Source organism: Carcharhinus amblyrhynchos, chromosome 28, assembly GCF_965287045.1.
Source record: "Carcharhinus amblyrhynchos chromosome 28, sCarAmb.v2.hapA, whole genome shotgun sequence".
NCBI classification, from domain to species: Eukaryota; Metazoa; Chordata; class Chondrichthyes; order Carcharhiniformes; family Carcharhinidae; genus Carcharhinus; species Carcharhinus amblyrhynchos.
The window spans coordinates 15,233,499-16,172,312 of NC_137351.1; the positions used below are offsets into that span (position 1 = coordinate 15,233,499).

Below are 938,814 nucleotides of genomic sequence, written 5' to 3' on the forward strand. Positions count from 1 at the left end.
GCTGTAAACCTCTATGATTCTATCAGCCACACTTTCCTGAAGAATAGGAGAAGGTTGGGAATCTTCATGGTGCAAATGATGTAAATAAAGTTTGAACTGCAATGACAAATTATAAAAATGCTTCAACACTTAAACATTGAACAATAAAATGCTTCTCAAATATGGTGACCTGTATGGCCAACCTGGCTCAGACTGCACTAGCACAGGGTATACTCACACTCCTCCAAGAACCTTGGCAGAAGCAAAGCAATTGAGGTTGAAGTGTGAAATGAGGTTTGAAATGTCTCCCAGGAGTTCCACCTTCCTTCCAGGAAAGCCAGGTTTTTTTATACAGCCAGATTTCAGATGGAGAACATTCTTTATTGGATTCAAGGTATAAAAACTTACCTCTTTAATATATCAATGCTTGCAGTTTTTCTAATTCTTCAATTCCAATTTTTTTCTGAATTCCTGATTAATTAGATTTTTTTCCACTTGCTTTGTATAGTTTCCCAGTTTCATAGCAGCTCCTTGGATCGACCAAGGCCGCTTTTGATATCACTAACAGACTGAGTGACATTGTGTTGTAATATTTCCTAACTCTTGAGCATTCTTTCTGTTCATTCAGTTCCAAACAAAATTAAAGTTAAAATTAATTTGTCACAATTAAGACTTACTGCAATGAAGCTACTGTGAAATTCCCCTTGTCACTATGGTCCAGCACCTATTCGGGCCAGTGTACCTAACCAGCATGTCTTTCAGAATGTGAATAAGATCTCCCTCATCCTTCTGATTTCCAATGAGTATAGCCCATTCTACTCAGTCTCTCCTCATAAGCCAATCCTCTCAACTCTGGAATCAACCTAGTGACTCTCCTCTGTGCCCCTTCCAGTGCCAGTATATCCTTTCTCAAGTAAGGATATCAAAACTGTACACAGAATTCCAGGCGTGGCCTCACCAGCACTTTATACAGCTGCAACATAACCTCCCTGTTTTTAAATTCATCCCTCTAGCAATGAGGGACAACATTCCATTTGCCTTCTTAATTACTTGCTGCACCTCAAACCAACTTTTTGTGATTCATACACAAGTACACCCAGGTCCCTCTGCACAGCAGTATGCTGAAATTTTTTACAATTTAAATAATAGTTCATTTTGCTATTATTCATACCAAAGTGAATGACCTCACATTTACCAACATTGTACTCCATCTGCCAGACCTTTGACCACTCATTTAGACTATCTATATCCCTTTGCGCACTTCCAGCATCCTCTGCACAATTTGCTCCACCACGCATCTTAGTGACGTCTGCAAATTTTGACACACTACACTTGGTCCCCAACTCCAAATCATCTATGTATATTGTAAACAATTACGGTCCCAACACTGATTCCCTGACGGACACCACCAGTCACTGATCGCCAACCAGAAAAACACCCATTTACCCTGACTCTGCTTTCCATTAAGACTAGAAGACAATAAGACAAAGGAGCAGAATTAAGCCACTCGGCGCATCGAGACTGCTCCACCATTCAATCATGGCTGATATATTTCTCATCCCCACTCTCCTGCCTTTTCCCAGTAACCCCTGATGTCCCTATTAATCAAGAACCTATCTCTCTCTGACTTAAAGACACTCAGTGACCTGACTTCCACAGCTTTCTGCAGCAAAGAATTCCACAGATGAACCACTCTCTGGCTGAAGAAATTCCTCCTCGTTTCTGTTTTAAAGGATCATCCCTTTGGACTGATGTTGTGCCCTCTGGTTCTAGTTTTCCTGCTAATGGAAACATCCTCTCCATGCCCGCTCTATCCAGGCCTCACACTATTCTATAAGTTTCAATAACATATCCCTCATCCTTCTAAACTCCAACGAGTACAGACCCAGAGTCCTCAACCATTCCTCATATGACAAGCTCTTCATTCCAGGGATCACTTTTGTGAACCTTCTCTGGACCCTTTCCATGACCAACACATCCTTCCTTAGGTATGGGGCCCAAAACTGCTCACAATACTCCAAATGGGGTCTGACCAGAGCCTTAGCCTCAGAAATATATCCCTGCCCTTGGATTCTCACCCTCTTGACATGGATGCTAACATTGCATTTGCCTTCCTAATTGTTGAATGAACTTGCATGTTAACCATTTAAATAATAGTCAATTTTGCTGTTATTCCTACCAAAATAGATGACCTCACATTTACCAGCATTGTACTCCATCTGCCAGACCCTCGTCCACTCACTTAGAATACCTACATCCCTTTGCAGATATTCAGTGTCCTCTGCACACTTTGTCACCTGTGAACTTTGACACACTACACTTCGTTCCAAATTCTAAATCATCTATGTAAATTGTAAACAATTGCAGTCCCAACTCTGATCTCTGAGACACACCACTAGTCACAATCGCTAACCAGAAAAACACCCATTTACCCCCACTCTTTGCTTTATGTTAGTTAACCAATCCTCTATCCATGCTAATACATTACCAGTGCACCTTTATTTTATGCAGCAGCTGTTGTTGCAGCACCTTGTCAAACACTTTCTGGCAATCCAGATACATCACATCCACCAGTTCCCTGTTGTCCACCACATTCATAATGTCCTCAAAGAATTCCAATAAAGTAGTTAAACATGACCTACCTTTTGTGAATCCATGCTGCTTCTTACCAATGGGACAATTTTTTTTCTAGATTTCTCACTATTTCTTCTTTGATGATAGATTCAAGCATTTTCCCACTACATAGGTTAAGTTAACTGGCCTCTAGTTACCTGCCTTTAGTCTACTTTTTTTAAACAGTGACGTCACATTTGCTGTTTTCCAATCTGCAGGAATCACTCCAGAGTCCAGTGAATTTTGATAAATTACCACTAGTGCATTTGCTATTTCTCCCGCCATCTCTTTTAGTACTCTGGGATGCATTCCATCAGGGTCAGGAGACTTGTCTATCTTTAGCCCCATTAGCTGGCCCAACACTGCTTCTTTAGTGATAATGATTGTTTCTAGGTCCTCACCTCCCATAGCCTCCCTGTTATCAATCTTTGACATGTTATTTGTGTCTTCCACTGTTACTGAATTCAAATTCCACCATCTGCCATGGTGGGATTTGAACCCAGATTTTGCCATGGGTTTCTGGATTACTTATCCAGTGACAATACCACTACACCACTGCTTCCCCTAAATTCAAAACAACGCAAATAAAAAGCAGCAGTCATCAACAATCACCAATATAACAAAATCAGAAAATGCTGGAAAATCTCAGCAGGTATGACAGCACCTGTGGAGAGAGAATAGATCCAATGTTTTGAGTCAGGATGACCTTTCATCAAAGCTATATCATTTTTAAAAGATAAAATTGTACTTGCCTCTGCTAAAACCTCTGGCAGCTTGTTCCAGACACTCACCACCCTCTGTGTGAAAAAATTGCCCCTCTGGACACTTTTGTATCTCTCGCCTCTCACCTTAAACCTATGCCCTCTAGTTTTAGACTCCCCTACCTTTGGGAAAAGACATTGACTTTCTAGCTGATCTATGCCGCTCATTATTTTGTAGACCTCTATAAGGTTACCCCTCAGCCTCCTACACTCCAGAGGAAAAAGTCCTAGTCTATTCTGCCTCTCCTTATAACTCAATCCATCAAGTCCCAGTAGCATCCTAATAAATCTCTTCTGCACTTTTTCTAGTTTAATAATATCCTTTGTCATGAAAATATTGGTTCAAATGAAAAATCCACAGCAGACAATTAGCAGCAGTTATGACATTTTGAACTTTTGTATAAAATAAACCCCAGCAGATGGGCGCAAAGCATTAAAGCAGAGTCCCAGAATTATTACAGCGCAGAAGAAGGCCATTCAGCCCATTGTGTTTGCACCAGCTCTCAAAAAGAGAGCCCTCTTTCCCAGTATCCCTGCACATTGTTTCTATTCAAGTAATCATCTAACACCCTCTTTAATGCCTCAATTGAACCTGCCTCCACCACACTGCCAGGCAAAACATTCCAGACAGCAAACCACTCACTTGTGTGAAAAAGATTTTTCTCAATCCTGGATTATTAAGAACCCAGTGTCTGACAAGTATTTATCCCTCAGTCAACACATTCCCATGGACGAATATAAAGGTATGCGATTGGATATGTCTTTTCCAATCTCACACATCCCCACGGCCCAACATTAGTTTACAGGCCTCAAACCAAAAAAGAAAATGCCACAGAGTTTAACTCTGCTTTGTGTGACCAGTGGTGAACACGTCAAGAGAAAGACCTCAGATCAAACTCCTGTGTACAAGGAGCAGAACTGGTAGAGAATGGTGAGATTTGACTAGAACAAAATTGGTTCAAAAAATGTCCAGAGTCATAGACTCATAGAGGTTTACAGCATGGAAACAGGCCTTTTGGCCCAATTTACCCATGCTGCCCTTTTTTTAAAATCACTAAGCCAGTCCCAGTTGCCTGCATTTGGCCCTCTATACCCATCTTAACCAAGTAACTGTCCAAATGCTTTTAAAAATACAAAATTGTATCCGCCTCTGCTACTGCCTGACAGCTCGTTCCAGACATTCACCACCCTCTGTGTGAAAAAGCCTATCAACAGGCCGATCATTTCTGTGAGATTGTGAAGAATGGAATTAATTTACCCTCAGCCAATCTGAGTGCAAAACCAGAGGCTTTGTTTTACTCAGTGAGAAGTGGAACTGAACTTGTTCAAAGCTCCCATTCAATAGCAACATCCACTGCCTCACCGTCTACCAGGACAAAACCGCTTGTCCGAGGAGAAAGTGGCACCTTGATTTTCCAAATGGAAATGTGAACCTGCTGAAGGGGATCCATTTCCACATAGACACAATCCTACCTGATCTGTTCTGCTGCTTAAGTGAAGATATTGATTCTGGCCCTATGGTGCAGGCAAGGGACAGATTAAATACACAGCCACATCAATGGGCGGATACTATGGACTAGTGCAGATTGTTCTTGCAACTATCCCGAAGCTATTGAAAGGTTAAAACCCCTACAAATGCTAAAGACCATTTTCCCTCCATCTGTTTGGCGAGAGAAAGAGTAATAATATCTTAATTTTACGATAAGGCCTAACTTTGCTGCGAGAATAGCATTTTTCTATAAAGTGGAAACTGATTTTTCAGAAAAATCTGAAATGGTAATAATTAAATTTACAAATTGTTGAAATATATAAATCCTGTTTAAGCTTGCTGGTGTAGAGATGCCAGCGTTGGACTGGGGTGGACACAGTAAGGAGAGTCACAACACCAGGTTTAAGTCCAAACAGTTTATCCGGTTGGACTTAAACCTGGTGTTGTGAGACTTCTTACTGAGCTCGCTGGGGTCAGGTTTTTCTGTGATTGTCACTGTAGCAATTACCCACATTACTGGTGCATTTCTGCTATTCATTGCCCTCCTGCCTCACCAGGTATTTGTTTACACTTGGAACAATTCCAATCAAATACAAGAGAGCTCAGTCCCTTCTCATTGTAAGGTAATGTCATCAAAAAAAAAACAAATGAGTTGCTGGTTCAAATACAGCAAAAAAGTTTGCTTACCTCAGGAAACTCACTCTGTACAAAGAGATGTGTGTGGATAAGCTAAATTTGGTAATGCATCACTGAGTTCCAAAGGGACTATCTCTCTGTTCAGAGGTAATGAATGATGTGCTGGATTGTTCTTCAAAGTGTTGCTAGATTTGGGGCTGCAGGCTATTTTGGATTTGTTGGATTCATTCTGTGGACGCCCTGCATCGCCTGTAGCTCGTGTTCTCTCTCCAGGCTAGACAAATGAAGAAAGCTTAGCAGGTAAGATACATTCCAGAGCAGCTATAGGTCACTCAGGAGATAGATCCCATTTGCCAAACCTGTCTATTTTTGGTTGTGCTTGTGATTGTTTAATCTTGAAAATCCGGTATTTTATATTTCACCCAGAAACTGAGGAGACAAGATTAAAGAAATAAAAATAAAGTACTGCCCATGCTGGAAATCTATAAATAAAAACAGAAAATGCTGGATGAACTCAGCAGGTCTGGTAGTATCCGTGGAGAGAGAAACAGAGCTAATACTGAGTTTGTGAATTTTCTACAGCATTAAAGAGAGGGAGAATTTTTTTTATTTATTAATCACAAGTAGGATTAACACTGCAATGAAGTTACTCTGAACACCCCCTCATCGCCACACTCCGGCACCTGTTCGGGTGCACTGAGGGAGTATTTAGCATGGCCAATGCATCTAACTAGTGCGTCTTTTGGACTGTGGGAGGAAACTGGAGCACCCGGAGGAAACCCACACAGACACAGGGAGAACGTGCAGACTCCGCACAGGCAGTGACCCAGGGTGGGAATCAAACCCAGGTCCCTGGCTCTGTGAGGCAGCAGTGCTAACCACTGGGTTTTATACTGTTTAAGGACAATAGGGATGGATTTTAAAAAACTGTAATAAACAATATTTAATTGATAGCTGAGATGCAACCTGATAGCTGTTTGAAATGTAAGGGAACTCAAAACTTAAAAAGTGCAGTAGGGAATGCTGTGTGTTGTAAATTTCTATATTTAATATCTGGATACATCAATATTTCACAATTGTTTTTCCCAAAGTTTGTATGAAGTTGAAACAGACTATAATTTTAACCTGTTTTTTGTATATTGAGAAATATCAGAAAGTGCTACCTGTACTACACAAAATATCACCCAACGCTGTCATTTTGTGAACCTTTTAACTGTCCAGTGTAAATATTCTCCAACAATCACCTGGAAATTCGTTACACAAGAAAATTGGAGTAAAACGTCTGGAACAGCCAAGAGAAAGTTGAATGTTGTCATGGAGGAACTCTTCTGGTTTTCTGGGTGGGACAGAATAAGGCTGAGTCCTTGGCATTTATTTAATTGATCCGTCGTGTATTTACCTGGATGGGGAGTGACCGTTTTAAAGAGAACACAAAATAAAATGATTATTTATAGATAAAGATAGAAAAGTACATTTTCGATATCTGCTCTAATTGTTGACTGTTGTGATGGTTAATAACCAGTGCTGGCTCCTGTTTGAATTAAATTTACAAGACAGGAGCAGACTACCTGGGCCAACTGGTCCCTGCTATCCTTCACCAAAGACTCTTTCCCCTCAACCAACTCTCCCTGACATCTCCATCCATTCATCTAATTTCATAAACAAATCCTTCTATATCCCTTTACCCTGCTTCCCCTTTGATGCATCTAATTTATTCCCTCAGCCATTCCTTATGGTAGCAAGTTCCACATTCTCACCACTCTGGGTCAATAAGTCTTTCCTAAATTCCCTTTTGGATTTATTAGCAACTTTCCTATATTTACAGTGCTTGCTTTTGGTTTCCTACACAAGTGGAAATATCCTCTCTGCAATTACCCTATCAAACCCATTAATAATTTAAAGACCTCAATGAGGTTATCCTTCAGCCTTCTCCTTTCTAAAGGGAAGAGCCGCGGTTTGTTCAACCTGACTGTTCTTTTTCCTCTCCATTCCACGCAGTTTGTATGATCCTCCTGTGCTCTATCTGCCGACAGGTTGTTGTCTTGGTACAGGTGGGAGAGTGCTAGACAGACACTAAGTGGAGGATGATGCCTCCAGCTCTACACGTTGTGTCCCGGGCCTTTCTGCTGCTGCTACCTCTCAGTCTGTCTCAAGAATTCGAGTGGACAAAAGACCCTGGCGGATCCTTCTATTACGGGACGTTCCCTCCCGGTAAGCAAAACACCCAAGAAAATGTGGGATGTTTGTTGTGTCTTTCTTTACTGTTGTAGCAAGTGCTAAAAAAAAGCACCTTTGAGACGTTCAGCTGTGAGATGTCTTTTGTGTTTGTAACGTTTCCATCTTCCCAGAATGTCCAGATCCTGTCACTAATCCATCAATTTGTGATGCCTTCAAGAATAACTATTTCACACGCGAACACTATTCTTTCCACTTCAAATATTTTCAGAATAAACTGAACACTTTTGATACTTTCTGTGCATTGAAGGAATTCGGAACCTTTGCCAGTTTAACACTGATTCCCTGCATTGTGGGAGATGGATTTTGAACATTAGATTATTCTGTGATTTGCAGCTATTAAAAGCCTGGTGAACTCTGCAATATTGTTACAGAGTTACATTAACCCTAGAGTTAAAAACAAGACAAGCTCTCAAAATCTTGATCCTCTAAACTGACTTCATGACATGTTATAGATCATAAGGAGCTATTGGGAACAGCGGAATTTTAGACAAAAGACACTGGTCCATTTAATTCATCTTCCACTCTCCTGGCAGCCACACGACAACAATAATAGTTATTAGTTATTATCAATTACATTGATCAATGTCTATCAAATGAGTCTACAAAAGACTCATTTTGTAGGAAGCGGCCCCAGTGATGGAGATTCTTAGGAACAAAAGATCTCAAGTTGCCTGTCCCTGACAAGCACACTCCATTCACCACACATGGTGAAGGGAATTTTGATCCCATGTTCACCATCAGCATCAATGGCAATGTGGGCCAAAATCTGCGAGAATCGTGAACTGAGATTCTCACTGGTGAGATCCCCTTTCCCAATTTTCTCCGTCCCTTGCTGGAGAGATTAACATATATTATAATATATTTACTTCTCGTTAAAGGGCCTCACAGCCACATGATTCCCCCTCACTGTATATTCATAAACCAGCAAGGTTTACAGCAGTTTGATACAAACGGGCAGCATGGTAATGCAGTGGTTAATACTGCCGTCTCACAGTGCCAGGGACCCAGTTTGTTTTCCAGCTTGGGTCACTGTATGGAGTTTGCACATTCTCCCCATATCTGCGTGGGTTTCCTCCGGGTGCTCCGGTTTCCTCCCACAGTCCAAAGGTGTGCAGGTTAGGTTAATTGGCCATGCTAAATTGCCTTTAGTGTCAGGAGGATGGGCCCCTAGCTCAGGTAAGTGCATGGAGATAGGGCCCGAGTCAGATTGTTGTCAGTGCAGGCTCGATGGCCAAATGGCCTCCTTCTGCACTATAGACTCTATGATTCTATGAATCAGTCAAGAGGAACCTGCCAGGGCGCCAATGTATGCATAGCTGCTGGCAGGAGAGATACATGCCCTGGAACTGTCCCCTGGCACTGACCCAGCACAGATTGTCATTGCCCCCTGGTAGTGCCAGGATGGGCCCTCTGCAGAGCCCCATGTGGGATTTCCCTTATGTGTGACGGGGGAGGCCTTTTTCCTGTGAGCAGGGTTTGCTTAATCCTCATAGTTAGGAAGAAGCAAAGATATCCACAACATTTCAAAAGATTTTGTAGATAACCAACTCAGTAAGAAAGTATAAAAAACGACAAAGGATAAAGCATGGAATGGTTTATAGAGCAGAAAGAGAGGGGGCAGGATATGAAGCAGGAGGTATAGAGCGGGGGAGAGGGTATGGGGAAGGACTGGGGGTATGGAGTGGGAGAGGGATATGGAGTGGGAGGGGGTTATGGAGTGGGAGGGATTATTGAGGGAGGAGGGTATGGAGCAGGAGGGACGGGTATGAGCAGGAGGAGGGGGTATGGAGTGGGAGAGGGGCTACAGAGTTGGGGGGGTATGGAGTGGGAGGGGGATATGGATGGAGAGGGGATATGGAGCAGGAGGGAGGAGTGTGGAGCGAGAGGAGGCTATGGAGTGGATGTGGAGTGGGAGGGGAATACAGAGTGGGAGGGGCATATGGAGAGAGAGGGGGTATTGGAGTGGGAGGGAGGGGTATGAAGCAGGGGGATATGGAGTGGGAGGAGGGTATGGATAGGAGAGGGGATTGTGAGGGAATTAATAGTTAGAGGAGGTAAAGTGGGGAAAGGGAGTAAAACTGGTACAAATATTGACTGCACCTCATCTCTGCCAACAAGGCTTTTTTTCTAATTGATCTGCTTCCTTGATTAAAGCAGCTACAATTTATAAAAGTAATATTTGAACTTATTTATAAGTTGTATTTGGGGTGAAAGTTGTGCAGTACACACATTAACTTTCTGAAATTGAACTTTTCAGTTGCTGCCATCTACTTTTAGAATCATTTGGTCAGTATCTCAACAGTGTTATGAAACACTGAGTTTAACTGTTCCACTGGTTGCAGGTTTCTCCTGGGGTGTGGGGAGTTCTGCTTACCAGACAGAAGGGGCTTGGGATCAAGATGGGAAAGGACTCAGTATCTGGGATGTTTTCACCCGCATCAAAGGAAAAGTGCACCTGAATGAAACAGGGGATTCATCCTGTGAAAGTTATTATAAATTCAAGGTAAGAACACTTGGGCTCGTGCTTTTTGTGTCTGGGCTGGACATTTGCCCAACCTGCAAGTGCATAAAATCTCGTGCGGTGACATTGAGAGTGTTTCCTGACATTATCATGCACACACAGACATGCCAGTAAAGTGTATTGGCCATGCTAAATTCTCCCTCAGTGTACCCGAACAGGCACCGGAGTGTGACGACTAGGGGATTTTCACAGTAACTTCATTGCAGTGTTGATATCACCTACTTGTGATACTAATAAATTAACTTTAAAAAGTGGTATTTCGAGTTTGGTGGGCCATTTGTGAATTGGATGCACGTCCCCTCACAATTAAAGAGCCAGTTAAGGCCAGTAAATGTCCAATCAATGATGATTTTTCTGCCCGTGCCATTTGTAGCTTTTCACGCGAGCAAAACTGATTTATGTCCAATAAATTCTTCAGGTATCCGCCAAGGGCAGGATAAGAGGTTCCCAGAATAGCAGCAGTTTCTCAGTAATAACACTCAGAGCCGCATTAGTGTCGCTGTTAGCTTGAGTTTCCTAGTTATTCAGCATTTGAGGTGAGACTTCCAACATTTCAGGACTTCCCTGGAAGGTTTTCTTGAGGATAGGAGAACATTGTGTCATCACTTCCAAAACACTGGCCCTCTGCGTCTGATCCAGTGGGGATAGTGTTCCCTGCTGCTGAGATCTCCTCTGAAGAGGAACCGAAGGGCAGGAGGGAGAGGAGGTAGGGTCAGCACAGGTAGGTAAACAGGAATGGACTGTAAACACATTGGAGAAAGACTTGGGGGAGGTCTGGGAAAAAGATCTGGCATGGAAAGGATTAATGTGGGACTGGGTACAGTACCGCCCACGGTGTGATGTAAATAAACACTTGACTTGAATCTGAGGGCAGTCTTGTAATGGACAGAGACAATGTAGAGGGAAGCATGAAGACAGCTCCTAATTTAGACGTCACATTGTCTAAATGTATTGTTACTAATATTTAATAAACATTTACTGTTAAACTAAAAAAGGACTCAGAACCTCTTCTTGAGATCTACTGAACTACACAACATCTTACAACTATCACTAACACAAGGTGGGGGTACAAGAAACCAGCTTCCCCTGTTCTACACTAACAATTTGTGTAAACTTCAGTCACTGCCGTGCATTCCCCAGTTTGGAATTCCAAATTCCACAGCACCCATTCTTAACTCCATTTAGAGTCAAATCAAGCTTACCCTAAACAGATACAGAACATCAGATTATTTTCTTTACTTTTGTGGTGTGAGTTTCACCCATGAAGCTGTGCTTTTTACTATCCCTCACCCTGAGGATATTAAAAGTCAAAGCACCATAGAATTTCATAGCACAGGGAGGCCCTTCAGCCCATCATGTCTATGCCAACCATCAAGGACCTATCTATTCTAATCCCATTTTCCAGCACTTAGTCTGTAGCTTTGTGTGCTGTGGCTTTTCAAGTGCTCATCTAAATCCTTCTTAAATGTCCCACATCTACCACCCTCTCAGGCAGCGAGTTCCAGATTCCCACCACCCTCTGGGTGAAAAGGTTTTTTTTCACAGAATGCCTCCAGCATGGACTGGACGTAGGTCAGAATGGGTCAGATATATTTCTCTCTCTTATGGACATGAGTGAACCAGTTGGAATTTTGCAACAACCCGGGGCTATCATGGTTTGTCCCACAGATTACTTTACCAAACTTGTTGAATTCAATTTCCTAATGAACCATATTGGGACTTGCATTAACAACAGTCTTACTGAGAGGCCAGCACTATTTCAACTGAACCATTTTAACCTGTAAACACAGTTACCATATTTATAATGGTGATAACCAGGATACACCATAGATGATCGGGGATGCACTGCCTGGGAGGTTGGTAGAGGTGGGTTGCCTTACATCCTTTAAAAAGTATGGAGCCAGATGAGATGGGTGAGGTCCTTAACGAGTATTTTCCATCAGTATTCACAAAGGAGAAGAATGTGGTGGATACTGAGTGTAGGAAGGAGGATGTTAACATTCTAGGACATGTTGAGATAAAAAGGGAGGAGGTATTGGAGGTTTTGGAAAACATTAAGGTGGATAAGTCCCCTGGGCCAGATAGGGTCTATCCCAGAATACTGAGAGAGGCGAGGGAAAAAATCTCTTTAACCACGGGTGAGATATCAGAGGATTGGAGAGTAGCTAACATTGTTCCTCAGTTTAAAAATGGCAGAACAGACAATCAAGAAATTACAGGCCTGTGAGCTTTACATCAGTGGCAGGGAAATTATTGGAGAAGATTCTTAGGGACAGGATATACTCACATCTGGAAGAGAATAGGCTTATTAGCGATGGGCAGCATGCTTTTGTGAAGGGGAGGTTGTGTCTCACAAACTTGATGGAGTTCTTTGAGGAAGTGACAAAAAAAATTGACCAGGCAGGGCAGTGGATGTTGTATCCATGGACTTTAGTGAAGCCTTCGATAAGGTTCCTCATGGCAGGCTGATACAGAAAGTGAAGTCATATGTGAGGTGAGGTGGTAAGATGGATACAAAACTGGCTTGGGCGTAGAAAGCAGAGAGCAGCAGTGGAAGGACACTTTTCTAACTGGAGGTCTGTGACAAGCAATGTTCCACAAGGATCAGACTCTGTTGTTTGTAATATATATAAATGACTTGGAGGAAAATTTGCAGGTGATAATAAAAATTGGGGGAGTAGTGGATAGTGAGGAGGATTGTCAGAGGATACAGCAAGATTGAATTATCTGGAGACCTGGGCCGAAAGATGGAAGGTAGGATTTAACCCAGACAAATGTGAGGTGATGCAATTTAGAAGATCCACTGCAGAAGGAAAGTATACAGTAAACAATAGAGCCCTTATAAATATTTGCATACAGAAGGTTCTAGGCATGTAGATCCACAGTTCCCTGACAAGGTGGTCAGGAAGGCATATGACATGCTGGTCTTCATTGGTCGGGGTGTTGAGTATAGAAACTGGAAAATCATGTTGCAGCTGTACAAGACTTTGGTTAGGCCACAGGTGGAGTATTGTGTACAGATCACCATATTGCCAGAAGGGTGTTGATGCATTGAAAAGGGTGCAGAAGAGATTTACCAGGATGTTGCCCGGTTTGGAGGATATGGACTGTGAAGAAAGGATGAACAAACTTGGATTGTTTTCATTGGAGTCTCCGAGTTTGACGGGGACCTGATAGAGGTTTACAAGATTATGACAGGCTTGGACAGAGTGGATAGTTGGAGTCTTTTTCCCAGGATTGAAGGGTCAGTTACTTGGGAGCATAGGTTGAGAGTAAGAGGGGGAAAGCTTAAAAGAGATGTAAGGGGCAAGATTTTCACAGGTGATGAATGCGCTGCTAGAGGAGGTGATGGAAGGAGATTCCATATCAACATTCAAGAGACATCTGGATGGATACCTGAATAGGCAGGAAATAAAGGGATATGGACCATGTAGAGGCAAGAAAATATTAGCTTAGAGAGGCACGGTGGCACAATGGTTCGCGCTACTGCCTCACAGTGCAAGAGACCCGGGTTTGATTTCGGCTTGGGTCACTATCTCTGCAGACTCTGCACATTCTCCCTCCCCATGTCTGTGTGGGTTTCCGCCCACAGCCCAAAAGATGTGCTGATTAGGTGCAATGACCATGCCAAATTCTCCCTCAGTGTACCTGAACAGGCACCAGAGTGTAGCAACTAGGGGATTTTCATAATAACTTCATTGCAGTGTTAAGGTAAGCCTACTTGTGACCATAAATAAATAAACTAAAAGCTAGACAGGCATTTGTGTTGGCACAGACTTGGTGGGCTGAAGGGCCTGTTCCTGTGCTGTATTATTCTTTGTATCTGGATGAACAGTTGCCACATCGTAACTTTCACGGCTATGGGCCAAGCGCTAGAAGATGGGATGAAGAGGGAGTTCAGGTGTTTCTAATGTGTTGGACTTGATGGGCCAAACAGCCTCTTCTGCGCTGTATGGCTCAATAATTCTGTGATCAAGTATTTTTTGGCGGTGTTCAAATCTAAGGCCTAGAGATGAAGAAATTGTTTACATCACTTGCACCTTATCCTTGTCCCTGTTGGAAAGGGTTTTGTTCCTTTTGAGCTTTGAGGAGAGATTGTGTTTGAAACAGGAATCTTTCTTTTTCTCTCTGCTTGCTACCTGGTTTTGACCTGATGTTTTCTCTCCTATTTGAGTCAATGGTCCCTCATGTGTGCAAGGCATGGTTAACACTGGCTTGCCTTTCAGGAGGATATTGGCCTGTTGAAGGAATTGAAAGTCAATCATTACCGTTTCTCTATCTCCTGGCCTCGAATCATACCCACAGGAATCAAAGGTAACAGCTCTGGTGTTGTGATATTTTTAATAATCGCTGCCTCAGCCGGTGCTTTGATCAAATCTTCGCAAAATGCCAACTTCCTTCTATTAATTGAAGTTAAGGAATGGAGAAAGCAGCTTGCAACACTGCTGCCAGCAGGATATAGAACTAAGCCAAATTTAATCTAGGGTCCAACTGCAGGAGCCACAGATTGCAGCTGGGCTGGTAGAAGCAGGTGGCATGGAGGCACAGTGGTTAGCACTGCTGCCTCACAGCGCCAGGAACCCAGGTTTGATTCCCGGCAAGGATCACTGTCTGTGTGGAGTCTGCGTGCCTGCGTGGGTTTCCTCCAGGTGCTTCGGGTTCCTCCCACAGTCCAAAGACTTGCGGATTAGCTGGATTGACCATGCTAAATTGCTCCTTAGTGTCGGGAGGACCAGCTAGGGTAAATGGTTGTGGGGATGGGCCCTGGGTGGGATTGTGGTCGGTATAGACTCAATGGGCCAAATGGCCTCCTTCTGCACTGTAGGGATTCTTTGATTCTAAACTGGAGGGGACGTTGACTGGGGATTGGTGTCTGCTGAGCAAGAGTAGAGAAAGTACTTGGGCATAATGCATTTTTGTTTTCTAATAACAAGAAATAAAAAGGATCTTGTTGACATGTCTTTTTGGCACATTTGGGATTTGGAATCTTCCTTAACATTCTCCACACAGCCAGAGGTTAGCATCAGTCACTCTGTAAGTGAAAAACAAGGTAGGCACCTGCCCCCAACAGACCATCCTTCAGGTGTGACAGCGTGGCTTCCTCTTCCATAGGCTACTGTCTTTCTACTGAGAAGAGATGGCACGCTTACTGTAATGTGCAGGTTACTTGTGATGCTGCAGCCCTATCTGAATCTGCTTACTGCACCCTGAAACAGTCAATCACTGTGCCCCAGATGGTTTCAAGTCTTCCTGCTAGTGAGATTCTACCCTAGTGTGAAGGGAAAAATCCACAGCTGAGCACTGACTCCCAGTTTTGCCCTCTCACAGGAATATTGAGGCATCTCTGTATACGTGTGGGAGGAGATTGCCACCAGGTGAAACTGTATATACAGCACAGGAATCTTGGAGGAAGAATATAAAATGGGGAGGCTGGTGGAGAAAATCTTGATGTGGAGATGTCAGCATTGGACTGGGGTAAACACAGTAAGAAGTTGCACAATACCAGGTTAAAGTCCAACAGGTTTATTTGATAGCACAAACCACTAGCTTTCAGAGTGCTGCTCCTTCAAGGGGAAAATCTTTAACATTGTCAAATAACATTGTTTCCTTTTTAAGTCGTAGTCTGTCTGTTTCTCACCTCTCTTTATTACTCAGCTGAGCGCGTCAATGACAAAGGAATCATGCACTATAATGAGCTAATTAACACCCTCCTGGAGAGCAAGATCCAGCCCATTGTGACCCTGTACCATGGTGATCTGCCTCAGGTATGTGAAAATGTTTGAACACTGTTTGGAAGGTGCTAACATCTGTGGGAATGTCAAAAACTGCAGAAGTTCAAGGAGAAGGCACAATGTCACCCTCAGGGCAGCTAGACAGAGGCAATAAGTGTCAGAATTACACATCCCAAAATGAATAAAAAAGCCCAGAGCTACACCCAAACGCTAAACACTGATAATCCCTACAAATAATAAATATTTTTATGGTTTTTACTCGAGTCTTTTTCCTCTCTTGATCATTTGATTTGATTTGATTTATTATTGTCACATGTATGAACATACCGTGAAAAGTATTATTTGTTGCGCACTATACAAACATTGCATACCTTTCATAGAGAAGGAAAGGAGAGAATGCAGAATGTAGTGTTACAGTTATAGCGAGGGTGTAGAGAAAGATGCAAGGTAGGTCCATGACAGCAGCAGGGAAGAAGCTGTTCTTGAATCGGTTGGTATGTGATCTCAGGCTTTTGTGTCCTTTTCCCAATGGAAGGAGGTGAACAATGGAGAATTTGAGTTCTGTGAACACAGGACATGCCCCACCAATGTGACCATCTTCCATGGAGTTTTTTCAACTCTTCCAAAGGATCTGTCGTTTTATTGAGAAGAATCAGTGTTACTTTATTTGTGATCTGCTGTATTCCATGAAGTAGATCAGTCACTATGTTCCCAGCAAATTGTAAACCTTCTTGACATTGTGAAGTTACAAATCCACAGCTCAGTACTGACCCCAAGCTGTTCCTGATTCCACAATGGCTGATACAAGACCATAGAATATAGCAGCAGAATTAGGCCATTCGACCCATCGAGATTGCTCCCACCATTCAATCAAGTTTCTCAATCTCATTCAACTTTTTCCCTGTTACCTTTGATCCCCTTACCAATCAAGAACCTATCTATCTCTGTCTTAAATGCACTCAATGACCTGGCCTACACAGCCTTCTGTGGCAATGAATTCCATAGATTCACCACCCTGAAGAAATTCATCCTCATCTCAGTTCTAAAGAGTCCTTTACTCTGAGACTATGCCCTCAGATCCTAGCCTCTCCCATTCATGGAAACATCTTCCCTACGCCCAATCTATCCAGGGCTTTCAGTACTTTGTAAGTTTCAATGTGAACCCCCTCCATTGAGTATAGACCCAGAGTCCAGCGTTACCCTTACATGGGATCCCAGTAAAATTAATGGAGATTCCAATTCATCCCAATCATATCCTCACTGGAACCATTTCCAAGTCCAAACACTGAGGTCAATAGTGACACTCTGACCGCCTCCACTCATCCTCTCCCCCCACAGTCTGAGCTCACACTGCAGACTGAAGCTTTGACTTTCCCAGTTCCATGGCGCTGCCAAGATCTAAGTTTAGTTTTGGTGACCAGGAGGTTTATGTTGTTGGAAGTTTTATTTGTTGCTATGCAAGCCTGGAACAGGTTGTTAAACTCTACATAGTTTATTGGAAGGAACAAACATGATGAGTCAAATGGCCTTTTAGCATTGAATGCTCCTCCTGAAACTGACTACAATCTACCATCATTATTATTTTAGGTGTTGCAGGATCGATATGGAGGCTGGCAGAACAACAGTCTGGTCAACTTCTTTAATGATTATGCCAACCTGTGTTTTGAGAAGTTTGGTGATCGGGTGAAACATTGGATTACTTTCAATAATCCTTGGGTATGTTCCAGTAGGATTGGGTTTAATGGATATTAAATATTGCAGTTTTAAATATTTTAGTTAACTTACTGTAGGAATCATGGATTGAGATTTATATCTGTGTCCACGGTACTCTGGAGATGACCAATTTGGTATTACATATCCTATCTTAGGTACAGGAACTACTCAATTCTTGGGTTTGTAAAGATAACATGATTCCAGTTTATATAGCAAAGTAAAGATAGATATTTATATTAAGTCTATTTCTTGTAATGCCATCTTCTTCCAATTATAGTGCATTTTTTGAAACTAATCTCTGAACTGAAGCATGAACCAATCTAACATTACTCTGAAGAAGAGTCACAAGGACGCAAAATGTTAACTCTGTTTCTTTCTCCACAGACGCTGCCAGACCTGCTGAGTTTATCCAGCATTTTCTGTTTTTATTTCTAATGTTATTGTGTTCCGCCTTCCTGCTTTGGTTTCTGAATTTAAAAAGACAAATTTAAAATTAAATTCCTGGTGAGGAGCTCCTCCTTTACTTGGTCAAGATTAAAAACAGCCAAGGCCTTAGGGAGAAATCTAATTTTGTGCCTGATTTATCCTGCACACCCCCATTCAGATCACAAGAAGCATTTAATTCTGGCCTTTCCAAGGTGGGTGAGAATTGAAAGCAACATTTCACTGTCACAATTCTAGTGAGATGAAGTTTAACATAGAAACATAGAGTGTTTGCTTTATGGATTACAGTAGGCACAGTTACAGCTTTTTAAAAATATAATAAAATGTTTATTGAGACCTTGAAACTTTTATCATCGTTGGAACAGCTACTTTGTTACACCTGCCCTAAATAGGGTGGCACAGTGGTTAGCACTGCTGCCTCACAGCGCGGGGGACCCTGGTTCAATTCCCAGCTTGGGTCACTATCTGTGCAGAGTCTGCACTTTCTCACCGCATCTGCATGCGTTTCCTCCAATTGCTCTGGTTTCCTCCCAGACATGCTGGTATGGTGCATTGACCATGCTAAATTCTCCCTCAGTGTACTCAAACAGGTGCCGAAGTATGGTGACTAGAGAATTTTCACAGTAACTTCATTGCAGTGTTAATGTAAGCCTACTTGTGACTAATAAATAAACTTTAATGGTGGATTTCCCATAGTGCACTTTCCGTTGCATATAAACCTAGAGATAAGTTCGTTTGTCAATAAATTGATTCAGAGTTTCCCCTGTTAAAGAATGGCTCTTATTTGATTAACCTTTTCTTATCAGATTATTTATTCAGTCAGGTTTCAACCACCGGCCAAAGTCTCAGATGACTAAAACTTGGAACCAGAGTGAAGTTTGACAACACCATTGTCAACATGTCCAACAGTATTCCCATCTCAGATAGTGAAAGGGTTTTCTATTTATACTGTGCCTTGAATCACAGTATCATCTCAAAGTGCTTCAGAATGCATGAACTGAGGGGCAGTGACACTGTCATGTAGACAAACATGGCAGCCATTTTCCACACATCAACACTATGGGCCAAGTGCTGGTAAATGGGATTAGGTGGGAGGTCAGGTGTTTCTTGTGTGTCAGTGCAGACTGGAGGGGCCAAAGGGCCTCATCTGCGCTGTATGATTCTCTGAATGCCCCCACTAAAAATGAAAGGCTTTAATCTTTTCTCTTAAATATTACTTCCAAGTAAAATATTTAAAGAGTTTTGGAAATTGTTGCAAAATGAAGATTAATTGTCACTGCTTGAGGCCAAAACCTTTTTCTAACTTTCTTTTTAAATGGTTTCTTCAGTAAAAGCTGATCTGACACTGCAGTTTGTGGTTTGTCCATTGTGTGGTAATTAAGGGTATAGATAATAAGGAATTACATGAAAATACAATTGAAAAATCAAGAGTTTATTGATTCTTACGTGAACTGTTTGGTAATAGGTGAAGTTCTTGGCTCAGTAACAACGATTCATCTTCTATATTGGACAGTCACGATCACAGTCTTTGTCTTACAATGGTACAGACTGATTTTATCCTGTGTGAATCCTGTCCTCAAGCAGGTTTAGAAAGGCTTCTTCTTGGCACTGTTGCCGGTGGATAAATTCTAGGTCAAAGCACTGAAACCATTAAAGTTGGCAGATTGAGATATCTGCACATTAACAGGAACACAAGTACTATTTACTATTTTAATCTGAGGCGTGTGATGTGCATTTTAGTAGCCATGGAGACAAACATCTTGGACACTCTAATTATCTGTGATCTGTGATGTAACTTCTACTTTTGGCACATACACTCTGCATGGTGCTAGATGATGGTGGGAACTCAAGGATGTTTCTGCCTCATCATCAGAGAGGGTCTTGACTCCAAATGTTGCAGACAGATCTAATTTCTCGTTCTTCCATAGTTAAAACTGGACTGGAACAACCAGAATGTTTTTCATAGTTTAGGAGACAGCACAGCTAACCTCTCCTGAGTAGGTCAGGACACAAAGTTTAGACTTGTTCTGCTTCCAGCTAAGTGGGAATAATGCATAGAATCTTTAGATTACTTCTGTCAGTCTCCAGTTGAAGACAGGCAGATATCTTGCTTAGGATATTTCTGATTTGCTGATAAGAGATGTGCACCAGTTATCCTATTCCTATTTTAGGGAATTCCTATTTTACTTCCCCTTTCCACCAACAAACCCACTAAATGGAAGTTGGGAAGTCTGTGTTTGAGAAGAGTCCTGGTTCAAGCCTTTATCCTTCAAAGAGAGACACTGCATGGTGGTATTGTTGCTGGACTGGTAATCCCAGGGTAATGCTCTGGGGACACAGGTTTTAATCTCACCACGGCAAATGATGGAAGTTAAACCTTAATAAAACATCAAAAAATGAAAGTGTAATGATGACAAGTGATTGTTGTAAAAACTCATTTGGTTCCCTAATGTCCTTTAGGGTAGGCCGGACTGGCCTACATGTTACTCACAGCAATGTGATCGACTCTTAAATGTCCTCTGAAATGGCCCAGCAGCCGTACAGTTGTATTCAAACATTACAAAGAAAACATGAAGGAATGAAACTGGATGGACTACCTGGCATTGACCAGGCACTGGAAACAATTATAGCAAACCAAGTCCTGTCAACCCTGCAAAGTCCTTCTTACTAGCAGCTGGGTGCTAGTGCCAAAATTGGGAGAGCTGTCTCACAGACTAGTCAAGCAACAGCCTGAAATCATACTCACAGAATCATACCTTATAGACAACACCCTAAATATCACGTCCACCATCCCTGGGTATGTCTTTCCCCATCAGCAGGACACAGCCAGCAGAGTGGCAGCACAGTGTTATACAGTCAACTCTAGACTCCATATAGTCTCATGGCACCTGGTCAAACTCCTGCTGATTAATCACTTTGAACACCATTTGGAGGAGGCACCGAGGATGCAGAATTACTTTGACTGTGGGACTTCAATGTCCATCCTGCTGCATTCACTTCCTCCACCACTGAAGAACATTGGCAGCAGTGTGTGCCATCTACAAGATGCACTGCAGGAACTCACCAAGGATCCTTACACAGCACCTTCCAAATACATGACCACCACCATCTAGAAGGACAAGGGCAGCAGATACCTGGAAGCACCACCACCTGGAGATTCTGCTCCAAGTCACTCTCCATCCTGACATGGAAATATATCACCCTTCGTTCAATGTCGCTGGGTCAGAATCCTGGAGTTCCCTCCCTAGCAGTGCTATGGGTGTGCCTACATGTCAGGGACTATAGCGGTTCAGGCAGGCAGCTTACCATCACCTTCTGAAAGGCACTAGGGGTCGGTAATAAATGCCGGCCTAGTCAGTGACACCCACATCACATAAATTAATTTTAAAAAACAACACTCTGAATCTTTAACACAGAGCACAAGAAGGATTCATTCGAGTGAGCCTTGATGTGATTAAATGACAGAGAAGGCTTGAGGGGCTATGTGGCTTACTTCCGCTCCTAATATTTATGTTTGTTAGACCCCAACTCATAAGGAGGAGGTTTCATAGGTCATTATCAGTAATGAAGATCTGTGTGAACTGATTCCTTTGGATAATAAAGTATTGCATCTTTCATTGTAGTCCATAGCTGTGGAGGGATATGAATTGGGAGAGCATGCTCCGGGGTTACAGCTGAAAGGAATAGGAGCGTACAGGGCTGCACATAACATTATTAAGGTAAGTACCTGTCTTTTTTGCGGTATCAAAAAATGCATAACTCATTGAAATACAAAAGAACTTGTTTGTGTACAGAATCTTTCATGTTCCTGGGGCATCTTAAGGTGCTTCATAGCCAATGTGGTATGGTCATTCTTGTTATATAGGGCACAGATTCAAGACAAGAGGGCGAAAGTTTAGGGGAGATATGTGGGGTTAAGTTTTTGACAGAGGGAGCTGGGTGCCTGGAAAGCATTGCCAGTGGAGGTGGTATAAGCAGGCAACATTTAAGGCATATCTTGATAGACACATAGAATGGGAGGCAAACAGAGGAATAGAAACCATGTATGGGCAATAAATAGTGAATCAAAAAGGATTAGGAATCGCCACAAGCTTCATGGGCAGAAGAGCCTGTTCCTGTGCTGTATTCTGGTTTATAAATGCTCAGACAATTTGGCACAGGAAGGTATGGCAGACATGAGATCTTTTGCTTTTGGTTGTAGGATAAATATTGGCCAAGACATAAAGAGAACACCCTTGTTCTTGTCCATTGGATATTTTACACAATAAACAGGAGACCATAGCACCCCCTGCATACTGAACTGACATGTCAACTTAGATCATGTAGCTCAAGTTTGGGTAGCGTGGCTCAAACCTGCAAACCTAACTCAGAATTTCAAGTGTTACTACGGAGCCAAGCTTACCCATAAACTTTCAGAAGAAAACACCGGCCCTGAAAGCCCCCCTACATTGAAGATCTGCAGCAAAACTATAAAACAAATCTGTAAACTTTTGCGATGTAGATTACTTTTGGACAGAGCTCATTAAGGTGGGGGTGAGAACTGAGAAATTCAAAAAAAGACTGTGTGGGAGGAAAATACAAACAAACCGTAATCTCAATAACATGATCGGCGTTGACTTCTGCTTCACAGGCTCACGCCAAGGCTTGGCACACTTACGACAGACTCTGGCGCAGTCACCAAAAAGGTAACTGAGCTAACTGTTAAGACAGAACCAAATCAAAGTGCAAATATTTACCACCAGGACTCAGCTGGAGTAATGCATGTTGTACACCTCGACTAGTTTCTGCTGTAAAGATTGTAGTGTTCATCAGTCAAATGTTTCATCAACTTCACATAGTGTTTGAGATTTGAGTGATAGATAGACACAACAAATTCTATGGAATTGTCACTGTTTACAGGTAGATGCAAGTTGTGTGTAAATATAAATAAATATTGCATTCTATATATATAGGAAGTCATGGATTGGCAGTATCCATTATAACTATTCAGCCCCAGCATGTCTTGTCTTATTTCAGTTAGATCTGGGATGAGGAATTTTAGTTATATGTAGTGACAGCAGAAGATCATAAAATCTCTGCAGTGCAAAAGAAGGCCATTCAGTCCGCACCGACCACAATCCCACCCAGGCCCTATCCCCATTCCCCCATGCATTTACCCTAGCTAATGCCCCTGACACTAAGGGGCAATTTAGCATGACCCATCCACCTAACCTGCACATCTTTGGACTGTGGGAGGAAACCAATGCAAACACTGGGAGTATGTGCACACTCTACACAGACAGTGACCAAAATCAGGAATCGAACCCAGGTCCCTGACACTGTGAGGCAGCAGTGCTAACCACTGTGCCACCATGCCTCCCCAGTGGGGCTGTTCTCTTTACAATTGAGAAGGTTAGGAAGAGTTTTAAAGGCAGTGTTCAAAATAATGAAGATAGAGCAAACAGACAGAAACTGCTTTCACTAGCAAAGGGTCAGTAACCAAAGGACATGGATTTAAAGCAATCTGGCAAAAAAACTAGTAGGAATTTGAGTATATTTTTATGCAGTAAGTTAAAGGTAGAAGGCTGGTGGAAGGAGATTCAATGGTAACCTTCAAAAGGAAATTCAATGAATACTTGAAAAGGTAACAAGCAAGTCTAAGGGAAAAGAGCAGGGAAGTGGGGCTAATTGGAAAGCCCTTTCAAAGAGCCAGCACAGGCATAAGAGGCCAAATGGCCTCATTCTATAAATGAGGCCATTTAAACACATGCTGCATTGTAGAGATGTATAAGTCGCATATATTTAAAAATTGCAGCTGATTCATGCATATTCTAATTGAGATACTATCTGTATGATGTAAATAATTGATTCAATATTCTCTTAATATGAAAGGACTGATGGGTATTTCTATCACGAGTGAATGGGGAGAGCCAGTCGACATTACAAGCCAAAAGGATATTGAGGCTGCTGAGCGATACATCCAGTTTTATCTTGGCTGGTTTGCCAACCCAATTTTCAACGGGGACTACCCTCAAGTAATGAAGGACTGCATTGGTAAGTGTAAATTATGGGAGGGAATACTGAGCGTACACATATGCACACTGACTACAAGCTGGAATACTGAGACCCAAGAGCACAGATAAACAGATGCTGGGATCTATAACAAAAGCAAAATATCCCAAATGCCAGAAATTTAAAGTAAAAAGTGAAAATGTTGGAAATATTCAGCAGCTCAGGCAGCATCCATGGAGAGAGAAAGGGTTAATGTTTCAGATCGATGGACCTTCTAATAACCAATTCTCAGAAATGTTAATTCAGTTTTCTCTGGTGTGCTTTATACTAAATAATGATTTTAATCCACTGGCTGGGAATCTGAATTGAACTTTTAAAAATTTTAAAGGTGCTGAAATTAAAGTGATTTGAATTCACAGCCCAAGATAGCTAACCTCAATTTGCATTACTATATGTTCCACATTCAATTTATTGCAGTGGAGACCATCTGCCCATAAAACCTGTCAAAGCTGGCTTCAGGGGAGTATGAGAGTCCCGACCCGTCTCATTAGCAAATCATCAATGGCGATCTCCTGAGGTGTTCAACTGTTAGAAACAGCCCTTAGTACTATTCACTTGGGCAATGAGACCCTGGCTAAATTAGCTTCCTGACATGAGCTAATCAAGTCACTTTTGGAATTCATGGATAATGTGTTTTTCTAATTCCCCTGGCAGTTGGAGGTCACATGACAACCCAACCCTTTGCATATTTTAAATGCATGCTTTCTCTGCAGAACTGAGCTCAATCAGTTTTGGGAGGAGACCTAAGTGGGGTCCTTCCTACCTTCCTTCTTTCCCAACCCACCTGGTAAACTTTAAGCTCTGTTTGCAAACTATGATCACTCAGAAACCACCCCCCCCCGCTTCCTTTTGGGGCGCCGCCCCCTTTTTCTTTGTCCTAATGTAATTTGAGTTTGTTTACTTGGTTCGACCCGAAAGACACCGCCCCCCCCCAGCCCCCAGAACACCCCATTGCACTCAGAGATTTCTTAAAATAATCCAGAATATCACCATCATCTCCCAAGGAACAAACTCAGTCACCTACATTTTAAATTGGATGCATCAAGAAAACTGAATTCAGCAAGAAGTCAGCAGTAAGAAAATTACAAACAGTAATCCTCTTTTTTTGTTAACTTGAATTTGGCCAACTCATTCTTCCCCACTCTGTAATCTGTATTTGCTTGTGAAATTTGATTTTGCATTGGTGCATGCAAAAGTCAGTGCATATTTTAATGACTTAGATCAATTTAAGTATAATGAAACCTCTCCCCTATTTTTTTATGATCACAGTCCATAAGCTCACTGAATAGACAAGTATGTTCTTATCAAATTGAAGAAGTCCACTGCAGTCAAATGAGGAGAGGCCACGAGGGGACTATTTGACCCAGTCTGCTCAGGCCATAATACCAGCTTCATGGATGTGTTTTGAATTTTTTCCAGCATTATCTCTGGTTTTATTGCTGAGGTCTAGAGTTTTCGCTTGCTGATGGATTATTTAGGGGTCTAAAATATCATTAACAAGGTAGCAAATAGAAGTTAATATTTATTTACTAGTCCTAAGTAAGGCTTACATTAACACTGCAATGAAGTTACTGTGAAATTCCCCTAGTTGCCACAGTCGTGCACCTGTTTGGGTCAATGCACCTAACCAGCACATCTTTCAGAATGTGGGAGGGAACCACAGCAGCTGGAGGAAATCCATGCAGATACGGGGAGAATGTGCAAATTCCACAGGTAGTGACCCAAGCCGGGAATTGAACCCAGATCCCTGGCGCTGTGAAGCAGTAGTGCTAACGACTGTGCTGCCATGCCGCCAAAAGCAAAATATTGTGGATGCTGGAATTCTGAAATATAACAATAAATGCTGGATTAACTCAGCAGGTCTAGCAGCATCTGTGAAGAGACAGTTGATGTTTCAAGTCCATGTAACTTTTTCTGAACAATTCTGAAGAAGTCTTACAGGCGCAAAATGTTAACTATTTCTCTCTCAAATGTTGCCAGAGTTTTTCCAGCATTTACTGCTACGGAATCCATCTTGTTTTCTCATAGCGAGTATGGAGAAGGGTTATTTTGGAGTGTTCATTTTATCTCCCTTCACTTTCTGTGTGTCAAAGGCTAGACAGATAATGTAACCCCAGGAATCCCTGCTGTTGTGGGTGAGCCTACACAGACTCAGTTTCTGCAGAGTAATTTAGGCAGTGATATACGTGTACAGTGGTTAGCAACTTGAGGGTTTGTCTCTTCAAAGCTCTCCACAGTGGGTTTCTATACACATCAACGCAATGATTTTAAATAGTGCAAAAAAAATGCAAACATGCCTTACAGTTGGATTCCAAACATGTTGATTAGAAAGATAAAAGCGTTTTACAATCAAGTCCTACCATAGTATAAAATTGCATAAATAGAAAGGCCTTGTATTTATTTACTTTACATGCTTGTAGCCTTTATGACTTTTTTAGCAAGTCACAAGAATGTAAAATGTCTCTACAAACTTCCATTTCATTATCAAGTCGTTTCCTGAGGTTTCTATTTAAATATTTAAATAATGTTGGTGCAGATGTGGATCTTAATCAAATCTGAGGCTGACATGATTTAATGTTTATGAGGACATATGCATTTCACATCACAATCAGAGGCAATTCAGAACAATGTTTTGCATGTGAGCATTTGTCTTTGAACTGTTGAATCTTTGTATCTGAATTTGATCTACCTTGCTGTTTGCTATGTTAACAGGGAGGAAGAGCTCACAGGAAGGCCTGAGCAGCTCCAGGTTGCCTGCCTTTACTCCACAGGAGAAACACTTCATCAAAGGCACAGCAGACTTTTTTGGGCTGGGTCACTTCACAACTCGCTACATCACTCACAGGAACTACCATTACAGCAAGGGACCAAGTTATCACACAGACCGTGACTTGGCAGAACTTGTTGACCCGCGGTGGCCAGATCCAGGTTCTGAGTGGCTGTATTCTGTACCTTGGGGTTTCAGGCGGATTCTGAATTATATTAAGGTATTTACTGCCAATCAGAGATACATAGCTTAATATGTTGTTTGTGCCCTTTACAACCTCTAGCCGTCCCGAAGCTGTCTGCAAGAGCATCTTAGTCAGTTCTGTGCTTCCTGTGTGTCCTTGCATGTTTTCTCTTCAGGTGCTTATCCAATTGCCCTTTGAAAACTGCAGTATTAGAATTTGTAAGGGTTAATGTGTGGGATTGTGGGAATAGTGCCTCCCATAATGATGTAAGAGAACACGCAAAGAGGAATCACGAAAGAGAATGTTCATGGCTTCAGCAGTGAAACCTAATCATGAGTGGCTAAATATAGTTCAGTTGTATATAATAAACCAGTCATTAATTGAATACATCAACTTCTTAGTAATTAGTCAGTTCATCCACTGTCCAAGCTTTCTGACCTTGGAATAGTAAACCAGAATTACCTGAAGTAGTGCAATATTGAGGCCAGTGAGGTAAATGACAGGCTCCTCCTACAGTTCTTATATTTGCTTCCAAACCTTGGCCAAGCCACAAGGCAGTTCTGGGCAATGATTTTCAAAAGGAGTATTTTGTTCATGCATCAGTTTAGGTATTTTGTTTTCTCATCTCAGTAAACCAAGATTGCTACAAGGAAATGTAGGTCCATATACCTTCTGGGACACATCACTGGCGTACTAACATTGCCAATCACAGGTTGCCCTTGACAAGGTGGTGGTCAACTGGCTTCTTGAACTGCACTAATCTGTATAATGAAGGTAGGGAATTTCAAGATTCTGATCTAGTAATGAATGGCAAAATATGTCCAATTCAGGACAATATATTTCCATCCACCTATTGCCCATGTTCTGCTAAGTGATGGAAGTTATGGGATTGGGAGGTGATGTTAAAGAAGCTTTGGTGACTTGCTTTATTGCATACACAGTGGGTCAATAGAGAAGCTCAGGAGCGATACAGCTGTGCCTTTGTTGGATACTACAAACTACATCACATTCAAGTCACAAAGGAAGCATACAAAATATCTTTATTAGGAACAAAAATAATATACAACAATTTGTAAAACTGCAGCAAAGAGCAAGATGATAGAAAATGTAGAAAAATTGAGAAAAATGAGAACGTGAGGTGCAATCTTCTGGCTCTGTCGGCTGCCAGAATTGTCCAGTCCCACTGAAAATCCCTGGACTTTTGGCGAAACGGTTGAATTTCCCACAATAGGATCAGAAAATCCGAGTGTTAATGTCTTGGATACAAGGTGCTGAAGTGCATAGGCATATAGTCCTGCAACCTGGAAAATAATCAGGAAGGTCTAAATCACAAATTGCTTCATAAACATGGAAATTCTTGCATTTGTACATAGTGACTTCTCATCTTCTCACATCTCAGTGAATTACTTTGCAGTCATGGTTGATGTATGCAAATGCAGCAGCCAATTTCTCAGTTACCAGCAATTTACAAAAGGTAAACCACCAACTATCATTGATTATTGAGCATTGTATCATAGATCACCTTCAGCACAGGTGGGTTTAGGTTCCACAAATCACCAACCCCTCACACATTCTGTTGTACAACATGCATGCAGTCTGAAACTAGGTAACACTGATGAAGATATCATGTGTGGTTAACATGTCAGAGGAAAGGAGTGGGCTATTTAAAAAAAAATCTAATAGAATCATAGAACCCTACAGTGCAGAAAGAGGCCCTTTGACCCATCAAGTCTGCACCGAACACAATCCCACCCAGGCCCTACCCCCATATCCCTATATATTTTACCCACTAATCCCTCTAACCTAAGCATCTCAGGACACTAAAGGACAATTTTATGGCATGGCCAATCAACCTAACCTGCACATTTTTGGACTGTGGGAGGAAACTGGAGTATCCGGAGGAAACCCACGCAGACGCAAGAAGAATGTGCAAACTCCACACAGACAGTGACCTGAGCCGGGAATTGAACCCAGGTCCTGGAGCTGTGAAGCAGCAGTGCTAACCATTGAGCTACTGCGCCACCCTAATAATTTGAAGAGAATGGTTTATGATTTTACTTAACCACAGAAAATCTGTGTAGAAATGGCACAAACACTTATGGTCCTGCACCAGGTTTTCAATCTGTAAAATCTACAAATCTTAGTGTTTGAAATAATGAACACAGGACTAGATTACAGAATCACTTAATCCCAATTTGCAATTATATGACACCCTTACACAGGGAAAAAGAAATCTTGACATGCTTCATAGCAGCATAAACAAAGAAAAATGGACACTTGCATTTAGTGAGAATGGAGTCATGGAAATAGACCCATGGATGGAATTAATTTACTCAGACAGCATGTGGACAAAAGGGAGAAAAATTAGGGACAGTTCTGTTTCAGGAGTACAGTGAGAAATTTGTTGATGTGCAGTGGTAAGGAAAGAGAGAAGCAGCAAGATGGATGGTTTCAATCTTGATGGCAAAGAAACCCTTAAGCTCCTTGGACTTGTAAGAAGTGAGAAAGGTGGGGCAGGAGATGGGATAAAGTCTGTATTGAAGAAAAGAAACTGGATACTCTCGAGAGAGAGAGAGAGAGAGAGAGAGAGTTTGCAGCAGTGGGTAGTTTTGGTAAAGGAAAGTGAGAATGTTATGGTGCAGTCAGATCTGGTCAAGGAAGTTAACATTCAAGGCTGTGCCCCTTAAGGGATGGCATGCTTATATTGGGAAGATATGACTTGAGATCAAAGTAAAGATGGAAGTAAGGGAACAAACTGAGGCTACAATGGCATCCTGGAGAATGAGAACCAAAGGCTCAGCAGTTGGGAGTTTGGAAGTGTGTTGTAAGTTAATTGTGAATGTGGATTGTGAATATGGATGGTGAGGGATAGAACTAAAGTGGCTGCAGGTGACCTCAGTAGTAGTGAGGTCTGTAGAGATGGCAAGGCCTCAGTGTGCACACTGACTGTAAAGCAACAAAATTCCAGCAGAATTCTATTTCCTCACATCCATTGATTTGATAGTCAAAACGTTTGACTAAATGGGGACTGTTACTTGCTGCCAACTCACTCCGTTCCAATTGTAGAATTTAATGTTTTAAGTAATAATCCTAATAGCAATTATAATTCAAATTATTTCTAAGCAGATTCTAATTAGCTAATCCTGTCATTTGCAAGTTTTGTTCTTCCATTGCAACTCACTCCATATAAACACCATACATTGAGATTATTTCAGTTTATGCATGGCTGAAATTTGATCAGTTGCAATGCGTGGACAAGGTAGATAGTCAATATCTTTTCCCAAAGATAGGGGAGTCTAAAACTAGAGAGCTTAGGTTTAAGGTGAGAGGGGAAAGATACAAGTGTCCAGAGGAGCAATTTTTTCACGCAGAGATGGTGAGTGTCTGGAACAAGCTGCCATAGGTAGTAGCAGAAGCAGGTACAATTTTATCTTTTAAAAAGCATTTAAATAGTTACATGGGTACGATGGGTATAGAGGGATATGAGCCAAATGGGGGCAACTGGGATTAGCTTAAGGGTTTTAAAAAAAGGGCAGCATGGACAAGTTGGACTGAAGGGCCTGTTTCCATGCTGTAAACCTCTATGACTCTTATTCTATTTTGTTTCAGAGTCGCTATGGAAATCCTAGGATCTATGTGACAGAAAACGGAGTTTCTGAAAAACAGCAGTGTACCGAGCTCTGTGACAAGTGGCGAATGCAGTACATGAACAATTACGTTAACGAGATTCTTAAAGGTGGCTCACTTTTTATCAAAATATGACATATTCCTCAGTAAGGGTGGCATATGATAAAACTAGGTAGTTATCTCCTACATGGGAAGGGATGACAACAATAAAGCAGAAAAAAATTCTGATTCAAGTGTCTTATAAATGGAACGGGAGAGACTACTGAAGGAAGGATGAAAGGAAAAATTCCTTTTAATGGGGGAGAGAAGAATGCCTCCCGTCATCCTGCTCCCACCCCAACAAAGTTATTTTCAAAAATCAATTCCATTAGCAGATTAACACAGAAAAACTGGCATTTAGATATTATATCTCTTTTGTTTTGCAATTTTGGCTGTTGTAAGAAGGTTTTGTCACATAAAATTGCTAAAATAATACACAAATAGTAATTAACTACAGCTGCCAAACTAATAATCATAATGGTGGTGGGGGGTAATCCCTTAGCCACAAATCACTACCATACCAAGGAGATGGTAAGAAGCAACATGTTTGCTTTATTATTCAATAACTGGGCAATACTTAACCCTTCACCAAGGGGAGTTAACATAACATGGGTAGGGCATTAGGAGAAGGAGTAGCCACTCAGGAGTAGGGTGGGGAGTGCAGAAAAGACTGCAATCTTTTGTCTTTTCATTAAACCAACAGCAGTTCATTCAATAGGCTGTTTTATTTGTCATTCAGTTGAGATAGAGGCTGCAACGAGTAAGCAAGCAGACAGACTCCTGGCAGGACAATTCTGAAATAAAAACAGGAAATGCACAGAAAGCAGGTTAACACTGCACAGAGACTCTGTTCTGACAGTGCATGAATAAACATTTTCCTTTTATCAGCATTCATGAAACTGCTGTGAATTTCCAGCATTTTCTGTCATTTTACATCGGTAGTGTTTTTTACAACTAGTATGATTTTAAAACTTGTTGCAGCTGTTAAGGATGGTGTTAAAGTCAAAGGATACACGTCCTGGTCACTGCTGGATAAGTTTGAATGGGATGAAGGCTATTCAGAAAGGTTTGGGCTATACTACATCGACTTTAAAAGCAAGAATAAGAGGAGGTATCCCAAAGCTTCGGTTCAATACTACAGGAAGATGATCAGCTCAAATGGATTTCCTAACCAGAGAGAAGTAAGTACCGTTCTTATTAAAGAGAAACAATACATTATTGGCATCCTGGCAGGAGATGATAGCTTTCCCTCACGAAGCTCCAAATCACAAACACAGAAACAAACATAGAGAGAAGCTTGGATATAAATTTATGGAGAAGCTGATGAATATAGGAAAGAGATTGCTCAGGGAGGCAGTGCAAGTGAATAATATGGAAAACTGAAGGGAGACTTTAATGTTATGGACCAGGTTATGTACTGTACATTGTTTGTAAACTGACTCAGGCTTGTTCAATAACAATACTGGGGCAAATAAGAATAGCAACAGATTCAGCATTTGCTGTGCTAAGGCATTTCACTTTGAACAGCAGTGGGGGAAAGATAAAGTGAATATTTTGAATAAAAGGCAACTGCCAACTTAGAACACTATGTACATTTTACTTCAGAGAATCCTATAGAATTATTAAGTAATTGTTGCTTTATGCCTGTTGTGTCCTAGTTTCTCTGTAGAATAAAGAGCAGGCAAAAAAAAATACACTAATGTTGCACAAAGACACAATACTGTTCAACATAATGTTAAGCAGTTCCAGTAAACAGTTAACCTCTGGTCTGATGACCATAGAATTTTGACCCTTACTCAAGGCAACGTAAAAACAATCTTTCCGCTTTCCTCTTCTGCTAGATTGAGAGTTGGAAACGCAAGGCTGCAGAGATTTGTTCTACCACCAACGCATTGCTTGCTGCAGGTATGTGAATGCAGTCACTCGGCATTTCAGCCCATCTGTCCTCCATGAACAGAGCCTATAGATAATAATTCCATCACAAGCTCTTCCTTTGCCACCACTAGCTTCTGCATCCCATAAAGTAAAGGTCTTTCCATTGCATCCCATAAAGTAAATGTTCTTTCTGCCAGCTTCAGAGAGAAAACAAAGTCAAGCAATGTTTTTGACATTTTTTTAAACTCTCAATCATAACGCCCCCCGCCCCCCACCACGCCACAGAGAATGGAGCCATTTGGCACAATGAATCTGCACCAACTCGCTAAGAGAGCATTTTACCCAGGCCCATAACCCCAAGCAAGGGACAATTTTAGCACGGCCAATCCACCTAACCTGCACATCTTTGGCCAAGGGAGGAAACTGGAGCACCCGGAGGAAACCCATGCAGACACGGAAGAATGTGTAATCTCCACACAGACAGCACCCAAGACCGGAACTGAACCCTGGTGCTGAGGCAGCAGTGCTAACCATTGTGCCACCATGTTGCCCTAAGAGAAGGGATATGTTCCCTGTTTGACATATAGTTTGTTTCTGTTCTCATTTGAAAAGGGCAAATAAAGATTTTAAAATGGTATTTAGCACAGAATGGAGACCAAATTTGCCACTTCTATATGTGATGACACATTTTAGTGCAGTATTAAATTAAGTACACAAACTTGACATTTCTCCTATTCTGACTAAAATTCCAGCCCCTTTTCTTGGATAACGTGCAATTCTGCAGTTTTTAAGCTTATATCAGACAAAAGGCTAGAAGTTAAATATAGAGGAAAGCAAGGAAAGTATTGCTGTATAACCTGGTCTTTCTCAGGATTTGTTAAAGATAGGAACATGCAACTGCTCTATTCAGCACGCCAGAAGAAATTTAGTCTGTCCCATTTTCTCAATTTAAGATGGCTGGGGCAAGGGCGATATATGGTTTATTTACTGTCCAAATTCCAAAACACAATGCTCAAAAATACTGATGAAACAATGCTGTTAAATAGACAGAGATCAATATGCAGCAATACCACAGCTTTCTCCCTTAAATGGGCCAAAAATATATAAAATCCGATATTATCTGTTTAAATGTTAAGACAGTTTTAAAATACTTCCCCCAATAGAGTTCTTTGAAAATTCACCAACACCATTTCACTTGCAACATAGGAGAGGGACAGAAGGATGTGGTAGCAATCATAGGCTAATGGGTTCTTCTTTGTTTGCCCTTTCCAGCTAGAAGAACAGACCGAACAATTGAGAAGCAGGCAAACATGCCAACGGTTTGGCCAATGCACGATGAAGTTTAGGTATTAGGGGCTTTGTGTCACCTCAGTGCTGAGTTGCAGCCTTGAAAGCAACATCCTAATTGTCTGTTTAACTTTAGCTTTCCTGGTTATGGCTAATTAATTAAGTTGTAATACTTCACCCATGGTAACCAAAAATCACTCACACTTCTAGGGCTCATACTGAACAATCCTCAAAACCAAATGGTTTTTTCGAGACTTTACTGTTTGCAATAGTTTTTCAAACAGAATAACAGCACTGCATGTCTAGAAAAAGCAATTACTTGATTATGAAATGCAAATTACTTAGAATGTTTAAGTTCATCTGTACGCAGTGTTATTTGCCCCCGAAAAAGGAGGGGGGTGGTTGTATGATTTATGTCCCCAGACCACCAGCATGGGCTCCTGTCTACTTCACCGACCTTCAGCATTCATCCAAGTGCAACAGCAGTGGGCTATGACTGGCTTTCAACACTCTCTTTGACCAATACACACACAACTACTTAAGCTACAAAAATGCACATGTAGCACATCAAGTTATTTTACAGAGCAAAGCTATGGTCATAGAGACATAGAGGTTTACAGCATGGAAACAGGCTCTTCAGCCCAACTTGTCCATGCTGCCCATTTTTTTTTAAACCCCTAAGCTAATCCCAATGGCCCGCATTTGGCCCATATCCCTCTATGCCCATCGTACCCACCTATCTAAATGCTTTTTAAAAGATAAAATTGTACCTGCCTCTACTACTACCTCTGGCAGCTTGTTCCAGACACTCACCACACTCTGAAAAAAATTGCCCCTCTGGACATTTGTGTCTCTCCCCTCTCACCTTAAACCTATACCTTCTAATTTTAGATTCCCCTACCTTTGGGGAAAGATATCGACTATCTAGCTGATCTGTGCCCCTTGTTATTTTATAGAGCTCAATAAAGACACCCCTGAGCCTCCTACGCTCCAGAGAAAAATGTCCCAGTCTATCCAGCCCCTCCTCATAAGTCAATCCATCAACTCCCGGTAGCATCCTAATAAATCTTTTCTGCACTCTGGTCCTCTCTCTAATAGGGTGACCAGAACTGTACACAGTATTCCAAGTGTGGCCTTACCAATGTCTTGTACAACTTCAACAAGACATTCCAACTCCTGTATTTGATGTTCTGACTGATGAAACCAAGCATGCTGAATGCCTTTTTCACTACTCTGTCCATCTGTGACTCCATTTTCAAGGAGCTATGAACATGTACCCCTAGATCTTTGTTCTGTAACTCTCCCCAATGCCCTACCATTAACTAAGTCCTGTCCTGGTTCAATCTACCAAAATGCATTACCTCGCAGTTGTCTAAATTAAACTCCATCTGCCATTCGTCAGCCCATCGGCCCCATTGATCAAAATCCCATTGCAATTGGAGACAACTTTCTTCACTGTCCACTATGCCGCCAAACTTGGTGTCATCTGCAAACTTTCTAACCATGCCTCCTATATTCTCATCCAAATCATTAATATAAATGACAAATAATAGTGGACCCAGCACTGATCCTTGTGGCTCACTGCTGGTCACAGGCCTCCAGTTTGAACAACAATTCCTTACAACCACCCTCTGGCTTCTGTCAAGAGCCAATTGTGTCCATTTAGATACCTCACCCTAGATCCCGTGAGATTTAACCTTATGCAGCAACCTACCATATGGTAGCTTGTCAAAGGCCTTGCTAAAGTCCATGTAGACAACATCAACGGCACTGCCCTCATCTACCTTCTTGGTCACCCCTTCAAAAAACTCAATCAAGTTTGTGAGACGTGATTTTTTCCCCACTCACAAAGCCATGCTGACTGTCCCTGAGTACTTGTGTCTCTAAATGCCTGTAGACCCTGTCTCTCAAAATACCTTCCAACAATTTACCTGCCACAGATGTGAGGCGCACAGGTTTGTAGTTCCCAGGCTTTTCCCTGCAGCCCTTTTTCAACAAATGAACAACATTTGTCGTTCTCCAATCTTCAGGCACCTCACCCGTGACTATCGATGATTCAAATATCTCAGCTAGGAGACCCGCAACTTCCTCTCTAGCCTCCCACAAAAGGGATAACTTCATCAGATCCCAGGGATTTATCTACCTTGATGCGCTTTAAGACTTCCAGCACCGCCTTCTCTGTAATATGTATATTCTTCAAGACATCACTATTTATTTCCCCAAGTTCCTTGACATCCATGCTTTTCTCAACAGTAAATACTGATGAGAAATATTCATTTAGGATCTTACCCATCTCTTGTGAATCCGCACATAAATTACCTTGTTGATCCTTAAGAGGACCTACTCTCTCCCTTGTTACTCTTTTGCCCTTTATTTGTGTGTATGGTGGAAAGGTTGGGAGAGCTGACAAAACTTCATCTCAAAAGACACATCAAGGAGACTTTAAAGAAGAGATAGAGAGATGGAGGAGTTTATAGAAGAAATTCCTGACCAAATGGTTAGTCAGCTTGAAGTTTTACATTAATTCTGGGATGAGGGTGGGAGAAAAGATTGCATGGAAGGTTAGAATCAGAAAGCTGAAGAGGTCAAGGAAACTTAAAGTTGGGGGAGATTACAAAAGGCGGAATGGGCAGGTAAGATGTTGGATGGATTTCAAGATGAGGACAAAAAGTTGAATGTGTGTGTGTGTGTGTATGTATTTGGGGGGGCAAAGAATGTACAGTATAGCCAGACAGGAAGGCTTTGGTGAACAGTTCAGTAATGAGCTTTTTCCTCCAACATTAGAGGAATAATAGTATATTGCTGCTGCTAATATTCTCAGGCTAATTATGGTAAGCAAAGATGCAACTTCAAAAAAATTTAAACAAGGCACACAGTAAGGAAACATGTTAAATATACTTATTGATTTGGTTTGGTGCAAAATAAAGCATTTCTCTAAAATAACTGAATATAATTTTTGCAGTGTAATATTTTTCCTTTCCCCTTTACTTTTAGATCCTCTTGTCAATCATATGGAGATGGTTACTGAAATAGTTGTCCCAACCGTGTGCACCCTTTGTATACTGCTCAGCGCTATATTACTGATGTTCCTACTTCGGAGGCAGTGAAAAACCCAGATTGCTGTTGTGACAGTACATGGTAGATGTACAAGAACATAAACCGATGACTAGTTACTTCAAGTTTGTTAAATTATGAAAAGTCTTTGCACAACTGAATTGATACTTCGCTACCGTCACCATCAAAGATCTGATGGCTTTATTACGAATGAATGTGATCAGCCATTACCAGGATAGTAAAACTGCATTATAAATAAACTCAATCAACCAAATTCCAGGTTTCAATTCCACAGCCAAGGTAAAGGAGTTCACAACATGATAAAGTGATTTCACTTCCAATATGTCCTTCCCTAATGGGTGTGATACCAATCCAGGTCTATATGATCATGGTTTCACTATGGATTTAGGATAACAAATATTTACTTGTAATGGTGTCTCCTGATAACAGAACAGATTCCTGCAGCAGAGCTGTTTCCTCATTAAAAACGTACATCTTTCCAAAAACAATAAAGAAATGCACAGTGACAATAGGAAGAATAAAACTCATGGCTTGAGAAAAAATGGGAAGGTGTGAACTGAAGAAATAGCCAATCCATCTATGAGTTAGTCCACAATCTGTAAACTCTATTATTGGGCTAACGTTTAGACCAAACAACGACAGTTCAAATTTGTGTACTATTTGAATCACACACTTCATTAGGTATAAATATTACCTTCAGAACAAGTTTAATTAATTATTTTACTGCTATGTTGCTCATAGGCATTAGAGTTGTTGCAAGTCAGATTTCAGGGTAATTTAGTTTGGTCTGGTTTAAATACAATGGGCTGTGAAAACTCAGATCTTTAGACTATGAATTTAAATTCGTCCAATTCCAATTACCCAACACTACACAAAACAAACTCAAGACAAATAAAAGATCAAACAAAGCATATGTCAGTCAAAATATATTTAAATTTAATCCATGGCGTGCCATTTTTATGAGATGGAATTTAGATCCTAATTTTAGTAATTTAAGATTTTTTAAAAACAAAATAAATTTGCTGTTGATTTAAGAATATAAATGACTGAATTGTGTTAACTAATTTGATTCATAAATTGCTTTGCTAACTGAAATTAATGCAAGTGACGTTATTGTTTGGAGTTTGACGTATGGGGGGTGGTGGTATGTGTGGTGAGTTTGGGTGGGTGGAGAACAAATTGATGTGGTTTTTACCATACAGGTTAAGTGCGGAGTCAGGAGGATGCAGCATCATGCCAGTTCATTTCACTTCCACTGAGGCAACACAAGTATGTTGTGTGGAGTGTAAAAGCAACACTAATTGGTATTAAAGCAAAATACTGTAGTAGCTGGAGATTGGATATAAAAACAAAGTGCTGGAAAATCTCAGCAGGACTAACAGTATCTGTGGAGAGAAACAGTTAATATTTCAAGTCCAATATGACACTTCTTTGGGTTTCCATTTTCATAACTATAATACCCAGCCTGCGTTCAGGAAATGTGATAGATCATTTGAATTCCCACATCCAAAAATGCTGGGATGTCACCAGGCATATATGCTGAAAGAAAGTGGAGGAAAAGAGTGATCAATTTACACAATGTTTGTATTTACCTTTCCTCCCAAAGGTTTATACGAAATGTGCCTGACTGCAGCTGATCACTGTGTTGTAATAAAATGCATCCTCGTAATCACTAGTCAAAGTTGTATCAACAACTGGCAGATCTTGAAAACACAATGGGATAATAGTATTAGTGATAGACTCTTATTTGTCTTGCCAAGTTTCTTCGCATTCCACTTGAAGTGCACTAAACCTTGGATTTGGAAATAACTCCATCAACTGGTCAGCAGTCCATTGTTTATAAGGATTAAATGACCACACACATTTCCAAATAAGCACTTTTGTCAAATCAAACTACATATATTCTAGCACAGAAGTGAGAAGTGCTGTGACATTTTCTGAATATCAAGCACCATTTATATTTTATGGGGGGAGTAATATTTTGATTTAATCCAATTTGTGATAGTTACACTTTATGGTTCAGGTTAGAAATTTAAGTGTTTTATGAAAACTGCCTGAAGCATAAGATTTTTACATTGAATTTGGCTAGGATAAGCACAAGGTGTTCATTTCAGGTATAATTAAAGTGACCCACCAGGGAGCTTTTATCAAACAAAGTTTATCTAAGAATACAGTTAACATTTATAGTAAGAAAATAAGCAAACATTTTTATCCATTACAAACAAGAAACAGAACAATCACTATAATGTATAACACTTAATGAATATTTCTCATGTATTCCAATTAAAAGCGAAATCCAATAAACACAACCCTCAAAACAGATTTATCACTGCATAGGTTAAAGCTGACATGATACTAGAATCCAATTCCCTGGGTTGAATGCTGATTTCAAATGATCTTGAAAACTCAGAGCAGCTTATAGTTTTCAGCTTCCCAAATCAAAACATGGATTCTTTATTCCAGCCATCAATTCTTTACCGAAGGATGGCAAATAAGCTGTGCTTTCAGCTGGTAAAACTTTAAAAATAAAAACTGAGAGAGAGAGAGAGAGACTTTTTTCTAACACTGCAACCAAAATGAAACTGAAACAACCCTTGTCACTTAAGCTCCACAGCTTTTCTCTGCTCTCAATAATGACATCACCCAACACTGTGACCTGCCGAGATCATGATTTTAAAAAAATCTCTTAAAGGTACACTATCACATACACAGTCTACAGTAGTAGTTGTTGTCTTGGATTATGAGAGAGAAAGATAATATTCAAGTAAATATCTACCTTTCTTTAATGCCACAAGTATCTCAAATGCATTAAAAACATGATTAGAAAAGCTTACATTTAGATGGGCTTGGGACTTTCAGGAAATTACAGTAGATCCACTACTCTCCCTAACAACTGTTGGTTATAGTAAATTAGTCTTTATTAGCAGTGGAAGTATTTATACATGTATAGTAAAGGGTACAGGCTAGAAAATATCTCAATGCCTAGGACTTAGCTCATCTTTTCTCAACACCACTAACGGTTGGACTATGCCTTCTTACATCACTGTATGGGTAGCATTGTACTCAAGTACCACATAAACCCAGATCCTTATGCTACACTTTCTCCCAAGTCTTTATCCAATGTGTGTGGAGTTACACTAGTTTGCTACATGTCAGACATTATCTCATACAGTCTCATACATTTACAGTGTTTTTTTTTTATTCATTCATGGGACTTGGGTCCTGCTGGCTGGGCCAGCATTTATTGCCCATCCCTAGTTGCCCTCAAGAAGGAGCCTTCTTGATTCTCTGCAGTCCACGTTCTGTGGATTGACCCACAATGCCATTAGGGAGGGAATTCCAGGATTTTGACCCAGCGACTCTGAAGAAATGGCAACATATTTCCAAGACAGGATGTTGAATGGCTTGGAGGGGAACTTGCAGGTGGTGGTATTCCTGTGTATCTGCTGCCCTTGTGCTTCTAGATGGAAACGGTGGTGGGTTTGGAAGGTGCTGTCGAAGGATCTTTGGTGAATCACTGCAGTGCATCTTGTAGATAGTACACACTGCTGCTACTGAGCGTCGGCGGCGGAGGAATTGAATATTTGTAGATGTGGTGCCAATCAAGTGGGCTGTTTTGTCCTGGATGGTGTCAAGCTTCATGAGTGTTGTTGGAACTGCACCCATCCAGGCAAGGTGGGGGAGTATTCCATCATCACAATTTACATTGTTGCTCTCAATGCATTACCACCATTACAACATTCTCACTATTCCATTTTCCTCCTGCAAGTTCTTGAATTTACAGGTTCAAGCAATCAGGAAGCCTTATAACCCTTCCATAACTCATTTGTTGTTCTTTGGAGGAGTGGTAGGTTTTGTTAGTTCTAGTTCTTGCTGTTAGCTTGGAGATTGGGCTGGCATTTGGGTATGCTTTCATTCTTTTCGTCCGGTCCTTAGTGTTGAACTGCACTTGATCAATCCAGCTGTTGCACTGATCAGTGATTGCTACTACTACTCTAAATAACTTCTTGCATCATGCTCACCTCCATGTCACTTCTTTCTCTGGGTAGCCATCTTAGTGCTCTTTGTGGCCGAGAAAGGGCATTCCTGAGGCAAGAAGATAGTTTAGTGGTATGCTCATCTCTGCCTTTTGTTATTGATGATGGGAGACTACTACCAGGTTCCAGCATCACTCGTGTTCATGTCATGTGTTGACCAGCTGTATTGTTGCCATGGTTGGAAGTAACGACTTCTCGGACCACTGAGTGCTCTCTTTTTTCAACTTCCACTGGAAGTGTCATGGTCATCTTGTGGCTGGTCGGAGGGTTGACCACTGGGAATTTTCTGCGTCCTGCAATGAGAATGGTCAAACCTGCTCTGGAAAAAGAGAAGTCAGAGCCTGGAAATGCTTTAGTGTTTGAGTATTCCACACCGTGTAGTTCTGGTTAACTAATAACATTGGCTGTCTTAGCAACCTCTGCCGCCTGGTGGAGATTCACAGTTATGCATGTATCCCTGCTCAAGAGAGAGGCTGGTTACATATGACTTGTATCACTTCAAAGATCTGTTTTCTACCATACCACGGTGGCTCCAGGAAGTCAGATTCCTGCCCAACTTTAATATGGAGTGTCCATCATTAAAGGCCAGAGTTCTGGGCCTCCAGTTAATCCAAACTAAGTGTTGAATTGAAATCAATGTTAAAAATATGTGCAGCTTTAAGAGCCTACAGAATCTGACTCCAAGATAAAAGGGATTTCCCACGTTTCTCATTGTATCAGGCACCCAAGCTGCCACATTTCTTGAAGACTCTTAGTAATGGCTGCTGGGTTTGGCTGTGTACTGGCTTTTGTCATTCTTCAGCTTACTGTTTCCCAACTGAAAAACTAGGAGCAGGAGTAGGCTGTTCAGCCTCTCAAGCTTGCTCTCGCCATTTAATATAATTATGGCTAATCTCATCTCAACCTCAATTCCTGCCCCTTCAAACCCTTACTAATTAAGAATCTGTACATTTCTTCCTCACATTTGCTAAACTCCTGGCATTCACCACTCTTTGGGGTTGTGAATTTCATAGATTCACGGCCCTTTAAGAGAAGTAATTTCTCCTCATCTCTGTTTTAAATCTGCCACCCCTTATCCTAAAACTGGATGGGATTGTGGTCAGTGCAGAGTCGATGGGCTGAAGGGCCTCTTTCTGCACTGTAGGGGTTCTCCGAACTGTGAGCTCTTGTTCTAGATTGCCCCACAAAAGGAAACATCCTCTCCAATTTGTCAATCCCCCGATCATCTTGCATATCACAATTAAATCTCCTCTCATTCTTCCAAATTCCAGGGAGTATAGCCCTAAACTGCCCAATCTCTCTTCATAAGACAAACATCTCATCTCTCAAATCAATCTAGTGAACCTCCTCTAAACTGCCTCCAATGCGACTACATCCCTCCCAAGTAAGGGGAGCAAAACTGTACACTGTTTTAAGTGCAGTCTCACTAATGCTTTGCACAGTAGCAACACTTCACTATTTTTATATTCTATTCCTTTACCGATAAGTGACAAAATTCCATTTGTCTTCCTTGTTACCTGCTGCATCAACATACTAATCTATGATTCATGCCCGAGAACACCCAGGTTCCACTTATTCGAAGCACTTCAAAGTTTTTCTCCATTTAGATAATTTGCTTTTATACTTATCCTACCAAAATGGATAACTTCAGACTTATCCATATTAAGCTCCAAATGCCAAATTTTGTCCCATTCACTTAACCTATCCATATCCATTTGTAGATTTCTTATTTCATTATCGTAACTTACTTTCCCACCTACTTTAGTGTCATCTACAAATTTGGCTACCGCTGCATCCAAGTCATTAATGTAGATTGTAAATAGTTGGAGCCTGAGGACCAAACCTTGTGGCACCCTATTACTTCTTGCCAACCAGAGAAAGACCCATTTATCCCAACTCTTCGCTTTCTGTTGGTTAACCAATCCTCTATTCAAACTAAGAAATCACCCCCTAATCCTGTGTGAATTAACGTCAATTTATTAACCTTTTGTGTGGCACTTTATCAAATGTCTAGTGGAAGTCGAGGTATACTATATCTACAAGATCACCATTATCCACATTGCTTGTTACAGTTTCAAAGAACTCAAATTAGTCAAACATGATTTACCCTTCATAAAACTATGCTGGCTCTGATTGTTTGCATTTTGATTTTCTAAATGTCCTGTTATTACTTCCTTTATAATGGATTCTAACAATTTCCCTAAACTAATTGGCCTACAGTTTCCTACTTTTTGCCTCCTTCCCTTTTTGAATAAGGGCCTTATATTAGCATTTTCCCAAACCATCAGAACTATTCCCGCACAGGATAACATAAGAACATAAGTAGTAGGAGCAGGAGTAGGTCATCTAGCCCTTCGAGCCTGCCCCGCCATTCAATAAGATCATGGCTGATCTGAAGTGGCTCAGCTCCACTTTCCCGCCTTCTCCCCATAACCCTTAATTCCCTTGCCTTCCAAAAAACCTATCTACCCGTGACTTAAATATATTTAGTGAGGTAGCCTCCACCACTTCAACGGGCAAAGAATTCCAGAGATTCACCACCCTTTGAGTGAAGAAGTTCCTCCTCAACTCCGTTCTAAACTGCCCCCCAACCCCCCCATCTTGAGGCTGTGCCCTCTAGTCCTACTGTCCTTTCTGAGCGGGAAGAATCTCTCTACCTCTACCCTATCCATCCCCTTCATTATCTTATACGTCTCTATAAGATCCCCCCTCATCCTTCTAAACTCCAACGAGTACAGACCCAGTCTATTCAGTCTCTCTTCATAGTCCAACCCCCTCATCTCCAGTATCAGCCTAGTGAACCTCCTCTGCACTCCCTCCAAGGCCAAAATATCCTTGCGCAAGTGCGGCAACCAAAACTGCACACAGTACTCCAGCTGCAGCCTCACCAGTGCTCTGTACAGTCGCAGCAAGACCTCCCTGCTTTTATATTCTATCCCCCTCACTATAAAGGCCAGCATCCCATTCGCCTTCTTGGTCACCTGCTGCACCTGCAGACTGGGTTTTTGCAACTCATGCACAAGGACCCCTAGGTCCCTCTGCACTGTAGCATGCTGCAGCTTTTCGCCCTTTAAATAGTAATCCCTCCTACAATTATTCCTGTCAAAGTGGATAACCTCACACTTGCTAACATTATACTCCATCTGCCAGGTCCTCACCCACTCGCTCAGCCTATCTAGATCCCTCTGCAGACTTTCCACACCCTCTGCACAATTTGCTTTTCCACTCATCTTTGTGTCATCAGCAAATTTCGACACCCTACATTCAGCACCCTCCTCCAGATCATCTATATAAATGGTAAATAGTTGAGGCCCCAGCACCAATCCCTGCGGCACTCCACTTGTCACCAACCGCCAATCAGAATAGCACCCACTGATACCAACTCTCTGCCTCCTATTAGACAGCCAATCCTCTATCCCCACTAACACCTTACCCCCAACTCCATGCCCCCTAACCTTCTGAAGCAACCTTTTGTGCGGCACCTTATCAAACGCCTTCTGAAAAAAATTGAGAAACACCACATCCACCGGTTCCCCTCTGTCTACCGCAAAGGATGCTTTGGAATATAGCAACCAATGGCTCCACTATCTCCAACACCATTTCTTTTAAGGCTCTAGGATGTAGACCATCATCCCTGGGAACTTGCCCATTTTCAATCCCAAAAGTTTGCTCGGTTTTTTTTCCTACTGGTGGAATCTCTTGTCACCAAAAACTATCAATAATCCTTCTTTCTCAGTTTGTGAGTAACCTCTTTCAGCTTCTGAGTGGGTTCTCGAGACACACCCTGTTGGCCTTTCAGAACTATCGTCCATCTCATGGGACAACACCGCGCCAATGCCATATTAACACTAATTTCTTAAATGAATTGAAATGCAACAGTAAACTCGATGAAAGTAGCAAAGAACAAAGAATATTAGGAACAGGCCCTTTGGCCCTCCAAGCCTGTACCGATCATGTTGCCCTATTTAGACCAACTGCTTGTATCTCTAGTGACAATGATAGTTCTAAGCTCCCCTTTTTTATCTGCTCTGCGTTTTCTGTTACTATTGGGAGAATACTCATGTCCTCCACCATGAAAACTGAGGCAAAATAGGCATTTCTGCATTCATAAGAACATAAGAAATAGGAGCAGGAGTAGGCCATCTAGCCCCTCGAGCCTGCCCTGCCATTCAATAAGATCATGGCTGATCTGTCTTGGCTCAGCTCCACATTCCCGCCCTCTCCCCATAACCCTTAATCCCCTTGCCTATCAAAAACCTATCAACCCGCGTCTTAAAAATATTGAGCGAGGCAGCCTCCACCACTTCAACGGGCAGAGAATTCCAGAGATTCACCACCCTTTGAGCGAAGAAGTTCCTCAACTCCGTTCTAAACCGCCCCCCCTTTATCCTGAGGCTGTGCCCTCTAGTCCTACTGTCCTTTCTGAGCGGGAAGAGCCTCTCCACCTCTATCCTATCCATCCCATTCAACATCTTATACGTCTCAATGAGATCTCCCCTCATTCTTCTAAACTCTAACGAGTACAAGCCTAATTTATTCAGCCTCTCCTCATAGCTCAATCCCCTCAACTCCAGAATCAGCCTAGTAAACCCCACTATTAATCCCCAGCCTTATCGTCCAGCATTCACTCCAGCTACTCTCTTCCTCTTTAAATACTTATAGAAGCTTTTGCTGTCCAGTTTTGCACTTTATTTTAAAGATGGTTATTTCAAAAGATTTTCATTTTTCACTATGAGGCAAGATCGCCACCAAATGGCAATCTTGAACACTAAAGGCACATAGTTTTAAAAAATTGGCTAAAGGTACATCAGGAAAAATATTCCTGAGGAATTTGACTGTGTAAAAGAAAATACCTGGGGTAGTAAATGTCACGTGATCCACTGGTGGCCTGGTGTTGAGCTGCCAAATGGTCTTCAATTCTCTCTGCCCATGACAACTAATGATCTCCATTCGCCACATGATGGGGTGCTCACTAGAATGCAAGAAACCTGTCACATCAGGAAATCACTTCTAAATATTCAAATAGCTGCCAGAAGTATTTCTAATCACTCCAACACCCCATCACAGGATGCACAATCTTCTGGAGGAGAAGTCAGATACAGTTTCCACAATAATGGAATAAGTTGTTAAAACACTGGGTCAGGCAGAATCATATCTGACACCTTAAAGCACCCAAACATCACAATATTTGATTACGTTGGCAGCACAATGTGCACAGTTATCTACAGGCACAAGACATCTTTAGGAAACCCAAAAATTGAAGCTGACCGTACATTCAGGAGCAAACTGTAAATAAATCAAAGTTTCATGTATATAGACTCCTATATATTGATTGGTTGGTTTGCTTACTTCTTTCCTCTTTAACTAGCTCATGCTCTCTACACTTGAATTGGTTCAACCAATGTTATTTTCTCCACAATTGCTGTTTCACTGTTGTAAATCACTATCCAGCTTCTTGCTCTACCAGATGTGGTCCATCACCGTCCAGTTTCTTTCACCACTAGGTCTGGCCTGCTCCATATTTATGTTCCTATTCTTTAGAAGCCACTGACTCTCTTCACAGTGACACTTTCCTTCAAGAAAGTTATTACCTTTCTCCAAAATAATGTATTTGCCCCTTTAACATAACTTCAAGGCTATTTTTCATTTATCCCAGCTCATTGAGTATCTAATGCTTTTTATCCTTCATTCCAGTGAAATGTTTTGAAAAGTCTTCCTACTTTTGCTGTGTATCAACCCCTCTTTATTTCTTTGCAGGAAAGAATATTTCAGAATATAAAACTGCTTCTGTATAAACACTACAACATCTTAGTTATGATTCTTACTTCTCATAGAAAGCATTGATGGTAGTGGGTCTGACTGGCAACTGAAAAACATGCTGCTCATCCAGTGGATTGTCCTTGTAGTATCGAGTGCACAACCTATCACCAAAGAGACATAGTACATTTATAACCAATGAGCAGAAACTTGCAATGACTTCACAATCACTAAACCCTCAAGTGTGTAAAACATGGAACGTACAGTCAATTCCTACTCTCATAACAAAGTCAGCACCATTATTCTTAGTGTGTCAAGAAATAAAATATTTATTATAGATTGTGGCATTAAGTTGACTTTGAAGCTTCAAAAAAAAAAATCCTTCAAAAATGGGGGTTGACTTATCCATTGCTGTAATCTAAGGTACAGAAGGAGGCCATCATGACTTAATGGGATTGAGGGTTATAGATAGGCCTAGTAGGTAGGGATATGATCAGCGCAACTTGTGGGCTGAAGGGCCTGTTTGTGCTGTAGTTTTCTATATTTTATGTCCCAACTGTCTTGGTTAGCTCCTTGCTACAGCAATTTAAGATATTGCCAATGTCTTGCTTGATCTCACTTCATAGACTTTTACCTTCATCTGTTTTAAAGAGATTTCAAACCATAACTTTCTGAACTCCATTAAATTAAGCCACTCAGTTTGAAAGATCACTTTATTAAGATTACTGCATCACAATCACTCAGAATGTGTCCATTAATTTTTTATGCAAACTGCCCGAAATTCTGCTTCTCCCAAGTTAAAATGATCTTGAACATTCTTTCATCACAATCTTAGTGTTAAAATATGTTTTGATGTTTAGGAAAGCTTCCCTCCTTTTACTTTACCAGAAATATTTATTTAAATTTTCTCTTTTGTACATTCTTGTATTGAACTGCCAAAATTTGCAGAATTTAGTTTCTTCTAAAGTCAAACAATAAAATTAGATTCTATGAATTAATATAACAAAGTTCAGTTAAATAAATTGAAATTATGGTATTGAAGTATTACATGGAAAGCTGTGTCCAGCTCTGAAGAGTCATATAGGCTCCTAACATTAACTCTTTCATTCTTGCTGCCAGACCTGCTCAGTTTTTCCCCTAGCATTTTCTATTATTTCAGATTTACAGCGTCCACAGTATTTAGCTTTTATTGGAATGGAAAAAAGAAATGATGAGTCTTGGCCATAATGCAGGACAGCAGTAAGAAGCGAGAATGAGACAAATTACTTAATTACCACTACATTATTTGAATGAGGCAAATTATTTGTCTCATTCAAATAATGTAGTGGTAATTAAGTATATCCAGCTTTGCTTTTAAAAACCTTCAGATTGGAAAAAATAAAAAATAAAAAGTTGAACAGCCTGGAGATTATGGAAAAGACAAATGGAGTGTAAGGGACTACATTGCTATGAATATTTGTTTCAGCACACGGATAACTCAGCAGAGGGAACAGCACACAGCACAGTATGCCAATGGAGAGACATGGTGTTCATTATAAAAAAAAAAGTATCAAGGTGGAACAATGCAACAGTACAGGCAAAGAAAGTGTATTTATGTGTTGCTGAAACTCTTAAGTGTATTATTTGTACCATAACATCTGAAGTAAGGAAAGTACTTACTGTGTCAGTGTAAAGAGGTTTTCATGGCTCAAGTTGAGGAAGGCACTGCAACTCACTACCAACTCGAGTATATGGTGCAGTTTCTGGAGACGGAGTATCTGCTCATCTACAGTTACAGTGCAATTCACAAAATAATCCTGCAGAAGAAGCAGGAGAAAATCATGAAAAACTAATTTCTAAAATAAAGTAGAAACTAAATCTCAAGTATTTTGTAATTTCTAAAATCCATTCATTGTTCTTACCAAATAATTCAAAGTCGTGAGTTCTTGACCTAAAAGAAAATACTTCGTTCAATAATGACTTTCACTTTGTTGTATAGAATTTAACAGAGCAGCCTCTCTCTCATCCCAGACCTCACGACATTAGTTTACACACCCTTCCAATGACACCAATTCTCCTCTCTTCTCTTTGTCCAAGGCCCAAAACATTCTTTCCAAGCGAAACTTGTACCTCTTCCAATTTATTATACTATATTCACTGCTCACAATGTGGTCTATATATTAGAGAGATCAAATGTAGATTGGGTGACCACTTTGCGGAACACGTCCATCCTGCCAGCAAGTATGACCCTGAGTTTCCCATCGCTTGTCATTTCAATTATCCACCTTTGTTACACTCTGCTTTGTTGTCTTTAGCCTACTTCAGTGTTCCAGTGAAGTTCGACACAAGCTCGAGGAACAACACTTCATCGTTCACTGGGTAATTTAATGACTTCTGGGCCGGATGGGATTTATCCTAGAATTCTCTGGGAAGCTAAGGAGGAGATTGCAAAGCCTTTGGCTTTGATCTTAGGTTGTCATTGTCTACAGGAATAGTGCCTGAAGACTAGAGGATAGCAAATGTTGTCCCCTTGTTCAAGGAGGGGAATAGAGACAACCCTCGTAATTATAGACCAGTAAGCCTTACTTCTGTTGTGGGCAAAGTTTTGGAAAGGATTATAAGAGATAGGATTTGTAATCATCTAGAAAGGAATAATTCGTTTAGGGACAGTCAACACGGTTTTGTGAAGGGTAGGTCATGCCTCACAAATCTTATTGAGTTCTTTGAGAAGGTGACCAAAGAGGTGGATGAGGGTAAAGCAGTTGATGTGGTGTATATGGATTGCAGTAAAGCGTTTGATAATGTTCCCCATGGTAGGCTATTGCAGAAAATACGGAGGCATGGGATTGAGGGTGATTTAGCAGTTTGGATCAGAAACTGGCTAGGTGATTGGAAATGTTCATCCTGGAGTTCAGTTACTTGTGATGTAACGCAAGGATCTGTTCTGGGGCCACTGCTGTTTGCCATTTTTATAAATGACCTGGATGAAGGCGTAGAAGGATGGATTAGCAAATTTGCAGATGACGCTAAAATCGGTAGAGTTGTGGATAGTGCGGAAGGATGTTACAGGATACAGAGGGACATAGGTAAGCTGCAGAGCTGGGCTGAGAGGTGGCAAATGGAGTTTAATGCGGAAAAAAGTGTGAGGTGATTCACTTTGGAAGGAGTAATAGGAATAGAGTATTGGGCCACTGAGCAGAGAGAGCTCAGTGTCCACGTGCATAGATCCCTGAAAGTTGGCACCCAGGTTGATAGGGTTGCTAAGAAAGCGTACGGTGTGTTAGCTTTTATTGGTAGAGGGAGTGAGTTTCGGAGCCATGAGATCATGTTGCAGCCGTACAAAACTCTGGTGCAGCCGCACTTGGGGTATTGCGGACAGTTCTGGTTGCCGCATTATAGAAAGGATGTGGAAGCATTGGAAAGAGTACAGAGGTGATTTACCAGGATGTTGCCTGGTATGGTGGGAAGGTCTTATGAGGAAAGGCTGAGGGACTTGAGGTTGTTTTCATTAGAGAAAAGGTGGTTAAGAGGTGACTTAATAGAGGCATACAAGATGATCAGAAGATTAGATAGGGTGGACAGTGAGAGCCTTTTTCCTCGGATGGAGATGGCTAGCACGAGGGGACATAGCTTTAAATTGATAGATAGATGTCAGAGGTAGGTTCTTTACTCAGAGTAGTAAGGGTGTGGAATGCCCTGCCTGCAACAGTAGTGGACTTGCCAACATTAAGGCCATTTAAATGGTCATTGGATAAACAAATGGATGATATTGGAATAGTGTAGGTTAGATGGGCTTTAGACTGATTTTCACAGATCGGCACAACATCATGGGCCGAAGGGCCTGTACTGCGCTGTGATGTTCTATGTTCAACACGCAATTCAATCATTACCTTTGCTCCCATTTTGTTTCTTTTTTTTAAACTTTGATAGTTTTGATTTTTTTTCCCCTTTCTGGTTTCTCTCTCTTATTTCTTTTACAAAAGAAACTTTTAGGTGGCAGCCACTCGTGACCCTGGCATTCAAACCTCTTCTTTCTTTATTTGTTTCATTACCACCCATATTTGTACCATGAAAATGTTTGTCATTTAATCTCCCCTGCCTTTCATCCCTATCACAGACCTTTCGCCCCTCTCCATTTGGAGAGGATTGCAAGCTCTCTCCAGAATCAGGGTAAAATCTGGAAATCACAATCAAACTCTGACTCCATGCAACACTGTGTGCAAAGAAACTTACAATCAAATGAAGCATTTTAAAAAACAAATAAGACCCCACCAAACATTAGACATGAGTGAAAAAATGTCTACCTATAAAATAGTTTATGTAGTCCCTCCGCAATTTATCCAGTCCTATTTCCAATAGCATTCGGATAGCAGTAAGTCCATTAACAGAGACAGTGGGCATGGTGCCATGGTATGACTGCTGAATCAGCTTGCTGAGAGAACTGTTGCTTCCTCGGTGGATCTAAAATGTGAACAGAGGCTTTTCAATGTTCCAGTTACAGAAAAACTATTATAATTTCACAAAGCCTATAATCTCACAAACCCAGAACAGAAATAATTCAAATACAGAATTTAAGAATCATAAAAAAACTGAGTAGGCCATTCAGCCCAATCACCCTGTTCCACTATTCAATAAGATCGTGGCTGATCCGATTGTGACCTTAATTTTACTTTCCTGCCTGCCACAAGTAATTCTCAATATTTGTGCTTAATGGAAGTAGGAACACAAAGTAGGAGAACATTAGAGAAACTGAGGTCAATAGATGTGGATTAAATTCCCAGCAATAGTTAGTAAAGGAGTGAAATGGATGAGATTGCAAAAGGTGGAACTTAATTTAGAGAAATTAATTGAGTTTAAGATTAAGTAACATGTTCCCACACCATCAAACTTAGCCCCTAAGTCCACCACCCTCTCAGGCTGAGGCATGTTTACTTGCAATAAGCTAAAGGAAAGTTCAATTCATCTGAGAATTAATATTAGAGGCCAGTTAGGAAATTGAATAACAAAAGGAAATCAAGAGAGGAGGCATAAAGGTTAAATAAGTTAACAGTACCCATGCGAGATGTGATCTGTGTCCTAAATGAAAGCCTAACTGGATCTCCCAGGACACATCCTTTATAATGCTAGGTGTCATCTCTACAAGTAGCACGCAGGCTGCACCATTTAGTTAAACATCAAAATAATGAGTATGCTACATACCCATGGTTGAATGTCCTTGCATTTTAGATGCTGAATAACTAGCATCAAGCAATCTACCACATCTTGGTACGAAGAAATAGCTAAAATAAAAGAAAGAAATTAGTAGAAAAGAGTTTTTGTCAATCATAAGGAAATAAATTCCAGGTTACTGAGAGAACGAGGAAAGAAGCAAAGATGAATATCTAGTCCCATTTCTGCAGCTCTTTCTAATAAATCACTGGAATCTTACACCTGTGTTGTAGCTATTATCTACTTGCTGAGTACTTTCAGCATTCTGTTTTCATAATAAGAAGTTGTTTGCCCATCTAACTTATTTTCAATTAAATCTAGGTTCATAATCACAAAATCCTTTCAATACTTTTGCCTTTCACAAAGTCATGAGCCCCCTACTGAATCAGGAAACTGCCTCTTACCTTGTTAGAATTGCTTCTATAGTTTCCATAATTTATATTCATAGGTCTTGTTCTTGGTAAGAGCACTATAAGAGACAGAATCTGCATTTGTCCCATTCTGTGCCACTGGACATCGATGCTCAATATCTGTGCTTCTGTGCTGAGGTGATCTGACCCACAGACATACATACCTTTCCTCATTCTAGTCCAAAGCTGCTCTGCAAAATCAAGATCTCCACGTTCAGGGGCAAATGATGCATGAATGGTTGATTCAACAGCAGCTACATCACTTCTTAATTTCTGATATTAAAACAAATAAATTTAATAAAAACAAAGTCTTGGTCCAAAATCCATGATTAGCATCTCAAAAATCCTTAAATAGATTTACAATACACTAACCTACCATAAATAAATCTTGGGTGCTATCTTACTGCAAGGCAGAACACATAACATTACATTGAGTCATAGCACAGGAGGCCATTAAAAACATTGTGACCGTGCTTTAAAATTATGCAATTAATCCCACACTGCTGCAAGTTTCTATTTCTTAATGTTCAGATGTCAGTTTTGATGAAGCAAAGCTTCAAAACCTGCACAAAATAACTATGTGCAAATTGACAAGTCTAAAATTTATTTATTAGTGTCACAAGTAGGCTTACATTAACACTGCAATGAAGTTACTGTGAAATTTCCCTAGTCACCACACTGGCACCTGTTCAGGTACATTGAATTTATCATGGCCAATGCACCTAATCAGTATGTCTTTTGGACTGTGGGAGGAAACTGGAGCATCCAGAGGAAACTTATGCACACACAGGGAGAACATGCAGACTCCATACTGACAGTGACCCAAGCCAGAAATCGAACCCAGGTCCATGGCGCTGTGAGGCAGCAGCAATAACCCCAATGTCGCCCTGTATCCATAGTAGCAGCAGCAACGTGATACAATAACTATTGGGAAGTTAAATTTTTTTGTATACTCCGCACTCCCTCCAAACTCATTTTAAATTAGCTACTTAATTTTTTAAGGTCTTATGAAACCAAAATACATGAATTAAACAAATTATTTATTGGCTCATTTGCATGTACTACTATCTTTTAGCAGAATGCCACAAACAAAACCTAAGATAACATTCTCTCATCACACACTGCAAACATATCTGAATCTAGATTACTGGAGACCCAAACATACATTTGCTTAGCATTATTCCTTTGTAAACAAAATCCTCTTACATTAGTACAATTTCATTTGATGATGTAACTAAAACTCTGTAGACCAGCACTGACTAGAAATTATTGCAATTGCTTTGGAAAAATGAACTACAGCAGGTACACCCTAAGAGAACAGATTCTGTTGACATTACTAGAGGTTATCTGTGTCGTGGTGTTACTGGAATGAAAGAATGGCTGACATGTTGCAGATGTTATACAAACAAGTGTTTACCTAAAGAGAACCTGCCCTTGACAGAATAAAGGCAAAGTTACATTTCCCATATCTTTTCCCACCAACAGGTTTCCATTTGTCAGATCTTACCTCAGTATCCTTGCTCTTTGGTTGCTGTTGAGAGGCATTGAGCTGGTTCTTTAGCTCTGTATCAGACACAAAAACAAACAGTGAAATGTAAATGTCTATTCATAGTAGAAGCAACTCCCAAAGTCTATCCCCATATTATAATATAGATACATTTTCACAACTTTCGGTATAATTTAGCCAATTATTTTACTCTAATCATATTAACATATATGAGCTGGGAATTAAATGCGAAACAGGAGACCATTTGTAACATGAACAAATCTGTGGAATTTTCCATCCCATCTCCAAACTTCTGGGGATGAAAACGCAAACATTGTTGTTGGAAAAAATGGGAGAGTGTTTTATTCTCCTGCATCATCTTTGCTCACTTTGATGAGCACTCAAAAAAAGCTTTACTTCTGATTGAAAGTGTTTGAAAGGATTTAACATGCCACTTCAAGCACAACGCTTTGTGGAAAACAACCTTGCAGTCTTATACATTGTGGACATGATTACTGTCTGGTAAAGAGTAAACTGAGCTCACAGATAACTTGGCAATCCTACTGTTGACTATAGAGTATCCAGCTGAAAACAGTCTAAATTTTATAGCTGATATTGTTCAAATGTGAAAAGTGTGTACCTTCAATTAACTCCTGCACAACAGTGACTGCAGATTTTTCTTCTAACACTTCTGGCCACTCTGTTTCACCTGTTTTCAAACCTTGAGCTAAAACCTGTACAACAACACAGCAGAAACTAGGTCATTCAATCAAAACATGCATATATTTAACATCTCTAAGAACATTTAAGTTTTAAATTTGTTTATTTTTTAAATTTTATTCCCAATCCTTTCTCCCTAAAGTTTTACCCCTTTATATCAGCTATGGCCCAACCAGGGGAGATGGTGGCAGTGTTAATGTCAGTGATGCAGTAATATCTAATCATCCAGAGGAGCAGGCTCTGTCCTCAGAACATGGGTTCACATTCCAACATGGTACCTTGTAGAATTTAAATTCAATTAATTAATTGAAAGCTAGTTTCAGTAAAAGTGTCATAAAACTGTTATCTATAGTTGTAAAAAAAAAATCTGCTTCTCAACATTCTTTGGGAAAGGAAATCTGCCAACCATACCTTGTCTGACCTACGTGCGACTCCAGACCCAATAAAGATTAGTTTAAAACTGGCAGCACTCTCACTTTGAGTTTCAGGGTTCAAGTCTCACTCCAGGGTTTCGACATAAAATCTAGTGCAGCACTGAGGGAGTGCTGTACTGTCAGAAGCTCTGTCTTTTGGGTGAGTCATTAAACCAGGCCCAGGCAACCTTCTCAGATAAACACAAAAGATCCTACTGTACTCTTTTGAAGATCAGCAGGAAAATTATTAACGGTGTTTTGGGAAATATTTCTCTTTCAATCAGCATTAGGTATTGCAAATGGCCTACAGTGGATTTGTGATGATGGCACAAGATAGACAAACATGATAGGAGTAATTACGGGCAACAGCAGCAATCAAATTGGCTGTAAAGTGCTTTGAGATGCTATATAATTGCAATTCTTTCTTATTTCTTCTCATCGGCAGGAATTTTCTGGCTCCACCAGCCACAGGAATCTTCCAGTTCCATTAAATGTCAATGGATTTTTGACTGGAAAGCCACCTCCCCCACGATGGGCTTTGTCATGATAGTCATCCTTACCAGTGTACTTTTATTGGGCTATATCTACACAGATCAAGTGCTGTTCTCTGTGAGCTCCTAGAGAGGGTGGGCCAACCAATTAATTTTGAATTGAATGGGGTGAAGAACCTTGAACTGGATTATTTATTTCAGCATTCAGAGTAAAGACACTATTTAGGGATCATTAAGTCAAGCATACGGCTCTGTTAGGAGACACAGACCTTCTTCAATGGGCGAATGGGTCAGGAACTGGCAAATGGAATTTAATGTTGGCAAGTGTGAGGTGGTCCACTTTGGTAGGAATAATGGTAGGAAGGACTATTGCTTACGTGGAGAAAAACTGCAGCAGACGACGGTGCAGAGGGACCTCGGGGTCCTTGTGCATGAGTCGCAAAAACCCAGCCTGCAGGTGCAGCAGGTGGTCAGGAAGGCGAATGGGATGCTGGCCTTCATAGCGAGGGGGATTGAATATAAAAGTAGGGAGGTCTTGCTGCAGCTGTATAGGGCACTGGTGAGGCCGCAGCTGGAGTACTGTGTGCAGTTTTGGTCGCCGTACTTACGCAAGGATATTTTGGCCTTGGAGGGAGTGCAGAGGAGGTTTACTAGGCTGATACCGGAGTTGAGGGGGTTGAGCTATGAGGAGAGGCTGAATAAACTAGACTTGTACTCGTTAGAGTTTAGAAGAATGAGGGGAGATCTCATTGAGATGTATAAGATGATGAATGGGATGGATAGGATAGAGGTGGAGAGGCTCTTCCCGCTCAGAAAGGACAGTAGGACTAGGGGGCACAGTCTCAAGATAAAGGGGGGGTGGTTTAGAACGGAGTTGAGGAGGAACTTCTTCACTCAAAGGGTGGTGAATCTCTGGAATTCTCTGCCCGTTGAGGTGGTGGAGGCTGCCTCGCTAAATATTTTTAAGGAGCGGGTTGATGGGTTCTTGATAAGCGAGGGGATTAAGGGTTATGGGGAGAGGGCGGGAATGTGGAACTGAGACACGACAGATCAGCCATGATCTTATTGAATGGCGGGGCAGGCTCGAAGGGCTGGATGGCCTACTCCTGCTCCTATTTCTTATGTTCATATGTTCAATGAACTTGCCAATGAACTTGCACCCCTACACTTTAGAAGAGAGCTGGAGAGTTGTTTTGTTAAAGAACAAATACAACTAAACTACACACGTTTTTTAAAAAGAAAAAGAAATTGGTGATTGCTAAAGTTCCAATTTTTACTAGCAATACAAACTTAAAGCAATGTTTTTAAAATTATATATTAAATTAAACAAAAGGAAGTTCAAAATCTCAGACAAACTTAGAAAGAATTATATGACTAAAGGCACCCAGATCCCACATATACTATTACAGAGAGATACTTCCTTGGTGTGCAACGTAAAACAACCTTGCATGCCACATCGTAAAGGGAAGCTTTCAGATTTTGTGACCTAAGATCACACTACAGAAACTTTTATGAAATGTTTGCTTAAAACAAGAAACAGATTCAGGTTGCAATCCACAGAAATACATGTTTACAATTAAGAATTTAAAAATCAACTTGTGAAAAAACTTTATAAATGCCATATTTAATTAAAGTAAATACTTACAAGGAGAAATTCTAGCTCTTTATATATTTGAATAACAGGACTTCTCATGTCTCCAGGTTCCACTTTGATATTCTAAACGACCACAAAAACAAGGGGGATAAAACTGTAGCAAAAGCACATGAAAAACAGGCCAATTCAATCTAACCGACTACTGTGAATTTGGAAGGTAAGCCTAAACTTGTACATCAAGATATTTAATCCCATTCCTGGGCTGCAGTATACAGCTCAAACTTGGATTGAACAAATTATTGAAGTGAAATCACCGATTTATTAATTCAGAAAATCTCATTCTTGTGCAAAATATTAAAATTACATCAATCTGGAAAAAACATTAACATATATCAAAAACTACTAGCTGGTAAGCTAAGCATAGAACATTTAGAATAGCCTGCCAGAAGGTAACTCATTGAAGCAAAATTATCAGAGGTTTTCAGAACTCAATTGGATGCATTGTGATAAGCTTAATTAACTCTCCTTAAACCTTTTGGGGGCCAAACTCCAAACCTTGTCGGACCATAGGAGGCTTGTATGAATACTTGTACCTGCAATCCATGCACATGCCATCAACATTTCTGTAAATCAGCTTTCATTTCATTTTTACAAAGATATTAATTCCCTTTTTTTGCCCAATATTTGTGTGCAGCATTTAATTTATGGGGCTTAGTTGGCACAGAAAAATACAGCCAAACTTGAACATACAACCTTCAAATAGGAATCAAATTAACCCAACGCCAAAAATAAACAGAAATCTGGCAATACATTAGGTAAAATGGGAATAGGCACAAAGCGTCCTACATAGACTCCTTTATAAAAACATATTAAAAAAAAAATCAAGCAGGGAGCTGGTTTCCAAATACCTAACAATGCTATTGTGCAACTGATTCTCGAAGGATTCAAGAGACAAGGCCAGAAGTTACTTTCTCACCAGCACAGAAACACTTCCCTTTACCCATCACCTTATAACTCAGAACTGTGAGTATACCTATACCACATGGATAGCAACGGTTCAAGAAGATGGTTCACCACCACCCTCTCAAGGGCAATTAGGGATGGGCAGCAAATGCTGACCGTACCACATCCCATGAAAGGATTTTTAAAAACCCTTGTGACTCAGCCAAGAACAAGTTTAGGAACACAGTGCAGATCTCCCCACACTGAGATAGGCAGAGAAAAATTAGAGGTTATCACCATGGACAACAATCTTCCAATGGCTGAACAGAATTTGCAGCTCCATTGGTTGACATCTTGGATTGGTCAGCTGTCCGTCCCTGGACAAGCAATCACATGGTATCTGGAGACTTTTAAAAAGAAAGATGACAAAACTGCCTCAAACAATCAGAGAATATGCTATCAATGTGTGTATAGACATTTGTCCTCATTTGTATAATGATGTGTGCAGTAAAATAAGCAAGCATCAAAGTTTATTTTCCTTACCAGCGTAGCAATGGATCTAAGTGGTGGAATTTCTAGGATTTTCTCCACATTATTCCAAGCTAAATCCACCATAATGTTACTCTGGGACTCCATAATTGTATTCTCTAATACAGAGGCACCAAACAGGTCATACTGTGCATAGCCCTTGGTCATTACCTGAATCAAGGCAAAAAGCCATTACACTTTAAAAATAGATACAGTTGTATCCAAATATTTTTCCACCCAAATTACATACATTTCCCTGCACTCTTTTTTAAGACTTCTCACATCATATATACTTGCCAAGACAGCAGGGATGCCTCCATTATTGATTCTTGTCAGCCATAATGAGTTACATACACATTGACCCAGAATGGCCCAAGCTCTGTTTCTAGCCATTTGCTCTCTTCCTCCTTTGACCTACATCTGTGATCGGACACCATCAGTGTTTGTAATTGCAGATACAAATAGATAATTCAGATATTGGGAAGTTTCCAAGTACTTTTATAATCTCAGAATTCATTTGTTGCTTCAAAATACTGAGGTAATGATACGCACACTCCTACAATCCAAACTATTACTTCAGAAAAATTCAAAAGCAGTTACTGAAAATAACAACTTAGATGGTGTCTTTAATCCCAACAAAATACCTAAGTCACTTAAGGTGACATTAGGGCAGATGGTCTGAATCTTGATCAAAGAGGTAGATTTTAAAAAGTATGTCAAAAGAATGAGGGGGAAATTTAGGGGGGGGAATTCCAGAACCCATCCAGGCAGCTGAGGTAAAATTTTATGGCCTCTCCCACTGGCAGGATTTTCTGGTCCTACCAAAGTTAACAAACTTTTGAATGACTCACCACATTTTACTGTCCTGCCCCCAATGCGACAAAGCAGTAAAATTCCACCTCAAAAGTTGAAGCAATTAAAATCAACTCAAGGGGCCAGAATTAGATGAGCATAAATATCTCAGAGAGTTGTGGGGCTTGAGAAGATGATGAGACAGGGAGGTTTGAGGTCATGAATTAGAAAACCAGGAGGAGAAACCTAAAAGCAATTTAAAATGAAAGTAGAAAATGGTAGATATCAGCACCTGAAAGTGAAAATCCAGATGAACATTTCATTTACTAACTTTTGTAAGTGTGTTACAATGAAGGTGTAGTACCAATAGCCTTAACCATCTCTTTTCAGATATGGCAGAATACTGAAATTTCTAACATTTTCTGCTTTTGTGAGGCACTTTCAACCAGATATCCACATCTTCACTAAGGCCACCTATTTCCATCTGTGTAGCATTGCTCGACTTCGTCCCTGCCTTAGCTTATCTACTGACGATTTTTTTTATTCAAGCCATTATTACCTCTAGACTTGACTATTCCAATATATTCCTGGTTAGCCTTCCACATTCTACCCTCCACAAATTTGAGGTCACTCAAAGCTCTGTTGCCCATATCTTTATGTTAATTAAGTTTCAACCGATTGCAGCTCAACGACAATAGCTGCAGCTCAAGCAATGTTTTAATTTCTCATCCTGGTTTTCAAAACCCTCTCTGGCATGGCCCCTCCTTATATCTATAATCTCCTTCAGCTTGACAACACCCAGAGGGATCCATGTTCATCAAATTCTGTCCTCTTGGGCATCCTTGGTTTTAATCATTCCACTATTGACGGATGAGCCTTCAGCTGCCTTAAGCCCCAAAATTCTCTGCCTCTATTTCTTCCTTTAAGATGTTCCTCAAAACCTCTCTCTTTGACTAAGCTTCTGGCCATCAGTCCTAACATCGTTGAGGCATCTTATGTCATTTTATTATGTTAAAATCCTATATAAATATCATTTGTTTGATTTCAGAATTTTTCAGATTTAGCCAAGCTATTTATAACTGGTGGGGGTTAGGTGGGAGAAAAGAATTGGAATACCTACAGCAGAACAGGAATGTCTATTCTTATGGGCAGCCTTCAATCTTTCTCTACTTGCGAAAGAGCTCCTGTCGATAATCGGTCCTAAAATAATGAAAAATAACACTTTGAAAATAGTGTTCAAATGCAAAGCTGGTCTAGCTCTCTCCACAAGAGACCTAAATGTTCAAAACGTAGAAAGTCACTAGGCCTAATCCATTGCATACATTCAGATCCTATCTAATGTTGACAAAACAGAAAAAAAACAACCACATAAAGATGTTTCACAACTGTTAGCATATAGTACTATAGTTGTGTGTATATATAATATATATACACTATATACTACAGTTCAGAGTTATTCTTCCAGAGTTCAATTATTCAATATGTAAAATATGGTTTTATAAAAATATTTCACACAGGGAGCCAAATTCAAATGTGAGCTTTAGGTGAGGGTCTACAGGACCAGCCACTATAGCTTCATTTTAAAGTCGCGTCATATTCTGTCCTTATTTTTACACTTCCATTATATACTCCAATGTCCATATTTAAAATGAAAACTGTCAAGTATAATTCTTTCAGGGTGCAATTACACCATCCCAGTAGAAATGACTAAACTCATGGTTAACATAACACTTTTTAAAAGGTACTATTTTGGCATCTTACCAGTGCACGTGACTATATGGAAGACTATTGATGTAATCTCCTTCCCTGTTTTCACGGGTTCAGCTCCCAACCAAACAGTACCTTCAGGGTCAGAACCATCACATCGCACCCACAGCACAGGAAAGGCAGTAGGTGCAGTGCAGTTGACCACCTGGGACATATGTGGATTATGAGTCAATGTGTACCAGGAAACCAATTGTCTACAAATTGGAAAAAAATGGATAAGCATTTGAGATTTCAAAACATGTCAACATAATTGGCATTAAGACCATAAGATACAGCAGCAGAATTAGGCCACTCGGCCCATCGCATCTGCTCCACCATTCAATCATGGCTGATATTTTTCTCATCCCCATTCTCCCAACTTTTTCCCATTACCCCGATTCCTTATTAATCAAGAACCTATCTGTCTGTGTTAAAGACATTCAATGACTGGCCTCTACAGCCTTCTGTGGCAAAGAGTTCCACAGATTCACCACTCTCTGGCTGAAGAATTTCCTCCACATCTCTGTTTCAAAGGATCATCCCTTTAGCCTGAGGTTGTGCCATCTGGTTCTAGTTTTTCCTATTAGTGGAAACATCCTCTCCATGTCCACTCCATCCAGGCCTCACAGTATTCTGTAAGTTTCAATAAGATTCTCCCTCATCCTTTTAAACTCCAAGGGTATAGACCCAGAGTCCTCAGCCATTCCTCAAACGACAAGCTCTTCTTTCAGGGATCATTCATGTGAACCTCCTCTGGACCCTTTCCAAAGCCAGCACATCGTTCCTTAGATACAGGGCCCAAAACTGATCACAATACTCCAAATGAGGTCTGACCAGAGCCTCAGAAATACATCACTGCTCTTGTATTCTAGCCCTCTCAACATGAATTGCATTTGCCTTCCTAACTGCCAACTGAACCTGCACATTAGCCTGAAGAGAATCTTGAACAATGATTCCCAAGTCCCATTGTGTTTCTGATTTCCTAAGCATTTCCCCATTTAGAAAATAGCCAATGCCTCCATTCCTCCTTCCAAAGTGCATAACCTCACACTTTTCCACATTGTATTCCATCTGCCACTTTTTTGCCCACTCTCCTAACCTGCCAAGTCCTTCTGCAGCCCCTCTGCTTCCTCAACACTACCTGTTCCTCTACATATCTTTGTTTTATCTATAAACTTAGGAACAGTGCCTTCAGTTCCTTCTTCCAGTTCGTTAATGTGTATTGTGAAAAGTTGTGATCCCAGCAGTGACCCGAGGCATACCACTAGTCACCGACTGCGCCATCCTTAAAAAAAGATTCCTTTATCCCCACTCTCTGTCTTCTGCCTATCAACCAATCCTCTTACCTTAACAGCATGGACACTTAACTTATTTAACAGTTTCCTATGCGGCACCTTGTCAAACAACCAGATGAATTTTTGCACAAATCAAAAACAAAGGCTATCATTAAAAATGAAAAGCTGTTCCAGTTCTGGCAACTATTAGACATCTGGAGGCTTCCCAGATCAGGTGTAAAGATGCCCATTTTCTGCTCCAACATTATGCCTTATCACATTAAAAATTTACAGGTGAAATTATGGCTATTGTTCCAATGGAGATTGACTTGCACTCGAGAACTATGTTAAAACTGCTCTTTCACTTTCATCTCAGCACACAATGCTCATTAAAAATTGCAGTTATTTTACTTCCATTAATCCTTCAATGTGGTTATCACCAACAATCAGTGAGATGTAACGTAATCTGTCTTTGGCATGGCTCTTCTCATTTTATAGATGTAATTTAACTCCCACGTACCAAACAATCAAATCATTAACCAAATTGAAGAAATCAGATCTTCTTTAAGAAATCACAGTAGTTGCGTGATTTCTCCCTTAATATACAGTTCTCAGTTTAAGTTACGAAGAAAATATTCCTGAAAAAAAAATAATTTTTGAGCTGTATAGGGAGGGGATTAAAGAGGGAGAGCATACAGTTAATATTCTAATAAAATTCACAGAGCCTTCTCAAGGAACCAACATTGGTTTTTCTTAAATCTCAAAGTGCACTTTATTTGGGTAGAAAATCAGAGCAATAAACAGCACTTCTGCAAAACTGTTGGCCACTTTGCCTCACAAGAATCCAATTTTTCTAAATCTAAATAACTCCAGTATATAGATTACTAGCTTAGTCGTTACATAAGAACATAAGAAATAGGAGCAGGAGTAGGCCATCTAGCCCTTCGAGCCTGCCCCGCCATTCAATAAGATCATGGCTGATCTGTCGTGGCTCAGTTCCACTTTCCCGCCCTCTCCCCATAACCCTTAATCCCCTCTCTTATCAAGAACCCATCAACCCGCTTCTTAAAAATATTTAGCGAGGTAGCCTCCACCACTTCAACGGGCAGAGAATTCCAGAGATTCACCACCCTTTGAGTGAAGAAGTTCCTCCTCAACTCCGTTCTAAACCGCCTCCCCTTTATCTTGAGGCTGTGCCCCCTAGTCCTACTGTCTTTTTTGAGCGGGAAGAGTCTCTCCACCTCTATCCTATCCATCCCATTCATCATCTTATACGTCTCAATGAGATCTCCCCTCATTCTTCTAAACTCTAACGAGTACAAGCCTAGTTTATTCAGCCTCTCCTCATAGCTCAATCCCCTCAACTCCGGTATCAGCCTAGTAAACCTCCTCTGCACTCCCTCCAGGGCCAAAATATCCTTGCGCAGGTGCGGCGCCCAAAACTGCACACAGTACTCCAGCTGCGGCCTCACCAATGCCCTATACAGCTGCAGCAAGACCTCCCTACTTTTATATTCAATCCCCCTCGCTACGAAGGCCAGCATCCCATTCGCCTTCCTGACCACCTGCTGCACCTGCAAGCTGGGTTTTTGCGACTCATGCACAAGGACCCCGAGGTCCCTCTGCACCGTCGCCTGCTGCAGTTTTTCGCCTCGTAAGTAATAGTCCTTCCTACCATTTTTCCTACCAAAGTGGACCACCTCACACTTGCCAACATTAAATTCCATTTGCCATTTCCTGGCCCGTTCGCCCAGCCTATCTAGATCCTTCTGCAGACTCTCCACACCCTCCGCACAATTTGCCGTTCCCCCAATCTTGGTGTCATCAGCAAATTTCGACACCCTGCACTCGGTTCCCTCCTCCAGATCATCTATATAAATGGTAAATAGCTGAGGCCCCAGCACCGACCCCTGGGGCACCCCACTAATCACCAACCGCCAATCCGAATAGCACCCATTGACCCCCACTCTCTGCCTCCTATTTGACAACCAATCCTCTATCCACGCTAACACCCTACCCCCAACTCCATGTCCCCTGACCTTCTGCAATAACCTCTTGTGAGGTACCTTGTCAAACTTTTACTTTGCTGATTACCTTGCCTTCATGACAGAGAGGGGCAAAGGCCCCATATTCTCTTCTAACTTGCTAGATGATAGATCGTTGATTTCATTATTATAGGAGTCTTCCATGTGGTCCTCATCTACTTTAACTGGCTGCAAACAGAGAGAACTGCAGTTAGGCCAATCAATTGAAAATAATACAATGGCAGCATGGTTGCAAAGCTCATCAAGAGATGGTAGTTCTGTGTAAAGCCATGTCTCCCATAATGACTCAGAATTCCCAAACTCCTTCAAGTGTGACCTTAAACAGCGATCATCAATGGCTATTCAACTTGTAGGGGTACCAAAGCCAATACCAATCCTCTTCCGACTAGATGTTTACATGCAATTTAGCATCAGCAACAGGTAGGAATCAGTTGCGTGAAACTCAGGCCATTTCTAAAATAGCGATACTGAGGCTCGTTCAACATCGCTTTGCTAAAGATTCTGCCAACTCAAGTCATCAGATGGATTTCTGCAGGTGTATATTATACAATGGATCTGCTCAGTTCATTACATGAAAGTAAAAGATCGTCTCTTATGCTCAGTTCTTTCTTCTTGTATTTAATATACTCCTACCAGTCCTTTCAAAATTTTTATCTTATATTGTTTCTTCCGATCAGCAAACAGCAGCTGTGATAGGGCACTAACTCCAATGCTTAATTGCTCTCATTCATTGTTAGAAAAATAAATTCAAATTTAGCAAAGCAGCAACCCAAATTATAAGGATGAAACATTGAAATATAGAAAATAGGACCTGGAGTAGGCCATTTGGCCCTTCAGATTTGCTCCACTATTCATTATGATTATGGCTGATCATCCAACTTAATAACCTGATCCTGCCTTCTCCCACATATCCTTTGATTCCCTTCGCTCCAAATGCTGTACCTAACTCCTTATTGAAAACATACAGTGTTTTGATCAGAATTGCTTTCTGTAGTAACACGTTCCACAGGCTCACCACTCTGAGTAAAGAAATTTCTCCTTATTTCAGTCCTAAAAGGTTTACCCTATCCATATTCTTAGACTATGATCCCTGGTTCTGGACACCCCCACAATCAAGAACATCCTTTCTGCATCCAACCTGTCTCAGTTTAATAGATTTCTAGGAGATTCCCCCTTCATTCTTCCAAACTCCAGTGAATATAATCCTCAATCTCTCCTCATACATCAGTCTCACCATCCCAGAAATCAGTTTGTAAACCTTCACCACACTCCCTCTACAGCAAGAACATCCTTCCTCAAATAAGGGGACCAAAGCTCTGCACAATATTCCAGGTGTGGTCTCACCAAGGCCCAGTATAATTGCAACAACATATCCCTGCTCCTGTACTCTTTCATACCTTTGGCTATGAAGACCAACATACCATATACCTTTATCTCCTGCTGTGCCTGCATGCTTAAGATGCACAAGGACACATTCCCCTCTCTTAATAGCCATTTAGATAATAATCCGCTTCTTGTTTTTGCTATCAAAGTGGATAACTTTACATTTATCCACCTTACATTGCATCTGCCTTGCATTTGCCCACTCACTCAACTTGTCCAAATCACACTGAAGCATCTCTGCAAACACTTCACAGCTCACCTTCCTACCGAGCTTTGTGTCGTCTGCAAATTTGGAGATATTACATTTAGTTCCCTCGTCTAAATCATTAATATGCATTGTGAATAGCTAGGGTCCTAGCGTTGATCCCTGCAGTACCCCATGAATCACTGCCAGCTAGGCTGGAAATGAAAACATTACCCTAAATAGCCACAAAATCTCAACAATAAAGAACACAGAAACAAGCAATGGATCACTGAGAAATGGTTATTATGCACTTGCAGTTCTTTGCAGCAATTCCTTTTAACTTGCTGGAATAGTGAGAAGCTAAAGAGCACGGATATCAAGTCAAACCACCCCATTAAACACATTTTACTTCAATCTTGAATGATAATGGGTCTCAAAAGTATGTCACATAAAGCCCACCACTGACATGTGTGAACCTCCAGTAAACCTGTCTCAGTAAATCATGGAATTACTTTTTACTTAACTTTACATACTTACTGCTCTCTCCGCTATAAAGATGGGCACATTCTCCTTCCAGAAAGCTTGCAAGGGACTTTTTTTCACTTCACTTACAATATGCACCTGGACATCATCCTAAAAGATACCCCAGAAAAGAGTGAAAATCTCAAACTAAATTAAGTCTAACCTATCCACAAACAATAGAAAACACAGTACTGGTAGAGGGATAGGAAGTTAGCATAGTACATTGATGTTCTACTTTGATGGGTGAGAGCAGCAAAACAAAGATGGACACAGGTAATTTCCCTCCTAATGAATTCTAAATTTCAATCACATTGTACAAAGCACATTGTGACATAATGGGGAGGAGAAAGTAGGGTGGTCACAGCAGACAGAGTTCACATGTATTTTTTTTTTACTTGTTTATGGAATCTGGGTTTTGCTGGCTGGGCCTGGATTTATTGCCCATCCCTAATTGCTCTTGAACAGAGTCAACCACATTGCTGTGGGTCTGGAGTCTCACATAGGCCAGACCAGATAAGGATGATAGGTTTGCTTCCCTAAAGAACATTAGTGAACCAGTTGTTTGCTTTTCCCCACAATAATCAACAATTTTAATTGCAGATATTTTCAAATCAGCCATGGTGGGATTCAAACCCAGGTTCCTAAATCATTACCCAAGGTCCATAGATTGATAGTGCAGCGACAATATCACTGTGCCATTGCCTCCCAGAATCTGAATGGCAGTAAAGCCCATTGGTAACTCCCAGGGAAGGAGACTAAAAAAAACCTACTTTTTTAACCATGATTTAGCAGATTAAAGTTTCAGTTGTATAGGAGAACTGTGCAATGAGCATGTGCTGTTGCTGGGTCCAATAGGTGCACTGTACTGATCCACTACTGAAATGCGTTGATTAAGTTCAAGAACATAAAACCTAAAGTACTGGAGATGGGGGTCTGGTTGTGCATGAAGTGAGAGAGTAGGACACCGTAGACCCAGTACGATGGAGCTGGATCACAGAAGCGGTGCACGGGAGAAAACAAAATACTCAGATTGTTCCAAGTAGATTACCTCATATAGCATGGGCTCCTTTAACATCCCTTTGTTTTCTTGGTCACAGAGTCTAGAAGCAGAACAAATGTATTGACACAATCTCATTTTGTATTTCAACGTTTGAGACAGATGCTTCTTCCTTCTTGAAACTCTCTCAACATGTTTTCTCTGTATTCTAGAATGAAGGCCTTAGCTATGTACTTCTAGAATGCAGAGCTCAACATGGAATCAAGTATCTCTGACACTGTGGTACAAACAAAATAAAACATCTTGCGTTATTAAAGCACTAAGATATCTGTTAACATTTCAGGTGGCATGTTGGCACAGTGGTTAGCACTGCTGTCTCACAGTGTCAGCGATCGGGGTTCAATTCCTGGCTTGGGTCACTGTCTGTGTGAAGTTTGCATGGTTTCCCCTATGTCTGCATGGTTTTCCTCCAGGTGCTCCCGTTTCCTCCCACAGTTTGAAAGACATGTTGGTTAGATGCATTGACCCGAACAGGCGCCAAAGTGTGGCAACTAGGGGAATTTCACAGTAACCTTATCGCAGTGTTAATGTAAGCCTTACTTGTGACTAATAAATAAACTTTATTTACAAATAAAAATAAACTGGAAATCTAAGAGTGAAATAAAATGCTGTAAGTATATGGAAGGTCCATCAGCATTTGGAAAAAGAAATGTGTGGAGTTTGCACGTTCTCTTTGTGTCTGCTTGGCTTTCCTCTGGGTATGCCGCTTTCCTTCCACAGTCCAAAAGACATGCTAGTTAGGTGGACTGGCCATGCTAAATTGGGCCCCAATGTCCAATGATGCGCAGGTTAGGTGTATTAGTCATGGTAAACACACAGGCGTACGAGGATGGTGGGGGCGAGGAGGACTTGTGCGGACTTGCTGGGCTGAATGACTTCCTTCTGTTCTACAGAAATTCCTTGGTTCTATGGAAGTAAGGAACTAGAGTGGGAGTGCGAGAGTGGGAAATCAGGAGCTAAAATTAGGATAGAATGATGCTGCTTGAAGTAATGTTCTTCATCCCTCACTTCAAACAGCTCTGGGGGGGTGGGGGGGGCGGCGGGGTGGTGGTGGTTTAAATAATCAGGTACTCACCGGGTGAAGCCTTCCATTGTTTGCTGGAGCAGGCGAGTGAAGGAGCAGAGAGTCAGGTAAGAAATTACCTGTTTAAATAAGTTTAAAGCTTTTTCGCGGGCTTTTTAGTGTGTAATTCGAACTTACCTTGTAGAACTGTTTAAATTATTTAAAAGCATTTTCGCGGGCTTTTTGTATTTACCGCTTTAAGAATTCAAAGGGAGTGGAGAGCAGGGATTTGTGGGTAAGCAGGCTTTTAAACAGCGCCAGATTTAAAAGGAGGCCTGGTGTAGACAGTGGGTAGTGGAGTGAGAGGGAAGCAGAGTGAGAGACTAGGGCTTAGGAGAAAAGGGCCAGGTAAGTTTGCATTACATTTATTCAATATTACTACAGGGAATAATGGAGGGGCATGTGATGTGCTGTTTCTGTATGATGTGGGAGCTGGTGGACCCCAGGGTCCTTCCCAGTGACCATGTCTGCAGTAAGTGCTGGTTGCTGGAGGTGCTCCAGCTCAAAGTAGGTGAGCTGGCCTCTGAGCTACAGACACTGAGGCTCATCAGGGGAGGGAGGGTGCCATTGATAATGGGGTGCAAGAGGCATCCCCCCCCCCCCCCCCCCCCCCCCCAGACTGGCAAACTCTAAGGGTCAGGAACAGGAGGGGGCTGTGGAGAGGAAGGAGGGTGGGGACTGGAGGAAGGAGGGTGGGGGCCAAATGTGTCAGCCTCTCAATCTGCATAACAGGTTTGAGGGTCTTGCTTCCAGTGTGGACAAGGACGAGGGCGGTGAGCTTGGTGAGCAAACTGCACATGGTACAGTGATGCAGACACAGGTCTTAGGCAAAGAGAAGGTGAAAAGGAATGTAGTAGTAATTGGGGATAGTGTGGTTAAGGGTATTGACACTGTCCTTTGTCACGATGACAAAGTGCACAGAAGGGTGTGTTGTCTGCCTGGTGCTCGGGTCCAGGATGTCACATTTGGGCTGCAGAGGAACCTGGAGTGGGAGGGTGAGAATACGGTCGTTGTAGTACATGTGGGTGCCAACGATGTAGGCAAAATGCGAACTGAGGATCTGGGGAGGGAGTTTGAAAAGCTGGGAATGGAATTAAAAAGTAGAACTGACAAGGTGGTTATCTCTGGACTACTGCCTGAACTGAGTGCAGATGGGTGTAGGGTTGATAAGATTAAGGAAGTGAATGGGTGGCTCAGGGATTGGTGTGGGAGGAATGGGTTTGAATTTATGGGGCATTGGCATCAGTATTGGGGTAGGTGGGACCTGTTCAGGTGGGATGGGGTGGGCCTGAACCATGCTGGGACCAGAGTCCTGGCTAATCGTGTAAATAGGACTGTAGATAGGGCTTTAAACGTGTGTGTGTGTGTGTGTGTGTGTGTGTGTGTGTGTGTGTGTGGGGGGCGGTGCAGGTAAGGGGGGAGGCCAAGGATGTCCCAATAATGAAAGGAGTAGGGGGCGTGAGTATGGTTGGTGGCGTTCCTGCAAATAGGGTACAGGTGAAGGCTGGGATGAAGGCACTTTATCTGAATGCATGAAGCATTCGGAGTAAAGTGGATGAGCTGGTGGCGCAGATCAGCACAAATGGATATGATCTGGTGGCCATTACAGAGACGTGGCTGCAAGGTGACAGGGACTGGGAGCGGAATGTCCAGGGGTATCAAGTGTTGAGGGAGGGAGGGGGGGAGGGAGGGGGGGGGTGTAGCTCTACCGATTAAGGATAGCATCAGGGTGGTAGTAAGGGATGATATAGGAACCAAAGAGCAGAACGTGGAATCGTTGTGGGTGGAGATTAGGAACAGCAAAGGGAGGAAGATGCTGGTAGGTGTCGCTTATAGGCCCCCGAATAATGATCTGGAGGTGGGGTGGGCTATTAACGCGCAAATAAATGCAGTGTGCAGGAATGGAACGGCGGTAATTATGGGGGATTTCAATCTACATATTGATTGGTCGACCCATGTCGGACGTGGTGGGCTTGAGGAGGAGTTCCTGGAATGCTGCCGGGATAGTTTCCTGGAACAGTGTGTGTTGGAGCCGACGAGGGAGCGAGCTATCTTGGATCTGGTATTATGTAATGAGGTGGGTAGAATTAGGGACCTTGTGGTGAAGGATCCTCTTGGGAAGAGTGATCATTGTATGGTGGAGTTTCTGATGCAGATGGAGGAGGAGAAAGTGGGTTCCCGGACATGTGTCCTTTGTTTGAACAGAGGGGAGTATGGTAGGATGAGAGAGGAATTGGCGAATGTTGATTGGGGGAGTGTGTTGGAAGGTAGTTCTGCTGAGGAACAGTGGAGGATCTTTAAGGAGATCTTTCTTGGTGCTCAGCAGAAATTTATTCCGATGGTTAAAAAGGATTGGAGGAGGAGAGATAATCAGCCGTGGATAACGAAGGAGGTGAAGGAAAGTGTTAAATTAAAAGTGGAGGCGTTTAGAGTAGCTAAGAGTAGTGGGCGAAAAGAGGATTGGGAGAGGTTAAATGTCAACAAAGAACGACAAAGAAATTGACAAAGAAGGGGAGGATAAACTATGAAGCTGGGCTAGCGCTTAATATAAAAAAGATAGCAAGAGTTTTTATAAATACATAAAAAGGAAGAGGCTGGCTAGGGTTAATGTTGGACCCTTAGAGGATGAGAGGGGGGACTTAGTGGTAGGGGATGGGGAAATGGCTGATGGCCTGAATAACTTTTTTGTTTCGGTCTTCACGGAGGAGGACGTGAATAATTTGCCGGGTGTTAGCGATGGAAAGATGGTAGGAGTGGAGGGCCTGAATGACATTATTGTTACTAGTGAGACGGTGCTCGACAGACTGGAGGGGGCTGATTGTGGACAAGTCCCCAGGACCGGATGGAATACATCCAAGGGTTCTGAAGGAAATCGCGGAGGTGATAGTGGATGCCTTCATGATTATTTTCCAAACATCGCTGGATTCCGGGGAAGTGCCAGAAGATTGGAAAACGGCTAATGTTACGCCGTTGTTTAAGAAGGGTGGCAGGCAAAAGGCGGGGAATTATAGGCCGGTTAGTTTAACGTCTGTTGTAGGAAAAATGTTAGAATCCGTGATCAAGGAGAAAATAGCGAGGCATCTTGAGGAGAATCGTTTGGTAGAGCAGATGCAGCACGGTTTCGTTAAGGGGAAATCGTGTCTGACGAATTTATTGGAGTTCTATGAGGACGTGTCTAGGGCGGTGGATAGAGGAGAGCCGGTGGATGTGGTCTTTCTTGATTTTCAGAAGGTGTTTGACAAGGTGCCTCACAAGAGGTTATTGCAGAAGGTCAGGGGGCATGGAGTTGGGGGTAGGGTGTTAGTGTGGATAGAGGATTGGCTGTCAAATAGGAGGCAGAGTGGGGGTCAATGGGTGCTATTCAGATTGGCGGTTGGTGACTAGTGGAGTGCCCCAGGGGTCGGTGCTGGGGCCTCAGCTATTCACCATTTATATAGATGATCTGGAGGAGGGAACCGAGTGTATGGTGTTGAAATTTGCTGATGACACCAAGATTGGTGGAACGGCAAATTGTGCGGAGCGTGTGGAGAGTCTGCAGAAGGATCTAGATAGGCTGGGCGAATGGGCCAGGAACTGGCAAATGTGAGATTGTCCACTTTGGTAGGAATAATGGTAGGAAGGCCTATTACTTACATGGTGAAAAACTGCAGCATGCGACGGTGCAGAGGGACCTCAGGGTCCTTGTGCATGAGTCGCAAAAACCCAGCCTGCAGGTGCAGCAGGTGGTCAGGAAGGCGAATGGGATGCTGGCCTTCATAGCGACGGGGATTGAATATAAAAGTAGGGAGGTCTTGCTGCAGCTGTGTAGGGCACTGGTGAGGCTGCAGCTGGAGTACTGTGTGCAGTTTTGGTCGCTGCACTTGCGCAAGGATATTTTGGCCTTGGAGGGAGTGCAGAGGAGGTTTACTAGGCTGATACCGGAGTTGAGGGGGTTGAACTATGAGGAGAGGCTGAATAAACTAGGCTTGTACTCGTTAGAGTTTAGAAGAATGAGGGGAGATCTCATTGAGACGTATAAGATGTTGAATGGGATGGATAGGATAGAGGTGGAGAGGCTCTTCCCGCTCAGAAAGGACAGTAGGACTAGAGGGCACAGCCTCAGGATAAAGGGGGGGTGGTTTAGAACGGAGTTGAGGAGGAACTTCTTCACTCAAAGGGTGGTGAATCTCTGGAATTCTCTTCCCGTTGAAATGGTGGAGGCTGCCTCGCTCAATATTTTTAAGACGCGGGTTGATAGGTTTTTGATAGGCAAGGGGATTAAGGGTTATGGGGAGAGGGCGGGAATGTGGAACTGAGCCACGACAGATCAGCCATGATCTTATTGAATGGCGGGGCAGGCTCAAGGGGCTAGATGGCCTACTCCTGCTCCTATTTCTTATGTTCTTATCTCATAGAAACCTATAAAATTCTAAGAGGACTAGGCAGGGTCGACACAAGAAAAATGTCCCCCATGGTGGGGTATCGATAACTAGGGATCACAGTCTGATGATACAGGATAGATTGTTTAGGACAGAGATGAGGAGAAATTTCTTCACCCAGAGGGTGGTCAGCCTATGGAATTTGCTACCACAGAAAGCAGTTGAAGTCAAAACATTGAATGTTTCCAAGAGACAAAGGGGATCAGAGGCTATAGGGGAAAGGCGAGATTAGGCTAAAGTTGGATGATCAGCCATGATCAAAATTAAATGGCAGAGCAGATCCAAAAGGCCTCCTCCTGCTCCCATTTTCTGTTTCTATGCATGGCAAATTACTGTGGATGCTGGAATCTGATGATCATCCTCTGTTGACTCTGTGCTCTCTGTACAGATGCTGTCAGACCTGCTGAGATTTTCTGTTTTTGTTTCTGTAGATGTTTCTCTATAAAGCAACATCACTGACAGAGAGAGACAGACAAATAGAAGATTACCCACCCTATTCTTCAAGTCAATGATCATTGCTCCTCTGTTCCCATTCCCAGGAGCTAACAACTCAGCAGCACTCAATTCTTAATGGAGTTGACCCCACTCCAGGATTCTCTTCCAAATTCTTCCATTGGGAAAAAGATACAAAAAGCCGAGAGTCACATAAGAACCAATTCAAAAGCAGCTTCTTCCCTGCTGCCATCAGACTTTTGAATGGATCTACCTTATATTAAGTTGATCTTTCTCTACACCCTAGCAATAACTGTAATGAGACATTCTGCACCCTATCCTTTCTCCCCATACATTCTATAACTAGGATGCTTTGGCTGTATAGTGTGCAAGAAACAATACTTTTCACTGTATACCAATACCTGTAACAGTAATAAATCATATCATTATCCAGGGAAGGAGGTGAGGAGACAAGAACTCAGCTTCACTCAATTTTCAATGAAGGATTCAATTTGATTTGTTATTAGCATACAGTGAAAAGTATTGTTTCTTGCATGCTATATAGACAAAGTATATTGTGCATAGAGAAGGAAAGGGTGGGTACAAAATATAGCATTACAGCCATGGCTAGGGTGTAGAGAAAGATCAACTTAATATAAAGTAAGACCATTCTAAAGTCTGGATAAAAGCAAATTATTGCATATGCTAGAATCTGAAACCAAAAGAGAAAATGCTGGAAAATCTCAGCAAGTCTGGCAGCATCTGTAAGGAAAGAAAAGAGCTGACGTTTCGAGCCCAGATTGATACTGTCAAAGCTCTTCTGGTTCCATTCAAAAGTCTGACAGCAGCAGGGAAGAAGCTGTTCTTGAATCAGTTGATATGTGACCTCAGACTTTTGTATCCTTTTTCCAAAGGAAGTAAGTCAAAGAGAAACTGTCTGGGGAGCGAGGGGTCCTTAATTATACTGGCTGCTTTGCTGAGGCAGCAGAAGTGTAGACAGAGTCAATGGATGGGATGCTGGTTTACGTGATGGGCTGGGCTTTATTCATGACCCTATGTAGTTTCTTGCAGTCTTGGCCTCTTTTAGGTCAAAGCAAATAAACAAACTCAAGTTAAATCAGGACAAAGTAAAAAGGTAGCTCCCCAAAATGAGGGGGAACAGTCCAAAACTTGCAGTCTTAGGCAGAGCAGGAGCCATATCAAGCTGTGATACAACCAGAAAGAATGCTTTCTATGGTGCATCTGTAAAAGCTGGTGAGAGCTATAGCAGACATACCAAATTTCCTTAGTCTTCTGAGAGAGTACAAGCATTATTGGGGGCGGGGTGTTTTCTCAACAACTGAGAAGTCTTACCAAGCTAAAGTCTATTTATTAGTTTATTTAGTAGCACAAGTTTTCAGAGCACTATTCGGGCTCCAAAAGCTCATACTACCAAAATAAACCTGTTGGACTTTAACCTGGTGTTGCGAGACTTCTTGCTGTGTTTACCCCAGTCTTTCTCCACATCGTTTGTCAACAACAGCAGGAGTTTGGGTTGCATCAACAGCTCTCCTAGGCACTTACCCCAGAAGGAAGGTGTGGAAGCCTCGGATAGACTGGAGGGCGAGAGAGTCCATTCCAAACGGGGCTGTGAGGAGAAATGAATCTGAATTCGCCACAAAAGAAACCCAACTGTTAAAATAAAACCGACAGAAATTCAAACCGCCGCCCGGCGCGCGCCTTTCTCGGCCGTCACTTCCGCCGATAGTCGGTCCAAATATTTTAATTAATTTACTTATTTTAGACGAAGGATTTACGCTCAACAACTTTGCCATAGAATCACTATTGTCTGAAATGATTTTTTTAATCAAAAAGAAAAGCAAATTTTATTTCAGCGGCCGCATTACCGCGCTATAAAATAGTGCCGCCGCTAAAAGAAAATAGTGCCGGCGATATTTTAGTTTCTTTACCTGAAGGCAAAAGGGATGTTTTACTGGTTTTCAATGTGTGATTGGTGAGGGGGAAGCCGGTTTGTGAACGTACGTCTGGGTCCCGGTGGCCGGGCTGCCAGCTGTGTTACCCGGGGAGGGGGGAGGGGGGAAAAGGCGGGAGGGGACAAGGCGGGCGGGCGGCGGCGGCGGCCTCTATTTAAGGGCGCGGCGGTGATAGGTTCTTCCTTTTTCCGGCCGCCGCCATCCCGAGTGCGGGGAGCAGCAGCGGAGATGGTGAGAGAGGAAAGCCGGTGATTAAAGTTGTTAAAACTCGGCTTCAACCCCGCTCCAGCACCCCGCGGGACCCTCCCAGCACCTAGAAAACGTTCAGTTTTAAAATATATATATATATATATATATAAATTTAAACTTGATGTGAAAGAGAGTAATGCGGAGGCCGGGCCGCCATTTTATAGTCGGGTGGGGGAGGGAGAGACACGTTGTCTCCTGGAAGCCTCTTTAATAAAGAGCTGCGAATAGACGACACGGAGCAGAATCTGGTGATGAGAAAGTTCACTTCTAACAATTTTCCACTGTCAGTTTTCTTAATTTGGGATTAAGTGCTGGACTTTCAGATTTGCTTGATGTTTTGTAAATAAAGGGGGTTCATTTCCAAGCGAGGCCTTGCTGAATGAAGCGGCGCCATGTGGTTGGGTGTTTTTACTAAACGTGATTTTTCGTATATTTACTATTTTTCGTGTTTTTGCCAACTTTTTTGTATTAGAGAAATGGCTTTTAAGTGGTTTTGACATCGTAGCCCCGAACGTAATAGAATAATCGCAGTACTGTTGATACTTTCGTCTTTTTATGGATCATCACAAATCTTTAAAAATTGTAACCCACTAAAGGGAAAGTTATTCACGCTTTGCCTTTTGAGGCATTTTTGGCTGTTTATGTAGCAGGGTGGCTCTCGAGTCGTGAAATAATAGGGGTGTTTGTTTATTTGAGGTATTTCCTGAAAATAACCTAACTTCGTGTGATAACTATCGGAAGAATTTGAGTGATTTTTAAATGTGGTGCTGTATATTGACAGAGTTGAGTATGTGTGGTTTATTACATATTCAGGTGCCTTACTGAGCACCTTTCAGTTACGGCTTATGGTTGGCAGCTGTCTGGTTACAGGAAATGCCCATGGTAAAAAGTCTGACAACACCAGGTTTAAGTCCAACTGATTTATTTGATAGTAAACTCACTAGCTTTCGAGGTCACCCCCTTTGTCAGGTGAATGGAGAGTTCTGGCCTCAGAGCATATAAAACACAGACAGTTTACAGATTACTGATTAGAGTGCAAATCTTTACACCTAACCTGCTGTTCAAGTCTTAAAGTGGCTAACAATGTGAGTGGAAGGAGCACTGATCACAGGTTAAAGAGATGTGTATTGTCTCCAGACAGTACAGTAAGTGAGGTTTTGCAAACCCAGGCAAGTCACGGGGGTTACAGATAGTGCGACATGAACCCAAGATCCCTGTTGAGACCGTCCTCGTGTGCGGAACTTGGCTATCAGTCTCTGCTGATAGCCAAACCGAGCTGATAGACTGATTCAGTCCCTAAATCAGTTGGACTTAAACCTGGTGTTGTCAGACTTTTTGCTGTTTGCCCCAGTCTAATGCCGGCATATCCACATCAGAAGTGCCCATGGCCAGAGGATGGGTCTCAATATCACTGAGTGGCAAGAGACCTGGGTAATAAATTGTACTACTGAACTGGGGTTCAGACTTCTGCAACATTGTATCCTAATGGCTTTCTTTCTCATTTCAGGCATGTGCTCGACCGTTAATAACCGTATACAGTGACAAGGGTGAACTATCAGGCAAAAATGTTGTTATGCCTGCTGTTTTCAAGGCTCCTATTCGGCCAGATATTGTGACCTTTGTTCACACAAATCTACGCAAAAACAGCAGACAGCCATATGCTGTGAGTGCAGAGGCAGGTAAAGTATACTGATCTTTTCAACTAATTTAGGGAAGACTACTTCTGTGACTGTTGTTCTTCCATTTAGTCTGTGGTCTAATCGTGTAACAGATTGAAGTTACTGTTTTGATTGAACTTCTTACATTAGAAGAGTAACAGGAGTGGGTCATTCAACCCCTGAGCCTGTCAGTATTAAACTTTTGTACTCATCTAGATCTTAACTTTTTGGAGTGAAGGCTACTTGCAAGCACTATATGGAAACAAATTAAATGGATGCTGGAATTCAGAAATATAAAAGTAAACCCAGCATTTTTTTGTATCTAGTAAGTTGAATTTGGAAGTGGAATATGTTTAGTTATTCTAAAAGGGTTAACATTTGAAGATAAATTCATCCTATTGCATGAAGGGGCATGACTATTATGTTACTACCTGAGTAGCAGCTCACTTTTAAGTATTTTGTGCAGAAATGTTTTTGATTTTATAAATATAGATTTAAGTTGAAAGGAACTAAGATTGTGCCCAAAATGTTACTTTTTTGATAGTGTCACTAGCTGCCTGTTCTAAACCCACGTTCCAGCACATGAGCCATAACCTTGCAGGTTGCAACACTTAAAGTGTAGATCCTTAAATGATTTGAGGACTTCTGTTTCAACTGCCATTCTGGGTGTTGGATTTCAGACACTTTTCACCTTCTGGGTGAAATAATGTCCCATTTAATCCTTCTATCAATCCCTGGTAACTGATCTCTTTGCTAGGGGAAACAAATCTCTGTCCAGTCTGTCTCAGCCCCTCACGGAGAGTAGTTTGATATGGAACGCTACCATAGAAAATAGCTGATGAGAATAGAAAATGGATAAACTAACCAAGAAGTAGTAGGATGTGCAGATGAGATGAAGGGGTGGAAGGAAGTATGTATGGAGCATCAGCACTGGCATGGATGTGTGAATGGCTTTTTTCATTCTGTCTGTGATTGTATGCTTGATACTGTGTTAGTTATTTACAGCTTACTGAATGGTGATAGTTAACAAACTGGAATTCACTTGTCAGTGTAGGTTAGTCAATGACTTTGGAAATTTACTCCATTATTTGTATTAAAACAAATGTTTATTTTTTTCAGGTCACCAAACCAGTGCTGAATCATGGGGTACTGGGAGGGCTGTAGCTCGTATTCCCCGTGTACGAGGTGGTGGCACCCATCGCTCTGGCCAGGGTGCTTTTGGCAATGTATCCTATTTTGTGTTTAAACATTGTAGATGCACACTAACTGTTGCAATCATTGTGTTCAATGCTTTAACAAACAAATCTGTTTCATTTGTGCTATGTAATTTGTTGGCTTAATATTCCTCATTGCTATGATGGTGTAATTTGCGTCTTACACTGTGCACAGTGGCAGTTGCCTGCTGTCATTAAGCTGGTACAGAGGAGTGACGAATGTTGAAATCTGAGCAGAAATGGATGTCCAGTGGTGTTTATTTTGGCAAAGTTATACACCTTAACCCACATCAGATGTGTCGTGGTGGCCGTATGTTTGCTCCCACAAAGACTTGGCGCCGTTGGCATCGCAGGGTGAATATAACCCAGAAGCGATATGCCATCTGCTCTTCTCTGGCTGCATCTGCCCTCCCTGCTTTGGTCCTGTCAAAAGGTATAAATGTGCAGAGGTTAAAATGCTTGGTTCACGCTGAATAAAAGTTCAGTGCTTTGAAAATTGTTAATGGTCAAATGCTACAATGACTCTGAAAGCTCATGCTACCAGATAAACTTGTTGGATTTTAACCTGTTGTTAATGGTCAAAGCACATGTCATTCTGATACTTCATTTGGTAGTACAGTCCAAAGATGTGCCGGTTAAGTTGACTGGCCATGCTTAAATTGCCCCTTAGTGTCCTGAGATGTGTAAGTTGGAGGATTTAATGCATAAAATATATGGGGGTAGGGTCTGGGTGGGATTGTGGTTGGTGCAGACTCAATGATCTGAATGGCCTCTTTCTGTACTGTAGGGTTTCTATAATTTTCTGTCCAAGAAATCAGTGAGATTAGTGATCCCCCCCAAAGTGGCTTCACTCATGTTGGCTGCTGTAAATTGCTTTCTGTTGAGTGCAGTGACCTAGTAAGTAAATGACAACAATGCCTTTGAAAAGGCACACCTAGTGTTAAGAGTAGTTTGGTTTAGTGGATTTTTTTCTTTGGAGATTACAATGAGTATAATTGTAGAGTTTTCTTTGCTTGCATCAAGGTGAGATGTTCTGGAATTAAAAAGATGAGTGGGTTACTTGTGTCTGCTGAAATATGTTCCAATTTTGACCTCGCATTTATGAATTTAAGTAGCATTGAAGGCAGAAAATGTTTGAGTGCAAGGATTTTGAAATGTTGCTAGTGGGAATTAGTTTAATTTATTTTAACAAGTAAGTTTATATTAACACTGCAATGAAGTTACTGTCAAAATCCCCTAGTTGCCACATTCCAGCACTCGTTCAGATATTCTGAGGGAGAATTTAGTATGGGCAGTAGGGGGGAAACCAGAGTGCCCAAGGAAACCTGCACAGACATGGGGCAGACGTTCAAACTCTGCACAGGCAGTGACTCAAGGTGGGAATCCAACTCTGGTCCCTGGCACTGAGGCAGCAGTGTTAACCACTGTGCTGCCCAGTCCTATGTACTGAGGGTCCACATTTGTGTTTTACAGGCAGATCTTTGAGATCTGTTTTGAAATGGGCTTCAGTGCCATAGTTTGAGTGGTACTCTGAAACTTGGCAGGACTTGCTATGATGGTGTAATTTGCGTCTAATGCTGTGCACAGTGACAGTTGCCTTCTGTTATTATACTGGTGCAGACACATGACGACCATTTAGATCTGAGCAGCTCCTGGACATGTTGATGGAGATTTTCAAATTTGAGCGACTTGGAATTTAAGTTTTCCTCAAAGCCAGCCAAGAGCAGCTGTTTAATTTCATATGTGCTGTTGTGCATTGTTTTTTGGCTAATTGGCCCCATTTTTGACTGCTGGCTCTGGCAACATTTGGTTTGCCCATCAAAAATTTTCAAATAATTAAACCCCATTTCCCTTTTGTTAAAATGAATTCTGTTTATGTTGCTGTTCTTGGTAAGTAATTCAATATCCTAAGAATTAGCTGTAAGCAGTTCTAACCCAATTATTATGTTATTGACTCCAGTAGCAAGAGATGCATGGAGCAGAAGACATTTTCATTATTGCTCAGATGGGAAATCTTTGCTTTGACTAGTTCTGATTTAGGTCTTTGTAACTTTGTATTTGGAGTTGTCTGTGCAGCCAAATTGGGATTTGAATTTTTCAGAAACTAATTTTATAAGTATCTGCAGGTCATCGCATTGAGGAAATACCAGAGCTCCCACTTGTGGTTGAAGACAAGATTGAAAGCTACAAAAAGACAAAGGAAGCTGTTCTGATGCTAAAGAAACTGAAGGCCTGGAATGATATCAAAAAGGCAAGCAACTCTCTTCCTTAATCAGTGATATACAGAGAGAGGATGAGATTTCACTTCAGGTCCGTGTTTCTGATGACAGATGAGTTGGAAGATCTGATCTTGGCTGAATTTTAGAAAAACAATTGACCATTACTTGGAATTGATCAAAATGGGATTGATTTTATCCCTGCAGGTTTATGCTTCCCAGCGTATGCGTGCCGGCAAAGGTAAAATGAGGAACCGTCGTCGCATTCGGCGCAAGGGCCCATGCATTATCTACAATGAGGACAATGGTGTTGTAAGAGCTTTCAGAAACATCCCAGGTAATCTTGTTGGAGGGGGCAGTGTTGGCACTGTAACATGTGTTCTAATGTGCAGGAGTGCATTTACTGATGTCAATTTTTCATTAATACAACAATCATTTTGGGGACAACTGTTTTTCAACTTGAGAAGGATCAGTAATGTATTGTTAAAGACCTGGGGGGTGGGGGCAGCTAATTGTCTGCTCTGAGCTGGATAGAATGATGAGATTCTACTTCAAGGTCCGTGTTTCTGAACTTGTGATGAGTGGAAGTTCTGACTTGAGGAGTAGAGGTTTAACTCTGCTCTTTTCTGGCTCAGTTCATTCTGGGGGAAGGATGGTACTGGGCTGTGTATAATTGCTCCCAGGTGGCATGGGCAAATTCATTTTTACACTGTTGGCAATTGCTTTTTGTAAACAGCTTATTATGTTACTTGAGTTGAAGGTAGTTGTACTCAGCAGAGAATCTAATGCTGCTTTACATTTGTCACCTTCAGGCATAACTCTTCTCAACGTCAACAAATTAAATGTCCTGAGACTTGCTCCTGGTGGCCATGTAGGGCGGTTCTGCATCTGGACAGAGAGTGCCTTCCGTAAGCTGGATGACCTGTATGGAACTTGGCGCAAGCCTTCCAAATTGAAGGTTGGATACAAGTAAGCCTCTGAGGATAGGTGGGAAGCAATGAATCTCTTCATCTAAGTTGTTCTTTGTGCTTTCATCCTTCTCTACTTTCTCCCATTGTGTGAAGTTACTGTCTTTGTCAAAGTTTCACTTTTTAAGTGTATGAGCATCATGATTTGCACCCCATGGACCTTTCATCTCTAATCCAGGAAGTTGAAGGCCAGTGGCAGCACTCCTACTCTGCTGAACTCCATGTTTTCTTTAGTCCCCAATTTTGCCCAGTGGGATAGCTATAATCTTATGATGAGATTCCACTTCATGGTCCGTGTTTTTGAAAAATCGTGATAGTAGTGGAAGTTCTGATGTCTGAGAGAGCACAAATTGCTTGTTGCAGTGGGTGTAATGGCCTAATTCCCTGCTAAATACACCAGTGGTTTAAGTTTTCATATTGCTTGTACCCTTACTGCTTTTGTTTCTTATTTTTGAAATCCAGCCTTCCTATTCACAAGATGACAAACACAGATCTGAGTCGCATCATGAAGAGTCAAGAAATCCAGAAGGCTCTTCGTCCACCAAAGTAAGTTGGAGTGTTTCGCCTGATTTTTCTGAGCTGAACTTTGTTGCCCTGGGATTTTGGTTGAATTCCATGCATCTAATGGGAATTAAAGTGAATGCACAACTTGTGTATTGGAGTTAGCGTATTCTGGAGTTAGACAGAATGATAATGATCCACTTCATGGTTCATGTTTTTCATACCTTGTGATATGAATAGAAGTTTCATGTTTTGACTAACATGAAGCTAAAGTTGGGATAATTGCCTGGGAGTGGGGAACATGACAAGTGTTTAAAATGAATCTAAGGAAGCAACATTCATGCTAATGTCAACTAACTTGGCATTATCCACCTATTGCCAACCTAGAGGTAGACGTGCACCATTAGGTGTCACGGCCACCTGTATTAGTGCAATGTACTGATTGTGCTGCTTTTCCATCAAGGCACGACAGATCACAGACTTGAACTGCTGCCACACTAACTACTGAGCCAGAGAAACTGAAACTAAGGACCTGTTTGTTTTATTGTGCCCCTCTGCATTACAACCTTTGTTCATACTTTCCACAGTAAAAAGGTTCAGCGCCGGGTACTCAAGAAGAACCCACTGAAGAACCTGAGGATCATGATGAAACTGAATCCATATGCCAAGACTGCACGACGCCATGCAATCCTCCTGCAGGAAAGGAATGTAAGTGCAGCTATGTATTGGTTTGTGCTTGAGGTCTGATGGATGTCTGGCCATGTTTGATCCTTGATGGCCAGTTAAACTGTTTGGATTCTGTAGAGGGTCATAGTTGAGTTGGTGGGAATTGCACTAAAAATGTTGGAATGCTTTATTAACTTTTGATTGCTGGGTTCTGATCATAGCCTAAATGTTGTGTACATAATTAATCTCAATGCTCGTCAGAAAATATAGGCAAAAAAACTGGTTGGAAAACAGTTTTGTCACCAGAGGGCAAAGTGGCCTTTCCCAGAGTCTGAATGCTGGAATGTTTTTCAAAGAATTAATTTTCAAATTTGAGTCAGATTTGCTGCTGGTATCTAATCAAGTAATTCAGGATTTTTTTTGATTCTGGCCCAAATATTTTTTAAGTGTTGGTGCAGAGATGCAATTTAATCCAGTTTCTAAGAAATTAGGTTGGTGTGGATATTGAATACTGAACTGATTTTCTTTGTTTCAGTACAAAGCCAAACTAGAGAAGAGGCAAAAGAAAGCAGAGACAGCAGCAGCACCGGCTCCAGCAGCAGCAGCACCGGTGACACCACCAAAATAAAGCTCCCTTTTTGCAGACATGTGCTCATGTTGTCATCTGGATTCTTTACATTGCCATATAGGTTTTGTCTGAATAAAATCTATTTAAAATATATAATACAGCTTTTTCCATTGTCCAGATCAGTTGTTTTATTGATGATCATTGTCAATGATGAGTTAATTGAACAGGAAATTATCTTATTGTGGAATTCAAAGATTGGGCAACAGTTCTGGTTGATCATTTGTTTTGGTGGTGCTGCAACATCTACAGCTTGCCACTAGTAGAATTATACCAGCACAAAAGGAGACTATTGGTCTTTGTGCTAGCTCTTTGGTAGATTTGTCCAACAAGCACCACTTTCAGGAATGTGGCAGCATGGTTAGTACTGCTGCCTCAACACCAGAGACCCAGCTTCAATTCCTGACTTGGTTCACTGTCTGTACAGAAACTGTATGTTCTATGTTTGTGGATTTCTTCCCAGTCTGAAAGATGTGCTGGTTAGGTGCATTGGCTATGCTAAATTGTGTACCTGAGCAAGTGCTAGTATGTAGCAATGGGATTTTCAGTAACTTCATTGCAGTGTTAATGTAAGTCTACTTGTGACTAACTAATAAACTTAAACTTTTATCCAGTTCTGCTATTGTCCTTGGATGACTTGTAATTCAGTACAGACTGAAGATGGTTAACTTTGTAAAATTCTTGGTATTAAGCTTTGTTCTATTGACTACAGAATTTAAGTAAATCATCCTATCCTTTTAGTATTGTGAATCAGTTATAGAATGTACAGTTTCTGTATACATTCACAAATGGAACAGTGAGTGGGCTGTACAAGTGGCCCTCCCTCTCAGTTGAGCCATAAGATTGAAATCTGCCATGTTTATGACCCTTGAATAAGATTGGAATAATTCCATGCTGAATATCTCAATTAACAGCACTTCAAAGCAATGTTCATACTGGATTGGACACAAGAACCCCACAACTCACTTCATGCATTTTTCAGTTTTTCTCCTACCACTATGACTATGTAGAGGTGGAACATAGTCAAAATATTTTATGGACTGCAGTCAACCCAAATGGGCCACATGCAAATTGCTAATAACTAAGAGGCTGGGGCCTGCAGATAAATGCATTTGGGGTTTAGTGATCTGTAAAGATGTCAATCACAGTTGTTCCTCTAGTTTGATTTAAAGCAGCAAAATGGCAAGAGGAAAATAGTTCAAGATCACATTATAATCATTTATTGCAACATCCAGTAAATGGTAAACTTTTAGCAGGAATGCAGGTTAAAGGGGTTCAGAATTACACACTTTTACACTTACACTTCTAGCAGTCAACAATATTTTCTTACACAGGTTGTATTTGGTCTAAAGAAAGATTGTCTGATTTAGTGTACTGCACATCTCAGTCCCTGACTTTTCCAGTTTAGTTTCCACAATTTCAAAAAAATTCAGTACAAAAAGTTATCTTTCAAAATTGGACCTTTAACTAGCTAAGCAACGTGGATGGGAAGGATGCAGGATTAAGCTTGTGGGAGGCCTGCACCATAGGAAACCCAAGTGAAGGCCAAAAACCATGAAAGAGGGCAGTGGTTGTCAAACTGGGACCTGCAAAAACAGAGCAAAGGGGTTTGTTGCAAGCTGAGTGTGCAGTAAACATCACACAAGGGTACAAAGTGAGAAGTAACCTTATCCGTCTCACTAATTTTTGCAAGTACCCATTATTTACATGTAGCACTCCTAACGAAATAGACCACCCTGATCAAATTAACTAAACCATTTGAAGGGATCTTTCAACCAGAAGTTTGAGAACTGTAGAACTAAAGATATGGAGTGCAAATGAACCCATGCTTGTCTCCTTCCCAGAGGAGACTGAACAATAATTGATGCACTTCTACCTTGTACATGATACAGGGCCATCTCTGAAGGTGTGAGGGATAAGCCAAGTTGCTAGGGAAAAGGTTTTGCAACCCCTTGGCTTCTGGCATCCATTCTGGGTTACTGATTATAGGTCTATCTCAGCACTGCCCTTAATTTATCAAAATCCAGTGGTTTTGAACAAAAACCAATTTGTTTAACTAACCAGTAGAAATACCAATTGTGGAGCCTATCTCAATAGTTATTCTCAATAACAGCATCAGCAGGAGGATGTGGAAATGCCAGGTCAGACAGGGGTAAACATAGTAAGAAGTCTCACAACACCAGGTTAAAGTCCAACAGGTTTATTTGTAGCAAACACCACTAGCTTTCAGAACTGGCTGTTCCTTATCAGGTGAGTAGGAGTTTGATCACAAACAGCATGTAAAGACAATTCAAATCATTAATCAAGTCTTAAAGGTACAGAGCATGAGTGGAGAGAGCATTAAGCACAGGTTAAAAAGATACATATTGGCTGGTGATTGTCAAGCAGTATTCATTCATCCATTGTCATAGCATCTGCATAGTCTCCCTAGTATACCATGCCTCAGGACATCCACTTGACAAATCACCAGGCAAGCCTGTTGGGGAACACTTGAGCAGTCACTGGCATCTGGCCTCTTCTTCAGGTAAGCATTCTCCAAGACAGCCTTCACAACAGCACAGAATCACTGAGCAGAGACTGATAGCCAAGTTCTGCACATGAGGATGGCCTCAACCAGGATTTGGGTTCATGTCACACTAGCTGTAACTCCCATAACTTGCCTGGACTTGCAAAATCTCATTAACTTTTCCAGCTGGAAATAATACACATCTTTTTAACCTGTGCTTAATGCTTTCACCACTCACATTGCATGTACCTTTAAGACTGGATTAGCTATGAAAACTCACATTCCAATCATTATTCATGTAAATTGAGTGTGTCTTTATATGCCCTGTTTGTCATCATGAGGAGACAGCAAAGAGCTTACACCCATGCTAATCCTCTTGAGTTAAAGTACACTTACTTTATTGACTGATGTATACACCTTTCTGCTCCTGTTATTTAGATTTTAATACCTTTTTTGTGAACAGTGAATTAAACCCAATTCTCACTTATTCAGTGATGGTATAGACAGAAACCAGCTATTCACCTAGCATCTAGTGACTGATTACACAACCTAAGCAGAATATAGGTTATCTGCTCACTTGTAAATCACAATTTTTTCTTTAGAAGATTGAAACATAAGAAATAAGAGAAGGATTAGGCCATCTAGCCCCTCAAGCCTACTCCACCATTCAATAAGATCATGGCTGATCTGATAGTGGATTCAGTTCCACTTTTCCACCCACTCCCCATAACCCTTAATTCCCTTATTGGTTAAAAAGTCTGTGACTAAAACACATTTAACTCTACTGCTTCATTGGGTAGAGAATTCCAAAGATTCACTACCCTCTGGGAGAAGTTCCTCCTCAACTTTGTTCTAAATTGACTCCCACGTTGTTTTGAGGCTATGCCCTCTAGTTCATGTTTCCATTGCAAGTGGAAATAACCTCACTGCTTCTACCCTGTCTAGCCCCTTCATTATCTTATATATCTCTAAGATTTCCTCTCAACCTTCTAAACTCCAATGATTACAGACCCAGTCTACTCAATCTCTCCTCATAAGCTAACCTCCACACCTCCGGAATCAACATGGTGAACTTTCTCTGTACCCCCTCCAAAGCTACTATATCCTTTCTTAAATAAGGGGACCAAAATTGTACACAGTACTCCAAGTGCAGCCTCACCAGTACCTTGTACAGTTGCAGCACGACCTCCCCGCTTTTATACTCCATCCCTCTCACGAGAAAGGCCAACATTCCATTTGCCTTGATCACATGCTGCACCTGCAAACTGAGTTTTTATGATTCATGCACAAGGAACCCCAGGTCCCTCTGCACAGTAGCATGTTGTAATTTTTCACTGTTTAAATAATAGTCCATTTTACTATTATTTCTTCGAAAGTGGATAACCTCACACTTACCAACATAATACTCCATCTGCCAGATCCTTGCCCACCCACTTAGCCTATCCAAATCTCTCTGCAGACTGTGTCCTCCACGTAATTTGCTTTCCCACTCATCTTTGTGTCATCCGCAAACTTTGTTACCCCAGATTTGATCCCCTCCTCCAGATCGTCTATGTACATGGTAAATAGTTGAAGCCCCAGCACTGATCCCTGCAGCACGCCAGTAGTCACTGATTGCCAACCAGAAAAGCACTCATTTATTCCGACTCCCTGCTTTCTATTAGATAGCCAATCCTCAATCCACATTAACACTTTACCCCCAACTCCTTGTACCTTTATCTTATGCAGCAACTTTTTGTGAGGCACCTTATCGAATGCCTTTTGGAAGTCTAAATACACCACATCCACCAGTTCCCCTCTGTCAACCACACTCGTCATATCCTCATAAAATTCCAGTAAATTAGTCAAACATGACTTTCCCTTCATGAATCCATGCTGCTTCTGTTTGATTGAACCATTCTTTTCCAGGTGTCCTGCTATTTCTTCCTTAAATGATAGATTCCAGCATTTTCCCAACTACGGATGTTAAGCTAACCAGCCTGTAGTTACCTGTCTTTTATCTACCTCTTTTTAAACAGTGGTATTACATTAGCTGTTTTCCAATCAACTGGCACCTCCCCAGAGTCCAGCAAATTTTGATAAATTACAACTAATGCATTTGCTATTACTTCTGCTGTTTCTTTTAGTACCCTGGGATGCATTCCATCTGGACCCAGGGACTTGTCTACCTTTAGTCTCATTAACCTACCCAGCACTACCTCTTTAATAATAATGATCATTTTAAGGTCCTCACCCCCTACACTCCCATGACCTTTAATTATTGGTATGCTATTTGTGTCCTCCACCGTGAAGACCAATGCAAAAAACTTGTTTATGTTTTTCTCATTTCCCATTATTAAATCCCCTTTCTCATCTTCTAAGGGACCAACGTTTACTTTAGCCACTCTTTTCCGTTTTATATATTTGTAAAAACTTTTACTATCAATCAATTTTTATATTTTGTGCTAGTTTACTTTCATAATCTATCTTTCCTTTCTTTATTGCTTTTTTAGTAGTTCTTTGTTATTTTTTAAAGCTTTCCCAATCTTCTAATTCCCCAATAATTTTGGCCACTCTGTATGCATTGGTTTATAATTTGATACTCTCTTTTATTTCCTTGTTATCCATGGCTAGTAATCCCTTTTCTTACATTCCTCCTTTTTCACTGGCATATATTTTTGCTGAGCAGAGAAAAATCTCCTTAAAAATCCTCCAGTTCCTCAACTGTCCCACCAATTAGTCTGTGTTCCCAGTCTACATCAGCCAACTCTGTCCTCATCCTATTGTAATCCCCCTTGTTCAAGCAGAGGACCTCTGTATTAGAAATTCAACCATATTGTGATCACTCATTCCAAGAGGATCCCTCACAAGAAGATCATTAATTTTACCTGTCTCATTACACAGGACCAGATCCAAGATAGCTTGCTCCCTCGTAACTTATTTTTTTGAGGAAACTATCATCTCGACAGCATTCTAAGAACACTTCCTCAAGTCCACCGCATCCGACTTGACCAATCAACTCAAGTGCATAATACAGTATTGTTTAGCTTTTTTGTATAATTATTTTGAGAATGCTAATTGCAAATTGCTGGATGAAGTCACTAATGACTTCCTTCCATAAGCTTTTATTCTCTAGTCCCAGTGGGATGGGACAGAGGATATCTTCTCAATGTACCAACAGAAATCAAATGCAATTAACAGTCAAGAATGTTAACCTACAAATCTTGAGTACTAGAAACCTCCAGATGTTAATTTGTCCTGTTCTGTCACAGTGGTATTCCTTTGTTTTACAATCCACTCGAAAAGCTGCGATAAAGTGACACTCGAGTTTCTGTGCAAACTTGTTTGCAAAAGCCCAAATCTGCTGCAAGTGTGATCACTTTTTGGAACAAGCAATCGCAAGCATAGAGTGGCATCACCAGGAGATGAGCTTTTTCAATTGACTTGTACTGTTCTTGGTTTAAGTTGACAAATCTCTAGTCTGTAAGCATGTCCCTGAGCATCCGGTCACTTGTCATTTTAATTCTCAACCCCAATCCCACACTGACTTTTGCTTCATGTGAGGTTTAAGGAGCAACACCAATTTCCTGACTCATTTAATTCAACAACTTCCGATCATAACCAAGTCCTGGAACTATTTCTGTTGCCATTTTCAGCTCTTCGAAACCCATTTTATTTATTTTCTTGTCTTATTACTGCTACACTTTTGCCTTGCTCCATCATTCCCTTTTAACATTGTTCTCTTCAGCCTTTCACCCCATCACAAACCTTTCCTTTCATTCTTTCTGTCCTTCCCTGCCTCTATTTGCTTAACCTGAAAATTATTCTTCCATTGCGACATCGGGTTATAGATCAGAAATGTTAACCAATTCTCTACAGATTCTCCCTAAATTGCTGATTACTTGCAGTATATTTCATCTTTCTTCTACTTCCCTACTAATTTTGGCCACTGTATGCATTGGTTTTTAATTTGATACTCTCCTTTATTCCCTTAGTTATCCATGGCTGGTTATCCCTTTTCTTACATCCCTTCTTTTTCACTGGAATATATTTTTGCTGAGCACTGAAAAAATCTCAAAAATCCTCCACTGCTCCTCAACTGTCCCACCAATTAATCTGTGTTCCCAGTCTACATTAGCCAACTCTGCCCTCATCAGATTGTAATCCCCCTTGTTCAAGCAGAGGACATCTGTATTAAAAATTCAACCATATTGTGATCACTCATTCCATTGGTTTTTAATTTGATAGTCTCCTTTATTTCCTTAGTTAACCATGGCTGGTTATCCCTTTTCTTACATCCCTTCTTTTTCACTGGAATATATTTTTGCTGAGTGCTGAAAAAAAAAACCAAAATCCTCCACTGTTCCTCAACCATCCCACCAAGAGCTGCTCTAGGTTTGTACAAATCCTGTGATCAAGAGTCATTTAGAGCCACATGGGTTTGTCCTGTAGATGATGGTGTAGGATAAGGTCATTGGACTAGCAATCCTGAAGTCTAGGTTAATGTTCTGGGTTCAAATCACATCACAGCAGCTGATGGAATTGCAAACTAGACTCAGTGACTGTGAAACAGCAAATTGTAAATATCTCAGATTCACTCAAGTCTTTTAAAAGGAAGGAATTGTCATCCTTGGCCTTAAGAAAAAACATTAAGCAAAAATGGTAGGGGTGACAGCCTTGGTGGGACATGAATGAAAATAAAACAAAAAAATTAAAATATTATTCCCAGAGCTGATGATGCACCCCAACATCATGACATCCACCAGGCACAGAAGGCCTGAAGTTTGCCAGTGGACACTGCCTACTCCCTCAGGCCACCTGGCTGCAAAAGAGGGGCAAATGTCCACCCACTGCCTGGACCTGTTAACGGATATGAGGAGTTCCACCTCTCTCTGCAGCGGGTGGCCAAACACAGAGTGTGGGGCTAAAGTGAAAGCAAAAATTGAGGAACAGTCCCTTCAAATAGCAAAAAAAGGGACTGCAACCTTGGGCAATCTACATGAATGTGGAACACAGACACTCCTTGGCTGCAGAAAAAGGCACACAACCTAGGAGTCTATAAACGACGAACTACGGTTGCATGGCACTGATGAGTGCCAGGTTCCTGATGGAGAAAAGGGGGACGCCCTCAGAGAGCCCTCCACTGAGGTCCTCCCCCACTGCCAGACAGCAGAACAGGGCATCAGGGTGTATCTGACGGTGGAGGAAGGCAAGAAGGTGAACGGTGAGTAGCAGCAGGCCACAAAGCAAACTCCTTCGCGCCAAATGGAAAGACAAAGAATCCTTGGCCTATATGTGACTCTGACTCTTAACTGTTTTCAAGGGCAATTAGGGATGGGCAATAAATGCTGGTCTTGCCACATATTGGCTGATGCCCACACATTGAATTTGCAAGACTACAGTTGCCTGCACACTTAAATGGGCAAAACATTCTCAATTCGTGAACAAACAAACCATATAAATCAGAACTAAAATATTTGTAACTCACTTGCTTAAAATTATACAATCTTTGCTGCTTTTTCCATTTGATTCTCTTTGGATTTTGATATCTGGGTTTGTGGGGTAACTGCAATAACTGGACACAGGCTTCACCTTGATCTAAATTGATCTCATTCAACCAGTGTGCAACTTGTAAATTATATTTTAACATCTTGAAGATGGCATCCACATACATTAATCCTGCCTTGTTTTTATAACTCTAAATCAAGGTTCACTAATAATCTCTGGGATTATTTAATGAAGGTAAAAGGTCCAGACCCTTCCCCTAGGATGAACTATGTCCATAAATTCTTCCTCCTGCCCTGGCTGTTTCCCTGTTCCAGCCAGCAATCTGCAGCAAGTTCCCAATCTGTCTTATTGTTCAGGGCCAAATGCTTGGTAGAAAAAAAATGTAATGACCCAAACACCTCTTCTGGCTGCAGAGGGACAACAGCGAAGAGATAAATGATCTTCCCCAATAGCATGAGGGATGCTGTAGAAATAAAGTGGGGAAAAATGTAATTTTAATCTGTTATAGTTTCCCCATTTACAGTGCAAATTGAAGCAGTTGGTATTCTGAGTGTCAACTAAGGAGGGCGAGACGCCATTCTCCTTTAAAAGGATGGGTAATATCTCAGCAAAATGGGATGTCTCCACCAGTGGCCACTAAATTGGGCAGTAGAATGAGTTTCCTAATGGATAAATGAGATGCTCCATTGCCTTCAGCTCCTAAACTGAGCCCCATTCAAAACTCAATACTGACTCCCATTGATCTAATTTTTAAGAGGGAGTGATATCTTGGCAATTATTTTTAAACAGACATCCTTCCTTTAAAAATGAAAATACATTTCTTTTTAAATATATATCTTTAGAATTATTTATGGGACAGGGGGAAATTGATGAGGTAATGTTAGCAGAAACATCCATCAGAGGTTTAGCAGCACTGGGTGGTTACACAGCAGGAGTGTGCGTTGGTGTGCTTGGCTGCTTCAGGCCAATGGTCGTACACAGCCAACCTGCAAAATCCACCTTTTCCGCCTCCGATCGCTTGATGAAAGCATGTGCCTGTGACAGAGAGAGAGATTTGTGAAAACAAAGATCATTGGTTAAATGAGACAATCAGACTTGGACATCAATCACCATTCCTGCATCATCACTGGCTCAAAATCGTGGAATGTCTAAACAGCACTGTGGGAGTCTGGCATTAGGACAACTGCAATTGAGCCATAAATGCTGGCTTTGCCAACACTAACTACGTCCTCAGAATTCTTTTAACATTGCAAATCAAGTCACAATAAGTCACCTTCGACAAGGTATTGCATGGTAGGTTGTTGCATACGATTAGATCACACGGGATCCAGGGTGAGGTAGCTAAATGGGTACAAAATTGGCTTGTTGAGAAGTCAGAGGGTGGCTGTAGAGGGTTGTTTTCCAAATTTGGAGCTTATGACCAGCGGTGTGCCTCAGGGATCAGTGCAGAGCCCACTGTTATTTGTCATTTATATTAATGATTTGGATGAGAATATAGGGGATAAGAATGTAGGAACTTACTATTAGTAAGTTTGCAGATGACACCAAGATTGGTAGCATAGCGGACAGTGAAGAAAGTCATCTCCAATTGCAACAGGATCTTGATCAATTGGGCCAGTGGGGTGACGAATGGTAGAGTGAGTTTAATTTACATAAGTGCAAGGTGATGCACTTTGGAAGATCGAACCAGGGCAGGACTTACTCAGTTAATGGTAGGGCGTTGGGGAGCATTATAGAACAAAGAGATCTAGTGGTACAGGTTCATAGCTCCCTCAAAGTGGAATCACAAGTGGACAGAGTGGCAAAGGCGGCATTCAGCATGCTTAGTTTCATTGGACAGAACATTGAATATAGGAGCGGGACATCTTGCTGAAGTTGTACAAGACATTAGTAAGGCCACACTTGGAATACTGTGTAAGGTTCTGGTCACCCTATTACAGAAAGGTGATTATTAAACTAGAAAGAGTGCAGAAAAGATTTTCTAGGATGCTACCAGGACTTGATGGATCAAGTTATAAAGGAAAGGCTGGATAGACTGGGACTTTTTCCACTGGAGTGTAGGAGATTTAAGGGGTGATCTTACAGAGGTCTATAAAATAACAGAGGGGCATAGATCAGCTAGATAGTCAATATCTTTTCCCAAAGGTAGGGAGTCTAAAACTAGAGAGCATAGGTTTAAGGTGAGAGGGGAGAGATACAAAAAAGTGTCCAGAGGGGCAATTTTTTCTACACAGAAGGTGGTGTGTGTTTGGAACAAACTGCCAGAGTAGTAGTAGAAGCGGGTACAATTTTGTCTTTTTAAAAGCACTTAGACAGTTACATGGGTAAGATGGTAAAGAGGGAAATGGGCCAAATGCAGGCAATTGGGATTAACTTAGTTGAAAAAAAAAGGGCGGCACGGACAAGTTGAGCCAAAGGGCCTGTTTCCATGCTGTAAAGCTCCGTGACTCTGTTGCAATTGTAGAGCATAGAAAGAGGCCCAAGATGGTGCATTTCAGTAGAAAGAACAAGGAGAGACAATCTGAATAAGAGGTAAAATTCTTAAAGAGTTGCAGAAGCAGAGGGAGCTGGGTATATACGTGCATAAATCATTGAAGGTGGCAGGACAGGTGGAGAGAGCAGTTAATGAGGATATAGTATTCTGGACTTTATTAATGGGGGTACCGAGTACAAGAGCAAGGAGGTTATACTAAACTTGTACAAGACACTAGTTAGACCTCAGCTGGAATATTGTATACAGTTCTGGGCGCCACACTACAGGAAGGATGTGAACACGTTGGAGAGGGGGCAGAAGTTTACAAGAATCTATGGATGAGTAACTTCAGTTATGAGGATAGTGGAGAGATTGGGACTGTTCTCCCTGGAGCGAAGGCAGCTAAGAGGAGATTTGATAGAGATGTTCAAAATCATGAAGGAGCTGGACAGAGTGGATAGGGAGAAATCATTCCTGTTTGTAAAAGGATCAAGAACGAAAGGACGCAGATTTAAGTGATTTACAAAAGAAGCAAATGTGATGCGAGAGAAAACCTTTTCACCCAGTGAGTGGTTCGGGTCAGGAATGCACTGCCTGAAAGTGCAGTGGAGGCATTCAAGAGGGTATTGGGCAATTACTTGAATAGAAACAATGTGCAGGGATACAGGGAAAGGATGGGAGAATGGCCGTAGATGTAGTGTATCTAGAATTCCAGAAGGCATTTGATAAAGTGCTACATAAAAGGTTAATACACAAGGTGAGATCCCATGGGGTTGGCAGTAATACATTAGTTTCAATAAAGGATTGTCTAACCAACAGAAAGCAGGAAGTGGGGTAAGTTCTTTCTCGGGTTGGCAAGATGTAGTGTGGTTGCATAGGGTTCGGTCCTCAGGCCACATTGATTTACAATCTATATTAATGACCTGGATGCAGTGATAGCCAGATTTGTAGATGACACTAAAATAGGTGGGAATGCAATTTGCAATGAGGAAATAAGAAATTTACAAATTTATGGATACATTGGTGAGTGGACCAAAATTTAACCAGATAAATGTGAGGTTTTTCATTTTGGTCAGAGGAATAAAAAGGCAACTTATTATCTAAATGGAGGGGCCTTGAAAATGCTTTAGTACAGAGCGATCTGGGTGTCCTTGTGCACGAATTGCATAAAGTTAGTATGCAGGTGCAGCAAGTAACAAGGAAGGCAAATGTTGGCATTCATTACTAATGGAATAAAGTATAAAAGTAGGGAAGTGCTGTTGCAACTGTATAGAACACTGGTGAGACTGCATCCAGAGAACCGTGCACAGTTTTGGTCTCCTTATTCGAGGAAGGAAATAAATCAGCAGAGGTGGTTCACAGAAGGTTCCCTAAATTGATTCCAGGAATTAAGGACTTGTGAAGAAATTGAGCCATTTAGATCTATACTCGCTGGAGTTTAGAACGAGGGAAGATTTAATCGAGGTATACAAGATGCTAAAGGGAACTGACAATGATAGACGGAGAGCAGGTGTTTCTCTTTGTTGAACATAGTTTTAGGTTAAGCGGTGGCAGATTTGAAACAGAAATGAGCAGCCATTGCTACAGTTAAAGGGTGGTGAATCTGTGGAATTTTTCTACCCCAGAGTGCAGCGGACGCCGGAACACTAAACAAACTTCAGATTGATAGGTTTGTAATTAGTAGCAGGAGGAAGGGATTGGGCAGTGGACAGGATGGAGGAGATGAGGTTGCGATGAGATCAGCCATAAATCAGATTGAATGGAGAAGCAGGCTCAAGGGGCTGAATGGCCTACCCCTGCTCCTAGTTCTTATGTAACAATTCTGTGACTTGGCTCATTGTGACTGAGTTGACACTTTGAAATAACCAGTGTCCAATTAGTCCCATTGTCCAACAACCAATTTATTTTTCAAGTTGAAATCTAATTTTTTAGAAGTTACAGTTGTATCAGCTTTCACTAGCTTTTTGAGAAGATTTCCAGGGATGAAGAGCTTTGATTACAAGACAGACTGGCAAATTTGGAGAAAGGTGGGGGGAGGTTGAGGGAAGAGTCAATCGAGGTGTTCAAAATCATGAGTGATCTGCACAGATAGGAATAAACTGTTCTCGTTGGTGGAAGGATTGAGAATGAGAGGGGGCAGATTTAAAGTAATCATCAAAAACCTTTTCACTCTGAGGGTTAAGATCTGGAATGCACTGCCTGAGGGAGAGTGTGATGGAGGCAGATTCAACTGAGGCTTTCAAGAGGGAATTGGATTATTACAAAATCTGGAAAAAAAAGAATGTGCAGGATTATGGTGAGGATGACAATGGGTGAATTGTGCTCTTAGAGGGCCAGCACACAAACAATGGGTCAAATGGCCACCTGTGCTGTAACCAGTGATTCTACGCATCCCAGAGTGCCTGGTTCTTTAGCCAACGAGTTTAAAATCTTTCCCCCGGTTCCCAAACTCCTGTCCATGGTAGAATTCTCCCATCCTTATCAGACTGATCACAATCATACTTTTTCAATAATTGCCTTTTGTAAGTTTATAACCAACCAGCAGGATCTTTGACTGTGGGGCGTTACATACAAGCCCAATCCTGTCTTCACCTGATGGGTATTTTTTCCACAGAATTTCTGGATTAGGATTAAAAACACATTGTTATTTTTACCTCAAACCCCTCCCTCTCTATTTGCATATCCCCAGTCTACCATTTTCAAATCTACAGAGGGTGGGGGGTGGTGGCTGGGGATCCAATTATAGCACCGATACCGGTGAAATGCTTCAGGGCCAAATAACCTAGCATGAAACAAGGGACACATTACTCACAATCTTGAAGAAACTGCTTTGTACCTTCATTGTAAAAAGTAATGGAATCATTATGACAACTTGGTGCTGTGATATTATCTGCAACTTGATTCAAAAACTTAAAAGTCAACACTGACTCACTCACCATAAGTTGCTTTAAATCTGCTCTCTCTGCAGGATTCTTTATCAAGCTTAAAGAAAAGAAAAATACTGTTAAGCATTGGTGTGATTTTTTTTTTTAAAAAGCCCTTTAAAAATAGCCACTTGATCAGTGCCTCATTTACTGCTGTAAAACATCCACTCCCTCCACCACTGACACACAGCGGCAGCCATGTGTACCATCCACAAGATCCAGTGCAGTGACTTGCCAAGACTCCTTCATCGCACCTTCCAAAACTGCAACCTCTACCATCGAGAAGGACAAGGGCAGCAGATACCTGGGAACACCACCACCTGGAAGGTCCATTTCAAGTCACTCACCATTCTGGCTTGGAAACATATCACTGTTCCTTTACTGCCACTGGGTCAAAATCCTGGAACTCCCTTCCTAACAGACTGTGGGTGTACCTACACCACATGGACTGCATCACCGCCACCTTCTCAAGGGGCAATTAGGGATGGGCAACAAGCGCTGGCTCAGCCAGTGATGGTCACATCCATGGAAGGATATTTAAAAAGCAGCTTTGAGAGTTCTTTCCATGACATTCCCTGCATCCTGCAGGCTGCCAGGGAGAGAAGCCAAGTCAAGGACACAGACGTCTTGGAAATTCAATGGATTTTTAAAACGCAATAAGACTGCCACTGAGTGTGAGAACTCTCTCTCCCAACTTCAGATCGTGCCACAGAAAAGTTGAAAGAAATGGGAGAGATTGAAGAACGAACAGGGAATTATCTTTATAAATAGTGTTTTAGATCCATCCTACCAAGAGGAAAACATTGATTGGTTCAGAGCAGATCAGCCAAACCAATCACTGTACCCTTTGTGGCTGCTTCCTGGATTTTAACTCTAATTTTTTCAAAGTCAAAATAGTCAATTCCTTTAAATTAAATCAAGACACAGAGCTTAGTTGAAATGCTCTGAAGCACTATGTTGATGCAAGGAGGGAGAGGTTCTGAAGTATTGGTATCTTCTTACTTAAGCCATCCTCATGTAGAGCAGGACTCTATCTCAGTCTTACTAAAAAGGACATGGATTACATTTTCAGCTTCCTGGCACGGGCAGCAGCTGTGCTCACTCATTCACCTGGTGGGTAGTTGTCAGAGTCTGGAGGTCAGGAGTTTGAGCTCTGCTGCAGAGGTTTGAGCAAGAACTGCAGGCTCAGCCTCCAGCAGTGTCTTCAGAATGAGGTCCAAGCCAAAGCCCCAGCTGGCTGGAAATGGCACCATTCTGAACAGCAAGCCCTATCACTAAAAATAGGCTTTCCCCTCATTATTACATTGTTGTTTAGGGGAGTTTGTTATGTTCAGCTTGACTATCGCACTCCCACTAGAGGGGCAACCGCATACCCAGAAATATTAGCAACACAATGTTTGGCGATGGTGCCCTGAGGTTATGAAAGGTTTCATATCACAGCACCAGGGACCCAGATTCAATTCCAGCCTCAGGTCACTGTGTGGAGTTTGCACGTTCTCCCTGTGTCTTTGAGGGTTTCCTCTAGGTGCTCCGGTTTCCTCTCTCAGTCCAAAGATGTGCGGGTTAGGTTGCCCCTTAGTGTCAGGGAGACTCGCTGGGTAAATATATGAATATACAGGACCGGGGTGGGATTGTGGTCGGTGCAGACTCGATGGGCAAATGGCCTTCTGCACTGTAGGGATTCTGTGATTGTACAATAATCTCAATTTATTTTATGTAATTCTGTATCTAACCACTAGAAGGAGGTTTTTTTTTGAGTAGAGACTATTGTGCATTCAATCCCTTGGTCTGTGTTTAAAATCCAACTATAGGAAAGGAACGTGATGATTAATAGGAGTAGACAATTGATCTGTAAGTTGGGAGGATTTGCCTGTCGGTGTAGGTTCAGCAGTCATTTTACACTCAATTCCAGCAGAGACAGACCATTGGGCCTAACCAGCCGGTGCCTGTGTTTATACTCCATACAAGTGCCCCCTCCACCCCGCTCATCATCTCAATCAATCAACATAACCTCCTGTCCCTTCCACCCTCACCTCAGGATTCCTTTTAAAAGCATTCACATCACCCCGAATGGAATTTCATACCTGGGTAAGGATGTTTCTCCCCCCAAACTTCCTACTGGGTTTATCTGTAACATGTCCAAGTTGTCTGACACTATAACTTTATTGAATTTTAACTGAAAAGGGGTTTTTCTTTCCTCTAAGACCTCCTTATGTAGCAGCTTATTAGCATAATATTACAGAGCAGGCAGGCAATTCAATCCTGTAAATCAAAAGAGGAAACGCTGAAAAATCTCAGCAGGTCTGGAGAGAAAAGACGTTGAGTCCAGGTGATCCAAAGGGATTCAGATCCCAGCATCCGCAGTAATTTGCTTTTAATTCAATCCCAGGCCAGTGTGGCTCTTTAAACTGGATCCTGGGGGAGCAGGGCGAGATTCCCTTCCTCTCCTTTTCCAACAGGAGAGTGCTTGGCCTAGTATGGCCTAGCTGAAAGGTGAAGTCACTGCTTGGAAACCTGTCAGTGCCATTCATCGCTGTCTTGAAACTCCGGACAGTCGACCGCTCTTGCACTGCCTGTGGCCGTGCAAACCTGCTATATTATTGGTCTCCCACACTGCCCTCAGGTGTGCAGGCCAACACTTGGAGCCCTGATGATGCGAGCAATGTGGCCAAACTCAGTTAAAATCCACGGTCAGGCTGTACAATTGATTCTGTGACTGGAGCTGATTGGAGACTAGAACAAAAAGGTGGTTACATAAATGTAGGCTAAAGTAAACACAGCTGTCAAAGCTATTCACTGCATCCAAATCCTTGTGTTGTTCCTGCAATGTAATATGGTGCTATATAAATGTAGGTCTTTCCTTCACCATCACTTAATTAACTGGGACACAATACAGACTTTTTTTTGCTAGAAGGTTTATTTGAATAAATAAAAACATGAATCAGTTCAGTCGCTGTTTGTGTTGATGGGCTGGCCAGTGATCCACCTGCCCACAGCTCCCTACAAACTACACAGTTCCCAACAAACGGTTCTCTCTCTGAATCTCCAGTCCACTGGTGTCAGCCCAGAGAACATACCCGAGACTGGGCAGTGAACCCACGCTGACACCTCCACCACAGCCCCACCACAACCCCCCACTACTCCCAGCTGTGGGCTCCTCCAAACTCCTCCTACTCACCATTTATTCACAAAGTCCTGGAATTCTTCACTAAATACCCCAGTTGGCAGCTTAGGGGGTGGCTGGAAAGAGAATTGACAAATAAGTAATTTAAAAACACAGAGATACCATTATTGAGCAGAATAAAAGTAGCAGGGAAGCAAAACCAGATATTAGAGAGACAGCAAATAAATAATGTGTAGTATTCCTGACAACAGATAGTGTGTTACAGCCTTAAAACCCTGCAGTAATAATGGATATAATTTGTAATATCCAGATTAAAAGCTTGATTATGTAATTTCCTGTAAGTAGCATGTTACTTCCTGTCACATGTTAGTGCACCTGCCAACTCAATGAGCAATGCCATGAGGGATCTGCTGTTTGACCCAAAAGGGGAAACGTGTACAAAACATATTGTTCATTCTTCACCCACACAACTGCAACCAGAGCCAGTCAAGATAGGAACATGAGGAGGCCATTCAGCCTGATCTACTGGAACCGTGGATGATCTGTATTTTAGCTCCGTACCGAGATACAAAATTCCTTACCCAATCCAAACAAAAATCAATCACACTTTTCAAAATTTCAAAGGCTTTGGGGGAAAAGAGGGTTCCAGATTTTCACAGGGACCAGAAGAAAACTTGTCTCAGGTCCATCTTAGTGGAAGTCGCTGTGATCATAACCAAAGATGTTGACTGGTCAGGCTAAATTGCCCCTTACTGTTAGGGGGACTAGCTGGGTAAATCTGTGGGGTTATGGGGATAGGACAATGGTGGGATCGTCATCAGCGCAGGCTCAATGGGCCAACTGGTGTCTTCCTACACCGTGGGGATTCTACAAAAACGCAAGATTTTTCTTTAACTGACAGCGATTGCTCTGGTTAGGCAACAACTCTGTTATTATTGTGTCAGGAAAAGATCCAGAGTGGTAGAAGGCAAACTAGCCAGGATTTGATCTTTTCTCATTTGGCAATTCTAATGTATCCACAGTCTGTTAACAGTAAGTCAGTCACGGTTCTCGGATCAAATAATGACCTGGAACTGAATCGTCATCAACGCCTTCAGGAGATAAAAAGTGAAGCAAATGACAAGCAGAACCTCAATCTCCAGAAAATGCTTCAAATACTCAGTAAGCATCTGTGAGGAGAAACAGTTAACACTCCAGCCCAATAACCCTTTGTCAGAACTGCTCTGAAATCCAAAAATGTTAGTTTCATTTCTCCCTTCACAGATGCTTCCTGACCATCTGAGTATTTCCTGCAATTTCCACTTATTCCAGATTTCCAGCATCCGCGGTATTTTACGTTAGATTAAAAGGAAAGATTGTGAAATTTGATGCATGGGTCCTTCATCAGACTCGGTCTTCAATTCTAACTAAACCACCTTGCCCGGTATTTCCCTGGGATGTTTCTTCTTTTAATTCGAACCTTTTGTTGCCAGTGGGGGAAGTTATCAGAAACTTTCTGCTGATGTGTGAGAAATCAGCCAGCAACTAACCATCGACAGACGTGAAGATTGGCATTTAAAATTAAAATTTGATGCAGTGTCAGAGTTCGGGTTCACCAGCTGCACGATAGCATCCCCTTTAAATCCATTTGAAAGAGGCAGTGACCTATTTTATACTTTAGCAATCAATCCACTGTGGTAGCCAATCCTGTTATTTTGTCAGGACCACTGACACGGGCCCAGCCCAAATGGCCTCTTTCTGTGCTATAAATCATAAGCCTTCTGCAAAGATCCTGAGTGAGAATCACTATGAAAAATAAAGCCAAATTATTGAGCCTGTTACAGAACGCGGGTCAGACTGAAATAGAGGAAAGGTAGAGTGTGGAACTGACCTCATTCACAATGTAATCCAACAGTTCAAATATAGCCATGGGAGGCCGACAATCCACACCAAAAGCTGCAACAAAATAAACAAATCCATTTAAAACACCATGACAGGAGTGGTGGAAACTTGGACTGCCCAATCCCTCTATTCAACAACCTATTATCTATTCATTCAACGTGGGCAGCATGGTGGCACTGTGGCTAGCACTGCTGCCTCTCAGCGCCGGGATTCCGGGTTCGATCCCAGCCTCGGGTCACTGTCTGTGTGGAGTTTGCACATTCTCCCCATGTCTGCATGGGTTTCCTCCTGTTTCCACCCACGCTCTGAAGATGTGCAGATTAGGCGAGTTTGACCATACTAAATTTGCAGGGTTACAGGAATAGGCAGGAAGGAGAGGCAGGGTCTGGGTAAGGTGCTCTTTCGAAGACCTGGTGCAGACTTGTTAGGCCAGATGGCCTCCTTCTGCACTGTGGGGACTCTATGGTTCTATGGGTGTTGCTGGTTAGGATGTCGGTGCAGATGCCGGCATTGCACTGGGGTAAACACAGGAGGAATCTCACAACACCAGGTTAAAGTCCAACAGGTTTATTTGGTAGCAAACACCACTATTTTCCAGACTCACCTGATGAAGGAGCAGCACTCCAAAAGCTAGTGGCGTTTGCTACCAAATAAAGCTGTTGGACTTTAACCTGGTGTTGAGAGACTTCTTACTGTGCTGCTGGTTAGGCCAGCATATATTACTCATCCCTAACTGGCCTTGAGAAGGTGGTGCCGTCTTGAACCGCTGCAGTCCCTGAGGTGTAGGTACACCCACAGAGCTGTTAGGGAGGGAGTTCTAGGATTTTGACCCAGTGACAGTGAAGGATATATTTCCAAGTCAGGATGACAAGTGACCTGGAGGAGAACTTCCAGGTGGTAGTGTTCCCATACACCTATCAATCATCCTTCTACACGGTAGTGGTCATGCGTTTGGAAGATGTGGTTTATGGAGCCTTGTTGAGTTCTTGCAGTGCATCTTGTAAATGATACTGAGTGAACTGCTCCAGCAATACATGCCCACATTATCCCACTGATACAACCTCACTATCTCAGATTTCACCCTGTGAATGATGGGAAATGAGTAGACAGCCTTAACTCACAGCTCCCTGGGCGTCCTGGCGATTGAGGATTCGGCTCCGAAGATGTTGAGTCTTCTCCCATTTGGCAGCCAAAGATTTGTTCGAGTTCCTTAGCATCAGGTGGAGGAATTGGATACCTGCCGATTGCCATCTCTACCAGAGAGAGGCCCATACTCCAGATATCCGACTGCACAGAGTAATGTGTCCCCTGGAGTCTTTCAGGCTGAAAGAAAGTCAAAATATAGAGGCCATGAGGTTAGTTCGTCTCAGATGCTTTCTCAGCTACATGTTCAGCCCATCATACCAATGCTAGCTCTTTGAAAGAGCTCTCCAATTAGTCCCCCTCCTCCTGTTCATTCTATACAGTCTTGTAAAACATTCATTCATTATCAGAATTGCTGCCGAGTGCTTCCAGCATATAGAATCCTTGCTGTGCAGAAGGAGGCCATTCGGCTCATCAAATCGGCACCAACTCTCCGAAAGAGCATCACATCCTGGCCCTCCCTTCTGCCCTATCCTGTGCCTTTACCTTGGCTATTCTACCTAACCTGCAGACCTAATGGGGACTGAGAGGGGAAAACTGGAGCACCCAGAGGAAACTCACGCAGACATGGGGAGAGCATGCAGAATCCACGCAGACAGTCCCCCAATTCTGGGTCCCTGGCACAGTGAAGCATGGTGCCACCATTTTCCTTATCTTGCTTCAGATTCCAAGATACAATTTTCCTGGAGCAAGTTTCCGCAGTGTCAGTAAGATCAAACCCCCCCACAATAATAACTGAACAGAACTTACCGACATATAAGATCTTGTCCCAACGAATGAGTTAGCCATGGAGTCAATCAGCTGTCCACTGACCCCAAAGTCACAGAGTTTGATTTCACCACGAGAATTCACCAAGATGTTCGAAGGTTTAACATCTGGAAAAGAAACACACTTTGGAAATACAAAACAAAATGATAGATGTCTGGCTACTGCTTTGACAGGATCCTTGGGAAAGGCAGCGCAGTTGAATTCGAACATAAGAAATAACCTTCATAAATTTCAACAGGCGAGAAAATTAAGCAGCAAATGTCGTCACAGGAATGTACAGATTTCACAACAAGAGGCAGGAACTGTCAACATTAATCATCATTTGGATAGTTGATGAAGGAGAAGCAACTTAAGGGAGTATTATAGGTAAATCTGAATACATACTCGTAAAGGAAAAACTTGAATGAGGAAGGAGTGGGACAAATTGTCAGCTCTTTCACAACAGCCAAGTGTGGGTGGAATGGGTCAAACAACCTCCTCCTCTTCTGTATCATTCTATGATAGAATTTGAATGAATGAATGCTTGACGTCTTAATTTTGGAGCAAAGATCAGTCGGCTGACTCTCAGCTGGACGTCCGCACGCATGAACATTGTGTGAAGACTGATAGCCACACCGAGATGAACAGCCTTTCACCACCTTGCATGCTGATTATAACCTCAGTGAGGGGTAATGGGAGAAAAAGCAATAAAGATGGATACCCAGCATAAAAATAGCTGCCCAGCACTTGAAGGGTTAAAAGACATTAAGCAGACACTGACTTTCAACACAAACCCTGCTTGAAATTACTTGAAATTTAAACCACAGGATAGACAGTTACTTGAATTAAACATACAGGGAACAAATACTGCAGGAAGCCAGGCACCTTAAAAGATAAAAGGTAGTCCTGGGACAATGGGGTCTGATAGGGAGATTAGCCACAAGTAGGAACAGGAATGCATAAATGCAGGAAAACCAATTACGGTATGAATAGACTGAAACTAAGTCACTGATAAAGAGGAAATGTATCCATTCATGGGACAATGTGATACTGAAATGATCATGTCGTGTACTTGTCCACAATGATGCGTTAAATGATGTTCACCCATTTGATTACAACGATGTGTTAACAGTGTCCGGTCCACCTATTGTGTAAAGGATACAAAGATGGACCACTCCTATTGTATCACTGAGAGAAGGTAGCTGCCCAGTACTGCAGAGTGCCAGTGCCTTTTTCTCCATGAACCTTCATTAAAACTGTATTGTTGCACCTTCAGTCTGACTCCGAAGTGGTAATTTTCCCACAACAGAGGGTTGTCAGAGGGATCAAGAGTTTCAGGATATTTGGAAGAGGGAGGAAAGGTGCAAAATAATTGTAGAGTATTTTATTTTTGAAGTTCCATCTGCAGCTTTGTGTTTTTGAATCCATGTGACTCAAAGGAACTGAAGGGACGGGTTTAGAGGGATATCTTGTTATTCAGTATAAATGAATCAGTGTCTCTTGCTTTATTAATTACACAGACTGCACATTTTAATCCCATGCACTCTCCAGATTCATCTAATCTGCCAAAGTTCCATTTTTATTTATTGCAGGTAAAAGAGTAACAGCAAAGTCCCAGTGGAGTAAACAGAGAATCAAACTGCATCGTTTGGGCATTAATTAACCTATCAATCTGCTCACAGAGAGATACGGAAAAATACCAGGATGAAGCTAATAGTAAGATTAAAATGGATTTATTTTATCTAAAACCTGAGCCTAAGCAGGGTCATCTTGCATGGGGTGCCTGAGCACCAAAAGTGACACTCACTTCCAAAAAACCGTAAAGTAAAAGGCATTGCTTTGTGTGGCAACAACCAGGTGATGGTACCAATTGAATGTACTTCAAGCAATGCCTTCAACATACTAAAAAATGTCTCAAATCGGTTCACAAAAGAACAATCAAACAAAACAAATGACACTGAGCCATAGAAGGTAATATTAGGGCAGGTGATAAAATCTATTTTTTGACCAGATGTTTGAAGCAGTATCTGAACATATTTCTTGAATTCTACCCATTGGGGGTCACACTTTCAACTGCCTGAGCCCCAAGCTCCAGAATTCCCTCCCTTTTCTCCCCTCCCTTTCCTCCTTCTCCTTTAAGATGCTTCTGAAAACCAGCCTCTTTCACCAAGTATTTGATCACCTGTCCGAACATATCCTCACATGGCTCAGATTTTGATTAATAATTGCTCTCTGTGAAACATCTTGGGATTATTTACTACATTACAGTTCTGTATAAATGCTGAATCGCAACAGAGCCAGGAGGAGGCAGTTCATCCCATCGTGCCTATGCTGTCTCTCTGATGAGCTGCCATTCCCCCCAGTACCCTGCACCTTCTTCACTTCCAGGCAATTGACTAATTTCCTTTTGAATACCTCCATCGAACTGGCCTGCACCACACACTCAGGCAGTGCATTCTAGAGCTTAACCACTCATTGCATGTTGTTGTGTATTTATGCTCAGAAAATGGACTGTTGGTATGGCAACATGGTGTGAACATTATTTTGTGCATAACACAAGTGCCCTGAGCTAGCTCAGTGAGACAACATGAATCACCAGGGCTATCAACTGGGACTGAGTCACTCACACCGGCTAATGCTGGTGACAGTCAGACAAACACATGGCACAGTGTTGGATGCGGAATGGATTCTGGTCTGAACATGACCATTCAACTGTACATCCGGTGGATTTCAATGGGTGATACGCACATGAAAACAGCAAGTCATTACTATACCTCGATGCATGATCTTGTGTTTTTCTCGGAGGTACGCCAGCCCCTTGTTAACCTGCAAAGATTACATTTTGTTGTAAATGATGGTTTTCTTTAGAGGACACAGTAAGAGCAAGTTGATCTGTTTATATCGAAAATACATTAACAACTATCGGATTTCTCACTTTAAACAATGTACCAACTCACAATAAAGCACCAACACTGGCAGCAAAATGTAATTACAGAGTGACAGCTTTACAAAGGACATTTCCAGTTTCAAATGGAGAAAATAATTTATAATGGAAGTAGAAACATAACAATGTATAGCTTCTAAGCTGAAACCACACTATGCTTGCAGATCCTGGTCCAATTACCCACAACAATTAATCCCACTTTATCCAAAATCCACACCTGGTGCTGACTCCCCTTGCAATGAACTGACCATTACAGTAGCAGAGAGATTGCTGTAGCACATACCTCCCTGCCATGTATCAGACTGTGGAGGAGTAAACACACATTATAATAACATAATAAATCCACCAATTCAGCGAGACTAATATTTCTCATTCCGTGACATTATGGAAAAACAAATGTTTAATTAACACTATTCAAAAACTTCATAACACCCCAAACACTTGACAGCCAATCAACTACATTTGAAGTGCAGTCACTGTTTTAATGTTTCAGCATTGGAGTCAATTTGTGCACAGCAAGCTCCCACAAACAGCAATGTGACAACAACCAGATAATCTGTCCTCGTGATGCAGATTGAGGGATAGATATTGGCCCCGGTTATTAGCAGAGAGAATTCCCCTGCTCTTTAAAATAACACCATGAGATTTTAGTATTTATTCACGAGACACAAGGCCATTGGTGATGCCAGCATTTATTGTCTGTCTCTAATTGCCCTTGAGAAGGTGGTGCTGAGCTGCCTTCCTGAACCTCTGCAGTCCATGTGGGACAAGTACACCCACAGTGGCTCCACCATCCGAGAGTGAAGAAACCTCATCTGAAAGATAGCACCTCTGACAGTGCAGCACTCCCTCAGTTCTGCACTGTGTGCGCAAGCCACATTATGAACTTAAGTCTGTTGTGACTCAATGATTAATGATACAATTTAAAAAGTGTATTGGCTGTCAATATTATGTTGGAATCATACAATCCCTACAGTGCAGAAAGAGGCCATTTGCCCCATTGGGTCTGCACTGACTCTCCATCAGAGCACCATACCCAGGCTCTATCCCTGTAACCCCATGTATTTACCCCGCTAATCCCCCTAATCTACACATGATAGGGCAGCACAGTGGTTAGCACTGTTGCCTCACAGCACTAGGGATCTGGGTTCAATTCTAGTCTCGGGTGACTGTCTGTGGAGTTTGCTCACCCCACCCCGGGTCTGCATGGGTTTCTTCCGGGTGCTCCAGTTTCTTCCTGCAGTCTAAATATGTGTAGATTAAGTGAATTGGCCGCACTAAATTGCCTCAATGTCCAAGATGTGCAGATTAGAGGGATTAGCAGTGTAAATACGTGGGGTTACAGAAATACAGCCTGAATAAGGTGCTTTAAATTGTATCATTAACCACCTAACTGAGTCATAACAGACACTTCAGTCCAGGACTTAAGTTCATAATGTAGCTTGCATACACAGTGCAGAACTGAATATGACATCTTGGACATTAAAGGGGCAATTTACAATGACCAACTCACTTAACCTACACATATTTGGACTGCAGGAGGAAACCGGAGCACCCGGAAGAAACCCATGCAGACACAGGGGAAAGCAAACTCCACACAGTCACCCGAGGCCAGAATTGAACCCGGGTCCCTAGCGCTGCGAGGCAGCAGTGCTAACCACTGTGCTGCCATGCCACCCTATCATACAGGCATCACATTTAAAAGTGTCAAAAGCATACATATTGAAAAGACACGGAGTCATTTCAAACGGTTTTTTAAATCCAATGGTAGAAATTTACTAACGGCATTGTGGTAATGTCACAAGTAATCTAGCAATTTTGGGAACATGGGTTCAAATCCCACCGAGGCAGCTGCTGGAGTTTAAACTCAATAAATAAAATCTGGAATTGAAAGCTGGTCTCACCAATAATGGTGGCCATAATGCTTTAGGGAAAGAAATCTGCTATCCTTATCTGGTCTGGCCTACATGTGACTCCAGACTCACAGCAATTGTCTCAAGGGCAATTCGAGGTGGCCTTGCCAACAACACCTACATTTCACATACAATGAATTAAAACAAGGCACTTGTCAAATCAGTTACTTTCCTAATTGGCAGGAACTTGTGTATGATTGATCACAACAACTGCTCAGCAACACAGTTTGACTCAGTGCGAGGGATTCTCTGATCACCGATCACCCCCCGCCCCGTTAAATTGTACTTACAGCTATGCTGACTTTGCCCAAGACTTGTTCTGTAATTCTTCCAGCTTTTTTGAGTACCTGATCCAATGATCCACCATCCTAACAGAGTTAAAAGTCAGAATTATTCAGAGTGAACTAAACAGCACTGTATCCTGGTCATCTCAGTATCTCAGGGCAACCCTGCAAACATATTATAGATTATCTCTCAGAATGAAGCACGGTCAATGAAATGATGTGATTGAGAATCTTCCTATTGCCTGTCTTTAGTTTGTCTTCATTTTTTTGTCAAACCTAGTTTCAGGATATGCTGTAAAGATTTAAATATTTTTCCATTAGATTTTTGAAAATGCCAGTCCCCTTCCACCTCACAATCCACGTGTTTAACAGCTGCCCGTTGTAACATGTTGCAGAGAACCCCCAAGTGAAGGATTCCCAGAAGGAATCTGGAACAAAAACCCCAGAGAAAGCCTCCACACTTGGCGATGCCTCCTTGATATACACGGGGAGGTGAAGGCTGCAGCAGTCAAGCAAAGAATCAGTTACAAAGGATTGGCAGAACAACAAACCAGGCTAAACACATTACATTCAATCACTAGTAAAAATGCAACGCAGCAATTTAAACTGTGTAACCATTGCTGGTTTACAAAATTAATGGTTTTTACTTAAAATACAGTTTGGAGAAACGGTTACTTGTCGAAACAAAAAAATCCAAATTAAGCACCAGGAAACAAAGAACTTTCGAGGAAGAAAATGGCCTCGTGCTATTATCGCTTGACTATTGATCAGCCAATGTTTCGGGGACCCAGGTTCGAATCCCATCACGTCAGATGGTGGAATTTGAATTCAGTAAAATTAAGAATCTACTGATGACCATGATGACCATTGCCGATTGTCGGAAAAACCGATCTGGTTCACTAATGTTCTTTAGGGAAGGCAATCTGCTGTCCTTACCTGGTCTGGCCTACATATGATTCCACAGCCACAGCAACTCTCTGAACACGGACAACTGGAAATGGGCAATCGATGCTGGCCAACCAGCGATGCCCACGTCCCACAAATGAATAAAAAAAAGTTATGTGGAGAGTGTGGAGAAGCTGAGATTGTTCCCCTTGGAGCAGAGATGGCTCAGGGGAGGTTTAAGGGATTATTCATCATTAGAGGTGCTTTGAAATAGCTTCAACAGGCAAGGTGGGTCAGTAATCACAGGACACAGACTTTAGATAATTGGCAAAAGCACCAAAGCAAAAGAAGAAATGTTTTCATGCAGTGAGTTTCTGTGAACTGGGATGTGCTCTGTGAAAAATACTGGGGCAACAAATTCAATTCCATCCTTCATAGGCAAACAGGAGAAATACTGGTAAGGGGAAAATATTGCCAGGTTTTGGGGAAAAAGAAGGGTTAGAAACTAGTTTCAAAGCTTTGTGAAGGAGCCAGCACCGGCTGCTCTATCAGATCTTAGGAAAACATGAAGGACCTGCCGTGTCCGTCAAGTGGTGGTTCGTACTGCTGCCTCAGTGTCGGACCTGGATTCGATTCCCGGCTTGGGTCACTGTCTGTGTGGAGTTTGCACATTCTCCACATGTCTGTGTGGGTTTCTTCTGGGTGCTGCAGTTTCCTCCCACAGTCCAAAGATGCACGGATTGGCCATGCTAAATTGCCCCTTAGTATCAGGTGGATTAGCAGGGTAAATAAGTGGGGTTACGGAAATAGGGACTGGGATTGTGGCCTGTGCCGACTCGATGGGCCGAATGGCACTGTAGGGATTCTCTGAAAAATGTCGACGTAAACATGCAGAAGGTCAATGAGCAGAACCAGAAGAGAAGATTTAAGGATTGTAACCCCTGGAATGGATGCTTGAGAAAGCTGACGTTAAGAGGAACTGGTTGTTTGAGGCACTGACATTAAGGAAGTTTTGGGCATGTGATGCAAACGAGCGGAGTGTTTGTAATGCAAGGAAAACATGCACAAGGAACATCCGAGATGGCACGGGAGGATGTGGACTGGCTTCTGCGGGACTGGCCGAGGACTGCAGAGAAGCTGCAGCAAACTCTGGGAGCGAGGACGGGTGATTCAAGGAGTGGAGACAAGGCCATCTCGCTAAAGGAAGATGGAAATGATCTTGGCCACTCCTGCAACCGGACCCGATAAGCAGTCATTTCTCATTCCCGCCTCCCGATTTCCCGAGGCAGCAAACACTTTTAGCTTCCGTACCATGTGTTCCATGCAGATGCTAATCTCTCCATCACTGTAGAAAGCACCGTAGAATCCCACAATATACGGAGAGTTACACTCGTGTAGAACCTGCAGCTCTCGAATGATTTGATTCCGGATGGCTGGCTTTATCTCCAGGTGAATTAGCTACAAAAGGAAAATACAAATAAATTCAGCCCACTTTTCTGGTCTTTGCTCAGTATTCACAGCACAGAAACTGGTCAGTCAGCCCAGCTGGCCTGTTCTGATGTTTATGCCTCTTCAATTCACCCTGTTCGGGTCTTCTACTCTTCTCTATCTCAGGTACTTATTCAGTTTTCCCTTAGCTGCACCCATAATATTCATCGCAATCATTCCTCGAATTCTGCATTGTCTCTAGAGTAAACAGCTTTCTTCTAAATCCTCCATTGGATTCGTTAGTCTTATCCTAGCTTTAGATTTGCCCACAAGTGGAAACTTCCTGGTGCCTTTCCCTGTTAATTCCTTTTCTCTCTCCGCCCCCCCCACCCCCACCACCACCACCACCGCTGCTGCCACCAGTACCTCATCATTTTATGGACTTCTGTCAGGCCACCCCTCAGCCTTCTCCTTTCCAGTGGCTGGAATTTCCCCCAAAAAATTCTAAGTGTCGAATTCACGAGAAAACAGCAGTAATTCACACTCATTTTTCCCAGAGTTCACACTGATTGTCCCACCAGGCCATGCCTGATGGGCAGTGCCAAGGTGCCCCCTGGACATTGGAACTTAGCCTGTGTCCCTGGCACTGCCCAAAGGCAGTCACTGCCAAGGTGACAATGCCCCAGGGCACCCCCTGACCCTCTGGGGGGGGGTCCCAATTGCCCTCCCCTTTGCTCCAGCAGGGTCGGGCAACTAGTTCCCTGTTAGCGGGGAGCTGGAGTAATCCCAGCTGGAGTAAACCACTCTGAAGGGGGAGGGAGATGCCAGTGGACCTGGAGACTGCAGCCCCATGCCTGTTAATGATGATATTTAAAACATATGGAACTACCTATTTAAATGATCTTGGCACCTTCCTGACAATTTCCAGCATGGAGCTGATACTGCCGGAAATCTGCGTCGGGAGATGCTATTGGGACAGGAACGCATGCGCCAATCCCACGCGCCGACCATCGCGAGATTGGCACAGCGAGACGGGAGAGTCACCCCCTATATCTTTATGAACACTGGTTAGGCATCAGCTGGAGTTGTGTTCAACTCTGGGCAGCAGTTTAGGAAGGATTTAAAAAGGTGCTGGAGAGGATATCGAGGGCACAGCAGGCTAAGGCTAGGGATAAAGATCTTCATTTTTGTGGAGAGAATGGAGCAGTTCGGATCATTTCCCATAGAACAGGAAAGTGTTACAAAAGATTTAATAGAAAAATCCAAAATTATCAGAGGTTTGGATGGCAGGGACGAGGAGAGACAAGGCTTCCTCTGGGTTGGTAAACACAGTAAGAAGTCTCACAACACCAGGTTGAAGTCCAACAGGTTTATTCGGTAGCAAAAGCCACTAGCTTTCGGGCCTCTGACCCTTCGTCAGGTAAGTGGAGGGTCCAACGCCGGCATCTCCACATCACAAATGGGTAGGTAAGCAGAGCTCAGATTTAAAATAATTGGCTAAAGAACTAAATATATTTTCCACACAGGGTGATGTTCATATCTGGAAGCTTGGTGGAATCAGATTCCATAGGAACTTCCAAAGTGCAACGAGAAAGAATTACTGGTGGATTAATTCAAGGATTATGGGGAAAAGTTGGGAGTGTTGGAATAGATTCACAGATTACTACAGTGCAGAACAGGCCCTTCAGCCCATCCAGTCTACACCAATGCGTGAAATGCCCTGACAGGCCCCCTAATCCCACTTGCCAGCACGTGACCCATAGCCTTGAATGTTATGGTGTGCCAAGTACTCATCCAGGTACTTTATAAAGTATATGAAGCATTCCACCTCCACCACCCTCCGAGGCAGCACATTCCAGACCATCCCCATCTTCGGGGTAAACAAGTTTCTTTCTCAAGTTCCCCCTAAACCTCCCAACTCTCACTTTTAACTTGTGTCCCTTCGTAACTGACCCTTCAACTAAGGGGAACTGTTGCTCTCTATTCACCTTGTCCATCCCCCTCAATCTTCAGCACCTCAATCAGGTCACCCCTCAGTCTTCTCTGCTCCAGTGAAAACAACCCAAGCCTATCCAACCTCTCTTCATAACTTAATTGTTTCATCCCAGATAGCATCCCGGTGAATCTCCTCTTCACTCTCTCCAGAATCAATTGGAAAAACCTTTCAGAGGGCTGACACAGGAAAGACCGGCCGAATGGCCTCCTTCTGTACTGACAGATGCTGTGTTCACGTCAACATGATGTGAACACAGAGCATTTTATGATTTGTAAAACAAGGTGCTTTTTTTTTGTTACAGCCTTCCCAATCTGAAAGGAAGCTTTTAAAGATGATTCAAATGGAGTTAGCTCGCTGAGTGGATGTGCGGCTGAGCACAAAAAGAAGAGAGAGCACATGTGAATATCTGTGTACGTGTTTGTTAACTGTGAAGCCTGGCATCTGTACAATGGGAGAACAAAACCCCAGATAAGGTTTCAGGAGAGAAAGGGGTTAGAAAAAAAGAAAGAAAACTTGCTTACCTTGCGAGCCATAATGAGGCCGGACGGTTTGTGAGAAACTTTGAAAACGACGCCTCCATTCCCCGCGCCCAGTTCAGATATCTTCTCAAAGTCATCATCTTTCAACTCTCCAACCTTCTGTTTCTGGGTCAGAAACGCCTCCAGCCGTTTGCGCTGCTGTTCATCCAACTCAAGTTCCTCGAGCTTCTTCTGCAAAGCTTCTAGGTTTCTCCTAGAATGTTGCAAGAAACAGAAAACATTTTATGAGATAGCACAATACGAATCCTCACCCTGCTCTTGGGGGCATATCCTCATCCCTCAGGTTAATGTTTAAGGGGAGGCAGTGGAGTAATGTCTTGGGACTAGTAGCCCAGAACGCCAGACTAATGCGCTGGGGACACAGGTTCAAGTCCACGTGGTGGAACTGAAATTCAATTAGGGAATCTGAAATTGAAAACTAGTTTACTGTGACCATGAAATTATCATCAATTGTCCTAACAAGTCATGTTGTTCTCTTTAGGGAAAGAAGTCCAAAGATGTGCAAGATAGGTGGATTGGCCATGCTAAAATTGTGTCCTGAGATGTGTAGGTTAGAGGGATTAGTGGGTGAAATATGTAGAGATGTAGGAGTAGGGCCTGGGTGGGATTGTGGTTGGTGTAGACTCAATGGGCCAAATGGCCTCTTTCTGCACTGTGGGGTTTTTATGATTTCTATGAAATCTGCCATCCTTTCTCCCAGTTTGGTCTACGTGTGTCCAGACCCACAGTAATGTGGTTGGCTCTTAACTGCCCTCAAACTGCCTTGCAAGCCACTCAGTTCAAGGATAACTAGGGATGGGATATAAATGCTGCCCTTGCCAGCGATGTCCACACCCATAATGAAGCTCTGATGGAGTGCCAGGCACTGACAGAGGACTGATCAATGGGAAAGCTGCCACCCCAGCCAACTGCATCCAGGCACGGTTTCATGCTTAACTGGAAAGAGACAATTTATATAACCCTATCTGAGCACAAAAAGAAGAGAGAGCACGTGTGAATATCTGTGTACGTGTTTGTTAACCTTTTTTAATAAACATCTGTCTGTATAAACCATTTGTTGGAGGTGAGGACTGAGCAAAACAGATAAGACAGAGCGAATATGAGGGAGATGTGCACAGAAAGATATAAAAATCAATAGGGAAATGGAGAGATATATAGATAGCAAGGGTGGGTAAGTAGGTCAATAGACGACGGATCAATAACTCCTTAATTAGTTTATGTCAGGACATAAATTTCAGTCCAGTTCAGTGATGCATTCTTCATTGAAAATAGTCACACTTCCATTCTGCTCCATCAGTGCTAACTAACCTCCTTCCTCACCCTCCCCACCCCATCAGTGCTAGCTAACCCTCCCCCCACCCCATCAGTGCTAGCTCATCCTTCCTGCCCCATCAGTGCTAACTACCCACGCCCCCCCCCCACCCTGTATCTCAGCTGTTATTTACATATACACCCACACACAAACAGAGCTGCAATTCCTCAATAACATCAATGAAAATCAGATACTGCGAAACATGGATGCAAAAAGGCGGCTAACTCTCCAACTCCAACTCTGCATTTACCTTCAGCTAATTTCTCCACCTCTGCCCCTGTGCGATCAGCAGGCAGATTCTGATCAATAATGGTTATGTCAAGAGACTAAACTGATGAATCATCCAAAGCAGCGAGGTATAAATCAAACTGACACCTCCAATCTGATGCCAGTGCTGGCCAGGTCATACAGGATGACCGCAAACCTGAACTTTATTTGTTGCCTCTCCCTTGAGCGTCATGCCTTATCTTCTCACACACTGGATCATGGGAACTGGGAGCTCAAATCCAGGTCCCGGCACTGGGACAACCCCTCGGTGGGGGGGGGGGGGGGGGGGGTGTTAATTGGTTAAAGCCAGTCGCTGGGTCAAAGCACACAGCCTTACACCAAGCATGAAGTGAGGAAAATGATGATTGGCAGAAAGAATGGCATGGAGGGTGGGAGGAGGAAATTTATTTTTGTTCTTAAAAAACACAATATGTTATGATCTGGAACTGCCTGAACAAGTGTTAAAATTCAACAGGAACTTTCAACAGGAAACTGGAGAAATATTTAGAGTTGAAAAAATTGCAGGGGGATAGGAAAAGAGTAGGGGAGTGGGACTAAGTCTAATTAGGGCTATTACAGGTATGAGGGGCTGAATGGCCTCCTTCTATGCTACAAGACTCTGTAATAAAGGAAGAATTTGCATCTTAAGAGCACTTTTCACAACCTCAGATATTACCAAAGCATTTTACAGACTATTAGTTAGTTATTTCTGGTTGTCATAGTTGGCATGTTTGGAAAGTGGAAGAAGATTAAGAGGGAGGTGTTTCAGTTCGGGGAATCTGAGCAGGAGTGAGTCAGGGTAGGAGAGAATGCAAAGAGTCGCGATTCCAGCCCAGCGAGATTACAGGGAAGAGGAGGAGCATGTAGATGCAGAGTAACGGCAGGGTACGAGACCTATGGGCAAAAGTGAACATCGCACAGGGATCAGGAAGCTTGCAACAAGAGGGAGGATGGAAGGTTAGGGATGTTAGGAGTGCTTGAGTACATCACGTTGAGTTTTCCCCTGTGTCCTGTCCAGAAGAACACAGATCTAGTATATCTAGGGTGAGGGGGTGGGGAAAGGAGGGAGTTTTAACCCTTTGTTCACAAAGTCTGATGGGGTTAAGGGTTAAAATGTAACGGGAGACTCCAAAAGCTCTTGCTACCAAATAAACCTGTTGGACTTTAACCTGGTGTTGTGAGGCTACTTACTGTGTCTTTTAAATGTGCAGATTGATCCACTGTGAAGTTACCGGGACTGATTATTTTAAACATGGACTCGGGAGTGGCTGAAGTTACCCCACTGGAGGCTGTTCTCCAGGATTCAATTAGACTCCTGGGTCAGGGCTGCCAACTCCACTTGGATATATATCTTTGGAAGTTTCACCACGTGATTCTCTGCTGCCACACTCACCTCCTCCCTGGTCAATTAGTTAGTTGGTCAATCCATACATTTGCCCCACCCTCCTAATCAACTGGAAAAAATAGGAAGCTCTCCATCACTGAACTGGATGTTTCTGGTCTCTGGGGAGGTCTGTCAGCCTCTCTCCATCACCCCCAAATCCACTATTTTAATCAATAAAAACAAATCATGCAATGAAATTGAAGAAATATACAGCATCTATTTTTAATCACACCCTGTGATTTACTCGCTGACTTGTTTGCTAGCAGTAGCGCCCTGGAGATTCCAGGGTCATCGGGGAGGTTTGGTAACCCCCACTCCTGCTGCCACTTCAGATGATCCAGTCACTTTCTTCTCCACAAGTTTAATTTAACTTGTGCAGATGGACCATAGAAAGCATTCTTTCTGGTTGTATCACAGCTTGGTACAGCTCCTGCTCTGCCCAAGACCGCAAGGAACTGCAGAAGGTCGTGAATGTAGCCCAATCCATCACACAAACCAGCCTCCCATCCATTGACACTCTCCACACTTACCGCTGCCTCAGCAAAGCAGCCAGCATAATTAAGAACCCCAAGCATCCCAGCCATTCTCTCTTCCACCCGGAAAAAGATACAAAAGTCTGAGGCCACGTACCAACTGACTCAAGAACAGCTTCTTCTCTGCTATCAGACCTTTGAATGGACCTACCTTGCATTAAGCTGATCTTTCTCTACACCCTAACTATGACTGTAACACTACAATTCTGCACTCTCTCCTTTCCCTCTCTATGAACGGTATGCTCTGTCTGTAGAGTGCTCAAGAAACAATACTTTTCCCTGTATGTTAACACACATGACAATAATAAATCAAAGCAAAAAATTCAGAGCTGTTCTTAGAATGAGGAAACTGGTTTGTTTCTTGTTCGGAGAACGACAAAACCATCCCTTGAAAATTATTTCAAATTTCACAGCTGCGCTATTATGTTTTAAAAGTTAAAAACAGCGTTTTTCTGAATATTAATGTTGATCTAAAACAAAGCTTTCGTTGTTGCTGGTTATCATTTTGATCTAAGCCGTTCTTTTCTGGCGATCAGTTCCTGCATGTTTTGACACTATCGAGTTGCCTGCTGTCAGAGCTGAATATTTATGGAGAGTGTGCAGGTTTAACCAGAGTGAGAGAAACAGACTTCTCTTTTCACACTGACTCTCAGACTACTCCGACTGGTTGAGAATTTTTACTAACGACTGATTTCACTTCACATCACATCACAGGTGCGAAATGAAAGCTACTTGCTGTTGTTATTTGAGGAATGGTGTTGGGGGCAGAGAGGGTGTGTGTGTGTACACACATCATAGAAACCCGACAGTGCAGAAAGAGGCTCATCGAGTCTGCACTGGCCACAATCCCACCCAGGCCCTACCCCCATACCCCTACACATTTACCCGCTAATCCCACTAATCTACGCATCTCCAGACACTAAGGGGCAATTTTTTTAAGCATGGACAATCAACCTAACCTGCACATCTTTGGACTGTGGGAGGAAACCGGAGCACCCGGAGGAAACCCACGCAGACACAAGGAGAACGTGCAAACTTCACACAGACAGCGACCTGAGCCAGGAATTGTGGTCCCTGGAGCTGCGAAACAGCAGTGCTAACCATTGTGCTACCGTGCCATGTGTGCGCGAGATCCAGATGCGTCTGTCTAGGAGGGGAAACGCCTTCACCCAGAGAGCGGTCAGCCGGTGGAATTCACTACCACAGAAAGTTGGAAGCCAAAACATTGTACGTTTTCAAGGTGGAATTTGATACAGCTCTTGGGGGGTGGTGAAGGGGATCTGGTTGTAGAGTTGGATGATCAACCATAATTACAAGTAATGGTGAAGCAGGCTCAAAGGGCTGAATGGCCTCTTCCTCCTTCTAGTTTCTGTGTTTCCCCACACAAGTCTGATCTAACACCCATCTGTACTGATGTAGCTGGCTGCCCAGGGCCACTGGAGAGAGGGAGACATCAGCCAAAGGAAACGGAGACAAACAACAGGCACTCAGAGTTGGAAACAACAAACTAATATCTTTGCCCCTTTACAGCCATGAGATAATAATTTATAAATATTCTGGCGGCTGTGGGCAAGGAAATATTGTGCATTGCTGTGGATAAGGTTTCCCAACTACTCCCTTGATGGTGTCATGGGTAAACTGACAGCCTGACGTGGCACTGAACCAACAGAATGTCACAGGTTCCCTCCCCCGTGTGTGTGTGAGCTTCGTTAGCTGCTCAGGCTTCAGTGAATAGCACAACAACAACAACAACAACTTGCATTCATATTGCTACTTCCACACTAAATCTTTTTAGCTTTTCCTGGGTTCAATATTTATCCCTCATCCAGCATCACTAAAATAGATTACCTGATTATCACCACACTGCTGTGATTGGGATCTTGCTGTGCACAAGTTGGCTGCCCAAGTTTCCCACATTGCAACAGTGACCGCACTTCAAACACACTTCATTGGCTGTAACGCAATTTCTGGAAAGCCTCAGTGCTACAGAAATGCAAGAATTCACTTAATTAGGAAGAGTAACAGAAACAAAAACACAAAAATTCTGGAAAATCTCAGCAGCGTGGTGTGTTTTTGGTTCAGATTCCAGCATTTGCAATCATTTGCTTTGATCTGGGAGTGAGGGAGAGTTAGGTCAAAGAGCTAGAATTGAAGGTGGGTCTTAAAAAGGAGGAAGAAGAGACAGATTCAGAAAAGGAAAGGTTGAGGGAGACAATTCCAGACTTTAGTGCCCAGCCAGCTGAAGGCACAGCGACCAATAGTGGGATGAAGGACGTTGAATCTATTTAGTGGGCCAACAACATTTAGGACTGGTGGCTATGATCCGAATATCAGAAACAGCCTTTCTGCTCCTCCAACCTGCAACAGGATCACAACTGACCTTTGACCTCGTTTTCACCTTCCCAGCTATCCCCATTGCTCTTTGTCCTCTGATTTGAAAATCCTCCTTTTTTTTAAATTTGTGGGCATCACCAACAAGGCCAACATCCCTAATTAGCCTTGAACCAAGGGGCTCACTTGGCCACTTCAGGGGGCAGTTGAGACTCAACCACATTGCTGTGGAGTCACACGTAAGCCAGACCGGATAAGGACGGCAAACTTCCCTCTGTAAAGGGTGTTGGTTAACCAGTTAGGATGTTACAACAATAGTTATTATGACCATCACCGAGACTAGCTTTATATTCCAGACTTATATATTTAATTCAAATTCCACCGGCTGCCATGGTGGGATTTGAACTCATGTCTTTAGGACAGCGTGCGGCCCATCTGGCTTGAGTGGGGCCCACAAGACATTTTGTTGACTGTTGCCCACATGCAGGGTTGGCCACACTCAGTGGAATGATTTATATCTGTGTAGTTTCTTTCCCTACTGGTGTGACTGAAGTGATTTGCATGTAGAGCGAGGGCGAGCTGGGTGCTGATTGCTCACAGCATTGAGTGCGAGGGCCGCGCGCTCCCTCTATGCCCAAAGTGTCAATATTTCTTTCATTTTTACCACTTAAAGTTGATAATGAGTTATAGAAAATGCTTAGAACTGTTATGAAATATTTGGTGAGTATTAAGTCTGTTTAACCCTATTCCTGGGCTCATGGTTAGTAAACAAGCCTGATTTCAATCTTGTGGCTCACTCACCAGCCTAGGTTGCCCTAGGGTATTAGCTTGGCTCTCTGTCCAGTGACAATACCATAAACCAGCTATTTCCACACACTTGATATTTCTTGCTCTGCTCTTTTTACAGGTTTAACTCAACCTAATTTAACACCTTTGATACAATAATGGACAAAATCAGTGGCAAAACCAATTGGGAACAGCAGGTGGCAGTATTTTTGTTAGAATCAATTGTCATTGAAACACAAGATTTTCACTGCTTTCCTAATGAAGATTTACATTCTAGAAACCAAATCCATTTATTATTTTGTAAGTTGTATTGAGCAACCAGAGGACGGGAATGACTGACTCAGAAATTCTGGAATTCATTTCTGCAACCCTAAATAAATAACAGATTAGTGAGTTAGTCAAAGTGGTGTCTCAGAGGAAGTGACTCATTAATTTCCCTGTGGACCCCTGACTCAGGGAGATGTCTCTAGCTCTCGTTACCATACTTGCAACTGTTACTTTTTCTACTCTTCTCCCCAAAATTGACCCTCACTGGGGTATGGGTGCCGCACACAACATCCCCCCCACCGCCACCGCCACCCCCCCCACCCCCAACCAAACCCTCACTGGGATGGGGTGCCACAAGGATAACCACTTCGTTCTTCTTCAAAATACCACCTGAGAAACCTGATCGTACTTCAGCCCAAGATCTCGCCAAAACACAGCACCTCCAACTGTGCAGCAATCCCTCGGTACTGCGCTGCAGCTTCAGACTGGATTGTGTACACAAATCTCTGGACTGGGATTTGGGTTAGGGTTAGGGTTAGAATCCACAGCCTCCTGTCTCAGAGCGAGAGAGCAACCAACTAAGCCACAGTTGACACCGAGAAAGTGATTTTTCAGGTAGTGGAGTTGAGCCATGTTATTGGCAGACTTAAATGCTTTATTTCACGATATATTGGGCTCACCTACGTGTTTTAGATACTGGAGGTCCGAACTGGACAGTGCCAACATGTCACAGGTAACGAGTTTAAAGTAACTCTGGCATTTGCATGGTATAATGACTCAGATTGTGGAATGGCAATCACAGCCTATGGACAGCATCCAGAACAGAATCTCTGCACAGCAACATTCCCCGTACGTCAGAAATAGCACCTGCACTAAACACTCTCAGCTATTTCCAACTGGTGAGAATGGATTTGTGCATATCAAACCTCCCAAAGGAGGACAGATCAACTCTCACAGGAAATGTTTGTTCACTCACAAGGGGACAGGGCAGTTTGCAGGAAGCCCACACACTCTCCTGGAGTCACTCCACACACAATCCTTTAACCTTCTTCCCTTCACTGGTTCACAAAATCCCGATAGTACTGAAGGCGGCCGTTCAGCCCATCGAGTCTGTACCGACCACAATCCCACACAGGCCCTATTCCTGTAACCCCACGTATTTACCTTGCTAATCCCCCTGACACTAAGGAGCAATTTAGCACGGCCAATGCACCTAACCCGCACATTCTTGGACTGTGGGAGGGAACCAGAGCATCTGAAGGAAACCCACGCAGACATGGGGACAATGTGCAAACTCCGCGCAGTCACCCTGTGAGGCAATAATACTAACTGTGCCTCCATGCCATTGCATTCTCACCTAAGTGAGGTTCTCTCCCAAGCGCACACACCTTCCTCTGTTTGACCATACTCACCCAGAGCTGATCACTCTGTTCATCTCCAACACAAGGGAGAAATATCTCCCCGTATTTAATGGCTGATGGGTGAACCCTACAATGCTGACAGGGGTGCTGGCCATGGCTCTGCTGGTAACACTCGCTTTGCTGAGCCAGAAGCATGATGGTTCAAGCCTCATTCTAGAGACCTGAACCCAAAATCCAGGTTGGCACTCAGAGCAGCACGGAGGGAGTGTCACACTGCCTGGGGTGCTGCCTTTCAGATGTGGAGGTGGTGGTCCAGGATTGAGCCCAAGTGACAGAGAGTCAAACCTTCAGGACAGAGAAAAACAAACTACAAATCCCTGTGACTGAGTGTTTACCAGCACTGAAGACAGAGGTGGGGCATTTTCAGGATGGCAAACCTGTAACTAGTGCAATGCCACAGGATCAGTGCCAGGGCCACAGTTATTTACAATATATATTGACCTGGATGTGGGAAGTGAATGTACTATTGCCAAGTTTGTGGCTGACACAAAAACAGGTGGGAAGTCAAGTGGTGAGGATGATACAAAAGGGGGAATATAGACTGGTTAGGCAAGCGGGCAAAAGCTCAGCAGATGGAATATAATGTAGGAAAGTGTGAAATCAAGCACTTTGATAGAAAGAGTAAAAGGAGCTGAAAACTATTTAAAAAATGGAGAAAGCAGCAGCACAGAGGGATTTGGGGTCCTTATGCATAAATCACAAAGCTAGCAGCAAGTTCAGCAGGTAATAGGGAAGGCAAATGGAAGGTTGGCCTTTATTTCAAAGGAAATGGAATATAAAAATAGGGCAGTCTTGTTAAAACTAGGGAAAGATATAGGTTGATCCTTGGTATTGAGGGGTTTTCTGAGGAGAGGTTGAGTAGATTTGGCCTGTACTCATTTGCGTTAGTCGAATGAGAGGCTTATTGAGACACAGGGGTTATCCAATTAATGAGGAGGAAATTCTTCTGAGGGTAGTGAATCTATAGAAGCTGGGTCCTTAAGTACTTTCACAGCTGAGATAAGACTGATTCTTACTCAGTAAAGAGATCAAGAGTCATAGGGAGAAGGTGAAGTTGAGGATTATATCAGATCAATCGTGATTTCAATGAATGGTGGAGCAGACTCAATGGGCCAAATGGCCTACCTCTAGTTGTAGCATCATAGAATCCCTACAGTGCAGAAAGGAGACATTCGACCCATCAAGTCTACACTGACCACAATTCCATCCAGGCTCTACTCCTGTAACCCCACATATTTCCCTGCTAATCACCCTGACACTAGGGTCAATTTAGCATGGCCAATCAACCTAACCCACTTATCTTTGGATTGTGGGAGAAAACCGGAGCAACTGGAGGAAACCCATGCAGACTCCAGACAAACAGTGACCCAAGGCTGGAATTGAACCCATATCCTTGGTGCTCTGAGGCAGCTGTGCTAATCACTGTGCCACCGTGCCCTTCCTATATCATATTGAAACCACATCTGCATTTCAGAATTCAAGTTGTGAAATAACTGTAAAAGCCAATGCAGCAAACAGACAGGAGAAATCACAAGGCAAAATTCAAATAGTTCTTAAACCTTGACTGAACTTGAGACTAAATGATTACCCGAACATTTCATCAAGAGTCTGTTTTCCAGAAGGTTTCACCCGGGGTCTTCCCAATCCTCACATTACCCACCCTAAAGACTCCTATAGGCTTCTCTCCTTTAAGTTTAAAAGCTTCTTTAATATCCACTTCTTTGCCAGTGCTTCCCCAATCCTTCTTCCTACAGCTGCTCAAATCCAACTCCTCCCTCTCCTCATAGGGGCCCTTTCTCTGTGAATTGCCTCATTGATTGATCCTCTGTTATGATTTGTACAGCCTGGTCTACCCATCACTGCTGCAGTTACGTCAGTGGTTCAAATTTTATTTTAAATATTGGATATTATAAACTTCTTCCCATTGTCGGTGAATTCTGAGATGATCCTGCATTTATTTACAATGAGATTTATTCACTGTGCAGTTTAGAGGTTGGGTGTTTCACATTTTTTACATTCCTCAGACTGGATGTGGATTGCCTCCAGGGGCTGAGGTCTCTGACTGCACAGGAAGGATGCCTGTGGGAAGCTGAGTGGATGAAAGATTGTCAGCAAGAACAATAAAGAATCATACACTGACAGCCATTACAGACACACGAGGCCAAACTCTTCACTGCGGCCAAAGCCTCAGGGCAGTCTGCTTGACTGGGATCTCCATCATTGACCCACATAGTACGAGTGACACTACATGCTAAAAAAAAGTTAGCATCTAGTCAAGAAGTTACTCAATATTAAAAGGGCAAGGTAATCCAGTGAATACTAATATCAAGATATCTTTACTATACCCATATTTACCAAAAGCAGTTGTCTATAATTGATTAGATAACGTTAACCATTTCTTCAAGTCAATTACAATAACAAGTGTGCCAGATATTCCAGGCAGTTCAATAACTTTTCCCATCTTGCTAAAAAGTGCAGCTGCATTTACATAGCACCTTCCAATACCCTAGAACATCCCAAAATGCTCGATAGCCAATGAAGTACCTCTAAAGTGCAGAAACTGCTTTAATTGGCAGCCAATTTGTGCACAGCAAGCTCCCACAAACATCAATGTGATCATTTGGAGTTGTTAGGTGATAGTTCAGGAATAAATGTTTTCCAAGATACAGTGCTGCTCTTCACATACTACGTGGGATATTTTACATCCAACTAGGAGGGCAGATAGTTTGACATCTTGTCCAGAAGAGGAAATCTCCGACAACATTGCAGCACTACAATGAGGAATCAGCCGAGTGTTACTGCTTAAACCTATAATCATGACCTATTGCTTCAACAAGATGAACTATTTGGATTCTCGAGAGCTGCCACATCTGAGGAGATCTTCTGATCTTCCCTTCCTGACAATGGGAGTCAGAATAACAAGTGTTGGAGTTTGGAAAGTGCTTCCCTCAGACTGGGGAATGCTCCAAAAGCACAGAAACCAACACAGATAGGTGGAAAGAATACGGAAATAATTGAATAAATTTGCAATTTTATTTGTCTTTTGAATTCTCACTCAAATAGAACATAAAAGCCTTTTTCTGGTCATCCAAGGGTAAATGTTCAATTTCTATTGTGCAAAATCTTTCATAACTTGCTGGAGTTGGATTTCACTGACTGCTTCTGTCTATTAACATAACTAACAGGATGGCACACAAAAGAGAAATACATTAAATATTCCGTTGCATTGTCTGCCAAATGCAAAGCTGAATAATTTTCGCGCCGTACATCACGATCTGTTAACATGCTGCATCAAATTCATTTCCAGTGATGCAAAGTTGCAATGAATTGATTTGCCCATTCTGGCTAAAATGCCTTCAATTATTGAAATACCCTCTGCACTCAGACCAATCCAAGTGGACAAGGTGTTGGCCATAACCACCGTGTCTAAGGTGTAGGCAGCATCCTTCAGCAGTGTGTTTGCACTAACGGCAGTTGGGAGTTTAATGCAGTCAGGTGCAATTCCCACAAAACCAGCTACATTACAACAGGGACCACACGTATGGGACATCCAGAGGTTATGAAAGGTGCCACATAAACGAAAATATTTTGGTTCTATATTGCTACAATTTCACCATTTTAACAGGGTAGGCACGTTGATGCTTCAGTGGACATTACATGTGACAGATTAACACACAAATCTTGTTGAATCAGGGGTGTAAAATTTGAGTTTTGAGGTACAAAACCTTTTTTAATGAAAAACTTAAAAGGTCAGAATGTTTAATTTCTAACCCGAGGGTCCTCAGTGGACCAACAAGGTACGAATAACTAGTACCTATGAATCAAGTAGAATTTATTAAGCAAGATTTTACATTTACTGACTATAAAGCAGTGGAGGTGTTATAGAAGCCTTTCAATTCTCATAGTTCACCAACACAGGTGATGTCTTTTCCTTCTGTGGCTTTCAAGTGATGTTGAACTGTGTGCAGAAGAGCCATACTCCAGAAACCATGCTAACGGTGTGCCAACCAAGGTTACGATTTTCCACCTTTTATTGCCCCTCCTCATTATTACCCCTCCCTTATTTGGGAATAGTCCAAGTTCACCTCCTCCATTGCATAAGGATGCAAGTGGTCTTGTGTAACCCCACCTCGCTAACGTGAGCAAAGTAGGCCAAGAACAATCATTCTACACGTTTTCTTGGACCCCTCAATATTTGCATTCCATTGCAAACAAACAACACATTTCCTCTAGACAGGGGGGCAGATTTAGAACTTCTTCACCCAAAGCAAGGGTTGTGAATCTGTGGAATTCCCTACCTAGTGAAGCAGCTGAGGCTACCTTGTCGAGCGTATTCAAGACAAAGATAGATACACTTTTGAACAGTAAAAGAATTAGGGGTTATGGTGAGGTTGGGGGTGGTTATGAAGCTGAGTCCACAAAAAGATCAGCCACGATCTCACCGAATGGCAGAGCAGGCTCGAGGGGCCGAATGGCCTACTCCTACTCCGCAAGTTTCCTCTCATACAGATGTCCTGTCCTGTTAATCAATTAAATAAATACATGGCTTTTGTTTAAAGATAAAGTGCCATTCTAAGGACCAGCTACTATTAGCCATTTCTCCAATTAGATAAAACAAAACTAATTGTATTGTGGACAATTACGACAGCATACAGCTGCTCCAACTCAAGAATCTAGGAACTTACCAAGTCGTTAAAAACAATTAAATATCTGTTTCTCATAAACAACAGCCTTATTACAAAGAAACCCAACTAGCAGAAAATCAAGCTGAACTATTTAAAAGGTTAAGGAATAAAAAACATCAACGTTACAGACCAGCGTCCAAACCTAAGGGTTAGTAGAATTATCAAAACCTTACAGGGCATAATGTAAACAAGCGGCTGTGTTAGAGCTGTGGCTGCCAACTTTCATTGGGCATATTCCTGGGTGTTTTAACTCGTGGCCTCCCATCTCCAACCATACGTCCTGTCAAATAGATCCCCGCCCCCCCCAGCCCTGCCTCGAGACCTGCAACATCTGCCCCACCCACCCATTTCCAATACCGATAAATAATGTTCAAGAAAATGAATTAAAACAGATTTTTTTTTTATATAAAGGTCCCTATGATGTTTCTTAGTTTCACACTGGAATGTCCATCCAAACTTTTTGGAGATTCCAGAGCAATCTTGATTGTTGGCAACCCAGTTAAGGCGCAGCATATCATGGTATGATGTATTATTAATGCATCTTGTAACTGTTTTAGTGCCAATTTCCTCAGACATTTGAATTTTAATGGATTGAGGGAGAAGGTGAAAGTGAGGCAAGGTGCTGAGAGGCTCAAGGAAAACTTTTCATAGTCTTTTGTTCTGGGTACTGTGAGCTATCTGGTTCTGGGCACTGCATCTGTTACATTTGAAGTTTGTGGTAAGTTTGGAAGTTTTGAAAGTTTTTTATTTCATTATCAAAGTTACAGAACTTGTGCCTTTGCCAATCTGTTATCAGTGCCAGCCTGTCTGGAAAGTATTTCAGAGACTGTTGTTCCAACACACTGTGCCACAGCGTCATTGGGAGCAGGTCCCACTCTCCACTCTACAAGGCAAGCTAACATTGTCAAGCAAATCATTAGTGAGGTTCCAAGTTGAGGCCAAAGTCAAAAGGCTCAATATCTAATAGTCTGTAGAAACAACAACAATGGCTTGCCTTTATATAGGACCTTTAAGATTAGTAAAACTTTCCAAGGCAGGTTTACAACAACATTATCAGACAAAACTTTATATCCAGCCACACAGACTTTTGGATAGAGTATTAAAGCATTTGGTCAAAGAGAGATTTTAAGAAGTGTTTTGAAGGAGGATAGAGGTGGAGAAGCTGAGGGAGGGAATTCCAGAGTGCACGGCCCAAGTAGTTGAAGACACCAATGATATATACGCTGGAACTCTACTGCCTCGTCTGCCACTGATTCGGAGTGGGCAAGGGGCAGCCAACGGAAATGTCCATTGACCTCAGGCAGGAATTTCTAGTCTCGCTCAATGGAGGCTGTAAAATCCTGCCTATTGTATGTCCAATTTGTGATATTGACTTTGTTGCTGGTGTGATGTTAGTGTACCTTTAAAAGTTGTTTTTTAAAATTCATGCTCACAGCCTCAGGTGATGTCATTGTTGGGAGGAGAAACAAAACTGGGTAGTTCAGGTGACAGGGATGCATTTTCAGTTTGGAGCTGCAGGTTTGAGTTTCAGTTTCATAAGGGACAGCAAGCTAAAAAGAAGTGTTTTCCCTCTCTCCCTGTTCAGAAAATTCTGTTGGTTAACTGACAACAAGATTTTGTTTTTCTGAAGGGTGAAAATCTGCTGTTGTTGGGGGCTGGACCAGAATCTCTCTGGATTCACGCCAAACAGCTTGAAGACCAGGCAGCTTCCCAAAACACCAGAGAACTGCAAACTTCAACCAAAGGACTCAATTTCCAAATCACGTGAGCAGTAGACTTTGCTGTATTGAACCTGTTTAAAGGGTTATTTATGGAAGTTTGCTTGATTGGAACACATTAGCTATGTGTTAAGGGATATACATCATCATGATTGTGATAGATAAAAGTTCTTGCTAATTTTCAAACATGTTAACTATATTCTTAAATAAACTTTGTTCAATAAAAGCTTCCTAGTGGGTCTTTTGAATCACACCTGAAGTGGAATATCTTATGCTTATCCTAGCCAAAACTTACAATCCAGGACTTTGGAGTTTCTGATCTGAGCCAAAACACCCGGGGGGGGGGTGTCTTTCGGGTCTGAGCCAAAACACTGGTGACAACTCATTCTTCATGGCTCCTCATTACCAGATCAGATGGCTCTCTACTGTCACAAGAATATTAATCCTCCAACATCTGTATCCCTGATAGAGAATGCATTCTCTGCTTTTTTACCATTTCATTCATTTCACTGAGGTCCCTGTGGGATGTCTTCAGTACATGACATCCCGGCACTTACAACTTAAACAATGACATATAGCCGATAAACTCCAATTTTGGGAGACTAGGTGCATCAGCCAAGTCAATAATGGTGAAAATCCTTGATGCAACATCTGGTAAATGGATTTGAAACAGATAAAGGATGCAAACTTCCATGCCTAATCGCTAAAAACGAATTGCATCAGCTTGCATGAGTACATTCATCATCAGACACTGCGTGCACTAGGTGACAATCTATTCCCATCTGGTATCAATTCCTGTACACGTACAAGACACACAGGGGAAAGTGCCTGATACTGCGTAGCCTGCGGCAGTTTGCTTCATGTGCACACTGTCAGGCTAATGTCACTGCTTGTATGGCAGCTCAGTGAACACACAACCATCTGTTTTGTTTATGCAGAAGTCAAAGTTAGTCTCAGGGACATAGCCACATTTAAAACTGTGGTACAAACAAGGGCCTGTTTCTGCAGTTCCACACGAAAACGTCCGTGACTTCAATGACCGCTAGCGTTCTGACTCTGCAGGGATCACAGCCTCCGACTGTGCCTGCATCACTATCAGTCCCAATGACTGGATCCTGGACAAAGTAATCTCCTTGAACTAGTGACTAAATGATAGGCCTGGGTTTAAATTCAAAACCACATTGAATTTTAGTTCAGTTCCCTCCCTCCTCTGCTGAAAGCACTGCATTCCCCGGCTTTCTCCCTGTAGCCCCAGCACATTGTTTCTATTCAAATCACCATCTAATGCCATCACCTGAATGTCACAATTGAGCCTGCCTTCACCACACTTGCAGGCAGTGCATTCCTGACCCAAACCACTCAAAGAAAAGTATTGCACAGGAACAGGCTCTTTGGCCCTCCAAGCCTATGCTGATCATGATGCCCTAACTAAACTAAAAACCTTCTGCCCTTACTCAGTCCATATTCCTCTATTCCCTCCTTATTCATGTACCCATCCATATGCCTCCTGAATGTTGCTAATGTGTCTGCTTCCACTATCTCCTCTGGCAGCGCGTTCCAGGCACCCATCACTCTGCATGAAAAACTTCTTCCACATATCTCCCTTAAACTTTCCTTCTCTCACCTTGAACCTGTGTCCCCTCACAATGGACATTTCCACCTTGTGAAAAAGCTTCTGACTATCCATCCTGTACATAATTTAGAATACCTCTATGAGGTCTCCCCTCAGCTTCTGTCTTTCCAGTGAAAATAATTCTCGTTTATTTAAACTCACCTCATAGCCAATATCCTCAAGCTAGGGCAACATCCTGGTGACCCTGCTTTGCGCTCTCTCCAAAGTTTCCATGTTCTTTTGATAGTGTGGTGACCAGAACTGCACGCGATACTCCAAATACAGCCAAACCAAGGTTTCATATAGCTGCAACATGCTTTCTCAATTCTTGTACTCTGATGAAGGCAAGCGTGTTGTAAGCCTTCTTAATCACCTTGGCCATCTGTGTTGCCATTTTTAGGGAACTGTGGACCTGCATACTCAGATCCCTCTGTAAGTTAATATTGATGTGGAGCTGCCGGTGTTGGACTGGGGTAAGCACAGTAAGAAGTCTCACAACACCAGGTTAAAGTCCAACAGGTTTATTTGGTAGCACTAGCTTTCAGAGCTTTCGTGTGACATGAACCCAAGATCCTGGTTGAGGCCGTCCTCATATGTGTGGAACCTGGCTATCAGTCTCTGCTCAGCAATTCTGCATTGTTGTGTGTGTCGTGAAGGCTGCCTTGGAGACCGCTTACCCAAAGATCAGAGGGTGAATGCCTGTGACTGCATTCCCTGACAACACAGAATCACTGAGCGGAAACCGATAGCCAAGTTCCACATTTGAGGATGGCCTCAACTAGGATCTTGGGTTCATGTCACACTACTTGTAACCCCCACAACTTGCCTGGACTTTCAAAATCTCACTAACTGTCCTGGTTGGAGACAATACACACCTCTTTAACTTGTGCTTAATGCTCTCTCCACTCATTGTCTGTACCTGTAAGACTTGATTACCTGTAAAGACTCGCATTCCAACCATTATCTTGTAAATTGTGTGTGTGTGTGTCTATCTACGCCCTGAGTGAAAGCAGCTCCTCACTCACCTGAAGGAATGACACTCCAAAAGCTAGTGCTACCAAATAAACCTGTTGGGACTTTAACCTGGTGTTGTGAGACTTCTTACTATGTTGACATTCCAAAGGGTTCTGCCATTTATGGTATAATTCACACCTAAATTTGATCCTCCAAAATGAATCACCTCACATTTGTCCGGATTAAACTCCATCTGCCATTTCTGTGCACAAGTCTCCAATCTATCTATCTGTACCCTATTGAATCCTCTGACAATCAACAACTCCACCAATCTTTGTTTCATCCACAAACTTACTAATCAGACTACCCATATTTTCCTCCAGATCATTTACATATACACACTACAAACAGAGGTCTAGCACTGATCCCTGTGGAATATCACTAGCTACAGATCTCCAAGCTGAAAAACACCACTACTCTGTGTTCTCTAACCAGGCCAGTTCTGTATCCATCTAGCCAGCCCACTCCAAATCACGGGATGTTAGTTTTTGTACCAATCTGCCACATTACTAAAGTCCACATAAACCATCCAAAGATGTGCAGGTTAGGTTGATTGGCCTTGCTAAGAAATTGCCCCTTAGTGTCTAGGGATGCATAAGTTGGAGGAATTAGTGGGTATAATATGTGGGGGTAGGGCCTAGGTGGGATTGTGTTCGGTGCAGACTCATGGGCCGAAGGGCCTCTTTCTGCACTGTAGGGTTCTATGATTCTATGGTCCTATATCCACAGCTCTTCCCTCAATTATCTTTGTCACATTTCAAAAAAACTCAATCAAGTTGGTGAGACAGACCTTCCCCATACAAAGCCATGCTGCCAACTATTCCATTTTCATACATCCTGTGTAAAAGCTTTCTTCATCACATTTGCTTCTTTTGCAACTCATTCATTCTTGATCCTTTCACGAGTGGGAACAGATTCTTCCTATCTACTCCACCCTCCTCATGATTTTGAGCATCTCTATCAAAATTCCTCAGCCTTCTTCCAAGAATAGTCCCAACCTCTCCAATCTATCCTCATAACTGAAGTTTCTCATCCCTGGAACCAATTTTGTAAATTTCTTCTGCACTCTCTCCAACGTGTTCACATTCTTCCTATAGCGTGATGCCCAGAACTGTACACAATATTCCAGCTGAGGTCTAACTAGCGTCTTGTAGAAGTTCAGCATAACCTCCTTGCTGTTGTACTCTGTCCCAATTAATAAAGCCTTGAATACTACATGCTTTATTAACTGCTCTTTCTACCTGCCCTGTTACCTTTAATGATTTATGCATATACACGCCAGGTCCCCACAGTTTGTTGATTTAGTTTATTTGGTTAATGAAAGGAAGTCCTTCCTTTGCCTCTTATTTTCTTTCATCTGTTCATGTCCTTCCTCACACTTCTCCACACCAAACAGCTGCTACCTATCTTCCCACTCCACCAGCTCATCACAGTTTTTAAATGCTTCCAAATTTTGAATCATTTGCAAACTTTGAAATTGAACGCTGCACACTAAGATCCAGATCATTAATATATATCAGGAAAAGCAAGAGTTGCAATATTGACCCCTGGAGAACACCACTACAAAACTTCCTCCAGTCCAAAAAACATCCATTGACCATTTACTCACTGTTTCCACTTACTCGGCCAATTTTGTATCCACATTGCTACAGTCCCATTTACTCCAGGATGTGTAATTCATGCTTGAACATTTTAAGCCGCTGGATAGCGACAGGAACTTTGGCCAATTGTCTCCTCCCTAACCCAGTATCCTGAGGCCAACAACAGGCCCCAGCTAAACACAGGACTGGGGATCAAACCTAGGCCATTATCTGTCTGTCTACCTTTCCTCCTTAAGGTGCTCCCTAAAACCTATCTTTTTAATCAAGTTTTGGCCAGTTGTCTTGAAATCCCTGTGACTCAGTGTGAAATGTTGTTTAATGACACTCCCATGAGTTAGCTTGGAACATCAGACTATGTTAAAAAGGTGCAATATAAATGCAAGTTTTTAATGTTGCCTGAAATGCTAATACACAAACTCAGTCTTCACAGTAGTTCCTCAGGCCACATTAGCACCAATTTCAGAGACACACATGGGTCAACTATGCCATTCACTCCACAAACCCTAACATCTCAATGTTGGAACATATAGCGGAGAGAGAAAATAATTCCAAAATACTGAATGTACGATGTAGTAATAAGAGGATACTGGAGCTGGTTGTCATGACACTGTTAGCTATCATAGAATTGAGGTTACCATGGAGACTGTGAAGAGTTGCTTTTAACAAAAACTCTTGTAAATTATTCAAAACATTCCTCTCACCATTTTTTTTACATAGCTGATCAGGAGCGTTAGAAAAATATAAAATGGAAAATAATTTTCTGTGCTGAGTTTGAGGGACGCTGGGGCTGGAATTATCTAATATATGCATCCACTTCATGTTAGCAAGGATTCATAGAAATAGGAGGCCATTCAGCCCCCTCAATTCTGTTCTGTCTGCAATTAAACCTTTGTTTATCTGTACCTCAATTCCAATTACCCACCTTTTATCCAATGATTCTCCCAAAGCTAAGATTGGTTTTTATTAATCAAAAAGTCCATCAATCTCAGCTTTGAAACCTCCAGTATTCACAGCTTATTGCTGGAGAGGGAAGAGTGTTGATTACCCCTTGCATGATTAGTGCTTTCTGCTCCTACATGTTGATGTAGCTCTAATTTTCAGACTACGCCGTTTGTTCTGACACTCCCCAGAGGTAACTATTTCTCTATATTCATTCTGTCAACTCCTTTTCTTGACCTAAACTCCCGCGATCTGCTGGTGCACAGGGTAGCGTCCCTGCCTGCGAGCCAGCAGCTCCAGGTTCAAGCTCCTTTCCAGAACTTGGTGGCCAAGGGAGGTGCATTCATAACGCAGCCAAACAGGGTTCAAGTATCAATTTATAAATCCTTCCAACACATGTCAACGGTAAGAGGGGAAGAGATTCCTGGTCAGCCATCCGCAGAAGACAATGGCAAACTATTGCAGTACCTCACTAAGCAGAACCATGGGCCAACACAGAAATCCATTGTTGACCAACACCTCTTCAGGGCATGATACCTGAAGGGAGGGGGGTGCGAGAGAGAGAGAGAGAGAGAGAGAGAGAGAGAGAGTAAACCTAAAGGAATAAAAGCCAGGTTTACACAACCAGGTCCCAGACTTTAACCCTTTTAGCCAGCGTATCATTTTGATGCAGCCACTCCATAAAATCAGGTGAAGACATTAATTATCTTTATTTCAGTCCAACTGTATTCAGGTTCACTTCAAAGTGATCCACTGAAAAATTCAGAAATGTATTTCTTATCTGGTGGTCTGTTCTATGCTGGGGGTTCTACTCGAGGTAGTTTTGGAGTCAATCCAAAGGTACCACTAATGTGTTTGTACAGTTTTCAAAAATAAACTAAAGTGCTTTAACTCTACTCAGAGCAGCATTACTTCCATATCAGGATGGCATTAACATTTCCCACAGAAACATTGCTTCTGGCATTTCTGAAAGACAGTGGAATGTATTATTATCAGGTTTGCACTGTGAACCTGCAGTTACTGAGAAATGGGGTTAGGCTGTTTTTAACTACATTCTACTTCAGGTCTTTACAGCAAGAAAAGCAAATGACTCAACTCAACTTTTGGACTGGATTGGAACTGTGTACTCTAATCCCCTGTGTATTTATCCGGATACTGTGGACTATTCAAACATGTGCGGGTTAGGTGGATTAGCCATGCTAAATTGCTCCTTAGTGTCAGGAGAACTAGCTAGAGTAAATGTATGGGGTTAGGGCCTGGGTGGGATTGTGGTTGGTGCAGACTTGATGGGCCAAATGGCCTCCTTCTGCACTGTATGATTCTATGATTTATGTTCTGGTCTCTATATTATAGAGAAAGAATACAAAGGCACTGAAGATTTACCAGAATGATACCAAAGCTGAGAGGTTGTTCCCATGGGAAAAGATTTAGGGCTCTTTCCTCTGGAAAAGTGGAGATGGACATTGGGATTCTCTGGCACCCCATGGCGCATTTCTCAGAGGCAGGAGGTGGCTTGCCATTGGCTGGGTGGTAGGATCTTCTGGTCCCATCACTGCCAATGGGATTTCCCAACAACTTCACCCCATGCTGTGGGAAACACCAGCACGAAGAGCCGGAAGACTGCGCCGGGTGAGGTGACCTGATTGAGGTTTGATAGGGCAGATGTAGATGTAGACCCGAGTAGGTTCATACTGGTGTTGATGTACTGTTTCTGTGCTACAAATACTTCTAACTTTGAAATTACATGCCTTCATATCATTGTTTACATTGATCTTTACTTCAACTCTTAAATCTCCTGCTCTGAAGTTTGAATCTAAACAGTACGGCTGTGTTATTAACCAGTTGCAACAAGGAATGGCAGAGTTATTTCAGCTCTAAGTGTCCATTTGGGTGAATTCCTGATCCGAGGTTGACGCTACCTGAAGGAGGTCAAAAATCAGGTTTCAACAGCATAAATAGCGCAAGGTTATTTTCAGTGGCCGATGGATTAGTAACAAGACATTAACTGAGAATTGCTATTAAAGAAAAGCTTGAACTTTTTTTTTCTGCCTATAGGTTGGAATATATCACTATAACTATCTGCAGAAGCCAAGCCAATCTCAACATTTAAGAGGGAAAATTAGATAACACAAGAAAAAAAAATGTTAAATAGTGTGAAGAATCACCAAGCAACAACATTTTTTCCAGGTTCGAGTCACATCACCAGGGTTTGAGCAAAACATCGAGGCTGACACCCCCAGTGCAGTACTGAGGGTGTGCTGCAGTGTCAGAGATGCTGTCTTTCAGATGAGATGTTCATTTGCCTGCTCAGGTGGATGGGATCAAATATCCTATGGCACTATAAGAGGAGCGGGGAAATTATTCCTGGTGTCCTAACCAATATTTATCCCTCAATCAACGCTACAAAAAAAAACCAGAAATCTGGTCATTATCGCGTAGCTGTTTGTAGGAGCTTGCTGTGCAGAAACTACTGCCATGTTTCTATATTGCAACAGTGATTACACTTCACAAGTAACTCATTGGCTGTAAAGCTCTCTGAGACATCCAGCTGTGATAAAAAGAGCTTTATAAATGCAAGTGTTTCTTTCTGCTCCTCCTTTAGATAATTCTGGCCTGGAACTAGCTCGAGCTCAATGAGCCAAAGCCTTTATCTTTCTGTTTCACCCCAGGGCAAATAGGTGAAATGACTGGTATTCAGGGCTGTCCTTGATCTCAGATTGTCCTCTCTCTCTCTCACACACACTTGACAGATGAGTGACTGAGACCCATTATCACGAACAGTTTACAGTGCCCATTAGCAACAACAACTTTCATTCATACAGCACCTTTAACATAGCAAAATCTCTCTTCACAGGAAAACGATTAATTCAAATTTGACAGCAAAACAGGAGGAGATATTGGGACAGGCAGCCAAAACCTTGATCAGAGAAGTAGATTTTAAGGAGCATCTTAAAAAGAGCAGACTCAGAAAGAGCTTCGAGCCCAGGCAGCTGAAGGTATGGCCGCCAGTAATGGATAAATTAAAATTAATTTGTACAAGAAGTCAGAATTGGAGGAACACAAGAGGGTTGTGGGATTTGAGGTGGTTACAGAGTTAGGAAGGAGCCATGGGGGAATTTGATATAAAAAAGGACAAAATCTTTTAAAAATGAACTATTTAAAGAGGGAGAGACTCTAACAATGACAATCAAAATGAGAGTGGGGCAAATATTAGTGGAATACAAAACATCCACAAAACATCAACACTTAAGGAAAAGGGGGTGATGGAAAGAGGCGAGGTTTGACAATGAGTTGTAAATGTCGCCATTCTAGTCTGTTAAGAAAAAGGATAAACAAGTCACTTTTAAGGGTTCTGGCAGTCCCTCAGTGGAGAACCTGGTAACACGTTCACCTGCAGTTAGAGAGGAAATGAAATAAAGAGCCATTCGCCAGCTTTAATCCCTAGCTCACACGTAACCAGCAATAAGGTAAAACATTTGCATTGCTCAGAACATCAAAGACAATCACAACATATAACGACCACAGTATTCTAGGCAAATATGAGAGGCATTGATCCCCTAACAGTATCGCACAGAGTGATATTGTTCTCCAGTTCCATCAACACCCAACAATTTTACATTTAGTTTGTCTGTGCTAACACGATGAGATCAGAAGGTAATTCAAACCTTCAAGTCATGTTCCATTACTAAACAAGATCATGATTCATCCTAATCCCTGCATACAACCCCCCCAGCCTTTTGAGGAGAGATTTCCACTGCCTTGTGTGCGACTCCCCACCAGAAATAGCTTCTCTCTATCTAGCTAATCAAATCCTTTAGTCATCTTAAACACCTCAAAAAGATCACCCCCTAATCTAAAGTTTGTTTATTAGTCACAAGTAGATTTACATTAACAGTGCAATGAAGTTACTGTGGAAATCCCCTAGTTGCCACACTCCAGCACCTGTTCAGGTACACAAAGGGAGAATTTAGCATGGCCAATGCACCTAACCAGCATGTCTTTCAGACTGTGGGAGGAAATCCATGCAGTCACTGCGAGAAAGTGCAGACTCTGCACAGACAGTGACCCAAGCTGGGTCTCTGGCACTGTGAGGCAACAGTGCTAACCATTGTGCCACCATCGCACCTAGTCTTCTACACAAGATGGAATACAAGTCTAGTCCAGGCAACCTATCCTCAAACTTTAACCAAATTTTGCCTACACATCATTCTGGTGAATGTGTGTGGCACCCTCTCCAAGGTTGTCACTTCTTGGGATTAGTTAACCTACTTTGGAGCTTACACAATATAAAAACAGATTTCTAAGAATCACGCGGGATTGTTAATATCCACCTGAGAATTGCATCTAAAAGCAGCATTCGAGACAGTGCAGCACTCCCTCAGTACTACACTGGGAGTGTCCGCTTAGATTTCTGTGTTCAAAGCATTGGAGTGAGATTTTAATTCTTAATCTCCTGACTCAGAGGAGAATGCGTCACCCACAAAGCCATTGCTGACAATTAAACGGTCACCCGTACTAAAATTACTCCTGACTTTCAAAGATATTCAAGTTTAAAAACCACATTTGAAGTGTTTACTAAAAATATCCATTTTTATAACCACAGCAAACTTGGAACTGAAAGTTTTCCAATGTGATACAATATAAAATGTCTGTATTCTTATAAATTTTGTTTTTATATAAAGCTACCCCCTTCACACACATTCACTTAGTATCATTTGTGCTAGTGCTCACTTTCCAGAATGATTCAATAATCTTTTTTTCACATCACTGCCATTATTTATCATTTTATCTATTTTGTCTTTTATGCTGAGAATTTTCTTCTACTTAAAATTCTCAACATGTATTCCTGGTCCTTTGATGCAGTTGTCTCTTTGCCACATTATGTAGCAATAATCTGAAGGATATTTCATAGGTTACATAACAGTGGCCCCTATGTAAGCGATTTTCAATAAGCCAATATTTTTGTTGCAGTCACAATTCATCATGATTGGTGCAATGAAAATGGGGGTTAGCTGTATCAAATTCCAAAAAACAAAAACACTGAATTTTAAAATTCCAGGGGAAGAATTCTGATGTACAACAGTCAGACGGAGTAAATTGTACCCCGATTGATCCTACTTCCACAGTTGTAAATGCCAAATCAGTTCCTTCAATAGTGCACAATTCCCACTCTGAGCAATCTCAGCTGTAAACTGGGGCCTTGTTGGTTCAATTCCCTTTATCAAGTGCAGGTTTCTAAAACCCAACAGACTTGTTCCCCAGCAGAGACAGGGTAGAATCAAATTAGCTGCTTGGAGATGAGGCTTTGGAGGCGGAAGGAGAGGGGATGGGATAGACTTTAAAATATCTCGTGTTGGGGCAGCTATCCAACATTTGGTCTCAGTTGGAATCTTTTGTCCAATTCTGGATGCTACACTTTAGGAAGGATGTGAATATTTTAGAAGGTGCAGAAGAGATTCACAAGAATAGTCCCAGGGATGAGGAACTTCAGTTACGAGGATAGACCAGAGAAACTTGGGCTGGTTTCTTTGAGGAAGAGAAGATGAGAGGAGATTTGATAGAGGTATTCAAATCATGAGGGGTTTGGACGGAGTAGATAGGGAGGAATTCTTCCCATGAGCCAAAAATCAAAGACCATCAGTTTAAGATGAGTGGCAAAAAAGAAGTGACACGAGGATCTTCTATTTTTAATAAAGAAAACTCACATAGTGGTTAGGATTGTTGCCTGAGAGTGTGATGGAGGCAGATTTCAAAAGAGATGAGAAAAAAATATCGCAGTGTTGTGGGGAAAGGAGAGGCAACGTCAGCATGATAAGCCAAATGGCTTATTTCGGTGCTGCAACCTGTTCTATTTTTGCCATTGTTTTACCACTGGTATCTGACATTGAATTAGATAGGCATCAGCCACAAACTACAGCTAGCTGGCCTCGGCTTCTCCTGGTCACCATTTAATGTTGAATGTATCGTCATTAATCTCTACACACCCTCCAGTTACAATGCCTATTTCTTTCCAACACTGGCCAAATTCCCATCTTCTAGTTTCAGGTTCCTTGTTGTATTCCTTATTGCTTACTCTTGCCTTCTTAGCTAAGAGCAACCATGGAACCTTAAGCCTCACACTGAGTATATATGGCCCATTTTGAAAGCTGGATTTCATTGGCACCAGGACAAGAAGTTGTAGCTGGGGATTGAGCGCCTGAGGCAGCTCAGGACAGAGCATCATTTACAAAGACTTGTATTTACATAATGCCTTTCACAACCTCAGCATGTCCTGGAGTGGCTTAAAGCCAATGAGGTAGTTCTTGGAAGTGAAGTCACTGTTATAATATAAGAAGCACAGCAGCCAATTTGTGCAAAGAAAGATCCCACAGCCAGCAATGTGATGAGTATTAAGGGATGTACATTGGCTCCAGGGTACCATAAGACATTGGAGCAGAATTAGGCCACTTGGCCTACTGAGTCTGCTCTGCCATTCAATAATGGCTGATATTTTTCTCAACCTCATTCTCTGCCTTTTCCCCATAACCCTTGATCCCCTTATTAATCAAGAACCTAACCATCTTTGTCTTAAAGACACTCAATGACCTGGCCTCCACAGCCTTCCGCGGCAAAGAGTTCCACAGATTCACCACTCTCTGGCTGAAGAAATTCCTCCTTATCTGTTTTAAAGGATCATCCCTTTAGCCTGAAGTTGTGCCCTCTGGTTCTATAGCTTTTCCTTCTAGTGGAAACATTGTCGCTATGTCCACTCTATCCAGGCCTCGTGGTTTCCTACAAGTTGCAATAAGATCCTCCCCTCATCCTTCTAAGCTCCAAGTACAGACCCAGAGTCCTTAACCATTCCTCATACAATAAGCTCTTTAATCTAGGGATCATTCTCATGAACCTCCTCAGGATCCTTTCCAAGGCCAGCTCATCCTTCCTTAGATATGGGGCCCAAAACTGCTCACGAGACTACAAATAGGGTCTGACCAGAGCCTTATACAGCCTCAGAAGTACATCCTTGCTCTTGTATTCTAGCCCTCTCGACATGAATACTAATATGGTATTTGCCTTCCTAACTGCCAACTGAACCTGCAAGTTAACTTTTAGAGAATCTTGAACAATGACTCCCAAGTCCCTTTGTGTTTCTGATTTCCTAAACATTTTCCCATTTAGAAAGTAGTCTATGCCTCCATTCCTCCTTCCAAAGTGCATAACCTCACTTTTCCACATTGTATTCCATCTGCCACTTTGTCCACTCTTCTAACCTGTCCAAGTCCTTCTGCAGTGTCCCTGCTTCCTCAACACTACCTGTCCTTCTACATATCTTTTTACGTGTATCTTTCTACGCACCAGTCAGAACTCTCTTGGTCTTCTTTGGAACAGTAGCCATGGGATCTTTTACATCCACTCAAGTGGTAAGATTTGACATGAAAGGTGAGGCCCAATCTGAGCAAAAGCACCTCAAACACTGCAGCACTCCCTCAGCACTGCATTGCAAAGTATATTCCTGAATTAGGTGCACCGATGACAAGAGCAGAACTTAAACCCATAAGGCGACTTCTTGCAAGCTGTGCCCAGCATACGTTCTAATTCTTTTACTCTCATTCTATGCTTCTAAAACTTCATTCTAACTCTTAAACTCTCTAACAATGCTCTAATTCCATCAGACTTTTGAATGGACATGCCTTGTATTAAGTTGCTCTTTCTCTACACCCTAACTATGGCTATATGTAATACTATATTTTGCACTCTCTCATTCCCTTCTCTATGAATGGTATGCTTTGTCTGTATAGCACACAAGAAACAATACTTTTCACTGTACACTAACACGTGATAATAATAAAATCAAATCAAAAAGATTTCCTAACTTGAAAAATGGGAGAAATGTTGAGAAGAGAGAACAAGACACAAGGAGGAAATATTTCAACAGCACACGCCATTCCTGCGACCCTGGTGTCTGGCCTGTTTGAGTTTGTGGTGGTTCACACCTTCAGCATATCACTGAAGACCAAAACTCCTTCGCAACACAGCTGTTCATGACATCCTTCAACCCATGGAAATGATCTAATTCTGCATTTCGATATATATTTCTCCATATCACCAGACTTTTATTATAAATTAATATCAATACATACAATAATATCTACATTCACTTCCTGTCAACTTCAACCATTTTAAGTCCCAATGTGCACACTTCGAATGGGAATTAAATGTAAATTGATCAGGCTGTAATTACACTTCCCTGGAGTGGGTGCTGCCACCACTGGCAGGAAGGTGTAGCTGCAGCGTGATGTTTACACAGGTAGTTTCCATTGTAAACGTCCATTGAGAATGGGAAATTAAAAAGATATCTATGGAGGCTTGAAAATAGAGAGTGAATCGCATCCATGCCCAACTCCAATTATACCTAAACCCTTAAAGTTCCTCTTCTTAAACACACAAAAATCTGAGTTCACGTACGGACAGACTCAGAACAGCTTCTTTCCTGCTGCCATCAGACTTTTGAATGAACCTACTTCAGACTAAGTTGACCTTTCTCGACACCCTAGCAATGACTAACACTACATTCTGCACTCTCTCCTTTCCTTCTCTATGAACGGTATACTGTGTCTATAAGAAACAACATTTTTAATTGTATGTTAATACATGTGACAATAATAAATCAAAAAAAATTACCCTTGGCTCTGACCCCACCCTCTCCATCCCAGGATAACTAAACGGTCAGTCAAATAGCCAAACATATTTTGCAAAACTCCGTGGCGGATTCAGGCGCGTTGAGTACCAGGTACTGTAATTATAAGGTTTGCATAACACGTTTGCCATTGGGGAGTGGCAGAGGTTTAATGCACTAATGGACATTATTGGATGTGGCAGGCAAAAAACACGGCAAGCTCCTTCTGAAGGGCAGCGCCCTGTGTAATGTAACAGTGCAGGCCCGCAGCTCCCAGAGTAATGAAATTACCCTGAAATTAACCAATGTCATTGCCTGGGTATTGCCAGGAACACAATTCTCTATCACATCCAAAAGCATGTGAGGAATCAGCGCTGCCACTGACACACAGAGTATTGCAGGATTGTTAGAAGGGGCTGAATTCTCTTACTCTGCGGATGTGGTCCCGTTCAAAGCCGATCCATCGGGAGTCGGGTGCAGCTGTATTGGTCCCGGCTTCTTCTTGGGCATTGCCAGGGAGGGATGCGGGGCTGGATTGACACACGTGTGCGCTTTTCAGCCACTGTTCCGGGAGCGGCTCTTCCCTCGGTCGCCCCTTTTTCTAGTTTAGAAATTCAGTTCCGCCTTTTCTTTGCGAGGCACGGAGGGAGACAGAGAGAGGAAAAAAAAGCAGCACGTCAAACGCTGCGAGCTCCCGTTTCCTGAGGATCTTTTAAAAAGCCCGGCTCCCCTCCCTCAGAAAGCCCTCCCCAGCCCTGCGGGTGGCTGCAGTCTGAGTGTCGCTAGCACTCAGGGTCACAATGTAACAAGCCGCGGCCCCTCGATACTTTCTCCCAAACTCTGCTACTTTGCAGGCGGTCGCTGTGGCTTTGTCTCAACAGCCTGGCTACATGTTTCCCCCTCCTGAAATCGTCGATCCCAGAACGGATTTGCGGAAATGCGTCACCGATACATTCGCCAAAAAAAAATGGCAAGCTATTTAAATCTCAGCCGCCCTCTCTGAGCCCTTCCAATAGAGTCTGTATGCTGAGGGACAGTCCTGAAGCACCCCCTTCCTCTGCACCCAGCAACAAGAACAGCACAGAGTCAGGCAGTGCTGTGGAGAGAAAACACGGTCGGCTCTGTTCTCTCTCGATAGTAGTCATGATGTGGATCAAATAAATTGGTTGGACTTAAACCTGGTGTTGTCAGACTTCCTACTCTTCCTTCTTCACAGAGGCTGTCAGACCTGCTGAGATTTTCCAGCATTTTCTCTTTTTATTTCACATTCCAGCAGTATTTTGCTTTGACGAAAGAAGAACAAAGAACAGTACAGCCCAGGCCCTTTGACCCACTGTTGTGGGGAAATCTGAAAGTGGCCAATTCTAAACTCACAAGGTAAACATCTCTGTGCAACGACTTATCAAAATTTATTTTAATAGAACGAAAACATACAGCAGACTTCCAGAAGGTTAAACAGCTCTGGGAATAGAGCTACAGAACCACTCTGAAAAATTCAACATACACAGTTAAATGCCGATCAGTTATAGTTTTTTTTCTAATTAATAATTCTGCCTTTCATTAGCTTAAAATCAATTTTATTTAACAGACATGCATCAATGCAAATCTCTTATGAAGTACTTCAGCCAACCATATGCTACTTAATAGCATAGTGATATTTTATTTGTCCTTCAAGTCTGGATGTTGCCTCCCTTTTTGGCTCTAACTACATCCCTGTTATCTGGTAACGTGGACGCTACTGTAAGGTCAAAGTGAACATTTATCTATCCAAATGCCTCTTGAACATTGTTATAGAATCTGCTTCCACCACCTCCTCTGGCAACAAATTCCAGACATTCCCCGTCCTCTGTGTGAAAAACTTGCCCCTTACAACTCTTTTAAACTGAATAGGCAGGGTATAGAGGAATATGGACGAGAAAATATTGGATTAGAACGGCATCTGTGTCGATACAGATTTGGTGGGCTGAAGGGCCTGTTCCTGTGCTGTACTGTTCTTTTTCTTTGTATATCTTATGTACCTAGAATTGATAATTTTATAACTGATTTTGATGTGATCTCTACAAAACTGCTTTATTATTATCTCACATCTGAGTGAACTTTGTTTTTTTTATTTCAAATTTTGCATTCATATTTAGAATGGAAATGCTGTAATTACTCCCTGTGGAGGCACTGCAATACCTCAGCCAACAGGGGACGTGTTCTTGCAGTGTGACAGGTTTACATAGGCATTCCCCATTATAAATGTGGACATAATTTATAATGGTTTTATAAGCATTAGCACAGAGCAACTTTCACAACAGCAGGGTATCACAAGGCACTCTGCAGTCAGTTATCTATTTGGTAGCTGATAAATGTATGCATATTGTGTTCCTATCTCTAATCAGTCACACATAAACTAAATGGCAAGTTTCTTCCAGAAAGGACATTTTTAGACAGTTTCATGGTTAATTTTACAGGTATTAGTCTTTTTGGGCAGAATTTTCAGGCATTCCCAGCCAGCAGCGCCTTCTGGTCCTGCCAAAGCTGACCCCATCGTGGGGTTCCCCATTGCAAGATAGGCAAGCCACACAAATTGCCACTGAGTATAGTGGGACTGGAAGATCGCTGCTGCTGGAAAATTCTGGCTTTTGTTTCTACTTTTCATTTGTATTATTCATACTTTTTGTCTATATGCTCACCCTCAGCACATCATCCAGAAACACAATGTTACTTTTCATATAAACACAATGACACCCAGCACCATAGAATCCCTATAGTGTAGAAAGAGGGCGCCTGGCCCATCAAGTCTGCACTGACTCCCCTGAAAGAGCATCCCACCCAGGCCCTCCCTTCCATCCTATCCCCATAACGCTCATACATTTGTGACTCCAACTAACCTACGCATCTGTGCACTGTGGGAGGAAACCGGAGCACCCGGAGGAAACCTACACAGACACAGGTAGAACGAGCAAACTTCACACAGACAGTGACCCGAGGCTGGAATTGAATCCGGGTTCCTGGCATGTGAGGCAGCAATGCAAACCACTGTACCACCGAAATGCCCTACTCTACTTTTACCACTATCTCCCTCAACTGGGTGGCACAGTGGTTAGCACTGCTGCCTCACAATGCCAGGCTTAGGTCACTGTCTGTGCAGAGTCTGTATGTTGTCCCTGTGTCTGCGTGGGTTTCCTCCGGATGCTCCAGTTTCCTCCCATAGTCCAAAAATGTGCGGGTTATGTTGATTGGCCATGCTAGATTGCTCCTTACTGTTAGAGAAATGTTAGGGGCATTAGCAGGGTAAATATATGGGGTTACGGGGATAGGGCCTGGGTGGGATTGTTGTTGGTGCAAGCTTGATAGGTGGAATGGTGTTCTTCTGTCTGTAGGGATTCTGTGACTCTTCCATGTTGCTAAATTATCAGATAGTTTGTCCAACATCCAGTACTGGAAAGCAAAAATTTCTTCCAAATAAAAAACTGGGAAGACTGAAGTCATGATCTTCAATCCCCACCACTAACTTAGTTTTTAAAAAATTCAGCCGTGGGTATTTACTGCCCATTCCTAATTGGCCTTGAGAATGTGGTGGTGAGCTGCCTTCATAAACCGCTGCAGTCTGTATGGTGCAGGAACGCCCACAGTTCCTGTTGGAGAGGGAATTCCAATCATTTTTTTTATTCATTTGTGGGACATGGGCGTCACTGGCTGGTCAGCATTTATTGCCCATCCCTAGTTGCCCGAGGGCAGTTGAGAGACAACCACATTGCTGCGGCTCTGGAGTCACATGTAGGCCAGACCAGTAAGGATGGCAGATTTTCTTTTCTAAAGGACATTAGTGAACCAGTGCTCCAGTTCCCTAGCATACCAGTGAAGGAAGATAACAGTGCAAAGGAGTGGCGGTAGTGCCAACCCAGAACCCAATTTAGATAATTGAGAAGACACTTGATGCAACAAATCCCTTGTCCTACATAGAATGTGCAGGCATCAGGCATTAGTATTTTGAAGGTTTTCAATTTGTTTTTATTATAAGTGAAGAACTGGAGCTATAACACCTTGCTGCCACCTATTTCACTCACATCCCCACTTGCTGATTCCCATCTCAGTCTGATCCCATTCCCTGCTTCAACACCTGATGTGTTACGCCACCACATCCAATGGGAACTCCCACTCCTACTGAATTGAAAATGCCCAATTGGCAGTGTAACAGGGCTGCAACTCTGCTTGAATTAACCCCATAATTTAAAAAAACTATAGCAATATCAGAAACATGGGAATAATTACAAGACAGTAATTACAGGCCGGCTAAGTTAATTGTCCATTCCTAATTACTCTGAGAATGTGGTGGTGAGCTGCATTCTTGAACCGCAGCAGTCCGTGTGGTGTAAGAACAGCCATTGTGCTGATAGGGAGGAAGTGTGGGTGTAATCTAAAACCCCAATAGAAGATTAAATCACTCTCATATAACAAGTTATTCTGCCCTTGCATAAGTTATGCATTTTGGCAGATCTAATGCAGGGGGAGCTATACAATAAATGGTAGAACCATCAAGAGTATAGACACACAGAGGGATCTGGGTGTGCAAGTCCACAGATCCTTAAAGGTGGCAACACAAGTGGAAAAGGTGGTGAAGAATGCATATGGCATGCTTGCCTTTATTGGACAGGGCATAGAGTATAAAAGTTGGCATATGATGTTGTAGTTATATACGTTGTTGGTTAGGCCACATTTGGAATACTGCGTCCAATTCTGGTCGCCACACTACCAGAAGGACATGGAGGCTTTGGAGAAAGTGCAGAAAATGTTTACCAGGATGTTGCCTGATGTGGAGGGTCTTAGCTATGAGATGAAACTGAGTAAACTGGGGTTGTTCTCCCTGGAAAGACAGAGGTTGAGGGGTGACCTAATAGAAGTTTATAAAATTATAAAGGGCATAGATAGGGTAATCAGTTGGAAGCTTTTTTCCCAGGTCGCAAATGACAAACACAAGGGGTCACAAGTTCAAGGTAAGGGGGGCAAGGTTCAATACAGATGTGTGGGGGACATATTTTACACAGAGGGTGGTGGGGGCTTGGAATGCACTACCAAGCAAGGTGTTTGAGGCAGACACGCTAGGATCATTTAAAACTTATCTAGATAGCCACATGAACAGACTGGGAATAGAGGGATACAAACGGATGGTCTAGTTGGGGACACATGGTCAGTGCAGGCTCGGAGGGCCGAAGGGCCTGTTCCTGTGCTGTATTTTTTTTTGTTATTTTTATTGCTAATGAGGTTACATTTAGAATATTGGAGACACTGAGGATTGGAGAAGGCCCAAGAAACAGCGACAAAGGTAACTCTAGGGCTTGAAATCCGGTATTAATGGGAGAGACTCATAAAACTGGATGTGTTTCCACTGAATGAATGCAGATTGAGAAGGGGCCATATTCAAATCTTTAAATTATTTGAGGAATGGAGATGAGCAGATCATTTAATTTGTAAATTGGAGAAAACAACTTTTCATGAAAGTGAAGTTTTTTTGTATATACCAACAGAATTGTGAAAAAGTGGAACATGGCCAATCAAAAATGGGTTATCTCATTATTTGGTTGGATCAGAATTTCAGGTGATGAGAATAAATACAAACAGGAAAAATAAAATACACGACAGGGAATAATAATCCCCTGTGCTGCTGTGGCTTAGGGGAAGAGAAAATAAGAATATGAGCAAGATGAAGCTATTCAGCCCTTTGAGTCTGCTCTGTCATTCCATGAGATCATAGCTACATCTTCCCACACAATCCCCATATTCCTCCAATCCCTTAGAATCAATAGATCCATCAATCTCAATGAAATGGTGAGATGAATATTGGAATATAAAGATATTTTACTATTCCATGTGATTACATTTGGGATTCAGGACTTTTATCATAACTTTTCCCTCACCAGATTACAGACGTGATATGATTCTGGAGCAAAGAAGTGGCAAAGATTGACAATCACTTATAAATACTCGGCCCCTGCTCCTGAGGAGGAACCAGGTTCCTCCTGGTAGCATCATGCCAGTCAGTGATCATCTCTAACAAGAGAGGATCTCTCCTTGGCACAGCAGTCAGATCTGCTGCCTCACAGCGCCAGGAAGCCTCAGGTCATTATGGAGTTTTCATGTTCTCTCCATGTCTGCGTGGGTTTCCTCCAATTGCCCCAGTTTATTCCCACAGACCATGACAGGTTGATGGGCTATACGAAATTGCCCCCAGGGGAATTAACAGTGGGTTAAGGGAATAGGGCCTGGTGGGATTGTTGTCAGTGCAGACTCAATGGGCTGAATGGCCTCCTTCTACATTGTAGATATTCTATCACCATTTAACAGCATTATCTACCACTGAATCCCCCAGTATCAACATCCTGGGGGTTACCATTGACCAGAAACAAAACAAGACTAGTCATACAGATACTGCGTCCAGAAGACCAGGTCGGAGGCTGGGAATCCAGTGCGGAGTAACTCACCTCCTGACTCACCAAAGCCTGTCCATTATCTACAAAGCACAGGTCAGGAGTATGACGGAATACTCTGCACTTGTCTGGATGAGTGAGTGCAGCTCCAACAACACTCAAGAATATCGATACCATCCAGGACAAAGCATCCCCATATATAATCCAGCCAGTGCAGATAGAGGCCTGTTAGAAATGGGTTTACAGACCTTCCAATTAAGTTTTAATTTGATGTCAATTATTCAGTAGAAGTCACTGATACGTAAAGGGGTCACAGGTGGTACCATTTGTTGGTGGAGAATTGTGTTTGTGGAGTTGGATCAAAGAAATGAAGGTATTCTATGAAAAAGCAGAACTCATGTCTCCTTTGTTCAGCAACCGAGAAGCTCAAACAAGGCCATTCAGCCTATCGGGTCTGTACCAACTCTCTGAACTCCCCTCCACCTTATCCCTGTAACCTTATGCATTTACCATGGCTAATCCACCCAACCCACACATCTTGGATCACTAAGGGGCAACTTAGCATGGCCAATCCACCTAACCTGCACATCTTTAGACTGTGGGAGGAAACCGGAGCACCCAGAGGAAACCCACACAGACACAGGGAGAATTTACAAACTCCACACTGACAGTCATTCCAAGGCCAGAATTGAACTTGGGTCCCTGGCACTGTGAGGCAGCAGAGCTAACCATTATGTCAGAGCCTATATAACATATATATTTACATTGCCACTTTGAATGGTGACTTTAGAAGCTTAATGATATGGGGATGCTGGTGATGGACTGGGGTGGGCCCATTTACCTGATGAAGGTTCAGCGCTCCAGAAGCTTGTGTTTCCAAATAAATCTGTTGGACTTTAACCTGGTGTTGTGAGACTTCTTACTAGAAGCTTGATGATGGTGAGATATCCAAGGCTTTATACAGCTGAGAGCTTTGTGGAGTTTGTACTGAGCCAGAATCAGTTCCTCCCTCTCTTACCTCTCACTCTTTTGTTGCTCCGGCTCACTTGTCTCTCCTCCAGTATTCTCATGGTTTATACTTCAGCATTTCTGAAACTTCTCTCCTCCTCATTTAATTAGTATAAACGGTTAAATTTCCCACTCGTTTAGCTCCTTGTTCCGTTTGTGATTTCAGCATTAATCTGGCGTGAAAGGTCATGGTGTTCTGTATGATTACTTGTAAATCTCCGCTGAATCATTGCAGAGGGAAAATATAATAATTATGAAGCTCCCTAGAGATTTCCATGAAGCTGTCAAGATTTAAATGCTGCTTCCAATATTTCTGATGAGTATTAATAGCTACTTTCAACATTCTATTACTCAAGTTTCGTCATCATACATAATCAAGCCACTCTCGCTTGTTTCATTTATTTATTATCTCAAGAATTATGAGTTGTTTGAAAAATGTGCTTGATTCACACTAATGGCAAAATGCTCTTACAACATGATAGGTACTTTAGAAACAGCCAATCACTGTATATCTAGATTTACAGAAATCTTTGTCCAGGGAACTAAGGCTGTGACTGAAGCAGATACTGGCAACATTTAAGAATATCGTAAGAAGGTATTTAAAGAAAATAAGAAAACATGGATAGGGGAAACAGCTGGTACATGGGATTAGATATCCATGTAACTCACACCAAGTTCCATTCACCCATCACCCTATCCTCGCTGGCCTACATTGGTTCCCCATCCAGCTATTCTAAAATCCTCATCATTGGTTTCATTTCTCTCCCATAGCTTTGCTCCTTCATATCTCTATAATCTCCTCCAGTCCTACTACCCTCCAAACTATGTGTTCCTTCAATTTTGACTTGAACATCCCTGAATTTAATCACCCCACCATTAGTGAGTGTGCTTTCAATTAGTTGGCCCTAAGCTCTGGAATTCAACCCCTAACATCTCTGCCTGTTGCTTCTCCTTTAAGATACTGCTAAAACCTATCTTTTTTGACCAAGCTTTTGGTCACCTCTCCTAACATGGCTTGGTGTTAGACTTTGTTTAATAATGCTTATGTGAAGCATCTTGGGACATTTGACTATGTTAAAGGTGCGACGTAATGAAGTTATTGCACGTATGGATTATAAACATCAACACTGACTGATTGGGCTGAATGGCCTGGCTTTGTGTTATAACGTCCATTTAGTTAGAATCATAAAATTTTACAGCACAGAAGGAATCCATCAGCTCATCGTGTCTGCACCGACTTCCAAAAGAACTACCCAGCTAGTCCCATTCTCCAGCCTTATCGTATAACCCTCAGAACTCATCACTTTCAAATATGTATCCAGCTCTCAGTTGAAACCTCCTATGTAATTCGCCGCCACCTCTCTCCCAGGAAGTGCATTGCAAATCCCAAGTTAAGAAGTTTCTCCACGTCTCATTTCTAGCTCTCTTGCTCACCATCTTAAATAGTGACCCCTAGTCACTGACACACCAACTGATGGAAACAGAATATCCTCCTTTGCCCTGTCAAAATTGTTCATCATAGTATCATAGGGGTTTGCAGCCCTTCAGTCCAACTTGTCCATACTGTCCTTTTTTCTTAAACTCCTAAGCTAGTCCAAATTGCCCACGTTTGGCCCACATTCCTCTATACCCATCTTATCCATGTAACTGTCTAAATACTTTTTAAAAGACAAAATTGTACCCGCCTCTACTACTTACTCTTGCAGCTTGTTCCAGGCACCCACCACTCTATGTGTGAAAAATTGCCCCTCTGGATCCTTTTGTATCTCTCCCCTCTCACCTTAAACCTATGCCCTCTAGTTTTAGACTCCCCTACCTTTGGGAAAAGATATTGACTATCTAGCTGATCTATGCTCCCTCATTATTTTATAGACTTCTATAAGATCACCCCTCAGCACCCTACGCTTCAGAGAAAAAAGTCCCAGTTTATCTAGCCTCTCCTTATAACTCAAACCATCAAGCCCCAGTAACATCCTAGTACATTTTTCTGCATTCTTTCTAGTTTAATAATATCCTTTCTGTAATAGGGTGTTCAGAACTGCACACAGTATTCCAAGTGTGTCCTTACCAATGTCTTGTACAACTTCAACAAGACGTCCCAACTCCTGCATTCAATGGTTTGACCAATGAAACCAAGCATGCCGAATGCCTTCTTCACCATTCTGTCCACTGTGACTCCACTTTCAAGGAACTATGAACTTGTACCCCTAGATCTCTTTGTTCTGTAACTCTCCCCAGTAGCCTAATATTAACTGAGTAAGTCCTGCTCTGGTTCAATCTACCAAAATGCATCACCTCACATTTATCTAAATTAAACTCCATCTGTCACTCATCAGCCCATTGGCCCAATTGATCAAGATCCCATTGCAATCCGAGACAATCTTCTTCACTTTCCACTATGCCACCAATCTTGGTGTCATCTGCAAACTTACTAATCATGCCTCCTATATTCTCATCCAAATCATTAATATAAATGACAAATAACAGTGGACCCAGCACCCATCCCCAAGGCACACTGCTGGTCACAGGCCTCCAGTTTGAAAAATAATCCTCCACAACCACCCTCTGCTTTCTGTCATCAAGCTAATTTTGTATCCATTTAGCCACCTCACCCTGGATCCCGTGAGATCATTTTGGACACCATTTGAATTGAATTCTTTGACTATTTTATTGCTTTGTATCACTCCTGTATGTTATTGTAGAGATAAACCATTCTGTGTACAGTATAGAAAGCACTGAGTAAAAGAGTGTTAAATTTAATAAAATATGCAAGTTATATTTTTAATAATATCATTAACTCTGGAAGTTGTCCTAGTTCTATGTCTGGTTTAATTGATGTTTTTACTTGAAGATCCCAAGAAATTGATATGATCCTAGCTATTGCTTTGTTAGCTTCAGGCAGGGATTACAGACTGAGTATTTCTAATTTCACACCACAAATCAGCAGGATTTCTCACTGCCTTTTCTAAAATAATAATGGCCCAGAGGCTGGAGACTCAGCTAGGCTCAGGTGAGATGTACCCCAAATCAATAGGGCACAGAAATCACAGGCCCATCCACAACATACTTTAAAATTTTACATCTGTGCGCAATCCTTGTCAAAATTCCTGTGTCTACATTTACGACAGAAACCATGACAGCAACTTAAGTTTATTTATTAGTGTCACAAGTAGGCTTACATTAACACTGCAGTGAAGTTACTGTGAACATCCCCGAGTCACCACATTCTGGCACCTGTTTGGGCACACTGAGGAAGAATTTAGCATGGCCAGAGCACCTAGAGGAAACCCACGCAGACATGGAGAGAACATGCAGACTTTGCGCAGGGAAGGCAGGAATCAAATGTGGGTCCCTGGGGGTATGAGGCAGCAATGCTAACCACTGTGTGCCGCCCACTCTGTGCCACTTATTATATTGCAATTATATCCACCTACCGATGGAGACACTGCAGCACTACTGCTGGTGGGAGGATGATGCTACAACATGATGCGGCAACATGGGGATTTTCATCATAGACGTGGGCAGAATGGAATTATAAAAATAAGGGCTAAATATATTAAAGGAAAAAGCATGGCTTTTTAGACAAAACTATTTTTGAAGTGCATTAGTCATTTTATGTAGTGTGAAACTATAAAATATAAATTGCTATGTCTACATGTAAGATGAAAAAAAATGTAAACTTGTCATGCTGTAATTATATCTTCCTACCAGAGGAGACACTACAGCACTATTACTGGTGAGAAGATGTGATTCCAGTGTGACAAGGTGACATGAGTACTTGTAAATGTAAATATAGGAATTTATAATGAAAATGTAAAAATGTGAACCGAGTATGTGACCTTAAAATCTTACCTGTGTACCCTGGGTCAATTGTTCATTTCCCTTCCCTCTAATTCACTTCTTCACCCTGAAGAATAAACTTAATCTTGACTTCTTCTCTGTATCACCATGGGAGATTGACTAGTATATCCCAAAAAAAATCCTTTAACTTGTTTTAATCCTAAAACTCAAACTGTAACGATAGTAACAACATAGAACATAGAACATAGAACATTACAGCGCGGAACAGGCCCTTCGGCCCACAATGTTGCGCCGACCAGTCTTATTTTTAAAAAAAAACATTGACCCACTAATCTAAACCAATCCCTTTTCGTCCATAAACCTATCCACCAATCTCTTAAACGCCCCCAAACTAGGCGCATTTACAACTGCAGCAGGCAGGGCATTCCAGTCCCTCACCACCCTCTGGGTAAAGAACCTGCCCCTGACATCCGTCCTATAACTACCCCCCCTTAATTTAAAGCCATGCCCCCTCGTGCTAGCTTTCTCCATCCGAGGAAACAGGCTATCACCATCCACCCTATCTAAACCTCTAATCATCTTATATGTTTCTATAAGATCCCCTCTTAGCAGCCTTCTTTCCAGTGAAAACAACCCCAAATCCCTCAGTCTCTCCTCATAGGACCTCCCCTGCATACCAGGCAACATCCTGGTAAACCTCCTCTGCACCCTCTCCAAAGCCTCCACATCCTTCCTGTAATGTGGGGACCAGAACTGCACACAGTACTCCAAGTGCGGCCGCACCAGAGTTGTGTACAGTTGCAACATGACGCTGCGACTCCTAAATTCAATCCCCCTACCAATAAACGCCAAGACACCGTACGCCTTCTTAACAACCTTATCTACTTGATTCCCAACTTTCAGGGATCTATGTACACATACACCTAGATCCCTCTGCTCCTCCACTCTATTCAAAGTCCTCCCGTTAGCCCTATACTCAACACATCTGTTATTCCTACCGAAATGGATTACCTCACACTTCTCCGCATTAAACTCCATCCGCCACCTCGCGGCCCAGCTCTGCAACCTGTCCAAGTCACCCTGCAAACTTCGACACCCTTCCTCACAATCTACCACACCTCCGACTTTGGTGTCATCAGCAAACTTACTAATCCACCCAACTATACCCTCATCCAGATCATTAATAAAGATTACAAACAGATTACAAGATTACAACTTCATTAATAGAAGCAATTAATAGGAACAGAATGCTCAGATTAAATTTTCTCAAATGAATCGGTTACTGAGAAAATCTTCATGTTATACCCTCATCCTGGGTTATTGAGTTTAACCCATCCGAATGGTCAAGGTTCTCCTTCAGATCTTGGCCATGCACACACATCCACAAGAAAAAAGAGTGGGAACTAATCACAGCCTCTTCCCCATGCGCATATTCATCTTAGGGACCGCTGAGGAGATAAGCAAGAAAGCATCTGCCACTGTCTTCTAGAATGGCAAGTGGGAGTTTGTGTGGGGGTGGAGGAGAGTGGGAGGTGGAATAAATAAAAGCCAAGCCACAGAAAATACAATAATTTTGGAATCTGAATCCTGTCTTTGAATGTAATAGAATTCAGCAGCAGCTTTTCAAACTGCAAATTGTGCTGTTCATGAACATTTTTGGAAATATTAATAGTCAAAAGATGTCATTGCAATAATAGCAGCAAAAATTATATTAGTGAGTCGAATGAGGCATTCTAGTGCTGACAGTGAAATAAATGCACAAACAAGGTTATAATGCAAGGACTCAGAAATTCAAAAGAAGCTTCATATTTTACACATTCATATTTTAGACAAACATTACAAAACAATTGTTGAAATTGTGATGAAAATAATAAAACATGGACTTCCTGATTCTTCAGCAGGTGAATTTGTAATGTGGCACAGAAAGATCCCAGTCTGTGCTGAGCTGACAATCAGATTGGATGTCATGTGCTCCAACTCGCTGAGAGAGAGGAAAAATCTGACAGGGTTCCCACTCCTGATCACAATCCTTCCGGAAAATATTCCTGTGTGGATATCGGAATCATAGAACAGTCACAGTACAGAAGGAGATCATTAGATCTGTTGTGTCCACACCAGTTCTCTAGAATAGAAATTCAGCCAGTCCCACTCTCCCATCCTTCCTCCAGACTTGTACAATGGAGAGAGATGATAACTTGGGTGTTCATCTGTATGTCCCGTTAAAGAGTAGATTCCTAAATTGGAACTTTTGGACAGATTCCCAGAACAAGTCCAGCAGAAGCACTGGTCAAGCACTTGGAGTGAGGTCAGAACCTAGTAACAAGACCAGCCCAATCAGATGGGCTGGAGGTGAGTCCAGAGCTAAAGACTTTCAACGCTGGGAGTTCCTGCAGACTCAATGGCCTGTTCTGCACTGTTAGGATTCTATTCCATTCTGCTTCCCTGACATCAGGGACCCATTGTAATGAGGAAGGCAGTGGTATAGCAATATTGTCACTGGACTAGAGATCCACGGCAATGCCCTGAGGATACGGGTTCAAATCCCACCACGGCAGACGGTGAAATTTGAATTCAACAAAAACAATCTGGAATTAAAAGTCTAATGATGACCATGAAGACATTTTCACTTGCTGTAAAAATGTATCTGGTTGACTAATGCCCGTTAGGGAAGGAAATCTGCCATCCTTATCTGGCCTGGCCAACATGTGTCTCCAGATCCATAATAATGTGGGTAATTCTTAAATGCTTTCAGGGATGGGCAATAAATACTGGTCCACCCAATGATGCTCATATCCCATGAATAAATAAAAAATAGTGCCATAAGCCAAGACGTTTGGTGAAATAAAATGCCGGGTTTTAGAAGAAGGTAATGTTTCCAGCAATATTGCGGCACCCATAGTGACACAGATACCCCCAGTCCCACTCACTCTGCAATACCCACACTGGGAGAGCACAATCCTGGTCTAATTACTGAGATTGCAACCCAGAGATTATGGTCACCTTATCATCTGGGCTCTCACAATAAGATGGCCATCTGGGAAAAGTACCAAAGAGTTGTTGTTCATGAAAGTCTACCCCAGCATGAACCTTCAATAATAACTTGCATTTCTTTAACGTTATTTAGGGCCTGTACAGCTGAAGACAACATCACCAAAGGGACCAGTGAAGTCGGGGTGTGTGAAGCCAGAATTGGAGGAGCACAGAGGTCTCAGATGGTTGTGAGGTTGATGGTGATTACAGAGATATGAAGGGTTAGGCTATGGAGGGGTCTTAAAACAAAGATGAGAATTTTAAAAATTGTGGCACTGCCAAACCAAGAGCCAAGGTAGGTCAGTGTGCACCAGAGACAATGCGTAAATGGAACCTAATGGAGGTTAGGACACAGGCAGCAGAGGTTTGAATGACAGAAAGTGGAAAGTCAGTACAAAGTGCATTATCTTTAGTGCAGAAGAGGATAAAGTTTGTTTTTAAATTGCAGTATTGGTCCCAATTCCTATGAAATGAAAACAAGCACAAATGGGAATACATTATGATTTCACAAAACCGCAGCGACTGGGGTGGCACAGTGATTAGCACTGCTGTCTCACAGCTCCAGGGATCTAGGAATGATTCCAGCCTCAGGTCACTGTCTGTGTGGAGTTTGCACGTTCTGCCCGTGTCTGCGTGGGTTTCCTTCAGGTGCACCGGTTTCCTCCCACAGTCCAAAGATGTGTGGGTTAAGTAGATTGGCCATGCTAAATTGATCCTAGTGTTCGGAGTATAAATATGTGAGGTTGCAGGAATAGGGCTTGGGTGGGATAGTGGTCAGTGAAGACTTGATGCACTGAATGGCCCACTTTTGCACTATAGGGATTCTATGATTCTATGACTGACACAGGGAACAAGCAACATTAGAAATGTCTATACCAGCAGGAATCTCAATCAGGAAACTATGGCAACCAAAACCATTAATATTTAACAACACTTTTGTGCTGACACCACTCAGACCAATTGTCCTGATCTACTTTGTCTACATTATTAACAGTCTTAGAGTAGACTCCACTTAAAAACATTTTAATGAAATGCTCAGACTTTTACATAACTACAGGTGCTATCACTAGCCTTCAGATAGTCATCACCGTCGATTAGTTACATCCCATTTACCAGCTGAAGGAGCAACCAAACAACATTCATCCATGGCTATGATAATAGAAATATACAGTGGTGTTCAGCAGGGGTCCATATATCTTTTTGATATATATTAATAATCTGGTGTTGGGTATAAAAGACATAATTTCATCGTTTGCAGTTAACAAAATAGAAAATTTAGAAATATTGTAACCAGTGAGAAAAATAGTGACAGATTTCAGGAGGATATAGGCCAGTGAAGTAACAGAACTGATGAAATTTAACACTGAGAAGTGTGAAGTGATACATTTGGATAGAAGAATGGGGAGAGACAATGTTAAAGGAGCAGACATGTGGAGATGCGGCATTGGACTGGGATAAGCACAGTGAGAAGTCTCACAACACCAGGTTAAACTCCAAAGAAGCAGAGGCCCAGGGTTTACATATGAAACCTTTGACAGCAGCAGGACAAATTGAGAAGGCTTTTAGAAAGGTACAAGAAATGTTTAGCTTTTTAACATAGAGTATAAGAGCAAGTATTGTAAAACACTGTTGAGGCCTCTACTGGGGTATTGTGTTCAATTCTGGGCACTATATTTTAGGAAGGATTCCATGGCCTTAGATAAGGTATAGGGAGATTTGCTAGAATGGTACCTGGAGATGAAGTCGTGTCTGACAAATTTACTGGAGTTCTATGAGGATGTGTCTAGGGCAGTGGATAGAGGAGAGCCGGTGGATGTGGTCTTTCTAGATTTTCAGAAAGCGTTTGACAAAGTGCCTCACAAGAGGTTATTGCAGAAGGTCGAGGGACATGGAGTTGGGGGTAAGGTGTTAGCGTGGATAGAAGATTGGTTGTCAAATAGGAGACAGAGAGTGGGGGTCAACGGGTGCTATTCGGATTGGCGGATGGTGACTAGTGGAGTGCCCCAGGGGTCGGTGCTGGGGCCTCAGCTTTTTACCATTTATATAGATGATCTGGAGGAGGGAACCGAGTGTAGAGTGTCGAAATTTGCTGATGACACCAAGATTGGGGGAACGGCAAATTGTGCGGAGGGTGTGGAGAGTCTGCAGAAGGATCTAGATAGGCTGGGCGAATGGGCCAGGAAATGGCAAATGGAATTTAATGTTGGCAAGTGTGAGGTGGTCCACTTTGGTAGGAAAAATGGTAGGAAGGACTATTACTTACGAGGCGAAAAACTGCAGCAGGCGACGGTGCAGAGGGACCTCGGGGTCCTTGTGCATGAGTCGCAAAAACCCAGCTTGCAGGTGCAGCAGGTGGTCAGGAAGGCGAATGGGATGCTGGCCTTCATAGCGAAGGGGATTGAATATAAAAGTAGGGAGGTCTTGCTGCAGCTGTATAGGGCATTGGTGAGGCCGCAACTGGAGTACTGTGTGCATTTTTGGGCGCCACACCTGCGCAAAGATATTTTGGCCTTGGAGGGAGTGCAGAGGAGGTTTACTAGGCTGATACCGGAGTTGAGGGGGTTGAGCTATGAGAAGAGGCTGAATAAACTGGGCTTGTACTCGTTAGAGTTTAGAAGAATGAGAGCAGATCTCATTGAGACGTATAAGATGATGAATGGGATGGATAGGATAGAGGTGGAAAGACTCTTCCCGCTCAAAAAAGACAATAGGACTAGGGGGCACAGCCTCAAGATAAAAGGGGGGCGGTTTAGAACAGAGTTGAGGAGGAACTTCTTCACTCAAAGGGTGGTGAATCTCTGGAATTCTCTGCCCGTTGAAGTGGTGGAGGCTGCCTCGCTAAATATTTTTAAGACACGGGTTGATGGGTTTTTGATAGGAGAGGGGATTAAGGGTTATGGGGAGAGGGCGGGAAAGTGGAACTGAGCAGCGACAGATCAGCCATGATCTTATTGAATGGCGGGGCAGGCTCGAAGGGCTGGATGGCCTACTCCTGCTCCTATTTCTTATGTTCTTATGATGGACTTTTGTTATGTGGAGAGATTAGAGGAACAGTGGTCTTGTCCTTGGAGCACAGAAGATTCACAGGACATTTAATGGAAGTGTTCTAAATTGTGAATGGTTCAGACAGACTAAATAAAGAGAAACTTATTCTGGTGCCAGGAGGATCAGTAACCAGAGGGGCAGAGATCTTACGTGATTGGAAAATAAAATATGAGGACAACTTTGTCTACAGAGCAGTGAGTTGTGATCCAGAGCACACTACCTGACAGATGGTGGAAGCAGTTTCAATAGTAATTTTCAAAAAGAAATTGGATGAAAAACTTGAAAGAAGAATTGGTTACCTGTCCTACTATCTCTTTAAGAGGCTTATTGTCTGATTTTGTTTGGTAATTGCTCCATTGAAGAGGTTGGGACATTTTACTGTATTGAAGGCACTGTATGTTATTGTTTTTAGAGCCCTTTACAAGCCAAAGAAAACATTAGGGAGTGGTCTGTTAACACAGAGGACATCCCGGAATGTCATCCCTTTGGAAATACTTGTCTTGCCAATCCGTGCTTAGAACATGTGGGTTGATCCTTATCTGAGCCAAATTCTCTCCAAGTGAGACAGTGGCCAAAGACGGATGTAACCTGATCCATTAAGAGATGATTCATATGCTGAGGATGTCAAGACTGTCAGAGGCTGGAACACCAGCAAGCATTGACAGGTTTGTCTGAAGACTGAGCACATTTGTGCGATTTACAATCGGTGCATAGAAACAGATGTTGTGTGATAACAGATAGAGCCACTGTTTCCTGAGGGGGAAATTCAGATCAGCTGGTACCAGGGACCTGAAATTCCTGCGGTTACAGACAGAAAGGGTGGTCAGTTCAAACAACACTGTTCTTCTCTTACCACCTGTCCTTCAACAAAAGTGTCTTGGATCAGATTTTTTGAGAATAAGCAGTGACGTATTTTCCCAGCTCCTTGCTTTTTGTGTGTTTCAACTTTACTAATATTCCCACAGCAAGCTCGAGTTAGGATTAATGCAGCAGGTTTGTTTATTGTACATATTCAAAACCATGAAAACAACCTCCCATTCTCCATTCATACAGTAAAAGGAGGGATAGAGGGAATGAGGTTTTACAATAAAGGACACAGAAAAAAATTGGTTCACAGGAGTTCCAGAGTCCCAAAGTCAAAGTCCAATAAGAAAGTCTTTCACATAAGCACACAATGGTCAACTGACAAGAGACCATCTTAATTATTTGTGCTGAGCAGAAAAGTCCAGGTTCATAATAAGAAATAAAGAACAAAGAACAGCACAGCACAGGAAACAGGCCCTTCGGCCCCACAAGCCCGCACCTCCCATTTTAACACTCAGTGAGTGCCTTATTCAAGTCTTTCGTTGATCAACGACGCTTTTGTCTACCTCTAGTGGACTCCACAATAATGGGGTGCAAATTTAGGGAATTATATATTATTAAGGGTAAAGTTTATAAATATATACAGGGTTGGGTTTCCGCTCTGTGTTGGAGTTCATGAGATGTAGGAGCAGAATTAGGCCATTTAGCCCATCGAGTCCACTCTGCCATTCGGTCATGGCTGATATGCTCCTCATCCCCATTTTTCTGCCTTCTCCTCATAACCCTTCAACCCATTACTAATTAAAAATTTGTCTAACTCCACCTTAAACTTACTCACTGTCCCAGTATCCACCACACTTTGGGGTAGCGAATTCCACAGATTCACAACCATTTGGGAGAAGTAGTTTCTCCTCAATTCTGTTCTGGAGGATTCCGGACACTGGGCAGGCAGACGGCAGCATTAGAACACACCTGCCGTATAGATTAAAAAGCACGAAGGCCTGGGTTTCCAGAAAAGAATCATCACCTCTGCTTTTCAGTAAAGTAACTAAAAATTCACAAACTGGAAACCTTTTTCGGTTTATTTCTAAAGTCAAGAGACTAAACAATTATATCAAGGAAAGGGTGATTGATGCTAAGAATTTTGTTGTGGGACTGAGGGGAGGTTGCAGGCTAAAGGGCTAAATTTCCAAGGCATTTCTTTCTTTCATCATAAGTTAATGTAATCATTGACTGTTTTTTGAGAAGGAAATGGATTGCCCTCAGGGGTGAGAAATCTCATAACCCATATCAATTAAGATTTTTCCACCTGCAGTTTTATTCAGTATTAAATGGATCAGGGTCAGATGGCATGAATGAACCTACCCCTTCTTCTCTGATTTCCTGGCATCAATGCAGAGAAGCTCATCAAAGTTGTTTGTCAGGGATAATGTTCAAATAAATTGTTTTAATATCACAGTGAGTTAATGGTACAACCTACAAGAAGCTTTCAGCAGTCACTGACAGATGGCTTTATCTGACAACAAAGCATGCTGGAGGTGAAATCACTCTTAGGCAATGGTGTAAAATGGTTAATAGCAAACAGCCGCCTGTTTACACCAGCCTCAACTTTCTATTCTAATAAGCAGTGGGTAAAACAGGTGTCTGATTTGTTATTACCTGGTCTTTGTTACGAATGAAGCTGAATTTCAGCTCATAATGTCAAACTCCAAACCTGACAAATTACTACTTATGTTGCCTGGCACTTATTTCTTTCTATAAATTGTATAATCCATCTTTGTTTTGTTAAACGCTCATGAGAATACCTATTAACTTTCTGTGTTTCATCGCACATTGTAACACAAAACACAGTCACAGCCTGGAGTCACATCTATTGGCATCCCTATCGCAGAGAAAAGCCAGGCACCGTGCCTGAATGACTACCACCCAGTGGTTTTGACATTCATCATTATAAAGTGCTTCGAAAGGTTAGTCATGGCACACATCAATTCCAGTCTTCCAGATTGCCTGGATCCAATACTGTTCGCCTATCGCCACAAGTCCACAGCAGACGCCATCTCCCTGGCCCTACACTCAACCCTGGAATACCTGGATAACAAGGATATTTATGTCAGATTCCTTTTTATTAACATTCCCTTTCGCTCTGTTTCCTATTTCTGAGATATTCTCACCCGAAACGTTATTTAGTAAAAATAGAGAGATTTAATGTGGACCAGTTTTTATTAGATCCCTTCTCCCTCTCCTCATATTTAACCTTATAAAACATAAACCTTTGCCACTTTCATTTTCTCACATTCAATTTAATGCAGTTTTATATTTCCACTATTTTATAGGTGTTTTCTTCCTGTGTTTAAACTCTGCTGATTTTTCTTTCCCTTCACATTAATTTTGAATCGGTACATTTCATTTAAAGAATTAATGGCAAATGCCCTATGCTAACTTGGCCCCATTTTCTCTAAGTGTGTTTTATTTAATAATTAATCTGGAATCTATATTTCGTTAATGATTTCAGAGAAACGCTTTTTTTAAAGTGTCTCGCTTCAGTAGATTGGTTTTTAATAGACACCACTTCCTTGCAATGTTTCTTTCCCTATTTTTAAATGGTTCAACAACTCATTTCATTGTCATGTATTGTTAAGAAATCCACTCCAATTAGTTTAGATAAAAATAAAAGCAAAATGCTGCAGATGTTGAAATCTGAAATAAAAGCAGAAAATACTGGAAAATCTCAACCAGTCTGACAGCATCTGTGGAGAGGCCATAACTTTACTGCCCCTTCCACCATGGGAATCGGAGTGAAAGAGGGATGGACAATGGGAAGGCCTGTTGACCTTGGGCAGAATTTTACGGTTTCACGATAAACAAGGCTGTAAAATCCCACCCAATGTTTCTCTCGCATGAAGGGTCACCTTGAGTTGAAACATTGGCTCTAGTCTCTCTCCACAGTTGAGATAAAAACTTGAGTATTGCTGGAAAAAGACAAATGTTGTCAAAGCTTTTTGGCTTGCACTCATCAGGACCATAGTTCCTTTACAATTTGGTATTATCCTGATGCATACAAGATGAAAAGCTTCGGCAGTGTGTCTTTTTTCAGCAATGCTCAAGCACTATTCTGTTTGCAGCCTTTTGAATCATTTGTATTTATTGTTATGTCAGCAAATTTCCACACAGCAATGTCCCCCAAATTTTCAGTGGTAACGTTTAAGTGGTAGAAGTTCACCAGGACACCTTTATTAAATAGTTCCACAAGAACTTTTACGTTCACCTGAACATTGCCTAACATGTGAAAAATAGCAGTATCTCCATCACTGCCACACTCCTTCAGCACTGTTCTGAAATATTAGTCTTGATGTCATTCTCAACCTTGTCCCCACCTTCCCTTTCCCCACTCCATCCATTTCCCTGTCCCATACTTCCACATGTGCCACTCCAGTCCTCCCCCTCCCTCCACCCCTACCCCATCACTTCTCCTTCCCCTTTCCCCATCCATTCCTTCCCCATCCTCCTCTCTTTTCCCCACCTTCCCACCAACCCTCTTCCCCATACTCCTCATCTCCCCACCTCCTCTGTCACCCCCCCTCATCCCATTACGCCACTTTTTGATCCCCCAACATATTCATCTCCCCCCCATATATTCATCCACCACCATGGTTAGCACTGCTGCCTCACAGCGCCAGGGATTTGGGTTTGATTCCTGACTTGGGTCACATTCTGTGTGGAGTTTGCATGTTCTACCTGTATCTGCATGGGTTTCCTCCAGGTGCTCCAGTTTATTCCCACAGTCTGAAAGATGGTTATGTGCATTGACCCAAACACAGTAAAAAGCCTGAAAACACCAGGTTTAAATCCAACCGATTTATTTGATAGTAGACTCACTAGCTTTCGAGGTTACCCCCTTCGTCAGGTGAATGGAGAGTTCTGGCCTCAGAACGTGTGACTACCCCCTCAGGGGGTAACCTCGTCAGGTGAATGGAGAGTTCTGGCCTCAAAATGCGAGGTTACCCCTCAGGGGGTAACCTCCAAAGCTAGTGAGTTTACTATCAAATAAATCGATTGGACTTAAACCTGGTGTTGTCAGGCTTTTTACTGTGTTCACCCCAGTCCAACGCCGGCATATCCACATCTTGACCCGAACAAGCAGAGGAGTGTGGCAACTACGAGAATTTCATAGTAACTTTATTGCAATGTTAATGTAAGCCTTACTTGTGAACTAATGAATAAACTTTAATCCCTCCACATAATCATCCACACCCCCATATCTTCATCCCCTCCCATATCTTCATCCCCCCACTCCATATATTCATTTTCTCCGTATATTCATCTCACCCAATACTCATTCCCCATATACTCATTCCCCGGTATACTCATCTCCCATGTATTCAGCCTCCCGTCTCCCCGCCCCCGGTGGAGCCCTGTTCCCGCTTCCGCTCCTGCGCACTCGGGGCTGCGCGAGGAGGCGGGCGCCGGGGTCTCTGATTGGTTCAGACACGTTCCCAATTCCTCCCTTTGATTGGCTGATCAGTAAAGAGTAACCTGATTGGTTACGGCTGGGCCGCCCCCGGGAGTGTGAGGCTCTGATTGGCTGAACGGAGAGCGCGCGGTTTGTGGACTGAAGGCGAAGGCTAAAAGCGGGTGAGTTGTGAATTGTGGAAATAAAATTCACACACTGCCGGTCCCGAATGATTCAGAGTAATATTGCACCAATATCATCCTGCGCAGTTTTGTTTTGTGTTTGTTTAAAATCTCGGGTGAGTGAAAATGTGGAGCGGCGCCTTGAGGGGCATGAAAACATCCTGGTTAGGTTTAAAGAAGTTTAAAGTTTATTTATTGGTCACCCAGTAAAGCTTACATTAACACTGCAATGAAGTTACTGTGAAAATCCCCTAGTCGCCACACTCTGGCGCCAGTTCGGGTGCACCGAGGGGGAATTTATCTTGGCCAATGCACCTTAACCAGCACCGACTGTGGGAGGAAACCGGAGCACCTGGAGGAAACCCATACAGATACTGGAAGAACGTGCAGGCTCTTCATAGACAGTGACCCACATTTGGAATTGAACCCAGGTCCTGGCACCAAGGTGACAATGCTAACCACTGTGCTGTCCCTCTAAAGCCTTTACACTGTGACCATCCCAATTTATGTTGGGGAAGTTGAAATCCCCGGGTATAATTACCTATTGTTATTCATGTGTACCTCAGTGAATTTGTCTACATATCTGCTCCTCTATTGCTTGCTGACTATATGGGGGTCTACAGTACACTGTCAGTTTTTATTCCTAAATTCTAACCACAAAGCCTCATTTCAAGACCCTTCCAAGATATCAACCCTTCTTGCTGCAGTAATTGACTCCTTAATTAATAATGGGAGCGCGTTGGAAGGTAGGTCTGCTGAGGAGCAGTGGAGGATCTTTAAGGAGATCTTTCTTGGTGCTCAGCAGAAATTTATTCCGATGGTCAAAAAGGACTGTAGGAGGAGAGATAATAAGCTGTGGATAACGAAGGAGGTGAAGGAAAGTGTTAAATTAGAAGCGGAGGTGTTTAGAGTAGCTAAGAGTAGTGGGCGAGAAGAGGATTGGGAGAGGTTTAAATGTCAACAAAGATTGACAAAGAAGTTGATAAAGAAGGGTAGGAGAAACTATGAAGCTGGGCTAGCGCTTAATATAAAAAAGGATAGCAAGAGTTTTTATAAGTATATAAAAAGGAAGAGGCTGGCTAGGGTGAATGTTGGTCCCTTAGAGGATGAGAAGGGGGACTTAGTGGTAGGGGATGGGGATATGGCTGAGGTCTTGAATAACTCTTTTGTTTCGGTCTTCACGGAGGAGGACGTGAATAATTTGCCGGATGTTAGAGATGGAAAGGTGGTAGGACTGGAGGGTCTCGATGACATTACTGTTACTAGAGAGGTGGTGCTCGACAGACTGGAGGGGGCTGATTGTGGACAAGTCCCCAGGACCGGATGGAATGCATCCGAGGGTCCTGAAAGAAATGGCGGAGGTGATAGTGGATGCCTTGGTGGTTATTTTCCAGACGTCGCTGGATTCCGGGGAAGTGCCGGAAGATTGGAAAACGGCTAATGTTACGCCGTTGTTTAAGAAGGGTGCCAGGCAAAAGGTGGGGAATTATAGGCCGGTTAGTTTAACATCTGTTGTAGGTAAAATGTTAGAATCCGTCATCAAGGAGGAAATAGCGAGGCATCTTGAGGGGAACTGCTTGTTAGAGCAGACGCAGCATGGTTTCGTTAAGGGGAAGTCGTGTCTGACAAATTTACTGGAGATCTATGAGGATGTGTCTAGGGCGGTGGATAGAGGAGAGCCGGTGGATGTGGTCTTTCTTGATTTTCAGAAGGCGTTTGACAAGGTACCTCACAAGAGGTTATTGCAGAAGGTAAGGGGGCATGGAGTTGGGGGTAGGGTGTTAGCGTGGATAGAGGACTGGTTGTCAAATAGGAGGCAGAGAGTGGGGGTCAATGGGTGCTATTCGGATTGGCGGATGGTGACTAGTGGAGTGCCCCAGGGGTTGGTGCTGGGGCCTCAGCTATTTACCATTTATATAGATGATCTGGAGGAGGGAACCGAGTGTAGAGTGTCGAAATTTGCTGATGACACCAAAATTGGCGGAAAGGCAAATTGTGTGGAGGGTGGGGAGAGTCTACAGAAGGATCTAGATAGGCTGGGCGAATGGGCCAGGAAATAGCAAATGGAATTTAATGTTGGCAAGTGCGAGGTGGTCCACTTTGGTAGGAATAATGGTAGGAAGGATTATTACTTACGTGGAGAAAAACTGCAGCAGGCGACGGTGCAGAGGGACCTCGGGATCCTTGTGCATGAGTCGCAAAAACCCAGCTTGCAGGTGCAGCAGGTGGTCAGGAAGGCGAAGGGGATGCTGGCCTTCATCGCGAGGGGGATTGAATATAAAAGTAGGGAGGTCTTGCTGCGGCTGTATAGGGCATTGGTGAGGCCGCAGCTGGAGTACTGTGTGCAGTTTTGGGCGCCGTACTTACGCAAGGATATTTTGGCCTTGGAGGGAGTGCAGAGGAGGTTTACTAGGCTGATGCCGGAGTTGAGGGGGTTGAGCTATGAGGAGAGGCTGAATAAATTAGGCTTGTACTCGTTAGAGTTTAGAAGAATGAGGGGAGATCTCATTGAGACGTATAAGATGATGAATGGGATGGATAGGATAGAGGTGGAGGGACTCTTCCCGCTCAGAAAGGATAGTAGGACTAGGGGGCACAGCCTCAAGGTAAAGGGGTGGCGGTTTAGAACGGAGTTGAGGAGGAACTTCTTCACTCAAAGGGTGGTGAATCTCTGGAATTCTCTGCCCGTTGAAGTGGTGGAGGCTACCTCGCTAAATATTTTTAAGACGCGGGTTGATGGGTTTTTGATAAGAGAGGGGATTAAGGGTTATGGGGAGAGGGCGGGAATGTGGAGCTGAGCCAAGACAGATCAGCCATGATCTTATTGAATGGCGGGGCAGGCTCGAAGGGCTAGTTGGCCTACTCCTGCTCCTATTTCTTATGTTCTATGGGACACCAGCTCCTTTTTTACACACTCACTTGTCTTTCCCAAAGATCCTATAGTCTGGAATGTTGTGTTGCCAGTTTTTCCCCTCTCTGTGATGACAACAACAACACAATTCCTTGTCAATCCACACCCTCAACTCATCAGTCTTGCCTACAATACTCCTAGAATTAGAGGCCACCAGCCTCCCCTTACTCCTTTGGAATTTGACATGGCTAAACTCCCTCTGTCTTGGTTCCTTTACTGTAGTGTGCTGTGTCCCCATTGTACTAATGTTCCCCTGCTGAACTCATTAAATTCATCCCAACAGCATTAGCAAATTCATAAGGATTTTGGTCCCATTCTGGTTCAGGTGCAGACTGTCCCACCTGTACGTGTCCCACTTTCCCCAGAAACAACCCCAGTGATCCTGGAATCTAAAACCCTCCCTCCTGCACCAACTCTAGAGCCACGTATCCATCTGCCCTGTTTTCTTATTTCTTTACTCACTAGCAAGAGGCACGGGAGTAATCCTGAGATTATAACCTTTGAGGTCCTGCTTTTTAATTTGCTGCCCAGCTCCCTGAATTCTTGATGCAAAACCTCATCCTTCCTTCTAACTATTTTGTTGATATCAAACTGTACCATAACCTCTAACTTATTACCATCTTGACATGAGGAGACCCCCGTGGGGGTCTGGTGTGGGGAAACTCCAGTGGTGCCCATGCAGGGGTCTGTATGGGTCTTTAAAATAGTTACTCTGAAGTTCTAAGTGCATTTTTCCCCTTCTAACTCTTTCAGAGTAATGAGAACGCTTGCTTGACTCAGTCCTTTTCACCAATGTTGGATGACAATATAACACCATATTTAAGTGGAACATTTAAATCATGAAGAGAGGCTGGATAGGCTTGGGTTGTTTTTGTTGGAGCAGAAAAGACTGAGAGGCGACCTGATTGAGGTGCTCAAGGTTATGAGGGACATGGGCAGAGTGGATAGGAAGCAACTGTTCCCCTTAGTTGGAGGGTCAGTTATGAGGGGACATGAGTTAAAAGTGAGGGATGGGAGGTTTAGGGAGAATTTGAGGAAAAACCTTTTTACTCAGAAGGTGGTGATGATCTGGAATGCACTGCCTGGGAGGGTGGTAGAGGCAGGATGCCTCACATCCTTTAAAAAATACCTGATGAGCACTTGGTATGCCATAACGTTCAAGGCTATGGGCCAAGTGCTGGCAAGTGGGATTAGGTGGGCAGCTCAGAGCATTTCATGCATCAGTGCTGACTCAATGGGCCGAAGGGCCTCTCCTGCACTGTAGTATTCTGTGATTCATATAAACAAATGCTGGTATGAAACTAATTACTGCATATACTTTCAGATAATGATATCAATGATCCATTGACTTTACCAGCCTAATTTATTCTTGTAATGTTGCTAGGGCAAACTGCTGTGATGAGTGGCGCCTCGGAAAATGGCTTGTTCGATATCCCTGACTATGATCATTTAGAAGATGAAATCTTCCCACCTCTTCCTCCCCCTTTGTCACCTGGACAAGTACAAGATGGTGAAGCTTTCGGCGCTGATGGTAAGTCGGCAGGTTGAAATTTGAGATTCAGAACATAGTTTTATTCCAACTGGATAGGAAAATATAAAGTCTTTTTAAGAATAGACTTGGAATGCAGAAAATAAAACAACTTAATGAAGTGACAGCCAGAAACTAAGAACAATCTGTTCAGCTTGGTAAACCTGCATGTGCTATTTAGGTTGTCAGAGGCTAAGTGATATACTGTTGGAAATGGCTTACAACAAGTTAAACTTCAAAGAAATAACCATGTAATTTTTTTCCAACCTCAAAAACAAGCAAGTAAAAGTCTCGAATATATGTATCAAATGTTATAGTTTGTTTATCCCTCCTGTTTGATGATCCTAATCACTCTTCAATTATTGTATTCATTTAAATAAGGTGGTAGGACTGGAGGGTCTCAATGACATTATTGTTACTAGAGAGGCGGTGCTCGACAGACTGGAGGGACTGATTGTGGACAAGTCCCCAGGACCGGATGGAATGCATCCGAAGGTTCTGAAAGAAATGGCGGAGGTGATAGTGGATGCCTTGGTGGTTATTTTCCAGACGTTGCTGGATTCCGGGGAAGTGCCGGAAGATTGGAAAGCGGCTAATATTACGCTGTTGTTTAAGAAGGGTGCCAGGCAAAAGGCAGGGAATTATAGGCCGGTTAGTTTAACGTCTGTTGTAGGTAAAATGTTAGAATCCGTCATCAAGGAGGAAATAGCGAGGCATCTTGAGGGGAATTGCTTGATAGAGCAGACGCAGCATGGTTTCGTTAAGGGGAAGTCGTGTCTGACAAATTTATTGGAGTTCTATGAGGATGTGTCTAGGGCGGTGGATAAAGGAGAGCCGGTGGATGTGGTCTTTCTTGATTTTCAGAAGGCGTTTGACAAGGTACCTCACAAGAGGTTATTGGAAAAGGAAAGGGCGCATGGAGTTGGGGGTAGTGTGTTAGCGGGGATAGAGGATTGGTTGTCAAGTAGGAGGCAGAGAGTGGGGGCTAATGGGTGCTATTTGGATTGGCGGTTGGTGACTAGTGGAGTGCCCCAGGGGTCGGTGCTGGGGCCTCAGCTATTTACCATTTATATAGATGACCTGGAGGAGGGAACTGAGTGTATGGTGTCGAAATTTGCTGATGACACCAAGATTGGTGGAATGGCAAATTGCGTGGAGGGTGTGGAGAATCTGCAGAAGGGTCTAGATAGGCTGGGCGAATGGGCCAGGAACTGGCAAATGGAATTTAATGTTGGCAAGTGCGAGGTGGTCCACTTTGGTAGGAATAATGGTAGGAAGGACTATTACTTACGTGGCGAAAAACTGCAGCAGGCAACGGTGCAGAGGGACCTCGGGGTCCTTGTGCATGAGTCGCAAAAACCCAGCCTGCAGGTGCAGCAGGTGGTCAGGAAGGCTAATGGGATGCTGGCCTTCATAGCGAGGGGGATTGAATATAAAAGTAGGGAGGTCTTGCTGCGGCTGTATAGGGCATTGGTGAGGCCGCAGCTGGAGTACTGTGTGCAGTTTTGGTCGCCGTACTTACGCAAGGATATTTTGGCCTTAGTGGGAGTGCAGAGGAGGTTTACTAGGCTGATACTGGAGTTGAGGGGGTTGAGCTATGAGGAGAGGCTGAACAAACTAGGGTTGTACTCGTTAGAGTTTAGAAGAATGAGGGGAGATCTCATTGAGACGTATAAGACGATGAATGGGATGGATAGGATAGAGGTGGAGAGGCTCTTCCCGCTCAGAAAGGACAGTAGGACTACGGGGCACAGCCTCAAGATAAAGGGGGGGCGGTTTAGAACGGAGTTGAGGAGGAACTTCTTCACTCAAAGGGTGGTGAATCTCTGGAATTCTCTGCCCGTTGAGGTGGTGGAGGCTGCCTCGCTAAATATTTTTAAGACGCGGGTTGATGGGTTTTTGATAAGAGAGGGGATTGAGGGTTATGGGGAGAGGGCGGGAATGTGGAACTGAGACACGACAGATCAGCCATGATCTTATTGAATGGCGGGGCAGGCTCGAAGGGCTAGATGGCCTACTCCTGCTCCTATTTCTTATGTTCTTATAAATAGTCCAATGAATTAAACAGTACCGTGTTTTGGTTGAAAAGAGTACTTTTTGTCTTGCATACAGTGGAGTATTTGCAAGAATACCAAGTGCAAAGGAAACAATAATTTAGACTATATGAGAAGAAACTGCTGATTGATTGGTGGAGACGTTGCCATGGAGAATGTACCAGTAGATGGTGACAGTTAACTGCCAAGTTTTGCTTAAACTTTAAAGCCAGCAGCTTGACTCTAGTCAAGGCATTGCTCTGAGATATGAACCAGTAACTGGTTATCACTTATTTTGTTCAGCTGTTTATTAAAAATATTCCATCACAGGTGCCGAGCAGCACCATCTCCAGTAAGAGAGAATCTAACCTCTGATGTTCTATGGCATTACCATTGCTGAATCTCCCACTGTCAACATCCTGAGGGCTACCGTTGAACAGAAACTGAACTGGACCAGCCATATAAATACTGTGGCTATGAGCAGGTCAGAGGCTGGGAATCCTGCAGTGAGTAACTCGCATCCTGACTCCCCAAAGCCTGTCCATCATCTACAACACCAGGTTAAAGTCGAACAGGTTTATTTAGTAGCACAAGCCACTAATTTTTGGAGCGCTGCCCCTTCATCAGGTAGAAGGGGAAGTGCTCTGAAAGCTAGTGGCTTTTGCTACCAAATAAACCTGTTGGACTTTAATCTGGTGTTGTGAGACTTCTTACTGTGTTTACCCCAGTCCAACGCTGGCTTCTCCACGTCATCATCTACAAGGTACAAGCCAGGAGTGTGATGGAATACTCTGCACTTGCCTGGATGGGTGCAGTTCCAACAGCACTGAAAAAGCTTGACATCATCTGGGACAAAGCAGCCATTTTGATTAGCACCCTATCCATCACCTCTAAAATGCTTTCCCTCCATCATCGACACACAGCGGCAGCAGTGTGTACCATTAGCATTTAGTACAGCAGCAAGTCGCCAAGGATCCTTAGCAGCTTCCAAACCCACTACCATGTAGAAGGACAACAGCAGCAGACACATAGGAGCGCCACTACCTGGAAATTCCCCTCCAAGTTACTCACCATCCTGACTTGGAAATACAATGGCCATTCGTTCACTATTGCTGGGTCAAAATCCTGAAACTCCTTTCCCAGCCTCACGGTGGGTATACCTACACCACACAAGTTGCTGCAGTTTAAGAAGGGAGCTCACCATCACCTTCTTGAGCAATAGAGATGCTAGCCGAGCCAGCGAACCCACCTACCATGAAAGACTGGGAAAAAAAAATTGCCTAGTATTTGCTGTTCAATCTTACTACCGCACACAGTTTTAACAGAGGTTGAACTATCATTTTCATTTTGCATAAGGTAAAAAGAGAGAAACTCATCTGGTAAAGTCATAAACCCAAGTTGAAGAGTGAAAGACATTAAAGGCATGTGTTTCTGCCCTGAGTAATTAAAGAAATGGTGTCAAAGTTCAGTCGTTTGCAGTTGTAATGCCATTTAGAGCTATTCTTAAAATTCTTTATATTGGTTTTCAAAAAGAGACAAGGAGTCACAAAAACGTACAAGAATGAATCACCCCACCCCCAGTAAAAATCACAAAAAAGAACTATGCGGAAAAAAATTAAAAGTTGACAGTAATTAACTGTTTAAAGCAGTCACCCACGATAACACTTCTCAGTCGATCCTTTTGTAGTATTTTTAATTTTCTCCAAATAAAGAATCAAGCCTTCTAACCAGGATGAGGCAATTGGTGGGACCAGGTTAATAGAATCTTCCTATGGGCTATCAATGGAGTGAATGTAATGACATTTGCCTCATTCTTAGTGAGACTGGCCAATTCAAATGGGACTCCAAATATCAATGGAAAGGTCTGTGAGTCGATATCAAGAACTTTGGAGAGAGTGTCAATGAAGAGTGACCAAAATCCAGTCAGTTTCAAACACAACCAGAACATGGTTACAGTCTTTGCGGGGTGGGGTGCAAGTGAGCACCTATCTCGTTTATTATTTGTGTTTTGCTGATTCTGGCTTTGGTGAAGTGAATTCTGTGGAAAACTTTAAGCTGAATTTAGCTTAACTGAGCACAGGAGGTGTGGAGTTGACCCTAAGGCGTACCTCCTCCCACCAGTTGTCCACGCGATCAAGCCCAAGCTCTGCTTCTCAGTTGTTACTTATCTTACAGAAAGTAGAGAGTCCAAAGGACAACATGATATAATACAATCTGGAAATAAAGCCTCTGAGTTTGAGGCAGCGACAAAATCCCCCCCAATAATGTGTTTAGATGTAGGCGAGGAAAGGGTGAACAATGAAAGCGATCAAAACCACGGGCTTGAAAATAACAGTAAAGACTAGATTGGGGCAGGTTAAATCTGGCTGCAAATTTGATGAAAGATATACAGGTTATTGGATTGGCCAAGCTAAATTGCCCCTTAGTGTCAGGGAGACTTGCAAAGGTAAATACGTGGGATTATGGGGATAGGGCCTCGGTGGGATTGTGGTCGAAGCCGACTCAATGGGCTCGGGGTGGGGGGGGGGGAGGCGCAGGAGGGAGTGGGCGGGGGGGGTGCAGTGCGGGGGGGGGGGGCAGGGCAGTTTAGATCAGACTTGAGGAGGAACTTCTTCACTCAAAGGGTGGTGAATCTCTGGAATTCTCTGCCCGTTGAAGTGGTGGAGGCTACCTCACTAAATATATTTAAGCCACGGGTAGATAGGTTTTTGATAGACAAGGGAATTAAGGGTTATGGGGAGAAAGTGGGAAAATGGAACTGATCTACTTCAGATCAGCCATGATCTTATTGAATGGCGGGGCAGGCTTGAAGGGCTAGATGGCCTACTCCTGCTCCTATTTCTTATGTTCTTATGATTTGTTTGGCAGTAGCGATGGAACTGTATTACCGTGACTTGCGGGGATTGCCAGGGCAAGGTTTTGGCCGAAGGGCTCTGTCTAGCTCTAGGGGTGTTTGCTGAGTCTGCCAGCCCTTTCGGAAGCTAATCTGGTTAGTCCATAAATGTGCAGTCTTTTTCTTTTTGAGTATTTTGAAAGTTTTGGCCATAGTCGGCAAGATTCAAACTTGTACAAAATCTGCAGTAGATTTCTAACCCATAAGCACTTGGGCAAAGTACCCAGCAAACTATATTTCAGTTCTCAAAATGCCGTGGTGGGATTTGAGCTAATGTCCTCTGGATTTCTAGTCCCTGCACATTGTCCCTGCACTGTTGGACAGGGCATTATTTGATTTGCTTTTGTTTTTGTTCTCTCAGAAGAGGAAGGCAGACAAGAGGGAACTCAGTCCAAAGAGCCAGTAGTTGTCAGGAAAACTGTGAAAAGACCACGGCCTAAGCTGGATGCTGAGCGGTAATTAACATTTTCAACTTTATTCAAGCGGCAGTTTCGCTTCCTGAGACTAGCATCGTAGACAGAATCAGTTCCCTGTTGGTGCTTAGTACAGCGTAGAGACTCAATGTTATACTATCACATTTTATCACTCACCCAAGTCCCCTGTGGGTAAAAATTAGTAATGTACTTACAAACAGTGTCATTTGGAACATGGTATACCTCAAAAATTAGATTTAAAAACTGCCAGTGAAAATTCTATCCCGATGTTTTGGGGAGTGGGACCAGCTGTTTGCAGCCACTGCTCTGTCTTATCAGAAAATGATGTCGCAATGCCGGCGTTGGACTGAGGTAAACACGGTAAGAAGTCTCACAACACCAGGTTAAAGTCCAACAAGTTTATTTGATAGTAAACCCACAAGCTTTCAGAACGCTGTTCCTTCGTCAGGTGAGTGGAAACTTTCCACTCACCTGACGAAGGAAGTGCCCTGAAAGCTTGTGGGTTTGCTATCAAATAAACTTGTTGGACTTTAACCTGGTGTTGTGAGATTTCTTACTGTGTTTATCAGAGAATGGCCAAGAGTGGGCTTCTATCTCACATCTACTCTTTGCTGGAATGTTCTTCCTGAGGTGTTGATATCAGCCCTTGCCTATTGGTTGCTGCCGTGCTATTTCAGCAGCATTTCCTGGACCGAGAGTGTGGGGCCCCCTTCATTTACCCTCTTCCTTCCAATCCAGCAATGTGAGTTCTGTTTCACCCTTGTTGCTGCTTCAACAGGGTTGAAAATCTGACTATTGCTACAGTACTCGCTCTCATGCCTCTCAATTAAAAGGTCATGGGTTCAAGCTCCATCTGAAGGGTTAAGCACGTAAGCTGTCATCCCACTGCGTTATGGAGGGTGTGCTTCAATGTTGGAGATGGATCTCTCAGACAAGATGTTAAACCGAGGCCCTGCTTTCTTCCTCTGGAAATCATGAAACATCCGACTGTCGAGTTCTCCCAATATCCTGACTAATGTCACTAATAAAACATCGGTTTATCTCATTGCTGTTAGTGGGAGCGTGCTGTATATAAAAAAAATCCACGTTTTTTTTGTTATGAAAGTTGCTGAAGTTCAAAAGTACTTCCTTGACTGTAAGGTGCTTTGGGATGTGCTGAAATCATGGATGACGCTATATAAATGTAAGTTCTTTCCTATACTAGCTGTGAAGCACTTAGGAATCTCCTGAGAAAACAAAAGGGCAATATGTTTTATACCTAATTATTTATTTCTAACTATTTCCACCTCCCACATCCCTCCAATGAGTCCCTCTTGCCTACATGGGACCCAAACAATGTTTTATAGTGTTGCAATTGTCCTCACTCTTTATTTCGAGTGAATATCGCTGCTTTATAACCTTAGCTTTGGACTGTAGCCTCCGTTTAACAGGTCATTATGCTAGTGATATGCAGTCTTTTTGAATCTGAGTTTTATTAAATCTTTCTGTATTAAAAGATTGACTTCAGATCGAGGATTGCCAGCTCTACGGAATTTGTTCGATAAGGTTCGATTTAAAGGCAAAGGACATGAGGTAAGCTGGAAGAATAAAATATCCTCTCTGATCTATGTTGTCCCCGCAATCTGACAATGATTTTAAAATTCTTATCTGTGTTTTCAAATCTCACCATGGCTTTGTCACGCTCTCTTTTGCAAGATCCTCCACCCTCATTCACCTCCCAAATCTCTGGCTTCTTACTCGTCCTTGATTTTATCACTTACCCAAAGTGGCTTTGCCTTGCCTGGGCTCAATTACTGCCTTAAACTGCTTTACCTCTGCCTTTCTCTCCTTGTTTAAAACGTTTCTTAAAACCTACCTCTGACCAAGTTTCTAACATCTCCGTATGTGGCTGTGTTAAGCTTTATTTGATAAAGCTCCGGTGAAGTGCTTTTTGCTATGTGAAGGCTCAGTATAAATGCAACTCATTCTTTCTGCCCAGTGTTAATGGCTCTGAATTCAGCCTGTGGAAGGAACCTCTTCCTGTGTCACTGATATTTCTCATGGTCGCGGTATTGACCAAGATTGTCAATTTTAGATTTCTGTGCAACATGTGTACACTCTCCCTCTTGATTAAATACTGATCGGCAATGATTTTTTCTATTACAGCCAATGTAGTTTGAAATGTTTTATGTTTTGTCTTACTCCAGTTCTTCTTTCCTGAACATTGACTCCTTGTAATGGGACAGTTCTTCAGGCATCTGTCACCATTTAGCACCTTGTCTATTGTTTATTATTTGTGAGATGTGACGGGCTAGTTGGCTGCAGAGGGTAGCACTTTGGAAAATAATGGCAACTTCACACTGACATTGCTAGTGACAAAAAAGCAGTTATAGGGAGTACAAATTAAACATGTTTAAAGCAGTGGTCTGAACCATTTGCAAACACAGTTTTGTAAATTTTTTGAGCTCTTAGCTATTTCATGAATCTTTAACATTGATGGACACAGTGAATAATTGGAGCAGAGACAATTACATGAGTCATGCCTAACCTGACTTGAGTGCCAGGTTCCTTGCTGAATTCATAGAATCATACAGCGCAGAAGAGGCCCTTCAGCCCATCAAGTCTGCAATGACATGCGAGAAACACCTGACCTCCCACCTAATCTCATTTACCAGCACTTGGCCCATAACCTTGAATATTATGTTGTGCCAAGTGCTTAGTCGTGTACTTTTTAAAGGATGTGAGGCAACCCGCTTCCACCACCCTCTCAGGCAGACTGTCATCACTCTGGGTTAAAAAAGGTTTTCCTCACAAACCTCCTGCCCCTCACCTTGAACTTATGTCCCCTTGTGACTGATCCATGTCAGTGGATGTGCATTATAGTGAAGTAGCAGAATGGATTTTGTTGATTTAAAACTGTGTGCTGTGACTTTAGTTAAAGTTTCACTGAGGCTGTTTGTCTCTCACAACAGTTGGACGGTTTCCACTTGGAGCATTCACCTATTTGGCAAAGTGCTGGGAGTGGAGGGTCCCATACTGGATGGGAAACAAGTCAGGGTTTCCCCACTTGCTGTGGAATTTTAAATCCACGATGTGCGGCTTTTAGCCTGGACGGATGCTCTACCCGGCAGTCAGGCTGATTGGGAGCTTTGCTTCCGGTTGGGCAGAAGTGTCCCGGAGAGGGTGGCAGTACCAGGGAGGTCTGATCCCTGGGGAGAATAGAGATTCAATGGTGGTAAATGTTCTTGCTCCTCCTGGCTCACAGGGAGGTGTTGCTGAGGCACTTATCTTCCCACTGCTGCTGGGTTTCTTGGCACTCGGGAACCCAACATGGTCAAACTAGCCCAGGTTAAATCTGAGCTTCCTGTCTGTTGCATATTTAAAATGCCAAGCCACCACTGGGAGCGTGTTGCGTGCGCATCCCTCGTCCACCTCAGTAAAACCCTGAAGTTGGCAGTTGGAATTTGAAGTTGGCTTACCAATGTGCTTTGAATTCATTTTTAATAGCAATGGTATTTTATTCAAGAAAATGTTTGCAGCACAAAAGTTGAATTGCAGTGTGACACATCAAAAAAATCCATTTATAAACTAATCAAGTTTACAAACATAAAAATGTGAAAATTGCATAAGAATAAAAATAGGCAAACAAATTGAACAAGGAAGTGGTGCTGGATGGGAATATTGAATTAAAATTACAAATCAGTGCACTGTTACAGGCACTGAAGTTGATATAAAGTTTCATCACTAAGTGATTCAAGCGGGTGACCCAAAGTGGCTTTTATGCTAGTGGGATTCCCTGTTTGATTGTCACTGCTCTTCTGCTGCTCCGCTGCCAATGATGTTTAACTACTTGAATATGCACGTCAGGCGGTTAAGCCTGATTGTTCCCCTCACGTTAGGCTGTACATTCACACCGACGTGATTCATGACAGGTTTGCTATGGTGTGCACCTGGTGAGCAGAACCTGCTGGAGGCGCACAGATGAGCAGTGCGAGGGGGGTGTTCTATAATGGAGAGGCTTGGAGATTTTCATTGTGTGTGTGTGTGTGTGTGTGTGTGTGTGTGTGTGTGTTGGGGAGGGGGTGCCATGTTCCATTTAAAGTTTTTAAAACCAGCGTGCTTTTTTCCCATTCTTCTTAAAGCTTGAGTTGCTGGCAGAACGGACTCTGATAATGTCATTGTTTCCCCCAAAGTGTTGAAAAATATACAGGAAAATCTGTCAGCGTAGCTGCTAAGCTACACTCCACTTCTCCCATCCGAGCTAACACTTTTGGGGGAAAAGTTATTAAATTCTGTCCATTGTGTATTTCTGAGATGTGATTTTGACGTTTAATCCATTATTTTTGTTCCCCTTACTCCACTTGTGTTAAGAGTGAAGATTTGAAGACTCTCCTTTGGCACATGGAGCACTGGGCTCATAGGCTGTACCCTAAACTACAATTTGAGGACTTCATTGACAAAGTGGAGGCCTTGGGTGGTAAAAAAGAAGTTCAGGTACCTTATTTACTGAATGTAAAAGCTGATGCAGGAAAACAAAACCAGATCAACCGCAACCTTGTCGAATAAGAACAGCCCAGCATCTTAACAGAAATTAATTACCCCCGTACCTGCACAAATTTCACTTTCGAACCCTGTTTTTACATTCAGAGCTGTTCCCCTTTCCTCGCCCTCCTTTTAGATAACAGAGCTACCTGAGAATCACAGAATCCCTGTAGTGCAGAATGAGGCCATTGAGCACACCAAGTCTGAACCAACCACAATCTCACCCAGGCCCTGTTCCTGTAATCCCACATATTTACCCTGTTCATCCTCTGACACCAGGGTCAATTTAACTTGGCCAATCAACCTAAACCAAACATCCAAAGTTAGGTTGATTGGCCATGTTAAAAGCCTGTCCTCTAACAGCAGCACCATCAACATTTGCTGCGTGAAATGGTGCAGACTTCCATGTAGCTACAGACAACTTAATTCGCTCTCTTTATTTGTTTTGTCCATGAACATGGCGATTTCAGTCTTGCTTTTTCTCAGCATTCGCCATTGTAAACTGTGAGGTCAACATTTCCCGTTGACTTTTTGTTCCGTCGTCACTGTCGTTGGAAGCTCAAGCCACTAGGTGGCTTTGGGGTGAGTTTCTACAATTTCCCAGTTCCATTTTGCTTATTGTCTTTAAAAATTCATCAACCAAACCATGGGTAAGATCTCTCAAAATCTCCTAATGTATAGCCACATTTTCAGAGATTGATTTCTATAAGTTTTACTTACAAATCAACGATATTTATCAAAATATAAAGAGAATAAACTGAAAACATTCAGCAGATGAACGGTGGCGTCTGTAGAAAGCAAATTAACGCATTTTCTTTGTTTAATATTTGTTATTCATTCTAGGCCTGCTTAAAGAAGATTCGACTTGATATCCCCATTACGCATGAAGACTTTATTTCTAATGAAGGTACGTTCTCCTTTCAAATCTTTGTTCAACATTTCTTTAGAAATTTTGTGACAATTCAAATGGGACATAAGCATTCAATCCAGTTTTACAGTATATATACTTCTGATTCTAAACTACACTGATGCTGAGACTTTTTTCAGTATTTTAAAAAAATAATTCTATCCTTTGTTCACGACATTGCAGAATAAGATCAGATTTTTCTCTCTAACTCACCGCTGTTTTCTTGAGGTTGAGAAACTGGACACCAATGGAATCATTCTAGTTTTTTTTAGTAATTATAGAGTGTTAGTTTCAGGCTGCAAGGCTTGTATTGATTGGATAGTGTGTGTTTTTATTTTCTTTTTGATTTTAGTGGTGCGATGTAATTTGCTGCTGATGGCCTGAATGGTGTATTAGAACTCCACTCCATTCCGCACACTCTCGTGTGTGAAAGGTGTGATAGTTTAGTTGTGTGTCTAATCTAGCAATCAGACATTTAGTTGTGTGTCTAATCTGGTTGTTTTAATTAATGTTGTAATTCCTGGTGGGAATTAAAACATTAATTAAAATCTGTGGAAACATTGCATAGAAAACAAATCAAATACTTGACTAATATTTTTAAAAATCTCCCCACTTTCTGTTGCACCCTCCATTGTTGTTTGTTGCACCTTGCTGTGCACACATTGGCTGCCACAAGTATCCCACAAGTATTTGCACATTAAATATTGTCTTTAGTACTTGCTGACATTGTGAAAGGAGCTATGCAAATACAAAGTCAGTGTAGGAAGAAGAAAGGGGTATCAAGTCCACTTTTCATTTTAATTAGCTTTTGTCTAAATACTGAGCCCCTAACCATAGACTGAAAAGCGACACATTTCATTTTACATCAAACATTTAAAAAATTTTGAATTAAAATCATTCAGATCTGGTGATTTGTGTTTACTCTCCATAATAATATAAAAAAATTGCCATGCCAATTTTGAACCTTTTCCTGCTCCCTTTTTTGCGAGGGTGTGAACTACACACCTCCACTAATCAGATGCATTTTTGTGTATGATACAATTAGTGGTTTAACTGTAAGTGCAGCTAAAGCTCTCTGCATGCTGCCACTGAGTATTATAAATGATTAGTATGCACCTTGGCCAATTTTACATAACTTCAGTTGCATTAGGGGACCTTACATAAAGGGCTGCAGGGAAAAGCCTGGGAACTACAGGCCAGTTAGCCTCACATCTGTTGTGGGTAAATTGTTAGAAGGTATGTTGAGAGACAGAATCTACAGGCATTTAGAGATACAAGGACTGATTAGGGACAGTTAGCATATCTTTGTGAGTGGAAAATCATGTCTCACAAATTTAATCCAGTTTTTTGAAGGGGTAACCAAGAAGGGAGATGAGGGCAGCGAAGTTGATGTTGTCTACATGATCTTTAGCAAGGCCTTTGACAAGGTACCACATGGTAGGTTGTTGCATAAAGTTAAATCTCACAGGATCCAGGGTGAAGTATCTAAATGGATACAAAATTAGCTTCTTGACAGAAGCCAGAAGGTGGTTGTAGAGAGTTGTTTTTCAAACTGGGAGCCTGTGACCAGTGGTGTGCCTCAGGGATCAGTGCTGGGCGCACTGTTATTTGTCATTTATATTAATGATTTGGATGAGAGTATGGGGAGCATAGTTAGTAAGTTTGCAGATGACACCAAGATTGGTGGCATGGTGAAAAGTGAGGATGGTTATGTCCTATTATAGTGGGATCTTGATCAATTGAGCTAGTGGACTGACGAATGGCAGATGGAGCTTAATTTAGACAAATGTGAGATAATGCATTTTGGTAGATTGAACCGGAGTAGGACTTACTCAGTTAATGGTAGGGTGTTGGGAAGAATTACAGAACAGAGATCTAGGGGTACATGTTCATAGCTCCTTGAAAGTGGAGTCACAGGTGGACAGAGTGGTGAAGAAGGCGTTCAGCATGCTTGGTTTCATTGGACCACACTTGGCATGCTGTGTGCAATTCTGGTCACCCTATTACAGAAAGGATATTATTAAACTAGAAAGTGTGCAGAAAAGATTTACTAGGATAGTACCAAACTTGATGGATTGAGTTATAATAGACTGGGATTTTTTTCTCTGGACCATTGGAGGCTGAGGGCTGACCTTATAGAGGTCTGATTGTCAATATCTTTTCCCAAAGATAGGGGAGTCTAAAACTAGAGGGCATAGATTTAAAGTGAGGGGGGAGATTCAAAAGTGTCCAGCGGGGCAATTTTTTCAGAGTGTGAGAGCCTCTGGAACAAGCTACCAGAGTAGTAATAGAGGTGGGGACAATTTTATCTTCTAAGAAGCGTTTAGATAGTTACATGGGTATAGAGGAATATGGGCCAAATGTGGACAATTGGGACTAGCTTAGGGGTTTCAAAAAAAAGGGCCACATGGACAAGTTGGGCTGAAGAGCTTGTTTCCATGTTGTAAACCTCTATGACTCTAAAGGTATTCCTGGTGTGCGTTCTTTAACCTTTAGAATTTTGACTCCGTGCCGAAAGCACAGCTATTGCTGCATCCTGAAGCCTCCTGCTAACTTGCCTCAGGTTACTGTTTCATTGTTGACTTAAATCATAAACTGTGGATAGTACACACAAGATGCAATGTAAATACCACACATGACTAAAGCACTATACAGTAATTATCTTTCACCTAGGTGTGTCCCTATTACCTTTTATTTCCCTTTCCTATCTGATTCTTAAATGAAACATTGTCTGCCTCAGTCGCTAGCAGGGCATTCCAGTTCCCAGCTGTTATTTAAAAAATGTTTCTCTTGCTTTCTGTCTCTAGTCTCTCACATTTAATCTGTATGATCTTATCTAACATGAACACTTGCCAGCAGGAATCACTACCCAGCCCTGGGGAGCAGAGACCACTTATAGCTTCCACAATACAGCCTTGACAAATAACGACTCCAAAAAGACCACTATTTGAATGTTTTTTTTTCTATCTTTTACCCACCCGAACTTGTGGTTTTAAATGTGGAATCTGTTATTACAATTTGTTTCTCCACTCTGCTGAAGCCCTGCCCTTTAGGCACCTGATGTCCCTGGAAGGTTCTCAAGTGGCCATTACTGTGTGATTCTTGAGAATAAAATAGCTGTGGGTCTTCAATGTGACAGTATCATTGCTAAGCCACATGATGTCTTAAAGCATGGGTAATCATGTAATCTCTCTAGGGAAAAAGAGATGGCAACTAGGAGAAGGTCCTGTTTTTAAGTTGTCTCATCACGTATCGGGACAGAAAGGAACTTGGTCTCAGAATTCAGTTTTTTTTGTGGATAACACTGGGGCATAAAGAACAAAGAACAACACAGCACAGGAAACAGGCCCTTCGGCCCAAGGAGCCTGCGCCGCCATCTTAACAATGTGTTTTTTCCTCCTCCACCTTTGACCCATGTCTATGCTTATGGTACCCCCATTGGAAACTGGAAGCATAAGCAGGATTGTCAGTTTTTGAGAGCTATGATAAATTGACACAAAATCACAATTCTTCTTTAAAATAACGTTATTCCAGTTGTAGATAACGAAGATGGCATCCAAACTGATAACTTGGAAACATCATTCAGTTCACTGCCTGACCAGCCAGTTGCAGAATCGACTCCTAGCTCAATCGTACTCTCCGCGGAACAGCAATTTAGAATTGAAAGGAACAAACAGCTTGCACTTCAGAGACGAGCGAAACTCCAGTCAGCAAATCGGATGCCCTCCAGTGGTAAGTGTGTTTTAAATCAAATTTAATACAGGAAATTGTTTAATTTGCATACTTCTGAATAATCTGCCACTAATCTGTTTTAGAGAGTAGAAAGCTTGAGATTTTCTTTATCTTTTCTGCAAAATCTGCCTTCAGAAAGATTACAACCACTATCTTGTGAATTGTGGAGAAATTGGAATTCAAGAATCTACAAGTATGCTCAGTGTATCATTTATTCCATTAGTTAATGATTAATGTATGGCTGAAACAAAAGGCTCTGGTTAAATGTGGTTCCTGCCGATAGGGCTTATGAAGTTTGTTTTCTTATGATAGCTTATTGCAAAATGCACATTTTTGACCTAATTTTTAATCAAAGAACAAAAAAAATTACAGCACAGGAACGGGCCCTTTGGCCCTCCAAGCCTGCACTGACCATGCTGCCCGACTGAACTAAAACCCCCTACCCTTCCGGGGACCATTTCCCTCTATTCCCATCCTATTCGTGGATTGCCCGTTAAAACTCTCTAATTATTTTAAAATCTGTTACTGCTCTTGCCAACCCTGCATCTCCTAGCAGACCTACTTTCCTTAGTCAAGAGGGAAATTTGAATCAATGACTGCCCAAAGCGTACTATTAATTTAAACCATGTTCAATGCCATGCTCAAATCCTGTTAGATTTATAATTTGGATTTACAGTTTTATTCTTTGAAATTTAATTGAGCACGTTCTTGTAAGATAATAATTTGGGCTTCAACAGAATGTGTCTTTTGGTGGTAGTTTCGACAGTCTGATTAAACAAATAGATTTGGTTTTGTAAAACTGACTTTTATAGTTTGTTATACCATTGTAACTGGCATTTCATGGTGACAAGGCAGTGCCATACCTATACTGGGGTCAGTGCTGAGGAACTATAGTATTTAATATTGTGTTCATTGGTACAAGGCCCAGGCAGTTGCAGCATAAGAACATAAGAACATAAGAAATAGGAGCAGGAGTAGGCCATCTAGCCCCTCGAGCCTGCCCCGCCATTCAATAAGATCATGGCTGATCTGTTGTGGCTCAGTTCCACTTTCCCGCCCTCTCCCCATAACCCTTAATCCCCTCTCTTATCAAGAACCCATCAACCCGCTTCTTAAAAATATTTAGCGAGGCAGCCTCCACCACTTCAACGGGCAGAGAATTCCAGAGATTCACCACCCTTTGAGTGAAGAAGTTCCTCCTCAACTCCGTTCTAAACCGCCTCCCCTTTATCTTGAGGCTGTGCCCCCTAGTCCTACTGTCTTTTTTGAGCGGGAAGAGTCTCTCCACCTCTATCCTATCCATCCCATTCATCATCTTATACGTCTCAATGAGATCTCCCCTCATTCTTCTAAACTCTAACGAGTACAAGCCTAGTTTATTCAGCCTCTCCTCATAGCTCAATCCCCTCAACTCCGGTATCAGCCTAGTAAACCTCCTCTGCACTCCCTCCAGGGCCAAAATATCCTTGCGCAGGTGCGGCGCCCAAAACTGCACACAGTACTCCAGCTGCGGCCTCACCAATGCCCTATACAGCTGCAGCAAGACCTCCCTACTTTTATATTCAATCCCCCTCGCTATGAAGGCCAGCATCCCATTTGCCTTCCTGACCACCTGCTGCACCTGCAAGCTGGGTTTTTGCGACTCATGCACAAGGACCCCGAGGTCCCTCTGCACCGTCGCCTGCTGCAGTTTTTCGCCACGTAAGTAATAGTCCTTCCTACCATTCTTCCTACCAAAGTGGACCACCTCACACTTGCCAACATTAAATTCCATTTGCCATTTCCTGGCCCATTCGCCCAGCCTATCTAGATCCTTCTGCAGACTCTCCACACCCTCCGCACAATTTGCCTTAGCACTGGATGTTTTTAAGACCATTGCAGTTCAGACAAGTGTTAAAGTTTCCCCTACAGTATAACAGAATTACACTTCAAAAATACTTCATTTGCTGTAGAGTGCTTTGCAGTGTTTGGCAGCTGTGAAGAACACTACATAAATAGTCAATTGCAAATCAATCTGTTTTCTACAATGGATCAAAAACACATCTTGGTACTTGAAAAAATTCTGGATTTCTTCCCTCTTGAAAACTAAATGGTAGCTTCTCACCTCCCAAAAAAGTCTTGGTTTCAAGTCTAGAGACAAGAGCATAAAATCCAGGCTGACAGTCGATGCACTACTGAGGGAGTGAATGTTGCATTATTGGAGAATATGGTCATAAGATCCCATGTCATTCTTCAAAAAATAGGAACTCTCTAGTGTTTTGGCCATCACTCAATCAACACAACTAAACCAGATAAAGTGGCAAATATTCCTTTTTTTAGACCTTACTGTGTGCATGTTGGCACATTTCCTCAGTTACAATAGTCACTACAATTAATGTTTAACTGCAGAAAGACTTGTCCCAGTGTTTGAATTCAAGATTTGTTGCCGTTCACCTGGCCAGTTTAAGTATGCATTTTGTTAAATCTTCAATAAATTCTATTGTACTCTTATCCTGTATTACTATTAGCAGGGATTAGGGACAAACAAAATTCAACCTTTTTGCTGCCTCTTTGCCAAACTTCACTATCTTTAAAAAAAATCTTAAAAGTTTATTTATTAGTGTTTCATATAGGCTTACATTAACACTGCACTGAAATTCCTGTGAAAATCCCCTAGTTGCCGCACTCTGCCTGTTAGGGTACACCAAGGAAGAATTTAGCATGACCAATGCACCTAACCAGCACATATTTTGGACTGTGAAAGGGAGGAAACCCACAGAATGTGCAGACTCCACACACTGACCCAAGCCTGGTCCTTGGCGCTGTGAGGCAGCAGTGCTATTGTGCTACCCTGCATCTTCCAAATTTTTTATAGTGTAGAATTGATATTTCTTCCAAGAGCGTATTGTTAAGGTTGTTCTGTATGGCAAGCAGAACCAAACAGGTGAAAGCAAGTAAGCCATTCTGCCAGTACTTTGTGCTATGTTAGAAGTAAAATTTGGCATATTCCTGCATGAAGATGTCTTGCATTTACCTGTTGTTTCAGATCCAGCTGATTCTCTATCCCCGAGTCAATCTACAGAACCAAATCAAACCGCTGTGTTGAAAGATCCTAATGACATGTTTGAAGATCCAAATACAGAAAATATAGAAACTTTGGAAGAGGCAGCCACACCTGAGTCTCGTAAGCCTGCTCAGGAACGTGAAACTTCATCAGAAGCAGACCTCCCTCTGGAAACTCTAGAATATGTACCCAAGTTAATCAAAACAAATTACTCTGCTCAACCAACACAATCTGAAACTGAAAAGTGATTCTTCCAAACTCATTTCAGAAGCAATACCATCATAGAATCTGTCCATGGAAAAGATAACTGAAAAAAGAGATGTTTCTCAACTGGTACAAGAAATGGAAAACGCCACAGAAGTTGATTAAACGTGATCAAGATTTGCTCGTGGCTGCTTTGAGGTTTTGTATTATGCAAGCAAAACAGAATGGTGGCAAAGTTTGTTTTGGTTGTACAGTTTATTCCCCATGCACAGTGTGTTTGGGAACTCTTATCACAGTTTGCTATGAAGCTGAAAATATTTTACTCAAAGTATTGCATAAATCTGGCATGGATATCTACTTTTGATGCTACATTTTTAGCATCAGTGTATTAACTCAAAGTAACCTCAAATTTAGATTTGTATTACATTTGAGTTAAGTGTATTAATATGTAAAGGGAAAGAAAAATCACAAATGATCCATTAGTTTAAATCATGTTGTATAACTCCAAATACTCTCTCTGTAGAGAGACTAACCAAATTTAACATTGAGTTCCACTTCAGTAGAGTAATAATCAAATTCAACATACCTGCTGCAGCTTTCCAGCATTTTGTTCAAAAAAACTGAAATTTTTTTGCTCGGTTAAAAACATCTACTCAGGAGGTCTGTATAGGGTAACTTTGAACTCAACTTAAGCGATCAGTTCTGTATTTATGTGGAAGAAAGACATTGCTCCAAACTGGACATCCACATTAATGACCAAACTGTCATCCATTAGAAGCTTTTATTTTTTAATCTCCCTGGAAAGGGTGTGAAGATTAATTGTACTTTTTGTGCCAATCACAATTAAAAATTACAAATATTTACATCCAGTTCAAAAATCTTTGTACATCTCATTTGCATTGAAACATTTACAGAAGCTTGAGTGGCTTTTTAGGTAATAGCTGCTTTAAAGTTACTGGACCCTGCCATTTTCTTTACTTTTAACTGCCTGCAATTACAAGTTGCTGCCAAATTTGCTTTAAAAACCAGAACCATTGTCTGGGTATGTCTTCGTAAAAAAAAAACCTATTCCAATAGTGGTTTTGGTTAAGAAATTAAAACAGTAAAACAGATTTAATGTCCTGACTTAACCAGGGCAATCAACCAACTGTAACATCAAGTAGTGCCAATTCCTTGATTTCTTCTAACAATGAATAGAGACTGTTTCCCTGGGTTTGACAGTATTCTTTATCTTCAATTCTGATTGAGGTATTTTTTGCATGCTCTTGAGCAAGTTGTGCCTCTTCAGCAGATCTGATTACATCCTGTACCAAGTCCGTCTTTGAAGTGTGTGAAGCTTCATGTGTAGGTTCAGTGCTGGCTGTGTTACACGGCTGGTTGCTGATGATGTCCAGTTTGATACTGTCAGGATGTGACCGGGATGAGTGTTCAGATATTCTTACCTTTTTGATGAAGAGGAAAACAAAAGTTTAATCAAAAGTCTGTTATAAGATATGAATTTAAAATGCTCTAAAAATCAGGCAAGAGCTGTAATAAGGAATACTGGACACTGCCACAGGCTCTGGGGAGTTAAACAACAACAATGAATTCAGTCTGTCAGTGCAAGGGAAGAGTAAAAATGATCAAAAGATTCACATTATAATAGGGGGAAAAAGACTAAACCATATGGCAGTGACACTGTGAATTACAAAACTTTAATGTTACAAATGAATTTACTTTAATGAATCACATCCTCTTGCTATTTGTTTGTCCTGTCACTCAAAGCACACCAATTTTGCAGAATAACAAGGTTATCACATTGCCAGAAGTACAAGCAAAAGGAGAAACTCATCTGTCCCTTTTTTCGGTTGAATGTTGTACATTTCTATATTTGTCTACTTTTTGTTTTAGTTTTCCATTTGATGCTTTTTCTAAACCTCAAATTCTGTGCTATTTGTATATGTACTATAAAACTGTATACTTACAGTGATGTGATCAAACAGAGAGAAAGTAACCGATTCTCCATTCACAGTGGTGGAGATAATTTTGTCTCGAAGGCGTTTGAGAGAGCCAGGCTTCCAGACACACGATCCATCAAGCTGTGCTGAGATCACAAGACCCTCTTTATTCTTCAGGAAAGCTGGAGCCTTTATGCCATACCTGGTTTACACAGTACATCTCAATTTACTTTTGCCATTAAATTACGTACAGGAGGAGAAAAAAGGTATAAAAAAACTCATTGTAAAGTCTCAGTGAATACTATACCAGAGCAATTTAATCACAGCAAGCTTACAAAGAATAAAATAAACTCTGTTGGCATATGCCAGGAGTTGTGGAAGATCCCATGGTCTCATTGTAGGGCTCTGTACAGAAGGGAAATTATACTCATCCATTAGCTAAATTACTGGCATCAAATCATTCTTTCAATGAAGGTCATTGTACTCCTTCTGTGCCAGATATAAAATGCTATCAATTTCATGGAGTGTTATAGAAACACCAAAAATAGGAGGAGGAGGAGGCCATTCGAGCCTGCTCCACCATTCATTTGATCACGGCTGATCAAAAAATTCAATATCTTGACTCACATCCTGGCCCCCTCCAACCCCCATATCCCTTAAGCCCTAAGAGCTATATCTAATTCTTGAAATCAGACAACATTTTGGTCTTAACTGCATTTTGTGGTCGTGAATTCCACATATTCACCACCCCCGGGTGAAGAAATTTCTCCTCACTTAAGTCCTAAACCCCTTACCCTCACACTATGACCATAGTTCTGGACTCTCCCACCATTCAGGAACATTACAGAAACATAAGAGTTTAAGGGGGAAGAAAAAAAAATCTTGTACTCAATGAGCCAATGTTGTCACAGCTGTAATGTAGGAAATACAGCGGCCAATCTGCATAGCGAGCTCTGACAAATAGCAATGTGATAACGACTAATTGTTTTTGAGATGTTGGTGATCGTTTTTGAATAGGAGTTGCTCATCTCTGGGTGTAATGTCTCACCTGAAAGACGGCACCTCCAATTGTGCAGCAGTTCCTCCATTCTCTCGAGTGCTCACCTGAATTTTGTGCTTCGGTCTCTGGAGCAGGACTGCTGTCAACTAACAATCCTTTCCTTTTGTTTACTCCACTTACCACTGACTGACACAAGCTTTTGTTTTGTGCTGTGTGGTCAGTTTGTACAAGCTTATGGGCCCTTTAAGTATTTTGATTTAGTCACACACACGGAAATTTAAAGGACCAACTTACATGTGACCTGAGTGAGAACTTGTAAGTTTGCCTGAAGGAACATTTGTCCCACACCCTTTTAGGCTCATTCAGAATTTCAATCTCTTCGTAACTATTGACAGCCAATCTAAGCTTGCTTCTGAGACAAAGTTGTAGTTTCAAGCTCAATGGCAGGAATTGTATAATTTAGAATAGAATATAGTTGAGTGTTATGTTTCACTTCAGTATTTAAGTAGGGACAGTAGACTATTGCAGTACAGAGGGATCTGTGTGTCCTTGTACACAAAACACTCAAGGTTAACATGCAGATAGGAAATAAAGTATAAAATAGGGTAGTCTTGCTACAGCGGTCCCAGGCATTGGTAAGACCACACGTAGAGTACCGTGTGCAAGTTTGGTCTCCTTACTTGAGGGATATATTTACATTGAAGATTCTGATTCTTGGGATTAAGTGGTTGTCTTCGGTTGAATAGCTTTGGCCCATATTCATTGATTACACAGTACATCTCAATTTATTTTTGCCATTAAATTACGTACAGGAGGAGAAAAAAGGTATAAAAAGTTTAGATGGATGAGTGGTGATCTTATTAATACAAGATTCTGATAGACCTTGGCAGGGTAGATGCTGGAATGATGCTACCTCTTGTAGGGGATTTAAAACTAAGTGGCACAGTTTTTTAAAAGAGGTCCCCAATTTAGAGGCATTTCTAGAAGGCCATTAGTCTTTGGAATTCTCTTCCACAGAGAGCAGAAGTGATTGGGTTATTGAATGCATTCAAGGCAGAGTTAGAACATAAGAACATAAGAACATAAGAAATAGGAGCAGGAGTAGGCCATCTGGCCCTTCGAGCCTGCCCCGCCATTCAATAAGATCATGGCTGATCTGTGATGGAGTTTTGATTCACAAGGGTGCTATGGGTCATGGGATAGGTAAGAAAGTGGAGTTAAGGCCACAGTCAGATCAGCCATGATGTTATTGATGATGGGCCAAACGGCAAATCCCTCCAGTTACAATTAAGGGATTGTCAGAAACCAAGACTCTATTCACCTTTCCACTGAATGTACAGTTAAGGAAGTCTGGTATCCTGGCCATCACTGATCCCTTAATCAACAAACCAGAATATGGTTGATTTGTGGTACGCTGCTGTGCAAATTGTATGGTATATTTACCTCCAAAACAACAGTGACCACCATTTCAAAAACAATTCATTGACTTTGAAGCACTTTAGGTGAAGGATGCTTTATAAATACAAGACTTTGTTTTTTAATGTAGCCCTGAACAGCCATAAACATCACTCAAACAGAATATGAGTTGGCTTGTCCCATGTTTTGCAAGTATAGGCCACAACACAAAGAGATGTACAAACTTTTCTTTAGCATATGCATTCCAACCACTTTGGATTCATGATCAGTTAGCAAATTGCAATCAAGATTAGCTTTTAAATTCTAATGAACATTTTCAGCAACTTACCGCGGTACAAAGACCAACACGCCATTTGCCCGTATTGAGTAGATGATACCATCTGCTGTGCAACGCTCATCAGAAGGGTCTTTATCCTTAAAGTACATGCACTGAAATAATTCTATAGATTGCTTTTGCACATGCTGAGCTGCCTAAGAATGGAACAGGAATGGATTTAATTAGGCCACAGCATTTGACTGCAATTGTGATTTTAACTTGCCTGTGTGTGAATTTCTACCATATTCCTATGAACCTATGGTCCTAATATTTATAAACAACACATCGATCTGGCAGAGCCCAGCTTGATGGGACTAATGTGACTACAAAAGTATTAAGCTGACAAAAATTTTCTTCAGCATCCCTTGCAGGGAGGAGCAGAGAAATCAGGCAGGATGGAGATTATTTTATTACTCCTTCTGGGAAGTCTAAGAGCTCAAAGTTTGCTTGTGTTGTTTAGCCCATGTTGAACAGATTCTGTTTGCCAAACAATCAATGATGGGATCACATATGAAGAATGGTCTTCATATCAAGTACTGTCAGTGCCCAGAGTGCTTATCAGCTTCAGTCACTGAATTATCTATTTAAATTAAATGTAATAATTCCTTGATTTTTAAAAAAAATATTTTAAGCAGATGCATGTTTCTGAAGGAAGTTATTAATTGATTTCCCTGAATATTTACATTAGCAATCTTAAAAATATTCATGGTATCCAATTTAGTGAACATTAAATAATTTTTTCTATATTTTAAAGATATTTCTATTCCCTCTTTTTCTGTGGTCCAAGCCAGCTGTTGTCTAGTGCCTCGAGCAGAATACTGGGAGGTATATCCAGCACTTTTCCTCTCCTCGATGATCTAGTTGAGTTAAGAACTTGCTAAAGATGTGTTCAATTGTTATTTATCAAAGAGAATATGGTTTCTCAACTGCAAAGTACTCCTCAACAAGCTTGATATCTACGTTGTTTGTTGAAAATTTTTATATTCTATTGTTCAAAATGTAGAAGACATTTCACTTTGAACCTAACAACAGCAGCAAGCATTTCCGGGTCAGGTTTTGAATGGCGAGGTGCCATTTACACTTCACCTCAAGTATGCTTCAATTTCAACCACAGAGTTGCATTCAGAGCTGCACAGGGTGAGCAAGATATCTCATGGCCTGAGTGGTCTGTACGGTGGCATAGTGGTTAGCACTATTGCTTCACAGCGCCAGGTATCCGGGTTCAATTCTGGCCTCGGGTGACTGCATGGGTTTCCTCCAGGTGCTTCGGTTTCTTCCCACACTCCAAAGATGTGTGGGTTAAGTGGATTAGCCATGCCAAATTGACCCTTGTGTTGGGGGATTAACAGTGTAAGTATGTTACAGGGATAGGGCTGGGTGGGATTGTCATCAGTGCAGACTCGATGGGTCAACAGGCCTCCTTCTGCACTGTAGGGATTCTATGAATAATACCTGCAATTTTAAATATCCATTGACCATTAATCTATGCTGGATTCAAATGTAGGTCACAGGATTGTTCCAAAGTAATGTCTACTCTTCCAGCTCACTCTTTAAAGGACTATCAGGGAAATGTTCTTAACCTTTCCCCACATTTGTCAATGTGCAATGGTACTGATAAAATTGGCAAATCTTTTGTTTGCTCTCCCTCCCTAACGTGACTATGATGACACGTGTACAATTACTTTATCCTTTGAAAACAAAGAGAAAACGCTTACTGAAGTGTTTGCCTACTCACCCTATTCTTGTTGTTAATATGCTGACATAATTCCGCTAAATCTTTGTTGCTGAGTAAGGAATCTTCTGGTTCCAATTTCTTATCTTTCATTATTGCTGCCATCAGTAGTCTGTGCACCACTATATCTGCATATCTTCTGATTGGAGAAGTGAAGTGAGTATATTTCTCCAGAGCAAGACCTGTGACAAAACACAAAGTAGTTCTTACCATATAGATCTGTGCCAAATTGTGTAGATAACCTGGTTTCAGGACATTACCAAGGGAAGGGACAGGTTTCAATTTCCACCTCTCACTTTCCAAGTTCATCTCAAAACTGATATTTTACACAGTAAAATATCAGGATAGAGATTATTTTATTACTTCTTCTGGCGTAATAAGCTCCCAATGATGAAATAAATCATAACCTATATTAGACCCTAAACCTGGATTCGTCTCCAAATTATAAAATGAACTTGTTTCCTTGCATTATACTTGAACAACTAGTGCAGCTAATCTAATGCGCACCGATCTTCCTACACATTGCTTTTGGATTCCTAACAGGGGCTCGGTTGGGCTATCCTTTATACTTCCTCCAGCACTTTCTACCATTTGGTAATGATACCAAAGCAGCACAGATTTGAACAAAGAACAAGGTACCACAGTTGGCTGTAATAGTCCATCTTCTAGAGCTTGTTTCAGAATGATGAATGTACAGGTACACAGGTCACTGAAAGTGGCAGTGCAGGTGGAAAAGGTAGTCAAGAAGGCATACAGAATGTTTGCCTTCATCAGCCAGGGCAGAGAGTTTAAAAATTGGCAAGTCATATTGCAGTTTTATAGAATGTTAGTTAGGCCACACTTGGAATAGTGTTCGATTCTGGTCGCCGCACTACCGGAAGAACGTGGAGGCTTTGGAAAGGGTACAGTCAAGATTTACTAGAATGTTGCCTGATATGGAGGGCATCAGCTCTGAGGAGAGGTTGGAGAAATTTGGTTTGTTCTCATTGGAATGATGGAGTTTGAGGGGCAACCTGATAGAAGTCTACAAGGTTATGAGGGGCATGGACAGAGTGGATAGTCAGCTTTTTCCCAAGATGGAAGAGTCAATTATTAGGGGGCACAGGTTTAAGGTGCCAGGGGCAATGTTTAAAGGGGATACACAAGGTAAGTTTTTTACTCAGAAGGTGGTGGGTGCCTGGAACTTGCTGCCGGGGGAAGTAGAGGAAACAGATACAATAATGAGTTTCAAGGGGCATCTGGATAAATACATGAATAGGATGGGAATAGAGGGATTGTTGGGGGAAGAGTTGGGGATTTTTGTTCAGTCGGGCAGAGGGCTGAAGGGACTGTTCCTGTGCTGTAATTTTCTTTGTTCTTTGATAGACCTCTTCCCTGCTCAGACAGCTGAAAGTCTCAAAAGTTAAACAAATTTAGAACAGACTTGTGAGCCACTGGGTATTACCACTTATATCTGGGAGACAGGTAGAGGGTGACAACCCTGATCAGAGGCCCCAGCAAGGTACCAATTTTTAAACCCTCCTTACCTTAGATTTACTTTTCGAAAAAGCCTGACCAACCTATGACACAACTTGCTTCGAGGAGAGATTCCCTTATTTTGAAATGTTGACAAATAGACTTTGCAAACTTTCCTCTGGTCATGGCCTTCAACTGAAAAATGATGACAGCTTCAACAGGACAAGTACAAAGAACAAACCAAATTTCTCCAACCTCTCCTCAGAGCTAATGCCCTCCATATCAGGCAACATTCTAGTAAATCTTGTCTGTACCCTTTCCAAAGCCTCCACGTTCTTCCAGTAGTGCGGCGACCAGAATCGAACACTATTCCAAGTGTGGCCCAACTAACATTCTATAAAACTGCAATATGACTTGCCAATTTTTAAACTCTCTGCCCTGGCTGATGAAGGCAAACATTCTGTATGCCTTCTTGACTACCTTTTCCACCTGCACTGCCACTTTCAGTGACCTGTGTACCTGTACATTCATCATTCTGAAACAAGCTCTAGAAGATGGACTATTACAGCCAACTGTGGTACCTTGTTCTTTGTTCAAATCTGTGAGATTGCAGGTTGTTTAAATATGCAGAAATTGCAATGCATTTGTTTAACCAGATCCTCCTATTTAATTTTATAACAAGTATCTTTCCGCCAATTTGGCAAATTGTTTCCAGCATTGGAAATGGGCTCTGAAAACTTGAAACCTTCATTCCTATTTGATACATTGCAGGGAGAAATTTCTAATAGGAAATACTATCAGAATTATGTCCCCTTTATCATCCATCTACCTGTAGCAATCTGGACTGTAGAATGAAATTAACTGAGTGCTTTAAATTTATCAAGTTAATAGCCATCACCTCTGTGCACGTTGGCTGGGTGTGTGCTGGCCCCGCACACGTTCCCAGTTCAGCAATGCCTTGGATTTAAAATTCTCAAGTTTGTTTTCAAATCCTTTCATGGCCTCAATTTCGTATTTCTGTAATCTCCCCCAACCCACCAAAATTTCTGTAGTCCAATTCTTCCCTCTTGCACACTCTTGATCTCCACTGCACCCCTTTTGGCATCCCTGCCAAGGCCCAAAGTTCTTAAATTTCCTAATTAAATCCACATATCTTTCTCTCCTCCTTGCAAGATGTCCCTTAAAACCAAACTTAAAAACCCAACAGAATTTTTTAAAATATGGCTCAGTCAAATTTAATTCAAGAATGCTCCTGTAAAGTGCCTTGGGACATTTAACAATGGTAAAGGTGCTATCTATATAAATACAAGCTGTTGTTGTAAAAAAAACACCATTTTTATATAAATGTTCCATTTAGGTATGTTCCTATCAAACACACTCTATTTTGCAAAATGGCTTTTTAAATATTATGTTATTTTTATTTTCCACATATTTATGGCAAATACACGTAATCCATTTGGTACATTAATGTACTAAAATGCCATGTTTCCTGTCAGTTCAGCACAGGAATTCTGTAAGATACCTTAACAGACACCTGCAATGCAGCATTGAACAGGCACTGAATAATAGTCTGATTTCTGCATTACAGAGAAGCTTAATAGAATGAATGCAGCAATGACTGACCAGGATGTCTCGAAAAGGTAGTTATTTATTCAAGGTCAGAATATCCAAATACTTGTTGTGGTCCTTTCACTAATCATAAACACTGTCTCAGTCAAGAGATACCAAAGTGGACAGAAAATACATTTGAAAACATTTTTAAATTGTTTAAAGGATTTATTCTCTTAGTTTCTGCTGCAACTGAAGTTAATGTGGAAGTAATAGAGGGGCGGGAGAAAATAAATTGAAATGCTCAAAAAACATCCGAGATTGCATTCTCCAAATTAATCCCATATCATGTATATTTGTTTTTATCTGCATCAGAACATTACAACATAGAAATATAAAATTAACCTATATATAACTTCACATACCATAATGATAAAACTCATCCTCTGAGCAGGAGCCAGTCGAAAAATAAGCAGCATTGGACATTGCCTGTGTGGCCATGGATCGCAACAGTTTGTTCACCTGAGCATCATCTGGGTCTTCTGCCATGTCCAGTGAATCTGCCAGAGCCTTGTTAGAGCTACAATTGTCAATGTAAGTATCTGAAGTTAGAACATACACATACATGTACACACAGAGACACACACGGTCATCACAAAATCTTCTGCTCCAACTCACCTTCTGCCTTCTGCAAGACTGCAGAACTACTCATTCTCCAACCCCTCCAAACCCAAATACCCCCTAATAGAACCAATGAATTCAAGCTTGCCTTCAACTCATTCAACTTTATTCATTTATATCTTTTATCCTACTCTTTGTAAAACTAAAATAGAATAAAAATCCCTCATGAAAATTTACACACAGTTTTATCCACGTTACCAAAAGAGAAAGTGCTGGAAACTCTCAACAGGTCTGGCAGCATCTGTAAGGCAAGAAAACAGCTGACGTTTCAAGTCTTGACAAAGGGTCATCTGGACTCAAAACTTCAGCTCTTTTCTCTCCTACAGATGCTGCCAGACTTGCTGAGATTTTCCAGCGTTTTATCTTTCAATTTCCAGCATCCACAGTAATTTGCTTTTAGCTACACGTTACCGTGTATCTATTTTGAAACCCTTTGCCTTTGCACAATCAACCAGCTCAGCGAAGAACTCCTGTTGTGGTGGAGGATGACGACGCAGCAAGGCTTGGTGAGGTAAATTCTCAGTTATCTTCTTTGCCACCCAGTAGTTAGCCAGAATCATGCACTCTGCTACAGTCTCATGCACTTCCAGTGGCTGCTTTGGGACCAGGTCACTGATGTTCTTCTTCTCATCTAACTGCACTCGTAATTCAATGCCTTCCAGCTCCAGGGCACCGCCAAGGGCGCGTTTAGCTCGAATGTGGCGAGCTATTTCAGTCAGCTTCTCTATCGCCCAAATCAAGTCATTCAGTATTTTATGTTTATCTTTCTCGTCAAGCCCTTTGAGCTCAGTGATATCATCCATAACATTGAGATCTCCATCCAACAGGGCCTGAGCAGCTTCATAGAACATCTTGTATGCAGATTTTATAATTGTTCGTCCAAACCACACCTTAAGGACTTCATAGTTTGTTTTGTCCAGCTCCCACATCACAGACACTGCGTACCTGAAAAGCAAAATGGATGCAGAAGTTTAATCTTCGTTCTGAAAGGTGAACTGAAACCACAGCAGATTGTATACAAGTCGTTTGTCATTCACAGTAAGTACAGCATCAGTGTCTACATTTTGCTTCCTCAAATGTTTACTTTAGAAAAAAATTTGTGTACAGAGATATTGAGAAATTTCCTTGTTCTGGGACAAAAGCTCAAGTTTAAGACAGGTCAAGGATAAAGCTCTCCTTACAATGTGCCATAACCACAACCCCCAGTGCATTCATTACTACATTAGTGTAATAGTTTCCTTTCCCTGCCTCCGAGTCCCAATTTAAGTTAAAATTATACCATTATTAGATTTTATGCCCTTGAATCTTTCTTCACCAGAAGCTAGAGAAGAAAATATGAAGTGTATCACAAATAGTTTTGGTTTTTAAGGTGGCACAAAGCTCTGCAACAGCTGTCAGTTTCACTTGGAGAATTTCTCCAAGGTCGCAGGGGGGCATAAAACTGTACTACATAAATTACCTCTCCCACCCTGCCCTGTTCCGTTCAATCTTCCTGCAAACAGTTACACTGCTGCTTTATCATAGCTGGAACAGCTATCTGCTCTCTGCTAAGGCAAAGAACAAACAGACAATACAGGTACAAATCCAACAATTACAATAATGGGATTTTTCTCTTTAATAGCATTTTGTAAACCTGATACAGTTGACACTTACCTGTCAGCACCTCCAAGTAATGAACACAGATCTGCACTGAGGATGGTTGGTAACATGTCATATCGGCGATCTGCTAGGTAACACGTTGTTGCCCTGCAAGAAGGTGGCAGGTGTTTGCGCATGAATATTATGCATAAGAGATAAATTTACAACAACAATGCTCAGCAGTCTTGTCTGGAGGTCATAACATTTACACAACTTCACAACACGGGGAGCAGTGGCAGATGTGAACTACCACAAAAGTAAGAAGTCTCACAACATCAGGTTAAAGTTCAACAGGCTTATTTGGAATCAGGAGCTTTTGGAGCACTGCTCCTTCATCAAGTGAGTGAACCTGGTGTTATGGGACTTCTTACTGTGCATCTCTACATCATGGCTACCACAAAGGTGTATTAATGAGTAGATTTACTAATTCCCCATTCTGTGGTATGGCACCCATAGATCTCTCAGCTCTGGAGGGCATCTATATATGCGCTGTAGCTGCTCAGGTTTCCTTGTGGCCATTCCAGAATACACAGAGCTTGCTCCACACCACTGAAACCATCAGAACAGTGCTCACTGGGAAATCCCACACCAGAGAAAAAAACCCATTGGTTAATAAAAATATCAAATACATTTCTGATAAGAGAATTTTTTTTGAGACAGTATTTTGAACAGAATATATTCCCCGAATTTCTTTCCTCTTTAGAATCATAGAATCCCTACAGTGCAGAAGGAGGCCATTCAGCCCATCGAATCTACACCAACCATGTTCCCAAATTCCCACATATTTACCCTACTAATCCCCCGACACAAAGGTCAATTTAAATTTAGTATGGCCAATCAACTAATCTGCACATCTTTGGACTGTGGGAGGAAACCGGAACATCTGTAGGAAATGCAAACTCCATACAGTGACCTGAGGCCAGAATCGAACCCAGGTCTCTAGCAATATGACGCAGCGGTGTTAACCACTGTGCCACCCTTTATTTTACATCAAAAGCTGTCTTTTCCGTTATGATTTTTATTTTACAGTACCTTGATCTAGCCTCCAGGTCTGTATAAGAATTTAATTTCACAAAGTGAGTGACGTCTGCAATGTGAACTCCGAGTTCCAGATTTTCATTTGCTAACTTGCGAACGGACAGCGCATCATCCACATCCTCACAGCCCTTGGGGTCGATGCTGAACACCAGGTGAGTACTCCGTAAATCTACTCGCTGGCCTTGCTCCTCAGCATCAATCTTCCAGGGATTCTCAGGAGTGTTCACTGGCATCTCACGCACCTACGGAATGGGAACAAGCAAGCAAAAGATATTGGAAAAGTTTCAAATATACTTCAGTTTGCATTTCAATAAAAATAGTCAAACTCTTTCATTTTCAGTTTTTTTCCTTTTAATACATGGTATAAATTCAACATGAATCCTATTTCCCTTCTATAAACAACTTCCTCCATGCCTGTACACCACAGTCTGATGATCTGTGACATTGCCAGCCTTATGCAGGAAGTTAATAGGGTCAAAGGGAAATGGTACAGGTTCACCCTGTGGCCTCAGCCCAAACAGAGAATCCAGCAGAAATCTGGCCTCTAACTTTGTGCCTTTTTGTGAGTGAGACTGGTAAACTCACTACAGTGAATTGTGAAACAAAACAAATGCAGGGCAGTCACTTATAACATCGCTTTTAAAATACAACACACAAGTGTACAATTCTCCTCATGGACACAAATGTGATATAACTACACTCTGGGGCTCAATAGTTACCTCACAGCTCATTTTTTTGTTAAAAAAAGTTTCAAAGGATTACATACCACAATGAAATTTAAATCTCCTCTAGGAAGGGTAGGCTTGACATCAAAATCTTTATTTGTTTCTCTACATTAATTATTTACCTTTACCTCCCTGCCACTCTCCTGCTGTCAAGATACAACATATAGGCAGTAGCCCTAAAATCTTAATATTGGGAAGCTATCTAACTATGGGAAGCACCAAAAACAAAACTAACTCTGTCCTCAACTCCCATCCAAGCATGTGGGCAAAGTAATACAGGAGTGCCAGCTAAGGTAGTTTTACTTGTTTTCTGTGACTGTTATGCTGACAAACAATGGCTGATTTCCAGAAGTTGCAATGAGATAAATGGCCACTTGACTTGTTTCTGGCAGTGTTTGTTGAGGATCTGAAGCTGGGCAGGTGATCTGCAGAAACATTCAAATACTGCAACTGAACAGGCAGACAGAGATTAATTTAAGGTGGCATCTCTGACGGTCCAGCACTCCCTCAGATCTACGCTAAAGTGCCAGCGTAGGATTTATACTCAAATAAATTAGAGTAGGGTTTGTATCTGACTCTGAAAGATCAGCTGCTTCCACAAAGCCACACTGACACACAAAGCACATGAATATTTTCAGTACGAGAATGCTGATGCACTATTTGATCACATGGCCAAATTTAATCCTGTGGGTACTGGCAGTCCTCAAGTTACAGCAAACGATATTTACAACATGTATAAACTGACACTCTGTTTCAATGTCAGAATCGATTTTAAAGGCACCTCACCAGCGAACTGTAGGTCTTTCCCAATTATGTTCCTCAATGTTCCATCTTTTATAATCATCTGAAGGGCAAATTGCTTCTCAAATGTAGCACAGAAATGTTTTTTAATGTGTAGACACTATTTTATCATGCAAAACACTACATGGGACATGGGCATTGTTGGTTGGCCAGCATTTATTGCCCATCCCTAGCTGCCCAAAGGGCAGCTGAGAGTCAACCACATTGCTGACTCTCATTGCTGACTGTAAGACAGTTACACTGAAGCAGATTCTCAAAAAACTTCCATTATTCGTGAAGAGAGGATATTTTGTATTGGTTCTGAAATTAAGCCCTAATTATAACATTGTCCCTATGGAAAAATTAGTTCCAACTTACATTTCAACCTACAACTCAGTTTTTAGGAACCAACTGAGTTGTAATCCAAGGACTGCCCATACTATTACTGTACGTCCAATAATTTTGTTTGTAATTTATTTAAAATGTAAGTTCATTGGGTAGAATCACGGTAGCATAACGGTTAGCACTACTACCTCACAGCGGCAGGGACCTGGGTTCGATTCCCAGGTCAGGTCACCGTCTGTGTGGAGTTTCCACATTCTCTCCTTGTCTGCGTGGGTTTCCACCGGGTGCTCCGGTTTCCTCCCACAGTCCAAAGATCTGCAAGTTAGGTGGACTGGCCACGCTAAATTTTCGCTCAGTGTACCCTAACAGATGTCAGAAAGTGGCGACATGGGGATTTTCACATTAACTTCATTGCAGTATTAATGTAAGCCTAGTCGTGGCTAATGAATCAACTTCACTTTACTTTAAAATCACAGTACATAAAATTCTACTGCTAAGAACAACTACAATTAAAAAATCCCATTCATTTACAAGGTTCAGTAAGTATGTGGTAGGGGATGGGGAAATGGCTGAGGTCTTGAATAACTTTTTTGTTTCGGTCTTCACGGAGGAGGACGTGAATAATTTGCCGGGTGTTAGAGATGGAAAGGTGGTAGTACTGGAGGGTCTCAATGACATTACTGTCACTAGAGAGGCGGTGCTCGACAGACTGGAGGGGCTGATTGTGGACAAGTCCCCAGGACCGGATGGAATGCATCCGAGGGTTCTGAAAGAAATGGTGGAGGTGATAGTGGATGCCTTGGTGGTTATTTTCCAGACGTCGCTGGATTCCAGGGAAGTGCCGGAAGATTGGAAAGCGGCTAATGTTACGCCGTTGTTTAAGAAGGGTGCCAGACAAAAGGCGGGGAATTATAGGCCGGTTAGTTTGACGTCTGTTGTAGGTAAAATGTTAGAATCCGTCATCAAGGAGGAAATAGCGAGGCAACTTGAGGGGAATTGCTTGATAGAGCATACGCAGCACGGTTTCGTTAAGGGGAAGTCGTGTCTGACAAATTTACTGGAGTTCTATGAGGATGTGTCTAGGGCGGTGGATAGAGGAGAGCCGGTGGATGTGGTCTTTCTTGATTTTCAGAAGGCGTTTGACAAGGTACCTCACAAGAGGTTATTGCAGAAGGTCAGGGGACATGGAGTTGGGGGTAGGGTGTTAGCGTGGATAGAGGACTGGTTGTCAAATAGGAGGCAGAGAGTGGGGGTCAATGGGTGCTATTCGGATTGGCGGTTGGTGACTAGTGGAGTGCCCCAGGGGTCGGTGCTGGGGCCTCAGCTATTTACCATTTATATAGATGATCTGGAGGAGGGAACCGAGTGTATGGTGTCGAAATTTGCTGATGACACCAAGATTGGTGGAACGGCAAATTGCGCGGAGGGTGTGGAGAGTCTGCAGAAGGATCTAGATAGGCTGGGCGAATGGGCCAGGAACTGGCAAATGGAATTTAATGTTGGCAAGTGCGAGGTGGTCCACTTTGGTAGGAATAATGGTAGGAAGGATTATTACTTACGTGGAGAAAAACTGCAGCAGGCGACGGTGCAGAGGGACCTCGGGGTCCTTGTGCATGAGTCGCAAAAACCCAGCTTGCAGGTGCAGCAGGTGGTCAGGAAGGCAAATGGGATGCTGGCCTTCATAGCAAGGGGGATTGAATATAAAAGTAGGGAGGTCTTGCTGCGGCTATATAGGGCATTGGTGAGGCCGCAGCTGGAGTACTGTCTGCAGTTTTGGGCGCCATACTTACGCAAGGATATTTTGGCCTTGGAGGGAGTGCACAGAAGGTTTACTAGGCTGATGCCGGAGTTGAGGGGGTTGAGCTATGAGGAGAGGCTGAATAAACTGGGCTTGTACTCGTTAGAGTTTAGAAGAATGAGGGGAGATCTCATTGAGACGTATAAGATGATGAATGGGATGGGTAGGATAGAGGTGGAGAGACTCTTCCCGCTCAGAAAGGATAGTAGGACTAGGGGGCACAGCCTCAAGATAAAGGGGGGGCGGTTTAGAACGGAGTTGAGGAAGAACTTCTTCACTCAAAGGGTGGTGAATCTCTGGAATTCTCTGCCCGTTGAAGTGGTGGAGGCTACCTCGCTAAATATTTTTAAGACGCGGGTTGATGGGTTTTTGATAAGAGAGGGGATTAAGGGTTATGAGGGGAGGGCAGGAATGTGGAACTGAGCCACGACTGATCAGCCATGATCTTATTGAATGGCGGGGCAGGCTCGAAGGGCCAGATGGCCTACTCCTGCTCCTATTTCTTATGTTCTTATGTAAGTATAAAAGTTTAACCTGAGCTTCAGAGAAAGGGCTAACTGAAATGCTGTTTTCTACGAGAATAGCCGCAATTTCAGTCTCCAGATCGCCAGCTTTTCCAAGAACCTTCACAAAGTGTCCATTGGGATAAAGAGAAGTAGAATCCCAAGAATCAATGCGTACAATAATTCGGCAATCCTGCGTAATCGAGAAAAGAAAAAAAAAAATTCAACATCCTTTTTGAGTCCATGACAATACTCCAAAGTTGATGAATATATGTAGGTGTACTACCTGAAGAACAGAGTGTAGCAATTCTTTTTACCGCACTTCGCTCCAGGTGCATACTCGATTCAACCAACAGTATACAATGCAACATTTCCATAGCTACAGGGTTGGTAATTGGTCAGAGTCGGACACAAAGGGAAAAAAAAGTAAAGCAGAAAATCAATAAGAAATATGCATTACTAATCTTTCTGATGTAAAAATGGCTCCTCGAGCCTTCAGAATCTCAGAGTGCTTTGCACCATTTTCTAAAAATTAAATTTAAATGTTTTGGCTCATCAGAGGAAACCAACTCCAAATAATTAAGAAGCCAATGGGAATAAGATAGAGTAATCCACTCTAATACGATTTCTCTGGAACTTACAGGAGCATTGGTTATTAAGAGTAGAAAATTGAAGTCATTAGTGAAAACAGGACCTGATTCCTGCAGGCACAATCACATTACAAGTCCAGCATGATTTAAATCTTTTTATTTACCCATATCCTTTTATGTTTTTCTGTGACTGATTTTCCAAAGTTCAGTATGGCTGTCATTCTGTTTGACTTTGGTGAATCCTTTCAAGTTGCCGAAGTATATGATTAAAAAATATTTTATAAGACTACTTGGTGGATAAAAAAATTGCCTCATTTTCCCTCCTCCCTGATTATTAAATCTCCTTAGTTATATCTACGGAGAACGATTTATATTTAATATGCAAGCTGCCCAAGTGGGTACCACCTGTTGAATCTCAACATCTGAAATGCTAAACTGGGCAGTAAAGTCAGAATGAATTCAAGTATTCATGTCCAGCACACATACATGTGCAAAGCTGGACACGATCACAAGAAAGGAAATGAAATACTTGAACATCCACATCCAGATGAACATCGTATTCACATATACATATACACATGCAAAAGCACACACAAACCCACACCAAAACATGCTGCATGTACACAGCCTTGCAAAGACAAATAAATTGACGAAAAGTTTCCCACTTGGGCACAACCCGGAAGTCAGACCCGGAAATGTGCCAAATGCGAAACCAGTTGCAACTGGGGTGGCACGGAAGCACAGTGGTTAGCACTGCTGCCTCACAGCGTCAGGGACCTGGGTTTGATTCTCGGCTTGGGACACTGTGCAAACACCACACAGGCATTCTCCTTGTGGTTTCCTCCCACAGTCCAATGATGTGCAGATTAGGTGGACTGGCCATGATAAATTGTCCCTTAGTGTCAGGGGTCTAGCTAGGCTAAATGCATGGAATTATGGTGATAGGGCCTAGCTGGGAATGTGGTCAGTGCAGATTCGATGGGCCAAATGGCCTCCTTATGCATTGGAGGGATTCTATGGATTCTATGATGCACAACACCAAGGGAGGCGCTCCTTACAGTAAGCATTGTTTAGTTTTGTTTCCACAGATGATGTGAATTGGTTAAAGCACAGGCAATGAATCAAGCAGGATCTCACATTTAGACCCCGGTCTGCAATGAATGAGCTCATTTTAGCTAGTTCAGTAGAAAGAGTGCTATACTTGCCATAGTGTGCTTGGGTTAGGGGTGGCAAAAGTCACCAAGATTCCTGACCATGGTTTCTATCCACTCATCCATGCCAGGAAGCGCATGTATCTGGATCAGTACTGAACAATGAAAAAGAACAAGCCCTGCAAGGACTGGGAGCAAAGTAGAAACTGAACAAAAAAATGTGAAAACAGTGAAGAATGATTTGGATGAGAATATAGGAGACATGGTTAGTAAATTTGCAAATGACACCAAGATTGGTGGCATTGCGGACAGTGAAGAAAGTTATCTAGAATTTCAATGGGATCTTGATCAATTGGGCCAGTGGGCTGATGAATGGCAGATGAAGTTTAATTTAGATAAACGCGGGGTGATGCATTTTGGCCGAACAAACCAGGGCAGGATTTACTCACTTAATGGTTGGGTACTGGGGAGAATTATAGAACAAAGAGATCTAGGGGCACAGGTTCGTAGCTCCTTGAAAGTGGAGTCACAGGTGGACATGATAGTGAAGAAGGCATTTGGCATAATATTGAATACAGCAGTTAGGATGCCTTGTTGAAGTTGTACAAAAACATTGGTAAGGCCACACTTGGAACAGTCTGTACAGTTCTGGTCACTCAATTATAGAAAGATATTATCAAACTAGAAAAAGCACAGAAAAGATTTACTAGGATGTTACCAGGACTTGATGATTGACAGGATGGATAGACTGGGACATTTTTTTTCCCCTGGAACGCAGGAAGCTTAGGGGTTAATCCTATAAAGGCCTATAAAATAATGAGGGACATAGATAAAGTAGATAGTTAACATCTTTTCCCAAAAAAAAGTCTAAAACTAGACAGCGCACGTTTAAGGTGAAAGAGGAGAGATACAAAGCAGCCCAGTTTTCTCCACAGAGTGTGTGGTGAAGTTCTGAACCAAGCTGCCAGAGATAGTGGTAGAGGCAGGTACAATCTTGTCTTTTAAAAAGCATTTAGACAGTCACATGGTTAAGACGGGTATAGAGGGATATGGGCCAAATGTGGGCAACTGGGACTAGCTTAATGGTTAAAAACTGGGCAGCATGGACAAGTTGGGCCAAAGAGCCTGTTTGCTTGCTGTAAACCTCAATGACTGTATGAATGGCAGAGCAGACTTGTGGGACCTACTCCTACAACTGACGTCAATCGCAGCAGCTGGCACATCTGTGAGGTTGGCAGCTTTGTGGATAGCACACTGATAAATGTGGTCACCCCACAGTTTGTATGCAGGGAGATAGGGATTAGGTGACCACCAGACAGTCAAGTAGAAACAGACAGGCGATGCAAGCGTCTCCTACTCTACAACCAGTATTCAGTTCTTAATATTCAATTCTGATTACTGACGAGAGTGATGGTGCGTCTAGAGAATGCAGCCAGAACCAAGTCCATGATACCATGGGTAGCTCAACTGTACGATGGGTACAAAAAAGCCTGGCAGAGCAATAGTGACTGGTGATTTAATATTTCAGAAAATAGACAGACTTTTAAGTTATAGATGAAAGTCCAGGATGGCTGTGTTAGCTACATGGTACCAGGGTTAAGGGTGTCACTGCACAGCTGCAAAGCATCCTGAGGGGAAAGGGTGAACAGCCAGCAGTTGTAGTCCACATGGGTACAAATGACTCAGACAGAAAGACAGATGTGGCCCTTGCAGTCCAAATTTAGGGAGTTAGGCAGGAAATTGGCAGGCAGGACCTCAAAAATAGTAATTTCTAGATTACTCCCAGTCCCACATGTAACTGAATATAAAAACAGGATAAAGCAGATGAAGGTGTGGCTGGAAGGATGGTGCAAGAAAGAAGATATTATATTCTTGGGACATTGGGACCTGCTGACAGGGAGAAAGGACTGTATAAGATGATGAATGGGATGGATAGGATAGAGGTGGAGAGACTCTTCCCGCTCAAAAAAGACAGTAGGACTAGGGGGCACAGCCTCAAGATAAAGGGGAGGCGGTTTAGAACGGAGTTGAGGAGGAACTTCTTCACTCAAAGGGTGGTGAATCTCTGGAATTCTCTGCCCGTTGAAGTGGTGGAGGCTGCCTCGCTAAATATTTTTAAGAAGCGGGTTGATGGGTTCTTGATAAGAGAGGGGATTAAGGGTTATGGGGAGAGGGCGGGAATGTGGAACTGAGACACGACAGATCAGTCATGGTCTTATTGAATGGCGGGGCAGGCTCGAAGGGCTAGATGGCCTACTCCTGCTCCTATTTCTTATTGTACAGGCCAGATGGGGAGATAAATAGCTCTAAAATAAGGAACAGTAAGTTCTTAGGTGGGGTCAGAGTAAAAGTGAATGAAGAAAATCAGGGTTACTGTACACATGAACAAACGGATTATGGTAATTAAGACTGCTAAACCACAGACGCGGATTGTCATTTGGCAATACAATGTTATCACTATAACAGAGACCTGGCTCAATGAAAGGCAGGACTAGCTGTTAAATATTTCTGGATACAAAGTGTCCAGAAAAGTTAGAAAGAAGAGGTGGAGGAGTAGTATGAATAAGGAGGACATCGCAGTGCTGGAAAAAAGGATGTTCCAGAGGGATAAAGAAGTAAAAATATGCTTCTGACTGATGTCAGGTAAAAAATACAATTGAGAGCCAGACTGAATACAGAAGTTTCAGAGGAGAGGTGAAAATAAATAAAGCAAAGAGGGAGTATGAAAAGAGACTGATAGCCAACATAATAGGAAATTCCAAAACCGTCTAAACTGTAAAAAGGTGACAAAAGGGGGAAGAGGGTTATTTAGGGACCAAAAAGGATTTCTGAATCATACTCCAAATTATGCACTAGAGACTAGGTCTTTTTTTTGTTTATTCTGTTTGACTCAGCACTAAATTCTGATGTGGCCTCTATGACTGCAGCCAAAACAGAGAATTCTAAAATTTACATGTATCCTGGGGTTGATCTCCCCCACATCTACGATATTCATCAGAATCCTTTTCTGGGTTATTGACCCATTTTCTTCTGTCCCCTACTTTGCTCGGTGAGTTTCTGCTCTCTCTTCTGTGTACTCAATTCTGCCTTCCCAACTTGCAAGAGTTGTGCACCATAGCTGATTCACTTCACCTGTATGCATGCACTGTAACTTGAGTGCCTCTCTCTGCACTCTCAATCGCCTGCACTACTTCCATGGCTTTCTCTAAGGAAATCTTATCCTTCGCCAGCAGCCTTTTCTGTATATTTATATTATTTACACCACAAATTAGTCTGTCTCACAACATGTCACTCAGCAATGGTCCAAATTCGCACAGCTCTGCCAATTTTCTTAGTCTTGCCATGCATGTCTCAATTGTCCCTCCCGGGTCCCTTATAGCAGAATTAAACTTACAACACTGTATGATGATAGATGATCTGGGGTCATAATGATCCTTTACCAATGTTACAAGCTACTCAAAAGAGTTAGTATCCAGAGTTTATGGGGATGTTAAATTTCTAGTGAGATTATGTCTGGGTGCACACGTTATAAGCAGAATGACTTTTTGCTTATCCTCCCTTGTACTTTCATTAGCGACAAAGAAATAGTGGAATCTTTCAATACACTGAACCCAGTGTTCATTCTCTAGGTCAGAAGAATCAACTTTCCCTAAAAAGTGGCATTACTGTTGCTGCAGAGATTTATTTTTTAAAAAATCTTCAAAGGCAGACATTCCTCCCCCCCCACAACTCCCTCGATTCCAAGAGCAACCAAATTGTTTACTCAAACATAACTTTAAAAGGGAGGATCACAAAATCACCTAACTCCTCAAGATCCTGGGGGTAAACTGCCCCTCTGCACTCTCGAACTCACGCTCAATCGCCATGTTGTGTGTTCTACCATGCTACCACAGCTTTGCATCTGTCTTTATCATGGTGCAAAAGGAGGTAATTCAGACACCAGAAGGGTTTAAAATTAATAAGAAGGTTGTATTGGATGAGCTGTTTTCACTTAAAGTGGATATGGCACTACATCTGGAAAGGGTGTTTCCAAGGATACTGAGGGAAGTAAGAATGGCAACTGTGGAGACACTGGCTCTATTTTTTCAGTCTCCAATGTACATAAGGGTGATGCTAGAAGACTGTAGAATTCTAAACATTACACCTTTGCTCAAAAAGCTCAGCAAATGACTTCAGACCCTTCACTTTAACTTTGGTGATGGCCAAACTTCTAGAAACAGTAATAGCTATATGGACAAATGTAGGATAATAAGGTGAGCCATGGATTTCATGGGGAAAATCAAATTTAATCAACTTGCTGGAGGTTATTTGAAGAGGGAACAGAGCGAGTTGAACGCACTGTACATGAACTTCCAAAAGGCATCTGATACTGTGCCACACAACAAACTTTCATGTAAATCTATGCTCACGGAATAAAAGGACAATAACAACACAGATATGGAATTGGCCGACCGACAGGGAACAGAGTAGTGATTAATGGATGATTTGGGGTGAGGGGAAGGTTTGTAGTGATTGTCCTCAGGAGTCAGTGTTGGGACCTTGCTTTCCCAGATATATATTAATGACATAGGTGTTGGTGTATAGGGCACAATTTCAAAGTTTCCTGAAGATAAGAAATTTTGAAGCACTGTGAACTGTGTGGAGAATATTGTAGAACTTCAGGAGGACATAGACAAATTGGTGGAGTGGGCAGGCAGGTGGCAGATGAAGTTCAATACTGGGCATGGGGAACATTCAGAGACAATATGAACTAAAGAGTACAATGGGTATAAGAACAGAGGGACTTGGGTGCATAAATCATTGGCAGGTGGCAGGGCAGGTTCAGAGAGTGCTTAATAAAGGCTTATCCACAGGGGTATAGAGTATAAGAGCCAGGAGGTTACATTGAACTTGTACTAGGCACTAGTTTGGCCTGAACTGGAGTACTGCATTCAGTTCTGGGCAATGTGCTTTAGGAAGGATGCTAATGCTTTGGAGAGAATAAAGAAAAGATTCATGAGAATGGTTGCAGTGATGAGGAACTTTAGGTATGAAAATAGCTTGGAGAAATTAGGGCTGTTTCCCTTGGAGAAAATAAAGCTGAGAGATTTGATAGAGATATTCTAAATCATGAGGGGTCTAGACAGAGAAGGGAGAAACTGTTCACACTCTGAAAAGACGGAGAACAAGACTGCACATTTTTAAATGATTGGCAAAAGAAGCAAATGCAAGTGGGTAAGGTTTGGAATGCACTGCCCTGCCAAAGTGTGTGGAGGAGGCAGGTTCAATTAAAACATTCAAAGGTCTGTTATCTGAAAAGGAAGAAGATTCAGGGTTATGTGGAATGGCAGTAAGGGAATTATTCATTCGGAGAGCTGGTGCAGACACAGTGGGCCGAATGGCTGCTTCCTGCACTGTAACAATTCTGTGATTTATCTATAATTCCCACCTGTAGGGATTCAGCTTGCTGGGTGCTGATCCTTATTCTAGGAATTCTGTAATCCCAAGGTGTAACCAGGATCTTCCGAGTATTTTTACCCTGAGATTGTATGTCTTCTTTGGGTGGGAAGGACGCAACATAATCTCGCCAGTTCCTTTGGATAATTCCAACAACTCTACCTACAAATGAAAAGGCAACATCAACCTGAGCCCCTTTTACTGAAAACGTGGGAGATGTTTTCACCCTCATACAATTTATTGTTTTGTTTCATACAATATTTAAGTAAAAGATAATGGATGAAGTAATTAACTGTAAAACTTTTGTCAGGAAAATTATACATAATAAAAAAAATTTTCCATTTTAGTAGCGTCGCTTCTTACCAATCACTACCCATCGACCCCCCTCTCCCCCAACTCTGCTGTTTCAATGTACATTTCCTTGCCCTTTCTTGATGGGCTGTTGTGAGGCACCTGACAATGGCAATTTTAAGAGTGTTTGCCATTGGGTGCTGCCTTTTGAACATCTCCCTCACAAATTGGAAAAGGTTAAAAACTGAATCCCACTTTTAAATGGAGAAGAGAAAGCTTGACCAAGAGTCCCTTTAAATCCCTTAGATATGGGCGGCATGGTGGTTAGCATTGCTGCCTCACAGCACCAGGGACCCGGGTTCAATTCCCGACTTGGGTCACTGTCTGTATGGTGCCTGCTCATTCTTCCTGTGTCTGCGTGGGTTTCCTCCCACAGTCCAAAGACTTGCCGGTTAGGCGCACTGGCCATGCTAAATTCTCCCTCAATGTACCCGAACAGGCGCTGGAGTACGGTGACTAGGGGATTTTCACAGAAGCTTCATTGCAGTGTTAATGCAAGTCTACTTGTGACACTAATAAGTAAACTTTAAAAAAGGTAAGGCTTGTAGCTGGTTTGCCAAGCAGAGCAATAATACAATCTCTATACTGCAATTCTCTAACATTAAAAGGATAGTTTATATGGATTGTTGAACAGAGGAAAAGAAATGGGAGCAATCAAAAAAGTTGAAGGATTACAATTAAACATGTGGGTAGTTTTTTTGGTCAATAATGTCCTACCCGTAGGCATTGGTTCACTCTCAGTTTCTTCAGTAGCTTTTTCCTCAGACTCATTCTCACATAATACAGAAACTCTTCCTTTCCATTCATTTCTTGGCAGCAATTCCACAGCCACCACATCACCTTGAATGGCACGGTTTCGAGCCTTAGTGCCATAGATGAGAATGTCCATTTCCAGTTCTGACAGACAACAAACAGAAAAACTTTATACAAACAAATCACTTTATAAAACATTTTTTTTAAAAAAAGAGTGAAATTACCTGATTTTTTATTAGTCAATCCTTGCATACGAACAAAGGCTTCCAACTGAGATCTGTGTTTGTTGACATTTAAAACACCCTAAGAACATAAACCGTATCTATTAGTACACAAATTGTTTCAGAAATAAAATCAGAAGGTTTATGATGTAGTTAGACTTAGCATGATTTTCACCAATTTTCTGTCTGCTTTCAGTACCCTTTTGATGTTGCAGACAGATAAAACAGACGAAACAAGAACTGGGGAAGTTTCTGATTCCGATATACTGGGGGAACTAGGTTAACATCAGCAGAGACAATCACTATCCCAAGTGGGTAGGAATACAGGAACAGGAGTAGGCCATCTGTGCCATCAAACCTGCTCCACAATTCAATCAGACCATGGTTCATCATCTACCTCAACACCACATCCCCTGCACTAATACCACATCCCTTGATGTCATTATCTTCAGAAAGCTATCAATTTCTGTCTAGGGTATGCTCAATGATTGAGCTTCCGCAGCCTTTTGAGGAAGAGAATTCCAAAAATTTACCACACTGAGTAAAGAAATCTTCATCTCAATCTTAAAAGACCAGCCTTAAAACCCCTTATCCTGAGACTATATAGAGTCACAGAAGTTTACAGCATGGAAACAGGCCCTTCAGCCCAACGTGTCTATACCATCATCTTTTAGTCCCAATTGCCCATATCCCTCTATACCCAACTTACACATGGAACTGTCTAAACGCTTTTTAAAAGACAAAATTGTACCTGCCTCTACTACTATCTCTGGAAGCTTGATCCAGACACTCAACACCCTCTGTGTGAAAAAATTGCCCTTCTGAACCCTGTGTATCTCTCCCCACTCACCTTAAACCTACGCCCTCTAGTTTTAGACTCCCCTATCTTTGGGAAAAGATATTGACTATCTAGCTGATCTATGCCTCTCATTATTTTATAGACCTCAATAAAATCACCCCTCAGCCTCCAACACTCGAGAGAAAAAAATCCCAGTCCCAACAGATCATAGAACCCTACGGTGCAGAAAGAGGCCCTTTGGCCCATTGAATCTGCACCGACCACAATCCCACCCAGGCCCTACCCCCATATCCCTACAAATTTTACCTGTAATTCCTCTAATCTACGCATCTCAGGACACTAAGGGGCAATTTTTTAGCATGGCCAATCAACCTAACCCGCACACCTTTGGTCTGTGGGAGGAAACCGGAGCACCCAGAGGAAACCCACGCAGACACAAGGAGAACGTGCAAACTCCACACAGACAGTGACTCAAGCCGGGTCAATCTTATAACTCAAACCATCAAGTCCCGGTAGCATCCTAGTAAATCTTTGCTGCACTCTTTCTAGTTTAACAATAACCTGAGTTTTAAACTGGGCAGTTTGATTTAGAATGCCTACAATGCAGAAGGCGGCCATTCAGCCCATCGAGCCTGCACCAACAACAATCCCACCCAGGCCTTATCCCTGTAACCCCACACATTTACCCTGCTAATCCCCCTGACACTAAGGGGCAATTGAGTGTTACCAACCGTACCCACACATCTTTAGAGATGTGAACCAAATTTCTGGCCTGCTGGTTTCTCATTCCATAATTAAGAACAGCATTCTGTGATCATGCCTTAAATGGCTCATTTGTCCCAATTCACCAGCCGTCTTGTCCTGACATTCACTGAGTCTCTCCCAAACAGAAATGCCAGTTTTAAACCTTTAGATGTAGAATTAAGCTGCCTCTCCACCCGTAAAACAGCAACGTCAATTTGTTCCACTGACGTCAGCCCTTGCAATGGCCTCACTGTGGAAAATAGTGCGGAATGCTGTGAACTCATGGGAAGGGGACTGGAATTGCTCATAACTCATGTCACTCAATCTCCTGTAGGCTGGCAGGCCAGGACAAGTTCCACCTTGGAATGGGAAGATGTTTGTATTAGAAGGGGGAACTGAAATCCAAACCGTTTTTGTGCAGATACTTTCATTCTGCACAGTGGATTCAAATCCAAGTTCCACAATGGAATGTCATTATAGACTGGTTCTGGACTCACCAGCCAAGGGTGCATCTTAACTACATCCTTTACGTTGTAATGGCTTATAAGAATTTTCTAATTTTCAATGAGGTCACATCATCCCATTCTTCAAAACTCTAAAGACAGGCTCTCCTCAAAAGGCAATTCCGCCAACCCAAGGATTAATCTGGTGAACATCCCTTGCACTCCCTCTGTGACAAGTATATCCTTCCTTAGATAAGGGAACTAAAACAATACTCCAGGTGAGGTCTCACCAAAGTTCCAAATAGCTGCAGAAAGACACTATTTACTCCTTTACTCAATCCCCAGGTGACGAAGGCCTACATACCATTTGCCTTCCTAATTCCTTGCTGCACCTGCATGTTCACTTTTAGTCACTCATGCACAAGGACACTCAGGTCGCTTTAGGTACCCGCACTCCGCAATCTCTCATTGTTTAAGAAATATTCTGCCGTTCTGTTTTTTCTATCAAAGTGAATAATTTCACAATTATTTATATATTGAATCTGTCATATTCTCGTGCATTCACTTAGACTATTCAAGTTCACTTTAATAGATGGTAATAATAGTGGCAAAGATTAATGGGAACTTAGAAAACTGGGAAATCTTTAAAGGTCAGCAGAAAGCCACGAAAAAAGCTATAAAGGTAAGATAGGTTATGAGAGTAAACTAGCTCAGAATATAAAAACATAGCAAAAATTTCTACAAATATATAAAACGAAAAAGAGTGGCAAAAGTAAACATTGGTCCTTTTGAGGACAAGAAATGGGGATGTAATAACTGGAAATGAGAAAATGGCTGAGGCACTGAACAGATATTTTGTGTCGGTCTTCACAGTGGAAGTCACAAATCACATGGCAAAAATTGATGACAGGAAGGCTATGGCAGGTGAGAACCTAGAAACTATTATCATGTAAGTTAATGGGGAGTTAATGGCAAGTTAATGGGGCTAAAGGTAGACAAGTCTCCTGGTCCTGATGGAATGCATCCCAGGGTACTAAAAGAGATGGCGGGAAAAATAGCAAATGCACTAGTGGGAATTTATCAAAATTCACTGGACTCTGAGGTGGTTCCCACAAACTGGAAAACAGCAAATGTGATGCCACTGTTTAAAAAAAGGTAGACAAAAGGCAGATAACTATAGGCTGGTTAGCTTAACTTCTGCAGTAGGGAAAATGCTTGAATCTATCAAGGAAGGAATAGTGAGACATCTGGATATAAATTGTCCCATTGGTAAGATGCAGCATGGGTTCATGAAAGGCAGGTCATGTTTAACTAATTTGGTGGAATTCTTTGAGAACATTACATGCGCAGTAGACAATGGGAAACCTGTGGATGTGGTGTATCTGGATTTCCAGAAGACTGCTACATAAGATAAAGGTGCACCGTAATGTACTAGTATGGATAGAAGATTGGCTAACCAACAGAAAGCAAAGAGCGGGGATAAATGGGTGCTTTTCTGGTTGGCGATCGGTGACTAGTGGTGTGCCTCAGGGATCAGTGTTGGGACCGCAATTGTTTACGATTTACATAGATGATTTGGAGTTGGGGACCAAGCGCAGTCTGTCAAAATTCGCAGATGACACTAAGATGGGTGGAAGAGCAAAGTGTGCAGAGGACGCTGAAAGTCTGCAAAAGGATATAGATAATCTAAGTGAGTGGATGAGGGTCTGGCAGATGGAGTGTAATGTTGGTAAATGTGAGGTCATCCATTTTGGTAGGCATAACAGCAAAATGTAAAAAATTACAACAAGCTGCTGTGCCGAGGAGCCTGGGTGTCGTTCTGCAGGAATCTCAAGGAATTGGTTTACAGGTGCAGCAGGTAATTAAAAAGGCAAATGGAATTTTGTCCTTCATCACAAGAGGGATGGAGTTTAAAAACAGCGAGATTATGTTACAGCTCTATAAGGTGCTGGTGAGGCCACACTAGGAATACTGTGTACAGTTTTGGTCTCCTTACTTGAGAAAGGATATACAGGCATTGGAGGGGGTGCACAGGAGGTTCGCTAGGTTGATTCTGGAGTTGAGAGAGTTGGCTTATGAGGAGAGACTGAGTAGAGTGGGGCTTTACTCATTGGAATTCAGAAGAATGAGGGGAGATCTTATAGCAACATATAAGATTACGAAGGGAATAGATGAGATAGAAGCAGGGAAGTTGTTTCCACTGGATGGTGAAATTAGAACTAGGGGCCATAGCCTCAAAATAAGGGGGAGCAAATTTAGGATTGAGGTGAGGAGGAACGCCTTTACATAAAGGGAACTGGTGAGGCCGCAGCTGGAGTACTGTGTGCAGTTTTGGGCGCCGCACCTGCGCAAGGATATTTTGGCCTTGGAGGGAGTGCAGAGGAGGTTTACTAGGCTGATACCGGAGTTGAGGGGGTTGAGCTATGAGGAGAGGCTGAATAAACTAGGCTTGTACTCGTTAGAGTTTAGAAGAATGAGGGGAGATCTCATTGAGACGTATAAGATGATGAATGGGATGGATAGGATAGAGGTGGAAAGACTCTTCCCGCTCAAAAAAGACAGTAGGACTAGGGGGCACAGCCTCAAGATAAAGGGGGGGCGGTTCAGAACGGAGTTGAGGAGGAACTTCTTCACTCAAAGGGTGGTGAATCTCTGGAATTCTCTGCCCGTTGAAGTGGTGGAGGCTGCCTCGCTAAATATTTTTAAGAAGCGGGTTGATGGGTTTTTGATAAGAGAGGGGATTAAGGGTTATGGGGAGAGGGCGGGAAAGTGGAACTGAGCCACGACAGATCAGCCATGATCTTATTGAATGGCGGGGCAGGCTCGAAGGGCCAGATGGCCTACTCCTGCTCCTATTTCTTATGTTCTTATGTTCTTATGATCTATGGAATTCCCTGCCCAGTGAAGCAGTTGAGACTACCGCACTGAATGTTTTTAAGACAAGGATAGATAAATTTTTGAACAGTAAAGGAATTAAGGGTTATGGTGAACGGGCAGCTAAGTGGAGCTGACTCCATAAAAAGACCAGCCATTATCTTATTGAATGGTGGAGCAGGCTCGAGGGGCCAGATGGCCTCCTCCTGCTCCTAGTGCTTATTTAAAACTCCTTGGATCCTCCTCAAAACGTTGCGTTCCCACCCAGTTTGGTATCAAATCTAGAAATAATACAATTGGTCCTCACATCTAAATAATTTATATAGATTGTGAACAACTGTGGCTCCAACCCTGATCCATTGATACCTCATGTGTAACAGCCTGCCATCCTGAGAATGATCTACTTATTTCTACTCTCTGCTTTTGTGTCTGGTAAACAATTCTCAATACATATTACCACATTTCCTTCAATCCCATGAACTATAATTTTATTTACTAAATTCCTGCGCATGACTTTATCAAAGGCTCTCTGAAAATCCAAATATATCACCTCCACTGATTTTCTTTCAAGGCGACAAGTAATATCCTCAACAAGTTTGTCGAACATGATTTCCCTTTCATAAATACATTATGATTCTGCCTAATGTTATCATTCTTTTCTAAATGTCTAGTTATCGCCTCCTTTGTAATAAATTATCTTATTTTCCATACCACCGACTAAGAAATCTGCAGTTCTCCATTTTCTCTCTCTTCCTCCCGACTTAAATAATGGGGTTAAGTCTGCTATTTTCCAGTCAGCAGGAACCTTTCCAGAACCTGTAGAATTCTGAAACATAACCACCAATGCATGCACACTCTTTCTAGCTACCTCCTTCAACATTCTGGGATGAAGCTCTGTCAATCCAGTTAACTTTTCAACAATCACACTTCACTAATAAAAGATAATATTTTAGTTCTCAGTTTCACAAGTTCCTTGATTGCCTCATACGTTTGGGAGATTTTTCTATACTTTCTTCCATGAGGACAGAAGGAAAGTAACTGTTCAATTTCTCTGTCTTGTCCCTGTTCTCCACTACAAATTCTCCTGTCTCCACCTGTAATCGGCCCACATTTGTCCTTACTAATTCTTCCCTTTTCATATATCCAAAGAATCTTTTACAGTGCACCTTTACGCTCCTTGCTAGTTTGCATTCATTTTCTCTTTTCCCTTTCTTAATCAATTTCCTGGTCCTCCTTTGCTGGGTTCTAAATTGCTCCTGATCCTCGGCTTTTCCTTCATCTTTATAAGCTATGTCCTTGGATCTCATGCAATCTTTCACTTCTCTCATTAACCATGGTTGATTTAATTTTCCCTTTGGGTGTTTGTGCCTTAGATCATTTACTATTCCTTTAAATACTGGCTATTGTCCGTCTACCATCAGACCTTTTAGTGTATTTCCCCAATCTACCATAAGCAACTTGTCCCTATCTTCATAATTTCCTTTCTTCAGATTTAAAATTTATAGTTCATCCTGAAACTAACCACATTCAAACTTAATGCAAAATTCTATCATATTATGGTCACTATTTCCCAAAGTTCCATTACAGTACCATTATTAATTAGCTCCATCTCATTACATAACACAAAATCCAAAATAATCTGATCCCTAACTGGCTTCTCAATGCTCCAGAAACTCACCTCATACCTACTCCAGGAATTCCTCCATCAGAGCATTAGTGCTGATGTGATTAACTCAGTTTCTGCCTATTATTACTAATATTACCCACATTACTTGCATCGCTAGTTTCTGGATTCATATCATGTCCAACATTACCACTACAGTTTGATGGCCTATGAACAACTCCCACCAATGTTTGCTGCCCCTTGCTGTTTCTTAGCTCTGCCCAAATTGATTCTACACCTTGATTTTTTGATCGACAATCCTCTCTTACTGATTATGTACCTGATCAAGAATGCAAACTCACCTCCATTTCCTTTTTGCCTACCACTCCAGGGTTTCAGTAATCATGTCATTTTCAACTACCATGCTTGAACTTATTTCAACTACTTGATTTTCCTAAACAAATTATCAATACTCAGGATTTTTCTAAAGTTTTTTTTAAATAAAACATTCCTCCAGCAAACACGTGTCAATATTCAACAATAAATTTTGTTCATGAAAGTTTCAAAAAAGGCAATGACTTTTGCAAATATTAATGTAATGCTCAATTGTAACATAAACGTTTGCTGTTATTAGCAAGAAGCAGCCATCCACAACATAGACAGAAAAATATCTACATTCACGAACACATGGCATTAAAGGCAACGTACAATTGTTGAGCTGTGCAAAGTTCATTCCGAGTTTTGCTGTGGAGACAATGTTTTGCGAGATTGAAAAGGAATATTTTATAATCAGGATGTGATTCTATCAGTGATCTCACCTGTATATATCTCCCAGATTTGATGCCAGCCTCCAGTATTTCAACAGCAAGATGCTCCAAATATTCTTTCCCGTTCTTTTCCTGATTTTCACATTCTCGTTCTTTCCGAGACTGAACAATGGACTCGTACAGCTGATGCACAGCCTCCAAGTCAGGCCAAAAATTCTCCAGATAGCTCTGAAAAGAAAGACACTGATCAAACCACAGGTTTATGTTTATGGGTAGTTCATTGTGAAGAACTGCAGAATTTGAAACAAAGGTGATTACATGGATGCAGCTGGTATTCTAAGTATGCTAATATATATGGGGATGTGATGTAAATGGTATAGTGGATCAGCATAAAGTCCTCCTTTCTGTGGTGAAAGATTGAAATTGCCGAAATGGAAATATCCATTCATGGGTAGCTGCAGGATGCTCATAAATACTTTACTTCCGTGCATTCACTGGAGACCAAAAAATGTAACACTGATTTGAAGGTGGCTGAACATATTCATAGAATCATAGAAACCCTACAGTACAGAAAGAGGCCATTTGACCCATCAAGTCTGCACAGGCCACAATCCCACCCAGGCCCTATCCCCATATCCCAACATATTTACCCATTAATCCCTCTTACCTATGCATCTCAGGACACTAAGGGCAACTTTGACATGGCCAATCTACCTAACCCGCACATTTTTGGACTATGGGAGGAAACCGGAGCACCCAAAAAAAGCCCTCGAGGAGAATGTGCAAACTCCACACAGACAATAACCCAAGCCAGGAATCGAACCCCAGATCCCTGGAGCTATGAAGCAGCAGTGCTACTGTGCCGCCCAAATTGAGGGAGTAGTAAGCTAGGTATATGGGACTTTGGACTTCGTAAAAAGAGGCATTAAGTACAAAAGCAGGGAGATTATACTAAACCTTTATAAAACTCAAGTTAAGCCACAATTAGAGTACTGGGTCCAGATCTGGTCACTACACTTTAGGAAGGATGTGAAGATCCTTGCGGTTGCACAGGAGGTTTACCAGGATGGTTCCAGGAATGAGGGAGTTTTGCTGCAAGGTTAGGTTGGAGAAGTTGGGATTAACCACCTTATAGCAGAGGACGTTATGGGAAGAATTAATAGAGGTGTACAAGACTATCAAGATTATGATATTATGTGGAGATGTCGGCGTTGGACTGGGGTAGACAAAGTAAGAAGTCTCACAACACAAGGTTAAAGTCCAACAAGTTTATTTGGTGTCATGAGCTTTTGGAGCGCTGCTCCTCCACTCAGCCGATGAAGGAGCAGCACTCCGAAAGCTCGTGATACCAAATAAACCTATTGGACTTTAACCTGGTATTGCAAGATTATGACAGGTTTAGGTGAAGGTAGACAAAGTAAAATTGCTCCCATTAGCTAGTGTTACATGGATTAGGGAACATAGATTTTAGGGCAAGAAATGATGGAATGTGAGGGTGATGGACTTGGAGACAATCAATAATTTCTAAAGGAAATTGGATAAGATACTTCAGGAAAATAAACTTGCAAAATTTTGGGACAGAGTTGGGAAATGGGCCGGACTGACCTGAGCATAGATTCAATGGGCTGAATGGCCGCCTTTAGTGTGACAATACTCTATGACTCAACAGAACATGTTCCTGTGAAATTAAGTTTATTTATTAGTGTCACAAGTAAGTTTACATTAACACTGCAATGAAGTTAGTGAAAATCCCCTAGTCGCCATACTCCAGCGCCTGTTTGGGTCAATGCATTTAACCAGCACATCTTTTGGACTGTGGGAGAAAATCGAAGCATCCGGAGGAAACCCACACAGACATGGGGAGAATGTGCGGAGTCTGCACAGACAGTGGTCCAAACCGGGAATCAAACCCAGGTCCCTTGCGCTGTGAGGCAGCAGTGCTAACCACTGTGCTGCCCCAAAAGGTCATTGCTGGACACATCAGGAGATTTAAACTGCTTTTATCCCATTCCCGCCTTCTAGACCATTCCCAGAAGCGACATGCTTCTTTACAACTGACTTCTAAAAACACGTTGTTAATGTCTGAAAATCCAAAATCTGTAGATTTGCTTTCACACAATTTTGAAAACATAATTGAACCAAATAGTGTAAATTGTTTGAGCACCACAACTGCCATCTAGGGGCAACAGTAAAGAACTATCAAACATTTCTTTCTCACGAGTAGAAAGCCATCCTATTCATTTAACGGACTGTAATAATTGGAAAACATGGAGAAGAACAGAGAGATGTAGAAATAAAGGAAGAGGGCAGATACAGAAACAAGTTAAACACCAGTCAAATAATTCCCCCCCACCAGATTTACGGTAGCAGTGTTTTCGCATTAGGGGCTGTGTGCTTTTCGTGACAACTCCTGAACTAAATAGATTTTGATGCTATTTATTAAAGATTAGGTTTGAGGTACTCAAACAATAGGCTTAAACACATACAACTATTTTAATCCAGAGCTTCAAATATTTACCTGTGTCAGATGTTATCATTATTAAAACCTCTGGAAAATCCATAAAATACAATTTTATTATTCGCCAAATAGCTGAGTCCTCTGAAACATTAAACTTCACTGTAAACCTCCCCTTACTGTGAAGAGGGTATTAATTTTAGTATTCCTGGGGTTTGCGTTATTCTGTGAAGCTGGGTTGTGGTTGTGCATCTGTGTGCCTGTGTTTCCAGCCAATCCAGAAAACTGTCTGTTCTTTTATAGAGCAGGGTTTTGTTTTAAAGTTTTTTGAACGTCCACAACTGAGTGAGAGTATTAGAAACTGCATGATGTACCTTCCCCACAGCAACAGTGGATTTACCTTGTGGTATTACTGGAATTTTTATTCATAATGGATTATTGCCCAAAGAGATGGTTATTTGGGAGTCTAGCCATTCCCCCGTCAATATTCCCTAGTTTTAACTGTGTAAATGTAATCTTGTGTGTTTAAACTTTATTTTCTTAATAAAAGTCTTATTCTAATATTTAAAATCCCAAAAATGTTACTGGAACTTGTAGCTTCTGACTTAAAAACATAAGAACATAAGAACATAGGAGCAGGAGTAGGCCATCCAGCCCTTCGAGCCTGCCCCGCCATTCAATAAGATCATGGCTGATCTGTCGCTGCTCAGTTCCACTTTCCCGCCCTCTCCCCATAACCCTTAATCCCCTCTCCTATCAAATACCCATCAACCCGCGTCTTAAAAATATTTAGCGAGGCAGCCTCCACCACTTCAATGGGCAGAGAATTCCAGAGATTCACCACCCTTTGAGTGAAGAAGTTCCTCCTCAACTCCGTTCTAAACCGCCACCCCTTTACCTTGAGGCTGTGCCCCCTAGTCCTACTATCCTTTCTGAGCGGGAAGAGTCCCTCCACCTCTATCCTATCCATCCCATTCATCATCTTATACGTCTCAATGAGACCTCCCCTCATTCTTCTAAACTCTAACGAGTACAAGCCCAGTTTATTCAGCCTCTCCTCATAGCTCAACCCCCTCAACTCCGGTATCAGCCTAGTAAACCTCCTCTGCACTCCCTCCAAGGCCAAAATATCTTTGCGCAGGTGCGGCGCCCAAAAATGCACACAGTACTCCAGTTGCGGCCTCACCAATGCCCTATACAGCTGCAGCAAGACCTCCCTACTTTTATATTCAATCCCCTTCGCTATGAAGGCCAGCATCCCATTCGCCTTCCTGACCACCTGCTGCACCTGCAAGCTGGGTTTTTGCGACTCATGCACAAGGACCCCGAGGTCCCTCTGCACCGTCGCCTGCTGCAGTTTTTCGCCTCGTAAGTAATAGTCCTTCCTACCATTTTTCCTACCAAAGTGGACCACCTCACACTTGCCAACATTAAATTCCATTTGCCATTTCCTGGCCCATTCGCCCAGCCTATCTAGATCCTTCTGCAGACTCTCTACACCCTCCGCACAATTTGCCGTTCCCCAATCTTGGTGTCATCAGCAAATTTCGACACTCTACACTCGGTTCCCTCCTCCAGATCATCTATATAAATGGTAAAAAGCTGAGGCCCCAGCACCGACCCCTGGGGCACTCCACTAGTCACCATCCGCCAATCCGAATAGCACCCGTTGACCCCCACTCTCTGTCTCCTATTTGACAACCAATCCTCTATCCACGCTAACACCCTACCCCCAACTCCATGTCCCTCGACCTTCTGCAATAACCTCTTGTGAGGCACTTTGTCAAACGCTTTCTGAAAATCTAGAAAGACTTCAGTACACGTATCTTCTCATGATTGAAATACAAAAAGACAATCTATAAGCTTGTTAAGTTTCCCTTTGGGATTTGATTTGCTTGTCTCTTACCACCTGCAGGATCATAACACTGAACATCAATTCTCTTTATCGACTGGAAGTCTGGGCTTTGCAACGTACCCAAGTCTCACCCCTTACCTCTCACCCTCTTCCCGTCTTCCAGGACGCCACATCACACAATTCTACAGTAACATTCTAGCTTAGTGAGCTCAATGACATAGCAGAGAAATGGAAAATACCTTAAAAGAAACGACAAACACGCCATCCGTTTCACTCCCATACTTCTGAATGGCTTCTGCATCTTCGGTTACCATAACAACAGGCATCAGTCCTGCAAGGTGATTATAGTACCAGACTGTGGCATAGTAAATACACCTAGAATAAATAAATAGCGTTTTTATTCTTTCTTTTGCATGACTGAAATGTTGTTGTTTAGCATGCTGTTTCGGGGCACAAAGCATAACAGGGTTATCAGTACTAATCAACTTCCAACAGAGCTCAGAACTCCATTCTCCCCAATTTCAATTTTTCTTCCAATCATATTCCAGCAACAACCAAATGCCTTTACTCTAGATTCATAAAAATAACATTTACCACAAAAAATAATCCAGATTACTTCCGCATTCCCACAAAATATACTCCCAATACCTGGGTGGGATGCTCTTTTGGATAGTCGCTGCAAACTCGATGGACCGAATAGCCTCTTCTGCACCTCAGGGATTCTATGGTTTTACAATATAATTTCAAGATTTTTAAAATGCTGCAAACATCAAGTTAAATTTCAACAACAAACCTGGTCTGCCATTTTTCTACAGATTCTCCCTGTTCTCTTGGCACATACGAGTACAGCTGGAATTCGTTGAAGAACATAACACATTCGTGACGAGCATCCTTCAGCAGGTTCCGTAGTTTGTTGTACTGTCTACAATGAAATTAAAAATGTGAGAGATCAGGTCACTCCAATGGTTTTTCCATTCTTAATCACCTTTAAAAATGTATCATTCCTTCATCACACCTTTAGATTCTATGACCTTTGTCATTAGAGAACAGGGAAGGAAAAGGTCGAGCACTGACATTACCACTCTGCTGTCAGTCAGCAAATGGCACAGAAGTATGTGGGGTTGTCTCTTTTTGACCTGTCCATACTTTTGCAGTTCAAAAAGTAGAAAATTAAACAGTTTCCTATCACCAGCTTTCTTTCTTTATACAAACTCAGGAGATGAAATGTGAATGTTGGGGAGTTTATTTTCATGAAGTTATGAATCGTCCTTGTCTACGTTTGTTTGCCCACACATCTAGGGATCACATGAGTCAATCCGAAATGGTCAGTAGAACATGAAAAATAGAATTTCAATTTTCCCTCATGCGCTGAGTTCCCAGCCTTCATAGGGTGATTTTTCATGGTATCCTTACTGAGATAAGAGACATAGTGACATGGAAGATTTGCAAGGATAAACCTAATCCCAAGGTTTCACACGGTGGTGCTCCCGTATACAAATTAATGATGGGCTCCCATGTGGTAAAGTTTACATTAAGTACATTGTTAAGTGGAGCCCATCCATAATGCATTGCACCCTTAACAATGTGATGCTGTCACCCTCAATTAGATGCAGAGGCTCCAAAGGTGGTCTCAAACCCATATCCCACAACCCTCTGACACAGAGGCAAAAGTACTTTCATTTCAGGTTTCTAGCATCAATAATATTTTGCAATGAATCTTAGAAACCTACTGTGCAGAAAGAGGCCATCTGGTCCATCGAGTCTGCACTGACCACAATCCCACCCAGACCTTACCCCCATATCCCTTCACACTTATCTGCTAATCTGTCTAACCTACACATCTCAGGACACTAAGGGGCAATTTTAGTATGGCCAATCAACCTAACCTGCACATCTTTAGACTGTGGGAGGAAACCGGAGCACCCGGAGGAAACCCACACAGATACGAGGAGAATGTCAAACTCCACACAGACGGTAACCCAAGCCAGGAATCGAACCCAGGTTCCTGGAGCTGTGAAGCAACAGTGCTAAGCACTGTGCCACCCTGAAACGTGAAATGAGACTTGGTCCATCTTAAAACAACTTTTAGCACTATCCAACCAGCACTACAGGAAAGATGCACATTTAACATTTAATCGCAGATGGAAACATTGTAAAAAGGAGCAGGAATAGGCCATTTGGCAAATCGAGCCTCTCCACCATTCAGTATGATCATGGTTGATCTTCAACATCATACGCTGTGCTCTCCCCATACCCCTCGATGTCTTTAACAGTCTAGAAATTGATTTATTTCCTTCTTATATGAGAAAATAACATTACTGCATCCAGTCTGTCCAGCCTTGTCAGGGTTTTATACATTTCAATTAGATCCCTTCTCATTCTTCTAAATTCCAGTGAATACAGCTCAGTCAACCCAATCTTTCCTCATATGACAATCCTGCCATCACAGGAATCAGTCTGGTGAACTTTCGCAGCACTCCCCCTGTGGCAAATACATCCTTAGATAAAGAGACCAAACTGCACACTTGGTCTCACCAAGGCCCTGTACAGCTGCAGTAAGACATCCTTTCCCCTGTACTCGAGTCCTTTTGCATGAAGGGCAACATACCATTTGTCTTCCTAACTGCTTGCTGTATCTGCATGTTTGCTATCAGTGACTAGTGTATGAGAATACCCAGGTCCCTTTGTACGTCAACATTACCCAACCTATCACCATTGAAATAATACTCTGCCATTCTGTTTCTCCATTCAAGGTGGATAACTTCACATTAATCCATGTTACACTGCATCTGATATGTATTTGCCCACTTACTCAACTTGTCTAAACCACCTTGAAGCCTCAAAACATCCACCTTACCACTCACATTCCCACCAGTTTGTGTTGTCAGCGAACTTGGAAATATTAGATTTGGTCCCATCATCCAAATCATTGGTGTATATTGTGAATAGCTGGGATCCAAGCACTGATCCATGCGGGACCCCACTAGTCAATGCCTACCCCTTTGAAAAAGACCCATTTATTCCAAATCTCTGTTCACCTGTTTACCAATGTCAGAATGGTGGTGACATTTTCAGTTTGAGTGTCATCTATGCAAACATTAAAAAGGTGAGAGCAGTGTGCCATATCTTGGTGTTATTCTGTTCTGACTGAGTTCAAGTGGTCTAACATAAAACCCCAATTAATTTTAACTTTTAGCCATTGTTAGTTAGGTAAGGAAGTACAATTCTTAAATTGTAAAGAGCCAAATATTGCTGGGAAAAAGTAGCATTTTAACTTTCTACGTAAAGTTATGTAATGAACTAGTGTTCAAATGTAGGTACTTTTTAAAAATAATGAGGAGGTTAAAGGCAAGGTCTCATTTATGAGGAAAACAGCAAAGTGGCATAAGTCAATCAGCACATTCTAGAGATTCACAGCTGTGGTGTCTCCCTTTATCCTCTGAACTTGCTGGCTGATTTGCACATTAATAAATCCATGCAACATTAACATGGGGCATTATTTTTCCATGAAGATTTGAACCATTAACTTTAATGTTTCTGAAGAATGTTGAGGGGAACAAAGCTGGTGAAATATGGTACCAGATCAAAGACAGATTTCCAATTAGTTTCACTTGCTCATATGGCAATATGTAATGAGAATTTTTAACAACATGAAAAGGCTACAATGATCTTGTTAGCCCAAAGGAAAAGCAGCAACAACTTGTATTTATACAGCACCTAAAATGTAAAAACATGTAACAAGGCACTTCTCACAGGAGCATTATAGAGCAATATTTGACACACAATCACACATGGTAATATTGGGACATATGGCTTAAAGCTTTGTCAAAGAGCTAAGTTTTAAGAAGCGTCTTAAAGGAGAGGTAGCTGGGGGGCGGGTGGAGATTTAGGGGGTATTTCACAACTTAGGTTTTTGGTAGCTGAAGACATGGCCACTAATTGTGAGGCAAACAAAATAGGTAATTCTCAAGAATCTATGCTTGGAGAAGTACAGAGATCTCAGAGGGTTATGGGACTGGAGATTACACAGCTCGTTAGTACATAAGCCAATTTATTAACTGAAGAAATTAACATGGCATGAGTTTCAATTAAATGTTCTTATACATAGAGAGTTGTACATTAACTTTTGGTGTAATCATGTAAAGTGAAAATATGCTGAGGGGTCAGCTAATAGGGGTAAGATGAGCAGCCCAAGTGGAAAGTATACAGTTGATACTTGCATCCATGTATTGTAAAACTATCCATGACTCTGCAGTTTAAAGATTTAAAGCTAAACGTGTGAACAAGGCAAGGTCACTTCTATACAGCTTGACATTTTGAGATGGAAAGTTGCAGATTACAATGAGGACATCAATTGCGAAGACTTGATGGACATAAATACTGAGCTACAAACTGTAGGGCATCAAAGCATCTAAACATCACGTATGGTTGTAAACACAATGGTTTTAAATGTATAAGTAAGTACTATTGCATCTATTAATAAGCTAAACAAAAACAATAAACACGTCAAGTCCATATCTCAAGAATCTTACGAATTTTGAGGAATAAATAAAACATTTAATCATAAATAAAAACCATTCTCCAACTATCTGCTTACGAAAATTTAATCATCCTCAAGTTGGTTGCTTCAAACTAGTTACATCAAGCAATTTCCATTAAAAGGGAAATAGATTTTATACATAAGCCCCATAACAAATTGATTCACAGAAGGTTCTACTTTTGACCTCTTAACATTTGCTGATTTCGTAGAAATGGTTCCTATATCTTTACAGAACTATTTATAACAATGCGGAATCCCATACCAAGGAAAAGTTTTCCAATTCTGCTATTTCCAAGTACCTTTGGATGTTTCACTGCATAAAAGGCACTACATTTTGACAAAAGGTCAAATTTCTCAATTATAAAATAAATAATTTACAATGCTTAAAAACACCGCAGACGCTAACTGGTAACAGCAGGTACAGTTATCCATATTGTACACAGAGGGAATTAAACGAACAACTGGGACAAAATTAACTGCAATCTGTTAAGTTGACGATCTTTGATTAAAATAGCCCAAGGCTTTTAACAGACGTTCAATCCTCGAGGAAAACTTTTCCAAAATGTCAGTAGGAAGTTAATTTAACTGATTGCAGATTTAATCATTTGATGACTTTGGTACAATCTTATTTCTTCAAAATGAAAAATATAACCAACACTGGTTCATTTAAAAAACATCCAAAACCAAGACATTTTGTTTGAATATATATATTTTTTAAATTGTAGGTATTGTATTGTTTCAACCATATACTTCCAAGTCTGCTTGACCATACACTATATCCCAATGCAACAAACAGGAACAGTGTAAACTTTTAAAACATCAGCAGTTAATTCAGACACCATTTAATAAGATTGTCTGGTCATACACAAGCAAACTCAATGTCTACTTAAGCAACAACTAGAATTTATAACGCACCTTTAAAATGCAAAACTCTCCACTGTACTTTACAGAACAGTAGTGAGAGGACCAGAATGTCACGTTAGACAAGTTAGGATAATACACTAAAGACTGACTAGAAGGATTTTCAACAAGTTTTTTTTAACGTGAAAGAGTAGAGAAATTGGAAGTTTCACAGAGGAAGGCTGAACATCCTTGCAATGTGTTGGGGAAGAATGTACTATGGTGGGGTATAGCATGCTAAACTTATCTCTCTGCTAAGTTGTTTGAAAAATGTGACCTAGATTTCCCTGATCACATATGGCACCAAAACCTGGACACAGTGTTAAATTTAGAATTTGACAGAAGCTAAGCTTGGCTCTCATGGTTATTTAGCTAGGAGCAACTGGCAGGTGAAGAAATGAACGGGACAGTTTTATTCGTTTAAAAAAAAAATCTAAACAGGACAAATTTTGGGTTTCCACAAAATAAGAGTTACAATACAATGGTTTCTCAACTGGGGCCATCATTACCTTATTCAAGTAGCCAGCATGGATGCAAAAGGCAAATCCCTAACCAACCTCCCAAGGAAGTGACATCAATGTGAATGATGAAAAGCCCAAGAGATTTTTGACAAAAGTTCAACATGCAAATACAAAGTTTCAGGCGTTCAGGGTAAATGTTGGGAATTTACTGGAGTGAGGAACAACAATTACTTGTTAGAATGGGAGTTTTATCAGTTAATGGTGAATGGGACTGGGACTTTGAAAGGTTCCCCAAACTTAATGTTGCGACCATTATTATTTCTATTTGATGCTGAATGGAATTAAATTTGCAGGTAATCACACACTTAGCAGCACACTGAACTTGGAAGACAACCCAGAAAGTACAGACTGAGTTGAACAAAGTACACAAAAGGAGAACAGAACTCAACTAACCACATCCCGAAAGACATATTGTCAGACTGCGCCTGCGGCATGTGGTAGAAGAACCAAGAAGGAAAAATCCACTTGACTTTAACCTCACTCAACTATATGTCGTAGCTGCACATGTCTATGACAGTACTGGTAGGAGTGATTACCATGTAGGCCTTGTAGAGATCAGGTCCCATCTGCACAAAGGATACCCTCCATTATGTGGTGGACACCATTACAGTGTCGATTAGGATATAGTCAAACAGATCCAGCAGCTCAAAACTGGACATTCATGAGCTGCTTTGGGCCATCACCTGCAGCAGAATTGCACTCAACCATGATCTGCAATCTCACGACCCAGCAAAGCCCTCATTCTAAAACACAGAATGAACCCTGCTTCAATGAGCAGTGCAGGACAGCATGCCAGGAGCCTATCCAGGCATATCTGAAAATGAGATGTCAATCTGGTAAGCTACAACACATGCATGCCAGACACAAGAAGCAACAAACAAGAGTAAAATGGTCCCACAGCCTAGGGATAAGATCAAAGTTCCGCATTCCTACTACATCCAGCTGTCAATGGCAGTGGATAATTAAACAACTAAGCAGAGATGTGCACTCCACAATTAGCTTCACTTTCATGGTGGCACAGCCTAGTAAATCAATGTCTTGTCTGCAGGAGTTCCCTGAGTAGTGTTCTAGGCCTAATCATCTTCAGCTGCTTCATCATTAATCTTCTCATAAGGTCAGGAGTGGGGATATTCGATGATTGCGCAATGTTCAGCACCATTTGCAACTTTTCAGTTATTGAAGTAGCCAGTGTCTGCATGCAACAAAACCCAGGTAATATTCAGGCTTAAGCTGCTAAGTGCCAAGTAATATTGATACCATACGTGTACCTGGCAATGAACACCACAAACAAGAGAGAATTTAACCATCTCCTATGACATTCAATTGCATCACCACTGCTGAATCTGTACCAACAACATCCTGAGGAGTTACCACTGACTAAAAACATAACTGGACCAGCCACATACTGGTAAATGTCATGGCTTCAAGACTGGTGACCCCTAGTTACTGTGCTAAAATGGTGGTGGGATTTAATGAACAACTGCAGAGTTGCTGTAAATGGTGTCCACAATATCATTAGGCCAGGAATTTGAGGGTGTAGACTTGCAATGATGAAGTTACATCAATAGCATTCCAAATCAGAACGTAACATGGAGAGGGATTGGTGTTTCCTGACATTGCTGCTATTATCCTTGTCAGTAGTAAAGGTCACTAGGGACGAAATACTGTGGAAGTATCCTTGATGAATTTGTGCAGTGGATTTTGTAGATTGCTTTTACTGCAGCCACAATGCAACTGGGGGGATAGACACACAGTCTATTCCCCCCCAGCACACTGGAGTGGGAGGGGGGAGGATCCAGCTGTTGTGACCCACACTGGGACAAACAACAAGCAAGACTAGGAAAGAGAACCCATTTGGGGATTATCAGGCACAGGAACTAAATTAAAGAACAAGTCCTCAAGGATAATAATTTCTGGATTGCAACCTGAGCCATGTGTGAATTGGCAGAGGGATGAAAAGATTAGGGAAGTAAACAGGTGGCTGAAGGAGTGGTGTGGGAAACAGGGGTTCCTTTTCGTGGGACATTTGCATCAGTATTGGATCAGGAGGAATCTGTACCATTGGAACGGTCTTCCTCTGAACTGATCTGGGACCAATGTTCTAGAGCGAAAGGATAAATAGGGTGGTCACAAGGATTTTAAGCTAGCAAGTGGGGAGAAATGATATAGGTTCTATGGAGAATAAAGCAAGATAGATTACGAAAGCAAACTAGCTCAGAATATAAAAACAGATAGCAAAGGTTTCTATAAATACATAAAATGAAAAAGAATGGCTACGGTAAACATTGGTCATTCAGAGGATGAGAAGGGGGATTTAATAACGGAAATGAGGAAATGGCTGAGGTAATGAACAAATATTTTGTGTCGCTCTTCACAGTGGAAGACACAAATAACATGCCAAAATTTGATGACAGGGAGGCTATGGCAGGTAAGGACTTAGATACGATCTTTATCACTAAAGAAGCAGTGTTGGGCAAGCTAATGGGGCTAAAGGATGACAAGGCTCCTGACCTGATGGAATGCATCCCAGGGTACTAAAGGAGATGGACAGGGAAATAGCAAATGCACTGATGGTAACTTACCAAACTTTGCTGGACTCTGGGATGGTTCTTGCAGATAGGAACACAGCAAGTGTGATGCCATTGTTTTAAAAAAAGGAGATAGACAAAAGGTGAGTAACTATAGGCCAGTTAGCTTAACTTCTTAGTGGGCAAAATGCTTGAATCAAGGAAGAAATGGTGAGACATCTGGATAGAAATTGTCCCATTGGGCAGACACAGCATGGGTTCATGAAAGGCAGGTCATGCTTAATTAATTACTGGAATTCTTTAAGTACATTACAAGCACAGTGGACAATGGGGAAACTAGTGGATGTGGTATATCTGGATTTCCAAAAGGTATTCAATAAAGTTACAGTTTTGGTCTCCTTACTTGAAAAAGGATATACTGGCACTGGAGTGGGTGTAAAGGAGATTCACTAGGTTGATTCCAGAGATAAGAAATTGGCTTTGAGGAGACTAAGTAGACTGGGACTATACTCATTGGAATTCAGAAGAATGCAGGAGATTTTATAGAAATAGATTAGATAGAAGCAGGGAGATTGTTTCCACTGGTAGACAAAATTAGAACTAGGGAGCATAGCCTTAAACTAAGGTGCAGCACTTTTAGGATGAACTTCTTCAACCAAATCTGTGGAATTCCCTGCCCAGTGAAACAGTTGAGGCTACCTTGCTGAATGTTTCTAAGGCAAAGATAGATTTTTGAACAGGAAAAGCATGAAGAGTTACGGTGAGTGGGCAGGTAAGTGGAACTGAGTCCACGAAAAGATCAGCCATGATCTTACTGAATGGTGGAGCAGGCTTGAGGGGCCAGTTGGTCTATTCCTGCTTTGTGTTCTTATGTCCTTAAGCAGTTCAGTTTAAAGTTGTGAGTGGCCTTCCTCATTCCCGTGAACTAGAGGAAGTCCAGAAGTGGCACAGTTGAAGAGGTTTCCCCAAGTACCAACAAAGATAGCATGAATGGCAAATTCTATGGACATCCATACTGATTCTCCACCATTTATATCATTAGAGGACTCATAGAAGATGATGATGCTTGCAGGTGCAGCAGGTGGTCAGGAAGGCTAATGGGATGCTGGCCTTCATAGCGAGGGGGATTGAATATAAAAGTAGGGAGGTCTTGCTGCGGCTGTATAGGGTATTGGTGAGGCCACAGCTGGAGTACTGTGTGCAGTTTTGGGCGCCGTACTTACGCAAGGATATTTTGGCCTTGGAGGGAGTGCAGAGGAGGTTTACTAGGCTGATGCCGGAGTTGAGGGGGTTGAGCTATGAGGAGAGGCTGAATAAACTGGGCTTGTACTCGTTAAGAGTTTAGAAGAATGAGGGGAGATCTCATTGAGACGTATGATGAATGGGATGGATAGGATAGAGGTGGAGAGACTCTTCCCGCTCAGAAAGGACAGTAGGACTAGGGGGCACAGCCTCAAGATAAAGGGGGGGCGGTTTAGAACGGAGTTGAGGAAGAACTTCTTCACTCAAAGGGTGGTGAATTTCTGGAATTCTCTGCCCGTTGAAGTGGTGGAGGCTACCTCGCTAAATATTTTTAAGAAGCGGGTTGATGGGTTTTTGATAAGAGAGGGGATTAAGGGTTATGGGGAGAGGAACTGAGCCACGACAGATCAGCCATGATCTTATTGAATGGTGGGGCAAACTCGAAGGGCCAGATGGCCTACTCCTGCTCCTATTTCTTATGTTCTTATGAAACCACTTACGACTTAGACATACTTGAACAATGAGGAGTCTACCACTATTGTAAACTAAATAGTGAACAGTTAATTGCAGTTACAGGAGAGGCACAGGGTGCGGGGTGGAAACAGAGTGAAAGACAATGTCATTGTTAAAAACACATTATTAACCAATGTGGGAGGAAGAAAATAATAATAAATATTAGCACTCAGATGCACAGAACAAGGCAAAGCACAGAAAGAACATTTTACAACCCTCAATCATGTTGCACCTGAGATTTCAAAACCATAAAATTTTAGAAGGTCATGAGTATATAAATGAAAAATCAGTTCATACATCAGCAGGAACACTCTCCCAGCTGTCACTGTAACATTGTTCCCCTCTGGCTCAAAGGATGCTGTGTAATCTAATGGGGAAGTGTTCTTTTATGGGTTTAGAGTATAGTTCAATAAATCAAAAAAAAACAAAGTTTCCAAACCATTTTACACTTAATGATGTTATTGCAGGGGATAAAGAGTCTTGTATAATACTTTACTGAGAAGGTTGTGCACCTGAGCCCTGCAGCCTCTAATTTTGCAGTTTTTCCTGCTGTGCGTTGATTTATTAATCAAATCCATAGAATCCTACAGCGCAGGAGGCCATTCAGCCCATTGAGTCTGCACTGCCTCTCCAAAAGAGCATTACCCAGCCCAGGTGTGGTCACCTGAAGCATCAGACGTTGAAGTTTAATTGATGGATCTAACACCTGAATGATAGCCGATGAGAAGACACCATCAAGAGCCACATAAACAACTTGAAAACTGAAAAGTTTGCTTATAACCTTGAGGTTCCTGCACTATGTGAGGAACTGAGACTTGTTTTGGGAAAAACTGTACAGCAGGTCTCAAGAGACAGGCACAGAACCAAGAATCCAGCACAAAGATCATTGTTCCTTTGCGCAGTGCTGCAACCATGATGGAACAGTCATCCATGGATGATGGGAGGAAGGGGCAGAAACAGACTGATGACTGTAGTGCCCACCTGTTGTGTTACTCAGCGACTTGGTATAATGTATGTAATGAGAGCAGTGATAACCTGTGTTGTTTTGGGGTCTAAATCGGAGGTTATTGTTTGTGTTTAAACAAACATCTGTCTGTCTTCTTTTCTTCAATTACATACAGGTGTAATTGAAGGTGTTTTCTCCTTTCAACAAAGTTTACATATATTGTCTTCTTCCTTTACATATATTATCTTTCTTATATATATTTGTTCTATATATTATCAATTAAAATTGTCCTATTATAGACATTGATCAATAAAATTGTCGTTTTAATATAATTCACATCACAGTCACTCATTTCTGAATACTGAGTACAGCTTTGAACTTAGGAGAGACTGTTATAAAAAGGGACTCTCGCATCTCCTTACAAGGCAATGCCTCTTAAATCTAGCATAAGAAGAAACTCTGGTCTCTGAGAAATTTTGATTGTATTTAATCAGTTTTGTGTCGGGATCTATGAAATAAATTCCTAGCTTTCCTATTTTCAATTTGGGAAAAAAGTAAATTTTCTTAGCAAAATTTATAAATGATACATTCCTTAATTTTACACAGAGAATGAGAGATCTGGAATGCCCAGCCTTAAAATAATAGTGGAAATAGATATGACAACAACATTTTAAAAAATTTGTATAATTACTTGAGATAAAATTTACCTGGCTTTGGGGCAAGAGCAAGGGATTGAAAAAGGCAATTGGATTGCTCCTTCAGAGAACTGGCATGGGCATAATGAGCTGAATGGCCTCTTTCCGTGCTGGATCTTTCTATAATTCATTTTCAGCATAGACATTTACTAGGCAGAGGTTGGGGGAAGCCAATCAGAAACAATAATCAACATAAAATAATAGGGGAATGTAAAACATTCTCATGAACAAAATGCATCCTTCTGTAATCATAGCTGATCTTGCTAACTCCTGCTTTAATCAAACTAAGTTTTTAAATAAAAAGAACAAGGGCACTGCAGAACAGTACAGGCATGCATTCAGAATCCTTCACAGAATTATCAACAGAGGCATACAGGGAAGACATTCTCCCACAATTACACCTTCTATTACAGCATTCAGTGGGGGGCTGAGCCCAGGAGGCAAGAGGAGAAATAAATGGTACAAGGTGAAACATATATAGGAAGAGGGAAATAAAAATATACTTTAAAAGAGAATCTATTTTCAATTCAAAGTTGCATTTCACAAAAGTTGAAAGTCCTATTGTGCACATGGTGATTTGAATGCCAGGTTGACAGAGGAGCAGGTCCACACATTGCACCTTTTTCAATTAAATAAAAGCTTGGGAATAGACAATCCTCGTTCATTCCCCATGGCAATGCTTTGACCAGAATCAACCTGCCTGGATTGAATTTGGACAAAAGCTTGGCAGTTAACTGTTCCCTTCTGTATTCTCTCTTCTAACACCTCTACCAATCAGTCAACTTGGCAACCAATCAGCATTCTCTTCGCATTCAATATAAACTGTTGTTCCCTTCATTATAATCTTGCTATCTGTCATGATGAGTGCAAGACAAAAAAACTTAGAGTGTCTTTTTCAGCGATGCACTTATGTTCTGTAATTCCAAGCAACTATATTTAAGATAACAGAACAGAAGTTGATGATGGTTGTCCAGTTAAATTGTCCTATCTGATCACAGCCAGAGCATCTTCATCAATGGCTCTTCTGGCAACCCAGTCACCTCAGGAGTCCCCCATTATCCATCTCCCTTCCTAGTTTACAAACCAACTCAATGACACAATCCGAAAGCAAGGTTAGCAGTTTCCACATATACCACTGACATGCAGTTGTATCTCTCCAACATGTCCCATTGTCTCTATTAAGTTTTTAAAGTTTATTTATTAAGAACATAAGAACATAAGAAATAGGAGCAGGAGTAGGCCATCCAGCCCTTCGAGCCTGCCCCGCCATTCAATAAGATCATGGCTGATCTGTCGTGTCTCAGTTCCACATTCCCGCCCTCTCCCCATAACCGTTAATCCCCTCGCTTATCAAAAACCCATCAACCCGCGTCTTAAAAATATTTAGCGAGGCAGCCTCCACCACCTCAACAGGCAGAGAATTCCAGAGATTCACCACCCTTTGAGTGAAGAAGTTCTTCCTCAACTCTGTTCTAAACCGCCCCCCCTTTACCTTGAGGCTGTGCCCCCTAGTCCTACCGTCCTCTCTGAGCAGGAAGAGCCTCTCCATCTCTATCCTATCCATCCCATTCATCATCTTATACGTCTCAAGTGGCCTACATTAACACTACAATGAAGTTACTGTGAAAATCCCCTAGTCGCCACACTCCGGCGCCTACTCGGGTACACCAAGTGAGAATTTAGCATGGCCAATGCATCAAACCAGCATGTATTTCAGACTGTGGGAGGAAACTGGGGCTCCAGGAGGAAATCCACGCAGACATGGGGAGGTCTTGCAGACTTCACATGTACAGTGGCCCAAGCTGGGTATTGAACCTGAGTCCTTGGCGCTGTAAGGTAGCAGTGCTAACCACTGTGCCACCATGCCTGCTTCTATTCTTATATCTAGATGTTGATAATCCATACCTTTCTCTATGTCAAGCTTGGCTCAGTGGACAACTGGTTTAGGAAAGCGTGGACTTGAACCTTGTGCTCTTCTGGCTCGTCTCGAATGAACTAGTCTATTTACAACTTTGACATGCTGTTTTACTACATTTCTAGTGCATATGGCCTCCATTGTAACACTATTAGTCTCTGCCCTTACCCTCAGCCTACCAATTACTGAAATCCTCATCCTTGCTTTGGCATCTCCAGACTCCACTGCTCTTGTGGTTGGTCTCCCATTTTCCATGTTCCATAAACTCAGCTCATGAAAACCTCTGCAACGCAGACCCTATCCCACACCAAGTCACGCTCAGCCATAATATTCATTTCTGCTCATCTCTATTAATTTTGGCTCCTGAATCCCCTGCCTTGCCTCAAACTTATCACACTCACCTTGCTAATCAAATTGCTCCATCACATTAACCCTTCCTGCTTCTATAATCTCTCTGGCCCTCTAATCCCACCCCAATCCCCATTCAAACTCTTCCCTTTCCCACTTCCTTCTTCCTGCCATTGCCAGCGGTGTTTTCAGGCACCTGGGCCACATACTAAAACTTTCTTCGTAAATCCTTGTCTCTCTACCTCCCTCATCTTCTTTAAGACCTACTCCTTTGACCAGGCCTTTGTCCACCCTTCCTAATCTCTCCTTTTCACCAGTTTTAGTTCTGTGAAGTGCCTTTACAGATTTGTTTACGTTGGCAGTGCTACACATGGTATATTATTGCTGTTCCATGCAAATTCCGTGAAGTAAAAATTTGAGGATAACAAACTAAAGTTAAAAACTGAATTGGTTCATCGTGATTAGTTGCGAATCACAAAAGCATCTGGGGTAGGCCACTCAGCCCTTTGAGCCTGCTCTACTGTTCAATGATCTGATTGCAATGTCAACTTCAACAATTTGAGGGAATTGTTTACTACCAGGAATGGGGAGCTGAGGTTATAACGGTTGTTGCATCCAATAGCTGACCCATGATTTACACAATCTTTAGAACCATCAAATCTTGCACCAGTAGATAACCAACACTAACCTGCGTCCCTTCTGGTGCTGGACAGCCTGACAGGCCGTCTGCATGAAGACAATGCCTCTCAATTCTGGAAACTCAAGTATCTCCAGATAATCTTGTACCACTTTCCAGTCAGGTATCACATAATGAGTTGCACTTTCTGACAGCAATTTTCCTTCTGAAACAGTAAGTTAATACAGAATTAAGCAACTAGCAGAGAAAAATAAAGGCTACAGTTTAACGGTATGTTAGTTACAAAAAAAAAACCCCACTGAATTATCAGAGACATTAAACTAGCATCTCCATGTTTAGACACATGTAAATGAACCCATGGCATTATTGGAAAGTAAGAAGTCTCACAACACCAGGTTAAAGTCCAACCAGTTTACTTGATAGTAATCCCACAAGCCCCAGTCCAACACCAGCATTCTACATCATGACTATTAGAAAGACCAGAGAGCTCTCTCAATATTTTGGCCAACATCCCTCTCTCAACCAACATTATCAAAAGCACATTATCCAGTTACTCATTTGCATTGGAGAGAAATTTCTGGGTGAAAACTGGCTTCCAGATTTACTTTTGTAGCAACACCAACTGAACTTCAAAAGTAATTATCGATCATATCGCATTTTGGGATTTCCCAAGCAGAGGAAAGACATGTACAAATGGAAATTCTTTCAAGATTAGAAATTCTGTTCTATCCTAATCATGAATATTCTTTAAGTATCATTTTATTCAATTCTTACTGTGCCAGCTGTGGCTGAATAGGTAGCATTTTCTCACCTCTAAGTCAGGAGGTCATACATACAAATCCCATTCTGGAAATATGACCACTTAATTCAGGCTAACATTTCCAGTGCAGCACATGAGGAAGTGCTGCACTGACCAAGGTGCACAGATGAGACGTTAAACCAAACTGCCCTTTGTGTGGACATAAAAGATCCCACAACTACTATTTCAGATAAGAGTAAGGGAATGTTCTTTGTTATTACAGCCAATGTGTATCTCTCACTCAATTTGGGGAAGTGGTGATGTACTGGTATTGTCACTGGATTAATAATCCAAGACCCAGGGTAATATTCTGGGAGAACAAAAAATTCTGGAATATTCTCAGCAAGTCTGACAGCATCTATGAAGAGAGAAAAAAGCCAACGTTACAAGTCTGGATGACCCATTCAGATTTGAAACGTTGACTCTTTTCTCTCTCCACAGGTGCTGTCAGACCTGCTGGGGTTTTCCAGCATTTTTTGTTTGCTTCAGATTCCAGCATCTGCACTATTTCGCTTTTATATAATGGTCTGGTGGCCCTGATTTAAATCCCACTTGGTGAAATTTGAATTCAATAAAAATCTGGAATTAAAAGTCCGATGACGGCCATGAAACCATCATAAACTGTTGCAAAAACCCTCCGGGTTCATTAATACTCTTTAGGAAAGACAATGTGCTTACACATGACTCCAGACCCACAACAATGTGGTTGACTCGCAAATGCCTGGCAAGCCACTTAGAACATAAGAAATAGGAGCAGGAGTAGGCCATCTAGCCCTTCGAGCCTGCCCCACCAATAAGGCTGCCTTCAATAAGGTCATGGCTGATCTGAAGTGGCTCAGTTCCACTTTCCCGCTTTCTCCCCATAACTCTTAATCCCCTTGCCTACCAAAAACCTATCTACCCGCGTCTTAAATATATTTAGCGAGGTAGCCTCCACCATTTCAACGGGCAGAGAATTCCAGAGATTCACCACCCTTTGAGTGAAGAAGTTCCTCCTCAACTCCGTTCTAAACTGTCCTCCCCCCCTTATCTTGAGGCTGTGCCCTCTAGTCCTGCTGTCCTTTCTGAGTGGGAAGAATTTCTCCACCTCTACCCTATCCATCCCTTTCATCATCATATACGTCTCAATGAGATCCCCCCTCATCCTTCTAAACTCTAACGAGTACAAGCCCAGTCTATTCAGTCTCTCCTCATAGCTCAACCCCCTCAACTCCGGTATCAGCCTAGTGAACCTCCTCTGCACTCCCTCCAAGGCCAAAATATCCTTGCGCAAGTGTGGCGACCAAAATTGCACACAGTACTCCAGCTGTGGCCTCACCAGTGCCCTTTACAGTTTCAGCAAGACCTCCCTACTTTTATATTCAATCCCCCTCGCTATGAAGGCCAGCATCCCATCTGCCTTCCTGACCACCTGCTGCGACTCATGCACAAGGACCCCCAGGTCCCTCTGCACCGTAGCATGCTGCAGCTTTTCGCCCTGTAAGTAGTAGTCCTTCCTACTATTATTCCTACCAAAGTGGATAACCTCACACTTGCCAACATTGTATTCCATCTGCCAGGTCCTCACCCACTCGCTCAGCCTATCTAGATCCCTCTGCAGACTTTCCACACCCTCCGCACAATTTGCTGTTCCACTTATCTTTGTGTCATCGGCAAATTTCGACACCTTACACTCGGCTCCCTCCTCCAGATCATCTATATAAATGGTAAATAGCTGAGGCCCCAGCACTGATCCCTGGGGCACTCTACTAGTCACCAACCGACAATTCGAATAGCACCCACTGACACCCACTCTCTGCCTCCTATTTGACAGCCAATCCCCTATCCACGCTCACACCTTACCCCCAACTCCATGCTCCCTAACCTTCTGTGACAACCTTTTGTGAAACGCCTTCTGAAAATCAAGAAACACCACATCCACCGGTTCCCCTCTATCCACCGCACTAGACACATCCTCATAGAACTCCAATAAATTCGTCAGACACGACTTCCCCTTAACGAATCCGTGCTGCGTCTGCTCTATTAAACAATTCTTCTCAAGATGCCTTGCTATTTTCTCTTTGATTACGGATTCAAGCATTTTTCCTATAACAGACGTTAAACTAACCGGCCTATAATTCCCCGCCTTTTGCCTGCTACCCTTTTTAAACAGCGGCGTAACATTAGCCGTTTTCCAATCTTCCGGCACTTCCCCGGAATCCAGCGAGGTTTGGAAAATAATCACCAAGGCATCCACTATCACCTCTGCCATTTCCTTCAGAACCCTTGGATGCATTCCATCCGGTCCTGGGGACTTGTCCACCATCAGTCCCTCTAGTCTGTCGCGCACTGCCTCTCTAGTAACAATGATCTCATTCAGGCCCTCCGCTCCTACCATCTTTCCATCGTTAATACCCGGCAAACTATTCGCGTCCTCCTCCGCGAAGACCGAAGCAAAAAAGTTATTCAAGGCCTCAGCCATTTCCTCATCCCCCACCACTAAATCCCCCCTCTCATCCTCTAAGGGTCCAACATTCACCCTAGCCAGCCTCCTCCTCTTTATATATTTATAAAAACTCTTACTGTCCTTTTTTATATTTAGCGCTAGCCTAGATTCATAGTCTATCCTTCCTTTATCAACAACTTTGTCATTCTTTGTTGATATTTAAACCTCTCCCAATCCTCTTCTCGCCCACTACTCTTAGCCACTCTAAACGCATCAGCTTTTAATTAATACTCTCCTTTATCTCCTTCGTTATCCACGGCTGATTATCTCTTCTCCTACGATCCTTCTCTACCATCAGAATAAATTTCTGCTGAGCACCAAGAAAGATCTCCTTAAAGATCCCCCACTGTTCCTCAGCAGACCTACCGACCAATCTGTGCCCCCAATCTACATTCGCCAATTCCTCTCTCACCCTATCGTACTCCCCTCTGTTCAAACAAAGGACACAGGACCAGGCTCCTGCTTTCTCCTCCTCCATCTGCATCAGAAACTCCACCATACAATGATTACTCTTCCCAACAAGATCCTTCACAACAAAGTCCCTAATTCTACCTGCCTCATTACATAACACCAGATCTAAGATAGCTCGCTCCCTCGTCGGCTCCAACACACACTGTTCAAGGAAACTATCCCGACAGCATTCCAAGAACTCTTCCTCAAGCCCACCGCGTCCAACATGGGTCGACCAATCAATATGTAGATTGAAATCCCCCATAATTATTGCCGTTCCATTCCTGCACGCAGCATTTATTTGCGCGTTTATAGCCCGCCCCACCTCCAGGTCATTATTTGGGAGCCTATAGACGACACCCACCAGCGTCTTCCTGTTCCTAATCTCCACCCACAACGATTCCACGTTCTGCTCTTTGGCACCTATATCTTCCCTTACTACCACCCTGATACTATCCTTAATCAGCAGAGCTACCACCACCCCCCCCCCCACCTTTCCTCCCGTCTCTCCTTCCTAAACACTTGATACCCCTGGACATTCAGCTCCCAGTCCCTGTCGCCGTGCAACCACATCTCTGTAATGGCCACCAGATCAAATCCATTTGTGCTGATCTGCGCCACCAGCTCATTCACTTTGTTCCGAATGCTTCGTGCATTCAGATAAAGTGTCTTCATCCCAGCCTTCACCTGGACCCTATTTGAAGGAACACTACCAACCTTACTCATGCCCCTTACTCAAGGGCAATTAGGGATGGACAATAAATGCTGGCCCAACAGTGAAATCCACATGACAGACATGAATAAAATAAAACAGATTTTCCAGTCAGTGTCACATTGCTGTCTGTGGGATCTTGCTTTGTGGGACAGCACAGTACTTAGCACTGTTTCTCACAGTGTCAGGGATCTGGGATCGATTCCCGGCTTGGGTCGCTGTCTGTGTGGGGTCTGCACATTCTGCATGGGTTTCCTTTAGGTGCTCCAATTTCCTCCCAGAGTCTGAAAGACAGTAAAAAGTCTCACAATGGGAGATTAAAGTCCAACGGGTTTATTTGGTAGCACGAGGTTTTGGAGCCCTGGTCCTTCATCAGGTGAGTGATCGAAAAGACGCGCTGGTTAGGTGCTGAGCTAAATTCTCCCTCAGTGTATCCAAACAGACACCAGAGTGTGGCAGATTCTGACAGTAAGTTCATTGCAATGGTAAATGTAAGCCTACTTGTGACTAATAAATAAACTTTAAACTTAAACTGGCTGTTATATTTTCTCATTTACAGCTTCACTGGTTATAAAGCCCACTGGAGCATGCAGCGAGTGGGATTTCTCTGCAGGGTTGGGATGTTATTGGGGGTAGATACCCATACTTTACCGTTGTGGCACTCAGCCTGGCACAGGGAACTGTTACAGGGAACCGATTCCCTGAGGTAATGCTCCCTCACCACGCGAACCGATTTCCCCTTGCAGCTCCGCAGGTGCAGCACCTTCTCCGTTTTTATCATGCTGCCGCCGGGAACAGGCGAAGCGGCCGCAGCTTGGCGCCCCCTTCTCGCCTCCTCTTCACCGCCGATTCCCCGCCAAGTGGCGAACAGACTGCGCTCCGCCGGCGTAAACAAGTCGGACAGCCACCTCCCGCCTTCCTGCCGCCCATTCTCGGCCGCGACTCACCCGGAAGTCCATCGCAGGAGCGACCCGGAAGTCCAATGTGGAGCTGCGGGGCACTGCGGGCACTGCGGGGCAGGGAGCCGGCGCGCATGCGCGCAACTGAGACCCTCAGTCTCGTTCAGAATCCCTGCAGCGCAGGAGGAGGCTATTTGGCCCATCGTGCCTGCACCGACCACAATCCCAGCCAGGCCCTATCCCTGCAACCCCATTTACCCTAGCTAGCTCCCCCTGGCACTAAGGGTCAATTTGGCATGGCCAATCCACTTAACCTGCACATCTTTGGACTGGGGGATGAAACTGGAGCACCTGGAGGAATCCCACGCAGACACAGGGAGAATGTGCAAAGTCCACACAAACAGTGACCCAAACTGGGAATCCAACGTGGGTCCCTGGTGCTCTGAGGCTTAGGCGGATGTGCAGGTTAGGGGGATTGGCCATGCTAAATTGACCCTTAGTGGCAGGGGAACTAGCTAGGGTAAATGGGATTGCAGGGATAGGGCCTGGCTGGGGTTGCAGTGCTAGCCACTGTGCCACTCTTGATCAGGTTTTGTAAATTAATTCACGGGACATGGGCATCGTCGGCTAGGCCAGCATTTATTGCCCATCCCTAGTTGCCCTTGTTCAGACAGTTGCGAGTCAGTCACATTGCTGTGGTTCTGGAGTCACATGTAGGCCAGACTGGGTAAGGACAGCAGATTTCCTTCCCTAAAGGACATTATTGAACCAGACAGATTTTTCCAACAATCAATAATGGTTTCATGATCGTCAGTAGATTCTTAATTCCAAATAATTTTTAATGAATTCAAATTCCACCAGCTGCCATGGTGAGATTCAAACCCAGATCCCTAGAACATTAGCTGAGTTTATGGATTAATAATCTAGTAATAATACCACTAAACCATCTTCTATCCACATTCTGCTCCTGGCCAGAATGAACAAAGGCAACCTGTTCTTTAATAACCTTCACTTCTCAGAGCAAGCAAATCACTGCATTTTAACCAATTCCTGACCTGCCTCATTATTTTTTGCTGTATAAATTATCTTTTGGAAAACATTAAGATAAAGGCAAATTATTGCTAATGTTACAATCTGAAAAAAAATCCCAGAAAATGCTGGAAGATCTCAGCAGGTCTGATAGCAGCTAGGACTCTGATGAAGGGTCATCCAGACGCCAGATGTTGGCTCTATTCTCTCTCCGCGGATGCTGTCAGACCTGCTGAGCTTTTCCTACCTTAAATGTCCAAAAATGTGTGGGGTTACATTGATTCTAAATTTCCCCTTTACGTCGGGGCAGTTAACAGGGTAAATACTTGGGGTTGTGGGCTTAGGGCCTTAATGGGATTATTGTCAGTGCAGTTTTGCTGGGCTGAGTGTCCTTCTTTTGCAGTGTAGGAATTCTATGATCCTTAGCAAGGATCTAATTTAATATTGGAGGGGCTGATCACAAATGCATTTACAACATAGAAGATAGAAAATGCCATAGGTTTTTGCATGCTAGTCAATGTTAGCACGAGAAGACAAAAATTGGAGATTTTTAACTAAGAAATAGTCCAGAAATTACTATTAAGATAGCATTAGATTGAAAGAGGAGTAAAATGCACAAGAAAAAGAGGGAATGTCAGTTAGGCTATCCCCTTGTATTCCAGCGAGCAGTCTCAAGTCATTCTGAGAAAGAAGTTTCGTGTGCGAATGCTTGGATCATCAAAAATGCAGACTTACCCACCTCTGTGATGTCTATCTTTTGTTAGGGGTGGAGACAAAATAATTACTTGCCTTTCACGTGATATGTATTATCATTTACCTTTATAAGTCAGACTTCACAGTAAACTGAAGTTGGGCTGCAGTCAGGGACAACGATGGTGTGAAATGGCGACTCACTAACTGTCAGTATTCAGTTTTTGAACAAATTATGATGCCACTTTGAACTCATTGTACAGCTTAAACTTCTTCACAAATGTACAATTTATAGGTTGAATCTTAAGGACTCAATCTTACAATAAGATGCGGGAGAATGCTATAAATTGAAACATATAAAGTTATTAGCTTGAAGATAACGTGGCAATTGTTGGATTAAATGGATATTTGCTCAATATCCGGACCTTTCCGTGGTGCTTGATGTAAATATTGATGCCAAAGGGACTAATTTCCCAGCACTGACAGTCCTCATCCCTCATGTACTGAAAAATCTTCGTGTTGGCAAATTGCCATCACAGAACTTGCACCACATTAAAAACACGTTCATTTCTTCTGAACTCGAACACTCTCTCTTCCACCTTCTTCCGTCGGGAAAAGAGATACAGAAGTCTGAGGTCACAAAGCAACCGACTCAACAACTGCTTCTTCCCTGCTGTCATCAGATTTCTGACTGGACCTACCTTGCATTAAATTGATCTTTTTCTACACCGTAGCTATGACTGTAACACTACATTCTGCACTCATTCTGTGTGAATGGTATGCTTTGTCTGTATAGCGAACAAGAAACAATACTTTTCACTGTATGTTAATAAATGTGACAATAATAAATCAAATCAAAATCAAATCAGATCAAATCCCTCCTTCCAAAGAACAGTAACAATATTTTTAAGAATCATCTGCATTCTTCCCAACCAGTTGAGCCTCTCTTTCTCTCTGGGGCAGAACAGATGCGATAACAAAACAATGCATTCTATTGTTTAAGTTTATTTATTAGTATCATAAGTAGGCTTACTTTAACACCGCAATGAAGTTATTGTGAAAATCGCCTCGTCGCCACACTCAGGCGCCTGTTCGTGTACACTGAGGGAGAATTTAACATGGCCAACACAATAAACCAGCACGTCTTTCGGACTGTGGGAAGAAACTGGAGTGTCCAGAGGAAATCCATACAGACACGGGGAGAATGTGTCTGGAATTGAGGAGAGGTTCCAGGTGGAAGAAAACGCCTCAGCAGACAACTCACTCACATTACGAAACGTTGGGGATTGCGAGAACGTTGGCACATGAATGGTTAACTTTCTTTTAAATGAAACTTGCATCATTTTCATTTGTCAGATAGTCGGTGTTGAATCAAAGTCATGATGTGAATCAAAGTGCTAGCGCTCATTGTGGGAACGCAGCCGCAAGTCGATCAGAACCCGAGTCAATAAGAAAGGTTAATTTTTACAATGACCCTGATGATGGTTCTGACCCCACTGCTAACCTTTTTTTTCTGGACATTTTCGAGATTAAATGGTTTGCTTCAGTTCCACGTCGCAAACGACTGAGGGCGCTGGTCACTCAGAATCGCACACCTCTCATTGAGAATAAAGCGAGCCCATCAAAATATAACTTTATTTTCTTCGGAAAGTAACAATTGCACGGTACATTTAACATGACAAATCTCCTACAACTGAGGGTCAAACTTTAGCTAGGGCAGAAAGGAAATTAGAGGAAGTAGCTCAAGGTGCTGTGCAGAAATAGGTTCTAAGGAGGTTTTAAAGGTGCCTTCTTCTGTTCCGAAATGCCACGGAACACGGAGCCAATATCTAATCATCAGTGCAGTAAATATAAACCACGTCGCCTCTGTACTGTGCTGCTCCTTATCTCTTTCTCCAAAGCTTCAGTAAGCAAAGCACTTTCTGAAAGCATACAAGAGTGTAGATGATTTTCCTTTCATCCAACCAGAAGCGGAATAGATGGGCAAGTACCGAGCACCAATAGGGACTCAGTGTGGCCAGTTCAATGGTGAATTCCCCCAGGCGTTTGCAGTATGGTGTAAGGGATTACTTGCTGTATGTATAAATGCTTCAATGCAATGGCCGCGGTATAGTGTCCAGGGATTGACATACATCCCGGACAACTTATTGCCATGTTCTGTTAAGATCATGATTTCGCCTTCCGATTTCGCCCAAATAAGAACAGGTATGGACGTGAATTGAAATGTAAGTACCATAGTTCTAATGATTTGAGCTCTTTGCACTGTATCTGGGAAGTTAGAAATGCATATTGAATTTAAAAAGTCTTTTTTTTTAAGAATTAAACGTTTCTTAATATAAATGCCGCTCCTTCAGGTCATTTCCAGAATTCTCTCTTGTTCTGCATTGAAGCATCCAACCAGCAATGTTTCTAAGGCGGATGCTGTAATTGTGATTAACTTTCTTTCTAATTAGAATTTTAGGAAGATTTAGGGCTGCCGTTGCGGGTTTTTTTTGATCATTGGTTTCCGGACTAAGTGGTCCAGACTTTGCAGGGGGAACTGGCTTGAGCTACTGAGCTCGAGAGTGCCAAGCAGAGGATTTGATTTGCGGTTTAAAAGAACAATTGTCGAGAGAAAACAACCTCCGGATGATGCTATCTGCCAACTTCTTTTCGCTTCACTCATTGTTGGGTGAAACGCCAAACTAACAGAATGTTAAGAATGCGTTTCCTACATTACAACAGTGACTACATTTCAGACATCCTTCACTTGACCGAAAAGCGCTTTGGTTCATCCTGAGGTCGCGAGAGGCGCTATATAAACGCAAGACTTTTTTCTTCTTTCACGGTAATTTCCGCTGGTAAAGTGCCTTGGATGAGTATTTTGTCATGTTTGCACAGGGAGAACACAAGTGTTTTATCAGTGTTATTTTACATCGAGTGCAAAGGTTGAGATAAGAATATTGGTAACAGGCTGCAGAAGTCGCAGTCGTAGAGTCCAGCGTGTGATTGTGGCGGAGTGCACCAAACTGTATCAACAAGAACATGTTTGAACGCTAACAGTGCCACACTCTTTGTTTAATAGGAGCCCCGATGGTAATTCTCTGTCACAATGTCAGCTTGTTACATTTTATAAAAAGCTGCTTTCTAACAATTCATCCCCTCCCAAAGAACAATGTCAACATTTCACGCTATTTCATCCCTCCGTATTCCTTAATTATCATTTCTCAACGATCCCATGAAGAACTATAATAACAGGGGGAAGATGAGGATCACAAGTAGGACTTTAATTTTCAGAAAAATATATTCATTAAAGTTGTTGCAAAAAATACAATACATAACAATTCGATACTAGATAACGTAATCCAGTTCAATTACTTTCGATATATCACGTATGAGGTGATACTGTGTGTGTATATATATACATTTACAATGTTTATAATGTACTGTTCGCGTCAAACATTCATTCAGTGCCTGAGGGGGTTTGAATGGGTTCCAACTGCTCCGTGTACTATGACAGAAGTCGGTAGGATTATATATGAAACATAAATCTTGGGGCAGCACAGGCTGAATTCGGATGGAAGTTGCAAACTGTTACCTTCTGATACCGCTTTTAACTAGGCATGGACGTGGAGAAATATATCGAGGTGAGAGAAGCCGCAATTGCTGGACTAAACTCAGAGAGGTCGGCGATGGAGCTGACAGTGAAAGGTTACTGTAGTGCACTCTGTAACCAGGGCTTCTATTGGGGCAAGTTTGTACCACGACACAAACTTTTGCAGGGGATCCGGATTATTTTAGCTTCCAGATCCAGAGGATGTGGTAAAAGAGGCAACATCACTTTTTATACAGCGCCGATAGTTTAGAAATGTGTCCCAGGTAGGTTTCCAGAGGGACGGAGAACAGACAAATACGGACGGGATATAATTTTTATTCGTTCCCGGGATGCGAGAGTCGCCAGAAAGGCAGGCATTTATCGCCCATCTCCAATTATCCCTCAGAAGCAGATGGGACCAAAGATTTAGTCAAATAAATGGCGTTCAGTGAGGCAAGGACATTTCACATCCCTGGAGCCGGTCACTTCACTCTGGGATACACCTGATTTCACAACCATCACCTTCCTCAAGGTAATAATCTGCCAAATGCAGGGGTGGGGGATGGGGGACTACATTGGTGGGAAAAGGAATCAAAAGAGCCATTTAATTTAGTACAGCATCAAAACAAAGGGTGCACAGATTCCGCCCCCCCACCACCCCACGGCCCCCCTAACGCACACCTCTGTCCTGCTTCAATGTACAAGCCCCAGATTTTGGAAACAATCCCTGAATTGAAAACTCAGAAACAAAAATTGCTGGAAATACTCAGCAGACGAGGCAGCATCTGTGGAGAGAGAAACACGATTACGCTTTCAGGTCCATGGCCTTTGGACGGAACTGAATTAAAGATTGCTACCATTCCTTGTCTGGTATCCGTTATAGAAACACCCAGGGTCAGGCAGACTCAGTAAGAGCTTTCCCAGTAACTCCGCATTGTTGGCGGGAAATCCAAAACTTTTCGAACAATGAGAAAAGTGGAAGAGTATAAAACAACATCTGTGAGAAATGGAGTTTGGTTTGAAACACGTAGTCAATGTGTAAAATAATATTGAGTAATTCTTCAAAGAGAAATAAATAGGTAATGTGATTGCTTTGAAATGTAATTGGGCCAAACAATTTAACGTAAGGCCGATTTTTTTGAATGTACCGATTGCTTTATTTCGTATCTAACGCATTTATTTGACTAAATTCTAAATTAACAGTTCAAAATGAGTTAAAAAAAATCCACTCTCCTCTTAAAAACAGTTACAGTAAGATCCAGAGGAAAATAGAGACAAGTTATACTATCTGGAACCACAGAACTGTGCAACTCTTTCTGTCTCTGGTTGTTAAAACAGAAAATTCGAAAATTACTTTTCGTGAAAGAGAGAGTTAAAATTGCAACCTGCGGACGGAAAAGCAACATCACCCTCTCTGCTGCATAATACGTGCGCAAAAGAGTGATGGTCGGGAACAAGATGACATTTGCTGCTTTCCTTTACCCACATACAGAATAAAAGGTGAGTTGAGCTTGGACTAAGATTCTCCTTGTTGTGCAGCACATGGTCCAGGGGTAGGGAAGGGGCCAGAGCGGGGAATGGCCGCCACCCACTTCTGAGCTTCAGAGCGGTATATTACCACACCGTAAATCTCTGGGTCCGCCCCTCCTCAAAATTCATTTAGATGAGCATTTGAAACTCCACAGCATACCAGGCTATGGACCAAGTGATGGAAAGTGGGATCAGAATAAATAGGTATTTGATGGCTGGCACAGACACGATGGGCCAAAGGGCTTCTTTCTTTCTGTGCTGTAAAACTCTAGGACCCTCCCTCAAAGCTCTGTGATCCCCCTGCCCACCAAGCTCTGGGATCCCTCCCATCCCCTCAAGGCTGTGGGAACTGTCCCCTCCCTCAAGTATTACGCTCCTAGCTGATGTTACTACTAGACAGGGGCTCAGAATGGAACCCTGGCTCGATTGTATCTCAAGGGGAGGCAATGGCACAGTGGTATTGTCACTACACTAGTAATCCAGAGATGCAGAGTAATGGTCTGGAGACCGAATTTGAATCCCACCAATGTAAATTCAATAAAAAAAAGCATTGGAAATTAAAAGTCTAATGACCATGAAGCCACTGTTGATTGTTGTAAAAACCCACCTCACTCATTAATGTCCTTTAGGAAAGAGCCTGGTCTGTCCTTATCTGGTGTGATCCCAGACTCACAGTAATGTCCTCTGAAATGGCTGAGCAAACTATTCAGTTGTATTGAATCACTGCAAAGAAAACAATGAGGGAGTGAAACCGGATGGACCACCTGGCATTCACCAGGCTCCAGAAATGACAACGTTAAACCCAGCCCTGTCCAGACTGTCCTCCTTACTAACATCTGGAGGCTGGTGCCAAAATTGGAACAGCTATCTCAGCAGCTTGACATACTCAGAACCATACCTTACAGGTAATGTCCCAGACACCACCATCGCCAATCCCAGGTATGTCCTGTCCAACCAGCAGGACAGACCCAGCCGACGTGGTAGCACAGTGATATATAGTCATGAGTGAGTTCCTGGCAAGTCCTCAACATTGGCTCTGGACTACAAAAAGTCCATCATAAAGTCAGAAGTAGGGATATTCACTGATGATTGCACAATGTTCAGCACCATTTGTAACTCCTCAGATACTGAAGCAGTCCACGTTCCAAATGCAGCAATACATGGATAATACCCAGGCTTGGGCTGACAAGTGGCAGGTAATGTTTGTGCCACACAAGTGCCAGACAATGACCATCTCCAGCAAGAAAGGATCTAACCATCATCCCTTGATATTCAATGGCATTACCATCACTGAATTCCCTGCTATCAACATCCCAGGGGTTACCGTTGACCAGAAACTGAAGTGGACTAGCCATATAAATACTGTGGCTACAAGAGCAGGTCAGAGGCCAGGAATCATGTGATGAGCAACCCACCTTCTGACTCCCCAAAGCCTGCCCACTATCTATAAGGAGGAAGTCAGGAGTGTGGTAGAACATTTTCCTGGATGAGGGCAGCTCAACAACGCTGAAGAAGCTCAACAACATCCAGGTCAAAGCAGCCCATTTGATTGTTACCACTTCTATAAACATTTAATTCCTCCACAACCAATGAACAGTGACAGCATTGTGTACTATCTACAAGATGCATTGCAGGAACTCACCAAGATTCCTTAGACAGCACCTTCCAAACTCACAACCACTACCATCTAGAAGGGCAAGAGCAGCAGCTACCTGGGAACAGCACCACCTGAAAGTTCTCCTTCAAGTCAATCACCCTCTTGACTTGGAAATATATTGCCATTCCTTCATTGTTGCTGGATCAAAATCCTGGAACTCTCTCTCTAATAGCACTGTGAGTATACCTACACCTCAGGCACTGCAGTGGTTTAAGAAGGCAGCTCACTACCACATTCCCAAGGGCAACAAGGGATGGGCGTTAAATGTTGGCAGAGCTCATGTCCCCTAAATTAATCTTTAAAACTTTTTGAAGATATGGATGAATAGAGTCACAGAACTGGCAATTAACTTTCAATAATAAAACCTTTACTAAATAAGAAATGATTCACTACGATATACTAAACCTTCACTCCACCTATGTCTTTACAAATGTATACAGATTTGTAAAGATGCTATCAGTTACAACCATATGTCTTATATACCAATATTATTTTAAGTATACAGCCAATGTAAATCAATAGGTAAAATGTGGTCAGAAACACCACACTCTGAAACCAAGTGACAGATGCCACCCAAGACAACCTCTGTGGATTTCTCATCAAATCCCTCCTGATGCCTGTCACTCTGACTTCCACCTGAGTGTTTCCACACTCCACTCTCACCTTGGAATCTTCTCCCAAATAATGGTTTCTCTTGGATACCTTCACCAAAGATACGCTTCCAGGATTTCAATCTCTCTTTTCAGTATTCCTCTGCTTTGGATTGTCACCTGCATTCAAGCTTCCATGCAATCTCTCACGCACTCAACCATGCCAACAGAACACAATGCTTCACATGCTGTATTAATATGTGACCAAACATTTGATGTAGTTTGGATGTCTGGCTTCTCACCTAACTAGCTTTAAATCTGGTTCTTGTAGGTGCCTCTTTAACTCAGAGCACATTTTCAGATTTTTACTTTAACTTCACTGAACATGACCTTGTTCAACTTCTTGTTCTTTGTTCCTTTAACTCAAATTTGTTCCTGAGACATTCCGTTGTCCCAACTCACCTTGGCGGGGATCCAAAGGTGGTTCACAAGAATGATCCCAGGAATGAAGAGTTTGTCACATGAGGAGCAGTTGAGGAATCTGGCTCTGTACTCGATGGAGTTTAGAAGGATGAGATGGGATCTAATTGAAACTTACAGAATATTGAGAGACCTAGATAGAGTGGATGTGGAAAGGATGTTTCTACCAGTGGGAGAGACTAGAACATGAGCGCACAACCTCAGAATGGAGGGATGGTCCTTTAAAACAGATGAGGAGGAATTTCTTCAGCCAGAGCGTGATGAATTTGTGGAACTAATTGCCACAGAGGGCTGTGTAGGCCAGGTTGTTGAGTGTCTTTAAGATGGAGATAGATACGTTCTTGATCAACAAGAAGATCAAGGGTTATGGGGAGAAGGCAGGAGAATGGGGATGAGAATCATATCTACCATGATTGAATGGCGGAGCAGACTCAATGGGCCAAATGGCCTAATTCTACTTCTATATCTTTCTGGACTTTATTTTGCTATTTTTGGAAGTCTGCTCTCCAAGGATCCTGTGTCCTGTCCAGCTTTTCATAGGTCCAGCTAAAACTGATTGATAAGTTCTTTCTATCATAGGATGACGCTGATTGCTAAACAACAAGCTAGTTTTCCTTTAAGCCCCGTTTGCTTTCATGTCATAAACTCTTTCAATACAACGCAGGCACAGTTCAAAGTGAAACCAAAACCCACAAACATGTAGGACGTGTCGCTTTCGCTGAAGCTAAGTAAAATTTTAACCTTTTCTTATCCAAGAAAAACAAAATTTATTTCAAATTAATAAGCCGAGGTAATAAGCCGTGGATAACGAAGGAGGTGAAGGAAAGTGTTAAATTAAAAGCGGAGGCATTTAGAGTAGCTAAGAGTAGTGGGCAAGAAGAGGATTGGGAGAGGTTTAAATGTCAAGAAAGATTGACAAAGAAGTTGATAAAGAAGGGTAGGAGAAACTATGAAGCCGGGCTAGCGCTTAATATAAAAAAGGATAGCAAGAGTTTTTATAAATACATAAAAAGGAAGAGGCTGGCTAGGGTGAACATTGGTCCCTTAGAGGATAAGAAGGGGGACTTAATGGTAGGGGATGGGGATATGGCTGAGGTCTTGAATAACTTTTTTGTTTCTGTCTTCACGGAGGAGGACGTGAATAATTTGCCGGGTGTTAGAGATGGAAAGGTGGTAGGACTGGAGGGTCTTAATGACATTACTGTTACTAGAAAGGTGGTGCTCAACAGACTGGAGGGGCTGACTGTGGACAAGTCCCCAGGACCGGATGGAATGCATCCGAGGGTTCTGAAAGAAATGGTGGAGGTGATAGTGGATGCCTTGGTGGTTATTTTCCAGACGTCGCTGGATTCCGGGGAAGTGCCGGAAGATTGGAAAACGGCTAATGTTACGCCGTTGTTTAAGAAGGGTGCCAGGCAAAAGGCAGGGAATTATAGGCCGGTTAGTTTAACATCTGTTGTAGGTAAAATGTTAGAATCCGTCATCAAGGAGGAAATAGTGAGGCATCTTGAGGGGAATTGCTTGATAGAGCAGACGCAGCACGGTTTCGTTAAACGGAAGTCGTGTCTGACAAATTTACTGGAGTTCTATGAGGATGTGTCTAGGGCGGTGGATAGAGGAGAGCCGGTGGATGTGGGTCTTTCTTGATTTTCAGAAGGCGTTTTACAAGGTACCTCACAAGAGGTTATTGCAGAAGGTCAGGGGACATGGAGTTGGGGGTAGGGTGTTAGCATGAACAGAGGATTGGTTGTCAAATAGGAGGCAGAGAGTGGAGGTCAATGGGTGCTATCCGGATTGGCGGTTGGTGACTAGTGGAGTGCCCCAGGGGTCGGTGCTGGGGCCTCAGCTATTTACCATTTATATAGATGATCTGGAGGAGGGAACCGAGTGTATGGTGTCGAAATTTGCTGATGACACCAAGATTGGTGGAACGGCAAATTGTGTGGAGGGTGTGGAGAGTCTGCAGAAGGATCTAGATAGGTTGGGCGAATGGGCCAGGAACTGGCAAACAGAATTTAATGTTGGCAAGTGCGAGGTGGTCCACTTTGGTAGGAATAATGGAAGGAAGGATTATTACTTACATGGCGAAAAACTGCAGCAGGCGACGGTGCAGAGGGACCTCGGGGTCCTTGTGCATGAGTCGCAAAAACCCAGCTTGCAGGTGCAGCAGGTGGTCAGGAAGGCGAATGGGACGCTGGCCTTCATAGCGAGGGGGATTGAATATAAAGGTAGGGAGGTCTTGCTGCGGCTGTATAGGGCATTGGTGAGGCCGCAGCTGGAGTACTGTGTGCAGTTTTGGGCGCCATACTTATGCAAGGATATTTTGGCCTTGGAGGGAGTGCAGAGGAGGTTTACTAGGCTGATGCCGGAGTTGAGGGGGTTGAGCTATGAGGAGAGGCTGAATAAACTAGGCTTGTACTCGTTAGAGTTCAGAAGAATGAGGGGAGATCTCATTGAGATGTATAAGATGATGAATGGGATGGATAGGATAGAGGTGGAGAGACTCTTCCCGCTCAGAAAGGATAGTAGGACTAGGGGGCACAGCCTCAAGATAAAGGGGTGGCGGTTTAGAACGGAGTTGAGGAGGAACTTCTTCACTCAAAGGGTGGTGAATCTCTGGAATTCTCTGCCCGTTGAAGTGGTGGAGGCTACCTTGCTAAATATTTTTAAGACGCGGGTTGATGGGTTTTTGATAAGAGAGGGGATTAAGGGTTATGGGGAGAGGGCGGGAATGTGGAACTGAGTCACGACAGATCAGCCATGATCTTATTGAATGGCGGGGCAGGCTCGAAGGGCTAGATGGCCTACTCCTGCTCCTATTTCTTATGTTCTTATGTTCAAATTACTTAAAGCTTTCTAATATTTCTAATAACCACTGATACAAATATAGATTATTTAAAACCAACTCTGTTTCCTAACATAAAATTCTGGGATGCCAGCCCCAAGGCTCTGGAACACTTCAGGGCTCTGGGCCTATCAATGCTTTGCATGTCACCACCCGCCCCCCCCCCCCCCCAATGGCTCTGGGACCCCTCCCCCCTCTGGGCTCTGGGACCCCTCTCCCCTCAGGGCTCTGGGACCCCTCCCCTTAGAGCTTTGGGACCCCTTGCCCAAGGCTCTGGGACCCCCTCAGGGCTTTGGGACCACTCCCTAGCCCTCCCCTCTTTCCCCTATCCCCTTCCTCCTGGGCAGGTTAGAATTAAACCTTTAATAATCCGTTTAATTTTAATCTTTTTGAAATGTTTTGGTTGGGTGATTTATCACTTCCCCAACATTTAAATTCCCACGACACAAAGAGAGAAAAGTCCTCCGCTCCGAACAATCAACCAGACTGGAAACTATTGCCTGGATTCTCTCTCCACAGACACGGCCGGACCCGCTGAAACTTTACAGCATTTTCTGTTTCAGATTTCCAGCATCCGCAGTATTGAGTTTTAATCTTTATATTTCCAGTGCTGAGGGTGTGTTTTGTTTTATGAATGAGTCGGAATCACAGCCCCGGACATTGTCTGCTTCCTGGGCTGCTCACAAAGCGCTGGAGGAGGCCATTCGGCCCGTCCGTCCAATGCTAGCTCTCCGAAAGCACAAGTTGCGTTGTAAGAACTCATTCATAACACACGTTAATCAGTGTGTGTTTGTGAGTGTGAGTGCTGGACCTATTCTGCTGAATCATTTCGAATCTCCTGTGGCAATTTGACCTGAGGTAGAAAAAGTGCAATAAAAGTTAAGCCTTTTCTTTCTGAATCTTAAAGACGCTCCTAGTTTCCGCGAGGAAAACAGATTGAACAGGCTGGTCACACATGGGATATCTGTTTAAAATATCCTAGCCTCGCCTCCACGTAAATGCCGAGTTATCAAGATAGATACACTGTAACATTTGCTTACTAGACTAATCCTCTCATTAATAGCACAGCAAATTCCCGAAGGGCCACAACGCTGTCACACCAATTACATACATTTAATTTCTCTCCTCAAGCAGCTCGGAGACGTTTCTTCCTTTGTGAGTGAATGCGTGGGATATTCCTGAGTTTTCACTTTGGAATAAAAACGTTGGTTGGCTTGGAGGAACACAATGCAGAATTTCTCCCAGGGAAGCCGGGATGGAGCAATGAAGAAAAAGTCTCCACTTTCTCCTTTTGGGTAAAAACCCGGATTATTTCCTCTGCATGGTTCACTCCACAATTCAAAACCGGGGCTGATTCTATCAAACAAGCGGCTGCGTCCTGCAGCCAGCCTGTAACTTTCCCGATCGGTTGGTTACTGGGGCGGGGGAAATAATCCTCAGGGATTGTATAAGTGACAAGCTATTTTGCTAATTGACCGGTTTGGAAATGGGATGCTTTTTTTTTCAAAAATACCTTTTATTATTAAAATAGCCTCATGCTGCAATTTGGAACTCGGCTATTCTCCACCCTGAGTCTTCGCTGTAATCTCTATTTTAATTTATCAATCGAAGGCTATAAATTAACTTTGAAGAACGGACGGGAGTTGCGATGGCTTGCTGCCAACAGCCTCGGATGAGTCAAGACTTTATCTTGCAAACTGCCAGAAATGGAGCTGGTGGTGGCCAAAGGTCGGGTGGGGGAGAGTGCGTTATATCTACGTTAAAGATGTGTTTTTAACTCGCTCTTCGTAGTATCTGATCAATAAGTCCCTCTAAGTCTGCATTCACTTCTTGGGTTATTCCTAAATATCTTTTTTTCCCCCCAGTAGGGACAATGTAAACTGCTTTCTTCTTTAAGTCAAAATTGCAAGAGCTCCAATCAGAAAGCAGAGAAGGGGCTTTGAGGAGGAGAGTGAACATTCCCGTCAGTACCCCGACACCAGAGACCTCCAGTACACCTTCCTTTCAACTCTTGAATAGACTGTTCCAATCTGGCCTCTAATGCACAGTACAGATAGGCTAGGTTGTGTTGCTCCATCAGAAGGCAAATTTTTGCCTTTCATCAAGGCCTGTCCATCAAAGGGAACACTTCACACTTGATTGATTTGAGGCAGGGTGAGAGACATAGTTGAGATAGGGAACATTATTTGTTAGATATTGACTGGGAATTCATGGATCAAGCAAAATGGACTGGGATGATGTACACAAATTGTAACAAATGCATTAAAATTGGCCACTCAAATTCAAACCAGAGTCTGCACTTGGAGTCAAGGTAAGCAGAAATTAAACTTCTGAAAATGCTACCTTTAGCCTGACTGCAGTATTATGGGAATTAACTGCATCTTGTTTGGACATTTTCTTTCCCAACATATCACAGAAATATAGAAACTCGGAGCCGGAGTAAGCCATTCAGCCCTTTGAGCCAGGAACCTTTATCTCAATCCATATTCATAGAATCATAGAATTCTATGAAGTGCAGAAGGAGGCCATTCAACCCATTGAGCCAACTCTGCTATTCAGTATGATCATGACCGATTCTCTTCTCAACTCCATACTCCTGCACTCTCTCCATACCCTTTGACACCTCTAGAAATCTATCTATTTCCTTCTTAAGCATATTCAGTGATTTGGCCTCCACATCTTTCTGTGGTAGAGAATTCCACAGATTCACCACTCTCTAAGTGAAAATGCAGTAAAAAGTCTGACAACACCAGGTTTTAGTCCAACTGATTTATTTGATAATAGACTCACAAGCTTATTATCAAATAAATCGGTTGGACTAAAACCTGGTGTTGTCAGACTTTTTACTGTGTTTACGCCAGTCCAACGCCAGCATACCCACATCATAAGTGAAAATGGCCAGCCCCTTATCCCGAAACTGTGATCCCCTGTTCTAGACCTCCCCAGCCAGAGGAAACAACATTCTTGCATCCGGTCTGTCCAGCCCTGTCAGAATTTTAAATGTTTGAATGAAATTCCCCCACCCCCATTCTTATAAATTCCAGAATACAGGCCCAGCTGACCCAATCTCTTCTCATATGATAATGCTGCCATCCCAAGAATCAGTGTGATGAATCTTTGCTACATTCCCTCTATGACAAATATATCCTAGCTAAAGAGACCAAAATTGCATACAATACTCAGGTGTTGTCTAACCAAGGTCTTGAACAGCTACAATAAAACATCCTTGCTCCTGTGCTCAAGTCCTCTTGCAATGAAAGCCAATATACCATTTGCCTTCCTAACATATGCTTTAACTTAGCACACTAACCTCTTACGTGGGACTTTATCCAAAGTTTCTAAAAATGCAAATACATCACATCCACTGGTTCACCCTTATCTATTCTACTAGTTACATCCTCAATAAACTCCAGTGGGTTTGTCAAACATGATTTCCCTTTCATAAATCCACACTGACTCTGTCTATTCCTGTTGATAGTTTTCTAAGTGTCCTGTTATCACATCCTTTATAATGCACTTAGTATTTTCTGAACTATTGATGTTAGGCTAACCGGTCCCATAACTCCCTTTTCTCTCCATCCCTCCTTTTTTAAATAGCAGGGTTACATTTGCCACCCTCCAATCTGCTGGGACTGTTCCAGAATCTACAGAATGTTGGAACATGACCAGCAACACATCCATTATTTCTATGTGGATCCACTACTTCACCTTCTTTAGTACCCAGAGATCTAAATTATCAGGCCCTGGGGATTTAACAGCTTTCAGCCCCAGTAATTCCTCCAGCGCTATTTATTTAATAATACTAATTTCCTCTTCCTCATTATACCCTTGGTTCCTTAGCATTTCTGGGAAGTTATTTGTGTCTTTCTCCATGAAGACAGAGCTAAAGTAATTGTTTAATTCCTCTGTTATTCCCTTGTTCTCCATTTTAAATTCTGCTGTTTCAGACCTATATTTGCCTTCATTAATTCTGTTCTTTTTATACTCTTCTAGAAGCTTTTACAGACAATTTTTACATTACTTGCAAGTTTACTCTTACTGTCTATTTTTCCCCTTTTAATCAGTCCCTTGGTCCTCTGTTGCTAAATTTTGAACTGCTCCCAATCCTCAGGCTTTCTACTATCATTCCCCTCAACCACAATGCTTTGCATTTATATAGTGTCTTTAATGTATTATAGTATCCCAGTGTGCTTCTTGGTATTGTTATTAGGCAGAACTTGAAACTTAGTCACAAAGGGAATTATTAGGGCAGGTGGCATGGTAGCACAGTGATTAGCACTGTTGCTTCACAGCACTAGCAACCTGAGTTTGATTCCCAATATGGGTCACTGTCTGTGTAGAAATTGTACATTCTCCCAGTGTCTGCATGGGTTTTGTCGGGTTGCTCCGGTTTCCTCCCACAATCTGAAAGACATGCTGGTTAGGTGCATTAATCCAAACTGTAGCGACTGGGGGAATTTCACAGTAACTTCATTGCAGTGTTAATGTAAGCCTTACTTGTGATTAATAAATAAACTTTTTTTTAAAAAGTGGTTGACCCTTACACGCCCTCTGAAATGGCCGAGCAAACCACTCTGTTGTATTCAACGACTACAAAGAAAACAATGAGGAATAAAACCAGACAGACTACCTGGCATTGGGAATTTCACAGTAACTTTGTTGCATTGTTAATGTAAGCCTTAGTTGTGACTAATAAAGAAATAAACTTCAAGCAACCAAAAGCTCAGACGAGGAGAGAGGTTGTAGATGAGGTGAAGAAGCAGGTGGAGAGGTTTACAGAGGGTGTTCCAGAGCTTGGGATTTGGATAATAGAGGCAAGGCTGCCAGTGGTAGATTGAAAGAAATTGGGGATGCACAGGAGACCAAATTTGGAGTAATGCATAGTTTTCAAATGATTGGAGGTTTGGATGAAGTTAGATTGATTGGAGGGGTGCAGCTATGGAGGTATTTAAATACAAAGGTGAGAATTTAAAAACTGAGATATTGCAGGACTGGGAGTTAATGCAGGTTTGTGACAACATGTGAGGGTATATGTGCCTTGTTACGAAAAGCACCTATTTTTGGTATACATGGTGCAAATCCTTTCTAACCAAGAGAATGGGCTTTGTTGAAGAATCTGTTTCTTTGATACAGCCAATAATTATAATGTGCAATTCAATAATGGTTATGACCATTTTCAATAACAGAGAACCTAACTGTCTCCTCTTGACATTCAATGGCATTATCATCACGAACTACCAACCATTAACATCCCACAGGATACCATTGACCAGAAACTTAATTGAACTAGCTGTATAAACACTGTGGCTACCAGGGGAAGTCAGATGCTGAGAATTTTGTGGTGAGTAATCCACTTCATTATTTCCCAAAAGCCTGTTTATCATCTACAAAACACAAGTCAGGAGTGTGACAGAATACTCTCCACTTGCCTGGATGAGTGCAGCTCAAACAACACTAAAGAAACTCAACATTACCCAGTGCACAGAAAAACGTATTCAATTGACACCCATTTACCTCCTTGAACACTCACTCCATCACCAGCACATAGTGGCAACTATGTGTGCCTTATACAATGACGCACTGGAGAAACCTGCCACGGCTCCTAGAGCACCTGCCAAATCCATGACATCTGCTTCTCAGAAGCACAAGGGAAGCAGCTGCCTGGGAACACAATTACCTGTAGGTTTTCCTCCAAGTGACACACCACCCTGACTTGCAAATCTATTGCTGCTTCTTCATTGTTGTTGGATCAAAATCCTGCAACTCCCTCTCTAACAACACCTATTTTACCATTTTTATTCTAAGTGCTGGGTGGACTTGAAACTGGGAGTGTTTCAGATCTGACTTTTAGACTCGTTCCCAGGCACCCCCATACACCTGAAAAAATATCAGTGACTCTGAATTGTACTGTAAAAGCCTGTTGGTGGAGCTTAACATGCTCGAAACCCTGCAGCTCCGATTGGCGCCTCCAACTGCGCATGCGCAGAAAAAAACATGATAGAACGCTGCTTGCCTGCCACATCATTCCCGGGCTAGATAATGCCTCCCTTTGGCCCCCACAGACCTTGCCCTACCCCCACAACTTTACTGACCCCTCTATCCCCCCATCCCCCTCTGCCGCCCAGACAGATCACGGCTCCCTCTCCTCTCCCCCCACCAATCTCAGGCAGAGTAGCAGCAGACCCCTCCCCTTCTTCCCCGCTGATCTCAGGTGGAGTGGCAATGGACCCTCCTTTCCCTCCACTGATTTCAGGCAGAGTGGCAGTGGACCCCTCTTCCCCCTCCCCACTGATCTCAGGCAGAGAGCCATCAGATGCTAGGCGCCTATCTCCTCACTAACTGCAGCACCCGAATCGGACTTTTATAGAGCATGCCTGTTTCACACCAATTCTGGATGGGTGAACCTGGTGGTAAAGGGGGAAGTACTGGTAAAGTAATGCGGCACGCAGCCCATTAAGTCAATTTAAATGCATGAAAATGCATTTAAATGGCTGTTGCGTCCATTTCAGGCACAGTCCTGATTGCAGCCATTTTCCTGTCTTCGTAAAAGGGGAACTGGTGAGGAGGCAGGCGCGGATCGCGCTACTCACCTCATGCCCAACTTTACTAAGTTTTCGTACCCGAAAATGGGTGCCATGCGATGATAAAATCAGGCCCTGTGTGAGTGCCAACATTTCATGAACTGCAGCAGTTTAAGATGATGACTCACCACTACCTCCTCAATAGTAATTAGAGATGAACAATAAATACCGGCTCTCCAGCAAAACCTACATCCAACAAACAAATAAATAAAAACATATTTTTGCTTGTAGCCAAAAGAAAATTGCAAATCTTTGTGCACATAATTTCTTTAGGAATTTAACTACTTGATTTGTGAGCAGCTTGTAAGACAGGACCAAGAGTGGGAGAAGATAATCTGAACATTCAGAATAACATTTTTCAAATAAATAAATTGAGTTTCTTAGAAAGGTTCTGGGAATTATTGTTAAATGAAGAGTACTAGACAAGAGTTAGATAGTAAATGAACTGCGACTACACTGGGTGCCCACTATAAACATGGTCTGTAATAGCATGAAAGCAATGTAACATGATATGGTATAGCATGTAATCACTATGACATGATCTCCAATAGCTTGTAACCAATATAGTATGGTCTGGATCCCAAAATGTTTAAGTAAATTTATCATTTCAAAGTATTTCAAACATTGTTGGAATATAAATCTTCCATAAATGATTATGAACCAGCCACAACCTTGTGACTAGTTAAGTGCTATTTTTCTCTGTATAAATATTAGTCAAACTTGCAGTGATACCCATACAAAGATCAATGTGAAACAGGGTAGGATTTTTCTCCCACTCCATTGCGTGTTTGGTGGTGGCAGGAGGCAGCACACCTCTCCCTGGTAGCGGGATCTAATGGTCCTGCTGTTGTCAATAGGGTTTCCAGTTGAATGCAGCCCTCATCACCTGGAAAACCCGTGGTGGGGGTGCATTGTTGGCAGGGCTGTATGATCCCACTGGTGTGAACAGCAGCAAGATTTTGCTGATAGTGTATGCAAAATCATGAAGGGAAAAAGTCTTTGCTGAGGAGCTGAAAATCATCACCCAGATTAACGATGGTGCCAGGAAAGCATCTGTTTCATAATGAGTAAGGATCGCTGAATCAACACTTTGTGGTGCCTTAAAGATGAAGAGTAACTGAGGAAAGTTTCAATGGAGATTGATGAAGGAGGTCAAACAAAAAAGAAAGCCCAAACTTCTGACAGCATACCTCCTGCAAAACTCCCTCAACAGAGAGCCAAATGCACATTCTCCTACCCAGTCCTGTTACTCAAGCTCAGAATAAAAGGTCTTTCCAACAAAGGACTTAAAAATAGTACCACCCAATGATGAGCCAGTAAGGATGCTTAGCAAGATTTGAATACTGGTGCAGCATTTTACAAGTTACTATAAGGAAATGATGGTCTGTGGTTTAGCCAGGAATAACACCATTTCTCACTGAATGAAAGAAGAATTTATACAAAGGAGGATACATGGAAGAATGGCACTTTACTGCAAAATGTTACCAGAGAAGACATTCGCAATTAGAAACAGCACCAACTGAATGTCCAGCTTTATCAGATACAGACAAGGTTTGATAGTCCCTTTTGCTGAAACAGATCTGATCTATATAAGCTGACTCCAAACATCTTTAAGAAGTTTTTCAAACTATGCTGCTTCCATCATCTAAACTTCAAATCACCACCATGCCAATACTCAACTATTGCCAAAGTCTGGATCACTTCATCAGTTTTTGAAAACTGATTCCACTGTTAACTTATACCAAATGTCAGAAAACATCTCAGGCAGAACAAGCTACAAAAGAAGCCCATCTTGCTGCTTGATAACTGCCTTGCACACTCACCACCAAAGAATCTGGTAAAACAAGGTGAGAACTTTTAATGCGTTTAGCTACCAAAAAATATGATGTCAAAAATTCAACCCCTTGATCAAGGCCTCAAATAAACATTCGAGCAGAACTACAGAAGAGAATTGATCAAGAGAGTGGTGAAGAGTAAGGACCCATGACTGTGGCTGTGCCATGCAAGGAAGTGATAATCAGTTGTATGAAAAACTTCTGAAACATGCCCTGGATCCCTCATTGGAGAAGAAAACCAATATTGACTACAGAGTGGATTTCAAAGTGTTATAATCCAGATCAGAAACTCCAAAGTGTTTTAGGGAGCCCACCCTAAGTTTTGAACTTTGAATTTGGCTAGGATAAGCATGATATATTCCACTTCAGGTGCGAGTCAAAAGATCTACTAGGGAGCTTTTATTAAACAAAGTTTATTTAAGAATATAGTTAACATGTATGGAAAGAAAATTAGCAATATTTTTTATCAATTACAAAGACAAAACAAACATGATAATGTATTATCCTTAACAAGTATATCTGAAATGTTCCAATCACACAAAACTTTCCATAGGAAGAAAAACCCTTTCCAAAGGCTTAAAGACTACAGCAAAGATTAATGCTCACATGATACTTGGACTGAGTCCTTTGGATAAATGCGTCAGTTCTCTTGAGGCAAACACAGATAAGGTTGAGGCAGAACAGCTTCCCAGAACACCAAGGCAAGACCTTGGTTGAGCCACCAACAGCAGATTCTCTACTCCAGGAAGGCAAGAAGCCTTAATTTCAGCGAACCAGCAGAATTTCCAAAACCAGAGAGAGAGAAAAACACTTCTTTTCAGCTCGATTTCCCCCTTTAAACGTGCAACTGCAGTCAAATAGAAAATGAAACCTTAAATTCACTAGGAAGGAAATAAAACTGTGCAGAGCACATGACCTGCCAATCAACGCTGCTCCTAACAATGCAGGTCATAAAAGATCCCAAAGTAAACATAAACAAAACCCATTTAAGCCACCTAAGACATAATAAAAGGAATTCTCCCACCAACTCAGCAAAAGTGACATAAACTGAGGCTGTGAGAGCTGCAGAGAACATGATTTTAAAAAAAATCTCTTAAAGGTACACTAACATCACAAAAGGCTTCACTGAAGAAGAAATACTTGAAAAGAAAGGAGAGTTATGGACCATCATTAAGCAGGAAATTGCGAGGCATCTTGAAGGGAATTGCTTGATAGGGCGGACGCAACACGGTTTCATTAAAGGGAAGTCGTGTCTGACAAATTTACTGGAGTTCTATGAGGATGTGTCTAGGGCAGTGGATAGAGGAGAGCCGGTGGATGTGGTCTTTCTGGATTTTCAGAAGGCGTTTGACAAGGTACCTCACAAGAGGTTATTGCAAAAGGTCAGGGGACATGGAGTTGGGGGTAGGGTGTTAGCGTGGATAGAGGATTGGTTGTCAAATAGGAGGCAGAGAGTGGGGGTCAATGGGTGCTATTCGGATTGGCGGATGGTGACTAGTGGGGTGCCCCAGGGGTCGGTGCTGGGGCCTCAGCTATTTACCATTTATATAGATGATCTGGAGGAGGGAACCGAGTGCAGGGTGTCGAAATTTGCTGATGACACCAAGATTGGGGGAACGGCAAATTGTGCGGAGGGTGTGGAGAGTCTGCAGAAGGATCTAGATAGGCTGGGCGAATGGGCCAGGAAATGGCAAATGGAATTTAATGTTGGCAAGTGTGAGGTGGTCCACTTTGGTAGGAAGAATGGTAGGAAGGACTATTACTTACGTGGCGAAAAACTGCAGCAGGCGACGGTGCAGAGGGACCTCGGGGTCCTTGTGCATGAGTCGCAAAAACCCAGCTTGCAGGTGCAGCAGGTGGTCAGGAAGGCGAATGGGATGCTGGCCTTCATAGCGAGGGGGATTGAATATAAAAGTAGGGAGGTCTTGCTGCAGCTGTATAGGGCATTGGTGAGGCCGCAGCTGGAGTACTGTGTACAGTTTTGGGCGCCGCACCTGCGCAAGGATATTTTGGCCCTGGAGGGAGTGCAGAGGAGGTTTACTAGGCTGATACCGGAGTTGAGGGGATTGAGCTATGAGGAGAGGCTGAATAAACTAGGCTTGTACTCGTTAGAGTTTAGAAGAATGAGGGGAGATCTCATTGAGACGTATAAGATGATGAATGGGATGGATAGGATAGAGGTGGAGAGACTCTTCCCGCTCAAAAAAGACAGTAGGACTAGGGGGCACAGCCTCAAGATAAAGGGGAGGCGGTTTAGAACGGAGTTGAGGAGGAACTTCTTCACTCAAAGGGTGGTGAATCTCTGGAATTCTCTGCCCGTTGAAGTGGTGGAGGCTGCCTCGCTAAATATTTTTAAGAAGCGGGTTGATGGGTTTTTGATAAGAGAAGGGATTAAGGGTTATGGGGAGAGGGCGGGAAAGTGGAACTGAGCCACAACAGATCAGCCATGATCTTATTGAATGGCGGGGCAGGCTCGAAGGGCTAGATGGCCTACTCCTGCTCCTATTTCTTATGTTCTTATGTTCCTATTATAATAGATCCCGTGAACACAATGTAAACAGCACTGGATTATACTTGGAGCTGAATTAGAAACTGACATCCAATCATGAATGAATATCAATGCCCAAGATGTTACCAATGAGACATATGAAATATGGGCCAATGTAAATTCCCAAAACATTCAGCATGCTGAAGAAGATGATGACGATGATGCAGAGATCGAACCAAAGGCCATCAGCCAAACAGTCATCCAGTATCTGGAAGAATTGTTAAGGCGGTTGGAAGCCACCAAAAATCAGCTGCTGGAAGTTTGACACAACCCCAGAACATTCTACATTTAGCAAAGGCAGAGGCAAGAAGAAGAACAGATAAAACTTCACTGATTTCTTCAACACATATCCACCTGTGTTGCAGTATTCACATTAATGTTTCCGGAAGAAAGAAATGTAATTGATTTGAATTGATGGTGTCATTTTGTTTGTTTTATTATTCTGGCCATTGATTTGGACCTCATGGTCTTGTGAAATGGACCCTGTTACCCTATTGTAATGTACTCCATCAGTTTAAACAGGAGGTCTCAGCACCAGATGACTTTTAAAAGATCCTCAATCCTTCTACATTTTGCTCAAACAGTAAGCAATGTCGGCCTCATCAAAGGAGCCAGGCAGGTTGGTTTTCTGGACTCAATGGTATAAGGAAGTGAAATTAAATTCACACCATCATCAAACAGATATACTTCCAGAGGAGCTCCAACATGCTGTGCCACAGGATTATAGACTGCCTTTGTGTTGTATCCTATCACTTTTTGGTGCAGCATAATTACTGAAGCATTGTTCTTTAACCACATGGTTTAAGATTGATTTGTATTGTGTGCAGATTCAGCTCCTTTGCAGCCATTGGTTCAATGATTTCTCAAAGCAAGAACATCCAAGGACATTATTGGCACTCAGTGTTTGAATTGACTATTTTTAAAGTAATTTATTTTGTGAAGACTGTTTAACTTCTATTTCTCTCCTTCCTCTGTTTTGTATTTCTCTGCGCTGCTCATTTTTCTCAGTGAAGGGGAGAGTTGTGTACCTGTCCTTATGGCTGTAACAGTCTAGTTGATGCACAAGATCGGCCAAAGGCCAAAGTCTGTGGTTTCCTCTTGGTTTCCTTTTCCATCCTTTCATTGTGGAAAGCTTGGAAAGTGAGTGTAACTGGAAAAGCCAGCATTTACTGGCCATCCCTAATCGCGCTTGAGATGGTGGTTAGCCGTTGAGCTGTTTTTGCAAATTGTACTGCTTTAATATTTAAAAATTATGCTGCTTGGGGGTGAAGGAGGTCAGGAAAATAGCTGGCACTGTGATCAGAACACATCTTTTCATTTCTTTGGATTTGATTCAAATTGATTCTGATTAATGAGATCAAATTGACTTTCTGGTGATAAAGATCTTAAGTGAAATTAATTTTAAAATTGCCAGTCTCAGATATATATTGGCCATAAATATGATTGTGTGGAAAATAGAAAACTTCGACTGGTACAGTAAGGTGTGATCTTCTGGGATTTTCACTAAGGCAGATTTTAACATCTGGCTGTGTTTTCCCAGATGTGCTTAATGCTGTTCTTAAATGCAGCAAGTGAAAATATATTCCAGTTGCAGTACTGATATCTTTCACCTTTATAAACACAATGGTTTAAATTTAAATTGTGAAGACTAAACTAAGCGTCAGTTGAAATATTATTCTGCGCACAAATCCACTGATAACTTGGTACCAATTGCACTAAATTAAAATTGGCTCAAGAAGTGGAAAAGTGCTCCATTCTACAGCACTGATTCTTCTTAAATGAAAATAAATTATACCAACAGTGGGACTCACCTTTTTTTTAGGGACTCAAAGCTACGGGGCTTCCTCTATGGAGAGAGAATAGCATGGTGTTCAATGTCTGGCTAGGGTCACTGTCTGTTTGGAGACTGCATGTTCTCCCCATGTTTGCATGGGTTTCCTCTGGTTGTTCTGGCTTCCTCCCACAGTCTGAAGAGTGTACAGGTTAGGTGCATTGGCCATATTACAATTCTCCTTCAGTGTACCCGAACAGGCGCCAGAGTACGGCAACTAGGGAATTTTCACACCAGTTCATTGCAGTATTAATGAAGCCTACTTGTGACACTAATCGTGTCTGACAAATTTACTGGAGTTCTATGAGGATGTGTCTAGGGCGGTGGATAGAGGAGAGCCGGTGGATGTGGTCTTTCTTGATTTTCAGAAGGCGTTTGACAAGGTACCTCACAAGAGGTTATTACAGAAGGTCAGGGGGCATGGAGTTGGGGGTAGGGTGTTAGCGTGGATAGAGGACTGGTTGTCAAATAGGAGGCAGAGAGTGGGGGTCAATGGGTGCTATTCGGATTGGCGGATGGTGACTAGTGGAGTGCCCCAGGGGTCGGTGCTGGGGCCTCAGCTATTTACCATTTATATAGATGATCTGGAGGAGGGAACTGAGTGTAGGGTGTCGAAATTTGCTGATGACACCAAAATTGGTGGAAAGGCAAATTGTGTGGAGGGTGGGGACAGTCTGCAGAAGGATCTAGATAGGCTGGGCAAATGGGCCAGGAAATGGCAAATGGAATTTAATGTTGGCAAGTGTGAGGTGTCCACTTTGGTAGGAATAATGGTAGGAAGGATTATTACTTACGTGGCGAAAAACTGCAGCAGGCGACGGTGCAGAGGGACCTCGGGGTCCTTGTGCATGAGTCGCAAAAACCCAGCTTGCAGGTGCAGCAGGTGGTCAGGAAGGCGAATGGGATGCTGGCCTTCATCGCGAGGGGGATTGAATATAAAAGTAGGGAGGTCTTGCTGCGGCTGTATAGGGCATTGGTGAGGCCGCAGCTGGAGTACTGTGTGCAGTTTTGGGCGCCGTACTTACGCAAGGATATTTTAGCCTTGGAGGGAGTGCTGAGGAGGTTTACTAGGCTGATGCCGGAGTTGAGGGGGTTGAGCTATGAGGAGAGGCTGAATGGATTAGGCTTGTACTCGTTAGAGTTTAGAAGAATGAGGGGAGATCTCATTGAGACGTATAAGATGATGAATGGGATGGATAGGATAGAGTAGGAGAGACTCTTCCCGCTCAGAAAGGATAGTAGGACTAGGGGGCACAGCCTCAAGATAAAGGGGGGGCGGTTTAGAACGGAGTTGAGGAGGAACTTCTTCACTCAAAGGGTGGTGAATCTCTGGAATTCTCTGCCCGTTGAAGTGGTGGAGGCTGTCTCGCTAAATATTTTTAAGACGCGGGTTGATGGGTTTTTGATGAGAGAGGGGATTAAGGGTTATGGGGAGAGGGCGGGAATGTGGAACTGAGCCACGACAGATCAGCCATGATCTTATTGAATGGCAGGGCAGGCTCGAAGGGCTAGATGGCCTACTCCTGCTCCTATTTCTTATGTTCTTATGTTCTAATATGGTAAACTTAAGCATAAGCATAGAACCAATGCTTCAAGACTGGATGATCCTTTGTCAGACCTGCTGAGATTTTCCAGCATTTCCTGTTTTTGTTTCAAATTCCAGCATCTGCAGTATTTTGCTTTTATCGTCGGCTTAAGCAATATCTTAAGATCAAATTGCTGGTGCATCTTGCAAGCCAACAGGCAATACTTCACCAGCAGAAAAATGAATTTCAGGATTCCCAACAGCAGCCCTCAATTAATTTCAATTAAGTAACTGGAGAAGGTTTGGATCAGGCAATTGGGTGGAGGTGGTGGGGTGTAGAGGGGGTAGCGTATTCGGGGAAGCTCTTCTGTTCATCCTGGTTCCACAGAAAGATTAAGAAAAGACTTAATTTTAGTTGATAACCCACAGAATGCTGAGTGGAGCAGACTTGTGGCTTAAAGGCCCAAAAAGCATCCCACAAGAATTTTGCTATGGGATTAATGTCTGCACAAATTGGTAGCAGACCATCTCACTGCTATATTGGTAAGGAGGCTCAGTGAATCTCAATATCTACCCACTATATTACCTGAAATATCTTAACAAAGCAGGAATGAAGAACAGCAACTTTTTAACCAAGCTATGGTTCATTTGTAACATGTGAGACATGCCAACCCTGAAGGAATTAGGGATGGATGTTAATCTATTGTAAAGCAAATTCAAATACATTGTTAACTGTTTCTTTGGCATGTTTAACCAGTTTTCAACAGAAATAAAAAGCTTATTACTCCTTTTGCATTGTAAATGATGCCACAGTTACAAAATATGGAATATATCGGTCTATTATTTATGATAATATATATCCTATAAAGACAGTAGTCCAGGGAAGTGTGTTTGCTGGAACATCTGGCAATGTTTGTAGTACTTTGCCCAACATTTTTGAGCCACTGATTTGAGGTCAGTAAATATACGTTGCATTTGTCCTTAACGCATCTTCAGAATGAGACTGTGGAGTTTTAGACAGAATCCCCAAATCTAATTTGATCCCCACATTAACAAGTGCTGAAAAGTGGGAATATAATGTTTTATTTTTAATATTTTCCATTGTAACTTATGGAGAACAATTTCCCATTTCATCCAGCAAGGATGTCTTGTCACAGTTATCGAGGATAAAGGGTGACTGGGTTTTGCCTGAAGTCAAAACTGGAAGATTGGGCGATTCTGGACTGAAAACAAACATTCCCCCAGTGCCATCATTAGCCATATAGAATATATTTGACAGACTTGATATAAATATTTCAAGCATTGCATTAATGCAGCATTCATAAAATATTTAAAAACCTGCAACTGTAATAATTAAGATGGTTTGATAGAAATTGCCAAAAACCATGGTAGTGTAGATTAATTTTGATATAATTATTAAGAACAATACTTTAAAAAATGCAAGTCATCTGCATTTATTTCCCAGCCTGAATGCATCCGATTTCTGTTATTTTAGTTAGAAAATCAAAATTGACTATACTAATTCCTGGTAATAAGTTCTAGATTTTTATTCAATAAAGATACAAAATGCTATTCATAGCTATTAACTCTTCAGTAAGGATGCTGGTGCATCAACAATACGATATGCATTTATCCAAAGTGCAAGAGTCACTCTCAGTAAAATGAAAGTCATAAAACTAAATCATCCACCGAATATCTTGCCAATCAGCTCTGAACTTCAATCATAGTTTGTTCAGTTATGTAAACTCCTTGATACCATTGAATCACAACCAACTTTCTATAATTTATGATTTATAAGACTTAACTTTGCGTTATTAACATTCCTGCTTGAATTTACATTTTGTATGCTTCACAGTTGATGCAAATAATATGTTAAAATAACTATATATGAATTTTGAAACCAGTTCAGACGATACTATTATTTTGCAAGAGATTTATATTTTTGTGTATTTTGGAAAAGGAAGACATTGCTTGGTACATTTCTCTTCTATACATCCAGATGTGGATTGATACGAGTGAGGGAATAGCATGATTGTAATAAAGCCCCTTTATTGTGCTATAGGCTGCCTCCCTGGTGCCAGAGTTAGGGACATCACAGAGAAGGTCATGAACATTCTATATGGGAGAGGAAGATCCAGGAGTCAGAACCAGTGACTTTGGGAGGAGAATGGTAGTGACTTGCCTTGTGAGATTAAGGAAGTAAGGGGAAAATTAAAAAGCAGAATCTCAAAGATAGTAATCTCTAGGCTCAGTACTACGTGCTAGCAATGTAGAGGTAGTAGAATTTGACATTTTAATGAGTGGTTAGAGACATGGGGGGTTGAGAAGGAGTGCAGGGGAGGTTGAGATTCCTGAGTCATTAGGATTAGTTCTGTGGCAGGAGGTTGTCCCAGATGAATAGGTTACACATGAACAAAGCAGGGACTAATATCCTAGTGGCAAGGTTGACTAATGCTGTGGCGATGGGTTAAACTAGTGGTATTTATGTACCCCTTGGGCCACTGCGTCTTTCTGAGACTTGCTCATTGACCCTTCTTGCCGCTTCTCTCACTCACTGCCTCCTCACTCTCGTTGACTCTCCTTGACTCATCATTTCTTCCCTCGACCCTCCCACTAGCAGTATACTCCCTCGCTTCCTTCTCAATCTCGCTTACCTGCTTCTACGCTCTTGCTTACAGTCAGGGTTCAGGAGAGGGAAGCAGGAGGGTTGAGGAACAGAAAGGAGGTAGTGGTTAGGCAGGTTAGAGTGAAACACAGGAATTGGCAAGCAGGAAATAAGCTGAAAAAGTCAGCAAAAGGATTTTGGGGCCAGTTAGACTCAAGGCAGCCAATAGATTTTGAATATAAAAATTACAGGTTAGAAACATAACCCACCCTTATTACATGTATTATGGGAAGATGGTTTTTATTTACCACTCTGTTTTTTAGGAGTTCTAAATAAAGGGTAGCTGTTTAAGGTAACAAAGATATCTTCAATGTATATCGAAGTTTGGTTAGAACATACATGGCATATTTTGCAGTTACTAATACGTTTATCTTCATTGTTTTTGTATTTTATGCACCAACATACCTTTTTGGAGAAATAAATTGCTATTTATCTTTAAATAATAAAAAAAAATCTTGTGACACAATTAAAATGTTTCAATATCCCAAGTGCCCCCCACTATTGTTCTGATGAATACCAATGGTTTAATTAATTTGGCATTGGACACCAAAATGTAGTATGAAAAAGTAAAAATAATATGCACAGAGAACTGGGGGAATGGGGGTGCAGATGGGGGTCAGCACTGCTGCCTCACAGTGCCAGGTTCAATTCCTAGGGTTACTGTCTATGTGGAGTTTGCACGTTCTTCCCACGTCTGTGTGGGTTTCCTCTGAGTGCTCCAGTTTCCTCCCACAGTCCGAAAGATGTGCTGGTTAGGTACATTGACAATGCTAAATTCTCCCTCAGTGTATCCGAACAGGTGCTGGAGTGTGGTGGCTGGGGAATTTTCACAGTAACTTCATTGCAGTGTTAATGTAAGCCTACTTGTGACTAATAATTAAACTTTAAATAAACAAATAATGCAGATTTAGGCTGATCATAGCAAGACAAAACTCATGGATCTGGAAGTTGTTCTCAAAGGCAGAGTTCCAGCGTTAGCACTCATTAAATAAAGGCAGCTTCATTGGCTGGGGCACATCTGCAGGACCGAAGATTGTCATGTGCCCAAGTACTTTCTGATTGGTGAGGTAACCGGAGTGTGAACGCACAACGCTCTGCTTCCAGGTTGCTTGCGAGCATGATATGAAGACTGTGGATTTTGATTATTGCATCTGGGAATCACTAGCTGATGGCAGAGGAAAATGGTGTCATCGCCTTTGAGTTGGCTTGCAACACCACAATGACCAGTGGCTTGGCCATGGATGTCAGCATCACAATCAACAAGCCACAGCCTCATAGCTTCAGGTGCAGCATGTGTGACAGAACCTGATTCTTAAGGGTTGGCCTCTTCAGCCATCAGCAAAGATGCACCACGTGAAGAAACCCCATCTGAAATGGGCTTGTCCTCCTGAATGAAAAGACGTTGGTGATGTTGATCATAGAAAATGTGAGGAATCTAAGCTAGGTTTGGAATGGATGCATGTGAATGCACAAAGTGTGATGAATAAGGTGAGTTACAGGCACACATAACCATGTGGGAATACATTTTTTTTATATTCATTCCTGGGTTGTGGGTTATGGATGTTAGGGCCAGCATTTATTGCACATCCTGAATTGCCATTGAGAAGGTAGTGATGAGCCAGCTTCCTGAAATGCTGCCATTTGTAATTGGTATACAGGATTAATTAACATAGAATTATTGCTGGTTCATTTTGGTGCATGGTAGCACAATGGTTAGCACTGCTGCTTCACAGCTCCAGGGACTGGGTTCAATTCCCGGCTTGGGTCACTGTCTGTGTGGAGTTTGCACATTCTCCCCGTGTCTGTGTGGGTTTCCTCTGGGTGCTCCAGTTTCCTCCCACAGTCCAAAGATGTGCGGGTTAGGTTGATTGGCCATGCTAAAATTACCCCTTAGTGTCCTGAGATGTGTAGGTTAGAGGGATTAGTGGGTAAATATGTAGGGATATGGGGGTAGGGAATGGGTGGGATTGTGGTTGGTGCAGACTCAGTGGGCCAAATGGCCTCTTTCTGCACTGTAGGATTTCTATGATTTTTATAATAAACTTAAATTCAGACCGGAAGCTAAGATGAAAATGTTCTCGAAAGTTGTGAAGAAGTGGAAAGGCTTTGGACAAGCCTCATCCCTTTTCCTCATGGACACAAATCCACGTCGCAAAGTCAGAGCTGCCTAGAACGACATCACTTTGCTCATCAATTCCAGCCTGGTTTTCTGTAGAGCATCCCACTTAGTCCAAAAAACTTGCTCTATCTCTCTTACCTTGTCCTGTATTTCCCTTAAGTGGCCATCCAACATCTTTTGGAAATGTTTCCTCTCTGCCTCCCTCATAGACGATGCATTCCAGGTCATAAAACACTCCCTATATAAAGAAATTCTCCAAATATTCTCCTGAAATTTCTTGCCCAAAACATGTATTGAAATTATGTGTTGATCCAACAAAGTCATCTAGAAATAACAGCTGTTGTCTGTTAGAGATATCATATTGGTTTAGAATAAAGCCTTTTGTGAGATTTGAGTAGGTAAAGAGGAAGCTATACTCGCCATCTAACCTGAGCTATAACCTGAGCTATTCCTGATTTTAGCACCAGGTTAAAGTCCACCAGGTTTATTTGGAATCACGAGCTTTCCTACTGCTGCTCCTCCATCAGGTGAGTCACCTGATGAAGGAGCAGTCAACCTATTGGACTTTAACCTGGCGTTGTGAGACCTTTACTGTGCCCACCCCAGTCTAATGCCTGCATCACCATCTCATGACTCCTGATTTTTGCAGTGCTTAAACCTGGCCACTGTTGATTTAAAATAAAAGCAAATGACTGCAGATGCACGAATCTGAAACCAAAAAGGAAAATGTTGGAAAATCTGAGCGGGTGTGGCAGCATCTGTAAGGAGAGTTGACATTTCGAGTCCAGATGACCCTTTATCAAAGCTCCCTGGCCCCAGCTGTAAAATGCTTTAAAATGTTGTGAGAAGCTTTGACAAAGGGTCAATCTGGACTCGAAACGTCAGCTCTTTTCTCTCCTTACTGATGCTGCCAGAGCTGCTGAGATTTTCCAGCATTTTCTCTCTCAATTTAAAATAAATTTGAAAAAAAACTTTGTCAAGGACTGAATATCTCAATGGCTTAAAAAAAACATCAAAACATAGATGGTAAAGCACAGTGTCTGAACATCATGCCTTAACTAATATCAGAAGTTGTGAGTCATTATCCACCTTTCACATTAATAACCTTTATGTCAATCTGAGTGAATGTACTGTCAGTAACTAGATTGAAACTATTTTCAAACCAAAAGAGAAAACACTGGAAAATCTCAGCAGGTCGGGCAGCATCTGTAAGGAGAGAAAAGAGCTGACGTTTCGAGTCCAGGTGACCCTTTGTCAAAGCTGAAACTATTTTCAATTCTCTCAGTCTTACACACATAACAGGGAAAAGCTTTGTCGAATTCAGTCAGGTTTGAACTCCACTCTGCTTAAGGTCAGAATTCCCCGATCTCACCAGCAGCTGGGATTCTCCAGTCCCGCTGCAGTGAATGGAGATTTGTCCGAGCACCAAATTCTCCATTCTCGCTGGCGACAGCAGCGAGACCGGAGAATTGCGATGTTACTCTCGCCACAGAAACTGCCACGCCTGCTGAGCATTTCGGCAATTTCTGGATTTACAACTTCTGCAGTATTTGAGTTCAGCGTTTTTTATTTGGTGGATTGAATTCACCTCGTGATAACTTTTAAATATTTGCGCTTTGATTTTGATCATCTACAGAGTAAAATGTGATCAAAATGACAAACACCACTGGGATCAGAGCTTTATTCATAAATTTACATATATTTGGTCTGTTCATGTCATTCGTCAAGTTACTGTAAAACTACACAAAAGTATAATTGCGGTAACTTTCTTGCCGTGTGTTACAGATTTTTATTCATTGTATTTTATGTTTTGTTGCTTAATGTTTTTAGGAGCTTATATTTTTCACAAAGCACAACTTTAGCATTGGGCATTTTCTTTGTAACGCTGCATTGCAGCAGTTTAGCTGAAGCGTTGTTGTTTAAAACATCAAAGTCAGACGTATAATCTAACCAGTGATGTTCTAAACTCAAGAGGGCAAAGACTGGGAAGTTTTATAACTTCATCTGGACTCTTCAATTAGATTACTATCTTGAATCACTCCCATGGTGTCTGTCTTTGTCGTACAGACTGGCAATTTCATGCGGATGTTTCTAATTCCGTTTCTCTGAGTTTTTGTCCTTAGTTCCTGGTGCTGCTCTCAGTGAAAACGCCCGCTGGCAATAATGGGCCAGGTTGTTAGCATTTAGTGATGTTCCCATTGGAGGCCGAATAATTGACATAATTACTGGAAATGTATCAAGACATAATTTGCAGCTAATTACTAGAAAATGGCTGTTAGATTATTTTCTTTATATCATGCCTATGGATTTTTTCTGTTTGTGATCCCTCCGAGTATTGGTGAATGGGAGTGGACTCTATCCAGAATTTACTTGGGGTGCGGGGACGGCGGTGGCGGGGTGTGGTTGTGTGGTGGGAGGATAAGGAGCAAGCTAGTATTGGTTGTGAAACTGGAAGGCTGAGACTCTTGTTTGTAACATCGCTGTAATCGAGAGCAGAAAGCCACATCAGCTCAAGTCAGCCGAATATTGAGCTCTTTTCCAGATTCTTAGTCCTGAATGACCTTGCTGGGGATAGTTTTGAGAATTATTCTTTTTTCAGCATTCCTCTCACATCACTGGAGTAAATTGACATCAGTTCAAATCTAGGAGGTGCGGGAGACTGAAATCACAGAAGTGATTTGGAGACAGGGAAAGCGGAGAGGAGACTTGATAGAGATGCTGAGGGGTATGGACAGGGCAAATTGAGAAAATCTGTTCCCTCTCAAGAGAGCATCAAGAACTAGAGGGCGCAGATTCAAAATAATTGACAAAAGGTGTAAAAGTGATCTAAGGAAAAAAATTCACCTGGATTTGATTGGAGCCTGGAACAAACTTCCTGACAACGTTATGGAGGCAGGTTCAATCGAGGTATTCAGAAGGAAATAGGATTGCTATCTGAAAAGAGAGAGAGAATGTACAATGCTACGGGGATAAGGGGGAGTGGGAGTAGGTCGAATGCTTTTTTTCCAGGGAGCCAGTGCAGACTCAATGGGCCAAATGGCCTTCTTTTGTGCTGTAAAGATGCTGAGATTTCCTGAAGTTATTGGGGAACCTATCTCTGAGGTGTTATGATAGAGGGTCAGGGGCAAGCGGCTAGTTTGTGTTTCTGGTTTAGGATTTTAAGGGGCATCGTGACAAATACATTAATAGGATGGAAGTAGAGGGATATGGCCCTGGAAAGGGTAGGGGGTATTAGTTCAGTCCAGCAGCATGGTCGGTGCAGGCTTGGAGGACCAAAGGGCCTGTTCTGTAATTTTCTTTGTTCTTTGATATTGTGTTGTCCATTGTTGTCTTGCGAAATTTAACCCCCCCTCCTCTCTGCTCCCTTTCGCTCCCCTCTCCCCACTCCCCCTTCCCCCTCCCCTCCCCCCTCCCCTTCCCCCAACCTCTCCCCCACCCCCTTTCCCCCTCCCCCTTCTCCCACCCCCTTCCCCCTTCTCCCCCCTTTCCCTCCTACCCCCCCTTTCCCCTTCTCCCCTTCCCCCCCTGTCCCCACCCCCACTCCCGCCCCTGCCCCTGCCCAGGCAAAACAAAGACCATGACACATACTAAATCATCAACTGCTTTTTAGCTCCTCCAATTGGGAAAGATTTTCAGTTGCTCAGTGCTACTCTGGGATGAGGGGGGGCAGGGGTGCACACCTGACCATAATTTTTGGAATATATTTTCAAGTTCCTGCAACTAGGATTATTGGAAATGGCAAATTCAGGAAAATGGGACAAGTAGAAACAGAAGCTTTGAAGACAGCCTACTTGATTTTCCATCAGTTTAGATGAATACGCCCTGCTGTCTTTAATTTGGGGCGGCCAATTGTTTAACAACAAGGAAAGCCATGTTTAACTCACAGCTCTCACTGGGAAACTGAAACAACATGTGCAATGCTTTGAGAATGCTTTTAGTATTTCCCGCCAAAGGGAAAATATATCGTTCTATTGATGGTGAACCATTAAAAGCTTCTTTTTATGAGAAGAGGAAAGGACGATGGCGTAAGCACTGTCATAAGTTTTCCTACTCAGATATGAATGCCTCGAGTTTTATTTTCAGCCTCTTTAATGAGCAGTGATAAATCCATCATTAGTGCCCACAGGCACTTTGGATTTTAAGAGGTACAAAAATAAACATAAGAAAAGCAGAAGGATATTCCTCTCCTAGTTGATCTTAATGGAGTAAGGTTCTTAAAAGCACTGGGAATCAACAATGGCGCTTTGACTTGGCTCTGTAAAGCTCTTTAATGTGGAAGATTGAATAGGGCTCAAATTAAACTGATGAAAAGCTTTTCATCCTGGAGACCCTGAGGTTTGCTGGTTTTACAAAGAAAGAAAAAAAAAATCATAAAGGAAAGAACTCAAGATTGTGATCACTTGAAGAATACAAATTGCTGTTTCTGCAGGAATATTTCATACCCTCAAAATATGCCTGCAGGTGTAAACCATTTTGACTAGGTATTCATTATTAAGGATTAATCTGTCAAACAGTGTTAGCATTAGAGGTTAAAAAGCCTGCAGACAAGTAGAAACTGATTTGTATCTCGCCTTTTATGACTTTCCCCTGCTACCAACCAGGACTGGTGCTGACTAACAAGTATCTCACCAAAATTATGGAAGCTTTATCACAGTTATCTTTGTTCAATTAGTTTTTCCGCTCCTCTCCTGAGAGAAAGGCTATTTTGTTACTGGTTCATGAGGGAACCCCTCGAGATGCCACCTCCACTTCATGATGAAGGATAAGAATAAGAACTCAGTGGTGGAGAAATTTGACATCTCCCTCCTTTGAGTTGCCAATCTCTGTGTTACTCTGACTGTCATAGTTTGGAATAACTTGCTCAGTTATACAATGCAAAATAAATAATTTATCAGGACAGTATTCAGTTTCCTGTAATATAAAAAATAAAAAGCAAGTTTTGAATTTTGGCTGTGACACAAATGGCGCCAATGATAACAGCACTAACTATACAATATTGTGATGTGTCTACGATCTGGATCATTTATGTTTAGTTGATACAATGCATAGAATCATAGAATCCTACAGTGCAGAAAGAGGCCCTTCGGCCCATCGAGTCTGCACCAAACACAATCCCACCCAGGCCCTACCCCCGTATCCCTAAATATTATACCCACTAATCCCTCTAACTTACGTATCCCTGGACACTAAGGGGAAATTTCTGAGCATGGCCAATCAACCTAACCTGCACATCTTTGGACTGTGGGAGGAAACCGGAGTACCCGGAGGAAACCCACGCAGGCACAAGGAGAACATGCAAACTCCACACAGACAGTGACCCAAACCGGGAATTGTACCCAGGACCCAGGACCCTGGAGCTGTGAAGCAGCAGTGCTAACCACTGTGCTACTGTGCCACCCCAAATTGCACCTATTTTAGGAACAAGGATTTTCTGTTACGATTTTATTCTGAAGCACTGATGAAATTTTGGAATCAAATTTCTTTTTATACAAAAATGTTGACTTGTTTTGTATTATAGCTCAACATTCCTTAATTGGAGAATACATTTGTTTGTGTGAAAGTGGTAATGAAACATAAAAGGAAAGGCAAAGCAAGTGTATTTCAAAGTGATAGAAAGCAAAAAGCAAGTTTAGTGCCTAGAATTTTGAAGGGTGGCATTTTCCACTTACTACTCACTTTAATCAACACGATTTTTGGTGCCATGACAGGCAGCCTTAACATGGGTTTCTGCCTTCTTTGACTGTTCTGTGCAATGAAGGTCTCTGATTTGATTGTCAGTGTGTCTCATTACTCACTGTTCCTCTGGCTGGAGTTGGGGATGGTGCAGAGGATAGGGAAGGCTTGTTACATGTCAGTGGGAAACCCTGACAGATCCACCTAAGTGCAATCCTTTGCAGGAAATGTTGTATGCTAATTGATTTCAGAGACAGCATTTACTGTCACTTGTAGGGGAATATGATGGCAGGGAACTGTAACTAATATAAATATTCTCTGACTGCTGCTGTGCCAGTCTATGATACCACTGCTGGAAGCCATCTCATCATCATGCCCATAAATCTCTCTGAGCATTGGACAGTGGACAGTTACAATATGTAGGAGTCCATCTCTCTTGGTTGCTTGTAACCATTCTTCAAGGCTTTGATTAGAAATCACTATTTCAGCTGCGTAGCTGCAGAAATAATCCAAAGTGCTATGGAAACATTTTAAATTTTCAGTTAAGGAGGATGGCAAGGAGTCAGGAAAAGCTCTTCACTCCTGCTTCCTTCCAATTCTGACCATTAATACACAAAACAAGAACAGGTAAATTGACTAAGAAAATTGTCTGGAATCAAGATGCAGGCCAGAATTCTCTGACCTCACCCACAGCTGAGGTTCTCCAGACTTGCTGCTGCGAATGGAGATTTGGCTGTGTGCCAGATTCTCCATGCCAGCAGCAGCAGCAGCAAGGCATATGAGACTTTTTTATTATTTTTCGATGGCTGGCCTGCACTTATTGTCCATTCCCTAGTTGCCCTTGAGAAGGTGGTGGTGAACTGCCTTCTTGAATCACTGCAGTCCATGTGCTGTGGGTTGACCCACAATGCCATTAGGGAGGGAATTCCAGGATTTTGACCCAGTGGCTGTGAAGGACCAGCGATATACTTCCAAGTCAGGATGGTGAGTGGCTTGGAGATGGTGGCGTTCCCATGTATCTGCTCTCCATGTCCTTCTAGATGGAAGTGATCGTGGGTTTGGAAGGTGCTGTCTAAGGATCTTTGGTGAATTGGAGACTGGAGACTGGAGAATTTGGGCCTCAGTTTCACATTTTGTGTTTCTAACAGCCTCTGATAAAATAATCAACAGGAAGTTCATCCCAGAGTGATTTATCGGTGGCTAAGATTTAAAATGGCCTTGGTGTTGAGAAAAAGATGCTTTTACTGAAAGATAACGTTATCACTGTATTATAGAATGTCCATAAATATAAAACCATTTCCAGTATGTAATTTGATATGACAGAATAATAGGTGTCGTTCTCTGTGGTAAGACAATGTAAAGCAGCTTGTGTGAACAAATACATTTTTAATTAAATTTTGCCAAGCTGAAGTTGAGGGAATGTTAAACCAAAAGAGAAAATGCTGGAAAATCTCACCCTGTCTGGCAGTATCTGTAAGGAGAGAAAAGAGCTGACGTTTTGAGTCCAGATGACCCTTTGTCATTTGATTCTTTGGTTTCAGATTCCAACATCCACAGGATATTGCTTTCATTGAGAGAATGTTACTATGGTTTCTCCATGAGTTGGATGGGCTGTGGATCCAGTTTAAGATTTCCTATATTTTAATATGTATCATGAGACTCTGTTTGAAAATAATTCAGGTTAAGGTGTATACATAAGTAGAATTTTCACTTTTGGAGTGTTTGCAATGAATGTTATAAATGCTGTAAGTTGTAGAAGTACAAAAAAATTCCATTAAAATGTTATTTCTTAGTAGATTAATGGTGGAAAAAGGAGTTTCTTTTCTGTTTCCTTGAGGAGTGTTGGGTCATCTTTTGAACTGTATGGAAAGTGGTTCTCAAATCGTCTGATTGAACAGTGCCATCCTGTGATGTGATTGGAACTGGGAATGGTACATTTGGGAAATAATCTCAAATCTCAAAGCCAGCAAGATTTTGGATTCTATTAAGTGACTTTTATTTTACTGGTGTTTATTACGTTGGAAGACCAGGGGATTTTAAGAAAGAAAAGGAAGCTGTTTTTATTTTACCTTCTGCTTGTTGGAACCTACCAGCTCAAAATATTTCCTTCACAAAGAGAAGGGTGACACGTGGCACAGTAGTTAGCACTGCTGCCTCACAGCTTCCGGGACCCAGGTTTGATTCCTGACTTAGGTCAATGTTGGTGTGGAATTTGCACATTCTCCCCATGTCTGTGTGTGTTTTCTCTGGGTTCTCTGGTTTCCCCCCACAGTCCAAAGATGTGCAGATCAGGTTGATTGTGCATGCTAATTTCACCCTTAGTGTCCCAGGGTGTGATATCATGGGACTGTGTTTGAAAATTATTCAGGTTAAAGTGTATACATAAGTAGAATTTTCACTTTTGGAGTGTTTGCAATGAATGGATTAGCAGGATAACTAAATAGGGATAGGGCCTGGGCGGGATTGTTGTTGGTGCAGACTCAATGGGCCAAATGGCCTCCTTCTGTACTGTAGGGATTCTATGATTATTATTAGCTTGAGGGAGCCCTGGCAACTCTCAAAGCAACTCTTAGAATTGCTTTGATTGACAGCTTCTGATCAAACAGCTCCATAACCTAGTCCACTTCTCCACTATACCCAACATCTCTCCCATCACTCATGGCACCTTCCCATGTAATTGCAGAAGGTGCAACACTTGCCCCTTTACCTCTTCCATGCTTACTGTCCAAGATCCAAAACACTCATTCCAGGTTAAGCAGTGTTTCACGCACCCCTTTCAATTTGCTGTATTGCATTCGCTGTTTCCAATGTGGCCTCCTCTATATCGAAGAAACCAAGCGTAGACTGAATGATCGATTTGCTGAGTACCTTCGGTCTGTGCAAGTCTTTTTATGCCAGTTTCCTCATCATTTTCAGTATCTATGAGAGAGATAGTGGGCAGCTGGTCACTAAGAAATATGCAAGGGCTGGTATTGAGATAACTCATCCTCCCTGTGTGGGAAGCATTTGTCTTCCAGTGAGTTTGGAAGCTCAAGAGGTTCAATATGTGTTAATCTATATCTCACTGGTTTATTGTATACAATCTTAACCTAGAGAAATACAATCTAATGTACTGTGCCACCCTGGTACTCCCGTGGTAGGCACAATAACAGAACTGTACCTCATTCTATTATGGGTTTGTGTGTAAGATAAAACCCATTGAGATGCAGTTGTCTTGGGGAAAACTACAGGTTTGATTCAGTTACATCGCACATTTTAAATGGGCGTTGCATGGAATATCAATTTAATCTTGTAGTGAACTAAACTTTTGGGGAACAGTTCAGTTCCAAGTTCAATTATTTACTTCTGTGTTCTTGCTGCAGTAGAGACTGTCAGGGGAAAATCCACAGTTATAACTCCAGAAGATTAGTTTCATAAAAGATCAACGATGAAATGCTCCCTGCATTAATGTGAGACTTCAGAAGGAAAAGCAGGAAGTGTTCTTGATTGTCAACTAATTAGCTGATCATTGATTTGGGAGCCTCACACACCTGGCATGTTTGGCCTGGCTTGATTCACCTACGGGCAAAGTGGTTGAATCCCATCTCAGTAACATTGCCAGTGCCAACAGGAAACAGCAGCACTTAGCTTTCATTTGGGAGAATTGTGGTTCGTCTCAGGGTGACTCCAGTGCAAGAAACAGGGTTGGGAGGAACCACTTTGCAAACACCTGTTATCAAAAATTACACTCTAGACCCTTTGGCTGGAATTCTCTGGCCGTTCAGCCAGAGGGATTCTCCAGTCCTGCCAGCAGTGCACCCCCTCCCTTGGGTTTCATAGCGGTGGGGCGTGACATCAATGGGAAATCCCACTGACAGCGGCGGGACCAGAAGAATGCAAACAGCATACCACTTCCTTCAGTGGGAGCAGGGAGGCTGGAGAATCCCACCTTTCGTTCAAATTGCTCCAGGATGCTCCAAATCTCACATTACTGGAGCAATCTGTTTGGGAGAGAAATCATATCTGAGGGTCTCCATATTGGCAATAAAGAATTTCTGGTGCAACTGTTACTTTCTTCTTTGGAAAGGAAGGAGTAATACTTTGATCAGAATTCTCTCCAAAACTTTCCTGCTTTTTATTATCGTCCTGGCGTTGTGACTTTTCATTGCATTATTTTGGAACTGAATATATTAACCGATGTAAAGTTTGTTACCAAAAAGGGAAAAGAAAGATGAATATTCTTTAGCAGTCTGTTAGCTGTTGCTATGATACATCATTAATCTATCAAAAAAAGAATGTCCCTAAAAAGGCAACATATTAATTTTTTTGTGATAAAATTACTACCAAGTCTCATAACACTTGAATCAAATTTCTATATTGAAAGCCAATCTCTCAAATGTTTAATCATGTGAATGTGACTAAAATATTAATACAGATTTAGCATTGTCAAAATTAATCTAAGCTTTCATGTAATTGACTTATGTTCAATATATTTAAACAAGTCTGCGGTTTTAAATGGATTAATAAGTCAGAAAAGGCAAATTGAATAGATGTTCAGCTTTGACTGTTATTTATAATTAGGATGACACATGATTAATTTCAATTTATTAAAATTATTTTGGACATTACTTCCCAAAAATATAAATGTCCAAAGAGGAACTGATATTTTTAGTAGATATTGGGGAAAATTTTTAGGAGAGACAGGCTCAAATTTTCATTTTTCTTTAAGTCAATGATGGCAACAGAGGACAATTTTTTAAAAAATTATTTCATGGCAAAGCAGAATTTGTTGCTCATCCCTAACTGCCCTTGGATAAAGGCAAAATACTGCAGATGCTGGAATCTGAAACAAAAACAGAAAATGCTGGAAAATCTCGGCAGGTCTGACAGCATCTGTGGGGAGAGAATAGAGCCAACGTTCCTAGTCTGGATGACCATTTGTCAGAGCTCAATTTTTGTTCCTAATTGCCCTTGAACTAGTTGGTTGCTAGGCCATTCCAGAGGGCAAATAAGAGTTAACCACAGTGTTGTGGAGCTAGAGCCACATGTAGGCCAGACTGGGTAAGGACATTTATGAAACAATTGATGATAGTTTCTTGCGCCAAAATCGTGCTGGCGTTTACGCTGGTGGGATCTTGCGCTTTCGCTGATGGAGCACCCCCACCTTGGGTTTCCCAGTGAACCATAAGATCCCATCACCAATGAGTGCACGCCACCTCCATGAGCACAAAACCCACTGTGGAGTGGGAGGAAAATCCAGCCCATGATCACTATTACTGAAACAAGCTTTATATTCCAGATTCTGTTAAAAGCAAAATGCTGTGGATGTTGGAATTTGAAACAAAAACAGAAATGACCCTTTGCCTTCTCAAAGGTTATCCAGACTTGAAACGTTAGCTTTATTCCCTCTCCGCTGATGCTGTTAGAGCTGCTGAGATTTTCCAGCATTTTCTGTTCTTGGATCAGATTTTATTGTTTGACTTTAAATTCCACCAGTTGCTCTGGTCATTAGGATTACTGGCTCAGTAACAGCCCCGCTCTGCCACCATCTCCCCGTACTCCATTAGTGAATAATTTTAACACCCGCAGACATGTATATTTTTCAGAGCAATATCTGTCCTTTTTGTATCCTCATATCTGAAATGTGACTCAAATTGGTGCATGTTTCATTGGAGTGGATAACACTCCAATGCCTTGCTCAAGAGGAACATTTTCATTTGTGAGTCTAACAATTTTAAATCATAAGAACATAAGAACTAAGAGCAGCAGTGGGCTCTCGAGCCTGCTCTGCTACTTAATATGATCATAACTCATTTCATTTCGATAGAGTGAGCACAGAATGCAGGGCATGGCTCTTCCCATGTTTCATGGGTTTGCCACAATGCTGATTGATTGCACCATCATATCAACCATCATTCTTTGGTGCTTTTATAGCCAACGCCCTCTCTGTCACTAACACTCCCATTTTATCCAGTTGGGGATTGGCACTGATGTATGCTGGCTTGCCTGTACTGGTAGCTGGGTTGAGACATAGTGCATTAGATAATCTACTCAAAAAGCCAATAAGTATGTTTGAAATAGGAAATAGAAATGTCATGCAGGTGCAAAAGGATGGTTCTTATGGGATTGCAGCTGAGGTCCATGTTGATAGTCCTATACCGGAGCTGTGTTGACACATAGGTATCTACAGAATGGAAGGTTTAATGGTCTATATTCGGGACCTTGTATCTTGAACTTAAAACATGTCTTTCCTCCTCTCAGCAAGAAGATTGTGGTCAGATATGTAGGATCTATGGCTAGGCTAAAGTGATGTAGTTGCAATGATGTTTTCCTAAGAAAATACTTTTTAATGAAAAAACAAATCTCTCAAGTTACATTCATGCTTTCCTTATTCGCTGGACAAAAAAAAACTATGACGAATGCAAAAGTTATTTATTTTAATCTATTTTCTTTCCCTGGGGAAACATCACCAGTATACGTGTACGTGTACGTGTGTGCGTATCTGTACATGTACATGTATGTGTACATGTGCGTGCATGTGTACGTGTATGCGTATGTTTATTTGTACATGTATGTATACATGTGTGTGTGCACATGTATGTGTATGTGTACTTGTATGTATATGTGTACGTGCACTTGTATGTGCAATTTGCAATGTTGGAAAACTGGTGACACGATCAGGACAGAATGCATGCTGGGTCTTCCTCTTGTTTGTGTTGATTTCCCCCTACTTTATTTTAATGGTATTTTGTCTCCTGGGTGTTTTGTGTCTGTTAACAAATACTTTTGATTTGTTTTGAGTTAAATATGTTTTTGTGATTGCATGCATTTACATAACTACATTGCATACATATTAACATTCCTATCAAGGCAGTAGAGTAGTTCTCAAAGATTTTCCAAGTTGTGGGAAAGATCTAGATTTCCATTTACTACTTTCTAATGATATTAAGGTTAGGAATATTTAATGTGGGGAATTACTGGATGTCAAGCCATATCCTCATTCTCTGCAGTGCAATCAATTGGTAGTCTGATTTGCCACACACAAACAAATGTTGCAACCACTATGTTGCAACTGATGTAATCCAAACCGCTTACTTAATATAACCCAACTAATCTGCACCAGAGTATAGCACAGAGAAATTCAGAAATATATTTTAAATTCTCCTTTCAGCTTGTTGAAAACAGATTTAATTTGGATAATCTTTTGCTTTTTAAAAGAAAATCTGACTTTTCAGCTGTGAAGAGCTTGGTTGACAATTTAATAGCAGGAATGAAATTAGAAATCAGATCTATTCTTTGAACAGTATAGACAAATGGCTAGTAAACAGACCAAGGGAAATTGTCAACAAAGACAATTAATCATGTGTGGTACAGTGGCACAGTGGTTAGCACTGCTGCCTCACAGCGCCAAGGACCTGGATTTGAGTCCAGCCTCTGGTTATTGTCTGTGTGGAGTTTGCACGTTCTCCCTGAATCTGTGCGGTTTCCTCCGGGTGTTCCAGTTTCCTCCCACAGTCCAAAGATATGTGGATTAGGTTGATCGGTCATGCTAAATTGACCCTAGTGTCAGGGGACAAACAGGGTAAACATGTAGGGTTATGGGAATAGGGCTGGGGTGGGATTGTGGTCAGTGCAGACATGACGGACTGAATGGACTCCTTTTGCACTGTAGGGATTCTATATTGGTTTATGTTGCATGGTGTTCCAGAATAAAAAACCTCAAAGCATGGTTTTGGAACCTTCTTGCATATATCTTAAAGAAAATTAAATATATGATTAAATATATGTTAAATATATGATTTAATTATGTTCATTTAAGGAACATGATTATTTTATAATCTTTGTCGCATTTTTGTGATATGTTTATAACTTCCTATTATTTCCTTTTCCACATGGATTAGCTAAATAATTTATCAATATCAATAACAGTTGTTTAGTAGTATAGAACTTGAATATTGCTGAAGAAATTTTTTTGTCATAGCGAGGGGGATTGAATATAAAAGTAGGGAGGTCTTGCTGCGGCTGTATAGGGCATTGGTGAGGCCGCAGCTGGAGTACTGTGTGCAGTTTTGGGCGCTGCACCTGCGCAAAGATATTTTGGCCTTGGAGGGAGTGCAGAGGAGGTTTACTAGGCTGATACCGGAGTTGAGGGGGTTGAGCTATGAGGAGAGGCTGAATAAACTGGGCTTGTACTCGTTAGAGTTTAGAAGAAAGAGGGGAGATCTCATTGAGACGTATAAGATGATGAATGGGATGGATAGGATAGAGGTGGAGAGACTCTTCCCGCTCAAAAAAGACAGTAGGACTAGGGGGCACAGCCTCAAGATAAAAGGGGGGCGTTTTAGAACGGAGTTGAGGAGGAACTTCTTCACTCAAAGGGTGGTGAATCTCTGGAATTCTCTGCCCGTTGAAGTGGTGGAGGCTGCCTCGCTAAATATTTTTAAGACGCGGGTTGATGGGTTTTTGATAAGAGAGGGGATTAAGGGTTATGGGGAGAGGGCGGGAAAGTGGAACTGAGCAGCGACAGATCAGCCATGATCTTATTGAATGGCGGGGCAGGCTCGAAGGGCTAGATGGCCTACTCCTGCTCCTATTTCTTATGTTCTTATGTTCTTTTGCCAAAGCAGTTCTCAAGAATAATAATGTCAGAGAAAACATCAAATTTATATTGTGTGAGAAGAAACTGCTGATTGGTAATCAGATGGACTCTGATTGGTAGAGGCATTGTCAAGAAGAATGCACCAGTTCATGGTGAATGACAGTTAACTTCCAAGCATTGTTTGGAATTTAAAACAGGGAGCTTGACACTAATTGGTCAAAGTACCAACCTGAGGAATGAACCAATGAGTGGAAATCACTTATTTTGTTGAGCTGAAACAGACACAATGTGTCTACATGTTTTTCTTGACTGGGTGTATTAATATGTGTAGCTTCCAGTACACGCAAATATACCACACTATATGCCTAACTGACAACCTTAAATTGGTTTTCAGCATTATTCTTAGCATGCTGAGAGTTAGTTAGCAAATGTTGCCCAGTCATGAAGTCACATCGAACGTTTGACTCTGTCATTACAGTTTTGCGGTCTGTACCTTACCTGTAATGATCAGTAGATGGGCCATGCTATTTAGTATGATCCGCCAGTCTTTGGGATGTACAATCTAATACCTATCATCACAATGACGCTGAAATTCATATACCAAAGATTCCTTTGTGTGATAGGCTGAATGCCTTTTTGATACAAGGTGAGATATAGACCATTCCATACGAGGGTCGGATTTCAAACAATGATGAGACAGAGTACAGGAATGAGATAGAGAATCTGGTGAACTTGTGTGGCAACAATAATTTCTCCCTCAATGTCAACAAAACAAAAGAGATTGTCATCAACTTCAGGAAGCGCAAAGGAGAACATACCCCTGTCTACATCAATGGGGATGAGTTAGAAAGGGTTGAGAGCTTCAGTTTTTAGGTGTCTAGATCACCAACAACCTGTCATGGTCCCCCCATGCCCACACTATAGTTAAGAAAGCCCACCAAAGCCTCTACTTTCTCAGAAGACTAAGGAAATTTGGCATGTCAGCTGCGACTCTCACCAACTTTTACAGATGCACCATAGAAAGCATTCTTTCTGGTTGTATCACAGCTTGGTATGGCTCCTGCTCTGCCCAAAACTGCAAGGAAGTACAAAAGGTCATGAATGTAGCCCAATCCATCATGCAAACCAGCTTCCCATCCATTGATTCTGTCTACACTTCCCGCTGTCGGCAAAGCAGCCAGCATAATTAAGGACCCTGTGCACCTTAGACACTCAGTCTTCCAAGTTCTTTTCATCGGGAAAAAGATACAAAAGTCTGAGGTCACATACCAACCAACTCAAGAACAGCTTCTTCCCTGCTGCTGTCAGACTTTTGAATGGACTTACCTCGCATTAAGTTGATCTTTCTCTACACCTAGCTATGACTGTAACACTACATTCTGCACTCTCTCCTTTCCTTCGCTATGTCTCTGTCTGTGTAGAGCACAAGAAACAATACTTTTCACTGTATGTTAATACATATGACAATAATAAGTCAAATACTTGTAAAACTCAAAATACACTGTCCAATATTGGTTGCAATTTCATTCTTGGACAATATTTGTTAAATAATTCTCACTGTACTAAGAATTATGCTGAATTACAATGAATTTAAAATTGTCAGCTGGGCTTTCATCTTGGCACATTTTCATGTACTGGAAGCTAGGCATGTTAAATCAAAGAGCTCTATTCTTTGCAGACAGAAAGAACATATATACACATTGTACCTGTTTCAGTGAAACAAAGTGACAGCCATTCACTCGTTCCTTCCTCAGGGCAATGCCCTGACCAATCAAAATTAAGCTCCCTGGTTTAAATTTCAAACAATGCTTGGCAGTTAACTGTCAGTCAGCTTCAACTAGAGCATTATCTATGGCAACATGTCTACCAATCAGAGTCACAAATCAACCAAGCAGAGTCCACTTGCTAAGCAATCAGCAGACTCTTCTCATATAGTATAAATTTGTTGGTTCCCCAGACATTGATATTCTTGCGGATCGTCCTGATGGGTGTAAGACTAAAAGCTTCGACAGTAAACCTCCTTTTTTCAGCAATATCAATAATCTCATTTGATAAACCTGTAGCAATGTTACTGTGATTAATCATTCAACTTGAACACCATTATTACACATCAAAAATATGTCAATTCTGATAGGTGCTGGATTTACTGCGGGAGGGAGTAAGGAAAATGTTTTTGTCAGACTGTTGTCTGCTGTTTGATTGCCAGGAAAGTAAGTATAATTGTGATCCTTCTGGAGCGCTGTAGTGATTTGATTTGCATTGTTTGTTGTGCATAGACTGGAATGAACTAAAACTCAGACCAATCAATGGACTGATATATGGTAGATCCTGGAAAACGTAAGCTTAAAAAGTGCTTATTTTAAGGATGAGTTCATGAGTAATCATTTGGAATCATAGCCATAGCATCATAGAATTTCACAGCACAGAAAGAGCCCCTTTAGCCCACTGTGTTGGTATCATTGTGCCATCAAGCCCCTATCTATTCTAATCCCTTTTTCCAGCACTTGGTCCGTTTCCTTGTTAATTAAATGTTAATGTTTTGCAAAGCTACATTTCTGTTTTAAAAATTAGAGTTTTTCCAAGGTACGCAGTTTGATGTAAATACAGCCCTCAAAGCCTACATGAGGAGAATTTTTCTCATTGATGCCAGCACAGGATCAATAGGATTGAAATTGCTTGCAGTTCTGCCTAAAGTGGTGTAATGAATTGCTGGTTCCAGATGCTCACTTCAGTCTCCTCTTTGCAGAGGACATAGGCTCATTCAGAGCACAGAATATTTGGAAAACAGAAATCCAATTTGTAAACTACAGCCACTGAATATGCTTTTGCGATGCCTTCCAATTTGATGACCCTTAGATGTATGTTTTGTGTAATTGTGCAAATAGGGAGTAATAGTTTTCATTGTAGAAAGGTACATGAAGCAAAGACTGTTATTTCCTGCATCAAAATTAGTAGCAATAAGGAGAAATTATAGTAGGAAAGACAATTAAAGGGTATGTAGGCAGAAATTTCAACGAAATATCGGGAAAACCAAACCCAAAGCCTTTGGTCACTTTCAATTCCCTAGCTAGTGGCTCCAACCCTCTCTCTGGCAACTGTTTGAGGTTGAAATGTTTGGAACCTTTTATATTATATTTGACCCAGAGGTGAACTTTCAATCAGGTAATCACACTATCGCTGAATGTCTTTCCACCTTTGTAACATCTCCTGACTCCACTCTTGTTGCTGAAACTCTTATCCATACCTTTGTTACCTCTTTTCTAATACACTCTGAGGTGGCTACTTTCCAGCCAGCATTTGTTTAAAACTATTCAAAATCACTGCCTCTGTCCTAACTTGCACCAAGACCTGTTAATCTCCCACCCCTCTGCTCATTGATCTACACTGACTTGGTTAAATGACATCTTTGATTTGAAAATTCTAATCCTTGTTTTATATCCTTCCCAGTCCTTTCCCTTCCTTATCTCTGTGATCTTCATCCCTAATCCTTCTGAGACATCTCTGTTCCTCTATTCTCCAATTTTAATTACTACCATTGGTAGCTGCACCTTCAGCTGTTGGGATTCTAAGGTCTGGAATCTCTTCCCTAAACTTCTCCTCTTTCTCTCTTCCCTAGTTTAAGACACTCCTTAAAATCTACCTCATTGACTTCATCTATTCTATTCTAATATTTCCTTATGTGGCTTAATGTCATATTTGTTTGATAACATTCCTATCAAGTACCATGGACCATTTTACTGTGTTAAAGATGTTGTTTGATTGAAAGTTGTTGTTAAATCTCTCCCCTTTGCCCATCCCAACCTCACTTCCAGCAAGTGTGAGGAACTCATGGATTTCTTTGCTAGCAAGATTGAGACCACCTATCCAGCTGTCTCTGCTGTTACCCTCTTCCTGCCGATTAAAGACAAACCTCCCACCATGAGTATTCACTCATTCAAAATAAGCCAAAAGAAATTTGGATAACTTGCTATTGTAAAACATTTGACCAAATGTGATTTTGGTGTGTCAAAATGCATAAAGACATTCTCTTGTTTGGTGTTAAAGCCAGAATAATATCCAAAGGACAGTAAGTGCTCGAGCAAAAAAGATTTTCAATTTCCATTAAAATATAATTTCTGTCAATTTAGAGTGTATAACTATTGAAATATCATCTGTATGGACTTTGGTTCCTGGATAGATCTGCGGTTAATTTATTTACCCCATTATAATTAGCACATAGTTATCGCAGATGTTAGCAGCTTCTCTCATTCAGCTCAAGTGAATGATTTTGGAATCAATGAGTGAAAGGATTGTGAATTAAACAGCTCTTGACCAACAGTCTAGAATTTAACACTCTATAATTACTTATCCCATGGCGCCTTCTTGTAAATAACAGAACAGCTAATGACGAGGCGAATGTGTTCAGAACAACTAATCAAACGGTAAAGATAAAACTTAGGAAACTGTGCACGATATAAACCTGCAGTATGAGAGTTGTGGCAGATTATTTCAAAAAGAGCTAGGAATATTCAGATATTATGATTAAGTGTGAATACATTTTATTATGAAATGTTCAAGATTTCTCTTTGAAGCTTGTACAAAGTTAACACTAATTTCAACCAGATACAATTTTATAAACATAACAATTTAAATGTTAAGGTCATAGGGCTTGACAGCACAGAAAAAGGCCCTTTGGCCCATCCTGTCTGTGCTAGCCACCAACAGGATCTTTTTTTAAAATGGTATAAATTATAACCAAAGTATCCAATCAAGGACATTGCATCTTTGAACCATTTCTCACAGGACATATTAACAGGAGCTGAAAAGCCTAGAGTTCAGTTTATAAAAGCCTTTTCTGTTGATTATTGCACTGGGAGAAGTATAGATTAATTGTTAACAGCTTAATATTAAAAGTCTGGTTTCAAAAGAACAAATCCTGTTTACCCCAGGGGGAAAAACCAGCTGAGAAAAGTCTAAAATTGAAGTTGAGGAATCAGGAGGTGTTTTAGTTTGGGTTTGCTTGGTGTGGTTTGAAGATACTGTCCACAAGATGCCCTGCAGCCAGTGATAGCTTCCATGGGATTACTGCTGCTTGGGTTCTGCGCATGACTGTTGAGCAGGCACTTGGTCTCAAGCAAGAGTACGTAGAATCCTAAACTCCCCACAGTGCAGATGGAGACCATTCAGCCTATCAAGCCTGCATCAATAATAATCCTACCCAGGCCCCAACTCTGTAATTACCCTGCTAATCCCCCTAATACCAAGGGACAATTTAGCATGGTCGATTAACCTAACTCGCACATCTTTGGACTGTGAAAGGAAACCAGAGCACCTGCAGGAAACCCACACAGACATGGGGAGAATGTGCAAATTCCACACAGTCACCTGAGGCTGAAATTGAACCTCGGTCCCTAGCGCTGTGAGCCAGCAGTGTTAGCCTCTGTGCTGAATCCCTGTAGTGCAGAAGAAGGCCATTCAATCCATCAGGTCTGCACCAACTCTCCAACAAAGCATCCCATCCACACCCTATCCCTGTAACCCCAAGTATATATCCTGCTAATCCCCTATTGCACACAGTTTGGGACACTAAGGGGCAATATAGCTGAGCTCATTACCAAATTATTTTGGGGTACAACTGACAAAAGTCACTGGGTACAATATATGGCATCGGTAGCTCTGAAGAGATTGCTGATTGTTCTTACAGGGTGATAGTATTACTTATTTATGATGAATAAAAGTTGAAATAATATAGATACTAGAAGCACAATTTGAGAAAACAGCTTTGAAGTTTCTGATATTAAGGTTGGGCTTTATTCCAGAAGAGGAGAGCAGTGCAGCAAATGCACAGTTGAAAGGGTCACTGCTGTTTCAGCAAAGCACTGCCCCTGAGGGCAGGTGAGATAGAAATCTGCTAACTTCAGTCAGCTTGCTCACTGCATGCGTTTTGCTCCAGTTCATGAGGTTACTTTAGAAATGCTTGGTGCAAATCCCCGCATGGCAAAGCCTTCGCACCCACACAACTGACCACCTACTTTCCAAATGTACAGGCCTACCCAAGATACGCTAGTGAAAACAATGCATTGTTTATGCATATTAAATGCTGCTCATGTTAAAATCAAACACAACGTCAACATAACATACATGCAAGCCACACAGTCACAGATCCATAGAACATGTGTTTTTGTTGGGCACTTGGATGAACAACAACATTTTCCATTTATAAAGCAAATTTAATGTGTGAAATGTCCTCCCACGCCTGACGAGAATGACCCAAGTGAAAAATACACAGATCTGCAGGAGAGAGGGAGAATCTAGAAATGGCAAATGGTGAAATTTGACTTCAGTCAAAAATCTGGAAATAAACGTATAATAATGACCATGAAACCATTACCATTTGTCATAAAGACCCACCTGGTTCACTAATGTCCTTCAGGAAAGGAAATCTGCCATCCTTACCTGGTCTGGCCCACATGTGATTCCAGAGCCACAGCAATGTAGTTGACTCTCAACTGCCCTCTGAAATACATTCAGTTCAAGGGTAATTGGGGATGGGTGTCTCCAGTGTCACCCACAAATAATCATAGAATCCCTACAGTGCAGAAGGAGGCCATTCGGCCCATTGAGACTGCAATGACAACAATCCTACTCAGGCTTTGTCCCTGTAACACCCCTCGCTTATTCCCCTGACATTAAGGCGCAATTTAGCACAGCCAATCCACCTAACCCCCACATCTTTGGAGTGTGGGAGGAAACGGAGCACCCGGAGGGAACTCACACAGACATGGGGAGAGCACGGGAACTCCACACTGTCACCCGAGGCTGGAATTGAACCTGGGTTCCTGGCGCTAATGCTGTGCCACCCCCATACCATGAATGAATAGGGTATCAAGATAGATAGCTGAAAGCTTGGTTAAAGAGGTCGATTTCAAGGAGTATCTTAAAAGAGAAGTGATGAGTAGAGGGTAGAGAGCTTTGGGGAAAGAATTCCAGGGATTGTGATCAAGGAATTTAAAGTGGGGCCGCAGTGGAGGGGTGAAAGGCAAGAATGTCAAAAGGTGAGAATTGGAGGAGCACAGAGATTCCAAAGGCATGTAGAGCTGGAAGAGGCAGGGAAAAGGCCACGGAGGGATTTGGAAATAAGAATGAGGATTTTAGGCTTACAAGGGGGAGATGTTCCTGACAATAATTAAAGAGGTGGGATGGTAGAACTCGAAGGCCTATCTCTAGATGCTGGTATCATTCTGTCAGCAGGAAGGTGAAGAATTAAAACCACTCACTTAGGGCTGAATCTCAGAGGGGGCAGAGCTAGAAAATGTGGGGAGCCATTCGAAACTCGAACTGACTTCAGAGAGAGCAGACATTCCCACTGACAGAAAATTCCATCCTAAGGGCAGGATTTTCCTGTCCCGCCTACCAATGGAATCGTAGCAGGCTGGATACGGACCCTGCAAGGCTCTGTTGACCCCAGGCGGGACTTTCCAGTCTTGGGGCGAGCGCAGCCGGAAAATCCCACCCTTAGTCTCTATATGGGCACAAACCAGTGGCTGAGACCCTCAATAACTGAGGTTGGCATATGAGGTTTTGGAGTACCACCTCCATTTTGCTTCCTTAGGGAGCCTCCGGATTTAAGAACATAAGAAATAGGAGCAGCAATAGGCCGTCTAGCCCTTCGAGCCTGCCCCGCCATTCAATAAGATCATGGCTGATCTGAAGTGGATCAGTTCCACTTTCCCGCTTTCTCCCCATAACCCTTAATTCCCTTGTCTGTTAAAAACCTATCTACCCGTGACTTAAATATATTTTGCAAGGTAGCCTCCACCACTTCAACGGGCAGAGAATTCCAGAGATTCACCACCCTTTGAGTGAAGAAGTGCCTCCTCAACTCCGTTCTGAACTGCGCCCCCCTTATCTTGAGGCTGTGCCCTCTAGTCCTGCTATCCTTTCTGAGCGGGAAGAATCTCTCTACCTCTACCCTATCCATCCTTTTCATTGTCTTATACGTTTCTATAAGATCCCCCCTCATCCTTCTAAACTCCAACGAGTACAGACCCAGTCTATTTAGTCTCTCTTCATAGTCCAACCCCCTCATCTCCGGTATCAGCCTAGTGAACCTCCTCTGCACTCCCTCCAAGGCCAAAATATCCTTGCACAAGTGAGGCGACCAAAACTGCACACAGTTCTCCAGCTGCGGCCTCACCATTGCCCTGTACAGTTGCAGCAAGACCTCCCTGCTTTTATATTCTATCCCCCTCGCTATAAAGGCCAGCATTCCATTTGCCTTCTTGATCACCTGCTGCACCTGCAGACTGGGTTTTTGCGACTCCTGCACAAGGACCCCCAGGTCCCTCCGCATGTAGCATGCTGCAGCTTTTCACCCTTTAAATAGTAATCCCTCCTACTATTATTTCTGCCAAAGTGGATAACCTCACACTTGCTAACATTGTACTCCATCTCAGTCTGAGGTTCCTGGTTCATACTTTTGATTAGATATGCCAACACTGTCCAGCTCCCAACTCTACCTGCAAGGTCAACCAAACCTTGAGTTTGAGCCTTCCCAGTCTGTCAAGTCCAGCTCCACCACTGGCACACACTGCAACATTTCATTAAACATCGTTAGACTTTTAATTCAAATTTGAATCTGCCATACGGGATTTGAACCCCATTCCCCGGTGTATTATCCCTGGTCTCTGGATTACCTGTCCAGTGACAATATCATTATACCGCTGCCCCCTCCTGTAAGAAACCTTCACCATGATCTGCTGCTATTCAAGAAGACAATTCATCGCAATCTTCTCAATACTCAGGCACTATGCTCTGGCTTTGTCAGTGATACTCATGTCACATTATTTTTTGATAAGTTGAATAATTGAGGTTTACAACAGAGAAAAAGACTTCAAAATCCAAAACCCTGTTTCTTCAGAGCTCTATATCTTATTTACTTCTTTCTCTGTCTTAACTAATTTCTGTAGTAAATAAAGCATTCTGTAACCCAACAACCCATGGTTAAGATATTGGACTGGATTTTCCTCTGGTCACACACCTGTGACTTTTCCCTGCGGTGGCCATTAATGGCCTCAGGGTGGGCTCGCTGTGCAATTAAGGGTGATAGGCAGGGTCCCAAAGCCTGAGGGCAGGCCAGAGGGCCTGCAGCTTGAAAGGAACAGGAGACTGAAATGGAAAGTAAGGGATGGGAGGCTTCAAGGCCCAAGCACCCTCCAACTTTTAAGTCTTCAATTACAAGGGGGCACAAGTTCAAGGTGAGAGGGGGAAAGTGCAGGGGAAGTTTTTCACACAGAGGACGGTGGAATGCGCTGCCACAGGAGGTGGCTGAAGCAGGTGCATTAGCAACATTTAAGAGACATCTGGATGGGTACATGAATAGGAAGGGCATAGAGGGATATGGGCCAAGTAAGGACAGGTTTCTTTAGTTTAGTTATGGCAACTTGATTAGCACAGTCTGGAAGGGCCGAAGGAGCTGTTCCTGTGCTGTACTGAAATTCAGGAACGAGGCCACCATTCGGGCGGAGTGGGGGGGTTACAGAATGTTCTGTGGCTTCTTCTGCAGCCAGGCTGGCAGCAGGGTGAGCTCCCTAGGCCTCCCTCTCATGCTGGTAACCCTGGCTTTCCGTCAAGTGCTTCCACCAGGCACCAAAGCCGCTCCTTGCTGCTCAAGGGAACCGGGCGGCAGATTGTAAAATTAACTGTTTAATGGTCCTGGTCACTTACCGACCAGGTTAGTGGCCCAAAGCTGGGGTGGAGCTGGGGAACTGGTATGCCAGCTAGCAGGGCTGCCTTCAGCTCCCGGCATCCCCCGATCACCTGGACTGAACATCCAGACCAGGATCTTTCTCCTTGCTCTCTTTAATTACTTGTGACATGCCATAAAAATCAAGAAAATACAAAAAAGTGGTGGCACAGAGGCACAGTGATTAGCACTGCTGCTTCAAAGCTCCCTGGACCCAGATTCAATTTCAGACTTAGGTCACTGTCTGTGCAGAGTTTACATGTTTTCCCCGTGTCTGCATGGGTTTCCTCCAGGTGCTCTGGTTTCCTCCCACAGTCCAAGGATGTGTGGGTTAGGTTGATTGGCCATGCCACATTGTCCCCAGTATCAGGGGATTAGCAGGGTAAATACATGAGGTTATGGGAATAAGGTCTGGGTGGGATTGTTTTTAGTGCAGGCTCGAGGGGCCAAATGGCCTCATTCTGCACTGCAGGGATTCTATGATTTGACCCCAGAAAGAAAAAAACCCCATATATAATCACTTTTAAAACAGTCATAATTTAAAAAAATCTTAATTAAATCTTCTGTGGTGCAGCATAAAGACTTGCGGAGTCTCTTTTACTACACATTCTTAACACTGGCTGGGATTCTCCAGTCCTGTCTGCAGCTGGGATTTTCCAGTCCCACTGCTGTGAATGGAGTTTAGGTTGAGCACCTAATTCTCCGCTCTCCCCAGTACACAGAAGCACAATGGCCTATAAAAACAATTTGCCTTATAATAAATAGCATGAAACAGCACACAGAGGGAACTGGGTAGGCAAGAACCCACAAAAAGAGTGCAGAAACAGAAGGGAAAATGATAGTAATACATTACTTTCCAAGAGTTTTATTCAGGTGTGAATTGGAGATATTTATATCAGCAATTGTAAGGATAGCTTACTCTGGGTGATCCAGTTTCCTCCCACAGTCCAAACAGGTGCAGGTTAGGCAGATTCGCCATGTTCGATTGCCCTTTAGTATCCCAAGATGTGTAGGTTAGGGGGAATGTGTGGGATGGTGGGGAGAGAGCCTGGGTAAGATGCTCTGTCAGAGAGTTGATGCAAACTGAATGGGCTGAATGGCCTCTGTTAGGATGAATTGAAGTGATGGACAAAAATGGTTACCTGGCACACAAAATGGACTCTGGGAAGGGCCATTAAGAGGCACTGACTTTGAGCACAGACATTTACACAAAGAGTTAAACCTGTAGTGTTTAAATCACTGCAGGAAACTGGTGAGACCTTGAGGCACCTTAAAACTTGAGATAAGAGCAGACCCAGAACAATGAATTTGATAACGAGATCAGCCGTTGATGGGGATAAATGTATATAACAAAACCAGTCCTTGATAGAGGACAGAACTGCATAAATGTATCTACTCTATGTACAATGATGTGTTAACTATTGATGTCCGTACCTGTCTGCTTATAACGATATGTTAACTGTCAATGTCCATACTGTCTACTCAACTTGTAACAATGTGCTAATGGCTAATGTCTGTATTGTCTATTATCTAAAAAGTATAAAAGATGCTCAACTACCATTGTGTAGTTGAGAAGGTGGCTGCCAATACTGTGGAATACCAGCACTTCTCCCAAAACTTTGTCTGAATAAAACTGTTTTGTTGAACCTCCAAGTCTGATTCTGAAGTGGTGAATTTCCCACAACACCTCTTTCTGCATTTTAGGGATTCTATGATTCCATCCTTGCACTGTTCTGTGATCCTTCGCTATTACAAATATTCAACATTCATCATATCCTGAACTGCAGCTTGGGGGTGAAATTTGAGAATTAACTTTCAGTGGTCTGTTTGAGATTTGAATCTTGAAGTTATGCATTCATGTCACCCAGGCACAGAACAGCCCTGCTGGATACTTGGGTAGGAGATGGTGTCTCACAAAGGGAAATGCAAATGCTTCATGGCCAGGTGTAGAAAAATACACTGGATAGATCAGAAATCTGCCCTCTACTGTGCATTGATTGAAGATTTTGGAGTGAGTTCTTGCCAACTTTGTTGGACGCATCAATATAAACTCCTTGTTATTCATAATCTCTTTATTATAAATGTATTTTTCTTGCCTTGTCAGGTGCTGACAAGTTGCTACTGGAAGAGCAATGAACCATTGGAAATAAAATACTTTATGGACACTTTGATTTAACATTTTGTTCACGTGAGAAGACTTTTATGGTTGACTGTACAGGATTGTTTTTTAACTTTTCTTGTTCTTGTTTAACCTCTGAAATATAACTTGAATTGTTGACGTTCAAACTCAGTGCACAATATCATTGATAACGTAACAGGGCTGAGTGCTGTTCAGGGACCATGTAATACACAAGAAACATCATTTGCTTTCCCAGTGATACTCAGAATAGATATCACTATAGCAAACAAAATAACATGGACAAAATCCTTTTTGGAAGGGCAGTTACTGTATTAAAGAAAGATGGATTTTTCATTAGAACAATGAATTTACGTCAGAAGAAAAGGTCCACATTCCCACAGCAATCTTGCAAAATCAGTGCTGCCATGTTAGTTTATTGCATAATTACAAGCTATAAAAATGCCAATGCGCAAAATATCTTTTCTTAACTTAATATAAAAGCATTAATTCCTTATTGTGGGTGTTAATATCAGCAATTAGTGTTTTCTGTGATAAGAGCACAGGTCCCTACTTCTCACTCAATGTTTCTCCCAATGTCACAGGATATCAAATGGACAGCTGTGGTGTTCACAAAGGACCTTCACATTGATATTATTGATTTCTGTCAGAGAAAAGTAATATCAACGTGAACTGATCAATAACCTGCCCAAAGTGAACCTCATCGGCAACCCCTGAAGTCATTTTGGTTGTTTACAGATGACGAATTGGAATGTTCTGAGATGGCACCTCTCATTGCTCATTGTTCAAGCATAAGCTTAAAAAGGTATAATGGACAGAAACTAGTTTATGATGGCTTCTAGTTTACAAACCTGACCAGTGCTTTTCAAGACAGATGACGGTAATTTTTAAATAGATGAAATTTAACATTTAGAAGCAGGAAATAACAACAAACCAGAGCTGATGGAAACAGTTGTCTAACTACTTAAACCTCTTTCTCCATTTGTCTCTACGTCATACCACTTTTCAACTCAGTATTTTTCTCTTTAAGATCAGTGAAAAAATTGGATTGTAGATACTCAAAGATGACCTTTGGGTCATCCGGACTGGAAACATCAGCTCTTTTTTCTCCTTACAGATGCTGCCAGACCTGCTGAGATTTTCCAGCATTTTCTATTTTGGTTTCAGATTCCAGCATCCGCAGTAATTTGCTTTTATCCAGTGTAACTACTCAATGTTGTAATCTCCAATTCAAGTTAAATACTTGGCACAATTTGTAAATAATTTATTCACATGACCAAATATGTTTCTCACGTAGCAAAGGATTTCATAAACTCCATATTATAAACTGCGCAAAAATAAAATTAAGTTTGTAAAGAGAAACCTCTATGTTGTGAGTTGAAATCTGTGACCGGTACCTTTCCCAGAAGCCATCAGTATTTTCTGGAGCAGAGGGTCACAGAATAATTCTTACCAACACTGGCACAACATGATTATTTGAGTTGTTAAATTATGCAATTAATCCAATTGGTTGAACTGGCTAGGGGCTTGCTGGAAATGGCATCCTTCCCTGTTCTTCCAGCAACCTGGAAAGAGTCCAGAGGAGGTTCACAAGAATGATCCCTGGAATGAAGAGCTTGTTGGATGAGGGATTGTTGTGGACTATGGGTCTGTACTGTTGGAGTTTAGAAGGATGAGTGGGGATCTTATTGAAACTTACAGGAAATTGCGAGGCCTGGATAGAGTGGACATGGAGAGGATGTTTCCACTAGTAGGAAAAACTAGAACAAGCGGGCACAATCTCAAGTGAAAGGGATGATCCTGTAAAACAGAGATGAAGAGGAATTTCTTCAGCCAGAGGATGGTGAATCTGTGGAACTCTTTGCCACAGTAGGATGTGGAGGCCAGGTCATTGAGTGTCTTTAAGACAGAAGTAGATAGGTTCTTGATTAATAAGGGGATCAGGGTTATGGGGAAAAGGCAGGAAAATGGGGATGAGAAAAATATCAGCCATGATTGAATGGCAAAGCAGACTTGATGGGCCGAATGGCTAAATTCTGCTCCTATATCTTATGGTCTTATGGTACATAACAAATTACATCCTATCCTTTAATCACAGTGTTAAAGCCCGTTTTAATTTTATAACTTATTTCAACATTTCAAAAAATGTATTTATTTTCTGTTTACTGCCCTGTTAAATCTTGCAATGTCCTTTGACCCAAAGAGTGGGAACAGAACAAAAACAGAAATAATGCAGATGCTGGGAGCCTGACATCAAATCTGGCAATGTTGGAGACACTCAGCAGGTGAGGCAGGCAGCTGCGCTGAGCAGGAGGGTGCGTTAACATTTCTAGGTTCATGAGTTCGAACAGTAGGTTTAGTTTTTAAAAATGGAATTAATGAGCCCCTAATAGGAATGGAATGGGGTCATCGCTTAGATTACAGCATCTGACTGAATGAAAGAGCTCAATTACACTAAAGGTACAGTCTTGATTTTGTTTCAGTGATCTTGTCAATTTAGCTAAGTGCAAGAATTCATCTCCCTCGCAATGTCAAGCAGAGTAACCAAGTTGTGTCACTTCATTCACTATTTACACAAACAAGACAGCTTTCTTACAGGTGAAATATAATGACCAAGAACCTTAAAAATCCACACATCAAGATGGGATTATTGATCTATTTCGTTGCCGTACAACTTGGTCTGAGTCTAAAACGGTTACAAATGCAGAAATGGGCTGCTACTTACTAAGCAGTTGTTGGTGTGAACAATTATTTGACAGGCTAAAGAAGTGTTGATTCCTTAGGAATACATAGCAACAGGAGTAGGCTATTCAACCCCTTGCACCTGTTTCCTCATTCATGGGTAATCTATTGTTATAATTCCATTTGCCCAGCATTTTCCGTCCATATCCTTTGATATCCTTACCTTTCTCTACAAAGAGCCTCTATTTGTCCACAGTTAATCGCACAGTTCTCTTCACCACTAATGGCTAGTTCCTGAAATCTTCCTGCATTGCTAAATCCTTTTCTGCTTCCTTCCCCAAGTAGATGGGTTAATAGTTGGATCTGAGGCTTAGCTTGTGATGGCCTACAGCTGGCTGCTAGAAAGTGTGTGAGTAGAGCCTGTTGTCACTCTCTGATTTCTATTCTTGCTTCTACCTCATGTTTCCAGGAAGTAGTCATTGAGTTAATAATGGATTCTGGAAAATCCTGGCCATGAGCCTCACAGTACCAGAATCATGGAATCCCTACAGTGCAGAAAGAGGCCATTCGGCCAACAATGAGGTATTCTTGGACGAGAGGTCATAGTCTTTTGATAAGGCGTACCAAATTTAAGGAATGTTCCCTTTCTGCTGGGGAACACTTCAGCAGTCATGGGCATTCAGCCTCCAATCTTCGGGTAAGTGTTCTCCAAGGCGGCCTTCAGGACACACAACAATGCAGAATTACCAAGCAGAAACTGATAGCCAATTTCTGCATACGTGAGGATGGCCTCGACCAGGATCCTGGGTTTATGTCACACTATCTGTAACCCCCACCATTTTTCCTGGGCTTGCAAAATCCTAACTGTCCTGGCTTGGGACAATTCACACCTCTTTAGCTCGTGATTAACCCTCTCTCCACTTGCACTGTCTGCACCTGTAAAGACTTGCATTCAACCATTATCTTGCAATTGTGACTCTGTCTATATATGCTGTGTTTGTGAACCCAACTTTCCACTCACCTGATGAAGGGGCAGTGCTCTGAAAGCTCATGATACCAAATAAACCTGTTGGTCTTTAATCTGGTGTTGTGAGACTTCTTACTGTGCCCACCCCAGTCCAACGCCGGCATCCCCACATCATAGCAAATTTAAGACAGAGTTGAGGAGAAACCACTTCTCCCAAAGGGTTGTGAATCTGTGGAATTTGCTGCCCCAAACTGTGGTGGATGCTGGGACAGTGAGTAAATTTGAAGAAATAGATAGATCTTTAATTGGTAATGGGCTGAAAGGTTATGGGGAGAAGGCAGGAAAATGGAGATGGGGAGCATATCAGCCATGATCGAATTAGGCCGTTCAGCCGATCAATGGGGCATTCTAGTACGAGAGGTCATGGTCTTAGGATAAGGGGTAGCAAATTTAAAGAAGGTTCCCTTTCTGTTAGGGAACCTTCAGCAGTCAAGGGCATTCAACCTCCAATCTTCAGGTAAGTATTCTCTTTACTATGACATGTAAGGAGTGGACTTGATGGGCCGAATGGCCTAATTCTGTTCTGCATTTATCAAGATTGCATCGGCTCTCTGTCCGAGCATCCCACCCAGGCTCTATTCCTGTACCCACACATATTTACCTCACTAATCCCCCCTGACCTACACATCGTGGGACACTAAGGGACAATTTACCATGGCAATCCACCTAACCCACATATCTTTGGGCCATGGGAGGAAACCTCAGCACCCGGAGGAAACCCACGCAGACGTGGGAAGAAATGTGCAAACTCCATATAGACAGTGACCCATCAGGGAATTGAACCCAGATCCCTGCTGCTGTGAGGCATCAGTACTAACCACTGCGCTACCATGCTGTCCTTGAGGGCAGACTACTATGTGGGAGAACATGTTGACAGTGCAATGTGAGTCTTTTTTGTATGAGCAATGGTTTTAGCTAACTGACTTGACATCACTACCTATAAATCACTTTGCTTGCTTTTGAAAATTAATTCACATTTGGTTGATTTTGTCCAGGAGTTTTCATTAAATGAAGTAAAGTTCATTTTTTTGGTGAAAGTCTTTAAGATTCATTTTATATGCTGGGAGATTCAGCAGCTTGGCACATCAATTCTCAGTACATTCATCAGGAGAGATTTTTTACAATCCCTCTGTGCATGTACTGAGAGATGATGCTTGCCAATATTATTGACATGTACCTTGTATTTTATTAGACCATGCACGTATATAGACGTCAGCTGCTCTGCTGCAGACTATAGATATTTGACCAGGGGTTTAAGAAGCTTTACATAATGTACATACTGCTTGTGGATTTCAAAAGAATATTTTTACACCATTATCTTGTTCTTATTTAATATGTTACTTATTATCTCATTAACTTTCTCTCCTTTAATCTTATGATTCTATTAATTTAGTCAGCACAAATTTAACAGATGTTATAACCGTAATAATTATATTTGCTTTCATAAGTATCACTGACTAATTACCTCACATTCAGATATAAAAATACTGGGCCAGATTCACCAATCTCGTCCATCCCTGCCCCATTGCCATCAAGCATGGAGAATTTGGTGCTTAGCCAAAAGTCTTTCACAGCAGCGGGCCTGAAAAATCCCAGCCGTGTACGAGGTCGGAGGTTTTCAGCGCATATAATTGTAGAGAATTGAAATTAAGGACCAAAATACTCCGCTCTCACACACCCCAGTGCCACTGCCAACGAGAATGGAGAATTTGGTGCACAGCCAAAACGTTGTTCACAGCAGGAGGACTGGAAAATCCCAGCCGTGTACGTGGTTGGAGATTTTCAGCAAGGGTGTGTATAGAGAACTAGAAGTAATTAGGATTAATGGCCAGAATGTTCTGGTCTCACACACCCCAATACTACTGCCAGTGAGAATGGAGAATTTGGCACTTAGCCAAATCTGCATTTACTGCAGTGGGACTGGAGAATCCCAGTTGTGGGCGAGGTTGGAGAATTAGCTAATGTGTAATGGTGCCGGTTATTGATCAGAACAACATGGCTGGAATTTTCTGTCCGTTCATGTCCCACCGCCGCTGCAAGCGAGGATGGAGAGTTTGGCGCTCAGCCAAATCTCCGTTCGCTGCAGCGGAACCAGAAAATCCCACCAGTGTGAACGGCTGGAAGGTTTGCTCTCTGTCCCCTGCTCCAGTTCGAACCTTTCCAGTTTTTAAATTGCTTTCGGCTTGTGGGCGATGTCGCTAAAGTGTGATCAGTCCTGATTTTAACTCTGGGCTGGCATTTGGTGTTGATGCAGTGGGGCAGTTATCAAGCTTGCCTGGTTAGGCCAGAGTGAGACCCAGACCATTTTAATTCCTAGGCCAGATTTCCATCTCTTGATTGCTTCTCTAGCTTGATGTAGGCAGTAATCAGTGCTTGGCTGGCTAGCCGGAATGTCAGCAACAGAAATGATTTGATTTGATTTGATTTGATTTATTATTGTCACATGTATTTACAGTGAAAAGTATTGTTTTTTGCGCACTATACAGACAAAACATACCATTCATAGAGTAGGAAACTCAAAAACAAGGCTCAAAAAAAAGGAAATTCAAAAAAAATACAGAAGGAAAGGATAGAGTGCAGAATGTAATGTTACGGTCATAGCTAAGATGTAGAGAAAGATCAGCTTAATGCGAAGTAGGTCCATTCAAAAGTCTGACAGCAGTAGAGCAGAAGCTGTTCTTGAATCGATTGGTATGTCACCTCAGACTTTTGTATCTTTTTCCCAATGGAAGAAAATGGAAGAGAACGTCTGGGGTGCGTGGGGTCTTTAATTATGCTGGCTGCTTTGCCGGGCAGTGGGAAGTGTAGACAGAGTCAATGAATGGGAGGCTGGTTTGCCTGATGGATTGGGCTACATTCATAGCCTTTTGTAGTTTCTTGTGGTCTTGGGCAGAGCAGGAGCCATACCAAGCTGTGAAACAACCAGAAGGAATGCTTTCTATGATGTATCTGTAAAGTTGGTGTGAGTCGTAACTAAATTCCAAATTTTCTTAGTCTTCTGAGAAAATAGAGGCATTGGTGGGCTTTCTTTAACTATAGTGTCGGCATGGAGGGACCAGGACAGGTTGTTGGTGATCTGGACACCCAAAAACTTGAAGCTCTCAAACATTTCTACTTTGTCCCCATTGACGTAGACAGGGACATGTTCTCCTTTGCGCTTCCTGAAGTTGATGACAGTCGCCTTCGTTTTGTTGACATTAAGGGAGAGATTATTGTTGTCGCACCAGTTCGCCAGAGTCTCCATCTCATTCCTGTACTCTGTCTTGTCATTGTTTGAGATCCGACCCACTACGATGGTGTCGTCAGCAAACTTGAAAATTGAATTGGAGGGGAATTTGGCCGCACAGTCATAGGTGTATAAGGAGTATAGGAATAATGTCCCCCGCAGTCAGGGAGGGATGGGGAGAGGGTGTGGATGTGGGGGAGGGAAAGGGTTAAAGTCCCACGGTAGAGTTTCCTTGGTATGTCTGCTGCTCCCAATCCTCATGGAAATTTAAAAATATAAAAACTCTAATAACCTTCTGGCTCTCTTTTGGGGCCAGTCTTTGGAAATATTTTGTCTGCATTGTAAAAAGTCAGATAGTGCATTTGTTTGGTTCATTCCTGATGGAAGTTCAGTAACTAGCTGAAGCTGAACATCATGCTCTTACCCTGATGCCGTCGATTCCTCATGGTCTCAGAGCTCGTTTGATATTCATCAATAATATCCCACAGAAAGCTGCCAGCCATTTTATCCATTACAGATATTAAGTGAACTAGACTATAACTTCCAGCTTCTTGACACATTGTTTTTTTTCTCCCTTCTGAATGTCCTTGAAATGTCTTTTCCAGGTGAGACAATGAGATGACAACTTACTCTCATTCCTTTGTGACCAACTGTTAGAAGGTTGTGAAAAATAGTTTTGCAAATGAGATACTGAACAAACATTCCGAGTGATTAAAAAACAAGATTTGTCTGAAAATGACAGGATTCAAGTTCAATGAAAGACACAAATCCCATCTTCTCTATGTAAGAAGAGGAGAAAATCTGAGGAACGGCCTTGCCTGGTTGCTTGGGCACATCTTCACACTGTAGCCCATAGAGCAGTATTGAGGGAGAACCTGATAATATGCAGCTAGAACAGAGGGTATCATGGAGACATAGAAGAGAATCATAGAATCCTTACAGTGCAGAAGGAAGCCCATCAGCCCATCAAGTCTATACTGACCACAAGCCCACCCAGGGCCTATCCCTGTAACCCCATGCATTTACCCTGCTAATTCCCCTGATATGTGAATCAATTTAGCATGGCTAATCCACCTAACCCGCACATCTTCAGACAGTGGGAGAAAACCAGAGCATCCAGAGGGAATGCACGCAATCACAGGGAGAAAGTGCAAACTCCACACAGACAGTGACCCGAGGCTGGAATTGAACCTGGTTCCCTGGTGCTGTGAGGCAGCAGTGCTAGCCACTGTGCTAACATGCCAGCCAAGAGAGGACAATCTTAGGAAATGAATTGAATGATGGTATTGCAGATTGTTCCAAACACAGAACTGGGGAACAACAATCAAATACTTTGGCCGGAACTTTCTAGCCATTCCTGTCAGCAGGATTTTCCGGTTCTGCCAATGGTGAACCCACGCTGTGGGTTTTCTGGTGGCGGGGGCCGCGTACGATGGGAAATCCTATTGATGATAGTGGGGCTGGAAGAACCCGGCGCCAGCTAGTGGCAAGCCACTGTCTCCACTGCAGTGAAATACACCATGGAGTGTACGGAAAATCCTGTCCTTTGTATTTATAACATTCAAAGATCTCTCCTCCGTTCTTAGCAGCTCCCTGGGATTCCACTCCAGTCCGATGGGGTCTGAACTGGCTGTGGGCTCTGTCACATGTGGGACTGATGATACATGAAGGGTTGAGCAGACGAGTTGTTTGGAGGTTTTGTGCACTCTCTCTGTGCAGTAACCTAACTCTACATGATGTCGACAAAGAAGCAATATTTCTACCTCTCTGCGGTGTGTTTTGTGGCGGCAGGTAGCGGTGCACTGCTCACTGGCCTGGGATTCCATCATTGTCAGCAGGGTTTCCTATTTAACGCACCCTTTGCCATAGGGAAACCCATGGCAGGATGCGCCATAGGTGGAACCGTAAGTTCCCACCTGTGTGAATGACAATAAAATTTTGTCGAGAGTCTCTCAATGTGCTTGGGGCATTCCCAAAAGTACCTTCACTATTTTGGTCAGTCACAAATGAAACATAGGTCCCGGGGTCAACAGTGATATTTGACCTGTTCAGGGATGCTTTAAAGATATCCCTAAAGTGTTGCCAATACCATCTTGGGAGTCTGCTGTCACAACCAAGTTCTGGTTAAAGCAATTACCTCAGGAGTCTGGCGTCAGACATACAATCCTCACCAATGGAACCACAATGGATCTTATCTCAGTGAAGACTGCGGTCAAACATGGCTGTGTCATTACACCAACTCTCTTCTCCATCTTCCTTGCTAAACCTCAGCTCCAACAAATTACCCAAACACATGGAGATAGTTAACAGAATGGATGAAAAATGGGAAAAATCACTCATACTTCAGTCATTTTGTTCCAGTCTCCAGCTTGGAAAGAACCTCAAGAAATCGCTTTGATCATAAAGACAAATTGATACCAAAGCAACTGCTCTATCTGGACTGTTCAAATATAATTTTTATATCTTACACAAAAGCAGTTTGTTGGTCTAGAGGTTGGCTTTCATACTCCAGATCATTCCAAAATGAAAGAATGGCAGTTGAATTGAATAATAAATAATATAATGTTTGTATCCTTCCAACCTTCTGCATTTATAAGAATAGAAAGGGACTGGAGTTCCATAGAATCCCTACAGTACAGAGGGAGGCCATTCGGCCCATCGAGTCTGCACAATTGTGGGAACATGCAAACTCCACAAAGTCGCCCAAGGCCAGAATCAAACCTGAGTCCCTGGTGCTCAGAGGCAGCAGTACTATCCACTGTGCCATTCAAATAAAAGTTCCACCGAGATTTGAACTCAGATCACTGGATTCAGAGTTCAGAGTGTTAACCATTACATTATGGAACCCAGTTATTTGACTAGAAGTTCACATGATAAAAAGAACATTATTAAAATGTTGATGATTTTGGGAATGATATAGTCTGGATGCTCCATTCATGCCATCTGCTCTTTTGACAGCATCTGATCTCAGCAGCAGTTGATACCACTATCTAGTTGTGAATTCCATAATGATTTAGTTTTTTAAAGTTGTGTAGTGCTTTGGCACTCAGAGGTCACAGTGCAGCCGGAGAATCACATTAGAAGACACCAGGTTCCGTTGGAACCCTTGGTGACTGTAAATTACATTCTTAGAATTTGCATGTTTTGGCACTGCCTCATTCAGCTGTACCCTGGGGAAAGGGATTACTAAACTGTATAGAAATTCTCACACTATCAGCATAAACCATGAGAAAAACTGTGTGACAGTTCCAATAACCCTTGCATAGACAAAGTTAGCTATTTCAGTTTTTCGCTTCGTCTGACATTGAGTTGTACAGGACCAAGTAATCACAGTTCAATCTTGTCATTGTGATAAAATTTGATAAACTGTGTATATTTGAATCATAGAAATCCTACAGTGTAGGAAGCCATTTGACCCATTGAGCCTGCACTAACAACAATCCCACCCAAACCCCATCCCTGTAATTCCACATATTTACCCTGCTAATCCCCTTGACACTAAGGGTCAATTTAGCATGGCCATGGCATGACCTAACCCGCACATCTTTGGACTGTGGGAGAAAACCGGTGCACTCGGAGGAAACCCATGCAGACACAGAAAGAACGTGCGACTCCACACAGGCAGTCATCCGAAGCCAGAATTGAACCCAGGTCCCTGGCACTATGAGGCAGCAGTGTTAACCACTGTGCCACCATGCTGCCAACACTTGTAGCTGCAAGTTTAATATTAAATGGCTAATTGGACTCAGTTATTGATGTGCGGATTACTGTTTCAATTTAGGGATAATGTGCTTGTCACTCTATAATGACATGAAGAGCAGCGAGATTTGATTCCTGAAGCTCTCAGATACATGTTCTTCCTTTGAGAAAATAGCTGGTCTCCATGGGTAGACTACTAAACACAACTTAAAAGAATGTTTAATATTTCAAGATATGGGCTCAGTGTAACTGAAAATGTGTCCATGATGAATTAGCAGATAAGTTATGTCATGATGCAGCACAGTGGGTTAGCACTGCTGCCTCACAGCGCCAGGGACCCGGGTTTGATTCCGGCCTCAGATCACTGTCTGTGTGGAGTCTGCACGTTCTACCCATGTCTGCGTGCGTTTCCTGCGGGTGCTCGAAGGTAGTTGACCACCGATGCCACAAACCATTGCCTCATGAGGAAGAAGACTGCCAAAGGCCACAGTGCTTCACAGAATCCTTACAGTGCAGAAGGAGACCATTCAGCCCATTGAGTCCACACTGACCACAATCTCACTTAGGCCCTATTCCCATAACCCCTCAAATTTATCCTGCTGATCCCCCTGATACTAGGATCAATTTAGCATGGCCGATCCACCTAACCCGCACATTCTTGGAATGTGGGAGGAAACCGGAGCACCCGGAGGAAGCCCTCATAGACACAGGGAGAACATGCAAACTCCACACAGTCAGTGACCCAAGCCAGGAATCGAACCTGGGTCCCTGACACTGTGAGGCAGCAGTGCTAACCACTACCAGCATGCCACCCCAACTTCTTCCATGATGCAAGATATAATTTGCAATTAAATACTATTGACACAAATTATAAGGTAATGGTCTAAAAACAGACAAGTGTAAAGTTCCACAGCCTTTCATAGACCCGTTCCTGATGTTTTCTGAGTGGATTTTGTATGCAGTTTGGAGGAAGTTTGTATTCACCCCACGCTTTGAAATACTGACCACGCAGCCTGTCTTATTTCAAGCTGGTTTTTTGCTGGAGGTTAGGCTGGCCGTAGGCTTGACTCCACGTCAGAAGGGGAATGTTCCAAAAGTGGCTGAGGGCCAGGGAGCTTGCAGCTCAGTTAGTGGGAACTTGGGGTTTGGAATTGGGTCTGTATATTGGAAGATGGATGGTTAGTGATCCCTGGAGTGGGCAGTTATGATGGTAAGGGTGGGGGGCACGTGAATTCTCACTGACCCTGGGAGGGAGGTCAAATGCTGGGGGAGGGAAGCCAATCATTGTGCCCAGGTGGCCTGATGAACGTTGGGTCATGGGTGGGGGAGAAGCCAGATGGTGGCTGGAAAGAGGGCAAGGATGGTGTGCCAGGAGGAAACACTCTTGCCCTTTCTTGTGCTAAAGCTGCACTGTAAAAGCACTTCCTTGTTCCAGGATGGAACCCCCACCTCCGTTTTGCTGCCAGGATTGTTGAGCCCAAAGAAACCTAACTGACCAGGGTTAAGCCTGAAAGACAGGCTCAATATGAGGTATGTGCCAGATTATAATATTTAAATGGCTCACTTACCTGTTGGAAGTGGGTTCTTTTCCCCCACCTCAATTAAAACTGGAACTAAGCATCTTGGGATCTTCTGGATGTTATTAAAATTTCAACATCCCACCTGTTTTATGTGCTTAAATCTGACCCTGTGACCTCAATATTTACTCTGGGAAGAAAGTGAAGGATAGGACTTTATAAAAATTCATTTTCGGGATGTGGACATCGCTGGCTGGACCAGCATTTATCGTCCATCTCTAACCGCCCTCCATTTCAGAGGGCAGTTGAGAGTCAACCACATTGGCATGACTCCTGAGTCACACGTAGGCCAGACCTGGTAAGGACGGCAGATTTCCTTCTCTAAAGAACATTAGTGAACCAGGTGGGTTTTACGACAATTGACAATGGTTCCATGATCATTAGACTTTTAATTCCAGATTTTTTTTGAATTCAATAAGATTTGAATTTGGGTGCCCAAATCTTACCTGAGGTCTCTGGATTGCTAACTTGCTGTCCAGATATTTGTTTCCTATGGAGGTAGCGTACTTGTGCACCCTCTTATATTATGTTTCACTGATATGGGGAATGATGGTGCAAGGATTTCCTGAACATTGATTGCAAACCTCTGCCACGGGGGAGAATTTAACCATCCTGCCTACGCTGAGAATCAGAATGGGCGAGGGGAGGACCATGGGAAGGTCCATTGACCTCGGGCAGGATTTTCCAGTTTTGAGATGAACGAGGCTGGGAAATCCTGCCCACAATCTCAAAAACAAATTTGCAATTGTTTATACTATTATTATAAATAAAATCAGCTAAGCATGAGACAGTTGTCTATTTACCTGAATACTTCCTAAAGGAAGTTTCAGAGGCATCATTACTGAGAGAATGGAATATGTCTGTTATCAAACTGAGTAATGATGTCCCTATTTCTTTGAAAGTGTGGACTGTCCTTCTCAAATCTTAATTGTGCTTTGCAATAGCTGTTTCTTTGCACCTTTCGAAATAATGAAAGATTCGAGCTGTCCAGAGCTGGATAATTCTCATCTCCTGAATTCTTTGAAAGGATAAACTTTTCAAAATGTACAGATTCTGGTGAAATGAATGGAAATTGAAATTTCCACTCCTGTTTTAAGTACATTTGTGCACATTGTTGTTAAGTGAATAACAGTACAGTAACATGACCACACAATGGGCACCCAATTCCCAATCTATGGAGCGCCAAGGTCAACATGCCTAATGGACAATGGACCCAACTGGGCAATGCCTCTGGTGCACATTACCCATTAGGAAGATTGGAGTACTGATTCTTTGTTAACTTGGGAATTTTGATAATCCATTCATAAAGGACACCCTGGGCAGCAAGTCAGTGAAACTGATTGGATTTTTACTGCTTAAAGCTGCATAAGTTTCCTCTGCCTATTTCCCCAGGGAATGAACGTTGGATACTGCTTTGAGGAAAGATGTGCATTTCCTTGTACACGGACCCAGATGTATAGAGTCTTCCGTTAATTCTTGGGAAGTAGGTAGTGCTAACAAAGCCTGCATTTATTGTCCATCCTTAACAACTGAGTGTCATGTTTGTTCCAGAGAGAAGTTGAGAGCCAACCATTTTGTACAGTTCTGGAGTTGTAAATATTTCACACTGGGGTCATTTTTCTTTCCTTAAAGAAGATGAGTGAATCAGTTGGGTTTTTATGACAATCCAATAGCTTCATGTTACCATGAAGATCAGTAAGGTATCTTACTGATACCAGCCTTTTCACTCCCAGATTGTTTACTTGATTTGATTTATTATTGTCTCATGTATTAACATACAGTATTGTTTCTTGCGTGCTATATGGACAAAGCATGCTGTTCATAGGGAAGGAAAGGAGAGGGTGCAAAATGTAGTGTTATAGCTAGGGTGTAGAGAAAGATAACTTAATGTGATGTAAGTCCATTCAAAGGTCTGACAGCAGCAGGGAAGAAGTTGTTCTTGAGTCGGTTGGTGTGTGACCTCAGACTTTTGTATCTTTTTCCCGATGGAAGAAGGTGGAAGAGAGAATGTCTGGGGTGTGTGGGGTCCTTGATTATTGGCTGCTTTTCCTGAGGCACTGGGAAGTATAGACAGAGTCAATGGATGGGAGGCTGCTTTGCACGATGGACTGGGCTGCATTCATGACCTTTTGTACCTAAGTTCAACTTGTGAAACTATGTAGGATTTGAACACTCAATCTCCGGATTATTCGTCCAGATCTCTGGACTACTAGCCCAGCAAAATAACAGCTGGGCTACCGTACCGGTCTCAAAACCGGCATCTGCGAGACTGAGTCCTTGCCGGATTTCAGATCTTGCCAGTTTTTGGAGGTAAGACAATGGTTGGCTTCAGCCTCGTGCATATTGCAACATGACTGTTCCTCTGTGCCTCCCTCCCTCTATCCTGAGTCTCACTTGGCCTTGGAGTCTGGCTGTGCTGCTTTGCTGCGTTGCTTCCTATTGGTTTAACAGCCAAGGTGCTGCCATACAGAATTTTGGTTCAACGGCAGTCGGGCCAGGCTGGCTCAGGCTGGATTAGTTGTTGGTCTGACCACTTGGGGCGTGGGAAATGCACCTGGTTCATTTCGTTCTTCATTCTGCTACTGGCCAGAGGGAACACTTGGAATTTTGTCCTTTACTGTGTATTTGTGGTTAATAATTTAACTAAAACTAGTAAATAATACAATTTTTTTGGGAACTGAATGCTTAAATTACTAAACATTTAATTATGCACTTGCCTCCATGGAGTATTCCTGCCCACTTATAGATTGCCCAGTTTTAGGACATAGTCAGCTTCAGATGGCAGCAGTCGAGGTACTGTATCTCTATATGTTTACGAACATGTCAGATGGATCCGATTGTATGGAGATAATACTCCCCACAAAGTGGCCATCACTGACTTTTGCATACTCCTGCAGACAAGTTAACAACAACTTATTGAACGTAACACCAGACTCCTCATTCTAGGCAAGCAAGGCTGGGATAGCTCACTGGCAACACCTCCCAGTACCATGAGTTACCACCTTCACCTTTCAACCTTTTGTAATCCTTAAGGAGTTCACTTCACACAGAATGGATCTTGCTTTGTATGTAAGCTTTGACAGCTCATCAAGATCTGCTTCTGTTTTGGCCAAAGTAGACAGCACACAATAAAAAACAGATGTCTATCGCCAGAGGAAGTGCGACCACAGCCATTCAGGTCATCCGTTTAAGGAATGTGCTCTTTAGAAACAGGGAATGTGATTGGAGGAGGAGGCCACAGATGGGTAGGGTTGATATCACACTGCTCCAGTCTTGCTACACACACTTCAGTCACACAAATAATAATCTTATAGCTGTACTAGTGTCAGTTATTGTTAAGCTCAGATTTATGTTAACGTGTTTAAGGGAAGGGCATTTAACAGTTTCTCTTTTTAATGTCTCTACGGCTTTAGCAGAAGAAGCTATTTGTATATCTTCCCAAATCACACTCTGATATAAAAGCAACATATATGAGAATGTAACATGTCAGATCTTTCGGACAGACATTCGTATTCGACCTCTTTTGCATCACTACTGTCAAAAGCGCATTTGTTCTCCTGATTATCATTTTATCTCCACTGAATGTTTCAGGATCTACCTTTCTTGCCCAAGTGAGCACAACCCCTTTCCCTTCTCATTCTGCAGCAAGTATAAAATTCTACAACAGATTACTTGGTCATTGGATTGCAAGGCCCACAGGCAATGGCACATTGATTAGGTCGCTGCCATTAACTTATGCATATTTTCTGTTCTGTTGATATTGTTATTACATCAAGTTCCTTTCCCTGACACCTTCACTAATCTTTTGCCCTTTGTATTTTGACCTCTTGCTGTTCCTTGGGGATCTTCCTGAAGGAGATATCTCTGAAAGCCTGCCAGGCGTACGAACCCATTGAAATGCACTGACTGTCTAGCAAAACAACAGGAGCTCCGAAACAAATCCAAGTGTCTGAGGTAAGCCAGGATTTCAGCACAGTTTCAGTTCTGAAATGCAGACACAGGTGACGATGGATGAAACTAAATCTAAAATGTAGGGAACCAATCTTACAATTACAGTTTTGCTTGCATTAAACTATGAAAATTGAGAATATCTTTATATCTGCAACAACAGAAGATTTTCATGATATTGCTCTGGAACACATGTGAATAGGAAAAAAGTCATTTGATTTAATAAGCCTATAATATTGTTCAATAGTTTTGAAGGTCCCTGTCGTTTGTAGCCTTTATACATTAAAATGAGAATTTTGTTTTCAGATCATCCCAATCAATGTATTTCTGTTCTTTTCATCTTGTTCCATTGTCCAGTCCCAACTCCTCATTGTCTCTATATCTTCCCTCTCTTTTTACCCTCTCTCACAGCTTGTCAGAAAATTCCCAGTAGTCATTCCCTTGCACAGATCCCTGCTACAAGTTGCAACTCCCCACCTGACACCCATTATCTCTACTCAAACAGAGCAATCGTTTCAATGTTCACAAGTGTTCAGAATTGGTACCATGAAATTTTCTTTGTTACCCAATCAGTATTAAATCCTCTTGAGGCAGAGTGTGAATTGCTGTCAGACAGTGTTACTAAAGTAACTATTAATCAGCGTGTTGATTGATGAGGGTCACAAACATATGTAGTTAATACATGATTGAAAATAAAATCAATGTTCTTGCCAGCTGGTGTAGATATCAGCCCATCTTACAGCCACAGGTTAACGTGATGTAACTCAGCATATTATTCCCCCATGTGTATTCCTCCATGACAGAGTACAGCATAAAATAAAGTGATTTAAGGCTTGTGAATTCAGGCAGCACGGTACTACATCTGACAATCTTAATCAGTTTATGACTAGTACTAAAGAATAATGTTTGTAATGTTAAAGAGATAAATACGGTTCAGATGCCATTAAAGGCACAGTAAGTCTCAATAAGCTAATTTAGTAACTTCACGCATGTCTGAGTAGTTTATTTTCATTTGTTTACATCTGCAAATGACGTGTTGCAAATGCTAAGAGGTTTTTCTATCCTGTACACTGAGGAGCTTTGTCATTAAAATCAGCAATATGACAGTGTGGCCACAGCAAAAAGCTGAGATATACTTGTGATGTTAACTCAAATTGCTCAATGGACGTAGAATCAGCAAAGGAAAGGAATTTCTGTGAAAGTAATGCACTTTGTCTTGGAAATCAGTTTGAGTTATTTTAATCCAGTTATCTGGTACCAGGAATTCTTTCAGATCATCCCAATGAATATATTTCTGTTCTATTCACCTTGTTCCATTGTCCAGTCCCAACTCCTGATTGTTTCTATACCTTCTCTCAGTTTCTTATATTTCTCACTCACTGATATTCTCACCTTTCTGATGTTCAAATCCAACACTTGTTAGTCCCCAACACAATTTAATTTTCAAAACAGTCCGTCCATAAGAATCTAATTTATTTGTTGTTGTTAAATGTTCTCTGTACTTAACTTTGTTAAGTTTCTAGATGGTGGACACATCATTTTTATTCACACCTCTGTCAACTCTGCTCTACAATCAGGTTAGACAAGAGCAGTGTGGACTGGTGTACCATTTGCAAAAGAAAAACTCCTTTTACCCTTTCTCACAGCTTGTCAGAAAATTCACAGTAGCCATTCCCTTGCATAGATCCTTGCTACAAGCTGCAACTTCCCACCTGACACCCAGATTGCTCTTGATGCTGATTGGAAAGATTGAGGGAGAGGTACTTTATTCTCTGGAGCAGGACGCAGTTGTTTCAGAATAAGTTCTGGTATTTGGAAACATGTCCCTTTGCATCAGGAATGCTGTTGTATTCCTGGCACCCAGTCTGCCAAAGTCGAGATAGGGGTATGGGTGGGGATTGTGGGAGAGTGGGGTGCATTAAGCGGTGCTATTTATAAATCAGCTTAAGCTTTAAGTTTATTATTGATGTCACAAGTAGGCTTACATTAACACTGCAATGAAATTACTGAGAAAATCCCCTAGTCGCCACACTCTGGTGCCTGTCAAGGTTACACTAAGGGAGGATTTCCCGGCTTGGATCATTCTGTGCAATTTGCACGTTCTCCCCGTGTCTGCGTGGGTTTCCTCCAGGTGCTCCAGTTTCCTCTCACAATCCAAAGCTGTGCTGGTTAGGTGAATTGGCTGTGCTAAATTCTCCCTCAGTGTACCCAAACAGGTGCCGAAGTGTGGCAACTAGGGGATTTTCACAGTACATTACAATGTTAATGTAAGCCTACTTGTGACAAATAAATAAACTTTAATTTAGCATGGCCAATTCACCTAACCAGCATGTCTTTTGGACTGTGGGAGGAAACCCACCCAGGCGCGGGGGGAATGTGCAAACTCTGCACATTGACCCAAGTCAGGAGTCAAACCTGGGTCCCTGGCGCTGTGAGGCAGCAATGCTAACCACTGTGCCACTGTGCTGCCCATTAATATAAGCTAGTAAAAAAATGAGCTGAATAAGAAAACCATGGAAATGGTCAGCCCAGTAATTGAATCATTCCTCGCAGTCCCCACAGGTTCTTAATCAAAGGGATTTCACTTGCCAGCTTAAAACACTTTCCCCCAAACGCTGCAGTAATTTCCATTCCTGCTTCAGTGTGGCTGATTCCAGTATAAATCAATATTCATGAAAGTAAGAAAAGCCCCACCCCACAGTGTAACTGGTGAGATCTCCCAGGGTCAGCAAGCAAAGAAGAGTGATCCAGTATCTCAGCTTCCAAACACATATGCAATGTTGTTTTGCGTATTGGCATAATTGAGTCCGAAATGATCAGGAACTGAAGCAAATTGAATATATAGCTATCATTCTTGAATCACCTCATTTGTATATTCCTACCCTAGAAAATTATATTGCAAGTTCAATTTAAAGAGTTTTTGACACTCAAGAGGAATGTGCCTGATAGGATGACAGAAAGCACACTAGTTCTAGGTTCAAAAGGCAATTCAAGTTGATCTTAACTTTCCATGAGAAGGGAAGAGGGGAATGCAATGCGGAGTTAACAACCTTCAGGGTTAGTAAAAGGACATTGCAGTTGCTGACCCTCTGTTTGAAGGTTGGGGGTGAGGGGTTGCATGAGGCGGTTGTGTGAATGTTGGCTGGGTTTGCACCCCAAGGAACCACACCAATCGTGATATACTACAGATGCTGGAAATCTGATACAAATACAAAATTCTGGAAATGCTCAGCAGGCTTGACAGCAGCCGTGGAGAGAGGAACCAAATCAATTGGTTGGATTTTTTTTACTCCTCCCAGAATGAGAAATGGGAGGGAGCTTCTAAACAGTGGCATCCCCAACTCATCCTGAAACAATACTTTTCACTGTATACTAATACATGTGACAATAATAAATCAAATCAATCAAGAGAAGGAGTTTCTCATTCTGCCTCCATTTTCCACGGGAATGGGAGAGTAGTTTAGGTACCTGATGGTGGACACTCAACAGCAAGCTTGGGAAGAGGGGGAGTGTTGGGGGGGAGAGTTTACGTACCTGGTGGTGTACACTCAACAGCAAGCTTGGGGGAGAGGGGAGCAGAGGGAGGTAGAAGGGTAGGGGTGTGCAGTGTGCTAAGAGGGCCAGGAGGCCCTTCCTAGCTGCAGGGGCACCACAGACTGCTCTTTAGAGCAGTTCTGCCTCCAGCAGTGATAGCATGATTGACTAATTTTTGCTCCAAATTAACGATTTTTAACTGTTGGAGAAAGGGCATTTCAATCTCCCTCACGCACCATCCATTGCGGGTTTCTCCTCCTTTCAAACTCGATGATCTCTGATTCGCCCTCTAACTCTGTGAGCCCAAGGCTGACGAACCTGCCCCCAGTCAGAAGTGCCACTGACCTAACGAAGGGGAAAAGCCCCCAAAGCTAGTGGTGTTTGCTACCAAATAAACCTGTTGGACTTTATCCTGGTGTTGTGAGACTTCTTACTGTGTTTACCCCAGTCCAACACCGGCATCTCCACATCAGAACATGCCCCCAGACCAGTGAGAGAGTAGTATGACAGTATGACAGCTAGAAGTCATCATAGATGGATTCGTGAAGGGGAAGTCGTGTTTAACAAATTTATTGGATTTCTATGAGGATGTGACCAGTGCGGTAGACAGAGGGGAACCAGTGGATGTGGTGTTCTTAGATTTCCAGAAGGCATTTGATAAGGTGCCTCACAAAACGTTAGGGTGCACGGAGTTGGGGGTAAGGTGTTAGCGTGGATAGAGGATTGGTTGTATAATAAGAAGCAGAGAGTTGGAATCAATGAGTGCTATTCTGGTTGGCAGTTGGTGACTAGTGGAGTGCCGCAGGGATTGGTGCTGGGGCCTCAACTGTTTACCATTTACATAGACGATCTGGAGGAGGGGGCTGAGTGTAGGGTAACGAAATTTGCTGATGACACAAAGATGAGTGGAAAAGCAAATTGCATGGAAGGCGTGGGAAGTCTGCAGAGAGGATCTGGATAGGCTGAGTGAGTGGGCGAGGACCTGGCAGATGGAGTATAATGTTAGCAAATGTGAGGTTATCCACTTTGGTAGAAATAATAGTAAGAGGGATTATTATTTAAAGGGTGAAAAGCTGTAGCATGCTACGGTGCAGAGGGACCTGGGGGTCCTTGTGCACGAATAGCAAAAACCCAGTCTGCAGGTACAGCAGGTGATCAAGAAGGTGAATGGAATGTTGGCCTTTACAGGGGGATAGAATATAAAAGCAAGGAGGTCTTGCTGCAACTGTACAGGGCACTGGTGAGGCTGCAACTGGAGTACTGTGTGCAGTTTTGGTCGCTGCATTTGCGAAAGGATATATTGGCCTTGGAGGGGGTGCAGAGAAGGTTCACTAGGCTGATACCAGAGATGAGGGGGTTAGCCTAAGAAGAGAGATTGAATAGACTGGGTCTGTACTCGTTTAGAGTTTAGAAGGCTGAGGGGGGATCTTATAGAGACATATAAGATAATGAAGGGGTTAGATAGGGTAGAGGTAGAGAGATTCTTCCCGCTTAGAAAGGATAGCAGAACTAGAGGGCACAGCCTCAAAATAAAGATCGGAGTTGAGGAGGAACTTCTTCACTCAAAGGGTGGTGAGTCTCTGGAATTCTCTATCCATTGAAGTGGTGGAGGCTACCTTGCTGAATATATTTAAGTCATGGGCAGATAGGTTTCTGATAGACAAGGGAATTAAGGGTTATGGGGAGAAAGCGGGAAAGTGGAACTGATCCACTTCAGATCAGCCATGATCTTGTTGAATGGCGGGGCAGGCTTGAAGGGCTAGATGGCCTACTCCTGGTCCTATTTCTTATGTTATTAAGTCTCACAACACCAGGTTAAAGTCCAACAGATTTATTTGGTAGCAAACGGCACTAGCTTTCAGAGTGCTGCTCCTTCGTCAGGTGAGTGAGGAGTTCTGATCACAAACAGGGCATATAAAGACAGAAACTCAATAATGATTGGGATGTGGATCTTCACAGCTAATCAAGTCTTAAAGGTACAGACAATGTGAGTGGAGAGAGCATTAAGCACAGGTTAAACAGACGTGTATTGTCTCCAGACAGGACAGTAGTGAGTTTTGCAAGTCATTAAGACAGCTACACAGGCGTGTGCGTGTTTCCTCTGGGTTGTATGTGTGTGTGTGTGTGTGTGTGTGTGGGTACGGGGGATGGCAGGCTTGAGACCAGAAACACTCCTGACTGCTGTTTCCCATTCTTAGTGGAGATATCCAGCCCAATGTTCCAAGTCGATCATCCTTCATCAGAATTCCACTGAACCCATCAGTTAGCTTTGCCTGAAAACCCTCCTGTGGATAGAATACTGTGTATAAAATGGAAGAATTGCGTGGGTTAATTCTTGGACATTATTGATTATTATTATAGACCTTTCTCTAGTTTAGATTGGCAGTTCTGCTGATAGGGTAACCTCACTGTAGCAGTAAGTGATCTGAGTAATGTGTACTTACACCTCTATCCAACGTGCATTTGTGTTTTTTTTTGTCTTCTCTGTATTGATTTCTCACACTTTCTCAATTTCAGTGCTCCACGGGACCCCAATATGTAATCATCCCACTGAAGTGAGCGTGCTGGGATGATGTGTAGCAAACAGATTAAGTTGCAATATGAAAAGCTGAAGTTTCACTGACTGCTGGCTGTGCTGTGACCCTCCAGAGCACTTGCTGCCACATACAGGAAACGTACAGATTTTCATAACAAGTAATCAGTGGGTTTAGGAATGCAAGTCTGAAAATAGTTTCTGCACAGTGGGAATATTCTACATCTCCTTTCTCTGAATGAAAATTCTCCTACCCTTCCTGTTATCCCCCCACCCTTTTCTGAAGCTGCTGACTCAGAGGGAAGTCTGGATGGCCTCCAGTATCTCAGGCAACTGGCCATTCTTCACCTGTTAGTCTGGAATTTGGAAATCTATTCTCAATCATAACCAAGCTCAGTTTTTATCTCCCTGATAGCCACACACGCGCACTGTACCCTTGCACTGTATATAGTTCAGCTTTATCATGGAGAGCATACATAGTTACAGTTGAAAACACTGCAGTTTCATTACTGTTGGGTGAATTTGGGACAACTCAGAACATTGCTTTGAAACTTCAGTATGCTGTGCCATGGTAAGGCAGGATGTATGTTTGATCCCTCACTTCTTCACAAGCCAAGCTAAGATCTTACCCCATGGAAACCAGGTAGAGCACACACTTGTGTTTGTAATGGCTGTGCATCTTGAGGGGAATTGCTTGATAGAGCAGACGCAGCATGGTTTCGTTAAAGGGAAGTCGTGTCTGACAAATTTACTGGAGTTCTATGAGGATGTGTCTAGGGCGGTGGATAGAGGAGAGCCGGTGGATGTGGTCTTTCTTGATTTTCAGAAGGCGTTTGACAAGGTACCTCACAAGAGGTTATTGCAGAAGGTCAGGGGACATGGAGTTGGGGGTAGGGTGTTAGCGTGGATAGAGGATTGGTTGTCAAATAGGAGGCAGAGAGTGGGGGTCAATGGGTGCTATTCGGATTGGCAGTTGGTGACTAGTGGAGTGCCCCAGGGGTCGGTGCTGGGGCCTCAGCTATTTACCATTTATATAGATGATCTGGAGGAGGGAACCGAGTGTAAAGTGTCGAAATTTGCTGATGACACCAAGACTGGTGGAATGGCAAATTGTGCGGAGGGTGTGGAGAGTCTGCAGAAGGATCTAGATAGGCTGGGTGAATGGGCCAGGAACTGGCAAATGGAATTTAATGTTGGCAAGTGCGAGGTGGTCCACTTTGGTAGGAATAATGGTAGGAAGGATTATTACTTACGTGGAGAAAAACTGCAGCAGGCGACGGTGCAGAGGGACCTCGGGGTCCTTGTGCATGAGTCGCAAAAACCCAGCTTGCAGGTGCAGCAGGTGGTCAGGAAGGCAAATGGGATGCTGGCCTTCATAGTGAGGGGGATTGAATATAAAAGTAGGGAGGTCTTGCTGCGGCTGTATGGGGCATTGGTGAGGCCGCAGCTGGACTACTGTGTGCAGTTTTGGGCGCCGTACTTACGCAAGGATATTTTGGCCTTGGAGGGAGTGCAGAGGAGGTTTACTAGGCTGATGCTGGAGTTGAGGGGGTTAAGCTATGAGGAGAGGCTGAATAAACTAGGCTTGTACTCGTTAGAGTTTAGAAGAATGAGGGGAGATCTCATTGAGACGTATAAGATGATGAATGGGATAGATAGGGTAGAGGTGGAGAGACTCTTCCCGCTCAGAAAGGACAGTAGGACTAGGGGGCACAGCCTCAAGATAAAGGGGGGGCGGTTTAGAACGGAGTTGAGGAAGAACTTCTTCACTCAAAGGGTGGTGAATCTCTGGAATTCTCTACCCGTTGAAGTGGTGGAGGCTACCTCGCTAAATATTTTTAAGACGCGGTTTGATGGGTTTTTGATAAGAGAGGGGATTAAGGGTTATGGGGAGAGGGCGGGAATGTGGAACTGAGCCACGACAGATCAGCCATGATCTTATTGAATGGCGGGGCAGGCTCGAAGGGCCAGATGGCCTACTCCTGCTCCTATTTCTTATGTTCTTATGTTCTTATGGGATTTTTAATTTATTCCTTGTTTTCTTTAGATTTGAAAGAATGGTTTGCACTGCATTCAGTTGGTGCCAACATGTGATTCTGATCTGCTGTCTAGGAAGAGTGGTCTGGTGTCTGAACCCTGATGATCCCAATGTATGCAGTCACTGGGAAAGGTAAATCCAACTGTTCAGGCTTCCTTTTCACTCTTACATCTGATGAGATGCTTTATCTTTTGAACAGCCACAAGGAATTTGATTTGATTACATGCTCAAACTGTTTTGAAAGGGGAGGGCCTCAGCCTGTTCATTATCTTTAACATTTTTGAGTAAGTCAGGTCCCAAATAGAATGTGGAAATCCTTGAAATACAAATAGCAGACTCCTTATCCGGCATCCCAAAATCAAGAAAGACCCAAAACTTAGATCTGGCCATGGAAACTAGAATTCCCATCAAGCATTGCTGTCCATCAGATTTGAGTTATGATCCACTGATCCCCTGTTCTTTGGGTGCAAGATTGAGGCCAGAAGTCAGCCTCTTTCCGCCTCCCACCTTTTCCCATCCTGGATAGCTCCAGCTCAGTGGAGAAATCAGCCCAGCTTCAGTTATTCTATTGCCCTCATACCAGACCCAAAAATCCAGAAAATCCTCATATACAGGTAATTGTCCAGTCTCAAGATTCAGAACTGTGCACACATTACAGAAGAGCTTCTGAAAGAAGTTCTATGTGAAAGGTGGCAACACTTGGTGAAGCTGGAGATTTACCTCTAGCAGTGTGCAGTTTTGGTATCCTTATCTGAGGAAGGATGTCCTTGCTATAGAGGGAATACAGAGAAGATTAACCAGGCTAATTCCTGGAATGGCAGGTCTGTCATATGAGGAGAGACTAAGTCGGTTAGGATTATATTCTCTGGAGTTTAAAAGAGTGAGAGGGGATCGCATAGAAACTTATAGAATTCTAACAGGGTTAGACAGGGTAGATTAGAAAGAATGTTCCCAATGGTGGGAGAGTCCAGAACTAGGGTTCATAGTTTGAAGATAAGGGATAAACCTTTTAAAACTGAGGTGAGGAGATATTTCTTCACTCAGACGGTGGTGAATGTGTGGAATTCACTACTGAATGTAGTGGAGTCTAAAACATTGTCTGATTTCAAGAAGAAATTACATACAGCTCTTGGAGCTAAAGGGATCAAGGGATATTAGGGGAAGGGGGATCAGGATATTGAATTTGATAATCAGCACATGATCAAGGTGAATGGAGGAGTAGACTTGAAGGGCCAAATGCCTTCTCCTGCTTCTGATTTCAATGTTAACAGGATGTCAATATCTTTAAGAGAAAAAGAGCGAAGGGAAGAAAATTGCTGGAAAAAAAAAGAACAGATAAAACAACTCATTTTAAACTAAAATTATCTGACACAATGGAACGTTAAGATTCACACCTACAATAACCTGTGTTCAGTGTAGGCTACAAGACAAGTTTGTTTTTTAATTAAAGGTCATCTTAGTTTCTTTTCATAATTCTATGTACCAGGATATTTTTGATTACTAGTTTGTTGTAGCCAATTTAATTGAGTGATTAATGATCCAGTTCAGCCAAGATCCTTCTCTGCTTCATGCAGTTGGAAAACAGGCCTGTGTCCATATTTTTAATTTGTGTCCCTCAGCCTTCTTTGAGTTCTTGATTTTAATGGCTTATCTGGAAGATGCAGCAAGTTGCTTTAAGTACAAAGCATTTCTTCAGTTATCCAGATAGTAACCGAAAATCTAAGTATCGGCAACTTTACTTGCCAGAAAATACACGTGTGGAGCCCAAACCATCTTTCCTTGTGAAATATAGCGACAAATTGCAAGTAGTGAAGTCTGCTTAGAACCAAAGGCATTTCTAACGTGGGTTATTTTTGGTAGCTGCACTTGTGGTTGCAGTACTCAACCCCGAACAGATGGATTACTAGATGAATTAATCAAGTGAAGTTTATAGGATTTGTACATGCGTCTGTAATTAATTCATGGTTAAAAATACAATCGCATTGAAAAAACAAGCACTGAAGCTTGGTGTGGTGCAAAGAAAGACAACATTCAGTGAAATGGAGAGTGTACATTGTATAGAATTAACAATAAAAATGTAAAACTTGTATGCTGATACTTTTTATGCTAAACATTCTTTAAAAAAACAATAATATTAAAGTGTCTCACTTATACTTTATCCTGCAAAGTCAGATGGGGAGAAGTTGCTGAAAGGAAACAATCTACTTTTATATTTGTTCTATAAAGTATCCATGTGTCTGCATGGTCAGGTTCCCAAAGATGTGCAGGTTAGGTTGATTGGCCATGCTAAATTGACCCTTAGTGTCCCAGGATGTGTAGGTTAGAGGGATTGGTGGGGTAAATGTGTGGGGTTGTAGGGATAGGGTCTAGGGTGGGATTGTTATCGGTGCAGACTTGATGGGTCGAATGGCCTCCTTCTGCACTGTAGGGATTCTACGATCTATAAATAGAAACTGGAATGCACATTATTAACAAAGGTAGGCATTCATGTCTTGGTTTTTCTTTTATTAAATTCAGAACAAACAGAAAGTTAGCGTGTACCTAATCGAGTGTTTATCACAGATAGGATTATACTATTGTTAGGACACACTGTACCTTTCCTGTGTGGGAAAAGCTAGAAATTTGAGTCAAATTAAAAAACTCTTATTCAGCTTTTGTGACAATAAAAATTACTCTTCAAGGACAAAGAAAATTTAGTGATTTATATTCTTCTCAGAAACTGTAGCTAATAAAATGAATGCCAAGTACAAGATAGACTCCCTTATCAAATTAATTTTTGTAGTCTTAGGATAAGTTTGGTTAAGCAGAAGAAATTAATTATTGCAGCGAATCATGAAGTTAATCAAGAAACTAAGACTTCCTAATTTCTTTAAAAAAAGCATTTGCCAACCAAAAGCACAAACACAGACTATTGATTGAGTAAATTAGTATGAGCACAACATTGCAATCAAGAGAAAAGCCAGATTAAACTCTGCTATTGATTTGCTGTACATCACATGATGACTTTGTTATGGAGACATTAATAAATCACAATGCAACGCGAGCCTGCAGCAAGTGACCTTTCATGCCTTTCGGATTAAATGTTGATCATTAGGCAGTTATGACAATCTGTCTAATTTCCTCAAAGAAATATCTGATTCAGACACCAACACGTAATTATGTAATAGTACCTTCAATATAATGAAAAAGGAATTTCATCCATTGATATCAAATGAATCAGAAAAGTAGAGAATGCAACATACTGTAGCTGAAATATGCAGTGTTACAGGGTGGTAAATACAGCTTTGCATTCATAATTTCCAATCGCAACCACACCACTGCAGGAGCAGAATAGAGAATAAACATTTCCTTCACAAAGCAGTTTGAGAATTTGAATGACAATAATCCCAGGTAGATGCCTCAGATTAGGGGTCAGACTTTGATAGACATTTGCTAGGCAGGTCCATGGGATCGTACGGCAGAGAATGGGGCCATTTATCCCATTGTGTCTCTGCTGACAGTTGTCTAGTCCTAACCCGCATTTCCCTCCACCACCAATTCTGCAAATTAATTCTCTTTAAGAATATGTCCAATGGTCTTTTGGCAGTTCCAATGGAATCTGGTTTCACCACCCATTCAGGCAGCTCATTCCAGATATTAACAGGAAATTGTTGGCCAGAGTGCACATGAAGTAGAATGTCTGCTAGGGCCCTGGCGCCACCAGATTGACAGCCAATTCAGTAGCATACATTGGTTGTGCTATCGGGCGGCCGGGCCTTATACTGGGAAATGGAGTCCAAGTAGAATGCAGAAGACTCCCCTTGGATCTTTTCATAAGAACATAAGAACTAGGAGCAGGAGTAGGCCATCTGGCCCCTTGAGCCTGCTACACCATTCAATAAGATCATGGCTGATCTTTTCATGGCCTCAGCTCGACTTACCCGCCCGCTCACCATAACCCTTAGTTCCTTTACTGTTCAAGAATGTATCTATCCTTGCCTTAAAAACATTCAATGAGATAGCCTCAACTGCTTCACTGGGCAGGGAATTCCAGAGACACAACCCTTTGGGTGAAGAAGTTCCTCCTCAACTCAGTCCTAAATCTGCTTCTCCTTATTTTGAGGCCATGCCCCCTAGTTCTAGTTTCACCTGCCAGTGGAAACAACCTCCCTGCTTCTATCTTCTCTATTCCCTTCATAATCTTATATGTTTCTATAAGATCTCCCTTCCTTCTTCTTTGCATCCAAGAGGTGCAATGACCATCTGTGTTGAACACCCTTGCATTTGGTACCCTATATCTGCAGGTAGAGGAAAGTGAGGCAAGGGAGCTGAAGAATACCCTTACTCCCCTCATTTCCTGTGCCAGCTTAGAGAAACTCTGCAAATACCATCCAACTAAATTTGGGTTGAAGGTTGCCACCACAAGTATTTGTTGCTCTTTCTTATCAATAATCCCCTGGAGTGGCAATTCCTGAAAGGATATTTGGCTATTTTTGTAAATTTGGCACAAGTCTTGGACAGTCACAAACAGGGTCTAACATTCTGATTGCTAAATTGTTTGGGAATCCAAGAGAAGTCATTGCTTCTGTTCAGAATACCATGAAATGATAGAATAAAGCTTTGGGCTGGTGCTGGTCCTTGCTGGGAGCTTGTTGGAATTGCTAAGCAGAACTAGGCACTTTATATGGATAAGCAGCTGAAATATGAAAGAATGAGTAATCCATTTTACTGCGAAATGTATTAAAAAACAATATGCTTTTTGTTTTTTATAAGATGGCAGCAGATTTCTGACACGAGTGAATTCCCATAATCTTTGAACTAAAATAGAAACCACAGTGTCATTTTATCAACAATACTCAGGCTGTTATGTAAATTCATACTCACTGACAGGAAGTGATATGGTAAAACAAATTGTGTTACATTTAATAAAAACAAATTACTGCAGATTCTGGAATCTGAAACCAGAAGAGAAAATGCTGGAAAATCTCAGCAGGTCTGGAGGCATCTGTAAGGAGAGGAAAGAGCTGACGTTTCGAATCTGGATGACTCTTGGTCGAAATGTCAGCTCTTTTCTCTCCTTACAGATGCTGCCAGACCCGCTGAGATTTTCCAGCATTTTTCTTTTGTGTTATATTTAATTTTTTTTAGACAATCAATACCTGACCTTGTGGTTAATGATATTTTTTGATTTTCAATTCCTTTTGTCGGAATAGTCATTGATTTAAATTGGCTGTTTCGTTTCCTCAGTTATGCTGTCACTGTTCAAGAATCTTACGCCCATCCCTTCGACCAAGTCTACTACACGAGATGCACTGATATTCTCAATTGGTTTAAATGTACCAGACACAGGTAAGTTTCAAATAGAACAAACAAACTATATAGATCAATGGTTAATCCCTAAGTGAGAATTCAATTGTATGTAAATTAGACTGAACTTAAATCAACTCCCGTCACTCGGTGAATTTGGTTACCTGCGTGAATGGTCATCTACACCCAATCACAGCTTGTGACCCCAAAACGTCACTCATCCATGATTGAGACTCTCATGTTAAACTTTCCCACGTTTTTCCCCCACGTAGAAAGTACGGACTGTCCATGCACCCTCTCCAAGGCACGCACAAGTTCACAGTTCACGATTTCACCCTTCACGATTTCACCCTTCGTGAAAGGTGAAATCGTGAACTGTGAGATTGCTGAAGTCTTGGAGAACAGAATCCCCTCCAACAGGAGTTGCCTGTATCTGGCTGTTTACTGACAAAGTGGTAAAAAGAAATGAGAGAAACTGTAAAACCCACCACAGGATAGAAATAATGGATACATAGGGACTATTCCAGGTAATAATTTCATTGACTAATTCAGATAACTGTTATAAATCAGGAAAGTATTGCTGCAATGTCACCCCTAGTTCTTGATAAAATTACTCCTAAATAATATTTCCCATATACCTGTTGCGCTTTGCAAACTAGCTCAAAATCTGGACCAAACTGCAACCCAATAACTGCATGATATCAATCATTCTATAATAAACTATATGTATATTTCTATACATATATTTATATGTATATTTAAATTTATCCCTGAACAAACGATATTATTTAAATATTATCCAGTTATCAATTTGTTTCCTAGTAGCGCTCTGCTGAAAAAAATCAAAATATGGATGACATTGTAGATTAGAAATTGATACCAGTGCAAGTGCTTTCACTGTAAGGATATGTAGGGCTGGGATTCTCCAATGTGGTACACTCTGCCTTCTCTGACAGCAAGAACAGAGAATTTGGTGCTTAGCCAAAACTCCATTCACTGCAGTGGGACTGGAGAATCCTTGCTGTGAGCGAGGTCAGAGAATTTCAGCTGTAATTTCTGGATCAAAGTACAGTTCAGTTTTGCTTCCTTTAAGGTATTTACAGCCCTGTGAGAAGTCATCTTGAATTGTTGGAAATTTAAAGAGGCATGGAATGGTACAGTGGCACAGTGCTTAGCACTGCTGCCTCACAGCGCCAGAGACCGGAGTTCAATCCCGGCCTTGGGTCACTGTCTGTGTGGAGTCTGCATGTTCTCCCTAGGTCTGTGTGGATTTCCTCTGGGTGTGCAGTTTCCTCCCACAGTCCAAAAATGTGTGGGTTAAGTTGATTGGCCATACTAAATTGATCCTAGTGTCGGGGGATCAGCGCGGTATAAATGTGGTTTACGGGAGTAGTGATCTGGGTGGGATTTGGCCGGTGCAGACTCAATGGGCTGAATGATCTCTTGCCGCACTGCAGTGATTCTCTGATTCTATTCTAATACCAAGACATCAGCAATCTCACAAATAACTATTTTGTTTCAGAATCAGCTACAAAACAGCCTATCGCCGAGGTTTAAGAACGATGTACAGGAGGAGGTCACAATGTTGTCCTGGATATTACGAAAGTGAAGACTACTGTATCCGTAAGTGCTGACTTTGAATTAAGAGCACATTGCCAGACTATCATTTGCCTGACAACTTCTTTTCTTTATCTACTGACAGATTATTCACTTTGGTTTAAACTTGCAATCCTGCACAATACAGTCTGCACTGCTTCAGTACCGGTGCTTTGTTACAACAGTCTGTAATCCATCTATCAATATGGTTTTTACATTGTTGTCAGTCTGTGGTTGGTTTATTTCAGTCCTAGTTTGTCTTGATCCAATCAGATTGTCCCTCCCCCTCCAATGCATGTAGCTTTTCTTGGAAATCACAGAATTCATAGAATCCCTACAGTGCAGAAGAGGTCATTCAGCCCATCGAGTCTGCTCCGACTCTCTGAGAGAGAATCTTACCCAGGACCTCTACCTTGCCCTATCCCCATAACCGCATGATTTTACCATGGCTAATTCACCTCACTTACACATTCTTGGATGCCAAGGGGCAATTTAGCATGGCCAATCCACCTAACCTGCACGTCTTTGGAATGTGGGAGGAAACAGGAGCATCCGCAGGAAACCCACGTGGACACGGGGAGAACGTTGCCCAAGGCTGGAATTGAACCTGGGCACTGTGAGGCAGCAGTGCTAACCACTGTGCCACCCAAAGTGTGGTAACTAAGCTTGCATACAGTACTCCATGTGTGGCATAACTAAGGCTTATAAGTGTTTACATAATCTCCACGCAGCTATGCATCCTAATATTTTGTTTTCTTCTCTGCAGTTGAGTTGCCATTGTACTTGACAAACTGAAAGTTAGTTCCATGTCCTTGCTAATTTGCCAGTGATAATTATACTCACCACTTTATAAGGATATTAAAATCAACACAATTGTTTTTAAACCATTATCTTCAGAGAACAGAGAATGGACAGGAGCAATGTAGATTCTTCAAAACTGGGAAATGATATTGTCAGTGAAAATAAGGAAATGGAGAACATGCTGAATAATTGCAATAGAGGAGTGATCAGTATGCTGGGCTTCCTAAAACTATCACTGAGTCAGGAACAAGTCACAGCAAAATGTTTACAAAAGCAGAATAACAATAATGAGAATGATGTCAAAAAGTGTCAAATCCTCAGGATTAGCTGCCATTCCAATGCTAAAAGGTATGTGGGTGAGAACAGAGACCTTAACAATAATCTCCCAACATTCTCCTGTTTTAGAAACCATGATGGTGCAGTGGTTAGCACTGCTGCCTCACAGCGCCAAGGACCCGGGTTCAATTCCAGCCTCAAGTCACTGTCTGTTTGGAGTCTGTACATTTTCCCTGTGTCTGCGTGGATTTCCTCCGGGTGCTCCAGTTTCCTCCCACAATCTAAAGGTGTGCGGGTTAGGTTGATTGGCCAAACTAAATTGACCCTTAGTGTCCCAGGATGTGTAAATTAAAAGGGATTAGTAGGTTAAATATGTGGGATTATGGAGATAGGGCCTGGATGGTTGTTGGTGCAGACTTGATGGGCCAAATGGCCTCCTTCTGCATTGTAGGATTTCTGTGATTGCTTGAGATTGAAAATTTGTGCATATCACTCTGCTGAAACCCCAAAATTATAGACTAATTAGCTTCTCAGCTGATGTTGTATAATTATTGGTCGGGTAGAGCGACCGAACACCTTGCACATTTTCAGCTGATCAGAGAGAGCCAGTACATATTTGTAAAGAGTGGACCACGCCTGCCAAACTCAATTTAACTTTTTGAGGAGGTTACTAAAGTAGTGGAAAGGGGAATGTGTGTGAATGTTATTATCTGGACTTCCTGAAAGCATTTAAAAAAGTCTCTAAGAAACTATTCACTAAAGGTGAAGCTTACGCAACAAAAAATCTGAAGTAGGGTGAGAAAAGAGACTCCCTTTAAATCATTACATGCTGCAGGAGCGCAAAAATATTTGAAGGAGCTGCAAGCTTAAATTTATTAACCCTGTTCCATTTATTAATGGGATACAGCACAACACTTAGAGCTTGAATTATTGCTCATACTCAGGAAGTAAAGAACAGAATTCTTTTACTTATACAGTATATTGAAACCTAAATTAAAATATAAAACAAGAGAATATTCAGGCATCAGTTTATGATAACCTCATAATCGCTTCTGGTCGATAAAGTGAAGATTTGTATAAGGGGAAATCAGAAATTCCAGTTAGTAGAGAATTCCAGTGGATAGCATGTTGGATGGGGTGGAATCTGATTTGATTTATTATTGTCACATGGACTAACATATAGTGAAAAGTATTGTTTCTTGCGTGCACTACGGAAAGAGCATACCATTCATAGAGAAGGAAAGGAGAGTGTACAATGTAGTGTTACAGTTATAGCTAAGGTGTAGAAAAAGATAAACTGAGTAGGCTCATGGGTAATAAAAAGAAAGGGGCAGGTCCCACAACCTCACACGGGTGGAATGGGATCTGATTGTGTTCACCCCAATAGGTTGTCTCCACTTAAAATAAATGAAAGTAGAATCGCCCCTCCCCCACACCCCTCCCTCTTTCCCTCACGGACACGGAACAATCTCCCCCAACCCCCCCATCCTGGCAACCTGGAATGGGGTGGGGGGGGGTGCGGAGGGAGAGGAGGGCTGCACCTCTGATGGGTCCTGCTCACCATGTTCACATTGTAGGGACGGGCCTGTCATCTCCTAACATCGACACAAATGGATAATTTATGTGAGGGGCTTATCAGGCGTAACAGCCTTATAATTATAAAGATGTGGAGTTGCCAACGTTGGACCTGTTGGACTTTAACCTGGTGTTGTTGAGAGTACTTACTGAACTTATAATAATAGTTTAATATATTCAAATGAGGATCCCATATTTATCACTGGGATATTTGTTACATTGTTGACGGGGATGGGGAGAGTCGCAACAGGAAATCCCGCCAGCTGTAAAACCCATTTTTAGGCCCTCTGGGGGGATTGTCCCCATCGCTGATCCGATCCTCTAAAACAGGAGCACAAAATTCCCACCAAAGCTTTTCTTATTCATTTGTGGTACATGGTTTCATTGTCATCATCAGGTTCTTAATTACAGATAATTTTTTATTGGAATTCAAATTCCAGCATCTGATATGGCAGGATTTGAACCCAGATCTCCAGAACATTAGCTAAATTTCTGGATTAATAGTCTAGTGATAATAACACTACGCCATCACACCCCCCAAAGTTTACTGCACCTCCCTCCACTGCCATCTCATGAGGTCTGTGTTAATTCAAAGGATGCAAATAAACATTTAGGTTAGAATATTCAATGTCAGGGTTGAGGTAAGTACAGCTTTAGGGAGGCACTTATAAAAACAGAAGTGCTTTATGAGTTACTTTAGTAAGTGGAAAATACATTTATTTTCTATTTTGCAATGAATTGTGAAACAGGCACCAGAACCTTTCTTTCTACAGCCTGTGGCAAATGGTTTTATTTCCTGACAGATAGTCGCGTGTTTTTGACAATGAAATGACATCCACTGGGGAACTTTGCATTTTGTGCTAAGATTGGCAGTGCGAAAGTTACCCAAATCTTTATGTACTAAAATAAGTTGGAGTATTGTTGGTCTTATAGAATAAACTAACCAAACAGATCTGTGTTTTATATGAATGTGATAAATATGAAACAGAAAATGTTGCAAGCAAGCAACAGTTCTTTCAGTATTTAAACAACGGAGAGGTTGACGTGGGACAAATTTTATCAAAACTGCCAGGAACCATATTGATCTGCTGTGAATTCCCCCAATTTTAGTTCAAATCTGTGATGAGCTGCAATTTTCTCATTGTAGCTGGAACATATTATATAGTTTAAAAGCACCAGCAACATGGGAAAGGATCTTGGAAATGATGGCACATACAAGATGCATTTTCAGGTTTGTCATGTGGGATCAGTAGTGAGGTTAGTTTGAAATGTGAAGAACGATGTGTTCCTCAGGATAATACAGAGTCGGTAAGAGCATGAGTTCTGCAGGTCCAGGGATTGTACTGTACAGCCTCCCATCTAAAAATTGACACCCTCAAAACTCAGTGACCCATATTATCCTAAATTAAACCTCTTGGGACTAACACATGCACTTGCAGACCTCTGATTTGCTTTAATTTTTTGCAGCTTGATTCAATGTGAGAGTCCACAGTATACTATTAAATATTGATGTTCTAAAATAAAACTGGTGTCACCTTGCAGCAGTGTGGCTGTTTGGGATGGCAATAGCACTCTCAGTGTGATCTACTCTTGGTGTCAAGGGGTATAAATTCAACAACATTCCACCTGTTTTGCAGGCATGAAATGGCGCAATAATGATTAATTTAGCACAGCGCTGTATCGTCAGAAATGAGGTAGGTCTGGTGTCAAAATTGAAATCAGGATCCTGAATTCTTTCCAGCCTTCTCGTTTCTGATGCCTGGATCCAGCACGCTGGTTGTCTCAGAGTGAAAAGGGCAGGGATTAATTTAGCCGAAAGATCCTGCACCTGATTTGAGTGTGTGTGTATGGGCTTCTATTAAATTAGTCAGACCTTATTTTGGGAGTTCTTTCCCGAAATGAGCATTGGTCTCATTTCAGTTTGAAAATGTTGCCTATATGCCTATTGCAGCACCCTTTTTCGGAAAATGTTTAATGTAGTCAGAGCTTTCATTGTGACTTGACTGTACTATAGCCTAACCAACTCTTCTGTAAAGGAAATGCTAGTTTGCTAATTTCCCTTAATGTAGAATCAGGAGGAACAAAAGTGCTCCTCCTGCTTCCAGGTTAATATTCCAGGCCATTGATCCATGCTCGCCTGATCTTCCTGTTTTCCTACCCCTTTTCTTCTTGAACTTAGCTGAAGGGCCCAAGCTGATGAGCTGTTTCCTGTTACCCCAGAATTATTCCAATCACATACGGGGATGGATTTAAGACTGTCCTCATTTCTGATTTGCGACTCGAGTATGCCAACCATTTTTCACCTGTTCCCACTTGGGGTGGCATGGTGGCACAGTGGTGAGCACTGCTGCTTCACAGCAACAGGGACCTGGGTTCAATTCCAGTCTTGGGTCACTGTCATTGTGCAGTTTGCATGTTCTCCCTGTATCTGTGTGGGTTTCCTCCAGGTGCTCCAGCTTCCTTCCACAGTCCAAAGATGTGTGGGTTAGGTTGATTGGCTGTGCTAACTTGCCCCTTAGTGTCAGGGAGATTAGCAGGGTAAATATCTGGGGTTGCAGAGGTAGGGCCTGTGTGGGATTGTTCAGACCATTCAGTGGGCTGAATGGTCTCCTTTTGTACTGTAGGGATTCTATAAATGGACTTTTACCAACTTCAGGTCCACCAATGTTCCTGCTGTGACTGAGTTTCTCTTTTCTATAACTGACCCAACTTTGTACCAAACCTTGGAAAAAAAAATCCCTGTGACATTTTCTCACAGGTATAATCAGTCACGTTACACAGTTTTGTACTGTTGAATCAATATATGCCAGGAACAGGATTAAGATTATCAACAATCTTTGGTTAGGTGTTTTACAGCAATTATGTAGAGAATTCTACATACGTTCTATAATGAATTATAATAAAGCTGAAATTTGGTACAAATAAAATATACACAGGAAAATAAAAATTGATTTTTCAGCTTGGGTGCAGCTTCTGGGAATACTGAACCAAAAGCCTGAATCGAAAAATAATGCTTTGTCAGAGTTTGTGCATTATTCCCAGTCGGAGGATCTTAAAACAGCACCAAATAATCAGACTGGAAAATGAGAATAAACGGTGGGATAGTTTTTGAATTCTCTGTCTGTTTGCAAACCCAATATTGTGGATTATTCTTTGTCCATAAAAGAAACTGCACAATTTTGATTTCCATTGTTTGGACTTTTGCTAGAATGTAGCACAATGGGAAAATTTATAGCCGATTGGCTGAACACATGTGCGTGTCTGAATATGACTCTTCTTTAAATGCTGGAATTTTCTGAGGACAAATATTTTGCGCTCTTACCACCCCAACAAAGCAGATACAGTTAATCAGGGAGAGAAAGGAGTCGGAGAATCCGGAAATACTGAGTTTTCTAAAGTGATGTTTCCGCTCCATAAATGTCCATAATACATTCGACCCTAATTGAAACAGAAAAGTTAAAGATCATTCTCGGCGAGATTTATCAGCCACAGCTGTTACATATTTACTGAGCTTTCTTTGTTTGTCTGTGGTCAGAAGCAAAAATAGTAAAAGCAAGCGCTGATTAGACAGAGTGCCTTGAGACAAATTATAGGGGTCTCTTTGTTGTCATTTCATTCCCTGCGATGTGCGTTTGGCACAACCACTCTCAATAATGAATGACTTCCAGATACCACAGCTGTTTCAAAGCATTTTATTCAGCGCATCCATTTACTCAGGATGCTGCAACGAAAAGGAAAAAGACCAAGATATACTTTCCAGAAAGATTACCTGTGGAAAAGAACTTATAACACCGATGATTATAATAGGAGAGTAAATTAAAGCCGCAATGCTCTCCAAAGTATAGAGTTGCCTAAATAACGGTGCTTCAATTCTTTTTCTATTGTAAGTATTTAATTATCTTTCTTGCTCTTTCTTTGCGCTTCCTGTGCCACACAAGGCCAACAATGAAGGCAGCACACAGAACACTTGCATCTCTGCCCATGTTGCAGTGCAATTACTTGCTAGGCGGTGTATGAATGGCTGTTTCGTGGCACCTGCTATTTTCTACTCTTACAAAGGAAATTATCATCTCAACTGAACATCTTCTAGCTCCATATAATTCTGGGAACTGTCTCCCCTCAGCAAAACAAAGGAGATAGCCATCGATTTCACGAAGCATAATGGAGGACATGCCCCTGTCCACATCAACAGGGACAAAGTGGAAATGGTCAAGAGCTTCAGGTTTCTAGGTGCCCAGATCACCAACAGCCTGTCCTGCTTCCTCCAAACTGATGCTTTAGTTAAGAAAGCCTCTACACTCTCAGAAGACTAAGGAAATTTGGCATGTCCGCTATGACTCTCACCAACTTTTACAGATACATCATAGGAAACATTCTTTCTGGTTGTATCACAGCTTGGTATGGCTCCTGCCCTGCCCCAAACCACAAAAAAACTACAAATGATTATGAACAAAGCCCAATCCATCACGCAAACCAGCCTCCCACTGATTCTGTCTATACTTCCTGCTGTCACACAAAAGCAGCCAGCTCAATCAAGGACCCCACACATGCAGACACTCTCTCTTCCACCTTCTTCTGTTGGGAGAAAGATACAAAAGTCTGAGGACACATACCAACCGAATCAAGAAGTTTCTTTCCGGCTGCCATCAGAGTTTTGAATAGGCTTACCTTATATTAAGTTGATCTTTCTCTACGCCGTAGCTATGACTGTAACACTACATTCTGCATCCTCTCCTTTCCTTCTCTATGAATGGTATGCTTTATCTGTATAGCATGCAAGAAACAAAAGCTTTCACTGTATGCTAATACATGTGACAGTAATAAATCAAATCAAATGAACAATGATGCAGAAATGTATACCAAACCAGTGAGGGGGATATTCAGAGGGCCAACAAAAACTTGATCAAAGAGGAATCTTTTAAGAAACAATCGGGTACAGCAGTGGGGCAAAGTCAGAATTGTCCTGAAGGATTAATTGAAGATGGGCTGAATATCTGGGTGAACTTACCTTCCTCTGCACTGTATCCTGTGTTCCAGTTAATGAGACTAAAACTGTGTATCGTACTCCAGGTTTGGTTTCCCCAGTGCCCTGTACTATTATAGTTAGACATTTTTACTGCGAGTCTTTCTTACAAGTGACAGGAATATAATTAGCATTTACCTTCCAAGTTGCTTATTGTACCTGATTCAAGGATGCACTTCAGAAGATATCAAGAAGCTGATGAAAGTGCAGGACAAACCAAAGGCAGCAGATATTTGATAACATCTCAGCTATATCTCTTTCTTCGAGTTCAGCTGAAATTCAAAGGGCGCAGGCTGGTGAGCTGTTTCAGGGCTCCCCAGATTTATTCCAGTCAGGCCGAGGCTTGTGAGCTGTCTCGGGGCTCCCCTGATTATTCCAGTCAGACACGGGGATGAATGTAGGACTGTCCTCCTTTCTGGTTTGTGACTCGAGTTTGCCAACCTTTTTCACCAGTTTCCACCTGAGGTGGCACGGTGGCACAGTGGTTAGCATTGCTGCTTCACGGTCAAGAGATAAGTTGTTCCAGTACAGCTACAACACTGGCATCAACCCAGCAATGTGGAAAATTGTACAGGTATGTAAATGTCCAAAAGAGCAGGGCCAATCCAATTGGGCCAATTATCGTCCCATTCCTCTCTCCATAATCAGGAGATGGAAGATGTCATTAACCGAATGTCAAGTGTCACTTAAACATCAATAACCTGCTCACCGATATACTCTTAGGTTCCACCAGGTCATTTGGCTCCAGCCCTCATTATAGCTTGATCCAAACACGGACAAAAGAGCTGAATTCCAGAGATGAGGTGAGAGTGACAGCTCTCAACATCAAGGCAGCATTTGTCTTCATGTGACAACATGAGCTCTGGCAAAATTGAAATCAGTGGGAATCAGGAGGAAAACACTCTGCTAGTTGGAGTCATACCTGGCACAAAGGAAGATGGTTGTGGTTGGAGGTCAATTATCTCAGCACCAGGACATCATTGCAGGAGACCCTCAGGGTTAGCGTCCTAGACCCAACAATCCTCAGTTGCTTCATCAATGACCCTTCCTCCATCATAAGATCAGAAGTGGGGACGTTCGCTGATGATTGCACAATGTTCAGCACCATTCGCAACTCCTCAGATATTGATGCAGTTTCTGTCCAAATGCAGAAAGACCTCGACAACACTTAGGCTTCAACTGATAAGTGTCAAGTAACATTCACACACCACAAAGTGTGAGGCAATGACCATCTCTAATAAGAGAGGATCTAACCATCGCCCTATGATATTGCTATCGCTGAATTTCTTATCAACATCCTAGGGTTATCAGTGACGCGACATTGAACTGGACTGGCCATATAAATACTGTGGTCACAAGAGCAGGTCAGAAGCTGGGAATTTGGAGGCAAGTAACTCATCTCCCAACTCCCCAAAGCTTTTATATCATCTATAAGACACAAGTCAGAAGTGTGATTGAATCTTCTCCACCTGAGCTCCAACAACACTCAGGACGCATGATATCATGTAGGACAAAACAGCCAATGCACCCCATGCACCATCTTAAACCTCACTCCCTCCTCAATTGGCACACAGTAGCAACGTGTGTGCCATCTACAAGAGAAATTGCAACTTGCTAATCCTCAACAGTTACATGGGTAAGATGGGTATAGAGTGATATGGGCCAAATGAGAATAATTGGGACTAGTTTAGTGGTAACAAATGGGTGGCATGGACAAGTTGGGCCAAAGGGCCTGTTTCCATGCTATAAACCTTTATAACTCTCTATAACAGCATATTGCAATCCAGTGAAATTCACCACCTAGAAGGACAAGAGCAACAGTTGCATGGGGGCATCTGTGAGTTTCCCTGTAACCCACACACCATCCTGACTTTGGACCATATATCGCTGTTCCACTTCATTGTCACTGGTGAGAAACTTGAAACTCTCTTCCTAAAAGCATTGTGGGTGTACCTACATTACATGGACCACAGCGGTTCAAGAAGCAACTCACCACCACCTTCTCAGGGGCAATTAGGGATCAGCAACACATGGTGGCCTTGCCAGCAATGCCCACATCCCATGGATGAATTAATAAAGGGCATCCAGCTCCTTTTGAATACAGATATTTCTCAGACCCGATTAAAACCAAAAAAAACTGCTTTTCCATTTTTCCTATCACAGTGAATAAGTTCACGCACAACAAACCGGATATAAATACATTTCCAGAACAAAGGCAACTAAAATCTGGAATTCCTCATAACTGATCATTATTTGCTGGATTCAAAATTGTATTTGTCCACACAAACGTGATTATCAAATAAGTCTACACTTTGATTACAAGTGTTTGATGTGTCCGTGAAGCAACTGGAGATGCCTCTGAACAGGATGACATTAATTAATTCACACCGATACCTGTAGCATACCAAGTAAGAAGTCTCATAACATCAGGTTAAGGTCCAATAGGCTTATTTGGAATCTCGAATTTTCAGATCACTGCTGTGATTCAAGATAAAGGGGAGGCGGTTTAGAACGGAGTTGAGGAGGAACTTCTTCACTCAAAGGGTGGTGAATCTCTGGAATTCTCTGCCCGTTGAAGTGGTGGAGGCTGCCTCGCTAAATATTTTTAAGAAGCGGGTTGATGGGTTTTTGATAAGAGAGGGGATTAAAGGTTATGGGGAGAGGGCGGGAAAGTGGAACTGAGCCACAACAGACCAGCCATGATCTTATTGAATGGCGGGGCAGGCTCGAAGGGCTAGATGGCCTACTCCTGCTCCTATTTCTTATGTTCTTATTCAAAATAAACCTGTTGGACTTTAACCTGGTATTGTGAGACTTCTTACTGTGCCCACCCCAGTCTAACTCCAGCAGCTCTTTACAGCATACAAGACTGGGATATTCTTTTGTTTGTACAATCTACAGAAATATCTAGCTAGTAATGGCCAATTATAGCCACATAGATCATAGATCATAGAACCCTACAGTGCAGAAAGGGGCCCTTCGGCCCATCGAGTCTGCACTGAACACAATCCCACCCAGGCCCTACCCCCATATCCCTACATATTATACCCACTAATCCACACATCCCTGGGCACTAAGGGGCAATTTCTTAGCATGGCCAATCAACCTAACCCGCACATCTTTGGACATGTTGTAATCAGAAAGAAAGAATCAAATAACTAATCTTTCATAGGGAAAAAAAGCGTTTTGCTAAATTCTGCAAAGGGTGTAAAATGGGAAAGGAAAAGCGTGAATGGATTTTATGTGGAGAATAATATTCAGTACTCGCTTGGCCTTTAAAATGACCAATTTTAATCCTTGAATTTATCACTAAGCAACACAAGTATACTGACATTCTTGAATGTTTATATCAATGGCATAAGTGAAAAAGCCCATAGATTGGCATTTCTGAAGCTTGATCTTCTGTCCTAATGCAACAGTCATCAATACAAATCTAACCTTTCACAATAAAAAAAACTGCTAACTATCCACAACTATGTATATTAAGGACGTGGATGTTAGCCAGATAAACATGTGAGTAAACAGTAATGTGAACATTAATGGATACTGTCTGCCACTTTATTTAATCTGACCCCAAAATGTGCTTTGTGCGTCAGTCATCTTAAATGACTTTACTGCAAGAGAAGTCATTTTGTCCTTTAGTCAGAACCTATTGTTAAAAAACTAGATAGAAAGAGACAGAATGAACAAAGGGCTTTATCTAGCAAGCAGCTTTCTATTTAGCAAATTAAGAGATTCACTTCAACTGTCATCCTTGATAGGAACTTTCAAATAGCCAGTAGGGTGACCATTAAAGAATAATCCAATACTTTAGAGATGTCGCAATCTGCCTGGAGGCAGAAATAGAGCTCAAACCAAAAGATGATCATCTATGAAAGCAGTCCTATTCTTGTGGACCTATGTGCAGACAAACAAGGTTATTTCAAATGTGAAATGGACTCATTTTGTTTACATCTGATAAATAAAGCTGAAGCATTCGCAATAACCTTCATTCAGAAGCGCCAAGTGGATGGTCCTTCTCGGCGTCCTCTGGAGGTCCCCAGCATCACAGACATCAGTCTTCAGTTAATTTGATTCACTCCACATGATATCAAGAAACAGCTGTAGGCACTGAATATGGCAAAGGCTCTGGGTCCTAACAATATTCCGGCAATAGCACTGAACACTTGTGCTCCAGAACTTGCTGCACCACTAGCCAAATTTTTCCAGTGTAGCTACAGCACTGGCATCTTCCTGTCAGTGTGAAAGATTGCCCAGATATGGCCCGTACACAAGAAACAGGACAAATCCAACCTGGACAATTACCACCCAGTCAGTCTATTGTTGATCATCAGTAAAGTTATGGAAAAGTTATCAATAGTGCTATCAAGTAGCACCTGCTCAGCAATAACCTGCTTACTAGTGCTCAGTTTGGGTTCTGCCAGGGTCACTCAGCTCCTGACCACATTACAACCTTGGTTCAAACAATAGAGCTTAACTCCAGAGGTGAGGTGAGAGTGACTGCCCTTGACATCAATAGACAACATTTGACCGAGTGTGACATCAAGGAGTCCTAGCAAAACTGGAGTCAGTGGGAATCAGGAGCAAAACCTCTGCTGACTGGAGTCATACCCGGCACAAAGGAAGATGATTGTGGTGGTTGGATGTCAATCATCTCAGCTCCAGGACATCACTGCAGGAATCCCTCAGGGTAGTGTCCTAGACCCAAACATCTTCAGCTACTTCATCAATGACCTTCCCTCCATCATAAGATCAGAAGTGGGGATGTTCGCTGATGACTGCACAATGTTCAGCACCATTCGCGACTCCTCAGATACTGAAGCAGCTCATGTCCAAATGCAGCAGATCTGGACAATATCCAGGCTTAGGCTTATTAGTGGTAAGCAACATTTGCGTCACACGACTGTCAGGCAATGACCATCTCCAACAAAAGAGAATCTAACTATCATCCCTTGACATCCAATGGCATGACCATCACTGAATCAACATCCTGTTACCACTGACCAGAAACTGAACTGTAATAGCCTTATAAATCCTGTCAGAGCAGGTCAAAGGCGAGGAATTCTGCTGACTCTCCAAAGCCTGTTCTCCATCGACAAGGCACAAGTCAGAAGTGTGATGGAATATTCTGCATTTGCCTGGATGGGTGCTGTTCCAACAACACTCAAGAAGCTTGACACCATCCAGGACAAAGCAGCACACTTGATTGGCACCACATCCACAAATATTCACTCCCTCCACCACAGATGCACAGTGGCAGCAATGTGTACTATCTACAAGATGTACTGCAGGAACTCACCAAGACTCTTTAAGTTACACCATCCAAAGCTATGACCAGTACCATCTAGACGGACAAGGGAAGCAGACCTGTGGGGACACCACCACCTGCAAGTTACTCACCATCCTGACTTGGAAACATATCACTACTCCTTCACAGTCGCTGGGTCAAAATCCTGGAACTCACTCCCTAACAGCACAGTGGATGAACCTGCATACGTGGACTGAAGTGGTTCAAGAAGGCAGCTCACCACCACCTTTCAAAGGCAATTAGGGATGGAAAATGCTCGCTGACCCAGCCAGCGACACCCACGTCATGAATGAATTTTAAAAGCCTATAGTGTTGTTTGGGAGGGAGCTCTAGCTGAAGCTCCTAAAAACACGGACACTTACTGCATATAGGTTGGTCCTGGAACATTCTGGTATCCAGGAGCCTCCACATTCTATACTCTGCACACATCACCTACCCTGCCATTTTTATCATCTTCTTTAGTTATTCATGGGATGTGTGGGTGTCACTAACCGGACAAGCATTTTGTTTCCCACCTCTAATTGCCCTTGAACTGAGTGGTTGGCTGGGCTGTTGAGAATCAACCACATTGCTGTGGCTCTGGAGTCACATGTAGGTCAGACTGGGTAAGGACGGCAGATTTCCTTCCCTAAAGGATATCAGTGAACCAGATGGGTTTTTACAACAATCGGCAATGATTTCAGAACATGATTAGACTTTTGTTTCATTTGATTTTTAATTACTGTGTATTAATTAATTTGTTTTCTCAATTAATTTCGAATTAATAAACTAATCAACTTTATTACGACTAGTGAAGTTTATTAATACTAATAAAAGCTTACAATTACTTAAATATTGTAGGAGTTCTGATGATAAATTAGCAAAATACTCACCAACCAATCATTTTCCTCTTTCCTTGAGACATCACTGATTTTTTTCACAATACAGTTAATTCTTTATGAATTCTCCACCATCCTGGTGCTATTTTCTGAATTTTCCAGCACCATGGCACTATTTTCTGAACTCTCCAGCACCATGGCACTGTTTTTTGAATTCTCTACCACCTTTGCGCTGTTTGATGTTTGCAAGAATCTGCTGCCCATGTGTTTCTAGGTGGTAGAGGTTGCAGGTTTGGGAGGTGCCGTCAAAGAAAGCTTGTGAGTTTTTTTTTGTCAGGTATTGTTGAGAGAGGTGGGGAGATGAAGAGTTATACGTTGGCTTCTCCTGTGAGGTTATTGAACACACACTGAAGCAAGGCTCTGGGCCTGAGGTCCTCTCTGCATTCAGGTTTTGGCTATGTTTGCATTGATTTGATGAGCTGCTGAGGACTCACTGAGCTCTGTTAAATATGGCATTGATCTGGGAGTTGGAGATCCAGTGACTCCATAGCAGGACTGAACCTGAAATAAACTTTAAAGGGAAAGCCAGGGTGAGGCCCTCTGACAGACGCAGTGAAGTCCTGGACAGCCACAGCTTTTATTGAGCAATCAGGAACAGCACGTAGCTGAATGCCAATTTATTTGCAACAACTAGAGCAGTCTAGAGAAGGTTCACTGGGTTCATCCCCAGTAAGGAAGGATTGTCTTGTGATGAGAGGGTGATGAGGAGGTTGAGCCTGTACTCACTGGTGTTTAGGAGAATGAGAGGCAACCTTATTGAGACATATAGAGTTCTCAAGGGGCTTGACAGGGTCAATACTGAGAGGTTGTTTCCCCTTGTGGAAGAGATTAGGACCATAGGGGTTAACAGGGATTTAGAATTTAAGAGCCGTGGGGTTATGCTACAACTGTACAGGACCTTGGTGAGACCGCATTTGGAATATTGTGTGCAGTTCTGGTCACCTCACTATAAGAAGAATGTGGAAGCATTGGAGAGTGCAGAGGAGATTTACTAGGCTGCTGCCTGGTTTGGAGGATAGGTCTTATGAGGAAAGGTTGAGGGAGCTAGAACTTTTCTCTTTAGGGCAGAGGAGGATGAGAGGTGACTTAATAGACGTTTATAAGATGATGAGGGGGATAGATAGAGTGGACATTCAGAGACTATTTCCTTGGTGGATGTAGCTGTTACTATGGGGCATAACTATAAGGTTCACGGTGGGAGATATAGGAGGGATGTCCGAGGTAGGCTCTTTACTCGGAGAGTTGTTGGGGTGTGGAATGAACTGCCTGTTGTGATAGTGGATGGAGTTGGACACTTCAGGAACTTTCAAGCTGTTATTGGATAGGCACATGGAACACACCAGGATGATAGGGAGGGGGATAGCTTGATCTTGGTCTTGGACAAAGCTCAGCACAACATCGAGGGCTGAAGGGCCTGTGCTCTACTGTTCTATGTTCAGAGGGCATCAGCTCAGAGTAAGGCGGTCACCCATTTAAGATGGAGCTGAGGAGGAATTTCTTCTTTCCGAATGTAGTGATTCTGTGGAATTCTTTACCACAGAGGCTGAGTGGTTAAGTATGTTCAAGGCTGAGATATACAGATTTTTAATTAGTAAGCGAATCAAGGGGGTTATGAGGACAAGGCAGGAAAGTGGAGTTGAGATTATTTGATCTCATTAAATGGCTGAAGAGACTTGATGGGCTGAATGGCCTACTTATGCTCCAATGTCTTAAGATCTTTTGGTCTATAAAACAAAAGCAAATTACTGCGGATGCTGGAATCTGAAGTCAAAAGAAAAAATGCTGGAAAATCTCAGCAGGTCTGGCAGCATTTTTAAGGAGAGAAAAGAGCTGATGTTTCAAGTCCAGACGACCCTTTGTCAAAGCTTTAAATTGAAACATCAGCTCTTTTCTCTCCTTAGAGATGCTGCCAGACCTGCTGAGATCTTCCAGGGTTTTCTCTTTTGGTCTAATCCTGCTAAGAGCCACTAGTAGTCTGAATGAGTTCTAGTTCCAATGTGCAGAATATGATTGAAAATTGCAAACAGACCCCTATGGCTGGAGTCAAAACTTGATATGCAAAGTTGCAGTAGTAGGAATTTTGAGCTTCACCATGGTTGGGAATGGAGATGGATGGGATTTGGGAATATTGGTGTGTCGGCATATTTTTTTCCTAACAGTGTTCCTGGTGCTTGCAGTTTAGGGAAGATGAGTTCAGGGGCTGGCAGGGATGAAGGCAGGCGGCCAGTTTGCCTCATTCGGAGCCTCGTTAAGGCCACTGAGGAGCTTGGCCGGATTTTCCAGTTTCCTGATTTAACAGGAGTCAGAGCAGTGGTCCCATCCACATGCCTGGATGCAGGTGCAGCTAAAGGCCACCTGTAGAGGGATTCCATTCCCCCCTACCCTTTCCCCAAACACTGGTGGCCAGATGTCTTTTTCTGGTTTTAATTTTAATTTTCAAAAACGTTGGTGAGAGGACAGTTCCATGTTGAAGACCCCATTCAGTTCTGTACCCTTTACTCCAGCATGCTGCTCCCCTGAACCTGGAAGGTCTCTGGTCCTGCCCGTTAATTAAATTGGGAAGCTGTCTCTATGCCAATTAAGGAGACATGCCTGTGAAACATCTAGGGCAGTTACTGTTCCCCATGGCGGCAGGTTTATGGCCCAGATACAGTCCTGACTCTCAAATTGAGAATTCACCCCAAAGTGTCTGCTACTTGTTTTGCCTGTTTAGGGTGTTGCCATGGTGATTAAGCATTAACAGTCTTGCCTGTAAATTGCCTTGTTGGGGGGGAGGAGAGGAGGAGGGGTGGGGGCAAAGGGCAAAGTTTATTTAACTATTTAACTTCCAGCGACTCAATACAGAGCGGCAGTTAAAAATCACACCTCCAATTCCACAGCATTCATTATTTCACATCATGTTTTAACACAGAGGACGTGTGGGAGACAGTGAGGCAAATTTGGAGGCTAACTCATTCATGGCTAACATTTTCTAACTTCTGTGTTCAGAAGTCATTCCCCACTCCCAGTTACCTCGAGACATGCAGAATGTCAGAATCACATTTAAAAAACAGTTATAAATAAAAACACTAAAGCAACGGCAGAATTAGTAATTTGTAAATGAGCTAGGAATTGATTTGTGACCCATTGTAAATCAATGCTTCGTGTAACCGCTTAAAATCTGGCTGGTGATACAAGATGCACAAAAACAATATTTTCTTGTTCTGTTTGATGTTTTGTTTTCCTTTTGGTTCGAATGTAATTTCCTCTGATTGGACTGTTTTATTGAATCAATCCAAAAGTCAACTTCCATGTGTGCTTTTCAGATGGGAAGTGTGGTATCCACCCAGCCAGAGAGTGGCATTGCCAATTCTGGTGAGATATATTTCTGAGGGTTTCACCAGATGGTCTCCTGCCTCCAGTCAGTCAGCCTGTTACTAATTTCACACCTCCATTATTGTCATTACTGTTAAACAAAAACATTCCAAGAAAATGTGAAGATAAAGGGCAGGATTTTACCGGCTTGCCCCGCCTATCACTAGGCAGAGCGAGCCAGTAAAATCATACCCGAGCAAAGAAATCAGAATGACACCTGATTTCTCTGGTCTCGTGATTTTACAAGAACCAGAGCCGGAAATGACCGAGAGGCTGAGTAATTTATTCAACTTTATTTAAATGAAGATTTGCATGTGTTGAGTGAGGCCCGCGTTCAACTGATCAGGCTCGCTTGCCTTTATGGCGTCGCTGGGTGAGATTCTCTCCAGCAACCAAAACACCTGCTCCCATGAATGGGGAACAATTGTGTTTGCCTTGCCAGTAGAACTAGAAGCCATTGAGGTCCCCTGATTGGCCGCAGGATGCGGGGGTAGGGGGAGCTGTTTGAGGCTGCCTGCAGTAGCAGGGGCCTGACAGCTCTGTCTCTGTCTGTCAGACCCCTGCAGTTTATATTAAGCATGTGCAGAATCAGAAATTTGCACATGTGCAATAGCTCCCTCTATAGGCTGGCTGGCAAATTAAGCCCAGCCCGCTGCCTGCAGCAGCTGGAAATGGTCTACACCTTTTTTCAGTGACTAAGTGCATAAGATTGGGTGTGAAAACTCACCCAAAAAAAAATTAGGAACTCTCCCATTTTCATGTAAGCTGGACATTTAGAATCAATCTCGTAAAATTCCACCCAAACACTTCTTGTTTGATGATGTGATAATTTTTGTCCATGGTTTGTTGCAGCAGTGGCTGACATAGATAGACTTCTAATCAGTCAGGGAATCAACGGTTATGGGGATAAGGCGGGAAAGTGGAGTTGATGATTATTACGTCAGATCAGTCATGATCTCACTGAATGGTGGTGTAGATTTGATGGGCCGAATGGCCTACATGTGCTCTTACATTTTATGATCAGTGTCCAGGACATTAATCTTTAGTTTCTGGAGAAGCCAGGGGCAGGATTGACAGCCCTTCCCACTGGCAGGAATTTTGCCAAAGCCAGTGGCTGCATTGTAAAATTCCACCCCAGGACAATTCTGGATGGTTGGCAATTCTAATGGATCAAAATTGAATGAGTTTCACTAATTTACCCAGCCTCCTTCATGTACCTGGCAATACAGTGGCACAGTGGTTGGCACTGGTGCCTCACAGCACCAGGGACCCGGGTTCGATTCTAGCCTCGGGTCACTGTCTGTATGGAGTTTGCACAATTCTCTGCATGTCTGTGTGGGTTTCCTCCGGGTGCTCTGGTTTCCTCCCACAGTCCAAAGATATGTGGGTTAGGTGCATTGGCCATGCTAAATTGCCCCTTAGTGTCGGGGGACTAACTAGGGTAGATGCATGAGATTATGGTGATAGGGCTGGGTGGGATTGTGGTTGATGCAGACTCAATGGGCTGAATGGGCTCCTTCTGCGCTATAGGATTTTATGTAGAACCCCATCCCAACTTTGCTTTTTTTATTACTTGCACAGCCACTTTTGGGTGAATGCATTTTTGCTTCTAATGTGAAATTATTAATTATTAAATTCAGTCTTACATTGAGACCAACTTCTATTCTTTCTTAACTCCTGTTCATTATTCTAGTCAGTAATTCATGCTGGAATACAGGTCAGTGGCTGCCATAACTTCTGGTGTCTTAAGCAAGTAGCCATTCTAATGTCAGTTTAGGCAGTGTGAATGCACACAGTCAGGTTATTCATTCATAGTTTGAACTGTGGCAGTTCCTGGTGATGAGTAGCTTGCTGTGGTACCAAGGGATGATATTGGAGCCAAGGAGCAGAACGTGGAATCGTTGTGGGTGGAGATTAGGAACAGCAAAGGGAGGAAGACGCTGGTGGGTGTCGTCTATAGGCCCCCGAATAATGATCTGGAGGTGGGGCGGGCTGTTAACGCGCAAATAAGTGCGGCGTGCAGGAATGGGACGGCCGTAGTTATGGGGGATTTCAATCTGCGTATTGATTGGTCGACCCATGTTGGACACGGTGGGCTCGAGGAGGAGTTCTTGGAATGCTGCCGGGATAATTTCCTTGAACAGTGTGTGTTGGAGCCGACGAGGGAGCGAGCTATCTTGGATCTGGTGCTATGTAATGAGGCGGGTAGAATTAGGGACCTTGCGGTGAAAGATCCTCTTGGAGAGAGTGATCATTGTATGGTGGAGTTTCTGGTGCAGATGGAGGAGGAGAAAGTGGGTTCCCGGACACGCGTCCTTTGTTTGAATAGAGGGGAGTACGGTAGGATGAGAGAAGAATTGGCGAATGTGGACTGAGGGAGTGCATTGGAGGGAGGGTCTGCTGAGGAGCAGTGGAGGATCTTTAAGGAGATCTTTCTTGGTGCTCAGCAGAAATTTATTCCGATGGTCAAAAAGGACTGTAGGAGGAGAGGTAATAAGCCGTGGATAACGAAGGAGGTGAAGGAAAGTGTTAAATTAAAAGCGGAGGAATTTAGAGTAGCGAAGAGGATTGGGAGAGGTTTAAATGTCAACAAAGATTGACAAAGAAGTTGATAAAGGAGGGTAGGAGAAACTATGAAGCTGGGCTAGCGCTTAATATAAAAAAGGATAGCAAGAGTTTTTATAAATATATAAAAAGGAAGAGGCTGGCTAGGGTGAACGTTGGTCCTTTAGAGGATGAGAAAGGGGACCTAGTGGTAGGGGATGGGGATATGGCTAAGGTATTGAATAACTTTTTTGTTTCTGTCTTCACGGAGGAGGACGTGAATAATTTGCCGGGTGTTAGCGATGGAAAGGTGGTAGGACTGGAGGGTCTTAATGACATTACTGTTACTAGAGAGGCAGTGCTTGACAGACTGGAGGGGCTGATTGTGGACAAGTCCCCAGGACCGGATGGAATGCATCCGAGGGTTCTGAAAGAAATGGCGGAGGTTATAGTGGATGCATTGGTGGTTATTTTCCAGACGTCGCTGGATTCCGGGCAAGTGCCGGAAGATTGGAAAACGGCTAATGTTACGCCGTTGTTTAAGAAGGGTGCCAGGCAAAAGGCAGGGAATTATAGGCCGGTTAGTTTAATGTCTGTGGTAGGTAAAATGTTAGAATCCGTCGTTAAGGAGGAAATTGCGAGGCATCTTGAAGGCAATTGCTTGATAGAGCAGATGCAGCACGGTTTCATTAAAGGGAAGTCGTGTCTGACAAATTTACTGGAGTTCTATGAGGATGTGTCTAGGGCGGTCGATAGAGGAGAGCCGGTGGATGTGGTCTTTCTGGATTTTCAGAAGGCGTTTGACAAAGTACCTCATAAGAGGTTATTGCAGAAGGTCAGGGGACTTGGAGTTGGGGGTAGGGTGTTAGCGTGGATAGAGGATTGGTTGTCAAATAGGAGGCAGAGAGTGGGGGTCAACGGGTGCTATTCGGATTGGCGGATGGTGACTAGTGGAGTGCCCCAGGGGTCGGTGCTGGGGCCTCAGCTTTTTACCATTTATATAGATGATCTGGAGGAGGGAACCGAGTGTAGGGTGTCGAAATTTGCGGATGACACCAAGATTGGGGGAACGGCAAATTGTGCGGAGGGTGTGGAGAGTCTGCAGAAGGATCTAGATAGGCTGGGCGAATGGGCCAGGAAATGGCAAATGGAATTTAATGTTGGCAAGTGTGAGGTGGTCCACTTTGGTAGGAAGAATGGTAGGAAGGACTATTACTTACGGGGCGAAAAACTGCAGCAGGCGACGGTGCAGAGGGACCTCGGGGTCCTTGTGCATGAGTCGCAAAAACCCAGCTTGCAGGTGCAGCAGGTGGTCTGGAAGGCGAATGGGATGCTGGCCTTCATAGCGAAGGGGATTGAATATAAAAGTAGGGAGGTCTTGCTGCAGCTGTATAGGGCATTGGTGAGGCCGCAGCTGGAGTACTGTGTGCAGTTTTGGGCGCCGCACCTGCGCAAAGATATTTTGGCCTTGGAGGGAGTGCACAGGAGGTTTACTAGGCTGATACCGGAGTTGAGGGGGTTGAACTATGAGGAGAGGCTGAATAAACTAGGCTTGTACTCATTGGAGTTTAGAAGAATGAGGGGAGATCTCATTGAGACGTATAAGATGATGAATGGGATGGATAGGATAGAGGTGGAGAGACTCTTCCCACTGAAAAAAGACAGTAGGACTAGGGGGCACAGCCTCAAGATAAAGGGGGGGGGCGTTTTAAAACGGAGTTGAGGAGGAACTTCTTCACTCAAAGGGTGGTGAATCTCTGGAATTCTCTACCCATTGAAGTGGTGGAGGCTGCCTCGCTAAATATTTTCAAGAAGCAGGTTGATGGGTTTTTGATAAGAGAGGGGATTAAGGGTTATGGGGAGAGGGCCGGAAAGTGGAACTGAGCCACGACAGATCAGCCATGATCTTATTGAATGGCGGGGCAGGCTCGAAGGGCCAGGTGGCCTACTCCTGCTCCTATTTCTTATGTTCTTATGTTCTTATGTATATCTGAGGGTTGGGGAGGGTGAACTGACTGCTCAGAGCTGAAGTTACAGAGAGCTTCACTACAACTTCAGGTTGATTTTATCAACCGAGTCCTATCTTTTCCAACCAATGGCCACAATGGCCTCCATTGCAGTCAGTGAGTATAGTGTGTGGAGAACTTGCTGAGCTTCTGTTTTTTTTCTGCTTGCTATCTCAAGGACACAAAGGGGATTGTAGTCCCCACATCAACAGCCTGGCTGAGATCAGCAAATTCACAACGGCTTAGCGATTTAACCTGTGGCCTTCCTGTTCAGTACACTACATATTCCATTCACTGGTATGTTTAATCTGCTGGGCTGTTGGGAATGTTGGCTGTCTTGTCTCAATTTAAACTGAAGGAACTTTCAGCACAGAGGAGTTGGGGTAAAATCCAGCTCTTAATTGAAAAAAGGATTGCTGTTGAATTCAGCTGTTCATGAACCTGACAGTGTGACAGAAGTTGATTAAGATCAGCTGAGATGATTGTTAACCTATAACTGCTTCAGTGAGTGTTATTTCCATTTTGGACACACTATGTATACCAACTCAACCGGTGATGTCATCAGTTCTTATTGTTTGAAAGAGAAAAGCAATCCAAAAATATCTTAAATTTAATTTTATAGTTGAATTCATCAAATATATAAAGTCACTTAACTCATATAATGCACGGTATAGGTGGAGGACATATAGCCTACGTAGAAAGAAAGCTACATAGAAACTAGAAGCAGGAGTAGGCCATTCAGCCCTTCAAATCTGCTCCGCTATTCATTATGATCATGGCTGGCCATCAAATTCGTGGGGTGGCACAATACCAGGGACCAAGATTCGATTCCCAGTTTGGGTCACTGTCTGTGTGGAGTCTGTGCGTTCTCCCCATATCTGCATGGGTTTCCTCCAGGTGCTCCGGTTTCCTCCCACAGTCCGAAAGCCATGCTAAATTCTTCCTCAGTATGCCTGATCAGGCACCGGAGTGTGGCGACTAGGGGACTTTCACAGTAATTTCATTTTAGTGTTAATGTAAGGCAACTTGTGACACTAATAAATAAACTTTAAATCTTCAATATCCTTGATCCCTTTAGCCCCAAGAACTATATCTAATTCCTTCTTGAAATCACACAATGTTTTGGCCTCAACTACATTCTGTGGTAGTGAATTCCACACATTCACCACCCTCTGGATGAAGAAATTTCTCTTCACCTCCTTTCTAAAAGGTTTACCCCTATCATCAAACTATGACCCCGGTTCTGGACTCCCTCACCATCGGGAATATTCTTTCTGAATCTATTCTGTCTTATCCTGTTAGAATTTCATAAGTTTCTATGAGATCCCCTCTCACTCTTCTAAACTCCAATGAATATAATCCTAACTGACTTAGTCTCTCCTCATACGACAATCCTGCCATCCCAGCAATCAGCCTGATAAACCTTTGCTGTACTTCCTCTATAGCAAGGACATCCTTCCTCAGATAAGGACACCAAAACTGCACAAAATACTCCAGGCATGGCCTCACCGATACCCTAGACAATTGCAGTAAAACATTTGTTTCCTATGCTCAAAGCCTTTCACTATGAAGGCCAACATACCATTTGCCTTCTTTATTGTTTTGCTGTACCTGTACACTTACTTTCAGCAACTGATGCACGACGGCTCCAAGGTCTCTCAATTCATATCCATTCAAGTAATAATCTACCTTCCTTCTGAAGTGGATAACCTCTGGTGGATGTGGTGTTTCTCAATTTTCAGAAGGCGTTTGATAAGGTGCCGCACAAAAGGTTGCTTCAGAAGGTTAGGGGGCATGGAGTTGGGGGTAAGGTGTTAGCGTGGATAGAGGATTGGTTGTCTAATAGGAGGCAGAGAGTTGGTATCAATGGGTGCTATTCTGATTGGCGGTTGGTGAGTAGTGGAGTGCTGCAGGGATTGGTGCTGGGGCCTCAGCTATTTACCATTTATATAGACGATCTGCAGGAGGGTGCTGAGTGTAGGGTGTCGAAATTTGCTGTTGACACAAAGATAAGTGGAAAAGCAAATTGTGTGGAGGGTGTGGAAAGTCTGCAGAGGGATCTAGATAGGCTGAGCGAGTGGGCGAGGACCTGGCAGATGGAGTACAATGTTAGCAAGTGTGAGGTTATCCACTTTGGCAGGAATAATGGTAGGAGGGATTACTATTTAAAGGGCGAAAAGCTGCAGCATGTTACGGTGCCGAGGGACCTGGGGGTCCTTGTGTATGAGTCGCAAAAACCCAGTCTGCAGGTGCAGCAGGTGATCAAGAAGGCGAAGGGGATAGAATATAAAAGTAGGGAGGTCTTGCTGCAACTGTACAGGGCACTGGTGAGGCCACAGCTGGAGTACTGTGTGCAGTTTTGGTCGCCGCTCTTGCGCAAGGAGGGAGTGCAGAGGAGGTTCACTAGGCTGATACCGGAGATGAGGGGGTTGGACTATGAAGAGAGGCTGAATAGACTGCGTCTGTGCTCGCTGGAGTTTAGAAGGATGAAGGGGGATATTATAGAGACGTATAAGATAATGAAGGGGATGGATAGGGTAGAGGTAAAGAGATTCTTCTTGCTCAGAAAGGACAGCAGGACTACAGGGCACAGCCTCAAGATAAGGGGGGGGGGCAGTTTAGAACGGAGTTGAAGAAGCACTTCTTCACTCAAAGGGTGGTGAATCTCTGGAATTCTCTGCCTGTTGAAGTGGTGGAGGCTACCTCGCTAAATATATTTAAATCACAGGTAGACAGGTTTTTGGTAGGCAAGGGAATTAAGGGTTATGGGGAGAAAGCGGGAAAGTGGAACTGAGCCACTACAGATCAGCCATGATCTTATTGAATGGTGGGGCAGGCTCGAAGGGCTAGATGGCCTACTCCTGCTCCTATTTCTTATGTTCTTAACGTCATTTATCTACATTATATAGCATTTGCCCATTCACTCAAGCTTCCAAATCACTCTGAAGCATCTCTACATCCTCCTCACAGCTCACCCTCCCATCTAACTAAAAGCTAACCAGCTTTCTATCCATCTCAAGACGTTATCTGCAATAAATTGCTCTTTAACTTTATAGAATAATCTGCTATGTGCGACCTTGTCAAAAGCCAAATAAACCACATCTACTGGATCTTCCTGGTCAACTCTACTAGTTACACCTTCAAAAAATTCTAGCGTTGTCAAGCCTATTTTCCCTTGCCCAAATCTAGCACAGAACAGGCCCTTCGGCCCATCGTATCTGCACTGACACATTAGAAGCACCTGAATTCCCACCTAATCCCATCCGCCAGCACTTGGCTCATAGCTCTGAATATTATGATGTGCTAAGTGCTCATCCAGATACTTTTTAAAGGATGTGAGGCAACCCGCCTCTACCACCCTGCCAGGCAGCGCATTCCAGACTGTCACCACCCTCTGGGTAAAAAAGGTTTTCCTCACATTCCCCCTAAACCTCCTGCCCCTCACCTTGAATCTATGTCCCTTCACGATTAACTCTTCAACTAAGGGGAACAGTTGCTCCTTATCCACTCTGTCCATGCCCCTCATAACTTTGTACACCTCACTCAGGTCGCCTCTCAGTCTCTATACTCCAACGAAAATAACCCAAGCGTCCTCTCTTCATAACTTAAATGTTCCATCCCAGGCAGCATTCTGATGAATCTCCTCTGCACCCCTCCGGTGCAATCACATCTTTCTGATAATGTGGCGACCAGAACGGCACACAGTATTCCAGCTGTGGCCTCACCCAAGCTCTATACAACTCCAACATGACTTCCCTACTTTTGTAATCTATGCCTTGATTGATAAAAGCAAGTGTCCTATACCCCTTTTTCATCACCCTGCTGACATGCCCTTCCACCTTCAGAGATCTGTGGACAAACAGGCCAAAGTGCCTTTGTCCCACGGAACCTCCTAGTGTCCTATCATTGATTGGAGTATGCATTTACCGTAGCTAATCCACCTAAGCTACACATCTTTGGACACTGAGGGGCAATTCAACATGGCTAATCCATCTAACCTGCACACCTCTGAATTGTGGGAGGAAACCAGAGCACTCAGAGGAAACCCACACAGACACGGGGAGAACGTGAAAACTCTACATAAATAGTCATCCAAGGCTGAAATTGAATCGGAGTCCCTAGCGCTGTAAGCGCTGCTAACCACTGTGCCACTGTGCCGCCCACAACTGGTGCAAAATGCTGCAGTTTGCATCTTATTTTACAGCAAGTCCCACTTGCCCATTGCCACCATCCTCTCTGATCTACATTAGCTACCAAACCCTGCAAAATACCATGAGAGATTGTTTACATGGAAACGACTACATAAATTTAAGTTGCTCTTGGAAACGCAGTGAGGCTGAGGCACTAGAGGCAGTTTTATTGCTGGTTCTTCTGACAAGGAAATCTGATGGTGAGAAACTTGAGGTTATCAATAAAAATGGAGAGAAAATTATGAGGCAACTTCAAACTAAATTTGATGGGCTGAATGGCCTCCTTCTTATAGGCGTTCTAAGTACAGGATTTTGTGGCTTTGCTCAACCTGAGACCGGAAAAATCCAACCCGAGGTTACGGACATTTGCATTGCCCACCCCTCACCCGCTCTAATTCTGTGGCCAACGGGGTGGCAGAATTCCAGTGTAAGATTCAAAATTGCAAAAAATATAATTCTTAAGAGGATGAAGGAAAGGACACTAGTGAGATATTATTTTGTTTTAGTCTAAGTAATTTAGTTAGTCTTCACTGTGAAAAGATCTAAAATGTTATTCAGATCAATGTAATCTGGTGCCTCATTTAAACCGTTTAAATATGTACCTTGTGGTCACTAGTCCATGTACCAATGCGACAATGCATAATGGAAGTTAATTTTATTTCATATATACAAACCGACAACTCTCTGAAATTTTTTCATCCACACTGACAATATTTCAAACACAGTAATTCTATTTTCTCTTTTTGCAAGTCTCTGTAACTGAGTAAAGTTTATTTATTAGTCACAAGTAAGGCTTACATTAGCACTGCAATGAAGCTACTATGAAATTCCACCAGTTGCCAAAATCCAGCGCCTGTTCAGGTCACTGCATCTAATGAGCACGTCTTTCAGAATGTGGGAGGAAACCCATGCAGACACAGGGAGAATGTGCAAACTCCATACAGACAGTGACCCAAGCTGGGAATCAAACCCGGGTCCCTGGCACTGTGAGGCAGCAGTGCTAACCATTGAGCCACCGTGCCACCCTCGGGGGAGGGAGTAGAAACATATTAAAATGTCAAAGATTTTGCTAAAGAAATTGGAGTCATGCAGTTGAATCCTTTTATCTTGCACTCATCAGGACAGATAAAAGAATACCAAATTTCAAAGGATGTTACAATTCATGCTGCATGCAAAAATGGTACTGATTAGTTGGTAAGTGGAGTCTGATTGGTTGAGACATCGCCATGGAGAATGCACCAGAGAACAGGCAATGCCCAGGCTTTTGTTTAAATTCAGAAAAGGCCAGTCCATTCTGTCTGAGATGTTGCCATGGGAAATGCGCTTGGCAACAGTTGTCCAGTGTGCTTTTAATTGAAAATGGTGCAATGCTTGGACATGTCCTTTCAGTTAGCAGAGGATGGAGCCTGTGTATTCACATATGTAGTTTCTTGCAGGCTGAAGGGAGACTTATTATGATACTAATAATCTTAAATTGCTTAAAAGCAAAAAGCAGATGCTGGAATCTGAAACAAACACAGAATCTGAAACACTTACTGAACAATGCCAAGTGTGCTGTACATCATACTAACAACCAATTCAAGACAGAAAATGCTGGAAAACATCAGCAGATCTGACAGCATCTGTGGAGAGAGAATTAAGTCAACATATCAGAGCTGGTGAAGGGTTACCCAGACTTGAAATGTTGGCTCTATCCTCTCTCCATTGATGCTGTCAGGCTTGCTGAGATTTTCCAGCATTTTCTGTCTTGAGTTGGTTGTTAGTTTAATGCACAGCACACTTGGCATTGTTCAGTAAGTGTTGTCCAATCACAGAATCATATGTAATGTTGGACATTACGTCTTGTAAGCACATGCTGGTTCAGTACAATCGGCATTCTGTTCCAAACAGCACTAACAAGAATTTAAGATTATCAGTTGGGTTTGCCAATGTGGTTCACATATACTTATTAGAAGCCACATATTCATATATAGAGTCCTTCCTCTACTGGCAGAAAGAACAGGAATGAGCATTGCAGCTTTTTCAACCCAACAAAAGCTTAGGGGATAATTGTTCCGTGATGCATTCTGCAAGGCAACACTTCAACCAGTCACAGTCCACTCACCAACCAATCAGAACGCTTTACATGTGCAGCATAAATTGTTGCTCCCTTTGAAATTTGGTACATGTGTCTGTCCTGATTAGTGAAAGATAGAAAGCTTCAACGGTCTGTCTCACTCTTTCAGCAGTACTCGAGTTCTGTATGACCAAATGATTACATCAGAAGCTAAAAGCAGATGCTGATATCTGAAACAAAAACTGAGAATGCTAGGAAACCTTAGCCAATCTGATAGCATCTGTAAGGAGCATAAACGGAGTGAATGTTTTGAGTCCATGTGACTCTTCTTCAGCGAAATAGAGAGGGAAAAATGTGTTGGATTACAGACTGTATTACAAGGGGTGGAACAGCTAGAATAACTGGAACAGTGATAGTAAGGGGCTGGGAGAGATTGCAACAAAGATATTGCAAAATCTAAGAACAAGTGATGGATGATACGGTGAGGGAGGGGGAGGGAGGGTTTTACATTGGAACAACAAATATTTGGCATATTATAAAAAGGTTAAGTTGTTGGAGAAAGGTCACAGTCTAAAGCTGTTGGACTCAGTATCAAGTCTTGGGGGCTGTTAAATGCTTAATCAGAAGATGAGGTTCTGTTCCTCCAGTTTGCGTTGAGCTTCACTGAAGCTTTGCAACAAGCCATGCCTGATGTGTGGCCATGGCAGCATGGTGCTGAGTTGAAATGGTGAGAAGCAGGAGGGTTGGGATCATGTTGCTGACTGAGTGAAGGTCTTCCACAAAGTGCTCACCCAGTCTGCATTTAGTCTCCCCAGTGGACAGGAGAGCACATTGGGAGCAGACTACAGTGGACCAAATTGAAGAAGATGCAAGTGCTTCATCTGAAAGGACAGTTTGGGGCCTCAAACAGTGAGGGAGGAAGTGGTAAAGGGACAGGTGTTGCACTCTCTGCAATTGCAAGGGATGGTGCTGTAGGAAAGGGATGAAGGGTTGGGGGCAACGGTGGAGTGGGCCAGGATGTCACAGAGGGAGCGATCTCTGCGGAATAGTGACAGTGGGTGATGGGAGGATGTGTTTTGTGGTGGTGGCATTACGCTGGAGTTGGTGGATGCTTGTGGGGTGAAAAGTGAGGACAAGGGGGACCCTATAGTCATTCTTGGGGGGGGGGGGGGGGGGGGGGGGGGGCGGTGGGGTGAGGGCAGAGGTGCGGGAAATGGGTTGAACCACGTTGAGTGCCTTCTCAAACACTGTGGGAAGGAAACATCAGTTAATTTTTGAAGATGGCAACACCAGTGCAGGTACGATGAAGGTGGAGAAACTGGGAGAATGAGATAGATTCCTTACAGGAAGCAGGGTGTGAGGAGCTGTCGTTGAGGTAGCTTCGGGAATTGGTGGGTTTATAATAAATATTGGTTGTCAGTCAATCACTGGAAATGGATTTGGAGAGGGTCTGGGAAGGGAAGATTTCTCAGCATTCTCTGTTTCATGTCAAAAGTTGTTTCTTTTTAAAGAAATGTAGGTTAATCAGCCTGATATTCCATAATGATCAGAAATTGCCACGGGCTGAACCCTTTTGCCTTCACTGCATTTTTTCAATGAATTTGACTGTTTTAGTTTTAAAATAACCACAGAAATTGCTGAAATTGCTCCTGCTGGAAGTGCCCTTTGTACCTCTTGTCTACTCTACTCACACGGACCTGCTTTTATATTATTGAGTACCCGAGGATCAATATATCAGCAAATCTGCAGGCATTATTTAAATTGGTATTCCCAAACTAATTGCCTGATGTTGGAGATTATGTTTTGAGAGACTTGCCCTGTCCACATTGATAGACTGAAATGAATGTTTATTATTACATTATAACAAGTAAATGTGTCTTTAAAAATTAACGTTGTTTAAAAGGCTCTTGATGAGTTTCAAGGGGTTATTTGGTGAACTGGTTAAAACAGACACTGTGGGCAGATTATTCAAAACAAATGGCAAAGTGCCAGGTTTTGACTGAAAATTATCATGTTTCTCCCCAGAGAAACAGCCAGGTTTTCTCTCCAGATCATCTCACACTTTGTCAAAAAAAAAAGCAGGGGTGTGTCGTCACTTCTGACAGGCAGGAGCGAAACACACCGGCGACTTTGGCTGCACTGTGATCAGGGCACCAGTGTTAAAGGGCTCCCTGATCTCGTCTCAGGTTGAAGTTAAGACTGCCATCATTGCTGGTATCACAACATCAGAGCCCTTCTCCCCACCTCCAACAATCCAAGCACTCCCTTCCCACCTCACCATTACTACCCTTCCCCTTCCCACATAATGGGAAGCCCCCAGTGGGTGTCCTCTAGCAGCTCATCTCTCGCCCTGCCTTGGCACTCCCCCCGGCACTGTCCGGTTTGCACTGCAGGGGGGCAGTGCCTTGTCACCTCCCCACCTGGGGACTGTACTCACCTCTTAGTCCTCAGCACAGTCATCACCACTGATTCCTGCAACTTGACATTACACCGGGGGTTGGGGAAGGGAGAGGAGGAGGTGATCATATGGTGGACCCAGAAGGTATAATCAAATCTATTTAAACCCAGAGTAATTACATCCAGCAAGGAGGTTGTGTAGTTGATGATGCTGTCAGCGGGGGATTGGGAAGATCCCGTTCTGATGGCCCCATCACAAGAGTTTCCAGCCATAAGAGGATTTACGTCCACGGCAAATGGAGCTGGAAAATTGCCCCATGTGCATGTATGTGCTAATAAGAGAATCCAGTTTGATGATGTTGTTTTTGGCCCCAGTTTCGGGACTAATTGATGATTCCCAGGATTTATATTCACCTGGAGGCTCCTAAGCAAACCTTCAGGTTTAGACCATAAGACATAGGGGCAGAATTAGGCCAGTCAGCCCATCGAGTCTGCTCTGCCATTCAATCATGGCTGATATTTTTCTCATCCCCATTCTCCTGCCATTTCCCCATAAACCCCGATCTCCTTATTAATCAAGAACCTTCCTATCTGTGTCCTAAAAACACTCAATGACTTGACCTCTACAGTCTTCTGTGGCAAAGAGTTCCACAGATTCACCACTCTCTGGCTAAAGAAATTCCTCCTCATCTCCGTTTTAAAGGATCGTCGCTGTAGCCTGAGATCGTGCCCTCTGGGTCTAGTTTTCTACTTCTAGTTAATCCCTCAAGCATTGATTGGAAACTTTGTGGAGTGCGTACCCACACACACTCGCTTCCATCAAAGGTGTGGAGATGGACAAGACACAATGTAACATTTTCAAATGTTTCTGGGTTTGAGGGTGGAGATGCACAGGTTCCCGAATCCCTGGGTGCTGAAGAAGGAGAGGAGTGAGAGAGGAGCTCACCTCACCCTCCTGTCCCTCTGATGTCCAGTGAGGCAGAGTGGCTCAGCTACTCATTCGTGAATTTCTCAGAGATTTTCAGCAGTAAATATTGATTGAAGTATCAATATATTTTTGACAGTGTCTAGAAAACCTCACAATGTGTCTCACAAGTCCTCTTTAAACACCGGTTAACCAATGAAAGCTGAGCAGAGAGTAGTGAACAAAATCCTCAGCAATGATATGTTTACTCTTGTTCAGCTGCTCACTATTAGGGGAGCTCATTAATTCAAGCACTTGCCACCAATGTGCAATGAACCTCTTTGAACTGACTCCCCACACTCATTACTCAATCCCTTAACAAGCCAGCCATTCCCAGCATACACGTTGACTCCTTTATTCAAGGTGGCAGTGTCCTGTGCTGAAGGCATGCTAATTTGGATTTGCAGTTCAAGACTCTGTCTTGGCCAATCTGGAGACTCTTTAGCAACTGAGGTATCTTGGGGAGAAAAAATATCACCCCTTCAGTTCCAAGGCTGGGTCCACTCTAATGCTACTTCAATTTCTCCTGAAGGTGTTTTGATTTGCTAAAAATGAGCTTGGTGAGTTCAAAGGGGAACAATCAAATTGGAAAGTTCAATTATTAACAATACTTTTAGTTCCATCCTTACCTGCTTTGTAACTAAATCCTCATGATAAAAGGAACAGGATTGAATGTGTGATTTAGGTTCAGAGCTGATATAACTCCTGGTCTTGGTCTAAGCGTTGTTTCTGTGGATTTTGACACATTGGCTGATTGAGGCTGGAATCATTTGGTAGACTTGCTAGGTATCAAAGTTTGACACCAACAAACAGAGGTTTCTTATACTAGCCCTTAAATGCAGGAATTGTTGCTGGAAAAGCTTCTTGAGGAAATAGATGTTTAATCTTCGAAAGATATTTCTTCTGGGAGACTCAAGACTGCCTTGCTGCAAAATACTTTTCTCATAGTTTAAGAAATGGGATCAGTAGTAGGCTATTCAGCCCCTTGAGCCTGCTGCATCCATTTTCTCAGCCAATCCTCCTCTCTTTATTTCCTTTGACTTGAAGGTGTTCAATAATTGAGCATTCTGTGGGGTAGAGAATTCTGAAGCAGAGAGGTTTCTCCTCATCTCAGTCCAAAATGGCTGATCCCTTTTCTTGAGGCTATGACCTGTTTTGTAAACTCTCCATCCAGAGGAAACCACCTCAGTGCCAAGTCCTCTCATAACCCTACATTTTTCAGCAAGATGATCTCTTATTCTTCTAAACTCTAGAGAGTATAGGCCCATCCTATTTGATCACCTACCCAGTCCACACAAATCCAAGCCCCTGATACTTGGGCCTTATTAGTTCCAAAATCAACCCATCTCACATGAGTTTTCCGGCCTGAGGGAAATCACTGTTTGAAACGGTATGGTAGCATAATGGTGAGCACTGCTGCTTCACAGCTCCAGGGACCTGGGTTCAATTCCTGGCTTAGGTCACTGTGCAAACTCCTCACACATTCTCCATGTGTCTGCATGGGTTTCCTCCAGGTACTCTGGTTTCCTCCCACAGTCCAAAAATGTGCAGGTTAGGTTGATTGGCTGTGCTAAAAATTGCCCTTAGTGTCCTGAGATGTGTAGGCTAGAGAGATTAGTGGGTAAATATGTAAGGATATGGGGGTAGGCCTGGGTGGGATTGTGATTGGTGCAAACTTGATGGGCCGAATGGCCTCTTTCTATACTGTAGGGTTTCTATGAAAATCATTGGGCTGAAATATTCAAAGGAATTATCCTTCAATATTGGGATGAGAGACTGGACCAGGGAAAGGAAGTTGAGGACAACAATTTTATATGGCGCTAAATAAATTTCCACAGTGTGAACTGAGAAGCAGAATTCCTCTATTGTTGAAGTGTTCCTCAATGCTTCCACCACCTCACAGGGTGACATATTTACCCTTCTGTGGTATATAAAAATGGGCTGTAGACTAAAATAAATAATATCACAGAACAATGCGTATAGCTACAGCATTCATATACAGCATGGCACAGCTCTGAAGAGCCCTAGAGCATTGTTCACCAATAGTCTTGAGCGCTAAAATTCTCATCAGTGCTATTACAAGAAGATGTCAGGTACCACAGAGGGAGAATCCACAGAACTGCGAGGCTCCTGTGGTGCAGTAATGAAACCCTAACAGCAGGTTCTTGCTCTTGGGCCAGGATGATGCATGACACAGAGAAAACCAAAAACAGTAAGATGATGAAAATATCTTTTCAAGAAAAAGTTAATCACTTGGATTGTGTCTTGAGGAAATGAGAAAGGCTCAGATGCTTGACTTTAGTCATCTTGCTCCAGTTCAAATAGGATATAAATAATGAAAGAATCCTTAAAGTTTCGTGGACGTAATGGGAATTAAACAGCACACACCAAAGCTAGCTTGGGTCACGTCGTATTGCAGTTCTATATATCTATGATTTATTGTGTTGTTGCCTTTCGAAAGACTCCTCAGTATAGTTCTTAGAAACTGTCAACATCTCTGTTTCCTGCCAGAGTGCATTAGATAATGAAAAGCAACTAATGTGGGATTGCAAAAGAAATGTAGTAAAATCTCTGGCGCTGTACCTCAGGCGGCGTTCCTGCCCTCCCCCCAGTGTCGATTAACGGTCTGGAAAGGGGCAAAGAGGAAGATGCCACAATTACGGGAGACAATTCTCTGCTCGTGACTAAGTGCAGCGATGGGCATTTCCAGGGGCACTTTTCCCACTGGCCGGAATGGCGGGAATTGTGCACCAGATTGTGTACTTGGAATCTCATTAGTGGTGCCCAGACACCCTCTCCCTCGCCTCCGAGTTACCTGGCAACGGCTCCGTCCGCACGCTGTCAGTTGGCGGGTTCCCAGGTGCCGGCGCCATATTTAAACAGCAGCCCAACAGATTCGATCATTCTCTCCAGTTCCAGTTGTCCCCCTCCCCCGACCGTGCAGAATCTCAGCAACACTGAAACAAGAAAAGGCAACAACAGCTTTCACTGGTGGCCCTCAATTTGGGGGGGGGGGGGGAGGAGGAGGAGGTTGGGCTCCTCGGGAGTGAGGGGTGCAGGCTTCTCAGGAGGAGTGGGCGGGGAGTACGGGCTACCTGGCACGGGCTCCACTGCGGAGGAGTAGCGGAGTGTGGGCTTCCCGGTGGCGGTGGGGGGGCAGTATGGGCTACCCAGGGCAGGAAGGGAGGTGCAGTGCGAGCTACCATGACGGGAATGTGGGTTACCTAGGGAAAGTGTGGGTTCGGGGTGGGGGGGGGGTAGGGCTGGGGGTGGAGGGGGGGGGTGAGGGGTGGGGGGAGGGAGGGAAGTGCAGGTTCCTGGGGGGAGGGGAGTGTGGGTTTCCAGGAGGTGGGGAGAGGTGATAGTGAGGGGAGTGCGGGCTACCATGGGGGGTGGGGGGTGCGTTCCCCAAGGGGGGTGGGGAGGAGTGCGTTCCCCAAGGGGGGTGGGGAGGAGTGCGGGCTCCCCCGGGGGTGGAATGCGGGCTGCCTGGAGTGTGCTCTCCCCGAGCGATGGCTCAAAGAAGTGCAGCAAACTCACATCTCCACCTGGGGGGTGGGGGCATTGCCCAGGAAATTAGCGTGCTGTCACCCACCTGCAAAACACCGTTCCATGCAGGAAGCCTCTCTGCCAGGTCTTCTCTCAGTTCCTCCCACCATCAAACTCTCAACATGGCATCATGCACTCTAACAGCTAGCCTCTTCATGGATCTCAACCATTCAGTCATGGGGGACAAACATCAACTCTTTCTCCCTCAACAAGACTTTCACAACACTCGGACATGGTGTGCAGGGCCGAGTGAAAGTCCGACAGGATCTGGTATACCAAGGTCTTCGTGGTTGTTGCCAACTTTTCCAGAGTGACTTTGAGAACTCGCATGCCAGAGCCATGACATCAGACAACATGTGACCAGACTCCGCCATCTTGTGCTCCTGTCTGCTGAGAGACACTTGAAGCTTTGCCCAATGTTCCACAACCTGTCATTGCATCTCCACCAGTGGGCAGTCGCTTCCAGAGACTAATCACCTGACTGGGACTGAGTGGGTGGCTGGTCTCCAGCAGCTAAACTGCTCATTAATAAGGCCATGTGGCTCTGGATCCAGCAGTGAGTGAGAACTCTCTCGCACCTTTTTAAAATTTGTTCCTTTGTGGGATGTGGGCATCATTCGCCAAGCTGGCATTTATTACCCATCCATAATTGCCCCTTGAGAAGGTGTTGGTGAGCCACTTTCTGGAACAGTTACAGTCCATGTGGTGTAGGACGTCCACAGTGCTGTCAGGCAGGGAGTTCCAAGATTTTGACCAAGCAACAGTGAAGAAATGGCGATATATTTACAAGTCAGGATGGTGAGTGATTTGAAGGGGAATTTGTCGGTGAAGGTGATCCCATGCATCTTCTGTCGCTGTAGGTGGCAGAGGTCACTGGTTTAGGAGGAATTGTTGAAGGAGCTTTGGTGAGTTCTTGTAGTGCATCTTGCATCTGTTCATTGATGGTGGATGGGATGCCAATCAAATGGGGCTGCCTTGTCCTGGATGGTGTTGAGTTTCTTGAGTGTTTTGGAGCTGCGCCAATCCAGGCAAGTGGAGAGTATTCCATCACACTCCTGACTTGTGCATTGTAGATGGACAGGCTTTGGGGAATCAGAAGGTTAGTTACTCGCTGCATTTAAATCATGGCTGAACTGCTCAACTCTTACCCGCTTTAGCTCCATATCTTTTGATATCTAACATTTCTTAGCTCAGAGCTTAAAATGATCCAGAAATGCTTAATGTTTACAGTGGGTGAAAATGTTACATAATTTCTTATTATAAATATTCCTTACTTTGGGAAGTACAAAATTGACTCCTTCCCTAAGTATTGAAATTGTCATTGTTCAATGTATTGTTGGGATAATCACAATAAACCATCACAGTACAATATAACTTTGTATCAGTAGTACCTGAGAAGGTGAGAAGCTTTAAGTGAAATGCTTTTAAGCTCTTCGTGTTGACATTTCTCTCAGATAAGAAACAACTTAATTTAACTGTCTGGGTGACCTTGGAAAGGCTAGAATAATTCATGCTAAATGTGTTACTACTGAGCTGGCATGGTTACAGGGCGCAGTGTAGGTCACTTTTATTGCTAGCTTGAATGAAACGACAAACTGATTTTAACAGCATGCCAGGAATGCTAATATTTTCAGATCAATGATATCTGAGCACAACTGAGCTAGTCAAACAAAACCAGTGGTATTAGAAGAGAGTGGTACACAAAAGCTGGTGTTCTACAATGTCATTAATTTAAAACATAACCAGAACAAACACTTGTTTCATCAAACTGCATTGGTAACAGTTTCCCTTATACCAAATGTGTTGACTCTGGCAACACCTGTGATTTATAAATACTTGGGGCCAGATTCTCCGACCTTGATCGCAGCCGGGATTCCCCAATCCCACTGCAGTGAACGGAGATTTGGCCGAGTGCCAAATTCTCGATCCTCGCTGGCAGTGGTGCCAGGGGATAAACGGCCGGAGAATTCCTGCCTTGATTTCTCTTCTTAATTGATTCTTTCATGGAATGTGGGTGTTGCTGGCTGGACCAGCATTTATTGGCGATCCCTAGTTGCCCTCGATAAGGTGGTGGTGAGCTGCCGTCTTGAACCTCTGCATTTCGTTGGTGTAGGTACACCCATAGTGCTGTTAGGCAGGGAATTTCAGGATTATGACCTAGCGATAATGAAGGAACGGTGATGTATTTCCCAGTCAGATGGTAGCAGTCGTGGGTTTGCAAGAGTCTCTGTTGGGTTGTGCAGTGTACAATTATATTGTTGGCAGACATGTGGAAGTTGAACCCATTAGGTAGTGTCACCACGTACCTGCTGCTTAGTAGAGGGTCAAGGATAAATCTTTGAGAGATTTGGTTTGTGATGGAACAAAGGCAAAAGAGGAGTCAGAGCTGACGGTTCTGTGGCTATAATCAGATAGACAAAGACAAGTGAGTCCAATTGAATTAGACATGAAAGGTTGAAAGACCAGGTTAAAGGCTTCAGGGACGAGGAGGGTTAATGCACCATTGTCACAGTCACAAAGAAATTTATTTTTGACTTTGGCTCGGGCCGTTTTGGTGTTGTGGCAGAGGTGGAAATACGATTGAAGAGACCCAGTTGGAGTTATGGGAAGGATGGACATCGATTTGGGAGTCCACAACATAGTCAAAAGCTTTGGAAGGGAAAGGAAATTGGAGATGGAATGGTAATTCATAAACATAGAGTGGTTTAAGGTTAGTGTTTTGACATAAAGGTTATGGTGATATAGCGGTTATGTTACTAAGGTAGTAAACATGAAGCTTGTTCAATCAATTCTGGGAATGAGTACAAATCCCACTAAGGCAGTTTGAGAAATTCAATTCAGTTTAAGCAAAACTCTGAAAACGAGAGGCTGGTCCTGGTAAAGGTGACCATGATGCTGTTGCCCTTTAGGGAGGGTAACTGGCAGTTCTTTCCTATCTGATCGATATGTGACTTCAGTTCCACAACATTATGGTTGACTGAGTGCCCCAGCATACCACTCAGTTGTATCAAACTGTTACAAAGAATGTCACATGGACTGTGGAGTTCCAAGATTCTCCTATTAGGGGAGGGCAATAAATGCCAGCCTTTCTAAAGACAGTCATATCCCAAGGAAGCAGTGGCACTTTGGTTTGTCACTCAACTAGTAATCCAGAGACCCAGGCTAATGTTCCTGTTTCGAATCCCACTGTGGCAGATGTTGGAACGTGACTTCACGAAAAATCTGGAATTAAGAATCTACTGATGACCCTGAAAACTATTGTCAATTATCAGAAAAATCCATCTGGTTCACTAATGTCCTTTAGGGAAGGAAATCTGCCGTCCCTTATCCAGTCTGGCCTACACATGATCCTAGATCCATAGCCATGTGGTTGGCTCTTATTTGCCCTCTGAAATGGCCAAGACATTCAGTTCAAGAGTAATTAGGGATAGGCAACAGATGTTGGCCCAGCCTGCAACACTCATGTCCTGGGAAAAAAAAATATAGATGGCAATTTTGATAGGAAGGAAGAAAGTATCTGAGGAGAAGGAGTTATTATTTTTTCACTTGGCTTTCAGGCAAGGTAGAAAAGTTGGTTAGTCAGAAATCTGGTGATGAGTTGGGATCCATGAGCAAAATTGATAAGACGTGAGGACAGGATTGGGGAAAGACTGGAGGTCAGCAAAAGGAGAGGACTACAGGAGCCTTGTTTGGATTGGCTGAGGAAGGGAGTGAAGCAGAATCGCAGCTGCAAGGCTGCTCTCTGTACAATCAAGTCCACGAGTTCCTCGCATTAGTTACAGAGGTGAGGATGGAGGAATCAGCGGTTTAAGGAGACAGTGGGTAATGATGCAGCTCAGTGTGTGCTCTGAGGTGAAACAACTGTTAAATGAGACAGTGTTCATTAACTGCTTGAACTTTATCTCGATGATGCGTGTTTACATCCAAACTGCCTGAAGTATGTTAGATCTAAAGTAGAAATTTTAAAAGCCACTTAACAACACCCAGCCTGCGATTTCGGAGGTCAGAGCTTTTCAATCACAGCATAGAAAAAGAATACAAATTTCTCAATGTTAATCCAAAACCAATTGCTGTAGTTTGTGACTTTCCCCAAAGGTTTTGGGACCCCACTGTCAGGCTGGGAACTGTGTGGTTTTCCCCAGAACTGAGGATGGTGGGTAGTCTTTTGGATTGGGGGCTGGGAGAGGAGGGGGTGTCAATAGGGGGCCTTCCAGTTTGGAAACAGGAGCAGGTTACCATTTGAGAAAAGTGAGAGAGAGGGTACCTTGGAGTAGTATTTACCTATTTACCATTTACCTATTTACCATTTATATAGATGATCTGGAGGAGGGGGCTGAGTGTAGGGTGTTGAAATTTGCTGATGACACAAAGATAAGTGGAAAAGCAAATTGTGCGGAGGGTGTGGAAAGTCTGCAGAGGGATCTAGATAGGCTGAGCGAGTGGGCGAGGACCTGGCAGATGGAGTACAATGTTAGCAAGTGTGAGGTTATCCACTTTGGCAGGAATTATAGTAGGAGGGATTACTATTTAAAGGGCGAAAAGCTGCAGCATGCTACGGTGCAAAGGGACCTGGGGGTCCATGTGCATGAGTCGCAAAAACCCAGTCAGCAGGTGATCAGGAAGGCGAATGGGATGCTGGCCTTTATGGCGAGGGGGATAGAATATAAAAGCAGGAAGGTCTTGTTGCAACTGTACAGGGCACAGGTGAGGCCGCAGCTGGAGACCGTGTGCAGTTTTGGTCGCTGCACTTGCGCAAGGATATTTTGGCCTTGGAAGGAGTGCAGAGGAGGTTCACTATGCTGATACCGGAGATGAGGGGGTTGGACTGTGAAGAGAAGCTGAATAGACTGGGTTTGTACTCGTTGGAGTTTAGAAGGATGAGGGGGGATCTTACAGAGACGTATAAGATAATGAAGGGGATGGATAGAACATAAGAACATAAGAAATAGGAGCAGGAGTAGGCCATCTAGCCGTTCGAGCCTGCCCTGCCATTCAATAAGATCATGGCTGATCTGTCGTGGCTCAGTTCCACATTCCCGCTTTCTCCCCATAACCCTTAATCCCCTCGCTTATCAAAAACCCATCAACCCGCGTCTTAAAAATATTTAGCGAGGCAGCCGCCACCACCTCAACGGGCTGAGAATTCCAGAGGTTCACCACCCTTTAAGTGAAGAAGTTCCTCCTCAACTCCATTCTAAACCGCCCCCCCCCCCTTTATCTTGAGGCTGTGCCCCCAGTCCTACTGTCCTTTCTGAGGGTAGAAGTAGAGATATTCTTCCCGCTCAGAAAGGACAGCAGGACTAGAGGGCAGAGCCTCAAGATAAGGGGGGGGGCAGTTTAGAACGGAGTTGAGGAGGAACTTCTTCACTCCAAAGAGTGGTGAATCTCTGGAATTCTGTGCCCGTTGAAGTGGTGGAGGCTACCTCGCTAAATATATTTAAGACATGGGTAGATAGGTTTTTGGTAGGCAAGGGAATTAAGGGTTATGGGGAGAAAGCGGGAAAGTGGAACTGATCCACTTCAGATCAGCCATGAATGAATATTGAATGGCGGGGCAGGCTCGAAGGGTTAGATGGCCTACTCCTGCTCCTATTTCTTATGTTCTTAGTACCATCCTCTCTCCAACCTTTTTTAAAACCTAAAATACAAAAAGGTCTCAGCAACTGGGCCCCTACTGAGGAGGGAGAAACCCTACATAGGTTTCAGCAGCTGAAGCCAGACCAGCCAGGGGAGCCTCTATGGCAAGCGAGGGGCGGGGGGGAGGTCAGTAAACCCCTGATCTGCTTCCAGGAGGCAACCTGCTCAATACCCTGATGCCTGAGGGAGGGCTGCAAAAATTGACCATTACTGTCCCTTTCCACCTTTAGGGAAATGACCCGTCAGGCAGACAGAGCTGACATTACAGTGGCTGATGCATGCCTGTTGAGGGTTAGAAATCCTCCCCTACGAGCTCAGGCTCCCAGATTCTGCATGAAAGCGACATGGGTTAATGGCAACTCGGCAGATGATGATTGAGTTTTCTTCTGCTGTTGGGTTCAGCCCTTCTTTCCAACCACTTGACCTAATGATGGCATACCACCTCACACTAGAATCACGTTTCTAACCCAAAACTGAGTTTAGCTTGAAGTGAAGTAAACTTGGAGCTTTTTGTGGAAATTTTCATTTTTGAAAGGGTCACGAATGGCAGAAGATCTTTAATATTTGATAAGGCTAAACCGTTGCTATTTGAATTATGCCAATATTAATACTATATTTATCCATCTATAGCACTGTGCACAGAAGAATGCATGCATGGGAGGTGCGTGTCTCCAGACACTTGTCAATGTGAACCTGGCTGGGGAGGAACGGACTGCTCCAGTGGTGAGTGAGAACAGCAATGGTTAACTTATACACTTATCATGCAGTGTTATTGGATATCATTGCAGTGAATGCATCAAGCAAGTCATTACTACTTTTCAAAGCTTACTGTATGTTTACCTGCTTTCGTTGTTTCTCTTAAAATAATGAGACTAAAGGCTGACAAGTCCCCAGCACCCTGATGGCTCATCTCCTAGGGTCTAAAAAGAAGTGGATGCATTGGAGGATCTGATCGATAATGCTAAAGGGGATAGATAAGGTGGACATCAAACAGATGCCCCCCCTTGTGGGACAGTCTAGAACAGGAGGTCATAGATATAAAGTGAAAGAAAGTAGCTTCAAAACAGAGATGAGGAGAAGCTACTTCTCTCAGAGCGTTGTGAATTTGTGCGACTTGCTGCCTCAGAGTGCAGTGGAGGCAGAATCAATCAATGGATTCAAGAAAGAGATAGGTATGTTTCTGATGAAAAGCAGGATAAAGGGCGATGGGGAGCAGACAAAAAGGTGGAGTTGAGACCAGGATAAGATAAGCTATGACCATGGCGGAGCGGGCTCGAAGGGCTGAATTACCATTCCTGCTCCTAATTCCTATTTTCCGATGTTGTGATCTTCCAAGATTTCCCAGATTTGGGAAGAGTTCTGGTAGATTGGAAAGCCGCACATAGAACGCCACTATTCCAAAAAGGCAGGAGACAGAAAACAAGAAACTAATGACCAGTTAATTTAACGTCAGTTATTGGGAATTGCTGGAATCCTTTTTATTAAGGGCCATTTAGAAGGTCAATGAATCAGTGTCAGCATGGTTTTATGAAAGGGAAATCATATTTGACAAAATTTATCAGTTTTTTGAGGATATAACAAGCAGAGTGCATAAAGGGGAACCAATCGACATAGCATATTTGGACATCTCAAAGGCATTTAATAGGGTGCCACATAAAAGGTTATGACACAAGCTAAGAGCTGATATGTTGGGATAATATATTAGCACGGAAAGAAGGTTGGCCAATGAACAAGAAGAGCCTGGATTAATAAATCATTTTCAGGTTGCTAAACTATCTAAGGATCAGTGCGGGGGCCCCAACTATTTACAATATATATTAGGGGATGAAGGAACTGAGTACATTGTGGGAAACTTGCTGATGAAAATAGGTTGGAAAATAATAATACAGTTGCGAGAAGGATACAAAATGCTTGCAAGGAGATAGAGATAGGTTAAGTGAGAGGAGGAAAATTGGCAAATGGAGTTCAACACGGGAAAATGTGAATCATAGAGCAGCATGGAGACAGAATTTTAGTTAAATGGAGTGAGGCTGAAGAATAATGTGGCACAGAGAGATCTATGTGTCCTTGTGCATGAATATCAAAATGTCAGCTCACAAATACCAATGGACTGCAGCAGTTCAAGAAGACAGCTCACCACCACCTTCTCGAGGGCAATTAGGGATGGGCAATAAATGCTGGTTAGTAATTAGGAAGTAAAATTGAATGATAACCTTTATTGCAAGAGGGATAGAGGGGAAAAAAAGTAAGGAAATCTTGCTACGACTGTACAAGGCTTTGTTAGGTGAGGTCTCACCGAGAGTACCACATACAGTTTTGGTCTTCTTACTAAAAGTGGAATACACTTGCATTGGAAGCAGTTCAGACAAGGTTCACTTGGTTGTTTCCAGGGGTGAAGGGTTGGCTAATAGAGAAGGGTTTTGTAAGCTGGGCCTATTTCGAAGAATGTGAGATGATCTTATTCAAACATATAAGATTCCAAGGGACAAAAACAGAAAATGCTGGAAAATCTCAGCAGGTGTATCAGTATCTGAGGAGAGAATAGAGCCAACATTTTGAGTCTAGAGGACCCTTCATTAGAGTTCTGATAAGGGTCATCCAAACTCGAAATGTTGACTCTATTCCCTCCCCAGATACTGTCAGACCTGCTGAGATTTTCCAGCATTTTCTGCTTTCGTTTCAGATTCCAGCATCTGTAGTATTTTGCTTTTAATATTCCAAGGGCGCTTGACAAGGTAGATACTGAGACAATCTAGAACTCATGGGCACCATTTGAAAATAAGGGGTCCCCCATTTAAGACAGAGATGAGGATGAATTTCTTCTCTCAGGGAGTGACCAGTCTGTGGCTTTCTCTCCCCAGAAAGCAGTGGAGTTTGAATATATTCAAGACTGAGTTAGATAGTTTTCTGATCTACAAGGATGGATCATGGATTATGGGAATCAGACAGGAAAGTGGCATTAAGGCCAGTCTTCCAGGTGACTTATCCTCCTTCTCTTCACTACCGACTCTCATCAGAGAGAGCAATTTTTGCCACGATTATCTGTGTCCTGTAAATTCATGTCTAAAAGCATTGCAATACTAACAATTTGCTACGTGTACCACTGTGGAAGTACAATTCTGTTATGAGTGTGTGACTGAGTTATCATACTTGTAATGAATATAGAAGGTTACTAAATGTATCCAGAGATTTCACTTTGAAAGTCAAGGGCCTAATGTATTCTCTAGTTTAACAATCTGTATTAACTGCCAGGGTTGTGGCATTTTTTATCATTATGGAAGGTTGCATTGTTTTAGGACACATGAAATGCATGGAAAGGACATGCTTCCACAGGCAAATGATGAAAGGTCAAATAGAAGTTGCAGTGGTGTCTAATTACCTTGGGAAAAGGATGCAGTTAATCAGTGTGAAGAATTTATGCATGAAAGGAAAATAAAGTTGGAAGTGCTGTCAGTGCAGAACAGCCATGTGATAAGTTAATTGATTAGCCCTTCTCAATAATTAGCTAACAATTGTTGGGAATGATTTTAATGTAAAGTAAAAGGTGCTGATGGGACAGTAATGGCCTCTAAGGAGGTAGAATATTTCTCCATTAATGCAGGCACTCCTCTTGCTGCCACGGTTACAGGGACTAATGCTGGGTGGCCAAAATGTCTGACTGTTTCATGCAGTAGGTCCCCTTTAAAACGCAATTCATGGTATTTTAGGGCAGAACTGGTTGGATTGTGTGCCATGCACTCTTAAACCAGGGCCGTGACGATGCAGCTGCAGAGGATGCAGAAAGATAAGTTTCAGATTATTTCTGTGGGGTTCAGAGATGAGCCACTGTGCTGCCCCAGACAACTTGGGTTGATGCCTCCGTGGGCTCCTCCACCTTCAGGATTGTGACACTTTACACTCAGAACTAGTTTTCTGTCCAGCAGGCAAATGATAAGCCACCTATTATTGCACTGCTCTGTGTCTATTGGATACATGTTCTGGGTAGGCAGCTCATTGGTTCTATTGAAATGGCATCAGGCCCCTTCATTGCCAGAACAGACAGGAATTTAAAAGACCAAATCAACCCAAATGTTTCTTCGTGTTTTGTTGAGTCAAGTACTTGAAATTTTCACCTCTCTCAGATCTTCTTTGCAGCCATCCCCCCTCCCCTACCAGAAATATTGCGTCTGCCTCCAACCGTCTGCCAGTGTTATTTTGTGATTGAGTGTGTGAAGGTGTACATTTCCTTTGTGCTGGAGCAGTTTCTAGCCTTGTACTTAATGCCTCCTAGTGATAATCAAACTGAAATCAGAAATTAATAATGTGGGAGCATTACGTTCACAAGATAGATGTGTATTTGACAGATCATTTGACTCATCCAAACTCTGCACCTCATTACTTCCCCAACACGGTGTTGATGTTGACTACGCCCATGTTAATGATGAAATGATTATGTGTTGTCATATTTCATGTTGCATATCCAATCCAAAAGATCAACGACAGCAAATTCCAAGCAGTAGCTTGCTTGTCTTGGGAACTGCGTTTGCCTGAGTTCTTCAAGATAAACATATTTTACCCAATGCGCACACGTTTCCCAGTGACTACTTGTATACATGTTGTGCCTTTAACATAGTAAAACATCTCACTTGTTGAGCCTTGTGTTCTACTGGGCTTGCTTGTTTCGAATTATTGGCCCATGTGGGATTTAGTTTAATTTATGAGATTAAAAATTTAGAAACAGTTTCACTCTCATTTCACTACAGTTAGGTTTATTTTGTCTTATTGAATGTATACACATAATAAATAAAAATGCATTCTGTCCATCCAGATTTAAAACGTGCATTGGGAGAGTATATGTGTGTATTAGGGAATGTATGTCTGTTTTTGTTTGTAACTCCTCCTGTTAGATATCTGGCCCCTTGCTCATTAATTGTTCCATCACTGATGGCCACACTTTGTTATCAGGCATTGAGCTCTGGAATTCTATTTCAAAACCGTTCTGCCTCTCTACTTCTCTCTCCTCCTCTAAGACATTCCTTAAAACCTATCTCACTTACCAAGTTGTTGACCAATTGCCCTGATATATCCTGATGTGACACACACAGCCATATTCTGTCAGATAATGCCCAAGCAACGCTATGTTAAAGACACAACATGTATACGAGTAGTCACTGGGAAATGTGTGTGCATTGGGTAAAATATGTTTATATTGAAGAACTCAGACGAATGCAGTTCCCAAGTCAAGCAAGCCACCGCTTAGAATTTGCTGTAGTTGATCTTTCCTCTCCCAAAAAAACTGGTTCATTCAGATTGTCACCATGAGCTTTTTTTCGCCTTTTTAATTTGAGTAATTTTTGAAGAAACTGTAAAGGAAAAATGTTGTGTTGTGGCATCAGAGGTGTATTGGGACAGAGCTTCTACCTACCTCTTTGATTTGATTCTAAACCCATCGTGAATCCTGAGGATGGAATACTTAATGGGGTAAATCCCTGGGCCCAAAGCCTTGCACTCCAAGAGGAGGCAGAGCTCTAACTCATAGAATCATAGAGACCCTACAGTGCAGAGGGAGGCCATTCAGCCCATCAAGCCTGCACAGACAGCAATCACACCCAGGGCCTAACCCCTTAACCTCATGTATTTACCCTGACACTAAGGAGCAATTTAGCATGGCCAATCCGCCTAACCTGCACATGTTTGGACTGTGGGTGGAAACTGGAGCACCTGGAGGAAACCCACGCAGACATGGGGAGAATGTGCAAACTCGACGCAGACGGTTATCCTAGTTCGAAATTGAACCCAGATTCCTGATGCTGAGAGGAAGCAGTGCTAACCGCTGGGCCATCATGCTGTCCTAACTGGGCTGAAAAATCAGATGGGCCAAAGTCTTTAACTTCAATTAACCATGATAGAAGGACTAGCTCATCATCCATTCCAACTTGACTCTTCAGCAAGGGGCCCATGCCCGGCACAAGCAGATTCCCAGGAAGATATAGCCTGGGAATAGTTCCAAATCCATTCTCAAGCTGCTGCACAATCTATTCCCCTTCTTGAGTGGAATATTCTGCAATCAGTGGAGAAAAATTGGGTGGTGATTGAATCAGGCTGTTGACTTATCAGCAGTTTTGTGCTAATGTCCAAAACTGATTCAACACTCCCATTCCTATGAGTATTCTATTCAACGATGCATCCGTATTTAAACCCGGAGCACACAGCACAATAACATGACAAACTGACTGTTGTCTTTTATTTGGCAATCAGATGTAAAAAGTTTGCTTCAAGTTTCAATTGTATTAAAAACCTTCCACACACCAGACGAAGGAACACCATTTCTGAAAGCTTGTGGGATTACTATCAAATAAACTGGTTGGAGTCTAACCTGGTGTTGTGAGACTTCTTACTCCAAAAACAAGAACAGGGCCATTGATTTTTGATAGGTTTGCCAGAATGATTGTCACTTTTTGTGATGAATACTCTACAAATCAAAGAATGTGCAAAAACACAAGTCCTGTTACAAAGGTCTCTTACACAAGTTTCAATTCCCATTCCTTTCCTTTATATAGAATTCATTATTTTCCATTTACTGCTGTTGTAGAATTTCAACAGGTCATTGGCTGAATCTTGCTGGAGTGGGTCACTGCATCTCCCGTTAGTTAGACTTAGGATGTCAGAGTCTCAACTGCCAAAGCAAATCTTCTTCGCCCAGCTCAAGGAAAGCACCTGAGCAAGAGGAGGATAAAGGATGCACTTCAAAGTCATCCAAAGGCTCATCTCACGAAACGCAGCACAGATGTCAAATCCTGGGAGACCCTTGCTCAGAAGAGAGAACTTGGAGGAACCTCCTGATCGAAGGGACAGAATTCTTTGAGGAGGCCCGACAGAAAGAGGAGGTTTGGAAAAGGAGTCTGAGGAAGCACTCAAAGCAATCTGGAGTCCAAGCACTGAATCCACTTCCTGAAAACACCTGCCAAGTGTGCGGTCAAAGATACAGCTCCAGGATTGGGCCACGCAAAGACTCTCAGAACCCATGACCAGTGATAGAGAGTTTCTTAGGCAGGCAATCATACTCGTTAGCAAGAGAACCTGAAGAAAAAGAAGACATCTTCATGCATACTTTAACGCAAATATAATTTGCAATATAACGTGAAAACTTCAATCTGGAACATTAACTCTTGTTTCTTTCCAAAGATGCTGCTTGACTTGCTGGGTATGTCCAGCATTTTTAATTTCAGATTTCCAGCATCTTCAGTATTTTGCTTTTGTCCATCTCATTTTTAAATTCTTTGTCTAAATTGAAAAATTCTTATCATTAAAACCTGTGAACAACCTCAGAAAAAGCTTCTTTACCACTTGTGGCAGAGGAATTGTGTTCTCCATTTAGTGATATCATAGAGTTAGTGTTTTCTCTCCTCCCCTCCCCCATCTCCTCACCATCCCTTTTCCCCCGCAAACAGACCTGCCTGATACTCCCTCTTTCTGTTTGCTATTTGGTAAGTTGCCTTCATCATTTATTTATGTTGACAGATCTTATTAACCTGACATGATGTAATGAATCTGTCACTGTGATGGTTTGCCTGAGGCAAACACGACTCTAACTTTTTTTTGTTGCTAATGCAATTTGTGAAATACTCTCAAAAATGTCTCAGGAAATGACCAGATATCACAAAGCTACATTGTGTTGTAATGATTCCAAGTGTGAAAATCTTTGAAAGTGTGAATATGGCAGGGTTTTTATTTGTTACTCTGAAGATTGCAAGAGGCACACACTCAGCTCATTTTTGCTGATTTTTTAAAAAAACTGGAATGGATTTAGAAAATTGTCAAGAATCACTAGCTCCTCAATGTGTCGTCCAATTATTTTTGACTATCCAAACTGGTGGTGGATGAGACATTGGCTTCTATATGTAAGGTAGCAGTGTTCCTTAGAATTTACAAAGAAATATGTTGGAGGAGCAGAGATATGTTTGAGGAGCAGGCCAATTGAATAAAGAACAAAGAACAGTACCGCATAGGAACAGGCCCTTCGGCCCACTAAGCCTGCGCCAATCATGATGCCTGCCTAAACTAAAACCGTATGCACTTACGGAGTCCATATCCTTCCATTCCCATCCTATTCATGTATTCATCTAGATACCCCTTCAATGCCTTTCTCGTAACTGCTCCCGCCACCTCCCACGGCAGCGTGTTCCAGATATTTACCCCTCTGTGTAAAAAAAAAACTTGCCTCGCACATCTCCTCTAAACCTTGCCCCTTGCACCTTAAACCTATGTCCCCTAATAATTGACTCTTCCATTCTGGGAAAAAGCTTCTGATTATCCCCTCTGTCCATGCCACTCATAATCCTGTATGCCTCTTTCAGTTCATCCCTGAACCACCATCATCCCAAACTGGCTTTCTCCAACCTCTCCTCATAGCTAATACCCTCCAGACCAGGCAACATCCTGGTAAACCTCTTTGTACCTTCTCCAAAGCCTCCACATTGTTCTGGTAGTGTGGCGACCACAATTGCACACAGTATTCTAAATAAGGTGAGAGAAAAGAAAGACTTGTATTTATGTAGTGATTTTCATGATCAGCAAATGTCTTGAAGCCTTACAGCTAACAACATTTTTTTTTTAAAGCGTAGTCACTGTCATAGTGTAGGAAATGTAGTAGCTAATTTGAGTGCAGCAAACTCCCAGAGATGGCCATGAGATTACGATTCTTTCTGTAATATGATTGAAAGATAAGATAATTATTGGTCAGGGAAGTGGAAAGAATTCCCTTATCCTGCCTCGAATATTGTTGCAGAATCTTTTCAGTCTACCTGAGAGGGCTGACAGGCCTTGATTTAATGTCTCGTCCATAAAACATAGAAGAGCTGTACAAATCCTACATTTTGTAGGATAAGAAGTCATCAGAAATGGAATTTAGTTCAAAGAGTTCAGCCGTTGTTGTGAACTGTAAAATAAAGTCAACTTAATGGCGGAAGTTCTTAGTAAGTTTCTGTTCAAATTTCCTTTATTCTGAATTCTGAGGGCAAAGTTCTCCTTTAATTACCCAACATTGAAGGATTACATAAGAACATAAGAAATAGGAGCAGGAGTAGGCCATCTAGCCCTTCGAGCCTGCCCCGCCATTCAATAAGATCATGGCTCAGTTCCACTTTCCCGCCCTCTCCCCATAACCCTTAATCCCCTTGCTTATGAAAAACCCATCTACCCACGTCTTAAAAATATTTAGCGAGGCAGCCTCCACCACTTCAACGGGCAGAGAATTCCAGAGATTCACCACCCTTTGAGTGAAGAAGTTCCTCCTCAACTCCGTTCTGAACCGCCCCCCCTTTATCTTGAGGCTGTGCCCCCTAGTCCTACTGTCCTTTCTGAGCGGGAAGAGTCTCTCCACCTCTATCCTATCCATCCCATTCATCATCTTATAGTCAGAGTCAGAACTTTCTGAGTAAAGGGAGGATGTTTTAGAATCCCAATCAGATTCATTAGTCCCACACTTCAGTGTTTAGAATATTATTGTCCAACTTTCTGACTTCTGCTGACTCAGAGAACACATTAATACTCTTCCAGTTTACTAACTTTCTCCCCATAGGTTTCAGTTCTAGCTGCATTCAAATTGGCAGCTGTTTTGGAATGATCCTTTACGCATTGCCCCAGCACGATAAAAAGGATGCTTAATCTTTGTACTGCCTACTGTAAGGCAGACTCTTAATCACAAATTGACAACGTGCATTATATTGTTCAGCAAGTTTACTCTCAGGATTTCACATAAATATTGGTTTATCATTATCAGGTTTGACTGAAGCAGATAAAGGTGTTCTTTGTTTAGCATTTTAGCATCCACGAGGTTTGACTATTAGTTTCACTCTTACGTTCAGAGGTGGAATAATTTCAGGTACCCACTTGTTTGTTCCTAACATCTTGTGGTGAAGTTAAGTGTAAAGAGGAAAGCTGACCAGAGTTTCCCTCAGATCTGTCTGCTTGAACAAGCTGCCAGGCAAAGGGCAAAGGGCTTTCTTGAGAGGACGGAAGTTTGAAGGGCAGATTAGTTGTTGCAGCATCAGAATCATTTATAGAGTGAGGTTACCTGCCTGCCCTCTTAAATAAAGTTATTTATTAGTCATAAATAGGCTTACATTGACATTGCAATGAAGCTACTGTGAAAATCCCCTAGTCGCCACACTCTGGCACCTGTTCAGGTACACAGAGGGAGAACTTAGCATGGCCAGTGTACCTACACATCTTTGCACTGTGGGAGAAAACTGGAGCACCCAGAAGAAATCCACGCAGACGTGGGGAAAATGTGCAAACTCTAGACTGATATTGACCCAAGCCAGGAATTGAACCCGGGTCTCTGGCACTGTGAGGCAGCAGTGCTAAGCCACTGTGCCACTCTGCCGTGTTTGAGGAAATGATGCATGGATGGAAGGGGAAATCATGAAATTACAAAAATAATGAAGAGGGGAATAGTATTTATAATATGTGGCTCTAAATTAAATTTTGTAACATAATTTGTAGGGATTCCATCCTTAAATAGGTGGCTGCTATATTTATTATGGAATAAATTATATTTAACATCGCAGGTTTGTACTTTTAATGAAAAGAAATAAACTTCATCAGGAAAGGTTATTGAAACAAAATTAATTGAATGACTTTACAAGTGCATGGGATTTTCTTTTCATTAAAGTTACTCGAGATCAATTATAGAAAATGTGCTGGAGGGAATCTCTACTCGTGTGATATCATTAATCAGAGTTGAGGAATGTCCATCCAAAGCCTATCTGCCAATGACCACCCAGTTTTCAACAATGTTGCTCCAATACTGTGTAAGCAAAATACGTAACTAAATTAATAGTCTTTAGCTTGTTGTGGAGAACATTGTATTTTACTTTGGGGGATGAAAAGGGTTTGTAGTGATTTAATTGCACACATTTTTCATAACTTATATTTCTTTGCTGGGCTGCTTTCCAACAAAGGTTTTTCCAGTTGGAAGCTTTCATTTTCTAAAATGGAACTGGAGCCAATTTTTAAATTAAATCTGCCTTGTTAATTTTTATAAATGACCCATCTAGACTTATTTTCAAAGTTAAATCCTTATTGTGTGAATATGGTTACAAAAATTTTATGACCAGCTTACGTAGATTTTAAATATTTGTTCCTGCCATTTCTTAGCTCTACATTAACCTTTGAAATTTTCATTTAGTAAGTATTTTCCAGACGTGATGAGATTTTTTATTGCAATAATAAAGTGATGTGCCACTGCAATGCAGATAAAAAGCAATGTAAATCTGTCTATTGACTTACCCTTAATTTAAAATGAGAAATAAGTGAACTCTGCTGATGTCCCATGGCACAGCAGTGATCTGATTTAGTTTTTCACTTCAGTTAGATTTCCTGCCCTTTTTTCCCATTCACAGACCATGAGGACAAGACATATCCCCAGTCAGCCCTGATAGCAACCCAATAACTTGGATGGCACAGTGGTTAGCACTGCTGCCTTATAGTGCCAGGGATCTGGGTTCGATTCCCTATTTGGAGCACTGTTTGTGTGGAGTTTGCACATTCTCCTCGTGTTTGTGTGGGTTTCCTCCGGGTGCTCTGGTTTCCTCCCACAGTCCAAAGATGTGCAAGTTAGTTGGATTGGCCATGCTAAATTGTCTGTTAGTTTCAGGAGAATTGACAGGGTAAATATATGGGATTGCAGGAATAGCGCCTGGGTGGGATTGTTGTTCTTGCAGGCTCAAATGCCAAATGCCCCACTTCTGCACTGTGGAGATTCTATGATTCAGTTTAGCATTCCAGCTACTTTGGAAAAGCAGGGATAATTCCAGAATGGTTATTTCCAGAGTATCATGTCTGAGGCTGAGAATTCAGCAGTGAGCAATTAACTACTAGCATGTGCGCCGGGTAGATGATTTAATGATGTGATATTCTGATGTTTCAGCATGCTGCAACATCACGCTGTCATCAATGTGTGCGTAGCCATGTTGTACTACAAATAACAAGAAATTCATTCACCGCCTGTTCAAAAATGTCTGATTTTTATCCTCTAGTTTCATGGAGCAAAGGCTGAGAATTCTCCCTCCTTTCTTGGTTCTAGCATGATATGCAATATCATTTTTAAAAACTTATTCATTGGATGTAGGAGTCAGTGGCTGGCCAGCATTTATTGCCCATCCCTAGTTGTCCTTAGAGCGCAGTTGAAAATCAATCTCATTACTGTGTCTCTGGAATCACATGTATGCCAGACCAGGTAAGGATTTCCTTCCCCAAAAGGATGTTCGTGAACCAGATGGACTTTTCTGACAATCAACAATGGTTTCATGATCATCAGTAAATTCTTAATTCCAGATACATTTTATTGAATTCAGATTTCACTATCTGCCATGGTGGGATTCAAACCCGAGTCCCCAGAATATTAGCTGAGTTTCTGAATTAATAGTCTAGCAATAATACCATTAAGCCATCGCCTCCCCTATTATCAGGCTATTGAGTTGGATAATCAGCTATGATCATAATGAATGGCAGAGCAGCTCGAAGAGCTAAATGGCCTCCTCCTGCTCCTATGTTTCTGGGTTAAAGGATCAGCGGAAGGCAGGGAGAAGAATCCATGATGATGAGAGAAATAACTTTAAAAGTGTGAAAAGAGGGAGACACAATAGCAGCATGTCTTTATTACCCAGGGAGCAGTTCCAATAAATGAAGGAATCTTGCTGTAAGGTGCATCTTAATTGGAGAAATAGTAAGCATTTCCCAAAGGGTTGAAAGAAATGCTGACCAGCATTGATTCATTTCAATCGAAGATTATCCTCCGTTCACTTCCTTCAAACCCGACAATGATGACAGCAAAAGGAAGAGAGAGGAGGATGTAATCCAGCCTAACCTCTAACAGCGCATAGAAACCATCACCGTAACCAACCTCTGTCCTTACACGGCATCTGGGATCCTCATAGGTCATCGCAATAGCTGTATCCACCTTTGCTGGAAATGTCTACAGAGAGAAAATTTTCCAATGTGAAGATCTATCCGGATTATCGAAGGACTTTTGAAATCAATGGGGATCCAATGCTCTTGTCGGTTCTCAGTGACAATCCTGGTAGTTCTCCATCCTTCCATGCCTATTGGATACAACAGGACTCTGGTCTCAGAGACAACGGGCAAGATCTCAAGCCAACTCTCTCTGTGTGTGGGACCAGCAGCAGGGCCACGGAATCAGGTGAAACCTGGAAATTGAGGATCTTGCCAGGGAGATCACGATCTCCGATTTTTGCCACCCCTCCCAGTATGCCCTCTCCACAAAACACTGGACAAATCCAATTGGGGCACTAACCGGCCCATCAATTTACTCCAGATCATCAGCAGAGTGGTGGAAGGGATCATTGACACCTGTCATCAAGCAGTATTTGCTCAGCAATAACCAATACAAATTTCTGCCAGGGTGACTCAGCTCCAGACCTTATTATTTGATTTATTATTGCCACATGTACTTACAGTGAAAAGTATTGTTTCTTGCACACTATACAGACAAAGCATATCGTTCATAGAGAAGGAAAGGAGACAGTGCAGAATGTACTGTTACAGTCATAGCTCGGGTGTAGAGAAAGATCAACTTTATGCAAAGTAGGTCCATTCAAAAGTCTGACAGCTGCAGGGAAGAAGCTGTTCTTGAGTCAGTTGGTATGTGATCTCAGACTTTTGTTTCTTTTTCCCGGTGGAAGAAGATGGAGGAGAGAATGTCCAGGGTGCGCGGGGTCCTTAATGATGCTGGCCGCTTGCCGAGGCAGCGGGCAGTGTGGACAGTGTCAATGGATGGGAGGTCCAACCATAGTGATGTGCAGAGGTGAGGTGACAGTGACTGCCCTTGACAGTGCAGCATTTGATGGAATGTGGCACCAAGGAGCTCTAGCAAAACTGGAGTCAATGGGAATTGGTGGGGGCAGGGGAGGGTAGGGGGCGGGGAATTCTCCATTGGTTGGAATCATACCTGGCACAAAGGAAGATAGTTGTGGTTTGGAAGTCAATATTCTCAGCTCCAGGATATCACTGCAGGAGTTCCTCAGGGTAGTGTCCTAGACCCAACCATCTTCAGCTGCTTCATCAATGACCTTCCTTCCGTCATAAGGTCAGAAGTGGGGATGTTTGCTGATGACTGCACAATGTTCAGCACCATTCGTGACTTCTCAGATACTGAACAGTTCATATCCATGTGCAGTAACACCCAGACAATATTTGGGCTTGGGCTGTAACATGACAAGTAACGTTTGTGCCACACAAGTGCTGAGCAATAGCCATCTCCAACAAAAATAAGCTAACTATCTCCTCTTGACATTCAATGGCATTACCATCGCTGAATCCCTTACCATCGCTGAATCCCCCACCATCAACATCTTAGGGAGTTACCATTGACCAGAAACTTATTTGGGCTGGCCATATAAATACTGTGGCTACACGAGCAGGCCAGAGGTTGGGAATTGTGCAACGAGTAACTCACCTCCTGACTTCCCAAAACCTGTCCAACATCTAGAAGGCAGAAGCCTGATAGAATTTGAGAAGAGGTGGTGGAGTAGTGGTATTGTCACTGGTCTAGTAGCAGACCCAAGGTAATTCTCTGGGGACCTGGGTTCGAACTCCACCACGGTAGATGGTGCAATTTGACTTCAATAGAAGTCTGGAAGTGAAAGTCTAATGACCGTAAAATCATTGTTGATTGTTAGAAAACCCAACTAGTTCACTAATGTTTTTTAGGGAACGAAATCTGCCGTCCTTACCTGGTCTGGCCTACATATAACTCCAGACCTACAGCACTGCCCTCTGAAAAGTGAGATATTCAGTTCAGGGGGTAACAAATATTACCTTTGCCAGTGACGCCCACATCCCACAATAGAATAAAGAAAACAAATTTCTCCATTTGCCTGGATGAGTGAGGCTCCAACAAGCAGCCCATCTGATTGGCACCCGGTTCACCACTGACACCAAGTGGCGGAAGTATGTAGCACCTACAGGATGTTCTGCGCCAACTCACCAAGGATCCTTATGTAGGACCTTCCAAACCCATGACTGGCATGAAGGTAAAGGCAGCAGATGTGTGGGAACACCACCATTTGCAATTTCCTCTCCAAGCCATGTGCCATCCTGACTTGGAAATATATCCACAAAATTATGAGAGGCATAAACAGGGTGGAGAGTCAGAGGTTTTTTCCTGGGGTGGAAGTGTCAATTACAAGGCGGCACAGGTTCAAGGTGAGAGGGGGAAAGTTTAAGGGAGATGTCTGGGGGGATTCTTTAAGCAGAGAGTGGTGGGTGCCTGGAACACGCTACCAGAGGAGATGTTGGAAATAGGCACATTAGCAACATTTAAGAGGCATCTGGATGGGTATATGAATAGGGGGGGAATAGAGGGATACGGACCGAGTAAGGGCAGAAAGTTTTTTAGTTTAGTTAGGGCATCATAATCAGCACAGGCTTTGAGGGCTGAAGGCTGTTCCTTCGCTGCCACCGTATCAAAATCCTGGGATTCCCTCCCTAACGGCACCATGGGTGCACCTACACCACAGAGCTGCAGTGGTTCAAGAAGGCAGCTCACGACCACCTTCTGAAGGGTAACTAGGGATGGGCAATTAATACTGGCCTAAGCAGTGATACTCACACCCATGAGCAAATAAATAATACAGAAAAACAGAGGGATGAAAGTTTAAAAAAATACAAAACTTCATAAGAACATAAGAAATAGGAGCAGGAGTAGGCCATCTAGCCCTTCGAGCCTGCCCCGCCATTTGATAAGATCATGGCTGATCTGTCGTGGCTCAGTTCCACATTCCTGCCCTCTCCCCATAACCCTTAATCCCCTCTCTTATCAAAAACCCATCAACCCGCGTCTTAAAAATATTTAGCGAGGTAGCCTCCACCATTTCAACGGGCAGAGAATTCCAGAGATTCACCATCCTTTGAGTGAAGAAGTTCTTCCTCAACTCCGTTCTAAACCGCCCCCCCTTTATCTTGAGGCTGTGCCCCCTAGTCCTACTGTCCTTTCTGAGCGGGAAGAGTCTCTCCACCTCTATCCTATCCATCCCATTCATCATCTTGTATGTCTCAATGAGATCTCCCCTCATTCTTCTAAACTCTAACGAGTACAAGCCTAGTTTATTCAGCCTCTCCTCATAGCTCAACCCCCTCAACTCCGGCATAAGCCTAGTAAACCTCCTCTGCACTCCCTCCAAGGCCAAAATATCCTTGCGTAAGTACGGCGCCCAAAACTGCACACAGTACTCCAGCTGTGGCCTCACCAATGCCCTATACAGCCGCAGCAAGACCTCCCTACTTTTATATTCAATCCCCCTCGCTATGAAGGCCAGCATCCCATTAGCCTTCCTGACCACCTGCTGCACCTGCAGGCTGGGTTTTTGTGACTCATGCACAAGGACCCCGAGGTCCCTCTGCACCGTCGCCTGCTGCAGTTTTTCGCCACGTAAGTAATAATCCTTCCTACCAAAGTGGACCACCTCGCACTTGCCAACATTAAATTCCATTTGCCAGTTCCTGGCCCATTCGCCCAGCCTATCTAGATCCTTCTGTAGACTCTCCACACCCTCCGCGCAATTTGCCGTTCCACCAATCTTGGTGTCATCAGCAAATTTCGACACCATACACTCGGTTCCCTCCTCCAGATCATATTCATATTTTCATCCTCTCCTAAAAATGGAAATTAACAACAGTGTGAATATTGAATGATCATTATATTTCATAAATACCAGCTTGCGTAATGATTAAAAGTATATTATGATTTCTTTAACCATGGCTTAAGGGTAGGACATCCATCCACAGTACTACGCAAGAAGCTATAACTTCATAACAGATTTTACAGCACATTCCAACACTTTGAAGTATGAGCTATCCTTCAGAAATAACTGCAAATATAGATTAATGGTAGCAGAGAGAGTGCAGAAGCTGTAATCCAATTCAGATACTTTATACCATTGTATGCAATGGAGAAAGACACAAAGCTCTGATCTAATCTCAAGGTTGAGTTGCTGACGACACATCACAAGATTATAGTTTGAGCATTGTAAAAATGTCTCATTTCTGAGATGATATTGCGGTTTGGAACTTGCAGGTGATTTAGTTGTGCCATTGACTTTTTGCTTCTTACTGCCTTTTAAAAGATATGGAGGTAGAATCGGAAATAAGTATAAAGGCAGGAAAGGTCGAAGCATGTCAGAAGAATTGAGTTAAAGACAAGTGTAAGAAAGAAAAATGTTTCAGACAAGATAAGTGGAGGAGCCGTCAGGAATTTGAGGCATTTAATGGGGTGTGAGGGTTAGAGAAGACATAATGGATCAGATAATTCTAGGGAGAGATGGGATTGAAATGAGACTCATATAGGTTGTGGAAAAGGATCTGAAAGGCAAAACACTGTGGTTGCTGGAATCTGAAACAAAAACAGAAAATGCTGGAAAAACTCACTAAGTCTGACAGCATCTGTGGAGAAAGAATAGTGGCAACATTTCTGGATGATCCTCCATCAGTGCTGGACTGGACTAAAGGAGAAAGAGTGAAGTCAAGATAGGAAGAAATGAGTTCAGTGGGGCAGGAACAGGCTGACACAGTGGGCCTACCAGGGCAGCCCTGTCAATGGATCTTGGGAAGGAGATAGAAGTGGGTACTACTGCCCTGACAAAGGGTCACCCAGACTCGAAATATTGGCTATATTCTCTCTCAGTAAGAAGTCTCACAACACCAGGTTAAAATCTAACAGGTTTATTTGGTAGCAAAAGCCACTAGCTTTTGGAGTGCTGGCTGCCCCTTTGTCAGGTGAGTGGGAGCTCTATTCTCTCTCCACAGATGCTGTCAGACCTACTGAGATTTTCCAGCATTTTCAGAATTTGAAGTAGAATATCTAAGAGAGGGAAGAAAAGGAGAATGGAGAGAGTGATACTTTCCTGGCCAGCGCAATTCCAATACAAACATTGAGCTGAGTTGTGGGGGGAACTGGCAGCTATATTTTGGAGCTGTCCATAGGCTGCCTCTTGTTGAAGTGATGTCGAGAGTGTGGTGAGTGAAGTGCTACAAGTGAAAAGGGAAATCCCAGAGCCACAGTAGCCATTGGATGTAGATCAAACAAGGCTGGAATGCAACTTTGAACCAGAATTCTGGGAGCTGGATGACTGAGGGTATCTTAATCTCTTTGCAAATACCTAATTCTGTTGGTATTTAACATTTAACACCTAAGTGAACTTTACTGTTTAAATTCTAAAATTAATTCAGGTTTAAGCAGGATTATTTAAGCTCCCTACTGGAGAGCAGTTGAAGTTAGCTAATTAAGGAAACTGACATGGACTTTTTTTTCTGAACCTGGGGCTCAGCTAAGTGCTTTGTTTCAGAGCCTAGATATGCAGTCTCTCAGTGTGACTTAGTATTGGAATGTGACTGAACAGAGCTCTGGGAGTTGAGTGAGTGACAGAGATGGGGGGAGAGGGGAAGGAGGTACTCCTTTGCTTTTTCTAACTTGTTCATCCTGTAGGCATTGATTCTTAGTTTCTTCCCCTGTAGTAGATTAACTGATGAATGTCTGGTGAGTGGTTCAGGTCAATTCTGTTCTTGAGATTTAAAATAGTATGCAGACCGGTGGTAAGGTTAATAAAGTATATAAAAATGGGAAATAATTAATTTAATAAAATAGTTAAATAGTTAATTAAAACACATGAAGGATGTCAGCAAGACTTCCCTACTCTTGTCTTCCAACCCCCTTGAACTAAGGGCCAACATTCCATTAGCCTTCCTGATTACCTGCTGTACCTGTGTGCTAGCTTTCTGTTTTGTGTCCAAACGCTCCAAGTCACTTTTTGTTGCCGCTTTCTGCAGTTTTTCTCCATTTTAAATAATTTTGTTCTCCATTCCAAAATGAACAACTAGATATTTTCCCACATTAGGTTCCATTTGCCAACTTTGTGCTCACTTTCTTAACCTATCAATATCTGTTAGTATAAGTACACTGGAGTAGGAGTTGATGCCACTGGGATGTGGTGGGCACCCAATTTCTTTTTCATTAAAGGAGATGTTGACGCTCAATTCTTTCACTTGTGGTTCATTCCAGGAATTGCCTGGTGATCAAGGTGTTATATCTCAGTGAACAATCCATCTTTGCATTAAGGGGGTCACAGAAGCTGTGAACTGTCAGGATACACCCTCACACAAACACACACACACACACACACACACACACACACACACACACACACACACTCTCTCTTTCTCACATACTCTCTCTTTCTCACACACACTCTCTCACACGCACACACACCCCTCCCCACCAGTCAGCCTTGGGGATGTGGCTGGATTCCCTGAGACACAGGGACACCACATAACCCTGTGACATCAAGGCCTCCCTAGAGCAGCCAGGCACCTTTGTCAAAAGGGGGAGGTTCTACCTGAATGTTCAGGTTGCCTGAGACCACCCTAAGCAGATCATGAGGATGTGCATGAGATTTGCAGGAAGTGGCCATGAACATAAGAACATAAGAAATAAGAGCAGGAGTAGGCCATCTAGCCCTTCGAGCCTGCCCCGCCATTCAATAAGATCATGGCTGATCTGTCTTGGCTCAGTTCCACATTCCCGCCCTCTCCCCATAACCCTTAATCCCCTCTCTTCAGTAGGTGCCAGCTGATGAAAATGAGGCCAGGGGCTGCTCATTGGACACTGACATGTATGGCGGAGGGAGGGGCGGGGCGACTGTCTGTAAGGTGCACCCAATCAGGAGGTTTTCTCCGGGATAAGGCCTTGCTGACCAGCGACAGTGTCAAACGTCACTGTGCACTCAGCTATTTCTCTTCACTTATAGCAAAATAAATTAACAAAAGCTGACTGATACACCTGCCATCTACTAAATGCAGACTTGTACGATGCCTTGGTTAATACCTTGTTAACCCACCACAAGAAGGGTAGCAGGCCTGTGGAGATTCCATCAAATCTGGAGTCAGCATTTGACATTTTCTGTCATTACTTTGGGCAGGCAGTGTAAATGTGGGCACAGATCTCCTCAATTAATGCAGAATTCTCTAGAGTAGAAATAGGATCTTGTGGGCCCCCCGGTGGGGGGGGTAAAATGACCAAGTATCAGGGGTCAGTGCCCTCTGTTCCTGGAGGGATGTTAGTCTCCTTACAAATATAAATGAGATGCCTAACATGTGGATTGTTGAAGGCAAAGGAACAGTTGGGACTGAAGGAGGCCATTCAGATCTTATACTGGATCTGCCATTCACTTCGGTCACAGTTAATCTGTACCTCAATTCCATTTACCCATTTTTGCCCTAATTTCTTTGAAACTTCTACCAAACAAAAAAAACTATCGATCTCAAACTTGAAAACTCCTATTGTCCTTCAACATCCACAGCATTTTGGGGAAAGAGTTCCAATTTCCATCACCCTTTGTGAAGGAAAAGGCTTCAGGATTTCACTCCTCACTGACTTGGTTCTAACTTTCTGACAATGTTCCTCTGTGCTGGCTTCCACAGTAAGGAGTCTCATGACACCAGGTTAAAGTCCAACAGGTTTATTTGTAGCAAATGCCACTAGCTTTCAGAACTGGTTGTTCCTTCGTCAGGTGGATGGGAGCTCTGATCACAAATAGGGCATATAAAGACACAAACTCAATTTACATGAATAATGATTGGAATGTGAGCCTTTAAAACTAATCAAGTCTTAAAGGTACAGACAGTGTGAGTGGAGAGAGCGTTAAGCACAGGTTAAAAAGATGTGTATTGTTTCCAGTTAGTGAGATTTTGCAAGTCTAGGCAAGTTGTGGGGGTTACAGATAGTGTGATATGAACCCAAGATCCCAGTTGACTACGACATCTTCTCTGGAGCCTTCAACATGTCATTGATGAAGATGAACATTTTGCCAAGGCCATCCCCATTTCTTGCCTTCAAACAACCGCACAACCTCAAACAGACCATTGTCCGCAGCAAACTACCCAGCCTTCAGGAGAACAGTGACCACGGCACCACACAACCCACAGCAACCTCTGCAAGACGTGCCGGATCATCGACACGAATGCCATCACCTCACGTGAGAACACCATCCAGCAGGTACGCGGTACATACTCCTGCAACACGGCCAATGTTGTCTACCTGATTTGCTGCAGGAAAGGATGTCCTGAGGTATGGTATATTGGAGAGACTGTGCAAAAGCTACAACAACGGATGAATGAACACCGCTCGACAATCGTAGGACTGTTCTCTTCCTGTTGGGGAACACTTCAGCGATCATAGGCATTCGGCCTCTCATCTTCAGGTAAGTGTTCTCCAAGGCAGCCTTCATGACACACGACAGCGCAGAGTTGCTGAGCAGAGACTTATAGCCAAGATCCGCACTCATGAGGACGGCCTCAACCAGGATCTTGGGTTCGTGTCACACTATCTGTAACCCCCACAACTTGCCTGGACTTGCAAAATCTCACTAACTTTCCTGTCTGGAAACAATAAACATCTTTTTAACCTGTACTTAATGCTCTCTCCACTCACATTGTCTTTACCTTTCAGACTTGATTAGCTGTTAAGGCTCACATTGCAATCATTATTCATTTAATTGAGTTTTTGTCTTTATATGCTCTGTTTGTGACCAGAACTCCCATCCACCTGACGAAGGAACAGCCAGTTCCGAAAGCTAGTGGTGTTTGCTACAAATAAACCTGTTGGACTTCAACCTGGTGTTGTGAGACTTTTTACTGAGTTTACCCCAGTCCAATGCCAGCATCTCCACATCCTGGCTTCCTCAACCAGAGCAAATAGTTCCTCATTTTAACATAACACATCCCTTGATCATTTTATAGATTTGTTAATTAACCCCTCAGTCTTCTTTACTCAAGAAAATATAACTGCTGTTTGTGCAATGTGTTCTAATAGTTTAACCTTTCAAGTCCTGTTATCAGACAAAGGCTGTTCGTCATCCCTCCATCACGACTCTCTGTACCTCAGACGAATCTATGCAGTTAAATCATACCAACCAATTTTGAAATAGATTTCGTATCTAGTTTCATGCTCCATCTTCACATTAAATCTCACCTTTCAGTAAGATGGATTTGGTGAGCTTTTAAGTTGCTGCCTTTTTTTATATATAGCAAAGGAATTTTGGGGTACAAATACGTATATCAGCATTATTAACCTCTACAAGCATGAAGGCACTAACTTTCAAACACAAACTCTTATTCCCAGTATATTCTTTAGCTTTAAGAGCCCCACTGTTGTGTGCCTTTTACCCGGGCCGGGCCTTTGATACGTCCTTTCAGCAACCCGGTAATCACCCTGTTGGTGGGGAGCTTAAATTACTAGGTGTTGTATTGTTAAAGGTTTGTGGTTAATGCAGTTTATCTTCCTACGTTGGAGTAAAGCATGAACACAATTCTTTCTCAGTGTGTAGCTATGGGAAGTGGTATCGTAATGATTTGTTTTTGCTCAATTATGTGAATTACTCAGGATGTTAACTTTCTAATGCATCACATAAAGCGGCTAAATGATGCACAGAACATGGAGTAATGCATCAGTGGAGCCAATAATTACAAGTTTGATGTACTTTCACAATGGTACATTTTTTTGTATAGTTATATTTATTCTCATCACTGGGGTAAAGGGGCAAAGGGCTCCTGGGCTATAGTGATACAAATCACCAAGTAGTGAGACAGGTTTATAAAGTGACAGAAACATTGGCGTTCACTTTTAGAGAGACAAAATTGAAAAGCAGAGAAATTCTGCTGAAGCTGAACCTTGGTTAGAGAATACTTGGAATGTTGTGCGCATTTCTGGTCTTCATATTATAAAGTTACAGAGACATTGCAGAAAGTGCAAAAAGGACTAAAAACCAATAAATAGAAGATAGTCACAAAGTGTTTTCATTGGTTCTTGCAATGTGAGTTAGCTAGACCGGCGTTTATTACCCACCCCTAATTGCCCTTGAGAAAGTATTAAATAAGCTGCTTTCTGGAAATGCTCAGTCTATCTGATGTAGGTACAGCCACAGTTCTTTTAGGAAGGGAGTTCCTGGATTTTAACCATCGAAGGGGAAGGAATTGCTGCACAGTTCCAAATCAGGATGGCATATGGCTTCACAGCATCATGAATTGTTACTGTGCAGGAAGAGGCCATTTGGCTGATCGTGTCTGCACTGGCCTTCTCCCCATATCTCTGCACATTGTTTCTATTCAAATAATCATGCCCTCTTGAATGTCTTGATTGAACCTGCCTCCATCACACTTCCAGGCAAAACATTTTAGACCTGAACCACTCACCGTATGAAAATGTTTTTTATCATACCACATTTGTTTCTTTTACAAGTCACTTTAAATCTGTGTGTCCTCTTGGTCCTGATCTTTTTATGAGTGGGAACAGTTTCTCCCTATCTACTCTGTCCAACCCCCTCATGATTTTGAACATCTATCTACGTGAAAGAATAGGACCTATCAAGTGTGACACTTTGTATGGAACCGGATAAAATAGCAGAGGTACTTAATGAATACTTTACTTCAGTATTCACTATGGAAAAGGATCTTGATGGTTGTAGTGCAGACTTGCAGTGGACTGAAAAGCTTGAGCATGTAGATATTAAGAAAGAGGATGTGTTGGAACTTTTGAAAAGCATCAAGTTAGATAAGTCTCTGGGACCGGATGGGATGTACCCCAGGCTACTGTGGGAGGCGAGGGAGAAGATTGCTGAGCCTCTGGCAATGATCTTTGCATCATCAATGGAGACGGGAGAGGTTCCGGAGGATTGTGGATGGGAGTAGAGACAGCCCTGGAAATTACAGACCAGTGCGTCTAACCTCAGTGGTTGGTAAGTTGATGGAGAAGATCCTGAGAGGCAGGATTTATGAACATTTGGAGAGGTGTAATATGATTAAGAATAGTTAGCATGGCTTTGTCAAAAGCAGATCATGCGTTACGAGCTTGATTGAATTTTTCGAAGATGTGACTAAACACATTGATGAAGGAAGAGCAGTAGATGTAGTATATATGGACTTCAGCAAGGCATTTGATAAGGTGCCACATGCAAGGCTTATTGAGAAAGTGAGGGGGCATGGGATCCAAGAGTTATTGCTTTGTGGATCCAGAACTGGCTTGCCCACAGAAGGCATAGAGTGGTTATAGATGGGTCATATTCTGCATGGAAGTCGGTCACCAGTAGAGTGCCCCAGGTATCTGTTCTGTGACCCTTGCTCTTTGTGATTTTTATAAATGACCTGGATGAGGAAGTGGAGGGATGGGTTGGTAAGTTTGCTGATGACACAAAGGTTGGAGCTGTTGTGGATAGTGTGGAGGGACGTCAGAAGTTACAGTGAGACATTGATAGGATGCAAGACTGGGCGGAGAAGTGGCAATTGGAGTTCAACCTAGGCAAATGTGAAGTGGTTCATTTTGGCAGGTCAAATAGGACGGCAGAATATAACATTAATGGTACGACTCTTGGCAGTGTGGAAGATCAGAAGGATCTTGGGGTCTGAGTTCATAGGACGCTCAAAGCAGCTGCACAGGTTGAAGCTGTGATTAAGAAGGCGTATGGTGTACTGGCCCTCATCAATCGAGGAATTGAGTTTAGCAGTCGAGAGATAATGTTGCAGCTATATAGGACCCTGGTCAGACCCCACTTGGAGTACTGTGCTCAGTTCTGGTCCCCTCATTACAGGAAGAATGTGGAAGCCATAGAAAAGGTGCAGAGGAGATTTACAAGGATGTTGCCTGGATTGGGGAGCATGCCTTATGAGGATAGGTTGAGGGAGCTTGGCCTTTTCTCCTTGGAGAGACAAAGGATGAGGAGTGACCTGATAGAGGTGTATAAGACATTGAGAGGTATTGATCGAGTGGATAGTCAGAGGCTTTCTCCCAGGGCTGAAATGGTTGCCACAAGAGGACACAGGTTTAAGGTGCTGGGGAGTAGGTACAGAGGAGATGTCAGGGGTACGTTTTTCACTCAGAGTGGTGGGTACGTGGAATGGGCTGCCAGCAATGGTGGTGGATTCGATAGGGTCTTTTAAGAGACTTTTAGATAAGTACGTGGAACTTAGTAAAATAGAGGGTTATAGGTAAGCCTAGTAATCTCTAAGGTAGGGACATGTTCGGCACAACTTTGTGGGCCAAGGGCCTGTATTGTGCTGTAGTTTTTCTATGTTTCTATCTCTATCAAATCTTCTCTCAGCCTTCTCTCCAAGGAGAACAGTCCCAACCTATCCAATCTATCCTCATAACTAAAGTTTCCCATCCCTGGAACCATTCGTGTAAGCCTCTTCTGCACTCTTTCCAATGCATTCACATCCTTCCTATAGTGTATAGCCAGAACTGTACACAATATTCCAGCTGAGGTCTAATTAGTGTCTTGTATAAGTTTAGCATAACCTACTTGTATCATCTATTCTCTGCCCCTGTTAATAAAGTGCTTTTTCCATTTGTCCTGCCATCTTTAATGATCTACGTGCATGTACACCAAGTCCCTCTGCTGCTGCACCACTTTAAGAATTTTACCCCTTATTTTGTATTGACTCTCCATGTTCTTCCTACCAAAATGCATCACTCCTCACTTCTCCACATTGAACTTCATCTGCAGCCTATTTGCCCAGTCCTCCAACTTGTCTATGTCCTTTAGAAGTTCCATACTGTCCCCTTCACAGGTTACAATATTTCCAGGTTTTGTATCATTTGTAAACTTTGGAATTGTCTCCTGCACACCAAGATCGAGATTGTTAGTTTATATCAGGAAAGGCAAAGGTCCCAATACTGCGATCTCCACAACAAGCTTCCTTCCAGCCCAAAACATATTCAGTGAACATTACTCTCTGCTTCCTATTATTCAGCTAATTTTGTACCCATGTTGCTACTGTGCCTTTTATTCCATGAGCTATAACTTTTCTCAAGTCTGTTGTGTGGTACCGTATCAAATGCCTTCTGAAAGTCCATGTACACCTCATCAACAGCATTACTCTCATCAACCCTTTCTGTTACCTCCTCAAAAAGCTCCAGCAAGTTAAACACAATTTCCCCTTTAGAAATCCATGCTGACTCTTTCTATTCAATTCATTTTCATGTTATTACTAACTTTTAACAAATGAATAAAGGATTTATTAAACAAGAAAGGATTGATTATAGTACACTGCTCCTTCATCCCACTTCACCTTTACAGATGAGTACAGATTTGTAAGCAGAACACTAATTACAAAATTTACTTTCTACTCTTATGTTCTCAGTGGGCACACAGTCCAAGTAAACAAACAGGCAACCTGTGGTCAGACACCTCACACTCTGACAAAGTGTCAACTGCCACCAGCAATAACTGCTGTGGATTTCTCTTCAGTTCTCTCTAGATTGTTGCCACACAGTGAACTAACTAGTCTCACTGGAACTCTGGCTTCCACACAGGGTTCTCAAACTGCGCTCCAAATGTACTTTGGAATCTTCTCCCAAACAATGCTTTCACTTGAATGCCTTCACCAAAGCTCCACCTCTAGGACTTCAACCTCTCCTTTGCTATTCCACTGCTTTGTACATGAAGCTAAACTGAAATTTTAATCCTTACTTGGCATTGTTGTCCAGATCTTGCTGCATTTGGACACAAAATTCTTCAATATCTAATACTACTGAACATTGTACAATCATCAGCAAACACCCCAAATTCTTACAGTCAAGAAATCCAGTTTGGGATTGAAATATAATGTCTTTACCTGAAGAGTGGTTAGAATGTGGAACTCTTTATCAAGTAGTAGTTGTGATGTGGAGATACTGGTGTTGGATTGAGTTGAGCACAGTAAGAAGTCTCACAACGCTAGGTTAAAGTCCAACAGGTTGTCTAACAAGAAGTAGTTGAGACAGAAAGCATTAAGGGGAAACTGGATAAGCACATTGGGGAGGGGGTAAGAGGATAGAAGGATATGCTGATGGAGTGGGATCAACATGGACTTGCTTGTGTGCTGGACCTTAATGTAATTCCACATGACTCTTATTGAAGCTGCAAATCTCTGCAGTGGGTTAGGGAGGGGGAGACGCCCTTGTATGAATCCCCTGGGAAATTGGCTTCTAAACTCAGAGTTACTGAGTCCCTTTTTTTAAATAATCCCACACTTTTCTCCCTCAAAACATCTTTGACTATTTTAATGCAAACATAACAAATCTACATCAAAGTCTAGCGGAGTTCTGTTTGTTGTGGCCTGTGCTGTCAGAGTGGACCAGGTGATGAAGGATTGTGGAAAACAGCAGTGGTCACTTTCTTCAATATGTCACCCATTCTGAATGGCCATCTTCAGACGAGCCTTGCGAAATGTCTGAGAGCTTGGTTTTAATGTGATGTATTTAAATTAAAAGTATTTGTGATAAAGAGCCTCTTTATGTTGAGATTACAATGTGCCATTTTGGGCACATTGCCCTAGGGAGCAATTTTTTTAACTGGAAATTTACCATCACCTTTGGTATATTTTGTACCTTGTTTGTGAAAATTCTGTTTACTGTCTATTTTAAGATTGCTTTTTGGTCAGGTCAATAAGACGCTCGCTCAGTTTTTCTCTCTCAATTCCTGCAGAATCGAGGATGATTTGTTTTTGCACTAAAAATGAGCTCTCAGGTGACTGAGGGGTTCAATGTGTGACTGACAATTTGTGTCATAGGGGAGTAGATGGAATTGGAGGGGCGGGTGGATGGGCTGCCCAGGTAGCTGGATGGGTGTCCAGGGCATAGAGTCATAGAGATTTACAGCATGGAAACAAGGCCCTTCAACCCAACTTGTCCATGTCGCCTCCTTTTTTAACCCTAAATTAGTCCCAATTGTCCCTGTTTGGCCTATATCCATCTTATCCATGTAACTGTTGAAATGCTTTTTGAAAGATAAAATTGTAGCTGCCTCTACCACTACCTCTGGCAGCTTGTTCGAGACATTCACCACCCTCTGAGTGAAAAAAATGTCCCCCTCTGGACACTTTTGTATCTTTCCCCTCTCACCTTAAACCTATGCCCTCTCGTTTTAGACTCCCCTACTTTTGGGAAAAGATACTGACTATCTAGCTGATCTATGCCCCTTATTATTTTATAGACCCTATAAGATCACCCCTCAGCCACCTACGCTCCAGTGAAAAAAGCCCCAGTCTACCCAGCTTCTCCTTATAACTCAAACCATCAAGTCCTGGTAGCACCCTAGTAAATCTTTTCTGCTCTCTTTCTAGTTTAATAATATCCTTTCTGTAATAGGGTGACCAGAACTGTACACAGTATTCCAAGTGTGACCTTACTAATGTCTTGTACAGCTTCAGCAAGATGTCCCAACATACAATGTTCTGACTAAAGGTAGCTGGGTGTATGGGGCGGGTGGGCTGCCCAGGATTCCATGTGTCCTTTCACTGTCAACACTTGGCTTCAGCTTGCTCTCAGTGACGAAACGCGAGGTGTTCAGCTCCTTCCCAAATGCTTTTCCTCCACATAAGGTTGTCTTGGGCCAGGGATTTCCAGGTGTTGGTGCAGCTGTTGCTCTTTTTTAAGGAGGTTTTGTGGGTGCCCTTGAAGGGTTTCCTCTGTCCTCCCAGGCTTGCTTGCTGTGTCAAAGGTCCTCTTGTCCTCTTGAAGCACTTTTTTCAGGAATCTCATGTCAGGATGTGGACAATGTGGTCCTGCCCAGTGGAGATGATAGAGTGTGGTCAATGCTTCAGTGCTGGGGATGTTGGACTGAGTGAGAACACTGAGGTCAGCGCACCTATCCTGTCCAGTGGATTTGCAGGGTCTTGCAGAGGCAGTGCCGGTGATACTTACCCTGTACATTGTCCAGCTCACTACTGAAAAGAATGAGCTATTCTCCGCACATTTTCATCCTCCTTCCTAGTAAATAGCTGTGAAAGTGTCAATTCTATTCAATTTCATGTTGTTGCTACATTTTCCAAATTACAGGTTGTCAAGACACCAGCTGATTAATCTGTCCCTTTTCCTTCCATTCCATCCAATCAATTTCTAACTTTCATCTGTAAACATCTAGTTCTACTTTTCATTGTTTAATAAATGCATCCTTCAGAACTTAAGCAGCTGTGTTGGTGGTGCTTAAAGTTGGTGAAGGAGAAGCAGAATGCTGTCAGATGGTGTCTTGTTCTAGGGGTCACAGACTAGTTGGTTACTCTTCCAATGTCAGAGAATGATTGTATCTTCAAATTGTGAGATACAATGCCAGGAAATTTCTTGGAGTTGTTTCTGCTCCATTGTGTGAGTGAGGATTGAGATCATCTTCTGGCAAAGGAATGCTGGTGGGTCAGGAAGAGCTCTGAGGAATTTTCTGGCCAATTGCAATGTTTATTTGTGCCTGTCTCTATTTGTGGAAATTAGCTGGGATCAGAGCACTGACCCTTGCTGAAGGTGCAGCTTTAGCCTTTCCTGCTCCCGTTTTGCACTGAGATGTCTGTGATAGTTTTCACTGAAGGAACCAGGAGCTTCTAATTTCTGAATTTCTCCTTGAGATCAGATCCATTCCTTTTGTATTTTCCATCTTCTTCTGTATCTAGAGAATTAGACTGGCATGCTGGCACAATGATTAGCATCGCTATCTCACAGTGCCAGGGACCTGGGTTTGATTCCCTGCTTGGGTCACTGTCTGTGTGGAAATTGCACATTCTCTCTGTGTCCATGTGGGTTTCCTTTGAGTGCTCCGGTTTCTTCACACAGTCCAAAGACATGCGGGTTAGGTGGATTGGCCATGGTGAATTGCCTCTTAATGTCAGGGGGATTAGCTAGAGTAAATACATTGGGTTATGAAGATAGAGCTAGGTGGGATTGAATGGCCTCCTTCTGCACTGTACGATTCTATGATTCTAGTTATGATGTGTTGTGAATTCACAGTATCAGATATGTACACATCCTCAGTCTCAAGAAGTGACCATGTATCATGTCGCTTCATTGGCTCACAATGGGGTCTTTATTTTTGTCTTTGCTACTCGAGCAGCAATCTGACGGAGCCAATTGCCTGCCCCCAATTTTCACTTCCAGCTCTGATAAGGGTCATTGAGACTTAAAACGTTGGCACTTTTCTCTCTCGATATGGAGAAGCCGGCATTGGACTGGGGTAAACACAGGACTTTAACCTGGTGTTGTGAGACTTCTTACTCTATTCTCTCTCTACAGACGTTGTCAGACCTGCTGAGATTTTCCAACATTTTCTGTTTTTGTCCCAATTTTCACTTCATTTATTTGAAAAATTACAAGCCAGGCAGTCAAGACAAAAAATAACCAATGATCTTTTTGCAGAGATTTGAAGAAGTGTATATGCCAAAACTCTGAATTATAAATGGCAGCTGAGTGTTTGCTGTGCTGGAGTGTGAATAATATTCAGTGAAAGAGCTGCAAGGTGTTTTGAGTATGAAACTGGTTGACCACAAGTTTAAGATATGATTCCTAAACCCTGTCCACACGGATTCCACAGACAGGGGGGCTGTTCAAATCGGTCAGAATTCTCATGTCTTGTTATGCAGAGTGGAGTTGTGACTGGAACAGGACAGCATGATTATTATACTGAAAAGTTTCACAGACAGCTCTGCATCTTAGACTGAGATAAGGAGAGAATAAGGGTATACGGGGACAGGAGGGGGTGCAGAGGAGATTCACTAGGTTGATTCCAGAGTTGAGAGGGTTGGCTTATGACGAGAGACTGAGTGGACTGGGATTATACTCTTTGGAATTTAGAAGAATGAGGGGAGATCTTACAGAAACATATAAGATTATGAAGGGAATAGATAAGATAGAAGCAGGGAGGTTGTTTCCACTGGCGGGTGAAACTAGAACTAGGGGCATGGCCTCAAAATAAGGGGGAGCAAATTTAGGACTGAGTTGAGGAGCAACTTCTTCTCCCAAAGGGTTGTGAATCTGGAATTCCTTGCCCAGTAAAGTAGTTGAGGTTACCTATCTGGATAAAAGCTTTGACAAAGGGTCATTTGGACTTGAAACATCAGCTCTTTTCTCTTCTTACAGATGCTGCCAGACTTGTTGAGATTTTCCAGCATTTTCTTTCTTGAGGCTACCTAGCTGAAAGTTTTTAAGGCAAGGATAATAATTTTTTGAACAGTAAAGAAATTAAGGGTTACGGTGAGCGGGCGAGTAAATGGACCTGAATCCATGAAAAGATCAGCCATGATCTTATTGAATGGCAGAGCAGGCTTGAGAGACCAGATGGCCTACTCCTGCTCCTAGTTCTTGTGTTCTTATGTTAATAACCAAGGGAGTTAGTCACCACAAAATGCATATGTGCCAGTAATACAGGCTGGATGTAGCATTGTAATATTGGCAGAGGCTTCTTTAATTCTCCTGTCCACTTGATCACACTTGTGGCATACAGCTTTCAATGGAACCTGAAGTCAGGTGGTGTATGAAATGGGTATCTGATCCAAAGCCGCCCTGTTTCTACCTGGCTAGAATAAAATGGTTAGAATACCTGGTTAGAATAAAATCAGAACCTCTATTTCCTGCAGACATTTTCCTTTCTTTGTTGGAGCTTAGATCTTGTCATGTTCTGGTAATTATTCCTGATGTGCTCATCCAAATGTACATAATCTACCTGATCTATTTTGTTCTTTTATAATCAGCTGTAGCAACAACTCCACTCTTGTCAGCCTTAAAATAGTCAGAAATGGGAGGAGGCCATTCAGCCCCTTGAGCCTGCTCCCCATTCAATAGGATCATGGTCGATCTGTTTGTGTTGAGTTCCACATTCCCATCTACCCTCAGTAATGGGTATCAGACCCTTCCTACAGTCTTTGATTTTAACTGGCTCTTTAGACCCTTAATACCAGCGGGAAACTGGCAGCTTCCTTTGTTGTAATTGGAGATTGAGCTCCGATATCGTTACCGAGCACAAATTAGTGGGAGTGGAGGAATGGCAGTGCTACATTGCAAGCAACTGGAGTGTATGTGACAGGTCTTCTAGCCAGGTTGGTTGTATTAGTGGGCTAATTATACACAGTAAGAAGTCTCATAACACCAGTCCAACAGGTTTATTTGATAGTAAAAGCCACTAGCTTTTGGATTGCTTGCTGCCCCTTTGTCGTGTGAGTGTGTGTCTCACTCCGAAAGCTAGTGGCTTTTGCTACCAAATAAACCTGTTGGACTTTAACCTGGTGTTGTGAGACTTCTTACTGAGTTTACTCCAGTCCAACGCCGGCATCTCAACATCCTAATTACTTACTACAGAGTTGATAGAACGTTGAAGACAGCGTGACTGATTCATGCATTAGATTTTGTAAATTTCTGATCAGCCATTTTAATCCAATGCAAAAGTTGCGAATGGCATTAAAATCAATAGTTTTTACTTTTCAGGGCACCTTGGACCAGTAGTGATCATATATAATGGGTGTAAACGTATCACTGATCAATCAGAGCGATAGGTCAATGACTCAAGACTCAATAGCACTGCGAACTTAGGACTAATTAATATAGTCTTAAATATAGCTTAGGGTAATAGTTGGAACAGCAATGATTTGCATACCTATAAAACGTGCCACTTTCTGAGAGTAATTGACCTGTTGAGATGATTCAACAAATTACAGCTTTCATAGCAGAGAAAACAATGTGAAAATGAATCCCTGCTCTTCTCTCGACGCTGAAAGATTGCAGCATGGAGAGTGGTGCTTGAAGGATAGCATTTGGCCAAGATCTTCATTTGGGAATGGAATATTGCTCAAAGTTGTGACGTAGAACAGGACAAGATTATTATTATACTGGGAATTTTCACAGACAGTTCTGTATCTTAGTTGTGCTGTTCATGACCCTGGACTAAGATAAGGGGAGAATAACCAAGAGAATTAGTCACTCCAAAATGCATAGGTGCCAGTAATACAGGCTGGATGGTGCGTCATGATATTGGCAGAGGCTGGGTTTAATTCTCCTGTCCACTCAATCACACTTGTAGTGTACAGCTTTCAATGGCACCTGAAGTCAGTTGGTGTGTGAAATGGATATCTGAACCCAGGCTGCCCTGTTCCTACCTGGCGGGTTAGAATAAAATCAGAACTTCTGTTTCCTGCTGACATTTTCTGTTCCTCGTTGGAGCTTAAATCTTGTGATGTTCTGGTAAGTACTCCCGATGTGCTCATCAAATATATCATAATATTATGATGTTATTCATAACCAGCTGTAGCAACGCCTCCACCCTTGTCAGCCTTAAAATGGTGAGAAATGGGAGGAGGCCATTCAGACCCTTCAGCCTGCTCCCCCATTCAGTACGACAATGGTTAATTTGTTTGTGTTGAGTTCCACATTCCCATCTACCCTCATAACCTTCAAATCCCTAACTCCAACAGAATCTATTTACCTCTGCTTTAAAAATATTCAGTGACCCCCACTTCCTCAACCTTCTGAGAAAGAAAATTTTCCTCATCTCTGTCCTATAAGGGCAATCCCTAAATTCAAAGCAGCGTCCCTTACCTCTGGACTCACTCACAGGAGGAAACATCCATTCCACATCTGCTTTGTTAATATCGTTCAGGATCTTATAAACTTCAATCACCTTTCTAAACTCCAAGCGAAACAAGCCCAGTCTGTCTGACCTTTCCTCATAAGACAACACGCTCTTGCTAAGTATCAACCTAGTAAACCTCCCCTGAACTGCCTGCAGAACTGATAATGGACAGTGTCTATAAAAAAACTCCATTAATGCTGTTCCTCTATTGATTTTGAACACAAAACAATATAAGTTAAAGAATGTAGTTTGATCATTTTTACTTATAAAGGAGAATACTTTAGGTGCTAATTAAGCAGGGGATAAGAGACATATTATATGGTTGTGATCTAGAAGAATCACCTAGGGTGTTATTTAAAACTAGGCCTGATTAGATTGTGGCTTGATATTGTCATTTGTAGGATGCAGCTTTTTGTAATTTGGGAGGCAATAATTTATCTTATAGGCAACACAGTGGTTAGTACTGCTGTCTCACAGCACTAGGGAGCCGGCTCAATCCCTGGCTTGGGTCACTGTCTGTGCGGAGTTTGCATGTTCTCCTGTGTCTGTGTGGGTTTCCTCTGGGTGCCCCGGTTTCCCCTCATACTCCAAAGATGTGCAGGTTAGGTTGATTGGCCATGCTAAATTGACCCCAGTTTCAGGGGGATTTGCAGGGGAAGTATGTGGGGTTATGGGGATAGGGCAGGAGTGTTGTTGAATGGCCTCCTTCTGTACTATAGGGATTCTATGAAGTAATTTCCCTCAATTAATTATGCCGTTATTAAAATAACCTTGTGGCGGAATGGACAGAGTATTTTTTTAAAACAGTCCATTCATTTCTGAGATATGCATCTGACTGCAATTCAGGTTACTATGAATCACAGATATGTATCTATGAGAGGGAGGCCATTCAGTCCATCAAATCTGTTTAAAAGAGCAATTGTGCTTTGTCCCGTATTCCCTTTTTGTCAATGATCTTATCAGTTCCTCATCCTTATGCACTTGACTAACTCCTTTTTACCAATTTGGGGGAAATCAGGGTTGATGACTTTGCTGTACAGCGCGGCCTTCTGTATCCCATTTCAGCCTAGTTATGGGGCCTGACGTCTCCTGTAAGATCCTGTCCCGTCAGTGTTTAACTCCAGGAAAAATTCAAACTGTTTGGGATATTGTTTAGGACAAATTAGAATGCTACTTGGACTTGGACTTGTGTTAGGCGCAGTTGGATGATGGACATTACAGAGTGATTGTAGAGGAGCTACAGTAGATATGTCAGGATGACACAAGACAGGCATTCATGACTCTGGTAAGAATAGCTACAAGCACATAGAGAGGATTTGTGTTTCATTCTTTGTGACACTGGGATTGGACCATTAATTGGTTTTATTCATCAAGTACAGCAGGATACTGTACTAGTTAAAGAAATGACATTATTGATGCTGTTCCTACACCAGAAAGAGGAGCCATCATAAGACAATTTTGATTGGCAGGTCAGTGTTCCAGCCTTTGACATAAGGAGCCAGGTGAGGTGGATGGTGACATTGTGACTTGGAATACAATGTGGAAAAGTGTAGGGTATATACACTTTGGAAGTAGGAATGGAGACATAGACTATTTTCTAAGTGGGAAAACGCTTAGGAAATCAGAAGCACAAAGGAACTTGGAAGTCATTGTTCAAGATTCTCTTGTGGTTAACATGCAGATTCAGTCGGCTGTTAGGAAGGCAAATGTAATGTTAGCATTCATATTGAGAGGGCTAGAATAGAAGAGATGGGATGCACTTCTGAGCTGTATAAGGCTCTGGTCAGACCCCATTTGGAGTATTGAGAGCAGTTTTGGGCCCCGTATCTGAGGAAGGATGTCTGGCATTGGAAAAGGTCCAGAGGAGGTTCACGAATGATCCCTGGAATGAAGAGCTTGTCGTATGAGGATCGGTTGAGGACTCAGGGCCTGTACTTGTTGGAGTTTAGAAGGATGAGGGGGAATCTTATTGCAACTTACAGGATACTGAGAGGCATGTTTAGAGTGGACGTGGAGAGGATGTTTCCACTAGTAAGAAAAACTAGGACCAGAGGGCACAACCTCAGGCTAAAGGGATGATCTTCTTTAAAACAGAGACGAGGAGCAATTTCTCCAGCCAAAGCATGGTGAATCTGTGGAACTCTTTGCAGCAGAAGGCTGTGGAGGCCAGGTCATTGAGTATCTTTAAGACAGAGATAGGCTGTTGATTAATAAGAGGATCAGTGGTTATGGGAAAAAAGCAGGAGAATAGGGATGAGAAAAATATCAGCCATGATTGAGTCTGCTCCGCCATTCAATCGGCCGAGTGGCCTAACTCTGCTCCTATGTCTTATGGACTACTTTCTCTGCGTGAAGAAGATGGTCTGCAGTGGGTTGTGTCTGGAACAATCAGGTGGAGACAGAGGGGCCCCCCTCTTCAAATTAATGCCAGTCAGTCCATTGGTAATCCTGACGTGCAGAGTTAGGCTCAATACAAGGGCAAAGTTAGTGTAATTTATTATTTTTAATGCCAGGAACAGCTAAAGGAAATGTCTAGTCGCTGAGGATCAATGTTAATTAATGCATCTCATTAAACATAAACCAGCTTGCTGGTCTTCAATTGGCCTTGCCTTAGGCGAATGCTTATTGGTTCATTTTCGTGAATAATAAGGGAGATGTATGTTGTGGGCAATGCAAGTTCACACAATGAAGGGTATCTAATGACCTTTGTGACACACCATTGTGTAACTTGGTGTTAGGCTATTAAGGTATGCACCAGTCCTAAAGAGGACACAGGAACATGAAATAAGAGCAGGAATTGACAATATGGCCCATCCAGCCTCCCTCACCCTTATGATCCTGGCTGATATTGTGTTTCAATCCCATTTTCCCACCTGTTCCCCATAATAATTGAGTCTCTTTGAGACCAAAAGTCTATTTCAGCCTTAAGTATATTCAGTGAGGGAGATTCCACATTCCTTTGGGGTTGAGAATTCCAAATTTCCACAATACTCTAAGTGAAAAAGTTTCTCCCCACCTCAGTCCTAAATGTTCATCTTCCAGACCGTCTGTGGTCCAGAGTATATGAAAATAAGGTCTCCCACAATAACTACATTCCTTGTTACAAGTTCCAGTAATATCTTGCTTAATGCTTTGTCCGATGGTACTAATAGGAGCCTATAAATTACTCCTACCAGCTTTTCCTGACCTTCACTATTCCCAGCTTATAGGAATCAGGATATTCACCCCAACTGATCTGTACTGATAATGCTCCACAAAAGATTCCTCCTGCTTTCCTTCAGCTAATGATACCCTTCTCCCATATCTACTTATCCAGCTTCCCCTTGAGGTATCTGTGCTATTTGCTTCAACCATTTCACATTCGAGCCACTCTCTGGGTAAAGAGATTTCTGCTGAATTCCATTTTAGATTTCTGAGTTGCTGTCTAATCCTCATGATCCCTAGTTTTGGTTTCCTGATTAGTGAAAACATCATCTCTACATCTCCCCTGTGAAGCCCTTCAAAATTGTGAAGATTTTTATTAGGTTGTCCCTCAGCCTTCGCTTTTCTCGAGAGAAAAGCCCTGAGCCTCAGGCAGTTCAGTCGTCCCTGGCAGTTATAACTTCTCAATTCTTATAAAACAAACGTATGCGCATCTTCTCCAGTGCCTCTGGATTGTTTTATAATATGGAGAGCAGAACTGTACACAATTAAGGTAGTAATTGGTGTCGTTGAACCTGAGAAAATACCATGTGTAGATCTGAAATTTATAACGGGCTCTTTGTGAAACCATCTTGGGCAGTCTGTAGTGGCAGGGAGCCAGGACATTGACCACCATTGATTAGACACTAATTGCCCATCTAGCTCAGAGGTGATAGTGTAGGAAATAATATGTTACATAGGTGTGTAGTCATGAGTGCAGTTCAGAGATTTGGGTTAGGTGTGCTTTTGAACACAGTAGAAATAACTAGTTTGCACATGACTTGCATTATATCTGCATGGTGGCACAGTGGTTAGCACTGCTGCCTCACAGCGCCAGGGACCTGAGTTCAATTCTGACCTCACGGTCTATGTGGAGTTTGCACATTCTCCCTGTATCTATGTGGGTTTCCTTGGGTGCTCTGGCTTCCTCCCACATTCCAAAGATGTGCAGATTAGTTAGATGGGGCATGCTAAATTGCCCCTTAGTGTCACAAGATGTGTAAATTAGATAGATTAGCCATGGCAGATGATTGGGGTTATAGGGATAAGGTGGGGAGAGGGCTTGAATAAGATACTCTGTCAGAGAGTCGGTGCAGACTTGATGGGCCGAATGACCACTTCTACACTGTAGGGATTCTATGATCTGCCCCAGGAATGTTTACTACCAATTCACCAGTGCTAACTTCCCTTACAATGATAACCGCAACACATGACTCCAAAAAACTATCACTATCGACAGAGATTGAACTGACTTTGTGGCACAAATCTATAATTAAGTGTAGCAAGAACTGGACTATCACACCGAATGAATCCATGATACTGCAACGATAGCCGCTATTCAAGATAAAACCCATAATGAGAAAATGAACGTAAAGCATACAACATAAATCCATCGTCAGAGAAAGAATGGGCAGAAGGTATAATTTAAATTCATAATCAGTTACAGCATGTTTCCAACCTTATATAAAAGGACTCATTTTTCAAGCAATTTTTCTCAATTCTGACTTTAGATTATCTGACCTAGAACATTTTGAAAAATGATATTTTGGCTTTTTCCCGTTGATGTATAATATTCCAGGTATTGTGTGTTTTGAGATGGCCAATTGCTTGCTAGGCTTTTGCAAACATATTTAATTTGGACCAAGCAATAATATTTGATCTCCCCTGTGTCTGGTATAGGTATACTGTTCTTTCCCTTAGATTTTAGACACTAAGTATACACTGAATTGAAGAGTAATTCAATACTTTATCTCGCCTGATTACTGATGGCACGTAATTAGATGCAATGTAGTGAACTTTCTCTAATCCCTGTTTTAGCGTTCAGTATCTGTGTCCTTGTCCAACCTGTGGGAGGCAAGGCATTAGCATTCACCAGAGTTCTGCATTCACTTGTGATCCCAAGATGTTTAACCCAAGACTTAATTTTATTTTGCAGTGATTATAAACTATCTTCTGGGACATCATGCCAGAGTATTCTCCAACAAAGCCGCCAAACAAAGCTGAATTAAATGCTGCTTGCCAATGCCAATTAACTTGTAAGGAAACACTGCTCTGATTGTTCTGCTGCTTGTAGCAAAATTAAACAATCTTCTTGTTCGCCAAGATAATTATCCTAAAATTTTCAATGACTTACAATCTTATTTTCTTCAAAATCTATGAATAAGGCACGTGTAATTATTTCCTGCAGGAAAATGAAGAGACATTGCATTGATTTTTAAAGAGGCGTATTCTTGCTTCGCTTAAAGATTCTATTGAATGAGTTCCACAGGATTGCTTTACAGTAAAAGCAGAACTGGTACTTCAGTGCAGACACTAAGAACCAAACTTTGCTTAATTTTGGCAATATCAACACCAAACCAAGTAGCCAAGCAAATTGTTTGATTTGGACAGAATTTTAAAATCATGTAAAATGAGCAGTAGTTATTTTTTATATCTGTTTTGCTTTAGGCAGTCATCATCTGTAATTATACCTTTGCCATTTAGGCTCAGCCTGGCTCTTCTCCTCCAGCTAATATTCTGGGGACCCATGTTCGAATTCCACTACGGCAGATGGTGGAGTTTGAATTCAGTAAAAATATCTGGAATTAAGAACCTACTGATGACCATGAAATCATTTTCGGTAAAGCCCATCTGGTTCACTAACATCCTTTAGGGAAGGAAATCTGCTATCCTTACCTGGTCTGGCCTACGTGTGACTCCAGAGCCGCAGCAATGTGGTTGACTCTCAACTGTCCTTGGGCAACTAAAGATGGCAATAAATGCTGGCCAGGCAGCATTGCTCATGTCCCAAGGATGAATAAAAAAAAAGTTGGCTGCCCAATTCTGTTACCAGGAAAATGGAGCCTAATTTAATTGAGTAAAAGCAGGATCAGCAGCCGACAATTCAGTTCCTCGAGCTGGTTCTGCCAGCAAGCTGCCTCATAGACTGAGATAAAGGGACCGGAGTTAGTAAATAAGCACTAGAAAACAGTTCACAATCACAGCTGTCGAAAAGGGCCAAATGGCCTACTCCTGCTTCTAATTCAATGTTTCAATGTGTCCCATTACCTAAATTCAAACAGCATCAGTATAAAAGTGACTGTTTTGCCAGAGATGGATATGTTTAAGTTAACTGACAAATGAAAATGTTCTTTACATTTTTGCAGAACCCTGCTAGATACATTGGGAAGAAAGAAGTTCTTCTCTGCTTAACATTATTTTACTTTGTTGTACAAAGATGGAGCACCCAGCTGCCGAATCCAATTAAAATAACATGAGAAACAAGCTCTCTCCCTGCAGGGTGGTACAGTGGGTTAGCATTGCTGCCTCACAGCGCCAGGGACCCGGGTTGGATTCCTGGTTTGGGTCACTTTCTGTGTGGAGTTTTCACATTCTCCCCTTGGGTTTCCTCTGCGATTTTGGGTTTCCTTCCACAGTCTGAAAGGTGTGCTGGTTAGGTGCATTGGCTGTGCTAAATTCTCCCTCAGTGTATCCAAACATTGCAGTGTTAATGTAAGCCAAATTGTGACACTAATAAATAAACTTTACACTTTAGAACCTCCATCCTAAAAAACGTACTCTAGAATCAAGAGCAGAAATTGGACAACAAGACATGAATTTGTCAGTTCCCAAAGAAGGATGTCACACAGGTTACGTCAGCGTATTATTTCCTGATTACCTTAATGTACGAGGATATGTTTTCTGATGGGGGGAGGAGGCCATCCCCATCTGCTGATTTAGCAGGGACAACCTGGAGAAATGGATGGTCTGTGGTCTAGCTTCGTCCCTGTAGGCAGTCCCCACTCCGATACAATTATCTGTTCAGATTTTATTGCTTGTGTGAGATTGCTCTCTCAGGTTTTGTACAGAAGCACCTTTTAATATTTTAAACAATGGAAAATCCATGCAAATGGCATTGAGACATAGAAAATTTAAGGGCACAATTTCCTGTCATTTATAATAGAATCATGCTTTGTACTAAGCCTGCTAATTGGATGGGTTCATTTTTGAGCCACTTTTCCTTTTCTTTTCCCCCGGTGGTTTTTTGCTGTATTTTAAAAAATTCTGTCTAATCTTTCCTTGCTTGTTTCTCTGCTTTACTCTCCTCTTATAACAGCAGAACATGTGAGAGAATATGTTGGAACAAATGCCAATAAAGATTGTCTGCGCTTTCACTTTGTCATTTGTAGGAGGCCTGCAGAATGAGAAGATTTTTAAAGAGGGTATAAAGAGGAGGTTGTAGAGTACAAATATTCACTACAGTTCACAGAGCAATGCTATGATGGCCCTTGCTGCTTGGTAGTTAATAGAACATTGTGAACCAGAATTACACCTTTATTCCTTTTGCCATCCTTGAAAGAAGAAAGGCTTTCAGAACATCATAATGCCCCAGAACACATCACTGTCAAGTATTTTGGGAGTGTTGTTGCTGTTATAGTTTTAAAAATGTGTCAACTATTAGAAAATGTACACAACAAGCACCCACAAACAGCAGTGAGACAACCTGCTCTATTGATATCGGTTGAAGGACAAATATGGCTCTTCCAAGATGATCTTATCAATATTGCTGAGCTGACATTCTGCATAGTAATAAAGAAATGTAGAACTCATTATGGGACATTAATAGGGGATTTACATATTTCTGACCCCTTATCCAACAGTGCACTGCTAAGATTGTGTGCAGCTGTTAATAGAGGAATTAAATAAGTGGCTTTTTTGCAGACTAGTGTCTCACATTATAGTGTTAACATGAGAGGTACCACAAAAGTATGAAGTTCTACTTCTAACCTGTTTAACCTGTCATTGAGGTAGAACTATAAATTGTGTGACAAAATATTGATATGTTGCTATACACGAGAGTAAGTAAGGTATGTGCAATCTCTGACAACATCAGATAACATCTCAACGAGAAGTCGTAATCAAACTTTACAGGTGCTGTGGTCAGCTTGCACCTTAAGCCCTACACCCACGACTCATTGCCAAGAATGGAGAGAAATTTAAGTTCTAGATGCAGAGGGGAATTATAAGACTGACTTCTATCTTCAAAGTCTGAGTTAAGGGGAAAGAAAAAGAAAAAATGGGCTTTTCAGTTCAGTAGAGTAGACCATCAGACCCCTGGATAGATTGTTAAGGAAATGGAATAGATGAATCATTCTTTGTCAAATTGTGAGAGTGGAGGATGAGGGGAGGTGCAAGGTTAAAGTAATAAAAGGTAAATTAAAGCAAGATAAATAGGAAATCCATTTTTGTTTGAGGGGTGACGAATACATGGAATGGGATTTCAGATCGAAAAGTACATTTGGAAACCTGTGATCATTTAAGAGCCAGGTGGAGCTGGAATGGGGTGATTTCAGTAGTTGAACTAAGATGACTCAAATAGCATCTCTGTTGTAGTTACAGTCGTAGCAAAGTCATGCTTAACCAGCTTATCAATATCCAACAAGGGGTCATAAACATTGTGTTTTTCGCTGCTGCATTTTGAGGACTCCAATAGACAAGTGAAAAGTGCTTTACAATTTTTTTTAATTAAAGAATCGCTAGAAGTTTAGGTTCCTTTTCAATGCATCAGTGGTAGTTGTTAGTTATAAATTTCCAGATGCTGCTTGAGCAATGGACTGATGTATAAAAAGACACGGCTGTAAAGATAAAGACAGCAGGATTACTACAAAACAGCTTTATAGTTTACATTGAACCATTTTGTATGATCCTTTGGTGGACCAGGCTTTATATGGATTATTAATCTCCAAGGAAGCCTAACTGCTAAATTGTTAAATCTGTTGATTTTTATTCAGTGCCTTTAGCAGTTAATATTGATCAAATTGCTAACCTCTTCACCTGACTAACTGTACAGAATGCCAGCCTTTAGTAAAGGGACTTTCTACTGATGAACAAACCCCTCTGAGCTGATCACTCACCCTGCACGCTGTCAAATAAATCAACACATTAGCAATTTCTTAATGCAGAAATATGTGCACCACCTGTTGATGGGGTTTAGGTTTGAACTTGGTCACCAGTGTGAATGGAGAAGTGCAAGAGGGGGAAAATTTACCACCCCAGTTACACCTGAACTTAGTTCACTGTCTTCTTCTTAGTGTTGTCCCAGGACCCTGACGGTGATCCGGTCCAGCCCTGACCCAATGGTGGACAACCCCAGATTCAATGGTGCAGTAGCACTGTGGTTAGTACTGCTGCCTCACAGCTCCAGCGACCCAGGTTCGATTCTCTGCCTGGGTCACTGTCTGTACAGAGTTTGCACATCCTCCCTGTGTCTACATGGGTTTCCTCTGGGTGCTCCAGTTTCCTCTCACAGTCCAGAGATGTGCGGGTTAGGTGGATTGGCCAGGCTAAATTGTCCCTTCGTGCCTGGGGTACTAGCTAGGGTAAATGCATGGAATTATGGGGATAGGGCTTGGGTGGGATTGTGGCTGGTGCACATTCAATGAGCCGAATGGCCTCCTTCTGCACTGTAAGGATTCTGTGACTTACTACAGAGCAGCAGGAAAAGCACCTCCCTGTTTCTAGTCTGTAAATCCTTTTAATAAAGTCCAATGATGTTCACATGAGTCTGATGCCAATTTAAGACAGAACCATATGAATATTTACTCTAATGATTATCAAGGAAAACAGCAGATATGATAAACGTACCAACCCATCCGTCTACTTGACAAGGTTTCAATCTCACGATAAAGGTTTTTCCTAACTGTACAGGAAGGGATCAGATGTATTATATTTTCTACCAAATACCCCATAAACCTTTCGTTATAATAAAAAACTTGAACACTGCAACATGAATCTTCTGCGAGTGACCAATATTAGCGGAAATATAGTAAAGTTTCCAGGAGAAAGCTACCCCAGGACCAATACCTTACCAAAACTCCCCACTGTGACAACATAGGGCTTTAGAACCACAGAATCCTCACAGTGTAGAGGGAGGCCATTCGACCCATCAAGTCTGCACCAACTCTCCAACAGATCATCTCATCTAGGCTCTCCCCTCTGCACTATCTCTGTAATCCTGCACATTTACCATGGCGAATCCCCCTAAAATTACACATCTTTTGAGTGTTAGAAAATGTGGTTAAAATAACAAAGTAGACTCTCTTGTTACAAGGTTCAGCTTAACTCAGCACCATGTTTGTAAGCATTGATGACTATAACACCTTGCTTACAGTTAGTAGAAATGTACAGTCCTGGAAGAAGTCATTGACTTGACAGAGTTTAGGTGATTCACAAGGACATCAAAAGCAGATAGTTATTCTGTTTTTCAGATTGGAATAACCTTCATATACATAGCAAACCTCATCAGATTGTTCACTCCTTGCTGTGAGTGGCCATCCAACTTTTTAAATAATCTGTTGTACCAATTTATAGCTGTAAATGTACAAGTAGCCACCCCCACATTTAGAAGATACACAAACATTGATGATACGAATTGTAAACCAGATTTTACTGTTTTCCGAATAGGTTTCATCATTTTATGCAACATTTTTCTGGGAGGGTTTATCTAAACTGAGATCAATATTTTTGATGCTGTTGTGAAAATGGGAAGTTTCTAAGCAGATTTGCAAATAATTCATAGAATTCCCACAATGCAGAAGGAGGCCATTCAACTCGTCAAAGCTGCACTGACTGTCTGATAGAGCGGTTTACCTAGGCCCACCCTCCCCTCTCCCACATCCCCAAACCCCACATATTTATCCCACTAATCCCCTTAACCTACACATCTTTGGATACTAAGGGGAAATTTAGCACGGTCAATCCATCTAACCTGCACGTGTTTGGACTTTGGATGAAACTGGAGCATCTGGAGGAAACCCACGCCAACACAGGGAATATGTGCAAACTCCACACAGTCACCCATTGAACCCGGATCACTGGAGCTGAGAAATGCATGTAGAGCGGGTGGTGGAATGACTCACCTGACCTGTCAGAAGAAGAATTATTAATCAAGGGTACCCTGATGGATTAGAATGTCTCAGCAGGAATAGGATTGGAGAGGAGATTTGAGAAATCTGCTCTCTGGGTCTCTCCTTCTTACCTGGAGGTCCCGTTGTGGTCACTGCAGTGAGATGATCCTTCCCAAGGGTGGGAGGAAGAGATTATGCAGATGTGGATAAACTGAGAGAGGGAAAGTCCCTCCATCCTGGTGATCGTGCATCAAGTGGTTCCAGGACCTCAGGAAGGTGTAGAAAAATATTCTACCACTTCAGGAGGTGGTAGAAAGTGGTCGACATGGTGGCACAGTGGTTAGCACTGCTGTCTCACAGTTCCAGGCACCTGGGTTTGATTCCTGGCTTGGGTCACTGTCTGTGTGGAGTATACACACTCTCCCCATGGTTGTGGTTTCGTCCTGTGCTCTAATTTCCTCCTACAGTCCAAAGATGTGCTGGTTAGGTGAATTGGCCATGGTAAGTTCTCCCTTAGTGCACCCGAACAGGTGCCCGAGCGTGTTGACTAGGGGTTTTTCATAGTAACTTCATTGCAGTGCTAAGCCTGCTTGTGACAAAAATAAATTAAACTAAATGAGCGTCACAGCAATTTCAGGTGCCAAGCCCAACACTATGGACAGAATTTGGTTGGGAAAATGGGGGCCATCCACCATCCAAAAAACCAGTGGGAAGTCCACATCATTTCTCACCAACAGGCCCAGTACAGTGAGCAGGTAGTCAGGCATTTCCTTGGACAATGTGTCCAGGCAATCAAGCCCCCAGATACTGGATCCTGAGAATTGCTGGCCAATCCGAGACTGGCACCACCACTGGGAGTGGTGGCCATTGCCAATACAGAGGCACCTTGCAGATAGTCACTGGATCCCCAGTCAGAGCGAGATGGGGTATTGCAGAGAGAGGGATAGTCAAGGAGATTCGCTAGCAAGGTGTGAGGGGTGGTAGGATTGTCTCAAGCAAGGGCAGAGGGAGTGGCTTTCAGCAGGGCCTCTCTTATCTCAGTCTGAGTCACTCAATCAGGCAGAGTACCTGTGAATGAGTGTCAAGCAATCAGTCAATCTGACAGCAACACAGTGCACTGGAGCATCAATGTACCTTTCCTGAGAATGTTCAGTGCTTGAATATTGGTTGTCTGCGAATCTCACTGTCTGTCATCCTATGATTGGAATGGGATGAGTTGAACAGAAGTGTTTTTAGACACAGCAGAATGCAAAAGACAATTTCACCCTCTTGCCTGGCTGATGCTACACAATCCTGGTTCAGCATTGTTGTGGCACAGTTGGTAGTGTTCCTGCTTCTGCACCAGCAGCTCCAGCTTTGAGTCCCCCCACCCCCAACCCTGGACTTGATGGCCAAGGAAGGTGTGTTCATATTGCGGCCAAACAGGTTGAATGGGTAGTCACACTTGATGTGATGGTGGCGACCCCTTAAGCTTTGAGCCCCTGGTGATATACTAATGACCTGTTCCAGGAAAAGCAAGCTATGGAAACAATCAAAAGTCTACCTTCGTGCACCAGTAGGTGTGGGAAGAGAATTGGAATCAATAGGAATTGGGAATATGCCCTTACAGAACAATGTAGCTTTTAGTTGACACCCTTCTCCTGCCAATCTCCTGCACCCCTTGGGCATCCCCTTCCTGCCCTTCCACTGACCAGAATTATTCTGATCGCCCTTCCATGAAGGTCATTTCAGGGGATCCCCAAAAGCCGCTAGGAATTCTCCACTTGTGCCCACAACAATGTCATTTCATTGGTTTTGACATTCAGTTGAGTTCTGGATGTTAAATTCTTCTGAATCTCTCGCACGAAAGTGATTAAAGTATCCTGTCCTTAAGTAAAAATCAGCTCCAGTCTCTGAGTAGATAATGGTCACTGGTGTAGGGAGGAGAAGTAAGTTGAAGCTGTCTTTTTTTACTTTAACCTATTGCTACATTTCATGGAGATATCACAGTGTGTGTGTGGACAATCAGTCTTCTCTATCTCAAATTCCTCGACTCAAATGATGACATATTGCACAATATTGTGCATCAATGTCCTAAAGGTAGCTAAATCAATAAAACCAAAACGCTTCGCTTTCTAGGTCACTTCAATAGACAACAAAATTATATGGCAATTGACATTTGTCTTATGTTGAAGCAAAGTGTCATGACTAATGGAAGCACATTGAAGGATTTGCAAACTAGCCATTCCTTCTCTAGAGTTTTTTTTAAATTGAGAAAGCAATGTCAAAGATTCCAGATTGAAAGAGAATGGGAGCGATTTTTTGCCAGCTTATTCGTGTGGGTGTAAATCCTATTAGGGCTGCTAACTCACTCTGTCTCTTGAGAGGGCCATAAGGGGATTCGCGCCATTGGCCTAATATCACGCAGGCACGAATCACTACTGCTTTCCAGCAGCCAGTGTGACCATGCAAGGGACGTAGCGGCCAGTGTAAATCACCACCACCACCACCCCCCCCGTTAGTCAGGAACATGGTGGGGCAATGCCTTGGCACTATCCCCTGGCACCATGGCAGTACCAGTAGTCGAGTATGTACTTGAAAAGGAAAAGTTGGCAGGGCTATGGAAAAAGAGCATGGTTAATTGGGTGTTGCTTTATAAAAGAGCCAGCACTGGCTTAATGGGGCCGAATGGCTTCCTGCTTTGTGGATAGGGTTAAGTTTCTTTCTTTGGCTTTGAGCAGATGTGCCAAGGTGTCCATGCTCTGGAGGAAAGGCGGCATTGAATTAACTGAACCTGAAATTCATCGGAATCTGGGTGGCACAGTGGTTAGCATTACTGCCTCACGGCGTCGAGGGCCTGGGTTCGAGTCCCGGCTCAAGTCACTGTCTATGCAGAGTCTGCATGTTCTTCCCATCTCTGTGTGGGTTTCCTCCAGGTGCTCCAGTTTCCTCCCAAACTCTGAAAGGTACGCTGGGTATGTGCATTGACCATGCTAAATTCTCCCTCTGTGTACCTGAACAGGTGCCGGAGTGTGGCGACTGGGGGATTTTCACAGTAACTTCATCGCAGTGTTAACGTAAGCCTACTTGTGACACTAATAAATAAACTTCTAAAAAATAAACATTTTACTCAATACAGCAGCGCATTGTCCAGTTTACACTGTGGTGGGAAGAACCTCTTTAAAGAGAGAAATGAACGATGAACCTTATGATGTCTCTGATAAAGCAGGTTTCTCATCATTCAGATATTTGGATGGATTCTAGCTTCATCCCTCTAGAATTTTCTTTCAGTGGAAACATCTTGAATCTACTACAATATATTCTGAAAAACAAATGAAGACAAAAGGTAGATAGTCAATATCTTTTCTCAAAGGTAGAGGAGTCTAAAACTAGAGGGCATAAGTTTAAGGTGAGAGGGGAGAGATACAAGAGGGTCCAGAGGGGCAATTTTTTCACACAGGGTGGTGAGTGTCTGGAATAAACTGCCAGAGGTAGTAGCAGAGGCGGGTATAATTTTATCTTTTAAAAAGCATTTAGATAGTTACGTGGGTATGATGGGTATAGAGGGATATGGGCCAAATGCGGGCAATTGGAATTAGCTTCAGGGTTTTTAAAAAAAAGGGCAGCATGGACAAGTTGGGCCGAAGGGCTGTTTTCCATGCTGTAAACCTCAATGACTCCATGACAAAACAAAATCGGAATGAAGAATGTAAGTTGTGTTCACATCTACTAAAGCAGAAGGTGATCAGATTTGAACAAGTTTAATTCAAAATTCGTCAGTTGCATGAGGAAGCAAGAATGCCTTGCCCCCAGTTGTGGTGGAGTTATGGAGAGTTTTCAGGCCGACTTTGTCTGTGGGACAGTTAAAATCTCTAAGTTTACAAATTCCAGTGAAGGAAACGAAGCATTAATGATTGCGCTTCATTGTTTTATTAAAGTTCAAGTAAAAAAGTTAAGCCAGAGATGGCCCATGAGGAGTGAGTCATCTCCGGTATAGAGTAACAGAAGCATCCTCCCTCTTTATAAACATCGTTAAAGATCCTGCAGACTTTCAAATCCGCCCCTTTAATAGATACTAAGAAGATTTAAACAAATTCAACTCTTCTAATTGCAGAGCAAAGCCGTGGTACGTAAAACCCAGTTCAACCCATTTCTCTTTCTTTTCCAGCTTACCTGTCTTTTCACTCATTAACGTGCTAAATTTATAGCCAAATTTGGAAGGAAACATGTGAAAATGAGTGGTTTGCTTTCAGCAAAGTTAATGGTGTAATCTTTTGTGAACCCAGTGTGGAATACAGTAAGTCATTAGCAGGCTTGCTTCATCCATTGTTTCGGAACGATGATTGCTTTGTGGGGAGGTGGGGGTGGAGAGCTGAGAGGATGTCTATTGAGTAAACTTTATTCTATTTGGAGAAGAGGGGGTGGAGAAACAATTTCTGTCTTTATAAAGTATGTTCCAGTGACTGATCTGACCTGTCCTGTCCTTTTTATTTCTTTGCATTGAGCTTTGTCCTTTAAAGCTCAAATGTTTCTTTCCCTCTGAGTGCAATAAATCTGAGTCTGTATTTGAGTGTCTGAATTTAGGCTTGAAACACCAACATATCACAGAATCTACAGTGGAGAAGGAGGCTATTCAGCCCATCAGGCCTGCACCGATAACAATCCCACCCATGTCCTATCTCCTTATCCCCATATATATTAACCATCCCAATCCCCCCTGACACCAAGGGGCAATTTAGCATGGCCAATCCACTTAGCCTCTTAGGACTGAGGGAGAAAACCCACATGGACACGGGGAGAATGTGCAAATTCCACACAGACAGTAATCTGAAGCTGGAGTTGAACCCAGGTCCCTGGAGCTGTGAGGCAGCATGGTGGCACAATGGTTAGCATTGCTGCTTCACAGTAAAAAGTCTGACAACACCAGGTTTAAGTCCAACCGATTTATTTGATAGTACACTCACTAGCTTTCGGGGTTAGTCCATTCTCCATTCACCTGACTAAGGGACTAACCCCGAAAGCTAGTGAGTGTATTATCAAATAAATCAAATAAATCGGTTGGACTTAAACCTGGTGTTGTCAGACTTTTTGCTGTGTTTACCCCAGTCCAATGCCGGCATATCCACAGCATAACTACTATCGGCTTCACAGCGCCAGTGACCTGGGTTCGATTCCTGGCTTGGGTCACTGTCTATGTGGAGCTTGCATGTTCTCCCTATGAATGCGTGGGTTTCCTCTGTCTGCTCCAGTTTCCTCCCACAGTCTGAAAGATGTGCTGGTTAGGTACATTGATCAAACAGGCTCTCGAGTATGGCGACTAGGGGAATTTCACAGTAACTTCATTGCAGTGTTAATGTAAACCTGTTTGTGACTAATAAATAAATAAACTTAAAACTAACCATGTGCCACTGTGCCACCCTTACTGGGGTTAAGTTTCTGCTTTGGATGTAATTGGCTTCCTGAGCGCAAACTGCAACTCCAGTTGCAGTCGTTTTGGGAAGTATTTTTCTTGAGTTTCCATTTACAAATCATCAGATGTAAAATTGATCAGGAACCATAGAATCCCTACAGTGCAGTAGGAGGCTATTCGTTCCATTGAGTCTGTACCGACCACAATCCCACCCAGGCCCTATTCCCATAGTCCCACATATTTATCCTGTTAATTCCCTGACACCTAAGAGACAATTTAGCACGGCCCATCAGCCTAACTCACACAACTTTGGACTGCGAATTTATGTTTTGAAGACGTTTATTTTAAAAAAGTTGCTTGTCACATTTTGATTTATCTACCTGAAAATGGGTTTATTATCAAAAAAAAACCCTTATCCAGATTGTAGTCCACCATGCATGAGCAGCCTGATATTAAATAGCTGTTAACTAACAAATGGTTTTATGTAGTTTTTCATGTGTCAGCTGCTTTGCAAATGAACAAAATATATTCAAAAGCCTTTATGATGCACTTACTGCTGTCCTTGCACCAAATAAAAATGCTGAACTTTTTTAGGGCAGCCTTTGAGATCCACAGACAGGTACAATGAACAAAAACTCACAATGGGGACCAATTGAATCTTAGAGTGTCAACAGCCTTGGGTGGCGCAGCTTCTAGTGTGAAGCATTATGGCACAAAAACTTTTCTGGAAATGCAACTTCGAGAAGTAATATGCATTTAAAATTCTGTGATCATTTTCACCTGGTTTTGTGATTTCGGGTGAATTGACCCGCAATCTCAGGGCATTGGGCAGCACAGTGGCACCTTGGTTAGCACTACTGCCTCACAGTTACAGGGACCCGGGTTCATATCTGACCTCGGGTCACTGTCTGTGTGGAGTTTGCACATTCTCTCCGTGTCTGCGTGGGTTTCCTCCGGTGCTGTGGTTTCCACCCACAATCCAGAGATGTACCGGTTAGGTGGATTGGCCATGCTTAATTGTCTCTTAGTTTCCCAGAACACGTAGGGCTTGGGCGATTGGCAAGAGTTATGGGGATAGAGTGGTTGCGTGGGCCTGGGTGGGATGTTCTGTTGGAGGATTGGTGCAGATTATAGAATTATAGAATCATAGAAACTTCACAGTGCAGAAAGAGGCCATTTGGCCCATCGAGTCTGCACCAACCACAATCCCACCCAATCCCTACCCCTATATCCCTACATATTTACCCACTAATCCCTCTAACCCACACATCTCAGAACACTAAGGGGCAATTTTTTTTAACATGGCCAATCAACCTAACCCGCACATCTTTGGACTGTGGGAGGAGACTGGAGCACCTGGAGAAAACCCACGCAGACATAAGGAGAATGTGCAAATCCACACAGACAGTAACCCAAGCCGGGAATCAAACCCAGGTCCCTGGAGCTGTGAAGCAGCAGTGTTAACCACTGTGCTACTGCGCCACCCAGAAACCGGTGTTTCTGCATTGTAGGGATTCAGTGATGTTCTGTGACATTGTTAAGTCAGTGCAGCTTTGGAGTTGAATAAACACCCCACTTTATACCATTGCATGGCTGCTGCCAATTCCACTGAAATCGCTGGGAAATATGGTGGCACTAATACCACTCAAACCAAGCATAACTTATTCTTGAGGTGATATTAACCTAGTTGTTCAGGAACATATGTAGGTGCCCACCGAACACGTCATTTCTGGTCCTGCGTAGATTGCCGCATTTTTCCTAAACATCGAGAGAGGTAATGACCAACAGCTTGTATTTATTTATAAAAATAACTCGTGACGAGGAACAGAGAGAACAGACACTGAGCCAAAAGAGGTATTTGGAAGGCTAATTGATAGCTTGACCTTATGAGCATCTTAAGATAGAAGAGTGAGTTGATCAAGGTGTTTAGGGAAAGGATTCGAGAGAGTGAAACCCAAGCAGCAGAAAGCACCATCATCATTCACAGGAAAGGTGACAATGAGTCAGAGAAACAGAGAGAGGCTGAAATAGTTACACTGAGAGGAAAGGGAGGCCATGTTTTTGCAATTGAGGGGATTGATAATTTCTCTATGGAAACTCATCTTTCCTTTATTTAGCTGCAGAGACCGCAGTAAGAATCTACTGTAAAAGATTGAAAAGTATTTTCAGATAGTCTTTTTTCTTGTTTTTAAGAAAAAGGACTCAGGGTAGAAATTTGTTTCCAAAAACAGCAGCATTCCAATGCAGGAATTGCTCCTTTCTGGTCTGTGCAGGTGGGAGCCCCATGGCAATTTGAGCATCTTGTCTCATGTCCACCTAATCAGTGCCCTGTGGATGTAACTCACTGATGTTCATGCCTCCAGTATGGGCTACTGGCAAAAGCCCTCAAAACAAGCACAGAACAAGGGGCTGTGTGGTTAATGCTTTTTTAGCTGAACAAACTCACCCTGCCCCCTATTTTTCAAACATTCGGTCAGGTTCCTCCAGCGTCCTGCATTCCACTGACTCAGGCCAGGCAGGTGATATATATTATGAACTCTACCAACTGAAATAGCCATTAGACAATTTGAAACAGAAGACTAGAGGACAGGTTTGTATTTAGGTCGTGTCTTATCACTCCTCTCAGGACATTACAAAGTCCTTCACACGGAGTGATTTACTCTGAACTGCAGCAGCTTTTATCATCAAGCTGATGGAACATAGATCGATTCTCCCAGATGGACCTGTTTCTGTCTTAGGAAAATTGTCTTTGGAAAGAATTTTTTGTACTTATTTGGGTGAGAGATTTCAAGAAAAATAGCCACCTCATTTCATTGTTTGCAATCAATGTTAGCATAAACTGTGCCTGATAAAGAATGACACAAGTTAGACTTAGAGTAAAGTTTAATTGCCTTAGTCCCGTCAAGTATGTTAACCCATTAGTGAGTTCCACAATGCAAGTGTAACATTTTCATTTTCCACAAGAAACCAGCTCTGTGTCAATCTGCATGTTTAGTGGCAGATTATGGGTAATATTGTAATGTGAATTCTTCAGGGGAATGGCAAGTTTAACAGCAATACTTTTAGTTCATTTTATTAGAGCTAATGCCGGCCAGTTCAGCCGGGTAGCCTCTTGATCACACTTGTATTCCTTTTCTATTTCATTCTTCCCTCCTCTCCAATTTGTACCAGAACTTTCCTTTCTCAGTCAAGTTCATGCTGGGTCTCTATTGCCTCCCCATTTACATGTCACAATGACCCCCACCAACCTCCCTTGTCCTCGCTCCACTATCATCCCTCAGTGGCGAATCTGGTTTCATTGGGATTCAGTTCCAGCCTTGGGTTACTGGCTGTGTGGAGTTTGTACGCTCTCCCTGTGTCTGCATGGGTTTCCTCTCACACTCCAAAGATGTGCAGGTTACATTGATTGACTGTGGCCATTGCCCCCTCAGAGTCAGGGGGACTAGCAGGGTAATTATGTGGGGTTACGGGGGTAGGGCCTGGGTGGGATTGTTGTTGGTGCAAACTTGACGGGCCGAATGGCCTCCTTCTGCACTGCACGGACTCCAGGATACTCCAGAGCTCCACCTTGACTCCTGTTTTTGCTGCTTTGGGAGGTATTTAATTGTGTATGAATGGCTGATCTCCCTGCTCACAGGGTGTAGTTATATTGGGAGGAGATGGTGCAGTGGTAAAGTCACTGTGTTAGTAATCCAGAATCTGAAATAAATTCTGGGAACATGGGATCAAATCCCATCACAGCAGCAAATGGAATTTAAACTTAATTAATAAATTAATTCATTAACACATGGAATTGAAATAAAAGCAAAATATAGCAGAAGCTGGAATCTGAAATAAAAATAGAAACTGCTGGAAAGCTCAGCAGGACTGACAGCATCTGTGGAGAGAGACCACAGCCAACGTTTTGAGTCTAGATGACCCTTCATTCTGTTGTCAGACCTGCTGAGATTTTACAGCAGTTTTTGCTTTTGATATGAAGTTGGAAGCTAGATTCACTCATGGTGATTGTGAAACTATTTGCGACAGAGTCATAGAATCCCTGCAGCATTCGGTCCTTCAAGTCTGCACGACAACAATTCCACCCAGGCCCTATTCTCATAACCCCATGTATTTACCCCGCTAATCCCTCTAACCTATGCATCCCGGGACACTAAAGGGCAATTTAGCACAGCCAATGCACCTAATCCGCACATCTTTGGACTGTGGGAGGAACTGGAGCATCCAGAGGAAACCCACGCAGACACAAGGAGAATGTGCTGACTCCACACAGACAGTGATCCAAGTCGGGAATTGAACCCGGGTCCCTGACGCTGTGGAACATTAGTTCTAACTACTGTGCCACCGTGCTGCCCTGTGATTGCAGTAAAGCTCTATCTGCTACAGTAACGACCTTTGAAGGAAGGATGCCCTTACCTTGTCTGGCCTACATGTGATTCCTGATCCTTAGCAAAGGATGCTTAACTGCTTTCGAGGGCAAGTAGGGATGGGTAACAGGTACTGGCCACATCCCATGAATGAATAAAAGAAACAATTGTTCCAGCTCATAGCCGCAGCAACAGGATTCTAGTGGGAGCTCAGAGTTCACAGGGAGCTGAGGGAAGGAGCTTTGTTGGTTTTCAGTCTAAATGTAGACCATGTCCCCAGTAAATTGATTATCTGCTTTAATCACGGACTGCTGGCTTTATGTTTTAAGCACTCACATCCCCCTCCCAACTCCCGTCTTGTGGAACTATCCCCTGAGAACTATCCTTCATTAGCACCAAAATGGGGCTATTTCCGCTTTTGGCCTGACAAAGGATACTTGTACACTTACCCTGAGGTCAGAAGGATTGCTGTGAATGGCAAATTGGTTAAACGAACTCTCTGACAGCCTGTGAATATCGAGCAGGCATTGCAGCTGAGAACTATATCCTTTTTGTACTTGAAAATTACACTGAAAGTTTATTGGATTTAATTTAAACTGAGATAATTGTTCAAAAAGATATTTTTAATTACTAGCTTTGAAATGTTGAGTTGCTATGCACATTCTCCAAATGGACATCGAATGTTTAGTACTTTAAAAGGCCATTAGTTCAGCAGGGCTTCAATCTGTGATCTTGAAAATGTACAAAAAAGGCTTTTATTAATACTGAAAAGTGGAAGATTTCATTCCAGTGCAACTCTTTACAAAAGATTAATTGAAATGCTGCACTTTCATCTGTTATAACTGGGTGGGAATGGCTGAAGTGAATACAATTGATGTATTTACGGGGGAAACTTGGTGTACAAGAAAGGGGAATAGAGTAGATGGTTGTGTTGGTAGATTTAGACGAGAAAGGATGGGAGGGAGTGAGAGAAAAGCATAAACACTAGCAGGGACTGGTTGGACTGAATGGCCTGCTTCTGCCCATGTATTCTATGTAATCCCATGGAATACACCTGAGCTGAACAGTGACATAATGGAACAATTGGGAAACTGTTCCAGTGATGACATCTCACGTGAAGAGTGAAACAGTCAAAGAGAATGTTAAGGGTTCCCTTTAAGCCTGAGAACCATAAAAAAATCTTCTCCTGTGATAACAAAGATCGGAGCCATAAAATCAACCGTCTGGAGATATGTTTTCATTTGTCTGAAGTCAATTTTTACTGAACTACTGAAGGTTTGCTAAAGGCCTGTAAGTACTGTATAATCTTGTGATTTGAGCTTTCCAATTCCCAGTACGTTGACCTGACAATGAAACCTTTCCCTCTGATATTGACTGTTGGATTTAATGTGTAACCTGGGGGAAGGAATTATTGCTTACAGGAAGCAAGTGAGCGCTAGAAAAGAACAACTAACGTAAAGGGGAGAAAAGGAGACAGCTTTTATATTTTATACATTGACTTTAAAATATGCATCATTCTTTGAAAGTTGTTAAAAAGCTTAGTGACCCAGACTGTCCCACCACAATAAACTGGTCAATGGTCAGAGAGTTAACCTCGTCACATCAGATGTGGTAATTTAAGCAGATTTCTCTGGGGTTTAGGGGAAGGAGAAAGAGTAATTTGGGGGGACAGAATTTCGTCCCTCCCACCCACCCACGCACTTCCCAATCCGTTTCCCCGGATCAGGTTTCACTTCCCATGCATAGCAAGCTCCTGGCTGGAACAGAGGAAGCCAGTCAGCCACCAGAGGGAAATGCTGGTGGTTATCTGGTGGGACCAAAGACTGATGGAACTGCAGCCTTGATGACCTACACAGCTAACTGATTGATTGAGAGCAGCATTGGAGAGATGAAGACATGGCAACTCTTCACCCTTCATGGTACAATCTCAATCCAGTGATTGCTCCTCCTTGGAATTTGCAGCCAGTTATCCCACAGGAATAGGGGGAAACAGCAGTAATGTGGCTGGATTGGAGGAACATCTTCTGGAACCAAGGCCCTGTATCTCTTGCTACCATTTGGTTGTAGTAAGCAGGGAACAAGTAGCCCAGCATGTGGAAGGGATTAAATAGTGTGACAGTGATAGGCTGTACTGCCAAAAATATTGCATTGGCTTGGTGGCACAGTGGTTAGCACTGCTGCCTCGCAGCACCAGGGACCCAGGTCCAATTTCCAGCTTGGGGTCACTGTCTGTGCTGAGTTTGCATATTCTCCCCCTGTCTGCGTGAGTTTCCTCCTGGTGTTCCGGTTTCCTCCCACAGTCCAAAGATGTGCTGGTTAAGTGGATTGGCTGAGTTAAATTGCCCCTTAGTGACAGGGGGACTAGCTGGGAGAAATGCATGAGGATATGTGGATAGGGTCTGGGTGGGATTATGGTCGGCGCAGACTCGATGCGCCAAATGGCCGCCTTATGCACCTTAGGGATTCTATGATTCTATCAATCATCACCAAGATCCGATGCATTTCACTTTTTGATTTCTAATCCAACCATAAATAGGAGATTGTACTCGATGAAGCCACGTTGGTGCGTCCCTAACATTTAACTTTTAATAATTCTGCTAAATTCTGGATGGAGAATGGGCCAGTGACCAACATTCATAAAATCTCCCCTAACATTTGCATAATAAACATACATTAAACAAAGAAAATGCAAAGAAAAATATATTAAACAGAGGCAACCAAACAGACTATCCTATATGACCTCTTAGGTTTTTTTATTCATTTGTGGGATCTGGGTGTCGCCGGCATTTCTTTCCCATCACTTGTTGCCCTTGGGGGGCAGTTGAGGGTCAACTGCATTGCTTGGCTCTGGAGTCACATGTGGGCCAGACCAGGTAAGGACGGCAGATTTCCTTCCCTAAAGGACATTAGTGAACCAGATGGATTTTTCCAATAATCAACAATGGTTTCATGGTCATCAGTAGATCCTCCCCCTCTTCCCCCACCTCCCCTCCTCCCCCCACCTCACCCCTCCTCCCTCCCTCTCCTTCCTCCCCCCTCCCCTCTGCAAGGAACTACAAAAGGTTGTGAATGTAGCCCAATCCATCACGCAAACCAGCCTCCCATCCATTGATTCTGTCTACACAAAGCAGCCAGCATAATTACACGCAGCCTGGACATTCTCTCTTCCACCTTCTTTGTTCCGTCAATGGTTAGCACTGCTGCCTCACAGCACTAGGGACTTGGGTTCGATTCTTGGCTTGGGTCACTGTCTGTGTAGAGTTTGCATGTTTTCCCTGTGTCTGTGTGGGTTTCCTCCGGGTGTTCCAGTTTCCTCCCACAGTCTGAAAGACGATCTGGTTAGGTGCATTGGCCACACTAAATTCTCCCTCACTGTACCCAAACAGGCACCGGAGTGTGGCAACTAGGGGATTTTGACAGTAACTTCATTGCAATGTTAATGAATAAATTAATTCATTGTGACATTAATGAATAAATTAATTCAAATTCATATAGTAAATTTAGCATTTTCTGGAAATAAATGATTCCCGCTAATGACAGGTGACAGGAACTGAATACAGTGAGAGGAAGGTCAGTTGATCTAAAGTTGTGGAAACTGAGGCTGAGAATTTGGCATTGCACCTTTGTTTACGTGTGAGCCCTGGACACTGATGGGAAGTGGCTGCAGGAGATTCCTTTGATTTGATTTACTATTGTCACATTAACATAAGTAAAAATTATTGTTTCTTGTGTACTGTCCATAGAGACGGAAAGGAGAGAGTACAGAATGTAGTGTTACAGTCATGGCTAGGGTGTAGAGAAAGATCAACTTAATGTGAGGTAGGTCCATTTGAAAGTCTGACAGCTGCAGGGAGTCTTGAGTCGGTTGGTACGTGACTCCCGACAGAACAGAAGAAGGTGGAAGAGAGAATGTCCGGGATGTGTGGAGTCCTTAATTATGCTGGCTGCTTTGTCGAGGCTGTGGGAAATGTAGACGGAGTCAATGAATGGGAAGGTGGTTTGCGTGATGGATTGGGCTATGTTCACGATCTTTTGTAGTTTCTTGCGGTCTTGACCAGAGCAAGAGCCATACTAAGCTTTGATACAACCAGAAAGAATGCTTTCTATGGTGCATCTGTAAAAGTTGGTGAGAGTCATAGCTGACATGCCAAATTTCCTTAGTTTTCTGAGAAATTAGAGGCATTGGTGAGCTTTCTTAACTATAGTAACGGCATGGAGAGACTAGGACAGGTTGTTGGTGATCTGGACACCTAAAAACTTGAAGCTTTCGACTTTATTCCCATTGACGTAGGCCTGAAATCGATAACAATCTCCTTTATTTTGTTGACATTGAGGGAGAGATTATTGTCGCTGCCCCAGTCCACCAGATTCTCTATCTCATTCTTGTACTCTATCTCGTCATTGTTTGAAATCCGACGCACAACAGTGGTGTTGTCAGCAACCCTGAAAATCGAATTGAAGGGGACTTTGACCGCACAGTCACAGGTGTACAAGTATAATAAGGGGCTGAGGACACAGCCTTGGAGGGTATTGGTGTTGAGGATGATCATGGAGGAGGAGGCGTTGTTGCCTATCCCTGGAAACATTCACTCCAACCCTTATTTTTCATCCAGAAGTCTTGTGATGGGAACCAGTTTTTTCCCCAGTGTCTTTGGGTGATTTCCCTACTGGGAATGGCAGAAATATTGTACCTGGGAAACAAATGAAGAAATAAAAACTATGCTCATTTCACAACATCGCCCTATCCGCATTATCGGACTATCCCTGTTTCTGCTCAACATCTGTGAAGAAAAAGGAGAATCTGTTCAGGGATAATGAATTCTTAGCAACCTTTATTGGTCAGTTTCTGTTAACTTGGGACGGAGATTAAATAGCTCTTGGAACACGCCTAGTGTTCTTGTCATTGGAACAAGGAATTCCTACAGCTGAATTCAAAGGTACAAAATCTCAATATCCTGTTTGGCTGTAAACAAAGGCTTAAATAATCCATCAAAAAGACTACCTTTGAAACATCACCACTTTCAGTGTTGCTGAAACATTAAACCATCTTTTGTCCACTTGAAAGCTTCATACGTTTGCCTCCCAAGCCACACACTGCAAAGATTTCAACTCATCCAGAGGAAGAGATCGCTTGTACTAAATAATCCTGACCCTCTGGCCTTCATTGGCCTAGTTCCCTGATACATTGCTAACAAATCATTTCATTACATCACTACATTGCAACCACAACACACATTATACTCTGTCGTTAATACCATAAAACTTCCCAGGGCACTTCATAGGCATTCGAGAACAAAATTATACAAGTTGCATAAAGCAAGATTCAGGCACTTGGGCAAAATCTTGGTAAAAAAGGTAGGTCTTAAGAAACATCTTAAAATAAGAGAGGTAGAGCGCTATTGTAATAGTGTTTAACTAACTTGCTGGAGTTTTTTGAGGAGGTAACAGAAAAGGTTGATGAGGGTAAGCAGTTGATGTGGCATACATAGACCTTTCAGAAGGTATTTGATATAGTGTCACACAACAGACTTGTGAGAAAAGTTAAAGCTCATGGAATAAAGGGACAGTAGCAACATGGATACAAAATAGGCTGAATAATAGGAAGCAGAGAGTAATGGTCAATGGATATTTTCCCGGCTGGAGGAAGGTTTGCATTGGTGTTCCTCAGGGGTTAGTACTGGGAGGCTTGCTTTTTTTGATATATATTAATGATCTGGATCATGGTGCGCAGGGGGCAGTTTCAAAGTTTGCAGATGACAGATAGATCAGGTGGAGGCTTGGGCGGAGAGAGATGGCAGATGGAGTTTAATCCAGACAAATGTGTGATAATGCATTTTGGGAGGCCTAATAGAGATAGGAAATATACAATAAATGGTGGAACCCTTAAGATATTGATAGGCAGAGGGATTTGTTTGTACAAGTACATAGGTCACTGAAAGTGGCAACACAGGTGGAGAAGGTAGTCAAGAAGGCATATGGTATGCTTGTCTTCGTTGGTCGGGGCATTGAGATTAAAAATTGGCAAGCTTCTATTATAGCTTTATAGAACCTTAGGCCACACTGGGAATATAGTGTTCGATTCTGGTCGCCACAGTACCAGAAAAACATGGAGGCTTTGGAGAGGGTACAGAAAAGATTCACCAGAATGTTGCCTGGCGAGGAGGGCATTAGCTATGAGGAGAGGTTGGAGAAACTTGGCTTGTTCTCACTGGAGCAACAGAGGTTGAGGGGTGACAAGATAAAAGTCTACAAGATTATGGACAGAATGGATAGTCAGAAGCTTTTTCGCATGCTAGATGGGTCAATTACTAGGGGGCATAGATAGAAGGTGCAAGGGCAAGGTTTAAAGGAGATGTATGAAGCAACTTTTTTACACAGAGGGTAGTGGGTGCCTGGAACGCGCTGCTGGGGGAGGTAGTCGAAGCAGATACAATAGTGAGTTTTAAGGGGCATTTGGAAAATACATGAATAGGATGGGAATAGAGGAATATGGTCCCTGGAAGGGTAGGGAGTTTTAGTTCAGTCGGGCAGCATGGTCAGTGCAGGCTTGGAGGGCCAAAGGGCCTGTTCCTGTGCTGTTATTTTCTTTGTTCTTTGACACAAAATTTGGAAGTATTATCAGCTTCTCTGAGTGGAGGCCTGTAACTAGTGGTGTGCCACAGGGGTCAGTGCTGGGTCCATTGTTGTTTGTCATCTATATCAATGATCTGGATGATAATGTGGTAAATTGGATCAGCAAATTTGCTGATGATACAAAGGTTGGAGGTGTAGTGGACAGTGAGGGAGGTTTTCAAAGCTTGCAGAGGGATTTGGACCAGCTAGAAAAATAGGCTGAAAAATGGCACATGGAGTTTAATGCAGACAAGTGTGAGGTATTGCACTTTGGAAGGACAAACCAAGGTAGAACATATATGGTAAATGGTAGGACACTGAAGAGTGTAGTAGAACAGAGGGATTTGGGAATACAGATACATAATTCCCTAAAAGTGGCTTCACTGGTAGATAGGATCGTAAAGAGTGCTTTTGGTACATTGTCCTTTATAAATCAAAGTATTGAGTACAAGAGTTGGAATGTTATGGTGAGGTTGTATAAGACATTGGTGAGGCCGAACTTAGAGTATCGTGTGCAGTTTTGGTCACCTAATTACAGGAAAGATATTAGTAAGGTTGAAAGAGTACTGAGAAGGTTTACAAGAATGTTGCCAGGATTTGAGAAACTCAGTTACAGAGAAAGGTTGAATAGGTTAGGACTTTATTCCCTGGAGCATAGAAGAATGAGGGGAGATTTGATAGAGGTGTATAAAATTATGATGGGTGTAGATAGAGTGAATGCAAGCAGGCTTTTTCCACTAAGGCTAGGAGAGAAAAAAAAACTAGAGGGCATGGGTTAAGGGTGAAGGGGGAAAAGTTTAAAGGGGATATCAGGGGCGGGGGGGTTCTTCACACAGAGAGTGGTGGGAGTGTGGAATGAGCTGCCAAATGAAGTGGTAAATGCTTGCTTACTTTTAACATTTAAGAAAAACTTGGACAAATACATGGATGAGAGGGGTGTGGAGGGATATGGTCCAGGAGCAGGTCAGTGGGACTAGGCAGAAAAATGGTTTGGCACAGCCATGAAGGGCCAAAGGGCCTGTTTCTGTGCTGTAGTGTTCTATGGTTCTAAACTGCAAAGAGGACGGTGTAGAACCTCAGATAAAAGAAAATACTGCGGATGCTGGAATCTGAAACAAAAACAGAAAATGCTGGAAAATCTCAGCTGGTCTGACAGCATCTGTGGGGAGAGAATAGAGCCAACATTTCGAGTGTCATCCAGATTTGAAACATTGGCTCTATTCTCTCTGCAGACCTGCTCAGATTTTCCAGCATTTTCTGTTTTTGTTGTAGCTTAGAACCTCAGATGGGCATAGACAATTTGCTGGAGTGGGCAGATAGGTGCCAGTTGAAGTTAAATGTGGAGAAGTGTGCATTTTACTTGGAAGAACATGGAGAGACAATATAAAATAAGTAGTAAATTCTTATAGGAGTGCTGGAGCAGTGGGAACTGGGTGTATATGTATAAAGATCATTGAAGGTGGCAGATAATCTGTAGTGAGCAAATAATATAGTTTATCACTAAAGATTCTCTTTTCAAAAGTTTATTAGCCACAAGTAAGACTTGTGTTAACACTGCAATGAAGTTACTGTGAAATTCCCCTAGTCGTCAAACTCTGGCACTTGTTCGGGTCAGTGCACCTAACCAGCACATCTTTTAGACTGAGAGGAAACCGGAGCTCCCGGAGGAAACTCACACAGACACAGAGAGAACGTGCAAATTCCTTGCAGACAGTGACCCAAGCCGGGAATCAAACCCAGGCCCCTGGTGCTTTGAGGCAGCAGTGCTAACCACTGTGCCACCCCTATTCCTTCTCACAACTAAGTTAAGTAAATAGGCCTTTATAATTTTAGTTCTGATGTATTGCCCATCTTGGGTATTTTGTATGCATAAAAAGCATTGTCCACTCCATGAGACCAACTCCTGGCCTTAGGAAGCACAACCTGAATTTCTCAGAGTCCCCCCCAGTAAATGCCTTTAGGCCACCAATTGGATCTATTTTGAGACGTTATATTTGAGCTAGGCCTTTGTGCCATATTTATGTTGTTACTCAGAAATTTAGCATCAAGCCTGTTACTGTGTTAAAGGAACATCACAGAACTCAGTTAATCCAAAAAATGGTTTCAAGGCGAGGCAGTATCCCCTTTTCACACCAGTGTATTGTTCCTGTTTACTGGGAATCATTGAATTTAAAGTCTGCTTGGTTGAAGGTTACAGACAGAGGGAGGTCTGACTATTCATGCTCGCTAGACACCAACACAATACATCATTAGGTAATCAGCAGGCCTCCCGCATGATGACATACGCTGCTGTTAATGTCCCTTATCTGGAGCTCAGTCTGAAAAACAAATACCGGGCCTCTGCCCAGCTGGAATTATTTCTATAATGCTGGCGGGAATGCTCGCTGGCGGGTATCATAAGCTCACTGCAGGATTTATTTTCAGATGAATCCAATTTGCATTAATGTCTGATCATTAAAAGGCAATTATTGTCAGGGGAGGAGTGGCTACGGGATGATGTGCAGAAAAAATGCAGATTTAAAATAAGACTTTATTTTTGCAGGTTGTGGTATTATCCTAAATATTATATTGCGGCGATATCTTGTAGAACGGGGTGGTGTTTGGATTAACACTGACTCAATAAGTTTTTAGCAGTGTTGGAATGATGAGCTAATGATTTGCTTGTTCGGGTTCCAGTCTCGGCTGCTGGTGAGTCTCAGTATTCTCTGTTAGTTGGACACGTTCCTTACAAGTGAATCAAAAATAGAAACATTGATGGTATCATGAAGAGGTGTGGAAATGCTGAACCGCCCTGCATTGCCAATCTCAGGTAGGGATGGAGAGTGGGAGAAGGAGATGAAGGTGCCAAAACATAATTAAATATGATTGTCCAAACAATTTAACTGAATGGAGACAAAAGGTGGCTAAAGGATTAGCAGGTAGAGTTTGTGAGACAGTCGACAACACCTTTGCAAACAAGGATATTAAAGGAGACACGATCCAACATCTAAAAGGAGCTAAGGGAATTGATAAGGTGATGTATATACAAGTTGCTCATTGGAAATAAATTAATACAAACACGGCGTGTGGTTAATTTCTAATAGTCAGTCGCACCAATACCAATAGCATATTTTGATTTGATTTATTATTGTCACATGTATTAACATACAGTGAAAAGTATTGTTTCTTGCGTGTGTGTGCTATACAGACAATTCTTTTGACAATGCAGCTTCCCTTTGTCGTGGGCACAAAGGGAATCTCACTAGATTTATATCAACCCAACACAATTACTGTAGTCAAAAGAGAAATTGCTGGAAAATGCAGGTTTCCAGCATTTTCTCTTCTGGCTTCAGATCCCAGCATCTGCAGTCACTTGCTTTTAACAACTATTGCAGTGTTTGTTGAATGAAAGATTGCAGAACGCCATTGACACCCTTTATTCACTTATGAAAGTAATGTCTAAATCATAACATTTGTCAAAGTAAGTTTAACAAAAATGCCGTTTTTTTTCATGAAGGGTTGGATCTGACTGACCTTATTCAGGGCAGTCAGACAAGGGATAGCCCGGGGCTCTGAGGAACTTGTCGAGCAAGAGATAATTCCAGGATTTTTCATTTTGATGGGAGTTGAATATATTAATCCACATTGAGCAAGAATGCCATTTGACAGATTTCCTGTCATTGAACAGTGGTAGGGGGTCAAATTGCTGGTGCCTTTCTGTCAATCAGCATTGTTGGAGTGACAGAAGGGGGTAGGCTTAAACTTCAAGGGAGCAGCAACTAATTGCAAAAAGCAGAAAGTCTGCAATTTTGATAAGAGTAACATTTTATTTCCTGGTGGCGTTTTGAGTCAACCTTTTCTGTTTCGGGCACTTCTGTCATTCCCTGACCTCCAGCCCAGGACAGCAACACAGGGAAAAGATTGCTGTGACCTGCCTGACCCTCTGAAAGCCCATGAGGATCATTGCTGACCTTGACGATCGGAACAAGAAAGAATTTGAATGTCTGGAAACTCTGCAGAATCACAATCCTGTGGAAGGAGTTAATGGATTTGGCAGCACTTTGCACAGAGGCTGCTGTGTACAGACGGATATTTTATATATACATAACTATATATTGCAGAAATAAAATGAATAGAATTAATATTTGGGGGAGGTGGGGAGTTGCTTTATAGATAATTCCTTTACCATCATCTGTGCCCTTCTCTGCTACAAAACTGAATGAGCTGAAATGTGTACCATGTTTCTTCATTGGCCATGCTAAATTGCTCCTTAGTCTCCCAGGATGTGTAGATTAGAGGGATTGGTGGTATGAATGTGTGGGGTTGCGGTGATGGAGCCTGGGTGGGATTGTTGTCAGTACAGACTTGATGGGCCGAATGACCACCTTCTGCACTGTAGGGATTCTATGATTCTCTGTCTTTCTATGTTTCATTAACTTCAGAATGGCATCCAACTGTAAAGTTACAGATAGGTTCTTCGACCTTTCTGTATTCTGTAAGAGCTTCCATTCTTTCTGCTGCCATCATCATTCTTCACTTTGTACCACTGCTCTTTGCAAGTGAGAAAATCCATCATTTTTCTAGCAGAAATACTGCATTTTTTTTGTTTTCGAACCAATGAACCTTGTGCGTGCAGTGCAAAAATGTGTCAGGTTTTACATCAGGCAATCAAATTTTCAGGAGGAGAGAAGATATTTTCAGTAACCCTGTTGTCAGATGTGGAAGGATTTCTGCAGCAACGTGAACAAAGATCCCCAACGCTCCACAGGCTGCAGACTTGTACTGGGATATTCTTAGCTGCTCTGCCCAGCATAGATCCGTCCAGACTCTCAATCAGGGGTAAGATGCTTCCTGAGCGTGCCTGTTCCTACTGTCTCCAGTTGCTGACAGTTCTGTGTGTCATGAGCTCCTTGAAAACATTCAGCATTGGCCCAAATTGCTCCTCTATGCTTTGTTAGAGGGTTGCAGGAAATAAGGAAGAAAAATTCTTGGTGCCGTCAGTCTTGGTTGTCTGGCCTGCTTCTCTGAATTGGACTTCACCATTGGCCCAACTGGTACCTCTGAGGAGTCTGCCTCTTCTTACTTGATCAAAGTTACGTTGGGTCCCAGGTCCTCCTACATTGCAACTCCTTGATCCTCTGCCCTGTTTTCAGTCCCCAAGCCTTCTGACACATATCCATGATTCTCTCTAGCTGCCTTCAGCTCCCTGCTGACTGTCTCAGACCCACGTTCCTGACCCCCTGCCACAGACTCCTTTAACCCCAACTCCAACCCTCATGCTCACTAAGACCTGACCCCAAACACCTTGTCCCCTTTTGACATGGTGCCTTGTAAGGGGCAGGCAGAGTTTCCACAGCTTAAGGAAGCTGTTGATGACCTGGTCTGGTCTATAATCCTTGATTTTTAAAAATATCAATAATTTTTTTATTTCAAAAAGTACTTTGTTCATATACAATCTGAAAAAAAACTACAAAGGCATTTCCAAAATTTACAAGTGAGAAAACGGTTACATTTACATTTTCCCTAACATCGAAACTTACAGTGTTCAGCCCAAAAACATTTCATTTATTACAATGTAATCCAAAATTCTTTGTGAATCTCTGTACATTCGTCACACTGCACTTTATGGTGCTCTAAGAGTTACACAATTAAAGTTCTGGTGATGAGGCACTCTGCCGGATGACACTGACAGTCTGCTCAGGGAACCATCGGACAGAATCTGCCATCTCCTTTTCACTCAGGGCCTCGAACATTACGTGCTGACCATTGCTTGATCGCCTTGTGGTCAAAGATGTGTTTCCAGAAAAGTTTCTCCACAAAAGGACAGGTACTGCGTATGGTCCAACTGTTTGGAGCATTACACAGCAGTGTGGCCAGACCCATCCTCCGCAACATTTGGGACAGATAGAACCTCAAAAAGTAGTGGCATTTGCTGTTAGCGTACCGAGGATCTACACACAGCTTGATGCAGCTGCACGCAAAGGTGGCCATTAGGGTGACGGTGGGCACACTGGGAACATTTTTTCCTCTCTTTAGAGATTTGTGCATTGCTTCCCTCTGGACACGATCCACCTTAGATCTCCAGATAAATTTGAAGATGGCCTGGGTCGCTGCTGCTGTGCAGGATTTGGGAATTGGGCAGACCTGTGCCACGTACAATAAAATGGACAGTCCCTCACACTGGCCGACCAGGTTTTTTCCAGTGATAGAGAGGGACCACTGCTCCCACAAGCCCAATTTCTGTCTTACTTTGGCAACGTTTCCCAGTTTTTGGCACACGCCCCCATAGCCCCAAACCATATCCTCAGCACCTTAAGGTACTCTGCCCTGATGGTGAAGGGGACAAAGGTTCTGTCAGCCCAGTTCCCAAAGAACGTAGCTTCACTCTTACCCCGGTTGACTTTGGCTCCCGCGGCCAGCTCGAACTGCTCACAGAGTTGGAGGAGCCTCCGAACAGACAACGGGTCCATGCAGAAGACAGCCATGTCATCCATGTACAGGAAGGCTTTGACCTGCGTGGGTTTCATTGCTTGGGATGGTAACCCCTTCAATACCTAGGTCCTTGCTGATGGACTCAGCAAAAGGTTCAATGCAACACATGAAGCAGGACAGAGGAGAGAGGGCAGCCACACCCTCAGATCTGAAAACTCTGATTGAAACTGCATTACTGATATCAACAAATACCACTATTAAAGAAAAATCCTGTCTGAAACAAATCATCATACTTTTATATTCCTAAAAGTTGATTTGAGTGTCACATGTTACTCTTTCCTTCAGCAGACATTAAAACATTAATTTCCAGAAACATTGCAAATTTCTTTTATATATCTTCTCAAAAGGGTTACATGGACTCATTTGAATTATTTGGAATGTACAATAAATAAGACATTTTAATGTGAAAGAACAATTCCATTTATTTTCCTGTTTGCATATTTGCAATTTCCTTCTTTTTACAAACTCTGTCATTGGGGTTGCTAATGTGTCTTTTTACTCTCCACTACTTTCTCTTTCCTGGGTGCATTTCCCAGTGTAGCAAATGGCATTGAGACCATTATATATCAGGCAGTGAGGAGATATTTTGATTTTTGCCAGGCTGCCCTGTGAGGAAGCACCTGCCTTTTGCTCGTTCTCCACCCAGCACGTAACAGCTAAGATCCAAAATCTCACTGTGGAGTATTTCAAGTGTAAAGCTATTTGCTATTGTGGCTGGATGAGTTTGCAGAATAATTTTACTCTACATCGATGAAACTGACAACGGTTTCCTTGTTGGTCACAGCATTAGAAACACAAATCCCAATTAAAGTTTCCCTTGAAGTCTGGCTGTTCCTTAAGCATTTGCATATTGATGAATTAACCAATTATCCATTTTCTGGCTCAATTCTTTTCTTCAAGGCTGCTAATACTGAGATATCTTAGCAAACACATAGCCCCAATAAATCAACATCCATCTGTATTCTGCAACTGGAGAGGCTGTGTTATTATTGGTTATTGAAAGAACTAATCTACATAATTAAAAAATTGTGTTAAAAACATTAAGGAAGCAGCTGTAGGGGTTATTTGGCAAAAGGTTTATGCTAACTTGTATATATTTGAAAGAATGGGTTGGAAGAGTACAGTTTGTATGTAGTTGAAAAAACACCAACATCTGCATATTAACAATTTAATTATTAATTTGAGTGGTAGAATTTGCACTACACCAGATATACTGCTTACTGTAATTTGATTTTGCCAATTGAATATCAGTGTCTAGGAACTGTGTGTAACTGAGAAAATTCCTTAATTTAAATCATATGTCTTAACATATTGCACACTTAGTTGCTGTAAACTTAGAATGTAAGAAATTTAAACAATTAGGTATTTACAAAACTGCTTTTAAAGTTTGTTTATTAGTGTCACAAGTATGCTTACATTAACACTGCAATGAAGTTATTGAAAATCCCATTGTTGCCACATTCCTGTGCCTGTTTGGGTACACTGAGGGAGAATTTAGCATGGCCAATCCACCTAACCAGCATGTCTTTCAGACTGTGGGAAGAAACCAGAACACCCAGAGAAAACCCATGCAGTCACAAGAAGAATGTGTAGACTGAGTCAAACTGGGAATCAAACCTGCATCCTTGGCAGTGAGGCAGCAGTGCTAAGCACTGTGCCACTGTACCTCCAGTAAAAAGTCTGACAACACCAGGTTTAAGGCCAACTGATTTATTTGATAGTAAACTCAAGCTTTTGAGGTTAAGCTCTTCTTCAGGTGAATGGAGTGTTCTGGCCTCAGAGCATATAAAGCAGACAGTTTACAGATTACTGATTAGAATGCAAATCTTTACACCTAACCTGCTGTTCAAGTCCTAAAGTGGCTGACAATGTGAGTGGAAGGAGCACTGATCACAGGTTAAAGAGATGTGTATTGTCTCCAGACAGTACAGTAAGTGAGGTTTTGCAAACCCAGGCAAGCCACAGGAGTTACAGATAGTGCGACATGAACCCAAGATCCCTGTTGAGACCATCCTCACGTGTGGAACTTGGCTATCAGTCTCCACTGTTGTGTGTTGCGAAGGCTGCCTTGGAGAATGCTTACCCGAAGGTCAGAAGCTGGAAAACAGACACTGTACCTCCCCAAAGGGACATTATAATTTACTACTTTACAATAGCACCAAGTCATTTCACCTCAAGTGTAAGCAAACACTGATTTGTAAAATAATATTTACCTGAGGTAAATCTATGACTGGACCAATATAATGCATGAGTAAATAAGACAAATCCTGACAGATCTGATCTAGTCTGTAGGAGGAGATCCTTATAAAGGAACATTAAAAATAACTTGTTACCATGGGAGAAGACCCTGCTGTGAAACTGCATCATAGCAAGAACAAAAAGAATGTGTTAATACTGAAGTGTATTTATTTCAAAGCAGCTGGATGACAGATAGATTGATGAGCAAATCAGAGGCAGTGGTTCTATAGTTAACCTTATTCAGAAGAAAGCACAGTTTAATGAATGTGTTAATTGGATTGTAGCTATTAAATAGCAATTTATGTACCACGTACACAGTTTAATAATGTTTGACAGTATGAGATATTCTGTGAAACATCTTTATAGTATAAGGAAGCTCTATTCTGGAATTTTTGTGGCTCTAAATCACTGAATATGGCAATAATCTTATAATTTGAATAAACGTTATCAATTAAAGTTTACATTTTTAAATTAATTCTTTGTGGAATCAATGAAGGCCATCCCCAGCAAACCTGATTGGCAGTATTCTGTCTTTTTCAAAGCCACACGATATTGCATTAGCATTCAGTACATGAACATTAGTTGCTATCTTTAAGAATCTAAAATATAGCTCCTCTTTTCCACTTAAGTGATTTTCTGAAGCTTCAAAACATGACTGGACAAGATTTATCTAAAAATTATGCTTTGGGTTCAGTTCTCGTCAAGAATAGCCTCTATTGGTCTAAAGTTCCATCTTTCCCAGCAGACATTGGCCTTCACTTTGCAAGCTGCTCACATGTTGCCTGAAAAATGTAAAGTTGCAAATCCAGGAGTTTATTCAGCTAAATGTAGGAGAACATTATTTTCACTGTTCTAGAAATATGCAATCTCCTACAAAAATGTTCCATTTTAACTTGATCTGATTAGTTTATCCTGATGTGTCTCTCCACCAGCCAGCATTTATTTCAAGATACTCAGATTTCTTCCTCACACCTACATACCAGTTTAGTGTAACTGTTTTTCAGTGGTGTGTTGCAAGGATCAGTGCTGGGTCCCAGGCTGTGTGTAGTGTACATTAGAGCTAGATGTGGATGTGATGGTATGATTAGTAAGTTTGCAGATGTATAGGGCATTGGTGAGACTGCAGCTGGAGTACTGTGTGCAGTTTTGGGCGCCACACCTGCACAAAGATATTTTGGCCTTGGAGGGAGTGCAGAGGAGGTTTACTAGGCTGATACCGGAGTTGAGGGGGTTGAGCTATGAGGAGAGGCTGAATAAACTAGGCTTGTACTCGTTAGAGTTTAGAAGAATGAGGGGAGATCTCATTGAGATGTATAAGATGATGAATGAGATGGATAGGATAGAGGTGGAGAGACTCTTCCCGCTCAAAAAAGATAGTAGGACTAGGGGGCACAGCCTCAAGATAAAAGGGGGGCGGTTTAGAATGGAGTTGAGGAGGAACTTCTTCACTCAAAAGGGTGGTGAATCTCTGGAATTCTCTGCCCGTTGAAGTGGTGGAGGCTGCCTCGCTAAATATTTTTAAGAAGCGGGTTGATGGGTTTTTGATAAGAGAGGGGATTAAGGGTTATGGGGAGAGGGCAGGAAAGTGAAACTGAGCAGCGACAGATCAGCCATGATCTTATTGAATGGCGGGGCAGGCTCGAAGGGCTAGATGGCCTACTCCTGCTCCTATTTCTTATGTTCTTATGTTCTTAAAAAGCAGGTGGGTGTGGCAAATAACAAGGAGGAAAGCCTTAGATTACAGAATGGTATAGGCAGACTGGTCAGATGGGCAGAACAGCAGCAAATGGAATTTGACCCTGATAAGTGTGAAATGATGCATTGAGGACTAAGGGAACATGCAATGAACAGTAGAATGCTAGGAATTAGAGGGCCAGAATAATCTTGGGATCATGTATAGGTCTCTGAAGGCAGTAGGACAGGTAAATAAGGCATATAGGATGTTTGTGTTTATTAGCTGAGGCATGGGATATAGGAGCAGGGAGGTTATGATGGAGCTGTATAAAACACAGCTGGAGTACTGTCTGCAGTTCTGGTCACCACACCATAGGATGAGATCATACTGGAGAGGGTGCAGAGGAGATTCACCAGGATGTTGCCTGGGCTGGAGTGTTTCAGCAATGAAGAGAGTTTTGTTAGGCTGGGATTCTTTTCCTAAGAGCAGAGAAGGTTGAGGGAGGACCCAATTGAGGTGTACAAAATTATGAGGGATGTATGTTAGATAGGAAGGAACTTTGCCCCTCAGTGAAAAGGTGAATAACTGGGGAATGGAGATTTAAGGAAAGAGGCAAGAGATTGAGGAAAAGCATTTTCACCCAGAGGGTGGTGGAATCTGGAACTGGCTGCCTGAAAGGGGAGGTGGGAACCTTCACAAATTTAAGCATTTAAATGAACACTTAATTCACCATGGCATACAAAGCTCTGGAGCAGGTGCTGGAACATATGATTAGAATTGATAAGTGCACGATGGCAGGTGCAGACATGATGTGCTGAAGGGCCTGTTTCTGTGCTGTAAAATTCTGACAATGAGGTTGGTTGGTCTTGGTATGGGAGTTCCTGATTAAAATGAACAGGAGTATGTCACACTCCAAGTTTGAGTAGATTTTTTTTAAAAACAGCATTTTATTTATTGCATGTCACAAATTCTTTAAGGTGCAAGAAACTAAATCAACAGTAAATATTCCAACAACCAATCCACACCAGCTATTAACATAGCAGTAAATCAGACAGTATCAACACAATCCTCATGATCCTTCAGAATGAGGTCTTAGTCATCAGGGATTTGGGGACTTGGAACAGGAGTAGGCCTTTCAGCCCATCACCATTTGGTGTACCTTGGTTCATAACATTATGGAATATCTTACACTGATTTATATTTATACACATCGCAATCAGGATATGTTAGGAGCATTCATGGGATTTGTCAATGTAGAAAACTCCATTGCCTTGTTTATACACAGGTGTGCAAGCCCTTTCAATCTGTGTGAAAACTCAAAAGGGGGCTGACTTGTGCATGGGAGGAGCTGAGGTTGCACAGAAGGAGCAATCAGGTTGCCACGTGGCCACAGTTTGGAGACAATATTGGATGTGGTGTGGTGATATTTATGGAATGGATTCATCCTCTTGATCCCATTCTGCCATCAAATCATGTCTGATCTGTATCACAAATCCATTTACCTGTTTGTTCTATTTCCTTTTATAGACTTAAATGACAAATCTCAGTCTAGAAAAAAAACCATCTGTTCCCCAGTGTCCACAGATTTTGGGGAGAGGACTTGATTTTTGCTAGTGTATGAAAAAGTGCTTCTTCATTTCACTCCTGAATAACCCAATTCAGATTCCTTCCAGTGCAGAAGGAAGCCATTCAGTCCATCAAGTCTGCACTAACTGACGGAGCCCACCTTCACCCTAACCCACATTTACTCCACTAATACCTTAACATATCTTGGGACACAGAGGCAATTTGGCATGACCAATCCATCTAACCTGCACATTTGGGAAGGAAACTGGAGCACCTGGAGGAAACCCACACAGACATGGGGAGTGTGTGCAAACTCCACACTGACAATTGCCCAAGGCTGGAATTGAACCTAGGTCCATGGCACTATGAGGCAGCAATGCTAACCACTGCCACTATGCCAGTGTCCCCTTATTCTTGATTCCCCCACCAGAGGTAATAATTTCTTCAAAACTACCCTATCATTTTAAATGCAATCAAATCAATCCTCTACCTTTTCATTTGAAAATACATAATCCATGTTTATGAAACCTATTCTCATAATGTGACCCTCAAAACACTGCTTTAATTCTGGCTCATTCATGAATTGTCCAAGTGTAGGATTCAGCTGGCTATGAATATCAGTCTGCAGATCAAACTGAAAGTCTATAGAGCGAAGTCCAGCAACTCCATAATAAGCTATTTTCCAGTATTCAAGAAGCTTATAAACATTTTCATTTGATCTGTCTTTCTGAAGATCAGATGGCAAGACAGATACCAGACACTGAAGCTCACCTGAGCTGGCAGTACCAAGCATCCACACCATATTGAGGCAGTCACCATTGAGGTTGAGCTGGTTGTGTAGCCAGAATGCCTGGCATTCTTGTACCAAAGTGAATCATCTGGAGACTGGATCTGGGATGTGCTGTCATGGCAGTCAAAGCAAGTACAACAAGGACACTCTGAAGCCTTCACTCAGCAACATTGATAGCGATTTTGCATCTTCTCCCAGGATGGCTGCAGTGGTGGAACTAAATAACAAACCTTCAAAAGCAAGCATGTATCAGGGACAGAGAAACTGCAAGCAGAGGAAAGCCTGAGTCAGCAACTCAACCAAAACTTCATCCTCTCCACTATCCACTCCTATTTACAGTAATCCAGGTAATTACAGGCAGGTGAACCTTACATCAGTGGTAAGGAAATTATTGGAGTGGATTCTTCAAGATAGGATTTAGTCCAACTTGGAAATAAGTGGATGTATTAACAAAACTATGTTGTCTCTTGCTAAGGGGAGGTTGTGTCTCTCAAATTTGATCAAGTTTTGAGGAAGTGACAAAGATGATTGATGAAGATAGGGCAGTGGATGTTGTCTACATGGACTTCAGTAAGGCCTTTGACAACATCCTTCATGGCAGACTGGTACAGAAGGTGAAGTCACATGGGATCAGGTGAGCTGGCAAGCTGAATACAAAATTGGCTCAAAGAAGACAGAGGGTAGCAGTGGAAGGGTGTGTTTCTGAATGGAGGGCTGTGACAAGTGATGTTCCTCAGGGATCAGTGCTGGGACCTTTGCTGTTTGTCATATACATAATTGGAGGAAACTAACTGGATTGATTAATAAGTTTGCAGACAACACAAAGGTTGGTGGATTTGTGGATAGCAATGAGGACCTTCAGAGGACACAAGGATATAGATCAGTTGGAGACTTGGACAGAAAGATGGCAGATGGAGTTTATCTGGACAAATGAGAGATAATGCATTTGAAAAGGTCTAATACAGATAGGAAATATACAGTAAATGGCAGAACCCTTAAGAGTATTGATAGGCAAAGGGATTTGGGTGTACAGATACACAAGTCACTGAAAGTGGCTATGCATGTGGAGAAGGCAGTCAAGAAAGCATACAGCATGCTTGCCTTCATCGGCCAGGGTACTGAGTTTAAAAATTGGCAAGTCATGTTGCAGCTTTATAGAACCTTAGTTAGGCTGCACTTGAATAGTGTTCCTTCTGGTAATGTGGCGACCAGAATGGATGCGGAGGCTATCCATACCATGACATTGCCTGGTATGGATGGCATTAGCTGTGGAGGTTGGAGAAACTTGGTTTGTTCCCACTGGAGTGACAGAGGTTGAGGAGAGGCCTGATAAAACTCTACAAGATTATGAGAAGCATAGACAGAGTGGATAGTCAGAAGCTTTTTCCCAGGGTGGAAGAGTCAATTACTAGGGGGCATAGGTTTAATGTGCAAGGGGCAAGGTTTAAGGAGATGTACAAGGCAGATTTTTTTACAGAGTAGTGGGTATCTGGAACTGGTTGCTGGGGGGTAGTGGAAGTGGATATGGTGGTGACTTTTAAGGAGTGTCATGACAAATACATGACTAGAATGGGAATAGAGGGATATGGTCCCCAGCAGGGTAGAGGGTTTTAGTTAAGTCAGATAGCATGGTTGGTGCAGGCTTGGAGGGCCAAAGGGCCAGTTCTTCTGTAATTTTCTTCAACACAAGTCAGCCTGAGCATCACCTGCTACTCAGCAGAAACTTACCAAATGCCATGAATGAGTACAGTTGAAAGACATATGCTGTTGAAGCTTTTCATTTTGCACTCATCAACACCAATTCACATGATTAAATCAAATGAAGTGATCCACTTTGGTAGAAAAAACAGAAAGGAAGAATATTTCTTAAATGGTGATATCCAAAGAGTGTCCTTGTTCATTAATCACAAAAAGTTTCATGCAGATGCATAGAACATAACAGCACAGTACAGACCCTTTAGCCCTCAATGTTGCACTGACCAGTAGAACCAATTTAATGACCCTCTAACCTAATATTGCAATATTATCTAATGTCTATGCAATGACCATTTGAATGCCCTTAAAGTTGGTGAGTCCACTACTGGACTAATGCAGCAAGCAAGAGGGGAGGCAAATAGTATGTTGGCCTTCATTGCAAGAGGATTTGAGTACCTGAGTAAAGATGTGTTGCTGTAATTGGATTGAGCCTTAGTGAGACCCAGACGTGGAGCTTGTCAACAGTTTGTCTCTTCTAGGGAAGATACTTGCCACTGAGGATGAGCAACAGGATTCACCAGATTAATCCAAGATGGTGAAATTGCCTTATTAGGGAGAAGGAACATTAACCTGTATTCACTAGAGGTTGTAAGAATGAAAGGTAATCACACTAAAACTTAGAAAATTCTTGCAGGGAGTGACAGGGTGGATGTAGAAATGGTATTTCCCCTGGCTGGAGAGTCTAAATGTAATGGCTAAGCCATTTAAGACCAGGATGAAGAATTTCCTCAATCTTTAGAATGCTTAACACCAGAGGAAGTGAATTCATTGAGCTTGTTCAAGATAGAAGTAGTAAATTTCTGGATAGTAAGGCATCAAGAGATAGGGGGAAAATGGCAGATGATCAGATGTGATTTGCTTTATTGGTGGAGCAGGCTTGACAGGTCAAATGTTCAACTCCTGCTCCTACATTCCTATGAACACAAACCTGTATTATTCTTTTCCTGTGGTTGTACATCAGTTGCACATTGAGTGAAAGCATTTATAATTTACCCACCACATGGACTTTAAGAAGGCAGCTCACCACCATCTTCAAGGTGAATTAGGGAGGGGCAATTAATGCTGCTCTTAGTAGTGAAGCCCACATTCCATGGTTAAGCAGATGGCACAGTGATAGTGGTTAGCACTGCAGCATCTCAGCATCAGGGACCTGGGTTCAAGTCTGGCCTTGGATGACTGTCTGTGTCAAGTTTGCAAGTTCTCCCCATGTCTGCATGGGTTTCCTCTGGGTGTTCTGGTTTCCTCCCACAGTCCAAAGATAAGGTTAGGTAGATCAGCTATGCTAAATTGTCCCTTAATGTCCCAAGATGTGTAGGTTGGGTGGAGTAGCCATGGTAAATGCACAGGATTACAGGGGAATTTGGAGAGTTGGTACAGACCTGATAGGCTGAGTGGCCTTGTTTGACCCTCTGGATTGCTGTAGAACAAAGGAGACAGGAGTTCTGCTTCTTCAAAAAATACCTCCATTTCTTTGATCCAACTCCACACACACAATTCTCCACCAACAACACAGTGCTGCCTGTGATTCCTTTATATATCAGTGACTGCTACTGAATAATTGACATCAAATGAGGACTTAATTGGAAGGTCTGTTAACCCATTCCTAACAGGCCTCTATATGCACTGGCTGGATTATATTTCTATATATATTTATATCAAACAAAGAAGACCAGTTATTTCTGCACAGATCTCCTGCTTTGATTATCTTTTATCTTATTAGTTAATGGAATGTGGGCTTCGCTTATTTGATTCTGACCTCAGGTGACTGGATGGCATTTACACATTCTCCCGGTGTCTGCATGGCTTTCCTTGGGGTGCTCCGGTTTCCTCCCACAGTCCAAAAATGTGCAAGTTGGGCTGACTGGCCATGATAAATTAACCTTTAGTGTCAGGGGAATTAACAGGTAAATATGTGGGGTTTCGAGGATAGGGCCTGGGTGGGATTGTTGTTGGTGCAGGCTCGATGGGCCGAATGGCTGCCTTCTGCTCTGTAGTATTCTATGATTCAACTGGTTTTGTGTGTCTGTATGTGTGTGTGTGTGTGTGTGTGTGTGATGGTGTGTGTGTTGTGATTACATTTCAGGTGTTGAGAAATAAACTCTTATTTTCTTTTAATTTAAACTTATAAGAAACCTGTTCTTATGTCTTTTCTTGGCAGTCACGGCACCAAAGGGGTTTAAACACATCTTGTGGAATGAGCTGAGGGCTGAAAGATAGGGAGCATCGTCCTACTATCTGTCCCCTCACCGTAACGCGTTTCACTTATTGTATTAAATTCTCATTCAGTGTGTTTATTAGTGCCCGCAACAAGATCAGGTGCTGTTCGATACAATGAGGTGATGATTGCAGCAGGAATTGTGTCCAAATTGCTTGAAGACAACAACAATTCTCTTCAAGAGAACATGAGAAAATATATACCTGATGTCTATATCATCGTGAGCAGTGTTGCATTATGTCTGAGCTGTGCTGGCAGGTTGTGGCCGCCTGAGTCCTGTTTCTCATGATTGGAGAGGAATAGAAATTAATTCTGCTGGGATGGCGAGCCGCTTGCGTGTGTCAGCTCTCATAGTGAATGGGTGCATTACTGCAGTCTTGGTTATTTTGAGGTAGAATTAAGTCAGGATAAACATCATTGCATGTTACACAAGAACTTCCTGAAAGATCTGAATAGGATCTGGGCCACCTAAAATACACAGGGCGAAATCTGCTCTGAAGAGGGTGGCATTAGATAATTGAGCGTGTATTTTCCTCTTTCTTCTATTGGTCATAAAAATGTATATTTGTTTCTAAGTAAATTTACTGAGAGAATGTCTGCAGGCTGAAGAATGAAGAGAAGGGCAGTGTTTTGCTTGGAAAGTTTCTGGTTTTTTTGGCATTATGTTACAGCACTGACAGCAGCTTACAACAGTGGAGGGCTGAAACAAGTCAATTTGGTTAGACAGTTAATCCATCGTCACTCAGTTGCAGATGCGCGAGGAGTCAGCAAGCTTAACTTTTTGCTGACTTTAATACTCTGCCGAGGAAGCTCAGCATATGAAAGGTTGGCAGACCTTGAATTAACAAATTACACTTCCTTCGGAAGCTTTCTGCCGTAATGATATTTTTATAAAAGACTTGGTCAACATGATCAAAAGAAATTTAAATTGAAATAAGTTTCATTACTGAGGGAAAAGACACAACACGAAATACTGAAATATGTTTGGATTCTTGAAAAACTTACACTGGGTGGGGGGGGTTGGGCAGAGGTGATTATGTGCATGAGAACAGATAAACTGTATTCCTTAAGACTATCATAGATGTCGCTGGGCACAATGGATGGCGTTGTGGCACAGTAGTTAGCACTGTCGCGTCACAGCGCCAGGGAGCCGGGTTCAATTCTGGCCTTGGGTCACTGTCTGTGGGAAGTTTGCACATTCTCCTCATGTCTGCGTGGGTTTCCTCCAGATGCCCTGGATTCCAACCCCAGTGCAAAGATGAGCAGGTTTGGTGGGTTGGCCATGTTAAATTGCTTCTTAGTGTTATAAGAACTAGGAGCAGGGGTAGGCCATCCAGCCCCTCGAGCCTGCTTCACCATTCACTAAGATCTTTTTGTGGACTCAGCTCCACTTACCTGCCCACTCACCATTACTCTTATTTCCTTTACTGTTCAAAAATTTATCTACCTTGCCGTAAAGACATTCAATGAGGCATCCTCGACTGCTTCACTGGGCAGGGAATTCCACAGATTCACAACTGTGTGTGTGAAGACGTTCCTCCTCAACTCAGTCCTAAATCTGCTCCCCCTTATTTTGAGGCTATGCCCCCTCGTTCTAGTTTCACCAGCCAGTGGAAACAACTTCCCTGCTTCTATCTTATCTATTCCCTTCATAATCTTATATGTTTCCATAAGATCTCCCTTCATTCTTCTGACTTCCCAGAGTATAGCCCAGTCTACTCAGTCTCTCCTCATAAGCCAACCCTCTCAACTCTGGAATCAATCTAGTGAATCTCCTCTGCACCTCCTCCAGTGCCAATATATCCTTTCTCCAGTAAGGAGACCAAAACTGTACACAGTACTCCAGGTGTGGCCTCACCAGCACCCTATACAGCTGCAATATAACTCGCTGTTTTTAGACTCCATCCTTCTAGCAGTGAAGGACAAAATTCCATTTGCTTTCTTAATTACCTGCTGCACCTGCAAACAAACGCCTTGTGATTCTTGGACAAGGAAACCCAGGTCCCTCTGCACAGCAGCATGCTGCAATTTTTTACTATTTAAATAATAGTCCATTTTTCTGTTATTCCTACCAAAATGGATGACCTCAGATTTACCAACATTGTACTCCATCTGCCAGACCCTTGCTTAGATTATCTATATCTCTTTGCAGACTTTCAGCATCCACTGCACACTTCGCTCTTCCACCCATCTTAGTGTCATCTGTGAATTTTGACACACTACACTTGGTCCCCAATTCCAAAGCATCTATGTAAATCGTAAACAATTGCGGTCCCAACACTGATCCCAGAGGCACATCACTAGCCAATGATCGCCAACCAGAAAAACACCCACTTACCCCCACTCGTTGTTTTCTGTTAGTTAACTAATGCTCTATCCATACAAATAACTTATCCGTAACACTGTGCACCTTTATCTTATACAGCAGCTTTTGGTGTGGCACCTCGTCAAATGGAAATCCAGATACACTAGGAGACTTAGCAGGGTAAATACATGAAGTTGCGCATTCAGGGCCTGGGTGGGATTGTTGGTGCAGACTTGATGGGCCGAATGGCCCCCTTCTGCACTGTAGGCATTCTGGTTTTTATGATATGTATGGAGTTTTTAGTTTCAGATGATCGAAAAAACAGGTGCAGAATGGTGGTAAATTTTAATCCTAGAGTAAGTGAGATGCAAAAAGACATCAGTTTACCGACATTAACCAGTATTCCTGCCCTCCTACCTACACTCCCAAAAGATGGAAAATCCTGAACTTTCAGGCCAGTACCTCTCGGCAAGGATGAAGAAAATTGGGCAGGATTCCCTCTCTCCATAATGGTTCCATGACTTTGTGAAGAAGGACTATCTTTGTAGACATTGGATAAGGAAAGGATTGGTCTCAATGAGATCAGCACTTTATTGAATACTTTGCTGGTCGTCACTTGGTAAAATGCTGGTGGAACCAGGCTCCAGGGTGAGTCAGCAGTCAGCAGTGTATATCGAGGGGAGGAGAAAAATGGAGGGACAGAATTGGGAGTGGAAAACATAATTGTATCAGTCCATGACCTGCTATAAGTCACATGAAATGTCAAGAAAGACCTTTTACCCCGTGGCAAAGTTCCTTTAATAAGAGGATTGAATTTTATTCTGATATGCCCTTGATAAAAACATTAGAAGCAATATATGTCAGAACAATTTTAAACCCAGATACAAAGCTGTGGCCAAATAATCAGAATATATTTGTTATTTAAATATCTGCATCAGTTTGACTTTAATTGTGAGTCAAGTCATGTTGGACTATTTGTAATGTTCATGAATGTCAGGAAAGCTCTCGTTTGACAGAAGGCGACTACGCCACTATTTGAAGTCTCACTCAGTAGCTGCTTAATAAACTCCTCATGTCCCACAGTGGGGCATCGGTGCCTTATCTCTGCACACCTTCTTGCCTGATAATCTGCCTTTTTACTGTGTCTGCATGCAGTCACTCACAGTGGAAATATCATGAATGATGTCTCTGTTCTGGCCTCCCAGAACTGGGTTACCCTTTTCCCCTCGGATCACATTAAATTATTCTTTGTGATTAACAGGAGATTTTCAGGAGTGGATTCTATTGTCACACTAATGTTCTGTGTGACTGACTATAGGCTTCCCACTGAAGGCTGCAAAAGACTGGAAGAGAAAAGAAATTGCTGCAACAGAACACAGTGTGTTGGATAAGGACTTTCTTTTCTAAATGCTTTACAATTATACATTTATTTTTGGTTGCTTTCCTTCATTTGCTCAGCACCATTCATTTCACTGCGAGAGCAAGTAGGAGGCCTCTTTAATGACTTGTTATTTTTGAGTTACTTCCCCTATGGTCTAATGCTATCACTATTCAGTAACTGGAAAGGGAAGCAGTTGACCCTTCCGAGACCTCTACAAAGCCAATTGGAATTAGAATCTACGGACACACTCGCAGTGTTTTGCCTTCCTTCATCATTGACGACAGGCACTTCCTACTTCACTCATTAGCTCTGTTCCAAATTGGTCTGAATTTCAATGTTCATAACAGGTTTTCCAAGGACAACAGTAGAAAAGTCCAGAGACAGGTTAGGAAGTAAGTGAGACACATTACACAGAGCAGTATGCCTGTGAGATTTTTTTATCTTTCAGTACTTTTATTCCAACCAAAAAACCCAATTCAATTTTTTTCTTTTCAACATTCATTTGAGGGACATGGGCGTCGCTGACTGGCCAGCATTTATTGCCCATCTCTAGCTGCTCGAAAGCAGTTGAGAGTCAACTACGTGTGGGCCAGACCGGGTAAGGATGGCCGATTTCCTTCCCTAAAGGACATTAGTGAACCAGATGAGTTTTTCCGACAATCGACAATGGGTTCATGGTCATCAATAGATTCTTAATTTCAAATTTCTTTTTATTGAATTCAAATTCCACCATCTGCCATTGTGGGATTCGAACGCTGGTCCCCAGAACATTTGCTGAGTTTATGAATTAATAGTCTAGTGATAATACCACTCGGCCGTTGCCTTCCCTTTTGAATTGAACCCAATTCATGGTCCCATGCAAGGGACAATCAAGAGCTGACAGGATGAGGCATTGCACCCCCTCCTGCACTTGACGCACCTTAGCCAAAAGGCCGAGATGGCTTTAAAAAAGTTGCATCAGGGAAAGCCTTGGTTTTAGCTCATTGGCTAACCTGATCCTTTACTGTAGCCTGGGCAAACCATCATCACAGGTGTCAGCCCCACCGCCACCAGCACCGCCAATGCAATGGGCTAGCCTCACCCCTGCCTGATCCTGGTGTCACCTCTGCATCAACATTGATTCTGCAATATCGTCCATGCTAATTCCAGTCAGTGATAACATCTGGATAGCGGAGATCAATCAACAGCTTGTTGAGATGTTCTACAAACACATTCTATAATAATACGTTCTCACAGATAAAAAAAATCCAAGTGTACAGTGAAGAGCTCCTTTTACAGCACAGTAATAAGCTTGACAGAATTAGTAATTCTATAATTGCAGGGTGACACAGTACAACATAGCTGCACATTCTGTGCCAAAGGTAATCAGGTGTAACTTGGTGTTCTTGAACTCTATATTGATCAGTTGTCAAAATTACCTGCATTTCTGTAAACAAGTAAATACAGAGATTAAATACTTTCCAAAGTTGGGAATGACATCTAGAAAGTAAATTATCAACAAGCTATTATTTCATAACTTCTTCTATCCTGGTTTGGCTTCAAACCAAACTCCAAGGGATTGTTCGCCACTCAGCACCAACAGAATTTTAGAGTCATAGAGATTTACAGCATGGAAACAGGCCCTTCGACCCAACTTGTCTATGCTGCCTTTTTTTATTACATCCCTAAGCTAGTCACACTTGTCCATATCCCTCTATACCCATCTTACCCACGTAACTATCTAAGTGCTTTTTAAAAGACAAATTTACATCCCTAAGCTAGCCTCACTTGTACATATCCCTCTATACCCATCTTAACCCGTTGTAACTGTCTAAACGCTTTTTAAAAGACTAGTATCTCTGGCAGCTTGTTCCAGACACTCACCACCTTCTGTGATGAGAATTGCCCTCTGGACTCATTTGTATCTCTTCCTCTCACCTTAAACCTATGCCCTCTAGTTTTAGACTCCCCTACCTTTGGGAAAAGATATTGACTATCTAGCTGATCTATGCCTCTATTTATTATTATAGACCTCTAAGATCACTCCTCAGCCTTCTACACTCAGAGAAAAAGTCCTAGTCTATCCAACCTCTCCTTATAACATAAGAACATAAGAACATAAGAAATAGGAGCAGGAGTAGGCCATCTAGCCCTTCGAGCCTGCCCCGCCATTCAATAAGATCATGGCTGATCTGTCGTGGCTCAGTTCCACTTTCCCGCCCTCTCCCCATAACCCTTAATCCCTTCTCTTATCAAAAACCCATCAACCCGCTTCTTAAAAATATTTAGCGAGGCAGCCTCCACCACTTCAACGGGCAGAGAATTCCAGAGATTCACCACCCTTTGAGTGAAGAAGTTCCTCCTCAACTCCGTTCTAAACCGCCTCCCCTTTATCTTGAGGCTGTGCCCCCTAGTCCTACTGTCTTTTTTGAGCGGGAAGAGTCTCTCCACCTCTATCCTATCCATCCCATTCATCATCTTATACGTCTCAATGAGATCTCCCCTCATTCTTCTAAACTCTAACGAGTACAAGCCTAGTTTATTCAGCCTCTCCTCATAGCTCAATCCCCTCAACTCCGGTATCAGCCTAGTAAACCTCCTCTGCACTCCCTCCAGGGCCAAAATATCCTTGCGCAGGTGCGGCGCCCAAAACTGCACACAGTACTCCAGCTGCGGCCTCACCAATGCCCTATACAGCTGCAGCAAGACCTCCCTACTTTTATATTCAATCCCCCTCGCTATGAAGGCCAGCATCCCATTCGTCTTCCTGACCACCTGCTGCACCTGCAAGCTGGGTTTTTGCGATTCATGCACAAGGACCCCGAGGTCCCTCTGCACCGTCGCCTGCTGCAGTTTTTCGCCACGTAAGTAATAGTCCTTCCTACCATTCTTCCTACCAAAGTGGACCACCTCACACTTGCCAACATTAAATTCCATTTGCCATTTCCTGGCCCATTCGCCCAGCCTATCTAGATCCTTCTGCAGACTCTCCACACCCTCCGCACAATTTGCCGTTCCCCCAATCTTGGTGTCATCAGCAAATTTCGACACCCTGCACTCGGTTCCCTCCTCCAGATCATCTATATAAATGGTAAATAGCTGAGGCCCCAGCACCGACCCCTGGGGCACCCCACTAGTCACCATCCGCCAATCCGAATAGCACCCATTGACCCCCACTCTCTGCCTCCTATTTGACAACCAATCCTCTATCCACGCTAACACCCTACCCCCAACTCCATGTCCCCTGACCTTCTGCAATAACCTCTTGTGAGGTACCTTGTCAAACGCCTTCTGAAAATCCAGAAAGACCACATCCACCGGCTCTCCTCTATCCACTGCCCTAGACACATCCTCATAGAACTCCAGTAAATTTGTCAGACACGACTTCCCTTTAATGAAACCGTGTTGCGTCCGCCCTATCAAGCAATTCCCTTCAAGATGCCTCGCAATTTCCTGCTTAATGATGGATTCTAACATTTTACCTACCACAGACGTTAAACTAACCGGCCTATAATTCCCCGCCTTTTGCCTGGCACCCTTCTTAAACAACGGCGTAACATTAGCCGTTTTCCAATCTTCCGGCACTTCCCCGGAATCCAGCGACGTCTGGAAAATAACCACCAAGGCATCCACTATCACCTCCGCCATTTCTTTCAGAACCCTCGGATGCATTCCATCCGGTCCTGGGGACTTGTCCACAATCAGCCCCTCCAGTCTGTCGAGCACCACCTCTCTAGTAACAGTAATGTCATTAAGACCCTCCATTCCTACCACCTTTCCATCGCTAACACCCAGCAAATTATTCACGTCCTCCTCCGTGAAGACAGAAACAAAAAAGTTATTCAAGACCTTCGCCATATCCCCATCCCCTACCACTAGCTCCCCTTTCTCATCCTCTAAAGGACCAACGTTCACCCTAGCCAGCCTCTTCCTTTTTATATATTTATAAAAACTCTTGCTATCCTTTTTTATATTAAGTGCTAGCCCAGCCTCATAGCTTCTCCTACCCTCCTTTATCAACTTCTTTGTCAATCTTTGTTGACATTTAAACCTTTCCCAATCCTCTTCTCGTCCACTGCTCTTAGCTACTCTAAATTCCTCCGCTTTTAATTTAACACTTTCCTTCACCTCCTTCGTTATCCACGGCTTATTACCTCTCTTCCTACTGTCCTTTTTAACCATCGGAATAAATTTCTGCTGAGCACCAAGAAAGATCTCCTTAAAGATCCTCCACTGCTCCTCAGCAGACCTACCTTCCAACACATTCCCCCAGTCCACATTCGCCAATTCTTCTCTCATCCTACCATACTCCCCTCTATTCAAACAAAGGACGCGTGTCCGGGAACCCACTTTCTCCTCCTCCATCTGCACCAGAAACTCCACCATACAATGATCACTCTCTCCAAGAGGATCCTTCACCGCAAGGTCCCTAATTCTACCCGCCTCATTACATAGCACCAGATCCAAGATAGCTCGCTCCCTCGTCGGCTCTCAAACTATCAAGTTGCGGTAGCATCCTAGTAAATCTTTTCTGCACTCTTTCTAGTTTAATAATATCCCTTCTATAATAGGGTGACCAGAACTGTACACAGTATTCCAAGTGTGGCCTCACCAATGTCTTGTACAACTTCAACAAGACGTCCCGACTCCTGTACGCAATGTTCTGACCAATGAAACCAAGCATGCCTTCTTCACCACTCTATCCACCTACGACTCCACTTTCAAGGAGCTATGAACATATACCTCTAGATCTCTTTGTTCTGTAACTCTCCCCAATGCCCTGCCATCAACTGAGTAAGTCCTGCCCTGGTTCGATTGACCAAAATGCATCTCCTCGCATTTATCTAAATTAAACTCTACCTGCCATTCGTCAGCCCACTGGCCTAGTTGATCAAGATCCCATTGCAATCCCAGATAACCTTCTTCACTGTCTACTATGCCACCAATCTTGGTGTCATCTGCAAACTTACTAACCATGCCTCCTATATTCTCATCCAAATCATTAATATAAATGACAAATAACAGTGGACCCAACACTGATCCCTGAGGCACACCACTCGTCACAGGCCTCCAGTTTGAAAAACAACCCTCTACAACCACCCTCTGGCTTCTGTCATCAAGCCAATTTTGTATCCATTTAGCTACCTCATCCTGGATCCCGTGTGATTTAACTTTATGCAACAATCTACCATGCGGTACCCCTTCAAAAAACTCAGTCAAATTTGTGTGACATGATTTTCCACTTACAAAGCCATGCTGAGTGTCCCTAATCAGTCCTTGTGCCTCTAAATGCCTGTAGATCCTGTCTCTCAAAACGCCTTCTAACAATTTACCCACCAAGATGTGAGGCTCACTGGCCTGTAGTTCCCAGGCTTTTCCTTGCAGCTCTTTTTAAACAAAGGCACAGCATTTGCCACCCTCTAGTCTTCAGGCACCTCACCTGTGACTATCGAATAGCAGAATATCGATTGCCATGTTTTCTGTTTAAATAGAGTTTAGAAGGATGAGGGGGGGATCTAATTGAAATTTACAGAATACTGAGAGGCCTGGAAAGAGTAGGTTTGGAAAGGATGTTTCCACTAGCAGGGGAGACTAGAACTCGAGGGAACAGACTCAGAGTGAAGGGATGCTCCTTTAAAACAGAGATGAGGAGGAATTTCTTCAGCCAGAGAGTGGTGAATCTGTGGAACTCTTTGCCGCAGAAGGCTATGGAGGCCAGGTCATTGAGTGTCTTTAAGACAGAGACAGATGGTTCTTGAACAATAAGGGGATCAAGGGTTACGTAGAGAAGGCAGGAGAATGGGGATGAGAATCATATTAACCATGATGGAATGGTGGAGTAGCCTCGATGGGCCAAATGGCTTAATTCTGTTCCCATATCTTATGGTGTTAATTCAAATTCAGCTACTTTCCTGTGTGGAGGCTACATCTTGAACATTCTTCTTTTGTGGTTTCATTATTTTTTTTCTTCACTTCATGAAAATCCCCCCTGAATTTTACAAAATATCTCCCTTAATTACTGAAACATTCCTTTGCAGTTCCAGAATATAGTTACTTGGCACGTCATTACTGAAATCTGTCAGGGTCATTTTTTATTCTGCATTATGTAAGTTAACCAAATTCATAAGTATCGTGTTAAAAGGCTATCCAAGGCTGCAGAGAAAGAAAGTCTGAAGCAAAAGAAGTTATTGCAGTATTTCTCACACTTCAGAAGCAAATTAAGTAAAGCGTACAAAGCAATATGCTAATTCTACTTCCTCCTGAGATCACGTTGCATTATTTATGCCTTCATAACATTACTGACCTTCAACACTGTTTTAAAGACAGTTCTGTTAAATGATTTCTTTTGCTGTAAGTGACTAATGTTGAATAAACAAAGCAAACAAAACACTTCTCCATTACGCAAAATTGGAATACATGGAACTGTAGCTTTACGTTGTTCACTTTCCCTACTAAATTCTTCCCTCTCTGTTACAGGGCTGGAGGGGCAAGCCACTCGCTAGCTCTCTGCTGAAACCATGCTATAACTGCCCAGTAGAATAGGGGTGAGATCAGTGTTGCTTTGACATTGCAATATTGATCCATTTTACAGGAAAGACAACTTTAGGGGCCATAGACACAATGGCCTGAATCTTACCACCACTCCTGCCCTGTAATCAGGCCGGGCGCAGTTCACAGAGCGGAATTCCCTGTTGGCCTCAGGTGGGATTTTATGAGCCTTGCCCGAGCTTCCTGTTCAAAGAAGCACGTTAGGAGATTACAGTAGTTAGGCTTCACTTTTCTCTCCTCACTAAGATCACCAGAAAGTATGATTGCATTTTAAAATCAGTTCCAGAGATAAATAGTTAAAATAGTCTCCTTGGAATAATTTTTATTTTTCACTTCTTGTTAACTTCCAAAGGTTATGTGTGAAATTAATAAATAATCATCAGGAAATGATTTGGGAAAGGAGAAGGACCTTGTTTCCGCTTGTTCTGCCTACTGAGCACTTTTTGTCCAACATGTTCCATTATTTCTGAGCTGTCTTTACAGATTCCATTTTCTGGTTTAATTCTCGTGCCATTGCAATTTCCCTACAGGGATAAAGTCAGTCAGAAGCAGTGGGCGGATTTATCCCAAAAAATTCAAGTGTAATTTTGGGTGAGGAAAGTTGTGTAATCTGTGCCGGCGTGAATTCTCCCACACTGAGGGTGTGATCTTACAGGTCGTTCACACCCCTGCTCCTGCTGCAGTGAGAATGGAGAATTTGGTGTCCAACCAAATCCCTGTTCACTGCAGAAAATCCCACTAGTGTGAACAGCCATTCGACTCTGGCCTTCCTCATTTTTGGGAGAGTTTTGTACCGATTCTGGAAGAGGCAGGGACTAAACACATCAGCGAGCCTGGCTTCACAGAGATTGGGCATTGTTTTTAAAAGGCCCCCTATCTCAAAGTGAAATTTAAGACCCTTTCTCCATACAAGCATTAGGACACCCCCCCCCTCCAATCATTAAAGGCAAATTTTTCCACCTCCTCCCCAACGTGGATGCCGGCATCAGAGCATTGGAGACCTCCTAATGATTATCCCTCTTCATGACTCTCCCTCATGCCCTATCCCCTTGGCACTGCCTTGGCAGTTCCCATCTGATAGAGTCCACCTGGCCCCCTGACACTGCCAGGGCTGCCAGATTGGCATTGCCATGTTGGCACACCAGATGGTGATTCCCTGATCACCTGGGGGCTTCAATGGTCTCATTGCTGTATTCTAAGTTCCTGTTGTACAGACAATTTAATACAGTAAGAAGTCTCACAATGCCAGGTTAAAGTCCAACAGGTTTATTTGGTAACAAAAGCCACTAGCTTTCGGAATGCTGCTCCTTCATCAGGTGAATGGGAGTTGTGGTCACAAACAGGGCATATAAAGACACAAGCTCAATTTACAAAATAATGGTTGGAATGTGAGTCTTTACAGGTAATCAAGTCTTAAAGGTACATACAATGTGAGTGGAGAGAGCGTTAAGCACGGGTTAAAGAGATGTGTATTGTCTCCAGACAGGACAGTTAGTGAGATTTTGCAAGCCCAGGCAAGTCATGAGAGTTACAGATAGTGTGACATGAACCCAAGATTCCGGTTGAGGCCATCCTCACGTGTGCAGAACTTGGTATCAATCTCTGTACAGACAGTTTTCAGATGATAGTTGATTCTGTTATTTTTGCTTGCAATGGAGTTCAGACTGGTAGCTTAAAGTTTCATTTCTGTTTCAGTCATCTACATCTGTATGTCACCGTTTTTGAACAGTGGTGCCACATTTTGTTACGTCTCCTGTGTGCAACAGTTCCTTCATAATGAAATATGAGGAATTTAGAACCTTTTTGGATTGATTAGCATAAATTGAATGGCCTTGCTCAACTGTAATTATTTTGCGCATCTTTGGGAATGCTGTAGTTTCGCAGAGATCAGATCCAGATTTTAACCACAACTGAAAGAAAAGGCCAGAGGATGTCGGGAGTTGCTCCCATCCATGGCCTTTTATTAATGGGATGCAGAGTGGGAACCCTGCCCACAGGTTAAGCTGCAGATACAAGCAGAGGAATCAAAAGTAATTCAAAGTGTAAGTGATCGTAATTTGTAGTCAGAGAAAAAAAATTTACTCATTGAACATGTTTATTGTGGCAAAATGTCCCTAGGTGTTCCAGGAGAGAGGGCAGGGGGAGGCTTTAGAACAAGGAAACAGGAATTAGACGATTTAGGGCAGGTGATTGATGGAAAAATTGAAGAAATAAATTTTGGGAAGGTTTTTTGGAAAGGGCGAAGGACAGAGGGAAGAGCAATGCAAAGAACAAAAATATCATGGCTGAAGGCTCTGCTACCGTGAGAGTTTTAGAGAAAAGCATAATGATTTGCACTCAGTGGTGTGGAGGTTGGAAGTGGGATGGGAGGCTGGCAATGACTGTAGAGATGGGGTATGATGGAGGGAGCGGTAACATGGACAGCGATTTTGAAATTCATTTGGTGGAGTTGGGAGTCGATGGAGATTCGTAAAGACTTCTGTAATGGCTGAGTGGATAGGATATGGTGACTGACATGGGAATGGGATACGGGGACAGACATGGGGATGGGATACGGGGACAGACATGGGGATGGGATATGGGGATGGGATACGGGGACAGACACGAGGGTGGGATACGGGGACAGACACGAGGGTGGGATACGGGGACAGACACGAGGGTGGGATACGGGGACAGACACGAGGGTGGGATACGGGGACAGACACGAGGGTGGGATACGGGGACAGACACGAGGGTGGGATACGGGGACAGACACGAGGGTGGGATACGGGGACAGACACGAGGGTGGGATACGGGGACAGACACGAGGGTGGGATACGGGGACAGACACGAGGGTGGGATACGGGGACAGACACGAGGGTGGGATACGGGGACAGACACGAGGGTGGGATACGGGGACAGACACGAGGGTGGGATACGGGGACAGACACAGGGATGGGATACGGGGACAGACATGGTAACAGATGAGGGTAAGTTGGAACTTGTGTTGAATAGAGTTTGAAAACAGTGAAGAAATACTGCAATGGTGATGATGAAAATTGAATGAGAGTTTTGAGTGGTGAGGGTGAGATTGTTGGGGTGGGAATGGGCTGTTAGGGGCAGGTGGGGGCATTTGCATGTGGAATGGAAACCCAGTTCACGGGGGCAAAGGTGGGGAGGAATCTTAAGAAATTGGGTAGTCTTTGTGATGGATTTTCACATTGTGTTTGAAGGTCAGGTCATGTCAGGACTGAACAGTGCCCTGGGGCTGTGCACGGTTTAATTTAGCCTAAAGGAACAGTAATGGAGTGGAATGATATCAGACTCGGGCGTAGAGTTCCTGATGTGATCTATACAGATTAATTGTGGCCTTCGAGTATTTAGTTGGAGGAATATCCAAATCATTAATGACTGACACTGCGCTATCACAACAACAATTATGGAGCTGTGTGTGACTGCCTGTTTATGAAGAATATCTTCAAAAGGCAACGTTCACATGAGGAAAAGGGGGAACTATAGAATCTTGGGGCACATCAGAGGTGGTGACACAAGACCATGAGGAGAAGTCATTGCAGGAACGTGTTGCTACAGTGGGAGCAGCAAGAATAAAATAATTAACATTTGTCGGCATGTAGGAAAAAGAACAAAGACTGGAATGGCTAAATTTGATTTGATTTATTATTGTCATATGTACAGTGAAAAGTATTGTTTCTTGACTCTATACAGACAAAGCATACCATTCATAGAGAAGGAAGTGGGAGAGTGCAGAATATACTATTACAATCATAGCTAGGATGTAGAGAAAGATCAACTTAATGCAAGGTAAGTCCATTCAAAAGTCTGATGGCAGCAGGGAAGAAACTGTTCTTGAGTCGGTTGATACATGACCTCAGACTTTTGTATCTTTCTCCCAACGGAAGAAGGTGGAAAAGCGAATGTCCCACGTGCGTGAGATCCTTAATTATGCTGCTGCTTTGCCAAGGCAGTGGGAAGTGTAGACAGAGTCAATGGATGGGAGGCTGGTTTGTGTGATGGATTGGGGTACATTCATGACCTTTAGTAATTCCTTGTGGTCTTGGGCAGATACCAAACTGTGATACAACCAGAAAGAATGCTTTCTATGGTGCACCTGTAAAAGTTACTGAGAGTCGTAGCTGACATGCCAAATTTAATTGTGCCAAATATTGCAAAAAGATGTCACACAAGCGGGAGAATTAGAGGGTTGGGGGAGGGGGTGGGAACACAGGATTTCTGGGGTGAAAGCTTTTGCAAACAGCACATGTGGACATCCAGACTTTCCAAGAAGACATTGTCTGTAGTATGTTCTACTTGACTAAATCCCAGTTCCTTATCTCCATTATATTGTTTGTAATTGGAAATGATGGAAATGACCTGCTAATGGCTTCACTAATTTCTTTTTAATCAATGGAAATGTTAGATCAGTGCCAGACAAATGCTTATGTGGTGATAATCTATTACCGTATGTTGGAGCATGTCCCTTAACTTTTCCCTTGGTCTGTGCTGCTGTTTGTGGTTAACGTTAATGATGCTACTGATCTCCAGATAGAATCATAGAACCCTACAGTACAGAAGGAGGCCATTCAACCTATTGAGACTGGAATGGTTACTTAAGAACATAAGAAATAGGAGCAGGAGTAGGCCATTTAGCCCTTCGAACCTGCCCCGCCATTCAATAAGATCATGGCTGATCTGAAGTGGCTCAGTTCCACTTTCCCGCTTTCTCCCCATAACCCTTAATTCCCTTGCCTACCAAAAACCTACCTACCCGTGTCTTAAATATATTTAGCGAGGTAGCCTCCACCACTTCAACGGGCAGAGAATTCCAGAGATTCACCACCCTTTGAGTGAAGAAGTTCCTCCTCAACTCCGTTCTAAACTGCTCCCCCCCTTATCTTGAGGCTGTGCCCTCTAGTCCTGCTGTCCTTTCTGAGCGGGAAGAATCTCTCTACCTCTACCCTATCCATCCCCTTCATTATCTTAAAATTAATGTTAATTTTGATTTGATTTATTATTGTCACATGTACAGTGAAAAGTTGTTTCTTGGCACTATACAGACAAAGCATACCATTCATAGAGAAGGAAGCGGGAGAGTGCAGAATGTACTATTACAATCATAGCTAGGATGTAGAGAAAGATCAACTTAATGCAAAGTAAGTCCATTCAAAAGTCTGATGATAGCAGGGAAGAAATAGTTCTTGAGTCGGTTGGTATGTGACCTCAGATTTTTGTATCTAACGCAAGGAGCCTATTGCACCGACCACAATCCCACCCAGGTCCTATTCTCATAACCCCAAGCATTTACCCTAGCTAGTCCCCCTAACATTGTAACAGGGGCAATTTAGCATGGCCCATCCACCTAATATGCACAACTTTGGACTGTAGGAGGAAACCGGAACACCCGGAGGAAACCCACACAGACAGAGGGAGAACATGCAGACTCCGGACAGGCAGTGTTCCAAATCGGGAATCAAACCTGAATACCTGACGCTGTGAGGCAGCAGTGCTAAGCACTGTGCTGCCAGGGTTGTCTGTGAAGGGGATGATTGTTTCACAAAGGCCATGAGCTTTACTTCTTCCAGCCTGCCCATCTCTTCTTTTTCCCTGTAAAACATTCCTTTCGTTTATAATACATTAAGAACCATGGAAACCTGTTCCTATTCAATTAATCTCTATTTATTATTCCAAGGCTGATCCCTCTTATATTCAAGATGTTTTATTGTAGGTGAAAATGGTCAGATGAGAATGACAGCTCTTGACATCAAGGCAGCATTTGACCAAGTGTGGCATCAAGGAGCCCAAGCGAAACTGGAGTCAGTGGGAATTGGGGAGAAAACTCTCTGCTGGTTGGAGTCAGACCCAGCATAACAAAAGGTGATTGTGGTGGTTGGAATTTGGTCATTTCGGGTCCAGGACATCCCAGCAGGAGTCCCTCATGATAGTGTCCTAGGCCCAACCATCTTCAGCTGCTTCATCAATGACCTTCCTTCCATCAGAAGATCAGAAGTGCGGATGTTCACTGATGACTACACAATGTTCAGCACAAGTTGCAACTCCATGGTTGCTGAAGCAGTCCATGTCCAAATGTATCAAAACCTGGACAAGATTAAGTCTCGGGTTGATAACTGACAAGTAACATTCATACCACACCAGTGCCTGGCAATCACCATCTCCAAAAAGAAGAATCTTAACCAATGCCCCTTGGCCTTCAATGGCATTACCATCGCTAAATCCCCTGCTATTAACATCCTGGGAGTTACCATTGACCAGAAACTGAACTAGGCTTGCCATTCAAATGCTGTGGCTATAAGAGCGGGTCAGAGGCTGGGAATCTTGCAGTGTAACTCACTTCCTACCTCCTCAAAGCTTGTCCACCATCTATAAGGCACGAGTCAGGAGTGTGATGGAATATGGAGTGCAGCTCCAACAACACTCCAGAAGTTCAACATCATCCAGAACAAAGCAGCCCGCTTGATTACTATCCCTTTCACAAACATTCACTCCCTCCTCCACCATGACACAGACTAGTCTGTACATTTACAAGATGCACTGCAGGAACTCACCTAGATTCCTTAGGCAGCACCTTCCAAACCCATGACTGCTACCGTCTCAAAGGGCAAGGGCAGCAGGTACCTGGGAACACCTGCAGGTTCCCCTCCAAGTCACTCACCATTCCCAATTTGGAAATATATCCTCTGTTCCTTCACTGCCTCTGGGTCAAAATCCTGGAACTCCCTCCCTAACAGCACTGTGGTGTGCCTACACCACATGGACTGTAGCAGTTCAAGAAGGCACCACCACCTCAAGAGCAACTAGGTATGGGCAATGAGTGCTGGCCCAGCCAGCAATGCCCACATCTTATGAATGAACAAAACAAAATATTGTGCACCAATGAGGACAAAATGTGTAATTTTAAATTGGGATTGAATTGCTTTATACTCTGTCCCCTCCCCAATTCTGCTTTACTCTAATACACTTGACTTGATTTCCTGTGTACTCTGCGACTGGTGCTTGGCCAAGGTGTTTAAATCTGTTATATATCTATTAAATCCAGCTCTGAATTCTCTCTGTTTGAAGTAAAAACAGATCCACTCCTTCAGCATCTTAAATTCTTCTGCTAACTATCTTCTTAATCTTATCTACAGAAGAAAGTCCAAAGATTTCCAATTGTTAGTCAGCGTTCAGTCCTTGAAGTTCTGGCATTAATAATATGGACCAGAATTTTCCAGTTGTTCATGCCAGCAGCATTCTCCAGTCCCGCTGCAGTGAATAGAGGTTTGTCTGGGTGCCAAATTTTCCATCCTTGCTTGCAGCGGTGGTGGGATGTAAATGTCCAGAGAATTCCAGCCATGGTTTCCGTTAAGGTGTTGGCCTTTGCTCATTGTGGCACAGTTACCTCTGAGTCAGATAGTGAGGATGTAGGGATGCCGGCGTTGGACTGGAGTAAACACAGTAAGAAGTCTCACAACACCAGGTTAAAGTCCAGCCAGTTTATTTGATAGTAATCCCACAAGCTTTCGGAAATGGTGTTCTTTCGTCAATCTTCCACACACCTGACAAAGGAACACTGTTTCCGAAAGCTTGTGGGATTACTATCAAATAAACTGGTTGGACTTTAACCTGGTGTTGTGAGACTTCTTACTCAGATAGTGAGCTCAGTAGGATTGACTGGATGTCAGAGAATGATCAATGTAATGATGCTAAAATGCAGAGCTGGGGGGTGTGGGGGGTGGGGGTCGATGTTGCCAGAATTTTTACTAAAGTGTCGGTTCTGGTGAGATATACGGAGTGTTTCTCTCCAAAGAAACAGGCTGGTTTTCTCTCCAGAACTTCTGACACCAGCTGGGCGTGTTTCAGGCCACCATGCTGAGTGGTGGGGCAAATCCTGGTTGGACTGAGATCAAGACACCATGTTTATAGGTCGCCCCAATTACAAGAAGAAATAGCCTCCCAAAGCGGCCTCAGCCCCCCCGCCATCTCCTCACAATCGGAGCTGGAACCTCTCACCCAATCTCCACACACACACACACACCACCCCGCCATCCCATGATCAGAGCTGGCATTCAGCATGCTCCCCCCACCTCCAACGATCAGAGTCAGCATCTGTTCCCTGCCTACCTTCCCCTCCCCCAAAATCAGAGTGAACATTCACAACTACCCCCACCCCCTCCTCCCACAATCAGAGACAACATCCTATCCCCCTCAAACAGTCAACTCTGCCCCCCATACCCCCTTGCCTCTGAGCACTGCAGGCTTGGCACCCCTGCCCCCTCTTCCCCACCCAAACAGCCATCACTGGCATCCTCTACCCCCCTCCCCTACAAATAAATGAATCCCCCTTCCCCATGAGGCTCCCATTAGGGCCCATCCCTAGTTGGCACTGCCAGATTGACATGGGCATGGTGCCATCCTGGCAGTGCCAAGCCGCTGCCTGATGGTATCCCTCTTTCCTGGGGGCTGTACTCACTTTTACACCCTTAGGGGAAAGTTCAAGTGAATAAAGACCAACTGTTCCCCTTAGTTGAAGGGTCAGTCACAAGGGGACATAGGTTCAAGGTGAGGGGCACGAGGTTGAGGGGAGATTGAGGAAAACCTTTTTTACCCAAAGGGTGGTGATGGTCTGGAATGTGCTGCCTGGGAGGGTGATACAGATGGAATGCCTCACATCCTTTAAAAAGTACCTGGATGAGCGTATTTGGCACATCGTAACATTCAGGGCTATGGGCCAAGCGCTGACAGATAGGATTCGATGGGAACTCAGGTTTTTATAATGTCAGTGCGTACTTGATGGGCCGAAGGGCCTCTTGTGCGCTGTGTGATTCTGTGATCCTGTGAAGGAGGCCATGCGTCAGCTTGATTCTAGCCCACTGCCTCCATCATGTTAACCAGGGCTGCAAAGGAAAGAAGAAAAGACATTCGTTGTAAAAGGATTTGGAAAATAAGAGAATTTAATTTGACACCACTATAGAAACAGTGGAAGTAATCTTATTCAGATTGGCTGAGAAAAGCTTCAGGTCAGCTTAGAGCTATGATAATTACACGACAATTGTAGTAATTGAGAAAATTGGACACTGACAGTAAAAATAGGGCTTCATTTTGCTCATCAGTTCCCAGCTGTGTAGCGCATTTGGAAACACAGCAGACAGTTTGAGTAATGAAATACAAAACTGCCTGAGCGTGATTTAGTTGAATACACTGGCTGACTGCTCAGTCGCTGCTGTCCGGATCTACAATGGCATTCAGTCACATTGTTCAAGTTTTTAAACCCCTTAGATGAAATAGTGCAGTAACATTTACTTTCACAGTGACAAGGTAGACATTATGCTTCTTGGAGCCTTGTACACTGTCTTCACATAATGATTGCGGAGTGGATACACTGAATGTCCTCAGCAGAACACAGCAGCCAGGTCTGCCAAGATCACTGCGGTTCGCCCTGCCTATGGTCAGACTGAGGAGTTAACTGTGGGATGTTGACTCCAAGTGCATTTTAACAAGAGAGAACGATCCAGAGGTCAGATATAGCAAAACACAATCTCTTCCCAGTGCTTAGCTTTGTGTTAGGCAAATAATAATGAGGTCTTCCACAAAACTAGTTCAAAGTGTGAGAGCAACCATTCCTTTTTATTGACCTATAGAATAATGTGGTTAACTCTGAACTCACTTTCATCAATTCAAAATAACAAATTGAAATAAATAGTAAACAATCATCACCTTCCAGGTTGTTTACAGATTATAAAGGCCTCTCATTTTGCAAGTGTTGCTAAGTAGGTATTAACAGACTGACGGTCCTTACTTTGTGTTGTTCCAACAATTACTCAAATGTGCGTAAATTCAGATAATTGCCACTTGGAACACCTGATGTAATAATGTTGTATTTGAAAGCAAATGAAGAGAAATTTGTACCTGTTTTCTGTTTTTTGTCAGACCTAAATATCAACCCAGTGTTTCTGTTACAACCACAAGGTGTTCATAAATATTGGTTCAGTGTAAAGGATTTATTTGACACACAGATAGTGGAGTGTTTGGGGAAATGTGCAGTTTCCTTTGTTTAATGTGTAAGGTCAGGCTGTGAAAGAGCGACAGAGTCTAAACCAAATCTGCACTTTGAGCAGAATTTGGGGACAAGTGGGCTCTGTTTTCTAATACACTCTCAACAGAAAATCAATGCCTTCAGGTACGCAAAGATAATGGTGCTGCCACAATCAATAGCGTCCAATTGATCCATTTTGGGCTTTTGGCTAAATTTGCTGCATCATAATTAGAATTATTAATTAAAAATAGGAAATCAATCAGTGCAAATTACATGTCAGAGAAATGTGTTTTAATTTCTTTGACATTGTCACTGCAGTCACTATTGTTAGCTGTGACAGAATTGACCCACAAGTGAACAGTTTTAATTTTTTTTGGAGTTGGTATTATTCATTTCCACCAGTATGCAGTTTCAGCAACTTAACAGCATTCTGATTTTTTCTTGTTAATTTTCAGCTGCTGTTTAAAATTTCTGGAATTGGAATTGGTCCCACGCTGAACTAAAACATGGCCTGGGGTGGGGGGTGTGGAGTGATGAATGATGCGCTTTCAAAGATTCCAGTAATGAACACAAAAGGTATTTATTAGTAAGAATTGTATAGCAGCTGCACAGGCTGTCCTCATTCCCAAATTGTTTCTGCCTTTCTCACCATTGGTCAATTCCACACTCTAATCCCGATAGGTCACCCAGGCCGTTGGGGTGGACCCTCACTCTGCTGTGTTGCCCTTAAAGGGGCACTCACCACAGGAGGTTTATTTTAAGTAACAATTTCACCTATTAAAGATCCTCCGAGGTGGCCAAGAGATTGGAGTACAGTAAAGATATTCTGTTGTAACTGTATAAAACCTTGATGAGTGGTGGAGGCTGCCTCGCTAAATATTTTTAAGAAGCGGGTTGATGGGTTTTTGATAAGAGAAGGGATTAAGGGTTATGGGGAGAGGGCGGGAAAGTGGAACTGAGCCACGACAGATCAGCCATGATCTTATTGAATGGCGGGGCAGGCTCGAAGGGCCAGATGGCCTGCTCCTATTTCTTATGTTCTTATGTTCTTATGAGATCGCACCCAGAGGATTGTGTACACTTTAGCCTCTCTACCTAAGGAAGGATATACCATTGAGTGAGTGTAATGAAGATTGATCAGACTGATCTTGGGAAGCTGGGATTGTTCTGTCCGGACAGATTGAGCAGGCTGGGCCTGTGTTTTCAAGAGTTTAGAAGGATGAGAGATTGAAACATGATAAATTCTTACAGACTTGCATAACAGACAACAAGGACATTTCCCTTAGTTTGGGGATCTAGAACTAGGGACATGGTCTCATAATTAAGGGCCACTTAAGACTGCTGTGAGAAAGTATATTCTTACCTAGAGGCTGGTTTAAAGTTTATTTATTAGTGTCTCAAGTAGGCTTACATTAACGCTGCAGTGAAGTCATTAGTCTCTAGAAAATCCTCTAGTCACTACACTCCAGTGCCTGTTTGGGTACACTGAGGAAGAATTTAGCATGGCCAATAACCAGCACGTCTTTCGGACTGTGGGAGGAAGCAGGAGCACCTGAAGGAAACCCATGCAGACTCCACACAGACAGTGACCCTGGCCAGGAATCGAACCCAGGTCCCTGGCACTGTAAGGCTGCAGTGCTAGCCACTGTGCCACCCTGAACACCATGGAGACTCAGTCATTGAGACAGAGATTGATAGATTCTAGATATTAACGACAGAAAGGGGTCTGGAGAGAATGCGGGAAAAAGCGTAAAGGTAGAAGATCTTGGAGCACCTCGGTGGCACAGTGGTTAGTACTGCTGCCTCACAGCGCCAGGGAGCCGGGTTCAATTCCCACCTTGAGTCACTATCTGTGTGGAGTCTGCATGTTCTCTTCGTGTTTGCGTGGGTTTCCTCCAGGTGCTCCAGTTCCCTCCCACAGTCCAAAGATGTGCGGGTTAGATTGATTGGCCATGATTAATTGCAGGGGGTCTAGCTAGAGTAAATGCATAGGGTATTGGGGATAGGGCCTGGGTGGGATTGTGATCAGTGCAGACTTGATGGGCCAAATGGCCTCCTTCTGCACTGTAGGATTCTATGATAGTGAATATCTGGTGAAGTGACGAAGCATGCCCCAGAGGAATTGACTGGTCCTCCTATTTTCTATGTTCCTAGATAGATAGAAAAGTCTGAGATCGCTTAACAACCGACTCAACAACAGTTTCTTCCCTGCTGTCATTAGGCTTTTGAATGGACCTACCTCATATCAAGTTGAGCTTTCTCTACATCCTAGCTGTAATACTTCATTGTGGATTCTTTCCTTTCGTTCTCTATGAACAGTATGCTTTGTCTGTATAGCACACAAGAAACAATATTTTTCACTGTATGTTAATACATGTGACAATAATAAATCAAATCAAATCAACCCATTTACATCCTTTAATAAAGAGACCAGATCTACACACAGTCCTGGACAACTGAAGCATGGTAAAAAGTCTGACAACACCAAGTTTAAGTCCAACCGATTTATTTGATAGTACACTCACTAGCTTTCGGGGTTAGTCCCTTCGTCAGGTGAATGGAGAGTTCTGGCCTCAGACAGAGCATATAAAGCACAGACAGTTTACAGATTACTGATTAGAATGCGAATCTTTACACCTAACCTGCTGTTCAAGTCTTAAAGTGGCCGACAATGTGAGAGGAAGGAGCAAGGGCCTGTACTGTGCTGTACTGTTCTATGTTCTATGTGTATTGTCTCCAGACAGTACAGTAAGTGAGGTTTTGCAAACCCAGGCAAGTCACGGGGGTTACAGATAGTGCGACATGAACCCAAGATCCTTGTTGCGACCGTCCTCATGCGTGCAGAACTTGGCTATCAGTCTCTGCTCAGCGACTCTGCACTGTCGTGTGTCGTGAAGGCCGCCTTGGAGAATGCTTACCTGAAGGTCAGAGGCGGTCACGGGCTTCAGCCTCTGACCTTCAGGTAAGCATTCTCCGAGGCGGCCTTCACGACACACGACAGCACAGAGTTGCTGAGCAGAGACTGATAGCCAAGTTCCACACACATGAGGACGGTCTCAACAAGGATCTTGGGTTCATGTCGCACTATCTGTAACCCCCGTGACTTGCCTGGGTTTGCAAAACCTCACTTACTGTACTGTCTGGAGACAATACACATCTCTTTAACCTGTGATTAGTACTCCTTCCATTCACATTGTTGGCCACTTTAAGACTTGAACAGCAGGTTAGGTGTAAAGATTCGCATTCTAATCAGTAATCTGTAAACTGTCTGTGCTTTATATGCTCTGTCTGAGGCCAGAACTCTCCATTCACCTGACGAAGGGACTAACCCCGAAAGCTAGTGAGTGTACTGTCAAATAAATCGGTTGGACTTAAACCTGGTGTTGTCAGACTTCTTACTGTGTTTACCCCAGTCCAACGCCGGCATATCCACATCACAACTGAAGCGTAACATTTTTACTTTTATGTTCAATTCCTCTCATAATTATTGATAGCATTCTGTTGGCGTTTTTAATTACTTGCTGTATCTGAAGACTTAGAGGGCAATCTTACAGGCCTGCCACAGCGGTAAGATTCAGCAAGAGGCGAATAACACACTCCATTTCACACCTCTTGCGATATTACTGGGCCCTGTTCTTTTGGCACCCAGGAAGATCACGTATGGTGTCCTACCAACGGGGACCCAGACATGATGACCTTGCCGGTGGGACTGGAGGTCATTGAAGCCCACCAGGTTGCTGAGGGCAGGGATTAGCACTGCGCTTTGGGGACTGAGTATTGCCGAGTGGGGAGCCTAATAGCAGGGGGCAGATCCTAAGGTAGGACGTGGCGAGTTGTGTACTCTACGTCAAGGATCATCACCAGGGTGGTGAACAGCAGGGTGAGGGGGGGGTGGGGTTGTGATTTGGGGGGGTGATTGGGGGTGGGGTAGTGGAAGTGACAGCTTCTCAATGAACTATGTAGCACATAGTGCACTGGGAGATCAGGGCGCATGCGCAATAGCACCCTCTGGCAGTCTGCAACTGGTTTCCTGGCGTGAATAGGCTCCATCCACTCCCCCTACTGGCGAGAATCACATTTGGGACCTTTTTCTCTAATTGCCATAAGATAGCAAATGGGAGCTCATCCAAGAATTGGGTACAATTCTCTCCCGTTTTCACACTCTTTTGGCACGTTGAATTTTTTGTATGATCGCCCCCTAACTTTTTGTGAAATTCTTAAAGTATAACAGCGTTTAAATTTAATTAAACAAACCTGGTGTTGTGAAATTTAATGTTGACAAAATACATTTATTTAACAAAAGTAATTCCAGCTGAAGATTCAGAAATTCTCATTGCCTGTGATTGTGAGACCTTTTCAACTGCTCGTTAGACCTTGAATTCTAAATTTGGGGTCAATTCTGTCTTACATCAGCAACATTACAACATTCTAATATAATTGCAAACTACTGCAGATACTGGAAATCTGAAATAAAACAGCAAACCTCCGCAGGTCTGGCAGCCTTGATGGAGAGAAGACAATTAACATTTTGGAGTCTGCCTGACTTTCACTCTGTTTCTCTCCACAGATGCTGCCAGACCTGCTGATTTTTTTTTCCCAGTAATTTCTGATTTAATTCAGCATTCTAGCATTGGATTTAGAAAAACATAGAACATAGAAAAACTACAGCACAAACAGGCCCTTCGGCCCACAAATTGCACTGAACATATCCCTACCTACGAGGCTTATCTATAACCCTCTATCTTACTAAGCCCCATTTAAAGAATCAAATAGAATAAGAATAATATTTTTCCCTGGATATCTTTAACCGGCTCTAAATAAATGAGATAAGAAATTTCAAGACGGTAGATCCGTCCAAGGCCCGGGGACAAGGAGATTTAAGCCTGTATTAGAGGTCATATCCATTGCAGTGGCACCATGCCAGCGTGCCTATGAGAATCTCACCTTAGCACCATAGGAGAAGGATGGAGGCTGATTCGGGGAAGACTCGACAGTTCCCAGAATAGCCTTTGTTTGTTTTCTTATTGGTTCGCTTAGATTACTTGGCAAGCAATCTCTTTGGCATCAATCATTGTTTCAGTTCTTATTGCAGTCCAAGATGGCATGTATGCTGTTTGCTATCAGTACACAGGCTGCATTCCCTGCATGTTGGATGGAATATCTCCAGGATCCTACAACCTCCTCTTTTGCACCCAGTTCTGCCTTACTCATTGATTTTATGAACTGATGTCTGAATGGAGGGGGGCAGGTGGACAAGGCCTTCCTCCCAACTTCCAGCATTCTTCACCAGTGAACCTGTCGGGTGCGGACATCCAGAAAGACTGGCCATATCCTAAGTTTTGGTGCCATTACAACTGAATGCCTCAAAACAAAGACAGGTTTTCTTGACAACGACAGACCAAAAGACATAGGAGCAAAATTAGGCCACTCAGCCCATCAAGTCTCTTCTGCCATTCAATCACAGCTGATATTTTTCTTATCCCCATTCTCCTGCCTTTTCCCCACAGGATCCCCACAGAATCATTGTGATTTTCACTGTATGGGCAATAAACTCACATCCAGTGCTCAAAAAATAAAATGAATTGTCTAATTTTTAACAGCTAGTAGTATTTCTGCATTGCCAAATTGCAAAGCAAACCAATTATTGGATTTCTATGCATATTACATGATCCAGTAGTGTTGAGGTTAATCTGTGTCACTGAGCAGAGTACGCATTTCCAATAACCTTTACAAAGCCATATATTCACATCCACTTGTTGTATTAGTGTGTGGTGCTGGTCCCTCAGTTACCTGCTCATTAACTACACTGCTCTGGTCCGTGACATGGAAGTCTTATGGCACGGTGGGTAGCACCCTCCACCTCTGAGTCAGAATCCCCGGGTTCGAGTTCCCCTCCAGGACTTCCTGGCCACACAGGAAGAGTTTGTGTCAAGGTTAATAATCAGCCTGTTAATCCATCCAACATTTGCCCACTATTCCCCAAAGGGAAAATGTGTGTGTGAAGATATGAAATAAACAAAACCTCTGCAACATCAGCAGAAACTGAAAAGGAATTTGGCTGCAGCAGTAAATCAGAAGTGAAGTGGAGAGTTCATTATCACACCGCAGATTGTGGCCAGAATTCTCCAGCCTCACTGGGATTATCCAGTCCTGCTGCTGTGAATGGAGATTTGACTGAGTGCCACATTCTCCTTTCTTGCTGCCAGGAGTAATGGGGCGTGCAAGATCAGGGAATTCCAGCCTGTGTCCATATGCATTCAACCCCCAGACTCTCAAATATTCAACATAGGGGAAGAAATTCCAACTTCTGTGACCAAAAAAGAAAATGCTGGAAAATCTCAGCAGGTCTGGCAGCATCAGTAGGGAGAGAAAAGAGCTGATATTTTGAGTCCAGATGACTCTTTGTCAAAGCTTTGCTTTTATCTGACCTCTGTGAATTTGTTGAAGGTCCACAGGCTCAAAAAGTGACTTCATGGATTTTAATTCACAAATAGGGTGCTGTCTTTTGGAATTATTTCATAGGATTTTGGCATCACTGGTTAGGCCAAGATTTATTGTTTGTCCATATTCCAGCTGGTGGAGATATTATAGACATCATTAACCTCTCTTTACACCAATCGGAAGTCCCTATCTGCTTCAAGAAAGCAACCATCTCCCCTGTACTAAAGAAAAGCAGATAGCGTGCCTTAATGACTATCGTCCGGTGGCTCTGACATCCATCATTATTATGATGTGCTTCAAAAGGTTAGTCATGGCACGAATCAATTCCAGCCTGCCAGACTGCCTGGACCCAATACAGTTCGCCTACTGCCTACTACAACAGGTCCACAGCAGATGCCATTTCCCTGACCCTGCACTCAACCCTGGAGCACCCAGATGACAAAGACACCTATGTCAGACTCCTGTTTACTGTTTACAGCTCAGCCTTCAACACCATTATTCCTATGGGACTCATCTCCAAAACGCCATGGCCTGGGCCTCGGCTCCTCCCTCTGTGACTGGATCCTGAACTTTCTAACCCACAGACCACAATCAGTAAATATAGGCAACAACACTTCCTCCACAATCATCCTCAACAGCAGTGCCCCACAAGCCTGTGTCCTCAGCCCCTTACTATACTACTTATAAAGCTATGACTGTGTGGCCAAATTCCACTCCAATGCAATTTTCAAGTCTGCTGATGACACTACGTTGTGGGTCAGATCTCAAACAATGATGAGACAGAGTGCGGGAAAGAGATAGAGAATCTAGTGAGCTGGTGCAGCAACAATAATCTCTCCCTCAATGTCATCAAAATGAAGGAGATAGTCATCGACTTCAGGAAGCGTAGTGGAGGGTGTGCCCTTATTTACATCAAGGGGGATGAAGTGAAGATGTTCAAATTTCTAGAAGGCCAGACTACCAACAACCTGTCCTGGTCTCTCCATGCTGATGCTATAGTTTAGAAAGCCCAACAATGCCTTTACTTTCTCAGAAGGCTAAGGAAATTTGGCACGTCAGCTACGACTCTCATCAGTCTTTACAGATGCACCATAGAAGGCATTCATTCTGCTTGTATCAGAGCTTGTTATGGTTCCTGCTCTGCCAAAACCGGAAAAAACTATGAAGGGTCGTGAATGTTGCCCAATCCATCACACAAACCAGCCTCCCATCCACTGACTCTGTCTACACTTCCCACTGCCTCAGCAAAGCAGCCAGCATAAATAGGACCCAAGCATCCCGGACATACCCTCTTCCACCTCTTTCTGTTGGGAAAAAGATACACAAGTCTGAGATCACATACCAACCGACTCAAGAACAGCTTCTTCCCTGCTGCTAGCAGACTTTTGAATGGACCTATCTTTTTATTAAGTTGATCTTTCTCTACGCTCTAGCTATGACTGTAACACTGCATCCTGCACTCTTTCCTTTCCTTCTCTATGAACAGTATGCTTTGTATAGCACGCATGAAACAATACTTTTCACTGTATACTCTTACATGTGACAAATCAAATCAAATCAAAAATTGCCCCTTGAGAAGGTGGTGGTGAGCTGCTGCAGTACTTGTGGTGTAGGTACACACATAGTGCTGTTAGGAAGGGAAGTCCAAGACCTTGACCCAGTGTCTGTGATGAAACAGCAATCTATTTCCAGGCGAGGATGGTGAGTGACTTGGAGGGGAACTTGCATTTGATAGTGTTCCCAGTATATGCTGCTGTTGTCCTTCTAGATGGTCATAGTCATGGGTTTGGAAAGTGCTGCCTAAGAAGCGTCTGCAATGTGTCAAAAAACACGACAGCTCACAGCAGAGTTTTGGAAGTTGTTCCACTGGGATTGGAAATTTAAATCTTCTGCTTCTTAGATAATGAACAAAGCTCGGATATTTTGCAAAAATAGACTTTATGATCCATCTGGAAAAGCAAACTGAATTGGGAAAAGCTCTTTACTGAGTTCATACTTCCATTAGGAAGATTATAAAACCTGTTTTGGAAATGATGCTGTATTTGTCAGCCGTAGTTCCAACAGTGTTCTGAAACTCAGCCTGTCAGTGGCTCCTGACCTGCGTAATCAATAACTAACATCAGAGCAGTTTTACGCCATGCATGTAAATGACTGGACTCGAACGCATTGCTCATTCGCGAAGCCTCATTGATTTTCGGGATGACTCATTGCAATGGTTTAAATGGGCACAGCTCTCAGCATGGGGGTGGAGTGGGGGGGAGTATGGGAGGGGTTGCTGGGAAGGGTACCTGAGCAGACAGACAAAGCCCAGCCAAAGCCTAATTTTATGGCATATTAATCAGATCTTTGTGTGCATCCTGCAAATCAATTACCGCTCTGCCACCATTAAGGATGCCCTTAATTATTGTTTCATAGTTATAAAACCAGTTGATAAGTTGAATGGCTACATAAAATAACTGCAAACTTGGAAAAAATGGCGCCTTTTATTCAAAATATTGTTTAGTTTCCAATCTTTCAATCATTTCCCTTGCTGTATGGGTTTTGTGGAAAGGTAAAAAGTCACCAACGAGGCTCATCATTTCAAAACAACTTTCCTAATTCCCAAAGTAATGAAGAATCAGAAATAAGAAAACTGAATATTAAAACCATATATTGATTTAATTTTGATTTGATTTATTATTGTCACATATATTAACATACAGTGAAAAGTATTGTTTCTTGTGCACAAAACATACCGTTCATAGAGAAGGAAAGGAGAGAGTGCAGAATGTAGTGTTACAGTCACATCTAGGGTGTAGGGAAAGATCAACTTAATGCAAGATAGGCCCATTCAAAAGTCTGACAGCAAAAGGGAAGAAGCTGTTCTTGAGTCAGTTGGCACATGACCTCAGACTTCTGTATCCTTTTCCTGAAGGAAGAAGATGGAAGAGAGAATGTCTGGGGTGCGTGGGGTCCTTAATTATGCTGGCTGCTTTGCTGAGGCAGCAGGAAGTGTAGACAGAGTCAATGGATGGGAGGCTGGAAATGTGATTAATGTAGTTTATGAACTCAATAAATAGACCATATTGACTCCTGATTAGAGTACAATTATTATGGACCAAACTGTTTAAAGTTTCAGGGTTTGAGCATGAAGAAGATTAAGAGAAAAGTGCAAGGAGATTGGCCTGAGTCCTTTGCGGCCAGCAAGCAAATTTAGTTGAGTTCAGGCAGAAAGTCAACAAGCTGCATGTGAACATTACTGACTTTTCACACTGCCTGCTCCAGGCTCTGCATACACCAACCCCACTTTCTGTTAAAATTGGTACATAAAATATAGTATTCAGGGCAGCAGTAGTCCAGTTCCTGGTTTACTATGTGAATGCCATCTGTCAGTGATGGTTTAGATGGTAACACTCACTTCAGAGTCAAATGTTTGAGTTCTACTCCAGAGGCTTGAACAGGTAGTCTAGGCTGGCAGTCACTGTGCAGTACTGAGGGAATACTGCACTGTCAGAGATGCTGTCTTTTGGATGAGACTTTAATTTGAGTTTCCATCAGCTGTTTTAGGCGATGTAAAAGATCCCATTGCCGCTGCTTTGAGGAAGAGTAAGGAAGTTCTCCTTGGTGCTTTAGACAATATTTATCCATCAACCACCATGAGTTGCTACAACCATAAGTTTAAAAGGGTTATTGTAATGACTTCAGTGAGGCCCATGAGGTTGACTTCTTGGAGTATGAGCTGCCCAATCAGGGAGCTTCCCCTGTCTATAAAAATGTCACGTCTACTGGCACTCTGGATTCTGACTCTGTGCTTGGAGAATTCTAGATTCAAGTTAACTTCGTAAATAAAAGGAATCTGGTGAAGGAGCAACAGCCTCTGGAGAGTTATTTCAGTTATGTTTTGGAACTGAATTTAGGATAAAAAAAGGTCATGTCACCTGCCCTGAAGTCTGCCTGACAACATGACTTTAAAGGTTTAAGGAAGGCCCAAGTTACTTGCTGGAGAGAAGGTGTAAGGTGTTCACACCTGGAGTCGATGGCAGCAACATCTTTGTTTAGTGTTTAGATGGCTAGTCTCTAGAATCCTAGCTGGTCTCCAGAGTCCTAGCTGGTCTCCAGAGTCCTAGGGAGATATAAGCAGCCTGCCAGGGCCCAGTAATGAGGGAGCAGCTCGAGATCAAAGGTCCCTTTGGTTCATTGCACAGTGATGTGGATTGAAAAAACAGTGTTTGTGAGGAATTGAAACTAGTCTGGAAGACTCACCTAGCTTGAGCTTAGTATGATTCCCCAGGTAAAACCCTCACCAAGAAAGATAGTTCTGGGGTTGAAGTCATTTGGCTCCAAAAGGAAAGGAACAGAAGTGAACTCTCAGGGCCTAAGAATCGTTTTAGACCTGGTCTGGATCTGAGAAAATCAAAGTAACAACTTAAAGCAAGAGTTCCCAAGCCATGGGTCATGACCTGCAAAAGGGATCATAGGGTGAATGATTAGGTTCATGAGCTTTCCCTCCTCCAAGGCAGTGATCATCATTGTGGAGATGAAACTAAGCCTCATGGAACTCTGGCAATGGGCCACTTTGATAGAACTACAATTCCTGGCATGTTCATCATGTTCAGCCTCTGTTTTGCTGTCTTGAGTTCAATCCAGTGTAATTCACCATGTGGCAATCGGATCACTTATCTTTCCTGCAGCCCACTCGCCATCTCCCTGCCACTTGGCACCTCTGTCCCACTCTCGAGTCCGTGTTCTCACACAGTAGGTCAATAGTGTGTATGAATTTCAGTGCTGGATCTGACCTGAGCATACAATAGGTCAGAGGTCCCAATGATTAGTGATCAGATCAAACAACTTGTTCTTTCAGTTGTTCTTAATAAGCAGAGAGTACAGGCCACACTCAACCAAATCACACTTGCAAATCCCAAAGTTCAGTATTAGATGTGATTCCATGATTGGACAGCACCCGCTGAGTAATCCTGAGTGCGCCAATAGCTACACTAAGATAATCAGTCAGAATCACAATGAGACTCATTGACACTTGCTAGAAGCAACATATGACACAGGGAACCATTGTTTATGAACAAAAGGAATAAGATCAAGTGCTTTCCATGGCAACGGCTTGACCATTCAGTCAACTCACCAACCAACTCACCCTTTTCTCCTATAGTATGAATTGTTGTGATTGTTTGAAATTTGGCATTCTTGCTTTTGTCCTGATGAGTGCAAGGCTGAAAGCTTTGGCAAAATGCCTCTTGTTTCAGTGATTTTAAGAGTATAAATCATATAACCTTTGGCATTGGTCAGGCTATTAAATGCAAATGCAAAGGAAAGAATTCCAATGAACACCCAGCCTCTTACTCGCTGCCTTTGTATAAAATTCCTGATCCAAGCTTAAAATTTCAATAGAGAAACCTGATCAAGCATAAAACATTCACTGATTTATTCTGTTTTTAATGCTCAGCAGAGCAAATATAGTTAATCCACTGCCAAATATCACCGAAACTCAGCAGAGTAATTTGCAAGTGCAATCACAATTGTGCAAAATATTTTTCCTTTGAGTGTTTTCTCTTTTTGTTCATTTTTATTGAATGAGTGATTAACTAAGCTGAATTAGAATAATTTGCAAATTAGCTGCTTTCCCTTACAGCTTACAGAAACCCTCATCTCAGTCTGTACACTCGGGAAAGCGAGCTGCCTTTTGTTATTGACCAACTGTATAATATTTGTAAAACTTGTGGACTTTATATTGTAAATATTTTAACACATGTTCAGTGTGTTATTTCTTCTTCTGGCCCACTGATGTACATATCATGCCACACCAATAACTCCTGGGGTCACTGGTAAAGCTGCAAGTTCGGAGAGGATGGCTGTTTTGAAATATTATTCATGCAACTAGACATCCCAGCATTGTTGCCGTTGACTCAGATAATGCATTCATAGAATTACAGAATACTACAATGCAGAAGAGGCCCTTCAGCCCATCGAGTCTGCAGCGACACATGAAAGGCCCTGACTTACCCACCTAATCCCACTTGCCGGCACTTGGCCCAAAGCCTTGAATGTTATGGTGTGCCAATTACTCATCCAGGTACTTATTAAAGGATGTGAGGCTTCCTGTCTCCACCACCCTCCTTAGCAGCACATTCCAGACCATCACCAGCCTCTAGGTAAAAATGTTTTTCCTCACATTCCTCCCCCCCCCCCCCCAAATGTCCCACCCCTCACTTTTAACTTGTATCCCCTCATAACTGACCCTTCAGCTAAGGAGAACAGTTGCTCCCTATCCATCCTGTCCATGCCCCTCATAATCTTGAATACCTCAATCAGGTCACCCCTCAGTTTTCTCTGCTCCAGAGAAAACATCCCAAGCCTATCCCAACCTCTCTTAAATGTTCCATTCCAGGTAGCATTCTGGTGAATCTCCTCTGCACCCCCTCCAGTGCAATCACAACCTTCCTATAATGTGGCAACCAGAACTGTGCACAGTACTCTATCTGTGGCCTCACCAAAGTTCTATACAACACCAACATGACCTCTCTGCTATCTATACCCCAATCAATAAAGGCTGTCACATTTCAGTAAATGTGAGAAAGGATCTATCTGAGGACTCTGCAATCCTGTCACATCCAGTCAGTTGTGGACAGTTAACAACTAACTAACGGATGAGGCTCCAAGAATATCCCATCCTCAATGATCAGGGAGACTGGCAGATCAGTGCAAAAGTTGGTGCTGAAGCATTGGGAATCTTCAAGTGCCAAATGAGTGATCCATCGCAGATGCCTCCAGTAATCCCAGCATCAAAAAGTGGCTGACAACATAGGATACAGCAAAGGCTTTGAGTCCTGAAAACATCCTGGCCTTATTGAAGACTTTTGCTCCAGAATAAGTCATGATCTTAGACAGGGTGTCCCAGTATAGCAACAGCACTGGCATCTACTCAGCAATGTGGAAAATTGCCCAGCTAGCTCCTATACATTGAAACCAGGACAAATTCAATCTGGCCCATTACAACCCCATCAACTTATTCTCAATCATCAGCAAAGCGATGGAAGGTGTCATCGACGGTGCTGCCATGTGGCACTCGCCTAGCATCCAAACATGTGATTTAGGAGCAGGAGTGAGCCACTTGTCCCCTCGGGCCTGATCTGATCAGATTGTAACCTCTCCTTCACATTCCTGCCTACCCCTGATACCCTTACTTTCCAAGAATCTATCTAGGCTGCTTGATGACACCCAGTCTGGGTTGCACTAGGGACACCCAGCCCCTGATCTCATTATAGTCTTAGTGCAAACATGCACAGAAGCGTTGAATTCTGGAGGTGAGGTGAAAATGACACTCCTTAATATCCAGGAAATATTTGACTTAGTTTGACTTCCTTGGGGTAGTAGCCAAGACACAATCACCTTCAGCTGCTTAATCAATGACCTGCACATAACATCCATCCCACAAACCAACCTCCCATCCATTGACTCTGTCTACATTGTCTGCTGTCTCTGCAAAGCAGTCAGTGTAATTGAGGACCCCACGCACCCATTCTCTCTCCCACCTTCTTCCATCAGGAAAAAGATGTAAAAGTCTGAGGTCACATACTAACCAACTCAAGAAAAGCTTCTTTCCTGCTGCTGTCAGACTTTTGAATCAACTTACCTTGCATTAAGTTGATCTTTCGCTACGCCCTAGCTGTGACAATAACACTACATTCTGCACGCTCTCCTTTCCTTTTCTATGAACAGTATGCTTTGTATAGTGTGCAAGAAACAAAACTTTTCACTGTATGCCAATACATGTGACAGTAATAAATCAAATTAGCCCAGAAATGGGGATATTTGCTGATGTTTGCACAGTTTTATTTGCAGCCCCTCAGATATTGGAGCAGTCTGCAGCTGCATTCAGCAAGACCTGGACAATATCCAGGCTTGGGCTGACAAACGGCAAGTAATATTCACACCTACAAGTTCCAGGCATCTCCCACAACCTAACTGTCTCCCCTTGACATCAATGGCCTATTTGTCTTCCTAATTGTTTGCTGTTCCTGTAGTCTAACTTTCTTGACTCCTTGTGTGAGCATGCTCATCAATTTTACAAGTATCATATCTTTTAAAAATTCCTGCTTTTTTATTCTCATGACTGAAGTGAATAACTTCACACTACCGCACCATGTAGCAATTTCTTCACGATGTGGAGATGCCGGCGTTGGACTGGGGTAAACAGTAAGACTTCTTACTGCAATTTCTCCAGCCAGAGGGTGGTGAATCTGTGGAATTCATTGCCACAGAGGCTGTGGAGGCCAGGTCATTAAGTGTATTTAAGACAGAGATAGATAGGTTCTTGATTGGTAAGAGGATCAAAGGTTACGGGGAAAAGGTAGGAGAATGATGGAATGGCGGAGCAGACTTGATGGGCTGAATGCCTAGTTCTGCTCCTGTATCTTGTGGTCTTATGTACGCAGTCTGCCAGCTTCTTCCCACTCACTCAACCATTCATTCCCTCCACCAGCAGCGCACACTGCGTTGTTGCTGCCAGAACTGGACTTCACAACCTCTCTAACTATCAGGAGCAGGGTAGCAGACACATGGGAACTCTTACTTTAATTAAGTTCTTTCTCTGTCACACACCACTGGGACTTGGAACAATATTGCCATTCCTTCACTGAGTCAAAATCCTGACACTCCCTTGCTCAGAATACTCCCAGTGAACCTACACCAGACAAATTGCAATGGTTCAAGGAAATGGCTCACCAGCACCTCTCCGGTAACAATTAGCAATGGTCAATAAATGATGTCTCTGCCTCTGAAGCTCATTTCCCAAGAACCTGCAAAAACATAACACTATAATTTCACAAGTGAACTTTTGTGGCCTTGCCATGATAAACCAAGTATCCTGTGAGATATGCAACACTTCTTTCCATTCCTTCCACCCATCCTCCACATTTTCCTCCACATTCCAGCTCTTGTTACATCACTTACCCCATCACTCCCAAACTACTCCCACATCTTTTTACCATCCTGTTACTTCCAAAGATAAATGTACTCGCTTCTATCAATGCCTCTGCTCTTCACGTTTTAACTATCTGCTCAGCCTTTCTCCCCTGCCTTCGTCACATTGTCACTCAGCTGAGTGTTAACCAGCATCCATTTTACCCACACCTCACTTTGTGACTTCTGGTGGTGACCTCACCTCAGCTTCAGCCTCAATTTGTTTCCTCTCCATAGCAACCCCTTCCATTTATATATTCAGTGTAAGCATTTAATGTGTTTTTGCCCATTCTGCTCACTGCAATCTTTTCTGGAATCATAGAGGTTTACAGCATGAAAATAGCCCCTTCGCCCAACTTATCCATGCCACCAGTTTTTGCCATTAAGGTGGTCTCAATTGCCTGTGTTTGGCCCATATCTCTCTATATCCATCTTACCCACGTAACTGTCTAAATGCTTTTTAAAAGACAAAATTGTACCCACCTCTACTATTACTTCGGGCTGCTCGTTCCAGACACTCACCACCCTGTGTGTGAAAAAATTGCCCCTCTGGGTCCTTTGGTATCTCTCCCCTTTCACCTTAAACCTATGTCCTCTAGTTTTAGACTCCCCTGCCTTTGAGAAAAGATATTGACTATCTAGCCGATCTATGTCCCTCATTATTTTATAGACCTCTACAAGATCACTCTGAAGCCAACTCCTGCATTCAATGTTCTGACCAATGAAACCAAGCATGCTGAATGCCTTCTTCAGCACTCTGTCCACCTGTGACTCCACTTTCAAGAAGTTATAAACCTGTACCCCTAGGTTTGTTTGTTCTATAACTCTCCCCAATGCCCTACCATTAACTGAGTAAGTCCTGGCCTGGTTCAATCTACCAAAATGCATCACTTAGCATTTATCTAAATTAAACCCCATCTGCCATTCATCAGCCCACTGACCCAATTGATCGAGTTGTTGCAATCCTAAATAACCTTCTTCACTGTCCACTATGCCACCATTCTTGGTGTTTTCTGCAAACTTACTAACCATACTTCCTAAATTCTCGTCCAAATCATTAATATAAATGTCAAGTAACAGAGGACCCAGCACCGATCCCTGAGGTACACCGCTGGTCACAGGCCTCCAGTTTGAAAAACAACCCTCTACAATCACACTCTGTCTTCTGTCATCAAGCCAATTTTGTATCCAATTGGCTACCTTACCCTGGATCTCCTGAGATTTAACCTTATGCAACAACTTACTATGCGGTACCTTGTCAAAGGCTTTGCTAAAGTCCATGTAGACAATGTCGACTGCACTGCCCTTATCTACCTTGGTTATGCCTTCAAAAAACTCAAATTTGTGGGACATGATTTTCCACTCACAAAGACATGCTGACTGTCCCTAATCAGTCCTCGCCACTCTAAATGCCTGTAGATCCTGTCTCTCAGAATACCTTCAAACAATTTACCCACTACAGACGTTAGGCTTCCCGGCCTGTAGTTCCTAGGCTTTTCCCTGTAGCTGTTCTTAAACAAAGGCAGTAGACCACACGTAGTAACAGTTAGCAATCCAGCCAATGAGGAGCAAGTTTTTTTTGGCCTAGCAGGACCAAGTCAATGTGGCCATTGCTGCACCAGATCCTTTGCCCCCCGCCCCCCCAAACCCAGGCCTAGCTTCCAGATCTGAGCCAGGCCAAGTGGTCCAATACTGGAGTAATCTTCCCCCAGGGACACAATCTATCCTGTATGATACTTCCATTTCCCACACTAATCATTCTTGTGGCAATTGTGTGACAAGACTGCAGTTTAGTGCTGATTCCTGGGTAGTTTTTTTTAACACCATATTAACATTGGGAATTTGGTTTTAACAATTGTAATCTCATTTTATTGTAGATGGTTACATAAGAACACAAGAACTAGGAGCAGGAGTAAGCCATCTGGCCCCTCGAGCTTGCTCCGCCATTCAATAAGGTCATGGCTGATCTTTTCGTGGACTCAGCTCTACTTACCTGCCTGCTCACTATAACCCTTGATTCCTTTACTATTCAAACATTTATCTATCCTTGTCTTAAAAACATTAAACGAGGCAGTCTCAACTGCTTCACTGGGCAGGGAATTCCACAGATAACAGTTGCAGCCGTTAGAAATGGAGGTTCTTATCCCATCAGCCCAGAACAGATATAAGCTTTGGTCCAGAAACCGTAAGTTACTGAGGGAAAGTATGCTAATAGACTATCAATATTGAGGTGACGCTCAACAGTAAAATAGCCTTTTAACTAAATCTGAATGAAAATTAAAAAAAGGAAAAATGTCAGTTTGTGCTAATATTTGATATTACAGCAGAAAATTGTCAACCACAGCATTTTTCTGGTTTAATGCTGGCTTCATATTGACTTACTCACCCTGAACCAATTTAAGAACAATATTGAATCTGCTAAATTGGGAACATTGCAATATTGGCTGTTAAGTTTCATGTTTTCACGTATTTCTGAGCTTGGGCATGACAGATTTTGATTATTACATTTTGCAGAACTATTTCTCTGATAGATAAATCATATAACTACATCGTCATCTCTTAACTACTCATCAATGGCAGCCAAATGCGGAATTTTTCAAATTACAGATTAATTATCCTTTATAGATTTTTCAAATCTTAAAAACGCCCTCAATCACTCGAATAGAGAAAAAAATGAAGAGGTTTTACTTATACTAACTATTTCCGATTTAATTACATTTTTCTTTTCAGAATGATTGCATGTAATTATCTATCTTAACACTATAATCTCCTATCCTAAGATCACTTCTAAGTATTGGTTAATTAATACATTGCTGAATATGTAAGCATTGATCCTTCCGTAGAATCCCCGACTAATTTCTTGTGACTGGACTTTTATAGGCAAGCTACAATCTTTTTCTTAAATGTTCCTCACCTGTTTTTGAGTAGGAGTAATCCACCCTGTACCACTCATGTGCGAATAGTTAGTCAGCTCCTTCGATACTTCAACTGTTTGCACAAATCTATTTTCTTGACAAATTTAGCAAGTAGAGGAACTTTTGGCCTCACTTCATCAATTAAATCATTACGATGCTAAGTTCAGCGAGTTTGTGCTGTGAGTGTGGTGCCCCACTAGAGACCAATAGGAGAGAGACCTTTGCATCAGTTCTCCAAGATTAACACGCCCAAAGCTTCTCTCTGACTTTTCAAATGTAAGGAAGAAATAATTGAAGTGATTAGGCTGGGGAACATGATGGTGTACATCACAGCCCCAACATGTTGGGGCTATTGGGCATTAAGCTTTGTTGACCAGAGATTAAATATATTCCCACCCAACCCAAAAGAAAAAGTGTGATGGAAAAATGAGCTCAAGGGGCTTTATTCTATACCTTGAACACTCTTTTGTTTGATGAGTTTATATAAAAAAAGAAAAATGTTCCACTTCAGGATAAACAGAGGAAAAGAAATAATTTCCTTGATTACAAGCCCTCCCAGTTTGGTGAACGGTCTCTGTCAAATCTTAATCTTAGTTGTATTATCTATCTTCATTAACATTAGTAAATGCAGAGAGCCAATTGGAACCAATCGCTATCAGCTGAGAGTGGAAGCCACTGCATTTGTTTTCATTCACATTGTGAACCTCTTAAATTATTGATATCAATGTTTTATTTTCACATTGTTCTATTTTCTATTCCTGCATGTGACTGGCACATGATGTTATTACAAGATTGGTGTAATTCAGGACCTGAAACTACCTTGCAGGAAGCAGTACTCGAGTTTTTATTGAACTTGGACAACTGGTGCCAATATCAAAGGCAGCAAAAGAAGCCAGACTTTTTAATATACTCTTCTCTTATAGCCTTTAGACAGTTACAATGTTCAGGGATTATTTTTCCTTACTTGGTTTTTGAGAAGTTATGCGTGTTTCTGTGCTTTTCAAAGTGAAGGTGACAATTCTATGAAGAGGAGAAAAACGTTTTATTTTTGGAATCCAGTCGCTTCATCATACACAAATTCTGTTATAAAACAATGTGAATGAACGATAAAGTCGTCCCAACAGACAATGGGTCATTGCCATACATTGAGCTTCATCTGAAACTTCTAGAGTTAATACCATGTTGTATGAAATTTATTGTGTTTACTCATGCTCGGTAGGGACTGATTGAGACTGACAAAGACTCAAGTCAGTGAGTAACGAGCAAGGGATAGGAGTTACTCTCATTCTAAGCTGCAGTTAAACCAGCGTAGCAAGAGGTGAAACATCAGTCCACTAATCTACATAAAGCTAATCTAATCCAGTCAAAATATCCATCCAAAAAATGGGATGGCACAGTGACACAGTGGTTAGCACCACTATCTCATAGCGCCAGGGACCCGGTTCAATTCTGGCTTCGGGTCACTGTATGTGTGGAGTTTGCATGTTCTCCCCGTGTCTGCATGGGTTTCCTCTGAATGCTCCGGTTTCCTCCCACACCCCAAAGATGTACGGGTAAGGCTGATGGCCATGCTAAATTGCCCTTTAGTGTCAGGGGATTAGCAGGGTAAATATATGGGGTTTACGGGAATAGGGTCTGGTTGGGATTGTGGTTGTTGCAGACTCAATGGGCCAAATGGCCTCCTTCTGCATTGTAGGGATTGTATTCTAGTCTATTCTGCTTCGTCTGAGCAACAACAATAATAAATATGGGCAGAAATCTGATTGATTGGCATTCCAGAGCTACTGATTGTGGGATAGGAGTAAAGGTTCACATTTGCAAAGACTCACATTTGTTACTACAATGATTCTGGCCTTGACAATATTTGATTTGATTTATTATTGTCACATATATTAGTATTCAATGAAAAAGTATTGTTTCTTGAATGCTATACAGACAAAGCACATTGTTCATAGAGAAGGAAACAAGAGAGTGCAAAATGTAGTATTACAGTCATAGCTAGGGTGTTGAGAAAGATCAACTTAATGCGAGGTAGATCCATTCAAAAGCCTGACAGCAGCAGGGAAGAAGCTGTTCTTGAGTCATTTGGTACGAGTCCTCAGACTTTTGCATCTTTTTCTTGATGGAAGAAGGTGGAAGAGAGAATGTTCGGGGTGCACGGGGTCCTTGATTATGCTGGCTGCTTTGCTGAGGCAGTGGGAAATGTAGACAGAGTCAATGGATGGGAGGCTGGTTTGCATGATTAATTGGGCTATGTTCACAACCTTTTGTAGTTCCTTGCAGTCTTGGGCAGGTCAGGAGCCATACCAAGCTGTGAAACAACCAGAAAAAATGCTTTCTATGACGCATCTGTAAAAATTGGTGAGAGTCGTGGCTGATGTGCCAAATTTCCTTCTGAGAAAGTAGAGGTGTTGGTGGGCTTTATTAACTGTAATATTGGCATGGGGGGCACCAGGTCAGTTGTTGGTGATCTGGACACCTAAAAACTTGAAGCTCTCAGCCCTTCTGGCAATATTCTGGCAACAGCATTGAAGATTTATACTCCAGAACTAGCTGAGTCCCTAGACAAGCTGTTCCAGTACAGCTACAACACTGGCATCTACCCGGCAACGTGGAAAATTGCCCAGGAATGTCCTGTCCAACATAAAGCAAGACAGATCCGACCCGGCCAATTATCGCCTCATCAGTCTACTCTTGATCATCAATAAAGTGATGGAAGGGGTCATTGACAGTGATATCAACTATTAGTTACTCGGCAATAACCTGCCCAATGACGCCAAGTTTGGGTTCTGCCAGAGTCATTCAGCTCCTGACCTCATCACAGCCTTGCTTCAAGTATTGACAAGAGAGCTGAACTCCGGTGGGAAGGTCACAGTGACTACCATTGACATCAAGGCAGCATTTGGCCAAGTATGGCATCAAAGAACCATAGCAAAACTGGAGTCAATGGGAATCAGGAGGAAAACTCTCCACTGTTGGAATACTTAGCACAAGGGAAAATGGTTGTGGTGGTTGGAGGTCAGTCATCTCAGCTCCAGGTCATCACTGCAGGAGTCCCTCAGGGTAGTGTCTGAAGATCAATCATCTTCAGCTGCTTCATCAATGACCTTCCTTCCGTCCTAAGGTCAGAAGTGGGGATGTTCGCTGATGATTGTACAATGTTCAGCACCATTCACAACTCCTCAGATACTGAAGCAGTTCATGTCCAAATGCAGCCAGACCTAGACAATACACTGGCTTGGGCTGACAAGTGGCAAGTAACATTCGTACCAGACAATGATCATCTCCAACAAGAGAGAATCTAACCATCACCCTTTGACATTCAATGGCAATAACATCATTGAATCCCTCCCCACTATCAACATTCTGAGGGTTACCATTGAGCAGAAATTGAACTGGACTTGCCATATAAACACCATGGCTACAAGAGCAGGTCAGGTGCTGGGAATCCTGCAGTGAATAACTCACCTCCTAACTTCCCAGAGCCTGTCCACCATCTACAAGGCACAAGTCAGGAGTGTGATGGAATACTCTCCACTTGCCTGGATGAGTGAGTGCAGCTGCGACAATACTCAAGAAACTCAACATCATCCAGGACAAAGCAACCACGATTGATTGGTACTATATCCACCACCTTAAACTTTCAAAGCCTCCACCACCAATGCACAGTGGCAGCTGTGTGTATTATCTGCAAGATGCACTGCAGTAACCCCAAGGCTTCTTAGGCAGCACCTTCAAACCTGTGACCTCTCCCACCTGGAAGTATAAGGGTGCCATTGCATGGGAATACTACCTGGTTCAGGGCCGTCGCCCGGGCCGGGTTCAGGGCCGTCGCCCGGGCCGGGTTCAGGGCCGTCGCCCGGGCCGGGTTCAGGGCCGTCGCCCGGGCCGGGTTCAGGGCCGTCGCCCGGGCCGGGTTCGGGCCGTCGCCCGGGCCAGGTTCAGAGTGTGACTGGGGCTTGGTAGATGTGTAGCTGGCCCCACAAATGGAAAGAATTTACCCTCTACTGAAATGCACCTATGTAATACTCTCAGCATAATACTGAAATTGATATATGTCATGAGAATTTATAGTTTGGATCAAACATTAAGCAATTAGGAAGAAGCTCTTACAACAGATGAATCTTTGCATTCACGAACTTCCTGTCACCTCCTTCCAAAGGCACTCAGCACTCGCCTGAACCGTCACTGTGCAGCATGTGGTTTCTGCCAATAGGTGGTCAGGACTGCACATAGGCAGGGATCAGAGGGGCCCAGGAATCTGAGGGTTGTGGGATAGCTGGGACACAGCAGAAAAATTACAGCATGCGTCTGGGAGAGAGTGAGTGTGGAGTAAGGAGTGGTGGGGGTCAGGGTTCAGGGTAGGGAGTGGCATAGGTCAAGGTCAGGGCTAAGAGTAAGGGAGATTGGGCATTGGGTCTGGAAGTCCGGTGAGTGGGTGAGATATTGGGGCTGGGAAAGGGAGGATGGATACAGAGCTGGGAATGGGGGAAGCCAGGGAGAGGTTGAGTGTTGAGACTGGAAGTGAAGGGAAGTCCAGGAGGATTGGGGGTGATGAGTTCCGTTTATGTAGGCTCCACATTCGGATGTCCTTTACCTACTTGATTGAATCTTGACAGTGAGCCCTATGCCTAGTTCCTCAGAGTCTAATTGTGCCAATTAGCAAAAGGAGATGGAACCTCAGGCAGATGTTTAGTCTCTTATTGCGAATGGAAAACACCTGATGCCTGTTTTAGGCCTGGATAAAAGACACAAATATTCTGCCCTCGTCCAGTATGGTGGGACATGCACTGCCAGCCATTTTTTTGCCATCACACTGGAACATTTCGCCTGAGTAATGTCTGGAAACTAGGTGCAACTCAGATCAGTTTCTCGAACAGGCTTTAAGCTGTGTGAGAGAGCGTGCCAGTAGATCGGGTACAAAGAGAGAGTTTAAATCACAGCACCCTGCAAAGTGGGAGCTGCAGATTCAGATCCGATTATGAATAAGTGCTCCTTAATAAAGCACGGGATAAATCATTACAATTGCACAAACACTCCTCATTTTGGACTGATGCCCAAACAGCTTTTTATCATTTATTTAACCATAATCCTAAAATATCTTGCATTTTGAATACTGGATTCTGCTCACCTATAGACGAGGTTTTTGAAATTCCAAACCTAATCATGTCTAATAGAGATTTACAAATGATACAGAATAAAATTCCTTTCCTGTTGCTTTTTAAACAGAAAGAATTGCCAGCGCAGCATTATTTTCATCCTGCTGATTACCAAGAACCTCGAGTGTGCAGCTTAGATTATATAAATATTGAATAGGCAAGCAGATTCCTCATAGATCATTAATGAGGAATGCATTGTTACCAAACTGATTAAAAACTCATTCAAAAAAACTGAAGATGCTGGAAATCGGGTGGCACAGTGGACAGCGGTTAGCACTGCTGCCTCACAGCACCAGGGACCCGGGTTCAATTCCGGCCTTGGGTCATAGAGAGTCATACAGGTTTACAGCATGGAAACAGGCCCTTCAGCCCAACTTGTCCATGCTGGCCTTTTTTTAAAAAACCCCTAAGCTAATCAGTTAGGTGACTGTCTGAGCAGAGTATGCATGTTCTCCCCATGTCTGCGTGGATTCCCTCCAAGTGTTCCGGTTTACTCCCACAGTCCATGGTAAATATGTGGAGCTATGGGAATAGGGTGAGGGAGAGAGCCTGGGTAAGATACTCAGTCAGAGGCTTAGTAAACACTCAATGGGCCGAACAGCTTCTTCTGCACAGCAGGGATTCTATGAAATACTCAGAAGGTCGAACAGCACTCATTGAGTAAGAAACAGACTTAACAAATCCTCCAATCTGAAACGTTAACTCTATTCATCTTTATTAGATGGTGGGTGTTGTTGGTGCTGTGGTTGATTCAGTTTTTGAAGGTTCTATCCTGTGATTAGAAGCAACTGTGTATTGTACAGTTTTATTTTCATTTGGTTTCTTATTCAGAATCAGTGGGATTTTCCAGGCACGCTCACTCCTGAAGTCAACGGACTTTTCCAAGGTCCATATCCCACCCACTGGGGGGCACAGGTTTAAGATGCAAGGAGGAGGTTTAAAGGAGATGTACGAGGCAAGTTTTTTACACAGAAGGTGGTGGGTGCCTGGAACTCGCTGCTGGGGGAGGTAGTAGAAGCAGATACAGTAGTGAATTTTAAGGGGCATCTTGACAAATACATGAATAGAATGGAATAGAGGGATATGGTCCCCAGAAGGGTCGGAGGTTTTAGTTCAGTCGGGCAGCATGGTCAGTGCAGGCTTGGAGGGCCGAAGGGCCTGTTCCTGTGCTGTAATTTTCGTTTCTTTGTACAATTCCCATGGTGGGCGGAACTGGAAAATTCCACCCATTGTTTCTTGCACACTATATGGGCAAAACATTCTGCTCATAGAGTATAGAGGGGAGAAGGAAAGGAGAGAATGTAAAGTCACTGCTAGGGTGCAGAGAAAGGTAAGTCCATTCAAATGTCTGATGGCAGCAGGGAAGAAACTGTTCCTGAGTTGGTTGGTGCATGATCTCTTTTCCAGTGAGAGGTTTGGGGTGCCATTATGGGAACAGGAAGACACCACAATCCCTCAGCTCCATTCTGGCCCCATTCAGTTATATCATGGCTAATCTGTACCTGAACTCCTACCTTTGTCCTGTAACCATTAATACCTTAACAATAATGTTCTCGGTCTTTCCTTTGAGATTTTCAGTTGACTTCACCTCATAATAAGCATTTAGGTTTACATAAAACTCTATTCATTTATATGACAATTGTCGCTTTGACAGTGGCAAACACCTCAGGCACTGGGCTAGTGACTGCGGACAGTCTTCACACAACCATTTAACCCTCTGAGGTGCTTGGAGAAGCTCACCATGTGGAAGAGAGCAGGAGGTTTCAAAGAGAGTGTGCGGTGCTTGTCCTGCTGTTGTCACAGTGACTTTCAAATATCCTTTATTGCTAGTGATAAAATTGGAGAACAGCAGCACCATGTCTATCGGTTGGTGTCAATGAGACAAGCCCCTCTCTCTCTCTCTCTCTCTGTCTCATACATTGCATTTATCACACCCCATGTTTAATTAAGAAAATGCTAGCAGGTGACCTGTTCCACTCCTGCCTGACAGATGGGTAACTTTAGTTGATACACTTTCTGAATTCCGTGCCTTACTTTAAGCTCTTAAATCTTTACAGTTTCACACTTTGGTGTTCTGACGGAGTTGGGGAAAAGCCCTGGAGCAGTATGGTCCAAGTTCAGAGCATTATTCAGTCACATAAATTGTCATAATAATCTATCCTTTGCTATTTCAATGTCTCTTTTGCCCCCCCCACCCCCGCAGGCTGTGACAGCGAACACTGGGGACCACACTGCAGTAACCGTTGCCAATGTCAAAACAAAGCCTTGTGTAACCCAATCACAGGGGCCTGTGTCTGTGCCAATGGGTATGAGGGATGGAGGTGTGAAGAATCCTGTGACCACGGAAGTTATGGCAAAGAATGTCAGTATAAGTGTCAGTGCCAAAATGCAGCAACTTGTGACCATGAGACTGGAGAATGCCACTGTTCCCCAGGTTATACAGGTGCCTTGTGAGTATCAGTTTACTAACACATTCAATTACACAGGAACACATCATATCATTGAAGGATATTGAGATAAGTGCTGGAAAATGGGATTAGTGAGACTTTAATGGTGTTGTCAGTACAGATACGATGGTCCAGATGCACTGTGTGACTCTATGACAAGAAATAGGTGCAGGAGTAGAGTATACAGCCCACTGAGCTTGCTCTGCCTTTCAATATGGTCATGGCTGTTCCTGGGCTTCAACTCTGTCTGCTCCTCATATCCCATAATTTCCCAAGAGGCTGAGAATCTGTATATCTTCAAATATAAAGTTAAAGTTTATTTATTAGTCACAAGTACATTAACACTGCAATGAAGTTACAGTGAAATGCCCCTAGTCGCCTCAGTCCGGTGCCTGTTGGGGTCATTGGACCTAACCACACATCTTTCAGAATGTGATAGGAAACCAGAGCACCCAGAGGAAACCCACACAGACATGGGGAGAATATACAAACTCCACACAGACAGTGACCCTAGCCTGGGAGTCAAATCCGGGTCCCTGGCACTGTGAGGCAGCAATGCTAAGCACTGTGCCACCATGCCGCCCAAGTATGTTCAGTGATGGAGCATTCACAGCCCTTTGAGTGAAGTTATTTCCCCTTATCTCAGACCTAAACGTTCACACCCTTATTCTGATTGTGTCCCAGACCAGCGATTCCTCGACTGGCGACTCCCCGACAAGCACCCACCCTACTGAGCTCCATCAGAATTTTGTAGCTTTTGATGAAATTGCCTTGCAATCCAGAGAACATTAACCCAATTTACTCAGCCCCTCATCATAGGACAACCCCTCAGCCCAGGGAACAATCTAGAAAACCTTGGCTGTGCCGCCCCCAAAGCAAGTATATCCTTAAATGTGGAGACCAAAAGCTACACCATATTCCAGATATGGTCTCACCAGAACTCTGTACAACTATAGAAATTACATTTGGGATTATGTTTTGAATCTATGTAGATACTCATATATAAAAAAATGATTTATTTGTCACTATCCCAGATTGTATAGTTTAAGAAATAATATATGCTGGAAGACTCACACATACAATTGATGTTCTATAAAAGCTTTACAATGCACCTTGATGTTCCAGCACACTTTACCACATTCTTCGTTATTAAATTGTCACTTCATTCATTCCCATGGTAAATGTTTATCAGTTTCAAGTGAGGTTTCCCGTATCCGAGTACATTGAACTGAATCTAAACTCCAACAACAGTGGGGTTGGAATCAGGGTAACTAAAATTAGAATTAAAACTTTAAAAATCTCAGACCCTACTCCAACCACCAATGTCCAGACTTAACACAAATGGGACAAGGGATGGCAGTCAACTTGATCCCTGGAGCCAAGTTGGCAATTTAAATATCAGGGCAGGAGCCTCAGATTTAACTCCCGTGCAAACTTCCAGCTAGTTAGCTGGATTTCCCAGGCCTGAGGAAATTGCCACGGGAAGGGAGGGTTGGACAGCTTGGGGGAGAAGAAAAGGTCTTTTACAGCGTGGCATGTGGGCAAGGAGAAGCTTGAGTGTCTTCCTCTGGAACTAAACTTCCCCTCCCCACACCTTGTACAAGATCCCTCAGGAGATTGGGAGCCTCCTCTGCACCAAGTCTCTCTCTTCTCTCTCTCTCTTTTTTCTCTCTCTCTCTCTCTTTTCTCTCTCTCTCATTCTCATTACCCCCACCCAGTGCCCCACCACTGTAGGAAAAATGATCCTGAGATGACCTGACCTCTCTGTGATTATCCTTCCTCCATAACTCTGGGGCAACACACTTCTCTCGTTTTTCTCAGTTGGATGTAGTTGAAACCGCAAACTCACTTTGTGCTGCAATGCCAGAGTCTGAACCCAGCACGCTGCAAGATTCAGGGTGGAACTCCTTCATTGACTGCAGTGAGAGTTCCCCTGGGAGATAGGGAACAGATTATTTACAGGTGATGATTAGTAACTGTAGAATGTACAGCAAAATCTCCCACTTATTGGTCGTGCTGGGGAAATTCACAAAGAGAATCTCTTGCTTGTTTAACAAATAGCATTATGCATGATTCTGAGAAATCCAAGTCCCAAAGGTTTGGTCTTTACTGTAGACTATTCTCTCTGAATGTATTGCTACTCATTAGAAGCCAGTTTTCAGACAATGTTGTGACTGGATGTCACTTACTAATCACACACCCTAGACAGAAAGCAGCAAGATAACACAACAGGACAATTCACTGCCAACAAATGTCAAATAATTTGCCCAACAACATGAGACTAGCTGTTCCTCCTGTACCAAATACATATACATGTATCCAGACACATGTATAAAAAGCTATCAGTTTATCATCTGCAAACATACTGTTGTAATGTTTTTACTGTATAAGTAAACAGGTTAAATCCCTTCCTGCACTCTGACTGATCTAATTTCAAATACAACTGCCTTCCTGGAGTGAGTCAATCTCAAGCGAGTAGCTGTTGCTAAACCAGATGCACAAACTGGTGAAAACTATGGGGGGAGTGAAATTAAACCCTGGGCTCCCTGTTTGTCAGGTGCAGGGTGAGGTGAGAAGTATTAGCACTCTGGGGTTGGACACCTGCTATGTCTCCCCATGAGTCTAAGGAACATCCAACATCCTATTGGCTCAGTTGATATACATAGACATACTGGCAGCCACCTACAACAAGCAAGAAAGACACCTTGAGCAAGCATTTGCGACCCAACGTGTGTTCTGGAAACGCTCTCCAGATGTGGCAGACTGTGTGCTTTCCATATCTGCTGTGGTGGCATTGTGGTGATGCCACAGAACTAGTAACCCAGAGGCTAATGCTCTGGGGACATGGGTTCAAATCTCATCATGACAGCTGGTGGAATTTCAATTTGATAAGTAAAATCTGAAAAATAAAGTTAGTCTCAGTGATGGTGATTCTGAAACTATCCATGTTAGCTGAAAACCCATCTGGTTCACTAATGTCTTTTAGGGAAGGAAATCTGCCATCCTTACCTGATCTGGCCTACATGTGACTCCAGAGCCACAGCAGTGTGGTTGACTCTTTAACTCCCCTCTGCAATGGTCCGAGTGAGACGTTGAGTTCAAGGGTAATTAGAGATGGGCAACAAATGCTGGCCTTGTCATGAAAGAATAAAGAAAAAAAATACTCTTTTCAGTTGGAGGCTGCCAACAAACATCTATTATAATGTGGCCCCATTCTCCTCCAGTTCCTGTCCCTCTCCCAGGATATACCTGAGGTGCACTGACAGCGCCAAAACTGCCCCAAAAATCAACAAACATCTAGGTATCCAAACCAGCACCCAAACACTTTATGCCTGAAAACAGGACAAGGGAAATTTGACTCCCTACAAAATGCTATTGGTCCAATCTGGATAATAACTTCGGTTCATATCTCAGTTTTCAATTCTTGAAGCTTTAGGTATTCAATTACTGAAGGCTGTTAAATGAAAAGGAAAAATCACAGGTTTTCTGAATCTCCATTTCATACAATTCCTAAAAATTGGCCCAAGGGCTTTTTTGTCAGTAAGATTTTTATGTATCCCATCCTTAACAATAAAATATAACATCACACATTGCTGAAACTGACTTCCAAGGCTGATTCAATCAATAATATAGAAAGCAGCGTGAAACACTAAAGGAAAGGTAACTAATAATCCCATAATATTAAAAAACAGTCTAAGCTTCTTCAGTTGTGTCACAATGTACAATAGTAATATAGGCTTTTTTCCTTGCTTTCTCATTTTCCTTCTCACTTTTTGTATCTTCCTTGTCCTTTCTCTTTCTCTCCTGTCTCCCTTTCTCTCCATCCTTCTCTCTCTAATCCGGTGGTTTCACCAGAAACATTACCGAGCACGAAACAACCTGTTGTTGAAATGTTTTGGCAGAGTGAAAATTCTTGTTGTGCAATTTACTCTTGATTCAATGACCAGATCAGTTATCAGATTAAGTTGCACCAATTTTGTCCAAAGGACTTATTCGCCTTGCTGGATATATTTATAATGGAATGTATAGCCTGTTTAATGGAGTTTTATATAGCTCCAGTTCAATGCTGTAATAACCAACAATATTGCCTGTTCTAAATCTGCAGTTGTGAGGAACGCTGCCCTTCTGGCAGTCACGGAGCACAGTGTGAGTTACGGTGTCCATGTCAACATGGTGGTAAATGTCACCACATCACCGGCGAGTGCTCCTGTCCAGCTGGCTGGATGGTATGTAAAAAGGAAAAACATGATGGTTCCTTCATAGTTTTGTTGTAATAACCTAAAGGTCTTAGATTCTGTTTCTCGCTCCACAGATGCTGCCTGATCTGCTGAATATTTCCAGCATTTTCTGTTTTTCATAGAGAATCATAGAATCCCTACAGTACAGAAGAAAGCCCTTCAACCCATCCTACCCAAGCCCTATTCCCATAACTCCACCCATCTACTCTGCTAGTCCCCCTGACTCTAGGGTCAATTTAGCATGGCCAATCTACCTAACCCAGCACGGGAGGAAACCAGAACACCCAGAGAAACAGGCACGGCGAGAATGAGCAAACTCCACACAGACAGTGACCCAAGGCCGGAATTGAACCTGGGTCCCTGCTAACCACTGTGCCACCGTGCCGCTCCACAGCTTTTCAGTATCTGCTGTAATTTGCATCTATTCTGTACTATCAGAGGTATTGGTCATCCAATCAGTGTTGACTAATATTGATTGTAATATTAGTGGGCCGGACTTCTTCCAGTAAAAGCAAGAAATGCTTGAAAAACACATCAGGCCCATCAGCATCTGAATGAAAAGGACAAATGAGCATTCAGCTACTATTCCTGACCAGAACTACAGTTAATTGGACATTAACTGTGTTTCATTGTTTATCGATGGTGGGCATTAATGAGGGTTAACCTGTCCCTCCTGCAACAAACACAAAATGAAACTGTGATGGCTGGGTTAGGAGGTGTATGCTTGTAACGTGTAACTCTGTAAATAATTGCTTCTAAGAGTGTGTAAAGATTGGTTCCAGTTCCAGTTCATTCTTCAACTGGCTTTTTGGAATATAGTGACCCAACTTGTCAGAAAGCAAACACAGCAGCGCTCTGAAAGCTCGTGATTCCAAATAAACGTGTAGTTTAACCTGGTATTGTGAGACTTCCCACTGTCCTTTCCAGAGGCAGAGTAGGGTTTCTTGTTGCAGGGAATTTGTTCACTTAAATGATAATTAACTTGTAACCATTTAGAGAAATTGTTTTAAAAACCTCTGTCACACAATAAATATTCCTGTCAGACAGCTTGACAGGAGCTGGATTGTATCACATCTTACTGGACGAGAACATGAACCTTTCTGACTAACAGGCTTAGCATGAGAGCTTCAAGGTGTTAATGTCTGCCATCATGAAGCAGACTTTAATTCTCATTATTCCACATCAGAATTTTAAAACCATTGTTAGGTTTTGAAGTAATTTATGAAAATGATGACACTACTCACTGTTTTACACCTGTCTGTATTGCGTTAAAACAGATCAGTATTTGGCTTGAAAATTGCATTGGGACTGGTCTCTGCATGTGACCAGATTGAATACGTTTGGCACTCAGAGGGTTAAAAATCAAGTGAATCAGTTTCACACGCAAAATAATCCATTGAGGCAATGAGACAGTGAAATCATTCAGCTCCAGGTCCCTAACTAATGCACAAGGTGGCTGGCTGGATTATTATGCAGATTGATTTGATCGACTCTTTCAGTAGGACAGACAATCCGCTGTGTTTGTATTTAAAAATGTTACCCATTAATACAGCAAGCAGTTGAAAATTCTATTTGAAGTGTGAAGCTAATGGAGATTTCTGTTTTGCCCTTGTTGTAGGGGTCAGTCTGTGCACAGCCGTGTCCATTTGGAAAGTTTGGGATTAACTGTTCCCAGGACTGCCCCTGCCATAATGGAGGGCAGTGTGATCACGTGACAGGCAAATGCCATTGTATAGCTGGATATGCAGGTGACAGGTAAGAAATTTATTAAGTACATAGAAAGAGTTAGAAAATTGCAATGGAAATAAAAAGCATGGCCAGAGATTTCTAAATATTTGCAACAACGAGGAACCTCACAGAACCCTAAACAAAGCTGGCAATGAGAGTGAGTTACGGGTATTGATCATGAGTAGAAATCAGTATGTTTAGTTCCTTTCATTCCAAACTAAAAATGGGTGCAAACTATACGTATTTAACAGTGGGAGCAGAAGGCGCCGGAATAATGCAGCAGGTCTGGCAGCATTTACAGAGAGAGAAACAGAATTAATGTTTAAAATTAAATATGGTTCGCCTTCAGTTGAAAAATCATATTGACCTCAAACTGTAAACTCTGCTTCACTCTCCATAGATGCTGCCAGACCTGCTAAGTCTTTCTAACATTTTCTGATTTTGTTTCCGATCTCGTAACATGATATGGAGATGCCAGCGTTGGACTGGGGTGGGCATAGTAAGAAGCCTCACGACACCAGGTTGAAGTCCAACAGGTTTATTTGGACTCATGAACTTTTGGAGCGCTGCTCCTTCATCAGGTAAGTCAACACTCACTGATGAAGAAGCAGTGCTCTGAAAGCTCGTAATTCCAAATAGATCTGTTGGACTTTAACCAAGTCATAGAGTCACACAAGTTTACAGCATGGAAACAGGCCCTTCAACCCAACTTGTCAATGCCGCCCTTTTTTTTAAACCTGAAGTTAATCCCAATTGCCCGCACTTGACATATCCCTCTCTACCATCTTACCCATGTAACTTTCAAAATGCTTTTTAAAAGACAAAATTGTACCTGCCTCTACTACTACTTCTGGCAGCTTGTTCCAACATTCACCACCCTCTGTGTGAAAAAATTGCCCCTCTGGACCCTTTTGTCTTTCTCCCCTGTCACCTTAAACCTATGCACTCTAGTTTTAGATTCCCCTACCTTTGGGAAAAGAGATTGACTATCTGGCTGATCTATGCCCCCTTTATTTTATAGACCTCTATAAGATCACCCCTTAGCCTCCTACACTCCAGACGAAGAAGTCCCAGTCTATCCAGCCTTTCCTTGTAACTCAAAGTGTTATAAGACTTCTTACTGATCTCTAACACAGCAGTTATTTGCTTTTATATTTAATGGTGAGATGGTGCCCACTAACACACGGAGGCATTTCTCCCTTTGTAGAGTTCATCTGGCATTGTTTTAAACATTGCAGGCAGACACTGGAATGACACTGAGATAACAGATTAGGATGCATTGTCCTCTCCAGTTGAATCTGATGAGAATTTGACCAGTTTATCAGGAATGGTGACTCAGTTAACTCCTTGCGCTTAGTTGGGTTTAGGGAAGGGAGCATCAGCAGCTCAGCCAATGAGCAGCAAGCTTGAATTGTTCACTCCTACAGGAATGGTCGGCTCTCAATGAGGAAACCACCAGCTGTGCCTCCAGGTCCTGAGGACAAATCCCAGCAACAAACTTTTAACAGCAGCACTTTAATGCAAAGTGACTGAGTTACTTTGAATCATATGGCAAGAATTTTAATAATGCCCGAATAATATTGGGCCTGAAGTTAGGGACCAGACCAGAAACTCCCAGGGATATTGTGGAGTTAGCCTTGACCCTAACTTTTGCATTTGATTTTGGCATTAGAGTGAGCATAAAATTTTTCACTCTACATATGATTCAAGTGACCCACTAGGGAGCTTTTATCAAATTAATTTTATTTAAGAATGCAGTTAGAATATAACAAAGAATTAGCATAACTTTTACCAATTAAAATATTTAAACATAGAGTATGATTCTTAATAGTTTCAAACTCTATTGTTCCAATTTAACAGTATCCTCCATAAACATAAATTCCTTCTTCAGAACCAGTTCGCACCAAAAACAGACATGCTTACATGGATGCTACATTTCTAGCCTTTTAACATCTCTGAACAGAGATCCAAACAGACAGCTGACTTCTGCCTCTTATGCAGCAGATTCTCAAAGAAAGATATATCCTCAAACAGCAAAAGTTAAGAGAAATAATCTGAGTGTCTGGTAGATCCCAGTCTCCAACTCCAGAATGGGAAAAAGACAGGCGTTGTCTCTAACAATTTCAAATAGTAACTGAGCTTGAGTTCTCTGTGTAAGCCTCGCTCTACTCAGCTACCTAATGTTCCTGTCAATCAACCCAATCAAGTTCTACTCTGCAAAACCCTAGGGGAACTCACTAAAATCTGCAGAACAACATTAATTCAGATTAAAACATTCTAGCAATTAGGAGCAATTGTGCTGCTGCAGTAACAACACAGGCTGCCAGTTACCAAAGTGGCACCAGTTACAATAGACTCTTAAAACAGATCCTGCACAAAAAAATATTTCTTAAAGACACATCATTATCATGGCGATGAACTCCCAAGTCAGATTGCAACTTTGTCCTTACCTTCTTTATTGGATCTTGTCTTGCTTGACCTTCCAACTCACACCAGGCACAAACTGTGCAGGGCACCATTCTCCTGATGCCTTCACTTTAGCGTTGCGGAATCGGACGGAATGAGGTCATGCCCCCTTTTTTTACAATACTGACTGCCATAAATCAGATGAGTTTAAAGGTCCAACCACATTCAAGTCAGTGATAAGGTAGCTTTGTCAGGGAAGTGGTTAGAATTTGGTGGGGACAATCGGACAGTCAGCAGGGGTGGGGGCAGTTTGCTGGGGGTGGCGGTGTTTCCTGTGGAAAGTCAGTGAGGGTCTGTACAATCTTTACTGAGAAATTTAAGAAATGATTTGAATGCTTTAACTTCTTCTAAGTAACAATTGCTTTCACACAGTTAAAACCATCTGAAGTTTGCAATTTAAATCACATTTTTGGATAGTTCTCAATGACGGGCAATTGCCCATTGAAAGTTTTGCACTTTCTGAACAATTGCTATGAATCCTCACGACATCAACAGGAGTTACCTGTACTCTGCTTGGAGCAGGAAGCAGCGGTAGATTTCCTGTCGGGCTGGGCTAGCAGGGAAGGGAATCAAGGTGTCAAAAAGTGGAAGGTGTGGGCCCTGGATCCACAAGGATAGATTAGGCATCCCCTGCCAGGGACTTGCCCCACTTCAAGTAACAAGACCCTTCCCCTCCCTCTCCCTTTCCCTCCCTCTCCCTTTCCCTCCCTCTCCCTTTCCCTCCCTCTCCCTTTCCCTCCCTCTCCCTTTCCCTCCCTCTCCCTTTCCCTCCCTCTCCCTTTCCCTCCCTCTCCCTTTCCCTCCCTCTCCCTTTCCCCCCTCTCCCTTCCCCCCCCTCCCTTTCCCCCTTTCTCCCCCCTCCTCCCTTTCTCCCCCCTCCTCCCTTTCTCCCCCCTCCTCCCTTTCTCTCCCCTCCTCCCTTTCTCTCCCCTCCTCCCTTTCTCTCCCCTCCTCCCTTTCTCTCCCCTCCTCCCTTTCTCTCCCCTCCTCCCTTTCTCTCCCCTCCTCCCTTTCTCTCCCCTCCTCCCTTTCTCCCCCCTCCTTCCTTTCTCCCCCCTCCTCCCTTTCTTCCCCCCTCCTCCCTTTCTCCCCCCTCCTCCCTTTCTCCCCCCTCCTCCCTTTCTCCCCCCTCCTCCCTTTCTCCCCCCTCCTCCCTTTCTTCCCCCTCCTCCCTTTCTCCCCCCTCCTCCCTTTTCCCCCCTCCTCCCTTTTCCCCCCTCCTCCCTTTTCCCCCCTCCTCCCTTTTCCCCCCTCCTCCCTTTTCCCCCCTCCTCCCTTTTCCCCCCTCCTCCCTTTTCCCCCCTCCTCCCTTTTCCCCCCTCCTCCCTGTCCCCCCCTCCTCCCTGTCTCCCCCCTCCTCCCTGTCTCCCCCCTCCTCCCTGTCTCCCCCCTCCTCCCAGTCCCCCCCCTCCTCCCAGTCCCCCCCCCCTCCTCCCTGTCCCCCCCCTCCTCCCTGTCCCCCCCCTCCTCCCTGTCCCCCCCCTCCTCCCTGTCCCCCCCCTCCTCCCTGTCCCCCCCCTCCTCCCTGTCCCCCCCCTCCTCCCTGTCCCCCCCCTCCTCCCTGTCCTCCCTGTTCCCCCCCTCCTCCCTGCCCTCCCCCTCTCTGTCCTCCCTGTCCCCCCCCTCCCTGTCCTCCCTGTTCCCCCCCTCCTCCCTGCCCCCCCTCCTCCCTGTCCTCCTCCTTCTCCCTGTCCCATCCTACTATCCTCCCTCCTACTCTTTCACCTTGCCCACACCCCTAATGAGACTCTGATTCCACTGGTTACTTATTCCTACTCTTGCTGCCCATTACTCATTGGGAACAAACGCGCTGCTGCCTGGGGAAATATAGAGGAGAGCTCTGAGTTAAAATACACTGGAAGTCGTTCCTGGTATAGGGGTGAATTTGCAATTTACATCACTGCCAAAACTAGCCCAGAGATAAAACTGAGGCCAAGCTTAGATTCAACCAAATTTACTGAAGCAGTTTTGAAACTCTTACTTATGTGTATTGCTGAAATGGGAATAGAGAGTGGGAGTTAAATGGGCCAGGAAATGCAGGGAAAACCCTGTCTCCATTTCAAGTCATATGTATTTTCAAATCATCTGATAATTTGGGAAGGGATGTGGTACTCCAGGCACTGAGACAGAACTGAGACACCACAATACCTTTTTTTATTTGATTTATTATTGCCACATGTATGGGATACAGGGAAAAGCATTGTTTCTTGCGTGCTATACAGACAAAGCATACTATTCATAGAGAAGGAAACAAGAGAGTGCAGAATGTAGTGTACCGTCATAGCTTGGGTGTAGAGAAAGATCAATTTAATGCAAGGTCGGTCCATTCAAAATTCTGACAGCAGCAGGGAAGAAACTGTTCTTGAGTCAGTTAGTACGTGACCTCAGACTTTTGTATCTTTTTCCTGATGGAAGAAGGTGGAAGAGAGAATGTCCAGGGTGTGTGGGGTCCATAATTATGCTGGCTGCTTTTCCGAGGCAGCGGGAAGTATAGACAGAGTCAATGGATAGTAGGCTGGTTTGCGTGATGGACAGGACTTCGTTCATGAACCTTTGTAGTTTGTTGCAGTCTTCACCACGGCAGGAGCCATACCAAGCTGTGATACAACCAGAAAGAATGTTCTGTATGGTGCATCTGTGAAAGTTGGTGACAGTTGTAGCAAACGTGCCAAATTTCCTTAGCCTCCTGAGAAAAGAGAGGCATTGGTGGGCTTTCTCAACTATAGCGTCAGCATGGAGAGACCAGGACAGTTTGCTGGTGATCTGGACACCTAGAAACTTGGAGCTCTCGACCATTTCCACTTCGTCCCCATTGATGTAGACAGGGGATGCCCTCCACCACGCTTCCTGAAGTCAATGACAGTCTGTTGACATTGAGAGAAAGATTATTGTTGTCACACCAGTTCACCAGATTCTCTATCACATTCCTGTACTCCATCTCATCATTGTTTGTGATCTGACCCACTACGGTGGTGTCATCAGCAAGTTGAGAATCAAGTTGGAGGGCAATTTGGCCACACAGTCTACAGTTAAAGTGTAGATAACTACAACAAGTTTATAAAGGCAGTTTTCAAGCTAAATTTCATCATGGGAATTTGTAATAGAAAATATTTGATGGGAGCATGACATCAGGAAGTAAGGTTTTGTGGGATTGCCGGCAGGTATAACCACTGAAAACCTCCATCCGCAGCTGGGATTCTCCAGTCCCGCTGAAAGTGAATGGAGTTTTAGCTGGAACATCAAATTCTCAGGCAGGAATTCTCTGGTCCTGCATGCTCTGCTGCTGCTGCCAGCGAGAACGGAGAATTTGGCGCTTAGCCAAATCTCCATCCACTGCAGCAGGACCAGAAAACTCCAGCTGCGGGTTTGATCAGAGAATCTGGCCTCTCTTCTCACTTGCAGCTGGATGGCCACACACAAGATCAGAGAAACCCACTCAGCACATTTAATATATTATAGATACATTCCGCTATGTTTTGCTGTATATATATTTTTCCATTGCCATTGAAAGACTGTGTGACCACATCTCGCAGAATGTGTCGGAATATTTTCCTGATGTCAGATACTTCAATTCACTGTTTGTTATGTCGCAAGTTGGAGCAGGGAAAGACATTCTTATTGCAGTCTGGAGAGGAGGGAAGCGAAGTTAACTTGTGGAGAGAAAGTAGCAGCAAATTCCTGCAACTGAATTAGAATCCAGTCTAGTTCGGCAGGGGGGTTTGGGAACCAAAGCAAAGGTGAATTTACTGAAGGGAAACCAGAGAGTAGGACCAGTAAGACTCAGAGGAAGAGCAAGTAAGGTGGGGTTGCTAATCAAAGAGGGCCTGAGGAATGAAGTGCATTTATTTCAATGCGAGAAGTGTCCCAGAGGATTGGAGAATAGCCCAATGTTGTCCCTTTGTTTATGAAGGGCAGCAAAAATAATCCAGGTAATTACAGGCCGCTGAGCCTTACATCAGTGGTAGGGAAATTATTGGAGAGAATTCTTTGAAACAGGATTTACTCCCACTTGGAAATAAGTGGATGTCTTAGCGAGATGCAACATGGTTTTGTGATGGGGAGGGTCATGTCTCACTAACTTGATTGAGTTTATCAAGGAAGTAACGAAGATGATTGATGAGGGTAGGGCAGTGGATGTTGTCTACATGGACTTCAGTAAAGCCTTTGACAAGGTCCCTCGTGGCAGACTGGTGCAGAAGGTGAAGTCACATGGGATCAGAGGTGAGCTGGCAAGGTGAATACAGAACTGGCTCAGTCATAGAAGACAGAGGGTAGCAGTGGAAGAGTGTGTTTCTGAATGTAGGGCTGTGACATGTGGCATTCCTCAGGGATCAGTGCTGGGACCTTTGTTGTTTGTAATATATATAAATGATTTGGAGGAAAATGTAACCGGTTTGATTAGTAAGTTTGTGATGACTCCAAGGTTGGTGGATTTGCAGATAGTGATGAGGACCATCAGAGGATACAGCAAGATGTAGATCAGTTGGAGACTTGGGCAGAGAAATAGCAGTTGGAATTTAATCCGGACAATTGTGAGGTAATGCATTTTGGAAGGTCTAATACAGATAGGAAATATACAGTAAATGGCAGAACCCTAAAGAGTTTTGATAGGTAGAAGGATCTCGGTATACAGGTACACAGTCACTGAAAGTGGCAATGCAGGTGGAGAAGGTAGTCAAGAAGGCATACAGCATGCTTGCCTTCATTAGCCAGGGCACTGAGTTTAAAAATTGGCAAGCCATGTTGCAGCTTTATTGAACCTTAGTTAGGCCACACTTGGAATATAGTGTTCAATTCTGGTTGTCTCACTACCAGAAAGATGTGGAGGCTTTGGAGAGGGTACAAAAAAGATTTACCAGGATGTTGCCTGGTATGGAGGGCATTTGCTATGAGGAGAGGTTGGAGAAACTTGGTTTGTTTTCACTGGAACGACAGAGGTTGAGGGGAGACCTGATAGAAGTTTACCAGATTATGAGAGGCATGGACAGAGTGGAAAGTCAGAAGGGTGGAAGAGTCAATTACTAGGGGCAAGGTTTAAACGAAATGTACGAGGCAAGATTTTTTATACAGAGGGTGGTGGGTGCCTGGAACTCACTGCCAAGAGAGGTAGTGGAAGCAGATACGATAATGAGTTTTAAGGGGCATCTGGACAAGTACATGAATAGGATGGGAATAGAGGGATATGATCCCCGGAAGGTAGGGCGTGAGTTCTGATTTCTGAGATTCTGGAACGACCACATGCTTAAGGTAACTGTCCCACTCCAGTCCTATTTACTGAGAGTAGCTGAAACGCTAGGATTCTGAGATAATAGAGTTAATGTGAACTATAGAAAATATCCAGGGGTTACAAAATTTAAAGGATTTGTACAATACAGTCAACAGGAATGGTGAGAAAAATGTAATTAAATCTGACAGTCATTATTTGAGATCCTGTGCATGTAATAATTTACTTGAATTTTTTTCACACAGTCATACCATCTGCTGTTTAATATTTCCATAAATTGCCCTCATTAATTTTGCAAGCACCAACAGAATTAACCCAGCAAGCCTAATAATTATAGACTGTGTTAGCATTCCCTACTAGCAGTGATACTACTCTCTGTAGTTGAAACACCCCACCAGTGCAAGCTGAACACTAAATGGAGCCATACGTAATTATATATTTATAATTTAATTGAAATATATCTAACCTCTAACACCATTTACAGGTGCAATAGATTAATAGCTGTGTGAGAGAAGATATTTAACCCAGTAACAAAGTCCCATTGCAACCATCCTTGATGTTTTAAAATTACTTGCAGCTTTTTAGAGTGGGTTAAAACCGCTGATTCCTGTTTGAATAATTGAGCGTGATGCTTTTTAAAAATGTTAAGAGAGGTAATGAGGTACATTCGATCATTTGTCGTTTCCCTGAATATTTTATTTATTCCATGCCTGTGATTCTTTGTCTTTTGATGACATGAAGCTGTAGACATCAGGAAATCTGTGCAAAGGAGAAATTAAATGGGAGATCACCATATTTTTAAACTGTGCCCCCTGCTTTCAGTCTCTCCCACAAGTGGAAACACCTTTTCAGCATCCATTCTGTCAAGTCCCGTCAGGATCTTTGTTTCTATAACTCCAATAAATACCCAGTCTGTCCAAGCTTTCCTCATCTGATATCCTCCATCCCTGGAATCAGTCAAGTGAGCCTTCTCTGAACTGCCTCAATGCATTTATATTCTTTCCTAACTAAGGATCCAAAACTGTGTGACGTATTCCAGATGTGGTCTCACCAACAACCTGTACAACTCAGCAAAACATTTCTACATTTCCCTTGCAATAAACATCAACATTCCAACTGCCTTCCTCTTCACTTGCAGGACCCACTACTATCATTTTGCAATTCATGCGCTAGGACATCCAGATCCCTCTGTACCTCAAAGTTCTGCAATTGCTCTCCATTTAAGCAACGTGCTGCTTGTCTATCCTTCCCACCAAAGTATATCTTGAAATGCGGTGAAGTTCAATAGAGTCATAAAGGTTTACAGCATGAAAATAGGCCCTTTGGCCCAACTTGTCCATGCTGCCTTTTTTTTTCAAACCCCTAAGTTGGTCAATAGCAGAGCGACATTTGTGTTAATATTTAAACATAAAGGGTGAATTTTCTTTCTCCCTCCAGAGGAAGGTCAGGTGGGACTTTGGCTCATTGTCTCAATCCCACTGTGACTCCAGCCCCTTTCCTGGTACGGGGCTATTAGTGCACAAAGGGTGAGCTCCCAACACAGGCTTCCCTGAGAAAAGGATCTTGCCACTACTTTGATAGGTGAATTCTGGTGGTTTTGCTGTGGGACCGACACAGGCAGGAGAGAGAGGTAAACTCAGGGGGGTTAGTAATGCTCCAAAACCACGCAAGCCTACACCACCCTGAATGTCAGGCTTTGGACTGATCTAAGAGTAGTGAATATTTGGCGAAGGATCATCCCGCGCGCGCGCGCCCCCCCCCCCCGCCCCAATGATTCCTGGTGTCTGACAATGGCAGTGACCAAAGGCTGGGAACCAGACAATGCACCCTTCATGTCAATACTCAGAGAGGGGCTATGAACAAGTAGCCAGCCTGTGTCTGCAGAGGGGGAAGATCCAGGTCGGATTCAGGCAGAAGGAATTTCAGTCTTAATTTCATTGATTTCAGACAGTACAGCAAAAGAAAATCCAATCCTGTGCTCTTGAGATGAGAGTTTTGTATTTTAATAATGTTTGACTACTTTAACTTCAGGGTGAATGGGATTCTTTGCCCTTTTTCCCTTCCACTGTAAAGGTATGGATTCAAATCAAACCCAGAACATAGGAATGTGGTCAAACCTGGAATTATCCAGGAGCTTGGGAAGCCTGTAGTTCCCTATTGCTTTCTCCATCACAACACCTTGAACAATCAGAGTCAACTTGCCAACCAATCGGCACCTGTTTCTCTTGTTGTATAAATGGCTGTGAACTGGTTTGAAATTTGGTATTCTTGTGCTTGTCCTGATTGGGGGTGAGACCGAAAATTTCAGCAACTTGTCTCTCTTTTCAGTAGTCTTCCTTCATTGGTTCATTCCAATCCTTCAGCCACAACCAAAGAGGCATTCTGTATAGCACATTTTGGAAAAAGGAGAATCTCACAGAGTTAGTGTTATACAGTCATACAGGTTTACAGCATGGAAACAGGCCCTTTGGCCCAACTTGTTCATGCTGCCCTTCTTTTTAAACCCCTAAACTAGTGTTAAAGCAGAAGTTGGGGGAAAGATCAACAGGAGCTTCGCCACATCCAGATCAGAAAATTTACACTTTTTAAGAACGTATCCATTCCAACTCCAGCTATCATCCTGACAAATTCACAGCGACATCAGATCAGAAAGGAAAACATGATTTGTCTAAAGGCATCTGCTTATGATAGATTTTACAGCAGTGATCAACCAATCCACTGTCATCCACAATTGGATTTATCTTGCAGTGGTCAGACTGTTTGCCACAGCGCTTGTTCAGCATTCCCACATGGAACTATCGTGGACACACTCCAAACTATTCTTATCACATAAACCTCTCAGAAAAGCAAGAAACAATTCAAGGACAAATGATAATGAAACTGTCGAGAGGACTAAACTGTCATCTGGCGGCAGGGAAAATGGGAACTGGCAAGAAATCCTTTTTCTCTGAAGCAAATAAAGAACAGAATGAGCTTCAGATTGGGTTTAAGATTCAACTCATCCACTACCACCGGCTCTCAGAATTATTCATAGTATTTGTAAAACTTTTTTTTTAATCTATATTCTTCACTCCCTGGCTACAAGCCCTTGCTGTTTTTTGTGAAGTAAGCTTTAACAAGTTCCCTATTATCAGCAAAGCAGCATAAAAATGTAACTGTCAGTTATTCTCACCTTGTAAGAGACAGCACACAATTACCTCTCTGCAATCAGCCATGAATGACTGCTCAATAATCTCACACTAACTACATCAAATCAGTTTATTCTACACTCTAAGTATCATCACTGATCAACCAGATGTACTGATAAATATCAGGATAGAATCATCTGGAAAGCCCAAATCAATCAGTTCTGGAACTGCTGTTAGTTATAAATTTGTGAATAAAATGGAACAAGTGCCCATGTCATATTGTCAGATTTGCTGATGATGTAAAGCCCGAAGGGGAGGTAACAAATAGAAATGAGATTGTCCGTTTGCAGACTTTGTATCAGTTATGTAGATGTACTGAGCAATAACCATTGAATTTTAATGTAAATGTCGCAGAATCCCAATAGAGGAGGCCATTCAGCCCAACGAGTTTGCACTGACTCTTTCTGACAGAGTATCTTGCCTAAGCCTTTTCCCTCTGCCATATCCCCATAATTCCACACATTCCACTGTTTCGAAAAAATAGCCAGAATAATCAAGGATCCCATGCACCCTTGACATTCTCTCATGGTGAACCCACCTAACCCGCACATCTTTGGACTGTGAGATGAAACTGGAGCACCGGGATGAAACCCACACAGATGTGGGGAGCATGTGCAAACTCCACACAGTCACCCGAGGCCAGAAATAAATCCGGGACCCTGGTGCTGTGAGACATGGTGCTAACCATATATGGACAGGTAACGTATGTACATAACACAAAAGTGACTTTTTATGTGATGGGTCAATAAGTGCGGGGCCTAACAAACCCAATCTGTTATGGACACAATCAAATACACCACCCTGCTCCACCTCCCACCCCCACCCCCTCCCCGTCGTAACAATGAAAACTTCCAGGAAGATGAAAACATCTAAAACATCTAAATCAGATACAACTAAGATGTCTTAAAGCAATCTCTTCCTTGGCAGTTATTAAAAGGAAAGAGATTTAAACAGAGCATTGATCATATTTAAAAGCTTTGGGTCAGTGTAGGCAGTTATTAATAAAATAAGTGAATGTTTTGGCCCAGCCAGAAGAGATCATTGTGACATTGCAAAGAAAAGGTTAGTCAGCTCATTAGTAACAAGACCAATCCTAGCTTGTACTTTGGGTTACTTAACTTCAAAAAGGTTTAGATACACTAAAAAGATTTCAGGGAAGATTAACGATAATGGGGGAATAATGTATGAGGAAAATTTCTAACAACTAATCTTTTTTTTACCCACTGAAAACCAGTATGAAGGAACACCTGATCAAAATACTGAGAAGTGTAGAAAATGTTGGAATAAGTAAGCTGTTTATCTTTGTTCTGTAGACCTGGATCATTTGTCAAAGTTAATCAGTCTTCAAAATAATGGATGGATGCAATGGAATAAACAAACTCTATATTTTTGATAATGAATACAGCTGTGTGGATAGAATAGGGAAAAAACACGTGTCGGATGAGGGAGGTCCATTATTGAATAATCAGAAATAGACTTTGGACAGCACCAGTGTGATGGGCAAAAGAGGTTTTTATTATTCTTGATTTTTATTATGTTTGCTTTTCACTCAGATCCAGAAAGACCAGAATATCTATTTATTGAATTAAGAAGCGGAATGATTATGCATCTCCCACCTGAACTTTCCATAAATTCAAATCCATCTCATGCTGCCGGAGAGACTCTTATTAATACTGTTCTGAAATTCAACATTGCTTTTCACATAAACCATCTCAATCAGGTAGTTATAATTACATCTGAACTCACCAAAGTTGCTTAGGCAGCACCTTCCAAACCCACTACCTCTACCATTTAGAAGGACAAGAGCAGCAGATACCTGGGAACAGGTATTCCCCTCCAAGTACTCACCATTCTGACTTGGAAATATATCACCACTCCTTCACAGTTGCTGGGTCCAAATCTTGGAACTCTCTAACAGCACTGTGGGTGTTCCTACACCTCAAGAACTGCAGCGGTTCAAAAAGGCAGCTCACCACCACCTTCTCAAGGGCCAATTAGGGATGGGCAATAAATAAAAGTATTAAAATTTAATCCATCTTGAGAAGTGAGTACACTGAAAAGAAAGACCGTTTGCTGCTACCTCCCTCTTAACCCATAACCCAGGATAGACCTGTTACTTTAAATATCCCTGAGCTCTATTCAAAGCATGCCAGCTCTCAGCTATTGTTAGAGTCACGCACAGCACAGAGGAAGGTGGTTGTGATGGTTGGAAGTCGATCATCTCAGCTCCAGGACTTCCCTGCAGGAGCTCCACAGGGTAGTGTCCTAGATCCAACCATCTTCAGCTGTTTCCTTCCATCATTCGGTCATAAATGGAATGTTTGTAAATGATTGCACAGTGTTCAGTACCATTTGCAACTCCACAAATACCGAAGGCACATTCACACCACACGAGTGCCAGGCTATGATCATCTCCAGCAAGAGAGAATCGAATCATCGCCCCTTGATATGCATTACCATCACTGACCATCCATTTGGGGGAGTGGGGGAAGTGGCATAGTGTCAATATCACTGGGCTAGTAATCCAGTTTCTTGCTGTGGGAGCATTGGTGCAAATTCCACCATGCCCTCCCTGGGGGATGTACTTACCTGTGTGCCTGCAACAGGTTCTGTTGGTTAAGTGCACATTGTGGGGGACCTGTCGTGATTCATGTCTGCATCTCCTTACACCAACGTGACAGTCCAACGTTGGGGGTGGAGAATGTAAATGGCTGTTACATTATTGGCAGGAGGCAGGGACAATCCAGTAGGGAAATTCTGCCAGTGTAAAAGTTGTTTTGAGTCTCCCACTTGATTCTCCTATTCTGAGAACGGGGCATAAAATTCCCACCTTGAGTATAAATCTTGTATTGATATGCACTGTTTCAGTAATGGCCAAACCCCCTGTTAAAACAACTAACAAAAGAATTTCACACATTAATGTAATACAGTGTCATTTCAAACACTTGGTAAATCAATTGAAATGAATAAAGTTAGTTTTTGTAATGAGAATTAATTATTGTAGCATTTTGTTTGTATTCTTTTCCTCGCTGTTTATTCTGACATAGATGCCAGGAGGAGTGTCCTATTGGCAGTTACGGCTTACAGTGTGCCCAAAGGTGTGAGTGCCTCAATGGAGCTGAGTGTTACCATGTTAATGGAGCGTGTCTTTGTGAGCCAGGATTTACTGGAGATCATTGCCAAGACAGAATGTGTCCAGATGGGCTGTATGGACTGAAGTGCAACAAGCAGTGCCCTTGCAATAGCAAACACACCCGAAGGTAAAGAACACTTAAGATGAATAGTGTACTGAATTCATTCATTGCTACTTTGGTATAAAATAACCTGTTCTCGATGGTGTTAGGAGAAATCCTCAACTGGTCAGGCTGCAAACTCACCAGGAGCTTAGAGTTACATTTGTACAACTCTATTCAGATTTCCTGCTCACTTTTTGCCCAACTTTGGAGACAGTCATCCACCACCATCTCCTCGAGATGGAGGAACACCCCCTATTTTTTGAAGTACCTTAAAATGAGTGGAGTTTGCACGTTCTCCCCGTGTCAGTGTGGCTTTCCTCCAGGTGCTCCAGTTTCTTCCCACAGCCCAAAGATGTGCAGGTTCGGTGCATTGGCCATGCTAAATTGCCCCTTAGTGTCCCAGGATGTGTAGGTTAGAAGGATTCGTGGGGTAAATATGTGGGATTACACGAATAGGGCATAGGTGGGATCGTTGCCAGCGAAGTCTCGAAGGGTCAAATGGCCTCGTTCTGCATTATAGCGATTCTGTGGGGACAAAAAAGACACGGTGATGCCCAGTGTCTTATTTTCCATCATTTCCTTCTTATTGACTTGAATTCCTGCTCCCACTCATCAAACTCACAGCCAGGATTGTGGGACTGTAAAATGAAAAAGTGAAAAGTAAAGGACTTGTATTTTTATTGTGCCTTTAATGACCTAAGGATGCACTTGTCAAAGCTTTGCTGCTGTTATGATGAAGAAGGTGCAGCAGAATTTTCAGACAGTAATGACCCACTAATAATAATGTGGTAATAGATTAATAGGATATTTAGTGTTGTTGGCTGAGGGATAAATATTGATCAGGAGATTAATAATAAGAACATAAGAAATAGGAGCAGGAGTAGGCCATCTAGCCCTTCGAGCCTGCCCCGCCATTCAATAAGATCATGGCTGATCTGTCGTGGCTCAGTTCCACATTCCCGCCCTCTCCCCATAACCTTTAATCCCCTTGCCTTTCAAAAACCTATCAATCCGCGTCTTAAGAATATTGAGCGAGGCAGCCTCCACCACTTCAACGGGCAGAGAATTCCAGAGATTCACCACCCTTTGAGGGAAGAAGTTCCTCCTCAACTCCGTTCTAAACCACCCCCCCTTTATCTTGAGGCTGTGCCCTCTAGTCCTACTGTCCTTTCTGAGCGGGAAGAGCCTCTCCACCTCTAATCTATCCATCCCATTCAACATCTTATACGTCTCAATGAGATCTCCCCTCATTCTTCTAAACTCTAACGAGTACAAGCCTAGTTTGTTCAACCCCCTCAACTCCGGAATCAGCCTAGTAAGCCTCCTCTGCACTCCCTCCAAGGCCAAAATATCCTTGTGTAAGTGCGGCGACCAAAACTGCACACAGTACTCCAGCTGCGGCCTCACCAATGCCCTATACAGCTGCAGCAAGACCTCCCTACTTTTATATTCAATCCTCCTCGCTATGAAGGCCAGTATCCCATTCGCCTTCCTGATCACCTGCTGCACCTGCAGGCTGGGCTTTTGCGACTCATGCACAAGGACCCCGAGGTCCCTCTGCACTGTCGCATGCTGCAGTTTTTCACCACGTAAGTAATAGTCCTTCCTACCATTATTCCTACCAAAGTGGACAACCTCACATTTGCCAACATTAAATTCCATTTGCCAGTTCCTGGCCCATTCGCCCAGCCTATCTAGATCCTTCTGCAGACTCTCCACACCCTCTGCACAATTTGCCATTCCACCAATCTTGGTGTCATCAGCAAATTTCAACACCATACACTTGGTTCCCTCCTCCAGATCGTCTGTATAAATGGTAAATAGCTGAGGCCCCAGCACTGACCCCTGGGGCACTCCACTAGTCACCAACCGCCAATCCGAATAGCACCCATTGACCCCCACTCTCTGCCTCCTATTTGACAGCCAATCCTCTATCCACACTAACATCCTACCCCCAACTCCATGCCCCCTGACCTTCTGTAATAACCTCTTGTGAGGCACCTTGTCAAATGCCTTCTGAAAGATTAAAGGCAGCAATGTCCTGTTAACTTATAAACTGGGCAAGTATCTAAATTAAGGCACACTTTATTTTAATATGTGTGGAACCATCAATATTCAATTCAATATTTTTACTTATATGTTTATTTGTTTATGATTTATTGATAGTATTTCCACAAATCTGAAAACCAAGTGGGGCAGTTTAGATCTATCTAACCTGGCAGATTTTGTCACATTGCTCAGTTAGAAATGAATGTTTTTAATGGTAAAAGTTTTAATTCAAGTACCACTCAAATATAAGATGTTAACTCTCTGTTTGACCAACATGAAAAAAACTTGCTTCAGCCTCAAACTCATTGAAGTTTTAAAACCAAAACGAAGTTCTGTCTAACACCTACAACTGAATAAAATTCACCCAGAAAGTTGGCCTATCCAAATCAGGTGGCAAGAAATCAGAGGCACAAATCTTCATCTCCATGACAACCATTCACTTCAGTGGCCAAAATCGCCCACATTTTGAACTTACTGTTATTTTAGGAGTGAGCGTTTTTCCCCACGTGGATAGTGAAAATCAGGGGCAGGATTTTCCAGCTGTGCTCGCCCCAAGACCAGAACTTCCTGCCCAAAGCCAATGGATCTTTAAATGGTCTGCCAAAATTTTCTGTTCCATCCTCTAGGATTCTCACAGTGGGCAGGACCGGAACATTCTGGCCCTGGAATGTGTTGCCCTAACAAGCTGTGGGCGTTGGGTTTCAATTTAAATTGATTGATGGTTTGATAGATTTTTGGTTGGTAAGGGTAACAAGGGAAATGCGACAAAGGCAGGTAAATGGAATTGAAATACAGCTAAGCAATGTTTGAACTGAATGGTGGAACAGGATTGTGGGGTTAGCTACTGTCCTTTCATAGAATCATACACTGTAGAAGAAGTCATTCGGCCCATCAAGCCTACCCTATGCCCCCAACCCCCATGCATTTACTCTAGCCAGCCCTCCTGACACTAAGAGACAATTTAGCATGGCCAATCCTCTTAACCCACACATCTTTGTAGTATGAGAGGAAACTGAATACCCATGGAAACCCACACAGAGACAGGGAGAATGTGCAGCCTCCACACAGAAAGTGACCCAAGCGCAAGGAATCGAACCCTTCTCTAGGTATTAGGGGAATCAAAGGAGTGTGGGTGTTAAATGAATGGTATCAGATTGTGTGCCCGTTACATATTGCGTTTGATTCCGGTGGAGATGTAGACTGGAAAAATATTTTGGCTGTAAAACAGGTGCATGATCTGACGCCACATGTTTTATCCTTCCCATGCCAACATTGAAAGTTTAGTTCTTGGAGTTAACGTTTGTCAAGATTATGATGAATTCAAGAATGCAAAGCTTTCAGTCTTACTTTTACAAATTGGGTAGGTTGACAAACAAAAGATAGCTTAAAACCGATCTTTGGATTGAAATTTCCTGCCACAAGAAACTGCAAACCAAAACCAGTTAAAATGATTCACACAAATACAAGAGAAACATCACTTTGTTACTTTTATTCCCCACCCAGCAATTAACACCATTCCTCACAGCTATTTAGAAATCTTCCAGTAAGTGTTTCAGCTAATTACTAAGTGTTAACTTAAAATTAAGCATCAGTTACAAAGAGGAAGCGAGAATGTCACAATGTGCTGAATTAGAATTCTATAGGAGAGAGATATCGAGTGACTACAAAACAGAAAATTAGCGACATGTTCAAGTCCTACTTGTGAGATAAAAACATCTTGTCATTCCCTTAATGAAATAAACAGAATAGCTATTGGGAAAGGTAATTGAGACTCAAAATGAAATCAGCTCATACTCGGAAAGTATAATTTAGCCGGGAAATCATAAAGAGTAACAAAACATTAAAAAACAAATGCAAAATACTGCGTATGTTGAAAATATTTAGAGTATTAGGCAGAATCTTTGGAGAGAGTGACAGAGTTTGTGTTTTGGGTTGATAGCAACAAGATATAACAGTGTGGGCTGGGATTCTTCAGTCTTGCTACAGCTGGGATTCTCAGGTCCTGTCGCAGCTGGGATTCTCCAGTCCTGCTGCAGCTGAGATTTTCTGGTCCTGCTGCAGCTAGGATTCTCCGATTCCCTTGCGGCTGGGATTCTCCAATCCCCTTGCGGCTGGGATTCTCCAGTGTTACTACAGCTGGGATTCTCTGGTCCTGCTGCAGCTGGGATTCTCTGGTCCTGCTGCAGCTGAGATTCTCCAGTCTCACCGCAACTGGGATCCACCAGTCCTGTTGCACTGAGCGAAGATTTGGCTGAGCACCAAATTCTCATTTCTCATTGGCAGTTGTAGTAGGGTAAGTGAAACTGGAGAATTCCGGCCATTGCATGCAATGGAGAAGTGTCTGTTCACCCTTTCTCACACAAAGTGAACAAAAGTACCATTAATAACAGAAAAGAAACTATTTGCAGGTAGGAAAATGATTAAATAATTTGATATCGTCACTGACATAAAGTTTAATGGATTTTCTATTTTGGAGTATTGCTAGATAGTTTTAAAGTATGTCAAGTATTATTAATGCAAATTAAACCATTTACTGTATATAATATATAGTTTCTATGGACTTTATAGTTTATTCAGCACAGCATTGAGAGAATATCACAATATAGTATTTGGAATGTTAAATATTTTACTCTTATACTAATAAATGGACAAATGCTTGTATGTTCCTCTGCTATCAGCCATTTGATACAGCATAGTTTCAGCTCCTGAATCATTGTTGTGATTGATGTCTTTTCTCCGATGTCATGTTCGGTACCATACCCAGAATGTCGATTTGCTAAATTCCGAAACGAGCTGCTGGCAATGCCACCTCTAACCTGATTGTGAATCTCACACAGATTGTTCCTCTTGCTCTCGTTCTGCCCCTCCAATCACAGCAAGGGCAAGATTTTGACCTCATTTTATCAAAAACCAAGGTTACAGATTCACATCTTTTCATTTTGGAGCGTGTTTTAAGGTCTCATTTGTTTGTGGCACCACATTTTTATGCGTTCCCTCGAGTTATATCACTCCGGTCTTGAGTAATAACAAACTCTAACTGTGGATTGAGAGCAGTAACATCATTTGACGGTTCCAGTGGTAGTTTAGAACATAAGAAATAGGAGCAGGAGTAGGCCATCCAGCCCTTCGAGCCTGCCCCGCCATTCAATAAGATCATGGCTGATCTGTCGCTGCTCAGTTCCACTTTCCCGCCCTCTCCCCATAACCCTTAATCCCCTCTCCTATCAAAAACCCATCAACCCGCGTCTTAAAAATATTTAGCGAGGCAGCCTCCACCACTTCAACGGGCAGAGAATTCCAGAGATTCACCACCCTTTGAGTGAAGAAGTTCCTCCTCAACTCCGTTCTAAAACACCCCCCTTTTATCTTGAGGCTGTGCCCCCTAGTCCTACTGTCTTTTTTGAGCGGGAAGAGTCTTTCCACCTCTATCCTATCCATCCCATTCATCATCTTATACGTCTCAATGAGATCTCCCCTCATTCTTCTAAACTCTAACGAGTACAAGCCCAGTTTATTCAGCCTCTCCTCATAGCTCAACCCCCTCAACTCCGGTATCAGCCTAGTAAACCTCCTCTGCACTCCCTCCAAGGCCAAAATATCTTTGCGCAAGTGCGGCACCCAAAACTGCACGCAGTACTCCAGCTGCGGCCTCACCAATGCCCTATACAGCCGCAGCAAGACCTCCCTACTTTTATATTCAATCCCCCTCGCTATGAAGGCCAGCATCCCATTTGCCTTCCTGACCACCTGCTGCACCTGCAAGCTGTGTTTTTCCGACTCATGCACAAGGACCCCGAGGTCCCTCTGCACCGTCGCCTGCTGCAGTTTTTCGCCCCGTAAGTAATAGTCCTTCCTACCATTCTTCCTACCAAAGTGGACCACCTCACACTTGCCAACATTAAATTCCATTTGCCATTTCCTGGCCCATTCGCCCAGCCTATCTAGATCCTTCTGTAGACTCTCCACACCCTCCGCACAATTTGCCGTTCCCCCAATCTTGGTGTCATCAGCAAATTTCGACACCCTACACTCGGTTCCCTCCTCCAGATCATCTATATAAATGGTAAAAAGCTGAGGCCCCAGCACCGACCCCTGGGGCACTCCACTAGTCACCATCCGCCAATTGACAAGCAAATAATGGTATAGGAACTTTCTAGAGAAATGACTAAGTGTGAATGGATAAGAAAGAATGGATAAGAATGAAGATGTAGCTGTGTGAGTGTCTTTCAGAAACGGGGTTATTTTAAATGTGTGCTTGGTGGCGGGGGTTCTGGCATTGGTTTTATTCACCCGGCAAGATCCCCTCATTCTGATATTTGCCGTCCCAGTTAAAATAAATATATTCAAGAAAACAGCAATAATAGGTTGGAAATCGATTGTAATTTCTTGGAAGCAATCAGTTTTTAGAAAACGCACTCTCCACTTATCGAATTTTATTCAGAGACGACAGGCACTTTTAGAAGTTTGGCTACTTCTGAGTAAATTTAATTTGATTGAAGTGCTGAATGAGCAATAAATAGCCTCAGCAGAAACTTCTGAAATTGACTAATTTTATTCCTGTTTGAGAAAAATTCTGGCCCAGTTCTTCTACATTAACTATGCATCAGTCAGGATTGGAGTTGGTAGTTGTTGATTTTTCTGATTTTCTGTTTTGAAAAAAAAAGTTAATAAAACTGTGGACTATACTGTTGCCTCTTTGCTGCCCCTTTCAGCTGCCACCCATTGTCTGGTGAGTGTTCCTGTCGAGCAGGCTGGACAGGCCTGTACTGCAATGAAACCTGTTCTCCTGGCTTCCATGGAGAAGGCTGCCAGCAAATCTGTACCTGTCAGAATGGGGCTGATTGCGACGGAGTCACGGGCAAATGTATCTGTGCTCCTGGATTTCAGGTGAGTGGTTTTGTTTGATGATATTACATAGCTACAGATGGGGATCATAGCAGAGAATCATAGACTGATCACAGCACAAGAGGAGGCCATTCAGTCTATTGAAGCCATGCCAGCCCCCTGCAACAGCAATTTAGTTAGTCCCACTACCTGCTTCTTCCCCGCAGACCAGCAACTTTTGTCTTCAGGTGCTTATCCGATTCCAATCCAATTTTGAAAATCTTGATCAAATCAACCTCCATCACCTTTTTCAGGCAATGCATTCCAGGTTGTAACTAATTGCTGTGTGAATGAAGTTTCTCCTCATTGCCTTTTTGGCCAATTCATTTCAATCTGGTTCTCAATCTCCCTGCCAACGGAACCATTTTGTCTTTCTACACTGTCTAGGATTCTCGTGATTGTGAACACCTCTGTCAGGTCTCCTCCAAGGAGGACAATCCTGCTTCCTCCATTCTATCCATGTAACTGAAGTTCATCATCCCTGGAGCCATTCTCAGCAACCTGTCCTGCGCTTTCTTTAACATCAATCCGAAAGCCCAGAAATGGACACACTGCTCCAGCGGAGGCCAAATTGATATTTTAGAGGAACATAAGAACAGGAGTAGGCCATTCAGCCTATCAAGCTTGCTCTGCCATTTAATATGATCAAGGCTGCTTGGACGCTTCAATGCCTTTTACATTCGATAATCCAATGACCTTGTGAGCAAAGAAACTATTTAAGTTTACTTTTTACAAATGAAAATGTATATTTTCTTCTTTGATGTGAAGAATTACATTGTAAGATGGATTGTACACATCCATTGTACCCACAATCCTGGGAGGGCCAGGGGAGGGGGGATGGTCCGGGGAGGGCCAGGGGAGGGGGGATGGTCTGGGGAAGGCCAGGGGAGGGGGGATGGTCCGGGGAGGGCCAGGGGAGGGTGGGAAGGACCCGGGTCGGGCCAGGGGAGGGTGGGATGGTCCCAGAATGGGCCGGGGAGGGTGGGATGGTCCCGGGACGGGCCTGGGGAGGGTGGGATGGTCCCAGAACAGGCCAGGGGAGAGTGGGATGGTTCTGGCAGGGGCTGGGGTGGGGGGAGATGGGGTGATCTTGGGAGGGGTGAGGGGTGATCCTGGGAGGGGTGGAGTGGGGAGGTCCCGGGAGAGTGGGCGGTCTTGGGAGGGGCTGCTGGTTCCAGAGGGAGGGGGGAATGAAGCAGAGCACTGGGCCCCACTCCATGTAAATCCCCACAGTTCAAAGCCTTTCCAGCATCCTGAGTAACTGGGTGATTAAGAACTACATTTGGAGTTGAAATGACAAACACCAACAGGAGAGGTAATCTTGTGGAGAAAGATTTGTTTGAGCCTTTCACTAAAACTGCGGAATTGCCAATTATTGTGGCTGATAAATATAATAGTGACTTCTCTTATTCACATCTGCAGATGGGGAAAGCAGGTCAGGTCGCTGGGAAAAATGTAGGCCACGCAATTGTATTTTTAATTCTAACAAGTTTGTTTAGTTGGAAGTTCTACACACAGCTGTCCTGCTGCTGACGTAGGTGTGTTTATCTCTGCTTCTCCCTGATCTGGACTTGCTCAGTGTAGGCTCTGGGGTTCAGGTTCTCATTTGGTGCCACCAGATTTGACTTCTCCAACTGCAATGTAGACACACCAGCCTTCCTTTACCCCCATCCTCATTCACTTAGTTCATTTGTATTTTACTTACAATTTTTAGACAAATTCAGGTTTCTGTCTCTTGAATCCAGTTAGAATTTACTCCTAAAAGAATTGTGGAAGTCTTGTGATGAACAGGATCCGTCTTAATGCCACCTTCAGAATAAACTCATAACCTCAGTGAGTGATGCTGCTATTAGTGTTTGAGCGTCTGCTCCCAGTTCCTTCAGCGGAATGGCTGTGATCCGAACTCTCTGCCGAGGAGAAACTAATTGGAGGCCACATGGAGAGAGAGGAACATTGATTAGGGAATCTGACAGCCTCCCCCGCGGTTAGTTAAAGGACAGCGTTGGTAAGGAACTACACGCCTTCTCAAGCCAGATGGTGGTATGTGGCTTGGATAAGGAATTCCTCCTGTGAATGTTGCCTCTGTATAGAGAGTGATCAAGCTCTTCTTATGAACAGCAGAAGGCTTGTTCAGGAGTAGTTTATGCATTGGAATAGACATTAATTAAGATGATAATTAACATCATCAGCATGCAGTGTTACACACGAGAAAAATTACTATTGAATAACAAACCTCATGACACATCATGTAATGGAATCGGAGCCGCAGAACAAATTCTGCCACGCATCCTCGCATACATCCTTTTTGAGCTTGATTCCCTTTCTCTTACCTCAGATATGCGTACGTGGCATTTAATGATTACAGGTATTAAGCCATTAAGTGCTGTGTCAGCCAGAGCAATGCATTGAACGCTTGCAGCAGTCAGTGTGATATCTTGCATTCGGTGCGCAGTTAATTGACGGGATTTTTTCCCCACACGCTTTCGGGATTACCTCAAAATGCGACATCCTGCAGAAAGACAGATGCATAAAAAAAGGCATCAATTTGTTGGAATTAATCGCAGCGCAACCAAGGGTGAATTTTCAAATTCTCCCACTTGACATCTGTGAAAGAGGCAGAGAAACTGTGGAAACGTGGCATCTTTTCTCAGAGTTTGCACTGCTTTCTTGTTGAAAAATTGTTACAACCCAGAGAATGCCACAAAAACCCAGCCCATTATTGGTGAAATGTCCCCATCTGCAAGATTGGGACAGGAATATAATTTTTAAAAAGGTGGGCACTGTAAAATGTCACCGTCAAGGATACAGGTGGATGCAATAAAGGATAGTGTGATAGTAAGGGTGACTAAGATAAATCACATCCTGATTTCAGATATGCTTCAACAATTAATGACCCATTAAGGTGTAGATGAAGCTTGGTATAATAACAATAGATACAATAACAGCGCAGCACGATGGCACAATGGTTAGCACTGCTGTCTCACATCCTGGTTCAATTCCGGCCTTGGGTGACTGACTGTGTGGAGTCTGCATGTTCTCCTCGTGTCTGCGTGGGTTTCCTCCAGGTGCTCCAGTTTCCTCCCACAGTCTAAAGATGTGCAGATCAGACTGATTGACCACGCAAAATTGCTGCTTAGTATCAGGAGGATTAACAGGGTAAATACATGGGGTTCCAGGGATAGGGCCTAGGTGAAATTGTTGTTGGTGCAGGTGCAATGGACCAAATAGCCTCCATCTGCAGTGTGGGGATTCTATGACATTGGATGTCAGAAATGGTCTCAGATTAACAAGCACACTGTGATCATTCAAATACTTCCTCCATTTTAACTGAACTGACTCATTCAGTCTTTCAGCCTTAATATAAGGTAAAGTTTATTTATTAGTTACGTAGGCTTACATTAACACTGCAATGAATGTACGGAAAAAATCCCCTAGTCACCACAGTCCAGCGCCTGTTTGGATACACTGAGGGAGAATTTAGCATGGCTAATGAAGCTAACTCTTTGGATTGTGGGAGGGAACCCATGCAAACACGGGGAGAATGTGCAAACTCCACACATACACTAACCCAAACCAGGAATTGAACCCGGGTCCCTGGCTCTGAGGCAGCAGTGCTGACCACTGTGCTGTCGTACCGCTCCGTGCCATCTTCACTCAGTGGCTGCCAGATCTGAAAATTGTGACTTCAACATCCATTTCAATTGAGAGCCGTTTCGTCAGCCTGTTCAATGGACACAAAATATACCATTGTTCTAATCAAAGAACAGCAGGAATACTGGTGCTGGTATCCTAGTCGTCATTTATTCTTCAAACAAAACTACTGAGAAAAACAGCTTACCTGTTCATTTATCTTACTGCTGTTTGTGAAACCTGTTGTGTATAAATTAGCTGCCACAATTTCCATATTACAACAGTGACTACAGTAACTCCTAGGATATTAGTATAAATACTTTCTCTGCTTTGTTAACAGACCTAATTTAACTGATTCCCAAGTCAGTTTTATGTCTGTTTCACTCATTTCTTCATATTCTGTCAGAATTAAGAACACAAGGTGGATTGATTTAAACTATCAGATAAAGATTTGAGATTAACACATTATTTTAAATTGAAATATGTGGGCAGATAGAGAACGCTTACTGCTTTATAGAGAACACAGAATAGAGTAATGTTTAAGTGACCAAACTCCTGAAAAATTGGGTTCAAGTTCAGTGCCAGTTTTTTCACTGATGTGTGAAATTTAAATATGATGAATCAAGATTAGCTATTTATATTCCATGTTAATGACTGAGACAAAGGGACAGAACAATGTATCCAAGAGTGCTGACAGTGCAAAATTAAGTGGGAGTATAAACCGTGAGGTGGACACAAAGAGGGTGTAAAGTGATAGGGACAAGTTATAACGATGCAGCCAAGATTTACTGGTTTGGTTCCTGGGATGAGAAGATGCTGCAGATTTTGGCCGATACTCTCTGGCATTCAAAAGAAGGAGACATTGAAACATACAAAATTATGAAAGGGCTTGACAGAGAAGACACTTGGTTGTTGTTCCCTTGGTCTGGGGAATCTCGAACACGGATGCAGCCTCAGGATAAGAAGTCGACTATTTAAAACCAGGATTAGGAGAAATTTCTGCATCCAAAGGATTGCAAATCTTTAGACTTGTCTACCTTATGGGGTTGTGGAGGCTCCGTCACTGAGTATATTTAAGACTCTGCCCCTCGAGTCTGCTCTGCCATTCAATACAATCATAGCTGATCTCGTTCTCAGTCTCATTTCCACCTTTCTGCCCACTCCCCACAACCCTTCATCCAGCTCCTAATTAGAAACATATCTATCTTGTCCTTAAATTGGTTCAGTTTTCCAGCACCTGCTGCACTCTGAAGTAGAGAATTCCAAAGATTCATGACCCTTCAAATAAAGAGCCCACATTATTGGTCCACCAGACCTTGTGTATGATCGATATGGCTAATAAAAGAAGAATGTAACAATGGGGGTAGGATGTTCCACTTCTGTCCCGACGGTGCAGCCCATCATTGGCCAGGAAGATACTGTCAACGGGGTTTCCCATTGCTCGCACCCTCTGCTGCCTGAGAACACGCCTGTCCTGCCAATGGGAATGGCCGGTAAATCTCACCCAGGGTGTGGGTAGAAGTAGAAGATCAGCCAAGCTAGTGTTAAATGGTGGAATGACAAGAGGGGCTGAAGGTCTGCCCTTTGGACGGATTTCTACACGTTAGTGTAGAGGAATAGAGCACATTTCAATTTCTGATGGTCAATGTTAACTGTCCCACATCTAACATAATCTGCACCAGTGAATCCCTCTACTCTGCTTCAGTGATATATATTGACCCAACCACAGAGACAAGCTGAGACCTTTAACGTGCAGTCGGAGGCAGAGTTGCGCTATTATTGCTTCCCCTAAAGCAGGCTTATGTCTTCTCACATTTTCAGTCCCTTGTGACCAGTAGTGATTGGATAATTTCATTTCACCAACCTTGATTAGATTTCAACCCCAGGTCAAATCAGAAAGTTAAGTTTATTTATTAGTGTCACAAATAAGGTTTACATTAACACTGCAATGAAAGTACTGTGAAAATCTCCCAGTCACCACACTCCAGTGCCTGTTTGGGCCAATACACCTAACCAGCACGTCTTTCAGACTTTGGGAGGAAACTGGAGCACCCAGAGGAAATCCACGCAGACACAGGGAGAATGTGCAACCCCTATTCAGGCAGTGACCCAAGCCAGGAATCAAACCCAGGTCCCTGCCGCTGTGAGGCAGCAGAGCTAGCCACCATGCTGCCTAACCATGCCCACATTATTGTTCTACAAAATCCAGTGTCTCTAATTAGTGTATTCTTGAGCAGCTAATGGACATGATGCTGAAATATACTGATTGCAATGCGTTTCTTTCCTTTATACTGAAATTTTCCATGTTCCTAACTTGAAGCTAGCCCTGGGGTAGAAGATGTAAAACAGGCTCACTCCAGAAAACCAATGCAAAATGAAAAATTGCATTCAGAAGGCAAAGTGGAGCAGATAGCGTGTGATGGCTCCAGCCAATATAAATAACTGTCTGTGTGATTGACGTGGCATTAATTGGAGAGGTAATCTTATAAAACGGCGTAATTCATTTATTAATGAACTCTTGGACAATTGTTTCTTATACAAGAGGTCATGTGGCCATCCACTTACAAAACCTCTTGTCTATTCAACTGTGCTGCCAACGACAAGAAGGCTTACAAGATTAGACCAGCATGACTCACTCTCCAATTTTCTTGCCATCCCTGCGGGGAAATAACTGTTCTTTGCTCAGCAGTTCACTGTGATGACATCACATTAGAGTATTTATTCTGGATTCAGAAACTGAGCCTGGGCTGCGGCTGCTCACACCACAACTCAAAGCCACCCCCCCAACATACAAAATTCTGGAAGGGTTTGACAGGTTAGACACTGGGGGTTTGTTTCCTTGGCCTGGGGAATCTCGGACACGGGTGCAGGCTCAGGATAAGGAGTCGGTCATTTAGAACCGGGATTAGGAGAATAAACTTCCTCCCCCAGTCCCGCACACATACAGCAAAGCCTACCTTCTCTTCCAATGGGCCAGTGATGTTGGGCTTAGTGTGACGAATGTGGTATTGTTCTGAAAAGGGAAATGCTACCCTGTCTTTGTCAGCAGGCTGACTTGGGCCTCCCATTCGTAGATCTGGATGAGAAGCAGGCAGGAGTCAGTCACAGTAGGAACAAGGTGGCAAATCACCCCCACTATTTCCAATCTGTTCTTGCTGGGCCAGCAACCTCAGAATCTCTGCCTATATTTAGAAAAAACAATTCCTAAATATATTCAAAACCATGCCTCGACCCACTCAGTCGCCAAGGTTGCCCATGGGTGCCCTATGCACTTTGACTCCCTTGTCAGTCAAGAATCTTTCTAACTCAACCTTTAAAAATTCAATAACTCTCCTCTTGCACACTCTCACCGTTAATGGCTCTGCTCCTCTCACAGTCTCCCGCTGTTAATGACTCTGTGGCCTTGCTCCTCTCTATCTCGCGCTGTTAATGGCCCCATGGCCTCACTCTTCTCACAGCCTCCCGCTGTTGTTGGTCCTGTCCCTGTCGCACCGTCTCCATTAGTGGACCTACTGCTACTCTCACACTCTCTCACTAAAGATGAAAAGAAGAAATTTCTCCTCATCTCTGTTTTAAATGGGAGACTCAGTATTTTTAAACTGTGTGCCTTAGTTCCAGTCTCTCCGCAAGGGAAAACGTTCTTGCAGCATCTACCCTATTAAGTTCTTGCGGTATCTTATGTGTTTCAATAAGGTCACCTCTCATTCTTCTAAACTCCAGTGGATACAGGCCCAGCCCAATCTTTCCCATTAAATAATCCCTTCATCCCAAGTATCAGGTAAGTGAAGCTTTTCTGAACCACTTCTAATGCAATTATGTCCTTCCTTAAATAAGGAAATCTAAACTCTGCTGTAGATGTGGCCTCACCAATGCCCTGTACAACTAATTCAATTCCTTATTTTCCATTATTAATTCTCCAGATTATTCTCTGAAGGACAAAGGCTCACTTAGTTACTCTTTTCCTTTTTAAATACCTGTAGGAACTCTTACCATCTGTTTTTATATTTCTAGCTAACTTTCTCTCATACTTTAATTTCTTCTTTTTTAGTCATTCTTTGCTTTTTTAATATTCTGTACAATTTTCTGATCTTCGTGGGATTGTATACTCTCTTACCAATGCTATTTTGTATCTGTACCTCACATCTTGCGCTGGACTGTTACAGCCCTTCACATTGGCGGGACTTTCTGCTCCCGCTGCAGTGAATTGAGATTTGGCTGGGCCCCAAATGCTCTGAGCTCGCTGCAGCAGGAATGTGGCGTGAATGATTGGTAAGATCGCAACCTTGATCTTTAGAACCAAGGTAGAATCAAGCTATTGTACTAATGTCAGCTTTAATGAACAGAGCTGCCTCTCCACCTTGTCCTAGTTTCTTGCCTTTCTGAAACCTTACTGTAAGCTTTCACATTGAGGTCCCAATCTTTGTCATTTTGCAGCCATGTCTCTGTCAAGACCATCAAATCGTACCTAGTTATTTACATTTGAGCTGACATCCATTTTGTTATGAATGCTATGCACAATCGGATACAGAGCCTTTAGTTTTGACTTTTCGCTATTTTTGTAATCTCTAGCCTTATCTGCTGGTGCTCTGTGTTTGCACAGTATGTCCCTTCTGCACATCCTCTGATGATTATTTCCCTTACTGCTATCTTGATATCTGGTTTTGCCTTCTCTCTCTAATGTATCACATCTTCCCTCACTTGATCCTCCACTATTTAGTTTAGAGTCCTCTCTACTCCTCTAGTTATACGACTGACCAGAACGGTCCAGCACGGTTTTGGTGAAGACTGCCCCAACAGTACAGCTGCCTCTTTCCCAGTACTGGTACTGATGATCATTCAGTGAAATCTGTTTCTCCCAAACCATTCTTTGAGCCATGTATTCAACACCCTGATCTGATTTATCCTCTGCCAATTTGCTTGTGGCTCAGCTAATCACCTGGAGATGACCATCTTAGAGATTCTGTTTTCTAATTTAACCCCAAGTTGCTAAAACTTGCTAAGCAAAATCCTACTTTCCCAGTCCTACTTGTGTCATTAGTACCTATTTGAACCACAATTGAATTCTGCCTTTGTAATGCAAGTTCCTCTCCAACCCAGAGCAGGTTTCCTGAACCCTGGCACCAGGCAGGGCAATACTGCCTTTGGAACTCTCTGGACTGCAGAGTACTGTCTCTATCCTCCTGACTGTCCCCAGTTATCACCACATTCCTGTTAACCTCCTGCTTGAATAGCTTCCAGTGCAATGGTCAGTTTGCTGATCCACACTTCAGCTTCTCTCTTTATAGTGCATAAGTGGCAGTCTAAGATTTAATGACTTGTATTTCCTTTGTATTCCAGGGGGAAGATTGTTCCTTTTCATGTCTTCCTGGTAAATATGGAGCCAATTGTTCGTCTTCTTGTAGATGCAAGCATGCCGGCACTTGTTCACCTATTGATGGTTCGTGTATTTGTAAACAAGGTATAGGTATCCACTCTATAATGACCTACAACTTTTTTCTGATATCCTCACTGCATTCTGTTGTGGAGTTTATACCTAATGAGTTGAGGATTGTTAATACTAACCAGGATGGACCATTTCCTTTATTCCCTACTCCAGTATTTAAATCGAAAGGAACCGTGAACATCGAGACAGTAGTGTTCTTTAATAATGCTAAATGCAATTTTAGCTTCCTGTCAGTGTGACATGATTCTCTATTACTAGGCTGAAGCAGCTGAAGCCATCAGAAAAAGTATACAGTTGTCCTGACAATATCAAGAAACTGCATTTGTATAGTGCCGTTAATATAGAAAATGTCCCATTGTGCTGTACAGAGGGGTTGAGGAAAAGATAGGAACAGAAGAGTGAATGTATGTCTTGGAGAAATAGATCAGGAGGGGGTTATCCATTTTTAAAAATAGTGAGACATTAATCAGATTAGGGAGGAACCTCCAGACAGCATGTCCACAATGATTCAATGATTTGTTGATCGTAAGGTGAAAGGTTTGGCCGTGATGGGTTCACAGTGGAGTGAAGGGCTAGGTTGCTTGGAGAGTGGCAATAGGATAGGGTGAGATGAAGTCCTGGAGAAATCTAAAAAGCTACAAACATTTTAATCTTAAACCACAAGGGAACTGGGATCCAATTTAGTTCAATAATGACAACAATGGTTTAGGACAGAATCCAGCTAACTTCATTTTGGACCAGTTGAAAGTTCTGAAGGGTGAAAGATGATGAGTAGCTCATTACAGAATCAATGTTTCTCTGTCGCTGTTTTCTGGCTCACTAGCATCTGTGCAATATTTTCTGATGGTCTCAAAATACCTGCAAACCATCTGGGCCAGTGTGGGCCTGAGGTAGGTCCTTTTCCACAAGGTTTCTTCAGGCACCCCACCAATGAATTTCCACCAATAGATAACAGACCAGGCATGGGAATACTGGGCACGTGCATACTGCAGGTGTGAAGTTAGTGACGCTGTCCAAGAAAGCAGCAGGAAATCGTGAGGCAGTAGAGAAAACAAGCCATTGGCCACTTTTCCACATAACTGTTCTTGAAAAACACAATTTTCCTGTCAAAATGAAGGGGGGAACCTACCCTGCTGACTCTGGATATGACAGAAGAATGGATAATGGTTTAAAGTTTTTTAAAAGTTTATTTATTAGTGTCATAAGTAGGCTTGCATTAACACTGCAATGAAGTTCCTGTGAAAATCCCCTAGTCGCCACACTCCAGTGCCAGATCAGGTACGCTGAGGGAGAATTTAGCATGGCCAATGCACCTAACCAGCAAGTTTTTCAGATATGGGAGCATCTGGAGGAAACCCATACAGACCTGAGGAGAACACGCAGACTCCACACAGAGAGTGACCCAAGCAGGGAATCAAACTGTGAGGCAGCAGTGCTAACAACTGTGCCGCCATGCCTGAACTGGGGAGGGGGTGACGGTGGAGGCTGGGGATCCACTGCTGTGGAAATGGTCATCAAGATGATGGATAGCATGTGAATCTGCATTTTCAAATTCAGAAATCTACAAAATTTTCACCATTCTTGAAAGTCTGTGATATTTCCTGATATCTCGGAATTGTCCTAAATCCTTAACCTCTCCTGCTCTGATTGAAGCTGGAATTGTATCATCCGTGAATTGAAGAAAGGTTTTTCCTTGTTTCACACAATCCTCAATGGAAGAAAAGTTTCACTTGCACCCAAACTTGACTGGATTGAGCATTAATCTGGGTGGGAAAATCAGTGAATTTGGTAAATCTCCCCTTTGCAAGGCTTTGAAGCTGGAAGAGTTTGTGTTTCTGATTGAATGTGCTGATTCCGTTTGTGATATGTTTTGTGTTTCAGGTTGGCAGGGCGTGGAGTGCTCTATCCCTTGTCCCAATGGCACATGGGGGCTTCACTGCAATAATAGTTGCACCTGTGTCAATGGAGGAGCTTGCAATGCACAGGATGGTTCTTGCACGTGTACTGCAGGCTGGCGTGGAAAGCATTGCGACCAGCCATGTCCGGTAAGCTCTAGTTTTGATTTCTGGCTTTCTTTCCTCTGGTGCAAGAATTTTTACTTTCCCCATTCTTAAATTTCCAGCTCTCGAGCTTGTTGCTGCCAAGTACACAAGATAGCGGCTGAAGTCTGACTTGCTGTATGATTTATTTTCACCCTGCCATCCTTGGGATTTCCTCTTGGTCCTTTGCCCAGTCTGTCCAACTGAGTTCACGAAATCGTCCTAATGGACTATACTTGTGAAATGGAATCCTCCAATCTCCTCAAATGAGTGGCTGCCTCGGAACACATGGCTTGTTATTTATTACCCGTATCAGGCAAAAATGTTACTCTGGATTAATTTAATCCAGAATAATTAAGCTTTTTGATTACGTTCTTTCAACTGTTTCTGTCAGTGAGTTTAAGTTCAGACCTATTTAAATTACAAATTTATTCAGTCACAGGATATGGACATCGCTGACCAGATCGGCATTTATTGCCCATCCTTAATTGCCCTTTCAGAAGGTGGCAGTGAACTGCCTTCTTGAACTGCTGCAGTTTCTGAGGTGTAAGTGCACTCACAGTGCTGTTAGAGAGGGAATTCCAGGATTTTGACCCAGTGACAGTGAAGGAACGGTTAATATATTTCCAAGTCAGGATGGTGAGTGACTTGGAGGGGAACATCCAGGTAGTGGTGTTCCCAGATAGCTCTTGCCCTTGTCCTTCTAGGCTATAGAAATTGAAGGTTTGAAAGGTGCTGTCAAAGGAGCCTTGTTGGAATGTTGTAGTGTATCTTGCATGTCGGTGGAGGAGGGAGTGAGCCTGCAGACTGCTTTGTCCTGGATGGTGTCAAGCTTGTACAATGTTGTTCAAGCTGTCCTTATCCAGGCAAGAGGAGAGTATTCCATCACACTCCTGGCTTGTGCCTTATAGATGGTGGAGGAGGTTTGGGGAGTCAGGAGGTAAGTTCAACACAGAATTCCCAGCCTCTGACCTGCTGTTGTAACCATGGTATCTATATGGCTGGCCCAGTTCAGTTTTGGTCAGTGGTAACTCTCAGAAAGTTGATTGTGATTTAAGTTATTCTAATATTTGATCTATCTAATACTATGTGACTTTCTAATGGGAAAACTGAATGTGCAGCTTACAAGCAGAGCAGCTAGGAGTGTATTATTGGTTATTCTGGTTATTGCACCAGAAAATTATATTTAAAAAAGATCTGAAATTCTGAATGTTTTTGAACAAATTAAATTTCTGTTGGCAGATTAGTTTGATGGCAGAAAATGAATTGTGCTGTTGTTAAGAATGTCACCAAATAGGATTCAGACTATTTACTGGGAATGAGCTGTGTGCCCCAGGATGTAAACGCTGTATGGATCTGTAAGAAATATTGCCAGATATAGAACTGATGGGGTTGTGATTTCAGAGACAATCCTTTCTTTCTCTAGGATGGAACCTATGGTCTGGGCTGTCGTGAACAATGTGACTGCTGTCACGCAGATGGTTGTGACCCAGTTACTGGATTCTGCCGCTGTGTTACGGGCTGGACTGGTAAATATGAAAAAAAATCTGTGAAATATTTAAATATATCCAAATATTCTTCTGTTTCCGGCTCACTTTCTCTCCACCCCACAGATCACCTTGTCCTTATCTATTTGAGGATTTGTGTTACACTATACGCAGTGCGCAGCCTGTTGAACAGCACGTAACCTTCTCAGTAATTCATGTACAGTTTTTGTGTTGCTGGTATTCCATAGAAATGAAATGTTCATTGCTCCTTTGACTTTTTTGCTGTTTAGTCAGTAAACTCTTCCATGTGGAGAGAATCATGGAATCCTGACAGTGCAGAAAGAAACCATTCAGCCCATCGACTCAGCACTGATTCTCTGAAGGAACATCCCACCCAGGCCCTCCCCTCCCCCATCCCCTCCTCTCCCCCCATCCCCATAACTCCCTGCACATTTACCATGGCCAATCCGCCTAACCCACATATCTTTGGACCATGGGAGGAAACAGAAGCACGTGCAGACTCCACACAGAATGTGACCCGAGCCAGGAATCGCACCCGGGTCCCAAGCACTGTGAGGCAGCAGGGCTAACCACTGTTGTGTTTCTTGCGGGCGCCCAGAGCGGTGTGTCTTGCCAAAGGCATTCAGTTGCTGATCTGGGGACTTGGCATTGGGGGTGAAGGGCCCACTGTGAGTCAGATCACCGAAACTTGCTGCCGACACCCTATCCCTTCCCTCATGATCTCCTTCCTGCCTTGAAGCAGGGCTTTGGGGAGGGTGTAGTACTGGCAGCAGCCACTACTTCCGTGATGGTACTGCTAAGCACAGATGACTTGCTAGCCTCTGATTGGCTGTTGACTCTTGGTCAATGGGATATTTGCCACCAAGGTCACTGTCCATCGCTGACCAATTAACTTCCTGATTGGGTCTCAATTCAGTGTCCTTTCCTTAAAGAGACAAAGTGGGGCTCCCACTGGTCCTGCAGCTGATGGTGAGGCCCCCATTGCATCTCATGCACATCCATGAGATTGCACCCTTTATTTCAGATTAAAATATGGTTTGGGTTTTTGAAACATTTACTTGCATTTCTCCTGGAATGTGAGAACCTGTGGGAATGGAGTGATCCTATTTTTGAAGAAAGATCCCAATCACTCTGGTAATTTCTCACATGGAGGAGCCACCTTGCCATGTTCCAGCTCACATCACTGCAGAATAAAACTGGCTTTTAGCTGGCTTGTTACCACATGGATTCTGTTTTGAAATCACAGTCTCATTCTTCTTATTTCAGTTGCTTTAAACCCAGATTTACTTCTGCTTATGTTTTGAAAGTATTTTGAAAGCTCATTATTCCTTCGGTTGAGTTAGCAATCCAATGGTGATTGTGGGGGGATTTGTAAGATGTGTTTTGGATGTTGGTATGTATTTCCAGTATCAGATTTTTGCTCGCCAAGTGAATCGCCTGTCTGGAAATTTATCTCAGCTCTCAAACAAATTTTGAAGTGTTTTATCTTAGGGCTACATTAATGCTGAAGTCTAGTTTCAAGACACCTGCCAGAACCTTCTGCAAGGATGTGAAAGTTGCTTGTCTCACCTGAGGCAAAGGAGAACTTTAAACACCCTCTACCTTGGCTTCTCAGTCTTTTGGCTAAGATCAACATCAGATCGAGCACAAGATGGAGTGCGATGCCTTATCCTGTCAACTTGGATCTTGTTTGTCTCTCATGTAGGGATCTTGAATTGGATTCAACTGAAATTTGAATTTGGTTTTTAGAGCAAGCAAGGAATGGATTTGGGTTTGCCTGCTCCACTCTGAGCATTGTAGCTTTAAGGATGGAGTAAAATTCGAAAAAAAAGCATTCTCTACTTTGGCAAATGTCTACGTTACAGTTAGAAATACAAAATACAAGTTAGATATCATACAAGGAGACCTTGTTAGAAGCTCATAGAGTCCAGTAAAGTAATCCTTACGCTTATTGAAGTTTGAATGCTATGTATGAAAGAGACCTCGTAGAGTCCAGGATATAGAGACAATAAACAGATTTATGTATAATGAGAGGGTTTTAATGATGATTCTATACTAAAGCATCCCAATAGGATGGAGATTTCTCTCTTTTTCTATGCTTTTGTGGTGAAGATATTTGTAAAATTCACACTGAATTCATCATTTGTTTGTTTTTTGCTGCATTTTTTCCTTTGGAATCCTAATGTCATGAGCTTCATTAACTGAGAGACCATACTTAGAGACTTGCTCCAGGCTTGTGCTAATGTTGCTGCATAGCCAGCTGTAAGGGGACGTACAAGAGGGTCTGGGATGACTAGCTCTCTGATGTTCCTCCCTTGCCTGAGGAGCTCACCATGCGGAGGATCCCAGGTGCAGACACGGCTCCTACTGTTGTGTGCTGTGACATGTATACACGGCCATCTGTCCCTGGAGTCACTTGACTTGCAGAATGTTAAACTGTTGTAAAAAATTATGTTGTTGGAAGGAAATAGGTAATCCGGGGGTTGGAAACTAATTTTTCAACTCTATCCTTCTGTAAAGAATGTTTGGAATTTCTGTCATGCAGTTGCAGAGGAGAGAGTGACAATGGTTACACAGGGGAGGGGGGGATCAAGTGCACTTCCATTCGAAAAACTTCTCATTTTTCACCTTTTCTAACCTTCTGAATATAGAATTCTCTTTCATAGTTAATGCCAGGTCTCTCACTTATTCTGACTGCTGTCATTTTTCATTGGTTTTCAATGGAACATCAGCCCTGTTTAAAATTGGCTTCACTCTCTTATCTCAATAAGTCTAAGGTTGACTGATTAATTGGGCTTTAATGACATTGCACATTAAAATATTCTGTCTTTACTTTATTAAAATGAGCCTCTTTCTACATTTGAAAGGACAGAATGTTTCAACAAAATAGCGAGAGGAGAATCACAGAGGGCGGGGGAGGAGCGTGCAGTCAATGCAGCATCTAGTAACGAGCACAGAAATCCACCCAATGACTTTTTCAGTGGAAAATATTCTTTTCTCAATTGTTGAGATGTAAGCTTCTTTTCTCCGTCCATTCTAATTGTCCTTGGTAAAAGAACTATGACATTTCAGTGCACTTTCCAAAGTTGGGAAGGAGGTGCCCAGTACCAGAAGGTCAATCATTTGTCAATAATTGACCTTAAATGAGAAATCACACTTGAACACCACAACATCACTGATGTTACGAGCAGTGCGATCCGGCTTATGTTTCAGCACGCTGCAACTTGGAACTGTGGAAGGCAAGTTCCATTTTCAGCCACGTTGGATGCCCAGCCTCCATTGCTTTATTGCCAGGAGGAACAGTTGGAGATTGAGTTATTACCAGGCTGTTATAGGGAGGGACTTAAATGAAGGCCTTAGAATAGATTACCCACCTGCCGCCTTGGCTGCAGGATGTGTTTGGCCAGAAGGCACCATAAGGAGAACAGGACGAAACAGAAAAAGACCAGGAGTTATGGGAACTAGAAATGTCACTCAGGTGTGGGAGAAGCAGTCCTGAGGTCAGAGTTTGAACACATTGGTGGAGATGTGTCCTAAATCGAAACTGAGATTGTTGATGTAAATCCTCAGCCACATGAGAGAAACTTGTCCCGTTCCATGATGCTAACATCCTTCATCTGATGAGCCTAAAATCTGAAGTAAAATGAGAAGAAACTGTGCAGATGAAGTACTTTCCAGCTCAGTGCCATTTCCATAGAACAAAACAGCACAGGAACACGCCCTTTGGCCCACAATGTTGTGCTGAACACGATGCCAAAGTAAACTAATCCCTTCTGTCTGTCCTTGCTCCATCTCCCTCTATTCCTCGCATATTCCTGTGCTTATCTAAAAGCCCCGTAAACACCCCTATCATATCTGCCTCCACCACCACCCCTGGCAGAGCGTTCCAGACCCCTATCACTCTCTGTAAAAAAAAACTTGCCTCTCACATCTCCTTTGAACTTTCTCCCCCTCCCCTTAAGTGCATGCCTTCTAGTATTAGACATTTCAACTCTGGGAAAGAAAATTCTGACTGTTAACCCTATCTATGCCTCTCATAATTTTATAGACTTCTATCAGGTCTCTCTTCAGTTTCCACCGCTCCAGAGAAAACATCCTCTTTTTCCTCTTCTTCTAGCTCCAACCCTCTAATCTAGGCAGCATCCTGGTAAACTTCTTCTGCACCCTTTCCAAAGCCTCCACATCCCTCCTGCAATGTTCTGAAGCTACATCACTTGTCTAGGGGCATGGGAACATAACTGTAGACCATTCAGCCCATCGAGCCTGCTCCACATTCAATTAGATCATTGTTTAATCATCTACCTCAACACCACTTCCTGCATTTCCCCATGCCCTCTGATGTCATAAGTATCCAGATCAATTTCTGTCTTGAAAATACTCAACGACTGAGTTTCCACAGCTTCTAGGGCAGAGAATCCCAAACATCCATCACAGTTCTATGCTCACCAGTCAGGGGAAACATCCTATCTACATCCACTCTGTCGTAAGACCATAAGACATAGGAGCAGAATTAGGCCACTCTGCCCATTGAGCCTGCTCCGCCATTCAATCATGGCTGATATTTTTCCATCCCCATTCTGCTGCCTTTTCCCTCTAACCCCTGATCCCCTTATATAAGAAGTTTATTTATTAGTCACAAATAGGCTTACATTAACACTGCAATGAAGTTACTGTGAAATTCCCTGAGCTGCCACACTCCAGCACCTGTTTGGGTCAATACACCTAACCAGCACGTCTTTCAGAATGTGGGATGAAACCGGAGCACCCAGAGGAAACCCACGCAGACACGAGGAGAACGTGTAAACTCCACACAGGCAGTGCCCAAACCCGGAATCGAACTTGGGTCCTGGCGCTGTGAGGCAGCAGTGCTAACCACTTTGCCACCATGCCACCCACTGTCATGCTCTGTAAGAATTGTGCAAGTCTCAATAAGTCTATTTACAGATTCCCTTCTGACCAGAGACTGCATTTGAAAATAGACTAACTTGTGTACACACAGACTAAATACTGTTTACAAAAGCAAAATTCTGCAGATGCTGGAAATCTCAAATAAAGGCTAAAAGTGCTAGAAGTACTCAACCAGTCAACTGGCATCTGGTTTAAAAGAAAAAAGAAAGGAAATTGCTGACCACAAAGTCTTTTACAGCCAGTATAGTCACTTTTCTGATGTAAGAAATGTGGCACGGTAGCACAGTCGTTAGCACTGCTGCCTCACAGCGCCAGGGACCTGGCACATTCTCCCTATGCCTGTGTGGATTTCCTCCGGGTGCTCCAGTTTCCTCCCACAGTCTGAAAGACCTGCTGGTTAGGTGCATTGGCCGTGCTAAATTTGCCTTCAGTGTACCCGAACAGGTGCTGAACTGTGGCGACTAGGGGAATGTCACAGTAACTTCATTGCAATGTTAATGTAAGCCTACTTGTGACTAATAAATAAACTTTAACTTTAATTTTAAGTTAGTTTGTGCACAGCAAGATCCCACAAACAACAGTGAGACAATGAGCAGCCAGTGGTGGTGACGAATGAGGAATAAATTTTAGTTAGGACAAAGGGAAAAACTCCAGTGTTCTTTTTCCAGTGCAAAGCCACAGGATCTTTTGTATGTTCTCCTGAGAGGGCAGGCGGACCCCCTGTTTAACATCTCATCTGAAAATCAGCACATCTGACAATGCAATATTCCCTCAGTGCTGCAGTGATGTTGGTGTCCAAGTTCTGGAGTGGAGCTTCTGCCCACTCCTGATGGAATTTTAACCTGATCACGATATTAGAAGGAAGTCCATAGAGGCAAGACTTGCAATTGTCCATTCTGTGGGAAGTGTGTGGAGTGCACACACATTCCCACAGAATGGACAATTGCAAGTTTCCCACACTTAGGAATGAGGCGAATGGTGGCCTGGTTCAGCATTTCCAGAATTTCTGAGCCTGGAAACAATATTCTGTCCGATTTCCCTGTCCTGAGGAGAACCAAAACTAAAATATAAATATTCATGAGTATGTGAAAATTACATTTTAAAAAAATTACAGATTGCAGCTCTTTCAGAAACTGCGAGAAAGGATGAGATGGACATGTTCATGTAGAAAATTGCTTCCATTTCTGTTGGCTTCATTACTTCTCATTTATTATTGAGAAAACTTACCGTAACGAAGGCATCAAACGTTGGAGGAATTTGTCCTGTTTTTAAAGTTGGAAATCTCAGGGCTCTTATGTAAGTTATGTTCTCACCATCATCTCATTGTACCTTGGGGGTGATAAAAAGCTTCTCATTCTGACTACTGTGCCCAAGATCAGCAACACTTCTAGATTCATGTTACAGAAATAAAATCAATCACCTCACTCCTTCGCATCTGCTCAACCAATGTGGCAATACAAATATAAATCTTCCTTGCTGCTTTATGTTACAATTTCCTTCCATGTACGCTACCTAACACCAGCATTCCTCCAGTAAAAACAGCTTATTACTGAGCATAGAAATTTATCAAAGGACAGAGTTTTCCCACAACTTAACTAACAAATATGCTAGCCGTGTCATCCCTGTGATTAACGATTAACTTTACATGCTTTATGTCACGGTGTAAGGATCGCAGCAACATTGTAAACACATCAATGTTACGTTTAAAAAAGCAAACATGCTGAATGAGAATTCATTGACAACATTGGCAAAAATATCAGATTATATTTTCACAACCATATTTCTGATATAACTGCACATATTGACAGAACTCCTCTGAGGAGTTCTTTATTCTTTTGAACTCAAATATGCAGTTCAATGGAATTGTAGAAATACTTAATGCAGTGTTTCCCCAATAATATTTACCACGGGAAGAACTCTGGTCGATGAATGTTGCAGCTTTATCGAATCTTAGTTAGGCAGGACTTGGAATATAGTATTCAATTCTGGTCGCCACACTACCAGAAGGATGTGGAAGCTTTGGAGAGGGTACAGAAAAGATTTACCAGGATGTTGCTTGGTATGGAGGGCATTAGCTATGAGGAGGGGTTGGAGAAACTTGGTTTGTTCTCACTGGAACAACGGAGGTTGAGGGGTGACCTGATAGAAGTCTACAAGATTATGAAAGGCATGGACAGTGGAAAGTCAGAAGCTTTCTCTCAGGGTGGAAGAGTCAATTACTAGGGGGCATAGGTTTAAAGTGCAAGGAGCAAGGTTTAAAGGAAATGTACGAGGCAAGCTTTTTTACACAAAGGGTGGTGGGTGCCTGGAACTCACTGCCAGGGGGCGCGGTAGCGGAAGCAGATACGATAGTGATTTTTAAGGGGCATCTTGACAAATACATGAATAGGATGAGAATAGAGGGATATGGTCCCTAGAAGGGTAGGGATTTTTAGTTCAGATGAGCAGCATGGCCAGTGCAGGCTTGGAGGGCCGAAGGGCCTGTTCATGTGCTGTAATTTTCTTAGTTCTTTGAAATTAGTGTGCAGTATTACATGATGGAAGGAAATGTATTTAATGAATGTTGCCAAAGGAGTTATGAGAGAGACTGGGATGAGATCTGGAACTGATAATACTCTCACCACTCACTGAAGACCATCATCAGAACGGCAATCAACAGCAGGGAGAAGCTTTATTGGGCCATCCTGCTGGAACTGTGTAATGATTTGGTTAGATTCTAACTTGAAAAATGTATTTGGTTCTGGTTGACAAGACACAGCCCAAGTCCTGAAAATGGACTAAAGGACTAGAAGGCTGAGCGCTCTGTCAGAAGAAAGAGTTATGAAGAATGGTCATAGCAATTTGAATTTTTAAGCCTAGAAGGAACAGAGAACATTATAGAGTTATATAAAGTGCAAAGTCAATTTGAAAAGGTTAATTTTAACCATTATTTTCAGATTGCAGGGCATGGGGACATGATACAGTCTGATGAAAGATAAGATTAGGTTTAGCACTAATGGCAGGAAACAATTCTTCATTTCGAGTTATCATCACTTAGATGCTGCCCTAAGTTGGGTAAAGGAAATGGGAATTTGTGTTGAATGTAATCAGATTGTGCAATGGAATAGGAGCAGGCGGAGGGATATCCTGACGGAAAGTTTAAAGTTGTTCCATTTGTACTTAGCTTTTGAAGTACCCTCAGGAATTCAAAATGTGCAGTTTGTGCAGAATTTATGAAATCTGGAAATGTGGTTCAAATTGATTGTTTATTTTACGTTAATATAAAATTAAAAGCCAAATGTTTGAGAGTGGTAAGTTGCGGATTCACACTACAGATTGCTCAGATTGGAGTTCACTTTCTGTGAAGTACTGTAACAGTGGTTAGCACTGCTGCCTCACAACACCAGGATCCTGGGTTCAATTCCGGTCATGATATGGAGATGCTGGTGTTGGACTGGCGTAAACACAGTAAGAAGTCTCACAACACTAGGCTAAAGTCCAACAGATCTATTTGGTAGCAAATGCCATTAGCTTTCAGAATGCTTTCTGCTGCTCCGTCAGGTGAGTGGGAGATCTTTTCATAAACAAGGCATATAAAGGCACAAACTCAATTTACAGAATAATGATTGAAATGCAAGTCTTTACATTAATCAAGTCTTATAGGTACAGACAATGTAAGTGGAGAGAGCATTAAAGCGTTAAAGCGTGTATTGTCTCCAGACAGGATAGTTAATGAGATTTTGCAAGTCCAGGGAAGTCACAGGGGTTACAGATAGTATGACATGAACCCAAGATCCCTGTTGAGGCCGTCCTCATGTGCGCAGAACTTGGCTGTCAGTCTTTGCTCAGCGAGTGTGCGCTGTCGTGTGTCATGAAGGCCGCCATGGAACAGCCATGGGGACCAAATCCACACCTCAATATGCCAACATCTTCGTGCACAGGTTCAAACAAGACTTCATTGCACAGGATTTTCAACCGATGCTATGCACTATATACATCGATGGCATTTTCTTTCTTTGGACTCATAGTGAACAAGCACTGAAACAACTATATGATGACATCAACAAGTTCCATCCCACCATCAGACTCACCATGGACTACTCTCCGGAGTCAGTTACATTCTTGGACATACGCATCTCTATTAAGAATGGTCACCTCAGCACTTCACTCTACCGCAAGCTCACAGATAACACCACGATGCTCCACTTCTCCAGCTTCCACCCTAAACACGTTAAAGAAGCCATCCCCTACGGACAAGCCCTCCATATACTCAGGATCTGCTCTGATAAGGAGGATTGCAACAGACACCTCCAGACACTGAAAGATGCCTTCATAAGAACAGGATATGGTGTTTGACTCATCGATTGACAGTTCCAACATGCCACAGCGAGAAACCTCACCAACCTCCTCAAGACAAACATGGGACGCGTTGGACAGAGTACCCAGTCATCGTCCAGTACTTCCCCGGACTGGAGAAGCTACAACCACTCCTCCGGAGCCTTCAACATGTCGGTGATGAAGATGAACATCTCACCAAGGCCATCTCCACACCCCCACTTCTTGCCTTCAAACAACCGCACAACCTCAAACAGACCATTGTCCGCAGCAAAAGACCTAGTCTTCAGAACAGTGACCACAACACCACACAACCCTGCCACAGCAATCTTTGTGAGACGTGCCAGATCATCGACCCGGATGTCATCATCTCACATGAGAACACCATCCACCAGGTACACGGTGCATGCTCCTGCAACTCGGCCAACATTGTCTATCTGCAGGAAAGGATGTCCCGAGGCATGGTATATTGGGAAGACCATGCTGACGCTATGACAACAGATGAATGAACACTGCTTGACAATCACCAGGCAAGACTGTTCTCTTCCTGTTGGGGTACATTTCAGCGGTCATGGGGATTCGGCCTCCGATCGTCAGGTAAGCGTTCTCCAAGGCGGCCTTCACGACTCATGACAGCGCAGAGTCGCTGAGCAAAAACTGATAGCCAAGTTCTGCTCACGTAAAGACAGCCTCAACCAGGATCTTGGGTTCATGTCACACTATCTGTAAGCCCCATGACTTGCCTGGACTCTCAAAATCTCACTAACTGTCCTGTCTGGAGACAAAACTGTCCTGTCTGTACTCCATTACATTGTCTGTACCTTTAAGACTTGATTAGCTGTAAATTCTTGCATTTCAATCATTATTCTGTAAATTGAGTTTGTGCCTTTATGTGCCCTGTTTGTGAAAAGATCTCCTACTCACCTGACGAAGGAGCAGCAAAAGCTCCAAAAGCTAGTGGCATTTGCTACCAAATAAACCTGTTGGAAATAACCTGGCGCTGTAAGACTTCTTTCTGTATTCAATTCTGGTGTCAGGTCACTATCTGTATGAAGTTTGCATGTTCTCTCCATGTCTGTGTGGGCTTCCTCCGGGTGCTTTGGTTTCCACCCACAGTCCAAAGATTAGGTGATTACCCATAGTAAATAGCCCTTTAACGTCAGGGGAATTAGCTGAGTAGATAAGTAGGGTTACGGAGATAGGGCCTGGGTGAGATTGTTGTTGGTGCAGATTTGATGGGTCAAATGGCCTCCTGCTGCCCTGTAGCGATTCTGTGATTTTAACTGTCATAACGAAATAACAAGCCAGCTACTTCATCAGGGGATGGAAATAAAATGGGTTTGATTCCAGAATGCTTTTACTGGCAGTGAGCCTCTACCCATCTCCCCAAGTTGTGTGACAGGCAAGTTTCAGGATGAATAAAAGGAGGTAGGAAATCATTTTTAGCTGTTGTAGTTTTTGAGAAAAGGCTCTTCTGTAAAGCCACAGAGTTTCCTGTACAAAATATGTCACCATGTGGTGAGAACCAAAGAGATTTCCTTTATTCACTCTATCTGGAATGGTTTTCTGTTCTTTGTACTCATGGAAAATGATTGCATTATGTGTCTGCATCAGGCACTCCAAGGCCAAATCAATCTAAGTTATACTTCTTGAATCACAATATTGTTATGGTGCAGGAAGAGGCCATTTGGTCCATCGTATCTGCACTGGCTCTCCAAACGAGCATTATGGCTAAGTGCTATTCTCCTACCTTTTCCCCATACCTCTGCACATTGTTTTTTTAACTGCTTTTGCTCTGACTCAACGTGTTTCAAACTGAAATGCCTAACACCCCAAAAATAACTTCCATCCTTGTCACATCTCTCACTGTTCCAGGTTTTGGCAGTTTATCCTGTCCGAGGTACATTTGTCCCAAATTCACTTAAGATCCTTCTAGAAAGGAAGGATTTTCATCTTGTGTGTCTGAAGTGTTGTTCAATCTGAGGTCCATGAGATGAGAAAGATAGTGCAAACCATCCTTGTGATTCCATTGGCTTATTCCCCCTCTCTGGGTGAAAACACCTTCTGTTGTCTTACATGTTCTGTTTGTTTCTGTTCTAAATATATTACCTATTCTAGAGTAAGGAATTTTAATCCAATCAGTTCAGTTATAGACTTTCAAAGTGAACCTTAATTCCATTGTACTGTCCCCAGTTCAGAGTCTCAGCAATGTTGGTATGGAGCATCCCAGGCTGATAGGGTTCCTAACAATGGTGATCTCTACAGGGGAAAACACCTAGCAGAAGTCAGCTGGCCCCCAGGGCAAGGGGTGGGATAATAATGTCCTGTGAACCTTCATCATCCCAGTGATCATGTGACATCACTCACAAATAGCCAAAAGCAAAATACTGCAAAGCTTGCTGTCTGAAATAAGTAAATAAAAAGCTGGAAAAATACAGCAAGCCAGGCAGGAAGCTTTGTCATTTCTCCAGTTCCAGCCTAACAGAACCACTAAACACCTCTTCCCCTGCCCATCGCTTCCAGAAGGGCCTTTCCGTCTGTGATACACTAGTCTACTTCTCAACCACTCTGATACCTCCCCGCTTTCCTAGGGCACATTTCTGTGCAAACATAGGAGTTGCAGCACCTCGCCTTCCACCTCCTCTCTCACTCTGCAAAGCCTCAAAATACTCCTTTCAAATGAAACAGAGCTTTACTGGCAGTTCTTTCAGTTTAGCACACTGCTGTTTGCTGTTCACGATGTGGTGCCTCATTGTGGAGATCACAAGCAGACTGGGTGGCATCTCCATTCAGTCTGCAAGTATCAGCCCGAGTTTCAGTTGCTTATCATTGTAATTCTTTGCCTTTTTCCCATGCTGACTTTCTGTCCTTGACCTGCCGCTGTGCTCTTGTGAAGCTCAATTTGGAACAGAACCTTTATAATTTCCAATATCACATTCCCTTGTCCTGGTCATTTCTACAATTGTGCTTCTTATGTCTTTGTCAGGTATTCGCTGTGACAATGTATGTCTGCAGGGAAGCTGGGGTCCAAACTGCTCCATTTCCTGTAACTGTGACAATGGTGGCTCCTGCTCACCTGAGGACGGGACCTGTGAGTGCGCACCTGGATTTCGAGGGGCCATGTGTCAGAGGAGTAAGTATGAAACTGAAACCGGTGGCTTTTTAAAATCGTCTTCTCTCCTCCTTTACCTAGTGGTTCTCCATGCATTCTCCCTGGGGAGAGGAAGAAGTCATTCCCTCTCCCGGATGCCAGCTGAAGCCCCCAGCCTGATCTTCTTCATTCTGCTATTGGCAACGGTGTCTTCAGCTATTGGCTCTGAAATGCCCTTTCTAAACCTCTCTGCCTCACCCTGCTCCTTAAGGCACTTCTTAAAATCCATCTCCTTGACTGAACATTTGGTAATCAGTCCAGTATTTATTTATCTGGCTCTGCGTCAAATTGAATCTCTTCTTATGAAGTAATTGGAATATTTTTAATACATTAAAGATATGCGTGGACACTGTGTGAACAACCTGTCAACATCTCTAACTCCGATAAGATATGTGTTTATATATATTATGTATAAGAATCATAACATAATATAGCACAGGGAACATTCAGCCCGGGTCCGTACCAATATTTCTGACATATGGTTAATCCCACCCCCCGACTGCTTCCCATATCACTGCTATTCTTTTCTCCTTCAAATACTTCTCCAACTCCCATTTGAAGACAATGGCTGGATCTATATTCACCATCCATCATGCGATGCATCCCAAATCCTAACCCCTTGCTGTATTAAAAAGTTTTTCTCATGTCACCGCTCGTTCTTTCACCAATTGCCTGAAGTCAGTGTGCTCTAATTAACAAGATTCAGCCAAAGGATGCAATTTCTCTTTACTTGCTCTACCTAAACCCATCATGATGTCAATCTTTTTCTTAGCCTTCTCTGCTCTCAGGAGAGCCACCCCAGCTTCTCTAGTCTTTCCAAGTACCTCCAATAACCTCATCCCTGGAACCATTCCAGTAAATCGCTTCAAATCCTCTTGAGCCTTATGTACTTCTTAGAGTATGATGCCAATCTGGGGCTGAGCGAGTGTTTGATATTGCTTTGACATGACTTCTTGCCTCTTGTAATCCAGCTCTATATAAAGTCCAAGATTCCATTTGCTTTAGTAAAGGCTTGGTTATAAAAGAAAAATGTATGTCTGGGCGATGCTACAGGGCCATAAACATACTATCTTTTCAAGTCACAAACGACAAGAGGCCGCAGCTTTAGATCTTTCCCGCCAGCTCAAGAGAGCAAGAACTGCTGTTAGAAATGATACAGACACTAATAAACTCAACAGAACTCTTCACAAGCGATAAGTTTCTGCTTTGAGAATCTCCTGAAAAACATGGCGCGATCTTACCGCCCGTTCACGCCACGATCCTGCTGCAGCGAAGACGGCGAATTAGGCAACAAGCCAAATCTCCATTCACTGCAGCAGGATCGGAAAATCCAGCTGGTGTGGTCAGCTGGAAAATTCCAGCCACGGAGACTGAAATCATGTTGTTACGACATCATAGAAAACACAAAACAGCTTACGTGTATTTTGTGCATTTCCGGTTAAGTACAGCAGACGATTTGTACATGGTGAGGCCTTGCAATCAGCCAAATAAACTTCAAAGTACAACTTGATTTGTTTTTTCAATCTTGAAGGTTGAAGAATAAATGAGAGTCAGGACAAATAAATATTGGCTAGGACACTGCAAACCTCTCATCAAAACGTAGAAACTAGTAGCAGGAGTAGGCCATTCAGCCTTTCAAGCTCGCTCCCCTATTCAGTATGACCATGGCTGATCCTCTATCTCAGCTCCATTCTCTCCATACCCTTTGGCACTTCCAGAGTCCAGAAATCTGTCTATGTCTTTCTTAAGTACAGTAATTTGGCCTCTACAGCTTTCTGCCGTAGAGAATTCCACAGGTCCATCACCCTTTGAATGAAGAAGTTTCTCCTCATTTCAGTCCTGAATAGCCAACCCCATATCCTGAGACTGCAACCCCTTGTTCTAAACCCTCCTCCAGCCAGAGGAAACAACATTTCTGCATCCAGTCTGTCCAGCCCTGTCAGAATTTTATTCAATCAGATTCCCTCACATTCTCCTAAATTCCCATGACTATAGGCCCAGTCAACCCAATGTCTCCTCAAATGACAATCCTGCCATCCCACGAATGAATCTGGGGAACCTTCACCACCCTCCCTCTGTGGCAAAATTTCCTTTCTTAAGTAAGGAGACCAAAACTGCGCACTGTATTCCAGGTTTGGTCACGCCAAGGCCCTGTACCGCTGCAGTAAGACATCCTTTCTCCTGTACTCAAGTCCTCTTGCAATGAAGGCCAACCTATCATTTGCCTTTCTAACTGCTTGCAGTACCTACGTGCTTGCTTTCAGTGACTGGTGTAGTCGGACACCCAGACCCCTCGGTGTGTCACTGTTTCCTAATCTATCGTAAACACAGTAAAAAGTCTGACAACACCAGGTTTTAGTCCAACCTATTTATTTGATAGTAAACGCACAAGCTTTCGGGGTTAGTCCCTTCGTCAGGTGAATGGAGAGTTCTGGCCTCAGACAGAGCATATAAAGCACAGACTGTTTAGAGATTACTGCTTTATATGCTCTGTCTGAGGCCAGAACTCTCCATTCACCTGACGAAGGGACTAACCCCGAAAGCTTGTGCGTTTACTATCAAATAAATCGGTTGGACTAAAACCTGGTGTTGTCAGACTTTTTACTGTGTTTACGCCAGTCCAACGCCGGCATACCCACATCATGACTCCTAATCTATCACCATGTAAATGATGCTGTTTCTCCATCCAAAGTGGATAACTTCACACACACCCATGTTACACTGCATCTGACATGTATTTGTCCACTAACTCAGCTTGTCTAAATCACCTTGAAGCCTCAAAACATCCTCCTTAAATTCCTACCAAGTTTGTGTCATCAGTGAACTTGGAAATATTACATTTGGCCCCATCATCCAAATCATTGATGTATATGTTGAATAGCTGAATCCAAGCACTGATCCGTGCGGGACACCAGTAGTCAATGCCTGCCACTTTGAAAAAGACCCAGTTATTCTCAATCCATGCCAATATATTACCCCCCAACCCCATTTGCTTTAATTTAGCACACCAACCTGTGATGTGAGACTGTGTTAAAGCTTTCAGAAAATCCAAATACACCACGTTCACTGGTTCACCCTTATCTATTCTGTTAGTTACATTCTCAATAAACTCCAGTGGGTTTGTCAAACATGATTTCCCTTTCATAAATTTGTTTTGACTTTGTCCATTCCTATTGATAATTTCTAAGTGTCCTGTAATCACATCCCTTAGATTCTAGCATTTTCCCTACCACTGATGTTAGGCTAATAATTCCCTGTTTTCTCCCTCCCTTTTTTAAATAGCAGGGTTACATTTGCCACCCTCCAATCTGCAGGGACTGTTTCAGAATCTACAGAATGTTGGAAGATGACAACCAGCGCATCCACTGTTTCCATGGCCACCACCTTTAGCACCCTGGGATGTAGATTGCCCCAAGGGCTTCAGCTGGAGCATGGACAGTCTTTGTGTCTCAGGCCTTGTCCAGCCCATCACTGTGTGTTTGTGTTGGGAGGAATCCAAGGTCAATCCCCTCCTTGTAATTCCATGCCCTTCCACCCCACTCACTAGTGAGGGAGCATAACATTCTGGTCCTGGGGTGAGATTTGGGCTCAGTGGTGGGAGTTGATATCACTGAACAATGCTGACACTCAAGGGGCAAACTGTCTGGGAGTAACAATCCTATTGCAGTAATTGTGTCTATTCATCATAATGAGGAGAGAATCAGATGTTTGCCTCACTGGGAGAGACTCAGTGAGAACCAACTTTGACACTTAATCAACTGACTTCCATTTTGGCCATGCAGAAAAAAATGTTGGTTGGTAATTTCTGAGAAATATTTTAGAAAGAGAGGAATTTGAGAAGGTTTTATTTTGTTTAACTGTCTGAGCTACTTTGACTTTCTTTCAGTCTGTTCCCCTGGATTTTATGGCCATCACTGCAACCAGGCTTGTCCCCAGTGTGTCCACAGTAATGGACCATGTCATCACATCACCGGCCACTGTGATTGCTTGTCAGGATTCATGGGTTCCCTCTGCAATCAAGGTAATGTCTTGAATATGTCAGAGCCACATGCAGAACAATGGGAGATGATAAGGCCTTTACACTAGTGTAAAAAGTCAAGTCACTCTATTAGGATCTTCTATTTCTCAGTACTCCTGGGAGAGAAATCCGCAACCTCCAGAGTACAGCAGGGATAGGAATTGGGGTAGTCAGAGCGTAAGACTGTCTGAATATGAACCTACACCCTGCCACTGAGATAAAACACTATGGTTGAAATTTTACCAACATTTCTCCAACTGTCAGGTTGACTGAAAATCGGTCTGTCACTCTCCAGATGCACAGCCGAGTTTTTAGAGCAGATTCTCCTGCACTCAGTTCACCAAGAATCTGTGCTGTGGTTTGTATCTAAACTCTGACAGGGCGGGGCTGGATAGAGCCAGCAAGACTGGCACAATGGGGATAGGGGCACCATCTCGTAAAGGAATTAAATTCTCCTCCCCCTTCCCTTCCCCTACACTCATGCACATGCATGTGCGCATGCGCACACACACACGCGCACACACACACACACACACACACACACACACACACACACACACACCCCCCCCCCCCCCCCCCCCCCCCCCATAAGAGGTGACCCTCTGACTTGGAGGCATCGGGGCCCTCCCCCACCCCCACAACCGTCGCAGTATTGTGGACACTCCTCCCCCTCACTATCATCACCCCCCAGTCCCTACCAGGCATCGCCAACCCCTCTCCTCACTGCTCTCACTTCGTGTAACGAGAATCTCATCTCCTGACTCTCTCAGACTTTGTGCCCACATCATCGTTTCCGCCCCATGTCAGTCTGTTTTTCAATACTTTGTAGTTGCTGAATCCAAAGTCAGGAATGTAATTTGCTTTCTTCACTAAACGCTGATATTTACTCATGAAATCTTGTATTTAGAATCATGGCCTTGGAAGAGTGATTGGATTAGTCCTGCTCTCCTGTTTTTTCTGGACACTCCTAGACTGGGTGCTCCTGCAGGTGGGAGTTGCTTTAGCTCAGTGCCTGGACAGCTGGCCCGTGATCCAGAGTGACACAAACAGAACAGGTTCAATTCCCGGACTGGCTGAAGTTATTCATAAAGGCCCCACCTTCTCAACCTTGTCACTCTTTATTGACTTTTAGAATTATTTACAAATGTACATTAAAGGATTCAAGATGGGCGCTGTCTCCATACTTGCAAGTATGCTGGGCTCCGTCCAACACTCAGCTGACCTAGTGCTCCCTTACGTCACTGTGCAGGGTGGTACTGTCCTACACTAACTTATATGCGCCAGACCCTTGTTACGCAGGTGGAAATTAAAATGCAGGAAGTGGGGCGCAGTAAAAAGCAGAATAAAATGTTTAACTCAGCCTGATCATTCTGGCCTCAGTTGAGGGCTGGTCACTGTGTTGCAGTGTTATGTGATGCACAGTGTACATCAATGATATGGGAGCCTTTCCTTTCTGTCTGTACTGTAAGACACTCCCAATCTAGTTTGACTGAGATGACTTAAGCAAAAAGTACTGTTCAAAGTTAGTGTAATGATCCAATCGATGCTCCCTCACATGCTGGAGATTCCTGTGAGTTCATAAAGGTCGTTACATTTTGCCAAGGTGGCCTGGACTTTGGCAGCTCCAAAGTGGTGAAGTTGGGCAGCAACTTTATTATGTTCAGCTGCTAATCCTGCTGAACGATGCATCAATCTGTGATTGTTCTGGTACGTCACCATTTAGGGAGTTTAGAGGTTCTCCTGTATCTGTGTCTGTGCTCTGAAGTCTTCATCCTCAAAAACCGATTTGCCCCTTCCCGGTCTGGATGTTCCCAACCATTTCCTATAGTTCCAAGGTAGTTTTGCAATGTGTGTCAGGCAGTGGATCCTCATTAGGCAGTGAGTATGAGATGGCAAATCGGGGTTGTGATAATATAACCCAATTCCTGACGTATGTTTCCGAATATAATGAGATGAAGCATCGACAGCAACACATGCCAGATTATCTCTTTGATTTCTTTCTCTGAAAGGCTTAATTTTGTTCCCTAGGCACTTTACCTGAATTCAGGGCCATGCTAGTTAGTAACTTTAATTGCAAGTTTCTCTGATTCCTCAACTTTTTCCAAAAATATTTGATTTACCCAATTCCGTGAAGTTTTTATCCAAAGTCATTAAACATGAATTAAATATAGATTAAGGCAGCGAATCCCCAGTGCAGTTAAAAAGCAGCGGTGTATTATCAAATAAATCATCTGAAGAAGGATTTGATGTGCTTTGCTCTGCTGTAGAACTCCTGTCGTCTGCAACTTAAAATGAGAGCCTCTTAATTGACTGAGGGCATAATCTAAGAAATGATTGGTCTTGGGGCCAATTTGATAGTTGGATCAGTAGTGTGAAAAGAGCGTGTATCATCTGCAAACTGGATACTGATAACTAAAAGGAGGATCACAGAGAAAGTTTCCCGAAAAGTTTGAAAGTTTTGAGGACTAAACATATAACAACCCACTAAATTGTTCAAAATTTACACTGTTAAAAAGAAGTCCCACAAAAAGCAATAAACAATGAGTAATGCACACCTGAGACTTATAAATCATTGAGTGCTCAACTGGGAGTGTAACAAGATGGTTACATAATTAAAGAGTTCAAATAGCTAATATACTGAATATTCAGCACTTAATCCGATTGATGTTGTCATGTTTAGAACTATATTTGCTGCGATTTCATGGCCCCCCCGATTCGCAGACACAAATTCTGTATTAGCTGTTAAATCTCCTAAAGGCAGTGCCCCGATCGCGGTGGAGCCGGCCTTGCCAACTCTATCAGGCCTCGTCCTACCAGACTAACGATACAAACCACACTCCAAATTCTGTGTCACTGAGTGCCAGAAAAGCTGGAGAGAAAACTGGCTGTGCATCTGGAGAGATAAACACGATGCTTAGTCTGAAATTTTGGGAAAACTTTGGCTATTGTATCTGAGTACATTTCTTTTTTGAATCATTGTTTTCAAATTTCTCTCCTCCATTCCCGAAAGCATTGATTCCCATCACAGTTCCAGAGCCACTTTTAACTCTCATTTGATTGATTCAGCTGTAGACAACTTCAAAGCAGTTACTTTTCAGTTCCTCTTTTATGTAAATATTGCAATCAGGACAATGGGGGCATACTTGAGATGCATTCAAGCATGAAAGAAAAAGGTAAACTAACATAGCTGACTGGAGGCTGTGTAAAAACCATTAAGCTGTCAATCAAATGAGAGTTAAGGGACAGGACCGAAATTGAATGGAAACAAAGATTTTCAAAGAATTTGAAGGCATTTCAAAGGCTCTTAGCTTTCTATGAAAACTCAGAAACTAGGAACAAATGCATTGTTAAAGCAATGAGGCTGAATGAACAGCTATGGAGATAGGAATTGCCCTCCTGGTGAAAGCGACTGACTTATTTCTGTCAGAGAATTGAAAGGGGTTTTCACACATCTGTAGCTTCCTAGAAAGAGAAAGGGGAATTGCCTGTGCTGAATGGAGTGCAGCTGAGTGAAGTGAGCAGGGAACTGTTTTCGAGGACAGAGACAATAATGAGTATTTTAACCTCAAGATGTGACTGAATTCACCACACTGAAACTGAACAACACCTTTCCCAGGGCGAGAAGGGGCAATCCAGCCACAAGACCCCCATTCCAGAGGAGAGTGCCAAGGTCAAACCTTTGCTCCCAATCTAAGCCCACCCAACCCTGGGGGGGGTTCCTCCCTGTGCAGCTTGGCAGCAACAGAGAGGCCCATGGGCACTGGACCCTGTGCCAAGGTGCCAGGGGGCAGTGCACTGGTGGCACTGCAAAGGGGCAGGGCCTGAAAAGGACCTGAAGAGAGGATGTTTGGGCTGGGTACCCTCATGCCTTTGTGGTGTTGGTTGGGGATTGGAGTTGGGTGGGAGATAGATTACCTCTGTGCTCCCCTACCAGTGGGGGTTTCACCATTTGTTTTTTGCAGGGGGGGGGACAACAGTGCGCCCCAATCTTTGGCCAGCAGGTTTGCTTGTGATGCATAAAATTGCATCTTTCAGATGGTGGATCCCAGCTGACAGATGCTGCCAGTGCCAGAGAGTTGGTGCCAGTTTGGGTGGATCATGCCCAAAAAGCTCAGACATACACCACCACCCCGCCCCCCCCCCCCCGCCAAAAAAAAATACACAGGATTCAACAAACAAGTCAATACATCAACCACAAAACAGTTTATTTTAAATCACAACATGGCAGCTGGGGAAAAACACAGCCAAATAAAACAGAGATCGACACATTTCAATGTTGGACTCCACTTTACAGGAAGGATGTTGAGGCAATGGAGAGGATTTAGCACAGAGTCACTCGGATTCAGCCTGGAATGAGGAAACCCAAATATAAAGAGAAACTTGGATATCGAGGTTATTTTCATTGAAACACCAGAGGTTAAAGACAATTTAACAGAATGTTTCTAAAATTATGACAGGATAGAACAATGTGGATAGAAATTGGCTGTCTTCAATAATAGGAGATTCTAGAACGAGTGGGCACGCCTGATCCGAGAACGAGTGGGCATAAGTATAAGATTCAAATAAAAATTTAGAGCAAGATATGACAAGTGTTTTTATGCAGAGCATTGCGAGGCTATGGAATGAGAGATCAGAGACCCTGGAAATATTTCCCAGTTGAACATACGCATTTGAAGCAGGTGGAGGCCATTCGGCCTCTCGATCCTGCTGCACCATTCAATGACCGATTTGATTGTAACCTCAAGTCTGCACCCCCTTGCCTCCGATAACCTGTATGAACATCTGAACGGGTTGGATAGCTTGTTGAAGAGAAGAAGAAATCTAGAAACAGAATAATTGCTGGTGTGAAAAAAGACATTATTGCTGACTACTTGGACTGCATTGTAATTTCTGTGCAATTTTTTTGTACTGAACTTGCTGCTCTCATTCATTTCTCTGCTCTCTCAGTCATTCTCTTCCCTCAGATACTTTGTGACAGCTTGCTGAGTTGGCAATCCTAGCACGTGACTGCATTTTTTGATATTTGCTCAAATATGCCTGCCCTCATCTGCCCTTTGACCATTCCTCTGCATCGCGCTTCCTCGGGAATTCACTGGCCGCTTTCTCAGGCTTCAGTTTCACACTGAAATACTTTTGATTACACCTGCGAATGCCCTTGGCAGTCAGGAGCAGAGAGAGAGAGAACGAGACACACACACACATGCACACACACACATACACAAGCTGCTTTCCATAATACAGAGTGACGCTCCTTTTGCTTTGCTGCTTTGCATTTTGGAGGCAATAGGTTGGCAATGCTGTGAGCATGAAATTCACAATCTTTCCAACACTGATTTCCTCACAGCACTGGGCTTCAGAGAGGTGAGAAAAAACTCTTTCCTCTCACTTAACCTTGACTACCTCTTGGTCAAGGAGGAAATATCATAAAACACCCCCCGATACTGCTCTCATGCATTTGTTGGCAGTCAGAAGCAAGCAGCGATGGTCATGTTTGCCTAACTCCTTGGATAAGAGAAATGCTTATGGGGTAGAGAAACCTGGAGTGCAGGACAGAACAGAAAAACTGGAGTAACTTGTAAGAAAAAACAAAATCCAGCAAAATGTAATGCAAATTGCAGCGGCTACTTGTGGAGAAGCATCATATATCCGATTCAAACATTAACTCTGAAATGCTGCCAGACCTGCTTTCATTTTCTGTTTGTAATAATAATGTTTCTGGACAAGGTCATTAATAAAGGGTTAAAATAATTACAGAAATGGAAGGTGCACTTGTGTTATATTTTATTGACAATTAAAGGGGTAACGGTGTCTGTTACTGATGTGCTATTTTTTGATTCTAGGAATTTCTGATTATTTCTAAGTGCGGCTGTTCCTTCACAGGAGGAAGGGAGGGAAGAGATTTTTAAAAGACTTCTCAGGCTTCACCACTTACTGCCAGTCAGTGCCGGGAATTTCCCCAGCTCTCCCTACTCCACCCTATTTACACCGCACTTCCAAGGCCTAGGAACTGGGACAGTGGGAGGACTGCGAGTGAACCAGATGCAGGAATAGGGAGGGGTAATAATTGAACCAGGAATGGGGCAGGAAGCAGAGGTTGGATCTGAGGGTAGGAGAGAGAACTGGTCAAAGGCAAGTTTGAGATTGGGAGCAGGAACTAGGAATCTCGAAGCCTTTAATAAGTCATTTTGTTCACACAAAATGAACTTGCTTGTTAACACAACGTGAATGTACTTGTTTAAATCTTGTTTTCCTTTCTAAAGTATGTGCTAGTGGAAGATTTGGAAAGAACTGCTCTGGAATTTGCTCCTGTTCAAACAACAGCACCTGTAATCCTATCGATGGATCCTGTCAGTGCTTCCCAGGCTGGATCGGGAAGGATTGTTCTCGCAGTAAGTGATAGAAAAATTTGCATTTATATAGTGCTGCCTCAACTCTCTGTAATGTCTCAAAACAACAGCAGATCCCCCAGATTCCTCTCTCACACACAAACTGTGGCAGATCACTCCAGGTTCTCTCTCACACTATAAACTTTAAAAGACGTTGGCTAAATCTTTTAAGTGCCCATTGGCAGAGTTCCCAATTCCCATTGTCAAAACATTGGCTCATTTTTGACTCTGAAACATTGGTGAAATTGACTGTAAAAGCGCAGGAGATCAGCAAATTGATTTTACAGTCAGTCAGGGAGTTGGAAGAACATGCTCAGAAAATCCCGAGAACTGATATTTTATTAGGTGGGAGAAATATTGAAAGCTGTGCTATCAAACAGTCACTTTGTTCCAGCCTCAAAAGCTGCAGACTGATGTGGGGAGCATCACTTTCAGAAAGGGACTGTCTCAAAACCTCCCAATCTCACTCCAAATAAGTAACATAAGAACATAAGAAATAGGAGCAGGAGTAGGCCAACTAGCCCTTCGAGCCTGCCCCGCCATTCAATAAGATCATGGCTGATCTGTCGTGGCTCAGTTCCACATTCCTGCCCTCTCCCCATAACCCTTAATCCCCTCTCTCATCAAAAACCCATCAACCCGCGTCTTAAAAATATTTAGCGAGGTAGCCTCCACCACTTCAACGGGCAGAGAATTCCAGAGATTCACCACCCTTTGAGTGAAGAAGTTCCTCCTCAACTCTGTTCTAAACCGCTCCCCCTTTATCTTGAGGCTATGCCCCCTAGTCCTACTATCCTTTCTGAGCGGGAAGAGTCTCTCCACCTCTATCCTATCCATCCCATTCATCATCTTATACGTCTCAATGAGATCTCCCCTCATTCTTCTAAACTCTAACGAGTACAATCCTAATCTATTCAGCCTCTCCTCATAGCTCAACCCCCTCAACTCTGGCATCAGCCTAGTAAACCTCCTCTGCACTCCCTCCAAGGCTAAAATATCCTTGCGTAAGTACGGTGCCCAAAACTGCACACAGTACTCCAGCTGCGGCCTCACCAATGCCCTATACAGCCGCAGCAAGACCTCCCTACTTTTATATTCAATCCCCCTCGCGATGAAGGCCAGCATCCCATTCGCCTTCCTGACCACCTGCTGCACCTGCAAGCTGGGTTTTTGTGACTCATGCACAAGGACCCCGAGGTCCCTCTGCACCGTCGCCTGCTGCAGTTTTTCTCCACGTAAGTAATAATCCTTCCTACCATTATTCCTACCATTAAAGTGGACCACCTCGCACTTGCCAACATTAAATTCCATTTGCCATTTCCTGGCCCATTCGCCCAGCCTATCTAGATCCTTCTGTAGACTCTCCCCACCCTCCGCACAATTTGCCTTTCCACCAATTTTGGTGTCATCAGCAAATTTCGACACCCTACGCTCGGTTCCCTCCTCCAGATCATCTATATAAATGGTAAATAGCTGAGGCCCCAGCACCGACCCCTGGGGCACTCCACTAGTCACCATCCGCCAATCCGAATAGCACCCATTGACCCCCACTCTCTGCCTCCTATTTGACAACCAGTCCTCTATCCACACTAACACCCTACCCCCAACTCCATGCCCCCTGACCTTCTGTAATAACCTCTTGTGAGGTACCTTGTCAAACAGCTTCTGAAAATCCAGAAAGACCACATCCACCGGCTCTCCTCTATCCACCGTCCTAGACACATCCTCATAGAACTCCAGTAAATTTGTCAGACACGACTTCCCTTTAAGGAAACCGTGCTGTGTCTGCTCTATCAAGCAGTTCCCCTCAAGATGCCTCGCTATTTCCTCCTTGATGACGGATTCTAACATTTTACCTACAACAGACGTTAAACTAACAGGCCTATAATTCCCCGCCTTTTGCCTGGCACCCTTCTTAAACAACGGCGTAACATTAGCCGTTTTCCAATCTTCCGGCACTTCCCCGGAATCCGGCGACGTCTGGAAAATAACCACCAAGGCATCCACTATCACCTCCGCCATTTCTTTCAGGACCCTCAGATGCATTCCATCCGGTCCTGGGGACTTGTCCACAATCAGTCCCTCCAGTCTGTCGAGCACCACCTCTCTAGTAACAGTAATGTCATCGAGACCCTCCAGTCCTACCACCTTTCCATCTCTAACATCCGGCAAATTATTCACGTCCTCCTCCGTGAAGACCGAAACAAAAAAGTTATTCAAGACCTCCGCCATATCCCCATCCCCTACCACTAAGTCCCCCTTCTCATCCTTTAAGGGACCAACGTTCACCCTAGCCAGCCTCTTCCTTTTTATATATTTATAAAAACTCTTGCTATCCTTTTTTATATTAAGCGCTAGCCCAGCTTCATAGTTTCTCCTACCCTCCTTTATCAACTTCTTTGTCAATCTTTGTTGACATTTAAACCTCTCCCAATCCTCTTCTTGCCCACTACTCTTAGCTACTCTAAACGCCTCCGCTTTTAATTTAACACTTTCCTTCACCTCCTTCGTTATCCACGGCTTATTACCTCTCCTCCTACGGTCCCTTTTGACCATCGGAATAAATTTCCGCTGAGCACCAAGAAAGATCTCCTTAAAGATCCTCCACTGCTCCTCAGCAGACCTACCTTCCAACGAGCTCCCCCAGTCCACATTCGCCAATTCTTCTCTCATCCTACCGTACTCCCCTCTGTTCAAACAAAGGACACGTGTCTGGGAACCCACTTTCTCCTCCTCCACCTGCACCAGAAACTCCACCATACAATCTCTGACCTCACCCACAACAGGGATTTTCCAGTCCCCCTGCACTGAATGGAGTTTGAGCTGAACGAAAAATGTTCTGTTCTCGCTGACAGCGGTAGTGGGGTGAACGAGATTGTAGAATCCCAGCCAGGATGTTTGAAGAGATAGTTTGATTTTATTTTCTTTGATATCATGCTCGATTATTTTATGCTGCTTTACAGGTGATTTGTTTCTTGTGGTTTTACTTTAAGAATCTGCAAAAGGGAAAATTCACTCATCAGTCAGTTTAAGCTGTCAGTTTGAAATTAGTCAAGGTTTATCCGGAGCCAGTCTGTGGAAAGGACAGCGAAAACCAAACCTGGTGCATCACATCTTCTTGGCTCAATTCTTTCCTGCTCTCAGGATTGTATCAGACCAAAGATCAGAGTGTTATGAAGTGGCTAGCACTGCTGCCTCACAGCGCCAGGGACTCGTGTTCAATTCCCGGCCTGGGTCACTGTCTGCGTGGAGTCTGCACATTCTCCTTGTGTCTGCTTGTGTTTGCTCTGCTCCAGTTTCATCCCACAGTCTAAGAGACGTGTTGGTTAGGGTGCATTGGCCATGCTAAATTCTCCCTCAGTGTACCCGAACAGGCGCCGGAGTGTGGCAACTAGGGGATTCTCACAGTAACTTCATTGCAGTGTTAGCGTAAGCCTACTTGTGACACTAATAAACTTTTAAAAACTGTGTGTGCAGAGCCCTCCCCACACAGCAACCTGCAGGCACACATTCACACACACTTCTTGGTTACAGATTTTAAAATGTCACATACAGATCATCACATGACAGGGAGTAGCCAGTGAGCAAACAAAATGCTTCATTGGATTAAAATGTTTTGTGTATCTTGCAGAAAATATTCCTCGTAATTTTTGCCATCACTTGTTTCTTGGTGTGATCTATAACATGGTTAACAAGAGGCAATGGGCTGGGAATGTTGACTCTGAGTGATAAAGAGATGTCAGTTACTGGGAATCCTGACTAATTGGAAACAGTTACATATTTGGATTGTTAGCATTTACTCTAAACACAGAATAGGAGCAATACTTTCTCCTCGTGTTACAATAATGGAACTGCAAATGTGCAATGTGGATCAAAGCTCCCGCATTAGTGTGTTTTAAATTTGTGTAATTACCCTGAAATCTCCAGCAACATTTCCATTGCTGTGTCACAGGATTGGCGATTGTTGTGATTGGATGAATCTAGTGTTTCCTGGTCTTCCAATAAATTGATGAGTTTCTTCCATCAACATGTTTCAACCCTCTGATCAGATTCCTTTCCCCTGGAGGATCTCGAACCCCAGATCACCACCCGCGGCCCCGCCCACCCCCCAAATTATACCAACAACACTCACTGTCTCAATAACATTGTTAGAAATAAAACAAAGTTGTGGATATTGGTAATTGATTCATTGACATTAACAGTGAATCGCGATGAGTGAATCTTTATTCTCTCTTTGAGATTTCTATTTTTTTTTGAAGTGATTCATAAATTGAAATGAAATGAAAATATCAAAGGCTGACTTCAGCTGTGACCCAGAAAGCCCTTATTCATGTTTTTACTGTTTGCCAATGAACTCTGTGTTTGAAACAAGATGAGACCATTTAGCCTCTGCAAGTGAGGTCGGAGAACCCATATTTTTGTCCCACACCTCTCAATATCTATTGACTATCAAAAATCTATCAATCTCAGATTTCAGGCTGATAATTAGTCGCGCATCAATTACTGTTTGCTGAATTGAGAATTCCAAACTTGTACCACTCTCTGCTTGTAGAAGAAATGTTTCTCAGTTCACTTCTGAAAAACATGGCCGCCTCTAACTTTTCATTCTTAGACTGTGCCCCCTAGACCTGGGGTCTAGTTGGAAACAGGAGTCGGGAAAGTTACTAATTCCGAAAACCCGTCTCTGTTGATGAGGCTCCTTCCTGCTGTATTTTCATTCCAGGGAGGCAGGGACAGAATGGATTCAGCCTCGCAGCCACCAGGGACAGGCTCAAAGCAGCCATGGAGGCGGGCAGACGGCAAAGCTCGCAGGCTGTAAGGCCAGTCTCTGTCCACTGGGACTAACCATTTGACATCATGAGTTCACACTTCAATTACGGTTAATCCAACATCTCAGCTAAATTTAGCTCTAAGCAGGCAGTGTTTACACAACCGAAGAGAGGAGTGATGTCTTTGCTTGAATGATATCCTTATTACTTTGTATCCACCAAATCTTTCTTTGAAAAGTTTTTTTTTTCAATGCCTGTTGGTTTATTCACATACACACAATTAAGAGATGTGACGTTGATGGTGGCACCTTGTCATTCATTGATAGTATGAATGGCTCTGACTACTTGACAGTTTCATGAAAATGTAATCCAGAGGAAATGTTGAATGGCTGTTTTTGTTTTTGTCCCTGACTCAGGACTAGCATTTCTCCCCCCCGCCGCCCCCCAACCACATCTACTAACAACATAAACCTCCGTCAAGATTGTGGGTGGTTTGAAATGCCCCCCCCGGAATGGAGCTGGCAGGAGTGGGATTGCCATGAGCAAGCTCACTAATTGAACCCTCATCCTGTGCCAGTAAAATAAAAATAGGGCGGGAATCCTGGATTCGGATCCCATACATCATTTTTAAAGGTAATCCAAATAACCCCATGAAGATCTCTGGGCCTTAGGCTCCCCAGTCAATGGCAGTACTTTCCCCTTAACTTTCTAAATTCCAGCAAATACAACCCTAGTTTACGTAATCTCTCCTTGTCTTTTAACGTGGAGCTCCGGTATCGTTCTGAGAAATCCATTCCTCACTCCATACAGGGACAAAATGTCCTTTCTAAGATGCGGTGCCAAGAACTGCTCACACTGACCCAGGTCTAACCAGGACTTTGTGGCTTGACTTATACCCCTTTGTGTTTTAGCCCACTCGATATAAAGACCAGCAGTCCATTAACCTTCTTGATGATTATCTGTGCCTGCCCTTGATGCTTTATGATTTAAAGATCCTTTGGACTGCCTCTGTTCCTGGCCTTTCACCATTTACAAGGTCCTCTCTTCTATCTGTGTGACATTAATGCCTCATATTTGACTGCATTAAAATTAATTCACCACAATTTACCCCATTGATTTACTCTGTTAACATCAGTTTGTTGTTTCATGTTTCCATCATCACAGTTTAGAATGCCACCTAGTTTTGTGCTGTCAGCAACCTCGGAACAAGTTTTCCTAACCCACCGTCTAAACCATTAATAAACATGATGACTAGTGGAGGCCCTGGTTATACATCCTTGCAGGATGTCACAACACCTGCTCATTATCCCTACGCATAAGAGTTTTACATCTTAGAAAGAGGCCCTTTGGCCCATCATGTCTGGGCTGGCCATCAAGCATCTGTGTCTTACTGCTTGGCCAATTCCCTCACCAAGTCAATAGTTTGCCTTCAATTCCATGAGCTTCAACTTTAGTGAATAGTATTGTATAAAAGTATTTATAGAATGGCCTCTTTAAGTCCATATCAGTAACATCCTGACAGATTACCTTCTCTAACGCTTTAATCACCTCTTTTATCAGATTTGTCAGACATGGTCTACCCTTTACATCTCCATGCCGACTCTTTCAGCTGCCAGACAGTTCCAAGGCCTTGAGGCACCATATCCACAACTATTGACTCCAGTAATTGCAAACAGCAACTTCCATTGCTATAATACCTTGAACACAATAAAACTGTCCGTGGTGCTTTACGGGAATGTTATGGAACAAAATTTGACACTGATCCATTTGAGATGTTGGGCCAGGTGCCAGAAGCTTGATTAAAGAGGTGATTTTATAAGAGGCATCAGAACGGAGGAAAGCAAGGCAGAGCCGCGGCATGGTATTGAGAGAGAATTCCAGAGTTTCGGGCCCAGGCTGCCCACCAGTGGCACAGTGATTGAATTAGGGATGGTCCACGAGGCCGGAATTGGATAAGTGCAGTGATCCGGGAAGGTTGTCGGACTGAAGGAGATTCCAGAAATAGGGAAGGGGCAAGTCCATTCAATGATTCAAAATTAAGGATGTGAACTTTGAAAATAGCTCCCTCAATGGCCTGGTTGAAGTCATTACAGGCCATTTCAGACTGAGACTAGGAGGAGTTCAGAGGATGATGAATCTTTGGAATTCTCTACCAGAGAGGGCTGTGGAGGCTCAGTCAGTGAGTCTTCAAGCCAAATATTGATAGATTTCTAGATATTGAAGATATTAAAGGATATGGGGACACTGTGGGAAAATGGAATTGAAGTAGAAGAGCAGCCATGGTCTAGTAGAATAGCAGGTTTGAGGGACTGAAGGGTCTACTCCTGTTCCTGTTTCCTATATTCCGAAATAAAGGAGTGGCACACACACTGTGAGTTTTTGGAAGATTATGGTTAGGGTAGCTGCAATGTTGTTGCCGACTCTTGTGGGCTGTAAACTGGTTCTGTATCACATTCTGTTCCTTTTTACACCATTTCCATGAATCTCAGTCTTTTTATCTGTTCATGGGTAAATCATCTCTGTCTTATTGCACTGAAGGCAGCTGTACCTTAATCTAGAATCTGAGTAGCTGGACTGAGCTCTCCCATTCAAACACTATATTGAACTCAAATATATGATGATGGCAGTTCAGTAAATCTCATTTATTGTTCTAATCTAATCTAATTTATAGCCTGACACCTTGTTGATAGTATTGCAGAAAACTATTTCAGAGGCATTTTAGAACTTCACTACCTTTATAATATGATCGACTCCAATTATCCAAGACTATTTTAAAGTTAAATTCTCTCAGTAAACCCTCTGCTGCTGCTACACGCATATCTCATCACCATATGTATATATTTTATAATTTCTCAGCTGCTAGGGACATCCTATACGCAACTCCCGCCCCACCCCCTGTCATAAACTCTGTTCTATTTCTTTATTCTACCTATAAAATCTCCACTGCCTGTTTATTGTTATATCCTCTCTTATCATTGACGTGATTTCCTCTTCATCACTAAGATTACACCTCCGCTTTCCCATTTCCCAGTCTTTTCCTGTAGATCTTGTAACCTGATAGATTTCACTCCCAATCCGGACTATCGCAACCAAGACTCTGGAAGGGCCATCACAACTTCTCCTTCAAGTTGAAATTGCATCTCCAACTCATTCAGTTTGTTCCTTCTACTCTGTATCTTTGGATAAAGAACACTTATTTTGGTTTAACAGTCTAACCGGCTCTGAAATTTAACTTGTGTTTCTTATTTTTTCCCTTGGTTTTAATAATTTTTCATCTTTCTGATTTTCTTTTAGTTGCAGAAGAACAATCTCTGACCATTTCTATACTGGTTTTCAAACTATTTTTTATACCACCCTTCCCATCTGAGCCGCCCTCCCGTTTGTTAACGTCCACAAGGACTGGCCTGCTTATCCTTTAGGACTCCGATCCCTATCTCTTTCATAGGAAGTCCATTCCAGCAGGACAGAACTTTTCCTGTCCTGGTGTTGATATTATTGTCCTCTTCATGTGCCACTCTTTCAGCACGTGTTCATCTCCCCAGTTTGTAGATCCTGTATCAGTTTGCACATTGCTTTGATAATAATTCACAGGTTACAATCCTTGAAATCCTGTTCCCTAATTTAGTTCCCAGCTACACACTGGACCTCTGGTCTACTCTTTCCTCTCTTGTTGCTCCCACATGGATCACAATGGCTGGTTCCTTGCTCCTCCCTCTTGAATACTTTCTCAAGCTGATTTGAGATACCAGCGATCCTGATCCCTGGAATTTACCTTTCCCAAACCTGTGTACAAAGGATCCTTAAGAATTAAATTCTCAGCGCACAACACATTATATTTCCCATCCTCCTCCACCTTCATCTCCCACACTTCGGACAGCCTCCTGTTCCAGGGCCCAGGTTTCAGGTTCCAGCTGCTCTTCCTACATCCTTTACCCCGATCCTCACTGCTGCCAGTTATAATTTGTCTTCCTGATAGGGACAGTTTCTGCAGATCCACACTCTCTACCTTCCTCGAGTTCTCCTTTCTCTGCCCAATCCCATTGCTTGCCCCATGCCCCCTCGCCCACCCCCACGTTCCTCGCCCACCCTCACCCCCCCTCGCCCACCCCCCAACCCCCTCGCCCGTCCCCCACCCCCTTGCCCGCCCCCCCACCCCCCTCGCCCACCTCTCCCTACTGCCCACTCCTCACCCACCCCCACTCCCATCACCCACCCCCCTCACCCACCCCTCTCACCCACCCCTCTCACCCACCCCTCTCACCCACCCCCCTCACCCACCCCCCTCACCCACCCCCTCATCCACCCCTCACCCCCCTCATCCACCCCTCACCCCCCTCATCCACCCCTCACCCCCCTCGCACCCCCCCTCGCCCCCCACACCCATTCCCTCCCCATTGCCCAGCCCTCATCCCCATCACCCAAACCCCCTCACCCCACCCCAATCCTCTTGGGTCACACAATTCCTGTCATGTATCTCGCCGCGGGGCCTGGTTTGGTGCCAGGGCAGATGCCCAGATTCCGCACTCGTTCATGTAATTTTTGTTGGTTCTGTTTTCTTTATTCATGGGTTTCTCTTTCCGTTCAGCTTGCCTGCCGGGTTACTGGGGCCCCAACTGTATCCATTCATGTAACTGCCATAACGGAGCAGTGTGCAGTGCCTATGATGGCGAGTGTGGATGTACACAGGGCTGGACTGGCTTGTACTGTACACAGAGTGAGTACCAGTTTCAACAGAGACCTCCTGCAACCCAAAACCACCTTGGGAAGTGTCCGCCCTCTTGTGGGGAAACAGAGTAACACAGTGGACCTTGTTTTTACTCAAATCTTAGTAACTTTTGGTTAGAAGTAAATAATTAAAATCATTATTTGAAAATACACTTGCACATTGCGAATGTTTTATCAGCCAATTTTATGACATCAGGGCTTTTGTCAACGGGTAAATAAATCTATTGCAACAACTGATTACGAAATCTCCAGGCACCAGAATCAATATTTCTCTCCGTTTCGAAGAATGCCAATTTTTCATTATATTTGATGATTTGCTGCTGAAGTCACAGCTACATTTATTTTGGAAACTTGGTCTCCTGAGAACGGGATTTAATTAGTTTTAAAGAGGAATAATAGCCAATCAGAGGAAGGTGGGAATTGAACCCAGGTCCACTGTGCCACTGCACCTGACCTGGAAGCTGCAGCATTTCCTGAGAAGGAGATTCTCCTATTTGCCCTCCAGCTTTGACTGCCCACCTGGCTAACCCACTGGTCACGAATTCAGGGCAAATCGCTGCTGGGTGATTGTTCCTCTCACAGCGAGGGGTTGTATCCCCTCTGACACTGGTGTTGGGGCATTGACCCAAAGGGCAAAATCCTGCCCTCAGATCCATTGCGTTTGTGTACGTAAAGGAATCCACAGGAGGAACAAGGCCTGAAACTCCCGACCAAGCAGTTTTCAGGGAAATGTGCGTAATGTCTAAAATTTCAGGCAGGGAAGAAGCTAGCTCTCAAATTAACACTTTGGGATTGTATCTGAAGATTGTTGCTGGGATGTCCCAGGGACAGGAACAGGCCTTCCAAAACATTCACTGCCATCAGTAACCAATCCTGGCGAGAATCCGTTACCGTCAAACTAATGGGCTTATTTCACATCCATTTTTTTTTAACTGGTTCTTCTCTTTGCCCTCCAGCTGTGCTGTTAATTTACACGGTGATCCTCTGGTTTCCTGTTTGCCAGTCAGGCTGGGCACCTCTTCTGCACCTTTACTGGAAGCTTCCATGCTGAAGGACCATAGCTTGGGACAGAATTTATTGCAAACACTTTCTTAGTACACGTAAACCTGGGAAATGTTTAATTTTATTTGTTGCAAACGTGATTTGTGGCACAAAGCAGTGGGGCACCATAGTTATCTTTTGGAATTAGTAATCATCTTAAAAGGAAGCACCTTGTATATGCTTCATGCTCTTACTGTCCCTGTTACTCTCCACTCCGAACCCCCCCCTCCACTCCAGACCCCCACTCTGCTCCGGACCCCCCTCCACTCCGGACCCCCCTCCACTCTGGACCCCTCGGGCTGCTTGCATCCCAAACAATGCTGTTGCTTCAACATTCTCCAATCTTGGCAGCTACCAAACACCAGGGTTACTGACGCTTTACCAGCTGGACAACTGGAGGAAGTTTGCGTGTAAAGAATGTTCGAAATGATTGCAGCTTAAACCTCTGGTCTCTTCCTATTTGTTGATCCTCCAATTGGGATGTGATAGTGCAAAGAATGAGAGTGTTATAAAACTCTTTCTAACAGAGACTTTGTTTTGCAGGATGTCCAATGGGCTTCTTTGGGAAAGACTGCATCCAGCTCTGCAAATGTCAAAATGGAGCAGACTGTGACCATGTGACCGGGGAGTGTATGTGCCGAACGGGATTCACCGGGAATCACTGTGAGCTGAGTGAGTGGAGCAGCAATGTTGCCAATAAACATACACACGTTCCTTTCACAGTGACAAAGTGGAGATCAACAGGCATCATGCGCAGCACTAGCTCTGTAACTCCAGTGACCGCTCATTTATCATTGCGTTCATCCCAGTGAACAGCTGATGTGCCTACGTTCAATTTTGTAACATTTCCAAAGCGTCGGATCTAACAGCTTCTAACAGTGCGTTTGCTTCCTGGTGTTTTGAGATAATGAATGGAGATTTTACCGTAATTACAATCTCTGCCGGATCTATGGAGTCGTAAGGGGAGATTTCGCCACTTGACACTCAGACAAGGAACTCATGATGTAAAAGTTCCAGACGCTTGTTTTCAATGGAAGGAACCCTGGAAATTGGCGGGATGGAATTTCCCGATCTGCAGTCCTGGGGGTGCAACAGCAGTGCCAAAGGCCGGAATTTGTCCCTTTTGGACTAGTTTTGTTTCATGGAGACCAGGGAGGAACTAAAGCTTCCCACATTGTCTGAAGCTATTCCCTCTCTGATAACCATTCTGAGCTGAGGTAGCAAAGCGCAAGTGAAAACAGTCTGTGTGTAATGTTCAGTTTGAAGCCACTGTTGCAGCATTAATGGCTCATCATGTGTGGTGGGGACTCAGACAAAACAATAGAAGCAAAACACAGTCCATCAAATTGCCCCTCGCCCTGCTCCCCAAACACAAATCTAGGAAGGTGCCTGTCTCAATAAAGTGTATCTCCCAGTTGTAGATTCTGTTGAACAATTGTTCCTTTCTCCTTAACAGAAAACCATGAAACTTTCTCAGTTCCATCTCTGTCTGACTATTCCATGTTCTGCACATTGTGTTTGGTCTCCTCACCAGGGGAATGTTCTCTCTCTGGAGCATGTTTTTGACAGAGGCAGAGTGTTTCTGTTGTAGTTAGTAGATACAAAAGGAAATCATCCATTTCCACACACACACACACACAAGGTGAGTTCGGAATTGAGTCGTTAATGTGCAAATAAAGAGGTTGTTGAGTCTTCTGGGAAACTGGGAATAAGACTCAACGCTGTGTGGATCAACCCATTTTCTTTGTTTTGTTCTTACAGCCTTAAGGCAACACATCAAACAGTGTTACAGCAGCGTCCTGTAAAGTACATGACAACAGTGATACACACTGAACATTGTGTTAGAAGGAGCTGCACTGGGATTATATACAACTACAACAAATTTATGCAGGAGTCTTTCCAAGGCCAGTCTGTGAACATGCTATCCCTGGAAGCAGTGTTGCCCTCTTTTAAGGACAGGTGTCTATTGTACCTGTTGAGCGTACATCATCAAAGGAGGATCCCTGAGCCCTGGTATCCAGCCTTGCTATGAGCCGTGCAGAGAGCGATTCAATCTAAAAACCTACGCAGCCAATTGTAAAATTATCAGTGAGTGTAACCAAATGTGTAACCAGCCTTACTGACATAACCAGAAAGGGAATTCAGGACTAATACATTTAAAATATTTGCAAGATTGTTAAGTGTGACTCAGTTGGGTAACATTCAGAGTCACAGGTTCTGGGTTTGGATCCCACTTTAGGACTTGAACACAACATTTGATATTGACATTGATGGGACAGTTCAGTACTGAGGGAGTGCCACACAGTCAGACGTACCGGTTTTTGAATGAGACTGAGGCCCGTTTGCCTACACGAGAGGATGTAAAAGATCCCATGGTATTAGTTTGAAGGTGAGCAAGGCTGTTATCCTGTACCGTGGCCAATGTTGATCCCTCAGCCAGCATCACAAAATATTGTGTCATTGTGGGAGGTTGCTGTACACAAGTTTCAATCTGAACTGTTTTATACTGTTTTATGGGCGGCACAGTGGCTAGCATTGCTGTCTCACAGCGTCAAGGGCCCAGGTTCAATTCCGGCCTCAGGTCACTGTCTGTGTGGAGTTTGCCCATTATCCCCATGTCTGCGTGGGTTTCCTCTGGGTATTCTGGTTCCTCCCACAGCCTAAAGATGTGCAGGTTAGGTGCATTGGCTGTGCTAAATTGCCCCTTAGCGTCAGGGAGATGAACAGGGTAAATATGTAGGGTTATGGGGCTAGGGCCTGGGTTTGATTATTGTTGGTGCAGGCTCGGAGATGGGCCAGATGGCCTCTTTCTGCACTATAGACATTCTATGAAGTTGGCTCCTGTTTTTCTTACATTGCAGTACTTCAGAAGTCCATCATTGTCCAGTGGTTATAAAAGGCGCTATGTAAATGCAAGTCTTTCTTTCTCTATAATACATTTACAAATGGCATGTTTCACTTTAACGTAATTAAAGTTCTAATGTTTCACTCTAATGTTACCAGGAAGTCAAAGAGGCAATTTTTTTGTCTCAGATGTGGACAGGTGTATAACCTTCTGCACATTGGATGTAACGAACTGGAAGATTTCAAGAAAGCCTCTCACAGATGTTTCGTGTCCACCCACATTTCCTTCCTCTTCAGTTTTGATTTGGCCTGTGTATACAGAGAGGCTGAAAGCAGAAAGGAAAAAAATAGGAAGTGCTGTAGTCTTTTAATAGATTGCAGAAATGCATAAAAACATATCTGTGCAAAAGTTGTGACTTTGGCAGAGAAAGGCAAACTCGGAAATGTTGGTGATTTTGAGAATCAGAACTAAGTCTCATTTTCAGGTGAATTCGGGTAGAGATTGGGAAGCAATTGGATGAAGGTGCTTTGACATAATTCATCCCCTATTAAAGTTTCAGGAGGTGGGTTCTATTATAAATGTGGACATAGAATTTATAATGGAAATAGAAAAATAAAAGAAGGGGTTTTACAAAAGATTTTGACAACTGATTTATAGTTGCACCCTCTCCCCAAACTGATACAATTATCCTGCACCCTCTAACTCCACTTCACCTGAAGACTACATTTAAGTCTCGACTAGTTGCACCCAGATGGGTAATCGACTGGTTTATAATTACACACTTCATTGGTAATGAGCAAGAAAAATCTGCACAGTTTTTGTTATAAATGAGGACATGGAAATTTATAATGGAGAGAGTTGATGGGACGTGTACAGATGCAAGAATTTTATTATGTTCTGGACATTTACAATGTGCATCCAATCAACTCATTAGCTCATCCAGCTCCTTGTGTACAATAATTCCTATCATGAGACAAAAACAAATGAAGAAATAGATCATCGTCAATAGAACATTTTCAAAAAAAATGCTTCTGATAAGGGATAATGGATAAGGATGATGCAAATTCATTAATACTGTGTCATAACTGTCATAAACCTTGATGTTGTTGTGTTTGTAGAAGGATTGTACAAACCCTGAATTATATCCTCCAATGCTTTACAGAGTGTCCTCCCGGTACTTTTGGCTACGGTTGTCAGCAGTTGTGTGAGTGCCTGAATAATGCCACTTGTGATCACGTGACTGGGACCTGCTACTGTACTCCTGGATTCAAAGGCATCCGCTGTGATCAAGGTGATGTGTATAACCTTCAAAACAAGGCAACTGTAGGGCTCAGTACAAGGTGCCGACCAAGCTGCATTCCAATCGGAAGTTGGGATAAGCAGGAAGTCTCAATCCAAACTATTTGGGACTTTCATTTGCTTTTCCTTTACATAAAATATGATAAAAGTGGAAGTACAGAGATCAAGTTTTGTCTTTGTGCAAAGACATGCCTTTTAGCTCCAGCCTCAGTAGCGTGTGGGGTGTCAGACGTGGGAATGATTTACTGAGAATTGTAGAGGCTTCAGAATCAAGTGGAATTTTGTGTTTTGGATCCAGATCAAAGAGGAAACTGTTCCTCATTAATTTTCTCCCTCCTCCTTTCCTAAACTACTGTGGGTTAAATTCAACCTTAGGAGTGACATGTTGTAGTTTAAATGCTAATCATTGTGGAAAATTTATTGGGCTACCCTCCATTACCCTCTGCGTGAGAGATATTGTCTGTGATGTATCCCTTTGGTGAAATTCCAGGCAGGCTGATTTTCCTGGGTCAGACAATGTTACAAATTGGGGCAGGTTTCTTTCTTCGGAGGGGAATCTCCCCAGAGGTGGTTAAGAGAATAGAAACCAGAGAAATTCCCAGCTATATCCACCCATTTTGCGCCAGGAGGTAAGGGTAACTGAAGTGGGTAGTGTAGGATATAGAATCATCATCTACGAACAAAAGCTACACATCGCTGTCCCCTGAATATTATTGGGAAGATGATTCAGAGATTAGATTATCTGCTGGCGTCACAAGTAGGCTTACATTAACACTGTAATGAAGTTACTATGAAAATTCCCTAGTTGCCACACTCCAGTGCCTGTTTAGGTATACTGAGAGAGAATTTAGCATAGCCAATGAACCTAACCAGCAGGTCTTTCAGACTGTGGGAGGAAACTGGACTACCCGGAGGGAACCCACACAGACACAGGGAGGATGTGCAGACTCCGCACAGACAGTGCCCCAAGCCGGGAATTGAATTCAGGCCCCTGGCGCTGTGAGGCAGCAGTGCTAACCACTGTGCCACCGTGCCGCCCCTTCAGAGCAGGAAGTGATGCATGTTCACACAGGAGGCAAGAAAAATCATGGAGGAAGAATTAACCAAAGTAAATAAAATCCATCTTCTGACAACTGGTTCAACAATGGCCTCACCTGCTGCTCTCTGAAAGTACGATGGAGAGCCTTAAAGGATTCGATTCAATTAGGCTGATCCCATTACACTCAATTCAAACCACTTTGGACAGTGCTGGAGAATCTCCACACCCTATACTAGCTGGTTTCAGATTCCTTCATTCTGCAGGTTGCTGCTAACGAATTGAATTGACAATTCTAGACAATTAAAGGATGCCGCCTCCTGGCTGGTTGAGTTAAGGACTGTTTTAAAGGCTAGCGAATCAGTGTTGGATTCTCTCTCCCCAACCTTCCCCTCAGAGTTCAACATCCTGCAAATTGTTCTGTTACCCTCTCCCTGAAGTGATGAGAGTGGATCTTCAGTTTCTTCTTTTTCTTCCGTGGGCGAGTATGTGAGTTCCACTTGAAACCTCCCAGCCTCACCTCTCTATAACAGGGCAGCACGGTGGTTAGCACTGCTGCCTCACAGCGCCAGAGATCCAGGTTCGATTCCTGGCTTGGGTCGCTGTCTGTGTGGAGTCTGCACGTTCTCCCCATGCCTGTGTGGGTTTCCTCCCACATTCCGGAGGACGTGCTGGTTAGGCAGATTGGCCGTGCTAAATTTTCCCTCAGTGTACCCAGACAGGTGCTGGAATGTGGCAACAAGGGGATTTTCACACATTAACTTCATTGCAGTGTTAATGTAAGCCTACTTGTAACACTAATAAATAAACTTCAAACTTTAGAAATCAGGAAGCAGCCACAAGGGGACAGTGCACATCCCGATACTTGGTGTTGCAGCAAAATTGGATGTGTTACAAGGCACCCGGTTTTCCTGTATCTGTTTTCAATTCTCTTTAATTTGAAGTTTAACCAGAAAATATCTTTAATAACAAAACGTTATCGCCTGTTGGGGAACCTAGCTAAGTACAGGAAGGAGGGAGAAAGGAATAGAGGAATTGCTGGTGAGGTGAGGAAGGGTGTAAGGAAGGGTAAACACAGATATTGTTTGGAAGAATGGCCAGTTTCTGCGCAGTAAGTTCTGTGTGATGTGGTGAATTAGAAGTGACGTACATTCTTCATCTGACAAGTGTGTTCTCTCCTCCAGCTGCCTTGCTAATGGATGAACTGAACCCCTACACGAGGATCAGTCCGGCTTTGGCATCAGACAGACATTCAGTTGGTGCCATAACAGGAATCATTATTCTTCTCCTAATAATAGTCGTGTTGCTGGTTCTGTTTATCTGGTACAAGTGGAAGCAGAAGGAGAAAGGTCATGACATGCCCCGCGTATCGTACACCCCTGCCATGCGGATGACCAATACAGACTACTCACTCTCTGGTAAGATTAACTTTGCTGCGGCAGAGAGAAATCAGACTGTTATATTGCTTTCTGGCACTTACCTGGGTGAAATCAGATACACTCTGAGCTTGATGTCTCTGACATTACACACAAATCCATCCAATTACTGTCGCACCAGCTTCATGAACATATGATGCTCCAAGTTCTATACAGGGATTAGAACCCAGAAGAGGTGGGAATACTAGGCAGCTTCGCTTTCTGAAGCAATTATTCTAAGAGGAGAGGAACCAAAGAAATTTGATTTGATTTATTATTGCCACGTATTGGGAAACTCTGAAAAGTATTGCTTCTTGCGCGCTATGTAGACAAAGCATACAGTTCATAGAGCAGGAAAGGTGAGAGTGCAGAATGTAGAGTTACAGTCATCGCTAGGTGTAGAGAAAGATCAATGCAAGGTAAGTTCATTCAAAAATCTGACAGCAGCAGGGAAGAAGCTGTTCGTGAGTCAGTTGGTAAGTGACCTCAGACTTTTGTATCATTTTCCCAATGGAAGAAGGTGGAAGAGAGAATGTCACCTGCAATTTTAACACGTTGCATTTTTATACCTAAATAATGTAGCAAAATAGAAATAATTGGACCAGCAATAACCAGCTCTGTGAATCACCACATCTCCAACTTGTGATGTCTAGCACACAGCAAACTTTCTTCAATACACCTAAGGTTCAGCGAATTATATCTTGGATTAGTAGTCCTCCTGTAGCTCCCCCAAGTTAGCTTTTACAGTTACATGTGTGATTTATGAACAGTATTGTTAATTATTTAGTAACCTTGCATGGAGAGTATCCAGGGTGATTATTGATCAAATAGCATTAATAGTATTTCCTTCTGCATTCAAAACATTGACAGTGTCAATACCCCCACTTACTGATCTTGATGTTTCTGTATTCCAATGTATAATTCTCTAAAGCTGCCTTGGCTCATCAAAGAGTACATCAGGAATCTATTTCGTACTCACTAATGGATGCCTGGGTGTCACTCACCGAGAATATCAACAAGCCATGGGCTTCCAACAAGTTCAACCCATTGGAGCCACATGTGCTGAACCACTTCGCAATTGGCAATAGGTCATAGAATCATACAGAATCGAAGCAGGCCATTTGGCCCATCATGACTGTGCTGGCTCTTTTGAAAGAAGAAACCACTTAAGGCAGCATAGTGGTTAGCACTGCTGAGTCACAGCGTCAGGAACCCAAGTTCAATTCCGGCCTTGGGTGCCGTCTGTGTGGAGTCTACACGTTCTCCCCGTGTCTGCATGAGTTTCTTCCAGGTGCTCTGGTTTCCTCCCACACTCCAAAGATGGGAGGGTTAAGTGGATTGGCCATTTGATTTGATTTGATTTATTATTGTCACATGTTTTAACATATAGTAAGAAGTATTGTTTCTTGGGTGCTATACAGACAAAACATACTGTTCATAGAGAAGGAAAGGAGAGAGTGCAGAATGTAGTATTATAGTCATAGCTAGGACATAGAGAAAGATCAACTTAATGCAAGGTAGGTCCATTCAAAAATCTGATGGCAGCAGGGAAGAAGCTGTACTTGGGTTGGTTGGTATGCGACTTCAGACTTTTGCACCTTTTTCCCAGTGGAAGAGAATGTCCGGGTTGCGTGGGGTCCTTAATTATGCTGGCTGCTTTGCCGAGGCAGTGGGAAGTGTAGCCAGATTCAGTGGATGGGAGGCTGGTTTGCGTGATGGACTGTGCTTCATTCACAACCCTTTGTAATTTCTTGTGGTCTTGGGCAGAGCAGGTGCCATACCAAGCTGAGATACAACCAGAAAGAATGCTTCTATGGTGCATCTGTAAAAGTTGCTCAATTGTCCCTTAGTGGCAGGGTAAATCGTGGGGTTACAGAGATAGGGCCTGGGTGGGATTGTTGATGCAGGCTCGATGGGCCAAACAACCTCTTTCTGCACTGCAGGGATTTTACGAATCTACATCCCTGTCCTTTCCCCAGAGCTTTGTAATTTTCTTCAGTTGGTAGTGATCTGAAATTGTGCTGTCACTTTCGCATTTGTATTTGCTGCATGGAAACGTAAAGAGGAGAGAAAAATAAACTTAAGGACTGAGAACAAAAATCAATTTAATATCAAGCATTTCTCACCTCAGTCTGCTGTCTCCTCTGTGTACACTTTTCCATAGCCTAGGCTGATTATTCAGGTGATTGAATCACATACATTTGTTTCTGTAAACATTTCACAACGAATGATTATAATTCAACAAATTATTTTGACAGCAAAATATACCTCGTGCCATACTGGCGATGCAGGCAGAAAGTGCAGGTTCTTACTCAATCGTATTTCTTGACGTGGGCAGATGGTCCTTTTCTGCTGTCACAGTTCGAGTGATGTACTCACATCGACAGCATTAAATGCATAATAAATCTAACAAGTAAATTTCTGCTTGGCATCTGTACCCTCCTCTATGACAAATCAGCAACATTTCATTACAACACACTAACTCTACAACATTTCCGTTTCCATTCTCTTGTTCAACAGAATCCCCGTACACAATGGACTTTTGCATCTACTGAATTTCTAATAGAGTCCTCATCAAGTATTGGAATATTAGACACACGTGCGCAGTCTTTCATTTCAAAACTGTCCAGGTTATTTATGTAGCATTCCCAGTGAGGTACTCCTGCGCAACTTAAAGTTGGTTTCAGCTGGAAGGGGAAAACAGGTTCACAGTGAATCAGCCTTCCGATTCACACTGTACCCTCGATAGTGAATCAGTCTCCAGTTTCACTCTGTACCCTCGATAGTGAATCAGTCTCCCATTTCGCACTGTACCCTCGATAGTGAATCAGTCTCCCATTTCACTCTGTACCCTCGATAGTGAATCAGTGTCCCATTTCGCACTGTACCCTCGATAGTGAATCAGCGTCCTGTTTCACTCTGTACCTTCGATAGTGAATCAGTGTCCCATTTCGCACTGTACCCTCGATAGTGAATCAGTCTCCCGTTTCACCCTGTACCCTCGATAGTGAATCAGTCTCCCATTTTGCACTGTACCCTCGATAGTGAATCAGTCTCCCATTTCGTACTGTACCCTCGATAGTGAATCAGTCTCCCGTTTCACCCTGTACCCTCGATAGTGAATCAGTCTCCCATTTTGCACTGTACCCTCGATAGTGAATCAGTCTCCCGTTTCACTCTGTACCCTCAATAGTGAATCAGTGTCCCATTTAGCACTGTACCCTCGATAGTGAATCAGTGTCCCATTTCGCCCTGTACCCTCGATAGTGAATCAGCGTCCTGTTTCACTCTGTACCTTCGATAGTGAATCAGTATCCCGTTTCGCACTGTACCCTCAATAGTGAATCAGTCTCCCATTTCGCACTGTACCCTCGATAGTGAATCAGTGTCCCATTTCGCACTGTACCCTCGATAGTGAATCAGTGTCCCGTTTCACACTGTAGCCTCGATAGTGAATCAGTCTCCCATTTCGCACTGTACCCCCGATAGTGAATCAGTGTCCCGTTTCACACTGTAGTCTCAATAGTGAATCAGTGTCCCGTTTCACACTGTAGCCTCGATAGTGAATCAGTGTCCCATTTCGCACTGTACCCTCAATAGTGAATCAGTGTTCCATTTCACACTGTACCCTCGATAGTGAATCAACGTCCGGTTTCGCACTGTACCCTCGATAGTGAATCAGTCTCCCATTTCGCACTGTACCCTCAATAGTGAATCAGTGTTCCATTTCACACTGTACCCTCAATAGTGAATCAGCGTCCAGTTTCGCACTGTAGCCTCGATAGCGAATCAGTGTCCTGTTTCACTCTGTACCCTCGATAATCATATACGCTTTATTCAAATTGGCCTCGTTCTGTAGATCTCTGAGAAAACCAGTTCGACCCAAAGCACGTTTCACATCTCTGGTAGTTTTACGACCAGAAGAAACAACAGATGTTTTGTGATGAGTCCAGTCTGTTACAGACGAGCTGCTGTGTAGTGAAGAAGTGAAATTGTGCACGGTAATGTAAAGAATGTGGCATCAGCAAGATCCTGTGCGAGGGGGAGTTGCAGGAAAGGGTTGAATGTGTCTGAGCTGTTTTGTCAAAAACAAAGACATGGAAATGGAGAAAGACATAGAAACATAGAAGATAGCAGCAGGTGGAGGCCATTTGGCCCTTTGAGCCTGTTCCATCATTCATTACGATCATGGCTGATCATCCAACTCAACAGCCTAATCCTGCTTTCCCCCCCAATAATCTTTGATTCCATTCACCCGACATGCTGTATCCAGCCACCTCTATGTACATTCAATATTTTGACAGGCCGACAGGACATTAGACTGATTCAGGCAGCCAAGTGACAAGGGAAGCAGATTAGAGAGGAGAGGGTAGCCTGACTACAGATGGCAAGGTGAGAGTTATATACAGCTTCACACAAGTACACACTAAAGCACGGATGAAAGATTCCTCAATTTTGAATTTCTTGAACATCCGAGTGATGAAATTTCATTCTTTCTGTCTCACAAAAACATCAACATACATACAGACACACATACATATTTACACACACACACTGACAATCACACACATTCATACACAATGAAACACACACTCACTGACAGACACGTACACACACAAGCTCAGATGGACATGCATACATATATACACACATACGTGCATGCACTCAGTGAAAGACACATACATACATGCACATATGTGCACACACTCACTGAGAGACACACATACATTCACACATTCATTGACAGACACACATACATACAGGCACACAGAAAAGCTTAGGTAGAAGAACATCAAGTAAGACCTTTGATAAAGTTCCATATGGTAGGTTGCTTTGGAAGGTTAGATCACATGGAATCCAGGGAGAGCTGGCAAATTGGCTTGTTGGTAGGAAGCAGAGGGTAATAGTGGAAGATGCTTGTCGGACTGGAGGCCTGTAACTAATGGTGTGCCTCAGGAGTCGTTGTTGTTCGTCCATCGTCATCGATGAGGACCTCGACACCGTTAGTCATTCCGAGGCTGGTTGAGGTGTGTCTGAAGATGACTGATCAGGCCAATTCGGGCACGGAATGTCCTGGCACATATTGGACAGACTTGTGGCTCTAGATTTGCGCAGCTCGCACTTAAGTTGTGCTACAGCAATACACCTTGCTTCGTGAGCTTGACAGCCTTTGTGGATCAGGCAGCGCCAGGTAGGACAGTTTTGTGCCAGGAGGTCGTGTCAATGTCAAGCGACTTCAGGGAGGCCTTGAGTGTGTCTTTGAAACGTTTCTTCTGCCCTCCATGCAAGCGTCTCCCAGCAGAGAGTTCCCCAAAAAGGAGCTGCTTGGTATGCGCTCGTCTAACATACGGATGACATGACCTGCCCACCAGGTCTGCGCTTTCATCAGCAGCATGTGGACTGATGGTGGACTTGCTCTGGAGAAAACTTCAGTGTCTGGTACTTTGTCTTGCCATCGGATGCGTAATATTCTGCGAAGACAAGTCATGTGGAAATGACTGAGCTGTCTTGCATGTCTTTGATACACAGTCCACGTTTCACAGGCATACAGGAGGGTAATGAGTACTGCGGTGCTGTAGACCTTCAGTTTTGTTGCTAGGCTGATTCCTCGACGTTCCCATACAGTGGAGCGCAGTCTCCCGAAAGCAGAACTTGCCTTTGCTGTTCTGCAGTTAACTTCTGTATCAATAGTCACTGCTTGGGAGAGGATGCTGCCAAGATAAGTGAACTGGTCCACTGCCTGTAGTTTCTGCCCTTTGATTGTGATTATGGGTTCTGTGTACAGTGCATGAGGAGCAGGCTGGTGCAAGACTTTTTAATGTTGATGGTGTGTCCAAAGTTGTCACAAGCCATGGAAAATTTGTCCATGCTGATTTGCATCTCAGGCTCTGAGCCAGCATACAGGGCGCAGTCACTGGCAAAGAGGAAATCTCTCAGAACAGTCTCTTTCACTTTGCTAATAGCTTGAAGTCTCCTCAGGTTGAAGAGCTTCTCATCCACTCTGTACTTGAGGCTGATTCCAGCAATACTGTCCTGGAAGGCATCATTCAGCATGGCAGTAAACATCATGCTGAACAGTGTGGGTGCGAGCACACAGCCCTGTTTGATGCCATTGGTGACTGGGAATACCTGAGAGGATTCATTCCATCCAGTATTCTGGCCATCATGTCATCATGGAACTGGCATACCATCTGAATGAATTTGGGGGAGGGCAGCCAAACTTTGACATGATCCTCCATAAGTCTTGTCGGCTTACAGTGTCAAAGGCTTTCGCAAGGTCAACAAAGGTTGTGAAGAGCTCGCGATTCTGCTCCTGACACTTCTCCTGAAGTTGGCACGCAGAAAAAATCATGTCAGTAGTCATGCAGGTTGCAGAAGCCACACTGTGACTCTGGAAGCAGGCCCAACTCCAGATGAGTGACCAATTTAGCCAGACTCTTGCGAGGGATTTTCCTGTGATGGAGAGCAGTGAGATTCCCCGGTGGTTGTTGCATACTTGCCAATTGCCCTTCCTCTTGTAGAGCTGTACGATGGAAGCATCTTTAAATTCCTGAGGAATGGATCCTTGCTTCCAGAAGGACTGGAACAACTCAGTGAGCTTCTCGATGTGCTGGACCAGCAGCTTTATAGATTTCTGCGACTATGGCATCTGCCCCTGGGGCTTTGCCACTGGAAAACTGGCTGACAGCTTTTGGCTACTACCGGTGGGTCATCCATGGCGCTGTTGATATCAACCTGGGGAATCCTGTCTATTGCCTCATCGTTAATAGATGATGGTCGGTTGAGGATGGTTTCAAAGTGTTCAGCTCATCTCTGCAGGATCTGAGCCTCCTCTGTAATGAGAGTTGTACCATCTGTATTCGGGGGGGGATCTCCCGAAAGATTGAGATCCCTAGAGAGTGTTGAGGGCTTCATAGAACTGTTTCAAGTTGTTTCTGTCAGCGTATCCCTGTATTTCATCTGCCTTGGCTCTCAGCCAGGCATCCTGCATTTTATGCAGTTCATTCTGGACTGTCCTGTAAGCATTGGTAAAAGCATTTTTCTTGGCAGCTGAAGATGGGTCGTTCTGACAGGCCCAATGAAGACGGTGCTTTTCAACAAGTAGAGCCTGTATCTCTTCATCATTCTCATCGAACCAATCATGCTGCTTGCAGGTTGAGGGCCCAGGCATCTTCAGCACAGATATATGGATAACATCCCTGAAGCATTCCCAGTCGTCCTCAGCGCTGCCTGCGAGGTGTAGGCCAACAAGCTTGATTTCTAAGTCTTCAGCCAGTGCTGAAGCTATGCTGGGGTTCTTTAGCTTGGCCGCATTGATTTTTTCATAACCTTGCTTCCTTGTGGTCGCCTCTTGTGTCTAATGCGAAGCCTCATTTTGGACACAATGAGCCTGTGATCTGTCCAGCAGTCAGCACCACACATGGTCTTGGTCACTCTGACACCCTGCCTGTCTTTTCTCCTGACAATGACATAGTCGATAAGATGCCAATGTTTAGAGCGGGAATGCATCCAGGAGGTCTTGTTACGGGTAGGCAAATGGATGGTTGTGTTGGTGGTGAGGAGGTCGTATGCTGCCCAGGTCTTCATTAAGAGCAGGCTGTTACTGTTACGCTTGCCCACTCCATGCTTCCCAGTGACTCCCTGCCAGATTGCAGAGTCACAGCCTTCTCTTGCATTGAAATTGCCAAGCAAGCTCAGCTTGTCGGTACTGCTCAGTGCTGATTGTAGGGCGTTAGTTCTTCATAGAACTTGTCTTTCATCTTGTCTGGATTGTTCATTGTGGGGGCATAGGCTCTGATCAGGATAGCTTGACTTCTGTTCTGTAGCAGAAGCTGTAATATCATAAGCTGGTCGTTCACACCCTTGGGTAGACTATCAAGTTTCCGAACAAAGTCGTCATGACGCTCATCGCTGCCGCAACTGCTCCAGAAAAAAGTGAATCCACCTCCAGTTTCAGTCAACTGACCTACGTTGGCAAGACGAGTTTCGCTCAGGGCTGCAATGTCAATGTTGTATCTTGCAAGCTCTCTGGCAACTAAGGCTGTTCTTCTCTCTGGTCTGTCTGCTGTAGGGTTGTCCAAAAGCAATGCGCACGTTCCAAGTGCCAGTGGTGAGTGGTGTCACCTTGTGTTTTATTTTGTTTGTTCAACCGCAAGATGGGATCCCTGCCAGCTGCGGTAAACTGGCCAGCATGTAGTGAAGCAGGCAATGTTTAGGGCACCTTTTCTAGCCCCTTCCTCATTCTACGGAGGTGAGCAGTGTGTTCCTGAAGGACTGCTCAGTCGCCCAGGTAGACGTCGAATTCCATTGCTGCTTCAGTCAACGGAAAAGAACCATTAGACCTGAGCCAGCTACGTGCAGGTCTGTGACTACAGCTCCCAGTGTATCCACACCTGCTGCTTCGTCACTCACACATCGCCACAGGACTTCAAGGATTGAACAGCACACATGATGACGATGGTGTCGAAACTAGCGCTTGATTTGGATTAAAGTGAGGGGGAGTTGCGCAGCATCAGCCTCACTCTGTCTTCCCAATTCCCATCTAGATCCAGTGGCAAGACAAGAGTCAAGACGGCTGGAGGTGGGACTAGGCGCAGTGGATGACCAGGACGTCTTTTGTGTCTTGTCCTGCTCTTAGCATTCTACGACGCTTGCAGAGATTGCCATCTTGACCATTGGACCTTCCATTGGCCTCATCTGTTCAATCCACCGGACTCTTGTCTCCACATGCTGGGATAGACATCGCTCTATCTCACCAAGGGTTGAAACCCGTTGGCTACCCTCACCTGGTTTAGCCAGTTTGTTGAGGCCGTTGCCCAGGGTGTGACCGCTGTCGCAAACAGCTACAGGGAACCACAGGTGAGAGCTGAGTGCCAAGTGGGGACAAAGGACGGACAAATCGGCCTGAAAGGATGCGACATGTTCCCCCACCAAAGATACTACCCCTCCCTCCCCCCCAATACATCTCAGGAGTCAGTGCTGGGCCCATTGCTGTTTGTTATCTCTACAAACTATTTGGATGAGAATTTACAAGGCATGATCAAAGTTTGCAGATGACGCTAAAAGAGGTGGTGCTGTAGACAGTGAGAAAGGTTATCAAAAACTGCAGCAGGACCTTGATCAGCTGGGGAAGTGGGCTGAGAAATGGCAAATGGAGTTCAATACAGGTAAGTGTGAGGCATTACATCTTGGAAAGTCAAATCAAGGTAGAACTTTTATGATGAACGGTAGGACCTTAGTAAGTATCATGGAATAGAGGGACCTTGGAGTTCAGTTGCACAGTTCTCTAAAGGTGGAGTCACAGATAGATGGGGCAGTGAAGAAGGCTTTAGGCATGCTGGCCTTCATCAACCAGAGCATTGAGTATAGAAATTGGGAAGTTATGTTGCAGTTGTACGGGACATTGGTGAGGCCGCACTGGAGTATTGTGTTCAGTTTTGGTCGCCTTGCTATCGGAAAGATGTTATTAAACTGGAGAGAGTGCAAAAGAGATTTACAGGGATGTTGCCAGGATTCGAGGGACTGAGTTATAGGGAGACGTTGGATAAGCTAGGAATTGGCTAGAAGCATAGGAGACTGAGGAGTGATCATACAGAGGTGTGTAAGATTACGAGAGGCATGGATAGGGTGAATACACAAAGTCTTTTTCCCAAGATTGGGGAATCGTGAACTAGAGGACATAGATTTAAGTTAAGAGGGGAAAGAATTAATGGGAACCTGAGGAGCAACATTTTTACAAGTGGGTGGTATGTGTGTGGAATGAGCTGCTGGAGGAAGTAATGACGGATGCTGGAATGTTCCTCATCTCACATTTGTTCCTGACAGATTTGCTGAAGTTTTCCTGTGGTAGCTGGCTCTGACCTTTGACCTTACCTAAGAAGTATTATAGCGTTTCCTGTTGGTGAGATGGCTTAACCTGGGGAATTATAGAACATAGAACATTATAGCGCAGTACAGGCCCTTTGGCCCTTGATGTTGCGCCGACTAGTGGAACCAATCTAATGACCCTCTAACCTAAACTATTCCAGTATTATCTATATGCCTATCCAATGACCATTTGAATGCCCTTAAAGTTGGCGAGTCCACAACTGCTGCAGGCAGGACATTCCACACCCTTACTACCCTCCGAGTAAAGAACCTACCTCTGACATCCATCCTATAATTATCACCCTCAATTTAAAGCTATGTCCCCTCGTGTTAGCCATCACCATATTTGAGATTTTATATTTATATTTGAGATTAGCTGCGCATCTGGTTGTGTTAGCTTTACACAGCTCTCCAAGTGATCCAAGCAGTTCTTATCAGAAAATCATTGTGCAGAGACTGCTGGTAACCAGTGGGTATCTCCACCAATCGGGAAAGGATTTGAGATCCTCAGTCAGGTTGTTGTATCTCATCGAGGGTCACTGCGTCTGCAATAGGTGATAAGAGCGAGATTATGTAAGTTTTTTTGACTCGGTCCTCCCCTCTCTGTTCAGGCCCAGTCTGACAAATATGTTTTTCAGGACTCGGGCAGTTGGTTGATGAGGGGGTTGGACTATGAAGAGAGACTAAATAGACTGGGTCTGTACTCGTTGGAGTTTAGAAGGATGAGGGGGGATCTTATAGAGACGTATAAGATAATGAAGGGGATGGATAGGGTAGAGGTGAAGAGATTCTTCCTGCTCAGAAAGGATAGCAGGACTAGAGGATACAGCCTCAAGATAAGGGGGGGGGTGCAGTTTAGATCAGAGTTGAGAAGGAACTTCTTCACTCAAAGGGTGGTGAATCTCTGGAATTCTCTGCCCGTTGAAGTGGTGGAGGCTACCTCGCTAAATATATTTAAGTCACAGGTAGATAGATTTCTGATAGACAAGGGAATTAAGGGTTATGGGGAGAAAGCGGGAAAATGGAACTGATCCACTTCAGATCAGCCATGATCTTATTGAATGGCAGGGCAAGCTCAGAGGGCTAGATGACCTCCTCCTGCTCCTATTTCTTATGTTCTTATGGTTCAGCGAAGGTGCTGCTAAAACACTTTTGATGACAGGCATTGAGATCAGAAACCCAGAGTATAATCTGTGTCCTCGTAATCCATAGTGCTTCTTGCAGCATGGAGGAACACTGATTCAAAGGCAGATGAAAGGGGTTTAGGAACAGACCAGCTGTGTTCTCATTAAATGACGGAACAGGCTGAAGGGGTTGAATAGTTTACTCCTGCTCCAATTTCTCTTTCCCCTTCTTTCCTATCTTCCCCCTCTATCTTTTTCTCACCTTAGCTCACCCTCCCTTCTTTCTCACCTCCCTCTTTCGTTGTAAACTAACAAATGATCTGATGTAGCCTCCTATTGTACAAAATATTGTTGGTTGCTATTAAATACTGTGGCATAATTAAAAAGAATTGTTATGCCTTTCTGTGTGTCACAAGATTTGGCCACAGGATGCACTTTAACCTCTGCTATTAAATAGATGCTACACTTTTGTACAACGCAAAATAATTTGAATGACTACGTGACATTACAGATATCCAAGGGTAGCCCCTTCCTCGAATTGACACTTCCTGCAATCAGAGTTTTCTCAGCAAAGGTTAGTGTTTTATTGTCAGTTTGGATTGGTGGAAGTTGGATGGTTTGATAATTAAGATAAATTTTGAGACACAGAATGCTCCAGAGTGATTTGGTAGTGTGCAGACTTCAAAATGACTCTCAGTCCTCAGGAATCTGCAATTCACTCATATCTATTACCAAGCTAATAACTTACTTTTAAAATACTAACATCTCATGCCTTATAAAAGTTCAAACGCCAGACATTCTCATGCCACATTCCACAGTGCTGAAGGTGTGTGACCTGGTGCTCGGGAAGGTGGGCTCTGTATGTGCCTCTCATGTTCAGCAAAAGTGAAACTGATTACAAATTCCCCTTCTAAATATCAATTTAAATCTCTCACTTTCCAAGCATGCATCTAAATATATAACATCTCTAAATTTGAATAAGCTACATCAGTTTGCATGTTTATTGGTGACAGTGGGGAATTCGTGGCACGTTTATTATCTACAAGGGCAAGTTTCTGCAATTTCTCGCCAATAACCGAAACACTTCCCCACAAGATGGAGTGAGTGAGGTGAAGTGGAGATCACAACGACCTGCTTGGTTTTGCCGAGTTGTTAAAATCAGTGTCCTTGCAACAGCCCATTTGTCCTTTCTGCTGTGAATAAAGGAGAGATTGTGCTTTGCGGTGTTAATATTAGAAGGACAAATGTAAGTTTGTGAATCCTGCCATTTACAGGTTAAAGATCTGACTCCAGCTGCAAAGCATTTTTTCACCATTCCCTCATGTCCACACAGTGTTGTCAGCTTTACAAAGGTTTTTGGCTTCGCTGAGATCCAACATGAGGTTGATATATTTTTTCAGGATGTGGTGTTCACATTGAATTTGTTAACATGCCTGATTTAGCGCCAATGTCTTCTCACAACACAATTCTCATAATGAAACCCATGTGTTTTCCTGCAGCTTTGCTGTATTCTGTTGTCTGTCAGTCTCTGGACTGACATTCATGTATTTATTCTGGCTGTAGTGGTCTTTTTATTTACAGGCTGTGGTGTAACCCGGTAACAAGCATTAATATGTCTTCCTCAAATGCTAATACATTTTATTTCTACCTTTCGTTTCTACCTTATTTGAAAATCTTTATAACATAATGGTGTCCACATTTGTACAAGAGGCAGGGGATTATTATGCAGTGTATCACAAGTCTGGAATTGACTGGTCTCTCATTGATTTTCTGTCTCTATCTCTTTGTCTCTCTCTCGATCTCTCTGCCCTCTTTCCATTTCTCATTATCACTCTCCCTCATTCCTACTCTTTTGCACTTTGTGTTCTGCTCACTCTGTCCCTTGCTGCCTGTTTCCCCACTCTCTCTGTAAGTAACAGTCGCTCCAGATGCATACATTTTGTGCTGACTTATTTTTTTCTAGATTCATCTCAGAGTACCAGCACCCTTCACTGTTTCTCCAACCCGAGTTACCACACAGTGTCCCAGTGTGGGAGACTCACCTGTTTTATCAGTAACCAGGATGAAAGCGGCTTCATTAAGGTACGTACAGGTACAATATTGCACTGGCCAATGTAACCCTCACCTCCCCATTGGAATCTAAAGGCACAAGAAATGTTTTATGTATCATGACTTTACAGTCTGATAGGTCAAGACTCAAGGACGGTTTTCAGCCAGTTAAAGAAATCCCATCCATCTTAGATTCCAACTCTCAGTTTTATTGATTTTTCCCAAACCTATCATCCTCCAGAGTGCCTTTTATTAAAAGTCGTAAGAGGAGAATATAGGACATGCTGTTCTGATGGGCAACAACTGTGTTTCTGCTTTCAGTCTGATAATTGTGGGGAGACATTGAGAACAGGAGCCACACTGGCCCACACAAGAAAAGGAAAATCCGTAAATCTAATCTCTGCGCCAGATTCTCCCATTTCCTAGTAATTCACTGAGGATCTGAGAACTGATTGTTCTGGAAGCTGCAATTAATGCATAACGCTGGGGGACAGGTGGGGGGAATAGGATACAAAGAGTAAGTAGCTTCAAATCCAGATCCATCTGGAACCTCCCGTTTATAGGAAAACACATTGCTTTTTGGTGATTTTGCCCAAATGAGAATTTTCCAGTACTGAGAATTGTCGCCTTAAGAAGCACAAACCTGAATCAGACATTGTTCCAGGGCAGCATCTGGGTAGAACGTTGTGTTCAGGTTGTCAGCGATACAAAAATGAGATGGCGTGTCAATATCAGCATTCACACATGAATGAAGCCCCCGAGAGCAATGCCCCAGAGACCTGTGGAACCCATTCCCAATAACAGGTTCGAATCCTGCCACAGCGGATGGTGAAATTTGAATTCAAATTAAAAAATTTAAAAATCTGCAATTAAGAATCTACTGAAACTATTGTCGATTGTCGGGAAAACCCATCTGGATCACTGATGTCCTTTAGGGAAGGAAATCTGCCATCCTTCTTAGTCTGGCCTCCATGTGACTGCAGAGCCACAGCAAGGTGACACTCAACTGCCCTCTGAACAAGGGCAACTAGGGATGGGTAATAAAAGGTTACCCAGCCAACAGTGCTGGGGGGTGGAGTGGGGGAGGCACAGAATCTATCTATGTGGGTGGACACACTGGGAAGATTATTAATATTATTATTTGAAATCATTTACTTAACTGCCTTGTTACGCACTGCAGCCTGTACATTACTATTGCATAAAGTGAGATTTAATTCTGAAGTGACTAATCAGGCATTTGCTAAACATTGCTCCACTTAACTGTTGCAATCTTTTATTAATTCACAAACAGACAAAAAAACAGCTTTTCTCAAGTCTCAAGAGTGTAGAGCTTTCTGGACAAGAAGGCTATAGACAAGATTTCAACAACTCATTGCATCCTGAGTGGAGATACTACAGTAACTTGAATGATTTAGGTCAGTAAAGCCCTCACCATGGTTTTACGTTTGAAACAGAGGTTTGTGTGAGATAACGATGACAGCAGCTATGGTCTCACCCAATCTATTCACCCTTTGCATGTCCTCATTAATACTAACATGAATGCTTGTGTGTGCTGTACTAACCTATCCCCTCTGTGCCTCTCACATTAGTACAGCTCATATCACAGTACTCAGATACAAAGTCTATCTCAAATGTATTACATGGCTAATAGTTTCTTCAGCTGAGAAGAATTGTTGACAGGAATATATTGAGAAGTTGGGGACTGATGTCTATTCTAAACACAATGCCTTTTCCTAAAGATAGGGGCGTCTTAAACTAGAGGGCATAGGTTTAAGGTGAGAGGGGAGAGATACAAAAGTGTTCAGAGGGTGTTGAGTGTCTGGAACAAGCTGCCAGAGGTAGATACAATTTTGTCTTTTAAAAAGCATTTAGATAGTTACATGGATATGATAGGTACAGAGGGATATGGGTCAAATGCAGTGCAATTGGGATTAGCTTAGGGTTTTTAAAAAAAAAGGGCAGTATGGACAAGTTGGGCCGAAGGGCTTGTTTCCATGCTGTAAACCTCTATAATAATAATCACACAAAGGGGCTCTGTGTGATTCTCGCCATTGATGCCTTATTGGTTTAGTTTTGGGAATTTGCAACGTAAGAGTTGTCCGACCCCTGCACCAGGTTGCAATGACCCCTGAGTATGTTGTTCATATCTCTAATGCAGGTAATTCAGACATGATTTGTACAGAGTCTGACATTCCACCCACACTGCTGTAGAAGATGGAAAGCTTTCACCATTCCTTCCGATTGGGTGACCAACTAGGAATTGAATTGAGATGGTCCAGTAGCATTTAATCTGGACATTTGGCAGAGCCTGAACAAGGACTATTCTTACTTTCCCAAATGTGAACTTGTGTAGATACCTTAATCTGAATCCAGATATCAATCTGCCCAAGGGAATGATCCCACATCAGTGTCCAATAATTCTCCCTTCCCCAGGCCCAACTGAGCAAGCACCAACTCCCACTTTGTGCTTTGCCACAAAGATACCATTCAGAATGAACCTGGGCCTCACGCTCCATGGCCATCCTTCCACCAGTCCACCTTCCAAAACCAAGCCCTTGCTGACCTGAGTGGGAACTGCGACTAAACCAAGTGGTGATGCCACTGCTCCATATAAATTAATTTTCTTTCCAAATTCTGAGGATTACATGGAAGAGGATATTTTAATCTGAAATTTTTGCATGTTTTATGCTGGAATGGTGCCTGGGTCTAAGCAAAGCAGCAGGTTCCAACTGTGACCTTTAGTCAACCACCCATATTTGGGTGCAAAATGTTCTAAAATATTCATTAGATAATAGTCATCACGAGAGTCTGTTTTCTTCTCAGTGTATCAGTGAATTGAGCTCTTGGTCTCAGTTCATTCCAATGAGGGTATTTTTATCATCCCTCTGAATCCAGCTCACACTGAATTGGGAAATGTTTCCATCTATCATGTGGATGCTGGTGCCTTGTCAGCATTACATCGACAATCAGGAATTAACCGTCAAATTAAAGTTAGTTTTCATTCAGATTTATGTTGCTTAGGAACTCGTTCCAAATTTTTCTCATAGAGACGACTCCAGCGGCAAGTTCTGAGGTGAGAAATTTGTCTCACCAATCACCAGATTCAAGCTTGGATCCCAGAGGAAAGAGAAGTTTGAATTTACATAGCATCTCCATGACTTCAGAATGTCCGACACACATTACAGCCAGTGAATAACTTTTGAAAAGTTAGTTCAGTTGTGATACAGCAAAACACAGTGTGCACAGCAAGATCCCATTAACAGCAATGAAATTGCTTACTAAGTAACTTATTTTCTTTTAGGTATAGTATTGGATAAAATTAGTGCCAGATAATTCCATGTTCACCTGAGAAGGTTTAATAGGTTTAACCTATTATTTGACAGCACGTCCAACAATGCAACACTCTGATAGTAAACACTATATTGGGTGCGCCTGTCTGGATTATGTGCTTATATCTATATCGGGAGACAGAAAAGGCGTATCAAAAAGGCAGCATTACATAATCATTGGAGGACTTTAACATGTAGATGGTAAATCAGATAGGGAGTGGATCCCAAGAGAAGGAATTTGTGGAATGTCTAGAGGTGGTTTTTTTGGATCAGCTTGTGACAGAGCCTACTAGAAAACAGACAATTCTGGATTTGGTGATTTGTAATGAGGCAGACATAATTAGGGAACTTAAGGTGAAGGAAATCTTAGGGAGCAGTGACCACAATATGATAGAATTTACCCTGCAGTTTGAGAAGGAGAAGCTGGAATCAAATGAAACGGTATTACAATTAAATAAAGGTAACTACAAAGACATGAGGGAGGAGCTGGCCAGAGTTGATTGGAAAGGGAGCCTAGCAGGGAAGACAGTGGAACAGCAATGGCAGGCATTTTTGGGGGTTATTCAGGAGGCACAATAGAAGTTATCCCAGGGAGGAGAAAACATGCTAAGGGGAGGACGAGGCATCCATAGCTGATGAGGGAAGTCAAGGACAGCATAAAAGCAAAAGAAAAAACATATAAAGTGGCGAGGACTTGTGCGAAGCCAGAGGATTGGGAAGCTTTTAAAAGTGAGCAAAGGACAACTAAAAAAGCAGTAAGGGGGGAGAAGATGAAATATGAATGTAAGCTAGCTAGTAATACAAAAGAAGATAGGAAGCGTTTTCTTCAATATATAAAAGGTAAGAGTGAGGCAGGGAGCATCCCAGAGGACTGGGAAGTAGCTAATGTAATGCCACTGTTTAAGGGAGGGAGGCAGCAGATGGGAAATTATAAATTAGCTTGATTTCGGTCATTGACAAGATTTTAGAGTCCATTATTAAAGATGAGATTGCAGAGTGCTTGGAAGTGCATGATAAAATACGACTGAGTCAGCACAGCTTCATCAAGGGGCGGTCATGTGTGACAATTTCTGTTAGAGTTCTTTGAGGAGGTAACAAGGAAGTTGGATTAAGGAGAACCAGTGGGTCTGATTTATTTAGATTCCCCAAAAGGTGCCACATAGGAGACTGTTAAATAAGTTAAGTGCCCATGGTGTTAAGGGTAAGATCCTGGCATGAAGAGACTATTGGCTGATCGGCAGAAGGCAGAGAGTGGGGATAAAGGGGTCTTTTCCAGGATGGCAGCTGGTGACTAGTGGTGTGCCTCAGGGGTCAGTGCTGGGACCACAACTTTCCACAATATACATTAACAATTTGGAGGAAGGAACTAAAGGCACAGTTGCTAAGTTTGCAGATGATACAAAGATATGTAGAGGAACAGGTGGTATTGAGGAAGCAGGGGGGCTGCAGAAGAACTTGGAAAGGCTAGGAGAGCAGGCGAAGAAGTGGCAGTTGGAATACAATGAAGAAAAGTGTGAAGTTATGCACTTTGGAAGGAGGAATGGAGACATAGACTATTTTCTAAATGGGGAAATGCTTAAGAATTTGGAAGCACAAAGGGACTTGGGAGTCCTTGTTCAAGATTCTCTTAAGGTTCACATGCAGGTTCCATTGCCAGTTAGGAAGGCAAATGCAATGTTAGCGTTCATATCGAGAGGGCTAGAATACAGAAGCCGGGATGTACTTCTGAGGCTGCATAAAGCTGTGGTCAGACCCTATTTGTATGAGTACTTTTGGGCCGTGTATCTAATGAAGGATGTGCTGGCCTTGGAAAGGGTCCAGAGGAGGTTCAAAAGAATGATCTCTGGAATGAAGAGCTTGTCATATGAGGAACGATTGAGGACTCTGGGTCTGAACTCGTTGGAATTTAGAAGGATGAGTGGGGGGGATCTTATTGAAACACAGGATACTGTGAGGCCCGGATAGAGTGAACATGGAGAGGATGTTTCTACTAATTGGAAAAACTAGAACCAGAGGGCATAACCACAGGCTAAAGGGACAATCCTTTAAAACAGAGATGAGGAGGAATTTCTTCAGCCAGGGAATGGTGAATCTGTGGAATTCTTTGCTGCAGAAGGCTGAGGAGGCCAGGTCATTGAGTGTCTTTAAGACAGAGATAGATAGGTTCTTGATTAGTAAGGGGATCAGGGGTTATGGGGAAATGGCAGAAGAATGGGGACGAGGAAAATATCAGCTATGATTGGATGGTGGAACAGACTCGATGGGCCGAGTGGCCTAATTCTGTTCCTATGCCTTATGGTCTTATAGCTGAAAGGGTGAATAACATTGTGACCTACTCTGCAGCGCTCCTATTGCTATGTCTTCACGTTTCTATTGACTGTGGAAAGAGGTCTTCATCTGAGGTCCAAAATCTCAACTTGCGCCTGCAGTCTCCTGTTTCTCACTGAAATTCAAGTTTCACCTCTTTCTAATTCTCACCCAATTCCAGTTTGTCTTTCACTTCCTGCAGCATCTTTCACTCGATAGGTGGTGTGCTCATTAAACATAGGAATATAGAAGATAGAAGCAGGAAGAGGCCCTTCGAGCCTGCTCCACCATTCATTATGATCATGGCTGATCATCCAACTCAATAGTCTAATCCTGCTTTTTCCCCATAAGCTTTGATCCCATTTGCCCCAAGTGCTATATCTAGCCACCTCTTGAATACATTCAGTGTTTTGGCATCAACTTTCTTGTAGGTTTCTCTGGATTATCTGCTTCAGCCTGTTTTGTTTCTACAGACCAATTTGACAAAATGCCACCAAAATTCATTCTAATGTTCCCCTTAATACTCATGGCTAAAAATCTGTTTCTTACCTCATTAAATCCACCTCCTTCTGTCCTCCCCCTCAATAATTCTCCAAAATCTTTGCGCTTTTTGTCAAAGAAAATCGGATTTATTGGTGGGATTTTATGGCCTCGCTCGCCCCGAAACAGTAAATTCCTGCCTAAGGTCAATGGACCTTCCCCTGCTCTGCCCATCACTCACTCTGATTCCCCGTGGCGGTAAAATTTCAGCGATTAAATCCAACTCCTCGTTTGCTGTATTCAGTCTTGGTGATTTCAGTCTCCAGCACCTGCAATGATCTCCGATCTCACCCTCTCTGCTGGTCTGTAACTGCTCTGTGATATCTGGCATTCAGATACTCCTGGGTCCAACCCTCTTTCTGCTGCATCCACTTACCATCTGGGAGGGATCTCTCTAACTTTTCAGCTCTGATTAAATGGCTAAAATGGTGATAATTTCTTTTCTGAATGTCACTTCGAGTTCTTTTTCCTCGTGCAATTTCAAGCATCTCTTCATTGGTCTTATGTTCTACATGTGAAATTTTTATCATGCATCTCAGCATCCACATTTCAAATCTCTATTTTCTTGCAGAAATCTTTATTTATTGTCCAGGTTCCTGAGGCAGACAAGAAAGTTGATAAAATGGAGCATCTTAGGAGCTCTTCTCCTTGTTACAAGCTTAAGTTTTCTTGTTGTTAACACGTCTTTCATCTTCACAGAATCACTGCTGGCTGTCTCTATCCTTCTTCTGATTTGGGCTATTTTTTAAAAATTCTTCCACAGGATGTGAGCATCAGGCCAGCATTTTTAACTCACCCTTAACTATCCCTAAGGAGGCAGTGATGAACTGCCTTCTTGAACCTGTGCAGCCCATGTGGTGTAGGTACACCCATGGTGCTGTTGGGAAGAGAATTCCAGGATTTTGATCCAGCAACAGTGAAGGAATGGCAATATCTTTCCAGGTCTGAATGATGGCTTAGTGGGAACTTCTAGGTGGTAGTGTTCCCATGTATCTGCTGCCCTTGCCCTTCTAGATGGTAGAAGTCACAGGTGCTATTGACCTTCCAAATTGATGCAGCAGTGCATCTTGTAGATGGTACACACTGCTGTCACTGTTCATTAGTGGTAGAGAAAGAGAGTGTGGATGGGATACTAATCAAGCAGGCTGCTTTGTTCTGGATGGTGTTGAACTTTAAGAGTTTTGTTGGAGCTGCACTCATCCAGGCAAATGGAGAGTATTCCATCACACTCCTGCCTTGAAACTTGTGGATGGTGGACAGGTTTTGAAGTGTCAAGACATGAGTTACTTGTTGCAGGATTCCCAGCCTCTTATCTGCTCTTGTAGCCACAGTATTCATATGGTTGACACAGTTCAGTTGCTGGTTGCTGGTAACCTCCAGGGTGTTGGTAGTGGAGGATCCAGAGATGGTGATGCCATTGAATGCCAAGGAGAGTTGGTTTGATTCTGGTATCCCGTGCCTTAAACAAACAAATGTATCTACTTATTCCGTTGTGACACCATCCCTGTCAATCTTCATTCTGGTTTGTTCTAACGTATTCCTTTGAGCTACAATTGTTTTTGTGTTTTTGATGTTTGCATTCAATCCATATTCTAAACTTACTTGATTCACAATATTTTGTTAGGCCTCCTCTGATTCTGCGAGTGGCACTGTGTCGTCAAGAGTATCACAAATCTGTGTTTGCCTCCAATTTCTTCCCCAGATATACATCTAATACTCTGAATATTTGTTCTGTGTACAGATTGAATAATTTTGGCAATTGTACACAGCATTGTTGTACTGTTCACTTGAAACATATCTGATTGTCCATCTTCAATCCTGAAGTTTGCTATTCAGTCCCAATACAGGCACTAAATAAATCTCACATCTGTACTGTCAATGTCACATTTCAGCAACATGCCTATTAGCTTCTGGTGTTAAACATTTGGATGTTTTTGCACTCTGTGATGCCAATGTAAATGTTTATGTTCATTTCTAGGTATTTATTGAAAATTGCTGTTTGTTTAAATATTCCATCCCTTGTTCCTGCTCCGGGTCTAAATCCAGACTGAATTTCACCAATTTCTGCTTCACACATGTCCTTTCTTTCCATTTTGATTTTCAAAATCATTTTAACGAACTTACTTATTAAGTATTTATTTACAAATCTGCCTGCTCCAAACATTCCGTGTGGGGGTGGGGTGGGGGGGGGGGGGGGGTACGTTTTCTCACTCGAGGGGTTGATGAGCAAATTTCAGAAAGAGAAAATTTAGCACGACATTAAACATTAAAAAAGGAGGTATTTAAAGAAGCAAGTCGCTGATCAGAAAACAACAAAATCAAAACAATGAACTGATGTTTGAAAATGAGTAATGAATAAAGATGAGTGAGTGTATGTGTGTGTGTGTGTCTGTCTGTCTGTCTGTCTTCCTCCCTCCCTCCCACCTGCCTCCCTCAGGTGCTCACACACACACCCACTATGGGAATACCTGTTGGTGGGTGGGGTTAAGAGTGAGTGAGATTCCCGAGACTGGGAGTGAGCCAGAACTTGCGCACACACTCTCCCCCTTCCCATCTCTCTCGCACCGCCCCCCCTCACATACACACTTTCTCTCTTCCCCTCACACATGCTCTGTCTCTCTTTCCCCCTCACAAGCACACTACCTCTCTCTCTCCCCCATCACACTCTCTCTCTCCCTCCTCACACTGTCTCTCACACTTTGTCCTTTCATTTGCATCTATGTCTTGGATCTCTCTCTTTCTCTTTCTCCCTCTCTCTTTCCCCACACTCGCTCCCTCTCTTATTTGCATTTTTATTTTGAAGATTCCCTTAATTTGGATTATTGTGCAGCTCACATATCTTCTGTGCATCTTTCAAAAATATTTTGCTATATTTGCTTTTTACGAACCCTCTATCTGTTGTTATTAAAGGTGTCATCTTCTGCTGCATATCTCTCATTTTGTGATCTCTTTCCAGTTCCAATATTTCATCCCAGTCTCTTACACCACTTCTCTTTCATATGAATGGATGGATTAGGAGAAGGCCACTCAGCCCCTCAAGTCTGCTGCACCATTCAATAAGATCCTGGCTGATCTGATTGTAACCTCTAGCCCACATTCCTGCCCACCCCGATAACGTTTCACCCCCTTGTTAATTAAGAAGCTATCAAGCTCTGCCTTTGAAATATTCAGACTCTGCTTCCACTGCCTTTTGAGGAAGCAAAGTTCCAGAGATTCACGATCCTCTGAGAGAAACAATTCTCCTCATCTCAGTCTTAAATGAGTGACCTCTTATTTTTAAACAGCGATCCCTAGTTCTTGACGCTCTGACACTCTGTCAATATCCCCTCAGGATTCAAGTCACCTCTTACTCTGCTAAATTCCAGTGGTTACAAATCTAAACTCTCTGACCTTTCCTCATAAGACAATCCACCCACTCCTGGTTGTAGGGTCACTAAGCTGTTTCCAACACTTTTATATCTTCCCTTAAATAAGACGACCAACATTCCAGATGTGGTCTTACCAATGCCCTGAAGCATAACTTTTATAGCATCTATTTTTGTAATCAGTTCCCCTCACAATAAGCAATAAGCAATAATATTCTCTTAGCTTTCCTACTTTCTTCCTGGACTTGTACATCAACCTTTCATCATGAATTCACTAGGACGCCCTGATCTCGCTGCACCTTGGAGCTCTGCAGTCTCACTCAATTTAGATAAAAGCTTTTTCATTCTTTCTGCCAAATCATAGAATTCCTATAGCACAAAAGGAGGCCATTTGGCCCAACTGCCTGTACTAATCGCATCCTACCCAGGCCCTATCCCTGTAACCCCACACATTTACTCCGCTAATCCCCCTGACATAAGGGTCAATTTAGCATGGCCAATCCACCTAACCTGCGCATCTTTGGAATGTGGGAGGAAACTGGAGCACCCAGATCATGCCCCATGCAGACGTAGGGAGAAAGTGCAAACTCCACACAGAGAGTGACCCGAGGCCAAAATGAATCAGGGTTCATGGAGCTGTGAGGTAGCAGTGCTAACCACTGTGCCCTCTGGTCCTAGTCTCTCCTACAAGGGGAAACAACCCCTCAGTATCGAACCTGTCAAGCCCCTGAGAATCTAATGTGTCTCAATAAGGTCACCTCTCATTCTTCTAAACTCCAGTGAGTATAGGCCCAACCTACTCAACATCTCCTCATAAGATTGAGTAAGTTGGGCCTGTACTCCTCCAAAACCCAGGATCAACCCGCTGATCCTTCTCTGGACTGCCTCCAATGCATATATATCTTTCCTTAGATAAGGGGACCAAAACTGTTTTCAACGTTCCCAGTATGACTAGCATCTTGTATAATTTTAGAAAGACACCACCACTTTTATATTCCATTTTCTTTGCAATAAAGGCGAACGTTCCATTTGCTTTCGCCACGCTGAACTTGTATGCCAGCTTTTTGTGCTTTATGCACAGGACCCCCAAATCCCTCGGTGCTGCAGCTTTCTGCAGTCTTTCTCCATTTAAATAACATTCAGCTCCTTTATTCTTCCTGCCAAAGTGCAGAACTTCTCATTTTTCTGCATTATACAGTCAAGTTTTTGTCCACTCATTTAACCTGTCTGTATCCCTCTGCAAACTCTGCGTCGTCGACACCACTTGCCTTCCCATCTTTTTTCTATCATCCACTTGGCAATTCGCTTTGTGCATCCAAGTCATGAAAGGATTTTAAAATAGGATAAATAATGAAGAATAAAGGAATAATGTTTGCTATCTTCCAAAATATTGGAATCTTCCATGAATCTAGGGAATTTTGGCAAGTTAAAACCAATGTATCAACTATCTCACTAGTCACTTCTTTTGTGACCTCAGGGTGAAGTCTATCCAGATCTGGGGATTAGTCAGCTTGCAGACCCACCAATGTGCTCAGTACCTCTCCCCTGGTGATTATAATTTTCCTGAGTTCCTGCCTCTCATTTATTTCCTGATTTAAACTATTTCTGGGACGTTACTTGTGTCTGCTACAGTGAAGACTGATGCAAAATACCTATATAACTCATCCGCCAGAGTCACATCTTCCATTACCAGCTTCTCAGATAATTTGTTAACTCTTTTCTTATTTAAATATCTGTGGAACCTCTGTCTTCATATTACTGGCTAGCTTTCTCTCATTTTCTAGTTTTTTTCCTCCCTATTAATTTTTTTTGTCATCCTTTGATGTTCTTTATATTCTTCTGACCTGTCACTCATCCTTGCACAACTGTATGGTTTTTCTTTCGGTTTAATACTGTCGTTAACTTTTTTGGTTAACCACAGATGATGAGTCTTCCCCTTAGAATTTTTCTGACTGGAATGTGTCTATTCTGTGTATTCTGAAATGTCCCTTTAAATATCTAGTAAGAAGTCTGACAACACCAGGTTTAAGTCCAACCGATTTATTTGATAGTAAACTCACAAGTTTTCGAGGTTGCCATCTTAATATCTGCCATTGAACAGCTGTTGGTCGATCCCTTAAGCACATCTGTCAGTTCACTTTAGCTAGTTCTGTTTTCATGCCTTCATAATTATCCTTATTTAAATTTAAAATATTAGTCTTGGACACACTGTTCTCTCCCTCAAATTGAATGATCACTGCTACCTACATGTGCCTTCACTGAGAGATTATCAATCAATTGTATCTCATTGCACAATACCAGGTTGAACATCTTGCCCTCTAGTTGACTGCAGAAGGTGCTCTTCTAAGAAACTATCCCAAAAACATTCTATGAACTCATTTACACTTCCTTTACCCATCTGATTTTTCAATCTGTGTGTAGATTAAAATTCCCCCATGATTATCCCCATACCTTTTGCACAAAACTTCCATTATCTCTTGTACTCTGGCCTACTTTTAGGGGGCCTGTACGCCACTCCCACAATCAGCTTCTTGCCTTTATCATTTCTCATCTCAACCCAAACTGCTTCTATGTTCTGGTTTCCTGAACTTGGCTCATCCGTCTCTCATGTGCTAATCCCATCAATGATTAACCGAGCTGCCCCTCCAGCCGTCTACACATACTCTTTATTTTCTTTTTAATTTCATCACATTCGGCTGTGTTCCGATCAACATTGCTCGTGTCTCTCCTGTCATCCACTTCGTGTCTCCTTCCCCAATTTGTAGCGTGTTGTATTCTCTCTCATTTCCCATTTGTTTTTTTTTAATCCTTGATCCGAGACCACTGTTTGTTCTGATTTCTCAATCGGGAGTGGATGCCTCTGTGATGATCTCACCCTTCAGTACGCCAAGGTCTAAATAGTCTCATATCAATTCATCTTTTGCTGATCAGAGCAGTGTAAATGTCAAGTAACTTGTCAACAAATTACTCATCCAATGTACTCCTCCCGTCTTAACTCCTACAGTGTATCTATGTAACAAACTGTACTCTGTAAACCAGTCTTGTTTCGTTTGTCCAGCAAATGTTCGGTTGCTGACTCTTGCCGTGGAATCTCCATTTTCCAGGTTACTACAGTGTGGCACCACACAGCATCGTGATGTTTCAGTTTCTCCCCTTGGAGATGTTCTGATGAAGGGTTACGCACATGAAATGCCATAACTCGTATTCTCTTTTTACAGATGCTCCCCGTCCTGCTGTGTCTTTAAGAAACATGGAATGTTACAGTAAAGAGGGAGGCCATTTGGTCCTTCAGGCCAGTGCTGGCTCTTTAGAAGATCTATCTGATATAGTCCAACATTCTAGCCTTTCCTCATGACCCTGAAAATGTGTTCTATTTAAGTATAATACATACACAATTGTTCTGTTTTTTCTTCAGTTTTCCAGTGTTTGCAGTTTTTCATCCCATTGTAGAGTACAGGTCAATGTGCTAACCTTTTCTCTTAGCTCCCCAACTGATGGACCCAGTTCTGATATAAGCTCTGTGCTGATCTCAGCATGTGGGGTGGCAAGTGTTATAATAAGTGTTGAAACTGGTCTGCGTTGTGGACTGGGTTCTCTGCTCCCAATCACCTTCCTGTGACCACTGCTGTAAAAAATCCTCAGATAAACCAGGCGAAGATGGGATCTGCTCCAGCTTGATGCACTCCACAGTTGGAGTGCTTGCCACATTCGCTCTCCAGTCTCGCCCAGAGCACGTTGCCTCAGGTGAGGAAGCCCAGGTGATTTGCAGCTATTGAAATCACATCCAGCAAGACTTCATTTCCTGGGGGTGGAGGGACACAGGCTGAGAGCTGGAGAGAAAAGCCTCAGGAGCTGAATCCATCTGAATTCTGTGAGCCAGGCCCTGGTGTTTACATTGCAAACTCTGTTCTCACCATCCAGCAGCAGCCTCCTGGCCTCATAATGAGATGTATGAGCTCATGAGTGAACGAGAGGAGCTGATTTAATAATGTCAACAGCACAGTTCCGCCTAAAATACAATGAGTGTAGTGGCTAAAACTCCATCACTGCCACAGCCTGAAGTTTTGCAACATAAGAGATTGTTGGATACTTTTAACTCTAACATTAACAATATGATCCTTCCTCTGAGGTTTTGAATGCATTTTGTTTTTCTGAAGGTTCAGACGGTTCTGGAGCCTGCTGCTAATTCCTGGTTCTGATTGTTTGGTGGGGGCAGCAATTGGTGATTTCTCTCTCTCTCTCTTTGCAGGTTCTGCTTATTGCTTTCACTGTTCAATATTTATACAAATAAATATTCCTTTCAGTTAATCTGCATTTTCTGCAGTTATACCAGGGAAGTGTTTACATGGGGGAGCTGCAATGGAAACTCCCAGAAAGGACGATTCATTATTTTTCTAGAAAGAAACTTACTGTGGCTGCTGCCAAGCGTGTTTATTGGTTTGTGATGTGTGTTGCATATAAAGAAGTTCAGATGCTTGAATCGGTAACTTGGGTCTTCCTGAACTAACAGGACTAACTGGATGTCAAGATAAGCCTCAGATTTTGCATTTATTACTGTATCATCTCTTTTACATTCTTTAATTAAGTGCAAAAGACGATATGAACTTGGACAGGAAATATGCCTGAAATGATGCAGTCTTCTGTCTGGGCAGTGTCCTGAAGAAGAAGGATGTTTGACTGGTGATCAAACGTCTGCAGCGAGACCATGGGTTGAGCGAGGTGCAAAGTCACCTGGACACAACCCCTCCCTTCATAAGTGGGAAATGAAAAGCCAATCGGCAGTTTTGTTTATACCATTAGCAGAACCCAGGTCATGTTGGAGATTGCAAGAAAACTTCACCGTAAAGGGGGCAATTCATTCTTAAAATAAATCCTTTTGTAATACAGTAGAACATGAGCTGTGCTAAACTTACAAGCGGAGAACATGTTCTAAAATAGAGGTTTATTCTGGACATACTTCTAAAATTATTGAGGCCCTTCCCAACATGTGCTGCTGGACAGTGTAGAGCAGGCTGTGTAATACTGTGTGAGGATTCTTATTGAATGGATACACTTGCTTCTGGTGATATTCTTCTCTAAAATTGGACAATGTAACAAAGGAGGCCCAAACGTTCATGCTGCTTCCATGACATACCTGTGCATATTAGTGGAGTTGAAGGCTAGTAATCGGTGGAAACCAAAACAGAGTCTGGAAGACGTGCTGGTTAGGGTGCATTGGCTGTGCTAAATTCTCCCTCAGTACCCGAACAGGTGCCAGAGTGTGGTGACTAGGGGATTTTCACAGTAACTTCATTGCAGTGTTAATGCAAGCCTACTAGTGACACTAATAAATAAACTACAGCTGTGAGTTTCTGCATCTTAGAATCACAGTGAATTCAGATTGAATTTACTGTAATCTCGGAAAATATTCAGTTTTGTCATGGAGACGTTTTAGGAAGCTCAATATTCCAGAGCCTCTGTGTAGACCAGCTAGGGAGAGAGTGAGAGCTGGGTTATTAGTGTGCAGGGAGAAAACACACCATGTATATACAGTGTGCAATAGAGAGATGGGAAGAATATATCACAGTGTTAAAGTGAGCTGTGCAAGACATGTGGGGTTTATCTCGTCTGTTTAACAATAAAAAGCACAGGTAATGCCAGAGAGTGTTATAGTTGCATCTGCGTCACAGCAAAAGTGATTTATATTCTCTGTACATTAGTCATGCACTACACAGTACAGACTATTATAATGGTCAAGAATTCTTGTTGAATGGATATACTTCTGGGAATAATATACTTTTCTAAATTGGAAACTGGACAATGTATTGAAGGAGCCCTAAAGTTTCACAGTGCTCCCATCACACTGGACTGGGATGTCCCTAACGAGATTTAGAGGTTCTGTCCTTATAAAAGGCAAATGACATCTCTAATTTCATTTTTGGTTTTTTTGTCAGATTATGTGAAGGGCTCAGTGTGCAGTTCCAGCACATGTTCGTTATACAGCAGTGAGAACCCATACGCTACCATTAAAGACCCGCCAATGTTAACCTGCAAACATTCTGAAAGCAGCTACGTGGAGATGAAGTCCCCAGTTCACAGGGATCCCCCCTACACGGAGACCGAGACCTCCACAAACAAAAACATCTACGAAGTTGGCAAGTGCTTTTCTGGAAGAGATAGAATTATTAGAAACCATCTAAAATAATTAGCAAGGATTCTTGTCAACATTCATAAAGTTTTAAAGTTATTGTACACAGGATGATATATTACAATTGGACTTCAATTATTCCCACTCCCACTAACCCCACATTTACATGGTTCCAACAAAACTTCTGCCTCCACTCCCATTTTGGCAGTCTTGTTTCATGTGGAGTTTCATGGGAGTTGAAGCTTTGTTCTGAATGAGTCAAAATGTAGTGAATGTTCTTGTTGAATTTTTACCAGCTCCTTAAGCCAACAGCAGAATTAGCCGCCCACCTCTCCAGTCTCTGGTAGACTTTGCTATCCTTGTAGCTCTGATATTTAGCTTTAGATCAGGAGAGCGGCAGAGTGTCCAACAGACCCAAGGGCCAACTTTCCTGATCTTTTCCCAGTTGAAAATGTCAGTGAAAAGAGGCAGAGATTCAACTTGCTGGCTCTCGGTGCCTTTCTTGTCAATTTTTATCACACTCTGAGGGTTTGTCGATTGTGTGTTTTCCAATCTTTAAATGTATGTGATGTTTATAAATCCTGTTACTCAGATACAGCAGAGTCTCTGTGCGAATTACACTGGTGCTTTTCCGCAAATCTCAGCAGCTGATTAGGAGAGCTGAGTGGGTGCAGTACTGAAGGCTGTGGAGGAGTCCATGGCCTCATAGCTTCTTTGCCAAGTTTCAGACCTGTTAATTGCTCACAGTGGTCCAGACAAGCAAAAATTAACTTTGAATATTCATTTGTTAGTGGAATTGTGACAATTTAGACAGATGGTCTCGTCAAACTAATCCAATGCAATGACCATGTGGGAAAATGAAGACATTTGTGAGGGTAAAGAACAAGCAGTCTTTCCTTGTACCTGCATTTTAAATTGTTCTGAATTTACAGTAAATGAGTAGAATGGATCTGGAGGTGGAGAGGAAATCGAGTCTGTTGTTCTCATTTAGCAGGTACACATGGTTTTGGAGTTTCCAAAGACCAGCAGGAAGTCTGTTTTATTTGAGTTTAGTGAATCTAACATGTGTTTTATTTTTTTTTTCTAGAGCCAACAGTAAGTGTAGTTCAAGGAGGACAGGGAATCACCCCAAACTGCAGCCAGAATCCATATGACCTTCCGAAGAACAGCCACATCCCAAGTCATTATGATTTGCTGCCCGTGAGGCACAGCCCAACACATGCTCCAGATGACAAAGCGCATAACAAGCCAATCAAACCATGACTTTGGTCAACTCTACTCACTGCTTTTGAATTTCTTGCTTACAAGAAATGGTGGCAGACACTCTCTCCACCCTTTTTGCTGAATCTTAAAGATGACTTGAAAATGAATTTTAATCATGGATGTGGACATTGCAGACAGGCAGTCAGTCCGCCATCCTCCCTCATGTGAATTTCCTTTGCTGCATGGTATATAAAGAAGTACTTTCATATGATGAAATTGAAGCGAGGAGGCTCGATTCCAGACTTGGAAATTGATTCTTTATCTAACAAGCCAGTTTGTCTGCGCTACCCAGTTCAACAAGGATAAACCCAACAATCAATTTGTTTATTCAACTGTAACTATGAGTGTCAGGGAGATGATTAAACCAAGCGGCAGCTACATTGGAGAAACGATTTCATTACTGGGGGAAGGGAAAGAACACAAACAAACCTGGCAAAATATTTCTTTGACTTTAATCTTTATTGCTACTAAATGCTGGTGAATTACTGAAATAGATGATGAGTTTAATTAGTGGTGAATGGCCAGAGTTTCATTGACCACTCTAGTAGACATTTTAATCCAACAGAAGTAGTATATAGACAATGAGTAGAATGTTCCCTAAAGATTTCTTCATTGCAGCATGAAGCATTGGTGATGTCATTATTTATTAGGACATTGAAAGAGTAAGCAATGTGGGGTTCCTATATCATTTTACAATGTATAAAATTTCAGGAACTGTTTCCAAGTTAAATTACAGTTATAGATGATTATTATCTAGGCTGAAGGGGCAGAATGAAAGATAAGCAACATTTATAGAGCACAATAGATTAGTAAATCTCTGGCTATGATGTATCAAAGCCTCACGAAGGAGACCCAAATTGGAATTCCAACCTTTGCTAACCTGCATGGGTGTACATTCGAGGATGGATTTACCTGCCAGGATTGTCTGTGAGGGATTTGAGGGAATTCTACTTAAATCACACTTCAGTTACCAGTAGGATAGATGGTGGACTTAATCCATCCTGCTGATCTCCCAGTCCTCATAATCAAGGGCAGCCCAGAGGCACGACAGTAGGTTTTGCAATTGTTCTTTACAATCATGGAAAAGTATCTAAATTTGGCCGTGATGTTGTAAAACACAGTGCTAGCAGAGTCAACATATACTGCCCATCGTGCATTAGGACCTATTACTAGCTCCTCAAGACACTAAGTTCCTGATCTCACTTACAACTGCTGGGGAAGTGAGGAGAGAGGGAGTTCCAAGGAATGGTGAGATGGTGTTCTGTATCTCAAAGTGGTTAGACAACTCCTCAGCCAAAGTTGTTTGTTGATGAGCCATCGGGGAGGAGGACACCAGAGAAAAGTAACAATAGAGAAAGCTACAATTGGGAATGGCCTCAAGACTAGAGTGCAAGCTTTCTTAAATCTTAGCATGGAAATCCATCAGAATTCCATTTTAATAGATATTGAAGGCTGCTGCATTGAACAGCTACTGCACCATAACTCAAAGAATAGAATCCCTACAGTACAAAAGGAGACCATTCAGCCCATAGAGTTGTATCAACCACAATCCCACCCACACCCTATTCCTGTAAATCTCATTTACCCTGCTAATCCCCCTGACACCAGGGTCGTTTTAGCATAGCCAATCAACCTGACCCACACATCTTTGGACTGTGGGAGGAAACCGGAGCAGCTGGAGGAAACCCACACAGACCTGGGGAGAAAATGCAAACTCCACACAGACAGTTAAAAAAAAAAATCCTTTGAGAAAAGCTTCTGCTGTTGATGTCAAAATCCTAACTGCTATGAACAATGAGATCATTCTATATTCAGAATGACCTAAAATTGATACTTGACAAGTCCTGTATCCTAATAACAAACGCACAATATTGCAGATGCTGGAATATGAAACAATCACAAAATGCTGAAAAAGCTCAGCAATATTATTCCAGTTAAATCATGTAACATGGAACACCCCATTTGAATGATTATAACTACTAAAGGATATTCCATAGGGATTGAGAGACTCAGAATATATCCACTGAGGAAAACTTCATAGTGTGTAGAAACTGATCAGGACAGCATGAACTATGTTACAAGTTGCACTGTTCCAAGATAGTGGTAGTTTGGAAATCCTGTTTTCATTCACAATATATATGTGTGAAAATTATGTTTTTATTCATTCTGGGGTAGGTAATTTATTTTGCTGTTGGCTAGCTTTGTGATGTATATTTGTACAATGAATTACAAACTGACAGAACATTGCATAATGTGATTGAAAGGGCAGTGGTACTGCATTTAATTTCAGTAATTGCTGCAGGAAACACCACACTCTTTACACGAGTTCTGTATTTCACATTTCCCTATTTATTAGAATGTTATAGTGTGTGCTCTACAATAATTAAAACATTCCCATTTAATGTTGATTCTATGATGTATGATAGAATGTGTGAAAGATTTTATGTTTATAATTACCAGCCTGCCATTTGAAGATTTTTTTCCCTGACTGTTATTGAGGCTGAGAAAATATTCTACCAATTAGCTGCAAGGGGCAAAAAAAAAGCAGAACTAAATTTTCCCTTAGAAAAAGAAACAAACGCATGTGAGAGAAGTTACAAGGAGCAATAGATGAGAGGCAGGGAGAAAGAAAGCAGCAGCAATAATAATGACCGGGGTTGGGGGGGGGTGGGGTCAGAGGGAAATCACTTCTGGACTAATTGGCATATGGAATTAAAAAAAACAGTCACTTTTGAGTGAGAACAGCAGTGATTATAGCAACACAGAGGCATTCTGTTGCGATAATTGTCATTTAATCACTTTGTTTATTAAAATATAAGCATTGGCTTTGTATTAAATGTTTGCACTGTTGTAATGCTAATTTCACCATCAAGTGAAAACTTATTTACAGACCTCGTTACATACAGTCCTACAGGCTGAAGTGACTTAAATATTTTTAAGCAAGGAATCGAGCTTTTCACTAACAAAAGCAAAATCAATGGATATAGCTAATTAACTCCTTTAAAGCCCTGAACAGATATCTGGTGGAGAATAAATCAAAGCTGTGAGGTGAGAGACACCACATTCTTCAACCCATGTGTTGCTGAGGTCTAGGAAATGTCATGTACACAACACAGCATACAGATGTATAGGTGATTTGTGTGGATGGATATTAATTTCATTATTTGGAGTATTAAGGAGAAATCGTGCAAAGCTTTTGCATAGGAGAGCAGAATGGGTAGAATGTTCATTAAGGTGGTCTGTACATGGTCTGTGGTAGGAGCAGTCAGGGGACAAGTATCTTTACCTTGTTGAATTTTCCTTCATTATGTCATTAAACTGTTGATTCAACTCCAGAATAAAGGAGCACTGATCCAATCATCAGGATGAAGTGGTTTATATTCAGTGGATAGTTGACAAGGCAGTATCTGAGCCAGAGGATTCAAATGTAATAAGTTGCGCAAGAATGCAGTACAAGTTCCGAATGAGGTTTCTAGTCTGTTATTATCCCAGCAGCCAATTTGATAACAGAAATCAAGGTAAGTATAATTCCCTTCCCTAGGAAATGGTACATAACCCAAGTATGGGGTAAAATTAACTTCGAGAAGCATGAAATGGGAACATTTAACTTAAAACGTTACAGCATTGGAGCCATTCCAGAATATATTTATAATGGCTTTGTTCTGGAAGAACCTCAATGATCTTGATACCCAAGGGGATTAACAAATGGTGTTTTTTTTTTACTAGTTTAAAATTGAGAAACTACAGCTCATCAATTAGGAAGACAATCTATAAAATTTGATTGCTTTTAATATTTTATTGTTTAGAGGTGGAAGCTAGAACCATATTTCACTAACTGAAACATGTAAATATGTTGCTGTAACAGGGAGCATGTGAGCTTCCAATAGTGATAGCTTCATAGTATAGATAATGCTTCTAAATAGACAATACTCTTTTTAAGAACTGTAATAAATGTTACTTTCACAATTTATTTTTTGCCTTCTATTTTTCTTTGTGACTGTGGATGTCAATGCAGGTAAAGGAATATCTTCATGTAGTCTCCTCTGGTTCATTGCTGGGCTGTCTGCTAATCTCAGCTGTGTGTGGTTGGGTAGAGAGTTTAGCCCTGATAGATTAGCTGGGGTACCTGCTGCTTTTGTTGGTTAGCAGCTGCTGTCCTACTAGAGTGGCATCAACAAGTTGATACCTAGTGCTGATATTCCTTTTCTTCCAAACTCACCATTAAGAGTTGTCCTCTGTTTCTACATATAGAGAACAGCCCTATAGCAGAGAAAAGACTTTCTTCATTAGGACTGTGCAGTGATCACACTGCCATCAGGAACAGATATATCTGAAAAAGTAAGTGAGGGAGGACAGGGTAAAAAAGGTATTTCCTTGTGCTGGTTTATGATACGGGCCCAGTGAGTAGTGCGTACTTTGAAGGCCAGCCAGCAAATTCTTTACTAAAAGTACCTTTACTTCCTCCAGAGCTGGGACAATGACAACCACAAGGTTCCTAAATTATCCAAAATGTACTTTCTGCCCCCTCCAGAGCCTATTTACTGAGATAGACATTTATCTCCCAGCATTTTGAGCTAGAGCCCAAAAATGGGAAATTACTGTTACCTGGATCCAAATCCAAGGCATCACTTTGCATTGAAGTAAACCAAGCAAATCCCCTTTCATTTCATTTTAATTAAGATTCAAGTACACAGAATATATTTTAAACCATTACAACCTAAAATTTTGAAAAAAAGAGATAATCATAGTACATGCATAAAATACAAATAATTTACAAAACATAGTGACATACAATACCAGGGAACATGACAAAGAAAAGAGACAAATTAGTGATGAGTTGACTCAAGAAATGCCATCTGTGTTGTTCACACTTCATGAGCCATTCCTGATCCAAACAAGCATTTCCATCTCTTCAAACACCCACCACAGTAAGGCTTGTGAGTGCTGTCTTCCATCTGCCCTATTGTTAACACCACTTTGAAACAGCATTACTTTACATGATAACCTCATTTACAAAATGGCTTTTAAAAACCATTTTACACTACCTGTGAATATATATTATATATAAAAATGCACCATAGCTGACAATTTAACATGTCAGGTTTTATAAAGACAGTAACAACTTTAAGATAATTGCCACATTAATCAGCAAGTTTTTAATTACATAAAAGGAATAAACTGTCAGCAGTTATGCAGGTACAGTATGGAAGAATGGGGAATGATTTCTGTATCTCAGATGTTTTGACAGCATTGCATCTTTGGTTTGTTTTCAGTGGTTGGAGGCATGTGAATGGGCACCACATTGTTACTCGGCGACATGTCATTTTCACGTCTGTCTGACATTTGCTTCTGAGACACAATACGGTAAATTTCTGGGATGGAATAAAAGATTTAACAATTAAAAAATTATAAGCCTTCAATTAATGTTTTGGATCCTAATTTGGAGTCGGTTCTCTTGTTGCAATCATGTAAATTTACATCGATTGTAAATTTCAGGTTTAAAGGCACAGTGAAGACCACACTTCAAACAACACTCATTACAAATGCCTGATAAAGCAGCAAGATAGATTACATTTAAACCAAGGCACAAGAATAGAAACTTGTACGTGTATAAACCAAGACTTACCGGTAATAAGAATGCCAGTCCCAAAGAGAATAATGGGATCTGCACTTTTTGAACAATAGGCCATGGTAATTGTTTGGCTCAGAAGGGATTTAATTAGAAGACAGCTACAAGCAAAGTTTGTACTGTCATCCATACACTGACTCCAGCAGAATGTTATCTCCTTTAAACAGTTTGCACTTTCTACCTACCCTCCCCCAACTTCTTGATTCGAGAAGATAAAAAAACAAAATCGGCAGAAATTTGGAGAAGCAGAACATTTCACAGCCTTCCTGGTTCATTAGACTTCAGCTCAGACCCTTTTGGACTTTATCCTGTTGCAAACGTGAACAAAACAGTGTAGGCCTACCGGAACCTCAAATATCAGTCTGTTAATCCCTTCTCCTTAACCAATGAGTTTAAAAATTGAGAAAGAAAGAGGAAGGACCAAGAAGTGTAAAGCCAGTCAATTCAGCACAGAAAGAAATAACAAGAGGGAAAGATTGGAATGAGAGAGAGAGAAAGACAAAGGACAAGTATAAAACGACAGTACACTTAAAATCTCCAACACTTCTTACCAGAAGGAATGGGACTCCACACGTTCTGGGTTAGTAACTGGTTAGTCATTAAAAAGGATTGCATTGTTAAAAGGCCACTTAAGCTATGAATTACTGGTACAGCAGGGATGTTCAGGCACATTGCTGGGACAGGGTATGGGATCTTTGTATTTAGTTTGTGCTATCTGTGCTTCAGCTGGAAGGGAATTGGCTGCAAGGAGACAATTTCATTCAACATCAAAGAAGATATTAAAAAATATTGGCAGGTAAAATCAAGGAGAAACCAAAGATGTTTTATCGGTACATTAAGGGCAAGAGGATAACTAAAGAAAGGGTGGAGCATCAGGGATGTACAAAGTAATCTATACATTGATGCACAAGATGTGGGCAGGGCTCTTACTGAGTATTTAGCTTCTGTTTTCAAAAGGAAAGGGAGGATGCAAACATATAGTTAAAGAGGACAAGTTTGAAATATTAGATGCAATCAGCATAAGGATGGGGGGGGGGCGGGTACTGACATCCTTGAAGAGGGTTACATCACCAGGGTCAGATGGATTGTATCCCAGGCTGTTAAAAGGAGGAAACAGCAGATGCCAAGGATCATTTCTCAGTCTTCACTAGCTACTGCTGGGTTACCAGAGGATTGGGAATCTGTGAACATTGTATCATTGGTTAAAAGGTGAGCGAGGTAGCTCAAATATTTATAGGTAGGTCAGTCTACTTTTAGTGGTGGACAAATTACCAGTATTAATTCAGAAAGGATAAACTATCACTTAGGAAGGAATGGAGTGATCAGGGATAGTGGGCATGGTTTTAAGGGCAAGTTGTGCTGTAAGAATTTTTTGAGGAAGAAGTGATAAGGATTGATGAAGGTGGTGCAGTGATGTGGTCTGCAGGATTTTAGGCACTTGACAAGGTTTCACTCAGCAGACTGGTAAGAAAAGTAAAAACCCGTGGGATAAAAGGGAAATGTGGTGAGTTGAATCCAAAATAGCTCAGTGACAGGAAACAAAGGGTAATAATCTATGGATGATTTTAAGAATGTAAAGGGCTCAGCATTGGGTCCCCTGCTATTTGTTGTATATTATTTGGACTTAAACGTGGGAGGCATGATTGGGAGAGTTGCAGATGACAAAATCAGATGTGTGATTAGCAGTGAAGAGGCAGCTATGGATCCAGAATGATAGCAATAGTTTGCTTGAGTAGGCAGAAAAGTAGCAAGTGAAATTCTCTCTGGGAAAGTGTGAGGTAACACATTGGGCAGGGCAAACGAAAGGGAATGCTCATTGGCTTCCTGTAGGGATTCATTCAGCACAGTCTGCATCCACTCTGAAAGAACACCTTACCCAGGCCTTCTTTCCCATCCTGTCACCATAACACCATGCATTTACCATGGCCAATCCATCCAACCTGCACATTTTTGCAGAGGGAGGAAACTGGAGCAGCCACAGTCACCCGAGACTGGAATCAAACCAGGGTCCCTGGTGCTGACAGGCAGCAGTGCTAACCACTGTGCCACCCAACTCAACAAACAGGAGGATATTGGGAGATGTTGAGGAAGTGAGACCTGTCAGAGTGCATGGCTGCAGGTCCCTGAAGGTGGCACTACAGGTGGACGAAGTGTAAAGAAAGCATATAGAATGCTTTATTTTATTGGGAAAAGTATAGAATACAAAAGCAGGGATAAAACGATGGAACTGTATAAAACACTGGTTAGGCTACAGCTGGAATTTGCTGCAGGGATTGACGGTTGAGGCAGAAAACTTTAAAAGACACCGGGATCTGCATTTAAAGTGTGGAACCAGCAAGGGTTACAGACCAGGTACTGGAAGGTGGGATTAGAATGGGCAGCTAGTTTTTAAACCAGCCAGCACAGACATGATAGGCTTAAAGCCCTCTCTCTGTGCCCTAACTTTTCTATACAATATTAATAAAATTTAATATGCCCAGTTTAATATTTATAAAAATTAACTGCAAGGTTTTAAAATCATCATCCCCTTTAGGAGTCTGAGCTGAAGGTTAACAAAAATCTGTACAGAGCCCTCTAATCCTTAGCTGATCCTAACCAGAAAGGTCACAAATTAAAAAAAACTGACAGGCAAAGGAGCCTTGAACAGCACAAGACACATTATTCTGTGGTGGATAATAGAAGAGTCTCATCCACCTATAAACTGCATAACTTAAACAATTTATTGCGTTAATGATCAGTTACTTAGTCACATAGAATCCTACAGTGCAGAAGGAGGCCATTCAGCCCACTGAGTCTGCAGTAACCATAATCCCACCCAGGCCCTTTCCCCATGCATTTACCCCAGCTAGACTCCCTGACACTAAGGGGCCATTTAGCATTGTCAATCGACTAACCCGCACATCTTTGGAGCATGGGAAGAAACCGGAGCACCCAGAGGAAACCCACACATAGGGAGAATGTGCAAACTCCACACAGACAGCGTCCCAAGCCAGGAATCGAACCCGGGTCCCTGCTGCTGTGAGGCAGCAGTGCTAACCACTGTGCCACCCTATCAGATCTAGTCCAACTTTCAAACATCAAGTCAGAGATGTATACCACATTGAAGCATTTTTAAAAATTGATAGTTCAGCCCCGATTCAGAACAATGTTTGAAGCAGATCCACGTACCTGTGAGGATGGTCTGGAATGCAGTCTCGACATTTGTTGAGTCTAAAGCTGAAGTTTCAATGAAAGATAATCCATTCTTTTCTGGAACAAAAACACTCCCATCAGCTTTTCTTTAAAAAATAAATCAATGTCAGTCACAGGAACGAAATGATAAGATTTATTCTCTCTTTTCGGCTTGTACACCATATCTGACAGCAGTCAGGTCACTGGATCCTCAACAGGGATCAGATGTTGGAGGTGCATAAGCAAAAACAACATGTAGTGACAGGCTCATCCACACCCTCACCTGATGAAATGTATTCCAGGACACAGAGGCTCGGGAGGAAATTGCAGGTTCCCTAGCAGATATTTGAATCATTGACAGTCACAGCTGTGGTGCCTGAAAATTGGAGTAGTAGCAAATGTTGTGCCTATGTTTAAGGAGGGCTGCAGGGAAAAGCCTGGGAACTACAGGCCAGTGAGCCTCATAGCTGTGATGGGCAAGTTGTTAGAAGGTATTCTGAAAGACAGGATCGACAGGCATTTAGAGAGCAAGGACTGATTAGGGACAATCAGCATGGCTTTGAGAATGGAAAATCATGCCTCATGAATTTCATTGAGTTTTTGATGGGGTAACCAAGAAGGTATATAAGAATTAGGAGCACGAGTAGGCCATCTGGCCTCTTGAGCCTGCTCCACCATTCAATAAGATCTTGGCTGATCTTTGTGGACTCAGCTGTACTCTGGTAGATGAGGGCAGTGCAGTTGATGTTGTCTACATGGACTTTAGCAAGGTCTTTGATGAGGTATTGCATCATAGGTTGCTGCACAAGATTAAATATCACAGGATCCAGGGTGAGGTAGCCAATTGGATACAAAATTGGCTTGATGACAGAAGACAGAGGGTGGTTGTAGAGGGTTGTTTTTCAAACTGCAGGCCTGTGACCAGCGATGTACCTCAGGGATCGCTGCTGGGTCCACTGTTATTTGTCATTTATCTCAATGATTTAGATGAGAATTTAGGAAACATGGTTAGTAAATTTGCAGATGACACCAAGATTGGTGGCATAACACACAGTGAGGAAGATTATCTTCGATTGCAATGGGCTCCTGATCAATTGGGCCAGTGGGTGGATGAATGACAGATTGAGTTTAATTTCGATAAATGCGAAATGATGCACTTTAATAGATCGAACCAGGGCAGGACTTACTCAGTTAATGGTAGGGTGTTGGGGAGAGTTACAGAACAAAGATCTAGGGGTACAGGTTCATAGCTCCTTGAAAGTGGAGTCACAGGTGGACAGAGTGGTGAAGAAGGCATTTGTCATGCTTGGTTTCATCGTTTAGACCAATTTGCAGATACGGTAATGACATTTAAGGGGTGTCTTGACAAATACATGAATAGGATGGGAATAGAGGGATACGGTCCCCAGAAGAGTAGGGGGTTTTAGTTCAGTCGGGCAACATGGTCAGTGCAGGCTTGGAGGGGTGAAGGGCCTGTTCCTGTGCTGAAATTTTCTTTGTTCTTTATTTGCTCCCTAAATTAAAAATCAAAGCAGTACACAAACACAAGGATAGAACTTATAACTGGAAGCAATATAGTCACAGATTTAATTTTCCCCAACATCTAACCTGGCTTCTCCTCATAACCACGTGGGTGATAATTCCCAGTGAGCAATGTTACAGTCGGGTCACTGGACCGGCTCCTTGCCAGGCTAAAGGTGCCCAAAATGATTCAGGAACAGTGAATATAGTGCAGCCCACAACATCTAACCCACGTCAGGTGTCTCCATGCTGCTCATGATGAGACAGGTCCTCACCATGGAGAAGAAGGGATCCGAAATGGAAAATACTGGTGAAGTCTTCAAAATAAAAGTTGGTTTTATAAAATGTCAGGTAGGAGTTCTGAAAGTCCTTTGCAAGCTTTCTTCCTGATCATGCCCCTGAACCAGAAAATTAACTATGTACAAATCTCAAGCACTGCGATGAGCTGGAGGAATATCCATTTCTGATACAACAAAATAAGAATACTGCAGATGCTGCAAATCTGAAATAAAAACAGAATGCTGGGAAAACTCATCAGATTTGGCAGCATCTGTGGAGAGAGAGTTAATGTTTTGAGTCCATATGACTTTTCAGAGCTATCCATTACTAATACCTGTTATTCTTCTGGCCATCAATTTCTAAAACTGTGGCATTATATTGGAAAAGCCCCAAGGCAGATCCGAAACACAAACCTGCAAAAGCTTTCGCCTCATCTGTAGGCACAGCTCGGAGGTGACGTAGATCACTTTTGTTCCCAACCAGCATGATGACAATGTTATTGTCAGCATGATCCCTCAGTTCTTTCAACCATCTTTCCACATTCTCATAGGTAAGGTGTTTGGCAATATCGTAAACCAACAGGGCACCAACTGCCCCTCGGTAATACCTAAACGCAAAGTAAAGAGTTCATCACCATTTCACACACATTTATAACAAGCTGAATTCAAATCAAGACATTTGCACCAGAAAGATCTGCAATTGATTTTTAAGTTAATATGTTGGCCTTTACCCTAAGGTGGTAAAGGATGTGACAGCAGAAACAGTGAATGCATTAGTTATGATATACTAATGTGATGCCCTTATTTAAGAAAGGAGAGGGGCAAAAAGTGGGAAACTACAGATTGGTTAGCTTAACCTCTGTGGTGGGGAAGTTGCTGGAGTCGATCGTTAGAAGAGGTGGTGACTGAGCATCTGGAAAAGCAAAGCTCAATTCACCAATGTCAGCAAGGTTTTGTGAAGGGCAAGTCCTGTTTGACAAACCTGCTAGAGTTCTTTGAGAATGTAACCAGCAAGGTTGATAACAGGGATCCTTGGATGTGATCTATCCAGACTTGAAGGCATTTAATAAGGTGCCACACAAGAGACTGATCCAATTCCTTGGGATCTATAGTGGCGGCTTAGATTGGGGATTAGCTGACTGATAGAAAGCAGAGGATTGGGATAAATGGGTCTTTCTCCAATTGGCAATATGTAACTAATGGGATCCTGCAGGGTTTATGTTCTCAGATCACAACTATTTACAATCTCTATCAATGATCTACAAGCAGGGACAGAGTGTAACATTGAGAAATTTGCTGAAGACAAAATTAGGTGGGAAAGCAGGCTGTGATAAGGAGTTAAAAAGTTTACACGTAAGTAGATATTGACAAGCTAGGGGGAATGGGCCAGAATCTGGCAGATGGAGTTTAATGTGGATAAATGCGAGGTTATTCATTTTGGCCAGGAAAATAAAAAGGCAAATTACTATTTAAATGGGAAACAGATTCAAAAAGTGTCTGTGCAGAGGCATCTGGGTATCCTTGTGCTCGAGTCTCAGAAAGTGGGTATGCAGGTACAGAATGTTATAAGGAAGGCAAATGGAATCTTGGCATTTATTGCAAAGGGTCTAGAGTATAAAAGTAGAGAAGTGTTGTTACAATTGTGTAAGGCATTGGTGAGACCACCTTGGAGTATTGTGTTCAGTTTTGGTTACCTTCTTTGAGGAAGTAGGTGGAGGCATTGGAGGCAGTTAAGAAGAGGTTCAGTAGATTGATTCCAGGTTTGAAGGGGCTGTCGAATGAGGAGCAGTTGAGTAGCTTGGGCTTGTACTCACTGGAGTATTGAAGAATGAGGGGGGATTTGATTGAGGTATATAAAATACTCAACGGATTGATAAAGTAAATGTTAACCAAATGTTCCTGCTTCTAGAACAGCTTAGGACAAGGGGTCATAATTGTAGACTAAGTGGAAGGAGGTTCAAGGCAGATAAAGAGAAGCAGGGTTGAGAATCTATGGAACTCACTGCCCCAGACTGCAGCGGATGCAGAATCAATGGACTCAAGGAAGAGATAGATAAATATTTGATCAAAAGCAGGATAAAGGACTAAGGGGAAAAGGAGAAAAGTGGAGTTAGGATGAGATGAAGATCAGCCATGATCAAGAGTGAGCTCAAAGGGCTGAATTGCCTATGTTGTCTGTTTTAATAAGAATAATGTGTACGTAAGTACCTGCACAGGACATTAAATGAGTGCAACGGGCTTTTTCTCCCATATTCTCCTGAGTCTCAGGCAAAGATACAAGAAGCAGCAACAAAACTGGCAGATCAGATCCAATAACTGATGAACAAAATGCAAGAAAAGGCAATCGCATGTCCTCCCTCACCCAATAGCAATCTCCTCAGCATGTAGTAATCCACAGTCCCAATTCCCACTGCACCCATATGAGGAAAGGCACAGAGGTGGACAGGAAGGAAAAAAACAAAGACAGCACTCAGTCAAAGGTTTTGTTCCAATCAAAGTAAAACTCACGCAGAGGTGATGGCCCGGTACCGCTCCTGCCCGGCTGTGTCCCAGATCTGTGCTTTAATCGTCTTCCCATCTACTTGGATACTTCTTGTTGCAAATTCCACTCCGATTGTGCTCTTGCTTTCCAAGTTAAACTCATTGCGTGTGAACCGTGACAGCAGGTTACTTTTTCCTACACCCGAGTCGCCAATCAGCACAACTGCAAAACAAAGAAAATGCAAGCAGTTAGACTAGAGGGCATTACGGAGTTCTTAACCCAGGGCTGTGTAGAACAGGAACCTATACCAGGTGGGAGGGGATAGGACACAAAGGAATTCACTTCTAAAGACAACTCTCACATCCCATTGTCAACAAAAAAAAACTAAAGGTCTAAAGTTAAATGGGAGGTAAACGCAGTTTCTTTGGCAGCTTTCCATGTATCAAAACACAATTAGAGAGAAACATAGAAACTAGGTACAGGAATAGGCCATTCAGCCCTTTGAGCCTGCTCCATCATTCAATATGCCCATGCTGATTCTCTATCCCAACACTCTCATTCCATTCTCCCAATACCCATGGGCACCTTTACAGTCCAGAAATCCATTTCATTCTTAAATATATTCAGTGACTTGGCTTCGACAGACTTCTGTGGTAGAGAATTCGACTGGTTCACCATCCTCAAGTAATGATGTACCCTGTACCTGTAGACTGTGACCCTTTGTTCTAGACCTCAGCCAGAGGAAACAACATCCCTGCATCCTGCCTGAATTTTATATATTTCAATGAGATCTGCTCTCAGTGAATTTCAGTGATTCAAGGCCCAATCAACCCAATCTTTCCTCATATGACAATCCTGTCATCCCAGAAATCAGTCTGGTGAACCTTCGCTGCACTCCCTCTATGGCAAGTATATCCTTTCTTAGATAAGGAGACCTAAACTGCACGCAAGGCCCCGTACAGCTGCAGCAAGACAACGTTGTTCTTGTACTCAAGTCCTCTTACAATGAAGGCCAACATTGTAAGATGTAAATGGTATATTTGCCTTTCTAACTGCTTGCAGTACCTGCATGTTTGCTTTCAGTGACTGGCGTACTAGGACACCCATGTCACTTTGTACATCAATATTTCCCTTAAAACTTCTGAACATCCTCCTGACATTCACATTCCCACCAAGTTCCGCATCAATCTATTTGGAAATATTATGTTTGGTGCCATCATCCAAATTATTGATGTATAGCGTGAATAGTTGGGGCCCCAAGCATTGATCCCTACGGGACCTCACTTGTCACTGCCCGCCACTCTGAAAAATACCCACTTATTCCTACTCTGTTTCCTGTCTGCTAACCAATTCTCAATCTATGCCAATATGTTACCCCCAATCCCATGCACTTTAATTTTGTACACCAACCTCTTAAGTGGAACTTTAGCAAAAGCTTTCTCAAAATCCACATGCATCAATCCACCGGTTCACCTATATCTCTTCTGTTAGTTACATCCTTCCACTTTGCCTTTCATTTCTATCTTTGTTTCCCTCTCATGTCTCCTCATTCAGTCAACAGCTAGCAGTAAATGGGGCCATAGCAAAACAAGTGCAAGAGTATTATAAAAGACAAGGCACAATGTCTGAACTGGAACATTCTGTGATTGGCTGGCATCAGAAGACCAAAGGAGATGAAACAACCTTCAGAGAGAGTGAGGACAGTGTTCATAGAGGGAAATTCCAAATTTATTCAGACTGGCTCAGAGATGGCAGAAATCAATACAAGTCCCAGTAAGAGGAAGCAAGGTACAAAATAACTACACAACAGCCAGAAATTATCAACAAGATCTGCTGAAACAAAAGAGGGACTACAACAATCACTAGACTTAGAATGACAGTCAACAGGATCACAGGGTATAAATCCAACCCTTGATAAAGAAGGAATCAGGGTTGATCATTGATACTGACACAGGGGAGAAAGGAACAACAATTTGTCCTCATAGAGAACCCTGATTGTAGTGAAACATTCAGAAGAGCAATAAAATTCAATAGCACCTTTCAAACCAAGATGTCTATCACCTAGGAGAACATGGGAAGACTACCACCTACAAGTTCCCCTCAAAGTCACACACCATATAGAATCATTCCTTCACTGTCACTGAGTCAAAATCCTGAACGCCTTCCCAAATAGCTCCAGGGCTGTATCTAGCTGCGAATACACCAGATGAATTGCAGCAGTTCAAAATGGCAGCAGCTCACCATCACTTTCTCAAAGGCAAAGAGAGATTAATAAAAAATGCTGGGATTTCCAGCAATGTTTACATTCCGTTAACAAAGAAAAACAAGTCGTAAGGATAGGTTAACAGGTATGGTCAAAACAGTAGGTTTTAAACAAGCTTCTTAGAAGGAGCAGAGGCTGGTCGAGAAGTTTACAGAGGGAATTCTGGAGTTACACACCAGCCAATGGTGGAGTAAAGGAACTGGAGGGTTGTAGGGGTTTATATAGAGGGTTGAGCCAAGACCCTAACCTGATAACCAGGCAAATGGTACCTCAATACTTTCTGGTTATTTATCTCTGCTGTTTCTGTGAAACCATGCTTAAAATGTAGTTCATTGATTTGACTGGATGATAGAAATGCAACTTCCAATATTCCTGTGCAGGAAAAAGGGAATGATTTTGGGAGGTGTGCAGTTTGACATGGCTGCAGTTTTGGACAGTAATGTCAGATGACACCAGATTTAAAATTACAGATAAAATGACAATAATTTTCCATTGGGACAGGCTGCAATTGAGAGAATACAACTGGCTTTTGTCTTTGGTGAATCATAATTACACCAGAGGCCCTTTGGCTCATCGCATTCGTGCCCAACTCCCAACAAGCATCTCAAAGTATGAACACAGGCAGTTGTTGATTCACTTCAGAGCTGGCGTACCTTATCTTTGGGCTTAGAGAGCAGATAACTACTCTTTTGTAACATGTCACTGATTTTTTTTTTAAACCTTAACTCGGGACTCAAGCAAGGCACTAGAACATAAAAGTAAATCAGAAGGAAACCTGAGGAAGGTACTGATTAAAAACCCAAACACAAAATAACCATCAGCAAACTGAACAGAATATTACACTGAACAGGTAAAGCAGGAAATGTGCAATTCTACAGAAGGTACATTCACACTACGAACAGTGTCAGACCACACAAGTACAGTGTTCAGTAATGATCAAAGACTGCAGAAGCAGTCCTGGAAGAGAATCACGTGTATGATTGCAAAGGTCAGGTGAGCATCAAGAAAAATAGTCTGGAGCAAGTGGGCTTTTCTTCCAGTAAGGGAGATCAGGAACAGTAGGATACCATTTAACTCTTTCAGCAACTTAGTGAGATCATGGCTGATCTGCAACCAAATCCTATGTTGCTTAATTATCTTGTTACAATAGGTGCTAATACAATGATGCGTAAACAACTTTTAGCTACACTGAGAAACATACCGGACCAAGGATTCAAAAAGGTGGGAAATCTAGGGATGATGAAATAAAAACATGGTAGAATGTCTGGGTAAAGATCTGACCCCAGAAACTATTTCAGCAGCTGCGAGATACCATCATGTTTGTGGATGAGAATTTCTCCCTTATATTGATTTTAAGATCAGAGAAACCACCAAAACCCAAGGAATAATCAATCAGCAGCTGGAATCACTGCCTGGTAGGTGACAGGAATATGGTGGGCTCAGCAGTTGGAGACACAATAATAGGTTTAAACAAGACATTTTCTTTCTTTCAAATTTTTTTTCCCACCTTGCTATTAAGACATGAGAACCAATCGCCAGGCACTACCAGCAATTAAAAACTGGGCAGTTCCAACAGGTTAGCTTGTATTTTAAAATGTTGCCAATATTATAAAGTTGCCAATCTAAGATGTAATTAAGTTAATTTTGTCTGACATTTAAAACCCAACAAGAAAATATTTCAATCCTGTGCCAGCATAATCAAAGCATGGAGACCATTTCACGTGGTGTCCCATCAAGTTAATCCTTTGTGCAGAATATTCTGAGGAAAGATTAATAGAACATGATTTTTACCAAAAGGAGGAAGTTGCTACAGAGCATGGGGAACTACACTGGACAATGAGTGCCTGTCAGCAGAGCAGGAATAAGTGAACAAAAGATACAGGGTGCAACAATCTAATCGTTCAGCAGTTCCTGTAATGCATGATCCCATTATTCTAAACTTGTCACTGTATAAATGACGGAACCCATTTCCCTGCAGAGTCTGGGACTGCATCCAAATTCCAGATAACACTGCCACTTCTCACTGTGAAAGCAAAGTTCCTCTATCCTTCCTGTGCCACTTGCCAATTTGCAGCCCGCTCCTCTAGCTGAACCTCAGCTGCAGGATCTGAAAAATCAAACAAATGTCGACTCTATAATAATTAGTTAGTGATGGGTCAGCAAAAAGCCGTGATGGTCTGACTATAGCCATGCTTTAGATTCAGAGGCTGCACTTTGAGAATCACTCTACAATTCCAACACTAATCTACTTTTATATCATAGAATCCCTACAGTGCAGAAAGAGGCCATTCGACCCATTGAGTCTGCACCGACTCCGCAAAAGAGCATGCAGCCAGGCCCTCCCCTCCACCCTATCCTTGCACATTCATCATGGCTAATCCCCACAACCTACACATCTTGGGACACTAAGGGTAAACTTTACCATGGCCATTTGACCTAACCCGCACATCAGGCCATACTGGACCTGGTATTGGGGATGAGCCCAGCCAGGTGGTCGACGTTTTAGTAGGGGACCAGTTCGGGAACAGTGACCACAATTCAATAAGCTTTACAATACTGACGGATAAAGATAAGTGTAGTCTTCAAGTTAAGGTGCTAAATTGGGGGAAGGTTAATTACAACATTATTAGGCAGGCAATGAAGAATGTAGATTGAGGGCAGATGTTTGAGGGCAAAATCAACATCTGGCATGTGGGAGGCTTTCAAGTGCAAGTTGATAGGGATTCAGGACTGGCACATTCCTGTAAGGATGAAGGATAAGTATGGCAAGTTTTGGGAACCTTGGATAACGAGAGATATTTTGAACCTAGTCAAAGAGAGAAAGGAAGCATCTGTCAAAGCTGGGAGGCTGAGAACACAAAGCGAGTGTAGAATACAAGAAAAGTAGAAAGAAACTGAGTAAGAAGGGTTAAAAAGCATTGGCCAGCAGGATAAGGAAAATCCCATGCCTTTTTATGCATACATACATAAAGAGCAAGAGGGTAGCCAGGGAGAAGGTTGGCCCACTCAGGGACAAGGAAGGGGATCTATGCATGGAGCCAGAGGAAATGGACAAGGTATTAAATGAACACTTTGCATCAGTATTCACCAAAGAGAAGGACTTGGTGGATGATGAGTCTGGAAAAGGGTATGTAGGTAGTTTGAGACATGTTGAGATCAAAAAGGATGTAGTATTGGGGTTCTTGAGAAACATTAAGGCAAGTCCCCAAGGCCTGATGGGATATATTTCAGAATACTGAGAGAGGCAAGGGACGAAATTGCTGGAGCCTTGAGAAAAATCTTTGTATTCTCACTGGCTTCAGGGGAGGTCCCAGAGGATTGCAGAATAGCCAATGTTATTCCTTTGTTTAAGATGGGTAGCAAGAATAATCCAAGTAATTGCAGGCCGGTGAGCCTTACATCAGTGGTGGGGCAATTACTGGAGAGGATTCTTTAAGATAGGATTTATTCCCACTTAGAAATAAGTGGATGTATTAGTGAGAGACAACATGATTTTGTGAAGGGGAGATCATGTCTCACTAACTTGATCAAGTTTTGAGAGGAAGGTGACAAAGATGATTGATGAGGGTAGGGCAGTGGATGTTGTTGACAAGGCCTTTGACAAGGTCCTTCATGGCAGCTTATTGCAAAAGGTGAAATCGCATGGGATCAGAGGTGAGTTAGCAAGGTGGATACAGAACTGGCTCGGTCAAAGAAGATGAAGGGTAGCAGTGTTGGGAAGGTCTAAAGATAGGAAATATACAGTAAATGGCAGAACCCCTGAACTATTGATAGCAAAGGGATCTGGGTGTACAGGTATATTGGTCACTGAAAGTGGCAACGCAGGTGGAGAAGGTAGTCAAGAAGGCATACAGCATGCTTGCCTTCATCGGCTGGGGCAGCAAGTTTAAAAATTGGCAAGTCACATTGCAGCTTTATAGATCCTTAGTTGGTCTTGGCATATAGTGTTCAATTCTGGTTGCCACACTACCAGAAGGATGTGGAAGCTTTGGAGAGGGTACAGAAAAGATTTACCAGGATGTTGCCTGGTATGGAGGGTATTAGCTATGAGGCGAGGTTGGAGAAACTTGGTTTGTTCTCACTGGAATGACGGAGGTTGAGGGGCAGTCTGACAGAAGTCTACGAGATTATGAGAGGCGTGGATAGTCAGAAGCTATTTCCCAGGGTGGAAGTCAATTACTGGACAGCATAGGTTTAAGGTGCAAGGGGCAAGGTTTAAAAGAGATGTACAAAGCACATTTTTGTTGGATGCTTGGAACTTGCTGCCAGGGGAGGCCTTGGAAGCACAGCCGGGCAGCATGGTCGGTGCAGGTTTGGAGGGACAAACAGCCTGTTCCTGAACTGTAATTTTCTTTGTTCTTTCTCTTTACAATGTGGGAGGAAATCGGAACACCCGGAGGAAACCCATGCAGACACAGGGAGAACATGCAGAACCTGGGTCACTGGCGCTGTGAGACAGCAATGCTAACCACTATCATCTTGCCACCCACTAGTGCAAAATTTGGAGGGGGGGTGAAGAGTTACAATGTTGTCCCACCATCCTGTTGGAATGTTAAGACTGTGGACCTTACAGATACCACACCACAGCCTGAAGAGCAGAGAATTCTGCAAGTGCAACCTGCAGCCAACTGTGGGATGTAGCAAAAAATACATTTTTCTAATGAACAGTTGAGTATTTCCATCTATGAAGCAACAAAACACTTCTGAGAAACTCATTAAATGCACACTTTATTTACAGAGCTCAGCAACATTCAGCCTTTGCACTGACAAGTCTAGATTTGTTACAAGTTGATGCAATCCTGTAATATCTGATCTGCCTCAAGTTCATGGGAAGAGACAGACTGAGAATAGTGCTCAGGACTGTTCTTAATTCTAGTTTGCATCACATTCCTTGGGTGGGATTTTCCAGCTGCACGCGCTCTGAAACTTGAAAATCCCACCCGAGGTCAATGAACCTCGCCTGTTACAATTCCCAGGGTGCATGGAATGGGAAAATCCACCCCTTTATTTGTTTTATTGAAATGAAATTTTCAAAGTGGGTTCTGAAGGATTCTGGACAATCACCGAACAAGTTAGTTTCCATTTTTTATTACTCATCAGTCAGAGTCAGGCACGGCGATATGTATGGAACTCGGTTAGAGGGTCTTCGGAACAATGCATCCAACTCATCTCTGACCTTTAGTCCATTCGCAGAAAATTAAATGTAAAGCAACATTGCAACATCAGGCTGGCACAGCCAATGGGGAGTCTTCCCAAGTGTCGTAACATAATATGCACAGCAGTCAATTTGCACACAGCTAGCTCCCATATAAAAACATCATCCAATCGTTTTATTGCAAGTGTTGGCTAAGACACCAGGTCAAACTCTCCTGTCCTCTACAAATACACAAAGAGATATTTTATATTCAGAGTGGAGCAGACAAGGCCTCAGTTTTTGACACTTCATCTGAAAAGCAGCACTTCCAGCAATGCTGCACTCCCTCAACATTACAGTTCAGCCTAGATTATGCATTCAAGTATTTCAAAAGGGACTTAAATTCACAAGCTCTGACCAGAGGTAAGAATGCTGCCTACTGAGCCTCAGCTGCTTACAGCTAAACACAATACTAAGCAAATGTAGGCAGTATCTCCACTATAAGCAAAATTCCAGGGTTATAGAATCATAGACACATTACAGCACAGAAAGAGGACATTCAGTCCACCTTGTCCATGCTAGCCCAAAGACACTCAGGTGCCCTTTCTAATCTCATATTCCTGCACCCTGCCTATAGCCCAGTAGCTTAGAACACTTAAGGTGCAGATCCAGATATTTTAAGAGTTCAGGTTCTCTGCCTCCACCACCAATTCAGGCAGCGAATTCCAGACACACACATCCTCTACATAAAGTTTTTCCTCATGTACCCTCTACACCTACTGCCACTTATCTTGAATCTGTGTGCCTGGTTCTAGAATTCTCTGCCAATGGAAACACTTTTCTCCTGTCCACTTTATCTCATCCTATCAATTTTGTAAACCTCTATCGTCACCCCTCTGCCATGAGGGACCTTGTCAAACGCCTTGCTAAAATCTATATACACAACATGCACTGCACTGCCTTCATCAACTCTTCTTGTCACTTCTTCAAAGAATTCAATCAAATTTGGGACACAAGACCTATCTTTAACAAATCCATGCTAACCATCCCCAACTAGTCCATGCCTTTCTCTACAACAGTTAATCCTATGTCAGGATTGAGTCTACTAATTTCCCCACCACTGATGTAAGACTGATTGATCTACAATCGTTTGGCATTTTCTTTGATCCTTTTTAGCCAATTGAACTACATTTGTATTGCTCCAGTCCTCTGGTATCTCCACTGTATGTAGTGAAAATTGGAACATCATTCTCAAGAGCATCTGCTATCTTCACCCTGACCTCCTTCAGCAACAATCCATCTAGCCCTGGAAACTTATCAACTTTCAGGCATTCCAACCCTTTGAATACTTCCTCTCTCTATGATTATCCAGTGCAATATCTCAGTGTTCCTTCTGGACTACTATATCTGTACATAGTTTAAAGTTCTTGTTCTCTTAAAATTGTGTATGTTTTAAGTTATTCGTTTGGGATTCAACAAGAAAACTAAGAAATATCCTTGGAACCACTCAGGTCCTCAAAACTGAAAGAGGTCAAACCTGTAAATGCCTGATGCAGAGGACTAACTTAAAACAAAATGTTGTGAAAAGTCTGGCAGCATCTACAGAGTGAGAAAGAGTTAATGTTGAGTCAAATATGATTCTTCTTCAGAACAGGACAGGATTGTCTGGATTTGTAAGATGAGAAGCAGGCCAAAGCAGGGGAGCCTTTTATAGTTCAATGCTTGAAACTCAGCAGCATTTTATATTCAAAAGGATTTGAGATCTTCTCAAATCTCATTTATCTTAGTTTATTGGGATATGTCAGAATTATATAATGGAGTCAGCCACTTGTGCCTTTAACAAGCTAATTAGTCCCACTTCCCTACTTGTTCCTAAAGCCTATTTTCCCTCCACATTTTGAAATTTTCTACTGAATGCTTCCACTGCACTTTCAGGCAGAGCATTTCAGTGTGTTCATTGCAACCTCTATTCTTTGAAAATAAAATTACAAGCAGAAAGGGGCTGTCTTTTCCTCTTCAGCAGAGCAGGACTTCAGGTCAGCAAGTTGCTCAGAAATTCAATTACAATGTGGAGTGGAAAAGACCACACAGCTACAATAAATAACTTTTCCTCTTAAGAGAAATCAGAGGAAAATGGAAAGATATTTGGTAAAGCGATCAGGGGGAGCAGAAAAATGGCCTCCTTCTGCACCACATCAATTCTGTGAATGAGTGTAATGGCAGAATAGTTCAAAGTTTGACACTAATCAAATGGGTTACTACTCTCTTTCCTGTACATTCCCAGGCTGGTTTCTGTGTTATAGATGAAATTCCACAGAGTACAAATAATTTAAAATTGAGAGCCATGGGGTAATAGCAGAAAGCAACATGCACATTAAAACCATCAACATCTGGACAGAAGACGACAGTCTATTCAGACAAGAATGAACAGGAGATGAGTCATTACACTGAACATGGAGCAGTCCGCATTGGTGAAAGTTCTAATTGTTTCATATACCCCCTGTCAGCAGTATTTATTCAACAGAGAGTCCAGAACAAACTGCTCATCATGTAGAGAGCCATTCTATGTACAATTAGAAGCAAGAGAGGCATCACAGAGACATGGCTGCAAGGGGATCAGGGTTGGGATCTAAATATCCAAGGATGTGTCCTATCGAAAGGACAGGCAGATGGGTAAAGGGGGGGGGGGTTGCACTGTTAGTAAAAAAATGAAGTTAAATCGATAGCAAGTAGTGATACATGATCAGAAGGCATAGAATCTCTGTGGGTACAGTTGATGAATCGCACAAGTAAAAAGGCCCTAATGGGAATTATGTACAGGCCTCCTAGCAGTAGTCAGGATGTGGGGCAGAAAATTAATCAGGAGAAAGAAAAGACACAAAAAGGCATTATTACAATAATCACAGGGGATTTCAATATGCAGGTGGACTGGGAAAATCAGGTAGGTAGTGGATCACAAGAAAAGGACTTTGTAGAATGTCTGAGAGGTGGTTTTTTTGGAGCAGCTTTTGACAGAGCTACTAGGGAACAGACAGTTCTGGATTTGGTGATCTGTAATGAGGCAGACTTGATTAGGGAACTTAAGGTGAAGGAACCCTTACGGAGCAGTGACCACAATATGACAGAATTTACCCTGCAGTTTGAGAGGAATAAGCTGGAGTCAGGTGTAATGGTTTTACAATTAAATAAAGGTAACTACGAAGACATGAGAGAGGAGCTGGCCACGATTGATTGGAAAGGGACCCTAGCAGGGAAGACAATGGAACAGCAATGGCAGGAGTTTTTGGGAGTTATTCAGGAGGCACAACAGAAATTCATCCCAGGGAGGAGGAAACATGCTAATAGGAGGACTAAGCAGCCATGGCTGACGAGGGAAGTCAAGAACAGCATAAAAGCAAAAGAAGAAGCATACAAAGTGGCGAGGATTAGTGCGAAGCCAGACGATTGGGAAGCTTTAAAAGTGAACAGAGAACAACTAAAAAGACAATAAGGGGAAAAAAAAAGGATAAAATATGAGTGTAAGCTCGCTAGTAATATAAAAGAAAATAGGAAGAGTTTTTTTTCAATATATAAAAACAAAGAGGCAAAAATAGCCATTGGACCACTGGAAAATGAGACTGGAGAAGGAATAATAGGAAACAAAGACATAGCAGAGAAACTGAATAGTTACTTTGCATCAGGCTTCACGGTGGAAGACACCAGTGGGATGCCAGAGCTCCAGGAGAGCCAGGGGGCATAGGTGAGTATAGTGGCCATCACTAAGGAGACGGTTCTAGGGAACCTGAAATGTCTGAAGGTGGACAAATCACCTGGATCGGATGGACTGCACCCCCAGGTTCTAAAAGAGATAGCTGAGGAAATTGTGGAGGCATTGGTGCTGATCTTTCAGGAATCATTGGAAGCAGGGAGGGCCTCAGAGGACTGGAAAGTAGCTAATGCAACGCCGCTGTTTAAGGGAGGGAGGCAGCAGACAGGAAATTATAGGCCGGTTAGCCTGACTTTGGTCATTTGGCAAGATTTTAAAGTCCATTACTAAAGATGAGATCACAGAGTACTTGGAAGCGCAAGATAAAATAGGACTGAGTCAAGGGGCAGTCATGTGTGACAATTCTGTTAGAGTTCTTTGAGGAGGTGACAAGGAAGTTGGATTAAGGAGAACCAGTGAGCCTGATTTATTTAGATTCCCCAAAAGGTCCGCACAGGAAACTGTCAAATAAGTTAAGTGCCCATAGTGTTAAGGACAAGATCCTGGCATGAAGAGAGAATTGGCTGCCTAGCAGAAGGCAGAGAGGGGGATAAAGGGGTCTTTCTCAGGATGGCAGCTGGTGACTAGTGGTGTGCCTCAGGGGTCACTGCTGGGACCATAACTTTTCACAATATACATTAACAATTTGGAGGAAGGAACTGAAGGCACTGTTGCTAAGTTTGCAGATGATACAAAGATATGTAGAGGGACAGGTAGTATTAAAGAAGCGGTGGAGGGTGGGGGGGTGCTGCAGAAGTACTTGGACAGGTTAGAAGATTGGCAAAGAAGTGACAGATGGAATATAATGTGGAAAAGTGTGAGGTTACGCACTTTGGAAGGAGGAATGGAGGCATAGGCTATTTTCTAAAAGGGAAAATGCTTAGGAAATCAGAAACACAAAAAGACTTGGGAGTCACTGTTCAAGATTCTCTTAAGGTTAATGTGCAGGTTCAGTCAGCAGGTAGGAAGCAAATGCAACATTAGCATTCACATCCAGCGGGCTAGAATACAAGAGCTGGGATGTACTTCTGAGGCTGTATAAGACTCTGATCAGACCCCATTTGGAGTATTGTGAGCAGTTTTGGGCCCCGATTCTCTTATTAAACAAGAACCTTTCTACCTCTTTCTTAAAAGCACTCAATGACCTGGCTTTCACAGCCTACTGCGGCACGGATTCACCACTCTCTAGCTGAAGAAATTCTTCCTCATCTTTGTTTTAAAGGATCGTGTGTGTCTCTATCTGTCAAGCTTAGGGTGCTCATTCACCCAGTGTGAGTGGGTGTGTGGTGGTGCAAATGTGAGAGAGACCCGAGATCGGGAGAAAGACAGACACAAACATTCACTCCCTATCACCCACACGCATTCTCGCTGTCCACCTCCCTGCCTAGATTTTCTCCCAATCTCATTTGTCTCCCATACCCACATACAGTTGCTCTCAGGCGTTCTCATGCCTGCTCTCCCTCCCACACACTAACTGATGTTCTTCTGCAATTAACTTCAGACTGGATGAGCTCCCATTTGTGCGCACTGGGCATTTGCTATTATAGTTTCAATCCAATTCATTCATGATGGGTGAGCACATTGAGTACCATTTCAGATAGTGCTTACTTGATTAAATCAGTCGAATGGGCAGTAACTAATCTGGTGTTGAGCTGCTGACCAAGTTGAAAGACATTTGAGTGCCAGACACCTCAACATACAACCTGTCTGACCAATGTGGAGCTGGAATTCAAGTTGAGGAAGATATGTTTGCAGTGTCTGTCTCCGACTAGGGTATGATATCTGTGCAGTCTGCTCAGTGTTTAATGTGTGGAATAGTGTACAACCTTAATGGAAAACAGAAACTACTAACTTCAGATTCTGTGGAATGAGATTTCAAAAATTAGATGTTTAAACAATAACTTAAATTCCATTGGATAAAAATGTCATTGGAGCAGATTCACTCCTGTGAATACAAGGCTGGCAATATCTTCAAGTGAGGGCCAAGCGGGCTGAAGGCAATAACCAGCCACAGCCATGCAGATGTTTTCAGACTACACTCTTAGACATAGGAGCAGAATTAGCCCTCCTGGCCCATCAAATCTGCTCCACCATTCAATCATGGCCGATTCTTTTTTCTCAGCCCCATTCTCCTGCTTTTTCCCCATAACCCCTGATTCTCTTATCAAGAACCTTTCTACCTCTTTCTTAAAAGCATTCAATGACCTGGCCTTCACAGCCTACTGCATTCACCACTCTCTGGTTGAAGAAATTCCTCATCTTTGTGTTTCTCACACACGCAAACACACACTTCTTTCTTAATACTACTTTTTTTTGAAATTCAATTTATTGTTGTGCCAAATGTTATCTTTGAGATTTGCTCATCGGTCCCTTGGGTAAGAATAAAAATGTAAATTTGGCCTTGAGCGATAAGGTTATATCGCTCAAGGCCAAATTTACATTTTTGGCCTTGTAAAATGTAGGAGACGCTCTGCGTCACTTACATTAACAAGCCATTTGTAAAGAGACAAAACCATTGCTCACAAGTGCAGAATATCAGACTAGTTGCAATCTCACCCCCTCCCAACTGCACTTAGAATTGGAGCCCATCGCTCCAGCATCCCATTAAACCATCATGATACACTACTCACTCCTTAGACTAGCAGAAAGTATCAATACTCCATCAGAACTCTGGCTTCACAACATCTCTCACACTCAACAGAACAATATTAATCCTCAGTTAGTGGAAAATTCTGTCCACATTTACTGTCACTTAATAATTAGTAACACTAATATATCCAGAACTGGAATCAACCTCACACTGCCACCTCCTCACATATACAAGACTCCAGTACAACACCAGGGTGATTCAGTCTTAGCTGCTGTCTAAAATTGCCGAGCATGTCAGTTTTATCAACATTCAGGAATACTGCAGTAAACACTCCTCAGTGGCTCCGTGTCTCCGGAAGAAACTTCTCAAAAATAAAATCACCAATTCCTGATTTAACTCACTCGTCTCATCTCAGCCACTCATCTTTCAAATCAAAATGTGAAATCGAAAATTCCTGAGATGGCAGCTAAGGATGAATCATCCTGCTGTTGGTCTGGAGTCTTGTATATATGAGAAGGTGGCTGAGTGGGTTGATCCCAATTCTGGATATATTACTTTCACTAATTATTTATTAAGTGACACTAAATGTAGACAGAATTTTCCACTAACTGAGGATTAATATTGTTCTGTTGAGTGTGTGAGATGTTGTGAAGCTGGAACTCTGATGAAGTATTAACACTTTCTGCTAATTTAAGGAGTGAGCAGCTGTATCATGATGGTTTCCACTCTGATAGAAACTTCCATATGGAATCAGGCATCATTGTTATGATAGCTAACATTTCCTTTTATCAAATATCATTCCTTCACACCACAGCACTAATACTCAAGTGTAAACGTAAAAAGGAAATCAAGTTGAGAGTTCAAACTCCAATCGAAAGCAGCAATCCCCAGCTTTATTTAAGCTGCCAAAGCCTGTCAAAGTTCAGTCTTTCAGTTCTTGCCTGCTCTATTCTTTCTCAGAAAGAACAGCCCAATTCACTCATTCCTGTTTCACAAACATAGGAATGTTCAGTTTTTGGTGGTGGCCTTGGATTCCTAGCCTCTGTCACAAGAGGAAATACAGACAAGATTAAAGGCTCTAAAAGCTGCCAATGTAAATACTGACACATAAAATAAGTCAAACAGTTCCAGCACACAATTAATACCATGACTAAATACTGCAGTTTTGATTACATATTAGTCATCCTTCCAAAAACAGCCCCACTTATCAACATTGGGAACAGCTTCCTCCACAAGTTTGCTGCATTGTTAGTAGTAGACACACCCAAGGTCTCATTGTATCAGTGGCTTCATTCTTTTGACACATTATTCTTTCATTCCACAATCCACTCTCCTACACTCGTGAATGACCTTGCACACATTCACAGTATAATCTTATACTTTGTTCAAAGGGCTTCTGACAAAATAGATTATATATCTGATGCAGAGATTGAAATTCAACTCTTGACACCGTGAAATGACATGGTGGCACAATGGTTAGCACAGCTGCCTCACAGCACCAGGGACCCGAGTTTGATTCCCAGCTTGGGTCACTGTTGTGTGTGGAGTTTGCATGTTCTCCCTGTGTCAGCATGGGTTTCCTGTGTGCCCCAGTTCCCTCCCACGGTCTGAAAGGCATGCTCGTTAGGTGCACTGACTGGAAAGGCACCAGAATGTGGCGACTAGGGGAATTTCACAGTAACTTCATTGTAGTGAGAATGTAAGTCTTACTTGTGACTAATAAATAAACTTTAACTTTAAGAAATCGCTTCAAGGAGATCAGAACAACCCACTCACCACAGTCAGAGCCAAGAAACAGCAGCGGTCAGTCAGCGACCGGGTTTGGGATTCTGCACTCACCTTATATTGCTTCAAATTCCAACCCACTCCTTCCCAGAAGGAATCATAACTCACACTTCAGTCTCATCATTATTGGTGATTATTTACAGCAGACACTGCACTAAATTCAATCGAATAAGGAAAGATCCCCACCTTTCAGCCACTATTCTCAGAACGCAATACCCGAGTCTCTCTTTTTGCTGCATCCTTCACAAGAAATCATCCTTCAGAAGCTCAGAGATTAAAGAACATCCTTCTTTCATTGTCTGGTCAACGTGCTCCAATGTTATTGCAACTCAAGAAGTACAATCATTTCAAATCTCTCTTTCTCTCCAGTCTACGAGGAACCAACACTATTTGCTTCCAATTGCAGGCAGTGCTACTCCCCAACTATCCACAACTATTTTGAGTTGCCAGTTAGCAGCAGCACATCATGAGGCAGCTTTTCATTATGGGTTAGAACACAATTTTGATGACACACACATCATCCTGTAGTTAATGGGCCTCCGACTGCCAAAATCTCAAACAGTCCATTTAAAATTAACCTATAACTGCACCAGGAAACAGGACAAAACACTGATATTAAAACTTCTTTTTTTTGCTTTTGCGCCCGCCCCCCCATCCCTGACTTGCACTAGATCTCATTTTCACAACTACAATTCACTCCTCTTCTCTGTCTGCGCCATCTCTGACCAGCTCCAGCTCAGCCAAAGTCCTGAATATTTACGTCAGCACCACAAAACATGGATTATCTGATCAATTGTACATAGTACTGGACTGGCTTCCTCACTGACAGGGATGGTGTGAAACAATTAATCATTTTTTGCTGATTCAGATATCAGTTCAAAACCCAATGTTAGATCAAGAAGCATGGTATAATTTGCATTTCTATAAGACCATAAAACACAGGAGCAGAATTAGGCCACTCGGCCCATTGAGTCTGCTCTGCCATTCAATCATGGCTGACAATTTTCTCATCCCCATAACCTCTGATCCCCTTATTAATCAACAGCCTATCTATCTCTGTCTTAAAGACACTCAACGATCTGGCCTCCACAGCCTTCTGCTGCAAAGAATTCCACAGATTTACCACTCTGGCTGAAGAAATTTTTCAGTTTACATCTTGGACAGAGGCAACAGACATCCAAGAGTGGACTACAGATGGCACTGGCAATACTTAATTGCTTTGTTAGACTTTTAGCACATGGCTGTCTAGAATTCCTTATAACAGCCGTGTTGTAGATGATAATGCACGTCTCTTATTGAGGATTACAGAATCAAGGGAGATAAGTTGAGTTAAGACATCAGTGAGCCATAAAAGATCAGGTTCAAGGACCTACTTCAGTTCCGGTGTACTGTTGGGTTACTCTATTATAAATCCTCATGACTAATTCCTAAAAGACAAGACAACACGAAAGTGACTGCCCTTGTCACCAAGGCCATACTTGACCAAGTGTGGCATCAAGGAGCCCTAACAAAACCAGAGTCACTGGGAATCGGGAGAAAACTATCTGCTGGCTGGAGTCAGACCTGGCACAAAGGAAGATGGTTGTGGTGGTTGGAGGTCAATCATCTCAGCTCCAGGGCATCCCAGCAGGAGTTCCTCAGGGATGTGTTCTAGACCCAACCATCTTCAACTGCATCATCAGTGACCTTTCTCCCATCGTAAGATCAGAAGTGGGGATGTTCACTGAAGATTGCGCAATGTTCAGCACCATTTGTGATTCCTCAGATACTGAAGCAATCTACATCAAAAGGCAGTACAACTTGGAGAATATTCAGACTTGGACTGGCAAATAACATTTACACCACACACTTGCCAGGTAGTGGCCATCTCCAACAAGAAAGAATCTCTCAATGACACTACCATCACTAAATCCTTCGCTATTAACATCCTGGGGGTTACCAGTGACCAGAAACTGAACTGGACTAGCCATATAAATACCGTGGCTACCAAGAGTAGGTCAGAGGCTGGAAATCCTGCAGTAACTCATGTTCTGACTCCCCAAAAGCTGTCCACCATCTCCAAGGCACAAGTAAGGAGTGCAATGGAATACTCTATTTGCCTGGATGAATGCAACTCAAACACTCAAGAAATTTATCATCCAGGAGAAAGTAGCTTGATTGCTACCCTTCCCCAAACATTCACTCCCTCCACCACCAATGAACATCATCCATGTGTCCCATCTACAAGCTGCACTGCAGGAGCTCCTTAGGCAGCACCTTCCAAACACATGACCAGCACCATCTAGTAGGAAGCAGACAGACAGAAATTCTCCTCCAAGCCACTCAACATTCTTACTTGGAAATATTAGGACAGCACAGTGGTTAGCACTGCTGCCTCACAGTGCCAGGGACCCAGGTTTGCTTGCTCGCTTCAGTCACTATCTGTGTGGAATCTGCATGTTCTCCCTGTGTCTGCATGGGTTTCCTCTGGCTGCTCAGCTTTCCTCCCACAGTCCAAAATACCTACTCATTAGTTCCATTTGCCATTCAAAATTCTCCCTCAGTCTACCCAAACAAGCACTGGAGTGTGGCAACTATGGGATTGTCACAGTAACTTCATTGCAGTGTTAATATAAGCCTACTTGTCACTAATAAATAAATTTTAAATCACCCTTCCTTCAATGTCACTGGGTCAAAATCCTGGATCTCTTCCTAACAGCACCGTGGGTGCATCTACACTTACAGGGACTGCAGCAGCTCAAGAAAGCAGCTTACTGTCATCTTCTACAGATGAATTAGGGATGGCTGCTGGCCAGCCAGTGACAGCCACATCCCATGAAAGAAAGAAAGTGACCCATTGTCAGTCTAGACTGAAAATTATAGTAAAATACAGTATAATTTATTTATACATCTTCCAATGGCGTGTCAAAAGAAGTGACTGAAGATCTCAGTCAAAGCCACTCACTGTATGTATATGCCAGACAGCTGGGTTTCAGTGAGCAGGTACAGGTATGAAAACAGAATGTTGAGCTTTATAAAACAACACAACAAAGAAAGATGCTGAAACATGTCCAACAATCGCAAGTTGATCCAGATATCCCACTGGATCAGTTTTATGGGAAATCCTTGCTTGAAATCATCCCAAAATCTGAGCCATTCTCCAACACAAACCCAGTTCAGGTCAAGTCAGACAACTCTGCTCCACGGGGCAGAAATGGGGAGTAGGCAGTGATCTCAGGCTGGGGGGATTGGGGCTCCTAGGGCTAAGGAAGGGGGGCGGGGGGAAGAGAGCCAGTGTAGCCACGGTGGGGTGAGTGGGAGTTGTCAGTGATCCCAGTAATAGCGGGGGGGGGGGGGGGGTCGGGGACGAGCCCATGGTGGGGGCTGTCCCAGGGTGGGGTGGGGTGGGGTGGGGTGGGGTGGGGGCAGCTTCCGGGGGGGTGGGGGGGGTGAAGGAGGGGGGCAGCTTCCGGGGGGGGGGGGGGGTGAAGGAGGGGGGCATATCCTTGGGGTGTAGGATAGGGGGGGATGGGGGGGGTTTCCCGGGGTGCGTAAGGGGAGGAGGGAGGGGTCCCGAAGTGTGTAAGGAGTGGGTCTCGGGGTATTGGGGGGGGGGGGTGGGGAGTGTGAGTATCGGTGATCCCAATGTTTGGGGGAAGAGGGGGGCTGGGAGTCCTCAGGGTAGTGCGGGTCGGGGTGAGGGCTCCGGCGCACCACGGTCCTACCTTTGAACAGATAGTCATACTCATCGTCCCGTGCACCCATCCTGTGGCCCAGAGAAAATTAAAGTTTCAAAGTGACCGACTGCCGGACTCCAACAGCAACCCTACTTCCGCTTCCGGGGCGGAGGTCACATTTCCCAATGTATACTTTATTTCGTTCCGTTTGCGGAAATATTGGAATTTTTCCGGCCCGGATTGAACCAGAATCAAATTCCTCAGCAATTAATAAATAAAATTGAGTGATATAACTGTGAAAATAGGGATTGGGGGCGAGGCCGGGCGGTGCTTTCGAAGGGGCATAGCCCTCTCGGTGATATCATTGGGGGCGTGGTCCCGATGGTGATTCATTGTGGGCGTGGTCCTAGTGGGGATGTCAGGGGCGGGGACTAGTGATGCAACTCTGTGGGCGGGGTCCAGGTTGTGATGTCATTGTAGGCGAGGGTGACTGCCGTTATTGGGCGGGGCTTGTTTGTCGCCGTGACGACACGGGCGCTTGGAGCGCCTCCCAGCGGCAGCGGCGATTTCGAGCCGTTGGGTGGCGGGAAGCCCGTTCCAGCGCAGCCTGAATCCCCTCCGAATTAAGCCCGCCCGCCCATTCGTCCGCTGCTAAAGCCGCTGGGTGAATGGGGCAGGAATATGAACAATAATAGATCGGGTCGAAGTCCCGGGCCGGAGCTCGGTTGAGTTGAAGTCTCCGGTGGGAAGCCAGTCTCTCAGTGGTTCCGTGGTGTAATGGTTAGCACTCTGGACTCTGAATCCAGCGATCCGAGTTCAAATCTCGGCGGAACCTTTATTCTGGAGGCGGCGTTGACCAGTAATGGGGCAGTGGGATATCAGCAGGCGGGGCATTATTGTTGTGGCCCGAATGGCCGATTTGTGACTGCTTTCCACACTTGGGCATACATCAATCTTGTTGCCCAAGTTCAGCTAACGTTTTCCTCCTTCTGGCTTCTTGATTTGATTTATTATTGTCACATGTATTAACACTTAGTGAAAAGTTTCTTGCGTGCTATACAAAGTATACCGTTCATAGAGCAGAAAGGTGAGAGTGCAGAGTGTAGGTCTTACAGTCATAATTAGGATGTAGAGAAAGATCAACTTAATGTGAGGTAAGTCCATTCAAAAGTCTGACAGCAGCAGGAAGAAACTATTCTTGAGTTGGTTGGTATGTGACCTCAAACTTTTCCTGAAGGAAGAAGGTGGAAGAGAGAATGTCCAAATGCGTGGGGTCTTTAATTATGCTGGCTGCTTTGCCGAGGCAGTGGGAAGTGTAGACGGAATCAATGGATGAGAGGCTGGTTTGCGTGATGCATTGGGCTACATTCGCGACCTTTTGTAGTTCCTTGTGGTCTTGGGCAGAGCAGGAGCACAGTTATAGGTGTATAAGGAGTACAGTAAGAGGGCTTGAGGAGGAATGCAGTGGCATTGGAGGCAGTTCAGAGGAGGTTCACCAGATTGATTCTGGGAATGAAAGGGTTGATGTATGAGGAGGGATTAAACAATTTGATCTTATACTCGCTGGAGTTTAGGAGGATGAGAGGGGATCTGATAGAGGTCCATAAAATGTTAAAAGATTGTTAAGTAAATGTAGACCAAATGTTTCCCCTTGCAGGGCAATCTAGAACAAATCTGTGACCCCTTGCTCCGGATCCTCCCACCAATGGCAACAGCTGTCCCCATCCATTCTGTCCAAACCTTCTATCCTTCTCTTCCCCAAGGAAACCAGTCACCTGGAGGTGAAAGTGGCTGCTTGTGTTCGAAGCAGATATTTGCTTATTTTGTGTATCAAATTCTCAAAGTGCACTGATATATATTCTGAAACCATTTTCATTGCATGACAGTTGACAAGGAATGCATTGATACATCCGCGTTTCTGTGCAATTTCCTTTCTCAGAGAAGAGTGGAAGTTAGGCTATTGAATATATTCAAGGCAGGGCTGGATAGCATCTTAAGTAAAAGAAAATACTGGATAAACTCAGCAAATCTGACAGGATCAGTGGAGAGAGAAACAGAGTTAACGTTTCAAGTCTATATGACTCTTCTACAGAGTTTAAAAGGGATAGAAATATGATCAATTCTATTCTTGGAGAGAGGGGTGGAGCAGAATGGAAAATCAGTGATAGGCCAGAGTTAAGAAGATTTCATGGACATTAAGGGAATGTTAATGGTGTGATTTGGGACTGAAGAGGCTCATAGCAGCTAAGATAGGAAAGCAGAATGGGGTAATAGGAGAATAAGGTCAAAGTAAAGTTTATTTATTAGTCATAAGTAAGGCTTACATTAACACTGCAATGAAGTTACTGTGAAATTCCCCTGGTCATCACAGTCTGGCACCTGTTCGGGTCAATGCATCTAACTGCAGTTTTGGTCCCCGTATTTGTGAAAGGATATATTGGCCTTGGAGGGAGTACAGAGAAGGTTCACCAGGCTGATATCAGAGATGAGGGGTTAACTTATGAAGAGATATTGAATAGACTGGGTCTGTACTCATTACAGTTTAGAAGGCTGAGGGGGAATCTTATAGAGACTTACAAGATAATGAAGGGGCTAGATAGGGTAGAGGTAGAGAGATTCTTCCCACTTAGAAAGGATAGTAGAACTAGAGGGCACAGCCTCAAAATAAAGGGGGGGGCAGTTTAGAACGGAGTTGAGGAGGAATTTCTTCACTCAAAGGGTGGTGAATCTCTGGAATTCTCTGCCCATTGAAGTGGTGGAGGCTACCTTGTTGAATATTTTTAAGTCATGGGTGGATAGATTTCTGATAGACAAGGGAATTAAGGGTTATGGGGAGAAAGCAGGAAAGTGGGACTGATCCACTTCAGATCAGCCATGATCTTATTGAATGGCGGGGCAGGCTCAAAGGGCTAGATGGCCTACTCCTGCTCCTATTTCTTATGTTTCTATGTTCTTAACCAGCACATCTTTCAGACTGTGGGAAGAAACTGGAGCACCTGGAGGAAACCCACACAGACATGGGGAGAACATGCAAACTCCACACAGACAGTGACCCAATCTGGGAATTGAACAAGGTCTAACCATTGTGCAGTACTAACCATTGTGCCACTGTGCCATGCCAGTCAGTGCTCAATGGGAGCAAAACTGAACAGCAAGGAATGGTGGCCATGTGGGGGGTGGTGGGTTGTCTTGGGTCATGCCAGGAGAACCAGGAAACAGAAAACAAAATGGGAGGGGCGGGAGGGAGGTGTAGATGGAGGGGGAGGTTTATAGTCTGAAACCACTGAACTCAATGTTAAGTCCAGAATGGCTGCAACAAGTCTAATCGGAAAATAAGTTGTTGGTCCTCCAGTTTGCTCTGGTCATCACTGGAGAATTGCAACAGGCTGAGATGGGACATCTGAACAGGAGACAAAGATGCTGAGTTGAAATGGTAAGTGACTGGAAGGTTGGAGCGATACTTGTGGAGTGAGCAAACGTGTTCCACAAAGCGGTCACCCAGGTAAACATTTATTAATAAGAAAAGCTCAACACTTTGCTCAGGTTTTGGCGTCAGGCAAATGATAAACTTGTCAACCATAAATGTTCTCTGGATTTTTGCATTGGAAGTTGCCAACCATTGAGAAAGCACAGCACCATCCAGAAAGAATGTTGCACCTGCGGGAACAAAGAATCGTGTAGCCAATCAATGAAAAATTTGAACCAGGAAGTGTCAGAATATTTAATTTACCATCAAATCCGGTGCAGATAACAAAATAAATAGAGGGAAAAAAAGATTCAATTAAGAAAGAGACAATAGGGATGGAAAGTGAAAGGAAAAACCTTTTTGATTACTTTAGTTTTTAGAAATCTCCAACAATAATTGACACCTGAAGGAATCAGACTCCACATTATGTAAAATTCATTTTTGGGGGCATAGAGGTTTGTCACACTAACTGAAGGATGTTTGTATTGAAGAGAACAAGTCCTAACTTCATCAGAAAAGAAAGATTGCATTTATATAGCGCTTATCACAACCAGCAGATGTCTCAAAGTGTTTACAGACAATGAAGTGTAGTCACTGTGGTAATACAGGAAATGCTGCAATTAATTTGCGCACAGTAATCTGTCACAAACAGAAATGTGATAATGTCCAGATAATCTGTTTTTTTGTGATATTGTTTTAGAAAGAAATATTGGTCACGATGCCTGGGATATTTCCCCTATTCTTGTTCAAAGTAATGCCACAGGAATATTTACAACCTAATCAAACGGCTGAGTACTCAGTGTAAAATTCCAACCAAAAGACAGCACCTCAGGCAGTGAAACGCTCCCTGATTCCGCACTGGGGTACAAGCTCTGATTTTTGTGCTTGAACTCTGGAATTGAACCCATAATGTTTGGGTCGGGGGCGATTATTAGCTGACACAGTGAGTAAACATAGTATCCACTGTAATTGACAGACGAGGCTCCTGGTGAGATCCAATACCGTGCAGCTTGTGGAGCTGGAACAGATCTTAAACAGCTATTTTGCACATTTATCCCCAAATGCACTTGTCCAATTTGCAAGCTAATAGCGGTGAGGACCTACAACTGGTCAGCTAAATATTCCACCTCCCAGATATATTGAAGAGGAGACTCAGGAATATCTTGAGCATTTCCCTCAGCAATCACCTCTCGCAAAAGGCCGCCATTGGCAAGGAGATCCAACACTAGACCAGTTCAAACTTTTATAAACGATGGCAGTGACTGTTAGACAACAAAGAGCTCTGCCAGTGTTCAAATGTCCGAGCGTGCAGAGCAATTGTGCATCAGCAACATAAAGGAGCAAAAGAGAAATGCCATCAGTGGTATCTTTGGATTTGCTGCAAGGGTCATCATAAATTCAACAAGCATTCAGGTAATACAGTATCAAAATGAATAGGCCACTGATTCTGACTGGCCAAAGCCCATTGTCCCTGCCAGCACATGTTCTCTCAACTCTCAAAAGGTCAATGTTCTAAGAAAGGACAAAGAAAATTCTTCAAAGACACTCAGAAGCTCTCCTTGTGTATCACACTGAGCTTAATGACCAGGAGGAGTTAGTTATCTCCTGTCTCTGCCATTTTATTCCACTAACCTATTTTGTTTTATATACCTATGGAAGCTTTTACAATTTATGTTTTATGTCTATAACTGATTTACTTTGTGTTCTATTTTACATACATTAATTCTGATTTCATCCAATGCTGCATTTTAAAAACTTCCCAATCCTCAGCTTCACTGTTCTTTTGACATTATAAATCTCTTTGACAAGTGTTATCGGGACTCGAAACGTCAGGTCTTTTCTCTCCTTACAGATGCTACCAGGCCAACTGAGATTTTCCAGCATTTTGGTTTCAGATTCCAGTATCTGCAGTAAATTGCTTTTACAATCTAACAATTTCATCAACTTGTTATTCACAGTTTGACCACATTTCCTTTGTGGTTTATTTCTGAAGGATCCTGCCCCTCCCTATTTCTGTAATCTCCTCTAACCCCACAATCCTCTGAGATATCTGTGCTCAGCCAACTGGCCTCTTGAGAATCCCCAATTTTAATTGTTCAAATATTGGCAACCATGCCTTCAGCTGTCTGGGCCCCAAATTCTGGAATTCCCTCCCTAAATCTCTTCATCTTTCTCCCTCATCTCCTTTAAGATATTCCTTATGAACCTACCTTTTTGACCCCTTCTGGCCATCTTTTCTAATATTTTCTTACATGGCTTGGTGTGATATTTAGCTTTATAATGCTCCAATGAAGCACCTTGGGATTTATATCAAACACGCTCTATAAATATAAGGCCAGTGTTGGACAGTCACATCCCCAAAGACGTAAGCCAGAGTTCCCTGGCCATTCATTCCCCACCACTGCTGCCAGCGAGAACAGAGAACTTAGTGCGCAGCCAAATCTCCACTCACTGCAGAGGGACTAGAGAATCCCAACTGCAGTGAGACTGGAGAATCCTTGCTGAGGAGGAGGTCAGCAAATCAGGTTGGCCCAAGTCTACAATACAAGAATGTCTACAAGCAAGACTTCAAGCTGACTATGATTGGAGCTGATGCATGGGGACCGGCAGTAAACAGCCAGGAAAGGATGACTCCCGGCTTGGCTCACTTTCTATGTGGAGTCTGCACATTCTCCCCATGTCTGCATGGGTTTCCTCCAGGTGCTCCAGTTTCCTCCACACTCCAAAGATGTGCGGGTTAAGGGGATTATTCACGGTAAATGTCTGGGATGATGGACTGGGGGGTAGCAGGGTGTCTGGTTAAGATGCTTTGTTGGAGAGTAGGTGCAAGCTTGCTGGACTGAATGGACTGCAGGAACGAATCCTGCACTGTAAGGATTCTAGGGTTCTACAGATGATATAAATAAAGGGATGGCAAACAGGCTAGATAAACTTAAACCCAGACTCACTTTCCAAGGAGCAGTGAAGGACTGCCGTGTGCTCCATGTTTCACAGAGACATGGCTCACTCCTGCTTCATGGACAGTGCCCTACAAGCAGAGGGCCTCTCAATCCATCAAATGGACTGTACAGTGGCCTCAGGCAAGGCTGGGAGAGGTGGGGTCTGCTTCCTAACTAACACCTCGTGGTCCCCAGATGTAGCAACACTGGCAAATTTCTGCACCACAGATCTAGAATACCTGACCATAAATTCGGCTCCTACCCCTTCCACAGGAGTTCACCTCCATTATCCTTTTGGCAGTTTACATCCCACCCTATGCAGATGTGAAGATCGCGCTGGACAAAATATACACCACCGCAAGTAGTCTTGAGACGAAACACCCTGAGGCCTTGTTCATCGTGACCAGGGACTTCAATCAGGCCAAGCTCAGGAGTGTACTACCAAGTTACCACCAACACATCTCCTCTTTCATCAGAGGCCCAAACATCTTAGACCACCACTACACAAATATCAAACATGCCTAACGTTCTATCACCAGTCCACACTTTGGCAAATCAGACCACAAGGCTGTGCTCCTGCTCCCAGCTTACAAGCAAAAACTGAAGCAGGAGAATCCGTCAAAGTCGTGCAATGCTGGCCTGAGGAATCGGATGACCTCCTACAGGGCTACTTGGAGTCAGTGGACTGGTCAGTATTTAAAAACTCTGCAACCAGCCTGAACTACAGTAGCTGACTGCATTAGTAAGTGTGTAAAAGTTTGTGTGCCAAAGAAGCAAATCCATGTGTTCTCCAACCGGAAACCATGGATGAACAGGTCTGAGGTGTTCAAGTCAGGTGACATTGATCTATACAAGAAAGCCAGATACAATCTAAGGAGATTCAAAGACAGTACCGCACCAAGCTAGAGCCCCAGGCTAGCCACATGAACCCCTGCCGACTATGGCAAGATCTGCAAGATAAAACAGGCTACAAGATGAAAGTATGTAAAATTTTGGTTCCAACACACCTCTCCCTGATGAACTCAATGCATTCTGCGTCTGTTTTGAGCAAGAGGCCAGTGCGAGCATGCCTTCCAAACCGGAAGCCTCAGATGAACCTGTATCTGGGGTCATCACTGCAGATGATCTCTCTCTATGACTAGATCCCGAACTTCTTAACTCACAGATCACAATCAGTAAGGATAAGCAATAACCCCTCCTCCATGATCATCCTCAACACTGGTGCCCCACAAGGCTGTGTTCTCAGCCCCCTACAATACTCCTTATACACCGACTCTGTGGCCAAATTCCACTCCTATTCAATTTTCAAGTTTGCTGATGACACCACTGTGGTGGGTCAGATTTAAAACAATGACTAGACAGAGTACAGGAAAGAGATAGAGAATCTGGTGAATTGATACGATGACGATAATCTCTCCTCAGTGTCAACAATGGAGATAGTCATCGACTTCAGGAAGTGTAGAGGAGGACATGCTCCTGTCTACATCAATGGGAATGAAGTATTCATGGTTGAGAGCTTCATGTTTTTAGGTGTCCAGATCACCAACAACTGTCCTGGTCCCCCCATGCTGACACTATAGTTAAGAAAGCCCACCAATGCCTCTACTTTCTCAGAAGACTAAGGAAATTTGGCATGTCCGCTACGACACTCATGAACTTTTACAGATGCAGCATAGAAAGCACTCTTTCAAGCTGTATCACAGGTTGGTATGGCTCCTGCTCTGTCCAAGACCACGAGAAACTACAATGGTTGTGAACAAAGCCCAATCCATCATTCAAACCAGCCTCCCATCCATTGACACTGTCTACACTTCTTGCTGCCTCGAGAAAGCAGCCAGCATAATTAAGGACCCTATGCACTCTGGACATTCTCTCTTTCACCTTTCTCCATCAGGAGAAAGATAGAAAAGGACATGTACCAACCTACTCAAGAACAGCTTCTTCCCTGCTGCCATCAGAGTTTTGAATGGATCTACCTCGCATTAAGTTGATCTTTCTCTACACCCTAGCTATGAACATAATACTATATTCTGCACTCTCTCCTTTCCTTCTCCATGTATGGTATGCTTTGTATAGTGCACAAGAATACACAATGATAATAATAAATCAAATCAAAAATAAGGAGACCAAAACTGTACACAATACTCCAGATATGGTCTCACTGACGCCCTGTACAATTGCAACAACACTTCTCTATTTTTATACTCCAGTCCCTTTGCAATAAATGCCAACATCCCATTTGCCGTTTTTACTATGTGTTGCACCTGCAAACTGACTTTCTGCGATTCATGAACACAGGCACCCAGATCCCTCTGCCTGGACACATTTTGAATCTGATTTCCATTTAGGTAATAATTTGCCTTTCTATTTTTCCTGCCAAAGTGGATAACATCACACTTATCCACATTGAAACACCATCTGTCAGATTTTGGCACATTCTCCCAGCCTATCTATATCTGTCTGTAGAATCTTTATTTCCTCTTCACCGCCTGCTTTCCCACAAGGGTCGCTCATTTAAACCAGAGATAAGGTGAAATCCTTTTTCTTTCAGAGGGTTGAGAGTCTTTGGAACCCATTTTCTGTAAAGGTTGTAGAAACAGAGTCTTTGGCTATTTTTAAGGCAGAAGTTGATAGATTCTTGGTATGAACGGGGGTGATAGGTTACCGAGGGTAGGCGCGAAGCAGATTTGAGGGCACTGTCAGACCATCCATGATCTTATTAAATGGTGGAGCAGGCTCGAGGGGCTGAGTGGCCCTCCTAATTTGTATGGGCTTTCTTGACAAGATGAGTAATTGCAATGCTGTATGAGCCAGATTGAAACAGTAAGCGAGTTTATTATCGTCATTATAAATGTCATGCTGCAATATTTATTGTAATGAAGTCAATGACATAAATATAGTTTCAGTTTCCAATAACAGGTGTGTGACATTGAACAGGATTCTCAGTCATTCCAATAGTCTACATGTCACTCTGAATTGCTCTCAAATTTGGTATAAACAGTTAAAATAGATAAAAGAATCTAATAGTAGCATGAATACACTCTTGGCAGAATATTAATGAATTGAACATTTTTCTGTACAACACTCTGGATTTTATCAAATAGTAGATTCTCTGAGCCACTGGACTGCACATGTCGCTGTCACATGCCTCTCACACATGCCACTTTTCAAATACTACATGTTAGATAACCAGGAACAACAGTCATTTCACATTGGTGCTTCCGAGTTTTAACAACCTGCACCCCTCCAACCATTGCCACCCCAATCCCCCACCCTTTCTCATTCCCAAGCTCCCCCACCCCCAATCCCCTGCCCCATCCCAACCCCCCCCCACCCCAACTCCCTCTCTCACCCCCAACCCCCTCACTCCCAACTTCCCCCTTACCCCAACCCCCCTCATCCCCAACCCCTTCCCTCACTCCCAACTCCTTCTGCTCCCCAACACTCCCTTCACCCCCAACCCCCTCACCCCCAACCCTCCTCACTCCAACCCCACCCACCCCCAATCCCTTCCCTGATCCCCAACACCCCCCACACTCCCAATTCCCCCCTCACTCCCAACCTTACCCTCACTTCCAGTCCCATCAACCCCCCCCAACCATCCTGAACCTGCCTCATTCCCAACCCCCTCCCAATGGCAGATATCAGGTGATTCACAAACAACCTGTCTAATAAACCTCAACACATACCAAATGTGGAGTGCTTCCTTTTGGGTCATTAAATGGATAGGGCAGGTTATATTCTTCTCCAAACTCAGTGCAGGAAACCTCACGTTGTGCTTCAGACACAGATGAACCATGCGCAATGCCATAGGAGTTCATTCATTGGGATACAAATGACAACAGACAGGGTTTAAGAGTTGGAATGCACCAACACACTGTCTGCAAAGTTCAAAGTGAGCTTTGCTGATGGAATAAATGTTATCTCTCCCTCCTGGTACAAGATTCCCACATTCCCAACTTTCCAGCTCCCAATACTCGTGCTTTTACAGAACAAACCTTCTTCCAAATTGATATTAAACTACAATCTCAATCCTGTGCAGGAGCTGGAGCATCACATTGGTGTAGGAGAAAGTCTATAAGCATTTTCCTCTAATCTGGGATGATTTTCAGCACTGCATTTCTGAAAAACGTGTTCTTACTGAACTTTTCCACAGCAAAGACAGTTATCAGCGATACAGGGAAACACAGGGAACCTGGCTTCAGCCTTGACCCTGAGTTCTGTTTCCGATAACTGAGCTGGAATCCATACAGGACGAGTGCAAAAGAGCCAAAGTGTGTCCCCGAAACGCACAGACAGAATCAGAAGATTCTACAAATGGCACATTGTTTCTGAATCGAAAAAAGTACAAAAGTCGGGATATGAAACTGGAATTATATAAAATTGCTTAGCCACAGCTGGAGTTTTGTGCATGATTCTGGTCACCACGTTACAGGAAGAACATAATTGGTCTGGAGAGAGTGCAGAGGAGGTTTACAAGGATGTTGCCAGGACCTGAAAATTGCAACAATGAGGAGAATTTGGATGGGCTGGGGTTGTACCAGGCACTGCCAACGTGGCACCTTGGTAATGCCCACCGGCACATTAACAAGTCCAGTGGGCAGTGCCAGGGGGCCTATGAGGCAGGGTCTATAGGAGGGTGGGGCCTGAAGAGGCAGCCCAATTAGTGAGGGGGGAACCACTGAGTACTCTGCCTGTGATCAAATCAAAAGGGGCGAGGGGGTATTGGTGGGGGAAGGACCCACTGCCATTCTGCAGGTGATTGAATCAGGGAGGGAGGGGGGCCAACAGGAGATCCGGCCAGACCCGTCACTCCAACCAGCTGAACCCCTCCTCACTGGGCAACCAAAGGTTGGAAGTGTGGGACGGTAGCAGAGTTAATAATTAAGGAGCAGCTCTTCAAATAGAGACAGAGGCTGCAACAGAGCAGTCCAGTGGCACAGTAGTTAACACTGCTGCCTCACAATGCGAATGGACCCGGGTTCAATTCCGGTCTCGGGTCACTGTCAGTGTGGAGTTTGCACATTCTCCCCTTGTGTTGGTTTTCTCCGGGTGCTCTGGTTTTCTCACACTGTCCAAAGATATGCAGGTTAGGTTGATTGGACATGCTAAATTGCCTCTTAGTGTCAGGGGATTAGCTAGGGTAAATGCATGAGGTTATGAGGATAGGGCCTGGGTGGGATTGTGGTCGGCGCAGACTCGATGGGCTGAATGGCCTCCTCTTGTACTGTAGGGAATCTATGATATCTATGATTCTAACCTCTCACACTCAGTTTAAAAATGAAATGCAGGTGGGGCAGCATTCTACTCAATTTCTCTGCCTTTACACATGTGTGGCCATGAGTCTATTTTGGTGATGTCTTGGGATTCCAGACAGGTGGCGTTTGTAATCCAAGTTTCCCAGGAACCAAAACATGTTCTGTCTTTTCTCCGTAAACAATAATGGAACCCTTGATTCCCTCAGGATGAGTTTGCAGTAATCATTCCATGGAAAACAAGCATTAACTTGCATAATATTTTGCACAGCAGCTGAGTGTTGAAGGAGCAGTAACTGTGGCACAGCAGGGCACAGCCAGCACAGATCACATTGAAGACGGTGAGCAGAGACTGTTGTTTGGAAATGCCGTTGGCCGGGTGAAGCCAGCCCTGTTTTTCAGTTGGTGCTGTGCACCATTGCTGGGGTCCAGAGGAGGGCGGCACTGAACTGCTTTCAGGCTGATCCACGTGGTGTGTGCCTGTTAGTGTTTGATGTGGTGGAACTGGGAGTGCTGTCCAGATGTTGCACTGTCCCAGGAGATGGCTCTGGTCTGGATCTCAGAAACTGACAAGCTTACACCTGAGGAGGCCATTCGATCATCAAACCTGTTCTTGCTCTTTGTTAGAGCATTGAAATCTAAACTTAATGCCCTGTAATTTCCGCAAAGCTCTCTGTCCTTTTCTGCTTCATCACTTACCTACTCGTCCTTTCAGGGGTACAGTGGTTTCTGCTTTAACTATATCCTGTGCGAAGCACTCCCCAGTCCAATAGCCCATGATGTAAAGACATTTGTCCAAAAATTCCTCCCTGTTTTAAATTAATGACTCTTCCCAAACAATAGAAATAGTTTTTCTGATTCACCCAATTGAAATCCTTCATCATTGTTCAAAACGTGATTAAGTTTCACAAATCTCTCCTCATAACTATTCCCCCCATGTCCAATGACATATCTTTGCAGCTTCCTTACACATTGTTTTTCCCTCATAAAATCACAGAATCTACAGTGCAGAAGGAGGCCATTTGGCCCATCGAGTCTGCACCAACCACAATCCCACCCAGGCCCTATCCCCGTAACCTCATATATTTACCCTGCTAATCCCCCTGACACTAGGAGCAATTTACCTAACCCGCATATCTTTGGAGTGTGGGAGGAAACCGGAGCACCTGGAGGAAACACACACAAACACGGGGAGAATATGCAAACTCCACCCAGACAGTGACCCAAGGCTGGAATTGAACCCAGGTCACCGGTGCTGTGAGGCAGCAGTGCTAACCAGTGCCAGTGTTCTCAAATCAAGGGAGGTGACACATTGATGACACTCACTCTGCTAAAAGGGTCCTGTCAGCATGTAAGAAAACATGAGCCGGAATTTTCTCGCCATTCATGCCGGTGGGATCTTCCGGGGATGGTGCACCCCCACCATTGTTTCACAGCAGCAAGGGGTGCACACAATAGGAAACCCTTTGGACAATGGCAGGACCAGAAGCTCCCACCATCGGCCAATGATGGACTACCTCCATTGTGGAGAAACATGCCGGGGGTTGCACAGAAAATTCCACTTTTGTGTTTGGTCTACCAACAAACTCTGTTCTCCAGCTATCCTGGTCACCCTATTATAGAAAGGATATTATTAAACTAGAAAGAGTGCGGAAAAGATTTACTAGGATGCTACCGGGACTTGATGGATTGAGTTATGAGGAGAGGCTGAATAGACTGGGACATTTTTCTCTAGAGCATAGGAGACTGAGGGGTGACCTTATAGAGGTCTATAAAATAATGAGAGGCATGGACAAAGTAGACAGTCAATTCTTTTCCCAAAGGGAGATGAGTCTAAAACTAGAGGGCATAGGTTTAAGTTGAGAGGGGAGAGATACAAAAGTGTTCACAGGGGCAATTTTTTCACACAGGGTGGTGAGTGTCTGGAACGAGCTGTCAGAGGTAGTAGTAGAGGCGGGTACAATTTTATCTTTTAAAAATCATTTAGATAGTTACATGGGTACCAAGAGTATAGAGAGATATGGGCCAAATGTGGGCAATTGGGATTAGCTTATGGGTTTAAAAAAAAGGGCGGCATGGACAAGTTGGGCCGAAGGGCTTGTTTCCATGCTGTAAACTTCTATGACACCAACTTCATCCTCCATCTGTCTCACTCACAGAGGCTGAGCCAGACTGACTGCAACTTTAGTGTCCTATCTGACCCTGAGGTGAATTTCCAACCACATAGCTACACCAGCACTAAGGTCTTCTACTTACCTGTATAGTGTCACATGACTCCATTCCTACTTCAGCTCACCTGAAACCCACGTCAGCACTTCTGCCTCACAGCACAAGGGACCCGGACTCAATTCTGGCCTCGGGCGACTGTCTTTGTGGAGTTTACACGTTCTCCCCGTGTCTGCGTGGGTTTCCTCTGGCTGCTCCGGTTTCCTCCCACAGTCCAAAGGCCTGTAGGTCATATGGATTGGCCATGGTAAATGCGTGGGGTTACGAGGATAGGATGGAGGGATGTGAGCCTGGGTAAGATGGTCTTTTTAAGAGTCAGCGCAGATCAAATGGCCAAATGGCCTCCTTTTGCACTGCAGGGATTCTATTGTTCTATGGATATCTTTGCCTTTGCCACCTTCAGACCTGTCTACTCTGATACCTTTCTATTTGGTCTCCCATATTCTACCATTGATTATAAATTTGACATAATCAAAAATCCTGTTGCCCCTGTCCTTTAATCGCACCAATTACACTCACCCCTTACCCCTGTGCCCATTGATTTACACTGCTTTCCATTTAAAGATTAGTTCATAGAAATGTAGAAAATGGGAGCAGGAGGTCATTCTGCCCTTCAAGTCTGCTCCATCATTCAATATAATCATGGCTGATCCTCTATCCCAATTCATGCACCTGCTCTCTCTCGAAACCCCTTGAAACCTTTAGAGTCAAGAAATCCATCTATTTTCTGTGGTAGAGAATGGTACCGGTTCACTGCCCTCTGAGTGGAGAAGATTCACATTATCTCAATCCTAAATGGCCCTTCCTGATAAAAGAAACAACATTCCAGTAGCCAATCTGTGCAGTCTTGTCAGATTCTTACATATTTCAATTAGTTCCCCTGCATCTTTCTAAATTCCACTGAGTACAGGTGCAGTTGACCCAATCTCTCTTTGTATGACAATCCTGCCATAGAATCATAGAAAAATTAGTGCATTGAAGGAGGACATTTGGCCCATCTTGCCCATGCCATTCTGAGGACACCCACCCTTCTGCACCTGCCCATTATCCCTGTAGCTGACAGCACTTAAGGTGCAGATCCAAGTGTTTAGAGTCCCAATAATCAGTCCAGTGAATCTTTGCTGCACTCCCTCTATGGCAAGTATATGCTTGGTTAGGTAATGAGACCAAAACTGCACACAATACCGCAAGAGTGGTCTTACCAAGCTCTGTACAGCTACAGTAGACATCTTCGCTCCTGTACTCAAGTCCTCTTGCAATGAAGGCCAACATACCATCTGTCTTCCTAACTGTCTGCAGTACTTGCATGCTTGCTTTCAGTGACTGTTGTACAAGGACACCCAGGTCGCTTTGTACAACAACATTTCCTAATCTATCATCTTTTAAATAATAACCATTATGGTTTCCTCCCAAAGTAAATAAATTCACACTTAACCATGGCACAGTGGTTGGCATTGCTTCCTCACAGTGCCAGGGACCCAGGTTCAATTCCAGGCTTGTCAGTGTGGAGTCTGTACGTTCGTTCTCCCCATGTCTGCATGGATTTCCTCCAGGTGCTCCGGTTTCCTCCCACAGTCCAAAAGATTTGTTGGTTAAGTGCATCGGCTATGCTAATTTCTCTCTCAGTGTACCCAAACGAACTCCGGGCTGTGGCGACTTGGGGACTTTCACAGTAACTTCATTGCAGTGTTAATGTAGGCCTATTTGTCTCACTAATAAATAAAACTTCATGCATTTGCCCACTCAACTTGTCTAAATCACGGCGGCATGGTAGCACAGTGGTTAGTACTGCTGCTTCACAGCTCCAGAAGCCTGGGTGTGATTCCCAGCTTGGGTCACTGTCTGTGTGGAGTTTGTACATTCTCCTCGTGTCTGCGCAGCATTGCTCCAGTTTCCTCCCACAGTCCAAAGGTGTGCGGGTTAGGTTGACTGCCCATGCTAAAAACTGCCCTTAGTGTCCTGAGATGTGGAGGTTAGAGGGATTAGTGGGTAAATATATGGGGTAGGGTCTGGGTGGGATTGTGGTTGCTGCAGACTTGATGGGCTGAATGGCCTCTTTCTGTACTGTAGGGATTCTACGATAAATCACCATTTAAAATGTTTATCCTTGTTTTCAAATCCTTCCATGGCCTTACGCCTTCCTAACTTTGTATCTCCACCAGCCTCACAGCCCAGTGAGAACTCTCCAATTCTGAACATTTGAGCATCTCTAATTTTAAGCACTGCAGGATTAGCCATCGTGCTGTCAGCTGCCTTAGCCCTAAGCTCTGGAATTCATTCACTAAACCATTACACCTCTCTACCCTGCTTATCTTTTAATGTACCCCTTATAACATCTCTTTGTCCAATCTTTTAGTCCTCTGTCCTTATATCTTCTTATGTGGCTTACAAGTCTTCTATGAAACATCTTGGGACATCTTATGGCACTGACGGAACTATATAAACACCTGTTGTTATTGTTGTCATAGGTCCGTCTTCTATGATCCCGACTTCTTGGATTATGTAGTATTGTCCTGATTTTTACCCTGTAAAGATGTGTGGGTTAGGTTGATTAGCCATTCTAAATTGATCCTAGTGTTAGGGGGAATCGCAGGGTAAATATGTGGGGTTATAGAAATAGGGCCTGGGTGGGACTGTGGTCGGTACAGACTTGATGAGCCAAATGGCCTCCTTCTGTATTATAGGGATTCTATGATCCTAAGTATTTAAAATTGAGTATAGGGCATTGGTGACGCCGCAGCTGGAGTACTGTGTGCAGTTTTGGGCGCCGTACTTACGCAAGGATATTTTGGCCTTGGAGGGAGTGCAGAGGAGGTTTACTAGGCTGATACCGGAGTTGAGGGGGTTGAGCTATGAGGAGAGGTTGAATAAACTAGGCTTATACTCGTTAGAGTTTAGAAGAATGAGGGGAGATCTCATTGAGACGTATAAGATGATGAATGGGATGGATAGGGTAGAGGTGGAGAGGCTCTTCCCGCTCAGAAAGGACAGTAGGACTAGGGGGCACAGCCTCAAGATAAAGGGGGGGCAGTTTAGAACGGAGTTGAGGAGGAACTTCTTCTCTCAAAGGGTGGTGAATCTCTGAAATTCTCTGCCCATTGAGGTGGTGGAGGCTGCCTCGCTAAATATTTTTAACACGCGGGTTGATGGGTTTTTGATAAGCGAGGGGATTAAGGGTTATGGGGAGAGGGCGGGAATGTGGAACTGAGACATGACAGATCAGCCATGATCTTATTGAATGGCGGGGCAGGCTCTAAGGGCTGGATGGCCTACTCCTGCTCCTATTTCTTATGTTCTTATGTTCTTATGAGTGAATTGAGGTCATGTTCCAAACTGCAATGTTCATCAGGTTCCTGTTCTTCAGACAATATTTGCTTCTCTTTTCACCGCAAAAACACTGCGAGCTCCTTCTGATGTTTTAATTCCAGGGGTAATAGGAGAAAAGTAGAAGTGATGTAAATTCAAGGCCAATAGGATTGCTGTGCACAATCCTGATCTCCATGTTCCAAAATGCTCCTGAAGGCACTGGAGAATGTGCAAAAAATGATTCACAAAAATGAACAGGTTCTAACTATCAGGAAAGACTAGATAGGCTGTGGCCCTTTTCTTTCGAAAAGGGAAGGCTGAGCAGTGACCTCAATTAAAGTTCTGAAGAGACTTGCTGGGTGGACGTGGAGACAATGCATTAATCTGTGGGGAAGCCCAAAACTAGAGGTTTTAAGTATAAGACTGTAGCTAATTAATTGTCTGGGAATTCAGGATAAACATCTTTATCCAGAGAATGTGCTTCCCATTGCGATTAGCCAAGACAAATAGCAAATATGTATTTAAGGAGCAGCTAGATTTGCACAAGGAACAATAGGAATAGAAGGGTTGACAGGGCTAGAGAAAGTTTGTGTAGTGCAAAGATACCAGAGCAAACCAGTTGGACTGAATGGCCCGTCTTTGTGCTGTAAATTCCATATAATTCTATGAAATCAATAGGCAATCAAATGTTTTAGTCTGAAAATGCATTAGCAATGGTAATCCCCAGGACCGTGTTGACGAAATGAGCAAATGTGTCCCTATGCTCCAGTCACTCTAACATACTAATTTGCTCTTCATTAATATCAAAGATAAGGTGGCACATGCACAGTGGTTAGCATTGCTGCCTCACAGTGCCAGGGTCCTGGGTTCAATTCCCAGGCTTGGGTCACTTGTGTGGAGTTAACACGTTCTCCCCGTGTCTGCATGGGTTTCCTCAGGGTGCTCTGGTTTCCTCCCACAGTCTGAAAGACGTGCCGGTTCGGTGTATTGACCTGAACAGGTGGCAAAGTGTGGTGACTAGAGGAATTTCACAGTAACTTCATTGCAGTGTTAATATAAGCCTTACCTGGGACTAAGGAATAAACTTTAAGGCAACGTAGTTGGGGCTTTGTCATTGGCTGTCCCTTGATTTTGAAGATGATGTTCATTTAGGGTTGCAAGTTTCTGCCATGGGTCTTTGTGTGGCTGTCCAGGCCGGTTCTCCACCTACAGATCTTAGGGCACAAAAGGGCAGGACATTCGAGAAGGTACTGGGATTTAGAGTACAGGATTTGCTTCACTTTTCTCCTCTCTACTGCTCTGCTGCCTCATCATTCAGACTCTAATTGAAAAGCATGATGCTGGAAATCTGAAATAAAAAGAAAAAATGCAGGAATACTCAGCAGGGCAAGCAGCATCTGTGGAGAGAAAAACGGAATTAATTCTTCAGAACTGGTAAAAGGTCATAGTTCTGAAATCTTAATTCTGTTTCTCTCTCTATAGCTTTGATTTGATTTGATTTATTATTGTCACATGTATTAACATACAGTGAAAAGTATTGTTTCTTGTGCGCTACACAGGCAAAGCATACCGTTCATAGAGAAGGAAAGGAGAGAGTGCAGAATGTAATGTGACAAACATAGTTAGGGTGTAGAGAAAGATCAACCTAATGCAAAGTCGGTCCATTCAAAAGTCAGCAGCAGGGAAGAAGCTGTTCTTCAGTCGGTTGGTACGTGACCTCAGGGTTTTTCCCAACGGAAGGAGGTGGAAGAGAGAATGTCCGGGGTGCACCAGGGGTCCTTAATTCTGCTGGCTGCTTTGCCAAGGCAGTGGGAAGTGTAGACAGAGTCAATGGTTGGTAGGCTGGTTTGTGTGATGGATTGGGCTACATTCGTGACCTTTTGTAGTTCCTTGAAGTCTTGGGCAGAGCAGGAGCCATACCAAGCTGTAATATAACCAGAAAGAATGCTTTCTATGATGCATCTGTAAAAGTTGGTGAAAGTCATAGCTGACATGCCAAATTTTCTTAGTCTTCTGAGAAAGGAGGGGTGTTGGTGGACTTTCTTAACTATAGTGTTGGCATGGGGGGGGACCGGGACAGGTTGTTGGTGATCCAGACACCTAAAAACTTCAAGCTCTCGACCCTTTCCACTTTATCCTCGTTGATGTAGACAGGGGTATGTTTTCTTTTACACTATGATAATCTCCTAAATTTTGTTGACATTGAGGGAGAGATTATTGTTGCCGCACCAGTTCGCCAGATTCTCTATCGCAATGTCTCGTCATTGTATGCTGAGTATTTCTTGCATTTTCTCTTTTACTATCACCATTCAGAAGCTGTGACTCAGTGTGAACCAAAGTGGTAAATACAGCTATCTGTTCTGAAGGAGTGGTAAAGTAAATGCTTGATCTCCAAGGAGAGTGAGCGCTAGGACCCCTCGGCCTCCGGCAGGTCGAGGCGCGCTCCCGCGGTCGCGCGCGGGTTTCCTTCACAACCAAGATGGCGGCGGGCGAAGCGAGGAGCCGAGCAGCTGTCAGCGGCCGGCACTCATCATGAATGGACAACACTTTGCTGCTTGCTTTGTCTGACTGATCGAAGCCTGGCACAGAGCGCGGGGAGAGGCCCCGGAGGGGGTGAGTTGTTTATGGAGCCCTTTCCAAAGACACATTTCCCCGCTTTAATTAGAGGCTGCCGGCAGGGGCTAGTGCGCAGGCGCAGTGCCGTCTGCCTGCACATTGAAATAGGAGCAAATGTAAAGAGTGAATGGCCTCAGCCCCAGATTGTAAATAACCCTTTGACCCTGGACTAAATACCCCCCGATACTGGGCTAAATAACCCCATGATCCTGGACTAAATAACCGCCTGACCATGGGCTAAATACCTCCCTGCCCCGGAGCTAAATGACCCCCTGCCCCTGGGCAAATGTTGTATATGATGCATTGCCTCTAGGCTAATATATTTATAGATATGTCAGTGTACATATTCAATGATCTCTTATCCAGCCTAATTGGTAGTTTGCCCGTTTTTGGGGTCAGTCTTGTCTCAAAAATATCTAATCTTGTTTAAAACTCTGGAGATATACGTTCAATTTTATTTGTAAATTTCTGGAAGGTATCATCAAACCACGGCTGGGTGAATAATGAATAACGGTACTTATTATGTAAAGTGTCTTTACTTTTTTCTAAAATGATAACAGACCAATAACCAATGAGATATTTGCTGAATGTGTTTACATTACGCTAGTTTTATTCCTTGGGGAAAGTGCCCTTTTTAAATGTCATTTTGTTCCTAACTGCAGCCCGACCCAACTTTTAAACATTTGTGTGTATAAATGTGTGTCTGTGTGTCCCTGTCTGTCTGTGTCCTCAGATTGAACTTCAGTGGGCCAGTTGTGTTTTATAAATTAGAATTCATATTTGATCTTTAAACTAAGCAATTTAAGTTTCATTTGTGGAGTTGCAAGCCAAAACTCTTACTATGAGCTTGTACAAAGAGTTGGAGACGTTTGTTTAGCAATGGAAGGATTAAACAAATATATACTGATTGTGACGTCTTTATTTTACAGCAGATTATTCTGCTTCCTTCAACATTTCTCTACATACACAAGGGCATAAGATGAAGTTCATATTAAAATGGTTTTTGGCTCTCAGCAGTAAATCCAGGCACCTCTGGATGCATTTATAAATGGGGAATTTCTGAAAACCACATTGAGGTCTGTAGATGTATCATCATGTTTTTGATATTGCCTGTGCAAACGTCACTGGGAAAACCCTATGCTCACGTTTGTAAATTCATGTTATGCAAACTGTTTCTTCATAAGTAAGTTGTGAATGGATGTGAGAGCAAGTGTAATTTTGCTTAGAGGCTCCATTACACATCACTGAATTGTATGAAATACGAAAAACAAACATTTTATTACCTGATAACAAATAGTTTAAGAATTGGGTGTGTGTTTTTAAAGTGACTAATGGTAGCCAAAATCCGTGGATTGAAAATTGAATTTGAGAGAAATGTTCAGCGTATTTTAGTAGAAAGCTTAAAATTGATTCAGATTAAAAGACTGAGATTTATTTATTAGATCCACAGCTTGGAGTGCTTGTACTTGGCAAGTTATTTAGCTTTTAATCCTTGTTATGGTGTGTAAGCTGGGGGGGGGGTGGTTTAGATAATAAGACTTAGGAGCAAAATTGGACCACTCAGTCCATCGAATCTGCTCTGATTCATTTTAATGATACAGAACTCAGCTCCGAAAAATTCTTCGGTGTAGTTATGTTGCTGATGTGACATCACATTATGCTGCAGTGTGAGTTTAAGAATTTTTCACACTTTGATTTCACTTTTCACTTCAAAGAATACCATTATTAATGTATGTTGTTGGACAACAGCTTGTGATTGGACTCCCTTCTGAATACTAATTTGTTAATATGTCACACAATTCGGGTTTACCAATGAATGTAGAACAATACCAAACCACACCACGTTTCAAAAATTTCAGCTGCAAATCTGGTTTCACTAAGCCTCTGGATCTCAGTTCAAGGAATGGAATTAATTAATACAGAAAGAAAGGTCTGTCATTTGCTTCAAATGAGACTTCTCAAAGGGAATTGTTGCAGGTTCCCACTACATAATATAAATTAGATGGACTTTTGTTTATGCCAATTTTTCCTCTAATGCTTGTGCCACCTCCTCAGAAATTGCCTGCCGAGGTAATAAGCCAGAGGCTGTGGTCCCCCTCAATATTTGCACAGTAGGAGATCAGCTAACTTGCCAAATGCCAAGGATTAAATCTGGATCTTTTATGGCCCATTTGCCTCTGACACTCACTGGGTAAACCTGTTAGCTAAGTTAGACCTCCAGATGAGGAAAGTGGAAACAGCCAGAATTCTTGCTCCTGAGTGCAGAGACTCTCTCCATCTGCTGGAAAGTGCTTCTATGGTGATGTGAGAACAGGCCTAGACTCTATCTGTAATGACACATCCATACTTGCAATGCCCTGGTATATAATATCCCAGTTATAGGATGAAAAAAGACATGTTGTCACCCTAAGACAGTTTACTTTTGCTGCATTATTTGGTTTATAATTTACTTTTAAAACTTGCGTATCAGAAACTGAGCAAATGCTTAGCGCCCAGTCTTTTGCCAGCGCTGGTCTGTATTTTTTTAGAAGGTGAGAGTCATGGTGATTTTCCCAATTTTGTATGTTTATATAACTGAATCGTTTTAAGAAATATTTCTGCAATACTAGCTGAGCTTCCAAGAGCTGTGGAAATCTCCTTGTTCCAATCATGAACTAGTTCCCACAACAGCCTGAACAAGATTAAAAGAACAGTGATTGTGCAATTGTTTTTAAGTTACAAGTTATAATTATTATTATCAGGTTGCTGTGATGACCCAAGTGGTTCCTAAACAGTTACTTTTGGGGCAGTGTGCAGTCTGCAGAAACAGTAGTGCAGAACTTGGATGTTGCTGAAAACAAACATATTGCCAAAGCTTTCCATTTTGCACTCAGGACAAATGTAAGAATGCCAAATTTCAAAGGGTCATAATTTATACTACAGGAAAAGCAGTGCTGATTGGTTGACAAATCATTTCAGGCCAGGTCATTATCATGGATGGCTTTTCTCATGTTTGTGCTGATGAGTGCAAGATGAAAAGCTTCAGCAACATGTCTCTCTTCAACAATATTTAAGAAGCAGTAGTGTTACCTTGTTTGCCAGTGTGAAAAACTCATTGTTAAAAGGTTGCCCTAAAACTGTTACCTTCAATACAATAATAGTCTGAATTCAAGTGGACAGTCTTCTACTGTTTGAATTTGTCACTGAATCAAGTACAACTCCAGTACAAAGTCAAATGAAGTTCGAAAAGGGATCAGGATCTCTTGGGGACTTTATGAAAGCATGCAGAGAATTAGTATTACTGAATAGTGTAGAACAGAAGGTGATCGTACAGTCCTTTGTGCCTTTGGTACAGCTATCCAATTTCCCTGTAGACCTGAAATTAAATTTTCCTTCAAGTTGACTTTGAAATGCTTTGGAAATGTGAATTTCCTACTCTGAAAACAACTCTTTGCAAATTACACGTACGTAGGAGTGTCTTCTGCTCTTCAGAATTAAGTTAATGGAAATCAGTGTTTGCCAGGTTGGCATTGCTTCTGTGGTTCCCGTTCTCAGTGCAATAGCTGTTCGTGTACAGCAGTTTTTCATGCAGCGTTGATGTGACATTTTGTACACAGAACTTAATTTTAGGAAGGCATATTTTGTATATTGAGGCCAGCGACGCAAATTGTTTATCTTCACGTCCATACTCTGACAAGCAGGAGCAAAGAGCAAACATGAGCAGCACAAGTGCACAAACATGGCCTTCCTGAAACTTCTCTTTAAGTTCAATACTTTGTTATTAGGATCAGTACTGGGGTTCGGTTATTTACAATTCATATTAATCACCTAGATAAAGAGTCAGAATGTACTGGATCCAGGTTTACTAATGATACAAAGTGAGGTGGGAGAGTAAGCTGCAAAGGGGACACAAGAAGTTTGCAAAGGGATATATTTAAATTAATTGCATGAACAATAATGTGGCGGCAAATGCAGTTCATTTTGTGGGGAAATTTGAGGTTATGCACTTTGATAAGGAAACTAGATAAAGAATTTCAAAATAGTGGAAAAACAATTAAACATTTTTAGAGGGACTTGGTGAGCTTATACACGAAATACCATGTTAGTATGCAGGTACAACAAGCAATTAGGAAGGTGCATTGTATATTGGACTTCATTGCAAGGGCATTGGAGGACAAGTGGGACAATCTTACTGCAATCATGTAGGGTTTCAGTAAAACCACCTCTGGTGTACTGTGTGTAGTTTTGGTCTCCACATCTTTGGAAAAATGTGCTTTCTTTAGGGGAGATGCAACGAAGATTCACTAGATTGATTCCTGGTATATGAGCATTTTTATTGGAGAGAGATTGAGATGAATTTCAATCTTTTTGCTTCCATGAAGATTATGGGGAGTGTACCATTTTCAGATTCTCTGTGGATCTACAATTACCTAACTTTCTAAATAGCATGTTCTATACCAACAGGAATTGGCAGCAATAAAAGACCAAGGTCATCGCATTCACCTCCTATCAGCCATGTGATCCAGCGATATTGAAGTTATTGACTAATCACTGATCAATTTCTATCAATTAGTTTACAACAGACCCATAAATGAGGTTAGAAAAAGCCCCCAGTTTTGGAGAGTTTTAGGAATAATTCCAAAGTCACCTGATTCTCACAAGCACACTCCACTCACCACACATCATGTCTCCTCTGGTCATGGTCTACATTACTCAGTCTTTATAAAATACTGAAAAGAACATTCAGATAATCTCAATCTTTTTTCCAGTGAGAATTTAAATTTACAAAATCACTCATCATTATCCAATCACTCCATCCCCTCAAATCTAGTTCTGCATGCTTTAACAAAACTGTAATGTCCCCTCTGTATAGCAGTGAGCAGAACTGTACCCACTGTTCTAAGTACAGTGCATCAATGATTTATAAAGTGGCAGAATTGCTTCATCATTTTGATTCAATGTAACATTTTTATTGCATCTCAACATCAGATTTACTCATTTTCACCTAGTATCATTGTAATAATTATTGCAACGTCTCTGTCATTTTCCATGCACATTTTTTTCTTTCCAGCAAAGTAATAGCCTTTCTAGATTTTTTTTTTGTCTCCATGTGAAGCACTGCTACCTGTCTGTTCATTTCTCAAATCATCTTGTAGCTTATCCTATTCATCTTTGGAGTCTGCAAGCTTAATTGGCTTTGTATCGTCTGCAGATTTATCTGTTGTATTTGCAACTCCTAAATCAGGACAACATTAAATAAGAAATCTTAAACCAGTGTCTTGGAGAATCCCACAGGTAACATTCTCTCTCGCTAGTGATGATTCCTGCACCACCCATCCTGAGGATTCTATCAGTCAAAAAAAGTTAATATCCATAATAGAATATCTCCTCTTGTTTCTATTGTTATTTTCAGTACCAACCTTTACAGAGGAGCTGTATCAAAGGCCTTACTGAAATTCCCCAGGGACTAGATTTCTGTGCTTTTAATTATGAAGAATTGATTTCATATAGCTCAACTCTTACATTTTCTATCTAATGTTTATTTTCATTAACTTACTCCCAAATTTAAAAATTTCTTTTTCTACTTTATTCCAATTCAATCCAATCAAATCAAATCCAATTCAAGTCCCAACAAGTTGGGACATTCCCGATCCAAGCTGACAAGACAAGGCTCTCACCTCCTGTCTTGGGCTTGATCTACATGATCCAACTGATTGGAGTAGATATAGCTCCTCCTCCAAGGCTTGATCTCATTTGCATCTTAGCCAAAGGGCCGAGATGCCGCATTAAAAAATTGCTTCAAATGAAGCTCAAATGTAACCTAATGACTTCAGCCAAGTACAGCATATCGATACCACACTTGGTCTTAACCAAAAGGCCGAGAAGCGAGAAAGTGGTCTTGTATTTGATGTAAATATGTGACTTGTAACTGAGGGTAGTAAAAGGTCAACCATATTTACGTGGAACTCGAGTCACATAATATCCAGACTTGGTAAGGTTACAAATGAATTGTTGAAATGTTATTACAACAATTTGATAGCTTTATGGTTACTTTTAATGATACTAGCCTTTTATTTACAGATTATTATCTTAGCATTCAGGATTACTGGCCCAATAAACTAATGATACTGTAACTCAGTTAAAGGACCTAACTGATTTTTAAACTTTTGAGTGTCTTTTGGCTGTTTTCAATCTGTTTTCCCATTACACTTCTTGCAGATTCTCATATTCTTCCCTTGTTGAATGTGAGAATAGTTTTTCAAATTTGAATTTAACTATGACTGTTCCTTCATAATCCACCCCCCCATTCAATACAAAAAAGAAAATTCCTCGTTTTTGATCCACTCTACCTCCGAGTGGCCTCCCTGAGATTAGAGGTTGAGGTGGTGCATGACATTTGTCTACAACACTCCTTAATGAGGCTGCCATTAAAATGGAAGCATGTATGATAACATTGCCAGACAAATGTGCAGATTCGTTGGAAACTTATTATGGGACATATCTGCATTGACTGCAGAGACACTTTGTTCTGGATGTGAGCTATCTGTTCATCATCATTTAGATTTATGTTGTCTTGATGTCCTTTCACTCTTAGTGCACTGGAATCTTCCGGAAGTTATTAGATTCTGAACAGATGTTTTATACCTCACTTAAAGAATATTGGATTCATTTTTACATTTGGGTGACTTCCAGTGTCTTGGCAAACAGTCAAATTGAATTTGACTCAGACTAACTTTGGTCTCTGAGACCCAGATGAAATTACAGAAGTATAGAGAAAGGAAGTGCAAGGACAGGCCACTTAAATTGCACAAGAGTTGAAAAAGCTGATGCTTGTTTCTTGCTGCAGCGTGTGTCCTTCCTCCTGCCGTGGAAGCTCAATTGTGCAGGTAACTAAAGAAGCAGGAATTGTCCACATACGTAATAAACTATGTGAGTAGGGAGATCAAGCTTGTATCATTGTCTATTTTTACTTCTCAAAGACGTCGTTCTATCACTTAATTTGATTTGTGGATACTTGAATCACCATCTAACTTCTGCACCTATTTTTTATGTTATTATGTTTCTAGAATATGCAGGTTCTGTTTTACTATCCAAAAGCATAAATGCTGGAAAACCTCAGCAGGTCTGGCAGCATCAGTAAGGAGAGAAAAGAGCTGACGTTTTGAATCCAGATGACCCTTTGTCAAAGCTTTAGTAAAGGGTCATTTGGACTCAAAATGTCAGCTCTTTTCTCTCCTTACAGGTGCTGCTACACCTGCTAAGAATTTCCAGAATTTTCTCTTTTGGTTTCAGATTCCAGCATCTGCAGTAATTTGCTGTAATGTTATCTTAGGCATTGGGCATTTACCTGATCCAGTTGAGACTTACTCTCAAAACATTGCACTTTATGCCATAAAAATGCAACTGGGAAAAATGCAGTGAAATAGTGGTTTAACGTTGCACCATTATCTTTGGAACCAAATCCCACCTCATTCAATCTAACAGTCCCTCAAAGTGAAGAGGATACTTTTCACAGAGTATAGCCTGTGGCAAGAGCTTGTGGGCGGTGTCTTTAATGTGGGGAGGCCGTCGCACTGCAATAACCACAAGGTTTTGGCTGACCAGGAAACTCTGTCCTTCCTATTGCCTGCAATAAGTGTGTCAGAAGGATTTATGGGTAGGCTATCAACTTGTTTCACCACACCATGAAGGTGTCTACCTTACCCATCAAATCCTGGGGCTCAACCTCAAGCGGGAGGATGTGTTTCTGAATGGAAAGCTGTGACAAGTGGTGTTCCTCAGGGATCAGTGCTGGGATCTTTGCTGTTTCTAATATATATAAAAATGATTTGGAGGAAAGTGTAACTGGATTGATTAGGAAGTTTGAGGATGACACAAAGGTTGGTGGATTTGCAGATAGCAATGAGGACCATCAGAGGATACAGCAGGATATCGATCGATTGGAGACTTGGGCGGAAAGATGGCAGATGGAGTTTAATCTGGACAAATGTGCGGTAATGCATTTTGGAAGGTCTAATACAGACAGGAAGTATACAGTAAATGGCAGAACCTTTAAGAGTATTGATAGGCGAAGGGATCTGGGTGTACAGGTACACAGGTCACTGAAAGTGGCAGTGCAGGTGGAGAAGGTAGTCAAGAAGGCATATGGCATGCTTGCCTTCATCTGCTGGGGTATTGAGTTTAAAAATTGGCAAGTCATGTTGCAGCCTTAAAGAACCTTAGTTAGGCCGCACTTGGAATGTAATGTTCAATTCTGGTCGCCATGCTACCAGAAGGATGTGGAGGCTTTGGAGAGGGTACAGAAAAGATTTACCAGAATGTTGCCTGGTATGGAAGGCATTAGCTATGAGGAGAGGTTGGAGAAACTTGATTTGTTCTGGAGCAGTGGAGGTTGAGGGAAGATCTGATAGAAGTCTACAAGATTATGAGAGGTATGGACAAAGCGGATAATCAGAAACTTTTTCCCAGGGTGGGAAAAAGTTACTTGGGTCGTAGGTTTAAGGTGCGAGCGGCAAGATTTAAAAGAGATGTACGAGGCAGATTTTTTACACAGAGAGTGGTGGGTGCCTGGAACTCATTGCTGGGGGAGGTAGTAGAAGTGGATACGGTAGTGACTTTTAAGGGACGTCTTGACAAGTACATGAATAAGATGGGAATAGAGGGAAATGGTCCCTGGAAGGGTAGGGGGTTTTAGTTAAGTCGGACAGCATGGTCGATGCAGGCTTGGAGGGCCTGTTCATGTGCTGTAATCTTCTTTGTTCATTGTTCTTCTGGCATTGGAGGTAGGGATGCTACCCACTGAGCCACAGATTACAATGATTGACCCACTAAGGACAACACAGCAGGGTAAGGGTCACCTGGATGACCAATTGCGATCGAAAATGGGGAATCACCCTAGCAGAGGAGCTCTCCTAGCCAGAGGTATTTTAGAGCTAACTGCAAACTTGCTGCTGTTCCTGAAGATCACTAGATAAATCTCTTTTTGTACACTAATGAAGTCTCCGAAAGTGCATCATTACAAAGACCTGGTTGCAAATCCTACTTACATTTATATTACCAAAGTCTCTCGCCCACTGGCTGTAAATTTCTAATTAAATGAATTTAGACAGTCTTAGTCCAGTCTCGCGTGGCTGTTGGGCTCACATAGCAAAATTGTTACTAATTCAGCCATGTGTTGAAGTTCCCCATGGAAAATCTTCAGAATAGCTAGATGTGAGGAATGATGCAGTAGGGGACATTTTTCTGAAGTTGGTAATCAGACATTTTGGGGCAGAGTATAGGGAGCTTTATTGTACATCTTGTGGGCTACTATTGGTTGAAGACTGCTTGATGCTGCGACTGGATGCAGAATAGGAAGTGTTTAATTTTCTAATACTAAGGTCCTTCACATGATGAACAGAAACATTTCAGGAGAAAAAAAGGCAAATGGCATCTTGGAAATTTACAGGTGCAAGGAAGAGATATTGAATTTGTACATGACAGTTAGGCCGCAGCTATTTATTGTGAACAGTTCTAAATACCATATTGTAGGAAGGATGTGAGTGCCATGGGGCATAATGAAGATTCTTTGCAATGATAGGTTGTCAAAAAAGGCTGAACATTGTTTTTATTTTCTGGAACATAATAGGTTAAGAAGAAAATCTAGTGGAGGGTTACAAAATTATTAAATTATTTGAAAGGATAAATACTAATCTGCTGTTCAAATGGTGTAATTTTATGGAAAGTTTGTTTGTGAATGGGTAAAAGTCAAACGAGGGCGGCAGAGACACTCATTGAAAGTTAGGAGATTTCTGCCACTGTTATTGCTTGACGTTAGAATAATTTACTTTTATGCAGCTGTTTGCACACAGATTTAACAGTTCTGAAAAGTTAATTTAAAAAGTATTTGGAAAGGAGGCATATCAAAGGATGTGAGGAAAGAGAAGAGAGATGGAGGTACCTCCAGTTGTAGAATGAGTATTGAAGTGATAAGTTTTCTCCATAACTTCAACGGTTCTATCAACACACTCAATGTCTTAGTTTGTTCCCATTCTGGTACATTTCTCATAAGAAATTTGTCCTTGTGATATTACTTACACATTGTCCATTGCCAACGCCTGCATATCTGTTTAGCCCACTCATCTAAGTTGGAAGGTAGTTGCCTTTTACAAGTGAAATTCAGCCCTATATATTGTACAAAATAGCAGCTGGTCCAGAAATGTTTTGACATGTTTAGAACTTTTCTTATTTTTGGCTGTGTGATTACTGGCTTAAAAGCAAAGCTGCTCTTTCATTATATGGAAATATTTGCTGATATTTATTGTCTGGACAGTGTATGCCACATCACTGCACAATGTGGACTTGAATTAATTATAAAGCTCTGTTGAATTAAATGGATCCTTCTCCCACTTTTCTTTCAAATAGTTCATTTATTTGAATTGTGCTTATCATCAAAAAGCAAAAAACACATAAATCAATGAAAGGGTGACAATGTTTTAAAATCAGGGTTGTCAGTAGATTCTTAAAATCTTCTGGGTAAATAAACCCAGAATAGATGTACAATCAATAGTATACAATTAACGATTAGCACTGCGTTAGGGACCCAGGTTTGATTCTGGCCTTGGGTGATTGTCTATTTGGAGTTTGCATGTTCTCCTTGTGTCTGCATGGATTTCCTCCCATAGTCCAAAGATGTGCAGGTGAGGTGGATTAACCATAGTAAATGGCAGGGTTACAGGGATTGGGTGGAGGGGATGGTTTGGTGGAGAATTGATGCAGACTGGATGGGCCAAATGGCCTCTTTCTGTATGAGTGTGTGAATTATATAAAACATTACACAAGGTTGGGTCTTTGGTCATATACAGTTTGCCTGAATAAATAGATACCAATTATCCAAGTATCTCCTTGCTCAATGGGCTGGGCAAGTGACCTGCTCTTTATGCCCATACTACTGCAGAATTTTAAAGCTCTGACTCTTCCCCATCTGTTCATTTCATATGGAGATTGAGAATTCAACCTCAAGGGAAAATGTTGGCACAATCCTATGTGCTATTCCTCAGTGGTAAAACATGTTGACACAAATGAGCTGTGTCATTGGATTGATTCATTAATTTTTTTCCATTCACTCTGTCCCAAACAAAATCTTTTCTGAAAACATGGTCATTTTGAAACGTGGTAGTTTGAATGGTAGGTGACAAAAAGGCTTCCTGCATCTCCAAGTCTTTGGATATTTCTGAAGGACTCTGGGTTAGAAATACCATACACTGATGATTCACGAGGGCATTTGCTTTGCTCTGTTTCAAGCCCTTGAGAGATTGCTGTTGTTGATTGACCCTTGCCAGACGAGGTGCTTTGTTGCTCGTAGATTGCTAAGCAGCAATTGCTCTCATCCTTTGATAGCTAAGACAGGTATCCTTGTCTTAGCTGTCCACAGAAAAGAACATGTTTGTTCTTGTGTGTTTGTTGTATTGCACCCAAAATGATACCTTTATTTGAAGCATCTCTGGTGTATGTACATGCAGTAGTGTCTGACATTGTTTTACATGTTGTTGAACTTATTAAGCCATAACCATCACAAAGGATTATTGAAGCAAAATCAATTCAAAATCACTCATGTATCTTGGATACTGGCATAATAAATAATAAGCCCCTGCAGTTATCACATTGAGGAGTTCACTTAATGTCCAAAACAACTAGAGCAAAGATTTAACAATTCAAACCTCTCACCTGAACTTTCAGCGTGGATTATTACTTTGGAATGATTCTGAGGTATTGCCCAGTTATTACATGCCATTTACACAGAGTAACAAGACATTCTGGCCCATCAGATCCATGCAAGTTTACGCTCCACACAAGTTGCCTCTTGCCCTTCTTCACTTAACCCAATCAACATATCTTCCTATTCCTTTTTTCCTTGTCTTTATCCAGCTTTCCCTGAAATGTATCTCCACTGTTTGCCTGAACTCCTGTATGCAATAGCAAGTTCTGCATTGTAACCACTCTCTGGAGGAAAAGGTTTCTCCTGAATTCCCTAATGGACTCGTTTGTGTCACAGGCACTTCAGCATTCAAGAAGGCAGCTCATCACCACTGTCTCAAGGATAATTAGGGAAGGGCAATAAATGCTGGGCTAGTTAGCGTCGGATACATCCCACAAATAGGTAAAAAAAATTTAATTTGGACCCTAGTTCTGCAGTTCCCCAAACATTTGAGGGTAGACGGAAATATCAACTGTTGCTCTTAAGTATAAAGTTAATTGAATAGTTCTCGGCATAATTTTGTATTGGTCTTTATCCAGACTGCCAAGTTAAGTTTGCTATTTATTAATGTCACAAGTAGGCTTACATGAACACTGCAATGAAGTCACTGTGAAACAACTGCTACATAAGGATGAAATGTTTAATAATTTAAATATTTCGCACTTCCTCACTCTCCTCAGCTTCCTCTCCCATCTAGCCTCACCCTTCTCTTCCCACATCATTGCATACTTGCTAATAATAGGGACATGTTTCTCTTTTTACAAAACAGTTACATTTTCTTTCACAGGGTCATCTATGCGAATGTTTGAAATGTTGCTGCTGCGAGTTTTGGAGATGAACTTGATATTTTTTGTGATTTGTAATCCTTCCGTTAAAGGAGAGGTTTCCCAGTATATTTGAACTGAATCTGATTCAGCCACCACTGTCCTTCGAAACAGATTAGTCATTGCTTATCTGAGCACTGATGACAGTTATTGCCACATGGTTACTAGGAAGGTGCTGTGATGCAATCTGCCGTGGAACATTAAACACAGTTAAATGTTTACTGTTTCTTTATATATCCTCGTAACTATCAAAGGCTACTGCAACCTACTATACGAGGTGTGAAGTTTTGATAAATTTATAGCTGCTTTTTCTTCATGTATAAACGAGAAATGTGTTTGAAGCAAAACATTTCTCTTGTCCCCCTTTCCACTTGTGTAAGTGCCATCTTGCTCATCTTAGTAAAATCCAAGCTAAAATTCTGCCTGATATATCAATTTGGAAATGCTTTTCAGGCATTGTGTGCTGCAGAATACAATATGCTCCCCCTGCTTAAAAAAAAAGTACAAGCCATATTTATGGTACCTTTTGTATTAATTGTATAGAGGAAGGTTAAGCTTTCAAGAAGGGAGGCATTTGCTGCTCAATGTTAACTATTGAAGCAAAAGTTTTATTATCTGAGAGAAATAGAAGCTATTAGAGTTACGCGAGCTGGTAATCATTTGTTCAGCTAAGTTGACTTTATTTAAATACAGTTCATTTCTGCAAATTTGAAACATTTCCTGTAGTGATTATTGAAGACTTTATTAAACTAATTTTTGATTTGATTTATTATTGTCATGTGTATTAACATACAGTGAAAAGTATTGTTTCTTGTGCATTATACAGACAAAGCATACCATTCACGGAGAAAGAAGGGAGAGAGTGCAGAATGTAGTGTTACAGTCATAGCTAGGGTGCAGAGAAAGATCAACTTAATATGAGGTAAATCCATTCAGTAGTCTGATGGCAGCACGGAAGAAGCTGTTTTTAAGTTGGTTGGTATGTGACCTCAGATTTTTATATCTTTTTTCCCGATGGAAGGCGGGGTGCATGGGGTAGTTAAAGCATCGTTAGAGAATTTAAAAGAGTTACAATAAAGTTTTAGAAACATAGAACAAGAGTAAAGATAGAATTAGAAGATATGCTGGGCACAGCTTGCAAAAAGTCACCATGCTCCAATGCCATCTTGATTTTCACTATGGTTTTGGGATTTCTTTTTCATTTGGGGGATTGGTAATACCTGATTCAGTCCCAATTTTTCAATAATGAGAAACAAAATTCTTCCTCAGTGAAAATCTGATCTTGGGATGTTGACGCCTTATCCTACCTGTTGCATGGCAGATGTAGCATGCAGTACCCACGCCTCACAATGTACGTGTTTCTTCTTACTTCACTTGAAGCGTGAACTCTTTCAGGTGCATCTGGGAGGGACTGGGAAAGAGGATGTATATTCAGAACTGTTTCAATGCAAAGCTAATTATTGGTTTATATTTATATTTCTAAGTTATTTTTCTACTGTGCCAAAGACTTGCTACATTTCCTGTTGGACAAGGGCTAGGCCAAATAATGATGTGTATTTTTTCCATTATTTTTAAACTTTTTGAGGATTTGCAGACAATGTTTTACAAACACTTTCAACTCGCCGACCAGGATGACTTTAAAGCAAAACATTTCAGCTAAGTTCAGTGCCTCTGGAATCTTGAGACAACAATAGACAGACACAGATATACTTGATTGAGCATAGCTTGAACTTCAGTCAGCCTGCATTAACGTGTAATTTTTCAGTAGTACTCTAATTCGTCATTTTAAATTAATTAACACTAGCAATTTACTCCAGTTTTAAAGGCTCAAAATATTTCCTGCAGACATACTCCAGGTCTAGAAAGCCAAATCTTGAACTGTACTTCTAAGTGCTCATAGCATCACTGAACTTCATCCAACCTTTCCTTATGTGAATTACTGAAGTCTTAGTGACTCAGGTGACAATCTTGCTCAATGGCCAGAAAATAATTTTCAACACACAAACAATACTTTTCTAAATTTAAATAATCTTTCCCTAATCTGTTCTGCTGCATGATTCAATTTGGCCAGCTGTCCAGATCATTCCTCATGCAAAGAAAGATGGTTGTGGGGTAATCATCTCAGCCCCAGGACATCTCTACAGGAATTCCTTAGAGTAGTGTCCTAGGCCCAAACATCTTCAACGGCTTCATTGATGACTTTTCTTCCATTGTGTGGTCAGAAGGGAATGTTCACCGATGGTTGAACAATGTTTAGCACAATTTGTGACTCCTCTGTCCAGGCATGGTACTAATAAGTGGCAAGAAACATTAGTACCACACAACTGCTAGGCAGAGGCCATCTCTAACAGAAGATAATCTAACCATTATTGCCCCATGATATTTACTGGTATTACCATAGCTGAATCCCCCATTATCAACACCTTAGTGGTTGCCATTGATCAGAAACTGATCTGGACTCACCATTTAAATACTGTGGCTACAAGAGCAGGTCAAAGGCTAAGAATCCTGTGATGAGTAACTTGCTTATTAACTTTCCAAAGCCTAGCCATCATCTACAAGGCACAACTGAGGAGTGTGATGAAGTACTGTCCACTTGCCTGGATTAATGCAGCGCCAATAACATTCAAGAACACCGTCCGGGACAAATTAGACCACTTGTTTAGTATTCCTTCCACAAACGTTCTGTCCCTACACCGTTAACCCACAGTGGCAGCCTTGTGTACCATCCATAAGATGCACCGAAGGAATTCACCAAGGCTCTTTAGACAGCACCTTTCAAACCTATGACTACTATCATTTATAATTTAATAAAGGCAGCAGCTCCATAGGAACACCACCACCTGGAAGTTCCCCTCCAAGTCAGTCCCCATCCTGGAAATATATTGCCAATCCTTCACTGTTGTGGGTAAAAATCCCTCTGTAGCAGCACAGTGGGTGTACCTACACCACACGGACTGCAGCTGTTCAAGAAAGCAGCTCATCACCATCTTCAAGGGAAATGAGGGATGGGTAGTAAATTCTGACCAAGTCTGTGATGCCCACAGCCTGTAAGTTAATTTTAAAAAGGCCTGGTTTGTCAAAAAGCAATTAACTATGATTTATATGAAAAGAATGTCTCATCTCAACATTTCCTTTGGACAAAGGTGTCTGAATGATCACAGTGCATTTAAATAGGTCAACGGATAGTTTGCAGCACATTATGGCCTGGTTATCATTTGAATCTTTAGGAATGCTGAGACACACAAGGGAAAAGCTCAGATTCCTTCAAAAGAGTCATCCAAGTACCGTGATTACATTAAAGCTTTGAAAACATCACTAGGGTCTGTTGTTTTTAATTATACAAGCATATATTCTATACCAGACTACATATCCAATACAATCTCTTGTTAAGATCTTTCCTCTGTCGATAATTCTGTAAACACTTTGACATTGGTAAGTAGTAATGTAGTGAAGATTGGATGGCGAGCCAGTCTGTGCCAACATCGTTTACTTCATTGTGCTGGCACAATAGTGACGTCGCCTGATACTTGGAACCAAGGTGCTGAATGGTGTAAGTTGCAGCAAATCAAGCAATTTATTACATTTTGACATGGCCTTTTAAGCCTAGATTGTTTTGTTATTCAGAACGGTAGATAGCAAATACATATACAGCAAGACCAGAGGAAGTGATCACATCACCTTCATTAAGTTACTTAGAGCATTAAATGACATTGCCTAGGCACTCAGAATAAACCAGTTAATAATGCATTTCTGACTAGCCTTGGGAAATGCCAAATCCCTCAACAAGTTACTGAACGCTTTCTCTGGATGACAGCAGAATCATGATGTTGGGCCGTTGGTTAACACATGTTACTTTAACGGACAAATGTGTTGCCAGAGATAAAAATAATTAGTAAATAATGAAGTAATATGGTTCTTCCTTGTGCCAATCTTTAAGAATTTATGTTATCTTTGTGATATTGAATCTTGACTGGAAATTTCATGCTATTGCTGTGAAATACTCTATACAGACAGTGACCAGTTTATCACTCAAAATACATTCACCCAGGTGCACTTACATTGAGACAGACAAAGGACTATGGTTCGAACTTACCTTTATTAAAAATTACTTTGCAAGGTAAACAACTCAAGTTAATTTTTCCCCAAACTAGGCCAGCTGTCTGAAAAACACATATACTACCCATTCTGGTGAGGTTGAGTGAGCTGTTCAATTAAGTTCATTGACGTAGCGTTGACAGATGAACACAGAGTGTTCTTGGTGCAAAGGTGGATCTCTCACACCCTCTTCCATTGTCCCAGCTCGCAGTAGGCCAGTCAAGTCTTCGCTGGGGTTTGTCTTAAGATGGCTGATCTTATCCCCATCTTTGAGCCCTTCTGGACTGTTGTTTGGCTTTCAGCCAATGGGGTTACAGAGCAGAGGTCACAGCACCCAATGTGGTTGACTAGGTCATCATAGTTGTACCTATTTCCTTTTAGGATATGGTTAATAGCAAGGAGTCTGGCTGAAACTGGGGAATGCACAAACATCATGTACTTTTCTATTCTTCTGGCTGAGTACTTCTTGATGGGTTTCGAGCCATAACAACTCTTCCATTGTTAAGGTCAGGCATCTGTATTCAATATGCAAGACAGCTCTGGTATGATCCCATTTGACCTGCGGTAACCTTATCCTGTCTGGTTTCTATCAGATTTTTTGCTTGCAGAAGCTGTTTAGCTATATATTAATTTAAAGTGTCCAATTTTATATTCCTCAGGTTGTTGTCCATTTGGCTACAATGTGTACCTGGAGTAAACTTAACATAATTTTTAGAAGTTATTTTTAAACTAAAGCCATCAAATTTACGCTGTATCTCATTTTAAAATCACCCTTTTTCTCTAGATTAACTTATTTAAAAAAATTATACATTATATTCCAGTTGTGGCATTTATAAAGGTTCAGAAAAATGTCCTTCCTTTATGAATCTCAAAATCCCATTGACTTTGCTAACTACCTTCTCAATATGTCCTGCCACCTTCAAAGATCTACACGTATAAACCCAGGTCCCTCTGAACTTGCACACTCTTTAAAACTGTATCATTAAGTCTAAATTGCTTTTCCCTATCCCTTCTGCTAAAATATACCACCTTCCATTTCTCAGTATTAAATATCATTTTTCACTCATCTACTCGTTGTGCTGGGCTATTTATGTCTCATTGCAGCTGATTGGTATCATGCTCAGTTCACCGTATCTAGTTCAGTAGCATTGGCATATTTGGAAAATTTACTCTCTATTCCAACATCTACGTCATTTATAGGCATCAAAAAGAGAATCCCACCGTCTACCATCTCAGTCAATAAACAACTTACCCTTTTTGTTTTCTGTTATTGGGTTTCCCTGGCTTGTCCCAACATAACCTCACTCTCTCACACATGGCCATTGTTCCTTGTTGTTCAGTTTTGCTCCCACTGAGCACTGACCTCTTCTTCTATTTACACATCGTGCTATCTTACCTTTGCCACTATTAATGGCACCATTAATGTCACTTTGTCAATCACTCCTTTTCTCTGACCTATCACAGTCTCTCCAGTCTGCTGCACCCTCCTCTTTAAATATATAATCCACCATGGAACTTGTGGAGATAAAGTCTCGTCTTCACATTTGAGGATACCCTCCATCATGTCATTGCCATTGTGCTAAGTGGGATATACTCCAAACAGATCTACTAACTCAAAACTTGGAATCCAAGAGTCACTGTGGGACATCAGCAGGGTGACCAGAACTGTACACAGTATTCTAAGTGTGGCCTTACCAATGTCTTGTACAACTTCAACATCCTGTATTCAGTATTCTGGCCAATGAAACCAAGCATGTCAAATGCCTTCTTCACCACTCTGTCCACCTGTGACTCCACTTTCAAGGAGCTATGAACCTGTACCCATAGATCTCTTTGTTCTATAACTCTTCCCAGCGCCCTACCATTAACTGAGTAAGTCCTGCTCTGGGTCCATCGACCAAAAGGCATCACCTCTCAATTATCAAAATTAAGCTCCATCTGCCATTCATCAGCCCACAGCCCTGTTGATCAAGATCCCATTGCAATTGGAGATAACCTTCTTCACTATCCACTATGCCACCAATCTTAGTGTCATCTGCAAACTTACTAACCATGCCTCCTAAATTCTTATCCAAATCATTAAGCTGTCAAACTGGTGAAACTACATAATAGGACTACTTGCATGCCAAACAGCATAAACAGCAAGTAACAGACAACCAAGCTACCCCACAACCAACAGATCAGATCTAAGCTCTGCAGTCGTTCCACATCCAGCCGTGAATGGTGGTGGACAATTAGACAACTCTCTGAATGAGGAGGCTCCACAAATATCCCCATTAATGATGGAGGAGCCCAGCACATAAGGGCAAAAGATAAGGCTGTCGCATTTGCAACAATTTGCGGCCAGAATGACAAGTGGATGATCCATCTTGGCATCCTCCAGAGGTCCCCAACATCATAGATGTGTTCCCAAGCATCTGCTGCACTTGTCCTTTTAGATAGTAGCAGTCATGAGTTTGGAAGGTGCTACTTAAGGAGCCTTGGTGAATTCCTGCAGTGCACCCTATAGATAGTACACACTGCTGTCATTGTTCATTGATGGTGGAAACAGGGATGTTGAAGGTAGTGAATGCAGTGCCAATCAAGTGACTTGGTTTGTCCTGGATGGTGTAAAGTTTCTTGAGTGTTGTTGGAGCTGCACCCACTCAGGCAAGTGGAGAGTATTCCATTATTGGATGTTGATACTGAGGCATTCAGTGATTCATTGAATGTCAAAGGGAGGTGGCTAACATACTGTCATTCCACCAGTCTTAATTTGTCTTTACTTCCCTTCTCAACAAACTGTATTTTCATGATACATTATCTGTCATTTCTTTCCTCACTTTACTCTGCTCACAGTGGTTAACTCTGATTTGTCATTGCCTCTCATAACATTTTGTGGATAAAAAAGTAAGAGTTTATTATATAATTTATATCTTGGGTGACAGAATTTTGTATCCCAGATTTGAAAATCAGTTTTATACCATAAAAGACCAGTTCTGAGCCTTTCAACACGGTCTAGTGTATTTATTCTCATTCAACTTGATTTAAAGTTTGTATGGACAAGAAACACAAGTGAAGAGCAAAGGAACTGATTGAAATTGCAAAGAAGAGAAAATCACCAAGGCAGGTACTGTAATTAAGGGAGTACAGTTTAAAAAATCCTCCACATTATTTGACAGTTAAGTCTATTTTTGTGATTATCAGTCCAGCAGTTGTTTCAAGCAATGACTTTATTCAGATAGTTGGATAAATTGGTGGAAAGAAAACAATTTCAGGATGGCTGATTTTTTTTTTCTTTCTTTTGTTCTTTTTGAGAACTATTCTGTCTTTAGGGCTCTTGGTTCATTGCAATCTGCCTCTTTGAGAGACACATGGATTCGTTGTAATTATCTATTTATATCAAAATTGGCAGATTCTAAATTAGGAATAAAGGCAAACTAAAAAACATCGCAGAAGACTAAATGGAGCAGTTAGGGAAGTGGAGAGAGGTGTGGTAAATGCAGTTTAAACAGGAAGTAGTGCATTTTTGGGTAAAAGAACAACCAACTGAGATACATATTAAGTGGTCAAATTCCAAAAATAGCCTGGGGGTGATAAAATCTGACGATGCAAATAAACATATTTAAAGGTAGGACCCATGTTGTATAAAGCAGTATAAAGGACAATTGGTATTCTGGGTTTTGTATATGAAGGAATTAAATAAAGTAGCATGAAAGTGAAGATAAACTTGTGCAAGATATTTGATTATAGATCTGTGCTCAAATTTGAATGAGAGTTGGTATGTGGAAAAGATATAACATTGATCCACAAAGAGGATAACATTGTGAAACATAACAAATTAAATCAGGCATTCATTTGGACAGAGAAGATTTTGGGGAGAGTTAATGATAAGAGTTAATAAATTGATAATAAGGAATGCAAACTTGTTAGGAACATAAACAAGGAAGAGATGCCTTTCACACAAAGCTTTATCAGAATGTAGAATATATTACCACATGTGGCTGTCGAAGCTGGCTCAATCAGTATTTAACACTTTTCTTTGTGTTTAGCTTGTGGTTAAAGGGTGTGGAGAAAGACCAAAAAAGTAGACTTGACTGGATAGCTCTTTGTGAGCTGAACAATGGTGTAGTCTAATGGGTCAAATGACCACCTCTGTTCTTCCACTTCCATAACAATCAGATTTTAAATTGAACATTTTCAAAAAAGATTTTAAATTAGCAAGCATATCCATTTGTTCTTATAAAAGTTATTAATGATTGTACATATTGTATGTTATGATATTACTTTTACCCTCTAATTGAGATGCCTAAATATAATCTAAAAAAAAATTTATTGGACAGAATTTGAAATAGACCATACTTGATTTGAAGTTATTTCCCAGTGATGGAACTATTGTTTGGCTAGAATTGCGAGAAGTTGCTGAGAGAGACCTTTGAAAAGCAGTCAACAGAGAAGCATTTAGATGAATACTTGAAATGCTACAAGGCTATGGGCCAAGTGCTGGAAAATGGGATTAGGATAGGTAGGTGCTTGATGTCCAATGCAGACACAACAGGCCAAAGGGGCTTTTTCTATGTAGTGAAACTCTGATTCTAATATTAACAAGTTGAATGAAGGCAAGACATCACCCAATGCAGAGTGCAATGGGAACTCTCTCTATGTTCACCGACGCCAGTTCCTTCTGTGGTGTGTGTATTGTATAATTATCAATTTGCAAAGCACCATCTGGAGCAAGCAGTTCTAAAGCTGGGGGATGCTTCCAAGTTCTGATAACACTTGTGTAAGAACACAAAATACATTATGCATCATAGTTGTTGATACCCCTGCGGTAGTTGTTTTTAATTCATTGCCAATAGTGTTGCGCTTGATGGTATTTCTATGGGACTTTGAAAACTTTTGAGGAAATATAGTGCTGTTCCGGGAGAGAGAGGTGTTAAGAAACTTTGGGAGTTCTGTGAGGATATGGTACAAGGAATGTGAGATGGCAAAACAATATTGTTGCAATTGGAATTATCTGCGTTTCTATTGTTATTTTGATATTTGCCAAGAAACAAGGGATTTCAGATTTGGAAGAAGTATGTTGTTTTTTCAAAGCTTTTATACTACCAAAATTGTGGCTGATAAAAATTAAAAAAAATTGTAAATGAGGGTAAAAGTAAAATACTGCGAATGCTGCAGTCTGCTCTGCTCTGGTGAAGGTTCATCTAGACTCAACATTGGCACTATTCTCTCCCCACAGATGCTGTCAGACCAGCTGAGATTTTCCAGCATTTCCTGTTTTTGCTATAAATGAGGGGTTTGGGAAGCTCAGTGGGTGTGCATTTTGCTTTTGTACCTTTTGGGAACCAAGGTTTCTTTCATCCAAAAACAGAACTTGCTGGATTTGCAGGTCATTTGAAAATGAAAAGGCAGCTGAATATTTTGGGTGGAGGCTTGGAACAGAGTTTTTATTCCATTTCTCTAGGTACTGAGAGAATTTATTGTTGCCATCTGATCCAGGTTTCTGGTGGGCATGAGTCCACAGACGACAAGCATTTCAAGCTGTTTCGTTTTCATAAACGCCAGATATTTGGGATGGAATACCAAGCTCATGCTTGACTTTCATTTCATGTCATGTCATTAACTAGTTTAAGTTATAACTATGCTAATTATACCTCTGCCTTTATTTAAATTTAGCAAAGCAAGGATGATAACCAGTGCATTTGTTCTTGTTGCATTTATTCCTTGCAGCTAGTTGGGATTACAAAGGAAATTTCAGTTTGGGTTAACAAACGTTTTCTGGTTATCCTGCAGTCAAACATCAAAACTAAAAGTGAAGAATTTCCAGGTTTTGAAGAAAAATGTCCTGCAGATGTTGTCATTTCTTTGGGTTTGGAGCTAAAAACATCCAAGCTGATGGGTGTAAAACCCTGAATTCAGAAGACAACAAGAAATAATTTGCCAACAGCTGTGGACCAGAGAAATGGCGCTTTTAGAAACCAGGGTGCTTTTGAATGTTAATGGGGATTTTGAATTTCTCTTTAAATGTTAAGGCTTTCTACAGAGATTGTAACACAGGGTAGCTTGGTTATTTTAAATATGGTGCCTGATACATCAATGCTATTTCGCATCAGCAGCTTGACACGAGCAGATTAGTCCTTTTTCTCGATTCTCATTCTGACAAGATTGTTTTATGTTGTGCACTGAAAAAGTGACACAGTGTAATCTTAAAAGGTTGTGTTTTTAGTAGTTGTATCCATACTTGCCACAGAAGATTACAGTGCTTACTATTTGTGGTGGCTTTGGTGTATTTCTTTTAAGTTGAAACAAGTTAAGGGAATAATCAGAATGTCTTTCTAATTTTAAATATTAAGGCCTTGACCACAATGCATGGTAGGCTGACTTTTTTGTTACTACTACATTTGACAAATTGGATGCTGTGTTTCCTCATTACAACAATGAGGAATCACTTATAAGTGATTACTTGGTAATACAGAGCTTGAATATTGCTAAAACAAATATGTTGCTGAAGCTTTTTATCTTGCACAGGACAAATGCAAGAATGTCAAAAGATCACAACAGTTTATACTACAGGAGAAAAGGATGTTGATTGGTGGACAGTCAGTGACTCTGATTGACTGAGGCATTGCCATGGAGCTATAGGCTCCCCCAAGTTTCTGGTAATTCAAAAAGACATGAGGATTGAATGTATTCCTTTTATTTGCAAAGAACAAGTCCTTTCGAATGAATATCTGTCATTTCAAGGGGCCACTTTACAAATGTTGAAACTAGAAGTAGGATTAGGCCATTCAGCCCTTCAAATCTGCTCTGCCATTTATTATGACAACGGCGGATCATCAAATTCAATATTCCGATGACCCCCGCCCCCCAAATATGACCCCTTTAGCCTCAAGACCTGTATCTAATTTCTTCTTGAAATCAGACAACATTTTGGCCTCAAATTCCACACATTCACCGCCCTCTGGGTGAAGAAATTTCTTCTCTGCTCAGTTTTAAAAGGTTTACCCTTTATCCTCAAACTATGACTCCTAGCTCTGGACTCCCCCACCATTGGGAACATTCTTACTGAATCCACCCTGTCCAACATGTTAGAATTTTATAAGTTTCTATGAGGTCCCCTCTCATTCTTCTGAACTCCACGGAATATAATCCTAACTGACATTCCCTCCTCCTATGACAGACCTGCCATCCCAGGAACCAGCCTGGTAAACTTTGCTGCACTCCCTCTATAGCAAGGACGTCCTTCCACATGAGGACACCAAACTGTACACAATACTCCAGGTGTGGCCTCACCAATGCCCTATACAATTTGCAGCAAAATATCCCTCACTATCATCAAATCCCCTCGCTATGAAGGCGGCATACCATTTGCCTTCTTTAGTGCCTGCTGTACCTCTGCAGTTGCTTTCAGCAACTGATGCACGAGGATACCAAGGTCTCTCTGAGCATCCACCTCTCTCAATTAACATCTATTCAAGTAATAATCTGTCTTCCTGTTATTGTTACCAAAGTGGATAAACTCACATTTATCCACATTAAGCTACATCTGTTATGCATATGCCCGCACACTCAGCCTGTCCAAATCACACTGAAGCATCTCTGCATCCTCCTCATAGCTTACCCTATCACCCAGCTTTGTATCATCTTCAAATGTGTAGATAATATGTTCAGTTCCCTCTCCCAAATCATTAATATATAATGTGAGCAGTTGGTGTCCTAGCACAGACTCTTGTTGAACTCCACTAGTCACTGACTGCCAATCGGAAAAAGAAACATTTCTGCCAGCTCTTTGCTTCCTATCTGCTAAGCAGCTTTCTATCCATCAAGACATTACCTGCAATCCCATGTGTTTTAACTTCACATAGTAGTCTGTTATGTGAGACCTTGTTGAAAGCCTTCTGAAAGTCTAAATAAACCATACCTACTGGTTCTCCTTGATCAACTCTACTCGTTACATCCTCAAAGTATTCCAGTAGATTCATCAAGCTTGATTTCACTTTTGTAAATCCACGCTGACTGTCTGATTAAACCAGTATCTTCCAAATGCTGAGTTATGAAATCCTTGATAATAGACTCTAGTAACTTCTCCAGTATTGATGTTAGGCTCACTGGCCTACAGTTCCCTTTTTCTCTCTACTTCCCTTTTTGAATGTGGGTTTACGTTAGCTACCCTGTAATCTGTAGGAATGAGTCCAGAGTCCAAAGAATTTTAGAAAATAACCACCACTGGATCTACTATTTCCAGGTCCACTTCCTTAAGTATTCTGGGATGAAGATTTAAGATGAAGATGGATGTGGAGATTTATCCACCTTCAATCCCATTAATTTCCCTCCAAACAATTTTCTGCTAATGCTGCTTTCCTTTCTTTTCTTTCTTAATTATCTTAAATTGATCATTATTGTATCAGTATGATCAGCATTGTTCAGCAAGTACTGCCCTAATCATGGAATTGCATCTAACTATAGATGTTGTGTAAAAGCAAAATACTGCGGATGCTGGAATCTGAAACAGAAACAGCAAGTGTTTTGTTTTGGACTTTGCAATTGTGAATTGGTGAGTATGGTCTGCACTCTGCCTATTTCGCACAACTGATGGAACAAGCTATTTAATTCAATTGTTGGATCACTGGGGCATACAGTCTACATACCTGGCATCGTACTTGTGCCAGCACTGAAATTCACACATCATATGTTCATTTTTGAGGTAGACTGATCTTCAGAACAGTCAGCAGCATTTTGATGGTGGAATATGCCACTCATGTAAACACTAAGTATCAATATCAAATGGCTTCTTAACCTGTTGTTCAAATGTTTTGGGTACTTTGCCTTTCCAGGGTAATTTGAGGTGGACTAGACAATTTTTAGGCCTGAAAGTGGTGCCTCCCATCTGCACAACACGTAGGGAAATCACTCAAGTTTGTTTAAGAAGTTTAAATGTATTCTTTTTTACTTCATTATAACTAGTGTTTCATAAAATGGAAAAGAAGCTTAATTATTTATAAGGAGGAAGATTATTTAAAATACTATCTGTTGTTTTAAACATGCTGCATTTGGAGATCAGGGAACTTGAATAGGTTAGGTGGATTGGCCATTCTAAATCATTCCTTGGTGTCCAAAGATGTGTAGGTTAGATGGATTAGCCATGATAAATGTGTGGAGTTACAGGGATAGGGTTTGGAAGTGGGATGGGATATGGTGGGGGGGAATGCTCTTTCAAAGTCAATGCAAACTCGATAGTCTCTTTCTGTGCTGATGGGATTCCATGGAGGTAAGATCAAGGGAAGAAAGATATTATCAGAAATATTGGTTTGTGCATTTTTAACTGCACCAGTCATTTTTGAGTATTTTGTTTCAATGTTAAAGTTTGGTTTGTATCGGAACTGTTTTTTTCTATTCCTTTAGCATTGCTTTTTACAGGAAATATAGAATAGAATTCCTACACTGCAGAAGGAGACTATTTGGCCCACCAAGCCTGCACTGACTACAATGCCAGGCCCTAACCCGTAACCTCACAAATTTACTCTGCTAAAGGGCAATTTAGCACGGCCAATCAATTTAACCTGCACGCCTTTGGAATGTGGGATGAAACCAGAGCACCTGGAGGAAACCCATGCAGATGCGGGATGAAGATACAAACTCCACGCATACAGTCACTCAAGGCTGGAATTGAACCCAGGTCCTTGGCACTGTGAGGCAGCAGTGCTAACCACTGTGCATCCATTCTACCAGACTTGGAGGAACCTATGATTTGTCTGAATTACGACTTTTTTAATTTCAGCTTTTACGCTCCTTGTAAGATGATTCTTTCAAATTGATGCTTTATCTCCAATATTTATCTCCAGTCAACACTCCTGCTTGATAGTATGTAACCCTTAGAAGCACGGATTAGTGCAAAGTTTAGGGTCTTTGGGCAGAAGTTTGATTGGCATTTGTGCCTTTCAAAGTTTGCTGACATACAACATGTGATCACAAATGGAAAGGTTCTTTTGACACATGTTCCTTTTGGTAGCTGGAACAACATTTAAGTATGGACTGGAAGGAAAGTAGATGGGCTTTACCAATTGATTTTGCGGCATTGATTTACACTGCATTGTAGCAGCACACTAACATTTCTTCTATACACGGTGCTGTTTGAAAGAGCCCCACCTTGGTCCGATTTGCCATCGGATTGGTTTGCCACACTTGGAATACTGTGTACAGTTTTGGTCATATCATAGAAAGGATATTATTAAACCAGAAAGAGTGCAGAAAAGATTTACTAGGATGCTACCAGGACTTGATGGTTTGAGTTATAAGGAGAGGCTGAATAGACTGGGACTTTTTCTCTGGAGCGTAGAGGTGATCTTATAGAGGTCTATAAAATAATGAGGAGCATAGATCAGTATCTTTTCCCAAAGATAGGGGAGTCTAAAACTAAAACCCCCTCAATTAAGGTGAGAGGGGAGAGATGCAAAAGAGTCCAGAGGGGTAATTTTTTCACAGTAAGAGGTCTGACAACACCAGGTTTAAGTCCAACCGATTTATTTGATAGTAAACTCACAAGCTTGTGAGGTTTCCCTCTTCGTCAGGTGAATGAAGAGTTCTGGCCTCAGACAGAGCATACAACAGCACAGACAGTTTACAGATTACTGAGTCTGATAGCCAAGCAGAGACTGATAGCCAAGTTCTGCACACATGAGGACGGTCTCAACAGGGATCTTGGGTTCATGTCGCACTATCTGTACACATCTCTTTAACCTGTGCTCAGTACTCCTTCCACTCACATTGTTAGCCACTTTAAGACTTGAATAGCAGGTTAGATATAAAGATTTGCATTCTAATCAGTAATCTGTAAACTGTCTGTGCTGTTATATGCTCTGTCTGAGGCCAGAACTCTTCATTCACCTGACGAAGAGGGAAACCTCGAAAGCTTGTGAGTTTACTATCAAATAAATCAATTGGACTTGAACCTGGTGTTGTCAGACCTCTTACTGTGTTTACCCCAGTCCAACGCCGGCATCTCCACATCGTAATTTTTTCACACAGAGGATGGTGAGTGTCTGGAACAAACTGCTTGAGGTAGTAGTACAGGCAGGTACAATTTTGTCCTTTGAAAAGCATTTGGACAATTACATAGATAACATGGGTATAGAGGGATATGGGCCAAACGTGGGCAATTGGGACTAACTTAATGGTTTAAAAAAGAGTGGCATGGACAAGTTGGGCCGAAGGGCCTCTTTCCATGCTATAAACCTCTGACTCTATGACTCTGTCCATAATAAGTTAATCTGTACTGACTTTTTCTATCCCTGCAGGTGAGATTTTGACTTATTTGAATATTGTATCTGCAATGTTTATACAATTGGACTTTTTGATTTTCACATTCTAATTTAATATTATTTGCATCAACAATTAAACCCGTTTTGATAGCCTCAGGAAGTTGTGACACATCCTGCTGTATGGTACTGCTGACTATGTATGCTGCATATTGGATGCAAGTTTAAAAAAAGTGGCAAGATTGGATTGCAAGAACAGGAAATAGAATGGCACAAGATGAAGAATTATAACTGTCCTGAAACTGTCCTATGCATTACTGTCAGCTATTTGAGTTAAGGGTGGGACTTAAGTTTGTAAATTGTTCAGTATACCTATCTAAGTATTAGGTGCTTTTGTTTGGAAAATGAAGTGGCCGCCATTTACTATTTCAAGCAGCAAAATAACTAAAAACATGGTTTAATGGTTAGGGGTGCACAATGCTTTAACACAGGCTGAGGATTGAGCAATAATCACTTTTGGGATCTTCCCTGTCTACATGACTTAACTACCCAATGGTCCACTATGTTCAGCCAATGGGAAAACCCCAGCTATTGTGTTTTGAGCAGAACTGTACATTTGCAAGAATGTTTATATCATTGCAGAAATATAAACATAATATCCCTAAAACTAACACACTTTAATATATCTTGAAAATGTTACGTCATTCTTGGTGGAGGTGGGGGCATACAGGTATTGTCACTGGATGAGTAATCCATTGCCCAGGCTAAAAATGCTCTAGGGATATGGGTTAGACTCCTGCCACATCAACTGGTGGAATTTAATTTCAGTTAATAAATCTAGAATTTAAAAGCTAGTTTCATGAAACTGTTGTCAATTGTTGTAAAAGCCAATCTCTTTCACTAATTTAGCCTTTTTGAGAGGGAAATCTGTCGTCTCCATACCCAGACATATGACTCTAGACCCACAGCAATCCGGTTGACTTTTAATTGTCCTCTGAAATGGTCTAGCAAGCTACTCTTTTGTATCAAACCACTACAAAACCTATAAAAAGGAAAGAAAATGGATGGATCACCCATCAGCAACTAAGGCATTGGAAACAACAATGGCAAACCCAGCCCTGTTGACCTTGCAAAGTCCTCCTGAGGGCTTGTGCTGAAAGTTGGAGATTTGTCACAGAGCCTGTATGATTCAATGAGTAGACTCTGTCCCAGATAACACCATCATCATCCCTGACTCACTGGCAGGACAAACCGACCAGAGGTTGCAGGCACAGTGGTACAGTAGGAGGAAGTTGCCCTGGGAGTTCTCAACAATGACTCTGGACCTCACGAAGTCTCATGGCATCAGGTTGAACAAGACAGTCTCCATGTTGAACACCACTTGGAGAAAGTACTGAGGAAGCAAGGGAACAGAATGTACTCTGGATGGGGAACTTCAATGTCCATCACCAAGAGTGGATCAATAGCATCACTACCGACCAAGCTGGCCAAGCCCTAAAGGACATAGCTGCTCGAAATGATCTGCAGCAGATGATGAGGGAAGCAACAAGAGGGGCAAAACCTACTTGACCTTGTCCTTACCAACCTGCCTGTCAGAGATGTGTCTGTCCGTAACAGTATTTGTAGGTGTGATCACCACATAGTTTCAGCTTCACATTGAGGGTACCCTTAATCGTGTTGTGTGGCACTGCAAATGTGCTAAGTGGATAGATTTCAAACAGATCTTGTAACTCTAAATTGGGCATCCATGAGGCATCGTGGGCCATCATCAGCAGCAGAATTGTACACAACTACAATCAGTAACCTGGGTTAGCATGTCACCCTCTTTACCATCAAGCTGGGGGATCAACCCTGGTTAAAATGAGTATAGAAGAACGTGCCAGGAGTGACCCCAGACATACCTAAAAATGAGGTAGCAACCTGGTTAAGCTGCAACATAGGATTGCTTGCATGCCCAATGGTGAAAACAACATGCAAAGATAGAACTAAGCAATCCCACAACCACCGGATCAGATCTAAGCTCTGTAAGCCTGCCATAATTATGAATGGTAGTGGACAATTAAACAACTCACTGAATGAGGAGGCTCCACAAATAATGATGATGGAGCACATCGGTGCAAAAGATAAGGCTGAAGCATTTGCAATCATCTTCAGCCAGAAGTGCCGAGTGGATGATCTATCTCAGCCTTCTTGGGAAGTCCCCATTATCACAAATGTCAATCTTCAGCCAATTTGATTCACTCCACATGATATCAAGGAAAGGCTCTAGGCACTGGACATTGCAAAGGCTCTGGGCCTAGACCACGTTACTCCAATAATCCTGGATTCTTGTGCTCCAGAACTATCTGCTCCTGTGGTCATGCTGTTCCACTACAGCTACAGCACGAGCCTCACCTTGACAATGTGGAAAATTGCCTCGCTATGTCCAATCCCTAATTACTGCCTCATTGGTCTACACTCAATCACCAGGGGATTGACAGTACTGTCAAGTGGTACTTACTCAGTAATAACTTACTGATGCTCAGTTTGATTGCCAGTGGGGTTACTCAATTCCTGCCCTCATTATAGCCTTGGTTCAAACCAAAATAACTCAATCCAGAGATGATGTGAAGGTGACTGCCCTTGACATTAAGGCAGCATCCGACTGTATGACTGCATGTGTGACATTATGGTGCCTGAGGAAAACTTGTGTGAATGGCAATCTAGGGGAAAGTTCTGCATTGGTTGGAGTCATGTACAACACAAGAAAAGATAGTTGTGGTTTTTGGAGGTCAATCATTTCAGTCCCAGGACATCACCGCAGAGTTCCCCAGGATGAGGTTCTAGGTCCAGTCTTCAGCTGCTTCATCAACCATCAGGTTAGAAGAGGGGATATTGATGATTCAGCAATGATCAGCAGTATTTGCAACTCCTCAGATACTTTGCACTTTGTGCCAATATGCAGCAAGACCCAGACAATATTCGGGCTTGGTCTTATAGTCGTGCTGTGGAGATGCTGGTGTTGGACTGGGATGGGCACAGTAAGAAATCTCACAACACCAGATTAAAGTCCAACAGGTTTACTTAGAGTCATGAGCTTTCGGAGAGCTGCTACCTCATCAGGTGAGTCTCCTGGATGTCTTACTGTGCCCACCCCAGTCCAACGACGGCATTTCCACTCAAACAAGTGCCAGGCAATGACCATCTCCAATGAGAAAGTAGCCAACCGTCTCCCCGCGACATTCAGTGGCATTCCCATTGCTGAATCCCCCACTATCAACATCCTGGGAGTTACCAATGACCAGAAGCTGAACTGGATCAGTCATACAAGTACTGTGGCTACAAGAGTCGGTCAGAGGCTAGGAATCCTGCCCCCCCCGCCCCTCCCAGGACTCCACTACCTAAAGGTAAGCAACAGCAGATACGTAGGAACACCATCACCTGCATTTTCCCCTCCAAGCCCCATACCATCCTGACTTGGAAATATATTGTTGGGTCGTAGTTTTGGAATACCATTCCTTACAGCACTCTGGTATACCTACACCTCAGGGACTGCAAGGTCCAAGAAGGCAGCTCACCATCTTCTTGAGGGCAGTTTGGGATGAGCAATAATTGCTGATCTAGCCAGCAATGTACATATCCCATGAAAAGAATAACAAAAGAAAATCATGGACTGTTGTGAAAGATTTGTTGATTTCAAGTGGCTTTCTTTAAATCAAATGATGTGCTGTTTGTAAAAGCATCAGGCTGAGCTGTGGCAGAGTAAGAAGGGTGATTCCTTATCATTGTGTGCGTGACACTGACCTTGAACTTTTCCTACAGGAAGAGCAGGAAGTAGTTGAAACAAGTTGCTTCTGAAATATGCTCTCTGTTGTCCTGACCCCAAAACAGATTTGGCCAGGAATGGAGTGTTTGACTTTGATTTATGATTGATGTGGGATGAACAATAAGGGACAAGGAAATGTTTGGAGTTTTGAAAATTAAGTTTTAAAGAACAAGCTAAGTGACATTAGAGGCAATCAATCAAAGTGTTCATGGGCCAAATGGCCGTTTTCTGTGCCATAATTACTGCAAAATGGGTTTCCTCTGAAAACACAGTATCTGTTCTTCTAAATTCCTCTTTAAATAAGGGCAGAAACATCGTTTTGCACAGTGATTAGATTTTAAGCAGGTAGAGATGGTGCCTGCAAAAATGCAATACCCCGCTGGTCACATCTACAAACCATCAGCCCAGCTAATGTTTTCCACTTGTGTCTGGTCTATTGCAGAGAAGTCAAAAAAAAGGGTCTCCCATTCAAAACTGAGATAAGGAGAAAGTTTTCTCTGATGGTGTTTGATCTCTCTTCCTCAAAAGGGGATGGAAGCAGAGTATTTGAATATTTTTAAGACAGAGATAGATAAATTCTTAACTAACGAAGAAGGTCATAGGATATCGGGGGTAATAACTGGATCTGCTATGATTGTACTGAATGGCAGAGCAGGTTTGAGGGGCCGAATAGCCTACTCCTCCTGGTTTATGTGTTCATGTGAAAACCTTAGAAAAGAATAGCAACTTCCGTTTTAGCAGCAAAATTATTTATCTTTCTTTGATTTGATTTATTATGGTCACATATTAGCATACAGTGAAAAGTATTGTTTCTTGAGTGCTATGCAGACAAAACATACTGTTCATAGAGAAGGAAAGGAGAGAGTGCAGAATGTAGTGTTACAGTCATAACTAGGGTGTAGAGAAAGATCAACTTAATGCAAGGTCCAACTTAATCAAAAGTCCAATGGCAGCAGGGAAGAAGCTGTTCTTGAGTTGGTTGGTACGTGACCTCAGACTTGTGTATCTTTTTCCCAATGGAAGAAGGTGGAAGAGAGAATGTCTGGGGTGTGTGGGGTTTTAATTATGTTGGCTGCATTGCTGAGGCAGCAGGAAGTGTAGAAAGAGTGAACGGATGGGAGGCTGGTTTGCCCGATGGATTGGGCTACGTTCATGATGTTTTGTAGTTCCTTCTGGTCTTGGGCAGAGTGGGAGCCATACCAAGCTGTGATACAACCAGAAAGAATGCTTTCTATAGTGCATCTGTAAAAGTTGTGAGAGCCGGTAGCTAACATGCCAAATTTCCTTAGTCCTCTGAGTAAAGGCACTGGTGGGCTTTCTTAACTAACATATCGGCATCTTTCGAAGACGAGCAAAGATTTTCCCATTTTGCTCTTGGCAATACAATTTTTTATTTATTTTTCATTAACATGTACCATTTTCTGGTGGAGAGGTTTTAATTCAGTTGGGCAGCATGTTCGGTGCAGGCTTGGAGGGCCAAAGAGCTGTTCCTGTGCTGTAATTTTCTTTTATTTGTTCTTTGGGTCAGGGATATACTGGATTTGACAACTCTAGCTGTGTAGCCACTAATTGGAAAATATGTGACTGCGTCAGCTTGGATGTTTAGATTTGCTTTTAAATCTTCCTGCTGACAGTGGTCTGGGATCAAGATATTATAATGTACATAAATTACTTAATTGGCTGCAAGTTGGTGCATCATTGAGTTGCAGCATCCAATATTAATACAGAAATAATATAAACTTCCTTTTTTAATACATCCATGGGACATGGGCGTCGCTGGACGGCCAGCATTTATTGCCCACCCCTCGTTGTTCGAGGGCAATTGAGAGTCAACCACGTTGCAATGGTTCTGGAATCACATGTAGGCCAGAGCAGATAAGGATTGTAGATTTCCTTCCCTAAAGGATATTAGTGAACCAGTTGGGTTTTTTTTGACAATCAACAATGGTTTCACAGACATCAGTAGATTCTTAATTCCAGATTTTTTTTATTGAATTCAAATTCCACCACCTGCGTGGCGAGATTCGAACCCAGGTCCCCAGAATATTAGCTGAGTTTCTGGATTAATAGTCTGGCAATAATACCACTACACTAGGCCATCACCTCCCCGTATAACAGTAAGAAGTCTCACAATACCAGGTTAACACCACCTCATTCCATATAACAGGTTGATGGGTCCTGCTGACATTTGTCACCTCTTGCCTGTTTCTGTATTTCCTCAAATCCCCTGTTGAAAAAGGCCAGCAACAGCTGGGTAGTTATGTTTTGTCATACTGTTTTAAAGTGGGGTTTTGACAATCATTGTTTTTGTATAGATAAATTGCATTCCAAAATTCATTGAGAATTTGCATCATATAGGCAGCAATTCGTTTAAACTGAAATAACAAAATAATTAATTTTGAAACTATAATGAAGAACTAGTAACTCTAGATCCATTGTACCTAACTTGGCCTCAATGCTTTTGCCGGCAATCTTAGGTTGGCAAGTATGCTGTTGACTTGCAGAAACAGGTACACTGTTTTATTACTACTGACTGCGAACACTCTTTTTTTTTGAATGTTGACTACACCAGTACACTTGGAAGTTATAAATCTCAAAACTTGCTAAATTTTATATGTCTGATTTATTATGAAGTGAAGTTCAATAAAAGAATGTAGTTTGCCACTATGGTGGCTAAGCGAGTGCATTATACTGACCTTGTGTGATGTGCAATTTAGACTGAAAATCTCGAGCTGTCCTGGTCTATTGCTGAATTTGTTATATCAGTGGCTAGAATAGGAAGCCATATTTGTTATCAGTGCTTTGGGATAGACTGTGTGATTACTATCGTGTTAGCCCAAGTGTCAAGTGGAGCCCTGGATAAGCACAGGAATAGGCATTATTGCTATGCATCTCCAGATCGAATGGCTTTTAGGCATTCACTTTCTAAGTTTTCTGTTATATTTTGGAGCCATTAACTTGTCAAATACTCTTAAAACCTGTTTTGTGTTTATGTACACCTCCAAGAAAACAAGCTGTGCTGAAATGCAGTACTCTGATGTTTACACAAAAAGCACAAGTATCCTTTCCAATTATTTTGCACTTTCAAGTTTGTAGGTTGAGGAAGCATCAACACTTATTTTGTGAGTAAGTAACTTGTTCTGTGATCTTGTTCCACTTGCATTCTGCTACATTGTTCACCCCTCTTTTTAATCTTTTACCTACCACATCGGCTTATTTAGCTTTCTTTCTTACTTCACTCACCATTATTTGTTGCTGTCTGTTTGTATCACTCAAAGTTATACTTGTCTCTCTTTTACCTTTGATCTTCATCACACTTGCAACATGTGCTCCTGTGTCTGTTTTTGTCATAACCGTATAGCATAGAAACAGACCGTTTACTCCATCATGTCCATGCTGACTATCAAATACCAATCTATACCCATCCCATTTACCAGCACCTAGATGATAGCTTACTATGCCTTGGCGATTTAAATCCTTGTCCAGATGCTTCTTAAGAACATAAGAAATAGGAGCAGGAGTAGGCCATCTAGCCCTTCGAGCTTGCCCTGCCATTCAATAAGATCATGGCTGATCTGTCGTGGCTCAGTTCCACATTCCCGCCCTCTCCCCATAACCCTTAATCCCCTCTCTTATCAAAAACCCATCAACTCGCGTCTTAAAAATACTTAGCGAGGTAGCCTCCACCACTTCAACGGGCAGAGAATTCTTAAGTGTTATGAGAGTAGCTGCCTCCACCACCCTCAGGCAGCGTGTTCCATATTTGCTAATCAGAGCAGTTACGTTTTCTTCCAAGTCATTATATATATATATGAAACAACAGCGGTCCCAGCAATGATCCCTGTGGAGTACACTAGTTACAGACCTCCATTCAGAAAAAAACACCCTTCCACCACTAGCCTCTGACCGCTATGGCCATGCCAGTTCTGATCCCATGTGATTTAATCTTTAGTACCAACCTGCCATGAGGGACCTTGTTAAATGTTTTACTGAAGTCCATGTAGACGACATCCACAGCCCTTTCCTCGTCAGTCATTTTTGTCACTTCCTCAAAAAGCTCAATCAAATTAGTGAGACATGACATCCTTGTACAAAACCATGATGTCTGTCACTAATAAGACCATTCAGTTCCAAATAGCTCCACTCTGGAGAAGGGTGATGTAGATTTAGAAATCAGAGAGGGGAAAGTGATCTAATTGAACAAATTACCATTGGGAGGGAAGGCGTTTTACTGGTCTTTAAAGTAGATAAATCCCCAGGCTCAGATGCCATGCCGCTGTGTGAGACAAGGGAAGAGATTGCAGGGGCTCTGATGCTAATTTTCAAATCCTCTCTGGCAACAGGACAGGAGTGGAGGACAACTCCCATTATTCAAGAAGGGAGCAGGGAAAAACCCAGGTAATTACAAATCAGTGAGTTCGACATCAGTGGTAGGGAAATTATTGCAAAATATTCAGAGGGACAGAATTAATCAGCATCTGGAGGGGAAAGGACTAATCGAGGATAGTCAGCATGACTTTGTCGGGGGAGGTCACGTTTAATGAATCAGTGCTATTTGTAGTGTAACAAATCATGTTGTTTGTAGTGTCACTGATCTAGATATGAAGTAGGAGGTATGATCAGTACATTTGCAGATGACATGAAAATTGGTGGTGTGGTAAACAGCAAGGAGGAAAGCCTTAGATTACAGAATGATATAGACAGGTTGGTCAGATGGGCAGAACAGTTCTAAATGAAATTTAACCCTGAAAAGTTTGAGGTAATGCATTTTTGGGAGAGCTCACAAGGCAAAGGTATACATAATGAATGGTACGGTGCTACGAAGCACAGTGGACCAGAGAGACCATGGATGCATGTCAATAGATCCCTGAAGGCAACAGGACTGATTATTAGCCTAGGCATTGAATATAAGAGCAGGGAGGTTATGATGGAGCTATATAAATCACACACGGCTGGACTGTGTGCAGTTCTAGTCACCGCAGTAGGAAGGATGTGATTGCACTAGGGAGGGTGCCGAGGCGAATCACCTGGATGCTGCCTGGGCTGGAGAGTTCCAGCTTTGAAGAGAGGCTGGTTAGACTGGGATTGTTTTCTGAAGAGCAGAGAAAGCTCACTGGGAAGGGAGAAGATTTAGAGGGGATTTGAGGAAAATCCTTCACACCTAGAGGGTGGTGAGAATCTGGAACTAAGTGCCTGAAAGTGTGGTAGAGGCAAGCAATCTCAAAACATTTAAGAAGCATTTAGATGAACACTTGGAACGCCATAGCAAATAAAGCAACAAACCAAGTGCTGGAAAAACGGATTAGAATAGATGTGTTTTTTGGCCAGTAGAGGTATGATGGGCTGAAAGGTCTCTTTTAATGCTATAAAACTCTTATTACTAGAATTTTCTAGTCATTCTTGCCAGCAGGATCTTCTGGTCCCATTGGCGGCCACAGGTTTCCTGGTGAAAAGAGGATGCATAGAATGGGAAACCCGACTGACAGTGATGGGATCAGAAGATCATCGGCCCATGGTGGGGTGCCTCCTCCACTGTGAAACACATCACGAGGGCGGGTGCGACCTTATGATTATCATAACCCATTTTAAAAAAAAATTCTCCTGTCAGTTTTGATTTTAGCAATCAACTGAAATCTGTGATCTCTGTTAGCTGCTACCCTCACCACCATCACTACTGGAAACATTTTCTCTGTTCCATGACATCAATTTCAAAATCCAAGGTATGAAGTAAGCTTTCTGATTGGACAGGATTCTTGAGGGGTCACTTAAATAGCAAAGTCTGACCTCCAATTTTCATTTCAAACTTTCAGTCTTTTTGCTCCTTGCAATACATCCAGCTGCCCTCAACATAAGCCCAGGAATAGATTTCATCTTGCTGCTGTGTATATAGTGTGAATCATGATTGAAGTGTTTTATGTGCAGGTTTCAGACTTATATTCAGCAGGAAGTAATCGCCAAGTGAAGCACCAAGTAACTTTTTATGTATGTGGGTTTTGTGTTGAATTCGTTCAACCATTTGATGTAAAATGGTTATCAGAAACTATTAAGTCAATTGCTGAAATGTCCAGTTGATGAAATAAATTATCTCGTTGCGCTGAAACAGATATGCCAATAAGTCAATAATTCATGACAGCTACAACAGATCTGTGGTGCATGTGTTAACGTATTTTGTTACAGGTTACGGTGGGCTGAGTTTCTTTAGGGTTATCTGATGTGTTTGTCTCATGTCATTGTCTAACTCCCTTCCGTTACCCCCACCCCTCCTATTAGAAGTGATTTTCTGGATCTCTGTAACTGGAGAGTTATTACTTAGTTTTGTGGCTTGAGCTTATTCAGAATCTAACAATCTTGAGACACAGCAGCTTCTATAAAGAATGGGTGGGCTTTTATGGGAGAACATAATGTACTGGCTAGATTTTTATTTAGTTACAAATGTTATAAAATTTAATTAGCTCATTGTAACAGGCCACCCTCAATCTGAAGAAGGACAGAATTTTTTGGGTCTTTGTAGTGCCAAGAAACTGTGCAGATGTTGTGAAGCAATGACCTGAAATGTTTTGCATTCACATTATGGAAGTACACTCAAAATTGCGAAGTGTTTGGGTGTAGACTTGTATTGATTTGAAGCTGCCTTCTTGATGACAACATCTCCAGATGGAAAAATCGACCAATGTAGAGACAACATCAAAAAGATTTTAGTATATATTGATGCAGTATGATAGGAAGATATTGCAAGAAAAGACTAATGCTATAAATAGAACAACAGGTTAGAAATGTTGGAAAATCTGAATGCTGGCTGTTAGTTAAGGGTATTTGTATGAAAATGGTGGATAAACCCAGCAGGTCAGGCAGCATCTGAGAAACACCAAGATTCCAAGTCCCTGTGACTCTTCTACAGAAAAGAAAAGGGATAGAAATGTAATAAAGTTGGGTGGGGGGCAGAGTGGAAAGCCAGGGATAGATTGGAGCTAAGGAGAGATATTGACAAAGATACCATGGACATGAGACAAAGGGGAAGCTGGCAGATTTGCTGGGTTTATCCAGCAGTTACTGCTTTTATTTCAGATTTCTAGCATCCGCAGTAATTTGCTTGTATTTGACTTTATTTATAATGGGTCGAACAATGGCTCATTTAAAAATTCTCATCCTTCTGTTCAAATGTTTTCACTCTTGCGTGGATCCCGGATTTTAATTACTCCACTGTTAGAACCCACGTTTTCAGATGACTAGACTCTCAGTTCTGGAATTCCCTCCCTGAACCTGACTGCAGCCCTTTCCTCCCTTTAAGATACTTCTTAGAATCTATTTCTTTGAACTTTGGTCACCAGTCCTAATATTTCCTTTGGTGGCTCACTGTCAAGTTTTGTTTGATAATGCTCCTGTGAAGCATCTTGGGACGTTTTACCATGTTGAAGGTGCTGTTACATACATGTTTTGTTGTCCTTAGTGCTAACGTTAGATTGGTTTTCATATAGGCAGCCCTTAAAACAAAGTTTCACTATAACATCCGTGGCTTGCCAAAGCAGCATTCGGAAAACTCTATAAAGTAATGGCATCGGTGCCAACATATGACAGCTCAATCTTTTTTATTTACATCCTGGAGTAAAATCAGCTTGAGGGCATCGTAAGGAAAAATAAATCATAATGAGTTCAGGAGAGCCACCTTCTGCTAACAGATTGTTGTGAAGTGAGGCTGGTATAACTAGCCATCTGTTGTGGACAGGCAGATAAGGCTATATATTTGGCGGACTGCAAACAGAAGAGGAGGTCAGCCAAGAGTCTTGCAGCAAGATTAAGTGTTAAACACTCATAACCTTGGATAAACTATGAAACACATCTGGTGAAGGGAGGTTTCTTGTGCCTGCCTCATATTTTACGCAAGTTGGTTTAGCACTCAGAAGACCAAATGTAAATCTACTTACAATTATTCATAAAGTTATGTATTCCCTCCTTCATGTCAGGATTAATTTACACATGACCAGACAACCACTCTCAAAGATAATTTAAAGGTCATTTCAGCACACATGCTCATGCTGTAGTAACCATTTGTGCTTAAATCTAACGATTCTCACTTAAACAAATGAAAAGGGCTTGGTTTTTCCAACAAACTGCACAAACATGGATTCTACCAACTCCAGTCAAACTTGTGTTTGTATTACATGAACGTTATACTTGTTTTAAAATACCATCCCAATGGTCACGGTCACTTTTGACCACTTTCATGATTTAAGTATTGTTGTCTTGCTTATTCCTAATTCAGTCACAATACCACATTTTCTGTTTAAGCAGAATACAAAATTAAGTCAACATGTCATATTGTCTCTTTGAAGCTTTAATTGTCAGTTCAAGTTGTTTCACATTTGCGTCATGTACCTGTCTGAAATGAAGAATGGGACTGTTACAGTGCACCAGTTCTATTTGTGGGTGGACCTATTATCATTTAAAGTCACATGAATGGAAAATAAGGAAGGGTATTCACTCCATGCAAGAATGAAAGAACATCTCAAGGTCAGCAAAAATAGCATGTAAATTATAATTTGAATAGATTGGCAATTATACTCTTGCAGGACATTTGACCTATAGTGTCTTTCTTGAACTTTATGGGTTTGTAAGCAAGTCTCTCTCAATTACTTTTCCTTTGGTATTTTTCAATGTTGAATTCAGGGGTATCAGCCTCTGAAATGAAACACTTGTCTGCTTTTGTTGTCCCTTGTCAACACTGAATGTTTCTAAGTCAGATACACAGTAAAGCCCAAACAGGAAATGCTGGAAAATCTCAGCAGGTTTGACACCATTTGTGGAGAGAGAATTAAGTCAACATTTCAAGTCAAAGTGAGCCTTCATCACAGCTTCGCAGTAAAACTCCCTTAGTTCTACTTGAATCTCAGAAATGTGTCATTCTCTGTGCTAGTATGAGATTCCTTTTGCCATTCAAACAGGTTGGCATAAGTAAAGTTGCAGTTGCATGTTAGTTGGTGCTAAATTTTGTGTGAGGACTAAAACTAGATGAGTTTACTCCAAATTTGTTTCCATTTGGGTCCTTAGAGCTACCAGAGAGCAAGGTCACCATCAGTCATTTGGTAACTTTGCTAGGTAGTTTCCTTTGCTCGTATAAAGCAAATGCTGGAAATATGCAGTGGATCCATCAGTATCTGAAAAATAAAGCAATAACAAAACACTGAGGATGATAGCATATAGCAAATTGCTTGAAAACTCAATAGGTTAAGTAGTATTTGTAGAAATATGGTTTGGTACTTTTCATTAACTGCGGCTGAGATGGTGTTAGCAGAGTGCATCACCACAACCCATGATAAACCAGCTGATCACACCAATAATTAATTAGCTGTAATCAATGAGCTATTGAGGGAGGGACTGATCAGGGTCCCTTTATTCCTTACAGTGAATCATGTTCACTGGTAAGGAGAAAATAGGCCATCTGGCCCTTCGAGCCTGCCCCGCCATTCAATAAGATCATGGCTGATCTGTCGTGGCTCAGTTCCACTTTCCCGCCCTCTCCCCATAACCCTTAATCCCCTCTCTTATCAAAAACCCATCAACCCGCTTCTTAAAAATATTTAGCGAGGCAGCCTCCACCACTTCAACGGGCAGAGAATTCCAGAGATTCACCACCCTTTGAGTGAAGAAGTTCCTCCTCAACTCCGTTCTGAACCGCCCCCCCTTTATCTTGAGGCTGTGCCCCCTAGTCCTACTGTCTTTTTTGAGCGGGAAGAGTCTTTCCACCTCTATCCTATCCATCCCATTCATCATCTTATACGTCTCAATGAGATCTCCCCTCATTCTTCTAAACTCTAACGAGTACAAGCCTAGTTTATTCAGCCTCTCCTCATAGCTCAACCCCCTCAACTCCGGTATCAGCCTAGTAAACCTCCTCTGCACTCCCTCCAAGGCCAAAATATCCTTGCGCAGGTGCGGCGCCCAAAACTGCACACAGTACTCCAGCTGCGGCCTCACCAATGCCCTATACAGCTGCAGCAAGACCTCCCTACTTTTATATTCAATCCCCCTCGCTATGAAGGCCAGCATCCCATTCGCCTTCCTGACCACCTGCTGCACCTGCAGGCTGGGTTTTTGCGACTCATGCACAAGGACCCCGAGGTCCCTCTGCACCGTCGCCTGCTGCAGTTTTTCGCCACGTAAGTAATAGTCCTTCCTACCATTCTTCCTACCAAAGTGGACCACCTCACACTTGCCAACATTAAATTCCATTTGCCATTTCCTGGCCCATTCGCCCAGCCTATCTAGATCCTTCTGCAGACTCTCCCTGCTCCTATTTCTTATGTTCTTATTATGTTCTTATGAAAATAGTCCAAACCCTGTTTTGTCCACCTTCTAAGAACCAGCTCACCATTTGGACAGGCAATGTTTTGTAGACCCAGGAGGTTAGCACTTGACAGAAAATAGAAGAATTAACCAGTGTTTAATCTTGCACTTCAAAGTTGCTTACCAATGCGGTGGCACGGTGGACGTCACAGTGGTTAGCACTGCTGCTTCACAGCGCCAGGGATCTGGGCTCGATTCCCAGCTTGGGTCACTGTCAGTGTGAAGTTTGCACCTTCTCTCTGTGTCTGCATGTTGTTCTTCCGGGTGCCCCAGTTGCCTCCTACAGTCCAAAGATGTGCGGGATAGGTGAATTGGCCGTGCTAAATTGCCCCTTAGTGTCAGGGGGACTAGCTAGGGTAAATGCATGGGGTTATGGGGATTGGGTTTGGATGGGATTGTGGTCAGTGCAGACTCGATGGACCAAATGAACTCCTTCTGCGTTGTAAGATTCTACCATTCTATAACACAGTATTACCAGTAAATCATTAATTACAGAAGAAACAATCTGTTTATCATAAATAGGGATAAATCCACTGCAATAGTTTTTTAAAATTTTGGCCTGTGTCCTTTTGCTTTGTCAGAGAATTGTTAAATCAAGTGATTAGTGACTGTAGTACAATCTGAATGAAAGTTTTGTTCTATTTTAGTAAGACCAGCAACATTAGAAGTATGTTTAATTGAAGTGAAGGATACACTGGAAGTTTGGATTAAAGCTAATGGTTTTGTCTCTAGCAGTGAATTTTTAAAAAATTCTTTCATGATATGGATGGTGAGCTGCCGTCTTGAACTGCTACAGTCCATGTGGCGTAGGTACACCCACAGTGCTGTTAGGGAATTCCAGGATTTTTACCCAGTGACAGTAAAAGAACAGTGATATATTTCCACGTTAGGATGGTGAGTGACTTGGGAAAGAACTTGCAGCTGGTAGTGTTCCTATGCACTTGCCCATTTCCTTATAGGTGGTAGAGGTTGCAAGTTTGTAAAGTTATGTCTAAGGAGCCTAAGCGAGTTGCTGTTGTACATCCTGTAGCTGGTACATATGGCTGTCACTTTGCATTGGTGGCAGAGAGAATTAGTGTTCAAGGAGGTGATAGGGGTGCCAATCAAGCAGGCTGATTTGTTCTGGATCAGGTCATCCTGGCAAGTGAAGAGTATTCATTCACACTCCTGACTTGAGTCTTGCAGATGCTGGATAGGCTTTGGAGAGTCAGAAAGTGAGTTTCCAGACACAGAATTCCCAGCTTCTAACTTGCTTCTTGTAGCCACAGTTTTTATATGGCTGGTCCATTGCAATTTCTGATCAATGGTAACCCCCAGGATGTTGATTGTGTAATTGAATATAATTGTTAGAGTGAGTGACCTTTTTAGTATAACTGCTTTCTGGAACAATTTGTAATAGGTTTATTATGGGGATGGCTATATAAACACCATTACATGCAACTGTCTTGCACCTGTTTCAATGTACACCAAGGGCAGTTTGCCCTTCACTTCAATTAAATGTATTTCTAGTGCTATTGGCCTTACTAAAGTAGAACAAGACTTTCATTGACAGTGTATAGTTTTATATAGTCAGCAATTTGTTAGATTCTTAACAAAAAATGAAAGAAACAGTTAACAGCCTGTGTGCACAAACTCCTGAACCTGAGATTATTTGTTTGATTTATAACTTGCTGCCATTGAATTTAGTCTGTAATTAAAGTATTTTTCTGGGAACCCTGAAGCGATCACATTGTAACTGTAGTGTTCCTAGTACGTTCCAATCCGCCCATGTGCTGTGAGGTGAAATGCTTACTCTGCTGTTTGAACCGATGAGAGAATTGGTGAACTGATGCTGGTAAAATGGTGTTACGATAATCTTCTGCTTTAACTGTGGCACTCAAAAGCATAAAGTTAATTTTGCATGATGCACAATACTAATTACAAATCTTATTATTAAACATGGAATATATAGTAAAATGCTTTTGTTTGCTTAACACTTCCTGCCTCAGTTATTAATACTATTGCTGGCAGTTCTGCTCTGAACTTTTCTGTCTTGTTCCTTTAGAGCTGCAAAGCCAATTTTCTAAATTTATCTCCAGTATATTGAAGTGCACTTTTTCCTGCTCTACCTATTCTTCCAAGACCTCAAAACTGAGGAGTTTCCTTAATCTTTTCTCTCCTCATACAATCTTTGTCATTTTTAAACCCAAGCTTGGTGTCACCTAACCACAACAACTTCAAAGGAGTCCAGGGCTCAGGAGAGGTTAGTAAAGTTTCAAGACCATGTAATGGAACAGAGAGTGTAGAAAGTGGCAGGAATCTAACCTCAGGCAGAGCAAAAAAGGTGACAAGTATGAGAAGGGAGGTGGTCAATGCAGGACTGAGGGTGTTGCACCTAAATGTGCGCAGTATATGGAACAAGGTAAATGATCTTGTTGCGCATATTGAAATTAGCCGGTATGACCAGTTGCCACTAAAAGTGGCAACGCAGGTGGAGAAAGTACTCAAGAAGGCATACAGCATGCTTGCCTTCATCGGCTGGGGTGTTGAGTTTAAAAATTGGCAAGTCATGTTGCAGCTTTATAGAGCTTTAGTTTGGCTGTACATGGAATATAATGTTCAATTCTCATTGCCACACTACCAGAATGATGTGGAGGCTTTGGAGAGGGTACAGAAAAGATTTACCGGGATGTTGCTTGGTATGGAGGGCATTAGTTATGAGAAGAGGTTGGAGAAACTTGGTTTGTTCTCACTGAAACAATGGAGGTTGAGGGGCAACCTGATAGAAGACTACAAAGTTATGAGAGGCATGGACAGAGCGGATAGTCAGAAGCTTTTCCCCAGAGTGGAAGAGTCAATTACTAGGGAGCATAGGTTTAATGTTCAAGGAGCTAGGTTTAAAAGAGATGTTTGAGGCAGAATTTTTACATAGAGGGAGATGAGTGCCTGGAACTCGCTGCTAGCGGAGGTAGTGGAAGCAGATATGGTAATGACTTTTAAGGAGCGTCTTGACAAATAAATGAATAGGATGGGAATGGAGGGATATATTCCCTGGAAGGGTAGGGGGTTTTAGTTAAGTTAGGCAGCATAGTTAGTGCAGGCTTAAAGGGCCTAAGGACCTGTTCCTGTGCTGTAATTTTTTTTGTTCTTTGATGTTGTGGGCCTTACAGAAATGTGGCTGCAAGGGGATCAGGATTGGGATCTAAGCATCCAAGGATATATGTCCTATCGAAAGGGCAGGTAGATGGGGAGGGGAGGGGGCTGCATTGTTAGTAAAGAATGAAGTTAAATCAATTGCAAGAAGTGATATAGGATTAGAAGGCATTGAATCTCGGTGGGTAGAGTTGAGGAATCCCAAAGATAAAAAGACCCTTATGGAAGTTATGTACAGGCCCCTTGGTAGTAGTCAGGATGTGGGGCAGAAAATAAATCAGGACATTAAAAAGGCATATAAAAAAACAATATTACAATAATCATGGGGAACTTCAATATGCAGGTGGACTGGGAAAATCAGGTAGTGGATCCCAAGAAAAGGAATGTGTGGAATGTCTTAAGTTTTTTTTGGAGCAGCTTGTGACAGAGGCTTCTAGGGAACAGGCAATTCTGGATTTGGTGATGTGTAATGAGGCAGATTAGAAAACTTAAGGTGAAGGAACCCTTAAGGAGCAGTGACCAAAATATGATGGAATTTACCCTGCAGTTGAGAGGGAGAAGCTGGAATCAGTTGTAACAGTGTTACAATTAAATAAAGGTACTACAAAGATATGAGGGAGGAGCTGGCCAGAATTGATTGGAAAGGAGCCTAGCAGGGAAGACAAAGGAAGAGCAATGGCAGGAGTTTTTGAGAGTTATTTGGGAGTGTTGTGCCTGCTGCACAGTCTGTTTTAACCCTTGTATGGTGGACAAAGAATTGTGAGTAGACTTCTTGTTAGTACAACAATATTTATTTAAACACACAATCAATAATCACCCACCCAACCAACAATAAGTTATCTTACTGAAATACTAAAGTTCAAGTCCAATACTAGATGTGACTTAACTTTTGCGTGACTGGCAAGTTACCAGGCAGATATTGGCCTTTATCTGTACGCTGGTCTCTGTAGTCCTCTGCGTAGTGTGGTCCTTTGGTCTGGTCTGACACTCTGGCTCTGGTCTTCCTTCCTTCAAATGAGGGGGGAATCTTATTGAAACTTGCAGGATACTGCGAGGCCTGGACAGAGTTGACGTGGAACTAGAACTAGTGGGGACAATCCTTTAAAACAAAGGTGAGGAGGAATTCCTTCAGCCAGGGAGTGGTGAATCTATGGAACTCTTTGCCACAGAAGGTGTGGAGGCCAGGTCATTGAGTGTCTTTAAGACCAAGATAGATTCTTGATTAATAAGGGGATCAGAGCTTATGGAAAAAGGCAGAAGAATGGTGATGACAAAAATATCAGCCATGATTGAATGGCAGAACAGACTTGATGGGCTGAGTGGCCTAATTTTGTTCCTATGTCTTATGGTCTTATAGAAATATCTCACATTTTGTCATTCATTTCAGGCTTGCTGAGATCCTGAACTATAGCCTAAAGATCTTCACTTGAGTTTCTCAATAAAACCAAATTAAACTAAATGAGCAATATTGCATCAAATTGGACTACTGGAAGAGTTTACATGCTTAAAAATGGCTAGATCACATGAATAGCATCAAGGGTGTCTGATTTTGGAGTTATCATAGTGGTTGGAACACAAAGCAACCCCAACATTCATAAGAATCCAACAGTTGCTGCCTATAAAAGTGAAAGTTGTCAAAGTTGCATTATGAACGTATGAAATTGCCTTTGCAAATGCAGCCTGCAAGTGTAAGTCACATATTCATTTTAGAGACTTCAAAACTCTGTTAAAAATATAATGACGAAGCCACAGCAAGACTAGAATTGCAAGCAGAGAGCTTGGCTTTTAGTGTGATTTAGGCAGCTACTTTCCTTCACGCCATTCCCCTGCTTGTTTGATGCATCCTTTCCTTACACACCCAACTTGTGATCCTATTTGTCATCAGTATCAGGATTCAAAAGTGGGAAGCCTCTCTCATGGAATTCACCAAATTATTTTTAGAGCACCAATTGAATTCAATTTTTAAAAAATCGGAATAATTATGCAGTACGAATTTGCAATCTCATCTCGTTTTTGTCTAATGGAATGACCAGTAACAGTTGTTTCAGGCAATTGGAGGACCAGTTATAAATAAATAAATCAAGGAGGTCTCCAGTGACAGGCTGGATGTCACTGTTGCTGGTTCAATGCTCCAGTTCCTTCTCTATGAACGATATGCTTTGCCAGTATAGCACGCAAGAAACAGTACTTTTCACTGTATGTTAACACTTGTGACAATAACAAATCAAATCAAATTTCCTGCTGCCTTGGGAAAGCCGCCAGCATCATTAAGGAACCCACACACTCCAGATGTTCTCTCTTCCACCTTCTTCCATCGGGGAAAAAGATACAAAAGTCTGAGGACACATACTAACCGACTCAAGAACAGCTTCTTCCCTGCTGTTGCCAGACTTTCAAATGGACCTACCTTGCATTAAGTTGATCTTTCTCTACATCCCAGCTATGACTGTAACACTATTCTGCACCCTATCCTTTCCTTCTCTATGAATAGTATGCTTTGCCTGTATAGCGCACAAGAAACAATGCTTTTCACTGTATGTTAATACATTGACAATAATAAATCAAATTTTAAAAAAAATCAATATCAGTGAATGGACCTCAGGGGTGGAATGCTACAATCTCTTCCAAAATTCACCCTGCAGAGAGGGTTCTCCTCTGCTTGATAGTCCAACTGACTTTGGGCCTCTTTATTTAGGACTTCACTGCAGGCAGCCAAGGATGCCGCCATGTTGAGGCACCCATGCACTTTCCTATCTGTCTTGGCAGCACTCACCTCTTCCAGTATACGTTCCACCTGATGTTGCTGAGGCCCATTAATTGGGACTTCAGCATAGGAAACTACGTTAGAGTTAGGTTAATTCTTATAGGTCAGCATGCAGGGAACTGCATCTGGGAGGTTATGTGAGGAGGATTATTGGGGAGGGGAAGGACAGGACAGTGGAGTTGAAACTACAATCGCATCAACCATGATCTTATTGAATGACGAAGAAAATTCAAAAGACCAAATGGCCTACTGCTTCCTCATTTCCCTAATTATTGTGCCCTTGTATTTTCAAAATTCACCTCCCATTCTTTCTCATCCTTTCCTCCCTTTTCTTAACCTTATTTCCTTTCCAATTCTCGAACCGCTGTCCTGTTCCCAGTCTCCTTCATGCCCTCTCTACACCAAGTATTGGTGGCACACTGCCTCAGCTAAGGAGAGAAAAAGAAATCAGCCTGAGTTAACTCTATCCAACTAAATCAGTATCAGGTGACCTTATGAGATGGGCATGTGTGTGGATGTCATCAGAACAGAAGTATGTCATTCAACTCAGAGTGTGCTCCATTTAGTTAGGTATATATTTATTAATTTATTTAATCTTTTATCACAGTTCCTTGCCCCTTATCTGTGTCACTCATACCATGGTATTCACTAACTCCATTCACACATGAAATATGGTTATGTGGTGAGGTTTCAAATGAACATGAGCCAACATTTTCAGCTTTCAGATGGGATGGTAAAAAGAAAGATGTTTATCTAGGGGTTTTGGGATGGGAAATAATCTTCAAGCTAAATTCAGGTTATGAACCTACATTGGCAGAATGGTGTTTGCACAATCTTGATGACGTGCTTTCATTTCAGGTGATCAGCTATGATGGAAGGCCCACGTGTTGCTGACTATTTTGTGGTGGCAGGCATGACTAATGCATCAAAGCCACTTGAAGAAGAAATACAGTTTAATGACAGCTGCCACAAAGTAGCTAAACCGAAAGCACCTATCACAGATTTGGCTATCATTGTGAAATCGTTGGGTGAAGAAGTTCCCCAAGGGTATGTGTGTCTGGAAACCACTCAGTCTGGATTGTCGGCTGATCTCAATAATGGAAGCTTGATGGGTCCACAGATTTTGCTTTGCTACAAAAGAGGTAGAGATAAGCCACCTCTGACCGACCTTGGGTATGTAACTCTGAAAGTTCATATAAGTTAACACCAGTCCAGGTTATGTGTTGCAGAGTAATATGTAACTTTCTTTACCGTACAAAAATGGCATGTTCAATGTCAGGTCAATACATACTTCTAAAGCCTGAGTAAAATATTTACTCGTGGTAAACTCATAGTGTAATTACATAGAATTGTTACTTGTGGTTATGTCACAGCCAGTCATACATACTGGGATTCAAAGAATCACAAAATGGTTACAGCGCTGAAGAAGGTCATTCAGCCTATCATGTCTGAGCTGGCTATCTGTCGAAGCAGTTCAGCTAGTGCCATTCCCCCATCTTCTCCTTATTACCCTGCCCATTCTTCCTTTTCGGATGATAATTCAATTTTCTCTTGAATCTGCCTCCATCACACTCTCAGGCAGCACGTTCCATATTGTAACCACTCACTGCAAGAAAAGCTTTTCCTCATGTCATCATTGCCTGTTTTGCCAGTGACCTTGAATCTGTGCCCTCTTATAGCCCAATTACAGAATAAATTGAATTCAGGAGAGAGCTCCCAAGACACAGGCAGTAGAATGAAAAGCAAAACAAAAGTTTCAGTCAAAGGACAATGCTGCAGCCACATATTAAGAACAGGCTACCAAAGTTGTACAGAAACTCGGTTGACATATTCTTGGTGTACTATTCACATTTCTGTTCTCATAAAAAGAATATGCTGAAGTGATAAATATGACCTCTCAGTTCCGCTATTCGGAAGGATTAAATATGTTGGTACTTTCCTCTAGAGGAGTAGGTAACCTGACGGGCCTTTAAATTATGAAAGATTTGATAGGGTCGATATAGAGATGCTTCACTTTCAAACAAGAGCAGAACTAGATGCCTTGATGACTCAGAGAATAATTGTGCACCTGTTAAGTGCACAGACATTTAATGTTGCAAAGATATCAGGTCATTCCATGTGCAGCTGATACACAAATACTTCTAACATTATCACAGGAAATAGATCATCCATCCTAAACAATATTTCAGTTTGGTGTACTTAAACCACAAGGAACCTGTACAATTAATCATAATTTACATTAAGTTTCAATGTTCTTAAAGTTTCCTATTAAATTATATAATGCAAAGATTATATGGTGTGAAGTAAGATGGAGCTCTGCTTCAGTCACTTGGATTTTTTGTTTTCTGCATAAAATCACAAGAACTAGGAACAGGAGTAGGCCACCCGGCCCCTCGAGCCTGCTCTGCCATTCAATAAGATCATGGCTGATCTTTTCGTGGACTCAACTCCACTCACCTGCTCACTCACCATAACCCTTAAAACCCTTGTTCAAAAACTTATCTATCCTTGCCTTAAAAACATTCAATTGAGGTAGCTTCAACTGCTTCACTGGGCAGGGAATTCCACAGATTCACAACCCTTTGTGTGAAGAAGTTCCTCCTCAACTCTGCTTCCCCTTATTTTGAGGCTATGCCCCCTAGTTCTAGTTTCACCTGCTAGTGGAAACAACTTCCCTGCTTTTTTATCTATTCCCTTCATAATCTTATATGTTTCTATAAGACCTCCTCTCATTCTTCTGAATTCCAAAGAGTATAGCCCCAGTCCAGTCTTTCCTTATAAGCCAACCCTCTCAACTCCAGAATCAACCTAGTGAATCTTCTCTGCACCCCCTCCAGTGCCAGTATATCCTTTTTCAAGTCAAGAGACCAAAACTGTATTCAGTACTCCAGGTGTGGCTTCACCAGCACCGTCTACAGATGCAACATAACCTTGCTGTTTTTAGACTCTATTCCTCTAGCAGTAAAGGACAAAATTCCATTTGTTGTCTTAATTACCTGCTGCACCTGCACACCAACTCCTTGAGATTCCTGCACAAAGATACCCAGGTCTCTGCACAGCAGCACGCTGCAATTTTTTAACCATTTAAATAATAGTCCATTTGGCTGTTGTTCCTACCAAAATGGATGACCTCACATTTATCAACACTGTACTCCATCTGCCAGACCCTCGCCCTCTCACTTAGACTATCTATATCCCTTTGCAGACTTTCAGCATCCTCTGCACACTTTGCTCTGCCACTCATCTTAGTGTCATCTGCGAATTTTAGCACACTACACTTGGTCCCCAACTCCAAATCATCAATGTAAATCGTAAACCGTTGCGGTCCCAACACTGATCCCTGAGGCACACCACTAAACACCCATTTACCCTCACTCTTTGCTTTCTGTTTGCTTTAAGTGAACCAATCCTCTATCTATGCTAATACATTACCCGTAACACCGTGCACCTTTATCTTATGTAGCGCTCTTTGGTGCGGCACCCTGTCAAATGCCTTCTGGAAATCCAGATACACCACATCCATGGGTTCCCCATTGTCCATTGCACGTATAATATTCTCAAAGAATTCCACCAAATTAGTCAAACATGACCTTCCTTTCATGAACCCATGCTGCGTCTTAACAATGGGACAGTTTCAAGCATTTTTCGTACTACAGAAGCTAACCGGCCTATAGTTACCCACCTTTTGTCTATCTCCTTTTTTAAACAGTGGTGTCACATTTGCTGTTTTCCAATTTGCGGGAACCACCTCAGAGTCCAACAAATTTTGGTAAATTACCACGAGTGCATTTGCTATTTCTCCCACCGTGTCTTTTAGTACCCTGGGATGCATTCCATCAGGACCAGGAGACTTGTTTACCTTTAGCCCCATTGACTTGCCCGATACTACCTTTTCGTGATAATGATAGTTTCTAGGTCCTCACCTGCCATAGCCTTCCTGTCATCAATTTTTGGCATGTCATTTGTGTCTTCCACTGTGAAGACCGACACAAAATAACTGTTCAATGCCTCAGCCATTTTCTCATTTCCAGTAATTACGTCCCCCTTCTCATCCTCTAAAGGACCAATGTTTACTTCAGCCACTCTTTTTTGTTTTATATATTTGTAGAAACTTTTGCTATCTGTTTTTCGTTTTATGTATTTGTGAGCAATGCTGGCAAGACTGGCAGCTATTGCCCTAAGAGTATGTTGGTGAACTTCTTGAACTCTTCAACCCTTACTGCTGTGCCCTGGATATTATTGAACTTGTTGAGTGTTGTTACAGCTGCAAACTGTCCCAGGCTTTGTATCTGTTTTACAGTAAAAAATGGATGCAACGCATACTAATTCCTACCCACTGAATTCAAGGTCCTCTTTTTGATTTCTAATCTACCCCAGCCTAAGCCCCCCCAATACCTGCAGCTCTTTGAGCACTATATCTGCTCACACTGTCTGCTCTTGCCACTTGCTTTCTTTCACGTCCTCCCGTTTGATGGCAGATGCCTTGGCCCCTCATTCAAATTCTGTTTCAAATCCTCATAAATGCTACCATCCGTTATCAACAGCTTCCTGAAATATGCCTTTTTAATCCAGGTCTTCTACTACCACTTATCTTTGCCTCTAAAGCACCTCGGGATATGTTACTACATTTAATGACATAGTGTGGACATAGTCGTTAGGAGTTGGAATTTGGTTTAGACTGTCTGGTATTTGATTATGTTTGAATGTATAGTTAGAAGATTGACTTCAGAATTTTAACCATCCTCTCTACAACTTTGTCCAGACTGATGTGAGTTTCAGATCTGAATATTATTTAGATTTGTAACCTAAAATAATTTGGAGATGTTAGTTTACAAGGAATATATTTCAAAGACATCAGTAAGAGACAGTGTCATGAATATTTGAAGTTTTACTAATTTTTTTTTAATAAACATTCACATTCTGCTCATAGTTGTTACCAAAAAACATTAAGAACTCCTGATACAGATGCATACACCCACACACGTTCAACCCTGATCGTTATTATTTAGATACTAATGTGCAGTTAGAAGAGCATTCCCAAGCATTTATAGCTTGTAAGTAGATTGTCACAACTACCAAATCTGGTTCCAAAAGCTGGAATTAATGAATTAAAATGTGACTTCTCTGATTAGTATAATATTCTTTGAAAAGTTAATAGCCAATATTCACCAAATACCAAAATTCTCCATTTACTGATTATAAATGCAAGTTCTAGTATGCCTGAGGTTGGGCATTCTATTAAGTTTGTGATAATGTTGGCAAAGCAATTAATTTTCTGTATTGTTAAATGGACCGTATTTTATTCCAAGCAACAATTGTGTGAAGCCTACCTGATGAAACAGAATCAGTCCAATGTGAATGTGATTTGTTAACTGTTGGACTTTACAGCAGCTAATGAACTTGTATTGCTTTGTAGTGTTTTGTATGAATGGAAAGAGAGGCTAAAGCATGGATGTCAGATCATTCAAACCACGCCTTATGGCCGACCTGCTAATATCAGCGGTGGGACTTCATCTCAACGAATCTATATAACGTACCGCCGAGCACCAGAAAACATAGCCCAGAATTCCCTGGCCGTGACTGATATTTGTATAATTGTTCCGAGCAAGGGAGAGACTCCACCACACACTTTCTGCAGAGTGGACAAAAATTTAAACAGCAGCATGGTAAGGTCAACAATCTACATTCAGGCAACTTTTAAGCTAGGACAATGAAACTAATGGGTACAAGTACTATATAGATTATTCATTGTAAAACATTACATTATATAACAGTTTTGGCTTATATCCTCCACGCAGCATCAAATAGAATACTATCTCTGATATGAACTTGAGCTCAGAGCACTTGTGATAGAACAAAGTTATGATATATAGGAACCATATTCAAATATGATGTATTGATATTCTTTGTGAAATTTTGAGCTAATTATTATTTATTTTATTCAGTTTAAAAGCTTCACACTTTTTACATGAGTAATCAAGAGGATAGAATTTTCTCCCTTTAACATGCATACGGTGTTGGCCATTTGGCCCCTCGTGCCTACTCCACCATTCAGTAAGATTACAGCTGTTGTGATTGTGGCCTTAACTCCACTTTTTTTTCCTATCTCATGCTCTCTGATTCCCTTATCAATTAAAACTAATTAACTCACTCTTAAGAATATTCAATTACCCTGCCTCCACTGCTCTGTGGGGAAGAGGATTCCACAGATTCATTCAAGCAAACGTATAGACATATGAAATAGGAGCAGAAGTAGGGCATTTGGCCCTTTGAACCTGTTCCACCATTCACTAAGATCAAGGCTGATCAGTTTGTGTTTCAAGCTCTACACCCCCATCTATCTCCGATAACCTTTGATTCCTTGCCTAATAAAGATCTAACTATCTCTACCCGAAAAATATTCGATGACCTTGCTTTCATTGCCTTCTGAAGCAGAGTTCAAAAGTCGCATAATCCTCCGAGGGGAAAGAAGTTCTCCACATCTCTGTCCTTTAAGGGAACCCCTAATTAAAAATAGTCTCTCCTCCCCCGAATCGCCAACAAGAGGAAACTCCACATCCACCTTGTCAAGCCCATTCAGCATCTTATTGACGTAATTGCATCATCCTTCACTCTGCTAAACTCTAGTGGAAACAAGCCCAATCTGGCTAGCCTTTCCCCTTAAGACAATCTGCTCATTCCAGGCATCTGTAAACCGCCTCTGATTGTCTCCAATGCATTTACATCCTTTCTTAAATAGAGAGACCAAAACTGAGATGTGGTCTCACCAATGCTCTGTAAACCTTCTTTAACTGCGGCCCGCTGCCATTCCTGTGGACGACAGGGGTAGGCTCAAGATCCTGCCCATTGTCTCACTAGTACCCTATCCAACTGTAGCAAAACATCCCTATCTTGATATTTAATTGCCCTTGCAATCATGCTCAACATTTCATGTGCTGTCTTAATCAATTGCTGTATCTGCCAACAACTTTTTGTGATTCATGGACCAGGGCACCCAGATCCCTCTACACATCAGAATTTTGGAGTCTCTCCCCACTTAAATAATGTGCTGCTTTTTTATTCTTCCCACCAAAGGGGGCAACTTTATATTTTCCCAAACTCCTTATGTCCTCTTCACAATTTATTTTTCTACCTATCTTTGTATTTGCAAATTTAGCAACCATTCATTACTGTCACCTAAGTCATTAATGTAGATTGTAAGTAGTTGAGGCCCTGGCAATGATCTCTGTGGCATTCTGCTTGTGACACCTTGTTGACCCAAAAATCACCCATTTCTGCCTGCTCTGTTTCCCATTAGCGAACCATTCGCCTAGCCACGCTAGTTTGTTAGCCCTACACCATGAATTCTTATTTTGTGTAGTAATCTTTAATGTGGCAACTTGTCAAATAACTTCTGGAAATCTAAGTGCAGCACTTCCACAAATTTCCCTCAATCCATGTTGCTTGTTACCTCCTCAGAGATTTCCATTAAATTAGTCAAACATGATTTTTCTTTCAGAAAACCATGTTGACTCTGCCTAAATGCATTGAGATTTTTTAAGTGCCCGGCTATAAACTCCTCAGTAATAGATTCCTGCATTTTCCCTATGACGTGATAAGCTAATTGGCCTGCTTTCTGTATCCCTCCTTGAACAGAGAATTACGTTCGTTAATTTCTAATTTGATGGAAACGTTCAAGAAACTAGTTATGTACCCTTGAATATTCAGGTTCCACCTTTGTCATCTTGTAACCAAGTCTCTGAAATGGCTGTCAGATCATGAGCAGAATTTTGTTTCATTGAGCTGTATAGTTCAGTAGTTTTCGGCCTTCTCTGTATGAATTCCATTTGAAAACATTGACATAATTTTTGAAAGATCATGACAGCTGCCCATGGTAAAACAGCGCTGTCGTTGGAAAGTACATTTCTCAAAAAGGCATAATAGGTGATAACCTCAAAACTCCTCTGGGATTCACTTGTCCATCTCCAAGGATCCATTGAACTGCAGTTTGAAAATCCCTCATTGGATTAATTTGACACATTACAAGCAATGTTAGTGGTTTATCTATATGCTAGAGGAAGCGCAGTTTGAATCACAGCTTTCAGCAATACCTTGTAGCTCCTCTCAAACAAATTACTTTGAAGTTCAGCAACTGCTTAAGAGGGAATCAACTGTTTCTTGCAGAGTTTATTTTGCTGGAGTATTAGTCAGGTCTCTTTGTTTCTGTGCAACTAAGTTGTGAGAGCATGCATACAGAGCTTTGATTTTGTGTCTCATTCGAGAGATGGAATCTTCAGTCAATGTCAGCCTTGAAGGTAAATAAAATTCTGAAAATTCTTGAATACGTAACTTTTGGCTTGGAGGCCAGAATTCCATTAGCTGAGCCAATCCTACAGTGTTATTCATCGAACTTCACTGAAGTATGAATCATGTGACATTTTCATGTGTCTATTTGGATTGTGAAAAGCTCAACAATGCAGACTTTGCTGTTCATGTTGGATTTACACAGTAAGAAGTCTCACAACACCAGGTTAAAGTCCAACAGGTTTATTTGGTAGCAAATGCCACTAGCTTTCAGGGCTCTGATGTATTTAGAGGATAATGCCAGAAAATTTGAATACAACTTTAAAATAATTAATAATGGGGAGATGTCAGATTGTTAAACAAAGGCTGATGTTTATACTCTAATATAAAATCGGGGCAGCATGGTGGCACAGTAGCTAATAATGCTGCCTCATAGTGCCAGGGACCAGGGTTCAGTTCCCAGCTTGGGTCACTGTCTGTGTGGAATCTGCACATTCTCCCTGTGTCTGCGTGGGTTTCTTCCAGGTACTCTGGTTTTCTCCCACTACAGTCCAAAAATATGCAGGTTAGGTGAATTGGCCACGCTAAATTCTCCCTCAGTGTACCCGAACAGGTGCTGGAGTATGGCGACTAGGAGATTTTCACAGTAACTTCATTGTAGTGTTAACATAAGCCTACGTGTGACACCAATAAATAAACTTTAAATGTTATAAAGGTGACTTGCTTTGAAGGAAAGTGATACATGTTCTGTTACATCAGCATTAATGTAAATTTCTGAGAGTGTGTTGGACAACTTGCCCCAAAGAATTAGAGAATTAACATTTCAATCATTAGTATGTTTAGTTGGAATCTTTTCAGTTTCTAGTTTGCAAATTATTACTTATTAAAAATTGCTGCACATGTTCATTCAGTTGGAGCTTTAAAGCAAGATTACTGAGTAAAACCAGTAAAGTGTGAAGCATAATTATTGATTGGCACTATTAATTTCCAAACCTTTATACTGGCTAACAGTCTGGAGTTTAATTGCAAGTGGCCACTTGTTGAATCAGAGCTGCACAATTCAGTATTTGATACTCACATTTGTTCTCTTGTTTAACCTTGAGCTGTTTAACACTTCCTGTCCTCCTGTTGCATTCTGGCTTGTAAAGATGTCCTGTAATTTAACAAAGTGGTAAACAGGAGACTGTAATCATCCAGTCAGTGTTGTATCACCAATTAGAACTACTGGCAAATTTTCTTAAATGGTAAGAAAATGTAATTTTAAGATTAATACTTTAGGCACAAGTTGCAGAGTGAAATGACTGTTTCTTAGTCCCGAATGTGTAGGCAATGAAACAGAGTTGTGGAAATGAGTTGTTGGTCTTGCCAAGAATTGAGCCGATTTGGAAGCTCCCCATGGAGTGAATGAGGAGGAATTTGGCCCATCATAAAAGATATGAATTCCATGCTGCCATGGTGCTTACAACATTGGGGGCATCAGTGGGGCCCTTTCCTCTTTTCTGAGCCGTGGTCCACATTCCTATTTTCACTCTGTCATTATCAAATTTCTTTTGTTTGTTTTCCCCTTCAGGGAATGAATTACTGCCAGCTCCGGCATCTTTCATCTTGATTTTTTTAAAGCAGTCTTACTTGCAGATAGTCTGTGATCCAATCCATGTGTGATAACTGAGTGTTTTAGGGAATTTTTGCATTTCAAAATTTCCTAAATTAAATAAAATTTTTGAATTGTTCACTCTTTAGATAGGATTCATTATTTTCACTTGATATTCTGTAACACACTGTTGTGAATGATGGTGGGCTGTGGGGTTATCTAGACGTGCTCAAGAGAAGTCCTAAGCAATAAATAACACATTACTATGAAAACATTTTTTTTTCAAGTTGTCTACAAATTTGTTGCATTGTAATAAAAAATAGTTTAAACCAATATATTTTTGTGCAGACCTTGGCAATTCTCGACGATGACTATGTTGCCGTTCTGGTGAATGTTACTGTGCAGTTTAGTGATGTATTTCATTTTCTGTTGCAGTGGGGATCAGCTGTATACTTGTGTTACAAAAAGTCCTTGGCCAAAACCAATACTATAGCATACAAAGCTGGTAAGTTCTGCACCCATAATAAGATCTGGCTGGATAATTTTTTTGACAAGGATGAAAGATCCAGAACATTAAGTTTGTGTATTTGATTTAGGAAGTGAGATTGTTGCATCGGGGACTGGTGCTGACACGAACATTTGTTACATGCTGAAATTTGGATATTAGTTAGTGGATTAGACAAAAGTAGGAGCAGGAATAGACTACATGGCCCATCAAGTCTGCTCCAACATTCAATATGATACTGGTTAATCTTGGGCTTCTACTCCATTTTCCCACCTGGTTCCCATATTCACTGATGGAGCATTCACAGCCCTCTGGGGTAGATAATTCCTGATATTCACAATTCAGTGTGGAAACCTTTCCTCAACTCAGTCCTAAATGATTCGCCCTTATCCTGAGATTGTGCCCCCATATTCTAGATTTATCAGAAACAATCTCTCAAACTCCACGTTATTAAACCTCTTCAAAATATTGTAGGTTTCAGTGAAAGTTATGCTCATCTTTCTAAATTCCATAGAACATAAGCTCAATGTACTTAGCAGGTCATCATAGGACATTTCCTCTCTTCCCAAGGAGAACCTTAAATCTACCACCTCCAATGCAGGTATATGTTTTCTTAAGTGAGGAGATCAAAACGGCACCAATGCTCCAGATGTGATCTCAGAAAAACCCTGTAAAATGCCAGCCAGACTTGTTTATGCTGTATTTGAATTCCTATGCAATAAAGGACAATATGCCTTCCTAACTTCCATGGGGCGGCAAGGTGGTTAGCATTGCGCTCACACTGCACCAGCCGGCTTGGATCACTGCCTGTGCAGAGCCTGCACTTTCTCCCTGTGTCTGCGTGGGTTTCCTCCAGGTGCTCTGGCTTCCCCAAAAGACATGCTGGTTAGGTGGATTGGCCATGCTAAATTCTCCCTCCGTGTACCCAAGCAGGCGCCAGAGTGTGGTGACTAGGGGATTCTTGCAGTAACTTCATTGCCTACTTGTGACACTAATAAATAAACTTAAACTTAATAAATTAACTTAAGCTTAAAAAAACTTAACTGCTTGCTGTTGACACCTGCCTGCTAGCTTTCTGTTTACAAACACATCTACATCCCTTTGGATATCAACACTTGCATGTTTTATTCTTAATGACCAAGGTGAATAACTTCACACTTCTCTGTATTCTGCTCCACCTAACAAACACATTGGAAAGGAGCTGCTGTTAATGCACTCTTGAGTGATCAGAACAGGAATGAAAAGATGGTTTGATTTTATTTTGTGAATGAGTGTTCATTCATCATCAGATTAAAATATCCTTAAGAATTTCGGAGTACATTTTCCTTTATCACTAGTAAATTTTATAAAGCTGAAAAAAGACATTGTGAAAAATTTTCCTCTTCCACAGAGTTTCAGTCATGTGGTCAAAAACTATTGATATACAATTGAAGGCAGATACTGGTCTTGGCAATGGCAGGTGTGAAATTCCCCAGAAGAATGCTATTTAGGCATGTCCATTCAAAGGAGACCTTGCCCATTATAATCCTATATTGAATTTTCCAGAAAGCTTGTTACCTGAAGTTGCAAAAATCAGCCAGCTTAGAGTTCATCAGGTCCATTTGAAGAGGAATAGTTTTTTAATTCCTTCACAGAATCTTCATAGCGGAGGAGGCAATTTGGCCCATCGAGTCACTGGCATGACAGTCTTCTAAATTAATAAGTCTGAGAGATCTGCGGATTCTGGACTCAGAAAAGTAATGGTATAGAGATGAAAATCGTTATATCTGAAATATTTCAGATACTTTCATTTTAGTCTATTGCCTTGTCTCTGCAGGTTTGATATGTCGGTATCCTGAGGAAGATTATGCATCCTTTCCATTGCCTGCGTCAGTACCTCTCTTTTGTCTGCCAATGGGAGCAACCATTGAGTGTTGGCCTTGTAATACCAAATATCCACTTCCTGTCTTCTCAACGTTTGTGCTCACAGCGGCTTCTGCAACAAAGGTATATTCTTGGCACGCCTGTGAGTGAATGTGCCACACAATACAGTGTTTGCTTATGTTGGTTTGGTTTGATAGCAGATTTTTAAAGAATCTTTTAATAGACCTAGCTTCATCCTATAAGACACCATCCTATAATTTACAGTATATACTCGAGTAATAGTCAATCTTGTGTAAAAATTGACCACTGACTCTTTGGCCGTAAAAAGCTTAATTTTTCATGTAACTTGTGATGAAGTCAATCTCAAACTTTTGGCCAAAAAAATCCTAAATTTTTCCACTTAGGATCCGCCCACCACCTCTCCCGAAGGCTCTTTCCCTTTTGCCAACTCTCTCTCACTCACTGCTTCCTTGCCCAGATTTCCTACTCGCTGCCTTCTCTCTTAAATCCACTCTATGGATGAGGGCTCAGGAGGTGGGCAGCAAGAGGGAGAAAGTGTGAAAAGAGCTGTGAGTGGGAGAATTGGGCAGGGAAGTGGTAAGTGAGAGAGTATTGGGGAGCAGCAGAGGCTGATTCTGGATGGCACTAGTCACATCTCTCTCACTCCAGCCCTGGTGTGAAATAATTTCGACCTTCAAAAATATTACTTGTGTATAAGTCAATCCCTACTTTTTGTCTAAAAACTTGGTCTCAAACACACTCAATTTGTACATGCGTGTGTACAATACTTCATAAGTTGAGAAGTAGCAGTTTGTTGGTACTTGAATATTCATTAATCCTCATGGGCTATAAAAGCTGAAATTATAAATCAATTGTAAAATAATTCTTTTGTTTTCCTCTATAAATTTTGTCAGCCAAGAGCAAAAACTGCCAAACATTTACTGTTATTAAGTTAGTCATGCAATAAGTGAGCCAGTTTGAGGTCATGACTTCAAATCCCATGAGGGCAAATTGTGAAGATACATTTACTAAATCCACAAGGTGGTCGGTCTGAACAGGCATCATTGGCCGAATGGACTTCTTTGCCAATGCAGGGTGGATTAGATGAACATGGAACAATGACTTACAGGAACTCACAGGTCTATCTATCTTTTCCCACACATCTGATGTCTTGTGTCACAATGTATGCACTCCCCAGCCCACCCCATCTTGGACCCATGTAATATCTTGGGAGAGGCAATCAAAGACACAGATACAATCCAGACCATTCATAGAACATTAAGAAGGAAGCCATTTGGCCTTCATGTCTGTGCTGGCTCTTTGCAAGAGCAAACATCAGGGAAATAGATTTGGGACATTCCACTCTGACCCCTTTAGGCAATCAGAATTAGTCCAGAAGACAAATCTGACCTTGTCTGATATTTGCAAACTCAGCACCTTTAATAATCATTGTATGGTAAGTGCCAGAGAAAAATTAAAATCAAAGCAAAGATTTTCTACCCAAGTTCCAGTTCATAAATTTTAGAATGCAGTATTGAGCCCACCCAGATTGATTACACATTTATACTTGTTGAATGGAATTGTTTCTGTTTCAAGGTTGTTACAGAAGGTTAGGGGGCATGGAATTGGGGGTAAGGTGTTAGCATGGATAGAGGATTGGCTGTCCAATAGGAGGCAGAGAGTAGGTGTCAATGGGTGCTATTCGGATTGGCGGTTGGTGACTAGTGGAGTGCCCCAGGGATCGGTGCTGGGGCCTCAGCTATCTACCATTTATATAGATGTTCTGGAGGAGGGAGCTGAGTGTAGGGTGTCGAAATTTGCTGATGACACAAAGATAAGTGGAAAAGCAAATTGTGCGGAGGATGTAGAAAGTCTGCAGAGGGATCGAGATAGGCTAAGCAAGTGGGCAAGGACCTGGCAGATGGAATACAATGTTGGCAAGTGTGAGATTATCCACTTCGGCAGGAATAATAGTAGGAGGGACTAGTATTTAAAGGGCAAAAAGCTGCAGCATGCTACGGTGCAGAGGGACCTGGGGGTCCTTGTGCATGAGTCGCAAAAACCCAGTCTACAGGTGCAGCAGGTGATCAGGAAGGCAAATGGGATGCTGGCCTTCATAGCGAGGGAGATTGAATATAAAAGTAGGGAGGTCTTGCTGCAACTGTACAGGGCACTGGTGAGGCCGCAGCTGGAGTACTGTGTGCAGTTTTGGTCGCCGCATTTGCGTAAGAATATTTTGGCCTTGGAGGGAGTGCAGAGGAGGTTCACTAGGCTGATACTGGAGTTGAGGGGATTGAACTATGAAGAGAGGCTGAATAGACTGGGCTTGTACTCGTTGGAGTTTAGAAGGATGAGGGGGGATCTTATAGAGACGTATAAGATGATGAAGGGGATGGATAGGGTAGAGGTTGAGAGGTTCTTCCTGCTCAGAAAGGACAGCAGGACTAGAGGGCACAGCCTCAAGATAGGGGGGGCGGGGGGGGGGCGCAGTTTAGAACGGAGTTGAGGAGGAACTCCTTCACTGAAAGGGTGGTGAATCTCTGGAATTCTCTGCCCGTTGAAGTGGTGGAGGCTACCTCGCTAAATATATTTAAGACATGGGTAGATAGGTTTTTGGTAGGCAAAGGGTTTAAGGGTTATGGGGAGAAAGCGGGAAAGTGGAACTGAGCCACTTCAGATCAGCCATGATCTTATTGAATGGCGGGGCAGGCTCGAGGGGCGAGATGGCCTACTCCTGCTCCCATTTCTTATGTTCATTGCCACCAAATTGATAATCACCACCTGATGCTGCTCTGCAATGTAAAGGTTAAAATGTCCTTCCTATTTCTTCCCAGGTTTATGGTGCAGCTATTCAGTTCTACGAACCTCTTCCTCAAGAGAACCTAACAGATAAGCAGCGATCGCAATTAGGGCTGGTCAGTGCTGCCGACCGAAAACCCATCCTCTCGAAAATGGTTCACACCAGCAAGTGCATCTGCCTTCTATCACACTGGCCATTCTTTGAAGCTTTTCGAAAATTTCTCACATTTTTGTACCGCTATTCAATCTCTGGACCTCACGCACTACCTATTGAGAAGTAAGCTTCCTGTAAAAGATGGATTCTTCCTGAATCTGTTAGAACCGTGAAGTAGGCATTGCATGCTCCTGGGGGTAGTTGCTGATTGATAAACTCCTCCACTGGGCTGTAGTAATGACTTTCTAGACTGAAAAGGGAACAGTTGATCCCATCCTGTTTGCAATTTAGCAGATCATGCTGCAAGTGCACATTAGTAATCACGGATGAGGAGCAGGTTGGGTGGGTGCCTGGAACTCGCTGTTGGGGGAGGTAGTGGAAGCAGACATGATAGTGACTTTAAAGGGGTGCCTTGACAAATATATGAATAGGATAGAAATAGAGGGATATGGTCCCCAGAAAGGTAGAAGGTTTTAGTTCAGTCAGGCAGCATGGTTGGTGCAGGCTTGGAGGGCCAAAGGGTCTGTTCCTGTGCTGTAATTTTCTTTGTTCTTTGGTGGTGATGCTCCATGCCAAATAGTCAGCTATAGTCAAAATTTGTGGTCAAATGTAAATAAGTATTAGAGGACACTGATAGAATCTTATGCCTTCAGAGGACATATTAAATAGGCAAAATGGTTTTTTTACAGGTTCCCCTTGCACTGCAAGGTCATTCCAAACTCTGGGCTATTATTGCTGTAAGAAGTCTGACAACACCAGGTTGAAGTCCAACAAGTTTATTTGGTAGCAAAAGCCACTGGCTTTCAGAGCACTGGCTGCCCCTTTGTCAGGTGAGTTGGAGTTCTAATCACAGGCAGGGCATATAAAGACTCAAACTCAATTTATAGAATAATGATTGGAATGCGATTCTTTATAGCTGATCAAGTCTTAAAGGTACAGACAATGTGAGTGGAGAGAGCGTTAAGCACAGGTTAAAGAGATGTGTATTGCCTTCAGAAAGGACAGTTAGTGAGATTTTGCAAGTCCAGGCAAGTCGTGGGTGTTACAGATAGTGTGACATAAACCCAAGATCCCGATTGAGGCCGTCCTCACGTGTGCGGAACTTGGCTATCAGTCTCTGCTCAGCAACTCTACACTGTCATGTGTTGTGAAGGCCACCTTGGAGATCGCTTACCTGAAGATTAGAGACCAAATGCCCATGACCGCTGAAGTGTTCCCCAAAGGAAGAGAACAGTCTTGTCTGGTGATTGCCGAGCAGTGTTCATTCATCCGTTGTTGTAGCGTCTGCATAGTCTCTCCAATGTGTCATGCCTCGGGACATCCTTTCTTGCACCCTACGCTGCAGGAAAGGATGTCCCAAGGCATGGTACATTGGGGAGACCATGCAGACGCTACGACAACGGATGAATGAATACTGCTCGACAATTACCAGACAAGACTGTTCTCTTCCTGTTGGGGAGCACTTCAATGGTCATGGGCATTTGGTCTCTGATCTTCGGGTAAGCGTTCTCCAAGGCGGCCTTCACGATACACGACAATGCAGAGCTGCTGAACAGAGACTGATAGCCAAGTTCTACACACATGAGGACGGCCTCAACCGGGATCTTGGATTCATGTCACACTATGTGTAACTCCCACGACTTGCCTGAACTTGCAAAATCTCACTAATTGTCCTGATTGGAGACAATACATATCTCTTTATCCTGTGCTTAATGCTCCCTCCACTCATATTGTCCGTACCTTTAAGGCTTGATTAGCTGTAAAGACCCGCATTCCAATCATTATTCTATAAATTGAGTTTGTGTCTTTATATGCCCTGTTTGTGATTAGAACTCCCACTCACCTGACGAAGGGGCAGCCAGCGCTTCAAAAGCTAGTGACTTCTGCGACCGAATAAGCCTGTTGGATTTTAACCTGGGTGTTGTGAGACTTCTTACTGTGTTTACCCCAGTCCAATGCTGGCACCTCCTCATCATGACTATTTTTGCTGCCCAGTTATAGTCAAATCACTGCAGATTAGTGGGTGGGGAGGGCAGGTGGCAGTGGGGGTTGGTGGGAGCAGTCAAATCTGGAACCCTGCATTGTTTACTGTCCTATCTTAATGTCTCATGTTGTGGTTTAAAAAATAGTTCACATTGGTGAATGTGTTGAAATTGCCTCAAAGTAATTGTCTAAGAGATTGTACATAACTTCCTGAATAATTAATGCATCTTCTGTTTGTTAATATTTTCCAACCCCTGCTGACAGTGTGATGAAATATAATCGCAGTGTCTGATTATGCAGTTTCTAGAAATTTCTATTCCCATTCCAAAGGTGTAACAATATAGAGCACATCCCAGCAGTTATTTGCTAAAGTTGTGAATTGAGTGGAAATCTGTCCCTCATACTATGCCAGGATGGACAGGGAATTTTTGACAAGTTTTTTTTAACAGTCACTTTATTCCTCAGTGGCCCTCCTTTACCCTCCTGAGCTGTGCTAATGTTATATTCACTCCACTATGTGTGAAAGCAGCTTCAGATAGAAGTCAAAGAAAAGCTTCTTTATTTAGTCCTTAATCTGATTTAATGCATTGACAAACTCCTGTAGATGTAATACTTCTAAAGTTTTAAAAGTCCACATAGTTGTTGAATTTAATGCAGCCAGCAATGGTTGATTGAGAGATTTATGAAAACAAAACACAAAATAATTCAGCTGGATAGATCTGTTGCTGCTGAAAGACCATGGTGTGTACATATATTCAACATGCCCCTTTATAATTTCTATTTTGCAGACACATCTGTCATTTCATGCATAATGTCCCATTTCCTTCTCCTCAAAGACCAAGGATTCTTGTACAGGTGAGTATCTATTTGCACGATTGTTTTTCATAATGCTGTGAGGATGTCCTCTGTTTGGATTACAGCAGGAGCATGTTGCCATTTGATAAATCCTGAAACATATCCTGAACATTTGTAGCATGATAGCAGTCTTGTGGGGATGCAGTATTACCTGAAATGGAAATAATGCTAATCCCGTGGAAGAAAAAACGAATCAACATAAGCAAAATAAATTATTAATAAAATAGATAACTTGAGAGAAAGATGTTGGAGAAATGAATAAAACTTGAAATTAAAGAAACAGATGTCATAGGAGGGACAGAGAAGCAGCTTGGGGCATGGGGGAGGACCTGGGACCAGTAGCGGAGGGGAGTTGTAGCAGGTTGAGTTGGCAGCTGGCCATTTCTGCTGTTGTGCACAGTCAGAGCCCACATTTGAAAACAAAAACTGAGATATGACATCAGAGCAAACTCATACAATCCTAAAAGTGCAGAAGGAAGCTATTCAGCCCATCGCGTTTGTACCCTCTGCATAAGAGCATCTTCCCCAAGCCAGCAAGTGGTTCATGTAAGGAATGCAATGTTTGATGTGGGGTTGAGCAGGTTCCATGGAGGCATTGAGAAATGGATTAGGCAGTTATCAACGTGCAGGGAGAATGGCACAAAATGAACTGCTCAATTGGAGAGCTAGTGCAGACATGGGCTGAATGACCACCTGCTGCACTGTTACATTTCTATGATTCTGTAGTAGAGAAAGATGCTTCTATCATTGCAGCTTCTGGACCAGAATTTGTATTACTCAGGAGCTACTGAATGTCAATCTTGTAATTTTTGTTGCAGCAATCACCGCACGATTACCTGATGCTTTGCCAACCTGTATCATCACCACTACCATTGAGGTAAGTTTAGACAAACACAGATTTAATTCGTTTAAACTTTGTTTGAATTGAGTTGCACTTACTTGATTTGGGCACTTTGTGCTACTTACTATTTCCAAGTCAGTAAGAATGCACCAGGATTAGAATCACATTAAACCAGACTGTGCAAAGACAGCAGGTTTCCTTCCCTAGAACATGATTGGTCATATACAAAATACTTGAAATGAATATCAACCCAAAAGCTGAATTCAAATTCTGAGATTGCCATGGTGGGGTTTGAACTCCTTTCAATTATTAGTTCTGTGACATTTTTTGAATTATTCCCATCAGTTGTTTGCACATGTCAGTATGACAAGCCTGAACACTGATATAAATTGGTATACACTAAGTAAACCCATTATAGTATGCCAATGTAGCATTGTTAGTAATGGGAGGTCCAATATTCAGTTGTCTGCCCCTTTTGTGCAATTAATGGAACAGGCATATAAAGGATAGTGCATTCATCGTGGAATATACATCTCCCAAACAGATGGCTTTACAGCTTTCGAAGATGTGTGCATCACTTCCAATGTCATGAAATTTGTCCCCATAATTCTAACTGATTCTGCTGGTTAAATGAACAAAATGGCAGATCCCTGCAAAACAAAAAATGATGCAAAAGTCAGAAGAATAGGTAAATTCGAGTATGAAGCAGAAAATTTTAAAAAGGATGTAAGAATTAAACTTTTGTGTTTGTCTCTCATTACGTGACAGCACTCCTTGATTGAATTACATCTATGTAATTCATTTCCAGCATCAGTTCCTGATGTAATGTTGCATTTATAAGCAGACAGCAACGTTATTACTTCTCCATTTTCCATTATTTGATATTAAATACCTTTTTAAAAAAGTAACCGGGCTTGTCTCAGCTAGTGTGGTTTTCAGTAACACGCTGGGAACTAAGCGTCCTATTTTGGATTTTGACAGGCACCATGCAGAATGTTTTGGATGGCTGCAGTCTGTTGGATTGCAATGTGAAATGATTAACTAAAATGCTGGACTGTATGGAACAGGGTTAGGTATCATCTTAAATACAACTGAAAACTGCTTGCATTTCATACAACAAATTGTTTGTAAATGATCCAAGTCTTTTATGAATTCAACAGATTGAAAGGTTTAATTGCAACAAAGCTAGGTAGAATTTCACACTCGCAATAAAATAACATTCCTTGATATTCCATCCAATATGTAGGAGGAACTTCTTCACTCAAAGGGTGGTGAATCTCTGGAATTCTCTGCCCGTTGAGATGGTGGAGGCTGCCTCGCTAAATATTTTTAAGACGCGGGTTGATGGGTTTTTGATAAGCGAGGGGATTGAGGGTTATGGGGAGAGGGCGGGAATGTGGAACTGAGCCACGACAGATCAGCCATGATCTTATTGAATGGCGGGGCAGGCTCGAAGGGCTAGATGGCCTACTTCTGCTCCTATTTCTTATGTTCTTATGTATTCTTTCTAAAATCTTAAATGCAGCTTATGTTACTGAATATAATTGGAATTTGGGGAATTATCACAACTGCCTTATAAACTGTACTTTGGTGTTCTTTGATGCTTAATGTTCCTCAAAATTATTTTTATTGATCATCTCAGTATCACACACCATGCTGTAATTTTCCTCTTTCAAGCATCCAAATAATGTGTTCTTGGTGTACAGAGAGACAAGACAGAATCCTGTTCTTTGCCCACACCCCAGCAATGAATTAAATCAATTCTATGTTTTCAAAATTGGCCCATGCCATTGGAAGGCATTTCCTTTGAGGGCAAGTCAACTTTATACTGCTGTTAGGGACCAATCTGTTATTTCAGACTGACCACGATAAAGTCAGCTCATCTGCTGCCTGTCCCTGTCATGGTTTTATATGAAAATGGCCAGCGGAGTGAAGGAAACCTAAAGAAGGCAGGTCATAGTCATAGAGTTATGGAGGTTTACAGCATGGAAACAGGCCCTTTGGCCCAACTTTTCCATGCTACCTTTTTTTTGAAATCCCTAAGCTAATCCCAATTGCCCGCATTTGGCCCATATCCCTCTATACCCATCATCCCCATGTAACTATCTAAATGCTTTTTAAAAGATAAAATTGTACCCACCTCTACAGTGGGCAGTTTGTTCCAGGCACACACCACCCTCTGTGTGAAAAAGTTGACCCTCTGGACACTTTTGTATCTCTGCCCTCTAGTTTTAGACTCCCCTACCTTTGGAAAAAGATATTGACTATCTACCTTGTCTACGCCCCTCATTATTTTATAGACCTCAGCCTCCTATGCTCCAGAGAAAAAAGTCTCAGTCTATTCAGCCTCTCCTTATAAGTCAATCCATCAAGTCCGAGTAACATCCTAGTAAATCTTTTCTGCACTATTTCTCGTTTAATAATATCCTTTCTATAATAGGGTGACCAGAATTGCACACAGTATTCCAAGTGTGGCCTTACCAATGTCTTCTACAACTTCAACAATACGGCCCAACTCCTGTATTCAGTGTTCTGGCCGATGAAACCAAGCATCCCGAATGCCTTCTTCACCACTCTGTCCACCTGTGACTCCACTTTCAAGAAGCTAAAAAAATGTACCCCTCGATCTCTTTGTTCTGTAATTCTTCCCAGTGCCCTACCGTTAACTGAGTAAGTCCTGCCCTGGTTCAATCTATCAAAATGCATCACCTCTCATTTGTCTAAATTAAACACCATCTGCCATTCGTCAGCCCACTGGCCCAAATGATCAAGATCCCGTTGCAATTGGTGGTAACTTTCTTCACTGTCCACAATGCCATCAATCTTGATGTCATCTGCAAACTTACTAACCATGCCCCCCATATTCTCATCCAAATCATTAATATAAATGACAAATAACGATGGGCCCAGCACTGATCCCTGAGGCACACTGCGGATCACAAGCCTCCAGTTTGAAAAACAACTCTCTGCAATCACCGTCTGACTTCTGTCAAGAAGCCAATTTTGTATCCATTTAGATACCTCATCCTGGATCTCGTGAGATTTAACTTTATGCAACAATCGGCACCTTGTCAAAAGCCTTGCTAAAGTCCATGTAGACAACATCAACTGCACTGCCCTCATCCACCTTCTTGGTTACCCTTTCAAAAAACTCAAATTTGTGAGACATAATTTTCCACTCACAAAGCTATGTTGACTATTCCTAATCAATCCTTGCATCTCTAAATGCCTGTAGATCCTGTCTCTCAAGATACCTTCCAACAATTTACCACTGCAGATGTGAGGCTAACTGGCATTTAGTTCCCAGGCTTTTCCTTGCAGCCCTTTTTAAACAAAGGCACAACATTTGCCACTCTCCAGTCTTCAGGCACCTCACCCACAACTATCGATGATTCAAATATCTCGGCTAGGGGACCTGCAATTCCTCCCTAGTCTCCCACATCGTTGCAGGATATACTTCATCAGGTCCTGCAGATTTATCTACCTTCATGTACTTTCAGACTTCCAGCACCACCTCCTCTGTAATATGTACACTCCTCAACGCATCAATATTTATTTCCCAAGTTCCCTAACATCCATGCTTTTCTCAACAGTAAACTGATGAGAAATATTTATTTAGGACCTCACCCATCTCTTGTGGATCTGCACATGATGCTTTGCAATATGGGACATAAATTAGGGACTATAAAAATATATATCTTAATCAGAGTCGATTGCAGTGAAATGCAACCGGTACATTATTTCACAGAATTCTGATGGTCTGTCCTCTCCCTTTCAGTGGGGGCAGTTTCACTACTTTGTTACAGAATCTGGGCCCGGAGAAAGCGGTAAGCCTGCTGCTGTATGCGGTTACTGAGCACAAGATTCTTATTCACTCCCTCCGGCCAGCTGTATTGACTAGTGTGGCTGAAGCACTTGTTTCTGTAAGTATTAAGCTTAGGCTTTTGATAGATTCTTTCTGGCAGATTTGGAAAGCTGGAGCTTCATTTCTATTTTTGTATGTGATTTTTCTCCTGCTTTGAAACTATTGTTATTTAATTCTACTTTGGCTGAATCAACCTGACCAGAATTAGCCTATAAATGCAAATTTATGTGGATTTACAACGAATGCTAGGAAGTGGAATTCGATGAATGTGCAAAACACAAAGTCATTGAAATATCAAATCAATGAACCTAGTCATGCAATATCAGTATTTTGCTGCATATCTCTGTGGTGCTTTTGAGATCCTTGTTGGTTTTCTCCTGGAGCTTTGAAGCCAGTTCTAGCATTCTGACCCTTACCATCTGATCAACAACCTAATTCACAGATTAACAATCACACCTGGCATCTTCAGGTCTCTGCTACCACTCAGTTCTATTTTCCCTTTACAACTGCACTAGTGAGGAGCTGTTCCTACCTTTTTCTGTTTGTGTTTCTGACTGTGAAACAATACACAACTTCCTACTATTATAAATAAACTTTTTCCTACAAGTCACATATTATTTCCCTCAAGTATCAAAGATTTTGATTAATTTCTTGTGTGACCACAGCAGAGCTAAAAGTAGGGGAATAGTTGAGGTGAACTACCATTGAAGCAGTTGTACTATTTACAACAGTAGTGAAATCTAGCTGCCCTCCATGGTGAGCAGGAAGACATTAGGTTTACTAATACCTAAGGATTCAATAATCTTTGCATTCATTGAGGTTGGTAAGAATAAACTGAAAAAAGTGCAACTTATCAACCGCCAAATACTCTTTCAGTAACAAGCTTCATGCTTTTAAAATTCTCAGTCAGTGTTGCATCGTCAGAACGAACTGAAAGAGAACTATATCCTGCATTTTATACAGTTGGGAGATTTATGGGGGAATGATTACGGAATGGTCAAATTTAATTCAAAAGTTTCAAGTACAATTTGCCAAAATCATAATCTTGTCTTTAGAGCCGACCTGTGATTAAGGCTGGTGAGTTGAAGTATTTGCAGTGCTTGCGATGGTATGTAACACTCAATAGAATGGAGATATTGGTTGGACAGTTGCAAATGTTTTGGGTGAAAAGATATGAATTTGGCACTTTCTGTAGAGTTCATAGTAACTCTCAAGATATCCAGATATATGCAGCATGGACTCTACTTTGAAAGGAATTATGCTAATGTTAGACTGTTAGATTTTTTCCCTTTGGATTTACTTGAGAAGTTGGTTGAAACAACAAATCCTAAAGTCCATCAGATTCACGGAACAGAGAGGGAGAAATTGCTGAGCCTGACAGTGCAAAGTCATAGAATTAGCATGCACAAGGTTGGTTGGAATAACATTATTGCTGGGTTCTCTCTATTGATATTAATTCAGCTGGTACAGTCAGTTTCAGCTGCTCTGTGATGGTGTTGCCAGAAAATCTCTGCTTAAAGAAAAATATTGTTTTAAATTCCAACAGAAAAAGAAGTTGATACTAATCACAGTTCTTGTAAAATGCTATTTTTAAAGGCAGGATGGTGACATTTAATCTTTAGTTCAAAAGAAAATCTGTTCAGTATATATGAGGTGCTACATTATGAAATTCAAAACTTCAATATAGAAAGTTACAGTAATTGCTCCCTTTTGATAACATTACAAAGGAACAATGAAATGGAAGCAATATTAAAGGATTGCTTTAAGTGATTTATTTAATGATATGACATCCATAAGTAGGATTTTGTATATTAAGTGTTGTAGCAAGGCTGTGATGAAAGGTAACTGTACTGAGGACCAGTACCTTGTAGAGTGGAATTTTTTGAGGATGTAACTAGTAGAGTTGACCAAGAAGAACCAGTTGATTGGTTTATTTAGACTTTGAGAAGGCTTTCGATGAGGTCTTACATAACAGATTACTTTGTAAAGTTAAAGCACGTGGGATTGCAGGTAATGTTTTGAGATGGATAGAAAACTAGTTCGCAGATAGGAAGCAAAGAGTTGGCTCAAATAGGTTTTTTTCTGATTGGCAGTCAGCGACTAGTGAGGTTCCACAAGGATCTGTGCTACGACCCCAATTGTTCACATTACGTATTAATGATTTGGAAGAGGGAACTGAATGTATTATTTCCAGATTTGCAGATGATACAAAGTTGCGTGGGAGAGTGAGCTGTGAAGAGGATGCAGAGATGCTTCAGTGTGATTTCAACAGGCTGAGTGTGGGCATCTGCATGGCAGATGCAGTATAATGTGGATAAATGTGAGGTTATCCACTTTGGTAGTAATAATAGGAAGGCAAGTTATTACTTGAATAGGTATAAATTGAGAGAGGTGGATGCTCAGAGAGACCTTGGCGTCCTGGTGCATCAATCACTGAAAGTAAACGCGCAGGTACAGTAGGCAGTAAAGAAGGCAAATGGTATGGTGGCCTTCATATGATGATTTGAGTATAAAGTTGGGGATGTTTTGCTGCAGTTACATAGGGTGTTGGTGAGGCCACACCGGGAGTATTGTGTGCAGTTTTGGTGTCCTTATTTGAGAAAGGATGCTCTTACTATAGAGGGAGCGCAGCAATGATTTACCAGGTTGACTCCTGGGATGGCAGGTCTGTCATATGAAGAGAGACTAAGTTGGTTAGGATTATATTCATTGGAATTTAGCAGAGTGAGAGGGGATCTCAGAAACTTATAAAATTCAAACAGGGTTAGACAAGGTAGGTTCAGAAAGAATGTTCCCAATGGTGGGGGAGTCAAAAACTAGGGTTCATAGTTTGAAGATAAGGGGTAAACCTGTATGAATTGAGGTGAAGAGAAATTCTTCACCCAGAGGGTGGTGAATGTGTAGAATTCACTACCACAGAGTGTAGTTGAGCCCAAAACATTGTGTGATTTCGAGAAGAAATTAGATATAGCTCTAAGGGCTAAAGGGATCAAGAAATATGGGAAGGAGGGATCAGAATATTGAATTGGATGATCAGCCATGATCAAAATGAATGGCGAAGCAGGCTTCAAGGGCAAATGGCCTATTCCTGCTTCTAGTTTCGATGTTTCTATGTAACAGTTCGAGGTGAGTTTTCTGCTGGGATAGAAAGGGGAAATGTCTGGATCCATAGAAATATCTTCAGCCACCCACTTTGAACAGTTGTTTTATATCTGCAAAGGATAGTGTTCCAAGCTACTTAAGTGTATTGAAGAAAATTTTCCACACAGAAGAGTGGCGAATGGAATGCTGGCCTTTATAGCGAGGGGGATAGAATATAAAAGCAGGGAGGTCTTGCTGCAACTGTACAGGGCACTGGTGAGGCCGCAGCTGGAGTACTGTGTGCAGTTTTGGTCGCCGCACTTGTGCAAGGATATTTTGGCCTTGGAGGGAGTGCAGAGGAGGTTCACTAGGCTGATACCGGAGATGAGGGGGTTGGACTATGAAGAGAGACTAAATAGACTGGGTCTGTACTCGTTGGAGTTTAGAAGGATGAGGGGGGATCTTATAGAGACATATAAGATAATGAAAGGGATGGATAGAGTAGATGCAGAGAGATTCTTCCCGCTCAGAAAGGACAGCAGGACTAGAGGGCACATCGTCAAGATAAGGGGGGTGCAGTTTAGATCAGAGTTGAGGAGGAACTTCTTCACTCAAAGGGTGGTGAAGCTCTGGAATTCTTTGCCCGTTGAAGTGGTGGAGGCTACCTCGCTAAATATATTTAAGTCACAGGTAGATAGGTTTTTGACAGGCAAGGGAATTAAGGGTTATGGGGAGAAAGCGGGAAATTGGAACTGAGCCACTTCAGATCAGCCATAATCTTATTGAATCGCGGGGCAGGCTCGAAGGGCTAGATGGCCTACTCCTGCTCCTATTTCTTATGTTCTTATGAGTGGATATAAAGTCTTTGGGCTTGATGACAGACTCTGTATCCATCAGGAATGTTGAAGTGCAGCTGCAACAAATTTCATATTCCTGGCATTAAGATGGTCTGATTTAAATGTCAACAATATTACCTTTCCTATGTTAGTTCTAGGTATTGATGCAATTGGGCTCTTTGGTGGAACTTTGTACAGTCTGCTAGTTCTCATAGTGGTCATAATATCTAAGATGTCGTAGAAGTATAGCGGGGTCACCTATAATGTGGAAAAAGATTTCAAACTATTATTGAACTTATAAAAGCTTGTAATATGCAGCTGATTGCTGCAGTGGTAGCTGGTTTTTATCACTGCCTTGAAATTATAAATTAAATCCATCCTTTATTTAGGTGAAAAAGTCACCATATTGTAGTCACTATCTAGTTAATGCATAAAAAATGTGAATTAACAGATTTGAAGAATTTTTTTGAGTGAAATTACTGGTCATAGTGAGCCATTCTAACCCCATCCTTAGATGGACACAGGTTTAAGGTGCTGGGGAGTAGGTACAGAGGAGATGTCAGGAGTAAGTTTTTCACTGAGGGTGGTGGGTGAGTGGAATTGGCTGCTGTCGGTGGTGGTGGAGGCAAATTTGTTAGGTTTTTTAGGAGACTTCTGGATGAGTACATGGGACTTAATAGGATTGAAGGTTATAGGTAAGCCTAGTAGGTAGAGATAAAATCGGTGCAACTTGTGGGCCGAAGGGCCTGTTTGTGCTGTAGTTTTTCTATGATTCTATGTGTTGATTATTTTAACCATGTGATAGAATTAGTACTTGCACGTTCTAGGAGAAATTTTAGCCAAGGTTTCACTCTTTATATTTTCTGCTCACAAATTATAAGTTCTAGCACAATGTTGTATTTGCAGAAACAAAAATTCTATGATTTATAGATTTCAAAAATTGGCAAGACTTTAGATGCTTTCAGTCAGATTGTGGAATGCTGAAAAAATATTGAGACACTTAGTAGTAATTTTGCTTATGATGCACTTATACAGCTGTTGAGAGAAAGCAATTAAACTTTTATCAGCGAGCATGTTGACTTTGTTGTGACTCTTTTTTTATGCAGATGATATTTCCATTCCATTGGCCTTGTCCATACATTCCGCTATGCCCGTTGGCTTTGGCAGATGTCCTTAGTGCTCCTTGCCCTTTCATTGTAGGGGTTGACTCTCGCTACTTTGACCTGTACGATCCTCCAAGTGATGTAAGCTGTGTGGACCTGGACACAAACACCATTTCTCAGTAAGATTTTGATTACAATTAGAATACAAAAAATGCCTATGAATAGTAAATGAGTTGGAAAAAGGAAGTGCATCAAATGAATTGTCCACATTTTGAACAACTGTGTCTCATAACAAGCAATAATTAGATGACCTCCTGCGGTAAAGCAGTTAGGGAGTCAGGACCTCATGTGGTCTTCTGATGGAGCTAGGAATAATTGGACCTAAGCATGCAGACATAAATCAGTCCCCATTTTAGACATCTTCAGTCCTTATTTTTTCTTTTCCAATATAACTTCCCGTGTTTGCATTTATAATTGAAATGCCTATGCAAGCTTTAATGCTGTAACTATGTCTTTCTCTTGTTGGTGGCACTTGGCATCTCCACTGAAAAACATCTGTCATTACAGCATGATACTTGTCATTGCTTGTCTAAAATATTAATTATTACCGTCACTGATCAGTTTGACCAGTTTAATTTCACAGAAAGATGACCTGTTCTTTATTCCAGGTTTTAATTTACTTGCTTATAAAGTACATAAATGATACTGGTAGTGGTCTGTTTCAGTGTTATGAGCTAAAACTCCAGATTAATACATGAATCAAGAAACTACAATAGCTGTCGGCATTAATTGATGGTCAACTGTCTCTAGTTAACAGCTGATTCATCAACATATATACTGGATTGTAGCTTGGAGCAGTTCTTTTTTAAATTGATTATCAGTTACACAGGATATTTACAACACAGTTTATTTTTTGCTGAGAATTAAAACTATATTGAGATTGTTTTTTCTAAATACATTTGCTGTGTACTTTAGCTCAAGATCTGTATTTAAGTTGGATTTTTTTTTAGAACTGATGATAGAAAAAGCCTCACGTGGAAAATACTTCCAAAGAAAGCTTGTAAAAATCTGATGAACTCTTTGAGCAACATTTTTGAGCAGCTGGCAGAGAGTAAGTAACTTTTGATCTGTTCAACCTTTCATAGTCATAGAGGTTTACAGCATGGAAACAGGCCCTTCGGCCCAACTTATCCATGCTGTCCTTTTTTAAACCCTAAGCTAGTCCCAGTTGCCCACATTTGGTCCATATCCCTCTATGCCAATCTTACCCATGTAACTGTCTAAATGCTCTCTTAAAAGACAACATTGTACCTGCCTCTACTACCATCTCTAGCAGCTTGTTCCAAACACTCAACACACTCTGTGAAAAAATTGCTCATCTGGACCTTTTGTGTCTCTCCACTCTCACCTTAAATCTATGCTTTCTAGTTTTAGACTCCCCTATCTTTGGGAAAAGATATTGACTATCTACCTTGTCTATGCCCCTCATTATTTTATTGACCTCTAAGGTCACCCCTCAGCCTTCTACGCTCCAGAGAAGAAGGTCCCGGTCTTTCCAGCCTCTCCTTTTAACTCAATCCACCAAGTCCTGGTAGCATCCTAGTAAATCTCTTCTGCGCTCTTCCTAGTTTAATAATATCCTTTCTATAATAGGGTTACCAGAACTGTACACAGTATTCCAAATGTGGCCTTACCAATGTCTTGATCAACTTCAACAAGACGTCCCAACTTCTGTATTCAATGTTCTGACCAATGAAACCAAGCATGCTGAATTCCTTCTTCACAACTCTGTCCACCTGTGACTCCACTTTCAAGGAACTATGAATCTATACCTTTAGATCTCTTTGTTCTGTAACTCTTTCAATGCCCTACCATTTACTGAGTAAATCCTTTCCTGGTTCAATCTACCAAAAGGTATCACCTCACATTTATTTAAATTAAACTCCATCTGTCGTTCGTCAGCCCATTTGCCCAATTGATCAAGACCCCAGTGCAATCCGTGATAAATGTCTTCACTGTCCACTATGCCACCAGTCTTGATGTCATCTGCAAACTTACCAACCATGCCTACTAAAGTCTCATCGAAATTGTTAATATAAATGACAAATAACAGTGGACCCAACACCGATCCCTGAGGCACACCACTGGTGACAGGTCTCCAGTTTGAAAAAGAACCCTTTACAACCACCATCTGGTTCTGTCATCAAGCCAATTTTGTATCCATTTAGCCATCTTACCCTGGATCCCGTGAGATTTAACCTTATGCAACAATCTTATCAAAGACCTTGCTAAAGTCCATATAGACAACATCAACTGCATTGCCCTCATCTACCTTCTTGGTTACCCCTTCAAAAAACTCAGTCAAGTTTGTGAGACATGATTTTCCATTCACAAAGCCATGCTGACTGTCCTTAACCAGTCCTTGTGTCTCTAAATACCTGTAGATCCTATCTCTCAAAATACCTTCCAACAACTTACCTACCACAGACGTGAGGCTCATTGGCCTGTAGTTCCCAGGCTTTTCCCTGCAGCCTTCTTTAAGCAACGATGCAGCATATGCCACTGTCCAATCTTCAACTTTCAAAAAGTTCCTTTTTGATCAGAGCTGCCAGGGATTTGTGACTGAACTGGAGCATTGCGGAAATTAATATCTATGTTTATAGGTGCCAAAACGTCCTGAAAATATCATAAATAAAATGGGAAAAAAATTCTGCAGAATTCCTTTGATACCTCTGTTGGTTAAGGCAGGTGGGAGGCCGCACAAATTTCTCTGTTCCCAACTGTGCCCAGTTTGCTGATGTCAGCTGTTATGATATTGGGGGCTCAACAATTACTTTCACTCCTGGACTAAGAGCAGTAAAGATCAGATATTCAGCAAATCTTGATGTAAAGTCTGTCCAATCATAACTAAAAAGAGGCCACATATCCTATCATTTTTATGCCTCTAACTTACTCTGTTTACTCTTGACAGATACCCCCCCAGTCAAGGGAAACAGCTCCTCCCAACTACCCCCATCCAGCCCCTCCACAGTTTTATACACCTCAATCACATCCTTGAGAAAACCATAGAGAAATACTCATCACCCTCACAATTCCCGGTGCTCACACATGAGTAATCCCCCCTTTGTCCCCAAAGGGTCTGAACATTTCTCTTGTTAACCACTGTCATTCTAGGCATTTACAGAATGTTTCAGGATTCTATCCAATGCAGTACACAAGCACCCCCTTCCCCTCAGGTTTCTCCTCTCTGCACATCCCCCCCCATGAACAAAAGAACCCCCTGTTCCTTTCTTCTCCGCATCACACAAGTCCCCCCCACCCCCTGCCCATCACTCCACACAAAAAAAAGGACTAACATGAATAAAAATGGAAATGCTCCAGGGGACAAGAAGACAACAAACTACAATATAAGGGCAAGGCATCACAAAGGCCAGGTGGCAGAGCAAGAAGAAAGGGAGACATTTCCGCTCTGTCCAACCCCAAGAACCTGATTCTGTTTACTCTTGAATGTGTTTCCCTGACCTTTTGTTGTATTCTGTATAATCTACAGCACACCACCATGGGATCAAATGTGGTGCCTTCCACAGCCAAGTAACCTGCCAACACTAATACCTAAACTTAGAAGTGTAAACTGTGTATTTGGGAAGGGAACTGGAGAGGTCCCTGTGTACACCACAATGAGATGGGGCCTGTGGTTGGGGGAAGAATTGAAAAATAAAATCTCAATATTTAAGTTTATTTTTCAAAAAGAACTTCAAAATTAATTTGAGTTGGACTTTAAAACAAACTTATTTGTCCACCACAATACATTGTATACTAATTATTTAAATGTAAAACTGCATTTAATCCCTTCCAGTGCATCAAAGACCCAGAGAGGAAGCTTTAATGGAGTTGTCAATGAGTGATCATGATTTGAACTTTGGTAAGAAGATGCAACTGCTGGAAATGGAGATACAAGAAGCTTTCCTTCGATTCATGGCTTCTATATTGAAGGGTTACAGAGCTTACCTTCTACCCATCACAGAAGCTCCATCTGAGAAAGCAACAGATGCAAGCTCACTGTTCGATCTTCAAGGTGGTTACAAATAATTGAAACTTTTGACTGATATCATAATTTTGTAAGGACAAGTGGGAAAGAAAGGGTGGTTGGGTAGCTTCATATGAGATGAAATAAGTACAATAGTAAGGAATGATTTTGGATTGGAAGACGTGGAACCCGTACTGGTGGTTGTAAGAAATAACAAGGGCAAGAAGACACTGGTAGGAATAGTTTATCGGCCCCCATAACAATATGACAGAGAATAAATCAGGAGATAATGAAAGCATGTAAAAAAAAGGAGTACATTAATCATGGGTGAATTTAATTTTCCTGTGGATTGGGAGAATTTTTCTCAGTCCCTTCCAGCAAACTCTGCTCTCATTCCTGTGTAATAACCCAAGTTTTGCACACTCAAACTGAGTGCTAAATTCTTCCATGTTATGATCGCTGTTTCCTAGGGGATCTTTTACTCTGAGATTGTTTATTAAACCTGCCTCATTGCACATTACTAGATCCAAAATAGCCCGATCCCTGCTTGGATCCAAAATATATTGTTCTAGAAAACTGTTCTGCATATACTGTATGAATTCCTCCTCACGGCTATCTCTGCCAAGTTGATTTGCCCAATTTAGATGAAGATTAAAGTTATACTGGAGAATCAATGCTAGGGAGCATGGATGGTTAAGAATAAAGGAGCTTTATTTACAGGGTGGTGTTCACTGCATGACTGCTTCTTCATTCTGGCAGTCTGCCATGCTAGAGACTTGTGATACCAGTTCTGGTGAATACATTAATATATTAATATACAATGCTTAGTGTAGCAACCAAGAATCAATACTGGTACATGACTAAACTAGTGTTTAAATTGCAATTTATAAACAGAAAGTCAACCCATTTACTCCTAACAGTGCATTTAGTACTGAAATCCCAAATGTACATTGACAGAAAGAAACAAATGCCATGATAAGTTAAGATGTGGAGATACCGGTGTTGGACTGGGATGTCCATCAGGTTTATTTGGCATAATGAGCTTTCGGAGCACTGCTCCTTCTTCAGGTGAGTGGAGAAATGGGTTCACAAACATGGCATGTATAGACAGAGACTCAATTGCAAGATAATATTTGGAATCCAAGTCTTTACAGGTACAGACAATGTGAGTGGAGAGAGGTATAATCACAGTTAAAGAAGTGTGAATTGTCTTAAGCCAGGACAGCTAGTAGGATTTTGCAAGCCCAGGCAAAATGGTGGGGATCACACGTAGTGTGACATGAACCCAGGATCCTGGTTGAGGCCGTCCTCATGCGTGCGGATGAAATCCTACTAACTGTCCAGACTTGAGACAATTCACACTTCTTTAACCTGTGATTATCTCTCTCTCCATTCGCATTGTCTGTACCTGTAAAGACTCGCATTCCAATCGTTACCTTGCAGTTGAATCTCTGTTTACATACTCCAGAGATGTGTGGGTTAGGTTGATTGGCCATGCTAAAAATTGTCCCTTAGAGTCGTGAGATGTGTAGGTTAGAGGGATCAGTGGGTAAATATGTAGGGCCTGGATGGGATTGTGGTCAGTGCATACTCAATGGGCCGAATGGCCTCCTTCTGAACTGTTGGGTTTCTGTGATATGCTGTGATTGTGAACACAACTCTCCACTCACCTGATGAAGGAACAATGCTCTGAAAGCTCGTGATACCGAATAAACCTGTTGGACTTTAACTTGATATTGTGAGACTTCTTACCATGATAAATTAAACACAAGGATACTTCAGTTTTGACACTTGTGAGTAGCAGTTGACCGTAAAATTTTAGAAATTTTTCCAAGGAATTTGTTAGGACAACAGGTTATGATGGCTAAAGAAGTCAAATTCTGTAAGTATATTTTGTAATTCTGTTTCCTCTGGGAAATCTAAAAGCCAGTAGCCTTGGGTACATTAAACAAGACGGTCACCTTTCCATAGAATCAGGCCCACTCCCATGTTTGGGGGATCACATTCCATTGAGAGGAATTTATTTTCAACAGTGATTAGCACTGCTGCCTCAGCGCCAGGAACCCGTGTTCAATTCCCGGCTTGGGTCATTGTGGGAAATCTGCACGTTCTCCCGTGTTTGTGTGGGTTTCCTCCAGATGCTCCGGTTTTCTCACACGCACCAAAGATGTGCTGGTTAGGTGGATTGGCCATGCTAAATTCTCCCTTAGTGTCAGGGGAACTAACAGGATAAATACGTGAAGCTATGGGGATAGGGGCTGAGTGGGATTATGGTTGGTGCAGACTCGATGGGCTGAATAGCCTCTTACTGCACTGTGGATATTCTAAATTTCTAAATTTGAACTTCATGTCAATCTTTCTAGGTTTCCTGAAGAGCCGGGACCGTTCTCACCAGAAGTTTTACTCATTGATGACCAAAACACAGATGTTTATTCGGTTCATCGAGGAATGCTCCTTCGTGAGCGACAAGGATGCAAGTCTGGCTTTCTTTGATGATTGTGTGGACAAAGTAAGTTTTGTTTTTAAAAAAACCCAAGTATTAATCTGTGAATTTTGTTTTTATAGATGGACGACATGGACAAATTGGGCAAAATGCCTGTTTCCATGCTGTAAACCTCTATGAAAGGCTGTTTAAAAACTTGAAAGTTAGGGTTCAGTCAGTTCATAATTAATCCAGGTTGTTTGGGCAATGAGAGGAAACTAATTGTTCTTATGGGCAGGATTCTGGAATTAAAAGTGCCTGCAGTTGCCTGTATCCACTCATAGGAAATCTGTAATAAAATATCTGTTGGAAATTCTCAGCAGATCAGGCAGCATATATGAAGCGAAACAATGTTTCAGGGCGAGTTGGCCTTTCATCAGAACCGAAGGAAGATGGAAACAAGCATTGCAACAATCTATGCTCCACATGAGCCTCCTCCCGTTCTACTTCATATGACCTAATCTTTCTACTCCTTTGTCTCTCATGTAATTATCTAGCTTCCCCTGAAATACATCTACGCTATTTGCCTCTACACCATGTGGTAGTAAGTGCCATGTTTTCACTGCTCTTTAAGGAAAGAGGTTTTCCTGCATTACCTATTGGATTTAATTAGGAATATCTTATGTAAGCAAGCATGGTATAATGAACCTCTATAAAACACTGATTCAAACTCAATTGAAATATTCTGGCCACTTCTGGGCACTGCATTTCAGCAAGGATTCAAGTTTTAGGGAAGATTTGAGAGAATGGTTCTGGGGATGAGGGACTTAGATTCCTGTCTATCAATGTAATCAAAGGATATAAGAAATAGGAATAGGAGAAAACCATATGGTCTGTTAAGCTGTTCTATTATTGAATATGATCATGGCTGATCTTGGACTTCAATTCTACTTTCCAACTTGCTCCCCAAATCTCTTGATTCCCTGAGAGACCAATAATTTATCTATCTCAGTCTTAAATAATATTCAGTAATGACACGTTCACAACCTTCTGAGTATAGATTTCCAAAGATTTACAACCTCTTGAGTGAAGACATTTCTCCTCATCTCAGCCCAAAATAATTGTCCCCTTATCCTGAGTTTGTGTCTGCAGCCTCCATGCCCCATTATAGATTCCCCAGTCATGGGAAAACAACCTGTCAGTATCGGCCATGTTGTTCACCTCAGAGAAGGTTGACAGGAGATTTGATAGAGTATAAACAGAGTGATTAGGGAGAATGGGTCGAGAACCACAGGACACTTATTTAAGGTGGTTGGCAAATGAAGTAGTGGCGACGTGAGGAAAACCTTTTTTTTAAATCCAGCAATCTGGAATGCAATGCCTGAGCGTGATGGCGGTAGATTTAATCATGACTTTCAAAGGAGAATTCCTTAAGCACCCAAAGGGAAAATAGTGCCGGGCTTACAGGGTAAGAGATGTAGTTGAGTTGCTCTTCCAGACAATACGCATGGACTCAATAGGCTAAATTACTTTCTTCTGTGCTGCAACCATTCTATTCTGTTCATGGCACTGAGTTTTTCATCTCCTCCACAATAGAAATACCTTCAAGTCAGGTCATTCTTCAATCTTCTCTACAACGGAGTCACATATTTGCTTTATTAAACTCTAAGGATGGTCCAAACTGTTACACAAATCCAGGCTAAGTGGTGAAGTCAAAACTAAGGCAGAGTTGCAGAGAGAGTTTATTGACTTAATACAGAGACAATACGCCTCCCCTCCATCAGTGTCCCAGTTATCCCCATTTATAACTGTATAAATACCCATTACCTGTTTAACAATGTAACTGCCAGTAAACAATTACAATGTAATTGCCAATAACGTTGACACAAACTCTTCCCTTTGCAAAACCCCTGTTGAGTGAGTTTCATCTGGCAAATAAGCACATTGATGCCGCTGACCCAGGTGGAGTGAGCAGACTGCTGCCCACACTTGGAAAGTGTTTGCTTCCCAAGTATGAGTGTGTCAATGCAACTTGAGGCCACCAGATCAGAGTAAAGTATTTGTTCAATACAGGGCAGGGTGCTCTAGAGTCTAGACAAGAATTTACAATAAAGATGCACTTGTTGTGGCACATGTCTTTGGAATTTGATTATGAAAACATACAGGTTATTTACATGCAAAGTATTGATCCCCTCTGGATTTTTTATTAATTGCCTCGTTATTTTTGAGCAAGATTGTCTTCGTTGTTTCCATTTTACTGGCATCAGTCTACTGGTGCAGAATATCAAACAGTCTAAGATCGCAATTAACTGCAACATGAGACCAGAAGACTTCCTTGAGTAGCATTGATGGTTACTTTATCCTGTGTAAGTAGTGTGATTTCCCTTTTAAGAAAGAATGAAGAAAATGCCTGTTAGCATTTTGGGTGCAATGTAACCTGAAAAAACATTGCTTACTACTTATTTTCAAAACAAATTGATTGAATGATTTCCCAGGCTGTTGCTGATCTGCCACTGGGTGTTTATTCAAGCAGCACCTGACCCAATAAAAAATAAATTTTATATTCTGGAATTGAGAGTATATTTGTAGCCTAAATTAGAATAAATGTTATATATCAGTGTGTTGTTAAGTAGGGCTGACAGAATAGTGCACTTTGAATATTGGGATACAAGGCAATGCTCACGATCAACAAATGGGAATTCTTTAATTGAGTTTAACTGTCAGCGATATTGAGAAAGCAGTAGCAGGTTAATATGAGCTACTCAAGGATGGATATAAATTTGATGGTGAGGTTAGGCTGAATCTTTCTGGTTGGTTCTAGAGTGCAATTGACAGAGGCTTGGGAACTGGCTACTTGCCCTTCCTGCAGAGCAATTAAATATGATGACCTGGAAATGAGGGAGGAATTTCTGTTTTTAAATGGATGAAATTGTGTCAAGCTTGAATAAATCTGTTAGGTGAAGCATTTTGGCTTGGTCTGTTTGACCCTTTGCTCTAAGACCTGGTAGAGACCTTGTAGATTCTGAATTCAAATTCATCAACTAAATCTTGAATGCAAAACTAATTTACATCAGAATCCTAGATTTGGATCAAAGATTCTATAAAACTGAAGCTGAGAATTTAGGAATCAAACATGAACTTCAATAATAAAACTATAAAACGTTTATAGAGTATAACCTAAGTAGAGTTCACAAATGTTTAATTGTTACTTGATTAAGTGCGTAACATGCAGACGTTGACATAATGGCTGGAATTTTACCAGCATGTCCACCCTAATTCCAGGGACAGCCGAGGCTTGGAGACCGACATTCCCTGTTGGCTCCAGGCGGGATCATAAGAATCTCGGGTGGATGTGCTAGTAATATTCCACCCAATGTGTCATTATGGGGGTTCTGCTGATGTTGCACAATTGTCTCCACTTTACACGAAATGCTTTTCTAAAAATTGGACTAGTGAAAGGCCAACTTGAAGTTTCAAATTCTCTGTACCCAGTTTTGATCCATAATCCCACTCTACGCCTAATATTGTGTACTTTACGTTTATGTTTCTTAAAATCCAGACCCTTATTAAGTTACTGTTTTTCTTAAATGTGTAAATGATAGCTAAATTTACTAATTGATCAGGATTTCAAACTTGCTTAGTTTTTGATTTCTGTGATGTATCCATTCAAGATTGTCTCTATGACCAAACTCTGTCAGGCTTGAATAAATCTGCTGGATGAATTATTCTGGCTTGGGCTGATTGACTCTTTGTTCTAAGACATTAGATGTATTCAGCAATGATCAGTATTGGTGTTATCTGTGGGGTTGCAGGATGAAGTACCAGTTCTTTGTGACAATATTTTTCCATGTGATTTTGATTTGATTTATTATTGTCACATTATTAACATAGTGAAAAGTATTGTTTCTTGTGCACTACACAGACATAGCATACCATTTGTAGAGAAGGAAGCGAGAGAGTGCAGAATGTAGCATTAGAGCCAAAGCTAAGGTGTAGAGAAAGATCAACTTAATATAAGGTAGGACCATTCAAAAGTATGATACCAGCAGGAAAGAAGCTGTTCTTGAGTCGGTTGGTATGTGATCTCAGATTTTTGTATCTGTTTTCTGACGGAAGAAGGTGGAAGAGAACACGTCCAGGGTGCGTGAGGTCCTTAATTATGCTGGCTGCTTTCTTGAGGCAGCAGGAAGTGTTGACAGAGTCATTGGATGGGAGGCTGGTTTGCGTGATGGACTTGGCATTGCGTTTTTGGGCAGAGCAGGAGCCATACCAAGCTGTGATACAACCAGAAAGAATGCTTTCTATGGTATATCTGTAAAGGTTGGTGAGAGTCGTAGCTAACATGTCAAATTTAGCAGTTTGCACATGCATCCACATGTATACGTGGGGTTAAGACCCTGTGTCATCGCACATAGGATATCAAGACCACCACTGGTTTACAATGTGTGAGCTGGATACTGGACAAATTTCATTTTGATTACTTCCATACCAGGCTTGCATGGTGAGATGTAATTTGATATCATACATGGCATCTTCCACATTCTTTAAGGGAAATGATGCAGGTAATGAATTGGATGGTCTCATGAATAAATTTGTGCCCAGATTTATTTATTTAATTGGATCAGGTGTACCACTGAATTGATTATTTTATGGCGTCTTTCCAGACATTTGTTTACACCGGCTGGTTTGTCCCCATGTAGTTGCAGTATGATGTCTTGTGAATATAGGTCCATACACTCACCGTCCCAGAAGCCATGTCATTTCCTGGGTGAGGTGAGAAAACACAAAACCCCAACTTAATCTTTATTTGGTCTAGTTTTTGTTCAATTTTACATCTTAATAAATTTGAATCACAATTTACAGTCTAAGATTATTGTGTTGACTGTCAACCTGAGTGACATGGGGAATTTGAGCCCAACTCTTCTGTTTCTATTGAGCTGGCTAGCAGATTTGTTCATTGTCTCAGAGCATGTTACCTTTTAGATTATTTCATTGCAAACAGTCATGGTTTCATCCTTTGCAATGAAAATGAGAAAGGAATGAAGCGAGCCTACTTTGTATCAGCCTCCTGAGTGCCTACTCCATGCCCTTTGTCAAAATAGTTCAGAATAGCTCTTCTGAACATTCTTATGGAAGCAAGCCTAGCCTGTTGTTTCTTTGACTTTTAATTATGTTAGCAAGGCCCAGGAATTGACTATGTGAAGTATTATGGGAGCAAGCTTAGACTGTAGCACTATGTCATGGTATGTTTGATTAATGGGCCACACAGGAAGTGAACAGAATTGCATCATTCCTTGAGGAGAGTCTATTGCGAATAAATGTGGCAGTTTGCATTTCAGCTAGTAAAGTAGGTCAACTTTGAAACTGGAAATCAAGGTTACTAAATCCCATTGGACAAATCTGCTATCTGTGAAAGTCAGTTTCTGACATCTGCCTTTATGTATTTTATTCAAATGTGTTCTAATGGGTTGTTAAACATGCTACAGTGTCTAATTCTAGATACTTCAGCATTATTTAAGGATATCCTTATAAACCAGCTTGCGTTTCCCCACGCTGCAGACATATGAAGGTGACAGTGTTATTTAGAATTAGAAAGCCACAGTTTTGTATTCTATTTCTTTCTTCCCTGCCACTCTCCAAATTATTATGAATAAAGTTTAAGAGTGAGAATGTTCAGGACAGTTTTGCATGCCATAGTCTATCTGAATTGCACAAAACAGGCATTAATTATCTCCATTTTGCATCTTTCAATAGCAGCTAGTTCAGTACTGATAGTCTCTGGTTTGGGATTTGAATCCGTAGTCTTGTGACTTGGTGAGAATGCAATGATTGAGGTTGCGTCAATATGTTAGCCTCGGTCATATATTGAATCTAGGAGAGAGGATTGAATCTGCAATCTCTGATTCTGGAATGTGTATGCTGCAAATTAAGCCAATCTGTAATAATAATGTGCAGTGTCTCTACATCTGCATTTTTTTTGATTGGTGGGTTGAGTTGATGGGTCAAGTTCAGCACACATGCCGTGGTACTGGCCCCTGACCTCTGCTGTTACCCAGTATCACTCACAGGTGCCCCACCCCCACTGTTGCTCTGTGTGGGAGGGAGGTAGGTTGAAGACATAGTGGAGGAGGAGGGAGGTGAAACAGCATGGAAGAAATGAAAGGAGATATGTAGCGGTGTTGGGTGAGGTGGAAAATAGCATGGAGGGAGAGGGGAACACCATGAGAGGTAGGGGGGTTTCCATGGGAGGGACTCAAGTGACAGTCTGGACGATATGGAATAAGACTTTGGGATGTTATGGCTTGGGAGTGACAAAATTATATTGGCGTAGAAAGAAAAGATGTGATGGAGAATGGCATGAGGATGATAAGATGGATGAAAAGAACAGGATGCGTATAGCATGAAAAGGATGAGATGCAGATTTACAGAAATACTGTTACAATGAAGATACTAATTTCACTGCAAATATTTTCTGGTCTCTAAATTGATAGTTATTTGGATCAATGTTAGGATTAGCTGTCCACATAGTTCAGACGATTAAGACCATGGATGGATGTCTCATGCAGACACAAAAGTGAAAGATTGGCTTTGTATTTTTTTTACTGTCAGGAGGGCAATGATAAGACAGCTACAATCAGGTTTGGTCTACAGGCATGGAAACGTTGCTTGCTAATGTCCACCAGGAAATATGTGTACATGGTTGTCAAAGGAGGAGAAGAGAGAACCTGAGTCTGATAACGGACTTCTCAAAATGGACAAATAACCTGCCAGCATTCACTCCAGATTCACGTCGTTACTTGGGAGAGATGCCAAAGGGCAACTGGGAAACAGAACATTGACAAAAGAAATTAACAGAATGAAGAGGAGGAAAAAATCTTAAATTTAAATACAATCACCACACCACAGTGCAGGAAGAGGCCATTCAGTCTATCAAGTCTGCACGGACTCTCTGAAGGAGCATCTAAATGCATAATGCCATGCATTTACCAGAGCTAATTCCTCTAACCTACACACCCTTGGACACTAAGGAGCAATTTAGCATGGCTAATCAACCTAAGCCGCACATCTTCATGTGGGAGGAAACCAGAGCACCCGGAAGAAACCCATGCAGACACAGGGAAAATGTGCAAACTCCGCCCAGACAGTTACCCAAGGCTGGAATTGAACCCAGGTCCCTGGCACTGTGAGACCGCAGTGCTAACCACTGTGTCACCGTGCCACCCCTAGAAGTTAAATAGATACTGTCTCTCAGTGGAACATGAATCGATTGCGTAACCTAATGCTGAAAGGTATTTTACCAATTTCTATTGTGCCACAGTTTTCACTCTACATTAAAACGAAAAAAGAAAAATCTGACATGCAAATCATATGAAATACAGCTGCTGGCCTTTAAATAATGTAGCCTTGCCTGACTGATTTTCAGAACCAGATGTGTTGCATCCTTTCCAAAATTGTTGCAATCTAGAAGCTGGAAGGGGAGCAATAGGACTGTACCAGTTTTTTTTAACCATGTTACAGGATATATAAACAGAGGCTTCACGCAGGCAACCAAATGCACTGTTACTTCCAGTGGTAAATGCCAAGTTCGTCGTCATCTTTTTTCCTCTCTGACTTCCAGTGGGAAAGTTGGCAAAATGGCAGCATCAGCACGTTGCTCATTCCACCAGCAGATCAGTGCTGGATTTTATGCTCCACGTGATTGGAGGTGGTACAGCAAAGGTTCACTAGACTAGATGAGAGGATTGTCATCCAATAAGATGTTGAGTAAATTGAGTCTATGTTCTCTGGAGTTTAGAAGAATGAGAGGTGATCTAATTGAAACATTCAAGATTATGATGGGGCTTGACAAGGTAGATGCTGAGAGGTTGTTCTCCCTGACTGGGTCTGTCAAAGAGTTGCTGCAGACTTGATGGGCCGAATGGTCTCTTGCATAGTAGGACTTCTTTGGTTTTATATTTAAGGCTGTGATAGACAGATCTTTGACCTCTCAGGGAATCAAACAATATGGGGAGCAGATGGGAAAATGGAGCTGAAGCCCAAAATCAGCCATGATCATATTGAATACTGGAACATGCTCGACAGGCTGTGTAGTCTTGTCTTACTCCTATTCTTATATTCTTAAGATTTTCATCCTGTTTCACTTCATCTAATCTTGTAGGCCTTAGATCTAAAATGAAGAAAGCCTGCAGTTTGTGATTGTTTACAATGCTCAGGAGGTGGGCAGCACGGTGGCACAGTGGTTAGCACTGTTGCTTCACAGCTCAAAGAATCTGGGTTCGATTCCCGGCTTGGGTCACTGTCTGTGTGGAGTTTGCACATTCTCCCTGTGTCTGCGTGGGTTTCCTCCCACAGTCCAAAGATGTGGGTTAGGTGCATTGGCCATGCTAAATTGCCCCTTAGTGCCCTGGGATGTGTAAATTAGAGGGATTAGCAGGATAAATTTGTGGAGTTATGGGGATAGGGCAGAGGTGGGATTGTTGTCGGTGCAAACTTGATGGACTGAATGGCCTCCTTCTGCCATGTAGGGATTCTATGTCTGAATTTTAATGGGAAGTTGGAGAATATCTCTTCTCCATTCTCAGTGACCTACTACTGAAATCACCAAAATGCACAGCTTTTGAATTGAATGCTTATGTTGGTTAGTTGTTAGTTGTCAAGGAGGGAAAACAGCATTCCTTAAATAACATTCTCTCATTTTCACGAAAAGCAAGCACTTTGAATGAACATAAGAACATAAGAAATAGGAGCAGGAGTAGGCCATCTAGCCCTTCGAGCCTGCCCCGCCATTCAATAAGATCATGGCTGATCTGTCGTGGCTCAGTTCCACATTCCCGCCCTCTCCCCATAACCCTTAATCCCCTCGCTTATCAAAAACCCATCAACCCGCGTCTTAAAAATATTTAGCGAGGCAGCCTCCACCACTTCAACGGGCAGAGAATTCCAGAGATTCACCACTCTTTGAGTGAAGAAGTTCCTCCTCAACTCCGTTCTAAACCGCCCCCCCTTTATCTTGAGGCTGTGCCCCCTAGTCCTACTGTCCTTTTTGAGTGGGAAGAGTCTCTCCACCTCTATCCTATCCATCCCATTCATCATCTTATACGTCTCAATGAGATCTCCCCTCATTCTTCTAAACTCTAACGAGTATAAGCCTAGTTTATTCAGCCTCTCCTCATAGCTCAACCCCCTCAACTCCGGTATCAGCCTAGTAAACCTCCTCTGCACTCCCTCCAAGGCCAAAATATCCTTGCGTAAGTGCGGCGACCAAAACTGCACACACTACTCCAGCTGCGGCCTCACCAATGTCCTATACAGCCGCAGCAAGACCTCCCTACTTTTATATTCAATCCCCCTCGCTATGAAGGCCAGCATCCCATTAGCCTTCCTGACCACCTGCTGCACCTGCAAGCTGGGTTTTTGCGACTCATGGATAAGGACCCCGAGGTCCCTCTGCACCGTCGCCTGCTGCAGTTTTTCGCCACGTAAGTAATAGTCCTTCCTACCATTATTCCTACCAAAGTGGACCACCTCGCACTTGCCAACATTAAATTCCATTTGCCAGTTCCTGGCCTATTCGCCCAGCCTATCTAGATCCTTCTGCAGACTCTCCACACCCTCCGCGCAATTTGCCGTTCCACCAATCTTGGTGTCATCAGCAAATTTCAACACCATACACTCGGTTCCCTCCTCCAGATCATCTATATAAATGGTAAATAGTTGAGGCCCCAGCACCAACCCCTGGAGCACTCCACTAGTCACCAACCGCCAATCCGAATAGCACCCATTAACCCCCACTCTCTGCCTCCTATTTGACAACCAATCCTCTATCCACGCTAACACCCTACCCCCAACTCCATGCCCCCTTACCTTCTGCAATAACCTCTCGTGAGGTACCTTGTCAAACGCCTTCTGAAAATCAAGAAAGACCACATCCACCGGCTCTCCTCTATCCACCGCCCTAGACACATCCTCATAGAACTCCAATAAATTTGTCAGACACGACTTCACCTTAACGAAACCGTGCTGTGTCTGCTCTATCAAGCAATTCCCCTCAAGATGCCTCGCTATTTCCTCCTTGATGACGGATTCTAACATTTTACCTACAACAGACGTTAAACTAACCGGCCTATAATTCCCTGCCTTTTGCCTGCCACCCTTCTTAAACAACGGTGTAACATTAGCTGTTTTCCAATCTTCCGGCACTTCCCCGGAATCCAGTGACGTTTGGAAAATAACCAGCAAGGCATCCACTATCACCTCCGCCACTTCTTTCAGAACCCTCGGATGCATTCCATCTGGTCCTGGGGACTTGTCCACAATCAGTCCCTCCAGTCTGCCGAGCACCGCCTCTCTAGTAACAATAATGTCATTGAGACCCTCCAGTCCTACCACCTTTCCATCGCTAACACCCGGCAAATTATTCACGTCCTCCTCCGTGAAGACTGAAACAAAAAAGTTATTCAAGACCTCAGCCATTTCCCCATCCCCTACCACTAAGTCCCCCCTCTCATCCTCTAAGGGTCCAACATTCACCCTAGCCAGCCTCTTCCTTTTTATATATTTATAAAAACTCTTGCTATCCTTTTTTATATTAAGCGCTAGCCCAGCTTCATAGTTTCTCCTACCCTTCTTTATCAACTTCTTTGTCAATCTTTGTTGACATTTAAACCCCTCCCAATCCTCTTTTTGCCCACTACTCTTAGCTACTCTAAACGCCTCCGCTTTTAATTTAACACTTTCCTTCACCTCCTTTGTTATCCATGGCTTATTACCTCTCCTCCTACGGTCCTTTTTAACCATCGGAATAAATTTCTGCTGAGCACCAAGAAAGATCTCCTTAAAGATCCTCCACTGCTCCTCAGCAGACCTACCTTCCAACGTTCTCCCCCAGTCAACGTTCGCCAATTCTTCTCTCATCCTACCATACTCCCCTCTGTTCAAACAAAGGACGCGTGTCCGGGAACCCACTTTCTCCTCCTCCATCTGCACCAGAAACTCCACCATACAATGATCACTCTTCCCAAGAGGATCCTTCACCACACGGTCCCTAATTCTATCCGCCTCATTACATAACACCAGATCCAAGATAGCTCGCTCCCTCGTCAGCTCCAACACACACTGTTCAAGGAAACTATCTCGGCAGCATTCCAAGAACAACTCCTTGAGCCCACCGTGTCCAACATGGGTTGACCAATCAATATGTAGATTGAATTCCCCCATAATTATCGCCGTTCCATTCCTGCATGCTGCTGGTGCCATTCAATTTATTGTTCCCTACGTTTGGTGTTACAATTTACACCCAATATGCAGTATTGTCCAAATGCAGACCAACAGCTCTGGAAACTTTGCCAATATATTTAGAGTTGCACTTGTAAAATGCTAAATTATATGGAAAGTTATAATTTATGTGAATTGTTAAAGTTTACTTCAGTGTTCAGAGACATTCTTGCCCCCGTATCTCTCTGCCCCCGTCAGACTTTTTTACTGTGTTTACCCCCTCCTCAGCGCTCCTCCCTGTCTGTTTCTGTCTCTTTTTTTCCTTTTTTGTTTTTTCAGCACAAACGGCCTTTTGGCCCTTGGCTGTGCCGAACCATTTTTCTGCCGAGTGCCCCTGACCTGCACCTGAACCCTATCCTTCCACAACCCTCTCATCCATGTATCTGTCCAAGTTTTTCTTAAATGTTAAAAGTGAGCCCGCATTTACCACTTCATTCCATACTCCCATCACTCTCTGTGTGAGGAAGCCCCCCCACCCCAATATTCCCTTTAAACTTTTCAACCTTAACCCATGTCCTCTAGTTTTTTTCTCCCCTAGCCTCAATGGAAAAAGCCTGCTTGCATTCACCCTATCTATACCCATCATAATTTTATACACCTCTATCAAATCTCCCCTCATTCTTCTACGCTCCAGGTCTAACCTATTGTAGTCCTAACCTATTCAACTTTCTCCATAACTCAGTTTCTCAAGTCCCAGCAACATCTTTTTAAACCTTCTCTGCACTCTTTCAACCTTATTAATATGCTTCCTGTAATTAGATGACCAAAACTGCTCCTTGCTTTCTGACTCTCTCTCTCTCTCTGACTCTCTCTCTCTGACTCTCTCTCTGTCTCTCTTCCCCCCCCTTACTGTCTGTCTGTCTCTCTCTCTCTCCGTCTGTCTGTCTGTCTCTCTTTCCGTCTGTCTGCCTGTCTCTCTTCCCGACCGTCTGTCTGCCTCTCTTTCCGACCGTCTGTCTGCCTCTCTTTCCGACCGTCTGTCTGCCTCTCTTCCCGACCGTCTGTCTGCCTCTCTTCCCGACCGTCTGTCTGCCTCTCTTCCCGACCGTCTGTCTGCCTCTCTTCCCGACCGTCTGTCTGCCTCTCTTCCCGACCGTCTGTCTGCCTCTCTTCCCGACCGTCTGTCTGCCTCTCTTCCCGACCGTCTGTCTGCCTCTCTTCCCGACCGTCTGTCTGCCTCTCTTCCCGACCGTCTGTCTGCCTCTCTTCCCGACCGTCTGTCTGCCTCTCTTCCCGACCGTCTGTCTGCCTCTCTTCCCGACCGTCTGTCTGCCTCTCTTCCCGACCGTCTGTCTGCCTCTCTTCCCGACCGTCTGTCTGCCTCTCTTCCCGACCGTCTGTCTGCCTCTCTTCCCGACCGTCTGTCTGCCTCTCTTCCCGACCGTCTGTCTGCCTCTCTTCCCGACCGTCTGTCTGCCTCTCTTCCCGACCGTCTGTCTGCCTCTCTTCCCGACCGTCTGTCTGCCTCTCTTCCCGACCGTCTGTCTGCCTCTCTTCCCGACCGTCTGTCTGCCTCTCTTCCCGACCGTCTGTCTGCCTCTCTTCCCGACCGTCTGTCTGCCTCTCTTCCCGACCGTCTGTCTGCCTCTCTTCCCGACCGTCTGTCTGCCTCTCTTCCCGACCGTCTGTCTGCCTCTCTTCCCGACCGTCTGTCTGCCTCTCTTCCCGACCGTCTGTCTGCCTCTCTTCCCGACCGTCTGTCTGCCTCTCTTCCCGACCGTCTGTCTGCCTCTCTTCCCGACCGTCTGTCTGCCTCTCTTCCCGACCGTCTGTCTGCCTCTCTTCCCGACCGTCTGTCTGCCTCTCTTCCCGACCGTCTGTCTGCCTCTCTTTCCGACTGTCTCTCCCTCTCTCTCTCTCTCTCTCCGACTGTCTCTCTCTCTCTCTCTTTCCGACTGTCTCTCTCTCTCTCTTTCCGACTGTCTCTCTCTCTCTCTCTTTCCGACTGTCTCTCTCTCTCTCTTTCCGACTGTCACTCTCTCTCTCTCTTTCCGACTGTCTCTCTCTCTCTCTCTTTCCGACTGTCTCTCTCTCTGTCTCTCTCTCTTTCCGACTGTCTCTCTCTCTCTCTCTCTTTCCGACTGTCTCTCTCTCTCTCTCTTTCCGACTGTCTCTCTCTCTCTCTCTCTCTCTTTCCGACTGTCTCTCTCTCTCTCTCTCTCTCTCTCTCTTTCCGACTGTCTCTCTCTCTCTCTCTCTCTCTCTTTCCGACTGTCTCTCTCTCTCTCTCTCTTTCCGACTGTCTCTCTCTCTCTCTCTCTCTTTCCGACTGTCTCTCTCTGTCTCTCTCTCTTTCCGACTGTCTCTCTCTCTCTCTCTCTCTTTCCGACTGTCTCTCTCTCTCTCTCTCTTTCCGACTGTCTCTCTCTCTCTCTCTTTCCGACTGTCTCTCTCTCTCTCTTTCCGACTGTCTCTCTCTCTCTCTCTTTCCGACTGTCTCTCTCTCTCTCTCTTTCCGACTGTCTCTCTCTCTGTCTCTCTCTCTTTCCGACTGTCTCTCCCTCTCTCTCTCTCTCTCTCCGACTGTCTCTCTCTCTCTTTCCGACTGTCTCTCTCTCTCTCTCTTTCCGACTGTCTCTCTCTCTCTCTTTCCGACTGTCTCTCTCTCTCTCTCTTTCCGACTGTCTCTCTCTCTCTCTCTTTCCGACTGTCTCTCTCTCTGTCTCTCTCTCTTTCCGACTGTCTCTCCCTCTCTCTCTCTCTCTCTCCGACTGTCTCTCTCTCTCTCTCTTTCCGACTGTCTCTCTCTCTCTCTTTCCGACTGTCACTCTCTCTCTCTCTTTCCGACTCTCTCTCTCTCTTTCCGACTGTGTGTCTCTCTCTCTCTCTCTCTTTCCGACTGTGTCTCTCTCTCTGTCTCTTTCCGACTGTCTCTCTCTCTCTCTCTCTTTCCGACTGTCTCTCTCTCTCTCTTTCCGACTGTCTCTCTCTCTCTCTCTTTCCGACTGTCTCTCTCTCTCTCTCTTTCCGACTGTCTCTCTCTCTGTCTCTCTCTCTTTCCGACTGTCTCTCCCTCTCTCTCTCTCTCTCTCCGACTGTCTCTCTCTCTCTCTCTTTCCGACTGTCTCTCTCTCTCTCTTTCCGACTGTCACTCTCTCTCTCTCTTTCCGACTCTCTCTCTCTCTTTCCGACTGTGTGTCTCTCTCTCTCTCTCTCTTTCCGACTGTGTCTCTCTCTCTGTCTCTTTCCGACTGTCTCTCTCTCTCTCTCTCTTTCCGACTGTCTCTCTCTCTCTCTTTCCGACTGTGTCTCTCTCTCTTTCCGACTGTCTCTCTCTCTCTCTTTCCGACTGTCACTCTCTCTCTCTCTCTTTCCGACTGTGTCTCTCTCTCTTTCCGACTGTGTCTCTCTCTCTCTCTCTCTCTCTCTCTCTTTCCGACTGTCTCTCTCTCTCTCTTTCCGACTGTCACTCTCTCTCTCTCTTTCCGACTGTCGCTCTCTCTTTCCGACTGTCGCTCTCTCCCCCTTTCCGACTGTACTCTGCACTACCCCCCCACCGCTCTCGCTCTTTCTCTTTCTCTGTGTCTCGCTCTCTCTCTCTTTCTGTGTGTGTGTGTGTCTCTCTCTCTCTTTGTGTCTCTCTTTCTCTCTCTCGCGCTGTCTCTCTCTCTCTCGCGCTGTCTCTCTCTCTCTCGCGCTGTCTCTCTCTCTCTCGCGCTGTCTCTCTCTCTCTCGCGCTGTCTCTCTCTCTCGCGCTGTCTCTCTCTCTCGCGCTGTCTCTCTCTCCCTCTCGCGCTCTCTCTCTCTCCCTCTCGCGCTCTCTCTCTCTCTCCCTCTCGCGCTCTCTCTCTCTCCCTCTCGCGCTCTCTCTCTCTCCCTCTCGCGCTCTCTCTCTCTCCCTCTCGCGCTCTCTCTCTCTCCCTCTCGCGCGCTCTCTCTCTCCCTCTCGCGCTCTCTCTCTCTCCCTCTCGCGCTCTCTCTCTCTCCCTCTCGCGCTCTCTCTCTCTCCCTCTCGCGATCTCTCTCTCTCCCTCTCGCGCTCTCTCTCTCTCCCTCTCGCGCTCTCTCTCTCTCCCTCTCGCGCTCTCTCTCTCTCCCTCTCGCGCTCTCTCTCTCTCCCTCTCGCGCTCTCTCTCTCTCCCTCTCGCGCTCTCTCTCTCTCCCTCTCGCGCTCTCTCTCTCTCCCTCTCGCGCTCTCTCTCTCTCCCTCTCGCGCTCTCTCTCTCTCCCTCTCGCGCTCTCTCTCTCTCCCTCTCGCGCTCTCTCTCTCTCCCTCTCGCGCTCTCTCTCTCTCTCCCTCTCGCGCTCTCTCTCTCTCCCTCTCGCGCGCTCTCTCTCTCCCTCTCGCGCGCTCTCTCTCTCCCTCTCGCGCGCTCTCTCTCTCCCTCTCGCGCGCTCTCTCTCTCCCTCTCGCGCGCTCTCTCTCTCCCTCTCGCGCGCTCTCTCTCTCCCTCTCGCGCGCTCTCTCTCTCCCTCTCGCGCGCTCTCTCTCTCCCTCTCGCGCGCTCTCTCTCTCCCTCTCGCGCGCTCTCTCTCTCCCTCTCGCGCGCTCTCTCTCTCCCTCTCGCGCGCTCTCTCTCTCCCTCTCGCGCGCTCTCTCTCTCCCTCTCGCGCGCTCTCTCTCTCCCTCTCGCGCGCTCTCTCTCTCCCTCTCGCGCGCTCTCTCTCTCCCTCTCGCGCGCTCTCTCTCTCCCTCTCGCGCGCTCTCTCTCTCCCTCTCGCGCGCTCTCTCTCTCCCTCTCGCGCGCTCTCTCTCTCCCTCTCGCGCGCTCTCTCTCTCCCTCTCGCGCGCTCTCTCTCTCCCTCTCGCGCGCTCTCTCTCTCCCTCTCGCGCGCTCTCTCTCTCCCTCTCGCGCGCTCTCTCTCTCCCTCTCGCGCGCTCTCTCTCTCCCTCTCGCGCGCTCTCTCTCTCTCCCTCTCGCGCGCTCTCTCTCTCTCCCTCTCGCGCGCTCTCTCTCTCTCCCTCTCGCGCGCTCTCTCTCTCTCCCTCTCGCGCTCTCTCTCTCTCCCTCTCGCGCTCTCTCTCTCTCCCTCTCGCGCTCTCTCTCTCTCCCTCTCGCGCTCTCTCTCTCTCCCTCTCGCGCTCTCTCTCTCTCCCTCTCGCGCTCTCTCTCTCTCCCTCTCGCGCTCTCTCTCTCTCCCTCTCGCGCTCTCTCTCTCTCCCTCTCGCGCTCTCTCTCTCTCCCTCTCGCGCTCTCTCTCTCTCCCTCTCGCGCTCTCTCTCTCTCCCTCTCGCGCTCTCTCTCTCTCCCTCTCGCGCTCTCTCTCTCTCCCTCTCGCGCTCTCTCTCTCTCCCTCTCGCGCTCTCTCTCTCTCCCTCTCGCGCTCTCTCTCTCTCCCTCTCGCGCTCTCTCTCTCTCCCTCTCGCGCTCTCTCTCTCTCCCTCTCGCGCTCTCTCTCTCTCCCTCTCGCGCTCTCTCTCTCTCCCTCTCGCGCTCTCTCTCTCTCCCTCTCGCGCTCGCTCTCTCTCCCTCTCGCGCTCGCTCTCTCTCCCTCTCGCGCTCTCTCTCTCTCCCTCTCGCGCTCTCTCTCTCTCCCTCTCGCGCTCTCTCTCTCTCCCTCTCGCGCTCTCTCTCTCTCCCTCTCGCGCTCTCTCTCTCTCCCTCTCGCGCTCTCTCTCTCTCCCTCTCGCGCTCTCTCTCTCTCCCTCTCGCGCTCTCTCTCTCTCCCTCTCGCGCTCTCTCTCTCTCCCTCTCGCGCTCTCTCTCTCTCCCTCTCGCGCTCTCTCTCTCTCCCTCTCGCGCTCTCTCTCTCTCCCTCTCGCGCTCTCTCTCTCGCGCTCTCTCTCTCTCCCTCTCGCGCTCTCTCTCTCTCCCTCTCGCGCTCTCTCTCTCTCCCTCTCGCGCTCTCTCTCTCTCCCTCTCGCGCTCTCTGTCTTTCTCTTTGTCTTTGTGTGTGCCTCTCTCTCTGTCTCTCGCCTTTGTTCTTTCACCTCAGAAGCGATTGAAGGGGAAAAGTAGGTCACCTGCCATTCTTCAAATGTAGGGGGTTATTGCCAATGAGCTTAATGACCCTGTGCACTTGTCTTCCAATAAAAGCTTCTCGGATGCTTTAAAAATGCAGCAATTTCATAAGCATTCCCTTGTGCCCTATATTCATTTTCGCTATGAAAGCACATTCAGTCATGTCTTGATGCCAAAAATAAGTGCCTCTCTTTCTAACATTCTGACATGTTTTACGGGAGAGCTTTATTGCATTCCAGTCAGTTGGTGGACTTTTATTCTCTTAATGAGATCTTGCTGTGTTGGAGCCAAGTTTTTTTTTCCCTCTGTAGATGGTGGGGCAAGATTTATTAGTCGGTTTTCATTGTCTACAGAGAACTGTATTAGAAACCAGTGACCTGGCTCAGAATTATGCTTTACTCCAACAAATAAGCCCAATGAACATAAAATCTGTTTAGTCAAGACAGCCAAGTGGATATCTGTACTTTCATTTCTTCATCTGGCTTTAAGCAAAAACATATGCTGTGGCTGCTTCACCCACGGATGAAAGGCTGTTGGAATGTGCACTGCAGAGCTTCCTGTAACATATATAAGATGAGTATCATTTGGACACCTTATAACTATTAAACAAATCAAATGATCTGTATCCCTTTGATATGTGGTTGTATAAACATAACATTTTTGTGAAACATTTAAACATGTTTGTAGAAATTAGTAGCCCAAAATTGATTCAACGCACTGCTACAAATTATTGATATGTAATCACTTTTAATAAATGTTATTAACGCTTGCTTAGGAGCAACGTAATTTAAAATGCACTGCAGATTTAGTGGCCACCAATAAACAGAGATTCCTATGGAGTTTTCTATTTGATTATTTTAGGAACCTTCCTCCCTCCCTGCCTGAAAACTGTCCCTTCAAATCCCCACCCTGAAAACAACGCAATGCATTATTACTGAGAACAAGAAAAATCTAAATAACCATTTTCTTTCACTGCCAGTTATAATTATAATTTCAGACATGCTGTTATCTGCTTTCCTGACTTTGCTGTTTTCTCAGTTTGCCTGCTTCCCCACATTGAGGTGCACAACCTGGTAAATTAGAAATGATTTTGGTTGGAACAAAATTCAGCAGCCTTGTGCTCCGAGCGATGTCCATGGAACAATATTTAAGAAGCTTCATGGACGCCGCCATAGATGCTGCAACTTTCAGATCACGTTAATTCTGTCACTGGATTCAGAGGGAGGAAAAGGAAATGAGAAAGAGTTGATGACGAATGGCCTGGTATTTCTTAGTAGAGAGGGGAAGAACATTTGATGAAAAAGAAAACTATCTCAGTACATAGAGATGTCGAAATTTGTGTCAGGGAGGAAGTTATTCTCTTTTTGGCCATATTGTGTCCTAAGCCTCTCAAACTGACAGATTTTTGAGTTCCTTCTCCTGCTTTTTCTGTAATCCAAGACCATTTCCCAATTTCTTTTCAAACGCCCTTTCAAATCCTTTAAGATGTTATTCAATGTCTTTCTAAATGCTGTAATCTGTTGCCCTTTGCAGCTCTTGTATGTCACATTTCAATAAAACTGTTTTAAAATAAATTCTCATCATCCTCTTATTTATTTGGCATTTATCTTGATATTCTGGCTACTTTCCTTTAACTTAGCTGGCAGTTCAAACAATCCGCGTTTACTTTGCTGCTCTGTTTATCATACCCAGCTCTCCTAACAAGTCCCCCAACAATCTTCTCAGTTTGAGATGAAAGAAAATAAAATATATCACCATAATAAACATTGATAAGTATACTTCTTTAAGATTCCTGGCAGAACTATAAAACTCTGATAATATAGATCTATAAACTATATAACTCTAATATGTGTTCAAGTTCAATGATGGCAGTAGTCTTGATGAGGAAGGTGGCTCTGGGTTGATGAAATGCACTCAAAACAAAATGGATACTGGAAACCACTTGATGAAGGATTAGAAGATTGTTCTGCCCTGGATTGGGTTGGATTCCATTTCCAAGTAACCAAACGGAATGCTCTATCTTAAGTCACCAAGAACCATTAGTTTGACGTTGCCTTCTTCCAGTTAGCAGTCATACAGAAGGGGCGATACAGTAGGCATGTAGAGATCCTCTGCAACTCCTTTTACAAACACATGAGAGAATTTCGATGCATGATGCAATTTCTTAGATATTGTGGTAATGAAAGGAAACTTCTTCCAATTTGAGTATGAATAGTTTTCATGATATTTTCCAAGTAAAAAGCCTATAGAAGGATGGCCATTAAAGCTGGGATCAAATATATTTGTTTTTGTTATAACAGCGAATAGAATAGTGCCAGACGAACAGAGCTCTGTCGCAGGGTCACCCAGACTTGAAATGTTGGCTTTATTTTCTCTCCGTAGATGCTGTCAGAGCTGCTGAGATTTTCCAACATTTTCTGCTTTTGTTAATAAATTATTGAGAAGAGTTGCTAAGCAACTAATGGGCATTTTTTGCTACAGACTGACTTCAGGTTGTTCTCTTCAATTTTCTGAGTCAAGGGATTGTGATGGTGAGGTTTTGCCTCACAAGACACCTAACATGTGGAAACTGAGAGATGACGCATTGTGACATATCCATCACAACCCTTGTTTAATTTCCCTCCCTGCCACCAACTCCTATCAATGATTATATTCAAGGGATCTGTTTTTGAACAAAGTACGCTATTTGATTTCTGATGGAAATTCTGTCTTTTATACTAAACCAGTTGGATGCAGAGCGTCCAGATGATGTGCGCCTCATAGAATTGGACGAGTCTCACAGAAGTGAACATACGGTTTTCATAACACCTCCTGAGCTTCCAAGCCTGCCTAATGGAGAAGAGTATCCTCTTCAATATAGGTATGAGTCCAAATTCTATTTTTACTTGCAAGACTAGAGTGCGCAGGAAATCATGATGGTTTAAAAATCTCTCTGGATTTTGAAAAAAATGAGGGATGCACAAATTATTTTTAAAGTCTCTTAAAAAAAATGAAATGCATAGAAATTAATTATTAATTCACAATTTTATTTGGATAATCATAAAAACTTGCACATTGGGTACTGTGTAAGCAGCTGTAGGTTATTTTCAATAAAATATTCATATTCACAAAACAATATCTTTGCATATTAGTATGGTGGTATGAGCATACTTTTTGCACAAAGCTTAGTGAAGTCAACAACATTCGCTCCCCACAGGCACAAAGTTAAAACCATCTATATTTTAAATTTCAATTTAAAAGCTGTAATGTAATTACTATATACAGATGGTTTTTGTAAATTGGCATGTTTGTAATGTAATTTAGGGAATGATGATTATGCTGCAGCCTTGTAATCACTGTCAATTATTTTTATGCAATCTTATTAAACCTATTTTTGTGCTGAGAATGTAGCCTGGTCCTCAGAGACCTGCTGCTGTATTTTTTTGTAAAGATGCTTCACGTGAATATTCTGCTTTTGTGCTTTTGTTGTTTGCTTTGAAAATAGATTTTCAATCCTTCATTTCATTTAATTATGAAAATTGTCCACTCCAGATTGCTAACACTAAGTTTAAAAAAAAATCCAACTGTGCTGTGGAAGTGTTGTCTTAATTTGAATGTGATTTCAAAGGGACGGGGTGACCTCTGATTGCGCACCCAAGTGGCCACTTTCTGTAGTTCAGCTATTGCAAGAAGATATGTCTGAGGCTTCCCCCAACACCCACTTTACAGGAATCAGTGAAAGCCTGAGGTACTCTGGGGTACTGAGACTGTTGTAGTCTCTATAGTTGCCATGGCTGAGGAGAGAAAACTGGATACTGGGAATACCAAAGAATATATGTGACCATCAAAAAGATGAAAGATACTTTTGCAGACTCTCAAGAACAAACAGTTTCTGGAAATCTGGAAGAAAACAGAAAATGTTATAAACACTCAGCATGTTGAGCAGTGTCTGTTTACAGAAAAGAGGAAATAATGTTTTACCAGTATACACACTGAGTTTGCACATTCTCCCCATGGGTTTTCTCCAGGTCCTCTGGTTGCCTCCCACACTCCAAAAATATGCAAGTTAGACTGATTGGCCATGCTAAATTGCCCCTTAGTGTCGGGGGATTAGCAGGGTAAATCCACGGGATTACAGGGAAAGAGCCTGGGTGGGATTGTCAGTGCAGGTTCGATGGGCTGAATAGCCTCCTGCAGTGTAGGATTCTATGAAAGCATCAACTTCCCTGTTCTCTCCACTCTTTGTCTCACATTTCTGTCAATTTTGTTGCCCCACCTGCAGCGTGTTGCCAGTATTTTCTGTTTTCCTTTCTCAGGACATATTCCTACTGAAATGTTAACCTGTCTTTTCTCATGCAGATGCTGTGAAATCTCTTGTGTGTTTTCAGCATTTTCTTTTTCTCTTCCGTATTTCCAGTATTTGCTATTTCTTTTTTAATTTCTAATTTTAATTGTAGGTTAGGTATATATTCAGTGAAAGCTCTTTATATTGCATAATTTGCTTTAATTAGATGTGCTAATTAATCATATACACATTGTTGACTATATTTGTTGTGCTTTAATATTGTATTAATCCTGTTCTTGCAGTTACACTAGCTTCCCTGTGCTAACACCAGAGCTATTTGATAGACCAGTGGGTTTATTAAAAACTCCAGCTAGCAGGTTAACTTCAAAAAATAGTTGTCCCAACAGTCCAGCACCAATGGGCAGAAGAACTAAGCAGGTACAACATGACTAATATTTATTTTCTGATATGCCTTCATATAATGTGTGTGAATTATTATGTCCTCTTGGTATAATGTAAGATTGAAAACTCTTAAGTTTGAGCACAGTAAGAAGTCTCACAACACCAGGTTAAAATTCAACAGGTTTATTTGGTAGCACGAGCTTTCAGAGTGCTGCTCCTTCATCAGGTGAGTCACTGATGATAACTTACCTGATGAAGGGGCAGCACTCCAAAAGCTAGTGCTACCAAATAAACCTATTGGACTTTAATCTGATCTTCTGAGACTTCTTACTGTGCTCACTCCAGTCAAATGCTGACATCTCCACATCATGGCTACCACTTAAGTTTGGGGGAGGTATGTAAATGATTGGGTAGTATTGTTAGAATGAGAATGTGTAACTGGGTAAAGTCTGGTGTCATGTGTTTTATGACTTCAATATATAAAAAGTTTGCCAGTTTCCCTTTAAAGCAGCAATGTTAAAATTGTGAACAGTTTGAATTCATACTTGGTTCACACATTTCATTTAACAATCTTAATCATTATATTGTGTTGGATTTCAGGAAATAAAATCAGCTCAAAAAATTGCAAAGCGTTATTCATCAATTCCTCAGATGTGGTCAAAATGTCTTCTGCGTCACTGCTATGGTCTTTGGTTCATTTGCCTTCCTGCTTATGTGAAAGTTTGCCATTCGAAAGTCAGAGCTCTTCGGACTGCTTACGATGTGCTGAGAAAAATGCAGGTTAAGAAGCTGGAGCCACCTGATGAGGTATGGGATACTGCCATGCCTACACCATGACGGCAAACAATGACTTCAGTACTGTATTAACATATGAATCAGTGGGAGAGGAAAGAATTAATAATAAAAAGCATATTTACAAACATACAAATTAGGAGCAAAAGTAGGCCATTCGGTCCCTCAAGCCTGACCTGCCATTTTCATGGCTAATCTGATTACTGCTTCTAATTTCCTGTCCACGCCCAGTAGCCTTTGATATGTACTTTAAAACTGAATGGTTTCCATTTTTCCCCTGCCAAAATAACCCCAGTTGAATTTTAGTGTCGCTAAATCAGCGTTCCGCCCTACTTGGTTTTCGTCTCCTGCACTCTGATCTAGAATGATGAGTGCTAATATCTGACACTTTGTTTATGGAGAGGCGATAGCCTAGTGGTATTATCACTAAATTGTTAATCCAGAAACTCAGCTAATGTTCTGGGGACCTGGGTTCAAATCCCGCCATGGCAGATGGCAGGATTTGACTTCAACAAAAGAAAATCTGGAATTAAGAATCAACTGATGAAACCATTGTTGGAAAAAACCATCTGCTCCACTAATGTCCTTTAGGGAAGGAAATCTGCTGTCCTTACCTGGTCTGGCCTACATGTGACTTCAGAGACTCAGCAATGTGGTTGACTTGTAATTGCCCTCTGAACAAGGGCAACTAGGGACGGACAATAAATGCTGTTCAGCCAGCGACATACATTCTGCATTCTCTCCTTTCCCTCTTTATGAGCTGTATGCTTTGTCTGTACAGCCCGCAAGAAACAATAGTCTTCTACGAATGAATAAAAAAAAGACTCTTCGATTTGAAAGGCAGTGTCCGTGTGTTGATTTGATTTGATTTATTATTGTCACATGTATTAGTATACCCTGAAGACTATTGTTTCTTGCGTGCTGTACAGACAAAGCATACAGCTCATAAAGAAGGAAAGGAGAGAATGCAGAATGTAGTGTTACAATCATAGCTAGGGTGTGGAGAAAAATCAACCTAATGCAAGGTAGGTCCATTCAAAAGTCTGATGGCAGCAGGAAAGAAGCTGTTTTTGATTTGGTTGGGATGTGTCTTTTGCACCTTTTATCATTTTCATTGCCAGATATTAAAACTGGCTTTTCACCCTTGGAAATAATAATTTGTTTTTGAAATGACACTCTGCCTTAAGTTACAGTGCCGTTTTTACCTCCATTTGTGGTGTCCATCGGATGTAACTAAATTAAGCTTTCAAAAGCTTTGGTTGATGTAGACCATGGTCAGACATTGTTGCATATTGTGGCTGACACCTGAGTAACTTTGGAATAAATGTATTTGAGACATTTTCTGAAGTGTATTTTCTTGAGGATTTCTCACTGACGGAAGCTGTATTTTCTATTCTAGGTGTGTTACCGTGTTCTGATGCAGCTATGTGGGCAGTATGGGCAGCCAGTGTTGGCTGTCAGAGTTCTGTTTGAAATGAAGAAGGCTGGGGTTCATCCCAATGCTATAACATATGGTTACTACAATAAGGTATGAGCAGCTACATTTTTCTTGAGACTTCCTGGGTTGCATTTTTATTGTAACTTATTTTATTCCGATACGATTTATTTTTCTTTGCCTTGCTTTTTCCAAGACTGAGATGTCTGTTTTCATTCTCTGCCGGTGCTGTTCTTTGGCAAGCTGAAAACAAGTTTACTGAGCATACTAGGGGAGTGGAGCATGAGATATCATTCTGAATGTTCTCTCCCTTTGTAATCAAGGACTCGATATTGACTGGTGTGTGAATGCTGCAAGTTCCTCACTTTGATTACAAAGTTGGGGATCTAAAACAATCCATGTTAAATTAAAATGTGCTTTCTAATATTCTACTGCTATAGTGAAGCAGCTATCTTATTAATATCAGTCTTGTACAAGATTCTTGCTTTAATAGTTTATAGCATAATAGGAAACCCAGCTGTCGCTAGGTTTTAGAATTATAGTCTTGGGATAACAACTATGTTGGATCAACTTACGTGTTGAGTCAGTGTACTTGTGTGATTGATTTGCAAGTTTAAAAATCCCATGTTAAAGTGCAACCTATTCAGCAAAGTTTACTATGGAAAGGATTGAGAATTTTTGGGGAATATTTCCAAGTTTTACTAACAAGAAATCAATGTTCAACCATTGCACAGGGTGGAGTTAAGATATAAGAAATGGGTCAGGAGTAGGCCATTTGATCCATTGAACCTGTTTCTCCATTCAATACAACCATAGTAAGGAGTCTCACAATACCAGGTTAAAGTCCAAAAGGTTTCTTTGGAATCAAATAAAACTCCCAGTCCAAAGCCGGCATCTCCACATCATCAATACAACCATGTCTGACCTGACTGTGATCACAGGTCCACTTTCTTGCCTGTTTCTCCCAAACATGTGTGCAGTTTTGGGCGCCGCACCTGCGCAAAGATATTTTGGCCTTGGAGGGAGTGCAGAGGAGGTTTACTAGGCTGATACCAGAGTTGACGGGGTTGAGCTATGAGGAGAGGCTGAATAAACTGGGCTTGTACTCGTTAGAGTTTAGAAGAATGAGGGGAGATCTCATTGAGATGTATAAGATGATGAATGGGATGGATAGGATAGAGGTGGAGAGACTCTTCCCGCTCAAAAAAGACAGTAGGACTAGGGGGCACAGCCTCAAGATAAAAGGGGGGCGGTTTAGAACGGAGTTGAGGAGGAACTTCTTCACTCAAAGGGTGGTGAATCTCTGGAATTCTCTGCCCATTGAAGTGGTGGAGGCTGCCTCGCTAAATATTTTTAAGACGCGGGTTGATGGGTTTTTGATAGGAGAGGGGATTAAGGGTTATGGGGAGAGGGCGGGAAAGTGGAACTGAGCAGCGACAGATCAGCCATGATCTTATTGAATGGCGGGGCAGGCTCGAAGGGCTGGATGGCCTACTCCTGCTCCTATTTCTTATGTTCTTATGTGGACTCATTAACAATTGATGGCCTGTGTAACTCAGACTTGAATATATTCAATGACCCAGACTCCAGTGCTGTCTGAGAGAAGGAATCTCTCTTCACCCCTTGAATGGGAGATCCCCGGTTCTCCCCTGTTCTAGATGCCCCACGAGAGGAAACTTCATTCGGCACCTACAACCCTCTTTCAGAATCTTGTATGTTTCAACACATAGAATTCCAATGAGGGAAAAATTCCAAAGGGAAGACCCATCATCCGTGGTTAACTATAAAAGTTAAAGACAGTAGTAAACTTAAAGAAAAAACATATATTTGCGCAAAGATCAGAAAGTTGAAAAGAATATAAGGAACATCAAAGAATGATAAAAAGGTTGAAGAGGGATTGACTAGAGTATGACTGAGAACCAGCAAATAATATAAAGGCAGATAGTAAGAGTTTCTATTGATATTTTAGTAAGAAAAGAGTTAACAAAGTGAGTGTTGGTCTGATAGAAAGTTCATCTGGAGTGTGGCGGATTAATTAAACTGTTTTTTTACAGCTGTCTTCACTATAGAGAGTAGAAGTAACATCCCAGAAATAGCTGTAAATCAGGAAATAGAAGGGAGGGAGGAACTCGGGAAAATTACAATCACCAGGGGAGTGATACATTGTTGGGTCTGCAGGCTGACAAATCCCCAGGTCCAGTTGCACTTCACCCTGTGGTCTTGAATGAAGTGGTTAATGCAATAGATGATGCATTGGTGCTGATTTTCCAAAATTCCCCAGCTTTGGGGAAGGTTGTATTCGATTGGAAAATGGCCAATCTAACTCTTTTATTCAACAGGGGAAGGTGACAAAAAGCAGAAAACTACAGACGAGATAACCTAACATCTGTCATTGGGTAAATGTTAGAAGCATTATCAAAGAAGTTATAGCAGGTCACTTAGGAAAAAATCAAGGTAACCAGGCAGGCTCATTATGGTTTTATAAAAGGGAAGTCATGTTTATCCAATTTATTAGAGTTTTTTGGTGGTGTCACATGTGCTGATGATAATGGGGAACCGGTGGATGTATTGTGCTTGTTCATACATGCACAGATTCAGCATGGGTTACCACCTAAAAAAAGGGCAATGGAAATGGTGACTGTGTTATTCTTTGTCCCGAGAGCAGGCAAACACAACTAAGTTGACAAACCTTCACCAATCACCACCAGTTGAAATTGTTACATTCAACACAGATGAAATTCAGGCTTTTCCCAGTTTAAGGATGTACAAATTACATAAGAACATAAGAAATAGGGGCAGGAGTAGGCCATCTAGCCCTTCGAGCCTGCCCCGCCATTCAGTAAGATCATGGCTGATCTGTCGTGGCTCAGTTCCACATTCCCGCCCTCTCCCCATAACCCTTAATCCCCTCGCTTATCAAAAACCCATCAACCCACGTCTTAAAAATATTTAGCGAGGCAGCCTCCACCACCTCAACGGGCAGAGAATTCCAGAGATTCACCACCCTTTGAGTGAAGAAGTTCCTCCTCAACTCCGTTCTAAACCGCCCCCCTTTATCTTGAGGCTGTGCCCCCTAGTCCTACTGACCTTTCTGAGCAGGAAGAGTCTCTCCACCTCTATCCTATCCATCCCATTCATCATCTTATATGTCTCAATGAGATCTCCCCTCATTCTTCTAAACTCTTAACGAGTACAAGCCTAGTTTATTCAGCCTCTCCTCATAGCTCAACCCCCTCAACTCCGGTTTAGGAACAGGAGTAGGCCATTCAGCCCTTTTGAGCCTGCTCCGCCATTTAGTAAGGTCATTATTAATTTGATTGTGACCTCAATTCCACGTTCTGCTTACCACCAAAAAAACCTTTGAATCCCGTTGACCTCACCCCACCTGTCACAATCTACATAATCTTTTTCCCCTATCGTTCCCAGTCCATACCACTCAATGGACATTATTCCAAGTCTGCATCATTCTGAACCTCATCATTGAATCACTGTATTTGCAACCTCTGTAAACAAATATAATTTTGCTATACAAATGTACAGTTAGACAATGTTTTGTAAGATGATCATTAAAAAGTACCCTCATCAATTTCCACTTATCAATTTTGGTCTGAGGAAAAATAATTTGAACACTAGCAATCCATGATGCCACTGACTAAAATGGAACTAAACAGGATTGAGTTGGTTTGTACTCATTAGATGTGTAATGGTGCCTGAACACCGCTGTACAGTGATCCATCTCTTTAGAATATTTATCCCCTTTTTCAAACGGAGATGTGTGATTTCTCTGCTTGATTGAGTGACAGATTTAGTGGGTAAATTCTTCAATCCCCTCAATTATTGCACATTTCAAATTTGTTTTCAAAGGCAACATTTTTCACAGTTTATTTCTGTAAGTTACACAGTGCAGCACGTAACAAAGATATTGGTATTAATAGCAATGCCCCATCCCACCCATTTCATATCAGCATCTGTCACTGATTCAGTTGCTTATTTTGATGTTGGTGTATATTTTAGTCTGTAGCATCTTCACTCCTTTTCTCAAACCCTGTCCCTGAGCTATTGATTCCATTCTCCTCCTTAGCATCGACTCAAACTAGATCAAACAGTTTGCAACTTTGGCATCCTGTTCAACCCTGACTCCATGACAAGAGTGTCTACTTCCACCTCCAAAACTTGACTCCACTCTGACTTCAGCCTTCCTATTACTGAAACCATTAACAATGCCAGTCCTTCCACTTCTCTGTTGTTCCATAAATGCCAACTCATCCATTATTGTCTCCTATTCTATACCAAGTCCAATTTGCAAACTATCTCCCTCCTCACTGACCTCATTGTCTCCAGGATTCCAGTACTTCAGATTTAAAATTCTCACGCTTGTGTTTAAATCTTCTTTGTGGCCTCAACCTTTCCTATCAATGTAATCTTCACTCCTTGTTCTTTTGAATCTGGCTTCATGTACAATTCCCCAGTGCCACTGCAACCCAACACTGACGGGCTAGATCCTGCACTCCAAAATTCCATTACTAAATCTGTCTACCTCCCTTTCCTCATTTAGGGATCTCCTTAAAACACACCTATGTGACCAAGCTTTTAGTCTCCATCCTAATGGCGTGTTATCTGTTTTTTAAATTGCATCTTTATGAAGCGCTTTGGAATGTTTTCTAATGTAAATGTAATAAAAATGGCACTTTTCATGCACATCTGCCCATCATGTTTTACTTGTCATATGACAAATTTCTGTCATTTGGACTGTATGAGGATGCCTTCATAACTGAGGTTGACACAGGAACCTGGATCTCTCTAATTCCTGACTGACTTTGCCAATCACATTAGAAAAAAAGGCTTTGATCTGCAGCCTGAAGAGCTTTAACGTCACCCATATTGCTAAACATTTGGACTATGTGTCCTCGAAAGGAAGCTTTTCTCCTTTGGTTTGGCAAGGGGCTAATAATGGATCTCAATTGATTTTCTGCAGGCTGTTTTAGAGAGTACTTGGCCATCAAGCAACAGAGGCGGCTACTTTCTATGGATGAAGATAAGAAATGTTGTGCTTGCAACAGCTCAGTTCCGCAGGGCTTTGAGAAAGACCCCAGCAAACCCAGCACAGACTCCAGTGCTCTCGGGTAGGACTTACATCAGACAGACTGTGGAAATAAGAAAACATTTCCTGTGCAGCTAATCTATGCAGCGGCACATTTAGTCTTGCAGCTGATAAAGTTGGTAAATTTAGTTAAAGGTTGCAATTTTTCTATTTGTCACTCTCTAGGGCTTAATAGACCAAATGATTCTAATTTTACTTTTCTGTTTGAGAGGAGTTTCTTAACCTTGGTTTAATTTTAGAGTTCTAATCAAGGATACGGGAAAACATATAGTTCAAGTAATGTTTAAAATTATCTTAGCATATTGCCCCAATTGCTATTCAAGATTACTGTCAATCTAGCAATTCTACCACTTTCGGTGTAATAACATGTAAACTTAGTCTTATACGTAAATACCCCTTTTGCTTCCTGCCACAAAGGTTTAATGTTGCACACAATAGGCATGTGTAGTTGTATGTTAGCATGGGCAGGAGGCTTGTGGTGCCGCTGCCACAGTCTGTGAGATCACCTAGTTTACAGAGACTGTGAATCAAACCTGGCACATTCTGCTTCATGTAGAACATCTGATGAAGGCAAAGCATTACTGACCCATGAATTGCAGAGGCCACTATGTTTATGCTTTGTTTGAGATGGAGCAGGCAGATGCCATGTCTATAGGGACCTATGCTATTGCAGAGCACCATGCTGCGTAGAGGGCATTTAACAGAGGTATCATCAGTTATAATTTGATTCCAATTTAGTTTTGATGTATTTACATACTCATTATGCTTTTTACAGCTAATCTGTTACAATTTTTAAAAATTGCTGTTCCTGTAACTGGAATATTTTAATACTGAGGTAAAATCTATAAGAGTCTATTTCTGCGGACGGAGTACTACAACCTCTGTTTATTTCAATCAACACAGTTGGGCCTTGAGTCCATATTTATTGGGGATACTCTTTTGACTTGCTGCTGTCAGCAATACAACATGATGTCAGTGGTGCTAGCTGTACCTAACACTCTGTCCAGTGATGGAGCAGCGTCCATATGGTTCAATATTCTGACAGAATCATTTAGAGCTGTTCAGCAGTTATACTCTACTCAGACTAATATGGTCTTGTACCTCTTAACTACAGAATCAGTCACCGATTTAGACTGCCGATTTCACAAAGATTCGCCTCTGATACCACGGCAGAAATACAGTGTCGCAATGAGAGGGGACAGGAAGTCCAAATGCTGTTTTTCCAGAATGAACGAATGTTCCAGATGCTCTGTTTTAGTGTAAAACCAAAGCATTGATCAGTGCTTGCTGGAATTGTGCATGGAAGGATGTCTGGTGGGATGGGGTCTGATTCGGCTTTGAATGGTCGAATAGCATGCAACACTTGTGGTCACTGCAATCACTGGAATAATTACAGCTTGTGCCACTTACTGATTCACCCACACAATGGTGCTTTTAGATGACAAGGGGAGCTAATTGGCTAGGTGGTTCCTAGTAACTTGCTCTAATCTGTTCTGTTCTCTAAGCAGATGGCAGTGACCTGGATGCTGTTAGCCACGGCAGCATGGATAGCTCTAATGACACTAACACTGTGGAGCAACCTCAGTTCAGCTCTGAGCTAATGAAAGTAGATTCCACTGATGATAGATCTAGTACAGGTACATTTAACAGTATCACCGATATCTGTCAACTCAAACTTCTTTTATCTTTTGTTTTTCGTTCATTGCTTTCTGTTGTTCCCGCTTGTCTATCTGCTTGTTTGTGATCACCTACTTGTGTCCATTTTATGTGGCTTTTGGTTTCCTGCTTATCATGATGACCTGTTCTCTTCCACTCCCTGCTTTACTATTGTCCACCATATCATCTACCCTTGTGTGTACATTCTCTGCACGCAGTTAGGCTTGGCTGTAGCTTGAGTTATGGATATGGCAGTCAGGAGTCCTTGTATGAAAGAGTTCCATCTTTCTCTCCCTGGATTTGCTCAGAAATGAAGAGTGACCGTATGTTTTCAGGTAATTGTCTGATGGCCACCATGTGTTTTCTCTGTCCTTTTTCTGTTTCTGATCTAACTGATCTCCTTGTAACTTTTAATTTTCCTGTTAATTCCTTGTTCTTGTCATTCTTGAAAATGAAGAAAATTGCATGATTTTTTTCCATTCTAAGGCGTTAGAGTATATTTAAAATAACCCTAGGTAACAATCCAATAAAAGGCTGCTGCCCCAATAATGCAGAATGCTGTTTGCTTCTTGAATTAGTGGATTGGTCGTTTCTGGAAAGTACTTTCCAATCCTGAGTGGCCACTATGCTCCCAGGTGCCTGTTAGGTCACCTCTGTCACCAATGGACACACACTAACTGCCCAGAATGATTTTCCTACTTGTTTTTCCTCTCCTTCCTATGGAAGGCTGTTTAAAATACACTTAGTGTTTCACCCAGGTTGCAAATTTATCTATTGCGAGTCATAGTCAATAAGTCTCAATGCAGCAGGCTGGTGCATGAACCAGCGTTTTATATTTGAGAGTGCAATTCAGAGCACACATTCACTTCTAATTTCCTCAGTGCACGAGTCACTGTGATCAGATGTTAACTGATTAATTTACTAGTGTTAATTTGTAGTGCTAAAGTTCAGTATTTCAACAAGTTTACAATTTGCACGCATGATGTGTTGCGGATTCTATTGTTTAAACACCTACCAAATTATCGAATGTTACAAGAAACAGAAGATAGTATTAAGGCATTTGTGGATCCATTTCTCTCCTCCTTCTTTGTCTCAAAGATCATGAATCACTTGCAAGATTATTTGCTTTGGATGATTAATTATAATCACTGCAAAAAGTGCAAAATAGGGCAGAACAAATTTCTGAACAAACATTCCAAATGCATATTTGAGTCTTGCTCTGCGTGTGTGTAGCTCACCCACTAATTTGCACTCCATTGATTTTAACAGAACCCTTGAGTAAACATTCAAACTAATCCAACTAATGTCTTTTGTATTTAAAAACATTCTCTGCAAAGTTCATGTTTGCCAGTAATGCCTTTCATCTGCTTGTTAAAAAGCCGCTGGCCAACATAAACCTGAAAGTTGATTTGTTTAACCTGTGCATTGTAGTTTATTTTCATGTCTCATTTTCAATGCTTGGTTAGAACTGTGTGTGTATTTTGGATATGTGCCATCACACTAATTCTGAACTGGTTACTGATCATCTACTGATTAAAGTCATTTTTCATTGGTGCTGAAGTTGGAATATCCCTTTGGAGTAATGGAATTATTTTTATTTATTATACTAAAGCAGTCCAGGACCATATGTAAAAAGACTGGGACAATATTCAGGTTTAGGCTGATAAGTGGTGAGTAATATTCATGGCACAGAAATGCCAGGAAATGGCCATCTCCAACAACCATCTTTCTTCAATATGCAATGGCATTACTATCACTAAATTCCTCACTAACAATATCCTCAGGGTTACTACTGACCAGAAACTGAACTGGAATAGCTACGTAAATACCGTGGCTGCAAAACCAGGTCAGAGGCTGGGAATTCTGCAGCGAGTAACTCACCACCTGACTCCCCAAAGTCAGTCCACCATCTACAAGGCACAAGTCAGGAGTGCGATGGAATACTTTCCAATTGTCTAGTAGAGTGTAGCTCAAACAGCTCTTGAGAAGCTCAACACCGTCCAGGACAAAGCACCCACTTGATTGGCACTCCATCCACCACCTGAAATATTCACTGACATTTACAAGGTGCATTGCAGCAATTCACTGAGGCTCCTTCAACACCACGTTCCAAATCAGCAACTGCTCCCACCCAGACGGATGAGAGCAGCCGATACATGGGAACACCATCACTTGGAGGTTCCGCTCCAACTCACTCGCCATCCTGACTTGCAAATATATTGTTCTTGCTTCACTGTCGCTGAGTCAGAATCCTGGAATTCCATTCCTAAGAGCACTGTGGATGTATCTACACCACATAGACTGTGACAGTTCCAGAAAGCAGCTCCCCACCACTTATGAAGGGCAGTTAGGGATGGGCAATAAATGCTGGCCTAACCAATGACGCCACATCCCATGAATGAATAAAAAAAGACCTGCTTTTTTAAGGAATAAAAAGGGGCTGAAATGCAAATCTGACATTAGTCATAAGGTGAGAATCTGGTGTCTCCACTGTGAGATCTGGAAGCAGAACTCAGCTACTACTACGCAGTAAGGAGGATGAGGGACAAGGTGGCACTCCAATGCTGGCATGGTACACCTCCTAGTGGCTAATTGGAGAAATAAAATGAAATGTGTTTTGGGAATCAGTGAATTCCTCGACCTTTTGATGAAACATGGTGCATTAGAGATAAATGAGGTTGGGGGAGGATTAGAAATTATTGTCCTTTTTGTATTTGGTTTGAAATTTGCTTTAAGGATTGTTTATTTGTGTGAAGGAGCAGAGATTTTTGTATATTTTCCAGGGGATCTAGCTATTGAGAGCCCAGGATAAAGCACAATCTATTTGTTGTTGTGACAATGATTACCCATTCGCAAAGATTGCTGACATTGCTCATTAGTCCAATTAGTCACCACCACCACAACGATACTAGTTACAAATAAACACCCTTTGTTTAATCTAAAATTTACAAATGCCTGTGTGTCTAGTTATGTCAATAAGAAGTCTCACAACACCAGGTTAGAGTCCAACCAGTTTATTTGATAGTAATCTCACAAGCTTTTGGAAACAGTGTTTCTTCTACAGGTGTGTGGAAGGTGACGAAGGAACACCGTTTCCAAAAGCTTGTGAGATTACTATCAAATAAACTGGTTGGACTCTAACCTGGTGTTGTGAGACTTCTTACTGTGTTTACCCCAGTCCAACGCTGACATCTCTACATCATGTCTAGTTATGAGTCAGAACACTAGTCCTGTCCACTACTCTTGTCTGAAGGTGATGTGAGTTCAAGGTGGAATTGATGGTTCCTGGAGTTCTAAAATAATGTAAAATGACTGCCAGCCCAGAGAGGAGTTCTGTATCAATGCAGCATTTTATTTCAAGTTAGTGCTGAATCTTGGAGTGCAGTGTTAAAAATTTAAAGTTAAAGTTTATTTATTAGTCACTAATAGGCTCACATTCACACTGAAACGAAGTTACTGTGAAAATCCCCTAATTACCACACTCCGATGCTTATTCAGGTACACTGAGGGAGAATTTAGCATGGTCAGTTCAGCTAACCAGCATGTCTTTTGGACTGTGGGAGGAAACTGGAGCACCTGGAGGAAACCCATGCAGACACGGGTAGAATGTCTGTGCAGAATCTGCACAATGACCTTGGCCAGGAATTGAACGCTGGTGCTGCGAGGTAGCAGTGCTAACCACCATGTCGGCCCATGCAGTGTGGACCTAGCAACTAGAATTTCCATATCAGCCAGCATCATTGTCAAGCGCTGTGGCAGCTGGACATGAATCTCAGCCTTCTCAGCCCCGTGCCAGATTCACATCTCCTTGCCTGCAAATAGTGGCTGAATGTACAGTTCTTCAGTTGCATGCCACCTTTTACACGATTACTGCATTCAGAGTCTGGGAGGAAAACCAAAAAGAGCTACTCTTGCTTCTAAAATGTGTCATAAGAACTATGAGCAGGAATAAGCCATCTGGCCCCTCAAGCCTCTTTGCCATTCAGTAAGATCATGGCTGATCTTTTTGTGGACTCAGCTCCACTTACCCTCCAGCTCACCATAACCCTTAATTCCTTTACTGTTCAAAAATTTATCTATCCTCGTCTTAAAAACACTCAATGAGGTAGCCTCAGCTGTTTCACTGGGCAGGGAATGCCACAGATTCACAACCCTTAGTGTGAAGAAGTTCATAACATTCAGCAGCCAGATACCCTCTGCTAGCCTCGGAAGGAGAAAATATGTAGCCAGCTAAATGTGACACTGGGGGAAAGGAGAAAATACACTGCAAAACAAAACTTGTTCAATATTAGAAAGCATACATGTGTTTTAAAGAAATACACATCAATACCTTATTGCCATAAATGTATTTTTTGTATTTAAGGTGGGCAGTCAGATCTTGGATATAATTCCTTATCGAAAGAGGAAGTTAGACGGGGAGACCTGTCTTCAGCCCTTGGATCTGAGCAGTCTGCTGTGGCTCAAGCACTGGATAAAGATGACAAGAAAGAGAGTGACTCCAGTTCATGTATATCCTCCCTTCTTATGGTTTTTACTTATTTGTAAAGAGAACTGTTGTGTGTAACTTGAATGTATGAAATAATAGGGTCAAAGTTGTTTAATGTTTGCAAATTATTAAGCAGCCAAGCCAGGCATTTCTTACTGAAAATCTGTGAAATTATGTAGAAAACAGTGTTTGAAGTTTTCTTCACATTTGAAAGATGCATTAGACTTAGAGAAATGTTGTTTCACAAAAAGCTACGTAGGAATAATGCCTAGAAACAGGAGTAAGTTTGAGAAAAGAGGTGTTTTATAAACATCGGTCTCCCTTATCTGTATCAGTAAATAACTAAACAACTCATATAAAATTGATTTGATTTGCGTTTCTGAGTAGCTTGCCATTCAGGACCTTGACAGGGCAGTCAAATAGAAAATAAGATAAACTTCCATTAGTTTGATTAAAATATTCAGATTGTTCCAGAATACTTGAGTGACCTTAAGACAGCAATCATATCAATGGTTAATGAACTACAAAGTTGTAACTCAAGGTTTTAAAAACTGAGTTAATCTTCAAGATAAAATTGCAGCAGGCCTGTCCAATACAAGCCCGTGAAGCCATCCCCTATTGTGGCCTCAGACACTGCTTTCAAAATGCCAGTTACTGGAGTGAAAGATTCTGAAAGAATGTGAGCCTGTCAACAAACAAGGTGGGAGAGATGCAGTCTGTGACTGGAGGACCATCCATCATGGGGGGAGTGGGGGAGGGGTGGTGGTGAGCATGTGATTGTGTGATTGTGATGGTGTGCAGGGTGAGTGAGGGTGTGCAGGGTGAGTGAGTGTGTGCACGTGTGAGCACTCAGTCTCATGATTCCCACTCACCCTCAGCCGTACACAGCAACACACAATCATGCCCACTTATATAATGGATGAGGTGAGCGAGTGACCTTCAAGAGGTTGTGAGTGAACCCAACAGACTGCCCCCCTCTCACTGTAATGGTGAGCATTATTAATTACTCTTTTTCAATTATCAGTTTATTGCTTTAACATTGCTTTGTTTTTGCTCAGCAAGTTGTTGTATTTCTTCATGCCACAGCTTTATTTTGAAATTTACATTTAATGTTGTGCCAAGACTTTCTGAAATCTCCCTTGTAGCGACGTTGGGCAAACCAGGGTTACAGCTTTCAGACTGCTCCAAGTTCTCCGTGGATTTTATTGAATTCTGCAGCAGTTTTGTGTCTCTCTGCTGGTTAAAGCTGACCACATGAATGCCTGCTTTTAGCACGCTCCTTGTTGTGAAGCCATGATAGGGTTGCTTCAGTTGGCCTTTGCTTCCTGGGCTAGAGAAGAAAATAAAAATCTAGATCGCTGATCACAACTCCTGCTGGAAGCAAATGTTTAGGAGCATTTGCTGAGGTCACAAACTGGCTGTATGCAGAATATTTGTTCAAGAATTACAGTAACGCGCGGTGCAGAGTGTGTGATATCTGATACACTCGCAGAGGGAAGACAGTTGATTTAAAAAGTTGTAAAGTGTAGTGCCACCAGTTCAAATCAAAAGAAATTGTTTAGCTGTTCATGCTTGTCGCATAATTGATCAATGTTTTTTTTTTACAGTATCTGAGAGTGAAAGTGCAAAGGGCAGTGGAGATTGTCTGCCTCATTTGGATTTTCAAGGAAGCAGAAGTGACTTAAAACCTGTGACCAGAATTGTAAAGATGAACTGCAGTTTCGAAACTGCTGAACCAAACCAGACCATTGAGGAAAACAATGGTGTGTAATTCAGAATGTTGATAACTAGGAGTTAGACTTGAAGATTATCATTCTCTGCCACACTTATAACTTTGTAAATTATTCAGTGCTGAAAGGATTTAATTTGTTGAGAAGAGTTTTAAATTAAAGCATTATTGTGTGTTCTTTTTGTACAAAGATTATAAAGGACACCAGGGGAGCAATCTGCTCTTCATTTAACCATTTGCAGAGTTTTTTTTAGAGAACTCTCCAGCTGGGTTGCCTGGTTAACCTCAGGAACCCAAGTTCAATTTCAGCCTCGGGTCACTGTGTGTGGAATTTGCACATTCTCCCCGTGTCTGCATGAGTTTCCTCCAGGTGCTCCAGTCCCCTCTCTCTTCTCCCGCCACCGCCCCCCCCCCCCCCCCCCCACACATACACACACATACACACACATACACAGTGCTTCACTCTACTAAGGATTAAATCATTTTTAACATGCATTTTGTAAAGATCTTCACTGTGTTCCTCTCGCCCTTGTGAAATGGATATGCAGGGTGAAGCATAATGCCATGTGAGCAATGCTTCAACAGTGATTACATCAGACAGACCATCCCCCCCCACATTGCAATTGCAAAAACAGGGGAATCTTATTTTATATGTAATGTGTGCTGGTACAGGCATGCCGAATTATTTTTAAGACTGGCCTCAAATATTTTGGTAGATATTGTACCTCCTGTTTCTATGTGCTTGTGAACAAGTCACTGTCCTACCGAATTCAGTTGGTTTACACTGCAGAACAGATTTGGAAAATGGCAAAAACTTTGGAATAGCTTATGTGGATATGGTGGATGAACAGTCAAAGGTACATCATTAACACAGCTACTGGCATGTGCTCTTGAGTTACTGCAAAGTGCATTCAAGATTTTATAATTGTGGCCCAGTATCAGGGCAAGCTTTGTACAGACTAACACTGTCATCAGTCGCAGCACAGATATTCCCATGGTAAGATGTCTAAACAGTGAGGTAACTTAGCTTCCAATTAATGATCTAATGTAGCTGATAAACTTTTTCAGTTCCCATTCATCAAGTGGTTTTTCCAGGTCTGATGTGAGCAGATGATGCTTTTTACAGAATCGCAGAAGGAGGCCATTTGGCCCATCATTTTTGCACAGGCTGTCCAAACGACCATCATGATTCCAGCACCCTGTTGATTTTGAACATCGCTATCAAATCTCCTCTTAGTCTTCTTCTGTCCAAGGAAAACAGTTCCAAACTCTCCATATCTATCCTCAAATGGAAGTTCTTATCCCTGGAACCATTCTTGTAAGCCTTTTCTGAACTTTCTCCAATGCATTCACATTCCTCCTGTATGACACCCAGAACTGTGCAGAATAGTACAGAGGTCTAACTAGTGACTTGTATAAATTCAGCATAACCTCCTTGCTCTTGTATTTGATGCCATTGTTAACAAAGTCCAGGATACAATATGTTTTATTAACTGCTCTCTCCACCTTTCATGCTGCCTTCAATGATTTTTGCACCTATATACCCAGGTTCCTCTGTTCCTGCAGCTGCTTAAGAATTTTACCTCTTGTTTTATATTGTCTCTTCAGTTTGAAGGCGAGCAGGTTAAATGGATTGGCCGTGGTAAATTGCCCCTTGGTGTTCAAAGATGTGAAAGTCAGGTGGATTGGCCAAGCTGAGTTCCCCCTTAGTGTCCAAAGATGTGTAAGTTAGATGCGTTAGCTGTGGTAAATGCACTGTGTTAAGGGAATCAGGGTGGGTTTTTCGGAAAAAAGGTTCTTTAAGAGAGGCAGTGTAGATTGGATGGACCGGATGACCTCTTTCTGCACTGTAGTGATCCTGTAGGGATTTTATGTTCTGCTTACCATATTGTATCACCTCACATTTTTCCACATTGAACTTTATTTTCCACCTATCTGCCCACTTCCCCAACTTGCCTATGTCCTTTTGAAGTTCTGCACTATCCTCTTCACAATTTACAATACTTTCAAGTTTTGTTTCATCTGCAAACTTTGAAATTGTCCCCTGCACACCATAATCTAGGTCAGCAGTCTCCAAACTCTGATCCGGATGCGGCCCACTGCAGGCCAGATGTGGCCCGCAGGCCATAGTTTGGAGACTCCTGATCTAGGTCATTAGTATACATCAGGAAAAGCAAGGCTCCCAATACTAAGCCCTGGGGAACAATGTTACAAGTCTCCCCCCCACAGCCTGAAAAATATCCATTGTCCTTTACTCTCTACTTCCGATTATTCAACCAATTTTGTATCTATGTTGTTACTGTCCCTTTATTCCATAAGCTATAACTTAAGTCTGTTGTGTGGCACTGTATCGAATAGCTTCTGAAAGTCCACGTACACCACATCAACAGCATTCCCCACATCAACCCTTTCTGTTACTGCCTCCAGCAAGTTAGTTAAACATGATTTCCTCTTTAGAAATCCTTGCTGACTCTTCCTAATCTATCCACATTTTTTCCATGTGGCTATTTATTTTATCCCAAATAATTGTTTCTAGAATCTTGCCCATTACTGATGTTAAACTGACTGCTCTGTAACTGCTGGGGCAATACTGACAACGTTTTTTGAACAAGGGTGTCGCATTTGTAAATTTCCAGCCCTCTGCCACCTCCCCTGAGTCTAGAGAAAACTGGAAGATTATGGTCAGCGCCTCTGCAACTTCCATTCTCACTTGCTTCGCGATATTTTGATGCATCTCATCCAGTCCTGGAACCTTCTCAACTTTCAACACCAACTGTCCATCCAACACTTCCTCCTTATCGAGTTTTAACTTTTCTATAGACAGAGTTTCCTTGTCTGTCATCATGTCCTGAGTAGCATCTACCTGCTTGGTAAAGATGGATGCAAAGTATTCATTTAATATCTCAGCCATGCCCCCAACCTCTGTGTAAATACCCTTTTAGATTTTAATCAACACTACTCCTTTTACCCTTTACTGTTCCTTTGCTTTTAGAAGACTTTGGGATTCTCCTTTATGTTGGCTGTCTGCATTTTCTCACAATCTCCCTTCTCTAATGTGCTTCTTTCCCTCTTTGAACCTTTTATAATCCTCTTGGTTTGCAACTGTATTTTCTACAGTTAAGCACACTTTTCTTTCTTTATCTTAACTTCTACCTCCTTTTACACCCAGGGAGCTTTGGATTTGTTTGCGCTACATTTCAAGAAAAATCAATGATCAAGATCTGTTTAATTCAAATAAAGTTCCATACCTCTACAGAACTTTGTATTAATTGAAAATATTTAATGTCTGATTACAGAAAATGCGGCAGGATTGCTGTTTACGACATCCTTTGATAATGCTGCATATCCTGATCCTGCATTAACACATGGTGACACTTTGCGCAAGAGGCACAAGAGCGCTATGGAGCCTGGCTTGAAGGAACGAATGGTGTGGGGAGGCAGGAACCGCAGTCTTAGTGGTGATGCTTTTTCAGGACTTATGATGCACAGAGGAAGCATGGACACTGACCCTAGGGAAATTGCAGAAAAATTGGGTGCTGATGCTAAAATACTTTCAACAGCTTTACAAATGGCTGCAAGGCCAAACACGCTAGAGATTATCAAACCCAGGCATCTGTGCAAACAGGTGAGCTTAAATCTAGAAAAGGAACTGAGTGACGAAGAGACACCATATGACTTGGATGAAACATCAACCAATGTGGAGGAAGATAAAACGGACTCACCTGCTATCTTCGACTTGGAAGATCTCGACAGTGAGCCTGATTATGGAAAATCTAATGGGAAACCTAACCAAAACCCAAGGCGAGAGCTGCAATCCAAGAAATTACAAAGGAGTATGAGTGCAGGAGCAGGGATCAAACTAGCAGAAAGAAGAGGGGTTCAAAGAGGTTATGACCCACTTTCTCTTATAGTAGCAGAAACCAATCAAGAGAAAGAGGATGAAGAGGAGGATGAAGACTATGATAAATGTCTCTTCACTCCTTCCACTCGACGAAACCTGGCTGAAGAAATAGAGATGTACATGGAATCCATGAGTAGCCCTTTGGCGAGCCGAACACCCAGCATGGATTTCTCAAAAACAGATGATGATACCGCAACATCATCTAGTTGTAAAGGCCTACCTGTGGGGAAGGAGTCAAGGAGATCCAGTCTTCCGACAGGCTCACCCAGAATATCAGGACTCTGTCGATCCAGGACGTTTCAACCACATGCAAAGGGAGAATTCCATGCTAAGCGAAGAGAGAGGCTCTGGTCCTCACCCACATATTCTCCAAGCAACAACAGGAGAATGGGCGTTCGAGAGACAGGTGGAGCTTTGACTCTCATGTCTCCACCTCCTTTTAAACTGGACTCATTGCTACCACCTACTTTTGATGTGCTAAAACACAGCATGTTCTCTGCTGGGAAGGGAGTGGCAGAAAAGGCAAGCAAGTGGTACACCAAGTTGGCAACATATGCTGTGCCCATCAAAGATAATGGCAAGGTATGATTTTGTGTTTTGGAAGTTTTAAAATGAGGCAGAGCATTTTAAATGAATCATAGGTCATACTACACAGAATTAGTGCATTCAGCCTCTTGCATCTGTGCTGGCTCTGAAGGAGCAATTCACCCATTGCTATTCCCACACCTTTTCCCCATAGCCCTGCAAACCTTTCTTTTTCAGATAATGATCCCAATTCCCTTTTGAAAACCTCAACTGAAGCTGCCTCCACCACAATCTCAGGCAGTGCATTACAGACCTTAACCATTCATCGTGCATTAAACCTTTTCCTTCCTTTGATTTGGGTGTGGTTCCTTGAATAAATTGCAGGATTATGCTAAAAAGAATTGGGATACAAGATTGGGCAACACAATAGCACAGTGGTTCGCATTGCTACCTCACAATGGCAGGGACCCGGATTCAATTCCCAGCTTGGGTGACTGTACGGAGTTTGCAAGTTCTCCCCTGTGGATTTCCTCCGGGTGCTCCGGTTTCCTGCCACAGTCTAAAGATGTCGGTTCAGTTTATTGGCTATGGTAAATTGCCCCTTAGTGTCAGAGACTAGCAAGGTATATATGTGGGTTTACGCAGATAAGGCCTGGGTGGGATCGTTGTCGGTGCAAGCTCCATGGGCTGAATGGCCTTTTTCTGCACTGTAGGGACTCTATGATTAAATTGGGCAGTTTTCTTGAAGAACCACCTTGGGTATGATGGGGCAAATAGTTTAGGCTGAATTTTGCATGTTAAAATGGGCTCAGGCCACAACAACTTCAGAAGAGTTTGCTGTGTGAGTTTCTGCACTCTTTTTTTCTGTGTGAAATTAGTAAAGCATCACAGTACTCATCCTCCTTTAGGTCCCATGCCCTAAGAGGGTGTTTGTGACCATGGACTTTCATTGGATCAGTCGATGATTACGCTGGGCAAAATACTGCAGTGGTTTGCCTTCTCTTTTTGTAGTATGGTCAACCAGGATATTCTGCTGCTCCTAGTGCCTGCTATCAGGCATATTGGAAGGATTTAGAGACTGATAATCAACCTATTTGGTTAGGTTATAAGTGCACTTTCTGTGACCATCAAGTCTTCACAAAGGAAGACATGATTAACGTACTAGAAGTTCTGACAGAAATCAGTTTTAGTGAATAGCTGAAGGAAATCAACATTAGCAGAGAAATGGTTGTGGGGAAATTGAAGATGGATAAATCTCCGGGGCCTGATCATCTTCATCCCAGACTAAAGGAAATGGCCCTGGAAATAGATCCATTGGTGGCTATTTTCCAAAATTCTTTGGACTCTGGACTGGTTCCTACAGATTAGAGGGTAGCTAATGTGAGCCTGCTATTCAAAATGGAAGGTAGAGAGAAAACGGGGAATGAGAGACTGATGAATCTAACATCAATTTGATTTGATTTATTATTGACACGTGTATTGATATACAGTGAAAAATATTGTTTCTTGCATGTTACATAGACAAAGAATATCGATCATGGACAAGGAAAGGAAAGGATGCAGCATGTAGTGTTACAGCCATAGCTTGGGTGCAGAGAAAGTCCATTATCAAGGATTTCAAGGCTAAATCGGTTAGGAATGCATTCTCTGGAGTTTAGAAGAGCAAGAGGGGATCTCACAGAAACTTACAAAATTCCAACAGGGTTAGACAGAGTAGACTGAGAAAGGATGTTCCTGATGGTGGGGCAGTCCAGAACTAGGAATCATAGTTTGAGGATATGGGATAAACCTTTTGGAACTGAGGTGAGGAGAAATTTCTTCACCCACAGAGTGATGAATGTGTGGAATTCACTACCACAGAAAGTAGCTGAGGCCAAAACGTTGTGTGATTTCAGAAAGAAATTAGATATAGCTTTTGGGGATAGAAGGATCAAAGGATATGGGAGGAAGGGGTGGATCAGAATATTGAATTTGATGATCAGCCATGATAATGAATGACAGAGCAGGCTCGAAGGGCCGAATTGTCTATTCCTGCTTCTAGATTCTATGTTTCTAAGACCTAAAATAGAACTTGAACCTGGAGCTTCTAGCCCAGAGGTAGGAATGCTACTACTGTGCCACAGGGGCTTCCCACACTATTGTTCTATGGTTTAACAAATAGAGTTCTTTTACCAAATGCAAATTGTAAGATTTATTGTAAATGTAAAGCATAAAAAACCTATAGTCTCTGTTCTGTGAAAATGTTTTCTGTTTCAACTTAAAATTTCAGGGGCGTTATTCAGAGAGAAGTAGCAGCTGCTCAATTGCAGCACAGGATCCTGATGCATCCTCTTTAAATGAGGAAATATATGATGACTTGGATAGACTGGCATCACCTCAAACTAGCAGCACATCCACAGGTGAGGCCAAAGGATGGGGCCTGAGACAAGCTAGTTTGGACAGCTGCGGAAATCATGATGGGACACCTAGACAGCACCTGCACATTGGTAAGTGAAGTCTCGGACTGCAGAATGATAAGGTGCCTCACAAAAGGTTGCTTCAGAAGGTTAGGGTGCACAGAGTTGGGGGTAAGATGTTTAGCGTGGTCAGAGGACTGGTTGTCTAATAGGAGGCAGAGAGTTGGTATCAATGGGTGCTATTCTGATTGGCGGTTGGTGACTAGTGGAGTGCCGCAGGGATCGGTGCTGGGGCCTCAGCTATTTACCATTTATATAGATGATCTGGAGGAGGGGGCTGAGTGTAGGGTGACGAAATTTGCCAATGACACGAAGATGAGTGGAAAAGCAAATTGCGCGGAGGGTGTGGAAAGTCTGCAGAGGGATCTGGATAGGCTGAGCGAATGGGCGAGGACCTGGCAGATGGAGTATAATGTTAGCAAGTGTGAGGTTATCCACTTTGGCAGAAATAATAGTAGGAGGGATTACGATTTAAAGGGCGAAAAGCTGCAGCATGCTACGGTGCAGAGGGACCTGGGGGTCCTTGTGCATGAGTCGAAAAACCCAGTCTGCAGGTGCAGCAGGTGATCAAGAAGGTGAATGGTATGTTGGCCTTTATAGCGAGGAGGATAGAATATAAAAGCAGGGGGTCTTGCTGCAACTGTACAGGGCACTGGTGAGGCCGCAGCTGGAGTACTGTGTGCAGTTTTGGTCGCCGCACTTGTGCAAGGATATTTTGGCCTTGGAGGGAGTGCAGAGGAGGTTCACTAGGCTGATACCGGAGATGAGGGGGTTGGACTATGAAGAGAGACTAAATAGACTGGGTCTGTACTCGTTTAGAAGGATGAGAGGGGATCTTATAGAGACGTATAAGATAATGAAAGGGATGGATAGGGTAGAGGTGGAGAGATTCTTCCCAATTAGAAAGGATAGCAGGACTAGAGGGCACAGCCTCAAGATAAGGGGGGGGCAGTTTAGATCAGAGTTGAGGAGGAACTTCTTCACTCAAAGGGTGGTGAACCTCTGGAATTCTCTGCCCGTTGAAGTGGTGGAGGCTACCTTGCTAAATATATTTAAGTCACGGGTAGATAGGTTTTTGACAGACAAGGGAATTAAGGGTTATGGGGAGAGAGCGGGAAAGTGGAACTGATCCACTTCAGATCAGCCATGATCTTATTGAATGGTGGGGCAGGCTCGAAGGGCTAGATGGCCTACTCCTGCTCCTATTTCTTATGTTCTTATGATATTATCGCTGGCATCACCAAAATAACATGTGGATTTGCATCTTGATGAACAATGCAGATTATTTGTCGGAGTAATTTAGCAAATTGCATGATCTGAATATTGGTGTAAGGTTTTATTTGATGAGCTTGACTTTATGATAACTGATCGGGCTTCTTTTTTGATTCTCTCCGTTTCTGAAAAAAAGCAACACTTTCAAAACTGGCTTGAGCCAATTTGGGATCTACCTTTCCAAAGACACTCAGTTTTTTTATAAAGCTATGCCTACAAGTCTGAATGCTTGTTACAGATATATTCATTGGGGATAGTTTTAACCAACATCATCCGGTTGGGTTAAAGTGAGAGACAGTTAATAATGTTGAGGAGTTGAGGAGGAACTTCTTCACTCAAAGGGTGGTGAATCTCTGGAATTCTCTGCCCATTGAAGTGGTGGAGGCTGCCTCGCTAAATATTTTTAAGAAGCGGGTTGATGGGTTTTTGATAAGAGAGGGGATTAAGGGTTATGGGGAGAGGGCGGGAAAGTGGAACTGAGCCACGACAGATCAGCCATGATCTTATTGAATGGCGGGGCAGGCTCGAAGGGCCAGATGACCTACTCCTGCTCCTATTTCTTATGTTCTTATGTTCTTATGTTCTTATGATCAGTTATAAAATGGTCTTGTTGTGAAGCCTAGTGTAATGAGTGAATCAGTGTAACTGTTAGCATTTGACAATCCAAATGCAGCCTCTGTCCAAAAATATCGAAATGGGTAATCTAGTAAATGCTTTTTCTAACCTGCACTGGTTTGTTTTGTATTCAGGCAGTGTTCAGTCAACAAGTTCCAACTTTCCTTCAGTGGACAAATCAGATGTAGGATCTTCTCAATATACAAGCAGTACTAGTATCTTCCAGAATTATGCCATAGAGGTAAATTGAACTCCTGATACATCTGTCTCAGTTATCACTGATTCTGTTCAACAACCACAGCTTAAAGTTATATTGGAAGAATGATTTACATTAAAAGCACTGTGTAAATGTAACAAAGCATCCCGAGGTGCCACATGGGAGAATGAAACACAATAGTGGAAAAGCTTAAAGAACTGACTGAGAAACAGTTGAAAAGACATGGAGCAGAATTCAATGCTCCCACTGTAGGAGGCTGGAGTGGGCCATGTTATGGGGTAGGAAGGTGTGGGGTGAAGACTCTCTTACCTTCTTAAGCCCTCTTGATTTAATCCAGGTGGGAAGGGCTGAGGACAGTCTTCCTGCTCCTATGTTGGCTCTTGAAGGTGTAATTCAACCAGTAGTGGGTGGGGCCATACTATATGGTTAAGCTGTCAGATAAACCCTCACAAGTATGCTTGTGCCTGATGCCAGCTTTGCCAGCATCCTGACCCAAAGGAGGGACTCTCAACCACCCTTCCCTTGATGCTCCATGGCCCCACATCTCTCCAGGGCCGCCCTGACTCCCCAGTCACCATAGTGTGGGGGCTCCAGTGGTGATGCTTATCTTCAAGCCACCTGCAATGCTAGCATGGCCATGGCTGCCAGCAATTCTGAGATGGAATAGCTATCTCACTCCAGGAAGTGCAGAGGAAATCACCCCCAGTGGAATTGAGAACCCAGATGAATGCATGATTGGGGCTGAATCTCAGCAAGGCTTCTGGAAATGGCTACGATGAGTTACCACCAGCTCTCCAGCCAGTAAACAGGCCCATCACTTCAAACATTGAATTCCACTGGTCTTTGACCAGCTGAGAGAGCAGAAACAAAGCAGAAAAGAGTTCCGATAGCTGCTGCTGAGATGATTGAAAGTTCTACCGATAATCAAGGGTAGGAGGGGAGCACTGGAAATCAGAGCCCAAGGGCTGTGGAACGTGAGCTGGGATATCAGGCTAGAGGGAGTCACATGGGTCAAATCATAGAGGACATTTTAAGAGAGCAGAAATTTTGAATTTGGTATATTGGAGAAAAAAAAGTTAATTTATTAATCACAAGCAAGGATTACTTGTGCTTACACTGCAATGAAGTTACTGTGAAATTCCCCTTGTTGCCACACTCCGGCACCTGTTCAGATCACCTGGAGGAAACAGACATGGGGAGAAATGTGCAAACTCCACGCAGCCAATGACCCAACTGCGAATCGAACCCAGGTCGTTGTGCTGTGAGGCAGCAGTGCTAATCACTGTGCCAACGTACCGCCGCTTTGGTGGTAGACAAGAACATGATTGATGGGAAAGCAGAACCTATTGACAAGAACCCAAGAAATAGGAGCAGAGAGTAGGCCATATAGCCCGTTGAGCCATTCAGTATGGCTGAGCTTAGGCTTCAATTCCATTTTCCTGCCTGCTCTCATATCCTTTAATTTCCTGAGAGATGAAAAATCCGTCTATCCCCGCCTTAAATATATTCAATGACGGAGCATCCACAAACTTCTGGAAAAGAGAATTCTAAATATTCACAATCTTTTGAGTGAGTGAAGAAATTTCTCCTCTTCTCAGTCCTGGATGAATGGCCCCATGTAATGAGACTATGACCCTGCATTACAGATTCTCCAATCTTTCCTACCAAACCCCTTCAGAATCCTGTATATTTTAATAACATTGCTTCTCGTTCTACTGAACTGCAAAGGCTATGGACCCATTTAAGTCGCTCATCATAGCACAACACCCTCAACTCAGAAACCAATACTCTTGCTGTACCACCTCCAATACAAGTACAGTTTATCCTTAAATGTGGAAACTAGAGTGTTATAGTAAGCATCTTCCTATTTGAATGTATGTACTGGCATCTTTCGCAGATATGAACATATGTGAGTGACATCATGAGTGCAGGCTTTCACAAGTTTAGTCCCACCATGAGGGACATGTGTAACTCACTACCTCCAGTTCTGAGTTCATGCTGCACTATTCTTCCATATTTTTATAAGTAGACAAGGTTCAATATCACAATGTGTTCGACTTCCTTTTTGTGACCAAAGTACCACAAAAGGTAACTTGAAAGTTGGGAGCAACACCATGCATGCTATTGCTGAAAGCCCCACATAAAGGATGCTTGACCTGTATTTCATAAGAGAGGTAATGACTGTAGTTGAGACATTAAAAGAAGAGTAAAGAGGGGAAAGTACTTTCTGTGAAGTAAAATTAAGGTTCAAAAGAGGAAATAGTTAAGAGAAATAGTAAGTTTCTTTCGATTAGGAGAGAATGATTATGTTTAAATCTCAAATTTCTGTCTGAGGCACCCTTGTTTATTTCGCAGAAATGTAGCTTTAGATGGGCCATGTGTGTGATAATTACTGCCAGTACAGATTGAAAACAGGTCTAGCATTTCACTTTGGTATTGTTCTATTCAACTTAATTCCACGAAATCAGGATTGTTGTGAATTTGACAGTCTTTGTAATTGCTTTTTTAAATCTGAGTTAAAGAAAAACACGCTTATTGTTCATGTTTCAGATTCTTATCTCCAGCTGTTCGCGATGTCGAACTTGTGATTCACTTGTGTATGATGAGGAAATAATGGCTGGCTGGACAGCAGATGATTCCAATCTCAACACGACATGTCCATTCTGTGGAAATTTGTTCCTTCCATTCCTGGGTATTGAAATTCGAGATCTACGAGGCCCTGGCAGGTAATTTGTTGCTGCAGCCTGCAGGTATAAAATTTGATTTGATTTATAATTGTCACATGTATTAACATATAGTGAAAAGCATTGTTTCTTGCGCGGTATACAAACAAAACATACCGTTCATAGAGAAGGAAACAAGAGCGTGCAGAATGTAGTGTTACAGTCATAGCTAGGGTGTAGAGAAAGATCAATTTAATACGAAGCAAGTCCATTCAGAAGTCTGATGACAGCAGGAAAGAAGCAGTTCTTGAGTTGGTTCATATGTGATCTCAGAGTTTTGTATCTTTTTCCTGAAGAAGAAGGTGGAAGAGAGAATGCATGGGGTCCTTAATTATATTGGTTGCTTTGCTGAGGCAGCAGGAAGTGTAGACAGATAAGAGGCTAGTTTGCGTGATGGATTGGGTTACATTCACAATCTTTTGTAGCTCCTTGCGGTCTTGGGCCGAGCAGGAGCCATACCAAGCTGTAATACAACCAGAAAGAATGCTTTCTATGGTGTATCAGTAAAAGTTGATGATGGTCGTAGCTGACATGCCAAATTTCCTTAGTCTTCTGAGAAAATAGAGGCGTTGGTGGACTTTCTTATCTACAGTGTTGGCATGGGGGGACCAGGACAGGTTATTGATGATCTGGACACCTAAAAATTTGAAGCTCTTGACCCTTTCTATTTTGTCCCCACTGATGTAGACAGCAAATGTGAATGAACAAAGTATATCTCTATTTCTGTAATTTCACTGGCTTGTTAATACAGCATTTGTATTTATTTCCTAGAATGTAACATAAAAGAGTATGTACATTAATGTTTTCAATTTATTTAGGTATTTTCTGAAATCCAGTCCGTCTACAGAAAGTATGCAAAGTTTGCAATCTGGACCACCTTGTCCAGGGACTAAGAACTTAATGGTTTCCCCACCTGGTCCAGGTGTGATCGACAACAAGCCTCAGTCACCAAGAATTACAGTGCAAGGAGTTCCAGACATGCAGGGGTAACTGTCATGCGCATCTACTAAATCAGTGCTGTGGACAGAGGATGTCCATTTGTCCTCTTGTTTTTCAAATTTGGTGAAGTGGCAATCTAACTTGTGATTCAGTTGCGCCATGTTGTGGCTGGAAGTTAGCAAACTGTATTTCTGCACTTCAATAAACTGCTTTTAGTTGCACAAGAGCAGAACGTACACTTATCAATATTTCAGAAACACAAGAAAGCCAGTAGTTAACAACGCAATGAGGGATTCTGAATTCCCCATCTGAGAATGCTATAGCATTAGCTTAGTGGTGGTGAAGCTTGAAACCTAATTCCTTTTTGTTCTTAATTATTGCGATTACAATTTTGTGTTCAATGTAGTTCAGTTGGTAGCACTCTCATCTGAATCAGCAAGTTGTGGTTTCACGTTCCACTGCCAGATTTGAAAAGTTTATTTATTAGACACAAGTAAGGCTTACGTTGACACTGCCATGAAGTTACTGTGAAATTTGAGCACACGAATCGACTCTGGCAGTCCAATGGAGCACTGATGGGTGTTGTCTCTCAGATGCGATGTTCAACTGAGGCTCAGTCTGGACTCTGAGATGGATGTACAAGATCTCATGGCACAAGTTTGCTTGAATGAGTGTTCTCCTGTATCCTGGCAAATATCTATCCCCCAATCACAAAAGCAGAATGTGTAGTTATTTTTACATTGCTGTTTGTAGGCACTTGTTGTGCACAGATTGACCATTCAGTTTTCTACATTCCAACAGTGAATGCACTTCAAAAGTAATTAATTCAGCAGTACTTCATTTCAAGTACTTTGAGAGTTCCAATGTGTGTGAAAGACACTACAAAAAGAAGTTTCTCTGTTCTTTCTTTGTTAGCCTCAATGACTAATAAACCTGATTTACCTACAAGTTAGAGAGATTGTGTGAGACCTAAAGCTGAATGAGTTTCTTCAGAGAATGGTTTTGAAGAGTATTTACCTTAACTATTCTCTTCCTCCTTTGTGAAGGTCTCTGCCGGTGTTTCCTAGTTCACCACTGAGGGGTGGAGGGGATCAAAAGCAACTGGAAGTATTTTGGCTTGCAATTTGTTTCCACACTGTCACCCTTGGTTATGCTGAAGTGTGTTCCACGCAATATTAAAAAAATTTTGTGTAGGGAAATTCCTGTACTACCCTACCAGAATCAGTTGAACTTTGTGCCTCAGGCACCTGGGGTCCAGTTATGGTATGGGTTTTTAAAATTTCCTAATCACCTCTACAATTGGAGCAATTCACTTTATTTAAAGCTACCTAACTACAACTGCAATTCCTGTGACTGACTGTGGTTGTACAGATCCCTTGTGGTCAGAACATGCACAGCTCTCTGTATGCTGCATATTTTGCCTGATTGTTGATTTAATGACTCAATACTGGGAAAAACTTGTGGATTGCAGCCTAATTACACTTGATTTATTTTGATGTGAACTTGCCAGCATTGTGCATGGGAGGAGACCGTGCCTATTTCACCAGTGTCTCTCTGCTTTAAGTAATGACTGTAGAAAATTAAATATCTTGTGCTTGGTCAAATAAGCTTCATCGCCAGTGCTGTTGAACCATGTTATTTGTGCTTTCACAAGGAAAGAATGGAAAATTCTGTTGCACAATTACACATCTGTAAGTGGTGCTGCAGGGCTGATAAATGAGGTAGAATTATGCTTTCTGTTGTTGTAAATATGATGATTCAGCATGTAAAACTTTCCTAAGAACAGTATCAAAAGTCTTAGTTATGCCAAGAAAATCAGAGGGAGGGTGGTTAGATATTAGGGGAAATTGAGCAGAAAGTAGATAACAATTGTATGTGTAGTTATGGCCAGGCCTAACAACAACAACTTGTATTTTTATAGCACCTTTAACCTGATTAAAATATTCCAAGGTGCTCCACAGGCATATCATTAAATGAAATATAACACTGAGCCACCTAAGGAGACGTTAGGACAGATAACCAAAGATCTGGTTCAAAGAGGTAGATGTTATGGATCATCTTAGAGAAGAGGTAGAGAACTTGGTTCCAGATGACTGAAGGCACAATGGTGATGAAATCAAAATTGGGGATGCTCAAGAGGCCGGAATTGGAAGATGGTAGATATGTGAGAATTTGTGGCGCTTGAGATTATAAAGATATGGAGGCATCCAAAAATACAGGTGAGAGTTTAATAATAAATTTGTTATTTAACTGGGTGCTGTTGTGGGTCAGTGAACATGGGTAGTGAAGAGGACAAAGTGTGAATTAGGACACGGGTAATAGAGCTTTGCATAACAACAAGCTTACGAAGGATAGAGTATGCAATGTGGGTCAGGAAGTTTTAGAATAGTCAAACCTCAAAGTAACAAAGATATTTCAGCTGAATCTGAGGTGGAGTAGAGTGATATTACATGGGTGGAAATGAGTCATCTTTTGATGGTGTGGATTTTAGTCCACTCACATTAAAATACAATCCAAGTGTTAACTAGGAATAACAGAAGATTTTAGAAGACTGTAAAATCAATATTTTGTTGTGATTTTTCTGACTTTGTTTAGATTGAATTGCCAAATAAACAATTGAAATCGCATGCGGAACCAAAGTTTGGCAATTCATGTTTTTGTAAACGAATCTCAAACCTACTGACATTTGTAGAAAAACATTCATCATTCATCAGGATTTAACTATAGTTCATTTTTATGAGAATTTTGTATGCAAATTTATCCTCTTTCTAAAAGTTATTTCTTTTTGCCAGCACTGACCAGCCTTTGCCGGCAAGATGCATCCAGATACCGTCAGAGAGGTGGCATGGGGTTAATGAGTCCCTGTCATTGGGGCAGACGTTTGCGCGAAGCATCAGTGGATGTGGCTCTATAACTGAGGAGCCCAGCACTCGGCGACATGTTCACACTGTTCCAACAGGCAGCCTTCCAACAAATCTGAACGACTCAATGGTATGTGTCTAAATGAATGAGTGAGATAAAGGTACAAGTTCAGTTGATTGATTGGGTACGGTGAAGAAGAAGAAATATCGATATAATGTACTTTCTGTTCAAAGCACTCCCATGTGGCTAGCTCAAGAAGCTTCATTCTAGTTAGAAATTAACCCATATAGTGTCAGTCAATATTCTCTTGATATGTTAGTGTAGAATACTTCATACTCTCAAAGGATTTTCATTCCCCTTTAAATAATAGATTTTAAGAAGTTTTAAATGTTTATATTTGAGTAATTATGGATACACGAACCTGAAATTACCAAGTCAGAGCCCCTCAGTCCAATCTCACTGGCAAGTGAGAGTGGAGAGGTCATCATTCATGTATCTGTAGGTTGAAGCAGGAAGTGAGAAGCCAAGCGGTAATTGTTCTACTGAAATATGAGGAATACAAGAGCAGTGGAGGCAGGGTTAATGAATCTTTTAAGGCTGAGTTAGATAGATTCCTGACTTGCAAAGGAATCAAAGGATATAGGGGTGGGCAAGAAAGTGGGGACTACAGTCAGACCAGCCATGATCTTATGAAAATGCACAGTGTGGAAATACACATTTCATTTACTTTATTTTAATATTCAAATCACTTATTCTTGGAGTATATTCCTTGCTTTAGTTTTTAGCCTAAATCTTAAATTCACATTTGTTAACTAAGACCCTTGGTCCAATTAAAGATAGACACAAAAACTTTATCTTTAAATCAAATCTTGATCAATTGGGCCAATGGGCTGATGAATGGCAGTTGGAGTTTAATTTGGATAAATGTGAGGTGATGCATTTTTGCTGACTTAATCAGGGCAGGACTTACTCAGTTAATGGTAGAGCATTGGGGAGAGTTACAGAATGAAGAGATCTTGGGGTACATGTCCATAGCTCCTTGAAAGTGGAGTCACAGGTGGACAGAGTGGTGAAGAAGGCATTCGGCATGCTCAGTTTCATTGGTCAGAACATTGATTGCAGGAGTTGGGACGTCATATTGAAGTTGTACAAGACATTAGTATGGTCACACTTGGAATACTCTGTACAGCTCGGGTCACCCTATTACATAAGAACATAAGAACATAAGAAATAGGAGCAGGAGTAGGCCATCTGGCCCTTCGAGCCTGCCCCGCCATTCAATAAGATCATGGCTGATCTGTCGTGGCTCAGTTCCACTTTCCCGCCCTCTCCCCATAACCCTTAATCCCCTCTCTTATCAAAAACCCATCAACCCGCTTCTTAAAAATATTTAGCGAGGCAGCCTCCACCACTTCAACGGGCAGAGAATTCCAGAGATTCACCACCCTTTGAGTGAAGAAGTTCCTCCTCAACTCCGTTCTGAACTGCCCCCCCTTTATCTTGAGGCTGTGCCCCCTAGTCCTACTGTCTTTTTTGAGCGGGAAGAGTCTTTCCACCTCTATCCTATCCATCCCATTCATCATCTTATACGTCTCAATGAGATCTCCCCTCATTCTTCTAAACTCTAACGAGTACAAGCCTAGTTTATTCAGCCTCTCCTCATAGCTCAACCCCCTCAACTCCGGTATCAGCCTAGTAAACCTCCTCTGCACTCCCTCCAAGGCCAAAATATCCTTGCGCAGGTGCGGCGCCCAAAACTGCACACAGTACTCCAGCTGCGGCCTCACCAATGCCCTATACAGCTGCAGCAAGACCTCCCTACTTTTATATTCAATCCCCCTCGCGATGAAGGCCAGCATCCCATTCGCCTTCCTGACCACCTGCTGCACCTGCAGGCTGGGTTTTTGCGACTCATGCACAAGGACCCCGAGGTCCCTCTGCACCGTCGCCTGCTGCAGTTTTTCGCCACGTAAGTAATAGTCCTTCCTACCATTCTTCCTACCAAAGTGGACCACCTCACACTTGCCAACATTAAATTCCATTTGCCATTTCCTGGCCCATTCGCCCAGCCTATCTAGATCCTTCTGCAGACTCTCCACACCCTCCGCACAATTTGCCTTTCCCCCAATCTTGGTGTCATCAGCAAATTTCGACACCCTACACTCGGTTCCCTCCTCCAGATCATCTATATAAATGGTAAATAGCTGAGGCCCCAGCACCGACCCCTGGGGCACTCCACTAGTCACCAACCGCCAATCCGAATAGCACCCATTGACCCCCACTCTCTGCCTCCTATTTGACAACCAATCCTCTATCCACGCTAACACCCTACCCCCAACTCCATGTCCTCTGACCTTCTGCAGTAACCTCTTGTGAGGTACCTTATCAAACGCCTTCTGAAAATCCAGAAAGACCACATCCACCGGCTCTCCTCTATCCACCGCCCTAGACACATCCTCATAGAACTCCAGTAAATTTGTCAGACACGACTTCCCTTTAATGAAACCGTGTTGCGTCTGCTCTATCAAGCAATTCCCTTCAAGATGCCTCGCAATTTCCTCCTTAATGACGGATTCTAACATTTTACCTACCACAGACGTTAAACTAACCGGCCTGTAATTCCCCGCCTTTTGCCTGGCACCCTTCTTAAACAACGGCGTAACATTAGCCGTTTTCCAATCCTCCGGCACTTCCCCGGAATCCAGCGACGTCTGGAAAATAACCACCAAGGCATCCACTATCACCTCCGCCATTTCTTTCAGAGCCCTCGGATGCATTCCATCCGGTCCTGGGGACTTGTCCACAATCAGCCCCTCCAGTCTGTCGCGCACCACCTCTCTAGTAACAGTAATGTCATTCAGACCCTCCAGTCCTACCACCTTTCCATCGCTAACACCCGGCAAATTATTCACGTCCTCCTCCGTGAAGACCGAAACAAAAAAGTTATTCAAGACCTTAGCCATATCCCCATCCCCTACCACTAGGTCCCCTTTCTCATCCTCTAAAGGACCAACGTTCACCCTAGCCAGCCTCTTCCTTTTTATATATTTATAAAAACTCTTGCTATCCTTTTTTATATTAAGTGCTAGCCCAGCTTCATAGCTTCTTCTACCCTCCTTTATCAACTTCTTTGTCAATCTTTGTTGACATTTAAACCTTTCCCAATCCTCTTCTCGCCCACTGCTCTTAGCTACTCTAAATTCCTCCGCTTTTAATTTAACACTTTCCTTCACCTCCTTCGTTATCCACGGCTTATTACCTCTCTTCCTACTGTCCTTTTTGACCATCGGAATAAATTTCTGCTGAGCACCAAGAAAGATCTCCTTAAAGATCCTCCACTGCTCCTCAGCAGACCTACCTTCCAACGCACTCCCCCAGTCCACATTCGCCAATTCTTCTCTCATCCTACCATACTCCCCTCTATTCAAACAAAGGACACGTGTCCGGGAACCCACTTTCTCCTCCTCCATCTGCAACAGAAACTCCACCATACAATGATCACTCTCTCCAAGAGGATCCTTCACCTCAAGGTCCCTAATTCTACCCGCCTCATTACATAGCACCAGATCCAAGATAGCTCGCTCCCTCGTCGGCTCCAACACACACTGTTCCAGGAAACTATCCCGGCAGCATTCCAAGAACTCCTCCTCGAGCCCACCTCGTCCAACATGGGTCGACCAATCAATATGCAGATTGAAATCCCCCATAACTACTGCCGTCCCATTCCTGCACGCCGCACTTATTTGCGCGTTAACAGCCCGCCCCACCTCCAGATCATTATTCGGGGGCCTATTACAGAAAGGATATTATTAAACTAGAAAGAGTGCAGAAAAGATTTACTAGGGTGCTCCCGGAACTTGATGGTTTGAGTTATAAGGAGAGGCTGGATAGACTGCGACTTTTTTCCCTGGAGCGCAGGAGGCTTAGGAGTGATCTTACAGAGGTCTATAAAATAATGAGGCATAGATAAGGTAGATAATCCACAATTTTTCCAAAAAATAGGGGAGTCCAAAACTAGACTGCATAGGTTTAAGGTGAGAGAGGAGAGATACAAAAGGGTCCAGAGGGGCAATTTTTGCACGTACAGGGTGGTAAATGTCTGGAAAACGAGCTGCCAGAGATAGTAGTAGAGGCGGGTACAATTTTGTCTTTTAACAAGCATTTAGATGGCTTAGAGGGATATAGGCTGAATATGGGCAATTGGGACTTGCTTAGTGGTAAAAACTGGGCAGCATGGAAAAGTTGGACCGAAGAATCTGTTTCCATGCTGTAAATCTCTATGACTCGAAATCATGTCTTTATTTGGAACATGTAACGAAACTTTAAACACTTGAGACTGCTATAAGACTGATTCTCTTACACTGTATCACAATTAAATGCTTCTATTGCCCGGTAAATCTATTATAATTTTACAAATATGAATTTTAACTATTTATACTCATCTAATGGACTGTAGGGGTGTTTCTATCCACTCTTGCTGGCCAAGCATGGAGAGGGATCAGATTTCATCAGGCTTACAGCTTGAGGTACCTTTCATCTTCTAAGATTCTTGTCTTCTGTTCTGACTCTGTTCTTCAAAACTCCAATATTTATCCCTTTTAACCTGGCTAAAACACATGCAGTTCTGCACGTATGCACTGACCATAGGCATATCAATCAAATTCGTTTACTGCAGGCTGTTTGACTTTAAGGCAGTGTCCTCAGCGTGTTTAATGCTTAAAATCAGCCTTCTGGAACCAAGTGTATCCACTTCCTGCCCATTTGATCAATTAGAATTACTTTGTTATCATGGATATGTTGTTAAAGTTTCTCCCTTGAAAACATCAATTGTCTGGTATCCTGCTGACCTTATCACCCGTCGCAAAACCAAAACCGTTTGTTGCAAGTAAACAGAGCAGTGTACATATTCAGCCTGGAGTTTAAATATCCGCCCTGAAGTTAGCCATATTTCCCATCAGACTATAGTAGTGTCCCCTCTTGACCATTTTTGGATCAGACAAAAACTTGCCAACTACATGTTCAGTGTAGAAAAATAATCATCCCCATTGGTGCTTATTTTTGTAGAATCCACTGGGCTTAGAATGGCAGTTACCGAATCCTGATCCTATAACGGTTCCTTATTTGAGTCCCTTGGTGTTGTGGAAAGAGCTGGAAAGTTTGCTGGAGAACGAAGGTGATCAAGTGTTATCCATGGCAACGTTTGTGGATCATCATCCAATTGTATTCTGGAATTTGGTATGGTATTTCCGGCGCATTGATCTACCCACTAACTTACCAGGACTCGTGCTAACTTCAGAACACTGCAACAAGGGAGTGACGGTAAGACAGTAGCAAGCAAAGCTTCTTCTTGATTGTCACTCGGCTCATTTAGGAGCTGCCACCAATTGCTTAAAGGGAAATTTAGATGCGTGCCAACAAGCTTTAATACTGTGTGGTACTCATTTAAGATTGTTTCCTGTACCACCACGACCAGCAGACCTGTAACCAATTGCCCTTCGCCGTGTTGTGACACAACTCAATGGCTTTCCTTGAATGTAGCACAAGTTTGGAAGGACAGTGTCTATAATTGAACAAATGGATTAGTGGACCATGGCACAAAAATTATATCGCTAATAAAAGTTTATTAAAGCATTAAACTGGATAAATTAAAAGTTCAGACCAACTACCAGCTGCTAACTAGTGCAAAAACCTAAATTTGACACTCCTAACAGCTGAGATATACCACCATCTGACTCCACTTAATGTTGAGTTCAGAAGACTGGTTGTAGAGCTGTTCTGTTTTTTGATCCCTTTTTGTGTAGAGTGCTGTTTTATGTAGCATAATTAATTGTTATAGTTTTAATGTATGTTTATTCTGAACACAAGAAAAAAGAGCAGGAGGAGGCCATTTGACCCTTCAAGCCTGCCCCGCCATTCAATACGATCATGGCTGACCTATGTCGGCTTCAGCTCCTTTTCTGTGCCATTTCCCCATAGTCCTCTATTCCTCAGTCTCTGAGCTGAGAATTGTTCTTTGGACTGCTGTTTGACATGTTGCAAGCATTAAAAGTGTTGTATATTACAGATTCCTCGTAACTGGATGTCAGAGGACAGTAAACACGTTCTAATTCAGATGCTGTGGGACAATTTGAAATTGCATCAAGATCCCAATCAACCTTTCTACATCTTGTGGAATGCTAATAGTGAGTGCAAATTCATGCTTTACAGACCTTGAGATTGTGTGATATTAATGAGTTCACTAATCGTATGGATTACGTAACTGAAATATTATTGAAATTACAAGATCATTAAGATATCCCATGTGAATGTGTACTTCCTCACTGCTGGCTGTAATTACCTCTCCCAGCCAGTTTTAAACTGCATGTTTTTTTAAGAAAAGGCTGAATACTGATGGGATTTAATTTTTAGTTATCAATGTGCAGCTGCAATTACTTGTGTATAATATTTATATTTCTTTGCTTTGGTTGCCTCTAGTCTGGGTATTCCTGTGCTCTCCTGGCCAACCTCCTTGTCTCCACCAACTAGAAACTTCAGTGCATCCAAACCTCAGCTGTCTGTACCTAACCCTGACCAAATCCCATTTAGCCATTCCTCATGTACTTGCTGCCACCCAGTTGGGTTTTTAAAAAAAAATTAGGTTCTCATCCTCATTTTTTTTCTTTCGTGGAATGTGCGTTTAACTGCCAACGCCAGCATTTCATAGAACCATACCGCACAGAAGAGGCCCTTCGGCCCATCGAGTCTGCACCGACACATTAGAAACACCTAAACTCCCACCTAAGTCCATCTGCCAGCACTTGGTCCATAGCCCTGAATGTTATGATGTGCCACGTACTTATACAGACACTTTTTAAATGATGTGAGGCAACCCGCATCTACCACTCTCCTAGGTATCGTATTCCAGACTGTCACCACCCTCTGATTATAAAGGTTTTTGCTCACATATCCCTGAAACCTCCCACCCCTCACTTTGAATCTATGTCCCTTTGTGACTGACCTTTCAACTAAAGGGAACAGCTGCTCCTCATCTGCTCTGCTCATGTCTCTCGTAATCTTGTACAGCTCGATCAGGTCGTCCCTCAGTCTTCTCTGTTCTAATGAAAACAACGTAAGAAGTCTGACAACACCCGGTTTAAGTCCAACCGATTTATTTGATAGTAAACTCGCAAGCTTTCGGGGTTTGTCCCTTCATCAGGTGAATGGAGAGTTCTGGCCTCAGACAGAGCGTATAACAGCACAGACAGTTTACAGATTACTGATTAGAATGCGAGTCTTTACAACTAACCTGCTATTCAAGTCTTAAAGATGCTGACAATGTGAGTGGAAAGAGCATTAAGCACAGGTTAAAGAGATGTGTATTGTCTCCATACAGTACAGTAAGTGAGGTTTTGCAAACCCAGGCAAGTCATGGAGGTTACAGATAGTGTGGCATGAACCAAAGGTCCCTGTTGAGACCGTCCTCATTTATTACATTTATCTAAATTAAATTCCATCTGCCTAATGAAAACAAACCAAGCCTACCCAACCTCTCTTCGTAACTCAAATGTTCCATCACAGCAGCATCCTGGTGAATCTCCTCTGCACTCCCTCCACTGCAATCACATCCTTCCTATAATGTGGCTACCAGAACTGCACACAGTGCTCTAGCTGTGGCTTCGCCAAAGTTCTATACAACTCCAACATGCGTTTGTAATCTATGCCTTGATTGATAAAGGCAAATGAACCCATATGCCTTTTTCACCACCCTATTAACATGCCTTTCCGCCTTCAGAGATCTGTGGACAAACAGGCCAAGGTTCCTTTGCTCCACAGAACAACCGAGTATCCTGCTATTCATTGAATACTTTCTTGTCAAATTACTCCTTCCAACATGTATCACCTCACACTTTTCAGGGTTAAATTTTATCTGCCTATTTGATCATTCCATCTATATCTTGTAGCCTAAGACACTGCCTCACTGTTAACCACCCAGCCAATCTTTGTGTCAAACTTACTGATCCTACCCCTCGCATAGTAATCTATGTCATTTATATAAATGACAAACAATAGGAGACCCAGCACAGATCCCTGTGGCTCCCAGTCACTAAAGCGGCCTTCTGTCATCACCCTCTGTCTTCTACAACAGAGAATTTGGGATTTGTTGTCCATCCCAAATTGCCCTTGAGCTAAGTGGCTTGCTTAGGCCATTTCAGAGGGCAGTTAAAAAGTCAACAACAAATCTGGAGTCATATATGGGACAGACCATGTAAAGATCTGGAGCATAATGCTGTCAAATTTGTGTGAAAACTGGAGTAAATCACACTAGCTTTTCAATGAGAGTTCAGAAAAGAATCTCCCACACTCTGTGAATTGCAAAGTGCTCTAGTGTGACTCACTTCAATAATCAGTGAGCGGGGCCTATTCCCACCCAGGAGGCCAGCAGCATAGTGCTGAATGGACCACTGCACGTGTGCCAATCTGTCAGTGCCTAAAGTAGCGCATGTGCAGTGGCCCCGGTCTGCCAGCCGGCTTGATTGCTAGCCAGCCCTATGACCACCCCCCCCCAACCCCCGCGCGGACCCTATCGCCAGCCCCAAGCATGCCCACACCAGCTTCAACTGCCCACCCCCACAACCACAGCAGACTGCTCCTGCCACCCAGATGGCCAACCCAGGTCGCTGACTTCCCTCCCTCTCCCACCAGTCCGGACTGCAGAGCAGCACTGGGCATTAACTGGGCCTCTTGATTGCTAATTCAGTGATATTACCACCACTTCACCATCTCCCCGTGTTGCTCAAATCCCTCTTTGGCATCACTCCTCCCCTGCCTCTGTAAACTCCAGTCTTACTACCTTCTGAGAGCTTTGTATGCTGAAAGCTTTCACCTCTTGTCCTTTCCCTACATTGTTAGCTTCAGCTACCTGGGTGCTAAGCGTGGAAATTCCTTCTCCAAACCTCCCTAAAAACCCTCCCTAAGACCTACAACTAAACAAGCTTCTGTTCACCACTTGTCATCTCACCCTCTTTGGCTGAGTGTCAATTTTTGACTGACTATTACTATTCTATGAAGTACCTTGAAACATTTTCACGTGCTAAAGCTGCCTAATAAATATTGTTGGTAATTGCATAATTACAGCATCATTTATTTGCTGTGACTTGAGTTTTATTCCCAGTGTTTTAGTCTTTTCAGTATCTTGCCATTTCCTGCTGTTTTGCACGGGTTAGTGTATACATAAACTCTCATTGAATCTTTGCATTAGTTGCAGCCATCAAACAGCGTTAAAACACAACTCTAAATATAAAATCATTGCTTGGGTCAAACTCTTATGGTCCTCACGTGGCGAAGACCTTTGAATGGTGAAAATCATGTGCATTGTTTTTGTCTCCTGAGCCACCTCCAATGTAATGCAGTAAACTCCCCAGGTACCTTATTCATGAGAAGATAGAAATTAAGGGCAGGAGAGGGTAATTCAAACCTTCAAGCCCACTTGTCATTTAACATGGCCCTGGCTGATCATACTCTGGTCTCACCTCCACTTTCCTGCCTGCTCCCTATCGCCCTTAACCTGCTTTTCATCAAAAACTTTTCTATCTCTTTCTTGAATCCATTGATTGATTCTGCCTCCACTGCACTCTGGGGCAGTGAGTTCCACAGATTCACAACCTTCTGAGAGAAGTAGCTTCTCCTCATCTCAGATTTGAAGTTCCTCCTCACTCTATATCTATGACTTCTTGTTCTAGACTGTCCCACAAGGGTGAGCGTCTGTTCGATGTCCACTTTATCAATCCCCTTTAGCATTTTATATACCTCAATCAGATCCCCTCTCATTCTTCTGCGCATACAAGCCCAAACTATTCAACCACTCCTCATACGACAGCCCTTCCGTCCCTGGAATCAATCTAATGACCCTCCTTTGAACTGCCTCCAGTGCCACCACATTCTTCCTCAAGGAAGGAGATCAAAACTGAACGTAATACTCCAGGTGTGGTCTCACCAACATCTTATATAATTGTAACACTTCTCTACTTTTAAAATCTAGCCCTTTTGCAATGAATGCCAAGATTCCATTTGCCTTTCATATTATATGCTGCACCTACTTACGCACTTTCTGCGATTCATACACAAGGACACCCAGATCACACTGCACTGGCACAGCTTGAATCTGCATCCTATTTAAATAATAATTTGCCCTTTTAGTTTTCTGGCCAAAAACTTGAACATTTCATCTTCAAGCACATTTGGGTTAATGTTACCATTTCAGCCTTTTGGCCAAGATCAAGCCTGTTCTTCTCATCTTTGATCTTGTTTGTCTCTCTTGTGGGGACCATGAATTGGATTCAATTTGAATTGGTTTTTGGAGCAAGCAAGGGCTTGCTATTAAGTTCATTCTGCGCATTGGCTTTGTAACTGAGAAATGGATAAAAAAAAGTTTTAAAAAGTTGTCTTCATTTCAATGCCTCAAATTCACTTTGTTCCTGGAAACTGCACAATGATGAGACTGTCAAATGCTTGACTCGTATCTTTTAAATTTAATTTAGCCATTGCTTGTCTGCCTGCTCGCAGACTGACTAAGTGAGGGCTTCAGACATTGGAGAACAGTCTTTGCTGTTGAGGAACCAGAGGCACCAACCCAGCAGAATGCTCCGAGTTTCTGTCAATATCGTCCAGTTAACCTGGGAAACTAGTTGGAAGTGTCTACTTTGTCTAAAAGATCAAGTTCACATACATCATGAGCTTCTTATTTGAAGTCATGCAGTTAGGATAAGATGTGAGAGGGTCACCTTCACAGCTTCTCTCAGCACAAGTCATCGAAATAAATTGTGTTTAAAAGAGACAAACTTAAATTGGAATAAGCTGCTGCTTGAATATAGTTGTTTTACCAACGTCTTTGTGTTCCTCGTGCAACTAATAGACCTTTCTCTGTCTTCACAGGCCTTAATTACACTCTTTTATTTGAGAGTGAGTGTCAAATTTGTTCTTCATTGTTTGCCAGCTATAGTTCAATTTACTGATTTTAAATCCAAGTTTCATTACTTCTAGAGAAAATGCCTGCCACTAATTGTTTGTTTTTCTCATTTAACTGCAGTATATTTTCTTATTTGATAATGTGTGAATTTCTGCTTCTCTTACTACCATCTACAACTTTTAAACTGCAGGTTTTAATAACATACAGCATGAATGTATATATTATAAAAATACCCAACTTTTGTTGGTCTCCTTGGGATTGTTAAAAACTTCCTTTCAGTCAGTGTCTACTAGCCCCTGTACGGTGTAACATAGAGATTCCTAAACTGTGAGTTGCGACAACTGGGAGGTAGCAATAACTGCGTGAACTTGCTCTGATTTCTCACTGCTTTGAGGCCTCCTAAATGCCTGGGAGGTTGTTAGTGTCACTTGGGAGGATTTAAACTAGTTTATTCTTTGCTTGTGTATTTTTTATTGGTGGACGTAGTCTAATGACTGCTCTGTGAGGTCCAACTGTTTCTGCCGCAAAAAGCACAGTAAATAGGTAGGCATTGTCCTGCCTCAATTTTCAACTTCTCCCACACTCAGTTTTTGCTCCCCCAACCCCTGGACACCACTGCCCTGCTTAATCATTGAAGGCTCCCACACCCCACTACCCACTCAACAACTCACCTACCGCCCCCCCACTGTTCACTCTGGAGTGAGTCTGAGGCATTAAAATGGTGTCATACTTGGAAAATATTTGGGAAGCACAAGTGTAACAAGTTACCGCACAGTTCATTCTGTGTAAGAACTTCAAAACTGAATTTTGACAGTTCATAATCATTTTGAACATGAGTAAAATTTATTATCAGTATAAATACTGCACTGGTGGATGCACCCTTGCCTCATAAGCAGTGATAGCTATGCCACTGTTCCTTTCCAGCCTTTATACAACATTTCTCCACTCTTTCTCTCTCCTCCTGAAAATATTAACATCCTGTTGAGTTATAATTCCACTAGCGCACACAAGTTATTGTGTGTGAGTTGGCAAGCTCCTGACAACCGAGTCTGACGCAGTTCCTATTCAGGGATCACTAGGGAACAATCATAATGGAAACCCCAGCTGAATTGTTTTAACCTTTCTTCACTGAGGCTAACTGTACCTTTCATTACTAACATGGTAGACATCAGCTAATTCAGCATAAACAGGGCATTCAGGTATTGGTGATTTTTTTAAAAAAAGTTATTTCTCAGATTCATCAGTTGCAATTAGACCAGGATCAACTTTTCTCTGTCTGGCCCAGGATGTTTTATGCAGTATTGTGTATAGTGAGGGGGAGAGAAAACCATATCCATACATGTTTACAGAACCTCCTTTTACTAACTTCCTTAAAAACCACTATTCCTTCCTCTGTCCCGTAAGGAAACCAAACTTGCACAAAATTTTCCTCATTGTGAGACGATATTGTTTCCCCTGTGGGCTTGGTTATAGATAAAATTCCAAAAATTAACCTCAGGAAAAGTGCACGGTATTCACCAAGACCCAGCACCACACATGCCAATAAAACCAAGTTAGGTATAACTGGTAAAAAGGCACAATCGGCCAAATTCTTTCAAATTCTAAAGAAACTTGACAAGTGTATTATAGGAACCTGGTGCAAAAGTCATAGCCCTTCTCATTTTTGCCGTGTAGTTTCCAACAAATGCAAGGAAGATGTCCTGTCTTCAATGCGTCACCAAAAGAAACTGAAGTTTAGCAAAATTGTATTACTACAAATGAGGTGCAATGTAGTGATCTTTCTGCGCTAGCTCTTGGGAAATGTGCATTTTAGCCCTGCAGTCAGGGATGCTGAAGTTGGAGCGAAGTGGACTTTGAAAAAAAATATTGAAATCTTCTGGAGAAATTACACATTGTCATCTCTTGTTGCAAAATGATTAGAATTTAGTTCTGGAATTAATACTCGTGGTATTTTTTATTTGTAGCTAAGAAACATTCCCTTGTTCAAACACTGCGAGATGAAGGCTGCTTATTTAACAAGGATTTTCTGGATAGCATTGTGAAGAGTATTCAGATGAATGACATCTATAAGCCAATAAGTAAAATTCTGGAGGTGTTGAGCATCCAACCACATTTTAAACGGCAAAGGTAAGCAAGATATCAACCATACATCTCTTGACTTTGCTCAAATTCAACACTGATACATTAATCACAGCCTGTAGCTGGTTTAATGTTTCAAACTTCCCAATTCAGTTAATTCTATTTCAACCATGAATCCTCATGAGCAGTAAACAGGTATACTGGATACGTGCCTTAATCCCTTCTAGAGTCATACAGTATGGAAACAGGCCCTTTGGCCCAACTTGTTCATGCCGCCTTTTCTTTCAAGAAACCCTTAGTTAATTCCAATTGCTCACATTTGGCCACTATCACTCTCTTCCCATTGTACCCATGTAACTATCTAAATTCTTTTTAAAAGATAAAATTGTACCCGCCTCTACTACTACCTCTGGCAGCTTGTTCCAGACACTCAGCACCCTCTGTGTGAAAAAATTGCCCCTCTGGACGCTTTTATATCGTCCCCTCTCACCTTAAACCAATGGCCCCTAGTTTTCAACTCCCCTACCTTTAGGAAAAGATATTGACTTATCTAGCTGATCTGTGCCCCTCATTATTTTATAGACTTCTATAAGATCACCCTAAGCCTCCTACACTCTAAAGAAAAAGTCCCAGTCTATCCAGCCTCTCCTTATAACACAATTCATTAAGTCCCGGAAGCATCCTAGTAAATCTTTTCTGCACATTTTCTAGTTTAATAATATTCGTTCTATAATAGGGTGACCAGAATTGCACACAGTATTCCAAGTGTGGCCTCACCAATGTTTTGTACAACTTCAACAAGACTATTCCAACTCCTGTATTCAATGTTCTGACCAATGAAACCAAGCATGCCAAATGCCTTCTTCACCACTCTGTTCACCTGTGATTCCACTTTCAAGGAGCTATGAACATGTACCCCAGATCTCTTTTTCTTAATAGTTAGTGCATTGTAATTCTCCCCAATGCCCTATCATTAACTGTGTAAGTTCTGCCCTGGTTCAATCTACCAACATGCATCACCTCACATTTGTCTTCTTGTCCTCTGTGACCTTTCATTCTGTGAATTGTGGAAGTATTTTTACAATCTACCCCAAGGATGAAGATTAGCTAAATAGAACCAACTAATGTTAGCAGTTAATGACTCAACTGGTTCAAAGATAAATACTTCACGCTGAAATGTCAGTTTTACAAGAAATGCGCTGGGTTCGGATTAATTTATATTTCAAGCTCTTTGAAAAAAATTAATTTGTTTTATTTCTTCTTTTGAAGGAGTTTATACAGAGAGATTCTGTTCCTCTCACTTGTGGCACTTGGGAAAGACAACATTGATATAGGTAACATTTCTTATTAGGCTTTAAGATTTTTTTTCCAGGGTGATCATTCAGAACTAACCATGTGTGCTCTGTCACTTGATCCCTGTCTGACCCTGTGAGGGGAATCTTGTCAGTTGGTGCAGCAGCCTGCTTCATCCTGCTAAAAACAAACACACATCTCACAGATCTAACCTTGCATTCTAATTATACAGCCAACCTGTAAATGGCTCATTAAATCTGTCATGTTTATTAAAGCTGCAGACAAATGCAAGGAAATGTAATTTTACATGAGTGAGCTGGATTACAAAATGCAAAATAAGTTTGAAGAAACTATTCCTTTTAAATATTTTTGTCCCATTTTTTACAATGACTTTTTTTTGTGTGGTGTTGATGCATTATTTCTGTTATCACCTTCTATGTCTGAAACAGATGCATTTGACCGAGAATATAAGAAGGTGTATGACCGGTTAACTCCAAGCGAGGTGAAGTTGACCTATAATTGTGACCGGCCTCCCAGTTCTGGTGTTATGGAGTGTCGCAGGACCTTTGGTGAACCCTACCTCTAGGAATTCTAATTAATCAATGATGTGTAACTACCACGTTGCACGCTGTGCAGTGGAGGTTCAATACCCAGTCTCTCCAAATATAACATTGTTAAATTATGGTAACCTTTTGGTAGTTAGGAGATGGAAATGTACAGGAAATGAGTTAAATGGAAAGCTATGTAAATATAATTAAAATGGTATTTTAAATAGTTTTGTATCATATCGTGCTATTGGATCAGGTTAACAAGAAGGATTGCATAAATAATAGAGGGCTAAGCTCATCAGACTATGCTGCTAATGTGTACATAATGGCCCTGGCTACCATCACATCTCATCAAGTCTGTTACCGGTATGTCCCTTTTTAGAAGTACTTTCAATCTGAGTTGTATAAATGTTCATAGAGGAGAAATGCGTAGCAGAGACACTTTGTGTAAAAGTGACATGTTTTTCACATTTAAGAAGTACTTTTCAGTATTTGTATAATTAAATAAGGAAATCTTTTGATGCTATCTACCTTTATAATTATATATACTCAAATGATACAGCTTCTAAGTATGCTTGATACATATATGTGGTGCAATATGTTCTTTTTAGAAGTTGCTTTGCAGTTTTTGTGGTACTTTGCCATCTGAGAGAGAGAAATGATGCTTCTGGTCCTGTCTTCTGAATCCCTGTTCTGAATGGGAAAGGCTGAAGAAATTCAGTGAAAAGACCTTGAAGCTGTGTAGCGTGCGGGTCTGAGAAATGTGCCGTCAGTTTAAAATATATTTGTTGAGTGCTCGTTGAAAAGAAGTTGATTGAAATCAAATATAATGTGTGTCTAAACTCTCATTTTTTTAATGTTAAATATGAATTTCCTATGGGAAAGTTAAATTGTATTTATTAGCTTATTAAATAACATTTTTTGAATTATCTGTTACAGTTGCATTTGTGAATATGGAAGTCCACCAAACTGTAATGTCCAATAGATTTTTTTTTATGCTGCCTTGTTTTTGTTTAACCTCCTCGTGATGCTTTGCAATTTAGAACAGTTTTGTGTATTTTAGTTAAATCTTCACACAGACAAAAGGTTGAAGGATCCAGGGCTTGAGTCTTTACGTGCATTTTGTAAAACAGAAAATGTTGTATAAGAAGACATTTAAACCTGCCCTTTAAAAGAAATGTTCTGGAACACAGCCAAGGTACATTGGCAGAGCTTTATTCATTCATATATAAACTGCCTTTCCCACCAACCATCTGCTCCACATGAAGGAATAGGACTTTTGTTTTACATGGAAACTGTGTCCACCTTCATTGCTTATTATTCCTACAGGATATTAAAAAAAATGCATTTCTTGCTCCTTTTCTTTCACTTGTTTCTACTGCATTTGTTGTTAGCCTAAGCTCAATGATAACATTATTGTCTCTCAGGGTTTTGGGTGACCAAGGCTGTACCTGGAGCCAGTGTCATCACATTCAGCAAGCTTGTTGTGAGGGATCCTCTTGGGAAGAGTGATCATTGTATGGTGGAGTTTCTGATGCAGATGGAGGAGGAGAAAGTAGGATCCCGGACCTGTGCCCTTTGTTTGACCAGAGGGGAGTACGATAGGATGAGAGAGGAATTGGCGAATGTAGATTGGGGGCGCTGGTTGGTCGGTAGGTCTGCTAAGGAACAGTGGAGGATCTTTAAGGAGTTCTTTCTTGGTGCTCAGCAGAAATTTATTCCGATGGTAAAGAAGGATCGTAGGAGAAGAGATAATCAGCCGTGGATAACAAAGGAGATAAAGGAGAGTATTAAATTAAAAGCTGATGCATTTAGAGTGGCTAAAAGTAGTGGGCGAGAAGAGGACTGGGAGAGGTTTAAATATCAACAAAGAATGACAAAGAAGTTGATAAAGGAAGAATAGACTACGAATCTAGGCTAGCGCTAAATATAAAAAAGGATAGTAAGAGTTTTTATAAATATATAAAAAGGAGGAGGCTGGCTAGGGTGAATGTTGGACCCTTAGAGGATGAGAGGGGGGATTTAGTGGTGGGGGATGAGGAAATGGCTGAGGCCTTGAATAATTTTTTTACTTCGGTCTTCACGGAGGAGGACACGAATAGTTTGCCAGGTGTTAACGATGGAAAGATGGTAGGAGTGGAGGGCCTGAATGAGATCATTGTTGCTAGAGAGGCAGTGCTCAACAGACTAGAGGGACTGATGGTGGACAAGTCCCCAGGACCAGATGGAATGCATCCAAGGGATCTGAAGGAAATAGCAGAGGTGATAGTGGATGCCTTGGTGGTTATTTTCCAAACCTCGCTGGATTCCGGGGAAGTGCTGGAAGATTGGAAAACAGCTAATGTTACGCCGCTGTTTAAAAAGGGTAGCAGGCAAAAGGCAGGGAATTATAGGCCGGTTAGTTTAACGTCTGTTGTAAGAAAAATGCTTGAATCCATAATCAAAGAGGAAATAGCAAGGCATCTTGGGAAGAATTGTTTAATAAAGCAGACGCAGCATGGTTTCGTTAAGAGGAAGTCGTGTCTGACGAATTTATTGGAATTATATGAGGATGTGTCTAGTGCGGTGGATAGAGGGGAACCGGTGGATGTGGTGTTTCTCGATTTTCAGAAGGCATTTGATAAGGTGCCACACAAAAGGTCGTTACAGAAGGTTAGGGGGCATGGAGTTGGGGGTAAGGTGTTAGCGTGGATAGGGGATTGGCTGTCAAATAGGAGGCAGAGAGTGGGGGTCAATGGGTGCTATTCGGATTGTCGGTTGGTGACTAGTGGAGTGCCCCAGGGATCGGTGCTGGGGCCTCAGCTATTTACCATCTATATAGATGATCTGGAGGAGGGAGCCGAGTGTAAGGTGTTGAAATTTGCTGATGACACCAAGATTGGTGGAACGGCAAATTGTGTGGAGGGTGTGGAAGGTCTGCAGAGGGATCTAGATAGGCTGAGCGAGTGGGCGAGGACCTGGCAGATGGAATACAATGTTGGCAAGTGTGAGGTTATCCACTTTGGTAGGAATAATAGTAGGAAGGACTACTACTTACAGGGCGAAAAGCTGCAGCATGCTACGGTGCAGAGGGACCTGGGGGTCCTTGTGCATGAGTCGCAAAATCCCAGCTGACAGGTGCAGCAGGTGGTCAGGAAGGCAAATGGGATGCTGGCCTTCATAGCGAGGAGGATTGAATATAAAAGCATGGAGGTCTTCCTGCAACTGTACAGGGCGCTGGTGAGGCCGCAGCTGGAGTACTGTGTGCAGTTTTGGTCACCGCACTTGCGCAAGGATATTTTGGCCTTGGAGGGAGTGCAGAGGAGGTTCACTAGGCTGATACCGGAGTTGAGGGGGTTGAGCTATGAGGAGAGACTGAATAGACTGGGCTTGTACTCATTAGAGTTTAGAAGGATGAGGGGGGATCTCATTGAGACATATAAGATGATGAAAGGGATGGATAGGATAGAGGTGGAGAGGTTCTTCCCACTCAGAAAGGACAGCAGGACTAGAGGGCACAGCCTCAAGATAAGGGGGGTGCAGTTTAGAACAGAGTTGAGGAGGAACTTCTTCACTGAAAGGGTGGTGAATCTCTGGAACTCTCTGCCCGTTGAAGTGGTGGAGGCTACCTCGCTAAATATATTTGAGACATGGGTAGATACGTTTTTGGTAGGCAAGGGGATTAAGGGTTATGGGGAGAAAGCGGGAAAGTGGAACTGAGGCACTTCAGATCAGCCATGATCTTATTGAATGGTGGGGCAGGCTCAAAGGGCTAGATGGCCTACTCCTGCTCCTATTTCTTATGTTCTTATGTTGATGACCTTGTGCACTAAGCCAATGTCTCACTTTAATAGAGTATTTTAATATTTAGACTGTTTAGGAAAGTGTACGTTAAATTTAAATGTATCTATTCGTTCACTCATGTTTGAGTTATATTCCCAATTTTTAAAAATTGCTTGTTGAAAATGACAAAGCCCCATCTAGTTCACACTCATAATCCTGGTGGTTCCTATTAAATAGGAATAGAGTTATTGATTAATCTCAACAATCAACCTGTATTGCTACGAGCAGGGTGGGAGGAGTGCACATTATCTAGCCCCACTACTCCACATGTCATACCAGTTAATTTCAAAATTCAACTTATTCACCAAAATAGCCCACTGTTTATCTTCTGTACTGGTACCCAGAACGACAGAGACTTTAACCAGGCTTCTTTCAGTACATTCAGAACAGTTGTTTATCATAACCAATTCTTGCAGCTTGTTGAAAAGTTTTGTTTTAATACACAGTTGTACTCTGGAGCTATATCTATCTCTCCCCTAGCCTCCATGCTTGCACAGGCATGAAAGACAAACAGGCAGGGTCCCTTTGCAAAGATTGGCTTTGGAGGATAGATGTTATAAAATAAAGGATAATTTTTGCAGGGTCTTGACACTGTCAATCTGGAATTCCCTTGGAGATGGATGTCTGAAGATTCTCACCAATGGGACTTAAACATTGAGGAAAATATTGGGCAGGATCGATTCTTCTTGTCTCAGCTTTACAAGTTGAAATGCAGACATTTATACTCAAATGAAGATTCTCTGTCAACATTAAGTTGCATTCGTGAAATATTAACACAAAATTCTGCTGAATAATGAGGTGAGTTGAATGTATATTGAGGAGTGTGCCTTGTAGTGGAATCAGTAACATGGGCTGCGAGCTCTTTCAGTAGAACTGAAGGTCAATATTTTGTAAGCTTTTATATTTCTTATAATATAATTCATTGTAATACTATTATCAGTCTTGATTGGGAATTAATACTAACTGGAAGACTGTGTGTGGTGACTCACAAGGTGATTGTGAAGGTTACCATGATGGCCATTGCAATTACATTGTGGTGCATTCCGTGAATATTGCTGCTTAAGAAGCTCTTAATGCTATACTGAGTGGTTCCCAATGATACATATGTGAAGAATCTTAATACTTTCCAAATGCACTTGATTAATTATACTTCAGCATCTATTAGTATTTTCTTCATGGAAACTTTTTTATAATGAATGGATGGATAATACTTGAATCAATAGAACACTGCTCAGTGTAGCTTCCCATAAGAAATAGAAGCAAATGAGGAGCAGAAGTGGTTAGAATCCGGAATGCACTGCCTGAAAGTGTGGTGGAAGCAGTTTCAATCAATTAATTTAAGAGGAAATTGGATTATTATCTGAAAAGGAGGAATGTGCAGGGCTATGGGGCAAAGATAGGGGAGTGGTAGAAGGTGACCTGCTTGTTCAGAGAGTCAGCAGAGAAATGACTGGCTGAATGGCCTCTATCTCTGCTGAAATCATTATAGAATGTCTGCGCACCCTGATCCACATCAGCCTGCCTTCAACTGAATACAGTACTCAGTCTTTCCCCTAGTGCAACACTGGAGATCATTGTGTGTATCCTTCCTGTCACAAGTTACTTCCTGGTGTCACAATTTTGGTCTTTTTTTTGTTAACGATCACCATTCAGTTTTACTGTGTCAACTGTCATAGGTTATTCAGTTTCTGATTGCTGAGTGGCTCATTGGGGCAAGGTTCTCTGTCCCACAACTCCGTCATTAGCATGCATTTAAAATATACACATATTAACTGACCATTGATAATGTCACAGGCATGTCACCAGTGTTTTAATAAATCTTTTGTAAATATTAGACATTTTATTACAAGAAAACAACCCAATCATTCTTACCATTTATTTCACTTTACATAACGCTTTCTGCAATCACACAATGCATCCAGCATTTTAGACACAGCTAAAAATGGGTTTAATCTTAAAGCAAAATGTAGTGAACCCTTGAAATTTATTACATATATATAATATAAAATCACCTTACTGCATTAGTTTTCTGAAGCAAACATCAGATGATATAGTTAATGCGCTGTTCTCTCTTTGAAAATATTAAGTCAATAAATACAAGTTTTTTTAAAAAGCACTAAAATGTTTTGACTTTTTAATTCGGAGTTGCTGCATGATATACTGATAGTTCACTGCGCTCTGTAACTCGACAGATAGTTCTGATTTCTTACATTCTGGCATTCCCCAAGTCTTCCCAGACACTTTCGACCATATGCCAAAAATTTTTACATTAGTTTTTCTGTCCTCCAATCCAGTTTCTTGAGTCTATTTCCATTTATATTATTCCCCCCAACCCAAAAGACAACATTATGAAGAGCCTGTTGTTTACCCATCATTGACGTGCTGGATTTTAGAATATTTGTATACTGACTCTATAGACAGAGAACATAGGAGGCCCTCCTGCAGTCTTTATGTTGCCAATCATATAGAACAGTCAGTGAATTCTTTCTCCCTTGTTGGTACTAGAACGTTCTAGAATTGTTATAAGACCTATCTGACCCATTTAATAGTACGTGGCCAAGATTTTACTAATCTTTGCTCAAAATGCCTCACTGACACTCACTGTAGCAAAAAAAAGGTTTTTTCATTGATCATGTATCCATCATGATGTCAGATAAAAGAATTCAGTTGAATGGATGCAGAGAAACTATTTACTCATCTATTGGGGACAGTCTAGGTCATGGTAGACTGACCTCGACCATCAGTTTATGATTAGAGTTCTAAAGTGAAATCGCAAAACACCTATTCATACCAAATGGTTTGAAAATCTGGAACTCCCCAAAAGGCTGTGAACACCGGAGGGTCAGTTGAAAATTTTAAAATCTTGAGTGATCGATTTTTGTTAGGTACTGGTATTCAAGTATTTGGAGCAAAATCAAATCAATAGCCTTGTGATACAGGTCAGCCATAATCTAACTGATTGCTGGGACAAGCTAAAGGGACTGAATGGTCATACCCTGTTCCAAAAATACTATTTAACATACCACAGTAGGGGTGGCACGGAGGCAAAGTAGTTAGCACTGTTGCCCTACAGCGCCAGGAGCCCGGTTCAATTCCTGGCTTGGATCACTGTCTGTGTAGAGTTTGTATGTTCTGCCCATGTCTGTGTGGGTTTCCTCCGGGTGCTTCACAGTCTGAAAGACGTGCTGGTTAGGTGCATTAACGCAAATAGGCACCAAAGTGTGGTGACTAGGGGAATTTCATAGTAACTTCATTGCAGTGTTAATGTATGCCTACTTGTGACAATAAATAAACTTAAACAAATAGAATTAGAGAGCAATAAAGTCTAAGGTAACACAAAGCATTCAGTAATAATTCAAGACAATGCTGATGGTGTATAGCTCATACAATAGGAAGTGAGACAATAGCCATGAACAATGATATTACAAACAGCAAAAACATTTCGCTTTATATATAAAAATAGCTTATGATGTATTTAAGGGTTTGTGCCTTCTTGAAAAATGAGAGCACCATTCCTATGAAATGAGATTAACTAAACATTAAGTAGATTTGAATAATTAATGGGGGATGGGGAAGTTGTACAGTTTCAGATTTAGAGAAAGGGAGATGAGCCTCGATCATTTATCAAGAGGAAGGATTCAGCAGTGGGGAAATGTTTACTTTACTTTTGGCACCCAGCATCTGAAAATACTTCTCCGTGTGATTTAGACCAGATTACATATTGGGTGAAATTCCCTCTTGAACTACCTTTATCAGAGCATCCGCTACAACATGATTACTGACAAATTAATTTCTACAGCCACCACTCCTTGCTGCAAACTATTTCAGATTGCTGGTTTACACACCTGGGATATCAGTATTATATCAAACCAGTGAATTTGGTTCCTTTTTTATTAAACTGGTGTATTAACCGATTTATTTCCATTTACCTTCAAGACTTTAATTTGCTTCCATGCTGTAGTGTCAGTACTGTGCTGCAGCAATTTTATTCCTTGCAGACAGATCCATCAAGAAGTGGGTTGAGGATGCTGAGTTTATGTCAAATCAATGTCACCAGGATTAAAATAGTGACCCTAGAACTGGTCTGTTTACTATCTTTGGTAAGATTGCTAATTGGTAAACTCTGCAGTTACTGTTGTGTTTTTAGCCTCTGATTTAGCTTCCTCGAGTATCCATTTTGTGAAATTGTTGTCGTTTTAATTAATATTGTGTTAACTAACTGATGAAAGAGAGATGTTTATGGAGATGTGCCACTGTTTTGAGGCTAGTTCCTAGTCAAGTTCAGTTCAAAGAAGAATGATAGTTGGGCAAATTTTTTAACAAGTTTTTAGAACTTTCTTTAATGACCTTTACTTTAGGTGGGAATAATTCACATGGTTTCCTTGGACTGTTTTTTATGGTTGGATTCTATGCCTCTATTACTGAAACATAAACACCAAGTATTGAAGTATACATTGGAGTTATTGTATCATTATTCATTTTTCAGCATTATTCATATCCATGTCTGAAAACTGGGTTCACTTGTTTCTGCCATACCTTTAATACAAGATAATAGGGCCTAGTTAATTAATGTTCCCTTTCCCCTCTTGCCACACCAGTAGTTTTCACATTTACTGTTAAAAAAAATCATTGATTTGGTAGGAATGAACGGATCAAATCAACAGCAATAATGACATTGTTGGGTATGGAAGGGCTGATGCTTTAAAACATTTCAATCAGCCTTTGTTCTGGCTGTTTTACCGTCATTTAAAGTTTCAATCCTCGGTAGTGTCCTCTGTTAAGTCAAAAATAGAAAATCAGAGTTCATATGGACACTGGGCATACTATGACCCTGTCTTCCAACAGTACGCTGATGATTAAAAACGTAAAGTAGAGACCAAACATGGTGAAGCCCAATAATTTATTCATCTTCCACTTGGAGAGGCCAATGGAGATTATCACGAACAGCAGCATCAAGAATAGTAGTACAATGGCACAGAACAGGCCATTACTGCTGACTGGAACTGGATGGAATTTGTTAGAAGCAGCATACAATAACCAGGGCACTGGAAGCCTGTCATACAGAAGAAAAAGAATCCCAAAGAAGGTTAGTAGATGAGCAAACATCATTGTGAGAAAGCGAGTGATTGTGTGAATGTTAACATTTTTACAACGACTTGGGCTGTTTCACTGAAGCTATGGCATTATTTCATGCTCTGAAATGCTGCATGGTGATTTTGGCTGGTCTCAAGCTGATGTACAGTAACATTGAGCTAATGGGGTGGTAATTTACTAACCAAGTTCAAGCCAAAGCAAACTCAAGCCCAGCTACAGACTGACACACATACATACACCAGTTAGAAAATATACACTACTCCTTTGGCTAAGCTTGAGAACCAGAGGTGACAAAATTTAATGCCTTAAATTTGTAATTTTGATGCTCAGATCTCTGCATTGTCTCACCCCTTCATATCTCTTAACTACTAGCCCTGCAACCCTCCTAAAACTCCGCGTTCCTTAAACCTTAGCTTCTTGTGCATTCCTGTCTCACCACTGGTGGCCAAGGCACTAAGTTCTGGAATTCCCTCCCACACCTCTCTCTTTTCCCGCATTTAAGTTATTCTTTAAAACTTACCTCTTTGACCAAGCTTTTGACTGCCTGTCCAAATATAATATCGTCTCAAGTGGCTTCTCATCTTATTCTAAGATCCATTCTAATATCTCCTCTTTGGATCAATTTCAATTTCTTTGGTTATGCTCCTGTGAAGGTGGTTTCATTATTTTGCTATTTTAAAGGTGCTATAAATTTCCAAATTGTTATAAGTGGTAAAAGCTATACCGTGTTGAGAGGGAATTAAATACAATGCTGCATGAATGTGATGGTTTGTTCCATTGACAATGTTTACGTTGAAGTCAATCATTTTTATTGTATTTGTTTTTCAATTCTCACCCAATGGTTATACCTGATCTGGGCTGAGTACCAGAACACCAGCCTGGTACACTCCAGGGAGCTATGTAGGTGAAACTCCACATCTCCTATCAGTGGAACTTTCATAGTGAAGGTCAGAATTTACAACACAGTTTTTGATCATGTGCCCCTTTCTTTATACCAAAGGAATCCCTGTATTCAGCTAGCCTCCAGTAAAGATGAAGTTTGTGTTGCAAGTGTTATTTTTATATGATACGCCTTAGCTGCTGGAGCCTAACATTCACCAAATCCCAACCACCCCATGATGTCCTGGACAGTGGCTTGAGCCAATAACTTCTGACTCTGAGGTGATGGTGTTGCCCCAGCTGTGGCAGTCTTCCCCTTGTAATCCTCTACAGAAGGTAACATGTTGCAACTCATATGTTCAAGATGACTATTTAACTTGAAAAATCGGGATCAAGGGCTGAACAAATCTGCTGAAGTAGGACTCACTGCCACTCCACCTGTGTGACTAGCAGTCAGCACACAGCCTTCCGGTCTCAACATTGAATTCAACAACTTCAAATGATTTGCTGTACCTAACCTTGGCCCCCTTTGTTTTCATTCTATATTATTTTATTTCTTACTATTCTCTACCTTTTATTTCTTCATTGTCTTTCTCCATTTTTCTTCCCCCCCCCCCCCCCACATTCTTTCTCCTCCCCCCTCCGCATTCTTCCCCTCCCCCTACATTCTTCCCTCCCCGCACTCTTCCCCCCCACCCCCCGCATTCTTTTCCCCCTACTTCATTCCCCCTTCCCTTACCTTTTCTACATTCTACCTCTGTCCCGTTTTACCCCCCCCCCCCCCCCCCCCCCCAAACATCTCCATCTGTCACAGTTTACAGCTTCTCTGCTGTTTGGCCATTCACATCCTTTATTCTCTTTGTGGACGACTATTAGCAGCCTATTCCCCTGATTTCTATGGCAATGACTCATCTTTCATTCTCTCACCCTGCAGTATAAATATCTCCCACTTTCAATGCCGTTTAGCTTTGACAAAGAGTCATCTGGACTCAAAATGTCAGTTCTTTTCTTACAGATGCTGCTAGACCTGCTGAGATTTTCCAGCATTTTCTCTTTTGGTAGCAGTCAGCACATCTCTGACTGCACCTAACACCATGCTCACATCTACAACACCAGAATCGTGTGCTGCTCTGAGTGTTTCCACACAACAGGATTTGAGAAACAAACTGTACATGCCTGCTTTTTAATTAGTGTGAAATATCTGTCATGTTCATAGCCTCTCTGAGGCACTGTACCCTTCACAATCTGCTATGTTAGTACGCCTTTGAGTTTTCAATTAGTTGAATTGCACTAGGATAAAAGGCCCTTTGAACCTATTAAAATCATTGCTTCTTAGAAAAAGTTGGAACAGACAACAAGCAGTAACAGAAGCATTAGGAGTGACTGTAAGTGCACCAACTATCCCTAAGTGTGGGGCATGAGCAGTGTGAGTTGACATGTAGGATACAATCAAAGAAAGAGCTTGCATAAATGTAACTCTCCTCAGGATGCCTTGAAACACTCTACAGTTAATGAAAGATTTGAAGTGTAGTTACTGTTGCTGGAAAAGCTGGACCTAACTTCTGCACAACATGATCCCACTCACAGCAATGTAATAATGACTAAATAATCTATGTTAGTGATAATATTTGAGGGATAAATGTTGGACTCAGGACAACAGGGGTCGTCCTTATAAATTGTGCCTGGGGACATTTTATATCTACCTGAGATAAACGATTGGACCTTGGTTTAATGTCTTATACAGAAGACAGCACCTCAGTGTAGCACTCCCTAAGTACTACACTGGGGTGTTACAGAGGTATATGATCTAGTCTCTGGAGTGAGACATAACTACAACCTTCTGATTCAGAGGCAAGAATGCTACATGTTGAGCCATGGCCGACAGGACATTACACACTAAAACACGGGTGGAGTGGGTGCTAATCACACAAGTGGGGTAAACTATAACATGTCCTTTGTGTTTTCAGTGGAAGGGCTGCAGAATGCACAAAATACAACATAAATGTGCCCCCCCCCCCCCCCCACTAAAACTCACCCCATTATCGCAAGAAGCTGAGAAATGATACTTGCCCAACTGTGATGTCAAAGATGTTACTTCCCACTGAGCTGGAAACCGCCATATCCCCCAGACCCTTGCGAGCAACAATAACACTGGTGATGAGGTCAGGGATTGATGTACCCGCAGCAAGGATGGTTAAACCCATTATCTCTTCGGAAATGCCAATCGTCTCACCCACCTGGGTAAAAAGGAAATAGCTGTAAAATCAGTGAGCTCCTACTGGACCGGGAGTGATACACAGCATCTCACAGTCTCCATACTCCTAACTCTGGAATGAAAAGGATTTATGATTCCAAGGGGAGTTTGAGTTACTGTGTAAATGCACTGCCTGCTGTAACAAGTTATACAATCTTAAAGACCTTAGCTTTACTCAGCTGGACAGAGATTGGATACTAAATTTGACCAAAGTGCCACTTGGATTAGTTGAGAAATATCAGCCAAGGTTTCTTCTCCAATGATAGCTACTGGAAAAGGCACCAGTGACACTAAGGGAGAGCAGGAGGAGATTCAGCTTTCCACTATTTCCACCATCAAATAGTCTGTGATGCTTAATGCCTCGACTTTCCAAAGAATCACAACTACTTGAACAGAGAGCAGTTGGGCCCCTGTGACCTAAACCCTACATCTTTCAGCGGGAGTCAGTGCCTCAAGAACTGTACTCCAGTGAGAGTCAATACCTTCAAACAAGGATTGGAGGAAGTTTTTAAACAGGAATTCCATCAAACTGAAGTCTTCATATTTATTCACTTGAAACAGATGGAGCAGGCAGCAAAAGCGGCAAATAGTGTGCTGGTCTTCACATTGAGAGGATCTGAGTATAGGGATAGGGATGCTTTGCTGCAATTGTATAGTGTTGATGAGATAACACCTGGAGTATTGTGTACAGTTTGATGTCCTTATCTGAGGAAAGCTCTTGCCATAGAGGGAGTACAGCGAAGGTTTACCAGGCTGAATCCTGAGATGGCAGGTCTATTATGTGAGGACAGACTAAGTCGGTTAGGACTATATTCATTGCAGTTTAGAAGAGAGAGGGGGGATCTCATAGAAACTTATAAGTTTCTAACAGAATTGACAGAGCAGATTCAGAAAGAATGTTCCCAATGGTGGGGAAATCCAGAACTAGGGGTCATAGTTTGGGGGTATGTAAGGGGTAACCTTTTAGGACTGCCGTGAGGAGAAATTTCTTCACCCAGAGGGCAGTGAATCTATGGAACTCACTATCACAGAAAGTAGTTGAGACCAAAATGTTGTCTGATTTCAAGAAGGAAGCAGGTATACCTCTTGGGGCTACAGGGATATGGGAGGGGGGGGGGGTGCGGGGGGGACAAGGGGGATCAGGATATTGAATTTGGTGATTGGCCATGATCAAAATGAAGGGTGGAGCAGGCTTGAAGGGCCAAATGGCCTATTCCTGCTATTTGTTTCTATGTTTAGTCTGCTTATGGGAGAAACTACCTCCTCTTCACTCCCGGTGGATGAAATATATGAAATCAAACCATTGTCTCACTTGATTGGACAGAATTCTACTGAACCAAATACTTCCAGATTTCTTATGTATGAAATTAATAATCCAAGCAGAAAATCTCAATACAAAATGTAAATGTTTGGTAGTTACTTGGGCACTAATAAATACTGTGAGGAGATGGTGACTGAATGGTAATGTCATGGACTAGTAATCCAGAGACCCAGGTTAATGCCCCAGGTAAATGGGTCAAATTCCTCCATTCAATTAATAAAATCTGGAATTGAAAGCTAGTATCAAAAATGGTGCCAATGAAACTATAATTGATTGTTATAAAGACACATCTGGTTCACTAATCTGGGAAGGAAATCTGCTGATCTTACCTGGTCAAGCCTACGTGTGACGGAAGTTGAGGGGCGACCTGAAAGAAGTCTACAAGATTATGAGAGGCATGGACAGAGTGGATAGTCAGAAGCTTTTTGCCAGGGTGCAAGAGTCAATTACTTGGGGGGCATAGGTTTAAGGTGTGAGGACCAAGGTTTAAAGGAGATGTATAAGGCAAGTTTTTTTTATGCAGAGGGTGGGGGGGCCCTGGGACTCGCTGCTGGGGGAGGTAATGGAAGCAGATACGATAGTGAGTTTTAAGGGGCGTCTGGACAAATGCATGAGTAGGATGGGAATAGAAGGATACAATCCCTGGAAGGGTCGCGGGTTTTATTTCATTCAGGCAGCATGGCTGGTGCAAGCTTGGAAGGCCAAGGGGCCTGTTCCTGTGCTGTAATTTTCTTTGTTCTTTGTGACTCCAGACACACAACAACAGCCCCCTGAATTGGCCTAGCAAACCACTCAGTTTAAAGGCAGGTAGGGATGGACCACAAACACTGGCCTTGCCAGCAACATGCATTGTATCAAATATTTTTTAAATGCTCCCGTGTTAAATCATAATTGAAGGATTTCAAAATCTAATCAAATTGGTGCATTATGTTCAGCTGATTTTGTCTGAACTGATCAATATTTCAAAAATATTCGAAAAGATTATTTAGTAAAAGATTATAAAAAGTATATTATGAAAAATGACATCAAACAGATCTCAAATTTCCAGACAGCTGCATAAGTTCAGAATTTAGAAATGTATGAGTGTAAACTGTTTGGTATAATTGGTTTTTAAATGAATCGCTTCTTCCGCCAAAACAAGCGGAGACCAACATAAAGTTTATTTATTAGTATCACAAGTAGCCTCACATCAACGCCACAATGAAATTACTATGAAAAATCCCCTAGTTGCCTGTTCAGGTTACACTGAGGGAGAATTTAGCATAGTCAACGCACCCAACCAGCACATCTTTCGGACTGTGGGAGGAAACCAGAGTACCTGGAGGAAACCCATGCAGACGTGGGGAGAATGTGCAAACTCCACACAGACAGTGAACCAAGCTGGGAATCAAAACCAGGTCCCTGGCACTCTGAGACAGCAGTGCTAACCACTGTGCCACCATGCCGCCAACACAGATAATAAACTGTAAATTACAGGAATCCTTCTCCAAAGGGAACATTTCTCACCACACAGTAATATAGGATTTGTTCTAGTTGGTTTACTTCAAGCTAAATCACAGAAATTTCATCTGAGACTCAAACATCCACGGATTAAAAGTAATTTTCCTCAAACACTTTGCATACCTGGTGGGCCCACCACACCATCAAATATGAGAAAGCACCAATCCATATAATAGATCCAAAGAAGGTTCCAATAAAGTATTTCTTTGAAGCCTGTTGAAAAATAAAATAATGTATATCACAGATACTTTATTTGCCACTATCTCAGGGAAAAACAACATTTTAAACTGGGGATAACTTAATTTGGGATTTTTAAGTCATAATTGCACAGGAGGAGGCTATTTGGCCCATTGACCCTATGCTGGCTCTATGTAAAGCAATACAATCCCATCCCTCCGTGCTATACCCACAGTCCTACAAATTTATTTCCTTCAAGAGCCTATCCAATTTCCTTTTCAAATCTTTGATTGCCTCTGTTTCCATCACCCACATATACAGTGAGACCAGGTCATTGCCATATATTAAATCCTTGCTTATGTGTTATGACCAGATCTTATATTTTTTTTAATTTAAACACATTGCTTGCTCTGTTACTAATAACTAACTTTTCGCACAATCCTTTTCCACTTACCGCATTTCGGACATCAGGCACCGTTAGCCAGAGAGGGAACACAATCGGAAGCAGGCACAGGTAGGTGGCCTGTTTCCGTCGTGTATCTGGCCATTCGAGACTCAAAGGTTCTTCATCTTTGATTTCTTCTTCGTCCTCATCTTTACTGTCCTCATCCTCATCCTCCTCATCATCATCTTCACTATCTTCATCACTATCGTCACTGTCATCATCATCGCTTCCATCAGAATCACCGTCACCTCCATCATTTTCATCACCTTTCCCAGCATCTTCGTCCTTCTCACCACCTGCTTCCTAATACCAAATGACTTCATGTCAGAAATGCAAAGATTCATTGGAAATGTCACACACATTGATAATGGTAGCTCTGAATTGTGATTCAGACTATGGTTAGGCATCAGAAATGTGAAGATTTTAAAATAAACAATGTACTGATGGTGCAGTAGAAATGTGTAATGGGAGGCGCCAGCTCAATTCTCTCCAGGTCATCTAAGTCAAGGACTGAACTTCAACAGCTTTCTATTGTTTAAAGCCCAAATAAAGTGCTGGATGTGGTCAGATAAACCTGACCCAGTTCATTTCAAATTCAAGGGGGTCAGGATTTTACAGATCTCTGAGAGTGGGCAGGTGGGGGAGGAAAATTGGGTGGCATGGCAAGGGGCCATGCCCATCATCTGCCTTTCCATTGATATGTCACCAGTGGTGGAGGTGCCAGGACTCCCAGGATGAGACCGCCAGGTGAACCTGATGACCTTGCTAGATTACGAGAGTGTCCCTCCAGTTTGGTACCCAGTGCCCAGAGGTCCCACCCACACAGTATTCCCTAACCAGTGCCCTCTTACTCATAGCCCCCAACACCCCTTGTCAGGGCCTACCAGACGAGCCCTGACAAAACCCTGTTCATTCACCTTGTGATCTGGCTCCAGTGGTACTTTTCAATGGAATTTAACTGTAGTTCCAAGCAGTGACCTCCATTCCCAGTGGTAATGTTGGGTCTGGAAAGCTGCTGGTTATTTGATTAGCTAAGAGGTGGGAATAAAGGCAACAGCTCAACAGCCATTGAATTAACTCGGAGCTTCCCATTCTCATGGAAACAAGATCACAGAGCTTTAAGTATGGGCAGGGCATCCACCTCTGCATAAAATTTCAATCGAAGAGACATCACACTGGCATTGCTAATTGATCAAATACATTCTTTGCACTCTTCTGGTTTATATTTCATACACCACCTGCCTCTCTGTGTCTTCCAAACATTGTCACTATCCTCCTTGCTGTTAATAATGTTCTTAAGTTTTGTGTCCTCATTGAAGTCATTCCCTATTTACCCAAGTCCAGGTCATTAATATATATTTAAGAACACTGGCTCCACTGCTGAATTCTGGGAAATGTACAATACCCTTCGGTCTGAAAAGCAAACACTCATCACTACTCTCTGCTTTCTGTCCCTTAACCCAGCCTTGCCCCTTTAATTTAATGTGTTTCAACTTTGCAAACAGGCTATTATGTGGCTCTTTATCTGAAACTCAATATATATCAATGGCAATGCCCTCGTCCAGCTTCTGCCAACTTTCATCGAAGATTTTGTGCTGAGAAAGACAGGATTGTGTTTCAAATTGAAATCTTGATATTACTCAGGTTTCCACTTAAGACAATATCTCGAAAAATTGTCAGTCTCCCATTCAACTCATCCAATTTCTTTCCCTCACTTAGCCTCTAATTTCTCACGATCCTTATGGTTAAAATCCCTATCATTGGGTTTCTGGCACTATACTGACATAGCCACTGTACTGAGATTGTGTCCTTATTGGTGCAAACCCCACCACCACCCCCCCCTTCCGCCCTGAGAGATTATTTTGTCCCATTAACATGGCTTCTTCCCTACATTGAACAGAAGAAGCAGAATATATAGTTGAAGTAGAAAAAGAGTAGATCTTTTGCGGCCACTTACTTGGTCTTTGGTGGGATTAGCTTCATCCCCACCGCTTCCTGTCGGTGACGATGGGCTGGGTGGATCAGTTGGGGGAGTCACTTCAACATTCACTGAGGTGGGGAGATCTGTCACCTCCACTGTCTTCTCTGTCTTCTCTTCCTCTGTCTTCTCCTCAGTCTTTTCCTCAGTCTTCTTGTCCTCTGTCGTCTCCTCTGTCTTCACTTCCTCTGTCTTCTTTGCCTCTTCCTCTGTCTTCTCTGTTTTCTCTTCCTGTGTTGCCTTCTCAGTATTTCCGTCTACAAAACAATACATTAATCTTCAGGATTTTGTCACTCTGCTTTGTTCTTTATGCTCGTTATTAAAAGGGACATTATTTCAGTGTCAGAGTTTTCATCTTGGCTCAAATCTTGCAACAGCTAGGAATTGTTGCTCTAAAATTTTAATTCAATTTAATGCAAAGCCAATCTGGAAGTGAAACTCTGGTGCCAATAATACTGACCATGGGACGGTTGGAATATTGTAAAAAAAAATCTAACCATTCTTGAATGTTCTTTTGGGAAGCAAATCTGATATCTTTACCTGGTCTGGTTTATAAATGACTTCCATGGGCAGTTAGGTTGACTCCTAACTGCCCGTGGAAGTGGAGTCCCCTCATTTGCATCAAACTGCTACCGTGGTTCAAGAAGGCAGTCCACCAACGCCTACTGAGGACATTTAGTAATTGGAAAATTATTGCCAGCAATACCCCACTCCCGAGATTAAACATTTTAAAATCTTTCCCTTAAAGGTCTACTTAACGTTAGTCGTATTAACAGTTTCAATAAGAAGACATTGTAATCTAGAAATGGTTACATATCAAATCATTCCTCCTCAAATATTGCCACCAACAGCCATTTCCCCGCTTTAGGGCAGGTGAGTTAACTTTTATAATTCAGTTACTACTTTGGGTTAATCAGTCTTTAGGTCTGGCTGCATCAGCCCATCAGTGAACTTGAAATGCCCTTTAAACAATCTCAAAATGTAGCACCTTTATTCTGCAAAGCATGCAGCCCAGAATGGGTAACAAAGACCTTGTGGGGTTGGGGGGGAGGTGGGGAAGGGGGGAAGAGAGTGGTTGTAACAGTCTTCTGACCACCCACCCCCCGCCACAATATGTTTTCCAGCGGAGGAACCCTGGAAAATTCAGCCCTCCCTCCTTTAGTTTTTTAATCCAACAGTCAAGAACAATCTTTATTTCCAACTTGTATTTTATGTAAATTTTTCTGCTTCCCAAGGTGAAGGCCAATAGTTATGTATATACACACACACATATGTAAATATTGGACAGGAATAGACCAGCTGGTCAATCTCACCTTTCCCATAGAGTTGTGATGTTTCCTATATCACTTCATGATTCCTTACCCATCTCTGTGTCACATAGTCACCCATTATAGGCACAATATCCAAATCCAGTTACGGAGAAGAATTTCTAAAGAATTCCTCTCGCTGCTTCTAGGTGATTGAAACTAGTTCAGAACTGAGTGCTGGGAATTGGACATTTATATGTCTTATATACTTTATACTAGCATTACCGAGCTTCATATCCAAGTGTAACACGCAATTGCAATAAAGTTCTTTCCTGAGGGTTGAATTGTGCAGTATATAAGTCTTTCAACTCTGGGACTCAGGTTGCGTTAGATCTCTGTTCTCTGAGAGTTTTGGTAGTTTCCATGGGATTTGTTTGACAAGCCTGAACCGCCAGTACGGCACTAAATAGATAAATCAGGGGAGGCGAAAACCCAGAATCACTTAAGAAACAGTTAGATGCAGCATTGATGGGACTGTAGATGGATGAGTGGTCTTTTATGAAGGGTAAATCATGCTTGACTAATTTGCTAGAATTCTGCAAAGATGTAACAAACAAAAGTGGATAATGGGGGTCCTGTAGATGTAATGTATCTGTACTTTCAAAAGGCATTTGATAAGGTGCCAGATAAAAGGTTAAAACATAAGGTTTTAACCCCACGGGGTTGAGGATAATATATTAGCTTAGATAGAGGATTGGCTAACCAACAGAAAGTGGAGGAAAATGAGTCTTTTTCTGGTTGGCAAACTGAAACTAGGGTGCCACAGGGTCCTTGGACCCCATCTATTATGATGTTAGTGACCTTTAAGAAAGGACTCTTTAAAATCATGATTTCTGTGGCTCTCACAGATTCAGTGATGTCATTGTTGCTGGTTTGACTGGAAATGTCATTTTATTGCTTCTTAAGTGGCTTAAATGGGGTTAGTTTTTCAATCCTGCATTGTTCGGAGGACAGTCATGTGTTTTTGGACAGTTTTTTTTCTGCAGGTTTGAGTTTTTTAGTTTTTGAAGGTACAGCAAGCAGAAATGAAGTGTTTTCCATCTCTCTGTTTTTTGAAAATTCTGTGGGTTAGCTGAAAATAAGATCTTGTTTTTCTGAAGGGTGAAAATATGCTGTTGTTGGGGGCTGGACCAGAGTTTCTCTGGTGTTTTGGATAGCTGCCTTGTCTTCGAACTGTTCGGAGTGAATCCACAGAATTGCAGATTTCAACCAAAGGACTCAATTTCCATTATCACAAGAGCAGTAGACTTTGCTGTATAAAAGGTTTTGTCTATGGCAGGGGTTGTGGTTTGATTGGAACACATTAGATATCTTTGTTAAGTGTTATACATTATAGCAGTTGTTTTGTTTCTTATTTGTAATTGATAAAGTTCTTGCTCATTTTCTTACTATACATGTTAACTATATTTTTAAATAAACTTTGTTTAATAAAAACTCCCTAGTGGATCTTTGGAATTACACCTGAAGTGGAATGTATCATGCTTAGCCTAGCCAAATTCAAGATGCAAAACTTATGATTCAGGCGGCTCCATAAAACATGTTGGAGTTTCTAACCTGAACCATAACACTATTTGCAATCTATATTAATGACTTGGCTACAGAGATGGAATGTCCTGTAGCCAAATCTGCAGATGACACTAAAATGGGTGGAAATGCAAGTTGCAATGAGGAAATTAGAAATTTACAAACAAATATGGATAGGTTAAGCGAGTGAGCAAAATTTGGCAGACTGAGTTTAAGGTAGATAAATGTGAGGTTTTTCATTTTGGTTGGAGGAATAAAAAGATAACTTATTGTCTAAATGGAGAGAAACTTCAAAATGCTTTGGTACCGAGGGACCTGGGTGTCCTCGTGCATGAATCATAGAAGGTTAGTGTGCAGATGCAGCAGGTAATAAGGAAGGCAAATGGAACATTAGCGTTCATTCCTAATGGAATAGAGTACAAAGTAGGGACGTGCTGTTGCAACTGTATAGGACATTGGTGAGACCACATTCAGAGAACTGCACACAGTTTTAGTCCCCTTACATAAGAAAGATGTAAATACATTTGTGACAGTTCAGAGAAGGTTCACCAGATTGATTCCAGGAATGAAGGACTTGTCTTATAAAGAGAGATTGAGCAGTTTTGGTCTATACTTAGAAGAATGAGAGGAGATTTAATTGAGTATATAAGATGCCAAAGGGGAATGACAGGGTAGATGTAGAATGGATATTCTAGAACATGACGCCATAGCTTTAGGCTAAGGGGTGGCAGATTGAAAACAGAAATGAGGAGGAATTACTTCACTCAAAGGGTGGCGAATCTGTGGAATTCGCTCCCTGAGTTGCTGATTCTGCCGTCTCATTCAATGTTTTTACCTCTTTAATTTCTCATTGTCAAGATTCCCTCATTCAAACTCTTATATTCCCAGTTTAATTCTTCACTGGATTTGTTATTTTCTAGTTGCTTTTTCATGGCGTTCTGCTGATTCTGTATTATCTTATTAATTTCTTCTTAGCTTAGTTTTTTAAGTTTGCTGTCAGTCATTTCATCTTGTTGTTTTCATGTCTTCTCTAGAACTTTAATTCTTTTCGACGATTACTCTTCAGTAGTTTCTGGTTTCTTTTGAAGTCTTTAATTCCTACATTTCTTCTGAGGCGAACCCATTATGTTCTTACTTGAAATGTACATTTCACAAATGGAACATTTATTTCTACTCATCTTAACTTCAGTCAAGTTTCACTCAGATCTGTCCCTGACAAAGTGTTGTCTTGTTTCCATTCGCAATTCTCTTATTGTTCTTCATTTGGTCATTTAGTCTCTTGTTGCCCTCCTGGGTTTCTCTTGCCTCTTTTCTAATGTGTTCTGCCTCTTCTGTGAGGTCTTCATTGCATCCTTTGAGGGCTTCTGTTGCTTATGGTCCTTTTTTGAGGGTTGCCCTTTATCTGGGGTCTCCTCCAACCTTCTTGTTTGTTCCTTTTTAAAATGCATTGCCACTTCAAGACTGTCATTTTTTTCACTCAGCTGTTCAGCAGCTATTAGCTTTCTCCCTGAGCTTTGGTGTTAACCCGGCTGCTCTTTTTTGAAATTTAAAAATTTCTCCTTTTTACTGAAAGAAATCCCTTTCAGGGATCTTGGGAGTTTCTTTTCTTCTGGTTGTTTTCTCTTTGTGTTCTTTCTGTGAAGGTGCAGGGTTTTTTGTTGATTTTCACAACATCCTTAGGAGTACCATTGACCAGAAACTCAACTGGATTCGCCCCATAAACACAGCAGCTACAAGAACAGGTCAGAGGCTAGAAATACTGTTTTGAGTAACTCATCTCCTAACTCCCCACAGCCTGTCAGGTGTGTGATGGAATACTCCCCACTTGGATGGATGCAGTTCCAACAACACTCAAGAAGCTTGACATCATCCAGGACAAAGCCCGCTTGATTGGCACCACATCTACAAAGATCAACTCCTTCCACCACCCCCGATGCTCGGTAGCAGCAGTGCGTACTATCTACGTGATGCACTGCAGCAATTTATCAAAGATCCTTAGACAGCACATTCCAAACCCACAACCACTTCCACCTAGAAGGACAAGGATAACAGATAAATGGGAACACCACCACCTGCAAGTTCCCCTCCAATCACTCACCATCCTAACTTGGAAATGTATCAGCTGTACCTTCACAGTCGCTGGGTCAAAATCTTGGAATTCCGTCCCTAACGGCATTGTTTCAAGAAGGCAGCACACCATCACCTTCTTTAGGGCAACGAGGGATGGGCAATAAATGCTGGCCAGCCAACAACGCCCATGTCCCATGAATGAATAAAAAAAAGACACTTGTGATTCGCTGTGGTCCATTCTGCGCTGCTGTTATTAACTTTTGTTCTTCTGTTTTTAAGTAAGTTGAAAATTTCTCTTCCTATGCTTGAAGTCCATCAGTGCTGGGGAATCTCTGCAGACTGCTCCAACCTCCGGAGATGAGGGGATTGGACTATGAAGAGAGACTGAATAGACTGGGTCTGTACTCGTTGGAGTTTAGAAGGATGAGGGGGGTTCTTATAGAGACGTATAAGATAATGAAAGGGATGGATAGGGTAGAGGTAGAGAGATTCTTCCCACTTAGAAAGGATAGCAGGACTGGAGGGCACAGCCTGAAGATAAGGGGGGGGTGCAGTTTAGATCAGAGTTGAGGAGGAACTTCTTCACTCAAAGGGTGGTGAATCTCTGGAATTCTTTGCCTGTTGAAGTGGTGGAGGTACCTCGCTAAATATATTTAAGTCACGGGTAGATAGGTTTTTGACAGGCAAGGGAATTAAGGGTTATGGGGAGAGAGTGGGAAAGTGGAAATGAGCCACTTCAGATCAGCCATGATTTTATTGAATGGCGGGGCAGGCTCGAAGGGCTAGATGGCCTACTCCTGCTGCTATTTCTTATGTCCTTAACCCTGCTCCGATCCCACTCTGACTCTGCTCGGATCCTGCAGATTGGAAGCTTGTCAGTTTCAGCTCCTTAATTTTCCCACACTTGCTTAGGATATTTCATTTCTTAGCCAAAGTACCGCTTTCTGTGTTCTCCTCTCTTTAAAACAACTTTGCAGCAATTCTTCTTTCTTCTAACTTAAAGCCATAGTTCTCATTATGCAGAGTTACTTTCTCGATTTTTTTTTTTCTCTACACATTTCTAAATTTTTGATTCTGCAGGCCATTTTAGATTTCTTCTGTGTCTGTCCTTCAGGGTCTGGCAATATGTCTGGTGGGTCTGTTCAGCCAGAGCAAGGCACTCTAGTAAGTATTTTTTTTCCAGACTGCAATTAAAAGGATACTCACAGATGTCTGGCCAGATACAGTGTCACGATAACTTTATCCTCATTGCCAGATGTAATGATGCACTTTCACAGAGCTCTCCAGCAGTACAGCAGTCACATCGCTGCTCCTAGAGAGACTCCAACCCCTGGGGTGATTGCCCACTGATTCTCAATTGGTCCCCCAAGCCAGGCGACCCTTGCTCTGCTGTGTTGCCCTTAAAGGGACAACCACCACAGGAGTGCTAATCTTTACAACTGGAGAGAAAGGCTATCAAAGGGAGGAAGATTTGCTGCAGCTATTCAAAGCCACCTTCTCTTCGGTCAACTCTACTCATTACATCCTCAAAGAATTCCAAAAGATTCGTTAAGCACGATTTCCCTTTTGTAAATCCATGCTGACTTTGTCTGATTACACCACTGCCTTCCAAATGCTGAGTTACAAAATCCTTAATCATGGACTCTAGCAACTTCCCCAATATTGACGTTAGGCTCACTGGTCTATAGTTCCCTGTTTTCTCTCTACCTTCCTTTTTGGATGGATAGTGAGCTTTCTGATGGGTGAATTTTGGCCATATTCAGAAAAGCAGGTGGTAAATTATAGATCTGGAGCCTGGCTTTTATAAATTACAAGTTTTAATTTACAGAGACACATATTGCATAACATGTGCCTAGAGTTCAGATTGCTCCCTTATATAAACATGCAAGTAAACCCCCAGTGAATGCCGATGACTTGAATAAAATTAAACGCGCAACTAATATAAAATTTATAGACCATTCATAGAATCATACAGCACAGAAGTGGCTCTTCAGACCATCATGTCTGAATTAACAAGAGTGAAGATTCTTGCAAGACAGAAGATTGCAACTGTCTCCCACTAAAATCAATAAATTCTGCCTCAATTAATCATCTTAAATCAGCGACTGATAGATATTTGTTAGCCAAGAGTATTAAAGGGGTTGGAGCTAAGGCAGGTGAATGGGGTAAGGGTACAGGTCAGCCATGATCTAATAGGGGAACAAGCTCAATGGGTTGAATGGTCTTTTATATATATATATATATATCTTATAAATGTGTGCGCAGTGCAAAATTGTCTTTAATTTGCCCCCCACCCATGCGCCATTCTGTGCCACTGTCTGTGTTGTGTACAATTGTTGAGATAAGATAGAGGAAGCTTCATTCCACTGCTGCCCTGTACTGGGAATACCTGACCCTGAATTGGTGCCTGAAATTCTGTAGCCCAAACACTCATGGCAAACTCATGGCACCCTTCACAAAATACATTCTACACTGCCTCAATACCCATGCTGACATTTCCATTTCCACCACGTGCCGTGTCATGTTTTTGCCCAGTCCACGTCAAAGCGCATGCAGTTTTGTGTCTTGATCATTCACCAAGAAATAGTCACATTGAAACTGACAAACTCATTTCACACAGGGTGCAAATTGTCATTGGCAGATGGAGTGACTAAGATTGCAGCGGTAAAAGGATTCTACTTAAACCAGTTGGGTTTTCCAGTCCTCAACTTATGGCATTGAATAAATGGAGGAACCACTATAGGCCAGGGCAGAGACATTGATGTTGATGACATTACTGATTGAATTTACTTCACACTTACTTTTAATTTTTTTTTTAATTATTCGTGGGACGTGAGCATTGCTGGCTGGCCAGCATTCATTGTAAGAAGTCTCATAACACCACCAGGTTAAGGTCCAACAGGATTATTTGGTGGCAAATGCCACTAGCTTTCAGAGCTCTGCCCCTTCTTCAGATGAGTGGAGAGTTCTGATCACAAACAGGGCATATAAAGGCACACATTCAGAAACTGAGTGAGGGGCAGAGCTCTGAAAGCTAGAGGCATTTGCTATCAAATAAACCTGCTGGACTTTAACCTGGTGTTGTGAGACTTCTTACTGACTTTACCCCAGTCCAACGCCAGCATCTCCACATCAGCATTTATTGTGCATCCCTAGTCACCCTTGGGCAGTTGAGAGTCAACCACATTGCTGTGGCTTTGGAGTCACAGGTAAGGGTGGCATAAAAGGAAGTGGCAACACAACTCAAACTGAAAGAACACTCGGTGCAAGAGCGGTTATTCCAAGAAACTGGGGCAGTCCTGCAAATTCCACATGTTTGAAGATACAGTGGTTTTAGGAAATATGTAAACTTTTGATAAAAATATATCAAGCTAAACTTCAGGTAGAATTAATTAAGATTCCATGATTTCCTTAAGAAGTAAATAAAAGGCAAATTAAATAAGAAAAAAAAAGGAAGAACGGATTCTAAACCACTTCAATTTTCTTCCCACAGGCTCTGTGGGGTTCTGCAGTACCACTGGATGTATAGCCATGGACAGCCATTAGCCCAAAGGCCCTTGGTGTGGCTGGTTCCAAATCATACTGAGCAGGCTTGGGAGCGTATTGCCGAGGAATGAATGGTGTGTGGTGCAGAGAATCCCAAAACAAGGCAAATGATCAAATGGTAAGGAAAATACAGCCAGCATTCCAAAGGCCAAGGAAAACCTGAGAACTGTATGACTCATGTATCAGAATTCCTGTCCTTGTTCTAGTATTGATGTATTTGGCTTTCCCTAAATAACAACACGGGGAGTTTGAAACTGTGGTTTGAAAAAAGCTCCTCAAGTCCCATTCAATTAGTCAATAACTGCTCCAAACCCAAGCTTCTTTTACCTACCTTTAACTTCTTAAACCTTGATAACTTTACCCCACAAAATCAACCTCTGGCTTGAAAGCTTCACTGACAGAGAGGAGAGAATTTCAGATTTCTATAATCTTGGGGGGGTGATCTTACAGCTGAGCAGGGTGAGCTGGTAAGATTGTGCGAGAGCTGAGAAACCAGGTTCACGTCCAATTTCTCGCCTCTCGTGATCTTACCAGCACCAGACATCCAGCGAGGTCAGTCTCATGCTCATTTCCGGCGTGATGCTGCATAAATTATTTAAATGAAATTTAAATATCTTTTGTATTGAATTAATGATTCCTGGACATTATCATCCGGGGTCCTTTGCCTCTGTGGCCTCGCAAGAGAGGTTCTTTCCGGCGAGAATCACAGCTGGACCCCAGCAACAGGGACTAAATGAGATGGCCTTACCGGTAGAACCAGAGGCCACTGAGGCCCCCTGGGGAGGTCAAGAGCAAAGAGGAGAAGCGACCCTTGGGCTGTGCCAGCCTGGCACCCTGGCACTGCCCACTGGACACCAGTCAGTGCCAAGGGGATTGGGCCAGACCAGGGGTGGCCAGTCAGGGAGAACCCACTGCCATTCTGCATTCGTGAAAGTTGGGGGGAGGAAGAGAGGGGGGAAAATTGGTCAGTTTGGGTGGATGGGAGGGGTCGATAGACCACGGGCCCCTGTGATAGCTTGGGGGGAGGGGGCGCTGTTCTTCAACTGGGAGGCTGGCTGAGAGCAGCATAGGCTGAGTGATAGGCCTCTGCTGCTGGAGACCTACACATGCGCAAATGCCCCCTCTGCTGCTCTCAACCTGCGTTTGGGTCATTTGAGCTCCATCCCTCCCCTACAAACAAGAAACCATCTTTGAGGCTTTTTTTTTGTCTGAGTGGATAAGATAGCAGATTTGGACTCGCCCAAAAAAATGAATCAGAAACTCCTATTTTCACACTCATCGTAGACTTAGAATTGCTTTCATAAAATCCCCCCAGGGTGTGAAAAGTGCGCTGTGATTTAACTCGTAATTTTAAAGTTCTATTCCCTTTGTTGCAGCTTCTTTCACCACAGGAAACTGCATCTCTGTTTTTACCCTAGTGAGTCCTTTAATCATCTCAAATGCAAATGAATACATAGAAATGCTGACACAAACTGCACTCCCTGCTTCAGGAGAACAAAATATGCAGGCAAAGAAATAAAAATATTAATTGCATCAAGACAGCAGAATTCTCCTTTCGCGTCCTGCTAGCACTCAGCTTGATTAGAGAGCCATTGTAATTATTCACAATTGAACTAATCGGTACGGAGGCTGTGACTACAATATACACAAGGTACTCAGAGTCAAACTGCCCAGTTAGAATCATAGAATCCCTATACTGCAGAAGGAGGTAATTCGGCCCATCGAGTCTGCACCAACAACAATTCCACCCAGGCCCTATCCCCATAATCTCACATATTTACCCCACTAATCCCTCTAACGTACGCATCCCAGGATACTCAGGGTAATTTAGCATAGCCAATGCACCTAACTCGCACATCTTTGGACTGTAGGAGGAAACCGGAGCACCCAGAGGAATCCCACGCAGACCCAGGGAGAATGTGCAAACTCCACACGGACAGTGACCCAAGCCAGGAATCAAACCCAGTTTCTTGGCAGGAGTTCATGTGAGATGTCCTGAAAGATGTCAGTTCCTGTTTGTGTTTCAGGAATTCAACTCTTTTCTCATCACCAAAAGAGAAAACGCTGGAAAATCTCAGCAGGCCTGGCAGCATCAGTAAGGAGAGAAAAGAGCTGATGTTTCGATTCCAGATGACCTTTTGTCAAAGCTTAATCTCATGCTTCAGACAAGAAGGGAGAATGTTTCTGTTTGGACACTGAGATTGTGACATTGTTATTCTTTCCCACCCAATTTAACACATTCCTCTCATTCTTTCTGAGTCTCACCTTTATTATTGTCTCCATGTTGAGGTTTGGAACATCCCGTGCCTTTGACCATATTGTGCATTATTTCAGCTTTCTGCTTAAACTTCACTGCAAACAAAAGAGATGTTACAAATGGAGAAGATTCTGGAAGCACTTTGAGCGATTCAGAATACCACGGTCAGCCATTCTCAACTGCTGCAGACCGCAGTCATTGATAATTACAGAATCATAGAATCCCTATAGTACAGAAGGAGGCCATTCGGCCCATCAAGTCTGCACTAACCACAATCACACACAGGCCCTATCCCCGTAATCCCAGCTATTTACCCTGCTAATCCCCCTGATACTAAGGAGCAATTTAGCATGGCCAATCTATCTAACCTGCACATCTTTAGACTGTGGGAGGAAACCAGAGCACCTGGAGGAAACCTACGCAGTCATAGAGAGAATGTGCATACTCCGCACAAACAGTAACCTGAGACCGGAATTGAACCTGGGTCCCTGGCACTGTGAGGCAACAATGCTAATCAGTGTGCCACCATGCCACCAGGGCTTGTCTGGGATTTGAACCGAGGACCTCTTGCACATTTGACTCTGATGACATCTAATTTTTACACAACATTGGTCTCAAACATGAATAGCAAGAACATGCAAGTGGTGCATACAGGCAGCTGTTTAAGCATCTTTATAGAGTCTGGAAGAGTTTTGCAAGGTCAGTTAAAAGCATCACTTCAAGGGAGTCTTAACGAAAGGACAACTTTGCACAAATGCCAAAAAAAGTCTTTAATGAACTGAATAAGGTTCAGTGCTGGATTGTCCCATGATTCAGCAGAGTGATGAAGACTTGGTCAGTGGAGAAAATTGGAGACAGTCTAGTCCAAGAATGAGTTGGATGTAATGGAGAGCAGACAAGTCTGTAACATTTCTCCTTACAAAAGCAGAACAATTTGCATCCTCCACCACCTTTATCTCTATAATTTCTTAAAGGGAAATCTACAGTTCAAATAAATCCTCCTTGAACAGGGGATCAAACAAACAAGGGACAATGATTCCGCCTGTACTTACTGAAAAAAGTAGATTCACTTGGGCAGAATCCGAACTGACCTTGACACTAAGAGTGAGAATGCAAAATTAATAATGAAAAATAAGGAAATGGCAGATGCATTGAACAGATATTTTGATTGTCTTCACTGTGGATTGTATAGAAAAAGAGAGAGGAACTTTAACAATTACAATTACTAGGGAAAGGGTATGTAGAAAATAATTAGAACTAAAAGCTGACAAGTCCCCAGGTCCCGATGGACTTCATCCGAGGATCACATAAGCGGTGACTGCAGAGAATCACCTTTCCAAAATTCCCTAAATTGTGGAAAGGTCTCATCAGATTGGAAAAAAGCAAATGTGACTCCTTCGTTCAAGAAGGGGGACAGAGAGCAAGAAACTACAGGCTAGGAAGGCAAATGTAATGTTGGTGTTTATTGCGAGGAGAATGGAAATAAAGGCTGGGATACTTTGCTAACATTGTACAGGTGTTGGTGAGACCACGTCCGGAATACTGTGCAGTTTTGGAAGCAGTTCAGAGAAAGTTCACTGGACTAATTCCTGGGATGAGGTAGTTATCCAATGAGGAAAGGTTGGACAGGCCAGGACTATATCCATTGGAGTTTAGAAGAATGAGAAGTGATCTTATTTAAACACAAGATCCTAAGGCGACTTGACAAGTGGATGCTGAGAATATGTTTTCCCCACTGGGAGAGACTGGAATGGGGGAACATGATGTAAAAATAAGAGGGGGGGTGGTCTTCCATTTAAGATGGAGATGGGAAGAAATATTTTCTCTGAGGGTCGTGAATCTTTGGAAAACTCAGCCGGGGAGGCTGGGTCAGTGAATATTTTTAAGGCAGAGGTAGATAGATTCTTGACCAACAAGAGAGTCAAAAGTCATCAGGAGTGGAATGTGGAGTTGAGGCCACAATTAGATCAGCCACAATCTTATTGAATAACAGAGCAGGCTTGAGTGATCTGGGCTCTTGCTCATAACTCATATGTTCAAATGACCCAACAACAATCCAAATCTGTTCTCAATCATTCCACTAACAGAGCCAGAGAAACAGCTCCAAACAGCTTCCCAATCCCACTGGCACTTCTGAGGAATTTCACACAAGAGTCCAAGCAGATTCCAGATGTGTAAACACCCTACAGCTGCTCCAATTACTTTCACCATTCATGTGGAATCAGTGAAGCACTTTATCCACATCTTGTAGCCCGATGTTGTCAGTATGCCATGGGAAATCTTTCAGAGAGGTGGACGTGGGCTCACTAATTGGCCACTTGCAGTGAAATGCAAAAGGCAGCTGCACTGTGATACTGAAGACTCAAAAATGGTCCCTACACTCAGAATAAATCCAGCTCTTAATCACTTTGCAGGACGATGTATTAACAAATTACAGCCTGTCCTTAAAGGTTGAACAGTCGCTTACTGTCATACAGGGACAGTCCTGACCCCACACAGACACAGAGCAAGTGTACACAGACTCTCACCAAACACACAATATCTGTATTCACAAATTAACTACAGAATGTGCGCAGATATACACAGGATCATGCATGAACGTTTACACCTGTGTGCTCACATGCTTGGAGGTTCTGTGGCACAGTGGATAACATCGCTGCCTCTGAACCAGAAGTTCTGAGTTTGAGTCCCGCTCCAGGACTTGGCAGCCAAGGAAGGTGTGTCCATAACAAATAGGCCAAATAGGTAGAGCATCAACTTGTAAATTCAACCAATAAGCTAATGGCTGGTGGTCAGAGCAGGAGAGACTGTTGGTCAGTCACTTTTGATGCAGAGTGGAGCCTGTCAAACTGCAAGCCTCTGGCGACAGATTTGTGAGCAACCTGTCCCAGGATGTGGATTCAGGTGAGAGTCTGCCTTGTGCACCACTAAGTGTAAGAAGTGAAACAACAGTGAATCATGTACATACAGATTGGTCAACGCACACATACACATCGAGGGTAAATAAGTTATGTGGTACTGCTTTGCTAACAGCTTCCATCATGGCCACGTGGCGAGGCCTGTACAGACGATGTCTGTGTGGCATCTCCAGAGTGTGCCAACTAAGACCACCATCCTGACATCACAAAGCCTGACCTCTGATGTGATGATCGAAATCTAGACAATGTCAATCCTGGCTGCAAGGTGGGCCTTGGCCTGGCATTCCCTAAAGGACCAGGCACCCAAATCGCAAATAAAGGAATTCTGTCTGTGTCTACTGCAGTGTCTGCAGGTTGTCGAGAGTTTCCAGAGATATTTTTTGTGTTGAGTTTCTGAATTTGAGTTGCTATATTCTAACAGGATTCAGTGTTAACACAATGGTTGCAACAGGCAGGGGTATAGTCGCAGTGCCAGCGCCTCTGGGACTATGGCTTATTTGGAGAGCTGGAGCAGAGGCTGCAGGAATGGACAAGATCTGTGTGCTGCCTTCTGCCAACTAGGAGTCAGCTCTTCCTGGTTGTGAGAGGAGGTTGTTTGGCAGATCAGCCATTGCACCTCAATGCGTGTGGCCAACAGTGCATCTTGTCTGCTGCTTCATCAAGATCCTTATCTGATCCTCTTGTCTGGGACCTTGCTGAATGGACACAGGATCCATCCCTTCTCTGGAGGGTGGCTCTAGTAGAGTCATGCCTGGTGACTAGCCACATGCTGATCCAAACTCCACACTGAACTCCAGGGTACATGTAGCAGCAGTATTTGAACTTCCAGCTGCAAGTGTGAGATGAAAAGAACTCTCCGTTCGTGCTGCTCTCTTTCTCTCTCTTCCTCCTGAAGCAGGAACTCAGAAGTTTGCGTGGGAAGTAAGTGGCCCATATCATCTGCACTGGCTCAACACAACATGCAGTAGGATGAAGGTGAGCTGGGGGCATTAGCAGGAACATACCATCATCCTTAATGATTTAATTGGTGCAGATGCCACAGGCTCTGACACAACCAGCTCCATGATGCAAAGAATATTTCCTCAGTGGGACTTTGGAGATGCAAGCTTACTTGAATCCTTCCCAGTTCTGCTCTGATCGTGGCAGTCACAAATCCTGCAAGAGAGAGAGCAGGAATGTCAGTGATTGTGAAGCATTGTGCCTGTAATAGTGAATAGATGGAGATGTACGGAGACAGCAATGGTGGGTATAAGGCTGGTAGCATTGGTAGGTGTGTGACAGTGAGACGTTAGGTGTGAGTCCAGTGCCATGGGTGCTGCTGTGTGAGTCTTTTATTCGTTCATGGGACATGGATGTTGCTGGCTGGGCCAGCGTTTATTGCCCATCCCTAGTTGCCCTTGGAGGGCAGTTGAGAGTCAACCACATTGCTCTGGCTTGGGAGTCACACGTAGCCCAGACCAGCTAAGGGTGGCAGATTTCCTTCCCTAAAGGACATTCGTGAACCAGATGGGTTTTTCTGACAATGGTTTTGTGGTCATCAGTGGATTCTTAATTCCAGATTTTTACTTATTAAATTCCGATTCCACCAGCTGCCGTGGTGGGGTTTGATCCTGAGTCCCCAGCTGAGTTTCTGGATTAATAATCTAGCAACAATACCACTCAGCCATCACCTCCCCCTCAGTGATGGGGATGTGGTGAGGCTGATGATGCAGTAGATAAGAGATGTCATATTAAATGTGGTTTCTAAAGACCTCCAGGCCCCCCTGCAAAATCATGGGATCTCTTCTCTTCCCCACTTTAACAATTAATGCTTCCAGTTCAGAATCTGCCATCCTAGAATACTCTCTCTCCTCATGGCGTTCACTATCATCATTTAAATTGCAACACATCCTTCACTGCAGCTCCCCTTTAAGAGGGACAATTTGACTTGAAGAACAGCTGACCACAATCTGGTTTGGGATCAATGCTGCTGGGCTCTCCAACTGAGCGTAGAAGCAGCACTGGGGCCACCTCAGCAATGTGGATGGTGAGTACCCCAAATTCATGTGCTGCCAACCACAATCTGAACTGATGCCAGGAGATAATTAATTGTGGTCCACAGTCCCAAAAAAAGGACACACAAATTTCTGATCTTCAGTGGACAAATAAAAACTCGTGCACAAACAGGCAAGTTTCAATGGTATTGAGGTTTTACAGATACATTTATGGACTGATAAATGTAACATGCAGGATAGGTTTTCTGCCCATTCATTATCAATAAAAATGGTGTCCCCTGTAGATCTGAACTTCTTTCCCTGAGCCAAGTTATGTTTGCTATTGGGAGTTGAGTTAATTGAAGAGTAAGAACCGCATCCCATTTGCCTCAAAACTATTCACTATGTTCACCAGTCCTCTGTACATCTGAGAATGTTCCAGATCAGACGCCAGGGTTTGATTCATAGTCTATATTCCCTTTTGCACAAAACTACACTCAATTCTTAACAGAACATTAAGAAGACCTTAATGAGAATGTTCCTCTGTCTTTCTATACCCTCATAGCCTAGAACTGTGACTATAATCGCAAAGAAGTGGTTAATTGTTTCCCTCCAACTCAGACTCACCCAGAGAAAAATATATCACGACATTACTGATATTAAAAATGGAGGCATGGAAATGGTGGGATATTAATGACACATTGGGAATTATGGTGCCTCCTCACTCACCTTGTTCTTTCTTGGAGGCAGGAGTCTCATATATTCTCTACAGCATCAGAGCATGTAGAGATTATAGACATCAGCAGAGCAGTCTGCAGTGATATCATAGAGGGAACAGGGTTCTGTGCTCACACACCTGACTTCATAGTGTTCTCTTTGTTGTTTATCTCTTGGATCTAACACTAGCATGGAATTTGAATGTCGATGAAAAGAGAAACATGTTGCTGAAGTTTTTCATCTTGCACTCATCAGGACAAAAACAATAATGCCAAATTTCAAATGATTGCAACAATTCATACTACATGAGAGATGGTGTTGATTGGTTGGCAAGTTTTGGCATTCTTGTGCTCGATGAAAAGCTTCAGCACTGTTTTTCTTTTCAGCAAGAGAATTTGTTCCATTCTAAAGTCACTCCCTTAACCAAGCCACATTTTGTATTGGCTGCTTGCAAAGCCACTCTGTCTTTGGCAACTTTAATCAGGGCCAAAGGCCTTCATTCGAGTTGGGTTTGTTAGTGTTCCAGCTTTCTCTGTGATTCGCCCCCTGTCCTGCTCCCTGTGATTTAACCTTTCCGTTCAATTTTGAAACTCTACTGTGCTTGACCTCAGGATGATCCCTGCTTAATATCTAATTCAGTGGGGTCTAAACGGCCCGAAACACCAAACTGATAGTTAAAGTTGATTAAAAAGAACAACTTTGAATCATTGGCTACATTACATTAAGTTAATAGCCAATAAAAACAGAGAGGGGGACATTCCTGTATTAAAGGTCATCTAATTAAAATGGTCAATGAGTTTCTTGTGACAAAAGAACTTGACTTTTAATTGCATTGTATTCAATCAGATAATCCGTTTCTCCTGAAGTGTAAATGCAGAGGGCTTGATTTGTCTCATTGCGAATGGACAATGTGGGACTTGAGAATGTTGGTGTAGGAGGGGTGGGAGAGTTGAGATGTTGTTTGGGTTAAATCAGAGGGGACAACATTTTCTATTGAATCTATGCTAGTCACTTGAGCCTATTCTGCTATTCAATGAGATCATGACTGATCTGTATTGAATCTCCATTTGTCAGCCTTGGGTGGCACAGTAGCACAGTGGGGACTACTGCTGCCTCACAGGTCTCTGCCACTGCTGCCTGGGTCACTGTCTTTGTGGAGTTTACACATTCTCCTGGTGTCTGCGTGGGTTTCCTCCGAGTGCTCCGGTTTCCTCCCACATTCAGAAAGACGCGCTGGTTAGGTGCATTGACCCAAATAGGCACCGGAGTATGGCAACTAGGGGAATTTCACAGTTACTTCATTTCAGTGTTAATGTAAGCCTCACTTGTGACTAATAAATAAACTTTATTTTCCATATATTTGTAATCTTGTCTCGTAAAAATCTATCAATCTTAAAATTAAAAAAATCACTCCCTCCACCACTGATACACAGAAGTAGCAATGTGTACCATCTACAAGAAGCATTTACAGGAAATCTTGAAACACCATAGCATACAAAGCTATGGACCAAGTACAGGAAAACAGGATTAGAATAGATGCTTGATGGCTGCTGCAGATATAATGCGCCAAAGGGTCTCTTTCTATGCTGTAAAGCTCTATGAATGTATCACTAACTCACCAAGACACCTTCAACAGCACCTTCTAAATCTGAAACCTCTCCCATCTAGAAGAACAGGGCAGCAGACACATGTGAACACCACCACCTGCAAACTGTCCTCCAAATCACTCACCACCCTGACTTGAAAAGATATCGCCCTTTTCTGTTGCTGGGTCAAAAAGGCGGCGCGATAGCACTGCTGCTTCACAGCTCCAGGGACCTGGATTCGATACCTGGCTTGGGTCATTGCCTGAGTGGAGTTTGCACATTCTCCTCATGTCTGCATGGGTTTCCTCTGGGTGCTCTGGTTTGCTCCCACAGTCCAAAGATATGCAGGTTAGATTGATTGGCCACACTAAATTGACCATAGATGCATAGGTTAGAGGATTAGTGGGTAAAATATGTATGGATGGGGGGGTAGGGCCTGGGTGGGCTTGTGGTTGGTGCAGACTCAAAGGGCCAAATGGCCTCTTCCTGTACTGTAGGGTTTCTATGATTTCTATGAAAATCTTGGAGCTCTGTCCCTAACAGCACTGTGAATGTACCTATACCACGAGGACTGTAGCGGTTCAAGAAGGCAGCTCACCACCGCCTTCTCAAGGGGCAATTAGGGATGGACAATAAATGCTGGTTTTGCAGTAATGCTCACACCAGCAAAACAGATTGAGCTCCTGGATCTACGGTTTTTTAGTGGAAAAAATTCCGCATTCCTACTGCCCTTGGTATGAAGAAGCATTTCCTAATTGGCTTTGATTTTTAAGGTCATGTCCTCCTGTCGTAGGGTCACTTACCAGTGGGAAAAGTTTCTTTTTACCTTCTATACTCCAGAGAAAACAAGGCTTGTTTGTGTAATCTCTTCTCATAATCTAACTCTTGGAGCCCTGGTTGCAGAATAACAGACACCATTGATTTTGTACCATCGACAGCAAACTCTTGATGTGATTGGCTTCTTGTCATCCAGTGGCTGCTGTTTGTCTGTTGAACGTCCATGTGGAACATGCGCTGATTGAGCCCTGAGCTACCTATGTGATCCACTGATCCTGTCCTGAACTACCAGTTTGATCCAGTGAACCTGCTCTGAGCTACCAATGTGATCCAGTGATCCTGTCCTGAGCTGTCAGTGTGATCCAGTGATCCCGCTCCGAGCTGCCAGTGTGATCCAGTGATCCCGCTCCGAGCTGCCAGTGTGATCCAGTGATCCCACTCCACGCTGCCAGTGTGATCCAGTGATCCCACTCCACGCTGCCAGTGTGATCCAGTGATCCCGCTCCAAGCTGCCAGTGTGATCCGGTGATCCCGCTCCGAGCTGCCAGTGTGATCCTGTGATCCAGTGATCCCGCTCCGAGCTGCCAGTGTGGTCCAGTGATCAACCATGAGCTTCCAGTGATCCAGCTCTCAGCTACCAGTGTAGCTCTGAGCCACCTACTTGACCCTGTGATCTAGCCTTGAGCTAGTAGTGTGATCCAGTGATCCAGCCCTGAGCTATTAGTGTGATTCAGTAGCTGAGCCCTCAGCTACCAGTGTGATCCGGTGATCCAACCGTGAGCTACCTGTGTAATCCAGTGATCCTGCTCTGAGCTGCCAGTGTGATCCAGCAATCCAGCTCTGAGCTACTTGTGTGATCTAGTGATCGAGCTCTGAGCTGCCAGTGTGATCCGGCTTTCTCTGAGGATCAATAAATATTAAAACCCAAGACCTCTCCTTCACTTGACACATATTCAATCAGCTGGGAATGAAGGCTGGTAGAACACAAGGGTTACTGGGATTGAAATGAAGATTGTTGCAGACAGAAAATCAAAGAGCAAGAAGTACTCTTCATTGGCATCATAATATAAAAGCAAAATACTGTGGATGCTGGAATCTGAAACAAAAACAGAAAATGCTGGAAAATCTCAGCAGGTCTGACAGCATCTGTGGAGAGAGAATGGAGCCAACGTTCCAAGTGTGGATGACCCATTGTCAGAGCTGATTGGCAGCATTGGCAACAGACATTAATTAACAAATTCCAACCATCAAAATATATTCCTTTCCATCATCCATTGACTCATCATTTTGCTAATTTAGTAATAATTCTGGAACTGTCATTAAGGATACTCTAAGGGCAGCAACAAACATCTATCTGTTTTCAAAATATAACACTCCAGCTGACATTAATCTACTCAGATTCCAGATTATTGGAATTTTAATTATTAAGGAAAAGTTTAGGAAGGCGAATTTGTTTCTTTGGGAAAGATGGAAAACTTGAGGCCTTCTGCACTATGAAAGGAACTGAAAAAATTTACACTGCACGTGATTCAATTCATCAGAGTTCAAACCCCAGGTCACCCAAGTTTGAGGTTAGGAGGCCCAAACTGGGTAAGATCTGGGGTTAGGGAGTGAGGGAAATGAGAGATTTGGACAGATCTCCAAATCTCTTTGATTTCCTCTGATTGTTGTGTTTAAAATTTAGAAGACCCAGAGGAAGAATTTTCAAGAGTGTGAAGGTAGGCAGATGGGGCTGAGGAGTATTGGTGAGGAGAGGATTTGTTGTAATGTGGACACTACTATTTTTCAGTGCAAGAAGTGGCTTTTTCCATTAATTTGACAATAGTCAAACTCAGTGATAATAAAACTATTCATTGCAGAAGCAAAAACTGGCAGCCAGGATGAGGGAAAACTGTCTTTCCTTAAAGTTGCATTGTTGTGGAAAAAGTTTGCTCGAGATAAGCTAAGTTGGAATATAAAAATGTGACTTTTACTTTCTGAAAGTTGCAATCCTTGAATTTGCCAAGGTTCAGAAAGCTGAATTCCAGGGATTCAGGATGTAGGACAACACCATAGAATCCCTATAGTTCAGAAGGAGGCCATGCAGCACATTGAGTCTGCGCTGACTTTCTGAGAAAGCACCTTACCCAGGCCCAATCTCATTCCCCATTCCCGCAATCTCATACATTTCCCATGGCTAATCCATCTAACCTGCACATCTTTGGACTGTGGGAGGAAACCGGAACACCCAGAGGAAACCCACACAGGCACAAGGAAAACATCCAAACTTCACACAGACAGTGACCCAACCCGCGAATTGAACCCGGGTCCTTGGTACTGTGAGGCAGTGCTAACCACTGTGCCACCATGCTAAGATAATGAATCTCAGAAATTCTCCCTTATTTTTAAAAGCAATCAAAGGACCAGTTTTGTTGTTGATATTAAACAATCAGAAAACCTAAAGAAATGGTGACCTTACTTACATAGATATTGGCTCTGCCCGTGTTCTCCAGAGCAGTGTGTGAAACATCATTAAATACCATCTGACTGAAATAGGGCTTTCAACTCTGGGTGGATGTATCGGTAGACAGTTAATCACATGACTTCCTACCTGACTGCTCTATGTGACCAAACCAACTTTTATTCTGTTTCCTACAAAAAGCTGAAAGTAAATAAAATATTGACAACAGACGTCTATGTCTGCATATGCGCAATTACAACAGCAGGGTTCTGACAGACAGCATGCTGTCAGGCCCCTGCTGCTGCAGACAGCTTGAACCAACCCCTCTCTGCAATCGCGGGAGCCTGTGGCTGATCACAAGCCCCAATGTGCACAGACATCTAGCCACTGCTGCCCAGACCAATCGCACCACCCTCTACCCCTCCCCGACCCAATTTGATCACATCTGCAATGGTCCCCCTCCCCCTTGATCTGATTACATGCAGAGTGCGCAGTTCTTGGGAAAAACTTGCAGTTTGCAGAAAAAAGTTTGCAGTTTGGCCCACTCCCACCCCCGTGTTCCTCCTTTCCTTCGCCCACTCTTGATGGTAATGGCGACCAGCTGGATTTAACTTACCTTTGGCCCAGTGGCTAGAACCACATTCCAGTTTAGAATCATCCAATCAGATGGTCACTTTCTCATTGGTCAGGTGAAGACAGGTGACTATGAAAATCGGCATCTCTTCCCGGAGGCTGATGCTCTGAGCACAGGGCTGAGGCAATGTCGCACTGTCGGAGGCGCATATTCTTGGATGTGGCATTAAGATGGTGCCCATCCATTCTCAAAGATAGATGCAAAACATTCCATGACTCTATTCAAAGAAGAACAGATGAGTTCTTCCTCTTGTCCTGTGTCAATGCTTAACCTCAAATTAATATAACACAGACAGGTTGTTTGGTCATTATTTCATTGTGGGAGCTTGCAGGCTGATTGGCTACCACATCCACTATATTACAATAGAGACATACAAGTTCTTCATTGGCTGTAAAGTATTTCATGAAAGAACTGTAGAAATGTAACTCTCTTTATGTGTGACCCATGAGGGTGAGTGTTGGAGATTGTTTAACACAGAGAGGGACCTTCCAGCTGGCTCTGATTCTAAACAAACTCCATTAACTAACAGTGCTGTTTGAGTGGCAGTCCAGAATCATCCAATCGGACAATGAAGAGTCTGCTCACTTTCTCATTGGCCCATTCACTACAAAGATGGGCGTGTTGTGTGACCAATGGTGGGAGCCTGTGAGTAGAGCGATCAGGGTTGGGACCTCATGTGAACCAGAGGTGGCAACCCAGTCTCTTTGAATTTCTCCAACTCAGAACAAGAGACAGATATCTTCACTGAGATTGTAGAAAGGACGTGGTGGGGTTGAGGGAAAATTTCTAAAAGCGATAGGAATGGATTGTTAACTGAATTGGCAGCAATGGAGTTTCTAGTAGTGATCTGTAAAGTGTGTTTTATAGTGATGGAATATGAAGGAGTTATACAGGATTCCATTTGTGCCTGGTTCGGAGAACCTTGTCAGCAGTTGTGACTTGCAGTTATCTGCTTAGCCTCCAATCTCTGCTTATCTATTTTTGAAAGGTAGAGTTGGTAAATCCTTCAGAGTTATTCGAGGTCAGAGAGAATTTGACACTAAGAACAGAGATTGACATGTGAACGAGATAAAAGGGCAACATTTTATTGAGAATTTCAAGCTGTTTTTATGGTGATGATAATGTGATGCTGATTAGATGGAGGAGATACTTGGAGTTAGTCCAATATTCTCTGGATTTTGGAAGAACGAGGCTTGTTCTCATTGTAAAATATAAAATTCTTAAGGATGAGATAAGTTCTGGGAGGATGTTTCCTCCGACTAGGGAATCTACCAATGAAAAGAAGTGTCTTCACTCAGAGAAAGGTGGATGCCCAGTTGTTGAGTATATTTACGATTGAGATTTTTGGGAATTAAGGGATAATGGGGATAGTGACAGAAAGTGGAATTGAGATAGAGGATCAGGAATAATGGTACAGCAGGTTCCAGCCAACTTCAACTCCTATTTCTTATGTACGTCATTGAGTTATTGTTATGTAATGTCTACAAGTTGTATCAAGATATACACCAGGCGCCTTGTCTGTTCTCTAGAATAAGCTTTGGGGACTGATAAAGACCTAACATGAGCTAATGAGGATTTTAAAAATCATAGAATCCCTACAGTACAGAAGAAGGCCATTTGGCCCATTGAGACTGCACTGACAACAATCCCACCCTATCCCCATAACCCCACATGTTTACCCAGCCAATCCCTCTGAAACTGGGGTCAATTTAGCATGTCCAATCAACCTAACCTGCACATCTTTGGACTGTAGGAAGAAACTGGAGGACTCGGAGGAAACCCACACAGACAGGGAGAATGTGCAAACTCCACCCAGACACCCAAACTAGGAATTGAAGCCAGGTCCCCAGCACTGTGAGGCAGCAACGCTAACCAGTGTGTCATCGTATAAATAAATTACAGCTATTTATTAATGACTCTTTGGACTTTAACCATCCTTTCCCCTGATAAATGGTAACAAATTACAAATTTTACACAAAGTCTTGTTAGTTCCAGAGTGTGGAATTAAATCTTGCAATGCGGTGAAAATGATGCCAATCTCCATTCTTTCCAACAACAATATGTTGAAACTCTTGACTCTAATCCAGAAAATCAGCAAATCATTCCATACTGTCACAGCAACTTTCTGCTTCTTCTCAATTCCCAGTTCCCAGAGGAAGTGACATTTGTTTAAGGTTGTTGCTGAAAGAGAGAAATTATCTCCCATCAAACTGGTTTGTGTCAGAATTTGAGAGAATTGTCTCTGCCATCTGTCTAAGAGGACAGAATGTCCCTCTATGGCAGACAGACAGAATGTTATTTCGCTGAGTTTCACTCTCATTAACAATGGATCAATTCAAATTAAAATTGCATTAATTTTCCTGTGGATGTTAAGGGGGGGATTCACCGGCCCCTTCAGCCGCCAGCGCCAAGCCCAGTGGCATTGGCTCAAATTCAGGATTTACACCAGGAGTCGGTTTCTGATTCACCCTCTCTCCAGCCATGACCGGTCTCCCACCCGAGGGTGGGGGCAGCACCCAGATAGTTATGCTGAACCCCTCATTGTAATATCATTAGCAGGATGGATGGTCCACTAACCGGCCTCCGCACGATGCACCTACTCCCCAGCCAGAGGTCACACAGGTGAGATTTGATGTTGTTCCTGAAAAGCAGGACCATGATCCCCACATCCTCTGAGGGGGAGCAAGGAGGAAGTGGCCTGTCTAGAACTTTTCTGTGTTATATGGTGGGTATGGGGAGATAAGGGTTTGAGGGGGGTTGAGCATCTCAATTGGGGGAGGTGAGGATTGAGCGGGAGGGGAGGGGCTGCTTTGGATGACTGGCTTATTGGTGAGTTTGAGCAGTTCTGTCTCCACCATGTCACCCTCAGATACCTGAATGCTAGAAGGGTGACACAGTGGCACAGTGGTTAGCACTGCTGCCTCAAGCGCCAGGGACCCGGGTTCGATTCCAGCCTCGAGTCACTGTCTTTGTGTCTGCGTGGGTTTCCTCTGGTTGCTCCGGTTTCCTCCCACACTCCAAAAATGTGCAGTTAGGTTGATTGACCATGCTAAATTGCTCCATAGTGTCAAGGGGATTAGCAGGATAAATATATGGGGTTATGAGGATAAGGCCTGGGTGGATGATGGGCTGAATGGCCTCTTTCTGCACTGTGGGATTCTATGAAGTTTGATTCTCTCTTTGTTTGCTGTAACAGCTCTGAGGTTTCTGCTTGATGCTAATCATGCCCATCTGGACCCCTGCAAACCCCAAAGCAATTCACCCACAACCTGATCCCACCCTGGGTTTATTTAATACCCGCTAGTCATTGCCAGCTCTCTCAGAATTCCCTTCACTCCCAGGATGTGTCAGCACTCCCAAGCCCCTCTGCCTTCTCAGCATGAATGAGTGTAAGCTGTTAGCACGGCTCGCGGAACTCCCTCCATTGATAGTTCCAAAGCAGATGAGGGAGGGGAGAATCGCCCAGGTTAGTGCGCACTTGGATCAGCTGCCCCACTAGCAGGTAAAAAATGTCATCAGACAGCCCGTATCACACCCAATGTTGCATTTCGAAAGATTTGTAGAATGCCCCAATAGGGCAGCTGCTCTCTGACCTGTAGCCACTTCCTCTGATCCCATCCTTATCCCACGGGATAATGTTAACTCGCTTGGAAATTTGCTGCAAATGATGTGTTCGATGAGCAGACTGTCGGTCAGCGGCTGAGGCTCCAGTAAATTCACACGTCTCTCTGACTAAAACCCTCAGTCTGTGGTACTGTCAGCTTCTTTAGAAGGACACAGCTGGCTGGCACAGAATTAACATCTGGAACACACAGCTCAGACAGGCAGTTACAAAGCAAGTCCCCTTGGATTCTCCAGGAAACCCAGGAGATGGGCACAGCGTTCCGCTAACACTCAGTGTAGTGTTCACAGTCTCCTCATGTGAGGAGTGAAGCATTTCGTACCAAGAAGCAGTAGGCAACTCCCTGATGGGTTCAGGGCTGTGCTGTTAACTGCAGTCACTGGAAGGGACGGGCATTAAGGGAGATGGGGTACAGTGTCCCGCCAATCGAAGGGTATGTGTCAGGTCATTCCAGGTTGCTCAGCTCTTTGGAGTCTGTCAATCTGCCTGGCTGAAGGTGGCACAGTGCCCACACAGGAGATTCCACCAGACATCCTTCCTCACCTGTGCCCCTTCTCACCCATGCTACTCCCGATCTTCCTGGCAACTGTTCCTCGGTTAATCAGTTTTCCCCCAGGAGCTATACACAGGTGCTACGGAAAGAGGCAGCCACTGGCACCCTGATGTGATCCATTAGTGTTGAGGTGAAGGGACAGATGATGTGGACATATGGCCAAGTTGCAAGATGAGGGGGCAGGAGGCTGTTTCAGTGACCATGTAAGTTATCTGGTGTGGGCTACAGCTCTAGTAAAGCAGCACTGGATGGGAGAAAGCTGAGGGTTTATCAGCGTTCAACTGCTGGATCACAATAGGATTGGAAGGAGGTTAGAAGGAACAGATGGATTACATTGCTCAATGTCTCTCTCTTTCCACACAGATTGAAGATGAATATCTGTTTGGAGCTATTGAATAGCGCTGAGGCACACAGGAGGTGGTGAGAGTGCCAGGCCAGTGCCATGCAGCCCAGGTATGACCCAACACCACAGGAGCTGGCCGCAGAACAGCAGAGGGTTACTGCAGATGCTCAAGTGCCAACCATCCAAGGTGCCGAGGAAGGGGTAAGAAGACAGTGAGTCTGTAGGCCACATGTCTACAGGAGGTCTATTCGAGAGCATTCCGACATTTGTCATCGACGCCTCCACAGGGAGACAGCGCAGCATCTGTGCCAGGATCTCTCACCCGGCATCAACAGGAGCAGGAGGACTGTGGCTGTGAGAGTCATGGCTGCCCTGAAGGTTTTTGCCTCTCGATCATTCCAGATCTTGGGTGGGGAAGTGTGAAGGATCTCTCCACTTTCCACACACAGGTGCATCACTGGGTGACGGATGCCCGGACATCAGAGTACATCTCCTTCAACCCAGACCAGGCCCACCAGGATGCCCTGGCTGTAGGATTCAGTGCCATTGCCAGGGAATGATCAATGGCAGTCATGTCACCCTACCAGCATTGCTTCAACGGGGAGTGTCCTTCATCAACAGGGAGAGGCTCCATTCTCTGAACATCAGGCTAGTATGTGACCAGCAGCTGAACACCATTGCCCATCTGTGCATACTATCCTGGCAGAGTCTTCAAGGGTAACCCCCAGTTGCGGGGCTGGCTAGTGGGGGACAAGGGTTACCCACTGAGATCATGGCTGATGTCGCCTGTGCAGAGAGCCCTGAGCAAGGTGGAGATCCTTTACAATGAGACCTACTCTGCCACCAGTATCACTGAGCAGTGCGTAAGCTCACGGAAGATGCAATTCCGCTATTTGATCTGCTCCAGTGTGGCCCCCCCGAGGGACACAAGGATTGTGGTTGCTTGCTGTGTGCTCCACAATCTTATCCAGCGGTGGGGTGACACAGTGATGGAGAATGAAGTAGCAGAACAGGCGGTCACTGAATGAGGAGGAGGAGGATGGTGTCTGAGGACCCAAAGGTGGTGGCAGCCAGGGTGTTGCAGGAATGGAGGAGCAGGGAGGTCCTTAACCTCCAGATTTACCACCCAGGAGGATAAATGTTCTGGCAGCTCAATCCCCACCCTCCCCCAACCTCAGACCTTTCTTTGTCCAGTCCCATGTCTGCTCCTCCCCCACCCCGCAAGGGACACCGTTATATACCAGCAGGGTGATGGGCTTGGTTTCTCAGTCTCAGTGTGTCCACTCACACAGTGTGAGGGCAATGACGACTCGCTGCTCCTCATTGTCACAAAATGTCTGACTCCTGTCTTTTTCATGATGTCCCACTGACATCCCAACTCATTCCTGAGTGTGCGATGGGGCCGCTTTCATCTGGGACATAGTTAAGGCGCTGCAGGAAGTGTTGGTGCTGGGATTGGTGTGAGTCTCCACATCACTGAATGGTGATACTGTCAATTCAGGCTGTCAAATTCTGGCTCTCGCCACCTCCCACTCGAGAGCGAGGCTGGACAGTTTGTGGGGAGATCGAAATTGGAAACAGAAACACCTCCCGACCCCAGCCTCTCCTGCCAACCCCCTCCCAAGTCCCCCCAAGCCTCCTCCCCCAGCTCCCCACCCACCCCAGCCCACAGTGTTGAGAATTACCGCACACAATGAGAAGCAACTTGTTGTGAGTTATAATGATGATTTCAAAGTGCAAATGTACATTTTGTCCTTCCTTCTCCCTAACCAAACCGTGATACTGCACCCATGTCCTCCTGCTCCTTGTAGATACCCCCCAAATTGCACATCTGCAGTAGAGGCTGCTTCCCATGTCCTTTGACCTGTGAAACCCTTGGCGGGCGTCCATTAGAGGGTCCCGGCTGATGTCCAGGTGTCACTGGTGACAATGTCACCCTGGGTGTTCTGCCCACTAGAGGCACTGGTGTCAGGAAGGGGGAATTTAGAAGGGCTGGTTACTCCCAGTGGCTCCACAGGGAAAGCCTTGGGATAGGTTCCAGAGTCTCCTGCTCCCTTGGAGTGGCTCTGCTCCCTCCATAGGACGGAGGGGTTGGTTCAGTGAGATCCATATGCCTCAGCTGGCGATGCCAGTCCTGGAGGCAGCCATTGTCTGAGCCACATTGGCAATGTCCTCAGCCATGGACCACTCTGATTGGGCCAAGCACTGGGGCGTCTCAGCAATGTCTTTTTGTGTCTGGAACATGTCCATGTGTGACTGGGATTTGCTGTCCTGGGCCTCAGACATGGACATCAGAGGGAGCCAAGTTTTGAACATTGTCAGACATGCCTCAAATGTCTTGCCACCAGGTTTTCCCCTGCAGTCACCACCCTTGCAGTGATGCTCTGGGTACCATGCATTACTGGCACCATCTCTTGTGAGAGAAGGCTTCCAAATTCCTCCAGATGGCCTTGCACTTCTTGAAAGGATGGAGACACCTGCTCCTGTAAGCCTGGCTTTGCATTTTACCAGTGCTGGGGTCACCTTTTCCAGAGTTTCCACATCTGCCTTCAGGGCACCTGTTTGCTGGGAGCCAGCAGTCCTCGGACTGTCGACTTGCCTAGAAGTCCCTACCTCCACCCGAAGTGCAGCAGCAGCTGTCTGGGGATCACCAGAAGCCGACCGCTAACATTTCCCACCGTGGTGACTGTCTCTGTGCTGGTGGATGGTACAGGTGAAAACAGAGGCTGTGGTTGGGGGTGTTCCAAGGGCTTGGGCAAGGATGTCCCAGCCACATCTGGTGAAGATTCTGGAAGAGAAAGGAGATGGGGTCAGTGTGGGGAATGTCAATTCCCTGGAGTCGGATCATCAGGGTAACAGTGTGTTGGACTCTCACTTCCTCGGGGTTTTCCAACCTCACAGTCGGCCACCACTCACTCAGTGACCTCCCCTGTGATTTCCAGCACCCTCTCTCCAGAGTGGTGAGAACCTGCAACTCCGGCAAACCCGTCTTCTCCTGTTTTCTCTGGTTGTGTGGAATCTTGTCCTACGGAGACACAAAGAGGACATTGTGAGATGATGGCTGGTTGGCTATAGGGATGGTTGACAACAGGTGGCATGTGTGGGCACTGGGGTAAGTCTGAGAGAGTTAGTGGTGGGGATTAGTTGGGGGAATGGAGGGACAAGCTTGAGGGTTGCAAGGATTGAATGTTAGCTGGCAGAGGTTATGGTCGTGGGGTTGGGGATGCCAGGGGAAGACAGGTGGGTACTCACCCCTGCAGCTTGAAACAGTATCTTCCTGCATTGAATTGCAGTCTTCCTGGTAAACCTGTTGCAGTCTCAGCCACTGCTACCCAGGTATCTGCCAACGTATTGGCAAAGGGTCTCCTGCCAATCCTTGGGAACGGGATGCCCCTCCTCTAGCCTGGTCTCCAGCATCTTGTCTCGCTGTCTGCATCCAGGAAGCGAGGGGCAGCTCTTGGTTCTGCCATGTTGATTGATAGAGTGCGAGTGGGGGCTGCAGCTAGCGTTTACCGTGGGGAGGATGTCCTGGCCCTGTTCAGTGCTGCCAGTGCCAATACCATTCATCTCTGTTTACCTGCCAGTGGGAGAACTTAGAGCGCAAACCGGAGAATCGCGCCTAAGGTATCATTTCTTGTTTTCTAATTATTACTGACAAGTAGCTAAATCAACATGAACTGAAGTCACTGCATTCTCGCGCTTAGCAAATGCAGAAAAATAAACATCCAACTTTTCAGCAAAAGTAATAACTTTTAAAAGGCATCTGACACATACTACTTGCTACAAATGAACCAGGCTGGTCCCTAGTTGTTAAATAACCAGATCCTACAGTCTATCCAACAGGAATTCAGGCCTTTACCTTCTGCCAATGGATCGAGTGTGTTGATCATGAGCTGAAAGATGGTGTTGCGGAGCATACTGTTGTGTAGTGAAGGGGTGCTGCTTCCTCGAGTTAGAATCGCTTTGGGCTAAACATTAAACAAGAAAATATACCAACAAATTAAACCAGAGATCACAAACACGTGTTCAAAGGTAATTAATTCAAATTTAAGTAAAATGTCAAACAAATCGAAACTCAATGCCATTTGTGAATATTTCTCTGAAATAAATTCCTGAGCTCCTCTACCTTTTGCCTCATGGGCACCCCAGATTTTAACTGCCCCACCTTTGTTGACCATGCCTTCAAATGTCCAAGCCCTAAGTTCTGGAATTCCCTCCTTAAAGTTCTCCTCTCTCTACCTCCTTTAAAACATTCCTTAAAATGTCCTCTTTGATCAAGTTTTGGTCACCTATCCTTACATCTCCAGGTTCCCCAAGTCACATTTACAGTTACCCCAGTTATGCACTGGGGAATTTCTCTAGGAAGTTCCTATGTAAGGATTTACCTGCCAATTGCCAGAAATGCTAACTTCCTCTGGCCAATTGCACTGGGCTGGGAATCATGGGACAAAATGACTTAAATCGCTAACTTTGGATGGTTCCTCTAATTTTGTCTCTATTTTCTTAGGAGGCCAAGGAAATTTGGCATGTCGGCTACGACTCTCACTAATTTTTACAGATGCACCATAGAAAGCATTCTTTCAGTGTATCACAGCTTGGTATAGCTCCTGCTCTGCCCAAGGCCACAAGCAACTATAAAGGGTCGTGAATCAAGACCAGTCCATATCGCAAACTAGCTTCCCATCCATTGACTCTATCTACAATTTCCACTGCCTTGAAAACGCAGCCAGCATAATCAAGACCCATGCACCCCAGACATTCTCTCTTCCAACTTCTTCTGTCAGGAAAAGATACAAGTCTGAAGTCACGTACCAACTTACTCAAGTACAATTTTTTCCCTGCTGCCATCAGACTTTTGAATGGACCTACCATATATTAAGTTGATCTTTCTCTGCACCCTAGCAATAACTGTACCAGTACATTTTGCACTCTCTCCTTTCCTTCTCCTCTGTGTTCTCTATGAACAGTATGCTTTGTTTGTATAGCACGCAAGAAACAATACTTTTCACTGTATTCCAATACATGTAACAATAAAAAAAATCAAATTGTCAAATTAAAAATGGTTCTGCACATTTTACCCAAAGCTCCCTGGGGATTCAGCACTCCCACTCCAACCCCCTTCACCCAACAGCCCCTCCACTCCGACTCTGACAGCCCCACCTTCACTCCCATTTCAGTCTGGTCTGCCCTGCCACCACCTAGTCTCCCCCTCCCAGTAAACCACTTCCTTGCTCCCTTTTAACTGTCCCTTTAAACATCCGCTTTATGGCAGATACTGCTGTAAAAAGGGGGGAGTATCCTACCTCTCTGTGCCCCAATCATTCCAGGCTGATATTGGGGGGGATGGGGGGATGCTGAATGAGGAGGTTTGGGTGGGACAGGGGCTGTGAAATTTCAGCGGGGGTTTATTCGGAACGGTAGTTCCCAGAGATTCCACGCTGAGGGAGTTACCAGCCAATGTGTCTCAGTATCAAATCTTGCCTGATGACACGCCTGTGAAGTACTTTTGGATGTGTTAATATGTCAAAGAGCTATATAAATGCAAGTTGTTGTTGTAAGCTGGGAATCTTGCAGTTTTACAGTGAACATATTGACATTTACAACACACACACACTGTACAACCAATCCATCAAAATGTACAAGGATTTCTAATGCAATCTCACATTTCATTCTCTCTATTTCCCTTTGATCTCCAAGTGACTCATCCACATAATGAAACAGCTGAGACCAGAACATTCCAGAGAATGTGGCGCCATGTCCTATCAGTCTTTGGTTAAGATCATTGAGTTTCTAACCCTCTGCCGCCTGCTAACATTGTAAAGAATCTCTGCTCGATTCCTCGCGGGATAGATTGACTGAAACTGACAAATGATCTCTGTAAGGATTAGCAATCTGGTTCTTGGTTTTATTGCGGTTTTATAACTCACTCAGGGATCCCCACAATTTCCTATCTAAGCCCTTGGTTAAAGTAAAATCTCTCACCCAATCCACTCTAGTTCGATGTAAAAACCATCTGAGTCTTTGGTGGTTTTGACTTTTACCTTTAGTCTGTTGTTATCTTCCTTATCTTCTTCTCTGGACTCTGAGTCAATGTTCTTTTTCATGTAAGTAAAGAGAAATGGGAAATTATTGATAATTCAACTGTTTCACGGTTTTGGATTGAAGAACAACTTGAACGAGGAATAGCTGCTTGTCTCCTTGTGACAGATTAGCGCACCTTTCTCTCCACACTATCGACAAGGGAAAGTCAGAGATCTTCTCAATATCTATCTCTTCATTCAAATCTGGACTCTCTCCTGATAAGCAGCTAACTTCAAATCTAACACTATACCACAGGACTTCATCGGTGTGAGGGGGAGCTGTACTTTTGTTTATAGATTATTTTTAAAAAAGGGTGGTGGTCTTTGCCAAACTGCGAGCATAGCTCCAAAGCAATACTTGCACACATCAACCTGTCTGTACAGGGGTGGCTGAGGGAAAGGTTAGGGTGAAGGAGTGTGGGGGGAGAATGTGTCTCAGCCTTACAGCTAAACAGATATCACCAGATTGAGGCACTGACCTTACTAAAGTTCCCAGTTGTGAGTGCAGTGGGAGCAGTGTTCTGAAGACAGGTCCAATCCAAAGCCTTACAATATCGACCACAGGTAGGGGCAAGGGGACAGGTCCCAAACCCACTGCTGTTGGCACCACTCTGATCCACATTGGCCATCTGACCAATCGAGCCAACCGCCATGGAGTCCCAGATGCTATGGCAATATGCAGGTTTACAGTCCCGTATTAACAAAGTAATGGAGGAGCTCCAGTTTCTTTCCATTACGTGGCCAGATCTCCCACTTTTAGCAAGTGTTGGAAGGGCTTACAAGTTGAGACTCAACCTGTTTGGCCACATTAGAACCCACTTTGCTGGACCATTGAGCCTGAGGGTGGAATCAAAACCCAGAGCTACCAGCTCAGAGGCTGAGACACTACTCAATTCCTGAGAACAATGAGTTTAATATTCAGATTGCTTATTTGAGAGGATTACAAACCTCTCCATCTAACAAGAAGCTTTCAATCTGTCACATTTAAACTCTGTTGTTGCTCAGGTCAGTGGTTCCATGTTATATGTTGTATTGTGGGATGGATTGTATTCTTTGGGCAGTGATGGAACATAGGGATTCCCCATTCAAGCCCTGCTATAATAACCCCTAGCCATGGGAAATCACTACTATGTTCTCTGATGGAGTGTATTCTTTCGAGATGTATTCTGTGATGAGGGTGTATTCTGGGATGGGGGTGTATTCTGTGATGAGGATGTATTCTGGGATGGGGGTGTATTCTGGGATGGGGAATATCACTGATTTATCTTCCACAATGGGTAAACCAGTCAATTTGGTGCAAGATTCTGCCATTGACTCCTGTTCAGATTTAGATTGAAAAGCCACTGATAAACAGAATGAGGAAGTAACCGGGGCAGGGGGAGGTTGGTGCATTTTTGCCCCTTGCACCTCAGCGATTGTTTTTAAACAGAGCAGGAACAAGGTAGAAATTGTCTTCCCTCACTCCCTATTTCTATTGTGATTATTGAAGGTCAGACTGCAATCTTCACTGAGAGTCAGATTACATTTCCAATCCTCCCGACTAACCCCAACATCTGATCAATTAATTCAGGCTGCACCCAATTTGGAATCTTCCTCGGACACCTTCTCCTCTCCCTCCCATCCCAGGTGATTCTTGTTGCTGATTCATACTTAACCAGTTACAGTTTCTCAAGGTGGGGGGTAGAGTACGGCATAGGTAGAAGGTGCTATGAAGTTTTATTTTCAAAATGAATGGGTGATCTTTTGTATCGAAAGTTCAGGATTGGTTCTATTGGTGGTAACTTTTAACATTTCTTATATCATTGACCCGCCTACAACCTTCAATGAGTTAAGAAGCTCTGCAGCAATTGGTTTAAAATAGGTCAGTGTGAAAAGGATTAGGGTCAGATTAAATGATGAGAAAGTCCTTGTCGGACAAGCTCATGTTGAAGGGATAGAGTCAGCACACTGCACGCAACACGGATCATTTCCCCATTTGAAATGGACCCTGATCTGTGCCAAAAAGGAAGACATCTTAAAGAAATCTCAACAAGTACATTCTTCCCAAATACAAGTCAGTAAGTTTGCTGGAGATTTAAACATTAGGAAGTTATCCAACCCCAATAGATTACACTGCTGTATATAGCTGGCTGCTTCACTGAAGTGTAATTGCTGCTCGGGAAGTCATGTCCAGTACACTAAGACCACAATTCCATTGATAGACTCCATCCAGAGCACTGGGTCCATCCAGTGGATTGTGTCCATTGTCATTGGGTCCAGAAAGTTAGAAGAGTTTCACACAAAGGATTAAAACCTGGAGCGATTTCTTATTGAAGCAAAGACTAGAACAAGATTGAAAAGGGAATTGGATGAGAATTGTAAAATAATATAAGGAGATTGGAAAGTCTAATTGAACTGGGGATCTAGGCAAGGAGCAATGTTGCCCTGATAGACTGAGTAACTGTTGCTGTTTACTGTAATCTCTGTGATTGCCTTCTCTGTCTAGTCTACTGATACCAATACAGTAATCCTGCCAAACTTACTGCAACGCTAGGGTAAGACAACCACCGGCAACTCAGATAATCAAAATACAAAAATAGAAAATGCTGGAAAATCTCAGCAGGTCTGACAGCATCTGTGGAGAATAGAGCCAACATTTCGAATGTGGATGACTCTTTTTCAGAGCAAAGAGAGTTGAAAGCAGGATGAAATTTATACTCTGTTTTGGTAAGGAGGGGGATGGGGGTGGTGTAGTGGCTGGATTGTAGACCAGTGATAGGTGGATATAAGGGAGAGATTCACAACTATGCCATGAATGAAAAGATGTGGAGATGCCGGCATTGGACTTGGGTGGGCACAGTAAGAAGTCTCACAACGCCAGGTTAAAGTTCAACAAGTTTATTTGGAATCACGAGCTTTCAGAGCACTGCTCCTTCATCAGATGAGATAACTGCTCATCTCTCTTCTCTCACCTGATGAAGGAGCAGCACTCTGAAAGCTCAAGATGCCAAATAAACCTTTTTGATTTTAACCTGGTATCATGGATGAAAAGACAAAGTGGCTGTAAATTGTGTAAATGATGGTGACCATGGCTAAGAAGGGTGCTGATAGTGGTACATTGGGAGATCAGAATGTGTTAATAGCAGAATAAAGATAAGCAGTGTTTCAAAGGGCAAGATGGAACAGGTAACAGACAGCCCCAGTGGGGTGGGAGGAGGGGAGATGGTGATGGGGGAAAGAAAATGAAAAGCAGGATTTAAACAAGGGGAATTAAAAAATCACTGATTCTTCTCTGAGTTTGTTGTGATGTTATTTGTTTAAAACAAACACTGAGATTCGCTGTCACAATGATGGAATGGAAATGGATGAAGAGCGAGCAAAACTTTCAGTGATATGGTTTGGGGTGGGCTCTCCGCTGGGCATTGAATCTTTTCTAACTTCACTTGGTGCTGCCTTTGCAAACAGTGTGGCAATGATAGTTGGTGAGGTTGGTATTCTACTAGCCAGCTCCAGTTCCAGCATTCATTTTCACTTGTTTACAACAAGCTGCATACTTTAGTCAGCAAAAAGAAGTATAAACCATCCATTGTAATGGGATGTCTCTGTGGCATTCTGTTGGAACTTGGATTGGAGATTGACTGATTAGTAAGACAATGAGCTACAATTGGAACAGAATCATAACCACTGAATAACTTTCCAGCTGGTACATGCACAGGGAAAAAGCTGGAGGAGGCTGGTGGACACACAGAGGCTGGCCTTTATACTTTGTATAAACTGCAGATACAAATCTATGTTCAACCTGCTATTCAGCCATTCAAACCCAAAACGCACACTGGAGAATCTACATTTCACACACAAGTGAATAAACTTATGCAACTCTGTTACAAAGTGACATTGGCAATGTGTTAACTGCTGATTTGATCACAAGAAGCAGGAGTAGGCCACTCGGCCCCTCAAACCTGCTCCGTATCTCAGTCCTGAATGGTTGAATCTTTATCTTGATATTATGACCCTTAGTCAGAGACTTCCAGGGGAAACAACCTCTCAGTATCCATCTTGTCAAGTTTTCTCTGAATCTTTGATGACACCATTTCCCATTTTCCTAAGCTCCAGAGAGTCCAGGCCCATTTGACTCAATCTCTCATTCCAGGAATCAATCTGGTGAACCTTCATTTACCAAAGGTTATACCCACTGTGTATCTCACACACCACCATCAATCCTTTTGTTTCAAAGAGAAAGTATCATAAAATCCCTACAGTGAAAAAGAAAGCCATTCGGTCCATTGGGTCTGCACTGATTTTCCAAAAGATCATTTTACCCAGGCCACCCCACCCTATTGCCATATCCCTATTCATTAATCATGACTAATCCACCTAACCTACACATCTTTGACTAAGGAGCAATTTGGCACGGCCAATCCAGCTAACCCACACATCTTCAGACTGTGGGTGGAAACTAGATCATCTGGAGTAAACCCACACAGACATGGGAAGAATGTGCAAACTCCGCACAGACAATCACCCAAGGCCAGAATCAAACCCAGGTTCCTGGTACTGTGAGGCAGCAATGTCAACTACTGTGCCACCTTGCCACCCTGTATCAGTGGTACAAAAGGAATGTGCAGGTGTCAGTTTCACATAGTCTATAATGTACATTCTTGTGGGGTGTACAATACAAATAGACAAGGAAGATGTTGATTCTGTAACTTCAGTGTAGGGAGAGTGTCACCTTGGCACTAGCTAAAAGGAAATCATTCAGGCAGACTTTTAATAATTCAGAACATTAAATAAAACTATAGTCAACTTTAAATCATATTTCCTCAAATGTTTTGCTTTAAGCAAAGACTGTTAACATTTTGGGAAAAGCCAGTCTGCAGCTGCTGAATGAAATTGAATAAAAGGAGGGATTGCTTTGTCACTGTGTAGAATGACATTGTCAGTATTTTCACAAAGATTCTCTATTCCTGCTTATCTAGTGAAGTGATCCCAGGGGAAATTTTCATGAGGTATGTATGATGTTTCTACACAGACAACATAAGCAACATGAACCTAAAGGTCAAAAGAAAAATTGTCATTGAACAGAATAGCAAGTCAAACAATATTAAAATTAATGATATTTCTTCGCAGTGATGGCTCATTTAAAGAAAACTAAATAGCTATTGGAAGTGCACTGCATATATCCCTAATCTACATGATGCTCCATTTAAGACATTGGCATCAGCAGATCCTGCACCAGTCTGTGTTAGCAATATAAGCAGAAGATCTGAAATCCCAATGCTGCAATTTTCTAGTAACTTTTCTCTAGACTGCATCCTGAACTTTAGATACCAAACCACTAAAACAGTAGCACACACACCCATATAAGATATTGTTTGGTGTCTGCAGAAGCATGATCTCTCCTGCAGATACATTTTTGTTGATACATGGTGAATGGCAAACTGCAATGAGAGAGATGTTGCTTCAATACATCCCACATTTGGATGATGCCAATGTGTTTCTGATTGTTGAACCCCAAATAGGTCAACATTGAAAAGATGGCCACAAAGATCTGCTCTGTCAGATAGCTGAGCAGGACACACTCTGTGTTGAAGCTCCATCACATTGGCCCTGATCAAACACTAGCATCATTGTCTCTTCCATGCCAACACTCTGCTTCACTCAGCTCCCTTATCAATGGCAGCCTTTGCTTAATGTGCTCAGCTGTATCCGTACCTCCTTCAAGATGCATTGGCGTTGATTGGTTTTGGGCTCTGGTGGACTATTTGGGAGAGACTGCTTCTCCGAGAGGTTCCCCTTGCCCTGTGAAAAGAGCAGATGGGGATGAGTATGTAAACGTTTTTCCCAATACTCAGTCGTGCTGAGTAGATGATAGGATATCATGCAAAATATACAATATCCATTAGCTGTGTGGTTTATTACTAGCCTGTTTATTACTAGTCTGATTATCACTAGTCTGTTTATACTAGTCTGTTGTGGAGTAGTAATTTTCACAAAGCATATGCCCACAAAATGTCCTGTATCAGTGATCAGTGCATTCAGGTCTAAGAGACACCCAATTATTACTCATTTTATTCCACAATGTATCAAATACTGAACTAATAAATATATATTTTCTTAAAATATAACACTAATTGGATTGAAAGATGGTATTTAATTTACTGGAAAGCCATTCCACATACACCCAAAATTTGCAGATAGAGTTGGAGCCTTGGGTTTCATTGGAGAGATGCACTCAGTGAGACCTGATTCAATATTTGAAACGGTTACAGACACTAATAACATGCAGTGCAATTGGTGATGGGTTTGGGGAGAAAGAGTGGCCATCATTTAAATTGGCCAAAAGTTTTATTTTTCTCAGAGGTGATCAAACTGAGAAAGAGGATTCTGGAGATTCTGAAGGGTGAGAACTGACATAAATTAGAACGAAGTTTTAATTGTGTTTTTGGAAGGTGTTCATGGCAGAAGGAGAGTAACATTTTTGTAATAACTAAGGACTTGGGGCCCAGTGGGTCAATTTGGACCTTGATTGCTTTTACAAGTTAGGAGAAGGGTTTTTTGACAGTGAATTTCCATATTTTGCCTGTTTTGTCAGATGTGTGGATTAAGGGGATGAGTTCAATCAGAACTGGAGTGAACAGCTGATGATCTGTCCGTGTCCCTGTCACCTTCACCTTACTATCTTTGTGTTAATCTTTCTCTGGCCAGTACAGCTTCTTCTTCACAAATGCATATTTCCTCATCTGCATGTAGCCTCTGTTCACACTATAGAATAACTTGTTAATATCTATATATTGTGTATATATGTGTTCCTCACCCTTTGTAACAACTTCTTCCAGGCCTCTTGCTTAGGTCCCTGAAGTTGTTGAGGTGATATCAGTCTATCAATGAATTTTCCACATTATATTCATTTGGGGAATCTACCTTTCCAGAATTCTGTTGGCCAGTCCTTCTTGGGCCTGTTCCAGGAACTAGGATTTCTATTAAGTTCTAGTGCCTCACTGTATAACTTTCCAGCTCTTTCAAACTGAATAAACAGTGCATTGAAAAGATCTTTACTGCATCCAATTGGCTGCCAACAATGTACAATCATAAAGGCAGATAACAACAGCTATAGACAAGATTCAATTCAGATGTTGCTGAAAGGTGGATTGAATTGGGTTTGAACTCAGTGCTACCTATTCAATCTCACTGATCCAACTCAGCAACAGCTAATGGAGGGAGTCTGGTTTTTAATACTGTCAGCACTAATCAGTTCACTATTGGTCAGTCTGGCTTCCTCCAGACAACTTGCTTCCAAATCTCATCACAACCTTGATCCAGACATGGTCACAAGAGCAGAATACCACTTGACTCCTGATAGGAACATTGGAACATAGAAATTAGGAGCAAGAATGGGCAATTCAACTGTCTGAGCCAGCTCCACCATTTAACCTGATCATGGCCAATCTTATCCTGGTCTCAACTCCACTTTCCTGCCTGCTCCCTTTATCCTGCTTTTCTAGACTGTCCCACAAGGGGAACATCTGTTCAACGTTCCACCTTATCAATCCCCTTAAGCACTCTGTATACTTTGATCAGATCACTCCTCATTCTTCTGAACTCCAGCAAGTACAAGTCCAAGCTATTCAACTGCCACTCATACGACAGCCCTTTCATCCTCAGAATCAATCTGGTGAATCCTCTGAACTGCCTCCAATGCCATCATATCCTTCCTTAAGGAAGGAGACCAAAACCAACACAATACTCCAGATGTGGTCTCACCAACACCCTAAACAATTGTAACAACACTTCTTTATTTTTAAAATCTGGTTGTTTTGCAATACATACCAAGATTCCATTTGATTTTCATATTATATGTTGCACCTGCATATCAACTTTCTGCAATTCATGCACAAGGACACCCAGGTCTTTCTGCACTGACACACTTTGAATCTGCTTCCCATTTAAATAGTAATTTGCCCTTTTATTTTTACAACCAAAATGGATAACCTTACACTTATCCACATTAAACTCCATCTGTCAGATTCTGGTCCATTCCCCTAGCTTATTAATATCCAAATGTAAACTCTTTATCTCCTATCATGGCTTTCCCATCTATTTCACTATCTTCCATTATGTTATACTCAGTCCCTGCTTGCAGATCATTTGTATACATTATAAACCATTGAGGTCTGAGGACTGACCCATGCGAGACCCTGCTAGTTACAGTTTGCCATCAGAAAAGGACCCATTTATCCTGACCCTCAGCTTTCTGTCAGTCAGCCAATCCTCAATCCAAGCCACTACTCTACCCCAGTCCCCTGGGATCTAAACTTCTGGATCAGTATTTATGCGACATCTTGTCAAATGCCTTCTGGAAGTTTAAATATCCTACATCAATAGGTTCCCCATTGTCCACTTTACTGGTTATGTCCTTAAAGAACTCCAGCAAGTTTGTCAAGCGTGACTTACCCTTCATGGTGAATTGACAATGGTGGATTGAGCTTTGTCATTCCAAGTGTTCAGTTATCTCCTTATTGATTGATTCCAGCAACTTCTCCACCAGAAGTCAAACTAACTGGTCTACCTTCCCACTTTTTGTGTCTTTTTCTCCCTTTTTGAGTAGGGGTGTCACATTAGTGTATTTCCAATCCACCAGGTCCTTTCCAGAATCCAGGGAATTTTGGAATATCATAACTAATGCATCAATTATCTCTGCTGCTACCTCCTTTAATATTCTGTGGTGCAGACAACCAGTTCCTAGGAACTGATCTGCCTTGCATCCCATCAGTTTATTTACTACCATCTCCCTAGTTAGATGCTTGATGTAGTTACAGCAGTAACTCCCTCAAATACAATGGCAGGAGCAATGGCACCCAAACACCACCACCCTGAAGCAAACACATGACACTTACTGGATAACCCAGCATCATGCATTCTACACAGCAGGGTTATTGTGAAAAGGGACTCTCACCTGTCATAGATTCTCAATAAAACTCTTTGGTATCAATGATGCTATTAACTGCCTGAAGGTCAGTTGCTTAATTTCTCTCTCTCACACACACACACGCTCAAACATCCTTCTGCATAAACACTCACAAACATCCTCACACACTCTTTCAAAAACCATTATATACACGCACAACTTCACACACATTTTCAAACACACACTGACCCACACACACACACCCTCATACACCCATAAACACACTCATACGCACACTGACACACATACTCTCACACACACCCATGCACACTCTTAAAAAACCTTACATACATACACATAACCTCACACACATCCTCAAACACACACTGACACACAGAGATACACACGCTCTCAAACATCCTCACACACACACACTGCAGAATCACACTGACACAAACACAGAAGTGACCAGTTCTGTTGCATGATCCTTGTGAGGCCGCCTTTTATTGTGAAGCGGATTTGATCAGATTGGTTTTGGTATCAGTTGACGGGTGGAATTCTCACAAAGGCGGATTGTATCTTTGTTGAACTGAAATTGTTCCGAGTGTTTCGAATTCAACAAGTGAAGCCTTGACTTTAATCTCGGTGAAGATCTGAAGCTGAAACAAGCCAGAGACAGAATGAAAGAGTCAAAGAAAAACTCACTGACCTTCATTGGGTTCATGATGGTCATGGCTTTAACCACGTTGTTGTTGTTGACGATGTTCGCTTTAAACCATTGCTCGATTTCCGCATTGAATTTCATAAAAGACACGTAGCTTATGTAGCCACCAAGCAACAGCAAACTTTCCCACCACTCGATCATATTGTCCAGAAAAAATATTATCAACATAATCAGGTCCATGATATAGAAAGAGACATCCCGGAATAGAGGCCACCAGGTCAGGTGGAGGATTTCTCTGGAGAAGATGGCACACATTCCGATCACAAACAGGATGTTGAACACAGCCGAGCCCACAATAGTGCCTATGCCCACATTACTGTGGGAGATGAAGACCCCAATCAGAGAGGTGAAGAGTTCTGGAGCTGATCCTCCCGCTGCCATGAAAGTGGCTCCTGCCACATCATCAGAAATGTCCAATTTCTCAGTAATCTCCCCTAACGATGGAACAAAGAACTCATCGCAGACCAAAGCCAGCGCAATGAACATATATATCATGCCCAGAGCATGGAGCAGCACCCAGCCCCTCCTGCGCTCTTCCACCGAGAATAAATCCGTAGGGTATTCGCCCTTAGTGTGGCCAAGCGGGGGTTCCAGGCTCACCACCTCGGTGCTGCTCTCCGGCACCGAGGGGACTGTGGTGGGAGCCGGAATGATCTCATTCCCCACTCGAATGCAACCCCTTAACCGAGGCGTTCCTGTTCCTGTCTCTCCAGCGCTGCTTCTGTTGGAGCTGCTGATTAGCCCAGGGGGGGCTGTGAGGATCCTTGCTGTGGTGGTCGTATGGACCCCAATTGTGGGGGTCCTGACTGTGGTGATCCCAATTGTGGGGGCCCTGATTATGGGGACCCCAATTGTGGGGGTCCTGGGGACCCCAGCTGTGAGGGTCCTTTTGGTAGGAGTTCTGGTTGCGGGGATCCTAGATACCCCAGCTGTGGGGGTCTTGGTTCTGGAGAGCCCGCTTGGGGGGCTGCTGCTCTGGGTTACAATGTTGGTGTTGGCTTCCAGTAGTTTCCTGGCCGGGATGGGGAGATATTCCTGCCTCTGGCTCTCTCCATTCTCACTCGGCGCTCTCCGCGGTGCTGAAAGCTGGAAGTTTGCAGTGAGAATCTGATAAATGGAGCAAAGCACCAAGCCCGAGATTAGGAATAATACTCGGTTCCAGGTTAACCTTCGCTTCCGCCTGAGGTACATGTCTGCCTGGGAGGGGCTTTTGCTTTGCTCCTTTAGAGGGCAGTTTCGCTGATTGTCTTCAGATGGATTGAAACGTGTTTCTGTTCTCGGGCAGTGAGGCAGTTCTGGATAATTGTCACTGGTTCAGACACATTTCCCCAGTTGAGCTGCAATCTCTCCAACCCTGTGGAATTAAAACAAATGGGAATTCATAAAACCAGAAACAAAAATGCTGGAATTATTGGGAAATGGACAAGTGGCTCTGAGCACAAAGTGATTTCGGTTTAGTCACCAGTGAGAGTCACCCTAATCCCTGCTTAACAACTCAACTAACTGTCAGTGGCTTCAGCCTCTCATTTTAAGGAGATTAAAGTCACTAACTAAACGTAGCAGTTTTAAGTGAAAAGCTTTAATCAGGTCCCCAGAGATCTTTCCCTCACCCCCAATGCACCCCAGTTGCTGCCTCCAGCTGATGCAGGAACCTGGCCCTCCTGTGCCCCACATAAAGCATATTGCTGATTGCTGATGTCCTGAGTTTGCAGAAAGAAGCACTGGCCTGAATTGTTTGCTATGGAAACAGAAATAATTTACCTCGAACGAGAATAATGGGACAAATCCCAATCTCTACCACCAGCCCTGAGTAAAATATTCCAATTATCGCGTGAAAGTCATTGAGTCAGATTTTAAAACCCCCGAGTTATTACAAAGTTTAATAAATGTCCAGGTGGCCAAAGCTGGGATTGAGCCTGTGGGGGTTCCAGATCTCCCTGGTCCCTGTTACCTGTTGCTGTGCCTGGAGTCAGATTTAAGGGATCTCCCTGGTCCGGGGCTCCTGTGGGAACGGCTGGCAGCGGCGGCAAAGAAATGTCGGTGAATCTCGTCTCCCTCCCAGGAATTGCTGCGGGTCGAGTGTGAAGGACATTGCCAACAAGGAGATTAAAGCCACAAAAACCCCTAAGGAGATTAAAGCAGATTTCACACCAAGCGAACTCTAATCTTAGCTCACCACTGAAAGAGAATGGAAATGTTCACATTCTCCACAAAAAGCAAACATTCTGGTTCCATTAGAGATTTTCCAATCCAATTTAACAACAACTCAGCTGGAGAGATATGAGAGAAAAGCAGATTCACAGAAAATCCCCTGGACCAAAGAGTTAGCATACAACTGGGGGTGGGGGGAGGTTGTGTATGGGAGAGGAGTGTGTGGGGGGTGTCTGTTAGGGATGTAGGTAGGGTATGTGTGGGGGGAAGGGTGTGTGGGGGAGGGGGTGTGGGGAGTGGTTGTGAATGGGTGAGGGGGTTGTATGTGGGGGAGTGGGTGTGTGGTGAGGGGGTGTGATTGAGTGTAGTGGAGAGGGTTGTGTATGGGGAGGGGTTGTATGTGGGGTGGGTGTGTGTGTGGGGGAGTGTGTGTGGGGGGGGCTGTGGGGGGAGGGAGTGTGAATGGGTGTGTGTTGGGGGGAGTGTGTCTGTGTAAGGGATGAGTTTTTGTGTGGTGGAGAGCGTGTCTGGGGGAGGAGTTGAATGTAGATATGTGTGTGGGAGGAGGGTGTGTGGGTGCATGTGTATGTTGGGGGAGACTGTGTGTGTGGGGGGGGTGGTGAGGGGCTGACACAGAAGATCATCCATTAACAGTTTCCATTGTACAAAATGTTGTAATGTTAGATTTCTGAAATTCTGACACATTGTTCCAGTTTCACTGCGAGTGACTTTGACACTATCCTCTCATCAGATTGTGTTTGTTTGGAACTATTGGACATATATAAAAATCTGATATCTGATTTGAACACCTCAAGTTGAAGCTGAAAACGCTGGAAAAACTCAGCAGAGAAATATAATGCACTGAATCCATACGACTCTTCTGTCTCTACAAAAACCTGCTGCGTTTATCCAGCATTTTCTGTTTTTATTCCTAGCTTTTCTTTTTTGTTTAGATACGTAAATGAATAGAGTCACAGGACAACCAGTGAACTTTTAACAGAGGAACAAAATATTTATTTAACATGAAAATATTAATTATCATGCACAACTCCATCACCCTGCTTCTGTCTTCACAAATGAACACAGATTTTTAAGGATACCACAAGTTACAAAATCTACCTTGAACTATAATATTCTCAGTAAGGACACAGTCCTTGTAAATCAGTGGTGAAATGTGGTCAGCCACCCCACGCTCTGAAATCAAGTCACGGATGCCACCCAATACAACATCTATGGATTTCTTATCAAATCCCCCGAGATATTTGTCACGCTGCTAACCAACTGGTCTCACTGGAATCTGACTTCCACCCGAGTATTTTCAAACTCCACTCTTGAAAAAAACAGTTTTTGGAATCTTCCCCCAAACAATACTTTCTCTTAATGCCTTCACCAATGATCCACTTCCAGAATTTCAATTTATAGAGTCATAGAGGTTTACAGCATGGAAACAGGTCTTTGGCCCAACTTGTCCATGCTGCCCTTTTTTTTAAAACCCCAAAGCTAATCCCAATTGCCCGCATTTGGCCCATATCCGTCCATACCCATCATACCCATGTAATCATCTAAATGCTTTTTAAAAGGTAAAATTGTACCCATCTCTACTACTATCTCGGGTAGCTTGTTCCAGACACTCACCACCCTCTGTGTGAAAAAATTGCCTCTCTGGACACTTTTGTACCTCTCCCCTCTCACCTTAAACCTATGCCCTCTAGTTTTCGACTCCCCTACCTTTGAGAAAAAATATTGACTATCTACCTTGTCTATGCCCCTCATTATTTTATAGACCTTTATAATGTCACCCCTCAGCCTCCTACGCTTCAGAGAAAAAAGTCCCAGTCTATTCAGCCTCTCCTTATAACTCAATCCATCAAGTCCCGGTACCATCCTAGTAAATCTTTTCTGCACTCTTTCTAGTTTAATAATATCCTTTCTAAGATAGGATGACCAGAATTGCACCACTCTGACCACCTGTGACTCCACTTTCAAGAAGCTATAAAAGCCTCAAGATAAAGGGGGGGCGGTTTAGAACGGAGTTGAGGAGGAACTTCTTCACTCAAAGGGTGGTGAATCTCTGGAATTCTCTGCCCGTTGAGGTGGTGGAGGCTGCCTCGCTGAATATTTTTAAGACGTGGGTTGATGGGTTTGTGATAAGCGAGGGGATTAAGGGTTATGGGGAGAGGGCGGGAATGTGGAACTGAGACACGACAGATCAGCCATGATCTTATTGAATGGTGGGGCAAGCTCAAAGGGCTGGATGGCCTACTCCTGCTCCTATTTCTTATGTTCTTATGTTCTTATGTATCCCTACATCTCTTTGTTCTGTAACTCTCCCCAGTGCCCTACCATTAACTGAATAAATCCTGCCCTGGTTCAATCTACCAAAATGCATCACCTTGCATTTATCTAAATTAAACTCCATCTGCCATTCGTCAGTCTATTGGCCCAATTGATCAAGATCCCGTTGCAATTGGAGATAACTTTCTTCACTATCCACTATGCCTCCAACATTGTTGTCATCTGCAAACTTACTAACCATGCCTCCTAAATTCTCATCCAAATCATTAATGTAAATGACAAATAACAGTAGACCCAGTAGTGATCCCTGAGGCACACTGCTGGTCACAAGCCTCTGCTTTGAAAAACAACTCTCTGCAACCATCCTCTGGCTTCTGTCAAGAAGCCAATTTTATATCCATTTCCATACCTCACCCTGGATCCCATGAGATTTAGCTTTATGCAACAACCTACTATGCGGTACCTTGCCAAAAGCCTTACTAAAGTCCAAGTAGACAACATCAACTGCACTGCCCTCATTTGCCTTCTTGGTTACCCCTCCAAAAAACTCAATTAAATTTCTCCTTTTATTTTTCTCTGTCTTGGATTGCCACATGCATTCAAGCTTCCACACAATTCTCTCAGATAGCCAGTCACACCAACATAACACCACCGATTCACAGGCTGTATGAAGCTGTCACTAACCTTAAGACTATCATAGAATTCCTACAGTGCAGAAGGAGGCCATTCAGCCCATCGAGTCTGCACCAACCACAATCCCACCCAGGTCCTATTCCCGTAACCCCATATATTTAACCTACTAATCCTTCTGACACTAGGGGCAATTTAACAAGACCAATCAGCCTAAGCTTTGGACTGTGGGAGGAAACTGGAGCACACAGAGGAAACCCACACAGACATGGGAAGGATATGCAAACTCCACACAACCAGTGGCCCGAAGCTTGAATTGACCCACGTCCCTGACCTGTGAAGCAGCAGTGCTAACCACTATGCCACTGTGCTTCCCAATTGCTTCACAACAAAAACAGAAAATGCAGGAAAATCTCACCAGATCCAACAGCATCTGTGGAGAGAGAATAGAGCCAATGTTTTGAATCAGGATGGTCCGTCATTTGAGTTTTATCTTTAGTTGTAAATGATGGCAATTAAACAACTCACTGGAGGAAAAGGGCCCACAATTCTTCATCCCAGAAGGTGGCAGAGGCTGGTCATTGAATTTATTGAATGCAGAGTGAAATAGATTAGTGCTAGATAATGGAGACAATGGTGATGGTACAGCAGACAGGTAAATACAGTTTACACCACAATCAGATCAGCCATGATCTTAGTGAATGGTGGAGCAGGCTCAAAGGCCTGACTGGCATTCTCCTGTTCCTAAGCCCTAAATTCCTATGTCCCAATCCTCAATGATGAGGTGCCATTCTCCGTCTTGGACAGTCTCTCAGTGTCGCGGATGACTTGCTTCTGCACTAAATATGAGTTCTCTGGTAACTGAGAAGTCCAAGTACCATCTAGAAGGACAAGGGCAGAAGATGCATGGGAACACCACCACCTGGAAGGTCCCCTTCAAGTCACTCACTATCCTGACTTGGAAATATATCACTGTTTCTTTACTGTCAGAGGTCAAAATCCTGGAACTCCATTCCTAACAGCACTGTGGGTGTATCTACACCACATGAACTAGGTTCAAGAAGGCAACTCAGCACCACTATCTCAAAGGGAGTTAGGGATGGGTAATGAATGCTGGTCTAGCCCGTGATGCCTGCGTCCCTAATAATAATAATTAAATTGTCTTAAATTTGTCATGCCACATTGATGGAAAAATGTAACTATAGTGTGACAAGTTTACACAGTTTCCATTTTAAATTTGGATAGGAGAAAATAAAAGGATATGTTGAAATGAAATGTGGTAAGAAGTCTCACAACACCAAGTTAAAGTCCAACAGGTTTATTTGATAGTAAGCCCCACAAGCTTTCGGAATGCTGTTCCTTCGTCAGGTGAGTGGCGAGTTCTGATCAGAAACAGGACTTATAAAGGCACACACAGTTTACAGAATGCTGATTAGAATGTGAGTCTTAACAGCTAATCTGCTATTCAAGTCTTAAAGGTGTAGACAATATGAGTGGAGATAGCATTAAGCATAGGTAGATGTGTATTGTCTCCAGACAGGACAGTAAGTGAGATGTTGCAAATTCAGACAAGTCATGGGGGTTACAGATAGTGTGACATGAACCCAAGATCCCAGTTGAGGCCGTCCTCATGTGTGCGGAACTTGGCTATCAGTTTCTGCTCAGCATTTCCATGAAATGAAATGTGCACAGATCCATAAATACGTCATTTGTTGCAGATAACCTAGTAAGAAGTCTCACAACACCAGGTGAAAGTCCAACAGGTTTATTGGTAGCAAACACCACTAGTTTTTGGAGCGCTGCTCCTTCGTCAGGTAAGTGGGAGTTCTGTTCACAAACAGGGCATATAACCTAGATAATCTGGGCATAGCTGTATATAATAGTTATATATTCTATTATATAGTTAGATATTATGTAGTTATATATTTTATATATGATGTAGTATTTGTGTTGCCTTTAGTTATATTCTGCGCTGTGGGTGTGAGCCAGAGCGTAGCGGAACCGATGTTGGGGAGAGCGTGAGCAGCCCGGAGCGGAAGGCGGCGGACTCGGAGTGCGGGCGGCCCGGGGCCGGGGGGCGGCGGACTCGGAGGACTGGGGCGGGGGGAGAAGCTGGAGGGTGCACAGTTTCGGGCTCAGGTAGGTGCTTTTCCTTAACCCGCTGCCGGTGTTTACCCGGGAATTGGTCCTGATGCGGATGCCCGGGCTCAGCATCGAACTGACTCCCATTTAAACCGGTTCGTGTGAGGAGGGAAAGAGCAGCGGATTGGAACTGGGCTTTCACAGTGACGAAGGGCTGAATGGCCGCCTGTCTCTTTCTAGTCGATGGGATTGCTGTGATTAATCAGCAAGTTTATTAATCTTTTATTATACTGATTACTGATGGTTTTGGGGAATGTTGCTTTGAGCTGGTAAAGGTTTAATGGAGTTTGGATTATTTTACGAGAAGGAGCAAGTTGGATGTTGCATTCTAACATTCCCATGTCTGTGTAGCTGTAAACATGCACATTAGTCCTACCTTGTGGCTTCCTGACTTGTGGCAAATCATGCAGCTGGTGTCAGTTTGCTGCTGAGTCTAGGATTCAAGTGCTGGGTTTGAATTGTCTGAGACTTGATGCCTATATTTCACAGATATTCTTCATTTGATTACAGCAAATCCATATACTTTTGTTTGAAGTGGAGGTGAGAGTAAGCCATGCCGACCGTGGTCTTATTAGATGTTTCCCTGTCCATGACACGCCCTGTCTCTCTGGAGGGCACTGAGGAATACCAGCGCAAGCACCTGGCTGCCCATGGACTCAGCATGCTGTTTGAACACATGGCGACCAATTACAAGCTGGAATTCACATGTCTCGTGGCTTTTTCCTCACTGTGGGAGCTGATGGTGCCATTTACCAGGGACTACAACACTCTGCAAGTAAGGACTCCTCATTTTCTTCATAGGGTGGCATGGTGGGACACTGGTTAGCACTGCTGCCTCACAGCACCAGGGACCCCGATTCAGTTCCCGGCTCGGGCCACTGTTTGTGTGGATTCTGCACGTTCCCTGCCATGTCTGCAAGCGTTTCTTCTGGGTGCTCCGAATCACCCCACAATGCTAATTGGATGTATTGGCCATACTAAATTCTCCCTCAGGGTACCCGAACAGGTGCTGGATTTTCACAGTAACTTCATTGCGGTGTTAATGTAAGCCCACTTGTGACTATAATAAATAAATGTATTTTCATTCAGTGATTTTTCTTTGACAAAAGTTTGAGAAAAAAGATGATTAGAAAATTACATGATGTGGAGATGCTGGCATTGGACTGGGGTAAACACAGTAAAAAGTCTCACAATGCCAGGTTAAAGTCCAACAGGTTTATTTGGTAGCACAAGTCACTAGCTTTCAGAGCGCTGCTCCCTCATCATGTAAGTGGGAGTGCTGTTCACAAACAGGGCATAGAAAGACTCAAACTCAATTTACAAAATAATGGTTGGAATGCAAGTCTTTACAGGCAATCAAGTCTTAAAGGTACAGACAGTGTGAGTGGAGAGAGGGTTAAGCACAGGTTAAAGAAATTGTATTGTCTCCAGCCAGGACAGTTAGTGAGATTTTGCAAGCCCAGGCAAGTCATGGGGGTAGTGTGACATGAACCCAAGATCCGGGTTGATGCCGGCTTTGTGTGTGGAACTTGGCTATCAGTCTCTGCTCAGCAACTCTGCGCTGTCATGTGTCTTGAAGATTGCCTTGGAGAACGCTTACCCGAAAATCAGAGGCCAAATGACCGCTGAAATGTTCCCCAACGAGAAGAGAACACTATTGCCTGATGATTGTCGAGGTGTGTTCATTCATCTGTTGTTGTAGCGTCTATATGGTCTCCCAATGTACTATGCCTCAGGATATCCTTTCCTGCAGCATATCTAGTAGACAACGTTAGCTGAGTTGCAAATGTATGTACTGTGTATCTGATGGATGGTGTTCTCACATGCGATGATGACATCAGTGTCAATGATCCGGCACGTCTTGCAAAGGTTGCTGTGGCAGCGTTGTGTGGTGTTGTGGTCACTGTTCCCTGAAGGCTGGGTAGTTTGCTGTGGACAATGGTCTGTTTGAGGTTGTGCTGTTGTTTGAAGGCCAGAAGTGGGGTGTGGGGATAGCCCTGGTGAGATGTTCATCTTCATCAATGACATGTTGAAGGTTCTGGAAAAGATGTCATAACTCCTCTGCTCCAGAGAAGTACTGGACAACAAAGGGTACTCTGTCCGCTGTGTCCCGTGTTTGTCTTCTGAGGAGGTTGGTGCGGTTTTTCGCTGTGGCGTGTCGCAACTGTCGATTGATGAGTCAAGCGCCGTATCCTGTTCTTATGAGGGCATCTTTCAGCATCTGGAGGAGTCTGTTGCAATCCTTCTCAGCTGAGCAGATCCTGTATATACGGGTGGCTTCTTTAACGTGTTTAGGATGGAAGCTGGAGAAGTGGAGCATTGTGAGGTTATCCGTGGAGGCTTGTGGTGTAGTGAAGTGCTGAGGTGACCATCCTTGACGGCGATGTGTGTGTCCAAGAATGCAACTGATTCCAGAGTGTAGTCCATGATGAGTCTGATGGTGGGGTAGAACTTGTTGATGTCATCATATAGTTGTTTCAGTGATTGTTCACCATGACTCCAAAGGAAGAAAGTGTCATTGATGTATCTAGTGTATAGCATCGGTTAAACGTCCTGTGCGGTGAAGAGGTCTTGTTCGAACCAGTGCGTGAAGATGTTGGCATATTGAGGTGCGAATTTGGTCCCCATGGCTGTTCCATGTGTCTGTATGAAGAACTGGTTGCTGAAAGTGAAGACGTTCTGGTCAGGATGAAGCGGATGAGTTGTAAAATTGCACCTGGAGATTGGCAGTTGTCGGCATTGAATACTGAGGCAGTTGTAGCAATGCCTCATCGTGGAGGATGCTGGTGTAGAGCGCCGAGACATCCATTGTGCCCAGGAGTACTCCTAGTTCAACTGCTTCATGTGTGCTGAGTTTCTGTAGGAAGTCCATAGTATCACGACAAAAGCTGGGGGTTCTTTGTACAATGGGTTTCACGATGTCCTTGACGTAGCCAGAGAGGTTCTCGCACAGGGCCCCATTGCCCAATACTGTGGGACAGCTGGATGTTGGCCTCTTGGGGTTTGCGGCAGAACTCTCACAGCGTCTTTCACCTTGCGCTACCAAATAAACCTGTTAGAAAATTACAGACAGCCATAACAAAAATGTATTTAACAAGAATATATTTTAGTTAAACTTTAATCGGTTATTTATGGGAGAATTACGCCATGCCAGGATTAATCATAGAATCCCTACAGTGCAGAAGAAGGCCATTCAGCCCATCAAGCCTGCACAGACAACAATCACACGCAGGCACAATCCCCCGTAACCCCATGTATTTACCAGATTAATCTCCCTGACACACACGAGCAACTTAGCATGGCCAATCAACCTAACCTGCACATCTCTGGATTCTGGGAGGAAACCGGAGCACCCAGAGGAAACCCACACAGACACTAGGAGAACGTGCAAACTCCGCAGTCACCCAAAGCTGGAATTGAACCTCGGTCCCTGACATTGTGAGGCAACAGTGCTAACCACTATGCCACAATGATTTGTATTTATTGAATTAATGATTTGTACCATCTGGTAATATAAGAACTCAGAAGTGGATCAAGGAACTTCCTTGAGAAATGCTAAATTGTACAGATCTGCTTAGCTAGTTATCTCAGCCAGGCCAAACCTGGGTCATTAAAGTTAATTTAGATGAGATTTTAGTCAGGATTCTCAGATAAGTGAATGTCAGACATGTTTAGGATTGTGTGCAATTCCACTATTGACACTTGCTGCCTAGGCTCACATCTGAGGATCATGTTGTTCGATGCCGTAGCAGCAACTATAATAGTCGGTGTTTTCAGGAGAGAAAATTGGAGGTTTACTGTGTATTTATGACACGATTCCATCAGTATGTTTTATAATAGGTGATGTGATTTTATTCTCCAGTATTTTATTAGGAAGTGAACAGATTACAGGGATCTGTTACTCTTATGACTAATGTAGAGTGGTGATTGTTGTTTCCAAATCTCTCTGTGGCCTCTCCCCTTTCTGTCTCTGTAATCTCCACTAGCCTACAATCCTCTAAGATTGCTGTTTCTCCAATTCTGGCCTCTTGAACATCCCCAGTTTTAATTGCTTCACCATTAGCATTCATACTGAGGCTCTCAACTCTGGAATCCTCTCCTTAAACTTCTCCATCGCTCTCCTCTTCAGGAAGGAGGTGACAGTTTAAGCAAGTGCCGAGGTTTATGAAAATGAGAATCTTCAGTTGCAGGTAGATTGGAAAACTTTGGCTATTTACCTGAGAGGCATTTAGAATAGATTTATTTAGGAGTATTCAAAATTATGAGTCTTTATGGAGTAGAGAGAAACTGTTTCCTTTGGTAGAAAGGTTGAGAATCAGAAGACCTAGATTTAGGGTAATTGGCAAATGGATCAATGGTGACCTGAGGAACTTATTTTTCACACTGTAAGTGGTTAGGGTCTAGAATATACTGTCTGGGAGTGTGGTGGAGACAGATCCGCACAGCGAATGGTCAGGATCTGGAATACACTGCCTGAGAGTGTGGTGGAGGCAGATTCAGTCACAGCTTTCAAAAGGGAATTGGGGAAGCAGCTGAAGGGAAAAGATTTGCAGGGCCATAGGTAACAGGCTGGGAAAACGTCTTGTGATATTTCACTATGTAAAAGGCACTAGAGCAATGCAATTTATTGTTGTTCTTTGAGGTGTGACACCTTCAGTATGATGCTGCTAGTTGCTTTAACTTGATTACATTGGGTCTTTTCCAGGAAGCATTGAGTAATGTTGATGACTATGACAAGACTTGCCTGGAATCTGCACTGACTGGGATCAGCAACATTGTACAGGATGAGTGGGGTGTCTGCATTCCCTGTCAGGTAACTGGACCTCTGCTGGCTCAGCTTAGATTAAACTTTCCCATCTCCTGGAGTGTGGTTTTGATATTTGCCTCTTTGTTCTGGAATAATTTTTGGAATTAGTTGTTCTTGCTGTCAATAATTTAAGGATTGGTTAAGATCTCTGACCCCTGAGGTATGAGGGGGGAGCTGGAGAATGTGTAACATTAGAGCTGAATGTTTGGAAAGTCCATATTTGGAACATTTACGTTTGTGAATAGTGGCGTTCTTGCCAAAAAGTTTCATTTGCACAGGGGATCCCAGTTTGCAGTTGACTGCTTTGGTGTGGTACGGAACATTTTAGTTTAATATCTGACTGAGTGATTTCCCTTCAAACCATTTTTCATTGTGAAATGATTATCTGTGTGCCGACTGCGATACTGGTTTTTACACATGTACCGTGATCCTGCAGTCTGGGAATTAAATGTGACTGTCAGCCACCCTGGGGTGGCTTTAGACCATGGCTCAGTTGGTAAATGAGACAGAGGATGTGTGTTCAAACCCCACTCTGGAAACTTGGGGATAAATTCCAACTGACATTCCCACTGCCATACTGAGGGAGTCTTGCAGATGAAACGTTAAAATGAGGCCCTGTCTGCCCCCTTGTGGATGTTAGTGATCCTGTGGCCGTACTTTGAAGGAGAACAGGGGAGTTCTCCCATTACGGCTAATATTTATCTTTTGGCGGCCAATAGCACAGCAAGATCCCATGAACAGTAGTATATAGCATTAATAACTGGATCAGTTGTTTTAATGATTCCTCCCCGCAACACAAACAGTGACAATGCTTCATTATCTGTAAAGATCTTTTATGAACTTTCACACCAGGAATTAGCGACTTTCACAACATTAGCGAGGTTGTGAAAGTTGCTAATTCCTGGCGTGAAAGTTCAGCTATGGTTCTCGCTTCTCGTGGCAAAGGTCAGGGTTCCTCAGGCACCAGGCTCTGAGCCTGTGTTGAGCATTTCAGTCCTTGCTGTAAAAATATAGATTATCATCAAAATGAACAACTGTTACAATGATTCACAATGATTTGTGAATAAGGAGAACTGAATTAATTTGTAATTGTTGCAGCAAATTTAGACAAAATGGCATTGTTTGGAACTGAAGCTTTTTTTGTCTTTTTCAGGTGATCCTTGTAACGGATGGGAGTTTGGGAATAGGCCGGGGATCACTCCGACATTCCCTCTCTGTCCTCAGTCAGCACTCCGAGGACAGCAAGTTTCCACTTCCCTTTCCTTTTCCTTCAAAGTTATATGTCATGTGCATCGCCAACTTAGAAGAGGTATGACGCTTCTCCAAAAAAATGGACCTTTGCTGTCAGGAGCAGAGCCCCCTCCAGAGCTGCTTTCTGCAGTGGGTGGTTTAGCCCTGTGTTCTTCTCTCGTGTCTGCTTGTGTATATGTGTGTGTCTGCTTGTGTATATGTGTGTGTCTTTTTGTTTGTGTGTCTGTATGTTGGATCTGTGTTAATATAAATATTTATTTAAAAATCAGCTTGGTATTGTCTCAACTTCATTTTAATTATAATTATACCACAGAGAGGAGATAATTTTCCACCAGTGAGAGTTGGGTGGAAATATTTATCTTGATGTGTGTGTGTGTGTGTGTGTGTGTGTGTGTGTGTATCTACAAAAGGGAGGCTGGAGTCAGAGGAATGGAGAGTGTGAGAAATGAGGAATTTATTAATTAGTGGCTGCAGTGGGAGTAAAGGACAGTGCATGTGTAAGAGATTAGTTTTGTGTGAAGCAGTTGGTGTTTTCCAGACTGACGGACTACGGACTCGCATTAATTTCTTTTTCCCAGCTGCAGACCACAGACACGCTGGACATTCTGGAACGTCTGATCGATTTAAACAATGGCGAAGGGCAGATCTTCACTATTGATGGTCCCCTCTGCCTGAAAAATGTGCAGTCCATGTTTGGGTATGTTATTGTTGTGCTTGTTTGCCGTGATGCTTGTGATGTCCGTATCCTCACTGTAAGGAGGTTATGTTCCGGCAGAGACTTACATGAGCCACAATCTGTGGGGGTGTCACACATTCCAGCTCAGAATATAAACTATCATGCTTAGAATACACAGCACAGTGGTGGAGTTCAGTGTTGGCCCTGCTCTCTGTCTCTCCCCATCCTTCTCCGTGTACCCTGGCAGTGCAGCAAGGAAGAACTCTTGGACCTACAAATTAATCATTTTGAGGTTTTGCACTCATTCTGTGCAGTTATTTGATTAATAATATCCAGCTCCGGACTCCCAAAGGAAACATACTTCAAAATCAGTCTTTTCCAGAATTTGGGGTTTTCTTTTCCAAAAAGCCAGTTGGTGAAGGATTAAACTGGAGCCATTCTTTACACAAAATTGCATTTGTTTACAGGGCTGCACATTTAAAAGCATGTGCCTCCTATTCCAATTACCAGTTTCAGTCTGTGTATATTTATATGGAGTTCAAGCGAAGCCATCCACTACCTAAAAACAATAAAATGCAATTCTTCATTGTCTGTCTGGATTCGGGGATGAATTGCACTCAGGATTGTGAGGTGCTGCCATGGGTCTTCATGTGACTGAGAGGCTGATTTGCGACCCACAGATCTTTGGACACACGGGGGCAGGACATCCCAGAGTGGTGGGATCTAGAATGCAGAATTTGCCTCCTTTCCTTTGTTTCTGTATTGCTGCTCTGCCTCATTAAGGTATTTTAAACTCAAAGCATGATACAGCTTGATAGGCAAGTTATTGCCATTTTGAATGATAGCAAGTTCCTTCCATCATTAATGTCAATGCCACTGCGCTTCAAGGAGCGTTTCAGAGCGTCGTTGAAGTGTTTTCTTTGTCCTCCCTGGAACGCTAACCATTTGAGAGTTGAGGAAATAGGACCTGGTTGGGGAGATGTCGGGACACAGGGTTCAGTCCATCAAAGTTGGTTTTGCCGGAATGTTTGTGGAGCTGGTTTCAAAAGGACTCTGCGGTTCTCCCGTTGAATTCAGAGGATGTGGCAGAGTCATTACTGATGGAATTTCTCTATTGTGACAAAAACTGTATCCATGGATTCCTCTGGAAGCTGTAAAGCTACAGTGGGGGAATTTCCTCAGCCACAGGAAATAGGCAATTCCAGAGAATTCATGGAGAATTAAACATAATTAATGGAGTACTCAAAAATCAGGTTTCCAAACAGCCTTGTACAAGAGCATGGAAACGGAGTTATAATTTGTGCACACGAGGCCCAGAAACAAGTTGTCTACAGTTCCCTACACAAGGAATTCCAGCTATCCAGTAGATAGAGGAATCTAGAGACGTGTGTGCCATACAGACAGGACAATGAGAGAACCAGTCAAATCATTGGCCACCTTCTATGTTGACTAACCATAAGTTAAGACTTGTCACCTTGCTGACTTGGAGTCTTTGTAAGGAGAAGGAGACAGCAAAACTTATTAATATTAAATATCCGTGATAGATGTTAGAGAGTATTAAGTATCCAGGATAGATGTTAGAAAGTATTAAATATCCAGGATAGATGTTAGAGAGTATTAAATATCCAGGATAGATGTTAGAGAGTATTAAATATCCAGGGAAGTGAGTTGAACATCTCTTGGTGTCCATCTCGGATGACATTGTTGTGACTGTTTTTGGTGTTACAGCAAACTGATTGACCAAGCTTACTCTCCTTTCCACGCTGTGCTGAAATGTGGTCACCTGGTATCTGACATGCAGATGTTTCCGAGACCAGAACCTGTGATCATTGACGAGGAATTGGAGCCGGTTCCCAAAACTATCAACACAGGTGAGTGTGCTCGGGGAAATCTGCCTGTTTCTGAATCTCTTTTGATTCTTTGTGTGAATCAAAGACTTCGCTATTTCACATGTTAGAGCCAGGATTCTGAAATTCAGTCATGGTTTAAGAAGAGCAGTTTCCTTTACCCTGCCCCTGTTCTGAAAGAATATGTGATTGATGTGGAACCAGCTGTCTGTCTGGTATGTCTGAGCGATGAGTTAGGTTGATGGCACTGAGTGTGTCACTGTGAGCCATTCGGTTTACATTCACTGAGGACTGGGTTGCTACCACTCAGTTGCATCTCGCTGTGAATGTTAGCACAGTGCAAAAGGTTATGTTACTGGGTGAATAATCTAGAAGACATGAGTTCAAATCCCACTGGGGCTGATGAGGAAATTTCAAATTTGTTTTTAAATCTAGAAGTATGGTTAAATGTCCTCGAGGAATGGAAATTAGTCAAGATCATTAACTTTCTCTACCAATGTCTGGGTAAAAAGTTTCTCCTGGATTCCCAGTTGGATTTATAATAGGCAGGGTGAGCGTGTTGACAGTGTGTTAATAATTGCCTGTTAGCGTGCCGAATGAGGAAATGTTCTCACATACACTTCTTGCTGTAAACAGAAAATCTGTCACCACGTTGAGGTTGATCACACTCCAAGTGGAGCAGTTTTGCTTGAATGTGATGATTGTTGGGGACGTGTGCATTACATTGTACTAGCAGACTTATTTTCTATCATAGCATCTTACAGTGAGAAGGAGACCATTTGGCCCATTGAGTCTGCATCGACCAGAATCCCACCCAGGCCTTATCCTCATAAATCCATGCATTTACCATAACTAGTCCTCCTCACACCAAGGGGCAATTTAGCATAGCCAATCCACCTAACGTGCACATTCTTTGGACTGTGGGAGAAAACTGGAGCACCCGGAGGAAACTCATGCAGACACAGGGAGAAGGTGCAAACTCCACATCGGCAGTGATCCAAGGCCAGAATTGAACCCAAGTCCCTGGTGCTGTGAGGCAGCAGTGGTAACCACTGTGCCACCGTGCTGCCCCTAGTTCAGCTACAAGCTTCTGTTAACAAAATGTGTCTGAGCTCAGCGTCAGTGAAGCTTTGGAGGCAGAGGAGAACCTGATGTGATTTTCTTTAACTTGGTTGTGTTTTTCCTTCACAGAACTGGATATTGTGGGATTTATAAAGATAGCTGATATTGCCAGCCCACCTGTCCTTTCCCGTCACTTGGTTTTACCCATAGCTCTGAATAAAGGTGAGTCTTCACTCTTTTTATATATTATTTGGCACCTTGCGAGTGTCAGTTACACAATACCATCAGTGAGCTTTGGATACTGTGAAAAGGGACAGTGGAGTTATCTGAAACAGCGTGAAGTGTTTGTTTCCATTACTCTCTCTGGAGTCCATTCAAAGCATCAATGTGTGGCCTACCATCTCTGACTCAGAAGGTTTTAGGTTCAAGTCTGAATCCAGAGACTTAAGCACAAAGTGCAGTACTGAGAGAATGCTGCACTGTTGATAGCAGCATCTTTCAAACAAGGCATCTGCCCTTTCAGAGAAATATAAAATATCTTGCGCCACTTTTCGGAAAAGAGCAGGAAGTTCTTCTGGTATCCTGGCCAATGTCATCCTTCAACATCATTAAAACAGATCATTTGGCCATTAACTCAATTGTGGGATCATGCTGTGCACAACTTGGCTATTGTATTTCCTACATTACAAGAGTGACTCCACTTCAGTTTTTGCACAGGGGAGTGTGAAAAGTATAATCAAAGTAGGATGACTTTCTCTTCTGTGTGAAGCTGAACTTGGTCCAATTTGTCAGTCTGTTCATTCCAGGCTGATTTGATGTTTGGTTACTCTGGCTGTTTGTCGCAGACTGTAGTTAACGGGTGATTCAAAAGCATCCTAATGATAGAATGAGAAGCCGCTGTTTCTGGCCTTGAGTGATGTGCAGGCTTTGGATAAGAAATTGATTTGGCCATATGAGGTAACAGTGGAGAGGATTGCCCCATTCATCACAGCAGATACCATGGAATGATCCCAGTAGCTCATCCATCCAGAAACTAATGTCACCTCATCGCACCAACCACCTCTTTCTGGAATGGTTCCAGGTTCTTGTTTCCAACACCTTGTATAGATTCCATCTCACTACATTCCAATATGGACCCAGGATTTGTCTTCTGTCAGTTCTGTGAGGGTGGGAATGGAACAGGAGAGAGAGATGTGTGTAGAAGTTGGTGTCCTGCAGGTTTGAAATGTCTGTGCGGGAGAGTGAGGTGGTGCTATTGCAGTGTGAGGAGCTGCAGCTATTAAAGAGCAGAGAGTGAATGTGACGACACAAAGTGTTTGTTTTCTTTTGTTTTGATAGAAGGTGATGACCTGGGGACTGGGTTACCTGAAGAAACCGAAGATGAGACCTCTGCTTCCCAAATTGCTGGAAAGATGCCATCGTTTTGTGTCTTGCTGCACGGAAGTCTCAAAGTAGAAGGGATGGTGGCTATCGTGCTGCTCGGGTGAGGAGCTGTACACTAACACACTGAAATTAGCTAATGTCTTTAGTAAAACACCCACTCTGTCTCTAATTCATGCTGAGAAGGGTCCACGTTGGCAAAAAACGCTAAAAGCATTAGTAACAGATTATAATTCACAAACCGTTACGACTCTTCATACATTCAAAGGTCACATTTAGGATAGTGGTTCTGCTCTGAACCCTTGCACTCAGCTGCTGCCTAGGTGCAACAAAATAAAAGCAAAATACTGTGGACATTGGAAATCTAAGACAGAAACAGAAGGTGCAGGAAAAACTCAGGCCTGGCAGCATTTGTGGAGAAAGAAACAAATAGGATTTTGTTTCGGAACAAGTTTTTGTGTTTTATTTTGGTGCAGTGAAGCTCTGTTAAACTCCCCGATTGTGATTCATTCCTGGCCTGGAACAGATCTAATGAGCGCGTGTGTACTCCCCCCTCATACCAATGTGATAATGGATGTCACGTTGATATTTCTCCCTGTCCCTGGGTGACCTGGCTGAGCAACGTGGAGAGGATGGCACTAGATTAATCAGTCTGTGTCCTGCCTGCACAGCTATTTTCAGTTCTTGCTCGATACATGGAGAGCTTAGCCACATAGAAAGAATCGTAGAAACTTTACAGTGCAGGAGGAGGCCATTCAGCCCATTGACTCTGTGCTGGCAACAATCCTACTCTATCCCCCTTAGTTACTCTGCTAATCCCTCTAACCTATCATATGCCAGGACACTAAGGGTTAATTTAGCATGTCCCTAACCTGCAGATCTTTGGACTGTGGGAGGAAACTGGAGCACCTCATGCAGACATGAGGAGAATGTGCAAACTCCACATATACAGTGACCCGAGGAGTCAAACCCGGGTCCCTGGAGCTGTGCAGCAGCAGTGCTAATCACTGTGCCACCCTCCTTGCAGCTTTTTCAGCCAGTTGGCCTTTCATTCAGCAACAGCCCCAGGAAAGGCTGAGAATTGTTTCCCGATTCGATTTCGGAGCAGCCCATAAGATCCAAGTGTACAAGTAAACCGTGGTAAAAGCTGAACCACTCTGGCTTTCGGCTTCAGTCCAGCATTTACACTGATAACTCGCATCTACTTTCCATAAATAAAAGGACCAACTCTCAAAAATGTCCAGAACAATTTCTCACTTTATAAATATTCATCTAACAGCTGAAAAGTCAGCACAGCTTCTTGAGATTCTTATTGGTTGTAATAATTGTCAAGTTGCTGGGAAATGCGATGAGCAATTGTCCATTAATGGAAAGCATTGCACACCAAATCCTCTAGCCACTTTGTCTTGATTTCCCCGTCCTCTACGTAGTGATGAAGCCTGGCTAATGTGGTTCATTAATCTGCCGGTTTAATGATGATGTTTGTTGTATACTTCTTGCTTCTTTGATTTGATCAGACCAGACTGGTACGGAATGTTGTACTCTCAGGCTGACAGCAAGAAGAAATCTAACCTGATGATGTCCTTATTTGAGCCTGGTCCAGAGCCTCTGCCTTGGCTGGGAAAGATGTCACAGTTAGGGCCCATTTTGGGTGAGTTTGAAATTGGATTTTCTGTGAAACTTTTGCTCTCCACATCATATACCAAACCACTGTGTTTGTTTCTAACTCTGAAATTCTGTTATGGTTAATTTCAGATGCTGAGGAAAATCCCTATGGTGACGATGACAGCAAAAGCCCCTTTCCCCTACAACCTAGAACAAAGCGCAGTTACGCTCAGAATGTGACGGTGTGGATTAAGCCCAGTGGATTGCAGGTATGGGTGATACTGAGCATTGTGATATTAGCCTGAATGTTCAAGCCCCTTGCCTCACTGCACCGAATGATAATCGGATAACTTTCAGAATATACAGAAGCTCATTTTATGACTTTCACCCAATCAGTCAGTGACAGAAGTTGTTCCTTCATTTTGAAGCCTCTTAAAAGCATAATGGATTATTTCATAAATTGTGAAGATGGTTTATTTTCCTGCTCTGTGTCCCCGAAGTATGCTGCTTAATATGTGCATCAGAATATAAACCAGTTAAACAGCAAATATTTATCTGATACTAGTTATTCGAAAATGGTCTCAGCTATGGGCTATTGGCTGACTCTGTGGTTTTGTACACTGCCACATATTTGAAGGAGTGGCTGATGTTTGTAGTCTTGCTGTCCTTCTTGACCTTGACAATTCAATGCGTCACTCTGTAAGCATTGAGCTGCTGGATACTTCCATCAACCAAGTTGACAAGATTGAAAGGAGCATGTAGCCTTTAGATGCTCTCTTAGTTACCTCTAATGTCTTCTCTTGCCTTTAGACTGATGTTCAGAAGATCTTAAGGAATGCTCGGAAACTTCCAGAAAAAACACAGACATTCTACAAGGTAATTGTGTTGATCTTCAGTGAATTTGTGCCAGCAAATTAAAATAAAAAAGTGTGCAAGCAATCAAATCTAAGATTAAAGGGGGCAAGTTCTGTAACCTTTATTAACTCTTTACTACCAACGAAGGAAATTTGGTTATTTTTTTCCCGGCTGATCTGAAATTTTGCATGTAATCCTTGATAAAAGTGTGACATTTATTGGAGAGACTGTCTGAGCTGATGTGATTTACAGGTTGTCTGCCTCCTCTCAGTAATGGATGGAATAAGCAGCTCCACACTTGAAGTAAATTTCAAATTCTAATCCTCTTAAAATGATTAAAATGCTAAAAAAAATTGAAACTTTGAGCACTTATAGACACTCTTTCTGATGCTGTCCCTAAGCAACAAGCATTTTACTTTGTTAAAGAATTTGTTGCTCTGTGGGAATAGATACATTTCCCACTCACAATCCTGACTTGGAAATGTTTCACTGTTCCTTCACTTTCGCTAGGTAAAAATTCTGGAACTTACTCCCTACCAGCACTGTGGGTTTACCTATACCACATGGGCTGCAGCAGTTCAAAACAGCTCACCGCTTAAGGATGTGCAATAAATGCTGACCCAGCCAGCGACACCCACATCCTGTGAATGAATAAATAAAGAGACCCAAGGGGAATAAGCAGGGGATTCAGAGTTGCTGACACAATCTGAAACTTTGACCTGCCTTTTCCTTCCATGTGCAGCCCAGCCATGTATTGCTAAGCTTATCTTTTAGCTCATCCTGTAACATCTGGAAATTCTAATATCAGAATTTTTCCACCCCAAAGATTATTTTCTGCTATATTGGGTCTTTATCCTCATTTTTAGTTCTCCTCCGTCTCCCCTAATCTTGACTGAGTGAACTCCCCTGGCTGTAACTTAAGGGCTTTTGATGAAAACCTGACAAACAGAAAAATAATGGATAAAATAGTCTTTGAGAAATGTTTAGAAGCATTTTAATCTGATTTTTTATTAGATGATAGCTTTGTTGTGAGACTAGCTGTGAGAAGAAATTGTCTTCACTGGTACAGCAATGGGTTAAGTCATATTAAGACTGATAGGAGCAGCACTCCATGTCCCATGCTGCCCTTTGCCCCAGGATTGCTGGCTTCTGGCACTGTCTATTTCTCAGCATTGAGCATGTTTCACACTCTAAAAACAAACTATCCTTCACCCTGTGCGATTCCTTTTACAGGAACTGAATCGGCTGAGAAAGGCAGCTCTTGCCTTTGGATTTCTGGACCTACTGAAAGGTGTGGCGGATATGCTGGACCGTGAATGCACACTCCTTCCAGACACAGCCCATCCCGATGCTGCATTTCAACTCTCTCATGCTGCCCAACAACTGAAGTTAGCCAGTACTGGGAACTCTGAGTATGCTGCCTATGAGCACAACATTGCCCCTCTGCAAACAGACTTCTCCAGCAGTAATGCTGACAGGATATGATTAGAACAGAGACTATATTTGGTTCACTTTTGAGGACCTTACTTTTTTAAAAGCAATGTTCTGCTGGAAGTGCTGTGCACAAGGAGACAGCAAGGGACATGAGGCTGTAAGAGAAAAAAAATACCCACATCAAAAATTTTTTTTACAAAATCTATTTTTTAATGAGCTCTGGCTTTTAAGACTAAAATCTCCAGAAGGTCTTTGCCTTTTCACCACACAGCCTAGATGAAAGGATATGGTGGTGTACATTTCTTGTAGATTCTTAATTAATTCTTCTATATTTACAGACCAACCCAGATGAAAGAATTCAGTTGCCTTGTCTTTTGCCTGGGTTCTGTACCCATTTGTAAAGGAGTCTGGCCTTTCACGTTTGGAAATGGAATGATTTAGCACCTGCGTGTAATTTGTCATTGCAGCTACTTATCTCAACAACTCATAGCTTAGCCAGACTAAAGAGAAAGATGTGAAAATTGTACAGGAGCAATGCTTCAAACCCCTAACATGATTGACTTAGCACCTGAGTTTTGACTTGTCCACAGCTGTGTCATTAACTCAACTATTTTCAGTTACGTGTGGACTGTTATGAATATTACAAAATTCATTGTGCATCTTAAACATCTCATTTGTGTCAATGTGAATGAAAAAATAAAAGTTGCAAGTTATTAGCATTTACAAGAATGCATATGCACTGAAAATTCTGAATTTGAATGAGTTCAGTAAATATTTGTGGTGGTGTCTATATGATAACAAAAGATGTCCATTACTATGCAATCTTTAAGTAAATATTATCACTAAAGCAGGGAACTAATAATTGGATCATACTCTCAGCTGCAATAGCAAAGATAAACCAATGATCAACTTCATTGGCAACACACCAGATATTAGTTACACATTTGAAATCTAGCCCATTAATACTCCAGAGGTGGTCAGTTTCTTTAAGGCTTCAGTAGTTGAGGGTATTTTTAAAAATGAACTATTGTTCAACTACTTGATGACAGTTGCAATTTTATTGGGGTTGCCTTCACTGCCAGTTACAGAGCAATGGCAAATTTGCTTCATAACCGCTATTTTGTAGATGTTAACTCTGATTATGTTTATGGAAATAAGTTCTTGCTGACTAATCAAACTATTGTTTTTGATTGCAATCTTATCAGTCAACAAAAATACTTATTGGGCAGTTTATTTTATAGTCAAGTTGTGAACACTATAATCACATTTACAAAGAACAACACAGCACGGGAAACAGGCCCTTCGGCCCAACGAGCCCGCGCCGCCGTCCTACTATCTCAGTGACCTATTCATGATTTTAGTCTACGCCTAACGTGCGAGGATTTTCCTGTATCTTTTAAATTCTGATGCAGTGCCCTTTTAAATGATGCAATCTGTGCATCAGTTATCATTTATAGCACCATTTTCAGTGTTTCATTAACCCTGTGAGGTAAAAATATATGTATTTTAATTTCCCTTCTCCATTCTATGATGAACTTGGATGTTTCCCTCACTAACTAGTGAAAAAAACTTCAATAATTTTAATTCATTTGTGGGATATGGACTATTTATCCAACCTTTGTTGCCACTGATGGCATTGAACTGCCTTCTTGCTTGTCCATTTCAGAGGGCCGTTAAGTCAACTACATTGCTGTGAGGCAGGAGACACATGTAGGCCAGAGCAGGTGAGGACAGCAGATGTGCTTCCCTAAAGCACATTTGTGAAAAGATAGGTTTTTAATGACCTGTGCTCACTATATGCTCACTATATTTGCTATTTATTCCAGATTTGATGTAATTTAAATTCCCAGCCTGCAATTATGGGATTTGAACTTCAATATGTGGATCAGTACTCCACACCACTGGATTAGTAATCCAGTAACACAATCACTAAACTACCACATTTCAGCTCATCTAATTTTGGTAAACTCACTAATTTCTACTTTTATTTAAGCTAAGGAACCCTAATCTAGCTTCCACCTTTCACATAGATACTGTTCCAACTTAGATACATACTTGTATTGCTATTTCTTCAGTGACCCTGAGTCCCAGCGTAGCATCTACTCCTGTCTTTTCATCAAGAAACAGCAAATTAACATGGCCATAACACTGATGCAGCCAGCCCAGGAACCCAGAAAAAACAAATCTCATACCTCTAGAATAGCTCTAATGGAACTTTGTTCAAATATTTTTCATGCCCTTGCTGGAATAGGTTGAAAAATTACAGAGAACACACTCAGCTGGGGCCAGATCTTGGACTTCCACAAATATGTTACTTCTTTGCTTTTTATGTTCAGTAACTCTTCTGTAAAAAAAAACACCAGAACCCCATTTGCCTTTTTAATAACCTCCTCTTGCCATGATCTTCCTTCTCTGAGGAGGTCTATTTATCCACTATCTTTGCTCTGTCCTATCTGCACTGTTAATTTTACCAACTTGCTGTATGCTGTCCCAAAATGGATCACTTCAGTCTTTTATGGACCTGTAACTGTCTCCAACTGACCCACTTTGTGAACGTACATACGCAAGCACTTGCGTTTGCTCTGCTCCGTCATTTAGCATAATCAGCAAACTACTCTTGTGCACATCCAATTTTATATCTTACACACATTTATATGTTGGAGGATCCCTGTTGCAATTTTGGGTCCTTTGAATCCGGAATACATTGTAGTTCCATACTTAAGGCACCATGATCCAAGATTAAAAGCATTGCTGGATGAAAAAAAAAATCCAGCTCATTTACCTTCTACCATCCTGGTAGTCACATGATACAGTAATAACAGAGCTGCTGACTAATCAGTTGCTTTTAATTTGTCTACAGACTCAGACACGGTAATGAAACTCCTCAGTGATGGGCAGCAATGTAAATGATAGACCCAAAATTCCCTGTTCCTCTTCAGAATGCTATTACTTCTCATTCAAAACAAATTCAGTGAAGCATTTATAAAAAGTACAACCATGTAAAACAAAATAACAACATTCCAGCGATGTTATGGTTTACCAGGCAGTTTGCTGCAACAGGTTAGGAACCAGCTCTCCTATCCTATCGCTCTCTACAAGTTCTTGATTTCGCTGGGGCTATCAGTTAATGCAGGAATAGAGGAAATACAAAGAACAAGGTATCATTTGCTAGTCTTCAGATCATATTGCAGAGTATTAGTACCAACAGGCTTACATTGCATTCTACAGTGTTATATGATGGAAATACCTCCCAACATGTATGGAGGGAAAAAAAAATTAGGAGGGCAATTTTATGTGGCTTATAAAGGACTTGCACCCAAGTTGAGCACTGATGTTTAACAGTAGGAACCATGTTGGAAACAGCATTCATGGTACCCATATCACAGTTGGTGTCAGATTCTGTACGATGTGCAACTTTTACTGAGATCAAGTTTTAGTGAAATCAGTATTGCATTTCATCCAATTAAAAAGAGGCTACTATCTACATGCTATTCAAATATTTTCAGTATCTATTTGTGCAGAATGCTCACCCAGAACTGTCAGCTGTATCTTACTCCACATCAAATCCTGTTCAACTATCACCTATATCTGCTGATCTACACAAACAGTCGACCAACTGCTCAAATTTAAAATTCTCATTTGTGTACAAATTCCTCTATGGCCTTGCCCCTTTCCCATCTTTGTAACTTTCCGAAATAACGCCACCTTTCCTGGCTTCTTAAAATATACTTTTTTGATCAAGTCTTCAGTCACCTCCTTTGGTTCATTAGCAATTTCTGTCTGATTCCTACGATGTAGCTTGGGGCATTTTCTTTCTTTAAGGGCACTACAGGCTTTTGAGCTTTGGGGATTCCCTTGAATGTTTGCGTAAGATGTGCATGTTATTGATATTTTTCTCTTTTAATCCACAGGTGCTTCGGTCCGCCTTGTTGTCCAACAAGGGGCATACACGCGATGGGTTGTGCGAGGGCTACTCTTGGATGTTTCAAGAGTAGCCTAGTGCTTCACATCGTTAGTGTACGCTTAAACTGGACCAGCTCATGGGCAACACGACAGCTCCATGACTATCAATCACTGTTTGCTGTGCAGATACATAGATTTGGGCCAGTATCTGTGGGAGTTTGCACATTCTCCCCATGCTTGCATGGGTTTTCTCCGGGTGCTCTGGTTTCCTCCCACACCCCAAAGATGTGCTCTTAGGCTGACTGATGTAACAAATTGTCCCTAAATTAGTCTCCCTTCAATCCGGTTTCCAATGTGGAATGCCATAAACATAGACAAAGGGCATGGGTGGAAGAGGGAACTCACAATGTTAAAATGGCAGCATGGGCTCGTTGGGCCTGTTTCCTGTGCTGTGTTGTTCTTTGTACAGAAATGCAAATTACAATTACTGTTGTATGTCTACTGTTCATTATCAAGGCTATAAAAAATACTGAAGTTCATTTTGAGGGAAAGAATTGAAAGCAGAGTGGTAATGTTCAACTTGTACAGTTCCTTGGCAAGACTCTTGGAGTACTATGACTGAAGTCTCTAATTATATAAAAAAAGTATAAAAGCACTGGAGAAGACGCAATAACAATTTTCTTGAATTATTCAAGAACTGAGAGGTTATACTTATCAGAAATGAGTAAACAGACTAGTGCTATTCTCTCTTGAAAAACAGAAGGCTGAGTGGAGACATGATAGAGCAGTTAAGATTATTATAGGGTAGGCAGTTGGCATCTGCAAGTTTCAGCTTGTAGGGAAACCACGAGGAGCCATAAGTGCAAGATAATAACTAATAAATCCAATAAGGAATTCAGGAAAAAATTCTTTGTCCAAAGATGGGTCAGAATGTGGAACTCACTACCACAGGAAGTACTTGAAATAAATAACATGGATAAGATACAATTAAGCAGAGGACTTTACAGGATCATTTATGGGCTCCATGTTTTTGCTGTTAATTGACACCCACTGCAAGTGAATGGAAGTACACCAGATGATGTCTACTACATCGGAAAACATGATAGAAAAAACACGACAACCTTTTAATACCCATGAAATCCCAAAAATTTTAGTGATGGACAACGGAACCCCATTTACCAGTAGAAAATTTAAGACATTTATGGAAACAAATGAACGCAACATGTCTGCACAGCCCCTTACACCCATCATCAAACGGACGAATGGGGGGAACGAGCTGTCCAGATTTTTAAAAGAGGAATGAACAAACAGACCAGACACCAAATCGGCACGTTTTCTCTTCAATTATAATGCTAAACATGAGAAAGGAATAAATGGATTGATTGATAGAGCAGATGAAGTGAGAAGAAGCTCACCTGAATGGACCTGTTGGGCCAAAGGGTCTGTTTCTATGCTGTAAATATTTTGTAATATCAGAAATCCATTCTAAATTATAATATTAAATGACCTGTTACTCAATGACATATAGTTTGTGGTTGGTTCTTTAACCAACTCATTTCTCTCTCAGTTTCCTCCAACCATTATGTAACAATAAATAAAAACAAAAGCAGGTACTATCCGCTTACAAAGAATAATTAACTGGATAGAATTTAAATAAATTATTCAATCCAGGTTTTAGGACATTGTACAAAGATTTAATTCGTATCAGAGTTTCTGGCACTCCTTAATACTCAATTAACTTATAATTTTAATGTATAAAATTGATTTCAGTGCAGTTCAAATGATGTTACAGTGGCAGTTCAATTCATGTGATTCAATAATGTAATCAAAGCACACATTTAAGTTCCTATTATAAACCATTAAACCGTTGTAACTCTTAAAAGGTTGATGGAATAGGGAGAGTCGGTATCGGTTGAATGCACGCTCCAGTCATGATTAAGGGCAGCTGATAGTAATTGGGAAGTTTGGAAACATATATGAAAAACAGTTTCCACCTGTGGGAGGAGAAGTTGTGTGGAAAGGAAAAACCAGTCTGTCTGGATGTTACACAGGGTTTTGTGAATAAACCTCTGTTGAACACAGACTGGCTCCAACTTCTTCCTTTGCCAGAAAGGTGTTCAACAAGTTATCAGCCTGGGTTAAAAAAAAATCTGGTTCAAGGACAGAACAGTGAGTTGTTGTAAATGGTTGGTTTACAAGCAGGGTGATAATAGTGTTCCCCAAGGGTCTGTGTAAGGATACTGGAAAAGGGAGTAACATTTCAAAATTGGAGGTGTGGCCAGCAGCAAGGATGATACCAATCTACTGCAACTGGACACAGATAGGCAGAGAAGTGACAGATGGAATTTTAATTACGGGGTGATACATTTTGATGGAAGGGATAGGGAGAGGCAATATAGACTTAATAATGACACAGTTCCAGACTGTGCAAAGCCAGAGGGGTGCTGGGATTCATGCGCATCGATCTTTGAAGGTGATAGGAAATCTCAAGACAGTAGTTAGCAAAGCATACGGGATTTTAGTCTTCTAAAGAGCAATGTTAAGTAGGAAAATTATGCTGAACCTTTTAGAGAGCTCTTATTAGACCACAACTAGAGTATTGCATCCAATTTTGGAAGGATATGAAGGCCCTAGAGAGGGTGAAGCAAGATTTACCATAATGGTTTTGGCGATTAGGGAATTTAGCTACAAGGTTAGCTTGGAGAAGTTGGGATTGTTCTCTTTGGGGCAAAGAGGACTGAGGAGAGATTGGATAGAGGTGTCCAAGACAATGATCGGTTTAGACAGAATATACAAAAACGCTGTACAGATTAGCTGATGATACAAGAAGTAGGAGACACAGAAACAAGGTTTTGGGTTAGAAATACAGAAGTGACACATGGAAGAACTCTTTCTTAATGACCTGGAACTTGCTGCCCACGAGGGTGGTGAAAATGGAGACAATCAGTGAAAAGGAACCTGGATGGGCATCCGAGGGAAATAAACTTGTAGAGCTAAATGATAGAATGGAGACAGAGTAATGAGACTGATTGGATTCCTCTACACAGAGCCAGCATGAAGTTGATGGGCTCAATGTCCTGGTGCCATAATGACTCTATGACCCAAGCCACACAGATACTAGAGGCTGATTTTAAGACTATGATCTCATGCCTTTATCTAAACCCCTGGACCAAACAGCAGCTTGAAATAATCCCTATGGTGTCCATTATACTCCATATATTTTACAGTTCAGCATATTGTTTTTAATATTCTTGTCATCACTACATGTGTCGACAGAAACCTTAGTAGCTATGTGACAAAACTCCGAAAATCAATAAACAAGGTCACCAATTTTCCATTAACTTGAATAAATGGTTGGAACTACTGTTTTTGATCCTCGAAAATACTGGCTAAAGTTCTGGGATCCAAATGTGATTACAGTAGTTTATCTTATGCACTCAAACTGTTGATCTTGTTGGTGACATTATTTGAATCTGTTTGAATTTGCCCAGTCATTACATCATTATCACCCATATAATCCACACAAGGAATGGTGCAAGTTCCATCACATTTCAATTCACATGTGATTTACAATATGTAAAAGAGAACAATTCAAACTGTAGGGGGTACACCTGGACACATGATGAACCAACAGCCAAGTCTTACAGGATAAGTCCCAGGATGGAAGGGTCAACTACAAGAGGGCACAGATTTAAGGTGAGAGGTGGTAAGTTTAGGGAAGACGTGCAGGGAATGTTTTCCATACAAGGGTGTGGGTGCCTGGAATGCACTGCCAGTGGAGGTGGTGGAAATAGGCACGTTAGCAAAGATCAAGGTGCATCTTAACAGACACATGAACAGGAGATAAACAGGGATAGAAAGCATATCAGCACAAGCTTGGTGGGCCGTAGAGCCTGTCCTGTGCTGTAATGTTCTTTGACAATAAATCCTTGTTACATGGAGATAAACTAAATTATGACCGCTAGTTTTCACTAATGTTCACAGTTTATTCAAGTCACAGTGAGTCCTTTCTAATGAAAGCAGCAGCTTCCCATCTCTAACTGTCTCCCAGGAAAGCCTGTTCATTCCATTACACTTTCAAACTTTTAACAAAACTGGGAATACTCTAAGCTGTTTGGTCTGCTTCCAAATGCATTACATTTGTCTACATTAAAAAACACAAAATAATAAGAATGAAAATTCAATAGCTTGCATATATTTTAAGTGATCAGATATTTGAGTGTGAATGGCAATGATCCAACCTTGGGAGGTTTAACTGAGAGACACAACCCAGCCCAACAGGTTTACTCTTGCAGTTTTTGATGGCCATTTGCTTCTCACACTAAATTAAAGCTTCATAATTTATATTAAGATACCCTATCCTCATTTGGTCGCTATCTTTGTGACATTAACATTAATAAATATGACTGCAGGGTGGTTCAGTGGATGTAACTTTAGACCAAGGAATTCATCTCATAGTCTGTATTGCAATTCTCCATTGGAGAAAGGGGTCTAATGATGGATAGAATGTCCTCCACCGCCCCCCCCCAAACCCACTTTGTGCTGAAATCAGCAGAGTCCTGAAACATGACTCCTGCTCTCACAACAGATTAATAGATGGTGGGGGAGTGGCAATAAAAACAGGTTAAACTACCCAATTTAAAATGAATCATTCTAATTTCAGAAAGCCTGTGAAACAACAATGTTATTAATCTGTCCAATAATGCCCACTGATTGTTTGGAGACACCACTGATTGTTCAGTCACCTTGGATAAATCAAAGTTATAACTGCAACATAAAACCAATTTTAATTTATAAAATTACTCTGCTGTAATTGGAAAAAATACACTTTTTACCAAGGATGCTGATAACTTGTTACATATCAAATTTCTTCCAAATGAATGTGTATTTCTTCAAACATGTACATTTATGAGGAAAAAAGGCAAAGTGAATATTTCCTTCGGTACCAAGGTATGCGCTTGGCTATTGCAAAATACTCCTCACACTGGCAGAATGGCTGACTGATGAGGTGCAAATGATTATACTTGAGGGTGGCATATGGCAGGAGGGTGACAGGTTATTGAAGGTTACTGACACTTCGCCGTGGCTTTTCTCACCTCCTGAAAAGTACAGTGTTTATAAAGGCAGCAAGTTTACGTTTAATTAAAATATTTGAGGTGGTTCTCCAACTCAGAAATAAAGACATCTCTTCTAGCACAACTTGCGTTTCTTTGGGTGAAGACGCTTGTTTCTTTGTTTGTAGAGGTGTCGGAAGTTAGTGAACAATCCTAGAAAAAAGAGAGAATCCCATCATAACAGACTCATATCTGATTCAAATGTCTAGATCCCCAGCCAGGGAAAAAGCCTGTGACTAACTTGTATTTAAGGGCATGGCTGCTGTTTAATGTCAAGTTGTAAATCCCAGAAGGGAAACTTGAGTCCTTCTCAACTTGTCTTTTCAACAAAAACAGCAAACAAAAAATTCTCCACATTATTCCAACAAAAAGAAACATGGGTTTGATATCATTTGGGGCATCACCAAACCATTCAATAACATTACTGTCTTACAATCACCATCATTTTTTTTATCACTTCCTATAATATTTTGTGTTATTCTAAAACTCCCTCCCTTTAGGCCTGGTGCTGCATCAATCTGTGTCAAAAACAGAATTCCAGTGGAGGAAGACACCGCACGTTGATTCCTCAGTCATAAAAATTGATCATGACCGGTCCCTGTTTAAGTTTAGGCCCTGTGCTTACCTCACACACTTAACATACTGGCTGTGTTGATAATAAAGAATATACTGAACAAAAATTATAGAGCAATTTGACCAGAATGCTCCAGAAAACAGAGACAGAACTCACCCAAGAACATAGCAATAAGGTAACCTCGCAAAAAGTAGGAGAAACTGAATGAAATGTTGAACGGGTTGGGCAGCAGAACACTAAATCTTCCCGTTTCATCAAAATATGGAATAGATTGAATCACACACACAGCTGTGGAGGAGGGGAATAAGAGAGTTGTAGTTAATATGTGCAAAGTTTTGAAGGAGTACATACTGCTAGATATATCAAGGAATTCTGCAGCATAAACCAACTTCATATTACTCCCAGAGAGCAGAATCTTTCAATAATGTTAAATATGTACAAATTTCACAACTAACCTTCAGCAATGACTCCGAGTGGATAAAGAGGAATCCAAATGGTATATCGGATCCAGGTCAGCATTCTCCACTCTGTGCCTATACAGGACAGCATGTAGTATGGGTACCTATTTCAGTAAGAAACAATGCTTTATGTACCTCCTGTCAACAAGCAGATACCATTAATGTGCAGTCTACCTCCAATTCAGATGTATACCATTTCAAAGCTAAATGTTGTCCTGTCAGTCAGTGAAATGTGTCCCATTCTTATGGTAAGTGCTCTGGCATTACACAGGGGTTTGTGAGAAACACTGGTCCCCTGGCAGTAGCACAGCAGGATGAGCTGTTTCCCTCAATGCAAAGGGAAGTAAGTGAAGATGATGGTGCAGCAGAGTCCTGTCACCTGATGTGCACCGTGCCGATAAGAGTTGGCAGAAAATCATTAGTGCAGTGAATCAGTCTAAAGTATGTGGTTGCTAAAATGTAAATTAAACAAAGCGAGAGCCACCATCTTGCAAAGAGAGGTTGGAATGGATTAATTTTTTGCAACTTTAGTTTGCATTTAAGGCCCCTCTGTTCTATTACCCTTAATGCAAGATTCATTAACAGTTACATAGCCACCTCTGCGATATTTAGGCCAGGTATCAGCTCGCACTTGTAACAGAGATCACAATTCAGAAAGTAATGGATCCAATGTGAACTGTTTGTGTACATTTTATCCAGTGGTACAGTGCAACATTTTACCTCAGGTTCCTCCCTTGAATCCCCAGTGAAAGCTATGGGTGAGAGGGGGAAGTGAGGAACAGGTGATACTGAATTATTGCAGCGAAGGGAGATTATAATTTAGTAGCTGGTTAAAATATTAGTTTCTTTATTAGTGTCACAAGTAGGCTTACAGTAACACTGCAATGAAGTTACTGTGAAAATCCCCTAGTCACCACACTCCGACGCCTATTCGGGTACACTCAGGGAGAATTTAGCATGGCCTACGCACCTAACCAGCATGTCTATCAGATGATGGGAGGAAACTGGAGCACCCAGAGGAAACCCATGCAGACACGGGGAGAACATGCAGACTCTGCACAGACAGTGACCCAAGGCTGGGAATCGAACCTGGGTCCCTAATGCTGTGAGGCAGTGGTGCTAACCACTATGCTACTGTAAGAAGCAGCTGACACAACTTATAAAAGATTGCTTGAAGAGGGAGAACATAAATAGATCCAGGGGAGTGGGATTAGAATACAAAGCTCTATTAGAACTGGCACCAGCAAAATTAGGCTGAATGGCCACCTGTGCTGTAATTTCATGACTTTTTAAAAGTAATTCATTGCATGAAATCTAATGATGACATTTTAATAAGGATTTTTTTTAATTCATTCGTAAGTCAGGGGCATCGCTAGCTGGTCAATATTTATTGCACATTCCTAGTTGCCCTTGGAGGGCAGTTGAAAGTCAACCACATTGCTGTGTCTGTGGAGACCGGTTAAGGACAGCATCAGTAGATTCTGAATTCCAGATATTTTTTATTGAAGAAATTCCTCCATCTGCTGTGGCAGGATTCGGCCTCAGGTCCCCAAAACAAGTCCCAGAGGGTTGGAGAATAGCCAATGTTGTTCTTTTGTTTAAAAAAAGTAGCAAGAATAATCCAGGTAATTACAGGCCGGTGAGCCTTGCATCAGTGGTAGGGAAATTATTGGAGAGGATTCTTCGAGACAGGATTTATTCCAACTTGGGAATAAGTGGACATATTAGTGAGAGGCAACATGTTTTTGTGAATGGGGGTTCGTGTTTCATGAACTTGATCGTGTTTTTCGAGGAAGTGACACAGATGACTGATAAAGGTAGGGCAGTGGGACATGTTGTCTACATGGACTTCAGTAAGGTCTTTGACAAGATCCCTCATGGCAGACTGGTGCAGAAGGTGAAGTTGACTGGGATCAGAGGTGAGCTGGCAAGGTGGATACAAAACATGCTCAGTCAAAGAAAACAGAGGGTACAGTGGAAGGGTGCATTTCTGAATGGAGGGCTGTGACAAGTGGCATTCCTCAGGGATCAGTGTTGGGACTGTTGCTGTTTGCAATATATATACATAAATGATTTGGAGGAAAATGTAACTGGTTTGATTAGTAAGTTTGCGGACAACACAAAGGTTGGTGGATTTGTGGATAGTGATGAGGACCATCAGAGAATACAGCAGGATATAGATCAGTTGGAGATTGGGGCAGAGAGATGGCAGATGGAGTTTAATCCGGACAAATGAGAGGTAATGCATTTTGGAATGTCTAATACAGATAGGAAATATACAGTAATTGGCAGAACCTTAAAAGTATTGATAGGCAAAGAGATCTGGATGTACAGATATACAGGGTCACCTAAAGTGGCAATTCAAGTGGGGAAGGTAGTCAAGAAGGCATACATCGTGCTTGCCTTCATCAGCCTGGGCATTGAGTTTAAAAACTGGCAAGTCATGCTGTAGCTTTATAGAACCTTAGTTTGGCTGCACTTGGAGTATAGCATTCAATTCTGGTCACCACATTACCAGAAGGATGTGGAGGCTTTGGAGAGGTTACAGAAAAGATTTACCAGGATGTTGCCAGGTATGGAGAGCATTAGCTATGAGGAGAGGTTGGAGAAGCTTGGTTTGTTCTCACTGGAACGACAGAGGTTGAGGGGCAATGTGACAGAAGTCTACAAGGTTATGAGAGACATGGACAAAGTGGATAGTCAGAAGCTTTTTCCCAGGGTAGAAAAGTCAATTACTAGGAGGCACAGGTTTAAGGTGCAAGGGGCAAGGTTTAAAGGAGATGTACAAGACAGATTTTTTTTTTACACAGAGAGTAATGGGTGCCTGGAACTCACTGCCGGGGGAGGTAGTGGAAGCGGATACAGTAGTGACTTTTAAGGGGCATCTTGACAAATACATGAATAGGATGGGAATAGAGGGACATGGTTCGCGGAAGGGTAGGGGGTTTTAGCGCAGTCGGCCAGCATGGTCAGTGCAGGATTGGAGGACCAAAGGGCCTGTTCCTGCGCTGTAATTTTCTTTCTTCTTATTAGCTGACTTTTGGGATTAATAATCTAGCGATAATACCACTAGGCCATCACCTCCCCTGGTTAAATTAAATGCTTTGTTTTTTGGATCTGACCTTTTGCCCATAATGTTCTTCTCTGGGTCTGTTAGCACAGTGTTTGTGTTAAGATGTCACTGGGAGTTATCCTAGGACCAGGTTCTTTAGGTCATCATCACACTGAAAACTCAACTCAAAAAGAAAAATACAAACCGGAATATTTCAATGATGCTCCACAGATAAAAAACAACGAACACTGCTGCCTTATTCTGCATTTCCTCCTGACTTCCAATCACCAGGAACAGAACCGTACTCCTCCCAACTAGCTGTTAAACAAAAACACCCACATCATAAATAGCAGAGAATCGCTGAAGAAATGGAAATTGATTAATAGAAAAGTAACTCATGCCTCATAGAGAGAAGCTGCTTTGAAAACTTATTGTAAACATATATTCAATTTTGGTAATCATAGAATCCCTACAGTTCAGTAGGAGGCCATTTGGCCCATTGAGTCTACACCAACCACAATTCCAACCAGGTCCTATCTCTGTAACTCCACATATTTACCCTTCTAATCCTCCTGAGACGAGGCAATTTAGCATGACCAATCAACCTAGCCTGCACATCTTTGGAGTGTGGGAGGAAACTGAAGCACCCAGAGGAAACCCATACAGACAGAGGGAGAATGTGCAGACTCCGCACAGACAGTGACCCTAGCCCAGAATGGAACCCGGGTCCCTGGCGCTGTGAGGCAGCAGTGCTAATACGGAATGGATATTGTTAAAATAAAGACACGCTGTCAAAGCTTTTCAACGTGCACTCATCAGGACTGACGTAAGAATACCATATTTCAAAGGGAACAATTTATACTGCATGAGAAAAGGGTGCTGATTAGTTGGCAAGTGGACTCTGATCAGTTGAGGGATTGCCAAGGAGCAATCACCAGGAAACTGTTGTCCTCAATGTTTTTGTTTAATTGGAAAAGGCTCTCCCCATATTAGCTTTAACTGGGGACTGAGTGAAGAACCTGAGGCGATGACGCCTGGACATGTTCTGTCAGAAGACAGGGCCCTGTGTATAAATATATGTAGTTTCAAGCAAGCCTAAATGAGCCACATTGTGAGTTTGACTGATAAATCTAAGTTGATTGTTCATGTCATTCTTTCCATACTTGAGATCATTGCCAACTTGCAGCCAATCAGCACCCTTTTCTCATAGTATGACTTGTTGCTCCCTTTGAAATTTGCTGTTCTTGTATCTGTTCTGATGAGTGCAAGATGAAAAGCTTTAACAGCATGTCACTTCTTTCAGCAATAGTCAAGTTCAGTTTTATTTACATCCCAGTTTCTCAATTCTTGAGTTGATGAGGAAAACAGAACTCAAAAGACAACGACATGCAGACTGTACAGGAATAGGGCTAGGGTCGAGTGCTACAGTTTAAAAAAAACCATTCTCTAGCCAAAAAAAGTGTGCACTTTTTCTTGCCTTGATATTCCTTCCCCTTTACCCACTCAAGCTTCCCTGACCAGAGGGCACTACTGTACCTGGATCACTGCTGGCTCCAGTCCTGTTCTTACCAAACCCAGCAACGGATTTATAACCTCCAAAATTGCAAATATCTGACAAAAATTCATCACATCACCAACTGCATGGAAAGTATCAAATAAAGAATCTGTAGATACAATACATATGAAATTTAATCATTAGCAAAGGCAACTGTAATGTCATCTCTGACAATGTCAGATAAAACACAATCACATTGCAGGTTATATGCATGTCCAATCCAAGTTAAAACGGATTAAACCAAACCCATTCCACATACTGGCTTGGTCATAGAAGACAGAGTAGCAGTGGGTGTGTTTCTGTATAGAGGGATGTGACAAGTGGTGTTCCTCAGGGATCAGTGCTAGGACCTTTACAGTTTGTAATATATATTTGATTTGGAGGAAACATATTTGGATTGTTTAGAAAGTTTGCGGATCACACAAAGGTTGGTGGATTTGTGGATAGCAATGAGGATACAGATCAGTTGGAGACTTGGATGGAGAGATGGCAGATGGAGTTTAATCCGGACAAATGTGAGTTAATGCATTTTGGAAGGTCTAATACAGAGGGGAAATATACAGTAAATAGCAGACCCTTTAAAGAGTACTGATAGGCAGACTGATCTGGGCGTACTGATAGACAGAATGAATGCAAGCAGGCTTTTTCCACTGAGGCTAGGGGAGAAAAAAACTAGAGGACATGGGTGAAGGGGGGAAAAGTTTAAAGGAATATTGAGGGGGGAGGTCTTCACACAGAGTGGTGGAGTGTGGAATGAGCTGCCAGATGAAGTGGTAAATGCGGGCTCACTTTTAACATTTAAGAAAAACTTGGACAGGTACATGGATGAGAGGGATGTGGAGAGATATGATCTAGGTGCAGGTCAGTGAGACTAGGCAGAAAAATGGTTTGGCACAGCCAAGAAGGGCCAAAAGACCTGTTTCTGTGTTGTAATGTTCTACGGTTCTACACGTACATAGGTCACTGAAAGTGGCAATACAGGTGGAGAAGGTAGTCAAGAAGACATACGACATGCTTGCCTTCATCAGCCGGGGCACTGATTTCAAAAATTGGCTACTCATGTTGCAGCTTTATAGAACCTTAGGCCACATTTAGAATATAGCATTCAACTCTGGTCACCACACTATCAGAAGGATGTGGAGGCTTTGGAGAGGGTACAGAAAAGATTTACCAGGATGTGGCCTGGTACGGAGAGCATTAGCTATGAGAGGTTGGAGAAACTTGGTTTGTTCTCACTGGAACGATGGAGGTTGAGGAACGACCTGATAGAAGTCTACAAGATTATGAGGGGCATGGACAGAGTGGAAAGTCAGAAGCTTTTCCCCAGGGTAGAAGAGTCAATTACTCGGGGGTATAGGTTTAAGGTGCGAGGGGCAAGGTTTAAAAGAGATGTTTAAGGCAGGATTTTTACACAGAGGGTGGTGGGTGCCTGGAACTCGTTGCTGGGGGAGGTAGTGGAAGCAGATACGATAGTGACTTTTAAGGGCGTCTTGACAAATATATGAATAGGGTGGGAATGAGGGATATGGTCTAGAGAAGGATAGTGGTTTAGCTCAGTCGGGCAGCATAGTCACTGCAGGCTTGGAGGGCCGAAGGGCCTGTTCCTATGCATAATTTTCTTTGTTCTTATACCACTGTACAAAATCCCCAGAAAGATTTGGTACGATGAGGTGGAATTATGTTGTGGAGTGCAATGTTGTACTTTATCTTTGTCTATGCTATGGCTAGAAGAGCCAGTCAGGTGCAGAGTTTTCAGCAACGAGTTGCTCCTTAATGTCGCTCCACTATCTACAAGGTTCTAGCCAGGGCTGTGATTATGAGAGTAAACTAGCTCAGATACAAAAACAGATAGCAAATGTTTTTACAAATACATAAAACGAAAAAGAATGGCTAAAGTAAATATTGGTCCTTTAGAAGATGAGAAAGGGGATGTAATAACTGGAAATGAGAAAATGGCTGAGGCATTGAACAGTATTTTGTGTTGGCCTTCACAGTGGAAGACACAAATAACGTGCCAAAAATTGATGACAGGAAGGCTATGGCAGGTGAGAACCTAGAAACTATTATCATGAAAGAGATAGTGCTGGGCAAGTTAACGGGGTAAAAGACAGACATGTCTTCTGGTCCTGATAGAATGCATCCCAGGGTACTAAAAGAGATGGCAGGAGAAATAGCAAATACACTGGTGGCAATTTACCAAAATTCGCTGGACTCTGGGGTGGATCCCGCAGATTGGAAAACAGCAAATCAGACGCCACTGTTTAAAAAAGGAGATAGACAAAAGGTGGGTAAACTACAGGCCTACAGCTTAACTTCTATAGTAGGGGAAGTGCTTGAATCTAAGGAAGAAATAGCGAGACATCTGGATATAAATTGTTCCACTGGTAAGACGCAGCATGGGTTCATGAGGGAAGATCATGTTTGACTAATTTGGTGGAATGTTTTGAGAACATTACATGTGCAGTGGACAATGGGGAACCTGTGGATGTGATGTATCTGGATTTCCAGATGGCATCTGACAAGATGCCGCATCAAAGAACGCTACATAAGATAAAGGTGCACCATGTTACAGTTAACGTACTGGCATGGATAGAGGATTGGTTAACTAACAGAAAGCAAAGAGTGGGGGTAAATGTGTTTTTCTGGTTGGTGATCAGTGTTGGGACCATAATTGTTTACAATTTACATAGATGATTTGCAGTTGATGACCAAGTGTAGTGTGTCAAAATTCGCAGATGACACTAACATGAGTGGCAGAGCAAAGTGTGCCAAGGGTGCTGAAAGTCTGCAAAGGGATACAGATACTCTAAGTGAGTGGGCAAGGATCTGGCTGATGGAGTACAATGTTGCTAAATGTGAGGTCATCCATTTTGATAGGAAGAACAACAAAATTTGCTGATGACACCAAGATTGGGGGAAAGGCAAATTGTGCGGAGGGTGTGGAGAGTCTGCAGAAGGATCTAGATAGGCTGGGCGAATGGGCCAGGAAATGGCAAATGGAATTTAATGTTGGCAAGTGTGAGGTGGTCCACTTTGGTAGGAAGAATGGTAGGAAGGACTATTACTTACGTGGCGAAAAACTGCAGCAGGCGACGGTGCAGAGGGACCTCGGGGTCCTTGTGCATGAGTCGCAAAAACCCAGCTTGCAGGTGCAGCAGGTGGTCAGGAAGGCAAATGGGATGCTGGCCTTCATAGCGAGGGGGATTGAATATAAAAGTAGGGAGGTCTTGCTGCAGCTGTATAGGGCATTGGTGAGGCCGCAGCTGGAGTACTGTGTGCAGTTTTGGGCGCCGCACCTGCGCAAGGATATTTTGGCCCTGGAGGGAGTGCAGAGGAGGTTTACTAGGCTGATACCGGAGTTGAGGGGATTGAGCTATGAGGAGAGGCTGAATAAACTAGGCTTGTACTCGTTAGAGTTTAGAAGAATGAGGGGAGATCTCATTGAGACGTATAAGATGATGAATGGGATGGATAGGATAGAGGTGGAGAGACTCTTCCCGCTCAAAAAAGACAGTAGGACTAGGGGGCACAGCCTCAAGATAAAGGGGAGGCGGTTTAGAACGGAGTTGAGGAGGAACTTCTTCACTCAAAGGGTGGTGAATCTCTGGAATTCTCTGCCCGTTGAAGTGGTGGAGGCTGCCTCGCTAAATATTTTTAAGAAGCGGGTTGATGGGTTCTTGATAAGAGAGGGGATTAAGGGTTATGGGGAGAGGGCGGGAAAGTGGAACTGAGCCACAACAGATCAGCCATGATCTTATTGAATGGCGGGGCAGGCTCGAAGGGCTAGATGGCCTACTCCTGCTCCTATTTCTTATGTTCTTATGTTTATGTTCTTATTTAAAAAGTCAAAAATTGCAGCATGCTGCTGTGCAGAGGGACCTGAATGTCCTTGTGTAAGAATCACAAGGACTTGGCTTGCAGGTGCAGCAGGTAATTAAGAAGGCAAATGGAATTTTGTCCTTCATTGCTAGATGAATGGAGTTTAAAAACAGCAAGGTTATGTTGCAGCTGTATAAGGTGCTGGTGAGGCCATACCTGGAATACTGTGTACAGTTTTGGTCTTCTCACTCAAGGAAGGGTATACTGGCACTGGAGGGGGTGCAGAGGAGATTCACTAGGTTGATTCCAGAGTTGAGAGGGTTGGCTTATGAGGACAGACTGAGTAGACTGGGGCTATACTCTTTGGAATTCAGAAGAATGAGGGGGGATTTTATAGAAACATATAAGATTTGAAGGGAATAGATAAGTTAGAAGCAGGGAAGTTATTTCCACTGGCAGGTGAAACTAGAACTAGGGGGCATAGCCTCAAACTAAGGAGGAACAGATTCAGGATGAGTTGAGGAGGAACTTCTTCAAAGGGTTGTGAATCTATGGAATTCTCTGCCCAGTGAAGCAGTTGATCATACCTCATTGAATGTTTTTAAGGCAAGGATAGATAAATTTTTGAACAGTAAAGGAATTAAGGGTTATGGTGAGCAAGCATGCAAGTGGAGCTGAGTCCACAAAAAGAGCAGCCATGATCTTATTGAATGGCGGAGCAGGCTCGAGGGGCCAGATGGCCTACTCCTATTCCTAGTTCTTATATTCATAAAAGAAATATGCATCACTTGCCTGGAGTAATGTAACCATGCCAACATTCAGGAGCTGATCTATCAACATTTCCAAATTATCTTGTTTCTAACATTCTGCATGCAAATTTCACAGCCCATTTATAACCTTTCCACTTCTGGGCAAGTTTTGTTACATTAATTTTTTGGTCGAATCTGTTATGTCACATTTGGGTATCAAGTGAAGAACATCACAAACTTGAGCAATTCAGTCTGTTCTAATTTACTGCTGAGGTGCCTATCAGACCTAATGTATAACTTATCAACTAAAGATCTCAATTTATTGTCCTAGTTTAACCAATTTCTCTCAACTGACTGATTCTCTGAGTTAATTATACTCTGGCACTCAAGTTCATCCGCAAGAATGGGCTTCAGGGTTGCAGCCTCTTTGCAGCTAAGACAAGAGGACTAGGAGCAGTTCAGAACACAACAAACGTAAAATCTGTTCTAGGGATAGAACATAGAAACCCTACGGTGCAAGAGGAGGCCATTTGGCCCATTGTGTCTGCACCAACAACTATCCCACCCCAGGCCCTATTCCCACAACCCCACACATTTACCCCACTAATCACTCTAACCTACACATCCCAGGACACTATGGGCAATTTTGCATGGCGAATCCACCTAACCTGCACATTTTTGGACTGCAGGAGGAAAACCACACAGACACAGGAAGAACGTGCAGACTTCCCACAGGCAGTCACCCAAGCCAGGAATTGAACCCGGGTCCCTGGAACTGTGAGGCAGCAATGCTAACCACTGTGCCACCATGCTCAGCAATAACCAAAATCTTTATTTTCAACCTGCAAGCAGTTTGCGATAGTGAAGGATCACTCCTCTCCACTCCAGCTGCTTTCAGATTCTGAGAAATTGTAGAGATTTTGCAAATTGCACATTTTGCTTCTTTTAAAAAAAAATCCAGGTGATCAAATCCACATCCAAATCTATCAGGGAGGGGTGCTTTGTCTAACCATCCAGTAGCAGATTTGAATTCCCTTCAGACTCACATCCAATACATTCTCAATCCCAAGGAATTAATCTAACAATCCACTCCTAGCAGCAATAGAAGGTTCATTAGGAAAAGGAATTCACAGTGACAGAAGCACGCTGCTGACCTAAAATTTCGCACTACTTTACTGGCTGCTTAGTCACTCACCTTGGCCCAACACAAAGAGCCGCACTGTCATATTGACAAAGATCCAGGAAAAGCCCAGAAACTGCACCAGGTTGTACATAAATAAATAACCTTTCTTCATGGTGACATAAGCTTTTAGGAAGGAAATAAAAAATTAATGATGCTGGAAAAAATTGTAAACATTGTAACATTTTAAACATTGTAAATATTTTAAATACCTTAGTGCAAAACATGAAATATGAAACATGCAACATTAAAAACAAGCCTTCCTAAACCTCCAGGTCCACTAATTTAATCAGAACAAGCCAGTGAATAAGAGATGCAAGTTTAAGCAGGACCGGTGTCTCTAGCTAGATTGCTTAGGCTCAATCTGCAAGAGTCAGGCTGTATTACGCAATCAGGAAAACCTATTCTGGGCATGATTGCAGCTTAATCATTTTCAACAAGCTGCAGTTGAAAATGCTGGAAGTGTTTGAGTACTTGAAAGCATTTTGCAATTTTAACCTAATGCATTACTTTCCTCCCACTCTCCTTTGGAAGACTATTTTTTCATTTGGTCCCTCTGTATTTTGTAGCACTCCCAAGAAAGCAGACACCTGCCCTGCTCCCTGCCTATGAAGCTCTCTTCCAAGTCATTTTGAAAAGTGCTTCCAGGGTCATTCATTCTCAGGTTCTTTCTCCATGCAGCCACTCTGCCCCAGCAGATCTGTCATTGGAGATACTTCAATCAGTGTGTGATCAGGGAATTCTAGGCACAAAGGTGCGTCATTGATAAATAGCACACAATGTTTAAAGTTTTAGTTTTATTTTATTAGTGTCACAAGTAGGCTTACATTAACACTGCGATTACGTTACTGTGAAAATCCCCTAGTCGCCACACTCCAGCGCATGTCCAAGTAAACTGAGGGAGCATGGCCAATGCACCTAATCAACATGTCTTTCAGACTGTGGGAGGAAACTCACGCAGACATGGGAAGAACGTGGAGACTCCCAACAGACAGTAACTCAAGCCGGGAATCAAACACGGGTCCTTGGCGTTGTGAGGCAGCAGTGCTAACCACTGTGCCAGCCTGCCCCCAATGATACTGGGTGATAAAAATAAGCCCTGTAATTGTGCTTAAAATATAATGAAGCCTAAATTCCCTCATTTCAGAAATAATTCACTGTAATTATCTGGTCCCTCTCAAACTGAAACTTAAAAGGATTGCAGAATAATTACCATTAGTTTCAATTCTTAAATCAAACCAGTTCCATTTTCCACTGTCAAACCCCAGGCCACGTGAAGTGACAGATGTAGGAAATGAGCCTGTCCCACGTGACTAACAAACTCTTCACTGAGCAGGAATCTACTCACTCAGTTTGGCAAATATAAAGATATGCAGAGCTACAAGGCACCCTGTTACTGCTACAATTACAATGCAAGCATCGCTATCGTTGTTAAGCAAATGTGATCCCTGGTTTATTACTGGTGGTCTTAAAATACCAGTTAGGCGTCATCTGAAGTAAATCAATGGGAGTTCCCATCCCACTGTAAGCAATGAAATGCTACAATATTGTTGCCAATAGAAAACAAGCATACAAAAATGCAGAAAATATTGAAAATAGTTTGATACAATTTTATATAGCAGGGTCTAATACTCTGAGACTTCCCAAGTTCTTTGTTTATTGCGATTTGTTGTGGTCTCTAGTTTATTTGACTATCCAATATTACAATGGAATCCCCTGTACTTACAGCTCTTCCGGGCTCTTGACTCCAAACTTATTCTATTAATTTCTTTCTCTTCCTCCTATCAATGAAGCACAGCAAGTGTAGAATTACTACAGTTATAGTCCCAAAACATCATTCAGTTTATCCACAGAATCATAGAAACCCTACAGTGCAGAAACAGGCCATCTGGTCCATCGAGTCTGCACCGACTACAATCCCACCCAAGCCCTACCCCATGTCTATACACATTTTCCCACTAATCCCTCTAACCTACGCATCTCAGGACACCAAGGTGCAATTTTAGCATAGCCAATCAACCTAATCCGCACATCTTTGGACTGTGGGAGGAAACTGAAGCACCCGGAGGAAACCCACGCAGACGTGGCGAGAATGTGCAAACTCCACACAGACAGTGACCCAAGCCAGGAATCGAACCCAGGTTGCTGGAGTTGTGAGGCAGCAGTGCTAACCACTGTGCTACCCTGTCACCCAACTAAGATACAACTCCTGTTTATTCAGGGAAAGGTACGCCAAAAAAATCCAGAGTTCTCTGGATGACACGAGATAGAAATTAAGATAAAGAAGAAAAAGTGTGCTTATCACAGATTTCAGGTAGGTAATACAACTGAAAGCCAAGCTGACCACGAAAGATTCAGGAGAAGAAGTGAAGCAGCAAATATAAGAAACAAAGAATGAGTATGACGAGACTGGTAGCCAAGATAAAAAGGGATCTCAAAGTCTTCTACACACACATGAATAATAAAGGGTGATTAAAAAGTAGGGCCATTTAGGGACCAAACAGGAGATTGTTTAACGTTGATAAGGTGCTGGGTCACATGAGATGCATCCAAGGATGCTGAAGGCAGTGAAAAGGAAAATCATGTTTAACTAATTTGTTGGAGTTTTCTGAAAGGGTTGATGAGGGCAATGCTGTTGGTGTGGTGTATATAGGCTTCCAACAGTGCCGCACAACAGACTCGTGAGCAAAGTTATGGTTCCTGGAATAAAAAGGACAGTAATAACATGGATAGAGAATTGGCTGAGCAAAAGGAAGCAGAAAGTACTGGTTAAAGGGATGTTTTTCTTGCTGGAGGAAGATTTGTACTGGAGTATCCCTGGGGTCAGTGTTGGGGATCTTTGCTTTTCCTGATATATATTAATCACCTAAACCTTGGTGAGTAGGGAACAATAGGCCCTATACTTGGGATATAGGGCACAATGACGGGCCACATGGCCTCCTTCTACACTGCAAGGATTCTACAATAATAATAACCAGTCGACTAAAGTCATACAATTCCAGTTCTATTTTAAATTCGAAAGCAAAATGCTGGAATCTGAAACAAAAACAGAACATGCTGGAAAATCTCAGCAGGTCTGACAGCATCTGTGAAGAGAAAAGAGAGCCAACGTTTCAGAGCTGACAAAAATGGTCATCCAGACTAAAACCGTTGGCTCTATTCTATTTATAATTACTTCCTCACATCAGACTACCTCCAAAATAAGTTCCTCACTTAGGTTAGCAATGTTAGGTCATTTAAAGCAGGATGAAACATGGAATAAACATTTGCAAAACAAAATGTTATTAACCACAATTAATTTGAAATGAGTGGATGAAACTCCTTTATGTGAAAGACATAGGCTTCTCTGAGAGATAAGGATAAGAAAAGCTAAAGCTCCCTTTAATACAGTGAAACATCAAAAAATGTAAAATCAACACCTTCAATCAGACAAAAGCAAAATACTGCAGATGCTGGAAATTCTTTCAATTTAGTGTACTGTATTCACTGTTCATGATATGGTCTTCTCTACACTGGGGAGACCAAACAGAGACCAGGTGACCACTTGCAGAACGTTTCCATTCAGTCCCCAAGTATGACCCCAAGTTTCCGGTTGCTTGACATTCCAATTCCCCACCTTGGTCCTATCCTGACCTTGGTCTGTTAGAGTGTTCCAATGAAGCTCAACACGAAAAACAGCATCTACTATCAAAAACAACTCAACACATTAAGTTCAACAATTTTGACCACCACTTCTACCTATATTTTGATGCATTTCTTCTTTTTTTCCCCTTTTGTTGTTTTGCTGGGTTGCTCTTATTTTGTTTTCTTTTTTCCCTTCATGTTGCATTCAGATGGTTGCTTTGTAGCTATTCATGCTTCATTTGGACACAACTTTTGTTGCAGTATCCATTACCACTCTTTGGCTGTTGCATTACAAAATCCTTTTGTTATTTTAACTTCTTCTGTGCTTGACCCTATCACAGAACATCTCCTTTGCTCTTTGTGCCCCTCCTCACTATCCCAAGTCTTAGCAACTTCCTACCTATGTTATTAACCTGCTCTGCCTTGAAGCAAAAGAAAATGTCATCTGTCTTAACCACGTGATTGAACAAGATTTTCATTGTGTCTCTGACACCGCTGAGGAATTGAATGTTTTTTCCAGGCATTTGTTAATATTCATTGCCAAGGTTGTCAACAATGGCTAGTGATACACAATATAACTTAGATACAGTGTGTGATTTTTCCTTACTTTTACCTCAAAATGTTGCAGCAAACTACATCAGATTATTGCCAGTTCCACATCCATTGTCCGTATGATCCTGTTTTAGTAACAATGCCAATTTGTTGGTTATTTGGCAATAATGTCATCAGTTTTGCATTATTGATGAAAACCAGCTTTGATGGAGACAGTTTAACATGAATTCTCCAACACTAGATAGTTTTGAAGCAGAAATAAAGACAGGGCAATTCTTTAACCCGATACAGCCTCCTCGCTGAATTTACCTTTGCCTGTAGCTCCATTTCAGCATCAGACTCGTCCAGCCAGCGGTCAAAATCAGGAACGAGGAATATTGGTTTCTTTTCTTGTTTGGTCAGCCTGTCCCACCACATGCTCTCGATTTTCTTCACTGTTATAGACACTTGTCTTTCTGTCACTTTGAAAAGTGGCTATAAACATAAAACAATTTTTGGTTTAAATTTCCTGATAGCAAGTACATTTCATAGAATCATAGAAACCTTGCAATGCAGAAAGAGGCCATTTGGCCCATCGAGTCTGCACCGACCACAATCCCACCCAGGCCCGACCGCTATATCCCTACACATTTTACCCACTAATCCCTCTAACCTATGTATCTCAGGACACTAAGAGGCAACTTTAGCATAGCCAATCAACCTAACCCACACATCTTTGGACTGTGGAAGGAAACTGAAGCACCTGGCGGAAACCCACACAGACACAGGGAGAATGTGCAAACTCCACATAGACAGTGACCCGAGCCAGGAATCGAACCCAGGTCCCTGGAGCTGTGAAGCAGCAGTGCTAATCACTCTGCTAGCATGCCGCCCTAAATTTGCTTCAGTTTGAGTTGAAACTATTGAAATACATTTACACAGAAGCAAAATAAATATAGAAAATAGCAAAAAAGGACTTAAAAGTGCCTGATACGATAAACAGTTTAGAGAAACCACAACAATACAGTTTCAGAATTACCATACAGCATCTTGAATGTGACACTGTTTTACAATGCTTCACATGTTGATTGATCAGTCATCACGTATCCAAGAACTATTAATTCTGATGTCTCACAAAACACAGATTATTAAAAATCCAGCTCACTAATGTCCTTCAGGGATTAACAGGCTGTCATCAATACATAATCCGTCTTTTATGTGACTCCATTCCACATTACGACTCAGCAACCAGGTTTGTGCAATAAATGACAGCCTTTAAGCATCATTCAAGCCATTAGCAAAAACAGAAACAAATTCTCAACAAGTTATGTCTCCAGATTATTAATAATAGCTTAACAACTCCAAACACTAATCTTGATCTTTATACCCTCTATTATAATTCAAGTTGGATAGTGGCAACTGTGAATGAGGCTATAGTTTCAGAAAAATTGCCTATAACCCTCATGATTACATGATCATCCTACTGGAGTAAATCCTCCACAATGAGGCTCCCTGCAGCTCCAGCTGTGTACGCTAAAACGGTAACATGTGTTTCCAGCTACAAATAGGAAGAGGAAATAATTTTCAAAAGAATCTTAAATATCTCCCTGCTATAACAATAAGATGAATTGGAAATAGTCAACTTTCATTTCATTTGTCACTGAAATGGAATCACAGTTTATGGTAAACTATCAGAAATTAGTGACATACCTCAGGATTAACTGTTTCCAAAAATGTAAGGTGAAATTCATACGCATTGTCCCCTTTTGCACCATGGCCGTGTGCTGAAGGTGGATACAAAGCACATGAGAAAATAATTGACATCATATAACACATCAGATATCACATTTGTGTTCAAATACCTTTGCCAGAGTTGAGAAATTATATATTTCAGTCATAGAGTCAGTAAAAAAGAGTTTCTCAGCCTGTTGCACAAAGTTTTGCTATTTAACTATTAAGTAATTTTGAATAAATGCATATTACATGAATAAGGACAGAATGCACAGCCTTAAAATCACATCTCATCTTCCAACCCTACTTCACCTGAAGACTACATTCAATCTTTTGCAGATGAGTTGGAAGAGAATCGAACTTTGTCCGTTATTGAAAGGACAATGGAATATAAAAGCAGTGAAGTTTTGCTACTGTTGTACAGAATGTTGGTGAGAGCATATCTAGAGTATTATGTACAGTTTTGATCTCCTTATTCAACAATGGATTTAAATGCTTTAGAAGCAGTTCAGAATAGGTTCAGTCCACTAATTCCTGGAATGGCCAATATACGAGAGAAGTTTTGACAGACTGGGCCAGTATCCACTGGAATTTAGAAGAATAAGAAGTGACTTTTTTGAAACATAAGATCACGAGGGGACTCAATAGGATGGATGCTGAAAGGATGTTTCCCCTTACAGCTCAGACAAGAACAAACGTAACATTTTAAAAGTAAAGAGTCTCCTATTTAATACAGAGATGAAAGAATTATCTTCTGTCAAAGGGTTGTTAATCTGTGGAATCCTCTTCCCCAGAGAGCAATGGAGGCAAGGTCATAAAGTCATAGAATCAGACAGCACAGAAAAGTCCTTCTGGCCCAGCAAGTCTACACCAACAATAACTGCTACTAAAGTTGCGCTAATCCCATTTCCCGGCATTTGTCCCATAATCTTGAATGCTATGATATTTCAAATATTCACCCAAATACTTTTTAACGGTTGTAAGGATTCTAGCCTCCATTACCTTCCCAAGCAGTGCATTCCAAATTCCCAACATCCTCAGTGAAGTTTTTCCTCAAACCCCCTTTAAATCTCCTGCCCCTCACTCTAAAACTATGCTCCTTATGCTTAACCCCTCAACTAAGGGGAACAGCAGCTTCCTGTTCACCCTGTCCACGTTCTCCATAATCTTATACACTTCAATCATGTCCCCCCTCTGCCTTCTCTACTCTAAAGAAAACAATCCAAGCCTATCCAGTCACTCCTTATAGCTCAAATGCTCCATCCCAGGCAACATCCTGGTGAATCTCCTCTGTACCGCCTCTAATGCCATCACGTCCTTCTTATAGTGAGGTGACCAGAACTGCACACAGGTATTCTAGCTATGGCCTAACCAACGTTTTGTATAGCTCCAACATAACCTCCTTGTTCTCATACTCTATGCCACATTAGATAAAACCAAGTGCCCCATTTGCATTCTTAACCACTCTATTCACCTGTTCTGCCATTTTAATGGATCTGTGAGTAAGTACGCCAAAATCCATCTGTTTCTCTGAGCTTCCTAGTGACCTGCCATTCATTAAATACTCCCTTGTCTTGTTACTGCTTCCAAAGTGCATCACCTCACATTTATCAGGATTAAATACCATCCGCCACTGCGCTGCCCAATCTGACCAATCCATCTACATCTTCTTGAACGTATGATCTTCTCCTTCACTATTAACCATGATACCAATCATGGTGTCACCTGCAAACTTATAATTTCCCCCACATTATCATCTATATGAGCAGACTCGATGGGCCAAGCGACCTAACTCTGCTCTTATGTCTCATGGTCTTATATCATTTATGTATATAACAAACAAAAAGGGACCCAGCACTGAACCTTGTGATACGCCACTGGTCACGGGCCTCCAATCACTCAAACATCCACCCTTTATGTTCTAATACTAAGCCAGTTTCAGATCCACTTCGCAAAGTCTCCCTGAATGCCATATGCTTTAACCTTCTCAATCAGTTTCCATGTGGGACTTTGTCCAAGGCTTTGCTAAAATTCATATAAACTGCATCAACTGCACTTCTCTCATCCACACAATCACTTTTTCGAAAAATTCTATCAAATTTGTAAGGCATGACCTCCTCAGGGAATATTTTTGAGTGAGATAAGATTCTTGATTGACAAGGGAGTCAGAGAGTACAGGGGATGGACAGGAAAGTTGAGGTCACAATCAGATGAACACGATCTTATCGAATTAAGAGTAGGCTAGAAGGGTTGAATGGCCTACTCCTGCTCCTAATTTGAATGTTTATCTGTGTGTATATTTGTATAATCTTGACTCCCCTCATGCATTCTTTCCCTTGTGGGAAAGTTTTGTTTCTATCACAACAATTTCAACTATTTATGCACAATCTCAATTTATCAGAGCAATTTCGTTTTAACAAGATCCTGTCAATAGCTCAACACTGGCACAATTAAAAGTATTACAAAACAGTTCCACTGTCTTTTTTAATCTAGGCATTTGAGTTTTGACTCCTATTTACACGACAGGAAAGGTTGAGCATTCCAATCCTACCTCTGAATGAGAGAGTGTTTTCAGTAATCTTGATATCAGGTTTCTGTTGAAAGAGAGAACAATTCACCAGTTAAATGGACAGGATTTTCTAATGGTTTGCTGCTATCTGCATTTTGACTTAAATTCTTCTCAAAGCAATATCTCTATAAATTAGGACAGGACCAGCAACATGTCAGTGCTTCACAATAAGGTTTATCAATGTCATTACAAGGTGCCTGCACTCTTGTTCACCTCTGAGGGGGACAAAGGGGAGTGGGGAGCAGAAGGTGCAAGAGACGGGGCAGCACAATCCACTGCTGCCTCATCGTGCCAGGGATCTGGGTTTAATTCCCAGCTTAGATCATTGTCTGTCCAGAGTCTGCACATTCTCCCCATGTCTGTATGAGTCTCCTCTGGGTGCTCCAGTTTCCTCCCACAATCCAAAAGATGTGCTGGTTAGGTGCATCGGCCGTGCTAAATTCTCCGTCAGTGTACCCAAACAGGTGCCAGAACATGGCAACTAAGGGATTTGACAGCAACTTCATTGCAGTGTTAATGTAAGCCTACTTGTGACACACTAAATAATCTAAAAAAAACAATAAACTGAAAGGACATTTAAAACAATAAATACAGAATTTATACTGCAAAGAATTAAAATATTTTATTTTCTAAAATGTATTATACAATTAGTTTCAGAATAAATATTTGAGTAAAACAATTGTAGATTTTCAAATGAACTGAATCTAGACAAAAAAAATCAGAACAGAATTAAAATTGAGCAGATAGGGCAGACCTGCACATCAAAAACAAATCTTTCATTTCACAGATGTTGAGGTTCACATGCGTTTTCTGAAACCTACCCCCCACCCCCCAGCAGATAATGAATGAGTCTGCTTATCCTTCACTTTCACAATTCACATTTCGAAGAACAGTCACCCACACATCAGTCGTTCTCAGTCAATTTAGTGACAACATCTGAACCAGATGATGGGGAAGCCAGCCTATTATTAGGCATAGAGACAAAACAATTCAGCTTAACCTAACTTGAAATTTGATCACGTAAATTTATATGAAATATAATAGAAATTCTCCCCAGTATGGGCCTGGGTGATGTCATAGAGTCATAGAGGTTTACAGCATGGAAACAGGCCCTTTGGCCCAACTTGCCCATGCTGCCCTTTTTTTAAGAAACCTTAAACCCAATTGCCCGCATTTGGCCCATATCCCTCTCTACCCATCGTACCCATGTAACTATCTAAATGCTTTTTAAAAAATAAAATTGTACTTGCCTCTACTACTACTCACCACCCTGTGTGTGAAACAATTGTTCCTCTGGACACTTTCGTATTTCTCTCCTCTCACCTTAAACCTATGCCCTCTAGTTTTCGACTCTCCTACCTTTGGGAAAAGATACTGTCTATCTACTTTGTCTATGCCCCTCATTATTTTATAGACCTCTATAAGGTCACCCCTGAGCCTCCTACGCTCCAGAGAATAAAGTCCCAATCTATTCAGCCTCTCCTTATAACACAATCCATCAAGTCCCAGTACCATCCTAGTAAATCTTTTCTGCACTCTTTCTAGTTTAATAATATCCTTTCTAGAATAGGGTGACCAGAATTGCACAGTGTTCCAAGTGTGGCCTCACCAATGTCTTGTACAACTTTAACAAGACATCCCAATTCCTGTAATTCAATGTTCTGTCCGATGAAACCAAGCATGCCAAATGCCTTCTTCACCACTGTGTCCACCTGTGACTCCACTTTCAAGGAGCTAGGAACATGTACCCCTAGATTTTGTTGTTCTGTAACTCTCCCCAACACCCTATCATTAACTGGTTCAATCTACCAAAATGCATGACATCGCACTTGTCTAAATTAAACTCCATCTGCCACTTGTCAGCCCACAGGCCCAATTGATCATGATCCTGCTGCAATTAGAGATAACTTTCCTCACTGTCCACCATGCCACCAATCTTGGTGTCATCTGCAAACTTACCAATCATGCCCCCTATACTCTCATCCAAATCATTAATATAAATGACAAATAACACTGAGGCACACTGCTGGTCACAGGCCTCCAATTTGAAAAACAACTCTCTACAACCATCCTCTGGCTTCTGTCAAGAAGCCAATTTTGCATCCATTTAGATACCACACCCTGGATCCCATGAGATTTAACTTTATGCAATAACCTACCAGGCGGTACCTTGTCAAAGGACTTGCTAAAGTCCATGAAGACAACATCAACTGCACTGCTCTCATCTACTTTCTTGGTTACCCTTTCAAAAAACTCGATTAAACTTGTGAGACATGATTTTCCACTCACAAAGCCATGCTGACTGTCCCTAATCAGTCCTTGCATTTCTAAATGCCTGTAGATCCTGTCTCTCAAAAATACCTTCCAACAATTTACCCACCACAGATGTAAGGCTCACCGGGCTGTAGTTCCCAAGCTTTTCCCTGCAGCTCTTTTTAAATAAAGGCACAACATTTGCCACTCTCCAATTTTCAGGCACCTCACCCATGACTATCAATGATTCAAATATCTTGGCGAGGGGATCTGCAATTTCCTCACTAGCTTCCCACAGTATCCTGGAATATACCTCATCAAGTCCTTCAGATTCATCTATCTTGATGCGCTTTAAGACTTCCAGCACTTCCTTCTCTGTAATATGTACACTCCTCAAGACATCAATTTTTATTTCCCAAGTTCCCTAACATCCATGCTTTTCTCAAATACTGATCAGAAATATTCATTTAGGATCTCACCCATTTCTTGTGGATCTTGATTTTGATCTTTAAGAGGCGCTACTTTTTCCCTTGTTACTCTTTTATCCTACTTGTTCTTCCTTTTCCTATGGGAAGCATCTAGCTTCTCCATGTTGCCCAGATTTTCAGTGTACAGAATATGCCAATTCTTACTCAAGTCGACAAAACTGTTCCTCTGCCAGCCCTGAATATATGCATTTGCTATAGCACATTGTACTATTTTAAACAAAGAGGCTTGGAGATTCTATCAAAATGTGCTGAGACTTCCAGAACAATTGGTCTAAAATGGGTCAAATCAACGCAGATATCTCAGAATTTCAGGCACCAATTACATCCAGTGCAATTTGAGTCTGTTAATACAATGTGGAAAAGTGGAAAGTTATGCACTTTGGAAGGAGGAATGGAGACATAGACTATTTTCTAAATGGGGAAATGCTTAGAAAATCAGATCCACAAAGGGACTTCGGAGTCCTTGTTCAAGATTCTCTTAAGGTTAACGTGCAGGTTCAGTCGGCAGTTAGGAAGGCAAATGCACTGTTAGCATTCATGTTGAGAGGGCCAGATCATAGCAGCAGGGATGTACTTCTGAGGCTGTATAAGGTCCTGGTCCTTATACCCCATTTAGAGTATTGTGAGCAGTTTTGGACCCCACATCTAAGGAAGGATGTGCTGGTCTTGGAAAGGGTCCAGAGGAGGTTCACAAGAATGATCCCTGGAATGAAGAGCTTATCATATGAAGAATGGTTGAGGATTCTGGGTCTGTACTCGTTGGGAGTTTAGAAGAATGAAGAGGGATCTTATTGAAACTTACAGGATACTGCGAGGCCTGGATAGAGTGGATGTAGAGAGAATTTTTCCACTTGTAGGAAAAACTAAAATCGGAGAGCATAATCTCAGGTTAAAGGGGCAATTCTTTAAAACAGAGATGAGGAGGAATTTTTCAGTCAGAGTGTGGTGAATCTGTGGAACTCTTTGCCACAGAAGGCTGTGGAGATCAGGTCATTCAGTGTCTTTAAGACAGAGATAGATAGGTTCTTGATTAATAAAGGGATCAGGGGTTATTGGGAAAAGGCAGGAGAATGGGGATGAGAAAAATATCAGCCATGATTAAATGGCAGAGCAAGATTTGATGGGCCGAATGGCTAAATTCTGCTCCTGTCTTATGGTTTTATGGTCTTATTTCTTGCACTGGTTTAAAATGTATCACTGGAAGCCATCCGTAAAACTGGCTACACCCTTAGTTCAAATTAATTGTCATGATTTTCCACTAATTGCACTCCATTGCAGACCTTCAAGAAGGTTCTTAATCTCAAACCTTTTTCTAAGTGTAAGGAAACCTGCCATCTAAAACAAACAGATGTGTTTTAGAAAACTTCTAAATTTTTTTAAAATTTCTGACCATAGTGCACCAATGTAAATGGCTCTGTATATCTCGCTGAAGTCTTTTTTAATTATTTAAAACCAGGTCATTCACTGAATTGTAATGGGACAGAAGGAGGCCGTTTGGCCCATCACATGTATGATGGACTAGACACTGAATAAAAGACATTTTTGTGATAAACCTATTTTCAGCTGCACTAATAAAACAGCACTGTTATCGCACTTAAATATATTAGAGGGATAGATCTGACACTTTAAAAAAAGCACTCAAATATTGTCCAACTGCACTGGTAATTAGGAGATTTTATTTTTGATGGTATGCAAATGATTATGAGCAGAAACTCTTGAAAACTAGCACAAATTTGAGTATAGTTAGTACAGGTTTGCTAATTCTTCCTGAAACTGTTAGCCAGTGTTTAGTTTGCCATAAAATTAATCTTTGCATATTTCACCACTCCTACAGCTGTCGGCACAGGCTATGGTAGTCAAATTTAAAAAACACATAATACCTGCACTGTCTGCAGGTGTTGCTGAACAGTATCAGATTTCCATAAATGGCGAACACTGTCTCCAACCGTATGAGTTATTATTTCCACTCACATCTCACGCTCCTTTTGAATGAACTGAGCACCAAGTGTGAAAAGATTTTACCAGTGCAGTTGGACAATACTTGAGTGCTTTTTTTAAAGTGTCAGATCTATCCCTCTAATATATTTAAGTGCGATAACAGTGCTGTAGTATTGGTCCACACCTCTACTAATATTCCTGACTCATTTTCTACTTTCAAGTTAGAGAGTTTTGGAGGTGCAAAAAAGTATGTCAGATGCTATTTTAGTAACAGAAATAGTGTAAAGCAAACAAATGATCTTTTACTGATGGACCTATTGCTGAGGTTGGATAACTGGCTGTTTTCAAACTTTCAGTTGAGCCCAAACAAGGAATTCAATGTACAGTATTCCCCATAACAGGAGGAAGAAGATCCTCTTTACATTGGCAGTACATTTTAAAAAGTTTAGCATTTATTTTCCATCCCTGAGAACATTTAAGAGTCAATCACACTGGTGTGGGTATGGAGTCACATGTAAACCAGACCAGGTAAAGATGGTAGGTTTCCTTCCCTAAAGGACATCAGTGAACCAGATAGGCTTTTTTTTAAAACAACGACAATGGTTTTGTAGTCATCATTAAACTTTTGATACCCAATTTGTTTTGAATTCAAAAGTCACCATCTGCTATGGTGGGATTTGAACCCAGGTTCCAAGTGCATTACCATGGATCTCTGGATTACTAACCCAGTGGCAATACCACTAATCCATATAAGAATCATACAGCACAGAAGGAGGCCATTTGGTCCATTGGAGCTGTCCTGGTTATGTTAAAGAATTATTTAGTTAATCTCAATTTCCTGCTGTTTCCCAATAGCCCAGCAAATGTTTCATTTTCAATTATTTATCCGTTCCCTTTTTATTGTTACTGTTGAATCTATTTCTAACTCCTTTTCTGGCAACATGTTCCACATTATAACAGTTCATAAATAACAGCACATTTCCTGTTTCATAAAATGATGCATTAAACAACAGCTCTCAGCTACTGCCTTGTCAGTTTTAGATGTGAATGCTATCTCAAAAATATCATCCATAACAAAGTAAAATATTGAGCAAACTGACAATTTACACAGAACATCAGCAATCAAATACTAAGTGTTACCAGAAAAGGTTCAATTTTTAAAGTAGAACTTTACTTTGCACTCTCTTTCTCGTAGCCAAACTCTCGTACCCAATAACTGATACCAACCATCTCTAACCCAGCGACACAGGAAGCTAATGGGGCTGGGCAGAGTTATATATAAACATCAGTGTCATGGCTCATGCTGGCTTATGAAGGGTTAGTATTGGATAATGACAGAGAGATAGGAAAATGTGTTGTTATTTTCCTAACCACTGTGCCACCATGCGCCCAGAACCCTGGCTAGCATTACTGCCTCACAGCGCCAGGGACCCTGATTCAATTCCATGTTTGCACATTCTCCCTGTGTCTCCTTGGGTTTCCTCTGAGTGCTCAGGTTCCCTCCCACAGTCCAAAGACGTGCGGGTTAGGTTTATTAGCCATGACAAATCATCCCTTAATGTCAGGGCCATCAAGAGAGTAAATATGTGGGGTTATTAGGATAGATTAGTACCTGGGTGGGAGTGCCACTGCAGGCTTGATGGGCCAAATGGCCTCCTTGTGCACTGTGGATTCTATAAGCTCCTCCATAAACCTTGCCCTTTGACCTAGCTTTTGATCACCGGAGTTCCTTTTTTTTGCTTTGCATTTATATCCAATTATTAAGCACCTTAGGGCAATTTTCACTGTTAAAAGAGAAATTGTCTCCAGCAACACAATGGGCTGTGTCCTGAACATCTTACAGCTCATTTGACTGAACAGAACTCATAAGACGATCAGTAAATTCATTCAAGTGTGACAGTATAAAATTCAAGTCATATTATGCTTCTCTCTGCAGATGCTGCCAGACCTGCTGAGTTTTTCAGGCATTTGTTATTTTTATTTCCAAAAGTGTCATATTATTTATTTTATATATGAATCATCCTTGTCTTAATAAGGTAGAAAAATTCACAGCCACTTTTTACACATCTATGCCTGATATTACTCAATGACAAAAATAATTGTAACTACTATTGCTTCCAAACTGATGAAACCCAACTTACAGTCATTCTTACTTTTCCAAAAGAAAGGAGCTGTTATTTGGTCTTCATTAACTAGATATTAGAGTTTTGGAAAAAACAAAATGTAGCCAAACTACTTGAACCAGAAAATACTGTTGATATATTTTAAGCCCATTAAAATAAATTTCATAATGTGACAAATGGATAAGGAAAGAGCAGTACAGAATAACTCAATGGGCCACAAGGGCCTTTTCTTACATAAACATGACAAAATGTAAACAGGCCATATCCATGTGAGCAACATTTCCAATCCTGTGCGCTTATCTGCTCCTCTATACCTTCATTCGTGAACATAGCCAGCCCCTTGAATGTTGCCCCAGATTTTGCTTAAAAAGGCTAACTGCCGATTATGCCTTCGAAGCCTGAGGAAAAAGGTTTCTCCTAATCATTAGTTCAAAGCTTATATCGAATAATCCTTGTCACTGTTCACTAAACCCTCTTCAATTTGAGAGTATAATTTGAAGACCAAACAATGATATACAAGATTACAATTTATATAAGACCACACAGAGGTAAACACAGGGACCAAAACACACCAGATTTGTAGACAAATATCCTGGTGATACGTTCCAATACAGCCCAGTCCGATTAACCTCGACAATAAAGCTTTCATACTGGCTGGATACTTCTGGCAAATGTTCAATAATGTCATTCTCACTCTTTTCCCACATTCACTAACAGAAGCTTCTCACTGTCTATGTCCCATATTTTAATTCCAAACTGTACCAGATTAACCTTAGATTAAAATTAATCTCCCATTCTTAAATTCATCAATTGAACCAGTCCAAATCCCATTTAATGCCATCAATCTTCCTTAGATTCATCATCTGTACATTACTTCAAATCATCAGCAAATTCTGTATTACAAACATCAGCCACTCCCACACCATTATAGAAATTACACGCACATTGCCAATTTGTAGAGTTATGTTACAATTCCAGTCGCACCTGTTAAACCATCCACGATGGTTACAAAGCATTTCCATGTCCACACTGCTCTGATTCCTTACACAATTTCCAAATCTTGACAATTTCACAAGAATGAGACCGAGTGATTTGCTCTTGCAGAGAGCCAACACCGGCATGTCAGCCTGAATGGCCTCCTTCTATGCTCTAACTATTCTGTGCTTCCTATTCTTTGATTCAATTCTCAATTGTTCCTGTTTCTTTGCCATATTCACTACCTGGCAGTTCTGTTATCTTTCCAACCCCAATACCCATCTCACTCCTAATCCCATCCCAATAGTTCATATTCTAATACAGACCAAGTGCTGGAAAATGGGATTCAAATAGATAGATATTAGATACAGCACAATGGGCCAAAGGGCCTCTTTGTGCACGGTAAAACTCTAACGATTCTAATACCAGTTTCAGAATGTAAATGTTCACTGATGAATCCCAGGTCATTCCAAATCTCCCACTTAACAGTTCCAATGTAATTTTCAAGTCATACCTTACAGTCCACTCCATTGAATGTCAAAGAGAGATGGCTAGAATTTCTCTTGTTGGAGATGGCCATTGCCTGGCACTTGTGTGATATGAATGGTATTTGGCACTTATGAGCTCAAGCCTGAGTGTTGTCCAAGTCTTGCTGCATATGGACATAGGGTGGGAATATTTTCCAATTGCCTGGATAAAGGCAGTGCCAACAACAGTCAGGGAACTCAACACAATCTAGGGCAAAGCAGCCCACTTGATCAGCACCCATTCACAAATATTCAATCCCCCCACCACCGATAATGAGTGACTGCCATGAGTATCGTCTACAAGATGCACTGCAGGAACTCACCAAGGTTCCTTGGGCAGAATCTTCCAAACTCACAATCGTTACCATCTAAATTGAGGACAAGGGCAGCAGATAACTGGGAACAGCACTACCTGGAGGTTCCCCTCCAAGTCACTCACCACCCTAACTTGGAAAAATACCAGCCATGTCTGCGTGGGTTTTGTCCGGGTGCCCCAGTTTCCACCCATAGTCTAAACATGTGCGGGTTTGGTTGATTGGCCAGTCTAAATTGCCCCTTAGTAGTGCGGGATGCGTGGGTTAGTGGAGTAAATAGTGGGGTAATGGGGATGAGTGAAATTGTTTTCAGTGCAGACTCGATGGGCCAAATGGCCTCCTTCCGCACTATAGGGATTTTATGATTTCTATATCACTGTTCCTTACAGCATTGAGTCATAGAGGTTTACAGCATGGAAACAGGCTCTTCGGCCCAACTTGTCCATGCCACCCCTTTTTTTAAACCCCTAAGCTAGTCCCAATTGTCTACATTTAGCCCATATCCCTTGATATCCAGCTTATCCACGTAATTATCTAACACTTTTTAGAAGACAAAATTGTACCCGTCTCTAGTACTACCTCTGACAGTTTATTCCAGACACTCACCAACCTCTGTGTGAAAAAATTGCTCCTCTGGACACTTTTGTATCTCTCCCCCTCACTTTAATAGCCGAATGACCCTACCCTCCTCACTTTAATCCTATGCCTTCCAGTTTTGATACTCCCCTACCTTTGGGAAAAGATATTGACTATCCAGCTGATCTATGCCCCTCATTAGTTTATAGAACCCGATAAGATCACCCCTAAGCCTCCTACATGCCAGAGAAAAATGTCGCATCCAGCCTCTCCTTATAAATCAAACCATCAAGTTCCGGAAGCACCCTAGTAAATGTTTTCTGCACTCTTTCCAGTTTAATAATATCCTTTCTATAATAGGGTGACCAGAACTGAACACAGTATCCCAAGAGTGGCCTCACCACTGTCTAGTACAATTTCAACAAGACATCCCAACTCCTGTATTCAGTGGTCTGACCAATGAAACTAAGCATGCCGAATGCCTTCTTCGCCACCCTGTCCACCTATGACTCCATTTTCAAGGAGCTATGAACCTGTACCCCTAGATCTCTTTGTTCTGTAACTCTCCCCAAAACCCTCCGTTAACTGAGTAAGTCCTGCCCTGGTTCAACTGACCAAAAATACATCACCTTGCACTTATCTAAGTTAATCTCCATCTGCCATCCATCAGTCCACTGGCCCAATTGATCACGATCCCCTTGCAATCCTAGATAACCTTCTTTACTGTCCACTATCCCACCAAGTTTGGTGCCATTGCAAACTTACTAACCATGCCTCCTATATTCTTGTTCAAATCATTAATATAAATGACAAATAACAGTGGACTTAGCACCAATCCTTGAGGCACACCACTGGTCACAGGCCCTCAGTTTGAAAAGCAACCCTTCACAATCACCCTCTGGCTTCTGTCATTAAGCCAATTTTGTATCGATTTAGCTACCTCACCCTGGATCCCGTGAGATTTAACCTTATGCAACAACCTACCATGTGGTACCTTGTCAAAGGCCTTGCTTAAGTCCTTGTAGACAACATCAACTGCACTGCCCTCGTCTACCTTCTTGGTTACCCCTTCAAAAAACTCGAAGAAATTTGTGAGACTTGATTTTCCACTCACAAAACCACAGTGTCCCCAGTCAGTCCTGGCGTCTCTAAATCCCTTCAGATCCTGTCTCTCAAAATACCTTCTAATAACTTACCCACCACAGAAATGTGACTCACTGACCTGTAGTTCCCAGGCTTTTCCCTGTAGCCTTTCTTAAACAAAGACACAACATTTGCCACCCTCTAAGCTTAGTCACGGGTGAGGTGCCTATCAATGATTCAAATATCTATGCTGGGGACCCGCAAATTCCTTCCGCGCCTCCCACAATTCCTGGGATACATTTCTTCAGATCTTGGGGATTTATTTACCTTGATGCACCTCCTTCTCTGTAATATGTATATTTCTCAAGACATCACTTGTGATTTCCCCAAGTTCCCTATCATCCATGCTTTTCTTAACAGTGAATACTGATGAGAAATATAAATTTAGGATCTCACCTCCCTAACAGCATAGTGGGTGTACCTACACCACATGGACTGCAGCAGGTTCCAGCACCACCTCCTTGATTGCAATTAGGGAAAGGGCAATAAATGCTGCCAAATCAGTGATGCCCACATCCCATGAAAGAACAAAAAATGCTCACGTTCCCATTCACAGTGCTTCCATTCCCAGTGTTCCCGGCTCTCATTCCCAATGCTGCCAGATCCCATTCCCAGGATTCCCTTCCCTGGTGTTCCTGGATCCCATTCCCGATGTTCCTATTCCCGGCTCCCGTTCCCAATGGTCTCATTCCCGGTATTCCCGGATCCCGTTCCCAATGCTCCCATTCCCAGTGTTTCCTTTCCTGGTGCTCCCGGATCCCATTCCTGGTGTTCCCATTCCCGCTACCTGGACGCCGCTCAGGTCCACCCTCAGGTACAGCTCGCGGTGTCTCTGCGCCCAGTAAACATGGGGGGTGAGGATGAGGCCCGGCTCCCGCTGCCCGCTCTCCATCCCCGTCCTCAGGTAGCCTCCAGAGGCGACTCTCCTCAGCCCGGCTTCTGGTCCCGGTCGGTCCGCTGGGGTGTCAGTCCCTAGCTGAGCTCCCGGTCACTCCGCTCCGGCCGCGCGATCGGCGCTTTTGCTAGAACAATCTGCACGGCCGACGTGCGCGTAACTTCGGGCAGTGCGCGCCGCCGCGCTGTACACGCGCTAATCCGGAGCCCCGCGCGCGCGCGACAATCCGGCCGCTCAGCCAGCCAGGCGGTTCCCAACTCTCCAGGCCTGCCCGGGAGTCTCTCGGAAGGAAAGGTGCTTTTCCCAGTGCAAGTTGCTGGCTCCTCACTGTCCTGGAGCAGCTGCTGACCACAATCCATTCTGGAATGTTCCCCCCATTGACCGTAATCCAGAATGGGGTGTTCCCCCCATGCCCCCCCATAATCCAGACTAGGATGTGTTTCTCTCCCCTCACCCTGACCATAATCCAGACTGGAATGTCCCCTCCTTGACCACAGTCCAGGCTGAGATGTTCCCTCTTTGGGGCTGCAATCCAAGCTGGGATGTCCCTTCCCTGGGGCCACAATCCAGGCTGGGATGTTCCCTCCCTGACCATAATCCAGGAGGCGTAGAGTTAAGAAAAAACTCAGGTGGGCAAAAAGAGGACGCAAGATTGTTTTGGCAGAAAAGGCAAAGGAGAACCCAAAGAGCTTCTACAAATACATAAAGGGCAAAAGATAACAAGGGAGAGAGTAGGGCCTCTTCAGGATCAACAAGGTTATCTTTGTGCAGATCCACAAAAGATGGGTGAGATCCTAAATGAATATTTCTCATCAGTATTTACTGTTGAGAAAAGCATAGATGATAGGGAACTTAGGGAAATAAATAGTGATGTCTTGAGGAGTATTCATATTACAGAGAAAGAGGTGCTGGAAGTCTTAAAGCGCATCAAGGTAGATAAATCCCCAGGATCTGATGAAGTGTATCCAAAGACATTATGGGAGGCAAGGGAAGAAATTAGTCTCTAGTAGAGATATTTGAATCATTGATAATCATGGGTGAGGTGCCTGAAAATTGGAGAGAGGCAAATGTGTTGTGCCTTTGCTTAAAAAGAGCTGCAGGGAAAAGCCTGGGAACTACAGGCCAGTGAGCCTTACATCTGCGGTGGGTAAGTTGTTGGAAGGATTTTGAGAGACAGGATCTACAAGCGGTTAGAGATGCAAGGACTGATAAGGAACAGTCAGCATGGTTTTGTGAGTGGAAAATCATGACTCACAAATTTGATTGAGTTTTTTGAAGGGGTAACCAAGAAGATAGATGAGGGCAGTGCAGTTGATGTTGCCTACATGGACTTCAGCAAAGCCTTTGACAAGATACCACACGGTAGGTTGTTGCATAAGGTTAAATCTCACAGGATCCAGGGTGAGGTATCTAAATGGATACAAAATTGGCTTGATGACAGAAGCCAGAGGGTGGTTGTAGAGGATTGTTTTTCAAACTGGAGGCCTGCGACCAGCGGTGTGCCTCAGGGATCAGGGCTGCGTCCACCGTTATTTGTCATTTATATTAATGTTTTGGATGAGAAATATAGGAGGCATGGTTAGTAAGTTTGCAGATGACACCAAGATTGGTGGCATAGTGGATAGTAAAGAAAATTATCTCCTACTGCAACGGGATCTTGATCAATTGTGCCAGTGGGTTGATGAATGGCAGATGGAGTTTAATTTAGATAAATGTGAGGTGATGCATTTTGGTAGATTGAATCAGAACAGGACTTACTCAGTTAATGATAGGGCATTGGGGAGAGTTACAGAACAAAGAGATCTAGGGGTACATGTTCATAGCTCCTTGAAAGTGGAATCACAAGTAGACAGAGTGGTGAATAAGGCATTCAGAATGCTTGGTTTCATCGGTCAGAATATTGAATACAGGAGTTGGGAAGTCTTGTTGAAGCTGTACAGGACATTAGTAAAGCCACACTTGGAATACTGTGTACAGTTCTGGTCACCCTATTATAGAAAGGATATTATTAAACTAGGAAGAGTGCAGAAAGAATTTACTAGGATGCTACCAGAGCTTGATGGTTTGAGTTATAAGGAGAGGCTGGATAGACTAGGACTTTTCTCTCTGGAGTGTAAAAGGCTGAGGGGTGATCTTATAGAGGCCTATAAAAAAATGAGGGGCACAAATCAGCTAAATAGCCAATATCTTTTCCCAAAGGTAGAGGAGTCTAAAACTAGATGGTATAGGTTTAAGGTGAGAGGGGAGAGATACAAAAGGATCCAGAGGGGCAATTTTTTCACACAAAGGGTGGTGAGTGTCTGGAACAAGCTGCCAGAGGTCGTAGTAGAGGCAGTTACAATTCTGTTTTTTAAAAAACATTTAGACAACTACATTGGTAAAATGGTATAGAGGGATATGGGCCAAATGCGGGCAATTGGGATTAGCTTTGGGATTTGAAATGAAGGGCAGCATGGACAAGTTGGGTCAAAGGGCCTGTTTCCATGTTGTAAACCTCTATAACTCTATGAATCCAGTTAGGATATCCCTCCCTGGTGCCAGAGTCAAGGATGTCACTGAGCGACCACAGAGAACTGCCCGCAGTAGTGTTCACTGAAAGCGTGGATAGAAAGAGGAATGTGGTCTTGAATTAAGGGAGCCAGGCAAAAAATTAGGACCTCAAAAGCAGTATGACAAAATCTTACTGCCGTTCACGCCAGTGGAATCTTACAGTCAAGCAGATGGCACACCCCAGCCGTGGTTCTCCCAGCAGCAAGGGCTGCAGTCAGTGGAAAACCCCAGAGACAACAGCGGAACTGTAAGATCCCAGCACCAGCCACCACCACCATTGGTTAGAGTGCATTGGCCCAAACAGGTGCTAGAGCGTGGCGACTAGGGGATTTTCACTATAACTTCATTGCAGTGTTAGTGTAAGCCTTACTGAGGACTAATAAATAGAAACTTCAAAAGTTTTAAACACACTGCAGAGGAGGAGGAAATTCCCACCCCATAATCTTCAGAATATTCCCAGTGCCACATGCAAGTGAGAACTGGAATAGGAGAAAAACCAGATGAATGTGTGGCTGGAAAGATGGTGCAGGAGGGAGGGCTTTGGATTCTTGGGACACTGGGACAGGCAAGAGGGGTTTCACTTAAATAGAGCCAAGACTGAATTCCTTGTGGGGTATTTTTTAGTGCTTTAGTGAGGGTTTAAACTAACTCGGCATGACCATGGAGCAAGGAGAAGATATCAGAGAGGAATACCATGGTGGGAGAGATAGATAGTGTTACAGTAGGGAATTAGTAAACTATTAGATTGGATAAGAGTAAGGAAGAAAGTCCAAATCAGGGTTAACTTTAAAGTTTATTTATTAGTGTCACAAGTGGGCTTACATTAACACTGCAGTGAAATTACTGTGAAAATCCAGCACCTGTTCGGATCCACTGAGGGAGAATTTAGCACAGCCAATGCACTAACTAACAATTCTTTCAGACTGTGGGAAGAAACCAGAGCAGCCAGAGGAAACCCACACAGACATAGGGAGAACATGCAGACTCTACACAGACCGTGAACCAAGCCAGGAATTGAACCCAGGTCCCTGGCGCTGCAAGGCAGCAATGCTAAACACCGTGCCACCACGCACAGAGTGTGGTTAGTACGATTAGTGAGTTACAAGCACAGATTGACATGTGGAAATATGATGTTGTGGCTGTAACAAAGGCCTGGCTTAGAGTACAGGCCTGACTGTTAAGATGCCTGTTGGAGAATACAACTGAAAACTAGGTTGAATCTAAAAGGTTTAGAGGAAAAGTGAAAATGCAAATAAGAGAAGCAAAGCAGGAGCATGGAAGGAGACTGATAACGTAAAATAGGAACACAAAGTCTCTGACAACTATACACATAGTAAGAAGATGGTAAAAGTTGGGGTTGGGCTGATAACAGCAGGTAATAAGGAAGGCATAGAATAGAAGAATCATAGAATCCCTACAACGCAGAAGAGGCCTTTCAGCCCATCAAGTCTGCACCAACCACAGTACCACTCAGGCCCCATTCCTGTATCCCCACATATTTACCCTGTTAATCCCCTGACACTAGGGTCAATTTAGCATGGCCAATCAACCTAACCCACCTATCTGTGGGAGGAAACCAAAGCACACGGAGGAAACCCATGCAGACATGGAGAGAATGTGCAAACTCCACACATGTTGTGGAGATGCCGGCGTTGGACTGGGGTAAACACAGTAAGAAGTCTCACAACACCAGGTTAAAGTCCAACAGGTTTATTTGATAACAAACACCACTAGCTTTCAGAATGCTGTTCCTTCGTCAGGTGAGTGGGGAGTCATTTGGCCTCTGATCTTCGAGTAAATGTTCTCCAAGGCGACCTTCACGACATATGACAGCGCAGTCACTGAGCAGAAACTGATAGCTAAGTTCCGCACACAAGGATGACCTCAACCGGGATCTTGGATTCACGTCACACTATCTGTAACCCCCATGACTTGCTTGAACTTGCAACATCTCACTTACTGTCCTGTTTGGAGACAATACATATCTCTTTAGCCTATGCTTAATACTATCTCCACTCACATTGTCTGCACCTTTAAGGCTTGATTAGCTGTAAAGACTTGCATTCTAATCAGTATTCTGTAAACTGTGTGTGCCTTTGTATGCCCTGTTTGTGATCAGAACTTCCCACTCACTGGATGAAGGAACAGTATTCCGAAAGCTAGTGGCATTTACTACCAAATAAACCTGTTGGAGTTTAACCTGGTGTTGTGAGACCTCTTACTGTGCAAACTCCACACAGACAGTGACCCGAGGCTGGAACTGAACATGGGTCCCTGGTGCTGTCAGATAGCAGTGCTAATCATCGTGCCACTGTGCTGCCCAAAATTTTGGAATTTTGGCATTTATTGCTAAAGGAATAGAATATATAAGTAGGGGAATGTTGCTGCTACTGTACAAAGCATTAGTGAGACTGCACCTGGGATATTATGAACAGTTTCGTTCCCCTTACTTGAGGAGGGATACAGTTGCACTGGAGGTGGTTCAGAGGGGGTTCACTCGATTGATCCCAGTGATGAGGGGTTTGTTTTATGAAGAGAGTTTGAGCAGTTTAGGCCAATACTCTCTAGAGTTTAGAAGAATAAGAGGAGATATAATTGCGATGTAAAGATGATAAGAGGGATTGACAAAGTAAACATGGAGAGGATGTTTCCTCTCGTGGGGCAATCTAAAACAAGAGATCATAGTTTTAGGATAAGGGGGGGTAGATTTAAAACAGAGATGAGGAGAAACTACTTCTCTCGAAGTTGGGGGGGGGGGGGGGGGGGGGGCGGGGTGAATCTGTGGAATTCACTCATCCAGAGTGCGGTGGATGCCAAGACATTGAGTAAATTTGAGGAGAAAGATTCTTAATTAATAATGGGTTGAAGGGTTCTGGAGGACAGACATGAAAATGGATGTGTCATACCTTGACTACAAGGTGCAATTTCAAAATCTGCAGATGACATGGAACTTGAAACTACTGTGAACAATGAGGAGGAGAGTATTGAACCTCAAAGTAAGCGTGAATTGATTCACTTTGATAGGAATAATATGGAAAGACATTATAAAATAAAGGGTACATTTCTGAAAAGGATGCCAGAGTAGAAGAACCTGAATGTATATCTGCTTAGATTATTGAAGATTGCAGAACAGGTTGAGAGAGCAGTTAAAAAAGCATACAACATTCGAGGCCTTATTAACCAGGACAAGGAGTACAAGAGCAAGGAGGTTATGTTGAACCTACACAAGACACTACTCAGCTGGAATACCGTACCCAGTTCTGGGTGCCACACTTTAGAAAATATGTGAAGGCATTTGCGAGGGTGCAGAAAAGATTCACAAGAATGTCTCCAGGGATGAGGAACTTTAGTTATGGAGATATGCAACAGAAGAGAAGGCTGGGAGGAGATTTGATAGAGATATTCAAAATCATGATGAGTCAGATCAGAGTAGATAGTAAGAAATTTTTCCTACTTGTGAAAGAATCAAGAACAAGAGGGCACAAATTTTGAAGTATTTATTTATTGAAAGTGTATTTATTAGTCACAAGTATTCTTACGTTAATACTGTAATGAAGTTACTGTGAAAATTCCATAGGCGCCACACTCCAGCACCTGCTAGGATACACTGAGGGAAAATTTAATGCGGTCAATGCACCTAACCAGCACATCTTTCAGACTGTGGGAATAAACTGGAGCACCTGGAGGAAACCCACAGAGATACAGAGAGAATGTGCAGACTCCACACAGACACTGACCCAAGCAGGGAATTGAAACCAGGTCCCTGGAGGTTTGAGGCAGCAATGATAACCACTATGCCACCATGCTACCCTAACTGACAACCGATAAAAGAAAGTAATGTTTTTTCACACGGTGGGTTAAGGCCTGGAATGTACTGCCTGAATGTGTGGTGGTGGTGGCTGGTGAAAGTAAGATATTCAAAAAGGAATCACCCCATTCCTTGAAAAGGAATACTTTCAGGGAGAAGGGAGGAAAATGGCACTAGTGGAATTGCTCATTCAGAGAGCCAGTGCAGACACAAAGAGACAAATAGCCTCCTTCTGTGATATAACAATTCTGTGAATTTTGGTTATTGGAAAGGTATTAGAGAAGGACAAATTTCTTCATGTAGAGAGTGGTGAATGTGTAGGATTCACTACCACAGAAGGTAGCTGAGGTCAAAACGTTGTGTGATTTCAAGAAGAATTAGATATAGCTCTGGCAGTTAAGGGATCAAGGGATATGTGGGATATGGGAGAAGGTGGGATCAGGAGACTGAATTTGATGATCAGCCATGATCATAATGAATGGTGGAACAGGCTCAATGGGCCAAATGCCCTCCTCCTACTGCTATTTTCTATGTTTCTATGAGAAAAGGCTTGTTTGACCCTGTGAAATGATGGAAAACCATCTGATTAAAAACTCTCAAGGAATACAGAGAGTTGGCAATGCTTCCCATCATTGCTTCAAACATTAAGAATTCATTGGTTTCATTATTCCTTCACTCACTGCTGCAAAAACACTGCATCCTCGTTACCAAAACTGCAGACAATTCGGGTGCGGAGTTTTCTCTTCTTCTTTGCCCAGCTGCTTTGAAAAAGCTGGGAGCCCAAACATCAATTCTAATCACATTTGCTGAGTTTAGACCAGAAGATGATGTCAGGCTGTCCGCACATGGAGTAAAGCAGCCATGGCGTGATGCAGCCTGTGAATATTTATCTCCATCTCAGGATTTGCTACAATAGAAATTGTGGAAGTTATACTACTTATTCCTTATTTTTGATTTCATTTGATTTATAATCGTCTTATGTACTGGCTTACAGTGAAAAGTATTGTTTTCTGCATGCTGTACAAAGCATACCATACATAGAGAAGGCAAGTGTAGAATGTAGCGTTACAATCATAGCTAGGGTGTAGAGAAAGATTAACTTAGTGCGAGGTAGGTCCATTTAAAAGTCTGATGGCAGCAGGGAAGAAGCTGTTCTTGAGTCAGTTGGTATGTAACTTCAGACTTTTGTATGTTCTTCCCAATGGAAGAGGGTGGAAAAGAGAATGTCCGGGGTGCATGGGATCCTGAATTATGCTGGCTGCTTTGCCGAGGAGCAGGAAGTGTAGACAAAGTCAAAAGATTAGAGGCTGCTTTGTGTGATACATTGGGCTACATTCACGACCTGTTATAGTTTCATGCAGTCTTGGGCAGAGCAGGAGTTACACCAAGCTGTGATACAACCAGAAAGAATGCTTTTTATGGTGCATCTGTAAAAGTTGATGGTAGCTGACATGCCAAATTTCCTTAGTCTTCGGAGAAAGTAGAGGCTATAGTATCAGCATGGGGGGACCAGGACAAGTTGTTGGTGAAGCTCTTGACCCTTTCTACTTCTTCCCCATTGATGTAGACGGGGACATGTTCTCCTCTACGTTTCCTGAAGTAGATGACAATCTCCTTCATTTTGTTGACGTTGAAGGAGAGATTATTGTCTCCACATCAGTTCACCAGATTCTCTATCTCATTTCTGTACTCTGTCTCGCCATTGTTTGAGATCTGACAGACTATAGTGATGTCATCAGCAAATTAGAAAATCGAATTGGAGGGGAATTTGGTCAGTCATACATGTATAATGAGTAACTATATTCGGTTCATGCATTATAACTTAGGAAGCAAATGTTAGCCTTGCCAAGGTACGTTACAGATTTACCAAAATGATACTGGATACTAGAATGATAAGTGACTAAATTATGAGCACAAGTCACATAGCTTGTGTTCTCTCAAACAAAGACTAAGCTATGATCTGACTGAAGTGTTTAGGATGATTGGTGGATTTAGAATAGGTTGATGACAGTGACAAAATTGGTAAAGGCCATCCAGAACAAGGAGCATAAAGTCAGGACATGGCCACACAAGGTGATGTCAGGAAACCCTTCACACAAAAGGCAGTAAAAATCTGGAACAGTTTCCCCCAAAAAATTTGTGGAGCTGGAGGTGGGGAATCAACTGAAAATATCAAAACTGAGATTAATATATTGGTAAAAGCAAAATCCTGCGGATGCTGGAAAATCTCAGCAGGTCTGTCAGCATCTATGGAGAGAACAGAACCA

The 938,814-nt window shown here is 42.5% G+C and overlaps 12 protein-coding genes and 6 non-coding genes across 31 annotated transcripts; 12 read left to right on the forward strand and 6 right to left on the reverse strand.

Moving 5' to 3' along the window:
• Positions 1-7,423: 7,423 nt before the first annotated feature.
• LOC145359709 (lactase-like protein) lies at positions 7,424-34,015 on the forward strand. Its single transcript, XM_080214481.1, has 13 exons — positions 7,424-7,689; positions 10,059-10,219; positions 14,464-14,551; positions 15,893-16,002; positions 17,557-17,685; positions 21,750-21,845; positions 22,757-22,811; positions 23,998-24,159; positions 26,890-27,164; positions 30,738-30,864; positions 31,776-31,975; positions 32,636-32,699; positions 33,942-34,015. Exons 1-13 carry the CDS (start codon positions 7,563-7,565, stop codon positions 34,013-34,015), a joined length of 1,668 nt encoding a protein of 555 aa, XP_080070607.1. The 5' UTR covers positions 7,424-7,562.
• On the reverse strand, positions 28,152-75,214 carry zwilch (zwilch kinetochore protein). Its single transcript, XM_080214480.1, has 19 exons — positions 75,076-75,214; positions 67,591-67,642; positions 66,558-66,653; positions 64,503-64,621; positions 61,150-61,349; positions 60,509-60,588; positions 58,612-58,767; positions 57,178-57,249; positions 54,549-54,642; positions 53,930-53,985; positions 52,587-52,695; positions 52,004-52,083; positions 51,109-51,265; positions 48,727-48,755; positions 48,485-48,621; positions 46,894-46,989; positions 45,922-46,040; positions 38,624-38,734; positions 28,152-28,429 (listed from the first exon to the last, which is right to left on the reverse strand). Exons 1-18 carry the CDS (start codon positions 75,126-75,128, stop codon positions 38,640-38,642), a joined length of 1,800 nt encoding a protein of 599 aa, XP_080070606.1. The 5' UTR covers positions 75,129-75,214; the 3' UTR covers positions 28,152-28,429; positions 38,624-38,639.
• Positions 75,215-75,655: 441 nt separating this feature from the next.
• Positions 75,656-83,786, forward strand: rpl4 (ribosomal protein L4). Its single transcript, XM_080214197.1, has 10 exons — positions 75,656-75,716; positions 77,242-77,413; positions 78,512-78,618; positions 78,901-79,039; positions 80,733-80,857; positions 81,030-81,159; positions 81,635-81,791; positions 82,253-82,336; positions 82,879-82,999; positions 83,493-83,786. Exons 1-10 carry the CDS (start codon positions 75,714-75,716, stop codon positions 83,583-83,585), a joined length of 1,131 nt encoding a protein of 376 aa, XP_080070323.1. The 5' UTR covers positions 75,656-75,713; the 3' UTR covers positions 83,586-83,786.
• On the forward strand, positions 78,743-78,842 carry LOC145359729 (small nucleolar RNA SNORD16). The gene has a single exon (XR_013889634.1). It is a non-coding gene; the product is annotated as a small nucleolar RNA SNORD16 (small nucleolar RNA).
• Positions 80,155-80,254, forward strand: LOC145359730 (small nucleolar RNA SNORD16). Its single transcript, XR_013889635.1, has one exon. It is a non-coding gene; the product is annotated as a small nucleolar RNA SNORD16 (small nucleolar RNA).
• Positions 80,892-80,958, forward strand: LOC145359728 (small nucleolar RNA SNORD18). Its single transcript, XR_013889633.1, has one exon. It is a non-coding gene; the product is annotated as a small nucleolar RNA SNORD18 (small nucleolar RNA).
• LOC145359727 (small nucleolar RNA SNORD18) lies at positions 81,353-81,420 on the forward strand. Its single transcript, XR_013889632.1, has one exon. It is a non-coding gene; the product is annotated as a small nucleolar RNA SNORD18 (small nucleolar RNA).
• On the forward strand, positions 82,055-82,126 carry LOC145359726 (small nucleolar RNA SNORD18). The gene has a single exon (XR_013889631.1). It is a non-coding gene; the product is annotated as a small nucleolar RNA SNORD18 (small nucleolar RNA).
• A 990-nt stretch (positions 83,787-84,776) lies between the features above and the next one.
• map2k1 (mitogen-activated protein kinase kinase 1) lies at positions 84,777-143,298 on the reverse strand. Its single transcript, XM_080214196.1, has 11 exons — positions 142,813-143,298; positions 113,839-114,049; positions 111,205-111,351; positions 109,015-109,092; positions 106,642-106,693; positions 103,871-103,995; positions 103,099-103,300; positions 101,967-102,031; positions 100,151-100,212; positions 96,985-97,030; positions 84,777-92,610 (listed from the first exon to the last, which is right to left on the reverse strand). The coding sequence occupies exons 1-11, from the start codon at positions 142,890-142,892 to the stop codon at positions 92,497-92,499; spliced, it is 1,182 nt and encodes a 393-aa protein (XP_080070322.1). The 5' UTR covers positions 142,893-143,298; the 3' UTR covers positions 84,777-92,496.
• A 21,767-nt stretch (positions 143,299-165,065) lies between these two features.
• tipin (timeless interacting protein) lies at positions 165,066-187,369 on the forward strand. Its single transcript, XM_080214128.1, has 8 exons — positions 165,066-165,115; positions 169,411-169,557; positions 174,842-174,935; positions 176,411-176,486; positions 179,265-179,387; positions 180,279-180,342; positions 183,877-184,074; positions 187,100-187,369. The coding sequence occupies exons 2-8, from the start codon at positions 169,425-169,427 to the stop codon at positions 187,363-187,365; spliced, it is 954 nt and encodes a 317-aa protein (XP_080070254.1). The 5' UTR covers positions 165,066-165,115; positions 169,411-169,424; the 3' UTR covers positions 187,366-187,369.
• Positions 187,370-187,419: 50 nt separating this feature from the next.
• dis3l (DIS3 like exosome 3'-5' exoribonuclease) lies at positions 187,420-244,441 on the reverse strand. Of its 3 annotated transcripts, XM_080214125.1 has the most exons (17): positions 244,158-244,441; positions 239,112-239,265; positions 225,069-225,197; positions 224,515-224,650; positions 220,017-220,193; positions 212,739-212,817; positions 212,479-212,658; positions 211,403-211,572; positions 204,265-204,426; positions 200,077-200,324; positions 199,060-199,152; positions 197,818-198,351; positions 197,151-197,305; positions 193,726-193,904; positions 192,003-192,145; positions 189,286-189,460; positions 187,420-188,763 (listed from the first exon to the last, which is right to left on the reverse strand). In XM_080214125.1, the coding sequence occupies exons 1-17, from the start codon at positions 244,285-244,287 to the stop codon at positions 188,461-188,463; spliced, it is 3,147 nt and encodes a 1,048-aa protein (XP_080070251.1). In that variant the 5' UTR covers positions 244,288-244,441; the 3' UTR covers positions 187,420-188,460. The 3 variants fall into 3 exon arrangements, with proteins under 3 accessions (XP_080070251.1, XP_080070253.1, XP_080070252.1); XM_080214127.1 differs by lacking the exon at positions 239,112-239,265 and having other exon boundaries at positions 187,422-188,763; positions 244,158-244,233; XM_080214126.1 differs by lacking the exons at positions 239,112-239,265; positions 244,158-244,441 and adding an exon at positions 232,819-232,878 and having other exon boundaries at positions 187,422-188,763.
• A 3,791-nt stretch (positions 244,442-248,232) lies between these two features.
• On the forward strand, positions 248,233-609,580 carry megf11 (multiple EGF-like-domains 11). Of its 5 annotated transcripts, XM_080214084.1 has the most exons (26): positions 248,233-248,349; positions 262,059-262,141; positions 318,083-318,181; positions 326,290-326,412; positions 331,507-331,608; positions 333,089-333,189; positions 374,351-374,443; positions 497,180-497,426; positions 501,529-501,649; positions 503,280-503,416; positions 517,315-517,527; positions 524,265-524,439; positions 533,404-533,524; positions 535,391-535,554; positions 536,975-537,077; positions 549,265-549,411; positions 553,316-553,450; positions 559,708-559,836; positions 569,188-569,316; positions 570,912-571,040; positions 574,376-574,504; positions 576,733-576,966; positions 589,918-590,036; positions 591,295-591,418; positions 605,478-605,678; positions 606,759-609,580. In XM_080214084.1, the coding sequence occupies exons 4-26, from the start codon at positions 326,300-326,302 to the stop codon at positions 606,932-606,934; spliced, it is 3,342 nt and encodes a 1,113-aa protein (XP_080070210.1). In that variant the 5' UTR covers positions 248,233-248,349; positions 262,059-262,141; positions 318,083-318,181; positions 326,290-326,299; the 3' UTR covers positions 606,935-609,580. The 5 variants fall into 5 exon arrangements, with proteins under 5 accessions (XP_080070210.1, XP_080070213.1, XP_080070212.1 ...); XM_080214087.1 differs by lacking the exon at positions 605,478-605,678; XM_080214086.1 differs by lacking the exon at positions 553,316-553,450.
• Positions 609,581-609,718: 138 nt separating this feature from the next.
• On the reverse strand, positions 609,719-639,428 carry rab11a (RAB11a, member RAS oncogene family). Its single transcript, XM_080214425.1, has 5 exons — positions 639,237-639,428; positions 620,042-620,237; positions 617,948-618,141; positions 615,732-615,812; positions 609,719-612,306 (listed from the first exon to the last, which is right to left on the reverse strand). Exons 1-5 carry the CDS (start codon positions 639,274-639,276, stop codon positions 612,167-612,169), a joined length of 651 nt encoding a protein of 216 aa, XP_080070551.1. The 5' UTR covers positions 639,277-639,428; the 3' UTR covers positions 609,719-612,166.
• A 523-nt stretch (positions 639,429-639,951) lies between these two features.
• Positions 639,952-640,023, forward strand: trnaq-cug (transfer RNA glutamine (anticodon CUG)). Its single transcript has one exon. It is a non-coding gene; the product is annotated as a tRNA-Gln (tRNA).
• An 18,846-nt stretch (positions 640,024-658,869) lies between these two features.
• Positions 658,870-809,464, forward strand: dennd4a (DENN/MADD domain containing 4A). 4 transcript variants are annotated; one of them, XM_080214382.1, is made up of 32 exons: positions 658,870-658,993; positions 707,772-708,086; positions 712,330-712,579; positions 717,223-717,292; positions 719,109-719,278; positions 721,990-722,231; positions 724,880-724,946; positions 725,765-725,823; positions 729,566-729,710; positions 734,676-734,851; positions 735,683-735,783; positions 738,529-738,747; positions 741,063-741,208; positions 761,025-761,158; positions 762,865-763,000; positions 763,565-763,771; positions 765,156-765,284; positions 770,167-770,314; positions 771,798-771,929; positions 776,312-776,455; positions 778,042-778,197; positions 781,460-782,646; positions 784,859-785,075; positions 787,067-787,173; positions 789,700-789,875; positions 790,691-790,858; positions 793,604-793,802; positions 798,738-798,992; positions 799,738-799,855; positions 806,583-806,745; positions 807,967-808,031; positions 808,440-809,464. In XM_080214382.1, the coding sequence occupies exons 2-32, from the start codon at positions 707,782-707,784 to the stop codon at positions 808,574-808,576; spliced, it is 5,928 nt and encodes a 1,975-aa protein (XP_080070508.1). In that variant the 5' UTR covers positions 658,870-658,993; positions 707,772-707,781; the 3' UTR covers positions 808,577-809,464. The 4 variants fall into 4 exon arrangements, with proteins under 4 accessions (XP_080070508.1, XP_080070509.1, XP_080070510.1 ...); XM_080214383.1 differs by having other exon boundaries at positions 771,801-771,929; XM_080214384.1 differs by lacking the exon at positions 771,798-771,929 and adding an exon at positions 772,167-772,283.
• A 4,675-nt stretch (positions 809,465-814,139) lies between these two features.
• Positions 814,140-870,047, reverse strand: slc24a1 (solute carrier family 24 member 1). 4 transcript variants are annotated; one of them, XM_080214433.1, is made up of 11 exons: positions 869,915-870,047; positions 867,949-869,317; positions 864,047-864,133; positions 858,317-858,370; positions 856,135-856,243; positions 836,721-836,807; positions 825,988-826,265; positions 824,040-824,333; positions 823,532-823,621; positions 820,404-820,570; positions 814,140-817,413 (listed from the first exon to the last, which is right to left on the reverse strand). In XM_080214433.1, the coding sequence occupies exons 2-11, from the start codon at positions 869,152-869,154 to the stop codon at positions 817,164-817,166; spliced, it is 2,622 nt and encodes an 873-aa protein (XP_080070559.1). In that variant the 5' UTR covers positions 869,155-869,317; positions 869,915-870,047; the 3' UTR covers positions 814,140-817,163. The 4 variants fall into 4 exon arrangements, with proteins under 4 accessions (XP_080070559.1, XP_080070560.1, XP_080070561.1 ...); XM_080214434.1 differs by lacking the exon at positions 864,047-864,133; XM_080214435.1 differs by lacking the exon at positions 836,721-836,807.
• A 5,094-nt stretch (positions 870,048-875,141) lies between these two features.
• ints14 (integrator complex subunit 14) lies at positions 875,142-890,827 on the forward strand. The gene is made up of 12 exons (XM_080214437.1): positions 875,142-875,178; positions 875,692-875,956; positions 879,887-879,994; positions 881,142-881,297; positions 881,818-881,936; positions 883,644-883,786; positions 884,954-885,046; positions 886,163-886,307; positions 887,722-887,855; positions 887,960-888,078; positions 888,620-888,685; positions 889,898-890,827. Exons 2-12 carry the CDS (start codon positions 875,735-875,737, stop codon positions 890,147-890,149), a joined length of 1,557 nt encoding a protein of 518 aa, XP_080070563.1. The 5' UTR covers positions 875,142-875,178; positions 875,692-875,734; the 3' UTR covers positions 890,150-890,827.
• Positions 890,828-895,673: 4,846 nt separating this feature from the next.
• On the reverse strand, positions 895,674-930,324 carry hacd3 (3-hydroxyacyl-CoA dehydratase 3). Of its 2 annotated transcripts, none has more exons than XM_080214438.1 (11): positions 930,082-930,324; positions 918,940-918,982; positions 916,368-916,441; positions 914,988-915,152; positions 912,229-912,283; positions 910,518-910,628; positions 904,736-904,863; positions 903,405-903,517; positions 900,145-900,251; positions 899,846-899,977; positions 895,674-899,268 (listed from the first exon to the last, which is right to left on the reverse strand). In XM_080214438.1, the coding sequence occupies exons 1-11, from the start codon at positions 930,184-930,186 to the stop codon at positions 899,192-899,194; spliced, it is 1,110 nt and encodes a 369-aa protein (XP_080070564.1). In that variant the 5' UTR covers positions 930,187-930,324; the 3' UTR covers positions 895,674-899,191. The 2 variants fall into 2 exon arrangements, with proteins under 2 accessions (XP_080070564.1, XP_080070565.1); XM_080214439.1 differs by lacking the exon at positions 930,082-930,324 and adding an exon at positions 927,249-927,402.
• Positions 930,325-938,814: the final 8,490 nt, after the last annotated feature.

Coding starts and splice junctions, on each gene's coding strand:
- LOC145359709 (XM_080214481.1), top strand. CDS start 7,563: ATGATGCCTCCAGCTCTACACGTTGTGTCCCGGGCCTTTCTGCTGCTG. Junction 22,812..23,997: donor CTGGCGCAGTCACCAAAAAG/GTAACTGAGCTA, acceptor TTAATATGAAAG/GACTGATGGGTATTTCTATC. Junction 27,165..30,737: donor GGATTCTGAATTATATTAAG/GTATTTACTGCC, acceptor ATTTTGTTTCAG/AGTCGCTATGGAAATCCTAG.
- zwilch (XM_080214480.1), bottom strand. CDS start 75,128: ATGGACTCTCTCGCCCTCCAGTCTATCCGAGGCTTCCACACCTTCCTT. Junction 67,643..75,075: donor TTCCACACCTTCCTTCTGGG/GTAAGTGCCTAG, acceptor TTCTGCTTCTAG/ACTCTGTGACCAAGAAAACA. Junction 46,990..48,484: donor AACCTCTTTACACTGACACA/GTAAGTACTTTC, acceptor CTTTGGTGATAG/GTTGTGCACTCGATACTACA.
- rpl4 (XM_080214197.1), top strand. Junction 81,160..81,634: donor AGCTTTCAGAAACATCCCAG/GTAATCTTGTTG, acceptor TGTCACCTTCAG/GCATAACTCTTCTCAACGTC. Junction 81,792..82,252: donor AAATTGAAGGTTGGATACAA/GTAAGCCTCTGA, acceptor TTTGAAATCCAG/CCTTCCTATTCACAAGATGA.
- map2k1 (XM_080214196.1), bottom strand. CDS start 142,892: ATGCCCAAGAAGAAGCCGGGACCAATACAGCTGCACCCGACTCCCGAT. Junction 103,996..106,641: donor ACACAAGATCATGCATCGAG/GTATAGTAATGA, acceptor TTTCTTTTCCAG/ATGTTAAACCTTCGAACATC. Junction 92,611..96,984: donor CAGATTTAAAGCAACTTATG/GTGAGTGAGTCA, acceptor TCTCTGTCACAG/GCACATGCTTTCATCAAGCG.
- tipin (XM_080214128.1), top strand. CDS start 169,425: ATGAGTGGCGCCTCGGAAAATGGCTTGTTCGATATCCCTGACTATGAT. Junction 179,388..180,278: donor GTGGTAAAAAAGAAGTTCAG/GTACCTTATTTA, acceptor TATTCATTCTAG/GCCTGCTTAAAGAAGATTCG. Junction 184,075..187,099: donor AAATCGGATGCCCTCCAGTG/GTAAGTGTGTTT, acceptor CTGTTGTTTCAG/ATCCAGCTGATTCTCTATCC.
- dis3l (XM_080214125.1), bottom strand. CDS start 244,287: ATGATAAAAACGGAGAAGGTGCTGCACCTGCGGAGCTGCAAGGGGAAA. Junction 204,427..211,402: donor AGCAAGCTGAATCCCTACAG/GTGGGAATTATA, acceptor TCGATTACGCAG/GATTGCCGAATTATTGTACG. Junction 193,905..197,150: donor GGATGAGTTTTATCATTATG/GTATGTGAAGTT, acceptor GTTTTGTCACAG/GTCTTGCTCTGGAGAAATAT.
- megf11 (XM_080214084.1), top strand. CDS start 326,300: ATGGTTTGCACTGCATTCAGTTGGTGCCAACATGTGATTCTGATCTGC. Junction 374,444..497,179: donor AGGAACGGACTGCTCCAGTG/GTGAGTGAGAAC, acceptor CCACCCCCGCAG/GCTGTGACAGCGAACACTGG. Junction 571,041..574,375: donor CGGGAATCACTGTGAGCTGA/GTGAGTGGAGCA, acceptor AATGCTTTACAG/AGTGTCCTCCCGGTACTTTT.
- rab11a (XM_080214425.1), bottom strand. CDS start 639,276: ATGGGTGCACGGGACGATGAGTATGACTATCTGTTCAAAG. Junction 615,813..617,947: donor TGAGGCGAAAGCTTTTGCAG/GTTTGTGTTTCG, acceptor TTTTTGTTCCAG/AAAAGAATGGATTATCTTTC. Junction 612,307..615,731: donor ATTCCAGACCATCCTCACAG/GTACGTGGATCT, acceptor ATTCCATCCCAG/AAATTTACCGTATTGTGTCT.
- dennd4a (XM_080214382.1), top strand. CDS start 707,782: ATGATGGAAGGCCCACGTGTTGCTGACTATTTTGTGGTGGCAGGCATG. Junction 717,293..719,108: donor TACTATAGCATACAAAGCTG/GTAAGTTCTGCA, acceptor TTGTCTCTGCAG/GTTTGATATGTCGGTATCCT. Junction 738,748..741,062: donor CTCACTGTTCGATCTTCAAG/GTGGTTACAAAT, acceptor CAATCTTTCTAG/GTTTCCTGAAGAGCCGGGAC.
- slc24a1 (XM_080214433.1), bottom strand. CDS start 869,154: ATGTACCTCAGGCGGAAGCGAAGGTTAACCTGGAACCGAGTATTATTC. Junction 856,244..858,316: donor AAGATAACAACAGACTAAAG/GTAAAAGTCAAA, acceptor TTTAATGTTTAG/CCCAAAGCGATTCTAACTCG. Junction 820,571..823,531: donor TGGTGTGGTGGGCCCACCAG/GTATGCAAAGTG, acceptor CTTTTTACCCAG/GTGGGTGAGACGATTGGCAT.
- ints14 (XM_080214437.1), top strand. CDS start 875,735: ATGCCGACCGTGGTCTTATTAGATGTTTCCCTGTCCATGACACGCCCT. Junction 881,298..881,817: donor GCATCGCCAACTTAGAAGAG/GTATGACGCTTC, acceptor TCTTTTTCCCAG/CTGCAGACCACAGACACGCT. Junction 883,787..884,953: donor TCCCAAAACTATCAACACAG/GTGAGTGTGCTC, acceptor TTTCCTTCACAG/AACTGGATATTGTGGGATTT.
- hacd3 (XM_080214438.1), bottom strand. CDS start 930,186: ATGGAGAGCGGGCAGCGGGAGCCGGGCCTCATCCTCACCCCCCATGTT. Junction 915,153..916,367: donor TGGAAACAGTTAATCCTGAG/GTATGTCACTAA, acceptor TTATGTTTATAG/CCACTTTTCAAAGTGACAGA. Junction 900,252..903,404: donor AGCATCATTGAAATATTCCG/GTTTGTATTTTT, acceptor TTACTGAAATAG/GTACCCATACTACATGCTGT.